This window comes from Epinephelus lanceolatus, chromosome 5, assembly GCF_041903045.1.
Source record: "Epinephelus lanceolatus isolate andai-2023 chromosome 5, ASM4190304v1, whole genome shotgun sequence".
Classification (NCBI taxonomy): Eukaryota; Metazoa; Chordata; class Actinopteri; order Perciformes; family Serranidae; genus Epinephelus; species Epinephelus lanceolatus.
Window position 1 is genome coordinate 33,399,300 of NC_135738.1, and position 896,341 is coordinate 34,295,640.

The 896,341-nt window shown below is 41.3% G+C and overlaps 7 protein-coding genes across 15 annotated transcripts; 3 read left to right on the forward strand and 4 right to left on the reverse strand.

Annotated features, from left to right (window-relative positions):
• Window positions 1–477: 477 nt before the first annotated feature.
• On the reverse strand, window positions 478–88,277 carry LOC117262317 (solute carrier family 66 member 2). 2 transcript variants are annotated; one of them, XM_033635206.2, is made up of 5 exons: window positions 88,032–88,277; window positions 83,832–84,086; window positions 83,149–83,282; window positions 35,630–35,846; window positions 478–4,784 (listed from the first exon to the last, which is right to left on the reverse strand). In XM_033635206.2, exons 2-5 carry the CDS (start codon window positions 84,038–84,040, stop codon window positions 4,610–4,612), a joined length of 735 nt encoding a protein of 244 aa, XP_033491097.1. In that variant the 5' UTR covers window positions 84,041–84,086; window positions 88,032–88,277; the 3' UTR covers window positions 478–4,609. The 2 variants fall into 2 exon arrangements, with proteins under 2 accessions (XP_033491097.1, XP_078024237.1); XM_078168111.1 differs by lacking the exon at window positions 88,032–88,277 and adding an exon at window positions 86,551–86,650.
• LOC117262315 (sterile alpha motif domain-containing protein 3-like) lies at window positions 18,855–28,001 on the reverse strand. Of its 2 annotated transcripts, XM_033635203.2 has the most exons (6): window positions 25,915–28,001; window positions 23,219–23,315; window positions 21,639–22,595; window positions 21,216–21,383; window positions 20,949–21,044; window positions 18,855–20,495 (listed from the first exon to the last, which is right to left on the reverse strand). In XM_033635203.2, the coding sequence occupies exons 3-6, from the start codon at window positions 22,590–22,592 to the stop codon at window positions 20,463–20,465; spliced, it is 1,251 nt and encodes a 416-aa protein (XP_033491094.2). In that variant the 5' UTR covers window positions 22,593–22,595; window positions 23,219–23,315; window positions 25,915–28,001; the 3' UTR covers window positions 18,855–20,462. The 2 variants fall into 2 exon arrangements, with proteins under 2 accessions (XP_033491094.2, XP_078024236.1); XM_078168110.1 differs by lacking the exon at window positions 25,915–28,001 and having other exon boundaries at window positions 23,219–25,795.
• Window positions 88,278–88,449: 172 nt separating the features above from the next.
• On the forward strand, window positions 88,450–91,533 carry hsbp1b (heat shock factor binding protein 1b). The gene is made up of 4 exons (XM_033635769.2): window positions 88,450–88,651; window positions 89,863–89,929; window positions 90,148–90,274; window positions 90,517–91,533. The coding sequence occupies exons 1-3, from the start codon at window positions 88,607–88,609 to the stop codon at window positions 90,267–90,269; spliced, it is 234 nt and encodes a 77-aa protein (XP_033491660.1). The 5' UTR covers window positions 88,450–88,606; the 3' UTR covers window positions 90,270–90,274; window positions 90,517–91,533.
• On the reverse strand, window positions 91,349–142,767 carry LOC117262684 (DNA topoisomerase I, mitochondrial). 7 transcript variants are annotated; one of them, XM_078168108.1, is made up of 21 exons: window positions 142,751–142,767; window positions 135,642–135,891; window positions 135,231–135,361; window positions 133,204–133,258; window positions 132,508–132,554; window positions 129,284–129,403; window positions 127,313–127,400; window positions 127,054–127,184; window positions 126,780–126,895; window positions 122,408–122,529; window positions 116,703–116,825; window positions 116,389–116,576; window positions 113,527–113,671; window positions 110,432–110,575; window positions 109,723–109,908; window positions 102,856–102,924; window positions 95,621–95,735; window positions 94,768–94,895; window positions 94,429–94,529; window positions 93,530–93,679; window positions 91,349–91,692 (listed from the first exon to the last, which is right to left on the reverse strand). In XM_078168108.1, exons 3-21 carry the CDS (start codon window positions 135,344–135,346, stop codon window positions 91,590–91,592), a joined length of 2,247 nt encoding a protein of 748 aa, XP_078024234.1. In that variant the 5' UTR covers window positions 135,347–135,361; window positions 135,642–135,891; window positions 142,751–142,767; the 3' UTR covers window positions 91,349–91,589. The 7 variants fall into 7 exon arrangements, with proteins under 7 accessions (XP_078024234.1, XP_033491655.1, XP_033491654.1 ...); XM_033635764.2 differs by lacking the exon at window positions 142,751–142,767 and adding an exon at window positions 141,300–141,421; XM_033635763.2 differs by lacking the exon at window positions 142,751–142,767 and adding an exon at window positions 141,269–141,396.
• mlycd (malonyl-CoA decarboxylase) lies at window positions 141,408–161,277 on the forward strand. The gene is made up of 5 exons (XM_033635768.2): window positions 141,408–141,953; window positions 149,086–149,198; window positions 151,509–151,665; window positions 152,102–152,254; window positions 160,277–161,277. Exons 1-5 carry the CDS (start codon window positions 141,408–141,410, stop codon window positions 160,820–160,822), a joined length of 1,515 nt encoding a protein of 504 aa, XP_033491659.1. The 3' UTR covers window positions 160,823–161,277.
• Window positions 161,278–297,859: 136,582 nt separating this feature from the next.
• Window positions 297,860–774,219, reverse strand: cdh13 (cadherin 13, H-cadherin (heart)). Its single transcript, XM_033635485.2, has 15 exons — window positions 774,012–774,219; window positions 651,694–651,814; window positions 614,213–614,424; window positions 589,371–589,484; window positions 561,150–561,155; window positions 560,356–560,508; window positions 520,995–521,139; window positions 467,211–467,389; window positions 406,293–406,433; window positions 380,220–380,402; window positions 379,876–380,129; window positions 346,889–347,031; window positions 323,177–323,410; window positions 318,489–318,707; window positions 297,860–299,499 (listed from the first exon to the last, which is right to left on the reverse strand). Exons 1-15 carry the CDS (start codon window positions 774,054–774,056, stop codon window positions 299,492–299,494), a joined length of 2,157 nt encoding a protein of 718 aa, XP_033491376.1. The 5' UTR covers window positions 774,057–774,219; the 3' UTR covers window positions 297,860–299,491.
• Window positions 655,433–656,533, forward strand: LOC144463563 (uncharacterized). The gene is made up of 3 exons (XM_078168304.1): window positions 655,433–655,644; window positions 655,838–656,120; window positions 656,217–656,533. Exons 1-3 carry the CDS (start codon window positions 655,433–655,435, stop codon window positions 656,472–656,474), a joined length of 753 nt encoding a protein of 250 aa, XP_078024430.1. The 3' UTR covers window positions 656,475–656,533.
• Window positions 774,220–896,341: the final 122,122 nt, after the last annotated feature.

Consider the following 896,341-nt stretch of genomic DNA (forward strand, 5'->3'; position numbering starts at 1 on the left):
ACCCCCACTCATCAACTTTCTCTCTCATGTGTCCAGCAGCAGGCACAGTCCCACTCAGCCTCGGTCTCTTGTCATGATTTATTTGTGGCACAGGTACACTCTCAGTCCTTTCAAATAGGGGGAACTCAAGGTTTTCCCAGCACTGAAGGATCACACACTCTCTGTCGCAGCTCTGTGTGATTGCTGCAGTGGGATTTGCTGTATATAAAGGATTTATATAAAGCGTATTTTTATCCTTATATTACCCCGGTCTGATATTGCCTGTTGATCTGGATCAAACTCAAAGGGTTCACATGAGGTTTCAAGTTCAGATTTTGGGTTGAAATCCAGCTGTAAATTACAGCAGCAGCCCGCTGAGCTCAGAGCAGATCAGACTTTTTGTATTCTTCTTCAAAGTCAGTGTCAAACCTTTTCTCCTTGACATGTCAAGACATTCATTTCAAAACACACTGCCAGTAACAACACAAGACCACATGCTGAAATATAAATAGTTTATATTTGAGAAAAATATCATGATAAATATTTCACATAAATATAGTTTCCATGTGTGATGTCACCTTGGGAGACCTTTGCATCCTATGGTAACCACCATAGTGTTACATGACATTTAGTTAATCAAAATTAATTTAAAAACAACAGCTTTTTGGTTGAAATCTTGGTTTCACAGATCCTGTAAATAAAACCCCTGAAGAAACATCACATAAAACAGTAACTAAAAGTGACCTAAATCCTTTTATGGACTCTGTTTTAACTGATATTGTTTCATGTTACATGAAATATGTATCTTGCATCTGGTAGACGTAACAGTCTTCTGCTCTTCATATCAGTGCTGCAGTGGTAAGGTGACAAGCACATCTGCCATGATGTGAACCTAGTGGAGGGATTATCACAACCATTCAGTGTGTGTGCTAATCTGTCCCATTACCCTTGAGAAGAAAATGCTACTGGGAGCCCAAATGTTAAACCGAATCCAGTGAGAAAGCCGTTCAGAGCCTCTGGTGAGAGAGACAATATAAAGATACCCATCTGGTGATAAGAGCATATAGAATACAGAAATAATGCAAACTCAGTACAACTGTGGTACGCAGGATACAGGAGATAAGACACATTCAGCTTTCAATATGGCTTCTTGCAATAATGTTAGATAAGTGGAATTGAAGGATGCACACATGGAGTGAAGGTCACAGAACAGTACAGCTGAAAGCTTGCAGTATTTCCCAAACACCAGAGAAGTCGATCGGCAGCATGAACACTTCCATAAATGCCTGCATCCATCAAATACACAATCCCAAGATATTCCAACATTTCCATTGGTTTCATATGTACACAACCATACACATACAAATTACATTCATTTATACACATATACAAACACAGAAGGGAGTGCTTCACCTTTTAGATTTTGTTGGTTGTTCCTTTGGCATGTGACCTTATACTGATAATGATACATGATAACAGTTAGCGATTGAAACGAAATCTTTGAATGAAGCAATAAACCCACACCGTCTACAGTACATTTCAGGAAATACACTTATTCACTTTCTTGCTAAAAGTTAGACAAGAAGATCAAAACTTCTCTCATGTCTTTGTGGTAAACATGAAGCTACAGCCAGCAGCCGGTTAGCTTAGCTTAAAGACTGGAAACAGGTGGAAACAGCTAGCATTGGCTCTGTCCAGCAGTAACAAAACCAACCAATCAGCATCTCCAGAAATGACAATTAGCCATTCTAGGAAGGGGGTTATGTGCCGTACTATATCTTGGCTGGTACCAGTAACTTCCTGGAGGTTGATTTGGTTACCTTTGGATAAAGCCAGACAGACTGTTTCCCCATTTACAGACCTTATGTTAAGCTAACTGGCTGCTAGCGGCTGTAGCTTCATATTTATTGTAGAGACATGAAAGTGGTATCAATCTTTCTAATGTCTAACTTTCTGCAAGAAGGCCAGTTCTCAAAATGTCAGACTATTGCTTCAATACAATGACTGATAATCAAAACCCAAAAAAGCTGATGTAATATCAAAGCAGAGATAACGTGACATCATACTCAGCCACTTTTATGTTTTAAAGGATCTAAAGACCTACCAGATTATAAAAACATCCAATGCCTAAAATTTCCAAAATTCTCTGTCATATTTTCTACATCCTGGACCTGAGGATAATACTGAAATACACTGAGATGCAGTTTTGCAACCTCTACAAATGCTATCCTATGGCTGAATCATGCTGCTGCAGGAGGAGGCTGTCCATAAGATGCAACCCATAACTGCTGCAGTGTGTAATTTAACAGGATGTTTACTGAAGGGAAACTAAAAAACAGACAGGAAAGATTAACAGACAGGCACAAACTGGATGCTAAGTTAAAAAGGGGGCCGCAAGACTCAATAAGAAGGTACAGTAGCTTTACTACTTCATTAAATCATCTCTAGAGGTAAGTAAAAAGAAACCTGTGCTGACTACTGATCAGCTGCTGGTGCTGATTTGTTTCAGCCTGCAGTGCTTTTGAGAGAGGAAACTACAGAGAAACAGGTGAAATAAGCACGGCTCGCCTTGAGAGGCTGTGTTTTTAAATTAGAGTTTCGATTATAAGCAGAACTTCTAAATAAAATATCCGTGAACACTTTTGCAGTTTGGAAGGCTGGAATGGCTGAATAAGGTTTTAATGTTTCTGTAATGGCATGCATTACATAACCTGTCCTCTGTTTAATGGGGCATTTCTGGGTGAATGAAGATGCCTCAAAGATTGCCCCTCTGGGATCTACTAAAAGTTGGGGTCAGAAAAGGGGGAGAGAATTTTTTTTTCTTTGGGCTGTGGACAGGGGGCTTATCCTAGAGGCAAAATTAGTGCTTGACCCTGCATTCATGTTCTAGTTTAACCTTCCCTTAATGTAGTTAATAATTACATAAATAGCTCAGTTACCACTTACGCAACTCAGGCACTATATAGGTTATACAATGGTCAGTAACAAATATAACATAATTTTGAACACAAATTATAAAATTATCTGATCTAATTGATTTTTATTTTTAAAATTTCCCTCCCTCAGTACCTTCAGAGCCTCCTCTGTCAATCCTGTCTCCTACAAATGATGTTTATATACCATGGATTTTAAATGGGAAACATATTTTTGAGGGAAACGCATTATGACATATATGACAAACACAATATCTGCATTGGTAGCTATTTGGATTACACAATTAATTAAGCTGTACTAATTTAATATTGTTCTATATTACTTTGAGATATTTTTATTTAAAGGGAGGGCCCAAAGAAAACATTAATAATGCCAGGAAGAGTTTTGCTCCTGTGAGAAATGAAACATAAGATTGTGTCCGCCTCCCTACACCAGCAATTTGTTTCCCACTACCTACAGGTAATTCCTTTCAGCATGAAGCCAATTCTCAGTTTGCTACTTCTTATTTTCAAATCAAGTATTTATTTCGTAGGTGTCAAGAAACAGCAGGGGCTGATGGGTGTTAACACTAAATGTGTTCAATAAAAGATCAGGGTAAAATATACTCTAATATTCCTGCTGATCATGTTGATTAAACTGTTACTTATCCACAATGCTTATGACTTATACTTTCACTGTTACTGTCTCAAAGAACAAGAGTAACAGGACTCATCAGACGGGATACTAAAAACAACTAATGACGATGAAATGTGAACAAATGACAATGCCCATATTCAGTAATACTGTTATATTGTGTTACCTAGTTTGATCTTAAGTCTGACTTGTTCTTTGGTGTCTACAAAAGATTTTGTGACAGAAAAACAGTGAAATCACTGCAGCATGGCCACATTTTTTAAATTGTTTTTCTATACTTCATGGAAGACCTGCATTGCTTGTCAATTAACCACACATCAGAGTCACATCACAAAGATTGATGTCCTATGTAGCTACCATTACTTGATGTATGTTCTCTGGCCTTGGCTTGGCGCTGGATGCCAACGGCAAAAATCAATCTCAGCTGCACAGACACATCAGCAAGCATACCACACCCAAACACACACAGAAAAACACTCACAAGAACAGTCCAGTGAGGTGTAGAGTGTGAAATAAGAGACTCATCAGTCAGGCAGCAGATTTCAGTGCAGGGCTACCAGTGTCGGACTGGTTGCTTCAGCTGCCAGTACAGCAGCATAGATCTGCTGTTAGTAAGCTGCCAGCGTGAGTAATGTTTCCCTCTTACAGTTTCCATGCCCACTACACTTCAGGGTCCAGGTTATGTTTAACAGAGAACAAATACATAGTATAAATGTTAAAAATGCACTAGAATACTGCCTTATCTTCATAAAAATTTAAAGGCAAAGGTGTTTGTTTATGAGTGTGTGACTGAAAATACTAAGCAGTTTGATCAAGGCTAAAACGGTTCACTTAATTGCACTTGAAGGTAAATTGTTTGGGTCTGCATGATACCCATATTAAAGAATACTTTGAATCAAGGCTGAAGACTAAAAATCTATTGTGACTTTGGTTTTCTCTGTCCTTGATGCTAAATGTCCCCCATCAACTTTGCAGCTGATATTAAAAAGCTTAAAAATATCAAACTTGTTGAAATTTACACATGAATCCTGTTTTTTTACATTTCACAAACCAACATCCATGTTCAACCTAGCTTGACCCGGGTGTCTTGGCCGTCGAAGAGGACCTGCAGTAGGATGGCCACATCTATAAGGATCTGGACTGAACCGCAAACCCAGAACTGAGCCGGGCTTTCGTTCATCACAAAATAGGTGGTCTTGAAGACATCGCCGGCTGTCCACAGCAGCACCATCTTCACACTGGAGCAATGGAGACACAGAGAGACATGGTGAGGATGCGAGGACAGAGAGAATAAAGGAGTTTTCGACATTTAGAGAACACACTTGGAATATAGAGTGGAAATGGGGAAACAGCTAGTCCAGCTCTGTGCAGAGATAACAATCTACTCTTACTGGCACTTCTAAAGCTCAGAAAGTAACACTTAATATCTTGTTTGTCTAATCTGTAAAAACAATAAAACCCAAAATGTAGAAATTAGTGCCAGACAGAAACAGTACGGCACAAAGCCCCCCATAAAATCATATGTTGTTTTTACACTTTGGTGTTAGTGCGGATTAAACAAAGAAGATTTAACTTGTTATTGAGCTTTAAATGTGCTGGCAGGCAGAGTTTATTACCACTCAACAAAGCAAGCCTAGCAGTTTCCCCCAGTCTTTATGCTATGCTAAGCCAACAGTCCATTCCTTTAAAGTCTATTCCTATATTATTGTTCCCTTTTACAATTTGGGGCAATTTTGCTGCTAATTACATCCACCAAACTGTAGTTTTGTCCCTTTGTGCATTAATCTGGAAACATTAACTGATTTTGGAAGTAGCTTAATTTAGTTGCAGCTATATATGAAACAGCAGGGAGGCAGTAAAAACGATCAATAAACAGGATGAAGTTTGGCCTAAACCACCAATTGATCACACCAAGATGAAGCAAGTGAAGGAGAGGGAAAGACACACAAAGATTGCCTTCCTGAGAGACAGAGAGGCTGAGAGAAAGACCTTGAAGAAGTCACTTGTCATCTGCCATGCCAGCGGCCTGTTGCCAATATAATACCCTAAAGGAGTCTCTGAAGCTTTATCACTGCTTCTTGCACTCCTCTACTTGTCAGTTTTTTACTCCTGTGCTACTATCCATCACTCGCGCTGTCCCCCACCTCCCCCCTGCTATACTTTTTGTTGCCGTTTCGACTCATTTACTGTCATGTTTTTTTAACTCTTACCCTTCACAGTCTCTGCCCTCACTCCCACTCCACCTACTCTCTGCTCCCTCCTCTATTCTTGCTCTCTGGATGGTTAAGTCCCACAGGAATGAATGTAATATGAGTTTATACTTTTTTATTAGGGCTGACTGGGCCCGGGACCCAGCAGGGCCATCAGTCATCAAAAAGACATACTGTAGGGTCAGAAAGGGGTGAGGGAGAAAGAAAAGGAGAGGGACGGAGACAGAGAGCCTGCAGAGGACAGCATTTATCTAGCATGCAGTAAGAGAGACAGGGCAAAGACAACAAAACCACCAGAGAGAAAGAGAGGGACCTCTGAGAATGGAGAGGGGACCTCTGTGAGATAGATATGGATGATGAGCGTGTATGGGGGAAGAGGCAGCCTAATGACTGTGGGGATAGCTGTCCTGCACTATCCTTGAGCTCTCCTTGCAGAGTCATGTCAAACTCCCAACTCTCCCGCGGGCTCCCTTCAGGCCCCCCTGAGGAACCAAAACTTTTGCGGCAAACAATCCTGCCCTGGCATGGAAACGAGGACATCATTATTCAACATATCTGGGAATGTATTAAATCTAGACACTGCATGTCGTAGTGGAATGTGATTAACAACCCAGAGTGGCGCAGGCTGCAAATATGAGCTGTGCTGTAGAGCTACAGGATGTGTAATGATGGAACTTGAACATGCAGCTTAGGGCTGCGCGGTATATGCGGTAGACGGTAGAAATGATATAAATTTGGCCCACGGTAGAGATTTTTTTCTCAGTTAGGGCTGGGCGGTATTCGCGGTGACGGTAACTTAACGCAGTAAACATGAGCCGCTGCTTTTGTGATTAACGTTACCTTCATACCGCAGTACTCCGGCTACGGCGGCAGAACGGGGCCCGGCCCCTCACACACCTCCCTCGCTATGTGATGGAGGTGGCCTGGCCGACCACCAAACCCAGGCCCGCAGGAGAAGAGGGCCCGGGAGCCACCGGCCCTCCCTCTTCCCTGTAACGTTTATACATACTATATAATGTTTTATACACAATAATAGATGACTTCACTTTTTCTTAACCAACAATGAAGTAAAAAACACTCAGATTTATTTCACTGCCATGTCCTAAAAAAGAGAGATGATAGTAGATTGGCTCCACACTATAGACCAGACTGACATAGTGTCATCGCCAACGCTGTGTCCCCCTTTTGGGAGAAAGAAACGGGCTGTCGGATAGAAAAGCTGTTGTGTAGGAGGTAAGCAAGGCGTTAACACTGAGATTTAATGCACATAATACACACAAATATTCAACGTTAGTGTGGTAAATCGCTAAATGATGCTGGCAACAGTTACTACTGATGGATAGCTAACCTTAGCTTGAGTGGGAGGCAGCTGCAGTGATGTTACAGTTGTACAGTATAGCAGCACAACTGTCGTCTCCAACTAAATCTCAGTCAAGATCAAACAGGTTGTGTATTTACAGACAACACTTTGCCTAATGATACCTGGTGATTCGCTCAAGTATAGATGTCTGGATATGCAATATCTGGCCACTGTGTCAACCATAATTTATTGAGGTATTGTGAACACACAGGTTCAGGAAAGGTCGCAAAACAATTGTTAGACATAACTGTAAAAACAAATACTTCTTAATCCCTTTATCCCGTCATCCCTTCATCCGTTTTTCCTTTCCTCCAGATCCTTAATCCATCATACGCAATAAACTATTCTAAATTTCATCTTTGTTGGTGAATCTACTTTTGAAAAATGAAAAATGTGCACAATGGCTGTCATCATCCGTCATCATCAGTATCATTATAGTTTGTATTTTGTTGAATTGATAAGCAAGAAAATGCACACTTTATCAGCACAAACACACACAGAGGTTCTCCTCTACACTTTATTTGGTCAAGCATGATTAGTAGCTTATGGAGGCTAATGCTAGCTAGTTTGGGACCTTATAACGCTGTATGAAATACATGACCAAGTTGGTTTGACCACCTTTGTGACTCTCCTCTACTTGGGCTGCTGTTGCACGTTATTATTCAACTTTATCCTGTAATTGTCCCTTGTGCCAGCAGTGGCCTTTACACAGCAATAGTTACATACTCTTGCTTTAAATTGATTTATTTCAATCCAAAGCTTGAACAGACCTACCCTGAACGTGAGGTTAAAAAAAAGCCAACAACACAAAGCCAATCTGCTTCTGTCAACACACAGCTCCTGCACCCTCTCTCTTTGGTCCTCCCACCTCCAATTTAACCACCTTAGGCTTTAGTAAGAATCAGGCTATTTCCACCTCTCCCAGAGGCTGACCAAAGAGCGCTTGTTTGGAGCACATCTGAGTCTCGCTGATGTGTTCTGCTCCCCTAACAATTTAAACCTTCAGGGTAAACACTCCAGGGTTTGATTGAACTGCTCCAAAAATAAGTGTGCTAAAGAATTTAAAATCGTCATGCTTTTACTTCTCTCTCTCTCTCTCTCTAAGTTGCCAGTATCTCTCAGGGGAAAGACTTGCTTTTTGTTCCAGTGAAGTTTTTTGTTTTTTCAAAGAGTACCCTTCACTGAACTTCAGATTTCTTGTTTCATCTCCCTCCTTATATTTTCCTTTCACTGTGCCACTTTCTTCTTTTCTCCTTTTTCCCCGCTCAACTGTCATTTTTACTTTTATTGCCTTGACTGTCATTGCTTTTACTCTGCTCCTCTCTTCTCTATAAAAGGGAATGAAGTTGATTTTCATCAGCTTCTACTGCAAACCATGATAAAGTCAAATAACAAAGTTGCATTTTTCACCACAATAAGGGAGCAGGTTAGAACAAATCCTGTGCAAAAACAACTCCTGAAGAGGTAATATAACATTGAAAACAACAGAATAAAAATAATACTGTCATTTATTTTATAGAAAATTCAAGCAACTGTTTGAACAGGGGGCTGGAGCCTATCCCAGCTGACACTGGGCGAGAGGTGGGGTGCATTCTGGACAGGTCGCTAGACTATCACATAGAAACAGACAACCATTCACGCTCACATTCACACCTACGGCCAATTTAGAGCCACCAGTTAACCTGCATGTCTTTGGACTGTGGGAGGAAGCCAGAGAACCCAAAGACAACCCATGCTGACATGGGGAGAACATGCAAACTCTGCACAGAATGGCTTCCCCACCCCTTGCTGTGAAGCGACAATGCTAACCACTGTTCCACCATGCCACCCACTGTAATGTTCAATCTGTAAATATCTATTGAAATTCAAAATTTACACTGTATAAGCTCAGCAAGGCATTGCTTGTACTCCAATGGGGAGCATTTGTAAAATGCACCGTCTGTCTTACCCATATCAGTGTTTCTGTCTTTGCTCATGCAAAACAGAGAAAATAAGCAATAAATGGTTGAGCCTGACACAAAACCAACCAGGCGATAATGTAAGAAAGCATCTTGCATCTTATTGATAATGGTAAGGATAATAAATGTTTGCTAACTCTGTAAAATGTGATACCCCAGTAAGGTAAGCTTGTAATTCCAATAAGGCAGTGCAGCAGAAGTTCAATTAGCTGAACTTTAAGTTAAAAATCAGTGCAGAGCTTTATGGCTCTGTTTTATGGCTGCACAAGAGAGCACAGCCACTTTCCCCATTGGAAATAATGGCTTTTCTCTGCGTGATGTCAAATTTGTGCTTTTAGTGTGAAAGCCCTGTTCAAGCTTGAGTTGTTGAAAGAATGCCAGTCCTGATACTGGTTGGCTGATTTTTGACTTTTTTTTAACAGAACTAATCTTGTAAGAGGCGTTCAGTAGTAGAAGTATCCGACAGTGTGCACAAGCACACAAAGCTTGTTAGAGCTGGAAATCTGTGAGTGATTGTGAAGAAGAGGGAGAATTTTTGTTTTTCGACAATAAAAACACAATTTTAAATTCAAACTTCACCTATTTTCATAACCACAGGCCTCATGTGCAACATTCTCTTAAATTTGTCTCATATTTCCTCTTAATTTTGGATTGATAGAAAAAAATATGACAAGTCAACTCCAGATGCATCAAACGCTCTTAACCAAGGGTGCTGAATGGTGCATCCCACTTGATCATAAGTAACCTATTAGCATAGGTAACACCCCCAAACAGGTGTTGGGGGTGGTATGTGTCGTGTGCAAAGACTCTTACTCATGCCCAAGAATTGGAGAGAGATGTCGTCAAAAAAGATAAAAAAGTTTTGTTTTTTTTTGTTGAAATCGACGTACGTTTAATTTAAACAAACTTAAACAAAGTAAATATGAGATTTTCCAGAGGGTCAGTACTGGTGTGGCAGGAAAATCAAAAACCCAACAATGGCTAAACATCTGTGATCCTGTAAATGCAGTGTCAGCAGAGGGACACACAGTAACTAAAATTACAAGAAAATGGTTTAACATGAAAATGGAATTAAGAAAGGCATTGTCCAATCCAAGTGCACCATTAAGGACAGGAGGAGGTGACGGTCTCGCAATTGGACCTAAGAATTCAAGAGACTGCACTGACAGTTGTCCAGTCAGACGCTTTGCTTGACAGCAGTGCCACTCCAGATGCATCAGTTTCTGAAACCCCTAACACAGACAATGATCCACTGCCAGGCACATCAGGGACTCAAGCCCCTGCCAGTAATACATTTACAGACATACCAGTCACTGAAGTTATATTTTGCATGTTCATGTTGGAGATATACTGTATAAACACCTTAGAGTTCATTTAAAGAGCAGTCTGTGAGCCATTCAGAAGCTGAACGTGTGTAATATTACCCTTAACTGGGATCAGTGAGGCAATAGTTTTTCTTTAATCCACAAATTTAATAATCCAATCATGAAACTTACATTTAAACATATATAATAATCTCAGTTTGATTTGATCATATTTATACGTTTTTTTTAATGTTCCTAAAATTCGAAATGTACGTTTACTTGCGTTGGACAAAAAATTTGAGGACTGCAAAAACAAGATGTTTCTTTCTTATTCTTTTAAGAGGGCTCTCAACCACTTGTAAAAATCTCTTAAGAGAAGAGCAAAAATAAGAAAACAATGCCGAATCCCAGAAATCAATGGGTACTTACAAAATAAGAGCTACCCCTGGATAGGAACAAAAATAAGAGGACATTTGTTCAAATACTGCTTCCTGCATGAGGCCAATTGTGTCCTCTGTTCCTCTCTGCAGCACTCCAACCTTCATTTATTCTCTATCCTCCTCTCAGCCTCTGCCTTTCTCTGCTACCCTGACTGCCTCTGACTAACCTTCCCTCCCCTGCTTCACCCTCCCTCACCCTCCCAAATTCTCCGCTCCCCCCTTTGGCTAATTTCTTTGCTCAAGAGACGGCAAACATCATTAACGAGGATGAGTCATTAACAATGTAATTAAGGAGGGCGGGTCATCTGTACAAAAGCGGTCTCTGCAGCAGTGCAGCAGAATGGAGACAAAATGCCAGTTTGAGGTCGTTCATCTCTGGCAGGAGCGCTCGCACATATGCAGTACACACACATATTTCCCACATTTTGCAGACTCTGTTTGTGATGCTAGTCTCATGTAGCCCCATCTGACGGAGATATCATTAATCGTGGGGCTTGCGGCTGAGTTGACAGGTGATGAAAGACACACAGAACAAACAGTTGAACTTAGTCTAGAGTGAGGCTTTGAGTGTCCACTGGGAGAAGGAGTTATTATGCTATGGATTGAGAATATTGACTGAGTGACTACGTCAGTCTCACACACACACGCACGCACACACACATGCATCAACCAGCATGTGTGCCAGCTTGCTTTAACTTGTTAAAAAAACAGAAACACATTTAAATGCAGAGAAACAGAAGATACAAACCACAAAATGGCTCATTTTCTTCATGTTTTTACCAAAGCAAACACACTAACACACACACAGATGCACTCATGCCAACTCATCTCAGCTCAGCCCGGACAAGTCTCTCATTGATTACTACCGACCTGACACCCTCATCTGAGCAAGTGGCAAGAGATGAGAGAGGAAAAGGGTGAGATAGTGAGCCATGTACTGCAGGGGTGGAAAGAAAGAGAGGGGAACTAGGAGATGGATGAAGGAGGATGGAGGAAAAAGGAAAATGATGAGAGATGGATGGCAATGTAGCTGCGCAGGGGGGATGATAAATCTAGAAGAGGGGTGAGAAACAGAGCCACCCTGAGACTTGGAGAGTGACAGGACAGGAGAGAGCGATGGAGGAAGCGAGAGGGGGGGTCTGATTGCACAGTATGATGGCTGCGCCGTATGTGGGCCAGGCAGTAATTGTGCTGTGTATTGAACGAGTGCTGTCAGGCCAGCTATTAGCTCCTCTAAGCGGCTGGAGTGGACAAGTGGAACACCACTGTAGGAAACAGGGCTGAGTGACATTTAGAAAGAGAGACAGAGGCAGTGGAGGGAGAGAGAGAATTAAAAGGACATGAGCGTGGTGTGTGCAATTGAGTGATTTCACGGCCCAAATATTTCCAAAGTTGCTTGATGCATCTTTAAATGTCACTTTGCATAACACCATCTTATGGCAGGTCTAAAAATCACTATAAAGCTCATTCAAGCATAAATCAGCAACTCTTAAAATCAATTATACTTGCTGTGTGTTACAGTGTATTGTAGCAGAGGACTTGTTATGCTATATACCGGAGATGTATACACCAAATACCATTGTTAGGAATTTTCATAATCCAGTGGTTTTACTTTTACATTAGAGGCGGGATGCAAACTAAAGTCTTTAGTGAGAAAAAACAAACTGCACCAATTCAATCTTTATTTTTTGCTATGCGACATTAAAAATGACACTAGATTCTATAATGGCACCAATTTTTGGACATGCAGTAAATCATGCTGTAGAATTGTCCAGTACTCTTACCCTTCTCAACTTTGTGGACAATCTGGAAGGTTTAAGGTAGGTCCAATCATTAATGGTGATAAAACAATAAGCTAATTAACAAGACCAAAAATGAATACATGGCAATCATACTGATCAATTATTTTTTCAAGCAGAACTACCACACAGCCTAATACTCAATTTCCATTACCACTTTTGGCCACATCAAGCCATGCTGCGCCGATTTGTTTTTCCATTATAAGTTGCGCCAGATATGGACCATCAGTAGGTCCAAAAGCTGGGCTGCCTGCTCTCAAGCAGGTAGCGGTGATGTCTCATTGATGGCAGCTAACCCCTGACGACCCCCCTTCTAAAACAAGCCTGTGTGTTGCAAGACTCACTCACCATTATCCGTAGGAGGCCAGAGAGAAAGGTGTTTTTAAAAATTTCTATGTGTTCAGCTCTCAGCACTTTATAGCTTCTAACTGAATCTCTGTGGTTTGGAGTTTAGTTTCTCTGCTGTGTCATGTTTTCACTTTAGATATCTGCTTCATTTTACTGTTTCATGTTCGCTATAAGAGGTTGTGTGAAGTTGCTCAATATTTCCTGATTTTGCTGCTTCCAGGTCATGGCAATCTTTAGTGCTATATCGTAGGCAACTGGACTTGCTTGAGTTTCTTGAAGAGATTTCACCTCTCATCCAAGAGGCTTCTTCAGTTCTATAGAATGAGATGGATGAGAGGTGAAACGTCTTCAGGAACCTCAAGCAAGTCCAGTTGCCTACAATAGAGCACTTAAGCTCACAATAAAAGCTTTTACATAACAAAATAACAGGGGGCTTTTATTGTGAAGAATCTATAGGAAATGAAATGTGTTTATCACTTAATTAGCAGAATTTGTTAGCAGCTTTTCTTCAATAAAAACAAGTCTACCAACGCAGCTGGGAGGAAGAGTAAAGCAGAACCAGCCACAGTGAGCTTTTTGATGAAGAGCTGCCGACAACAGGCTCTTACTGCACCTCTGCAAACAGCTCACCTCCAACAGATAAACTTGTTTTACCTGCCCTGCTGTTTGATGGAAAAACACTTGCAGCAAATAAAGGGGGACTTTTAGCCATGGATCAGCCTCTGCTTTTAAACATTATCACTCAAGACAAGCCATCATCAGTTAAAGATTCAACTTCAGGCAGGCAGCCCTGCTGTAAAGGAAATGCAAAGCTCTGCAGCCAAACCAAGCAAATTACATGTAAGGAAAATTATTATGCAATACATGAATGAATAAAAGGTTTCTTAACATTAACAAAACATTTACTTTTGCTCTGCACGTTTCTGCATAATATAACGTCAACTTGGCAACCTGTAAACCAAATTTTGCTGCGTCTTTCTGAGTTGTTCCGACTTGAGGGGGCACTCATGTCAATTTTCCCAGCGGGGAACAAATTTTTCCAATTATTCAGACACCACATGAATAGTTTTGTTTGTGTGTGAGTGTGTCTGTTTGTGTTCACACCAAAATACTTCCAAATGGATTCACAGACTTCACAGAAAGACACACACACATGCACACACAAACATAATTTTTCCACATCGTGTTTCATAACTCATGAACCAGTTGTCGCAGAACGGCATCATCAAGTGTTTGTGAGGCTGCTTGAATGTACATGGTCGCAGCTATTGCAGATTCAAGCTTGTTTCTTTGTAATTTCTAAACTATGAGTCAGATAAAAAATCATTTTACCTTTTCAGACATTGCTATGTCAGATTCAACAATTGATGAATGAATCCCTCCACAAAATGCTGAATTTATCACTAACTTGCATAATCAGAAGTTGCATCCTTACAGAATTTACAGTATGCTCTGCAGGCAGGCATTAGTTACACCCATATATCTTCATTTTGTATTCAATTTCCCAAGATGTCTAAACTAACCAAATACCTCAACCTGGATAACAGGGATGTCTATGTAAAATTGTGCATAAGACAACGGGCAGGTTCCATTTTATGCATTGGTGTAGCCATGTACTGTAACACTTCAAACAATAGGGATTAGGAGGTTAACAGGATCTTTGTTCCTGCAGCTGGCTGATTTATTGCAACAGGTATACTTCATTACAACAGGTACTCGATTAGGTCACTCTATTCTATGTCCACTCCACTTTTTTTGACCCCCCTGCAAATTGCCCACTGTCCTCACCTCCCTAACCCCGTCCCTCTGCAGATTTATTTGTATACCAATCTCTCTATGTATTCATTCCACACACCCTCCACCCCTCTGTCTATTTCTCCATTACTTCTCTCCCTTTTTCAACCTGCTTCTAAATCTTCATCCTCAGCCCTCCTTCCCTTCTCTGCCTCTACTGCTGTCAGCTGCTGTCACGTTATCTTCTTGTCCCAGCCTTCGCTGCTGCCTTTCACCTTGTCCACTGCCCAAGGGACCACTGGATGGATGGATGGATGGATGGATATTGGGATGAAGGAATGAAGAAAAGGGCAAGAGGAAAGAAAGATGGCTGAAAACTTCTTGCAGGCACAGAGCAGACTGCTATCACATTTCCGCACCCCTGCACATAGCTTTGTGTCTACATATGTAAATTTCATGACTGCAGTTCAGGAACAAATGTGAAGGTGACTGTGTCATTACATAGCTGTCATACAGCATTTACAGAAACAATGTTGACACTGAAATCAATGGAAATAACCACATTTCCATTTCAGGCGGAGACACACTTTGTTGCCTTAACAGTAACACTGCCTCTGATATAACTGGGTTTTCGATATGTAGATTTTTCTGCATTTTGTGGTGAGTTTTCATGGCTGGGAACAGTGTGACCAAAAATCTCATTGGACACATTTTCCAGTACTTTTTGTGGAGATAAGTAGGCAGATGATCACAAATTAAACCCAGTGCAGGCTTAAGGCTTTAAGTGGGGAATCACACTTTGGATGTGAGACTTTAAGAGTCTCCAGAGAGGGTTAGACAGTCCTCGTAATTGCTTGATAATACTAATACACGACTGTATGGAAAGAGACACACTGGAGCAGCATGAGATCATGTTTAAAGCCTCAAAGAGCATCAATCGCCTCTTCCAACTCTTTTTCAGTGCGGCCGAGTGCATTGGCATTATATGTGTGTCCACGCTTGCGTATATTTGTATACACATGTGTATGCCCACACGAGTGTGCATGAGGTGATTTAGCAGCGGGGCTGTAGCTCTCCCCGAGGGGGGCAGATAGAGAGACGAAATCAAAGGGCCCAACGAGAGAGAAGCCGAGCTGCTCTTAACCCACTAACTATGAATTATGCATGTTGATCGATCACACACAGGCAAACAACGAAAAGTTCCCAACCCGCCAGAGTGAGATGGATTCTACTTCACCAAATGAAGCAGAGAGGAGGTGAGGAGAAGGAGTATGACATGGAGGTTGCTTAGGGATATTTTAGGTAGTTTTTCAGAGAATGTAAACAAGCCAGAAAAGATGAGATGGCCGGGTGGTGATGGTTATTTCATTACATCTATAATCTTATGTAATCTAAAACAACACTGTATTTGTTGTGGCTTTATTTTGTTGGAAAAAAAATCACTTGCAAATGGTTATAGAAAACAAAATAAAAGAATATTCCGCACAGCTATTTTAATAAGCAAATAGGAACTTATGATACACCTTGGTTTCTGCCAGGAACATTTTAAGCCCTTCGTCAGTGATCAAAGACGGGCAAACTCAAGTTGGCGGTCCCTGTCACTTACGGAAATCATACAGGTGACTCTGATCAACACAATGACAAAACCTTTCCATGAAATGTTATAGATAAAAAGGAGGATTTAAACACTGAGAAACATTTCCTATAAATTGAGTGGTTAAACTTAATTGCGCGGATGAATAAACATAAGGAATCCTTCATGTTTTTCGGATAAAAGGAATAAGGAAGTGCCCCAGTAAACCCCAGAAGTTCATGGAAATATCTAATGGTGTCGGCACTACATGCTTAGATGGTATAAATGCATGCTGAGAAAGAGCTCTGCGCAAAATCTGTGTTACAAATATAAAGGAAGTCACAGTGTCCAGATCCTATTTTTTTGGACTGACATTTTTAAGATTTACTACCAGTACAGTTCAAGACAACACAAGACTTCAAGACTACAGTGTTTGGGTTTGTACATGTTACTTATATGTCATCATCATTTAAGACTGTTGAAAATGGTTTTAAGTTTTTATCTGCATCTTGATCTGGAGCTGCATTTAAAAAATACAATAATTAAATATGGAGAGATTCATTCATGGAAAAACAGTGAAAATGTTCAAAAATACTCATTAATTTCTTGAAAAACTTATCAACAGTGCAACAAAAAATTGGCACTGTTATTTTTTGCTTCTCATTTTTTCTGCTTCCAAGTCCAAAGTCGACCTTGCCGTAATCCCAGAATAACACAAAGCATCTAAAGTGAATCTGCAGTGTTGCCCTGAGCTCAGGGGTTTTTGTGTGTAATTATTTCACTTGAATTCTCCTGAAGAGCCAGACTATCCAGCAACAGCGACAGGAAATATCTTTTCTGAACTTTTCTTTTACCTCAGCAATTATTTTCTCCTCTACTACTGTGATAGCTACAAGACCACGGAAGATAAGGTGCTGCAGCCCAATGAGAAGAGGTCAAGGTAGAGGAGCCAAGACGAGTTGGAAAAAATGTCTTTTCACAGTTGTTGAAAGCATCGTTGTGCTGCTTTGTGTGTTGGTTTACTTACAAGATAATGGACTTGGCTGTTGCAAGTGTATTTTGGGGTTTATGATGCTGTGCTATTTTTGTCTGGAGGTGTAGCTTTAACATTCAACACAAGTTCAATGCTATTATGAAAAGAATGTACTATTGTATTGGAGACATTACTTGTATAAATGTGTTTCCAAACGCACTCAAGCTTGCATGGTGTCTTACTTCACATTTACATTGATAAATTCATTCACACGGTACAAACCACCAGACTAGACAGAGCAAAAACACCCCAAAATACTCTTCTCTACATCCCTTCCATGTACTGTAGAAACAAAAGACACAATCTCTTGTCTTGCCTCAGGACACACAGGACTCTAATTTAACACTGAGAGCTGCTGCACCATGGCTTTGATCGTATTAACTACACCCTGGCAAACACTATTATATGTGCTTTGCTTACTCACTATACGATGTTAACACGAGATGCATGTACACTCGCATACCATGCATACACAGACATATCTCACACAGACAAACATGAATTCAGTTGAAGAGCAAACCCCTGAATGTACACTGATTACCTCTGTGACTGTGAGAGGAAAACAAGTACTTTTCTTAGTGATGAAAGAGGATGGGTTCATGCAGAAAATCCAGTCAAATACTATTTAAGTGATGAAACTTTTCTGCTGTATATCCACCACACTGTTATCAGCTCCTATAAAGATTTGGCTTCTTTTATAAGCACAGTAACATGTCAAAAAATATTCAGGATATTCAATGATATGTCACATATAAACACCACCTTTGTTATGTTCAAAATAGAACCACAAGTAAGAATTTTATTACCTTAAAATGTCTGATCTTTTAAAACGTATTTAGTTTAGTCTATAACTAGAATTACCGCCTATCTCCGTCAACTAGTCAAGTTAGAGTTACAGTTTACATCCATGTCTTTCCAGACTGATGTAATATATGTAGTGGTAGACTTTGAAGGAATTTAATAAAATATATTATTATTATTAGAATATATAATAGTGTATTTTTGGTGAAACATGGATGTGTCACACTCATCTTCAGCCCAGCAGCATATACTGTAAAACCCGATAAGTTAATTCAACTCAAAGAAATTGTTGTAACTGATTACATAAAAATTTTTAAGTGACACTTACTCAATATTGTAAGTCAAATAAACATATTTAGTGAAGTACTTTTTACTAGGTAATTTTAAGTGAAACTTACCACATTTTTTAAGTTTAAAAAACTCTCCTTAATTTTGTTATTTCTACTCAGTATTTTTGTTTTCAGAGTACTAATTAAAATTAAGTAGAAATAACTAAAACATATTTGTTACATTTAACAAAACATTTAATTTCTTAGCAAGACATTGCTCACTTTAAATTAACTTAACCTATTTAAGTTAAATTTACTTAAATATTTCACTTAGTTCTAACTTAAAATTTCATGTTAAGGAACGTGAAACTTATTACATAAATTGTATTAAGTAGCTTTGACTACAAAATACAAACATACTTTGAGTAAACATTAAAAACAGATTAAAATAATTTAAATACAAGTTACTCTTTTATTAAGTAACAGCAAGTAACAGCAAAGTAACAGTGCAAGTGCCTTTTGAAAATGGCAAGAGGATTATCACCTCTAGAAGTGGACAATAAATTCCTTTCACGGTACAGGTAAGTTTTATCATGATACTGATATACATCATGAAAATTTTTAAAACAAAAATCTTCCAATATTGTCATGACCATTATGTATATAAAAATAAAAGGAATTGCAAGCTTGTGAACATGGCAATATATCTGATCATTAACTGTCACCGTATAAAGGATATCTCCAACCCTATTAACTTCCATACAGTACAAACACTCCAACAGTAACATCAAAAATACAGTACTGGTAGTACTTAAGTAAAACAGTGCAAAGGCCTAAGGAAATGGTGGAAGAAAGAACCACCACATTTATGAGTGGACAAACACATATGTGATCTTACAAATACACAATTTTTCTGGGTGGGGGAAAAAATCAATCAAGAAAACTGTTTACTGATAAAATACACAGTAATATCTGTTTGGTTACTTAAAAAATTTGAAGAGCTTATAATCGCTACAATCATTAAAATCCAATATCATCATAAACAGTTCTGTTCATTTTTTGGGGAGTTTTTCCTTATCCACTGTGAGGGTCTTAAGGACAGAGGGATGTCGTATGCTGTAAAGCCCTGTGAGGCAAATTGTGATTTGTGATATTGGGCTTTATAAATAAAATTGAATTGAATTGAATTGAATTGAATTGAATTGATCATCCCTCATACATTAACGACACCACAGAAATGGCTACAGCAGTACAAACAGTATAGCAAAATGAACGCCCTACTAAGAAGCTACTTGTTTTACATTACTTCCAAAACATAAAATATTTTACAGGAAAAAAAAAAAAAAAAAAAGAAGGTTTGTACTGCTGTAGCCATTTCTGTTATACACATATAGTACAAACACTAGATCAGAAATCACTTTTGAACAGTAACACATTCAAAATTGTTTGTACTACTATTGATGGGGACAACACCAGCTGCATAATGTCTTTCAGGTCCATCAATTGTGTTTGTTTTACATTACTGTCAAAACACATTTCAGTTATGTTTTTGAAAAGATATTTGTACTGCTGTAGCTATTTCAGTTTTACATATCCAGAGTACAAACACTACATCAAACATTACTTTTGAACAGTAACACATTCAAAATTCACTGAGAATACTGTCGAAACAGATCTCTAAAGAGGTTTTCAAAAAAGAAAAAAAAAAGTGTATCATGTGCATCCTGTGCAAGTGTATCAAGTAAAGGAGCAACCATGTTTTTGTTTGTCCATACACTTGACATTACTCCACTGCCAAAATGGCATTTTTAAGGCTCAACACCCTAGGCTTCAGCTTCCCATCCTCCAGGCCCATCAAGACTTTCTGGGTAAAGTCAAATGTATTGGCCAAGGCTTTTGGGTAACTTAGATGCAGCGCATAAATCAGTGCAAAAAGCATGACGAATGCGTCAGCGAATGTGGGGAGATCAATAACCATGTTACCCTCAAGCACGACTGCAATCCTCTCTGGGCAGAAGAATGTGGCATCTGTTGAATTGGCACTGATCAAGAGGAGCCCAACTGGTACGTTGTCGATGTTTGGTTCGTCAGACTATGTTTGGTTCGTCAGACTGTGACATCTGCAGACAAGAACAGAGATGTTACCTGTAACCCCAAACTGCCTCAGCTATTTCCCAAAGATACTTGCAGCAAATACATCATTGTTATGGACAAATAGCAGCCAAGAATGGACTTTTCCCTTTTCTGCAATATCTCTTTCCAGAAATCATGACCCACTTACTCAAGATAGTCCACAGACCTTGTTGCAAGCAGTTTCATGTAAGCGGCACTATTTTCTTTCAACCGAACTACACAAAATTGCTAGCATTCTAGCAATTCAAGCTCTGTGGATTATCTTGAGTAACCAGGTCATGCTTTCTGGAAAGAAACATATCCTCTGAGTTTTTCAAATGTACTTGTGTAATATTCAAATACTGAAATTTTTAAATAACTAAAAAAAAACCCACTGATTTTCTAGATTCGAGTAACAGAAAAAATTTAACTCTTTGACCAAAAATAATATACGGACTTACATCCCATTGCTTCAGAAATCCGGAGTCGTCCTCATGCAAATATGCAGGGAGAGCACGGAGGACAGCAGCACGTCTGACATGGATGTCAACTTGTTCCTTGGGTGTGAAAACATATAATTGCTTTATTATGGCTGGTAGACAGCCTAGCCACACAACACTGTAATATAACAAAGAGCCCTCCTATGTCTTTAGAGGTCAGAGTCCTACCAAATAACAAAACTCTACTGTAGCATCATTATCAAGCACCAAGAAGCTTACACAACTTACCTGGAGGTCATAAATCCTGAAAATCTCACTGAGGACTTCTGCTATTTTTCCTGTGCGTGCAGCTTTCTTCCTGAACAAGCTCAGAAAACGGGGAGCATGTTGATCCAACTCAGCATAGAAGCTGTTCTTCAGGTTGATGTTTGAGATTCTGTGAAACTCTGCACAGATCTGTAAAAAAATAAAATGACTGTTTAACTCAGAGTGTAGTATGTATCCTTTCTGAGAAGAAAAAGTAAGACACATGGCAATCGAAACTGCCACACTAATGCCTGTAAACTGACATACTATAACCACTTGTTAGCTTTTGGAGAAAAATTAATCTACATTAGAGTAAGACTGTTTAAGTTCTCACCGACACAGCCACACAAAAGAATTATATTTAATACATCTACTCAAATGTGTGTCATAAGAAACATATATTACCTGTGACTCAATTTTGAGGGCAGGCCAGCATTCCAGGATCTCATCGACAGGTGACTCATCACTGATGACCTCTTTGCGCCGCAGGGCAAAGGTGGTCTGCATCAACTTTCCAATCAGGAAAAGGTTCTTGTCACTCATCTTCACTTCATCCACAATTTGGAGTCTCAATTGTTCAAGGCTTGCAGAATCTTCACCTCTTGGGAAATTAGGGAGGAAATTCACCTCTGCCCTCTTTGGTCTTTTGATGTTAGCATGGGGACATTGTCTGTCTGGGTTGTTTCTGCTCCTTTTCCCAGAATTCACAGCTACCTCAAAAATCCCTGCACGACTCAACTTACTGCGGTAGTTTCCCATTTTAAACTTCAGACTATTTTTCCAACCATACCATCCTGTCTGAGATCCTGGCTCTTTAAGACAGGGATGCTTGGTGACAAGTGCTTCTGCTACCACTGACAAGTGCTTATCCTCAGGGTATGCTGTGAAGCTATGCATTTTGTTAGCAAGGGTCTCAAGAATGTCATGCTTTTGTCCCTTAGATAACCTAAGAGTTCTCCCTGTTCTCTCATATGTAGCATTTCCTTCACCAAGTGAGAATTCTACGTCATGAGAAAAAGTCGGCACTGGAAAAACATAAGGCCATCTTTCAGTCCTGCCTGGAGTCATGGCATGAGGCAATATTATTGTGTCGTCTGATGCTACTGAACTGGCATCACTCTCGGACCTGATCACTTTCAGTACAGCCTTCTGTGGAAAATCTTCAATATCTACAAGTGAACATAACTGCCTATCAAAATCTGGATCTTCGTATGCTAGGCTAAAGTCACTGTCTAGCCTAAACTTTTCTTTCATCATAATTTTTAGCTCATCCACAGATTCTGGACGTGAACTTAAAGTCATCTTTCTGACAATGTCTGGGGAGGTATGGACATGAAGAAGGAAGTTTTGAGCTGCCATTTCCTATCATTAAGAAGGAAAAGAGAGACAAAATTCATTAATGAGAACCATTTGGCTGGACAATGCACAATCAGGATTTTGCAAAAGAATTGCCAACAATTTCCTTCATATTTCAGTTTTCAATGAAAATCATTGGTTATGATTGGTGCCAGTCATTTTAAGGAGATGGCACTGTTTCAAGGGACTGTATAATAGAGCTGAGCAATGTAAGGATATCATGATATGAGATGGTCATATGGCGATATGGCACAAGTTTTGTCATTTCCTGATTTTAAAGGCTGCATTACAATAAAGTAATGTTATTTTTTTTAACTTACCATACTGATCTAGCTGTTCTATTATTTGCCTGTACCAACTTAAGTCATTATATCCTCATTACTGATAATTATTTATCAAAACTCATTGTGTAAATATTTTGTGAAAGCACAAACAATCATCCCTACAATATTGTTGAAATATTAATAGGGGTATTTGGTCAAAATATCTTGATATTGTCCATATTGCCCAGCACTACGGCACAGGTCCCTGCTTCTAAAAACATGTTAATGCTGCAAGTCTCTGATCAAAATAAATCTTTTTTGCGTCAACATCAAATGCCCATCAATAATGTATCCTGTGAGGCTTACTGTGTCATTTAAGTCTGCCAGCTGATGCACAAGGAAGTTGCCTGTAGATGTCAGCTCAAATGATCTTAAATGCTCAATGTACCAGCACTCATAGTCCCTGCAAAGAAAAGACACAGAGTTGTTAACAAGCAATACATGTTCAATTCTGCTGAATTTTGGAAGTCCTCCAGTCTGGCCTGCAGAAACAAACATTCCTTCTGCAAACTCTGTGCCATTTATGGAGACCTTTGATGTACTGTATATGTTTTGGCTATCTGTCTTTGTCTGTATGAAGTCTCTGGCCACTTGTGGCAGTGTTTCGACTTGGACCGAGGTGACACTTGAGGCTTGTGTGTGGGGTCTGAAAAAAGATGGGGCATTGAGGTGATATGCCATCATATGCTGATGCCTGGTAGCAAGAGTTTTCAAGACATTCTTGAAATTCTGTGTGTCATGTATTACCCTTTTGAAAAAGCGATGTTTTCCCTCGAACCTCATGGTCCACAGGTTAACAAGTGGCCAAAACGCCGTGTCAGTTCTGGGTAATGCTCAATGTAATGATGTTTGGGTCTGAGCTTAAAGTCTGGAAATACTGCTTGAAGACCCTGTCTGTGATCACTTATTTTAGTCTGCATGTACTGGATGGATTCCTCTGTGAAAGATGGGGACAACACCAGCTGCACAATGTCTTTTAGGTCCATCAATATGGCCCATGTTTCATCTCCTTCAGGAACTTTACTTCCTACCATGAGAGGCAATAACCTCAGCAGAGTGGAATTTTCATGCCCATTCCCGCCAATGCTTAATTTGGCAGCAAAAGTTTTTGGGATTGGTTGTGGTTTGTCAAGCCTATCAGAGTGCTGATATGGAAATGTGCGAATCTTTGTGTTTAGATAGTCAAGTGTGAAGTACTTAAGACGTATCATCTCACGGATGCACAAGGCCAACTCCACTGGCACAATACCCTCAAAAAGGTCGTGAAGTATAACAGGCAGGAAACCAGAAATCGGATGAAAATGCTGCAGTGTCTTGCTGAGAGCGCACTCACCCTTAACGCCAAAATGAGACACATTTTCTCCTTGCACAACATTCTGCACATGAAGATCATGGCAGGTCCTTGTTCTCATGGAAAACTCTCCTTCAGAAACTTCTTTGGACTGTATCTGAGCTGCAGTACAGACACAAAATCTGCAGATGTAGTCTCCTCTGAAGCACTGTACAAAGCCTGCAAGACCATGAGCAGCCAAATTATCGGCTGCAACACACATGACAGTGCCTTTTACACATTGGCTGACAGGTTCAATAAAGATGCCATCCTGCTCAAGAGTTCTCAAATCTTTCAACAAAGGTGAAAGAACACTTTCAAAACCACAACTCTGCAAATCAGGTACTTTGCACAGCAGAGCTAGCTGTATGACATGAAGGCTGGACCTATACATACTGGGTACATTGGCTAGCAACCAGTATACTGCACAAAGCTTGCGGATCTTTCTAGATGTGCCTAAAGGATTACCTAGCTCAGTGTCATCCACATACAAAATCAGTGACAACTTCAATTCTCCTGTTGACAACAATGGATTTTCTTGGAAATATGTTCCATCTTCATGAGACGTGTACATTCCAGGTGGTGATGGTTTAGCTTCTTGAATCTTGTCAAGAAGATCTGTATTTTTAAACATTGTTTGAAGCATATGTAGTACTGGAACATACACTGCTGTGTGCCCAGTGGAATCCACAGCATACTGTACTGGCATTACCAGAGGGTAGTTACTCCTTACAAATGCTTTCCTCCGCTTAGCAGTGGACAACTCTGCACCCTCAACAGTAGCGCTGACAAAAACATTACTTTTCATGACAGCTTCCACAATTTCATTAAGAAGAGCATCATTTATAGACTGACTATGCTCTCCTAACACCTTGATGATTGAGTCTCTCATAAGGGGTTTGGACAATGTGAATATTTGTGCCAAATTTTCAACTATGTCTTGTATCGCCATCTCTGATACATGCAGAACACTGTGCATTTTCAAGAACAAAGAAGCCAAGTTGTTTCTCAGTTGAGCTTGCAATTCACCACTGTCAACTCCAGACCCAGGAGAATTACACTCTGGAGCATCCAGCTCAAGAAAAGAGGGACCAGCTTCATCAGATTCATCTTGGCTCTGAACTGGTTGGCAATCAGTTTCTGTTAAGACAATCTCAGTCTTAAAAGCTGAGACTTCACAGTCTGGATGAGTCCTACTTTTGTGAGCATTAAAGGAGGAATACACATTAGTACGGTAGTGACAATTTTTGAATGGACAATCCACCATCTCGTTCTGTTTTAAATGTGTCCTTAAATGACTGAGAAGAGTTTTGTCATTAAAAGGTTGTTTGATCTTACACACAGTACAGACAAATGACACACATCCCACCAGACTGTCACTTTGCACTACTGTCTGAGTATGTAACCGGGTTAAGTGAGTTTTCAATGCATTTAATGAATGAAATGTGCAGACACAGTCATCATAGAGACAAGGCAATGGACTGACTGAGGAGAAATTGCTATGATGCAAACGATAGTGTTCAAGCAGCTGTGTCCTTTTATCAAAGACAGCAGCACAAAGTTTGCACCTCCAAGCCATTGCAAAACCAAAATTCCCCCAAAATTTACGACTCTAACATACAGAATGAAAACAGGGTGAAGTTTTACATGACATTATGTTCAGTAGACATACCAGATTGAAGGCCCTGTTGCTTCAGTTTCAGCCTGCACAGAGAAAGAGAGAGAGACAGAGAGAGAAAGAGAGAGAATTAAAAGTTAGACAGGCTGCAACCTTTATAATGTAATGAAATCTTTTTGTATCAATATCATTGAACATTTATCAGTTACTTAACATTACAGGCATTGCATGAAATACAGTGATGTTTCAGACTGTAATACACAAAATCCAAGCACAAAAAAACTGTTCATTTGGGTGAAGGGGGCTGTCTAAAACAATTAACATATTTATTTTCTATTTCTTTGTACTGTAGGGTTTACTTGCATGTTGACATGTTACAAAGTGAGGAGCAACATAGAATTAACAGTCAGCAGGTTAATGTATATCTTACTGATGCCTTGCTTGCATAAAGGCTTTGCTGAGTGTAACTGTGCAAACGTTTTAACAGGCTACTTAATACTTTTAAACACTGGCAGTGTAAAAATCTTTAATTATCCATAACAAATACATATCGTCAAAACAGTCCTTACACCACTAAACATAAAAGAAATAAAAGCTTGCAGCAAGTAAATAAGGACCTGGGATTTCTTTTTCTTTAGCACATCACTGATTTTCAGTTGTTTTCAATAACACTTAGGTTACCGCGCACAGACCGTGGACACTGGACCTTGGCCGTGATCGCGATGGGATTATTTCACACAAAAAAATACAGGCTTTAATTTGATTATTAGCTCACCTAACAAAAACACACTACACATGGAACAATGTTATAGCATTAAATTAAGGTAAAACTTCGATGCCAACCATTAAATTTCAGTGACTGAACATGCATGCTAAGTAAAAATGTTGTCAGATGCCACTGTTTAATGGTTGAAAAAGTTTAAAGTATGCACAATTAATGAAAGATAACGTTAATACAAACTGTCCACTTCAGTGGAGGAACAAATTAAAATAACGTTACTGGTTTCAACTTTTGAATTTTTTTCCACTTTCACTGAGGCAGTTCCTATGTTTAACGTTAACAGACACGTTTTTTCAAGTGCTTAAACTAAGTTTGAACTGAGACAAATGCATTTAATGAACAAAGTAATTCAACGCAAATTATGAAATGCAAACCAAGAAGTAACTCACCAAAGTAGGACGACCAAGGACAACATAAGAATAATGGCGGTCAGCACTATCAGCACGGCGGCAGAAAAGAACGGCGGGTCAGGTCCGTCAGGTCGGGCGGTTTGCTGCAAGTTCCGCAAGCGCGAGTGGCAGTAATGGCGGACAAACTTCCAGTTTGGCCGGAGAGGCACGTCGAAGCACGTACGGACGTACGTGACGTCATCACGTGGATTAAGAGTTGCTGTCAGATGATTTGAGTACAATACATCATAATCATCAAAGTAGTAAATGACTGTAAACTTAAAACTGGAAATTTGTTTAAATGACTCAGCCCGTTTGTGCTGAAATAGTTGGTTTTTAAATTATGAGTTAATACATCTCATCTTTTTTAACCAGCTTTTACTGTTCGGTCTTACAGTGTAGAGGATGTATACCATCAACACAGTTTAAAGATGTACACATAATATTAGTGCCATCAATTCAGTATCTGACCAAATGTGAAGTATGTAGAGGCAGGGTGAGGGTTTCTAGCACAACTTCATCTACTTCCAAGGTGCATGTATACGGAGTATAAGATGTATACTGTGTTGTTGAAGTTTCAAACCCAAAAATGAAATATGGTCAAAATCTCCTCTTCTATTCCTGAGTTATAATGTTGAATAATGCCCAAAGTAAGCAATTTTGCAGAAAACAGTGAAAATGACCTTTTGTATATGAAATGTCATCACTTATTAGACATTTGTGTAAAATTTTGTCATAATTAGTGAATGAATTCTTGAGTTGTGTGAGGACACAGCGACCTTCATCTTTGACGAACAAAATCTAATCAGTTCATCCTTGAGTTCAAGTGCAAAACTTAAAAAAAACATCTTTCAAGGTGTTCTTGAGATATTGCGTTCACAATAATGGGACATAGGTACACACACAAGGCATACTTGCGTACGTATAGACAACCAGAAAAATATAATGACTGACAGTCAGAGGCATAAAAAAGTGCTTGAATGTGAGTAAGTTGAGTTAACAACAGTTCAAAACCCAAAATAATGAATTTACAATGATGCAAATTAGAGAAAAGTAACTAATCCTCACACTGTCAACCAACTATAGTTTTATTAATTAACTAAATGTTTCAGTGTTGTCAGCTGTAGCTTAAAGCTACTTTTTTCAACAAACCGCAGCAAAGCACTTGGAACTGTTATTATATTATCAAATATTCTGACACATGCAAACGTGTTTCACTTACTGTTGTCCAGGGCTGTACTGTATCAAAACCTGAATTTTCCAAGTCAGCTCCGAGTTGCCAGTTTTGGCAAATATCTTAATTATTTTTCTTATTATTCATTTTGAAAGCAGGATACTCAACATTATGCTTCTTCAAATTTATGATTAAACACCTTCAAAACTAATGACATTACTATCATCCTCTGCTGTACTTAGTATCTGGTGCTTATTAGCAAATGTTCGCATGCTACCATGAGGAACTAAGATGGTGAACAAGGTAATATAACACCAATACAACACTTGATAAACACCAGCATGTTGGCGTAGGGATTTATTCTTTAATTAAATCACCTTCCACATCTAAATGACTGGGTGCATGTACCATATATGCGGCCATGTCCTCACACTGACCTTTCAGATGTGCTCCCTTTTGGGAAACACAACTCTGGTCCACAGGTCACAAAGTGCTAAGAGGTCATTACGGTGTCTGCATCATATCCTCCAGGGCCAGACAGTAAAAGTACTGGCCCTTTGTCCGAGTTGGCCTCGAGGTAATGGCCGCCTCAAGAGAAATGAGAAACCACCATCAGGCTGCCATTGAAGTGACATGGTAATAGGACCACCATTAACGTCTCAAGGGTGTTACTCAGAGGTGAGAGCAAGAACAAGCCGCTAGTTGTGAAAGTGCGAGAGAAGAGTGACAAAAGAGTGGAGCTGAATATGCAGCACACACACAATAATGCAACAGGTGTTAATGTGTATGTTTTTTTTTTTCTTTTTGCAGGACTCACTTGAATGCAGGTAGTCTGATGATTCATCACATTCATGACAATAGAGAGTGGTAATTGAATTGAGAGAGACACAGCAGAGGAACTGTGTAAGGAAGGGAAACTAACAGAGATTAGTATCCGCTGAAAAGGAAAGCAGTACTATATTTGTCTGCATACTTCTCAGTCACCGGGACACAGACGGACTGCCACCGCCTGCGTCCCCTCCACTGTCACTGAATGACATTGTGAAAGTTGGCAGGTTTGGTGCAGAGCCGGGAGAGGAGGCAAAATAGATAAAGTTTAATGAGAGGGAAGAGAAAAACAGGCGGACTCCCCAGGCAGCTGAGCAGAGAGTGCTGAGCAATCACTCACGCACAAAAACACATTGTTGTTTATATAAACAAATCTCAACTTTACCAATCAATTGCAGCTTCCACACGAGTAATGAGAGCTTTTGAATGCCAAGCAGGTGGCAGCATAACTCAAACGCTGTCAGATGAAAACCTGGCATCTCTGTAAAGTCAGTGTTTAATGATCAACTACAAACAGCTTTATGCTTTGACTGAACAGCATGTCATACTCTGAATTTCTGAAACACTATGAGTTAATGGAAATAAGCTAGAGGGCTAAATGTGCAAAATGGTAGACTCATTCAATCACACAGTTACACACAATCACACCTGGAAGCTGCCAAGGACAGGCACAGTCTAGTCTGATACACTGAGCAGCTCCAACAGAGCAGGTTTAGGGGGGCCTTAGCTGTGATGATGAGGAAGGGATGGTTGCTATGTTTCATTTTTTAAGACCTGCCAAAACACACAGAGGACACAAACTCAACACACCTCTGTTTTATCCCTCTTTCACTTGATGACTTTTGTACCAACCCACATATATGTTACCATAGCTACTATATTTAGGATAATCATAAATAGATTGTAATATGGTTTGCTCGAGGGATCGTTTCCTTGATGAATCAGCAGATGGAGGTAAATCTCATGGTGCTTTAGCCTCTGAATTCATGCTAAAATCCCACATCTTACTATATCTTACTATATAATGACGAAAACGTGCGTGGGTGTGTCTGTGTGTCTGTTCCACGTTGTTCTCCTCACTGACTTGATCAATCCATGTGAAATTTGGCACAGTGGAAGAGGGTCATGGGAGGATGCAAATGAAGCAATATTACATCAATTAGCCAAAGGGGGGCGCTATAGCAACTGATTGAAATTGCAAACTTTGAATGGGCATATCTCATGCCCTGTATGTTGTAGAGACATGAAACTTTGCACAGAGATGCCTCTCCTCAAGAACCTGTAACTTCTGCTTATATAGATTTTCAGGCATTTTGAATTTCTTGAAAAACACTTAAAATCGATCTCTTCCTAGAAGGTTGACCGATCTGCATGAAACTCAGTAAACATAATCTAGGGACCAATATCTAAAGTTCCCTCTTGGCAAAAGTTGGAAAACTTACTAAAACTGAGCTTCTATAAGGCAATGAATATTGCAGAGGGCGTGGCTCATCACAAAAAGGTGTATAACATCTCAAGGGTTTCACCGATCACCACGCAACTTTGTAGGCATATGACCACACATAATCTGAGGGGACCCCTCCATTATTGACCCAGTCAAACAAAATGGGGGTGCTAGAGAGCTAATTTCTTATCTAGGCCTAACCGCCATATCGAATTTTACTAAACTTGGTAGATATGTAGAACAGGACGCCTCAAGGTGACTGGAGAAATTTAACTCTAATTGGCAACTGGGTGGCGCTATAACAACAGAAAAATGCTTAAAAATGGCTAAAATGCGACCGATCGCTGTGGCTCCCCCTGTGGCTGAATGTTTGTTTTTTCTTTCTAATTTTTGGTATGACTAAGTCATGGTGTGGTATGCTGTACATAATCACGGAAACTGCCAGTCAGTCATTCTGTCTGTCCCACGTTTTTCTACTCACTGACATGGTCAATCTATGTGAAACTGCACATAGGCATTGAGGATTGGCATAGATAGAAGGTGACAAAGCTACCAATGGGTATGGACTAGTCTAATATGATTGTTCTTTTATCTGTTCATACCACAAACAAAGACCAGAGTTTACTCAGAGACTACTAGGCATTGGTACTTGATACCTTTAAGGTATCGACTGAAACAACCCAGTAACAAGTAGCATCGAAATGTATTCACTCAAATGATACCTGCATTCAGTACTTTTTGTGGGGTCTGATCCCAAACCCTCCTGATTCCTAGCTGATCAGCAAAATTTCTGTTGCAGCTATCTCCAGAGCTGCTATCTTCCTGGTGAATGAAACACTGAAACACTGAGCTGTTTGACCGAACTCACACGGACACAGAAAGGGCTCAGCTCTGACAATAAACACTTTAATAACCGTTGGGTAACTTTAGCCGTGTGATGCTAACAGTTAGCCCTATTTATGTGTTCACAGTCCCCCTGCATCAGCTAGACACTATACAGTTTGTGGTGTGGAAAGTGGAGCGCAATGTATTTGACAAGAGTTGGCAGTTCAGCATACAGAGATGCCACCTATACGTTTAAAATTATGGCTATACTACACACCTCTCCACTCACTGGTATCCATGTCACTTTACTGGTATCTACTCTACTGGTATCCATGTCACTTTACTGGTATCTACTCTACTGGTATCCATGTCACTTTAAGGGTACTGGTATTGGCACTGGTACTGCAATTTTTTAAATGATACCCAGCCCTAATTAAGACCCATCTTACCATGCAGCCCCAGTGTGGTTGTTTGGTCTGCACCAGAGTTTGAATGACAGAGTTTATAACATCTAAACAAACCAAATATATTATGCAAACCAACACAGTTTGTTTGAACCACATCCAGTATCTTAGGTGCGAAAGCCCCGTGAAGTACAGTAAAGAGAAGAGGCAACTCTGCAATCTACATTCCCGTAAATATTTCCACTTCTATCACATATGCTTTGTGCTGTTTTTTCTTTACCTCATCAAGCCTTGCCTCTCTCGATTTATAATAGTATCTTTCCATCACCACTCTGTCCCTTACTCCATTTCCCTGGAGTACTTGCATTCATGTGAATGCGGGCACACACAAATGCATGTGTGCAAAGTGTCAGCAGTGACCACCAGGCAGCATTAATTACGCTGAGCGCAAATGAACTCTCTGTAACTCTCTCTCTCTCTGCTTTTCCACAACATGTACCCTTGTGAAGGTGATCATTTGTGGCGAGCTGGAAAAGGTGAGCAGTCCTTGATGAAATGGATCCATACGCTCACTATCACACCTTAGTAATAGGACTCAGGGGGAAACTGACTGCACAACAAGTAACTGCTTCACATGGGATAGTATGAGAGGAAGTGCAGACTACGTGCTGCATCATCATATCTGGAAAACAGTTTATTCAAGCTTAACTGCGCAAATGGGAGAATCCTTAAGTATGTGTGACAAGGGTCAAGGGATGTAACATGTTATGCCCACCGAGACAGAAGTGCTGAATGGGCTGGTTCCAACCCTGCAGGGTCATTCGTCCAAGGCCACAGAGATCGATAGTGAGGTCATTCATGTTGGAATTACAGCATTTTCTAGAAAGAGTCATTTAATATGATGTATATTTAAAAAACTGTGTTGGTTTTTGGTGGTTTACACTAGCTCATCACAGCACTGAGTACGCAGGGACTTTGCCATAGATCCGAGTTTAGGGAAGTGACATTTCTAACTTATTCATCAATCATCTCAGAGGCTTAATGTAGTGTTATTGCGTATTTAATCTTTGCCGTGATATTCCCTCTGAGATGAATGGGTGCTCACAGGAAGTGCCAGCCCAGATGTACACCCTGAGGACACTTTATGTGAAATGGAGCATATGACTGAGAAAGAAGGTCTTGTCCATTCATACAGTAAATCACCTACACTGCAGCATTTTTAAATACACTACTACATTTCTTTAAGATTTCAAAACTTAAGTATATTCAGAGCTTATTTCCTGTGTTTATGGATGCATCTGTGATATGAGACAAAATATTTGTAGTTTTCCTCTGTGTGTGTGTTTCAGCATTCAAGCTAGTGGGACTGTACTGAGTGACGGTTTATCCTCAGAAAATACAGAGGGGGGATGTAAAGAAGAACTGTGGATATACAGCAAAGACTGTAGTATGTGGAGAAAACAGGACATGACACTTCTGTTACTTATCTGTGGTGAAAGGACTGTCTCTTAAGAGAAAAACACAAACACCATCTTCATGAATCAAGGCCATTCTCACCTCCTCTTATACTCTTTTCCCAAGTGTACACTATGCCTATGGTTTATTCTTTGCGGAAACAACAAAAAAATGAACACATTCAGCAAACTAAGACAGAACAATGGGTAAATACAAGCTGGAAAAAGAGAAGCGGATGAATGAGAAACACATCTGCAAAAGACTATTGTTGCCATTACCAAGACTAAACAGGTACTCCTGTTAAAGTCACAGCCTAAGCACCTAATCTGGGGTGTCAATCACAGCAGCAGGTGTTCCCCAAAACCTGGCTTGTCTGTGTAAACAATGTTGCATGTGACTTTTCAATCTAAAATTAAAAACATTAAAACAGAACACAGTGGTTACTGAAGGCACTGCCAACAGATCTGTACAGACATTCATTGTTGCATTTTTCAGGATGACTTGCCATAATTTGTTTGAAAATTTGTTTTATGCTCAAAAACCTGCAATACTAACACTCATTTCCATTAGCTGCAGCTGTACTTTGTGCAAATATTGGCATGCTAACACACCTATTAAAATGAACTTGCTAACCATTGAACCTACTAAACATCAGCATGTTACTCTCACTGTGAGCATGTTGGCATGCTGACACCAAAGCTCAAAGCACTGCCAGGGTTAAGTGGGTCAGAAATTTACTTGCCTGAAGTAAATTTTTACTTGCACGTATACATATTGTTTTATTGTCATGTTTCACACAGGCAAGAGCAAAGCCACAAAGAAGGAGTTTTAGTTGTCATGCAAGCAAGATGCTCTCAACTCTTATGGCAAGACCCTGTTTTATCTGCCTTGCTCATAAACTTGTGGCAAATTCCACAACACATTTTAAGTTTTAACTACATCCTCTAATACCACCCAGCTAAACTCCTATGTCTAGGTAATTAATATGCCAGCTTGCACTTCAGCTATGCATGTGTAACTCTTAACAGAAATGAGACAGACGAAAGATGGCTCACTCCTTAGCTACTTCCATCATCATCTCCAGAAAAAACAATGTGTCTTGTTCAAGCAACAATGCTAAACATTTCCAAGTTTCAGCTTCTCCATTGTGAGGATTTGCTGCTAATCTGTGGGGACTGATGGTAAACTGAGGGTTCAGACTGTTGGTCAGACAAAGGAAGCAATTAAATTACATTATCTTGAGCTGTTGGCAATCGATGTGGGCATTTTTCATGATGTTCTGACATTTAAAACAACTAATGATAACTACTAGATAACTATAAATCATTTGTTGCATTCCTTAAAAACACGTTTTGCCATTTTGCATCTGTGTATGAAAGAATTTTGAGTCAAGAAATGGAAAACAAAACCACTCCCAACCCCAGGGAGAGTTGCTAATTCCTTTTGACATCACAGCAAAATCCTAATTTTAGGACCATCATCATATTCCCCTGATATGCATGTTAACTTATGTCTGTCTGACTTCTAAACTTCCTAAATATATCTGCTGAAAATAATAGATAATTGACAAAGGCTGTATTCTGGAGAGAAAATGTAAGTATATTTTGCGTGGTCTCTACAGGCTCCCTTTAAGGGATGAGTGACCAGCAAAGCATGTAACTACACCACACACACACACACACACACACACACACTCACACGCATTTGCACTGATGACAGACAAGAGACATAATGAGGAAATAATGATCATAATTAGTATGAGGTTTTGTGCCATTAGAGGCGTAATTGATCTCGCAGTACTCTACCTGGGAGGCTAATCAGTGTACACATTGACTTTACACACACTGACATAATCTTAACAAGAAAAAAAATTTAAAATGCAAGCTCAGCCTTTTTTTTGCCCACTACTGCCTCTTTCCATTCAAGGTCACCTTGAATTTAATGTGTATTTAATTTAATTTAATGTGTATATATTCTTAACCTCGGGAATTATCAAAATGTGACATGTAATCATACAATAAAGAACATTTCTTGTAGGGGATATGTCAATTATTTTAACCGATCGAGAAGTTATGTTACAGTATCATCATCACCTTTCATCTTCAAGTTCAATCAGTGTCACTGTGTCACTATTCATTAATGGTAATGCATTCACCCTTGTCAATAAAACAGATAACTGTTGGATAGATGTTTATGATTCAGCCTTTGGGTTTATCTAAACCTTGACTCACTGCTTTTTTCCCCCCTCATTTAGTCTCTAATGATTATAAATGACCTTATTAGCATATTTTGTTCATGAGAGTATAAATGACTTGCACTCCCTGGACATTAAGGTTAATGAGAGCACTTTCCATGAGGTATAAGTGAGAACTATTAAAGTTCTGGGGCAGTGTGCCACTGTGTGCCATTGTGAATGAGGTGAGTTATGGGCTTCCGCAAAGCTCTGCTTGACCTAAAAGTGTGCCGTACCTCATGCCTTTGGTGGACTGGTTTTGGAAGTTTTGTAGCAGCTGCGGCATCCCCAGCATGGCCTCAAACATCACGGCCAGGGAGCCCAGTGTCTCCACAAACACGGCAGAGTCCAGGAGCAGCAGGGTGACGACAGCACACAGCACGGTGAAGCCGAAGCAAAAGAGCAGGTAGTCCTCAAACGCGCTCCACTTCCAGAAGTAGTGAAAGTCCAAGTCTGGAGAAGGGAAAGAAAAAAGCAAACACAGAGAGACAATTGAGCTCATGTTTAATGCTTGTCATCAGTATCAGTTTACATTCTGGGAAAATTTAATTGAATATAAGTGACAGAGAAGAGAGGAAGCAGGAAGGAAAGTGATGACTGGGAAAAAGTGTGGGAGGATTAAAAGGAAAGAAAGCAGACAGAAGAGCCTTGAGAGACGATCGAATAAAGAAGCAGAGCAAGTGAGAAAGTGCGTGTGTGTGTGTGTGTGTGTGTGTGTGTGTGTGTGTGTGTGTATGTAGTGCTGAAGGGTGAAAGGGTTCTTACAGTATGCGCGGATGGAAACAAAAGAGCAAGAGTGACAGGCAGAGACTGAAGCAGCAAGGGCGTTATAGTGGGAAAAAGTCGGGAGGAGGAAAGAGCAGGAATAACAGTGTTCCATTAAAGGATGCATAGAAATTCTGCAAAGACAGCACTCCTAAATCAATACTGTGCACATGCATAAGTGAATGGAACAAAGATAAATGAGATACTCGAAAGCTTTTACATTTCTATTACTTTGGTATAGCCTGGCCTTTGGTGAGGCCTTTGGTGAGGCCAGGCTATATATTCAGAAATTTTATTACCTTTGGCTTAAAACTGTCTTTCCACTGACACCACTCTATTTATCATGTGTGGCTTTTACAAGTCACTTACAAATACCATGTTGTTCTCTGAAACTGCTACTCAACTTGAATGGAAGAGGAGGCCAGTGCCAGAGTATAAAAGTCAGAGTATGACTTTGAATTTGGCAAACATTAAAGAGTCACAGCTGATCCAACAACCTAAAACAATGTCTCTCATATCGGCTTTACAATGACTGAGTTGACGGCTCGGAGCCTGGTTCAGGAGCTGCCAAGAAAAGCTCATGATGGGAAACATTAGGCCCTCTACATCTACATTCACCATCAGCCATCTCCTCAATGGACCATAATGTGAGATGATCGACAATCTCTCATTGCATATGTATGACCATGGAGCTGTAAAAAAACCCAGCTGACATCAGCTAAAGGGGATTGATGGCTAAATAAGAGCACATTAGTTAGGGTGGGGACTCAAGTGTGACGCTTCATCCTGCGCAACAACCGACTTCAACATGTGCTGCTGTTACCTCTCACACTGACTGAATAGGCTGCACCTATTCATATGTGTCTCCTTGAAATTCTCTTTAAAGAGAGACAAATGTTGACAGCAGAGACTGATGAGAAAAATCTTCTCAGTGTGGCAGTTTTAGAGATTGAAAACATTTTCTTTGGTGATAAAATCTGTTGATTACTTTCCTTCTGATAAACGGTTTGATCTATAAAGTGTTAGAAAATAGGGCACCCTGACTTTTTAAACATTTGTCTTTTCTCTCTTTTTCACTTGTGCACTGCTTTTTTTTTCTTTTGTTTCTGTGCTTACTGAATGTAAAAAAACGATCATTACATTGAAAAGGTGGAACCAGAAAATGTTAGGTACCTTTCATGATAAATTACCTAAAGGATTATTCAAAATGGTTTTTAATCTTTTGTCTATCAGCTCATCAATAAGGGTTTGGGTTAGTCTTATAAAGTGTGTTGTACACTTGTGCTCAAACTGGTTAATTAAAAATTAATCAAAATCAAATTTTGAAAACCAATTGGAAGAAAAAAAAAGAAAAAAAAAAAGGATTTGGATGCAACACAAGCGAACATCAGCAACTAAATCAGTTTGACTGCATTTTTTTCCCTATGAATGTCCCACTGGCCACAAGCAACGCCGTGTGATGCTGCACGCTGTTTTAAGCTGAACTTTTGTCAGACGCCCTGTTTCTATTTTATTCCTGACACTTGTGTTGAAAGTGCAGCTATGGACGAAGGACAGATGATTAACAAAGCTAAATTGAAGAGTTATCCAGTGAGATATCTCCTCATTCAACTACAAAAACCTGAATAAGGTTGCAGCTGGTTGGAGGGAGATCGCCAGAGGGCTGAACTCTTTTAAGTATAGTTATATGGGATGCTCAGCAGAGCATACTTGTGAGCTAGTTTTACAAAGTGGAGGTGTTGGTATGGTTGGTATCTATACTCCCAATGCTAATGTGTTGGCGGCACGGTAGTACCTCACAGCAAGAGGGTTCCTGGTTCGGGGGAGCCCTTCTGTGTGGAGTTTGCATGTTCACTCTGTGTCGGTGTGGGTTTTGTCGCAGTACTCCAGCTTCCTCCCACAGTCCAAAGACATGCAGGCTAACTGGTGACTAAATTGTCTGTAGGTGTGAATGTGGGCGTGAATGGTTGTCTGTCTCTATGTGTCAGCCCTGTGATAGTCTGGTGACCTGTCCAGGCTGTACCCCACCTCTTGCCCAGTGTCAGCTGGGAAAGGCTCCAGCCCCCGCGTGACCCCCAACAGTATAAGCAGTTATGGAAAATGAATGACAGTATTATGAATATGAATAGTAAGTAGAAGACAGTTATGTTCTCCAGTGTGCTACACTTGGTAATTGATACCAATGTCCCTTGATAAATTGTTTGCTGTCAGTTTGAAACAGTCGGTAACAGTTGTAGCAGTAGTCAGAGAGGAGCTAGCAAGTTCAGAGTTTGTCAGAGTTTGACAGGTGTAATAATTTCGGAAAACTATAATGTTATGCCCCTGCCTTTGTTTGCGTGACATAATAGAATTACGTCTGCTGTAATGCGAGGCGGCACAATAGCTGGATGCTCGCTTGCTGTTAGGACACAGTGATAAATGTCTGCATCTTTTCTGAAAGTGTTATTATTGTCAAATGAACAAACTGATTATTAATTTAACGATAATTTAAAAAAAAAAAAAAGAAATAGTAAGTTAGGTTATAAATCCTGTCAATTTCCAGAGGTACTTACAGATATAGTAAAAAATCTCATTAACCATCAGGTGGAATAAAAATTCTAAAGTATGTCTACTTCTGAGAAGACTGCAACTGTACTGGCCTTCCAATGAGTGCACTGGAGACCCGGTATATATTTCTGCCTACTTTTTCATTGTAGTCAGTCCCGGCATCGCTCTCTAGAGGAGCGATTTCAGTTTGAAGTGCTGCTCTGCCCGTAGCCATTTATATTATCTCACATACTGTGCATAGATGGTCACACTAAGTATTCAGTGCACACACACACCACGCGCATGTACGCAAGACACACACACACACACACACACACACACACCAAACGCCAGGCTGGTACATTTCCCATTCCACTCCAGTGAGCTGCATCTTGATGTTGCATCCTGGGACAGACAAAGTGAGACATCTTGCAGCGAGTACAGCGTGGCATGTTTGTGGCAAACAGCGAACGTGATTAATGGCTTTATTACCGCGAGCCACAAAAGACACCCACAGCTGACAACACACACGTGAGGTGGGAGAGGAGAGCGATACAACATAACACACACGTTTCTCCGCTCTCTCCAGCGAACATGTTACTTGACAAATATCGACTTTCGGGGCATGACATATGTCTGTCCTCACAAACTGTGACATTGACAGAAACCAAAGAGCTGGAGACAGAGAACCTGGCACATTTCAGCTCTTATTCACAAGTCTCTCTCCACTCTTGGCACCCCTTTTACTTCAACACAACATCAAACCTGAGTCATTGCAGGCACTGGTGGCTGGCGGAGGGAGACTTGAGAGTCAGGAGGGGCTTAGAGGCTGCCCTTTATCTACAACAAAAACGTCCTTTCATTTCCTTTTGAATGAGGCCAAGGTGGTGAAGTATAAACATGCTGACAGCAGCAACAATAAGACCAGTGGTATTTCAAAACTACTGTCAACTTTTCAGAGTACAAAGCCTCCCGCTGAGCTACTCATATTTTCATCTCTCGATTTTTAATTCAGCTTCCCACTTTCTCTCCCCGTGCTTATCGGCAGCACACACACATCCACAAAAACGCTCTTCTCTTGTCCTCTTACCAAGCAATCTACTCTATTTACATACAGAAAGCAACACACCCACTTCCTCTCCTCTTATCCCTGCTCCCTCTCCCTCTCTGTCCCATTTCATCTCCCACTTATACAGCCTTGTATGTTTACCTGCATAATCAAATTGGCTGGAAGAGTATAATGAAGAAAGAAAGCTATGCATCATTTATGGAGTCATCGCTTTTATTTGTTCTCCTATATCATGCATCATACCCGGTGTTCTTTCCCTGACCAGCTTCCTTCCTTCCTGGCACTGTTTTAATCATCTTCTCTTTCACCCACCTCGCTGACAAAAAAGTGTCTTCACTTCACAAACACACACACACACACAACACACATCTCTTCTGTGGCTGCTGTCCCGTCACACCAGGACAGGACAGGTGGCCTGCCCTTTTCTAAACAGCATCCTCCTGTCTGGTGTGTGTCGAGGCCAAAGCTGCACTTCAAAGACCCCGGAGACTCTGTAGTGCAAGGAGGAGGCGAGACGCTCCGTCTTCACACAGTCTCTTTGTTTACACAGGGCCCATTCAAGATCAAACAATTCAATTACTAAAACGTGCAAGGAAGCAGCCGCAAGGATGTCAATACCTGTGTATGAAGTTTCTCAGGGAAGATGTGAAGTGTGAAGGATAAGTCAATCAATTCATGTACGTGTGTCTGTTCAGGCATGAGTCTGCAGTTGTGACGGCCTTAGCAGGTCTATTTGGGCTGTAGCATTATTGAGATTTTGTTTCAGCATTGTTAGAACTTACGAGCACTCTCACACGAGCAGCATGGGGAGGCAGAGGATAATTAGAGATGGAGGGTGAGTGAGTCAGAAAGAGGGAGGGAGAGTAGCTTCGAGTCAGTCAAGTAGATGCATGGAGGCGAAACTCATGGTATTTCCCATCAGGCCGAGCAGAGAAAGCACAGTACGGCGCTGAGAGTAGAGAGACAGAGACGAGGATAGACACTGACAGCTAGAGGGCTTTGAGATATGCTGACTCAGCGCTGTCAGTCTGCGAGCAGAACGACTTGGCTCTGTGGAGTCAATGTATTTTAAGATGTGTGAAAGTTGCTGTTTGACATTTCTTGTAGGCTGTCTGCTGGGCGCTCGGCTCACTGGTCTAATCTGTAGATAGGTGCAGCTTCTTGTCGGACATGCAGGATGAAATGAGCTTTTCGGTTTATTCTAATGGGGAAAAACCCCATTTCCTTTTTTAGACTGTCCGCAGATCAGGGGGATTACACAAGGGACTGACTATACCATTCTAACCTGATCCAGGAAGTGATCTGATCTCACAGTATCTATGAGCTAATACAATACTGTAATTTCTAACTTTGATATAAAAACTTGAAAAGTAGCAATATTTGATACCATTTTCAAAACCATGGGGAAAAATTGACATTGAAGGCATACAATTTATTAAAAGATATTTATAAGGCTCTAAAATGACAACAAGGACTTTTCTTTTCTTGGTTAGTAGCAGAGAACAGCAGAATGACTGCAGTAAACATTAACAATTAAAACTTTTTTATATTAATGAAAACAATATTCTTCTTGTAGTAGTGCACTTGTTCAGGTGTCTGAGATTTTCACACCTTTTAAAGACGATAAAGTTCAAGTAAAAAACAAAACAAAACCACTCTGCAAAAGCCGTTATGCAACTGGAGCGAATGAGATGAGTGACAAGAAGACAACACAGTCAGTGAGTGAGAGGAGGCGGGGCACTGAGGGCACTGTAGCAGTGACTGAGTCCACTCGGTGTCGGAGAGAAGGCAGAGCAAGAAAGTAGTATTGCTAGTATCGATATTGTGCGAAATGAGTATTGAAATTGTTTCAGATATTCTGAATCAGTATGTACTGATAACAACACTACAAAGGGACTAACCTTGCCATCCTAAACTGATCCAGACACTGGCCAAGGCTGATCTAACAATATCTATGAGCTGAGTCTGTGGACTGCCTTCACTCAAAAAAAATGATTCTTGCCCCCAATAAACATAAAGCGATATGTTTAATTAAAATGTAACTGAAATATATGAAAATGTAAAGTGTATTTATTCAAACAAATAAACATAACGTTAAAATGCTTAGTTTAAACTGAATGTTAACAAATCAAGTAAACTTTATTTGACTTGATCACGGTTGTGTGGACTCGATCCCAAAAGGAGGCTATGCACATGTGTGAGAATAAAAGGAAACGTCATTTCGTCACAGAAGTCAACTGACGTGAAGGCTGCTCTGAGTCTGAACCCTGACACTGGACTTGGTATACTGAGCGGGACCAGAACACTTTCAGCGGGTCTGAGCGGGACAAATGCAGAGTGAAAGTTAGAAGGTAAGTAATGTTATTTATGAAGTATGTTAAATGTGACGAAGACGAAGCTAGCAGCACTGCTTCGACACCGGTGAACATAACGTTAACGTTAGTCATGCTAGTTGTGAAATGCGCCAATAGCTACATTAGCATTAGCTGGTGACACAGCAAAAAAACAACGTTGGTTGTGGTACTCTGCGGGCCTCGTGGCGTCCGAGACTACGCCTCATGTTGCCGTTGTTAGCATTCAGTTTAAACTAAGCATTTTAAAGTTATGTTTATTCGTTTGAAGTACTGTTAATGCTAGGCTAATGGCTGCTGCCGCTCAGGCTGCATCATATGCTAACACAGGCCTATACACCTTATATACATCTTAGTCGTCTGTTAGCACCTGCTGCTCGGGCTCCGCACTAACGTTAGCAGGGTACCCGCAGGGTCTTATAGCAGTGCATGTACTGATGTATTAAGGCCCAAACATACTCAGGCGGAATGTACACGGAACGGACTCCACAGAGGTCTGCACAGACTCAATGCGGACGTCCGTAAGCCCTGTGTGTGCAAAGCTCAGATTTTACGACCGCGCGGACTCCGCTCCGCGCACCAGTGACTGCTCGGCATGTATTTTTCACATCGCGGGGATTCTTCACGGGCATTTTTACAGGAAACTACAACGCGGAAGTGCGCTCGACTATGAAAGCCCGAATGACTGCGGACATGCCTCGTGGAGTCCGTTCCGCATACGTGTGTTTATCGCTTTAATGTTGCAGCTGGTAAATGTGGAGCTAATTTGAATTTAATTTATGTATATATATTTTATACATTACTTAAGACACTGCTGGGTAGCTTGTGAATTTACTCCTGGGGACCAGTAAAGTCTTACTGATACAATAGTATCACAATATATTTATTAATCATATTTTGTATTGTTAATCTGAATCTGCAAAGTAACTTGAACTAAAGCAATACTTCCTACTAAGATACAGTAGAGTAGAAGTATAAAGTAGCAGACAGTAAGTATGTAAATACATACAAGTACCTCAAATTTGTATTTAAGTACAATACTAGAGTAAATGTACTTCACTCGCTGGCTTGTTCTACAGCAGGCAAGCCGAACTATGTCCAGACTATGACGGCCTTAGAATATTTTTAATATAGTAAATGTAAGAACTTAATGTTAACTTAAGATCATATTAAAACAGTTACACAAACAAACACACACACACACACACACACACACACACACATCCCTATTTCTCATCCTGGTTGGAAACTAACCTTGTAATATTTTTCCATTACTTCCAGGTACAACATCATAGGGCCAAATCAACAAAGTAGCTCACGTCTTGTATGGGGCAACCTCTCAATTTAGGTGAGTACATGTCGTAGCATTGATTAGGTCTGTATTGACTAAGCCATTGTTTCCTGCAAAGATATTAGGTACATTTTGACCATGTTCTTCTTTTTTCTTTTCTAGGTAGAAAATGTGAATGGGCGTTTGGGAATGTAAGGTGTGTGGAAAATCAGTATTAACTAGGTATGAATTGCTTAAACATTGCAAGCTAAAACATGGGCATTATGGGAACAGGTTCAGGCATCCGTGCCCCTACACTAATTGTCCTTGCACATTTAGATTATGGAACAGTCTTTTGAGCCATATATACTGTACTCATAAAACACCAATCATCTTCAAAGCCATCTGAGATATCTACATTTTCATGTCAGTCGTGTACATGTCATGAGCTTTCAAATGAACGAGATTACTTCAGTCATGTTAACGAACATTTACAGCGACATGAAACTGTAACATGCATGTATAAAGGTTGTGTGTTTAAAATCAACATCTACAATACATTTCATAGCCATAAAAACAGGAAACACAATCCCCATACTTTAAATGATTTTAAAGATGAGATTGTCACTGTAGTTGCAGGATTACAAGAATCAGACAGTTCTGTTGGTGATGATATTGCTACTTGTGCTGCAGACACAGACGTAGAATCTGAAACTGATTTAGATGCACATAGTTATTCCAGTATTGAAGATCTTCCCAATGTTATTGAGCAGAACATCGCCTCAGTTATATTGAAACTGGAACATATTTTGTTTGTGCCGGCAACAGCTATTGATGAATTACTGCATGAATTACACTATTTGTTAAGTTCCCTATCTGTTCCGATCACCTTTAACAGCCTGTCTAACATTCTTAAAAACCATAGTGTTCAAGCTGATGAGTCAATTGTCAAAGAGCTTGCTAAAGTAGTGTGCAAGACCAATCCTTTGGCCAAAGCTTTCACAAAAGATGGCCCCCTGGCTACAGCTTACAAAAGGAAACAGTATTATGAAGAACATTTCAATGTGGTGAACCCAGTTGAGTACATTCTTGATCCTAAGACCAATAGGACATTTCAATATACATAGCATAGGGAAAATACCCCAAGAGTCAGCGAGAGCAGGGGTGGAAGATGACTCACAGGTGGATTACACGGTAACAGACATTGGAAAGGACACGACTATGACTTGGACTGGTGACTCAGTGAAGGATAGGGGCACGGACCTATCCACCAGTGCTAGAATTAGCAGCACTCAGGGCAAGGTGAGCGCATCTGTAGAGGGCAAAAGTAGCATAGTTGAGAACAAGATGCTTCAGGTTTGTCCTTGCGGCTGGCAGAAAGTAACATCAGTGAAAGGCCTCAGAACTCATCAGGGAAAGAAGAAGTGTGTGGCAAAGAAAGGGCAGAGTAGCCGCATTGATCAGTACTTCCTAAGAAGTCAGTCGAGTCAGTCGGATGAAGTCCAGCGGCAGGTAGAAAACCACAGTTCGCAGGATATCAGTAACGCTGCCACTGAGGAGGAGGGGGTAGTAAGAGAGGATGCAGGTGACACTGAGGCCAGTATGCTAGCCAGAGAAAGAACTATGGAGCAAAAGGTTAGAGTTAGATGGCCTAGAGCAAATGACAGTAAAGAATGGGAGATAGTTAATAGAGACTTGTCAGTAATCTTGAGTAGGCTTAGAGGAAATGCAATACAAAGGTTAGAAAAGATGGGAGATATAATGTATTCATATGGTGTAGAGAGGTTTGGTGTGCATGAGAGAAAGAGGAGTGAGAGGGTACAGTCAGGTAAGTCTAGGCGGCAGAGAGAAATAGAGAAGTTAGTCAAGGAAAGGAGACAGTTAAGAAAGCAGTGGAAAAAGGCTACAGAAGAAGAAAGGGAGGGAATTAAGGTGTTGCAAGAGGAGTTGAGAAGCAGGCTAGCAGTTCTTAGAAGGGCGGAGCATCTCAGGAAAAAGAGGAGGAAGAAGGAATATGCTAGGACAGGTTTTTTCAGGGACCCTTTTAAGTTTGTTAAAGGATTGTTCAGCCAGGAAAAGGGAGGGCAGCTTAAAGCAGAAAGGTTAGAGGTTGAAGAATATTTGAGAAACATGTATTCAGATTTGGAGAAGAATAGGATAGTAGGTTTCCCACCTGATATCCCTCCATTAGGAGGGATAGAGCATGAGATGGATGTCAGGCCACCTAGGTGGAAGGAAGTTCAGGAGGTGGTCAGGCGTGCAAAGGCTTCTTCGGCCCCAGGGCCTAATGGAGTCCCCTACCGGGTTTATAAAAGTGCGCCTGATACCCTTAAATTTTTGTGGAAACAGCTAAGAATAGTTTGGGAAAAACAAATTATACCAAGAGCATGGCGTAGGGCAGGGGGTGTCCTCATTCCTAAGGAGAAGGAGTCTGTGGACCTTAGCCAGTTCCGGATGATTTCTCTCTTGAATGTGGAGGGGAAGATTTTCTTTAGTGTAGTAGCGCAGAGACTAGCTAGCTACTTAGAAAGGAATAGCTTAATAGATACCATGGTGCAGAAGGCAGGAATACCAGGTTTTTCAGGGTGTTTAGAGCATACTAGCATGATCTGGCACCAGATTCAGGCAGCGAAGATTAACAAAAGGGACCTACATGTAATATTTTTAGATCTTGCAAATGCGTTTGGTTCAGTACCGCACAGCCTCATTTGGAGTGCGTTTGACTACTTCAGAGTGCCACAGGTAGTTGTTAACTTAGTGAAAGCATATTTTCGGGATATTAGGTTGTGTCTAAGTACAGCAGGTTTCACAACAGGTTGGCAGAGGCTAGAAATAGGCATCATGGCAGGGTGTACAATTTCTCCATTAGCATTTACTATGGCAATGGAAGTAATCATCAGGGCTTCTAAGTGGGTGGTAGGTGGGGAGAGACGGCAGAATGGGTTGCATCTTCCACCAGTTAGGGCTTACATGGATGACATGACACTGGTGACCACAACAATGCCATGTACAAAGAGGCTACTAGAGAAGGTAAATAAGAACCTCAAGTGGGCCAGCATGAAAATCAAGCCTAGTAAATCTAGAAGCATCTCGATATGTAGAGGGAAGTTAAGTGATAGGAAGTTTGTCATAGATGATGAGGAAATCCCAACAATTAGGGAAAAGTCAGTAAAGAGCTTAGGTAGGTGGTACAATGTAGAGTTGAATGATAAGGAACAGGTGGTGAAATTTAGAAAAGATGTGGCTGAAGGATTGGATAGAATAGATAAATCAGAACTTCCAGGAAAGTTGAAGTTGTGGTGTTTGCAATTTGGGCTATATCCTAGGTTAATGTGGCCATTGTCAGTTTATGAAATTCCAATATCTGTTGTGGAGAGAATGGAAAGGTCGGTTAGCTCCTACATTAGGAAGTGGTTGGGCGCTCCTAGGTGCCTAAGTAGTGTTGCATTGTATGGAAAAGGGATACTTCAGCTGCCAGTATCTAGTTTAACAGAGGAATTTAAATGTACCAAGGTCAGGACAGAGCTCTTGTTATCTGGGAGTAAGGACGTGGTAGTTAGGAGTGTGGTTCCAAATCCAACCAAGGGGAGGAAGTGGAACCCAAGATCGGCAGTTCAGGAGGCAGAGGCAGCTCTTAGACATGCAGAGATTGTAGGTAATGTTCAGTTTGGCCGGGGAGGCCTGGGGCTTGGCTCAGGTAAACCGGTATGGAATACAGCAGGCCTCAAAGATAAAAGAAAGTTGGTTGCAGAACAGATACGCAGACAGGAAGAGATAGTAAGGGGTGCAAAGGTAGTGGCCCAGGCTAAACAGGGACAGTGGTTGAATTGGGAAAGTGTAGAGAAGAGGAAGCTTAGTTGGAGGGACCTGTGGAGTATGGAGGAGAATCGTATTAGATTCCTGGTAGGGGCTACATACGATGTGTTACCAACCCCCCAGAACCTAAAACTGTGGGTAAATGAGGACCCATCATGCCCATTGTGTTCACGTACCGCAACTTTAAAGCATATTTTGTCAGGCTGTAAAGTTAGCTTGTCACAAGGCCGATATACATGGCGACATAATCAGGTGTTGAAATGTTTAGCTGCAGGCATCGAAGGGAAACGAAGACAGGTGAATTCAGAAGGTGTTAAGGATAGGGGCTTAGTAATTCAGTTTGTCCGTGAGGGAGAGAAATACAGAAGGGATAAGTTAGTGAGGAGGCAAGGGTGTGGCCGCCTAGAAGGTGCTTGTGATTGGGAAATGCAAGTAGATTTAGGGGGAAAGCCTGTTGTTCCTCAGGAAATAGTCTGTACCAGGCAGAGGCCTGACTTAGTGTTGTGGTCAGTGAGTCAACAGATAGTTTATTTCATTGAGCTGACAGTTCCTTGGGAAGACTCAGTGGAAGAAGCCTATGAAAGAAAAAAGCTTAGATATGCAGACTTAGGAGCAGAAGCTGAGCAGCGAGGATGGAAGACTAGGATTTGTCCAGTGGAAGTGGGGTGTAGGGGATTCATAGCAAGATCAACTGTCTCACTCCTGGGGGAACTCGGAGTGCGGGGACAGAATTTGAGGAAGACAGTGAGGGAAATGTCAGATGAAGCAATTAAATGCAGCCAGTTTATCTATTACAGAAGAAATAATGTCAGCTGGGGGCCAGCAGGGGGAACTACTAAGCAGGGCACATAACTCCTTGAGATCAGGTGGAGAGATCCACTTCCTGTCAGGAGAAATCCAGGAAGAGGAAGTATTTAAGTGTGGGAGTGGCCTATTGGAATCCATTTTGTTTGAGGCCATGCGGCAAGGTGAGTGTGCTTGCTGATCCTGTAAGTCCAGTTAGCTCCTTTAACTTTAGCTTATATTGTAGTTATGCTATGTAGTGTGTGAAATAGAGTATGGTGAATGTGACAGGAAAGCTAGTATCAGCATTGCTTCTGCCTGGAGCTCGCATGTATGGAGCCTGGGTTTGGTTGAAGATGGCAGTGCTGTTTGGGCTGAGAAAGCCATGTGTAAGTAAGAAGGAAATCCAGGAAGAGGAAGGTTATTTAAGTGTGGGAGTGGCCTATTTGAATCCATTTTGATTGAGACCAGGCTGCAAAGTGAGTGTGTTTGCTGATCCTGTGAGTTCATTTATCTCCTTTAACTTTAGCTTACATTGTAGTTATGCTATGTAGTGTGTGAAATAGAGTATGGTGAATGTGCTAGTAAAGGTAGTATCAGCATTGCTTCTGCCTGGAGCTCGCATAAACGGAGCCTGGGCTTGGTTGAAGTTGGCAGTGCTGTTTGGGCTGAGATCACTGTCCAGCCTCCTGGAGGTGTCATTGTTGTGAGGGCTCGTCCTGGGGAGGTAGACTGTACAGCCTAACCCGGCGGGGGAGTGTGATAGCCTAACAAGGCTTCCTTCCCTGGGTCTACCTCCTCTGTGGTAGTATAGGTAAGGTAAAGGAGGTTGTTCGGTTAGTGTGGGGAGCAGTGAGACCTGGCATTAGGGGAGTGTCTCTGGGACGCCAGAGATCACTGTCTAGCCTCCTGGAGGTGTCGTGGGACTAACTAGACGAAACACCGGTGAAAGGAGGTTCCCACCCGATGACCCCAAAGACATGTTAGTTATCACTGCTCACGGGTCTATATAGTTAAGCCTTGCCATAATAGCTTATCGTAGGGCTTAGGAGGATTATTCACTGAGTGCTGATCCCTTTTTTTTTGTTTTTTATTAGAGCACAAACTTCTTGTGTTTATTTGAATCCTATTTTGCGTTCTCTGCAGCATCTGTTAAGTAACAATGACATTTTAGAAAATGTAATCCATACCCCCAAGACACAGAAAAATACCTCATGTGTAGTGCAGTACAAATCCATTAGAGATGGGATTTACTTTAAAGAAAATAGTTTTTTCACTGGGGAGGATTTAAAATTATCGATATCGCTGTATGTTGATGACTTTGAGGTTTGCAACCCCTTAGGCACGTCCAGAAAAACTCATAAACTTTGTGGAGTGTACTGGATTTTAAATAATTTACCACCTGGATCTCATTCAGCTCTTTCTTCCACTTATTTGGCTGTATTATGCAAGACTACTGATGTAAAGGTGTATGGGTATGAACAAATTTTACAGGATTTGGTTATTTTAGAGAAGCGCGGTGTTTTTATTTCAGGTCTTGGGGAGTTTGTGAAAGGCACAGTCCAGTTGGTCATTGCAGATAATTTAGGAGCCCACGGGATAGCAGGCTTTATTGAAAGCTTTTCTGGTGTCTACTTCTGCAGGTTTTGTACAGGTAAGAGATCAGACATTCAGGCTAAGGCTGTTCAGTCAGGTCATTTTAACCCTCGAACAAAAGACATTCATGAGACACACATTGTATTTGCAAGAGAGAACTCAACCATCTGTTGTGGAGTAAAGAGTGAGTGTGTGTTCACTAAGAATTTATCTTTTTTTCATGTTACTCAGGGTTACCCTCCTGACATTGTTCATGACTTATTTGAGGGTGTTATTCCAGTTGAGATTGCCCTCTGCATTGGTGAATTCATTTCCAAAAAGTATCTGATTCTTAACACTCTTAACGAACGAATCCTGAAATTTCCATATAAACTGGGGGATAGAACTAATAAACCACATATCATACCACGCACTTATGCCTCTAACAAGTCCATTGGAGGCAACACCCATGAAAATTAGAATTTATTGAGGTTGCTTCATTTTATAGTTGGAGACTTGATACCTGAAGCAGAGCCTGCTTGGCTTGTGTTGCTTGATTTAAAAGAAATAGTTGAACTCGCTGTTGCCCCTCTTCATAATAAAGAAACCATTGCCTACCTGGACTGCAAAATCACAGAACACAGACATAGATTCTTGGAACATTTTCCAGCATGACTCTTGCCAAAACATCATTATCTTGAATATTACCCTCAAATGATTGAATGTTTTGGGCCTTTAGTAGGGTAATGGACTATGAGATTTGAGGGGAAGCATAGCTTCTTTAAGCAAGTTGCTCGTTATACAAATTGTTTCAAGAATATACCACTCACATTAGCAGCCAAACATCAGCAAATGATTGCATATCATATCAATGCATCCACCTTACCTTACCTATGCATTCACCTTACTTCCACATTGGAAGTTACAAATGTAAATAAAACATTTGTAACTTTAAAATGCCTGTGTACTGAACAAGGAAGTAGTGACAAGCCTCAGGCAGAAATACCCCAAGATAAATGAGGTACATCTAGCCAAAAATGCAACCATCAAAGGAATGTCCTACAGAATTGGCATGCTAATTCCTTATGGTTCAACTGGTGAAATGCCTGGCTTGTGGAAAAGGAAACAATCCTAAAACACCTCCCTACTCACCTGGTGCCACAAAAATCACCTGGAGCCAGGTCAGGTGAGTAGGGAGGTGTTTTAGGATTGTTTCCTTTTACCCAAGCTCAAAGGTTTCATCCAGGGGACACGTTTACTGGATGAGGAAACATCAACAGGGCCGTGATGATGGAGCTGTGGACAATCACACTTTCCAGCTCTGATAAATTCGCCACTTAAAAGACGTCACTAAAAAAAAGTATGTTGTCACAAAAACGACCCCTTAATATTTGTTATGATTTCCCAAAACTTAGTTAACATTTCTCACCTGTGTGCTGGATGTATGGGCTCCAGCAGATTGACCCGACTGACCGGACGCCATCATTGCAAGCAAAGTGGACATTACGCTGCGTTCACAGTGCTATGTGGAAATCGGACATATCAGCACTTAAAATGTGGCTGTTGAACTGCAAAATCTGGCATAATTTATTGCTCTTATACCGCAATTGGTGCTCAGTACTGTCTAAAACAGATTTCTAAATGGAAGTTTGTCACTGGAATCAATTTTTACACTGCCAGTCACATGACTATGGTGTATGTAAGTGCTGAGTCAGAATTTTTTTAGTTCCTACTTTCCCTGAAAGCACTGTCACTCATGATTCTACACCCCTCTCAGTTGATGCCACGCCCCCCACGCCACATCAGGGTCAAAAGTCTGAAACTCAAAAAACAGATTTGAAACTGAAAAAGAAAGATCTGAAAGTGAAAAAAAGATTTGAAAGTGGAAAAAATAAGATTTGAAACGGTAAAAAATAAGATCTGAATCTGAAAAGATAAAACATGCAACTGAAAAAAATAAGACCTCAAATGTCAAAATATATATGGAAGTGAAAAGTGAAAATAAATTATTCATTCAAAAGAATTACCAAAGTGAATCAAAATTATATTTAACCTTAAAAAACGTTTCATACACTTATTTTTATTTTGAATACATTGTTGTATTTTTCAAAATTCAAGATCAACACATGAATTTTCGGTTTCAAATTTTATTTTTTCAAGTACAAAACATTTGACCCTAATGTAGCTCCATATGAACACAGCTTCGCAAAGTACTGACAGCACAGGCAGGCACAAAAGAAAAAATCCTTTAATACCGTCTTGACAAGCTTTAATAGGGACACCGTAGGCACTCTGCAATCATTTGGATGGACAGAAAGTCACTGAACCGTTCTGAACTATCTCTCTCTGACAGGCTGAAAACCAGACGAGGGGAGGAGGGCTTGTATCTGTGGTACAAACAACTTAGTTCACCAGCAGAGCAGGTCTGACTGAAGACAGACAGGAAAGGGTCCACTGGCCTCTGTGTCTCCTTCTCTCTGTCAGCTCTCTGAATAATACAAAAGCTTCTACAACAATGTCCACTCAGTGAGTTACTGCGGGAATGTAGCACACACAAGAACAAATTGCCTTCCCTGTAGATTTACTCTCTTGAACTCGTTCATATTTAACTCGAGAGTAGAAAAACTTCATTAAACAACTGCCTTCTCTGGCAAACCATTTGACATTTGGTTAATCTATTCAGACAAACATGAGTAACGCTGACCAAGCTTTTCAGCTACTGATCACAAAATCATCAAAACACTATATTCTAGCAATTACTGATGAAATTCAGCAGGGCATAGCACAATCCACATCCTGACCAGTCAACACAAACCTAATTAAAGTAAGGGAAATAATAAAGAAACAATGATGATAAGGACTGAAAAGCCACTTAATTCTTTTGCATCTACCACATCATCCGTTCCATTTCACTCTCCCTCCCTCCTGCTAAACTGTTTAGATGCTTCCCAGTGGAGAGGAATTTTCAGACGGGATGTTGCACAATGTCAGATTAAAACAACACCGGCACTGTGTGGAGAACGGACGGCTCGCGACCAGCCATGCGTTACAGGGGTTATTTGTGGCAACGACGACTGCAATTTCTGCCCAAATTCATGTCTGTCTGGCTGTGAACTTTCCAGACATGTTCAGGAGAGGTTCACTGACTGACCTCGGTGGACAGCAGTGTACATCTTCAATCACACAAAAATGGAACATCTGACCTGTAAGAATGGGCTCTTAATTGGCCCCTTCAGCTGCCAAAAAAGGTCCACGTAAACATATTTTTACTTAGAGCAGTCCAGGCAAAGAAAAACAAAATAACAAAGTAAGTAATGGTTAATTTACCAGACAACGTGACAACAAAATAACTGAAAATGTGTGAGAGAGAGATAAGCAATGAAAGGTGCAATGAAAAGTTAAAAAGACAATGTGGTTTAGGTCATTTTCATTGGGGCAGGCAGGATTAAGATAATACCTTGTGTTGCTGTATAGGCTGATCTTTTTTGTGCATTTCGCTGAGAAATTTAAATTCTTGATCTCATCTTGAAGATGTACACACACTATTGCACAAAAATGCCTGAATACACACAAAAACACTAGTACACACACGAGAATCACAGCGTCCAGTGCAATCACTGTTACTGTAGGATCTGCAATAGCCTCTGCGTGTATGTTTGCCGCAGGGGATTGGGGCATATTGCAAAAGGATGTACATCATATTATGCATTCCAGTTATTTGTTTCTTTTGTATCATCTTTTCAGCTTACATATTTAATCCAGTTTTGGGTTTGTTGCTTCACTGCCCAGTTTGTCGTAAATACATGTGCTATTTTCATCTCTCACATGCAGTGAATTAACAAAATAAATGAAGTCGTAACAAAGGGCTACCTTGTTTCTTTGGTCCCAGACAGCACTGCAGTGGTCGCTCTAAGCTGTGTTTGGTCACATCCATCAAAAACAAAAACGCCTGTCTTCATCTTCTATTGCATATCTATTCAGAGAGGCGACTGGAACATTCATTTGCATAATATTTTGTGTATTACAAAAGTCGTTCATGCAGAAACACCATTCACAAGTCAACAGCTTACAGTCGCTTGTCTGAATGCCTAATGCTGAGGCATTGTGCGCATTTTAATAGAGGTTTCCTTCTGGCAACTACAGAGAGTGTGCTACAGTCTGCATGGTTGAAAGCTCAGATTAATGTGATATTAGGACATTCAGCTTAGCACAATTACTGGATATTTATGAGACCAGGAGCATATCCTTGTAAAAACAGAAAAATAAACCTCCACCAACATTCCGACCTTAACCACCTTTTTCACTAACAAAAACACAAACAAAATCATATTAAGGTAGGGCAGGGCAGTATACTCATATTATTACCTCCACCAAGGAGGTTATGTTTTCGCCGGCGTTGGTCTGTTTGTCTGTCTGTTCGTTTGTCTGTTTGTTTGTTTGTCTGCAAAATAACTCAAAAAATATGAACAGAGTTTGATGAAATTTTCAGGAAAGGTGGATAATGGGACAAGGAACAGATGATACAATTTTGGTGGTGATCGGCTGAAGCAAAGTGGATAAAATAACAAATAAAGTCTATGGTCTCACAGACTCAGCAGCAATTAAGACGGTGAAAATAGCGCCATCTGGTGGCCGGAAAGCACATCTTGTTCTACTTGCTAAATGTTATAATTCAAAGTTGAAATTAATGTTCTGTGTTGGAAAAAAGAAAGTGAAAAATACAAAAAAGCATATTATATTCTGTGTTGGTACAAAATAAAAACTAAATAAATACACCACAGTGTCTCCATGGTGAAGGCATATATAACCTAATAATGATAGTGATGCAAATAACCTAGTTGTGATGCAGACTGCAAAATCTGATGCAGAGGGGGAGGGAATATCACTTACTTAGCGGAGGTCTGCACTCTCTGAGTGCTTTTCTAGTATTGATATTGTGATATGAGAGTAGATATCATTTTAGATTGGATTTAGAGTTTGGATTTCATAATATAGTAAGTGTTGCATTTTCCTGTTTTTAAAGGCTGAATTACAGCAAAGTGATGTAATTTTCTGAACTTCCCAGACTATATCTATCAGTCATTATACCCACATTACTGATGACTGTTCATTAAAAATTACAAAATAAATATTTAGCAAAAGCACCAATAGTCAAACCTACAATATGGTTGCAATATCAATATCAAGGTATTTGGTCAAAAATATTTTGATATTTGATTTTCTCCATATTTCCCAGGCCTACATTAATGATATACATTTCACCCCTTTTAACTCTGACCTCACATAATCTTGGTGTTCGTTCACAGAATAGGTTGTTGCTTCACACTCACACTGAACTAGGAAGAATGTCATTCTCTTACAGTGCACCTTATACATGGAATAGTCTGCAAAAGACCTTAAACTTGGACACTATGCCACCTTTATGGCTGTTTAAATGCCTTATTTCTGATCTTGTTTTAATTGAGTGTAAATGCTTTTAATCATAAATCTACACCTTAGCATATTGATCATCCTGTATATCTACATTTAGCGATCATTTATTGCTATTGTTGTTTGTTGTTTTGTATGATTTCATTTCTGTAATAACTAGTGTTTCTTTGTGTACTTAGTGATTCTTTTTAATGTCTTTATTCATATTTGGCATCACTGAAAATGAGGGTCCCCTTCAACTGATTTCCTGAGTCTAAAGTAAAGGTTTGAATGAATGAACGAATGAATACATTTGTCTATTACAAAATACCCTTTTTCAAAGGATGTTTTAATTTAATGCTATTTAATTTCATGACAGATTTGTTTCCCAGCCAACCAAATCCCCCTTGCCTCTACGATGGCTCCACAACTGCCATTAACTTAGCCAACTAGCTCTACTTAACTAAAACAAGAAATACCAACTGTTGCTGTAAATACAGCGAACAAGCAAAAGTACTGGAAACCTCATTTACATCATCACGGCTATATATGCAACCTAGCTAATCAGCTAACTAGCTAGGCTGGATTTTGCTACTTGGTATCAAAGCAGTGGTTGTGGCAGTGTTGTGACTCAGGAATATAAATTCATTAATTAAAGCAGGAGAAAGTGGTGTTGGGTTGCTCTGGCTAACAGAAGCTAACTTGTGATCTTGCAGATGCTGAGCCTGCTAAAGCACAAGTCATTGTTTAAGCATTCCAGTAGGATTTGCAGGGCATGAATCTTGTCATCTCCTGTCATTATAGAGGTTTGTTCTGAACCGTTATCTGTTGTCCATGTCCATTAAGAGCATATTCGAACCCTCTCTCCAAAATAAACTCCAATAAAGATATTACTGTAAAAAAGAGAATGGCTCAACTCACAATTAATGACTTTTGACACAAAATTCTGATTTTAATACACTTTTATTTAGTGTTAATAATTTAAGAATTTATTGCCTCATTTATATAACCCTATCTTGTGTATTAACTGTATAGCTATTATAGATTCTTACTCAAATGATGGCCTATCCATGATTCTACTTGATTTTTGGCTTATTAATCTATTCAGTTTGTTTGTTTTTTAAGTTCAACTTATTATGGCTTGTTTACTGCATGTTTTGACAGTGTATTAAAAAAACTGAAGAAAGAGAGAAAGAAACAAAATAAAACAGTGATTTGAGAGAGAGAAAAATGCTTTTTAGTCATGGTCTGGTTGGCTTGCAGCAAATAATAATAATCTTTGGGCAAGAACACTTTTTCCTCTGAGTTTCTGCCGCTGTAGCACTTCTGAAAGTGGGCAGCTTTGACCTTGCTAGTGAACCATGACTGTGTTTTCCCACAACTAATTGCTTCCTCACAGAGTGTATATGTGTGTTCTTTCTAGCCTCTTGACCCAGACCAGGTTTAACTAATGAGCTCTATTGGCATTAACGACCCACAACAACTCTGTGAACACCCGACCTGTGCTATATACTAATGGATTCTACATCCATATTCGTTTCATAAAAGAACAACTCTTGGGATCCTAGAGAGGTTTATACCCAAGTCAAAACCTTCACACTGCACATACTGTGTGATACTCCTGTTAATGGACAGAAAAGGTCCATTCAATCATCTTTTAACCATGTGCTGGTGAAGATGTTCAGCTTCACAACAGGAAGATTGATGGCCCACTCCTGTGTTTGTTTGTGTGTATCCTGACAGAATACCATGTATCTATCAGTACAGTCAGTACATGATGTCTCCATATCGAACAACATTTGTTTCAGTTTCAAGTCCACTGACAGTTCTGGCATGCTGTCAATCCCACACATCCGCCGTCACCATCAAGTCTACCTTTTAACATTCATTCTCACTCTAGTGCCTCCGTCCACATTCGTCCCTACGAGTCACTGGCAGACGTCTGCAGCTCTGAGATAAATAGGGAGTCAGTGAGCTACATTTCCCTCAAAAAGACTTCCATCCAATCAGATTCAAGGCCCAGCTTTCTACCATGACTGCACTGTCTGTATATATACATGTATATGTGTTTGCTTGTGTAATGGAATGAATGGAATTGCACCAAGACTATATGATCATTTCATTTCATATTCAAGTGTTATTGTCCAATTCAAAATTGACAAAATGAAATGTTAAGGTTTTTATTTGTGTGCAGAGTTTTATCTGATATATAATATATAAAAGCAAAACGAAGTGCAGTTCATTGAACATCAATTCCTCCTTTTATAGAATTTTGCATACATTTGCCATATTATAATATACTGTATATAAACTCATAGCTATGGCTGGAATACTTTATTTATCCCTATGGAAAACTGCATTACAGCATAAAACACCACAAGGACCCATAAAGAGATAAATATTTAATAAAATCATAAATAACTAAAATCTTTACCACAAACTGTACTTAAAAACTAGGACCATGCTTTAAATATATACAACGATGGTCTCTTTTAATATTCTGAGCATGAATAGTACAAGTCTAGCAGATACTATATATTGTAATTATTGATATGGCGAGGTGCCTAATTGGAATATGGCACACTGGTGTTCTTTACATTAATAACATGACAATGATTTTTACTATACTGCCCCGCTCTAGGCTTACGTAAATGTCAGCAGGATTGATTTTCTTAGTCTCTCTTCACTTTTGTCTCACATGCTTTTCTAAAGGTCATCATATATCCTCTTGGACCCAGGTCACCCAAACCCAAAGTGCATAAGTTAATGTTTTAAAAAGAGAGAGATCCGATCTGAAAGTGACCCAAGGACAGTTAGAACCAGTCCAAAACAGACCAGAGAATAATTGGACCCATTTCATAATGCAGACAGAAATAGGCAACTTATGAAAATGCCGGAGGCAGCATGGTGCTCCACCTCTTGATGAGCAGCTGCAGTCTCAATGAGTGCAACATTTTACCCTGCGTTTCATACTTCACACTCATTATCTCGCCACTTTTTTCTCCTGTGACTATAAAAATGCAGCACATAATAGTCTGCTTGGATTCACTCAAGCATTAGACATATTCACACACAGACCTAGGATACTCAACAACCTTTCAAACCCGACTGAATTGAATATAATGGGGTTGAACTGGCCTCGACATAGGTCCTGGTCCAGGGTCAGCTCTCAGTTACCAGGGAACAGAGAGGACCCAAAGACCTTTACCTCTGTTTCTCTTTTGTTGTCCTCTTAATTGTTCTCTTTTCATTCTCCCTCTCATTCTTACAGCCCCTCCTCCCTCTCCTCTCCTTGTACTTTTCTTCTCCTGCTTCTATCCAGTACTGTAAGTTCCATTAAGCAGAGTAAACCAGAGATAAAAAAGTCATTCATTGGCATTGTCCTTCAGTCGTCCTGATAGCATCCATATAAACCTCTGTATCTTGCCCCGCATGCTAGCCAAATCCCTAAATGACACAAATCGTTTCAAGATCACACAAGATCATTTGTGTCTGCAGGTGGTTTGGCCTTAAGGAACCTCAGAGTTCTCTTTTTGAAGTTCATTGCTTGTTTAAGATTTGCTGTCTACAGCAAAATCAAAGTTTGAAGCTCTTTCAAAGAAAGTGCTGCTCTTCTTCTGTTTCATGTGTTTTTCAGAGGTTATCCTGGTATGATGAGTGAGTTTATTCTTATTATGGTTGATGAGCTGTTATCTACTTATGCCAAACACCGAGGCTATTTTCATCTCTGGCAGCAAAGACATGACAGACACTTACAGAAGTATTTCATTGCTGGAAAGATGGTCTTTTTATAAAACCGATGCAGTAGAAAGACGCAAATACGTTTTAAATTGGTTCTACATAACCAGAATATACACAAAAAAGGACTGTGGCATTTGTTTTTGCTCAAGAGGTAGAAAACCTACAACTCCTAGAATGCATTGTGCAGCACTAGACCAGTGCTGTATTCCCTTTACATCAGAAGTCAGAGGTCAGAGCTGGGAATGACAGCACATACGAGTTGACTGTGTTGCCCCTCACTGACCCCCGTCAGCATTTTTTGGGCCAATTTAGCATGATGAATTGCCATCGGCATCTGTGTCTGTCAGTTAATGAAATAAATCTTAACTGGTTGTTAAGCTCAGTGCACAAGAAGAGAAACAGAAGTGAGGAAAGTAAACAAACAGCTAAGGTAAAGAGGGAGTGAGGTCGAAACAAACTTGTTACAAAATGTAAGATTATTTTTCCTTAGCCACTGAGCTCTTCAGCAGAAATGATTTGTGATGGTTTGTGTTAGTGTTCACTAGTAAATAGTAAATATGCTCTGTTCTCTCAACATTGGATTGTGTTGTTAATGTGCTAACAGGCAAACTAGTGTCAAGACGGTCTTTCGGCTTCCCGTTTTGAATGGCGATTGGTATGGAGCTATTCTCTCTCATGCAGGTGCAGAATATTCAAGCTGCCTGGCTGTTGGCTGAAGTCTTTGTGGTGTGTTCATGTGCAATTTTTCGGCCAGGACAAAACTACATCAGGCGATGCAGCAGGTGGCCTTTGTCACCCCTGGTTCTCTGGAGTTGGTTTGATGTGTCTGGGCCTTTAGCAATACCAGTTGATAAGAACACAAATGCTGTGTTTTGCACAACATGGTAGCAACATATCCACAATGAAAGTTGGACAGGACTGTGTGTACAGCTGATTTAATGAGATATAAACAACACATAAGTGCTAATAAACAGTATATCACTGCAGGTTTTACTGTTGATGCACGGAGCAGCCATCCAGGAATTTAAGTGTTGAGGTTGTGAGGTTCCTCTGACTTATTGAGTCGGAAATTAACTCAATAAGTCACTGAACATTCCAGTTTAAATTTAAGACTGGGAACTCAAAAATTCAGACTTTCTAGTGCAAAGTGAAGGCACCACAATAAATGCTTCCACTGCTGGGTGATGTAATGTAAGTTTCTCATCTGGAAGCAATATGGGGGGCAGCTGGTAACAAACAGTGCACTAAAATATGTTTCTGAAAACAGTTTGGGCGAGAAACAGATGATGCAGAATCATCTGACAGAGAGAGAGAGACCTGACTCTCTCCCTTAATCTGCTCCTACACTCTTTGGGTCTCATTCATGAAACGTGAGCAGAAGGAATTTGTGTGTAAACTGTTCGCAGACAGAAATTTACATGCATGTCCGCATTCATCAGTATTTTAGTAGTTCCGATCATTTTGTAGCCACTAACAAAATCTACTCTTGCTCCTGACCACTTGTAGTGCTTGTGTAAATTTAGTAAAGCACATAAATATTGCTTGTCACTATTGGAAATTACAATTTTAATTCGTATTGGGCTCTGTTATGTACACAATACACAGATGCCTTTGAAACACTAAACATGACAAAATATTAAAAATATAACACATTTAGTTAAATTAGTTGGCAATTAGCAGGTTTAAGATCCAGATTAGGTTCATGATTGTGAATTATCTATGTAAATCGACTCAATAGATTACACGTTCTTTCTACATGTTGAATGATGATAATAAAAATATCCGTAAGGACAGCCGGATCACAGCCTCTTCGGCCTCAGGGCAGGGGCAGCAGGAGCAGCAGGTGGTGGAGCCACGAAGGAGCACGCGCCAGCTGAAAGAATTATTTGAGACAACACGTTCTTTTTTTTGTGGCTTTTTGATCATTTGAATGAATAAATCTGATTTGAAAAATGTTTAATCTACGTTGTATAAAACAGAGCTTTAGGCTAATAAGATTCAAATAATTTGAAGACCATGCATACAAAACTGCTGTAGGCTATATGTTATCCGTATCATTTGTTAAAATAAATGTTAAATAGCTCTACATTCCGACAGCCATCACTGATTTAGAGTTTATCCATTACGCACAAAACATCTCTGGTTTCCCGTTCCCCACAAATGAATCTTCTGTCTGTTTGGTGACTGCTGTATTTTTTGTGTGTGTGCTTATGCGTTTCTTTGCCTCCAGTTTCATATCAAACCATTTACGCTTCACCTCTGACATGGTTCTTTGTACTACAGACACAACATTAACAGCCTCTGTTACCTCCCTCCAGGCCTTCGCTTTGCCTGTCCCTGTCACACCACTACTAACTGAAGAAAATAAAATGTTTTTTCTTAAGTCCACTTCACCCAAAATTATTTTGATCTCCGCTTCGGAAAAATTATTTTTTCCTTCTCTCTCTTTGTTTGTTTGCGCCATGACTGACAGGTCGACTGGATGCACCTACACCTCCTTATATGGTGGTCATTGGATATTCATGGGCGGGGAGTTATGCTAATTGCTGATTACTGGGAGCGCGCTGTCACTTTACGATGGATTGGCATTCATGATCATACACACGTGTTTACGATCAAATCTGAGTTTCCCGCGGCGTTCCTGAATCTGGAGTAGGTTTTTAGTAGCGTAGGCTTTTATGTGCAAATCTACACACAGATTTACTCACTTTTCATGAATGAGACCCTTTATGTCTAGATCTGGAAGTACAATATGTAATTCGACAACAGCCCCAGAACCAGTGAAAATATTCTGGTTTTGCATCATCCGGCGGATTTAAACTGGGAGAAATGCAGAGAGATCTGGGCTCTGACAAGATGGGGGGAAGTTTAACATTGTTTATTTACACATATGACCCACACTGTTATGATATAAAGCTGCTTGGAATTGGCAAAGTATCCCTTTAATCACAGCACTAGACAGTTTCCCCAAATCATTCAATTTTAACAATTCTTTATTAATAATTTTGTACATAGAAACTTCAGGGATGATGACAGGCTGATCTGACTCTCATTTTCACTAGCAGTAGAGTAACTGCCCAAGGAACATCAGGAGATTCAAATGAGGCAAAACGTCCCACTTTTATTAGCGCTTTCAAACCAGTGTTGGCAGCTCGTGCTGTCAGACTGGTTGTGAATGCTCGTTTGATAGCAGAACATCAGAACATTGCACTGACGCTGAGCTGACAGTGAGATGGAAAGTCCATCTTTTCAGGCTGTGCCTATAATTGTAACAACATACAATGTAGTACATCAGTATGTGAACACTGACACATTTGTTATTGTTCTGGCTTTACTCCAGCAGGCTGGATTAGAAATGACACAGTAACTATGACATTAAAGTGCTGGCTTTCAGCTTTAACCGTGTCTGATGTTCATATCTATATTGACCTAACAATGTTGGACTAATAACAAACTGTTAACTTTTTTTATACAGTCCTGCAATTGAAGGACAATGAGATTCTTGACAGGTGCCAAGTCACTTACATGCTTGTTATTCAACACAAGCATGTCAATTATGAAGCAACCTATGATTTAAGTAATCATTTCAATAAGATTCTTGAATTACGGGGCGCCATTCAGCATTTCATTATTCTCATGCTCCTATAAGTGCTCAAAGTCACTTTTGGAAAACTCTCTTAACTGCACAAACTTGCCATAAATTACTTGTTTTAATTTGATGAATGCCAACTGTTCATGAGGAGGTGGACTTTTATGAGACTTGATCATTTGCATAATCAGCACCCAAAAAAAGCTACAGTGTGATATAAGGCCACCTGTTCTGCTTCATTTGTGTGCAAGCCAAGTTCATTCACATTTAGAGTTACTGCCTCACGGCTGTATGCCTCGGAGAACCAGTCAAGATGCACTGACTATATACATTCCATATCTGTGAAAACATCAATGCTTCACACAAATCTTCTCCCTAGTAGCACAGAGGATCTATACAATCAAAGATCAGTGTCACCAATTTAGTATCTCACCAAACGTCTTCTCTTCTGTTCCTGAGTTATGACGCTGAATAATGACCAGAAAACGTTTTTTGCATAGCACCATGATGTCAAAGTGAAGCTGACCTTTGGTATATAACATGCCATTTGTATGAAATTTTGTCATAATTAAATTATGAAATCTTGAGTAATGGCCAAAAATATGTTTTGTGTGGTCACAGTGACCTCTGTCCTTTGACCACTAAATTCTAATTAGTTCATCCTTGAGCCCAAGTGGACATTTGTGCCAAATTTGAAGACGCTCCCTCAACGTGGTCTTGATATATCCCACTCACCAAAATGTGATGGATGGGGTCACAGTGACCTTGACCTTTGACCACCAAATTCTAATCTGTTTATACTTCAGTCCAATGGGAAGTTTGTGCAAAATTTGAAGACATTTTCTCAAGGTGTTCTTGAGATATTGCGGTCACAAGAATGGGATGGATGGACAAACAACTCGAAAACATATTGCTGAGGCCTTGGCTGTTGCCAGCACTGAGGCATAAAAAGGTAAAAATATGAATTTTACACTACAAAGCTTTAAATCCTGCTGTTGAAAATCAGCAGAACAAAAGCATAACGAATTTAGCAGTGTCAGTAGTGGTGTTAGGGGAACCAAAACAGTTAGAAAATATAAATACAGCTGACATTATAATATCATGTGCTATCATATGGTTAACAGAAAATTAATTTTGCAATTTATGGTTGATGTTGGTTAAATATTTTAATTCCAAATTATTTCTGATATAACTGTTCAGTCAAACTTCTCATTTTCCCCCAGTGGACGCAGACTATCTGTACATGACTTGTACAAGGTCTGGTCCACTTACAAATTTTGTTCCTAAAAGAAAATTCAGGGCACAAAAAGACAAATGCAGCAAGTTTTCTTTCAGGCTACTTTGATTATAGCAGACATAAAAGGGTTCTGAAAGGCTGGAGTGTTGGTTTAATGGATGATGGAACTGTGTGTCTTATGGATGATAACTGGACAGAGTGGTGAAGCCAAAGTGCTGAGATGCAGTGACCTTGAGGCTGAGGATGGTGGAGTGGAGTGGACGGAATTGAGGAGGTGAAGAAGAGGTGGACGGAGACAGAGTATAAGATATAATTAACTACACTTGGGCTTTCTTGTTCTCTCTCATACACTCTCTCACAGACACAAACACATGTTGGAGAGTGGGTGTAAATACTGTACAGTAGCTCATGATGTAAGTATAGACAAAAGTACATAGAGTCTGTTTCTCTTTCACTTTCTCTGCCTTCTTCCCTCTTGTTTAAGACGCACACACACTCACAGTGTCAAAGTTAATCCCAGCTGTGTGTAAAGGTGATCAGGTCCGATAATCTGCTGTTGACCAGATGGAAGAATCTGAAGGTCCAGATAAGAAAACGACAGCGCAAGTGACCACGAGGGTCCAAACAATTTATTAGGGTCTAGTAGGGCAGACACAGTATCAATAGGAGGCTTTCTTCCTATAGAGATAAGCAGGTGTAAATAAAAGATAATGGGAATGGGGACAGTGTCAGAGGGGGCAGACGGACTATTATTAGCAGCAGAATTACATTGTGTATGTCAAAAGCTTTCCAGATCAAACAACGTGACCTTCATAGCAGAGATGATGGTTCCTGATGTGGCACGTCTGCTGCTTTTACTCAAAGATGAGTTCACATTTAACATGATTTTTCTTTGTGAGGGTTTTCTGATCTGATTATGTATATTGACAGTTCAATTTAACGTTTAACCCACACTGGCATCTGAATACAGCCTACGGCCTTTGCGGAACCATTACAAGGCAATGATTGCTCTGGGCTTGTGAAAATAACATTATGTAATTACTGGGCACATCAGGGCACATAATTCCTAATGTTATGAATACAAAGGAACACACATTTGCTTACATAACAGGCAGTGTTTATAAACACCATCAATCATATCACTCAACGCTTGAGATCCATCCCACTTGCATGCAGTGTACCATATAGGCTCTACACTGTATGAGTGTGATCGGAACTATGATCTGATGTGTTTAGAGAGAAATATATGAGACAATATGAGACCTAACAACTGCAAATGACAGATAGCACAAAAACATTATGGAAGTGTGGCACATAAATAAGGCAATGACAGGAAAATGATGACTGAGATGTGAATTACAAATGCATGCTATCATACGGTAAACAAATATTTATCCTAAATTAAATTAATCTAAATACTCACACTTAGATAAAAGCTCAAAGTGTGCCCTGAGTTGCAATGGAATAGTCAGAATCAGTAGCTGACAGTGCGATCTTCAGATATTCATCTTTTGATTTTGGAAGGCAATTTGCACTAGATAACCAATTTTGTATAATTTATGAGACAGCCACTGACTTCACATACACACAGTAGCTAGTCCATTTTAACATTCTGCTCAAGCAATGCAATAAAAAAACAGGGAACATGATGCAATGACTGAAAATGCTGAGTGATCCCAAGGAATCCCGAGAATTAATTGTTTTCTGCAAAAAAGACCTGCTTCTACTGTGGCCTGGTCTCTCTCAGGAATTGACACGCACGCACACACACACACACACACACACACACACAGACAACACGGCCACAAACACATCTTCATCCTCTTCCTCAGGGTACAATTACTTCATCACCCAGTCTGAGCCAATAGTAATTAACGCAGCAGTGCCTCATTTAAAGTCATTATTTAGATAGAATGTCCATTGACCTTCCTCAACACGCAACTGGCTACTTTTCTTTGTTCCCTTCTCACTGTGTGTGTAGAGCTACCACTCTAAGATGATGTCCATGCCAGTTTATTGGGGCTGTTTATACCTGTACCTTTTAATTCAACTATAATACTAGGTGAGTGGCAGTGTGAGGCAGGTGCTTACAACAGGGTATCTGCAGGTTTCAGTCAGTTAAATTTAACACTTTTTAAGACCTTTTTAATGCCACCTTGAATGGAATTTAAGACTGAAAAAACTATAAATATAAGCGATGGCTGGGGGATCCCGCTGTACTATAACCAGTGCTTAATTTGTAAAATTAGAAGTGGCGGAACACTTTTTTAAGCGGCACCAGAGCCGCCTCACTGCGCAACTCCGAATGGAATGGTTGTGACATCTAGTGTTGTCCGGTACCAAAATTGGGACCCACGGTACGATACCAGTGAAAGTATCACGGTTCTGAAAAAACACAGCAAAAGTGAGGCAGATGTGCCTTTTGTCATTTATAAAAAGATAAATCACTTTTCTATAATACATCAATGACATTTCAATGGAATAAATTGCTTATTGACTTATTCATAGAAAAACAGCATCAATAAGTGATTAACATAGGGGGATTGAAATAAAATAAATAAATAAATAAATAAAATAAAAATCAACCAGCCACCCTCCTCCCCTGACAAGTAAAGAACAGTCCCTCCATAAGTAAAGAACAGTCCCTAAAGTGCGGTGAGGTTTGTGGGCCGTTACCTGCCACAGAGAGAAATGTGAACGGCAGTCATGACGCCAACAAAAGAGGAAATTAGGCTACTGGACCTGGAGTCGGACTTCTCTGTCGCCGCTGGTAACCCATTATTTTGCGCCGCAGAGCTGCTGTAGGCTATCTGACCGCCGTATTCCTGTCTGTGACCCCCGTTCAACCCACAACCTGCATGATTCGCCTTTTGTTTCTGCTGCTGGTTGAAATCTGTACTCGCACTGCTTGCTGAATGATTTATTTTGCTGACACAAAACTATTTTTAGTCGCAAATGCGAGTAAAATGCTCGCACGTAGAGCTCTGTGGAAAACAAATCACTGCCGACAAGTAAAAAGTCATAAATAATAACTTTCACTGCTCAAAAATACTCACATGTCTGGAAAACAAACCCCTACAGCAGCATATTGAGTGCCAGGTGGCCAGCGCGCACCGTTAAGCCCTTTTCACACAGAGCGCGCAAAGCACAGACCTCTGCCGACGAACCCATTCATTGTGTATGTGCTACCACCAGCACGCGCCGTTATTGGACGGCACATGGATACTCACAGAAAGTGCCGTGAGAATAAAAAAAAAGAAAAGAAATAAAGTCAGATTAAATATTCCTTCCGCAACAATTTTAAGACCTTTGAGTAATGAATTTAAGACCAATTTGAGACATTTCTAATGAATTTAAGACATTTTCAGGCCTTACTTTTAGATACATGAATTTAAGACTTTTTAAGACTTTTCAAGGATCCGCGGGTACCCTGTTACAAGGTGAAATATTTTACTCCTGATGACAAACAGCAGAGAGTAAGCAAAAAGGAAAAATAATTACAATAAAAAATTTCAAAAGAATGCATTTATAGCACTGTTTGTGTCAATTAATATGAGACATTTTCTTTGTGTTTTAGCAATCCAAAGCTTTTTTTTTTTTTTTTTTTTTACCATCGCTACACAGTGGAGATGAAGGAGTAAAAAGAATCCATGACAAACACCGTATCAATCGTATCCTAACAATTGTAATCAGATGCTCAGATTGGGTTTATATATTTAGCTGTTTACAAAATCTGTACAACAAAGGCAAATTCCCAACAAGAGTATGTTAACTTATGTATGAGAATCCACTTTTACGTTTGGAACCTCCCGTCTACAACGGGCTTAAGACGTGCCCTCATTGAGGACTTGGCTCCGATTCTGGAGTCGTCTTCTACTTCTTATCCTGAAGCCTCCTTAGGAATCTGATCCCGTTTGATTCGGCGGTGGGAACCTCTTGCGATCGTATGAACAGTAGTAAATAGAGGCCACTACATGTAGATTTGTTGGTGATACAAACAAACAGTCGAGCGGCAATGCTGGTGCTTCACCTACTTGTTCGGGCAAGTGCCTATTTTAGCTTTAAAATTGAAAACAAAGTATAATTTTCATCTTTATGCTGGCTACAATGCTGCGGATGTTATTTTCTTTGCTGTCGTGTGCTGTGGCAGTAGGTAAAGGCAGTCGATGCCAACAGAATCAACAAGCTCATCGGACAGGCTGTTGTCCTGGGGGTGAAGCTTGATTCCTTAACAGAGGGGTCAGAGAGAAGGATGCTGTGTAAGCTGCGGAGTGTCATGATCAATGATTCTCACAGCCTTACCCTGTCTATGTGCTGGTCATGCACAGGCACCTTCAATAACACACTGATAACACCACATTGCACCAGAGAGGGCCACAGGAATCCTTTCTTCCTGTGGTAATCAAACTCTACAATTTATCTACCTCATGCAGAAGACAAACAGCAGAGACAGGTGGCTCCAACCTCTTTTTCAGCCCTTTTCAGCTCATTAACATATCTTCAATGTTAACTGCTTACTTTTGGCATATTTATATCTAGTATTGGAACCTTACCGTTAACCTGTTTGCCTTTCTGGCATTGGTTTCGGATAATAAAGTTTTATCTTATCTTACAAGTTTAATCCCAGAAAATTGATACTTGCAATGAAAACAAAATAATGTTCAGCACTTTTTCAACACCTAATAAGAAGAATAACATTCTATAACACAAATGCTCTGCGTCTCCCTTTTAAATGGCTAAATGTAAATGTTTGATCAAAGTTTGTATTAGTGTTTCTATGTAAACACATCAGATAAGTGGATGTATGGACTTCATTCTAGCTCTGACACACAACAGTAAGAGGACCCAGCTTTATGAATCGAATTGAAAAACTAGAAAACCACCACACAACAGTGTCAACTTTGATTAATGTTGCACACTGACACAAACACATCTAAATAACATACTGGGCCTGACTGGGCCTGTTCTTTGACAACTTCTTAAAACACTTCTTCAAGCTGTGGCTTTCAGTTCTTGTCTTAACAACTTGATGCAGATGGAAAAGGATCTGAGTATCAAGCATCAAGCATGTTCTTGCTGTGAGGTTACATCAGTGTCCACTTGCTTGCTTCAGCAGTTCAGAGAGAAGAGGAAAAGAGTAAAGAAATATTAATAGGGCTGGGGAGAGAAGGGAGGTATTAACAGAGACAGAGTTGTGGGAGGAAATGAATTAAGTTCAACAAAGAGAGGCTGGAGCAGAGAAAGAGGTGGCTGGCTGTAGAGATGTTTCAGCTGCTTCACTGAGAAAGCTCTCAGGGAGTTAGAAAGAGGAATGTTCCCTGTTAGAGTTGATGGGACTCGTTCCAGTAAGATTATTGAAACACACTTCCCGGCAGGGGAAATGAAAGTTGGTGCATGGCTGTTCCTACACCAGCAAGAAGTTCTCCTGTACACATAAAATATGGTACGCTTGATATTTGCAAAGCCTTGCTAGGGATGCAAGAAAATATTGACACGATTAAATATCAAAATACTATGTTTTCTGTAGAGATGCATCAAAATGAAAATTTGTGGCCGATGCCGAATACAACTAAACGCTTGGTCGAATACCGAGTACCGAATACCGAATGCCGTTGTTTAGTTTTTCATTAGTTTTTGCAGATGAACCCCCTCCAGATGAGTGTTGTCATGGTACCAAAATTGGGACCCACTGTACGATACCAGTGAAAGTATCACGGTTCTGAGTAGTATCACGATGCCACAGTGAAAATGAGGCAGATGTGCCTTTTGTCATTTATAAAAAGATAAATCACTTTTCTATAATACATCAATGATATTTCAATGGAATAAATTACTTACTGACTTATTCATACTTCAAAAACAGCATCAATAAGTGATTAACATAGGGGCGATCAAAATAAAATAAATAAATAAAATAAAAATCAACCAAAAATCAACCAGCCACCCTCCTCCCCTTACAAGTTAAGAACAGTCCCTTAAGTGCAGTGAGGTTTGTGGAGCGTTACCTGCCACAGAGAGAGAAATGTGAACGGATCATTTCTCCTCTGACACGTCACATACCTGTGTGCTGCCATGGCTCGGCTGTCCAGGTACTTTTGGGCAGTCATGACACCAAGAAGAGGAAATTATTGGACCTGGAACTGGACTTCTCCGTCACCAGTAAGCCGTTACCTTGCGCCGTGGAGCACTATGGCCGCCGTATTTGACAGGGATACATTCCTGTCTGTGTCTGTGTCTGTGTCAACACTTTGAAATATCGCCACACTGCCGACATTTTACTCCGTCCGTCACTGCGTGCTGTTTGATTGCGTCATCAAAATATGGTGCTATTATTTGGCCTTGCTTTTCACTTATTCCACCGACTGTGTGTTTTTTTGCAATATTCGGCCGAATATATTCGGTTACCAAATATTCGGTGCATCCCTAGTTTTCTGATACTGTATTAACTCTCAAAAACACTAATGATTTTAAATTAATAGATTTTACACGCAAAGATTTGTGGCAGTGGTTTATTTTGTGTTGGGTTTAAACCCCCAACCACTGGATCCCTAAGTGTTGTTACTCTATCTTCAGCCATTTAACTCGTCCACTCACTAGTGTAAACACATAGATCACAGGCCTATGAAACTGGCAAAGTCATAAAGACTGCACCACTAGCAATGGATGGTTTTGCGGAAAATCATGATGTCACAGTGAAGTTGACCTTTGACCTTGTAGATATACAATGTCATCACTTCATTATCTTATCCTATTAGACATTTGTGTGAAATCATGACAAAATTAGTGTATGGATTCTAGTTATGTAGAAAAATCATGCTTGAAAAAAAAAACAACAACATGTTTTCTGAGGTCACAGTGACCTTGACCTTTAACCACCAAAATGTAAGTATTTAATCCTTCTAGGTGGATGTTTGTGCCAAATTTGAGGTAATTTCCTAAAAGCCTTCTGGAGATATTGTGTTCACGAGAATGTGACAAACGGACGATAACTTGAAACACCATGGCTGCTGGCGGAGCAGAGGCATTCAAATCACAATATATCGCCCTGCCTACTCTATCACAATACATCGCAATATATTTCTAACCTCTGTATTGTGACACCTATTGATTTTTGCCAAATCACATCCCTAACAGTGGCCAATAAATCTGAAGATGTATTCTACCAGTGAATGTCTGCTACCTGAGTGTTACTAAGAGTTTAGTAGCTTGCAGTGTGCTTCCATGTGACATTAGCTTATCACAGAGTGCACCCACTGTTCCAGTGTCAAGGTGTTAATTACATTTGGGAAATGGGACATGTTTTCTTACAATAGTGCAAGACATGAATACAGTGGAGTAGAGGAAAGCCTTGGCTACTAGAGCAGGCTGTTGGTTTGAAGTTTACAATAGGCTTTATACACAAATCCGTAAACATATAAGCCTCTACACCTAATTTAATTATTGTCCTGCCCTAAAATCTACAGAGAATCCATCATCTGATAGTGACTGATCATGTAAGGATATACAGTAAAACAGAATAGCCTCCAACATGAACTTATTGTATTTAACTATCTGACTTTCAGTAACAGTTAAAGTTACAAAATGTCTCTCCAGAAACAGATTGCAAGAGAGAGAGACAGACTATTTTTTCTGATATCTTAGTTTCTCAGTAACAAAAGTATTTTTCTAGCCAGTTCTGGATGTTTGTCATGGTCTAACTTTACAGATGTGTGTGTGTGTGTGTGTGTGTGTGTGTGTGTGTTTGGGTTCGAGGGCAGACCTGCAGGCACTGACGTTCTCAGCAAGCACATTGTGACACGTTGGAGACGAGTCAGAGAAGTCTGCGCAAGTCTAATGTCTCATGGATGGCACAGTGCCCAGGGCACAGCATCACCTCTCCAATTAGGACAGCGGGGAAAGCGGGCGCCCTGCTGCATCCTCGACTACACACACAGCTGCAAGTTCCTGTTCCTCTACAAAATGGATCATCCTAGAATTTTTGTAGAGTTTAGAGTTTGAAAACTTTCTATGAGACAGTGTGTTTTTATTTCATGGCAAGTTTGAGTTGGGTAACCCAGCATCTGTCATACTCATGAGCTCAGTTATGCTGGGAGGGTTTACTGACACAAGCAGATTTAATCATGTCATTAAATTCCCTTACAGACTATATAATATATATTTGGCCAGTTTTCCACTGAGACAAAGAAACTATGCTAAACAAGAAGATTTTTAACAATAATAAATAATTTTATTGCATTTTTTTTGAGGCAGGGGTATTTGTCTCTTGGTCTGTGTGTGAGAGCCAGAGCGTGAAACAGAAAGAGTTTTCTCTTAATGAGCGAGCCAGGGGGGTTTTAAAGTCTGACTCTATCGCATACCCTCTGATCAGGTCTCATCATCAGAGCACAATACACTGAGCAACGAAGCCGTGAGAGTGAAGGACAAGAGGTTGAAGTCAATCTCATATAAATTCGACTCAATGAGGGAATAACGAGTTTAAACCTCACAGGGTTCTGTGTTTATCATGCCACCTCCTTGACTTTGTGGAGTCAAGGACTAATGCGCATTAACCCTCCAAGACTGTCATCAGTCACTGGACAATTTAGTATTACTATGTGGTATCGCCAGCCACTGCCCTGACAAGGAAACCACAATAGAATTACTGTATCATTTCCCTGATCATTATGACCCAGGGGTCATACACTTTGGGTATTTGCATTTAATATGGATCTTAGAGTGTGGCTTTGGTAATCGAGCCAGCTACGCCACAATGCAGCTGATCAGGCTGCAATTTGCCTTCACAGTGTACCAGCTGCTAGCAAGAACAAAGAGGCCATCAACTGTGAGGAGAAAAAGAGAGAGAACGAATCTCAGCAAAGAGAGCTTAGCGACAGTGATTTCATTTTACCCTCCACATGTTAGAAAACAGCTGACAAAGCAAAAGAATAAAAAGACACACTTTCAAAGTACACCTTCAGCCAGGGCAAACCAGGACAAAAACTTTATCTCCTTCATCACCTAAAAAGGTGCCACCCCAGACTGAAATTAAGAACCTTTTCCTGTTCGGAGCCACATCTTTGTTTGAGGTAAGTATTTTGATGTTTGTTTGTGTGTAAGGTGAATCGATGGTGCATCACTGTTTCACTTGGCACTTGTATACAATCGTGCAACAGAAGCAGCGCCTGGATGTGGGCAACAGATGTGTTTATAAAAATGCAGCACTGTGACAGTACAGATATTTCATACACCAGACGTACTGTAACCCAGACCTGACGATGCCCATTCAACCCACATTGGACCCATTCATACGCTGTCACTGTGTTTGTCACTGTTAGTACAGACTCCAGTCTGCAGTGTAGTTCATGCACTTCACTGATAAATAGGGTTGGGTACCGAAACTCGGTACTTTTTGTACTTGATACCGATTCACGTTCGTACTACCGAGTACCGATTCACTTAAAATGAATCTGTGCCAAATTTCGGTACCTGAGGTGGAGGCGGAGCGAGAGAGCATGACTCGCACCTCAGACTCAGCAACAATGGCGACAAAAAAATGTGCAGACAAAAGTTAAGGTGCAGCACTGTTCCTAAATGTTCTCAATAAAATGTTGAAACTGAGAAGTTTAGACTATGGGCCCGAACGACGCATAGTGCGTCCAAATTCACACCCGTTCTTCTCTGTGGATTTTCTCCGCGACCGTGCGTCATAGCGAGAAGCCACGCATATCACGTGAAACGGCAAGACTGTAGCTTTCCGACAAGGTCAAGCACTTGTTGGTAGTCCAATTTTTTCACAGCGAAAAAAATTGATAAATTTACAATAAATTGCTGTATAACAGAGCTTTCATACAGCTCTGCACAGACATTACTTTTGGATGGATTACTCGCGAACGCAGGCTCGCACAGAAATACCACGCATATCACATGAAAGCGCAGGAGCAGAGCTTTCCAATACCACACACATCATTGTGCTGTCATCCCATCACTATATATCCAGATCAATTGTCTACAAAATAAAAACCTGACAAATTTCTTTACAACCCATTATACAGATCTTGTTATCAGTCACTTCATATAGTGAGGAATATCATATCTTACCACGTCTTAGGCTTGCGCGTGTTTGTCTATCCGCATTTGTAGTCCAGCTTTCAAGATGCAAATATCTCCATATTGTCCAGTTGACACTCCATCAAACTTCGTATGACAAGTCCAGCGCACTTCACCTTTGTGCACCCAGACAACTGCAGCCTAATGCATGCTGACAGGGCTATAGTCACCATATACATTGAGGGGGACATGTGCCCCCCCACCAATGCCCAAAATGTCTCCCCAATATATAACTGAAACTGAAAAACAAATATTATCTTGGAGGACATCATTGCACTTGGTTTACTATTTTCCTATGATCTTAGATGTAAATATTGCATGTTTCTTTCAGATAAAACACATTTTTGACTTGTGAATGAGTCAATGGAATTTATTGCAATATGGAAAAAAATACTGGCAATTATGTCCGCCTGGCACAAACCACATGTTTTGGACAGCTGTGAAGTGACAGAATGTCCCACCATCATGGTTCTTATATTGCCAGATTCCAGAGAGACTCCCTTCTTCATATATGGTAGAAGATGTCTTTTTCCAACTTGCTATGGTGAGATACATGTAAAAATGTAAGAATTTAGGCACACAGATTTGTTTTTTTCATTGATATAAAAATTAATATAAAATACAGGCACATAGAAGAACATGAAATGATGGCAAATCTGGTTAGCCCAGATTGTCCTGAAAAAAAACCAAAACAAGATATAGCATGTGTATGTAGCCTTTATAATGACTGTGATATGAGCTTAAAAGTAAAGGCAGTAAAAATACCCCAAAAAGGCCTAGGGCCCATAGGGTTAAAAAGTACTGAAATAAGGTACCGTTTGGTACCGGTACCGAATTCCAGATACTGGTACCAGTACCGGTACCGTATCGGTCCAATTATGAATGGTACCCAACCCTACTGATAAACAAGAGATTTGGAGGATAACACTGGTCTGCATGATCAAACAAAGTCTCTTCCTTTCTTTCCTATAACATTAGAACCTTGTAGGCAGGCTAAGCACTGTGTTCCGACTCACAGATAATAAAACTGTTGGATTGACGCTGAAAACCTGTGCACAGAAAATCGCCCAGGAATTGATTAGGACACTGATAAGACATTAGACCAGTAGCAGAATCGATAATGGCATTGTTATCAATAAAATCTTATCAATTCCCATCCCTACATCCATGTGGGCACAGAGCATAGGAAATTATAGGCTCATGCAGATGTCGTCAAAACACCATCCAACATGCAAATATACTGCACCTAGCAATACTGGAGTTTCACCTAATCAACAATCAATTGTGTTCTCATTTGTGGGTGCTAGCCCTGATGAGAAAGAATATTAAAAGAGTGAAAAAAAACCTTCTAATCAACAATCAATTATTTGTTAATGAAGTAATCTAGGTTGCAGCCCTAGTGATTTATGCAGAGATACATGTGCATGCTCAGCAAAAGGTTTTCGATTTGGAGTAGACTACAGTTTGAGTCTGAACAAACCTGGTTTCTTCAAGCTTTAGTCAGTATCAGGAAACTTTTCATATACTATAGCAGCGTTATTTAGTGAAACATATATATATATATACTTTTGGTCATATTAAGCAAGCAGCTCTGCCACAGTAAACAAGCTGAGGATGCTCCGTCATCGACTTAACACACACTCAGGAGGTATTGACTTTATGTTCAGTTAGCAGGCATCTGGTCAGTCTGATATATGGATGTCTTTATCGACACGTCAGATACACACACACACACACACACACACACACACACAATCTGGTATCCACATACTAAAACAGATGCCCTGAGACTCCCTCCCTCACACGCACTAAAAAACAGTACACACACACATAACAGATGGGTACACATACCCTAACACCCAATCTCTCTCTCTCTCTCTCTCTCTCTCACTCACACACACCTGTCAGGTTATATGGCGGAGATGGATGGTGATAGATGGTGTCTGTTTGTCAGGTCGTCTCTCTAGTGCTGGTCTAATGAGGCGACACAATGTCCCGACTGACACAATCAGTTCAGCAGGGTCAAAGCCAAGTTCATGAATTACTAACCCACATCCATAAATAACCACAAGGTTGCGGGGCAGACCCTCAGAGAGAAGCTGAGAAATTTACTCGATATCAAATTTTGGATTACAGAGCCGAGAGCAAGTTTTTATTTTGTTTGATTTTCTGAGATGGCTGGCTGTGATGAAAAGTATCTCCATTACATTATTTTCTATAACAAGTAAAGGATATTGAGGCTGATGTCTCCCTCCATGAAACTGACTGAATGCAGATGTTTTCCTTTATTTTGGCTGCTCAGGTCGAGGCTGGGCGTGGAGTTTTCCCGCCCTCTCAGGTGTATAAAAGAGCAGTGGGTAGAGATGTCAATCAAGCTCAGTACAAAACCATACAGTCCTGAGGAGAGGTCTAATTGGATTTAACAGTGGGTATGGAAGAGCTTATCAACTTGTTGAAACTTTTGTGAAAGTTTTTCTTTTAAGTCCAAGCTTATTTATTATTAAAAGTTCTGTAGCTGGTGTGTTTATGTGATTGTGGGAACATTAGTCATTTGAGATTTGAGAGTGGGAATCAAAAAATGTGCTCAGTGCAGAAGCAATAATACACAGTCAAAAATGAGACCCTTACGTATAATTTACCACAGTAGCTCGGGGGCAAAAAATGAATGAAAATTTTAAATGTGAAATATGATCAAGAGTAGACTAACGATGAACTATGAAGCACAATGGCGGGACACAAACAGCAGACACTTTGACTTGTCATAGGAGGAAAGATGGGCTGAGTAATTAATAAACAAATTGTTATTTTGTGTGTGAAGTATTCCTGTAATAACTTTAATGACAATGCTGTTTTACTCATGTGTCCCAGTAAGCCAGCATGCATAATACCAAGACCCTGCCACTAAAAGGAATACAGCCAGCATTAATTTAGGTTTGTGTATTATATCATGTACAACAAACACACACACATACACACACTTTGGAGAATATCAGAAGTAGTCCTCACAGATACATAATTTATTTCAGAGCATGAGCACAACAAACAGCCCCTGAGGGCAGCATGACCGCCTTAGCGATCAGACAAAAGCGAGAGTTGCTCCTCAATTTTCTTGTTTTTCTATCCCCCATCACGCCACAGCTCCCACTGCCAAATGTATCACACACTTAAGAGACACACCAGGCACAACAATGACTGGGAAAACAGCTTACAACATCCAAAAGGTAATTACAAAACTTATCTTTGGGAAATGTTCTCACGCTGCGGCTCTTCTGCGAGCTTCTGTGAAAACTTACGAGAAAAAAAATTATCTCTGCAAATAGTCCCTCTGAGGCATGTTATATTATTATTCATTTTTTAAAATATTCTGCCCAAGTAATCCAATATGCTCGACTGCTAATAAAGCACCTCTCACCTACCTGACTTCATTTGACTTGCTAATTAAACTTTGCTGTTATCAGGGGTTTAATTAAACACACTTGACGTTGAAAGTACGCAGAACTCTTTTCCATGTATTGTAAGATATGTAAATGCAATTGGTCGAGTTGCACAGCATCTGTCTTTGTGTCAGTGTGTGTGTGCGTGCGTGTGTGTGCGCGTGCTTGTGTTTGTTACACCTGATTTGTCCTGCTGCACTGCTGCCTGAGTATTGCAGATAAGGGTGAGTGGCAGAGTCATCAAACTCTGCACTGCACCATTCAGTAATTACGCTACTGTGACAGTTTATTGGGTCAAAGTCAGAAACAAATGCAACACACAGGCTATCTGCAAGCGCACAAGACAGACATTTACAGCCTATTAGACACAAGAAAAAACTCTCTCTCTCTCTCACACACACATACTCACACACAAAAACACACCACACACATTCTATTTAGCTCAGATTTTCGTCTTCAAATGCAGTCAGAAGTCACACATTAATCTGAGAGAATGCAAAGGCTTTCACCTTCAAAGTGGTGCACTGACTGAGGGTCATAACTGACTAATGCGGTGTGAGGGTGTGATGCGGACTGTAGTGTACTTAGCCCAAGCAGCAGCCTCAAGACAGGGAAGTTAAAGGTTCAAGTCCGGGTGCCGCCTGGTAAAATATGAGAGTTGGAAGTGAAAAAAATAAATTATTCAGCTTTCTCTTCTCTTCAAGTTGTCTTTGAGAAAAAAAAAAGTACTGAGCCTCAAGCAGTTGTTGTGTGTAGTCGATTGATTCAAATAATTTGGTCCTCAATTACTCCAGCGTGTTACCACTACTCCGTACAGAGCAGCAGAGGGCTGTGGCTGTATAGAACAGTTATGGTGTAGATAAATGTGGCAATAAGTTGCTGAAAGTATGTGATTTCTTCTAGCCTGGGTAAATAAAAGCAGAATGAAAGTTAAGACAATGAATAAGCCACCGACTCAGCACCCATCCTTTAAACAATTCCTATCACGCACCCCAGTGTCTGCTCCGTCTAACCTCTGCCGAAGAGGTTATCTAGTGCAAATTGAAATTGCTTTCACCACTTCAGTGCTGACGGTTTTAAGGATGACCGCAGGGTCCACACAAGCTATCAAGAGTCCCATCTCTCCTTCTGTTTATGGTCTGGTGAGCTCTGGCTGGCTCCCACAAACGGGATGTTAAATAGCAATTGTGGCTCTTTGCTAAGTGACTCATAAAGCGGTGTCGTGGGCGAGAGCGTTGGCTGGTTAAATGTGAAAAATAATAAAATATTGATAAAAATATAAAACAAAAAATAAAAAAATACCTTTAGAGATGAGATCAAATGTGTTAAAATAGCCAGGTTGTACTATACCCACTCCGACCAGCAGAGGAGAATGTTGTCCAACTCTCTGTATGATTTACAGTTAACGTTCCGGTTGCTTAAATCAACCCAACTCATATATCCTATTAATATTTAAACTCAAATAATTCACAGAATACTAAATGAATGAAGGATTTCCTCATTTGCTTTTACCCTGTTTCCCCAGTCCTTGCATTCTCTACTTTCACTTTGTTCAAAGTAACTCCCCACTTTCATTGCACCAAGCCTGACACCTAGCCTGAGGTCACATTTGTCTTTGAACATTATCTCTCCCTTCGCCCCCCTATCAGCCTCTGAATCCCTGTATCATAAGGCCGGGACTGTTAATGTGGCACCCTGGGGCAGCCACTGGAAGTCACTGCAAAGTCATAACTCTGAGTCAGCTCAGCGTAGAGACCATTACAAAGACTCTGCGGATGAAGCACACTGGCTCTGGTTTTAATGAATGAGTCATCTACGTTATACTTTTATTTGGTTTCTTGGATCGTAAATACTCTTTAGAGATGATAACTCGTGCCTCGCTGCGAATTAAATTTGAACATATTTTCACCACTGAATTAATGTGCAACTGATTTTTCAGTATCAAATATGGAGTTTTACCTTGCTGGTGAGTATGTGAAGCATGACATGTAACTTGTAATGGGCTCTGTAACAGTGCTGACAGGGATCAGACACAGCCTCTGCTCTTGCTGATCTTTCATTCTATACAGCACCATCACCAAATTAAGGCAAAGAGCTACAGCAGAGTATACCATCTACACACACACACACACACACACACACACACACACACACACACATTTAATCCACCCAGTCCATACCTACACAGACTCATTTATGATAAAGAAGGTGACCTTGCTGGAAACTTAAAAAAAATTCTACACTCCAGTGTGTTCATGTCGGGTGATGCCTGCCCTATGGGTAGTGTTTCCTTAGTAGAGTAGTCGCGCAATTTACAGTGTTAAACCACTTCAGTGTGAACATCAACAACAAAAAAGCTTTGTCAGGTATGAACAAGAGAGTGTCTAACCTGAAAAGGTCTGAGATCAGCTCCAGCCAGACTGTGGTGCTGTTCGTTCGAGAGTCAAAAATACCTCACTGCTGCATGAGAATAAAATAATATAACAACAACTTCATACACATTTCTTTCCTAAGTTTTTGGAAGAGGGGTGCTCGTTGTTTGCTTCCTTGTGCACCACACTCCTCTCAATCATGCTAACAAGGCTCCACCTGTACATTGTTTTCCATTTCCCTGCATATATCAGAAAGGGCTCCAAAACTGTTTCCTGGCAACAACCATAAACACCTACACTTTGCTGAGGAAAGCATTATGTAAACGTACCATGGATTGAAACAACAGTGAACAAGTAAAAAAGCAGACCAGCAGGCCAACCAATTGAATATGATTCTTTCGAGCATATTCAGCTCATGTCAAAGCATTTAGGATCACTGCAACAATGCAAAGCCAGCTGTATGTTGCAGAAAGAAAGCTTGGTTGGACCTCACATGAATCAAGGCAGCGCGCCAGATTTAGTCAGCACTACAATGAACAGCCTTAGGTGATACACAGAACAGCATTCAGCAGACTTATGTTCCTGAAAAATAGAAAACAACTGCTGCAATACACAAATGGCCAGAGATGCCTTCACGAGTGTGGAAAAAGGAAACCAGAGAAGGTAAAAGGAAATCTGCAAAATCAGCAACAACAGAATGTAATGCCTACCAGACACTAGAAGACTTTGAAAAGGCTAAAGTCTGACAAACTCTCACATCTAAAGACAATGTGAATCTTTAGTAAGATTTTGCAGACTGGGAATCTTGCAGGGTCAGGATAAAACTAGATTTCTTTTGAGATTATGTTCCACCCTGCTCCTAGTGGAATATATTATACCAAACTCTCTTCAGAAAATATGACATATTGACAATTCCTATGTGTCCGCAAAAACACATAACTCTAGAAACAAAAGATATAAGGTGTCAGACGTTGACACTATCGTCATCAATTTGGCATCAATATAACCCATAAATATAAACTTTACATTTTGGATTTTGTTGCCTCAACTTGCTACCAGCCTCTGTTGGTTAACTGTGGAACTTTGTGGGAGGAGACCAGAGGAATGAGAGGCGAATCCTTTCAATAATGAAGATTTCTCACTAAAAAAAGTGCTGGTTGGTGGATCAGATACATGCCGAATGAAATTACGCCCCCTTATCACTCCACAGTTTCTCCTCCTTTTCCACAACCAAGAGAACCAAGACTTGTTCACGTTATTGCAACCCCCAGGAGTCCCCTCTTAATTGTCTACCCAGTTTGCTGCTCTCTGTTTGGTGCTGAGGAGAGCGCAGCTATTGAATGTTGACAATGTTCAAGTCATTGAACTTCACTATCTGCATAAGCCAAAACTAAAAACCATTAAACATTTGATTTTGTCGGATGTCAAGACGGGCAAACAACTGACTTAAGACTGCCTGGACTGAGTTTTATGACCACCTTACAGCAAATGATGGAAATCACGGAAGTGCACACCAACTGAAGTGAATCTTTTATACCGTCATTGGAAATTTGTCTGCCACAGTTGTTTGAAAAGTTGTTTGGTGTAAGGCTGGCATACCAGGTACAGGAATCAGCAGCAGAAGTTGCACAGACAAGTGACAAGTAGCCGAATTCTCAATTTGACCTTTTTCTTTCAGTTTGTGTTCTTTCTGTGTGTCTGCAGAAACTGGAAAATGAGGTCAGTAAGTAGGGAACAGGTGTTGGCAGGCCGGCAGCAGGATCATAGACGACACATGGACTTCAGTCTCAGATGTCCTTTCTGAATGGAGAAGTCAAGAGAAGGAAGAAGAGGAGGAGGAGAAGAGGCGGGAGCAGATGAAACAGCAACAGAAAGACAGAAAGAAGAGAGAAGAAGAGCAGTGGAGGAAGGTGGGAAAAAAGAGGGGAGGAGGAGGAAGAGAAAGATAAAGAGCAGAGAAGGATGCTGGGTGGGTAGCGGAGAGATGACAGGAAAGAGAGGTCAGCATGAAAGATCTTCAAAAATAGTTCGAAATCATGCCAACACGCATCTTGGGGAGAAGAAACTGCTTTGCATAGAGATGACCCTGATCTGTATGAAAGACTTAGCGACGGAGGGATGGAGGGAGGAGCGGACATTTGGGACGAAAGGCTGTTCTGATCTATTCTTGTCCCGACCCCACCATCCCCCTTCATATCCGTGCTCTTTGAAACCGGACCTCAGGCCCGCCCCTCAGAGAGGGGGGCTTGATGTAAGAGGGTGGTCATGCTGTGTTTTTGTAACTGGGGTCATAACGGACAAACTCATGTGTATATTTGATCTTGAGTTGCATCGCTTTTAATCAATCAACTCTCCGTATCCAAGCCTGTTTAACATAGAGAGTACACATGGCTCGCAGGCAGATGAATGTCCAATATATTTGCAACATGTGTACAAATACTGGGATCAGATAGATGTAAAGCCCACGAAAATCATCCACCCTCAGAGAAAACAAGCAATCCACCACCAGTCGTCATGAGTGATTATATTGAAAAAGTTTAAGCGTGGGCATTAATAAAAAAAAGATCTCATGATGAGTAATACACCAGCTCTTTGCAGAGACAAGAGAAGCACAGATGCCAGCAATAAAAATGATCATGACTCTCATGTCCAAATGTGAGCAATCTCTCAATCAAAGTCACTTTAATAGAACCGCGACTGACGGCACAAATGGACACACATTCTCTTCCTCTGTATAAAGAAGCATTTTACTCCTTACAAATCAATCAGCAGGAAAATCAAACACTGATTGTAATTTATGTCTTCAGTAACACACTCTGCTCAGCATGTTCGGAGTATTACAAGATTCCATCATTCAATTTCCCTCCGTGGGCTGTTATCTTATAAAAATTGTACTTGGATTGAATTTCTGTCAGGCCATTTGCAAAAGCAATCAACTCGAGCGTCTGTAAAAAAACACAATTACCTATAAAAGACAACACCCTATAAAGAGTGACCCTGAAAATACACTCAGACGGGCTCTATTCCTCTACACACACACACACACGCACACACACACACACGCACACACACACACACACACACACACACGATGAACAGTGGATGCTGATGCTTAATCTCAGCCCTCTCCATCCCATCTCCATTTCTCGCCTCACCCTGCACCGATACCTCATCCAGTTCCTCCTTCCACACACACACTACACACATACACACACACACACACACACACACACACAGTCGTGCCCAGAATAGACTAATCTCATGTGTGACAGTACAGCAGCTAATACATCCATAGGACATTTGTGCTTTGCCTTGCACTTTCTTTCACATCTCAATATCAATGATACATTTTCATTACCCTTCAGGCTTTAACTAAACCAGTATACAGCAGCATCTGTTTTTTTGTCTAGACACTAGGAGCCTACGGAAACAGTTCAATAAAGAATAAGACAAGTGACTATCATATTAGTGGTATATAAGTAGCTGTCAGAGGTAAGGCATCTTGAAAACGACAGCCTTGACAGTAAGCTTTTCCAATGGCCCCCTCTTTTGGCAAGAAGTAGGAGTTGAAGCACTTGGCATCTAAACTGCTGACACAGAGAAGTGGCTTGCTGGATGTGCTGTAAATGGTTTGTAATTACTGTATATACATGACAGTAATTGTGTTGCTGGGTCAGTTTTAATTGTGTTAGTTGTGTTTGTTGTCATCAAGAAGGCTTTGGAAGTGGTTACCTAAAAGTCGGTGTTGCTTGGTGCTCACTCGGTTGGTGTTTTGGACCGTGCAGCAGAGGTGGAGCATGGCGAACATGGTGAGGATCATCACCACGCTCTGGAGCAGCAGGGTGAGCTCAAACTGCTTCCCTATCCTGCAAGGATGCAACCAAAACACAAATTACCTTCCAGAGCTTAGAGAAGGGTTGACATGGGAGAGAATTTACAGAATACAGATTAATATTGCCTTTGTGATAAAAGTAAGGATAATAACAACAAATAAAGAAGGTATGTGTACATCACAGTTACCACACTATACTACACTATTCAATTGTACAGGTTTTATTATAAGAAATGTCATACAGGCTATAAGCGGCACAGAAAGACCTTATAAATAATACAATGTTCCAACCAGATTCTATAAAGAATCTATTAAATTCACTCTTCTGTCCCCTTCAGTCCGAACCATGACCTGTGCTCTCTGATGTGTAAAACAATTTGAGCGGAAGCCTCAAAGTGAATGGCGTATGGCTCAGATTATATAATGAATCTTCATTCTGATTCCATTCCTATTCTATTAATTTCTGACACCAAGACAGATCTGAGGAATGACCCTGTAAATGGCCTGTGCCTTTTAAAGGGGAAAAAAGACAGATTAAAACCCATATCAAATGAAAGCACAGGCTTTTCTCTCTCTTTCTCACCAGAAGAAAATGCGCAGGATGTTGGCTATGAGCAGCACCAGGCAGACTCTTGTGGAGAAGCCCTCGCTGTTGCTGCTCCTCTGGATATCCTGGTACTGTGGGACATAGGGCAGGGCTCCCCCGAACACCATGACGCAGGACGCCATCCAGGACAGCAGCGTCCACGAGCCCTCCAAGTCCTCCTCTTTCAGAACCACCTCTGCATCCATCACGCCGAGAGAAGCTCAGGGGTGTCCAAGGGGTCTAAAGTTGCACCTGGAAGGAAGCAATGTGACAAAACATAGTGGGAGTTCAGTAGTTATCAGCAATGGATGTTCTGAGGTAGCCAGAGGTCAATAACAAGGCCTGAAATTAGCATTCCCAAGAGCCCATCCGCAGTAAAACTTATTACGCTGATTAAATTAAAATACCTCAGTTATGTATGGGCCAGTTTGTTTTAAATTGCTGTCCCCGCTGACTACACAATGCTCTCTCACATCACAAGAAAATCTCTTTAAAACAAAATGATGGCTCTGGCTGAATGGCTGAATGGTAAGACCTATACAAACTTTAATATATCTTAAAAAAAAATAAAATGTAGCCTATAAGAAACATCAGACCAATAGGCTGTTTTCACTGAAGACACTTTGACATGTCACAGTGGGAAAAACACAGGTAAATTTTCAGACTCCACCTCGACACATAAAAGTAAATATGACTCTAACATTTTCGGCGGTCGTGCCCAATAGCACATAGATGCAGTATGTGTGTTGCACTGGTTATGTTCACATAACCTATGTCGTCAAGTGTGACCACCTCTGCCTGTACATGACTGTGCATACATTTACTGCATGCACTGCGTGTTAAAGAATTTATCTCATAATTTGCTCCATAGATTAATTCTGAAAAGCAATGAAGAAAAGTAAAGAAATTGTTAAGCTTTAATTGCCACATTTTAATAAATGAATAAAACAATAATCTAAAATGTAATGAATTACATGTGTTTTGACAGACTAAGACCAGTCAGCAAGTCAAACTCTGTTTTCTGACTGATTTTCCAAGGGCTGGTTATCTTAACAAAATGTAAAGAATTGGGAAAGTACTGGCATGGTCATCTTCAAAACAGTAAGAAATGTTGGCTTAGATAAATTAGTACAGCAGCTACAGAGAAACGTCTGCACTCACATGATAGTTCAACAGTCTTTGAAGCACAGTAGGAAGAGTATTGTCAAGGGCTGAATCCTGTATCCTGTCGCTGCTGTTTTGTATGTTAAAGACTGATAAGAATATTTAAATTCTCAAGTGGACTCTAGAACCTCAACAGTGAACTCAGAAGTATTTTTGAAAAATGGTATCCGCTACTGATATTTATCAAGGTACTGTATCAAAGCTAGACATGCCGATATTGTGACAACTATCCTCTGTACAAACACTGACTGTAAACTTAGTTTCCCCACAGAAGTATTGCAAATGACCACCAATGATATTATACATGTACACTACTTAACATCTCTACCTCTCTGCCTGCCAACAATCAGCCATCATCAATTAGTCACACAAGTAGAACACACCAATTATTAAATTGTGCAGGACTCAGAGACACAGAATAAGCATCAAAGTAGTTATTTTATAATAGAAGGCTGGAATAATCATATATAATTTCAATTAGTGACTGATTATACTGTAGGAATATTATAGCTGTGCAGACACACCTGCACCTGGGCTGTGCAAATAACTTTTTTCTATCTTTCCAAAGACATTAGCGCTAATTGAGGCTCACAAATTTACGGAAAGGTTCAGATGTGTGCTTTATGAGTTAACATTCAGACGGGGATGACAGGTGGGGAATTGAAGTCAAAGATGTGGAAACGTCCCACACAGAAAGAGCAAGCAGTAAGGATAGACCGATACATCGGCCGGCCGACATATCGGGCCGATATTTGAGTTTTTTTACTTGTATCGGCATCGGCCGATACGTGCGTGGGTTTGCGGATTTATTTTTCCCGGCATGATTTACAGACAGGCATCCACGGGCAGCTCTGTGTTGCCGGAAGACCCTGCAGTGCACATGCAGCGAATCCTACTGTGTACAGTAGTTGTTGTTTTATTTATGTTTCAGCTTAAATATTTGTTTATTTTATAAAGACATTACTGGAAGATTTAAGAGCACTGAACTCTTTTTTTATTTGAATGTATACTAATAATAATAATAATAATATTCTACCTGTTCTACCTCAACTTTCCATCTTGTTTTAGTATTTTTTACTGTTCAATAAATGTTTCTTATTTTAAACTTGAGACTTGTAATATTTGTTATCATTGTGTCATTTTTTTGATGTAAATTGAGGGAGCAAAAGCAGTATCGGCCCCAAATATCGGCTCAAGAAAATCGGCAGTCCATAATCGGTCATCGGCTAAGGGTGATGGAAAAAAATGGGTATCGGCATCGGCCCTAAAAAATCCATATCAGTCTATCCCTAGCAAGCAGAGTGCAAGGAAAGGTTAAATAGCCAATAGCCGATGAAGGTAAAGATGACAGGCAGGTATTGGGGTCACTGGTGAGACGTCCATGATAGGAGGGTTTTAGTATTAGCTGCCACACTGTGGAGATAACAAGTCAAAAAGCAAGCTTGTGTGCAAGCTCCTCCTGCTAACTGACTTCTCTTTGACTGCAAATACACTCTGAGTTTTTTCACAGTTGAACAGGTATTATTACTAAGCTGTCCTGTCTGCAGCACACCTTGCTCAGATACTTTAATCCTTACAATTGTGGTGTGTTGTGCCAAGCGTTTGCAGGTGTTCTTGAGTGGATAATAACATAATTTACTAAAGGTTAGTAATTCCCCTTTTTCTCCAGAGCACCCTGCAGAACAAAGAGAGGAGTTCATTACATTTCAGACAATGTGATTTTGTAATGCCGATAAACAGCTCCTTGTAAATGGGAATGGCATGTGGTCACGTTTGATTTAAGAGCCAGTATGTTGCTATGTACACAACACCATGACCCACAAATTCTGAGTAAACAGTGAGACGCACAGGAAATCAGTGTGACGTGCTTCTTGTATGACTGTGTGGTTCTTCTTGTGGCTGCGTAATAACAACAGTGCCACTTAACACAGTGTGATTTTCATTGTCAGATTTAATTCTGAGAGCCAGCATGAATATGAACTCCTTTGCTCCCATACATATTCGGCAGTGTGTGTCAGCTGACAGGTCACTCAGTATGGCTTAGAGAGCCAGTCAAAACACTAAGAAGTACTTCGGTGCTGACAGAAAAAAAACTCCCCCAGCAGGTTCACTGGTAGCAACTTCTTCTTTTTTTTTAAATCACACTCAGGGTGTGATTGCTGACAGTAGGCTAATGCAACACAACAGGAGATGAAGCTGTACTTGGAGCCCCAAGAGTTATCTAGAAAGCCGAGGGTCTGATTACTCATTAGACACCTGTTATTTTACATAACTCAGCTGTAAGTAAAGACATAGGATTTTATTTTGGAGGGCAGAGCCAGGCAGACTGAGCAAAAGAATGTTCAGGTTATCTACACTTCAGTGTATCTCTACTTGTCATTTCTGTAAAGCATCTACAAAGCTCAGATTATTATCAATGCACAGTGAATGCAACACTGCAGAGCAGCAATCAAACACAACCCATAAAGAGAGTCTTTACAGGTTTCCTACAGTTAAACATTACTCAAGAATTCAACAATCCAAGGTGTCCTCAGCTATTTCCTTCTGCCTAGCTGTGTGAGGAAACCATCACACCCACACAACAGTAGCCCAATGTGCTGGGCCACCTCTAGTAAGCAATATGGGCTGTTATGCAAGCAAAGCATAGCTTCATGGGGTTGGGTCACTAACATGCCTGAACGTACAGGCATCAATTTTGGAGTACTGCGGGGGAGCTACAGTAACAGCACACAAAGAAAGCAGCTATAACACCGTCTGGTTACACTGTAATAGACTGATATTAGTATACAAAGTATGTTTGACGTGTGAAGTGTCGAATTTATCTCTGAGCTAAACTTTAAAACCCGAAACAAACGTCCTCTGCGTCTTTGCTCTAATTTAGTTTTTAAAAACAGCGCGCTCACAACACGTACAATGCCCCCCCCGCTCTGAATATGTATCGCCTCTGATAGTGTATTCATGTTTGTCTGAGTAGCAGAATGTAACATTTAACGTTTTACATGTGTTATAGGTTTAATTTCCAACTTTACTTACCAGCCGCCTTCATTCACTTTCGTCCACCTTATCAGAAAGCACTCACGCGGATGTTTCAGCGTCAAAACCAAAACACACTGACTTCCCTTGCAGCTCCAACTTTCCAATCCCAGCTCGTGCTCAAGTGAGAGTGGTGCACGCGCATACTTGCAGGCACTCATACTCACGCGTGCACAGATATATTGTTCACTACATAGAAATAGAAAGAGTTACTACTGCTTTAAGTTTTACAATACTAGCATTAAACATGCAGGGCGCTTAATGGGAGGCAGCCTCTAGGGAACAGATGCTTTGCATGAATGCCTTTTATGGGCTTCTTGAGGCCATAAAGGGATAACAAAACTACTAAGTGCTTTACAGCTCCTCATTCAAAACTCAATATTCCACATTTCTTAGCACCGTGACGCAGCTCTCGCGAGACTCCCCGTGTTGTGGAACAGCTGACTCTGCGGTGGGTGGTGCAAGCGGACTGCTATCTATTTCGAACAGTTACCAACCCGATAGTGAAAATAATCGGCAGAAAGCTGTTGGAGTGTTAGTACTGTTCAGGCACTGATAATCATTTACACCACAACATGGCAGAGACAGACCCTAAGTCGGTGCAGGACCTCACCAATGTGGTAAGTCGTGACCGTGATGGCAAGCTAGCGTTAGCTTCAGCAGTGAATGCTAGCAGTTGCATGCTATCGCTAGCTACTTTGCAAGAAAAGCTTAACCTGAGTGTAGCGTATCTGTGGCATTTCGTGTTATTTATTTGTTTCTATAATAAAATAGGTTCGTGAACTCGGTGTGTTTCAGATGTTTGGTGAAGCTAAAAGGTCCTGACTTTTGTTTAGCACGTTATGTAACTGAAATGGTCAGTTGGGCTTTCACATGACATCACCAAATCACAACTGAGTAATCCCCTTAGCATTACATCTGGGTAACGTTACCTCTGTTGAAACGCCCTCTCGAAATAGTAGTTTCCATCATATTGAATAATTAGCAGTTTCACTCAGTAAACTCGCACAGTTCATTGTGAAATATAATATATAATTCTACTTATTCTAATACACGGCAAAGGGAGCTGGGTTATGTTTCTGAGTGTTGTCATGGAGATGAGCACTAGTAGACAACTTCAGTTACCCTCCCAAATCTTTACCAGTCCTCTCTGGTAGCTTTTCTTTTTTCTTCTTTTCCTTTATTCTTATTATTTATTATTTCCACAGAGTTTTGTATTCACTGAAAACACCCTCCAAACATTTTCCTCAAGGATGCCTAGTTATTGAAGTTTTCTATTTTTATGTCTCAGCTTTCATTTTATTATGTTGCCTCTTGAGATCAGGATGTCTATTAACCTCAAGTCTCTGGCATGTGAAGAATACAAACACAACTTTAGACAAAACTGTTATAGAGCCACATTATGTGATGGTCATCAGTGCACCAAAATGCACCAATACACAGTAGTATGATTTTCATGGTGCGCTCATTGTTCTGAAGTATGCTCATCAGAGTGCATAAAAGAATCACATCCTGTGGTTACTAAGCTTTTACATTGTTGTCAAGGAAACTAGATACTTTTGTTAACTGATGTACTGCCTTTTGAAATTATTAATAGACCACAAGCGTGGTGCATTAGAGTGGGAGTGCAGATGTTTTTCTGCGGTGGTGTTAATAGTGAAAAGTCCACTGATGTCACTGCTTAAATCCTTTCAATTGTGTCATCCTTAAAATAAACTGGTAATGTGTTTTTAATGTTAGGCTGCCATCTTAAGTGAACCAATTTAAATCAATTTGTTCATTTGTTTGTGTATTTATTGTTGCACTTACAGTGTTTGTGTTTGTTTCACAGGTCCAGACACTGCTGCAACAGATGCAAGACAAATTTCAGACCATGTCAGACCAGATCATCGGGAGGAATATCCTGTCTAATGATTTATAATGCCATTAATCAATTTTTCATTGATTAAATGCATTCAGGTTCAATTGTTATTTCCAGCATTCTCATCTCTTTCAAATCCTCTTCACTGTACTTTCATAATCAAAGTATGAAATGACAGACTGACCTGGACATTTCGCCCATTAAAGACCAACTTTGAGAGTTATTACTAAGTATGTGCCTTAACTGCTTCTCCACTTGATGAGATGAGCACACGCATTGATGACTTGGAGAAGAACATTGCCGACCTGATGACACAGGCTGGTGTTGAAGAGATTGAGGCGGCACCGGAAAAGGCTAAAGAGGGTCAAGGCTCATAATGAAGGTAAGCCGTAGACCCAGCTAGCTTTTGGAAGAGTTATTCATGCCTTCCTGTAAGCCTAGAGCTCTGTAGTTTTGTCTGTCTTCCTGATGGACTCATGAATCCTAGGTCTAGACATATAAGATTGGATGAATGTCTCTTGCCATTAGTTTTACATATCTCAGTTAATCCTTAAGGTATTTCGTGTTGAATTCACCCTCCTCTTTGACACTACAACACAGATCATTTGTTTTGTCTGTCCGCAGGTTCCTAAGAAACATGGTGTGAAGTCGGTCCTTTATTCAGGAGCAGCAGACTTTTCCATTCTGAAAATGACTATTGATTTGGTGTGTCGTTGTGTGAAATGCTTTTTTATATATTGAATATTGTGATAAATGGTTAGAGTTATGTAATGACTTGAAAAGTTGAACGTTATTTGTAAGCTAGAATAGTGTGATATGCCCTTCAGAACTGTAAGTGCTCGTGCGAAAATGCAACTTATGGATTTTTGTGCGCCGACCCGGAGGTTATCTCGCTGCCATCATATTGCATAATTAATTAAATCCCATGCGGTGATGGCTGATGGGGACAGTTTGGCCACAGCCTGTGCTGAGAAGTACAACCCACAGGCTTACAGGCCAGTAGAACCTCCATCCCTACCAACACGGGAAACGGGCACAGTGAGAAGCCTGTAGTGATTTACGAGTAGCATTGTTACTACCAAGGTGTGGGATGCATTCCAATTTCAACTGATTTTCTTCTATTAAAGCTATTTAATACAATGCTGTCTGTCATGTATTACACACTTAATATTTAGCCAGGTGCTGAGTGAATTTTTAAAAATGCAAATAACTACTAGGTGCTCAGTGTTTTCTGTATTTATTTTTTTAAACCAGAGTTGTATTTTATCATGCAAATTATCTGGAATGTCTAGAATGTGTTGCATGTTTTCTGGTCTATATTGTTCATAATGTATTGGAATGACAGACTTAGAAGTTAACATTCTATAATGGCTGATAAGATGTTTTTTAAATCACATTTATTGTATTCAGAATCAGGTATTTGCAAGAATGTCCACTCAAAAGTGTGTCACATCACTGCATGATAGGAACCTTTATTCAAATTAGTGCAAACACAAAATTTACAAACAAAACAAAATTAAGTGCCAAAAGCAGAAACGAACAGCAGTAAACAAAACACGTCACACAGTTTTATGAAGTACACCATCAGTAGTCCATGAACATATTATGAATGAAATATTAAAGTTCTGTATGTATTACAAAGTGAATGGTTCCTTAATTGCATCGGCTAACAAGACTGGAGTTTCATAAGTTTAAAGTTAGAACTCAAAGTCTGCCTCTGTCATGTCGATGGCCCAGGCGAACTTGTCCCTTTGGCTCTTATTGTAGATTTTTTCTACAGGTACCTCCACGTTTTTACACCTGAACCAATGGGAGAAACAACTGTTAAGCATACTCTGCAAAATTAACACAGTTTAACCCACCAGTTAATCTTTTCTCTTAAAGGTTAACTATGCAGGATTGTCTGTTACTGTGTAACATGCTCGCCAGCAAAAGTGTAAAGCCAACCCCAGATTCACTCGTTTGGCTTTACGCCTTGCTAGATTTGCATGTTTTCATGTGTCTTGGATGCCTGCTGCTTAGGGTCTGGCACCTGATGTTACCTTTTTAGCTCCTTCCTCGCCTGAATGCTGTGGGGGGTACACAAACATAAATGTCCCGACCACAGAAAATAAAATTTGAAAACACCAGCAGAGGGCAATGTCTCTGCAGAAAAATACACCACCACATGGAGAGGGATTACTTCTGAATGAGCCTACACTTTTTTTATTGTATAGTAAAATTCTGCATAGTATATCTTAAAAAATAAACACAGTGGTATCCAGATGGAAAATATGAACAAACTGATAACATACAATCAATAGAAATGGCTTAAGTTAACCAAATAAAGGTAATTGGCTACACGAGTGAAAGTTATTTTATTGGCCTTACTATTATGATTGACCTTTTGAGAGGGTTTAGTACAGATTGGGGATAGGGGAGAAATGACTGATGGTGCTTTCACAGTTTGTCTGAAGATTAAACTACTGTAATGATTGCAATAGTGTAATGATATGCAACACTGAACATCAGTTACACTATTTTTGCTTTGAGGCATCAGAGAGAGACTACAGATAGTATATCCACATAAATAGTTTAATTTTCACATTACACTTTCCATACATTATATTTCACTGGAGACTAATGCTACGCTTGTGCTGCTGCAGATATGTTTAATCCACAATCATCATTTCAGTGAGTCTATAGAAATGATTCACATGATTTACAAAGTGAATCTTGTGCATCACTGACAAGTGTCAGTGAGCGTCCGATTTGATCCGGATCTGTTTTAAAGCCAGAGTACGCAAATGCTTACACTACAAACATTTATAATATTTATGATTTTATATCACAGACATAGTGAGTCCAGTGATCTGTAAAATCATTGCTGTGACTTGGTTATAATTAAACTATAAATGCTGTACTGCTGTCTATTTTGGGTTCTTGTAGAACAGATGACTCACTTTTTCCAAAAGGACTGGTTTGTTGACACATTCTGATCACATCCACTGAGCTGAACCTGCCTGGCCATGTGAGTCAGGTTACTATGGTGATTTACACTGATTACAAGTGAACCAGCTTCATGATACTGGAAAGACCAAGTTAAGACTAAAATTAGCCGACTGACCCAATAATCTTGCTTAGTGATGCAGGCCCCGAGTGCAAGTAGTTCAGGTGGCTCTATTTGAAAACCCATGTGTGCTCTCATGCAGGCAGGTGCAGGACTTGATGCAGGGAGTATATATATTTTCAAGTGCTTTTAACAAAGCATTGAGGTTGTAAAGAGCAGTGGTTCCAATCTGGTCCAGCCACAGGGTCCAGATTTCTCCTTAGTCATTAGTTCAAGGTCCACACAGTTTATTATATTCAGTGTCATATCTCCATTTGACCATGTCATTGAGCTAGTTTGCTGTCTCTGTTAAGTAGCTGTCCATAAGTCACTCACTACAGCAGGAAATGGGACTTCAAAATAAAAGCTTTCTGCCAGAAATTCCATGTTCTTCAAAATAAAGTGTGTGGGTTTTTTTTTTTTTTACAAACTTGACACGTTTGAGAGTTACTTACAGTCCATTCTGAATGGACCTGCCATCCACTTTTGGACCATGACCCACCAGTTGGGAACCACTTGTTTAGAGTGTCTATGCGAGTATACACTCACCAAGCCACACTAATGCGTGGGTCCAGGTAGTTGAGCTTTGAGGTACCCAGTGCAATCTGTTTGTTTTCTTCTCTGTCAGTCGCCTGGACCTCCAACTTCAGCAGCTGCTCCTCACAGCGCTTCACTGCTGCCTTCTTACGCTCCACCAGCCTGACAGAAAATATATGAAGGGTGCATGCAATGGAGTCAGACACCTCAGTTAGAAATATGGCAGAAACAAGACTTCTGATTTGGGCTTTTGATGTGAAACTTTTCCACATTTTTGGCAGGCAAAAAGGAGCGTGTTTCCATCAGTGTCCAGCCTAATTCAAATGTTTTGCATAAATAACTGGAAGTAGTCCAACCTGCAGGAAACCAATTCATCTACATGTGGGGACAGACATGGGTAAACAGCAAAATATACCACTGCCTGGGTATAAGTAACCTTTTTGTTATCACAAGTGAAAAACCTCCAGTTGAACCATGTGTTTCTTTCCTATGTGCTGCTCAGTATTACAAAATGTACTCTGACTAATGAACAAGCATTCTGATCATGAATTTGAGGAAACACGTAGAGAATAGCAGCGGTCTATTAAGGATGTCTTACTGCACTGTAAAGTACTCTTCAACTTAAAGTGTTTGTAATTGCCTTTTGGCTCTAGGCACAAAGACAAAAAGGATGAACAGCAGGGAAGCTCATCTCTGAGTTCACAGCGGGGCTACCGTCACAACTAACATGATTTCAAGGTCAACATCTTACATTTCTTCAACCTACAGCTCATTATTCACAGTGACGCCAGTATCTCTGTTTGGAGGCTCTTAAAACTGCAGGATACCTTTCTGTTAGTACTTGTTGTCAATCATTTCTAATTGTTTTGTGTTCACAGCATACTGTTTTTCAGCACTATTGTGACACTTACGTCTGCAGCTTGGGGTCTGAGCTGCCTTTGGTCTTGGCCTCCTTCTTTGCCTGTTTCAGCTCCGTCTTTGCTAGGGCCAGCTTTTCCTTCTGAGCATCAATCTGGGTGGGACACATAAGGACATAGGTGTGCTTTTATATATGGATTACTGTTGGCTTCAAAATATCACTGACTGGGCTGGAAAGGTTGCAGAGATTCACTGTGTCTTAAAATCTGCCCTTGTCCTTCTTTAAACAAACTATTACACTGACACAAGAACATTAAAAAATATCATCAGTCCCTGTAAATGTTAATGTGATGAATGACTGTGCCCAATAAACCAAGTCAAGCTGTTCCTACCTTGGCCTGAAGGTTAGCCATGGACTGATCGAAGGTCTTTGGCGGCGCCCGCTGGTGGTTACACAGAATGGCAACTGCTCTGTTAGCACGGTTGTAGGAGAGCAGTTTCTCAGCTGCATTGTCGGACTCTTTGAAGGGAGAAACAACAGTAACTTGAATTTTTACAGAAAAAAATCCCACTGAGAATACATATCTCACCAGAATTACATACACAAGTTCAAAAGATAATACCATGCTGGTGTCCCTCATATTATTATTGCCCATGCATCTTGAACTTGAACATACGCACGCGCGCGCACACACACTCACACACACACACACACACACACACACACAAAATTACAGGTTGCTACCATTTCATTTCATTTATTCAGATCCATATAAGCTTCATCTATTCTTCCTGGGGTCCACGCAACACACACTACAACCACATGCCATCCTGCAGATTGGTTCTCAGTGGCAATCCAGAAATGAGAAGAGATTGTGACACTTCTATCTCTGAATGAGTAACTGTGGCAGAGGCAGCCAATGGGACCCTGATAAGAGTGAGACGCACGGCACTGGGTACAGTGATAATGTACTCATGCCATGGCTGGAAAAGCTGAGTGACGCCAGGGTATCTCGAATCAAGCAAGCTAAAAATAAAAAATGTCAAAAGTGTGGCAGTTTTATCATGAGACTCCATGACACAAGCAGTCAGGTAATAAGATGGTGATAAGGGCCAGACTGATAAAAGGCTATAGTATTAGAGACGCTGATACCTTTCTGGTTGCTTAGGAATATGAGCTGGTGCTTTAGAAAGCTATTAATGTAATGTTAGACTACTTTATAGCTCAGTGAGTGTGTGACTTACTGTTTGTGAGCTCTTTGAGCTGCTGCTGTAAAGTGATGGAAGCGTTATACGTCCTGAAGACCTTCGCAGTCAGACCAGTCATTAGAGAACTCAGGTGCTTGTTCAGCACTGCTGTCTGCAATGACAAATGCGAAGGAGAGGGACAAAGACACACAGATGACAAATTCACATCAGCGCAGTATACAACAAATACACTGTCACCCCAAAACCATTCGACCAACTTAATCCAAACTCCACCACTAGGTGGCACTGTGGCATTGTATCACTGCAGTGTTTAAAGTGTCTGTAATGTACCATAACAAATAAAAACACATACAACACCATCTCTGCCTTCATTATCATCATCCATTAAAGCAGGGAGATTAAAAAAGATCACAGTACTATTTCCCCTCTGACATTTCAGCAGGTATTATAACAAGTTTGAGCTGTCACATGCAGTGGTTAGATAGCCATTAGCTCCTGTCAAATGGCTGCAGCTTCGACAGAACGGCAAAGAGATGAAACGGAGTTAACAGTATAGGGCGCACACTGGTGGTGTGAAAGCAAAAACAAACACGTATGGTCGCTGCACAGATACTGATATGAGGTGCAAACATGTGGACTTGAGAGGCAGACAGTGCATGCATTTCGAAACACAGATGAAAGCGCACAGATGTAGGGGAAAAACACCCAGATGAGCTCGCTGGTGAGCTCACAGCTCTGGCAAAAGAAGAAATAATTCTGATGATTCTGATGAGGATTACAATAATAATGTGGTTGGTTTAATCAGAGCAGGGTCAGGACCCGACTGTCTAGGGCCACGCACTTGTGTAGATGTGTGTTTCAGTGCAGGAGCCTATTAGAAACAGGCTGAAGAAAGGTTTTTACGTATACATACGTGCACATCCATGTGTGGGAGGGTGCACAGGTACACGCATCAGCAACACACACACACACACACACACAGACACAGTTGCTGTCGTGCCTGCCTTGCTAATGAGCTATCTGACTCTGCCCCTGCAATGCTAATGAAGGTGTCTGCGAGTCTGAGGGGCAAGTATGATAGCTCTCACACCCCCAACTCCACTGGTATCATGTATTCTGTGTGCACAAGTGTGTGTGTCCATGTGTGTCATCCATGTCATCTCCTAAGGTATTATTACGACTTGCCATAGCTGCGGTTCTAATTTCGTATCTATAACGCAGGATACTATGTACTGGACTTTCTCATTAACATACTGCAAGACAATTTGTGGTGATGGCGACTAATGCCTGGGAGACATATTGACTGTTGCCATTCTAAACTAGCTATGATGACATGCTTTGCATTTTGACTGGAATGGAACCAATTTTAGCATTCTATACATCCGTTCCTGTAAAAATAAATATTGTTTTTAAAAAAGGTGGAAGGGATATAACAGAGTGGGGAGAAATTGAAATGTACCATGATAAAGCAGCTGGCAGGGACTATACTACACAGCCAGCAGTACTTAAATGTTTGTATGTTTTGATGTAGTTGAAGAAACCCCTCTGAGGTAACAGTTAACCTGAAACTGCAGACAGGGTGTTTACTCTAGCTCTAATGATGTAGACTCTGGAGAGGAGGCTTCAAGAGAGACCTGACAAACGCCTGCATTTCAGCTCAGATCAGACACTCAAACCTCAACATGATGTGTGTGTATGGGCCTGTGTGTGTGCTATATCACCACGGCTGAGCATTTTGGAATCTAATATTGAGCAGCACTCTTGCTCGATGGATGCTTACAGGAATTTCATAGCACTGGCAGCATTAACACAACATTCTGATGTGCACTGTGTTCTTAAATATACATTATTTCAGCAAAACCAACAGAAGTGCATTTCTGTTGTGTGAAGTTGGCCAGAGACAGGACAGAACCCCAGATGTACACTTAAATGATATGCAGCTCAAACCTGCAGTGTGTAGTGTTTAGTGGCATCTAGCAGTAAGGTTGCAGATTGCAATCAAGTGGCTGAAAAATGAAGCCAATAAGGAGGTGCCATAAACTACAGTTCCTCTAATGGCCACTTGAGGCCGGCTCAAAAACAGAGTTAATCCCCAGAGACACCCATGTTAAAATGCCTAATTTAAGAGCAGGAATAAACATGTTTACAGACTGGCACAAACACAGTTTTGGTCTCTATAGCCATTTTTAACATGTGTAACAACTGTACATGGTGATTTATTGAATAACTCACCCCTTTCCATTTTATTTAGGGTTAAACTTATACATACTTAAGGGTGTGGACGCTTGAGTGACAGGCTGTCTGCAAGGCGCCGCCAGTCAATGAGTCAGACCCACTCCTCGCCCTCCACAGCTCCACCCTCTAATCAAAATATGGTTACTTCTGGCTCCAAAAGACCAAGATTGCAACGGCCGAAATGCCAAACTCGAGGCTTCAAAATGGCAGTACACAAACCAGTGGGTGATGCCACAGTGGCTACGTCCATATTCTTTGCACAGTCCATGATTACAACCAACCGAATACCCCTTCCCCTCGCCCCTCCCTACTATGGCTTTCAGGTAACATAAAAAAAAATATATATTAATTTTTTTGTTAACACTTTTTCAGTCACTTCTTTTAATGCCTGAATCGATAGGATTCAAATGCAGAGGTGTACAAAAGTTGCCACTTCCATTGTGGTAATCTATGTGTAATGCGAAGTCATATCTGTTTTAAGGAAAACAAAGCCAAAGCAAGAAAGGAGAAAGTGGCGGGCAGTCCGAGGACACAGATCTTCAATAGCAGTAGCAACTCGACTTCGGCACGAGCAAACTCCCTGTCAGAGCATCAAACTTTCTGTTGCTGCTGTTACATAGGTTAGACACAGCCTACTATGATCCCCGGCGCTGGGTGCTGCTACAGCCACTAGTAAAGGTCCATCTCCAGAGTTTCTGTCCACTCTCCTTGGAATAGCCTCTTGGCAGCAGGAAGTGAGGCAGAGGGACTGTGGGGCGCTCTGACCTGCTAATGCACCTTTCACACTGAGGGCTAAATCAGACTTAAATCAGCGTCGATTTTTTTTGTTTGAAACAGTTAACTTGCGTTGGCTGACATAACTTTGCAGTCCAGTTCAAGAGGTGATTCAAACAAAGGTTGAACCAGGGTCAATTTAAATCTGAATAGCACACCACTAGGGTTGCTAACAACCATGGCGAGACGTTGGTTGCAAATGGGAACGCACAGTGGTGATGCCATTGTCACAGGTTGCCACAGCCCATAAACAAACTGGAATTGGAACAAAATTGAGATGTGGCAAGACACTGAGGTGCAGGAGCTTCTGGCCATCCATGGTGAGGGGGAAATTGAGCGTAAGATGACCGGGATGATGAGAGATGACAGTGTATGCGAATACAACAAGGCTGCTGAATGAGAGAGCCATACACCGTTCACAACAACAGGTCACAAACAAACTGAAGGCACAGAAAAAGCAGTACACCAGAGTTCATGACCACAACAAAACCAGAGTGGATTTGGGTGAATAATCCGGCAGTACTACAATGTGGGCAACAGCATTTTTGGACAGTGTTGTGGCGAGTCTTTGTTGTCCAGAGAGAAAATTCACACGTGTACAAGACAACAGATTAAAATTTTAGATGGACTGTGTGTACTGCAGCTGAATTCATTCTCACTAGGGACAAATCAAATTGTTAACAGGAACCTGTCAAACAATATGGTCTGCATTCAGTTATTTTAAAACAGTTACCACAGCTTGTGTGATGTACTGTCAATCTGTCTTGTCCTCACTGAAAACTTCTGTAGTATTTTACATTTTTGCCCACTATCATTTCCTCTCCCTGTAATCCTTTGTGTTTCTACATCAAAAAAAAAAAAAAAAAGATTCAAAGAATACATTTGATCAGCTTTTCCTAGAAACAATGGAAACAGCGGCACACTTTATTATAGTCTAATTTCCACACCACCGCTGTGTTCTAACAGCAACAACAATAAAAACGACAAGCCCTGTTTGTGAGATGCTTAATCAGAAAAATACCGGACCTCAAATTCAAAAGGATTGCTGTGACACAGGGATTAACCCGTTTTTGTTGGAATTGACAAAAAAGGGTTAAAAATGGGTCAGATAACCCCAGTCCGACCCAGGTCATTGGTGTGAAAGAGGTATTTTTGTCTCACTGGTGGTCTGATAACCAGAGAGAAAGAGAAACAGAGCAGGGAAAGGACGAGCTGGACAAATCAATGCACTGCACGCAGCTCTACAATGAAGTCAGATTTTTACTCATTTTAAATAGAATACTGGAAATTCAGTATGTGGCAGTCAATGTTGGTATTGTGGCAGCTGCCTCAAATAACCCAATGTATGGGAAATACAAATGTAGCAGTTTAAGTTTACTTTAAAATGTATACATTTTTCCCCATTGTATTGTACAAGTAAAGTACATTTTAGTAATTTAAGTATATTAAGTTTATTTATTATAGCATCTTTCAATTTAAACAAATTCCCTTTAGGTGTTCTTGAGATATCGTGATCGAGAATGAGATAGATGCAAGGTCACGCTGACCTTGACCTTTTACCACCAAAGTCCAATTAGTTCATTGTTGAGTCCAAGTGAACATTTGTGCCAAACTAAAGAAGTTTCCTCACAGTGTTCTTAAGATATCACATTCACAAAAATGAGACAGATGAGGTCACATAAACTTGACCTTGACCTTTGACCACCAAAATCTTATCAGTTCATCGTTCAGTCCAAGTGAATGTTTGTGCCAACTTTGAAGAAATTCCCTCAAGGTGTTCTTGAGATATCGCGTTCACAAGAATGAGACAGATAATGGTCACAGTGACCTTGACTTTTGACCTATGACCACCAAAATCTAATTAGTTCATCGTTCAATCCAAGTGAATGTTTGTGCCAACTTTGAAGAAATTCCCTGGAGCCGTTCTTGAAATATCATGTTCACAAAGACGGGGTGGATGGATGGACACCCTTAAACATAATGCCTCCAGGCACAGCTATTGCTGGCGCAGAGGCATAAAAATCAGGCAGACTGACTGACGTGATGTTAATTGTTTTTGGCAATACACCCTACGATATACAGTCTTTAGAAATGTATAATGCAACATTTTCCCATTGTCTAGTGTTAAAATATTGAACATAAATCTCAGTAAATCCTAATATCAAAATGCAATACTTGTAGAATTGCAATAAATATCAAATCGGCACTCAAGTATCGTGATAGTACTGAAGTGGAAGATAAGCATATCGTGTCAGCCCTGTTGGTGTGTCCATTCTGGGCTACTGTAGAAACATGGCAATGCAATATTGTGGGCTTCATGGCAGAGGAGCCGCTCTATGTAGATACTAAGGGCTCATACTAAGGTATGGTAAGATTCTTAGTTTCAGGTGATTATATACTTGTGAAAACATAATTATCAATGTTCCATTTCTACCAAGACACACCCCCCCCCCCACCCAAATCCTACATACTGCACATTTAAACATAAAATGACATTAAAAAAAATACATTTTCCAAGGTCTAATTCTGACTTAATGTGATAACTGCATGAGCTGCCCTGAGCAATGCTGTTTTAAATAGCCTTTTGTTTCAGGAGTCTGTCATGTATACATTAAAATCCTCCTGTTACTGTTCACATACGTGAGCAGTACTGGAGCAATCAACACCATGCTCACCACTTAACACCACAGAGGTTGTTATCTGAATGGGGCTTTGAGTCATTTAAATCTTTAACTATAATGTCTTCCACCATTTCTTTACATGAGGCCATCTGATAGCAGCACACTCCACAACTTGTCCTCTTCCACCTTTATTCCCATTTCCATATCTTCCTCTTCCTCCTCCTCTTAGCCTTACAGCTGCTGCCTGGTTGTCAACTCTATCCTTTGCTTTCTCCCTCCCTCCCTCTCTTCCACCTCCTACCCTTTTCCAGCCATCTTCCACCTTCTCCCTTCGAACCTCCCCTCACCTGGACCAGCTGTCACATTCCTGTTGCTCCGTCTACACCTCCACACCCCCCTCCCTCTACTCTCTCAGTGGCCTGGCCTTTGCAGGTGCCAATCAGGCCTGCCCACAGCAGCCATTACCATTCCACCTCCAACACACCCTGACATTTCTTGACACACTAGAGGGCAGAGAGCAGAGGCACCGCACTCCTTCCTTCAATTGCTCCATCTCCTCATCTCACCCTCTTGCTCCCGTCCTGTCTTTTCAGACCTGTCAATCTTTATAGACCAGCACGTGACTGGCTCTCAAACCTTCCCCAGGCTTTCTTATCTGCATCTCTTTCTCTCTCTGTTTCATTAACCCTCTGTCCTCCAGAGTGACCATTCATCTGTTGCATATGTTCCAACCTTCAACCCTGGCTCTCGAGTGAATCACAAGACATGTTGTTTCCCAGCAATCAGAGCACTTAACCCAAGGTTGCCAGGCTGTGGGCTACTGCAGCAGTAGCCCCGTTCACACTACAAGAAACCTGTATATTGTGATTCTGAATAGGTTTCCTCATCAAGGGCAATCTCTTAGCCTTGAGTATGGTCTCAAATAGAGAAATAATGCTGTTGATCTTGTTTTATAAAGACTGAGTACACCCTGAGATGGTCCACGTCTCCCTGTGGTGGACTAACCATGTGTACAACTGCTGACTTCTGTGTGGCCTTGCTGCCAGCGGCTAGAGGAAGAGGTTGAGAGGACGGCACATTTTTATGTGTGGAAATTCATCCGCCCAGCATGTTCGCTCTCAATTTCCACTCGCGCAGTTTCATTTTTATCTGCCAGAGTCCATCCCCTCTCTCTTTTGAAACTCCTTTTCTGCCTTCAGTCTCCCTGCTTCCAATATTCTTCCCCTTCTCCTCACTTTACCCCTTTCATCTCTCCACACCAATGGCTCATCCTCATTCAATCTCATCTCTTACACCTTACAATTTAGTCCCTGCTTTTCCTTTACTGCAGCCTTATGTCCCCAGAAAACATAAAAAATATATAATTCTATTTTGCTTTCACAATCTTTTTCTGCCTTCTCTTCAAATATTACACACCTCAGGGGAATTTCTTACACAACCCCGCACAAATACAGGTACTCTTTTACACAAAGTTATCAATTATTAAAGCACTTGTGAGCAGTTTCCACAATACTTTTTGTTTTTAATTAATTCCTTTCTGTTAATGCTAAAATGTAGTGTGGGAATGTTTCACAACAGATTCAAAACTAAACATCACGGGTGGTTAGAATAACTCAAAACATGTAAAAATGGGACACTTACATTAAGGCGGTCAAAGAGGTCATCTCCAGGTTGTTTGTTCTCCAGGAACAATTTAAGATTCTTAAAAACCTGAAAGGATATACAGAAAAAATGATCATGTATTTGTATTGTAAGAACTGGGAACAGCAAACCATACAATCGGTTATGAGTAGGTTAATAAGGTTAACGTTAATGACCAGAACATTAGTCGTAGGGAAAAAAAACAAAGAAAAAAAAAAACAAAAAAAATTAGGAGCTGCACCATGTCAAAATAAATCAGAATCTATATGACTCGATCATGTAGGAATTTAATTTGAAAGAACAGATACAGGAAGAGGCCACGCTCAGCAGTCAGACAGGAGTCGCGTTATAAACCAATCACAGCCGACATAGAGAAAAGTTGATCATGTTAGTGCAGGGCTACCCAGGGCTTTACATCTGTCCCACGGACGATAGGCCTACACACTTATAAACAGCGCCTGGAAGAAGATCAGCACTGCACTCAGGATTTCAGGTAAATAGACTATATGGTGCTTGTTAAGGTTGCTTAGCAACCTCAGATGCAACCTGCTGCTGCGCTCTTGAAAGCTGGCACAAAAAAGGCACAAGAGTAGCGTCCAGTGCCCAACCTCGCGTTTTCTAGGCGGTTAAAGAGGCGGCATGTGTACGGGCCTTAATTTACAGGAATGATACCTGCGGTTATTACACAGGCTAGTTAATAACAAGGACGAACCCAAGGTGATATGTAAACTCATCTTCATCCGTTGACTACAAACATGACATATCACCTGAAACATGTAAGTAGCTACATGCCTGTTAGCCACTTAGCACAATCATTACTGCTTTGCCGACAGCGTCATTAACAGGCGGTTCGCTCAGTGTGTGACGTGCACTCGTAGATAAAATATAGGCCTATATTAATGAAGGTTCATTAGTACGGTTTGTATTTCTCTGTAATGTAGCACAGTGTTAACAATGTTACTGATGCTATCTTTTCTCACACCTTGACCTCAAACCATTGTGTTGCCCCACCCAAAATAATGAATATATGATAAATAATAAAATAGTTTAATAATTAAATAAATACTGTAAACATGCAGGAAACTATTCGACTAATGGCCCTAAATGACAACTATTGGTCGACAAAGAAAATTCTTAGTCGGGGGCAGCCCTAGTTACAAGTCAACCAACATCACACGCCAAACTGTTGCAATTCGAATATTTTTTCTAACACAAACATATTCGTTATAAACTGCATTCAGTGTATTAATATATTCATTGGGAAAAGCAGAAAGTGAACATAATCTTTTAAAGGCTGCTTACAAGTCAAATTACACATTTATACAAATACATTACAATACGTGTGTGTGTGTGTGTATCTGGAGTCTGACTTCATCTGTCCATCTTACAGCAGAGCCAGAGGAGTAAAACTGGCACAATTACATCTGACATTTCCAGCGACTCTGTGGCTTCCACAGATTCACTGCTCCCCAAATAAACTTGTAAAATATGCAAGGCGCCAATTAATAGCAACAGATGCGTTGCTTTAAAAAACACACTGACATATTCACAGGCTGATTTGCGTGGCAATTTTGTTCCCCTTGGCAAACAAACTGAAAATATAAAAACCTAAAGTGCAAGTGCTTTCGGGATGAAAATGTAAATCAGTGTCTGTCTAAAAGTCTCAGAGAAGCAGAGACTCCAAAGTGAGCTCGCCTAATTGGTTTAGTGATGTGTTTGGGTGCGTGTGTGTGTTAAGAATGGAAATACTCATTTAGAAAATAAATTAATAAATGCTCAGCAGGCTGAAGGTACCCAACACAATACGTTTATGCATTCACAGATGTCCTCACACCGCGGGGCCATTTGATAAAATAATTCAGCGTTCTATCTAGTTTACAAATTGAGTAATAAGTAGGGACTTATTTTTAAACAACAGATACACTGAGGTGCAAATCAGTGAGAGCGTAGACATCAATTATTGGAAAAGACACATAAGCAATGGCTTATTTTAGGGGTTGACAGATAGGGTTATTTCAGGGTCAATACAGATTATCAGTAATTAAGGAGATGGCTGTTATTTGGAACTGGTATACCTTTAAGGAAAAATAAAAGTCTTAGTGTCAAAATTTAGAAGAAGGAAGGCATACTTTTAAATCCCACCTGGGGGATTTCATCATCTTGTTCTCCTCCTCATACAACTTAACTTATATCCACTAACCACTACTAATGGCAGGATGTACCAGTGGAAACAATGGGTGTTTTTGCAACTGAAGCATAGAGGATGTCTATCACAACTTCATTAATATCGTCTGTCATAGATTTGATACTGTTCGGCTCACTCACGGGAGTAGCTCCAGTCTGCGTTTGGCACGACTGGCCTTCAGCAGTGTTGATAGGCTAAAGGCCCGAACATACTTGGGCATACTATAAGCGTAGCGGACTCCGCGAGGAATGTCCGCAGTCCTTCAGGCTTCCATAGTCGAGCGCACTTCCGCGTTGTAGTTTACTGTAAAAATGTCAGTGAAACACACTACATTACCCACAATTCTTGCACGTCGATGTGAAAAATACATGCCGAGCAGTCACTGGTGTGCGGAGTGGAGTCCGCGCGGTCATAAAATCTGAGCTTTGCGCACACAGGGCTTGCGGACGTTCGCTTTTGGTCCGGGCGGACCTCCGTGGAGTCCGCTCCGCGTACGTTCTGCCTGAGTATGTTTGGGCCTTAATATTCCAGATGTGTATGCGATCATGAGCAGGACACTGAGTATGACTACAAGTGGTGACTACAGTCCAGCGCAACGCATTTCTCACAAACATCCAGGGCTGAAAAAACGAAGCCAACATGGAATTGCCAAAAACTGCAGTTCCTCTAATGGCCACTTGAGGCTGACTCAAAAAACAATGTTACATTGCCCAACTTTACAGCTGAAATAAACATGTTTACAGCATGGTGCAAAAAACAGTTTTTGGTCTCTATAGCTAATTTCAACACTCATAACAACTGTTTGGGGGCTGAACTTTAAACTCACACATTTCTATTTTTTAATGCTTAAAGTTACGCAAAATCAAGAGCAGGGCCGCTTGACTGACAGGCTGTCTGCGAGGTGTCACTACTGTCTATGAGTCAAATCCACCCTCTAATTTAAATTTAGTCTCTTCTAGTTCCAGAAAAACAAGATGGCAATGGCTGAAATGCTGAACACGAGGCTTCAAAACGGCAGTCAACAAACTGATAGGTGACGTCACGGTGGATACGCCGGTGGCCTGTAAAAAACATGACGTTTCCAATAAACCTAAAAGTGCTTAATAGCTGATAACCCAGGCCAATAATCGGGCAACACCTGGCTTATTACCCTTATGGCTACCCCCCTTTTCTCCTGAGAAACAATGGTAACACTTTTTCTTTCCATTTAATTACACTTGAGACATACAGTATTGGCAGCCCATATAATGTATAGCTTGGCTCTACTTTGTTGCCATTTTTGTTTTCATTTCGTGTAGTGCCCGATGCACTGCTGCCCTGCATGCAGAATTTTTTGCAGGAGCAACAAATTGCATACACACTACATATAGCCAAACACATAAGCCCAAGTATTAGATTAAATGATTTCAACCCCTCCAGAGGTTAGAAACAGAAATTCCGTCCCTCCATCCTTGTTCCATTTTATTCCAAGTGACATTTAGCAGCAATCTCACTGATTTCCCTGGGAATTGATGATGCTAAAATATGCAAGGGACTAATTAATTCTAGCTAATGTGTTGCTTTTGAATGCACTCATTTGAATAATTATACGTTCTGCCAAGAAACAAAACACTTTGGCTGTCAGGTGCTAACATTTCTTTTTCCATCTCTGGAACAGAAGATAGCACGGGCTGAGACCAGAGGAGGGGTTGGAAATTTACATATGCATACATGCACACACACACAAATGTGACAGCTGTTTGACAGATTGCAGACAACTAAACAAGACTCCAAAAAAAAAAAAAAAAAAAGAGAAAGTTTCTAGACGCATTTGTGTTTTCTTGTATTGTGGCCTGGGCCAACCTGCTCATTATAGTGTGCATCATCATTTACTGTATCAGATAAACTAACAACTGACAAGAGCTACTGCAATACTTAATTACTTTCTGTTCTTTTAAAAATATCCGTGGCAGTCCGTCCCACTGGCAGTAGTTTAAACTGTGAATACACCTGACAGCATGAAGCCTTGCCAAAGAGAAGTTCTTACACTAACGTCAACTAAGCATGCCACCTAGACTGACTCAAACTGTTCACAAGATTTTGTCAATGTCAAAGTTTTGAAACACTATGCGGCTATATATACGTGTTTAGTGATTTAAAAAAATCTGTAAATAATTAATTAACAATATAAATATCGGGAAAAGCCCTGAACCTCAAATACAACAACCTTAATACATACTGCAACTGTGAAAAAGCTGAGAGACTATGAATATACTTAGGAAGTTTCAATAGTGTTCCTATTATCACAATCTTTACACTGTGAAAACCACCCCTGAATGTCAAAAGCGCTGCAGATCGTAAAGTTGCACACCACTGTACTGTTCACATTGACACTGATTCTAGTATTGATGTTGGTACCTTAGATTAGTTCCAGTACACGGTACCTTTTTTCATACTTTACCCTTTCTGTAGGCTGATAATGAAATGCAATTTATGAACAAGCTGCAGTCAGCAAGCAATTCTACTCTTCTGCTCTTTTCTAATCCCACATAGAGTGTCTCTGTCGGTCCATCTGTTTGCCTGTGTGTGTGTGTGTGTGTTTATGTGTGTGTGTGTACTCATTTCTCTCTGTTTAGACACAACCAACAAATACGTGGAATAGGTACGAATTTTAAAAAACACAATCACAAACAGCAGTGATACAAAGCAATATCTTAAATGAAACAGGAAAGAAAACAGATCAGATAGACCGACACTATCAGTGCTGCAGCAATAGTTTTTGCTCGCTGGGTAGCCGACAGAGGTCCGTGGCCCATTTCCTGGCTTCAGGGCACTTCGCAATGCTTCTGCCTCCCTTCTGAACCAACTGATTTAACATGAATTGCTACTCAGTATTACCAACGTGATTCAGTCATTATCCTTAAAAGTTCAGTCCACAACCCTACAAATCACGAGGGGGAAAAACTCTGTTGTATGATATCTTCTGTGGTTGTGATGTCACAATGACTACAAACTAGAGGTGTGGACTGACAGAACTGGACATTTAGTAAGCAAGTTGGGGTCTACTGAAGGATGCTACCAAGTTGTATTATAGTAAAAGAAGGATCCAGTGTTTTCCAGCTTGACCTGTACTACAGACTAAAATTCAGCTGCTCTCTGCCTCCGCTGCTTAGATTTGGACTTTTTTTTGTCCTCAGGCAATTTGAAATAAGAACAGAAACAGACAGTTCACCCCAAAATTTAAAATACATGTTTTTCCTCTTACCTGTAGTGCTATTTATCAATCTAGATTGTTTTGTCTTTCTACCGAACTACACCCGCCAACCGTATCACTATCCAGAAGGAAGTGCAACTACTGTGAACTCACCATGCACCACTGAGCTAGCTAACGTTACGGCTCAGCCGAGGGGAACGGTATGTTTACATTTTGTGCTGTCATGAGCACGAGCCTCTCATTCATGAGTAGATTCATGCTTCCTTCTGCATAGTGATACGGTTGGCGATTGTAATTCAGTAGAAAGAAAATAGTTTCTCCACGAAAATGCTCACAACAAGGTCTGTGGATTATCTTGAGTTACCAGGTCATGATTTCAGAAAAGAGACATTGCTGTCGATTGTACAAATGTATTTTCTTGGCGCTTTGAGCACCACAAAGTGGTGTGCCATCTTGTTCTATTATATTTGAGAGAAGGGTGATGTGCGCAGGTCATGGTCACAGTGAGGACGCAGTGACCGGAGCAGTGAGTATGAAGTTAAATGCAGCAGTACAATATGTGAACTGTTGAGGCTGTTAATCAGTGAATAAATGCTACGACTCCTCAAGACCTTTTGCTCACCACCTGATGATTAATGTGAAGGGGGTTAGCCTTGAAGTTGGCAAGCAAAGTTTGCCTCATGTTGGAAAATGACCAGGCTCCCTAAAGGTGGACTGTTAAGAGGGCTATTTTTATTGTAGTGACAATCTCAGCGGCTCCTAAATGGATAATAGAGAAATGTCTGGCTGCCGGGTCTCTGCTGAGTTAAGGAGACATTGTTCAATTACAAGTTCAAATTTCCCTTTGTTGATAAAAAAGCAGTTCTTTCAAATCTTTGACCGTCGTTTTCTGCTTCATTTGAAGAAAAAAAAAAAAAAGTTTAGGCACCGTATTGCTTTGGCACTACTTACAACCTCAACCAGGATATGGAACCATGTCATGATGCTCAGATGCACAGGCCAACTCCAGGCTACCTCAGTCAGTGGGTTAAGAATTCACCCACATGAGCATGTAATCCAAGAGCAGAGACTCGAGCAGAAGGGCACATCAACAGTTCTAACAGACAGACAAATTAAACCACCACAGCCACAGGAATCCAATCTACAACTGTGCCCGGAGGACATTTCTCAGTTCCCTCTCTGCTTCGGGCTCTCTGCATGTTGATATGCATGCGAGTGACCTTCTCTGCAGGGACTTCTGCCAAAACCCAAAGGGCAAAATCTAGATTATTATAATGAGATATATTGGTTTTGTAAATGAATTCGTAATGAACAGCACTTGTTATTTTTATGTTATTTTTTTGCCGAGGTCTGCTTCTACTGAGAACGGACAGAGTTGCCTTGTGTTAACTGGTGTTGTTTATAGAATATTTTCCGGTTCAAGCAAACACATGAAAGCAGGAACAATGTGTGGGTAAAAGTGCTTTTGTGAGCTTTTTTGTTCCTTTACCTTTCTGATGACAGGGACCTTGTTGTAGTAGCGAATGGAGTCTTTACCCAGGAAGTCGAATTCCACCACACACTCGCTGCCTTCCAGCTGCTCGTGGAGTGTGATATGCTCCACGCGTAGTGAACAGCAACCAACTGTGTCGGCAGTCTCTCCCTCCTCCTTCTCATTACCAGCTCTCAGTGCCAGCTTTTTTTTTTGGGGTCACAAGACAAAGACAAATACACATCAAATCTACACATGCTTTCACCACCATACGCCCCATTCACAGAACAAACTTGCCAATCAGATTACTATTAAATACAGTGCACACACATACGACAAGGAGTAGAATAAAGACCTGCATTGTAAACAAAGCAGAATCAGAATCTAAATAGTCTTTGGTATGAGCCAAAAGCAATCACACACTCAATCTATCATTTCACTCAATGCAGGCCGAGATAATTAGCTTGGGGTCGCTGGAAGAAAGTGGCTACATATAATCCATTTATCTCTTTGCAAAAGATCTTTCATCCAGCTATGTGAGAAAACAGAAAAGGCAATCAAGACACATCGCATTGATTTCCATTATGTTCACATGGCTTTGGTACCAGACTTAAGCACTTAGGAGAATCTGGGAAACTGACAGCAGTTTATTTCGAGCACTGGTGGTGAGTAAATGTGTTAAAATTGGTATCCTAATCGCTACATCTTTACTTGTCTTGAACCAGACCTTGTCTATGAAGTAGAGGGCCACAGCTCTTTGTCGCGTGCCCATCTGTTTAGATTTCAGATCCTGCATGTACTGGTTGCGGATGTCGTCCACGCATGACTTCAGTTTCCGAGCAACCTCGTATTTCTCCCAGTCCTTCTCTCCCTTTGTAGGATGAAAGTAAGAAGAGGAGGAGGAAGAGGGATGTAGACAAAGGGAAAGCAACAGAGAGCAGGAAGGGAAACAGTGAGGGGGCATCATAATAGGGAAACAGACAAGAAAAGAAACAAAATGACAACACTGAGTTATTTTCATTGAAAAGTGTCAGATAAAAACATGATTCAAAATGGTAATCATGACAAACAGGCTGTTGTATCATGCAAAAAAGCTCATCTAAAAGCACAACTTCAACAACAAAATTTTCTTTGTTTGCTGCTGGTTATGTTTTGAGACTAAGACACAATTAAACTCCCCATCAGCGAACACACGCACATTGTCATGGAGACCAACAGTGGAATAACTTAACCTTTACACATGAAAGATGGAAAGGAGGAAGACGAAGAGTGAGTACACGGAGGAGAGCAAAAGAGAAATGAGAGAAGGTAAAAGAATGACAAGATGTTGCACACGTCTTTTTCAACACACAGCTCACAAGGTTGCCATTTACTCTCCAAACAAAACCATGATGGAATTTAAATATTTTAGAAACAAAAAATATTTGAACTGAAATGCAAATCTCCTACACAAACAGTTTGGGCTTTATTGACCATGACAAGGATGCGTGCTTAGTGCTTGTAGTCATACAGAACAGACCTAACATCAGAATAATAGTTCTGGTCTGAAGTCAGCGGTGTCAGGACCTATAAGGGAACAAGCTGCTTTCAAGATGACAGCCTCTGAATTATTAAACAAATAAGACAAGAGCACAGGTTTGATTTGTAATCAATGTAAGTAGGGTTTGGACTAGCCTTTCTATACCACTTTTGTAGAACAACATTCACAATGAGAGTTAGGTTTACACCTCTTGTGATTTTTCCTTTGTAATTTTTTGTAATGTTTGGTGGTGTGGCTTCATTTTTAAATGACTGGACTGCACATCTTGCCTGATAAAATCTTAGCACTACTTGTTTATATTTCAAGAGAATGTATCTCTGTACTCTGCCTGTTATAGCACCATTTAGACATTATTTGCCAAGTGACCTTTCCCTAAGCCCCGCCCCTTTATGATGGTCCAACAAGCTGTCGGAGTAAGCATGGAGCCCACACTATAACTAACTGCACTCCCTGAAGAAATATTATCCTATTTTTGGAAAAATGAAATAGTCATTCCAGAGAGAAGCAGACAGAGGGGTTTAAAAAAACAGTTTGACATGTCAGGATGTCAAACTCACTCAGCAGGAAAAACAGGTTAAAAAGACAAACATAGTTAAAAGCTAAAACCGAACTATAAGCTACCAATGACAGTGTAAAAGTGAACCACCACATCACTGCTGATCGAGACAGGAGATGATAAATATAAAGGGAAACCAGTTGTGGCATTGCAGTGTGTGCAGATGAACAGTGTTTGGCTTTGCCCACATGCTGCTGCCAGCACCTGGGCCTCCACCACAGGAATCTCCAGGGGAAGTCAAACATCATTATTCTGCACACACTGTGATGCCACACAGCTGGTTGAGCAGGGTCGGTCTTTTTTTCACTGTGATAATCATTAAAAAAGCAAAAGCAGTATGTGTATACATTCAGTAGGCTATATCTTCAGGAGCTAGCTAGCTACCCCTGCACATTTCAGGGTTTGAGTTTGGTTTTGGATCAAGGAAGAAACGTATATCTTTTTCCAACCTCTCCAGCTAACGAGTATCATTAATACACGACATGCCCCAGGCACAACATTTAGCTCCAAATCCACAACACCAGCCAAAAAATGAAGGGTATCTGAAACAACTGCATTGGAGTCAATGGAGCACAGCTGTGTTGTTGTCAGACCCTGATCTGAGCTGCCAGATGCTACATTATGACTTGACAGTCTGCGTACAGGGGCAGGACTTAGCCAAGAGTCAACTGGAACTAGGCTGACCTTTAAAGCAGTGGTTCCCAATTAGCAGGTCGCAGTCCAAAAGTGGGTTGCAGGTTTAGTTTAGTTTAGTTTATTGGTTTAGTTGACAGGGACCATGTACAGAACAGGTTCTATACTGGAGTTAGCTGAATAGCCAATTTGCATCTGTGGTCCCTAGGCAGGAAGTTCATTCTGAATGGACTGTAAGTGACTCGCGAAATTTTCAGGTTTGTAGTAACACTTTATTTTTAAGCACAGATCTTTTATTTTGAAGTGCAATTTCCTGCTGTAGACTGAGTGACTAACAGTCAGGTACTTGAGAGAGATAGCGAACTTGCTCAATGACATGACCAAATGCAAGTATGACGCTGAATATATTAAACTGTGTGCAACTTAAACTAATGACTACGGAGGAATCTGGACCCTGTGGCTGGACCAGCTGGGAGAGAAAGAAAGAAAGAAAGAAAGAAAAGAAAAGAAAAGAAAAGATAAAAATCTATTCAGCAGACCCAGAGGTATCTTTTTTTATTCCACACATTCTTCTTCCACATCAAAACCTGGCACCTACATTTCTCACAATTTTGTTAAATGGGGTTTTCAGTGTGTGGTGTTTTGCTTATGGAATAATACAAGAAAAAAAGCAAACTTGAACAATAAAGCTTAATAGCTTATTTGAAAACACCATACACTTGGGATACTGTATCCTAAATACAACATCTGTTGACTATTTTCCAAGGCAGACTGTAAGGTTTTGATTGATGAATGTATTTAGGCAGTGACTGGCCTCCATTAACGTCAGGGCCTCCATTAACGTCAGCCTGGTATGGGGGAAAAAAAACAACAAGTTAAGGACCTGTAAAACTTGCTTGACAAATAAAATCCAGTGTGCCGAGTAATGTTCCTTTTAGGGTTTGATTTGTTGAGTAGCTAGCAGTTGAGCACACGCTACATGTATGGGTGAGACTTTACTGGTGGTGCATTCAGATGCTTGTGGGAAGGTTGTATAAGCACTATACATATTTAGGAGCATTTTTTGCCTGTTTGCAGCAGACTGACAGGCTACCTTGAGTTTTGAGTTGGCATTGAGCATGATGTATTTAATGCTGCCCTGGATGTTCTCAGTCCAGCTGGCCAGCCATGTCACAGTGTTGTCATGTCGAACCTCCTTCCAGCGGTGACCAGTAGGCGGCACGGGGATACGGGCTTCTCTGTCAATGAAACAGAGGGAGCAAGAAAAAAAATGTGTGTGTGTGTATATGTGAGCGTAAGCAGTCACAACATTGGAGCACATGCTACAGCATGGATACTGCAGTCGTAATCTCCGGCTATGTGAGATGAATTCAAGTACAAAATCTTCCTCAACATGCCAGGCGACTATGAGTGAATAAGTGATGCATTACTACAAATGCTGAGTGATGTACAGCTTGAACTCACCATATTTCTGAGATTACCCAACAGTGCTGCCAACTTGGCAACATTCTCACTAGATTTAGTGATTTTTCAGATCCTCTTAGCAATTTTATTTCTGAAAAGCTGCGAGCGACAAGTTTTGCAACTTATTCAGAGCATCAGGGAAAAAGCCAGAAACATATTATGTTGTAAGTCATTTCCATGCATGCTGCTCGGAATAATCGCAGTCCACAGCTCTGCCAACAGTGCGAAACCTCTCATCCCTCTCTCCTCATGCGGTGCTCAGTAAGTAGGTGTGGGACAAGGAGGGCAAGAGAGGAGATGCTGTTCATCGCAACAGTGGGACTTAAGATGTAGTGAGTTTCAAGAACTTAAGTTAAGTGAAGTTAAGTCTTGCTTTTTAGATTGTAAGTGTGGCAAAGAGGCACACCATAGTATAAGCACCATAGCTATCATGCTATTTAAATGTTTTGTTGAGGATTTTTCTTATTCAGCAAAGTAGTTATGCTTCAATTATCCTACATACAAATTAATGAGGTTTAAGTCATGGGTATGCCAATGAGAACATGATGTCATCTGTCGGCTTCTAGCTACTTTTATAGCTAAGCCTATAAAAGCTACTTTGACTGGAAAAGTGTTACAACACTGAGTACGTTTACATGCACAAAATAGTGCAGTTTTTGCTTTAATTCTGAAAAAGACAATATATGATTTCATGGCTAATGAAAATGAATATTTCACTAATACTTCCATTTACATGCAGCCGTGCAAACTCTGATCAACATACCCTAACATGCAGTTTACTACATCAAAATATCAAACACTGGAACGGCTGGAGCCTATTTGTTATTTTAGTTCTTTGCATTAAAATAGAATTTTTAAAAAAAAAAGTTTTCCACCCATGGCAGACTTTCTGGACCGTACGAACACAGCCTCCCTCTTTCATTCCTTCAACCACCTTCTTAAAAAGGTTGGCATTGCGATATTTGTGTATATCCAAAAACCCTGTTGAAATCCAAGCCTTTCATTATTTTTAGAAGTATGTGTGTTTCTCCTTCTCACCAGAAATGTGTGCTTTTCTTTTGGGCATGCATCTCTACACTGGCCTTGTAAACTGTTGTTAAGTTGGTTTGTGTACAGTGTATCCATTAGGGTTGGGTCGGTTCTCGGTAATACCAATTCGGTCCGGTACTCCGTCTTGGACCGGGTTTTATTTTTTGAGACGACCGGACCGCATACTTGGGTAGAACATACACGGAGGTCCGCCCAGTAAAAGTGGACGTCCGCAAGCCCTGTGCGCGCAAAGCACGACCGCGCGGACTTCGCTCTGCGCACCAGTGTCACACAAAAGACTGTTCGGCATGTATTTTTCACATCGCAGGGATTTTTCACGGACATTTTTACACATAGTCCGCTCATAGTAAGCCCGAGTCTGTGAGCACCTGTGTCTGCCTCTTCACCAAGCGCACAGCAAGCAGGAGAGAGAGGGGGGTGGGGCGGGGACTGAGCTAGGAGGGGCGAGTGCGCATGCGCCTCTACTGTAGCCTGGAGTTTGTTTAATAGTGACGGGGAGTCGATAATGGCGGACAATTTAGTCTCGACGAAATCAAGGAATGCGCCACTATGGCAACACTTTGGCTTTGAGCCAGACGAAGGAGGCAACCCTTGTTTGCACTGATTGAGTAAGCTGCAAAATTTATTTGTAAAGAATAAAAGAAACAACTTGTTACTGTCACTCTGTTGTCCTAAGGTCGTTTTTTATTTTAAATGAGTCAATTGCGCCTCCAAGTGGCAAAAATCCGGTATTACCGATTTGATGCGTTTTTTTTTTTTGTTGTTGTTGTTGTTTTTTTTTAACAAAAACCAGCCCGTTTTTTTTTTTTTTCTATACCGACCCAACCCTAGTATCCATGACAATACACAGAGCCGACTGTACACAGGCAAAAGGCTGTGTGTTGCAAACTACGGTAAAAACCCCACTTGAGAAGCATTTTCCAGATGCGCTGTATACATGTCCAAATAATGCTATTAAAACATGAATAATACCTGCATATCCCACAAGTCTTTTTTGGAAATGCTTTCGGAATAAGGTCGACTTTGGAATACCTGAATGCAATATACTGTTCACATGACCTGCATCAAATTCAAGATATTAGTCATATTGGGAATAATAGTGGAATATTAGTGTGTATGTAAATGTACCCACTGTTGTTGAAAACATCCCTTTTGTGTGCAGCCGTCAATATGGATATGCATTGCTGCACACTACGAAACATCATAATGGATGTTTTTGAAAAGACTAATTTCCTTATGATTCATAGCGCTTAAAGACTTTGTGTATTGAGGTCTCCCTGATAGAAGGTCACACCAAAAGATGTGACAACCGGATTTTTTTAGCAGCTAGGGTGCCGGAGTTTTAATAAATCCTGCTTTTCATCAGACAAGCCTTTCCTTATGCATCATTACACTGTCACACAAATCTGCATACAGTTCAATCCCTTTGCTCCACTCTCACTTGCTGCAGTTGATGATGACATCTTCTGGTTGGATCCTTTTCTTCAGCATGCCCTGTTTGGGATGCTCGCCTCTCCCCCGGAACAGCCCTGGAGGTTCAATCTTGAAGTTGCCGATGCGTTCTTTGTGGTGGTCCAGCAGACAGTAGCCGTACTCGTCCACTATCTTCTGGTTGGCCTCTTTCAAAACCTACAACAGAAATAAAGCAAAGACATTTGTTAAATAATAATCCTGAATCTAAATGATCCACGCTGACCTTTTTTAGACACAAACAAAAAGAGAAGTACTGTAAGTTATGGTAATCAAGAGTCTCACCAGTTTCTCCTCCTTGGTCATGTTTTTCCTGGCCTCCACCTTTGCTTTGTGCATGGCGTGGATCTCTCCAAAGTCACACTTGTCAAGATCTTTAATCAGTGACCTCTCCTCATGGGTCATTTCCTAAACAGACATAAACAGACACATCTGACGCTTCAGTGTGATCGCTTCTTGAGTTTGGAACAGTTATATCTGCATAAAAACAGGGACATCCTTTAGTGATAAAAATATTACAATTCAAGAAAATGAATCTGCAACAAGTTTCATCATCAATAAATCTTAAATAATAAATCAGTCATTTATCATGTGATGGGCACTGTTCACTATTTTCTGACATTTTATATACAAAACAATTTATCATCCATCCATCTTCCTCAGCTTATCCAGTGCCAGGTCACAATCAATCGTATATGTCAAAAAATGATCAGATTAGTCTGTAATGAAATCAATCATTAGTTGCAGCCCAAGCATCCTGGATTGCCAGAATAATGCTCTTTGCAACTCTGAATAAATTGCATCAATGATGGCAATAATACACATCTTTGTATCTACACTTCAATGGTTTTCAGTCTCAGCAGCGCTGGGAAATACTGATGAAACCAAATGAACTGCTAACTCAAAGCTTCAATATTGATCACAGAAAGTTTGCACATTCAAACACTTCTGTGCCGAGTCAAAATCCTGAACTGAAGGAAGAAAGAGACAAAGGATCTGCACACGATGCTGCTGTATTCACTTGACTGGGAGCCGTTAATACAGAGTACAGAACCTTTGACAAATAGCACATTACACAATGATGCATCATAAAAACCAAATAAGATGAGCATGGTCAAAGCAGATCTGTGACCTTTCATTTAATTACTCATCTTTACAGAGGCTGAGCGGACAGCAGAGAAAATAAGTGGTATCATTATGAAAGGCCAGAGTAACGAACATTTCCTTCCAAGAAGCCACTACCAAACAAGCTTAACAAACAGTCTTGACACAGCAGGATGCTGAAGGCAGCAGCTGAGTTTCAACTATATTTGTCATCTTTCTATGGTTACTGCACAAGGGGTCACCCCATCAAAGAGGTCACGATCAGGGCAGCAATACAGAGCAATTCAGTGAAGGCTTTATGGTTCATCTTGAAGGTTTTTGGTGCTAAATGTCATGACAACATGAGAGGCTTTTAAAATGGGCTCAGGCAAGAAAGCTATTGCAGCAGGAGGCCAACATTTGCCTGCACAGAGCAAAAATCTCTGCTTGGATGTTTGTTCTTAAGGTCATATTGGCCTCCAGCGGCAGAACATAACAGTAAACTTTTAATGAGCTGGACATCCTGATCTTATTGTCTTCACGCATGACTACAGCAGTGCTCTTCAAAAACTAGGCCTGGATACCAAACTTTGATACTTTTATGGCACCAAGCAAATTGCTTCTATCTAGTATCGAAGAATGCATTGTCAGGCGCAGCAAATACTGATGCCTAAGGAGTACGCCTCATCAGCGTTAGTGACCCAATAAGCATGCAGCATGCTCCTACCAAGATCTAATAATGCTTGTGATTGATTGTCTAACATCACGTCATAGAGACATGCAGGAAAAACACTGCATTACGCCCAGAGATGGGGCTCCTGTGTGTGTATAGCTGTATTTATAGCTCCTTTTCATCAGGCTTGATCCCAATAGGGCACAATGCAATGCCCGAGCAGAGAGTTGCTCCATATTCAACTGCATGAAGAAGAACAAATGCAGCCATCTTCCTCTCAGCATTCAACTCCACCCACAGAGCCTCCTTTAAAATCACCACCACCAGATTCCCCCTCAACCCAGATTACTGAGGACAATATAGAGGTGAAGTCCTTCCAATTCCAGTGAACCACCATGTGACCTTTCGCTGAAAAAAAAAAAAAAAATATGTACAGTAGTTGATAGCGAGGGACAAATTCATTTTTTGATCCCATTTGTACCGCGCCATGAATTAGACAAATGATGTTTGTCAATTTAAAAGATAATTTTGCAAGTAAAGAAAGTCAGTTTGTTGTAAAACTTGTGAAAATACATATTCAGAACAACTACAACTACAAGTCATGTAAGGGACATTACAGCTTTCTCTCTCACTGAAGCAAGAGATCTTGCTGGTTCTTTGGCTTCCAGGCTAAAAAACAGACCAGGAGTCCCTGGATAAAACATATCAGGGAAGATTTAACATTTGTACATGGAGCATAGTAGGGATGCAAGTGATTAGTCGTCTAAACAATTAAAAGTCCTTCCCTCGCCAGTTGTCACCAGAAATATTAGTTGGTTAAACTAGTTAGTGTTTTATTCATATAGGGGCCACTTAGCTCTGTAGCCCCCACTAGTGGCGGGCGGCTGCATGACAGTTGTCACACAGCAGTCCCGCTCCCTGCAGTAATGCTTGACAGGGCTTGACACTAACTTTTTTCCCAAGGAGCACATGTGCTCCTAAGTTGAAAAAGTAAGTACAAAGAACTTCAGGGGCACAATGTTAATTGATCAAATGATGTGTTTTCCGTAATAAACATGATGCAAATAGACATTTACAAGCAAAATTATTTAATGAATTTGTATACAAAATGTACAGAAAGGTAAAATCATCAAGTTTTGAAAAAGTATTGCAATTTAATTTTGTCTTTAATGTTATTAGCTTATATATATTATCTTTGCAATATGATTATCCTATATAATGTTATTACTATCCTAAAACATTCTCCAGGTCCTCTGAAACTCTGCAGGACTTCCACCCTGCCCAGCAGCGGTACCGTGGTGAACGGTCCCTAACTGCGGGGTTGTTTACCGCCGAGCCGACAGGCTGCATGTAGGCTGAAAGAAATGTTAAAGCATTTTCCACCTAAGTTGTTACATATATTTGAGTTATCTACAAGTTTACTGTACTGTTTGTCATCTACTCGCTTTCAAATGTCCGCCACGGACATTTACACAATGTCACGGATAAACATGGGTAAATGCATGAAAAAAAATCATCACATATCACCTCTGATGATGGTTTATTCATTTAAAAACACATTGTGCTTGTTTAGCACACTATTTCAAGTAGTTTTTATCTTCTGGAGGGTCGCGTAGGGGAGCGTAGCGTGACAAAAATAGAAGAGCCGCGTAAAATAGAGAGTTGTCGCACGACAGACGGGGGTTGTCGCGCCACTCCCGTTGCCGGTGGAGCCGCTGTAATTGATTAACAGGGGGCGAGCTGCTACGGGACTCGTGCTGCAGACGTGTCGTGCCGCTGACGTGCCTGGTGGAGCCCGGCCATTATATTCATTGTGCCAACAGTGGCTTGGAAAACCGCCCATAACGCCAGGGCCTGCCCTGCCCTTCCTGCGAAGCGCAGCGCACCAAAATTCTCCCGCGAGCCAGAGCACTTCCGTTCACATCAGACCCGCATTTCTCCACACTGGTCGACAAGCGGTTCTGCTCCCAGCTGTTGTCTCTGTCACATTTGGGGCTGTTTTTCCATCATGGGTAACTACCCAGCTTGACACATTCGCTTGTGGCTCGCGCAGAAAATAGACCAGACGCCGAAATGATCGCTGCAGGGCCGGCGGCGGAGCTGCGCGGCGCGGCCAGTGTGGATGACACAATCGGTTAACATGGGCGCCGAAAAGAAACTGGCTTCACTTCTCGGCGCTTCGAGGCTATTCGCAGCGCTTCCGCGGGTGGTGTGGCTCTTAACCGTGTCACACGGGGAAGAGGGAAGGCGGCTGGAGTTCCTCCAACATTTGCGGTTAGATTACCATATTTTGTATTGACAAAAATATAGGCTGCTTCGGCTGATTTTTTTTATGTGCACATGTGCCCCTAAATATTCTTTACAGTTCCCACACACCTATTTTTAGTCGCAAATGCGAGTGAAACGCTCGCACTGTCGAGCCCTGCTTGAGTAGCCTGGGGTTTTGAAACAGCACGGTGCGAAATTGGAGAGATCAATCAGAGACAGAATCAGTGTGGTTTGGCAGAACCTTAATCTAGAAAATGAATACAGCAGCAATTTATCTTTTCTGAGATGTCATATTATTTGTTAACTTTAAGTGAGTTGTTGTCAGATAATGTGCAGGGTTTACATTCATACTGCACAGCACAAAATGCCATTTCAGCTGAAATTTTATCATAATTTAGATGTTGTTTTATGAACTTGGAAGTGTTCACATTAAGTGAATTTCTATCATTTTTGTCAGATAATCTGCAAGGTGCAATGTGCCCCACATTTCAGAAGCAATTCATTTATTTTAGATGTTATTTTAGTGGTTAACTTTTGACTGAGTTGCTGTTATGTCACATTTATACCGCACGGCGCAAAGTAACTGTGACTTTCTTGACTTGCAAAATTATCTCTTAAATTGACAAACATCATTGTCTAATTTATGGCACGATTGAATGTGGATCAATTTTTTTTTTGTCTCGTTTCTAGATGATGATGGGGATTTTAACAGGTAACATTTGGCAAACATAAAAACTCGGACAACTTGTACATGGTTGTTTACTACATTTTTTATGTTATGAAACCGCTTTGAGTGTAAAAATGCGTAAGACCTGAAAAATGTGTAATGTAATTTTCTTTTAGTTGAAATGGATTTTGTAAAGTTCAAACTAGCATCGAAGTCAACGTATCGGTACCAGTATCAAAAAAGTTTTACGCAATGTTGAGATCAAAATATAAGAAAGACTTGTAGGGGCTAACCATATGACAAACAAAGGTTCATCTAACCTGAAGACATGACTAAGGATAAAGAGAATGACTCATCTATCAAACTTTTCAGAGCAGCACTGACCATAGTCCAACTGTGTTGTGTAGGGTCAGAAATGAGATGCAAAAACATATCTCTAGATCATCACACACACACAAACACACATCTCTCTCCAGAAGCACTCTGACAGTATGGACACACAGGCGGTCTGCGTGTCTAAGCATGACTGACACCCAATGGTGGGCGGGCACTGAGGGCAGTGGAGCGAGGAGAGTTTTTTCCGGCTATAATAAAACAGTTTAATTGGATTTGTTCATATGCAGGGGAGCTACTTGTATGGATTAGCATATCAATGCCTTCGCACAAATCGTATTTTCAAGTGCATTGAGCACTAAGCAGCGCAAAATTAATTCTGCATGATATGCCTTGGGGCTTAGCACGGTGTTTTCTCTACACAGAGGACATCCTGACAGACACCAGCGTGCAGGTACCAGCCACAGTCATACACTCACCCCGCACTTTACACACGTATATTCCGCAATTTACAAAACAAAGCTGGAATGCAAACAACTAATACTGTACTTGGGTGTTATCAAGAGAGTGTGTCTGGAGCTGAAACTATAAGAGCTAACACTGCATTATTACCCTAGAATAACATTTTAAGTTTTGACGTAGACAAAGCAATCGTGTGCATGGAAAATTACAGTTGACAAAGCTCCCAGTCATCATCATCATCGAGGCAGCGTCAGGGGAAATGTAGCTGGACAAAAACCATGATGATTCACATTCAGAATTCGGACAAAACTGCTGTAAAGCATGGAAATATCTTTTATTTGAATTTTTAAAGGGCTTCTTTCATGTAAATGTCAAACTCACTTTATTTAATTTTTCATACTCAGGATGAACCTCTGAGCTGAGGGCGTCAGTTTAGAGGGTCAGCTAGGGGTGCTTTTGATTCTCCCTAAACTGACAAAATCACTACTTTCTGTGTTGCTTTACCTTCCTCCAGTCTTTAAAGAAGTTCTCCCGGAACACCTTCTTGGTGGTGTACTCATGGTCCAACATCTGGCCAAAGAAAAACGCCACCTCCTCGGCTGCCAGGCTCAGTTTCACCTCCTTACCTGCACACAAACAAACACAAGCATGCCATTTTAATTTCATTCAACACAAAACAACATGGGAATCCTAATTTGCTTCATGGCCTCGCTGTCTGAAATTACATGTTACATAAACAACTCGCACACACACACCTTTAGAAGCTCAGATCAAAACCCTACATGCTGTTAACACCCATTAGCTCCTCTTGAGTCCTGTCAAACTAATCCATGTATTTATAGAGGTAGGCTCAGAGACAAGGACAAAGATCTATATTCAAGTCCACTACCAGGAGTGAGCTACAAACAAGTGCATGCAAGCACAGGAATGAACAGATCAAACTGACTCCCTGTAGGACACTGTTGTGGCTTGACTGCTTAACAAAGCAAACGCAATCAAAGTCATCAATCAGTGTTTGACCCAACACACCTTCTACGTCCTAATGATGCAATTATGTGTTTGTGTGTATTGTGTTTGTGTGTGTCAGTACACTTTCATCCATAAATCTGCGCACTTCCAAGACCTCTTCTTTTTACATAATGCAGCTTTGTCCACTGTTCTCTAAATCTGAGCTTGCACTCTGTCTGGATTTCTAAGTTTAAGAAAGTTTGAGAATCTGGATGATTTCAGTATATTTTTAAAGCAACTAAGAGTTTCTTTTGATGTTACAGTATAATTCACCTGTCTCATTTTCAAATGTGTACAGAAAGCCAGGGGTTTGTGACTGTGGGGGGAACGCCACACAATTTAACACCCCAGACTTCTTCTTGAACTTCAAACAGACCACACATTGCTTCATTGCATTTTTTGGGGGTCAACTGTCCTGCTGGGGGACGACGACTCTTCTACATGACTAAGCCAACCATGGTATAGAGTGGGGAGACACGATAATCATTAAATACAGGGAGAGTCTCTCCTCGAAGGTATTCATACCCGCGTGTACAAAAGAAATGAAATGAACAGTGATAGAAATAGTTTTTTTCAAAAATGAAAAAAGAGAGGTAGGGAGAGAAGTTCAAACCCTGGCTCCTTTCTCACCTTCACACAGCCAGCCAATCAAGGCATGAATTGGGTGTGACTTGAGAAATGAATTAACTTCTTTTAAATTGCTTCTGAGGGCTGTCTGAGGGTAAGTCACTGATTCTGCACTATGCAGGTATACTTTGCAGTAACTGTCGGCTACTGTTTGTAAACAGTAAAGCCAGCAATGTGTCTGCAATTTTCATAGCTTCCTCTCATATGTATGCTGCTTACGGACTGGCACCTGGGCGCTACCTTTTCATAGTCCCGACCTCACCTGTGCACTGTGCCCAGGAACATCACAAACCCAGCAAAATAAGAAGAAAATAAGAGAATACAGGCAGAGGGCAGGGTCTCTGCAGATAAATACACTATCACATGCTTCTGGTGGCTCTAAGTGATGATTGAGAGGGATTCATTTCATATTGGTCGATACATTGCTTTTTAGGACATTCCTGCACAATATACAGTACAGGCCAAAAGTTTGGACACACCTTCTCATTCAATGCGTTTTCTTTATTTTCATGACTATTTACATTGTAGATTCTCACTGAAGGCATCAAAACTATGAATGAACACATGTGGAGTTATGTACTTAACAAAAAAAGGTGAAATAACTGAAAACATGTTTTATATTCTAGTTTCTTCAAAATAGCCACCATTTGCTCTGATTACTGCTTTGCACACTCTTGGCATTCTCTCCATGAGCTTCAAGAGGTAGTCACCTGAAATGGTTTCCACTTCACAGGTGTGCCTTATCAGGGTTAATTAGTGGAATTTCTTGCTTTATCAATGGGGTTGGGACCATCAGTTGTGTTGTGCAGAAGTCAGGTTAATACACAGCCGACAGCCCTATTGGACAACTGTTAAAATTCATATTATGGCAAGAACCAATCAGCTAACTAAAGAAAAACCAGTGGCCATCATTACTTTAAGAAATGAAGGTCAGTCAGTCCAGAAAATTGCAAAAACTTTAAATGTGTCCCCAAGTGGAGTCGCAAAAACCATCAAGCGCTACAACGAAACTGGCACACATGAGGACCGACCCAGGAAAGGAAGACCAAGAGTCACCTCTGCTTCTGAGGATAAGTTCATCCGAGTCACCAGCCTCAGAAATCGCAAGTTAACAGCAGCTCAGATCAGAGACCAGATGAATGCCACACAGAGTTCTAGCAGCAGACCCATCTCTAGAACAACTGTTAAGAGGAGACTGCGCCAATCAGGCCTTCATGGTCAAATAGCTGCTAGGAAACCACTGCTAAGGAGAGGCAACAAGCAGAAGAGATTTGTTTGGGCCAAGAAACACAAGGAATGGACATTAGACCAGTGGAAATCTGTGCTTTGGTCTGATGAGTCCAAATTTGAGATCTTTGGTTCCAACCGCCGTGTCTTTGTGAGACGCAGAAAAGGTGAACGGATGGATTCCACATGCCTGGTTCCCACTGTGAAGCATGGAGGAGGAGGTGTGATGGTGTGGGGGTGTTTTGCTGGTGACACTGTTGGGGATTTATTCAAAATTGAAGGCACACTGAACCAGCATGGCTACCACAGCATCCTGCAGCGACATGCCATCCCATCCGATTTGCGTTTAGTTGGACAATCATTTATTTTTCAACAGGGCAATGACCCCAAACACACCTCCAGGCTGTGTAAGGGCTATTTGACCAAGAAGGAGAGTGATGGAGTGCTGCGGCAGATGACCTGGCCTCCACAGTCACCGGACCTGAACCCAATCCAGATGGTTTGGGGTGAGCTGGACCGCAGAGTGAAGGCAAAGGGGCCAACAAGTGCTAAACACCTCTGGGAACTCCTTCAAGACTGTTGGAAAACCATTTCAGGTGACTACCTCTTGAAGCTCATGGAGAGAATGCCAAGAGTGTGCAAAGCAGTAATCAGAGCAAAGGGTGGCTATTTTGAAGAAACTAGAATATAAAACATGTTTTCAGTTATTTCACCTTTTTTTGTTAAGTACATAACTCCACATGTGTTCATTCATAGTTTTGATGCCTTCAGTGAGAATCTACAATGTAAATAGTCATGAAAATAAAGAAAACGCATTGAATGAGAAGGTGTGTCCAAACTTTTGGCCTGTACTGTACCTTTAAGTCTTAGGGCCCAAACCCACCTAAGCCTCATCAAAGAACTAGTGGTGATTAAGGCAGACTATTGCAGCGCCTCGTGTTGGGCTTGAACACACCGCAAAGACTACAGCCAATGGCCAACTAGCACGTTCTCAGCCGGCATAAGAGGAAATAACTTTCCATACCAGCAGGTAGCAGTAGTCTGTATACGTCATTGAAAAAGGGAAACAAGAAGACTGACAGGACGGATTCAAGACGCTGGTTAGCCAGTATGCACATTAACAACACGACCCGATGTTGAAAGAACAAAGGATATTCACTGCGCACTAGCAAAAACTAACACGGTCAATTAGGAGCCATTTCTGCTAAAGAGTTTAAAGGCTATAAAATAATTTTACCTAATGTAACAAGTTAGCTTTGATCCCACTCCCTCTTACTTAAGCTGTTTGTTTGCTTTCCTCATTCATGTTTCTCTTCTCATGCACTGAGCTGACTCGCCAATCAGAGTGATCCCATTCACCGACAGGCTCCGCCAGCAATTCAACATGCTCATTGATCCAAACAGCAGCCGACAAGGGCCAACTAGTGCCAACCATGCAGGGCACACCGCAAAAACTAGGGCGACAGACGCTCAGAGATGGCCCGACAAAGACTGACAGCCAACTGTCAGCTTGGTGTTGTCAATAATATGGTTTGTTTTCTTCGTGGTTCATTGACTTGCTTTTACTTGTGCTTTCTTTAAGTTATGTGTATTATTATGCTCTATGCTGCTGTCTGTTTTTCATCTTTTTGATTTGCTGTCATCATATTTTTAATTTTGATGTCTCTACTTCTGCCTTCTCTATTCTTCTTACCTGATCTTAAATAACACTTTTGTGTCATTTTAACAGTTATCCAACGTTTTGTCTTTTTTTTGCTGCTTCTACGCTGATTTTGTAAAGCAGACTCTATCACATATAAAAAGAAAAAGGAAAAAAAAACAATGGTAGAAAATCATCAAAAACTGATGTTGCTGCGTAGTGCTTTAAAGTATATGAATTTACTCTGAATGGTCACAACAGCACCTGAGAATTTCAAATTACACTCACAAGTAAGAACATGTGGAGTGACTGAAACCCTTTCAGCCATGTTTCAATCACCCTCTCTGACACATTCAACTTTCAAGCTCAACTAACCAGCATAGTAGAAGTGAACGTCGTCTGGCAGAGGCTGGTACTCAGGAGGGAAGTAGGGTCCATTGTGTTCAAGGAACTTCCATTTCACCCCATCTTCATACTTCTCTTCCTCCCACCTGACAAAAAGCAAGATGACGAAAAATTTAGGATGAATTTGAGAAAGTGAAAACTGCTGCTCTCCGATTTCCCCATGTTTGTGTTTGATTGCGTGTGTTTGTAGAGTAGGGATGGGTCTCAGGGCAGTGCAAAGTGAAAAAGAGCAGTGTTTCCCAACCATCTCCAGCGATTCTGCTCCTCCTCCTCCTTCTTCTTTTTGATCTTCAGCTGTCTTGCCTCGTCAATCTCCTCCTTTGTCCTCTTTGGTTTTTTAGAGACTGGATGCTCTCCTTCCTCTCTCTTTACCGCCTGTGCAGAGAAAAACACTCGAAATGTGAATTCAAACATTCCCTCTGTGAACCGCATTTCTAGCAAACTTCATACAGCAGGAGTTCGTACTGATGGAGACAGATTACCTGGGGAAGACAGACATTTACCTTTTCAGTTCTCTTCTTTGACTTCTTATTCTGAATTTCTACGTCACTTTCTTCTTCCTGCTTGTGTCGCTTATTTTTCTTCTTTGAGCTGCAGGTACCCACAACACAGACAGAATACTAAGAGCTTCCAGAGTTTGGAAAAAGAAATGAAGAGTGGAAGTTCATAAACTACCAATTTTAAATATTCATAGACAAATGTTAACACGTGTTTCAAATGCCAAAACAACTCTGTTAAGCAGACTCTAATATTAAGAAAAGGCTACGTGTAAATGTTTTCAGTTCAGGCGATCCACAGCTCAAAGACCTGGGGTCTCATTTATATATAACCTCTGTGTACGCACAAAACAAGGCCTGAAAGAGGCGTACGTCACTTCCCACGCAAAAGCTGGGATCTGTGCGCTCCTGTACTGAAACTGTGACCATGCATACAAACATTTTGGAGATGGGGAAATCGGCAACGCAGATGGTGAGGTGGTGATTTGAAGACACATTGTAGAAATTAAATGTGAGCGGCATCGTTAGGCGTATAATGATGCATCTGACACATTTAATATCAGTTCATATCAAACGTTACTTAAAGATCCACTTTATCATGAACTTTTAAACCAGCAGTGTTATTTATGCATGTGCTAGTGAGCCATAACTTTTCCACATGCACCTTTTAATTGTACAAAATATAAGCCAAGGAAACACAGCGGTGGCTGCCACACACACTCTACCTTCTCTAGTTACCTCAAGTGCATCTTCACCACCTACACATATGGACTGTGTAAATCAGCAAAGTCTGGAAATGAAGGCAGTGACTCGCACAATCATTACACTCCATATCATCATTATGAGTCCTAATAACGCAGGCCAAATTCGAATGTTCATCTATCAAACTTCAATTTCACAATGATATCACAGGGTGGGAGATAACACTGATCATCACAATCATTTTGTCTATTTCTGTAATCATATGAATACCGTGTAAAGCAACCAATAATCAGCAGGCTCATTTCTATGCATTAACATTCACGAGGTGCTTTGCATTGACCATTTATATTTGAATGTGGGCGTGTAGAGGATGGGATATGAGGCTGATCCATGGACAATTTAAAATTGATTTGGGATTTATAAAAGGAAATCGCGCACAGGCAGGCGACCATTTCACAAATCACGATCATTTTTAGCTTTTGTGCACATTAGGGTTGGGTCGGTATGAGAAAAAAAAAAACGGTCCGTTTTTTGTAAAAAAACGCATCAAGCCACTTGGGGGCGCAACTGACTCATTTAAAATAAAAAACGACCTTAGGACAACAGAGAGACAGTAACAAGTTGTTTCTTTTATTCCTTACAAATAAATTTTGCAGCTTACTCAATCAGTGCAAACAAGGGTTGCCTCCTTCGTCTGGCTCAAAGCCAAAGTGTTGCCATAGTGGCGCATTCCTTGATTTCGTCGAGACTAAATTGTCCGCCATTATCGACTCCCCGTCACTATTAAACAAACTCCAGGCTACAGTAGAGGCGCATGCGCACTCGCCCCTCCTAGCTCAGTCCCCGCCCCACCCCCCTCTCTCTCCTGCTTGCTGTGCGCTTGGTGAAGAGGCAGACACAGGTGCTCACAGACTCGGTCGTACTATAAGCAAAGCGGACAAAATGTCCGTGAAAAATCCCTGCGATGTGAAAAATGCATGCCGAACAGTCTTTTGTGTGACACTGGTGCGCAGAGCGAAGTCCGCGCGGTCGTGCTTTGCGCGCACGGGGCTTGCGGATGTCCACTTTTACCGGGCGGACCTCCGCGGCATCCGCTCCGCGTACATTCTGCCCGAGTATGTGGTCCGGTCGGTCTCAAAAAATAAAACCCGGTCCAAGATGGAGTACCGGACCGAACTGGTATTACCGAGAACCGACCCAACCCTAGTGCACATGTACACTTTCAGTATGCATCCTACGCACTGTTTTATGAATGATAACCCTGGTCGGACTCACGTAGGTGTAGCAGTGGAGTGTGAAGGGCCTTCCATGGGCTCATCCTTAACTCTTTTCCGTTTCATCCCTTTCTTCTGGGCAGTAAAGTCATCATCCTCTGGCTCCTGTTCGACTGACTCCCTAAACCACAATAGAAGAGACAACACTCAGCACCCATATACAACATAAAATTAAGTGAACTTGTCATCCTAATGTTGTTGGTTGCTTTTTTTACAGTCTGCTTTGTAGTCTTACGAAGATTCTTTTCATATTTCTAAACACAGCACATGGCAGACTGCAGCTTTGAAGTTAAGCTTGGAGTAAATAACAGTCACCCCTCTTAAACTCAATTCATTTTAAAAACCATCCCTATTTGGCCCTATTGGTATCCTCCTTTCTTCAATGTTGTTGTACTTGAACAAACACATTTCTGCGATCTTACTCCGTTTTTCTTAATTTTGTCTGTTGATTCCGAATTAGCCCCTACTCAATAGGCTAATAACAAGGCAGAGTAAAAGCTTAATGGCTCTTTTTCACTGCTGTCTGCCTCACTGCTGGCTACAGAATTAGGACAAAATTACCCCGCTATGCAGAGCAGAGAGAGAAAAAAATCTTAAGTACACAATGACGACACACTGACCACAAGAAATCACACATAATTGTGGTAATTAAGCAGCATTATCAAAACAGTAATGATAATGACATAATTACAGCAATTAGAAATAAAAAAAATAATTACACAACTGCAAGCTTGGATTTCCCTGCAGAGTGAGGAATTGGTGGGTAGGGAAATACTCAAATTAAGAAATCAACAAATTAGAGACACCACGGCTAATAAATAACAGAGTTCTCCTTCCCTTGTAATAACACTTAGTTAAGGGGGAAATGGGTGAAAATGTAAAGCGCTGTAGCACGTAATTGTCAAACTGGCTTACTGAATCTTAATTACAAGCCCCTATGGCAGCAACTGCCAGGTACACATCGTTTCAGCCTAATCCACTCCCTCCGCACTTCTACAGTATGACCCCTGATGGCTTCTGATTAAGAGTAATGAGCCTTCCCACAGGTACGCTGCTCTCTGACTCCGGCTTGTTTTTGCTGGAAATGCTGTACATGTTGGAGTTCAGACGCAAAATGAAGATGATATGGGACCTTTGTTTTACCCCTGGAGGAAATATGTTTTGGACATAAACAGATAAAATATAAGGAAAAATGTTCCTCCAATTTTATTTCTTAAAGGCCTAGTGTGTGGCATCTAGCAGTGAGGTTGCAGGACTGAAACTTCTCCGAATGCCATGCGTGTAAGAGAACAATTGTGGCTGACGCGAAAACGCAAATGGCCCTATTTAGAGAGAACATGCGGACTCTGTAGAAGAGGACCTGTTCCTGTGGGCTACAGCAGCACAAAACCCGTGAGCTTGCCTGAGAAGGACTCATGCACAACCCCGCTATTTTTAAATATCCCATGGTGAGAGACTCTCACTGCAGCCTGTTTTATTTTGTTCTAAAAATGTCAGCGTGCAGCATCATTCTGTGGACGATAAACAAGGTGCAGACTGATAAAAGAGGAAATACAGTGAGTGCTGGACGGAGCAGTGAGTGACAACAACCCCGCCCACATTTAAGAGTATTGTTTGTGGTGGAAACGCTAGGGTCTAGGTACCATGTCTGAAGGGTTACTTTTGGTTCCAAAGGTACCATACCAGAAGTGTTTGATGGAAACGGGGCTTAAGGTAACAAAAACAATTCTTATTTTCAGGCGATTATAAAATAATTAAAGCACAGTTATGAATATTTTACACCATTTTTACCTTTGCATATATTCAGCAAGTGAAGTTCCACTTTAATACAAACTTCTAACCCATTTGCCCTGTATAGCGTCCTTTCCAGCATTTGCTCACAGGAGAAACTGTACAGCTCTCAAGTGCATGACAAAATAATAAAAATAATAAATAAAATAAATATTTATTAAATAAATTAATAATACTTTTAATCCTAACCACACTTAGACAACTCAAAAGTCCATTCATACTTTGAGTGCTTATTCCAACTTGCATGGTATTTTTATGAAGACATCATGCTGAAAAAAGTTAAACTCTTCCTATAAAACTGCAGGAAATTATAGGCCAAATACAGCCACATTTACTAAATTGGTTCCAACAGGTTCCCTTTGCATAAGGCTCTGTGCGTCAGTTCCCATCAGGGACGCAGAGATTTTTATGATGACATGTGAATGCAGAGGCCCCGCTGCCTGCCTGCAGGTGTCACAATTTGTCACAATCACATTCACGCTGATACATAAATGCATGTAACCTTCGCAGTAGGAGAACTGTCTGTGACCCAAAGCTCTTTTTATTTTCAACACAAATTACACATATTTGAGATGCCTTTTCTGTAACATTCTCTTTGTTATCTTTTTAGTTTACATCACAAACTTAAGTGTGTGCTATAGCAAAGCTGTTCAGTTCAACTGCTCAATTTGTAGATAAGGAAAAAAGTGTGTGTGTAGGATGGTCATGTTTTTTTGGGATACTGCACCACTGAGCAAAATCCATAAAAAGCCATACATAGGAGGTTGGGTCACTGCGTCCTCTGACATTTACGGTCTGTGGTTCTAATAGCCTTATTTCTTCCCTAACTCTGCTGCAAGCCCTTAACTTTCCTCCCTGCATGAAACCCACTCAACTAGCACAGTTTCCACCTGAGCCTTTCAAGAGGAAAAAAACTTAAGAGAAACATTAAAAGCCAAAATTTAGAAAAATAGTTTATCCAACTGACATCTCCTTTAAGATGTCACTCGCTCGCTGTATTGGGCTGGGTTAAATCCAAGCCTGGGAAACAATTCATTAACAACTCTGTAGAAACACTGCTGTGAGACAGATTCGACACAGCAGGCCTTCGGCCAAAGCCTGCCATCCCGGCAACACCCAGCTGAGCATCCAACTACTCAAACCATGCATTCTCATTTATTACTTCCCTGACAAGCCACAGATATTTGTCTTCAGTGCAGAGTAAAATTAATTTTGTGTGAGACAGCTTAACACATTGTATAAAATGGGAATGGCTTTTGTCCAGGGCCCTTGAACATCAAAACGCAAGAATTAATTCCCAGCACCTCAGGAGGGAAGAGGGAAAAAAAGAGGAGAAAAAATAAGATTTCTGGCAGTATGGCTCCGTGGCAGCTTGTCAGTTTATTTTCTCGGCCTACAATGAAATACAGTCTACTGGTATGACTTCATTCCTACCTGGGACTGCTGGGTGACTCCAGAGTATCAGTCTTAGGTGTCTTGACCTGAGGGGATGACATGCACTAAGTTTAACACAGCATGACTGCAATTCAAGAGCATGCACTCAGATAGCCTATGAACACTAACACTTACATAAACAAATGTATGCATTAAGTCTTTAAACATTCGTACAACCAGAAGAGGTCATATCATATCTTCGGGCTTCTGGGGAGTACATTTATCATATTTTGAATCTTGAAACACGTAAACATGTCACCCACATCCTTATCTGAGGCTGTTGGTTAGAAGCTGGGATAATTAAGATAAGATTAAGATAAGAGTAAGATAATCACTTCCACTGGTCTGGGTATTGGTACACAAATATTCCCTGCCAACGATGTGGGGATCTAATAATATGGAGGTAACCTAGTTAGGACAAGCTGCTGCACACACTGCAGCTATGTGTGAGCTGGGGTCAGTGGGTAACTGGGGCTGGAATCTTCACCCTGATATCTGACCTGCTAACTCCAGATAGCCCACGAGTTCTGGGTGAACTCACATGACCACCACCACACCTCCCCCTGGTCAAGATGACACCAAATTTCCATTGAGATGTTCTAAATTGGTCTCAGACTAAAATGAACATCTGCTCAAATTTTTGCCACGTCTAGCCCTGTGCAGTGCAGGGAGGAGGGAAGAAAACGAGCCACTCACTTTCTTATGAGATTTTCCATTATCGGTTTTCTCTGTGGATTTAGTTAACTTGGCACTGTTCATCAGGATGTCAAGGCAGGACAGGGATGAAAATGAGGAGAAAAGGAGAAAAAAAGGCTTGTGAGTGATGCAGTATTTGTAACACAAGATTAGTTAAACTACAGTTGGTAACTTTTATGACAATAACTTTGTGTCATGTTTGCTGAAAATGTCACTATGTTCTGAAAGAGGTACATGAGACAGATACTTTTCCTGCTGCTTTACTGTTGCACACATTAAACAACCAATCAGTGCCAAGGCATCTCTTGCTGTCAGTCACGTCAATCACTGTTTGTGTGGTCAAACTGCCAAACTAGGCAGCAGCAATCAAATACAAATCAAGATTATGTTGTTGCATTGCCTATTTACTGTCTCAAATGTTTTCAGAAACATATTTTTGTGCACTGTTTAGCTATGAAATGAGAAGGTCTGTGACCCAGCTGCCATATTTGAGACATTATACCTACATTTTAATCACCTACCAACTTTCTGGCAGCAATGACTCCGGAGCTAAAGAGGGGATATGATCCCTGGCTTCTCCAGTCCGCATGTCAAAGCATCTTTGGGCAAGATACTGAACCCCAAATCGCTCTCGATGGGTGAGTGACTGCAGTGATTAAAAACTCAGTAGAGGCGGCCACTTGTATGGTAGCCTCGGCCACCAGTGCATGGATGTGTGTGTGAATGGGTGAAAGTGACATGGAATGTGAAAGCGCTTTTAGTGGTTGAAAGACTAGAACAGCACTATACAAAAGTGCAAGTCCATTTACCCACTGACAAGCAGTGACTGATGTGACTGACAGCTGTATAAGAGACTCCTTGGCTCTGACTAGTTGTTTTCGTTAGCCATTAGAGGCTCTACAAACTGTAAAGAAGGCAGAGAAGTATGAAAATTTTTCACAGATTATTTGCAACAACAGCTTTCAGAGAAATATCGTAGAACTACAAGGAGAAAGCTGCTTGCTGAGAAAGCTGGTATCATTCTAGTCAGACAACGCTCTAAAATGCCACCAATCACACAAGCTGTGTCTCGGAGGACCCCCTTACAACTCTGAACATGTTTCTTTTCAGCCTGACCTTTCCACCCTTCAGGGTTGAATGGAACATGAAATTGAGCAGCAATTATTCCACAGCCATGTTCATTTTTTTTTTATTCAAAATACCACATTTTGAACATCCGACTAAGGCAGTGCAATATTAAAAGCGAGAGGCCCTTTCATGCTGAGGAAAATTTGTTCCATGAGTCTTGTACCTGATGACGATAAGTTAAACCTTAATCAGTTATTCAGTCAGTGTGCCATGAAATAACGAGGCTAGCTGTCACAGAAAGCCGCCTGCTCCACTGCCAGTAGCGCTTACAGGTGTCTATTCATCTCCCCACTCTCATCAATTACACAAGCCAATGACAGATCACTCCACATTCATTTGTCTGCTCACATATGCATGGTAATAAACACATCAGATATCAAGGTAAATTAATTTATTCACATGAAGATGGAGTACCCACTGTACTCAGTGAAATGAATGCATGCACTCAATGCCACCGGCCTGCTTGACAGCTCAACCAGCGTAGCATTCGCACACTAACTCTTTTTTTGTGTCTGTTCCTTTAGTAGCAGACACATACTGCCATATGGCTATCACTCTCATCTGATTTATCAGCACTGCAAGATTTTTTTTTTAATCCAAATTAATTTGTCTCCATATTTCAACAACATGAAAGGCAAAGCTACTTGCAGGATCCATGCAAAGAAACAGCTTTGATGTGTGGCCTGTGTTGATGCCGAACAGATGTTGGATGTGCTGCAGTCAGCTCACATGCATACATTATTAAGGAGCTGCTCTAACTTGACAACTATGACGGGATAACTATACAGGTAACTTATTTGATAATGGCACTTGATTGAATAATGAAGCGCTGGCTAAATTGTGCCTGACAGCAAATCATTTTTTCTATACATTTTTACTTTGTCTCACACACTACTCACTTGTTCTTGATCGTGTCTCCCCAGGCACCAGCGCTTTCATAGTCACTTAGCCTTTTCAGCTTCGTTGCTTTGTGCTTGGCCTTCACTTCTCCTTTAACGTCCTTCTCTCTTCCCATCTTTCACATGGACCTCTGTGAACCACAGTGAACATTAAACGGCTGGAAGCAAACACGCTTACTCAAGGTAAAAAAAACAAAAAAAAAACAAGGTTCACGCATTATAAATTAAAACCGCCGAACGCTTAAGCTTTTCCAAGTTAGCTAATTAGCTAGCTAACATTAGCCAACGACGACACAAACAAGCTAACTTTAGAGTAAGTTAACTAAAAGAAAATATCTCTTATTTCGCGTTGGAGGAAGATTATATGTCTCTAGGGAACTCTAACGTTACAGTATCATATGAGTCGCTCACCACCTGCAATGTCGACAAATACTGGAATATCTTTCATGGAAAATACAAACTTTTCAGGCGGTTAAGTTCACTTGATGGTCACTGAGGAATCTCGCCTGGTTTAGCTGGCGGTGTGCTGAGCAGCAGCTAAGCACGCGTCAACTCTAGCTGACTTCTGATTGGCTGAGGAAGCTCCGTGGGTTGCCAGCACTGGTTGCCAGGTTTGGGTGGTGTTACGTCGTCATTTGTGACCCGTGTGATAGTCTGTTACCTGTAGTGACAGGACATAGATTCCACCCAGTGAAACATTTCTTTGAAAAGTTAAAGTTGACATAGACGTACATTTTTATGGACAAAATCCTGAAATTGCTCCCATTTATTTTGGTCTTGTATTTTCACGTGTGTTGTGGAAAGATAGTACTAAATATGACAACATTCTCCATTTACTATAGAAATATTAGATGTGAGTGTTGTGATTACTGTGACAAAGATTTTACTATGTTTCATCAATGTTTTTTTACTTCTTGCCAAATTTCACATTCACAAATGTAAATTTACAAACAAAAAACTTCAAGTCTTTGTATTCGTGAAGGAAATAGAACAATATTTGTCAGTGATTTATTTCTCATGACACAAAAAAGCTGTCAAAACAATAAATGTAAAATCTTTAAGTGAATCTTTTGTCATTAGTCTCTCATGTCTTTATATCTACCTAATTTATGTTAGATTTGTTCTGTTGTCTTTTGTTGTTTGGTACTGATTTTAATATTGGTTTCTCAGTACTTGGATGTGATTTTGTTCACATTTTGTTTCTACTCACACTGTATGTTAAAAGTTGTTTCACTTCAACTTGTTTCAAACTTCATTTCCCATTAGGGTTAGAGCTGGTTGTGGTCACAGTACATTGTGTTTATATATATGAAGCTTTTAAAAATCATTTTCATTATATCAAACTGTATTTAAAGTCGTAGTTCTGCAAATCACAAGTCTAAAGTCTTTGCATTCAAATCCCGAGTCAAGGCTGACCAATCCCAAGTCCAACCCCTGGTCCTAAACTGTGAGTTTCGAGTCCTAAACAAGTCATAATGCACTCTTCATCAAATTTAAAGCCATTTAAACAACCAAGTAATAATATATTAAATTTACAAATATTATGAATGCTTTTTAAAATGTATATGTGTATAAAGTTTCTTAAAACAACTGCGACATAATTTTGTATGTTTCTGTCCTGCCTTGTTCTATAATCTAAATGTAAATGTCCATGTTGTAAAATATATCATATACATGCCTACCTTAGGCCTACTTTTATCCTGTGGGTTTGGGGAAGGTATGAAGTATTTTCAAGTTAAAAAAGCTCAGTTTCAGGGTGTCGGTGGCTTTGTGGTAGAGCAGGCGCCCCGTTTACAAGGCTGTTGCTGCAGCGGCCTGGGTTTGAATCCAGCCTGTGGCCCTTTGCTGCATGTCATCCCCCCTCTCTCTCCCCCTTTCACGCTTACCTGTCCTGTCCATTAAAGGCAAAATGGCCCAAAAAATATCTTATAAAAAAAAAAAAAAAGGCTCAGTTTCAAGTGAAGTCCTGAGTCACTGCTGCTAAAGTCCAAGACTAATTGCAGGTCTTTTTTGATTTTGTCAAATCGAGTCCAAAGTCATCAATATGTCACAATAAGTCCACAACTGTGGTAGAAACTCTGTCAATCAGCAGTAAGACTATTATAAAGCTCCTCATTAAAAAAACAAGATCATGATTTTTGATCAGTGGCTTCTTCTGACCTGATCTATGGGGAAACGATAACAGATATTTCAGCAATAAACTGATTTATAAATTTCAACTTCCCTTGACCAAAAAAATTAAACACTGAAATACATAAAAAATAGTGTAAAGGTCATCGCACCTCACACAGACTTTTTATACTGCAGTCATATAAGAACTTGCAGTGGATGAAATAATTGAGTGGCCCTTAGTTACTACATCCCAAGTATTGATATATCAGCCTACAGGGAGGCAGATCAAACATTATCAAATAACACAGGACAGATGGTTGATGTTTTTACCTTGGCAGAAGGGTTCCGATAGAGGAGGAGTGTAGCTGTTTGTACAGATTGTTTCAAGAAATGCACTTACGGGTTACATTAAAGAAGCAACATTTAAAGAAATGTTATCATTGAATGGTTGCTGCTGGCTCAAAAACCTTTGCGATCTGGAAAACCATAAGTAAGATTCTATTCTCACCGCTCCTCTCAATCAAATACAGGTAAACTAAATCAGTAATAATCAGTGGTAGCATAAAAATTATAATACAAAGATGTTATGAGTAGTGCAGGCTGGTTGTGCATGCATCATTTTCTGCCTTCTTGTTTTCAGCTTATTAATTTATCTGAGTGATATTCAGCTGATGCATCATAAATAATGTTACCCAAATCTTAGTCAATAAATAGAATAATGCCAATGAGCAGAATCTTTCCAAACTAATGCATTATACAAGTGAGGGAATGAACTCCCCTTTGCCAACAATGTTGTCTACTGATACTAATAGTGCTTAATGAAACATACCAAAATACAAGTGCTGTAATTAATTTATGTGCTGTCTTATTGTTTTGACAGCTGCCATAAAAACTGATGAATTTGGGTCTCAGTGGGTCAGTAAGAACATATTGTTTAATTGTGAAATCAGCAGACAATATTCATGACGAGCTGTCTGCCAATTCTAAGAACAGGCCTTTCTTTCCAATATATTAAATTTTGATAATATTATCCTTCTGTCAACATTTTTGAGCTACAGATTGTGACAATTATTCTCAGTCATTTAGGTACGTATTTCAAATCATCCTTGACATTTGTAAAACCGTAAATGCATTTCTTGAAACAATCTGTACAAACAGCTACACGCGATGGATTACCTGTAAAAGCTCGGAACTATTCAACAGAGAATCAGTATAATACATTTGATCAACATGACATCAGCAGTTGATAATGTAGGAAACAGCAGCCAATTGTACATAATCATTTGCATGAATGTGTCAAAGCTTTTGAAATTTGTTCAAAAGCATGACAACTTGCTTTCATGGTGTGCAGAGAGATTACAGATCAGGGAATAACACCCAAAAATAAACGATAAGTAAATAATAATTCATGGGCACATGAAAATAATAACATCAGATTGAAAAATAAGCTTTAAAAATAACTTATTTGATAGCTATAAAGCCAAGTTTTGGTTCTGAATATATTTTCCTAGCAAACAAATAAGTTTTATACAGCCATCAGCTGTCAACTCTGTTATCAGGATGAGCTGATGAATAAAAAAATTAAAAAGCAAAACAAAAACAAAAAAACATGAATTTGCTAAAGACACAAAACACTAACAAACAACAGACCAAAATGTTTGGAGTAGCAGCTATTTAAACAAGTGTAACATTGCTTCTATTTCAAATTTACAAATTAATATTAAGACAAATATCTGTGTATTTATGTTGTTACATTGACCTGACCTCTTTTACTTTTATTGCTATGAAAAATGTGAAAAGGTCTCTCCAAATGTGTTTTTATTTAACAGAGGATATTCAGCTGACCATCAGTAGGTAGCCTTGTGGTGACAGCTATTATACAATGTGGTCTTATTGGTCATTTTGTATACAAAATTATTACACTTCCTGTTACAGATATGTAGTCTATTCCCTTTATTCACACTGCATCAGATTCAGCTTCAATGGTCAAGAATGTGTACAAATACAACAAATGTGCTTCTGTTTTTTTGTTGCCCTTAGTAGTTTAGTAACTATTTAAACTATAAAAATATAGAATATGCTGGTGATATGGGTGTTTGGTGTTACAGGGTTATTGTACAGGGTTTTTCCTGATAATATAGACTGGTGTTAAATGTTCATCTATAGTGACAACCTGTTGAAAGACATATATATATACAGTACAGGCCAAAAGTTTGGACACACCTTCTCATTCAATGCGTTTTCTTTATTTTCATGACTATTTACGTTGTAGATTCTCACTGAAGGCATCAAAACTATGAATGAACACATGTGGAGTTATGTACTTAACAAAAAAAGGTGAAATAACTGAAAACATGTTTTATATTCTAGTTTCTTCAAAATAGCCACCCTTTGCTCTGATTACTGCTTTGCACACTCTTGGCATTCCCTCCATGAGCTTCAAGAGGTAGTCACCTGAAATGGTTTTCCAACAGTCTTGAAGGAGTTCCCAGAGGTGTTTAGCACTTGTTGGCCCCTTTGCCTTCACTCTGCGGTCCAGCTCACCCCAAACCATCTGGATTGGGTTCAGGTCCGGTGACTGTGGAGGCCAGGTCATCTGCCGCAGCACTCCATCACTCTCCTTCTTGGTCAAATAGCCCTTACACAGCCTGGAGGTGTGTTTGGGGTCATTGTCCTGTTGAAAAATAAATGATCGTCCAACTAAACGCAAACCGGATGGGATGGCATGTCGCTGCAGGATGCTGTGGTAGCCATGCTGGTTCAGTGTGCCTTCAATTTTGAATAAATCCCCAACAGTGTCACCAGCAAAACACCCCCACACCATCACACCTCCTCCTCCATGCTTCACAGTGGGAACCAGGCATGTGGAATCCATCCGTTCACCTTTTCTGCGTCTCACAAAGACACGGCGGTTGGAACCAAAGATCTCAAATTTGGACTCATCAGACCAAAGCACAGATTTCCACTGGTCTAATGTCCATTCCTTGTGTTTCTTGGCCCAAACAAATCTCTTCTGCTTGTTGCCTCTCCTTAGCAGTGGTTTCCTAGCAGCTATTTGACCATGAAGGCCTGATTCGCGCAGTCTCCTCTTAACAGTTGTTCTAGAGATGGGTCTGCTGCTAGAACTCTGTGTGGCATTCATCTGGTCTCTGATCTGAGCTGCTGTTAACTTGCCATTTCTGAGGCTGGTGACTCGGATGAACTTATCCTCAGAAGCAGAGGTGACTCTTGGTCTTCCTTTCCTGGGTCGGTCCTCATGTGTGCCAGTTTCGTTGTAGCGCTTGATGGTTTTTGCGACTCCACTTGGGGACACATTTAAAGTTTTTGCAATTTTCCGGACTGACTGACCTTCATTTCTTAAAGTAATGATGGCCACTGGTTTTTCTTTAGTTAGCTGATTGGTTCTTGCCATAATATGAATTTTAACAGTTGTCCAATAGGGCTGTCGGCTGTGTATTAACCTGACTTCTGCACAACACAACTGATGGTCCCAACCCCATTGATAAAGCAAGAAATTCCACTAATTAACCCTGATAAGGCACACCTGTGAAGTGGAAACCATTTCAGGTGACTACCTCTTGAAGCTCATGGAGAGAATGCCAAGAGTGTGCAAAGCAGTAATCAGAGCAAAGGGTGGCTATTTTGAAGAAACTAGAATATAAAACATGTTTTCAGTTATTTCACCTTTTTTTGTTAAGTACATAACTCCACATGTGTTCATTCATAGTTTTGATGCCTTCAGTGAGAATCTACAATGTAAATAGTCATGAAAATAAAGAAAACGCATTGAATGAGAAGGTGTGTCCAAACTTTTGGCCTGTATTGTATATATATATATATATATATATATATATATATATATATATATATATATATATATATATATATATATATATATATTATATATATAGTTTTGTGTATACCACCTGTCCTGGACCTGCAGTCTAACCCTCTCACTTGTTGCCATGACAGCTGTACTGTCTCTTTAAGAGACCCGGAAACGGTTCCCTCCTGTGTGTTCACTGGTCGCGGGGCCCAAACAGACAGCTGAGCTCCCTCCTGGAGATGATATCCCATCGTGCTATCTGGGCTTTTCGAAGCAGTGCGAGGTGCTGGCGACACCGGGCTGTTCTCAAAGCGGCTCTGGAGGCCTCGGACGTCAGCGGCTGGCGTTGGTATTCGACCCCAGGTCGTCGCGGTGTCACGGCAATGGAGGAGATCCTGGCGAGGGTCGTTGCACCTTTACCCACATACGAGACGAGAGACAAGTACCCTCCTCCTCCTGAATCGAACAGCTTGGAGTTCATGCACTTCTACGGCAGTCTGGACAAGGAAGACAAACTCGGCTTCCTGACGAAGCTGTCACAAGACTTCGGAGTGGACCATAAAAGCGTTTCAGAGATGGCCATGAGGCTGTTGGACACACAGCTACGAGACGTGGCGACCATTTTGCAGGTTGAAGACAGGCTGCGGTACGGCTTGACTCCCCGTTATAAACAGTTGCTTAATCATATAAGCAGGGTCGAGGGAGGAGTGAAGTTTCTGGTGGACCTCCGAGCCGACGTGCTTGAAATAATCTCATCCAAAGCTAGTGAGAGCCCTCACATCAGGGTAAATCTTCTGTTTACATTTTCTACGGGTGCTCGCTTGAGTCAAGCAGTGCCGTGCGCGTTTAAGCGTTTGACATGTTTCCTGAACAGCTGAACCTCGGTAGCCTAATTTAGAGACGGTGTATGTGGTGGGTTATTCCTGTTATGTAGCAACATTTCTTTCCACTTAACTTTTACCAAAATAGCACCGTGTGTCCAGTGCAAAGCTTCAAACTTCTACAAGGACAAAAACCATTAAAATAAAAACTACTCAAAATATTATTACATTTTGACCATTTTCATTATGTACTGTGCGTCCCTGAAGTCATTTTCCACTTCCATAACACTGTTAGTTACTAGTTTCTCACCTTCCACAAAAAATACAATTTCATTGAGAGAATTTTCAAGAGGAGACGTACTATTTGTTAAGAGAACTCAAAAAAGTAAAGAAGGGAGAGCATTAACTTTAACTTATCCTGCTTCATCTGATTGCCACACTGTTAAATTTCCACACTGTTAGGCTGAATTACAATTTGTTTACAGGGAGGACAATCTATTTTAGACCAGTGTTGTTAATTCTCTTGGCGATGGTCCAGAGGTACCAAAATGTTAATAAAAACAATGAATTGTGAAGCTGCTTGAGAGAAGTGTACAGGATCTTATTTTCAAGGCTAAATTATGATACAGAAACATTATAATACAATCAGGAAAAAATCCAACTTTTCTTCAAAAGTTATGAGGCCAACATGTTGCTGCATAACAGGAATGACCCTGGTGTATTTTAACAGTATTAACAGTGTAGCTGCTTACACAACTCACCCCACACCGAGGCACAAACTGCACTCCTTGCTCCCATCACGTGGCTCACATTTCCTCACAGCTTGAGTGCCAATGACCTCTGCCACAGTTTACCTTCCTTACCAAACTAGAGGAACTAAATATGTTTTGTTTTCTTATTTCCTCATAGCTTAAGGTGTTTTTGCAAATAGATAACACCAAGCATGTTTGGCATGAGACAGTCAAGCTCATTTTCGGGGCTTTCTTCATATTTTCTGCTCATTTTGGCTGGACACATGAGCTTACAGTGCTGTTAAGAGCTGCTTTCCACTGTTGCTGGAATCCTCTTGTGTTAAAATAGACCCCGTACTAATATTTCATTCTATACATGAAGAGGCGAGAGCTACTCTGCTGCAGCAACAAGGTGAAAGCGCTGAATATAAATCAGGCATGTAATGAATATTTTGAATGATTTTTTTTGAAGACAAAGTGAAAATAAAATTGAAAGGAAAAGCAGTGGGGGGAAAAAACCTAAAATGTTCCATCACACAGACATGCCCCCCATGCTCTTTGCCCCCGTAATGGCACATTTTTGGCAACTTATTTTTCAGAGCAGCTACTCTTTCCAGTCTCATTGTTCAGTCATTCATGTTCAGTCAGTTATAATTACAATTTTCAATTCAGTTCAGCACTAGAGTGTAGGAGTTTCCATGCACACCTTGGAATAAGAATGGGATTTTTTTCAGATAGGAGATAGATTTATACAAAGTACGACATGTACCATAGATGTGTTGTAATTAATACGTGCTGAGTGCGAAGAAAAAGTAATCTGACAGACTTAGCCCGTATACTAACATGTATTAAGCGCGCAGCTTGTGATAAAAGTGCACTAAAAGTTGCATACTACTTTCTTCCTGCAGGATATACTTGCTTTATTTTTTTAAGCTTGACAAAGGTTACAAAAGTGTGTTTTTTAACCATCAGTCTGGCTTGTGCTATTTATGTTGGCTGTATCTCTAAGTTGGAGTCATACTGAGTTGACGCTGTGTGGAGCGGCTTTTATAAATCGACTAGCAGCTTGCGTGCTTGAGAATGGCTATTTGTGTGTCACAGGCCACCAGCAGCTCTTTTATTAAAACTACAGTAAAAGCAGAAGCCCCTGTAGTGTGTAGATGTGGACAGAAGAAGTACCAAAACTCACCATCAAGAGAGATTCTTTGGTTTTGTGCTGGATGTGATATTTAGGAGCCAAAGCAAATCACTCATTCTTAAGAACTGGGAAAAACTTTTTTTTTTTTTTTTTTAGCTTTTTGATTTTTACTCTACAATTAGGCTAGGAAAATCTTAAAACATCAGTTTTGACTATTTAACCATGTAATGCACCAGCCTCCCAGTGTTTTTTCAAATAGCATACATAATCCATCCATTTTCATCCACTTATTTGGGGCTGCAGGGTCGCGGGGGCAGCAGGCCAGGCAAAGCAGACCCCAGACATCCCTCTCCCCAGAAACACTGTCCAGCTCCCAGGAGGAGCATACATAACGGCTGCCAGAAATAAGATCTGATGCAGTTGACGTCTTACTGAGTTGACAAAAACTTATATATTTATCAGGGGCGATTCTAGGATCAGAGGTTTAGGGGTGCTGAGAGAGCACCCAGAGAGCTGCCCGGCCAGGCAAGATAAATTTCATTGTTTTGTACATTTTAAAGAAGGAAAAGCACAACACTTTTTGGGAAAATCTGTGACTAAACCATCAACAGTATGTATGTTTCTGGAGTAAACCAGCCCCCTATAGTGAGTACCAAAAATACCAAAAATGGACCTTGGACTTATTTTTTGGACTTTTATTTGAAATGCAATGCACAACACTTTTTCAATGTTTGTCTCTGCCTTTTTCCTTCTTATCTGTATTATATAATACAAATACATAAATAAAAATACACTTCAAAAAAGAAAAGTGCTTGAAATCTACAAAATAATAATAATAAATACATACAATAGGAGTTATAATGTTAATGAACATCCAGTCAGTTAGCTAGTCAGTAGCACCTTGGCTTTAATATTAACACATGCACATGACACAACAGCTAGCTTCTCTCATTCCAATTCAAACAGAGGACAGTGGTACTGACCACCTGTAACGTTTCTCAGCTAGAAAAAACGTCAGCTAACTCCTACCTAACAATATAAACAGTGACCTACGATTAAATGCAGCAAAAATGAGGACTGGTAATGATAATAATGTGTTGGTATTGAGTGGTAGAAGTTAGGAAATGTGCCACATATCCTGGTTTAAGCCAGTTACTTACACCACTACTGCATATCACCCACTCTGGAAGGCAGTGCATTGCTCTGTGCAGATAGAGCGCTCAGAGCCCAAGTCGGGGAAAAGTGGGAGGGATGGGGTGGATCAAACCATTGATCAAAAGGGGGATGCTGCTGTATTTTTATTGTTAAAATATTACGTTGCAACCAAGTACTGTATGGTTTTCACACTTTTCTAGCTTGTTAAAAAGGGACACACAGTAAAAAAAAAAAAAAAAAATTAAAAAAATCTCTCAAATTTTAGGGGTGCTGGGATTCAATTTAGGGGTTGCTGCTTCAGCACCCCCCAAAATGGGCTAGAAACACCTATGATATTTGTCAATTTCACTGTAGTCATAGTGAGTAGCCATTTTATTTTTCAAAGTTGCTAAGAGTTCTCTTAATGCTAATCAAAATACTCATTTTTTTAACCATGATTCTTATTTAGTTTTATTTTAGAAGAGCTGTGGAGTTGACTTGTTATGGGTGAGACACACCAGACAGCTATATCATTTAAAGAAGTAATCATAAGTTTTTGGAAACCAGGAAGCGAGTTAGGAGTCCTCAGGATATAGCTAACTCTTTTATGCCCAATTAAATGATGTTTACGTAGAAATCTAATGGAGTTGATAAAAATTTGGGACATGTCTGTAAAGGGCCAACATTTTAACAAAAATACATATTTTAAAACAAAGATGATTATAGTAGTACATTTTACACCAGTGTTATCAGTACGTATTGATAGTTTTAGATTTTGAAGGCTTTGAACACATCTTTTGTGTTTTCTGGCACAGGGCAAGTTTGGAAGTTAAAAAAATGCAAACAGATCAAAATATTTTATGTATGTGTTTCACCCCAGAAACAGAATGATTGTGTTGATAAGTTATAATTTTAAGGGGTATTTATGCTTTTGTGCTGGTGATAGCCATAGCTGGAGGCATCATGGTTTCAGGTTGTCTGTACGTACAAACACGATATCTCAAGAATGCCTTGAGGGACTTTCTTCAAATTTGGCACAAACGTCCAATTGGACTCAAGAATATACTAAATAGAATTTGGTGGTCAGACATCAAAGGTCAAGGTCACTGTGACCTCCCTGTTTCACGCACTAGTTATAACAAAATTTCACACAAATGTGTAACAGGAATAAATGATGATGTGATGACATTTTATAACCTATCCAAAGGGTCAAAGATCAGCTTCGCTGTGACATCATAATGTTTGGCACTTTTCTGGCCACTATTCAACACCGTATCTTAGGAACAGAAAGGGAGACATTTGGTCAGATATGAAATTGGTGACACTAATCTTGGGTGTCCACCTTGAAACTGTGCTGATTGTATAGATCTTCTTTGCTGCCAGGGGGAAGATGTTTGTGAAGCATCCGTGTTTTCACAGACATGAATAGAAATTGTAAGTGCAACTTGAGTGGTTCACGGAGGCATACGACCGTGAAGCAGTAATTGTAGTTTGGTAGGACATGATTTGTCCCAATTCTCAAGAATGGGTGAAATACTGCTTCTGTAATAGTTGTTCTTTGTGTCCACTATTCTCAAACACACTGAATGAAATGCAAACTGCTCATTTGTAAAGTGCTGCTGAGATGCAAGAATCAAGATTACAAAATGGATGTGTGTGCGCCTTTGAAAGCTTTAATGGTCAAACTAAAACTGCCCTGCGTGAGATCATTCAGGGCCGTTTAGGTCCTCTATCATCTCTATGATCAGTTTTTATGTTTTGTTTTGCTTTGGAATGGAGCTCAATATGATTTTCAAAGCCCCTGACTGCACTATCGCCGGAGGACTTCTAGCCTCTTCTCTCCTGCTCAATACCTATTTTATTCCTGCTGAGAGGTGGTGCAGATGCATTTAATCTCAATAACCAAGGCCCACTGAGACCTTTTGTAGCCTAAAAAAGGTCTACGCTACCTACAGAGAATTCGCTCTGAGTGCTGACCACCTTGGTCTTGGGGGCACACAGCAATCTTTTCTTGTTATTGCCAGAATTGATTGAGCTAAAAATGAGAAAAGGTCATGGTAAATATGAAGCTTTTAGTACATGTATTGATAGTATGTGCATACCAGGGGAGAGAAAAACTTGCAATAATACGGATGATCAAAAGAACACAGAAACATAGAGGGGAAAAATGATACAATATGGAAAATTACAAAAGTAATGAAGTTTGGATTTAACAAGGCTGCAAATACTGTGGTTCTTGCAAGAGTGTCACGTTGAATTCAACGCTAGATTAGTCTCTCTTGGTGGGGTAATTGATTTTTGATGTTCTTCCTCACTCCCCATACCTGCAGGCTTTTCAGTCTTGTTCACCTGTCCACAAACTGAGTGGATGAAAGCTATAAAGACAAGTCAGAGACATCGTTTTAGTTGGCTCCTTGGGATTTCACAGAGTATCAGTGAGGCTATTTTTCCCCCACGGACAGGCTGCCAGGCTGACAAGTGGCATGCAGCCTACTGGAGTAAAGATATTTGGCGCACTCTGAGTTTGACCTGTAAACACTTTGGCAGTGTGGGGTCGTTTGGCCTCGGATTGATAGACTGTTCCTTGCAGGCGCCGCAGTCTCCATCGCTCTGTATAATCACAATATAGCTGTGGCTCAAGGCAACAGAGGCTGTATCAGCTCACGGCATCGGAGCCTCACTGCATTGTTAAAGCTCCAGTGTCAAAAAGTATTGCTTTATTTTCTTTCTAATAGAGTGGAGGATTTTCGTCTCTTCCCTTCCGTCCTTCCCTCCATGCCTCTCCTAACCTCAGGCTTCGAATGCTAGACCCTTCCATTTCAAAAGACTTCATCTTCTGCTAGGTCAATGGAATACACATCTCAGTTTGGCCTTCCTTTTGTGTGGGTGAGAATTGGCTACCCAAGGCAGCCGCTGCACTCTCATGGGTTGTTTATGTGCTGTGTTTTCCACAGAAATGCCAGGCTGGGATTATCAGCCATCATAGATTATTTCACCTCAGGCAGCTTGTGAGGTTAGAGGAACACAAACACACACACACACACACACACACACACACACACCATCACATAAGTTTTGCTGAACTTTTTCTCCTTTTTTTCCCCTTAAGGGTTAAATTTGATTTTGCCTCTCATTCATAAGCGTGAAACTTCTCAACCATAGAGCTGAATAATGTTGCGGCTGATGCATATGTGGGGTTGAATTTCAAATTTCGTTAGTTTTGGTTGCGGAGAATCTCAGCCAGTGGCTTTAACACCATGACCCAACTTGAGCTTGTTTGCATTAGCTTTTATTATGACTGACAAGCCGGCATTAAAGTAAGCCTGAAGTGAAGTCATCCTATGGAACAGCCAATATAAGCTGTATTTATGTGTTTGCGTGTGTGCACAGTGTGTGCCTGTTTGTGTGTTTGCAAGAGATTTGCTTTAAATGAAGTTTGACCTTTGAGGGAGGACAGGCCTGCTCTGAAATGGCAAGTTGTTTATTGAAGTGCCTCCTCTACACCCATTGCAAACTCAAACAAATCACTTCTCATAATGTGAAAACATTCAAACAGCATACAGACACCCAAGGGACCATCCTCACTGCACTGTAAGATACCAGTATGGAATTGTTTATGGCCGTCAGACAAACTTGAGCAACTTAGCTGTCAGTCAATAAGATAGAGGCTGTACGTTCTCCCAATAAAAGAGGTCTATGAGGTTGTAAAGACTGTGTTTATCCATTTCTTTTAATAGGTGTATAAAAGCTGCAATTTCTTGAATGCTTTCATGGTGTTTCTTCTTTATAAGATAGAAAAGAATGACAAAAAAACCCTATACAGTAAGGACAGACAGCTTATGCAGTGGAGACTGTGACCTTCCTTTTCTTATTAATGTGCATGTAAGATTTACCTGTGCATGCTGGTGTTTTATTTGTACAACATATAGTTCCTGCGCTATTATGAAGTACGAATGTAAGGTTAAGCTTTAATTTCCCAGACAGCTTGGCTGCTGAGCTGTTCGCAACAAAGTAAAGAATGTGGTGAATTTTTCAATTATCCACTGGGTGTTGATGTTTTTATTCTTAACTCTCACCTTTTTTTCTCTCCCAGGACCTGAATGGCACGCTGAAGAGCCTGCTGTCTGAGTGGTTCTCTGTAGGTCTGCTCCGACTGGAGAGAATCACCTGGCAGTCCCCCTGTGAGATCCTGCAGAGGATCAGCCAGTAAGGGCATTCATGCTCCCTCACACTGTGCCGCTTTCTTTGTATCCGTCAGTTTCTTTTCTTACATCCACATTATATAGCACGTTGATGGAAAGTGACCATTTTCGAAACCCCTGTTTCCCTGAACAGTGATTGTCCAATCGTAATTTTTCAGACATAAATAGGCACTTTTCCAAATGCTGACTCAACGTGTGTGGCACTTAAGGGTTTTAATGTAGCTTTCTGAACCTGAATCAATAGAGCACAGTGTAAGGAATGGGTTAAACAGTGTGTTTACTGCTTTAATTAAAACATCATCATGTCCAGCTAACTCTCACAGTAGTATCGTTAACCCAGTGTTACCTCCAAGGCCAAGGAGCTTTTTATCAGGGCTGATTCTTTATTAGAGGTGTAACTTCTTTTCTTTTTTTTCCATCTTTATTTATTTTTTAATTTTTTTTTCTGTCTTGACCTTCGCCAAAGCTACAAATATTTTACCTTGTGCCTCCCTGAATGACTATAAATAATCAGATTTTTTTTATATTCACACTAAATGAAGGTATTGGAGCCAATGCAACAAACACACAGCACAGAGAGAATGACAGTCATCACCAAAACAAATCTCTTAAGCAAAATGCAAATCCTCCTTGCAAATTGCATTATCACACAAATGTGTGTCATCAGACCACCCTTTGATATTCTTAAGTTAAAAGTTGTAAAAGTAATCCTGGATTATTTTTGGCAAAATTTTAAACAAGACAGGTAGAATACAGTGATTCTGATAAAATATCACTAGTTTAAGTTTAGATTTAATTATGTTTCCTGTTGGAAACGGTTGTTACGCATGCTGTGTTCAAGGACACAAGATATTTATAGGGTCTGGCTGTGATAAATTGTGTAACTTTTGTGATTTTAAGGAAGTATGCCTTTCAAACCTGCTGGCAGGATTTAGGGTTCAGAGTGTATTTAAAATGTATAAAAAATACAACCATTTAAAGTTGTATGTCGCGTATGTAGGTAATATTGCATGCCCAGTTATTTAAGTTTTTTAAGTCTAATTTTGAAATCTTTAATCTGACTCTTTTTCCTTGACTGCTGTAACACTGGCATTTCTCAATTATGGGATCAATAAAGGTGTATCTTATCTTATCTTATCTTATCTTATCTTATCTTATCTTATCTTATCTTATTGGGGGAAGTTTACACTTAGGTAGCAACCTCCAGTCAAGCTAATGTAAAACTTCAATTAAACGCCTAGTCTCAATTGAATGCCTAGTCCCCTTCCAGTGTAGCTACACTTTTTGAAAAATAAACACCTGTCTCAATTAGATGCCTGATATATTATCTGAAGCCAAATTAAAAGTAATATTCATACTGGCAATTTTATTGTATTTCCCATCTTTCTGAGCTTTATAAGGCCTTATAAAGCCTGTCTCATGTAGACACCTGTGTCAAATATAGGCCCGTTGATATCAATGAGTGAAGCAAATAATAGCCCGGGCTAATATTTTAGTTTTACAGTAGTTATCCAAGATAATGTGGCAATGGCCCAACACAGGTTAGTCATGATCCTAAGACCTTTTTCTCCTGTAACGTTCAAAGGGAACCATACTGTTTGAATTTTGAAAGCAGAAATCCAACTGCTTTCTGGCTTGCCCATTGTGTATGCTAAATATTCAAACAGGGTTTTGTAGAATTAAAAATGAAAAAGCTCTTATCATGACCTATGATAAAACAATAATCATAGGTTATAGGTTATAACAAAAAAACTCTTATTATGCTAGAGCTAACTAGCTCTGCACTACAATACCAGATGTGCTGTTTCCCTATTTCCATTTCCTCCAGGTGTATCTTTAACTGGTGAGGGTGCAGGCTATTTGCATGGAGTTTAGACAGTCTTAGCATGCTTTCATGCACGTAGCCATCAAGTTCATATGTGAGACACATTATACAGGTTTCTTGTTTATAACAGTTCAGCTGGAATCATTAAAAAATCATCCAGAGGTGGCGTTTAAAACAATTCCAATGGCTAACGTTAGCTTAATTAGCCAGCTAGCTACAGCTAATAAAGTCTGACCGCAACAGTGGTATGAAGAGCAAAATGAGCTGTAAATGAGAACCCTGCTACTGTCTACCTCTGTTCGAAATCAAGGACCCAGTGTTTCAAAATGTATTAATGATTTTGAGTGGTAAATTTGCCCCATTATCATCGGAGCACATGTGCCAAACGAAATGAAAATCTTGACAGGTGTAGCAACAGTAACTAAGGAGGGCAGGATTTAGCAAATGGTTTGTTCAAAACTGAAAGACTAATTATCAGCCCTCTGCCAGGTACGAGGCAGTGCACCCTGTCAGGAACTGGACTGACCTGAAGCGCAGAGTGGGGCCATACCGCCGTTGTTATGCCTTCACCCACGCCGCCATGCCAGGAGAACCCCTGGTTGTTCTACACGTGGCCCTCACAGAAGACATCTCTGACAACATTCAGGTTAGAAACAATAGCTACAGGCTGCTGTAATGGTTTGTCTCACTTTACCACACCTTGGAGGATACTTAAACATCTGGGATTTACTACTTTGTTCCTCCTCTCAGCTGACAAATGGATTATTGCTGTGTGAAAAACAATACAGAGACCTTTAAACTGCAAACCCCTCTGGGAGCAGCCTCTACAGCGCTGAATTCCTCTCCTTTGTGTTTACAGTGAGAAAAAGGTGGTTTTGACAACACTGCAATTTGAGAATATTCCAGGGTGTGAAATAGTGCAACAATAGACACAGTTTTGCTCCAGCGGCTCTGAGCTATAGCTATAAGAAATTCCCGCCTTGGCTGCAGCTGTAGCCTCAAACACTGAGAATGGGTTTGTATCTGGATGAGTGATGCAATATTTTTCTGTGACTCAACAAAAATATTTGTTTTCCTCTTAGAGCATCGTCCGTGAGTTCGCCACTCTCGATTCCGAGGAGGATGTAAATAAGATAAACTCAGCCATCTTCTACTCCATCTCCTCCACCCAGGCTGGCCTTCAAGGGGTGGAGCTGGGAAACTACCTCATCAAGAGGGTGGTCCGAGAACTACAGGTGAGTGCGGGTGGGATGCAGGATGTAGTGTGGTACATTAGTCAGCAAATTAACTATGGATGTGGAGCTAGGAATGGATGTTGCAGCATTCTTTAGATATAACTTTAAAAAGTCATTCTTATTGCACATCACTGGTTTCAAACCTGGGGATCCCAACCCTGAGGAAGGGTTGCCAAAGGTACATGGTGAGTCACAAGTCTTTCTTGATTTTAAGGCAGGCATGTCCAAAGTCCAGCCTGGGGGCCAATTGTGGCCGCGTGGACAGATGTCAAACAGCCAGCGGCTTGTCAAAATATACTATATGTGGCTGGCCACACAGTACTGGTTAATCAAGCAAGTTCAATTTGAATTTTTTATGTTCACCTCACACTGTCAGGAATATCATACAGACAGGTAGACATGCACCAAGTCGGAATTCGCAGGCTAATGTGTTTTCATAAACAGATGGTAAACAAGCTAACGAATGGCTACCTAGCAGCAGACGTTTCCTGCTAGGTAGCAGACATGGCCATAGCAAAGAAGGGTAAAGCCGACAATGAGGGCCACCGCTCTTAGGAAGGTGATGGAAAGTTGAATACATTTCCACTGAAAGATGAAACGGTTGTATTTGTCTCATTTATATGTGTTTTTGTTTTTTGTTTTTTTTTAATTACACATACGATGTGAGATACCCCAGGTGTTTTCACATTATCTTATCTGGACCCCATTCAGAAAAGTTTGTGCACCCCTGTTTACAGGGTGTAACAGATGTATATCTCATGATTTCATTCATTTCTATGAAGAATACTAAATTAAACTGTTGTTTTTATAGTTTGGACTATTCTTCAAGATATTAACTTAAAAGAAATCTCACAGTATAAGGGCACCAAACACAGGCTAAATTCACACAGCCTGCATTCCTGCGTTAAAGAAGTACCCAGAGAGCAACCAATGAGCTAATACAACAATGGCCAAGTTACAGGAAGAGGAAAACACTGAATCCATCAAAAAAGCCTGTGTATTATGTGTGATTTAAAAAAAAATACTCTAAGAAAATGCATAACAAAGACAGAGAATCATATAAAAATGTTCTAAAAATATCAGGAAACCTCAAATCTGATGCAATATTCACAGGAAATAATCTGCTCAAAATTCATCAAAATCACTCATTTTACTCAAACGTCTTGCAGTTATTATGTGTGTCTGTACTGTTATGGTTATGTATTGAACAAAATATGAAATATCCATGACATATGTCACTTAGTCAGGGGTCATCAGTTTACTCAATGACAGAAAAGGGGTCCCTTAAGAAAATGGTCGGGAACCACTGCTCTTTGTTTAATGTAATAATGATGTGATGTTCTGATTACCATTGTAGCATTTTGTGTTAATAGTTTTGCTAAAACATTGTGAAATTAAAGTTAAAACCATTGCAAAATACTGCAATAGAAGAATAACTTGAATCAAGCCTGTTTGAATTCCTATAAAGACTGTTAAAGCTGAGGTAAAGCATGAGGTCCCAGAAGAGGCAAAGTCATGCAAACACTTGTCATCTAAATACAACTATGAAGTAGCTCGTCTTATCTGTGAAGCTTTTAAATCACCCTGTCCCTTTATAGCTACATAATGACACCTTATCATTGACAGTACACATGACACGTGCACAGATACAGCTGTTAACTCCCGCAGAGCTCCTCGGCTCCTCCCCTATGGTGTAGCAAAAGTGTTGTTAGTCTCCTCTCCAGGATGTTTCACTCTGTATGACTCACATGCTGAATTCAATTAAAAGGCTTTACAGTAGCCTTCAGGTGTGGCCCAGCTGGCATGGAGTCATTCCAGCGAGAAATGTAGCCATGGCAGGCAAGATTTTTGTTTGATTGCTTTTTCAAAAGTTTTTATTTTGGTCTCAGTGCTGAATCATAAATCTCTCGCTTGTTCTAGCACTTGCTTATACACACATGAATGCTTACACACATAAACAGAGCAGTTGTCACTAGACAGGCAGTAATGAAATCTCATCCATCCCTCTCAATAAGCGCAGAAGAGCCCTTCATGTCGGGCCACTCCAGCTAGCACTTGTTAAACAACTGGAACTGTGAATGGAACATCAAAAGCCACTCTACCCAACAGATGGGAAATACCTCTTTACAGTGTATCCTCATAAAAATCAGGTTTCAGAGCTTTAAGCATCTACCACTTTAGTTATTCATACAACGGGGCTGTTTTGATTGGCGCAAGCTTTTCACTTATTGGCATTTTTATTAATGGCAACATACAGTTCAGTGAGCTCGGCGCAAATTGTGTTGTGTTTTGTGCTTTAGCATTAGGGCTGTTTGTGTCTGAGACTGGGAAGTAGGTTATATTGCATTGTGTTTTAAAAGCTTTACAGATGAGGAATGTTGTCTTCATCAAGAGGTCTACTAGCTTTGCAATTCAGCGTCTCCTCCTGTCATCTTAGTTGTCTCTTATGCAAAAATTATGATATAAAAACAGAGTTGTGCTACTTTTTAGCTTCTCCATACTATCATAAAAAAGCACAGAGCAGTAGCTACTAAACAGTGATGTTGGGGAAATATGGAATTAGATTTAGGGTTCTTTTATACTCCCTTTAGGTTTGAAAATAGACATCACTACCCTCATACTTCCATACATCATTTATGATAGCATGGATACAGCCTGAATCAAAAGTTTCACACAACAACAAACGAGGAAACTGAGGAGGTCGTGGTAATGTACCTTTTAACTGAGGCAGCATTGTAGATGGCGGTGGTCTGTGAAGATATTAAATACACTGCGTTATGTGGACAGAGAATTTCCGCTTCCATTACATTACCAACTCATTGTGCAATGATCACAATGAATTCAGTGAACGCAGAGTACAGACAGAAGGTTCTGTCTGTGTCCATACAGGTACCAGTCATTAAGTATAAATGGCCCCTTAAACAGGGAATCTTCAGGGAATGACAGATTGCCAGATTAAAAAGACAGTCAACAAACAAATTGCTCCCTCAGCTTTCTAAATTAAATTAAACTTTGTTTTGATTATTATAGTGTATCTGTTCTGCTGGGTCTGTCCGTTGGACCACTTTTAATTACCAGCCACAACAGCGTTGCCACAGCTGGTGTTGTCTTCACCTTGTGAGTCTGTGTATGTCATCAGGGCAAAATGTGGCTCTGGTCTGTGGACAGATTTTTGTCACTGCAGTAGCGTTGCAACTTCAAAAAATGTACAGGTGTGTAGTTGAGATCAAAATGAAGGCTAACTTTGAAGATGCATGTGGTCTGAGCAAGGGGGCTTAAGGTGTCGTGGAAGGAAGTAGGGAGCCATTGAAATACATTCATTAATCTACAATTTAATACATAAAAATATTTTATTTCAATGTATCTTAACCTCATCAAATATTATAAATTCCACTAGAGTCAAAGCCTGAGATATCAGTTACTGCTTCTCTGCTAAGTTAGTAATGTTAGCATTAGCTAATGTTTTTTCTCCATTAGTGTAGGATGTAGCTACTGTTACTTAACTGCTAGTTATGTTGAATAACCAAATATATTATCAAGATGTTGGTTCGTCAAAATTGTTATTTTTAAATTACATTTAACAGATAGGGAAAAAATCAATTAGCTAAGGCCACCGATGGCTACAGGCCCCCCAGGAAGTGCGACAGGCTTTGAAGCCAATTATCATAGTGGCTAGACAGTGGAATTACAACTCCCGGGTCTGACATGTGATGCTGTTGGGCCCCAAAAGACTATTTCCCATTGACTTACACTGGCAAAGAGATGTCTGCAAAGTGGATAGATATTTTTGGAGTCACAACCCCTGCGAAATGACTTGTTTCACTATCAGGATTTTATCCATTGTGTCAAATAACATTTGGAAAGGCTAGAAGAGCCACAAGATCAAATCGTTTTATCCCCATTCAGTTTAGTGGAGTGCTAAAGTGGAAGTAGCCGGCTCGGTTGGCAGAAGTCTCTCATGTTCAAGCAGCTCTGATCGTCTGAGTAGTTTCATGCCGCAGAAGTACAGCTTTTTTGGCTTCATGCGCCACTAAGCAACTTCCATAGGAGTGAACAGGGTCCTGCCTTCAGTGCTGTCTCCAGGTCTCTACACCCATGGGTGGCTATTTCACAGGTGGCTGTCTCTTGTTATAACTCTCTTGGTGTAGCTGTGTCAATGGCTGGTAGAGTATAGTCAAATACGGCTTCTAGAGTAGATCACCAAACCAGAGCCAGATTGTAGATGCCTTTTTAACAGAGATTATAAATATCTATGACATAATAATTGTTTGAAGAGATGCCAAGAAGCCAAATAACGGTCAGTTTTGACTGAATATGGAGCCACTGACTTTTTGCTCTGTAAGACAGTGTAAAGTAGTGTTTGGAAACTAAACTCTTCAATGTGACTTTCATACCTTTTTTCTGGAGGCTTTTATACAATGCACCCCATGAGTGCAATTATTTTTTTATGACCCTATTGGGAATCGAACCCCTGACCCCGACAGTGTAAGTGCAGTGCTCTACCCTCGAGGCTAAAACCACAACACCGGCTTGTATTCAGCAGTCCCTGGCTTTCTGACAGGGCTTTACCTTATGTAAAGGTGAAGAGAGGAGCAGCGCAGCCACAGAGGGACCACTATGATGATGGATAGATGATAGAGTGGAAAAGAAAAGGTCACAGTCGTGATTTAAGGTGAAGGGAGGAGGTCTTGCTTGTCTTTGTAGATTGGCCCCTAGAGCACAGGTCTGGCACTGTTCTTCATTTTTCTCTCTATCCTTTCCTCTCTGTTACTTTCTCACCTCTCCTGCAGCCTCTATTCTTATTTCCACCACCGTCTTTCCTTTGTCAAGCCTGCTTGGTCTCAACGCGGGAACACCCAGTAGTTAAAAGTAGAGGTAGGAGTGAAGAATGCGAGATCATGATACAGTAGAGTGAGAAGAAACAGAAAAGGAGTGCCAGGGGGGGCATGGGAAGCGAGAAGGCTGGATTTTGAAGTGGAGGCAGGGCGAAATCAAGGATGAAGAAAGGAAAACAATGTTGCAGAGTGGCGTGTCCCTCCAGGGGTTGTCTGACACTTCCACTTTTATCCGCAGCCACTTTCACTCCTCTGCCTGCCACATCGCTCCGTCACTTATCAACCCAGATGCCGGAGCACGAAGATGGGCAGGGAAGAGGGGGAGGATTCTTTTTTGCAAGAGGAGAGAGTAGCGGGGTGGAAGAGAACGCATGAGATGGGTGGGCGGGTGATGTGTGTGTGTATATGTGTGTGTGTGTGTGTGTGGGCATTCGAGATGAGACAGAGACATGCAGGAGAGGCGGGTGAGAGAAGAGGACAGGTATTAAAGGTGAGAGTGCAGGTGACTGAGGAGGAGGAGGAGGAGGAGGAGGAGGATAGAAAGAAGAGAGCAGGGATCATCCATCTCCATCACTGGGGCAGGATCATGAGGCAATGGAGTTGATTTGTAATGCGTCCCTGTCTGAGGAACTGAAGGCCTGAGCAGCAGCCTGAGCACAAACAAGAAAATGTTGTTTTGTGTTTTGATACTGAGGTGGAGCGTTCATCTCTCTTATTTCCGCCATAGCGACGCTGGTGCCCCTGCATTCTAGTGGGGATCAAATCGCTCCTGACTCTCATCTGTTTTCTTTACATTGTTACCTTGTTTCCTCACCCCCACCCATTTCCCAGGTTTATTTTTTTATTTTTTGTTTTCCTGTCTTCAAGCTGGTTAAGACAGGTTTTGGCAATTCTGCGTTGAATTGTTTCTGTATGCATGTAAATGGTTCTGCAACTTTTTGTGTTTCAAAATAGAGGATTAAAAAGAAACTTTTTTAACCCTTAAATGCAGTAATGTTTTTCCAAACATTCCTGCATACTTAAGGTCTTTAGAGACTTGTTCCATTTTTAACACAGCTACACAGTGAAATAACAATGCTTCTAACCTTTTCAGAATCTGATGTTGATGGTACACCCTCCAAACCCTTTTGTTTTGCCTTTATTTATTTTTGGATTGCTTATAGATGTCAAAAAATAATTTCCAGAACTTAAAAAAGGATTTCAGTCAGGAACACTTTAGTCAAAAAAACCCTTTATTTCCATTTGCAGTATTATATTTGGCAGTATGGCTCTGTTCCGGGGTCTCTTTGCCTTTCCTCTGGCCAACGCAGAAAGCCTCTTCTACGCGCCAACATGGAGAGCCTAAGGCAGAGAGAGCACACCTCTCCGCCCTTCCACGCGCCTGTGTGGAAAGCCTTAGGGCGGTGAGAGCACAACTCTCTGCCCTTCCATGTGCAAACAAGTTAAGCCTGAGGCAGATAGGCAAACCTCCCTGCCCTTCAACGCGCCTACATGGAAAGCCTAAGGCTGAGAGAGCAGCAGCAAAGACCCCTTGGGAACAGAACAGAACCAGCATCAATAACAAACAGAACTTACATTGGTAAATCAGACGCGGCATGAAAAGGAGGAGCTGGGGTGGAGGTGAGTTGCAAAATGCCTTGCAGAGGATGCAGCAACAGTAGGCAGCCAGAGCAGTTTAAATAGAGCGCCCTGAACGAGATTTGCCAATTGGTTCGCATAGAAAGGAATCATGTGATCTATCAGCTGACTTCCTTCCATCAATCAGCTGCTCCATCAATTGGTGGAGCAGGGATGTGAGCTCAGCTTGACATTGTGTCCTGCCTGAACTAACACTAAGCTCTATATATTTTGAACATAGCTTTTGATGCATCCAAGCTGGCAAAAGCTGTGGCCGGAGGCATTTTGTCTTTGGTTGTCCGGTACAGTTGGTATGGTTGTCTTTCTTTCCATACATCTGTCCATCCTTTTATCCCATTCTCTTGAACGCAATATCTGAAGAGCACCTTGAGGGAACTTCTTCAAATTTGGCCCAAATGTACACTTGGACTCTGATAAACTGATTAGATTTTGGTGATCAAAGGTCAAAGGCCATAACTCAAGAATTCATACACTAATAATGAGGACAAATCTCAATAGGATATAACAATGAAGTGATGATATTTTAAATCCCAAAGGTTAACTTCACTGTGACGTCATAATGTTCTGTAAAAACACTTTTCTGGCCATTACTCAACACCATAACTCAGGAACAGAAGGGGAGGCATTTGGTTGGATACTGAATTGGTGACACTAATCATGGATGTCCACCTTGAAACTGTGCTGATTGTGTGATCTTCTGTGCTGCCCGGTGGAAGATGTGTGTGAAGCATACATGTCTTAGAATGTGTAGCTTCTTTAGAGGAACATCCATATTTTAAGCATTGTCAACTGTCTGGACAGACATGAATGTGAACTAAAAGTTGACCGGTTCGCTGAGGCATACAACGGTGAGGCTGTTATTTTAGTTATATATTATATTTATGCATATTGGACTGTGTTGCACACAGCCCACTGTAACTACTCAGTGACTGCTCCACTTCTGCTTCTGAATGATCTGACTGATCACTTTGCATAAAAATAAAATCCTCATCTTCATTTTCAGACTTGTCATAAAAAACCCTCCAATAGACCCTGTCATTGCTGTTGCTTTGTTCTCTGTTTACTTCCTGTCAGCTACTACATTAACAAACATTCCAACAGGAAATACAAAGGGACCCATTTAGAATGTTTATGTTGTCAAGTTTGAAAAGGTCTACATTCAAGAAAGTGCTGCTATAAAGTGTGGCCGACACATTGATACTGCACCATCATGCTACTGTGACATAAACAAACCTTTTCGCCTTGTGAAAGTGTCAATTTATAGTAACAGTGACACAAATTGAGGCCAAGCCGGATAACACATTACCTGCTTTTATCAGCTACCTGCATAATGTGAAAAAGATATCACCCTTACAAACCTCTAAAGACCCCGAAAAACAGTGGAAAAACTAGAGTTGCAACAGTTTTGATGCCAGAAATAGTTTAAGGAATAGAAGGGGGTTCGAGGCCTAAAGTGTTAGACAAGGTGTAAATGGTCCTGGGTCTCTAAAGACCTGAGGTAAGTATTTAAGGGTTAACTCTACCTCCCTTCCCCTCTCATGTCTTTCAGAGCGAGTTCCCTCATATGGCCCAGTTCTCCAGCCTGTCTCCAATCCCGGGCTTCTCCGCCTGGCTCCAAGGCCTGCTCAGCCAGTACAGGAAGGAAGGCCGGGGCTCTGACCTCCTCTCTGAGCAGGAGTGGATGGAGGTGGAGCAGGCAACTGACTCAGCCCCTGGGACTCCAGCCATTGAGGCCCTCCGCAAACTGATCGCCACCAGTGAGTGGATGCGTTCTGAGCGCCTGACCCGTGTCCTGGAGCCTGTCCTGATGCGCCTCTGCGCCTGGTACCTCTATGGGGAGAAAAGGCGAGGCTACGCTCTCAATCCGGTGGCCAACTTCCACTTGCAAAATGGTGCCACTATGTGGCGGCTCAACTGGCACGCTGACACCAGCCCTAGGGGCGTGTCAAACTCCTGCGGCATCATGGTGAACTATCGTTACTTCCTGAACGAGACGTCTAAAAACGGCGCTCTTTACCTGCAGAATAAGGTCATCACTGCATCGGAGCAGGTGCTGGGGCTGGTGTCCCAATTTCAGCAGAACAGCAAATTATGAGACAGAGACAAGGATACACCCATAAATACACCTCTGTTCTGTCACATGGCACCTAATATCTTCCATACATTATTTAAAAACCTCAGCTTGTTCAGTTTGTTTTGCATATTTGACGTTTTTTCAAATATTCAAACAGGAAACACCAGCCCTGAAGCATCGCTTAATGGACATCAGCTGACATTATTTTTGGGCTGAAATTAGAACATTTCTCACAAGACGTGTCTCGTCCCATCTTCTGTCTGAAGTGCATAGGTTAGGCTTCTTGCCTCATTGGCTTTCTGGTTGAAGCTGTTTGATATTGTGTAAATGCCTCCCAGGCTGAGAGACTGTAGCTAATGAAGCACGAGGCATCTATCAATGCTTTACCATGTTCCTGGATAACAGTGTGTGTAATGGTGAAGCCGGAGCAATGAAGGGGTGCAGCTACTGGAATAAATGATGTTTAGATTCTTTCATTTGGCTGAACTGTCTCTCTGCAAACATGTTGATGAATGGGAGAGTATTGGATTTTCTTTTTTTGTTCTCACAAAGGGTTTATATACACCTGCTGTTACACTGCTTATTCCCACTAAAACTCAATACACAAAGGCATAAAATCACTGACTGAAAATATTATTTCATTTTAAATAACTCTAAACAAAACAGTTTGTTTTTTTTTCTGACGTGTATCATGGCAACTCATATTTTATACTCGACTGTGCACATTCTGATCCGATGGGCTGGTTCCTCCTGGTGCCTCCGTTCTGGTGATTTTTTTCATAATTTTGCCGTCACACACACACACCACCGACCTCTCCAGAGAGTCATCGCCGATGTTCTAACTGCTCTGTACAGGTGCCAAGCAGGGCTCATATCAGCCCACACTCCATTGTTGTGAAATAATATATCACAGCAAGTTGACTGTGAAATTACATTTTATCTCTCCAAGGAGCCAAACTTTCTTTTCGTTTTTTTCACACTCGCTGTCCGCCCCTCCCCCCTCCCTTCTCCCCCCCTTTTGTCTCCCTGTGCCGCTCTGTGTCCTAGAAACTAATGGAGTGAGAAATAAAGTTAAAGTAAATGGCTAGATTGATGGTGTTCAGTTGTGAAGGAAGGGGGGAGGAGAATAAAGAAGCATAAAAAGGACAGTTGTTTAAAGGATGCCCTTGACAGACAGTGTGAGTGTCTCTGAAGATATTGGAGACAATAAGAGACCCGTACCTCTCAGTGAGCGCAGGGGACACGGAAAAGAGCGACACTGTCACGCCATCTCACAATGGAAGCCGATGCATACTTTGGTATGGGTTGCCATAGAAACAACAATGACATATTCCACACCTGCTGCTGCCAGCTAGGGCTTGTTTTGAGTCACCTTTGCCCAGGAAAGACCAATAATGGAGACCACAGAGAGGTTTGGGTTGTAAGTCCAGCAGCTTTTAATAATGAACTTTTTAAAAGTATATTATGTCGTACAGTGAAAGTAATTACCTTTTGATAGCAGTCAGTCAGGCATTTCCCATAGGACTAAGAAGACAAATTGCTCACACAGCGAGCAGTTACAGCCCTGAAATCTGATTTATGGACACATTGGGTCCCGCTAAATGAAATGACACAAACCTCCTCAGCGGAGGCTTAAGAGGACGAGTCCACTTTTCATGTGTTAAATGGAGCTAATTTGAAAATGGCTGTTCAAATGAATGGAATGGTGTAATTACTTAACATATAATTGTAACAAAGGCAGCGTTTGATACTGGGAAACATCTGTGATCAAATGGCAGCGAAACTGGATCGCTGTGTTGGAGCTTTTTGTAGACAGTGTAGCAGCAAGTATTCTGATCACTGACAATTTCCACATGGGTGCAGTGTGTACTTAGACCCGTCTTCATTTGTATCTAATCAGATTGCAGTTTTGTCACATTTCCAGCCCAGCACATGTTGATAATGGATTCACACCCAAGTTCAATATTGTACGGCTCCGTTGTCTGACACGTCTTAGAGCCAATACTTTCCAAAAAGCAGCAGAAGACCTGATTACAATTGATCAGAAACTGTCTGCTGTGGGAATTCATGCCTCATCTAAAAATAATTCCGTAATTCAGACAATCCTGTTATTTTTTTTTTTTTAACCTTTTTTTTTTTTTGAAGATGGGAAGTGGATGTGTGCATGGCGACGGTGTATTTCATTTCTTGTCCCTCATTCGGAGGAAATTGCCTTACAAATGAAGCTAATCCATTTTTTACAGATCGCAGTGGCCGGAAAAGTCAGCGAGTGATGGAAGAGTGGCGGCCGTGGCATTTTCATGTCCTAATTCATTCCGATAAGGTCTGAAATATAAAAGCCTTTTGTCTTCATCCATACAACTGAAATAAGTGCTGGATTGTATCACTGATAAATTCTGATATGTTGTATTTTATAATATATTAGAACATTGTTAATAAACCAAAAATATCAATAAGTGAGTGACAGCAAAACATGGCATTTCAAAGCCACTTAAACAATTAATTGAAATACTGTCATGTGTTCTGATTGGAAATAGTTTTAACAGATTCATAATGTCACATTTAACTATTAATCAAAAAGCCTCAAAAATCCATCCAAACACTGGCTGCGCCTTCCTCCCTAAGAAGACGCTTCAATTGCATGTCATTTCAATAAAGCATTTGATTGTATTGAATGGTATAGAGAATAAACGTTGGCACACAACACAAACAAACATTCCAACTTGGTCCAGTATTTCTTGTGATCACTGTGCCACAGAGGAAGCGTATAAATGTGCCAAGTCAGATTCAGTCAGCTAGCAGCATTCTCAAAGGCAAATATAGCAGAAAAAAAAAAAGTCATATTGGAGAACAAAATGTAATTAACTTTTGAGTTGCAAACATGATAGAAAAAACTCTTACTGAACCCTCCTTGTCAGCACTGTCTTCTTGGAACCACCTAATTGTTGTCCCAGCCAGCATACAGTCAACTCTGACCTTTGCAAACCACTGAGAATTAGCTCGATAGCTGCTTTTTATACACTACAAAATCCACTGAACCTCATCCCAGCTTATATTATGCATTTCACAGCATTACATAATTATGACTGAATGAGCAGAGATAAAGCTTAGGAAAAAAATCAGCATTGGATTTAACACTCATTAGGACTGTGTGGGTGGGGTTTAATCTGATTTGACTGATAAAAACCCAACTGGAATGAAACTTCTTTTGGCTGTTTTATTGGCTTCATCACACCATGACCTCCAGCAGGCACTGAGGCGGTTTGCAGGCTAGTGTGAAGCGGTCGGGATGAGAGTCAGCACCTCCAAATCTGAGGCCATGGTTCTCTGCCGTAAACCACTGGATTGCCCTCTCCGTGTTGGGGGAGAGTTACTGCCTCAAGCGAGGGAGTTCAAGTATCTCGGGATCTTGTTCACGAGTGAGGGTAGAATGGAGCATGAGATGGATCGGCGGTTTGGTGAGGCTTCTGCAGTGATGCGGGCGTGGTGAAGAGGGAGCTGAGCTGGAAGGCAAAGCTTGCCATTGACTGGTCCATCTCCGCCCAATCCTCACCTATGGTCAGGAGTTCTGGGTAGGGACCAAAACAATGAGGTCGCAAATACAAGATGCGGAAATGAGTTTCCTCCGTGGGGTGGCTGGGCTCAGCCTTAGAGATAGGGTGGGGAGCTCGGACATCCGGAGGGAGCTCGGCATAGAGCCGCTGCTCCGTAGTGTCGAAAGGGGTCAGTTGAGGTAGTCCGGGCATCTGATCAGGATGCCTCCTAGGCGTCTCCCCATGGAGGTGTTCCGGGCACGTCCCACTGGCCTGGGGGCAGACCCAGAACACGCTGGAGGGATTACATATCTCATCTGGCCTGGGAACGCCTTTGGGTCCCCCAGAAGGAGCTGGAAAGTGTTGCTGGGAAGAGGGATGTCTGGGGTGCTTTGGTCAGCCTGCTGCCCCGTGACACGGCCTCGGATAAGCGGATGAAAATTGATGGATGGATGGATGAAATGAAATCTTGATTTAAATGTTGCCAGTAACAAAAATATGACATCACTTTTTCCCACAAGAGCCCGGCCCACTTCAGAACAGTAATGAAAAGCTTCAGGAGAAAATTTCATGACCGACTAAAAGGATAATAGAAAAACTGAGTACTGTACCTGCTTTCCAGTAAAGTAAAGTCAGTAAAGTGTATCTGGTGTGATGTTAAAAAGTGTTATTTGCCCCAAAAAGTCAAAGTACTTTCTGCCGTGTGATTTTTAGGACATCAGCTTCAGTTGAAGGGTGTGTCCTCTGGAATTTTATAGGGTGTGGCATTTTATTGTAACACTTAATCCTGACATTTGAGGGAAATCAATGCATCCCGCTATTTCGGCTTTTTGTGGCGAGGGCTTTTGCACACATGTTCTAAATGTCATTGCGTGGTCTATTCACAGCAGTAAGCGATGATGTGAGAAATGTGGGATTTTCGGTTAAAACTGAGAGGGAGAGAGGAAAAAGAACCTTCCAAAAAACGGCTGGCTTTACCTGCAGGCTGTTGCCTGTCCTGTGTGTGTGTGTGTGTGTGTCTCTGTGTGTGTGTGTGTATGTGTGAGAGGGGAGGGTTCATCCAAGTGTGTTAATCCATTCTTCCTGGTTGCTGTCGCTGGCCCTCCTTCATGCTTCTCACCTCACATCATCACCATTCTCCTCCTTCTCCACCCCTTGGTAACCCGGCTCTGCACCCACAGCCCATCCAACCCCTTGGACTGTCTTCAAAGGGCTTCACGGTTTTACGAGCAATCGGGACACACACACGTACATATGTTCCACATGTGCATAGCCACACACTCTCACTGGGATACAAACTGCCTTCTGAATCTGCCCATATTTTGCAGGATGTAACCTTTAGAGGGCAGCAGAGTTTCACTCAGAGTGAATTGTTAGTCACTGAGCATATATTTGGAGCGATGCTTCCCTGATGTGTTAGCTGACCAAACACCTTCTTCCCCTTGCTTTTCCAAATTACCATACCTCTCCCTCTTGTTCTATACCCTCTTCTCACATACCTTCCTTTCTCTCTTTCTCCTCTGTTGCTGCCGTTATTCCTTTCAGCTCACCTCACCCACCCACTCTGTCCCTGTTGAGATGGAGAGTGCAAGCTGGAGATTGACAGATCTGCTATATCTGGTTATAGGCTGTAATTAAAACTAATTTGGCTTGCTGATGGCATTTTCCGCCCCCCCGCCCCCCCTATTCATCCATTGCAATTAGTCAGTATTAGTTGACCTGACGTCTTGTATCAGATTGGGTTATTGAATGAAAAAGAGGTAAACAGGCAGAGGTAGCAGTGGCATCACCCTAGGGTGACAGCCAAAAAACTAGCTCTCTCTCCATCACACACACACACACACACACACTTAGACTTTGTCCATCCATTCAGCCACTTCTTGAGAACACTGAGATAGTTTTTTGGATAAAGTTGAGCAGGAGTTAAACACATTCCACAAAGAGCACTGGCATGCACATGTGTTCAACCCACACAGTTGGTTCTCTTACTAAGTTCATTGATCCACTGAACAGTTCAAGGCCCAGAAGTGATGATGGCAGCCTTCATTTGGCCTGACCTTTCTTTGTCTTTTACCCTTAATTTCTGGAAGCACCTCTCTGTACCTCTTGTGGCTAATATAAAGCGCCTCCTGCACCCTTTTGCCACTAGAATTAACATGTATATGCTGATTTTTAAAAGCAGGAAAACCCTCTAATAATTAGATGATAGACTCCTTTCCCATCGCTGGTAGACCAGGCGAGTATGCCTTTTTTTTTTTAGTGTTGTGTCACATTTGACATTGCAAACCTCTCTGAAAACAGGGTTTGTAAAAAGTAGAAAGCAGCATGGAGGTCAGTGAAAATGTTATCGTGATTACATCTTTTTTATATCTTTCCATTATTCAGTCTCTTTCTAAAACCCAGTGCCAACTATTTTGGACTGATGTTTGAGCGCTGCTTATATGGAGACGGATGGAATTCGTTGTGGTGCGTCATTGCATCATGCCTCCAAAGGGATAAAAATGAATGTGTCCATGCAGGTGTCATGTTTCCATCACTGTCGATCGGAGCTGATCATAGTTGGAGTTGATATATACCCATAACTGCTTGAAAGTAATTTGTCTCAGGTGTAAATGTCGATTGTAACCTTTTACCACTAAAGACAAAAGCCAGGTGTAAGAGGGCGATAGTGGGTTTTTTGTCCAGTGGGAGAGGGGCTCTACTGTGCATGAGTCACATTTACCAAACTTTTGACAGTCTGGAAACAAAGCAGATGCTGAGAGATTTAGCAAAACAGATGTTCTGACACACTAGTTCATCTTTCAGCAAAGTTTAAATGACAAAGCAAAAAACTTTCTTCCTCTGAGTAGGAAAACTTAAAGATGTACATCAAAACTTTTGAAATGTACTACACCAAGGCAGGCTGATTCATTAGTCAGCTTTCCATTGTGCAGAAATGTTGTCATAGTTCTCCTCTATTGAAATCATTGCCATCATACTTGAATGATATCCCACAGTGTGACCAAAGCACCAGCTACTTCATGCAGATGCATACTGTACACAGGAACTGTTACAAGAAACTACCTGGCTTACATTAAAGGGTCTAAAGCCATGTTAGTGGTTCTGTGAGGCTGCGCATTCTGAGCACAGTAGTAATTTGTGCTAAAACATACTACGATGCTGACACTGCCAATGCTAACATGCCAGTTAATCTTGTTTTGGTGGTTAGCGTGCTAACGTCATGGAAATTCACCATGTTTTATGTGAATGTCCAATCAGTGTTAATGATAAATGTAGTCAACTCAACTCTCTTTCAATATAGCACGCACTGAGGAATTTATTGCTTCATTTGACTCAGTTACCATCAACACTGACTGGACAGCGACTTAAAAAGTTGCAAATTTTCCCTTTAAGTGATCACCAAAGCTATTTCAATCAGGAGGGACACGTTTTATGGTAAAAATAATATTTATTAACATGTGCACATAGGAATGTGAAATGTGGAAAGTCTTTGGCGATTAGACCCCGTAGAGATGGTGTGATTTAAAGAGGGTGAAGAATCCATAGTTGAATAGGAAACCCCCCCGGGATCTAGATGCTGGTGGCGGTAGAGGTGGTGAAGATGAGATGAGAGGAAGATGGAGAAGTGCTGATGATCTGGATGAGTAGAAGAATGAGCCTCTGTTGAGCCTGTCCTGGACTCTGGATACGATAGCTGGAGGTGAACGGGGTGGAGGAGGGCACGAAGATTCTGCCTAAAATGACGGGTGACAGCAGCACAAGAGAGAGAGCAGATTGCAGTGGCATCCTGATTGGCTGAGAGATCATGGCAAAGTTTGATTGGATAAGTAAAAGAGTGAACACCCATAGTCAGCTAATTAGAGGGATGGAGAGAGTTGTGAATGAATGAGCACAAAGAAAGTCTTCCTGATTGAACTAAGCTTCAGTACAATTAATTTTGAGGGGTATACAAATGTCTTTACCAATTTTCATGACAGTCCATCCAAGAGTAACAAGACATTTCATTGAAAACCACATATATCTGCTGGTGGCCCTAAATGAAAAGTCAGGGATCAAAAGAGTTAATAGGATTCTTCATTGGGAACCAAAATGTAATGGCAATCCATCCAATATTTCAGACCAACTGACTGCCACCAGTATGGCTGAAAAAAATAAAAAATGAATGGTCAGAATTGATGCAGCAGAGGCAGAGATATCTTTGTATTGGTCCAAAAACATTTGATCCTACACTTCCCATGCTACAACCAACACATGTTGCAACCGTCTGTAACACAGACTTTGTGTTGTTATATATATGCAGTCATCAAGCCCAAGGTCAGATAAACCCGATGACATCCGCAGGGCTATTTTCTCACACTTGACAAAGCTCCTTCACAGCTAAGAAGACATAGATTGAGTCTCTTGAAAGCCAAGAAATATCAAAATCTGTTTCCCCTCTTCACATTTGTAATAGAATATTTTAGGATCATTTATACAGTCGTACTACTAATTAATATTTCATTAAAAGCTCAGAGGTGTGTTATTCACACTCCATCTAAAGTCCAAACCTAACAGCACATGAGACAAGCATTCTTAATGAATTTCAGCTCGTCTCTTCAAAAGATTCCTTTATCTGAGAAAATTTATAACACATGCAGCGAGACAGACTTTTTGTCATACTTTTGCTTTCTTCCACTGAGTAACGAGTCAATGACTTTTCCTGTCAACACAGTTTGTCTTTTACAGTCACTGCATGCATCCCATCGACCTATTAAGGCTGCAGACCTCCTCCACACTTTCAGTCTCGCTCATGCATCTACCAAGTTATCATCAAAAATCGGTTTACTCTGTTTGTCTCCCTCAGATCAGCCCACACCGCGCTCTCTCCATCTCCTCTCTGCCTCGACTCTGTGTCAACCTCCCTTCATCCAGAGCTGCATATTGAAAGGATACGTGGTCTCACTTCATGAAGCTGTGAGTCTCATTTAAATAGATGCAGCAGCTGGGCTGACACGCAAGCCTCGCCTCATGAATCCATGCTCCTCTTGCAACAGGAGAGAAGGGAGAGCGGAAGCCGACAATGGTGTGACAAATTGCGTTTTCGTATTTTCATTCCGCTGATTTATTCCTTCCCTCTGCTGCACTGCCACCCATCAGCACCCCACTACCCGCACCCGCACCCCTCAACCACTCCCCCATCCTGTTTCCCATCTCGCTCTACCTCTTGGAGTGGAAGGCCTATAGCAGTGGTAATGAGGGAGGTTAATTGGCCATGCTGTGTCTTTAGGAGGCTGGATAGTGACGATGGCACTGCTAGGATGGGGGGGGGGATGACAATTTTCTCAATTTTCTCTGGATGCCCACCTGCTTACCCTCTGCTGTTTTCACATAATCTCAAATCTTCCCCACTGAGAGTCCTCTTTATCAAGGCAGCGTGCAGATAAAAGAGAGACTTTCCATGCGGAAACTTTCATACAGACACTGACACCTTTCACGCTATTCAATTACTCAGGGGTCAGACTCTGATACTGCATGCCATCAGTAAGCTGAGTTGATTTGCATTTTCAGGGTATGATAGTATGAGATGGACAAAAAGAAAGGCGATGAAATGTTCACTGTGATGGATTGCCTGTCTCGTGCAATTTTCAGGGCTCTGCAAGTTGGTGACGTTCATAGTGAAATGGCTGAAAATCATAGAGTGTGTTTACATGCATACTACCATCCTAGTTTTGGATCCACTGGGATTATGATGTGTACATGAAACAAAAGAAACCTGGTTTTTCATATACTTGTATGCAGCATCCATGTTGCTGTATATGATCTTAGTTCTCAATAGACCTTTTACATGCACTTACCACTCTGCTGGATCTGGCCTCTGTCTGATCACCAGTAATGGAAGCTGAGACTGACAATTCAGTTCACCATTTAATGCTACCAGTGTTCATTTTTACCAGGCTTTCACTTTCATTCCAGTTTAACAGACTATCATTACACTGTTGATCATCAGAGTTGTTGTTGTACTGACTAACTGCTACATAACTTCAGCTGAGGATGCATCCGTGCACAGTGATCAGAAGGGGAGTGTCTGACCTCTTGTAGTGCAATGGTCATATGTAAAGTCTTAATCTGCAAATGAGTAACTTTGGATGTCACATAAATGAAAAAAGTATGACATTTCCCCCTGAATTGTTGCAGAGTAGAAATAGCCTATAAAGCAGCTAAAAATGGAAATACTCGAATAAAGTACCTTAAAATTGTGCTTATATTAGTTATATTAGTTTCTAGATAGTCTTTTCACAAAACTGGTCTGTCTATGCAGCAGAAAGATGCAAATATTTTTGAGATCGGTGCCAGAGAAAACAGAGGAAAACAGCTTTGGCATTCACTTTTGCTCAAGAGGTAGAAACCTACAACTACCAAAATGCACTGCGCCACACTGGACCAATAAATGTAAGTGTAAATAATGTAAGCTTATCCATTTTGTCACAGGAAACAATATGGTGACCGGCTGGTAGCAAAAAATCTTGAATTACAGTTAAACAGTTAAAATATGTTTCAGTAATCATAAAATAGGCAACTTAGTAAAAGAATCTTCTATTACAGCCCAACAGTACACTAAAATATGTTTCTGAAGACATTTTAGGTAAGAAATAGGTAATACAGTAACAGAATCTTGGTTTATAGTTGATCAGCGCTGCCTAGCTTTATCATTTGATCTAAGTTTGGTCTTAATTTTACCATAGTTCATTTACACACACAATCCACATTGTTATGACACAAAGCTGATTAAAAAATCGTTAGTCTACATGGATAAATGTACTTGGTTATTTTCCACGACTGGCGTTTGATAATGTGCTGACCCTTCCATAAGGCGTAGCTATGTATGTTTTGGAATGACAACAAGGTTCCTTGAGGTTTTTCTGCGACAAATCTGAAATGATCATTTTTGGACCAAAAGCACTCACCAAATCCACCCATAACTTCACCCCCAACATCGATGGCTCCACAGTATCGACCTCCCTTTACATCCGAAATCTTGGCGTCACTTTCGATCAATCCCTCTCTTTTGACCAGCATGTTAAACACATCACCAAAACAGCCTTCTTTCACCTCAAGAACATCGCCTGCCTCCGTCCATCCCTCACCTCCTCAGCTGCAGAAACCCTCATCCACGCCTTCATCACCTCCCGTTTGGATTACTGCAGCAGTCTACTCTATGGCTCATCTTCAAACACCCTCAATAAGCTCCAGTACATCCAGAACTCTGCTGCTTGGCTACTCACCTACTCTCGCACCTGTGACCACATCATCCCTGTTCTCCATAAGCTCCACTGGCTCCCCATCACCCTGAGAATCCACTTCAAAATCCTCCTCATAACATACAAAGCCTTCAATAACCTGGCCTCACCCTACCTGTCTGAGCTCCTCCATCATCACACTCCCACCTGCACACTCCGCTCTGCCGATGCCAACCTCCTCCACCTTCTCAATGGTTGCTCTGACCCTCTGGAACTCACTCCCAAAACCTTTTGAGACTCCCTCTCAAAAGTCCTAAGTGGGCAGTTGACACCATAGATTCCATGAAAGCCTGTAATATTATTGGCTGTAGCCTTGCTTTGGAAAATTGTTAGCAATATGTATCTCTGATAGGGTTGGGTACTGAAACTCTGTACTTTTTGTACTTGAGTACCAATTCACGTCGGTACTACCGAGTACCGATTCACTTAAAATGAATCGGTGCCAAATTTCGGAAGAGAGCGAGAGCGCATGACTTGCACCTTAGACTTAGCAACAATGGCGACAAAAAAAATGTGCAGACAAAAGTTAACGTGCAGCACTGTTCCTAAATGTTCTCAATAAAATGTTGAAACTGATAAGTTTAGACTTCAAAAAGTACCGAAATAAGGTACCGTTTGGTACCGGTACTGAATTCCAGATACCGGTACCGGTACCATATCGGTTCAATTATGAACGGTACCCAACCCTGAGTATTTTTTAGATGGTATGCTGTCAATGCCCCTGCCCACCAATGGTGAGTATACAATGTATACCTGCATACACAGTCACCACTACAACTCCGGCTCCATCTTAGGTGTCTCAAAACTGGAATAAAAGCTTAGGGCATAATGTACAATATACAACCGGAATACTATCAGGGATAACATATATAAGACATATGTAACAGGGACGCTAATTGCCATGTAAAAGCACTTTGACTACCTTGATAACAGGGGCTCACTCAAAAAGCTAATCATAAAATGGAAATCTAGAGTACGCAATTTGTCGCTACAGCAGTGAATTAAAACCTGTAATACCACCAGCATGGTCCTTTCAGTGAAACAGTGGTACTTCAAACACTGGGTTGCATACATAATGGCTTTCACACCAGGTATGAGCACAAAAACCCTGCAAAGTTAGCACCTTCAGAACATAGAGCAAATTGACTCTGCTTTGGCAAGTGACACAATTGATGCATTTAATCCAAAGGTATGTGTTTGATCATTATAACTCAACAAAGGTGAAATGATGACTGTAGCCATATAAATGCAGTATTCATGTGTTATTCTTCTCTGTAGAAAGAGGTTGTGGGGTCAAAGCCATCCATTTTTACTCATCTGTCTCTTTCTTTTAATTTACCTGTACTTTCATCAGCACAAACACCCCTTTCCTCTTTATTTCCACTCCATCTCAACCACTCCCTTCTCTCTACATTCTAGTGCCTTCATCCATCTCGATGCTGCGGTCAGTTAGGCCACCCCAGGTGACCGATGAGCAGGGCCATCGATCACTATAAAGTCAGCCTTTTACATTTAATGAAATCCCTGTTCTCTCACACATGCAAAGTGTTTGGAGGGGCTCCACCGACACATGCATGGAAGCTGAGTGTTGGTGGGAACTTGATTAAATTGATACAAGAGAGATGGAGAAGCAGCAGGCAGATGGGTGGATTTAGCAGAGCAAATTCATGTCTTGTTCTCAACACTGCTGCTTATTCACCATCAAGCATCTGTTACTTTCTCTTCTTGACTTTTCTGCCCCCGTCTCACTCTGCCTCTCTGCATGTTTTTGTGCATGGCGTTTAGGAATGATATCAAGGAGCCTTTGATTTGTTCAGGTGCATCTCAACACACTGGCAGGGTGTCAAGATTCATTTAAGGTATACAGACCCTGATCATAGGCACATCTCAAAGAGCGCATATGAACATACAAATAGAACAAAGCAAATCCACACAGAAAAGGACAACTAAAATCACTGCAGGTCGGAACAAACTGTTGCTAAGAGGCTGCGGTGTTTGGGCTCAAGTGGCAGCTCTAAAGACCTTGATGGCACTCAAGAAATACAATGCACACACACACACAGATTTAGCTTTCAGGAATGGACAATAATAATGTGTGTAGGAAGGACATTATGAAAGTCCTCCTGCTGTTTAACAAGCCAAGTTGAACACCTGATGAGTGAAGCAGTGGTATGCCATTAAAATATTGCAAAGATTGCCTGGATATTGCAGCAAAAAACAACAACAAAAATCCTACCTTCTTAGACCTTATTGGTAGTGTTGTTAATTTATACTGAATGTCATGTTTTGAGGAGAATGTCCTCCAACTACTTGCAAGAATGATTGGCTGATTCAATCTCAAGCGCAACCTTACTCTTACATGTGAAAAAAAGGAAATTGTAACACACTTTGCTACGAAAAACCCATTTTTATAATCTGAACAAAATATGTTGGTATTTTCATGAAACCACTCTTGCTCAAGAGGGATGTTGAAGAGCCCATCTCCCTCCATAACCACTCCACCTGTAGCTAGCATCCGTCCACATGCTTGTTAATTAGCTGCATAGAAACACATCTAAATTTCAAATTTAAGGAAAATGTTGGCACTAATTATGTGGACGTCAAGTTTGTGCTGGTGGAGGATTTTGGAGGCGAGAGCATAAGGCTTCCATCCAGCAGCTGTCCCCTGCTGAGTGCTAATATGCAACTCAGGAAGCGAAGAGCAGCGGCACTTTTATGATTCTCCAGACTTGTTTGGGCAGGAAAAAGAGGAATTCAAGCCCTGTGCTTGATGAAACAACACATTATGTGCCAAAATTCATCACTAAGTAGCATTACACAATTATGTTACATGTGTAGACCATAAAAAAGGCACCAGTATCCCATACTAGAGGGTGTGTAGCCTATTTCATGCACTTAAGACCTGTGACTGGCACCTAAGATGGTAAAAACTGACAAATCTGTTTATGTGGTGCACTTAGCACTCACCTTAAGAGGTACCTCACCTGGAAGAGACTTTGCCAACAAAGACTGGTGCAGTATCCTGCTCAGTAGCTCTGCAGGAGGGTGTCTGAGCCTGCCTCAGTGGGGAGTCTTGAGTCATCTAGTGGCAGGTGGAGCTGGAGGGTTGGGGGTACCTGTGAGTGACACAGAATGGGAAGAGGCATGAGAGTGAACCAGGAGTTTAAGAAATCATTGGATGGATCAGATGAAGTGGGCAAAAGCAATAGAGAGGAGAGGCTGGAGTGGACTAAATGTATCCTTGGCTCAGGCTCATTGCTGAACTACAGTACACTTTCATAACTATTTGCTTTCATTAATTCCTTGACTTTCTTGTGTCCTTTAGTAGACATGCTGAGCAACAGAAATGAAAACATCTTAAATAAAGCTATGCAGGGAGAGCCACAGCTCGTCCTTTGGATGTGAATGCCGCTTGTGGCTGTGACCTATTGTTAAAGACAGAGAGACACTGACAGATGTCGAGGTGAGGGAATCGCACTTTTTTATTATGGTAGATTACTGATTAGTGTTTACACAGATGGCGTGTTTAGTTTTTGAACAGAGAGACGAGGGTCGCATTGCAGTTTAGCATCAATGCTAAATGGTGCCTAAACAGAGCAATGTTTGCAGTTTGATTTCAGAGATATCACAACTGAACAACAATAATGGCGACTACAGCTTAGGTGCATGTCAGGACATCCCATTGAAAGGCCAGTAGATTTACTTTCCAGAAATATTAGCAATGGCACAACTGTCGTTTTTCTCTCACACAAAAACACCTTACAGATATGTGATCATTTTGGGATAGCCACTAAATAAATGGTGTAATGCAATATGCACCGGCCCCTCCGTATATATTTTATTTATTCCTATCACCGCAACTGAAAATCACATTTCATTGTAGAGCTGTGCTCAGCATACTGATTCACTCAATGAGCTGAGATGAGAGATGAGCCATTCAGTGTCGTGAGATTGTTGGGACCCTTTAACAGCTTGGTGTCCGATGTTTGCCATGGTTGCAGTGTTAGCTTGTGCTAACCGGGTGAGAGAGCAGGAGGAGAGCAGCTCACAGAGATGGTCCTTCAGCGCTACTTCAAATGGCAGCCCCCTCCACACAGCAAGAATAGATTATAATTCTGTGAAAAATACTTAATGCTTATAAATACAAGCTTCTAATCTGAGACAGCATCACAATTTTTTTTGCTTTTCCTTGCCACCTGCAATTTCATTGAAAAAAACGCTTAAAAACATTGCAAAGCTGCCCTGAAATCAGGCATATCTGGCAACAATTCCATAAAACCCCCGCAAATCCTAAATGGACTGAATATAAAGGGATCTCTTAAAGGTCCACTCTGTTGGATTTAAGGGTGTCTACTGGCAGAAATGGCACTGTGTTTATTCCATCTTGTGAAGACCAAACCCTGTATGCTGTCAGCAGACAATGACCCCGATTAAGACCTGTGAGTAGCAACACGTTGGCCTTTTTAATTGACTTTGCGATGTAAAATAACAGCATTTAAATTTTTGCGCAAACTCTACAGTGTGCCTTGCATTGTTTTTGAGTTTGCATTTTATATTTTTTGACTGAGAGTATACTTCACTCATGCAATGAGCTTCTCACAAGATGGAATATTCATAACTATGTTTTCATTAGTTCATAATCACCTGAAAACAAGAATCATTGCATTTTTTAACCTAGAACGAGGTGTTTGTCTACATCAGGAGCAGGTCCTCTTCAACGGAGTCTGCCAGGTTGTTTCTACAGTAGCCCAAAATGGACAAATCAAACACTGGCTCAAGAGAGGGCCTTTTGTGTTGGCCACTGTAGTTCTCTTTCATGCTTGGCTTATGATTGAAGTTTCATTTCTGCAACCTCAATGCTAGATACTGCTAAATCCTACACAATGGACACACTGGCAGCATCACAGTGCAAAAATTAGCTGACAGCAGTCCAGCTCCTCCACCAGGAAGTCTGCCACATACCTCTCTCTGACTTTATCCTGAACAGACAGGACCTTCAGGTGGCCTGATAGTCCACTGCTGTCAGAGAAGTGTCACATTATTCATGATTCTGCAGCCACAAGCACATATGCAATGGAAATTATGGTGCTACATTTTTCCCTATAAAAAGACAAGAAAGATTTCCTGTACACCACATCTCAATCATTAAAGCCCCAAACAACACTTTAGCTTTCATCAACTGAGCAATGTGTTGTAAGCACTTCTTGTCATGCAGACTGTAGTGTAGAGGGTATTTAGCACTGAATATTTATTCCTCTTATATGTGCTACTGGTTTGAAAAAATATGTGTTTTCACTTTGATGTGCCATAAAACATCTGAGACCCCCTCCGAAGAAGGTTCAAAATAGCGGATTAGGACCTGTTGTCAAGACATCTTGGGTGGGACTGTTACATCAGTTCATCACAATGCTTTACACACACACACACACACACACACACACACACACACACACACATAGTCACTGTAGCTTTTTAGCTTTGCAGTTTTTTCTCTCAATTTTCTAGAAAGAAAAAACACATACACACACACAGACACACAGACACGCATTAGAGTGGTTGCGCAGCCTTGAAATGGAAGACCAAAGTAACATTAATGGATCTATCAAGCCTCTCGCTGTCCTCCTTCCAACCATACAGACATCACAAACAACCTTGTTGCTACTCTGCCACGGACAGCTTAACCAATCTAAGGCAAAGCAGAGGAATAAACAAGACTGCAGAGGAGAGGACACGAGAGGAGAGCAACGGGGAAAGGAAAAGAGGAACAACATGAAAGAGATGAGATATATGAATGGAGAGGACGTGAGGTTTTTAGCCAGCTTTTTGTACACACGCAATGTTATAATAGCCTTTCTATTCAATCTCAAAAGCCGACCTAGGACATTCCCTCTCAGATGAGCACTTCTCTGTCATAACTGTGCAACAGGTCAGACTGACCCAACACCTACTCTGTGTTTGATTGAACATTTGCTAGAACACTCTCTCTAAACAATAATTGTCCTTGTCACAGTGTGGAAACCGCAGCTAGGCCAGACAAGGATTGGATTTCTCCACGTTGAAGTGGCTTGAATGGGGCTGTCATAAGAGCGATACTAGAGAGAGCTTAGGAATGGACTAAACTGTGTGTTTGTCTGTGCTAATGTTCCATAAGCTTCTCTTGGCCTTATTCTTGCAGCGCCTGGTGTAAACATCCTTTCGGCAGGGTTGGGAAGTGCCTGTATGCTCAGCCCAATGAACCACTCCTTGCAGGGCCTTGCGGTCCGGTTCAGTGCTGTTTTTGTACCAGGGAGTGATGTTTCTTGTCAGGATGCCCTCGATGGTAAAGGAGTAGAAAGTCCCCAGTATTTGAGGGGACACCTGTAATTTCCTCCAGCGTCTCAGGTAGAACAGTCTCTGCCTTGCCTTTCTTACCACTGAGCCACTATGAACTGCCCAGGTCAGGCCAGATGTGGAAACCAAGGTACTTGAAGCTGTCCATCCTCTGCACTGAAGACTTGTTGATATTAAGGGGGGCGTAGTTCTTTCTCTGCTACTTCCCAAAGTCCACTATCATCTCCTTAGTCTTGCTGACACTCATGACTAGGTTGTTGTCCTCTACTTCATTCAGGTAGGCCTTTTCAGTGTTATCTGTGATCAGGTCCACCATAGCTGTGTTGTCGGTAAACTCAGTGATGGTGTTGGAGTCTAAAGTAGCTACACAGTCGTGTGTGTACAGGGGGTACAGCAGGGGGCTCAAAACGCAGCCCTGGGGTGCTACAGTGTTAAGGATGAGGATAGAAAGGTGTGTCTGCCCATTCTTACCACCTGCAGTCTTCCCATCGGGAAGTCAAGGATCCACAGTGAGGTGTTTAACCCCAGCTCTTTGAGCTTTGTGTTGAGCCTGGGGGGGAACTATGGAGTTAAACGCTGACCTGTAGTCAATGAACTGCAATCTCATACAACTCACTTTCTTTTCCAGGTGAGATAGGGTGGTGTAAGCTTCTGCTCTTTATAGTTTTGGAAATATTTACACTTAAGCACCCCCAGCCGGCATTACCCAAGATGGCAATACACTTTAAAGCCCTTTTCTTGTAAATATAAAAGTCAAAACATGGTCTTTGAAAAAAAAAGAACAATAATGAAAGCGATATATGAGCAGACGAACACGGGTTGTGTTGACATGAAATGACAGTCTAATCTTACATTTTCCCATATCATATTTAAAATACCAACTAGCTACACTGCAATACAATAATATGCTCTTTCATTATTGTTTCATGCATCATCAACTGAGGATGCTGACGTTTTGCCATGCAGCAATGCAGCTCCACTCTTTTAGCATGGTATCATGCTGGCCTATTTACTGTACCCAGATTATTTATTTTTCATGAGTGGTTAGTTTATATCAATGAATACGGGATACTTAAAAATACACTGCATATATATGTTTGTATTGTATTTGTCATCACAGCTCAAAATATGCTCAATTTCTAAAGTATCTCCAGAAAACACTGTGTTGAAAACCTCCTGAGATGAATGTTATGTGTAAATAATCAATAGGATGATGCATTATAAGCTGACTCTGTCATTAGAAAGTCAAATCCGAACAGTATTTCCATATTCATTTTACAGTGACACAAAAACTCCCAGTTCTGTCTCACACTAGAATGTTTTTTCTTTCTAAAAAAAAAGAGTATAAGCTATGAATCTTTCATATGGTATTTTTGTAAGGTTGTGCATTTGGGTGGAGTCGCGCACTCTGTGGGCAGCAGGGTGCTGTCACCTCACAGCAAGCAGGTTCTGGGTCCAAACCCACTTGCCTTTTTGTGTGAAATATTCTCTGTGTTAGCGTGAGTTTTCTCCATCTTCTCCCACAGTCCAAAGACATGCAGGTTGGGTTAACTGGTGATTCTAAATTGCCCGAAGGTGTGAATGTGAGCATGAATGGTTGTCCAGGAAGTACCCTGCCTTGCCCAGTGTCACCTGGGATGGACTCCAGACCCCCCCATGACCCTGACAAAGATAAGCAGTTATGGATAATGAATGAATGAATTTGGGTGGAGTCAAATGACAGTAATTATAGATCCACACATCTTAGAAAAGTCATGTCCATTGGAATAAACAAGGGATCTGAACAGGGTAGGGTTCTTGTACCCAGTAACTTTATGGTTTGATGAAAAATCCTGCTAATCAGTTAAACTGCCTTCAAAACACGAACATGTGGAGCTAGTGAAGCACAGTGGTTTTAGTTTGTAGGAGACGTTTGTTGTAGCCATGTTTTTTATTTAAGCACACGGTATTTGTGCATCAGCTAAACTTGCAGATACAATCATCTTATGGCCAGACTACATGAAGGTTACTAAGCTATTCATGACTCAAAGAACATCTTGAGTTCTGCCACCAACACATCTTTTACTGACATGAGCACCTACATTAAAATTGTCAATATTAAAGTCTGCATAAAGTCCATCTGAAAAAGCTAAACATTTCTCAGCCCAGGCCTTTGCAGGACCATCTGTCAATTCCAAATTATTATTCTATCCTATATCGTATGGTTAAAGTCATAAAAGCACACACACACTGACACACAGTACTGCACTGCATGTGTTATTACTGCATTCAATTGTATTTCTTAAAGTGCTGCCTTAGAGGCATTTCCATTTTTCCTTCCACTCTCATCTCATTATAATAGCCCATATTCATCTAAATATAACTGAATAAAATATAACTCTTCTTCGCCTTCTTTTATTTATTAACTTCTTATCTCGCTTTCTTTCTCTTTCTCGTTGTCTATTACTTATAAAATGTGCTTTTTTCTCTGCTTTTGCCTTCTTCACAGCTCACTTCTTGCATGGTCCTTTAACTTCTGAATAGCATATTATGTAAACAATGCCCAATGGCTTTCATTGGTAACTCTTTCCTACCACGGTAAAAAAAAAAATGGCCACAGCAAGGTCTGTTTATATCATTCTTCAGGTGCTACTTTAGGGAAACATGATGGAAATGAAATGGTGCATGCTTTTCATCCAGTCGGTTTTGTCAGATATACGCATGACCCGTTCTATCAGTCTTTCTGAAATCTACCCAACGTCAACAAGGAAACACATAACAGGTGATCATGCTGTAGTCTACTCGCTTAAAGCATGAGGCAGATTCAGTTAGTCAATGTTGAATCCATATATGACGAGTTAAGGGATACAGGGAAAAACCTTGTCCTCTGGATGTACCAGTAGTGTCAATAGAAATGGGAGAAGTCAGGCGCTAAATGACTCATTATGATGTCCATGCATGACATCCGGCATTAGCATATCAAATCATGCTAGTGCTGAGCTGCCCTTGAGTTGAAGGCAAGGGGGAGCACGTGTGTGTTTGCACGTCAGAATGAGAGGGGGAAAGCAGAATACACACCCGTGCAGACTACACGCCTCAAATATTCTCTCTTCTCTTTCTAACACCAGCAAAGCCATTAGCAAACTATTGAGTTGTTACAAAATGGCAAAATCATAATGGTATCAAATCAAGCTCCGGAAACAATGTTTGTGCTGGTACTGATTCTTTCCATCTATTTTCATTAAAATGAAAATGAGACAGCTCATCCATCTTTCTGCCAAAGTGATATGCCTGTATCTAGGGAACAAGGAATGTGAAAGCATTCAATATCCATTCAAATGACTATGGAACTGGTATGTTCAGTATGTATTTCAATAAATTAACCATGGCTGAGGTCATGAAACCTCACGTTTCTCGTGAAGATTGGATACGAATTTCAAAAAGTTTGTTTGGCCTGAGAGAAAGTGTAAGATTGACTGTGGAAGTCTTTCACATAATCTACTTTAAGTATAACTCAGCTTTTATGCCATCTGACACCAAAACAATGGGAAGATTAGACGACAAAAATGAATATCCAGTCAAATTGGGAGCATCCAGCATTGATCTAAAATGGTCACATGCAATACTAGCCCAGAAGTCACACTATATTTAAAGTAACCAAATCAGCTCTTTTTTATATTATTATATATTTTTAACCCTTTGTCACTAGAGCGCTGCATGGATTAGGATTTTTTGTACATTACCCCAGAGGTTAGCATCACCCTGGTTCCCTTAACAAAATGCCAATGGTATTTTCCATTGGATTTCAGATTATTGTAGAAAATGCTCGCTGGCAAACAAAAGTTAATGATACTTACATACTTCATTTAGCAGGATAATCTTCACAAATGAAGACCAATTATGTTCTTTTCAAGCGTACATTCAATTGGCAGAACTAAAAATGTTGGACTATAAATGATCTTCACCAAGGTTGCATGACTTCAGTGTCACTCTCTCTAAGTGTCCAGTTTGTAAATTTGTAAATTGATTTTGCACGCTTGGCTATTCCTTTTAGTGTGACCTGATCTATGGGAAACACTATGAGCTAATAAATCTGCAAGTCGGTCAGTTTGAGTTAGAATCATTTGGAAGAGCACAGGTGTACACATGACAAAGTTGTAAAGGTAAACTAGTGAGTAGATGACTTTCTGGGTTCGGCGATGCAATGTTTTATGTCCTTGATGTGAGTTTTTGTCTTCCTAGGAGGGCACAGGCATGACATGCCCTCCTCTGCCTTACTCTGCTTCTCACTGGCATACCATTACATTGTTACCCTAACCCCAGCCAATAATACTCCTCTTCCATAAACCTAACCAATCCAAAAGATGAAGGAAATGAGCACTAGTAAATCAGAGGGAGAGAAGGGCAGGTCGCAACCTTTGCAATTCAAAAAAATTGCTGACCCTGCTCTGCGCTCTTATTTAGCCACTTGTAAGCAATTACCTTTTTTGAATTGAAAATGCTTCAAAATTTATGAGTGGGGTATTTATTGGTGGATTTTATGTTGTAGAACAAGATGTGAAAATCTCTTAAGCTTGTGTTAACCACAGACCTTATTTCAAACATCTAACTAAAAACCCATTAATATAACTTCAAGACAGGGAACTGGAAGTGCAAAAATACACACTTATTTCCTGCAGCACTTTATAAGGTGAACCAGCTATAATTAACTTGAATTTATTGAATTGATTGTGTTATTGTTCATATAGGATTTTATTGTCATAAGACTACCAACAGAAATGAATTTTTAACTATTTTGTCACGTGTTTGTTGACACATAAGAAATTCTTTCATTAATATGATAAATTCTTCATGTCTCTTAAGTGTAATTATAACTATTATATAGATGTGAACTGTTCTTTTTTAACTCTTGGCTTCCACATCTGTACGATACCATATGAGGCTTGTGGCATGAAAATCACCAACCCACATGCATACCCAGAACTCACTTTATACATACGTTTCTGTTGTTGCATTTGAGCTGTTTACCACTCAGTTTTTAAAAGTACGATGCTAATTTCAGACAGATGGAGACAAAGGTAGGGTACTCATTTACAGTAAGTAAACTTTTATTTTGCAGACTGAAATGACAAGTGCCACTAGCAGATTTTTATTCGCTGCAGTTATAAGCATTGACTGCTGGATAAAAAATCCCATTGTAGGGCAAACCAAGAACTTTGTCTAAGACATTCCAGGTAAACTGGGGACTGGATAATCGCAGTTTGGGGGAAGGGTTTGTAAATGGTCATTTGACCCTTCCCTAAGCCCCGCCCCTGGACACAGACTGACCAATCAAAGCGTAGCATTGGGCCAGCTCAGACCAAGGTCTCACAACAATACAGCTGTGCTCCATTGACTCTAATGCAATCGTTTCAGATTTCCTTCATTTTCAGGCTGGTTTTGGGGATTTGGAGCTAAATGTTGTGCCTGGAGCACGTTGTGTATTAATGATACTCGTTACCTGGAGAGGTTGGAAAAAGATATACGTTTCTTCCCTGTTCCAAAACCAAAATCAAACCCTGAAAAGTGTACGGTTAGCTAGCTAGCTACTGAAGATATAGCCTACTGAATGTAAACACATGCTGCTTTTGCTTTTTAATGATGATAACAGTGGGGAAAAAAGGCCGACCCTGCTGTACAGGAACCAGTGAAGGGAAGCAGAGGAACTTTGCTGTTATTCAACCAGCTGTGTGGCATCACAGTGTGTGCAGAAGAATGGTGTTCGTCTTCCGCTGGAGCTCCCTGACTGCTGGTGGTGGCATGGGGGTGAAGCCAAACACTGTTCATCTGCACACGCTGCAATGCCACACAACTGGTTCAGTATCGGCAAAGTTTTCCTTTATATTCATTGTCTTCTGTGGCGATCACCAGTGATGTGGTGGTTCACTTTTATACTGTCATTGGTAGCTTATAGTTCGGCTTTAGTTCGGCCTTCTAACTATCTTCATCTTTTAAGCCTGTTTTTGCTGCTGAGTCAGTTTGACATGTTGGATATATCCTTCAAACATATGTTTAAGACCCCTGTGTCTGTTTCTCTCTGGAATAGCTTTTTAGTTTTTCCAAAAATGTGATGATATTTCACCAGGGAGTGCAGTTAGTTACAGTGTGCTCTCCTCTCCTCTCCTCTCCAGTGTGGGCACCATGCTCGCTCCTACCGGCCAATAACGGGCCACAACGAGCCAGCCTAATTCTGATGGAGGCTGACACCTCCTGGCTTATACAGAATGTGTGGGTGTTTAGGTCATGTTTACGTTATGGATAACATAGATGAAGAGTTATGGTACTCAACTGTGGACTGGGATGGAAAAGTTGTAGAGGAAGTTTGGTCAGTTTGAATGTGAGTAGTGTGTCTGGGGCTGCAGGGGATGCAGATTTTGTTTTTTTATAGTTGGTATCTCCACCCTCCACTCCCTCTCAAATGGTCCATCCCACACTGCTTCATAACCCTGGGGCTTATCACCACAACGCCTGATTTGGTGTGATTGCAGCCAGTTCTCCCACTTTAACATGCAACCCTGCACGGAAGGGTGCAGGGTTGCATGTTAAAGTGGGAGAACAGGTTGTGGAAGCAAACTGTGTTAAAATCCAATGAGATATTTCTGATCTTCTTGTTAATATTGTTCGATTTCTTCTTTTATTCTTCTTTTGTAAATCAAATGGCCTTTAAGTTTAGCGCCTTTGCTCTCCTCTCCTCTCCTCTCCATCTCGCTGTGGTTTCCTCTCAGTCATCAGTCAGGAGATAGACCTGTTGTGAGAGTCTCTCTTTACATGTGACCCTGCTGAAAAGGTTCTACTCACCTCTTCCAGCTTGCTTACCCTCTTCTGCCATCTTTCCTCCACCTCCTTTAGCTCGGTGGTTGGCATCCTCTCTCATCAGCCTCATTCTTCACTCTGCTGAAGTCTTTTTCAGAGGGAGTTCTGATCGTGTTGCTGTCCTCTTTCCAAGCATTTCTTAGCCTGTCGTTTATCTCTTACTGAGTGTGGAGAGTTTCCCAAAGGAAGGTGATCTCCTTTTCTTTAGTCTCCTATTCCTCCTACTTGTGTTTGATGTCAGATTGGTCTTGTTTGCCTTCTTTGTTCTGCGTGTTTTTGGCATCTGTTTGAGGTATGAACAGCTGTCTCCCCGATGTTTTCTGTTAGACTCTCATTTGCATTCACCACTTTTATTCTTTTATCCTGTGTCAGGCACTTGATAGTTAAGTTACCACTCTCCTCCCTCAGGGTTCCTATAGCTGAATAAAGGGCCCATCTACATTTTGTGAGACCAAACGTTGAGCCTGTAATTACGTACTTATTTTTTTATTATATCAGTAAATATTTATGAAGATTTAAATGGTCATTGTGAGGGCGGTTATTTGGGAGCAGCACCACACCTCTGTGCTCACAGTTATTGTTTCCTATATGTCCATAAATAATGCATCTGCAATGCAGCTTGAGGTATTAGAGGTGAGCTACATACACAGCTGAGTGAATTATTGGGCACATGATGATAAAAGTTGTGGTGATGATAATGACGGAGATGATAGTGAATGATTCCTATAAACATTTTTGATACAACTTGTTGAGGTTTCTATATTAGTTCACTTCAGCTAATCTCCTTATAGAGGAAATCCTTGTTGCAGGTTGCTTATTGCTTGGTGAAATCCAGCTATCCACAGCTGGGAATATCAATACGGTAAGAATGTGGTGGTGAGGGGAGCATCGGATGGGAAATGTGTGGGTGTGATGGGGGTGCTCATTGTTACTCATTGTGTTTGAAGAGGGAGAGAAAAACCTCCCATTTAACACCCATGTGCATGTGATTTAGCGTTCCACCTAGTAGCCATCATGAGTCATATGTCACTGACTTCTATTATAAAGGCTGCTGGATAGTCTGTAAGTAAGTATGCATTTCCATAGCCTCTGTCTATCCAGTGTGACTGACAACATGATTTTTTCACTATTTGATATCAGGGTGACATTTCTGTGAGATGGATATCAACCGAGGAGAGGTCTGCAAGAAGATTTATGTGTGGTGCATTGTGAGGAACGTTCACATTTTCATACATGCTGACAGCATTTAGATCCAGAGCGTAGGAGGATCTGTGCTCTTGCCTGCCTGAAATTCATATGTTGTATGCCAACATTGTGTATGTTTTTGTTTAGCATTTTCATAAACAAATAGCTGCTGTTTTCCCTGGAATTCCTGGTGTCAAGCCAGAGCTGACAGGCCAAGACAGGTGTGTGATAAAAAAACAACAACATACAGTATATATATAAAAAAAAGCAAGGACAAGTGACACATACAGATGATAATATTGATAATAAATAAAATGAGGCAATTAAAAAAAAATACAAAGAACAATAAAAGTAAAATAAAGATAAAATACCATCGCTGAAGCAGATAAGCAAAGTTGGCAACTAACTGCCCTGTAGACTGCACTGAGGTAATATACAATGACAACGCAAGATAAAAACAATAAAAATAATCAAATGAGACATATACATATATATATATATATATATATATATATGTATGTATAATAAACAGTGTGCTGAAATTATTAAAAGGCTTTTTTGAACGATAATGTTTAAGAAGCAATTTAAAAGATGTCACTGATTCAGCGAGCCTCAGATCCTCAGGCAGGGAGTTCGAGAGCTGAGGGGCCTTGACCACAAAAGCCCGGTCACCCTTAGTTTTTAGCAGGGACTGAGGTCCAGCCAACAGAGCCCTGCCTGAGGATCTGAGGCTGCGCCCTGGCTCATAGGGGAGAAGCATCTCGGCAGTGTAGCTGGGGGCTAAGCCATGAAGTGCTTTAAAAGTGATCAGTAAAATCTTAAAATCAATTCTAAAACTGACTGGTAACCAGTGAACAGGGCTGATATGGTCATGTTTCCTTGCGTTTGTTAAAAGCCAAGCAGCTGCGTTTTGCATTAGCTGAAGGTGTGAGATGGCTTTTTGGCTCAACCCTGAATACAGTGAGTTACAGTAATTTAACCGTGAAGAAATGAAAGCATGTATAACCTTCTTAAGATCATGCTAAGAGAGAAAGGACCTGATTTTAGAGACGTCTTTTTTAATGATAGAAAGAACACTGGACAATGCTTGCAATTTGTTTTTCAAAGGAGAGAATGTACCGTTGCACAGTGATATTACTGGTTTTTATACTTCATTTCAAATGACAGAAAATGAGGTATCATGACTTAGCAGTGTGTTTTCTTCAGTGATGGTGCTGTTTCCTTAAGTTACAGCTTTGACTTTTAAAATCAAGCCCCCTCAATAGCATGAGCATTAGTATGTCCACAGCTACAGTATATGCCCCTGCCCCACGCTGCCACACCACCAACACCACCAACACCTCCACCAAGTATATTGTTTAGACTGAAAATGATAAATCAGTCTTCTACCTCAGCACCACAGATAGCGCCATGGATTTATCAATACACAGCACAGTTAGGCTGCTGATATTTCACAGCCATGGTCGGGGCCGTAAGATAAAGGATCAAGAGGTCTGGTAGACTAGAATAACATGTTCAGCCACGGGGGGAATGGAGAGGGGGATTACAGGTTAATGAGCAGTATCCATTTTGGTCATTTTGCCAACAAGAGGAATGGCATCCCCCCTCATATCGCCTACTGATGTGAGTCATACTGGTTTTGAAATTGCCCGTGGGAAGAATGAACACGTAAGAGTCTGTCCATTCTTGATTAAAAACTCTGTTTTTACTGTCTGCTTTTTCTCTTTAGAACATGCTGTGTGAAATTACTTTTCTCCGACTCACTTATTTTTCAGACTGTTGTGTCTCGTCTTGTCTCTCCTGTGTGTGTATCTCACTCACTGGGGTTGGAGATGGATGGCAGGTTAACAAGGGGGATGCATTTTGGTAATTTTGCCAACAAGGGAGATGACGCCCCCCCCCATCTCCTACTGGTAACACTACATGCACTACACATGTATCTTAGCCACTGTTAGCAACAAAGTCTGCCTTACAGTATGTCTAGACTGCAGAACAATATTGCAGTATTGAAGTGTTTTCATCCTCACTTTTGCCCACATGCCTTAATACAGTAAATAAAACAAGTCACGTTTTATTCTCACTTTTATCTTCCTGTATACACGTGGGAGTGTGTGTTAGACAGAGACAAGGAGGATGTAATATACTTTACAGAAGCATACAGAGAAGATATGATTTTATTGCTAAATGCCTACAGGCCATTTCTGCTAGCTGTGATAACAGAGCACTGCATTTACAGGTAAACTGACTGACATGGTATGATGTATAATACCCTGCAGACTGATGTCAGAAGCTGCCGTCTCATGTATTCTGTCTGATGTGATGCAATCATGGAAGAATAGAGCAAGCCTGCTGTTCCAACACACCCACTATACATTATGCAGAGAAAATATGGATGTATAATGATGACAAAAGTTTTGAGAGCACAAAACAAAAAGTGCACTACACAGTGTGCAGGTCAAGCTTTGAAGACGCACATGCACAGGTTTGTAGAAGCTGATTTACAGATTAGATGGCAGGGTGTGCTAGCTAGCTGATTCTTGTCTTATTTTTGGTCTGATAAAGACTTCCATCCATCCATCCACCCATCCATCCATTTTCATCCGCTTATCTGGGGCCGGGTCATGTGGGCAGCAAGCCGAGCAAAGCACCCCAGACATCCCTCTCCCAAGCAACACTTTCCAGCTCCTTCTGGGGGACCCAAAGGTGTTCCCAGGCCAGACGAGATATGTAATCCCTCCAGCGTGTTCTGGGTCTGCCCCGGGGCCTCCTACCAGTGGGACGTGCCCGGAACACCTCCAGCGGGAGGGGCCCAGGAGGCATCCTGATCAGATGCCCGAACCACCTCAACTGACCCCTTTCGACGCGAAGGAGCAGCGGCTCTACTCTGAGCTCCCTCCGGATGTCCGAGCTCCTCACCCTATCTCTAAGGCTGAGCTCAGCCACCCCACGGAGGAAACTAATTTCCATCGCTTGTATCTGCGACCTCATTCTTTCGGTCACTACCCAGTGCTCATGACCATAGGTGAGGGTTAGGACGTAGATGGACCAGTAAATTGAAAGCTTTGCCTTCCAGCTCAGCTCCCTTTTCACCACCGGTGCAGCGCCCACATCACTGCAGAAACCATACCAACCCGCCGATCCATCTCATGCTCCATTCTACCCTCACTCATGAACAAGACCCGAAGATACTTGAACTCACTTATTCACAAAATGTCATGAACAGCTACAAAACTTATGAATTCAAAAATGAAATCAATTTTTTTCAGATGTTTTAATACATTCAAATTCATTTGATCAAAATGTTACACATTCACACTTTTGAATGTTCTCATGCAAACAAATTTAACACATTCAGATATGGTAATACACAGCTGTAAAACTTCTGACCTTATTTTGGTTCCATGGACACTGAGGGAAAACATGTGCCCAGCATTTCAGACCAAGGACATCGAGCATAGAAGGTGTGAGCTTCAGACTCAGTAGTTCAGACTGGGCACAAAGTAAAGTTTCAGAGCCGGTGTGTCAGCATTGTGATTAAGACTTCTGCTGGAAGAATGTGCTCATTTATTTCATGGTCACAGTATGGATTCCCACACGCTGACAAAACAGAGAGATTGTTTCATTTATTCGGTTTAATTAATTCACACACACATACACATACACACACACAAAAATAAAGTAACTGACAAAGAACACGTTAAAGGTACCAATACGAAAACGTAATATGTGTACATACACTCACCGGCCATCACGTACACCTGTTCAACTGTCCGTTAACACAAATAGCTAATCAGCCAATCACGTGGCAGTAACTCAATGCATTTAGGCATGTAGACATGGTCAAGACAACCTGCTGAAGTTCAAACCAAGCATCTTTGAATGTGACATGGTTGTTTGTGCCAGACGGGCTGTTCTGAGTGTTTCAGAAACTACTGATCTATTGGGATTTTCACACACATCTCTAGGGTTTACAGAGGATGGTCTGAAAAAGACAAAATATCCAGTGAGTGGCAGTTCCCTGGGCAAAAATCCCCTGTTAATGTCAGAGGTCAGAGGAGAATGGCCAGACTGGTTCAAGATGATAGAAAGGCAACAGGAACTCAAATAACCACTGGTTACAAGCAAGGTATGCAGAAGACCATCTCTGAACAAACAACACGTCAAAAATTGAAGCAGATGGGCTACAGCAGCAGAAGACCACACCAGGGGCCACTCATGTCAGCTAAGAACAGGAAACTGAGGCTACAGTTCACACGGGCTCACCAAAATTGGACAATAGAGGATTGATAAAACGTGGCCTGGTCTGATGAGTCTCGATTTCTGCTGCAACATTCAGATGGTAGGGTCAGAATTTGGTGTAAACAACATGAAAGCATGGATCCATCCTGCCTTGTATCAATGGTTTGGGCTGGTGGTGGTGGTGTAATGGTGTGGGGATATTTTCTTGGCACACTTTGGGCCCCTTAGTACCAACTGAGCAACATTTAAACACCACACCTACCTGAGTATTGTTGCTGACCGTGTCCATACCTTTATGACCACAGTGTACCCATCTTCTGATGGCTACTTCCAGCAGGATAACACACCATGTCACAAAGCTCAAATCATCTCAAACTGGTTTCTTAAACATGACAATGAGTTCACTGTACTCCAATGGCCTCCACAGTCACCAGATCTCAAGCCAATAGAGCACCTTTGGGATGTGGTAGAACGGGAGATTCATGTCATGGATGTGCAGCCAACAAATCTGCAGCCACTGTGTGATGCTATCATGTCAATATGGTCCAATATCTCTGAGTACTGTTTCCAGCACCTTGTTGAATCTATGCCACCAAGAATTAAGGCAGTTCGAAAGGCAAAAGGGGAATTTTCATAATATAAAATATATGTACATATAAAGTAAAAACACATACAGTACAGGCCAAAAGTTTGGACACACCTTCTCATTCAATGCGTTTTCTTTATTTTCATGACTATTTACATTGTAGATTCTCACTGAAGGCATCAAAACTATGAATGAACACATGTGGAGTTATGTACTTAACAAAAAAAGGTGAAATAACTGAAAACATGTTTTATATTCTAGTTTCTTCAAAATAGCCACCCTTTGCTCTGATTACTGCTTTGCACACTCTTGGCATTCTCTCCATGAGCTTCAAGAGGTAGTCACCTGAAATGGTTTTCCAACAGTCTTGAAGGAGTTCCCAGAGGTGTTTAGCACTTGTTGGCCCCTTTGCCTTCACTCTGCGGTCCAGCTCACCCCAAACCATCTCGATTGGGTTCAGGTCCGGTGACTGTGGAGGCCAGGTCATCTGCCGCAGCACTCCATCACTCTCCTTCTTGGTCAAATAGCCCTTACACAGCCTGGAGGTGTGTTTGGGGTCATTGTCCTGTTGAAAAATAAATGATCGTCCAACTAAACACAAATCGGATGGGATGGCATGTCGCTGCAGGATGCTGTGGTAGCCATGCTGGTTCAGTGTGCCTTCAATTTTGAATAAATCCCCAACAGTGTCACCAGCAAAACACCCCCACACCATCACACCTCCTCCTCCATGCTTCACAGTGGGAACCAGGCATGTGGAATCCATCCGTTCACCTTTTCTGCATCTCACAAAGACACGGCGGATGGAACCAAAGATCTCAAATTTGGACTCATCAGACCAAAGCACAGATTTCCACTGGTCTAATGTCCATTCCTTGTGTTTCTTGGCCCAAACAAATCTCTTCTGCTTGTTGCCTCTCCTTAGCAGTGGTTTCCTAGCAGCTATTTGACCATGAAGGCCTGATTCACGCAGTCTCCTCTTAACAGTTGTTCTAGAGATGGGTCTGCTGCTAGAACTCTGTGTGGCATTCATCTGGTCTCTGATCTGAGCTGCTGTTAACTTGCCATTTCTGAGGCTGGTGACTCAGATGAACTTATCCTCAGAAGCAGAGGTGACTCTTGGTCTTCCTTTCCTGGGTCGGTCCTCATGTGTGCCAGTTTCGTTGTAGCGCTTGATGGTTTTTGCGACTCCACTTGGGGACACATTTAAAGTTTTTGCAATTTTCCGGACTGACTGACCTCCATTTCTTAAAGTAATGATGGCCACTGGTTTTTCTTTAGTTAGCTGATTGGTTCTTGCCATAATATGAATTTTAACAGTTGTCCAATAGGGCTGTCGGCTGTGTATTAACCTGACTTCTGCACAACACAACTGATGGTCCCAACCCCATTGATAAAGCAAGAAATTCCACTAATTAACCCTGATAAGGCACACCTGTGAAGTGGAAACCATTTCAGGTGACTACCTCTTGAAGCTCATGGAGAGAATGCCAAGAGTGTGCAAAGCAGTAATCAGAGCAAAGGTGGCTATTTTGAAGAAACTAGAATATAAAACATGTTTTCAGTTATTTCACCTTTTTTTGTTAAGTACATAGCTCCACATGTGTTCATTCATAGTTTTGATGCCTTCAGTGAGAATCTACAATGTAAATAGTCATGAAAATAAAGAAAACGCATTGAATGAGAAGGTGTGTCCAAACTTTTGGCCTGTACTGTATGTACAAACTGTATATGAAATCTATTAGAAATAGGAAGAATTTCATATATTGGCCTATACGTCTGCTCCATACAAATATGTATGTTTATGTATGTATGAATTTCTTGCCATATATGTCATATAATTATTCTTAAATGTATATATGTGTTTGTATAAATGTGCAATACACAAATTACACATACTAGTCCATACCCATTGAGTACAGCATACCATACCATGACTTAGTCATACCAAAAATCAGAAAAAAACAACATTCGGCCACAGGGGGAGCCACAGTGATTGGTCGCATTTTAGCCATTTTTAAGCATTTTTCTGTTGTTATAGCGCCACCCAGTTGCCAATTAGAGTTAAATTTCTCCAGCCACCTTGAGGCATCCTGTTCTACATATCTACCAAGTTTAATAAAAATTGATATGGCGGTTAGGCCTAGATAGGAAATTAGCTCTGTAGTGCCCCCATTTTGTTTGATCGGGTCAATAATGGAGGGATCCCCTCAGATTATGTGTGGTCATATGCTTACAAAGTTGCGTGGTGATCGGTGAAACCCTTGAGATGTTATACACCTTTTTGTGATGAGCCACGCCCTCCGCAATATTCATCGCCTTATAGAAGTTCACTTTTAGTAAGTTTTCCAACTTTTGCCAAGAGGGGACTTTAGATACTGGTCCCTAGATTATGTTCACCGGGTTTCATGCAGATCGGTCAAACTTCCTAGGAAGAGATCGATTTTAAGTGTTTTTCAACAAATTCAAAATGGCGGATAATCTATATAACTTGAAGTTATGGGTTCTTGAGGCAAATTTGTTCCTCATGAGGAGAGGCATCTCTGTGCAAAGTTTCATGTCTCTACGACATACGGGGCATGAGATATGCCCATTCAAAATTTGCAATTTCAGTCGGTTGCTATAGCGCCCCCCTTTGGCCAACTGATGTAATATTGCTTCATTCACATCCTCCCATGACTCTCTACCACTGTGCCAAATTTCACATGGATTGACCAAGTCAGTGAGAAGAAAAACGTGGAATAGACATACACACACACACACACACACAGCCACAGACAGAGTTTTTGTCATTATATAAAATAAGATACGTATGTTTTTATTTAAAAAAAACATGGTGTGCACATATTTTTACTCCTCTTGAAGACTCATCCCAAGCAGGACATCTTTCACAAGCCAGTGTTACCTTACCTGCTGAGCTAACTTCTGTGTAGATGGATGGCAACAGTGCTTAATTTGTAAAATTAAAAGTAGGGGAACACTTTGGGCCTTTGAGAGAGCAGTGTACCCCCACTCCCAAAAGTGGGGGAACACTTTTTTAAGCGGCACCCGAGCCGCCTCACTGCGGAACTCCAAATGGAATGGCTGTGACATCTAGTGTTGTCATGGTACCAAAATTGGGACCCACAGTACGATACCAGTGAAAGTATCACAGTTCTGAGTAGTATCACGATACCACAGCAAGAATGAGGCAGATGTGCCTTTTGTCATTTATAAAAAGATAAATCATTTTTCTATAATACATCAATGATATTTCAATGGAATAAATTACACTGAACAAAAATATAAACGCAACACTTTTGTTTTTGCTCCCATTTTTCGTGAGCTGGACTCAAAGATCTAATACTTTTTCTACATACACAAAAGACCATTTCCCTCGAATATTGTTCACGAATCTGTCTAAATCTGTGTTAGTGAGCACTTCTCCTTTGCCGAGATAATCCATCCCACCTCACAGGTGTGGCATATCAAGATGCTGATTAGACAGCATGATTATTGCACAGGTGTGCCTTAGGCTGGCCACAATAAAAGGCCACTCTGAAATGTTCAGTTTTATCACACAGCACAATGCCACAGATGTCGCAAGTTTTGAGGGAGCGTGCAATTGGCATGCTGACTGCAGGAATGTCCACCAGAGCAGTTGCCCGTGAATTGAATGTTCATTTCTCTACCATAAGCCGTCTCCAAAGGCATTTCAGACAATTTGGCAGTACATCCAACTGGCCTCACAATCGCAGACCACGTGTAACCACACCAGCCCAGGACCTCCACATCCAGCATGTTCACCTCCAAGATCGTCTGAGACCTGCCACCCGGACAGCTGCTGCAACATTTGGTTTGCATAACCAAAGAATTTCTGCACAAACTGTCAGAAACCGTCTCAGGGAAGCTCATCTGCATGCTCGTCGTCCTCATCGGGGTCTCGACCTGACTGCAGTTCGTCGTAACCGACTTGAGTGGGCAAATGCTCACATTTGATGGCGTCTGGCACGTTGGTGAGGTGTTCTCTTCACGGATGAATCCCGGTTTTCACTGTTCAGGGCAGATGGCAGACAGTGTGTGTGGCATCGTGTGGGTGAGCGGTTTGCTGATGTCAACGTTGTGGATCGAGTGGCCCATGGTGGCGGTGGGGTTATGGTATGGGCAGGCGCATGTTATGGACAACGAACACAGGTGCATTTTATTGATGGCATTTTGAATGCATAGAGATACCATGACGAGATCCTGAGGCCCATTATTGTGCCATTCATCCACGACCATCACCTCATGTTGCAGCATGATAATGCATGGCCCCATGTTGCAAGGATCTGTACACAATTCCTGGAAGCTGAAAACACCCCAGTTCTTGCATGGCCAGCATACTCACCAGACATGTCACCCATTGAGCATGTTTGGGATGCTCTGGATCGGCGTATACGACAGCGTGTTCCAGTTCCTGCCAAAATCCAGCAACTTTGCACAGCCATTGAAGAGGAGTGGACCAACATTCCACAGGCCACAATCAACAACCTGATCAACTCTATGCGAAGGAGATGTGTTGCACTGTGTGAGGCAAATGGTGGTCACACCAGATACTGACTGGTTTTCTGACCCCCCCAGACCCCCCCAGTAAAGCAAAACTGCACATTTCAGAGTGGCCTTTTATTGTGGCCAGCCTAAGGCACACCTGTGCAATATTCATGCTGTCTAATCAGCATCTTGATATGCCACACCTGTGAGGTGGGATGGATTATCTCGGCAAAGGAGAAGTGCTCACTAACACAGATTTAGACAGATTTGTGAACAATATTTGTGAGAAATGGTCTTTTGTGTGTATAGAAAATGTTTTAGATCTTTGAGTTCAGCTCATGAAAAATGGGAGCAAAAACAAAAGTGTTGCGTTTATATTTTTGTTCAGTGTACTTATTGACTTAATCATACTTCAAAAACAGCATGAATAAGTGATTAACATGGGGGGATTGAAATAAAATAAATGAATAAAATAAAAATCAACCAGCCACCCTCCTCCCCTGACAAGTAAAGAACAGTCCCTCCATAAGTAAAGAACAGTCCCTAAAATGCGGTGAGGTTTGTGGACCGTTACCTGCCACAAAGACAGAAATGTGAACGGCTCGTTTCTCCTCTGACATGCACATACCTGTGTGCCGCCACGGCTCGGTTGTCCAGGTACTACTGGGCAGTCATGACGCCAACAAAAGAGGAAATTAGGCTACTGGACCTGGAGTCGGACTTCTCTGTCGCCGGTAAGCCATTATCTTGCGCCGCGGAGCTGCCGTAGGCTAGTCGCAAATGCGAGTAAAATGCTCGCACTTAGAGCTCTGTGCGGAAAACAAATCACTGCCGACAAGTAAAAAGAAATAAATAATAACTTTCACTGCTCAAAGATACTCACATGTCTGGAAAACAAACCACTACAGCAGCATATTGAGTGCCAGGTGGCCAGTGCGCGCCGTTATTGACCAGCGCCGCTATTGGATGGCGCATGGACACTCACCCTCTTGCGACTGGACTTTGAACTTATCCCACAGTAGTGGTATGTGAGGCACCGTAGTACTACGGTACTCCACCCTGCAACACTAGTGACATCAGCCAATAGTGTATGTAGTTTTCAGATGTGAAAAGTTCTAGACCCATGCAAATTAGTTCCGGAACGCACCAGGGCATTTTCTGAAAGATCCTGGTATGCGAGTACTGTATATGCTGTTTGCTGATTAACAAGTAGGGAACAGGTGAGTGGCCTGTCATGGCAGCCATTTTGACATGTCATGGTAGGAAAAGCACAGGTATACTATTTAGGTATATCAGTCCAAGGTATTGCGGCTAGCCTACTCTGAGATATAACAGAGTCAGTGTTAACTAGATGCTTATATTGGTTAATCACTTACACCTGTGCTTTTCCTGCTATGACAATTCAGAATGACCATACTTGTCATATTCCCAGGCAGGATTGTTGAGGTAACTCCACATAATCACCTTCAATGTGACTCTTCAATATGAGTAAATATTCCCGTGTTAGCACTTTCACACTTACATAGAACTGAGACTGCATTAGAGAGGTGATGTCTTTCTTGCTGTCTTTTTCTCCACATTATGTATGTATACACACAGAAACAAGCATGGTTTCACTGGTGTGCTATTTGCATATATCACCTCACCCTGAGAATATCCTTTTGCATGAGCATATGCATAGACATACTTGTGTTTCCACATGGGAACACAAATTCCACTCTTTATCCTACAAGGTTACAATGCTAATTGTTTGACATTAAAAATTTAATTCTGCATTTACATTCAGTCTGAGGCTCCTCTGAAAGATTACCGTCTTATATGATGAGTCATGACAAATTATGGAGCTTAAAGTGTTTTGTTTTATGCTCTGTCTCTGCAAATCACCGTGGTCACGGAATTAAAAACAGGTCTTACAGCAAGAACTGGCCATTACACAATTACACGCAAATTAATGAACAAATAAACAACATGATCAATCAATAAATCCATTAAGTGGACAAGTCTCTTGGGACTCTCATGGTGTCTGCTACATTACCAACGGAGTGACTCCTCCAAAAGAAGAGGACAGTTGGTAACAAAGCTAATTGGTTCTCAGCTGACATCTTAAGTTAATATATGGGTCGGAAAACAATTAAACAGATCGCTCCTTCACCGTCAAATTACCCTTTTATATCTTCTCTTCAAAGATTCAAACTACTAAGCACACAATGCACGTTAATATACTCAGGCTGAAAAGCTGATTCGCATTCAGCTCCTCAGCTTTTTAAATCAACTTCAAGATGATGGACATAAACTGCACTCACAACAAAAACTCCAGAAGGAGTTGAACTGTTAGCTCTCCTCACCACACTGGCCTTGTAGTGCAGTCGGTCACTCACAGATTGGAAATATTAATTGTTGGGCTCAGCAGCAAAGAAGGACTGATTTCAACAACAATGCCATGTGGTATCATCATTTTGCAGAGTGCATTAAACCTCTGCAAACTGCTCCCCACACTCTGCCTGTCTTTTGCAACATCTTGTCTCTTTGTCTAGCAACTTTAAATTTTCCTGTAACTCATATTTAACTTTCACCTGCCCTCTCAAGCGTCAAGACTGTTTATCACTGGACAAAGCTGTTCTATCTCACACAGCCTCTACTGGACTCTATGGGTAATACTTCTCCTCCAACCACAAGCATGCATTCACACACACACTGAATCTGAATAAATGTAGCTGGCCACGTGCTGACCCCACAGTATATAATGCGGTGGCTCGCTGCGGTCAGACATCCTGTTTTCTTCAGTGATGTGATTTGCACATTTCAAGCCTCTGTAGTGCTCCTCTCTGAAGGCGACAGCTTTCCTGCTTGCGATGATCCTAGCTAAGACAATGTGTGAACTAACCACCCTATTGGTCCCAGCTGCTTGCTGCTTTGTGGTGACTGCGGTGGGGCTTCTCTCAGAACAAACCCCTTCTTTGTTCTCCAAAACACAAGGAGTTCATTTAGGTACAGAGTAATACAGTTAGATGCTTTTTGTTCTTCACGCCATGAGGTGGACAAGGAGACAAAATTGTATCTGCTCTGCCCACTTGGTGCGTTGGCATGTTATGTTGAATGCACGGCCCTCATCAGACGCACTGAACCACTGTTTGTGTGCTTTGGTGATGGTGTGGCAGCTAAGGCCCTATCCAAGATGTGCCTTGCGAGATGGCTTTGCGAGTACATCTCCCAAGCCTACAGACAGGGGGACAGGAACTCTCCCACTGTGGTCCACTCTACACATGGTGTGGCAGCATTGGTGGCCTTGTTCAGTGGGATGAATGTCAAGGACATAAGAACAGCAAGGTCATAGTCTGCACCCTTCCCTGTTCATGCAACTCTATCTCTTGGACTCCTTTTCGGGATTTGTGCTCGCTTGAACGACACAGGCCTGTGAAAGGGGTTGGGTGTACATCAGCTGTGTTGCACTTGGCTCCCCTCTGGGCATTATACACCAACATGTTTCTGGTCTCCACCCAGTTCAGTTGCTCACCACTTGGGTTGGCTGGGTAGGCCCCCTACTTCTCTGCTGTGGCATGGACTAATCCTTAGCTGGTCAGGATCAGCGTGGCTGGGTCGTATTGTAACCTTAGTTCTATTAGCACAGGAGGAGCCCTGTACCTAGAGGCCCTGTCGCTTATACGCCACTCGCTGAAGAGTGTGTAGGAAATCTGACGGTGGTGAGCCACCGTATACATTGTGGGGTTCAAATGTATTCAGGTTGGCACATCCTGATGTGCTAATAGAACTAGGGTTACAATACCGTAACCTTTGCTCTGGGTTTGTCTTCAGATTAGTTTAACAATCACTAAGACTTTAAGGTATTCATTTGGAAACATCTTTCCAAATACATACAGAAAGAAACTCTTTTATGTTTATTGCATACTGTTAGATCCTGTTTAGCTTCCTCACATAATTGTTGAGTTAGATGTGCAGAAATCCACTGAACATGTAGTCCAGGAGTAATGGACCTATGCCTTTCAATTATTACTGCTTTGTTTGCTAAACATGGAACAATGACCCTGCAAATTACAGGCCCCAAATAAATGCTTGATACAATCATCAGCCAGAGATTGCTAACACCTATTCATATGTCAATTACGATATTGAAGACGTACTTCAGCAATTAAGCTTTACACTTGCATGAAGCTGCAGGACTCACAAGAGACAGCTTAAAAGAGAACAGTCAAAATGAGGGCAGCAGAAGCTGAGATATCCTGCATTTAAGATCCAACATATCCTATAATGCAAGTCAATCTTTCATGAGACCCTCTCTGTCTCCTAAATGCCCAACTTTTTCTAAGACTACACCTCTAGTTTGAAACACAGGCTTTCCGTGAAAAATGTTAAGTCTCAAGCCCAAGCTGACATAACTGATGACACCACAATGACTTACTTTTTCAGAAATGTGAAGTGCTCACCCTCAAAATGTAGGAGACATTATAATAATAATAATAATAATAATAACTTTATTTATATAGCACCTTTTAAAAACAAAGTGCTTTGACAAACAAAGCAAAATCAGTACAATCAACAATATAACAGCAGCAGGTAATACAGCAACAACACACAATATAGCAGAGGCAGACATATACAACATGGCAGCAATAAGGTAGCAGCAAGGAGTACAGGAGAAAACAGCAAAGGGAATAAAATAAGTAAATACAATACAACTAAAACACTAATAAAAAAACAATACAAGAGAAAGAGGAGAACGACGACATCACATAAAAGCAAATCTATAAAAATGGGTTTTAAGAAGTGATTTAAAAGAAGTCACTGAATCTGCAAACCTTAGATCCTCGGGCAAGTCGTTCCAAAGCAGAGGGGCCCTGATGGAAAAAGCTTGGTCGCCCTTAGACTTCAGCCTCAACTCTGGAACAACCAAAAGGCCCCTGCCCGAGGATCTAAGGCTGCGTACAGGCTCATATGGGGTCAACATTTCTGTTATATAGCTAGGGGCCAGACCCAGACATGCCTTAAAAGTGATCAGTAAAATCTTAAAATCAATTCTAAAACAGACAGGGAGCCAATGAAGGGAAGCAAGAATAGGGGTGATGTGATGTCGTCTGTTAAAACCAGTGAGAAGCCTAGCTGCTGCGTTCTGAACTAGTTGGAGGCGGGAGAGTGATTTATGGTTGATGCCGGAAAGGAGGGAGTTACAGTAGTCTAGTCTGGAGAAGATGAATGCATGGATAACTTTTTCTAGGTCAGGGCGTGAAAGCATTCATTTAATTTTTGAAATAATTCGTAATTGATAGAAACAGGACTGAACAACTTTCTTGATGTGGGGTTGAAAACTGAGATCTGAATCAAATGTAACTCCAAGATTTTTGGCTGTGGGCTGAACATTTGAGGATAATGGACCGAGGTTGTTTTTGATGAGGCTGATTGATTTTGAGGAACTGAACAGCAGAATTTCTGATTTTGAGTTGTTGAGTTGAAGAAAATTTTGTGCCATCCAACAGTTGATATCTTTGATACAGTCTACGACAGCAGCTAGGCTTCTGGGGTCACCGGGTCTCAGCGGGAGGTATATCTGTGTGTCGTCCGCATAACAATGGAAAGAGACATTGTGCCGCTGAATGATATGACCGAGAGGAAGCATATAAATAGAAAATAAATTTGGACCTAAAATCGAACCCTGTGGTACACCACAGGTAATGTGAGCTGTTGAAGATGAGTGATTACCTATGGTGACCTCAAAGGTTCTTTCTAAAAGATAAGAATAAAAACAACTAAGTGCAGTGTCCCTGATGCCAACCTAGGTTTTAAGGCGGTCGATTAAAATGGCATGATCTACAGTATCAAAGACTGCACATTATACAACCATTTTCACAATGTGAGTGTTGCACTTGCCTTATGATGAGTAAACTGAACCTGAGGAGTAAAATTTATGGAGTGCCTCTTAACTTGTGTGATTTCTTCACAACTGGCTTTATACATAATTGGAAAGCATTTTGCCAAGATAAACTCCCCTTTTCCTTGTACTCTTTGGCAAATAACCTAATTGTTCAGATCATTGTAGTCAAGCATGTGACACTGACAAATTCTGCTCCATTTAGTCTGTCATCCAATGGCATACAAATTGTGTTGACAGCTGTTACATGTGTGATATCTAGCAGTTATTGTAATACCTCCACAATTATGCATTAACTGATACTCCACCTAAAGTCTGGGGGTATGATACCCTGGAGAGATTTTTTCCTCCATTTACGACAGCTATGTGCAATATTTTTCAAGCCATTTGAGGTAATAGAATGCCTGAAATTTTGCACATCATTTGGGAAAAACATTATAGTTACCAAGGGAAAAAAACATCATGTAGATTCCATCTAATTGTTTTCATCATTCTGCAACCATTACACAACAAATGTTGAGGATGACTAATTTTCACTCCTGCTGTCTAAAAGAGGCCAAAATAAAACCCTGTCAGATGTTGCTAATTTTAAACAGTGTTTTTCAAATTACTGACAATCAGTGATTTTTTACACTTACTATTTTCTTCTCTCAAAAGTAATTAAAGAACTTAACATTAACTACTGCATACAAAAGTGATTTGTTACTGGAGAAAGTAACTTTTGCTTTACTTTAAAATATCTGCTTCAGTTCCTTATTAAGGCACACACAGCTGTATTACTTTAGTGTCGCTGTGGCGCAGTGTGGGACAAGACAATTGTCAAGCTTTATCTCTCTGACTATCACTATGATGAAACATCAGCGGCAGAACAGTAAAACACAATAGATATGTTTTGATAGGCCTGTTTGATGTAGTCTCCACAGGCCTTAAAATCAAGCAACATAAGTCTGTTTTTAATACTCTGTTGGCAACAACAGTTTCTCATACATCTGACAATAACTTCTTATCACTTATTACGATAGGCCGGATGAAACTGAAGTGATAAAAGTCAATTACAAAAACCCAACCACACTGGGATTTATCCTTTGTAATCTTAGCAGTAATTCAAATACTGCACATAGATTTGTCTTTGATCTCGAGGAGGGAAAAATAATATATCCAGAAAAACAAGCTCAAGTGGCCTGAGCTATAGGCCATTGGGGACAGTGACAGTCTAAAGGCCCAGACACACCAAACTGACTTCAGAGAACTAGCGGCAATGAAAGCTGATTGTTGCATCACCTCATGCTGCCTTTGTTGCAGCCAAGAAGTTATATATGAGCACACCGCAAGGACTACAGCCGATGGCCAACCGGCAAGAGCGAGACAAAGTAACTCTCCACGCCAGCACACGGTGTTAGTCTGTAATCATCCTCCAAAAAGGTAAACCAGAAGACCATCATGATGCTAATTAGCCAGTTAGCACATTAAATGTTGAAAGAAAAGAGCATATTAACTGTACGCCAGTGAACAATAAGACAATCCATCACAAAACCTTACTGCTGAGGAGCTCAATGGCCAAAGGGAAATAATCTTACTTTATGTAACAAGCTTGCTTTAGTCTCACTCTCTTGACTTTAGTTGTTTACTTTCCTCACTTCCATTTCTCTTCTTATGCTCTGAGCTGAACTGCCAATCAGAGTGATTTTATTCACCAACGGGCTGCAGTTTGCCAATTAAAGATGCTATCAGCCAAAAACAAGCCAACGGGGGCCAACGCAGGGCAACAGTGCGGGACACGCCATGCAGACTAGGGAGACATATGCTCACTGACGGCCCAACATTGACAAATTGTCAGCCATTGGCTTGGTGTGTCAGGGCCTTAATGCTGATTGATCGATTTGTTGCCAACTACGGTGCCATAAGGTTGGATCTAGTGATGCAGGCCGGGCAGGTTCGGGTAAGCCGTGACAAAGTAGTGTTCTGAGTAAGTTATTAACTTACAGAAATATTGCGTGCAATGCTCCATATTTCACCTTCTGTTCCCCTCACTCTTTCACCCTCTCAAACACATAGACAAACATTCAAGACAGAGGGACTGAGCGTCACTCATCTGACCTGCGTATCACTACAGGTGATGTTAGATCACAACCCAGAAAAAAATGTAGGGAATAGGCTACGTTAATCTGCTGTGATCAAGACAAAAGTAGCCCATTCAGATTCCAGTAATTATAATTGCATTATTTAATCTAAAAAAAGTGATTAATTACATTTCTAGTTGCCAAAAAAATAGTTGAATTATGTTAAAAAGTAATACCTCACTCAAAACATTGTTTAAGTTAGTAAACATAGGTAGGGTGGGAATTTGGCATAGATAGCATTGCTAATAGAGAAGTAATGGAACGTTTGCTCCACTGATATGCTGTCTGCAAGTACAGAGACTGAGGGGTGTCAGAGTTTCAATACTGCAGGTTTGTCTGAGATAATGTGGACACAGAGCATGACCGTGTCAAGAGGAAATGACACAATGTTGAAGGTATTCTATAAAACCTAAAAGATCTGGGGCTTTTGAGGAAACAGTTGAGGCTGGAGCCCTAAAAGCCAACCTCCTGCTCCGCCACCGGTCTGTGGCCAGCTTCATGCTGGTTCAATGGGAACGAAGTTTTCACAGCTAAGTATCATAATGTCAAATAAATCCTCTCTCACTTCTCCAGCAGTATAACCCACTGCTATTATGTCTGTCCATTCATAAGCTCATTATAGTTCACATATGGCATACATATGGCAACATATGACAACATACTACTTTCTGGAGCATTTTGGGGGGGGGGGGGGGGGGCAACAGTCGCACACAGAAGCAGTGCATTTAATGACATTTTGGCAAAATGATAGCTCAACATCTGCAGTTTGCTCATTTGGTGCCCGTGTGGCTGTGGAGCCCAAAGCGGCTGCTTTTGTCTCAGGAGAGCTCTGTGGTTTCCCACTGTGTACCCACACCTGGCTAACATAACAATTTCACATAATCAAATGTCCATTTTGGCCTGACTCATGCTTTGCACTGTATGAAAATTTAATGTAGCAAATGTGCTGTTGTAAACAACCAGTGTCAGGTCTGTCTGTTCTGGAAAAAAAAAAACCTTTCCTGCACGGAAAGGGATTTGTTTTATTTGTCCATGCATCAGCAATAGCAGTTTCCTTGTAATACATAGAAAAGGCACAGGTAGTGGGTAAGCTGGGCTGTGCAAAACAAACAAAAAAAAACAACAACTCTTTGATGGAAGATCAAGGTAAATGATGCCAGTTTTGGCCACACAGTGTAATTGCTCTGACTACTGGGTGACTCAGTGCAAAAACACCAGAGACTTAGCCATGCACTGTAATATGAAAAACAGTTATGCAGACTGCTAATGTATTAAGACTTATTTGAATTCTCCTTTGAGGAGGAATGCTGGAGGAATTTTCTCATTTATTTCAGGGCCACTTGAATGACTCACTTCATTCAGACCAAATATTTTTGAAACTATTTTCTGTCATAATATCCATTAGACAGAAAGGCAGTGGGATATCACATAAGTGATAAACAGAGACATGTGGCAAGACATAGGATCTAACAACTTTTAATTCTTAACACAATGGAGAGAGAAAAGAAAAGATTTAATTAACACCACAGTCACAAGCAGGAGAGTTAACAGTTCTGGGAGACTCGGTAGCAAATAATCACCCATTTGATGTCACACTGCAACATGAATAAACAAATATTCCCTATGTAGAACACTTTTACACTTGTATACCCAAGATTGCACATCTCAAATTAAATATCTATTGGCAGAAAACTGAAGCAACTTTATTGTCTTTGTCTTTCTTGCTCTCTTTTGCTTTATTGCTAGCCTTTTTTATTCTACTTTTTCCACACTTCCCATCTTTACACATGCAAACAATTGAGCATGACCATGACTGCACTCTCCCTCTCTTTACAACACAGGAAAACACACACACATGTTGGCATGAAAACATTTAGAGCTGCTGCAGCAGGAGGCTACTCAACCCAGATGTTCTTCTTTCTTGTCAGATCCACCAGTTCTTTTGGGGGTAGCCCAAAGCGTTCCTGAGTCAGATGGGATGTCCCTCCAGCATGTTCTGGGTCTGACTCGAGGTCTCCTCTTGGCTGGACATGCCCAGAATACCTCCACATGGAGGTGACCAGAAGGCATCTTGATTAGACGTCTGGGCCCCCTTAACTGCACTTCTATCTTGAACTTCTTCCAGATATCAAAGCTCCTCAGTCAATTCCAAAGGGCAAACCCAGATGGCAAAGTCAACTGATTTTGGCTGCTTTAATCTGTGATCACACTCTGTTGATCCTTTGTCATGACTCATGCCCATAGGTGAGGACTTAAACATGCGCAAACTAAGGTCCTTGCCTTCAGGCTCAGCTCTTAGTGACAGTCTTGGCAATGCTGAACTGTATGACTTGAGATATACAGTATAGGACAGTGCACAATTTATCATATTTGATCAGAGTTTTGTTAGTCTTGTATGTAATCAGATATGTTCTATAGGACTAGCTGTTGGTATGCCTTAAATTGCACACCTCAGGTGGGCTGCCTAGGCTTACTAGGTAAGTCAACCGGTAAATGGATGGGCTTTATATAGTGCTCAAAGCACCTCACACCACACACCACATTCACCTGTTCACACACATACCCATGCACTGATGGCAAAGGTCACCACGCAAGGCACCAATCCATCCATCGAGCTAATCTAGCCCAATCACTCACAGACATGCTCACACAGTGATGGCACAGCCCTCCAGAGGCACAGTACCCCACCAAAGGACATCTCGGTGAGGTCACAATACTGATCCTCCGCTCAGTGGGCAACCCGCTCTTCTCCCTGAGCCACAACCACCTGTAAAGTGAACGATGGCTTTTGGGTCATCAAGTGGGCACCCTCTTTCCTCTGTGTTTTGCTGAAAATGTCAGTCTGCAAAGTATCTAGCAAGCTGTCAGATAAGTGTAGCAGAGGAAAAAGGTACACATGGACACATTCAACATACAAATACTACAAAATTGTACTTCACATTAAATCTCCACTGATTAAATTTTTGGCCACTTGGGGCAGCAGAAACAGGCTGAAAGTACATCACTGAATGAAGTTAATGTGACTAACGTGTTAGCAAATGGTTGCCTATTTACACATGCAGCAGCATTTATTTGGAGATGCTTTTCTGGCCACCTCAAGGCCAAAGTTAAATCTTATCTCCTTTTAGTGGTATTTTTGCAATCCACCAACTCTCAAGGATAAAATCTGTATCCTTAGCTGCTAAATGCTCCACTATGTCAACGAGCAGGTCAGCTGCTAAAAATGACACTAATAAGAGTGCTGAGACTCTGTAGAGCTGAGTGGAGTTTTAGAGTTGGGTGAAGTGTTGTTGCTACATTCCCACCTTGTGAATAAAAAGGAAAGAACTAAAGGAAATGATTCAGCCATTTAGAAGTCATTACCTTAATGCTTTTTGGAAGGAGAAAATTTTAAGAGGATGTGAGTTACTTGTGCTAGCTGAAGTAGCGCAACCTGACAGTAAGGTGCTGGAATGGCTCTAAATGGCCTTCATCAAGGAAATTATTGTTTCCTCTGTTAAAATCTGTTTGGCAGTGACCTCTTGCTGAGCAAAATGGAAAGTTGCAGCAAATTGCCAAATCTGAACAGAGCATAAAGCTGTCATCTGCAGCCAACTGAAATGACCATAAGGCCTGGATGTACAGATGGAAGAAAAATAATCCCTTCAATTAAGCTTCATGTCCATGACGAAAACTAGCCTACCACATACGTAGTTGCCATAGCTACGCCACGGCCAAGCACCTCTTCAAACATTTACAGTATAGCCTATAGCTAGTAAAAGATGCAACAGGACTTTGCAAGAACTGCAAAAATTGCAATATTAAGCAAGTTAACAAAAGTCTCTCTTCCTTTACAGCGACACATATCTGCCACAGCTGTGCCTGCAAGACCTTTCGCTAGCCACAAAGAATGTTTATCACAGTGTAGTCTCGTATTTGAGACTGAGGGAAGGCAGCCCTTTCCACTGTCGATCTTTATCACAAGGTAAATGTAAGAAGTGGGGAAAGATCCAATATATTACATCAATTTAATGTTGCAATGGGGCTATCAACAGGTGAAGTCTTGCTGAGCTATAAATCATAGACACTGTGGGTACCTACGGGGGGTCTTTTTACCTCTTGCATCAAGTATAATGTAAATCCAACAGAATACTGCTTTGTATTTACTGTTTCTTTCTTACATTTGCAGACTCATGACTCTTGAATAATCATCCCTCTCATGCACAGAAGTGTAGCCTATAAATCAACTCTTCCTCACTGCTGGCCAGAGCCACCCTATCTTCAGTCGACTCCACACAGGTGTGTTGGCTTCCCTCGTGAGTTCTCCTGGTTCCCTGCTTCGCCTTCAGCCTACTCCTTCAAGGTACCGTTGCACACAATCGAACTTTTTGCTGTCTGTGTGCATCCGGCGGATGTGGGCTATTCCCCTGTTTTTGGCTTTGGTGTTCACCGAGAGCCCTGGACTGAATCTGTTTCTCAGGAAGCTTCGAACCCGGACATTGACTCTTCCAGTTGTTTCACCAGTCTACTCACTCTGTATTTATCAAAGTGGTGCATTAAAGTTTATTATAAACTGTCCTGCCTGTCATTGGTGCTCCTTTTAGTCCTACAATTACCTGTTACAGAATTTTGAGTCGTTTCAAATTACATCATCACTGTTTCTTTTCCTAAACCTGATCAAAATAACTTAATGTGCCTAAACCTTGTGTTGCTTTGTGTTAAGTACCTGATTTTATGTTAAGTATGTAACGCCATTTGTGGGTGCATTGCAGCAGCCAACATGCAGTGGTGTGTCCATTTTATTCTACTGAGGTGGCTCAAGCAGGGCACTTACTTATGCGTGTCTGTGTGTTGGGGGGCTTGAAGTATGTACACATGCATAAACACAAAAAAAGCATCCATACTTCTTCTTTAATACATCCAAAAGAAATTGTACCTCCCAAAGCAGGCTACATTCAAAACAAAATGATGCACCTTCAAAAAAAGTCATGGTATAAAGTACCAGCAAAATTAAAATATATAACCCCATGTGTACAAAAGATTGTATTGATGAAATTGTGCAAAACGTCACATCCATGATGCGACAAAATATGAATTAAGGTCCTGCCTCTGACTGGGCAGACAGCCAATCATAGTTTATGATAATGGGGTGGCACCTGGGCTGACTAATCAGATCTGAGGGGGCTCTGTTCCCAGGACACACCCCTGCAAACATGTTACTTTCCATTAACTTTTTGTCACTGATAATCTCCCATAGACTAAGCGATCAGAAAACAACAACACACCCATTGTATTTACACAAACAATATACAGAGAAAACTGCAAAGTATGAATTAGATACAGATGGGTGACAATAAAGGAAAACAAATGGATAACAGAGCAGAGAAACATTACAAATGCAGGTGCTTCCATATGGAACATTAGGACTCACTGAATGTTTTGATGAGCATGAAAATGATGCAAATGGTATGCTACAGCATATATATAAATTTCACAGTCAACAGAGCTCAACCCAGTTGAACATTTAGGGAAGATTTTGGACTAAAGCGGGAGAAACTTGGGATATTTATCTGCCCAGTAGACGTCCATAGAGTTGGAGAATCAATAACAAGGAACACTGAAGCTGTTCCAGAGGCTCCTGATGCAACTATGCACTACACAAAATATAAAAAATATCAGGTTACTCCAACTGAAAATGAAAGATGTGCTTTGTTCATTAGCATTTTTATACTCTCTCATACACAAAAGATCCCAAAACATACAGTTCAGAACAACACAGCAATAACAAAAAACAAAACAAGAAAAAAAAATTGTGTTTTCATCATTAATTTATTACCACTAATAGCCTACAGAACAGGAAAATGTTGCATCAATCTTATAATCCCTCAGACTGCTGGTACATGAAATGGCTTTTGTCATCTTCCCTGTGCCTTTGTTCCTTTTGGCAGCAGGGATTTCTATCTCTTTCATCCACTGGCGTTTTGACTCGCACTTAATCTGCGATTTCATACTGTTTCCATCATTTTCAACCGGGTGTCTTGGCTCCCATCAAAATAAAACAAATGAAAAGCTTGTCACAGTGTGACAATTTTCCTCGTGACATCGTTCAGTGACAATGAGTTGGCAGGAGCATAATAGCCTCAGTGGAGGGGTCACTGTGATCAGCCATTCATCTCCCTGCATGCACCTTGATAAAGGAACAGCCTGTATTTTTCAGTCCAGTGTGGGAGATTGCAAAAGGCATGGGAGACTAAACTGTTCACACGCTCACAGGGCACGTAACCCAAGTGTGTGCTTGTGTGTGTCGGCACTGATGGGGCCAGCTGGTAGGACATCGGCCTTTTGTGGTTAATTTGTTGGAAGGGGGTCCAATGCCAACTGGGCATCTCCTGTTTTACAGCTTCGTTAGACACAGTTTAACACACACACACACACACACACACACACACACACTGATGTCGCCCCTCGGTCTGAATATAGACATAGCCATTCTGGTAAACTGCAGCGGGCAGATTAGCATGTTTAATTCACTTGTTGAAGAGGCACTAGGGCGAACAACATTGCAGCCATATTAACCAAGGGCATTACACAGAATGTATGCTGCTCGGAAAATGTGCCATTTTGGCACGTCACTATTACACAGACAGTTCTGCTGTCCCCAGTGGTGCTCATTTAGTTGGCTTTTCCTGTCTTTGTTTTAGCCAGTCAATGTTGTTAGCCTTGCCCCCCCCCTCTCTTTTTCTTCCTTTATCTTTCTTTCCCTCTCTATCTGTCTTCCTCTCTCAGGCAAAGTACACACGCAAAGTCAAGTTGTTCGGAACAGCGGTGTCTCTTGATGAAAACCCAGGGGAAATGTGCTGGGAATTGCTTTCATTTTGTTAAAGACGGGGGCCATTCTTTTCTTTTGTGTTCGGCACGACCAGGCACAGCTGTTTGCACAATTCAATACCAACTCCCTTACAAATGGATTTCCCTTCTCTGTTTTTTCCTCAACCCCTCTCTCCCTAACATCTTTGTTGGGGACAGTTTTAAGTAATGAAATTGCTCTGACTTAACAGAGGAAATGGAAATGGAAAGGTTAAAACAGGTAGATATTAACACCAATAATGCTATTTATTCTCTTACATCTATTTTAAAAATATTGTGCTTTTTGTGATTAGCGTTGGACAGTGATGGCTATGTGTCACTCATCAAGGTGGGGAAATCAACTCGCCTCTCTACTGCTGGTGACTCTACTACCTGGCTGGGTGTGGTTTCCAATGTAAACATCAGTGTAAACATTAAAAAAAAGGCAGAGAGAATGGGCACCAGCTATAATCCCAACCGGAGGAAGTGGGCATACTCTTCTATATATTCCAATGGCTGTTTGAGTTATAAAAAGGTATACCCAGTCTACCTGCAAGCAAAACCACCTTTGCGTCCAACTCTGTATTGCAGAAGCATTGTGGCATGTGTGAAGATAGTCAACGTTGGCTGGGATTTGGGCGCATCGATTTTCTCTGCCGAGCATCCTGCTAGCTATTGTACAGGTGCTGGATAACAAACTGGATGACTTCCATGCCCGCTCAAGTTTAAAACAGGATATCAGGAAATGTTATGTCCTCTGTTGCACCAAAACTTGGCTTAATCTTAAAAACACTGGATGATGCCATTCAACCAGGTGATTATTTTTCTATATACTGATTCTGACGGAGCAGCTTTGGCAACAAGAATGGATAAAGCATATGCTTTATGCTGAATGATGATTGATGTCACAGTAGGAAGTTGAGACATGCTGTCCTGTTCTTGCTTGCCCTGTGCCACAGGGGCAATGGACACTCAGGATCATTGCAATATGCCATTCAGAGGTGGCTACAGAGTAGAGTAGCAGCCTGTGATTGGTAAGATGGACGATCTTGCTGAGGTCAAAGTATGTAAACAACCTTGATGCTTGCTCCCCAGTGATGCAAAAGGGTCAGGAAAAGATCAGGCCAATCAGAGGCTGCCCTACAGTCTGCACTACATGATACAGTTTGAGACGCATTCCAGGACACCACCGCTGATGTTACTGATGACATCAATGAACTCACTGAGTCAATGGTGGATTTAATTTGTAAAACAGAAGAAGCAACTTTACACAAAAGTTACAGTGGCGTGCAAAAGATGTGGGACCCCTAGTCAAAATTTCTTTTAATTTGAATAGTTAAGTCAGTGAAAAATGATCTGATCTCCAGAAGGCATGAAGAGGAAATGTGCGTGCTTTTCAACATTTTAGAAAGATTAGTGTATTCATTTTTGCTATGTACAATTTTAGAGTAAAAAGGAAAGGAGCACCATGCAAAAGTTTGGACACTCCAAGACTTTTGAGCTCTCAGACAACTTTTACCAGGGTCTCAGACCTTAATTAGCTTGTTAGGGCTATTGTTTGTTCACAATCATCGTTACAAAAGGCCAGCTTTATAAATACTCTACCTCCCGAAAACTTGTCCTGTCATTCAGCAGCCATGGGCTCCACTAAATAGCTGCCTAGCACTCTGACAACTAAAATAATGGATGCCCACAAAGCAGGAGATGGCTTATAATAACATAGCAAAGGGTTTTCAGGTAGCTGTTTCCTCAGTTTAGCTGTTAAACACAAAGGTAGATTGACCATGGTTGTGTTGCAGCCAGTGGCACAGGAAACATTTCAAAGGTAGAAGAAAGAATGGATTCAGTTTAACTCCAGCAAACCTTTTAGGCAAACATCACACCGTCTGAAAAAAGCTGAAGGTGAAGAGAGGATGGCTTCTGTAACAGGACAATGATCCTAAACACACCTCAAAATCCACAATGGACTACCTCAAGGGGCACAAGCTGAAGGTTTTGCCATGGCCCTCACAGTCCCCCAACCTAAACATCACTGAAAATCTGTGGAATCCAAGACAGCCCAAGAATATCACAGAACTAGAAACCTTTACAAGAAAGAATGTGCAAAAATCCACCAAACAAGAACTGAAAAAGAGATGAGAAGCTGTGATACAGGGGCAGTACTGACCATACAGACTTTTGCTTCAGGCCCTTTTCCTTTTTTTGTTATTTTGAAACTGTAAAAAATTGATAGAAAAAAGTAATCTTGCTTAAAATATTGAGGACTTTGACTTTTTGCCTTTTGGAAATCAGTTCTTATTTTACTTGCCTAGTTATTCAGAGTAAACAAAATTTTGACCATTAGTGCACACTTGTGCATGCTATTGTAAATCACTCCACAATCAGAAACCATGGACAACGCACTGCTGCCTACAAATTATGGCTGCAGAATAAACTGCAATGCACAAGCTGAAGGAGCTAATGAAAGTGCATCTCGTTTGAGCTGATTAGTTAGGACATGTGTAGATCTGCTGCGACTAATGCTACTAAAAATAATAATGACATGTCAAAAGCAAAGGTTAAGAAGAAACCACAGGGAACAATCACCTTTGTCACAAGCAAGCTGGATAATAGTAACAGCACTGCCTGTTCTGTGGATACCTTTAAAGCCTGAATGAAATATTCATCAAAGGTAATACCCTGGCTAAACATGGCAGCATAGAAATTGTTCTATAATTGACAGCAAACAGGATCCAGGTTAGTCCAACCTGACAGCAGAGAGCGGGTCATACCAGCAGTCACTGAGCTTCTTATGTGGAGAAGTGTTGCTGATCTCTTTAAGCAATTTGTTTTAAATACTGTCACACAACACTGAGTAATGTCTGCTTGTGCCTTAAGAGAATTGTGATCAAAATCCACAAACATGGAATACAATCCAGGGAGTAGTTTGAGTAACAGATCCATGAGTTTGAAGGCTCATCAGATACCAAAACACTTTTATAAAGGAGGCGATTATTTCAAGCTTTGTCTTGATGATTGTAAGGTAAACAGCAGAAAGAGGATGTTATTGTTACACTGTAAACTGCCAGGAAAGTGTGCTTGCACAGATTTGCCAACATATGGTCTTGCAAGTTTACACTGCATTGCAGTCCTGATTTTTCTTGTTGGAACACTCTATATCAAAGTAGTGGCCTCAGTTAAATGACTGAAAGAGTGTTTTTGACCCAGGGCTTATGAACGCAGCCGTACACGCATTAACACCTGGGAGCTGTTCAGTACAACCCGAGTGTCTTTTTGCCACTAAGCAGCATTACTGGAGCAGTTGGGGACTCCCTCATTAAGTGAAGGGCATAGCTGCTATTTCACTTTCCCAGGAATCAACTTTCTGCTCATCTTACCTACAGTCCACCTTTGCCACCTGCCCTTATGCCATTCTCTTCATTCACTTTGTGTCACTCTGAAGTCGCCGAAATCCAGCACTTTGTTGGTGACTTCTGGTGTCAGACACCAACGAAAAAGCTGTCCTTTCACGTCGGCATTATACATGGCTGGTCACCATCATTGTTTAATGGCACCCGTCGGGGGGAAACACAGCGGGACAACAATGAAACTTAAGGCGGCGGAAGTCCAAGGAGGGTGGGCCGGAGGGGTTGTAGATGGGTGAAACAACCACCGACTTTCACCTGTGAGGTCGGTGTTTGCTTCCCATCTAATTGTAAAGCCAAACCCTGTTCTCTTTCCTTAAACCCAACCAGGGGCGTCCCAACCATCCCAATGCAACCCCAAAATGTGAGGGGGCACAGTGGATTGGGTTCGTGCGCTATGCGCACGCACAAATTTTTTTGGGGGATGCCCTCAAATCACTTATTTTGGGCCCCTGCTGCACAACGCCTTGAGGTTGGACAGGGCCCAAACTCAAAGCCGACCCCCCCGTCCAGACACACACACACACACACACACACACACACACACTTAACGCATCTACACCTTGCCATGTAAACTATTTTGTGTAAGGAGGAAAGGAGTTTTTCTCAAACAAACCCTAGCAGCTAGGAAAATATTGCAAACATAGCTAAGCTTATTGTATTGCATAAAATATTTGGCTACACACTAACGTTAATACACACAAACGTGAACCCAGGCCGGTTCCCACTACTGACAGCAAAACGTAACGTGACGTAGATAACGATAGCCAATGTTATTGGCAACGGCGTGCCAAGGTAATAAAAAAGGACACAATCATACACACTCACCCATCTTGTTAGGCGGCCTAACATTGAAACACAGATACACCAAAATAAATCCCGTCCCAAGTTTTTCTGATACTTCCATGGATACTCCCTAGCTGATTAGTCAGGCAAACATTACAGTCCAGACATTATAGGCTAACGTTAACCCTTAGGTTAGATCGCCATCATCGCTGGCGATACCGGGGGGGGGGGGGTCGTACTCTTTCGCATCTATTTCCGGAACGGAAAATAAGAGCGACGTAATTCTTTTTTTAATGAAAGCAGGACACTTCAGCCTTTACATCAATCCCATCGGTGTGTTTATAGCTTACCCGGAAGCCTAGATGTCAAGCCGGTAAGATCGGCTGTCCAATGGGAGACCCGGGTGGCTAAAATCCAATGGGAAAGCTGTGAGCGGTCACATGATCGGCCAAAGATCGTTTATTATCAAGATGGTTGCTCTGTTGCCGTGTGTGTGTGATAATTTTGGTTCCTGTGGTATGTTTTTGTGTTTGTTCTCTCTCTCTCCCTCCCCCTTTCTTCTGTTCTGCAGTGCATGTGTGTGTCAGGGGGCGTGGCTGGCTTCTCCTGCAGCAGCAGATGAGGCACACCTGTCTTCAATCACCTCATCTTCCTGTCTACAAAAGCCTGGTCTTCACTCCACTACGCTGCCAGATAATTCCGTCATGTTCGGTAGAGCTCTGTGTTCTTACATTTTGTATCTTGTGCTCAACTTGCTGCATAGCCGTATTTTGCTGTCTATTCTTCTAGTGTTGCTAGAGGTTTTTGTACTTACCTGTGGTTTTTTCCCTGTTGTACTCAGGTCATCCTTTATCGTCCTTTGTGCCTCACCGTGTGCCTGAGTTTTTTCAATCCATCCTTCGGTGAATATTCTACGAGCCAGCCAGCTCCGTGCCTCCACCGCCTGCTCTTGTTTTTTCTTATTGTTAATAAACCTTTTTTGTGACTGACTTGCATCAGTATCTGCTTTGGGGTCCAAACAAAACCTGTACCTAACAAAATTATCTGGCCACCATGGACCCCGCAGATACTGAGAGGATCAAGCAGGCAATATCCTCTCAAGGAGCCCTTGTAGGGCAGCACGAACAAGCCCTACGGGAGATTGTGGACACTCTTCGCAACCTTACCACCAGTGTGACTCAGCTTGGCAGCCGTATGGACCAAGTCTCCACTCATCTCACCACACTGACAGCTCCAGTCCTCGCTCCAGCTCCCCCAGCTCCTCCAGCTCCTCAAATTCTCAGATTCTGTTGCTAGTTACTCCCTTGATTTCCGCATTCTTGCAGCTGAGAGCGGGTGGGATGAGAAAGCCTTACAAGGGGTGTTCCTTCGTGGCTTAAGTGAGGAGTTAAAGGATGAGCTAGCTGCTCGGGATGAAACCTCCTCCTTAGAAGAGTTAATTTCTTTGGCCATTCGCTTAGATAACCGCCTCCGTGAGAGACGTAGGGAGAGAACAGGCAGGCAGAGTTTCCCTTTTCCCCTCTCGAAGCCCAAGTCTCCCCGGCAGCCGGCACCATCTGCGTCTCTGGAGCCACCTTCCTGCAGTGTTTCTCCACCTACGGTCTCATCACCTCACAGCAGCGAGGAGCCCATGCAGCTGGGGAGGATGAGGCTCACCCCTGCAGAGCGTCAACGCCGTTTCCACCAGAGGCTTTGCATTTACTGTGGCCAGGCTGGCCACATCCTAGCCAACTGTCCCGCTCTGCCAAAAGAACAGGCTCATAAGCCACAGGGGGGGGGCGCTGGTGAGCAATGCATCTGTCGTTTCTCCCCCCTCCAATCGCATTCAGCTTAAGGGTACTGTGTCATGGTCACAAGTTTCTCTACCTCTCCAAGTCTTGGTTGATTCTGGTGCTGATGACAATTTTATTGACTTTGATTTTGTTCTGCAGTCTGACTTACCCACAGAGCCCCTTCCTGAACCCAAGGACGTTTTTTCCCTCGATGGACAGCTTCTCGTCCGTGTCACTCACCGTACTGCCCCAGTTTCACTGCTACTTTCTGGTAATCATCACGAGACTCTTTCACTCTACATCATTTCATCGCCCACTTACCCGCTAGTGTTAGGTCTCCCTTGGCTTAAGTTACACAATCCACACATAGATTGGTCTACCTCATCCATCACCAATTGGAGTCTGTTTTGTCACTCACATTGCTTACACTCAGCCATCCCCACCACTGCCACCATCACACCAGTTCCTCCCAAGCCTGTTAACCTCACCTCTGTCCCTGTTGAGTATCACGACCTCCAGGAGGTTTTTAACAAGGATCGTGCCTTGTCTCTACCTCCTCACAGGCCTTATGATTGTAGCATTGACTTGCTCCCTGGCGCCCCCTTACCTTCCAGCAAACTGTATAATCTCTCCAGGCCCGAAAAGGAGGCCATGGAGACTTACATAACTGACTCCCTTGCTGCTGGAATCATTCGTCCCTCTTCCTCACCGTTGGGGGCGGGGTTTTTCTTTGTTGATAAGAAGGACAAGACTCTATGCCCCTGTATTGACTTCGGTCCCCTCCACCAGGCCACTGTTTTTTCCAAGTTGGACCTCTGCAATGGTGAGACCTGGTGAGAATAAAGGAGGGGGATGAGTGGAAGACTGCCTTTAACACTCCTCTGGGTCATTTTGAGTACCTTGTAATGCCTTTTGGATTAACCAATGCACCAGCAGTTTTTCAGGCACTCATTAATGATGTCCTGCGGGACATGCTCAACAGATTTGTGTTTGTCTATTTAGACGACATCTTAATTTTCTCTCGCTCTCTCCAAGAACATGTCCAGCATGTTAGATTGGTGCTGCAAAGATTGTTAGAGAACAGACTCTATGTTAAAGCCGAGAAGTGTGAATTTCATGTTTCATCTGTTAGTTTTCTGGGTTTTGTGGTGGAGAAAGGGCAGATCAAGACCGACCCTGCCAAGGTTCAGGCAGTGGCCGCATGGCCCACTCCTACAACTAGAAAGCAACTTCAGAGGTTTCTGGGGTTTGCAAATTTTTACCGCCGGTTTATCCGTGACTATAGTCGAATTGCTGCTCCACTAACCAAACTTACTTCTGTGAAATCTCCCTTTGTGTGGTCACCTGCAGCCGAAGCTGCATTTGTGAAGTTAAAGTGCATGTTTTCTTCTGCCCCTGTGTTGTCTCACCCTGATCCTGCAGCTCAGTTTGTGGTAGAGGTTGATGCCTCGGACTCTGGTGTTGGGGCAGTCCTCTCCCAGCGCTCCACCTCGGACCAGAAGCTGCATCCCTGCGCATTCTTCTCCCGCCGACTCACCCCGGCGGAAAAGAATTATGATGTTGGGAACCGAGAGCTGCTGGCGGTAGTTTTAGCCCTCCAAGAATGGAGGCACTGGCTGGAGGGCGCTACTCACCCATTTGTTGTATGGACTGATCATAAGAACTTGTCTTACCTCCGTTCCGCCCGCAGGCTCAACTCACGCCAGGCTCGGTGGGCCCTGTTCCTGGGCCGGTTCAACTTCACGCTCACCTACCGGCCGGGATCCATGAATGTCAAGCCTGATGCCTTGTCACGTCAGTTCGCCCCTCCAGTTGAGGAGTCATCTGAGGAAACCATCCTGCCATCTTCCTGTGTGGTGGGAGCAGCCAGGTGGGAGATTGAAGGGGTGGTCCAGGAGGCCCAAGAGGATCATCCGACTCCCAAGGATTGTCCACCAAACCGGCTGTTCGTGCCTCCGTCTGCCAGATCTCCTGTGCTCCAGTGGGGACATGGCTCCAAGGTTGCTTGCCATCCAGGTTTTCATCGGACCCTGGCCCTTCTTCAGCAGCGCTTCTGGTGGCCCTCCATGTCCGCTGATACGAGGGAGTACGTCTCCGCCTGCGCCGTGTGCGCTCGCAGCAAGGCATCTCACCGTGCCCCCGTTGGCCTTCTTCGCCCCCTTCCCATTCCTCACCGACCTTGGTCTCACATCGCCGTGGATTTTGTCACCGGCCTGCCTCCATCGGAAGGTAGCACCACTATCTTAACTATTGTTGACCGTTTTTCCAAGGCTGTGCACTTCATTCCCCTGCCTAAACTACCTTCTGCTCTCGAGACTGCTACTCTGCTCATCCAGCATGTCTTCAGACTTCATGGCATTCCGCAGGACATAGTGTCAGACAGGGGTCCACAGTTCTCCTCCCGGGTATGGAGAGCCTTTTGCCAGGCATTGGGGGCGTCGGCCAGCCTGTCGTCAGGTTACCACCCACAAACTAACGGTCAGACGGAGTGGGCGAATCAGAACCTGGAGGCAGCCCTTCGATGTGTCACCTCTCATCACCCGGTTTCCTGGTCCACCCACCTTCCCTGGGTTGAATATGCCCACAACTCCCTGGTTTGCTCCGCCACAGGTATGTCTCCATTCATGGCATCTAATGGTTTCCAACCCCCACTGTTCCCAGCCCAGGAGACGGACGTGGCAGTTCCCTCAATGCTGGGGCATCTCCGGCGTGCCCGCCGAGTCTGGCGTGAAGCCCGGGCAGCTCTCATCCGCACTGCTGCTCGGAACCAGAGACTGGCAGACCGCCACCGCACTCCAGCCCCAGATTACCAGCCTGGTCAGAAGGTCTGGTTATCCTCCCGTGACCTCCCACTTCAAACCGAATCCCGGAAACTGGCACCCAGGTACATTGGCCCTTTTGTAATTGATCACATTATTAATCCCAGTGTGGTTAAGCTAAAGCTACCTCCCTCCTTGAATGTCCACCCGTCGTTTCACGTGTCTCTCCTAAAGCCAGTTTCCACTAGTCCTCTGAGCCCTCCGGCCGAACCCCCTCCACCCCCCCGGATCATTGACAACCACCCTGCATTCACCGTCCGGCGGGTGTTGGATGTACGTAGGCGGGGCCAGGGTTTCCAGTATTTGGTAGATTGGGAGGGGTATGGGCCAGAGGAGCGTTCTTGGATCTCTCGCTCCCTCATTTTGGACCCTGATCTCCTCAGACTTTTACTCCCAGCACCCAGACAAGCCTGGTAGGCCGCCAGGAGGCGTCCCTTGAGGGGGGGGTACTGTGATGATTTTGGTTCCTGTGGTATGTTTTTGTTTGTTCTCTCTCTCCCTCCCCCTTTCTTCTGTTCTGCAGTGCATGTGTGTGTCAGGGGGCGTGGCTGGCTTCTCCTGCAGCAGCAGATGAGGCACACCTGTCTTCAATCACCTCATCTTCCTGTCTACAAAAGCCTGGTCTTCACTCCACTACACTGCCAGATAATTCCGTCATGTTCAGTAGAGCTCTGTGTTCTTACATTTTGTATCTTGTGCTCAACTTGCTACATAGCCGTATTTTGCTGCCTATTCTTCTAGTGTTGCTAGAGGTTTTTGTACTTGTGGTTTTTTCCCTGTTGTACTTTGTCGTCCTTTATCGTCCTTTGTGCCTCACCGTGTGCCTGAGTTTTTTCAATCCATCCTTCGGTGAATATTCTACGAGCCAGCCAGCTCCGTGCCTCCACCGCCTGCTCTTGTTTTTTCTTATTGTTAATAAACCTTTTTTGTGACTGACCTGCATCAGTATCTGCTTTGGGGTCCAAACAAAACCTGTACCTAACAGTGTGATCACTACTAACAGGAAATCTCCCCTAAATCCTAATAAATAATGCATAAATTACCATTTATGCCTTTTATGCAAGTTACGGCCACTAAATGGGCCTGAGATGAAGGAGATTATTTAGAATACATTTCACTCAATATGACCACTGATCATAGCTAGATGGTAAAATAATAAGTAAGGTAAAGTAAAATAAAATTGGTTGAAAAAAAAAAATCATCCCTCATATCTGAGGGGGCACGTGCCCCCTCGGTTTCTATTGACGTGACGCGTCTGAACCCAACCATGTGCTTTTGTTCCATAAACCTTACCACATTTGTGAGTTTGCAAAATGTAACCACAGTGTTTGTTGTTGAAGGAAAAAAGATGTCAATATGTGGTGTTGTACCGAGGTAGTGCGTTTATTTTGAACTGTATGCAAACTCCACACTTCCTGTGAAAACGAAAGTGTATTTTGAAAACAGACCATGAACAAAACAGACAAAACCTTACACGTCATTCCAGAATGTCAATAACCAACGCACGAGGGGTACCTTGTACGTCGTGTCTGTGCGTAGAAAGTGCATGATGAAACGTTGATACGTGACGAGGTCGGAGTGAGTATGTGTTGCATTCACACATGCATCTGACGTGATCTAAAGGTAAAATGTCTTCAGTATTTAGTCGAGTCTTTGTTTCTCCCATAGGGATGATAAATGCCTCAACACTTCTTTGATTTAGACTTCTCACTTCCTCCCACCACACCTCTCTTACATTGGAATCAGCCGTGCTGCATCAATTTTCCTCTCACTTTCCGAAACTGACAATCCAGCAGCATTCACACCAACCTCACACAGGTTTCACACCAGGTGTGTGGAGATGAGAAAATAGACAGAATTTGAACCTCTCTCTCAAATTAACTTTTTTCTGACTCCACAGAACTATCTCTGTGTGAACAAAAGGGTGCAACATCACGAGGATGCTTCTAGTCTTGCCTTCAAGGCAAGATTATCCACAAGTTTGTACTGATTCAGACCCCTCTCCTTAGGATTTAGTTATTAATGCATACTTTACAGACAAAGGAAATTTATCCCTTTAAATATCTTTTCATATATATTTTTCTCTACATCCTTACAATAAGGTCAGGAAACATCAGACATCAGAACAGCATTCTATGTAAACATGAGAGTATGCTATGTATTAGTCACAAAGGACGGCCCATGCCTCTGGACTGTCTGTTGCATTGACCTGTCGGAACGATCTGCTGTATACTCCCTTCCTCTGCTCTAATTAGCTGCACTGCCAGTGTTGGTTTTCTCTCAGCCTCCACAAATAACAGTCACACCTTTCCCCTCTCTGGATTGACAAAATGCTTGATTTGGATTGATCTTCATTCTCTCTCAGTCCATCAGCTCATCAACCACTTCAGCAATCACAAGCTGCAGTTTGCTGGATGCTCATCAGGTCATCCTTGTAGTTCCTTTGTGGAGACTTTATCTGGCCTGACTGAAGCCACACACCAACCATCTGCCTCGCTGCAATCAGTGTGACTTCAAAGGCTGTTAAAATCAGCACTTGGGAGATAGAATATCCCATTGCTATTCTCGCTTACATCTGTTTCCACCCAGTTATGAAATCTTGCAGGTTGCTGAAGTACCTTGTGATCAACAATTTTATTCAGTCTGGAATGTGGAAGAACTCCAGCGTGAAGCTGATGAGCTGGTGCAGAACTGCCCTAGAAGTGCTTTGCCAGAAAACATGCATGTCTTACTTTTAAAATAGAGATGTTGAAAAAAACATGCAGCCGGCAGAAAAAGTTTAACCCCTGGAGGTCAGGAAGCAAGTGGGGTTTTTTATCCCTTACACTGCTATTTCTAACAATTCTTGTGTGTACGATCGAGCATTACACCATGAATGTCTTTTGGATGACACTATCTGAAAGTGTGTGCCTTTACTTACTGGACATACCGAATGAAAACAATGAAATTTCATGACGGAAATTTTAATTTTAATCTACAGCATAGAATACATCAGTAAATACCCCATGCGCGAATTTTTAAGCTTTATGTGTCTGAAAAATGACGGTGGCTAATGAGCCAACAGAACGTCATCACGTCGAACATGGCTTCACAGCCTTGTTGTGGTGGCAATTTTAAGTCATGCGACCATAGTGTAATTCCTTCGTAGCCTAATGCTAGATTTTTACCATTGCATTGATGCCCCAAAAATCATATAAGTGGTGTTCATCTGTGAAGATTATCTTACTGAACAAAATGTGTAACCATCATAAACTTTTGTTTGCCACAGAGCTTGTTTTCTGCAATAATCCAAAATCCAGTGGAAAAATCCCATTGGCTTTGTTGGGTGAACCAGAGTGAAGCTAACTTCTGGGTCAGCAGGCCGTGCTGACTAGCAAGTTTACAGTTAACTCAACAGCTGCAGCAGCTCTGCCCCAGAGAGTTGTCAAAGCCATCGCACCCACCTTTTTTCTTTGGCATGTGTCATTTTCTTGCCATTTTATCCCCATTTGTATGATTTATTGTGGTAGGACATGGTAGACACAAAACATTCAGCATTAATGAAGAGGCCAGGGAGACAGTAGCCCTTTTTAGATAGGAATTGTGCAAATTTGCAGGAAAGCCCAATCAGTCTTCTTTCAGCATTGGCCGTATAAAAACAAAATCGGGAAGTGCGGCAAAATGCCGCCTACCTACTTTTTTTTTTTTTATACAGAATGTGCCTTTTTTGGGGCAATGGGGGGCGTGAGCAAATAACAAAACATGTGGCTCAGTGTGTGACGTAAACAGTAACATGGGAGGGAAGCCGCGGCTAGTCTGGCGGCGATAGCCAGGCAGTGATTCTCTCATAAATCAGCCCATTCTTCACTGTTCCCGTCATCTGACGGTTAATGGCCTCTTCGTTTGCGAGTACAAGGAGGGCGCGCAATTCCTTGTCTCCCCAGTTGCTCATCTTTACAGTGTCTGTCAGGTTTGTGTTTCCCTCTTGTTACTAGCTACTCACTAATTCCTGCTATCAGCTGTTTACTGTTTATCCACCGCCAGTGGCTCGCATGTGTGGCGTCATCAACAGCTCCTCCCACAAGTCTTCAACAGCCCCTCCCGTTGCGGAAGGCCACCTTGGTCTGTTCTGCCAATATGACTACCCTGTGAGGTGGAAAATTGGGCACCTCGGAACTCACCATTCCGCTTGCCGGCAAAACGGCCCAACATTCGCGGAAAATCTGGCAGTGTAAAAGGGGCTAGAGTGATTTAGCCAGGGGGAGGCTATGATGTCATACAAGCTGGTTTGTTTGATACAGCCTATGTACCACCAGAGCTGATGTACACCAAAAATTAAATACATATCAGGGCTCTGCAGAGACCTCAAGAACTGTGATATGTGTACATTAGCTGCTTTGTTTACTGTGCATATTGACTGCAGGTTGACTTTCTCTCTATCACATGATGTATAAGAGAATATAATGTGATTACTGTGATTGTATCATGAATGCATTACACGACCTGATGAGCAATACACATATAGTACACGTATAGCAGTGATAATTAACAGTATGTGTTACATTCCACACAAAACCATAATTAATCCTTGTGGCATACATCTAGATTACACAGAGCAACACCTCCAGAGAAAGGTGTGACTCTGCCTTCACACCTACAGCTAGGTGAAGGCTAAGGCCCCGTTTATACGACAACGATTTCAACTGAAAACGGTAAACAGCAGACAGCAGCGTTTTGGGTGCCTGAAAACGCAATGATTCGAAAACGGGTTCCAGAGTGCAACTTTTTTGGAAACGGCAGCGTCTCCGTTGTCATGTAAACTTGCAATATGCAGTTCCTCTGAAAACGGAGACTTTTCGCACATGCACATTACGGTTCCAGTCACTAGGCAAGCCGACTGTCACAACAACAATGCCGAGCTCTGTTTGTGCTGCTCACCCTGCTGATTTGAAGTGAAGTGTAGATCTGTTACTGTAGCAACTCCACCTCGTCATCCATCCAGACAAAGTTATCTGTGCATGCTTTTGCCATTGTGTCTTCTTTGTTTTGTTTTGTAATCACCGCGTTGTAGAGGAAGGCGCTTCAGTGCAGGTGCATGGCATCATGCCGTGGTGTTGCTTTGCAAATTTACACTGCCACCCACTGGCCTGGCGTGCATACTACAGTGTTTCCAGTAGAATTTGCGGCTCTGTGTGAACGGAGATCATTTCAATAACGTCATCATATAAATGCAGAAGTTTTTTAAAATGCAAAGGACAGACTTTTCCGTTTTTAGAGAAACCGTTGTCGTCTAAACAGGGCCTAAGAATCGGTTAAATGAATGGTCGCAATGCTTGCAACACTGTTGTCACTGTTACTGAAGTCAGCAAGCAATTGTGAAAAGCTAGTTATTCATAGACTTGGTGAGATGACACATTCTCCTTGGCAATACATCAAATGCACACACACACACATATGCACAAATGTTAATCACACCACTCCTTGTATTTAAGCATGGGAGAAATCATAGGTGATGTCTTTCACTCCCATTATAAACACTGTCATTTTCCCCGAGAAAGAGCAAGTGATTAGTGAACAATTTCATTATTGTGTTGTTATGCTGTGCATGCAGACAGCCATTGTAATTTCAGACTGTCAAAGACATATGGCTTTATTTATCATAAAAAACAGCTATAAAAGAAACTCTCATTCTACTGCATTAATGTTACAATTTGTTCTCTAGCCATTACAAACACCATATGTTTCAATGAAATACTGAAATATGAATATGAATCTAAAAGAAGCCATTATAAACACTGTGACATTCAGTATCTATAATTGGGGAATAACAAACAAAAACAGTGGTGCCAAATACTTCTCCAGGAGTGTGTTGTTTATGTGTCGTCAGGTAGTATGTCAGATGTTTACTGTACCCTGCAGCCCTCTGTCTTTTGGATAGGTTTACTGCAGGAGACCAGCTCAGCAGTCCGACCAAGGACAACAAGAGGTTATTAAGTAAATCTACTCAGCAATTGTTGCCTTCCGCTCAGCACCCCCTCCGTCTCTGCCAGGGGCCCCCTGTGTGATATGGATTGTTTTCAAGTAACAGGCGGTGAAAATGGCCATCTCATTATTTTTAATGGCTGTTTGAGATGGGCTCCATAGCAGTGGTGCGCTGTCATTTAGAGGCCTGGGAAGAGAACGGGATGAAAAGGAAAAATGGATGAGGTGCTCGTGAAAGAGACTTCTCCATTGTGGTTGAGGTGTGCTCTAACTATTGTTGCAGATACGAGAATGTCTTAATGTGTGTTTACTTTGATCAGAGTCGTGCTGACTGAGAGACCGAGTTAAGGAATGGGGAGTGAGAGAGAGAAGAAAGAAACACGAGATAAGAAATAAGATATACTAGATGTGCTTTGTCCACTAAAGCATAACTGCTTTTGCGTCTGGGTGTAACGCAAGCGGCTACAGCAAATGCTAATTGTGATCATTTTTCAATCTACATTAGTCAGCTGGCGAGTGAGCTCATCTTTATGCCCCCACCCCACCAACACTGTGATTAGGTGCAGATATCTTCTATAACCCTGGAGCTATCAGCAGCCTGAACAAAATGTCATTTTTTCCACCGCGTTTTCCATCTAGATGAGTTTTAATTAAGTCTCCTCGCCGTGCTCCCCTGTGGCTGCTCTAATCAGACCACGGGAGCGTTGCCTCTTTCCCGCTTGTTTTGTAAGGGATCCCACGGCATCTGTTGAGCCCCCTGTCTCACTGTAACACCCCCTCTGTCAGTCTGCCTGCACACTGGGAGAGACACAAAAACACGGGCACTGGGGTGAGCATTTCAATACAGCAAAAGACAATCACTGGGCGGTTGTCGTATCATTGATTAAGATTGGTGAGGTTATTACATTGCATGGATATGCACAGATGCTTCCTGATGAAGGCCAGGCTGAAACACGCTGGACTACTAATTCATAAAAGTAGACATGTGGGACAAGAAACACTGAAAATAAGAAGCTTGCTTTAATCTCACTTTTTAATCCTTTTTAGCTATTTATTGCATCTTGTGAGATATTAGGAAAGTGTCAGAACAAGGCATAGCAGGTCTGTTGGGCTTTGGATTTCTCAACAGTTTGAAGACATGTGCATGCAAAAGTGTAGGAAATTGGCTAAACCAATGTTTGCAATTGTTTGCATGCCTAGCTTACTACCTACATGTAATAACCTAACCAGAGAGGACAGAAGTACTGCAGTCTTTTACTTAAATAAAAGCAGAAATACCACAGCGTACCAATATTGTCTTACAAGTAAAGTCTTGCATTCAGATGTTATGTAAGTAAAAAATACAGTGCCAAGAAGAGTGAACAATTTGGAACCATATGCAAAACAGACAAGAGGAAGCCATTTCTCTCCAAAGAAAATATTGCTGCACATCTGAAGTTTGCCAGAGAGCATCTGGACAGGCCACAGCACAACTGGGAGAATGTGTTGTGGACAGATGAGACTAAGGTGGAGTTGTTTGAAAAGAAAACACAGCACTACATCTGGCAAAAAAAGCATGGCATATTGTCATGAAAACATATTCCCAACTGAGAAGTGTGGTGGAGGGAGCATTATGATTTGAGGCTGCTTTGCTGCCTTAGGGCCTGGGCAACTTGTGATCACTGAGGTGAGGGTTACTGAGACATCTTACATGAAAATGTCAGGGTGTCACTCAGCCAGCTGAAGCTCACCAGAGATTTGGTTATGCAACAGGTCAATGACCCAAAACACTGAAGTAAATGTAGCTCAGGATGTCTCCACAAAAAGAGAATTCACCTTTTGGAGTGACACAGTCAAAACCCAGACCTTTAACCCAATAGAAATGTTGTGGACAGACCAAGAGCAAGCCATTCACAGCAGACACAAAGAGAACCAAGTGGAACTAAAACAGTTTGGTAAGGAGGAATGAGCCAGCATTCACTTTGAGTGGTGCGAGGGTCTGATCCAGAACTACTGGAGGTGTTCAATTGCTGCCAAAGAAGGTTCAACCTGGTCTTGAATCTGATGATTCACTTACTCTTTCTGCCAGTACTCTGAGTCTTTATTTGGTGTGTTCAATACATACAAAAAATATATTTGCTCCTGTGCTATTTGTGTTTGTCTATATAATAGACTGTAAAAATCTGGATGTAGCTACTGTAACATCACCTTTTGGTTTGAGGACTCCCCTTTTGAAGCCACGAGTTATGCATTTTGGCCCTGTTATTTGTCATAGATGATGAAATTAGCTATACAGACCAAAACTGTTTTTTGCATCAGGCTGTAAACATGTTTAAATCTGCTGTAAAGTTGGGCATTTTAACATGGAGGTCAATGGGGATAGACCGACTTCAGGAGCCAGCCTCAACTGGCCATTAGAGGAACTGCAGGTTTTGGCACTTCAGTGCACTAGAGGTTGCTGCGTGGTCTATACCTGTGAATTTGATGGAGATCAGATAACATTTTGTGACCAAATAAAGCAGAAAATTAGGTTATTCCAGAGGATGTACTCTCTTTTTCTTTGCACTATACTGGCATCAAAATGTACTTAAGTGCCAGAAGTAAAAGGACTTATGGTGTTGGGTGTTAGCTCAGATAAACAAAGAGGACACAGACTGCCATTAAAGCTGTAGTTGCTAACTTTTATAACTTTTTTTCATATTTGCTGTAACTGTCTATATTCACAAAGCACTAAATGAGACTGATAATCTGTGGAAACAAAATCATATTCCTCTGCCTCCTCTGTCGCCATGTTGTGCTTCTAATAGCCTTACTGCACTTGAACAAAAACAACCAATCAGAGCCAAGAAGTCTCTAACGCAGCTGTCAATCATATCAATCACAGCTTGCGAACTGCAGTCAGACTGTCAGACTTGGCAGTGTTGATCAAATATGAATTTGGTTCTCTGTTTATGCATTGCCTATTTCTCACCTCAAGTGCTTTCAGAAACATATTTTAGTGTACTGTTTAGCTGTGAAATGAGAAAATTGGTCTGGCTGGTGGAAGGTGGACAGTGCTCAGTACTTCAGCCAGGTCACAAACTCTATAATTTTGCAGCTAAACAGTACACAAAAATTTGTTTCTAAGAACATTTAAGGGGAAAAATAGAAAATGCAGTAACAGAATCATGATTCATATTTGATCAGTGCTGCTGAGTTTGACAGATTGATGGAAGCATCGTTGAAACATAAAGTTTAACATTTCTTGTGATGATTGGGCTGGTTTTCCAAAAGAGACATCCTCACCCTTATAGGATCACTCAGGCTGGTCATCTCGTACTGGGTAAAATCAAAACATCTTGCTTCAAGTACAGACTAAAACGCAGCTGGTCGCCGTATATAGTTTAATGGTGCTCGGCAGCATCAGGGGGAAACACGGCGGGAAAAGAGCAAAAGCTAAGGCGGCAAAACTCCAAGTAGAGATGGTGGGAGATACTGTATGGTGGATGGGTCCATCAAATACTAACTGCCACCCAGGAGTGCGGTGTTTGTGTCCCGTGAGATTCCAAAACCAAACCCTGTTCTTAGTTCCTAAACCTAACCACATGCGTTAGTTGTTCGAGGAAAATAACGTCAATTCACATCGTTGTACTGACGTAGTGTGTTTATTTTGAAGGACCCTGTATGTAACAGGCAGAACTTGACTCAGTGTCGCAGAACGTCAACAACCAACGCACCCACCCTTCATGTCGTATCTGGACGTGGAAAGTCCATGACAAAATGTTGATATGTGGCAAGGGCAGAGAGAGAATGTGTTGCTCCGACACACTTTATCCATGGGCACAATTTGAAATTATACCTCAAGGTAGATTTTTTAAGGTTTAACTACTGCTCCAAAACTTAAGGTATTTACAAATTTGGTGGTGCATTTGGTGTGCAATTTCTATTATTTTATAGATTCATTTTCTGTAGCTTGAAAAGAGAGTCATAGTTTGTCTCATTAAAAAAAAAAATGCAAAAAAAATTACCTGTTTGAATTTAGGTGAACATTGTTTTAAAACTAGCATGAATTTTGACTGGTATCTGCCACAGTTAAGCTTTTTCAGACTGGAGGGACTTTTTTAATAGTTGTAAGAACTCTCCTTTTCGTTGTGTCTGCACTTTAGAGACTAGATTGTAGTTCATTGAATGCCATTTTGAGGGACAGTTTTTAGCTCCTATTTGGGGGTAGTTCCAGTGCAAGAGGAACAATGAGTAACTTCAGCGTAACCAAAAAAAAAAAAAAAAGGGAAGAAAACATGGGCATATCGACCGACAGTGAAGTTCAGGCTTTACTGAGCATATGTGTGATGGTAGAAATACAGTGTGATTTTGACTTGTCAAAGTGACAATGCTATAGCAACAGTACATCAATTCAGCCTTCCTATTGGCACTGCAAATGCAACCACAAAAAAAAGGCCTGTTGTGCTTGGGGGAGCTCCCAAGTTGGCAGTTCCTCTCAGGGAGTCCCTAGAACCACTTTGATCCAAAAACATCTATTACTGCAGAGCATTAATAGAAGAAAACAAGAACAACCCCAGGTTTCTTTTCAGCACTGTAGCCAGGCTGACTGAGAGTCAAAGCTCTATTGAGCCTTGTATTCCTTTAGCCCTTAGCAGTAATGATTTTATGAGCTTTTTTAATGACAAAATTCTACCTATTAGAGGCAAAATTCATGACCTCCTGCCCTCAGATGGTAGGCCTACCTATCTAACCTCAAACACAGCTGTAGAACCTAATATATATTTAGATTGCTTCTCCCCAATTTCTCTTCAAGAATTGACCGCAGTGATTTCTTCATCTAAATCATCAACGTGTCTCTTAGACCCCATCCCAACTAGGCTACTTAAGGAGGTCTTTCCTTTAGTTAACACTCATATATTAGATATGATCAATATATCCTTATTAACAGGCTATGTACCACAGTCTTTTAAGGTAGCTGTAATTAAACCTCTCCTAAAAAAGCCCACCCTGGATCCAGAGGTGTTAGCCAACTATAGACCAATATCTAATCTTCCCTTTATGTCAAAGATCCTTGAGAAAGTAGTTGCAGACCAGCTGTGTGATTTTCTCCATGATAATAATTTATTTGAGGAATTTCAGTCAGGATTTAGAGTGCATCATAGCACTGAGACAGCTCTGGTTAAAATTACAAATTACCTTCTGATTGCTTCAGACAAAGGACTCGTCTCTGTTCTTGTTTTATTAGATCTTAGTGCGGCGTTTGACACAATTGACCATCAAATTCTACTGCAGAGACTGGATCACTTAATTGGCCTAAAAGGTTCAGCACTAAGCTGGTTTAAATCTTATTTATCTGATCGTTTTCAATTTGTTGACGTTCGTAATGAATCATCCTTACGTACCAAAGTTTGTTTTGGAGTTCCGCAAGGTTCTGTGCTCGGACCAATCCTATTTACTCTATATATGCTTCCTTTAGGTAACAGCATTAGAAATCACTCTATAAATTTCCATTGTTATGCGGATGATACACAGTTGTATTTATCGATGAAGCCAGAAGAAAGTGATCAATTAACTAAACTCCATAACTGCCTTAAAGACATAAAAAATTGGATGAGCACCAATTTCCTGATGTTAAATTCAGACAAAACTTAAGTTATTGTTCTTGGCCCCAAACAACTCAGAGACTCTTTATCTGATGACATAGTTTCTCTAGATGGCATTGCTCTGGCCTCTAACACTACCGTAAGAAACCTTGGAGTAATATTTGATCAAGATTTGTCTTTTAATTCTCATTTAAAGCAAACCTCACGGACTGCATTTTTTCATCTGCGTAATATTGCGAAAATTAGGCCTATCCTGACCCGAAAAGATGCAGAAAAATTGGTCCACGCTTTTGTTACCTCAAGGCTGGATTACTGTAACTCTCTATTATCAGGTAGCTCTAGTAAGTCCTTAAAAACTCTCCAGCTAATTCAGAATGCAGCAGCACGTGTACTAACAGGAACTAAGAAACGAGATCATATTTCTCCTGTTTTAGCTTCTCTGCACTGGCTCCCTGTAAAATCCAGAACTGAATTTAAAATCCTACTGTTAACTTATAAAGCTCTAAATGGTCAAGCTCCGTCATATCTTAGAGAGCTCATAGTGCCATATTATCCCACCAGAACATTGCGCTCTGAGAACGCAGGGTTACTCGTGGTCCCTAAAGTCTCCAAAAGCAGATCAGGAGCCAGAGCCTTCAGCTATCAGGCTCCTCTCCTGTGGAATCATCTTCCTGTTACGGTCCGGGAGGCAGACACCGTCTCCACATTTAAGACTAGACTTAAGACTTTCCTCTTTGATAAAGCTTATAGTTAGGGCTGGCTCAGGCTTGCCCTGTACCAGCCCCTAGTTAGGCTGACTTAGGCCTAGTCTGCCGGAGGACCCCCTATAATACACCGGGCTCCCTCTCTCTCTCTCTCTCTCTCTCTCTCTCTCTCTCTCTCTCTCTCTCTCTCATCCTATTACTGCATCTTGCTAACTCGGCCATTCTGGATGTCACTAACTCGGCTTCTTCTCCGGAGCCTTTGTGCTCCACTGTCTCTCAGATTAACTCATATCGCAGCGGTGCCTGGACAGCGTGACGTGTGTGGTTGTGCTGCTGCCGTGGTCCTGCCAGATGCCTCCTGCTGCTGCTGCCATCATTAGTCATTAGTCATACTTCTACTGTTATTATACACATATGACTATTGTCACACATGTATACTGCCAGATATTAATGCATACTTTCAACATATTGTACCACAGTAGCCAGAACTATAACTATAATATTATTACTTTCATTAATGTTGTTGTAAGCTACTGTCATTACCTGCATCTCTCTCTCTCTCTCTCTCTCTCTCTCTCTCTCCCTCTCTCTCTCTCTCTGTCTCATTGTGTCATATGGATTACTGTTAATTTATTATGCTGATCTGTTCTGTACGACATCTATTGCACGTCTGTCCGTCCTGGAAGAGGGATCCCTCCTCAGTTGCTCTTCCTGAGGTTTCTACCGTTTTTTTTCCCCGTTAAAGGGTTTTTTTTGGGGAGTTTTTCCTTATCCGCTGTGAGGGTCTTAAGGACAGAGGGATGTCGTATGCTGTAAAGCCCTGTGAGGCAAATTGTGATTTGTGATATTGGGCTTTATAAATAAAATTGATTGATTGATTGATAAACTTTTTTTCGCTGCATATATGTGCCTTGCAAGAATGAAAAGTTTGACAGTAGCAGAAGTAAGTAAGAAGGGTGGCAAAGAGAAGTAAAGACAAAAGGAAAAAGTGTAATAAAGACAGAAATTTATTCAATTTGTGGAAAGCTGTCACACTTTTCTGTGACAGAAAATTGAAAACAAATTATATATTCAGTGTTACTTTCCTCACACCTCGGTCACACCTCTGTCTTCTCCTGTGTCTGTGGAGGACTTGTTTGTCCCCAGATAATGGATACACCTCCAATATGTGATTAAAATGTGAAACAGACACCATCACAAAGAAGTGCCTCCTCATTAACTGATTAGCAGAGGTTGGAGAACATGGCTCCCCTTGTCACTTTGAGAATGTCACAGCTTAAATTTGGAAATCTGATGTGCTTTTGCATTTTTAACTGTGTTACACCTTCACACAATGACATCAACAGAAATCAAACCCGAGGCAGAGGTGTGGGCTTACTGGAAGTCTGTCACACTTGTGTACAAGAAATCAGTCTAATCATTAGTTACAAAATCAGTATTTGATTTCACACAGTAATCAACAGTATTGATTAACCCTCAACATGGTAATCATCTGTGCCATCCAGACATGTTTATTTCCTGATGTGGAACAGTGACTCAGTGTGCTTATGTGTATTTGTCTGTGTTTGCCCAAGTGCTTCGGAGCTGTGTAATGACCATCCTGTGAGCAGGACAAAACAATGCTATATTTGTTCAATTACATGGCTTTTTTGTTTTGGGAATTTTCAGTGTGATAAAATGAAAGTTGGAGTTGAGATGTGTTCAATTTCTAGAAGAAAGGGCATTGTCTTCTCGTAATTGTACCCTTTCTCCCTATTCAAAAGGATTAGACAAAAAAAAATCCAATTGGAGACGGTTGGTAGGTTTGACGCCTTATCATCGCTCATTTCTCCATGCATCAAATTTGCTGCTTGATATCCACATTGTTCTCCATTTATTTATGGGTCGGATCTAAATGAATTAATCCATGATTTTCTCACCAGCCTTCTCTCTGTATTTCCGTGCGGAGCAGTGAGTAGGGTCGTAAATTAAGTGTGATTTAAATCTGCCACATTTAGTGTCACTGTTTCCTCACTACAGAGGGTGCAATAAGGGTTAACACTTAATAGTAACAGTACAGGTTAAAATGACTTAAAGGTGTCAATGGATGTCTTTCTGAACGTGCGTCTGTATGTACGTCTGTGTGTGTGTGTTTCGCGTTAAGCAGGAAATAAAAAGACTGCTCTTTTTTTTTTAATTATTCAGTGTTGTAGTCTATAAACTGTGTTTCCCTCTCATTATTGTCTAAAGCAAGAAGTCTTCGTTTAAGTGGGCGTCTTCTCCCTGCGTGGTGTGTATCATTAGCAGCAGAACTAGACGAAGAGACGAGATGACGAGCTCTGACTTTAAATCATGTCAGTTAAGAGAAATTCCACGGAGATCTCAAGAGAGTGTTTTAGATTTTACCTGCTGTACTGAGCAATGTAAGCCAAAACACCCCCACACCTTACACACACACACACACACGCACACACACACACAAAAGTTCTATATTAACTGTGGCATATTACAGCAAGTTTTCACAATAAAAATACTTGTTACTAGGTTAAATATTTCATAGCAATTAGGAACAGAATAGCTTGGAGTAATGTGGATGCACAGGTGGCTTAGAGTCAAAAAAAAAAAAAAGATGAATCTCAAACTGCAGAGAGACGCTCCACATCATCTGGCTGGGTCATAAATGCAGCATGCTCTACTGGGAGGCAGATTAATAAGCACCACCCACCATCTTGTAGAAGGCAAAGAGGATCTTAACCTACAGAAGGAATCAAAAACCACGTTCCAATTAAGTTCTTACTGTAACATTTAATAAATTTATACATGAAAAAATAAAACTAAATGAATGCACACGCACACACACACACACACACACACACACACACACAAAATGTATTTAAGCAATATCACACAAGAGGGAGTGATGTTGTACTGTGATATCGTCACAGCTGTGATTCGGTCGTAGGCACAAGGCCGCAGGCCGCAGCTCGAGTGTGATATTGCTTTTATACAACAGTTCAACAGTTAAATAAGCAAGGCTGATTAAGAAATGTTGAAAAATGAGGACAAAATAGATAATTTAAGCATTTTATTTGTCTTCCGCCAACAAAAATAGTTCCCTCAGGACTCTGCTGTCACCGTTGCTATGTAACACAGACATGGTGCGCCAGGCACTTACTCTTTACACACATTTATCTGCACGTTTCCATTAATTGTGCAGCCGGTGAAATAAGTCTCTGGTGACTGCATGGTGGACTGTCGCTTCACAGGCACAGCCGACTCTGCCTTCTGATCTGACAGTATGTTGCTTTTCTCCAAGTCATTGAGCTCCGCTGATGAAACACTGACAAACCTGGATGTGTGCTCAGATGGATTCAGCTTTTCCTCTCCCTCATCTTCCTCTGATGACCATTCATAGTTCAATTCAAAACTTATTTTAGGAAATAAATCCATATTTTTGGCTGTTTGACAGTGGATGAATTAATTAGCCTACAACGCAACTGCTGACCTAACTGACACTAACTGTCAGTTTTGATTTGATTGTTGATTGCAATCAGCTGTGAGGCGGAGTGATACATACACAGTGAAATAACCGTGATGTTGTACTCCAATATCATCACGGTTTTACTGTCTCTCGACCAATCAGATTGCAGGGCCAGAACTAACTGTTGTATAATAAACATTATACAACAGTTAGTTTTGACCAATCTTTGGAATTTGGAATCACACATGCTACCAAAGTGTCAACAGACTTTTATTTCACTGGTTGCACAATCAATAGAAACATTGATAAATGTACAGGATATTAAGTAGCTTGCCTTTAGGTAGTGTCAAGGAAACTATAAAAGAAAGAAAGGTCAAAATGTCAGCAACAGCGTTTGAGGAGCCGGACTGGTGTCAGTTCTATTGAAGTCAATGGGGCGGACACAACAAATCACATTATATTCCATCATATCTTTGTTGTTTCACCTTTGACTGAAAAATCCTCCCACAAAATCAAATCTTAAACTAATCCCAAATTTAGGGATGCACGATAATATCGACATGTCATTGGTGTCAGCCGATATTAGAATCGGCCACCATGCTTTCTCTTATTTTGCACAATGAATGAATGTTACATACATTGCAAAGCATTCTGCTTCATGTCTCCATCTGCTGGTGGAACATCATGATGTTAATTCCACTACAGGAGAGACTTGTTGATCACTATTGGGTGGGGAAAAAAATGGACATATTGATATTGGTTATTGGCCAAATTAGTTGTTATATATTGGCATATTGGATATCGGCAAAAAACCCACAATATCGTGCATCCCTAAATAAATTCATACTGTATGAATACAGTTTACTTCTGCAGTATGTGGCTCACTGAATATGCACAGTATTAAAGCTATAGTTGGTAATCCTGTTCAGAAACACTTCTTGTTATACTGGGTGAAATGGTCCTTCCATCCTGAGAGTAGTCAATACATAATGTGTTCAGAAAAAGGAATGAAAAAAATCCGACCTCTGTGGCAGCTGCAGGCCTGTAAAAACTCTGACCAATCCCTGCCATTCGGTGCAAATGGAAAGAACCAATCAGATGCCTTCATGTCTCATCCTGCCCGAGCCCCCCTCTGTCCCTCCCTCCCTCCTCCCTGCGTGCACTCATCACGTGTAACCTTTGCCGGAAATATTCAGCACACTCCTCAGCAGAAATACTGAGTTAGCAGGAGTTTGCAGAACAATGGCAGAGAAAATGCAGCCAAAAGTACCACTTCCAGCGTTACTTGTAACGGCTTGCCCCACTAAACAGGCTGAGAAAAGAAAGTCAGAGGCAGAAAAGCCTGCGACGAAAAAGGCTTTGGATAAAGCGAGAGGACAAACCAGATGTCAACATCCGTGCAGCTTTTGAACGGTGGAGACAACTGAGGGGGCTGAAGGGCCTGAAAAGTGATGCAGAGGTTGCTGTCTTTCTGTTGGACAGGTATTTATTTGTTTGCTTCAGGGGGATTTATTATTTTACTCGGCTCTCCTCTGCCCTACTGAGGTTGACTCCTACTGCAGGATGCGCATTCAAGCTTACGTGGGGCCGTGGCTTTGGACGGAGCACTGACGGGAGGGGGAGGAGGGGGTGGAGCTGAGAGGAGGTGCCGCTTTCAAATCTTGCTAGCTCTCCAACATTACCAACTATAGCTTTAATTCTCCCACTGGCCCTGTTAACCAGTTCCCACTTGGCTCATAGACTTTACACTGTGATGACGTCAGAGATTTTTAAATCGCTCTTCTCAGCTCAAGAAAAGTTTTACAAATATAAAACCTCCATGGATCAAAAATTCATAATAGAAAGATATTGTTTGCAGTTTGAGGTGTCCTGTCAACAGTTTTATAGATGTCTCTTTTACACTGGCTGTCAATGGGGAAAATGCGTTTTGGGCTGCAGGGGATTTTTTTGGCTGCAATATTGCGAGTGGTGACTAGGATAAATTGGAAGCGAGGCTGAGCATCCTTACTGTGGGCCTGTTGGCTTTGTCATGGCTCAAAAACTGACATCCATAGAAAAGTTTGGTCTTACTTTGAACTGGAGCATCTGGTATGTTATGATCCACTAAAGTAAGACATGTTATGAGACAAGTTAGTCCCTGTTTTTATTTTCTACACCACCATCTTGACTGTAAGGGAGCCAGGAGGGACAATTCCACCTATTGCAGCTTTCAACTTGCCGTGACCCAGTTTTGTTACATCCTCTGCACGGTAACCACACTGGGGGCGTTTGAAAATGGTTTCTTTTTCAGTCTGTTTCAACTGTGTTTATTGTTGTTATTTCCTATACTTTGCTGTGCTGTAGCTTACGGGCAAAGTTGATACAGATACGGTTTGAAACGGTTGTTGCACTGAATATTTAATTTTTCCTATGTATCCAATAGCCTTGATACCAACCTATGTAAACATAAATCATGGCACTGGCTATCAATGCATGTGTATGTTATATGTTGTATGTTGGACTATACAAAAGAAGTGGATGTAGCCACCATGATGCCTCAAGTTCAGCATTTTGGCGGTCCCCAACCAGAAGTGACCATATCTAGACAAGAGGGTGGAACTGTGAAGAAGTGAGGGGTGGATTTGACAGAGAACCCGAGGACACTGCTGTGGTAGCGACTTGTCAGTCACAAGGTAATCATGTCCTTAAGCATATTTTTATTGTCTATTTTAGTCTAAATGGGACCATAATTTACTAAATGAACATCATGCTGTATTTAAGGAGACTTGAAACTAGGGATGGAGACCATAAACTCATTAGAAAGATGTTTACTGAGCTAATAAATCAAGTAAGAATAGAGTTATTTTTTATAGAATTTTAAACACTGGCTTCCCTTTTCAGACCTGGAGATAACCCCTTGGTTCTGACACACCCACATTGTTTTGTTTGTGTCATGTTTTTGTGCGGGTTTATGCTAGTTTGTAAACATCTATACACCTAATAATCTGACTGAATGAGTCCTACCCAGTGAGATAAAACTTGGAAAACCTAAGAGCAAAAATTAAGCTTTTAATTAATTTAATTTGGCAAATAGATAATTAGAAAATATTTGTTTGGAAGCGGGAGAAAAACATAAAAGATGAGGGCAAACAGAGGAGAAGTTGTCCTCCTTATTGAACTTTTGCTAAGCTTTATGACTTGCCACAAGCAGTTTGAGTCTTTTCACTCCTAACTTAAACAATTAGTGGATTACAGGGTCATGTTTGTCTACAGTGAATGGAACCATACCGCTTGCAAATGATGTTGGGGATTGCTAACTCTCTAATCACCTTAGAAGCACGAGCAGCCTCAATGCAGCAGCACTGGAAACAATCCTGCAGTGGTGCTTTTGCATATGTCTGCGTGTGTAAATCAAAAAGCACCTACATAATGTTCACATTTTTATCACTTGTGCCAGAGATAGCGAGGAACTCAGGAAAAAAAAGACCATTGTGCATTTTTCAGACAAACACACACACACAAAGAAAGAAAAGCACTTTTGTTTTTCCTGATCTCTGTTATCAACATGGTGACGATGTCCCGCTTTTCATTAAAATTCAAAACAACAGAAAAATGCCTCTCAGGGATAAACTCATTTGGGGAAAAAATTGACTATTTTTTCAGCTGTGGGATAACAGCATACGGTATATATCTTTTCAGGAGTACATACCAGTAATTTTTGAGGATTTTTGTGTTTTTTGTGGCATCAACATTTAGCAATTGCTGTTAAAGTAAAATATAAAAGAGGCAGAAAGACGGAGTGTAGGAGCTGAAACAGAACAGAAAGGAGGGAGGAGGTGGAGGGATGAATAAGGATGATGAAGGACCAGGACCAGGGCAAAGTTTATCCCCAGGGTTTGTACTGTGGCTCTGTTCCTCCAGCCTGAAGGCCCCTTTAGGAGGTTAGGGTCAGGCAGCAGCCCAAATCAATGGGCCGAGAAGGGACCGAGAGGCACCGTGCTAATACCTGCTCCATGATAATTCCGCCTGCCGAATCCCTGCTGGGTAATGTCATCCATCACCCTGCTGCTGCCACCAGCACAGATAGAGGAGGAGGAAGAGAGACACACAGTACGGATAGATAGATGGCTGAGGATTTCTCTCGCGTCCTTGCTGTATATCCCAGAGCTGATTTTAATAAACGTTGTAATGGGGCAGCAGGAGGTCCCTGCACTGTGCTCTGGCCCTTCAGACAGAGAGATAAATGCCAGGTCTTGCAGGTCTAGTGGGACAGAAAGATGTTAATCCATATATTACATATTACTTGCCCCAGCCTCAGCGTCACAGCGCAGATACATCATAGTAGCTATTGATTGGCCCCTGTCCTGACAAGGGCTTCTAAATGAGATATTTCATCCTCGCGAGGGAAGCCCACTGTATTAATTTTCTAACCAGAGGCCCAACTGCCTGGCCGGTGTTGTTTTGTCTCAAGTTTAATTTAGTTTCATGAAAGGTTTAGTTTTTCTGTTGGGCATTGTCTGAAATTATGCTCCATCTCCAGAGGTGAGTAAATTCTTTGTTAGAGGCTCACGGTGGAAACACTCCACGCTGCCCTCATACATCTTAGAGGCATTACGCCATTTCTAGCTCTGTTACAAATGTCTGAATGTTTTTACAACAACAGACGCCGAAAGACATTTAGCTCTTTTTCAAACACTTTCTTGTTGTAATATGATCTCCATATTGATTGTTTCTTGTTTTATTTGTGCTTCTTTACAGGCTGAGTAAAGAGTTTCAATAAGGAAGAAGACAAAAGACAAAACAGAATAAGACCTGAATCGCACCAATATTCATGATGGCAATATATTAGACAAAACTACTACAGATATTGACATAGTTGTCTCAACTGTATCAATGTTAGTTCAACTTTGATGAAGGGTTTTCATAAGCTGGGGACTGGCTATGACATGGGAAATCTTTTACATGGTTAAGTCATGAGACAATTGCTGCTAGGCAACAGTGTCTAAAAGCCACCAAGGCTACCAGTTTAGCAAACTAGCAAGTGGGTAATGTGATGCAAGAAATACAAAGGCATAATGATAGAGGAAAAAGAGGAGGGCGTATGGAAGATCAACATTTTCCTCAGACATATCGTAAAAATAAAGAAAAATGTATAACTAAAATGACAATCTGTAAACATACCACAGAAAACAGAACTTTCATGCCATTTCTGAAAACGTCAGCAAACTCGTCACAACTCGGGTACTCTGAGCTCTAAGAACATTTCCAAAAACTTCCAAGGTCATGAATACCACCACAGGGAGCACATTCATTAGGACTCTTCTCGTGAACACGTTAAACTTATCCTCAAAACAGCAATGGAAGCACAAATTTGCACCATTGATCAACTGCAAACTGTGTTGACTCCTCAGGGAGCTGAGAGAACTGAAGAATCTAAGGGTTCACTTGCTTTGGTCCAAATCAGGGACTCATTTTGTTACAAAGTTGCATAATTGCCTAGAGTTGGTTTGTGTTCTTAGGGCAGCATTTAAAGGTGGACCAGATCAAATGCCTTGTATGAGAAAGCTGCTTTTGACTGGTCAGAATTTCCATGTGGAAAAAGTAAATAAAATGTTGAAGAAAAGTTCACTTTCAAGATAAATGCGACACTTTCCACTGTCACAATGGAGGAACAACTTCGCAGGTTGATTTTACTGATGGTCATTGTGTACTATATTGCCTGCATGGTTCATTTTAGGCAAACCATACAGTTTGAAAACGAGGCACGCTCCAATTAGAAAACAATGATTTGATGCATTCAATGTGCAGAATGTGCATATTAAGGCAGTACAGGAGGAGGTGCACATTAATAATCCTCCGAGACTGTTGCATGCTCATGCTTGTTTAACCCAAACAATGTGTAATGCAACTGAAGTTGGTTCAGATCGAGGTGGGAACTCCAGATCGGAGAGACTGCCTATTCAAGAAGGTCTTTTTCAAGTTATTTTGGTGTGCACCCAAGTGTGACTGCTGTGTTCACACCTGCCCAAACAAACCACACTAAGGGGGCAAACAAAAATGAGTTCGACTGAACCGAACCAAACAGGGCAGGTGTGAAAGCACCCTAAAATGAAGAAAGCTGTCTGCTGTCTTACATGACCACCAAGTCACCACATCAACAACTTCCCTGCATCACTTATTTCGTGAGGATTTGCAAATTCGTCTGCTGAGCCACTTTCAGGTGTGATCATACATTATTATGTCAACAACTCCTCTATCTGCAGTGAGAAGTACATTTATAATGAAAACACTCCACCTTTGTGCATTTGAGTGGGTGTTCACAACAGAAATGGTGCCGCGCTGAAAAACAAAACCATAAGGGTCTGCATTGGTATGAGGGCTGCGTGCATAATAAATCAATTAATTTGAAGGCTTAACAGAAGCAACTGCCACAGTAGGAAAAATACAGTTGTAAATAATGCAAATAATTGGCTAAATTTAGCAGCTTTAGTTTCAGGGTCCTGGTAGTGTGCATACTGGCTCACTGTCACACTGTCATAGCTTACGAAGACAATTAAACAGAATGAAGCAATTGTTAATGTCATAACTAACACTTGTGCTTTTACTACTATGACAAGTCAAAACGTCTGCTGTGAGAAAGGCCTATTAAACCATCGCCAGCGCAATTACAGCCTTTCGAATATTTTTTTAACAACTTCAGAAGCATATGAGTGTTTAACCCTTGATGATGATTCAGTTCTGTTTTATATCTGCTTATTTACAGGTGTTGTTTAGATTTTTAATAATGAAGCATTGAAAGGACATGATTGAACATAACACTACCCACGGATTGCATTCTCATACAGTACAAGAAGGTAACATTAGGACATGACGTGACTTTCTGATGTTACACACATACATAACTTCAGATATCTTAAAGCTGACTTTGGTTTCATGTGAAAGTCCTGTGTGTGTTTGACCCATCCACCTCCTTGACCTTCCTTTTTGCATGGCCTTTGACACTCTTTATACTGCATGACTGGACTTTTGCTCCCGTCTTATGAAGTTTGATGGTCTGCAGCGCACATGATCACAGTCTCATGGCTCACAATTGCATGGGTTGTATACCATTATAGTGCATTATGTTTTATTTTTGCTGCCCTCCTATTCAGCAGAACCACGTGACCACATCACCCCAGTCCTCCACAACCTCCACTGGCTTCTGGTCAAACACAGGATAAACTTCAAGATACTACTCACCACCTACAAGGCTCTTAACAACCTGGCTCCCCCCTGTCTGTCTGACCTTCTCTACTGGTACTCCCCCTCCCGATGTCTCCACTCTGCTGATGCCAACCTCCTACAGGACCAAGCACTGAACCTCTCTGTTGAACTCACCTCCAAACCACATTAAAAATGCCCCCACACTGTCACCTCTTTAGACCGAGGACTCATTACTTACTCAGTTACATTCTTATCTTTCATTGTCCTTCGATATACACTAGATTACTGTTTTTATTTTTATATTCCACTCTGTGAAGTGTCTTTGAGGACTCAGAAAAGTGCTATATAACTCCAGTGTATTATTATTACTTTTCATAGGTATAATAATGAACAGTGAATGAGAACAGCCTGACTTGTGATGGCAACACTTTTCTCAGTCTGCTCTACTGTTTTTGATTCTCCCTCCGCCTTTATTCTGTTTTTGTTCATGACTCTCCCTCCTCTCCGTGTATTTGTGTGTACTCACCTCATGCTCATTATTTCGATACCACACCAGCCCTCTGGACACCTTTGACAAAGGCGTCTAGGGGGCTGTGTCAAAGGTCCTTTATATGTTTTCTCACTCCCGAGAATTACCGGACTCAGTCACCGGTCTGCTAAGCTACTCTGCACCAACTCATTAGCCATTGTAGTATATATTACAATTCTAAGTGCTTAGCAAGGTGGCTGCTCTCAGGAGTTCCCATGTTTAACAAGGCTGCTTGCACTGAAAGGTCTTTTCATACAATTTATTCTCCTGTCTACACTTGACAGTAGAATAAATACTTTAAAATTATATGCAGACATTGGCTGACTTATTGCAATGGGTCTATTTAGAGGTAACACATTAGTTGTTCAAAGTATCTATTTTTATAAGTTAGTCCAAAACCTTTGGGTCAGTGTCTCTGCTTTTTTCCACTCGAGATAAGAGCATGCCGTGGGTGTCAGTATATTTACAGTCACTATCTCCCTGTAGAGCAGTGCTTTAACTGTTGCCTCTCTTATCAGTAGTGTCCTTCTTCGCCAAACACACCGAGCATTTAAACCGACCCAACACACCGATCTAATCGCTCTCTCCGTCTTTTTCCCTCTTTCCCCCTCCTTCTTTTCACTCTGCAGAAATGTTCTGAGCACAGTGAAGGAGAGAAAAGGGCATTTGAGGTGATATCTGCACTCCTCCATGTTTCTGATGACAGAGTGTTTTTCCCTCCTTTTATTCTACTCACTATGCTCTATGTAACATTGTGTTAAAAGGTGTCAGTGCGAGAAGATAAACGTAGTGTGGGCTATCTGTGGAGGCCAGCAGGAAGAGTGAGGGAGAGAGGCTATAAAGGCAAACATTCATTCTCATTAGCTCTCAGTTGAATCACTTAGCCAGTTGACTTCCTGTATCTCCCAACTGCACTGCTGTTCACTGAGCTGTCCTTTAGCCATCTCTAAGGCCACTGAAGGCTTTCTGTCTTGCTTTACCTCTTATTTCTATTAACCTTCTTTCTCTGCACAGACACACTCATAAATGGGTGCTCATATATTGTTTTGTTTTTCAACATTTCTGCATTTGTTTCCCTTACATGTGGAGCAATGCCAAACCCTCTGGTGGAGTCGATCATTATGTGCTTCCTCTCGTGTGACACGTGATCATGGAAATGCTGAATTTGGGGGGGGGGGGGGCGTTGGTTATTGAACAGAAAGAAAATGATGCAGCTGCTGTACTGGATCTGGACCTAACTTAGGCTGTTCTCATGCACTGTTTGTACGCTTCCTACAAGTAAGTAATACACCCTAAGTCATATATATTCCAGATTATCACGAATCAGAATTTCATGCATTACCCACATATTTTGGAAGGCTGTGATCATGTGACTGATGGGCTGATGGGAGTAAACAAGGAGGCAGGTTGGTGTGGTGGATAGGGCACAGAAGACAGGACTTTCCTCAGGTGACTGGTGTTGGAACCCTGTGAACATTAAGTCATTCTAAGGTACGTCCACACCATGTTTATTTTCCCTAAACCTAACCACAAAAACTCTACTTGCCTAAACCTAACTGCTAGAACTTTCAGATAATTATATAACTTTAGATTAAGGACATAAGTCAATAAAGATTCTCAGTCATCCAGGTCATGATAATCATAAGTGCTATATCGTAGGTAACTGGACTTGCTTGCAGACATTTCGCCTCTCATCCAAGAGGCTTCTTCAGTTCTAAAGGATTGGTGTGGAGTCACAGGCTTTAAATCTGTGTAGGTGTACAGAGTGGTTGAGGTCACATGTGAACTCTGTGTATCAGAGTCGTTAAGGTTGCATGCGAGTCATTGACCCACCTGGCCATCATGAGTGTCATTAGGGTCAATGGGTCCAGGTGAGAATGGGTGTTAAGTCATCTGGGAAGGGATCCCAAGACTCAGAGCTCACATGTGACCTCAATTACACCCACACAGAGTCCAAAGTCTGCGACTCTGCACCAGTCAGTTAGAATTGAAGAAGCCTCTTGGATGAGAGGTGAAACATCTTCAAGACACTCAAGCAAGTCCAGTTTCCTACTATATAGCACTTATGATTAAGGACATAACTGTATTTGTTGGGTGCTACTTCATAGGATATCATACAAACCATTGTGTGTTCATTTTTGTAGGATATCATGTAGGATACTTTGCCTAACTATTATCTGTTTTACACCTGGTATTAACACGTGTCTTGGTCTGATCACAATAGGACAGCTCAATGTCTGTCTGTTCACACTTGGCATTAGAATTTGTCTCCACGTTCATCTCTTGTGACCACTTGTAATCTGTTTCGTGGCCCCTCCTTGCTCCGCTTGTCCCACTTTCCCTCTCTTGCTCTGTTTCATATGAGATAAGGGCCGCTAAGAGACTACTGCTGCAACAGCGTGTCTGCCCGGCTGTTAGCATCACACGACTAATGTTACTGAACAGTTGTAAATGATTTTGATGACAGAGTGGAGCTGTTTCACTGTTGGTGTGAGTTTTTAGTGATTGTTCAACGTTTAACTGACCCGTAGCTGGAAGGAGAGCTACTCTGGAGACAGTCCTTCAGCTCTGACTGAACCGCACCAACAAACATTTTCTTAATGGGGCGTCATTTAGTAAAGGACGTCAGCTGAGTAGGCGGTCCTTCAGTGTGGCTGAAGACACATTAGCATACACACTGCTGAAGAATGAGGTACTATGCGGCTTAGACCACCTCCGAATGTGGTGTGAGTGATCGGATCTCGAGATGCATTGTGGACGAATCTGGAGCATTCACACTTGTACGTAGAGATGTCTGTTTGTGATCTGATCATCTAGGACACATGTTAATACTCAGGTGTAAACAGTACCAATGATGCTAAATACACTATTTTAGGCACTTTAGTTCTGCTCTGGGGAAAACTTAGGTCATGACAGACTGACTGCTTTTACATTGGTAGTTCAGCTCTTTTGGTCCTTTGTCTATTAGTTCTGGTGTGGTTTGTGTTCACGCTGGCTTTTTACAAATGTCTTAACGCAGAGTTACATAGGTTAGGTTTAGGTAAGGAACTGTGGTTTGGTTTAGGAAAAGAAAGATGGTGACGACGTACCTTAAAATAACTCAAAGTTCACACCAGTCTCTTTGGGGAAAGTCTTTGGAGAAAGTCCTGTGTTTTGTGACCCATCCATTACCCCAACCTGCATCCTTACATTGACTACTTCCTTCTTTACTCCAGTCAGTGCATCGGTCCCATGATAACAGCTTTCTTAGTTATGTATGTTATTTATTACTTACTTACTTATGATTAGGCAAGTTATATTGGAATTGTGGTGCATTACTTTTCAGAGGTATACATATGAACAGTGCACGAACAGAGTTTGATAAGCAACATTCACACCAGGATAAACAAACTAAACTAAGTAGGAAAATGCACACAAGTTTGCTTAAAGACAATTTTGACAACCCTCTCTGAGTGGGCCTCTTCCTCCAGGAGCCTGGTGGGCAGAGTTTGGTCATCAGGGAGAATCACTTCACCTGGTCTGCAAGACTGTATTAGCTAATAGCAGTCAGCCAGTCTCTCTTTCTCTCTCTCTCTCTCCCCTGGCTTCCACCCTGTTTTTTATTTTCATTATACTCAGTTTGCTTTCATTAATGTCAGATTAACTTATTCTTAGTCACCACTCATGTGTGGACTCCCATCCTTTGTCCAGCCTTAAGCTGGTTTGTGAAACAAACCAAACAGCTCACAATATATTTGACCATTTTGTGCTTTACACTTGTATGTGTGTGGATTCTCTCCTGTCTCAACATTTCAATGCCCTCATGGATCAATGAGGTCTGTAAAAAATGTTCTTTTTCCCTGTTTGATGTGGAAAAAACTTGACTGTTCTGAAATGAATCCTGACCTCAAGCCTGTCCAACATCGCAGACTGTGAGCCAGGCCTTATCGCCCGACATCATGTCCTGATGCTACTAATTGTGGTGAAATGGGGGCAAAATCATCACAGCCAGATTTTAAAAACCAATTGAAAGCCTTCCCAGAAGAGTGGTGGCTATTACAGCAGCACATTAATGCTCACAGTATTGAAATGAGAAGTTTAACAATCACAAATTAGGCTTATGTTCATATTTTCACATACTTTGTTTGAGTGTCCATATACTTTTGGTCATGCATTTTCTGCTGTTTGGTAGTGAGGGCTTTCCTCACTCTATTTTGCTCCTCCATAGTATATCTGGTTACTACAAGAAAAAAAAAACATCTGTTTGTTTTCTAGAATTCCTCCTGGGGCAGAGACAATGTCAATGAAACACATACTAGACACACTGGATTAATTAGTCATGTTTAAGAGTGTCCCACTGGTTCTAACATCACTTCCATGTATTTTTCACATATCCAAACACTGAGGCCTCATGTGGGCCCTGATGCTGTAGATGATATGGCATTGCTTCTTTCCAGTGTTGGTTATAATGAATTTAAAAAGTAACAAACACAGGGGTGGGTAGGCAAGCAGTTACTAAAGTAACATGTTACCGTAATATATTATGTTTAAGCAGCAAATAAGTAGCCTAATATAACACATAACCAACAGAATTTGAGGTAATATGATGCATGCACTGTCACGTCTTGCATTACCACCCAAAATAAACTGTTAATGTTGTAATTTTTCATTCATCCACACTGATGCGCACTGCTCCACTTCTGCCAGTGCACCACCCGTAAATATAGTCCCTGAAGGTTGTTGTGTCTTCTTGTGTCATTATAGACTACATTATAGAAGGGTGCCAGTGATGGGCATATACAGGTATATATATCCATATCCATATATATATCAACATCTACAATGTATCCCTTTCTACTTTTGTGTCCTAGGGCTGCCTGAAAGCAGCGGCGATAAGGAGCTGGCCTCTAGTTGTTGTTTGTTTGTCCTGGTGGTAGGCACATCTGGGTGATGCCATCAAATATGTGTTAGTATGTTGGAAGGTTTTTCATCAACATCCCCTACAACAGTAAAGCAATGCTGGCACACCATCCTGTTCTTATGCATAATTCTCTTTTCTTTGCTGTTGTCACTGACTGGTACACCGGGAACCAACAGATGGGTCTTCCAGCTCTGGTTCATTAATTTGCACTCGTCATAGTGACTTACATGCACGCCAATCTGATTGTTGTGCCAATCTCAGCTGTCTATTGTGTTTCATATGATAGGCTCACAAATACTGACCCGTATCTCATAACTGATCAGACTTTGGTCCTCCGCCATCCCTGCATCCAAGGATATTTGTTCATTTAAAAAGGTCTAGGCTATTTAATTGCTCTAGATCACCACACTATTATTACTATAAGCAGGGGATTTTGATACAAAGTGGTGACTACTGTATGTGAATGCATGAATGGGTCAAACCTGTGCACCACTGGATTTGAAATGAACTGAAATAAAATAAGCTTCTGTAATTTGATTACCTGCTTTGAAACATTAGCCTCATTGATTTATAATGCCTAGTCGTTCTTCTGAGGTCATTTTGGTGAGGGCAATGCAAAAGCAGTGTAATAAGTAATGCATTACTCTACACAGAGAGTAATATTGTAAAGTAACTTATTACTTAAACATGGAGGTAACTAGTATTACATTTTTAGAGAAAGTAGCCCAACAGTGCTTCTTTCTCATGTCCTAAAGAAGGAGGCCAATAGTTTTAACGAGGTTTGTGTGGTTTTCGGAGGACTTTGTAATGTTGGTAATGGGCTGAAGAGGCCAAATGCCACAGATAATCCAATGATAATTAAATGCAACACTGCCAGGCAATAAAAAACTGGGAGCGTGTGAGCTAGAGGGAAAGGAGAGAATAAGAGAGCAAGAGTGATCCACTGTTGATTTTTCTGTCTATGTTGTTAGACAGCGATCTGTCTTCCACCGGCAAAATCAATATCCATCAGGGATACAGCAGTTAATCATGAGACACACAAACATTTGTATGGGAGGCACACACACGCACAACCATGTGATTTGAACAGGCCATAAAATTACACACACAATTATGCAGACTTTAAGCAATGTTTGAGCTGACACCGGAACTTATCTGTCACCAGAGCTGGGCTGGAATGAATGTGAAAATGTTTAATTCACTTGCAGTGTATCTGCATTAACCTGCCAGAAACGTGTATGTGTTAACACTTTCAATAGCTTTTAATATTCAGGAGAAAGTGCCATAATTTCAAAATCTGTCCATTACCACTACAGACACATTTCAGCACCTGTGTCACTGAGGTATATATTTGATCTCCAGTCACAGTCAATGTGTCATGATAAGCTGTCTCTGTTAATGGCAGGGTAAAAAATATCTGTCCATCATATCACCAATTAAATAATGTTAATAATATCTGTGTTTCTTTATGCTAATTCTGGCAGAGTGACGACTTCTGTGTAGATTCAATATTTCCCTGCACTGAAAGTGTGACACAGTCTACAAGGTAAAATACATTTAATATCTTTCACAGGGCTGGTTCCATAGACTGTATAAAAGAAGTGGGTGTAGCCTCAGAGTCGGGAAAGTAAAGCCGGTACTGAAGTGCCTTATAGCTGCATTCTCTTAGCAGGGGGTGACTCCACTGATTGCAAAGAGAAGTCCAATTATATATTAGTCTATGACAAAATGGCTCTACTTCTCACTTGATTTTTTACCTCAGTAAACATTTTCCTAATGAGCTTATGGTCTCAATCACTTGATTCATGTTTTCTTCAATGCAACATGAGGTTAATTTTGTAAGTTATGCTTCCATTTAGAGTAAAATAGAGGCCGTGGAATTATGTCATGCTGTTTGAAACAGGGTCGGCATGTTCCAAGGATTATGCTCTGTTATCTAAGGGGGCTGGAATATTCCGTTTCTGATTTCCAATGAAAGAATTTCTCACACTTGTATACACTCATTCCTCTTTAAGTTCATTCCAGTCTTTCTGCGCATGCTCGTTTCCTTGCCCCTCTGGCGTGATGACGTATATAGCACGCACGCGACAAGATGGCAACTTCTAAAAACAAGAGATGGTCCCAAGCGGAAACATTATTTTAAATTTCTATGTTGTTGTACCTCTGCTTCAAGTATATAAGCAAAACAAGCCCGAACAAGGCACTAAGAACAGCGTCATCAAGCATCTTGTTATCCGGAGCGAGGCCTACAGTGTTTTCTTCCAGTAAATGTAAACACGTAACATCCGCCCTGGCCCCTATCCAATCAGAAACCTCCCCTGCCCCAAACCTTGCGCGGACCTGAATAAAGGTGGCTAAAAGGCGATTAAACTGATCTCCTGTGTAAACCCTCATTCAGAATGATTCCTATGTAATCTACCTGGAAAAACTTTATTTCCAAATGATTTCACTCAGATTTATTTCATTCCAAATGAGAAGCCATCATGTAGCCGCACCCAATGTCTGGGTATGTGAGTGGAGGTAGTGTATCTGTTGTGATTGACAAGTTACTATTATGGTGACCAGGACAGAGGCGTAACCTCAGATCCACCACTCGCTCCCCCTCAGCTCCACCCTCTCATCTAGGGTCCATGTCATTGGTCCGACAGCCCATTGTTCCGACATCCCATTAGTCCGACGGTCCGCAGTGCTGAACGGCTCCCGGCAGGCGTATTTCTGCATTGATGGTGCGCCGCAACCGGCTCTGGGTGAGCTGGGAAAGGCTTGAGGCGAAGCAGGCTCACGGCTTATGTGTTTGTCACTTTCTTTTTCATTTTAACCCACACCATGATCTTTTCCTGACCCTAACCATGTGGTTTTTGTGCCTAAACCTAACCAGACCTTAACCACAGGGCATCATGATGATTTCGGAACGGACTTCGGAACAATGGGTTTAATATGGTCGGAACAATGGAATGTCAGACCAGTGGGCTGTCAGACCAATGGGCAGTCCCCCTCATCTAATGATCACTTCTGGCTCTGAGTTGGCGATGATCCAAAATGTCAAACTTGAGGCTTCAAAATAGTAATCCACAAACCAGTGGGTGACATCACGGTGGACGCACCCACTTCTTCTACACAGTCTAGTTGGTTGAGGCTTTGTTTTGCCCATTAAATCTGCCACCAAAATTCAATCTGAACATTTGATCTGTTTTACTTTGATAATTGTGATCCAATTTAAAGCCCTATGGTCCACCCACACTAGTGTTTTCACTTATGGTGCCTGATTAGATCTCCTCTCAATGTGTGTGGGTGTGTGCACACTGCGCTTGATTGACATCTCTCTAATCATTCTTAATGTGTCACTCTGGTGTCCTCACACACTTTTGGCATAGCTTCGCCAAAATCAGCCTGAGCTAAGGTACCTGATTGGGTTCTCTGATAATTCAAAGGCACCTTAATTGCTGCATTAACTTACTCACAAAATCACTCATGTTAACACATACGGTAATAGCCTTGTAAATGTGTAAGCAAGCTGTTCTCTCATCAATCATACATGGGTCTACATTAACATTCATTTTGAGTTGTTCCTTACAAATGTAAACCCAATATTCCCTCCCCTTTAAGCTCAGATTTGGTCTCCACCAGCTCCTGAGAACTATATCTGGCTCTTTAGCTGTTAAAATGCTCCATTATATTACCAGGTGGTCACCAACTTTGTCTGTCTGTCTGTTGTTTGATGTTAGACAGGTGGAATACAGTTGGTTTTGGAGCTTTTTGCTATGAGAAAGCAGCCTGCTAGAGCTGGAACTGAGGTTGATAACAGAAGTGAAAGTGAACTACAAGAGTAAATTTGTGGGCTGGAAAACCATAACAGTAAAGTGAAAGATCCTAAAATGCTTCAAACAGCTGAGAGTATGGCTGCACAGTTTGGTGATAATTCTCTGTTGGTGGGTCATCATAAGTGATCCCTTTACACATACATACTAATTTGACCTGTTGTTCATATTAAAAATTAACTAGTGCAACTTTAACTTAGATTAACATCTCAAAACTGTGTGTAGAGTACTTTGTACTGAGAGTCTTGGAAATTTACCAAAAACAATAAACTTAGATTACAAATAACGGCTCATTACACCCCCATCTAGAGGGGTTGGAGCACAACACAAAAGTTACAGTAATAGCTTTTCCCTCCATGGTCCCCACACCAGTCTGAAACACTGAATTACAATTAAAGTGAAATAAATTATTCCTACAGAAAGTGAAATTGTGACAAACTGCAGCAATATAATTAAGGGTGAACCAAGGCCAAAACATTGCTGTTAACAAAATGTGGACTACGTTGTTAGGACAGAACAGAGGTGCTGCTTCAGACTACTGGACTGCTGGAAACACAGGCGTTTAAAAAGGCAAGATGTTATGTTGGAGCCACTCCTGGGGCAGAACCCACAAATCCAACCAGTCAGAAACAGACACCTTCAGGTTGACACTCAAAGATTCTTGCAAGAACAGAGTACACACTCACACAAATACAGGCACACAAAACACAGGAGCAAGAAATAGACACAGGTCAGGAAAGGCGGCCAAGGCTGTAACACGGCCTGCTGCTCAGTCTAAATAGTTCATGCTGCTGCTTTTTGTGGCTGCTTTCATGAGTGGACTGAGACTAAAATCGTCTCTGGACTTCAACCATGACTAGTTCATAACTAACAGCAAACAGATACTCCTGCTGCTGATAGGGGACAACATGGTCTGGATAAGGACCTCTGCTTCATAGGCACTGATTACATCTGTAAAACTCTCTTGCTATTTTACGAGCCATCATTTAAGCTCACAGTTCAACATTATCAGCAGCTCCTTTAACTGACACGAAATCTTGCCACATTTTAGTGTGAGTTGTCAGGAGGACCATCCTGTGGAGATTTTGTCAGTGGTGCTGTGACCTTGGAAATCTGAAGAAAAAGCTGTGGAGCTAATGCAGTCCTTTATTTATCTATTATGTGCCTTTGTGAATTCTCTAGCTTTGACATTCACTGTAGTTTTCAAGTTGCCTGACCCTGACAAACTTTGTGCCATAAGAACATGAATGGGCAAAGAACGGTCTGGCTTTCAAAAAGACCTAAAGAGATTTTTCGAGGCTACATCTTTGACACACAGCTGTGTGTGTGTCCATTAGTCGAGAAAGCATCTGTGATGAAGTTCTTGGCTTTGGTGCTCCCGTGCATTCATCCTATGAATCATCTTTTGACAAGATGCCTGTAAGAACTCAGAGATGTCATTAACAAGAGAGAAAAGGGATCCTCTTGATTCAGGCTTAGCGCTGTGTAATATAAAACGTGCTGTTGGTTTGGGCCTTTAAATGTGGAGGTGCCTTTGCCTCTTTCCTAATACATATGGTGTAAAGGTATTGCTTAACTGAGGTCCAAAAAAAATTTTTCCATTACATCTGTCAACATCTGACAAACATAATACTAACCAGTGAATGGTCCAGTCTTTCTTTACCAATGCAAGACTCCTGAATTGTGTCAAATAGAAGAGCATTGCCCCAGGGATGCAATGTCCTTGGTTGAAGCAATTTGCACAGAAAACATCCCAGCCTAAGTAAAACCTGCCAGTAGAATGTGATGGCTGCATCTTCTTGCTATTTTCTTGGCACTCAATGAAAAGATCTTTCAGACAGAGTCCCTATTTATCAAGAAGAAAGAGGAAAGTTTTCGTGATCTGTGCTGTTATCCTCCAGAGTGTGTGCAGCCTCAGACTGCACCCTGCTGTAATTCTTCTCTTGCCAGTGAACTTTCCTACACCAACAACATGTTCCAACACTTGCAGTATCTTCTGTATTCGATCTCTGTGGGATGATAAATGAAAACCATGCAGCAGGTTGACTATCTCTACTTTAGTGCTTTGATATAAACCCCATGTTCAGGGGTGCAAACAAAATTTAGGCTATTTAAGCAAAATGATGACTCAATGTTTGAATGTAGTTGCTGTCTGCAGTCATTAAGTCGGCATATTTAAGCTACAGTGTAGCACCAGAATGCAAGTATCCACCCTGCAGCTCAGCTATTCATTGCAAATAGCATACAAGCATATCATTCTTGCCCGATTTTCATCCGAGCCAATGTAGATGAAGTAATGTTCCCTCTGAAAACCAGCGAAACAAATATTATAAATGAAGTCAAACATCAGAAAAATCTCCTTTTGAGGAATCCAGGCAAAGCAAATGTTTCCGAGCTGACATATTATTGAGAATTAGGTTATGTTGCCACCCAAAATTAGATTTCCAATGAATAAAAAATCGTCTCTACAGCTGAATCCCTTCTACTGCTGGGTCATTGACGTGAGGAGGAGTGGGAATCAGCCACCTGTCATCCTGACAGAAAACTAATACACCAGAACACTCTGTGACGACGAAAAGACAAGTGCTTATAAGAATTCACATTTTATACAGGTCCAGCTCGACATCAGCACATGCAGATACACGGAGGGATTATGAGACAAGTGGGTGCAGACATCTAACAGCGGAGAAGTGGATTAGGTTATAGTAGTAGTTACAGAAGTTTCTTCTGATGCCTTGATACTTTCTGCAGTGAAAACTTGTCTGTACTGGAACACATTGTATCTCATTGTTCAATGGGAAAGTAATTTGGATGTTTGAGGCTCTTGGCAGCTGCCTATTGTGCCTGTAAGAAGTGCCAACAATGGGCGCGCCATTAGTTGTTTTTTCAAGTTTATCATTAACATTACTAACAAAAAGACTCTTATTTATACTTGACACAGACTGAGGAGGAGAAGTGCAGTTTGGGTCAATAATGAAAATAGAGTGTTGTTGAAAACTCAGTGTGTGTGAAAAATGTTTAATTACGTACTTGTAGACTACAATTAAAAATGGGGGAGCAACACGTAAAACTCTGTCAATGTGACCTTACTGAAGACTGTGCTGGTGTTTTAACCTTTATTCCACAGTCCATTTAAAAGAAGAAAAGCTTAATCTTTTCTCTGTGCTTTTTGCAATTTCCTTTCACCGCACTGCCAAGGAATCAAGGAATTATCTCTTTTTGTTCTCTTGTTTTTGTGTTTCTTTTCGTATTTATCTCCCATATTCCTTTAGGGAAGACAGCAAAGTGCTTGCAATGAAAGCTTCTCAGACAGAACCAAGCAAAACATGACAATAACTCTGTATAATACGATAAGTAGCTTAGCTAACCACTCTGCTGACACACAACCTCTAAACTGGTCTCCCAAATCCTTAGCTTCAACTTCAGGGCTTCTTGTGTCAAATCAAATTCAGGCATTAACAAGCAGAGGTTTGATATTAAAGCCCCCAGGTGATGCAAGATTGGGTTTGAAAATTGTTGCAATTAGTGTGTGCACTGTATATTTTCCAATTGGTAGTCAGTGTTTGTCTTGTAATTCACTACACTGCATAATTTAATACACTGAGGCTGCCTTCAGTATTGGCTTAAGTGGTCTTTGACTTTACCTACACTTCAGTGCATCATACTGGAAAAAACAGCATCATGGCTAATAAACACAGGGGGCTGTGTTAGTGTGGGTGTGTTGCTACAGGGTGAAGTTAAAACATGAAATATGAACCACAGAGTCTGGTTAGGTTCAAGGTGTTCAACCTGGAACAAGTGCTCGCACATAGTGCCGTGTGTTGCTCTGTGGTAAAAGTCAAGCAAAGACATAACTTTTTTGGCAGATTACTCTATGTTTTTTGACACTGGCTGTTGCACAACTTATTTAAATGAAGGAAGATATTGTGCTTTTGGTGCAGTGCTATTGTTGGTCTGAAAAGACCCTTGACATTTCGCATTAAAGCCGTAGTTGGTAACTTTTATGAAAAGAACTTATTGTCATAATTTCTAACTCTTAATCTCTCTGTAAATAACTGTCACTACATCCACACAGTATTACATGAGACATATACTCTGCTAAGAAATCGTGTTCCTCTACTTCTCATGGTATTTGCAAAAATCCACCAGGCCTGAATGAAAACAACCAATCAGAGCCGAGGTATCATGAATGCAGCTGTCAGTAATGTCAGTACTTATGAACTGCAGGAAATGCTTGTAACAAAGAACACTTCATTACTAATGACTGACAGTTTTACCTTGTAAATATTGCACAGCCAGGTTTGGAATTGCACTTTATATGAATTTAACAAAGCACTTGGCACGTGGCACTTCAGTTAACAATATATGTACTTTATTAGCAGGATTAGCATAGAACATTTTGCATATTGCATATTTGCACATTAATGGCTTTATTCATTGAATATTTAGTGCCAGTATTTATTGAATATTTTAAACCTTGATTGATCATGTGACTTCTGGCAGGTGCTGGAATGAGTACGGGTCCACCTGAAAGAGAGTGGAGTTAAAAATAGGCTCTGATCATGCGGTGCATATGTGTTCATAAATGACTGGCAACAGTTACATTAGTGTGAGTTTTGTGCCGTAAGAATAGTGCTATATTGTGTGACTAAGTGCTGCTCGTGTATTAGTCTATGTAAGTTGTTGCATAAACACTTACCTGTCCTGTCCTGTGTTCATCTAAAAGAGTTCCCCGGGGGCAGACATGGACACCGATAAACGGTCCGGGAGGGACCAAGTGGTAGGATTGTAGAGGGGGGTGTTGGTAATTGGTGTACACGTATAGTTATAGTTATAATGTTTATTTACACCGATCAGCCAAAACATTAAAACCACTGACAGGTGAAGTGAACAACACTGATCATCTTGTTACAATGCATTGTTCTGTTGGAAAACCTTGGGTTCTGAAATTCGTGTGGATGCCACCTGACATGCTCTACCCACCTGACCACCAGTGCAGAACAGGTACCCCCCCTAATGGCAGTGACACTCCCCAGTAGCAGTGGCCCCCCAGCAGGCCGGTGTGTCATGTCACATCACAAAAATTGCTCAGAAATGGCCCGAGGACGGTGACAAAGAACTCAAGGCGCTATTCCCCAAATCCCAATCTGATCAAACATCTCTGGGACGTGCTTGTACCCCACCTCACAACCCATAGGACTCAAAAGATCTGAAGCTCAGAGCCATGTCCAGTCCAAGGAGGACCAACCGTGAATCAGGGGTACTTCTGGAGTGCCAGCACGCCCCTCAAATGTTCAATCAGATCAGGATATGGGGTATTTCGAAGCAAAGTTGGGTCATTCTTGCGCAGTTTCTGTGGTGTGGCATGTTGCATTGTCCTGCAGGGGGTCACTGCCATTGACAAGTGCTGTTGCCATAAGGGAGTTTACTTGGTCTGCAATTATGTTCGGGTGGGTGGAACGTATCAAGCAGCATCCACATGAATGCCAGGACCCAAGGTTTCCCAGCAGAACATTGCACTGTAACAAGATTTTCAATGTCATTCATTTCACCCGCCAGTGGTTTTAATGTTTTGGCTGATTGGTGTATGTATTTTGAGGGTAAGTAGCAGTAGGTAGGTAATGGTAAATGTTATGTGTTAATTGTATGAAATATTTATATTCTTTATGTTAATTCAGGGATGAAATAATATGTTGAGGAATACCTTTTCATAGAAGGAGCCAAGGTAGTGCAGCAGTGACACAGTATAAAAGGCACCAGTTTCTATCAGTCTGCGTTGCTGATCAGATCTCCATCTCTGTACATTTACCATGCCTGTTTGCTGCTGCTGTTTAAATAAACAGTTACCACCACCTAGCATCTCATTTGGAAATGTTCTGTAGTCGCATTTGATGACTTAGGTTGATTGGATTCCATAATGTATAATTGCACAGATTACAAAAGAGTTACACAAAGGAGGAGCAATTGTTGCAGAAAGAAGAAGAATCACATACAGGGATTTAAAGTTGCACAAATCAATATCAGTATATTAACAATGGATTAGATGACTATGTATAATTTGAAAGGGCTTAACCATAGTGACAAACCCAGTTTCCCCTCATCTCTACTGAGCATCTTTCAGCTAATTATTTTGCTTTTATAACCTGCAACTTCATGCTTGGCTTGGTCCCACCACTTAGTTCAGCATCAGCAAGCAGCTGTTTTCAGCATAAAGTGGTTCCAAACCCACTGTGCGCTACGTGCAACTAGCTGGTGAACGTAGTGGAGCAGCTAAAGAACCACATACTTCCCTCAGGAGTTGGTGGGAGGTAACCTGACGGTCCAGATGGTTTGTTACACTGAACCATCTGAGGAGCCATCGTTGGAAACTGTTTGGAAAAGGACAGGCACTTTCAAAAAATACTTGGCAGGTGACTGGATGAACCATCTGTTTATCACTGTCTACCAGGGGCCAGTAGTGAGAAGAGCAAAAACTTTTTTCATCAAATTTTTCATCAAGAAAAGGCTTCAGTGCCGTTCTTTGCTCTTCTTTTATTGAAGAAATAATCTCCAGTTCTCATATAACTGATGCTATTGCAACATCCACACTTACTTCCTTAGGAGCTGACATTGTTGTCTCTCCGTGTTATCACACTTAACCTAAACTATGCTCATAGCTGCCAGTAGCTTCTCACAGGTTGTTGATTGGAAACAAACTTGAAGCCCGACAAGATGTATTTTTGTGCGATCTTATGACCCCGCAATTATCGCCTCATCTTGTTGTATTACGAGACTCCAACTGTCGTGCAAAGCAAGGTGAAAAACAAAACAGCTCAAATGAGAGTGCAAATCAGTCTGTCTGCTGGATAATAATGTGGTGTAACATGTTTAGCTGAGTGCTAACATTTGCACAAGTTATCTTCAGCACTTAACCTGCAGCCTCGTGCCTACAACCAAGTCACAGCTGTGCTGATATACAGTACAACAGCACTCCCTCTCGTGTGATGTTGCTTAAATAATCATTAATGCAGCTTTAAAGTGCATATGAGAACACGGGGCAACAGAGGAAGGACCCAAACACAGACAAGCAAGGCAGACAGGGATAGTTCAATGACTTACTGTCAATATGGAGGTGTATACGCTAATAGGCAGGTACAGGTAGGCAGGCAGGGCTAGCGTAATTGACCTATGGCTAAGCCACACCCCCCTCCACTCACTTGGACAAAATATCAACATTCAGTGACCGGCGCTATGGCAGGTGTCACAGTACATGGCATTTCGCAGGAGGCAGTTGATGATTTTTGGAGACATAACGATCAGATGTCATTGAGAAGTAACCAAAAGGACCTAAACTACGCATTGGAGGGATTAATCATTGTATTGTTGAGAAGGTCGATGAAAAGCTTAAATTACAAGCCAAAATTTACAGGTTCCAGTGTAAGGGTGATAAACCGCATCTCGTTGCCCCCACCATCAAAGACAACATGATGGAGGATCAGCATTGTTCCACTGAAGTTAAGGTTTTTGGCTCAGAATATGAGAAAAGGATATACGGCCTTTTTAACCATCTTTACCAAGAGTGTCTCTCTGTTAGTTTGGTGCTACAGTATTAACACTGAATCATTCAGCATTTGCCAACCTTTGTTATCTCTGCGATTACAGATAAATTAATGAAGCTAAGCTCCAGAAGTTAACGTTAGCTTAAAGCTATAGTTGGTAATGTTGCAGAGCTAGCAAGATTTGAAAGCGACACCTCCTCTAAGCTCCGCCCCCTCCTCCCCCTCCCGTCAGTGCTCCATCCAAAGCCACGGCCCCACACAAGCTTGAATGCACATCCTGCAGTCAGCAGGGCAGAGGAGAACCGAGTAAAATAACAACACTCTACATCACTTTTCAGGCCCTTCAGCTCCCTCAGTTGTCTCCACCGTTAAAAAGCTGGACTGCTGTTGATGTCTGGTTTGTCCTCTCGCTTTATCCAAAGCCTTTTTTGTCGCAGCCTTTTCTGCCTCCGACTTTCTTTTCTCAGCCTGTTTAGCGGGGCAAGCCGTTACAAGTAACGCTGGAAGTGATACTTTTGGCTGCATTTTCTCTGCCATTGTTCTGCAAACTCCTGCTAACTCAGTATTTCTGCTGAGGAGTGTGCTGAATATTTCCGGCAATGGTGACACGTGATGAGTGCGCGCAGGGAGGAGGGAGGGAGGGACAGAGGGGGGCTCGGGCAGGACGAGACATGAAGGCATCTGATTGGTTCTTTCCATTTGCACCGAATGGCAGGGATTGGTCAGAGTTTTTACAGGCCTGCAGCTGCCACAGAGGTCGGATTTTTTTCATTCCTTTTTCTGAACACATTATGTATTGACTACTCTCAGGATGGAAGGACCATTTCACCCAGTATAACAAGAAGTGTTTCTGAAGAGGATTACCAACTATAACTTTAACTAGAGCCCTTTGGACAACAGCTAACAATGATGTACAATCACCAAAGTACAAAAACTAGAACAAAATAGGCTAATGAACTCCCAGCAAACAAGCTGACAAGATGAACAACGCAGCTAGGAGCTAACTTTAGCTAACGTTAGCTAGAGATGTTAAAGATAACTTTATATTTCTTTCCAGCAAAGTGACAACATGTTGCCTCAAACACAATGTTGACTTACCTTAAAATAGATGTAGACATCCTTGTTAATCTTATTCACGTTGAGTTGATGTTGTGGTCTAACGTTACTGCACTACTTTATCCAGTGCTTAATTTGTAAAATTAGAAGTAGGGGAACAATTTGGGCCTCTGAGAGAGCAGTGTTCCGGGAGTGGGGGAACACTTTTTTTAAGTGGCACCCGAGCTGCCTCACTGCGCAACTCCGAATGGAATGGTTGTGACATCTAGTGTTGTCACGGTACCAAAATTGGGACCCACGGTACGATACCAGTGAAAGTATCACGGTTCTGAGTAGTATCACGATACCACAGCAAAAATGAGGCAGATGTGCCTTTTGTCATTTATAAAAAGATAAATCACTTTTCTATAATACATCAATGATATTTCAATGGAATAAATTACTTACTGACTTATTCATACTTCAAAAACAGCATCAATAAGTGATTAACATAGGGGGGTCAAAATAAAATAAATCAATAAAATAAAAGTCAACCAGCCACCCTTCTCCCCTGACAAGTAAAGAACAGTCCCTTCATAAGTAAAGAACAGTCCCTAAAGTGCGGTGAGGTTTGTGGACCGCAGGATTCGCCTTTTGTTTCTGCTGCTGGTTGAAATCTGTACTCGCACAGCATGCTGAATGATTTATTTTGCTCGCACAAAACTATTTTTAGTCGCAAATGTGAGTAAAATGCTCGCACGTAGAGCTCTGTGGAAAACAAATCACTGCCGACAAGTAAAAAGAAATACATAATAACTTTCACTGCTCAAAGATACTCACGTCTGGAAAACAAACCACTACAGCAGCATATTGAGTGCCAGGTGGCCAGCGCGCGTCGTTATTGACCAGCACGCACCGTTATTGGACGGCGCTTGGACACTCACCATCTTGCGATTGGACTTTGAAATTATCCCACAGTAGTGGTACGTGAGGCACCGTAGTCCTATGGTACTCCACCCTGCAATACTAGTGACATCAGCCAATAGTGTATGTAGTTTTTAGATGTGAAAAGTTCTAGACCCATGCAAATTAGTTCCGGAACGCACCAGGGCCTTTTCTGAAAAGATCCTGGTAAGCGTTCCAGTACATTCCGGCTCAAATTAAGCACTGACTTTATCCAAAGGAGACACTTTTCTCGGTTGAGATGTGGTTTAAGAGAGGGTAAAACATACACCCCGTCGCCCAGCCTCTCAGGATACCTTGTGTCGGAGTTGCATGTACCCCATGCACACCGTTTGGCAGGCTATACGCACTGTGATTGGCTCATCGCGTTTGAGGGCGGGGCTTAGCCATAGGTCAATTGGTGGCTCAAAAGCAAAGGCATGAGTGAAAATGGGCCAGTTTTGGACTGCAGGGCTGACGGGAGAAGTTGGAAACGGGGTCATCCCTATGTTTCCAGGGTTCTATGTTTCCCACTTAACCCTGCAAAAAAGCTTCTATGTTCCCTGCTTACACAAAAAGGGTTCTATGTTTCCCGCTTGGTTGAGCGGGCAACATAGAACCCTGGAAACATAGATACGCTCCCGTTGGAAACAGGTGAGCAGGTGGATGAGGGATTGGAGGACTTTTGCTAGACAGGTAGAAAATGGCAATGAATAAGTTTGGGGAAGTGGGAATGTGGCAGGAGGGAGGTACAGAGAAACAAAGTGACAAGATAAGTATCAACAAGAAAGGTATTTTTTCAGTAGAGAAACTCCAGTGTTGAAGAGTTTTTACAATAGAAAGAAGCATAACACTGAATAGTATTATGTGTTTACTTGAGCAAAATGTGAATGTAGGCCACTGAGTGGAGTATTTGTTGTGGTATTATCTAGGATTGAGTTCCCAGGCATTGGTGAATGCTGCTGTGTTGGATTCATGTTCAGGAGCAAACACTCCTCAGCCTGTCTGCCATTACTTATTTAGTGTGTCAATATACAGTCAATATATGATCACACAGCGCAGGCGTTGTCATTGACATATCTTTATATGTCTGCTGTCGGACGACTGCACCCACATCAAATGGCAAATTGATTGAGAGTTGCAGTGAAGAAGCAGCCGTAGGTAGTACAGCCTTGGTTACTAGGTAACATTCAACAAATAGTTAATGACGAGTTAATACTTAAGTACTTACAACAATGACAAAATAAAGAAACCCTGTTTTCTATTAACTTGTTAAAGTATGTCTATTTGCAGTTCTTCACAGAGAGGGGATTTTATTTAATGGTAAATGTTGAGTGCCAGGGCAAACCTTGAGTGGTTTTAAATGTTTGACTTTAAAGCCGCTTTAGGTACCACATGTAGCAGTGAATGTTTTGCAGATTCACACATGAACCTGTAATGAGGGCATCATTATATTTCCTACAAAACATATTTTGTCAACACAAAATAGTTGCATGCGTAATTAATGTTTGCGTCTTTATCAAATGTAACCATGATCTTGCCCTGAACCAAGTTAGTTTGTTGCCTAACCTTAACCATACCTTATTTAATTGCCATAACCACAACCTTTCCCTGAGCTTAACCATAGTGTAGTATTTGCAATATGTGGATGTAACAGGGAGCAAGAATTTTTAAATGTTGGCAGTGAATGTAATCTGGGACTTTGGTGAATTGTCCAATATTGATGTTATTGTCTGGTGATACGGTTGCTTTAGGGTCAGTAGACATGCCGCATTATTTTGCAATCTCCAATCCATTGTTTTCAATGTAGATGCACAGCAGGCTCACTCGAAAGCCAGAGTGATGCAAGCGCCTCAAGTGCCTGTCTTTCAGGGAACGTTGGGTACGCCTTGAGATAAACAGAGTTCAACTTTTGGAACACAGCAGCACGCACTTCTGCTGGCAGATATCTTTCCTTTCTTCCATAAACATCAGCCAGTGGTAAATATGGAGGAGAAGCTGATCATTTCAGTGCAGAAATACCCAGAGCTTTACATCTGTCCTACAGACAATATTTTAGGTCCAATACACATTTCAGAAATAAATACCAGGAAGATCCCCTCTGCACTTGGGATTTTTTTTAAGTGGGTTTTCATACAGTGCAGGTGATAGCCGCAACCTCACCAGCCTCCGTGCTCTTGAAAGCTGACATACAGTAGGCTCAAAGGTAGCACCCAGCACCCGACCTCATGTTTTCCAGGGGGTTACAGACACAGCATGTTTCCCACTCCCTAATGTTGCAGGGGCTGTAAAACAAGACTGTCATGCCAAGAAACACAACAGCATTGTTTTCTTTTTTTTCAGTGCCCCAAACCAACATGTTTACTTTCAAGTGACAAAGCCCTCCAGTGGCTGTAGTAATAATGACAGAACGAGGACATCATTACATGACACTGTAGAGGCCACACAGGGAGAAGGTCTGCATGGATGGACAGGTTGCTGTAATCCAGGAGATGGCTCTTTGTTTCCTGTTTCTAACTATCAGTCAATGTGGTTTGTTTTAAACACAAACACTACTGACACCTAATTTTAACCAAGTTTCTACTGCTGTAACCATGACCATAAAGGTCCCCCTAGACCTTAAAGGGCGTGATCAGATCTCGTGATGTTTTCAAAGTGCTGTAACAGACATACTAGGTCGCTTGTAGTGCTGCTGTCAATTTCACTTGAAAATGCTTATTTGAAACTCTCACAGCTTTTGTTTGACATTGATAGACTATGTAAAACTGGAGATATGATAGTTTTAATTTGATAGTACAAAAATATTTATCCATGCGTAAAATTGGGATGGGATGGGCAGGTGTTGCATTTCTTTAGGTATATTCGTAATTTTTTGTCATTTTACAAAATGGAAAAAAGTGGTCGAATCAGCTGATTCTAATCTACGAGGTGAAGATACCAAAGAGGTCTGACGTGGATCGGGGGCGGGGCCAAAATCACAGCACCTGAAGTCAACCACAGGAGTTAGCGGCAGGAACTAGTGGTGAGAGTGTTTTAGTAGGAAGCAGAAAGAGTGTAATTTTGCACAGTTTGTATTGAAGAGTTGCAGATGACAAGGTAAAAAACGCCTATAAAAATATATGTTTTTTATGGGAAATATTTGTATGTAGTTTTACTATATTTCAGTTTTACATGTATATGTTCATATTTGCAATCTATGTTTACTTTTTCAAGTTCTAAAACAGTTCATCGAGCATGTTTGTGGTTTTTATTGCAATAAATAGCATATTTTTTTTAATTCAGATTAGATTATTTTGGTGTATTTTTGGGCCCAATATGTTAATAAAGTAGATTCAATTTAAAAAATAATATTCCCATATTGGTGAAGTTGTGCTGAAAAAAAAGATACCAAACATTGGTATGGCAAACATTTTTTTATGGTATATAAAGGCAAAATCAAAAGTATTCAAAAACAGCAAAAATAGGCTCAGACCCCAGTTGTCATTTAACCCCCCATTTAAATCACGATGTTTCCTACCTCACCAAGTTGCTTTTGTGCTTTGAGCGGTCACCAGACTGTGGGGGAACTATATAAATGCAAGTCCATCCATTAACCAGTTGACCACCCTGCTGAGCCCACAGGCAGCATGCCTAAGGAATTTAAGGAATACCAAAAAAACTAATCATATAGAACAGATGAGTCCATTCGACCACCCTCTCCTGAGATGGCCAGTATTTCACCATTTTGTGTGCTGCCAATCACCATCAAACACAAGGTAGTGAAGGAAGACAAGATTTTTTTCACTTGTTTGACCATGACAGAATTAAGGAGAAGAAAAGATTTTCATCACATTTTGCTGTTTATTTTTCAGCCTGTGATCAGTATTTTTAAAACATGCATCAGAGATAAAAGCAATAGACGTTCACTCAACCCCATCAACCAAGTAAGTGGACACAGTAAAGTCTGTTCTTCAGCATCTTACTAACATTAACTTGTTCAAAGCTATTACAGATAGCATGGTCAGAGCCTTCTTGGTAATATAAATGGTATATTGAGTTTTATCTGCATAAGTGGGCAAACATGGCCTCAGGTTCAACCTGGGCTTTGATAACCTGCTTATTATCCAATTCTGAGAGACCAAAGGGATGGGGGAAGTGGAAAGGCTGGAGTTCTTTTAATTGACTTTGCCTCCACAGTTAATAAGGTAAGAGAGTAAAGGACAGACAGCAACAGCTATTAGTGACACTGCTGGCCACAATTAGACTTACATACAGATTTCCTCTTAGCTCAATAAAGAAGTCAGGTATCTTGAGTTATCTGTGTTTCTCAGGAGGTTATGATGGCTGAATGAAACCTGGTGTAGCACAAATGGCTTTTCAGTGGCTGTGAAGGTGAGCTCTTCTCTCACTTTATTCTGTCGCAGCTGATAATCTATGGATGTAATGCATAGACTTTAGTTTGTCATTTCCCACCATCGTGATTTTACCGCTAATAAGAGAGGAAATTCATCCCTGGGTGCCGTTAATCTCAAAGCAAATTCCTTTAATTGTAATGCAAATGGACCTAATTTGTACAACATTAAACTGTAAATCCTCTGTAAATGGAACTAATGCTGTCAGATGATCTACATACTTACAAGCACAGAGCACTGCGGGGAATTGTTACTTACATTTAGAATGAAGAAGTCCTACAATTAAAATATACACACAATGGATGCTTAACTTAAAGTTTCTCTTGTCATTTTGCTTATAGAAACTTCAAGTTTGCTTTATTTAACACATATTATTTAACATTATTGTCAAGACTACACTACTCTCAAAATACAACTTGATGAAACGGTTTTACTTTCACTGTCACTAGCATTTATTTTCTCAAATGAATATAAGGGAGCTGCTGGGACAAAGATTGTGGATAATAACATATGATTATTCAGTACGTCCATCACATGAAAAGGTGAAGGGGAGACTACAGTGCACACATTAATGCAAGAGAGTAACAGGCAGCTGTAGAGAGAACAAAAATGCCAAACAGTCAGCAGCAGAAGGTAGTGAAATCTTCTCACTGTGTGGCTCAGAAACCCAGTTTCCTTGTTGTTTCTGTTGAATTATTCCTGTTATATCAGTACTCATTAAAGTCCATAGTCCATAAATTTGCCCCTAATGTGTTCCTGTGACCACATGAGCTCCCATTGAGTTGCATCAGTGTGAATCTATCCTGGGAGTGAATGTGCTGAGTCTGTCCACTGCTCCTCATAGTTATCAGGAGGAAAATCACAGGCATCCGACTGCAAAGAGACACAGTGAGCCCAACAGTGAAAACAAATTGGTACTCTGGGGAGCTCTGATGCCTCCTGTTTGCTACCCGGTGTGGTGGGGATGACATAGTAAAATACTGCAGCTGCTGTGATGGAGAATGGTCCTGCAGAGGACCCTCTGTGTTGGAAGTGTAAACAATAAGACACCAGACACATTTATGTATGACACTGGGTGGTTAAAAAGCAGCCCAGTCGCCAGAGTAAAATGTTGGCATTGAATATATCTGCAAACCATGAATATGTTATTTTGTACATTTTTATACACATCATATCAACATTTTTTTTTTAAAGTGATGTAGTTTAGATTCAATGTAGTCCTACTGAGATGGCTGCCAAACAGCAGACTGGGTACTTTTGGGACACTTCCGAGCATATTTAAGGGTATTTAAAGACAAAAACATGATGTTTTCCTGACCACTAACCAAGGGGTTTTTGTGCTTCAGTCTAACCACATGTTAACAATGGCGCTGTCATATCATGAAATTTAACATTGGCATTTTACATTGGGCTGGACGGTGGTGCAGTGGTTAGCATTTTTGCCTCACAGCAAGACGGTTCCTGGTTCGAATACAGGGTGGAGGAGCCCTTCTGTTCTCCCTGTGTCAGCATGGGTTATATACTCTGGCTTCCTCCCACAATCCAGAGACATGCAGGTGTGGAAGCAAAAAAAAGTCAAGGTCCTGAGCCGTGCCAGAAAGCTCGCGACCTCGCTCTTCTCTTCTCAAACGGACTTTCTTTGTCTTCCATTAGATATCAAAAACTCAAATACTCAGAGGTCAAAAAAATCACTGGAGACACGTAGAATCAGATGCAACTGAGTTTAATGTGCTCGCAGGCAACAAACACATCACAACTCAATGAGTCAAGCTCCAGAGCAAGACTGAAATTTCTTTGTTTGCACTCGCTCTTTTATTGTAGAATTTCTGCTGAGTCATCTCTTTTCCTTAAACTTTTCCACTGGGCGCTGATCATAAAGGTGTCACATTTCTGCTGAGTTTTAGTCCTTCCCACCATATCGGTGTCACATTTCTGCTGACTCAGCACTTTTTTAGTCCTTCCCCCTCTAGGGTCATTATCAGGACAAAATGCAATTTCCCTAACTTTCCACTAGTGTTTTCTGAACCCATCCTCATGCTATTTTTAGAAATGATTCACAGTGAGTCCTAGGTACTTCTCCACCACAATGCTTAAGTGCTCAATGAGTGTGTGTGTGTCATAAGAATACATGAAATATTAAACCAGTGTGTAATTTGTCAGTTGCACAGATTATATTGCTTCAACATGTATCTTTTAAAGGTCAGTTTAAAGGTACAGTACGAACACTATAGTAAATATTACACTACATTCCCCCCTTGGGGGCTACATAGTCCCACTAAATACTGAGGGAGGAAAATATATATTCTATATATTCTACATGAATCAAAAACATAACAGAGGAAAAAATATATATTTCCTCCTGTGGGACTTGAAAAGTCCCATACTACAGATCCATCATCAGTATACATCACACATAAAACAGTCTCGGTAATAATTCCCGTAATCTAATTGCTCTGAATGTTATTAATGTAGTGGTGTTTGGATACAAGAGTTATACTGGGTGCTCTTGCTGTCATTTTACATTGCATGCATGATTAATTACAATAACCTTCTCATATACAGGTCACAGAAGGTATGGTACATATCAATCTTGGCTATTAATGCTGCCCAGTTACTGTCCGTCGGACACATAGGCGGATGTGCCAGTCATCCGCAGGCGCCGGTAGGACACCACCTGGTCCCTCAGCATCTCGATCTCCTGTTGCAGCTCGTGGTGGTTGACCAGTTGTCACTGTAGGTCATCCCTAGCCTGGGCTCAAATGGGGCTGGTCCTCTGACATGGCTGGGTGCTCTTGGTAGGCCAACCCTGGATTCTGCTGCTTTGGATACAGGGATCTCCATATGCTGGCCATGCTCTGCACCAATCTGTGTGTTGGAAAGGACATTGTTTAGTTCAATTCACTTCCCTCCTTTTCCTCCTAATTGCCCCGTAGGATAGATAACATATATGTTAATGAGTCGATTGTTAGTATGGGTTTGGTAACAGCAAGGTTTTTCCTGAATCTATTGCCAATTATTTGGTTATTTCTTACCCTGAATCGGCTCTCCCTCTATACAACCTCGTATTCCCCTTCCAGGTTCCCCTTCATTGGCTCATTTAAGTTTATATTGTCAGCCATATTCTCACATACGTCCGTATTGTCAATCATGATTTCATATAAATCGTTGTTCAGTCTTTTGGGTGCATAGGATCTTATCCACGGTTTATCTAGTTTCCACAATTCACCTTTCTTGGGGAGCTTTTCCTGCTGTTGTATCAGCATAATAAATTGTCCCGTGGCCATTCTCATGGCCCTTCTTATCAGGATCTGTACTAGGGGAAGGACACAACAGATTATCAAGAGAATAGTCAATAGAACAAGTCTAAATATTACTCCTATAGTCCATAAGATTTTTCCAACAGAGAACTTTTCTAACCAGTCAAGAATTGATGGGGTTTTAGTGTTCCAATTAGAGTGTTGTACCTGGTGGTCTCTTAATCTACGTATGTTTTCTAAAGCTAAAGTCAGGTTGTCGTCTTCGCCTGTATTCATGGGGATGGCTGTACAGCATTCTTCCCCTATTACATCACAGACACCTTGGTCCAGAGCTAACGTTGTTTCGATGACAAGTCTGTTCTTCACAGCCATTAGGGATGTAGCATGCAACTGTTCACTCACACCTTCCAGTGCTGTTATAGACCAATTTACGAACCTCTGTTGATTGTACCACAAATAGTTCACCATCTGGTGACATTGTATCCTAGTTTGTTCTATGGTCTGACACACTTTTGCAATCCAAGTCTGTTTAGTTTACTTATGGGTGGCACTTTCCCACCGGCATTGGATCAATTGTTCCGCCTTGAGCGTGTTGTTGCTACTAGTGGAATTCTCTAACCAATATTTGATATCACCTCGGGCTACACAAAAGGGAAATACAATATCTTGAGCCAAATGCACTACTGGTGGTACTTGAAATTATTTTTTAATTTGCTCAGAAGCCCCCTTAAGACTTATTGGGCAGATTTCCCTATTACTGGCATAATTGTTTTTCCCTGCCGCCATCCACATAGTACACTGCGCAAAACATGTGTCTCGTTGTTCACAATCCTCTATACCCGGGAGGGGCCTAACTCTGGGTAGGCCTAATTTTCTGTGGCAGGCTATGCACGAGCTGTTAGTTACCTGCTTGGCGGAGTACTCTAACCACTGATAAAACATATTAGATCTCCATGCGGTACTTCTAATTAGTTCGGTGTCTCGTACCGGTGTATTTCTGGTTCTTCTATGGGGGTTTCGGTTTTAGTTTGAGCCATTGCTAAGCCAGTTCTACGGGTACTGTGTGCCAGGTGTCTACATTGGCACATTTTTCATGATCACACCAGACTCTTGCTGTCACCATCCCTTCTACATTACATTATGGTCCTATAGACCGGCCATGCAACCTAACATTTCCTGGACCTTCCACTAACACATCATCATAAGCATGTGACTTATAGTAAGTCAGCTGCATGATCTCTCTGTAAGGTATCTTGCCCTGTTTTGCGGCCATGGTCCCTAGTGCTCGCCTAGTTGTGCCTGGCCTTGTCTGTCTGGTTCTGCCCCTTCACTCTGTTTTACTCCTACCAGAATAAGCAATAGGGTTAGTAGCATTATTATTCCCACTTTAATTCCTCCCCCCATGTCGCCTGTGTTCTCAACCTTTCCCTGTGCTGATCTATTGGGGGGCTGTTCCCTGGGCTGTTCCTTCTCTGGGGTCTGAGTCTCCTGAGTCTGTGCTGCTTCTGTCTAAGTCTCCTGTGTCTGCGTCTGACCTTTCTGTGCTTCTAGCTTCGCCTGTTTCTGAGCTGCTGCTTTCTTCTCCCTGCTCTCTTTCTGCCTCTGCTCTCTCTCCTCTCTCTGTTCTCTCTGCGCTTGGGCCCTCATCATCAGCCCTGCGACTACCAGGTGGCGACTCATGAAGTTCATCATCAGCCACTGAGGATGGGGTGTTTTCCTCTGAGGTGCTCTCTGTCGACACCCTCTCTGGGTTGTTATCTCTGCAGCAGTGGTTAAGATGGAACCAAACGTCCTTACCTTCAACTTTCAAGGCAGTTGGTGTAGTTAATATGACCTTGTATGGACCTTCTCTGCGTGGCTGGTCCCACTTCCTTTTGAACACCTTGACGTACACCCACTCTCCAGGAAGTATGCATTGAAGGTCTTCTGGGATTTCGACCCTTCTGTCCTCTGTGGTGCCTTTCATCTGCTGGGAGATAGCCCTATGGATACGGGTTAGACTTCGTAAATAGTCAAACATTTCATTTTGCAGTTTCTCCAATGGGGGCCCTTCGTAGGGACCCCTCAAATATGGTATTGGCATGGGTGAACCCGTAAGCATTTCATGCGGTGTTAGATGCGTGATTCTGCTAGCTTGTGAGCGCATTGACATTAGTGCAAGCGGTAAAGCATCCACCCAGTTAAGCTTGTCCCCACTATCTACTACTATTTTTGCTATTTTTGTTTTCAGAATCTCATTTGCTCTTTCTACTGCCCCCTGTGATTGAGGGTGGTAGACACAGCCAAACTTTTGTTTGATGCCTAGTTGCTTCAGTGTTTCTTGTATTACATTAGATACAAAGTGTTGTAGTGTTCTATGATCTGATCGGCTGTAGCTGTTACTTCTACCCATCGGCTGTATCTGCATATGACCACCAAGACGTATCTCATTCTTCTTACTCTGGATTGTGCTCCCATGTCTATGTAGTCTAACGTGAGGTGTCTGAAAGGACCGTCTGGAGGTGGTATATGTGCCAGTGGGGCTGTAAAAACTCTCCTGATGTTGTATCTTGCACAGATCTCGCATTCGCCTAGTACTAGTACTCTATCTACCATGGCTGCCATGAATGGTGACCACCATGTTGCTCGCAATTTCCGTAGGATCTCCCCCCTTGCGCAATGGTCATTACCATGTGCCCAAATTATAGCATGTCGCAGCAACAGGGTTGGTAGTACTAAATTGCCATGATTATCTCGCCAGAGACCAACACAATCTTGGATGGTTAACATGGGTGCCATTACTGCACCCATTGCTGCCTGTTTGGCTGCTATCTTGCTAGCTATCAGCTAGGTTATTATCTTTGGCTATCAATGAATCAGTCTTTTGGTGGGCTGGACATTTGATTATAGCTAGGGCTTTGGGGAGGAGCATAGCCTCCCACAAGTCAACAATGGCCTCCCCATGTGTAGCTGGGGTGCCGTCTGCTCTACGAAACCCTCTCTGTTTCCAAATGTTTGCGTGGAGGTGGCACACTCCATATGCATATGCTGAATCTGTATATACATTCAGTGACTTTCCCTTTGCTAATCTACATGCTGCTGTTAGAGCTTTTATCTCTGCAAGCTGGGCGGAGCAGGGCTGAGCAAGTTTACATGATCGTATAGTCACAAAATTCTGATCGTTATTGAGCTGTACAATTCCATAGCCTTGACTACCTGTGGCATCCTGAAAACAGGAGCCATCAACGAACAACGTGAGGTCAGCTAAAATGGGCTGATTATGTAAATCTTCTCGAGCGTGCATAAATTTGTCTGTGTCATGAAGACAGTCATGTGGTGTACCTTCTGTGGGTAGAACCATTTTGGTGGCTGGATTAATGATGGTACAACGTTGAATGTCAAGCTCAGGAGGGGACAGGATAACCTCATATCCTGTGCACCTGGCCTGTGTCAAAACGAATCTGGGACTTGTCAGCAGGGCATGAAGCTGGTGAGAGGTATACAAAGTTACAGGATGTCCCATTGTTAACGAGGATGCTTCTTGAAATGCAAAGACAGCTGCAGCTAGCCCCTGATAACAGGGAGGCAAACCAGCCTCTATGTTATCGAGCTTAGTGCTATAATATGCTAATGGTTGTTTACCTGTGGGTGTGTCTTGCATCAGGACGGCACACGCACACCCAGATTTCTCTGCTATGTAGAGATGAAAAGGTTTGGAATAGTTAGGAGTGCCTAACGCTGGAGCGAACTGCATGTCTATTTTTAAAGCTTGGAACGCACCTTCTGCTTCCTCCGCCCAGGACAGCTGTGCTGTGTTGTTTGTTTGTCCTGCTGCTCTTACTAAAACTCTAAGTGGAGCAGTTTTTTAGTCATAAATCCATGGCCGACTGTATCCTATCATGCCGAGAAAAGACAGCATTTGGCCCACCGTCTGCAGTTGAGAAGCCTTACTTACTGCCTCTATCTGAGATGGGGCAATGCACTTTTTATCCCCACTCAACTGTCTGCCCAAGTACTCTACAGACTGCTGGCAGAACTGCAATTTGTCTTTACTAACCTTGTGTCCCCCCTCTGCTAATGCTATGAGCACTGCAATGGAATCTTTTGACATTATTCTTTTGAAGAGCTACAGATAAGCAAATCATCTGTATATTGTAATACAGTGCTTGGCACGTTCAAATTAGCTAGGTCATAATGCTGACATTCATAAGTGAACGCAAACAAATATTGAGAGTCTGGGTGTAGTGGTACACTGAAAAAAAAACAGAACATAAATAAATGACTGTATACCACTGTGTGTCGGGTGGTATGTCTGAAAGCAACGTGTGTGAATCTGGCACATGTGGCGTTTCTGTTTCCACCACTGCATTAGCTACTATTCTGAAGAAGTTGGTTTCTTGATTGGAAAAATGAGCGTTCTGCACAGACTTCTAGTTTTGACCAGAACTCCGGCCTTTACCAAGCCCTCAATTGTGGGTCGGATACCATCAATGGCATGCTGCTGGAGAGGATACTGCCTCTGATATGGTAGGCTAGCATGTGGTGTTAGTGTGATGCGAACAGGTTGCGCTGATTTTATCAAGCCTACGTCTGTTTTATGTGCTGTCCATAGCTGTGGTGGAACTTTACTCAACAACTGTGCGTGTTCTTCTGTGACTGCTATCTGTGTGGGAGTAGTACCATCTACATGTACCTTGTCTGCGACTGTTTCATCGCCTGTCTTAGTTGAGATTCTGATGTATTGTTTGTCATCTGAAATGTGGATGTATTTGTTCTTGGTGGGTAACCTCTCTCGCACCTGCAGTGCACGTCTGACCATTGGACCCAGATGATGAGACTCATAACCTTCTGCTATCATCAGTGTAACGTGTGGTGCAGAATTTGGCACCTGAAACCATCCTGCTAATTCTTCTGGGAGGCGGACGGCTGCCGCCACACCTTGAGGTCCTAAATACGTGTCTTCACTAATGATCAGGCATGGTTTTTATTTTATTTTTTATTTTTTCATTTATTTATTTTTTTTGAGCACTGTGTCCCTGCATTCTTTACAATCTACATGAGTCTGGTCCGCATCATACATGAGCGTGCAATGCAGTGGCAGATTGGGAGTATGTGCTGTGTCAAAATGTAGCCTGACCCATGGTTCCCACTGAATCCATGTCTTGTTTGAGGTGAAACTCTTCTGATGTCAGTTGGAGCCAGTAGACCAACGCCTGTGATGTCTCTGTGGCGTTCCCGGGCAGCTGTGGCATCATGCTTTGTGGGGGGTCGTCAGAGAAGTCTAAATATAGTCCATCTTGAGTACTCATGATCTTAGTTTTGAGAGGGCACAATATATCTCTGCCTAGAAGGTTCACTGGCGTATGAGCTGAGTAGAGTAGGGGTGCAAAGATGACTTTACCGGTGATGAGCATTGGAACAGGCTCTGTCATTGGTATGACTTGTGATTTCCCAGAGAAGCCTATGGTCTTGATGGATGACTTAGAGAGGGGGTGTGTAGAGTCTTCTTTTCCAACACATGAATATGTAGCCCCTGTGTCCACCATAAAGGGATATGCTTGTTCGTGGATGACAACAGGTATAGTTGGTTCGTTGTGTGGCTCTAATGAAATGACTGGTGACATTACTTCCCCCTCAGGCTTCTCTGGGCAGCCCTATCATGGGCACCCTGTCTCGTTTTTGGCCAATTTTCTGCTGGACCTTCCCATGGGTTGACCGGACACTCCCTGCGTCGGTGGCCGGGCTGGTAACAACCCCAGCACAGCTTGTTAGGTGCTGCAGGATTCACTCCTGGAAATCCTGTGTTCATTTCCTGGGAGCCTGATTGCTGATAGGGTGCGGCTCGCTTTCATCTGCTCTCGGTCTTCGTATCCCTGGCCAAGGTCACTGTGAACCTTCCCTCCACTTGGTCTTCCATTGTTGTTGCTGCTCTTGCCTCCCCTACTGAGCGTAGTGGGTATTGTCCCGTCTCTGATGGTGATGTGTCTTGTGGGTATGGTGGTGGTGATGCTGGTAGGGGTGGGGCTGTGGGTATCACACCCGTCGGTGCCTGTGGGTCCTGTGGGTCCTATGCTGCGCTCTGCTTGCACCATTTGCTTCCCACCCCCTGTCTGTCTAAACCACCCTAATACCTCCCTTTCTTTAACCCTTTTGTTCTTTTTTTTTTTTTTTTTTATAACTCGCCTTAGTGTCTTTTGCCTCAATGTGTCTTAGTTCTGTCTCCACCTCGTCGCAACATGCCAGGCTGAAGGTTCCATCTTTAGGCCAACAGTTTTTCCCTGATGTTCTTTTGTGCCATTTAGTCACACAGCGTTGGATTCAGTTTCTCCGACCTGGATGTTGTGTCATCACTATCTCTATGGGTGTCAGAACCCCTCTTTCCATCTTTCCTTGGTTGGCTCCCATGAAGCCTTGTTAACTTTACTCGCTCTTGGAATTTGTGGTTGCTTGTCTGTTTCTTTTGTATGTATCAGTGCTAGTAATTTCCCTACTGTGAAGGCAGTTTTGTATTATTTTTCTTCAGAGGTTATATTCTAATTTATGTGACCCATCTCCTCCCAAATTAGATTTCTAGGCACGACAACAATCTGCAATCTTGGATTAAATTCCACTCCGTTCTCTAAATCTTGCAATATTACCTGGTTCAGAGGAAGTGAAGCTACGGGTCTGTTTTTATAATCATCACACAAATATTGCAGCAGTGGATCTAATGAGCGGGGAGTCCACAAATCATTTAAAATCGTCTCCCACTGTATACCTGAAATTCTTCCTTCACTTGTTTCAATTGGTAAATTTACTAACTATCCACAGTTTTAATCGAATGTCTTGCTCGTCTTGCCACTGCTTCTCACCCTCGTTGTCTGTGTAGGTTCTTTCTAACCCGAAATGTGTTCTTTATGCCTCTAGTATCTACTAAGCCATCAGTCATGCAATGTTCCTCAGCCCAATTTTCATCACTACTGCTGTCACCCTCTTCCACCCAGCTCTTAACAGCTTGATCTCAACTTCTTTTTTCTTTATTTTATTACTTATTTTATTTATTATAAAACTATACTTATTTATAATTTTATTACTTATTCTATTTATTTATGAAACTATACTTATCACTTATTTTATTTATTTATAAAATTAAATTAAAATAACAGATATTTCTTTTTTATTCTCCCCTTAACAGCCAACCAGTTTGTATGGAGTTCACCCGAGCAACTGGTTCAATCAGTGAAACATGTGGACTTTTTGTTGGCACCGTTAGGTTTCCAGTCCCCAGACAATTTGTTGACACCGTTAGGTTACCCTTGTCTGGTTTTGTTTCACTGAGACACTGTTCATAACTACCTCATGTAACAAAACTTTGAAACAAATCACATAAAACAAACACACAGATACCGGATTATGATAAAACATTCAGGCCCCAAAATGTCTTTTTTCTTTGTAATGACCTTTAACCCAATAGAGGTCAGAACCAAAATATCAAATTTTAACAAAGCTTTGTTTTTTGTATAAGCCCACTTCTGTTGGTTGTGTTCCTCACTCTGTGCTGGCTGCATTCCTCACCCCCTCCCTTTGTACTCTCTGTTAAGTCAGTCTCCCAATGATTTGTCAGTCTTTTTACAGTTACATTTTATTCAACACTTTACTGTATTTACAATACTTTATACAACACTTCATGCATAACTTTTTTTAGGCAGGTTATATTGTGCTCACTATAGTTAATTCCGATGCTACTAAATATATTACAGTGTATGCACAACAACTTTATAGCTTAACTTTTTACATACATTTACACTTTTGATCGATCTGTTTTCTGTTTTTTCTTTTTTCTTATTTCTTTATCTCTTAACTTTTAGCATTCTGCCCGTTTCAGACCTGTTTGTCTGTGGCGACTCCCCTGCCCTCTTGGCTGAGAGATCACCCTTTAAACAGCGGTATCCACAGAAGCTTTATGTCTCTTTAATTCTCTATATCTCACTTAGCATCCCGTCTGTGCAGTCCCACCGTCCAACACAGCACACCTGCCCCTACAGGCTTAAAGGTGCGCTGAAAGGATAGGCAGCGGTATCCACGGATATGCTTTACTCTTTTTAACTCTTTACCGGTTATTTTTCTCTTCCCTGTATAGCTCTTACAGGTTTCTTTTTCTCTTGTGCACTTCTTATTCTTGTTTGTCTTCTTAATACTTTAAATACTTTACTCTTACTACATTCCTCACTTCATTTGTTACCGTACATTCAGCACACACACATTCACTCTTTCTTTTGCCTGCTTGGTTACTCTAGCTCACTCCCCCACATTTCACACACACACATACACACACTCACTCACTCCCACATTCACTCTCCATGTTTATCTCTCTAACTTCCACACACACACACACACACACACACACACACACAGTGTTGCATTAGATTCAGTTGTCTCCAGCAATATATCAGCTATGTTCCAATGTTGTGTTATTAGTTAGTAATTTTTACATCACATTTTAGGTTCTTTAGGAGAGGAATTTGTCAAATACCTCCGACCTGGGCGGCTCCCAACTGCACCTCAGACGCACCCGGTTTAGGCAGAAAAAAGGCTCTGCTTACCTTATCTGGTGGCCACCTGTACGTCTGATGCGCAGCCAAGCGCCCCCGATGTCAGGATCCGACTTCCTCGTCCTCCTGGCCGGCTCGCCAAATAATGTGGAAGCAAAAAAAGTCAAGGTCCTGAGCCGTGCCAGAAAGCTCACGACCTCGCTCTTCTCTTCTCAAACGGACTTTCTTTGTCTTCCATTAGATATCAAAAACTCAAATACTCAGAGGTCCAAAAAATCACTGGAGACACGTAGAATCAGATGCAACTGAGTTTAATGTGCTCGCAGGCAACAAACACATCACAACTCAATGAGTCAAGCTCCGGAGCAAGACTGAAATTTCTTTGTTTGCACTCGCTCTTTTATCGTAGAATTTCTGCTGAGTCATCTCTTTTCCTTAAACTTTTCCACTGGGCGCTGATCATAAAGGTGTCACATTTCTGCTGAGTTTTAGTCCTTCCCACCATATCGGTGTCACATTTCTGCTGACTCAGCACTTTTTTAGTCCTTCCCCCTCTAGGGTCATTATCAGGACAAACTACAGTTCCCCTAACTTTCCACTAGTGTTTTCTGAACCCATCCTCATGCTATTTTTAGAAATGATTCACAGTGAGTCCTAGGTACTTCTCCACCACAATGCTTAAGTGCTCAATGAGTGTGTGTGTGTCATAAGAATACATGAAATATTAAACCAGTGTGTAATTTGTCAGTTGCACAGATTATATTGCTTCAACACGTATCTTTTAAAGGTCAGTTTAAAGGTACAGTACGAACACTATAGTAAATATTACACTACACAGGTTAGGTCAACTGGTGACTCTAAATTGGGCATAGGTGTGAATCTCTATGTGTCAGCCCTGTGATAGTCTGGCGACCAGTCTAGGGTGTGTCCGCTTCTCGCCAAATGTCAGCTGGGATAGTTAAGTATTTTCTTATCTTCAGACAAAAAAGTGTAGGAGATTTTTCATTTACCTGCTTGACAGTTTTGACTGTGACTCCAGTCTTCTTCAGAAGCGTCATCCGACATGTTGCTGACGTGTCATGTCTCAGCTGGCCGGCCCAACAAACCTATCACTTTTTTGCCTGAAGATAAGAAAATATTGAACATTTCAGAAAAGAAGACAAAATTAACCCAATCAATCTGTCAGCTGGGATAGGCTCCACCCCCCAACAGGATTAGCGGTTACAGAAAATGAATGAATGAACATAATGAAATTTAAAGTTTCAAAGTATCCACATGAAATGGGCAAATGTAACATAACCGCTGCTTTCAAAAACGTACAACAGCAACATTCATTGTGCTGATTGGGTTGTTAAAAACATGCAAAAGTCAGGCTGATATGCGCCATACTAACAGAAATCCTCAGGTTAACACTGTGTACAAAAGTAAGCATCTTGGTTATATATTTTACCTGTTTATCTCATGGGTTGTTCTCTACTTGCATTCATTATCCCCTGCTGACAGTGAAAGCACTACACACTGTATGCTGCGTTAAAGCGCACAGACAGATGTGCTGTGTACATAAGATATTCCCAACAAGAATCTAGTTTTCATTCTTGTGTCTGAATGGCAAAGCCTCCGACTGTTCTTACTGAACCTGCAGAAAAGACTCATTAATCTCAGGGCACAGCACAGTACTAATATGACTTACACTTTCAACAACATGTGACTTTAAAAGACCACAGGGCCTGAAAAAGGTCCCAGAAGAACTGGCATTCAACCTAGTATGTCATGTTGCCATTGCTTCCTGAATCCCAACAATGGTAAAGAAGCTTAATTTTAAATCCTCTGAGGACCTTAATTAGCAGACAAAGCAAACAATCTGAAAGCCTAAAAGTCCTCAAAACAAACAAAAGCCAAACTAACTTTAGCTTTTTTATATAATCATAGTACCTGAAAAGCACAAATCCACACTCACTTTCCGTGGCTGTATTATTATTATTTTCTTATCATAGCTTGGTTAGTGCACATAGAAAATCTCTTAAATAATATATGTGCCTAACCTGACACGCCAGATGGTTTGTTACACGGAATCATCCGAGAAGCTATTATTGGAAACTGTTTAGAAAAGGCCAGGCACTTAAACAAATACTTGGCAGGTAATTGCATGAACAATCGTTCTATCACTGTCTATCACGGGCCACTTGGGAGAAGAGCGGAAAGCTTCCAGTGCTGTTCTTTGCTCTTCTTTCTATTAAGAAATATTCTCCAGTTCTGATATAACTGATGATGACATTGCAGCATCTACGCTAACCTCTCTAGGAGCCCTCATCGTTGTTTCGAACCTGGAGTTGCCTCTCCGTGTGGTCACTTACCTAAATCATGCCCACTGATTGGTCCGGACGACTGGTGGTGCTGAAACACATTTCTTACAGACTGACAAAAGATCTTGTATTGAAAGCCCAGCTGCTGTAAAAGGACCTTCCTATGATACATTTACAAAATATAACAGAGCTTGTTGATGAATGAGGTTTTTATCCACAGGGATTCTGTTTTTTTAATTTAGCCAGTAGTAATATATGACCGCCTCTCACACGAAGGCAGATGCTGTGTTGTTGCTGTCGTGCACTGGCATCCACAACCTCCATCTATCTTTTATTACCTCATTTGCATATCAAGGCCTCCTGTTTAACACCTTTCTGTGCATAAGACAACACAGAAAATGAGAGAGCAGCGAGCTAGCAACCTTGAAATGCATCAATGACAAACTGAGAAATTGTTCAATGGAGACTTAATATGGTGTTTTGTGTACTTATGTTGACTCGGCAAAATAGATATTTGACTGGGAGAGATTGTTAAGTACAATATTTACAGAACATTAGCCGTGCACCTTTGCATGTAATGGAGGAGGCTGTTCCTTCTTAGTGGCCTTTGTAGCTTCACTCTGACTCTTTTAAGATGTCCTGCTAATGAGGATGGGGATGCTTAATGAGGTAGGGATCTACCTTCTCTGTATGTGGTAGTGTGTTGCACAAGCTAACACTATCACAGATACATGGAGAATAAAACACATCTCAAACACCTAAAACACCTCAGACTTCAAAAACTAAATCAAAGACTGATGTATTCTGTAAGTGAGCAAGCTGAAAGAATAATTTAACATTCTGGGAAATGTGCTTATTTGCTATCTTGCCTAGAGTTACAAAGAAAGATTGATACCACTTTCATGTGTGTGCAGGGAGTGCCCAGTGTTCCCAGCCCTGTTAGTCCCCAAAATTAGCCACCGGACTGAAAGCATATTTCTCTAACAGCCTGTTATCCTAAAAACAAAGACCCTTGCTCTGAGGTCCTGTTTTTCCAAAAAATACACACTCAGTTAGACAACCAAATTGCCCCCCCAAAAAAGGTTGCATTGTATGTTTCTGTAAACCATGGATATGTTACATTTGTCAGCAATGCTGTGGTGAATGAGCGGTTAGGTTTAGGCACAAACACCACTTATTTATTTATGGTTTATGGTTAGGAAAAGGTCATGTTTTGGCTTTAAAAGCCCATGTTTTGTGGCAAAAAAGTTGCTGGAAAAGCAGGGACAGGTCAGTGAAAACACCTGAGTTTGGTGGCTTGAACGCTGCTGAGAAATGCCATGAGGGGTACATAAATACACCCGGGATTGATGGCTCAAACCATGCTGGGAAACTGAAACTTATTACAGGAGGGGTGTATTTTCAGAGAAACGAGACTCAGAGCAATAGGTTTTTATTTTGTGGATAACAGGCTGTCAATGAATTGGGCTTTCGGTCCGATGGGACTTATGGGACTTTTGGTGCATCAGAATAATGGCATGGCACCATGTGTGTGGTAACTGTGGAGCCAGGCCTGGAAGACAGTCAGCTTAGCTTAGTAAAAAGACAGTAAGCAGGGGGAAACAACTAGTACAAGGAACTGTCAAAGCAAGTAACTGTTTTTAAAACTACAAATTGTCATTTTTATGTACTTCTGTTTGTGTAGTTTAAACAAAGTAGATGTAACATGCTATTTTCTTTACCAGCCTCAAACCTTTGAAAAGGTTTGGCTAAAGACAAAAACACACCGGCAGCAAATGCCATGTGTCAAAAAATATGTCCCTATTATTTTCAATGTATAACCCTACACTGGTGGCAGCTAGGCACATGTTGGTGCTCCTGAGCACACCGCCTAGCGGTACTTCATGCCGCTGTCCTATTTCCAGTCTCGACACCCCCACAGAATTAAAATAATTTTTCCCTCACTTGCTCTCTGCTTATACATACCAGCTCCCGTAGCAGCTCTTTTTCTATGCTCCTGTGGCAGCTCAACTCCTCTCCTCACCATGGATGTATAGCGAGAGCTCTGAAGCCATTGCTGTGTCTTGTGAGTGAGAAAGAATGAATGAGAAGAGACTCGTTGTTGAGGTTGAGAAACATCTTGCGCTAAATGACCCACAATGGCATCATAATAAAGACAATGGCCAAAAAGATATTGCCTGGCGAGTCATAGCTCTGGAGATTGGCAGTTCAGGTGAGAAATCAAGTTTGTTTAGTGGCTGTCCACACATGATTTTAGGCTAATGCAGCGGTGGAGGAAGTACAGATCTTTCGTGGTTGTGTGTTGACGAGCTGCAGTGCGACACATCCAGTGTGTGCCAGGGGCACTGTGCTGCCGGTGTGCTTTCAGCTTAATGGGTTCTGGATGCTCAGGGACTGTTTGTTATTTATGTGGGGGCCAAGGGTGATGCAAAACGGAGAAGGCTTGTCAAAAAATTATTATAACACTGGGGAGGGATTCGTGTTTTTTATCTTGACTTAGGGGAGGGACATACAACAATAATAAATTATTATATTTTGTATTTATTTAAATACTATCTGAACCCCAAACCTGCAGGCGCATTTGAATGGTACATTTTCTTGAAAAATTCCCCAAATAACCATTTATCACAGCCAGAAACTGTAAGAACAGAAATTATCATTGCTGTTTGTTTTAGTAATAAGTCTTACTCCCATGCTGTTTATTTGTTGCATTTGTTGCATTTATTAGGGGTGTAATGATCAATCAGCCTGGATCAATATATCAATTCAATGATCCAATATTATTGATGCAAGGCGAAAACATTGATCCATATCATCATCTTTAGGTAACGCCTTTATTTTGAAAGTCTGCAGCAAGCAGTCGGCAAACAGCCAAGAAAAAGACTATGAGAGTAACATTATTAAATTGTGAATAAATCAGCAGTATGGGTCAACACATGTTGTATGTAAACAATGCAGTTAACAAGATTAAACACCACATATCTGCCTGGAGAAGCATCTCACTCCGCTAACTTCTCACTACAGCAACATTAGCTGCTCTGTTTCATTAATGTTCAGCTGAAAAAAAGATGCACGCAGGTTGAAATTCAACTGTGCTGTTCTGTGGAGAGATGCAGTGACTTAAACCAATGGTGAGTAAGAAAAATAATGTTATATGTAATTTGTTAAGCTATGAGTAGAGGGAAAAAAGTGTACTAGCTGCTAAGATAATTTATGTAATGTGAACATACTCAGCTAATAATGAGTGACTAGCAAAAAACAATTGTTTTGTCCATGAACCTTGACAGTTACTGAGCTGTATTTGATACTTTTGTTAAATGATTTTGTTGTTTTACGGCTGTTGGGAGAAGTTTGTCTTCAGGGCTTTAAGCCAGATAGCTCTGAAGTTTTATGAAAAAGTTGATGTTTTGGGTGAAAATAAAAACATTTCTTTTAGAAAGGTCTCTCTGACAGAAAGCCCTGAAGGTTAACTCGTTCCATGTGGTGTTTCATGTGTATTAGTGGAGTCAGTTTAAAGTAAAGTTTACTGCACTTATTACTTACTTACAGATTGTGTTAAATGATCATATAATATCATCTCATATCGATCACAGGCCCCTAATTGCATTGAATCGAAATCGTATTGTGGCAAACTTTGTAATATCAGCAAATATCGTCCAAAGAATCGATATATTGTACTGTGATGAAACTGGTGATTTACACCCCTCCAATTTATGGTGGGGAGAAGGTCAGGCATTTTCCCTCAGTAACTCAGGGAGGCTCAAAGAAAAATTATTTGTTGCTTCAAGGAGGGTCAATTTAAAAATATATACATAAAAAAAACCCAAAGCTCCAACCAAGCCACCCCGTCCTCTGATAAGTAAAGAAGAGCCCGTCACCGTCTTTATGCTCAGCTAAGCTAATTGTGTCCTGGCTCTAGATCTTTATTAAACAGACAAATACCAGGGTGGTATCGACCATTTCATTTAACTAATGAAAGTACGTTTGTTTCTCAAAATGTTGATCAATTCCTTTAAGACACTATACAGTAAGAGAGGTTGGCAAAAAGTGCCTGAATAAAAACACCTGATTAGCTCAGAGGCTTCGGTAGCTGCACTATGAATGCCCTCAAATTGTTAACATGTAAGAGTATTTAAATTTTGTGCATTTGTCTCCTGGAGAGTTCTCTCATGAACCACTTACTCTCACAAAAAAATAGAAAAAGGTGTTGAAAAACAAGAATATCAAAACCTGCACAAGCTCTCGTGTAGCAATTCATCTTTGTCTGATACTTTTATCCCTGAAATGTTCACTTAAAACCCATAATACTGCTAATCCTTTTTAAATGTCCTTTTTCATTTCACAAAAGAGACTGTGGAATGTTGTTTTGGACAGCTTTTTGAATAGGAAACAGTTTATCAATGGAGTCATCAGAAATAGCTCAAGAGGATCAATGGTCATTGATTGTTAACCAGTTACAAGGCAAAGTTCAGTTTCAGTTGATAAATAACTCTGGTGTCTACTCAAGACATGATGAAATGAAATAACAGAGGGGGGCGATACATCTATATTACACTCAGTGAAAGGAAAGACCTTGGCAAAAAAAAAAAAAATCAGCCTCTTATTGTAGACTTTTAATCAAAACACATTACGGATACAAGCTGGAGGAAGGTACCCTCGTCTCAGCGCAGATCAAGGTCGATGTTGGCTCATCCTCTCTATTCGCCTCTTTCATCTGGAGCATGTAGTACAGCTTGACATGAATATCCATGTCCTTGAGAAGGGCATCCCTGCTGTGTTAAGATTGGTAATACAGGTGGGATTATATTTTAAGAACATATTTGACACACACTTGCATTTAGTTACTTACATTTGATTTTATTTTTGCACAAGTAGGGTGGTAAAATGTGGCGAGTGAACATCAGCATGCTAACATGCCTACAACATGCCGGTGTTTAGCAGGTAATATGTTCAACATCTAAGTTAGGTGTATTAGCATGCTAACATTGCTTATTAGCACAAAAACCACAAAGTACAACTGCGGCTGATGGAAATGTCATTAGTTTACCAGGTGTTTGGTCGTAAACCAAGGTATTGGGAAAAAAATAAATAAACCTGATGACGGTGCTAATTAAAGCAGCTGTGCGGAACTTTGTGTTTTCGTTGATTATAGCGCCCCCTTTGGTCGAATGACACCCACCCACAGCCTGGTGTCATAAAATTCCGACTGCAGCCGGCATTCGGCTTCATTCGTAAAATCTCGACTGCAATCGGCAGTTACCGCATGCATTTGTTGTGGAGAGCGAGAGGAAAATCATAAATGTTCTGGTGTAGCTCTGAATTTCTTATAAACTGAGGACAACTGCCTGCTGTATATTTGTGTTCATGGTCACAGTCACAGATAATATTGTGGCATTTGTTGTAATGTTACTAGACAAAAGCGGTTCACATCAGCTAACGTTACATTTAGCTTGCTTATAACTTCCATGTCGTCATATATTTAAGTGAAACAACGTCTGACAAGTTGCAGTATATTCTCTAAATAAAAACAAAAATTACATACCTGTCGATTAGGAAAAGGGCCAACTCGGGATTAGTTTTAAAACCTTTCAAATCTCTCAGCTCTCTCCACTTGGTGAATGCCCGACCGAGGTTTACATGCGTTTGGGCTCAAGCCCTATCACTGTCCCATTTAGCCTTCTTCTGTTCTTTTTCTTTTAGATGGTGCTCCTTCTTTATCCGCCATGACATCAAAAGTACAACCAAGTCCTTATAGATACATCTGGTAAAACTGGTGTGTGTTCAGCAATGCCCATTGCGTACCGCTTACTCGAAGAACCCTCTCTTTAAACACGGCTCTTCTTCTTCTCTCAATTTATTGGCGGATTGCAAACAACTTCCAGGTGCATACCACCACCTACTGTACAAGAGTGTGCAATGTGTCCGAAATCATTCACTACTCCCTACTACATGTCATTTAGGCTGTTTCTTAAATCCTACTCGTAAACACAGCTCCTTCTTCTTCTGTGGTTTAATGGCTGCGGACCGCTGCAGGGTGCAGACTTACTTCTGCCTCCGGGTGCCGTATTCTGGTTTGCTGACTTCCGCTGGGTCCGACCCGACCGAGGCTACGCTAAATAGCCATATAGAGAAAGGCTTTTTTTGTCACTGTTGGGTTCAAATAAATATGCTGATCTTCAAGGGGGGGTGAAACGAACTAGGGACAGTTTTATAAATAGTAAAAAGTTCTGCACAGCTGCTTTAAAAAGTCAGGGCGTGAGCAAAGGTCTAACAATTCATCCTGATTAAAACCATGAATTTCTTACCAAATTTTATGGCAATCTATCCAATAGTGTTGAGATATTTCAGTTAGGTAGTGCTATGGAGTGAAAGTCAAGGGATCACCAAAGTCTGTAGGAGTCATCGTTGAGGAACCACGAATGTCTCTTTGAAACTTTGTGCTAATCATTCCACCAGCTGTTAACACCTTTTTACTGAGACCTAAAATGCTGACCTCATAGTGGCTGTGGATCATCAGAGTAATTAGGCTTCATCTTTTTTATCTGTACAAGATTTTATGGTGATCCATGCAATAATTATTGAGATATTTGGACATTGGTAGTAGACCGACCATTCCTAGAGCCTCAGTGCTAGCATGGCTTAAAAGCATAAAGGATTTTAGAGTTGCCTAGATGTAGCTAGCACGACCCACCATCTGCAAGTGAAATCGATAATAATTTTCTTACCTCAAAATCGTGTGATCTCAAATATGAAGTAACTGAATCACTGCCTGTCAATAACATTCTTTCATACTGCACATTTTATCTGATAGCTGTAGCTGGCTATTAGATTAGCTATTGTCATTCCAACCACAGTGATGACAGTTTGAGTACAAAGTTTTGAATAGGGGTGTGTAATACCACAAAGTTTGGTCGCAATCCAATGCCAAGTATTACGGGGCTAGAGTTGCAGATATCGATATCATTACAATACGTATTATTGAAAGTTTTTTATGTAGGGTAAAGCAGTGTGCCATTGTTTATGAGGTGAATAATCAATCCACTAAAGTAAAGCTAATGATGTTCAATTAGAGTTTGAAAATGTAGCAATTGATACTGAGGATCTGATTTGACTAAAATACTAATTTCACCAGGCTACAGTATACCTGGGTATTCCTTGTCTGAGCCTTTGTGAGAGACTCTGCCAGTGAACTCTATCTCTGTGTTGGAGAGTTGGGATAGGGAGGCATTTCCCTCCTCCTCTCTTCTTCTCAGTTGCAGCTCCAAGTTCTTTTTCTTCTGTTCTTTTCATCTTTCATTAAGCCATCACTGCTAATATGTGGTGGATTAAAGTAGTAATGCTCTGACATACTTTCTGCTTTGAATGTCCACAGACAGCTACAGTCAAGCAGACATGGACATGTACACGGTTCTATACATAGTACAACTAAAGCCTAGTTCACATTACACAATTTTCACCGCGATTTTGACATCGCAGAGGATCTCAAGAGCCACCTTGGGTCGGAGGTGAGTCGGCAGATAGCCTGCCATGACAAGTCATCATGTGTGAACAAGCCTACGAGAAGCATCTTGCATCTTCTCTCCCCAAAGAAAGTATTCAGAGGGTTTGAAATGCTAAAGATCTTCTGTACTGTCGGCTATTATGTATCAGTGGGTGAGTCACAGTCATTCACAGCCTGGCAACACCTTTTAATGGGACCTATAGATCAGCCTCTCTCCTGTGGAGCAGAGAACTGTCATTAAAAAAACTGTATGTACTTGCAGCTACTGATTTTTACGGATCCTTTTCTATGGGAGTTTTCCACTTTGACCAAGATGACTATAAAAACGATGAAAGGGAGATGAGCTTTCGTCACCCTTCTGGACAAGCTCAAATTATCCTCAATGCTTCACCAGGCGAGGACGAAATGGACATCAAGACTGATTGATTTTGATTCTCTGCCCTGGCCTGATTTCACTACTGTATGTGGGGCCCTATATAATAGCTTCGGCTGGGACACAGTACATTTTCGTAGCTCAGATTGCTGTGTTGGAACAGACTGGCATAATCTTTTACATGTGAAAAGCCAAGAGTGTGCCTTCACAGATTTTCCCAGGCAAGACTCTTAGAGCCCTACCCAGCTGACAATTATTCCATGCATGGTTGCTTAATGGTGCAACATTAAGCAACCACTGTAACCACTCTCTCAACTGCTCCTTCTTAAAAGTGAGACAGAGGAACAGCCAACCTCTTCTACAGCACCTACAGTTTTACAATAGGGAGACAACAACATCTGTGCCAGTACCATGTTGCCATTTGTCATTCTTGGCATGTGACCTAAATGTCCACTGAATTTTCAGCTCTATTGACGAAACAAAAAAGTTACATTACACGATTTTCACCGCGATTTTGACATCGCAGAGGATCTTGAGAGCCACCTTGGGTCGGAGGTGAGTCGGCAGATAGCCTGCCATGACGAGTCCTCATGTGTGAACAAGCCTACGAGAAGGTCGCCCCCTCGTCTGTGACTGGGACTGGACATCTGGTATGCTAGAAAACTGGAGAAGTCTGACACGAGCATCAGCCAATAAGAGGCGGGATACGTCCCACGTCAGCATGCAGGAGGACGGAAGAAATGTGATGAGGACAAGCCGCAGGGTTGCCACTTGCCAGGTCAGCTGCGACTTTGGGCTTGTTTCTAAAGTGGAGTTGCTTATTTGGGCATGCTCTCTAAACATTACCTTCCTCTATATATATCCTTATAATAAGTTATTTAAAGGCATGATAGTATGTCGTACTGCAGTCGCTTATTTTGGGCTTGTTTCATAGCTCTGGTTGCTTGTTTCTCTCCCAAATCTGGCAACACTGAGTCAAGCTGACCGGCAAGCAACAACAACAATGGCGGCATCCACAGGATCAGGGGGAGCGCGTTGTGTTTGGACCCAGGCTAATAAAGAATATCAATGCCTTTATGATGTGTCGTCTCCAAGTTTGGCGATGTCACCACATTATCTGGGGCTCTGTCGGCGAGGGCTTGGCGGAGAAATCTTGTGGTGTGCACACACAGGTCGTAACGCAGTTGGCGAGACTCCCGCTGACAGAAACACACGTCGCCAGGTATGAACACTCAAAAGATTACGATAGTCTCCGCAACGCAAAAGCAGTGTGAAAATTGTGTACTGTGAACTATGCTTAAGGGTCCTCATCAGCTCTCAGCAGGAAACAGGAGGACTGGGATGTGGGCTTACGGTCCTCCTACTGCTGACACTGGGTGAAAGTGAAACCAAGAAGACCCAGAGGGGTCTGGAGTAAGTAGTTTGAGTGCAGGCAACACAAAAGCAGTGAAGACGCAAAGAGAGCATGCCCTAGATGTGTTCATGACAATGGAATGTTGTTTGTACAGACAGTTTTATGATTGAAATACAAATAGGTACAACACAGGAGAGAGAAACTGATCCCTTATTGGTATCAATCCTGTTTATCCTAGGATCGATCTTCAAGATGAAAATGTAGTATTAAGAGCATTGATATTTTGATATCGATCTGCCCACCCCTACTTTTGAACCCCTGTATATGTATGTGTAGTAGCATCGGTAATGGAGGGTCAATGTCTGCTTTAAAAAATCAGGGTGACATGGCCAGCAGATTGAGAGAGGTGATGCTACTTTATCAGAGTGATGAGTGAGGGAAAATAACAGCTGATGGATGAAGGAGAGAATAAAGAGGCCCTTTAGGCCTGGTTGAATATATTGCTACTGTAATTACCACCAATATCTGCCAATGGCCCATTCAACGTTTGTCACAGGTTCAGGGCGTTACTTAACCTTGCTAAGCCTAAGTAGAATGAGAGTGAAAATGATAATTGAGTGGTCATTACAGATGAGGATCTTGTGTTAATAGGTGCTAAATGATCATCTAGGAGGGAATAAATGAGTCTGAATGGCTGAGTGGGAGATGGCGGATGGAGGATATCGGTATCATTATTATTGGATAGTATGGTTGCTATTGGCATTTCCAGGATTAAAGTTATAGGAAGCTGTGTTGAGGAAACCCTCCACGCTGGCAGAGCTATAAAGCACCACTTCTAATTAGGTAGTGGAATTAAAATGCTCAACCAAAGGGGGGCTTTGTTTTGAAAGCCACAAAGAGGCGGAGGAAAAGTCACCCTGCCTTTTTCTCCAGAAGAAACCTCATAGTCTGTTTTCAACTTTGTAGCCACTTTGTAACCATTAAAGTTCATGCTTGTCCTTCCTTTCAGTTCTCACCTTGTCCTACTTGTCTTCTCGTAGAGAATATTTCGCTAAGCTGCTTTTTACCCTTACATGTCTGCAGTGAAACTCAAGAATAAAACATGGCACATGAATCAGTTCGTATGGAAATATGTGGCGATGCATCACACGGTATTCTACATGGAAGGTGGGTGTTAAAGGCTGCATATGCACTTAAAACTGCTGCGATGTGCAATGTAAACTGCACCCATCATTTCCTCATGACAAGCCTGCAGAGGTTAATAAGCAGCTACTTATGAGTGCTTGCACAAGTGCATGTGCATACATAGCAGCATGCATCTATCTATTTCACTTGTTTACAGCAACACTACACAGAGAGTGAATAGTATTTTTTAAAGAACAACTGAGAACAGCATTTTGCTGCCAACACAAGGTTCCATTCGATCCAAAAGGTTGTCTTTTAAAGCCTCCATCAGCCCCAAATCCAATACAGTATAGCGCAAATAATAGGTTCTCTTTAGTAGAGTAAGCACTGATCAACCGAGACGGCTTGACTGTGAAGTGTTCATATTTATATATGTCAAAGTTAGAGATCACACATTTCAGAATAATTGAAGGCAATAACACTATTCCAACAGATACAATCTAATCTCAGTTGTAAAGTGATGCACAAGTAACAAAGGAAGACAACAGGGGTGTTAGGACTCACTGCTTGTTAAAATAGCTCGCAAAAGTGCGGGGAGCTTTTGATGAAAGCTGATTGCATTCACTAAAGTTGACAGCTACCTGTGTCAAGAGCTGACATCAAAATAATCCAGACTTCACATACGGTGTTGCATCCCTGTGATGCCACAGTCAAGAAAGTGTAACAAAAAATGAATAAATTGACTTTTTGGATTTGAAGTTTACATCCAGCTCACTTGGTTCTGGTTCTTTAGTGCTGCAATGATACCCCATATCATTGCAGCACTAAAGAACCAGAACCAACCAGAAATAAAATGCCAATTATCACATCGGCAGAGCTGTTGTCAGTGTACACCAGGGGACAAACACTCTTTTACCTGACTGGATGAAAATAGTTTTGTTCTCTCTATGTCCAGCACCTGTGATGAAAGAATAGAAAACAGCAATATGAAAAACATGTTTTTTCTCCCTTTTTTCCTTCCTTGCTTCCTTATTAACTTCCCCTATGCATCTTCTCTCCCCTAAGAAAGTATTCAGAGGGTTTGAAATGCTAAAGATCTTCTGTACTGTCGGCTATTATGTATCAGTGGGTGAGTCACAGTCATTCACAGCCTGGCAACACCTTTTAATGGGACCTATAGATCAGCCTCTCTCCTGTGGAGCAGAGAACTGTCATTAAAAAAACTGTATGTACTTGCAGCTACTGATTTTTACGGATCCTTTTCTATGGGAGTTTTCCACTTTGACCAAGATGACTATAAAAACGATGAAAGGGAGATGAGCTTTCGTCACCCTTCTGGACAAGCTCAAATTATCCTCAATGCTTCACCAGGCGAGGACGAAATGGACATCAAGACTGACTGATCTTGATTCTCCGCCCTGGCCTGATTTCACTACTGTATGTGGGGCCCTATATAATAGCTTCGGCTGGGACACAGTACATTTTCGTAGCTCAGATTGCTGTGTTGGAACAGACTGGCATAATCTTTTGTCTTGCTAGACAAGACTCTTAGAGTCCTACCCAGCTGACATTTATTCCCTGCATGGTTGCTTAATGGTACACTACCTACCTGTAACCACTGTCTAACCTGCTCCTTCTTAAAAGTGAGTTAAAACCTCTTATACAGCACCTACAGTAGGGAGACAACAACATCTGTGCCAGTACCATGTTGCCATTTGTCATTCTTGGCATGTGACCTAAATGTCCACTGAACTTTCAGCTCCACTGATGAGACAAAAAAGGGAAACCTAAAATCAAATCTGTGTGGAGCGATGAGGAGACGGTCATGTGTGTTAAATGAATATATAAAACAAAGATAAGTGACATAATTTCGTCACCTTTTTTATATGGTTCGAAACTATTAAAGGTGTTTTAATAACATCGGTTTGTTGCGCCCTCTTCTCCTGCAATAACTTATCTCAATGTGCCCAACTACTAATATTTACTATATACTGCTGTGTGTGCGTGTGTGTGTGGGCATGAGAGAGACTGTGTATGTTTGCACATGTGTGAGTGTGTGTGTGTGTAATGTTCTGCTCTGTGTATCTATGTTATGTTTCTGTTTGTAACCTGCCAAGGGACTACAGATGTGAATTAGCTTTAAGCTAAATCTGGTGCAATACATCAAATGGTAACATTTATTTTTAATATTGTCCATGGTCCCTTTACAAATAAACTAAAATAAGTAAATAAATAAATGAGAAGATAAATGCTGCACGTCACTGCTGTTATCCTTTGCCATCCAGTTGGACAGTGTGGAAAACTGTATTGTTGGAAGACCCAGTGACCTGTCATCAAAAATGGAGATAAGGCTAGTACTTGTTGTTTTGCAAAAAGACAGAAATGACCACAACATGAACAAAAACATCATCACAGCCTGGAGAAACCTTAGTGGAGCACTAAGTTAAGTTTTTTGTTAGTATGTTAATTCTGTGTTTTTTTTGATTGAATAAATAAAGCTGCTGGTACCACCAAAATGTATCAGTGTGATTAGGATCAGATTTGTGCCCAAAAGCATCATGGAGCACCTTGGGTGGAAGCAATCTCATCAAGTCAGCTAAACTCATCGTATAGGCCTGTCCGTTCTCATTCCCAGGGCGTCACACACAACTGTTTCTGTATGTGATATTGATGCTGAAGGCAGCCTTTGGCGTCTTTGTGAGATGCATCTGACTAAAGTTTGTGTCCCATGTCACCGTTGTTTTAACATAATGTTATGCAATTTACGCAGGGTCTATTCACACTGATGTGACTCACATGACTTATTGAACAAGCTGAAAAATGAAGCCAACACGGGAGTGCCTAAAACTGCAGTTCTTTGAACGTCCACTTGAGTCCCCATAGACCTCCATGTTAAAATGCCTCAGTTTACAGCAGAAAAAACATGCTTAGCCTGGTAGAAAAAATGTTTTTAGTCTCTGTGGCTAATTTCCGCCTTCGTGACAACTGTACAGGGGGTGAATTTTTATATAACTCACCCGATTACATTTTCTTAAGGCTTCAAGTTACACAAAATTAAGGCCGGGCTGGTTTTGGTGACAGGGTGTCTGCAGATAGAGTCCTCAGCTTTTCAGTCAGATCCACCCTTCACTCCTCCACAGCGCCAGCCCAAATATGGTCACTCAACGGCCAAAATGCCAAACCCTAGGCTTCAGAATGGGAGTCCACAAACCAGTGGGTGATGTCATGGTAGTTACAACCATTATTTTTACAGTCTATGAGATGTTACATGACAAACATGCTTATGTAAACCCAAAACATGGTCTTTTCTCTGAATCTAATTATATAGTTTTATTGCCAACCACGAATGTTTCACAACATTGGCCACATGTTACAATGTGTTTCAGCTGTGCAGCTTGTGCACTGCCAACAGACGCCACAGGGGTGGGACAGTTCATCAATATGTGATGACATGGGAAGAGAATGGGTTGAATTGGCCACCATCATGATCTCTCTTAGGGAGATGTTCCTCGGCGTTCTTCAGCTCATTAACAATCTAAATTGAATGGATCCAAGATCTGACTCTTAATGATGTCTTACTACAGCAGCAGCTTCTATTTTCAGAGCTAAAAATGTTCTACTGAGGTTGCCTTAAGATACAAATCATACTGTATACTGTAATCACAGTGTGCCTGGCTTGTTTCCAGATGGGGACCTTTGTTGCTTTCCCCATCTCCCCTTCATTTCCTGCCACCTGTCTACTCTCCACTTTCAAATAAAGGCCCACAAAATACTTAAAAAAGGTATTGCCGCTTGAAGACGAGCACCTTCTTGAATCTCACATTAGCCTTCTGTCTGTGATGTGGCTAGGACAGGTAGACTCCTTGACTTGACAGCCTGCGCTGAAGGAACCTTTTAAACTCTAAACCAAACCACTGTTTGTGTCCTGTAATTGAAACTTGTGCATCTACTGGCTTTGTTAGCTATGAGTATAAAATATATATGTGTGCCTTTCACAGCCATCATCTCATCCTTCATTCTTAACAATGTCAATTTCGTTTTGCTGTTGTGTTATAGATGGCTAAGCCCTCTTACCTCCATACCCTGCCACTCACTCAAGATTAATAGAAGCAGAGATGAATTTTGACAGCCTCCTTTAAACAAACAAAGGTTTAATAGCTTGCACTGAGTTTCACATATTAATTCCAGGTAAGCATACTATAGGAAAAAAAAACAAAGGTTGCAGGACTGTACTTTCTGCAGCTCAAATGTTTTGGGAATTCTAGCACTGATAACACAGCCCTCAGCTCATTCATGCATTTATTTTGTTTGCAACTCCCGTGTCACTGAAAACTCATGCTCACAATTACAGCTTGTTCAAAATGCTGCCACAGAGGCTCAGTCTCCAGCTACTCTCATCAGATCTGCCCAATTTGAGTGTCTCTGCACTGGTTTCACAGAGACTAAAAGTGCTTTTTAGAATCTGTGTTGAGGTTTTATTGATTACTTAAAAAACACACGTAAACATGGTTTACGTGACTGACCTTTAAATCCCTGAGCTTTAACTGCACCCTGAGGTGCTTGGGCAGAAAATCTTTTAGTCTAGACTCAAAAAAATATCTGGATCTTTAGCTGCTAAATGCTCCACTGTTTGCCTGTTTGCATCTCACATTATGTGTGGTCATTTCATCCATTTTTAATGTACAAATATTGATTAAAACAGCTTTAAGAAAAGAAAAAAGAATTTGTGTGATCAACTAAGGACTCCAAAGAAAAACACAGATGATATTGTTTAATTGCTAAATAATCAAAGGCAATGAAGTATAAGAACATTACAACCAGTTAAGTTACATGGACTTACATCAAAACAAATCAATCTGGTATCCAGCCTCCAGATGTTCATGTACTTATGAATGAAGGTCACAAAATTTAAATCCACTAGGTCTCTGAGTAAGTTACTTACTTACCCCTAGTACTCCTTTTTCATGGAGCGCAGTTTGCCAGAGTCCTGTGCCCTGGGCTTTCCTTTCCAGCTGTTTCCATGTCAACTCACTCTGCTTGATTTCACTCTTGACGTCCCTCTGCCATTTATCTAATGGCCTGCCTGGTGATGCTAGCATGAGGTTTCCAGAGTGTGTGGCCAATCTATTCCCATCTTCTTCTCTTGATCTCCTCTTCCACAGGTTGTTGGCTGGTTCACTGCCAGAGATCATTGTTGCTGATGGCAACTGGCCAGTGGACACTCAAGATCCACTTCAGGCAGCTGTTGATAAATACTTTCGTCATTGTGGTCTTTGTTGTCCTCCATGTCTCTGATCTGTAGAGTAGTATTTCTGTCCCTCTCTCTATCTCTGACTGCTTAAAGGAATTGTATGACATTTTGGGAAATACACTTATTCGCATTCTTGCCCAGGGTGAGATGGGAGGATTAATGCCACTCTTATATTTGTCAAATATTAGGCCACAGCCAGCAGCTGGTTAGCTTAGCTTTGCATGAAGACCAGAAAAAGCCTGGCTCTGCTTAAGGATAAAGGAGAATTTGCCTACAGGCACCTCCAAAGCTTTAATTAACACTTTAAATCTTATTTTTTTTTAATCTGTACAAAATGGTAGAATGGTTTAACGGTAGGTTTGGTGCCATGTCTACGGAAGCATACTTTTTAAGTCTTTGTAGTAGGAGCGCTATGTATTTATGTGACACTACAAATGCCAGCAGCTCCATGAGGTGCTAAGAGTCTACTCTGCACTGAGAGCTGTCTGTCTGGCTATTTTTTTCCTGAGCGCCAAGAGTAGAAAAATTGTCCAATTTGAGCAATATGCTCCGCTTATCACTGGCACTTTTTACCCAGCCGTTCAGTCACAGTGTAGAAAGGACAAATACCACGAAGACCAAACATTATGAGGAAAAATATGTTAATATGCTTTATATATATTAATGTAGATTTCCTCATGCGGGTCCATCCTCTCTCCCTACGCATTTTTTTAATTACATTTTTTACTTTCACCAATATTCCAAATCATAGCAATCACATGCAACCAAAGCGCCTCATCTGAAGAAAACATTGTGCCAACAGAACAATCTCAAACTCTCCCAGCTGAGCGTTTCCTGGGGAAGGCCTGGTGTTTTCAGCTGGAAACAACACTTTGGTAGACACGGCCCCTTAAGCAGGCAGTTGCTGTCACTGCCCTCATAATTCAACTTTTTCAGCTTACTGCAGTGGCTTGATGTGTGACCATAGCAACTGCAGAAACCACAGTGAGATGATATTATTGTATTCCAGTCCCCTTGATTACACACCTGTTCATCTAGTTAGCAAAACTTCCTATGATGATCACATCATACTGCAAACTGTTTCCCCGGTTCAAAGCTAGAATCCCCTTTATTTAACCCACTCAAAGAAATTATACTAGGTGGATAGCAGCAGCCTGTGGTGTACAGGCTGGTAGGATCCAAGATAGCCTTCAGCCACAGCAAGCAAGCAAGTTGTCCTGCTGCGGCTGATTCAATACAGAACATTGAAGTTGCTGGGGTGCAGCTACGGTGACTGCTTACTGTCTGAGAGCACAGTTTGATGTGGTCGTAGGCAGATTTTTTAAAACCTTTGGACAGAGCTAGCCTAGCTGTTTCCCCTTGCCTCCAGTTGTTATGCAAAGCTAAGTTAAGTTAAGCTTCTCCTGGCTGTGGCTTCATATTTTAAGGACAAAGTGCGAGGGTGGTATCTACACTGAACAAAAATATAAACGCAACACTTTTGTTTTTGCTCCCATTTTTCATGAGCTGAACTCAAAGATTTAAAACATTTTCTATATACACAAAAGACCATTTTCCTCACAAATATTGTTCACAAATCTGTCTAAATCTGTGTTAGTGAGCACTTCTCCTTTGCAGAGATAATCCGTCCCACCTCACAGGTGTGGCATATCAAGATGCTGATTAGACAGCATGATTATTGCACAGGTGTGCCTTAGGCTGACAACAATAAAAGGCCACTGTGAAATGTGCAGTTTTGCTTTATTGGGGGGGTCTGGGGGGTCAGAAAACCAGTCAGTATCTGGTGTGACCACCATTTGCCTCACGCAGTGCAACACATCTCCTTCGCATTGAGTTGATCAGGTTGTTGATTGTGGCCTGTGGAATGTTGGTCCACTCCTCTTCAATGGCTGTGCAAAGTTGCTGGATATTGGCAGGAACTGGAACACGCTGTCGTATACGCCGATCCAGAGCATCCCAAACATGCTCAATGGGTGACATGTCCGGTGAGTATGCTGGCCATGCAAGAACTGGGATGTTTTCAGCTTCCAGGAATTGTGTACAGATCCTTGCAACATGGGGCCGTGCATTATCATGCTGCAACATGAGGTGATGGTCGTGGATGAATGGCACAACAATGGGCCTCAGGATCTCGTCACGGTATCTCTGTGCAAAATGCCATCAATAAAATGCACCTGTGTTCGTTGTGCATAACATACGCCTGCCCATACCATAACCCCACCGCCACAATGAGCCACTCGATCCAACGTTGACATCAGCAAACTGCTCACCCACACGACGCCACACACGCTGTCTGCCATCTGCCCTGAACAGTAAAAACCCACTCAAGTCGGTTACGATGACGAACTGCAGTGGGGTCGAGACCCCGATGAGGACGACGAGCATGCAGATGAGCTTCCCTGAGATGGTTTCTGACAGTTTGTGCAGAAATTCTTTGGTTATGCAAACTGATTGTTGCAGCAGCTGTCCGGGTGGCTGGTCTCAGACGATCTTGGAGGTGAACATGTTGGATGTGGAGGTCCTGGGCTGGTGTGGTTACACGTGGTCTGCGGTTGTGAGGCCGGTTGGATGTACTGCCAAATTGTCTGAAACGCCTTTGGAGATGGCTTATGGTAGAGAAATGAACATTCAATTCACAGGCAACTGCTCTGGTGGACATTCCTGCAGTCAACATGCCAATTGCACGCTCCCTCAAAACTTGCGACATCTGTGGCACTGTGCTGTGTGATAAAACTGAACATTTTAGAGTGGCCTTTTATTGTGGCCAGCCTAAGGCACACCTGTGCAATATTCATGCTGTCTAATCAGCATCTTGATATGCCACACCTGTGAGGTGGGATGGATTATCTCTGCAAAGGAGAAGTGCTCACTAACACAGATTTAGACAGATTTGTGAACAATATTTGTGAGGAAAATGGCCTTTTGTGTATATAGAAAATGTTTTAGATCTTTGAGTTCAGCTCATGAAAAATGAGAGCAAAAACAAAAGTGTTACGTTTATATTTTTGTTCAGTGTACATATATTTTTTCATCGAACTCACAGCAACAAAGCAAATACGTGTATTTTCTAAAATATCAAACTACTTCTTGATATCTACACATGCTAACACTTCAATATGTAAATCTGTCCACAGCTCCTTCCATTAGAGATCAAATGGCCATTCAGTAAACACACAATTTGCAGAACAGCATTGTGGGAATTTTCAGTAACGGCTTTATTAAATTAGTGCAAAAGACAGACGTAACTCATTCAAAATGTCATCTTTTTCTTTAAGGTGGTCCTCCACACAAACCCACACACGCTACGTTTTTTTTGATGAGCGCAAGAGAAAAAAAAGGGAGACTATCCACCAAAACCACAGCCTTTGTTTTCTTCTTACACATCTTCTTGTGACTTGTAATGACAGAAGGAGAGAGAACAGGAGGGGGGCAGAATTGACGGGAGACAAACTTGAACCTAAACACATGGCAGCCATCAAAACAAGACTCCTGATTCTGCAATTAATCACAGATTTCAAAATTATAAAAAAAAGTATAACAAAAAAAGATGTTACAATAAAATAGTCAACACATCAATAGCATTAGAAATAGTGCCTAAAATTCACAGAAAAAAGGTTTCCTCTTTTTTATTTACGCACTGTGTGGTTGACAAAAGAACTTGCAATCAAAGTACATAAGTTAATCAATACTGTATATTTATACAATGGTAAAAAATAAAATATTTATATAATAGTACTTTTTTTTTTTAAGGTTTACACCGTTACTATAAAGATATACTGTTTTCCACTCCATGACAACTAATGCAATAAAAACAGAAGCAAATCGAAGAAACGACTCCAGAGAGTTTCCGACTTTGAAGGCTTATGGCTACCACCTTGTCCTAAAAGACCACAACCACTGCAGACAAAGAAACAGGCTTTGTTCTCTCCGCTTAAAGAGGGAAACAAGATCAAACACAGTCTGTGACGAGAAAAGAAAGGAACACATCAAAAAGTCAATGCTCTTCCCCCGACCAGGACAGTAGCTCAGCCTTCGCAGTGTTCCCTGGCCTGCCGAGACAGAGAGAGGTCGATAGATAGACGGGGGAGATGGGGAAGGAGAGGCAGATAGATAGTGGGATGATGCATATGCACGGTGAGGGTGTGGGAAGGAAGGATGGAGCAGGGGGGGGGGGCGACAACAGAGCAATAGAGGTAGCTATGAGAGAAAAAAAGAGGGAAGGAGGAGAAAAAGGAATACTGGAATGGAACGAGAGGTTTCAGATGAACTGTGGGAAAAGACCAGAGGTTTAAAGTGAGGTCCAATACGAAATTGATTTATAGCTTTTGTTTTGTTACAATATCAATATACATGTTGTTTCAAGTATCTCCTACGGATGTGGCGTATTGCCATGAACGCTGCTAACACCCAATGTTTGTCTGCCAGTGTAATGGTGCACTGCCAAAATGAAATACAATGAAAAATGTAAAAAGAGAAATGGAATAATCAATGGTGGAGAAAGCGCACAAGGGAGAGGAAAGATAGAGAAAAAGAACGTCAAACAGAGTCAGGAAAACATGAGAAGATGAGATGAGAGGAAACCGAAGTACGGAAGGACATATGCTTCAAGGAAAGTAAAGATGAAGCGAAGGAGATGAGGGCGGCAAGAGGATAAGTGAGAGATTTAAAGAAAAAAACCCCCAAAAAACTCAGAGTGGTGTTGTACAGCAGTTGTGCCAGTGGGGATTGTGTGTATTTTCTTGTTTGATTTGTCGCGGTGAGAAGACTTCTTCTCGCTTCTTCATCTTCTTTTTCGTCTTCTTCTTCTTCTTCTCTCCTAAGCCTGGGTTGCGTGGGGGAGATAAGTCGTTGCTTTTCAGTGTTGCAAAAAGGACTACGGGAGGTTTCAGCAGAATCTACAGGCCTGGAGGGAGAGGAGATGAAAGGAGAAGAGAAGACAGAAGAGGGAAGGGGATGAAACGAAAAAGAGGAGGGGAGGAATGTGTGGGAAAGGAAGGAGAAGAAGAGGAGATACTGTAAAGTAAAGGTCATCACTGAACCTGATCAATTGCAATCAATTACACAGGACAGGTGATGGTGTTGCATCATTAAAGATTCAGTAAGGACAGAACAAAGAAGTTATAATTGTTCACTCTTAGTCCACCTTCAGGCTGTAGCAACCAAGTAATTGGCTTTAATGTGAAAGTCCACCCTGAAACTGTGTCAGCGTGTACCTACCTCAACATCCTGGACAGTTCAATCAATATGGCTGAACACAAGCAACTCTCTCCAAACTTAAGAAAGCAGAGCAGTGAACTGAGCTTTTGATTTATCATGCCATCAAGAGAGACTTTCTGGAGTGGCTACAGTGAAGATTAATTGGCTACTGACGTGTACTGGTAGAATTCTTAACTTTTTAGTTCAGAATGAGTGCAGTTTATGGTGCTGAGGACAGCTTAAAAGCACAAAATATGGCCATGTGTTCAACAAATGAGCTCATATTGAACTCGCCACTTGTTTCCGCAGGGAGAATCTGTTTCAATTCATGCAGCATGATCTTTTACAAGAACCTATGAGCTTTAAAACATCACAGAACATGTTAATTTGGACTGATGCTGTGTTTTCCCCCGGTGATGCAGCGTTTTGAATAAAAAAAGCGCAGGGTAGGGTATGTTCTCTGGTAATGTGACAGTTTGTCTCATCAGTCTGGTAGAATTGCTTACAATGAGCTGATTCGAAATTTGGTGCAAACACAAATGCAGTTACGTAAATACACACAGCAGGCTTGTGTACTCACACACACAGACACTGCGGTATGAAATGTGAGAGTTTATTGATTGCCTCTCTGCCAGCCATCTCCTCCAAGTCTGCTCCCTATTTCTGACATGTTTGGAGACGCCTGAGCATTCGACAGAAACCCTTCTCGCTGCTCGCCATTTTTCTCATTCTTCATCCTCTTTTTTTTTTTCCTTTCCCTGTCTCCTTTTTTATCTGTTTTCTGATATGACCAGATTGGATTGGGCACCCTGGGCTTCTACAATGTCCTTAAACTCCACTTTAGGACAAAGTAGGAGTCAAGCAGTCAAACTAAATTAAAAACTATTGAAACGGTTACACACGCAGGTTTAGTTGCTGCCATACTGTTCACTGCAAGTTCAAGACAAGGTCACTTTGCTTCTACTAAATTCAAATTGCACCATGGATATGAGCACTTCACTACATTTACTACATACTTCACAAGCGCACTTTGGAGAGGAAGAGGGAAATTCAGGTCATAGTGACCTTTTGCTCTTCTGTTAACCACAGTGCACAAATTCTCTGCAAATTAATTTCTCTATTGAGCATTCCATAAAATATGTATATATTAATATAATTATTGTAGCAACACAATTCTTAGTTTTCATTGTTAATACCACCCCCAGAGCTGGTAGATATGCATCGACTGCTGTACAATATTAAAGCTACAGTTGGTAATAAGCCACTAATCGATGCATTTTGGATGGTTGTGAGGCAACAAAACACAAGCTGTATGCAGCAGATGTAGTAGATGGTTGCACCAGCACCATGTACTAAATGATAAAGGGTTGCATCTCACAAACTAACTCTTACAAAGAGAATATTGTTGCTAAATATTTCCACATATGAACTTCCAGGTGTAACTGTTATGAACGTACTGTAAAACTTCAATTCAATGCCGAGTCCCTTTTACTAGCCTTGCGTGGCTCCACATTTTGACAACTAAAGGCCTGTCTCAATTAGAGGCCTGGGGCCTCATGTACAAAGGGTGCGTACGCACAAAAACGTGGCGTACGTCCTTTTCCACGGCAAAGTCCAGATGTATCAAGGGTGAAATGGCCGTGGAAATGTGCAGTACCTCACGCCAACTTCATGGCTGGCGTACGCATGTTTCTACAGCTGTTGATCCTTGGGCGACACAGAGGTGATGCTGAGAAGCTGTTAGAATAAATAAATGTGAAAACAATTAGTCCTCAGAGTGATGTGCACATCAGAGAAACATCAAAAATTAACACTGATGAACAATTAACACAGCCGCGTGTCTGCAATTAGATGAGTGGATATAAAAGCATCCGCAAAGTGGTGCCGAAAATACCGTTAACAACAACGGCTGCTTTAGCAGTAGTAGAAGATTTGTAAATGGCGCAATATGAAGAGAGCGTGTGTTCAGAGACAGATGGCACTGGCTCATCAGCTGCTTTAGGTTCCTGAGGCCTATCCTCCTGGAACTGTGTGCAGAGCTGCAGCTGGCAGCGCGACACGGCGAGGAGCCATGCGCTGCCTGTATCCATACAGGTTCTGACCACACTGGGGTTCCTTAGCTCCAGGGGCATTCCAGAGGGAGCTGGCCGACCGATCAGAACTGTGTCAGTCGACCCTGAGCCGAGCCATGCCAGCTGTGTGGGACGGAATTATCCGTATGTCAGCCAGGTATATCAAATTCCCATAGCTGAACAGGCCAACATTAAAGCGCAATTTGCAACGACAGCCGGTTTTCCTAACGTTATCGGAGCTATCGACTGCACACACGACTACAGTATAAAAGCACAATCACAGGATGAATTTGTTTATGTCAACAGGAAGCATTTTCATTTGATCAATGTACAGATCATATGTGATGCGCAAATGCAATTAATCAACATTGTGGCGAGGTGGCCTGGTTTAACGCACGATTCATACATTCTGAGTAACAGCATGGTTGGGAACAGACTACAAGCTGGCACTGTGCGCGATTGGTGGCTTCTTGGTGAGTAATTTATTTGTTTAATTGTCCTAATATTAATCCCCCTGATGCGCACTGAGCATGTGCGCCCCCAAATATTATCCTGTCTTCACAGCATCAGTACTAGTCAGTGGTTAAAGTTAGTGACTTGCTGTTTGTTGCTGGTTAAACTACAGCTTCAGAGCTTTCTAAGAAGCCCCTGATTGTCTCTGTGTGTGAAGTACTCATGTCAATAAACCCGTGCGTAAAGTGTGACATTTCTTAATCAGCCACACCTTTTCCACGGTGCACTTCTGCATTAATTTACAACAATAGTGTGTGATCCGTGTAAGTGGTGTATAAAATTAACACATGGAAACTGTAAATCCAGTTCACATAATTATTTGTCTGCTTTCAACTGACCCCAGGCGACTCTCTATTCAAACGGGGTGAGCTCCTCCTCTCCTGTCCCCCCGCCTGTTTTAGCCACATTTAGACGGTGGGCAGCCCTCCTCCGCTTCACGTCCACCTTAATGTCGGACCGCTTCTTTTTTAATTCTGCGTGGGTACGCTTTTCTGTCCCCACAGCATTGACAGGCTCACACACACTCTCCCACTCACTCACCTTGCGTTTTGTATTGATGCCGGAGGACAGCGTGCCAAAAAGTAAATTTTTGTGCGCCTCCACTTCAGTGAGCGTTTCCAATTCGCATTCTGTGAAGTTTTTCTTTTTTCCCGCCTTACTCATTCTTTTGTTTTAGTTTTCTGATCGTGCAGAGAGGGGAATTTTAGGTGCAGGATTCATTTAAATATGATTTGCATATTTAAATAGGGGCGTGGACAGGGAGGGGCCGGGTACTCCAACATGTGCGCTCAATTCCGCGTTGATTGGGATGTACAAAGGAAATGTGCTTGGATTCATGTGTACGCACAGATTCATACATCTGGATATTTTTATGCGTATGACGTGGATTTAAGCGTATGCCATGTTTCAGTAGGAAATCCACGTAAGTCTTTGTACATGAGGCCCCTGGTCTGGTTGCCAAGCAGTTCATTTTTATAGAAGTTCTTTGGATGTATAAAAGTGGGTTGTTGACTTCCTCAAATTATGTGTACATTCCAATATCTAATCTTCCCCAATATCTAATCTTCCCTTTCTTTCAAAGATCCTTGAGAAAGTAGTCGCAGACCAGCTGTGTGATTTTCTCCATGATAATAATTTATTTGAGGAATTTCAGTCAGGATTTAGAGTGCATCATAGCACTGAGACAGCACTAGTTAAAATTACAAATGACCTTCTGATTGCTTCAGACAAAGGACTCGTCTCTGTACTTGTTTTATTAGATCTTAGTGCGGCATTTGACACAACTGACCATCAAATTCTGATACAGAGACTGGATCACTTAATTGGCCTTAAAGGTTTTGCACTAAGCTGGTTTAAATCTTATTTATCTGATCGTTTTCAGTTTGTTCACGTTCATAATGAGTCATCCTTACGTACTAAAGTTTGTTTTGGAGTTCCGCAAGGTTCTGTGCTCGGACCAATCCTATTTACTCTATATATGCTTCCTTTAGGTAACATCATTAGAAATCACTCTGTAAATTTCCATTGTTATGCGGATGATACACAGTTGTATTTATCTATGAAGCCAGAAGAAAGTAATCAATTAACTAAACTCCATAACTGCCTTAAAGACATAAAAACCTGGATGAGCACCAACTTCCTGATGTTAAATTCAGACAAAACTGAAGTTATTGTTCTTGGCCCCAAACAACTCAGACTCTTTATCTGATGACATAGTTTCTCTAGATGGCATTGCTCTGGCCTCTAGCACTACCGTAAGAAACCTCAGAGTACCATTTGATCAAGATTTGTCTTTTAATTCTCATTTAAAACAAACCTCATGGACTGCATTTCTTCATCTGCGTAATATTGCGAAAATTAGGCCTATCCTTTTTTTTTAAAAGATAATTTTTAGGGCATTTTGCCTTTATTGGACAGGACAGGTAAGCGTGAAGGGGGGAGAGAGAGAGGGGGGATGACATGCAGCAAAGGGCCCCAGGCTGGATTCGAACCCGGGCCGCTGCGGCAACAGCCTTGTACATGGGGCGCCTGCTCTACCACTAAGCCACCGACGCCCAATTAGGCCTATCCTGACCCGAAAAGATGCAGAAAAATTGGTCCATGCTTTTGTTACCTCAAGGCTGGATTACTGTAACTCTCTATTATCTGGTAGCTCTAGTAAGTCCTTAAAAACTCTCCAGCTAATTCAGAATGCAGCAGCACGTGTACTAACAGGAACCAAGAAAAGAGATCATATTTCTCCTGTTTTAGCTTCTCTGCACTGGCTCCCTGTAAAATCCAGAATTGAATTTAAAATCCTACTGTTAACTTATAAAGCTCTAAATGGTCAAGCTCCGTCATATCTTTGAGAGCTCATAGTGCCATATTATCCCACCAGAACATTGCGCTCTGAGAACGCAGGGTTACTCGTGGTCCCTAAAGTCTCCAAAAGTAGATCAGGAGCCAGAGCCTTCAGCTATCAGGCTCCTCTCCTGTGGAATCATCTTCCTGTTGCAGTCTGGGAGGCAGACACCGTATCCACATTTAAGACTAGACTTAAGACTTTCCTCTTTGATAAAGCTTATAGTTAGGGCTGGCTCAGGTTTGCCCTGTACCAGCCCCTAGTTAGGCTGACTTAGGCCTAGTCTGCCGGAGGACGTCCCTATAATACACCGGGCACCTTCTCTCCTTCTCTCTCTCTCTCGTCTCGTATCCTATTACTGCATGTCATGAACTTGGCTTCTTCTCTGGAGCCTTTGTGCTCCACTGTCTCTCAGATTAACTCGTATCGCAGCGGTGCCTGGATAGCGTGACGTGTGTGGTTGTGCTGCTGCCGTGGTCCTGCCAGATGCCTCCTGCTGCTGCTGTTATAATTAGTCATACTTCTACTGTTATTATACACATATGATTATTGTCACACATGTATACTATCAGATATTAATATATTATTATTAATTATAATATTATTACTTTCATTAATGTTGTTGTAAGCTACTGCCATTACCGTCTGTCCTGCATCTCTCTCTGTCTCTGTCTCTCTGTTTGTCTGTCTGTCTGTCTCTCTCTCTCTCTCTCTCTGTCTCATTGTGTCATACGGATTACTGTTAATTTATTATGTTGATCTGTTCTGTACGACATCTATTGCACGTCTGTCCGTCCTGGAAGAGGGATCCCTCCTCAGTTGCTCTTCCTGAGGTTTCTACCGTTTTTTTCCCTGTTAAAGGGTTTTTTTGGGGAGTTTTTCCTTATCCGCTGTGAGGGTCCAAAGGACAGAGGGATGTCGTATGCTGTAAAGCCCTGTGAGGCAAATTGTGATTTGTGATATTGGGATTTATAAATAAAATTGACTGACTGATTGATTGATTGATTGATTCCTGGATCACCCTGTAAGTTATTAATATTCCATTAGTCCGTAAGTCCTCAGATCAAAAGAATCGAAATGGTTTTCACAGAAATGAATCCTCTCTCTGATACGCCGTCTGTCAGAGCTAGATCAAATGAATGATTCATTATTGACATGTTATCTGAAGCCTAATTTTTTTCACAAGTAATATTCATACTGGTTCAAATAAACAATTTGATTGTATTTCCTTATCTTTGCTGAGCAACAGTTTTGTGTGAAAGGAATTAAAGACCTGTCCCACGAAGACTCTTGTTCCAGAAACAGGCCTGTTGATTTCAGTGATTTAAGCAATTAACAGCCCGGGCTACTAAATGAAGTTTTATGGTAGCTTGCTTAATAAATGGACAAAGCTAACGTTAGCTCGCTAATAACCCCTTTTCGGTTAAGAGTAAAACAGGTAATGTGGAATAATGTCAACACGTCTGACCCAACACTTGATAAAATGCAGTTACTGAATAATGTGAATAATTTCTACATTTCATGAGGAAATTTAGAGCGTCAAACACTTCATTTGCTGTATTCTGGAAATTTTTTATGTACTTATGTATGGCCTGCAGCAGCTGACAATTCTTGATATAAAGATATAATGGAATATAATGCAGCATGGCTCTCAGGCACTCTTTATTTCTTTTAAATATTTATTCTCCTGTAGCTCAACATTTCTAATTAAATGTCATGTGCAGGCATGATTCACTCTCTTTAAATTCATGTGGCACCTACAAACATAAATTATAACTTATTTTATTTTAAATGTGTATCTGTGTATATTATAAACCCCTGGACTGTAATAGCAAATGTGCTTTAGCAACATTTCTGCTCATGTTGGAAACTGTCCAAACATTTTAGAACATATTGCACACATCTGTGAGATTTCAAGACAAAAGTTGTAATATCTGAGAAATAAAGTTGTAATATTTCAACAGTGAAGTCGTAATCCAATGAGAAAAAGTCATATAAGTGAGTCCTTGGCGCCACATCTTCTGCTCTGCATTGAGTTATTGCTCTGCTGATATGGTAATATTGCCTTAAGATCATCTAAGACACATAACTCCATTTGAGACTGTCTCTGGACTATTTATTTATTTGTGTATTTCAAAGGATCCCCCTGGGCTGACGCCAATGGCATCAGCTAGTCTCTAGATAAGACAAAGTTTAGGTAAGTGGCTGTTTGCTGCTGTTAATTAGAGTTGGAAAACTGAAACAAACTGAAAGTTCTTCTGATCAGGCATAAATCTCATCGCTGTGTGACTAATTGTCCACACAAATGTTAACTTCACCACCTCAGATATACTGCAGCTGCTTCCCCAAGCTTTTCGGTATACTGTATGAAGCGACACAGAGCTACCTATTAGAGCCCTGCGTGGGACTGTTTTCTTCATCCCGCTCCTGCCCGCTCCCGCTGAATTTCTGACCATTACTGCCCGCAACCGAACATGTGTGTTACACTCCCGCAATGTGTATGTCCACTCCCGCCTGCTCCCGCAAAACTCTGAGAATTTATGCCCACATAATAATAAAGATGCATTGATTTTGTGTCTTCTCCCGTCCCGCAGGAGAAACCACGTCATTTTATAGGCTATTAATAAAGAGATTCATGGGGTTGTTTGTTTCGTTTCCCTGGCCTGCATGTCTTTTGACGCACTGATCAGGAATAGCGCTCCTATTTCGTTGTTTTCATTTAGTTTTTAATGAAATAAACGCTGTGTCATATTCTATTCTCCTCCTCTGTATTTTATTTTTTTTCCTACTGTTATATAATCAAGCAGTGATTGAGGTTAAGGTCTCTTTTCTAAGAGAGACCTGAATAAGAAACATTAATGAGATAAAGATAAAGCCTATGCTCAATAACACCGGCATCATCACGCCTCTTTATGTAATTAACAAATAGCAACGAGAGTAGGCTGTGAGTGGCTCAAATAACACTAATAAATAACATAAAATAAACAAAGTTAACGAATGAAATGAATGAATTTAACAAATGAATCACTTGGCTATAATATTGCTGTGGAGGAAGAGAATGTTGCTGACCGACTGTGGTCCCAATCCTGTGTGTCTCTCTTCCAAGATGCGCCCACAGACACTAAAGGCACGCTCTGAAGGCGCACTGGATGTGGGGATACTGAAGATGAAACGCGCCAGCTTTGAGAGCGCTGGGAAGTAGAGGGCTCAGTGCGCCTTCAGACCTTGTTTGAGCTTATTTTCCACATCATTTGTAAACTCCATCCTGTCGCTATAGGCTACATCCCGATCCCGCAGTGGTTTTTTTAGCCGCCCGTTCCCGCCCGCAGCAAAGTTCAAAGTGCTCGCTCCCGCAAGATTTGGGTTGGGTCCCGTGGGACCCGGCGGGACCCAATCCCAATGCAGCCCTCTACTACCTATAAGAGGATGTACATCTCATAGAGGGAACCAGACGTAGCTATACAGCCTCTCACACCTTACCAAGAAACAGCAAAGCCAATTCTATTTCGCGATATTGGGCTAGGGAGGCGGGACTCATGGTAGAAAATGCAATCTGTAAACCCTTTGTGGACCACTGATTAGACACAAATGGACAACAATAGTTATATTCAAATTTTTTTTTTTAAACAAAGTTATTGCTAGTGACAATTACGTAGTCGATAGATATTGGTAGGGACATGTCTCTACCGTACCTACTAAATTTTTCGCCTCTGGTCACTTATGATTGAACCAAATCTGTATTGTGATTATGCATATCTTAGATATTTTCAGTAGCTTTTAGAGGATGAAAGTTGCAGGACACATGTAATATATAATTTACAGTAAATTATGTAGCAAAGACAGAGCGAACTGCTTTGTTACATGAGTATACAGTAAAGACTGTGACTGTATTTAAGTACGCTGTAAGTACAACTCTTGAGCACACAGAAGCAGTGGTTACTGCGAGGAACAGATCAGGTGTGCCATAAGCATTCTGCCTTACTTAACAGGCTTACCTTTAAGCCTTGCCTTTTACTGCTAATCTAGTAAAATGCATGCAGCAAAAATGTGGTGTAAAACAACCAATTTGGAGGTGGCAATTTGTCATAGCCAGTGTTTGTTTCTAAAGGGTTTACCGTTGCATTATGCTTTCTGCGTTTCTATTGTGAGCGCATGAGTGGGCTGCACTGTTGCTCTCACTGTTGTGGTCACAGCTCTTGTGTGCTTTGTTTAATAAGTTGGCAGTCGGTATCAGTAAGACAAACTCATCGTGCATTTCGACTGCTGACATGCCAATATGTCTTTCTGTCTTTTTTCTGTCTTTATCCTCCCCCATCTCCGTCCCCCTCTCCCTCCACGTCTCACTTTCTCTCTACGAGATTAGGGAGCGGTCTTGAGGAATGTGAACTATAATTTTCCCAGACATTCTGAAATGAATTGGACTGTACACTTCAAAAAATTCTGAAGCGATCGAAGCGTGCCTGAATGGGGGTGAATATCTAATAGGTTGGAGGGTATGGAGCGGGTGGGGGAGGGGCAGATTGATTTTCTTTCTCCATTGTTTTTCTTCCAACCCCCCTCCCTCCCCAACTTTCATAACACTCAGGACTAAGCGTTCCCCCCAAAAAGGAAATAAAAGTCGAGAAACACTCGCAGGCACTCGAGCCTTAGATATTGGTTTTTGCAAATCTAATGAGACTCTGGCAGCCCTGTTTCACCTCACATGAAGAGCTGGGTATAAAAGAGGCAATTCTCCCCCTCTGGCTAAAAAGTCAAGGCCTTGACATGAAAATACATTGCCGAATCAATTCACCTCAGCTCCCGCGCAGACACAGGCTATGAACTCATAGGTCAGGAACAGATGAAAGAGAGAATTAGGTAGGAAGAAGAGAGAGCGAGAAAGAAGGATGAACAGACTATAATCACCTGAGTTATGAATGAGTCACTTTATGTTACAGGTAGCAGAATAAGCTGCAATACCATGCTGTGCTCCTATAGAGCATCACAGAGGTAAGATTTTATAATGCTCCAGAACATTTCTTCTTGAGATATGTTTGTTGCTGTGGTCAGTGATCTATGTAAAACTTTCAAACATGAACGCACATGAGGGTGACATTTATCACACCCAACATAATGTCCTTGCATCTGTCTACTGCTGGGAAAAGGTCCCATATATACAGTATAATCAACCTAAAGTTCCTACAAACAACCTTCTCTGTCACTCTCCTGTTTCAACACTGTATAAAGAACAGCTACCTGTGCCTGAAAATGAGCCTATTTCCATTTCACAACAGCAGACAGAGAGGAACGCACTTTGACTCAAACCTTTTTTTGCCATGTATACGAATGACCTAATGGAGTATCACAGCGATTCACTGATGTTGACTTATCTTACCATCTCCATTTATTGTAAGTCTCTCCGGGTAAAAGCTTCAGCTTAATGCCTAAAATGTAAATTTAACAAGCAGCGGGAGGCGAGGCAGAATCAAATAGGACACTGGAGGGAACAGTAACCGTTTTCCAGCCTTTTCTAATTGCTGAGAGGAGAGGAGGGTGACAGTTGATTAGCTCAGGTATGTCACGGCTGCTAGATGAAAACAGCGGCATTGCAGCATGAAGAAGAAACATTACAGAGAAAGACAGAGATCCTGTCAGGGTAGCACTGACTATAATGAAAGTTAATGAGCCGTACACACTCAGAATTTAATGATGAATGAGTTAACACTAAAAAAAAAATGTAAAAATTAAAAATCTTATTTTGCATCACAGTCTTATGTAAAGATTTCAATCTCTATTTAATAATTTTACATTATTTCATATTGTTGATACATCTATAGTTATGTGCATTATGACATACATCTTAACATATATCATATAAGCATACACTGTGATCAGAGACCAACTTTGAAGACCAGTGGATCATAAATGAGCATAAGGATGTCTTTGTACCCCTGCGTTTATGTAGATTACTGATGTACATAATAATGTAAGATCTATATTCCAATCCTATACTTTGGATTTTGATGGCAGAGTGACCCTGTCATTAACATTTGGGATTACAGATTGTGTCGAATCACTGCACTCGACTGCACTGCATGTTTTACACAACCATAAAGAACAAAGCATTTTTCAATTGAAACATTCATTATGTATTGTAAGTTATAATACCTAATAACCAATGGCAGGAACCATTAAATGGATGTTAATTCTGTATTTACTGGTAGTTTTCATTGTTAGTGGCAGAGTCCACCATTATAATCTGGTAGCAAGCATGACATCATCCACTGGTTTGTGGAGTGCCATTTTAAAGTCTTGAGTTGGGCATTTCGGCTGCTGACATCTTTTTTTTTTTTTTTAACCAGAGGTGACCGTTTTTGGAGGAGGGGTTCAAGCTGTGAATCTGACTGAGACGCCAAGCGCACTATCAGCAGACAGCCTGTCACTCAGGCGGCTTTACTTTCAGCTTTAATAAAATGTAACAGGTGAGTTAAATAAAAATTCACCCCCCATACAGTTGTCACAAATGTTGAAATTAACTATAGAGACCAAGACCGTTTTTTTATACCAGGCTATAAACTTGTATATTTCGGCTGTAATGTTGGGAATTTTAACATGGGAGTCTATGGGGATTGGCCCTCGTTTGGAGCCAGCCTCAAGTGGCCATTCAAAGAACTGCAGCTTTTGGCACTTCCACATTGGCTTAATTTTTCAGCCTTGGACATTGCTACTTGTTGACGCCTCTAAATCCTACACACTGGACCTTTAACAGAACTTATTCACAGTGGATATGTTGACATTAGATGACCCAAAAAGCACATTAATGATGGTGACATTCCACTTAAATGTCCCAGTCAAACACAACTCGAACATGCAAATGTTAAACCACCAGGCTTATTGTTATTAGATGTACCTGTACTTTACTGAGTCTAAATATCAGCTGTGAGAAAGGTCTGCATTCAACAGCTACAAGGGCTCATATTTCTACATGACATTGCCAGGCTGTGTACAGAAATCAAATACTTTGTATTGTTATTCACATTCATGTTACTCCATCTTGTTGTCAACAAGAAATATCATAATATTAATTTTCCTAGATTTTTATTTTTGGCAACTTTGGATTTGGGGCTGAAAAGTCCTTGTATAACTGTTTAACAGATGTACCAACAAGTCATTAATAATACATGAGTAAAACATGGGTGCAATGTGGTGCAACAACTTTATATTCATAAACAATTTATGATGCCTTTAAGCATCACTTGCTAATGATCAACAAATAATTCATATGTCTTTAGAGAAGATCTGACGACTGTTTTGGTTCTTAAAAAGGAAAAATGATACATTGACATGAGGTAATTTGGTACCAGAAATGGGTACTTTATCACTCAGATCAAAGCCATTGCTGTTAACTAGTAGAAATATAAACTTGTCATTATGTATTTCATCAATAGCTCACACTGTAGTGTGTTAAGGCTTCTAAATGTTCGGTACTGTAGAGTATTAGCTACTGTAGTTGATTATAGGTTTTTGTCTTAAGAAACGATGCACCTCGTAAAATACCCTAGAGTTTATATCACAGTTCAAAGATCAATAACCTCGACAGCTTGATCTGAACGTGGAAACAACCCATCCACCATGCCCATCACTCTGACGCTAGGTCTCTCCAAAGGAAGCTGTGAAAAAGCCATATTTTTTTTACAAGAGTAAATAAGCCCCTAAACATCCTGTCTCTATAGCTGGGAGGGGATTAGTGTAGAGCTGGAGAAGGAAGAGGAAAAGTGGCTGTCAGAGCAAAGCGAAGGATCAGAGAGGAGGAATAGTGTGGACTAAAACCCCCGGGAGGATGGAGGTAAATTAGTGGCATCTGTGCTGGGAGCTGTTTGTTGTGTTTAATGGTAAATGCTTTGTTTTTACTCCGCCCTCTCACTCTCTCTTTCCCCTTTACTCTTGGAATCGCATTATTACTCTTGCTGAAATTACAGAGAAACACAGAGAGAAGCAGTTCTCTGCAGTGCATTACAACTGCAGACAAATCTGCAGCTGAAGCCCGTAATCCTGCATGGAAGAGATTTTAGCAAGCGAGCTTGAGCTGGTAGACCTTCCTAAATTGGGCACATGTGGGGTGAAGTGATGCAGTGTAGGATGAAATGGCGGTGCATATGTGTGTGTATGTGAGTAGAAATACAGGTGAGAGCACCAGCATCCGCTCCCCCGAGATTTTCATGTTATCATGTCATTTCACATCCCTCATACAGTACGCAACATTCACACACATGACTATGGGCAACAACATATTCATCTCCAAAGTCCAGCTATGTCCACACTACCTATATGTGTAAAATACACACATTTGCATACTGTCCAACCTGGGCAGTTATTGCCTCCAGCTACACATCATCAACTTTGAGGATTTCATTTTGAGCAACAGTGAGGCTGCTGCAGGGAGATAGTGCATGCACTCTGTACAGTGCACATCAGTTCACATGTGCACTGATAGGGGGCAGTGTGGTCATCTGTGTTGGTGTGCTACCTGTGAGTGGTGCAACCAGCGGAAGCGGAGCATTTCCTCTATGTAATTACTTCTAAAATTAAGAATCATTCTTATGAGTAGCCGTCCTTTTTATGTGCATCTGTAGCCTATGGGAGCAGGTATTGACTGCATTTAGTTCGTCCAATTAGGAAGGCTTATCTCAGGTGAACAATGGATGCTTTCACATGGATGTTCAACACCTCGAATCTGAGTGTGTATGTGTGGCTGTCTTTATATATCTGCAAGCATTTCCCTCTGTAGGATAATACCATAATTGTTCCCTACTTTATGGTAATCTGTGTGTGTGTGTGTGTATATATATCTGTGTAGTGGATGTGTGTGAGAGTCTATGGCACATTGATCACAAAAGAAAGGCTTACAATGGAGGGGAGTGAAAGTAGGCCCCTGCAAAGCCCTGGGATTTAGCTGCCAATCCTGCAACAGCAAACAAAGGTCTCGTAAGCATTAGAAGACACAGTATATTTTGGCACTCTGCACACACGGGCACACGCTCGCCCTCCCTCTCAGTCCTGCAGGGTTACATACATTATTTAAGGGGCTGAAAAGCAGCCCCAGTGAAGTGCTATATGGCTGAGAGCTAGGACAGAAAGCCAGTGAGGACGTGGCTCTACTTCGTGTTGCTTAGCTGAGCGTTGCGGAAAAAGTGCGGAGGTTTGAGGCATGAGGATGGAAAGGTGAAATCCGACTGAGGCCTGTGACAGCAATAGTACAGTTCCCCACCATATTAACAAGCAGGTTTCACAACCCACACATCATTTAAATTCTTTTGGCTTCCAGGAGATACACGCAACGAGAGAAAACCTGTCAGTGGGGGAGACACGATCTTTCTCTTCAACAAAAATCAACTTGTTTCATCAATTCTCTTGATTCAAGTGTCATTTCAGGGAGACTCTCAGACTAATTTGCCTCTTTCTATCATGTTGAGTTTGTAGAAAATATATGAATGTGAATCACTTCAGTTGTTTTAAGGAAAATGCGATTTCTAGGATGGAATATGGAACTGAAGTACTTAAGATGGCATTTTCTGTTTATAGTCATTTTCTCTCTCCACTTGAACTTCACTCTGAAACAAATCAACACATGGAGAAACAGAAAAACATTGCACACACACACACACACACACAAAATACTAACTGCTGCAGAGATTGTAGATGAGATGACCTTGAGAGGGTTTTATACAGGATGCAAAGAACAGCTGTAGTCCTTGTCTTCTGTTATTTAACAAAAATGTCTCAGACACAAAGAACAACCCGGTCTTCTTTGGTTTGCCAAAGAAATGTAATTACTGCTTATATTAGATTTGCTTGCATTACTTGCTTTCTCCATACAGGAAGTGTGACATCCTTATCTGGACAGAAATCACACTGACTACAGCATTAAAGAGAGGGGCTCACATCATGCACCCCACACGCTGATGTGTCCAGGTTTAAATTTTTGAGACCATAGTATCCCATTATCATGACCCCCCCCCCCCCCCCCCCCGCCGGTTTGTGTTTACTTTACCCAGGGTGCCACGGTGCCCACTGTGTGAGCCACTGGTTAGGATTATTAGGAAGCTTGGGCCCAATCCACATGTACATGGAGGTAATGTGCAGGTCAACCCAGCCTGTTAGAAAATATCGTGGATCTCGGGTGGGCAGACCATTAAGTGACAAAGCAGCGTTCTGTGTAAGTTATTAATAACTTAAAGAATCATTGTGCAATAGTCCACCTTCCACCTTCTCTTCTCCTCTCTCTGTTTCTGTCACACAACAAGCAGCTTCACAATCAGCACTGCAGTGCTCAGGCTTTCCATGATTCATTTTTTCATCAGGAATATCTGTTAATGTCTGACATGTTTAATCTCTCTTGTCATAATGTCTAGTAAAAACATTTCCTTGAGGATATGTAGGCCTTACCCTGTGTCCTAACAGCAAGCAAGTCAGTCACTGAATCTGTCAAATATGTACTTCTGTTACGGCATGTTAACAAACCATGTAGGATATCAGCTGTGCGTTCATGTAAACAAATCACCTAGGGTATCTACTGTAAGCTTGGTCTCATACTTAAGACGTAACCCCTTAAAAGATGGCTGAGTGCTTGTTGTTTTTCTTGCGTTGTACTTTTTAAACAGAAAACACACATTTAATATTGTGATATTTACTGGAAATGACATACAATATGGCCAGCAGCAAGTTGCTTGTTATTAGTGAGGTATTTCTAAAAAGGAGCTTTAACTGTCAATTTTGGCCTTTTGTCCACACTCAAACTGCATTTTAGGTCACTGGAACCTGACTTTTTGAAAAAACTCCATCCAGGGTGAAGATGTTCAGAAACTCCATTTTCAGTGTTGATGTGTGGAAAGGGAAAACTGAGGTTTTGGCTGGTAATGTCAGAGCATCAGTCTCCTTTGTGAGACATCACAAAGAGGCAACATTTTGTGCAATGGCAAAAATGGGAAAAATAGTGCTGGTTCTAACCTTGCCAACAGGACTTTTCACATGTTTACACAAAAACGTAGAGGTACCCTTCAACTATATTGAGATACAGAGGTATCAGAATGTGCCAAGGAGATCACTGCTTTGGACAGCCTTCGGGTAATAGTTTATTTTCAGGCTTCTGATTGGCCAACATCTTCTTCTTTGCGAGGCTTTATGGTTAGGGTTATATCGTCCCCTGTTGGCTTGACAGTGCTTCAGACTGTGGAAAGACAGTACTGACTTTTTCAGTATGTACAATCATTCCCTTAACTTAACCAAGTGTTTTTATGGTTGTGCTAAATATAATCATAAAGAAAACGTGTTGCCAGAGGGAGATATTAAGGTGAACAAAATAAAATACATTGACAGTGAACATGTTGTAGATAAATGCTCCCTCATTATAATGATTAAACCATCATTACATGGGCTTTGATTTACCTGCTGCTGTTTTTTGTACATTCGTTTGCTAGACAGGGTTGGGGGCTAGGAGAGAAACAGAGCTAAAACAGAGGGAGAGAAAGGTAAGAGAGATACAGAAGCGAGAAGCCAGAGAAATTAAGAAAACTGCACTGCTGCGTGGCCATGCATACGCCTGTAGCCCGGTGGGCAAAAACAGAACAAAACAGAAGAGTTTAATCTCCGCACCTTTATTCTCGTCTCCTTTCCCCATCCTTCCCCTCTGGCTCTTTCCATTTTTCTTCCCCTCATCTCTCTCCTGTAGGGTCAGAGTTCAGCTTGGAGATAAGGGAATTGAAACAGGATCCTCTCTACCTCTCTGTCAGACTATCTGACTATACACTGCAGTGATCAGTCCCCTCTATCTGTCCCCCAGCACAGGTCTCTGTGATGAGCTCGAGCAGGAGTCATCTCCCTGGGCTGTGTGTGTGTGTGTGTGTGTGTGTGTAGGGGGATGTTCTGCGTCTGAATTGGTGGAACGTCTGTTGCCCGGCTGTAATATTATCTGAGATTCCCAATGGAGACACGCATGCACACACACCGTCCTTGTTTCCTCTCTCTCCCTGCACTCCAACCTCCAGCTCCAGGGTAACAGCGCTCACTGGTATGAATGGACGTGTATACACGGGCACAGAACCAGGCAGCCCAAGAATCTGTCATCTTGAGCAGCTATTTGGCTAATGAATGCCACTGTCTATCACAGCAGTATTTACAGTGGAGTAATGAATGCTACTGTCGTTCGGAGTCAAAGGACATCTGCGGAGAAGACTCTCCTAATGTCATCTTGGCATGTCAACCAATTATCATGCTTTCTAGTTTAGACACTGCGGCTGCTACCATGGTGACCGTAGATAACAAAATATTTCTCAAAAAGGGGAGCGTGAAAAGCTAACTGACTGCTACAGCTGGGATATTCTCAGTATCGCTGCCGTGAAACTTTCTGAGAAGTGGCTGCTCGCCCGCGAACGCTGACACAGCATCAGCTTAAGCTCATGATTAGTGTGTTGCAGTGAAGCCGCGACTAATGGTCTATCATCAGCGGAGTGTGGTTTATTTATGCTGTTGCTCCATGCGGTGTCAATTTAATTCAATACTTTGTGTCCTGCGAATCAGGAGTTGCAGGTAACTAAGTGCTCTGACTGCATCATGAGAGAACGAGACGATGAGTTCTTCAAACAAAGCCTTCCCAGACACAGCGTGGTCCTCTACCATGAATGAGTGTTTGGAGAAAAGATATGCATCGATAGACAGATTGATCCATAGCCAGAGGAAGATCGATGGGTCATGCTAGATGCTGTGATGCACAGATACCGAGAGAAAATGAGAAGATGAGACGCAGAGATTTTTTGCCTGTGAGCAAAAGGATTATGGGGAGAGTGTGGCTGATTGCTAAATAGAGAGAAAGCAAATGAGCAGGAGAAGTGGTGCAGAGGAGGACGAACGGTGGCAAAGACGGCTGAGGGATGAGAGACAGGAAACACAAGCGGGAGTGATCAACGGGATGTGAGAGAGGGAGAAAAAGGACGTAAAGATCAATAGAATAAAAAGAAATGAAAGACAGCTGGAGAGAAAAAGGACATGGCTGTGATTGTTGTGATGATCTTCAATGAAATACTTCACAGTCACACGCAAATCAGCAGAAAGAAAAGATGCTATAATTATGACTACACCATTTTTTAGGCCTAAAATCTCATTCTCCTCTTTTTTTTTTTTAAAATTTTCTAGTTCTCCTCTTCTTCTCCTCCTCCTCTTCTCTCCCCACTCTCACCATCCCTCCCACTGTACCCGGCCTCCGGCGTTCAGCAAGCCCGACTATAAACTACAGAGAACAAGCCCAGACGAGCAGGATCTGGGGGCCTTATAGTTGCAAATGATTTTTCTTCTCACCAAACTAGCTGTTGGACGTCCTCCATTACGTTTGTGTTGTGAATGGAGGAGGCTGAATTATTCATGCAATCGCTAATGGCTTAAATGAGATATTCAGAGTAAATTCAAGTTTGACTTCCTGGGGAGAGCCCTGGGCATGGCAGCAACAGACATACTTTTGCAAAATGGATACAAAAAAAAGCACACTTTCCAAATGTGTGAATACAAGGGATGCCGACAGCGTATCATGTGCACAAAAACACTTGGATGAGTGTTATTCATTGAGTATAATGAAGAGTCAGTTCTATTTGACATCTTGTCTGTGTTGATTTCTCAACAAATGATGAACTAGAGGGAAGACGGCATATTCAGTATTAATCCACGTTTCACAAGGATACCAGCAAATAAAATATCCTCTCAACTTCTCATTTATTCAGTTGGTGTGGTTTTGGTGGTACTTACAGAGTAGGACGAGCAGGAGTGTCGCGAGCAGCACGAGAAGGCTGGCACGGTGGGAGTGGGCAGAACTGCAGTGCATCTTGCCCTTCTTACAGACGCAGACTTGAACTTTGACCTCTGTGTTGTTGGACAAGGGGGGCACCCCTGAGTCAGTGATGAGCAACGGGAGCTGGTAGTTGGCTTTCTTCAGACTGTGCAAAAGCGTGATTTGGGAGTGTGTAGCTGTGGGGGGGGGGGGGGGGGATACACAGAGGGAGAGGGAGGTTTAATAAAGTGGATGTGCAATAATCCTCCATCCTGCTTGTATTGTCCATCTACTCAGCATTAACAGCTGCCCGCTTTGCAAAGCAGAACTAAATATGTGCATCATCACACAAAACTTATGCGCCTCAAGTAACTGTCTGCCAGGCCATTCCTGACAACTGAAGCGACAAAAATTGGCACCACTTAAGTTGCGTAAGATTGTTACATTTTGTTGCATCACACTTTAAAATTCCTTAAGAGACACAAGAGAAAATGCCGGAGCCAGTTCACTTCATGCTGAAATGTGCCACAATATGCAAAGCTGCACATTTCACTTGTCTGCCACGGCTGTTAACTCCGGGTAAGGTGACTTTTAGTTGTGTATTGAATTAGAAAATTTACTTTGTCCAATGTGTGCTCAAAAGAATGTCACAAGGCGACAGTAAACATTTCATAAATGCAGAGACCTTTCTTTGTACAAATCACCCCCACCTCTCTGGCTCACCAGTGTGTTTTGTTATGCCATAGTGCAGTGTGAGATGCCAAATTTCCTGAGGCTTCTACAAACCCATATCAGTGTGTGACAAATTGAACAGCTGACTGTGAGCACCATCAGATTTCCCTCTGAAGAATCCCACAGATTCCTCCACAGGTATTTTAGTTTAAACACACATACTGTACATATGTTATGATCATGTTATTGTGCTAATCTGTTAAAACATTTATCACAATACACTTTTGCCACATGCACCTTCAAAGACATAAGGTGGATAACAAATTACTCAAAAACCAGGTTAAGGGGAGCTCTAGGCAACATTCAGATCATCAATATAGCAGCAAACCACTGTTTGCTATGTAAAAATATAGTGGAGTAGCGGCATCCTGAGCATATAATGAAGTCATGTTACCACTGTGTGTGTTGGAATCTGAGCCTCTCTGTTCTTTGCATGGGAGCCAGTCTGGCTGTGCATGTTTGTTCGTGCATGTGAATCTCTGTGAGTGTGTCCCACTGGCTAGCTGAGTGTGCTCCTGCGGCAGTACATTGATAACACAGGACAGTGTTGTGGTGGAAGCGCAGCAACCGGCGCTGTTAGCCGTTAACTGTCAGCTCTGCCACCTCCATGTTAAGAGCCATGTGCAGGCAATCCCAGCCCTGAGTTTGAATCATAGATATGCTCTGAATGTTGCATACAGCTCTTCTAAAGGTCCAGTGTGTAGGACTTAGGAGCATCTACTGGCAGACATGGTATACAATATTCATAACTACATTTTTATTTGTGTATAATCACCTAAAAACAAGAATCTTTGTGTTTTCGTTACCTCACAATAAGCTGTTTATATCTACATACAGAGCAAGTCCTCTTTCTTTAAGTCTGTCATGTTGTTCTACAGTAGCCCAGAATGGACAAACCAAAAACTGGTGCAAGATGGGGCCATTCCCATTTTTGCCTCAGCTACCATAGCTCTCCTACACGCTTTGCAAATAGGATAAGTTTTAGTTCTGCAACCTCACCACTAGATGCCACTATATCCTACACACTGGACCTTTAAGTGTCTCGGTAAGGTGTTGTTCTACTACAACCCTAAAGGGACAGCGTCAGTGTTCATCGTATTATACGTACAGTATTAGATATAACATATTAATTGGAGAGCTTTAGAGATTTGGTTGTTGAAGTTGGCTGCTAGTGGTACTTTCATATTTATGTTGTAGAGTCACTGATCTTCTCATTTAACTCTTTGCAAATAGGTCCATTTTAAAAAATGACAAACTGTTCCTTTAATTTTTCACCCATGTGTGGGTTAAAACTATCGTTTAAAAGACAGATTCAAAAATATCTACATTAAGATTTTGTGAAAATGAAAATTAATAACATGTTTTTAAATGTATCTTCTAGTTTTCTCAAACTAATTCAAAAACAACTGTAGTTATAAGGATTCATTTGCAGTTGCTGAATATCAAGACATGCAAAAACTTAAGTTATTTTCCCAGAGATATATGCTGCCGAGGTATAACCGCCAGCTCTTCTGCCTGTGGTTCCACACACATCCACACACACACATGAACACACAGCTGAGATGAGCACAGCGCCAGTCCATTTCACTGGGAGCGCGCTCTTTCTCTGCTGGCCCTATCTGTCTCTTCCAGCGGTGGTGATTGAGGAGTGTCTGTACCTCCCTCTCCTGCTGTCAATCACAGCTAATACCTCTGGGCAGGTTTTAGCTCTGCTCTGTCACTCAAACACACACAGACAGTGCTGCCGGTCATGCAACTCTGAATCAATGTCTTGGTTGTCTGTCTATCCTCCTCCTCCCTTCCATCTGTGTATCATTTTACTCTTCATCCTTATCATGTGATCAGTACTAGTTAAGACTTCTCTGCTCTGTGTTCGGCATGGACTCATATTAACACACTGTATGACAGGTTGTAAAGTTAACACTGGAATATTATTGCACTGAAATGGACTTGTGTAACTTTTCTTTTCTCACCCTTTCGCACACCTTTTTTTTCTTCATTTATTTTTATCTCTACATTCCCTCCGGGAGTCTTTCAGCAACCCTGTGGGCTCAAAGCGCTTGGTGAAAACTAACTAATTATTTTGAAATACTAAGTCATTACGTCAGGAGAGTTTCTCATCAGTGGCGGCTGCTGGTCTTTCAAACAGGAGAAACTCACTTTAAGTTTACATCATAAAATATGTCATATTGTAGCGAGGCAGTAACTTATAAAAGGAACATTTAATTTGAAGCCGTTTTTCAACCACACTCATGCCATAGAACCACAGCAAAACACACCTCAAAGATTTTCAGATGGGTTTAACAGTGAAAATGAGCTATATCGCTTATGGTAATAAGGAACTCCGGACGGCACTCTGTCAGAAGACTCCACTCAGCAAATATCCGCATGGGACTGGGCGTCGAAATGTGATGATGCCAATGTGTATTTCAAAATGTAACAGAATAACAAGAAGCACAGAGGAGGGAAAACTGCAGAATTCAACACTGTAGAACCACTTTTGGACAGTCAGCTCTCTCAGTTAAAGGTTGTAAACTCTGGAACACATTACCAACTGAAATAAAATCAATAACTAATCTGAAAACCTTCACAAAAAGTTAAGTGTTGGCTTGAAGCAAACCAGAGCTGTACCTATTTTTAGAGTGTGGTAGTTTAAGTAGTTAATTTGGATTGGTTTGTAAGATTTTTTTTTTTCTCTCCTTACTATTGTTGTTTAGATTTGTGATGATTTTGAACTTAACCCTTGTAGTTTAAGTTATATTTGTACAGGATTATTTGTACAGGGTATTTTGTATATTGTATTGGTTTGTAAGTTTATTCTATTTTGTTTAGAGTTGTGATTATTTTGAATTTAATTCTGTAGGATAGGTTGCTGAGCCTCCCTGGAAGTGACGATTTTGTCGCATTTATCCAATGACTGTCTCGTTTTGCATGAAAAAAACCTGCTCAGCGCTGTCTCATAGGAATGCTTGGACCTCCCTGTCATACATTCTCGTGTCAGCACGGTGGATGCCTCCAAGCATCCACCGTGCTGACACGAGAATGTATGACAGGGAGGTCGCATTTGAAAACTGGTGATAAACATTAGCCTGGTTCCAGACCATAGACCCCGCCCACTCAACTGAGTAGGCTTGCATCTCTGGTCTGGCATACTGCAATGAATTTGTGATTTATCTCGTCCAAAAGATGGAAGGACCAATGAACGTCGGGGGTGGGGGCAGGTCTAGCAATTAGCCAATCAGCGCCACGCTGATGTCAAGCTGTACGCCGGTGGGTAACTGGTGAGGATAGCAACCATGGTGACCACTACAGATCCTACAGACCACATTAACGATGCTATCGAGGTATTTCGCCACTACTCGCGTTAATGGAGGACCAAATTAAGGAAGCTGCTAAACTGGATTTAATGGCGATGCAGCTGGGCGTGCGCAACGATGGAGACATTTTAAACGGGCAATGCTCGCTTGTGTTCGGCACCCCTGAGGCATGGATACTAATGACATCAGATTCTGGGTGAGTCGTTGATCTCTACTGATTGGTTAGGGAAAAATCAAATTCCCTCCCCCTTGTAAATCGCCTTCAATGGAAGCCATGTCAGACTGAAGGTTCTGGGAGCTTCAGTCTGACACTCAGGCTAGATAAACATCATAGTCATGGTGTGAAACACATCCTAGCACACGTTTAATGCAACGTAAATTCTTATTTTAATGTAAATTAAATAGTGCATATTTGACCATTTCTTCTATGAAATTTTAGGGGAAGTTCAGCCTCCCTTGTTGTCTCAGAGCAATCGCCCCTGTTTCTCATCATAATGCATTACAGACTGTTTTTTTTTCATCACACTGGCAGAAATGGGCTTCCATATAAATATATAACACTTGAGTTAAGTTTAGTCAAAAAGCACACCAATCTTTTTTCAAAATAAAATACTCACAGTTGACCCTGGTAACCTTCCATGTTTTATCGAGGCCAGGCTGTTTTCCCAGTTCTATCTTAAAGGGTGCAGCGTTGGGCGGAAGGTCTTTGTCCCGCCCCCCAACTATGGCCACACTGATGTCATGGGTGTCTTCACACACCCGTGCTACCGACGGTACCACATAAGGAGCATTGTCATTGTAGTCCTCCAGGTAAATGACCAATGAGCCGGTACCTGTGGCTGGAGGGCTGCCTGGAAAAACACAGAATGTACACATATTAGGACAGAGCAAAGACAAAGGTGTTGATTGATTCACTCTGCGAAATTGAGTGCTCTGCTGTAGGCCTGGATGCTTATCATTGTGTGGAGAATGTGAACAGTAACGATCTGGGCAGATGTGACAAGAGCAATAACACAATGCGGCTGCAGTAAAACACAGTGTACTCATGATTAGTCTAAAGTTAATTCTCCTTTAAATGTTTTTTCATTCTGCTATGTCAAAATGTTTTCAGTTTAAATCCGAGAGCAAAGCAACGACCTGATGCTTTAAAAACCAAAATGCCAAAAAAAATCCTAATAAGATGCATCTTGCTCTTTTCTACTCTGCTGACCTATTTTAACCCAAATAAAACACAACGTGTCATTTTAATGCCGGAAGAGCATGAATCACAGTGGCTCATGTCTTGCAAGGGAACATTTTGACTTGGCACATGGCCGGCTCCTGTGTTTGTATGAGATTACACCTTATTGAAGGATGCTGGGTTAAAAAGCATCTTGGCTCTTCTCTATTACTGCTCTCTGTTTCACTGCGATTAGAGGTTATTAAAAAATCCACACGGCATCCACAACAGCTCCAGAGGTCAGTCAGCAATTAACACCTAAAGACAAGATCTGTAATTGGAAAATGGGTCTCCTCTACCTTTTCAAGGTAAAAAAATATTTGCAGACAATTTAGGGCAGAGAGGGGGAAAAAAAACAAGTCAAGATATATGTGCAATAAATGTCAAGTGACACTGGAATGAAACCCAGTCTGGGTTTTTACGGCGCCGCCAGAGAAAGCTGCACACACTGAGCAGGGAATGTTCCCGCCATGAAATGCTGATGAGGTGAAAGTTAACTTTTTAGGACAAACATAAAAAAAAACAAAAAATCTAATGAGGCAAAAACTCTGGGATGTTTTCAAGTTAAAATATGAGACTTGACTTAGATGAGTTAAATATTTTCCAGTTTAATAACAGGCAGATTTGGTCAGAGCCTGATTATCTACAGCAGTGGTTCCCAACTGGTGGGTCAGGGTCCAAAAGTGGGTCATGGGTCCATTCTGAATGGACCACAACTGACTCTAAAAAACACACTTTATTTTGAAGTACAGTGAATTACCAGCACAAAGCTTTTATTCTGAGGTGCTGTTTTCTGCTGTAGAGTGAGTTACTAACGGACAGCCACTTAAAAGAGACAGCAAACTAAGTGGACGAAATGGGCAAATGCAAGTTTATAACACTAAATGAATTAAACTGTGTAGACCTTGAACTAATGACTACGGAGAAACCTCGAACCAGCTGGGAACCACTGATCTATGAAATATCACTTTAACCAGATATGAATATGATGAAGCTTTTCGATCCATCACTGAATGTACACAGTTTTCAAACAGTGGCAAATTTACCACTCACGTAAATTTTGAAACAATGGGTCCTTGATTTCAGAAAGAAACAGACAAAATCATTTCTAGCCCATGGCTGTACTTTTAAATGACAGAGATTTCACCAACTACTGCTAACTAACTAATTAAGCTTAAATTAAAGTTCCTCTGCGTGCATTGATTAAAGCCCTAAAACTCATCTCTGTTCATCAAAATGACATATTTTGATTTTTTTAATGAAAAAAGAAATCCCATTGTGCCCTAAAATGGCTTAGATGTAACTCTGCACAATTTGCCTAATTTATTATGCGCAGAACTATGAATATGCAAATTAGCCCCTTCCTTTAACATATAAAAACACAATACTGGCATGTTAACAAGGTTAAACACTTGATTTTCTTTGGAAGGGGTCTTTAACTATGTGTGTTGGTTCAAATGGTATCTCTGGCTGAAATCGTTATGTTCCAGTTGACCTGTTTTAAAGTGACAACAGTGTAATACAGGCGATTTAAAGAGGCAGTTGATGGCTACATATATGATGTCCTGCTAATAAACTGAGGTAAAGCTGCATGTCCCAGGCAAACATCAGCTTCCTCATTTGTTGATAATCCATGTAGACGAGATATAAAAGAAGTATTTGTTGTATTGTATTGTAAAGCTAATTAATCCTAGTATTATAAGTTCAATGTGGAAAATGGGAGATCAGACGTGCTCTAACGTTGTTAACCTGTGTAGCTTGCATACTTTTAATTACTGCAGTATGTTTTCCCTTTTAACAAAAAGCTATTACATTAAGAACTAACCAATGTGTTTGACAAACATTAACGCTAACTTGGGTAATGTTAGCTGAAGGTTGCTGGGGTATAAACTTCTCCAAATTCAATAAAGAGCAGGGTAGAGCTGCTAATGCTAAGTGAAGATGCTCAGTTGCTTCTCAAGACCGGCTGTAACCCCATACAAATGGAACTGGTTAGTTAAAGCAGTTATATTACTACTGGAATGGTGGTCTTTCATAAAATTAGGCTCTCTATGCAGTAGAAAGACACAAATACTTTTGAAATTGGTGCTACATGACGAGAGAAAACAGAGGAAAATTTGCTTTTGCTCAAGAGGTAGAAGACCTACAACTACAGGAATGCACTACGCCACACTGGACCAATAAACCCTCTCGCTGATGAGTGACATAAGGTGAGTTTGTCCGTTTCGACACAGGAAACAATATGGTGGCCAGCTGGCTACAAATAATCTCAAATTACAGTTAAACACTCCACTAAAATATGCTTCTGAATACAATTAGACAAGAAATAGGCAACAGAATCTTGAGCTTGGTTTTACAGTTTGATCCCTCATTTTTTAGCCTCCATTTTTACAATACAGGAAACAGTAAGACACCTTCCTGTTCACCTTCCTGTTCATATTACAGCCAAACAGGGCACTAAAATATGACGACAAAAGACAATACAGTAACAAAATCTTGGTTTATATTTGATCAGCACTGCAGTTCTACAGTTTGAGGTCTCTCTCTTGATCCCCTTCTACACCCTTTGCGTCAGTGGTGGCAGGCATGTGAAAGTGCACAAGTACTATCTGTAGTTCCAACAACAGCCCTGGAGCCAACCAAAATCTACTGGATGATGAAAAATGCGTCATCTGGTGAATTTGAGCTGGGAGATGAGCAGGAACACTTGGCCACTGGTAAGATGGAGGGAAGTTTAACATTGTTCATTTACACATATTAGACACATTGTTATGATACAAAGCTGGTTGAAAATCAGCAAAGTAACCCCTTCATGATGCTCTCTGGCTTTGGAGTAATGCTAACTGGACATGCTAACAGCTTGCACCTTACATTAGAGCAAATTGTAAACATACTTTCCATTTCATATACTTCTGCTCTTGCATTGTTGATTTTGGAAAGGCTAAAAAAGACACCACACTCCAAATTCTTTATATAAGGACGATCTCTCTAACTACAGCCCCGTGCATTTCACTTGAAGAATGAATCCTGCTGTATTACATATGGACACTGACAATGTGTCCATAATGTCCACAATGCTTCTTTACACTGACTTACAGTGGAAACCCTAGGAAGCGCTAGTGTAAGGTTATCATAATGTCTTTCATTTGGATTTCGATACACACATGACATGGGTGTAAACATGCACTGCAATAGACTTCTACCACATAGGCTACTGCAAGTCCTCCCTCTGTATATGTGCAGAAACTGCTTACCTTGGAAAATACCCCAAGGTACATAACAGAAATGTCAAATACACCTGAAAATAGTTCAGATGGAAAATTTCTCATCTCCATGCTGACGGTTTTTTATTCACACACAGCCTCTTAAACAGAAGCAACATAAAGTGTTGCCCAGGCTGCTGAATCCCTCTGGCAGGGTGATAGAGGCAAGTATCCAAGTGCTAAATATTTACTATTTGTGTGAATGCATGAACGTTATATATGTCAAGTGTAGCGGAAACCTTTAAGGCATGAGTAGGTGCTGATTCTCAAGGATAATGGCAGCTACAATCCAGCTCCATATACACCCATAGAGACCCCCCCCCCCACACACACACACACACACACAGAAAAGGCTACTCTCCCTCCCTCCAGCCCACACTGGGTCATTAACAAAGCTGAAATACTCACTCCGCCAGAGTGAATTAATATACTTCCATCAGATATTTTAAAAGTTGCAATGCAATACTTTCATTCAGAACAGCAGACACAAGAGAAATGAATGATGGATGGTAGAAGCTAAACCATTTTATGCCTCATAACAGCCTGCAGAGAAACCTACCACTGGTGTGTTTATCAGATAATCATCATGATCTGTTTGTTTGCTGAGCTCAAAACTTTAATTTCATATCCAGCTGTAAAGCCATCAGCAGATTGTGATTGGGAGAGACAGGGAGAAATCAAATGTAATGGTAGCGAGTTAGGCATTTCTACTGTATAATAAACGTGAAATGACTGCCATCGCTGCCGTCGCTTGTTTTCTGTATGCAGTCAAGGAATGAAACAAAACAGCAAACAGCCCTTACATTCTGTAGATAAGTATGGCTGTGACAATATCAGCTGCAGATCAAGAGCAGAGAGGAATTACTTTAGCAAGAGCGAACAGAAAATGTGTTGAAAAGCAAATCAAAGACAGTAGCTCTTCAGGCGAGACCTTAGATAATCCATTATCACTCGAGCCCAAGAGAGTGAGGATGGCGCTTGGATCCCCAGTCAGTGAAAAGATGCAAATTTCAACCCATCTGAAGTGGGAGAGACTGCCTCTGTGCTTGGCTAGCTTTAAATGAAGCTGTTTGTCTTCCTAAATGAATACTCCCCACACCTAATCACTCGTTTCTCTGCTCCTCTCTTCTCCTGCTCCTCCTTATCTCCGTTGCATCATGCCTATGTCATCATCAGCCTGCCACAGCATCAATGGAGCTTGTCTGCTGGCCTCTACTTCACACCGCTTTGTCACAAAAGTTCTGATTAAACATGCTGCAAGTTTCTAGAGGAGACAGGCAATTTATGTTTTTTTGTCGCTACGTGTCGAGCCATCTCTGCGTGTACGGCACTATAAAGTACATCAAAAACAAAGTAAGTGATACTACAGGAAGAAGGGACACGGGATGATTTGCTGTGATGCCAAAGGAACATGATAATTTCTAGGGTGATGAAAATATGTAACAAAAAAACAAGAGTCCTCTCATTGTCTTGTTGGAATTGTTCAGTGTCGAAAATGAATTCATCACGACATTGAGCTATCACACTGGCAGCAGAGAGTTCCTGTCTAATTAACGATGGTTTCAATCTCCATGTGCATTTCTTGCAAAAACAGTGCCCAGAGAATTGAGGGTGCAGATTGGCCAAATCAGTGTTACACAAGTGTTATAAAAATTAAAATCTTTGCTCTCTGCCTCTCAGAAAGTGTGTGTGTAATCCTGTAATGCCGTGTTTGTGTGTTATTCAAGTCTCAACTCTCTTCCTCTAACTCAGATAACAACCGCTCTCAGAGTGACTAACTCAATTATTTTGTTGTTTTGGCAATTGCTGCGTCCCAAACACAAATTGTCAGACTTAATGGCCACATTGGTGGGTAGAGAGTAATGAAACAACAGCCACAGCAAATAACTACTGAATATGGCAGTTAAGTACTGTTCCAGCTCTGTGCCCACATTCCCTCTTACAATGTATGACTCCACTGAAACTCAGAGCTGTATCTCTATGAATGTTACTATTATTTAGCTCTCTAATGGTGTGTTATTCCACAGCTATAGTTCCCAGAAAATGGCAACAATTTCATTAACAGTGGGTCCACATGCATGCTGGCAACACTGTGAGGCTGTATTTACACACACAGCAGTGCTTTGAGCTTTCAGTAATACTTCACCCGAAAACTGATCACACGTATATCAATCACTCATCCTGTGTTACCCTCACTTCACGGAGAAAACTTTGTTTTCTCGCATGCCACAACTGTGAATGAAGAATCCAAAAAATTGAGAAAATTCTTGATGAATTGAAGTAAAACGGGGACTGCGTTTAACAACAGCAAAACTATATCAAAAATATCTATTTCCGATCTCACACAATTAACACAGTGTGATCCAAGTCTCATTCATCCAGTCGTGTGCTTAGTACTTCCAAAACACACGCATTTTAGCTAAAACCTTACTACTTATAACACTTCTGCGCTGAAAGGAGCAGGAAATGACAGGTGAGGGTGAGTGTCAGTAGAACTCATGGCCAAAAAATGAGCTTGGGAGCAGGAAAACAGAGTTCAAACACATGCACTCAGAAAAATTCTGAAATTTGTGTTGTGTACAAGGACCTCAACTGTTTCACACATATATACAAAAAATCAAAACAACATTTAACCAAACAACAAACTCATACAACAAACACTCAAATCACAACACACATTAGGAAAACTGAATGCAGTGCAACATGTTACTCATTATCTGCTGACCCAGGGTACTTAGAAGCCATATTCTGATTTAATAGGTGGACAAACTGAGGAACAAATGAGTTCCTCAACCTGCTCAATCGAGCCTGTGGGACTTCAAATCGTCCGTGTGATGGCAAAAGCTGATATTCTTCACACACCATGTGAGAGGGGTCAGACGTGATATTACAGACAACATTCTTTTAGCACATGCAGTTTGGGAACTTGACTCATGCTCATCCATGGGTGAGACTGTTTATGTAGTGTTTTAAATAGTAAGGTTTTTTTTTTAGGAAGATGCATGTGTTTGGGAAGTACTGAGCATTCGACTGGATGAATGAGAGTTCAATTATACTGCAGGAGCTGTGTGAGAGTTTGTTAACGGATGTTTTGATATAGTTTTGCTGTTGTGAAACATGGCCTCCTTTTAGTCCAATTTATCAAGAATTTTGTCAGTTTTTGGATTCTTCATTCACCGTGGAGGCATGCAAGAAAACCTAAGTTTTCTGCACAAATTTAAAGTAATGCAGGGTGAGTTACTGATATATTAATGATTATTTTGGGGGTGAAGTATTTCTTTAATGCAAATATGAGCGTTTTTAGCATGCTTACAACAACAATGCTAAGAGATAATGAGCAGGTATAATATTTATCATTATTTACCACCATTAGTTTTTCCTGTATTTGGTCATAAACCAAAGATTTGGACAACGTAAAATTTTGATTTGATAATGGCACTGATGGAGAGTTCAGGGATTACCAAAATTGTTAAAGTTCATCCTGAGGGGGACATGAATTTCTTTACTAAATATCATCGCAATCCATCTAAAAGCTGTAGAGTCATTTAACTAAAAAACAAAAACTGTCAACCTCATGGTGGCACTTGAGGAACCCTAACCAAAGACGGTAGGATTCATCATCTGGGGACTCAGAATTTCTGTACAACATTTTATGGAAAACTATGCAGTGGTTGTTGAGAGACCAGCAGACAGACATCGTCATCCCTGGAGCCATGCTGCGGCAATTCTGCATCGCTCTATGCATTTATAGGACAGTGTTCCTATATATTAGGAAAGACATTTTTCTTCATAAGCTTTCCCTCCTTGTCTTGATTACAGTCCATCTCCCCTGAGCAGTGGTTGATCATGCGCATTGCAATGTATTGTTAAACTTAATTCCAATGTACCTGCAAGTGAATACATTTGATCGAATCTGAAGTAATCCAATTACCTTCGAGGCTCTGACATTTTGCATCTTCATGACAGGGTAAAATAAGACAAATGTAGATCAAAATCCCTGTGCTGTTTTGCTCTACAGCTTCTCCATCTTGTCCTCCTTTAGGGTTTAATTAGATTGCAGTGATGAAGTCAGAAAGTTTTGAAACTTGCATAAGCTAAGTAACTTCTTTATTCAAGTGAAGAGTGTTTTTTTGTACAAATGAGATGATTAATGATGTATTATTTTCACTGAAAAATTTAACAGTCCAAAGCTAAAATTAACTTTCCACAAGTGGGGGTTGATTCTGATAAATTGGTTTCAGAGCAGGAATTACACTAATTAACGGGCGAGATTAGCTTTAATTGTCTCCATCAAGTCCCTCTTCAATAATAAAGGGAGCAAAGCCCACGAGCCAGTTCAGGCAGACAACTTCAGTAATGGTGTAACACTTGCACAAGACAAATTCTACTACAGGCATCATGTATGTATGAACATATATCCAACACACCCTTTGCAATATGGCAGCCAATTTAAAATGTTGCACTATTCATTTGCAAACACTTTCTGTGAAACGCTCTCAGCTCTCAAAGCTCTCACCATGGAGGTGGCTTAGCTGGTGGCTAGCAGCTGCATCATCAGCAACAGTAACAGCGGTAACAGTGCTGACAGAGCTAACAGAGTGGGCACTACCCTTCCAATAATTCCATCTTGATATCAGTGGTATTGGCGGTGATTAGCTAGCCAGTGGAATACACATATAGGAACTCACATGTACTAACATGCATTCGTGGTTGGACCAATTTCCAAAACAAAGAAACAGAGAAGCTCGGAAACAACACAGGTAGCTTGACTTAACTCTCTACTTCTTTACATAGCAAATAGTTGTTTGCTGTTATATAAACACTATCCGCGTCACTGACAAGATTTTCCATCATTTATGACACAATGTTTCCAAGCCAGTGACAAGATATTTGGCCAATCCAAGTTTTCACTGTTATAAGGTAGGGGGCGCTGTTACACATCTTTTGAAACAGAACAACACTGCTTTCTCCAAAACAAAAAAGAAGAAGATCAGCTGGAAACAGGAAGATGTTTACAGAAATGAAGCAGCTTGTAAACCGCATTTTTACAATTCAAACTGACTCAAGGACACGAGAAAAAACAAAAAAATGTAAATGTGAATGTATTTTGTACTCTGAAATGATTATCTTTGACAAAAATGCATTTTTCCTCAGCTCTTTGTCCATTGCGTTGTTTTTTGTAATGAAAATGTGCAAATTCAAGTGTAAGGAATAAGATAGAATAAAATGTCTTTTATGTATAAAAACAGCAGGTCTCCTCTTTAGTTTGATATATGTAGTGTTTACATATTCATAGAACAAAGCCTAAACACCAAATGCAAACTCTGTCCACACAGTACTATGTGAATACTCACACAGACGAGAGTCTGCAGAGTCTAGTGATACCTTTCTGCGATTTAATCACTATGAGCGACTCCTCTCACATTACACATGGCCATGTTATCCATTTTTTTTTAAAATCAAAAATACTGACTGTGGCATCTTTAAAGTAACACTACATAGTAATTATATTTTAAATGGTAATGAAGAGGCATTACTTTATTTCTGGTCGCTTAAGATAAACTGAAAAGTCAAGAACATCTCACTCTGCTTCCAGACCAGTGAAAAACACAAACATTTAAAACACCAGGCAACCATTTAAACTTGATCTCATTTTGAAGTCAGTAATCTGTTGAGGAACACAAAAAAATGAGCTGGTACTGCATCACGGGACATTTACATAATGTCCACTGGCAAACACAAAAAAATGTGGATATAATAAAAACATTACAGATATGAAACTATCCCAGGCAGTCTTACTAAATCCACTAAGCATTATCATGGTGAAAGTGGATATCATTCCCAATTCATTTGTGAACACATAATGTTTTTCACATACAGATAATTTGTATTGATGCTATTGTAATATTTAGACCAATTTTACAGTATTTTTTTTAATTTTAGGTTGCAGTGTACAAGTATTGCAGAACATCAGTGTTTATTGGATGAGTGCAGCAAAGATGGACATCAAGGAATTTCTGCAAAGGCCAACTTCATCACCTCCAACCTCCTTCCTTTAGGCTTCGCCCTCCTGCTGTATCTCCATCGTCCACCACTACTCCCCACACCTCCACCTGCCCGTGGCTGGCAGTTAGACAGCCCTGTTATTCTTCCGTCTGCCCAGAGATGAGAGGAGCAAGCAGACTGATTGACTCCTGGGGCCGTCAGGGCTAATCCGCAGCTACAGGCTACAAACTCAGCTTTCTTTCTCTCTCTTCCCCTGCTTTCTCTTTATATCTCTCTATCTACCCCCCAAACTCTCGTCTGCTCCCAACACTTTGGCTTTAGGCTAATGCTCTCTTTATGTCTGACTGTCACTTTCTGTTGTTATCGCTGTATTTTTTCCCTTTTCTGTTGTCTGACTTTTTCTCCTCATTGTTGTAGAAGAGGAAGGAAAGACAGGGATGTGACCGGCAGCAGTTTGAAATGTACCAATTTCTGCCCCTGCACGGTATGGTGAGTATAAAATCCATGATCTGTTTGCACTTGGTTTTTCCTCTTGGGGTAAAATGTGTTGTAGCTGTGAAGTTTTATTAGAGGAGGTGAAGGCAAGGAGCACAACAAATTTGAAGGGGAGGGTAGAAGTACAGCCAGTTCCATTTTCATTTTTGGCAAAGTCCATACATTTGATCAGTTTTTCTCACTGTGAAATAAGTCTGGCAAGTGTTCTGGGCACCACTGAATTCACAGGATTAAAAAAGGCCTACTTGTAGAGTTTGTCACCAAGGACAAAGCTAAAACAAGACTATTCTTATCTGGCTACATTTCTTTTTCTCATTAGAACAACCATTAAATACCAAGACAGCTTAGGTACATATAACCAGTGGATGATGCCCTTGGCTAAAAATATTCAGCATTGTTATTACTATGATTATTTTTCCTCAGCAACATAAAAGTAGGCGATGAAGGAAATGAAATAACAACAAGCAGGGACTCGAAGAAGCCAGGAGCAGGGCTTGCATATGAGAAATGACTCATTGGAAAATGTCACAATACATCATGCTGCAGCTAAACAGTCAGGAAGACTAATTCACAGGTGGACCACAGCAAGGAAATAGAGGAGAAAGAGAAAAGATAAATGGAGGCAAAATCTAAAATGAGAAAGGGAGGAGAGCAGTAGGGAAAGGAGCTTTGAAGGTGAGTGATTTTGAAAAGTATATGATTATATGAAGTGTCTGCCATACCAGCAAAATTGCTGAAATCTAGTTAAATATATTCCCCATCACCTTACAGTGTCTTACAGTAACAGCACCATACTGAGCCATGCCATTTCTCTTCATTTCCTGTTAACAGCTTCCTGAGTCCATTCTTGTTAAAAGCACTTCCAGCTGCAGTATGAGCTACAATGAGTACACATTATGTTTAGGTTTCACTCTGTGACACTTTGCTGTATGTTGAACAGAATTATACGGTATTGTCCTCAGTTATGAAAAGCGTTTCCACAGGAAGTGTAGACCTGTATTATACAACCAAAAGTGGAATCAAGGCACAGACAATAAAACTACATAAGGGAAAAAAACACACAACACAAGAGCCCAGCAAACTGAACAAAATGTTTCACACTTAGGATGCATAAAGAGATATATGTGTGTTTTACATCAGGCTGGAGGTAAACAAAGACATGGTGTAAGTAAAATTATAGAACAGTTAGTTCCGGTCCTGTAATCTAATTGGTCGAGAGACAGTAAAACCGTGATAATATTGGAGTACAACATCACGGTTATTTCACTGTGTATGTATCACTCCGCCTCACAGCTGATTGCAATCAACAATCAAATCAAAACTGACAGTTAGTGTCAGTTAGGTCAGCAGTTGCGTTGTAGGCTAATTAATTCATCCACTGTCAAACAGCCAAAAATATGGATTTATTTCCTAAAATAAGTTTTGAATTGAACTATGAATGGTCATCAGAGGAAGATGAGGGAGAGGAGAAGCTGAATCCATCTGAGCACACATCCAGGTTTGTCAGTGTTTCATCAGCGGAGCTCAATGACTTGGAGAAAAGCAACATACTGTCAGATCAGAAGGCAGAGTCGGCTGTGCCTGTGAAGCCACAGTCCACCATGCAGTCACCAGAGACTTATTTCACCGGCTGCACAATTAATGGAAACGTGCAGATAAATGTGTGTAAAGAGTAAGTGCCTGGCGCACCATGTCTGTGTTACATAGCAACGGTGACAGCGCAGTCCTGAGGGAACTATTTTTGTTGGCGGAAGACAAATAAAATGCTTAAATGATCTATTTTGTCGTCATTTTTCAACATTTCTTAATCAGCATTGCTTATTTAACTGTTGAACTGTTGTATAAAAGCAATATCACACTGGAGCTTGTGATGTTATACTCGTGTAACAGACAACATGATTGTCTTCAAACAAACAAACTGTGGGTTCACAAAATCAGGGTCTATGAAGCAGCGGCAGACTTTATACCCCATGACAAGTTTGAGACTTAGTTCTCTGGTTTCTGGCTTTGAGAGGGAGCAGCTCATGCTCACAAATATTGATTAAACCTTTCTAGGCCATGGAAATAACATAGTGGAATTTTTAATTTAGGTGGTGTTCCCCCCCTCAGCTCCCCCTAAGTTCAGAAAGCCTTAATTAGACAGATTTTTTTCCCTAGCAAGCCAAATTAGAAGGACAAGAAAGCGATAATCTGAATAATTGTAATAGGGTTAGGGGGTTAGGGTTAGAGGTTAGGGGTTAGCCACGGGTTATCTCCAGGGTCTTAAAAGCACAGCCAATTCAGAAATGCTTTTGACCTTGTTGTCTCAATTGCTAGTTTAAAGTCTTCAATATGATGTGATGTTTATGTATAAATTATGGTCCAATTTAGGATAAAACTAGATGATAAATGATGATAAAGCAGAGTATGCTTCCAGATGTTGCTACCTCGTGACTGACAAGCCATTCCCACAACAAGGTCCTTGCTCTCAGTCAGATCCATTCAAATATTGTCACTTCTGTCTCCACAAAAAACAAGATGGTGACAGCCAAAATGCCAGACTTGGGGCCTCAAAACACTAGTTCACAAACCAGTGGGTTTTAGACTTTATCAACTGATTCACTGATTTTCAATAACCACTTATCCTGTTGGGGGTCGTAGGCGGCTGCAGCCTATCCCAGCTGACAGGGGGCGAGAAGCAGGGTACACCCTGGACAGGTCGCCAGACTATCACAGGGCTGACACATAGAGAGAGACAAACATTCATGCTCACATTCACACCTACGGACAATTTAGAGTCACCAATTAAAATGCATGTCTTTGAACTGTGGGAAGAAGCCGTAAAACCTGGAGAAAACCCATGCTAACAAGGGGAGGACATGCAAACTCCACATGGAGAGGCTCCCCCACCCTAGGGTTCGAACCCCCCATGCCAGGTTCGAACCAGGAACCCTCTTGCTGTGAGGTGACAATGCTAACCACTGCACCATGATGCCACCCATTTAAACTTTAAAATAAGACAACTTATTCTTAGAAAAACATTACAAAGCACTTGTGGATCTGACATGACATAAACTGGAGTCTCTGTTGTTTGGCTTTGAATTTTTTAAGTGGATCTTGCTGAAATATTGATTAAACTTCATAGGATAAGTGTATTATATCAGATGTCTTGGGTTTTCTTCTCTCTTGCAGTCCAAAGGGAGTTAGGTCCTTATCAGCTTATAGTCCAGTCCAAAAACAAACAAACAAAATACTTGTAGGTAACTCCAGATTACAGTAAAATGGGACAAAGGGCATAATAGATAGAAGATAGATAAATAAAATCATAGATAAAAAAAATCCTGAATGTAGTGAAAAGGTGATGTCAGTATTTAAAATTGAAAAAGACTTTCCTCTGTTCAGTGGATTCCATGGAAAGAGCAGCTACTTCTGCCACTCTGTGCGTTCAGTGTCATGCTGTAAGATATGCTACCCTATCTGGTTTTGTATTTTCCTCTCTATCCGTCTTGCCACTATTTAAGTCCCAGACCTTGTTAAAACTCCCTTTAGATAACCCACTTCATTCTGTCCCATCACTCATTGATCTCCTCGGGGCTTCTGCAAACACTATCACATGACACCCTGCTAATCTGATTGGCTGATCAGAACTGTAAATGAAACCAGCCAGAGCCAATTACAATAGGCACAAGCCATTAAGAGAGATGACTTCGGGGAGAGAAGCAGTGCTGGGGACAGGTGCATCGCTGCTAGTCTGGCAAATTACTTTCAGAATAGAGTTTGGGTTATCAGTTGCTGGCTATTATACTGAGTGATTGGAGAAGGAGGGTATTGAAGTGGGCTTACACTGCAAGCTTTTTTGTGGACTAATTAAACACCAAAATTTTTTATTTTGGTCTGCTCCCAGAAAAACAGGATTTTCACTGTGATAAGGTGTTGGATCAAAATTAAAAAAAACAAGTCCCTATACACTGAAGAGAAACACCTTTAATTAGTAAGTTTGTTGAACTCACACTATTCACAGCACTGAAGCAAGATCTAATGACCTGCTGGTACAAACTGATTATAAAAGGCTCCTTTTAAACAGTTTACTCATTTTACTGTTCAGACAGCAATAAAACCAAATTAGTTACATATTCAAAAATGATTAAGGGCCCTATACAGGCACCTGTTCTCCCCCCGCCTACACCTGCTCCCAATTCCCAGAGTGTCTATAGGCTCTTTTCACAACAGATCTTTTGACTTGTTACACTGGGAAAAGCACAGGTGTGAAGACCATTTAGCTGCTTTGGTTTCAGGGTCCTGGAGTTGCGCATTCTAGCTCACTGTCTCACTTTCATGGTTTACTGTGACAATAAAGTAGTTATAATGTGATTAGTAATTTTGTACTGAGACTTGTACTTTTTAAAACTATCACAAGTGACACTGGATATATCTCAATTATTGCATCCTCTTGTCTGGTGCTTGGATCCAGTCATTGTGAATATCATCAAGTGACCATTATCACTTGTTACCACTATCATTACAATGCTTCAGACTGGGCACACTGCACCTACCAATTCCTTTGCTCCTGTCAAAATTATTATGGTTACTTGAGTTCCCGACACAGGAAGCAGAGTAGGGCTATACTACCTCAAATCTATACTCCCGATGACAACTGATGACAACCATTGTATTGGCTAATAACATTTGAAGCATGTGCTTGGATCTTTGGTCACTGGACCAAAGTGCAAAATGGTGAACCAACTATCTGACAGAGCAACTCCATTGCTTTCCTTGACATGTGGTGCATTTCTTAAGTCCGCCAGCTCCACAAGTAACCCCACAATGTAGGCAGGATAAAGATTACAAGAAAGCTTATTAATACCAGGTGAAAATTCAAAGGCCCATGGATTGGCTTTCATTACTGAGGTAACGTATCAGATACAGAACACATGTTAATACCAGGTGTAAATGGAGTTTTTGGCTCAGCCTTTTGCTTGAAGAAGGCAGGTTATGCCTAATGTTGTTAAGCAGCCATAACCAGCGCTATAGACCGTTTCAAACTGGACAACATAAACATTCTAAATGGGTCCCTTTGTATTTCCTGTTTGAATGTATGTTAATGCAGAAGCTGACAGGAAGTAAACAGGGACCAAAGTTGTTGTCCTAGCAACAGAATAGCAATGAAACGGTCCATTTCTTTACATAGCAGAAATCCTGAGTTAGGAACTAATCCTCTTCAAGGTGTTTTAAGTGTATATGGGGCCTAAAACACTGTCTGTCGGATAGATTGTAAAGATCTGGATAGCGCTGGACTAAAATGACGAACTTCGCCTCCGCAGTTGCCAAAGGCTTATATTTACACAAGAAAGAAATATATATCTTTTGGCTGTGATTGGTTATTCCTTGTCACGATACATGCAGTAAGTGTTGCTGCATTCCAAAACTTTGTTTATTCAGAGTGCAGCCAACTCACCCTGACTGGAAAAGAGACGACGGTGTTGCTCTCGCTTATGAGCGCACCTTCCACGCGTCTACATTGAAAAAGATAGATTTGAGGGTTAAAAAATGTGACGTGTCTGGGCCGTTAGCTTACGAGCAATTGGTACATTCTCTTTGGAGACATCATGTTAATCCCAGCAGAGGTTCGCCCAGCTTCAGCCTACGCAAAGCCGGTGAAAACACCTGTTCTTGGCCTTGAATATTTCACTTTAAAGTTCCTAAATTATCTGCCTACAAAACAAAATGCTTAATAAACTTGGAATCATTTTCATACAATATTGGTAACCTTGACCTCAAAGTACCTAAGAACTACAAAACCAAGGAAACTTTACTCAAATAAACATAATTCTTATGCACTATTCATGTGTACATTTACGGGTGCTTTGAGGAAGTGTCACATGCACAGGAGGAAGAAAATATCCCAGGCAAGAGCAGTTCTGTGCCAATTCTATCGTGAAAGGTGTTAATTGAGGTAGCCTTTACAGCAACTATGAAAGTGTGAGGCTGTGTAATTAAAACATCCTCCAAGCCCTGCACATCACATTGCCACCATACAGCCTTGGTAGAAAAGCACACACACACACTGACATACACAGATGGTGCCTTTAACTCTTCATCAGGAACTAAACCTCTGACAGATTTTCTATGTTGGTCTAATGACATACATCTAGATAAACTGAAAGAAATCCTCCATCAGCCGTGTTTGCCTGATTCCATCATCTGACTTCATCTTTCATTATCTATCCCCCTCCATCTCCACTACCCACTCATCTCATTTCATTTGGATCCCTGTCATTAAAACTACAGCCAAAGCTGTTCATATCTCCACAGAGGAAGCCCTTGTGGAAAATCCTGACAGTGGTGTGCTGGGTGAGGAGGTGGGGGGCACTTTTTTAAAAATTTAATCATACTGACTATACTCACTTTCCACATAACCAGTAGTTTCAGTATTTTACAAAATAAGTATCCTGGTATCACTGCACTCAGACAGAGGCTCTCTTGCTGAGTGGGCAGAGGCGTGTTTGTTTTAGCGTGCCAGGTTCAGCGATAACTTCTGATCTGTGGATGAATCAGTATTCCAAGGACACAAGAGAGGCAGGGCCCGATAACAGTCAACAACAGAGAGAGACATTTCTTCCCTGACAGGCTGAACAAAGGTATTCTTTAATCACAGACGTAACGCAAGCCTGTTCACAAGGTGCCGACTTCCCCGAGAGGTTCCGTTGCTAGCGGAGACATGAAAGACAGCGGCAGTCAGAGAGGGACAGGAAGAGGGAGACAGAGGTTGGGGAGGTGGTGCTAAAGCGCTAAAGTGAAAAAGACACAGTGTGTATTTGGGGTTAATGAGGCAGTGCGGCAAGACAGGGGAGGTAACAGAAGGCAAGACAGCGTCGAGCTGTGATCCTCTGCGCTTTCCAGAGCATATCCCATTACACTGCCATTATCCTGGGTCAAGATGCCTTGATTTCCTACCCTCACGCTGGCGTCACCCCTGCCTACTGCTACACAGGGTCATCATTGATTGGCTGGGCAAGAACACATTTCAGTAAGGTAGTTAACCTGCTTGCCTCTGTGGCTGTCTCCATAAAGGGATTGACAAGAGAGTGATATATATATATATATATATATTTATATATATATACATATATACACACGGAGTGACCTTAAGACAAGACAGGGGAGAGTAAACACATCCAGAATTCATATAACCCTGTTTTGGTCAAATGCGATCTGGGAAAGCCTTCTATCCCACTAAAAGAAAATCAATTTATTCCTTCAGCCTGTGATTTTTTTTTTAATTTTCACCTTTAACTTTTCTCCCTATCATGTCTCTTGAGCTTGTCTTATTTACTTCCATGTTTTGCTTTTTGTCTCCTTGACACTGAGCCTCCCGTGACTATATTTACCAATCTATTAGCCAGAGTCCGCTCTTCAGCTTGTGCTCTCTTGGCTCTAGTATAATAGATACTTTGGAAAGTTATAGCAGGCTGTCATGGCTGATTTCTAGCATTTACTACTGTATGTCTCTATCTGCTAACAGCTCAGTCCCAAATCCCCTTTTAATCAAACACTTACTGATCAATAGCTAAATCAGGGTTTAGTGGACTTTCACTTCGCATTTAAAAGCCAGAGCTGGAGAACTGAAGACCAAGCTATCTGTAAACACAGACAAGTATCTTCACAGATGTAAAAGACCACTATTTTCTATGCTATCCTACTCTATTCTACTCTTGGCCTGAGGATTTCAGCGCACTGGGCTGACACACTGTCTCATCATGCCTTATTATTTCCCCGCTGTAGTTTGAGGCTGCCTGATCACAGCTGGCTAAAGACATAACACGAGTCTATCTATCTGCATTTAGCCTGCCAGGCTACCTCACTGTGTGCTTCTGACATGACAGACACTTAGCAGAGAAACCATTGTATCCGGGCTGGCCTGAAACGGGGAAATTACTCAGCCCATTACGGCAATGAGTGGCACACTGGTTCGCAGCACTTAGTATGGCAAGGAGGCAGCACGGCGGCAGACGTCCCACACGAAGATGGACATGTGTAGAGGCATACAAAGGTGTGCCTGCATGCACACATATAGCGGGTATCTCTGCTTCTGACAGCTGGCTACCACTGTCACTCTTTTTTCCTCTCTTTTGAGAGAAGAGATGATGAACCTATTATGCGGACCTATCACAGAGATGGACAGATACATGTGGGCTGCGTGCGCGCACACACATATAGTCCTATTTAATTTTACATCCATCTGAGCACCAAAGAGTTTTTTTTTTTTTTTCTGTGACCCATTAGAATTCAACATCCTCTCTCTCCTTTTGCCTCCTGCTTTTGATTTAAACCAGAGGGGATGTGATCTGACTGTGATGAATGCTGAGACTTATCACACTGCTCAGTCTGGGTCCGTGTATGTGTGTGTAATACTTAATACTCCTGTAATTAACAAAGCTCTCTTTGACTGTGACGAGATTGTCTCACTGTTATCCAGATAAAAACACACACACACACACACACACACACAATTCTAAATAGAGGTCTCTCCTCTGTATGGCCACGTGTTTAAAACAAACACTGCTCAGCTCTTTTGTGCATAACTTAAGAGTTTTTAATAGGAGGTATGTTTGCGGCAGACACTGAAGTTTGCTTATGTGTGTGTGTGAGTACGTGTGAGCGCGCCGCCGTGTTGCAGACGACTGGGGCTTTGATAATGTATTCATGCCTCCCAATGACAAATGGCTCCCACCAGGAGGCGGTTTAACATTTAAATGAGGAGCAGGAGAAAACATTGAACCACAACACACAGCAGCGAGTGGATGCACAGGGGCAGGCTAGAGAGGCGCTGCATGTACCAGGACAAAGACATTAAAAATCAGGATGAACACACAACTTCGAAATCAACCACACACACAGACACACAGACGCGCCAACACAGAATCTAAAAAAAAAAACCTAATGTGAAGGAAGGAGAAGGGGGTAAGATGCGGGAACAGCTGGCGTCCCGGCGGGGAATCAGAGAGCAGAAGAGAATTTGTTGGCGTGCAAAACCAGCAGCTACTGATGAGAGTTTATATAAACAGCCCGTCAAGCCCTCTGCTCAGGTTGGAACAATATCTCCTCAAACAATATCGCGCCGCTCCGCCGGCCTGCCAGGTGCCGCTGCCCAGGCAAAACTGGGTTGTGGCTTTTCAGTCATTAACTCAGAAACAGAAACACATGATGGGAGGAGGGAGACAATGTGCACAAATACAGATGCAGAGATGAGGGTGAGCACCAGTGCATGCAAATAAACAGATGAATTTACACTGGAATGTGCACGCGCATGTATGTGCACATGCCAGTGACAATCACACATTCATTCAGGTGTACAACTTCACACATCATGGAGTGACAAATGGCTCTATCTGCTTGTCCTGCGAGTGCAGTCGATTGCTATGGCAACAGAGTGTAACCTCCAGACTATAGACCCATTTCTGCAAACTCTTCAGCCGAGGTGACCCCTGAACTTGACATCAGCATTATCATTACTTCACTACCTTGTTAAATCCCCACATCCTGTGTTCTTCTCTTCTTTTTCTTACCTCTATCCACCATCCTAGCCTGTCTTTCTCAGTCCAAATTTCCCTCCTTCTCTGTAGTTTGTTCGCTCCACCGTTCACCATCTGTTGCTGCCTGGAGGCCTGCTCCCGCTGACCTGCCCTCACGCTGTTAACCAGGAGCTACAGTCAATCTGTTGCTAACCATGCATAACATTTACCAAGAGTATACTTCCCATTTCAAGCTAGCACAAAAGGTCAAATCGCCTTAAAGTGGTCATGGGGCGGCCCACGACAAAGGAGAAATACATATTTGGGGAAGAACTCTCGCCCCTTCAGGTACACACAAGACCTAAAGTTACTGAGAAACATTCAGCAGGTAAAAATCTAATTCCATGGTCCATACATTGTAGATTTCTAGTATCTTGTGTAATTAAATATAGCCTACCTAGAAAAATGGATGATGTAATGCTTTTAGAGACCTCTCTCTAACCTTCTTGAGTATCTGTTTCTTTCAATCGATTTTTCTCCTGTTCCAGAACATGTTTTCCCAATTTTCTTTTTGTGTACAGGGTCTTCACATATGGCACTTACTCTCACCCTCCTCCTCTCCAGTGCAGGTTAGAAAGGCATTCATCTTAGGTCTCCACATAAAGATAAAGATGAAGATATAAGGGTCAATCGATATCCTGTTGGTAGTCTACACAGGTGGGTTGTCATACAATCATTGTGCAGATCGCTGGGGGGAAGGAGCAAATTTCTCTTGTCAATGACAGATTGTGAGGCGAAAGAGACGAGGCAGGGGTCGCAGATATTAGTATTCTGCTCACATTTGAACCACGTGCACAAAGACTGCACGCATACACGCATCAATTCAGGAGGTTGTTAAAGGTCTGGGTGAAGGAATTTTTATGGTTCCCCTTGCCTGTATCTGTGCAGGTAGAATAGTGGCTTAAGAGCAGCATGAGCACGAGTGTATCTAATCTATCACCTTTAACATAAATAGGACGAGGTGCAGATTGAATTTTACGGTTTGGCTCAAGGGCGAGGTCGGTTGGTCGGTCCAACCGACATTGCCATTCCATAAAGTCTGAAATATCTCAACTCAACTATTGGATGGTTTGTCACAAGATTTATACAGATTTTCATTTTTCATTTTCCGAAGTTGTCGAAATGGGGCGCTTGGTCGACTTCTGGTGTGACACAGACAAAAAAAGTTACCCTTTCACGTCATCATAATGCACAGCTGGTTACCTTCAATGTTTAATGGCACCTGGTGGTGTCAGGGGGAAATGCGGTGGGACAACAACATGGCTGAATTTAGAGTAGGGTGGGCGGGAGCAGTGGTGGATGGGTCTAACAACCACCGACTTCCACCTGGGAGGCTGGTGTTTGCTTCCTCTATAATTGTAAAGCCAAACCCTGTTCTTTACTCGTGAACTCACACCCATGTTTTTGTTGCCTAATTCCAACCATGTGCATGTGTGGGCAAAATATAACCACGTGCGTTTGTTGCTGAAGGTAAAAAATTGTCAACTCACAGTGGTGTACTGGCATAGTGCATTAATTTTATGCAAACTGTACATTTCCTGTGAAAATGGAAGTGTATTTTGAAAACAGACAATGTATGTAACAGGCAGAACTTGTCACAACATCCAGAATGTCAACAACCAATGTACCCAAGGTACCTTGCACGTTATATCTTGACATGGAAAGTCCATGACCAAATATCGATATGTGACAGGGTCAGCGTGAGAATGTCTTAACAGGGCAAAATTTTCATTGTAATAGTTAAAAACCATCTACATGATTTGGCTCAAAATTCGCTTCAAACTTTCGTGGTTCCCAGACATACACTGTAAAATGCATAATGGATGTAGCCACCATGGTGTCATCCTTTTGTTTGTTGACTCATGCTTTGAAGCCTCAAGTTCAGCATTTCGGAAATTAGGTACAGGAATTCATGCCCCTAAGAATGAAATGCAATAACTTTGGTGATCCTCTAACATTTCACTACCTGCATGACATTCCCATCAACCTCAGCTGTGTTTCATATTTAGTGTTAGTTTTCTAACACACTGAACCAAAATGAATCTAATATATCTAATAATATAATAAAATATAATCTAATATAAAGTTACAGCTAGCAACAGATTAGCTTAATTTACTTAACACTGGACCACAATACGTTGTTTTTACACTTTTATTCTTGAATAAACAATAGCCCATCTCATTCTCATTTGACATTAGTATATCAATTAGTGAGCTTTATAGGTGCTGGTAGGTGGATTTTGTAAGCTTCAGACACAGTCAGGCTAGCTATTACTCTCTGTTTCCAGTCTTTGTGCTAAACTAGGCTAACCAGCTGCTGTTGGTCTGAATACTAACCATACAAACACGACAGTGATATCAATCTTCTTATCTAACTCTCGGCAAGGAAACAAATAAGTGTATTTCCCAAAATGTTAAACTATTTAGCAGATACACACCGTCTTGAAACCCTTACAAAAATATGAAATTGTTGGATACACTTTCATTTCTTACCGTGTATCCTCTGCTGACGCCAACACTAATCTCAGCCTCTGCCCTGTCCACTCATAATCTTCACCATTTCTCTTCATCTCCAACCATTCCTTACCCACTTCCCTGGCTTTATATCTTTTTCCTGTTATCACCTCTCATGTCCTTTCTTTTCTCTTCTTCCTGCGACCCTTCCACATCCTCCACCTTCTCCTCCTGCCCCATCATTACTCCTCTTTCAATGCTCATCTTTCTGAGGCTGGAGAATTCCCCAGCACAACAGTGCTATTCTGCTGCCTACTAATAGAATCTCTCAGTTCCTCTAATGGATCTGTCAGAATCTCCCTGAGCACAGGAGACCAGATAGATTGATAGGGAGAGGGAGAGAGACAGTGAAAGAGAGGGACAAAGAGACAGCGAGACATAGACAGAGAGAAGCAAAGAAAAAAAGGAGAGACACGCTGGGGTTCTCGACACTTTCATCTGTGCCTCAGAAAGTCTCAGAGTAGCAGCTTCACTGACACTGCCAACCAGAGACCATATGGTCTGTTAGAAGCAGCGCCACTTAAGGCCATCCCATTGTCACCAAGGGATAATGGCAGTTTCACTGTGGCCAGGTGAAACTAACCGACAGGGTGAGTCCATTCCAAGAGTGAACTGTGCTTATATGCAGAGGCAGGCTTTGTTTCTACTTTTTCATGTTTGCTGCAATGATTCTGCACTGACACTCATCACCCAAGAGGAATTCTTTGTATAATACAAGTGAAAATAAATCTATTGTGTGAAGCCTGGTTGGCTCGCTGCCACTGTGTAAAGAAAAACTTTATCATAATAACACCATAAAACACATTTAACACCTTAAATTGTTTATTTGAGTGGTAGTTTAAATAAACATAGTATATTTTGTTGACATATTTGGTGCTATGGTGGTTACACTTTTAATTAAACAGTTTAAGAAGGACTTTGATATTGTTTTTCTTTGATTTTGTATTGCAGTTTTTCTGTTTTGCTCTTTATCCACTGGGGCTGTCACTGTCCCCACCAACAATCCAATTCTTCATTGATTTGTTCAAAACAAACCTTTGTCACTTTTCATGCGTCAAATGCTTGTTTCCTGGGAAATATCTACCAGGAAACAATTTAGGATAGTAATTTCAAAGCCTTTTATTTCCTAGCTGCCAATTACTGTTGCATTATATCAGTAGGAAGGTAGCAAAATGGATATTTATTTATCTGTATGCTTTATAAAATACATCACATCCTTTTTATGTCTAATTATCTAATTATCTTTTGTCATTTTCATGCAATGGGAAGTCTGCAACTCACCGTTATCTGTGGCGATGAAGACTGCTGTGTATTTATTGTCATGGACATAAGGAGACTCACGGTCCAGCGGGGCTGAAGTGTTGACAATGCCTTTGACTGGGTTCACACTTAGCCAGCCTGCTGGGTCTTGAAGGACAGCATACCTGGAAAAAAAGTTAATAAAAATAAGTACAGTGAGAAGTTGCAGCCATATAAGCACCAGAACATCAACTATACACACCACCTTGGGAAAAAAAAAAAGTATTTCCAGTTTGTTTTGCTCCTATATGTATATATGTTCCATGCATCAGCAGACAGACAGTGCCACAAACACAACAACAGAAAACACAGGCATTTGAATTCTCCTTATTTGTTTCATACAGTGTATAACTCTGAATTCCTGATGCCAGCTCCAAGAACACTCCACTTTTGACAGATAATACAACAGAATTACACTTTTTTATGACATACAACAAATAAAATCTGGTTGCATAAGTGAATAAATGCCATTTCTCTTGAAAAATGTACATGCAATATGGATACATGACATGTTGTGCTAGTGAACAACAAAGGCAGCTATCAATTAAATGACCAAAAAAAAAAAAAAAAAAAAAAGAATGTAAAAACAAGGCTGATTGTTGTTATTATTATTATTTTTTATTGCAACACAATCTGAAGGACATAACCTATACAGCACATTATACACTTTCTCCATCTGCTCCCACAAAGAAGAGCAGCAGCAGTTACCTTGGACACATTCACACCATAAATGACTAAAGCTGAGTAGGTGAGACCCCTTCACATACAGCAAGTCTATAAACACGTAGTCTGAGTGGGCGGAAGTTCGCTGCAGAGATCAGCCTCTCATTGGGCGGAACGAGCAACCCGCTGAAGTCCCGCACTACCGCCTCCGGTTGTATAGCAGTTTTCAACCATTTTCAACACGTACTTTACTAACTTTTGCGGTGTTTGATCTTGCGGGGATGTAGCCATTTTTCTGCCATGGTTCGCGTCCTTTAGGTGATATTTTTGTGGGTGTGTTACACCAAAACCTGTTTCCCCCCGGCAATATTTTTGCAAGCGCACCGTTGCTGTGGCACCGCCCAGAACGATTGTGATTGGTTGAAAGAAGTACAAGCAGCCGGGGTGTTTTTTTCTCCAATCTCAAAGTGAGAGTCGGCCCAGCCAGACCTTTCTTTTCTTGAGAAAGGTCTGGTGAGCGAGACTAATAAACATGTAGTTTTCAATTTCTTTCTGTGATATAGAAGATTCTGCGATGCATCTGTACAGTTATGTGTGTGTGTGTGTGTGTGGGAGTCCCAAGCTGAGCTGAGAGATGGTGCTACAAAGTCTAAGACTAAATTAAAGCTGCAAGCAGCAATGAATGGGCCCTCGCACCTTCACGCCCATCGGGGGTGCTGGCAGGACGCTGGCTGATGCGGCTTTTCATTTCTGTGAAAGTCAGACACAGCATGCAGGAGTGAGATGGTATATCCCTCTAAAGCGTGTGCGCTGAAATGACCTACTTCGCATTTCACACCGCTTCCTTTGTTTACTAAGTGGTGTTGGAGAACACAGTAATTATACATCATGTTGCTATCAATCAATTGTAGAGCACACCATGTAAATTCCATGTAAATGAAAAGATAATTGTCCGATAAGTCTTACTTCCTGTTGCCGGTAGGTGGCGCAATCACCATGACACCTAATTTGCGTGTTGAGGCCTTCAGGCCTTGAGCCTTATGAAACAATTGAAATTTGGGGCAGATTGGACAAGGTACATGGAAGTTACAACAACTTCCTGTTTGTTGGGGAATAAGGTGTCACCATGGCAACATCATTTGATGTAACTCACAATCATCACAAATAAACATCATCAAGGTATTGCAACTATGCAAACCAAATTTGAGGTGGATCTGATCACCCTTCTGAGAGGAGTATGTCAAAGTATGAAACATGTCATTTCCTGTTGCCAGTAGGTGGCCTTATGACTGTAACTTAATGTAGATGCCATGGGGCCATGAAACATGCAAAATTTAGGCCAGATTGCACAATGTCTTCTCAAGTTACAACAACTTCCTTGTTTAAGGTGAAACATGCAAAATGGACCCCATGTCAAGGCAACGCCATTTGACAAAAACTGACAAAAGAATCTGAGGTGGATCTGGTCAACCTGCTAAAAGTATCTGAAAGCATAAAACATGTCACTTCTTGTTGCCAGTAAAGGGCGCTATGACTAAAACTAATTATTGGCATGTAGATGTGTTCAGGGTAGGACTCTCACCAAACATCTTAAGTTTGGTACACAGTGGACTGTGTATACTAGAGTAAGAACTATTTCTATTTGGTGGCGAATCATAGAAATTGGATGCCTCGCCATAGTCACACGGCTTGACAAAAACTTAAGCTTTGGGTAAGCTGTAATGTCATAGGTCTTTAGATGATACAGACAAAATTTGAAATCAATCAGATCAAATCTCCAGGAGGGGTTTGTAAAAGTATGACCCCTGGAAATGGCAAAAAATGCACAGAAATTACACATTTAATTCCAAATGGCTGACTTCCTGTTGGGTTTAGGGTATAGCTCCCAGAGACGTTTTTGTACATGTTGGGATGTTACCTGTGCCTACCATGTGCCTTGTACATATAGGTGAAACCACCTATAAGGGCTGCTTCATAGAAATTTTGTGGGGGGCGCTACTGTGCCATTTTTTCCACACCCCATTATGACACCCATATCAGATGTAAATGTTCACCAGTTTTGATGTATGTGCAAAGTTTCATGAGCTTTTGGGGACATTAAGCCCCTCAAAAATTTAATCCATTTTGGAGAAGAAGAATAATTCCTTCAGTTTCAATAGGGTCCTTGCACTGTGTGGTGCTCGGGCCGTGAATATCTGTAAAATATATATTTTTTGTCACTGTTGTGGAGAAATAAGGATTTCTTGAAATAAAGAATAATATTTGTGCAATCTAATGTGGTGCAGCTGGTAACAGTATGCCACAGAAGCCCATAATGTTATGGCCAAAAATCCCAATATTTAAATTAAGAGCTTATCTAAGATTTGTTCAGTTAAAGAAAGTGGGACATTTGTGTGGCTGATTATAATAACAATCTGTCAAAAGGTGCTGAGAGAACAAGAAAAAGGTGTGAAAGTGGGCCCAGAGTGATTTTCTGTGCGTGGGCTCTACCCCTGTGCGCATGCATGTGTAGGTGACTGCAGCAGCAGCAGCAGCAGCAGTGGCAGCAGTAGATCCTGCAGGGCTGAGATTTGAAGATGATGGAAGACCTCTCCAAAAATCTTGCAGGCGAATGGCCAAGCTGGCATCTCCTTGAAAATGAGCCGAAGAGCGGATCACGACCCTGCTAATGTGGCCACTCAGCCAGCCACTGATGGCTGGTAGATGGTGATTGGAATGGGCTTGCATCTGTGTTAATGTCACAAGTGATTGATTTCGGAGTTCTGGTGCACCAGTTTTCCTATAGCCTATGCATGCAGAAATGTACACACAAGTATATACTGCCTGTACATGTATACCTTTACACAAAGTCTTGTTCTGTGAGCATCATAGCTGCACAAAAGGCACCCAAAGGCAGCTAAAAGTTTTTCAAACACACACGCAGACACACAAGACTACGGATTTTCTTTACCACAAGGCCACTCTTTGCCAAAGTGCTCAGCAGTAGACAAATTGTCTTTGAAATGGAGCTCTTCAGCTAACAGAGCGCGACAAAGCCTTGGGAAATGGCTTCGCAATCAACCCCTGCTCACACCTTTCCCCTCTCACTCTCACTCACACACACTTTCCCTGCCGTCGATTACTACTGTTAAACAACACATATGTTCCACTGTAACAAAATAGGCACTGCTGTGAGGTTAAATGCACTATTAATAATGATGCATATATCATTTTTCATGCTCTCTTTCCACACATACACACACGAGGCAAACTCCTTCAATAAAACAGAGCCATGCTCACAGGTTATTAACCTCCATATGTCTCACTCCTCTGGCTTCACTATCAAACACACACTCTGTGTTGCATTATTGTTTCATCATGACCACATTGTGACACAGACAAAAGGGAGTAGGTTTCATTTCAACATTGGGGGAGACATAAATAATACGAGAGGTTAAGGGGTTATCCACAAGAAATAAAAACATGTTTTCATTGTTGATTGTGGTAGTGGTGGTGTGGGGGGAATGGAAATGATACAATAAGTATAATTTCCTAAGTGTATAATCACCTGAAAATAAGAATTGTTGTATTTTTGTTACCTTAGAATGAGTCAATTATATGTACATAGGGAGCAAGTCCTCGTCGAGGGATTCTGCTATGTTGCAACGCCATGTTTCTACAGTGGTCTGCAATGGACAAACCAAACACTGGTTCTAGACAGGCAGCTTTTTTTCCATGTTTTTGTGTCAGCCACCATGGTTAGTCTCTCCACAATGGGCCGAACAGCATCACAAAAAACTTGTTCTTGAGGTGAAACTGCTTTATTCAGTGTTTTTACTGATTTAAATCACTGGTTCTGTTTGTTTTGGAAAGGAGGAGACCTCTACAGATAGTTTAGCTCCTCTTAAAAACCTTGTGAACAATGAGGTAATCCTTCTTAGCACATGAGAGAAGTTTCAGCTGGTTGCACTTTGCAGTCCTCACCACTAGATGCCACTAAATCCTGCACACTGCTCCTTTAATAACCAAATTGAAGTTCATAGCGAAAGTTGGATATCTGTTAATTTATCTCAAATGCCAAAATTGATATTGGCCAGAAAAACCCAATCAGTGTTACAGTAAATCCCGACCAATTACAACAGCAACAACAACTATTTCAATGTGCTGTGTAATACATACATTTTGATATTTTATGCCCTGCCACATCCGTCAGAGTGAAGTAAAAATCCCTCCATGTTAACCAGGGTTTGAAGTCTGGAAATCAGCAGAGCAGCCAAGCCAGCATGTATTCATCCCTAAAATCTTCCCTTAAATGTTCATTTTCATTCCACATAAACTCACAGATTCACTCTAAAGCCCAAATCCTGCATGGGAACCTCTTTCAGACGCGTGGGATATTCCATAGCTGGCAGCTAAATACAATGGAGCAACGCAGACTGCTGAGTAAAATATCAGGCTATTATGTCTCTTCCTACAGTAGAAGTCCTGAAGAGGTGTAATGCTTCTGTCTGCATTAGTACAGGCTCAAAGGTAACCACTAAACGAGTCAGATCCACTGTTCCTCCTCCATGTGCAAACATGGGGACAGTCCATTAGAGCCCTTTAAAGGGCAAATTAGAAAGCCATTAAAAAGCCATTTGGAATATTCATATCTGGGTAGACGTGGTTATCTCCAAAACCAGAGAAGGCCCAAACAAATCAGTCAACAAATGAGACAGCGCACAAACACAATGATCACACATGTCCTCATTTAGCCGCAAATACACACATCCATTTCAAACATGCACACACAAAAGCAAGCAAGACGTGGAATACACAACTTAAAGCAAAAACGTGGCCTGTATGTTTTGCTTGCACTGTGAAATTATTCTCAAGACAGCGAAGTGATTTGTCCAGATTTTTGCTTGAGTGGCATAAAGTGCCATGTCATGAGGCACACACTGTGACCCCAATGTTAGAGTGAGCAGGCTATTATATTGCTCTTTGCACTGGTCTGCAGAGCTACACCCTTAGGGACTACTCTATGCTGCTTTAGCTGGTACCAGAGCACAGTCAGGGGTTGTGTGTGCATGTGCATCTGTGTGTATAAGGTTGTAGGTTTTGATAAGGGACTGCCCATAAGAGGACACAGAGGAGCCATGTCAGGGTTGGCAGGAGTCTAGCACATCTGTCTGACTGTAAGGTGTCTCATTAGAGGTGATCCAGGGCCAGAGACGTAATATAACACCAACCTACAAGGGCTTTAGGTTATTATTTTACGTAAACCTCTGAGAAGCCATCTTTCAGTGTTTATAAAAAACAAAGAGTTTAAAAAAAAATCATGAGTCACACTGATACAATCTACTTGAAGCAGGGTAAGTCAGCCCCTCCTTGCCCCACTCTCTGTATCTCTGTTATCAGACCACAAATGAGACACAAATTATATGGCTAGCTACCCAATGGTCTCTCCACCTCACTCCCCTCTGCTCTGGACTGCTTTTCCGGGAGGAGAGCAGGCAGCAACTCTGAAGATGGACCTTCCATCAGTAGCCAGCAGCAGCGCTAGGTCTAACCTGTGTAACAACAGCAACAGAAAGTTTGGGCTAGTCAGGGCTATCAGGTCTCCTCAAGCTGGGGTTTGCGATGGCTGGATTTGGGTTGCTGTTGCCTCCCAGTTTGATGGTCTGTAGAGGCAGTTGAAGACAGACCATGATTCAAGGTTCTAGCTTTGATGTGTTCGCTTCATAAACATGAACTTGAAGCCACAGCCGTGAGCCTTTGGTTAGCAGAAGGTTAAAATATTAGCAACATTTTATCTCTTTTTATTGACAAGTGTTTTATTTCCTTTACTGTCAGACAATGCTGAAATAGCAACTTTCTCAGAAGGAATCTACAACAGTGAATCAGGCTTTCCCTGAAGGGACTTGTACATGCATCTGTATTTGAAGAACAGCCAACAGAAACGCCTTCTCTCTGAAATTACTTGTGAGTCTCCTGTCACTGGCTAGGTTTTTGAAACCTCACAATGGAGCCAAGAGAAGATTCTGAAGTCTAATTTTGTATCAATCCACATGAATTAACATATGCTTAAAGTTGATTATGGGATTTTTGCCCATAATTACACCAAAATGAAATTGGCTACCCCAGCGATTACAGTACAATACAATAATTTTAAAAAATTGCATGCACTTGTGAATTTTTCTTACGTTGTTAAAAACATGTAAGTATGCAGGGAGGCTGGTATTTTGTCAGTATTCAGTAAGAAAACTGTGGCCAAAACAAAACAAAAAAAGTAATACAAAAACTACAAAAACCTTGCACAAAATGATGTTTGATAAAACTAAAAAAGCAGTCTTAACCAATACACTTTGAGGATGTAAATAATTCATTTTGACAGCTAATTCATAAGTTCTTATCTGAGAGCAGAGCTTCACTGTCGCTCTTGTGGATGTGCTGAGACAGATGAGCTCTTTCTAACTCTGATCAGAGCCTTGTTCCTCATTTTTCCCAGACAACTCAAAGGGATATGGGAGCAGGAGAGAAAAGGAGGCTTAACGCCCACTCATAATCCAGTTACGTCAGGAGCACAGTTTTGGCAAACACTCTATGCATCTGTGTGTGTTTTTGTGTCAATAGCAGGTGTGGGTGGGATACACAGAATAAGATAATGGTAAAAGCTAATTTAGAGAGAAGATAAAAGCTGAGTGGCGAGCGCTGTCAAACATAATTGCTGATTTTTGACCTTGTTTGTTTTCTTTTAAATAAGATATCTTGCTGGCACCTCTTCTCAGTAGTAGTAATACAGTGCGGCTGTTTGATTCCTCTTTCAAATGCACTCAGGTTTGCTGGATTGTCAGTATAAACTAATACTGATGATGGATGTCTAATGGGGTTAAAACATGTACTTCCTGAGTTTCCCTTCCCTTTACTAAAGTGCTTTTAAATTTGATTCATTTGCTTCCATCATGCAGTCTGTTGTTTGTTTCACCTGTTGTTTTTGTCTATGTCGATGCACTCATTTGAGTCATTGACTACAATATTGAATGATCAAAATGTTACAGCAAATGTGAGCTTAACACAAATGGTTTTTTTAAATTCAAGTACTGTAATTCTTTTACAACATATAACAAAACATGAAGATGATATTAAATCTCTTAGCTAAAATGCTTAGAACGATCTACATGTCAGTGTTAGCCAGACAAGAGATCCTCTTGCGCTCATGTATATAAAGATCATCCGTAAGGCAGACGTGTGATGGCGGTATATCACTCTCGAAAGTTTTGAGGAGCTTGCCAGACGGCTTGTTGCCACACAAAAAGTGTGAATTGGTCCCTTACTTACAGTACATGATGTAAATCTTTTTTAAAAGGAAACTCCAGTGATTTCATACTGCACTTTAAAAAAGTTTGGAAACTCACCAAAGACAGATTTAGAGAAGATTGATTGAAATCAAAGCAGCAGAGGCAGCAATATCCTAACTTTAAGTCTCTAGTATAGGTCATGCTTCAAAAACACTGGACCCTATGGGGTTTGTAAAGTGGCTCACGCTGAAAATAACATCAACATTTTGCCACATTTAGCTTCAAACAATGTTTAAAAAGTGTTGGGAATTTTTTAACGTCACCTTTTACCACATTTACAGCAATATTTGTTAACTTAGAAATATATTAAATAGTTAAATCTAAATATTAAATGTGGCACCTAAATGTTAAATGTTAAATCTAAATATTAAATCTAAATGTTAAATCTAAATGCTAAATCTAAATATTAAATGCTAAATCTAAATCTAAATGCTAAATCTAAATCAAAATGTTAAATCTAAATATTAAATCTAAATCTAAATGTTAAATCTAAATATTAAATCTAAATGTTAAATCTAAATGCTAAATCTAAATGTTAAATGTTAAATCTAAATGTTCTGGGTGAAACTAAATATTTAGCTAATATGCAAATTCACACTGTCGGTCACCGGAAGTACCAAAATAAAAGCTCGAGATGGTCAGACTGTGTTTATAGAATCAAATAACGGATTATAACCAACTTATCGGGGGAAATGAACACTTGAACATACATTAGTGTGATAATAACTACCTAAAATAACAAAAAACATGTTTGGAGAAATTTTATTTGACGTGTACTTTGAGTTGTTAGTGTCCCTTCGGAGGGAATCACCTTGTTGTTAACAAATACTTCCGGGTAGAAAACCAGCAGAGTTTAGCTACATATATATATGAATATCTCACATTTTTCACATCACTATATCACCGTTTAGACGAATCTGGTGTTTGTAAAGTCCATAAACACAATGATTGAACAAACATTACTATTTCTGTGTGCACGTTTTATAATTAATAACATTGTTATCGTAGATTAGCGGGGCTAACCGTTAGCTGTTAGCCCCGTTAGCGGCGTCTATAATGACTCAATAACTCTAAACAGTCCGTGAAAAAAATATTTCTTTCCAGCGGATGTCTTCGTTACAACATGATTGAGCTAACTGGAGTAGTTTCATGTCGTATCTGACAACGGGAGGCTTTTAACGGAAGACGTCCTGATGTTAGCTTTGCTGCTGCTGCGGCCACTGATGCTTTCTAGACATCGTGATTTCCCAAAACTGAATAAATACCAGACATCGCAACACAAAACTGCTTTGCTAGCTCAATCATGTTGTAACTAAGACATCCACTGGAAATTTTTTTTTTTTTTTTTTTCACGGACCGTTTACAGTTAATGAGTCATTACAGACACCGCTAATGGGGCTAACAGCTAACGGTTAGCCCAGCTAATCTACGATAACCATGATATTATTTACAAAACGTGCACACAGAAATAGTAATGTTTGTTCACTCATTGTGTTTATATAGCTAAAGTCTGCTGGTTTTCTACCCGGAAGTATTTGTTAACAACAAGGTGATTCCCTCCGAAGGGACACTAACAACTCAAAGTACACGTCAAATAAAATTTCTCCAAACATGTTTCTTGTTATTTTAGATAGTTATTATCACACTAATGTATGTTCAAGTGTTCATTTCCCCCGATAAGTTGGTTTTAATTTGTTATTTTATTCTATAAACACAGTCTGACCATCTCAAGCTTTTATTTTGGTACTTCCGGTGACCGGCAGTGTGAATTTGCATATTAGCTAAATATTTAGTTTCACCCAGAACATTTAGATTTAACATTTAGATTAAGCATTTAGATTTAACATTTAGATTTAGCATTTAGATTTAACATTTAGGTGCCACATTTAACATTTAGATTGAACTATTTAATATATTTCTAAGTTAACAAATATTGCTGTAAAAGGTGCATTTTTTAAACATTGTTTGAAGCTAAATGTGGCAAAATGTTGATGTTATTTTCAGCGTGAGCCACTTTACAAACGGCACCCCATAGGACCCTACATTTCCCATAATTCCCATAACTCCTAAGTGCTTTTCATCATACCCTGTCTGCTTCCTAAAAACAAAACAAACAAAAAAAAGATTATTTAATTTAATTTCATTGTTGTGTCATCAGTAAATATTTGGCCCAAACAGGCTTACAAGACACAAATAAAAAAAGTGAGACCAGAAACCAGAGTGGCGACATAAATTACTAAACAACAACTAAACAAATAAACAATCCTGATATTTTTTCCAAATTTAAGAAGATTAAACAGATGAAACAGATTAGATTAAACCACGTTTTCATTCTGTCGTTGTCAGTGCACCAAAACACTTCTGGATTTGAACAGACATTAGATTAAATAAAGTTATTCTTAACTCATCATCATAAGATTTCTCAAGCCTAAGCCAAGATAACCCTGATGACATAACTTTGAAATCAACAGGTTTTTGGGGGGGGGGGGGGCTTTAGAAAGCTCCCTGCAGAGCCCTTAAGGACATTATACAACCATTTTCACAGGCTAAGTAGTGCTATGCATGTCGAGTAAATTAGGTTTATTGGCTCTTTAATCATAAACACTGTCTTTTCCTGACCCAAATCAAGTAGTTTAAGTTGCCTACACTACTTTCCACTTTGGGGCAGAACTCAAGAACGAGCTGAACTCACACATACACATATGACCACATAAAGTTGTAACGGCCAATGTGTTCACAAACAGTTGCCTGTTTGGACATTCACCATACCTTTAGCTCTGGTTTGTTCCTCAACATTTTCTGGCTTTAAGATGCTAAATGCTTCACAATGTTCAATAGCTAGTCACTAACTTTGTCTGCCTTTTGATGGTGAGCGGGTAGCTTACAATCAGCACACAACAAAATTGACGAGAGTACTGAAATTGAACCAAGCTTATAGAGCTGTTGGCCACAAAACCAAAACAATGAACTGATAGGAACAAAATTTTCAGTAGAGTTAAGGGGAACTGCAGAATTAATCAAAACTCTCTGTGGGTTTGTCACTGTGAGCGAATTACAGGCAACTGACCCGTTGTTCACAGGAGAAATATTGATTAAAGCAACTTTAACCACTCCTTACTCATAAAAGGATATGTCAGAAGACATTTGCAGGAATATGAATCACTTTTGGATTTGTAGGTCATTTTGACACAGTTCCCTAGTCAAACATCCAGAGCAGATCAGGTTAGAGTCCACATGAAACTCCCAAAGCATACGCTGAATTCATCTATCACTTCCCTAAAACCGGGCCTGTTTTTCTGCTGAGCCAGTGTGGGTTTCCTCAGGGGGGTTGATGGATATTCATGCCCTCAGCTTCCTCTGCGAATCGCCATCATTAAGTTTCACAAAACAGCCATAACAATCTAGGACGGCTGGTCAGGTCATGTATATAGGCTGACTTTAAGAGGTAAATTGGTTTGGAATAGTGAAGCAGTGGTTCTCCACCAGAGTCTGGACCCTACTCCAGGGAGCTGTGAGGTGAATTTGATGGTCAAAGGCAGATTTACATTACATGAAGATAATGCAAAATATGTCACAGTATTGTTGAATTTTTACTTTGCTTTTGGGCTCGCCTCAATATCAAATGCAATTGGATGAAAAACATCCTTTCTTTGATAAAGTTCATTATCCACACACACCTATATCAGGGTGTCGCAGGAATCACTTCATTTTCAGGCAATTGTAAGTTGTTCAAAGGTACATGCTGGATACAGGTAGGGGTGCTGGGAAGGCTGGAAGCTAGACTACTGTTTGGCTGATTAAAATGCCCAGCAGTTACGAAGAGATAGTGATGCATAATGAGACAAAGATCAGTGTCAAACAACACCGGCGCAACATGTGATTCCCAGGTGTTTCTACTAGGCTTTAAAGCATGATTCCAACTCTCTGAGGCAAAGGGAAATGCAACCAATTTGAATATTTATATGGTTGTAAGTAAGTGTGCACAGAGAGGAGAAGGTCATATACCTCTGCTCTGTTTGGTCACTTGAAAAGCTGACTATTTTGTACTCCCATGAAACTCTATTTGCCTCACTTATACTCCCCCCTTTACAGACAAACACACACACCACCAGCACCACATAAGAGCTTAGTCTTGCTATTTTAAGTGTCAGTGTTCCCCACTTTCAGATTTCTGCAGTGCACTGCAACTTAGACAAGTGTACACTCATACACTTGGATGGCAATGACAGCATATTACAGGAAAACCTATTATGCATTTCTTGCGCTACTCCCTTCTCTTCCCCCCATTCCTCCGACTTTTTCTTTCTGTCCTCACTTTCTGTTGGCTCTTACTTTATCTTACTGTCTTTATCTGTCTCTCTATCACTTTATTCTCTCTCCCCTGCCAGCAAGATCTTCCAGTGATTGGAGTCTAACTTACTGAGAGAAAGAAGACGGCACAGAGCCAATGCTAATAGTGTGTTTCTATCTGAGAGCTGCTGAATGTGTGCGAGCAATAGATACGAGAACATCAATCAAGAGACGCGCAGTAAAAGTACAGGGGTTGTGCCGACTTGTGTTTGGCTGTAACGACTGTACACTTCATCCAAATTCGCAGCTAGTAAAGTGCGAGGCGGAGAAAAGAAAGGAGGGGTGCAGAGCAGGGAGAGCGAGATAAGAATAGGGATAGAGAATGGAGATAAGACAGGGACACATGAAGCTGGAACTGTGAATAAGTGTGCAGTGAAAATGAATTCTCCCCACTTTCTATCACCAGCCCCTCCCTGTCTTCTCTTGGCTCTGTTTCTTCTCTGGTGGTGCCATCTGAGGTGCCAGTCAGAGTCCTGTGAGGGTCCAGTTTTGCAAACCTGTACCCGACCCATAACCTCAAAGCTTAAAACCAGCACTGACCTACCCACAAATATCTCTAAATCTATTTCGGATGCAACTCGACCCATTTATTTAAGATCAGTGACTTGATCTGTCCTGTATTTAAATGGGGTCACACTTGCCTGTGGAAAAAAACATACATATTGAAAATAATTAAAACGAAATATCATTTGTATTTGTTTATCGTGGCATAGGGTCATGGAGGAGCTGGAGTCTATTCCAGCTGACATTGGGCAAGAGGCGGGGTACACCCTGGACTGGTAGCCAGACTATCAAAGGGGTGACACATAGAGATAGACAACCATTCACACCTTTGGGCAGTTTAAAGTAACCAGTTAACCCAATATGCATGTCTTTGGGCTGCGGGAGGAAACCAAAGCTCCGGTAAAAAACCCAAGCTGACATAGACAGAACATGCAGATGCCACATAGAAGGGCCCCAGCTGGCCAGTGGACTCAAAACCATTTCATGTTTATAATGGATCCCATGACTACTAGTAAGTAACACCTGGTTCAAATGTTATCAGCCCCCTACTCTAACTCTAATATTTATGTTTAATGTTAGGTGGCAACCTCTTGGACGTAGTAATTATAATGGGAGCAGAAGAGGAAGTCAGCACTCTGTATGTAGATAATATAAACAGCACATTCTAAGGTAATGAAACACAAGTTTCTTATTTTCATGTGATTATAAACTAATGAAAACATAGTCATGAACATACTATACCATTTCTGCCATGACATTCTCCTAAATCCTACCCTCTGGACCTTTAAGTTACATAACAAACTTATTTTTACCCAGATCATAATCTTTTCCAAAACCTAACCAAGTACTTTGATGCCTAAACCTCACAAAGCTGAAATGAAACTATGATCATCTTAAAATGTTGCAAAATGTACCTTCTGGCCTACTGGAAGGTGCAGTTTGCCCCACCTGAAGCAACAACTGATAACAGCCATTTAATGAGCTGATTATATTTCAAATGAGTGTAGGTGACAGGTGTTGCACGTAGTGACAATCCTACAGAAAATTATCATCTGACTCTGTAGTCACTCTCATCTCTACAAAAGGTTATAGTGTCCTTCAGCTCACTGTTTTTGTTTTTGGGCAAACAACTTTCAATTCAGTCTCGCAGTTCACATCAGTGGCTACAGCTGGAGTTGTTTTTATCCAGGGAAAAGAGCTAATAAACAGACTGCACGCTACCTGCCCAGCACCCAGCGGCAGACAGACAATGTAAGCTGCTAGATAGTGAACAAAGTGAAGCATTTAACTGCAAAATATTTCCCCCAGGAGTTGGTGGAGACCCAACACAGAGCTAAAATAAGAGTGTATATGGGACTTAAATTCACTACTCAGCTCTAAAACATGACTCCAAATGAATGCTAATGTGACTTTATACCTACTGGATGTGTAAGTAGGATGTTTCTGCTGCCCCAAGTTGCCAAACAGTTACTGTAGGATTAAGTCTGACAAGGCAACCTACTGGATCTATAGACTCACAAGTCAGTCTTTAGACACTTTGCTTAACTAAAGACTGATGACTTTCTCTCTGATTTTGTGTTTAGATGGGCGGATACAATTTTAGAGTTTAAAAAAATTCCCTACGTTGCAGAACCAATAGTAAATCTGCAGGGCGGTCCTTCGGTGGCTCGCTGAACTCTTGTGCTTGTAAATCATAGTCCCACTAGAAACACCTGTAGCGGTACAAAATGGCTCAGCCGCGCTTGCAGAAAATGCCGTCAAAGTTAGTGGATGTTTGTCACGTTTGCGGCGACACATTCTCACCAACTAAAAGAAACAAACACAATCCTTTACAAGGCCATGACTCATCCTGCCGGCCGGACTATAGAGGGAATCGCCTTGTTGTTCACAAATACTTCCGGGTAGAAAACCAGCAGAGCTTTTAGCTATATATATGTATATATCACATTTTTCACATCACTCTACCACCGTTTAGACTAATCTGATGTTTGTAAAGTCTATAAACACAATGATTGAACCAACATTACTATTTCTGTGTGCACGTTTAGCTGGGCTAACCGTTAGCTGTTAGCCCTGTTAGCCGTTAGCAGTGCCTGTAATAGGTAATAACTCATTAAACGGTCCGTGAAAAAAATCTCTTTTCCAGCGGATATCTAAGTTACAACATGATTGAGCTAGCAAAGCAGTTTTGTGTTGCTATGTGTGGTATTTATTCAGTTTTGGGAAATCACGATGTCTAGAAAGCATCAGTGGCTGCAGCTGACAGGGACAGCTAACACTAGCAGCAAAGCTAACATCAGGACGTCATCTGTTAAAAGCCTCCCGTTGTCGGATACGACATGAAACTACTCCAGTTAGCTCAATAATGTTGTAACTAAGACATCCGCTGGAAAAAAATATTTTCTTTACGGATGAGCACACGTTTGATAAAACAGAGTTAAATCTCTCGGCATCCATTTTCAAGCTCTCTGTGTGTTTGTTTCCTTGCGGACGAGAAGGCGTGTCCTTTTCAAAAATGCAAGAGGCGTTGCTTTGTTGCCTGCCGTTTTCGCCGGTGTGTTAAACACACTTTAGAAAGGAGTGTCCCCAGACTATCAGAAGGTGGAGATCTCTGATTGTCTGGTGGCGAGATTACTGGATCTAATGCTTATTTGACTTAAATGCTTTTCTACTCACTGTTGACCTGATTTTACACAGAGAGATGATTGGGGGTATTGCAGCCAACTTCTTATTTAAAGGAAATCTCCAAACCCCATTTGGAGATGTAAGCAGCCAGAAGATTGCTGATTGTTGGGATTAATAAAATGATGCTGGTAATGAATTTATTTCACCTGCATACCAACCATACCTAAGTATGCTCATTGCAGGAATCTGGTGCCAGCTGTTGGCAAACAGCCTTGACTAGTCCTCTCACTGACATGGCAGAAAGGAATGGAAACAACCACTTTTCACTTTGAACAAGTCACTAAGCTAAAGCTGGGCATTTACTGTAATGTAAGTTAGAGGTCAAAAACATTTGCATACCTTTGGATCTGCGATAATAAACGTTGAGGCATATTGAAAATTCTGACTCTCTTATATTTTTTATTCTTTTTTTTGAGACAGAGAGACAGAGGGAGAAAAGAGAGAGAGAATTTGGCTTTGAAGCCATTGTGGTTGAAAAATAAGGGACTCCTTTGGGGTCGCCTACAAAGTCCGCGGTCAGCCGCTCTGGGCTGGATTTCAACTTTAAACTGAGCTGAGCTGCCCAGTTTTGGCCAACCACTGCTTCAGGCCATGTGGACAAATTACCCATGTCACACCTGTTCATATTTCTGCTCTGTATCAGCACAGTGCAGCAGGTCTATACAGGGGAAATAAATGTGACAGCGCTGAGAAAGGGGAAAGCAAACGCTGGCGCCTGTCGAATCAATCATCTGTCACAGAGATTCAGTAGAGGTTTGTCTTTGTGTACGTGCTAACGGAGAAAGCATATGAACTTGGAAGAAAAGGTGTAAAAGAAGGTGTGAACGGGAGTGTGTGATGGCATTTCAATTAAGGTATGCACAGTGCAGGTTGTGCATATGCATGATTATGAAAAGGCTGAGGGGTTTAATTGGCACACATGGAAAAGTGGCACGGCCTGTCTCCACATGATGTGGTAAAACTCTTGCCTGTCATTCCTCAACATGCATCTACAGTGTAACATAAAGCTGTCTCCTGTCAAAACTTGACCTTAACATATGGGTAAGCAGACAACAGTTTGTAGGAGCACATGAAAACAGCTAACATGGAACGCCACTAGCTAAACAGCCAACATCATAAGCCTTTTTTACAGAAAGATTGCGCTATAGGGCCACTACGAAGACCTCTCTTGATGCTATCTTTGCATTTTTACACAGAATCAAATAAAGGCGGCAGCATGCCTCCCCAGTGTGTAACTTTAGACAGCATGCCAGCATAGCTGCATCAAAAGTGCCATAATAGGCACAACATGTCATACAACAGCCTTTAGTATGACATTTAATGTATGCTTTGGCAGCACTTTATATACAATAACAATGGCATAACATGGCAATAACAATCATTTACCGTCTCTGTTATATGGTAGCTAATCTCGTCCTCTGCTTGACGGGTAAGGAGCTCCGGGACCTCATTACTTTCCCAGGTTGCGGACATTTTCAGCCACTGCTCTTCTTCTTTGAGTTAGCTGCTAACTGCTATCAGCTACTTTTTAAATCTTCTTCCAGCGCATTTAACTACCTCCATTCCGCCATACCCTAAATACCGAACAGTGCGAAAAGTTTGATGGTGTTTTTTTAATCCACCCATTATGCAGGTAACTGAAAAACGTATGTAAGGCAACATAACAATGTAATTGTTTGATTAGTAATTATGATGTGATTACTGGATTAAGGAACAATGATGTGTTACATTGCACTACAGACAAATGTATCCCTGACACTGCTGATGACTTATGCAAAAAGAAACTTTTTTTTCAGATTAGGCATTAAAGGAGAGAAAGGTTAAAAACTAAGAAAGGGACTCAGTAGAGAGGTAGAGACAGTTTCAGAGAGAAATGATCCTGTCTGAATGATGCGAGTGACAGAAGCGCCTTTTCTTTAATTATATTTTTTTGTACTTTGATTTCCCTCTTGCATGTCTCCATGAGCTTCAGAGAGGACAGTCTCTTTGCTCATCCAGTCTTAACAGTTACTGATCCAGTGTCCCATCCGCGCTTGAATCAGACCCAGGCGAGAGCGGAGTTGAGTACGGACTCAACCTTTGCTTGATTTACCTTTTTACACAACCTCAAAAAACCACAAAGGCTCTCTTCGCTCTTTTCAGCCCGTTGACTATTGTTTGTTGTGAGCCAGGTAAAGTCTAGGGGAGGCTCTCTGCCAGCTCCACTCAACAACTGCAGACGCTCTGCTGAGTCCGCTGAACAAAGACCCAATGTGTTGACTTAACAGCAACAGTGGGGCGAGCGCAGAGAGAAGGCAGGCTGGAAATCAGAGATGGAAATGAAAGGTTTGCATTGTCAATATTTGGCAGGAGCAGAGAGGAGTGCGCAAGGACACTCCTTTGACACATGAATGCACAGAGGAGGCACACCAGCTATCTACAAGATAGCTGGTGTGCACATACACACAGGGACACCGGTGCGCTCTCTTCACCGAGTGTAACATCATTTTCATAAATTAGCAAGCTTGAGTAACACAACACAGGACAAAAAAGTTATTATCATAATAAGGTGCATAATAGCACCTCTTTGCATCAGTTGAAAACCATAACCTTGTAATTAAGAGTAAGAAAAGCAATTTACTCCTGCTTCACAGCACAGCATCCCTCTCTCCCTGCTCCTCTTGGCATCTTTTAGGATTGTTTTAATTATATCCTGGCATACTGACTGTATGACTAAAGCCTCTCCCTGCCCCCACTCTCTGTCTCTCTGCCTCTTCCACTCCCACTCCCTCTTCCCTCCTGTACCACGCATTTGGCATGCCTATACTCAGCTGCTAGAAATGAGAAACAAATCTAAACATCTGATTAGCCTGTAATCAGCCCCTTCACATCCCAGAGGGACAGATGAAAGTGAGGGAAGAAAATGGAGGAGACTGTATGACTCAGCCTGTTTCACTCTGCAGAGTGACGTTAAAATGAAAAACCCGGCAACCCATATCCTTGAAACTTTTTCAGAGACAGCCCATCTTCTGCTCTTAGATGATGCAATGCTGCCTCAAACGGTAGCTACACAGTCCTGTCCCATATTGGGAGGCAGTTTGGTGGAAGAAAGGTTTGAAAAGTACACAGAGTAATGGCAAATGCCAGCTTAATTCTATTTTGTCATCATGAGGCAAGTTACTACTGTATGTAAAGGGCATTATAAAAACCCATTCACATTCCTCCCTTCCAGCCACTTAGCTGAGGGTGCATTAAAGGGAAATTTCGGTTTATTTCAGCCCGTCTCCTATCGCCCTAAATTTGGTTCAAGTGACTAGTGACAGATACAGATAGTAAGTTAGCATGTTAGCCGTTAGCCTAGATACAGCCGGGGCGCATAGTAGTGTCAGACCTGTTAAAACGTAAGTGAACGGGCATCCCTTCAAGTGCAAAGTTAGTCCACTAAACAAGCTTTTTTTCCACAAAGACCGCCTCATATCGTTAGGATAAATGCCAGAGAACATATAGAAAACGACATGTAAACGTGTTGTCTTACCTTACCGGTGTGCTGCCATGTTTGTTTATCCCTCTAGCTCTGCTTTCCAAAGTCAAGTCAAGTCAAGTCAAGTTTATTTATACAGCACATTTCATGCGACAAGCGCAGACTCAATGTGCTTAAAAAACAGAAACAAAGGTACATTGTACATGACAAAACATAAACATTATGATAAGAGTGACTAACATTTATAAAAACACACAAGATGTAATCAAAGGTGTTGGTTAAACAAGATAAGAGGATAGAGGATATCTTTCTTATCACGGTTAAAAACAGGAGATAATAACAATAATAATACTAATTCAGTAAACCTAACTAAAGGCTTGTGAGAATAGATATAAAGTGCAGCCGAAATATATCTCGCCAGCTCTAGACAAAGCCCAGCTGGATACTAACGTTACTCCAGGTGGAGGTGTCTTGTCCTCGGTCACATCCAGACCTTGAAAATAAGGCTGCAACCGGTCCCATTCCTTGCAACAGAGGCATTCCTCTTCTATGGGCACTGGGGCACAGCATTCACAGGTACACCACCAATCTCTAGAGCTACGCAGCCTTGCAGCAGCCATTCCTCCCCTCTCATCCTCTAACGTTACACCTGTTGCGCCTCTCTCTCGCCTCCTCCTCCTCCGTTCAGGCGACCGTCCGGTTCTGCCTTCCAGCTGTTGCTGCTTGTTCAGGCACGCTATGAGATCGCTGCTTGTTCTCGCGATATTTCGGCCGCGCTTTGGAAAGCAGAGCTAAATGGTAAACAAACATGGCAGCACACCGGTAAGGTAAGACAACACGTTTACATGTCGTTTTCTATATGTTCTCTGACATTTATCCTAACGATATGAGGCGGTCTTTGTGGAAAAAAAGCTTGTTTAGTGGACTAACTTTGCACTTGAAGGGATGCCCGTTCACTTACGTTTTAACAGGTCTGACACTACTATGCGCCCCGGCTGTATCTAGGCTAACGGCTAACATGCTAACTATTATCTGTATGTCACTAGTCACTTGAACCAAATTTAGGACGATAGGAGACGGGTTGAAATAAACCGAAATTTCCCTTTAAGGATATACACATGGGTAAATGGGTAGTGATAGCTTTTTTAATTTTAAACTGTTCTCTTCCAATAATTGCTTATATGACTCTACTGATTTTCCTATTACCTCCTCTGCATTGCAAACAATGACTTAACAACTGAAGCATATTCTCCTGTATACAAACTCCAGTTGTTTGAACGTGTGGGTGCATTTTATGAAACTAAATAAAAAAGGGCAAAACAAAAGTTTACAAAACATTGATTTTAAAGTGTGGCTACAACTGCCAATATTTAAAGGTATTACATGCCAATAATTTCAGGAATGCAGTGCTCTTCCTAACTATTAACATGTGAGTTCTGCCTCACCTTTATCTATCTATCTATCTATCTATCTATCTGTTGAGCATCTGTTACCACAGCCAAAGGCGCTATGGTAGGAGGAACAGTTGACCCTTCAGGGCCTGCTGCTAGACTTAAAATTGTTGTTTTTGTTGCATTTTATTTCTTCTAAGAAATTATGACAAAAAAATGATGCTTGAATAAATACATTGATAAACTGAACTTCATACCAAAAACATACCACTGTAAGTTCCAAGCCAGTTTCAGGCATGGCCCTCTGCATATTTATTCTCCCAACTTACAAATGAGCCTGACACAAGTTAGATAATGAGAAATGCTGGAGCCTCCAAGAGTCCTTTACCACCACCATGTCAAAGACACTGACGTCAGGGTATGAAACTGAAATTACAAATCCATATGCTGCTTCAGCACCATGGACAGCGGCAGGGATTTATCAATATGCAGCACAGTTAGGCTGATATTTCAGAGTCATGGCCGGGGCCATAGATTCTAACTCTCGAACCTCAGTCAGATAAAGGATCAATGAGTCAGGCAGAGTAGACTAACGAATTCAACTTAACAACCTCTTATGTCCCTGCACTCTCTCTGCTACTTGGTGATGGAGAGGGGCGATGGCAGGTTAACAAGGGGATAGCAAGTTGGATGACTTATATCGCCTGCTGATATGAGACATACTGGTTTTGAACTGCCTGTTGGAAGAATGAGTATGTAAGAGTTTCTCCGTGCTTGATTAAAAGCTTTGTTTTTATTGTCTACTTTTCTGTTTTTAAAGCACACAATGTGGAATTACTGTTCTCTGACTCACTTTTTCCAGCTGTTGTCTCTTGTCTCGTCTGTACCCTGTGTATGTGTATGTCACTCACTGACTTAATGCTTATCCGAACACACAGATTTGGTTGGCTAGCATCATGTGAGAAGATTTACAACGTATGCAAATGATCTGTTACTATCTTGGCTGCTTAACCAGTGCCATAAAGGCAAGAAAAAATATGCTGGTAAAAATAGAGATGCTCCGTCAAAATTCAGTAATTCTCAAGAATTTATCAGCTATAGCTTTGGGTCCAAACAGGATGGCATCTGGATCTGGACCAGGACCATGGTCTGCCTATTAGTTACCTTAGGGGGGATTGAGAGAGAGGGCAGGTTAACAAGGGGGGTTGCGTTCAGCATTTTGCTGATAAGAGGGATGGCGTCCCCCTTTCCCCTCCCTCATATCACACACTGACTACAGTCCAGTGGTTTTCAAACTGTGGGGCTGGCCTTCTGGTGGGCCACTCTAGGTGGGGCATGGATGACCGGGGAAACAAAAATATGGAGTTAAATTGTTATGATTTTGTAGGGAAAATATACAAACAAGAGTTTGATAATGCTATAATGCTAACATTTATTTCCCTAAAATTCAACATGGCTCTTTTTTAATAGGTGCTTCCTCAAATTTTATGGCACTTTCAGACATAGAGTTGTCTTGCTTTGGTCCAAATCAGGGACTAATTTTGTTACAAAGTTGCATAATTGCCTAGAGTTGGTTTGTGTTCTCGCGGTAGCATTTACGAGCGGACCAGATCAAATGCCTTGTGCCAGAAAGCTGCTCTTGTTTGGTCAGAATTTCCATGCGGGAAAAATCCAGGAAGTAAACAAAACGTAAGAAAAAAAGATAAATGCGACACTTCCTAATGTCACAGTGGAGGGACTACATGGGTTGATTTTAGCGCTGGTCATCGTGGACTATATTGCTGTCATTGTTCATTTTAGGTAAACCATACAGTTTGAAAATGAGGCATGTCTCCAACTAGAAAACAATGTTTGGATACATTGGATGCACTGAATGTGCATATCAAGGCAGTACAGGAGGAAGCAGACATTAACAATCCTCCAGGACTGTAACATGCTCACGCTTGTTTAACCCAAACAATGTGTAAGGTGACCGCAGTTGGTGCGGATCTTAGTCTGAAAACATTCTCACCACAAACGAACTGCACCAGAGTTTGTTTTTAACTGAATTAAAACCACCTTTTCAAGAAGGTTTTGGTTTGGTTGTTTTGGTGTGTACCCAAGCATGATTGCTGTGTTCACACCTGCCCAAATGAACCGCACCCAGGGAGCAAACAAACTTGAGTTTGAATGAACCGAACCAAACAGGGCAGGTGTGAAAGCACCCTTATTGGACTTCTGAAGGGGGGCTTTACAGACAAAGTTTGAGAACCACAGCTAAAATATAATGTAAACTGTCATGAACAATACGTAAAAACAAGGTGCTCATGTGCAGTTTTACAGAAAGTTGCATAGATTGTTGCTGACTAATGCATACTTATACTTTGTTGACCTCTAATGACTTAGCATACACACAAAAAGTGTTAAGTTGTATGAATGACCCAGTTACTGGGTTTGTGCTTTAGGGTTCTTTTGCAGGGTTAATTTTTAATGTGATGTGTTGAGAGAAAGGGAGCGAGAGGGAGGGAGGCAGAGTGGTTGTGGGCAAAAATCCATTTAGCTGTATGTCACTCCTTTGTGGCAAACTTCCGGCCGAAACAAATGTGCTCTGCTGTTGTGTGTGCATGGCCACTTTGAACTTTGGGCTAACTTTTGGAATTAGTTAGCAAAAGTTCAGCCAGAGTATTACTGATTTCCTCTTTACTTTACTCTCCTGTTTCATCCCCATTAACTTGTACTTTGTACACTTTGCAGCATCCAGAATATTTAACTGACCCAGTGTATCTGGTTGGACACATTTGCAGGGCAGCCTCAGCCAATCAAATCGTCTTTAATGACACTTTACTTGTATTACTAAAAAAAGGTTGTGACAGTCAGTGGGTGAATTACTCTGTGGCTCCTTCCCAAAATGACATCCTCCCCTGTGTGCTCTCTTGGTGTGTCTTGCTGTCATCTTTATCTCATATCCTACATCCTCTCTATCTCTATCTTTCCTTTTGTTGGTTATCCTGCACAGACAGGGACAATTTCAGGCAGATCTGAAGGTGATCAACCTGTCTGACCCCTCACAGGTCAGCCTTTGTAGCATTGGACACCCCTCTCCTTCACACAGACTCCGCCATATCACAGGCCGTCTGTCTGCCTGTCTGTCTGTCCGTTGATCTGTCTCACCCTCTCTTCCCTCACCTTGGCTTCTCAAAGCCACCTGCCAGTTCATGCCTGACATTCCAGCTCCCAGTCCCTCTTCCTTTAAGTCCCATCCCTTTTAACTTGAATATGACCAGAGTGAGAAGTGAAAGTAGCTGCTGAATAATGTATGACCCAACTGTTTGAGATTCTCTCTATTTTCAAAAGCAAGGAGAAGAAAATAAGTTAAATGTATTTCGGAGACGATAGAGAAGTCGCAGCCAAGAGGAGACCAAGTCTGAAGACCTCTGAGCATTGGCTAAAAAGGGACGTATGGTGCATTGTGTTGATGTATACTATCAGAAACATAGTGGAAATGTTTTTACTTTTTTGCCATTGCTCGTTTTTTCCCTTCAGCTTTTCTATCCAACTTTTGTTCAAAACATTCTGTTTCATCTGTCTACAGCTTCTCCATGTGGGGGAAAGTCTTTGGAAACGTCTGGTTTATTTCAACCTGTTGTCTGGTTTCAGTGGAGAAAAACAGCAAATATTTACTCTGATCACTTGAAAGAAAACCCACTAACAACACATTCTAGACAAGAAAAATATCAAGCAAACAAAGAAAAGAAAAGCGCAATTTTCTTGTCTCTCCGATGTTAGTAACAACTCCGCACAGAGTGTCCCTCACTGCAGCACACTGTGTTCAAACCATGAGTGCAGCTACTTTCTGTTAAAAACAGTCTCCTTTTCCCATCAAGCATCAATTACTTCAGTGTAAATAGTTATTCGACAAGCGATGAGAGTCCTGTCACTGGAAATGAGACCTAATTGAATTAGCCAAACTTTCTTAATGACACTTTAGATTATTTGCTCCCCTCTTCACAGCCTATTGGATTGGCACCGGAGCAGCATGAAGAGTCAATTTCAAGATAGGATTTGAGTAAATATCAGGGTAAACTTTCCGACTAAACTTTCCTCCAGATTATAGGGTACAAAACTACCCTGAAGTGCTAGATACTTTCTCAATGTCAAGCGCCCACGCATTAAGCAAAACGCTTCTGTAGTCAGAGGTTCACTGGAGATAAAGTTTTGTCAAAAGTCCAACTCTCTCCATCACCCTTCAACACTGTCTGTCATTTTCTGCGCCCGATGTGGCTTTCTTCTTCAGCGTTCTCATAAAACCAGTCTGCTTGACTAAAGCGCTAAACCAGTAAAGAGGGCTAGAAAACTTCTTCAGCAGAAATATGAGGCAAATCCCCCCAAAGCCTAATAGTTTGGCCCCAATACTGAACAGGATTAAAAATGGCCCATGTTTACTGTAATTATGTAACATGCCCGTTTACGAGTGAGAGTGAGAATATGGACTATCTGAGGTAGGTTTGAGTGAAAGAGCTGCACATAGTGATGTTTGAGGGAAGGAAAATTGCTTTGTTGTTGCTTTTAATTATTCTTTTCGCCACTGAGCCAAAGAAGGTAAATTAAAAACAGAACTCTTTTTGCCCCAAGCACTGTTTTAATTAATGCTATTTAACATTTAAAGAAAAAAAAAAATCTATTAATAGATGCATCATGTTATTCATGTGAACTGTAGATGTGTGAAACATTTCTTTTTTTTAAGATTTAATTACATCTCCTCCAGAAAACCTTTCGCTTCCCGTCATTAACATTATGAAAGGGAAGAAGATGGGCGTTGAGATTACTGATGACTGCAAGACCATTTGAGGCCTGACATAGTCTGGGCAACTTCAAAGTGTTTGTGGTCAAAATGTAACAGATTTCATTTATTTATTTACTGAAATATTACACCCTTGCAGGCAAATAACCTATTTCTGGACAACTTTACGGGAAAAAGATGGTAAAAGAAAGCTGTCTAATAACCTGGATAATGAGATAACCCCGATTAACCCTGCTTGGTTCTTCTTAGCTGTAGGCTAGGGACCAGGCTAATGAGAAGCTCCACAGCACTGCCTGATTGTACTGCAGCTTTTAAAAAACATTCCTGCAGTCTCCATCTTCAAACGAATCAATACTTGTCGTAATTTGAGTTATTAGGCCTCAAATCAACATTGGTGTTCATGGAGGTAGTGAATTGTAATAAGACTCAAAGTGCAGTGTTAATACCTAATTAGGTAATCTGTGCGGAATTATGGACAAGGTGTCATATGGACACCTTTGCTCCTCCACCTGTCCTCTAGACGGCTGCATTGAGCTTCTTGCAGTAGCAGGTCCCCTGATTGCCGCTGTGATCAACACCTGTCTGCACACCTGTTTCATCAGCAAATTATTCTTTCAGTAAGTACAAATTAAATTAACTCTCCATCATTCTCACATCACCTGAGATGAGCTGTTAGCATTCCAGCTAGGTGTAGCAAATACTATTAATGACTCTGCTCCATTTAGGATCATTAAATCGTACAACTCTGCATACAAAAAAGTGAATGAGAACTCAGCTGCTTAACAGATTTAATAAGGGTTACAAGGAACTACAGTATATGAAGGAATGCAGACACATCAGTCAGTCACAAGGCTCTCTGCTTTCCTTATAAATTAAGTCAGATTTTCAGAAATTCATCGGTAACCTTGAAGAAATACTTCCACTGTTTGGGGGATATGCTGGTTTGCCTTCTTGCTGAGATTTAGATCAACACCACTCTCATAACTGTCTGTTCAACATGAAGCTATAGCCAGCTGGATAGCGTAGCTTCGCATAAAGACTGGCAACAGAAAACATGTGGCCAGGCTTGGTTCCAAGTAAAAATGAATTGGCCTACCAACATCTCTACAGTTCACTAATTCACAAATTCACATGTAAAGCAGGATTTATACTTGTGCGTTCGCTCTATGCACAGTCTACGCCATAGCCTATGCACGTGGCCCACCCCAGTGCAAGTATTTATACTTGGGCAGTGGTGTGTCTGTGTCACTCTGCAGTTACACCTCCAAAACACTGGCGTGCGGTGGGGTTTTTGAGAAGTGCTGTAAAGTTTAGTTGATTCAAAACACACCCAAAACATACATTAAACATGGCTTAATAGCAACAATTTCAAGCACAAGTACATAAATTGGCTTCACTTTAACTCACAGGATTCACAGACAAAGCATTTGTCTTTTGCTGGGCACGTTTTCCACACAAATACAATATGCTAATGTTTTTAGCACAAGCCTATGGCATTTTACATTGTATAAATTAGCCCAGCAGCTAGCAGACTTATCCTCGACTCATATGAAGCCAGGGACAACAGCAACATTTAACACAGGTAACGTTACAAAATTTGGCTCCATTACAACTCACAAGGTTCACTGACAAAACAATTATCCTATACTTAACATGTTTTCCAAACAAATACAACATGCTAATGTTTTTAGCACAAGCCTATGGCATTTTACATGGTATAAATTAGCCTAACAGTTGGCAGACTTTTCCTCTACTCATATGAAGCCAGGAACAACAGCGACATTTAACAAAGGTAATGTTACAAAATTTAGCTCCATTACAATTCACAAGGTTCACTGACAAAACAGTTATACTAAACATGTTTACCAAACAAATACAACATACTAATGGTATTAGCACAAGTCTATGGCATTTTACATGGTATGAATTAGCCTCGCAACGAGCGGAGATTTCCTCTGCTCATATGAAGCCAAGATAAATCACACACAAGACTCAAAATGCTATTCTGTGGAGGCTTGGTTGTGTCGATTCGACGCAGAAGTATAAATCCTGCATTATACCTCAGCTGTTTATTCCTTACAAAAACTGAAGCATAGAACAAAACTAGTTTATGCTTTTTTTATTTTTAACATCAAATATCTCTTTTTCTCTCTTGTTAAACATTAAAATATTTTTACTAACTCATCTTAAACTCATAAGCATACATATATTTTTCCTATCAAATAGCGTGCAAAGAATGATTTGGGGTGACAAGCTAACTGTGATCATCATATTAAATGGAGTTCATTTGTGAACTTCGGGTTCGGGAGCAGAGCCATGCCTCAAATACACCTCTAATTACCTGCCAAGCCTACTTATTCCTGAGCAACCAACCCTGCTCTGTTCAGATTTCTCGACCCACCCTCCCTTTCACTTCCCTTCATCCTTTACCTTCCCTACCTCATCCAACCCCATCCTTCCCTCTGCTTATCCTTACCCACATCCCCTCATCCTCTCTTCCCTTCTCCCCTCATCCCTTTTTATTCAGTCTGGTGCAAACCTCTCCCATGTCTCATTCTAGGTACCATCTGGGGCCTGTAATCAGCTCGGGCAGAAAAACACCTGAGATGCAACCCCCACACTGAGTTACATCCTCCCAGACCAACCTAAGAGAAGACATCCCTCTTCCACCTTCCACATACATCCATTCATGAGTCCTCAACAACGAACACCTCCTGAATTACAATTACACCTTTAAACAACATATTGTTGAGGCATGTTACTTGCTAGTGAATTTGCACTTGACTCTAGTGCAGAGGGGAGTCTAGGAAAAAGTTTGTATTTGGTCAGTGTGGCTTATTAGTTCGTCTTTCTTCTGCCTATCTAACAAATGTGGGTGAGGGGAGGTATGGAGGTGTGGGTGATGGTCAACTGTCCTCTACAGCTCTGTATGCACAGCCACATTGTATAAGCCATGCCATTTGAAGGATCCTATCACATCTTAAGGATTTGATTTAAATCCCTCTTGTAGCTATGCTTGTTTCATACATTGCTTTTCACTTGCAATTGTGTCACATTACAGAAGATGAAGATGCCCTGTGACTTTTACCGCCATTTTTAAACATCCCATCTTAGCAAATCTCTTGTATTGTGCATGTGTAAATGTATCTCACAATTTTTGTGCGTTTTCACTGAGTTCATTCAGCTAAGCTACTGACGAGCTTCGCAGTTTTTCTGTGGAGTAAATGATGAACCAAGTGCAATCTGGCACTGGCAATTAAATGCCACCTGTAATTATAAATTTAGCTAAAGCATGGCAAATATTTCCTTTCACATCTCCCACTGGAATTTTAATCCTGTCTGAATGGGGCCTGAGTTGGCTCTGGGTCGAACTGCAAAGGTTTAAGAAAACTGATGGCTGATGCAATTATTATAAATCACAGGAGGACCCCAGGTTACAACAGTCCTGTGCAAATAGGGCTTACCTTCTCAATGTAATGCCAATAGATGTTTTTGTATGTGCGTTATTCCTGTTGTTACAGAATCAATGCAGTCTTCACAAATATCCACATAGGATCATGCGTGTGTGTGTGTTGGGCACTGTCTGCTGCTATCTCTGACCAGAGAGTCACACCGATTGTGTTCCATGTCAAATGCATTTGACCTTAGCATCCCAAGGGGCAGACACACACACACATACACACACACAAATAAACACACCTCCACCGTGCAGAGAGAGACATGGAAGGAGAGAGGAAGGTAAACAGATACCCTCCTTTTTTTTGCCATTTCATTCTGTGCATGCTCTCTCTCTATTTCCACCTCTCCAACTGTCTGTCTTTCACAATGTCCTCAACCTGTCTGCAGGTCGGAGTTATGACACTTCAAAGTCACCGTTACTGGCAAAATGTCAGAGGATGGAATGACAACAAACACAGAGGCCATGAAGAAAAATACAGAAATGTATGCTGCAGATGAGAGGAGCACAGCAGCAAGTATGAAGTTAGAAAGACGCAGGTATATGACTCGGAAGATCAGTAAAAGATGCAAAGGAGATGTCATAAACACAGAGCTCTCGGTGGCTATAGATAGATAAAATGTCACCAGAATCTTTGGAGAATGCTTTTAAGTTATCAGTATAGCTTAAATATTCAAATGCAAATATAAAAAAAGACTGTGTCGGAAAGAGACAACCAACTATTCAACCTCCTAACCTAACCTGAGTGAGTCATGTAGAAATTCATCTTTTTAAAGTGTTGTTCAATGACAGCATACTATTAAATGTTTAGTCTTGCATCAGTGGGGTGTTTTTCAATTGCAGTGCAATGCCGGAGCAGTAGGATGTGGTAAATGTGTTACTGAAGACCAACATCTGTTAAGTCTGAATGAGGAAAAACAAATATAAAATTGTTAAAACTGTAAAACTGTGAGGCAAATTGTGATTTGTGATATTGGGCTTTATAAATAAAATTGATTGATTGATTGATTGGTTTTCTACTTTATATTTGGTTTGGTGAAAAACTTTCACTCCTGGATAGTCGGATGAAATCAGTGAAAAAGGCATCTTGGTTTGTAGTTTTTTATATATCTGTCTAGATATTGGACGGATTATCATGAATTTGGTACAAATATCTATGGTGCCCACCAATGAATCCTGATCACCCGACTTTCCCCCTAGTGCCAACGTGAGGTTGACATTTTGGTTTCAAGTGAAATGATTCAACAACTGGATAGATCCCCTCAGGATGAGCAGTTACAAATTTGATGATCCTCAAAATTTCCCCTCAAGACACATTTTTAAGTGAAATATTGATACAAGTATTTTGTGTAACATGGTTTTTCCACATAATTAAAAAATAAACTCTGAAAAAAGGCTGGAAGCAGATCAACTCTTTCTTCCTTATTGAGAAATTTGCTTGCAGTAAGTTTTGCTTTCTCTTTCCACTTTCTCCAGCGCTGCTCATGCCAGGTAAAAGAGCAGCGTGCATCAAGATGGCTAATGTAAGTATTGGAAGAAACATCAGAGAGATTCAGTCATAAATGTTGGAGCCTCAGTCAGATCCAGATTCAGATTAGTAAGTGTAGTTAGCATCTTCTATTTATGTGGTTTGTTAGCTTGTTAGCTTGTAGGCTAACTGGCAGTGACTGACACGGAGTTAGTTGTTGTGAAATAAACAATAATATCTACAACAATGGGGTTTTTGGTAGATAGTGGAAGCATGCTGCAGGATCCGGTTTATATCCAAAAACTGCAAACTGTACCATGTTTGCTGACAAAATTTCACTAGGCTAATGCTAACTCTGCTCTCTTGTTGACAGGTCTTCTCTGTGCTGGAGTTTTCAGTTTTCAATAGGCTTTCGTATTAGTGACATACATAATCTAGCATGCCCAATGTACTTTTGATTCTCAGATTATAGGAAAGTGCAAAGACATCGCCCCCTTCAGGAGAGAAATGTAATAACATCTCTCTAGTGAAAAATACGAGTCAGTATATAAGTCAAGTAAAACAGTAAAAGCCTAAGTAAAACATGTTTTTGAGTGGAAGCAGACTTTAGCTTTTCATCCAGCATCATCATCAGGTCAAAAATTTAAATATCCAATAGTATGTTTTTATGACCAAATACCTGCAAAAACTAATGGCGTTCCCATCACCCTCAGCTGTACAAATTAGCAAATGTTAGCATGCTGACAACCTAAACTAGGGTGGTGAACATGGCAAACATTATTCGCTTGGTGAGACCATCATGATGACGTGAGCTTAACATTCTGTTTCACTTTCTTTATCAGTTTGATTTGCTGCCATCCCAAACACTCTCAAGAAATTAAAATCTAACTGGGGCCAATCAGGGACTGGGGCGTAGTTGATGACGTAAAATGCAGGCTGCAGCTTGCAGAACAGTAATGGAGGCACCCGAAGCAACAAGCGCTAACTCTAACGTTAGAAAAGTAAACACAGCAATAACTGAATTTATCACAGAAATAGGGTCAATAACAATAATCAAACAATAATGAGAGTATGCACAGGCAGAATTTCTCAGAGGGAAAGATGTTTTCTCAGTTTTTTTGACTGGATTTGACAAAAACTTGATTTATCAACTGGCTCTGCTGGTGATGAAGATGTGTTGTTTTGTTATGCTGATTAGCTGGAGGAGTTTGTGTGTCACGGGGAGTACACCAGCCCACTGAATGTGTTTGGGGCAGTAGCGGGTCCAGACTGATACACAGAGCAAAACAAAATGTTGAGCTCAGGTAATCAAGGTGGTCTTACCGTGCTGTTTAACATTTGAGCACTGTTATTAGCATTTACCACAAAACACAGGTGTACCTATGAACAGACTCACAGAGCTGCTAGCACGGCTGTTAGTTTAGTTAAACTGAGCATATTTCAGGTACTGTAAAGAAGTGTGCTTCAGTTGTGACTTCTGGTTGGCTTTGATCTATACTTTAAATATTTTCTTAATCTACATTTTTCCTCCATTTCTGGTTGCTTTGATGTGCAAAGTTTGTTTGGATTTTAAATTAAATTATGGCCATTGACTAATATTATCATGACTGTCAAGGTTAAATCAATAAAGGCAACCACCAAAATACTGCTAGACTTCAGCCAATCATGTGAAACTACTAAATATAGATTTAAAGTAAGCTTATGGCCTAAGGTAGTGTTCAATAGAGCATGTTTCTTGATCTTCCCAGAAACCCATAGCAAAACAAAAACTGCCCTTTGATTTAAGTATTCCAGTAGTGTGCTGGCACTACTGAAAAAAATATGTATTCAGAGACTGGTTTGTGCTTTCAGACTTTTTGAGATTTATACGGTCATGTGACCTGACTTGTGATCTCAGACCGCCGCTTGGCAAAGCTTTATGGGCTCAGGCCCTGACTCCTATACAACATTCAGCTGAACAACTTCACGTTATGTAGCATTTGATACTGACACGGTGTCTACCTTTTACAGCACATAAAGCAGCGTCAATAATTTGAGCATTAAAGTCACGATCTGCTGAGTTTTATTTCCTTGGATCTTTATTATCCCCATGTGTTTATTTAACACTATTTTTTACATGATATATAACTCTAAGGGTGCAGAAAGAGAGCAGTCTAAATTGAGTACAAATTAGGCCTGAAAGCCAATAAATGCAATGATGAGTTTTCCATCTTGTAAAAGGAAGCACAGCACACGCTATGGGGCTCCCTCTGGCAGCAAGAGGAATGATTTTTATTGTAGCACATAGTGAAACTAATAGCCTTCCTGTTATGATGATGGTAATATTTAAGGAAGAGGGTTTTTTTCTGTAACATAGTTAAAGTTAATGAGCTGCCCCACTCTCTGACTTTCCAGTTGATAGGGTGAATGGTTTGACCTGTGCCAGTAAACTGTCGATTGCCGGAGCAATATCTCTCATCTGTTTACACAACACAGACAGATAAAGCAGCCCTAACAGGCAAACAAAACAATGGGGATGGATGGATGGAGGTGATGGGAATCAGATGAAAGAGATAAACATATCTGAAAGCTTACTGACATAAGTGAACTGCCCTTATGAGAGAAAACTTTAAGTGCTTCTCAAAGGGTCCCATTAGCAAACCATACTTGATTATGTTGCTCAGCTGAACAGAGTGAAACTAAATGAATATCAGACAGCTTATTACCGACAATACTAAGCTTGCGAGCTACAGCCGAAGTCAGTCAATCGCACAACACAATCAAACTCTCTGCCACTCTGTCTACCTTCTCATTTTCTTATGCACAAGACAAGTACAGTGTTGCAGCTCGATTTCAATCAGTCTCACTTCAACTCTGGCTGTTTTCCACTTGATTTTATCCCCGGCTCCTTACCTGACGCTCTGTGTCTGTAATATATCTGGATCTGTGGCATTGAGTGAGGCCACAAAACTGCCCAAAGGAATGTTTTCCATCCTGGTGACTGTCAGGGGGTCGGGGAAGAAGACGGGGCCCTCGTTGATGTCCAGGACTGTGACGTGTACAGTGGCTGTAGAGCTGGGGCCATAGCCTACATCAGGAACCAGAGCATCCTCATTCTCCACTTTGATGAGTAGCGTGTGGAATGCTGTGGCCTCATAGTCCAGAGGCTGAAGGGAGAAAATAATGGAATGTAAGGAAAGGGTAATAATGTTACTAGCTGTAGCATTTGAATGCATTGGGTGGATAGTTTTGTATACCTTGATGACAGACAGCATGCCCTCGTTATTGTCTGGGTTGGTTTGGATCTCAAAGCTCAGCGTGGGATCTCCGTTAATTATAGAGTAAATCGCTCTCCATGCCCCCGTGTCTGGGTCGTCCCTGTCGTCTACTGTCAGGTTGACCACCACACCTGTCGAGCCCTCGTACACATATGCCTCGAACTGTTAGAGGAGACGGACAGACAAATCATCATTAGAAAGAAGGAAGCAGTGAGGATACTAAAATCTATAGACTATCGGAGAACAAATCAAACTGGACGCAGACAAAAAGGATGGTACAGACAAAGACTTTCTCTCAGGAGCAGATTTAGGTAACTGTCTTCAGACTGAATATGAATTTTAGAGGCAGCATGCTTGCACACAAAGTGGATGAGAACATGAGTTTAGACAAAGGCGTCTGCCCCAGCTGATTGTGTCTCAAACTTGAGTGAAAAAATGTTCATTTCATTTGAAAGAACAAACTCAAGTTGCTGTGAGAAATGCACTGTTGGAAAGCTGAGGACTCTGCAGTTCCTCGGTCGTCATTCTAGCATAAAGGCAACTGGGTGAAGTTTGACCTTGAAATATCCATGCTCCTTTTATTTGCTTTTCACATTTTTCTCAGGTTGAAAGTTTTAAAAGCACTCTTTAAAAATGAAGAGGGAAAAAAACATGTCTGTGGTCTTCTGACTTCTGACCTGATTCTGCTCGAACACAGCTTAGCCTAGTCGATAGCCATTGCTCACAATGGCTGCCATGTCTCACAGGGGCCAAGTTTGCAGTGTCTTAATATCCTTTCAGAACACATCAACACACATCTGTGCCAAATGCGTTGCCTTTACTACAAAATGCACAACTGTTATGATTATTTCACCATAGCTGCCCCACTTGTGGAAAAAATTGAGTGAACAAAGGAGAAAAATTTGCTTTACCTTCAGACTGAAATTACCCTGTGGCGTTATTGACCACTAGTGCTCTACTTGCACTGTAGCAATGCTTTTATGAGTGGGTCCCCGTTTTATTTGCACTGTGCACACGCATGAGCGATGTGATGCACATTCCTGCTGGTGTTTTCTTGCTATTCTGCTGGTTGCAGCAACGCACAAAGAAAAATAGATACACACCATCAACCCTAACCCTGAAACTGCGAGCGAGCAAATATGAATGTTAACAATGCGGGGTGTAAATAATTCAAAAGAATAGGCCTTGCTGATGTTTTACGAGGATGGAAATGCCCTCGATGTATTTGTTAGACGTCAAGGATACTCACAATACATAACTTTAGCTTGTTTTATCTTCATCTTTATATGTTTCTGCTTGGATGTTTCGAGTCATTTTAATGTTGTATAAAACAAAAACATCCTCATTATTGAAATAGTTGATTTTAGGGAGAAAACTGTAGGAAAGCTTCATGTTTGACTTGGGGAAGGTTTTCGGCTCAGTGATACAGTCGTAAAATATCAGAGCTATTTTAATACTCAGATGCTACAGCTGGAAATAGGGGAAGAAATTACTGTAAAGAAAGAAAAACAGAGAGACAGACAGAGAAAGAAAGGAAGGAAGGGAGTGAGAGGGATGAATGATAAATGATGAGTTTGTAAATAAATGTAATAGTTAATAATGTCAAGTCTGATATTCTGCAGTCAAATCAATTAAAAAGTGTTTGCCTAAACATTAATTCACAGAAGGACTAATAAACACATGACTGCATGGACAAACACTGTACAAATAACAGAATAAACACTATCTGATCTTTAATCATGTATTCTCCATAGTGCATCTCATTTATCTTTTAGTGTCAATCACTCCCCACCTCTCTGCTTATTGTTGGCAGCAGGCCTCAGATTGCTATCAATGCATTCTGCCAGCAAGTCTCTCAGTAAAGACTACATCCTGAACAGGGGAACCCTAGCAGGAGCTCCAGGCAGGCAGAAGCAATTCTGTGCGTGTGTGTGTGTGTGTGTGCATGCGCGTGTGTCAGGACCATTATGGTGTCGGAGCTTACAGTGTAATCTTTCAGACACAGAACACACTGTTTAAGGATAGCACTGGTCCAGCCTAGATTACTGCGTCTCCTGTCAGCCCACGGTATTGTTGTTTCACAGATTACCCTCTTACCGCCTTACACTGCCTGGCTCCGTGCATTTATCTGAAGAGACACAAACATTGATTTCTTCTCTTTCTTTTCTTTTCTCCTTTTTTATTCATCCAAAGCTTGTTTAAAAAAACACACTGAACCATTCACAGTCATTTAGGGCACATAGGATAGAAGCACAATGTTCTTTAAAGAAGGAGGTTATGTTTGTGCCCACATGGTCATTGTTGGCCCCTTTTGTCCTGCAAGCCTGCAGCGGTCCGGTACAAAAGCATCATGTGGAAATTAGGGGGATGTTTGAAACATAAAAAGCCCAGTGCTCATTTTTAAAAACAAGTGGGATGTACTGGAATTTAAATTTAAACAGCAACTGCTGTCGCTTTAGCGAAGAACCCCGAAGCAGTGAAAGCCCTTTTACACACGTTACCTACATGCCCCCACTGTAAGCACTCAAAGACACAAGCACTGTGATCAGAGACAAATGCACGTCATTGGCATTGCCATGCTCATCATCCTCTTCTGGACTTCAAGCGACAGATAACACTTGCAAGCTCTCTCCCTCTTTCCTTCCCTCACAAACACACACACAAAAATACAGGACGGACACACAGACAACAGCCGGTCAGATTGGGTTTAATCATGTGGGGCAGTCATGCGGTTGGAGGAAACGCTGTATTCTGTGTGATGTGGCCACTGGGCTCCTGCCCTGCCGCTGATAAGGCCCCAATTCCACCTGGAGCACAAAGCAACCAGTCACCTGAAAGACTAGAAGGAAATGACTAACTACGAGGCAGAGCTCCCAGCCTGAAATGACTTAAACACATTAAGAGTGGGGGGGGAAGAGGAAGAAAAAAGGTCTGCCTTCAAGTTTGCTTTTATCCGTGTGTGTGTGTGTGTGTGTGTGTGTGTGTGTGTGTTGGCTGTTTTCTATCTAAGACTCCCAGGCCCAGACAGAGAGCCAATTACAGTAGTGACTCTCAGAAAAAGATGACCACGTGACCATGGTCATGCAGGCCAAGAGTCAAACACACACACACACACACACACACACACACACACACACACACACATAGACAGATAGATAAAAGAAAGACAGAAAGAAAGAATGAATGAATGAATAAAAACAGAGTTGAAAGAAGCCATAAATCACAGAGCTTTACACTCCAGACATTTAAGATTCTAAGGAGTAAAAACTACAGTGTGATATTGATTTTCTGTTTCCCCATCTCCTTTTATGCTTGACTTTTTCCAATAATCTGTCCCATAAATCTTCAAGGTAATGCCATGCTGCCAATAGATAAGGCACAACAATTTAAGAAGAAAAGATAAATACATGGATAATGTCAGGTTTCAGTCAAAAGTTTCAGCACTGTAATTGTTGATTACACTATTTATACCTACTTTGTGACAGCCACGGTGACTTGTTTATTACAGTCTGTCACATGTCACGTGTACTGGTGTGACCTCACTCCACCTTTCATGTGCACCTGCTGTGGGAACATGATGCTTCGGCTCGGTGTGCTCATCCACTAATTGCTCTGTCGTTAAAAATGCATTATAAAGGTATTCTCTTGCTTTACTAAAAATCTTGTACATCACAGTTAACCACTTTAACAAACCATGCTGCTGTGGTTTAGAATGTATTTTTTCAGTTCCAAGCCTCCATTAGCACTCAAAACATTGTTGTATTGTTATGAGGTAACACAGTGCAGAAATATGCACTTAAACTGTATTACCATACAGCAATGATTTACCATAAACAACAACTGATGCAGACCTGATGTTCACAGTAAGAGATGACACAATTTTAGTGTGTGACAAAAGTTCAGTTTATAAACCCTTTATTTAATCAGGTATATCCTTAAGATCTAAGCAGAGCCTATGCTGTAGCCTACGCAAGTGGCCTACGTCATTGTGAGCATTTATACTTGTGCGGTGGTGTCTGTGTCACTCTGCAATTACACCTCCAAAACAATAGTTGGCAGTGGGGGTTCTGTGAAGTGCTGTAAAGTTTAGTTGATTCAAAACACACCTAAAAAGCACTTTCAACATGGCTTAAAGGGATAGTGCACCCAAAAATTAAAATTCAGCCATTATCTACTCACCCTCATGCCGAGGGAGGCTCAGGTGAAGTTTTAGAGTCCTCACAACATTTACGGAGATCCAAGGGGAGAGGGGGTAGCAACACAACTTCACCTAATGGAGGCTGGGCGCCCCAGATTAAAACGTCCAAAAGCACATAACTGAAACCACAAAATATCTCCATACTGCTCATCCGTAGTGATCCAAGTGTCCTGAAGCCCCAACATAAAAAGTTGTTTGGAAAAACGTCATTTAAGCCTCATTGTAGCTACAGGCTACAATGAGGCTAAAAGTTCAAATGACGTTTTTCCAAACAAATTTTTATGTCGGGGCTTGGATCACTACGGACGAGCAGTATGGAGATATTTTGTGGTTTCAGTTATGTGTTTTTGGACGTTTGAATCTGGGGCGCCCAGCCTCCATTAGGTGGAGTTGTGTTGCTACCCCCTCTCCCCTTGGATCTCCGCAAGGGATGTGAGGACTCTAAAACTTCACCTGAGCCTCCCTCAGCATATGGGTGAGTAGATAATGGCTGAATTTTCATTTTTGGGTGCACTATCCCTTTAATAGTGACAATTTCAAACACAAGTACACAAATTGGCTTCTCTATAACTTAGAGCATTCACAGACAAAGCACTTGTCTTTTGCTGGACACATTTTCCCCACAAATACAGCACGCTAATGTTTTTAGCACAAGCCTATGGCATTTTACATTGTATAAATTAGCCTAGCAAACTCTTCTGCCCATACAGTATGAAGCCAGGGACAACAGCATAATTTAACAAAGGTAACGTTACAAAATTTGGCTCCATTACAACTCACAAGGTTCACCAACAGAACAACTGTCTCATACTGAACACATTTTCCACACAAATATAAAATGCTAAGATGATAAGCACAAGCCTATGGCATTTTATATTGTGTTAATTAGCCCAGCAACTAGCAGAGATTTCCTCTGCTCATATGAAGCCAGGATAAATCACACGCAAGACTCAAAATGTTATTTTGTGGAGGCTTTATTGTCTTCATAATGTATTGTTTTATATCTGTGAAATAAAAGTAAATAAAAGTTTCTTTTCTACTGAGGGAAATTGTTTCAGCGTACAAAAATAGACAGGTCTGTGTAGTTATATTTCTGGGGAGGTGCACCTCAGGCTACAGTAGAGTTCTCAATTTCACCCCGAGCCCGACCCGAATAAGCCCGACGGGTTGGGTCGGTTTGGGCCAACTAATTAAGTTAATTGGGGCGGGCTGAGTCAGGCTTGGACAGCAGAGAGAGAGGAAAAAAAACAAAAACAAAAACAACCTCTCTGTCTGTCAGAGAAGCGCACTGTGTGAGGGTGTGACAGCAGCACTAACACACAATGCTGCTGCCCATGGTTCTGCTTTTGGAGTCTGTGTGAATTCCGTTCTGACAAAAAAAAAAAAATACTAAAACAAGATGTGCTGCTGTGAAGTGTGAGCGAAGTTCAGTCAGTCAATCAGCGTTCAGGTGCAGGAAAAGTGTTGAGCGGCTGCGGCTCATTAAATGCAGCGGCGCAGCTTTACATGATGCGCAATGGTTGCTCTCCCCCACACTGACGTTGAAGCCTGTCTGTCTGGTAATATTATTTTGGGACATGAATGATTGGTTGACTTTAAGTGATTAAAGATACTGTATTTGAGCCAGGGAAGCCAGACTGCTGAGGTGCACAGGGGGAGCATAATTTTTTCCCCCTTCCATTAAAAAAAAAAAAAAAAAAAAAAAAAAAAATCTCGGGTTCAGTTGGGCTCGGACCCAGTGATGTATGTGATGATGCCGGGCCGAGCCGGTTTCGGGCTTCAAGTCCCTCGGGTCATTTCGGTTTCGGGTTGAATTTTTGGGCCCGTTGAGAACTCTAGGCTACAGCGTAGGGTACATCGTCGATTTGAAGCAGAAGTATAAATCCTGCTTTATAGGTTATTGATCTTACTATGTTACAGAACAAAATGTAAACCAACACCTTTCCAAAAGAGTAGAAATAATTCATCCTCAAATGTTACCGTTCATGTATTCAAAAAAGTATGTGATCAATAGTTAAAGACTTGAGGCTTGAACACAGTGGTACGGACCTTTAAATAAGCATGGTTAAATAAATTCTGCATTTTATTTTATGTGTATTATGGAGCAGGTATACAAGTCACCTTTGCGATCTGCCTCATACACAAAATATAATAACATAACATTTCCTTCACCTTAAATTATATCTGTAACTTTACTCATCCAATACTTTTGCCTTTACATGACACTGACGATCACCTAATGGGACTGACAGTTACATCTTCTTGAGGTGAGATGAGGAGGTGCTGATTGCTGAGGAGGTGTTGATTGTTGAGGAGGTGCTGATTGCTTACTGTGTGAATAGATCCTAAAAAGGACAGTGAACACCCACTGCTACAAGGTGAGTTTTAATGAGAAACAAATAAACAAACCCAACAACAGACTCCGGCCACTGTGTCACTTTGTTTAACAGGGCAGTAATTGCCAAGCATTTATGAGGAATTTGAGCTGTGATTATTGTTCCGATAATTCTACTTAAAATAGTATCATGAAATAACACAATGTAGGCACAATAATATAATATATAATATATATATATATATATATATATATATATATATATATATATAATATTGTCAAAGTAATTCCCTACTATTACTGGAAAATAACAGATCAGTACTTAAGGCCATTATACATGTCAGTCAAGATATTGCAGTCCACAGTGGTGGTGCAGGTTCCTCCTGTTAGCTAACTGAAACCAGAAGCTGTAGGTTTAGCTTTAATACCTTTTTAGCCATGCTAACGGCATGGCTGTAGGGTAACAATTAGGGATGGGCATGATTAATCGATTAATCGATAATTGATCGTTAAGATTGTTTTCGATAACGTGAAATGTTGTCGATCTATTGTGTAGTGTGTCTGTCTTGAAGCAATGCAATGAATTTCACTATGTGGCAGCAATGAGACATTTCACCAGCAGGGGGCGACATTTAACTATTTTTAGGAGACAGAGAAAACCTCCACTGCCTCCGGGCTGCCGTAGAAATCAAAAGGAAACATGAAGCGGTCAAAGCGGAGCTTGGTGTGGGACCATTTCAACTTAAAAAATGATGAAGTCCAGTGTAAATATTGCAATGTCGTGTGCATCCCTGCAACTTCGGTCCCGTCAGAGCGGGTGTTTTCAGCTGCTGGACTGACTATCACCAGGCTGCGCTCGTGTCTCACCCCTGAGCATGTTAACATGCTAATATTACTCAACAAGAATCAGTAGGAGTTACATTACTTTGTTCGGAGTGGACAGTCACCACCGCAGCCTTTATGTGAGTCACTTGTTATTGTTTTATGAGGCTCTAATTAAATAGGCATATTTGATTGTGAATTACGTTTGAACTCATTTGAACTTTGAAGTTACATTTTGGCAAAAATTGTCAGCCATTAGTAATATATATTTTTTTTTAATTTATTATCGTTTGATATGATTGTTTTTTGGAATTGTGTCTAAAAGAGGCTCAATTGTGTTCAAGAGCACAGTAATGTTGACTCGTTAATTTGTGTGAGGTTTGGCTCGGTGCCAGATGCTCGGCTGCCGGAGAGCGCAGCATATCTTTTTTGTTTAACAGTTAAACATTTAAACTTTAACTGCTTGTCTAAGAGGATTGTTTGCCTTGTCTACGAGGATTGTTGGACTATATGTAGTTCTTGGAATAAATATTTCATTGAGGAAAAACACGCTGTGTTTAGTATTTTATGTCATGGACATTTAATCGATAATTGATCGTTAATTTTTCCGATCCATCCCTAGTAACAATGTCGGTCTATAGGTCAGTAGGTCCATGACTTTGGTCCATACTGAAATGTCTTGGCAAATATTGGATGGAGTGCCATAACATTTGGTGCAGTTATTTGCAGTGACCAGTGGAGTGATTCTGGTGATCCCCTGACTCTACCTCAAGCATCTCCCCAACTTGATGTGTGATCGTGAGTAAAATGTCTTGACAACTACTAGATGAATCACCATAAAATTTGGGTGCACACATTCCTGTTTTACACAGAACAAATTGTAGAAACTTTGGTAATTCCATAACTTCTTATCCAGCTCCATCAGGTAAACAAATTCCAATAATCCAACAGCCTCAGCTGCATTTTGTGTTTAGCTAGGGTAAATTAACATATGTAAGCGTGCTAACAGGCTTCACATAAGATGATGAACACAGCATGTCCATCACTGATGTATTTTAAGCACTTTACTTAAAGCACAAATAGTGTAGCAGTGAATATATAATAGCAGCTGGTATTAATAAGTAAATCACCTGTGGTACAACAAAATGTGTAGTTTGTCTGACCCATATTCCGCTACTGCATTTTATCATTTTCTGGACCAATGAGGAACCTTTTAGTGCTCCAGAAACCAAGTAATAAAACAAAATCAACAATAACTTAATTACATTTTAATCAGACCTGGTGTTTTAGAAACGGGGAGAGCACCATGGCGAGACATTTGTCAAACGTGGGCACCCAATCACTTGCTCATTTACTGTGGGATGCTGAGTGGATGCTATGCGACAACACTAAACCTCAAAGCAACCGAAAGAAGGAAAACATCTGCAAACCAAAGTGAAACAGCTGGTTGATTTCTGCAAACACAACGTAACACCACGAAACCTGCATCCCAGCACTGTCAACAACATTCAATGTATCCTTCCTCCAACAGATGGGGGTGCAAAGGAAGCCTGGAATTCTGGCAAAGGGCCCGAGAAAGAGATGTGAGGCCTTGGAAGAGTATACACATCTGTCAGCTTTACCGAGTAACACTAAATGCTCTCTGCCTCATTAACACTACTATGGAAATTGCCTCCTATTTCTTATACAGGCTTTTAATTTGTCTTTCATTGCCAGCTGGCATTGTTTGCGTTTTATAAACCACTGCCCAAGACCCTTTCTTCTACACTGCTGTGTGCAGAGCTGTGGCCAATACAAGGGTGAAGAAAAACATGTGAATAAAACAGAGAGACAGAGACAAATATGGGTCAAGCTAAAGAGCAAGTAAAAAAAGTGGTAGTTTTGAGTTTGATACTGGGTGCTATAAACCATCAATCTGACTTTTCTATCCCACTCTGCCTCTCACAGACATACAAAATAAACATGTGCATGTAATTACAGTCAAGCAAACACACACGCTGAGCATTTTCTTGTACATAGTACACAGCACCACGTACACGCACGAGCAGAGACGAAGGAAGATCAACTTATTTTACTCCTGGATGTGTGTCAGATTGTGTTATGAATACAGATGGCAGTTAAGGGCTACACTGACAGGCAGCCAGACAGACAGTTGAGCAGCTGTTCGTTTGTCCTAATGGAAAGTACTTTGTGACACGTCCCCGCTGCCCCAAAGATTTTCTCTATAAGGGAACACACATAACAGTGGCCCATCACATTAAACCTCCTGAGACAACACTATTTTGCCTCCAGAAGCATTTGCTCCATTGCCACATCGCAGCAGGGTGGCGCTGCTACTGAGGCATTTGAGGTTTGTGTCCCTGGGCATGTTGGTTTCTTTTCCGCCAAATCTTTCTGGGCATTTTTAGCCCTTTTTGGAAATCTATCTCTTCTTATTCACTACTTTTTTGATCCTTTCAAGGCAGTTCTTAGAAAGCAGTGTAAGCTGTCTACTGTAAGTGGATATATCCACACACACTAGCTGGAAAAAAGACATACAGATATCTAAAAATGTTGTGGCACCTTTAACATTTCATAAAATGTTTAGAAAGTCTTAAACTCTCATGATGAAGCCATGCACTAATTTAGTTTTTCTAGCCCCCTATGTAATCAGAAAATACGCAGGTCGACGTCACAGATGTAGAAGTCAAATTTAGAAAGAAATCCCCCTGAGTTAAACAGGAATCATGTACATTTCCAAGCAGCCACTTCTCCTTCCTTTTTTTGCTTCCAAAAGCAGCTTAACTCTCGGCAACGAGGTGTAGACAGACGGCAAATCTGTAAAAAGGCACCATTTTCATTGTACCAGCATGAGGCTGAAATGAAACCAGGTGCACATGATCACTCATCTTCCCACACAATCCTATACACAGACACTGTGTACAAGATTGGCAACTTACCTCTCCGTCTAACCCCCACTCGCTTTTTACCCTTCCCCCTGGCTTTAATCCTGCATACAGTAAGTGTGCCTGGAGAGTTAATAAGCTTACCTGTGTCTTTATTAAATTTGAACAGCTTCTGCTCAGGCTGCTTCTAAAGATAGATTTTCGATGAATCTGACATTCAGCAAAGCAGCTTTTCTACTTTTGGAGAACATGACAGCCCTCGTATTTGTCAATGCAGCTGAGTTAAAAAAAAAAAAAAAATCTTCAAGGAATGCAGACACACAGCGTATTAAGTAACCACATGCTTCAAAAACATTGTCAGTCATTTGAATGTCACAGCAGATGCATTACATGCGATAGCGTTGGACAGTCCTTCTACGATGGAGTTCTACCTGGAGGAGTTTTCTAACTTCTTTGTATCCAACTATCTGACAGTCCACTCCTACTTTACTTTCTGCTGCTTTTTGCCCGTGTGCTCCCCAGTGACAGTTCAAATTTCCGTTGTTTATTTTAACTTTGTAAATATACCACCACATATAGACTGCTAAACTGCCCACCATGACTCGCTGTGAGCAGAGAGACCTTGAAAATGCTCACCTTTATAACTTCCCACCTTTTAAAATTTTAACTTGCACAGCTGGTGTTAAAAAAACCAACCAGAAGTATGTATAGGACAACTGTGGAACTCAGTGTTTCTTTTACTTTTCTTGTGTTCTGACTGTTTGCTTTAAAGCCTCCTTCACAGCCCTGGATATATGTATTTTTTATTTGTACAAGATGATTCTTGTATGATATCTTACATACATCTCTTGTCTATTTTTTGGCAGCTTGCAAACTACAAAATGGTACATCATCATCAGTGTTAGGGGTAACACGTTACAAAGGTAACAGGTTACAGTAATATATTACGTTTTAGCAGTAACGCAGTAACGTAGCGCGTTACCAACAGGATTTTGGGTGATATTATTACAATTACAATGTCATGTAATGTGCTACCACCTCAAGTAAAGTGGTATTTTCATTTGTCATTCAACCATGACGCGCCACTCGCGCCAGTGCAGGGTTTTTGTGTCTTGTCATATCATCATGAGCTGCATTATACTGTAGAAGGTGCTGGTAATGAGCACATCTAGGTGATGCCATACTGTGCATTGGCATGTCCAACCTGTTTCCATTTATCTATCTACAAAATCTACAACATATCACATTCTGCTTTTGTGTCTAAAGGCTGCCTAACAGCAGCGGGGAGAAGGAGCTGGGCTCCACTTTGTTTGTTCCTCATGATTGGCACATCTGGGTGATGCTGTCAATGAGGGCTGGCATGTTGGATGTTTTTCCATTCACATCCTCAGGCACTTGCACACCTGTCCGTTGGTTGTGCTAACCTCAGCATTTGTTTATTATTGCCTTCAAATACTAATCCCTGTCTCGTAACTGATCAGACTTTGATCCTTTTCTGCCTGCCTGAACCCTTTGTCCAAGGCTATTCATTTATTCGGAAAGGTCTAGGCAATTAAATTGTTTTATATCATCACACTGTTGTTAATACAAGAGGTGAATTTATTATAATGTGGTACCCACTGCATGAATGGACCAGATCTGCAGTCTGGAAGAGAAGCTTCATTAGGTGATACAATATCCCACACTAATGGATTTGTACATTAATGAGATGCGATAAACTTGAGCTTTCTGTGCTTTGATGACCTGCTATGAAACAACATGGCCCTCATCCATTTATAGTGTCTAGTCATAGTCTACTTCTGAGGTAATTTTGGGGAAAGTAGTATAATAAGTGACGCATTACTCTGCACATAAAGTAACATTGCAAAGTGTCTTATAACTTTCAAATGATGGTAACTAGTAATATGCAATGCACTGCATTTTAAAGTAACTTGCCCAACTCTGATCACCGCACAGACCCCAGTCAGCGGTCTCAGCAACATGAATCCAGGCAGCTCAAACCCCTGCTCCAGGGGACCGGACAGCCCGACTAGCTGCTGGAGCTAACAGGTCAGACCCAGTGCTGCTGTTGGCCCCCAGCCCACTGTGACACCTGGTGCTGGGGCGGGGGGTTTGAGCTGGTCGAATTTGAGCCGCTACAGCCATAACAAAGGTCCCTCTGCCAAGCTGGTGCCTGCTCTCCTCCACAGCGGTGGAGAGCAAGGTGTAGAGGCCATGGGGGTGACTGGCTAGCTAATTCTTGTCTCATTTGTGGTCTGATAAACAGAGAGTGGAGCAAAGAGCAACTGAGCAAATGTGCTGCGGGCAACTCTATAATGAAACACGATAAATTAAATCGATGTATGGGAAACACTGGGTTACTGAATGAAGCCTGTGGTCATCTGGTGGGAGGGACATAGGACAAAGAGAGGAGAGGGAAGAGCTGCAGGAGGAGGGAGGAAGGTTTACGTTCATATTCTGCCTATTTTTTCTGCCTTTTTCCAGATTTCTCCCTAGCCCAGCTTTAGCGTTACAATGGTTAGGAAGAGGAGGAAGTTGTCTCTCTGATTTGTTTGTTTGTCTTCTTTCCTTCCTCTCTCCTTGATTTTAAATGTCCATTTCTGCACTGCTGTTGGCCCGGGGTCAGACATGTGTGACTCACATGATGTATGGTGTCACAGCCATGCTGTAGGAGTCCCTAATGCAGCAGCAAGGACATGATCCTTGGCTGGTTTCCCACTCGCAAACTTGGCCAGTTGTGTTTGTCGCAACTACGCAGGAGGTACTACTACAAGGTTCTGAAAGACAGTTAATTTGAAGCATGCATAATAATTACAGCAAAGTTAAAGTGCCCATTGAACTGGTTTTTGACCAACATTATGCAAATCACAGTCTCTGTACATTGTAGATATTCACTGTTGCATCAGTATGTACATGAATAATTAAGTAAAATCTAATACAGCCAGTAACATATTTGATCATATCCTTGATGTCGCACCAGAAATCAGTGGCCAGTTCTTTTGAGAAAACAGAACACTGTGAAACGCTTGCAGCCTTTTCAAATAAGCCCATTGTGAGCTCGTGTGGAGACATTGGGCTGGCCTTGTGATTTCTAACACGTTAACATTCTCCTGAGCAAACTTCACAATTGTGGAACGGCATGCCTGTTGCAACTTCAAGTGGTCTTTCACACTTATTTCTAGTGCTTCTTCACTCTTTATCTTCGAGACTGGGGGTGTCAAGAGGCATCACGCTATTCCCCACATCTGAATAAAATTACCTGGTAGTACTGTACCCTTCATGGGTTACTTGTTTCACGCTTGCTTTTCTTGAAGTCGTGTATGTATGAATATCAAATACCAGATGACTAAATAACTGAGCAAAGGAAGAATGGAGTATAATTGCAAATGTGTGCAAATATTATCTTACACAAGGATCAGAAATGCCTTAACCAGAGACCATTTTTATTCTTAACATCTGATTCTTTATCCGGTGGAAAAGTGTGAGCTGACCAACATAATAAAATTTCACATTGCAAAAGTTTCAAGGACATACTCTATCTCACCAAATCTCACTCTAACATGATCCGTTTGTGCACTTATGTCCCAAATAACATCCACTCACGCACACACACACACACACACACACACACAAACACAAACACACACACATACACAAACACACATATACGTTTGTCCTTCGTAACATCCCCCTACCTAACATACAGTGCACAAAATCCTTTCCCATCCCTTCCTCTTTGTGACAGAGATTTCTGGTCAACTGCACCACCGTATCACCCAGGGTAAGCACTGTGTGTATCTCAGAGCTAGTGAAGCAATCATGCAAGGCCCGGACTAATCTGTGACACCCGTTAGCCATCCCCCGAGACAGACCGGCACTGACAGGGCCCTGCTGCCCTGTGCCTGGTGCTACACCCATCACTGCTAACGTCTTTATCGGCGGGACAGATGGATTGCAGGCGAGCATATTCTCCTGGTCATCATGGAGGAGGGAGGGGAGGAAAAGAAGAGAGAGGGGGAGGGGAGGCAGACAGAGAGACAGACAGGCACAGGGAAAGAGCGCGAAATTGAATGAGGGGGGGAAAAAAACAGAGAGACTAGCTGTCAGGGAGTTTGACTGACAGGAGTGATAAGGTCCATCATGGCCTTGTTATGAGAAGCAGGGGGAAATAGGCCCGGTCAGACATGGCGTTGAATTAGCAGAGCCAGAGAGGAGAGGAGGCGAGACAAGGAGTGTAAGTGCAGGGAAAGAAAATGAAGAGAGGATCAGGATATTGGAGGAAGAATGAAATCACATAGAAGGAGAACAGACTTGAAGGGCAAAAGGTGCTAGACGAAGACATGGGTATACCAGTGTCTGCTCTGATACTAACTGGTGCAACTTTTAACAATGTCCACAGAAGCTCCCCGGCACAGTGTGAGCAAGACACCGTAATATCAAATTCAACATGGCATGAAATCCTACAGACATTTCACCAAAGACTGAGAGTAAACAAATGGAGATAATATAACCCCAGTTGTGTTAAATTCATCAGGCCACATATTCATCTTTGTTCCAGGAGCATGCATATCTGGCCTTTCAGACGACAGAGCTACCAAGGGATTCCATATCATCTTTTTTTCTCCTCCTCATAAAAACAGGATTAGACCCTTGCTATAAAAATTAATCAGGTTCAGAGCCCAATCCCCTACAGAAGCAAAATGTAATAAATTTCATAGTAAGAAAGGATACCTTAGCTTATGATTTTAAAAATGGAAGATAGATTACAATGAATCATCCATCCTTTAAAAGAACTTATTAAGGAGAAAAGAAATTTTCGTTTGGCATGCCTTTCAGCTAATTCTTACATCTTTTGTGAAAGGCTTTAAGCATTCTCTATATGTCCATATTTCAATATTGCATCAGTGATTATCAGCGAAGGTCGGATTGCAACAAAGCAGCTTTTCACTTCCAAAGAGCTGCTTTAAAGTCTAACTGAAATACAATTACCTTTTTTTTTAAGAAATCATTATATATCCTTAGCACTTGTTCACTTGTGCAGTCTATATTACTTTATCAAAGCTGCAATTACCAAAAAGAGTAATTTCAATTTATTTCGTTTTTTTTGTTATGCCGTGGTAGCTCCCCTGAAGTTAGGGTCATTCTGAGGCCATAAAATTTGCACTGTAATTTGATTGGTCCAATATCTGTGGGCAGGCACTATAAAAAATAGTCTGTGATATCACACACCACACTGCAGCTTCTTTTGAAAGGCAGCTAAATACATACCTGTTACGACAGGTGTTTGGGTGACCTGTATGCACCAAATCAGCATTTTATCTATATGTTGCGTATTCTTGTTGTGTATCCTGTTTTTATGCTTATGTGTTGGTGACAGCCATGGCCGGGGGCATTACGTTTTTGGGTTTGTCTCTCTCCATTCTTGTGAAAGCAAATTCTCAGAAATGCTTTTAAAGAATTTTTTCAAATTTGGCAAAAATCTTTGCATGGATTCATCAATGAATTGATTGGATTTTGGTGGACAAAGATTAAAGGTCATGGTCACTGTGACCTCACAAAACTCAAGAATTCATACGCCTATTCCTGATCCTTTGTCAATTACGTCCCAAAGCTACATAACACACTACCTATAGATTTCAGGGAAACCAGCTCTATGAATACTTTTACAAGAAAGCTAAAAATGTATCTATTCACTTTAGCTTTTTACTTACCTCTGACTTTACTGACACAGGTCTGAAACATTTTCTCTTTATGCAACTCTTTTAAAATCTTATTTGAGTTTATGATGTCATGATTTTGAGTTTTTTTCATATTATGTCCATTATGTCTATTTTCATGTGAAACACTCAGTGCTTATAATGCCCTTATTGCAAAGCACTTTATGCTGCATTTCTTGTATGAAAGGTGCTATATAAATAAAGTGTATTGTTAATATTATTATTAGTAGTAGCAGTAATATTTAAAGTTAACACAAATGTCTAATAGGATTTTGTATCCAAAGGGTCAAAGGTCATCTTCACTGTGACATCATAATGTTCTGCAAAAACACTTTTTTGGCCATTGTTCCGCCAAACATCTCAGGAACAGAAGGGGAGACATTTGGTTAGATGCTGAATTGATGACACTAATCTTGGGTGCCCACCTTGGATCTGTGCTGATTGTACAGATCTTCTGTGCTGCCGGGTTAAAGATGTGTGTGAAGCATCCATGTTTTAGAGTATGTAGCTTCGTTTCAGCAACACCCACATGAGCCTGGATAGACATAGTTGTAAACTGTAACTGCAACTTGAGAAGTTCAAGGAGGCATGTAAGTATGTGGCGGTTATTTGAATTTCATCATGTATTGTGTGTTTTGTTTTGCACTTTTTTAAATACTTGGCTCAGTAAGTCACTTCATTTCCATGTCATTTCTTTCTTGTTTGGTGTATAATAACCTTGCAAAGCACTTTGTGCTATACAAAACATTTCAATTTACTTACTTTTGACTGACTTGCGTTCACACATAGTGACTTTCTCACAAGTTTGTGTGAAGTTAAAAACCCTTTTAGCACCTTTTTATTCTTAAAATAGCACCTTGCAACAAATCCAGGGATGCTTTGAACAGACCATAACTGCTCTCCTCTGAAGAGTATTGCCAATATTTCTCAGCGAATGATCAGGAAGAAGCAGCATGTTAAGACAACCAGTCAGCAGACAGACAAAATATGGGCTGTGAACGTACATACCCAACGACCAATAACTGATCCCCATTATTTGTCTGGGGAACTCACTTTGTTTTTCTTCTAAAGGATTTAAAGAGGCAACAGATAGCATCTTTTCCTAAATATATTATTATGAAAATAATGTGGGTTGCACAGGGTAGTGGCCACAGTAAAATCAGACTATCAGCGTTTACATAGGTTACTTAATGGCTTTGCAATCTTTGTAATAAGCTTCTGCCACTGGGGGCGAAATTTCGCGGAAAAAATCTGCTTTACGGCAGGGAACGTGTCATGTATTGCAAAACTGGTCGGTCAGCCAATCAGGGACTGGATGAGGAATTGGGCATGAGATAGTTGAGTCACGAGCACAATGGCAGATGGACAAAGTTTGGAAACAAGTGAAAAACGGCCTAGCAAAAGAAAACAAGCTCCTCTGTCTGAGGAGGCAAAGAAGAGCAAAAAGGAGAGTGATAAAAGAAGAGGAAAAACAAGAGTAAACCTCAGTCAGGCGTTCAAGAGATGGAGGGAGCTCCGTGACCAAAGAGGCTTCAAAACCCATGTCCAGCTAGCTTTCTTTCTAATGGATCAGTAAGTAACACGGCTAAATGTTAGCTAGACGAGAGAGGACTGTACTGTACTGGCTGCTAGTTCATTCCTATCTGGCCAGCATCGCAAATCGCCGCAACTAGGGACTGGGTAGCGAGTGTTGGTCGGCTGACATCCCCCCCCGACCAGGAGAAGTGGAGTAAAATCCTCTCCTCCGCTCCAGTTTGTCTGGTTAACGCCTCTTTTAGTAGTAAGCCATGTTCTAAGCGGGATAATGTATAGTGAGCCAGTGACTGTTGAAAAATAACTCTGCCGCGTGTCGGGGTTCCATTCCCCTGTCGGGAGTTATTTTTCAACAGTCACCGGCTCACTATACATTATCCCTTACGTCTATACTGTTGTTTGTATTGATACTGTGCATATTGGTATAATTTACTGTGAGTTGTTTGTACTGGTACTGTGCATTCTGGTATAATTATTTGCATTACTATTTGTTTGTTTTGTTTTGGGGCGGCAGTAGCTCAGTCCATAGGGACTTGGGTTGGGAACCGGAGGGTCGCCTGTTCGAGTCCCCATCCAGACCAAAATATGGAGCATGGACTGATGGCTGGAGAGGGGCCAGTTCACCTCCTGGGCACTGCCGAGGTGCCCCTGAGCAAGGCACCGAACCCCCCAACCGCTCGGGGCGCCTCACCAAGGGCAGCCCCCTCACTCTGATATCTCTCCACTTTGTGCATGTATAGGTCCTGTTTGTGCATGTGTGTGTCTTTTGGACCTGTGTGTAATTGACAAGCAAGAGTGAAAACACTGAATTTCTCTTCAGGGGGATTAATAAAGTAATTAAACTTAACTTTTTTCTTCAGATAAATCTGATAATTGTTGCTCGGTCTCTTTACTCATTTATTTAGTAGAGTGTCCACACACCTTCTCCTCCTACATATACATAGAGGTATAATGGTGGCTTTACAGCCTACATTTTATTGACTATCTCTGATCCCCACGGTCAATTTGGTCGTTGTGACAGTGCGAGCAACACTGCTGATGTTAGGTGGCGCCAAGCAAAAAAAAAAAAAAAAAAGAATCCTATGTGTTGCCTCTTTAACTTAAGATTTAACTTTTTTAGATGACAGCTCGTTAGAGTTGGCAAAATTTAGCTTTACTCAACTTTTTAAAAACTCTTGTATATATGTTAATGTTAAACTCATAGGGCTCTAGTTTCCCGGTGCAGCGTGGCGTAGGGTGGCGAACCCCGCGCAGAGCTAGTTTTGAGCTGCTCAACCCGAGGCGCGCTCAGTTTGGGGGTTTGGCAGAGCGAGGTGCACTGAGATGGGTGTGGCGGCGCAGCAGGGGGAGGTGTCAACAGATCCAGCTTGGTGCAGTGACAGTTTCGTGCCAAAAGGTGCGCTAAAAGCTTGCCAGCTGAAACCAGGTCTACTGTCAGCGCAGGCGGAGCCCAGCCGGTGTAAGCCGAAGTTTGGCTAACCGGCGGACAGTGCGCACACGTCACCAAAACCTCACAGGCAGGTCTCCAGAATATCAGGCACATTAACGATGCAATAAATACCCACAAAAACCACTATTCAATGCAACTATCTGCAATCAGCACATAAATGTATCTCTATATCGACTGTTCCGTCACATCTGCAAACTAATGAGTTCACATCCCTCTCAGCCAGCCACAAACAGCCACAGCATCAGATAGGGAGTATATATTCAGCATCTGTCATCTTGGAAAAGCCAAAAGAAAAGAAACCGAGTGAAACTGCGAGAGAGAAAGAGAGAGCAACAGAGAGAAACGCAACACTGATTTACAATTGTGGTGACCTCCTCCCAGGCTACCTTTGCATCATCAGCCCGTGGAGGTCTGCTTGCAGTTCCGTATATTCGGACACTGCGAGCTTGGACCTCCCGGACCAAAACATAAGTTTCCTCCTGGGAGAAGTTTGGCCGTCTGATGCTGCTGCTCTCTTCTGCCATGGCGAATTGAGTAAACTGTCATTACGCCTTCATGCGGCGCATTTAAGGGCGAGGAGAGGGGCTCATTTGATTGGTGTGATGTGTGTAAAACCCACTCCACGCCTTCTCTCCTCCCTCTTTCCGACTTGCGCAGGTAGGAGGGACGGAGCTGGGAAAGAGGAGTAGCTGCGCCAGGGCGCACGGTGTGCCAAACTTGCAAAATCCGCCTGGCCACACCCATTTGGCGAAGCGCAGATGCGCTGTGCCTCCGCCTCGCCCGGTCTGTGAAACTAGAGCCCTCAATGTCACAGAAACTAGAGTGTCTAGCAACTTTCCGGGCAACACCGAAAGACACACAGGCATTTAACCAGCATTTAGGCAGATATGGTTGTCAAGGCTTAATCCCATCTGTGATTTGAACTTGTGGTTTGCTCTGGACCCATCATGGAGAGACACCTACTGCTAGCTAGACCCCCTCCTTTGTATAATGTGGGACAAACACATCACTAAATATGCAACTCCTGCTGAGCCATGGGCTCCTGCTCATGACTCAGCAGGAGTTGAAAAACATGAAGGACAAAAGATTTCTGTTGAAATCAGTGCTAACTTAGCAAGCTTGGGTAATGAGCTTGTGAGCAAGTGGATGCTAGGTAGCCTCCTCCACCTCCCAAATGTTTAATGATGTGATTCCACTGATGTCTTCAAATGCAATTCATAATCAATACTGTGTGCTTGTTGATAAAGGGGAAAAAAAGTCTAGTATGGAGCTAACAGCGGTTCTCCCAGCAAGACCACCTCCGAAATGCTACAACTGCTACAATGAATAAAGTCCCACCCACAGGCCTGACACTGTTTCCACTAATATGTCAAAAAATATTTTTATCTTCTTTTGAAAAATGAGAAAATAATACATATTAAGTGATTCATTACTGTACTTTCTATTTCCTTACACAAAAAGTCATTCATGGAGGCTACCCTCTGAGCTGTTGTCTGTGCCTGCTTCTCCAAATCCTTGATAGTAATTTTCAAAACAAGACGAGGAAAACGGGAAATCAGTGCAAGAAATGGTTCCAAGCTTGATTCATCCCTCTCGGATCATGCTAGTTGATCGCGTAACAAGAGGAACAACAGCTAATGACAGCATTTCTACTATAAACCAAATTCAGGAGCTGATCATTATTCCTTTTCAAAGCACAGAACTGATGCTTACTTGCTTTATAATTCCTTTACATGAAGTAAACTTCAACAACTTCAATGCAGAGAGATGAATTAGGAAGGAAAGGGAGAACAGATTCCCTGCTGGCTGATCTGAGGATGTATGCAAGAGTGGAGTGGTGGTCTGAGGCAAAGACTTCACAAGCTATGAATAGCTGTCTCTATGCATAGAGCTGTGGTAGGTAGGTCTGAGGAAAAACAGAGGCACCCTACATGGGGATTATGTTTGCTGAATTCAAACAAAATGTCAACTCATAAAACCCTGCTAGACTGGATTTAATGAATAATAACAGGAAGGAACACATCTCCTGAACATTCATTTGCTTGCTTTTTTCTTTTGCACTCTCAATCTCTGTATCCTTCCATGTTGGACTCTTTCTACTCATCTTTTTATCCTTCTCTCTATCTTTCCCTGCTTGAGTTCTGCACACAAGCTGGAAGACGAGCTTTTAAAGCTCACATCTCGTCGGCAGGAGGTAGTGTCTTCGGAAAAAGACAACTCCAAATTCTTCTGAAGGAAGGGATTTTGGAAAGTTCTATGAAAAGACTTGAATATTTAGTTGAATAATTTATATGGTGAAAGCTTGAGAGCTGGCGCTGACACAGACTCAGTGCAGATACGCACTCGCAGACACACTCACAATATGATGGCGGTCATCCACGAGGTCAGTGGTGATTCATGGGCAGGTTAGATGTGGTCAGGGAGAGTGCAGGGTAGAGGATTTATATGGGGAGCTTAGCGCCTTCAAACACTTGTTTTTTAAAAGCTCAATTTCTCCACAGCGTTAAACGGATCTCTTCCTGGTGAGAAATGAGAACATTAACTGGGACACGGACATGGTGCACTCTGCACGGCCCTGCCGAGCCCTCTGAGCTGTAACATTTCACATCTGAGCTGCACTCCTTACAAGCTCCCCTGACACCCCGATGCATCATGGGAGGGCTGTAGGGGAGGTTTGGTCAGGGCAAAGCGCGATGTGTCTCAAAACCTGACAACAGCTGCGGGCGTTTCCATTAAGAACAACACAACTCAGTGTTACAACTGCACCTTAAGGTGCACGAGGGGTCTTACTCTACAGGACCTCATTCTTTTTTTTTTTTTTTGTTTTCTCACCTCCAGAGGTGAGAAGGAGGAATGAGGAAGGGAAAGAAAACAGCCATGGCAGCAGCTTTTGACAAATACATCATGAGGTGGCAGAAATGGCCAGTAGGTGCGATCTGTTGTGTGCTATTTTCTATTTTCTTTTTTTTTTTTTTTTTGTACATGTACGTTTTATTTTATAGCGTGACTGCCAGGCACCAGTTTAGTCTGTTAGCTTTCCACAAATGCCTTAAGGCACTGCTGACTAAACAAACCATCACCGAACCACAACACATCTACTCCCACTCCTGCTCCCAGATTCCCTTATCTTGCCTCTGCACCCACATCACCCCAGTTACACTGATGCGTTATTACATGTCACATGTGTTCTTTGCACACATATGCACAGCCTGTGATCTGTACTGGACATTTTCTGAGCTTTACCTCATGTGTATATATATTTATATATATGAGGAAACGAAAGGTCACACTGTGTTAGATAAGTCCTTGGGTGGGTGAAAACACACATACATGAAATGTGTGGGCGGCAGTGTGTGTGTGTTGGGGGGGGGGGGGGGGTTAAATGAGTGTGGTGCAGGTGACAGAAATACTACCTTTACTCACTAATTAGCACCAACTGCATCTACTTTGCTGTTCTTTTGACTGGCGATTAGCTACTGTCAGTGACTCTTAACACTCCCAACAGATTGGTATTACGTGGATTGGCATGACATGACTGTGCTGTTGAACTGGTGGCATTAGTACACACCAGTGAAGGGGACATTAGACGGGTGCCATGTCTTGCAAAGCAGAAATGTAAAATAGTTTGGCTGTGGTTCAGCTGCAGGAGGAAAGGCTGACCCAAAACATCTTTATCTGGCACATGGCACACAGTTACCCTCGGTCAAGAGAGGTTTTTACAATATTGTTTTTAGATTTGCATTTATTTCAGGAATATTAATCAAACTATATTATTCAAGATTTGTAAAGAACAATGGAAGAATGAGATTTGGAGTAAGTCAAAGTTAAAAATATACGTCCAAATCAAAGGATAGTACTACATGGACGTACAACTTAACATAAAGAGAGGGCACACTTCAATGGCTGGTATTGTTTTCACCTCACCTTCACAGAATGTGGTCCCAGTGGCCAGAGGCAACATGAGGCATGAGGCTCAGCACCACTGACACTCCTCACTTCACTCTGCCAGCAATAGTGTTTGTGCCTGAATTTGGCTGGGTCTGGGGGCAGGACTCAACCATGTAAAGTAAAAAGGTGGTGGAGGGGGGGTATATAGGCTCTCTGGATGTTTAATTTTTGTCAAAAAAAAGCAAAGATAAATACACCATAAGTTTTATCAGTACATTGTAAATAAACTCTTCTATTAATTATGACAGATAAATGAATGAATAATTAGTTAATGTTCTATTGTTCCTTTAGAATCAAGTTTTTTTCCCTCATACGGCACCGCTGCTGGCACCCATTGTAGCTGGAACTACCTCAGAGGCTGTTTTGAGTACTGTGCTTGGGGTTTATATGTCTGTCTGTCTGTGAACAGATTTTGTCACTGCATCAGCGTCACAACCTTGCAAGATGCAGTCATGAAACTTTACAGGTGCATTTAAGATAGAAATGAAGGCCGAGTTCAAAGATGGATGTGGCCTGAGCAAGGGTGGCGTGGAGTAGGGAAGGGGCAATCGCTCCCTCAAGTTAAAGGCAAGGGTAAAGTGATTTCATTGCAAGGTGGTCTCTGATTTTATTTCGCTTTCCTTGGACTTGGATGTCTACGGGTAATATGCTGGGTTGGCTCTTTGATGTAGAGATTTTTGTCTGGTTTGGGGGGGGGCACCCAGTGGCTTAGTGGGTAGAATGGGCATCCCATGTGCAAATGTGGTGCCCCTACTGCAGCAGCTGCAGGTTCAACTCCAGCCTCTGGCCCCTCGCTGCATGTCACCTCCCATGAAAATGTACATTACTTTAGATTTAGCATGTGAGCAACTGACTGTACAGTTAGCACTGCCCCACAATGCTTTTCACCCAATTTTTAGTAATGCATGTCCCCAATACAGCTAATATTTGAAAACCTACAGTACAGGCCAAAAGTTTGGACACACCTTCTCATTCAATGTGTTTTCTTTATTTTCATGACTATTTACATTGTAGATTCTCACTGAAGGCATCAAAACTATGAATGAACACATGTGGAGTTATGTACTTAACAAAAAAAGGTGAAATAACTGAAAACATGTTTTATATTCTAGTTTCTTCAAAACAGACACCCTTTGCTCTGATTACTGCTTTGCACACTCTTGGCATTCTCTCGATGAGCTTCAAGAGGTAGTCACCTGAAATGGTTTCCACTTCACAGGTGTGCCTTATCAGGGTTAATTAGTGGAATTTCTTGCTTTATCAATGGGGTTGGGACCATCAGTTGTGTTGTGCAGAAGTCAGGTTAATACACAGCCGACAGCCCTATTGGACAACTGTTAAAATTCATATTATGGCAAGAACCAATCAGCTAACTAAAGAAAAACGAGTGGCCATCATTACTTTAAGAAATGAAGGTCAGTCAGTCCAGAAAATTGCAAAAACTTTAAATGTGTCCCCAAGTGGAGTCGCAAAAACCATCAAGCGCTACAACGAAACTGGCACACATGAGGACCGACCCAGGAAAGGAAGACCAAGAGTCACCTCTGCTTCTGAGGATAAGTTCATCCGAGTCACCAGCCTCAGAAATCGCAAGTTAACAGCAACTCAGATCAGAGACCAGATGAATGCCACACAGAGTTCTAGCAGCAGACCCATCTCTAGAACAACTGTTAAGAGGAGACTGCGCGAATCAGGCCTTCATGGTCAAATAGCTGCTAGGAAACCACTGCTAAGGAGAGGCAACAAGCAGAAGAGATTTGTTTGGGCCAAGAAACACAGGAAATGGACATTAGACCAGTGGAAATCTGTGCTTTGGTCTGATGAGTCCAAATTTGAGATCTTTGGTTCCAACCGCCGTGTCTTTGTGAGACGCAGAAAAGGTGAACGGATGGATTCCACATGCCTGGTTCCCACTGTGAAGCATGGAGGAGGAGGTGTGATGGTGTGGGGGTGTTTTGCTGGTGACACTGTTGGGGATTTATTCAAAATTGAAGGCACACTGAACCAGCATGGCTACCACAGCATCCTGCAGCGACATGCCATCCCATCCGGTTTGCGTTTAGTTGGACGATCATTTATTTTTCAACAGGACAATGACCCCAAACACACCTCCAGGCTGTGTAAGGGCTATTTGACCAAGAAGGAGAGTGATGGAGTGCTGCGGCAGATGACCTGGCCTCCACAGTCACCGGACCTGAACCCAATCCAGATGGTTTGGGGTGAGCTGGACCGCAGAGTGAAGGCAAAGGGGCCAACAAGTGCTAAACACCTCTGGGAACTCCTTCAAGACTGTTGGAAAACCATTTCAGGTGACTACCTCTTGAAGCTCATGGAGAGAATGCCAAGAGTGTGCAAAGCAGTAATCAGAGCAAAGGGTGGCTATTTTGAAGAAACTAGAATATAAAACATGTTTTCAGTTATTTCACCTTTTTTTGTTAAGTACATAACTCCACATGTGTTCATTCATAGTTTTGATGCCTTCAGTGAGAATCTACAATGTAAATAGTCATGAAAATAAAGAAAACGCATTGAATGAGAAGGTGTGTCCAAACTTTTGGCCTGTACTGTATATTGTTATTTCGGATTTTTCTTTCTCTTATTTGCAAATTTACAGCAGTTATGATCATATTTTGCTTCTTTTGGGGCAATGGTGGTAATATTAGAGCACCACCAAGGACCAGGGACTGCCTATATTCCGAGTGGACCTACAAAATTTGCTTGTAACCTGCACAGTAATAACAGTCACTTTTAAGATCATATTCAGTACCAAGTCATTGAAAAAAACAAATTAAAGTAGACCTGACTGCATCTGCGATTAAAATGTTTCCACAGGGCTTACAATATGCCTCAGTAATCCAGCAAATTAGTTAGAGTGCCCTTTCTTAACCAGGAGACCTTGGTTCATGCTTGCTATTGGGAAGTGTCTGCCCTGTTGATGTGACCTGTGTCCTTGAGGAAATGTAGCATATCTATCAGCTCCAACTGACCCCAACCTCTGACCTCCCTGGAGGGGTAAACAAACACATTTTCCCACATAATGTCTGAAGAAGCTACATGCAAGCAACAGGGGGATATTAAAAAAAAAAAAAAAATCATCATTCAAAAGAAGTAGTGAGAGAGAGAGAGAGAGAGAGAGAGAGAGAGAGAAAAGGGCTACTTCTCACCAGCGGATGTGTGAACTCAGGGGCATGGTCGTTCTTGTCTGTGATGGTAATGGTAGCTGTGGCTGTTCCTGTTAGGCCCACCTCACTTCCTGCCATGTCCTTGGCCACAATCTCTAACTCGTATGTTGTGGTCGGCAGTGTCTGGGGAATAAACACACAGCAAGTCAGAGTTCAAAAGATGAAATATACAGTGTGAACACAGGGCCGAAATATATATTTATGGCCTAAAGAAAGAAAGAACAGTGCTGTAAAATCTGGACAGAAAGAAACAAGGAGATTAATGGAGAAAGTAATACTTTATAGGAAGGCCAGCAGGGAGAAAACAGCAGAAAAAAAAGTTATAAGCACAAAGGAAGCGCAAGTACAATATTTTAGAAAGATGAAAGACAAAATCAAGGTCATACAGTAATAGCTTCTGCATCAGGGGGGACTCATTCATACACACATGCACACACTTTGTGTGTGGTGATAATCTTCAGATAATCTTTTTGAGAGTCGAATCATTGAAAATCATTACTAGATGAATGATTAGCCATGTGAGTGATTAAATTAATCCACCTAAAGCAAAAGTTAACGCTTATCGCCATGTTCTACATTGCTGTAAGACCCTCTGACAAAGCTTGAAAGCTCTTCTAATAGTCCACGAGAGGCTCGGATCTACCATCAAATCGACTGGATAATGGCTGGAAAAAAATCATCATAGTATAAAAATGCACCCTCATGCTCACGTACCAGTGTGAAAAGCTCCAGTAAACACTCGTGACATCTCTAGGGAAGGGTCAGGAATCCACATTTTGATATTCATACATGTAAGAACTGATAGGGCGGTAAAAGAGAGAGGAAAAATGGTCCCTAAAGCTATGCAATATGGGATCAAAGTATAAGCATACTATGCACGGTTTACGCTCTTCCATTTTAAAGATTCCCCAGTGGCTCAGAGCTGGTTTTTACACACATTTTCCACAATGCTTTGGGGCATCGAAGATCAAGAGTTCTGGGCCCTGCCTGAAAAGACAAACTATTTTCCTCGGCGCAATCTGTAAAATCAGAGCGATCGTTCAGGGATTTAGAGATTTCGTGGCCTTTAAAAGCTTTCAGAATCTTCACACCTTTTTTTAGTTAGTTTTGTTGTTGATTTGATGTTGGAGATGAAGGAGTGAGGATTAAAAAAAAAAAAAAAACTGAACCCGTGTCATTCACACTTACAACACAAATTAAGTCTGATGATTCTACATTCCTACACAAGCCAGGGAGAGGGATCCGTCCTTGATTACAGAGTAACTCTCCTGAAGCACAAACCCCCAAATTAGATATGTAATTCAGTTACTGGCCTGGCAGCCTCTGTAATCTATATAACAACTGAAGAAATATAGCTCATACATATACAGTGAGGCTTTCATAATGTTCATAACAGGGATAATCATTTGTTGCCATAATTCATGCCTAATAGAAATGTTGACTCTGATGTATAAATAACAGGAGGTAGGGGCTGGTAAAGCCAACATTTATTTATCCGCTGCAGTGTTTTTCTCCCTACTGGGGGTGTTAACTGTCACATGCTTAATAAACTTCATCCATCTGTCTCACTGAAAATGCTGCTGGAGCTCTCTCCTGCACTGTAGATTCACCTCGGAGTGCATGTATGCTCAACCCCCGGTACAAAACACGGAGGAGCAAGATGCACAGTAACACAGTGGAATACACACTTACACTCATGAAGAAAAAAAAACACAAAACAGTGCCGTTTGATGTTTTAAATTTAAAAAGAAATCACCCAAAAACCTTATTTTATGGAACAGATAATGACAGCTATTCCATCAGTTTTGCTCTTGGTTCTCCTTGTTTTGTTTGTCAGACAGGCTTTTCATGAGGCCTCTGTGTAACACACTAACTAAACCGCCTGTAGGAGGGCATTTATGGGCCAGCTGATGGCCACTAAGGTACTGCTCCAGCTGAGCCTCTTTTACAGTGCAGTTACATTAGACAACTGTTCATCCTCCTTGTAAAAATGTTTTGTTAGCTAGTGAAAGATTCATTTCAATTTCGCGTAATTTTCACAACATTACACGGTTGTATTTAAGCAGCAGCAACAGTAGTGAAATAGTACTAGTGACGTGATTTTATGTTTATTTTTATGCTTTCATTCATGCCAGCTCATGGTTGGCATGAATAAAAGCCAGTTTGTAATTGTTTTGAATATTCATCCCCTTAAATTGCATTTACATTTATTACACACACTCTGACTACCCTAAACCCACCACTGTGTTTACATCGTTTTCTCTGCCTCATCACGTCCCCGATCTTTACACTCGCAGACAGTCAACCTGATTATTTTTGATGATATTGTTTACCGACAAAGAGCTGTGACCCAACATCCCCTCACGTTGTACACAAATCCCCCGCTCTGCTCAGTGTCAACCTGAGCAGCAGCGGCAGCGGTTGTCAGCGTGCATGTGTGCGTTCTACTTTTCCCTCATCATAGATAGTGCTCTAATCAATTTCATCTGAGGCAGGCAGGGGGAGATCAAAGATCAATGGTTAGACACCTTGAGGCTTGTTTTAATTATCACAGAACTTAGACGCAGTGATAAACTATTCACTGAAATGAATGATATTGATGATGATATTGATATTGAGGTCAGGAGCGGCATGATGTATGGAAGGTTTGGGGTAAAAATCTTGACTGTACAGACCAATTTTTTTATTTTTAAAACCAAAAAGCTCAAGAGTGTACCTCTGAATGGAAAATGGATTAGGTCCTTTCATCATTTACAGAGGACCTAGCATGGTAGGTGACTTGCATCGATACATAAAATCCCTTAAACACCAAATGGACTCAAAGGGGGAACAATTTGGATGCTCTTTTAACTGTCTGATTTTATTTACAGACCACTTTATATACAGTGGGAATGACCAGCCGAGAGGCGTGCCACCTCCTGTCGTAAACTCCATCCTTTCAAGCAGCTGCTCCAGGGGAGATTGTGGAAAGAGCGAGACAATAAACAGGTGTTTCTATCAATAGTTTGTCACACATAGTGGGTGACAGGGGCGTCCCTCACAACCAGCTCCTGCTCCATCAAACATTGTGCAGGCAGATGGTGCTCCATGGACCTGTGAGTTTATTAAACCCATGCACACAACCACGCGTGAATGCACGCACACACGCTGACTCTAAAACACACGCACACACCTGCACACAGACGTACACTTTTGCCCTCCAGCTGGAGAAGAGAAGGGCTCTGGAATACCTGCAGTCTCAGTGGTGTCTAAACACATTGAGCGTGGCCTCCTCTGGCGACTGACAACGTCTTAATGAGTATTTCCTGAGTCTCAACTCAATTATAAACTCCCTGGCAGTACCTGGCCAAGAGAAGATGTTCAAATTCACTGGAGATACAGAGTTACAGCGACGGGGAATTTTCCCTCCAGGTGTCAGAAAACTTCTTCTGGCATAGTGTTGATTGAGATACTCCTCTCAGTCAGCCCTTTCATTTTTTAGCTCCTTGTTAATTTGTCTGGAAACACTTGATTAAACTTTAGTGAGCAGCAATAGTGTTATAGTCAATGGAAAAAGTTACTTTTGGCCATTTCTCCCCTGAGCTTAAGTAGACAAATCAAATGAATGCCAATAATTGTAATGCTTTGGTGGCCCACAGTAATATTCCCTCTATATGAATCTATTTTGTATCTTTCCATTCTGTACTTGCTCTCATAAACTGTTTGCACATTTCCTAGTATTCCTATTTTGAAAGGCTGCAATCATATGACGAATGCGCTGGCCGAAGCAAAAAAGTAAGCAGTCCTCATAAGGAGGTAGGTTGGGGTGATGGATTGATCACAAAACACAGGACTTTCCCACACGAGACTGGTGTCCAAAACCGTGTGAACTTTAAATGAGCTTTGAGTCATTTTAAAGTACATCATGAACATGTTTCTTTTCCTAAACCCAACCACAGTAACTTGCATATTGCCTTAAATCAACCTCCATAACTTTACGTTAATAACATAACTTTATATCAAGTACGTAACATCATTTGTAGGGTGCTAATTCGTAGGATATCATACGAACCATTGCGTTTGCTTTTCCTAGGGTAACACACAAACTGTTGCATGAGGATACATTCCACTCTCACGTGGCTCCCATCATTCCTCCCTTGTTACTACTCCAACAGGAATCAACATTATCATTTGATAATCAACCAAATTGTGATTATGGTCATTTTGGTTTGAAGCAAGCTGTAATGGATTTGGAGCAAGCAAGGAGCAAGCAAGATGGCCGCAGGCAAGCTCTGCGCGCTGACAGCTCTTTTAGTATATGGTATGATTTTAAAACTTTTAGATACTGGTCCATTTTTAAAACACGACAGAACTGAGCAAAGCGTACACAACACACTGGGCCAATTTGCAAACTTAAAAAAACACCCTGGGAGACCCAACGTTACCAAACATTTTGGATATGGTAACAGCATACTGCTTGACACCTTTATCTATCCCTCCTGGTTCAACGCAACCAAAAAACGGGATATCACCACAACAAAAAGCCAATGAAGCGACAAACTCTCCGGAGATGTCCACCAATGCCCTGGCCCTATGACCGCCAACACTGCCGACACAGACACAAACGCGGAAGAAGCCTTCACCATCGGCAAAGAAAGCAACACAATCAGCTTACAGGTACGCATGATTAACAGTGAATTTGCACATGAGCATGTCCACCAACCTAATCCTGCTGCTGCCGTCTGTTGTCCGAGTATTGAGGAGGAAGAACCGGTGACGCTACAGCGACCCGATGACACACCTGGCCAGCCATGGACTCCGTCAATGGAGAACGCCAGCCGGCTCGGAGGTCCCCCTGCTCCTGGCGCTTCTCAGAGGCCACAAGGCGAGCATACGAGACTTGACAGCATCTTGGAAACTTCTCCCAGCTCCGAAGATGGCTCCCAGGTGGTGATGAACATGAATCCCATCTATCATAATATATCTCATGCCAATGTTGGTGAGTGCTGTCCAGTTGCACCACATTCTTCCGATTCCACTGGTCATTGTTACCGTCCGTCACAGAAAATCGGTCCGACAAGCAACCTGGACACTAACGTTGGGCCTGGCGGTTCCGACGATAACGCAGAACGTTCAATTCCCAGGACAAAAGCCAAAAATTACACAGTAAATCCAGCAATTAAAAAACTTTAAAAAATGACCTTCTTTCAGTCAGTTAATAACGCTCGTCTTCTGTGGGATCCTCAGGTTAAGCCTAAAGGCTTACTTGGAGGCCATTAAAATATACGCAGCGTCATTCCAAAAAGTGACCAGATTAAACACCTCCTCCTAGAATCCAACCTGGACTTTCTGTGTCTATCTGAAACATGGCTTCATAGTAATTCTCCAACTGCTGCTCTGACTGTACCTGGATATAATATATTCAGAAAAGATAGATCTGAAGGAAAAGGGGGAGGTCTCATGTTTTATATCAGAAATAACTTACAATGTGACCAGATACACTGGTCCTCTGACAATGAATTAGAATGTATTGGTTTAAATGTCACATTGTCTGTTCAAATGTCATTTACCCTCTTAGGTCTATACCGACCCCCAAACGCAAAAAATACTTTTTTCGATCAGCTAAACTCAATACTCAGGAAATGCAACTTTGACAAAGAAGTTATTTTGATGGGTGACTTTAACATCAACTGGGAACTGAAAAATGGTAGAAGAGCTCTAAAACATGTTATTACAAAATATGACCTTGTGCAGTTAATTAAAGGACCAACAAGGATTACATCTTCCTCCAGCACCCAAATCGACTTAGTGTTTAGCAATAAACCAGAGAGGGTAACTAAATCATTTAACATGGTCACTGGGTTGTCTGATCATAATTTGACACTTATATCAAGGAAACTGACAAAGAAACGATTTAATCTGACCACCACTCCAAAGAACAGCTATTTTAGAATACCTAAGTGTGACCAAGATGATCTTGGCGCTGCAATAAATGGAATCAACTGGTGTGATCTTATGTCAGGAACAAATGTGGAAACTGGTAGTCATCTGTTTCTTTCCACAATCCCATCCACATTAAAAAGATTTCTAAAAGAAGTGAAGCCCAAACATTGTCAAAAGAGCACTCTCCCCTGGTTAAATGGGGATATACGGAAATTAATGAGTGAATGAGATCGTGCCTTAAAAACAGCAATGAAGTCCAAACTAGGAAATGACAAACGTAGATTCACAACCCTGAGGAATAGAGTAATCAAAGAACTAAGACAGGCGAAGGCATCTTTTTTCATAAATGTATTTAATGAAGCAAAAGGGAACTGTAAATTGATTTGGGATAATTTGAAGAAATTAACAGGAAAAGATCGTAAGGGCTCTGAAAGAAGACTAGAACTAAATATAAATGGCTGTCAAACACAAGACCCATTACAAATTGCAACTGTCTTTAACACATACTTTGTTGATTCTGTTAAAGCATTAACATATAATCCACCTATAGATTCCTTAAACATAGTTCCAGTAAATAAAACACAACTTGTGTTCTCTATAAATGAGGTCACAGAGCCTAGAGTGAAAAAAATAATAAGCCAACTAAAAAACTCCAAATCCAAGGATGTGTGGACCCTATATTTCTGAAAAATCACAAAGACTCACTTTCCAGTCCTGTCACCAACCTGATCAATGCATCTTATAGAGAGGCTCAGTATCCACAGGTCTGGAAACCAGCAATAATCACGCCAATTTTTAAGGCAGGAAAAACAAACGAGGTGGGAAACTATAGGCCTATCAGCATTCTTCCAATAGTGTCAAAGATTGCCAAGAGGTGTGTAGCAGAACAGCTAACCTCACATCTCAACAACACTCCATATACATTACACCCCATGCAGTTTGGCTTCAGAGCCAACCACTCCACTGATACTGCAAATTGCTTTTTCATCGCGTCTATTAAGTCAAAAATGGATAAGGGGGGTGTGGTTGGAGCTGTGTTTCTAGACCTGAGGAAGGCATTTGACACCATTAGCCACAACGTGCTCATTGCTAAGCTGTCTCGGTTTAATTTTTCCCTCTATGCTTTAAAATGGTTTAAATCCTACCTGGAAGGCAGAACACAATCCGTCAGAATTAAGGGTAAACTATCACCTTATCTAAAAAACGAAGTGGGGGTACCCCAGGGATCAATTCTGGGCCCTCTGCTGTTTAGTCTGTATATTAATGATTTCCCTTCTGTCTGTACCGGTTCTGAAATTCAAATGTATGCAGACGATACAGTAATCTATGTTCATGGTAAAAACAAAGAAGAGGTGGCAAAAAAACTTTCAACAACTATGGTGCAGGTTTCTAAATGGCTCCACAATTCCTGTCTTCACCTTAATGTTAAAAAACTGTTTGCATGTTTTTCACAAAGAAAACATCTAATACACCTGACCCAAATGTGTATGTTGCAGGTGAGAGGCTTCAAGTGGTGACAGAATTCAAATATCTGGGAATTATTCTCGACTCAAACCTCACATTCAAAAAACAAGTAGAGAAAGTCACGCAAACAATCAAACACAACCTGGCCAACTTCAGATACATCAGAAATTGTTTAAACTTTGAAACTGCAAAATTATACATCAATGCAATGATAATGCCCCACTTAACATACTGCCTCACCAGTTGGACCCAGACCTGCAAAACAACATTAAAAAATTAAATCATTAAAAAAATTCAATCTGTGTATAAGCAAGCCCTAAAAGTCCTGGACAAGAAATCCTTTCGTTATCATCACTGCAGTATCCTGGACAAGCATGTCCTTTTAAGCTGGGATAACACTGTAAAATTTCACAACATAAATCTAGTTTTCAAAATTCTCCATGGTTTGGCTCCACCACCACTTGCCGACTTTTTTACATTGAGCAGCAGACTGACCAGATCGGCCTCAACAACTACTCTCATTGTACCACTGAGAAAAAGTTCCTTCAGCCAGTCAGCCTTCTCAGTGCGAGCTGCCCGGTTCTGGAACTCATTACCACCACAAATTCGCAAAATTGAAACACACAATGCCTTCAAACACACTCTAAAAATATGGTTAAAAGATAATCAGGCCTGCGATCACAATCAGTATTCCATACTAATCCTATAATTCTGTCTACCTACTTGCGTGCCTCTCTGCCTCCATATTGCCTGCTTGACTGCCTATCTGCTTGTCTGTTTCGCTTGCTTACATTTTGCTTAAATGTGCATTGCATTTTGTTTTGTATTGTTCTGTATTGTTTGTTCCTGGTGTCCTGCCAATATGCTGCATTGCCACTATGTTTGTCTGTTTGCCTGATGTAACCTACCTGCCGGCCGAAGCTTATTTTCCTGTCTTTTAATGTGCTTGATGTGCTTTCCATTGTGATTATGTGCCACTTCTTGTCTTTTACTGTGTGTGTTATGCTTTCTATTCTGATCCATGTGCTTTTATACGCGCTGTGCTGTATATTTTATTGTTATTACGCAATGTTGATTGTAATGTTTTTTTCTTTTAGCTGGCATTTAACACCTTGCCTGGGGACTGCAGTTGGAAACTAGCTACTCAGCTAAAACTGGCACATTTACAGAAATGTTCATTAATGTGCACTGTCCCTGTACAAATAAACAAATAAATGAAATGAAATGAAATGGAAATCTATCAAAAATTAGTTGTTGAACTGCTTGTTGTACATGCATGAAGAGTTTTGTTGGATGTACTGCCTCATAGTTAAACACATTAAACATCAGTTTGATTACTTTATATATGTTTTGCATGTTTGTCAGACTGATTTACTTAAATATCAACATTAGAACAAGGACGAGAGCCTCATTGAAGGCTGTACTGAAGCACAGTGTTGCATTGAGCTAAACACTAACATAAGCATGCTAATACGCTTAAAGTGACACTGCTGACATGCTGTGTTTAGCAGGTGTAATGTTTACATATTCATGAATTACATTTAGTACATTAGCAAGCCAATAATTTGCTAATCAGCACTAAACACAAGCTGAGAGGAATGCCAGGAGTTTTTGCAGGTAATTGGTTATTAACCAAAGAACTGGACGTATTCCAAGTTTGATCTAATGATTGTGCTCGGTGAAACGTTGAGGGATCGCTAGAATTCACATGAAACATTCATTTATAAATCAAATTTCATGGCAAACCATTCAATAGTTTCTGAGACTTTTTACAGAGTACCACAAATGTTAACCTCTTTGTGGCGCTGGAGGAAAAGCCCAGGGGCTCATATTTTTTCCCTCTAGGGACCAGGAGTTATGTATAAAACTTTTAATGGAAATCCATGTAATAGTCGTAGTGGACCAACTGCCATTGTCATCCCTACAGCAATGCCCTTAGCATTGCTGAAACCTTCTTATTCATATCTCAGCACTGATACTACTATAGAATTCAGCCCCTCTGCAGGGTTTACTGTTGCATGTAGTAAGTACAGAAGAAAAAGTTTTGACAAAGTCTGCACCGGTACTACTGTTCCTGCCGAGTGACTCACTAAAGGCAGCATAACCTTTGTCCGGCCGAAATTCACTCCAGTGAAAACAAATGTGATCTTTGGTGAACTCTTGGACTATCCGTGAAACTCAGTGTGATAGAACTCACCAAAATTACCACTTGAGGAACAACACTGCCTTCTCTCCAAAGCACTGTATAATTTTCTTTGTAAAACATAAGTGGGAGAAAAAAACAGGAAGCCACAAGTGATTTCATTGAGCGATTGTGTTTGTGAAAGCTGACGGGAAAAACGAACAAAAAGCTAATGAAGTCGAGTGTACCGAATGATATGACGGGCCTTGTTTAAGAGACATCTGATCGGAGAATGACATTTCAGACCGTCACATTCTGCCTTGAAAGGATTTCATCAAAGCCCCCTGAGTAAGGGCTGATCCTCGGCACAAAGCAAGGAGAAAGGAAAGGATGAGAGTAAGAGAGAGAGAGAGGGATGGAGAGGGATAAGTGAGGAAACGAAGAGAACAGAATAAGAGAGAAAGAGAGCGGCCTGACATCTGAGACACCACATTAACTCTCTGAATAGGTGTGATATTATATTCAAATTGGCAGTGGGTTCTTTGTTCTCCTCTGGCCCTTCACTAGTGCTCACTCTCAGCACCAAACCACTGGCTATTCTTCAGGACTCTTTTGAAATGCTTAGAGAAATGATGACAAACGTAAAAGGCTTAGGAAAAAAAAACCAACCGGAGTTATATGAAAACCCACTAGTGACAGTATTTCCACAAGTGCAACATTATTTCTCTCACCTCTATGCCTTCATCTACTTTTCTACATCTTCCTTTTTCTCTTCAGGTCTCTTGATATAATTTATACATTTTCTTTCTTCCTTGGCATTGAAAAGACAGTCTCATTATGTAACGGCTACATCGTGTGTTTGCAGGCCTCCAAAAATGGTCTGTCCCTTCTTTAATCAAGTTATATTTTCTGCTTTTCATTCTCACAGACTTTTGTCTCAGGATAACAAAACAAATACATATAAAATATGAATTTTCAGGATGCAAGGTTCACTTTGCCTTTATGAATCTCTCAAGTGTGTTTCTCCTGGTGTTTCCATCCATCATTGTCAAAGCCCATTCATACTCATTTCCTCTATTGCCCTGTGATGTGTGGGTATAATACTTATGAAGCTTTCAGACTGAAAGCTGTAACTCTAATGTTCTCTGTACGCATCACTCACAGGATATGGTTTCATGATTTTTCAGAATCCACAGCCCTTGTTCAATACAAAAATGTAATCCAAAGTTTATCTGAAGTTAATATAAGGCTTTAGCAGCCCGAGTTAATCAGATTAACTTTTTTTGTTTCTATTTTTCCACTGCAGCTCAACAAGAAATCATTCTCAGGGGAAACACAGAGGGAATTTCATACTACAAGGATGGTAACCTTGGAAGATATCTGCATGACTTGACTAGGTCAGAAAGCTGAAGCCTAATATTAACCTCAGATGAACTTGGAAAAACATTTTTGTAGGGAATGAGAACTATGGATTATTTAACAAAACCTGTTTCTGTGTTCATATTAAAGTGTAGATACCCAATGGGCCATGCAGGGCTCGTTCGGGTTTGGTCTACTTGACATGGTGCTTCAAGTTCTTTGTAGTGAACTTGAAGCAAAGATGGAACTGCTGTCTGTAATGGTTAACTTCTTGTTCAATGCTGGGGGTTTTCATTTATGTAACAACGCATGAAAACAACACATAGGTTATTACAGGTGGTAAATATTCAGTGCTTCGGCGTAAAGGTATACTATACAGGATGGTTGGTTACTGTTTGAATAAACGCTCATCAGTATAACTGAAAGTAAAAGTCAACCTCGGATTCACTCTCATTTTGTGTTTCTCTTGGCTATATTTGTGTTTTTTCAGTGTTGTATCTCTTGGATCCCTGCTACTTATGGGCTAGCACCTGGTTGTTACCTTTTTACAAAGCCCCAACCTCACCTGAGTGCTGTGGGGGTACACGCCCATGAACATCATGAACACAGAAAATTAGACAGAGGCAGAGGGCAAAGACACACACTTCTAGTGGCTCATAAGTGATGATTGAGTCCATACATTGATTTTTAGGAAAATCCTGCATAATATACCTTTAAATTAAATGTGTCAGGCTTCAGTTGGGTTCGGACATAGAAAACAGAATGCCTGTCAGGTCTAGATTGGGCTTGGTTACGACTTTCTCTGACTCGGGCTGGATTTGAACAAAAATATATGCCTGAGCTGCACTCTAGTTCACATGGGTCCTTGCCTGTTTTATAAGACTGACTTAAAACATTGTGAACCTGTCCTGTAAAAAAGAGCAGAGACAGCTAGAAACAAGACAAACACTCTGCAGCCATGCTAGCAGCTCTGTCAGGCTGTACTTGGGCACTGCTCTGCTTTGAGTTAAATACACTATTAACATGCACACTGTGCACTTACATGTTCACAGTGACAATGCCAGTGGCACCTTGACAAATAACTGGAAATGAATTTATTGTCTTTAAGAGGCTGTGACACACTGATTTGAGCTAGTGCAAAGGTACGTGTAACTTGTGAAACTAGACAACCTAAAGCATCCATTGGCACCAACCATGTTGGCATCACTTGTTGGGAAGAGGGATAAATACCACTCCAAATTAAGGCTAAATTTTGGTGAGGGAGCAATGGGCATGGCGAATACAAAGGGGTTGAACTCTAACCTCAAGATATCTGAATGAAAATGGGGTTAATGGGTACCCATGAGGATTCCCTAAACTTGAGAAGGCTTGTTCCCAATAAATTATTTGCTCCTGACAATCAATGGACTCCTTCAAAATAAAGGACATGGACAACCATCCTATGTGAAGAACAATGAATTGCCTAACATGTAAAGATACAAAACATATTAAAACAGGGTTGTTTTAGAACTCATGGAGATCAGCCTAAGTTCATTCAGGAAGACTTTCTTTAGGCTGTATCCATTCACAATTCTCTCTCTATCCCACTCCCACTACTTCCACTAATCAGCTGACTATGGGTGTTCCCTCTCCCTGTTAGCCAGTCAAACTTCAACAATCTCATTCAGCTATTCATGTTGCTGCTGTCAAACTTTTAATCTGTTCTCCTCTCTGCTGCTGTCAGCTGTCATTTTAGGTATAATCATCGCGCCCCCCTTCGCCCCATTCACCTCCAGTCACCTTATTCAGAGCCCAGGACAAGCTCATCAAAAGCCCATTCCTCTTTACATCCAGACCTTGGCTCCATCTTCATCTCTTCTCATCACCACCATTACCAACACCAGCATCTAGACTCCACAGGGGGGATCCATAATCTACTGCGACTTTACCACCCTCCTTGAATGGAGGACATCACTTCACATCTCTCATACTTATGTGCACATGTGAATAAATATTCTTTAGTATTACTGTTATTAGTCTATACACATCAGGCAATTAGTAACAATAACCCTAAAAATAAAATAAACAACAAAGTATATCAGTACGTCTCTCTCATGTTGACATAGTTTTCAACCAGTACTTCAACAGCATCAGCCAATCTCTGTGATTCCTCAGTTATGGCTTTTGGTTTTGGTGTGCAACCCTGAGAGTTTCAATGGCCCCATCTGGACACCCCTGTGAAACATTTCTGGGGGCACCACTTGACAATGCTAACATGCTAATGTTTAGCAGGTACAACCTTCAGATGAATCATTGACATTAGATGAAAAGTCAAGCAGATTAGCAGTATAAAACATCTTTTCCAAATTTAATGGCAATTCATCCAATAGTTGTTAAGATTTTTCATTCAAAACCACACATGCCAGTCTCATGGAGGTGCAAGAGGAAAGTCTGGAAAAATAGCAGGATATATCATCTGGAAAAAAAATGAATGTCTGCACTGCATTTTGTGCCAGCATATGTTGAGATTCACAGAAAAAGTGAAATCTTTGACCTGCTGGTGTTGCCAGAGGAAAGGTCCGGAGTTGCCCAAAGATTAATCCTTAACACCGCAAATGTCTTTAAGAAATGTCAATCTATCCAATAACTGTTGCATCAGCTGATTGGCAGGTTGACTAACCAACAGACCGACATTGCCATCCCCAGGGTTATTCCACCAGCATGGCCAAAAGAGCACCATGTTAACTGATATCCCTCATGAAATGAATATTACATCAAACAGCTGTCCTATTTTTTTCATCTCACCTCTCTGGTCTTAAGTATACCTTTCACCAGATGCTTAGCACTTTTAGTTATGTGTTGCTGGACAGTCGAGTAGACAGCTCATTAAAGCATTCTATCTGCAGCTGTGTTGTTGTGCTTAATGGGTTGTAAGAGAAAGTCAGCAACTGGAGTGGAACCAGTTTGCAGTAACAAACTTCAAGCTGGGATTATAAGTGTGCTTCTCCTTTCAAGTACTCTACCATTACAGGGGCTCCATTCTGGTGCACAGCAGGTGTGTGAATGTGCGTATGAATGTGTGTGTTGGTGGTGGTGGTGGCAGCTGACATGAGTGTTAGTAACTCAGGTACTCAAGTCAAAGTATGTGCGTTCTACAGACATGTTTTGAATGCCAGTGACACTGACATGTCGGTGTAAAATACAGAATTTCATGTTTCATTTAGTAATGCATATGTATTAAGGCAGAATTTTTTTTTCAACAAATAATTAGATTCCAAACTCCCTCTCCCTCTCAAACATTTTAGCCTCACTTCACCTCACAGGTCTATGGTAGCCTCCTGCACTCCACCTCTATAGACATATGATTAATCATTTTGACAATAGTTAATTACAGTAGGATGGCAGCCACGTGAGGCCCTTATCTGGGCCACTGCAACCTACGCAAGTGATCTATTTCTTTCATCAGCCTCTTAAGCATGGTTAGCATTCACTCAGAGGACAGAGCAAGAGGCCTATGGGGGTGGTAGTGGGAGGGTGACACATTGATAACAGTGTTTAATTTCATGGGATTTTTCCCCCTCTCCTTTATTCTGTACAATTCAAAACAGGAATATTGATAGTTGCTGCAGTGCGCTACATCAAAACACCTCTGGTTCATCTAATATGCAAAGAGAAAAAACTTTATAACGATTTAACTTCAAAACTCATAGAGTTAGATGATATTAAAGAGTGAGGCTAAACTTTAATGCAATTAATCAATTAATGCATTTTAAAACAGAGTCACCACAACTGACTGCAGGTGCAGTTTTTCATTTTGGCACCTAGCCTTCAAACTGAACTCAAAGGCGTATTACATGGAAAATTAATGATAGGACATTAATTATTTTTAAGTCTTACATGTTCAGAACAGAAGGAGCATGATGTAAAAGGTTGTCAACTGTGAAATGCCCAAAGGTCCCTGTCCACACCTAACATTAAAAAATCATTTTCTGTGTGTAATGACTAATGTATTTTTTACCCACATCTCTTAAGGGGCTCCAATGAATATATTTTCACGTATTATCTGTTTTGAAATAGATTTCAAGGTTTTATTTACAGTTTTTTTTTTAAAAATGTTTTGCATTTCAATTACTTGCACACCCAACTTGCAAATAGCCTCAGGCATGTCCCTCCACACTGACCATGTCTCTGCTTATTATGATGAAAAGTTCAGTATTACAAGTAAATTATTATGTTATGTATTGTGATGTTCTGTAATTATTCTTGGGAGAAACTACACCTGTGGTACATCAGTTTCATAAACATGTGGAGTAACGTGGTTTGCATACAGACTGAAACTAACCTTGCTGCATACAAATGAGAGGACAATTAATAGACCATGATCAGCCTTGATTCTGAACACACTGATACAGCATAACATTGAAGGAGTGAAGCACTGCCGATTAACTCTGTTATCTTGGCTCTTCAAAGAGCATTTTTCACACTTGGTCCGACAGAACTAGAGATATGCCATCTTCCCTCCAGGGACATCACTGTGCCAAAAAAGAGACTGATACATGAGAGAGGACTGGTCAAGCTTTTCCCCCGTAGGTCCTTCCTTGCAATTTGTGGACTATCACTCCCACAATGGGGTGGTAATATCTGACAAATCCTGCAATAACTTCCTAGCTTTTACAATATAATGCTGTCTACACAGCAGGGGCTGTATCAGCAGCATGTAAGCAGAGCAGCAGCAGCAGCTGCTGCAGTCTTCCATCTGTGTCTAAAGCATAGGGTGCATTCAGGAACAGTAGCGATTGTAGATGACCCGCATTCTGGCAGCACTCAGAACCCAACACACAATCACTGTAGTTACGTGCGTAAATGAAAGAAATACTATATTTTCTCTTATCTAACAAGTCTTCCAACCTGCACAAACAGAAAGATTGTTCCAACCCTCTAACACAACTCACAGGAGTGTTTCCTAAATTTGTGCCCCTACCAAGAAGATCACCGCAAAAACTTTATGTATGACCATCAAAGTTTTAAACACATGGTTAATGTTGTGAAATGGTTGTGGTCAGGTTTAGGCAAAAGAAAATGGTAAGGTTTAGAAAAAGAGCATGCTTTTGGTTAAGTACATTACATCCAGCAGTTCTCATGCACTGTTTGTATGTATACCTACAAAAAGCAATGTATCACAATTCATATATAACACACAAAATAATATACTTTGGCCCCCTTCAAGTCGAAGTGTTTACATGATAGAGCTCACAGTGCCTGGGCGAGGCCTACGAGCGCAAGAGGCTTCGGTATGCTGAGCTGGCAGCTGACACTGAAAAACGGGGCTGGAAAGCCACAGTTCGCCCTGTTGAGGTTGGCTGCAGAGGCTTCGTAGGCAGGTCAGCTGCCAGCCTCTTCAAGGACATGGGAATCAGAGGCCAGGCCAAACGTCAAGCCATCAAAGCCCTGTCCAGTGCTGCTGAAAGGGCAAGTCAGTGGCTCTGGATCAGGAGGAAAGACAATATCTGGGCCCTGAAATGACACCTAAGGGCAAGTCAACATCAAGGGGTGTGATGAAGGAGCTAAAGCAGAGGGGAGGCCAACTGGGACGCCAATTGTTGCTGTTGAACCCTCTGGAGGTTTCGTGCGCCTATTCAATGAAACACCTATGAAGGAGGGCGCCCACCTGATGACCCCAATGAAACCTTAGCTCCTTCAACCACCCATACCTGTGATGACATCATCATCCCAATCCACATCTCTCAAGGTATAAACAAGGATTGTAACATCTTGTCCCATTTAGGTACGCGGCCAGGCGCCAGCGTGGATCAGGGAGGAGGACGCCCCTGCCATGCAGAGTCCATGGCACTTTGGATGACAACATCATATTCTGTGTTTGTAAAACTGAGCCAGTAATTCATGTGTAACCCACATAACTGGGTAGGCTCCATTCTTGTGACCAATGCACTGACGGAAGTAAGGAAGTAGTAGACCAAAAGTACACATAAGAAGGCTAGTTGGGGTGGTGGAAGGGTCAAACAAAACGGGACAAACAAAACGGGACACCAACAACAAAACTGCTGTTGGTGTCCCAAGTGAAGCCAAGTGAACTTGTTTCAAGGTGCATCCTTGCCATGTTTCTTTCCTGAGTAACTTTACTTTCTTAAACCTAAAATACGTAACTGTACATTAAGTAGGCCTAAATACTGTGACAATGCCATTTGTGAGGTGCTAATTTGTTTGATATCATATGCCCAATTGTATGTGCATTTTCATAAGATATCTTACAAACAATTGTATAAGGACACTTCGCACTACGCATGTTTGTGACATGCATTATGTATGTGACATAAATAACATCACATCACTTTCTTTTGGTTTCACAAGGGGCATGACAACAGTCTCCTGGGACAAAGTCCTGTGTTTGTTTGACCAGCCCATCAACCCCAACCTCCTCAGCAGACTTTGTCGCTCTGTATACTACATCACCTGACTTCCTCCATTACTTCCGTCATAATCACTACCGCCTCTAGAGGTTGCTGCCAAACAATAAGCATAAACATGGGCTGTATTTAGCTGCTTGTACTCAAGACTTATGGGGTTGTCTTTTGAGAGAGGACAGTCACCTCTTATCAGTATTCAGGTGAAATGTTCCAGCCAGCAGATTAGAAACAGCAGCAGAGTGCACACAGCTATTCAGAAGGAAGAAAATTGTATAAACATTGTCTAAAGCACAGAGCAGATGCAATAGCATTAAAATTACCTGCAGGACATGGAGGCGTATTTCAAGTACCAAATTAATGATTTAATACACAGGTCTGATTTAAATCTAAGACTCTCCCAGGGATACTAATACAATAACTATATTACAGTAACAGCTTTTTTAGTTTTACACACAATTGCTGCATGATCATGAGCATAACTACATCTAAATTAACTAACTCCTGTCACACCAACTTCTGATCGCACTCAGTAATGAAACTTGGCACGGCTCATACCAAAAGCCTACTGTTTGGGTCCATGCTTACTTACTTTAAATGTCTGGATCAGAGTTTACTCTCAGCTGTAAAATAAGATTTGAACTGCTTATGTGCTTTGGGGGAATGTCACCAGCAACACAGATATCTGCAAACCCTATCAATTTAAAAATACAGTTTAATAGTCAAGGACTGTGTAAGCCAAGCAACATACTTCTAAAGATCCTCTTTCAATCTGGGGGCACTGTGATTGCTGTTGAGTCATAGCTGTCATGCGTGACTTAAGCCCAATTTCAACTGAGTAGTCCAGTTCATTTCTGTTCAGTTCCGTACTTATTTTTTTCGTTTCCATTGTGAAAATTTGTTGATGGGACCAAGAGAACTGTTCCTTACCGTCCCAATTTTTGGTCACCCCTCTGTTGGGGTACCTAGCACACTGGTGGTCTGGTACTAAAAGGTGGAGCTAGAAACACTGCAGTTCATTGACTGGTCAATAGAGAACCGTCACTTTTGCTCAGTGCTGGGTTGTGGCTGGTTGTGAAGCTTCACCACTGCTCATACTGTGGCAAGTTTCACATTCATTATTAAACTATAACTATGAAATGAAGGATGTTAATTTACTGGGCTGAATGCCAGCAACGTTTAAGGAGGAACCTTTATTTGTAATTTTACAAATTGCATGAGTTTACAACATGAATCCATCAGCGCATCTTAAATTTCAATATGACAACTTTGACCATTCCATTTGTTTTTAAAATCTCACTTGTATGACATGCACTTTTAGTGATAAGTACCAGAAACAGACCTCTGCATTACCAATGAAGAGGAAATACAGCAAGCGCTAGCAGTGAATGACAACAACCCCGCCAACATTTAAGAGTACTGTCTGCAGTGAAATCGCTAAAACGATCCAGGGTCTAGGTACACGTCCTTACGGGTTATTTTTGGTTAAAAATGGGGCTTTAAACACTGTGCAGTGTGGAGCGCTGTAGCAGCAGACTCACAGCAAGAGCAAGAGGCAGAGAAGAATGTGGCTGTATGTCCCAATGCTGGACTACAATCAACAGTGTGGAAATAATTTACCAGAGCATTCAAAACTCAAAATCTGGCTGCAGTGCCTTGAAAAAGCTTTAGGGGTATCGTTGTATGTCAGCCTACTCCTCTGAATAGTGCCGTTGCGACAACTCATTCCGCTGTGTCAAAGTGTTAGTCACTACTAATATTGTTTATTTCAATAAACCAATGCACTCATAAACTTGATGCAACCTGTGGAAATTTGTGGTCATTGCTACAGTAGTTTAGTAAGTTATATTAAATATGATTTGTTTTTCAAACTGTTTGAGCATTTAATTGTAGTGTATCATATTCAGAGCTTTTGGAATGGCCTTTGGCTAAAGGTGGACATAACTTTGGTTGTTGTTAAACATAGATTTGTACAATCACTTTTCTGCGTTATGCTGTGTTAAATAAACAGATGTTAAGATACTTAGAGTAGGAAAAATTCCAGCTATCACCTCAAGAAATCCCCAAGATATCTTTCCCTTCTTCCATAAATATCAGTCTGTGTTAAATATGGAAAAGCTGATCATTTTAGTGCAGGGCTGCCAGGACTTTACATCTCTCCCACTGACGATATTCCCACATGCTTATAAATAGCACCTGAAGGAAGATCAGCTCTGCACTCAGGATTTTAGGTAAAAAGGCTAAGATACGGTGCTTGTTAAGGTTGCTTAGCAACCTCAGATGCAACCTGCCACTGCGCTCTTGAAAGCTGGCTCAACAATAGTGCCCAGTGCCTGACCTCACGTTTTCCAGGCAGTTAAGGATGTGGCATGTGCACAGCCCCTAAACAAAGCATACTGGGGAGTCTGCTAATATGACAATTTTGTTTCTTTAGAAATGTAATTAAATGAGTTAAGTGAGCTCACAGAGGTTTATTTATTCAATTCAACATGTCAAGTAAAAATACAGTAAAAAGACAGAAATATGAAATGGTCTGAATGTAAAAATTAGGAAGTTTAAGCTGAATTAAGTTTAAATTAATAAAACTTTTATATTATATATATAAAGGTGCATGACATGGGAATAAAAGAAACTAAACTAAATATTATATTTATGATGATGACAAAAAGATTAGTTGATTCAACTAAATCCCCAAATATTTTTTTACAGTGTAAAAACTGAAGAAAAACTGGTGGAAACCTGCAGCTGGTTTTGGACACCGATGGTCATGGACATGTTTCATTAAAAAACCTGTAAATTATACAGCTCACAAATGATTTGCCCTTAAATAATTTTCTTTGCAGCATAGATATGGGGATTCAATATCTGCTGCATATAATCAGTCTTGTGCAGTGCCTAAGGTGTGCTAGTTCAGTGTGTAACTTTAGCTCTAGTTTAAAATGTAAATAAAGAAAGGCATGGTTAGAGGGACACAGGAGTCCCAGCATCACCTCATTAATCTAGATTGACTGAAAAAGTAGTGCAATAATGGATTTTGTGCATTAAATGTTACTGTGTTGAAGATTAAATATGTTAATGGGCCGAGATCCAAAATGACTAAAACATAATTTCATGGATTTGACAGTGTGCAATTTCTAATATTCATTCAGGAAGCGACCCCAAGGCTTAAAGACACAAGTTAATCATCTTAAATACCTTTCAAATTTTGTTGAGCTGTGCTGTAAAACTACCAAAAGCTACAAATCCTCCTGTGCATTATCTCCTGTAGCTGTTGAGTGAGATTTATCTGATCGAGGCGCTGTCCAGTAATCTCTGCAGCAACACAAACAGGCAGCTTTGGAGACTGCTACAAGTTACATCACGTTGATTACAAAGACAGCAGTAGTACTCTCACTACAGCAACACCACACAGTAAAACACTGTTTTGTTTGGCACATATACCTGGCTGGTGTTTATCCTCTTGCTCTGATGAAAACAATTTAGGTGTCTTGTACTGTATGTATTTCGCATAACTAGGCCTGTGTGGTTCACAGCATTGGCGCTCTGCAACAAGCAGCTTTGCTCCCTCAGCCATCTCTTTTAATAAAAAAATCATTGCTGTCAGGGGACTCTCTCTGTAGACATACAAGACCTCTGCTGCCGTCACTGACCATCAGTGTTAGCCTGTTCTTATTTTCCCCTCCTTCACAGATTGTACAGATGCCTTTCTGATACTGCAATTTGGCAGGGCTCTTCAGCTACAGTCTGAAATATAATACAGCTGTATTTGAAGTGTCTGCCACACACTCCAAAACAATGTTATCCATTTTCTTGCTCTATGGATATATCAGATGAAGCAGTCACTGTTTGTCTTCATAAAAATCAGTCTTCCTCAACTTTTACTCTTTACTCAAAGCACTGAAGCCCACTTTTCAAAATGACCTCCTTGAGCACATGTGGGTGGGAGGCTTGAAAACACAAAACTAGCTCCACTTTCAGCTCGTAGTTTGAAAATAACACCTCGGGTAATTTTGCACCAATTGGCTCAGATTCTTCACTCGGCTCTCACAGGATATATAGAGATGGTTCTTTTTCGTGCCCTACACTTCGCTGTGTAATGAGAGGATTAAAGTGTTAAATTGGTGGAGTGGCCCTTTCATATGTGGTGTCAATGAAAATAAATGATCGGAGGTGGATTCGGTGCAGAAGAACTATCGGAAAGTTTTCGTGGTTTTAATTCAAATGCTAACTTTTATTCATTGATACAGTAGTTTCTCATCTGCCAGTTAGCAGTGGAGCTATGAAACACTGTTCTGATTAAAAATCAAATAGAATCCAAAGTGTGTCTTTTTCTTTGAAATGCTACACTGAGTGTTTATGCAGATACTGAAAAAGGCCTGACTACTTTTGTGAGTTTCTTTTCCTTCAGAGCTAAATGGAAGGAAAGATTGAATCGCATAATGAGTTACTTAAAATATCACATAAACCTAGTGAAATACTGACATTTAAAGCTAAAGTTTTGCATTGAAAATAAAAGTTCTATGACAGAAAAGTCCTGTGAACTGGTGCCTTTAGTATATGATGTTGTTTGCTCCTGTAATTTGTGTTGATGGAATCAGTTTAGTTGCTTTTAAAATATAGATTAGTGGAGCTGTTGCAGTTTTTCGAAGAGTCACTTCTCTGAGCAAATGTTTGCTGAGAGAATTGAAATCTAATTGTATCATCGTTTGCTTAAATCAAAGCCTAGTTTGCAGTGTTTTCCTCCAGTGGTTTGTGCTGTTGCTCATCTACAACACACAGCATCACACACAAAATGAAAAAGAAACTTAATGAGCCATTGTGGCAGAATTACAGTGTTCCTGCCTTCTTACTAGTACGACCGAAGATCTACACAGTAAATACTACTTTGGAGGTACGGACTTGACAAGTACAAGTGTCAGGCTACCATGATTCCAGCTCTTCTCTACAGAGAACAAAATGAATAGTTCAAATGATTCAGCTGGAGAGAATCTCTACAAAACAGAGAGCAATTCCACATGCATTCAAGTGAAACAAGTCCCAATTTTCCCCCATGGCTGATGCTCAAAGGACTGTCAAGTGGGCTCTGTAGTTCTATATTTCTCTCTTTCTTCTACCCTCTGATTTCATCTCTTCCTTTTCCTTTGTGCATACTCTTCTAACCTAAGCTTTTGTGACTACAGTTGGAAGGATTTTTAGTGATGTTGGTCAGATTATGTCTTTCTTTTTCTTTCTCATCTTTGTTTTTCTTTTATTCTGAAGACATATGCAATCAGATTTCCTTTGGCCTTGACAACAGCACGAATTCTCGAAGGCATGTATTGAACAGGATGCTGGTAATGCTCACAAAGATTATGGCCCGTGCTGATTCAATTATACCATGACCATCAGTTCTTGTAGATTTTGTAACTAAACATGCCGAGGTCTGGGGCACTGAAAATGGTCTGTGTTATGCAGAGCTATGGAACTATTGAGGGTGACGTGTTTACTGAGATGGTGCAGTTTCCTGCCGAAAGTATCCATCTCCTCCCAAGCAATTCCCTTAAAATTGCCAACTCTGGAAACGCTGACCTATTAAACCCACATGCGGGGCACATCTCAGGGCAGGGTTAAATTTCATCTCATTAGTTTCCTGCAATATACAGTAAACAGACTGCGATAGACTGGCAACCTGTCTGGAGTATTTTCCTGCCTGAGGCCAAATGTATCCTGGGAGGGTCTGCAGTCCCTCAAGATCCAGACAAGGACAAAGTGGGTATAGAGAAGAGATGGATAGTTTCACGAATTTAAACAACGTAGGAGGAATCATATGGCCAGAAACATAATGGCATCCAGTCATGTTTTATCTTATGCAGAGAACAAAACCTATGTGGGCTCAGATAAATTGGACGATTTCACCAACATGTTGCTGATCAGCTTTGCACTAGGGATGTAATGCATAGTTATCTGTATCTGTCTATGTCCAAAAATACCACTATTTGTATCTGTAGTTGAACTTATTCTGGAGGTGGACAGGGCCATTAGCCAGAGTTGTCACAAACTGTCTCTACTGCTTCATTTTTTTGTGTTAAATTGTTTTGCCATTTTACTCCTAAGTATTTAAGTTTAGCTGCCAACAAAATATGAAAAATAACAGTATTTTAACAAGTAGCCAAATTAATCGAATAACAAAGGATGATTTGTGTTTGAAACCACCTTCAAAAAATAATTAAAGTCTACACTGAAGCCCTTTTTAGATAGGAATTGTGCAAATTTGCAGGAAAGCCCAATCAGTCTTTTTTTCAGCATTGGCAGTATAAAAACAAATTTGGGGAGTGCGGCAAAATGCCGCCTGCCTACTTTTGTTTATATAGAATGTGCCTTTTTTGGGGCAATGGGGGGCGTGAGCAAGTAACAAAACGTGTAGCTCAGCGTGTGACGTAAACAGCCTTGCTCCGAGGGAAGCTGCGGCTGGTCAGTCCTTCGGCGATTCTCTCGTAAGTCGGCCCGTCCTTCACTGTCCCCGTCATCTGACTGTTAATGGCCAATGTTCTGCCAATATGTCTACCCTACGAGGCAGAAAATTGGGCATTCGCTAATCCGGATCTGTGTCTAAACGCTCGCAGCTTGCCTGCAAAACAGCCCAACATTCGCCGAAAATCTGGCAGTGTAAAAGAAAATAAGAATTGATGTGTTTCATTAGCTTAGAATGAGCATTCATATCTGTATACGCCATGCTGTCCTACCGTAGTTCAGAACAAACAAACCAAACTCTGGTCCCAGCTTGGGCCATTTGTGTTTTAGCCACCGTAGTTCTCCAACACACTTGGCTCACATAAGAGGTTTCAGTTCTGCAACCTCTCCACTAGATCCCACCAAACCCTACGCACTGGACCTCTGATGGGTGGAAACAGAACAGCAGGTATTTGGTACAAACAAATCCAAAATTTCATTGGCTCTGTTCTGCATGTGGTTTTGAGACAGTCCCTAGATTCAGCATGTCATATTCCACCGTACTGCCAAGTCGTGCAAAACACCAGGCTTCAACATGGGTCGATGAGGTAAAAATTACACCAGTGCAACATCTGTCAAGCTTTATCCTGCACTGCACAGCAAACATGGTGAAGACTGATAAGGAGTTAGTCACTGAATTAAAACTATCTGTGCTTCTGTGTTCACTGTTAAGTGTGGATCCTGTGATTGTAGCGAGGTGTGGACTATGCCTGTGTGTTTTGATATGCATTTAAAATATATTCCAATATGTTTATACATAATTTTTGTACTTAATCTTACTTTATGCAGTGGTAACTTTCACAATCGTAATTTTAAAGTGATGTTGTTATTGGCTGTAAGAGAAATTACAAGTGTGTCTAAAGGCAAGATGAGAGCCTGATAAAGGAAACCCTTAAAAAAAAAAAAAAACTTGTATATTGGTAGAAAAACATTCCATACATCATTACGCTTCACATTATACCTTACCCGCTTTTGCTATTGACAACAGGAATGATGGCTCCATAAATAAAAGTATCAGAAAAGAAACAATGATCCAACCTTGTGCCTTTTCCCACCCATAAATCATCCACTCGTTGTTTATGTGCTCACTTCAGTTTTATCATCTTGCTCTTTTCTTTGACAGTAGTTGAACTGCTGTAGGCCATCTGCTTCAACATTTGACAAGTTGTGTTGTCTAACACATTGTGGAGAATTACATCTGAGCTGTTGTCTGTCGTCCAAACGTTTTTGAATGAGCCTCGCTCTCATCAGTGAGGCCTTTTTTCATTTTTGGGGCTGCAGCCGACTCGATGCGCTTTGTTTATTTCGTAAATCTTGGTAAACAAAAGAAGCTGTTTGTGAGATGCAGTAAAGCGACTTGACTCGAACAAACAATCAAGTAACTTCAACGGTACTTAAATCACATGTTTTACATTTAGTGGAACACCTGAACCTGAACTTTTAAACCCTGTCTGAATGCTTATACAAATCCTCTATTTAGATTTCACTGTGTCTTTTGCAGCCAGGAGCTTGTATAAAGGAAGTTACATGAAACATAAAAATCTACATATAACCTTTCCATACAAGAGTCACATATGATTTGAGTGTACTAAGGGTGTATTCAACATGTGCTGGACCCATGAAATTACCACAAGTTAATCTCAGGTTCTCTCCAATCACAGAGACACAAGTATACAGCAATGCTTCCATATATAGGACCACTTAGGCAGAGAACTACACAGAATTACATGATATAATTATGAAGTAAGTCAGTTTCAATTCTCTCTGCAGCGAGCCTCTCTGCATGCTCTGTTTTAAATGAGCTGGGGAGTTGGTTAAATGTTGTTTAGGACATCAGTAACATTTAATTGAATTCCCGTTTTTAAAGGAAGAGTTCAACATTACTATACTGGCACATGCCATCTGACTTTAAAGAGAATCTTAACAAAAGGAACAGTTTGACATTTTGTCAAATAGCTTATTTAGAGATTTATAATTAGAAGATTGATGCCACTTTTATTTCTTCGCAATAAATATGAAGCTACAGCAGCAGCTGGTTTTCTACCTACGAGCAGCTCTAAAGCTCACTAATTATTACCTTATATCTTGTTTATTTAAGTCATTAAGCTCTTTGTTTTTCATATGGATATACAGCATGTGTCGTAAGCTGAATTTACTGCCTTTCCACTTTCCCTTTTCCAGCCTTTATGCTAAGCTAAACTGACTAACTGCTGGCTTCAGCTTCATATTTACCAAACAGGCACGAAAATGGCTTCAATCTTCTCCTCTGACTCAAGAAAGCAAAAAAGTAATTTCCCAAAATGTCCTTTAATACAAAAGCCTCACTAAAGGCAGACAGTGTACGCTCCCTGCTCAACCCAGGACAGACTGACAGTCTTCAGCCTGCGACCCTGTGTTATTCTGATTGGTTGCAATATTCAATACACTTTTATTGACCATAATAAACCATGTAATGCTAAATAAACAGGCCTGATTATTGTTTGATGTGACTGTGATGCATAAAAACACACTAAAAATGCACATCTGTCCCCTCTCAGTCGCCACCTCTCTGCTCTGTTCTCTCTTTTCCTTTTTTCTATACTTTTAGAGTGTGCATATTGATTGTGGGGAGGGGAGGCTTGCATTGCAGCGTTGACCATATTTATCCCGCCTCATCAGGCCAATTAGTAGCAGGATGATAAGCTGCTGCAGCACCGGTGTCCCTCAGCTCTCTCTGATGAGTATGGGGCTAATTGGGGTCAAGGTTGGGTTTAAGGCTGCGGTGAGTTGGAGCAGAAAGCACAAGCCGGGGCTAATCTAATCAGGTGCACCATCAGACCACAGTCTAATCGCGTCATTTAGTGAGCAGTTATATGTATACTGGGGACTGAAATAGTCCCTATTACCACGTGCCCCCCACACTAAAAGCGCAACATACATTCTGTGCATGTGTGTGAGCAGCGGCGTATGTGTGACTGTGAGTGCGAGAGAGCCTTTGAGTTAAGTGCAATCATCATCCTGCGCCTGCCACCATCACAGCTATCAAAGGCCCATCTGGGAAGCGTGCATGCGCATGTGTGCGCGCGCATGTGTGTGCGACAGCAGCCACAGATCCTTCAGTGAAGAGCCCAGGTGTTCCTGTTAAAGTGTTAATTAGATTAGTGCAGATCAAACGGGGGTGGCATTCGCTGGGGAGTAGAGGTGGCGGGGCCATCCCGCCGGGGCGCCGGTTCCAAATACTCCTCGTCATCCACCAAGTAGGATGAATTAATCATTAACTGGACTGATTTGATTGGATCCCAGGAACTGCATGCCGACCCAATAAGGTAAGTATGCAGATCTCTGTAGAGGAGTGGAGACGGTGTGAAGAGGAAAAGAGACTAAAGACTTGATGAAGGTTTGAACTTACATAAAGTGAGGATGTTTCTATATTAATGCACATCTGTCCAGTGTCCTGAGCTTCACATCATATTACTGAGCTACATTATTATAGTCATTAACATCATTTACTATATCTGGCAATAAAACATGAAAAGACAAAAGCAAGATTCAGAGATTGAGCGACGAACTTAATCAGTTTAACTTAACATGAGAATGATGTTAAAGACATACTGTATATTTTTATAGCACATTCATATGTAGATGAATGTGGCTCTTTAAAATTCTTCACTGAACACTCAAATACCTTAGCTTTGGTATTTAAGCAGTCTACAGAGGAGAAGTACTCTCTGGATTCCAAATGTCACATTATACTTTCTGTAACCTCAGTCTTACTTTTTCTAATTTTGACTACAATTCTGGTTCTATTAACACTTTCTCTCTCATATGTAACTGCCGAGATACTGTATCGCCTAGCCAGACCTATTGTCACCGCACTGTCAACACTAGGTAAAGATTTGGAAGCACATTATTCATCTCCTGGGCACTGCCGAGATGCCTTTGAGCAAGGCACTTAACCCCCCAACCGCTCATGGTACCTGTCAATGGGCAGCACCCTCACTCTGACATCTCTCCATTTGATGTAAGTATAGGTCCTGTTTGTGCATGTGTGTGTATTTTGGGCCTGTGTGTATATGTGTATGACAATCGAGTGAAAACATTGAATTTCCCCTTGGGTATTAATAAAGCATATAAAAGTATACAATTAAAATTAAATAAAAAAATAATCATCTGGGGCAGTGCGTAGCCTAGAACGCAATGATGGTGCCTTGCCAATAAGTGTCTGGGGGAAATTGTTTTGGTGGAACATTAGAACATGAGGAGGTGAGCACTGTTACAGAAATGGCTGATTCTTCTCAAAGAAGGTGCCACAAAAACCAGTGTTTTGCCTCTGTAATTCAGTGTTTACTGATAAAAAAAAGACACTTAAGCCATTTTCTTTTATGAATTTCAAACAATGTTCAGACAATCAGGTTAGGGCATTGTCAGGAGTTTCAGTTTCACACATGTAGCACACAAAAGGAGACTGTGAAAAGCGTTCTCACTGGAAATATTCTGTTTGGTTAAGACGAAGGGCGGCGCCTTGGTAAAGTGTGCAGGAGGCAGGATATGGTGTGGATTACACCAGAGTCCCGTAGTCAGTGCTTAATTTGCTCATAAACAACAGAGTCTCTTGCCATTCCTTGAATTTGTCTGCCCATTTCAGTGTCTGCACGTATTGACAGAAGTTCTCAACTTTCATCCTCTCTCCAGTTGGACATGGGAGCAGGCAGGATAATGTCCGATCCAACTGATTCAGACATTTGCGTTCTCACATACAGCTCCTCCAAGTGTCTAGATAATTTCAGGTTTGCGGTGCATGTGTAAAAGGACCTATAATTTGGTAATCTGTGCCTAAGAGGTGAAGCCTGAGAAGCTCACAGTATCTGTTAAAACCTCAGACGATTTGTTAGCTTTATGTTCCTCTTGCATAACACTATTACAACAATATCAAGAAGATTATGTGAAGAGGAACACGTTGGTATAAAGAAAATGTCACTGGTGCATGCTGCTGCCAGTATAAAAAGATGTCTCAAATCAATTCCGACTTGTCGTGTCAGAACATGGATCAACATTGAGCATAAGATTCCAGAGAGTGGGCTTTTCTGAGGTGCATTTGTTGGAGATCTTTATAACAGTTCATTGAAAGAACAAAGCAGGCATGTCTTATCGCACGATCAAACTCTTTGACAAAAAACTTGCTATTCTCAGTGTTTAGGTTCTTAGCTCAGAGGTTGTTGTGTCCCATAGCAAATGGGATTTCTAAAACAGTAACATGCAGACAGCAGAAACGGGAGAGAATGCTGGCCAGTAGAAGGTTTATAGCCACTGTTTATAGCCAGTAAGTCAGACATTGGGAACACTGATACTACAGAACAAAGTTGTGTGGCACATAGACAATCAGAGAGACATTTGCTAAGTTGCCAAATCCCCAGTTAAATTGTAATTTCTCTGTGGAACTGTAAATGAATGCACATGAAATGTCCTTTACAATCATTAATTACACAAAGGAGTTCTATCGTCTGCTCTTTTGTGTATATCCTTCATTTTTTTTCCATGAATCACAAGTCTGAAATAAAGCAAATTGACATTTGACCTTAAAATACTGCAACAACAACAAAGTTGAAACCAGTAGTACCTTGGTAAAATCACATGGCTGTTGGAAGTGGACAGTTTTAGTCATCTTTTTTTTGTTGTTGTTGCCAAATATGTGGTAGAAAAAGATTCTTGTTTGAAACCCTTCCACCCACACAGGAAGTCGCCCCGTGCACATTTTGCCAAAATGTGTTCACAGGAGACCTTGCAACCATGTTTCAACAATGAAGCTGGTGAGGAAAAACTTTATTCCAAATCATAGTAAAGATTAGAAAAACACACACGTGCACCCGGCTCACACAACAGCCAAGAAAAAATATTGATTAATGAAGCCCACACAAAGCATAAAAGTTCAGAAGAAAACAAACACAGTCATTAATCTCAGCTTCACTGCTGTGCCTTAATAGTCATAAAAATTATATCATAGCTTCTTTTCCTCTTTTTCCACATTCACATATTTTTGTATCAAGACATTGAATTCTCATCGGCTAGTACTCTAACAAATCTGGCCAAGTTTTTTATTGCCTGGCATACAGATCATAGCACGCAGAACCTAATGCACAGACATATTATAAGTGAGTCAGTGCCTCAGATCTCGACATATACAAAGACAGAAACACACCTGCACGCACGTACACACACACACGCACACAGACACACCCCCGCAGTTAATCTCGGTGGGTTGCCTCTTCCTTTATCCAAGTCCAGAAACATTTCACAAACAAACCCAGCTAAGTGTGGCTGTGTTCCCACAGAGCCATAGGGACTGAGGACCAGGAACAGGAAGAAACATCAGTGGTAGCAGACATCAATTCCACATCAAGTAGCAGCTACTGATGTGGATTTGTCTGTAGTGCACAACAGGGAATGACAACAGATGTTTGCTCAAACTCTTGAAATGTTTGTATGCTCTTCCTTCTTCACTAGTTACACGGTGGCATTACACTATGGAGAGAAACTCGCTGCTCGTTGTGCGCAGGCTTTTGTCGCTGGAACATTCCTGTTATGTGACTACCAGTGAGAAACCTTTGCCCCAACACAGCAATAAACACACTCCTGGCAAACAGAGAGAGGGGGAATCTCGAGCTAAGAAAACTGTAACCTTGGAAAATATTGACTTGAATTGGCGAAGGGGCTATCAAAGCTGCCAGTGATTTATTAAATCATTTCTGGAGCACAGAGCCGATACACATCTATTTCTACAAATGTGTTAATCCACAATGACTCCAAGTGAGAACTGAGCAGTTATCAGTTTTTTCCTGCTCTGAATCTATATTTTTCTCTTGCAGGCAATCATAAATGGCAGCCATTTAAATCCACTGCTTTCTATTTGTGTGAACATATTAAGAATATCTGTAATGATGTATCAAGAGCTGCAGTATCACTATGAGCTTTCTGGTTTCACTATCGTTATTTAGGGCGGATGGTTATGTCGGAGGATGGATATAAAATAAAAGAATCAATTAATAAAGCAAATGAATCCACTCGAGCAATTTACAATTATAATTAATTTCACGGATTTATAGAGATCTTTATAGCAAACCCCGACCATCAGCTATCCATTTTATAATGATACTTTTCTGCAAGTGCTACTGCAATCTCTAATGTCTTTCATAATGTGTTTGTGTCATTCTGAACTGTGTTAAGAAACTCATTAGCATTTTTGTCATTTTGTTTCAAGCCATAAAACCCAAATCTGGGCAGAGGGCCGGAGTCTTCCCACAGCTGAGGTGCAACAAGCACACAAACACCTGGCTGGCTCAAAGAGGCTTTAAGAGACATTTCACACCAAAATCAAAGGTACATATTTTTCCTCTTACCCATAGTGCTGCTTATCAGTCTGGATTGTTTTGGTGTGAATTGTCAAGTGTATGGGAAATAAACCTGGAGATACCTCCCTTCTCTCAAATATAATGGAACTAGATGACACTTAGCTTGTGGTGCTCAAGTAAACAAAAACAAACAAACAAACAAACAAGAAAACAGCAGTGTCTCTTTCCAGAAATCATGACCTGGTTACTTAAGCTAATTCACAGAGCTTGCTGTAAGTAATGCCAGGTAGGAACTATTGTCTTTCTATCTAACTACACCCGCCAATGGCTTCTCTGCACAGTTAAGTGCGCATCTACTGATAGCTCACCTAGCACCATTGAGCTAGCTAACAATTCAGCTTAGCCGAGGAGGGGCCATTCAAGTAACCTGGTAGGGAACCAGGTCATGATCTCTGGAAAGAGACATTGCTGTTGAGTTTTTCAAATTTATTTTTTGGCACTTTGAGCTCCACAAGCCGAGTGCCATCTAGTTCCAATATATCCAAGAGAAGGCAGACATCTCTACAGCCGATATCTCCAACACTCAACAACTCACACCAAAACAACTTAGACTGATAAAAAGCACTACAGGTAAAAGGAAAACATATAGTTTTGATTTCGGGGTGAACATTCCCTATCCAAAAAAAAAACACCACACACACCTCAAAACAGTATTTCAGCCCTGTGAATGAACAATAATTTTCAACTAAGACCAAGACACACATTGGAGGCCCTAACTCAGACATCTCAAATTGACAAGAGGATTTCAGTAAGACTTGACTGATGAGTCTAATGCCATGCTGACACTATAAGCTTACTGACAATTTGCACTGAAAGGAAATACTCCTGTCACAGTTGTCAGAGCCCCACATTTTAATTTAGCCTATGAGCTAATTCACTTACCATGCACTGTGTTTGACAGGTTCATATTGACAGAGTGACAGCCAATCAAACAGAAATTTATGTAACTGCACTTCAAGCTCACTTGAATGAGGTACAGTGTCTACAAGTCTCTGCCATCCTTCTGTCACCAATCTGAGTACTTGCTGTATGCTGTATTCTAGAGGATTTAAAATGCTTATGTAAACAAAACAGAGCAGTCATTCTTGCTGCCTGTGACTGCAGCAGTCTGTGCTCATTTGTGAGCCACTTTTAGAAGTTACCAAAGTCTTGAAGTGTTTGCTAACTTCCCGTGAATGAAAATTCGCTTTTGCATTCCAGAAGTGAAATCGGGAGATGACTGTTGACAGAGTTGCCATGGAGCAGGCGTCTAACCTCCACTGGAGGAACAACAGTTCAGGCACTTTTCACATTACCTTTCCCACTACGTTATAGAGGTGCACATGCTTTTGCATACAAACACATCCCAGTATAATGGACGTCTTTTGACCTTAAAACCACAAAAACCATGACAACTCTGTTGTGCAAATGCGAGTTAAGTTACACATCATCATCCACAAGTCTTGCTATCAAACTGAAAATGATGAACAACAAATTTGAGATTTGCTCATGTTAGTGTTGTGGTCATTATCCAACATTTGACAAGTACACTGAATCTGCATCCAGCAAAACCAAGAAGAAAACCAAAGGATACAAGACTGTGTGTACCATATGACTTCCTTACTGCCTAACACCATAACAGTATTTCAACCTGCACGCCTTCAGTGATGAAGTATTGCCAAATATGTCGCCAAATGTATCTGTACAGCCCAATACCACATTGAATATCCCGTGGACATGCCATAGCGGTATTGTACAAGATATCTCTGTGGTGTTTACAAGCCCACACCAGCTACAACTCCCAGCTTAGCCATACCTCTCTGAGAGGATGAGGAAAAACTCCCAAAAGTCGATAAATAATTTACATATGTTTCAGTTTCCACCATAAAAAAAATGCATAAACATTGTCTCAACACGTTGATTCCTTGGAGCTTAAGTCATGAATTTTTGAGAGAGTGTTAGCTAAGGTTGAAGCACTGAAAAAAGTTAAGTTGTAGCTGAATTTAAAGCAGTGGAAGAGGTGGGACTGACAGTGGAAACTGACAGACATTAAAGTGGCCAATGGCATTTAAGCAATGAAAAGAGTGGAAGTTTCAGTTGAAGTGAAAATTTTAAAAATAGTTGTGTCAGTTAAGGTGAAAGCAACATCGGCGTAAGCAACATCAGTGTAAGCACTAAATGAGGTGGAACTGAACACTGGAGCAAGAAATATGTTCTTGAAGACTGGAAGTTGGACAATTGGTCAAAGCTCCATGACATGAACATTGGAATTTTCCGTTGCACTTGTACTGTTTAGTTGCATAAGTCTAATGGAGTACTCAGATAAAAGGAGACTGATGTGCACAGTATGTGTTCCATGGACTTTGTATGCACTTGACTACCTCTAAAATTCACTTCATGCTCTGTCTGGCCGTCACTTGAAGTGTAACAGGAAGCATAAGTGGGCGATTACAAAAGAACCTGCGGTTTGACAGGAATGAATAGGTGATATGATGGCAGTTCCTTTTGCTGTGTGATTACTGATCATTAAGTACCGTACTTTTTACTGTAAGATGTCAGCACATAAAGAAATTTTGAGAGTTTGAGTTGAGAGTTTTTATGTTCAAACAAATAACGGGCATGGAAATCTGAGCACATGACCAGCTGTACTTCTCAACAAAAATCCTGAGCCTGTGTATTTAAAGGAGCAATAAGCAAAATTCATCATTTCTAGATTGAAGGAATTAAAAAATCACTATGTGAAGAACTAGAGGTGTAATTTCATCTGGAGAATAGCATGACGTCACACACCCTCTCTCTGTGTTGATCTCCAGCCCATTGTTTACAAGCCGGTCCGGCTGTAAAATGTAGTCTTGCGGGGAGGCTACATTTTACAATGCTAATTGAAAATGTTAGCTGGGCTGCAGGGCTAACTTACTCACTTAACACAACCATAACACCTGACCCATTGCTGGGACCGAGCCGCTAATAACTCAAGCTCCAGACATTAACCCATCCCGGTGTTTCCCCCGCAGCCTCCACTTCACCCAGCTTCACTCAGCTGCCCGATAAACCCGCTGCTTCTTCCCACTTTAACCTGAAGCGATGTTTTAGCCTGGTGGGCAGCCTGCGAGCCAGCTGACCGCTAGGCTAAAACATCGCTCTCACTCACGGAGAAGAGGAGGAACGGTGTTAGCACTAGCCGAGTCGGCTGCCACTGGCTACTGGAGTAACTTACAGCTATGGAGCGCTTCTATCAGCTCCTCTAGTCACTGAGCCTCGCCTCCATCTCAGCTAATATATTACATTTATTACAGGTACCATCATCATTGAAGTAGGTAGGGGAATAGCTAAACACAGCAGAGACTGAGACATCGCTAACTGCTAGACGAGGCGAGTGGGGGGAGGGGGTGGAGAGCAGAGGTAGAGGGAGGAGTGGCTCATGGCAGTGCACAACAGCAAACCTAGCGGTGAAACGATTTTGCTTTTTGCCCCTTTAATATCATTCTTTGCTATGGGACAATTTTATTCATATTGTGTATAGAACCGCACTGTAAAAGACATAGTTATGCTACGCTTTTCTCTAAATGCCTCCCAAACCACAATGGAAATAATGCATATAACACTGGAGCCAATTATATTGTACTTGCATCACAAAAGAGAGCAGCTTTTAATGTGCAGCTCAGCATCTAGGGAGCTTGCTATTTGTTTTTTGTTTTTTTTTGTCTTTCTCTCACTACTGAAGCACTCTTTAGTTAGGAAAGAAGGAATACAGTGGCAGGACCACATAGAGAGCTTAAGTCTGTCTGTTGACTGAAGTCTGTTTCACCACATCTCTCCAAGGAGGTTGTTTTCAATGGTAAAAAAGAAAAGAGTACTGGCAATATAAAAGAGTGTATAAATACACACCAACACAGATATGTATATACAAGGTAATATACACAGAACAATAGAGTGCTGGAAATATAAAACACAAACTGAATACAGTTAAATGACCACACACACACTAATGGTAGAATCTGTTTCATGAAGTGAGTGCACTACTTTGAGAACTTTTTGATTTTAGCTTTTGATTAATGACAGCACGAATGGTGTCATAACTTTTCTTCCTCTGTTCTCTGTGTTCTACTTCTACTCCTCTGTGTATTGAATCATGCCTCTGTAAGGGAGCACTACCTTTGAAGAGCAAAAATGTCCCTGCACAATTTCGTAGAAACGATCAATGTATTAGTTTGGTGTCATCAGGTACAAATTTATGCAAAATTGATACTAAGCATCAATAAAGATAAGTGTTTGTTCGACAGGAAATTTTTACAAAGTAAATAAAAAAAATCAAAATACTAAAAATAACTTTCATTTCTCCTGAAGTGGATAATTACTTTGGTTACTGGATTGACCTGTGCCCCTACCTTTCAAATAAATTAATTTCTGTAGTTTTTTCCCCCAAGAACCCCTTGAAATTTTAAAATCAATTTCATCTACTGGTCTCTTCATCTATTTTAGTAAAAATAACACTGTCATGGTCCCTTTGAGAGAATTTCATATGAAATTAGCAGTGACATGCATGCTTTTTTCAAATAAGTTCTTTGGAAGTAATGATCCACTCCATAGTGCCAACATTATTTGTCCCGTCTTTTCTCATACGAGTCTTTGTTGCAGATTGTAGGTCCAGGAGAGTGATGCTCTCACCTTTGTATATAGATTATATGCAAAACAGCAGCTTCTTGTCCCCTGCCCTCAAACCCCTCTCCTCCACACCAAGACAGTGAAAGAAAGTTGAAAGCGAAAACAAAGCTGATACTGACAAAAGAGTCACATGAAGAAACTGGAATTACTGCATCGCAGTTGTATGCATTCGCAAACCTGTCAAATTGCAGTTACAGTTTACATTCATGTCTGTGAAAACATGGGTGCTTTACACACATCTTCGCCCCGGCAGCACAGAAGATCTTTACAATGAGCACAGTTTCAGGCAGTTCTAGCTCCATAAATGCCTTTATCTCTTTGGGAAGTGATACGTCGTCACAGTAGCACTTGGGGGGGGGGGGGGGGGGGGGGGGGGGGGGGAATGGAGTGATCCGTGCCGAGCTCCTGCTGGAACGGGGACAGCTTGCTTATAATTGCTGGAAAATGTCACCACAGTTGATTACCAGTGATTTGCACTACTGCAAAGGGAATCCAAATAAAAAGTAGAGTTGATGAGTGCATACCTAATGAAGCTCATGCATACTAATGCAGGCATCTCATTCCGCTCTATTTCCTCACATAAACACATGCAAATTCCTGGTACAAGTCAGTGAAAACATAGAAAGTCAGTCTAATGAATGAAATACAGATATAAGCTGTCATTATCGCAGCTAAGTGGTCAATGTGGATTTGTGTTGGTTTGGTACTTCCAGCTGTCAGAAAATGAGTACAGCAGATTGTGAATGCCTTAAAAACTGTACTTGGGAAAAACAGACACGTTTGTGCAAGTGTCTTGACCAACCCAGTCAAGTACATTCACCTGTTGTGCGTTACATTTACGCTATTATGTAGCGGACATGTTTCACCAATGCTAGGATTAATCTGTGATGAAGCTTCCTAACAATAACCAAGTTGGTTTTTGTAAGAAAAGGGTCATGCTTAAAATACTCTGTTTTGGGGGCAAAATCCCAGCAGGAAAAGCAGCAATGTCTTGGTAAAAAAAGACTGCTATTTGTGGCACTATCCCATCTGTAAAAACAGCAATGGGTTGCTACAAAATACCTGCATTAAAAGCCTAAAAAGCTGATGGAAATACACCAACAGGTTGATACAAAATACACCAAGGGGTCACTACAAAATACCCACATCTGGAGCCTAAAAAGCTGATGGAATGACACAGATGAGTTGCTTCAAAACACTCACATGTAGAGTCTAAAAAGCTGATGGGAACAAACCAACGGCTCGCTACACAAAACCTACATTTGGAGCCTAAAAGTCGAGGGAACAACCCACACACCAACAGGTCACAACAAAATACCCACATCTGGAGCCTAATAAGCTGATGGAATCACACAGATGGGTTGCTACAAAATACCCACATTTGGAGCCTACAAAGCCACTGGAAACACAGCAATGACTTGCTCAGTTTTGTTGTTTGTTGATCTTGAACAGTAGTGTGCAGAGAGGTCTGCAACTTAGCAATCTTCTCAGTCATGTGTCGTGCCAACCGTTATCCCCTTCACCTCCCGATAAAAAAAGGCTGCTTATATATTGTGTTACGTCAAAAACATTGCTTTGATATGTATCAAACAAGCAAATGTGAGGTATTTGTAGTTTGGGGGAAAACATACAATGGTTAACATAGAGACCTGACAGAAGACTCAGATGTCCACAGAAATAGGTCATGGAGGATAGTTATGCTCTGTGCACTGCATAGGGCTCACTTATAATTACTTTATATTCATTCAACTGACACGTGTATGGACATCTCCTTTATAAATGTATATTTCATAGGAGCGGATATATGATTTGGTTACACTGTTGTGATTGAATCAATATACAAAACAGAAAAAAGGAAAACAGAAAACTAGAAAGATCTGATTCATTATCATTTGCTTAAAACGGGGAAATGAATTAGACTTCAGTGATTCTTTATGCTAAGATTTTTAATTCTGTGGAGAAATTGCCAAATAGAAGGCCACTTGACTCTTGCTGAGCAGTCATTAAGCTTCCTGGTAATAAAGTAAAGTAAATGATGAGTAGATTAGTGGTTTCAAATCTTGGGAGTGAGGATAAAAATGGAGCTCAATTTGTATGCTAGTGTTTGCACTGAGGCTTTGCTGGCCCAGCTGTATGGGACCAGGACACCCTCTGAGAGCCTAATGAAACAGCTACTTTCTCTGAGACGCACACAAACACACAAACATGTCACGTTAGGACAAATCCTGCTTGGCCTGCATACCGAGAGACACACGCAACCTGGTAGAGGCGCATAAAACGATTCTGGTCACGGCGAGCATATGGGCTTATGATTCTGCTTATAACCTGTACAATACTTGAGAGACACACATGCATATATGCGCACACATGTTGACAGTAATCAATGTTATGGTGCTGACATTGGTTTAAGGCTTCTAACAATGTTGGACACACACTCTTGATGCTGTAATTTTATGTACAGGGCCCCAGTCGGTAGTCCATTTCCTTGATAGTTGTCCCTCTAAGCACAACGTTGTCTACAACAAGCTGTTGACCTGCCATGCTTTATTTCACATGCACCTGTTTGGATTCACCAATATGTAAATCTGCCTGACTCTGAGGGTCCATCAGCATCTGCTGGGTGCCAGGCAGGGAATACAGATGCAGGCAGATAGGTGTTTAGGAAGGCTCCTCACGTCTGAGTACTGAGAAGCAGCACAACGACTTGGCCACAGCCACAGCAGCTCCGACATTCCCATTCTTCAACTGGATTGATTCTCACCAACCACTGGCAATCTGACTCATCAATATTCAGAATCACACTGCCCTAAAATAGCTTCAGCCTCAGGATTTTAACCCTGTAAGTGAAGCGTTGCGATTAGGATCAAAGATAAGGAAGAAGGAGTTAGATTGGGTGTACTATGGAAAGAGGATAATCAAAGTGATTCATTTTCTGGTTTCTAGATTTTACTGACATCTCAACCACCTGCAAACTACATTAGAATCTGCATGTCCGTTAGGCCAGGTAGAGCAATGTTCATTATGCAGGTATAATCCGATCTTTTTTAACTTTGAACTGTGGAATGCTGAGCAGCTTGTAGCTGTAGGGTTCCAACACACCAAACAAGGAGTGTAGTTTTGAGACAATGGGATGACGCAAGAAAAACTCATGATCTAAACTGGAGAAATGTAAATCAAAGCTTGAATTCCCTAAAATCTCTTTCTTTTTTTGAGTGAAAATACTGGGTAACACTTTACTTGAAGGTATCTACCCAAGGGTGACATGACACTGTCATGACTATGACACTGTCATTAACTTGTCATAAACATGTACATGTCATAAACGTTATGACTGCTGTCATTAAGTGTCATTCGGATTTTGTAATGACAAGTTGACATTGTTTGGGTTGTCTTGATTATGACAAGTTGACATTAATTAAAGTGACATTACCAGAAGTTGTCTTGGTCATGACAAGTTGACATTAAATTAGTTTGGGATGTCCTTATAATGACAACTGGACATTAACATAAATACATCTTCTGGTAATGTCATCCTGGTTAATGTCAAGTTGTCATTATAAGGACATCCACACATCCACATCCATGTCTGTCTGGACTCATATGTAGCCGTGACAGCTGACAATGCTTCAAATATGGATGTTGCTGCAAATAATCTACAAATTTTAAAACACTGATTCTTTACACACATCTTCAACCTGACACCACAGAAGATCTATACAATCAGCTCAGTTTCAAGGTGGGCACCCAAGATAAGTATCACCCATTCAGAATCCCACCAAATGGCTCCCTTTCTGTTCCTGTGTTCAGGTTTGAATAATGGTCAGATAACTGTTTTTTGCTGAACATTATGATGTCACAGCAAAGTTGACTTTGACTTTCTGGATATGAAATATCATCACTGCATCGTTATTTCCTATTAGACATTTGTGCGAAAAGTTGTCATAATTAGCATATGAATTCTTGATTTATGACCAAAAACATGTTTTGTGAGGTTACAGTGACCTTTGACCGCCAAATTCTAATCAGTTCATCCTTGAGTCAAAGTGGACGTTTGTGATAAAATTTGAGGAAATTTCCTTAAGACCTTCTTGAGATATCGTATCCACAAGAATGATACAGAGGATGTCAAAGTGACAATGACCACTGACCACCAAAATCTAATTACTTAATCACTGAGTCCAAGTGGATGTTTGTATCAAATTTAAAGAAATTCCCTCAAGGCATTATTGCCATATGTTGCATTCACGAGAATGGGACAGACTGACAACCTAAAATATTAATGCCTCTGGCCATGGCTGTCGCTGGCTATTTTTCATAAAAATAATATGAAACGTACAATATACAGCTTTAGAGTTCTGTGCAAGAATGTGCAGAAGTTCACAGTAAAAAAGTACAAAAAATATGTTTGCAGAGACTTTTTATCTGTTATGTAAGAGCGAATTGTTTCTTTGTACAATAATCTTGTAAAATTGCTCGGTAACTCCTACTTTCCCACATGAGATACTGGAATTGTTGGTATTGCTACCTCACAGCAGAAAGGGTACTCACAGTATGCATCTACATAAAATTATCTGTTTTTTTATGCAAAAGAAGCGCGAGGAGCTCATGTCTTTTGTTGCTTTATGGTCTAAATTGTAATTGAATTGAATTGAATTGAATCATCATGCAATTATAGACATGATGGCACAGCACATCAAACAGAAATTGTCTTTGTCTTGCATGCTGCCAACAATAAAACTCCTGAGCGTCTGGACTGCATTCCTTGAAGTGTTTTATTCACATCCAGTTAAGGTAAAAACCTTGTCAAAAACTTATGTCTGGCAAACTTCAAGTATGGAAATACATCTTTTTATCCATCAGTGTTAAAAAGTTGAAGCTGAAATGGCAGCACGTTGTATATTGGTTATGAGCTGGTCATAACCAATTGCACACTTGTAGCTATTTTGCACAATTCCTTCAACCTCTACCTCACTTTTCTTACTCTTGCAATTTTGATATCTTTATTTTATTCCTGTATATTTTACATTTTAAAACTACTTATTTTTGTATATATTTTATATTTCTATATTCTCATGTCCACATACTGTTTGATTACTTGCTGGTTTAACACAAGAATTTCCCAGTTTGGGGTCAATAAAGTTCCATCTATCTATCTATCTATCTATCTATCTATCTATCTGTCTGTCTGTCTGTCTGTCTGTCTGTCTGTCTGTCTGTCTGTCGTTCAGTGATAGACCCTGCCTTGATCCCCCTCTCTTCCTCTCATTCTCTGTCTGTGGCTGCAGTGTGAGCATCACATTCAAATGGAAAGTATTTGAATTAATAGTGCACTGTGTTAGGTGTAGTCAGTGGCAAACTGCACAGGCATAAAGGGATGTCCACTAACATTTAGAAATTTCTTTGTGCAGCAGTTTTTCAGTTGGAAATGGGATGGGATTTATTCATGATCACAGATATATAACAATAGTTTCAGCCACAAGGAAACAGATGCTAGAGTAGAAGCACCCAGTGAATAAACTGCACTTGTAAACACATTTGCTTACCATGCTAATCTAGACAAATTGAGGTCCTGCAGTAAAATCACCATCTAGCGCTGAACCAAAATCCATACAAACAATGCATTGTTTTCTCTTGAGTCACTTACTTCATGGGGCCAATTTTCACCTGTCTGACTGCAGCCCTGAAGAGCTGGAGACACAACGACAACCTGCATTCCCAAACCTCTACTCAACTTTGGTGACATCTAAATGATGAATAATAATCCCCCCTACAGTGCAGAGGAAGTGAAAAATAAAAACTTTCTAATGAGTTCAGGTTCATTGCACACAATGAGGCTTGTCTGTTTCTTAATTAGAGCGACTGCAGCCAACATCACATCCAGCCGCAGGCTTAATTTGACCATTAAGTGTCTAAGACAGTTGCCAAATTGTTTGGCATAGTCGCACTTGTAAAAGGATCAATGACAATCTTGTGTGCAATGACTCCAATTGATTGTATTTGCTGTAATTAGTAACGGGTATAACAGTTACAGATTTTACCAAACTAATTAGTTCTTTGTCTTTTGCCCATCTAACTGCTGAGGTCCAGAATTCTATGTATGTGCCACTTATTTTATTTGTGCAGTTTATTCAGCAAGATGTCACTGGCAATGGACATTTTCTTGTAAAGATTATTTCCCGAGAAACTAGGCATTGTATCTGTCTGCATTAATACATTTTCTGCCAGACCTTGGTAGAAGAGCTGTTGCCTTATGTAAGTGACAATTCTCAGTGTTAGTTCAGCTTTGTGAGTGGGGCATGTACCTGCTTCCTACCTCAAGCAGGAGTCAACTGCCTCCACAGTTACCACAGCTTGGTATATACTGTACTGACAGCTCAATATTGGTTGACAATTACTCACACAGCAGCCACAGTACATGTGTATAATATAGTTCAAATGAAAAATGCTGTAAGTTTTTTCTTTCTCTTTGAGGGATTTATATCAAAGTCAAATTGGGCGACGCATCATCCACAAAGAGTATGTAAGCTTTTGAATAGGATCTGTTCAAATCTCCATAATCCTTGACACCAAAATTAAACTGCACTGTTTGATCGTTGAAGACACGCTCCCCTCAAGCCTCTCCTCCCACTTCAGTAAAACAGACAGGCGCGCAAGGAAAAATCAGACAGACAAAAATGCCACTGTGCCAGAGTAAAAATCCTGCCAGTTTCATTGTCACAAACCTTACTTTTTAAAGAGGCACAGCACTTCCAGCTAAATGTGTCTCCTCCTTTTATATGTATGTTTTAACACCAGTGGCTGACAGCGATCTGTTTTTGTCACACAGAATAATTCCTCTGTACTGTACATCAAGAAGTACACAGACCGATACAAGCCACAGCACGGTTGTCGGAAATCGTTGTCATAATCAATTATTGAAGGGGAAATGAAGACTTCATTCTTGAATGGGATTTCACAGAGACGGGTGCACTCACTGCCTCAAACTGTACTTTATATCTGGATCTATCACATAATATCTCCTATTTCTAATAAAAACAGTCTTTTTCTGTTTAATGAAACTCTCTCCATATTGCACAGTACTCACTTGGATGAATGTGAGGCTGATAGATAAGGTATTCTCACAGCTACACTGTACTGTATGTATGTAATACCTAAGCCAGATAGGTATATTACACCCACAGAGAAATATTCTGTTTCCCCCGTATGGCCTAGTTTCCATAGAGATACATGATTCAGAGACAGATCACCAGCGTAGTCATTCTACAGGTGGTCACTTGATACAGGAATGAAGTGATTAACACATCATTTACTTTCCTGAAATTAGGAAGAGATGGGGTGCGCAGCATGATCCCTAATCCTTTTTGACAAGCCAATCAGATAGTGTGGTTAGGATGTACCATCACAGGGTTGTAGACTGTTTATGGCATGTGCTGTAGTGCTCATAAATAAATGCAAGGGCTTGTGCTTTAAGCTTCTATTTTGACCCTGTAATATGACATTTTAATTACACTGCACACTTCCTTATTTTCTAAATGTTAGAAATGTCCAATGATATAAATAATATCACAATATCCCAATATATTTAGGGCCAGATATTGATTATGTTATTATTATTTAAAGTGAAGGCTAAGTTTAAAAATGAGTGTGGTCTGAATGAGTGGGCTGGAAGTAGGGGGGAGGAGGCAGGGAAGAAGCCCTTGTCCCCCTCCCCCAACTCCCCTCTAGTTTACACCCCTGGCCACAATTTCTTGAATTGAATTGAATTGCTGTATTGTGGCTGAAATGATCCTGTGGTCTCTATTTTTATTCTTATGCTCACTTCTTTTTCTTTTCCAATTTAGATGCGATGCTTCTCTCAATTACAAAACAATTTCAGTGGCAAAAAAGGGCTACAGGTGTTTATAGAGGTGACTAAATTATATATGTGTGTGTGTTTTGGTGGACCATACATTTGTACACAGTGAGTTTGTGAGTGACTTGCGTTCTTTTTTCTCTGTCAGGGTGCTGCGCTTATCTTTGTGGCCCAGAGGCCACAGGACTTATCAGGCAAACATTCATCCATGCAGGTCACTGCCAGAACCCAGAGCCGCTCCATGACAGCTGGGCTATGGCTTCCATACAAACCTCTGTCTCCAGGTTTGTAATCAGAAAAAAAAGTCAAATATTGACTCTATTCCACTGAACAAACTTCAGAGGAAGTTTCTGTGGTGGCTGTCTCACCGTGTGGCTGCTGTGTAGCACCGCAAGCTTGCCGAGCCACGGGATACTGTATCTCCAGCTTTCAGAGAGACGTGAAAGTCTCTCATGCTCTGTGCCTCTGGCCTCACTTGCACTTTGAACAGATGCCATTACATGCACAGTATTCAGAATGCCCCTTTGTGGACTCATTGTGAATATAGCTTATAATGCATCTACCAGTGCACTGCAACACACAATGGATAGGGTTTACACCATGTGACATTAAAGCGCTTGACCCATCAATATGAAGGAAGTATTACTAGTCATTAAAGAAATAGTTTGACATTTTTACTCTATTTACTTCTTTGCAGAGAGTTAGATTAGAGGACTGAAAACACTCTAATATTACTACACTCAATACGTCGCTATAGCAAGCAGTTGGTTAGCTTAGCTTAGCATAAAGATTGAAAAAAAATGGGAAACAGTGGCTCTGTGTTAAGGCCCAGATTAACCAAACCAATGTTGGAGAACTAACGTCAATGAGAGCTCCCTGCTCCATTATCTCACATTGCCGTGTCTCAGCCAAATATTTGCACATTAACACACCAAACTGACGGCCAATAAGCATGTATGTTCTGCATCTGCGTGAGAGGACATACCTCTCTACACCAGCAGACAGCAGTGGTCTGTAATCGTCATTCAGAAGTGAAAACTGGAAGACTGTCCTGATGCTAGTTAGCCAGTCAGCATATTAACAACACAATCCAGTGTTGAAAGAACAGAACATATTTACCGTGTGCCAATGAACAATAACACAAACCATCAGGAAAAGTTTCTGCGGAAGAACTCAAAGGCCAAAAAATCCAGACTTACCTCATATAACAAGTTTGTTTCAACCTCATCACCTATAAACCTTAGCTCTTTGTTTACCTTCCTTGCTTCTCTTCTCATGTGCTAAGCTGAACTACCACTCACAGTGATATCAGTCACTGACTGGCTCCACTGTGCTGACGCTGATTCAACATGTTGAATCTACGGAAAAAAAGGCAATCTAGTGCCGAAATGATGCGGCACACACTGACAAGTGCGGTAGACGCTCATCAATGGCCCAACTTTTATGGCTGGCCATCTGTTTGACATGTCAGGGCCTTTAAGGTAAAATCTACCCATCAACACCTTTAAAGGTCATTAATTAACACATTGAAACTTGTTTGATTAATCTGTGAAAAAGGAAACAACATGTAAAAACACTATTTCCTGATTCACCTGAGGTTGTGTCTCAAATTATTTCTTGGCCTGCTGCCAAGAAACTAGCACAGACTCCAGGAAGTTACAGCTCCCAGTCAAGAAACTGTTGTTTTTGCACAGACTAAACAAATGAGATACAACATGTTAATTAGTGACCTTCAGATGTGTTGGTAGGTGGTTTTGTTATTTTAGGAAAGAGCAAGGCTAGCTAACCCTGTTTCCAGTCTGTTTAAAATTAAGCTAGCTGGCTACTGGCTGTAGCCTCATATTTATTGTACAGGTATAAAAGTATTGATTCTCTCATCTAACTCTTGGCAAGAAAGCTAATATGTGAATTTCCCAAATGGTGAACTTTTGCTTTTATCCTAATTCATTAGCTTGCCATAATACAGAGGAACTAAGAACACACTGTTTGATTATTTTTATATCCCAAGCAAACGTTTCCTTAACTTTACGTGAAGCAAGAAAATATTACAATTGGGTCAGTTCAGGCTTTCTCTCTCAGAATATAGAGATGCCCAAAATAAAAACTACACCGGTGTAGCTGACAGTCAATATTGATCTTTTGCTATCTATTCATGTTGCACACTGTTATTGTGGTCTTATTTCTGAGTCATCTGCAGCTTCCTGTGGGATTCTGCTAAAAGCACTGCAAGCAGACATCTAAGATAGAAAAATAAACCAATGATTTCTTTGTATTTATGTCCAGGGAGAATAGCGCAATAGAGAGAAAGAACAGTAGGAAGATGATACTAGTTTGAGTGCATTCAATCCAACTCTGACTCAGACTGGCTACAAATAGATTAAACTAGATTAAATGGAAAGTGGCAGGACAGAACGTTTAACTCCCTATTTGACAGGCAGTGGGCAGTGGACTTAACAAAATAAAAGCCAATTTACAGAATCCCGCTGCTGGGCTCCACAAGGAGAATTACTGTATGACCTCAGCACATATGCTGCAATTTGTGTCAATGCCAGCTTCCTCTTCTCATTTTCTCTTTTACAGCAGAGCAAAAAATATCAACACAAATCCAAGCTGCAGTAAACTGATCTATGTCTCTACTGAAAGAAAGGGTGCAGATGGCTATGTGCGGGGATCTATACGCCGCGGCTGTTAAAGATGGCCACCTAAAGAGAGATAGGCCCCGATAGCATTGTGTCTGCTTTAGCAGAAGCAATGAACCGAGCTGAATTTCATCAGCAAAGAGAAAGTGGCATGGGAAAGGGAACAATAAAAAAAAGTACTGAGCACACAACAACAAACTTTTCCAATCAATGCACTTTCTCATGGAGACAGGGTGAAATTAATTCTCGCCTGAAGGACTATTGTAGGGGGAGGTTCACTGGAGAGTAAGAGCTGTTGACAAATACTCTTTATCCTCAGGTCAATGAGGATGGGAAAAAATAGGGGATGAAAGAGAAGGAGTGAGGGCAGACAGCAGAGGGAAAGCTTGTGAAGAATGAGGCGGCAGGAAGAAGTGAGAGGACAGAGATAGAGTCAGAAGTGAGAGAAAGAGCGATCAAGAGGGAGGTAAGAGTGTTGACGCTCTCTCTAAGCCTAATGACAGTGTAGCGTCACCAGGACCTCCCTGACATTACTGGAGCCCTCACTTCCACTTAGCATAGACGTTTCCCTCCGAGCAGCGAGCAGTTGTCTCACCCTAATTATTCCGCCCTCCACCTGCACGCCTCACTCTGCTTGTCACTCTCCTTCATCTCTTTATTCTCGGGTCTCACCCTCCTGTCCTTTCCTCCCTCCTTCTCGCCGCTGCCCTTTCAATACTTCCTTAGGACACAGGAAAAGTCAGAACTCTCCATTCTTGTAGATTACTTTTGAATTTTAAAAAGGTCTTGTGTTTCTTCAGTATGCATAGTAATTTGACTGAGCTTATATTTAATATGTTGCCACTTTAGGTTTGTTTGTTTTAGAGACCTTGTGTATTTTAAATCTGTCAAAGTGGCAGTCGAAGGCAAACATCATTTTTTAGATGATGACTGGGGCAGAATACATATAAAGAGTTATTATAATCGACCATTTAACCTTGTTACGTCTTTACAGTTTCTTTTCACTATATTACTTTTTCATTCATTCATTTTCCATCACCACCCATCCTGTTGGGGGTCGCAGGGGGGGGCTGGAGCCGATGGGCGAGAGACGGGACACACCCTGGACAGGTCACCAGACTATCACAGGGCTAACACATAGAGACAGACAACCATTCACGCTCAAATTCACATCTATGGCCAATTTAGAGTCACCAATTAACCTAGCCTGCATGTCTTTGGACTGTGGGAGGAAGCCGGAGTACCCAAAGAAGACCCACACTGACATAGGGAGAACATGCAAACATCCCGGTTTCAAACCAGGAACCCTCTTGCTGTGAGGCGACAATGCTAACCACTGCACCACCATGCTGCTACTCAGTTAACTTTCTTCTGTATTAGCATTACTCATACCACACTCTCTGTGTCTGTGTGAAGGGGTTGCAGCAGGAGAAGGTCTTTACTTTTACTGAGAATAATCAACATTCATCCAGCCCCCTGTGAAACCAAAAGAATAAGGTTGTGAGCTCAAGCAAGAAACCTGGAAAATAGCATTGGGAAATATAGCGTAAGAAAATAAGGTAATGGAATGGAGTGGGAGTTTTAAGGGGTACCCTGGTAATTAAGTATTACACATCCATATGACCGATTTAGTTTTGAGAATAATTGTCAAAATTAAAGCAACAGAAGCCAATATACCCTGACTTTTAGCCCCTCGGATGGGTCAAGCTCCCAAAACACTACATTTCCTACAATGCAACCAATCTTTTTGTCAGACCTTATCTGCGGAGTGTGCATTATAAATTCTGGTTTCCTCAACACTGCTAGGAATCAGACTGGGGATAATTCTTTTTCTTATCTTTTTCTCTTTCTTACCGCCCCCGTCATCTGACGGTTAATGGCCTCTTTGTTTGCGAGGACAAGGAGGGCGCGCAATTCTTTGTCTCCCCAGTTGCTCATCTTTACAGTAGTGTCTGTCAGGTTTGTGTTTCCCTCTTGCTACTAGTACTGGCTGCTCATTCCTGCTATCAGCTGTTTCCTGTTTATCCACCGCCAGTGGTTTGCACGTGCGGCGTCATCAACAGCTCCTCCCACAAGTCTTCAAGAGCCCCTCCAGTTGCGGAAGGCCGCCTCGGTCTGTTTAAACTAAAATGGCTCTGCCAATATGTCTACCCTACGAGGCGGAAAATTGGGCACCTCGGATCAACTCGCCAATCTGGCTCTGTTTGTCTAAATGCTCGCAGCTAGCCGGCAAAACGGCCCAACATTTGCGAAAAATCTGGCAGTGTAAAAGGGGCAGTGTAAAAGGGAGCCCCTCTGTGCGGAGCCCACATGCTCTCCTTGTGTCAGCGTGGGTTTTCTCCAGGTTCTCCGGCTTTCTCCCACAATCCAAAGACACGCACGTCAGGTTAGTTGGTGTCTTCAAATTGGCCATAGGTGTAGGCAGAGGTTGTCTGTCTCGGTGTGTCAGCCCTGTGATAGTCTGCCAGCCTGTCCAGGGTGTACCCTTCCTCTTGTCTGATGTCGGCTGGGAGTGGTTATCTCCAACACGATAAGCAGTTACGGAAAATTCATGAATAAAATAAAATAAAATCTTCCCCATTCTCGTACTGTACCTTTGGATAAAAGTGTCTAAATCTGTAATTTAAATGCTTAGTCAACCCCTGTATCTTTAGATCTCTTTACTCCCAGTTTGTAATGCAGGGTTTCTGCCTTCAAGCCAAGCTGAGATAACCCTGATAACATCAGGAGGGTTATCTTTTGACTTTAGAAAGTTTCTAGCAGAGTCACAGAATATATTTATTATTAACTGAGATATTTATCATTGTTACATTGTTTTGTTTTCAACAGACTTTATGCTACTCCTCATTATGAATAAACTGATATTACATGATATTGTCTGTCCCTTTAAGGAGATGGCATTACTATTTTGGTGTTTTCTGTAGCACAGCACCTAAAAATTTTACTTCATTGTTGCAGACCTAATTGTTTAGTCACAGCTTGATGAAAGCCAAATCGCTTGACAGACAAAACTTCTACATCATCTGCCAGCTCTTAAGTTTTAGACTTTGAACAGATTGTGTTGCTGTGGCGTCTCTACCCATGTGCCACACAGACATAAATAATGGATGTTTGAATGCACTCTGGGATGCCAAGCAGGTTACTGAATGTACACAGCAGAAATTCTTTTTTTTTTTTGGCAAACCACGAGGGAGGAGATGATTTAGCTGTTGTTTTATTTGCTCATAAGAAAAATACATTATTTTGCTTTTTACGTAAAACACAAAAATGTATCTGTACAGAAAAAGTACAAAGACAGATTCAGGTAAGTTGTGAGTGTTCAGAGCAAATATTCAAATTAAATAAGCATCATTGAGATGGACAGAGAATGAAAAAAAAAATTGACTTACAGTATATTAGTATATCAAATCCAACAAGCATTTTTTCCTATTAATTACAGGCCTATCTTACTGGCAGCTATTCAATTTTGCATCAAGACTTTTTGTTAAGTCATAATGAGAATGTGAGAAGAATATTTTAAAATCGTAATCTTGTTATTTTAATACAGAATAATTTGTGTCTGACTGACTCTCACTTCTTTCTTTATTTTCCCTCCATTGTCAAATGTGTCCTGCCTTATATCTCTCCGCTGTTCCATTCTCTTAGTGTCTTAACGATCACATTTTTTTTCCCACCTTGATTCTTTTTATTTCCATTTTTCCTCAATCGTCTCCTCCAGTAGAGCATCTCGTCTGCTCTTCTGGTGAATATAATTCCCTACCTTGTTGTTCTCTCTGGTCCCAGGCTTCTACTGACTACTGTCGGTGAGACTCAATTAAAGCAAGGGGGGGAAAAATAAGATTAACAAGACACACTTTTACCCACAATGCCCAGGGGGCTCAATTTATCTTGAGGAATGCGCGGCTTAAAAAAAAAACTGTGATTGACACCTCTAACCTTCATTGGGATGTAATCTTCATCTTTAGCACTCAGAGATCTAATTAATTAGGGGGGATCTCATTTCCTCGCTAATGCAACTGGACAGAGGCATGATAGAAGAGGGAGAGAAGGGAGGAGGAGGAGGAGGAGGAGGAAGGATTGAGATGGAGGGGGAAAGGAGGGGAACCGTATTTCATCAATGCCTGTGAACGGTGTCCACCTTGTTCATTTCAGGGAAGAACAAGAGAGCGTGAGGTGGTTGGGTTCACACCAACTACACTGTATTGATTACAGCTGCCAGAACTCTGGCTACTGGCCATCACATAAGGAGACACTGCAGTAACACTCTTTATAATGGGATCTCTTGGTAATGTACTCAAGTGTTTCACTTTCTTTCCTGGACTTCCTTTCCTGCGTTAAAGCCATCATCGACAGCATGTGCGAGGAAGAAGCATTATGTGAATGTCATTGGTTTTGTCTTCCTGCTGCACTACAAAGTGTGTAATTTTAACTCCTTTACAAGTCATTCACACTAATCTCAAGTGACTGAAACAGACAAATAAATTATAAAAGTACATCTGTAGATGCATGTAGCTGTTTTACTGTAGCAAATGTCACTGTCACAGCAGCCTCGAGTGTATGAACAACAATAAAAGACACATCAGTAAAAGTACTGTTCATGACAAAATATTCAGTATCTGGGTGCAGCACAGGCCCTGGATAAGAGCTTGTATTTGCATTGGTGGAAAGTAGTGACTTACATTTACACTGTTTCATGTACTTGAGTAAATTTTTAGATAAAATGTACTTGTAAGAGTAGCTGATTTGGAGAATACTTTTGCTCTTACTTGAGTACATTCGGATAAAATAAATGTGCAAACTGCATTCAAGCCTCTCCTTTAAGGAGTAAGTAGGTGACACGAAGTTTTTGTTTTAAATAGAAATAGTGCTTAACACCCGCTGAACATCTATTTAAACATTAGAAATTGATGTAATAAATTGTATCTAATGAAGATACTCATGCCCCAAGTTATTATTTATATTATATTATTTATGAAATACATTTTAACTCTTTCTCGAGTAGTTATTTTCATGGGTTCCTTCACCTCTACTTAAGTCAATATACTTAAAAAGTAACAATACTTTTACTTGGTTACCATTTTTGTTGACTCCACCAATACTGTGCATTTGATAAAAGTACTGGCCATAATGCGCTATTAATTTCATCACATGAAAGTTACGCAGACATGATGTGGAAACTCGAAACCCCCAGTGAACATATTTCCATATTTCCTTTTTTTTTTTAGCCTTTAATGTATAGGACAGACAAGCGTGAAGGGGGGAGAGAGAAAGAGAGTGACATGCAGCAAAGGGCCACAGGCTGGAGTCGAACCTGGGCCGCTGCAGCAACAGCCTTGTACATGGGGCGCCTGCTCTATCCACTAAGCCACCGACGCCCCAGGAATTGTTCTTTTTTGTGGGAAAAATCAGACAAGCTATTATTAAAAAGCGAGTACCTCTATCGATCTTAAAACATGTCTGGAAGGGAACTTTATTAAACTTGTATAATGACAAGCCTTTAACAAATCCTACATATGTAAACATGCAATACAGTCTACATTCTACAGTCTACATTCATTTTATCTTTGGATCATCTACAAGTGCTACTATTTCACATTAAATGTCTTCTTAAAGGAAAGTTTTTTAATTTATCTTTCACTCTTCCAGTGCCCATTTGAATTCATTTTAGCAAACAGTGCCTTGATATTTCAGATATTTAGGCCTCTGGAGACCAACATCCCACACACACATGCCCACACAGGCAAACACATACGTCACACACTTGCTAAATTAAAACAGAAACAGAAAATCAATCTAAAAAGATCACTGCGTTATCATCAGCAAAACTATAAATATCAGAAGTGACAACCAGCTTCCGCCTCCCCTTCTCTACATGGACATACGGCCCAAAGCATCATAAAACCTCCCAGCATCGGCCACTTCATACAGGACGCAACAGGATATAGAAAGAATATTCTGTATTGGCTATTTCTGAAGAGTAAAAAGACCTATGAATATATTTCACAGTACTTGTAGCCCACACTGCTTGTAGTTCATTTATACACACTGCCTGTAGTTCATTTATATACTGTAGGTCCTGATGCTCTCAGTTCTTGCAGATATACGCTTCTGTATCTCTAAATTACTTCTGCACAACTCTGAAGCTCGTGGCTACAGATATGGTTGAAAAAACATCTCTCTGGGCGGTGAATACAAAGTGCCCTGGTTTCTTTGTTGTTGCTATGAATAAAATCCCTATGCTGTTGCTAAAAATTGTTCTCCATCCCACCACTGTCTCTGCACCCATGAACCTTCCTCAGTCTCACTTCTCCATTAAACTGCCGACTGGAGGCTGCATCTCTTAGCAGATATCGAACCGGCACTTCACTCTCTCTCTGATCGTCCGTCCGTCTTGTCGGTCACCTCACAGGCTGTACTTCACTTCTTCATGCTGGGTTTCCGCACCTCTTTTCTCCCTATCCACTCTCTGAGTCTTCTGGGCCTTCTAACACTGTCCATACTTGTCTGTATCTCTCTCCACCCAGCTCATCTACTCTCACCTTTCCAATCTCCAGATCATAATAGGGGAATGAAAGGGAGTTTATAAACTGAAGTGCACATCAGATCTGCTGTAATGAAATCTTATCAATGTGTTCCCTGTGCTATATTATTTGCATATAAATGACATAATATAATAACTCTCTCCGGCCTCTACCTGGGAGGAGTAAATATTTCTCTGTCTGCTTTGTCTCGTTGCTGTGACACGAGGAAACGAGACGCTAATTGAAGAGAGGAAAGCATCTTTATGTGACGACTGACATTCAATTATGTTTGGGGGATCAGATTAGGTGGTGCCCCCAGAAATGTTTGAAAACAACATTTTGCAGAGCGCCAACTCTGAAGGCAGCCGAGGATGTAATTTGAATGGCTGTTTGAGGCCCGTGCTGAATGGGGCTGCTCTGAATGGAATCACTATGCTATGACCTGCGAGTAATTGGATGTCCAGAGTGAAGTGTTGACAGAGAAGGGGAGGCAAGGCTGACAGAAACAAACAAAAAAAAAGAAGCGGTAGACAGTGAGGCAGGAAGACAAAGGGAGAAAATAACACAAAATGAAAATAAGTGAGAAAACAATGCGATGAACGCGCACAACGACGGGAAAACAACAGCAATAAAGGGGGGGAAGAATCACAACAATGAAAGCGGAGAAAATGGATGCGGCTTTCCGCAGAGTGGGACCTGCCAAAGCTTCGGTTGTCATTCATCACAGTGCGCAGGCATGTAGCCACTATGGCCACCGAGCCAAATAAGCCATTAGACAGGATAAGCTTTCTTATCAGCCAAACACTGTCAGGAAGCACACTGCCAAGGTCGCACCAAACAAACACCGGGTCACTTTACTTACAGCCACCATTACATACGATACTGCTGATCAGAGATAATTGTGTACGTTCATCCATCTACCTGTCACTCTGGATTTGTACTAGTGGCATAACAGAGCAGGTGATGTAAAGCAAACACATTTACAGTGCAGGCGACAGGAAAGTAAGTCCTTAATATACACAGCACACGACCAAGGATCATTTGCTGACAGATGATGCCTCAACAAGGGATACCAGCCATCCTGTCAACACAGATTATCTTCATCTATACAGTAAAACAGTCTGTGCGTTTCCAACCGACTCAGAGAAAAGAAAAGCGCCTTTGTTGTTTTCAGGTGCAAATCGTTTTCAAATAATGATTGTTAAGCACTACTATTCTATCTGAAAGTCACCTTCAGGTAAAAAAACAAAAAAAGGAAACATGTTGTCGTGTCGTATTGGCTGTTAAGATGTGCTTTCTGCCTGACAGGAAAAAAATGGATTTAACAAGCACTCACATCTTCACAGATGGAGGGAGGTGAAAAAAAAAAAAAAAACACACACACAGAAAAACACTCAAATTAAAAGAAACATATGGTTTTACTTACTTGAATATAAACACACACACACACACACACACACACAGAGACATCCATTTTATCTCCATGTAATTCACCTTTGTAGAACATGGAAGGGGATGGAGGGGTCGGCCGACTCCATCGATTGGCTATCCTTAGCAGTGACAGCTCCCAGATTGGCCAGAGAGCATTAGAGAGTCAGAAAGTCACACTGCCATTAGCAGTCTGTCCTCTCTGGTTACAGCCTGCCTGCAAACGGACACTCTATAGACTGAAATAGATCACAGTGATTGGTGGATGTGTGTGTGTGTGTGTGTGTGTGTGTGAGGCACCAACAGATGTGCATGTCTAGGAAATGTGATCACTCTATCATTGTACAGTAGCTTCAAATATATTCTGCATGAACTTCCAGCCAATAACCTTCGCACTCCACCTTCGTTTTTCTCATACAGTTACTTATATGACATGGAGGGGTTTTTAAGCACCAAACACGTAATTTCCTGCACTCTAATGAATTTTTATGCATCAATTTGTGCATTTCCTGCATCAATTTGTGGTGTAAATGTCTTTAATTTTGTCAAAGTTAAAGTCCTCTGCTACTCTCGTGAGGAAAAATGCCCACGTGCAAAATACTGTGGAGGACATGTCCCCTGCGTAACCCCTTAAAACTACACCTATGTCTCTACATCTTTCTGTATGTGTTCATGCGTGTGTACTGGTAAATTGGTATCCATCTTGTCATCAGGAAAGTATAAATCAGAATATACAAACAAAAAAACCACAGAACATATTTTGTACTCGTGCTGATTTGCAGATTCATGTTTGTTACGAGTTTGTGTATGTAGCTTATCCTGAATGAATCCGGATAGTAGACGTGAGCAAATTCACAGGAGCATTGTTTTTTTGTTTTTTTTTAGACTAGAGGGAAATTTACTATGCTCCCTGCCTGCCAGCCTCCATTTTCCCTGCTCCCCTCACTTCTTTTCTGATTCACATCTCCGCTCCTCCACTTCACAAGCATCTGCAAAGGATGTACTGCAGTTGGGCCGTGACAATGCGAGGTGGTGCGTGAAAGCACAGTTGACTGAGGAAACTAGGGTTTGACTGATAAATCAGCCAGCAGAGATATTGGGATTATATTTTCTGTCTTACGCAGGATCATCAGGATGAAATCTTCAGCCTCTATGATGGAAGCTCCTCCATGAATAACATCTGTTGTGATATTGTGTTTTCTCTGAGAGGATTATTTATGAATTTAAAGGGCTAGCGTGTAAGATTTACAGGAATATATTGGCAGAAATTACAAACAATACAATACGTTTTCTGTAATGTGACTGTCACAGCCACACATAATGTTTTCCCAGTCCGCCCTCTTAAACTCATTAGTTTCTTGTCTACACAGGTTACTTTTATTTTTGGTTAATTTGCTTTAAACCTTATATTGTGTAATTTCAATATACATATTCTAGCATTATAGGGTTACACACTCAAAATGTTTGCTATTAATCATCTGTTTCTTTGTCTTTGAGTTACCGTGGTGTTTGGGGAGGACCCTTCCTGGCTGAGGGCAGTATACTCATTGGACCAAACCGTGCGCTGCCATGTCATGGGGGTGATTTCAGTTTAGTTAGTTGTGCTTTGTTTTTAGTTGTTGTTGCCGTCAATTTCGGTTACCCCTTGTATATTATTTGGTTTGTCCAAGCCACTATATATATGTTCCCTTGTGTGTCATTTTGAGAGGTCAGTTTGCTCAGTGAACACCTTGTTTAGTTATTGTATTGAGTATAGTTATGTTACATTGACCTCTTTTGTAGGCCTAGTTGTTCATTTCTTGGTTTGTCATTTTTCATGCATTTCTGGGTAAATAAAAACCCATGATTTTGTCAAAAACTTGTGTCCTTGTTGTCTCATTGCTTGGTCCCTAACAAGCGTACAATCACCTGAAAATAGGAACCGTTGTGTTTTTGGTACCTTAGAATGAGATGTTTATATCTACATTGGGGGCAGATTCTCTTCTACGTTTCTACAGTAGCCCAGAACGGACAAATCAAACACTGGTTCTCGATAGGGCTTTTTGCTTTTTCGTTTTGTCCAGTGTAGGTAGACGCCCCTCCAAAACGTCAGCGTTGGAAAAACACAGATTGTTTTTTTTTTGTTTGTTTGGATTTTTTTTTTTTTTTTTTAACTGGTTTAATTTGTGTTTTTACCGGTTTAAATCACCAGGACTGTTTGGTAAACAACTTCTGACATGCCAGACAGCACAGGAGAAACACTAAATTGTAAGATGAAACGGTTTTATTCAGTGTTTTACCGATTTTAATGACCTGGTCCATTTGTTTTGGAGAGGAAAAGACCTCTGCAGATAAATTGGCTCCTGGTAAAAACCTCCCTGACGAATTTTTACCATGAGAAGTTTCAGCTGGTTGCAATCTGCAATCCTCACCATTAGATGCCACTGAATCCCCCTAAGTCTTTCACATTGTTCCTTAAAGCTTTGACAAGTTATTCGCACCATCAGATTCACACACTTAATCACACGCTAGAACAAAAACCTCAATTCCTTTCCATCTTCCAGAGAGATAACATAACACCTCACACGCTGCCTCTGTCAAGCTGCCATATGCCTGCCTTCACATAGGCCACAGAGGGTGGAACAGGCTTATTAATACTGGTGAGAGATTTGAACCCTTTTCTTTCTCATTACCAGTCAAATTTATTCCCTGTTAGACCTAATCAGAAATATGTTATTAAGTTAAGGACTAAGAGCCCTCTGCTTCTTACAGTATATTGACTTTTCTGATCCAATTTAACATTTTTCTACATGTGCAAGAAAAAAAGTTGAATAATTTAAAGATCCAGTGAGTGCAGTAGGGGGAAGTGTCTGTGAGTGGAGGCTGCACTGCACAGCCTCAGCTCCTAAGTAGGCATTTTCAGATGTTCTGAGAAAACAGGTGAAGACGGACATTTTTGTAAGGCAGACTGATTTTGCTCTAATGGCGTTCGGATGATTAATAGAGATTTCCATGTGAACCAGTGGAAGATATAAACTTCGTCTTTTCATACTTATGAATGTGGCCTCATCCCCCCGGCAATATTAGCTGTCAAAAATTACAGCCATTGATCCAGCAGCCTCGTGTGTCAGAATAATATAAGGCAGTGAGGGGGAGACATGTCTAAAGTGAAGTGAAGAGAAAAACACAGAGCGCTGGAATAAATGTACATATCAAGACAGGATTTTTAGCCAAAGAGAAAGCACTACAGGGAACATCCAACTGATTTCAACGTGACAAAATTGATTTTCCAATTTTCTACGGATCGCTTTCTGCTTTGCCGAGGTAGGTGAGGTGTCTATCCAAATACTCTTAGAGCTCCACCTGAATTATGTCTGTGGAATTTGGACAACAGAGGGATGAAGTTTGGCCATCTCTGGCTTCGTCTTTCCTCCTCTCCCTCTGCTTCCTCTTTGTTTTGGTGTGTAAACCTTTCTCTCTCTGCCACACATATACTGCACACATATGCTGGACATGCTGTCTCCAAAAGCTATATTCTGCATGGCAGATGGAATCGATGGGTGTCATGTCGGAGCCATATTTATGAGAATGTGCTGAAGTGGCTGGGTTTAAATCTCTCCAGACCTAGAGGAGGACAGTTTAAAACTTGTGCCTTCTGCACTTCCATCTGGCTCTGCCGACTGACTGTGTTTCTGAAGAAGTCTCACTTTTTTCCCTGTTTTTTTTTATTTTTTTTTTTTTTTTTTAAACAGAGATGCTGCACTGCGGCTGGACTATTGCTTAAATCCCTGGGGATGTTTTTTTTTTTTTTTTAAATCCAGCACACTAATAAATTATGGCTGTGTCTGGGATGTGGGAAAGATACTTGTAGATACAACACAAAGACAATCATACATGGTGCTTCGGGCTTATACAGCTTTTAGGTGGCCACATCTGCAGTCATATCGCTATCATGGATTAGTCATATCTGTTTGGCTGCTTAGTAGAAAAAAATTACCATATTGGATTTCATTCTTTTGCTTTAAAATATAAGAGAGACTGCATGGACTGTGACAAGGGCTGTCGCAATAACGGCAATATTGCAATACTGCACTATCAACCGCAGGGTATGGCAAGCAAACGCCATAACCGCTATGTTCATGTTTTTTTCTTTTGTTTCTGTCATGAGAGTGCCGTTTTCTGTTCAACGAGAGTTGATAAATATTCAACTTTGGGTAAAACGCTGCGGCTGCCTGTCACTGTCACTTTTTATCCAGCCATCCAGTGACAGTGGAGGGGGTGTTGGACGAATACCACAAAGACCAAAAATCACGCAGCTGAACAACAGCAATAATGGAAGAGGAATTAATGCTGAACCCAAACAAACTGTCAGGTCCTTCCTCTCTCCCTATGTGCTCCAGCCTTCCCTTTATCCAGAGCAAGTACTCTACTTACCAACATATTGTGTATCATAGCAACCACAACCTTTTAGATGAACAAACACTGCACCCTTATAGCACCTGGCTGCCCTTCTGTGTCCCGCATTTAACAGAGGATCATTTGTTTGAAAACTGTGTGATCTTTGTCTTTTAAAAGGCAACGATATACCTAATAATAGCCTGACAAAAAGCTTGTTTTCATAGCTTTAAAATGAGGATAAATTAAATAGTTTGTAAAAACATCAGCAAAAAAGGTGCTAATACTGCACATTGTGCTGTTGAGCCCTTAATCACTGCAGGGGAAAATCCTTCACCACTTCACCATGACAGCTGTAAAACCACTCCATTGTATGTAATCTGTCAGAGAGGCAATTCAATGACCCATTACTACAGTATTTCTATAGAAATATTATGAAACACTATGGTGTTCTGTTCATTTCTTCATTTGAAGTAAGGGGTATTGAGGGCTCATACTGATCCTTCAAAAGGGACATTCTGACGGACAGATTCATGTGTATTAAGTTGCTGTAGATCACAAATGAGTTGGCACAGCAGGGGGAAAAAGAAGGAGAGAACAGTGATGTCAGGAAGGCCTCCGTCACAGCAGAGATAGTTAATGAAAAAAGAGAAAATACACTAGAAAATCCACAGCTATCACATTTTTTCTAATGCTTATAATGCCTTTTGAGTGGGAAGATACTGCATTAAAAAAGTACTTCAATGATTTAGCGTTGCACTGACTGTAACACTGTCAGACTCATGATGGACAGCTTAAAACAAAAAGGGGTCAAAATCTATGATTTTATACTAACTCCACACACCAAATTTGTTCATTTTCAGACTCGTAGTCTTCAGCCCCAACCCACGCTGACTCAAGTGATAACACTTTGGGCACGTCATCAGACTTCATGCAGCTCCCTTTACACAACTTTTAGTACTATACAAAAGCTGCAGACAGATGTGTAAGACCAGGGGAGAATGCCTTGCTCTAATGCAAGTCTCAACAAACTTTAAAAAAGGCTCCAACAGGTTAAACAGATAATAACAAAAAACTTTCCATCTCTGTGCAGCAAAACAGACTGAAATCTGACAGAAACAGATGTGTAATCAGCTCTGTCCAGACAGCTTTCGATGAAAATTAACTGAAAATAATGTGTCCGGACAAACCCAGTGTGGCCACCTGAGGTGCTCATTAAATCAACGGTGTAAGTGAAATGATCAAACTTGACTCAGATGTGATTCCCCTGACATACAGAGACAATTGACTTGTGTCTCATGTATTGGTGACTTTGAAGGACTTCCTCATAACTCCAAAAGTTTATCACCTGAAGAATAAAGTGATAGGAAGAATCTGCCTTGTTTTCGGAGATTTATTGAGGCCACAAACAGGCTGATAATTTGGGGTTTTCAAAGGCATTCAACTGCATATTCGAACACAGGCCTGTTAGTGGTTGTAATAAATCTCGGCTGCAGACGGGTGGAGGAGAACGGCTATTGTTTTTTCCTCTTCGTGGATCTTTTGAAATATCCTAAAAAAATACGCTTCAAAAGTCTCACAGAGAGGAAACCACAACTTGCATCTCTTGAATCATTCAATCACTCAATCACCTCACAAAACCAGCATCAACAGTGCTCACTTCATTGATTACATCTCATTTCACCGTACTTTTAATCAATTACGCCTCTATTAAACAGTTTACTGTAGCTCAGAGAGCGGCTCATCAGGGCGGTTAGCCGCCATGGTTCCAGCAGTTCCGGATGGGAGGTTTTCAGCCGGGCTTGTTGGACACCACCAGAGCCGGCGGATGAGTGTGTATCACCTCAATTAAACTATGCGCTAAGTGTCTGACAACAGCTAATATTCCTCTTCCACCAGCGAACCCAATCGATGTTCTGGCATTCGTCACCCTGCTGAAAAAGCAATCATCCCGTTGTCTCGCTCCGCTTAGAGGGGGAAATGGAGAGACACTCATCTGGCTTCCGCGCCTGCCCACTGGAATGCACCAGCTCTTACTCTCACAAAGGCACACACACACATATAGGTAGCATACAAGGCACACACATACTGTATATACACACTTTCTGACATGTTGAGAAAGAGTAGACGAACCAAAAGCTGCAGCTCAGACATGGCAGCGACAAGTGTGAGACTTGTGACAAGAACCTGTCCAGCACAAGTCACACTCTGTTTCAATTGGAAAAGGACCACCACACAGTGTGGCGCGATACACTACACTCACACACAAACATATGCACACATTTGCCAAGTGAACTCACCTCTCTGTCAAGCAACTTGTCGGAGATGACAGTGACGATGTCTCCTCTTTCTGCATCGATGTAGAACATGTTGGGGAAAGGCTTGTCTGGCGACTGCCTGACGATGTTGTAACGCAACGCTGCGTTATCTGTGGCGGGGTCATCTGCGTCGAATGCCGTCATTGTCATCACTGTGGTTCCTGGAAGAGACAGTGACACAGGGTTGAGTCTAAACTTAACCACAGCTGAGAGGTAAAATAACTAAATGCTAATTGCTGGTTTCATAAATAAAATGTTTTTACAGGAATAAAACATAATTTTAGAAGATACAGATGGAGCTGCTTTTTACTCGTGACATTGGAAGGCATTTTTCACTGTGTTTCCAAAACACGCAGGAAAAAAGCTTCTCAGATGAGAAACAAACATATGGGCCAGGTAAACATACCAGACTCCTTGAAGAAAACATGCAAATTATGACATTTTATTTACCAAAAGCTTTACAACTTAAAGGCTTCGGATGCATGTTTTAAACTAGCAAAAACACACCAATAATTACTGGAACACATGTTCATGCCAACACAGTCTAGCCAAGCTGATCAAAGTGGGACTAGATTGTTGTCTATATGATATTTCTTATGTGTCACAATACCTATTGTGTATGGAGATCTAAAATGAAAGCAATCATGGCAGCAGATGAGAGATGAGAGAAGCGCAATCTCAAACTGCTGATAGGCGCTTAAAAAGTTAGCCTTTCGTATTAATGTGTTTTTTCTCCCTTGTGTCAGCTCTAATAGCGTGATGCATTTTATTTGGTAATGGGAACAAAAATGGAAATCCTGCCCGCTGCAGCTGAGCTGAATAAGAAGGCAATCCTTGACACACCCTCAACCCTCAATCTCTCTCTGCTGTCAGTGATGAGATACACGGCAGGACACACACTCAATCTGTGCACACCTAAATATACAGACGCAAATGCATGGATATGTGCTACCATACAGGCAGGCACACGCACACACAGACACACAGACGCACACACACACACACATATAGACCATGTTAGGTCGTGTCACTTCTGAGTAGTGTTTTCCATTTCTCCAGTGCGGGCAGAAGTGTCTATAAACTGCATCTCTATCCAGTGCTTCATGTTCTTGTCATCAGTGTGCAGTCAGACACCTCTGGTGAAAATATCACCAGCTGAACACCTCTTCAATTTGTTTAAGCTCTAAGTTTGACTCGTTCTTAGAGCGATATGTGACTGCGTTCTGATGAGAGGGACACAGATGGATACTTCTGATAAGCCGGGAAGTGTGGCACACTCTAAAATGTAGGACTGATGATTTTCTGTGTGTGCGTGTGTGTAAGAGAGAGATTTGATGTAATTTATTCAAATGATGGGGTGTAGTTTATTTCACTATAAACTGTAAAAAAATATAATCTGAAGATTTGCAATAATGCACTGTAATTCTAAAATGACTCAGCCAATCAATGCGGATGATTCTGCTTCTGCTTTCAGTTTTTTTAATCAATATGTGAGCTGGCATTTATGTCATGAAAGTCCTGCCTGGGTTACCTTACACGCAGCTGATTCTTTTCTATTGTGAAATGATTAAGACCGCTGAAGTTTTATGCATCTTCTGGTGAGAACCCCCTTGTGATTTCGTCTTTGACCCACATACTTAACAAAACATTCTCCTCAGCACCAAATAGCGGCACCGTGTAGCATGGCTCATAAACATCGATCTCTTTTCATGCTTCTCCTTAATACCCGACAGTACTTTGCCACAGTGCATTAGCCAAACTGTTCAAATAAGACACAAAAGGGCTTCTGGAAAATATGCAAAGTCTACATTAAATAATGGCGGCTTAGTACCAAACCTTTTTAGTCCAGTCGAAGGTAATGAGGGGCAGAGAGGTGTGGGTTTTATCCCCTTGGCATTTGCACTTCAAGGTGAACCATTAATGGTTAAGTAAACCAGTAATCCTTCCTCTGCAGAATAATTACACAGTCCCATCTCCTTCATTACCTATACTCTGTTCCACTTCACACCTCCAAAGCCACCCTGTTAGAGATGACTCGGTGCACAAACACACATCGTCGCACACACACTTTTGCACACAGACACAACGACTGGCAGCAAATTAGTGTTAAAAACGATGACTAAATTGGTTATCTTGAACAGATCTCAGTGAATTATGTTCTCATTCCGCCAGCTAACCGAGGTCTCTTGAACGCATCGCAATCATATTACATGTTTTATGGGATATCAGAGTCAAGCTGAACCTCTCAATCCTCACTGTCTTCATCAGATACCGTAATTCCACTCACAAATGAGCATCATGTAACCAATAAGCAGAGGGTCAGTCCTGAATACAACACAGCATCAGCATCAATCAGCTTACATGATAAACATCTAGCATTCTGTAATGGGACAATGGGGCTGCATATAACTCCAACACTGATGTCTGTTGTGTTTAATCATAACATGATATTGTGCTGGCGGCCTCGGCGAGGACTCATTGCCTTCTCGTATCGGCTCCATCCTCTGGCAGGACCCAAGGCTCAATCAATCTTAACTGCATTGGATGGTTATATGGTGGGGTGGATGTGAATGCGCATGACTGCCATTACCTCGCTATCACTTGGACCCATCTGCTGTGCTGCTGGGTGACACCAGCTCTGACTGGATAAGGAGAAAAGTGATACAATAAAGATGGAGACAGCAGAGAGTCTGCAAACACACTGTCTATCCAGTTACTGTATAATCAGTTGTACATGTGTGGTGCTCAGTCAAAAAGAAAGCGAGGAGGGGCTGTGAGTTAAAACATCTCTGAATTACACATGAAAAGATATGACACAGAAAAAGAGAGCACACACACACACATGCTGTAGATTGATTTCGTCACACAGGCTGGTGGTGCACGGTGCTGTTGCCTACAGCTAACTCCTATATCTTTCTCAAACACCAAGGGAAATCAGTGGGGGCCGGCAGATCTGTGGGTGCCACCAGGGAACTGACACAGTGTGAAAAGCCAAGATGAAGCAAGAGAACATAGACAAGATAAAAAAAAGGGTAAATGTGATGCTAGGATGTGTTTGAGTTGACTGTGTGCACACACACACACTGTCTATGTGTCACAGTACATCTGCGTGAGTGTGAGTGATTGGAATTTCTTTTTAAATTATTCAGCATGTATGATAGATATTCCAAAACCTGAAATGGGATTTATATTAATCAGACTCAAGTGACTGACAAAGAATGAGAGCTGACCTGTTCTATTCTCAGGTGTGAATGAGATCAAAGGGAGTTCAGAGATGAATCTTCTCATCCAATACCAACACTGCTGAGATCGTACATGATGATGAATAACAAGCACAGATTCTTAAGAAGCAGAATGCAGTGAGGAGGTAGTGCCAGAGATAAATGTAAATGGACATGTGAGAAGGGAAAGGGAGGCATAAGGAGAGAAACAGAAAGTTGAAAAACAAAAGAAAAGTGAAAATGATCTCTGACACTTTTGGGCCTTTAACAGTTACATTACAGCTGTCCATATTTACCATGCAGTCACATCCATCCATTTTTGTAACTGCTTATCCTCTTGAGGGTCGCGTTGGGGCTGGAGCCTATGCCAACTGACATTGGGCATGAGGTAGGGTACACCCTGGACAGGTTGCCAGACTATCACAGGGCTGGAACAACCATTCATGCTCATATTCACACCTACGGACAATTTAGAGTCACCAAATAACCTATCCCCAACCTGCATGTCTTTGGACTGTGGGAGGAAGCGGGAGTACCCAGAGAAAACCCACGCTGACACGTGGAGAACATGCAAACTCGTGTGCTGCCCTATATAGTGACACTGAGGGCAAATTTCTACCAAAAATATGACTAAACACGCGTCTTTGGGATAAAACAATTTGTTATTTGCGGTATTTACCTTCGCAGGACAAAATACATCTCAATTGACCACTGAGGCACAGGTTAACTGTCTGAAATCTAAGTGGACTGGTCCGTCTTCAGTAAAGCACTTCAGCGACAGCAGTGAGGACCACTGCAGTACAGTAACGGCCCTGAAAACCTGTCTTCCCAAATTTATTCTTATTAGTGACAAGTGATGAGTTCCCACATGAGCACAATATTTTCAGCCCAAGTCTAAACAATTTTGCTTACTTCTATTGACAGATGTCTAAAATTGCATTTTTGTCCTTGCTTTTCTCACTGGATGATGATTGGTGATGTCATATTTCTGTGCACCAATCAGAGTTCAGTAACATTTGAATGGGGGCAAAAGTGTAGCCAGTGGATATCTGGGCCAAGACCTCCTCTTCTGTGCGCTGGTCATTTCGGCTAATCTCTATAAACAGCTATCGGCACATAAATGCAGATCAATTTCAAACAAAGCTAAACTGTCAGACGATAGCTGAGGGGCTCCAATGTTGCATTTCGGCCAATGTGTTTCGCCTTCCCACCATGCTCTCTACAAGGACTGTTTACCTGCCCCAATCAAAAATCTTCCAGTTGCCTACAGATTCTGCATGCATAATGCGTAGAGATTAGTCCTGTTGAAACAGATTAGCCACATTTTTAACTGTGAAACTCATTAACTATGTTTTTTCCTCTACTTTAACTTTTATAGTTGCTTATTTTGTATTGAATACTTGAAGGTCAAGTGTGAAGAATTTAGTTGTATCCAGTGGTGAGGTTGCAGAATCGAAATCTCTCCCGTATGCAGAGCTTGTAGGAGCACTACAGTGGCCTACGCAAAAACAAGAATGGCCCTATCTAGAGCCAATGTTTGATTTGTCCATTCTGGGCTACTGTAGAAATAACATAGTGGACTCTATGAAAGAGGACACACGCTGTATGTAGACATAAACAACTATAGGAAGGCGAAAACACAAATATTCCTACTGTTGGGTTATTATAAAGGTATGAAAACATTCATTCATTCATTCATTCATTAATGTTTTAAGTGCATCCAGCAATGCAAATACTTTATTTTCCATATTTATTTCCTTACTTCTCACAACGTATACAGCCTGATGCAGTGGTTACTTACATGCGAGAGACGACACCCAGAGGGTCACATGATAAATCTAAGGGGTTGCGAGATGATTGACAAGATAGGAAATAGGAAATCAAAGCATATCTCTGCTACAGCAATGTTATGTTTTCTTACTGTTCCCTTTGAATTTGATTTTTTGTGAAGTATTAGATGTTTTACCTCTTTGAGTCTCTTAAACTATTAAAATGAAGCAGTCAACCTTTTTAGTATTCAAGAAGACAGTTACAGAGGCAGAATGTGCTTGTGTAATTTTCATTCTTTGTTTGGCTATTTATTCTCACTCACATCTAAAAATGAGCCTCCTACTCTGCGGTAAATACATGCAGTGATGTCTACTAAGTGGTTAGGTGCATATTGGTGAAGCAGCTTTCAGCAGCTGGGCTATCTATTGGAGTGAATACTGCATTGTACTGTACCTGTCTACGCTTCTTGCCTGCCTATTGTTATCATTACACCACTCTGCAGTGTTTGGAAGCCCACATGTCTGTTTGCGTCTGTGTCTTTTGTTAAACTTGTCATTTCAAAGAGATGATTCTAAAGCTGCGATTTTCCTTAGATCAAATCATTTCATGCTCGCACTTCACATCTTACACTTACCTTGTAGCCTGTTCCTTATCTGTCTGAACACATATTTGTAAAAATTTCTCCAGCTCATTAAGCTGATGTGATGTCATCATCTCTTAAGGCACTGTCAGCATATATATAGCTATTTGCCAGCTTATTCATTCCATTGGACTGGACCTCTTTTCTTGTTTACCTGCCTGGTTGCCTATCTGTCTGAAACGCTGCCATCTGTACTATCCTTCAAGACTGTACCAAAAGCATCTCCAGAGGGTTTCCCATCTAGGCTGCACACTTAGTAAACACTGTGGCTCACTCTCAAGTGCCAAAAGGAAGATTTGGCAATATGAAAAAGGAACAGAAAAAGAAAAAAAAGACAAATGAACACTTTGTTTCGCTGCAGTACGAACAAAAATAAACCACCTGTCTGACTAAATTTCCTCAACTTTTGAGGAGAGATTTCCTTTGGGAATAATGTTTTATTGATCTTGTATACTAACTGCACAAACAACAATTAGGCATGTTTCCCCGAAAGAAAACAAGGCCAGTTTTACAGGGACATTAAATGACTTTATAATATAACTGAAGTAAGTGCAAAAGTGCTTGTTCATCATATAACCAGGAAAATATACAAATTAACAGTTGCTATGATTACTTTGACTGTTTGACTTAATTTCAATGGAAAGTTATTAAATATATTGGCTCAGAAATCAGTACATGTGGTTTTCTCTGAAGACAACTTAAGTAATGACAAAGATTATGCTGAAGGAAATAATTAATCCACAAGATGACCAATATATGTCAAGAAATCCAATCAAATGTGGGATTTATACTTCTGTGATGAACTGATGCTGTACCTATGGCATAGGCTCTGCGTCGACGTAGAGCCTATGCCGTAACCTGTGCGGTAGCCTTACGTGGACCTTCCCAGAAATGTAACTATGCGTCATGGTGATGCAGACCTCCTGTCTGTTTTGTAATTTGAAAACCATTTCCCTCAGTGGAAATTAAGGTTTTATTTACTTTTTATTTACAATAAATTGTGAAGACCATGAAGCCTCTATAAAAATAGCATTTTAAGTCTTGTGTGTGATTTATCCTTCAGGGATTTAAACGTGGGTATTTATCCTGGCTTCATATGAGCAGAGGAAATCTGGTCACTAGTCTAATTGCAAAATGCCATAGGCTTGTGCTAATAATGTTAGAATGTTGTATTTGTTTGGAAAACGTGTTTAGTATAAGAAAGTGGTTTTGTCTGTGATCCTTCTCAGCTGTAATGGAGCTGAATTTTGTAACGTTACCTTTGTTAAATGTTGCTATTTTCCCTGGCTTCATATGAGTAGAGGAAAAGTCCACTAGCCTCTAGGCCAATTTACACAATGTAACATGGCATGGGCTTGTGCTAAAGACATCAGCATGTTGTATTTGTGGGGAAAATGTGTCCAGCAGAGGACAAGTGTTTTGTCTGTGAATCCTGTGAGTTATAGTGAAGCAGATTTGTGTACCTGTGTTTGACTTTGTTACTATTAAGCCATGTTTAATGTGTTTTGGGTGTGTTTTGAATCAACTGAACTTTACAGCACTTCACAGAAACCTCCACCACTGACTAGTGTTTTGGAGGTGTAACTGCAGAGTGACACAGACACATTATCGCACAAGTATAAATGCTCACGGTCAAATGGTGTAGGCCACGTGTGTAGGCTACAGCATAGGGTCTGCCACACAAGTATAAATCTATCTAAATCTAAATCTATACACTACCATGACATGGAAATCAATGACAAATGTTAACTGACTAATGGTCACTATTGGTTTTAAACTTCACACCAACTGTATATTAGTCCACACTGCTCTGTTTTGACATTGACAGCAGGGGGAAAGCCTGCTTTGAAAAAGTAATCATGAAAAATTGCTTGTTTTTTGCACAAAAATGTTTTCCCCATAAATTATCACCTACCTTCATAAACTCCCATCTAAGTGACTTTTCTACAGTGCACTAAAAGAATGTAGATACTTTTTTCTTGAAATGAAGATAAAGTGATATTTTGACTTTATTATTCCCCTTAAAAGCGTGACCTTACATCAGAGGCTTCAACCGCCTCACGGTGACTCATGGTAAAAAAAAAAAGAAAACTGGCAAAGTGAGATGTAGGAGATTCATCACCACACTTTCTCTTTGGCTCTGTGGACTGCAGGCAGGACTTTGGTAAGTTCAACACAGGAAATTACTGTGAACTTTGCTCATTCTAGCACTTTACAATCTCTGTAAAAGAGACAGATGGGCAATTTTGCCAAATAAAATGAATCCTTTAAGTCTAAAGTGTTTACCAAAAAGTCATCCTGTGCCCACTCTTTCCTCTGGTATGGCATTCCAGTGTATTCTAGTTCATTTTCAGCAAAGTGTGTACATATTTTCACATTGTTCCCAGATCGATTAACTTGATTCTAATTTTGATATTTTTCATTTGCAACACATGTTGATAAGAATCTTTATTTACAGCTCGAGGGGGGTGAAGAAACCTTTGTTTTCTAAAAAGTTTTATTATTCAGCTAGTTGTGAAACTTTTCTAAATAAATTAATTTAGATGCATTAACAGTCGCGGCTGAAGCCCAAAAAGTAGAGAACTGTTGTTGAGGTCTGCTGCGCGGAAACTAAATTTGAGATAATGAGCCCCGAGCTGACAGTCAAGTGAATAGAGAGAAATGCAGTCCAGCTGCCCTTTCCTGCCTCCTCCACAATGCAGCTTCTCCATTCTATCTTCTCAGCCACTGTCTGCTCAGGCCACAGCTGGACCATTGGCAGAAGCTAGATAATAAACAATTTATGCTGGATACAGCCCAATGTAATCCACAAAGACAGAAGAACAAAATACAGGCTGTCAGCATTTTATGAGGGGAAAACAAGTGTATGAATTGAGGCGTATTATAAAATATTTATACGATGAATAGATACATACATACATTTGTGCTGGTAGCTGTGTTTATGCATCTCTCTGTCAGTTTGACTGACAGGGAGAAAAGAGAGACAGTTAACGCATTCATCACGGCATACCAAGAACACATTTACTCATGACAATATAAATAACTGGCTAATTAGAATATAAATAACAAACAAGCTAATGAACCTGCTCCTCCATCTACACACTGACAATCAAAGCTGGGTAATGAAATCACATCTTAACTTGATAATTGAAAACAATAATTGAATTGTATCATGTCATCTGAAAGGGAAAACAACTCGGGAGTGAAACATTCATTAGAGATGAATCAGAAACAATAAACACTTTAGATTTATATCATAGGTATGTGTGCATAAAATGTTTGTATGAAGTCACTGGGTCAAAGCATACCTGATGTGAGCCAATGCATTTACGCAAAGTAGAGTCCAAAAATAGAACTTTCTCTGACAATAGCTCAACCTGGTTAAACTAGTGCCGCACCTCACCATGTGTTATTTTTTCATCACAAAGGAAACATGATGTGCCACAATGGACCGCTTCAAATGGTTCAAATCAAGAGTGCTTGACACAGCCAAGTCAAAATTACTTCCTAACACTGGCTGCAACTCGTTCTCTTCTGTCAGCAGTTTTACAACCAGAAGAGGTCTACACTCTACAGTAGAGGAAAAGATTTGAATACAACAGTATATCATGATGTAATCAGTATTATACATTTTTACCATGCTCCTCTAGGCTTCTTTATTAAATGAGTAAGTCAGTTTATTCTGATTTGGTTGAAAATAATAAACTTTCTTTCATGTAACAAAACACTTCATTCATGACTGCGTATGCTTCAGAAGGATGTGGTTGGAGACAATGGCTGGCGCACAAAGTGCAGGACCTTGTTAACAGAACTCTGGGTTTGCATCCAGATTCCTGTCTTAGCTTAAGGCAACAAGGGCACTTTGGTTAAGGTTCAGCAAAGATCGTGATTTTGGTTAAATGATGATAAAAAAAAAAACCTAATAAAAATAATGCTTTAGTCGCTTCAAGTGGATACTGTTGCAGTTTAATACCCACTTGCACATTAACTATTGCCTAGCATGGTGGAAAACAACTGAAATATGTTTTCAGTGAGCATTTACGGATATGCTCAGTATCAATATTTTAATATCCTGCCCGGTATGTTAATTACCATAATTTCCTCATTATGTTAATAGAAAGCATAATTCATTCAGAGTTATGTTTCCCTCAAAACGTACTTGACAGGGCTGAATCTGGGCAGTTCTTAATCTTAAACAGATACTAATATTTGAGAAAACAAACATGTATGCTGTACATATCGCTTGGAATATCTGTAAGATGAATTTTTAACCTGTCGCCTCACTCAGTGTTTCAGAAACTGCACAGACAACACCAGAGGGCAACTCTAGGGAATGCAAGGAATGCTGTTAATGCAAACACATAATTTAGCTATTTATACACACAAAATAGTTGCTCTCATTCGCATCATCTTTGTCTCATTCAATGTCCATAAAGTTGGTTTTGCTAAAGATTTTCCAAACTTTTAGTTTTGGTTTACCTGTTGTTTTTTGTTTTGCTTATTGGTCTTCAGAAATGTTAAATGAACTGCCAAAGGGCAAGCATTTGCATTTTTTGTCATGTGCTGCATTTTCACCTTGCCTCCAGTTATGCCTCCAGTAATTCACTTTCTACTGATTTAAGCTAAACATCATTCATTAGTCAATTTATTCCAGTTTAGCCAGTTTCTTCAAATTCATAGCCACAAGAGACTGGAGGCAAGCACTCTGCCAATGCTTTTGGGCTATTAAGTGTCAATCATCATCACCTGAGCGGGCGGTCTTTTCACTTTAAGAGGAAAACTGTAAAGACTTAGAAACACGGAGGAACATGCAAACCCCAGTAAATGAGCCATCATGCTGTTTAAAATCAGAAAAACAGCAAAGACAGTACAGCATTCAGGACTATTAGAGCCGATGTAAAGCTTGCCAGAGTTCCTGTTATCTTTAATATGTAGTCGTTGTCCTCTTTGTCTCAGGCACTTATAGTATGTGTCCACTTTCACATACTACACAACTGTTTCACTTGGGATTTCAATCAGGGATTTCCCCTTTGTAGCTGACTTTTCTGTATTTGCATATCTCTGCGTGTCCCCTCCTCTCCCACTGGCATAATGAATGCTACAAGTCCCATTGTGGAGCCAAATGTCAGGCCCTGAGGCTGGCAGACAGTCCACGGAGCGTAATGACCAGCTGAACCACCTCCTCTTGTGACCCCGAGAAGAGCCGAGAGGAGGGGAGATGAGAGAAAAGTCAACTAGACGTGTGAATAAAAAGGATGGAATGAAGATGAGAGCGGAATATAGAAATGGTGAGACAGAAGAGCAGAAAAGTTGGAGCACTTAATTAGGTATTAAAAAAAGAAACAAACAACTGTTGAAATGTGTATGGAAAGAAACAAAGGACATGAACAGGAAGCTGAATGAATGAAAGCTAAAGAAAATTGGAGGAGCGCTGGTCCAAGACGGTTTGTAGGAAACAAAACAGTCGTGCAAGCGAAACACTAACCAAGAAACAAAAAGATGGAGAGAGGAAGTGGGTGGTTGAGGGTTAACGCAATGTGATATTTTCTGAATGCACCGAAGCTGTTGACTCAGCTGCGCACAGTACACAGTTGCAACAGTAATCAGCAAACTCAATAACAACCCAGGGTGTATTGATTAAGGGAAAACTTCAGCAGCCACACCACATGATCCCATCATCATTAAAGAAAATCTAATTACCCTGTGGCTGTGATGCCACCAGACATGTCCAAATGTTTCACGCTTTTAATGTTCTGCCAAAGCGTCAAAAAACAAGTCATTAATCTGAGGAGGCAGGGAAGTGACAGAACATTGCTTTCGTTTTCTTAAGCTTAATTAATCATCTCGGTGTGTGCACAATTAGACAGCAGATCATGTCTGATGGCGCTCAGCATGCTTATCCAGCTGAAGTGACCATAGAGAGATGCTCGATGGATCCACAACGGCGATCTCCTCAGAGACTGATGGAGACTCCGGAGGAGCAGAGGATATCTCCACTGGGACAGGTAGGGGAAATGATAGATACCACACTCATTGTCAGGAGGAGGTGGAAAGTTTAAAATAGAGTGGGTGGTCATATGAAAAAGGCAAATTATTTATTAATCATTTGCAGTCATTTCCTACTCATTTTCCCTTTTCTATACTTGATTATCCAGCATGCACTGGCAGAGAAGCAGTTCATAGTGCCTGACTAAAAAAAAGGTATCTGGCATGTCCTATCTATGCATTGCACCTCCGCCTGTCTCCCTCGCTGTTTCGCACTTGGCTTAAAGGGTTAGTTCCTTAGCCAAGGTTGAATCATAAGGTGAGACTTCCATCTTAACTAGACTTTGCGATATGGACTGAAGGCTCAAGGCAACTCATTAAAATGCAAGACCCAGGGGAGCTATTTGAATGAAAGATCGCAACCTCTCACACAGGATTTTATGCAGGAAGTACGCCTAACCATTAAGAGACAGATTACACAAAAGAGCCAGACAATGGATGTGCAGAAAGTGAGGCATGATTTCATGGAGCTTAGCAAAAATTCAATAAGGTAGATTAAGCCACACCTCTTGGATCTTATCTATTATATTTCAACATTTCCTCTCATAATTTATCACATTAACATCTAAATAGCCACTTGGTCCTGGTTCATGCTATGCAATTAGGTGGACCGATCACCAATCGGTATCCTTTTTAATGAATCATATACATATAGATGGGTGGCAAATAAAAGGAAAAACCTGAATAAATGAATGAAGAAACATAAAGATGTATAAATGAGTATGGTAATGAAAATCAAACGCTACAACATTCACAGCCACCAAACTGACAAACAGGAAGAATGGTCTTCATGGTGTTCGTTGGTCTTAGAGACTTGGAGAAATGATGTTAAGGAGCTGTTCTGGAGGCTAAGACACTAAATGCTGGTTTTCTTTTAACTTGTCACCCATCTATACGGTACCTCTTGTGCAATACTGCCAGCTCCTGTCATTAATGCCAACATATTGTGATGAAAATGTATTTCACAGGTTATAATTTCCTGGAGAGTATGTAAAGAGGTGCTAATTATAGGTAAGATCTTGTACGTTTTCTGATTAATTTGTTGTAAAATTAGTTCACAACTCTGTCTCCTCATTCAGCTTGTTAGGCAGATTGGTGAACCAGCTGTTCATAAGTTACTGGGATGATACTGATTTCACTTAACCTGTTTCCTATAAAAGTTATGTGGCCATGAAACATTTTGCTCAGTTGAATCCAATTAAACGGTTAAAGAACATAAAACAACAGACAAAGAAGAAGCAATTGTTCGCTGTTGACTTGAAAGAGTTCTTCATACTAATGCAACCTGAGGAAACGCATGCAGTTTAAGTTTTCCTTTGAAGATTTTAATTTGGGCGCTTGACTCAATAAACAAACTGCATGCTGCATATATTTTTTTTATTTATATCCAGCATGGCAATGTCTAAAAGAAACTGTTTTGAAGAATATTATGCATTTAAATTAGGGAGAGAGAATGGAAACTTCACAAATAAACTTTCAATATCTGTGGTTTAAGACTAGACATAATGCACCAATTAGACAAAATATCATGTGCATGTGTATGTATAGGTTAGAATTTGGACTTGTTGACATTAGAATTTCAAATGAGGTTAAATGATACAGTAGGATTAATTTATGGGGGGGTGCTTTTCAAGTTTTAATGAGAGGTGCCAGCTGTCTGGACAGTCGTTGAACTAAAGTCACACTTAATATATTTCTGGACAGGTTGATTTGTCACAATCCATTTAGTTAATTCAAAGCATTCGATTTTTTTTTAAGAAAAAGACTGACAGACAGACGGACAGTACAGTAGCTTGTATTTTTTCCTAAGTGGCTACTCATGGCTGTCAATGAGTAAATCTAACTACTGATGTCCCTCACAAGCACAGTGATGCAAATGTCCTTTGTAAGTGTGTGTGTGTGGGGGCACTGCATAAGAGCAGGTGTCAGTCTGATTGAGGGCTGAGCTGTGAGTGTAGCAGCCACTGGTCTGTGGTGATGAGAGACACCGCTGGCTCACAGCCTGCAGAGGATTGTAACCGTAGGGGGGAGGAACTCCGCAGTACTGCTCACCATTCCCACAGTGACACCTCAGCATCAAATCCGCATGCTAAAATATACATATACCTGCACACGTGCAGAGTTACAAAAATATGTGATATGCACCAGCACACTTGCATGCATATGGGTGGCACAACATGTGGTCTGTGTCACTGGAGCTGCCAACTTTCACTTTTCCTTTGTGTACTCCTCAGCTTCCCTAAACATCAAACAGACATACTGCAGTCAAGTTATAATGCTGAATAGGAAGATATGGCTGTAGATAAATTATATGCTCATATCAGTGCACATCTCCTCTGGATATGTAGGATTAACGACGTGCAGTTGTGTGACTCCAGGGATGATAACCCTCTATATAATTCTCAAAACGGGCCTCGTAACTCAGCAGGGAATGTGTGATTCACCAATCCAAAATCTCTCTGCTCCTCTACCATTGAGGTTCCAGCTAATGACTCCACTCACTAAATCAAGACAAAGGATACTTCCCTTTTAAAGGGACACTTCAATTAATTACCCCCGGAAAATCCCTCTAATTCTGTAATTCTGTACCAGGGGTTCAGTGAATAAAACTGAAAACCTATTAGTGGGCATTCATCTGATCTCACCCAGGAAAAAGAGGCAATCAGCGCAGAGCAGCTAACTACTGTACAGCAGAGCAGAGGGATGAGGAGGAGAGGATGCAGGGCTTTGGAATGAGTCATAGCACCGAAGCTACCGTAAAAGGTACGAGAGCCTTCTTGTTTGTTAAATTGTAGGTTGCTCATTGCTGAAGACTTCAATCTGCAGCGGAAATCCCTTTGATGTGCACTGACCATTAGCCATGGATTTAGCAAAGATGCTGATGCTGCACTGATACAGTAGAACTTTCTTGTTTTAAGTGTCTAAGTGTTCCAATAATGGTGGGTTTAACTGGGTTTATGCCTGAAAATTACGATTACTTGACCAACCCATCCCTGTGCTATGCACTGAGTACCTACTTTGGCATCAGTGTATGTTTTATATTATTAACTTCTTGAATATGTTTTCTGTTTTCTCTTGCTGTTGCACCCTCATCTTTTATGTATGTAGAATGAGTTTTATGGATGCAGCATCGGTGGAGACCTAATCCAAGTTTCTTACAATGTAGGACAATAAAGTGAATCTTGAATTCCCTACCAGGTAAGAAATAAAAGCTAAAAGTTTAAAATGAATTTCTTCTTCTAGTTCTTCAGCAAACTCCTTTTGATGCATTTTATTCCAATTTTTATTGTAATATAAGACTATGGGCCCTGTATTACACCCAGTGCAAAGCGGCACAAAACACAGCGCAACTGAACAGAAAGCGATTTTGCAATTCATAAACAAAAATCTGGTCTAAATCAAAATGGTGGAATATTTTCCTGATATTTAAAGGGCCCATTATTCTGATAGTAAGATGCACCTGCATAAGCCCACACACTCTGCTTATTACATACACAGGGATGTGTGTATCAGTGGACGTTTAATGAGGAAATATTAATAACATTCTCTAAAATGTGAACGTAGCAAAGAGCAGAGCAGAGCTGCTGTCCAACTTCCCATTAAAAGAGGCACTGTGCGTATTTACGCACAAGGAACGGTGTAAGTTAGTTATTTCAGAAGCTAATAGTTCCCTTTATGTTGTCAAGTCTATGCATACAGTATTTAGTTTTGCTCTTAAATGTCCCATGATATTTGCTGCAGTAACATTACTGCTCTTACTGCATGTCTCCCAGCAGAAAACTGCTCTCTTCTCCAATCTGTTGAATCCACCACGTAAACAGCAGTTTAGCAGGTGCACGGGCACTTGGCTTTTAAAGGGTAGATGACACTGTGATAGGCTGCATTTATGTTACGCCCAAAACACACCCGTGATTAATTATGGTACTAAATGCAAACCCTTTGTCCCTTGTGCCTTAGTCTACTTTGCACAGTTAAACTAGCAAAAATGACATGGACAGGCCCTAAATGCACTTGGGCCATGTACTTTGGACCATGCACTATAGATAATTTATGTGGGGCCCTAAGAGTCCATAACCATGCTACCGCGTGGCACTATCAGCTGTTTCAGGCTAAGTGACACAGTAGTGCTTTGAGCTAAATGCTAATGTCATCATGCTAATATGCTAGTGTTTCACTGTTGTGTTCACCATGTTAGTTTAACAACAGTGGTCTTACGGTTGCTTACACGACTAAAAAGAGTGTTAAACGAGGGCAGATTATGCATGGCAGGGCTAATGTCGTCAGTTGAACCACCACAAATACATAAGACGGTTACAGCTCTATGGGATGATAAGGAAAAGGAGGCAAAGAAACCAAACAGCAGAGCAGTGAGATAATGCATCACCAGGTTCAACAGATGAAATATTCCATTCAGAGTGGGGAAAACAACTGAAAGAAGCATGGATCTTACAGCATTGGTTTTCACCCAAAATGCACTCCTTGCTCGGGGTAAAAATGCCTGATGTGGCCATAAAATTGTGCTATACATATAACTCAGCAACTGATGAAAGCTTTACTTGATCTTACTGCCCTCAGAGATCGTAGTATATCATTCAAACTAAGTAGAGTTTTCCACAGCCAGCCAGTATTCAGGAAAAGAGCATAAAACGTTCAAGGCCAGAAAAACAAAACAAAGCTGTAACGAAACTTGTATGGTACAAAACACAAGTACACCCCTCAAAGATCAGCATATTTTAATTACCAGTAAACTTTACAAGAGAGACACACAATGGATGACTTAGTCAGAGCAGGACAAAGTCATGAATTAAGTGGCTGTTTTGCCATTGTTTTGATTTATGCCCCGTAGCAACACAATAAATGACATCAAAACAATCAAAACTTGATGAAGCACTTCATATGGAGTACATTACTCAAATTCACACTCTCTTTCATGCATTGTGTGTCCTTGGAGCTATTTGTCAGCTTCATTTTTTCGAGTACTTACACGAGCAGTTGCAGGCGAAAAGTAACAGATTGCCAGTGCTCCACTAGCTATTTGTTTGTCCTCGACTTAGAGGGTTATGATCATGACCATTCCCAGCATTCCCTGCGCCTGTTACAGTACAGGATGTTGGAGGACAGCGAGTCTGACTATGACTGGAGGATGATATAGCAGGCTGTTAGAAATAAAGTGCTTGTTACACAATTGTGTGAGCATGCTTTGTAGAACCTGAAACAAAAGCTATTGTGAGGACTAAATGTGAGATCAGAAAACACTTAAAAGTGTTGTGCAAGTGCATTTAATCTGAGAGACTAATTGGAGCTCTAAGTGTCTGAATTGATAAGAATAAGAATAAGAATAAGAATAACTTTATTCATCCCCAAGGGGAAATTCAATTATCTGTCATCTCATCTATTTTATGTCAAAGAATTATAAAGCCTGATGGCTGTTGGTATATAGAGAGGAGCCGTCCACCAAAGTTTTTTTGGTCCATCAAGGTGTTGTGGAGTGGATGATCTGGGTTGTTCGCAGCGGCAGCACAACCGAATATTGCAAAACAACAAACATTCGGTATTCGGTGGAATAAGTGAAAAGCAAGGCTGAATAATAGCGGCGTGTTTTGATAACGCAATCAAACAGCGTGCGGTGACGGACGGAGTAAAATGTCGGCAGTGTGCCGATATTTTACTCCGTCCGTCACCACACTCGCATTTGCGACTAAAAATAGTTTTGTGCGGGCAAAATAAATCATTCAGCTCGCTGTGTGAGTACAGATTTCAACCAGCAGCAGAAACGAAACGGCGAATCCCGCCGGTTGTGGGTTGAATGGGGGTCACAGACACGGACAGGAATACGTATTCCTGTCAAATACGGCGGCGCATGATAACGGCTTACCGGAGACGGAGAAGTCTGGCTCCAGGTGAATAACTTGTTGTCATGACTGCCCAAAAGTACCTGAACAGCCGAGCCATGGCGGAGGAGAAAGGAGCCGTTCACATTTCTCTCTCTGTGGCAGGTAACGGTCCACAAACCTCACCGCACTTTAGGGACTGTTCTTTACTTGTGAAGGGACTGTCCTTGTCAGGGGAGGAGGGTGGCTGGTTGATTTTTATTTAATTTTTTTATTTTATTTTGATCCCCCCTATGTTAATCACTTATTGATGCTGTTTTTGAAGTATGAATAAGTCAATAAGTAATTTATTCCATTGAAATATTATTGATGTATTATAGAAAGGTGATTTATCTTTTTATAAATGACAAAAGGCAAATCTGCCTCATTTTTGCTGTGGTATCGTGATACGACTCAGAACCGTGATACTTTCACTGGTATCGTACTGTGGGTCCCAATTTTGGTACCGTGACAACACTAATCTGGAGGGTGTTCATCTGCAAAAACTAATGAAAAACTAAAAAACGGCATTCGGCATTCGGTTTTCGGTCAAGCGTTTAATATTATTCGGCTTCGGCTTCAGCCACAAATTTTCAGAATCCTGATTCAGTTTGATCAGCAGTGTCTAGTTTAAGTTCTTTCAGCCTGTATGTATTTAGAATACAAAAATGAGAAAATACATATGACAATGCCAAAGCACAATCTGTAGTTCAAGCAACAATAGGCACTGAGAAAGCACCGGATGACATGTTTTGAGCTGGGAGATGAGCAGGGAGATCTGGGAGCTGGTAAGATGGAGAGGAGTTCAACATAGTTCCTGTACAAATCCCACATTGTTATTATAAAAGGTTGGTTGAACACTGGCAATACCTTTAATACTGCAAAGGCAATACACTGCTATAAACATGGCTACTGAGATGGAAAAGAGAGAAGGGTTATATAACCTAAAGATGTTAAAGGGGCTAAGCAAATACCTTAAACCGAAGTATGCAGAAGGTTGAATTCAGTGTTTATAAGCGTTTGCCTTTTGGCATACTGTTGTGAAAACATAAGAACAATGAAACACTGACAGATGTTTAAAAAGATGACTGGAGGGCATGAGTCAGGGCAGAAATCTTTCAGTCTGACCTTTAACTTGTCAAAGACGTAGCATATCGCTGTGATGGATGCTCTGATTTCTTCAAATCGAGGTATTGCTCATGGCAACAGAGTGGTGTATGATACACAATGCTTTATGTATCCCTGTGCGTCACAAAAGAACAATGCAATGGAAAAAGAGCCTTTGAAGTGTGCAGAACATGGTTGAATTAATTTCCATTTAAAACACTTTATTTAGAGCAGGGCTCTCATGCAACTTGGTTTCCGTCAATGATCAAAGAAGACAAATGGAGGTCTATTATCATCAAAATACTGTCTAACAATACATCGTGATCATGCAGAGTAGAATAGTACACATCTGTTTGAAAGTGGAACACACGTTATTATTATCAAATATTGCTTCAACAAGATCTATGAATATACTGTATGAAATATTTTTGATATGACAGTAAAACTAATTCCTTCCGGCTTTGTGCTATGGTTGTTCATTACTGCTGATCCCACTGATGCACAAGCTGATTGTACACCACACTTCTCAGTGCAAAGTATCTGCACAGTGTAAAGTACTGCAGAACTGAAACAAAGGTATGGATGGGCAAGCAAATATCTAGCAAGCCAAAGACATAAGGGTTTTTCTCAGGCACATCAAAGGTCCAAATAGCAAGCGAGTATAAGTCTTACCAGACAACACATGACAAATTATAGCACTCCACAGAGATGCTATGTGGCCCTGTTTTTTTCTGCATGTGTAGGCAGTTGTTTATTAACACATTAGCCTTATTAACTTATCATTTGGTTTTATTAAATGGAATACAATAAAATCACGGATTAAATGTTTGTTGAATTATATAAATCTCAGTTCTGTCAGGAACACTTAGTCAAAGAAACCTTTATTTACATTTGCAGTATTTGATTTGGCGGCATGGCTCTGTTCTGGGGCCTCTCTGCTTTCTATGCACAACACCTCTTCCACACGCTTACGTGGAAAGCCTTAAGGCAGAGAGAGCAAACCTCGTGCCCTTCCATGCGCCTACATGGAAAGCCTAAGGCAGGGAGAGCAGCAGCAAAGACCCCCCGGGGACAGAACAGAGCCAGCATGACACACAGAAATTATATTGATAAGTCAGACACAGCATGAAAAGGAGGAGCTGCGGTGGAGGCGTGTCACAGAGGAAGCAGCAATAGTAGGCAGGCCAGAGCAGTTTAGATAGGGCGCCCTGAATGAGATTCGCCAATTGGTTGCATAGAAATGAATCATGTGATATGTCAGCCGACTCCCTTCCATCAATTAGCTGCTCCATCAGTTGATTGGGCTGTCTGAAATCCGCTGATGTGGACAGGATGTCAAGCTCACATCCTAGCTACATCCTAGCTACTCAGCTGGGATGTGAGCTGAGCTTGACATCGTATCCTGCCTGAACTAACACTATGGTCATTTTTTTATTTTCAGTGAACACTCTTTCAGTTTGATTCAGCCACTGCTGTAATGGAGGTGCTGCTAGAGTGTAAACAGACTATATATAAAGATGGATGACACGTCTCCACTTACTTCCGCTGTACAAAAATGAAGCCAAAATATCCCAGTTACAGCCACTGCCCTTGCTGTCTTACCGTGCGTTCACACTGGGCGCGAGTGAAGCGAATTGCATGCGCATGACGCGAGTAACGTGCCGCCCGTAACGCCCGAGTTTGGACGCCTAACCATTTTGTTCATTCACGTCATTCGCGCGAGTAGCGGGGAAGCCGGCTGTGCTAACCGGAGCTAAGCTAGTGCTAACGTTCATAGTACAACCATTCTGCAAACTAATTAAACACACATATTTACAGAACTTACCAAGTAGACCAGTCTCCTCGGCAACTTTCACCAAAGCCTGCTCCTTTTTGTTGCGGTCTCTGCAGAGTAGACACGTAGTATCATATAGCTCCGGGTAGCCGCACACCGCAATGATAAGTTTCTCCTTCATCTCGGCATCAACAACTGGACGTCGGGGCGTCAAGACGTCACTGACGACCATGGCAAGATAACCACCATCGCTGCTTTGTTGTTTACCTCCTCTGGAAGCCCCAGATGCGTCGGAGGGCCAAACGCCGTCATTTTTGGGTTCACCCTATCCTGCAGAAGCGCATCCAGCTCGGCGAGTTTCACCACCTCCTCCAGGAACTCCGTCTGGATGATAGCCGCTTTCAGCAGTACTTCAGGCTGACTGGGGCCCAGTTTGAGGACCTGTTGGCGAGGGTTGGTGCCAGGATCTCCCGGCAGGACACCAACTACAGCCGCTCTATTTCAGCTGCGGAACGCCTATCCATCTGTCTCCGGTGAGTAGCAGTTTATTGTTGTTGACACATGCCAGTGACGTCGGGAGAATCTCAACGCTGATTGGCTTTCGCGGCACAGCGTCATGCGAATTCGCCTCAAAAGTTCAATATTTTCAACTCGAGCGATGAGGCGTTGGACGCGAATTTCGCGTCTATCGCACCGCGCTGAACGCCTCTATCGCGTCCATCGTGTCGCGCTAGACGCGTCCATCGCGCCGCCCGGCGCGAATTCGCGTCTAATCGCGTCCTTGCATTGACTTTGTATGTAATCTTGACGCGCGAATTTGCGAATTCGCGTTTGGTGTGAACGCAGCTTTACACTGGTGACGTCATTTGGAGCCAGAGTTTAACAGGAGTGATCGCCGCTGTATCGAGTTGCTGCCCGTACACCCTTCGACCAATTGCATGCAGCACCACTGATTGCGAGCACAGATTTGCACACGTAGCTGTCAATCATGTCATCACACACCTTTTTTTTATAGCATCAAATAACTAATTATCAGAAAAAAATGAACACCTAAAAAAACATCGTTGTGATGTGAACTACCCAAAATGACAGTAACCATCCTTGAGAAACATTAATTTGATGCGTAATTTGATCTTTTAGTTTGGCCTATGTCCCATCTGCTAACGTGAAGAGGGCAAGGTTTATGACCTACACTGCAGCCAGCTATTAGGGGGTAATCAAGATCTTTTGGCTTCATTGTCTGTTGTTGTCCATCTTTAAAATAAGCTGTTTAACTGCTCCATATTTGGACTATATTTAGCACCAAATGAAGTATAAGAGTTGTGCAGTCGCATAATGAGTCCAACTTTAATGGAGGAGACCTGAAAGTGTTTTTGTTTGATTACGATTGATGCAATATTGTTGCAACATGAAGCATTACCAAGGAAAGTGACATTTATCCATCGCCCTCTAACAAACCACAAACAAGCAAAGATGTGCAAGCACACAAAAACACATACGCACACAAAAAGTGACTTTGCAATGCTGCTTTGGCAATCAGAAAAAGACGTCAACATTATGTAAAGGAGGACACGACAATGTGCAAAAATGAAGTTGTGGTGTGGAACATCCTTGTCATTACCTTGCCTGAGGATTAGTGATGAGTTTAATGAAAGTAAAACCACAAAACAACCCAGACATATATTTGTGGGTAGGAACTTGGATATGTGACTGTCTGTAATGTTGCTGACATTTATGTATTCATCCACTGATTTTCCTAAAAGTGAATACCAAGTTTTGATCTCAAGTCCTGGCAGAGGGATGTAGCAAACTTTCTGTAAGACGATGGCTGCTTCATTTTCCTGGAAGTTTTGTCATAGAAATATACAGGCCAGTCGCCAAGCGTGTTACTTGGTTGCTGTAGATGTTGATATCAAACGCTGCTGGCAATGTAATGTACAGCTTTACATTTTCACAGTCCACATTTGAGCCATGTGAACTGCAACACACTGCTGAGGAGATTTTCCAGTGGAGGCAAGAAACAACTGCTGCCTGGAGTTAAATAGCAGCACTGTCACAGGGATGGTCAGACGGGCTTGGACAGTGATGGGTGATGGAGGCTGCGCGGCAACAGAGCCTGCAGAGATTGAGGGGATATTTGCTGCAACAAATGGGATTGTGCACATTTTCTACTGTAATCCAAGACTGGAACCGAGGAACAGGGGTCATTGTGTGTTACTGGACATCAAAGTTTTCGATGACTGTGGGGTCTTAGACTGTTTTCCACACAACAAAAGGATAAACTGGTAAAAGACAAAGGCAGCAGCTTAAATGAGAGGTCAACTATGGAACAAGAACTCCCTACACATTAAGGATGCTGAACCAAAAACACACAACATATACAGTGGCATTAAAAGCTGTATTATGGCCATGGAATTGCTTGCATTTGCAAATTTCTCCAAGCCACTTTTTTTAATATCTTTATTTACTGTGTCTTCATCCCTTTAAAACTATTGCTAGAGTAGCTAAGCAAAAAATGTTTTCTCTGCTCCCCTGCCTTGGTTTGACATGCCACTTTTGAAATAGCTGCACTGATGCAACACCATTGGTAGGTGGGAGTCTGGTGTGCAGTGTAGTGCAAAATACTGTATACAGAGAAACTATAATCTGGCCGCTCTGTTTCTCTCAGTTTCCTCCCATGTGATTTCTACAAACAGTGGTCCACAACATTGACTTTTTATAGGATTTAAAATATCATTAGCTTGCTCATCGTGATGATTATCCCCTGATGTTTCCTTTCATCACTGAAAGTGTGTTAACTAAAACTGTTACCACTGATTGCTCCTTTTCAGTGTCTGTGTTTACATACAGAATGCTACATTCACAAACAACTGCACCACTTTTCCGCACGAATAAATGTATATTTTTGCTTTTGATGAACACTCTGGACCCCTGTTGTCTTCACCTAGAGGAAAATCTAAACAGCCTTTGTAGGAAGCGGAGGCTGTATGATCTTCTGTGGCTGAGATAAGAGCCCATTTTGATAATACAGATCTATATCGAAAAATTTCATCTCAGGACACCTGCTGTAAAAAAGCGAATGTTCCATCAAAGCCAGCTAACTCAAAAAACACAATAACCTGTTATGTGAAATGGGAAGATCCTGCACTCCCCCCTTTCTTTTTTTCTGCTTTCACTTCTGATGCAACCAGAAGCAAGACCAAAGTGCATGCTTAATATAGTGGCCACTACGCACTCACATTCATTTGGTCTGTGGCTGTGTTTGAGATGTAAAGTTGGCATAAATGTGTGGATAAACACCTGCTGGGCAGTAATCACATTATAACCACAGACATTTAAAACACCTAAAGAGACTGGAACTCATGTGTTTTTCATTTGATCCAGCGTACAACTTGGAATGAAAGAATAAGTCAAGACATACAATTCTTAATTTTGACTCGCGATGGATTTAAGTTGTTTTCTCCAAGTATCTTGATAAAATGTGTCCGTAAATCTTTACCTACAGTGGCTGTTGATAATCTCGATTAATGATCAAACTACTATGGCTTTCCAAAAACTTGCTGTTTCAACTTTCTGACTTGAGTTATCGACCAGAAGGAGGTATTAGTGAGACAATCTTGCAAGTGTCATAAGCCTCCTTAGTCCAGTCAGCAGTCCAAGGTCAGCAGAGGGTCCGCCTCCTCTGGGCTGTAAGCCTTCACTGTCAGAAACAAATTGTTTGATAGGGGCTCCTTTTCCACTTAATCGCAGCCACCGCAGACAAGCACATACACCGATGCGCACACACACGCCAATGAAGGACAGAAATCTCATTAAGATCAACGAGATTGCCGAGATAAAATGTCACTCAAAAACATATCAGCCATGGCGGACTGAATCTCCGGGTCCATCAAAAATACAGCACAACACCTTCAACCCGTGAGCCTTCAGACATTTTCGATTGTTTACATCCATGTCAAGGAAATAAAAAAATATATGAATATATTGAATTCACAGTGGGTGGAAATATCCGGACAGTGGATTGCGGAGTATTCATAACTCTGGTGAAAATGTAATACTACAGGATAGAACAGACTTAATCTGAAACGCCATCATCATTACTGTAATTTCGTTACAGGTTTGAGGTCATTGCTCCTCTGGCTGTAGATGAAAGTGAATGAGGCAACTTGGTGTAATCTACTTCTCTGAAGAGGCCAGACAACACTGTGATCAGTGGGACAGGGAGATGAAGAGGCATCTTGACTTCACACGACAGACAGACACGTAATGCATACAGATCGACAATCTCTTTCATGCTGTGTGTCAACTGTAGTCTACTGTATCATGGCACACCACTTGGCCACAGAGACTGCACTGACTGCTGGATTGGCGTACTGTAGATAAATTCATCAAACGTGGTGGGAATGTCCAAAAATTACCACTCAGCTTCAAATAGCCATCTGTCACATTCATAGCTGATTAAGACCTACTTTTTCTTTCATAAAGAAATTTTGTCTCCGGAAATCTCCAAGGCACATGGACATGCATTTGCAAATATGCAAAACAAAATGAGCTGAGTTAAAGTAATGGAAGACCTTTGGAGCCAAAACTCACTCAAGTTGTTACTTTAATGTGTGTTAAAGAGAGTGAGGGAGTGAACTAACAAAGTTCAATAAAGGCTAAATTGTCCAAACTTAAAATTAAAAAGAAAAAAAAAAAAAGTTACCATAAACAGTTGCTCAACATTTTAAGAAGTTGTAAAACCACCAAACTGGCTGACAAATACTGCTAATTGCCATTCAACCCTAATGTGACCCTCCTCTGTATGCAGTTTTTATAATTGAGTTAATTCACAACTCTAGGCCTTTTTCAAGCGTGTTGCTACTTTGTCTGCCTCCTCTGATCGTGTGTTTGTGTGTATGCACTGTAGCTACCTGCGTGTGTGCCTCCTACTTTTCAACTTTCCCCGGGCAAATTTTGCTAGAGGTCTCTTGAAGTCATTTCTGTGTCAGCATTATAAATACGCATGCACCATGTTGGATGTCAAGTCTGAAGTTGCTGACATTTTTTTTTTTTTGCTCTGCAATAATCAGTTTCTGTCATGAGGCTTTGAGTAGTAAAAGTAAAAAGCAAAGAGTTCAGCAGGAAGACACATCCTTAAGGACACAATTATGATGTACTCACTGGGAAAAAGGCAAGAGAGGTCAGAGGCGTTACTGAGCAGACCTCTTTGTGAGAATCACTGTAACAACATGCATTGTTGCATTCATTGGCCTATTTTATATCAATAAAAAGTATGTTCACGGTAGTTTTTCCAAGAGTAATCTCCTTTATTATAACTTATATATCTAAATCTATGATGTATTGGCAGCGCCATATGGCGCAACATGCGCATACATTGTGAAAAATACAAACACTTGGCAGACATGATAAATCTCAAGATCCTAAGAAGTAGGTTGGACCAATTGGAAAAAAAAATCCCCAAGCCTCAACTGCAACTTTATGATCACACAAACAATACAAAAGAAAATGACTCTGTGCAGCTGCCACTTTCCATTAATTATTTAAAGAAGAAGAAGGAAAGATACAGGATGTACAGTATTACAGAGCCTTTAACAGGAGGACAAGCTGTGTGAGTAAGATATATGATCGCACTGATACCCTTGGATTTACAGACAGTAAATGTGAGTAATTACTCATATTAAAATAAACCATGGACAGATTATGACATAACCAGCCTCCCGGGCATACAGAAGTCTGACACTAAAAGCAGTCACAGGAAGAATATACATTCAATAAGAATTGCTGTGAACAAAAGATAATAATAGCAGTGAACAATTCTACTCCTTTCTTTTTTTCACAGCAATACACTGGTAGGAATATTTTGTCACTCTGTAACACACTGATGCATTTAAACAGCCTCTCTTATATGAACAAGAACATGTTTAGGCACAGCAGTGCTTTCGGCTAAATTTTAATGTCATCATGCTAACTTGCTGATGCAAAGCAGGTATATTGTGTACAATGTTCACCTTGTTAATTCAACGTGTAAGCATGTTAACAATTGCTAATTTGCATCAAACTCAGGGTACAATTGAGGATTGACAATCCAAGGCAGCATGGTGTTGCAGTGGTTAGCATTGTTGCCTCACAGCAAGAGGGTTCCTGGTTCGAACCCAGGGTGGGGGATTCAAACTCCAGTGTGCGGAGTGTCTACTCCTGTGCAGAGTTTGCAAAGACATGCAGGTTAGCTTAATTGGTGTCTCTAAATTGACCGTAGGTAAGAATGTGAGCGTGAATGATTGTCTGTCTCTATCTGCAATAGTCTGGCAATCTGTCCAGGGTGTACCTTGCCTCTCACCCAATGTCAGTTGTGATAGGCTACAGCCCCCCCGACCCCCAACAGGATGAGCAGCTATGGAAAATAAATGAATGAATGACAGTCCATTGAATTTCCATTAAAACATTTAACTCGAACTCATAAATGTGAACTTCACAGAAAAGTCATTAGGATAACTGTCCAAGAACCATGAGTGTCTGTACAAGATTTTGTGCCAATCTATCCAGTAGATGATGAAATATTTCAATAAGTGAAAACTCTGTCAAGATGCTAGCACAACAGGAAAAGTCAAGGGATCACAAAAGTCGTAACAAAAGTAGGAATCATCCTCTAGAGACCTTGAATGTGACAAAATTTTATTGTAATCCATCCGATAGTTGTTGCGATATTTCAATCTAAACTAAAGTGGTGGACTGACCACCGACCACAGACAAACTGACAGATCAACACTGCTATACAGTCATAATGCTAGAATTGCTAAACACTATCCACAGTGTAGCCAATATGTTCTTTCATATTTGTTAAAGGTTTACTTTGCAGGAATTGTCGGAAACTTGGCCCCCTCCCTCTTACACTGCTTGCATGTTCACAGCAAGCTACTGTTCTATTATAGGAACATTACAAGCCAATATTTTAGCAAGCCAACTAAGCCGACCACTGGCACCTTCCTGTCCAACTTCACAACACTCTCCATCCCCATCCTCTCCTTCACTGTTCACCAGCGAAAGAGAAAGCCAACCCCAGATACACTCAGCTTTGTCCACTTGGTGTTTCGCCTCGCTACATTTGTGTTCTTCCCGCTCCGTGTCCTCTTTGATGCATGTTTCTACTATACTGCCTGATCACAACCTTTTTAAAAAGTCCCAACAGTGCGCAGTTGTTGGCCGGTCAGGAACATTGCAGCCAGGAACATCCTGCACACAGCATCCAAGAAGGAAATAATAAAATACAGGCAGAGAGGAGAGTCTCTGTAGAGAGATACACTGTCACACACTTCTAGTGGGTCAGGACAAAGAGGGATTACTTGAGTCTATACAATGCTTTCAGGAAGATCCTAGGATCCTGCAAATAGGCTATACCCTTTAATATACATTTTTGGTGACTGACTCCCAGGCAGCTGTTCCAATGGCAACCAAAACAAGCAATTCTAACATTTGGGGAAATGGGATTTAAATGTTATGTTTTGATCGTCAGACGACATTGTTTATGCTAGTATTTTTGCAACAAACGCAAGTATATTATGCGATTATATCAGATGTATAACTGTTCCCAGCACCAATAATGTATTATCATTACTTGACTATTTTTGTTATCAAAATGTGGATATACTTTTGTCTTAATGACAATTTTGCCTTGAGAGCACAGCAGGATTAAACATTTTGAATAAACAATGTCTGATTCCATGATGAGATCAAATTAGTTATTTGTTTTATAACATCCAGTGTTAGATAAGAAATACTACAAACAAGCAAGAAAAACACCATCTATGATCTTGGCCTGTCAATAACCATAAATAAAATATGCTCGGTTCACTAGAGTTGCCGTTTCAACCAATTACTGTCCAAGTCTTCCGGGAATCGATTCAGATGCCGAAATTACCTCTAGTACTCAAAACCATAAAAGCATTCATGGAGGCAATTAGAAGGTTCTCTGTTGTGTGTCTAGAACATAAATACTGCACAGTCTTTCCTCATGGGACTAAACAAACCAGTGCATTTCTTGATAAATGAATGCAGAAAAAGCAATTTTTATAAAGCTTCAGGGAAATATGACTCTGACAGCATTCTATTTTTATCAAGCGCTATATGTTTTATTTTCATCGCTAAACCATTTTTCAAGCTGTCAGACAGAAAATAAAAATAAATGAAGAGAGAACAAGAAACACGCCCAAATCCATCTCGCCATCACTTCACATGGCTACACCCATCTCAAACCTCTTATCAATACAGTCATCCCTTTACAACAGGTAGTTACTGCTGTGTGAACAGTTGTCTTTCACATTGTCCCATTCTTATTGATTTCTGTCCACGTTTCCATTACTCAGTGCTAAAATGTCATATGAAACACAAATTCCTTTGCGTAAAGCTGATGTACAGCATGTGCTATGATACGGAGGAGTTGACAATTCTATTACTGTTGCTGCCGTACCTGCATTTGTTTTTGACAAGATTGGTGACCACATGATCACAGCTCACCACAGTGATGACAAGGCCATGTAATTCCTGACTGATGGATACATTTCTTTGCCCTGCAGAGTTGATTACAGCAGAAAATGCACAGCGGGCCACTGCCTTGTTCTCATGTGTGAACTTTGTCATCTCTGCTTGTCTGACAATCCCCGATCAATACTCAATCAAAGAGTTTTTTGCCTTCAGCTGATCTGTTGCTTCTCTGTGCGAAAGCCCAGAAACCCAGAGCGGTGGAGTACATGCCGTCGTTTAAAAGCAAGACAGGACTGTGGCAGGAGATGAGAGAGGAAGAGAAAGCAGAAGTTGTCAGAGGAGAATTACCGTGACCGTGTAGTACAGCTTTGCTCAAACACAGTGGGAAGCACTAGTAATTTGGAATAAGTATGTAGGAGATGGTACTGACAAGATGGAGGATACTGTCTCCTCCAATCACATTCCCATCAGCATGCCTTTCCCAGATCAGTGTTATAATGAAAGAATTGAAATGCCATACTGCTCAGGAGAAAATGAAAATTAAGCTCTTTGCGATGCTTGTGAGACAGCTTCTGCTTTCGTTCAAACACCACAATATCATTGCTAAAGTCTGTCAGGGTTATGAAGATATGTAATTATGAGCTTAATTGGACTACTTTTAGTCTACATTTAATTAAGGGAGAAAGCTCAAGTCCCCTTTTTCTTCGATCCTTAGAGATGTCTGAGAGTAAACAAGCTATAAATGCATTGTTCTTTCATTTCACAGTTGCTAAGGCTTCACTCTCGCAGTAATTATCGACAATATGGTGAAAGATGAGAAAGATGAGAGGATATCAAATGGATACGTACGTATGGAGACTCCATTTCTATGACTGCTGTCTGGATATTCTATTAGCAAAACTGATTGGAGCACTTTCGATCAGTTTCAGTTTTATGGAGATGGTGAATTAAATCATGGTAAAAACATCTACTAATTGATAAACTTTGCTCTGTGAGGGGTGTTAACAAAATATCTGGATGTGACGTTCTTCATACAGTATGTATATATTTTCTAGGTGAAATAACAAGACTACGGAGTCTACAGCCATGCTCGCAGCTCGGTAAGGCTATACTTTGCAGTGCATAGCAAAGATAAATAGTAACAACAATGCTAACATTCTAATGTTTAGTGGGTATATTTTGTACTATCTTCACCATCCAAGTACAGCTGATGCTGATGGAAATGTCATAAGTTTAGCAGGTATATAGTTGTGAACCGAAGTATTGGATGGGTTGATGATGGACCTGATGATGATGTTGATTCTAGATGAAAAAGAACCAAACAATGTCTGTACAAAATTCAGTGCCAATCCATACTAAAGATGTTGGGATAACTAAAAACTTTGACTGCTGCTGGCAAATGATGAAAAACCAGGCCATCACCAAGCTATTATTTGTCTCCTGGGTACCATGGGTATACAGATGTACCACATGTCATGTCAGTCTGTCCAATAGTTGTTGGAATATTTATGTCTGGACCAAAGTGGTAGACTGACTGACCGACCAACTGGAAAAAACAGAAGGGAACTTTTTACTGCAAACACTGTAACTTTAGTAAAAACCCACTTGATTTAACAAGGGGTGCTTCAGCTGAACTTTACAATGAATTTTAGACAGAATAAGGACTATGGATTCTGTCTGCCATATCTTATACTAGAATTGAGACCAAAGGGGATCTCCTCAGGGTCAGCCTCAGTACAGACAGGAGAAACAATTACAGTTGTCTAAAATTGTTATGAACATACGGGCATGCAAGTTTCATTTTGAGACAGCCTTGAACGAATGTGAACTTACTTACACAAACTGCTACACCACAACCAGCCAAAGATCTCATAATTCACTATCTGTTCGCAAAGCGTCCCCTTGGAAACCTTTTTCTATTCAGAAAAGGCTTTTTAAAGAGCTGACTTTTGAGAAGTTGGTCCCCGATAGAGTGGGGCTACGATGGCAGAGGTCGGTCTTGTGAAACAAAGAGGGGAGATAATCTAAATTGGAGAACTTGGAGTGCAATGGGGGTTTGAAAGGGGCAACGGCTGTCTTTGCTTGTCAGAGAGGGGGAGAGGAAATTGGGCGATGGGGAGAGATTGGTTTGTCTGGTTGGACTCCGAGGGTTTTGAGAGTGTGTGTTGAGTGAGAGAAGTGGGTCCCTGCCGAACCGGAGAGAGGGACAGATAATCAAGCCTGAGTTGATGTGGGACTTTGTGTCGGGGCAAAGGAGAATAGAAACTCTTTAATAGATTAGCAGCGCTCAAGTACTGGAACGGCCACCAGGGAAGCAAAGAGTTGAGCCATTATCACACCTTCAATTCCCAATCCTCTATACACCTTCATACAACTATAGCTCCGGGGCTTCACATTCTGCTTTTGGACAAGTCACTCTCTGAAATTAGGAATGAATTCTCATCTACATAACACTCATGCAGGACAAGGAGAAGAGAGGGAGGGCGAAAAGAGTGACAGAAGACTGAGGGAGAGAGAGAGAGAGATGGATGTTGATGCTATTTAGCTTTGGAATGATGCGGGGAACCACATAACGCCCGCAAGGGAGCAAAATAATTTACTCCAGACCACAAAAATGTATTCAAATAAAGTCCTATTCACATATATTCAGATCAAATCACTGTTGAAAATAAAGCCCATTTAGAATGCAATTTTTTCCTCCCAGTGGTGTAATGCATATCGCTCCCTATGGTAATTCAAAAGAAGATGGCTCAGTTAAGAAGGCTCTGGAAAATCAATGATGCCTTACTGGTGAAAAGAGAACAGATGCATATAAATGAGTGAGTTTCTCACTGGGTTGAGGCTTTCATTTCTATCCACTGGCCATGAGGACTTAGATCATGTTGCATCCATACATTTAGAATGCAAATTTCTCACTTTGAATCATTTATCATTCAGCATACAATCTTTTATTTGAAAATGTCACGGGTACATCATCTGATAATTTTCAGTTTAGACACTGCAACTCACCGAGACTTAACATGAGTCACTAAGCAATTAGAGGAAAATAAAAGTTGACCAGGTGGGCTTATTGCTTCACTGAACCAAATGGCATCATGTACATACACATCCATAAGAGCAAGGGAAGGGAAAAAAACTCATTTATCCTAACACAACAATGCCCCAGAGTTAATTGGGCAGCAGCCTCAGTAGATACCTTGGACATTAATTTGCTAGGCTTTCTCAGTCTGACAAGCTGATAATGAGGCATTGTGGGACAGCGGGTCACCTGGTGGGGTGTTAGACAGACTGTTCTCCTGCTAACAAAGGGAGAGAGAGAGAGAGAGAGGGAGAAAGATAGAGACAGAGACCATAATGGGACAAACGGGCACCATCATGCTACAAATTACCTGCCAGTTTTGGTGTAATCTCTCAGTTGAATCATTATCTATCTCCTGAATCAATCTCTGTCTGCTTCCTGTGCACCCACTAACTACTATTGGCACCCTACCAACCTCTCTGCCTCAACTTCTTCAAGTAGCCTTCCCCAAACTTACCAAGGGTATCTACGCTAGCAATTAGCTTTTGATGAGGTTCACCTTTTATTTTCACTGGCATGCTGGCATTGGCCGGCATTGTATGCTGCAATTGTGATGGTGCTATGGGATCAAGGGACAGGGGGCAACGGGGGCGAACTACAGGACAGGGGTAGAGGACAGAGGACATATTAATGATGCTGTAACTGTATGCAGGGTGCAGGTGCACACAAGTAAGGGTCGATTTTAGGCAACTGGTTGGAAAAAGCAGGTCTGGACACAAAATATACTCGTTAGGTAACATTTTCATGATAGCATACTGGTTTGTGGGGATGGCAGGAGAGTTGGGTCAATTTACTGGTCTGATCTGCTCTTCTAAAATGAAAGAACAGCCTACAATCGGCAAACTGCGCTGACAGCATCACAGTGCCAAATCCAACTTGTATTGAATAAGTAATAAGCAATATGACGCTGTGATTGACATTATATTATGTTTAGAAATTGACTCACAGAGCTACTGGAGATCAAATTTCAGTAGAGGTAGGAAGGGGGACAAACAAGGCATGTTTTGTTTGTTAACTAAATAGTTAATGTGCTTTTTGGAGTGATGAAAGGAGACGTGGTTGAGTTAGTCGCTCAAGAAAACTAAAATTGCATTGATACAGTGACATTTAGATTTGAATCCGACAAAAGAGTTGTCCTGTCTGGCCTCAAGCAAGGCAGTGCACCATTTTGAGCTTAGCTTTTGTTGGAGGCCCTGCTTCTATGCATTTCTGTCGCTCGCTTTTAAATTGTCGTAATGGACAAGGAACGGCTGGTCCATGAATTTGGAATGAGAAATTATGTGTACAATACCTCTTCATGTCACTACAAAAATCTAAATAAGGTGGCAGCTGGCTGGAGAGAGATCGCCAGGGAGCTGAAAGTTTCTGTTTAGGTAAATGACTATCGCTAATAACAACCTACTTAACCTAATTCCACAATTTAAAACATGTATTTTTTGTTGAAAAAGCACAAACATAGGAAAATAGCAAGTAGGCTACTCACTCATCTTTTAAGTGGTTACATCTCCAGTTTGATGTTGAGCTCACAGCTGATATTTATGTAGTTTGACTTTAGAGGCGTTGAACTTGACTTAACAGAAGTGCATATTCAATGGATTCATTGTGGACAAATAGCTCTGACGTTAATGATGCAACATGATAGTCAGACGCTCGTCTATTGTTGAGACAAGGCGTCATTATATTCCACTTAGGAGCAGCATCTCAGTCAAGTGCAACACCTGGTAAAATTCGGGCCCAACTATAGAGGGCAGAGGATTTATTTTTCATACCAACACCCTTTTTGTTTTGGTGGACGTTAACAGTGCCAACGTGGGAGGAGCACTAGAGAATACAGTACAGGTTTGGGCACACCTTCTCATTCAATGCGTTTTCTTTATTTCCATGACTATTTACATTGTAGATTCTCACTGAAGGCATCAAAACTATGAATGAACACATGTGGAGTTATGTACTTAACAAAAAAAGGTGAAATAACTGAAAGCATGTTTTATATTCTAGTTTCTTCAAAATAGCCACCCTTTGCTCTGATTACTGCTTTGCACACTCTTGGCATTCTCTCCATGAGCTTCAAGAGGTAGTCACCTGAAATGGTTTTCCAACAGTCTTGAAGGAGTTCCCAGAGGTGTTTAGCACTTGTTGGCCCCTTTGCCTTCACTCTGCGGTCCAGCTCACCTCAAACCATCTCGATTGGGTTCAGGTCCGGTGACTGTGGAGGCCAGGTCATCTGCCGCTGCACTCCATCACTCTCCTTCTTGGTCAAATAGTCCTTACACAGCCTGGAGGTGTGTTTGGGGTCATTGTCCTGTTGAAAAATAAATGATGGTCCAACTAAACGCAAACCGGATGGGATGGCATGTTGCTGCAGGATGCTGTGGTAGCCATGCTGGTTCAGTGTGCCTTCAATTTTGAATAAATCCCCAACAGTGTCACCAGCAAAACACCCCCACACCATCACACCTCCTCCTCCATGCTTCACAGTGGGAACCAGGCATGTGGAATCCATCCGTTCACCTTTTCTGCGTCTCACAAAGACACGGCGGTTGGAACCAAAGATCTCAAATTTGGACTCATCAGACCAAAGCACAGATTTCCACTGGTCTAATGTCCATTCCTTGTGTTTCTTGGCCCAAACAAATCTCTTCTGCTTGTTGCCTCTCCTTAGCAGTGGTTTCCTAGCAGCTATTTGACCATGAAGGCCTGATTGGCGCAGTCTCCTCTTAACAGTTGTTCTAGAGATGGGTCTGCTGCTAGAACTCTGTGTGGCATTCATCTGGTCTCTGATCTGAGCTGCTGTTAACTTGCGATTTCTGAGGCTGGTGACTCGGATGAACTTATCCTCAGAAGCAGAGGTGACTCTTGGTCTTCCTTTCCTGGGTCGGTCCTCATGTGTGCCAGTTTCGTTGTAGCGCTTGATGGTTTTTGCGACTCCACTTGGGGACACATTTAAAGTTTTTGCAATTTTCCGGACTGACTGACCTTCATTTCTTAAAGTAATGATGGCCACTGGTTTTTCTTTAGTTAGCTGATTGGTTCTTGCCATAATATGAATTTTAACAGTTGTCCAATAGGGCTGTCGGCTGTGTATTAACCTGACTTCTGCACAACACAACTGATGGTCCCAACCCCATTGATAAAGCAAGAAATTCCACTAATTAACCCTGATAAGGCACACCTGTGAAGTGGAAACCATTTCAGGTGACTACCTCTTGAAGCTCATCGAGAGAATGCCAAGAGTGTGCAAAGCAGTAATCAGAGCAAAGGGTGGCTATTTTGAAGAAACTAGAATATAAAACATGTTTTCAGTTATTTCACCTTTTTTTGTTAAGTACATAACTCCACATGTGTTCATTCATAGTTTTGATGCCTTCAGTGAGAATCTACAATGTAAATAGTCATGAAAATAAAGAAAACGCATTGAATGAGAGGGTGTGTCCAAACTTTTGGCCTGTACTGTATGTCAATAGCAACCTAGTTGAAGTTTATTTTTGTACCTCTGAAGTGTTTGGAGCAGATGGTGAAAATTTTGTTTTTGTTGTTGTTGTTTTTTAAAAATGTGTTACTAATAATAATGATGGCTCTGTTCCATTTAAGTGTTTCAGTAAGCTATGTCAGTGAGCCAGCATACACAATACCAAGACCCTGGAACTAGCCCACCTAAATACAGCAGAGCCATTGTTTATGGTGCTTCTTTATGCATGGCAAGTCAGAATGTCTGCTGTGAAAAAAAGCTCACTGAAGAACATTTACTACCTCATGATATAAAATTACATGTGACGTGATAGAAGTTTTATCAGTTTTGCCCACCCCTAAGCTGTATTTATCCTGCCTGCGTGTGTATGTGTGTGTATGTGTGTGTCTGTGTATTTTTGTGAGAGCAGAGAGCAGAGCAGAACAGCGGACCAGATCCATCCCTCTCTCCCTTCACAGCAGGAACTCAGGCCTTAATTACCTCTGATATAAACACAAATTAGTCTGGAACGCAAACACAGACTCGGCTATGAGGAATATCTTCATTTACACCCCATCATGTCCAATTACACAAGATATATCACCTAGATGCTAGCTTTTAACTAGTCTGCATGGCGTTGGCAGAAGAAAGATAAACATAAATTACCCAAAACATGACAGTCTTAACATAGTAATTTTCCAGCAGCACACCATTCCATCCCCAAAATTCAGATCAAACGATTGTCTCTGTGCAAATCATGACAATATGCATGACTTTCACTGATGTTACTGTTATGCTGATGTTGCCACAACGACTCCCAGGTGACTCTCAAAGCAAATGGAGGAATGAAGCTCAGTGCCCTCTTAAAGGGGTATATGATGTGGTGGAAACAGCCAATAAATGTAACATTACCATGACTATGCAGAGCTGAGAAATAACTTTTCTATAATTAGATGGTAGTTTAGATAGCTATGTATGCCCTGAAGTGAAATACTCAAATGCTTGTTATATGACAATGCCTGTGATTTTGTATGGTTGTTTTTCACATTTACTGCAAAAGATGTAAACATTTTATCAAAACAGCTCAAAAAATGTATTAATCCCCCACTGAAAATAGTCCCCAACAACCACCCCCAATTACTCTTGTTTGCCTACTCATCTGTCCCTGCTGATAACAAGATAGAAATCCCATGTAAAGCCTTTTTTTCTGACTAAGCAAAAATGTATTAATGCATCTCTATATAACAGGCTACACGCATTCAAAAACAGAAATGTTTGTAAATAAGGACAGTATATAACTCAATGAATAAAGCATTACTTTCATTTGTTTTTCTGCCATTTTTTTTTGCCTTTTTCACTGCACAGCCTGATAGGCCACAGTAATAAAATGCATTTTCAGTCCATCTACAGTCTATACTTATACATATTTCTGTATCATGATGTGGCAGAATATTATTTCAGGCCTACACAATTCAAGTAACATTTTAATAGGCCTCAGTATCAATAACTATTTTACACATTCATACCTTTTTTTTTGTTTGTTTGTTTTTTTCAGCTGTTGAAAAACCCACAACATCGCGTCCATATTGCAATGAATTGTGGGTTATTAAATCAGTGAAATCTGCTGAAGTCTGCACCCCAAGCAGACGCTCTGGAAGTCTGCAGAAAGTCAGCTTGAGGCCCCTTGTGGACTGGCTGAACTGTGGGAAAGTGCGGTGAAGTCTGGACATTTGGATTCAGCCTGTGTCTCTTGAATGCCTCTTGCTTGCGGTACAGCACCTGAACGCTACCTTTTTATAAAGCTCCAACCTCACCTGAGTGCTGCTGGGGTACACACCCATAAACATACACCGCCACACACTTCTAGTGGATCATCAGTGATAATTGAGAGAGATTACTTCTGTGTGACTCTATACATTGTTTTTTAGGGAAAACCCTGCATAGTATCTGTAATATTCTTTCTGGTAATGACTGGGCCTGAGTACTGCCTGCTTATGGGATTTGCTGACAACAAGAAAAATATAGAATAACACATGCCTTATCCTTGAAATAAAATTATAATGAAATGAAAAAAAAATCCTTCAGCCATGTCAGTTGGGATGTTTGTTCATGATTGATGAGAAAACATTGTCAACAAAAGACTGATATCATTGCAAGTCACCAAATACAATACACCAATGCCATCCAAACTTGGTATGAAAAAGTTATGATGCGGTCAAAATCAGACAACCCCCTAGTGAAGAGGGGCAGTCAATATCCGCAGTCATAAAGAAGTTGGTAGACAGGGCACAGATGGAGAGAATAGGGAAACAGCAAATGTGGGGGAGTGGGAAAAAGACGGAGTAGGATGGTGTGTACACAAAGCCCAGGGGAATGCAGGGCATGAAGGGAAAAGAGAATGAGAGAGATAAAGAGGAATAAAGAAAAATGAAGAGTGGAGGAGTAAACAGAGAGGAAGGAGAGGGCTTGCCAGGAGACTCAGGCTTTGGCTGCCTTTGTTATCAGTTTGCACAGAAATGTCAGAGTACTGTGACATTCTCCCCTACAGCTTTCCCCTGCTGCCCAACCAATACTGTGTAACACACACACCATGCTGCCACAGATCACACACACACACACACACACACACACACACACACACATTGTGGAAGAGCACATATTGACTCAAAGTAGCAAACAAGCAGCACACAACAAATGCACATACATTTTCATACAGCATACGGTAACTCAATTTATACACATGCGCATGCTGTACATGGCTGCTCACAGCTTCATCAGGAGATAGCATTGGTGCTACATTGGCACAAACAGAAAGTTACTTACAAAAATGTAGCACTGAGACAAAATAAAGAATAAAAAATATATTGCATAAGAACAAAAATACTCTATAATAACATGTATTCCCATGACCTGTAGCCAACCAGGCCAACTAGGAGACTTCATCAAACGCCCGGGCAGGGATCGGTACTGAGACCCGGTATTAAACAACCCAAGGCAAGTTTAATCAACGCCGTAATAACAGTAAGCTCCGCCATTATCAGCGTAACTTTTTAAAGTTTCGGTCTCATGTATCATCATTGTGCAGCAGTGGGGCCGCGGTGCAGATGAAGGGAATAACTTCAAGATTACTCTGGTTAACGACAGCTACGCTTGTTACTGTGAGTAAGTGCGATAAAACCTCTGCCAGCCAAGCCAATACTTTATCAATACATGTGATCAGCATGTAGAATATTTCAATCCGCTCTGTCCACAGTCTCTCCTTCACCGCTATTATGATTTATGATCGCGGTCGACACAAGCACATCGCACTCGCAGTGCTAACAGCAAAGTGTTAAAGACAAACTAAATGAAAGCTGTCTGTAGGTAGGCTAACACTTTATCTGAACATGCACCTGAGGCAGCCGACCTGCAGACCGTGAGTGTCCTCAGTAGAGGAGGGACAGAGAGCAGGATGAATGACTGATACTGATGTTTGTCTTCATGCTGAGATAACGTGACTTTCTTCACTCAATATTGTGATGTCAGGAGGAATATTTATATTCCAGTGAGATATTATTGGGTTTTAAATAGTGACTTTGTTGTTGTAAACATGACTGTTGCTGCCATGGACTGTATAAAACTATATCCTGTGTAGCTGACCTATAAGGAAAGCATCAGGAGGTGAGGTGTGTGCATGTGTGTGTGTGGAGGAGAGGAGAGGAGAGAGGGAGATGCTGGTAGAGAGATAGCGTGTGTTATTAGATACTGTTAATGTCACTTATTATGCTTCTGTGCATTGATAGCTCTTTTTATTCTGTTTCTGCATCATGTTGAGGAGGACCATGCCTGTGTATATAAATATATATATGTATGCAAAAAAAAAAGTGGATCGGTTGCTCGCTGCTAAAAATGTGGCCCATCGACATGATCGGTTTTGAAATGCGGCCCAGTTGAAATAGTAATTGAATAGCCCTGCTGTAGTTTGTTTGTTTGTTAGCTATCTAACAGCACATCAAAAATAATTGTAAGCCAGTCTTGTTCAGTGAATCAGTTTATCATGTACACTCAAAAAATATTTAGGCCTAATATTTAAGATTGTTTGCTTATAAATACATGAATCTGGTTGTTCTATATTTAAAACACAATGGGTTTATTAGTGCTATTAAATAAATCACATTATTACTTATTATACTAATTATTATTACTTGAGCTTGTTTTATTTATTCATTTCACAGACAGTTATACATCCTTAGTCCTTAAATTCATTATGAACGTGGACTTAAAATCATTGTTTTATTTTATGGCCTTGCTGCCCTGGCTTTTGGCCTTTGTGCTCTCAAAAAATTGACAACAGGAAAGGCCAAGTGGCCTTGCCCCTAAAATGATGAAATTCCAGGCCTGGTGTCCACCAATAGAGATTTGGCGATACGGTTTATGCTGCGGGAGCTATTTGGGGCAGGATATGTAGCAAATCTGCAAACTTGAAATTGTTGTTCTCAGGAACCTTGATGGTTCCATTTTGAAAGAATTTTAGTTTTATTGTTTCAAGTCTTTTGCTTTAAACTCAAATGTTGTCTCATATGATGAGATTTGTTTTGCTGTTTCTATGGGAGTTCCAATTAAAGATGATTAAGTATGGTTATTTGGAACCATTTCTAAACTGAATTTACTAACTGCTGGATGTGTAAATAGGCAATAGTTTGCTAACACCGCAGGATCAACTTGAAGATAGAACTTGTCATGATGCATCAGGCTGAGTTCATCTTCCGTTGTTTTTTCTTTACAAGACGTCCCATTGACATGTAATCATGACAAATTCCCTTTGATTTTTTTTTTTTTTTTTTTTTAAATAAGACATGATATGAGAAATGTTGTTATCCTACATGTTGTTACAAGAACTAAGACAGGTTTATTGATGTCATGACTGACTATAGCAACCATTGTTGACAGCAATGATGGGGAGATTTATTGACTCTCTGCTCCTCAAACAAACAATCCCTTTAAAATCTATTACTATTGACCAGGGTGTCTATGGGGATTGGACAAGTTGTTAAATATAATTTAAATGATTGGCAGAGAGAAAGACAGATCATTAAGACTGAACCGACATGCTGGCTATCTAGCCCACTTAGTGCACAGATTTGCAGGCATATTCAAGAAACACGGCCTTCAGAGCTGCAACCTTCATCTTATCTCTAAGCTCAATCAGATCTGGCATCCATGGCAACTAAAGTACCAAGAAGCTGTCAGATCACACCACACTGAAAATAGAATCAAACTTCGGTTAATTTAATTTTGCTCACTTTTGGTTTATTCAACCAGGCTATAATCCACTCAGGAAATAGCAGTTTACAGGAAGCTCAGGGTTATAAAAGCATTTGCTGTGTATCTCGAAGATATATATAAAAAATGAAGAACACAGCATCAAATAATTGCAAATAAAACCAAATTGAATTTTATCACATCAAGCAAGAAGGTCTCTGGCGGGTGGTATTGGATCTAACCCAGTAATGTAAAATGAGTTTTTTAAAAATGTATTGGTGCTGAGCTTGCAGAAGTCTGAGTTAAGTTGTCTACTAAACAGAGTCAGGGCTTAAAACTACTATGATGATTCAGGTGTTTTGTGATGTCTGGCCCTCACTGGGGCCAAACCAATACGAGATTTTCCTGCTGGGGATTTGGCTTTTTTATTTTATTTTTTTTTTTTTTAATTCGCTCCAAGTGGGCTCATTTTATATAAGCATGTAAGGTTGCATGTACAGTCTGAGTGTGCAGGGAAGCCAAAACGTAGACAGTCACAGTTAAAGTGCGAACACACTCTCTACATCAGGAATCTACATGATCAAAACCATACATGTAAACACAGAATACATCACTTGTTTTTGTTGTTTTTTTTTCCATCCTGAAAATTGGTTTCCATCATTTAATCCCTGTTCATGCAGGATCAGGTCATCAAAATGCACTTTTAGTTTGACGGCATTATTCTAACAAGATTCAACTGTGCAAGTTTGTCAGCCTATTATTTTGGTCTGCATCGCCAGTACTGACATGCTGTTGGTTGCTTAATGTATAACATCGCATAAGCAATGTTTGTATTAGCAATTCATAACACAAGTTCAGCATGAAGTTGACAGCCGCTCAAAATGTCTCTATGGGAATCTGTGTGTGTGTGTGCATGTGTGATTTTTCAGTCTGCCTGTTGACTGATCCCTCTTATCTGTGAAGCTCTGTTGGTGATTAAGGTTTTTGTCTGTTGGCTTTTTGTGCTAATGATGTGAGAACAAACATAGTGAGAACCATCATAGAATCAGCAGTGCGTAGCTTTTTATTTTACCCTCTTGTTTTACTGTCTGTGTTTCTACTTCTAACCGTCTGACTGGGACCTACGTTTAACACACGGGTTTCTCCAAACAATCTGTGCGCTGCAGCATGTTTGCCCTTAAGACACTTGACAGGTAGACCTGAGAGGCTCTTTTTTTTTAGTTAATCAGTGGAACACAGTTCAAGGTGAACAGCAGGAGCACACAGGGTGAAGCAACTGATTTTTGCTAATTTCGTCATCAGCGCCATGTGGTGCATCTGTGACAGTTGGAAACACCGTGGGACACACTTCAGTGGGTGTGGTAAGAACTGGCAATAACAATGGCACATCAAATCAGCTTTTCCTTTCTTCTAAAAACAAAAGCAGTGCTGTCTGTCTTAAATGTCCAAAGCAGGTCTACAGCAGTATAAGTACAGTATTAGGAATACTTCACCAAAATGTGTCATTTGTTTTTCACTTATTTACTGTTTGTTATGTAAGTTGAGACTTTGCTAAGTCCCGTCCCTGGACTCAGACTTGCCAATCATAACGTAGCATCGGGCTGGCTCAGACCAGGGTCAGACGAAAATACAGCTGTGCTCCATTGACTCTAATGCAGTCGTTTCAGATTTCCTTTATTTTCAGGCTGGTTTTGGGAATTTGGAGCTAAATGTTGTGCCTGGAGCATGTTGTGTATTTATGATACTCGTTACTTGGAGAGGTTGGAAAAAGACATACATTTCTTCCCTGTTCCAAAACCAAAATCAAACCCTGAAAAGTGTACGGTTAGCTAGCTAGCTACTGAAGATATAGCCTACTGAATGTATACACATACTGCTCTTACCTTTTAAAGATTATAACACTGAAAAAAGACCGACCCTGCTGTACAGGCACCAGTGAAGGGAAGCAGGGAAACTTTGCTGTTACTCAACCAGCTCTGTGTCATCGCATTGTGTGCAGATGAACGTTGTTTGACTTCCCACAGAGATCCCTGCCCATCCGGCGGCGGAGGTCCAGGTGCTAGCAGCGGGACGGGGGTGAAGCCAAACACCTTTCATCTGCACATACTGTGATGCCACACAGCTGTTTCAATATCAGCGAAGTTTCCCTTTATATTTCCTGTCTTCTGTTCGGCTATAGTTCAACTTTAGCTTCAAACTATCTTTGTCTTTTGAACCTGTTTTTGCTGCTGAGTCAGTTTGACATCCTTGATATATCCTTCAAACACATTTTGTAGACCTCTCTGTCTGCTTCTCTGGAATCCACACTTCATTTTTCCAAAAATATGATATAATCTCTTCAGGGAGTGCTGTTAGTTACAGTGTCGGCTCCATGCTCACTCCAACAGCTTGCTTAGTGAAAGGTCAATTTTGTGAAGAAAACTTTGTTTTTCTCACATGGCTCTACAGTGAACAAATAATCCAAAAAAACAGAGAAAAATTTTTTTGAATCAAAGTTAAAGCAGTCTGCATTAAACAGCAGCAAAACTATATCACAACATCCGCTTCCAAATTCCACAACCTGCCCAGTATAATCCAAGTCTCTCTTTATCCAGTTGTATGCTTAGTATTCCCCAAACACATGTATTTTTGCTAAAACCTTAGCATTTATAACACTTCTATAAACGGTCTCATGCACTGATGAGTAGCGCGGTGTGTTTGAACACTGTTCAATGGAATACAGAGTTCAAAAACATGCCCTTCCGAGGTGTGCTACTTGTATGTGTAAGTGTTTTAAATGGTAAGGTTTTAACAAAATGCATGTGTTTGGGAAGTACTGAGCATATGGCTGGATAAATGAGAGTTTGATTATACTGCATGAGTTGTGTAAGCATTTGTAAACAGGTGTTGTGATGTAGTTTTGCTGCTATTTAACGTGGACCACTTTTACTCTGATTTAATTATGAATTTAATCCATTTTTGGATTCTTTGTTCACAATGGAGACGTGTGAGAAAGACAAAGACAAAATGTATTCCAATTTAAGGGAAAGTAAGAAATTGTGAGAGAAAGCAAACAAGTAGTGAAAATTTCTCTCCAGATAATTTCAAACACATTCATTTTTGTTGCATGGATAGTTGAGATTGAGTGATTGTATGCCCAGTATTAAAAGTACTAAAATTGCTCAGGCACTTGACAGCCGTTAAGGAACAAATAATTTCATTATTGTGATCCAAGGAGATTGCCCACTATTGGCAACATCCATCCATCCATCCATTTTCTAACTGCTTATCCTCTTGAGGGTCGCGGGGAGGGCTGGAGCCTATCTCAGCTGACATTGGGCGAGAGGCAGGGTACACACTGAACAGGTCACCAGACTATCGCAGGGCTGACACATAGAGACAGAAAACCATTCACACTCACATTCACACCTATGGACAGTCACCAATTAACCTAGTCCCCAACCTGCATGTCTTTGGACTGTGGGAGGAAGCCGGAGTACCCGGAGAAAACCCACCCTGACACGGGGAGAACCCATTGGCAATAGAAACAGAACAATGCATGAGTTGTGTGAGAGTTTGCAAGCAGATGTTTTAGTACATTTTTACTTTTGTTCAACGTGGCCCCCTTTTACTCAGCGTCATCAAGAATTTTTTCAGTGTTTGGATTCTTCATTCTCCATGGAGGCATGCAACAAAAATAAAGTTTTATTAACAAATTCACAGTTAAACATAGCGGGTAGTTGTTATAATAATGATCAGTTTAAAGGTGAGGTATTCCATTAAATAACCCAATTTTCATGTGTTTTTGGTGCAGAAAAGTGAATCCAGATATACGGGCCAGTGTAGGAAACCATTCAGCAATAAAAGCCAAACAGACCCTGACAGTGAACAGCGACAGTGTAACTGCCTCCTCAATTCTCACCCATGCATCAGGTCATATATAACCATTGTGAGGTGGATGACAGTCATTCACACCACAGCTCTATGTAAATTGAATAAAAAAAACAATGAATCTAAATCTTAATTTCCCCTGCTTCAAAGACTGACACACACATGCACAGAATCAGCTTGTTATCAAGGTGACAGCAGGTTAGCAAAGTAGAACTTTCCTGAAATAGAAATGCTGTACATTCAAAGAGCATTTATTTATATTTCAGCCCAGTGAGGGCACATCTGTCACCATGATAGCAATGGTGATAGCGATGACAACAGCTCGGAGAGCCAAAAAAGGAGCTGCTGTGACAAAGTGACAAAAGCATCTAAGAGAACGTTAAGAATTACAGCAGGAGCCAGAGGTGAAGAGTCTTCTCAAAGGCTCTGCCAGCCTTGCCTCAAAATGGTTCATTTTGAAACACTTGACCATGAGAGGGGGAGAAAAGGTAGTGCAGAGTCCCCCACTATAGTTCATAAAGTAACATCTGTCTCTATATATCGACCATCAGAATAAGGTAACTGCCAAAAAACTCAACAATTGATAATATAAACGGTATTTTGCTTTCCAGTTTCTTGGAATGTCATATAAATTCAGACACAGAGATGAAGAGGAAAAGCAGGGAGAGGAGAGAAGAGGGGGAGGAAGTACCAAATTTAAGGTGTGAAAAATCACAAGAAACAAGAATGTGGTGGAGAGACATTTCCAAACCAAAATTATATATTTTTTAAGGTGGATTTACTCAATGAGTTCTGTCTGTTTTGCCACAAATAAGAGCAGTTATAGATCCTGTACTGAAAACTGGTATCTAGCTGTGCGCTTCAATACCCAGACTATTTAGTATGCCAAAAAAAAAGAGATTTAGTATGTCCCTATACATAGTATGCCAAACGCCATACGCCAAAAAATACCAGGATGTCCTTCTGCATCCAGTCACACATTGTAGTATGCAAGCCAGCAAGCTTCTCTGGCTATTCGGACCCACAATCCTCTGCACAGTAGAAGACATGTCACGTTGACTGAGCTGCAAACAGACGACAGCTCACTGACAATACCTGTCATTGAAGATAATTGTATGGCTTGACCATGATACAAAAAAAAGCCTCAATGACAGATTACAGCACATTCAAGTGAATGGTGACCAGTCAAACATATAGTAATAATAGGAAAAGGAACTGAACAGAATAATCATAAAGGTACCCAGTAACAACAAAAAGACCCATCTACAACAATGACAGATATGCTTGTCATTTTTTTTCTGTCATGAATATAATATGTGACAATCAACAACGTATGCAGTTATAACTTAAAAGGTAAAGGAGCTGTATGTGATATTCACAGTATTAATATGGCAGCAACAACTAACGTAATGTTATGACTATAACTACTGTTCCCTGAAGGAGAGGAACGAGGTACAACACACAGTTGTATATGGGATATCTTGCTTTCATCCTTTCATCCCCCTTGGCTGAATACACCTTTAATCACGCCTGTAGGCAGATGGTGCGTGACGACGCATGCTCTTTGCGTGGCCCCGCCCGCGCGTAAGAGGCCGGTCGTCAGCTCCATCCCCAGTTCAGGACAGCTGCATTTCACCGAGCCCGGCTGCGCCGCGGGGCAAACGAGGTGTTGTACCTCGTTCCTCTCCTTCAGGGAACAGTAGTTATAGTCATAACATTACGTTCCCTTTCAGTCGATTCACTCGGTACAACACACAGTTGTATATGGGACCTATAATCGCACCCCGCAAGCAACTATCAGAACCGTAAAACCTCCCCCAGCACACTAGGGCGCACAGTCGGCTGAGAGGACAGAATGAGCCACCGAAGGGGCTGTCACATCCAGACGACAGAACCGAGCAAAAGTGTGTGGCGATGCCCAACTGGCAGCAGCACAAATATCACTTACAGGCACCCCCCTGAATAGGGCCCAATACGTAGCCATACCCCTAGTGGAGTGAGCTCTTACACCCTGGGGCAGCTCATGGCCTCTGCTGCTGTATGCAAGAGAAATCGCTTCCACAATCCAATGGGAGAGACGTTGTCTAGACAGAGCTTTACCCCTAACCGGATTGGCGAAACATACAAATAACTGGTCACACAAGCACACATCCCTGGTACGTTCCATGTACGAGCGCAACGCACGCACAGGGCACAAACAATGCAACTTCCTCTGCTCCTCAGTGACAAACGGAGGAGGACAGAAAGCCATCAAGTCAAAAGCCACGGAGCAATAGTCTGCAGGGTTAACCTTAGGTAAATACGCAGCGTTAGGTCGTAATGTTACCTTGGAACCATCTGGGGTGAACTGGGTGCACGAAGGGTGCACAGACAGAGCATGGAGGTCACCCACCCGCTTAGCTGAGGCTAACGCGAGGAGAAGAGCAGTCTTATATGAAAGGATCTTCATATCTATCGACTCAATAGGCTCAAACAGAGGCTCACAGAGAGCTTCCAAAACCAAAATCAGATCCCATGAAGGAACACCAGGCTTAACCACAGGCTTAAGCCCTTTATCTGACAGTTCCTGTAGAAACGTCAATACATCCACCATAGAGCACTGGAAGGCGACCATGTTAGGTTTCTGGCACCGTACCTCAAATGCACGCCACTTGTAGGTGTACAAACCTCTGGTTGATGGTGCCCGGGCACTCTGGATCGTCTCCACCACACCGGGGGGGCAGACCCAACAGGTAAGCATGCAGCCGCCACAGCTCTGGGCGCGGGTGTAACACCTCTCCTCCCCCCTGGGAAAGGAGGTCCCTGCACAAGGGGAGCTGCCAGGGTCTCTCCGCCAGCAGACTGATAATCTCCGCGTACCACGACATTGTCGGCCACTGTGGAGCCACCAAAATCAGAGTTAGGCTCTGGCGCCGTACTCTCTCCAACACTGGCAGTATCATTTCCGCGGGGGTAAATGCATACAGGAGGGTGCTGGGCCATGGGTGAGCCAGCGCATCCACTCCCAGAGGCGCGTCTCGATCTCTCAGAGAGAAAAACAGAGGGCAGTGAGCATTCTCTTTGGAGGCAAACAGGTCCACCTCCGCTCTCCCAAAATACTCCCAAATCTGACCCACCACTTGTGGATGCAATCTCCACTCGTTCGCCAGCGGACCCCCTCTGGAGAGGAGGTCCGGTCCCAAGTTCAGGTGGCCTGGTATGTGCGTGGCCCTGAGGGACAACAAGTGAATACTGCACCATGTTAACAGAGAGGGAGCCAACTTCAGCAGGAGAAGGGACCGAGTCCCCCCCCTGCCTGTTTATGTAGGAGACCACCGTTGTGTTGTCCGTCCTGATCAGAACGTGTTGGCCTGTCAGGGCTGAACGAAAGTGCTTCACCGCCAAAAAGATGGTGACGCTGAGGGTGCAGACGAAGAGCACGAGACCAGTGCTGAAAACCCCTCATTTTCAGCAATCCCAGCGGTACCACTGCTATCATGGAGGCCATCATGCCCGCTAGTTGTAGGACTGTGTGGTAGCGCAGTTTGCGTTCCAACTGAAATTGAGCCAGACAGTGCTGAAACGCGGCCACTCTGTGTTCCGAGAGGCGCGCTCTGCTGGAGGCGGTGCATATTTCCAGCCCGAGGAAAGAGAACTGCTGGCTGGGAGTCAGCGAGCTCTTCTGAAGGTTTACTGAGAAACCCAGTGCACGGATGTGGGGAAGAGTCATTGTTAACTGCCTCCCTAAACACTCTCTGGAGCTTGCGATCAAAGCCCAGTCGTCCAGATATGTCAATATGCGGACGCCCTTCACTCGCAGCGGGGCTAGAGCCGCCTCGACACATTTCGTGAATGTCCGAGGGGCCAGGGAAAGATCGAACGGCAGTACGAGGTATTCGTAGGCCGTCCCCTCGAAAGCAAACCTCAGAAATTGTCTGTGGTCTGGATGTATAGCTACGTGATAATAAGCGTCGGTCAAGTCTATTGACGCACAAAAGTCCCCCAGATTGATAGCAGCTAGCAACTGCTTTAGTGTTAACATCTTGAACCTGTATTTCCGCACGACGTGTTTAACACCCTCAAATCCAAAATCGGACGAAGGGCTCCCCCTTTCTTCGGAACAACGAAATAGCAGCTGTACCAACCTTTGTTCGCCCCTGAAGGGGGAAACTCTCGTATCGCTTTCTTGTCCAAAAGGGATTTCACTTCCTCTCTCAGGACCGCAGCCGCGTCGCCATTCACCACCGTGTTTACGATCGTGCGGAACCGCAGTGGTCTGACCCGGAACTGTAGCCACTAACCATTGGCAACGGTTTGTTGTACCCACAGGGAGGCTGCGCATGTGCGCCACTGAGGGAGATGTGCTGCCAGTTGGCCCTGGAAGCCCGTTGCGCCCTCTAGCGGGCCGGGGTGGGTTGACACTAACAGACTTGTCTGGTTTATTATATTTTGATTTATTGTTTGTGGTGGGTGTTTTATTGTTGATTCTGTACAATGAACATTTACAACACTTGTACCATGAACAATGTGCACCTTTATTGGGGCATTGAGAACATGAACATTTGGGGAACACACAGTGTTTAACTGAACATTTTGAGCACACATAGTGGTCATACATGGGGGGGTTAAGTGCTTGGGAGACTGAGTGGCAACAGTACAGCGTCTTTTGAGGCTGGGAGACTGAGCACGAAACAACCGCGGCCTTTTTAGCGGCGAAACGAGGAGGGAAACCGCCTCTCCCTGCGGCATGTAGCCCTCCATCCCCCTCCCTGGGGCTAGGATGGGGGATTAATCTTCCTCCGGGGCGGTGAGCCCTTCAGGCCCGGTGGTGGACCCTTACTCCAGGCTGAGGGACGAGGGTTCTGGTCCGATGTCTGTTTAGCTGGGCGGGGGCCGAAAGAGGCCGAGGAGTCTCTCCTCTTGGGGGGAGGAGGGGGGCCCATGGGCTTGCGAGCCGCAGCTGGTTGCCTGGGCCTGGCATCACGTCTGGGGATAAGATTCCGTAGAGTCTCCGTCTGCTTCTGCCTGAGCTCGAACTTGGCCTGGATGGCGTCGAGTGAGGAGCCAAATAATCCCGCCGGTGATACTGGCTCGTCCAGATATGCGACCCTATCCCTGTCCGGAATATCGGAGAGAGTGAGCCACAAATGATGGTGCGCCACCACCGTGGAGGCCATGCCCCTGCCGAGGTAGAGAGCCGCAAAGCGAGCCAAGCGAAGGATGTAGTCCGTCATAATTCTTAGCTCCCTTATGGCGGGTGTCAGCGGGCTGTCGGGAGGCAGCCGGCTGTCAAGCTCCATAAGCTGGATAGCCTGGTAAGTCAGGAGCATGGACAGGGGATTGAGGACACGCGCGGCGCCCACTTGCGCCCGGTAAATCTTGTCCAGCTGACCGGTGGAGAATCTGCACTGTTTAGATGGCAGGGTTGGGCCGGTTGAGCCGAGGTTGCGTGACGGGGCTAAATAAGCTGCTAGCGAGGGCTCCATAGGCGGGGAGTTTACCAAGCCGGCCGCCTCTGCTCCGTCCAACTCCGTGAATTGACCAGAGCCGGGTATGGTGATGCGGGTGGACAATAGACGGGACCAGGAGGAGGTTAGCTCAGCCATAAGATCCGCGTGCTGGGGCAGACAATTTTTAACCGTCGTGGATTCCCGCGGGAGATGAAACCCGGCAAAAGAGGACGGTTTCTGGCTTGGAGGGGGGGGGAAGGCCACTCCACCTCCAGCTTAGCTGCAGCACAGCAGCACAGTGCGAAAAAAGACATATCCTCAGGGCCAGTTGACGCGGCCAAAGCGACGCTTTGGGCTGAGGAGAAGGCCTCTTGTTCGTCGTCGGAAAATGCCTGGGCATCGAGACCGAGGTCCAGTACATTGTCCTCCGAATAAGAAGCGGACATGTCGAGCTGAAGCTTGCCAGCAGCGCAGGATGAATACGCCGGTTCGCCCTCCATGGGCTTGCCAGAGAAAGCCAGGCTGTCCCACTCACTTGAGGGGGGTTCACCCGGGAGCTCCTCGGGCTCAGAGGCGGACGAAACCGCATCAGCCGTCTCAGAGAGCAGAGGGTCCTGCTTGCTAGCAGCCGCGGAGCCGAGGACCTTAAGCACGAAAACCTCCCGCTTCTCGAGTGTTATTCGCGGGAGAAGGCGACAGCTATCGCATTTCTCCGGCTCGGCCAACGCGGTGTGCGCGTGGATAACACCGAGACAGGCAGGGCAGGCATCGTGTAAGTCCTTACGGCGTAAGACGAAGCCGCATCCTTGGGGGCAAGGCCGATGAGCCGACTTCTTCTTAGCATTCTTAGGAACGGTACTCATCATGCGATATTTCCCGTTAGCGTAATTTGGTGGAAAAACTAGCGCTCTGTGGGAAGCTAGGCTAACACCAACAGAACAGTTTAGTTAGTTTTCCGATAGCCGATAAGCTAAATTAGCTGAAAGCTAGTAGGCGTTGCAAGGTGTTCTCTGCGAGGTGAAATGCAAAAGAACTGGGGATGGAGCTGACGACCGGCCTCTTATGCGCGGGCGGGGCCACGCAAAGAGCATGCGTCGTCACGCACTATCTGCCTACAGCCGTGATTACAGGTGTATTCAGCCAAGGGGGATGAAAGCAAGATATCCCATATACAACTGTGTGTTGTGCCGAGTGAATCGACTGAAAGGGAACTGCTATGTATAGATATAGTGGAGTAATGGCATCATGACCAGAGAATGAAGTCATGCTCCCTCTGTGTGGGTTGTAATCTGAATTTCTCCATGTATTTTTTTGTGGTAAGCAGGTCTGGCTGCTTGTGCATGTTAGTGCATATGTGTATCCAACTGGCTAGCTCATTGCCTATGCTTTGCGCTGTGTTCATTGGGCGGTTATCCCTGATACTGGGACACTATGGGCTCTGTCTGCACTGTTGCTGTTGTTTTGCATCATATGGGGTTAACACTGTTGGCTGCTGGCCAACTTCCATACTGAGAACTGTGTCCACACAACTCATACACTCTGAATTTTACATAGAGTCCCTTTAAAAATACAAACATTGCACAGTAACAACAGCAGAGTGTTCCAGGTTGACCTCTGCCTATGGTGAGCTCAATGAAAGGCGTTTTGTTACATCTCCAAGGTAATGGTGATAATATTGATGTCTGCTGCCTTCAAAATCAAATACTTTTCTTTTTATTTCAAATTTACACTATGGACCGCAACAAATGTATGTGTTAGAGGGTTAAGGTTCAAGGCAAAATGTTGTGACAAAGTAGTATGCCCCAATTGTATGCACCTCCATGCAACAGTAGGTATTTTGTAAGGGCAAGTGTAGCACATACTGAAAGTAAATAGAAAAAGTATGTGATCGTGAATGCAGCATTGTATACTACTTCAGTGGAGCTCTTTTAGCTCTATTGAAATTTTGTCATATACTTTGTAGCCACAGCAACAATATGTATAGATTTAGAAATAACATTAGTGGTTAAAATTAATCATCCAGTAAAGCAGCAACACCTCCAGGATTACATAGCGGTAATAGTGGTGACATCACACACTTGCTGAGGGATGCCTTGCTGAATGCTAAAATGGCAACCTGAAATCACACCACTGATTCAAGAACCTTGTCTGCCTGACTGTATAATACCTTCAGATTCAAGTTCATCTTCACAGACACAAGAAGATACATGTCTGCAGAATATGCTCAAACGCAGCTCAACAAATGGTAAACTTCAAATTTTTGGAATTCATTCCACAAAGTGTCAGTGTCACACTATTTCAAGGCGCTGTCACAGAAGAGAGAGGAAGGGTAAAAAGAGGGTGTAATAAGTGTGATATGAGGATATTTACGACAACTGTGAGCACGGCATCCTTAAGTTATTCTGATGACATAAGATTGTGTGTGAAAAATGAGACAACACAAGCACATTAAACAAACAAAAAAGGTTGCTTTCAGCCCCCTCATGGCAGCACTCGTACAAAAGGATATATGGGGGAGTGGAGGGCAGGTGGTGCCACAGTCTATCACACTGCCACAGGTAGGTTTGGATAGCTTTTTTCCCTCAATAAATGAAATCATCATATAAAAACTGCATTTTGTATTTATTCAGGTTATCTTTGTCTAATATTAAAATTTGTTTGATGATCTGAAACATTTAAGTGTGACAAATATGCAAGAATAAAAGAAATCAGTAAGGGGACAAACTTTTTCACAGCACTGTATAATGATTCGTTAGGGTGCTTTTTACACCTGCCCTGTTTGGATCAGTTCAAACTAACTAACTAAGTTCGTTTGCACCCTAAGTGTGGGTTGTTTGGGCAGGTGTGAACACAGCAATCACACTTGGGTGTGCACCAAAACAACCGGACCAAGACCTTCTTGAAGAGATGGTCTTGGTCCGGTTACAAAAGAATGCTGGTGCAGTTCGTTTGTGGTGAGAACGTGTTCCGACCTCGATCCGAACCAACTGCACTCGCATTACGCATTGTTTGGGTTGAACAAGAATGAGCATGTTACAGTCTTGGTAGAATATTAATGTGCGCCTCCTCCTGTACTGCCTTAATATGCACATTTGGTGCATCCAATGCTTTGAAACATTGTTTTCTAGTATGAGCTGCACCTCGTTTTCAAACTGTATGGTTTGCCTAAAATGAACAATGGCAGCAATATAGTACATGATGACCAGCGCTAAAATCAGCCCGCATACAGTTGTCCCTCCACTGTGACATTAGGAAGTGTCGCATGTATCTCGCAAGTGTACTCTTCTTCAACGTTTTGTTTACTTCCTGGATTATTCCCCCATGCAAATTCTGACCAATCAAGAGCAGCTTTCTTGCACAAGGCATTTGATCTGGTCCACTTGTAAATGCTGCCGTGTGAACACAAACCAACTCTAGGCAATTATGCAACTTTGTAAAAAAATTAATCCCTGATTCGGACCAAAGCAAGTGAATTCAAGGTCTGAAAGCATCCTAAGGTGCTGAGGTGAACTGCATGGAGTTCGGCGCTCTAATGAAAGATATTTGTCTTGCACTGATTTAAAAATGAAAGCATGTACAGTGTGTTTTTTGACTCAATCACTGCAACAACACATAAAAGCTACCTGGCTCAGGACACAAATGTAGATATCATCGACACAACCACACCTCAGCCTAAGATCACAGACATCTCAAGTGCAGCAATCATAGTGTGTGTGTGATATTGCTGTCCAACTAAATCCAATAAAAGCCCAGTTCCCTCCAGAGTCCTTCAATATAACAATGACACCTACCTGTAGGGGATCCCTCGAGCACCTCTCCTGTGTAGCGTGTCTCTTTGAAGATGGGCCGGTTGTCATTTTGGTCGATGACGGTGATCACTAGCATGGCCGGTCCCTCAACAAGGTTTCCAGCAAAGTCTGTGGTTGAAACTTCCAGCTGTGAGGGGGTGAAAAGATAAAGGAGTTTATTTCCTGTGGTTAAGATAGTGTTCTTGCTGTAACTCATATTTATAGTAATCTTTGTAAAATTATAGTTGACTGGTTCAAAATGTGTGCTGTTCTGCATCCAGCTACAAAAAAATCTCACCAGTCTACTAATGAAAAGACGGCCACAAGTAAAAACAAATTGAATCTGCCATTCAATTCACGGTATCTCCTTCCACAAATGACAATCATGTTTAATAGCTGAATTCTCAACATTTGTCTTCAGACAGATAAACAGTTGCAATCTCTTTTGCCAGTAGTGGGCAATTTTCCCTGGATCTCAATAATGAAATTATGTGTTCCTTAACAGCTATCAAGTGCCTGAGCATTTAGTTAATATAGTATCTTAAAGCCACAGTGTGTAGGAATTTCTCCCATCTAATGTTGAAATCATATATTGCATTAAACAGATGGCGCACTCTAGCGCCTCACTGTTTCAAACACGTATTGCAACAACTGTAGCCGCTGTGTACCAAAAAGCTATGATAACACTGATGAAACCATGTCATCCGATACTACATGGAGTATTCATTCAGGCTCCTACACAGACACACGCGACGCGAGTTGACAAACCCCCTCCTCACCATGCTGGCTGTGTTTACAACGTAGGACTGTTGGGGCGGATGTAAATTGAAACAAACCAATCACGTCTTGTCCTTTGACAACTGACAAGTGGCTCAACCTCACACACCTCATCCCTCTCCTCGCATTACTGCGCCGCTAACAGCTGTTAGTGGCCAGCGGCACTACTGCCGCATAACAAAGTCCCACTCTTTGAGCATAATGCAGGATCATGTATTATGCAGCATCACGGGAGACGGAATCCTCGTCGCCAAGAAAGTGCAAAAGGGAATCAAAAAGGCAGTGTGACCAGCGAATTAAAAAAAAACAAGGGTCAGCATTGCCTTTCCCAGGTGGAGAGAGCTGCTGAAGGAGAAAGGTAATACAATCACAGGCCAGCGCTAACAGCAGCTAACAGCGGCTAACAGCGGCGCAGTGATGCGAGGAGAGGGAGGAGGCTGTTAGCGACTGGCCGCTAACAGCGGCTAACAGCCAACAGCGGCGCTGGCCTGTGATTGCATTAGAATTCTCCCTCAGCAGCTCTCCCTACCTGGGAAAGGCTACCCTGATGTGGGCCTTCGTTTTTTTAATTCGCCGGTCACGCTGCCTTTTCTATTCCCTTTTGCGCTTTCTTGGCGACAAGGATTCCGTCTCCCATGATGCTGCATATGCATGATCCTGCATTATGCTCAAAGAGTGGGACTTTGTTTCAAATTTGCCAGGGTAGTAGCGAAGCGCCTCTTGCTCCTCTCCTTCGGCTCCTCAGTCACGCAGTACTGGCCTGGCTCTCAACGAAAACGCAGAAGGCGGTGCTGTATGTCCCTTGCTGGCGGGTGTATTCTCAAGATGGCGAAACGTAATGGAACCCCACAGACGACTTACCCACACAATGTACAAACAAATCCGAAATTCTCCTTTTACGAGAATAAGTCAGATTATTGGTGGAGGTAATAGTACACCAGTGATGACATATTTATGAATGCAGACATCAATTTTTCCCAATAAACAACTGAAAATGTTACACAATGTCCCTTTAACACTTGGCGTTCAATCAATCAATCAATTTTATTTATAAAGCCCAATATCACAAATCACAATTTGCCTCACAGGGCTTTACAGCATACGACATCCCTCTGTCCTTAAGACCCTCACAGCAGATAAGGAAAAACTCCCCAAAAAAAAACCCCTTTAACGGGGAAAAAAACGATAGAAAAATAATAATAATAAATACCAATTTTAGTAGGTTTATACTGACCATGCAATCACTCAACCTCAAACATCCAAGCAGCAAAAAGGAATGTGCTTGTAATTATTTGGGGAGAATTTTTCACTACATTTGTTTTTTTACTTCACCTAAACTTGATTAAATTGCGCCCTTACATACATATGACTCTCCAAATTCCTTTACAGGCACTACAAGATATAAAACCATTGCCCATTAAAGGAATACTTCATCCGCAAAATGATAATTTGTGTATCAACTACTTACCCAGTGTTGCATTTAATTCATGGAGAAATCTTTGTTTCGTTCACTTGAAACACATGATCTCATGGTGAATGAAGAATCCAAAAACTGAGAAGTCTTGATGAAGTCATAGGAGGCCGCATTTAACAACAACAAAACTATATCAAAACATGTGTTTACAAGCTCTCACACAACTTGTGCAGTATAATCCAACTCTCATATATCCAGTCAAATGCTAAGTGCTTCCCAAACACACAAATTTTCACTAAAACTTTTCAAAGCACTTCCATGTATGCGTTTGAACTCCGCTCAATGAGCAGAGTTCAAACACACACGTTTGCCCAGGCACCACTCGTATCTGGAAGTGTTTTAAATACTCAGGTTTTAGTGCAAATGCATGTGTTGGGGAAAAACTGAGAATGTGACTGGATAAATGAGACTTGGATTATACTGCATGATTCTGTGAGAGTTTGCAAACACATGTTTTGATATAGTTTTGCTGTTGTGAAACACTGCTGCCTGTTAATCTCATTCATCAAGAATTTTCTCTTGTTTTTGTTTGGATCTTCGTTCACCGTAGAAGCATGAAAGAAAAACAAAGTCTTCTTCACAAATTAACATAACGTGGTGGGTAACTGACAAACAAATGATCATTTTGTTGGTAAAGTATTCCTTTAAGATGACTCATCTCTTCCTCTCCTCCTCTTTACCTCTTTCACCTCGTCTGCTCCTCCACCAAGGGATCATCCATCGGCCCACATCACATATTTATGCATTCAGCTTCTCCCTACTCTGCAGTTTTACTAGTGATCCCCAACGGTTCACCTAGGGGACGATGCCAGCTCAACAGTACAGTTAAAATATGCTCAATATCAATTTGGCAAATGAGCAGCTTTTAATGAAGAGTGGGACAACCCTGTCCTTTTTAATCAGCCCATTTAAATACTAAACAGATACTACTAAAGCCCAGCCTACTAAATAGATACTTAAGATCACCATGTAGTTGAAGTATATAGGGTTAAAAGATGCTCTCTGTATCACCTGACTCTAACCAGCTGTATTGTTGTTCAGCTGTTATGTATAATAATGGTAACTCCTGTTTTGTGCTGGAGACAAAGAAAGGGTCTCAGGTTCAACACACACATCTCTTCTACACTCCTTTTTCTTGCTGACAAACTCCTCTTGCTTGCGGCTAGTAGCTGGTCAGATGTCAAAACACAGTGTTCACGATGCATAACAATGAAAACTTGACTTCATGCGGAGAACAGCACTTTCCTGACTAAAACTGGAAGCCTTCGAGACATATTTGCTACCTGTATTCATAAATATGGGTATAAATTCTAAATTGACTTAACACACTATTTCACTTGCAAGACTGGAATTATCGCCTTGCAATTGTATGCCTCAGCCAACTATCAAGTTGCAGTTACAGTTTACACCCATGTCTGTCCTGACTCAACAATGTGTAACAATGTAACAATGACAGTTGACAATACCTCAAACATGGATGTTGCTGCAAAGAAGCTACAATTTCTAAAACGTGGATGCTTTACACGTTTTCAACCCGGCAGCACAGAAGATCTACACAATCAGAACAGTTTCAAGGTGGACACATAAGATTACTGTCACAAAATTAGTATCTGACCTAGGCTTGTCACGGTACCAGAATTCCAGTAGTCGATACCAGTGAATTTCCAGGATTCTCAATACTCATTCCATACCACGGTGACGGCGCCACTGGCTGCGCACATGTAAGTGATCGACCGTGACAACATGTGTGTCGGCTTCCTTGAGTGTATCAAGTGCAGCGCGATGCTGGTATATGACAGCAAAAAGACGGGGACCTCAACACGTAAGAGGCACCTGACGAAGGCTTGCCATGGAAAGAAAGAGGAGAGTCAGCCTTCAATGTCCATGTTCGTATCCTTAAAAAACGTTGGGTTTAAGCCAGGCTCGGGCTCATAGTTAGTTAAAGGGACGGGACGGGACGGGACGGGACGGGACGGGACGGGCTCGGACAGAACATGCACGGGCTTGGGTGGGGTTGGGCTGGATTTTTTGGGCCTGATCTAAGCTCTAGCACTTGTAGAAAGACGATGGAGAACAGGCGTTCCTCTTCAGCGCTCATCCTCGGCACAGACTGACGCGCATATACGTCAGTTCTGACAGGAATCGACACGGCCCGCTGAGGGCAAAGTTGCATCCGGTACTTACGGTACTGAAAAAAAAGACAGGTACCGACATATTTTTTGCGTGTTGGCATCGACTTGGTACCAAAGTATCTGTTCTCATGAAAACCCTAATCTGACCAAGTGTCTACCCCTCTGTTACTGATACATGGCATTAAATAATGGCCATAGAGGTGTTTTTGCAGAACATTATGATGTTCTAGTGAAGTTGACCTTTGACGTTTGGATATAAAATGTCATTACTTCATCATTTTGTCCTGTTGTCAGAATTAGGATGTGAATGCTTGAGTAAAGGCCAAACACATGTTCTGTAAGGTCACAGTGACCTTTTACCTTTGACCACCAAAATCTAACCAGTTCATCATTGAGTCCAAGTGAACGTTTGTGCCAAATTTGAGGGATTGAGACATTGTTTTCACGAGAATGGCAAGGATGCAAGGTCACAGTGACCTTAACCTTTGACCACCAAAATCTAACCAGTTCATCCTTGAGTCCAAGTGAACGTTTGTGCCAAATTTGAGTGATTGAGATATAGTTTCCATGAAAATGGCAAGGACTTAAGGTCATAGTGACCTTAATCTTTGACCACCAGAATCTAATCAAGTCATTGCTGAGTCCAGGTGAATATTCCATCGAGGCGTTCTTGAGATATGGGACAGACAGATGGATGGATCGACAGACGGACAGACTGACAAACAACCTGAAAACATAATGCCTACAGCCACTGCTACTGCTAGCACAGAGGTATAAAAACAGGAAAGCTTTTCCATTAAGGTGCTACATGTAGCCTTATTAAAAGTACCACTGCCAAATTAATTGGAATGGCTTAGAGTGATTACAGTAAAAAATGAAACCATAGTGGTGGGCTTTATCTTGTTTATTAAGCAAGCTTTTCTCAGCAGTGATCTCTTTTGTTTACTGCAATTATACAAATGAATGTCTACGTATTGATTTTGAGGCGCTATATCTAGCACATTTGGATGCAATGAATTAATGGAGGCTATAGGCTGAGAAAATGAATATACTAACAATATGCATATGAAACTGCACTTCAGAATGCTGACTGACTGGATGCATAATAGCTTGTATGTCGCCAGTGCTTATTGTCACAAGATTGTCACCACTTTTGATATAATCTAAGCATGTATGCTACTAGAAATCCTGTCTGCAGATGAGACTATGCACCCTATGAAGTCAGCGATCTGTATCCTATAAGACACCACATGTAATGACATTACCCCCATTCCTATCCTAATCTGTGGCTAAAGAGATCACTTCACTTCCTTTATTAGCGCTGGAGCAGGGCTGGAGAGATTCATCAGGGGAAGAGAGAGGGAACAAGAGAGGTCCCTCCTTTATCTGTAGCATCACATTACCAGCCTTTCCTCTTCCTATCAGTAATGCATGACATCACGCAACCTCTCTATCACACAGGTCATCCCACTCCTCTCCCTCTATCTTGCTCCTCTGTCCTTCTCCTCCTTTGTCCTCCTCTCTGTCCGTTACCATGGAGCCTGGAGCATATAGCGTAATGGCAGTAATGGCACACATGCAGCTGAACTAAGTGTTTTAGGTGTTAGGAGCCTAATGGTTTCATATATCATCTCATCCTCCTCTTTCTTTCTCTCTGCCTTGAGAATATACCATGGGAGGCTATTCATGAGAGGGACCATTTCCCCCTCGGTCTCCATCCTGCAGAACTGCTGACTCCCAACGAATGGTGTTCTCAACCCAACGTGTATTTCCATCCTATCCACTGATCAGCTCTCACACAGGCTCACACACGCTAAGAGGTATACTATGAGGATGAAACAAGCATACAGGGATCTGCATGGCAAAAGAATTACTGTCCTGTGCCAAAAAGCATATGTACGCATGACTTCACTCACCCACACAAACGCAAACACACACGCATTAATAAATACACGCACTCTAGCTTTTTCTTCTCAGCACGTCTGAGCTGTAATGAGAACATTAGCTGTGAGGTGCCTTGCATCGCATCATTTGAATGGGGATCACACCAACAACACAGCAATAACCTGTTTGGCAGACGGAGGGAATACATAATCAAACACATATCATCTCATGGCAAAGACAATGGTGTGATCTTTCAAACACAGGCAGCCATGAACAGCTCTGGATTTGCATGACTTTCTTTGAGCTATACATGACATGCAAATACAGAAGCTGCTTCCTGAATCCACACTGCATATATAGTACATGTTCATGTGACAGTGTAATAACTTACATAGATATTGGTATGCAGAGTAAACTGTGTAGTGGAGTGCTGATGGAAGCTATGTGAAGGTAAAAGCAATTTGCAACCAGAAAAAAATAAATAAATAAATTGCACACAGTGATTAGACAGCTTGAGAAAGTTTTCAGGAACAAAAAAAATAATATAAAAATAACATTAAAGTGAGAAAAGGCTCTTTGTTAAGTTTAATGGAGTTGCAAAATAGAAGAGATGTTGGCTCTGGTATTTTTCTCTCTGCTGTAAATTCGTATTTCATATGTTTCAATACAGAAAAACAGGACTCTTTTGAATATTGTAGATCAAACATTATCACCAAGTTATTTGTTCTGAGAAATCATATTTGTTTTTTGTTTTTCTACCATCGGTTTGGTATGTTGGATGGCTCTAAATAGCAAATGACCATAGATTATATAAAAGAAGTGGATGTAGCCTCCAGATCTGAAAAGCGAAGCCAATGCCAAAGTGCCTTAAACCTGCAGTCTTTCTAATGGCCAGCAGGAGGCGACTCCACTGGTTGCAAAAAGAATGATCCCCATTCCAATGCTTGTCTTGAACTTCAGCAGGTCGTCTTGACCATGTCTACATGCCTAAATGTACTGAGTTGCTGCCAAGTGATTGGCTGATTAGCTATTCCTGTTAATGGGCAGTTGAATAGATGTACCTACTAAAGCTGGTGAGTGACAGAAGGTGCAGATTGTAACACTGGTTTTCTAATTATCTTATTTTAACTGCTACCCATCATTTTGCTCCATGTAACAGTATTGTGTGCTTTCTGGTTGGGTGTTTCTTTCATACATGCACCCTGGGGAGTCCTAATTACTTTCTCTACCCAAGCTTCTGTACCTTTGACTCTTAACCAAAGAACCAGACACTGTCAAACACAGTTGCCTATCTTTTGCACTAATGATTCAGCCAGGAGAGTTTTGTGCCCAGCCAAGTGATGAAGGCGTTTCGACTGTAATTCACCAACTTTGTCTTTGTAGGAAATGAGTGTGACATTTACCAACAGAACCAAAGGTGCCCAAAATAGCTCCACCCACTTCACAACACTGGTGGCACTAGTGTTAAAGTTTGATTGACGTCTGTCTGTGCGTATAAATATGTCCTGTTACAAACAAATAAGAAAGTGTAAACATTATTTAATTAGGAACTGCAAAAATTGTATACTATAAATATAGAGAGCATACTGTATGTGATGTGGGACTGGGACAAAACTCCCTCTTCTTCTTTTTCTGCTTCCTTCATGCATTACTTGTCACTGACTAACCATATGTTTAAAAAAAATGATTCTACTTACAGTAGTTCAGTGTTTTGATGTAACTGAGCCAAAAACACAGAGAAGCAAAACTGAAATTTTGCCTGAAGTATATGCAAATGGTGATAAATGGCTATAATCATTTTTATACCTTGTCTCAAAACCATAATCTTTTACAAAGAACATTTTCCTCACCCTGCAGGCTTCATGTGAAATAGTGAGTCTGATTAAACAGCTGTCCTTGCAACAATGGGAATATTCATCAAACAGAATTTGGTAAAAGCTGCGCGCCATTTCTCACTCTACACTCATCCTTGCACTGCTTCTACTATACGTGCCGCTTCTCCTCCAATAGCTCTTTTTGCACTTGTATAAGAAGAATGCTGACTAGTCCTTGTTGGCTGGGTTCTTGTGCAAATCCCCACCTATGCACCCACCCTCTCCTCTTGGAGATGTTTCCATAATGGAAAACTGCACAGAATATGTGCATATGATTCTGTTTGTGCGTGACAAATATAAAAGTGGAGAAAGAAAACACTTTTTTTTCAGTATATATCTATATATATATGGACACTGTCTATTAGCAGGTGGGAGTATGTGGAATATGGTCTTCTGAGACCCAATTAGCTTCCAGCATATAAGTTATACTGCACATATACAGTACAGGCCAAAAGTTTGGACACACCTTCTCATTCAATGCGTTTTCTTTATTTTCATGACTATTTACATTGTAGATTCTCATTGAAGGCATCAAAACTATGAATGAACACATGTGGAGTTATGTACTTAACAAAAAAAGGTGAAATAACTGAAAACATGTTTTATATTCTAGTTTCTTCAAAATAGCCACCCTTTGCTCTGATTACTGCTTTGCACACTCCTGGCATTCTCTCCATGAGCTTCAAGAGGTAGTCACCTGAAATGGTTTCCACTTCACAGGTGTGCCTTATCAGGGTTAATTAGTGGAATTTCTTGCTTTATCAATGGGGTTGGGACCATCAGTTGTGTTGTGCAGAAGTCAGGTTAATACACAGCCGACAGCCCTATTGGACAACTGTTAAAATTCATATTATGGCAAGAACCAATCAGCTAACTAAAGAAAAACGAGTGGCCATCATTACTTTAAGAAATGAAGGTCAGTCAGTCCGGAAAATTGCAAAAACTTTAAATGTGTCCCCAAGTGGAGTCGCAAAAACCATCAAGCGCTACAACGAAACTGGCACACATGAGGACCGACCCAGGAAAGGAAGACCAAGAGTCACCTCTGCTTCTGAGGATAAGTTCATCCGAGTCACCAGCCTCAGAAATCGCAAGTTAACAGCAGCTCAGATCAGAGACCAGATGAATGCCACACAGAGTTCTAGCAGCAGACCCATCTCTAGAACAACTGTTAAGAGGAGACTGCGCCAATCAGGCCTTCATGGTCAAATAGCTGCTAGGAAACCACTGCTAAGGAGAGGCAACAAGCAGAAGAGATTTGTTTGGGCCAAGAAACACAAGGAATGGACATTAGACCAGTGGAAATCTGTGCTTTGGTCTGATGAGTCCAAATTTGAGATCTTTGGTTCCAACCGCCGTGTCTTTGTGAGACGCAGAAAAGGTGAACGGATGGATTCCACATGCCTGGTTCCCACTGTGAAGCATGGAGGAGGAGGTGTGATGGTGTGGGGGTGTTTTGCTGGTGACACTGTTGGGGATTTATTCAAAATTGAAGGCACACTGAACCAGCATGGCTACCACAGCATCCTGCAGCAACATGCCATCCCATCCGGTTTGCGTTTAGTTGGACCATCATTTATTTTTCAACAGGACAATGACCCCAAACACACCTCCAGGCTGTGTAAGGGCTATTTGACCAAGAAGGAGAGTGATGGAGTGCTGCGGCAGATGACCTGGCCTCCACAGTCACCGGACCTGAACCCAATCGAGATGGTTTGGGGTGAGCTGGACCGCAGAGTGAAGGCAAAGGGGCCAACAAGTGCTAAACACCTCTGGGAACTCCTTCAAGACTGTTGGAAAACCATTTCAGGTGACTACCTCTTGAAGCTCATCGAGAGAATGCCAAGAGTGTGCAAAGCAGTAATCAGAGCAAAGGGTGGCTATTTTGAAGAAGCTAGAATATAAAACATGTTTTCAGTTATTTCACCTTTTTTTGTTAAGTACATAACTCCACGTGTTCATTCATAGTTTTGATGCCTTCAGTGAGAATCTACAATGTAAATAGTCATGAAAATAAAGAAAACGCATTGAATGAGAAGGTGTGTCCAAACTTTTGGCCTGTACTGTACATCACCATAATCAGTCACATTTACCTCTGCGGTACTGACAGCTTCTAAGAATCTATAGAATATACACTTCTTACATGATTGGATGTACACTATGCTATAAATTCAATTAATTCTAACTTACTGATGCTTGTTGCATCAATATGCAAAGAAAATGACCCATTACATTACTAAAAGCACCCAAACGTGATGACATGGTGTGTGTGCGCGCTTTTGTAGATTGGCTTGGGAAGTTTTAAGTCAGACCCGAAGCACTGCATTCCTCACACGGCTCATCGCTTGTCTGTTAGCAAAATGAGGAGACTATTTTGTCTCTATCACGGATCAGATCGAAATATTTTCTCAAGTTGAAAATTAGCAGAAGTGTGTGCACGAAGGGGCGGTAATTTCATTTGGAGGGAAATTACTTATCAAAGGCAGGGAGAATTGGAGAAGATGGGGCCTTGCTCGTGTCAGATCGGCGGCAGTCAGTCGCAGCGGAGATGATGAAACCTGCACCCATTACCTCTGTGTTTATTGGCTGACCTGGCCCCACCTTCAGAGTGTAAATCTGTGACTGCAAGCCATCTTGTCTGTTAACATTACAGGTCTCGGTGAACACTTTCCTCTCACTTTCCTTTTTGCCCTGAGAATGTGTCAGAGAAGGTCAAGCGGGGCTATTTTCTCTAAGAGCTGAGATCATTATCACACTAAGACCTTGACACAGGTCGCAGTTTCTTTCTAAATAAAGGCTGCTCTTGTCCGTTATTCAAGCGTTGCTCACATATTTATTTATCACAGATTCACCATGGTTAATTTATTCCAAAAGGATGCTACACTGTGAATATCTTCTATCAGTGTTGCTACAAAAGGGTTTACTCACCCATGTAAGGCTTCTAATTGACAAGAACAATTTACTTGTATAGTACCAGACCTCACACACATTGTGTCTTCTTTCAAAAAAACTGACACAACCTCAGTATAAGAGGACTGTGATCCTTTTCAGCATGAAAAGGATTCAGAGCTATCTTCATTCAACACATGGACAAGAGGAATCAGTGATACATAAAAGCACTCTTCTAAATTTGCCAGAGACACACATGCATGCGGATACACGCAAACATAGTCAAGGATGTGAACTGTAACTGAGATGTTCAAGGGGGAATAAGAGTAACTACATTCTGAAATTGTTTGGCTTATTTCAACATAAATTTATAAGAGAACCAAACATTATGTCCGTGTCTTCCCCTCTCCTCTGTCTCCAAGGATACCCTTGATCTTTGAGTCTGAAAGGCCTTTGTGCCAAGATGAGAAGCTAGGTTGATTACAGGGGAGGGATATCGGCAGAGGTGTGAGCCGAAGCCCCAGTCAATTGGGCGCTTGGCTTATTGTGGCAGAAGTAGAGGGAAAGGTATGAGCCGGGGAGGCTTTATCACAGCCTTAAACACAGACAAGAATAGGAAGAGTGAAAAGGGAAGTGGTGAAAAGGGGCAGAGTCATGCATATGGAAGCGTCTCCGTTGCCTTCCACTGCCATCGCCTCATTTCACATTCACTCAGCATTCAGCTCCTCCTGAGCCATTCAAGTAGTCCTCCCTTTGCTGGGGTGGTGAATTCAAAGGGGCTCTGCCTGCCTGCCGTTTTCTTAAGATCCCAGTGAAACTGCTCTGCAGTAGCTCCAAGGTGAATAGTTCCCAGAACCTCCCAAACACTCCTGTGGCTCAGCCTTTATCAGCAGGCTGCGCTCCACCCCGCAGAACCCTGGTCCTGCCCTAACACAGTTCAGACAGTCCCCAGGAGGGAGAGCTTTCTCTCCCTCAAACTCTCCTCAATGCTCTCCCTTGGACACAGCAAAGGGGGGGGGGGGCATAATCTGATCACTGTGAAACTTGCTGAACTGCTTTACTGTGCAGCTCCAGCAGAGTGAGTTTGATTGGTCAGCTCAGTTTGGAATATCTCGAAACAGAAGAACCCGAGGGTGGGTCAGAGGCATCAAAGACGTGTGTCTTCACAGTAAATCTTGACAGCCTAATGATGGTGGGGGAGCTGGCAGTGCTGCTGACTGTGAGAACTCAAACAGTCATCATGAAAAACAGTATATGCTTTTCGCAAATGGCATTGTGTTGCAAGGAAGTTTCTTTGTACAATATATTTTGTTAAAGTCACAGAGAGACTATTACTATTAATTTTATCATGTTGCACCCACAGTCTGTAAACTTGTTAAGAAAAGCCCTTTAGTCTTTTTTTTTTTTAATTTTTATACACCTTCTTCTATAGTTATAGCTGAGTGTGATAACAACAGAGAGATGTTTTTTCCTCACTTTCCCTAAAGAATTTCACTTTTTCCTCTATTCCTCTCAAAGCGTAGACCTCAAGGCATCAGCTTCCCTTAGAAACACCCACTGGGATATGAGAATGTTAATCCACTGGTCCTGTACACATCTGCTGCATCTACCTTCAAAAACTTCAATCAGTCTATACCTGTGAAATTAAGCCATGGAAGCAGGCTGTCAAGAAGGAAGCACAGCTGTCAAGAGTGTTTCATGCTCTCACCACAGCTCTCCAAGAGACATGGGAAGACCAACTGGGACTGGGTGAGAGTTTTCTGCTGAAGAGCATATTTTTCTACAAAGTGAAACCACAACTTTGTGCCATCAAAGCTAAAGCAGTTAAAACAAAAAAATCCCCACACTGCCAGATTACAAGATTAGGCCGAAACATTTTTAGCCATGCAAGCTGCATCTCTCTAGGGATGGCAATGCAGTTCTATTAGTTCGTTTTTCCACCACATCAGTCTAGACTGACAAATCTCACTAATCTCAGTCAACTATGTTACACCTTCCTTCATCTTACCAGTGCCCAGATTTCCAAATCTCCCCGCTCATCTACCTGGTAAGCAACAGCTCTGGGGCTGTTGCTTGAACTCGAGATCGAACATCCACATTTTTGTATGCCTGCCACTACGGATGCAAAGAGTATAGAGACACCGCCTCTTGCTCGCTTTTTCAAACTAAGACCAAAGTCCGTTCAACCTGTAAAACTAGCTTATGGTTTAATTCTCTACTCTGATGAAGGTCTGATAAACTGAGAGCTCACAATAAAGTGAAACACTGCATAGATGTGTTTGGACTCACTGATGTTTCCAGTACCTTGCCGAGATTAAGACGGGTGGGGCAATGGTTGTCCTGCAATGGCTTACTGTTTAACTGTGATACAAGATTTTTTGATACCAGCCTGTGGACATATTGTTTCCTGTGTCAAAACTACATTACGTCACCCACCAGTGGGCATGTTTATTGGTCTGCTGCAGCACAGTGCATTCTGGTATTCAGAGATTTTCTACCCCTTAAGCAAAAGCAAATGCTACAGCCCATATGCTTTTCTCTGGTTCTACAGCACCAATTTTAAAAGTATTTTCATCCATCTACTGCATAGACAACCCAATTTTATGAAAAGGCCATCTTTCCAGGAGAGAAATACTGCTACCGCAAGGACACAAAATTTCCATCTAATGCCATCATCAGGTCAACATTTGTCCCACATTTTGGCTTATGACCAAAGCTGCAAAAGTCCATCTGCCTCAGCTGTACTACGTGCAGTGTTAATTAACAAATGTTAGCATGCTGATGCATTACACTTAGTTTGCTAAGGCAGTGGACATCGCACCTACTCAACTTCAGCGTGTTAGCATTGTCAGTGTGAGCATATTAGTATGCTGGTGCCACCATTTACCTTAAGGCACATTTTGGAGGCTGCAGTTTGTGGTGCTGTTGAATTGTATTGTGTTATACTGACAAGTGACTCTATTATTTTTGTCCGTACCATTTATGTCAGTGATGGTAAATAACAGAAACACTTCCGTATAATGCTATGCAATGCAATGTTATTCAACAGCACCATAATTACATCCTCTAAAATGGTCATGCAGTTGAATCAGCACCTCTATAAAACACTTTCAACAACAGTTGAACGTTATAATCTTCATAAAGGGAGGAGTTATTGCAGAGCTGTTGTATTTGACTGCATTAGTTTTAGGAGGACATCAAAAAGAGAAGGACTGCAGATTTACAGTCACAAGCTAAAATGTGGCTTGGTCAAAAAATAAATGACACAATGATCCGACTGACCTTTCCCTAAGCCCCACTCCTTTGTGATGGTCCGCCAAGCTGTTGCAGTGAGCATGGAGCCCACACTGTATCTAACTGCACTCCCTGAAGAATATTACCATATTTTTGGAAAAATTAAATAGTGATTCCAGAGAGAAGCAGAGGGGTCTACAGTCTGTGTTTGAAGGATATATCCAGGATGTTAAACTGACTCAGCAGCATGGCAGGTTAAAAAGACAAAGATAATTAGAAGCTAAAGCCGAACTATAGGCTACAGATCACAGTGTGAAAGTGAACCATCACATCACTGCTGATCGCGACAGAAGACAATGAATATTAAGGGAAACTTTGCTGGTATTGAACCAGCTGCGTGGCATCACAGTGTGTGCAGATAAATGGTTTTTGGCTTTGCCCCTGTGCCACTACCTGCACCCGCACTTCACCGCCAGATGGGGAGAGATCTCTGGGGGAAGTCAAACAACGTTCATCTGCACACAATGCGATGACACAGAGCTGGTTGAATATCAGCAAAGTTCCCCTGCTTCCCTTCACTGGTTCCTGTACACCAGGGTCGGTCTTTTTTCACTGTTATGATCATTAAAAAGCAAAAGCAGCATGTGTATACATTCAGTGGGCTATATCTTCAGTAGCTTGTTGGTTTGATTTTGGTTTTGGAACAGGGAAGAAACGTATATCTCCGTCCAACTTCTCCAGGTAGTGAGTATCATTAATACACAACATGCCCAAGGTACAACATTTAGCTCCAAATCTGCAAATCCAGCCTGAAAATGAAGAAAATCTTAAATTATTGCATTAGAGTCAATGGAGCACAGCTGAGTTGTTGTTGGACCCTGGTCTGAGCCAGCCCTATACAATGTTACGATTGGCCAGTCTGCGTCCAGGGGCGGGACTTAGTGAAGGGTCAATCGCGGAAAAACACCAAAAGACATATGACCCATGTCAGTCAAATTGGATTTGGCTGTTCAATATGAACATTTAGCCACAGGTTCCTTATACATTTTGTTATACTTATACATCTTCTTATTCACATAATATAAAAAACAAGCCCAATGTATCATATTAAGATAGTGTTAGCTGTGAATATACCACTTCTATGCAGAAGGCTGAAGATAACGTCATCTTGGAGCCTCTTTTCCTCCAGGCAGCTGCCTCTGAATCACTCAGACTCACCCTGCGTCTGAGTTTGCAGCTGCCTGTACCAGAGAACAGCGTGAAAGCAAAGAGTGCTCACTCTAAAGCTACATTTGGAGACTGAAATGTCCCCAAAAGTACACAGCATACTGACTGTCAACATGATGACAAAAACAAAACAACAAAAAAAAAAAAAACACTGCTTGACTTGGAGGATCTGAGTGGACTGTGGGGTCTCCGACAGATGATTCAAATCTTCAACTTTCAGGGGGCGGCCCTTGACTTGACCCTGTTATCACTCAAAAATGTGTTTGATATGTCTTATAATATATGGACTAAACCTTGACAACAGCTAAGTCTACGACAGAGGTGTAATGGTACATTCATTTGTCCCAAATTGTTTAGTACAGGATGTTCAGCTCAGTAGGTAAATTGTTTCAATTTGGTACGCCCCATGACACCAAAAATGATCATTGCAGTCTAATATGATTGCAATAAGATTTCAAGTACTCTGGATTATTGCTAAGACATGAATCGAGCCCATCCTACACTCAGAACCTTGCATTTATGGAAATTTTTATTGAAAATGAAACCTTAGCATAGCTTTTTCATGTAATCCATGTTTGAGCAACCTGCCCTAAATCTTTGTAGTTATAAAGCCTATGTTAATGATTTTAAAATCCTTATTATAAGTTGTTACCAACATAAAGATTTCACAAAACGATACATTTTTTGACCAAAAAAAAACAACAAAAAAAACAAAAAAAAAAAAAATGGTAATGTACTCTTCAGCAAACAAAACTGCTTTTGGAATATTGGATTGCGTTATGTGTGGATTTCTTTTTCTGTCTCTTATCCCAGAGTCACTGATCTGAAATGTTCCTCATTACATCAAAAGAAAAGAAGCCCTTGGAATGTCAAAGAAGATATAAATAGATGGTCTTTGGAGGGAGAGAGATTGAACAAAAGATGGAAGGTGAGAAAGAGAGGGGGAGTTAAAAGTATAGAGAAGATAGAAAATGATAGAAAAGATCTTTCATTCAGCTGGCCGTCTGGCAAGATAAAAAATAATCCTGCTTCTGAAAGGCGTTGAAAGAGTCACAAAGGCTCTCCCTGGTGTATCATGGTACAAAATAGCCCCCCTCCTCTCCTAAGGTATAATTCAATCTCCTTTTGTCTGGCACTGAAAGTACTGTTTGGAGGGTCGGTGGAAAACTAGGCTTACCTGTCTGCTACTGTCACCACCACTTCTTTTGTAATGTTTTATATTTGTCCTTTGAGGAGGCCTATATATGGTGCACTCAGGACTGAACTGTGCCATCAACAAGACAGCTATGTGCAATTACTGTATGGGTATTTCATTTGTCTCTTTAAACAAAAACACTGTCATATCTGCTTGAAAGCACATGCTGAAAAATACGACATGACATCTTCTGAGCTTTTACAGGAAAGAGGTTCTGTGACACCAAATGAAGAAAAATAAATTACAACTTTAGGTTTCATGCAGTGTGTTCATTTAATTTACATCACACTTTATAATACCACTCTACCAGCCCGCTCTCATTCTGAAGTCATTGAATACTGCTGCTTTTCAGTGTTCTGGCATCAGACACCTGACACTAAAAGTCATCTTTTGCGGCGGTTATGGTATGCGGCCAGGTGGCATAAGTATGTAATGTGGCCGGATGTAACTATTCGCATTGTTATGATACTTCTCCCTTTGGCTGGATAGCAACAATTGCAGCAGTGCAACATGCCACTGGATGATGTCAGGTTGAAATGCTGTTGGTAAAGACATAATATAAGGAGGTGGAAATTCCCTATAGGGCGGGGAGAAGGGTTGGTGGATGGGTCCAACAAACTGAGGACTTTCACCCAGAAGCCTGGTGTTTGCTTCCCAAATGCCAAACCAAGATATTTTTTTCAAACCTAACCACATGCTTTTATTGCCTAAACCCAACCATGTGCCTTTGTTGACATCAACAACAAACATTAACAGCAGACGCAAAAGGATGCCTAGAGTGTAACATGTAGATGTGAAAGGCCACTGACAAAGCAGCAATATATGATGTCTTGTGATGAGAACGTGTTGACTCTATTGTACAGTAGGTCATAATGTACGTTACATGATTGCCAAGAACACTGATTTATTTTGTGTGCACGTCAAAGGGGTGGTATGCAAAATTCAGAGTGTGTGAGTTGTCTGGATATGATTGTCAACATGGAGGAGGCTGAGCCGGCAGCTAGCAGCTAACAGTGCTAACTCCATTAACGGCCAAAACAACAGCAATGGTGCTGACAAGCTCATGGTGTAAACCGGGGACGAATCGGAGGGTGGAGATTACGTTTCTGCAATGATGCCATCCCACTATCAGCGGTAACTGTCATATAGGCACAGCATAAAGAGTTAGCCAGTGGCAGCAGCATTCAGAACCTTTAAGATGATTTTACAACTAAATGTCTGGTTTAAATCAGTGTAATAATGACTGAAAGTAGAATTGGTTTCAACAAATTTAGTGATGCCCCAAGCCCAGATTAGGACATTCTAGACCGTATCATCTGAAATGAATCTGATTAAAATGCTGATCCTTTCCTTGTCATAACCGTCTGTGTTTTGTCCATCTCAGCCTGCTAGTGTTGCAGAGCTGCTCTCCTTTATGACAGCATTTTGCTCACATATATGAGGGAAAATTAAAATGTGCAAATGTAATAAATGGTTTAGGTTTACTGGTGCAAGTGACTGAGTTGTGACATCTGGGTGGGTAAAAAATACACAGATTCACAAAATTCTGTTATTGAATCCAGTCTGAAAGATCTGGTATTGAATCTTAGATCTCACCTCCCTCTTTCTTTTTGGCAAAGAGCAGTATACAAAACATTCAGGTAGCAGCTTCTAATCTTTAGAGGGTGGTGACTGTTGCTTTTGCCAGTTAAAATGACAAACTCCATGAGTATCTTCATAACAGGCCAAAATTAAACTTTTCTGTTGTAGGGTGGGAGTGCTCTCTCCAAGTACTTGTCTCCAAGTACTTGCACTCGGCCAAAGATATTTAGGGAAGGAACTCCACTCTGTACAATTGCAAGTGTTTTTGAAGTTCTAACAACTTTAAAGAGAGATAAGTCTTCCATAAAATGATTCAGCTGATCATGTTATGCAAATTTCAAGAGTTGCATCAAGCATTGGATTGAATTTGGTATCTGGAGATACTCAGTATGAAAGGATTTGGATCTGGTTGTGGGCCAAAAGAACTTGATCCAAACATTCATAACTTATATTAGCCTATATTTTTCTCAGTGAAATGGGTTTGCTCTACGATGTGTCAAAAGTTACAGCATATTGTAACCATAAATGTCTCACTGCAGAATGCTGAGGTACACAGGAATATAAAAGGTAGTTTATTTTGACAGTTTGAGGAAAGCTTGGAATGAAACTTTGGATGCAACTTCCTGTGTGTTTAGTGATCCTACAAACCTGAGCAAATGACTTTGAGCTGTCACTAAAGTGGGTAAATAATGGATGTGTATTCATTTTTAGATGGCCTATGATTCTCAGCCATGACTTTGTCTCTTCTTACAGTATTTACTTTTGTACCTCTCATAGGGTAGACTCTAATAATCTAGTGACCCATTTCAGTCCATTTCCCGTCTTTTGTGGTCAATGTCAGCCATTTTAGTGGATAAAACTGAGAGTGTGTCTGTCTCCAGTCTCTGCAGCTGAAAGTGGAGCTGCCCTGGTATCGAAGCAGAGTGCATTAGGGGTTGTGCCATGTGCCTCAGCAGGCAGCGGACAGGCTGAATTAGCAGCGGTAATGCCTGAGGCTGAGCAACAGGGCACTCACTGTTTAATCAGGTTATCTGGGAGTAGGGGCACAGCAGTATGCAGGGGTTTAAGGGGCTTTCTGGAAGGACAGCAGGATGGTGACACAACTCTCAGAGTTGAGTGATTCTGACCTGAAGGAAGGCTTAAAAACAAGAAAAAAAAGTTACAACTTTGAGGAAAATCTCTCTGTGCTGCACTGTAAAAGGAGTTTAAGAGATAGTTTCTTTGTCATTCAATCTTTTTTTTTAAGTTTGCTTACATTTGAAAATGTATTATAAAAAAAACTAAAGCAGTTATTTGAGAAACCAAATTAAAGATGCAAAGTTGACATACTGCAAACTGTCTCTGACATAGGAAGTACTTGTTGCAAACAGAGTTAACCAGACAATAATGCATGTGAAATAAATTATAGACCAGTGGCATTATCAGTGGAGTGCAATGGTGTGTGACCCTTTGGCATGAAAGTATTGTGCTTTTACTTCTTAAAGGTAAGAGCTATTATGGCAGCAAGAGATTTGTTTGCTCAGGCAGTAGGTGGTGGTGGTGGTGGTGTGATGGTGTGAGTATGTGTGTGTCCTTTATCTCTTGCCCACATACAGGGACTAAGTGCACATCAGGCCTGTTCTCCAGTGTGCAGGGCAGCGTATCCTGCTCTCTAAAGCCCAGGAAATTACAGTCCAGCCAAGCAGAAAACAGGAGTGGGATTTGGACAACAGGCTTCACCTGTCTCAGGCCTCAGGCTCATAACGTTACACCTACTGTAAATGAGGGAAGCATGAGATTGCTGTGTGAAACAGTGGTGTATGTCTGTTGAAGTGTGCAGGTGTGTATGTGTGTACACTTTAGTACAGAACACACAATATATATTGTTCATTTTAAGAATCAAAAAAAGCTTTTTTTCTTTTATTAGTCTTCTTTTATTCATCGTATTATCCCCCCATTGCTCTCCTATCTCATCCGCCTCTTCTCACTTCCCTGTGGTCCACTGTTCTTTCTTCTCTGGTCCTCTTAATGCAGTCTTTTCTCTTTCGTCGAACTGTCTGGAGGCACACTGTCCCCAAATTATTCATTACATGTGGCTGTTTTGTCAGCAAACAGAAAAACTGTGTTAATTTAGTTAAACGGTGTGGACCACACTCCCAGCAGTAAGCCCTTTAGGGAGTCAGTGTTGTCAGTGGAGGAGTCATGTGAACGTTGCTTTCAAATATACACTCACCAGCTCTTTATTAGGTACACCTGCTGACCTGCTCTTTAACGCAAATAGTTAATCAGCCAATCACGTGGCAGCAACTCAATGCATTTTGGTGGTCAAGACGATCTGCTGAAGTTCAAATCGAGCATCTGAATGTGGAAGAAAGGTGATTTAAGTGACTTTGAACTTGGCATAGTTGTTGGTGCCAGACGGGCTGGTCTGAGTGTTTCAGAACTGCTGATTTTCAAGCACAACCATCTCTAGGGTTTACAGAAGATGGTTCAAAAAAGAGAAAATATCCAGTGAGCCGCAGTTGTCTGGGCAAAAATGCCTTGTTGATGCCAGAGGTCACAGTGGTTTAAGATGATAGAAAATCAACAGGAACTCAAATAACCACTCGTTACAACCAAGGTATGCAGAAGACCATCTCTGAACGAACAACACGTCGAACAGGTGGCACTCCTGACAGCTAAGAACAGGAAACTGAGGCTACAGTTCACACAGGCTCACCAAAATTGGACACTAGAGGATTGGAAAAACGTGGCCTGGTCTGATGAGTCTCGATTTCTGCTGCAACATTCAGATGGTAGGGTCAGAGTTTGGCATAAACAACATGAAAGCATGGATCCATCCTGCCTTGTATCAACTGTTCGGGCTGGTGGTCGTGGTGTAATGGTGTGGGGGATATTTTCTTGGCACACTTTGGGCCCCTTAGTACCAACTGAGCATGGTTTAAACACCACAGCCTACCTGAGTATTGTTGCTGACCGTGTCCATCCCTTTATGACCACAGTGTACCCATCTTCTGATGGCTACTTCCAGCAGGATAATGCACCATGTCACAAAGCTCAAATCATCGCAAACTGGTTTCTTGAACATGGCAATGAGTTCACTGTACTCCAATGGCCTCCACAGTCACCAGATCTCAATCAATAGAGTACCTTTGGGATGTGGTGGAATGGGAGATTCGTATCATGGATGTGCAGCTGACAAATCTGCAGCCACTGTGTGATGCTATCATGTCAATATGGTCCAAAATCTCTGAGGAATGTTTCCAGCTCCTTGTTGAAGCTATGCCATGAAGACTAAAGGCAGTTCTAAAGGTAAAAGGGGTCCAACCCAGTACTAGCAAGGTGTACCTAATAAAGTGGCCAGTGAGTGTATACCTTTCCTTTATACTGGTGACAAAAACATAATTTCTGATTGCCTGTCAGGTATCAATTGAGACCATGTAATACCTCAAGCAAGTATCACAGATCATCTTCGCACATGTTCACACTTTGTTGCTTATCGTGTCACACACTGCCTTTCTCTTGTGCTGTATTCATCTTTTGTTTTCTCCTCTTTCTTTCCTTATTTTTAGTGGTTTATTACATTTGCGTTGTTTGAGTGTCAGTCAAAAAAACGTTGTTGGTCTGAAAGAGGTAATGCTTTGCCCTTGTTTGGCATGAAAATGGCTGAATCCCCACAAAAGAAAACGCCACAAAAAACATTAACAAAACATATGTTGACCATGTGACGTAAATAGACAACCATAATTTGATCTCCACTGCCCTGCCTATAATGTAGCTCTGGACAAGCTTTTATGTAAACCACAGATGATTTCATAGCTGTATGTGGCTCTTGCAGAAAGTTGCTGAAACCAATATCAGAGAAGCTTGTGTGAGGCGGAATGGATCGGTACACTGGTCAAGAGGTCAAGACTACCTCTTGAAGCTCCTCGAGAGAATGCCAAGAGTGTGCAAAGCAGTAATCAGAGCAAAGGGTGGCTATTTTGAAGAAACTAGAATATAAAACATGTTTTCAGTTATTTCACCTTTTTTTGTTAAGTACATAACTCCACATGTGTTCATTCATAGTTTTGATGCCTTCAGTGAGAATCTACAATGTAAATGTATGTATGTACAATGTAAGTTTGGACACACCTTCTCATTCAATGCGTTTTCTTTATTTTCATGACTATTTACATTGTAGATTCTCACTGAAGGCATCAAAACTATGAATGAACACATGTGGAGTTATGTACTTAACAAAAAAAGGTGAAATAACTGAAAACATGTTTTATATTCTAGTTTCTTCAAAATAGCCACCCTTTGCTCTGATTACTGCTTTGCACACTCTTGGCATTCTCTCGAGGAGCTTCAAGAGGTAGTCACCTGAAATGGTTTTCCAACAGTCTTGAAGGAGTTCCCAGAGGTGTTTAGCGCTTGTTGGCCCCTTTGCCTTCACTCTGCGGTCCAGCTCACCCCAAACCATCTCGATTGGGTTCAGGTCCGGTGACTGTGGAGGCCAGGTCATCTGCCGCAGCACTCCATCACTCTCCTTCTTGGTCAAATAGCCCTTACACAGCCTGGAAGTGTGTTTGGGGTCATTGTCCTGTTGAAAAATAAATGATCGTCCAACTAAACGCAAACCGGATGGGATGGCATGTCGCTGCAGGATGCTGTGGTAGTCATGCTGGGTCAGTGTGCCTTCAATTTTGAATAAATCCCCAACAGTGTCACCAGCAAAACACCCCCACACCATCACACCTCCTCTTCCATGCTTCACAGTGGGAACCAGGCATGTGGAATCCATCCGTTCACCTTTTCTGCGTCTCACAAAGACACGGCGGTTGGAACCAAAGATCTCAAATTTGGACTCATCAGACCAAAGCACAGATTTCCACTGGTCTAATGTCCATTCCTTGTGTTTCTTGGCCCAAACAAATCTCTTCTGCTTGTTGCCTCTCCTTAGCAGTGGTTTCCTAGCAGCTATTTGACCATGAAGGCCTGATTGGCGCAGTCTCCTCTTAACAGTTGTTCTAGAGATGGGTCTGCTGCTAGAACTCTGTGTGGCATTCATCTGGTCTCTGATCTGAGCTGCTGTTAACTTGCGATTTCTGAGGCTGGTGACTCGGATGAACTTATCCTCAGAAGCAGAGGTGACTCTTGGTCTTCCTTTCCTGGGTCGGTCCTCATGTGTGCCAGTTTCGTTGTAGCGCTTGATGGTTTTTGCGACTCCACTTGGGGACACATTTAAAGTTTTTGCAATTTTCCGGACTGACTGACCTTCATTTCTTAAAGTAATGATGGCCACTCGTTTTTCTTTAGTTAGCTGATTGGTTCTTGCCATAATATGAATTTTAAAAGTTGTCCAATAGGGCTGTCGGCTGTGTATTAACCTGACTTCTGCACAACACAACTGATGGTCCCAACCCCATTGATAAAGCAAGAAATTCCACTAATTAACCCTGATAAGGCACACCTGTGAAGTGGAAACCATTTCAGGTGACTACCTCTTGAAGCTCATCGAGAGAATGCCAAGAGTGTGCAAAGCAGTAATCAGAGCAAAGGGTGGCTATTTTGAAGAAACTAGAATATAAAACATGTTTTCAGTTATTTCACCTTTTTTTGTTAAGTACATAACTCCACATGTGTTCATTCATAGTTTTGATGCCTTCAGTGAGAATCTACAATGTAAATAGACATGAAAATAAAGAAAACGCATTGAATGAGAAGGTGTGTCCAAACTTTTGGCCTGTACTGTATACACACACATTCACACTCAGGTATACACACAGACACACACACCCAACCAAACACACAGTGTAGTATACACCTGCCAGAAGGATCAAATGTTTGGACTTTAACCTACAGTCACTATTCTTCCACCTCAGCAACATGACGGATTAATCAAAAAATCCTCTTTCTCTGACACCTAAGCAGAGGAAAACCGCCACAGTGGAGCAGGTATAAGCCAGAAGGACAGATAGAAAGTGGAGCAGTGACTGTAAAATTTGATTAAACAACAAATCCGTGTAGGCATCCGTGAGATCTGTGCCTCGTGCTGCAAGGTATAAGGATGAAATCCTGCAAAGTCACCAAATTAGCAAATTGTCGGAATCATTTGTTCTGTATGTCTGCAGAAATAAAAAGCCTAAAGCAATTTAATGCTTACACTGTTAGGAATTTAATACATATCTGCGAGGACCTGCCCTGAAATGCTTTAACTAGCATCTTTGCACTGTATGTGCGCTGTGTGTAAAGAGGGGATTAAAACATTATCTGTTATTTTTAGACAAAATGTACTGGGGTGACATGGAGCACACCAGCAGTGGGGAAGTATATTTCAGGAGTATTAGTGACTGAGGAGATGACCAGCAAGCTGTCAACAGATCCCTTATCCCCATTCACACTATTAACTCTTGTACTTCACACCACTGTGCAGCATGTAAGCAGCAGCAAGCAGCTTATTAGTGGGAAACAGTCAGCTTTTCAATGTTGACAGTTTGATTGGCATGCCCCATGATGTGCATGGGTCATGTCAAGCTGTGTTTGAAATGTAGTCTCTGTGGTCAAATATTATTCATGCAAATATCATTCATATATGTTTGAACAGATTAAAGTATGTATGTGCAAATCAACTATGTTTTTGCATGCCACAGCTGGAAGCAGCTGTTGATCTTAACTTGCTTTTGAGATGTATGTTATTTGTTTTCACAGTTCTGTTTCTGAATAATGATGCAGACTTCTGTTTATGTCCACAATGTCAAACCTGTTCTCAGCTTGCAAATCTAATATAATAAAAGTGGCCTCCAAATTGTGTAACAGTCACTTCAGCTTTGATTGGCATGCAAAATTGCATTTAAGACCTTGCATGCATAATTTAACTAGGAATATTCTAATAATGTTAGCCTTAACTTGCTTTCTACAAAATAAAAACAAAACAAACAAAAAAATATAAAGAAAGTCAGTGTCAGAAGCCAGAGTCATTTCTATGGAAGTGATCTGTCAAGGATGCCACTGTCTGATGTCTATTCTGTCAAAAATAGGTAAATATAGGTAAAAATGTTTGCTTTATCTCTGCAGTTTGACAACTTAACAAAACTGTTTTGAGGGGACAGCTTTGCACACTTTTTTGAAAGCTGAGATATATAAAAATCTAAAATTCAAAACAGCTGTCAATTCACAGCTTGGCCTTTGCAGAGAAGAGATAGATCCATATGGCTTTTCATGAGCCCTTCCTTTGTCACTGTGTACTGTGGCTTGACAGGTAGAGCATAGGGGGCAAAGTATGGTGCCTTTTAGATCTGCTGTCAAAGGACATCACAAGAGGGGATGCCACTTTCTACTGCAAGGTGCAGGCCAACGGGCCAAAGAAGGTAAATCAAAGACCTAACCAACATCGAACATTGGGATTAAGATGAATTTTTTAGACATTTAAAATCTTGCTTTTCCTTATTTTCTGCAATATATGTGATGTTACAATGTCAGATGTTCATATTTAAATGTGTCAAAAGTTTCAAACGTAGTAAACGTATGTAAAACTAATCCCTGTGAGCAAAAACCTCAGCACCCCGACCATTTCGAATACTCTGTTTCCTATAATGTATTCTACTTTTGAGACAACTGACGGTCAGCTTGTGATGAATGTTGCTCTGTGGTCATCTGCTCCAAGCTCAATGCTGCAAGTGTTTACATTACAAAACCTACACTGCTACATGCAGCTCTATATTGACATCAGGGAAACATGACTTCTTCGTTGCTGATATTGTTAATTCTCCCCAAATTAAGATTAAGATTTTGGTTTAGAAGTCTTTATTGATGATTTTCCACTGTAGAAAGTGCCACTAACTCTGTTACAGTCATGTACTGGCTGCAAAAACACTGCTACATGTAGCTATATGCTAATGTCAGGGAAAAAAGGTTATATTGGATGTCAATGTTGTTAAGTTCACCCCAATTTCTGATCAAACTCCTGCTGGAACATGTCCAGCTGTGTAGATTTTGGTAAAGAAGTGATTATTGCTGATTATTCACAGTAGAAAGTGCCACTATACTGCATTACAGTCATACACCGGCTGCAAGTGCGCTGCTACTTGTAGCAACATGGTAACGTTAGGGAAACACGTAATCCTGGTTGCAGATGTTGTTCATTTCTCCCTGATTTTGGATCTTATTCCTGCTGGAACATTTCACGTTGTTAAGACTTTGTTTAGAGGCTTTCATTGTTTATTTTTCATGTTAGAAAGTACAGTTATGCTCATTTGCAGTCATTCCCTGGCTGTAGTGAAGGTGCATAAACCGTGAGAGTGCAGATATAGATGACCTGGAAACACTGACCAACCAGATCAGACTGGGCTTAAAAAGAAACACTATCACAGCACTTTCTCACACAGAGGGTGAATACAGTTGTTCTGCTACAGACAATATGAGGAAAATAATGTGTTTTTTGAACATTAAGGTAGAGTAAAAACCCAAAATACAAGTATGAACCTGAAAATTAGCATAACAGATCCCTATTTACATCATATTATTTCAAATATCTGTGGCTGCAACCACAGTTTCTTTGGATTTTATTAGTATAACTGGCTATTGTCGAAGTTAAGAGTTTACTCTGTGTGGGAATCACAAGAAAGAGTACCAACTTTTCACCTAAAAATAATGCCCACGGCACTATTTGTGTCTGTATGCTTTTTGTCCACCTTAAATTTCAGCATCTTCAAGGTAAGCACGTACAAAAGACTCACCACACTTATTGTTGTGATGACCTGCATTACTGAGGGTCATCCTTCTACCTGTGTAAACAAGACTGTTATTTATCACTTCACGTTCTATCCTTCCTCTGTTCTAAGCCAATTAGGGTTCTTCCCCGGCACTCTCGACCCGACCCGAGTTTGTCATAACTGCAGTGATAAGCCCTGTACGCCTCTCCTCTCTCTTCCTCTCCATTTTCCATCTCATTAACATTCATTTTCACCCTAATTGAGCTTAATAAGAAAATAATGTTTGACATTAAATCCTTGTGAACATGTGGCCAAGCTGATCTGGTCTGTTTGTTCTTCCACAGCAAATGTTTACTTTGTCAGGGGTTTGTTTGTTTGTTTGTTTGCCTCGCTTGTTGTTCCCATAATAGCCTATTTAGAATTCCCAGCTGTCCCATCTGTCTTGAGCTGACCCCTTGCTGTTGTTATGCCGAAGTTAGACTGTGCTTTTCTTAAATGCATTTCCTAAGTTCTGCTTAGTTTGTACTTTAACTTGCCATGGTGTCTGCATCCATATATTTCAAGCTGAGCCTCCAGAACTCTGACCACTGCATTTAGATACAAAGCCAGTCAACCTTATTGATTTAATTTTTTCAAAAGCTGTTGGCAATATCATTTTGGTATACAATGACCTTGTGGGAAAGGTGGAGCATTTCTTTGCCAATATCAATCAATCATCATCATACTGTAAAATAGGGCAGAGAGGGAAATAAGGGAGGTGGAGGGTCTGTTCAATACAACCTTGGCTCCCTGTACAACAGAACATTGAAACATTGCTGCAGGGCTGTAGTCAAGACCAACTCAAGTCCAAGTCAGGTCCAAGACCAGGCCAAATGGAAACTGATTCAAGACTAGTTTCAGAGCAAATCAAGTCCCGTGCAAGACCACAACAGACAAAAGCGTCTTTTAATTTCTTATATAATGATTATGGAGACTGGATGGACAGAAATGATCTGTCCTCCACCCTGTGCTGCTGATGTAATTCACTGCTTTCAGGTACCACTGGTAGTGGCGAGGAGGGGCTGGTTTGTCTCAGCCTGCAGCTGAGTTTACAAGAATTTGCCAAGAGATATGTGGCAAATTAAGCTAAACAGTTAGACAGTAGACATTTACGTTGATGCGCTGACTACTTTGGCCTGTTGCTGCCACATGTGTTTGTAACAATACACTATTACACTGAACAAAAGTATAAATGCAGAAGTCTTGCACTTGTCTTGGTCGAGTGCCTTGTTGGATTCGGAGCTGTTTTGGTTGGCTTCGCACACAGTCTCTCATCCACCGCCACTGTGTTTTACACAAGCATAGAGCACTAGCTAAGCTACACTGAACAAAAATATAAACGCAACACTTTTGTTTTTGCTCCCATTTTTCGTGAGCTGAACTCAAAGATCTAAAACTTTTTCTATATACACAAAAGACCATTTCCCTCAAATATTGTTCACGAATCTGTCTAAATCTGTGTTAGTGAGCACTTCTCCTTTGCAGAGATAATCCATCCCACCTCACAGGTGTGGCATATCAAGATGCTGATTAGACAGCATGAATATTGCACAGGTGTGCCTTAGGCTGGCCACAATAAAAGGCCACTCTGAAATGTGCAGTTTTGCTTTATTGGGGGGGTCTGGGGGGTCAGAAAACCAGTCAGTATCTGGTGTGACCACCATTTGCCTCACGCAGTGCAACACATCTCCTTCGCATAGAGTTGATCAGGTTGTTGATTGTGGCCTGTGGAATGTTGGTCCACTCCTCTTCAATGGCTGTGCGAAGTTGCTGGATATTTTGGCAGGAACTGGAACACGCTGTCGTATACGTCGATCCAGAGCATCCCAAACATGCTCAATGGGTGACATGTCCAGTGAGTATGCTGGCCATGCAAGAACTGGGATGTTTTCAGCTTCCAGGAATTAGATCAGATCCTTGCAACATGGGGCCGTGCATTATCATGCTGCAACATGAGGTGATGGTCGTGGATGAATGGCACAACAATGGGCCTCAGGATCTCATCACGGTATCTCTGTGCATTCAAAATGCCATCAATAAAATGCACCTGTGTTCCCTGTCCATAACATATGCCTGCCCATACCATAACCCCACCGCCACCATGGGCCACTCGATCCACAACGTTGACATCAGCAAACCGCTCACCCACACGACGCCATACACGCTGTCTGCCATCTGCCCTGAACAGTGAAAACAGGGATTCATCCGTGAAGAGAACACCTCTCCAACGTGCCAGACGCCATCGAATGTGAGCATTTGCCCACTCAAGTCAGTTACGACGACGAACTGCAGTCAGGTCGAGACCCCGATGAGGACGACGAGCATGCAGATGAGCTTCCCTGAGACGGTTTCTAACAGTTTGTGCAGAAATTCTTTGGTTATGCAAACCAACTGTCGCAGCAGCTGTCCGGCTGGCTGGTCTCAGACGATCTTGGAGGTGAACATGCTGGATGTGGAGGTCCTGGGCTGGTGTGGTTACACGTGGTCTGCAGTTGTGAGGCCGGTTGGATGTACTGCCAAATTGTCTGAAACGCCTTTGGAGAGGGCTTATGGTAGAGAAATGAACATTCAATTCACGGGGAACAGCTCTGGTGGACATTCCTGCAGTCAGCATGCCAATTGCACGCTCCCTCAAAGCTTGCGACATCTGTGGCACTGTGCTGTGTGATAAAACTGAACATTTTAGAGTGGCCTTTTGTTGTGGCCAGCCTAAGGCACACCTGTGCAATATTAATGCTGTCTAATCAGCATCTTGATATGCCACACCTGTGAGGTGGGATGGATGATCTCGGCAAAGGAGAAGTGCTCACTAACACAGATTTAGACAGATTCGTGAACAATATTCGAGGGAAATGGTCTTTTGTGTATGTAGAAAAAGTATTAGATCTTTGAGTCCAGCTCACGAAAAATGGGAGCAAAAACAAAAGTGTTGCGTTTATATTTTTGTTCAGTGTAGCTTAGCTAGTGCTCTATGCTTGTGTAAAACACAGTGGCGGTGGATGAGAGACTGTGTGCGAAGCCAACCAAAACAGCTCAGAATCCAACAAGGCACTCGACCAAGACAAGTGCAAGACTTCTATAAAGTGGCTTCAAGACCTGACTCGAGTACAACAGCCCTGCATTGCTGTTTACTGACAAGGGCACTTTAGTAAGAGTCCACACCAAGGAATGTAGGGAAGGCATGGAGTCTTAAGCAGAACACTGCCAGAGGTTCTGTATGACTAGCAGCTGGCTGCACAGACACAAGGTTGACATATAACCCTGGACGTGAGGAGCCACACTCTAAGGAGACACACTGAGGAGAGAAAGATGTAATATCCAAAACAATATCCACTGTATATCTTAAAGGTGTGCTTTGACAAGAAACATGACGGTGTGCTTTTACATCCCTTTATCGATAATGACTTGACATTTACTGACATTTCTCTTCAAATGTTACTTCAAAAACATAAGGGATTGGAGATTTATATGCTTAAAACATCTTAGATGTTAGTGTGTTAGTATGACCAGTTGTAAGGTGACATGTTAGGGTCTCAAGGCTTCAATGCACATTTACCTGTAGAGCACTGATGTATATCGAAACCTGCAATAACTAGTGTTTTGTGGCCTTTTGGGGGTAGAAGAAACACAACACTGACGTACCATTGTATCACTTTAGAGAGTTGTTATGGCTTCACTAGCTTTTTTCCCAGTGTTGCATTGAATTCGGGGGAAGAAAAGTGTTCTCCTTGCATGCCTTCACAGTGAACAAAGAATCCAAAAATAGAGCATATTCTTGATGACTTTAAGTCATAGGGGTCCGCATTAACAAAAGCAAATTTATATCAAACTTCAGTTTACAAATACTCACACAACTCATGCAGTGTAATCCAAGTCTCATTCATCCAGTTGTATGCTCATTACTTCCTAAACAGACAGCCCTTTCCAGTAGGGAACCAAACTGAAAGTGAAACTTATCTGTGCTCTCTTTTTAAAGCCAGACTCCACTGACAAAAACAGACATTTTACCTTGCTGAATATGGGAATTGCTGGTCTACTGCTGCCTGGATTGCCAGATTGTTTGTGTTATTGTGTGACTTTTTGTGACCCTGTAAAACACCACAGTTACACACAATAACACAAATAAACGTATTCAGGCAGCGGTAGACCAGCAACTCCTGTGTTCAGCAAGCTAAATTAATGTTTTTGTCAATGGAGTCTTGCTTTGAAGAGAGCATAGATAAGTTTCATCTTCAGTTCAGTTTTAAATACTAAGGTTTTCGCGGAAATCTGTTGGAGAAGTACGGAGCATGTGACCGGATAAATAAGACTTGGTTTATACTGTATGAGTTCTGTGAGAGTTTGTGAACAAATGTTTTGAAATAATTTTGCTGTCGTTAAATGCACACCCTTCTGACTTCAATTTACCAAACACGTTTCTGGGTTCCTCCTTTATTGTGGAGGCATGCAAATTCAATGTAACACAGTGTGCATAAATGATTTACAAATAGACATTAGGAGGATGTAGTATTCATGTACTATCAAAATATTGATGACAGCTGTTTAACTGTACGTTCAAACCAGAAGCTTCCAAAGAGGCAAAGTCTCTCGCGGACGCCAAAGAAGCACGACTGTCAAAAATATTTGTGGCAGCTTTGGTCGCTCTAGTCGTTCATCACGTAAATCATTCGAATTTAAGATCGTGCTTGTCAATTTAGAGGAGCCGCAGAGCAGACTACTGGCTTGAAAGCAGCATAGTTGCTGCTTGCTGTTGTCCAGTCAAAAAGCTCATAGTTGGCCAAAAGAAAGTTATGTTTGGTCAATGAAAACAGAAACCAAGCAAGGAAGACTTGCATGCTACGTTGCAACATTAGCCTGCAATTCTCTCCTCTATTACTAACATTACACACTTTAAAACTCACCAGACCAAACCAACTACCTCCACAACGCGGTCCCAAGCCTCATTCTTTTTATTTTAGTCTCTGTTACCGAACAGCGACACATTATAAAGGATCGAGTGGGCGAGAACGCAAGTAATAAACTTCTCGACATTCTTTGTCGGAACAAGTGTGCTGTAGGAACCAAAGTTACATGGCTTGTTCTCTGGGACCCGCTTCATCGAAGCACGTTAGCATTCCGATTGGTTGTCGCTGAACTGCGTCAGAGCTCATTACCATAAAGTTAAGAAAGTTTTAACTCCCCTCCGGACCGCTCCGGTCGCTTTGGTCGGCCAAGACGAGTGGCTGATGACCAGGTCGTCCAAGTCGCCCAAGTCGCCGGGCTCTCATTGAAAATGAATGACTTCTGCCGTTTTGGAAGCTCTGGTTGCTGTTGGTTTGAATGTACAGTAACAGATACATCTAACACGTAAAAAAAGGCTTTGCCATATAATAGTGAAAGACCCCGAGCTCCCTGTATCACTTTGTCTATAAAATGCCTTTAGAGTAATGGTAATTTTAATCTACCTCTGAATATTTAATGTTTCATCCCCCCACAAGCCATTAGCTACAGTAGAACAGGAGACACCCATTAATGAATGTGACTGGGACAGCCTGCGAGGACCACTGGGCACTATAAAAGTGATGCAGTCTTCATTCTGCACACAGCGTTAAGCCATCGATAAAAAGGCAAAGCTGCATTTGATAGGAGACCCTTGTTCTGAGTTATGACGGGGACACAGACTTATTATCTCCTTATGATAAGAGGAGAAAGAGCGAGATATCACGCGGGCCTGGTTGGGAGAAAGGACGAGGAAGGGAGGAAGCAAAGCAGCAAGAGAATGCGAAGCCTGAGTGTACAACGTGTGTGTGTGCAGGTGCATATGGACATGTACAGTATGTGTATAGAGAGGCATAGCAGCTTGCCTTCAGGGATTACAACTATCAGGTTGAAAATAATGATTATCATTAGTGATGGCATAATTAATGTTAGAAGCTAATTCACTGGAGGTCATTGAAACAATGGCACATTAAACCGGTTCAGTTTTTTCACTATGATGGAATTATTAAGCCATTGACTGAAGCCTTCAATTAAATCTCCGAGCTTTTATGATCAGACAATGAGGGCAAAATCACTCAAGAGGGCTTTTGGAAAGCCGACACATTTCAGTCTAGGGTCAGGAGGTAGATACATAATCAAACTATCCACTATAAATCCATGACTTATTCTTATTAAATGAATATTATTTTAAGTGATCTAAATGGTGAACTGTTGTTAGATGTTGCGACAAGTTGAATATATTAAATTTCTTTGCTCTAACTCCTTGCCTGCTACCTTTGTGACTGACAGTTTTAATAAAGCATCTGTCTGTGTCTGTCACATGAGATGTGTTTTCCATCATTCTGGTACCATAGAGTGTCGCATATTAAAATCAACAGCAAAATCCAAGTACCGAGAAATCTTTTTTTTTTTTTAAGGGAGATAGTTTTAATGAATAACAGGCTTGAACACAATCTTCTCTGTAAAAACAGAGGAAGCATCTGAGGCTGCAAAGAAGCCGAACAGGAGAGAGACAAATGACTCAAAGATAAGGGTTAATATTGGTTCAGAAGCCTTCACACTGTGGAAACAACTAAGTAAGGGAAGATAGGGGATTCAAAGTTGAATCAGCTACTTTTGGACAGGTTATGTACTTGGCAATAATAAAATCTGCAGATAGCTGCTCTAATAAATCACCCTTATCTTGCAATAGACTTGCTAGCCGTGTGTGTGTGTGTGTGTACATATACACACACATATATATGTATGTATATATATATATATATATATATATATATATTTATATATATACATATATAGTGCTTGGATAACATTTGTCTTCCAGGTCATGATTCAGCAACAATCTACCAGCTTAAAATACTATCAGTTAATAAATAATATGCTGATACTGAGTGCATCTATAAGTCTGTTGGGTCTGTGCAGGATTTTGTTGCAAGCTCTCCAGATGTCTCCTATTTTTCACTTCTGCCACTCCTTTGTCTTCTTTTCTCTCTCAGTCCCACTCCTCGCATTCGATTCAGCTCAGTCATTGTGTCATTAAATGTCTCTGTGCCGAGCTAAACTTTTCCATACTGAACACAGTAAAATCTTTATGGAGAAGGTCCCCAGACCCTCATTCTCTGCTCCTCTCTCATCTTCGTTGTTCTCTTTCCCAATTCTCTCTTTGTTTTCCTCCCTGGAGTTTTATGTACCAACTTTTGTTATAGCCAATGCGGACCCAAAAACTTCATTTCACTGAGCTGCCACGACACTTTGAGGATATTAGAAAAAAAAACTATTAGATAAGCATGGTTGCTTTGAAGGTCTGTGCTTGTGTAATCTCTATGTGTGTGCTTGTAATCTTTGTTTTTTAAATTATAGCAGCAGCAACACTGACAGAGTGGAAAAAAAAAACATCTGCCTAAAGTCTAAAATTAATATACTGCAAGTATTTGAAAGAAGCACAAATGTACAGCTTAAAGGAAACAACTGAATTCAGGAGAACAGTCCTAGAAATATCAACAATTTCTTTCTAGATGTTCCTCTTGGTGGATCAATAAGGAACCATGCTATTTAAAATCAAGAATCAACTTTCTTTAAAGCCACTACACACCCATAGTCCATACACACCCAGATGTTTTCACCTCTTGTTTTAGCTCTTTGTTTGACCTGTAAGGATGGGGCAATTTGCACCTTTTTCATTCTTATTAACACCTTGACTTCCGTGGCATCATGCTATTCCCAGCACATCTCCACTCCCCTCCAACCTGACCTAGAGTCTAATCAGCCTGAGGAATTGACAACATCTGTGCAGGTGTGAAGTGTGTATTTCCTAATGGTTTCACAGAGTAGCACACAAAAGCATATTGTTTATTTCTAGCTGGTTTCTGTTAATTCTGCTGGCTAAAAGAAAATCAACAGGCAGATGTTAGTTCATTAAGCTTGCATTTAAAGAGTTGTTTGAAAATGCTGTCTCTGACGTAACGTTTTAATATCTTCACGCTGACTTCTTGTTCTAGCAGACACTTGCAAAACAATTCTTAAAGGTCTTGTGCATGGGATTTAGTGGCATCTAGTGGTAAGATTGCAACCAAGTAAAGGAAGACCTTCTGTGCAGAGTTTGCATGTTCTCCCTGTGTCAGCTTGGGTTTTCTCCGGGTACTCCGGTTTCCTCCCACAATCCAAAGACATGCAGGTTAATTGGTGACTCTGAAATTGCCTGTTGGTGTTAATGTGAGCGTGAATGGTTGTCTGTCTCTATGAGTAAGCCCTGCAATAGTCTGGCGATCTGTCCAGGGTGTACTCCGCCTCTCGCCCAATGGCAGCTTGGATAGGTTCTCATTTTTCATTGTGAGATATGTATATGGACACCGATGCAGCCTTCTGTCCATACACTGCATTCATTTTGTCTATATTTGTACACTCTATAAATTTCCATTGTTATGCGGATGATACTCAGTTGTATTTATCGATGAAGCCAGAAGAAAGTAATCAATTAACTAAACTCCATAACTGCCTTAAAGACATAAAAACTTGGATGAGCACCAATTTCCTGATGTTAAATTCAGACAAAACTGAAGTTATTGTTCTTGGCCCCAAACAACTCAGAGACTCTTTATCTGATGACATAGTTCCTCTAGATGGCATTGCTCTGGCCTCTAGCACTACCGTAAGAAACCTCGGAGTAACATTCGATCAAGATTTGTCTTTTAATTCTCATTTAAAACAAACCTCACGGACTGCATTTTTTCATCTGCATAATATTGCGAAAATTAGGCCTATCCTGACCTGAAAAGATGCAGAAAAATTGGTCCACGCTTTTGTTACCTCAAGGCTGGATTACTGTAACTCTCTATTATCAGGTAGCTCTAGTAAGTCCTTAAAAACTCTCCAGCTAATTCAGAATGCAGCAGCACGTGTACTAACAGGAACTAAGAAACGAGATCATATTTCTCCTGTTTTAGCTTCTCTGCACTGGCTCCCTGTAAAATCCAGAATTGAATTTAAAATCCTACTGTTAACTTATAAAGCTCTAAATGGTCAAGCTCCATCATATCTTAGTGAGCTCATAGTGCCATATTATCCCACCAGAACACTGCGCTCTGAGAACGCAGGGTTACTTGTGGTCCCTAAAGTCTCCAAAAGCAGATCAGGAGCCAGAGCCTTCAGCTATCAGGCTCCTCTCCTGTGGAATCATCTTCCTGTTACGGTCCGTGAGGCAGACACCGTCTCGACATTTAAGACTAGACTTAAGACTTTCCTCTTTGATAAAGCTTATAGTTAGGGCTGGCTCAGGCTTGCCCTGTACCAGCCCCTAGTTAGGCTGACTTAGGCCTAGTCTGCCGGAGGACCCCCCCCCCCCCCATAATACACCGGGCACCTTCTCTCCTTCTCTCTCTCACTCTCGTATTCTATTACTGCATCTTGCTAACTCGGCCATTCTGGATGTCACTAACTCGGCTTCTTCTCCGGAGCCTTTGTGCTCCACTGTCTCTCAGATTAACTCATATCGCAGCGGTGCCTGGACAGCGTGACGTGTGTGGTTGTGCTGCTGCCGTGGTCCTGCCAGATGCCTCCTGCTGCTGCTGCCATCATTAGTCATTAGTCATACTTCTACTGTTATTATACACATATGACTATTGTCACGCATGTATACTGCCAGATATTAATACATACTTTCAACATATTGTACCACAGTAGCCAGAACTATAACTATAATATTATTACTTTCAATAATGTTGTTGTAACCTACTGTCATTACCTGCATCTCTCTCTCTCTGTCTCATTGTGTCATATGGATTACTGTTAATTTATTATGCTGATCTGTTCTGTACGACATCTATTGCACGTCTGTCCATCCTGGAAGAGGGATCCCTCCTCAGTTGCTCTTCCTGAGGTTTCTACCGTTTTTTTTCCCCATTAAAGGGTTTTTTTTGGGGAGTTTTTCCTTATCCGCTGCGAGGGTCATAAGGACAGAGGGATGTCGTATGCTGTAAAGCCCTGTGAGGCAAATTGTGATTTGTGATATTGGGCTTTATAAATAAAATTGATTGATTGATTGATTGATGTTTTCTAAACGCTTACGGATACTGACAAAATGGAGCAGTACCACTGGAAACTGTGAGGGCATATTTTCAGCTCAACACGACCGTATGACACGATATACTTAAAAGAGTTCTCCATCCACATGTCACAGTGTATTTGATGGCCTCACAGAACACTGCTTTCTCCAACGCTGCCTCCGTTAAAAGGTACGTTATTACAACTTCCTCCACCTTTGCCACGTTTGTTGTTGTTAGAAACTTTTAACTTGCTCTCTGGCGCCATCTAGTGGATGATCTATTTCAACATAATGGGTGCATCAAAGTTTGTGGGCAGTGATGATTCCAATGTTTGAAATAAAGTGAACAATTTTCATATATAAAGGGTGTATAAATGAGCCCTTACTGGGGTTGCTGTAGCAAAAATTTCCCAAATTCAATACTGAGTTGGACAAAGTCACTAACATTAGCCTTGCATGCAGGACTGGCAATGTGACAGTCGAGACCTAGGGTCTTTATGTACTTGTAAACACATGAAAGAATGTAGGTAGTTAATGATGAGTGCCGTGAAAATGACGCTTGGCCAATCCATGTTAATGGTTAGCTAGTTAGCCAGACAACTGCAGCTTATGGTAAAGCCGATAAACACACTGTTTAACCCACTGCTTGCACTTTTGCTCCTGTGTTTTTGCTTTTGGCAAGGCTATAAAAAAGGCACCACAACCCAAACCCTTAAAATGCCAAGTATCACCTTTAATGAAGACTCATCCACACCACTTTTCATTGCTTGAGCATACATGTCAAAACTCTTAATTAACAAAACTCTGAATTAATAAGGGCAGCCCATGGTTTACACCTGACTCGTTGCCATTAGGGTTAATGTGGCATGTAAACGTGCTTTGAGACACCTGTGTAAACCCAGATCTTTACAGTGTTATGGGCACAGTGTGGTGCCAACAAGAAACACAAGCCCTTTTTAAATAGGAATTGTGCAAATTTGCAGGAAAGTCCAATCAGTCTTCTTTCAGCATTGGCAGTATAAAAACAAAATCGGGGAGTGCAGCGAAATGCCGCCTGCCTACTTTTGTTCATAGAGAATGTGCCTTTTTCGGGGCAATGGGGGGGCATGAGCAAGTAACAAAACGTGTAGCTCAGCATGTGATGTAAACAGCCTTGCTCCGAGGGAAGCAGCGGCTAGTCAGTCCTTCGGTGATTCTCTCGTTAGTCAGCCCGTCCTTCACCGTTCCTGTCATTTGACGGTTACCTGTCATTTCTTTGTCTCCCCAGTTGCTCATCTTTACAGTGTCTGTCAGGTTTGCGTTTCCCTCTTGCTACTAGCTGCTCGCTAATTCCTGCTATCAGCTGTTTCCTGTTCCTGCTTCCATTTTCAAGGCAACACATTATTCATTTATGAAGGAAGGCATCAGCTGATGTCATATGTTTTTTTAGCAGACTATTCTCTGCTAAGCAGATTATTCATGGGATATAGCGATGCACAGTTAATGCCTGAATCAGACCGTAACCACTGAAAGCCAATGTCCTGGCTGCACCATGCATGTTATAGTTAGCACTGATACCAAAGAAGATAAAGACTAAGGAAATGTGGTGAGTAAGTGTTTGTCCCTCTCAGCCTTCCTCTCTGTTTGTCTCATGCCTGCTCTCCTCTCACATCTGTTGGTATTTACAAAGTGAATTATTTCTGAGTTTTTACAAAAGCCAGTTAGCTTATCAACAGCTTGCATCCAGCTGAACACCCACACTCACGTCTGGTTTCAGAAAACAGGATAAGATCAATTGATTGACTTAAAAAGTAGATTTTCTCTGCCCCTTTTTTCCTTTCAGTTACAGGGGAAATGGTTTCGTCAGGCAGACAACCCTGAGGGCACCGAACTCTGCAGTCACCTCAAACAGGCACTAATGTTCTTTTATCGCAGAGGAAGCCACCAACTTTTAACTGATAGCATCATTCAGCCTTGACAAAATGCAAAGCCCAGCCCTTCCCAGATGACACTGCCAATATCTGTATAACTGTTACAAAATCAAAGTGCTGCTTCATGACCTCTGATTTCCTGTTATTTTGTCCACATGTCAGTATGCTGAACATATGCTAAATTTGAAAGAGATAGATCAAAGTAAAATTTCACTGAACTACAGATTCTTATGAATAATGTGACCAAGTTGAAAATGTAATAATCAGTGAACAAAAGAGAAACTATGTAACACAGGAAAAAACTGACAAGGAAATAATAACTGTGTCAGAGAAAGAGAGCCCAGGTGGTTGGAAAGGAAAGAAAAGAACATACACACAAACATCATACACACCAGATCTAAAGGCTCACACCCACACACACACACACACACACACACACACACACACACACTGACCTGGTATGAGTCAATGGCCTCCCGGTCCAGTGAGCGGCTGACTGACACGACTCCTGTGTCTATGTCAATGGTGAAGAGACCTTTGGGATCCTGGTCAGCGCCGGGGCCTGTCAGACGGAAGATATGGTTCCCTAACGTCTCTGTTGAAATCACCTGCAGACACACACACGCACACAGACATCAACAACTCAAACAACTGTAAGCTTTTCCCCATTTAATTCTGGGTAAGCCTGTTTCCTGAGGCAAAGAATTGGTGAAACGCAGCTTCTACTTTTTTTTCCTTTTTGAAGGCACACTGTACAGAAAAACCCGTATCATTATTAGAATTTATTGTTATACATTTGAGCAAAAGGAGCTTGCTGCGCTTTGAATGGTGATGCAAAATCCCTGATAGCTAGCAATTAAAAATGTATATCAGACAAGACTTTGATTTGATTTCATCAGTTGGAAAGAAAGTTAGCATCATCTCCCCAAGCACTGGAGGCCTGCTGTGACCACTTGTTAATGCATGGTAGGATTCCTTTCAGATAAGGAAAGTGGAACAGCTAAATAAATATAAAAACTCCATTCCTTAATAATTAAGTGTGAATGTTATGCAGATGAGTGTTGTCGTCGCGAGGCCATGTGAGGTGGATTTAGAACCAACCGCTGTGAAATGGCCTCATACACCACCGTACAGTACAGTACAGTACAGTGGTGTTTTTCAGGAGTGCTGCCAAGTTAGTTGGATAACAATCCGATTCTCTCAGACAGGAGTGATCTGACCCATGGACTTTTTGGATAGATATACTCACATGAGACTGCCGTAGCCAGCAGCAATCCACAGGCACCCCAGCAACAGGAACGGGCAGGTTAAAAAAAGAAACACAAAAAAACGCATGTTAAATTCACATAGCACAGAAGAAATGGCATCAAGAGTCCAAGACCTTGAAGATCTTTGCAGATCCTGAGTTGAGCAGATGTAAGACAGAGGATCGTGATAAAATAATAAACCAAAATTGTCAAAACTTCATTGGACTTTACAAAGTTTTGTACTTTATAACAAAATGCCTTAATAAAGATTCACAGCATTTAGACTTTTTCAGAGCAGACATTTTGACCTGGCAGGAATAGCAAAGGTAGAATTAGTAACATTGAGGATGGCTCTGTTCCATTAAGTATCCCAGTGAGGCAGCATGCACAGGACCTCTCCTTAGTGGAGTGCAGCCATCATTCATGCCCTGCTGCTATGTCAAAATGTCTGTTCTGAAAAGGGTCTATTGATAAGTCTATCTTAACACTCCTGACAGATGATTAGGGAAGAACAGTGTTCTTCAAAGAGGAACTAGGCTCATTTTAAATTCATAAATATTATTCCTACAGTTAAAAAATACAAGCAAATGTGAACAACTCACTCCCAAATCCAAAAACTAGAGTGCTAAAACTCAAATTTGTGATGTCAAATATAAAAGTATAAAGTCTGGAGCTGCTCCATAGACACTGCTTTGGAAAAGATGTTAGTTAAAAATGACACTGAAACACTCAGGGGAGTGTACGTTTTCGGTTTCAGATCTGAGAACACTCATTTGGGTATTAAAAAAACAAAAAAACATTGTGGGTCCACAAAACCAGGCGCCCTGGTTTGTCTATGGAGCAGCTCCAGACTTAATACTTGATGACATCACAGATTTGAGACTTCCTTCTCTGGTTTCTGGCTGTGAGAGAAATAGAAATTACTTTAAAGAAACAGAAATATACTTATCCACAGATAAGAAGATTGATACCACTTTACTGCTCGGAGCCAGAACCCAATCATAAGCTTAGTTTTATGTAAAGACTGGAACAAAGGGGAAAAAATAGCTCAGCTTGGTCCAAAGGGAAAAACATCTGTCTAACATCAGCATGTAATATTTTGTTTGTTTAATCCTTACAACACCAAAGTGTTGTACAGAGGTATGTGCTGGACTATTTCTCCACCTCTCTCTCTTTATACTCTTCCCCCTAAGTTAAGCTAACTGGTTACTGCCCTCAGCTACATATTTATTGTATAGACAGTGGTATCAATTTTCATATCTATCAGCTAATAAGTTCTGGAAAATATGTGCATTTCCCAAAATGTCAAACAATTTCTTTAAAAAATGGAAACAAAACTCTAAGTTTGTCATCAGGATTATGACTGAATATCAGCCCTTAAGCGTACAGACAGAGGGGTAAAGTGCTGACTGACTGCTTTAAGATTTTGATGTTCCTACACTTTCCCCCTTCTGGATGTGAACGCCCTCAAATTAAAGCTAAAAGTCAGCACTTTACCCTTATAATCATGTTTCCATCATTTCAATCCAACGAGCTGGTGAACAGAGCTGACACCACAGCAACGTATCACTGTCTAAATACTTAAAGGCTGTCTAAATACTTTCTTTTGCCAGTGCGTGTTGCACCCACCCAAACACACATAGGCTTGTCACCACTATGTCACCTTTGTGGGCCTCAGCTCTGTCGCTGTGTGCCAAGGATGTAAACGGTTCCCCTGCACTGCGCCTCATGATCAGACGGCTGCCATGGGGTCACCTTTAATGAGAGCGCGCTTCCATGGGATGGCAGCTAAAATGACGGCCTTTCTACTCCCCACTTGAAAGAGCATGGAAGATGAGACTGCAGTGTTACAACCCTATGCCAGACGGAGCTCAAGCCCTTATAGCCTCTCCAAAGCTCCATGCCATTTATCTCTGTGTCCCACTTCATCTTTCTCTTCTGTTCCCTCTCGCTCTCGGGGTCCTTGCTCCGCCGCTTGTTACTTTCTCTAATATGTCCATCCCTTGCTCTGTTGCTAAGTGTCCGTTCTCCATTCATCTCTCTGTGCTGAATCTTTTCGTGCTCACTCTTTCTGCTCCTCTTTGTTTGTCATTCCAAATGACGAGAGCGAGAAATGTCAAAAGTGTAGCAAAAGCAGTCATTTATGGATGATGGCTTATCTTCTTCCTCCTTTTCACTTTTCACCCTCCTTTCAATCTTGTTCCTATCTTGTCCTTGTAATCTTAGGGATTTTTGTTTTAAAAACAGTAATATCAAGGGCACCTTCTCTTACTATGAGTTGTGTTAGAAACCCCTAATCACACACACATATGGTCTATCATTGTATATTTTCCTCATCTTCCTGTCCGTGTGAGGACATAAACACGGACATACAAAAGCCATCCATGCACATACACACAAATAAACAATCACACACACTCTCACAGGTGCAATAGCTGCCATTCAGGACAGAGACGTTTCTGAGCAGCAATCATAGTGGCAGCCTGCACCTGCTGAGAGTGACAAACTGGGTCAGATAAAGAGAACAAACAAAAACAAAACAAAAAAAAAAAGAATGAGGTGCAACATTAGTTGGAGTCACAGATGGCTCTGCGTCAAACTTGGATGGTTGCGGGGGGGGGGAGTGGAGGAAAAAACAGGAACGGATGTACAGGGAGGATGTGGGAGCGTGTGAGGATGCAGAATGAGAGGGGAGGAAGTAGAGAGTTCGAGAGAAGGAGTGATTGCTGATAAAGACACGTTAACTTCAGCTGAAGAGTACTTGAAGTGTCAGGAGAAGTTTAGTGTTAAGTAGACGGCTCTGTGGGGGGGGAAGTGTGATAATTTGCGACGCACATACACACACGCACTTGGGCTCTCATGCATGCTGGCACAGAAACGTGCACCCAGTGGCTTTGTCTCCACTGAGTCTGTCTCCCTCTGTGTGTGTGGGAGGACTGATGGGAGAATCTCACCTCTTTCTATCAGCTCTCATTACCAGCCAAGCAGACATGAAAGACTGCAGGGCTCGTGATGCTCTGCAAAGATGACAGGAGGTGTGGCGCAGCTCCGCAACACCAAACACCTCTGAGCGCAAGAAGAGAATGAGCACTGAAACAATGGCTCGGCACCTGAGAGTGTGTGTGTGTGTGTGTGTGTGTGTGTGTGTGTGTGTGTGTTGGCTCGTGTGTATAACAAGATTTAAGCTTGATAACATCTCCTGCTGTTTGTGTTCCTGTCAGGTGTCAGGAGGGCAACAAACAAAAACCTGTGGAATAGCAACACAGGTGTGTAGAAATACGTAATACACACACAGACATCTTCTCAGGAAAGTTATGTAACTTGTAAAAATGCACTTGGGTGGTTGTGTGTGTGTGTGTGGGGTGTGTGTGTGTGTGTGTGTGTGTGTGTGTGTGTGTGTGTGTGCGCGTGTCTCAAAAATCAAGAAAAAAATCTGCTGCGCAAAGCTAATTGTGCCAAAGAAAGTGTATGTTGGTCCAAAGAAAACATTAAGCTGAATCATTATCATGCTAATTCTGTATACACAAGCACACACACTCCCCATGTCCTTGTGCTTTTTGAGGGAGAATGAGGGAGGATTTCAACTCCAGTGTGTATGTTAGAGAGAGTATGCAGTAGCATCCCTCAGTGGTGCTTCTGTTATCCCAGTCAAGGTCATACAGCCAGCTGCGAATGACAATCACTAGCCATGAAAGGACTCCTGGGACCAGGCCAGAATGTGTGTGTGTGTGTGTATGTGTGTGTGTCTGTGTGAGAAAAAGTGAGAGAGAAGAGGAGGCACTGATGATGATGGTCTGATTGTGCCCATGAATGTGAGTGCATTATTGCGCGCGAAACCCAGAGTGTACCAAAATGTGTATACAGTTTGTGTGTGTGTGTGTGTGTGTGTGTGTGTGTGTGTGTGTGTGTACAAGCATGCTGGGCTTGGACCAGTGCTCTGCCTGAACGTCCTCCCACTCCTGTCTGCTAATAAGAGGGATAAGGCGTGGCGGAGAGGCTCAGTGAAGACACGGAGGGGTAGAACTGACCCGAGTCTTCAGCGCAGGACAATGGGAAAACAATGGTGTTAATTAACAAGCTTTGATTGGTTAGCCAGGCCTCTGCTAATCATTACCCATTAGCTACTGTGTCCTGAGCCAATCACAACAAGCCTGAGAGGGGCAACAATCAAGAGGGAGCCTTGTTGAAAAAGAAAAAAACAGGAACACAGGAGTGTCATTAAGCGGCAAGACCGTGTTAAGAGGGTCAGCAGGGACTGGTGCAGTGGGAAAGAAGCTTCAGTTCAGACAGTCCAGCTTGTTCATGCTTCCTCATGTGTTAGTTTTTTGGCTTTTTTTAAGGCAACAACACACATTCACACAACCATAAAAAGGCCAACTTGAGGGAAATTAAAATATATTTTGAAACTTTTAGCTTGAAAGGCGGCCATTAAAATCCCAGAAGACACCAGATCAAAATAAAACAAAAACAGATATGGCGAAAGAATCCAAATAAAAATAATTATGTTTGAATTAAATGCCTGTGGCGCTGGGGAGAGGCTGTGGTTGTGCTCAGGCAGCAGGATGAGCAATCACTCAGTCTTGCTGAAGCTCACGCAAGGACAGCATCTCTTGGGCAGTTCACACCCGACAAATCTGTTTTTTATTGCCTCTCCTCCTTTTTTTTTTTCTTTTTCTTTTTTTTTAAAGCTCCTCTCATCAAAATGGATTTCACATCTGCTCAATGTTTCTGGGGGTCCGGGCATGAATTGGAATTTATGTCAAGACAGTTTTAACACACCGCCAGCGAACATCCGCCACAAACGGGCATGATTAACATGCTGAAAGACAGACGGGGAGGAAAAGGCCGGAACTTTCTGGGCTTCCTAAGACAATTAAGAGAATCAATTAGACTAAATGACGAGGCCCGCAGGCTGCCTGATTTCTAATGTCGGAACATCTCACAACACAACTTGCTCACTTCCTGCTTGGAAGCTCAGATCCCTTGTATTGAATGGCTGTGTTAGTGAGAGAAGAAGCGACGGAACGAGACAAAGACAGATTAAGTGGAGGGGAGAGAATAAAAGGAATGGAAAGAGAGTTATAAAGGAAGAAAAAGAAACATGTAACAGTTGTCAGACAACAGGTAGCAAGACAGGCAAGAGAAACAGATTGACAGGGAGAGCAAATGAGGAGGCACTCTGCACTGAAACAATGGAACAAAGGTGCCAGACATGTCTGTTCTCCTTACTATATTAGCTGGGGCTATAGCCAAACCAGGCCCTCATTCCTCTCACCAAAAATACTTTATTGGAGCTGTCATGTCAAGTCAGACACATTGTGTTGATTTGTGAGCCGGTAAGGATGGATAAACACAGGTTGAATGACTGACAGCTCCAGTGCAGCGCCGAAAGTTAAGATGGCTTTATAGATTGCAGTGTTTGAGATTTCATGCTGATACATCTGAGATTTCCATTTGTAATTTAATGGAGATGTGTGTGTGTGTGTGTGTGTGTGTGTGTGTGTTGTTTTTCAGTGTGCATTTGCACGTTTGCCTGTGAATCAGTGATTCTGAGTTATAGGCTTTTATAGGCTTTTTGGAATAAGTAAGCATCCCAATAAGGGCATGAAATTAGTTTTGTGTAAGGTCTATTTTGCAGTTATGATCCTTCATCCATCTATTTTTTCATACACGGGCCTGAGCCTATCTAAAGCCCTATTTCCACAGGACTAGTATTACCTGGGGACCTCAAGTAATTTGTAATAATTGTGGAGGCTGTCTGTGATGTGGATTCCGTGCAAATCTGCCATGTCCGTACTTTGTCAAGTAAAAATTCCACCACAAATGACCTACCATACTATTTCAAACACAGAGGTCATTTGGTATAGGTCCTGTGCAAATTGGCATCTCAGTGATTTGGGATTATATTTAGATTTTTTTGTTTTCTTTGCGCCTCTTTTCTGTCTCTTCCCTGGTCATGTTATGGAGGCTTCGATGGCAATTAGAAATGAAAGATCTGACAGCATTTTGGGAGCAGGAGACTCATCTCACTACACAGCATGGAAGGAGGAATGATGAGATGGATGACATGGGACAATGTGTGGCAGAATTAGTTCTGTTTGTTTAACCCAGATTTAAAAATAAATTTTAAAAATAGGTTAACACTGAATTACCGCTAGTGGTGCTGTTTCGTGTTTCTGTGTTGTGTAGAATGGATTTACGAATAGCTGCATGCATCATATCCATAGGATGGCAACAGTAAACTTGTAAAATACAGACTTCACTTATCCTGTGCGAATGTGCTGCATGAACCACTGATGTTGGGAGTAATTTCTAAATCCCATGAGGATCCATGGCAATACTAGCTCTGTGTGAACAGGGCTTAAGGATGTACTAGATGATTGGTAGGTCAGCAGCCTATCACAAGGCTAACACACGTTGACTGATACATTCCAAGGGCATTTGTGAGTTTTCAAATGGTCTAACCTGCATTTCTTTTGCACTTTTAGGGAAACAGACCTACACAGCCATGAGGAGGACATGCTGACTTCAGACAGAAAGGCTGAAGAAAGTTATGAGGGCTAAGGCCCTGTTTAGAAGACAACGGTTTCTCTAAAAACAGAAAAGTCTGTCCTTTATGTTTTAATAAACTTCTGTGTTAATATGACGACGTTATTGAAACGATCCCTGTTCACACGGAGCCGCACAATCTACTGGAAACGCTGTAGTATGCACGCCAGGCCAGTGGGTGGTAGTGTAAATTTGCAAAGCAACACCACGGCATGACGCCGTGCACCTGCGCTGAAGCGCCTTCCTCTACAACGCGGTGATTACAAACCAAAACAAAGAAGACACAATGGCAAAAGCATGCACAGATAACTTTGTCTGGATGGATGACAAGGTGGAGTTGCTACAGTAACAGATCTACACTTCACTTCAAATCAACAGAGTGAGCAGCACGAACAGAGCTCGGCATTGTTGTTGTGACAGTCGGCTTGCCTAGTGACTGGAACCATAATGCGCATGTGCGAAAATTCAACGTTTTCAGAGGAACTGCATATTGCAAGTTTACATGACAATGGAAACGCTGCCGTTTCCAAAAAGTTGCACTCTGGAACCCGTTTTCAAAACGTTGCGTTTTCAGGCACCCAAAACGCCAATTGTGTAAACAATTGGCCAAACACAACTAAAGTTTACCGTTTTCAGTTGAAAATGTCGAATAAACAGGGCCTAAAAGTATCTCACTGTGAGAAGATAACGCTACCTCTGAGCCACCACACAGAAACTGCAAAAACCCAAAGTGAAACCTGATCTGGTGGGTTGTTGTTCACTTCGCATTTTGAGAAAATTTTAATTACAACTAAACTAAATTCTCTCAGTTGACGTCTCAGTTGGGTCTCATAAGTAAAAAGAAAAATCTAAGAAAATCTCAAAGTCATGACATGCTAATGAATGCCATATGTATTCCAAATGAACTTTACATTAAGTCCTGTTATGGATGATTACTTTGCTTTCAAATCTAAAGGAAGATTTGACATTGTGAGCAACTTGTTTGAATTTAAGAAGAACCAACTTTGCGTCAATCACTATGGAGTGCACTGCAATTCTCTATTCAAAATTTTGACCAACCCCTTTATATTTACAGCTGACAAGATGCTGGACTTGGCTTAGGTCAGCTATCTTTGTCATTTATAAAATATCTGCTAGTACTTACTTTACAGTAGTCTATACACAATTTCTTCTTTCCAGCTGGATCCTGACTTATACTGTGCATCTCTGCCCAGTCTACACAAAACATGTCAACAAACATAAACATATTTATCACATAAAGAGGGGCTGACAGTTATCTGTCAAACCATCACTTTGTGGTTATCACCTGTGATTGGCCTGCCACAAGATTTAATAGAATCCTAGATTTTTTGACATTAGAGGAATTGCAATTCGAAACCTTCACGAGATGAAGAGAAAACTGCTCAAAGCTGGAGCAGGCTGATGGCTTGTCATTATTAGGGCTGTAACGGTACATGTATTTGTGTCGAACCGTTTGGTACGCGACTATCGGCTCGGCACGACCCTGTACCGAATTATTGGGCGCAGGGTATTATTTTATTTTATTTTGCTTTAATTTAATTCCATTTTTGCGAGCCGAACCATTTAAAATATCTAGTTCCTCGATGGACATAATTGAGTGACGGACCAAGTCTGACCGTAAATCTCCGCTTTCACTTTGTGCAGCGCATTCTCACATTTTGACAACATGGCAAGTGAGCCTGACGAACCTGAAGACCCACCCGCAAACCTTAAGTCCTCCGTTTGGGAACACTTTGGTTTCAGGGTAAAATACGAAGATGGAAATAAACATGTGGACAAGACAAAAGCAGCGTGATGACCATAGACTGTATAAAAATAAGGTGCAGACACTGCAGTACAGCAGCGGTCGGGTATGTACTTGGAAACACGTCTAACATGCTAACACATCTAAAGTGACACCACCGAGTTTGAACGTTAACCGGCTCAACTAGAAAAAGCAATCTGGTGCAAACTACGATATCGTCGTCGTTTAAAAAGAAAGAGCGTTTCCCTGACCATCGCGCTAAAGAAATAACCAACGCCACTGGAGTTGAGTAAAATTGTTTAAGCTGCACTTTAGATATAAGTATGTTTTGTTTACTGCACTTTAACAAAGTGGGAAAGCTAAGTAAGTTCCTAGTAAAACTGAATCTGAGCAGGCTTTAAAGCTGACCAGCTGCACTATACCTTTGATTTTAATTGAGTAAAATTGTTTAAGCAGAAATTTATATTTATATTTTTCATTCAATAAATATGTTAAAAAAACAGCAGGATTTTATTTTTCACTTTTATATTAATATTTTCATTCAAACAATGTGAAAAAGCAGGATTTTATATATATTTGTTTCATTCAAAAATTGTGTAAAAAGAGTTAACTGCTGTGGTGGTATGTTTTAATAAGGTTACCAATAAGTAAAAGATATTTAATAGTTGTCTATTTTTTTCATTACTGTACCGAAAAAAAACGAACCATGACTTGTGTACCGAGGTACGTACTGAACCGTGATTTTTGTGTACCGTTACACCCCTAGTCATTATACAATTAAATAGATGCCTGAGAACACTGACACTATTAAAAAAAATAGATCCTGAACTTTCTACAAAGATGACTAATCCAGTTTCAGTTTTAAAATGTGTTTTGCAAAATTTGCAACACTTAAGCATTTTTCAGACGTGCCTCCTATAGTAACACAGCACACAGCTCGGGGTATATAATATTTAACTCACTGCCACTATAAATACAGGTAAATATGTATATCAGCACTGGCAGACAAGATGAGTGTAATGGATTTGAGGTACGAAGGGCCAAGCTTCTAGGAACAGCTCTGGGCAGTGAGGTGATTTTGGCACAGTCAGTATTGTAGGACACGTGGTCCAAAACCACTATATGCAGCCATTACAAAAGTAAAGTAAAGGTAAAATTAGCCTTAGATGACCCTTTTTATTATCAGAATTGTATCCATTAAGTCCAGTAAAAATTGAAAAAATCTTTATGAGCCAAATTAGTCAATTATTTTAATGCCTTTTCATGCAAGAAGCCAACAGGAAGTCAGCCAACACAGCCAGAGAAAGTCTCTAATGTACATGCTCTCATCATGCGTCGCTAGAGAAGGTCAGTAGTGCACATGGGCCCCAAAACTCTAAACCCAGAGGAAGCCTGAAAAACTTTTTATGACATATGCACCTTCAGGGTCTGAAATTAGCACCCATCACCCGAAAAATGCAGGTAAATTTTTGGGCAGGTAAATTCTAACCAATGCACATCAATAAAAAGACACGCACACATACCTGGCTCTTCTCTTGCACAGTGCGTGCATATACCAGCTCATATATAACCCATGCAATCATGAGCCAGTAAGTTGTGTATAACCAATGTGATCCAGAAGCCCCCGATCACGTGACCGATGCACTGATGGGAGTGAAGAAGGAGTAAGTATAAAAAATGAAAGTCTGCATATGGAGACAGGTTTGGGTGGTGGATGGGTCAAACAACACAGGACTTTCCCCAAAGAGACCGGTGTTTGGAACAATGTGAAACCAAGCAAACTAAGTAATTTTGAGGTATGTCATCAGCAGGTTTCTTTTTCCTAAACCTCATCTATATAACTTCACTTGCCAAAACCTAAAGACACCCAACCATGTTCCTTTTCCCTAAGCTGACCAAAGTAACTTAACTTGCCTATATAACTTTACTTGCTTTGACCTAATCTATGTAACTGTAACATCATCCTTGTGGCGCTAATGCATTAGTTATCATATGAACCACTGTATGAGGATAGTTGTACATTATAAACTGTATAAATAATGGATGTAGCTACTGTGACATCACCCATGGTTTGTGGACTAATATTTTCAAGCACTGAATTCAGCATTTCTACCGTTCTCCCAAAAGCCAGAAATGACCATATTTGGAAGAGAGGCTGGAGCTGTGGAGGAGCAAAGGGTGGCTCTGACTTAGACTGCTAGTGACACCTCACAGACAGCCTGTCAATCAAGTCCTTAAATAGACGTAACTTTGGGCCTCAGTAAAATGTAAATGGACAAGTTATAAAAAAAATTCAGCCCCTGTACAGATGTCACGAATGTTAAAATTAGCTTTAGAGACCAAAACTGTTTTTTGTACCAGGCTGTAAATATGTTTATCAATGCTGTAAAGCTGGGTGTAACATGGGTGTCTCTGGGGATTTGGTCTGTTTTGGAGCCAGCCTCAAGTGACCACTCAATTAACTGCAGTTTTTGGCACTTCAGCATTGGCTTCATTTTTCAGCCCCGGAGGTTGCTGCCTGTTGCATATATATACGCAACGACATGTTACTGTATCAACTTCACTAGTGTCAGTATCAATTTCATCTGAAGGGATTGCTTATGCTGCGAGCGTGTGGTCAAGCAAGAGAGAAAGAGTGTGACAGTGGATGCACTTAGACCAGACAGTTGATGTCAAATGAAGCAGAGATGAAATTAACAGGTGAGTTGTCAGTTGGTAGTAAATGTAGTGTAGGTTTCCATGAATAAGCACTGCAGCTCCTCAATGTGAACAGTACCCTCCCACCCCGACCCCAAAAAGTAGAACTCCCCAAAAGCCATGGTGTAATCTGAACATTGGTCATGATGTCTACATGATTAAATGTTAGTCCTTATTTTTCACATAGAATGGCAGATAACATTTCTGAGTAGCAGACAAAAATACATGCCTGCCACAGTGGCAAGCAGTAAAAAAAAAAAAAAGTTCATTTCAGACTCCAGTGAGCAATGGAATTTTTGGGGGCCATCTTGGGACATGGAAGTTCTCTAAGTATACCCATGATACAGACAGACAGTCAGGGAAATTTACAATCAAAATATATGATATAGAATCAATGAATGGTACAGTACATGGAGGTTACCCTGCCTCCTATCCCCACCTTGAGAATAATGCCTGACTCACACATGAGCAGACATGAGCAAAAAAGGGTTGAGGAATAAACATTTAAAGTACTTGAGCTGTGATTGATTTATCCTCCTGAATACTTGAGCAGCCTAAAAAAAATGCTCCTATCAGCAGTGACTGAAGTGGCGCCTACTAAGAGACAAATTTAAGCATATCAATTTCATTGCATGCTCCAGCTGCTGTGTGAGTTGTTGTGAGCTGTTTATGGGCCCCCAAGGGAGGGCAGGGGAGAGACCTCTGTATCAAAACAATTCCACAGCTAGCAGGAGGTGTGACATAAACAACAAGGTTCTTACCCCTCCCTTGTGAGTCCCGCTGACAGCCAACCCACCCGCACCCCGCCAGCACACACACACACTCACGCTTGCATGCGCGTGCACAGTCATACATGTCAAACTGTAGCCCTTGCAATCTCACCTCTTCGCCTGCTTCCTACTGCTTATCTCACGGAGAGAGGGAGGGAGCATGAAAAATGAATGGCTGCCATATGGAAATGGTAGGTTGCGTAAGAAGAGGAAAGCTATTGGTGTGGAAAATCAATTTCACCAAGTCGCCGACATATAGCCTCTATTGGGTAAAATAGCCCACATTAGCCTGTCTTCTCATGCAAAGCTGACTGTGGAGGTAGGGAAGAAGGATGGAGGGATACAGGGATGAGAGGAGGATGGATGGAATTTGTGACTGGGAAGTAGAGGGAAGAAGAATCGGGAAAAGAGGGGGACTGTTAAGAGGTCACAATGAAGGAGAGAGAGGAAATAATTCATGCCATGTATGCACTGTGCATCCAATTTCTCTCACGAATATATAGAAGTACTACAGGAAGAGCTATATCAGCTCCACTCGTGGCAGGTCCCTGGCATACTGTAGGGATAATTTGTGTCCCCTATGGACCACTGATCTGCTGACTCTGTTACACGACCCCCTGCAGACTATGGTTGTCCCCCAAAAATATCACCCAATGGTTTGATGCTCGCCTATTCCACTGTTCTTCACTACCAACCTAGTATCTCCAGGCCCTCGAAATGCTTCATAGGGACCTTATTGAGTGCAGTGCTGGTATGAGCTGGAGGCCAAAGCTTTGTGCTGTGGTCATGCTCTCCAGGGTACAATTACCTATTATGTGCAGGGCTCAGTATGGAATATCTATTTATGTTAGTCTCTCCGGGCACTGAGAGACATGGTTGGTCTTGTTGCGCCCAGTCTTATCTCGAACAAAGCTCCCTGACACGTAGAGATACATCAAAGCTATGTTACACAGGGTGAGATAAATGTGAGTCTTGCACAGGCTCAAAAATGTATGGTAGTTGGTTGACCATTTGTTCTAAGACGCAGGTGATACGATTTACCTGCACAGACTTCTCACCACAGAAACTTTAACAATGTGATTCCTTTTGAGAGGAAATCATAATCTGCTACATAAACAATAAGCTGTGTCACATCTTGTTTGCCCTTTTCCACAGAGTTCAAGCTGGACAAGTAACATCCTTCATCAGTGACAAAAAAATTAATAAATCCTCGTGGTGAAGAAGCATGCATTGGAGTCATGCAGAAAAAAAGCCCTAGTCTAAAACTCTTTTACAGCTTTCACTGTCCATAGGGACCCTTAATGACTGCAGGCCCGAAAAACTTGAGAATAGCAAAGAATTAAACTAGGTGTCAGACAGCGATGTTATAGAGTAGCAATTATATTTTCCTTTGTCAGGCTTTAATGAGATAAACAGGGAGTAAGAGGTCTGTCTCCATTGGGAACTTGTTTTTATCCACTAGCACAGCTTTTTCTAGCTGTCTTTAACAACACATCCTCAAAGCTAAACAACAGGATTGGTCTTTTGCCAGTGACTTCCAAAACGACGTACATGAAGCACTAACAGTCACAATTTTAAATACGTGGTTAAAGTTGTGAAACACAACTACAAAAAAACTGTGTGGTTAGGTTAAGGGAAGAAAAATACTTGGTTAAGTTCAGGGAAAAGATCATGGTTTTAAAATAAGGATGTCTGTTATGTTGACTTTTGGTTTCAACAGGAACAGAACGGCTGCCTCCTGGGTGAAAGTCCTGTGTTTGTTTGACCTGGCCACAACCATCTCAATATGTGGACTTTGTTGGTCTTTATACTATGTCACCTGACTTCTTCCTTTGCCCCCGTCATACAACAGAAACTACAGGTCGACATCTAAACACATATATATAAACAATAAACATAAAATATGGGTCGTATAAGCTGCTCACATGCCTGGTGGCATCAGGGAGAAATGTGGCGAGGCAAGGACGAACATTAAGGCGACAAAAGTCCAAGTTGGGGAGCAGGAGGGGTGGTGGATGGGTCCAACAAACACTGACTTTCACCCAAGAGAGCGGTGTCGCATCCTGTAAGATTCTAAAGCCAAACCCTGTTCTGTTTTCCTAAACCTAACCACTTCATTTTGCTGCCGAAACCCAACTATGTGCGTTTGTTGTTGAAGAAAAAAAAAAAACATCAATTTACGGTGTCGTACCAACATCTATGTAAACGTTAAATTTCCTGTGAAAACGGAAGTGTGTCTTGAAAGAAGACAATGCATGTAACAGGCAGAACTTGACACCATGTCCCAGAACATCAACAACCAACACACCCAGGGTACCTTGCATGTCATATGTGGATGTGGAAAGTCCATGACCAAAATGTCAATATGTGACTGGCTGGAGTGAGAATGTGTTGGTTTTTGCATTAGGGCAGGCCGGTTTTAAATACATGTACCCTAACAAATTGAAAATGTGAACATAAACATTTTGAATTGAATCTGCCAGGTTAATTAAATTCTGCTGTTTATTGCATTCAGTATACCAGGGTCCAGTTGCATAAAATAAACCTTGTATTTGTCTTAAATAGAATTTTAAGTCAGTCTTGTTATAGACACTTAAATTTGCCTGTTGCATAAAGCCACCCTATAACTGATTAATGTAAAACTGACTTAGACAACCTGTCGCTCAATGTATTATGAGTGAAGTAAGACATTTCACAGGCAAGAAAAAAGTGGTGGATGCAAGTGTGACACGTAGGGGCAGAGTTTTTAACACACTGGTAGCACCACTGGTAACACCATTGATTAGCTCAGTATGACAGTTGATGAAATACCACTGTCAGTGTTACTGTATCTGCAGTTCATGTGTTTGCAGCGCTTGGGGCCTTAATTCTATGGTGTGTGTGTGTGCCACCTTACTTATACTTTGTATCGCATTTGTGATCATCTCGTACGCCATTCCCTATTCAACTCGCTAGTTCAGGGTCAGACGTTGCGCTAGACTTTTTCGTCGCCGGTCATTTTGACCAACAAGGTCATAAAAATCCGGTCATAATCTATTTATACTTGTCATTTTAATTTTCGTTTTTAAATGATTATAAAGATATTCAAAGACATTTAGTTTTCATTCGTTCGTTTTTAATAAATCCAACAAGCAAGTTATAAAGTGTGCATTAACAAGGACATGAAGGAAAAGATGAACAGACATCCACACACCCGTGCCATTAGGCTTCGCCCTGGACACACCGGACGGCACTAACGCGTCAGGTGTGTCCAGGGCGTTATGTAGTCATGCCTGTAGGCTTGGCGACACAAAATTAAAATTGTAATGAAGTTATGCACTGTTGTGTTATTTTAAATTATAAACACGGTATTTTCTCCTCACGTTCCTCAGTACATGTTGTTGTTATTTTATTTTGAAAATTGGCCAGATTCTCTCGTCTTTTCTGTGTCCGACTTCCTGTTTGATACGATCCGCTTGATCCAGCTTGACAGAAGCGCTCGCAGCTCCCATGAAAAATAGACCAGATGCCGAACTGCTGCCTCTACTCCACAGGCGCTCCGCTCTGCTCAGCCAACAATAACGTTACACATGACGAATTGTTTGCTGGTGAAAATCTTGATATTGGTTTGGGGACAATGGCATGGTGGGATAGCTAACGTGTGTTGATAGTAAATGTTGTCAAATTATATTTACTGTTTGTCAACCATAGGTAATGTTAGTGACTTTGAATCTTGCTAACCTTACATTAGCTTTCTGGTTCATATCTGAGCCGAAGGGTTCTATGTGCTGACTGGACTAGAAATGTCCCTAGCTGCATATTAAGTTTGTAGCCTGTGGCTATTATGCGCCATATTTGGTTCATTTTCCTGTGTCAGTGCTGCCTCCTCCTGTCAGACAACAGCATTGATGCCATTGCTCAAGCTTAGCCAGGGGTGTAGGGCCAACTTTCCTCCCTCAAATTAAGTCAGTCTTAATATTTATGCAATAGACAGACATCTAAGTTTATGTAACTGGCCCTAGGTGATCATTTTCGACAAAAAGTCTTGTATATGTGAGGCTTTTCATTTCAAAAGCAGTCCAAGACAGATAAAGAATCATAAAAGGAGATAAAACTTGACAAATAAATCAACAAAAAAGGTTTAACAAAAATAACAGGAAAAATAGTAAGAACTTGCAAGCATAAAATAAAGCTAAGAAAAAGCCCTCACATTTTTGAGATGGTGCCGATTTTGCTAGCGAGAGGCCAGTGTCATCTGGCACTGTGCCTGCACATACTGTGATGAGTGAATATGTATCTGGAGTCGCTGATATTTCACAGCCTCAAATATTAATAAAACATTGCAGTGCATGTGTGACATACACGTTTCATCATCCATCACCTGCAAGAATACATGAAACATTAATAACGTATGACTTCATTAGCATGCAATACAGCCTCGAAAAACTTGAAAACTGTTTTTGCATGTGCTTTGTTTTTGTCTGAATTTTTGTTATGGACTATATTGATGGAAAAATATTTAATGAGAAGAGGAGAAAGTAACAACACACAACCAAACAACCATATTATGCGCAGAAACTCACATATGCACATTTCATTCAAGTGTTGGCATTTCCATTTAATGGTAATATATAACACTCAACCTCATCTGAATGGCTGAAAACTAACATTTCTAAAATATGATTTACCTACTGTATGTTTCCTTGAGTAGACATCATTAAAGTCAATCCCATGATGCAACGCCTCAGGAAATATATGCCTCTGCTTTTACTTGCAATGCCTTTCCTGACAGAGTACATTACTTGGATGTTTGAGCTGGCTTTAAAATGTGGAAATCTATTCATGTGTTCATCGTGATATTCCGGGCACAGGATCTGATTTAATGTTACTGACCAGGACCACATTCCTCAATAATGATTGCTCTTAGATGTAAAAAGTCTTCCTATAAAAGATAAGTATGATCCTATGAGAGTCTGTTTATTACCTATGTGCATTTTTGAAAGCAGCACATCAAGAACTTTTTGGTGGAGCTGTCTATCCTTCAACATAACCCCCAGTTGACATACCAGCTCACTTTCTGTGTAGTAAAGCAGCTAAAATGATTGGAAAAGCATGATATTGTTGATTTAAATCACAACATCAAGCAATAAGATGGCACGAAGGAGAAATAAATGGAATACTATATTATTTAGTGCAATAAACAATAATATTGTTAGCATATAGTGAACAGTTGGCGCCGTATAGTAAAACTGTTGTCTCCTGTAGAGAAAAATGGGCACTGCAAATACAAAATATAATAAATAATATAATATAATATAATATAATATAAGATAAGATAATATAAAATAATAATATAAAAAAAACTGCTTATATTATTTATCTAAATTTTATATATACATACTGACATATTATATTAAATTTGTGTAGAGGTTTTTTTTTTTTTTTTTTGTGAAATGTTCTCGCATATGAAAAAAAAAAAAATCACAGAATCTAATAAGTGCCCAAATAAAAATGACCAGGAAATCATCTGCGGCCACTCTTGTGTTGAATGAATGATGAATTTCTGAATTTCTGCTCTGGGTCTGATATTTTTAATATCAGTTATATTTGGGGAAAAAAATTAACATGGCTAACCTTGTATGAAGTAGTTCCCTCACAATAACTGGCTGATTTCCAAGGTCCGACAGGCTCTAATTGATCTTTAACTGATAGTTAAAAACAAAACAAATCCATGCACTGTGCCATCTACTTCCAGTGCATATGTGTGTGACTCCCAGACTGACCTACGACTTAAACAGACTGAAAGACTGAATGTTTCTTTCATTCAGTCGGGTAACAATATTCCAACTGTACTATAACATGGTAATATTTAAAGGCAAGCCACACCATCTATACTTCAGTCATTAGATGTTTTATGTCACACGGCCCGTAGATTTGTAGCAGCTTAAGAGCTCATCACCACGATTTAACCAGGAGAAAATAACTGCTTCAGTGAGTTGATTGGCTTGTTTTGCAAGTTCCCAATGTCAGAAGTGAGCTTGGTTAAAGCTCCATTCAGAAGGGAAAAAAACACTGCAGCACACATCCAGGATGTGAAATTGGATCGCTTAATTTAAATTGTGAAGTATTAATCCAAACCTATTTATATACCTGCAATTTTGTCTACTTTCTTCTCCCTGGTTAATTGCCAAAAGCTAATGAATACATACATAACCAAGAGGACTAATGCACTACATTATATTGGGTGGTATAAGCTAAGTCAGTCATGCAGGTAAGACTGAGGTACATGTAACTGCATTCTGAATACAAACAACATACACTGAGACAGTCAAAAATAAAGCATGAAAAACAGCAAGGCCAGATTACTGTCCGTAATAGACAAAAAGCCTAATTCTTGCCGATGTATTAAGTGGACATGAATGAAAGCTTTTACTGTGTTTTAGTCATAGCAGACACTTCAACTGGTCTTCACTCTATAATCAAGTGATTTTTTTTAGCATAAATTGAACACTGTCCTTCTTTAATTTAAGAAATAAATAAAGCAAGGGCTTGCCTATTTAGAAAACCATTAGAGCATTGCTGCTAATTACATCCACGCTAATGACGGTATCCACACAGAATATCTTGACTTGTTAGTCAAAATAACAAGTATTGAGAACGTGCAGGACATCAGGTTGTTAAAAGAAAGGGTAATTATGTACTGAAAAATATATACAGTACAGGCCAAAAGTTTGGACACACCTTCTCATTCAATGCGTTTTCTTTATTTTCATGACTATTTACATTGTAGATTCTCACTGAAGGCATCAAAACTATGAATGAACACGTGGAGTTATGTACTTAACAAAAAAAGGTGAAATAACTGAAAACATGTTTTATATTCTAGTTTCTTCAAAATAGCCACCCTTTGCTCTGATTACTGCTTTGCACACTCTTGGCATTCTCTCCATGAGCTTCAAGAGGTAGTCACCTGAAATGGTTTCCACTTCACAGGTGTGCCTTATCAGGGTTAATTAGTGGAATTTCTTGCTTTATCAATGGGGTTGGGACCATCAGTTGTGTTGTGCAGAAGTCAGGTTAATACACAGCCGACAGCCCTATTGGACAACTGTTAAAATTCATATTATGGCAAGAACCAATCAGCTAACTAAAGAAAAACGAGTGGCCATCATTACTTTAAGAAATGAAGGTCAGTCAGTCCGGTAAATTGCAAAAACTTTAAATGTGTCCCCAAGTGGAGTCGCAAAAACCATCAAGCGCTACAACGAAACTGGCACACATGAGGACCGACCCAGGAAAGGAAGACCAAGAGTCACCTCTGCTTCTGAGGATAAGTTCATCCGAGTCACCAGCCTCAGAAATCGCAAGTTAACAGCAGCTCAGATCAGAGACCAGATGAATGCCACACAGAGTTCTAGCAGCAGACCCATCTCTAGAACAACTGTTAAGAGGAGACTGCGCGAATCAGGTCTTCATGGTCAAAGAGCTGCTAGGAAACCACTGCTAAGGAGAGGCAACAAGCAGAAGAGATTTGTTTGGGCCAAGAAACACAAGGAATGGACATTAGACCAGTGGAAATCTGTGCTTTGGTCTGATGAGTCCAAATTTGAGATCTTTGTTTCCAACCGCCGTGTCTTTGTGAGACGCAGAAAAGGTGAACAGATGGATTCCACATGCCTGGTTCCCACTGTGAAGCATGGAGGAGGAGGTGTGATGGTGTGGGGGTGTTTTGCTGGTGACACTGTTGGGGATTTATTCAAAATTGAAGGCACACTGAACCAGCACGGCTACCACAGCATCCTGCAGCGACATGCCATCCCATCCGGTTTGCGTTTAGTTGGACCATCATTTATTTTTCAACAGGACAATGACCCCAAACACACCTCCAGGCTGTGTAAGGGCTATTTGACCAAGAAGGAGAGTGATGGAGTGCTGCGGCAGATGACCTGGCCTCCACAGTCACCGGACCTGAACCCAATCGAGATGGTTTGGGGTGAGCTGGACCGCAGAGTGAAGGCAAAGGGGCCAACAAGTGCTAAACACCTCTGGGAACTCCTTCAAGACTGTTGGAAAACCATTTCAGGTGACTACCTCTTGAAGCTCATGGAGAGAATGCCAAGAGTGTGCAAAGCAGTAATCAGAGCAAAGGGTGGCTATTTTGAAGAAACTAGAATATAAAACATGTTTTCAGTTATTTCACCTTTTTTTGTTAAGTACATAACTCCACATGTGTTCATTCATAGTTTTGATGCCTTCAGTGAGAATCTACAATGTAAATAGTCATGAAAATAAAGAAAACGCATTGAATGAGAAGGTGTGTCCAAACTTTTGGCCTGTACTGTATACACTCAACATCATCATCATCCCTCAGCAACAACAACAAGTTATTGCTGTGCTTCCATGCGCCTGGTCATGAGTCCTGTGAGTGATATGCACTCCGATCTGGGATAGCAAGTCAATCACTGTCAGGCTGAGATGAAGAGTAAAGTATCTCCTGCATAGCTTAGTGCTTGGCCATTGTGTATTAGCCCACAACCACAGTCAGAAGAAACAGTATGCTAAACAGCTGCAGGCGCTGATCTTTTTGTTCGAGCAGAAGCAACGCAGCAGGAGTCTGCTTAAGACCTTTTGACTGAGTGACATAAATAATAAACTGCGATGAGATAATGGAGTTTGGCAGTGAAAATGGCATAAACAACTGTCGAGGAAATGTATCTCTGTTTTTTACATTTGGCTAGCATTAAATAAAGTCTCTGGTAAGTTTGAATGTAAGCTAGAATGAATAGTGTTGGCCCTGTTTCCAACAAACACAGTCGGTATGGTACCTTTGGAACCAAAGATAACCCTTCAGACACAGAGTTGCCACCCGTCCTGTTTTTCCCAGAATTGTTCTCTTTTTTCATCAGCTGTCCCGGGGAAAAAAAAAAATCTCTCCGGGGACACAATTTGTCCCGTTTTTTGGGGAAAATGCAGCAGCAGGCCAAGGAGTCCATCCAGAACGACGCATAGTGCGTCCAAATTCACACCTGCTCTTCTCTATGGTTTTTCTCCGCGACCGTGCGTCATAGCGAGAAGCCACGCATATCACGTGAAACAGCGGAATCGTAGCTTTCCGAATGTTTTCACAGCGAAAAAAAATGATAAAGTTACACTAAAATGATGTATAACAGAGCTTTCATACAGCTTTGCACACACATTACTCTTGGATGGATTACTCGCGAATGCAGGCTCGCACAGAAATGCCACGCATATCACATGAAAGCGCAGGACCAGAGCTTTCCTATGATACCACACACATCATTGTGCTGTCATCCGGTTTTCAAGATGCAAATATCTCCATATTGTCCAGATGACACTCCATCAAACTTTGTATGACAAGACCAGCCACTTCACCCTTGTGCACCCAGACAACTGCAGCCTAATTATGCATGCTGACAGGGCCGTAGTCACCATATACATTGAGGGGGACACGTGCCCCCCACCAATGCCCAATTTTTTTTTTTTTTTACTGCAATCAAAGTGGCAAATATTATCTTGGAGGACATCATTGCACTTGGGTGACTATTTTTCTATGATCTTAGATGTAAATATTGCATGTTTCTTTCAGATAAAACACATTTTTGACTTGTGAATGAGTCAATGGAATTTCTTGCAATAATGAAAAATACTGTCAATCATGTCTGCCTGGCACAAACCACATGTTTTGGACAGCTGTGAAGTGACAGAATGTCCCATCATCATGGTTCTTATATTGCCAGATTCCAGAGAGTCTCCTTTCTTCATATATGGCAGAATATGTCAACTTCCAACTTGCTATGGTGAGATACATGTAAAAATGTAAGAATTTAGTAACACAGATTTGTTTTTTTCATTGATATAAAAATTAATATAAAATACAGGCACATAGAAGAACATGGAATGATGGCAAATCTGGTCTCCTATGTCCGAATTTCATGTTCATTGGTCAGTCTGAACTAGTAATAATGGCCGAACCCTCCGCCTCAAACATTTGGTCGAGTGTCCCTTTTTTTCAGAAATCCAAGGTGGCAACCCTATTCAGACATGGTACCTAGACCCTAGCGTTTCCACTGCAAACAGTACTCTTAAATGTGGGTGGGGTTGTTGTCACTCACTGCTCCGTCGAGCACTCACTGTATTTCCTCATTACTGGTGACATAGGTGGAAGTCTGCCTCTTGTTTTTGGGGTTGCATGCTGACATTTACAGAACAAAATAAAATAGGCTGCAGTGAGAGTCTCTATCGATGAGATATTTAAAATTTTGTGCATTTAGTCCCTTTTTTTCTCTGAGTGAGGACTGGGATATATGCTGTTAATATATATAAATACACAATATATAAAGATCCACTGATTACTTAAAGTGTCTGCCGTGTGAAACTAATTGAATGGTCAAAGTTGTCATAGTGAAATTTAAGGACTATTAACGGATTCACGTCGTCAGCTCATGCATTGAGTAACATTGCAAGTAAACGTTCATCCTTAAAAGTCGCCGGTTATTTTTTCTCCAACTCCAGCTGCTGCAAGAAGCAGCAAAACATAATTTCATTTTATAGGTACAGTAAACTCTCCAGGGTATGAACAGTGGTTACATGAGCTTCAAAACCAGCCACAATTCAGCCCTGAGCAGAGTGACCGTCCCTTGATGACCAATCGACGGACTGCAGTGTTGACAGCTCAACATTTTAGTACCAGATCTGTTAAACAGGTACCCCAACAGAGGGGTGACCAAAAATGGGGACGGTACAGAACAGTTCCATTGGTACCATCCACAACTTTTCACAGTGGAAACGGGAAAATACAGCGTGCCAAACTGAACTGTTCAGTACCATACTGCTCGCTGGAAAAGGGGCTTTATAGTCGGGATGGGCAAACGATCAAAATTCATTATTCGATCATCAAAAAAATTAACTATCAATTATCGATTAATTGATAAGCGAGTATTTCAAAAGAGAGAAAACAAAAGAGTGCAGTGCAGACTGTCCCCGCAAGAGAGCGCAGCTGCCCCAGTTTTGAGCTTCAAACCCCCAGGCCAAAGAGGAAGAATGGCGCGCATGCGCAATTCACCCCTGGGTGTTTACAACCGTTGCCAGCCAGAGTTACAGGCTTCAGTTTTCAGCAAAACCTCCGTCTTTCAATGGCGTAGTGTTTTCAGAGGCCTCAAGGGAAGCCGCCAAGGCTTTGGAGAGTGATGAGAGCCTCCGTCTGTTTCTGATTTTTTGCCTGGCATAGGTCCGGCGGGGGTCTCGTAGGCCCCTCGCTGGACCTATGCCAGGCATTGTAGGGGAAACACTGCGACTATTGATCAAAATTATTTGTGATCGATCAAAAGCCTTAACAATCAATCATCGATAATCGAAAATTGATGCCCATCCCTACTTTATAGGCCGTAAGGTGAATCAGAAAAAGTCTTACAGGAACTGATTTCTGCTCCGACATCTGGGGACTACACGATCTTTACTTCATAAAAAAAAAATCGATACACGTTCAGCTAATCAGCGGGAGTTCGTAGCTCATAACCCCGCAAGAGTCCTGTGATCGGGGTCGTAATTCGGCACTTGTTTGGTCTGAGCGTATTGATCAGTTCCGCCTGAGCGTAATGAGATTTGGTACGCAAGTGGTGGCACGGCCGTCACGTGATTGCGCTACACCAATAAGGTACCCGCATTTCGTGTCACCATGGTTTCATTCAGCAGAGGAAAACAGACCCGGAAGTCCTCAAAAGTGAGTAGAAATGAGCTGAAACAGCGCTATTCACATCGTCGTGTCCATGAAACACGGTGAACTAAGCAAAAATGTCTTAAAACACATTTGATTCAATACCTGGGCATAACCGACGTATTATTACATTGACAGCATAGCTACAGAAGACGAGAACGGCCATGTATTTTTTTATTTTTTTGTGTGCAGTTATCTCATGATAACGACTTATTATTTCATTATCTCGATATAACAAAGATTGTTTTCCCGTGATAATTGTCAAGTCTGATGATTGTGCACTGGTTAATGTGATCGTCTTGATTTCAGCCTACAAGAGCTGCCGTGGTCCTGCTAGATGCCTCCTGCTGCTTGCTGTTATCATTAGTCACACTTCTACTGTTATTATACACGTATGATTATTGTCACATACCGTAGGCTATATTTCCAAATAGTCGCCGGGTGGCATACAGCCGCCGGGCACCTAATAGCCGCTGGGGGTTTGCCCCCATTTTGCGTATTAAACGCTGGGGCGTTATTATTTCCTCATTCATTGCCTCAAGGAGGGACAGCCATGCAGGCAGGGAGAGAGCAGCTCGCGAGGGCTGCTCTCTCCCTGCCTGCAGGGCTGAGGGACTGTTTGCGCTTTAACGCACGGGTCGGTGGTGAAGTGGTGCGCATGACTCATGCTACGGACGGACAGACGGACGGACAGCCACGTATCTAAAACAGGTAATACATCTGGCTACATCTTTCCTACATCAAATATCCATGATCACTTACACTCACGTGCGTAAAAGCGCACACAATTCCTTGTCCTCTCACCGCGGATGCTGTGATCTGATGGTCTGGTACTCATAGCCCACTCTTATAAGACCCAATAATAATAATAATAATAATAATAACAATAAGCTACTGTGGACCTATATGCCATGCCTTTTAATGAAATTACCAGAGGAGTTTTAGATATGTGGTTGTCTGTCCGTCCGTCTGTCCGTCCATAGCACGAGTCATGTGCGCCACTTCACCACCGACCCGTGCGTTAAAGCGCAAACAGTCCCTCAGCCCTGCAGGCAGGGAGAGAGCAGCCCTCGCGAGCTGCTCTCTCCCTGCCTGCATGGCTGTCCCTCCTTGAGGCAATGAATGAGGAAATAATAACGCCCCAGCGTTTAATACGCAAAATGGGGGCAAACCCCCAGCGGCTATTAGGTGCCTGGCGGCTGTATGCCACCCGGCGACTATTTGGAAATATAGCCTGCGGTATGTGACAATAATCATATGTGTATAATAACAGTAGAAGTGTGACTAATGATAACAGCAAGCAGCAGGAGGCATCTAGCAGGACCACGGCAGCTCTTGTAGGCTGAAATCACGATGATCACATTAACCAGTGCACAATCATCAGACTTGACAATTATCACGGGAAAACAATCTTTGTTATATCGAGGTAACAAAATAATAAGTCATTATCACGAGATAACAGTGCACACAAAAAATAAAAAAATACATGGCCGTTCTCGTCTTCTGTAGCTATGCTGTCAATGTAATAATACGTCGGTTATGCCCAGGTATTGAATCAAATGTGTTTTAAGACATTTTTGCTTAGTTCACCTTATTGTCTATTTGTCTCATCGTGTTTCATGGACACGGCGATGTGAATAGCGCTGCTTCAGCTCATTTCTACTCACTTTTGAGGACTTCCGGGTCTGTTTCACTCTGCTGAATGAAACCATGGCGACACAAAATGCAGATACCTTATTGGTGTAGCGCGATCAAGTGACGGCCATGCCACCACTCGCATACCAAATCTCATTACGCTCAGGCGGAACTGATCAATACGCTCAGACGGAACAAGTGCCGAATTACGACCCCGATCACAGGACTCTCGCGGGGTTATGAGCTATGAACTCCCGCTGATTAGCTGAACATGTATCAATCTTTTTTATGAAGTAAAAATCGTGTAGTCCCCAGATGTCGGAACGAGATGAAACAGTAACTGTGTTCACCTAACGGCCTATTAGTGAGTTTGTATCTTATCAGAATAAGGCCCAATCCCAATACCCCGTCCACCACTCACTATGTCACCGCGTTGGTTACATTCAGGCATAAATTACTATTTTAAACAGGAAGCTGCAAGCCATCTACATTTCCAACCGGCATCTACAATGGAGTCTCCGGTTGAGTTCATCCTACCTACTGCGTTTGCTGTATTCATCATGCTTCGTTTGATGAACGACAGACGACAGGGGACTTCTGCTAGCTAGCTAGCTAGCTAACCAGCTAACATTACAAGGCAGCATAGTTATACGAGCTGGCGTGTTATTGTAATGTGAAAAATCTGACAATTTTGCAGAAGAGGACAGATAACAGACACCAGATAGTGCGAGCTAGCTAGCTAGCTAACAAGCAACCTAGCGACAGTAACGTTAGCTATGTATGAACTTTTTTCCCCGTCTCTTGCTCGGTGGTAGCCATGGCGACATCTACCCCTCGCTGGCAAGTCAGCATCTGAAATCCCTCGCTCCGAAGGGCTAGTTTCATACCCACTACCCCTCATTATGCCCCCTACCCCTACACGCAAAAAGAAAGTGGGACACCCCTACCCCTCGCAGGAACGCGCCAAGGGGTAGGACTAAGGGGGGGTATTGGGACAGACCCTAACTGCATGGTGTTTAAGAGATCTAAGCTCAGGTAAAAGTCATTTAAAGCCTAATTTGCAGGTTGGAGACCATGGTGAATAAATGTGTAGGTAAATGATGTAGAAACTTGATTAAAACAAAAAACAAAAACATATACACACTACAGTGACTTTTGGGGTCGTTTTGTGAGAGAATTTTGCTTCCGCATCTAAAAACCCACTAACTGGAAGTGACGTAGCATAAGGGAGTCCGGCAGAGTTCGACTGAGTGTATCATTAATAAACATGGATCCCAGTACTAGTTTTGAGACTGAAGAGGTTGAAAATGTACATTCATATGCATATGACGGCCCACAGGCTTATACTTATGAGCTTGCTAGGCGCCCAAGAGACCAGGAACAGATCAGGGTTAGGAGAAATAACGGCCACAGGAGAGAAATAGAGCTGTGGTGCCAGTGGAGAACTGGCAGGTGTCTTGGTGTTCACATCACAACATTAAGTTTGCCATCACGTATCAGGTTATAACAAAGCTACCAATAGTTCTGCCAGTATTAGATAACTAATGCTATTTACCCATACAGAAACTAATGCGCAAATATCAGCTTGTATCAGATGTATCTTGCTATGCGTGTTATAACTCCGCATTACAGTGTATTCACGTCCGCAGGGGAGAGGGAAAGAGAGAGAGAGATACGAAGATTTCCTGATAATTTTTTGTATGATAGGTGCTTGTGTGGGAACTGCCAGGCCATGTCCTCAGCTGTGGAGAGTATGTGCTGCAGGGAGGTGGATACCTTCTAGGCTCTGGTGGAGAAACTGACCCCCAGACCAGACATAACATGTCTCACACTGCCCATCAACCCTCACGCCACCCGCTGCTGTCTCAAACACGGAGGACTCCCTCTCCGCGGAGCCCGTCCACCCCACACATACCCCCGAGGCTCGGGTCTCCAAGGCGCGGGGCCGCGAGCCTCGAGGGTATGTGCGAGGGCGGGCGGGCTCCGGCAGGAACATAATCCTCCTGTCCAAAATGAGCACTGCACACCACCGCGTTTTTGGTCATAGATGAAGCCGTGAAATCGCGCTTCTTCACCTGCACAAAACGCACCCAGGCACGAAAACTAACTCCACTCCTTTTTCTGTCCGGAAAACGGTGGACTCGATGTCCTGACAGACTCGAGTTTGCGCAACCTGCAGAAACACAATAATTCGGCATAATCACAAATGGGGAAATGCACTGTTAACAACCGAAAAAAATACTAACTCACAAGTTTACTACCGCTCAGACTCACTACCACCTACTACTGCGCATTGGACAGAGGCAGGGTCAAAGACGCAGAGTCCCTCTCGTGAAGAGCCACTTTTTCCTCTGAATTTGTGCCCTTATGTCATGTAAACCATAATACATTCTGAATTAACTTCTCATACGGTAATTTTCAGACAAGGTTATGTATATTTTTAAAAAAAATTTAACCTGCAAGCTGCACTTTAAGTAAAATGCTAATAAGCTTGCCAGAATGCATTTGATGGGATATCTGAATACGAATACAGTACATCTGGAATGTATTTTTTTTTCTGCAGAAAAAATCAATGCAAATAGACTTTGTTGACACTAGATCAATGAAATATATGAAATATGAAATATACAAAGAACTTTGTAAAGCATCTTGTGACATAACAGTGGTTGGCAATGACTTTACAGACCCACTTGATGCTTGTCTGCTATTTGACGTGAAATCATAATCACAGAACTTCTCTTTTCACTTTTTCTTAATATTTCTCTGTATAGCTGCAGTCACCATCTTTATATTTGCCATAAATTGACTGTGGAGCCGTGTAACAGATGCAGAGAAGTAGAATGCCGTATCTTTCTGTTGAAGGACCATGGCAAAAATTCACAAAAATGACCAAACTGTCACAGACCATAAAAATAATATTTTCCAAACCTCTAAATAATGCACATATAGAATCTGTGGTCCTGTACCTGGGCAATTTTCTTTCTCCAGGCAGAACATTGTTTTTCCTTGTCATGAAATAGTACCAGTGCAAGACTTGGATGCTGTTGGGAAATCAAGCCCACCTGAGTTTATGATAGGACCGTGTGTTTCTTACCCTGCCAATGATCCTGGGGAAGGGAGCTCTCTGGTTCTCAGTTACAATCATAGGAGGGACCAGCAGGGATCTCTTAGATCTGAATGGCAGTGTCTGGCCAACACCCAGGATATCCTAAAACACAAAGATGAAAAACCATACTGTTAAACTTTGAAACAGCAATCCTTTACATTTTATGTCTTGCCAAGCCGCACTGTGAAGTGTTCTCCTGTGTTGTACTTGTTAACATGTTGTTAGCCATTTACCCTGAACCCCATAGAGGATGCATTAAAAACACACACAGCAAGTGGTAATGTCTGCATTTTGAAATGTTGAGAAAATGTTAAAATAAGCTACACGTTTGGAGTGATTCCCAAGTCCAATGGCAGAGCGGTAGGTACTATAAGGAATACGAAGATTCACTTTAATTCATTCAGCCAATATGTTAAATAAGGACGGGAGAGAGAAGCAACAAAGATAAAATAGTAAAGCAAGAGCAACTGAGACAAAGGGATGGTAAAACTGAAGAAATAAGAGATGACATGGTTTTGGCAGAGTAGTTGTGTTGTTCATGCAGAAAAAGCCAATCTGAAATGTTATTTTTGCTCTTGAGAGCACAATAGCATAATCTAATTTCATCTTCCATCCTCCTGCTGCTGTCAACAAAGACGTGGTTGTTACTGTATAATACAGCGAGAGATCCCCCCCCTCTCTTCTTCACTTTCAGATCTTTGATACAGTTAGGCCCCCTCTGCTTGGATGGTGATGATAATAATGTCTGTCACTGACACCATGAACAGGAAGCTGGAATCCTGGCTGCTAACATGGAGGTGATGACCTCGCGGGGAGGACAGGCTGCTGACTGTCTGCATACCTGGACACGAGCCGAGGAGGGACAACAAACACACACACATACACATAGCACTACAAAAAATGTCCACAAAACATGCTTATGCTTTGTTAGACACACTGAAATTAAAATAAAAACTACTTGATGTAATTTACTTCAATTTATATCATTTAACATACATTTCAATGAACCACATTTTGCCTTACATCCTGTAAATTTAATTTTGCCCTCAGTCTGGCTCTGTTTATGTCTTTCACAACCTACTACCCGGAGATACAATTACAGCTTCACAAGCAGTGCGGCACTGTTCAGTGATGCATCCCGATCTCCCAAAATAATCACAAGTCGGGTCAGAGGGAAAGCCATTTACCTGCACATAGGGCTAATCTGCCGACTGAGAAGGTGACAAAGGAAAACAACCATAAAAGGTCTTTGAGATTCACTTTTTCAGCACAAAAGCCACGGCAAGTTATATCTACTAGTTTCTTTTTTTAAAAGGTAAAAAAAGGATTTTTGGGCATTTTGATGCTTTATTGTGATGGTGAGAATGACACAAAAGGAGAGAGAGAGGGGTAGACCTGCAGCAAAGGGTCCTGGGCCAGACTCAAACCATCGACGCTGCCCGGGACTCAGCCTTAATCGTGTGTGCTCTAACCCGTCAGCTGCCAGGGCACCCATTATCAGCTAGTCTTAATAGTTTAGGCATCATTCTATTGGGTAAAGTCTATCTTATATTGATGGTAATCATACTGCAAGGTTCAAACATGAGTACAGAAAGGTACTGTTATCCAAGCAAATGATCATGCGTAACTTCTATACAGACTACAGCAAGTAACTCAATTCACTTGCCCTATAACAGTTTGCCTCTGATCTGGCAAAACTATTTCAACTGAAACACACACACACACACACACACACACACACACACACACACACAAAGTGGGAGAAACTAGAGTGTATAATGTGCGTCATTGGTGATTAGCCCCTGCTGCTTTTCTTCTCATACATTTCTCTTTTTTTCACTCTCAGCAGGGAACTCCTCACTGATATCACGTTTATTGTAAAGCCTCCATTCTTCACCCAGTAAACGCTGTATTTAGTATGATTGATCCGGGGATATTAATCACTTGCTTAAAGACTTTTTTCCTGCTACAGCATACATATATGCTCTGTAAGTTTATGTCCATGCTCATCTTTGAGACAATTACAGTACCCAAAAGAAAGAAAGGTTTACATCTTTTTGTGTCAGGATAGCACCCTGTGTCTTTGCACCTACCAGTCAGAGAGCCATACATGGTAAAGTAGGTGAGGTTATTTCGGGCACCCCTGCTTCCAGAAGTTCTACAAGTAAGTCCAATTCATTTTCCCCATAGATAAAGTCACATGACTCGAAGTTGGAGCTCTTTTACAGTGTGAATCAGTGTGAAACTCTTCCCAATAAATCATCAGTACATAAAATTTAGAACTGCTTTTAAAAATATCTGGTTCTTTGATGAAAAACCAAAGGAACGAGTTGTTGTATATAAAAACTTTCAAGGAAGATAATAACTACAACTCCCTAGAGATGCAGCGTGTAGCACTAATAGCAAGTGAAAGCTAAGGATGAGATTGACAACACTGAAATTACATTACTGCACCTTAAATCAAGTCATGTTTAAATCCTGGTATGAATTGCCCAACTATGGCACTGTGTTATTTCTCAACTGTAAAGACAGTGTTTTAATGTGCTCTGATTCACACCTTTAAACGACCTCTTCTCCAGGGCAACGGCAGCTGAGGCTCATTGGTGTTGCTGTGTTTTGACTTCTCCAGCATGTCAAAATGATGGGAAAAAACACGATTTCTCAGAAACGGAGGTGAAATAATTAAAACTGGTGTACATAGCATAATCCTATAGGGCTGTTCCATTATCTGTGAGAGTCCTATGTTTCTGTGAAAAGTAACAATAAGGAGACTGTTTGAAGACCAAGCTGGAAAGGAAGTGCCCTGTATTCTGAATATTCTGTAGGCTATGCTCTGTATTCAATACAGAAAGAAGGAAAACATTTCCAGGAACCAGCAGCCCTCCCACTTTGCAATTAGCCAAAAATGTTTCGTACAGCAAAGGAAATCTTTGCATTGAGCAGTGAGGTCAGCGCTGACTCATAGGGAGACAGTCACTCTGACCAACAACCAGACAGCAGTCTGCTACAGACTTTGAACATGTTAGTTTTTCTGCTAAAGCTACTCATCTAACTCACAAACACGAATACTCATCTGGTGGTTTGTCTTGGTATGCTGAACTAGCAACCAAACTAACACCCATCAGGGAAAGTGCATTTCTAACTTCAGTGTGCAACCTAGTAAGTTAATTAGCTTGATTAGCTACTTCATGTCATTTTAGTCTGATCATTCATTCAATCTTTATTTACATTTCGAGGGATAATTTTTTTCTGTTGATGCAAAGGTCAGTGCAAAAAAATCAAGGAAGTGACAATACATACATGAGGGTAGATGGAAACGGGAGTATAGACAAAACGAAACAAACAATCTTGAGGAATCATTGAGGGTATGCCCTCATTTGCAATGTTGACAGTATAATTTAAACAAAATAAAACACAGAAAAACACTAGAAAACAAATAAACAAAACAGAACACAGACACTTAGGGACTTGGGTTGGGAACTGGAGGGTCGTCTGTTCGAGTCCCTGTCCGGACCAAAATATGGAGCGTGGACTGGTGGCTGGAGAGGTGCCAGTTCACCTCCTGGGCACTGCCGAGGTGCCCTTGAGCAAGGCACCAAACCCCCCAACCGCTCGGGGCGCCTCACCAAGGGCAGCCCCCTCACTCTGACATCTCTCCACATTGTGCATGTATAGGTCCTGTTTGTGCATGTGTGTGTCTTTCAGACCTGTGTGTAATTGACAAGCAAGAGTGAAAACATTGAATTTCTCCTCAGGGGGATTAATAAAAGTAAATAAACTTAAACTTAAACCTAAAACTTAAAGCAGAGTAGTTTATAATTATGGTTTTAAATTGACCTACAGGTTCAAGCGTGGTAACTCTGAATGTGTGTTTTTAATTGTTCCAAGTGTCTACAGCACAACAACTCAAGTCAGTTTCCCCAAACTCAGTGCTTGCATGTGGGACTTCAAGCATTAGCCACTTGAACGAGTTGTATAATGACTACGGGACCAGTTTAATAAAGAAGTGATAAATGAAGGCATGTTGCCATTTAGGGCTCTGTGAACAAAAGAAACCAATGCCTATCACATCTTATTGTTAGGGATGGCTGCTCAACCTTTTCACGCAAGATGCAACGATGAGTAGAGTAATGGTTACCGGTAATACATCCTAGGGCAAAGTGATAAACAGAGTCTGGGGTTTAAGAGGCAGAGGTGTGTCTATAGAGAACATCACGGTAATCCAAAACAGATAAGAAAATGGCTTCAATTATGCACTACTACTGAGCACAGGAATATTTACTCTATTTCTGTGCAAATATAAAAAAAAAAATTGTCGTAGCTCGTTGACAAGTGTGTCAGTGTCAAATTTAAATATAACTTTTGAATCACAGAAAAATACCAAAATATTTATCCTCCTGAGACCCTCTCATTACTATGACCATTCAGAATAGTAATAACCAAACTGCTGCCTTACCATTCATTACCACACATCGTATACCAATGATTTAGCCAGTTTTTCTGTGTGAGCTTGTTTATTTTGTCTTTCTTCCCACTGCCAGGGCTTCGACATTGAAATGATCCTCCAGGGGGCTTTGCTGAAAAAGAGCATTTTCTGTTATTTTCCGAAAGACCTTTTTCTTCCTTGATGATAAAAAACACTATACCAAAAAAGAAAAATATCACTTTGACTGTATTTTTGACAGTAAAGAGATAACTAAATGTGATTTCAGTTGGACCATAGTGAACCTTCCTCACACTAATCTAATTGGCCCCATGTGACCACAGTCCATTGTCCACGCAAAGGCAATCACTGCCTAAATGTTGAGCAAAATGACAGAACAATGTGAGTGAAAGAAACAACACAGAAACGAACCCAGTCGTTGAGCCCTGGATAGGATGACAACACAGTTTCAATATGAAAGGGAAAATACCGACCTGAGGTTTCTGTGGTTTCATTTGCAATGCAAATAGTCTCTTTTGTCCTTCATCTTTTATAGCCTACTGTACAACCCTTTATTGACGATGTGCACTGCACAGGGCTGTGGTTGTGTGTGTGTGTGTGTGTGTGTGTGTGTGTGTGTGTGTATGCAGGGGATTGTTTGCGTGTTTACTGTTCACACTCCTGTTCTTGGCTGACAGGGACTCTGGCACCACTCTCACCCTGTCAGAATGACGGAAAGAGAACAGGTAAGAGGGAAAAAAACGGAGCCATTTGTTTACAGCACAGTGCCGACACTCAGACAGAGAGGGCAACAGCAAACACTCACACCACTAACCGTCTCACCCACCACCCCCCTCCTAGCTACAAAGGTCAGAGAGAACACAATGACACAGTAATCATAAACACAACCCGACCAGAACAAACCAAAGACACACCGAGCAGTCTCTGAAATGGCCACTCTTATCAGACCCACTGGCGGATGACCTTCCAAATGTCAAAGACAGAAATCTGAAACTGGACCTGAAGCGGTTAAACAGAACGCTGCACAAAGCTGTGAGAGATTATAGGATCTATTTTGTGTCTAAAGAGCACAGGCAGTGGTGTGTGTACATGTATGCGACCAGTTCGCATGAGGGTTGATGGACTTTTAAGCACTGCCTGTAAAAAATCCGGCCTGAGTCTGAAGCCAGGGGATGAGTGCATCAATCCCATCATGCACAGGTCTCAGCTGTGTGATATTTGTGAAGGAGGGGAAGAAGAGCTGTGAGGCAAACAGGCACCATGAGGTAATTTTAGTGGCTGAATGTGGGGACTGGTGACAGGGGTTAGGGCTGTGACAGATCATGCCGTCAAATCCACGTCTTCACTGAGCTGCGATATAGCGGATATGGAAAGGGAGTGATGGCACTTGAAAACCTATCAATGTTCTGCAGGTGGATCAAAAGAGCGAGACGCACTGACAGGTGTGTTCAGTTGGACACAGAGACGTTTGTCTTGTTCGTAGAGGACAGCTCGTCCCGGGGTATTTTAGAAAAAGGCAACTTGCAGCTCTACTTTCCATACTTGCACCTTTTTACCTGCCACATTGCAGCTTTACCTCTTTCTTTTCTCACACTTAGCAATAGCTGCTCTTCACACTTTTTCTCTCCGCAGTCTGCATGTGTGATGAATAGTGTTCGTACAGCTCGGTGACACCATAAGAGAAGGAAGCCATGAATCTTTAATGTGTCCTGTTCATAAATTACTGCCGCACCATCAACCCTGATCCAGCCTTAATACATTTGCTTCTCTCTCTGTCTCTCAAATGATCATTAGGGCATTTCAGTGTACTGAGTTGAAAGTGTCATGGCAAGATAGAAAGTCTTGTTGAGAAGATCTGAATATATTTGACCAACCAGACTGGAGGACACGTGTAGCATTTATAGCTTTTACATGCATATTTACTCTACTACAGTACAGTAAATATGTGTATAGTTGTGTGTGTGTCCCTGCATGTGCGAGGGAGAGAAAGATGGAGCTTTTGTCATTGTCATCTGAGCGCAGAGTTACTGTGGCAGTAAAGTCACGTCCTTGTCCATTCTGCCATTTTCACTCTCAATGCTATATTGAGAAGTGTCATTACTCATTCCTGACAATGTGTGGGAGACATGGTGAGAAATGGATAATATCAAGGCCAGCATCGGCCACTGGTGACAGGGATGGACAGCTATTCAGTGTGGAATAAACTCTTGGATATGCAGCCAGGTCATGCAATCAATCAGTCCTAATACACAGCTAAGCTCATCTATGTTAGTCAGCAGTATCTATGTGTAAAATCTTTCCAAGGTAACCATTAGCTAGTAGTTGGCTATGCTTTTTAACTGAGCTAAATTGGCATCATTTAATGTCAGACAACTGTTATCAAAAAAGGCCTGACTCAACGTACATGTTTTGATTTACAGAATGAGTGCAGGGTTTTCTGATTCTTGCTAGCTTTAGCTTTACTGTACATTTTTGTACAAACATACAGTAGACCACATCCTCCCCAGAAAAGAAGTAGAAAAGTGTGGACCTTGCCAGCCCACTCATGGTGCGTTCAGTACAACTTGGAAAAACATCCTCTCATGTTAAAATGGTTCAAACAGCTGTCCAACTCGATTTACAGTATGGAAATAGGGACAGATATCGCAACTGAAGGGGACATGTAACCCATTTATCCCTTGTCGACCCCTGTCCTTGTGTGCCTTCATATAAGAGCAAGTGTTCTCAGACCATTTTTCATTTCCTCTGGAAGTGATCTTGTAGTTTTGCGTTATTTCTAAAACAAAATAAGATAATAGGTTATTAGAGAGTCAAAACTTTTACTAGCCTGGTTCCAGACCATAGACCCCGCCCACTCAACTGAGTAGGCTTGCATTACTGGTCTGGCATACTTCAATGAATTTGCGATTTATCTCATCCAAACGCTGGACGGACCAATGAACGCCGGGGGTCTAGCGATTAGCCAATCAGCGCCACGCTGATGTCAAGCTGTACGCCGGTGGGTAACTTTTGAGGATAGCAACAATGGCAACCGCTACAGATCCTACAGACACCATTAACAATGCTATTGAGGTATTTCGCCACTACTCGCGTTAATGGAGGACCAAATTAAGGAAGCTGCTAAACTGGATTTAACAGCGATGCACAAGGGTTAAATCCCCTGCGGTGGGTCACACATAACATGTTGACATAACATGATCCCGTCCTGCCAGCTGTCCCTTTTATACAGACCTTGTTTAGGTGCTGTTACTACCTCCAATGGCGGTTTAAAGGCAAGACAACTCTGTAATCCCATTCCAGACTTATATGTTTTGTACAGAATGACAAGGCAGCATAACAGCGTTATGGAAGTGTTAAACGGGCTATAGACTGTGGCAACGCCTCACAGACAGCTTGTCACTTAAAGCGACCACACCCTTAGTAAAATTTAAACAGGTGAGTTATAAAAAAAAAAAATTAATTCCCCTACAAATTTTCTACGGAGACCAAAACCTTTTTTTGTACCAGGCTGTAAACATCTATATTTCTGTTGTGACATTGGACATTTTAACATGGGGGTCTGTGGGGAAAGACTCTTTCCTGGAGCCAGCTTGGTGTTGACAGCACAATGTGTCTGTATGTGTGTGTGTCACACACTGTTAAAGTATAATCAACAAAGCATAAACACTTTTCATCTTAGTCAAGCAGAATGCAGTGAGACACTGATGACTAATGGTTATTTCAAATATTCAATTAGCTCATTTAATTAATACTGTGCCAAAGTGATTATATGTGTGTGTACAATCGCACCTGCAGATAGTGGGGAGAGTGCACGGAAAATAATCCAGACACAACTGTTTCAAACCAGGCTCATTATAAAATGATGTCATGCAAAACTGCGCCTATTAGACGTACGTTTACCTAATTGCACAAACACTGGGCACAATAATTGTTTATTGTATAAATTGCTTTCATATTACATGGTTCAGACAGTGCTATATGCAATGTCATGTTAAAAAACAATACAGCAACAACTTAACTTATCAAGTGTTCTTAGTATATGAAAAAAAATGTACATCTGTGATAGGGATGTCAGAGGTTGACCGCTGAGAAGACTATTGAATGGTAACACATGTCGGTCTGTAGGTTAATTTTGCTGCTCTTCAGTTTACTGCACTGCACTCCAACTTGGTCTAGCAGGAGACAGACAGGTGACTTGCTGCGTTAACATATGAAAGCATAGTGCTAAAGTAGTTAACATTGTGTAACTGTTTTTTTGCAGCCCAGCTAGCTAGTGCCAACCTGGCCTGGCCGGTGCGCTGTGCAGAGTGGTCAAGACTAATGTTAGCTTACCAGTGGAAACCGGAGGATGAGCACTAGGTTTCCACATGTTATGGTGGCTAGCTGGTTGTCTGTCGGCAAAGCTAAGAAAAAGAAATTAAAAGGAAACACATTTACATTGAAAGCCATTAAAATTTCACCAGCTTTAAAAGGATGGTGCGGTGCTGGAAGGAGCGCCACACCAAAAGGCCTCTTGTATATCACCTCATTTTGCCACTGGTTTATCTATCAGTCAATATGGGTGTCAGCTATCTAAAGCACAATTAACCTAAATGGACATCCTAAATCTGTAATATGTCAGTGTGGGTGTCGAAGTTTTGACAACTGTGTTTTGAGTTTATCAGCCATTAGCACTGTAGAGAGGCATTTAATCTGTACAGTATTTATACTCATTTCTGTTACCGTTGGTGTAATATTACAGCACTTTTGAGTATCAAGAAACTTCTCCATTTCTTCCTCTTAAAACCAATTTCTAAAATAATTTCTTTGTTATCCTCTGCTGACCTGAAAAAGTCATCCATGTGATGATCCATGTTTCCCTTGACTTCCATCACAGTCAGACGTTTCTCTCATCTGCGGCTGATACAGCACCCAGAAGGGAGGCTTTTAACTAAATCTAAGAGACCTGAGCATCATTTTCATAATCTAATTTTAGCTCTTCTACTTCACTTGTCACCTAATTTTAGGATCTATTCCAAAATTTGAACAATACTACTTATATTCTTGACCCTACAGGCTCCTAAAAGCCAAATTGGAGCCTGACCGCAATACACAGTGTGGCACTAATTGATAAGCTGGACCTGGGAATGGTGTAAAAATTATGCTTTACTTCTCTGAAAAATGATCACTGGCTGAAAAATGATGGGCTGCTCGGTTATCATTTTCAATCATGATAATCAAAGCACCATTAGGCAGAAGGTCTTATCAAAATGTAGTTTACTGTCATCTTCACTGCTAAATACCATTTCACATGCTTCCCTTTGTACTCTCTGATTTTAGTATTTATCTGATGTGAGACAAAGCATTGTTACAATTAGCACAGCTGTTTTTGAATAATGCACATCAATAATTGAGAGGTAAAGGTTTGTTTTGCTGCTCTTGTAAGTTAATATGACGTTAAACCTTTTGGTTTCCTCTCCAGAACTTGCTCCCACGCATGAAAGCTAGAAAAAATGTGTAAGTTAGCAGATATATTTAAACCATTTCACCAAAAGATGGAGGAGCCGATGCAAAAACCGACAAACAATAGACAAAGGCAGTAAACAGAATTAACAAATGACAGCTACAGAACAAGCTAAAGAGCCATGGCGTGAGTGGGATGGAGACAGAGAGAGGAAGATTATTTGTGTTGTGAGGTACAATGTGAGATGTTGTGCTGTGGTTGCAAGATGTCACGTCTTAGTCATCCCCAGAAAGCCTTACTAAACATTGAATGCTTGGTTAAAGAAAATCTATTTGCTGTTGCAGGATGAGGATTTTGCTCAGGATGCAATATTACGTTTCATTCAGTGCCCGCAAATGCATGAAACATAACAAAAGCAAAATAAATAGGCTTTTGGACTCAGATTATTTTGCCTCTTATCAGTTGTTACATTTGAATGGTGCCTGTCAATGCCCCCTGAAGGTAAGAAAATGTTCTGCATAGCTGTTGTTCTGCACAACGCAACCAAAATAACACAGAACAATACACACAAACAATTCCATATCTTGGAGCATGCATTTGTTAAATTGAAATGCATTCCTCCATTAATTCATATATTGATCGATTGAAAAAAAAAAAAAAAAGAAGGGGGGGGGGGGGATAAATTACTCTTTGAATCCAGAGTTTTGCGCATAATAAGAATCATTCATCAGCTGTCTCTCTCCCTCTGGGCCTGTGTTACAGCAAAACTAACAGCTCGCGCAAAGGAATTAAAAAGTGATTCTCTCCACCTTCGCTCAAAGCACTTATCAATTATCACGAGCCAATATTTCCTGCCACGATAACATTAGTTATGCCAATAAATTCACCATGGAATGTTTCCACTCTGCGTTAGGGCAGAAACAAAGGGAGGTTTGGGCAAATGCAGAATTTAACTTTGACAGGAGCATAACACAGAGATTTCATTACCAAAACACAATTTCAAAGAGAAACCTGCTCCGTAGTACAATAATTGAAAAACAGGGAAGAGGCATCAAGGCAGCTCGACTACCTTGAGTACTCTCTCAGATTGGAGATTTAAAGCTCAGCAGTCCCAGTGCAGTCAGTGCTGTCAGCAGAGTCATTCCACAAGTCAAACCCCTGGCTTATTGAAACAAGCTTTTAAATATGCCATGAGTTAGTTACAGATTCTTTAGAAGCTGCTGCAGCTCTGAACTCGTGTTTGATGGGCCACTTGAGACGGTGCAGAGGCGTGAGGTGGGGGAGTGTGGGGGGGGGGCTACAGGAAATGGACAGAAAAAGGGACAATAGATTTTCTGATGATGTGAGTCCCAGAGCTCGAGGAGCTTCAGCAGATTAATTGATAGTGAAATAATGAGAACTTTTAACCACCTTGCCTCACTAGACGACTCTTCCTCTCTCATATCATTCTATAAGATTTAGGATGTCTTCCTCTCTGCCCGGCTCCTCCAACAATTTTTTTTTTTTAATCTTTGTTTCTCTCCCTTCCCTTTGCCTAATTTATGCACTTCGTGACTGTGTGTGCTCTGCAATTAACAGTTAAGTAAATCTACTTCAGGATAGATAGAGACATTAAAGCATTTGTCCACCAGAAAGATAAAATACTTAATCATCTTCCCCTGATGGGTAGCTTGATGGAATCTTAAGGCAGAAAGTTAAGGAAAGACAAAAAGTAAAACACAAAATGGTTTAAACTGTGGTAATAATGTGCTGTACTGTATGTTCCAACTGTCAATGCTTTTTGTTTGTCACACAGCAACATGTTGTCCCTCATCCTGAAGGACAACCTAGGTCTTATTTGATTGTTCTGGCAATCTTTTCTTGGTAATAATAACACTGAATCTTGTTTATAATCAGTCTGATTGTCTGCTTTCTTTGCTGTTATTGTAACTTATAGAAAAGATGGCAAATGGTTCTACAATAAGACATGAGACCTGAGATAAGAAACCACAGTTCTTCTTCAGTAAGTAACTACACATCTAAATGCTTGATTATTGATTAAATATATAAGAATTAGTTTTTAAGTTATGCTGAACTACACACTGTGACAAGACCAATAGGCTGTAGCCAGGAGCTCTGTTAGGCTGAATGTAGGCACAGAAGTGCATTGAGCTTAATGCTAACATCAGCACGCTAACACATTACAAGTGTTAACATAATGATGTTAAGCTGTTGAAATGTTTACCATTTAGCATATCAAAATTCTAGCATTTACTAATTAGCCCTGAAGCAAAGTGCTGCTCAGAATGCTGGGAATGTTTCTTTTTGCAGGTATTTGGTCGTAAAACAAAGCATTGGACAAAATGTTGACCTCATAGACACTAAATGTAAATTTAAAGGATCACCACAGTTATTAGAATTCGTCCTGAGGGGAACGTGGATGTGTGCAGTGGCGTCACCAAGCATTTTTTCCGGGGCTTCAGCCCGAGATGTTTTGACTCTAGCCCCGAACATATTTTCAGTGATTCACACCTATTAGGTGTGGGGGGGGGGGGGGTGCCCACGCAGGACAGGCAAACCAGGCAATTGCTTGGTATCTGACGGCCACTCACATTAGGCACATTTGCAATGACAACCATCTTAAACTTCCCAGTGCAACAGCACCTCCGCAGCTCTGAATCCTCCTTAGTAGGGGCCCCACACCTTCTAGGTTCTAACGTTAGCTTGAATGTGACGCGCGCGAGGTAGCAGGCTACTCTGTATTACAAATGTATTTTTTGTGCATACTGGTGACCAGCACCAAGTCCCCGCGTTCTACTTAGTCTTGTACACATACAACTGTCCGTTTCGTTTTTGTCATGTATCTCCCACTCCAAACTGACCACAAACACACCATCTAAATGTGAAGCGGATTTTCTCTTCTGTGCTTTGGAGGCTCTATCTCCGCAACGGATTGGTCGATTTCAGTGATTGACACCTTGTTTGAGTCGTTAGAGCCAATAGAATGAGGCTATACCCACCAAAACAAGACTGACAGCACTGTAAGCCAATCAGAGTCAGCAGAATGCCGTTGTGGGGCCGGAACCTAAAGCCCATCATGTTCGCCCGGATTCATTTGAACACAACACGTCTACCAGGAATGTTTACCGGCAGAATTACAGTTTCACAGCAAAACAACAACGGTAAGAGAAATATTACAACTATGGCTCGGCGAAATGATTTCTGTTGTTGTTGTTGTTCTTTGGCCTCTATCTTTCTGAAGCTTTGCTGTAGCGTGCTTTGGCGAAACAGCAGAGTCTCTGCTTTCATTTGAGATGAATGGCATGTTTTGCATAACGTGGCGTCGAGGTAGAGCTCGAAATACAGTACAGGCCAAAAGTTTGGACACACCTTCTCATTCAATGCGTTTTCTTTATTTTCATGACTATTTACATTGTAGATTCTCACTGAAGGCATCAAAACTTTGAATGAACACATGTGGAGTTATGTACTTAACAAAAAAAGGTGAAATAACTGAAAACATGTTTTATATTCTAGTTTCTTCAAAATAGCCACCCTTTGCTCTGATTACTGCTTTGCACACTCTTGGCATTCTCTCCATGAGCTTCAAGAGGTAGTCACCTGAAATGGTTTTCCAACAGTCTTGAAGGAGTTCCCAGAGGTGTTTAGCACTTGTTGGCCCCTTTGCCTTCACTCTGCGGTCCAGCTCACCCCAAACCATCTCGATTCAGGTCCGGTGACTGTGGAGGCCAGGTCATCTGCCGCAACACTCCATCACTCTCCTTCTTGGTCAAATAGCCCTTACACAGCCTGGAAGTGTGTTTGGGGTCATTGTCCTGTTGAAAAATAAATGATGGTCCAACTAAACGCAAACCGGATGGGATGGCATGTCGCTGCAGGATGCTGTGGTAGCCATGCTGGTTCAGTGTGCCTTCAATTTTGAATAAATCCCCAACAGTGTCACCAGCAAAACACCCCCACACCATCACACCTCCTCCTCCATGCTTCACAGTGGGAACCAGGCATGTGGAATCCATCCGTTCACCTTTTCTGCGTCTCACAAAGACACGGCGGTTGGAACCAAAGATCTCAAATTTGGACTCATCAGACCAAAGCACAGATTTCCACTGGTCTAATGTCCATTCCTTGTGTTTCTTGGCCCAAACAAATCTCTTCTGCTTGTTGCCTCTCCTTAGCAGTGGTTTCCTAGCAGCTATTTGACCGTGAAGGTCTGATTCGTGCAGTCTCCTCTTAACAGTTGTTCTAGAGATGGGTCTGCTGCTAGAACTTGCGATTTCTGAGGCTGGTGACTCGGATGAACTTATCCTCAGAAGCAGAGGTGACTCTTGGTCTTCCTTTCCTGGGTCAGTCCTCATGTGTGCCAGTTTCGTTGTAGCGCTTGATGGTTTTTGCGACTCCACTTGGGGACACATTTAAAGTTTTTGCAATTTGCCGGACTGACTGACCTTCATTTCTTAAAGTAATGATGGCCACTCGTTTTTCTTTAGTTGGCTGATTGGTTCTTGCCATAATATGAATTTTAACAGTTGTCCAATAGGGCTGTCGGCTGTGTATTAACCTGACTTCTGCACAACACAACTGATGGTCCCAACCCCATTGATAAAGCAAGAAATTCCACTAATTAACCCTGATAAGGCACACCTGTGAAGTGGAAACCATTTCAGGTGACTACCTCTTGAAGCTCATCGAGAGAATGCCAAGAGTGTGCAAAGCAGTAATCAGAGCAAAGGGTGGCTATTTTGAAGAAACTAGAATATAAAACATGTTTTCAGTTATTTCACCTTTTTTTGTTAAGTACATAACTCCACATGTGTTCATTCATAGTTTTGATGCCTTCAGTGAGAATCTACAATGTAAATAGTCATGAAAATAAAGAAAACGCATTGAATGAGAAGGTGTGTCCAAACTTTTGGCCTGTACTGTATGTCGAGTGGGTCGGCACAGCGTGTTTTGCATAACGTTGCGTCGAGGTAGAGCCCGAAATATGCCGAGTGGGTCGGCACATCAGTGCTGTATGGTGTTTGATTTGTTGTTGTTTATTTAGTTGTTGTTTGAGCTATGTTTGGGGCATGTAAAATGGGTTTATACCACCTTGTAGCCCAGGTTCTGCTGTTTAATTTGATATGCAACATCACCATTTTTCTCGTGATTAGTGCATTGTTTTACTCTGTGTTTGCAAAGTCGTTCTCAATGTCCTCCAATTGGGGGACTTTAGGGTTTTTAACCAACAATTTGGGCAGTCCAATAGAAGACGAGTGCTCATTCTTTGACAAAATTCTTTGTCAAAATACATTAAAATCAAGTTTTTAAAAAGGGAATTATTCAAAATTTTCCTGGACTAAATTTGATGGCATTCTGATAGATAAGAGACGGTAGCCCAGAGACACAGGAAATTTCAACCTCGTGATAGCACATAAGGAGAAGTTAAGGGCACTGTCAAAGTCATGAAGACCATGAATGTACGTACTGAATTTCATGGAAATTTATCTAACAATTGAAAAGATATCTGCACCCAAGAGGTGGACAGACCTAGAGCTATACCTATCGCATAGCAAAAAGAAAGAAAGAAAAAGTTGTAACTCCTATTCTTGTACTAACAAGAAAAGACTCTCCTCTAAAATACAACCACATGTCATTTTTACAAGCAGAAAATTTGACTTATATTTATGCCATTTTTATAGGCGACCACCTATAGTGGCCATCATTGCAGGAGCAAAGGGGGAAGTCAAGCAACCTCTGCAACAAGGTCTACTCAGGATGGGAGGGAGGGGACCATTGGACTTTCATCCAGGAGAGCAGAGTTCATGTCCCGTGTGAAACCAAAAGTCAATAAAGAATTATTTTAACAATGTAATGTAGTATGTCATTGTATGTTACATGATGTATGTGCACGTGAGGAAGCTCTATAGAAAGACTTGCCAGTAAAGGTGGGTTTTTAGTTGATGCTTAAACAGTCCAGAGATTCAGCAAATCTAATACACTGGGGAAGATTGTTCCAGAGTGTTGGGGCTAAAAGAGCAAATGCATGATCACCTTTTGTTTTGTAGTTGGAGTGGGGGATGGATAAAAGGCTGATGTTTAAGGACTGAAGTGTTCAAGAAGTACAATAAGGAACAAGGACATCAGAGATTTAACTGGGGGCAAGGTTGCGCAGTGCCTTATATGTAATCAACAAGATCTTGTAATTTATTCTGAATTTTACAGAGAGCCAGTGGAGGGCTGCAAGAACAGGTGTAATGTGGGACTGACAGCTCGTTCTAGTTAATAGCCTGGCAGCTGCATTTTGAACCAACTATAGAAGATTTAGAGCAGCTTTACTGAGGCACGAGTAAAGGGAGTTGCAATAATCTAGACATGAGAAAATGAAAGTGTGAATTCAAGAGCTCTCGAAGACAACATACATCTGATTTTTGCGATATTTCTAAGCTGAAGGAAAAAGGACTGCACAAACTTAACAACATGATAGTCAAAAGTCATACGGGTCAAAGATGGTACCAAGATTCTTAGCAATAGATTTGATATTTGGGTGAAGTGACCAACAAATTGACCACCTGCAGTGGTAAAGTGACTGGGATCAATTAAAAGAATTTCTGTTTTGTTAGGGTTCAAGTTGAGGAAGACAAAAGAGATCCATTCTTAAGTGACAGCTAAGACATCATAGAGAGACAGTTGATTCAGGTTATTGGGTTTAGCAGAGAAATAGATCTGTGTATAATTGGCACAACAGTGATATGACACGCTTTGAAAGTAGCCGAACAAATGACCCAGAGGAAGCACGTACAATGAGAAGAGGATTGGTCCAAGGACTAACTCCACAAGAGGAGCTGAGGAGGATACATGATTGTTGATACAAACATTGAAATATCTATTTACGAGATAAGAATGAAACCAGTTTAATGCAGAACCTGAAATGCCAACGCAATTATGCAACCTATCTAGTTAAATGGCAGCGGTGTCAGAGAAGATAGTTGAATAAACAGAATAAGGACAGAATATTCACCTTTGTCTGCATGCATCAGAATTGTGTTGGTCACTCTCTGTAATGCAGTCTGAGGACAGTGCTTATGTCGAAAGCTGGACTGAAATTTATCAAAGATTTGATGACCCTCAGCCAACTTCAGGTGTTGGTCCTTAACAATTTTTCAAGGGTTTTTGATAAAAAGGGTAGTTTAGAGATGAGTCTATATTTCTCTAGCTGTGCTGGGTTGAGAGAGGGCTTTTTGAGAAGTGGCTGAACCCTGGCAGTTTTGAAATTGTCAGATACAGACCCAGATGTGAGAGAGAAGTTAATGATAGAGCGCATGCTGGGACCTAAGACAGGAAGGATGGATTTTTAAATTTTTTTGAGGGCTGTATCACAGGGACTAGAGGAGGGATGCATATTAGCTACAGTGTGAACGGGTCTGTAAGGAGTTCAGAGCAAATTCAGGCAATAAATTAGGACTGCTGAATGGAGCGGGGGATAAAACAGGCAGCTGAAAGTTTGACTTCAGTCCATCAATCTTGCCAACAAAAGAAAGATAATTTTTTTCACAGTCATCGAACGATGCAGAAATGGCAGGAGGAAAGGGATTTACGAGTGTGTTAACAGTGCTAAACAGAAACCTTGGGTCATGCTTTTTACTATTAATCAAGCCAGAGAAGTAGGCAGCTCGTGCATCTTTAATAATCATGTTCAGTTAAAGCAATAGCTCCTTCACATGGAGATAGTGGACTTTTTTCCACCTATGTTCGGTCTGCCTAAATTCCCTTCTTTGTTGTCTGGTGTAGTCAGTGATCCAAGGGGCTTTGTTAATAACTGGGACAGCCCTGAAAGTGAAGCCAATTAACCAAGCCAATTGAGCCAATTAACTTGGTTGTTAATTTCAGTTAGGGGAGGAAGGGAATTGGCCAAACTAGGAAAGTAGCTGGAAAATGTATGCAGACTGTTCATAAAAGAATGAGAGTTGATAACACGTTTCTGGGTTATTGTGAAAGGCACTAAGGGACATCAACAATGATATTTGGGGTCAGACACGAAATCAGCTGCATTGGGATTGTTGATATGAATGTGAAAGTCACCAGCTATAATGGCTCTTTCAAACTGAAGCACCAGAGTTATCAGTAACTCTGAGAATTCATAACATAGCATACTGGGGTATGACACATAATTTTAAAGGTTACAATTTCAAAACAGTTAAAAGAGCCAAAACTGCAACACCCCGACCTGTTAGCCTAGTTACATTCAGAAAATTATAACTGGGTGGGCAGAGCTCCACCAGAGGGCAGCATTCCCCAGGTTGGAGCCAAGTCTCAAGGTTTTGGTTTGTAATTAGATTACTAAGAATAAAAGATTTATTCAACACGGACTGGGCATGTGTCTTATAAGGGGCTTAGCTGTACTAGAATTACTACAACAGACTGTAATCAAATTTTATTGACCTAGCAGTCTAAGACACATAATGCTTACGGTAGCGAAAATTCAGTCTGGGCATAATCTTAACAGGAATATTGTATGAGCCCAGGGATGCACCGTGTGGCAGACACACTACAGGAGGTAGAGTTCTAACAGGAGTGCAAAGCCAGGTCAGTGTTGGTAGATAAGAGGCGTGAGCCTCCTAGAGAAGGATGGGGGCCATCTGGTTTAAAGAGCTGTGGCCTATTTAAAAAGGCAGCAAAACTGTCCACAAAAGGGATAACTCTGTTCCTGCAGTAACCCTTTAACCAGATATGGAGCTGGCAAAGGCGACTGAAATTTACATCACCAAAATGAGGGGGAGGGGGGATGGGGCCGGAAATAATTACCTGCCTCCCGGTGTCTAACAGACCGTCCACGAGGCACACAAAATCCTTTTTGAGGATGTCCAACTGTTGGTTGTTAATGTCATTCATGCCAGCATGGATAACGACTGCAGAGGCAGAGTTGTATTTTTGAATCAAATGTAATGGCGGATGTAATGTCCTTAATGCAGGCACCACAGTAGGAGAAAAATCAGCCAATTCTTACCGCTACATTTCGGACCATGGATAACAAGCACCTAGGGTGGGCACCGCGCCCAGATGTGTATGTCTGACCACCTGGGTAGCTGGACAGGCAGCAGGTGAGGTGCGTGCCATGGAGAAGACAAAGGACAGGCTGCCCAGGAGAGCAGCAGCCCCAGCGTCCAGGGAGGCAACAGTAGCAGCAGCGGATTCGGTAGAGCACAGACCTCCTGCAGGGGGAGAAGAGAGACAGTCCAAACCAGTGATGGCAGGGCGGTCCCGATGGGTAGCGGTCCAGCGTTGGATGCCAAGAGTCAAGTTGACTAATGGCGGCGGTGGGTTCAGACCTTGGTTTGTGGTGGCAGCAAAGGAGCGACTGGCTTGGGAGTGGAGGCCTGGGCAGAGGATGGATGGTCGCCCAACTGTGGCTTCACTGAAATGTATTGCTTAGCTGAAGGACATCAAATGAGTGTGGTCAGAGAGAGCATGTAGCACGTCATTTGCTACTCTTGACTAGGACCCACAACTCTGAGTTACAGGGAGTGGAGCAGGCTTGGGACTTGTGTTTAGTCCAAAGAATGGCCCACATATGTTCACTCAAAGCCAGGATGTCAGTTGAAAGGATCGGCTCCCCTCTGATCAATGCAGAACCAGTTCAAGGGTGGTATCATTGTACATGACAGAGACTGAGCACCCAGTGGACGGGCTGGTGTCTCTGTTACCGTGGCGGGAGGATACCCGCGCAGTAAGATGTTTAGCTTGGGCAATAGCAACGGTGGAAAACCTCAGGGTTAGCTCATCCTTGTCCTTTAGATCCTGCTTCGGACATCTGATGTCAGCTTGCAGCAGTGAGCATGCTGGCTGACAATGTCCACACACAGCCATGATGAAAAGTTAGCTGTTTCAGGCCAAATCCCTAGCAAAGGTGGCTGGCTAGCCTAGCAACCAGGCTAAAAACTAACCAGGTTAACCTAGTGACAGTGGAGGCAGTCCAGAGAAAAAAAAAGGCTTGCAGTTCAAAAAGTGCCATCCAGTGGTATTGATCTATCAGGTGCTGTCTACAAATGTCCTGTCTTGTTCAATCAAAAATCAGAAACTCAAAGGAAATAATGTCATGTAAGATACTTCACGTTACATTACTTTAGTAACAAACATACTTATTTTAGGTCAAACCGTGATCTTTTTTCTAAATCTAACAAAGTACTTTTGGTGCAACTGCAACCATTTCACAACATTAACCACATGTTTCAAACTGCAACCATTAACGGTCACATACAAGGTACAGTATTCTGTTGTCCACCAGTAGGGCTGCTAATTTATGGAAAGGCTCCTGTGGGTCATATTAGAGAGTTTGAACATACATGCCATGTGAAAGTGATCCATGGACACACACACATTTGCACAAAGGAAAGACTATGCATGCACATTTGTCACTAGGAACTTCGCCTCCCAAACATAACTTGCCAAAAGACTAATTCACTTATATCCTCAATGACTTGCCAAGGTAACACCCATGGACTAGCTAACCAAATAAACTATGGTGAGAGGCAAACAAATGAGAGCCACTTCATGCCGAAAGGGATGGAGACATTCATTAAGCTCTGGGCTGGAGGAATTGTAGCAGCAGGACTCTGAGCACTGCAGCAGGAAGACAGATGATCTCTGAGAGAATGAAGGGAACACCAACTGTACCTGCAGCCCCTGGAAATGTTTCCTAATCAACTTAGTGTATTTGGACTAAACTGAGGGGGAATTGACGTATATAGAGGATATGAATGAGGGACAATGATGCTTACTCATAGTTTTATATGGCAGTCAATTTGCTGGCTACGGAAACAAATGTCTGTAGATTGCACAAACAAAAGGACACATTTGCAGAGAAACAAAGCTCAGGGTTGGGGTGCAGGCTTACTGGCCAAATTTCCATATAATTGGAACAGGCCAGCATAATCCTTCATGTGTCAAACCCGGGTGCAAAAGCATTACAGCTGTTTATGTTGCCCTGTAGGAAAGTGTTTTTTTTTTCGTCCTCCTTCCATGTGACCTTGTGCATGAATAATGATTAAAAACACAAGAAATGTTTCCACATTTGGGTATTCATCAAAGTTTATGTGGTTCCAGTTATTCTTAAATTCAAGAAAGTATTGCACCACACTGAATCAGAGCATGTGTAAAGCATATGAGCAACCCACAGTGAAACGCTTTACAAGTCTTTCACTTTTGGTGGGACATTCCAAAGTCTTTAGAGCCTTTTCAAGGGCTAAACATTTTGAAGTGAGGGCAATCTGGATCAATAACCTAGACTGTCTATCAATGGACATTAACTCCATCAGCCTGCCGACAGATTTAGTGCTGGGCTCAGTTGTTGCTGCCATCTGCAACAGCACTAGAAGCTGACATATCTCTAGTGATGGCAATGATATGCTTATAGGTTTGGCAGAGCACAGCAGCAGCTGTTCTCCTGGCCTCCTCAAGCAGCTTTCACATGTTCCTCTTTAGTAAATCAAAACCTTTTCTTTTAAATTCTTATAGAGCTCTTTTTGGTGATGTTGCATCAATCACCGTCTCTGAGCTCTCCCACTACGTCATCTTTTACTAAGGCTATAGTGCCTTGTTTTAAAATAGAAGGCAATTTTCTTTAAATTACACAGAGTACTACCTTAATACCGACGTAATTTAAGCTATTTTTTTTCTGTGTCCATGTGGTTTCAAAGATTATGGATGTGAGTGTTTCCAAAACTGCCTAATATGGCATCTCTGAGGTAGTGCAATTATGTTAATTGACGATAATTAAGGTTGCAGGAGCATGCCACACATTTATGAGTGATTAGAATTTATCAAAACATGCATGAAGACTGACAACAGATGCCTCTGAACATTTGATGAATTTGGCATCTAATGTTTTTAATTTTCAGTAACAACCACTAATGTATGAATGTTTTGTGAATTAAGCCTGGTGTCTAGGTTTACATCATCAAGCTAAACTAACCATCTTGTCTCAACATTTAAAGGAATAGTCTGACATGTTGAGAACTTAACTTCTTGCACAGATTGACACCACTCTCATGTCTGTATAGGAATTTTGGAGCAACTGTATGGGGGAATTTATATAGCTTGTGAAGTTTTTAGCCAATATGGGTGGGGTCAGGACACAGAGACTGAACATGGGCTTATAAGACTTTGCTGAATGCTTAAGGAGTCAGGCACATGAGCACAAATTGCTTACAGTCTTTAAATCTTATTTATCCTTCTGCCACAACACGGGCGTGAAAGTGGTGGTGTGTGTGTGTGTGTGTGTGTGTGTGTGTATGTGTTCTAAAGACTGGAGAGTAATCCTCATTACCGATGTGATAAACAAGAAATACAGCCCAAATAATAACTGAATTAGCAAAAAGGCTAAAGGAGCTAACTCACAGCCTAATTACTAAAACTTAAAGGGTCGGCCCATCTGCGTTATTTTCTGGATTTTTTTAAATTGAAACGCCCACTCAGCTGTTAGCAAAAAGCAGTGATGTAGTTTAAAGCAGCAATTGCTGATGATAATAATAATAATGACTGAAAGTGTTAGTTCTGATTTTTTGAAGTCGGTTTGTATGAGGTACTCACTCATAGGCAGCATGATATTTTCACTGCTTTACCTTGCTATTAAACAGCCCTTTCCAACAGGAAACTGAAGCTGTTATATTGCTCTTTTCAGAGGCACCAGACTCCATGAATTAAAAGGAGAAATTTTAACTGGCAGAAGAAGTGAGTTGTTGGTCTACCGCTGCCTCGATCAGTTAGTTTGTTTGTGTTACAGTTTGACTTTCAGATCCACACAGTGTACACAGCGCTGCATTGCCGTTTAAAGGGTCAAAGGAATATGGAATCTCGATAACTCAAAATTCTTAAAGAAGATTTGGCTCTGTCACAGGGAATCACAGGCCTGAGGGTTTATATGAAGCAACGTCATTATGCAGAAACCAACATTAGGTCACGTGGAAAAATGTTTTCAGGAGGGCTTGGGAAAAAAGCATTTCAATGCTAAAACATATGAATTTTGACCCAAATTTGATTGATCAGATTTAAATACATAAGGAACACTACTGGGAGCGACACAATGGTGTAACTAGCCCTAAAAAGAAATCAGAATTACCGCCTCACAGGTGTATGCCTTTGCGAACCTGTCAAGTTGTATTTACACTTTACACCCATGTCTGTGAAAACATGGAATCTTCACACACATCTTCAACCTGGCAGCACAGAAGATCTCTGCGATGAGCCCAGTTTCTAGGTGGGCACTCAAGATTAGTGTCACCAATTCAGCATTTGACAAAATATCTCTCCTCCTGCGCCTGAGTTATGACACTGAGTAATATCCAGAAAAGTACCTGAAGAACATAATGATGTCATAGTGAAGCTGACTTTTGACCTTGTGGATACAAAGTGTCACAAAGTGTTTATCCTATTATTATCCTACTATTTGTGTGAAATTTTGTCAGAATTAGCATAGGAATTCCTGAGTTATGGCCAAAACATATTTTATGAGATCACAGTGACCTTGACCTTTGACCAAGGTCACTGTGATCTCACAAAAACATATCTTGTGAGAGCACAGTGACCTTGACCTTTGACCATCAAAATCCATTCAGTTCTTTTTTGAGTCCTAGTGAACATTTGTGCCAAATTGGAAAAATATCCCTTGAGGCATTCTTGAGATATTGAATTCACAAGAATGGGACGGACAGACGGACATTCTGAAAACATAATGCCTCTGGCCACCACTGTCGATGGCACAGAGGTATAAAAATAATGCACCTGCCCTTTCACAAGGCTTTCTAGCCATAGCTTATATAAGCATAGTTAACCACCAGGTAACTGACAGGAACAGCCAATAAGGACTAAAACAAACATCACAATGGCATTACAGTCTCTACAACAGTTAACTCCTCTTTTTGTCATCAGTGCACACAGTGCTGTAGGTGATATTTACATGGGTGAGGTTCTTTCATAGCCACCGACTGAGGGGAGTGTCAGCTGCGACACAGGGGATTTCTGTTGACTGCCTGGGCTAAAGTTATTATAATGGTAATAATTAGCTCCTTAACGACTGCACTGTCGGAGTCTTCTCTACAGCAACCACCTGCAGCCTATTAGTTTAGCGCAAAGCATCAATACACGGAAAAAAATGGAGAGTCAAGCTTTGTCCAAGAAAAAAGAAACACCTACCAACTCTTCTAAAGGTCCCTGATTAAATATTTGTTTAATCTGCACAGAAACCAATGTGTTAAAATGACACATTATCACAAGCCAGACTGCCAAACTCTTGCTTGGCTCGGCACAGTAACTTCCCTGAGTTGGTTGTCACCATTAGTTTGCCAGACAAAGACTCCAAGAAGTTACTTTCCCTGGCTGAGGTATAGTGCAGCACACAACCCCCCGCAACACTGCAATGTGTCATGTTTACACTTTTTTGTGTACGGATTAAACAAACAAGATATAATGTGTTAATTAGTCAGTTTTAGATGTGCTGGTGGGCAGATTTTGTTACCTTTTGAGGGAGCCATGCTAGCTGTTTCCTTCGGTCCCCGGTGTTTGTGCTAAGCTAACTTGCTGCTGACTGTAGATTTGCAGTACAGGCATGAGAGTGCCACCAACCTTGTCATCTAAATCATCTCTTGTCATCTTGGCAAGAAAGCAAATAAGAATATTTCGCAAAATATCAAACTAAAAAGCAGGTCACGGAGCCTCTCATTTACCCAGGGGCATTGTTATTTAATCACCGCTACATTATGTCTGGTACACTACATTACTACATTACATACATACTACATTACGGTAACCTTTTCAGTCTTTAATGAAGCATAACCTTTTCAATTTTGATGAAGCATAAACAAAGACACTGATAACACACACACGCACACGCACATGCGCACATGCACACACACACACACACACACACACACACACACACAAGCAGCAGCAGCAGTCTACTGTACTAACCCTGAGAGCGTGCGGTGACTGGACCGGCAGTCCAGTGACTTCCACTTGTGCCGTGTCATCTGCACGTGCACTGAGCCCGTGGATAAACAGGACTGGCCGGCTGTACAGGACATCTCGCTGAGGAACCAGATTCAGATCTCCGTCCACGTGGAATCTGGGGTCCGACACCTCAAACTTCACATCTTCGTTCCCTGCACAGTCGTCAAACTCAACTGCAAGAAGCACACAGAAAAGGCAGGTGTTATACACTTCACTTGGAACAAATTACAGACAACAGATATGTCAAGAAAAATCAGCCAAATGAAAGACAGTCACCGAGGTATACACTGCACTGTAAAGAAGAGAACTTGAGCTGCCGCCAAGCGATACACAAAAAGAAGTAATTCTCAGATATAAACAGATGCCCTGAAGATAAACAGATACCCTGAGGAAAGAGGAGGATGTTCTAAAAGGCTATGTCAGCCAGGCTCCTATAAAAGTTACTGATCTCTATTCTCACAAGCCTGCTGTAATATTTATGACCCATTGCATGCTACGCATTGTAGACTTATTAATGTGTCTGACTTGGCTTTTGCAGGGGCTGTTGCATTTACTACAAAGAATGCAGTGGCAGCGAGTTGCAAGAAAAGATGAGGAGAAAGGATTTAAGGTAAAGGAGGAGAAAAGTGTCACCTTTGAGTTACGTGCATGTGATGCGTGCACATGTGAGTGTGCCTTGTCTGACTGAGGGAGATATCGCCGAGGACTCTACCAGGCTTTATCCCTTCTGATCATGTTCATCCCCTTTTTATCTCTCTTGCACACTCCCCTTGGTGTCGCAACATGATCCCCATGTCCTCCCCCACCCTCAGCCCTGACAATCCTCCCTTCCTTCATCCTTCACCTTCTCTTTACCTCGGCCTCCCATGACGCTTCCTGCTGTTGTGGATCGCGCTGGGAGGGGTACCAGAGGAAGTCTGCGTGCATAGATGTGTACACATGTTGTTGATCAGGAAAGCAGGTGCAACATGAATCACAGAGTACGGTATGACTCTCAGCGTGGGTCTGAAAGTGCAATGAAATGTCAAGCCTAAGACAAGTGTCTGCGTCAGACATATGGTGGCTTACACAAGTCTTTGTTTGAGATCAGGAATTCCCTGCATTTGTAAACACGACGTACAGGATTTTCCATATGACACAACATCAATATTAATGCAGCCACATGTCTCTGGACAGACGTGTTGTTTGTAACCAAAAACTGTTGAACTTTGGTCATCATAAAAAAAGGAAAAATCAAGATGGGAAAGTTTATGTTTCTACACACCACTGGAACAAGGACAGAGCTGTCAAGACAATGCCCTACATGACTCATCAATAATGGATGCCATGCTCTCAGCTTAGCATAACACAGAAACTTCTGTGGTAGCTCATGACCAGTGGAAGGAAACCTTTTACAAAAGATGTGGAAGTCTCTTATCCCTGTGCTCTGTTCACACTGGGAGGCAATCTTTCTGAGGATGGAATGGGTTCAGATTTGAGCCCATATTTATCAAGTTTATCAGAGAAGCCTGTGGATCAGTGGTGCCTCTCTGGAAATAAAGCACAGCTCACATCTCCAGTGCAAAGGCTGTGCTCTTTCTCTGCTCAACCAGCTCGTTAAAGTTGAAACCAACATTGCTGCATTGTAGTGGAGCTGTAGAATCCTTCCTAACTCACAATCTATTATAATCTGCACAAACAGTAAAAAAAAAAAAAAAAAATATCAATAATAGAAGGTGTCACACAAATTTGCATTGTCAATTGTGCACAATTTTTGTATCTAATTAAGTTGTAATTTTTAACATTGTTTTTAGGGCACAACTCATTTGAAAGTTCCATGTTCTTAAAAGATCCTGTATCATGAACATGCATTTCGATAGTGTTTTAAGTTTGTTATAAACTTGAGGGTGTAAAATAAAAGCTGTGAAAATGTGAAACTGCTTCCTTCTGTTATTACTCTAGCCTCCCTAAAATTAGATGGATAGTGGATAAAAAATTGTTGTCCAGATACAAAGGTGCATAACCACACCCCCAGTCAGGTGCATTATTGCGAGAAAAGAGCGAAACAGGAGAATGTAGCGATGTTGCTAAAAACTGGCCACAAAAAAATGTATTATTCCTGGCTGCAGTGCATCAAACGGATCACTGCACAGCCTTCCAACACAGAAAGATGTAGCAGACAAGGGGATGCAGGGCTCAACAATAAGGATTGCCCGATTGCCCGGGGCAAGTAAAACTCACGGTCGGGCATGTAAACTAACAACCCACTTGCCCGATCGGGCAAGTTGCTAAAAACAGTAAAAGTTAATAACTAATTGATAAAATAAATGTATTTTAAAACGTGCTCTTCTGCTCTGATGCAGCGGTCTCTCTGAAGTCACAGGCACAGCTGTGTAACAATGTCCTGCCCACAGCCCCCATTGATATTATTTTGCACGACGGACGCTTCATATAATAACATAACAATATACTATTTATGGTGTTATGTCATCATGTCATTTCTGTCTCTACATGGTCACGCGTTAACAATTCTCCTCTGCTCTCTGTATCGCACACGGCGGAGTTCCGCCACACACACAAGTGAGCACGCTAGAGCGGCTCAGGCCGCATTTTCCTGACCAAACCTGACCCCGAGCCCGGTGCAGTTTGTCAGCTGACAAAGTTATTGAAATGGACAGTGTGTAAATAACCACCAACAGACTGCTGTTACGCACAGACAGACACGCTGCTCGCACAGTAGCTCAGCATGGCACTCATGCTGAACTTGTGTTGCGTTCAGGTGTTGTCACGTAAATAACAACTTTCAACACTTAAATAGGTCATAGCACAAAACAGCAGCATGTCAAGTGACTTTTTACTTTATTATATTCAATAAAATTGTATGTTCCTAAATCTTGAGACACCTCATATGTAAGCTAGACAGACATTTCACCTGCTCATTACTGTGCACACATGTACTGTATGTACTTAGTCCTAAAGAGCCCTTCTGGTGCCAGTAGATACACAGAAACATCCCAGCAGGCTGCTTTGCAAGCATACAAAAAAGTTTCACGCATATGAAAATTATTTTTCATGCGTGTGCTTCACCTCCGCTGCTACAACTCCATCCTAGGGGAAACACTGCTGTGTGCGTTTTGTGCAACAGGTGGATGTGGTAGTCTACTGGTAGAGTAGAGAGAGAGCTAAGTAGTGTTGAAGTAGTAGACGTTACATGAGTTGTCCCATAAACGGGCATCATAACAGCACATTCCACCGGCCAATGGAAAGACACAAAGTACATAACTGATTTACATATTGATACAACAGCCCTTCCTGATAAAAAGTGAGGTTAGAAGACATCTGTAGGTGATTGTTTTTTTGCCATTCTGGCCATTCAGAAAGTCATACAATTTTGTTCACTGAAAAATACATTTTTACATTATTGTGTCTCCTCATTGTAGTGAGGAAAAACATATATTTGCAAGAATATTGTGATCAAATGTATTTTGTACTTCAAAATATAGACCTTGATGATACATTTTAAATGGGTTTTGTTATAAATATGGCTACTTTATTTTTTAATGGTGAGGTTGACATTTGCATGGAATTGCCCCCTTAGAGATAGGGTGAGGAGCTCGGACATCCGGAGGGAGCTCAGAGTAGAGCCGCTGCTCCTTAGCATCGAAAGGGGTCAGTTGAGGTGGCTCGGGCATCTGATCAGGATGCCTCCTGGGCGCCTCCCGCTGGAGGTGTTCCGGGCACGTGCCACTGGTAGGAGGCCCCGGGGCAGACCCAGAACACGATTACATATTTCATCTGGCCTGGGAACGCCTTGGGGTCCCCCAGGAGGAGCTGGAAAGTGTTGCCGGGGAGAGGGATGTCTGGAGTGCTTTGCTTGGCCTACTGCCCCCACGACCCGGCCCCGGATAAGCGGATGAAAATGGATGGATGGGCGGATGGCCTGTGAATTCACCACTACCAAGCAGCAGAGAGAAGACAATGTTATCTTGGAGCCTTAAGGTAGAAAGTTTCTCCTCCTCTGTGCCGCTGCATCACGTCCGCAGCTGTCTGAGTTGATTGAAAGTCAAAAGCGCTCACTCCACAAAAGCAAAATGTAGTTACCAATAGGGCTGCCACGATTAGTCGACTAATCGATGACTATTCGACTATTAAAATAATCGGTGACTATTTTAGTAGTCAACTAATCGGTTTGAGTCATTTTTCATAGAAAAGTACTATAAAAGTATCCCAAAATACTCTTATTGCAGCTTCTTACGCTCAAATATTGGCAGCTTTACACACTCTCCCATGACGGTGAACTAAAACCCTTTGGCGTGAGTATGAAACAAGACATTAGATGACATCATTTTGGGGTTTGGGAGAGACAGACCGACATTTTTCAACATTTTAACACATTTTTCGATAAAAAGATTAGTCTACTAATCGAAGAAATAATCGACACATTAGTCGACAATCAAAATAATCGTTAGTAGCAGCCCTAGTTACCAAAAAATCCACAGTACACTGCAGAGCACACTGAGCAGCAAAAAAGACTACTTTACCTGAAGCAATTTTAGTCAACTGAGGGGTCTTCAACCAATACTCCAATCTCCAACTTTCAAGGGGCAGCCCTGGCATTTACACACAAGGGGTTAACAAGACCCAAACATGTTAACCAGTGTTATTGCATTTAACTAGATTTCTTTGATACTAGTCTCACTGTAGTTTGCTCCCCTATCAGAGATGCATTAAGCTATTGCTAATGCAAACCATGCATTTCCTACCTGCTGCTTCACATTAAAAGCACTGAACTGGTATAACACCAGAAGGATTTTATTGTGAGTTGTGAATTTCTCATCAAAACATGCATCAACAAAACAAAACATGGTCATATTCTACATTTTGGGGGTAATGGAGCAGCCACAGTGGGCTGTTAGATTAAGAGTTGCACATGAAAGGCTGCATACCTCCAACTTTTTAGCAAGGTAATCAACTTTACTGTGCCCTGCTGTTGTGTGGAAAACTACTTTCCCAAAGTGCAGCATGAAACCAGATTGCATGGAGAAAAAAAACTACTGACGTTTTTTTGTTTGTTATCAAAACAGCATGAGTTTGTTTGGCTGTGCTGTACACGGATACAGTAGTTACTCTTTAGTTGTATTTCTGACAAAGTCGCTAAATATCTATTAAATATAGTGTGAGATTTTAGGAGAATCAATCAGCTTTCTGCTTCTTTTGCAAGTTTATTGCATGAACTGGTTTTGTGTGTTGTACATGTGTGCAGAATGTACTAAACATAGCCTATATGTGTATTTCTTAATGTGCAAACAAATTAATAATATAGAAATAATAAACCAAGGTTTCATGGCATTGCACCCATATGACAAACACTAACTGCACATGGGTACAGTTTGTTTGAAACAGTATCTCATCTCTTCATTTCAGGAATGATGTGTCGACTAAGGAGCACAACCATGACTTAATAATTAATAATTGGTGCATACAGATTAGCACACAGTAGGAGACAGGTAATGGCAAACCACTGCTGTAACTAACAACTGACAGTGCAGTGACTTATATTATTTGTGTTCAAGATGCACAAATAAACAACTTACTGTACAATTCTACAACCTACTTGTATTCATTCTTGTGTCGGCCTATGTTTCCTCCCTCCCCGCTGTTTTACCTTGTAAGCACTGGCTGTGTGTCCGACTTAGACTCATCAGTCTGTGCACATCAATCTTCCATCACGCCAGTGCCAAGTGAAATGAGTTAAGTCCATGGTTAGCACTGCCTGACTATAAAATCAATAGACTGAAGTCTGTCAAAGCACTCATTTAGTACACTTAACCTTTGTGACTGTTTAGTCGGGCTTCTTTTATCTCTCTCACTGCAGACATTTTAAAACCTTCCCTCTGGACAGAATCGTTTTCTGCCATCTGGATGACGGTAAGAGGAGAATACCAGCGTGAAGAATAGAGGAGGGGAGAAAAGAAGACGGGAAAGGGAAATGAAAAAGAGAAAATGACAGGAAAGGCAAGGGTACAATGGACACTGAGGGAGAGCTACAAAGTCAACAACCTACTCTCCAGGGAAACAAGGCTCCATCTCAATATTCAACTCTCACTTCTAAGCCAAAGCATGAAAGATGTGTTCATTTCCATTCCCATTACAAGCCTCAGATTTATTTCAATAACACGGGCGTGCTCTTTAGAGCCTGCAAATTGCAGCGCCAAACAGTGTCAGTGGCATTTCAAAGGCAGCCAGAGAGTGTTTGATGGTATTCTAATGTTGTCAGGTTTTGGGGGATTTCAGAGGAGAGCATGGTGAGCTGGCGGCTTTGAAGTCAGGCAACAATGACAGAACGCAACTTACCCCGCTCACCACCAGCACCACCGCGCACCCACTTTCTTTCTTCAGAGTGCTGGCTCAGGGTTGAAATAACTGCGCACAACATGGATTAGGGTCGCCAAAATCCCTCACTGATGACTCAAGAGGAGAGGGAGGGTGGGTATGTGGGGGGGGGGTTCAACTTTTTCCTCAAGTTTGACATTCAAGTTCCTTTCAGGCCAAAAACCTCCTGTGGAGCCTGTGAATGGCAAATGTTGCGGAAAGTCGGTTGCCAAGGGCCTTGGTTACTTTAGGCTTGATCATTCTATCAGCTTTCTTGGTACCAAAGACACCTCTTTAAAGTTCTCATTTAAGCTTGTAGCAAGAAATATACTTTATTTACCACATTTTGGAGGCAGTGTATAGCTGAGAACTCAGTTCAGATACCTGACTGAATAATTTACAGAATAATCCACACCCTGTTTAACACATTTTGTGGTTTACAATTACACACAACTGTCAACCAGTGATGTCTTAGAGAGAAATCTAACACCACAAAATCTCTTCATGAAGCTATACAATTGTCTCTGTACACTCAAAAAAGAATAAGCATGGGTATTCTCTGGGTAATCCGGCTTCCTCCCACAGTCCAAAGACATGCAGGTTAACTGGTGACTCTAAATTGTCCATAGGTGTGAATGTGAGTGTGAATGATTGTCTGTCTCTATGTGTCAGCCCTGCGATAGTCTGGCGACCTGGTGTACCCTGCCTTTCACCCAATGTCAGCTGGGATAGGCTCCAGCCCCCCCGCGACCCTCAAGAGGATAAGCAATTATGAAAATGGATGGATGGATGGATGTCAGATACTTTCTGAGATCAAACATGATACAATGTACCAGCAAGACCATTAAACAAAACATCTACACATAAAAAGTGCAATCTAGTTTTCGTCCGTCTCAATGATGAAGCAACATATTTTGACATCTAACAGTATCCATGCATATTTACATTGGCTCCACTCTCTTTGCCACATAAATTGGATTCCCCCCCCCCCCCCCCCCCCTGTCAGGCACTAAAGTTTTCCTTTGAGGTGTTTTGAAGACAATTTTCTGTCTTGTAACTAAATGTCAAGTCTCCATGATGGGAGAGATGGGAATCAGAGGAGTAATCTCAAAGGTGGCAGCGAGGGTGTGTTTGAGCTGATAGCTGCCGTGTCTAACCAGACAGAGTGTGCTCAGCCTCATAAAAAAGGCTCAGGAGAACACCGTTCTCAAATAATCACCTGGCATTAGAGAAGGAGCTGCCTTTGAAAATGTATTTACACCCTGAATTGCATTTTACCCCCGAGTTTCCTAACCCAGAGCATTGTGTAAGACCCATTATTGGGATTCAGTGGTAACAAGGCTCTGGCTTTTTAGCTGCAAAGATAACGGTTTTGAGGACTTTGCCACCTCAGTGGTCCTGACGGCTGAATCCTTTATCTTGGGTTTAACGGATGATTAAGACCACCCACCTCCACCTTTACTTCCACTCCAACCAATCCCATGTGTGTGTTATTGTGTGTGTTTTAGGGCTCTTGATCATGCTTTGATGTATGGCACTGTCCACTGCACTTGTGAGGTAAGCCAATTAAAGCACAGCTACTTTCTGATCTGAGGCAGCATCACAGAGTGCTCACATGCTCTGTTAAAGGTCAGCCCAGTATGCTCGCTACCTGGATAAATATATCCATCCTCCAAACGCATCTAATACTCTCTCCTTCCACAACACCATGCCGCCTGAGTAACATACATGTTTCCAGTTATGTGCTGTTTCAGTTTCGTGCAGAATATGTGGGTGTTTCCACATATGTTTTGACAAAGTGCCTTTAAAGCTTTCTCTGTGATCCAACTGTAAACAAAAGAAACTCAACCACTGTAATTCAGAACACGACTGGAACATGCAATCTCTCCTCAAGTGTTTCAATTCTTGCCACATTTTAATGTATTGTTTTCTGTTTGTATTGATTCTCTGTATCTATTTATCTGTTAATACCATGAGGACTAACATGGACCAAAACCAAATCTAAATTAACCATTTTAAAAGCTGTAAACACAGCACGTACACAAGCCAATATTTTCAATTATGGTCAGCTGAGAATTAAAATCCAAAGGTATTGGTGTCCCCAGTGTTACCCTCTGGTAAATATGTAAATAACTGCTCTTTGCCTCCACTCTGCTCTTTGCCTCCACTCTGTCTACCACCAAAGCTGGAAGTATGCTGCACAAATGCACATGGGAATTAAATGGACATGTTGTGTAACTGTGCAGATTGACATTTGTGTCCACTAGCAATCAGTGTCACATCCATCAAACCACACTGTTGAGAAAACATGGAAGAAATCAGGGACACGGAAATCAATGTCACTCTGATGACAGTGTAAACAATTCACAATATCCGTGAAACAATTTGGATTCATCAAAGCGAAGCGACGCGACGATAACAACATCAACTTACTTGACAGACAGGTCCTGTCTAAACGTTGTTAAGATGTGGGCGGGTACACGTCAGTTCCATTGCGAGCCACTGCAACCTGTAGTTCCTTATAGGTTTGCAAATGGGAAATAAGCTTTGTTTGAAACGTAATGCCAGCTGGATTCTGTTTTTTAATTTCTTTTTTAATTAATAAAAAAAATTCTAAATTAACTCAAATGCAACGTTGCAAAATGCAGACTCTGAATGCAGCTGCTAAATGTTTACTGACAATATATTTTACACTTGCAGTACAAGCTGTATCTCCGTCAGAAACCAGATGGACACTTGTATTATTCTTACCCATATAACCATCTGTTAGACAATGGCTTAATTACTGTGTCACACAAAAATAGCTGTGAAAAAAATAACAGCTTTTTTTTAATGGTACTGTCGTTTCAAAACTAACTCAATATTTCAAATTCTTAAAAGAAAAGTATTTAAGTATAATGTGCATATTTAACTTCTGATGAGAGCAGAAAAAGTTGTTTATCTACTCATTTTTGTGACACAGTCTCTCATTATTATTTGACATTCATTGTTTTGTTTTGTTTTTTCTTGTTTTCCTCTGTCACAGTGTACAACTTATTTCAGCTAACAGCAAACAGCTAGCTAATTATAACACATTATGTGCCCCTTGAGTGTTCTTACAAATAACAGGGCTATAAAATGTCACTGTCAACTTTTGCCCTCGGAAAAAGATTTTTATTGTTAGGGTTTTATTTTTTATTTTAAGCTACAATAAAAACTGTCAAAACAGTGGAGAAGTTACACTGTGCAGCACTGACATTCTTGAAATTATTTACTTGAGGTTCAGAGATTGTGTTGAATCACCGGCTTAGAAATGTGCAAAAGCTGATTATGATAAGCTGGCACTTACAAAATAGATCAGTCACTAACAGCTTAGCAGCTGAGTTGAAGTCAGTCTACAAACTGTGCACAGTTGAAGCTATCTGGTACCACAGCAGTCTCATTTGAATGAAAATCACCATATTTTACCATGTACATGAAAAGGGTTTGTTTGCTGTCATGCTAAATACAGCGGCTGGTTCGGTCGCGATCTGATGGTTTGGTTTGTTACACTGATCTGTGATGTTTCTTGCTGTCACAGTCAACAACCAGAGATGGTTCATTCTGTACTGTTTCTGTCTGCTGTCTGTCTCTCTCTGGGTAAACTGAGCTTCCTGTTTGTCTCTCTCTGCTACTGTAAATCATAAAAAGGAGACAGAACAAAAAGGAGAGAGTGAGCGAGAGGAAGGGAGAGTAATAATGGTGAAATAATAGGGGCCAGCTCACTGCTCTCTCACTCCAGGCTCAGGATGATCCTCTCCTTGTTATCTCCCTGAGTTACAGCACGTCCACCTACCAAGCCAGGAATGCCAGGACACTGCTGCCAGGCCACACACACACACACACACACACACACACACACACACAATTTCCACAAAATAATGAACCCAATACTGGTGTCATACCGTTTTATCGTAGTGTCATTTAAACCTGACACCAGAGGTCTTATCGGGTATAATTGATGCTAAATCAGCACCACATAAACTGACTAATGGTTACATACAGTCCAACAGTTAGTGTAGTCCCAGGTGTTAGACTTACTTGACTTCAAATCTGATCCTAGCCGCGGCCGCTACACATCCTTATTTTCTCATCATTACTCAAGTGTCTGCAGCCATGCAAGCAGCTCCATGAGGCTACCTACAGGTGCAGAAGTGTTTAGGGTTAAATGATCAGCATGCAAACATGCTCACTGTCACAATGCTAACATGCTGATTTAGCAGGTATTACGTTTACCATGCTAACCATCTTAGCGTTAGCATGACAACATTTGCTAATTAGAATAAAAGGAAAACCTCACCACCAAAATTACCTTTTGTAAATCAGTTAGTCTGGCCGTGTGACTTTGAATTCATGAAGAAACTTTGTTCTTTTCATGTCTCCATGGACAAGGGCAAACATATTGATTAATTAATTCAGGACCACGTTTTACAACAGCAAAACGATGGGTGCATTGTGAATAGGGTTGGGATCCGGATCCGGTTCTTTTTTCGAACTGGGTCCAACGTTCCGGTACCGGTTCGATCACATTTGGAGTAACGGTTCCTGCAAACGGTTCCTAGATTGTAAAAAAAAAAACGTCACGTTTCCATTAGAGTGCAGCACGGGCCGCATATTTCTGTCCGAACCCGACCGAGCCCGACATTATCTAATTACTAAAGCACTGAATTTGTGTCACACAGTTGTTATGGTTACAGGCTATTTAACAGGCCGGGCGTGCGCTGTGGGTGCTCCGCGGAGAGGGAGACCTCCGTGTTTGAGACGGGAGCAGGCGGTGGGAAGTCCGAGGCTTCCAGCGAGGGGAGAAGGAGAAATATAACAAAATAAGATAAAATAGGAAAAACCTGTCTCCCTCTTTTATTTTATTTTCAGCGTTTAATCAAGGCGGAGGCGGGCGGCTGGAGGTCCAAGACTTCCAGAGAGGGGAGAGGTAGAAACAATGTGTGTGTGTGTGTGTGTTCTGTTCAGGTGTTGTCACGTAAATAACAGTGCCCAAGCATGAATGCATATAAGTATTTTTTATTACATTGCTGTGGTTAATTTGAGGTAACAGTGTTACTGTAGAAATCAGAAAATCACTTTTTGTTGTTATATATTCTCAGGGAGATGATACAAGCTCTAAATCTGAAATACACACCACACACAAATGTGTATTTTCTACTAATTGTACTGTGCAACAGTTAAGGTGTGTTCACACCGGACCTGTTTTTTTTTCGCTAGAGACGAGTTTACATACAAGTCAATGCAAACGGGCGATTGAGTGTATATTCGCCCGGGAGAAAAGTCGCTCGGGCTCCGAGCGACAGCGACAGAGCGATTTTTCGCTCATTGCTTGAGATGAGAAATCTCATCTGGAGCAGTATTTCGCTGGGTGCTGTCGCTTGCAGCTCAACACTGATTGGCTGCTGTAATCCCGGAATCCCAGGGGTTGGAAGGGGTTGTGCTTGACTGTCCTGACATGTCAACTTCATTAAAAGTATAACTGCAAATTAAAAGCTAGACCTAATAGATGTAAGAACACACAGACACAATGCATCTGTGATCAGTTCCCTAATTTCATTTTAACATTTTTTTCAATCTTCTCCAATTTCTCGTTTTATTTTATGGAAGTGATCAATGTAAGTGCGCTTGTCCTAGAGCCGCCACGACGGTTTTTATAATGCAAATAACTCTGTTTAGATAAAACCTACAAGCTTCTCTTCCTATGACTTTTACTAAAAATGTGTCTATGTTTTCTGAAGCCTATAAGTTACAAAAATTAAACACACTAGCCCTCTGAGCATTTATACCTTCGACTGCTGCTGAAAATTATACATTTTGATACATACAGGTAGGCTATATACATATTGCAAAACTCTGTAAAAGTACACCAAAGAATACATTTTCGTTTCCAAATATTTATTTGAAAACGAAACCATTCATACTGTCAATAAAAAAACGAATGTAATCTCAACAGTGACCGCGCCAGCCAGTGGGACTGCGGCGCTTGGAGGGGCGCTGTAATCCTGGCAGTCCTAGTGTAAAACACCACAGACAGCGCCAATGCATCTATCGCTGTAGCTCAGAGGCTCTGATGCCTGAGTCAGAGCATGTGAGCGGGGTTGGAGCTGGAGCTGCCTCAACCATAGGTTATTGGTAGAAAGAAAAATGGCTGCTGACAAAACTGTCACTGTCAATTGCCTCAAAGCGCCGCAACGATCTGCCAGACCATCATATGTAACTTCATTGTTTATGCTGCCCGTGTGCTCAGAACCACACAATGAATGCATTTTTGAGTAATTTCCGAGAAGTTATGATAAAATAAAAAAAATATTATAGACTATAGAACAGGACTGACAACCTCTCCAATGTCTCATGTCAATTAATTAACACTATTTGTCGACTTTTTATAATGCCTTTTTTGCTGCTGCTGCTGCGCTGCCGCTGCATTGTGTCTCCAGTTGAAAGTGGTGATTTGCTAAATACATTCTACAATAATAAATTAGATTAACTTTTGGTCTATAATATTGTTGACTATATTACGCATTTTAATGAAAAAACCCTTAAGAATAAAAGAAATAAACACCGAAATAATTAGTGGAAACTTTTTTTTTTATTGATACTTCACCTCTCTGATATACTAACACACACACACACACACACACACACACACACACACACACGGCTGGCGCGGTTACTGTTGAGATTACATTCGTTTTTTTATTATTAACAAAATGTTTTTTATTGACGTATGAATGGTTTCGTTTTCAAATAAATAGTTGGAAACGAAAATGTATGCTTTGGTGTACTTTTACAGAGTTTTGCAATATGTATACCTGTATGTATCAAAAAATTTTCAGCCGCTGCCTATGAGTTATTTTTAGAAGGAATATTCAAACGTCATTTTTGAGCAAATTTGTCTTGACCAAATCACAGCCGTGACGATATACGAGTATAACATCACTCCCTCTCGTGTGATATTGCTTAAATAACCATCAATTTTCTCACTCAGTTAACACATAACACCGGTCAGAATCAATAATAGTTCACACAAAAAAAACAACAACAGCAAAATTCACTCACCAGAAGTTCAATGTGTTTCCAAGCGGGTGAAACTCCACGGCTCACATCCAATGCAGCTACCAATCCGCTTTAGCAGAGCCAGGTGACATGAGGAAAAATAAGCATGAATTTAGCATCTAGCTTCTCTCAACTCCCGTAATTTTAAGCGTAATTGTGCAGCTAATTAGCTGTTGCTAGCATCGCAGCAGCTAAAGGAAACAACAGAGGCAACCTATGTAACTTACGTCTTCACCGAAGTAACACGACCTACAATAGCTTATCCTCGTCGGTTCTTCGTCTGTTAACATCCAGGAATAGTGCACGACCAAAACTGATATCTTGCCATTGAGAAAAAAATGAAAACTTAAAGTTCCTCCAGAAAATCCACTGCAAGGTTTGAGACATAATCCCTACACTCTTCGCGTGTCGTCTGCACTTCGCAAACTCAAGTGTTCAGAGGGGAAAAGAAAGAAAACAGGAGGTAAGTTCCCCATGGTCTAGCTCGTTAACTACGCACTAACGCAGGTTCCTGATTGGCTAGCTGCATCTACTCCCCTGTTGTCATGCGGAAGTCGCACGAGCCACTAGATAAAGGAAAATTTCACTAAAAAATGTCACCCAGCATCTGCAGAAGGCCGGAAATAACCGCATCTCACATCAATTTACAAAATAATATCCTTGTTATAAAGATTTTAAATCTTTTATTCTGTAATTTATTGAACCACAGTTTACTATTTTATATATATATATAATTTTTACCTCCTATTTATTCTCTTTTAAAGAAAATTAAATATGAACTGAACTGCTGTTTTATGTCGTCTATTTATTACAGCTGTTAACTGCTGTTGCACAGTTGTTTATTTTTGTTAAAAATAAATAGTTCATCTTGTTTCATTTTATCTAAGGAAAGAACTGTGAAGTCATCAATGCCTGATGCCTCTAGTCTTTTCTGTTATACATGTAAAGGTATATAGCTTTTTAGGTCAACCACGGTATCGGATCGGTATCAGCTATCGGCTGATACTCAAAGCCACAACATCGGGATCAGTATCGAAATTGAAGAAGCTGGATTGGTGCGTCTCTAATTGGGACATACTAAATATTATTCTGGCATTACATATATTATGGTAGTATGGGTATTGGAAGGCATGGTGTATCAAAACATCCGTTAACAAACTCTTACGTATCTCCCGCAGTATAATCAAAGTCTTGTTTATGTAGTCAGTACTTCCCAAACACATGCATCTTCATTAAAAAAAGAAACTTATAGTTTAGTAGAGTTAGATTTTAGTAAGATTTTAGTAAGATTTTAGCGAAAATGCATGTTTGGCAAGATAAAAGAGACTTGGATTATACTGCATGGGATTTGTGAGTTTGTAAATGAATGTTTTGTATAGCTTTGCTGTTGTTAAATGTGGTCCCCAACTAATCAAAAAATCAATATTTCAGAGGACTTGCAAAAAAACCTGTATGTTCTTCACAAATTCAAGGTAACACGACATGACTAACTGATATACACTTGGTCATTTTGTGGGTGGAGTTTTCCTTTAAACGCAAAGCACAGCTGAGGATAATTCAAATATCATCAGTTCTGCAGGTATTTGGTCATAACTAGACAACCTTTACCTTTACTAGACAAATTCAATGACTGACCTGATGGTGGCACTAGATGAAAAGTCAGTGGATCACTAAAATCATTACAATTCAACTTGAGTGTCTGTACAAAACTGCATGGCGATCCAATCAATAGCTGTTGAGATTTTTCACTCAAGCATACATGCCAACCTCGGGGGATCACCAAAGACATTAGGATTCATCCTCTGTAGGCATGAATGTCTGTGCAAATATTTGTATCAATCCATCTACTCTAGTAGATACTGATTTAATTTATAGATTAAATTAAAACTTTAAATTGCTGGTGGTGCAACAGAAAAAGTCAGAGGATCACCAGGTCTTAAGAATCCAATCCCCTGGAGGCCATGTCTGTACAAAATGTCATGGTAATTTTATCCGATAGCTGGTGAGATATTTCAGTCTGGACCAAAATTGCGGTCCGACAGACCTGCAGTGACATCCTCCACACTAAGGGAACATAAAGCAGGCTGTTAAAATAGTCCCCTCAGTGGGCAGCAGCCACTAGTGCTTGCAACACTCTTGCTTGCCCCGCTTCTTGGTGTTGGCCAGATGTTATAATGCGCACAGGTGGATTTGCAGCTGCATCACAATAGCAGGGCTGCAGAAATCAGCATTGCTCCAGATGCTGTGGCTTCACTGCCAGAGCCAGGCCATGTTAAATTGCTGAGGGTAATTTCTAAACAGTGTATACTGGCAATAGCAGGAGCTGGTGCTCTTCAACTGCATGCAGCATTAAATTACTGCAGTGTGATTCATCCACCTGATAAAGAGAGGACAATAGAAAATTAACTATAGATAGATTAACTATCTATCCATTCGTATATCTGTATTTGGTTTTCTCCCACTTTTATTAAATTTGGATATTTGTGATCGTAATATTCAGCCTTGACAAAACAAGCCAAACAAGAAAGAACCTTGGGCTTAGTAGATTTTAACAAGGTTTTCTGAGCATCTTTTCTCTGCCATAATTACGATGTGGATTTCCCCCGATGGGCTGCAGCACTTTTGTTTATAATCACTTGCCTTCATCAGGATGCAAACTAAGTCACAGACAGACTCCTCTCCTCTCCGTCGCTCGCTCACAGTTACAAACTCAAACAGCAGACGAAACACAAAAAATCAGACCCTCGTTATTACCAGCAGCACCTCATAAAAAGGTCTGAGGCAGATAATGACAGGAAATTGCACTTTTCACATTGCTGACAGGGAGAGCATGTATCTTACATATGCCTTGATCTAAGTGTCTGTTCTGGTGCATGATTTAAGTGAGTGAGCCTGCTAGCCCATCTCAGTGATTTGTGTAATGCAAGCAGAAAGGCAAACATAAGCAAACAATATTCACTTACATCTAATGAATTAATTAAGTATTCATGTATCAGTGAGCTAGTCAGCCCATCAGCGAAAAAGATATACTGTTCAAGGTTTTTCACAGTAAATAACATGCATACATAACACACTGACAGCAACAGTAAACATCCTGCTGTCTCCACGCTAGCTGGAAATGTTTAGACCCACAGGCTCAGTCTTTGAAGTTGCCTCTTTCAAGGTTACACCTGCTTAAATATGAATTCATTTAAATTCCTATTTCAAAACCCATCATAGCTCTCCTCACCCGGTTTTTATGTGAAAATATAAATGAAAATGTATCAGCGTATCTATGCAATTGAGATCCCCCGAAGCCTTGCTTGACAAGGTTAACCACAGTAACAGATCTGAAGGGAGTGAGTGAGGTTTACTCAAGCACAGAAACAAACTTCATTCAGCTTGTGTTTGTTTGTCAGTTGCAGGGCAAAGCGTTCCATCATAGAGGGCCGGGGCAGGGATGGATGCCCAGCCGCAGATGACAGTGAGATAGAAAGGCAGAAGAGAGACACACAGGATCATTGCTATAGTCATACACATCAAATGCTCAGTCAGTTGCAGGGCTATGTAGTAACTGTACGCCCCTGCATCTTTAGTAAAACAGATAATATTCAGTGCAACAAACCAGCAAATAAGACAATTTACGATTTGCCTTCATTTATTTATTTGATAATTTTCATTTAACCTTTATTTAACCAGTAGTATAAGACTCATTTGGCCTCATTCACCAATATCTTCCTCGGTTTTTTTCTCCAAAGCTTCTAGTAGACCAGCGGCAAGTAATATTTTAGCGGATCAGCTGATACCACAAAGCCAAGAGTGCTGGAGACAATCACCTTGTGGCACCGTTTAGATGCACATAAAAACACAACTGAGGAGTAGCAGAGCAGCACGCATCTAAATAACACCAAAACGCGGTAAAGACTCTCAGCATAGTTTTTTATTACAGTACTATTTTGGTGTAAATATTCAACTGCCAGTATGGTGGGTAGCCCTCAGATATCTACTCGCCAAACTGAAAATCTACCTGCATTTGGCGCTTGGAAAGTGTTAATTTCAGACACTGCATCAGTTGTCATCACACAACAACTGACCAGGAAGAAAAAAAGCATGAGGAAGAAGAAAACCCAGCTCACTGATTGGACAGGACCGAAAATAGAAATCCATCCCCTTCAGCTGGCTTGGTCACTACAAAAACACTAGAGCAACACCACATTTATGCAGTCTTGGGGTTTCTGTTTTTACTTTGGTGTTCAAACCTAATTGTTTTTTTCACAAGAAGCTGCCCAGTAGGAGCAACAGGCAAGTCAGTGAGCTTCTTTATGACCTCTGCTTCTCCCGGTTCGCATTGTTGGCTTTGTTTTTTTTTTCTACCCAAAATGCACTGTGCTCCACGTCACTTCCTCTCTTTGGTTCACTGGATAGTCCGTTTGCATTTCCCACTGTAAGCTAACTGCACCAGGGTTCACTTGCAAGTGAACCGAGACCCCCAGTTTTCAAGTGGACCAGGGTTTGCTCGTTTGGTCCGCACCAGAGTTAAAATGAACGTTCACAGCACTCGAAATTAACCAAACTATCTGTGGAAGTGGACCAGGGTTCGTTTAAAGCGGACCGAATAGCACCAGTGTGAATGCGTCCTTAGATAATTTTGCAACGGATTCCATGCCAAAGGAATAGCATACTTAAACATCCTTTTACCCAGTCCAGTACCAACTTAGGGACAGTTAGTAGAAAACAGTTCTGATAAGTTCTTAAGATAATAACTTTCCACACAATTGTGTTGGATGTAGATCGGTAAGTAAGACGGAATCAGTCCAAGAACATCCATAAAAATAAGAATGTGCCATTAGTACCAGTGGACAAGGCAGATCATCCAACCCAAGCGGAGAGCAACAGTGAATAAGAGCTTCAAGACTTTTAAAAAATCTCAGTGCATTGTGAAAATGAATGACTATAATACAGCCTTAACTTAGCACAGACATAAAGGTGACAGCAACAAGTCTCCTTTTGGCCTTTGATAAAAATTAAGACTTGATTCTGAAATAAAAATCCAATATTGACTTTTTTTTTAATCATCACTTGCTGAATATGAGGTTTAAATAAGAGAGTCATCAATTATAATTCAACGATACTTGTGATGAGATACAGACTCAATTTCAGAGCCCTGAAAAATGATAAAAGATTGAAGGTTCAGTAATTTTTATATTTTACATTCAAAAAGATCAAGTTTTGTTTTGCAAAATGTAATTTCTCCTCTCTTCATAGCCATTGTTAATTGGTCATTAATCTGCACCACCTGACACCCAGTATAATATAAATATATTTACATATCCTTTAGACAACCAGGTAAAAGACTCACTGAGATTTACAATCTCTTTTTCAAGAGCGCCCTGGTCTGTTGTGATTCAGTCACTGAAGCACATGACATGGTGATGGATACCCGAAACATGTCATCGGATCAATAAACCGCAGATACCCATCAGTGGCTATGAAGAGATGACAAATGTCCCCAAGGGAACCCAGGATAACTTGTGAAAATGGTCTGTTATGTGTCACACTGTTTGAAAATTAGCCCCTAAGCAATAATTGTGAACTCAGTGCCAAAATAAATTCTAGAGGTCAAGAGTCATTTTATATCCTTTGAAACATACGATTGCAATTGACTGACCATCTGGCGCTGCAGGAGCAACAGAGGAGGCTCTGAGTCATAGACAGAGTGTCAGTGACCACTCACTGCAGCAGTGCTGTGCTCTTAGTTGACTTCTAATTGTACCGGAGCTATAAATATTACGTTTTGTTTCTGCTTTTTTCACTTGTTGACCACTGAAAGTCGGCCTTCTGAATTCAAATTTGGTTGCATTTACAGACTATATGTAATAGTTCAGAGCTTAAGGTTTCCATGTTAATCGATGCATGTCTATGGCCCTGTCCCAAAGTCCATACATACTGTCCTTGAGGCGCTTCCCAGAAAGTCCAGAAGGGCTCCTGGCTGTCCTGCTGTGAAGCTTGAGGGCTGCTGTGTGGACTTTTTGAGTTTTTTGTGCACACTTTCTTCAAGTCTGTGGTGCTGCAGACTTGGCTTGAGGAATTTACTGACATTTCATTGTGTTGTGATGTCAAACCTAGAATGACAAAATAAATTGAACTCTGGCAACAGCAAGTTTACGTGTACATAGCAAGTACTGTGCCTTCGTCTTTGCTCTATCAAGACATTATTATGATGATTCATTGTCAGTTGATCTGATTAAAATACAATACTAACAATATAAGTATAGCTTATTATTGTAATCAGAATGTGAGAAACGTGATACAATTGTAAGTCTCGCACTTTACTGTATACAAATATGCCTCTGCCCAAGATAACTACTAAATGCTGTCACTTTCCTTAAACTGTATTTGGAGTGGAGCCAACCCACAATTAGTTTTGAACTCATGTGATTAGTTGCATTCTTAACAGCTTCAGTTTCCAGTGAACCTGTTTATCCTGCAGTTTTTATTCACAGTATTCATTCAAAGCAACCATGAGAGCATTATAGCACGACGTGAATTTGCATTTCATAGGAAAGCGAAAGCATGACCTGCAATACTCTGCCTTACTCTCCCTCTAATTGGCTTACTCTGACATTTTTACCCTAACCCCAACCAATTCCACTTCTCTTGTCTAAGCCTAACCAACCCAACCAACTAAGGCAACAAGTACCAGGCAATCAGAGGGCGAGTCAGGAGGGTCACACCTTTACTATCCTAACAAACGCAAATTCTCTAACAGCAGTGCATATGGTAGAGTAATTGCAATTTGCAAGGATTTTTGAAAAAACTGCACTCATACACCATTAGGTTAATCATTTTATAGCCCTTTTAAAAAAGAAGCTAAAGAGACTTGACGGGCATGATATGTAACACAACAGCATCAGCCTCTAGTGTGACATATAACATATGCATCAGCAGCGCTTTATATACAGTAACAATGGCGTAACATGACAATAACAATCATTCATCATCCCTGTTATATGGTAGCTGATCTCATTCTTTGTTCGGAGGCTCAGGAGCTACTGGAAGTCATTGATTTTCCAATTTTTTACATTTTCACTTGCTGTTTTCTGTCTTTGAGTTAGCTGCTAACTGCTATCAGCTATTTTCAAATCTCCTACGATGGGACACACACATAAGATGTCACACTCATGCCGCCTATGATTCTGTCCTGCCGGTTGTCCCTTTTAGAGCCCTAATTTTGACACTGTCACTAACTATGTCCCAGGATTGTATCTTTTACACAGAACAGCAAGGCAATATAACAGCGTGAAATTCCTGCCTTGAACAAGCAGTGTAAAAGGGGCTTTTGTAAGCTAATTTATGAATATGATATGAATAATATCCCATCTATTGTGTTGTTTGTTCATGTAAACAACTCCTGGATTGGTTGCAAAGAATCTTTTTTTTTCTGTAGTATCAGCCGTAACATAAAGCACAGCTACAGCTGGTGCTATCTTCACTTTGGGTTTCAATGTCATGATTATTTCAGCCATCATCAACTCCACCCCTTGGCATGAGAGGCCAGACCCTATTGGCAGACAGCACACTGGCAATTCCACCCACAGCCTTTGAGAGCGTGCCAACTTTGATTTTGAAATAAGTATAATGGAGCCCTCAGGGTGAACACTGGGACCAGGAGTATGAGTACAGTCTTAGCTGTTTAGATGCAAAACCACAACAAAAGCTGTCACTTTACTGTAATGCAGCTTTTAAAACCAGAAATGCACAACACTTACAACATTACCATATCCAAAACTAAAACGATTCATATCACGATATAATATTTATATATTGACCAGGCCTTTGCGCAAATAAAGTCAAGGCTGTTTTTAAAGGTTGATGCTGGCAAAATCAGAGGAGGGGATATTTGCCAAACCATTTCACAGCCAAGCAGAAATAAAGCTGAAAACATCCTGCCAACTGCAGTAACACCCAAACCTGTCAATCAAACAGCGCAGTGCTACAGACACACACATACACACACACACACACACACATATAGTCCAACACACAAAAATCCATAAGCAAATGTAATTTCACACACAAGCCAACATCCAGCAACGCACAGGCACCCAGCAAGGCATTCAAGCATTCAGGCAGATCAATAGGCTTTCAGGAAGCCAGTAACACCCAGGTTGAGCCCCTGAGGCTCTGGCCAAGTTACTCAGCACTTTCCCTGGCCACTCAAGAGAAGCCATGCTGGGCTCAGGGCCAAGAGCCAAAATACAAGAAAGTAGCATACGGCTAAGAACTAAACTTTTGATACAAAGTAATTCTGTCAGTTCTATGAAGGTAGCCATCATTATCTTCTCAGAGAGTGAGTTCACAGTTCACTTGAAATGTCTGGCCGAAGGTCTTGTTGAGGTATAGCCTTTGTTGGTCCAGTCAAAAGTGCACTGCCAAGGATCTAGGGGTTTGAAAGACAACTCGTCCACATTATAGCATCTACACATGGCAAGTGTAGTTTAAGGGTGCTTTCACACCTATAGCTCAGTAGAATTGGTGCAATTTGGTGGTGAAATTTCAAAATCGTTGCATTTTTCATTTGGCTCAGTTAGCGTTTACACTGCACTTTATGAAGCGCACCAGAAACTGTGAGAAAATGTCACGCCATCGAAACAGTGTGTTGTCTATGGGACATAATATCAGAATGAAACACCTCCTGGTCTCAGAAATAATGGAGCAACCCCAACATTGTGTAGTCTTAGGTTGTCTGATTTTGTTTAAGGCAAAAAAAATTGAGCAGCTGACAAGACAGCGAGTTCTGGAGCATTTCATTCGTCGAATGAGACCACTGAGAAGGTACCAAAGGAGAGAGAGATTATGATGTCTTGCCCTTGTTACACAGACAGAGAGCGAGGTATGGTCATAATAAGTTATAGATTTTCAAAGTTATCAAGTTATCCCACCTAAAGTCAACCAAGACCCATGTTTTCAGGCAAAACAAAGTTTGTGTGTTTGGTCCACACCATGTTTCGAATGAGCTTTGACACCACCCCAAAGCAACCAGACTTTGTTCCATGTTTTGATTAAAATGGACCAAACAGCTCACATGTGAATGCACCCTAGGATACTGTTGTTTTTGGTTTGTTAAATGTCATACCAGTGCCTGCATATAGGACCAAATAGTGTCTCAGAATCTATTACTTTGATGAGCAAAACTGAATGGAATGTCTCACAAATGAAAACATCTGGGACATCCTGAATCTCCATTTTGGAAAGCACAAATAAAGTGTTTCAGACATATGTTGGTTTTCATTAGATGCTGAGCGTTATTTAGCTATTTCCAAAAGCACGACCAAAGCAGAAAACATGTTTGACTGGAAATAACTTTATTTGCGCTACACCCAGAGGAGAGAGGACAGATGGAGGTGGAAGGAGGGATGGAGGCTAGGGAAATTTAAGCTTGTTGTGGGAATACTCTTTTTGATAGAACATTCCTTTGGTTGGCCATCTGATTTGTTTTCATAACAAAATATGAAGTATGATGATAGCTGAGCAAACTGAGAGTATGTAAATAGACTGCTATGTAAACTATGAAAACAAGAAAATGAGTATTGCACCAATTTCATTTCATAGTTTATAGTTAGTTGACTTTTTTTTTAAATGTATCTTTAGTAAGTCACTGACAACCATGGCAATAATGGTTTTACATCTCAGTGTATCATATATATCACAGAAACACACAAAATGTGTTATTTCTAATGTTTCAGTCTAAGCCACACCATGTTCAGTTTTAAACCCTGCTATCATCTGAATTTATCTTTTTACGAAACTGTTGCTCCTTGAATGACTACAGATATAAATACAGATAAGTAACTGAGGATAAACACAGGATATTGACAAAATGTGTCACCACCTCCTGCACTGTTTGTTTACACATACGCATACAAGTAGAGAGAGAAAATAATCTTGAAAGGATGTCAAATTTAGTATGCGAACCGCCACCTTTTCAGTGAGATTATTAGCAGGTTTTAAGTAGGTTAAGTTTGACCCAAAGATGGAGCATGAAAATGTGACATGAACTAGACAGCATTACCAATTCTGAATGACACCTGTATTTTCTTTAGAAACAGAAAAGTCAGGGTTTGGCTGGGTGCACATGTTTGTCATCTTATCATGAAGGAACAGGTATTCTAAAATAACACAAAAACCTCGGCACATGTCTTGTCACTATAACAGACTTTTCCAGCTCATAATTGGAGTAACACTTTTTGTAGTGTATGGAAATAAAATATAGAAGAAATGCATGGAGAGGGGGCTATAAAATAATGAGGTGCAGATACTTGTGTGAATGGTTTGTTTGTGACAATGAAAGAAGCAGAACCGTGTGGCTCGTTAGACAGCCAACCTCTGCAGCAGCTACTGACAAAAGCCATGTTTACAGACTAAACGCGTGACTCCAATTGGAAGAAGCAACCATATACACACAACTAGTTTTACAAATGCAAATTCACATATTCACTACAACAGACCATATAAATGCAGGGCACATTTAAAGGGATAGTGCGCCCAAAAATGAAAATTCAGCCATTATCTACTCACCCTCATGCCGAGGGAGGCTCTGGTGAAGTTTCAGAGTCCTCACATCACTTCTGGAGATTCGAGGGGGGAGTGGGTAGCAGCACAACTCCACCTAATGGCTGACTGCGCCCCAGATTAAAACATCCAAGAGCACATAATTGAAACCACAAAATATCTCCATACTGCTTGTCCGTAGTGATCCAAGTGTCCTGAAGCCCCAACATAAAAAGTTGTTTGGAAAAATGTCATTTGAACTCTGTTTTTAGCCTCATTGTAGCCTGTAGCTCTAACTGCCTCTCTGTACACTGCGCTGACGTGTGTGCGTTTGTGTGAGATCATGAGACATGGGCACCGCCTTTATGTGTGTTCATGTGCTTTTGCTGGTCTCACGTGCAAGCTCGCATGAGCATGGTCTACAGAGAGGCAGTTAGAGCTACAGGCTACAATGAGGCTAAAAACAGAATTCAAATTTTTACAAACAACTTTTTATGTCGGGGCTTCAGGACACTTGGATCACTATGGACGAGCAGTATGGGGATATTTTGTGGTTTCAGTTATGTGTTCTTGGATGTTTTAATCTGGGGCGAGGTCAGCCATTAGGTGGAGTTGTGCTGCTACCCACTCCCCCCTCGGATCTCCGCAAGTGTTGTGAGGACTCTAAAACTTCACCAGAGCCTCCCTCGGCATGAGGGTGAGTAGATAATGGCTGAATTTTCATTTTTGGGTGCACTATCCCTTTAATGCTGGTAATGAAATGACAACCCTAATTATCTGATGAAATACAATAAACTCAATAATCTATAAGTACACAGAATGATTACATCAATTTCACATTGAAACATCCCAGTAAACTCTTCCAATTGGGAAACAAAGGTCTCTCTTTACCAGTGAAATCAAAACACTGTTCTGAAGGGAAAAATTAACAGAGCTATTAGTTTTTATTGTGAATCGTTGCGTTGCATTATATTTTATCTTGGGGGCATTCAATAGCTGAGCTGTTAAGACACGCACCGAATAATTGAACCCTCACGTATAGCATACAGTTGATCCCCGTTGCATATTAACTACCTCTACTATCAGTATCAACTTAAGGCAACATATCAACAATAAACTTTAGTATACTGGGTTACAGTCCAAACAATGTGTGTGTGTGTGTGTGTGTGTGTGAGTGTGTGTGAGACACTCTGGGCATAAAACCTAATATTTGACTGACAACCCTTCACAGTACACAGCACAGTAGTTCTTCCAGTTAACCATGTTAATTACAGCAAACAATCACAATTAACACAACTAAATTAAATTAAACTATTACATTAATTAGTTTTATTTTTGTTAAGTATCATCATCATGTGATCGGTATTTATTCTAACATGTTCTAACATGCTCTCTTGGATTTAAATACCTGATGGCAATCAACAGGACAATCCAGGGACTCCAAAATATCAAAGCATGTATTGTAGTGGTTAAATCATTAAAGACAAGATCCAAAGGTGCACAGTGAGAAATCCATAGCATTGTGAAATTCACTTAAGTGTCTGGTCATGGGGTAATCACTATCCATAAATCTAATGGCGTATTCATGTGAGGTGAGGTGACCCCTCAGGCAGAGACAGACAGTCTACGTCAAAAGCAGTGTTACAGTTAATAGAATTACTTAATTTAATTCAATCACTTTACCTAACATAGTGTCACCCTCAATAATGGCCCAGTAACCTAATGGTGATCAATGAACCGAGGTTGTGTACAGTGCAGTGTATAGAGAACACGGTGCAAAGGAAAAACAACGAAAGCTTTTTAGAACTCTTTTCATCATCAAAAGAAAAAGAAAATTAATTTTGCTCATGCTTATAGAAATGGAACCATATCTGTTCGGTTTCTCAAACTGTCGAGGCAGGAAAGTACTATTGATGTAGTATCCAGTTGTTCTAAACAGTGCTATAAGAACTCAGTGAAGCTGTCTGGACAAATTGATCTCCTGAGTGCAGTAAAAAAAGCTCTCCCAGCAGAAATGAGAGCTAAATTCAAAGTTTCCAAGAAGGTAGCACAAAGTTTATCTCCCTCCAGGAGCAGACTTTGCAGACCTAAAATGACCACATTCTCTTTAAACCAGTATATCAAGCAAACAGCTTTATCCACATCCAGCCACAAAATGTTGCATGGTCCAAACAGTATCAAAACTTCAGTCTGGAAGACTAGAAGAAAGTCTTGTTTAAAAAATAACCAAACACTAAAAATGTAGTTGTAGAGAATATTATAGAGATTAAATGCAACAGTGCATAAAACCTCTATTTACACACTGTGGTGGAAAAATATTTTACTGTGGGAATAATATTAATGACCAAAGAGAATAACTACTTTATTCTGCAGTGGCATGTCATTCCTTCTGGTTTAAAGCTGTGTAGAAAGGGACTCATCCTCACACAGGACAACTAACTCTAAACATGTATCGAAGGAATGCCAGGCGTGTTCGAATTTCCAAGAAACACTCAGGACTTGTGGCTTTCTCTCTCTCTAGCCCCCAGACCCCACTGAATTCTTTTTGAAATGTTGAAAAGGGTTAGAAATCTATCACATCACAAGTCACTATCAGGTATTTTCCAAACTGGGTTCTCAAATCCTGCAAACACTTGTGGAATCCATGCCAGTCAGAGTGCAGCCGTGCACAGCTGCATGGCAGCAGGCAAAGAGTGGATCAAACAAACACTGAGCAGTAAATTGAAAGGGACCACTTTAAATGGATGGTTCAATCAGAGACACTTACAGTACATTGAATTCACCATCTTATGCAAATACAGTTAGATCTGATGGAAAATGCTCTTCTCTGTGAGGGAGCTCTCAAAGAATGTGAGCAGCAGCGAAGACGCATTAAATATAAGTTAAATCAGAAGCATGAAAAGCTTGGGGAGGGTGGGTTCCCCAACATATCAACAGAGAGGAGTTACATTGTAAAACCCATCATGCGCATCTGTATAAATTCGATTGGATGTTTCTAGTCAGCTGGTAGCCAAGCAGCTGATGAATGCACCACTGATGATGAAGCATGAACGAAGTAGCTGATACAGATCTACAAGATGTTTCCGAGCAGGCTCCCAGCTGATGCAAACTGCTCTGATTGACTGCGGTCTCTGATCATTTCAGGCCATCGCTTTCTTCCATACTCGAGATTCGCCAATGTCTGGTCAGAATCATGTAATATTAATTTTGACAGTTCATATGCACTTGCCAAAACCTGCTCCCCAAAGTCTTTCAAAGCTGCAATTAAAAACATCATGTTACTAATTGATGAACACCCTCTTAGTGAACAGACTGCAATGAATTAAACATGTGGAGTTTATTTTCCATTCCAGGAGTGCTGTGAGTGATGTTTGATAGACCTACTAGCAGATGTACTGCAATTTGCATCAGAAATGTAAATTTCTTCCCTGTTAAGTAGGTTAGGCAGAGTCGGCACATGAGTATAGGAAGGAAGCAAGAGTGATCTTGTTCAGGGGCATAAGACGGAAGGAGAAAGAGGGAGAGACACAGGACGGAAACTGAAGAGACAGTGAGAGAGAGAGTGAAAGATAGTACATCAAACGATTGCCAATTGCACCATGATTGCAGATGGGGTCTTGGCACTACTGTCCCTGCACCCCTGATGCCCTGTGATTGCAGCCTCTACAGGCAGTCTCTCAGGGCTGCCGATGCCAGTTTGTGTGCCAGTGGACCAAGATGCCAATTCTCAGAGAGCAGCAGGTGTGCTTACAGAGAGGTGAGATATCCATCTGAATGCCATACAAGATGAAAATTAATACTAATAAACTTTTAGCATTAATAAAGTCACCCAGTGTAGTTTAACTAGTCAAATTGACAGCATATAAATCAAACATGAGCTGATGTACCTTGTTGTTCCTTTTTTCCTTATAAGAAACTGGCTTTTAAAAAAGCTGCTAATACCAATATTTTTGTATCAAAAATTGATCAAATGACTGTGTATGTGAAAAGTGCTGCTTATAGTGGTGAGCCCACTGAGAATTTGCACTTCTTATTGCGCAACTTTGCAACCCTCAGCTTTACTGACCATCTTAGTGTCTCTGAGCTTTTTTCTTTTTTTTCACCCTGTGACTGTACCGTTCTGATTCACTCTCACCGTGCTGTTTTCGCCCGCAGCAGGCGGATGAAACCCACTGCAAGCTTCCTGCCCTGCACCAAATAGCAGACAGGCTAGCTAGTCAACACTGTGAGGCAAGTGTAGAGCAAAGCAGAGCTAGAGGGAGAGTGAATTTTGCCATTTCACTCATCAAGTGCTCATCGAACTGTTAATGATTGCAAGTTTTGCTTCATATCTGTTAGATGTGTAGTACGGCAATGGTTTGCCACATCAACTGTAAAGGTGAAGAATGAAATGCCAGTGTTTTGTTCACAGTTTTCCATATTAGTTATTGCAGGTTTATAGACCGGATCACAATGTTTGTTAATAATAACTTCCAGGTAGAAAAACCCCTGTGTCACACACATAAAGTCAAAAATGGTGCTGTGCAAATGCTGCCTCAACTAGTTGCTTTTAAGCCGCCTAAAAACACCAATATCAGTTCAAGTGTACACTATATTTAGAATGTTTTCATGGCGTTACCCTGCCATCAGACAGTCCTGTTTTCTCAAAGACACCACACTCCACTGATGAAGCAGTCATTTTACTTTGCAGAACAAGGGAGTTGCTGGTCTACCACTGTCTCAGGGCCTGTTTATATGGTTCCGTATATTTCTGAAAACAGGTATTTATCTTTGCGTTTGCACCTATCATTTACATGTAACCGGCGTTTTTCTCGATGAAAATGGAGATTTTCAAAAACGGTTTCCAAAGTGAAAGTTTTTAAAAATATCCGTTCCTATGGAGATGTGTAAACAGGATAGACAGAGATTTTGGAAAACTATGACCATGCCCATTAGGTGCCTGGGAACCACAACAACAATGGCGGATATATACCGGGTTGTTTACATTTTGTTAGCATTTTTGGGACTACTTACGAGCTTACAAATGAACTTAGCACTGCTGCATCAACATCACGGCTACATCGGCGCACAAAGATGTCTGCTGTGCCCAATATTAGTAAGTGCATAGCAGCTAACTATGCTACATATGGTTAAAATGTAGTTTAACATTGTTTTAAATCACTGTGCATGCTCAGAACATTCTTCTATGGTGTTTGACATGTGGCGTATCGCCACCTACTGGCCTGGCATGCTAATTGCAGCAAAAAGCTGCCGTTGTTGCATTTTCATGTAAACAGGGATATCGTTTTCACAACTGATGGTGTAAACCCGGGATGAATAAAAATCCGTTTTTATTTGTATGGGTATCCATGTAAACAAGGCCTCAATCAGTTGATGTGGATGACAAAGTGGTGTAAATACTTCAGCTATAGTGTACACTTAAACTGATATTGACTTTTGAGGTGGCTAGAATTCTTTCTGGTACTTCCACAGCAGTACATTGCTTCGCTTCAATGCTGGTACATTTGGTCTACCAGAAATGCTAGCAAAGCAACGCAGTGCATGAAATAAGCACAGCAGATAGGTCGAACCACCGTGTTTAACTACATATATTTTTAAATGTTACAGTTACGACTAAAAACGACAACAGAAATAAACAAAATTGCTGATTTCACATATCTTCGCAATTAAAATCAATCTCCAGCTGTCTACCTGGGAGGGGTTGTTGTTGTTAGCATGATGTCACAGTGATGTGCTCTATTAGAGTTTTCAAAGTTTTAGCCATCATTCTAAACACGTTCGATGGAGCAGAAAACATACATATCCCAATGATCAGACAAGATTTAATCCACCCAACAGCAAATTATTCAAAAACCAAAAATGACTGCACCCTGCATGTTGGTAATAATATCTATGTATGTGTGCAACTATGGGGAGAACAGTTGGTCAAAGTGGAACCAGTGAATAGTTTGGGCGACAATTTCACAGTTCACAATCATTATCCTTCCAAATAAGTTTAAAACTTGTCTGACCATTTGTGTTTGCCTCCCCCTCAGACTTCTTTTTAGGAATGCCATCATGTTCCCAAATGTCAGCAATTAACTCTGTGAAACTAGAAATGGTGGCCAGAACAACAAAGTTGATACCCAACTTGTAATCAGCCATAGCTTTCCTTTAAGGACAAGCATACTGGCCAGCAGATGCATCTCACAAACTCCAAAGCCATAAATCCCACTTAATTCATAGAGCTTGAAACTACACCACAGAAACTTCAGTGTTACTGTACATTGTTCATACAAAAGTTTAGCTCATACTGGTTCTTATGAAATATATAATAATAATAATAATAATGATAATAATAGATCAGTTTTATATAGCGCTTTTCTAAATACTCAAAGATGCTTTACAAAGAATAAGCACAGAAACAGGCACTCAAAACAAAACACTCAAACAAAGGACACTCAAACAAAACACTTTAAAGAGAAAGAGCGGGTGGAGGATGACGAGGGAGGATTTTTAGGTGCAGTAGGTGATCCTGAAGAGATGGGATTTAAGCTGACTCTTGAATGAGGGGAGTGTATCAGAGTTCCGGATGGCCAGGGGCAGGGAGTTCCAGAGGGTAGGGGCGGCGATGGCAAATGCTCTGTCCCCCAGGGTGCGGTACTTGGTCTTGGTGATGGGGGTGAGAAGGTTGGCATCAGTGGAGCGGAGGCGGCGAGTGGGGGAATGGCGATGGAGGAGATCGGTGAGGTATGAGGGTGCAAGGTTGTTTAGGGTGCAAGGTTGTTTAGGGCTTTGTAGGTGGTGAGGAGGATCTTGAAGTTGATGCGTTGTTTTATGGGAAGCCAGTGAAGCTGACGGAGGATGGGAGTGATGTGTTCTCTGGAGGGGGAGCGAGTGAGCAGTTGGGCAGCCGAGTTTTGAACATATTGCAGTTTTTGGAGAACAGTGGTGGGGAGGCCATACAGGATGCTATTACAATAGTTGAGTCTGGAGGTGATGAAGGCGTGGATGAGTGTTTCGGAGGCTGAGGAGGAGAGAGTGGGGCGAAGGCGTGCAATGTTGCGAAGGTGGAAGAAAGATGTTTTGGTGACGTGGTTGATGTGTGATTTGAAGGAGAGTGTGGGGTCCATGATGATGCCAAGGTTTCTGACCAGGGGGGAGGGATTGACAGAGTGACCATCGATGCAGAGTGAGAAGTCCTATTTCAGTGAAATGTGTAAAGTTCATCACATTTTGGCTGAGATTGTGAATTAAAGAGCCACACAGCAGCCCACATATGAGGTAACTGTTCGTTACTGTAGTCAGGAATTCTCATGGCATTTTCTTTTGTCAGCGATAATTTGTAATCTGCCATAAAATGATTCGCTGCCACTTCAGCTTTACCTTCAACTCTCTTTTCTCTCCTCTCCTGTCCTCTCCCCGTTCTGCAACATCACTCCCTCCCACTTGCACCCCGGCCCTCCTAACTACCATCTACCAGCAGCTGACCCATATAAGGTTGACTGTAGCTGTGAGCCAGATCCACCAGGGTCCCACATGGATTCTGTCTATATCTTGGTTCAGCCCTTACCTACACCATCACCTGTTAAAAACAAATTCCATGCCTGGGGCACACATATTGTACATACAAATCTCAGATTCACAAACATACTGTGTGTAGAAACACCCACCCACACACTCACGTATGAGTGCACACACACACACACACATACACACAGACACACTTGCATACCCATAATGGCCTTTCCTGTAATTACAGTCATTTGTCAAAAGCACACCTTGATTTATGGTCAAATTAAAAATACACCGGAAAAGAAGCTGCGGGTCCCGATGACTCCAGCTACAGAAGGTGATAAATGCTGCTCCATTACAGGCGTGAGAGTGGCATGATCAGGATACGCACCCTGCCATGCAGTGAGAAGCAAGGGAGAACAGAAATCCATGCTTCATGCAGTCTCTGGAAGACATAGTAGCTTGAGTAGGTGGATGCTTGGGGTGACACTGGATGGGGTGGTAGTGGGTTGAGGGTGGTGCAGGGCAGGTTATACTGCTAAAATTAGTAAGTAGGACAACAATGTGTGGGACATAGCTTTTCTTAACTCACAGTAAAGGTAGTCTGCTCATAGCCTTGCTCCATGTCCATGCAGGGATTCGTCTCTATAACTGAATTTTTTTTGCTTTAGTTTATGCAAATACCACAAGATGAAAGCACATTTGGCTATATGCCCCAAAACACAATTGCATTTTACGGAGCTACACAAATAAACAGATGGGTAAAATATTCTCCTACTATGCTAACTAGTAAATATAATGCCTGTATTCCTGCGATTCCTCTTTTACTGGGGAACATTTGATAGCTGCATGTCTAAAGCAACAGTGGGGAAATAATGAGGTACTCAATGACATTGCAAAAAGGGCTGAGGGGATGTGCTGGATGAATAACAAAATGCAGTCAGTCATGCATTAAGTGGCTGACTAGAGAAGAAAAGCATGTATCTCTGCATGAGCAACAGATACATTTGAATGAAGTGTAGCTGCAGGAAGGGAGCAACCTTTAAAGCAACAAATAAATCACAAAACTCACCTTTCATATCCTGCATGATGGAGAATTTGATGAATGATAAACACGTCCTTAGTGTGTGTAGTATGTGTGTGTGAGTTTGTGGTGCATCATATTCCCTGAACATTATTGTGTGCTCGGAGCAGGAAGGACAGCAAACTTTATCACCTAAACTTAGAAAGCAGAGCCAGGGAGGAGAGGAGCAAAAATAAAACAGATGAGAGAGCTGTTCCATTTGTCCAATTTATCTAAAACCACTAGGCTATATCAGAATTCAAGTACTTTTAAATTGCCTTGATGATAAAGTCTAAGGCAATGCGAGCGGGAGACAAGGAGCGTGCCAGCCAGGAGGTCTTTGGAGCTCAATGCGGTTAATATGCCTTGGGCCTTGTGCCAGCCAGGAGAGCTCCACGTTCACAGACTCCTGCCCAACATAAAGTGGAAGTCCTACAGCTTGAAGTGCCAAGCCTGGAGAGTTCCATCTCCTCCACATATATATATATATTTTTTAAGTGACATCTTAAGGAAAGCTTAATTAAGGGATGTGAGCGATGCTACAGAGACAGCTAAAGGCTGCCATGTTTTTAGGAGTAATCATGTTTGGTGGTGGGATTGTAGAAAAGCCTCACAGAGCCATGGTCTTGCTCTGCAGGATATAGATAAGGTGGCTCTTCTCATTTCTTCTCCACATTTTATTGGCTGTCATCGTGGCATGCCCTATAGCTTCCCAGCGCACCATAAAATCAAAAACATAGTTCCACCTAGGGTTTGCATAAATTAACAGAACATAATGTCTTCCTATGATGGCCTTTTGGAAAAAGACATACCGCTGGTTATAAATGTTCATGAAGAAGTCCAGTTTCTGCACACTAACAGCATCACTGATATTATAAAAATGCCATTATTTCTGACAGCCTGCCAGGTTGGTGACAGAAAACTGCATCAACTTTACTGCCACCTCTGAGAGGGCAGCAGCAAGGGAAGAAACAAACAGCTTGCAAAACAGAGGTGAGCTATAACACCATCTCAAAATCAATACATCTCATTGCTGTATTTCTCGGCATCATGGCAGAACCCACTGAGAGAAAGAGGAATAAAGTAACTTTTCAGGACTGAAAACCTAATTTATCCTTCAGCAAATGTCATTCACCACCTGGCCTCTTTAATGCGTCTCGACCCTGTGGAGACATCGCATGGTATTTGGGAAAAAAAAACATGGGGATTCTTTTTGTTGAATATATGGGGGTGAAGCCCACACTCGAACTCCTCCTTCGATCTAAAGGCATGGGTCTTTCAGAAGAACAGTTTGTTTTCTATGCATCTACAGACTGTGTTCTCACAGCGATGGCTACCGCTACAATGAGACATAGGATGATTTGCATTAACATCAAATAAAAGATCAACTTTGTTGAGCACTGTTATTTCATAAATTGGAGTCCATTTTTCATTTTATTCATTATTCAGCAGAAATGGCAGTCCTCACCATCGGGTCAAACATCTCTTACATCTGAATAAACTCAACTCCTTGGTGAAAAAGCAATTTCCAATCTTTTCTATTAAGCCTTTTATATTTTGAAATTAATTTCCGCTTTGTTCACAATGGTTTTTCAAATTGAGCTGTAGGCCGTAGGCATGCGGGGTTAATTGTGCAGCACTTCAATCTAGCAGTGCAGATGTACAGATTTTTGTGAGTTTTTTTGTGTGTGTAATCCTTTAAATCACATACAGATATTTGGATGAAAGTGATTTTACACGAGAAAAACATTGATGGTTTCAGGAGCAAAAGTAGAAGTGGATAAATGGTTAACCTCAAATGAGGTCAGTTTTACTGATTAAAAGATGACACCATCGACACAGCGCAGTCAAATCATGTCATTTAGCAGGGTTGGAGAACCATTTCTATTAAAGACTGTGTAAGGTACATGAGCCATCTATGGATGAAAACATTTACACTGTCTGAAATTATGAGTCATCTGAGGTCAGGCTGAAAAAGAGAGATCTTGACCTACCCTCTTCTATTTGCTCTTACATTTCTATTTTCACATGCATCTATTTTTCATGTAAGCAGTGATCAGTTGAGTAAAAGGAGAAGTGGAGTGAATGGGGGACAAACAAAACAGGGAGACAAGTGGTGAAACCACGAGCCAGAGAAAGGAAATTTTCAATAGTAGTGATGTAGTGACAAACACAACAGGAGGAGCACCAAGAGTGGGGAAAGCCAGAGAAAGACTGAACGTTTGCACACTGTATGTGTATGAGTTTCCCCAATATGGCCATTAGACGAGATGGATGTCCTTGAACCCGGGTCTGCGCCAACAGGTATCTCTCGCTGACAGACCGCCCCTCCACTGGTAATTACACAGGGAGGTCTACAGCAGGTGGCACAGGGCTGAGCAGAATTTACATAAATCTGCATGTGTCACTGGGCCTGGCTGCAGCCTCTGGCACTCAGTATGAATCACGCTCACACTCAGTAGACAATTTGTTCAAATTTAACAAAAATGGATGGAAGGTAGAAGAGTATCAACACTAACATACATATTGGTGAATGCACTCAATTATTTGCTCTGATAAATGGCTTTTCACTCTTCTTAAAAAATCACACACAGGCTGTAAACAGTGCGCAAAAACAGACATGTACACATACCGTTATATCACTTTGATCACTGTTACGAAGCTAACACACTTGCAATTGATCCATCCAGCCAAGTACTATAGAGCAGTCACTGACATCATCATGAATTGCACTCCTTTTACTTGAATGCTAACATCATGTGCCTTATTTGTTTCCTTTGTGCATATCTCTCCTGTGTTGATTTTCTCATGCTCTTATTGTTTTTTGGCATGCTGTTCAGCTTCAGTACCTGCTGAGGCATTGTTTGTGCAAGTGCTCTGAATTTTTAAGAGACACTTAAAATGATCAAAACCCATATAGCAGCTCTGTTGTGCAATTTTGTACAGCTATAAATCAAAAACAACACAACGCACTTCACAACATGCAAGCAAGTTTTCATCCACGTGTGTATCTTGAAAATCCGCTCTGAGCACGACATACATTCATGTTGATACTGTATGTGCATATGTGTGTAAGTGTACGTGTGTGAGCACTGGCATGCCTATGCCTCTGTCCATAACTTGTGAGCAGTGGGACCCCCCATGGTGAGAGGTGTTTCTGCTGACAGGAGCATATTCAAGGTAATAGAACCACTCTGTCGTCCCAGAGCAGAGCACTAAAGCAGAACTGAGTTCTGTCTCCTACTACACGCGCCACTGAACCTCCAGATGACAAAATGCCTCACTGGCTGACCGAATCAAACACACAAAAAAAAGCCGAAAAAGAAGATTGAAGAAGAAAATGCTCAGATTTGTCATATTTTGCTGTCTAGATAGGAAATTATGTATTTTCAGTTTGGAAAAGCTGTCTGTCAGAGGAGTACCACTTAAAAAGGGTTGTGCCATACAAGAATACCTCTACAAGCGCTGTATGACGGTCCAGCCATAAAAGTAAATGTGTTGCTCCTGTGTATAGAGATACAGCACATTATGTGCATGTCACTGAAGCAGGTAATGATATTCCACCAATGTAGCCTCGTAATGCGGAGAGCAACACAGTGGGATGATGAAATAAATAAAGAAGTGGCAGAATAATGAGAGTGGAATGAAAACAAGTTCCACAATAAATGACAGACTGCATTAACAAACTATAAATTATTCCCGTTTGAATTTACATATTTCCATTGTATTTCATCATATTGTTCACATACAACAACAACTCAGTGAAAAAATGAATGAATTATTGAGCAAATGAACTGGTGAAAAACTTCCTTGTTCTTGTAGTGAAACCACCGATAGCTGGCTGCACCCTGTCGATCTCTGTGGAGAGACATGCCGGCAGCCATAACTCACAGCCCCAGAGGAGCAGACTGCTAGCCAGCAGACATTATTGCTGATCTCTGTGGAGACAGAGTGGAGCTGTGCAGATAGGCATTGCCGGAGGGTCCCAGAGGAGCAGGCTGGACCAATAAGTTGTGGCAGCAGTATGGAGTTGAGATTGGACTTTTGTGGACTGAGTTTTGCAATGTAGGAGTCTGTGGGGAGTGTGACTGGGCGCTGCGTTGACAAAAGGGTGACGAGGCTGCCTCCCGACTGGCTCAGAGACAGAACTGAGCCTCCGCAACAGCGACCGCTTCATGCTGAACCCCTGTGACCTTCCCCTCAACTCCCTCTCAAATCTTTAATGTTTTGATTCTAGACCTGCTGAGATCAAACACACATTTCTGCATAAAAAAGAAAACACAACTCCGAGGCTTTTGGGGACTGAGGGGCCTAGAAGGCTTCGCTGACTCGAGCATGGTAACTGGTGTACTGGGACTGAAAAGCTCCAGCAAAATAGTCGCAAGGCAAACACACACACAACACACGCACGCTTAACTGAGCAGCCCAAAGCTGTCTTCAGGGAAGGAACAAAAGAAGCGGGAAAAAAATGAGGACTTTTGTAAATATCATCCAATCAAGGAGAATAATTCATTTGCAGACACAAATTATGTTGCTGTTGTTGTTGTTGTTGTCTTTGTGGTGGGAAGACACAAACAGTTCTATCTCCGCTTTGTAAGAAGAATTCACATGAATTCTAATGAATGTGACGAACAACACAACACACACACACACACACACACACACACACACACACAATCACCTTGACCTGGAGGGAGCTTGGCTTTTCTCCGCTCAGCTCCACTGGATATGCTGCTATTCAAATCCTCAGGAGCCAGGCAGACAGACTGAGGGGTTTAAATGTGTTTGTGTGTCTGCACACCCACATGCAGATTTGTGTGGTGGAATGGCAGAATTTAAGCGAGAGGGAACAACACAGCTTCCAAACATCAAAGCAAAGCAGAAAAAGTTAAATTCCAAAGAGTTTGCTCTGTCCGTTTTCACTGACCTTGTAGGAGTGCCTGACCCTTCTGGAAAACTCCGCTGTACGCCACCTGGTAGTGTTTGACCTGGAAGCCAGGTACACAGCCCTCGTGGCCTCCATCCCCTTGGCCACCCACAAGGGCAACCTGCAACACATAGAACAAAGGACAGGTCAAATCAATACACATGAACACATGGTCTCTGTGCAGATAAACCTGACATGCATAGGTAAGGGGGATAGAATAAGTAAAAAAACATGTTTTCCTTTGAAAGACCTAATCCGGATTAATCCAAAATAAACAACACAAGGCTGGAACAGATACATCAATATGTAGCAACAAAGAGAAAAATCAGTAATTCTACTAGCAAAAAGTATTATCAACCATTAGAAGAGGACTCGGCTGATTTAGCATGGCACTTTTTTTAAAGGATAAAAAAATCAATGCAGCAGAACCACAGATATCGTGTTTTTTATTCCATGAATTCTTCTCCGACATCCGTCTTTACTTACACACAAACATGTGACTTAAAACAAATAAATAAAAGCTTGTTTCAGAGTCTAAGACTGACACTTCAGTATTTAGCCCCTTAATTTTGTTTGGTGATGGATGGATCAGGCTACCACTGATGTTAAATAAAAGACAACTACGATTTAATTCAGGTTAGATTCAGCAAACATGAGTTCAATAGCTTCTCCTTTTTCTTGCGCACTGTGTGAAGGGAAGGTCAGGATGTCATTTGACTCTTATTTACAATTTTACAATTCAAATTAAAACAGACTGCGCAACTGCGCAGCACTGTCTTCCTTGACTTTTCATTGACCCATTTTCTCTACAAATTACATTTATTCAACTAAAAAAAACATGCAGTGAAAAAAGGCACTTTAACCCCTTTCTGAAAAACAAAGGGTGGGCGTTCCCATGGAAACAGACTGTAAAGTGTTGTGCCTCAACTGATTCTCAGAAAGAGCCCAAACATTCTCTCGGTAGGAGCAGATACACAGCGGAGCAAAAATAACAGGTCAGGTTGTATGTTGATATGTAATGCATTAATTCAAAGATATGTTCCTCATGCTGTTTCTCTCAGATTGATTTTTATTTACTATTTCCCATCGAATGATTTTAAACAGTGACTCATTTATAAATGCAGCTGAGTTTAGTCTGTGATTGTAAATAATGTAACAAGTCACATTATAAAGAGTGCTTTTACAGGTAAAGAGGAATAAAAATCATTACAGATTTAATTCACGTTATTCGTATTCACCTACACATTTACAGTACAGGGCTTTCTCCAAACTCTGGGGTTAGAGGTTAAACTGGCAAAGATAGAAAAGATGACTGCATGCACTGTGGTACATTCGCAAGATGATTTGCAATATGTTACATTTTCATGAGATGTAAAGCTTGCAAAGCTTGTCAGACTAAGTTCAGGTCAAATATATTTTCAAAGTTGTCAGCTAAAATTCCAGGCTGAAACTTTGGCCCTCTGCACTAAAAAGTTTAATAGTACATATTGTATAATATAAGTTACAATTACCTGACATGTGGGCATGAGAGAGCATGTGGGCACGACGTACATGTTAGTTTTTAGCTAAGCAAGGTAATAGCATTACTGCTATCAATCGCAAAACCAACTTCAAGTTTTGATTCTCATTATGTGTGCGACCTTGCCTTATTTTGCCTTAAAGGAGCAGTATGCAGCTTTCAGAGCATGTCTATGATTCATTCTGAGCCAGGACTGCCTGCACACGGCTCGCAACATGGAGGTGGCTGAGCCTGCAGCTAGCACTTAACAGTGCTAACAGAGCAAACAGTGCTAATGACGGCAAGAGTCCTGACAGAGCTAACAGACTTAACATGGGGGTGAAATAAAAGGTGGGCATTACACAACATTATGTCACCACGGGTCGAGATGTCATTCACAGCGGGAAATGGCGTATACTCATTTAAACATGCATGTGCATCTACAACTACAAAGAAGGAGAGTCTTCGACACACACAGAGTGTTTAATTGTCTACTCTGGACACTAGTTGTTTGCATCTATATTAATATCCTGAATGTCATATACAGAATCTTTAAAGAACACCTATTGTAGTCTTGTCTGCTAAGCTAGAAAACTGTGCGTACCAAAAACAGCCCTGTGTTACAGACACTAAAATACTGCACAGTGGTTTCTTATATTATGAGTATTATGATATAGTGTTATGAGTCAATGTTAAAGCTTTGGAGGTTTTCACAGTAAGAATCATGTGATCTTTACTGAGATGATCACCAGGTAAACATTGTTCACATCACAAAGTACTCTATCAGGTATGTGCATTTGCAAGAATCTGATTGGCCAGTACAGCACCTTGTCAAATGATATCACAAGGTTGACACCTCATTGAGAGGCTGGACCTTTTAGGTTGGCAATAAGGTAGATAGCATCAGTCCATCGTGAAGCACTGAAGCACATCTTTGAAGGACAATTTGAGGTTCTGTGTGTAGTAACCCTTTTTCCCTTCACCTTTTTCACATTAGGAAAAGAGGGAGTGCTTTATCTTGAATGACAAGCGTCACTACGTTGATCCTGTTTATAGTGAGGCCAATGTGAACGGCTTTGCCTTTACACAAGCCTCGTGACTGCTAGCACTGGCTGGAGTAATGATACAGAGGCTTCTGAGCAGAGTGTTCCTCATAGTCAGAAGCTGCGCTCATGTTATCAGAGAAGTGGGGTCAGGAGTTAGGTGACCTTACACTGAACTTTGGCACCATACTATTCAGAGAACCACTTTAGAAGCAGAATGCTTGTGTTGTAAAAACTGTTAGACATGCTACAGATACTGCAGGTCTAAAGAACAGAGAATGTTTATGATTTTAGCGCATCCAACAAATCCAACAGTTTTTTACAGTTGTTTACACACTAAACTTAAAATTTTCACATAATTAACAGCTCTTTACACACAAGAAGCAAAACACCTGTCCATAGTTGCACAACAATAAGCACAGACTCAGCTTCACACTTTTTGCAAAACATTACACACAGTGATTTGCAAGACTCTACACGCATTATCACACCTTAGACACAGATAAGGATTGTGAGGTTACTTCCTTCTCATTACAAAGCCCCTGCTTGCCAACGACCACACTAATGAACAAATTGGATAATCACATCCACCTGGTGTGGAAGCACGCAGGTGCTTACTGTAAACCAAGTGGACCACATGCAGTACATTGTCGTTTGGGACAATGTATCTTTCCATCGATCTGCTCTGGTCCACAATTGGTTCCATGAGCACCCTGAATTTGCAGTCTTATACCTTCCACCATACTCCCCATTCCTAAACCCAATAGAGGAATTTTTACAGTTTTTTCCAATTGCTAACACACTAAAATGACATGCATAGCACAATTATTTAAACTGATACACAGAGAGCAAAACCTCTTCTCAAGTCTCCAAAACTCTAAACACATTTTCTGCTTTACACACATTTTGCAATTCAAAATGGCACTTTTTAAATGCACTGAACACGGTTCTCTGCATAAGACACAACAATCTGACATAAGGTCACATGTTTGCCATTTCAAAACACTGCCATTCAAAATGACACAACATGAGCTAATTGGCCAATATTTGTGCCACCTGGCCAAACACCTCAATGGTTAATTGTTACCACTTCAATCAGGAAGTAAACACTATAAAAAGACCACAGGTGAGCACCTTTTTTTTTACAACAACAATAGAAGACGTGGCAGAGAGAGGAAGAGGAAGAGCGAGGGTGAGAATGAGAGGGGGAGGAGTGAGAGGTAGGGGTAGAGCTGGTAAAGGAGTTCATGGCCAAAGAAGACAACAACTTTCAAATGAAATCAGAGCAACCTTAGTTGATCATGTCATCAACCATGGGCTGACAATGCGAGAGGCTGGACAGAGAGTGCAGCCCAACTTGTGCCGTTTTACTGTCGCCTCTGTCATCCGGACATTTAGACTGGAGCACAGGTATGTAACCAAAATTTCTTTCACACTATGTAGTACACCCTATGTCACAGTGTATCAGTTGGGTGACACCTGTTTACTTCATGAATGGCTGATGTCATACACTAACTATACAAGTTTCCTGTACAATTTACTCTACTGTGGGGGAAATATCTTTAGGCTGCATTGTCCAAGCCCTATATTGTTTTTTTTAAAGGACTGAGAGACGCAACCATGGTGGAGGAAGGGGCCAAATGTTCACCGGGGTACAGGAAGCTGCCATTGTAAACTTGGTTTTGGAAAATAATGAAATCAGATTACGAGAAATTCAAAGCCACATCATCCAAGACAACACCATATTCAACAACATTCAACGAGCCAGTCTGTCCACACTGGCTCGCATTCTCAAGCGAAACCAAATCAGAATGAAACAACTTTATAAGGTGCCTTTTGAGAGAAACTCTCAAAGAAACAAAGAGCTCAGACGAAAATATGTGGATGTATATACAATATCGACTGCAGTACACGACACGCAACACTGTTTCCCAGTGTACTGGATAACTCCATATTGACTGATTTTTGTTCTTTGTTTTCAGGGAGTACTGGAAATGGAAGCTAATGCAATCCCACATGAGTTCATCTTCATAGATGAGGCTGGGTTCAACCTAGCAAGGACCAGAAGAAGGGGAAGAAACGTCATTGGCCACAGAGCCATTATAGATGTTCCTGGCCAACGTGGTGGGAACATCACAATGTGCGCTGCCATCTCCAATACGCATGGTGTCCTCCACCGTCATGCCATCCTTGGACCATACAACACAGCCCATATTCTCATATTTCTGGACAGACTCTGACAACGTGAGCTTTCATCGTGCAGCCCCAGTCCAAAATTGGTTTGCTGACCACCCACCGTTTCTCGTGCAATACCTCCCACCATACTCAAAATTTTTGAACCCCATAGAAGAGTTCTTTTCGGCATGGCGGTGGAAGGTATACAACCAGCAGCCCTTTGTGCGCATGCCTCTTGTGCAGGCTATGGAAGAGACATGTGATGAAATTGATGTGGGTGCGATTCAGGGATGGATAAGGCACTCAAGGCGCTTCTTCCCTCGATGTCTGGCAAGGGAAGATATTGCCTGTGATGTGGACGAGGCGTTGTGGCCAGACCCAGCTGTGTGGCAAGATGCTGCCTAATTATTTTTCTTGCCTCTTTTTTTTTTTTCTATATATTTTTTCTGCACATTTTTTCTGCAATTTTCTTTTTCAGTTTACTGTTTTTTGTGAGCATATTTTTGTTCACTCCAATGTAAATATATCTGCTGTGCATATGTTGCACTGACTTGTTTGGTGAAAAATAAAAAAAGTAAATGTTTCAACAGCATGTGTGTGTATCTGCAAATATTTCTGTGCACATGAACAATCTGAAGAATATTCTACAATTTGAACTATTTTAGTATTATGGCAAAGCATACTAAAAATGAGAGTGCTTTTCATTATGCCCAACAATGTGTAGTTGGTTAGACAAAAATCTGGTAATATGAATGACGTGTGTGCCATTTGGTGCAAAAGTTTGATTTTGATAATGCTATATGTAGTTTTGGTTGCAGTGCTTCATTTTGCAGGGTATATGATGTATTTTGCAGTTTGGGTGTGTGGTTTTGTGAATTGTGTTAAATATTTTGATAAAACCAGCCTAGTTTGCAATATTGTGTTTTAGCAATTGGAAAAAACTGTATTTGTCTACACTTTACAGTAGTAAGAAAAACTACTATTTTGTTCTGATTTTCATTGTTGATCTGTTACTGTAACTGAGTATGGTAAGAAATTATTTTCAGTCTGCAGCAGTCTGCAATCAGTGTTGTGTTTGTTTGTTGTATTTGTGTACTTCCTCTGTATACCTCAAAGTAATGAAGAATGTTGTGGGTTTGACAATATCTTTTTGTCATCTAAATTATCCCTTACATAAAAATGTCTGGCAAAAAAGTCTAGCACTAGACCAGCTATTTCCTAAAATAGGGGTTTTTACAAATGTATTTTGTTTTGATCACTGTAGTGTGTAACTGACTGCAATAGTGTCTGATCATTTGAAGACTGTGTTAGTGAGATGAAAACAAAACAGCATTTTTATAAATATGTGTATATGTTTTGACTGAAGTGTGTCATTTTGCAAACAATCTAGGAGTTATGCAAATTGAGTGTGGTGTTTGGATAATTGTGTGAATATTTTGAAAAACGGAGCCCTGTTTTCAAAATTGCGTGTAAACAATTGAGAAAAACTGTAATTTCTGGAAACACTCCAATCCCTACAACATGCAGGTAAGCTTAGCAATGTGTGCTGAGGAACGACTTATGAAACACTGTAAGGAAGGAAAGAGTTAGGAGGCGACGGGACCCACTGATCATTAACATGCCACCAACATTATGAAAAGGTTCCCATATTTGATTGAAATGACACTGGACAAGGCCACCATAGAAAGAAGAAAGGAAGAGGAGATGACAAGATAGGCAGGATTTAATACCTCCGTGGGTTCAGTGGTCACTGACGCTATCACATCGCTCTGTTGCTGCTCTCTAGTGATTGTGTAAAATATCATGTCATTATGTTCAAATGTTGCATTTTGATCTGACAAGTCTGCACCTACAATTAAACACCGCTTTTGCATAAATTCACATTGACCAGTTCAGGAAATTGCTGGATTAGCCTCACACAGTAGGTGCTGTAATTAGACACACCATACAGTATGGCATACGTGATGCGAATGTGCCAAACCAAGCCATCTGTCACCGGCTTCAACCGGTGACATCCCAACTGCTCATCCGCACATCTCTTGACCCCTCCTCCAGCAACTCCCCCAGAGATATCAAGAAAGCTTTGATGAGGAAAATAATAATTGGATGCTGTCTGTCACACAGTTATAATATATAACACACTTACGTATTCTCCTCATAAAGAAGGAAATGAAGTTTCATTTTCATTCAGAAAAGAGCAATATAATAATATTAATAATAATATTTCAAAAGAATTGTACTAAGATCAATATGGGACTCATCAGTTACACACAGTGCCAAGCATTTCTCATCCTGGTTCACAAGAGCTGTGCAAAAATCCCTCAAAACTCTTTTGTGTTTCAGTGCAGGACAGAATACTGAAGGGAGATTTTGCATGGGCCCATTCATGACATTTATCATTAAATGGTAACTGTCATTATATATATATACACACAAGTTAACAACTAAATAACTTTGACTTATGGCTTTTCTGCGTTATTTTATTAGGAACTGATGAAACCTTTAACATTTCCAGAGTTAATGGAAAAAAAATCAAAATGACAGATAAAGTGAAATATATCTTTGGGTTTGGATTGACAGTTATATGACACATTGTGTAAGTTACAAGACGTTTAAACAGCAGCATCTAAGGCTGTCTGTGGAGATCTGTCTGTGTGATGAACAAGCTTTGGCAGACGTTCAGCCATAGAGGTCATTACATGTAATGTCCCTGCAAAGTAATCACTGCACCCAGGGGACTTGGTGCTTTTCCTGCAGGTGTCAAAATGGTAATTCAGTTCTATCACACTGTTTCCTGACATGGCGGGATACAAAGCTTGTTGGTCCATAAACTCCGTCGAGTTGACTGAAGGGCCAGAGGCCTGTCGGCGTGGCAAGGGTACATGGGACGCACATGCAAATACGGAGAGAGACATTATCTGCACACACACATACACACACGGGTGGATACCTGCAAACACACCACGCACTACACACATCTCTCAGCAGGACGCAACAACATGAACACCCATTTTAATGTCCATTAAGGGGGAAATATTACAATCCAGCCCCAGTGACTCACAGTAGGGCAGCGAAAGCATTAAGGCAACGCAATGCTAATGACAATGTTGTTAGCAAAGGGGACTATTATTGTGGGCAATATTCTCCATCACAAAACCATTTAAGAGTGTACCAGACATGTGAAGGTCATACCATTCAAGCCCAGCAGAATGAACTGAAGCACTTTATCAACAATGTCCATCTTTTTTTACCGATCTGAAAAAATCCCTTTTACACGAGAAAAATTAATTAAAATGTAATCTCAAAGCACGGAGAGATACGTTGTGTGTGCATTGTTTTACAGAAGGAGATCTGTATCAGGACTTTCTTCGAGCTTTTGTAGTTGTAGTCTTTGTGCATGTGTGTCCGTGCACTTGTCTTGTTTTCATGTCTGGACTACAAACCACATAAAAGCATCTGATTCATATATGTGTTTAAGCTTGTCGGCTGTTTTATGTATAGTGGGATTTAAGTTATCAGCACATGAGGATTAGTGTGCAATGAATGCAAACAGCCACATCTGTTTCTAGACGAACAGACAGTGCCCACAGGGCCTGATTCACAGTTTGACTTTTAAGACTATCTGTGATGAACATGTGAATTAAAGTTTGTCTTTTACATTGTGACAGCTGGATACTGACCTTGATATGCAGCAGGTGGACAAAATGGAACCTTTAAAAAGTATCACATAAAAAACAACACTGCCAAGTTTGAAATGCTGATTCACTTTAAATTTTTTATTTTTTATTTTTTTATATATATATTTTTTTTATATAAAACATGTTTGTTAAACATAAAGTTCATGTCAACAGAGATCATATTTGTGCATATAATATCCTTGTCAGGTGGATTTTTTCATCTTCCAGTGCCCTTGGCCAATGAGTCAAAAGTTAATTTCGGACACTGGGTGGTGTAGTATAGAAAAGCAAGAAAGTCCATGTTGGTTGGAAAGGATTTAGTGGCAGAGGGGAATCAAACAAACAGAACTTTCACCCAGGAGACCAGGGTTTGTGTCCCGTGTTAAACCAAAAGTCAGCATTGACTTACTTCAACCATACCATGATATCTTACTCGAAACCTTACCATATCATTTTTGTTCCTAAACCCTACAAAGGTGAAAGTAAAACCTAACGAAACTGCATTTAATAGGCTGATAACAGACTTTGAATCTAATAGCTGATGTGGCAGGCACCCTTTCACCCATATCTGTGAGGCTAAAACCACAGATAGCAGCCATTTAATGGCCTGATACCACTAGATGCAAGTGGATTTTTATTTAGTCCTGCAATAACAATTTATTTTTTTTGGCCACATGGGGGCAACAAAAACAAGTTGACATATCATCATCTTTTAAGATGATATGGCATATTAGCAAACAGTTACATATTCACAGCTCTAACAGTTACAGCAACATTAGCATTCATTATGAGTCATGTTTCTGGCCACCTGGTGAATGTAAATCCAATATTTCACTCTCCTGTTAATTGTTTCTGGTCTCTAGTTACAAAGAACCTAGGAAGCACATTACAAACTTACAAATGGATTTATGAACACCTGGTGCAACCCAGTCCTGTTGTAGACACTTAAAAAGATATCAGTCACTCCAAACAAGGAGCTGCCTTAGAGCAGCTCCTAATTCATCCCGGTGGTTTCTTCTCCTTTGTGGATTCGTGGATTAATTCTACATGCAGTAGCTGTATGTTCTATCAGCTTATCTCTTCAAAGTATACATTATGTTACATCCTGGTGACATGTGTTGGCTGCTGGGTTCTGTTCTGTTATCCCAGTTGGGGGCTGGGTTGTACTTCCTGCTAAATCAAGTGTGTTGCCTTGATAAATATGGAGAGAACCACTAAATGCACCACACAGCCAACTTTAATGGCTTTCATTTTGTGATAAGAGGTTTCCTGACTATATTGAACAAAAGGTGCATAATGAATTTAAGGTAATGTGGTCCAGACAAAAAAGACCATGGCCTAATTCCTCATTAGAAAAATGGGAACAAAGGCTTTGAATCTCAACATAGAAATGCTTTCTGAGAATCCTCGGTGCAGACAGTGATCAGGAACAGGACTGCCAGCTGTACGCCAACACACACACGACAGAAAAACAATGTGTGTCGGACACAATTCACCTCTTCCTGAACTTGAAAATATGTTTTCTCCTGAGGGGTCTAATGAGAGACATTAATTGATTTCTGTGTGTTTCGGCTTCAGTATCTTGCCTGTTTGATGTCTCTGTGAAGGCATCATTGTTCTGCAGTGATTGGCTTGGTGTGACTTTGCCAGAGCAGAGCGCAACATAGAGGGATTACTATGGTCCAGTCTAGGGGAAACAAAGAGCCCTGGTTGCATGAAGACAATCTATCCGGCAGGAACAATTATCATGCTTGAGCAATGCTGGACCCGCAGAAAATTGTGTATTGTGTACTGGCTTAATGAGATGATCGACACAGAGCCAAAAAGATAAATAAATCTGTAAGCGTTTAGCAGGATGTGTGGACAAAGTGAGAGAAAGCATTGAGGCAAACTGCAAAGAGGGTTAGTGTCGGAGAGCAGGATAATTTCAGTCTGGACCGTTTGAATCCAATACAGTCGGACAAAGATAAACTTACAGTGCACATGTTCACCTGGCATCTTATTTCCATTTTAGTGTATTTACATGATTATGATTTACCCAAAATGATACATATATAATTCTGTAAAAAAAATAAAAAAAAAATAGCATAATGCAACAGTTACAATAAGTTATTAACGGCATCATTTCCCCACCTTTTTTGTAAGACAACCTTTGGTACACTTTACGTTTGTTCTGCCAGCATTTTAGTATGCATATTTTAGTATTTACTCTGCCATTTATCAGTTACTTTTAGTTAGCTATCTTAACCATTTATTATCCAATACTTTTAGATAACCTATTAACAATTTATTCATTTCTTTAACTATCTTACCCTTACTTTTAGGTAATTATTTTAATCATTTATCCGTTATTTTTAGTTGACCTTTTAGACATTTATTCATTACTTACCTTTTTTTTTTTTTACCATTAATCAATTAACTATCATTTATCAATTGCATTTAGTGAACTATCCAACTTGGTCTCATTGCAAAGTTGTCAAATACTAGCGCTTGGGCAGTGACTTCCGCCATCAGACACCAATGAAAAAAGCCATCCTTTCATGTCGGCATGAACGTCAGGGGGAAACCACAGCGACATAAGTTAGTTGGGCAAAAAGTCAGAGTAAGGCGGTTAGGGGCAGTGGTGGATGGGTCCAACAACCACTGACTTTAACCCAGGAGGCCAGTGTTTGCTTCCAGTATAAATGTATTATTAACTTGCGCATTTGTTGCCTAAATGTAACCGCATGCGTGAGTAGGCTAAACATAACCATGTGCTTTCGTTGTTGAAGAAAAGAAAAAAAAAACCCATCAATTCATGGTGTTGTACTGACGTAGTATGTTTATTTTGAAAGAGACGCATGCAAATTCCTGTTTCAGTGGAAGTGTATTTCGAAAACACACAATGCATGTAACAGGCTAAAGTTGACAGGGCGTCCCAGAGCGTCAACAACAAGGTACACCCTGTTATAACACCCAGGGTACCTTGCATAATATATTGACTTTGGAAATCCATGGCCAAGTGTCGATATGTGACATGGTTAAAGCACAAATGTGTTGATCTATTCATTACTTTTAGTTATCTTAATCATTTATCTATTATTTTTATGTAACTTCTTCAACCGTTTATCCATTGCTTTCATTAACTATCGATATCATATATTAATGACCTGTACTGTAGCTATTCCTGGCATTTGTACATTACTTTTTGTTATGCATCATTGATCCATTAGCCTACTTTAAGCGACAGTATATATTTCAAACTCATATCCATTCCTTCAAGCTATTTGCCTGGATCCAGACTCCACAGAGTTTGAGTTGACTGATGAAGCTGACAACCAGTGAGCACCACAGATGGGAATGTCGCCGTTGTCAAGTGCTATCAAGTGGTGCACCACAGCCAATGAGTAGTACTAACAACAATGACGATAGACAAGAAAGACACTGTTATTGAGGCTGTTGTAGATCGACACGTCTTCTCAATATTGGCCAACGTTGTAGTTTGTTTTACTTTGCTCTGCTCCACTCTTAAAACCCCAGGAAGACAGGCATCAATCAGATGATGTTAGATTCAGATGGATACATGGGTTTCTGGTGACTGGTTAGGGAAAATCAAATCCCCCTTCCCAATGGCAATCGTTTAGAGTGGACTCAGTGCCAGACTGAAGATGGAAATGGAATATAATGAGTTGACAATCCTGTCTGAAATGAGGCAAGCTAACTATTTCAATATCCTGTCCATTTCTTTCAGCTAACTTTTCCACATCCCTGTTCAATTGCTTACTAGTTTTCACACACACCTAATCCTAACATTGTTCAGGTGTTACAGCTGACTCAGTATGTGTATGTACATGTATTTTATAAAACTGTAATTTATCTGTTTTATTGAATGAGTTGAGGAAATACGCAATCTTTCCATATGCCCCCTAGCAACTGCTGAAGTATCCCCTACAGTGCATGTACCCTTGATTAGGAGTTGTAGACCTAGAAAACAATACAGCAATATTCTGTTGAAATACAGAGGGAAAATAAAGAAAGACAGAAATGAAAGGGGCCCTGAAGGAGGGAGAAAAAGACATGAGGGTTGGTTTCACGAGGATCAGCTTGCATGGGGAAGAAAAAATACAGCTATCTACTGACAGCCACTTGGAGGGCAGGTCTCTAGGTTTATGTTAGCTCTCTAAGTGCAGCCAAGGAATGCTCAATCAGGGAAAAAGATCCATACACTTCACCTCCACTTCAGCCTTTCGATAATGTCTTCCCACTATAAGGTCCAGCCCCAGCAATAAAGTGAAAAGTGCAAGAAAAAAAAAAGATATTAAAAGAGCATTGTTGAACTCAATTATTTGGATAAAATATAGACTACTGTCATCACAATGTCAGTGCTTTGGCAGCACTACTTAAACGAGAGAGGCAGATGGGTAGAGAGCATTTCTAAGTGGCCTCAGGTAGTTGTTGTTGCTGTTGTAGCAATGTCGGTCAAATCATTTTCATGTGGGAGGAGCAGTAACGGGTCAGCTCATCGCGTGAGAGTTTGACATCTGATTCAGTTCAAGTGTGAAGGACCAGTCAGGTGATTAAGGCAATGACTTGGCAGAGCACACAGTAAATGTCACCTCTGGTGGAAATCGATACCGCCTCAAGAATCCACAGTGCATCTGACATATAGAGATGGAGAGGGCCACTATGCCTGATATTTGCCGAAGAGGGGAGAGGCTGAGAGAGAGGCTGCAGTACCTCTTAGAAGTGATGTGTGAGTATGTGTACGTCTGGTATGCGTATGTGTGAATCAACTCCATCCGACACTGGGAGAAAGATGAAAGGTAGATTGAAAAAGGCAAAGGAAAAAGAGAGAGAACACATTTCTGTCAGAGTCTGTGTCTTCCATGCATTCTAATGTCTTTATTATTTAGATTTATTTCACTCTGTTCTTTTTTATAGAGCAGTACATGGCAAATAGCTGCCCACAGAATCCAAACATTGGACAGTCCATCTATTTGGATTTACTTTGTAAGTGTAGTCTCTTTGTGTCTGCTTAGCCTGCAGCTGTCTCTCTTTTTCAATTACCAGTACAGTGTTATTTAAACAAAGAAAATTGTAATGTACAGAGGATATGTCGGTAATTTGTTACAAACTGTTTTCTACAGAGCTGAATATGAATCACTATGACCTTTATGCCTACTCTAGTGGCTCCAGGTAATGTAGATTAGCCCTGCTGTACAGCTATTTGCTGCATTCTGGTGTGTTCCTCTGTAAATGTTTTAAGTTTTATAAGTGCATATTGGTCTCTCTGAGTGTGTACATATATGTGTGTGTCAGTGTGTTTGCCTCCACATCTGTATGTATGTATTCTTCAATGATGCAACAAGTCAGCCAACGTGTGCAACGCAGCTTTTGTCAGTGTGCTTGGGTGTGCGGATTTGCATGTCTCTGCGTCTCTGCATGCATGCTGGATAGTTTGCCGGGGATCCAGCCAGTCAGCCTGCCAGTAGCCTGACATTTCATCCAGCCACTGTCTCTCCTTCCCCCACACTACATTTCCTTCCCGCACCCCCCCCTCCTCAGTCTTGCATTGCCTCTGTCTCCATCAAGGTAAATGTCAGTGCACACACCTCAGTATAGATCTGGCCGACCCAGCCAGGCCTGGCTACATCCATAGGCCAAGATGAAGCCAGAACGCCAGAGGAGAGAGAGAGAATCAATCAGGCTGGGCCTCAGACACCTGCAGCTGGCAGGTTAGCCAGGCATGGAGCACCTGAGTCATGAAACCATCTGGTTCCCGGCCCGGGCTGCCGAACCCTGGCCGCACCTGCTGGGCCTGTAAAACAACACTGGAGCAGTAAACACACAGCAACGCCATGGAGGAGGAACAACCGAGCGACAAGAGAGCAAAAGCATCTTTGCTGCTGGTGGGTGGTTGTTGTCACTGTGTGAATGCCACATTCAGAAAGTAATAAAGGAGAAAGCTAAGGAACAAGGAGAAAGGCAGAGGCAAACAGTTTTATAAACATAGAAAAATAAGGGATGCGGAGGCAGACATACAGGAAGAAGACAGTATATTTGAGTGGGCTAATGCATACAAAAGTACGGTAAGTACTGTGAAAAATTGCATTCAGTGCCAAGCCATTGTTAAATTGGAGTCATTGAAAGTACAGTGACTCAAAGCTTATGTAAAGGACAACCACTGCGATGAGTTGGATGACTGGTGAAATGATGCTTAAGTATTTACCAAATGTGACATTAGAGTCTACCAAACAAATCTCACAAATCTCACTCAAGGTTTAGCATAGGTTTGGACAGAGGGTTCTATTTCTTATTCCACTGTGTATGAATTTACCAGGTATACATGAAATCTCTGCAGGACTGGTTGTTTGTTTTACTATTAATCTGGCTGGGGAAACACTGCTATAAATTTGTTGCATGGGATACAAAACCTAATTCAGGAAGCTCCCTCCCTGAGGTGGTCATAAGTGAGCTGAATTCAAAGTCATGCTGCTGCTGTACAAACAGCAGTTGGCATGGGAATTCAGATGAGGTCACGACCAACTTATTCTTCTGTAAAGTCAGTTTTACTCAGTATCCTGAAATGTAGGTTGAGATTTGGTACAGGGACAGCATTAGTTAGGAGTTTAACTGAGCTGGTGAACCCTGCCCAAGTACCCATTAGTACCCTAAAGGAGCCCCATCTACATCTTCATGAATAAAACATATCTTTTGTAGATTCATGGCACACAGAGGTTGTATTAGGTTGTATTCAAGTTTTTAGCTCTGAGAAATAAACAAGTCTGTAATTAATTCAGTCAATAGATCCTTAAACAAAACCAAACAGAAAGCAAAGCTGGCGAATAAAATATATGTTTCCCAATAAGTGCAAGAACAGTGGGGCCGCAGAAAAATGCATGAGCCTGAAACCAAGTGTGTATTTACCAAACTATTTCTATTCATAGATCCCCGACTTTGAGCCGAGCTGAGCAAACAGGGTGCACACATCTCCCTGGCACATTAAAAATCCCTGCCTGTTGGAGAGCAGGGGACAACAGCAAACTGGCCTTGTGACTCATTCAAAGCATCTGAAGAGCTTCCTGGCACTGGCTACCACATAATGAGGACTTCTCTCACACCACAATAACACTGATTTGACTTTGAAACTTTTAGCGTTACGTTTTTATTCGAGCAGTAAGGTCCCTCTGCGATGCAAATCCAACATCCCTGGGGGTTGTGTAGAGTTGCGTGGTAAGTGAGCTGGCGTAACCCTGACAGTATCATTTCCTCACCGTCAGTCTGCTCAAATCCCTTTTCTAGTTGGCAAGCTTGTCAATACTTCCACCTCACACAACTCTCACTTCACTGCACAGGAACGGGGAGAGAGGTGTGAAGTGAGGGACTGAAAAACAACAAGAGCGTCAGCTGCAGGCACCAGCTGCTATCCAGCAGAATTCATTTGAATGCACTTTATTTCATCCCTATTGGGATTTGACGTGTCAATCTGAGCACGTTCGGTTTTATCTAGATGGCATGTTCATTCACCTTGAAAGCGGTGTTTTGTCTAATAGCCACAACAAGTAAACTTGAAAAAGAGCGTTTTCATAAATATACCAGTGACTTTCTGCAGTCTTTGTTCAAGTTTGTTGTGTCTAAACAATAGACACCGCAAAGTTTCCCCAATGAGCCCCATGGCCATGGCAGAGACAGATGGAAACCTGATGCAACGCCACAGGCTGCTGAAGCTTAAATGGTGCCACATTGACAGGGAGGTTACACCTTTTCAGGTGTTGTCAGTAGAAGCCAACTTCAGAATGGTGATGCTATCACAGTTTGCTCCCAAAGACAGAAAATTGCAATACAATTCAAGTTTGAATGTCTCTAATCAGAGGCTCGCTACTAAACACAAGCCTATCAGAGGCTGGCATCAGTCGGTGATGCACTGGGGTGAACGAGAAGCGATGAAGAATAGGACAAGTGTTTGGACGTAGATTCGTGAAGCCTGTGTTATCACTCAGCCTGTGTCTGCAGCTATTGTTGGGCGGCTGGTGGGCTGCACACACATATTGGTGGGGGTGGTCGTTAGAAGTAAAGGATTGAGGTATGTGTTTGTTTCTCCTCAAGGTTTATCTGTTGTTATCAGCCCACCTTTCTCCTCTCTAGCTGACCTCCATTCATCAAAAGTAACAGGCTGCTGCTGATACTCTCTCTTCAAACACTCCTCCCTCCACCTTGAACTGACCTGCACCAAAACCTTCCCCTCTTCTGTTTTCTCCTTGTTTCTGGGCCAAAGCAAGATTCCAGCTCTTATCTCTTTCCCAATGTCCTTCCTTACACTTCCTACTGAAACACAGTTTACCCTCCCTTTCCCGTCTTATACTAACTCTTTTTACTCCTCCGCTTCCTCCTGCTGCTTGTTTTGCTGATATCATTCATCCTCTTTCCATCACTACATTAATAAAATTCATGTCTTCTCTGCGACTTCCCACTCTTACATAACCTGTATATGTGTATGATTCAGTTATACAGCTTATTAATCATGCCTATTTCCAACAGCCCAGTAAGGTTAATCAACACCTCAATTAAAACTTGTTTTGATTACAATCCACTGGAAGAAGCCGAGCCAATCAGCACACCATCCACCTGTGGACTATGTTTGAAAGACAATAGGCAAAAATATTTTTCATATTCTTATCCTGAACTTCTCTCACTTTTTTTCTGAGGCACGAATATTCCAGACTGCATTTACTGGTAACACTTTACTTTAACCCTAGTGCAACAGACGATGTTCCCTCCAACAGAGAACTGCAAAAGCAAGCTCTCATTTCCAAACAACTACTGAACTTGACAACTTGTCAAAAAATTCATAAACTCTAGAATAAGGGAAGTTGTTGATATACTGTATAGTGAACAGAATATCAATTTGTATTATGTTTAGTTTTATTTATTTGAATTTCAGTATACTATTCAAGGAAGTCCGACGGTGGCTTGACAGTGCCACTGGCCGCGCACATGTGAGTTGTCGATGGCAACAACGTGTGTGTCGGCTTCGTCGAGTGTACCAAGTGCAGCACAATGCTGGTATCTGACAGCAAAAAGACAGGGACCTCAACACTCCAGAGGCACATGACGAAGGCTTGCCATGGAAAGGAAGACGAGAATCAGCCCTCAATGTCCATGTTTGTATCCTTAAAAAAATGTCGGGTTTAAACCAGGCTCGGGCTGATAATTACAGGTAAAGGGACATGCCAGGCCGGTCATGACAGAACATGCACAGGCTCAGGTGGGGTCGGGCTAGATATTTTGGGCCTTAAAGCTGCATTCTTTCTAATGGCCAGCAGGTGGCAACTGGTTGCAAAAAGATATGTGAATGTGCAAGTCAGTTATACAAGTCTAGGAGAAAATGACCCTAGTTATTACTTAAGTGAACATTTTCCTAATGAGTATATCATCTCAGTCACTAATTTCAAGTCCACCTCAACACAGCTTAATATCCATTTTGTAAATTATGATCGCAGAGTAAGATAGGCAATAAAGCAAGATAAGCTGTAGAGCAGGGCTACCCTGTGATTGACATGTTGCTACCACGGTGGTGTCCTCAGGTTTTCAGTCAGATCCACCCCTGGCTCCTCCAAAACTTCACCCTCTCATCCAAACAATGCTGCTCACAAGATCACAAATCACAAGATGGCTAATGACTGGTTCACACTATGCGATATCAGCCCGATTATAGCCCGACACAGCGATGTACAGTGAGGGCATGGGTCGTGAACAACAATGAGTGCCGTAAGCGATAATCCATCGTTTCAAGCCTCACGATGTTCCAACAGAAAGTCTAGCATGTTTGATTTTCTTTTTGTCATTCATGACTGCTCCTGTCACAGCCGTCACTTTGACCTATAGGAACACACAGATAATTGATGTGGACCACCGTGTAGTCTGTCATGTCTGTCGGCTGAGTCACGGCAAGATTTTATGGCGCCACAATTCCATAATCTGACATAGTGACTGTCAGAACGGATAGAAATGTCGTGTAGTGTGAACCAGGCATAAAGTGCTGAACTTGAGGCTTTAAAATGGTGGTCAACAAACCAGTGGGTGAAGTTATGATGACTACGTCCACTTCTTTTATGCAGTCTATGGTATATTTGTCAATAGAAGAAGATCACATCCATAACGTCATAGTCATCAGGTCATTAGAGGTTGTCGCACAACTATAAACACAAGCATTTAATGGGCTGATAATGGCCCTAGCAGGCCCCTTCCAACCCATATCTACAATGCTGTTAACAACTGATAATGCCCATTTAATACAGTTGTAACATCCAAAGCTAGTGCTCATACAACAGGTCTGGACCACTCATTATAATAAGGTATGCACTGGATCAAAGCTAAGTCTGCTCAAGTTATTTTGGACTCTCTTCCACCATTTCGAACACAATGATAACTGAGGGGTGCTTTGAAATATCACCAGCATCAATGAGAACGCCCTGAGTCAGCCTTTAATAAAGTAACCAAACTGACACTACAAAAGGACATTATGCAGTATGCAAAGTAATGCCTCTCATTATACCCCTCTCCCTAGTTCTTCTCTGTGTTCTACATTTTAGCTCTTCATTTGTGTGCCTCACTCTCTTCACCCTTGTCATTCACTCTCTTTGTCCAAAAATCACTCACTCCATTACTTTCTTGCACTGACGGGGGGACAGCCATAAGTTCACATTCCTCGCACGCGCTGGAAAGTTGATGGGATTTCATTACAAAAGCATTTAAGTTATACTTGCCCCCATAATGCATCTTTTGTATACCTGACCAAATTATATCATATTGTTCGAGCTCGAGGCTCAGCTGTAAGTGGTGTATTTAGAATAGAGTTTGAGTGGGCTAATGCATACAGTATTGAGATATGTTATGCTCCAGGAGTTTTTCTGGATGATTTTATTCTTTATTTTCCTACCATGGAAACTTTTCGCAAGCCTAGTTGGTGCACAAATAGATTTTGGAATCACTTCAAATAAATGGACTTACTTTGCATTATCTTGTTTGCATCTGTTACAGGATGCAAAATCATTACATTGCAATCAATATTTGACCAAAATGTTTCACTATTTCATGCAAATCATTTCATGCAGAAATGCTGTCTTAGGATGCCAAAAAATACAAACAAATAAATAAAAATCTCCCTGCACTTGAGGGATTTCATCTCATCTACATTTTCCTGGTAGACTTAATAAACACTGAACACTTAGACATTCTAAAGGATTGTATCAGGGAGACTTCTGTTTCCTCTCCCTTATCTTTCCAACAAAAAAAGTAAAGAAACAATCGAGTCTAATTATCAGCAGCAAACAGGAAAGCGCTCAAGAAGCAGTGGTACACGTCATGCTTCATAGAACAGATATGAAAAAGACAAACAATTCAAGTGTTAGTGTAGACATATCCAGAAGGGATTTATGTATACTTTTCTATTTTCAGCCTTTGGAGCACAACAAAGCTCAAACACAAGCTGTATCTATAAAGCTGAGTTTGTCCAATAATCTTCTGAAAAATAAATTCAAAGACTTTGGGCCTCATAAGTCTGCAAGAATGGACATTGTGCTTTCACAAAGTCAATTTTAAAACATTTCCCAGACACAGTGGTGGAATTAGATTCATTTGATGGAACGTCAGAGGGGAGCTCCTAACCTGATTTAAGGAGGTATAGGAAAGTACATTTTCAAATTCAGCCGTACATCCAATCCCATTTGATCCTGACAAAAGTACACTATAAATTGGGAATCATATTCCAGGCTGCTTCCCAGCTGTTGGCTCACACTCAGCTCTGATGCAGAAGTGGATAGATTATTCTCAAGCAGGCAGCGCTGTCTGGCCCCATTGCCCTTGGAAGACATAAAACAATATGGATAAATATGCTATGCAAGGTCTCATGCTGCTCTGTTTGCCACTGCAGCTGAGTGACTCCAGTATCACTCAACTGGGGAGATAAAGATATCTGACTCAGGGGACACCAAAGCATTGCTGCATTTTCTTTTATATCAGCTGCCAATTTGAGCCTGTAAATTGAGTTTTTACATTTACAGTGAATGTAAAAGGTAAACAGGGTGACCGGAATATCAAAGACAGAGGAAGGTTTGTTTATGGACCGACTGGAGAGCTCATTAAACCTTATCTGATCTTACAACAAGCAAGTTTCTCAAGAGTTTCTTTTTTACAGTATGTTGGTGTGTCGCTGGCTGTGGCATCTAAACGCTTGTGCAGTGTGAGCTTTGATGAAGTGACCTGATGCCGAAGGTCATCTATACCTGCCTTAGATAGGACAGCTGCATCGTTATAGACCCTCAGCGCAGTTCTCCATCACAACCCTGTCCCTTAGTGCTACTCCCTCTCTCCCTCTATCTGTCTTTTTGCTCTTCTTGTAACTAGCAGACAACAGGACAGGAGGGAGAGGCAGCACCATCAGTCCTCTCCGGCCGCTGCTCTTGATCACACAGATGGCAGGTATTGTCACAGCCCTGCAGCCACTGATCCCACCCCTACTCACAACCAAAGGTGGTTTTTCTCCTCTCTCACTCTGTCTTCCTGCCTTTCATCTAACAAGCACTTAAGTGATTTGATCCCTTTGACTACATTGCCCTCAAACAAGTGATCTGGTTTTGACTGGGCGAAGGGAAGTACAACAGCATATTAGGGACATTTTTGATAAAAAATAAATGGAGCTAGGATAGGGGGAGAATATTCTAATAAAAGACTCAGAATTTCTGAGATTTAAGTCATATATTTCTGAGAGAAAATGTGGATATTCTCTGAGATTATACAGTTATGTATTCATTTATTTTTTTTAATTCAAGGAACCACATGCTTCACTTTCTTTTTTGGATTGACCTCATCACACCACAGAAACTGCCATGGTCGCACTTTATATTTTATGGTAGGCTACACTAAAAAGAACTCATAAGCTGTAATTTGTATCAGTTAGATATTTAAGTTAAGATATTTATGGGTTGTTGTTTTTTTTTCAATCTATATACAGCTGTGTAAACCCCCCTCTCCCCACTTCCTCCTTGTTGTTGCCCTCTTGGAATTATTAGGTGTGAGAACCCCCGGGGAATTCTTTTTTCCCGAACACCCTGAAAGGTAGGAAACACCTAAAGGTAGGCTTGTACATGACACAGATAGATTTCAATTCACTATTTACATCAGCATAAGCGTGCATCTTACATTACACCCCTCAATTAATAAATATTTTCCTTCTATTGAGTCATAAATCAATGCACATTATTTGCTTGTTCACAGGTGAATGAACAACGAGGTGAAACAGCTCAGTGTCCCCCGCCCAGACTCAAGAGAACCGTAATACATGATTAATCAATACATATGTTAAAATACCATGTGTTTATGTAACCAGTGTATTAATTTGCGCAAATCTGTGCATCAATGAGCCATTTTCATACTTTCCACTATTAACTAGAGATCTAGTAACAGTCACTTGTCTTATACCAGTACAACTTTAATGTGTATATGTGACTTCATCACCATTTTCTGACTCTTTTTTTTTTTTTATGATTTTGTGATTTCAGATTTTTTTCTTGCAAGTTTATGACTTTATAATCTCAGAGAATAGTGAGTTTGTTTCCATCATTTTTTTTTTCAGGATTTCAGCACTTTAATTTATCAAACTCTAATTTATTTCATTTATTTATTCTGTTTTTTTATGGGACTTCTGCTATAGATTTTTAGACAACCAAGCTCAAGTGCAGATAACCATGATGACATCACCAGGGTTGTTTGAAAAATTTGACAGTTCTCTCGAGAGTTACAGAGGACATTATGCAGCTGTTACTACAGGAGGAGTAGTCCTCCTCATGCCTAGTAAACTGACCTTCATGTGTAAAATCAGTGGAGAGCCCCTTTAAAGATAAGTAGGCAGAAACACTTCATCACATCTGCTGGAATGAATTAAACACCAGAATCTGATCTTCAGTCTTCCAGAATCTCACCTAGTTGGTTAGGAGTTAAATATAACACTAACAAGGCATGAAGCGGCCGACTGGCAACATTAAGTAAGCAGCCACTGCTTTTGATTCACTGGATGATCCCTCCACTTCAGCAGCTGCAGCTTTTAATGAAGGCCTTCTTGGGCGATTTAGCCCCCAACTCTGTCATGTCTCTCATTTCTCATATCACGTCTCCTCTTTTACAAAATTATTAGTGTTTGATTATCAGTTTCCACTTTGGATAAGGGGCTGCAAAAACCGGCACAACTGTTTAACAGATGTTTAGCGATGTACAAACAAATCATTTAAAATTCATGAGTAAAACGTGAGTTTGGTTGATTAAACATTTATTAACCCAATTAACACTTGGTAATGATATGCTGGCAAAATTATTCTTCACTTGTGGATCTGATATAAAATTTTAAGTATTACAAATGAATCCCTGCTGATTATTTTATGTTGATTAACTTATTCATGCTAATTATAATTATTGCATGAGTTTGCAATGGCTATGACTTTTAATCATTCCAGTGTATTAATTGTGATACAATATATGATACAGATGCTAAGACTCGAACCGTATTCTTCATACAGACAGAGTATTATCACATAGGATTCTGATGCTTTACTGGCTAATGGATCCATTTTAGTCACTGTATTTGGTGTCACTAGGCTGCTGTAATTGCTTGTTAGTCCTTTCTCTCTTGTGTTATGACAATCTTTAATCAGATGGTGTAATGAATAAAAATATCCTTGCCACACAGCAAGGAGACTACCACAATATCTTTTTATGTTATGTTCCCTTTTGAATTCAGAAGCACTCAAGACCAATTAGGTATAGCACCAGACACGGCTGTACAGATGATTAGATTATGCAATTAGCCCTGAGGCAAAATGATGAAAATTATTCCACATGAAATGAAAAGAAACAGTAATTTCTGTCCGTGTATGTGGACAAAAGAGTATGTGTAAAAACACTTTGTTTGAACAAGTAATGTGATTTTATATTCAGCATTAATACCACTTTACTAAGTGAAGTCAAATGACGCAATTTGGTTTTTTCCAGTGCAGTTTATTATGAGGCAGGATGTATTTTTTATAATTGAGACACAGGAGTCAAGGTAACTGTCGTGTATTCAAGAACTCTTGACACAAATTACTTTTATAATGCTGCAGTAACCACAGTGGCCCATATTTATCACCAGATGGACTTAAAAAAAGAATCTACAAATTTTCCAGTATTGCTTTGTAGACAAGTTAAAACCTGACAAATCAAATTCTCCAAAGCATTTACAGAATGAACGTGTCCTCGGTTCTTTCCCTTAAGTGGAGCCTGCGTACTCTGTCGAGTGTTTACAAAGTGGTCTCTAGATTCACTGCCAAAAGGTTCAGAGGTGGCACTTTCTAAATGTCCTCCATTTGCTATTTTTTAATGAATAATCCATAAGTGTTTGATTTAATGATAACTCATGAGCTTTTTAGAATTTGTCTTGTGCTGATGGCAGGCCTATGCCAATAAATATGACTGAGCATTAATAAATGCTGTAGTTCTCCCAACTGAGCTCCAACAAGAGAGGAGGGAAGCTTTCATGAGTGTCGCCCACTCATCTTCTAATTTGCCACTGAATAAGTTGTTGTATTAACAAAGAATGATGAATGCACAACTCTTTAAATATTCATGTCCTACATAATATGCTCTATTACATTATCCCTTGTCGCCAATGCACACAGCTGTACTGTACTGAGACTAAAAGTGTGTTGATGAGGAGCTCTCATGCTCATTTTCATGTTCATTCTTGTATTTGGGGTGTCTACTAGGACATGTTTACATGGTTTAAAAAAAAACACTTGCTTTTCCTCATACAGTCTGTGCTGGTACAAATATAGACTCACAAATCAGTCTTTAGACGCTTTGCTTAACTAAAGACTGATGTCTTTCTCGCTGATTTTCTGTTAGATGGGCGGATACAATTTCAGAGTTTAAAAAAACTCCCTACGTTGCAGAACCAATAGTAAATCTGCAGGGCGGTCCTTCGGTGGCTCGCTGAACTCTTGTGCTCGTAAACATAGTCCGACTGTGTTAAAAGTTTTAACAAAGTCGCTGTAAGTCCTTCATTTTCACAGACTTGCGGACTGAACACACGTTTGATAAATCGGAGTTAAATCTCTCGGCATCCATTTTCAAGCGCACATTTCCGGGAGGGCGTGTCCTTTTAAAAAATGCAAGAGGCGTTGCTTTGTTGCTGGCCGTTTTCTCCAGTGTGTTAAACACACTTTAGAAAGGAGTGTCCCCAGACTATCAGAAGGTGGAGATCTCTGATTGTCTGGTGGTGAGACTAGTACAAATATAATTACCAAGCACCTCCAGGACTGAAAAACGAAATCAACGCCAAAGTGCCAAAAACTGCAGTTCCTGTAATGGCCACTCAAGGCTGGCTCCAGAAGCCAGTCAATCCTCATACAACCCTACGTTAAAATACTCAACTTTACAGCAGAAATAAAGTTTACATCCTGGTACAAAAGCAATTTTGTCTCTTTAGCTAATCTTAACAATCATGACAACCGTACGGGAGGTGAATATTTTTGTAACTCACTTCTATACATTTTATTAAGGCTTAAAGTTTCGCATATTTAAGGGCAGGACCGCTTTGAGTGACAGGCTGTCTACTAGGCATCACTAAAGTCTACAAGTCAGATCAACCCCTTGCTTCTCCATAGCTCCAGCCTCTCGTCCAAATATGGTCACTTCTGGCTCCAATCAGCCAAGATGGTAAAAGCTAAAATGTCGAACTTGAGGCTTCAAAATGACAGTCCACAAACCAATGGGTGATGTCAAGTTAGTTATGTTCATCAGTTTATGGTATTCCACCTGTGTGTGAGCAGCAACGCTTTAGCGCCCGTTTCTTTAAGCCCCCCTCCTGACAGCCCAGTCCATGCTGTCAGCGTTTCTAGGTCTTCCACATCTCAATGTCTCTACACAGCCAATGCAGACGTGGAATTACTGTATTGGGGTAAAACGACACTTTCTACTGTGAAAAATCACCAGTAAAAGCCTCTTAACCCAAATCTTCACAACCGGACATGTTGCAGCAGGAATATGATCTGAAATCGAGGCGAAATTAACAACATCAGCAACCAAGATTACATTCTTTCCTGATGTTAGCATGTAGTTGATTCTAAGATGCAGACCTCTCCAGACGCCTCTCTGTCAGCTCCACATAATTCATGCTAACCTATGCTATTTAAGTTATTTACAAATATTAGCTGTACTTTCTGTGTTTATTATTGGACCACGATGATGACATAAATCATAAGACAGACATAAATCTGTGGTGGATTTAATCTGTAAAACAAGAGAAACAACTATACTGTAAGCAACAGTTAAATCATTCTACAATCATAAACCATGGATTACTAGAACCATCTAGGATGCCATAAACAAACACACTGCAGCTTACAAATTATTAATGCAATCTGGAAACATGGACAATTATAAAGCAGCAATCTACAATGTTAGAAGAGCAGTAAAAGAAGCAAAAGGGGACTACAGGAAGAAAGTAGAACTACAGTTCCAGGAAGATAATCCCAGACCTGCGTGTGTGTGTGTGGCAAAGTCTAAGGAATATGACAGATTACAAGTCCAAATTCCCCACCCTTGTGAAGCGCTGATGTGTCCTTAGCAGGTGAGCTTAACCATTTCTATGTTCGTTTTGAGGCCATCAGTAGTCAGCAAGCAAAAACAGCTGAAGCAGAGGTTGATGGATTGGCGGGTGCACCTCTGACACCTGTCTCCCTTCCTGAGCATGATGTCAGGAGGGCTTTAAAGTGTGTGTGAACACCAAGAAAGCAGCAAGACCAGATGGCATAAGTGGGAGTGTCCTCCAACTATGCGTTGACCAACTAGCGCTGGTGTTGTAATATTCAACCGGTCACTGGCTCAGTATGTCATACCCATGTGCTTCAAGAAAACAAGACCAACCTGCGTGAATGACTATGGCCCAGTGTCTCTCACCTCTGTAGTGATGAAGTCCTTTGAACGACTGGTTAAGGATTACATCTGCTCGTCACTGACCAGCAAACTGGACCTATTACAGTTTGCCTACAGTCCCAATCAATCCACAGTAGCTGCTATAGCACACATCTTCCACATCACCCTATCTCCCTAAGAAAGGGAGCTATGTGAGATTGCTGTTCAATGACTACAGTTTAGTGTTTAACATCATAGTTTCCTCCAGGCTGGTCACAAAGTTCAAGGAGTTAGGATTAAACACCTCACTGTGCATGTGGATCCTCAACTTCCTGACAGGCAGACCCCAGTTAGTGAGAGTGGATAGACACACCTCTTCCAACCTCATCCTTAACACTGGAGCACCCCAGGGATGTGTGTTGAGTCCACTGCTGTACTCCCTATACAAACATGACTGTGTAGCCACTTTAGATTCCAACACCATCATTAAAAAAAGTTACGGACCTAGCCAGCTGGTGCCAGGACATCTACTCCTGAACGCCAGCAAAACTAAGGAGATAATAGTGGACTTTGGGAAGAAGCAGCCTAGGAACTAAGCTCCCCTTAATATCAACAGGTCCTCAGTGGTGAGGGTGGATAGCTTCAAATACAATGGTGTCTACATCACTGAGGACCTGACCTGTGCATTGTACACTGACACGGCAGTGAGAAAAACAAGGCAGAGACTGTTTTATCTTAGACGCCTCAGGAAATTCCAGGTATCCCCTTAAATACTAAGGACTTTCTACTCCTGCACAATCAAGAGAGTCCTGACAAGGAACATCATTACCTGGTATAAAAACAGCAGCGAACAAGATCACAAGGCCCCGTGAAGAGTGGTTCATTGAGCAGAACACACATTAGGCACTGCTCTACCCTGCATTAATGTTATTTATACCAGACGCTGAAAAAATAAGGCCTGGAGAATTATTCAAGATCCCAGCCACTCAGATAATGGCCTTGTCATCCTGTTGAGGTTGAGGGTGGGAAGAACGTACTGGTTACACCAGGCCAGCACTGAGATGCTAAGGAGGAGCTTCTATCCTCAAGCCACAAGGATACTGAATGACGACCCTGCCTTATTCAAATATTGACATTTATTTATTTATTACTACCACTACTATATATTGATGGCACTGACAGCTATTACATTTTACTGAAAGCATATTTTATGTTTTCATGTAATAAAGTAGAAGCCAAAGTAGGAAAAAACAAACAAACATTGAAAATAGAGTATTCAGGCTGGTCTGAAGGCTGAGGTTTTGCTCATAGGGATTGCTTTTGCATATGTTTACCTCATTACTTGAAACTCTGCCCAAGTTTAATATGAACATCTGGCATTGTAGCACTATGTATATATATGACAGAAAATAAGAAAAAGCGCAATAAATCCCTTTTACAGAGTTAAGAGAATTTAAAAAAAGAGATTATTTCTCTATCAGATGGGGATGTTATGCCTCCATAATCTTATACTATTTATGTTCTCGTATATGTGTACTTCGCAGTTCAATGCAGAAAGAAATTAGATAGAGCAGGAAAAAGATTTGAGCATTTATCATTTCTAATCACTCATAACATAAATCCATAAAAGTCCCAAGAATGCAATGAAGGGTCTACACTTGAAGGCAATTTTCTGCCTCTGTGTAATGTGCTAGATAATCATTACAACCCCAATTCCAATGTTTTTTTTTTCATCTCCTTGCACCTGTATTAACACAGCATATTATAACATTCAAACATAAATAGTGTTTCTACATCCCTTTTCTAGTGGATCAAAGTAATAAATGTAACTGCAGTTCCCTCCCCTCTTACACAGTAGTAAATATTGAATATGCTGAATATACTGCAGTGCTGCTGTATGGAAATAATTGTAACAGAGTAGTAAATGTTTCCTCGGCCCCCTCCCACCCCGCTGACCTTCCCGGTGTCTCTGGCCCTGAGATGGGATGTTAATGCCTGTGTCTGGACGGCTGCCATGCTGCAGCCTGTGCTCTAATGGATTGATAAAAAAGCTCTGAGCACAGAATCAATCATGATATAAACCTGGAGTGAAGCTTGTTAAACTCTAAGGAAAGTTCCTCTACCCTAATGCCCCTAATCTTCAGCCATTTGCTGTCCGACAGAAAGATTGCGGTTGTTACCCTCCTCCTGCCATACATTAGGAGGCCAGGACTATTTCAGGTGATGGACCTGCGGTGGATCTGAGGAGAGTAGAGTAAGGAATTGCAGTATGAAATTCAGTAATTACATTACGGTTACTAAGCAGTAAAGCTCTGTTACTTTGACGTTTGGGGGTCGGCTTGTTCTCTGTCTTACTGGGAGTTTCATGGGGGGTTAATGTCTTGGCCTTACAGTTCAGGTCGAGACTGCCTGTTCGTTAAACCACAACACTTTTTTGTTCTTTTCAATTACTCACTCCATTTTAACTTTTAATTTGTGAAGAACACTTAATTTAAATAATATAGTTTACAAGACAATGCATTTATTTGGGAAGGACTGAGTTGTTTTAAGGCCTCTTCGACAGATCTGGTTTGAGTAAGGAAAGTTATATACCAAGTATCACTTATGCTGAGTAATACGCAAAGTAATGTAATTACTTTTTCAATAAATAATATGTAATGAGTTACTGATTATAGCTTTCACATAACTTGCACAACACTGTTCAGTCTTATTAACGTTACATCTCTGCATTCCTCTCTGCCTGTCTGACTGTCTGTCCGTCTGTTGGTCTCTCTGTGTCCTTATCTGTCTGCCATCATACCTACATATAGAGTCAATGCAGCTGACAGATAGAAGGCTCCCTGCCTCAGCGGTGACATGAATACCAACCAGAAAAGCAAGGAAACAGTGTGGATGTTCTGCAGCTTGAAAATGTGCCGCAGAGGGACGAGAACTCTCAGTCCCCTACTCAGGAACCAGGACCATAACAAGTAGGTGTAAATATGAAATGTTCCAATAACATCACAATGTGTGTAACATACTGTATGTATGTGCAACACAACCTGAAAGGCAGCAGTGTCCCTATAAGCTGCTGATAAGGCAGCTCGCAGTTTAAGGCATAAATAGGTTTCATTGTGAATATCAGTATTATTTATGATCTAAGAGCTGAAGAAAAATCAAGCTCACAAGACATTCAAAGTGCTACCAAGTCATGAATATGTACAAAGCCTTTATGATGTTTTCTTACATTTATGGTGGCAACAGCTCCCCAGTGGGCTTCTAAATAAGAACCCTTCAGTTTCTTCACCGGTGTTCTTTAGTTTATCAGGATGTGACCCTGACGTGTGCTGGTTTTTCTGGGTTCCATTGGATCTCTTCACAAGGTTGTCTTCTCTGCAGTCCCAACATCAGTAACCTAACATCTACAAAGAGTCTTATTTAGTGAGAGCCCTTCATAAATTGAGACTGTGAAAGCTATGTTTCTATCCAGTCTTTTCTGTTCATTGAAATCTATTTACCAGAGATGGGGATTCAAGTCACATGAATTGACTTCACTTGGACTTGAGCCTTTTGCCTTCCCCCAAGCCCAAAGATATGTTATTTAAAAAATTTGCTATGAATTAATTAATTTCACTTCATTTCCAACTAACCTTAACACGATTAATTCCCAGCAAGCTGACACTTGATTCCCCAGATGGACTTTCGTCGAACCAATCTGGCAGTATCTTATCAAGTTGCAGGAGAGAAATATAAACAACTAATGTTGTGTTACTGAGCGCCACTTAGAAAAAAAGATATAAAAGATAAAAAAAAAAAAAATGTGTACAAAAACTACGTAGCGTTCATTAAAAAATAATTACAGTAAGCAAAACATGGGGTCAAAAATCACAAATGGAGACCCAACAGCTTCCAACTCTGTTTAGCATACTAAGCTGCACAAGGAACGCTAACTTGAAGCTAATATTAACATAGTGAGCTAATTGTGGTACTGGTTAATGATGTTATAATCTCTGAAAGAGCAATGTCAGCACTACTTTTTATGATTTGATCCAGTCGCACTTGTTTTAACAAACTTGTTTCTACATATACAAACACAAAAAGTATTCATGGTTTTTGTAAATTGAATATATCATTACTCTGTTGTTAAAATGGCATTAGTTTTAGTGAAAAGCACATTATAACTTGTTTAGGACTTGAAATTCAAAGTTCAGGACTTGGGACTTGACCTCGAAATTGTCAGTCTTGAATCGGGAATATACTAGGGACTTGCCTGTCTTGACTTTGGACTTCAGGGCAAAGACTTGAGACTTACAACAATGACTTGGTCCCACCTCTGCTACTTTCAGATCAACAATCTTCATTTCAACAGCACATTATTATCTATTATTACAAAGTGATATTATTTTTTCACAACGTCTGCCAATGGCTCGCACCCTGACCACCATCTGCATTCCCCATTTCAGTCAAGCAATTCCATTTAACATCCTTTCAAAATTCAAATCTCGACTACAGGGTGAAGAGTGAAAAACTGTCAAATAGTGTTGCAGAGCTGCTGCCTCAGCTCTTCCTCTAGTTATTCCAGTGCTCTGCCTTTAAGCAGTGCGCTCACTGACCCTAATTCCATACTGCTCTGGTGTCATTCTGAAAACTGAATGTAACCAATTCTAGAGAGCAAATTGAGGGGCTATCAATTGTAGTCGAGGGGTGTTTTGTCACAACGGGCATGTCAGAGCGGAGATGGAGAGAGGGCAAGCGGAGGAGACGGGTGGGGGGGGTATGATTTGAGGGGGTTAGTTTGGCAACATTTCCGTGGGTCAGACACTATTCTATTGCTTGACAATAAATCTGATTTAATATCTATTGTGTTGCAGGTCCTGCTCGGGTGCAAGCCGGTTAGGAGAGTGAAAGAGAGAAGAAATAGAGGGAGGGTGGCAGGCAAGGCGGAGTGGTATAAATAAAAAGTGAAAGGAGAGGAAGCAGAATGGGATATTGGGGCCATTGTTGTATTAAATCAGAATAATAAAGCTGTGCATGCACAAACAGTATCTAATAGAGACGTCTGGGAGCCGGAGAGCCACAGTTCCCCACCAAATGGTATCGGCAGTCCACAGCGATGCTGACACAAGGACACAGCTGCGGCAGCCAGTTTTAATCAACACATAGCAATGCAACTCCCACTCAGAGAGTAATGTGGCTTATACCGTAAAAAGCCGCTCTGCTTCTGGGGCTGCCGAGGCTTAGAGTGCTGCTGTGAAATAACAAGCTCCACCACTGGTTTAAAATGTGTTGTAACCTGTTGTAATGGTGTCAAACTCCCTATAGCAAGCTTGTCAAGGAGTAGCGCGCGGCTTGGTCGCTGCCTATGCTAATCGCTGCCATCACAGAGCTTTATATAACTGCTTTAAACTATATATCCTGAGCTCCATAACACATTGTGTGCTTAGGTGATTTACTAGTTGGTGGTGCAGTATAATAGACTCCATTTTGGAGAGAGGAGGGGAGACATATTAACAACCACTATTAGCTTACATCGCTGAACACACATACACTTAAACACAGTGTATGACCAAAGCAGGGGTGTATGATCATCACAGGATATCTCAACAGTCCTTAGAATATTATGTATTTGGCATCCTGTTTGGCATCACAGAAAATACCTCACAACAGGACCTCTACTTGCTTTACATTGACAGTTTGCCATTAGGTTTTATGAATGATGGCATGCATACAAAATCCAGTCAAAATAGTTGGCTACAAAATAGCAAATGATGAGTATTTGAAGTTATTTTGATGCCTTCAACATGCCTGTACAGTATATCCTCCATGTGAATATATTAGCAGTAGTTCCCTAATGCTACAAGAAAGGACAAAGGGGACCCATCTGGTAGGTCTCTAAATGAGCCTAGAGTACCGATATGTTTGTTTGGAGCTGGGTTCCAGGGCAGCAGAATACAAATCTTATTTAGAACCCAGGCTGTAAAGGTTTAAGAGCTGCTGGGTAAGGGAATTGTGTAGGACAGCTCTGAAACAATTGTTGGAGTAAACCTGAAAAGAGCTTTCCTCTCAAAGGAAAAGCAGCTCAAGAAACAACAGTTAAAGACCTTGTGAAGGGCAACAACAACAGCCTAGCAAAGACCATTAGATGGTGTGGTAGACCATCATGACGTCGTTGTGAAGTCATGATGAGTATAATTTAAGCCTGTCTTTCTTATACTCTCCCAGATGTGAAAATATGCCTGTAATTGAATAGAATAACAAACCCAGTTGTTGAGGATTGACAGGTTGAACAGCCTTTGATTATGTTGTGATTATCAAGCTAAAGCTTCATGCAGAAGTCACACACTAGGATAGATTCAAGGGCTGGGGATTGTTTAAACAATTACAATACCAGTAACCTTAAGTTGATATCAATACCCACAGAGTATTTTATTTGATACCTCTTTGTTCCACTTCATTTGGTACCCACTGTGTAAATGGATGCACTCAGTTGCGTAAAATGCCACCAGATGCCAAAGGCGTATGGTACAATGATACTTTCAAACATTTTGGTGGCATCTCAGTATGCTGAACTGCCAACTGCGTCAACCGGCTTTAGTTGTAGCTGCTGTGGTATTCTCATGTACTGTTCATACATATACCTATGAAAGGTAATGCACCAGAATTTTATATAGCCCACATAACTATGCACAAGTGATTCATGTATAATTGGGAAGGCCACTTTATGTGTGTAATGTGCTAAAGGGAGTAAAGTAGGAAGTAGTAGGAAGAGTGAAAACCTGCATAAGGGGGCCGGTTGGGGTGGTGGATGGGTGAGGCAAACACAGGACTCTCCTCTCTGCAGGCAGTGAATCTCCTCAGCAGCAGAGGGAGGAGCAGAGAGGACAGGATGACTGATACTGACTGTTGTCTGTGTTCTTTATTCTTTCTAAACGTCAGGCGTTTGATGTCAGGAATATGATTCATTGTATGGACATTTAAGATTTCTCTCCAGTAAGATATTGAATTTATAATGTGACTTTGCTGTTTTAATATTACTGTTGCTGTTCTGGAAACAACAGTTAGTTATAAAATATAGGGATGCACCGAATATTCGGTAATCGAATATATTCAGCAGAATATTGCAAAAAAACACACATTCGGTATTTGGTGGAATAAGTTAAAAGCAAAGCCGAATAATAGCGGCGTTTTGATAACGCAATCAAACGGCGTGCCGTGACGGGCGGAGTAAAATGTCGGCAGTGTGGCGATCCGCCCGTCACGGCACTCGCATTTGCGACTAAAAATAGTTTTGAGTGAGCAAAATAGGCTTAAATCATTCAGCACGCCGTGCAAGCAGCCTACAGATTTCAACCAGCAGCAGAAACGAAAGGCGAATCCCGCCGGTTGTGGGTTGAACGGGGGTCACAGACACAGACAGGAATGTATTCCTGTCAAATACGGTGGCCATCGGCTTACCGGCGATGGATAAGTCGGCTCCAATAATATCCTCTTCTTGGCGTGTGGACTGCCCAGAAGTACCTGAACAGCCAAGCCAGCCGAACACAGGTACGTGACATGTCAGAGGAGAAACGAGCTGTTCACGGCCCACAAACCTCGCCGCACTTTAGGGACTGTTCTTTACTTATGAAGGGCAGGAGGGTGGCTGGTTGATTCTTCTTTTATTTATTTATTTTATTTTGATCCCCCCCCCCCCCCCCATGTTCATCACTCATTGATGCTGTTTTTGAAGTATGAATAAGTCAATAAGTAATTTATTCCATTGAAATGTCATTGATGTAGCCTATAATAGAAAAGTGATTTAAAGCACATCTGCCTCATTTTCGCTGTGGTATCGTGATACTACTCAGAACCATGATATTTTCATTGGTATCGTACAGTGGGATCCAATTTTGGTAATGTATAATGTTTAATCTCTACATGCTTCCTCTGGGGGACGTCATCAGGAGGCACGGCATCAGCTTTCATAGTTATGCTGATGATACGCAACTGTACATCGCCGTGTCTCCTGATGACACAGGGCCAATTGATGCCCTTTTTAACTGCATTTTAGATGTAAAGTCATGGATGGCAGCAAATTTCCTGCAGCTCAACCAGGACAAAACAGAGGTTTTAGTCATTGGTCCTGAAGGCCAGAGAGAGAAACTTTTACCAAAACTACAGGATTTTAAACCAACACAATCTGTAAAAAATCTGGGTGTGATTTTTGACTCTGAGCTCTGTTTTATTCCACATATTAAAAACATAACAAAGGCAGGTTTCTACCACCTTAACAATATAGCCAGAGTCCGCCCGTTTCTCTCTCAGGCCAGCACGGAGGTGCTGATGCATGCTTTTATCTCCTGTAGTTTAGATTATTGTAATGCCCTGCTCTCTGGTCTTCCCAAAAAGAGTATCTCAAATCTACAATTATTACAGAATTCAGCTGCACGCGTGCTGACGAGGACCAGAGGGTGGGAGCACATTACACAAGTTTTAAAACTGCTGCATTGGCTCCCCGTGCGCTTCAGGGTCGATTTTAAGGTTCTTTTATTAGTTTTTAAATGTCTTAACAGTCTTGGGCCTTCTTATTTATATGACCTGCTTTTACCATATCAACACTCACGGATCCTGAGGTCCTCCGGCACCGGCCTTTTAACCATACCACAAGTTAGGACTAAAACACACGGGGAGGCGGCATTTAATTATTATGGCCCCTGATTGTGGAATGAACCTCAGAGCTGCAGAGACTGTTGATGTTTTTAAAAAGAGGCTCAAGACTCATCTTTTTAATCAGCTTTTAACTGATCTCTTTATTTATCTATTTTAAATTCCTCTTATAACATCTATTATCCATTTATTATCTATTTTTTATTTATTTTTTATATTCTTATCCTTCCTCTTTTTACATTCTTATCTCATTTAACCTTTATCTTTTGTTATTTTAGTTAGCCTATAGGTTTTAGTTTTGATGCATTTTATGTCTCTGTTTTAGATCATTCTTACTTAGCTACTAACTCAATTTTATGAGCTTAATAGCTTTTTGTTGGGTTGGGTTTTCTCTTTTCTTTTTGTTTTCTGCTTGGATCTTTGTTGTTTTTAACCTCTGTGAGGCACTTTGTGTTACTGTTGTATGAAAAGTGCCATATAAATAAAGTTGATTTGATTTGATTTGAATGTGACAACACTAATCTGGAGGGGGTTCATCTGCAAAAACTAATGAAAAACTAAACAAAAATATTCGGTACTCAGTATTCGGCCAAGCGTTAAATATTATTCAGCTTTGGCTTCAGCCACAAATTTTCATTTCGGTGCATCCCTAATAAAATATACATTTTTAATCCTGTTTTGAATGTATTCTTTTGTTTAAATGATTCCTTGTAAATTTAGAGTATTAGCTCTCTGAGAATCTCTTTTACATTCCTGCAAAAATGGTATTGTAAACTGAAATATCCCCAATCAAATTGATATAAAATCTAATCAAACTGTATTGAGTCGGAAACTGAATAAAATTGGAACCTTGTGAAATAAAATTAAATTGATTCAGGAGATCAGTGGTGATACCAGGCCTAGATATTGGGTTATTTTGGTCCCTAATGGATTCCCATCATCATCATTTTCCATCATGTTGTCCATGTGTTTCCATGATCAACATGGAAACACAGCACAAACTTCAACAGTCTAACATGAACCTGTGTACCTTGTGTCTGAAATACAAACTGCACATTTTGTCCATTTTTCTTAAAAGTCTTCCATTTGGTATATTACTGTGCCAGAGTACAGCCAAATATGATCTAACAATATCTGAAATCGATCCAGTTCTTTTGCAAACCATAGTCACAATAGAGAATCAATGCTTGACCATGCACATTACAGCCATTCAGACAATTACTGTACATCAAAGAGTCCTAATCAATAGTTGAAAAAAAGTTTTCTTGGCCTCATCTTTTGTCTTTCATTGCAGTTCGCCATCAGTGCCTGATCACTTGTCTTCCTTTGCTCATTATGGCCACTCAGAGGGCTACTGTACATCTGCCAGCCCTTGTCATTATAGATAAAAATGTCGCTTGCTCACAACCCCCCCTCCCCTCCCATGACAGCAGAGTATCAGTGCTTGACCGCATGTCCCATCCTCATTATGGACACTCAGACAGCGTTACATCAGCTGGCCGGTATCCAGCTCATCAGCTCTATTTTTGATGAAATGACACATTGCAGATGTGAGGTCAGTGCACACTGAGATAGTTGCCGCTTGTAAATGTATTTTAGTGGACACAGGTCAATGGGTTTATATTCGGGTGTGGCACACTTGATGTTTATGTCATTGGTAAGCTTAATTGTAAGTACCGTAAAACTTGGTGTATAAGTCGCACTTTTTTTTCATCTAAAAAGTTGGGTACAGGTTATAGGCCGGTGCGACCTATAGACCAAGGTAAATGATGACATAGGTAATTTGACCCACAAGATGGCGCTACGTTAGGCTGACCAAACGTCCTCTTTTGCCCGGACATGTCCACTTTTCACGTCCTGTCCAGGGCGTCGGGGGGTCTTTTATAAACTGATGATAATGTCCGGTTTTCCGTGTGTTTGTGTGTGTGTGTGTTAGAGTGCGGCATGGACAGCATATTTCTGTCCGAACCCGAACCAAGCCCGACATTATTTAATGACCAAAGCACTGAGTTTGTGTCACACAGTGGTTACAGGCTATTTAACAGGCTGGGCGTGCGCCGTGGGTGCTCAGCTGCGGAGAGGGAGACCTCCGTGTTTGAGACGGGAGCAGGAGGCGGAATTTTCTATCCATACATATAAATTTTAAATATATTAAAATTATAAGGCATCTTTGAGTAAACTGCGAGTATCATTTAAGTAGGCTTTGTCGTGGCTGGCCGAGTGTCCTCTTTTTTGGAAATCAAAATATGGTCACCCTAGGCTATGTAGTAATTTAAACGCATTCATTTTGGGATTTGAGTAAGCATGTATAGTTACAGCTCACACTGTAATAAGGTACTGTAATGCTGTCTTCTTAAAAAAGAAAAAAAGAAGTTTAACGTTAATTTAAACTCATTTTTATGGCTCAGATGTTGTTATACCATAATTTTATTTCCTGAAGAGGTTGTTTGGAAAATTGCAATCTGAAAAGTAACCAAAGCTGCTTAAGAGGTTATTGTGTTTTGAATGTGTTTCAAATTTTATTAACAAATAGTAATATAAAACCTTGTTTTCCCTGTTTGAGACCTTAAAAAATAGACTGCGACTTATATGCCAGTACGACTTATATTCCAAGTTTTATGGTAAATGTGGACTAACTAATGGTATCCAAATCTTTAAATGATGGTAAACTCAAATATATATATATATATATATATATATATATATATATGTATATATATATATGTATATACTGATGAGCCAAAACATTGGCTGATCCTCTTTTTCTAATGCATTGTTCTGCTGGGAAACCTTAGGTCCTGGCATTCATGTGGATGCTACTTGACATGCTCCATCCAACCCCAGGAATGGGAGAAAGAGCTAAAGGCCTCAACCTGACCAAATACCCCAAAATCGCAACCTGATCGAACATTTATGGGTATGCTGGTACCCCAAAGGTACCCCTAATCCACAGTGGGGTGCTTCTTGGACCGGTCTTGGCGCTGGCCTGTTAAAGCATGGACACAGGACCACTGGAGGGTGTCCCTTGGTGTCTGGCACCAGGAAGTTAGCTTCAGATCTTTTGAGTCCTGTGAGTTGTGATGTGGGGTACCAGCATGTCCCACAGATGTTTGATCAGATTGGGATCTGGGGAATTTGGAGGCCAGGTTGATGCCTTGAGGTCTTTGTCACGTTCCTCAGACCATTCCTGAGCAGTTTTTGTGGTGTGGCATGGCGCACTGTCCTGGTGAGGGGACACTGCTATTGGGGACTGTCGTTGCCATAATAGGGGGGTGCCCGGTTTGCACTGGTGTTTGAGTGGGTGGAACTTGTCAGGTGGCATCCACGCAAATGTCAGATCCCAAGGTTTCCCAACAGAACATTGCATTGTAACAAGATGATCAGTGTTGTTCACTTCAGCTGTCAGTGGTTTTAATGTTTTGGCTGATTGGTGTATACATATATATATATATATATATATATATATATATATGTATACACACACATAAAACACTATTTATCTGAAGTGTTACGGTAATACTGAATACTGACAGACATTCAAAGATCTTCAAAAGAGAAAGATTCAGATTCAGTCTTAATTCGACTTTCTCAACTATAAAAAGTATAATTTACTGAGGCACGATATTTGCTGCATGCATAATGTCACACATATCCCGCAGGCAGTCTTCCACGAATGCCCTTGGTTTTAGAAACACAACAAAGAAATAGTTTCTTAAAAAGCTAATAAGCATATATTTGTTGAATTTGCTTTTCAGGATTTCAGAGGAAGCCATTACATCTAAATGAAGTAAAATCTCCCCCCTGACTATCTTTTAATCTGAAAGCTGAAATAAAAAGTTCAGTAGTGTTATTTAAAAACTTATTATTTACATACTGCAGCAGTTTTGGAGAGAATAATCACACAACTAGTTTCACAATCAGTTATACTTTGCTTGTTTTCACACTATCCCTCCAGCCTCCACATACATTTCATTCTGCACCTTCAAAGCATCCAAAAATAGCCTTCGTTGTTTATTCTACCACACTCCCCAAAGTACGATGCATGCTGCCTCTGTGAAGCTGAGGTTACAACACTCAGGGCTGAATCACAAACTTCATTCAGTGCAATAATTAAAGTCAATATGTCAAATAGATCCTGGTCAGTGATGTAACTCGCTTTACAACATTGTCGAACAGATTAGCAGCATTAGTGCTAGAATGTAGTACTGATCCTGGAAATGCAAAGCCATTCCTCCGTGTGTGTGTGTGTGTGTGTGTGGGTGTGTGTGTGAGAGAGAGAGAGAGAGAGAGAGAGAGAGAGAGAGAGAAGGAGCTCGAGAACTGTTTCTGTGCTCACACTCACTCGCTTAAGGTGCCATGATGTTGTTTGATTTCAAAATCAGCGCTCCCTAATCGAACAAGAAACGGCTTCGCGCTGCCCGGCTGGAGATAAATGAATAGCATGCGGGACGGCAGCAGAGGTTGAACTGGGGTCAAGCACCATTCTGCTAGACAGCCCAGGAGACTGCACTAGCTGTCACAATATAGATACCCCTAGAGAAAGAAGCAGAGAGAATGTAAGAAAGGGAGGGAGCAGCAGCAAGTAAACCAAGCTGGGAAGGAGAACAGAGGTAAGACAGCGAGACTTAGTGAATGAAGCAGAGGAAGAGATACAGCTGTATTGATGAGGTGTAGGGAACAGATTTATCTCTAAGTCTCTCTGGTAAAAGCTGCTCAGCAGTGTGGTGTCCAGCCTCAACTCCATTCAGCCAAAAGGGGTTAGAGCCACCACTCATCCATCTTGCTGGAGGTATGGAGGAGGGACAGGAAGAAAGAGGCGAAGATGGTAAATTTTGGGTCAGTGGGGGACAGAAGGGCGGTCAGTCCAATGAGTGTTATCCGACAAACGTCCTTCGTCCACTGCCAAAGCTGCAGTCGTGAGAGGGGCTGCCCATTAAGCCCCTCTGTGGGGGTGTGCAGTGAGGTGGGGGGGATCTCTGACAGTTGCTCCGCTGACAACCGTGTTATTGAAGGGTGGGGACGTAATTAGAGGGTGCGCCAGTGAGTACAGAATGTGGAACATCATTAACAAGCTCACATTGTTGAAGTGGGGACTGTAATTAAAGGGTTCCCACAGCAGTGGGAAAGAGCTTTGATTGGAGGAGTAGAGGGACAAAGTGATTTCGCTCATCTGCCACTAGTGGCTGTTGTGACCTTCACACCAATTGGCAGTAGATGGTGTGTGTAGAGGTTGTGTTTCAAACTCTGTGTGTGTGTGTGTGTGTGTGTGTGTGTGTGTGTGTGTGCATGCTGCATGTGCTTGACTACGTACATGTGTATGTATTTTGACTTGATGAGAAAGATACAAGGTCAATTAGACACTAGAGTGTACAATCTATGGCATTGTTCATCTGAATAGAAAGGAGACAGGGGGGATCAGTGATGGAACAACCGATTCACTGTTCTCTGTGAGGGAAAAGGTCAGAGGAGGAAATGTCCAATAAAAGGGCAGCAAAGAAAGTTATAATCAAGCCCCTGAGGGTCAGAAACAGAGCACAAAGCTGAACTGTGACTCATTTGCCTGTTCCCTGTTGAGGCTTTTGTATCTATTGAATGCATGCAAAAGTGATTTACTGTACTTCCTTTCCTCTCGCCATGCAACTATTTTAACGTATAGCATGGACATTTATGGATTTCTTGCCTTAGCCAACAATTCAGTTCTCAAGACATGCTCAGATCTTTTGGGGGTAAAGAGTCAGTCTGAAATTCGTGCATGGTTTCTCCGCCTGAGACACAAAGATATCTGTCTGTATCAGACGTTTGACCCAATGCTCCGAAGATCAAGAACATGGTGAGTCACTCGGCAGATATCTAGGGTCAGAGCTCCAACTCTCGATGTCTAGCTGGGCTTGTTTCCCCCTGAGGAGTTTTGGACGAGCAATGCTCCTGGCCTGCGCTGCTCGAAACAGAACATCTTCACATATCATTTGTTAAAAAAGCTTGTCTGAATACATCACTGTGAGATAGGTTTAATACAAAAACAGTGGTCTTACAACGGACTGTGCACTGATGCCACATTTCTAAAACCAAGCTGAGGATTCATAGCTGAGAATCTGCAACTGCACAAACAAGTTTTTCCAAGAATGGAATCTGGAAGCTTAATAATACTAGTATATTTGACTAGTGTGAGCACTGTGTACTGTACAGTACACTGCCTGAGTCCACTTGAAAAGGTAGTCTTGAGCATGGTTCATGTGCACTCTGGTATGGTACACATCAGATGTGAACACCAAGTGTGCCAAGGCACGAATGTGGAACTCAACTACAAGGAGTTTTTAACTGGTTATGAAACAGTCTCACTTTAATGTTGATGTCTTTATATCAGACAACAGCTCAGCTGACGGTGCTCCGGCAGGAGGCAGAGAGCTCCACACCTGACAGCAGTAGCTCCTCCTCTGGCCTGAAGCACAGTGTCTCCTCAATGCTCCATGAATCTGCGCTGATGTCAACTGTTGGGGCAGCAATGTCTGTCTGTGGTGCCCCTTTTTACAATCTAGCGCACAAAAATGTCACATAAAAGATGGCGGAAATGTACTTGGATATAGAACAGCATTACCAGTGTGAAAGCTGCGCCCTGGGGAAGTCGTACTCGGGCAGGGTATGAATCATTTGTACCCAATATGAAAATGCCCTAACAAATCTGGAGATTTGTAGAGAGTTCAATGTGTCCATACAATGATTTTTAACTTCAGAACAGTCTCTCCCCAAAGTTTTTGTTGGCAAACATTGTTGAGTCCTCTTGGAGATCCAGACAGTTCAAATTGAAAGATACAAAAGTTAGTGCAAACCCAACTAGTCTCTGCAATATTTATGAAGGCTTGTGATTTTCTTGCTTCCTGCAACACTTAAAAAATGAGAGAATTGGAACAATGATTGTAAATGCTACCACTCACTGTGCTTCTCCTCATTAAATAAGCCCATTCAGAATCATTGTTACAACCTTCAGTCAGTTAAAAATCAAACCTCTGCCTCCGCGAACCAGCATTCTTGCAAATAAATTGATCCCTTAAAGACAGTCTTTTCCCTGAGGCCAATTTCCCAGGCAGCACCCTACTCCCATGTTTTTCTCCCAGAAACTCAACAGATTTTATCTAATGTAGGGGTCCAAAAATTACCTACAAAGAAAAAAAGTTTTGCCCTCACTGGAAGCAATAACACATCATAATTATTGATGGGTTACTACCACAGCTGACTGCAAAATAGTACAAAAAAAGATCACAAACCAAATAACAACATAATCTGTGTCATCCTGTGGTATCAACAGTACTTTCCCTTTCAGATGGCAGTGCGAGCTTCAGGGAGGTGAAATCCATTGCATACATTACTGATGTGCTGCATGTGCAGGCCCCTCGATCCCCTTATAACCCTTCAAACTCTACACGTGTATGAGCAGAAGTGCAAATTCAGCAGGGAGGCAAAAATGGTCACTGTGAAAGCTTCATTCTCTGGCTTCATAGTTAGAAAAATTGTCATGCTCCTCAACAAGATTTCTCTCTCTGACCAAGCTGGACTGAGGGTCTGAGAGTCAGTATGTGTGTTTGTGTGTGTATCTGTGTCCTTCTGTTGAAGTGTGTGGTGAGAGCCCAAAGTTCTGGCCTTTCAAAAGACCTTTTTTTTCTGTTATCTGACAAATAGATGGCAGAAAAATGTCCTCCACATATATAATGTGGTGTCCACGCCGCCCTCCTCTTTTGTTGTGTGGCTGTTTTCACCATCCACCTCTGACCGGAACCAGACAGATACACACAAAGACTTATTGGCTGCATAATGGCCGTTCAGTCAGACAGATAGTGCCATGACACCCATAGACATCTCAGCCCTTCAGCCAACACTAGCTCCAATAATAATTGATTTATTTACCTGTGAAGCCAGAGACACTATACCAATCACAACAATCCTCACAGCCTAAACACGCTGCAATCAGTGAACACTGAGAAGCCATTTGACACATATTGATGGTGGTTTTGTAGAGACATTGATTTCTCACGATAAACAAACGTCTCAGAAACTGATGAAAATGTTCTTACATTTGTTATGAAAATTTCATTGAGCTGTTATTACAACAAATTCTCACTCCTAACTCGTCAAATAATGACGGTAGGGACGGTGTTTATGCTCGTTCATAAGGAATTCACAGGAATTGTGACTCCATCCACCTTCCCTCCCACTCACTCTATGCAGACATTCTAACTCTTTATACTATGGTAGTTGCCCAGAGCATCAAAAAATGTGTGTCTGACACTGAGGGCCATTGAGGGCCAAGCATCGACATTTGACAAGTTGGGAGTGAAATCAGTTGGTTCTTGTGGCCTGGCTTCAAAAGACAGATTGACCTGTTGTACCAAGCAGATGGTAACAAAGCAAACAGCCAACATTTTAAAAGAAAATGCTTTAACAATAGAAACAGGAAAGGTGCTTCCCATCACTGCAAGTGCATCTTGTTTCATCGAAGCAGGGAATCTGTGTTGCAGACAGAGGCAACCTGCAGCTGAAGAGGCAGGATACTAAAAAAACAACAAAACAAACAAATAAATAAAAAAAAGTCAGGAGACTAAGGTTAAACATCCATCTAATATCCCTGAACACAAATAACAGAGGATATTGCTTGCTTTGACAACATCTACTTTACCCACAGCAACAGCAACCTTTTCATGAGGGTATGTAAATGAAAAGGTCATTCTTTATGTAAAAGCATACATTCACTCACAAGTGTGTGTATTTGCACAAAGGTTGCAGCAGCCCTGTGTACATTTAACACCAATTTATCGGTTGTGTTTGAAGTTTGAAGTGTACATTAGAGTGGCAGAGAGGAGCGGAAGCACAAAAATGAAGATATTGGGCACTGTCTATTTTTGCACTTTGAAACAAAAAAGGGTTTAATACAGGAAGTGTTTCTTTGACAGCAGGTATATGAAAGCTGACTAAATGCAATCAGATAGTGTCACTGGCTGACACATACTATAACACTGTGTGCTGCTTTGCCTGCTCTGGTGTAAGAGCATGCTGCATTTCAGATGAGCCGAGAGAGATGGGAGTTTAAAAAACTCATATCTGGACAGGCGCATCCCTGCAGTTGACAGACTGGTCTCTTTTCTTTATTTTCTGCCTTCATATCTCCTTTTACTTCCCTGAAGCATGCTTTAAGGTCAGACGAGTTTATCTGTTCTACAGTGAAGGCTAAGTAAGTGTAGACTACTGCACTTGTTTATTCATGCGTCGATGCGTCCTCTCCACTTCCCTCATTTTCACTATTCCTCAATCACTCCATCTCACGACCTATCATTCTCCTCACTGCCTCTTTCTCTTACACCAATCTATTATCTGTCACAGCCAATGCAAGCCATTTTGCAGACATGACAGTCAATACACACTCGGATAAGCACAACCTCGTGTCTTGTATTTAACAGCAAACAGCAAGTTTCAGTTTATAGTGCTGTAACTCCATTGAATGGGTGGTCCCAATACAACATAGTTAATGTCGTTCATGAACTATTGACTTAAAATCGGGCACAGAGCTTTTACGTGCAGTTAATGTTTGCAGACTAAAAAATATAGAACTATATGTAGAATTTTGTAAACCTGGTTCTACATAAATATCTGGGTGAAGATGATGTAGGTAGATGCACCAGAAGGAAAGGTGCAGTGTCCTGCCTGTCTTGGCCAGGTCTTTGTTTTCCATTAGTCAGAGTTATAGCCCTTAAGGCACTCTGTGAGAGCACTTAAGGGTGGTGATAAATACACACAGCCACTAAAACAAAGCTGACTGACAATTCAGGGACGACACACACACACACACACACACACACACACACACACACACACACACCTACATCCTCCTTGAATCATCAGTCCTGAGCTCCATTGCAGCACCTTGTACTCAAAAGCTCTCACTGACTTCATAGAAATGGTCCGTATATCACTTTTTATTTTTTCAGTGGCAAATCAAGAGACAGATTTCCAGCATGAAGGTCCCTGCTTTAAAACCTGAGCTATCATGACAAAAAAGATGACTGATGGTTTTATAATGACAAATCAACTACCTGGCAGCCCATGATGTCATCTGAAAAGCCTTCCCTGTAAAAGGTGATCATCAATGGTACCAAATGGACACAAATATACGCTTAAATAAACAGATGAGAGCTGGGGCAAATTACCATTTGAAAAGTCCTCAATTATTTTTCTGTGATTCATTGATCGTGCCTGGCACGTATGTGTAGACCTCATTAATCTGGTTCTGCGGGGAGGCTCAATCAAACACTCAACTGGGCAACATATTGAAAAGACGAGTCTGCCAACAGTCAGGTTGGACTCTTTTCAGTGTTACTGTTAGCAGATTGGTTAATTAACAAGTATTTTCAAGGCAGTAACGCTGAGAAGTAATGAGCTCTCTTGTGATATACATATGCATATATATATATATATATATATATATATATATATATATATATATACATACATATATGTATATTAACACAAAATAGGCATGGGCTCCGACAGCTGAATTTAAATCACCACGTTTGATTAAATGACAATCCCTGACACTCTGTCTGACTTGGGATAAATGCAGTACGTCTGACTCTCAGTTTGTACTCCCACTCTGTGGTTAGTCATCAAAAGAATTTTGCAATGAACATTTAGTTCAGTGTTGAAATATGTAATGTTATATTACACTGCTGTCTTTTCACTCAGAAATGAAGTATCAGCCTCTCACAGAGACACAGAAAGAGAAAAACAGATTCCGGAGAGATCGGAAATGCCTTTGACGATGTAGTAAATTACATTGAAATAAATCTTTCACTGCTCAATGGGGGAATTGGATGTGAGAGATGGAAACTGTGATGTGTGTTTATCATTCACCAGGTGAAACCTGCTGCTGTAAATGAGTGACTGACGTAGCAATAGAAAACAAAGAATGAAAGAGAGAGAGAGAGGAACAGTGAGAGGGCTGATATTTATTTATTCTGGCGAGGGATCATTTAGGTACAAGCACTTCAGTGAACAAGCAATCAAATGGTGAAAAACACAGCCTCATTGTTGACATAAATCATAATTATACTGCAGCCTTACACTGCAATTCCTGATATAAGAGCAATTGCAACAGGGAAAATTAAACAAGCGCTGTTGTGATGGAGCACTGTATAATCATAGGTTGTAACTGATGTTGAACTGAGTGGCTCATTTTAAGTATATGTGAGGTTAATTTGGGTGTGTGACTGTGCATGTGTACCTCTGTGTAGGTCTACTAACAGAAAAAGGCAAGGGAAATATCCACAGATCGATCCACCCACTCTGTTACAAAAATCACTGTATTGTTCAATGCATTCCAGCTTGCTGATGCTTTATGTTAACGCAAACAGAAAGCAACTGAGCTCCAACTAATGAGACCTAATGTCACTGAGCTTAGCCAGACACCACTGAGACTGGCTGGTTAATCAGACCCTTGAGTAATATCTGTGCTACATTGCATTGCATTGCTTTGTGTTTCATTGCGTTGTGTTGCGTTGCGTTGCGTTGCGTTGCGTTGCGTTGCGTTGTGTTGTGCGAGGAATGACCTGTGCCTCTGGTTCTGTGCTGCCAATTAATTTTCCAAATATATGAACAGAATAGGCACAGTTGGCTAAGACAGAGCTCTCTGTAAAGCCCAGTTCAGACCAATGATACGCGATGAGACAAAACCATTTGAGAACATTGCAGAGAAAAGTTGCAGTGGTGTGAACTGTTAAGAACAACTTCATCTCACAAGCCAATCAACTTGTAGTGAAGTCTGCTGGTCAAGTCAAAATGACCACAGACGGCATGTTCGCCTACTGCGGCAGGTGCTCCGTCCCCGCCTAGCCCTCTGTTTCATCCTCACAGTGTGCTGGTGTAGGACAGTGGGTCGCTGCTGCTGCTTGCTGTATGTGTTGTATGTGTATGCCCCCCCCACGCACACACATTCTCAATGACCAATTACAAGGTACTGTTTATTTATATTATTGCGGCATATTTATTATGAATACAGTCCATCTGATGCTACTGTAGCCAGTATTTTACGATCACTATCCTCATTCATACAAGCTACAAATTACATTCAGCCACAAAATGAGCTTGACAAGCTGGAAATCAGAACAGAAGTACAGAGAGCTGTTGCATAGAGATGATACAGATCTCATCTAGTTGCAATGGTGTGAACCGACAGGATTTTAGAACTTTGCAGAATGGTGCATTGCAAGTAGTTGCCTGTTTCAACTTGTTTTGTCACGAATCTTTGGTCTGAACTGGGCATAAGACTAAAACAAGTTACTTGTCACTCACATGACCTGTTTTGCACTGCAAAATTCATTACATCCACTTGTGAGGCTTCTTGATAGCCTGTCAATCAACCCGCGGGGCTGAAAAATGACGCTAACGCAGAGTGGCTACTTAAGCCTGGCTGCAGAGCAGATTAAACCCCATAGACCCCCATATTAAAATGCCTAACGTTACAGCAAAAATAAACATGTTTACAGCCTGCTACAAAAAACATTTTTGGTCGTCTGAGTGCCAGACTGTGTGCTAGGCATCGCAATATTCTATGAGTCAGATCCACCCTCTCGTCCAAATGTGGTCACTTCTGGTTCCAGAAAAAACCCCAATATGGCGATGAGGGGAATGCCACACTCGAAGCTTCAAAAGTCCACAAACCAACATCACAACTTCACGGTACGTACTTCCATTATATCACAGAGTCTGTGACCTCAATAAGTTACAATATTAGCATGTTCACAGGGGGGAGCTATACATCCTAGTCTGTCTCACAGCAATCTGGAAATCCATCAGTAAAAAAAAGAAAAAAAAAAAATTTTTTCTTCTTTTACCTCTGGAGGCACAGCCCGGAGTTTTTCAACTACTGGAAGTGCAGGGGCCTTGGCGATCATTCACACCCTTCACTTCCAGCGGTGCCCCCAGGGAATCGCCGTGTTGTTTACAAATACCTCGGGTAGAAAACCAGCAGAGTTTAGCTATATATCACATTTTTCACCATATCACCGTGTAGATTAATCTGATGTTTGTTAAGTCTATAAACACAATGACTGAACAAACGTTACTATTTCTGTGTGTTTTGTAATTAACATGGTTATCGTAGATTAGCTGGGCTAACCGTTAGCTGTTAACGTTAACGTTAACGTTAGCCATTAGTGGTGTCTGTAATAACCATGGACTGTATAAAAATAAGGTAATAACTCAATAAACTGTCCGTGAATAAAATATTTTTTTCCAGCGGATATCTTAGTTACAACATGATTGAGCTAGCAAAGCATGTTGTAACTAAGATATCCGCTGGAAAAAAATATTTTATTCACGGACAGTTTAGTGGTGTCTGTAATAACCATGGACTGTATAAAAATAAGGTAATAACTCAATAAACTGTCCGTGAATAAAATATTTTTTTCCAGCGGATATCTTAGTTACAACATGATTGAGCTAGCAAAGCAATTTTGTGTTGCTATGTGTGGTATTTATTCAGTTATGGGAAATCACGATGTCTAGAAAGTAGCAGTGGCTGCAGCTGACAGGGACAGTTAGCAAAGCTAACATCAGGACGTCATCTGTTAAAAGCCTCCCGTTGTTGGATACGACATGAAACTACTCCAGTTTGCTCAATCATGTTGTAACTAAGACATCCGCTAGAAAAAATATTTTTTTTCACATTGACGAGACAGCGTTTTGGGTGGAGCGGTCACTATGGACGCAGAGCTTGCTGTCTCTGTAGGTGCACATTTCCTGGGGACACCTGACCGTCTTGGCCACGCCCCCTCCATTGTGATTGGCTTAAGCACAGCATCGTTCAAACTCAAAGCCCCGCCCTCCCCCCCTCTGTAGTCGTCTTTCACACAGGGCTGCCGACAGATTCTACAGTGTAAATTGCAGAATCTGTCTTGAGAGATTAGTTTCACAGTAACTTGACAGCAGTTTGCAAAGGTTGCCCCAGAGCCAACAATACACTACTGTTGGAAATATTGCAATAGGAATTGCACTCTATACAGACCCTAATGGAGTAACAATTACTCTATGCTCATTATCATATAATCTGGTAATTAGTTACAGTTAATCGATCACTCAGTTGGCCTATAAAATGTCAGAGGGTAGTGAAAAAACCCCGGAAATTACCAAAGATGGTAACACATTCAGATTGCTCCTTTTTATCCCAGCAACACTCCAAAGCCCAAAGATATTCGATTTACAGCACAATAATGTAAAACAGAGAAAAGCAGTTAATCCTCACATTTGAGGCATTATCCATTTATAAATAGTTTACACAATTGATTGATTATGAAAATTGCTGTCGATTCATTTGCTTTTGATGGATTAATTAATCGGCTCATCACTTCAGCACCAGAAAACAATGTGTAATTGAATCACATTTTATCTATCTGATCACATTAGTGTTGGCAGAGTCAGAGCAAGAGTGGAAGAGATTTTCTTCCCATGTGTGACATACTTTCCCATAACATAATCTCGTTTCCACATTATATTATGTTCTACTTAGGGTGCTGTCACTGGAGAAATTGTTAGCACTTCCTTTTCTATGCACAGAGAAGCTCTTTTTGATCCCGAGTCTTGTGCCGAGTCTAATCAGAGGAACAGAGGAAGAGCAAATATGTCAGGGTAGCTAAAGGCTAGCTCGCAGCGTACAGGTTTTAAACCTTAACAGAATCTTCACATCAGTGACCACAAATCATTTAAAACCCAGCTCGCTCCATCCTGCTGCTTCATGCGTGCAGACTTCACAGGACATCTATTGAGGTGTGATTTAAATTTAGGACAGTGGTGTTCCTTTTATAATAGGATGAAATGGTCACCCTCGCCGACCTGACAAAATTTCCTCTGAAGGGCTGTATCTCTGGCAAAATAGAGCACCTTTCAAATTCCTCGTGAGAGAAAGAGAGACTGAGCGGTTACAACTACTGTCACCTCATCACCTGGGGACCATTCATCAGCTCACAGTGAGAGACTCAATGAGAGAGCACAGGAGACATTGAGAGAGGAAGAGGAGGAGAGACAGGGAGCTGACAGGTTGGTGTGGTGGCAGGGGAGTAAGAGGCCCAGAAGGTCTGAAAAGCAGTAAGCATCACTGAGCCGGATACACACACAAATGGGCTGTACCCTGAGCACACACCACATGCACAACAGTGCTGTCAAGCTCATCCACAGTGCATGTAAGTGCATGTACACACACTTTGGAACACAATTTGTGGGGCTGTTGTAAGTTGTTGTTGTTGTTGTTGTAAGGGCATGATTGAGAGCTTTTACACGTGGCTGGGAGCTGCAATTGAAGTTATGCTACATTTTCTTTTCTTTCTTTTTATAAAAAATAAAAACGTGGGAGGGGGGCATGGATCTCTATCCATCCATCATGTGTGTTTGCTCATTCATCACACTCAATAGCAGAGATATTACTGAAGGGAGGCTGTGTAGGACGTCATGTTTTCAGCTAGCTCGTCTGGTTTGGATTTGAATGTGAGAAAGAGAGAGAGAGAAAGAGGCAGTAATTGGGGGTAGTGAGGTCATGTTTCCTGGTTTTTATTCAAGCTTAATGCATCATTTTCAGCGGAGACGTGGTGCCATCATTCAGTGGCAAAATTACAGGTGACAATTTTTAACATTTCCTTTTCCACTCATTTTGATCCATTTCACCCTTTGGACTAATTTCCGTGCCCGTTTATTATGATGAATGATGATGAACAACTTATTATAATGCTTAGTCATAACTGAAAGAGCAATGGTAAATTTCATTTGCCTTAAAAGCAAAAATTTGTGGTGCGGTTTAGCCAAAAAAATGACAAGATGATGATGAACTAGTGTACTTTGTGGAGAATTTCTCTGGAAAGCAGGGCATAAAGCATGGAGCTGTGCCTGTTACTGTACTGACAAGACATTTCACGCAAGAAATTGGCATAAACACAAACTGTCCTCTGTGGCAGCGAATTGGATCTGTCATCCTCTCAATGGAGTAGGATTGGAAATATAATACAGAAATCACTCAAAATCCTTGTAATTACACACACAGGCATTTAAGCATGTGAAGAGACAGGGAGACACACGCACACAGGGAGTCTCTTCTGCTGGTGTACAGTGTTTTCTTTCACAACCACAGGCTTCCTTCTCCAGAATGCCAGAACATGAGGCCAAATTAATGCAGAGGAAAAAGGTTCAGGTCAATTCTCTGCTGATTCGAGAGGTCAAATATTCATTCTGTCCTCCTAGAACGTGCTGTGCGTGTCAAGGCAAGCGGAGAGAAATTAGATTCCGTTTTTCATGCTAATGGGAGAGCACATCTTCTGTGACATGCAAAAATGGGGTGTCTGCATATGAAGTTATATACAATATTTTGTCTGATTTTTGTCGACTCTGACATGCAGAAGCACACACATACACACCCACAGGCAGCCTCTGATATTAATTTCCATCTAAACGGTAATAGGGTTTTTAATTGGATGATACTGTGACTGTCAGTTCACATGAAATATGGTTTTCTTTGACTTTTAGGAGCTAGTTAAAAACACACAGTGTGTGAAACATGATGAAGAGTAAACCTGTCTTCTCAATGACAGTTTGTTTGCAGAAAATACCTCTGGGGCTTCTGGATGTCAAGGTCCCTGTTGGACCTACTTTCCTCGCCTCTCTCCTGTTATATGACTCTCTTTTCCTCTGAGCTCATTCCATCTGCTGCGCATGTGTGTGTTTGCGTTCATGTTCTTGCTTGTAAGTCTTAACCATAACAAACATCAATTTAAGGAACAAAAGAACACACTGAAAATGTCCTGCTCTGGATATTAGCCTAATTATGAGTGATATTTGAGAAAAAACAAAAACAAAAAAAACAACAACATTCATTTAGGGCCTAAAATGTGTGTTTAAAGGGTACATACTGTGTGTATTTTCCAGACTCTGTTTTATGTATACAATACCAAAAAATTAGTAAAGGAGAAGACACTGAGAAGCAAGAGAATCACAGACAGACAAGGCAAAGCATCCAGCAACCACCTCAGTGCCAGTGTGTGTTACAGTATCTTAATCCAAGTTGGCATGTGCTATGCAACACTAGTGCTCGTGTTTAATCCAGGGAAATGTATGGGATCACTCTAAAACCTTTTCCTCACCTCAGGGTAAAACTGAGTTGTTGTATTTTCCTTCCTTGTCTTTTTTGGCTTCCTCTATTGCTGTTTTGCTGCTTCTTTCCTGCCAAAGGATTTTTGGAACAATAAGAGAGTGAGAAATCAAAAATTTTAAATTTGACTATTGATATGCCTAGTTGTACTGCCTGATCCCACAATGGTTCATGGGATTTTGTACTAAAAGCAGTTAATTGTGTTGTCAGAATGTGCTGGAACATAAAAATATCTCACACAGATGGTGACTGGCGGCTGAGTTTTTATTTCTCTGACCTTTAACCAGACTTGAAAAATGATTTTTGTCTTTGCCTAAATATTGTTTTATTTGCTCATTTGTTTTGTTTTCACCTCACTTTAAAGATGCCATATGTCAGTGTGGAGATAAACAGAAAAAGAAAAACATACTCAACAACTTGGTGATGCTTTGGTCATGGATGGCTCAGCTCTGTTTTGGGAAAAGGGGCATGTTTGTGAATTAAAAATAACAGCTCACATGATCGTAGGTGGTAAAAAATGGTTGTTTCAGAATAGCTCAAATGTTCTTTGTTCTTGCTCGTGCCCATGCCGGTGCAGGACAGTGTTTGTTGTCGGCGTGTAGAGCATGTAGAGTCAGATCCAGACAGACATTACAGATATTGGCGCTGTAGAGTTCCGCTCCCTGTATCTTGGTCCAGAGCAGATGGCCACAGATCCATTCAGCCAAGGCCTTAATAGAGCCACAGCTGCTGGCAGACAAAGTGAATCTCCCTCCATATGCACTTCCTTGGAAAACACAGCGCTGCTCTGTTTGCTCCGCTGTGGGAGTGTGCACAGTCCACAAGCAGTGACTCAGACCACTGATACTTCTCCGTTCACGCCAGTCCACACAGGGCAATTTGTTCAAATTTACCAAAGGCTGAGAGTGGACAGGTACGCCCTTGTCTCCTGCTAACATTCGGCCTTAAAGCTGCCATTAACAAGGTGGCAGTGAATTTAATATTTTCACCTAACAAGAGCCTATCCGTCTACTACAACTTCCACCTGTGAGAATTACAGCTGTGGACCGTGGAGTTGCAGATGCCCTTATTCAACTCATTAATATAGAAGTCAATACAGTTCTCCTCAATGAAAGTGCAAGTACTCTCTTTGACTTCATTGTGCTGCAGGTATTTCAGGCACACTCACACACACACTCAACAAATAGGCAGCTTGGTCAGTGGCCCTACACTTCAAACCACAGTACAACGCTCTAGGTAGCCCTCGAGCATCAGATTTGGACGCTAAGGGATGGCATGTTAATTTTTGCTCCTTACACGCTTAGAATCTTTTCAAAATAAACTTCTGTAAGCACAGAAATGTAGACATCCTGGAGAGACTGTAACATATTTGTTACGTAATTTAAGTAAGTTAACGACCATGCCAACTAACATGTTACACATGTCACGTGACATACTTGATGTATGTCACATGATGTTAACTATGCAGTGCAGTACAAACAATCTCAGTGTTTTATATGGGACACAAACAGCAGTCTCTTGGGTGTAAATCCTATGTTTGTTTGACCCATCCACTACTCAGACTGTCTCACTCTTTATAATACAACATTGCCGTGGGTAAGTTTACATAGGAGTATTGTCTCATAGAGACACTTATGATGCCTTGCGCTTTTGAATCAGATGGCAGTGGCCACTGACCAAGCTGCCATATTCAACACCCTGGGAGTGAGAACAGGCTGGTATTTCATCAGTACAACAGTGTAAACTGATGTTGTTATTCTGGTACATAATTTCTGCCTTATTTATTCACAAAAGTGCTCGTCGCCATGATGATACTAAATTACAATAAAGCACTTGTCAAATTTCAATTAGAGTAAAGCATTAGTCTCAACAGGAGACGCTTTGATTTAATCCTGCTGCAGTTTGGATGATCGTCATAGCATATATATTAGCAAGCGTAGAGACACTTCTTAAAGAAATCTCTCCTATGTCGATTTCTCTGTTTCGAATCAGTCTATATGTCTCTCACCCAAGTTTAATCTCTGTTTCCTATTGTGTGGAGTTAGCATGTTCTCCCTGTGTTTGCACAGGTTTAAAGACATACTTCCATTTTGTCCATATAGTTTGAATATGAGTGAGTGTTTGCTTGCCCAAGGATGGACCTTGCAGTGTGCCTCTCTGCCTGGTGTGTGCTGGGCCCAGTAAGCTTCAGGCTCCCTTATGACCCTGACAAGGATTAAGGGAGTGCAGAAAATGAGCGAATGAGCAGGCCAATTCTCGCAATTCTATGTTAGGAATATGAAGTGTGACTGCCATTATCACCATCCTGACACAGGGCAGTGTTGAATCTACAGCATGTGTGTTAAGAGGGGGAAAGTACTGGCAAGAGCAAAACTGCCAGAGAAGAGATGTGTAGATTAAAAAGCACACTATCTCGGGAAATGAAAGGGCAGGCCAGCCAAGGAAAGATGGAAGAAAGTGGAGAGATTTTCAATTCATGCAGGTGAGGGACAATGAACGCTAACCAAGTGGGACAGCAAGGGGCTTGACATTTCTAATTACTATTAATTGAATCACTTGAGTTCTTTGTTTACTGAGTAGGTGCAACCATGGATCAGCAATTCTACTTGCTGCAAACATAAAAACCCACTCCCATGTACACACATACACACACACACACACACACCTACGAACTGCACACACTTGGGCTGATGTGTTGATTTACTCCAGGAGATCTACAGGAGTGAACTCATTAAAGTTCCTAACACGTGTTTGTGAGAAGGAAAGTGTGGAGAGAAACTTCAGTATCTACATCAAAGTCCAAACAATCCATGAAGTGCTAATCTTTGTTGGCACACAGCAACAACAACCACAAGACTGCCTACATTCAGTTGCACATACACACAATCGCGCAAACACTTCAAAGTTCGGTGTGTTAGAGCTTTAAGTTGTTATGTAGCTTTCTGCAGCAGACTCATCCCTGGTGCCTCATGGTGAGTGAGTGTCCACTAATGGCTCCACTGTTTTAATGCTGCTCCTGCGAGTCTCTGGGAACGTTTGTATTCAGAAACGTCTGTGTGTTTGTAGAGAGGAGGGTTATCTGAGGACATCTTGTCAAAAGAAAGGATGGAGGAAGTTAAAGGGGAGTGGTGAGAAGTATAAGAAGAACAGAAACATAAGCGACTGTAGCTAAGGTTAAAAAATATATAAAAAAAATTGATGTAGGTGGTGCATACACAAATAGAACCTAAGGGGGAAAAGCATAGACAAAATGGAGTTGTGTAAGTAGAGGGTGTATGCACATGGTTGAGACAAAAAAAATTGTCACATGCAACCTCTAGTACCTCTGCAGTACTTCAGTTGTTGCTATAAAACCTAAAAAATCAGGGAGGAATCATTAAAACTACATAGTGAAAAACTATAGTGAAGTGGGGTGAAAAGGGGGCAAAGAAAAGTAAGTTGGACTTGCAAGGTAAAGTGTAGTGAAGTGTTGAGGTAGAGATGAGAGGAAGTGGCTGTTCGATGATGACAGAGAAGCAATCATTTGGATGATTTGATATTTATGGAGGGTCGCAGGAAGTGGTTTGTAGATGTTCCAGTCAGGTGAGGAGGATATCAACTAGACTGGATAGTTTGTTGAAAAAGATGAGCTGGAGGTTACGGTTTGAGGAAAGCCGGAGGATGCTTGAAATCAATAAAGTGGATTTGTAGAGTGGGGACATCGAGGGGTGCAGAATAGGGAGGCGATGACACTAAGGACAGATGGTGTTTAAACACCCTCAATGCTGAGAGAGCTGGGGAGTGTGTCAAAAAAAATCAACAGAGGGAGTACTGGTGTCCAACTTCTGCCACGGTACATACCCATGCCAACTGGAGTACGGCAGCACCCCATGGCACCGGTCTGGACAGACTACACCATCTGAACAGCATGAGCAATCTGACTATTCATCTAGGTATGCTAGAGCAAACACACAGGCACACAGACACAGACACAGACACACACACACACACACACACACACACACATATTTCTATTGAGGTAGTGCTTAAAGGAGAACTATACCCATTTAAAATTCATATTATTCTTATGGTCTAAGTCAGTTCTTATGGTCAACTATCAGTAAACATGAACAACTCCAGGGTTCAACATTAACCATGGCCCGATGGCATTACTCAGTGGCCACCAAATATCGCCTGTGGCCACTATCTGGTCTCTCTTAAAAATGAGACTGTGTGTCTCAATGAGATTAACAGTCTGAATAGAGGTTAAATTGATTTAAAAAATATACATTATATCCCAGTACTGCAAGCCAACATGTCACAGCTTCCACAAACATTCTTCATTTGCGCCTTTTACTTAAACATTCTACAAAGACAGTGAACAGTACTACTTGCCGGCTGGCCAGGGCTCGAGACTAACAGTGTTTCATCGTCCCATCAGTGATGGAAAATTTTTGCTTGTAAGTATAACTATCGCTTGGCAAATGACAGACTGAATCAAGTGACTACAATGAAGTGCGTCTTAATGTTGTTATCAAATAAAGCTAGTATATACCAGACACGGATACACAGTAGCAATCTCTGCAGTGTCACATTCCCACCCATACACCTGTCCAACCAATTGTGAACAACACCACTGATCATGAGCACACCAGTTGGTACACAGTTGTCAATCATGACATCAAACCTCCTTTGCTATAATATGAAAGAACTAATGAAAAAAACATTTTTTTCAGCAAAATTAACACTTGAACATACATCAGCATAGTAAGAACTACCCAAAATGACAGAAACCATTTTCAGGGGAAAATTTGTGTGACTTGTATTGTAAGTTTTTAGTTTGACTCATATTCCATCTAACATGGAGGAGGCGGGTTTTATGACCTTTACTTCACTAGGGGGCAACCGAGATGTTTTGGCTTCACTTTTGGGGAGCTGTCATGTCGTCCATCTTTAAAAAGTCTATAGTCCACAAAATCAGGCTCCCATCCATTGTCAATGGAACAGCTTCGGACCTTTTACTTGATGATTTTGAGACTTCTCTCGTTTCTGGCTTTGAGAGAGTCGCTCATGTTCACAAATACTGATTGAACTTTTCCAGGCCATAGAAATAATACATAGAAATTCTTAATTTAGGTGGTGTTCCCCTTCAAATAGCCAAACAAAGCACAAAAAGATGCCTTTTAAAGTAAAAGTACAATCATAAAAAGGAAAACAGAAAAAAATCATGACCTGTCATTCGATCGAACTATTTGCTGAATACCCAAACAACACATACAGAAACCAAAAAGAAGGCTAAAAGCAAAAACTGGGACAATCACAGTCCCCTGTTGATCTGTCACACCTTCAAGTCATTCCCACAACATCAGCCGCACAGCAGGACTCTCTGCAGCTCAACGCTGCAGTAACAATGATGATTACCATCCACTTTCACAGAGAGGCATGCATCAACAGAGCACCAGTTCATGAAGTGCACTGGAACAGAACTGTCCTCTAAACAATACAAATCACAACAGCAGTCAAACAGTCTGCACGCAGAGCAGCTGTCTGTTCAAGGGAAATTTCATTTTCTTGCAATCTGAGTCTTATTTTTGTAGTTTTTTTCCATAATTCCTATCTGTATCAGTAATACTGTACTCGTACTAGTCTGACTGGCAAGATGATCATACAGGTTATAAAAAACATTAACGTTAGCCAGACTCATACAGGTGACGAAACAAAGGCCAACTGTAAAAGTAGGATGTGTCTGCCTTCACAGTTTACACATCAATGTTGTCATTAAACTTTGACCTGCTGTACTTGCTGTGATTGTGCACTCACTGCTTTCCTGTGCAACCAGGTGTTTTCCAGTCTTTGTGCCAAGTTAAATTAGCCGACTGCTGGCGGTAGCTTCATATTTAATGCATAGACATGAGTGTGTGTCATCAATCTTCTTAACTAAATCTCGGCAACAATGCAAATAAGTGTATTTCCTGAAATGTCCAAACAGTGAGTCCCAATATGTAGAAAAAGACCGGTGGTTTTACTTTCAGTTTTGCAGTTTCCATCAGCGGTGCAGGTCCACAAGAAATGGATATAATTGACATGAACTGTTTATGCGAACTGTTTGGTATAAACCCAATATCGAGATGGTAGGTGAGAGGCATTTCATCAAATTATCTATCTGACTGCAGGCAACCATGCAAAGCCATCCCTCTAAACGACCTGCTGGGAGGGTTTACCCTCTGATCAAGGTCTCTCACCTGGGAAGCCTCAGAGCACATCAGGCTGACTGAATTGAATATAGATATGGGTAAATGAATTATAAATTATGAATGGGCATCAATCCAAAATGTGAAAATGCAATAGCTTTTCAAATTAAAATGGATTTTCTAACCATCAGAGAAAGTGATAGCCCTTGGAAACTTTATGGTGGAGTCCTACAGATACAGGAGGACATATAGAGAGGCTGATGGAAAAACCCACATTATTGCCGCTCACCACAGCTATATCATATATAACAGTGCAAACTCTGGCGCTGCACTTTGAGATTACTTCTTATAAACTCTGATATGTTTAATATGATCATGGTTGCACCTGCTGCTGGTCCTGCTGTACACCCAGTGCAACTGTTATTATTATTATTAGTCATAATTCTATTATCATTACATACAGATACTGTCGTATACTTGCATTATTATTTATTATCATAATTACTATTGTTATTATTGTTGTTGTTGTACATTTCTCTCTCTCTCTCTCTCTCCATCCAACCCATCAAGGCAGATGGCCGCCCACCTAGAGCCTGGTTCTGTTTGAGATTTCTGCCTGTTAAAAGGAAGTTTTTCCTCGCTGCCATTGCCAAATGCTTGCTCATGGGGGAATTGTTGGGTCTCTATAAACCAAAAAGTGTAGTCTAGACCTGCTCTTTATGAAAAGTGTGAGTAAACTGAGATAACATTTGTTGTGATTTGGCGCTATAGCCTTTAAATACAACTGAAAGGAATTTCAAGAGACCGTTAATGCTTTGAGAAATGCCTTAAAACTACACTGCTTTAAAGCAAAATGGCAGCGTATCACTGCATCACACAAGAACAGATGAACAGTGAATGAAGCCCTTTGGTGCCAAATAGCTGTTGAAACATTTGACAGATTTCAAAGAAGCAAAATACTCACTGGGAAAAAATGAGCATTTGTGTGCTGGATGCATTGTAAGCCCGTGGGTGCTCTGGTGTGTGTGAAGCTGAGGAACAAGGTGCCATGTTGCTGTCAGCTACATGTGCATGATAGAAAGGGGTATTGAAAAACCAACACTAAATTGGTCCAGGTTCCTGACTGGTCAGTGCTGAAATACTGATAAGCTCGTGAACAAATGGTGCTGCTATTAATTTCCAAATTCCTAACCGTCCCCTAATGATGTCGAAGTTGCTGCCGTTAGGTGTTTGATGTGGCATAACTGTTACATTCTAAGCTCTCCAGTCATGGCTGACAGCTGCAGCTGGTAGAGGGACCATGGTGTGCACGAGCTAGCCAATTGTTGTCTTGATAGAGAGATTTATATGATTTTGTAAACACATAGATTACATTGGCCATTACTAGCCAACCTTCTGTCATAGAACAATCTGTCACAAACACACAGTAGCACACACTTTTTTTTGTTTATACTTGATACCTACCTTATTGACTCTATACAAACTTACGTATACAGCAGCTCTATGACACACTCACAACAACAACAACAACACATAAAAGGTGGAGTTCATCTCCTCACAGCTTACAGTCTGCTTTTTATTTACTCCTCTACTCCATGGATGTTGTTTGTTTCACATACATATGAGACATATGAGATATCTATGTATCTATGTCTATATACTGTATGTACTGTATGTATATTATTCTGTTTTGTTTGCTAATGTATTTACCTATTTTACTGTACCGACTAACACTGTGTTTTATGTGATCACTTGCTGATATGACACATTCACTGTCCTTTCATTGTAATTGTGCTTTAGCAACACATGGCAAATGTCACACCAATAGAGCCTATTGAGCTGAACCGAACTGAAAAAGAGAAAGACACAGAGAGAGAGAAGGGCGCACAGCTCCAAAAGTAAAAACAAAATGAATATGTGGCAGGCGACCTCATGAAACAAATACAGAATTCGATAAATCTAAAGCAGTGAGGTGCATTTGACTGCTTCAGCGAACCTGCTGCTGCACTTAGTATGTCCTCAGCAGAGTTGGGCCAGTTGACGCTGCCATCGTCCATCGCTGATGGCTGCCAGTCATCAACCACTGAGGCTGACAGAGAGATTTAAAAGCTGCCACTGTTAAGATTTGCCACCGTCACTGATCAATATCTGCTCACTTTCATTGGGCTGAGTACTGTTTTTTTCTTTTTTAAATACTCATGGTTGAATACAGAGTAGTATCAATAAGAGTAGTGGTAAGTATCAGTATCAGTAATCAGCATCAGTATCGATATCGGTATCAACGATACCATCCCTAGCGCGCACACATACATAGACACACAGCCCAATACTTCTGCTGTGTGTCAGAGTTATTCTCATGTAGGGACAGCTGAAGTTGATCTCATTAACTTGCCCTTCATTCAAACAGCTAATTACACACAATCGCAGCCTTCACAGCACAATCAAGTCCTGACGGAGGGAAAGAAAGAAAGACAGAGGGGGGTAAGAATGGGAGAGAAAGTCTGCAACAAACACAAAGAAAAAAAAGAGAGTGGAGGACATACTGAGAAAGAAAGCAGAGAACAGAAAACAAAGGGAAAGAGAAAAGGGAAAGGGAGTGGAGCCTTCATTATTTCTAAATCTTCAACAAGTATTTTACTTGAGTGTAAGCTGATTTTCCCTCTCACGTACAGCAGTGGATTGGCTCAGAGTCAGAATCTTTCTGAAAAGCTATTTGTTTCCAGTATCCCTAATAAAGGAATTAATGTTATGTTAATGACTTTTCAGCCTATTACTGCACTGCTGATGGATCCATCTGTACTTGAAAATGTCTTTTCCTCCAGAACCCTGCCGCATGGTTATTTGTGTCAGAGTCTTTGTCAGGTAATTTATGGGAGGACATTAAGCCGTTAATACATTGTGTTACAAAAAAGACGACAGTTTAATGGCACTACGTAGATGAGCAAACTAGCCATCAATAACGTCGTATAATGAAGCCTGTTGAAGGCCTATTGGGAATGGAAAACAGTGGTTGCTGAAACTTAAAAAGAATACTAAGAGTTTGTGCTTGTTTGTGTGTTCCCGCATTTGTGCAGATGTTACTCTATTTGTATATGTGTGTACTTAACTCAGAGTTTTTGAGTATGTGTGTACTTAACTCAGAGTTTAAGAAAAAACAAAAGGCAGGAAAGCAGTTGGTGCTAGAAACGGGTACAACAGAGCAGAGACAGTGTAAATGGCACACTTGCAGAGATCTGGGTCCAATCCCCAGCAGTTAGCAAAAGGGTTTGATAGAGGTTAACAAATCTCTTACTGAATTTTTATATCTCCTCCTACTCTTTTTTATCATCAAAAACCACTGTATCAAGGATTCAGGTAGCAGGCTTTTCAGCTGGCACTAGCATTGATTTTGCTACATGAAATTATGAACTCAGTCTGTGGCAGATTATCTCTGTTTAGTTATCTAATGTATCTGCAATTAATCAAAATATGTAAAAAAAAAAAAAAAAAACTAGCCCAAAGGCCAAATAAAACTTGGCTGTTGTCTTCTTAATAATCTCTACTAATCTCTAATAATCTCTGCCAACAAAAAAATACGTACAGATCTCAACTAAATCGTCAAGTGCAGTTACTAGTGATGTCAGTTGTGGTTATTTTTGCTTTCAATACCACAACACCCACTAACCAGTTACTAAATTGTTATTTTTTTAAGAAAAAATTGCAAAATGAAATACAAGAGGCCTTTCTCTTAAGTCCTGCACTCCATTTAGGACGCATTCACACTGGCACTATTTGGTCCACTATGACTGAACCCTGGTCCACTTCCGCGGATAGTTTGGTTCGTTTGGAGTGGTGTGAATGCTCATTCCAACACTGGTGCGGACCAAAAAAGTGAACCCTGGTCTGCTTGAAAACGGGTCTCGGTTCACTTGCAAGTGAATCCTGGTGCAGTTCGCTTACAGTGGGAAATGCAAACAGACTATCCAGTGAACCAAAGAGAGGAAGTGACGTACAGTAGAGCGCAGTGCACTTTGGGTAGGAAAAAACAAAGCCAACAGTGTGAACCGGAAGAAGCAGAGGTAAAAAAAAAGAAAAAGTTGGAAAATATGTCATGGGCAGACGTGGAGTAGTGAGGAGGTGCAGGCGCTTATTGATATATGGTCAGAGGACTACATATCGTAGTTGCTGGCTGCCAGCTGCCGGCTGAAGGGGATAGATTTCCGTTTTCGGTTCTGGCCTATCGATGAGCCAGGTTTTCTTCTTCCTCATGCTTTTTTTCTTCCTGGTCATTGGTCGTTTTGGGCAATACCACCCCCAAACGAACAGTTGTTGTAACTGCGTGATGTTGTCCAGGCGGTTTGGTCCACTTTAAAAAGTGCAGTATTAAAGTGAACCAAACCAAATGAAGGCGTGAAATTTTTTGGCATTCCTTGCCCAATTTAACCGAGTCCCCTGGAGTATCCTGGTGTGAATGCGCCCTTATTTGAATGTATTTAACCCATACTTAACCAGGTAAGTCCCGCTGAGATCAACAGTCTCTTATACATGGGAGACCTGGCCAAGACAGCAGACCATTGACTGAGTGTGAGCTTTAGCACTGCATTTCACATTTAGAGGTGATGAAATTTCAATGTTTTGTGATGTTAATGTCTTGCTTTTTGTTTTATTTTCAGTTGGCCTTACTGACAGACAGCCGGTTAACCCCTTTAACATGCATAGATATAGTGCCCACTGCTCTGCACTGGTTAACTAACCTTAGCCTTGGCTGCTCTGCACTGCACACCACCTGGGTCAAACAGGAGCTAGCTAGTGTCTCAGGACATTTGACGCTTGGTTGCTGTGGAAACATGGTGGCCACCCGTCAGTCTTATCTGTTGGCATCCCTTGTAGTTACTTTTACTTTTACATGTAAAAAGCTCACCCTAAATGGAACAAATAGGGCATAATTGGCAGTGGTGCTGCTGTCATGGCTGTACTGGACACAAGTGTTTCCACATGGGAAGCCACTGTGCAATTGTGTCCTTGTCATTGCACTAGTGACTCCTTGTTGGTCGATGCACCTGTGCAGAGAGGGGTCTGATTCAGGGAAGACATTGTGAACTCTCTCCTGATCTTTGCTGGCAGGAGAAAAGAAACAGGTGGCAAGTCCATGTGCATTGGAGGAAGCATGTGGTAATGTGGCATTAAGCAGAGACACAGTGCATGGTGGGTTGGCTATTCCAAACTGAGACAAACAAAGATGAAGAATGGGAAAGGGAAAAAGATAAGGGAAGGAGAAAATAAGTGGTGAGAAGGAGAGAAGGAGACATTACGTAAAAGGATTATGAAAGAGGTGATTCCGGTCAAGAAACTGTTTACCGCTGTCATCATTCGTCCAATCTCTCCTGCTTATTCTCTTCACTGCTCGCCTTCTTTCTCTTTTTGTCTCTCTCTCTGTCCTGTCTGAGTCTGAGTACTGTTGTTATGAAACATTCCTCTTTGCTGTAGACTTCATATCTAAGAGTATATTCATACAGTCAGTTCTCTGTTTCTGTCTCCTTCTTTATGGTTCTTCATCTCCTCCACCGACTGCTTCTATCTCTTTCTCTATCTCGGTGCGCCATCTCTGTTGCAGTCAGACAAGTTAAAGTTTTACTGTAGCTCCTTTGACTCCTAAAGTAAGGTCAGTGCTGGCTGTGTTGCATCACTCCATCAGAGTCCACACTGTTCGGTCACATTTAAGTCACCATCAGACTCTCAAAGAGTCTCAAAGAAAACATGCTGCACAATTTTATTTGTTTTTTGCTCTGTTTCACAAGATTACCAGTTAACTCACAAGTTACCAAGTAAAAATGTTAATGTGCCTATGATTTGAAAATGGCATTTTGAGGGTACAATGACTCATTGTCTGGGTTCATTATTTGAATATAAATTATTAAAAAGCCTTGCCAATATCCTTTTAATAGCACATTTACACTTAAGAAAAAGAAGCCTTGAAGCATGAAAAGGGTCACAGTGACGTGCTCGACGAAGGTGGAGTGGGAGCCTAAAACTAATATTCACTACTGAGTTGTACTTGGTGTAGACAAGGGCTGACTTTTCTGCAGGGGGACAAACTGTTCAAAAGACACACACATACATTAGATCAAGACTTTTGCGCTCACACACACATCCTGTTGCAGATGCAAAAGCTCATTTGTATGGCTTGAATGGCTTTATCGAGAGCAACTTTTTTTATTGAAATCACTGATCATGTTATTTGACATTTCAATAGGCCACGCAGGGATTTAATCCCCATACAGGAGTGTCATACTACAGAGCAGAACTACACGCCGCTCCTCGATAGCAGCCTCAGCTCTGTCTGTACCGACCCTGCCCTGCAGTCATTCAGACAACTGGGAATAAAATGAGCTAAGTAGCAGAGATTAAGACGGATTATAGCTGGTGTAGTAAACCATGTGGATGCTGTCACATCAGAAGAGGAAGGCTTATGATGTTATGCATGCTATGCTAAGTGTGTATGGACAGCTGAGCATTTATCATGGAAACAACAGTATGTGCACAGATGTATGATCAGACATTTATCAGTATATGTAGCACATGAGGAATGCACACACACTGAAACATTTACAAGGCATACTGTTGATAAAATGCTGACTGTTAGCTGATAGCAACTGATTTTCCCAAGTTAGAAATATCAACAAGTGAAATAACAAGAAGCAGATTTTTTCCATTATAATTTAGATGCGTGTGTAGGATGTTTGGACACTGTGTGAAGGTGCAGCAGACACAAAACTGGACATTGTTTTTGGCACAAACACCTGAACAGCTGCTACTGGTGGTAGACAATTGTGAACTTCACCTAGAAAAGTATGGAGGTGTATAAACAGCATCTATTACACACCATTGCTAAAAAGTGGATTTAACATTTATTACTGAATAGAATGGATTTTGACCAAGCTTTCTTTGTTTATTGTGTTGTATGCCAAACTTCTGTTCACTCTAAAAACTACTTGAAAATCAATTACTGTATATCATCTTGCCAGCCGCTTCTTCAAAATCTCTTTTTCTTTCTTTTGAAACTTTTCCCCCTCTCTGTATTTCTTATTTCTCATGTTCTCTCCGTCTTCATCTCTCAGCTTCTCATTCATCACGTTCCACGGGTGACAAGGATCCTATACGGAGGTACTGGAATAAATGGCCCCCTGCCCTGCTATCGACAGGCTCTACTCAATTGAATTTAATGCTTGGCTGCCCTTGTGTTTTCTTTCTCGGTCTCGCAAACAAACTCATTTATTCTAATTTTGTGATGTCTCCATTTGCATCTGTGCGCTCTAACATCAACTCCACCCTCTTGTGGGGCTGTGCTTGACTGGGGTGGCATCCATTAATTAAGCACTTAATCAGAACCAATTAATGTAATAATGCACGGCTTGATTAACAAAATTGCTATAGGCATTTCAAAACAAGGTATCCGATACCTAACACAAATAGGGTGGGAATTATTCCCTGCCATGATAAGTGAATATCGATGGATAACAATGTGGTAATGTAGCTAAATTGAGCTTGAGTGGGACCAAGACGATTATTTTGTCAGCGCAAAGGCAAGAGATGACAAGTACTGTCTGTATCGTGAGAAAATTGACAATGAGACAACTCTAAGACAACTGGCTGACCATCTGAACAGACTGACTCACATTAAGACAAAAACTGTAAGGCTGCACTAGACTGAAAGTCTCTCGTCTTTAGATTTAAAAGCTGATAAAACAATAAGAGCAGATATCCACAGCTCTGAGCATACTGAACATAGAAAAAAGGAGGAGAGGAAGAACCAAACTCCCCCCTCCCAATCTAGGCCACCAGGTCATCTCTCTTTTTCATTCATCCTCTATATCTGGTCCAGTATCAAGGGGTGCCATTTTTCAGACAACATGCACATGGGAGGGAAAAGGCTTTCTCAGCTAATCCTCCTGTCATGGTTATGAGAAGGCATCCTTTCAGTCTCGCACCTGTGGGCGACCATTCTCTCTGTCTCCATCTCCTCCTTTCCTGCAGTCTGCCTCAGAGGACGAGGGCAGCAGATCTGCCAAAGATCGATTTGTTGTCATCCCTTCTGTCTGGGACGCTAGGTAGCTGGTTCATACAAATATAGAGAAACACACACACACACAAATGCACAGCACGCTCGCACACCCTCTACAGTGGAACTCAAGACTTTCCATCCCAATCTCCCCCAGAACATTGCACTCAATAACGGCAAAACCAGAGCTGCAGAACAGAGTACAAACGAGCGAAAAGAAAATCCCAGAATCTGAGAGCTCACTGTGCTGTTGCGAATTTTCTGCCTTCCTGGATCACCGAGTCTGAGCGTGCAGCCGGGCTGCTTCAAAACACATACACACACAGCAGCACCCGTGCACACAGACAGGGGTGAACACACAAAGAGCACACACCCACAAAGCAGCTGTCAGTCATTCAGCTGAGATTGCTCAGATACTCAGAACGAGTAGTCAAACTTAAAAAACTTGTTAGTGTCACCTCCCCTCTAGAGGAGCTTCAGGCTGAGCTTCAAACTACCTCGGAACATATGAGCTATTGATCAGATCAAGCAAAGTCGTGTTCTAGACACACAAACACCTCTTATATGTCCCAGAGAGGAAGGAGATGACTGACTTTTCCTGGCTTTGCAGTCTTCGCAGCAGCAAACCATTATTAGGGTAGTGAACAACAAAATCAAAAATATTCTCGGGCAACTGGACGAGCTTTTTCTAGAGATGAAGAATGGGGGATGTATCAGTAGCAATGTCATCAATAATCAAGTGATAATATTGATTTAAACACATTAAACAACGCCACTATTTGATCCCTTTTTACCGCTTTCATTGGACAGTATTCTGTTGGAGCTATTAATTGATACATAGACGGCATGTGACAGCTTAACATGAGTTAGTCTGAAGCTGTTTACATAGCGTGCACACATTATTTTCCAATGACAAGTCTCAAACTTCAAAGATCTGCAAAATCATAATCTGTTTGTTTGACCTCTGCTTATCTTGTTTTATTTTATTAATTCAAAACCATTCTACTGTGTAATTGTGTAGTCTGAGAGACTTGCTAATGTAATCATAAAAAAATGCCCTTTTTTTGATTAGCTCATGAAGACACTGAAGTCACAAGCCATTGTAACTTAAAGCGGAACACCAAAAAAACTTGATGCCCCTCCTGTGCAGCTCAGATGGAAAGTAGATTATCAGAGCTGTCAAAGTCCTCCTCCAGCAGATCAACCATAAAATTAATATAATGGTCATGTTACAATATTAATAATGAGCCTTCTAGAGATGCAGCGCCTCTCAGCTGCTTTGTTTATTTCGAGGTCACATATATACTTTTGATTTCTGTGTTTATTTCTGCTGTTACAATGGAACCAAGAGGACCATTGTGTATTGTGTGAAGATAATCCCTCAAGGACAAAAATTCAGACTCGTCCTGATCTAAGGGTACATGTGGTGTTACATATAAATAGAACAAAGCAGATTGCGAGGCATAAGAATAATAAGTACAATACAATAGATAAAACTGCCAGTATATCTTTACTAACCACAACAGCTCCACAGTGACCTTCAGCATGAATACTTGAACCACTGTCACTGAACACCAACTGCTAACCTAAACATAGCACACACCATTATTACATTTAAAAGTGACACCTGCCAGTGTTAACATTGCTCCTGCTGTTGTTATAGCTCCATGCCCAGTGGCTGGTTGGCTCACCGGTCTTTCTTATGCTCATCTGCAGAATCGGAGCTTCATGCAAAAGGCTGCTTCATCAATAACTCATAGAGCAGCTCATTTCACCATACTAGCAAGCAACCTCCATGCCTTGCAGGTACTTCCTGCTAAGCATGAAACAATGCGGCGCTGGGGAGGACTTGTTAAAAATATATCATCTCAGGAGACGCAGCATTCGCTCAAGAATATATAACCAGGTGCGTTTGTCATTGGTGCCTGTGTTCATGAATGCATGCATGCATGTTCTCGGATGTATGAGTGCATTTATAAATGTGCGTATGTGGATATTCTGTCTGTGTGTTTTGGAGGCAGTGCTGCTCGAGCTTTACTCCCCTGCTGGATCTAGCCACAAAAATAGTCCATGCCACATACAGTACATCATAACAGCGAAAGGGGCCAGATAACGATGCAGGTCCTGTCATGTTTCATGCATTCTGATAAGGCAGCCAACACGGGGAGAGGAGCTGGAAACAAGGTGAGAGGCCTACAGAGATGACAGGCTGCAACTACCGCTGAACCATGTTGGTACACAGCCTTCCTCTTAACACGTTCACTGTACCACAGTGCAACTCACAGCTCATAATGTGGCTACACAGATGAGACAGGTGAACATTTCTGAGTATGGATGACACACATTCTACAGTATGTTCCTGCTGCTGTATTTCGAAAGAGGGACTTTTGGAGATCTTGTCTGCATGGAGCCCTTCCAAGAGGAGGGCAAGTAGGACGATTTTAAGTCAAGGGACTTCTCATGGGTAGCTGTGTGCGTCATCGCTGAATGAAATGCACCAATAATTCCACTTTATTAGCCTTAATTTTAAGGATAAATATAGATTTGGCAAGAAGGCGCTACAAAAATACAGTGGATAATAAGGCTGTAAATCATGGGAGAGCACCTCTGTTCTGACAGATAGCATTACTCAGTGATGCAGACCACTGAACCATCAATTTGTCCATCTGTTTCTTGCTCTGTGCTTTCTTTTTCTCTCACATGCCTACACTCTTTCTTTCGGCTAATCCCCCCTCTCTATCAAATTTTTCATTTCTCTTTTGATTTGGCTCTCATCTCTCTCAATCATCCTGTCTCTCAGATTCCTGTAAGCCATTTCTATATCTCAATCACTGAGGGCAAAGTGAGGAATCATGTTGGGAATCATATGTAATATCACACTGCGGTGCACTTCACTAATGAATAGGGAGGCATGTGTGGCAACAATGGGAGTGGCGTCTTTCCCTGTTTCTGTCCTCTTCCCTCGTTCCAGGCTAACTTTTTGCCAAGAATTTTGTTTTCTCTTCTCTCTCTGTTTTCTCTGCCTGTGCTTGTCATGAGCACCTGGCACCACAGACGACATGGTTATTATTCACCAGGGGCAGTACAGCGACATGTTTGTGTATCCTTAAGACCTTGCATGTCTTGTCTGCTCGCTACTTAAGTGGCTGTTTCTTTGTGTGTCGCCAGATGAGTGTGAGATTTCAAGTATGCAACAAGCTCTCTGGAGTTCACAGAAATTGTTGCAGGCCCACCATGCCCTGTCCAACCCCGTTGTGCCGACTGAGATGGCTCTGACTGAGCCGCCCTCAATAATTCATTCTGAATCAAAGCGAGACAAAATGCAGCAAAAGACATTACTCTCCACTTGGAGGAAAACATAGTTGAAATTCAAAGTTGCAAGTCGTACATGAGGTTGGAGTTCAGCTAACAGTTAATAGGGTATAGTGCTGTGAATACAAGCTGAAATATGAGCAATAAATGCTCACTGTGCACTGTGACTCCTTATGTGTGTATACATTCTCATGTCTAGTAGATTGTAAAAATGCAAGGAGCTGTTAATATAAAGAGGTTATATTGAGTAGCAACTACATTTTTATGGCTTTTTTTTAATTCAAAGCATTTTGTAGGACTGTATTATATGTATGCATTAATTTGAATTTGACACTGTTTGTATATATGGTTGTGTGAGTGTAGATTACTCCCGTCTGTTCCCTTTACAGTAGCTACTGTGCTCCCCTTTCATCTTCTTACCCCCTACCTCTAAGCCCCGCAGCGGCCCAGCTTGGCGGCGCCAGCACTCTCGTTAATCACATGGTGTCAGGCCTTTAATAAGTCCTTGACGGGGGTTTCGCCGTGAACGACACTCTTTATCAAAGGTTTACACTGCCAGTGTGTCTCGAAGAATGATTGATCCCACCATGCTCAGGTCTGCCCTTCATGCTGACTGACGGAGCGACACCCACACAGCCAGCGGTAGACAGCGATGGTAGAGGTGCACGGACATGTGTGACTCAAAGCGTGTGTCTCTGTGTGCGGGCGAGAGTGTGTTTGGGTGGCAGTGGCTCTGTGCTTGGCACCAGGCAGCTCCGTCTGCTTGATGGATACTTCTCCCCATTCCATTTCTCTCCCCACCAACCAACCCTACATGATCCTGCATCTCCAAATGCAAACTACTCCCATTACAGATGCTGTGATAAAGTGATGTTTTAACCTTGCCTGCCTCTGGCTGGAAAGGAAGCAGCCAATCCACTTAACAACTGAAGTAATATCAGCAATCGGTTGGCCTTGTCGTTTTACTTATGGACATTATACTGTACGTGAAGCATTATCAGAGCTCTGCTGGCCTTGTCAGGAGGGAGGCTGGAAATCTGAATGGATTAGATGAGTATCAAATCAATCACATCTAAACAGCCTCGCCAGTCCCTAAATCTGTTGAAATAAGACATACAATAGATAGAAAAGAAAATGTGTTTGCTACTGTGCTCCTTCTCTTTTCTGGGCATTACAATAAACTCAACCCTAGGTTTTGGATTTTTTTTTGTGTGCATGTCAGTGCGGGATAAAATCTGATTTAGATGAGATTGAGGAAAACAAAGGACAGTGACACAACAAATTAGTGCCAAGCAATCATGAAAAGGAAAAAAAAATTAAAGGGATCAACCAACTTTGCATCTTAACAATGTTGGTATTACATGTAAATAAACCGTGGTAAATTGCCCTCCATGTAAGCAGTGTTTACATCGCCCTGCTCCCCCTCCTGGAAAAACTCCACCAAATAAGGCGGATAACAGACAACGCATCTTCCAGCACAGTTTCGCTGGCTCTCCAGGGCTGTTGCTTGAGCTAAAGGCTGTACTTCAGCATTTTAATATTGCCTGCCACACCATGGACACAAAGAGTATTGAAGCAGATCAAAAGACAGACCCGCCCCTCTCCCGCTCTCTTTCCAAAACTTGGGCTGAAATCAGATCAAACTGTAAAACTAGGCAGTACTGATTGAATATGAAATAATTACATTATCAAATATGTTACTGCACTGTCTATTTCTCACCTACAGTGTTTTCAGAAACATATTCTAGTGCCCTGTTTAGCTGTAATAGCGAGTGTGTGAACAGGATGTGGGTGCCACACTGTTTACTGCACAGTGAAAACAAAGGCCAAAAAAAAAAAAACGATAGCGAAAAACACTGAGCACTGTTTAAATATGAACCAAGATGCTGTTATCTCTCACCTCAGATGTTTTCAGAAACACATTTGAGCTTACTGTGTAACTGTAATACAAGGACGTTTGTTACTAGCTGGCCGCCATTGTGCCCAACAGAGGAGTACCTATTGCATCACCTACCACTGGGAGCATTTATTGGTCCCGTGGGGTGCAGTGCATTCTGGTAATTGTAGGTTTTCTATGTCTTGAGCAGAAGCAAATGCCACAGTCCTTTTTCTCCATTTCCTCTGGTCATGTTGTTAAATTTCAATCTTTCCCACAGTGACATACTTCTTCAAATGTTTAATGCACAGCCCACTAATTCACCAGCATGCTGATTTGAAATTACAGTACATTTATGTACCAACAAACAAAAGTCACACCTTCAACCCATTTTACACACTAACTTGGAGATCTGTAACAGGAGATTGTTTCTTTCCAATTTGTACAATTTTCTATACAGTAAGTATGCTTTGATGAAAAGGCCAAGATAGGGCTGCACACTGTCAACACCAACCCCATTATATTAGCATGATGAAAAATGGCCCCCCATTACATGCAATGAAAAGCACACTATTAAGAAAGGCTCAAGACTGCTCCTTTTAATATTTGTGTTTGGACCCTGTCAGACGGTTCTCATAAAAAGGTCATAACTAACAGAGGCAGAGATACTGAGAGCCTGTTTGTTCCTGATATTAACATGCATATCAGTGATCCAAACACAAGTGGACAGTCGAGGCACATCACTGCTCACACTGGAGTCTATCGTGCATCTCTAGCTGAGCGCTTGTGTTCAGAATTCATTACTGCGTATGGTCATGCAACACTTCGTCCAATTTATTGTAAATGGACAAGTTATGGACTGTTAGCGCACTGTCAACAACAGAGCCACCATGTCCTGCATTGATGAAATATTCCTTGTCAGAGACACATCAAGACGCAACACCATTTACACAACAAAAGATATGTGGTCCAATGCCTCCCAGACTACCTCAGCAAGTGGTGTGACAGATCAGATCAAAATGCATCTTGGTGGCTGTTTACACTTGTACTTAGTGCTGTCCACTTGTGACACATGCTAATATCAGGTATAAAGAGGCTCTGAGTGTCATGCAGTTACTGTGACTTAATAGTTTAATAATGGAATATGCTTGACTTGACTGATAAGAGAAAGTTTTAAAAATGGGGATGAAAGAAACTGTTAAGAGAGACAATGAGGAAGGGAATTTGAAAAGAAAATTTATAGATTGGCTATGCCGGAAGGAGAAAGAGAGGACAACATAGATAAGGAAGCACAGGTAAAGGAGGAAAAATGTTTGACTGCATACTTCCTGATTATCCATTAATTTCTGAAGAGATGAAACTGTACAGAGATAAAGTGAAAATGTGACTAGCTTGGTAGAAGTCACATTTGGAACAGTGTTTCCTTTTTTCAACAAGTAAGCATGGAGTTAAATAGTATTCTCAAGGTGGTCATCACTAATCTAAGAACTATAATTGGAGCTTCCACCATTGGGTCCAATAAAAACTAATTGGTTCCACTTCAATGTCTCCATTGATTTGCGTAAAGTAACATGTACACAGACGCATAATTAATTCTCTTTGGTTTCTTTGAGATTTTTAAAACAAAGTAGATCCAAGGATCCACTCTGACTATTGTCATTACCATTTGGCGAGAATAAAGGTCAACTCAAGGCAATCTGTTTTTGTATAACAGGTTTGTCACCTGCTCGCTCAACAACACACTCTATAACCTTCAATACAATAAGACAAAATCAGCACAAGAAAATACTCAAGACTTTGCATACTGAGTCTCTGGCATTATTTCATGGCTCTGAAAAGAGAAATCACATAATGGTTGATGATATCAGTGCCAATTGTATTGGCAGACCTGTTTGTAAATGGCAGTGCAGGGGCATGAATGGCTCTGGGAAGTTCTCTGAATGAAATCTAAAGAGGACAATTTGGTATTCTCTGGGAGGACCCCCCAGGCGACACAGCGATTAGGAGACCGACTGTGAGGGCCTACAGTCTCACTTTTTTCCTGACCTCCGGTCTCTCTAACACATAAACACACACGCACAGACAGAAAGAGAAACCCTCTGCCACGAGGTGGTTGACACACCATCTGGTGGATTGGGGAGGGAGACAAACACAAAGATTGAGAAGGAGAGACGTTAAACAAGTGTGTAATGGTTCAATATTTGCCTGCTCTGTCCATGTGTGGCTGTATTTTGTCAAGAGAATCTGTCTTGGCTGTGAAGTCTGTCCACATTCCCAGCAGTGTCACCTCCCTCAGTCCCTACAGGTTGCTGCCACTCAGTCTCTACAGACACTCTACCCAGATAGCCATGCTTTTTGTTCCAAGGAACAAAAAACAGCACCTGTTCACAGAGGCCTCTTGTATTGTTCTTCCAGACCTTTTAGCCACAGCATGCCTCTGTAATCATCTCTGTAACAATAGAGAACTGTAGTATTTTTCTGTCCCCTACCAATGTGGCAGCTATTGGTTCTTGGACAGATATGGGTGCAGAAAAACAACAAACATTTAAAATGTAACAAGACTGGCTTGCCTTTGCTGAACACAATGGTGAGATAGAGTGAAAAGTGGAGGTGCAGTGTAAGGAAATATATGTAACACAATATAATCTTCTTGTAGAAATGGAACAGTGCCTGATCAAACAATTGCTATTATGCCTTTTCATCTTAACGACCACATAAACTGAGTTCCTCCATTGTGTGTGGGAGGTAGAGTATAGACTGAGTGATGCACACATGAAGTAAAATATGGAAGTGGGAAAGGAAATTGCAGTAGTGATTAACACAAGCATTCAAAGGTAAAATAACTTCAATTTCCTCTTTCCCAATGCTGCCATGTTTTAAAAGTGAGAGAGTTTATCCGACCAAAGCTCTGGTGGATGGCAAACAAAGGAGCTCTCATACAGTTATGGCCAAATTGAGAATGCATTAAATGTGTTGGTACACACTGTACAAGAGACTTAAGATGAGAAAAGTAGGGGAGAAGGGAAAAGATACCATTTAAGAGATAATAGCTACACTACAAAATGTTATAACTACCTTCACTGAGGTTTTTCTCTACATGTAGAGGTGAATGCCAAATGATTTGGAATAACAAAGAGTGCGAAAATGTGTTATTTGCTGTTTTGATGCTACAGGGTTACATCCCATACTTCTGTTTTGTATCCTGAAGCTACTGGTTCTTTTGTTTGTAAATTCAGATTTTGACACTGCACAGTCAGCTTTTCTTGCATTTTGAATTTTTTTCCTGTATAAAACAGAAAGAAGGGAAGAGAGAGAAACATTTTGCAACTATATCTGCAGCATAAATTCAGTTTTACTCCATAAAAAAACGGCAAAGCCTTGTACAATACCCGCTTTAAATCAAAGCCGAAGCTTAGAAACATTCTTTGAGGATCTCTAAGAATGTCTTTAATTCTGCCCTGAGGGATAGAGGCTACACAATGACAAACATTCATGTGTGAGGTCACGCATAACCAGCCATTCAAGGAACTCTAAAACATCCTTAACTTCCAACATTTGGTCAAAGTGGGTCAGCGAAGAATTTCTGTCAGACAGAGGCTCCGTTTTCTGGTATTTATTATGAGTAACTGCATTGGCGCCTTAAGGTAAATTCCAGCTTGACTTCAAATTTATTTCTTTTTGTCTGTCACTCTCTCCCTCTCTCTCTTTCTCTCTCTCTCTCTCTCTCTCACACACACACACACACACACACACACACACACACACACACACACACACATCCATCCATGCTGTTGTCTCTCCAGTATGTTGTTGTTTCCTCTCCTGGCAGACAGTCGTCATTCATTCTCACATTCACGACACCTTACTTCCAGTGGAGCTGTTCTGCTGGCCTTGTCATCTGTTTTTCTTCCTCTGAATGTCATTTGCATTTCACAAGCATATTAAATGGACTTGCTACAGCACATGTAGTTGAACTGTCTCTTGTGACTCTTGCACAGTGGCCTTTATGCCGGTGTTTACCGATCATTTGCTTTTGAACTAAATCAAGTTTCCAGATACAGTACATGTTCCAATATAATGAGTTTGATAAGTTCAGGGTTGGATTTTGAATGTTGAGACATCTGGTATTCACTTAGCATATTCCACTACAGGCAATAAAATGCGGATGTAGAGGTGCAGTTTCTCCTATACACACAGCAGCAATTACTCAAGGTAAACTCTTGTATTGTTAGAAAAACTTACAGGACCACACAATGAGATCTAAATAACTTTATATTGGCATTTTATGCCTTTGCATTGGAATAAAGCGTGCCAACTTTTGCCCAAACCTCTCAATCATTCTTTACTCAATTTCACAGCCAGATGTCACCCACTGATTGTGTCACCCCCCTCTACTGAACAAACATCTTCCACATACTATATTCATAGCTAATATGCAGCTAGAGACTTGTGTGGTTGATGTCTTTTTACTACCATTAACACCAGGGCTTGTCAACCCATCACCCCAACTACGCCTCACCCACATCAACTTAAACCCCCTTTTTTGACAGCACCCATGACAGCAGATAGTAATAGCTAATTCAACGCCTTAGGCACCTGTCAAGCAATAGAGATCGATAGCCACTCGTCACACCATTTCAGTGAAATAATAGACGGGTATAACTATTGCTCGTTAATGATCAAACAAGCCCTTTGCCGCAGTGGTGTTCCTTTTTTTAAACTGTTAATCCAAGGCTTGACCCAGTCATCAGTTAGCTCATGTATGTTGCGGCTGTTAATGGATGTTCCTGAGATCCTAGCATGTCAAACGCCAATCGTCCCTGGAGCCGCGGGCTGTCACACTTCCACATGTCAAAACCCTTGATGTATGAGCCACTTTCTCTCTGCTTTAATGCATTTAAATGGAGCTGTGAGTCCGGCAGGACCGGCCCAATTTCAGAACCAGCGGTAACGGCTCAATCTCATCTACTGCCCTGGTGGACGGAGCGTGTACATAGGAAATGAAATTGAAAATCCATCAGGCGCACCCACATGTATACGCACACACACACACAAACACACACACACACACACACACACACACACACACACACACACACAAACACACGCACACACGCACACACACACCAGGCTTTTCCTTTAACAAACTCTCTCTGTGACATACACACAGTCACACACTCACAGAGGGTCATATCTCACATTTCAAAGTGTTATAATAATAACGGATGTGTGATGAGCTGCTGCCTGATGTAGAAAGCTAATCCAAGCAAAAAAAATAGATTTACTAGAGTAATTGAAGTACAGTCAAAGAATTATGAGGGTGAAAGAGCTCCAGACTGCACTCAGTATAAAGGTATTCTAACCTTGAATTTAATTAAAATCCTTTTTTTCCCATAGACTTCTCATAGCATGTGTGCTTTAAATCATGAAGTCAGCCTACTCACTTACCTCACAAAGCATTCATCAGATATTTTTGTAATAAACGTGCTGTTGATTCGAGCACCTCATATGAAAATCTCCGCTGGACATACAGATGTGCATTAAAATGTAAATAAGTGGGGTATTCCAACACGGGCTATTATATATCTAAGTAAAGGTACTGAGATCACCGCAGAACTATGTACAGACCATGTTACTGAAACATTACAAGAAAAAAGTAATGACATTTGTGCTATATATCGAGTTATGTGTTGCGTGAAGTGTCTTAATGCTTAAAGTATTGTAGTTACTTGGGTAGTCTGGTGAAAACCAAAAGACAGCTCCAGCAAAACATGCTTTCCAGTTCACAGAATCTTTTTACATCTACTTACAGGCCAGGCAAAATTCTCAAGCAGTAAAAACTTTTAAAGCTGGTTCACCTGCCACCTCCTTTATTTCCTTCTTCTTCAAGTGTTAAAGAACACTAGGGGCAAATGCCAGGAGATGAATGTTACCACAGAGAACTACTGGGGCAAAGCACCACCAATCTGTTTTAACAGCATATTCTCTAGTCTAGTCAAGTAGCAACTTCTGGGGCTGAAAAACAAATCCAACACCGAAGTGCCAAAAACTGCAGTTCCTCAAATGGCCACTTGAGGCTGGTTCCAGAAACCAGTTAATCCCCAGACCTCCATGTTAAAATGCCCAATTTTACAGCTGACGTAAACATTTTTAACAGCTGGTACAAAACAGTTCTGGTCTCTGTGGCTAATTTCTGACTTTATGACAACTGCATATTTGGTAAATTTGTATATAACTCACCCGTTTACATTTTATTAAGGTGTAAAGATACACATAATTAAGGGTGGGCCACTCTGAGTAACAGGTTGGCCACTGATAGTGCCCTCAGCTTCCCAGTCAGATCCACTTCTGGCTCCGACAAAACAAAATGGCTACAATTGCTGAAGTCAAGGCTTCAAAACAGGAGTAAACAAACCAATGGGTGACATCACAGTAGCTATGTCAATTATTTTTACAGGGTCTCTCAGCTAAAAACCCCAAAACATCCAATCCACTGACAGTTTAGCGTGTCGTTGACTACCAAGCCTGCTTGTAACCAGCAGCATATCGACAATGTTATCTTTACATCACCTGTTCAACTGACTTTAGCAGTTTTAACAGAAACTCAACTGTCCCACTGTTACTACAGATATGTGATCTAACAACTGACACTTTCTTCATACATAGATTCACGACAGTGCTTACTGCAGAATAAATATCGGAGAAACACTAATGGTTATGTGGTGTTATTTCTGGTATGGAGGTGGTTTCCACTGGTTTGGCAGTTTGCCAGACCTGTATAATTTTAGGCTAAACACTATTCACACATAAAGGATGAAGCAAGACCCAGCAACAACACCTTGGACTTTAAATGTATGAAGACGCTCCAAACAAAATATTTTGCCCTCCCTGTTTTCGGCTGATAAGAAACAACAGACAACAGAGCTGTGCACAAACTCCCCAGACATTGGTTTACCATAGTGACTGTATGTATGTGTGTGAGTGTCCATGTGAATGCACAGTAAGAACATCTGCTTTCATTAAAAGAGCACAAACATTTGAGAACCTGTCTCATCCTGCCAACACCTGCCTTCCTAAGTGAGGCAGTAGACACATCCACAATGGACGTGAAGGAGGAGAGGGAGACATCACTAGCCAGTGACATGTTGGTTTGGCTCACTGTCACTGAGGAAATGTCAGCAGAGCACACCACTGGTTCCCCACCAGTTAGGCAAATGTCTTTCTGGCAGGGTGACTCTGAGAATGTTTGAATGGTTGGTTGACCCTGCATCTGTAAGCTGTTGCCTAGGAATGTCATTTTTGTTGTAGTGCACAGCTTAGAGGCCAAGGTCAGGGAAGATTTGACTCAGTCAATCCACAGACTGAAATTAAAATGCCTATTTCAACACAGTCAACATGTTTGTGCTGAACAGGGAAGCATTAGCTTTATTTCTTGGGTACGCCTTGGGCACTGCTACAAAGCATAGTGTTCTACAGGATCAGCCTTGAAGTCATACTTGTGAGACTTGCATTGCATGGCATTTCACATGGCCTAATTCAATAAAATGAACTGAACTGTAACAGGATGACCAATTTCCATTGCTTCAAATATGCTATGCAGTTCTGCTTCTTATCATACTACCCTTCTCCTATTTTGTGTAAACCACAATTTCTGAACCATTAAAAATACAAAGGGATAAACATATTTTCTAGCCAAGCCTAATCTGATGTATTCTGCCACATTATGCGCTATTGATTTATGATGATTTTCAACATAAACTATGGACACTAACCTTGATATCAGTTCCATGCAAAATTCCTACGACCACCCTAGAGAGTCATGAACTGCGTTACAGTCGAAATCACTTGTTAAGGACAAAACCTCCAGCAATGAGCAACAGCTAAAGCAGGATTTGCACTTGTGCATCAGCTCTATGCAGAGCGCGCGCCCTGGCCTACATACGTGGCCTACGCCATTGTGAGCATTTATAATTGTGCAGTGGTGTGTCTGTGTCACTCTGCAGTTACACCTCCAAAACACTGGTCAGTGGCAGGGTTTCTTTAGTTGATTCAAAACACATCCAAAACATGCATTAAACATGGCCCAATAGCAACAATTTTAAACACAAGTACACTGTAACCTAGAGCATTCACAAACAAAGCATTTGTCTTTTGATGGACACATTTTCCCTACAAATACAACATGCTAAAGTTTTTAGCACAAGCCTATGGTATTTTACAGTGTATAAATTAGCCCAGCGGCTAGCGGACTTTTCCTCTACTCATATAGGCTAAAGCCAGGGACAACAGCAACATTTAACAAAGGTAACATTACAAAATTCAGTTCCATTACAACTCACAAGGTTCATTGACAAAACAACTGTCTTATACTAAACACATTTTCCAAACAAATATTACATGCTATCGTTATTAGCACAAGTCTATGGCATTTTACATTGTTTAGATTAGCCTAGCAATTAGCAGAAATTTCCTCTCATATGTAGCTAGGATAAATTACACACAAGACTTAACATGCTATTTTGTGGAGGCTTTATTGTGGTCACAATTTATTGTATCTCATCTGTGAAATTAAAGTAAACATAAGCTTAATTTCCACTGAGGGAAATGGTTTCAGCTTACAAAAATAGACAGGAGGTGTAATTAGATTTCTGGGGAGGTGCACATCAGGCTACAGCATAGGGTAAGGCGTCGAATTATAAATCTCGCTTAACTCCTACTAATGAGACTATTAGTTTGACCTAGACATTCTGAGATTTGTCCCCTAAATGTAGATCAACATAAGAATCTGAACTGTAACCCTTCATCACAATGGTGGTTATAAATTCCCTGTCTGTCAACACACAATTTTTCAAAGCAGCAATGAGTGTTCTTGCATAAAAGGGGCAAGATCTGCTTGAGACAAAAGGTTTTTTCATGGAAAACATGTGACATGTTGTTGCAGGGGAAGCCAGGATGTAATTAATAACATAACAGATGGATAAATCCCACTTCAGCTCTCAGTTTTAGGGTTCTGGTATTGTGAATGCTGGCATGGCTTCCTGTGCACACAGAGCCATCATTAATGTTATTGGTTACACCTGTGCTTTTCCTGCTATACCTAGTCAAAACATCTGGCGTGATGACAGTCTATTTAAAGTCTCTTAATTCCAACCTTGACAAATCCATTGTTTAAGGCTGGTTCACACACCTGTTTCTGTTTTACATCTTGTTCCGAGTTATATAAAGTACTCAGATTCAGCATGCTTGGAGTCAAACAAGTATATTATCAGTTGTCTCCTTCCTTATTTTATCACCACAGAGCAATGAACAAAATGTTCACGTAGCATGATTCAAATTTTTAGCTGGAAACTAGCCTTTTCCATTGAAGACATTTTGGCATGTCACAGTAGGAAAAGCACAGGTGTAAAAAATAATAGCTGAATTCAATTTAACTCCTTTGTTTACACATGTACTACATGCTGGCTCACTGTCACACTGTCATGGCTTACTCACACACTTGAATAGAACAGAGCCATCTATTGGTGACACCTGTGCTGTTCCTACATAAAAATGTCTGCTGTAAAAAAGGCCTACTTAGTTCTGCTGGTTAAAATGACTGCTGTTGCCAACAGCTAAGCTGCAGCTAATTGATGTTAGCTAAAAAACCCTCTCAGTAATAATTGTTTCTTCGTGTTTTTGAGGCATGTACTCACCCACTCTCATATAGGCTCTGGAAAGTAGTTGGTTTTCAGAGCGTGGAAACATTTTCAGGATGTTACATATATCAGACTTCTTTTTTGTTGTTGTCGTTTTTTTTAACACTGCTAAAGTTACAGTAAAGAAGACTCGTTCCACACACTAAAGTAGTTTCTTGTAGTTTCTTCTGTAGCAGCAAAACACGTGTAAGCAGAAACCTCAGCTTAACCTGAGTTACTCCACACAGAGAGATAATTTGCTAGCTTAGTGTCATTAAGGTTACAAACAACCCATAATGCAACACTGTCTTAAAGCAACAGGCTCTTACTGTTAGTAAACAGTATGACGTTTTGGTAGGCAGGGCTTAACTGGAGGCAAAACAATTCTCCACAGACATTAGCTAGTGTTAGCTAGCGCTAACTAGCAAGTTCTGTTGGCTTGTCTTCAACAATGGAGGAAGATGATGCGAGTGGTACATTCAGGGTACAGTTGACGTTAGAGTGCATATGCCAGTTTGAATAGGGGGGTTTTGAGATGGGATTTGAATGATGCTATGCTGTCAGACTGTCAAATGTGTTGGGGTAGGGAGTTCCAGAGCCTGGGAGCAGTGCAACTGAAAGCCCTGGCACCCACGGTGCTGAGGCATGAGGTGGGAATGGTCAGGAGACCAGCAGAAGAAGGGTGCAGGGAGCAGGAGGGGATGTATTCCTGGAGACTGCCAGAGAGGTAAGTAGGTGCTAGGCTGTGGATGCTAGTTGAGGTCTGTAAGAACACCAAAGCATTGGGGTCCATGTCATTGGTTCGACAGCCCATTGGTTCGACATCCCATTAGTCCGACTGTCCACAGTGCTGAACGGCTCACGGCAGGCGTATGGTGCGCCGCGACGGGCTTGAGGCGGAGCAGGCTCACGGCTTATATGTTTGCCACTTTCTTTTTCATTTTAACCCACACCATGATCTTTTCCTGACCCTAACCAAGTGGTTTTTGTGCCTAAACCTAACCAGACCTTAACCACAGGGCGTCATGATGATTTCGGAACGGACTTTGGAACAATGAGTTTAATATGGTCGGAACAATGGGCTGTCGAACCAATGGGCTGTCGAACCAATGGGCAGTTCCCAAGCATTGACGCTACCAGTGGTTTTCTTATAACACGTGGTAAATTTGTAACTGCCTACATTTGCGAGCACAGCTTGATTAGGCTTATATGGTACTGTATACACATGACTTGTATGTGTGCATTTCATCGATAAAACTTGCAAAGATAAGATAAGAAGATGGACTGTGTGGCTATAACATAGACTGTAAAGCTTAGTTGGCTGGGGTGTAGCTACACTGACCCTCCAGAGATCAGTGCACAATTAGCCTTGCCAAACTGCATACACTCTGTGTTCAGTCAAAAGTCATTCAGTTATATTCTAAATCAGATTAGGGTTGTGTAGTATTTTTACAACTTCCATCAATCAAATTCACGAGGAAAGATGCAAATGCACCAGCTACTACATCTGGTAAGTTTCAATAATATGATTATGTTTTATTCATTATCTGATCACATGATTGATGTGGAAACAACTAAAAAACAGTTGCTTGACTGAAATATTGTTGAAAAATTATTTGTTTAATGCTGTTTTTTAGCCGTGTTACAACCATACTCACATACGCTTCATTTTTAACATCGGACAGCATGCACTGTTGGTTTAATTCCTCACAACTGGTTTTCTCTATCCATATAAACTTTACATGGTTTATGACAGCAGACACATGTAAGTTGTTTGCCTGAAAGTATTACACGTGTAGGTAAAGAAATCTCTGAGTATAAGAGTAAAAAATGTTACAATTATCGTGACTCTCCCATACTTGGTTAACTCAGTTACAATTACTTTTTCCTAGCATTAGCTCTCCTATTGAGTAAAATTATTTTGTTGTCCTTAGTTGAGCGTCCCAGGCAGGTCTAGCCCTGAGGAACTCTATCACCTTAAACAAGCCCAATTAATCAATTCTTAAAGTTATAGAAATCCAACTTTGGCATCAAGACAAATATCAAGGCATCGGGTTTTATAGATTTTTCCCTTTGGGCAATATGGTAAGTAAGAGTGGGAGAGACAGAGCTGTTTTTTTCTACCAATTGTTAGCTAGGATAGCAGACTAGAGGCACACATTGCACTGATTCAACAGTGTGCCATCATACTGAATCTGTCAAGAGACTTCCTCTTTGCAATGTTGCCTCATTCAAGGTTTCACTGATGGAATATTAATGCAACAGACGTCAATGGCCCTTCCAGGAGGCACTCAACAGAGTGCACATATCCACCAAGGCCTTCTAATATCTCCAAGTAGCCATTGCTTTCACAACCCACTATGTATTGGCTGAATGACTGAAAGGTTATATGAGGCTGGCCAAGAGACATCCTGTTCTCAGTCAGCAGTGCACTGGTTAGCTGACAGAATAGATGCTGATGTTTAGCCTATGGTGGCCTGAGGAAAATGTGATGTTAATACTTAAGTTTTAGCTCTTCAATATCAAGTTATGTGCAAACTTTATCACTTAACAGGAAACAGCCCCCAAAAAAAGAACACCAACATAATATTTCTATGGCCTAGGAAAGTTCAGTCAATATTTGTGAACATTTTCAGCCAAAGTCAGAAACAAGAAAAGTGAGTCTCAAACCTGTGATATCATCAAGTATTAAGTTTTGAGCTGCTCCATAGACAATGAACGGAAGACCAATTTGCGAACCTAAGGAATGTTTTTGTCTTTTTCAAACCCAAATGAACTTCATTCTATTGTAGTGTTCTCAGCTCTGAGACAGAAAATATACCCACATACTCAGAATATTCTCCTGGGTGCTTTCAGTGTCATCTATAACATCTTTCTCAATTTACTATCAGTGGAGCAGCTCCAGACTTTATACCCTATGAAATCACAAATTTGAGTCTTCGCACTCTACTTTTTGGATTTGGAAGAGATGATTACTAGTATTTTGGACTGCCTTACACCCCTACCTAACACACAGTGTGCAAGCGAACCCCGGCAGATGGAAGATGAAATATTGTCCAGATATACTGTGAGCAACAACAACGTTCAGGGAGCCTATAGAGCCCTGATCAAGCCTAAGAAACAGCTTGCTGCTGCTCTTAAAATAGGTTGGAAGTGCGCAAAGCCTTCCAGAAATAGAGCCAGAGTGAGTGTTTTTTTCAAGCAAGCAACACATTGCTTGGCCTGTTCTCTGATGCACAGAACAGGTTGGGGCAATCTGATTACTTGGTCAAATTGCGTTCAATTAGGAAAAGGCTTTAGGGGTCTGAAACCTAAGATAACCAAATTAGCCTGTCAACATTACTGATATGTCTAAAGTGGGCTGTTTATGATTATTTCAGTAACTTTGAGGTATTGGTGGTGAAAGCAAACAAATCTATCCACATATTATTAAATTATCTATTTTCTTCCAAGACTTTTCTCGGATTTGAAATGCATAGCTAGCCTAGCTAGACTTACGACTAGCCACCTCTAATGAGGCTCTTCAAAATTTAGATAAAAAGGTGCCAGGCCATAAACATATGATGCACATTTTAGTTGAGGAAGTGTTAATATTCTTTTTGTTACATACACAGTTTTGCAATTCAAGAATGTAAGAATCACATTAGGCCTACAACAATGATAAATGAAAATTACAACCATTATTTATTTCCATAAATTGGTAATTTTTTGTCAAAGCTACAGGAAGCCACTGGAGAGGGGCCACATATGACTCCAGAGCCACAGGTTGCCTACCCCTGTGTTAGGCCATAGCGATAACATGTATGAATTTTGAAAATAGGTGTAGTTCCCTTTTATGATAGCTGAAATTATTTGGGAAGTGTATCAGTATTGGTGTATCAGCACAGGTACAGAGTTGGGTAAGGGTTACTTTAAAAGTAATCAAAGTACTTTACTGCGTTACTTTTTAAAAAGGGACCAGTTACTTTACTGCGGTGCTCCCTGAGAAAAGTAACTCAAGCACTTTTAAAGTACTTTTGAGTATTCTACATTTCCTATTGGGCAATGGACCACAGGGCGCTAAGCCTACATTTTTTTGTCTCCAAAATTAAAGTTATGGACCACTTGCCCTTCACTGAGATCCAATTCTCCCATCACAGCCGTCACTTTGACCAGTAGAAACACATCTGCTGCCGTAGACAACTGTATGACAACAACACCCCAGCATTTTTAATATTTCCTCTAGGGATGTTACCACACAGAGTAAAAGGTGGAAATGATGGTGTGAAACAGCAGAGGCACTTTGTCAACCCACTGAGTTAATGTAACTGTCATTAGCATCAAGCTAGCAAACAATGGTACATCCTCATGGTCGGACATAAAGTAATAACATTAACAAATATTGGCGGGGCTTTAACTCACCACAACTGCAGAGGCTCCCAGCTTCATTTGAAACAAACTACATTATAGACAGTCCGTTATTTATTAATCCCTCTGTGTGTTTATATATTTACTTTTTATCCGCTCTGTTGTCTTTATAAAGATAACATATCACGCCGTCATTTCAAACTCAACACTTCCAGAATTTATTTCAGATTAAAAGCCCCTTATAACCTCGGCTGAGAGAATCCATCCATTTTCTAAATAGGCTTTTATTCTGAAAATTTGTAGGAACTTGGTTGTGGAACATACAGTAGCTTGAATGTTTATGTACGGTGCTTCAAATGAAGCTCCTGCCATCTGCTGACGCTTTTAGGTGACTACGACAGCATTTCGGCTGGCACGTGAACAGACGCAGTGACTCAAATAATAGTAAAAGTAATAAAAATAGGACAAGAATAACCCGATGACATCACACATGCCATGAAAGACGACTGGAGATAATTGGTGAGTACCACTGTGTAGTGTGTCATGTCTGTCGGCCAAGTCACAGCACAATTTTATGATTCCACAATCGTGTAATGTGACATAGTGACTTTCAGAAGGGGCAGAAAAGTTGTGTAGTGTGTACCAGGCATAATGCAAGTCCTGAGTCTGACCTGTCTGTCAACGAGTCCTCCTCCACCCTTTTTTAGACTCCACCGTAGACAACGGCAGCATTTCTTCTACCACATAGCTAGCCACAAGCTTCATGGCTTCTTTCGGACTGATAGGTTTAACGTTATCTCCGTTATTAGAACCAAAAGACAGCCGTTGCTGTTTCGGAGCTGACGGACCAGCGTTCTAAAAGTAACGGAAGTAACTGATGTCTTGTTTGAAAATATACTCAAGTATTTGATTACTCAAACAGCAAACTAACAAGTTAGGTTACTCATTACTGCAAAAAGTAATCAAAGTACTCTAACGCGTTATACCCAACTCTGTATAGGTATTAATAAAAGTATGGACGCTTTCGTTAGAACAGCTCCAAGTGGAAAAGTTAGAGGGGGAAAGCTTATTCATTCTTATAAGAACACAATTCACAATAACTAACTATAATAATATGATGTTTTTCTAACATCAACATGACCTAAAACCAGAGTTCAGTTTCTGTTACAGTACCCTGGATTGCTGTAAATATCCAACTTAAAATTGAAGGGTTGGTAAAACCAGATTTTATCACTTCATAACGAGGGAGTTTTCTTTTTTGTGTGTGTTGCTCGAAGAATTTTATTGAAAAAAGTTGCTTTTCCAGAAACAATGCCCTGGTTACTCTAAATTATTCAACGACCAGAAACAACTTCATACCAAAGAAGCAGTCCCAGTGAAATATGCTGTTGAGTTTTTTAAATGTCACTTTTCAGACATTGTTGTTTGCACAGCTAACTACTTCTCTGGAAGTAAGTGCTTGTTAATTCCATGTCACTACACTATGGTGCAATAAAACGAGATCAGCTGCAATGTAGTTCGATTTGTTCTGATTCAGGCCTAATCCCATCATGTATCGATCAAAGTGTGACTGCTGTGAATGCGCTCATGGATTCACATTGACCATTCAAGTGCACTGCCTCAAGCCTAAAGGGATAGGTTATCTGTTCAGCGAGCTATGCCGCTGTGGGCCACTGACCAAAGCTGACGAGACCATCCTTCCTGGTGCACTCTAAACTTTCCCCAGAGAGCGAGCCTCCGCTTCCTTAAACAGGGTAAATTGAATTAGGACATTCTACCAGCTGGCAAGTGTGAAATTGAGTTGAAGTGTACCTCGAGGTTAGGCATGTGAGATGCAGGATTTAAACACCCCAACAGAACAGAGCGGGATCAAGCTTTGTCTGCCAGCTGAATTCTAAACAAGCAACAAGAAGAGAGATAAGGGACAGCTGGAGCTCACTCAGTTAGGGCAGCGAGGAGGTTTATGTTTGGACGTGGGTGGGCGCGCGTGCATGTGTGCGAGCGTGCGCTCAAGTGTGTGCATGTTTGCCGACGTGCACTGGGATTATATCACCACAGGGACAATAAAGTCGAGTCGAGTGATATGCAAGCTATCTGGAGAGAATTTCCCAGCAGAAGCTTTAATCTCATTCCTGTTGCAGCTTATAGTGCCTAAAAACACAAAATTGGAGTCTCAGCTGTTGAGAAAAAAAACAAACATGGAGAGAAACGATAACATACTCTGTTGGCCTACGTTTTTCATTGCGAGCAGGCTGGGTATTCATCTGTCAGTCACAGCTAATGCACCTTGTTTGTTCAATTCAGCTTGTCTGTTTCACTCAAACCAAACTAAATGCATGCACAAATGTAGGACCCTCAAGGTGTAAAGATGAAGAAATTCAATGGAGCTGCAGCAAATCTATGAGAATACTACCAATAAAACCAAACTCAATGGATTATATCGAGGATTGTCTCACTCCCGCTGATTAGGTTCTAACTGCTGAGTTGGTGTTTGGCTGCGGAGAACCAAAACATTTTTTGGACATACTGTGGAAGGTTTTTGATGTGTCTCTTTAATATACATCCTACAGCATATTTCTTCCTGCTCTCATTCATGGATATGAGGCATGGATTTTCCATCATTTTCAGTGAACAGAATCTTGCATCTATCCATCCAGAGTTTGGTCTAAATCATCTGCGTGAAGGTGCCCTGGCCTCACACAATGCTGCTATCCATCACAGCACCGCTGTGGCCTTCCTCTGCAAATCATAACACTGCATACAAACGTCCTCCAAAGCCTGCAGCAACTTCCATCTCCTGCCTATTGCCTTCCTTTTCCTTTTGATTATGACAAGTTGTTCCTTGCTTGTCACTCTCCCTTTTCCTTCTCCTCTCTATTCTCTCTTATTCCCTTTCCTATTTGTTTCCCTTTTCCCTGTTTTTCTAACATCAAACCATCTTGTTCCACTCTTTCCCTTTGACCCCCTGCGGCCAACGCTCGCCCCCTCAATCCCTCACATCACCGTTATTTCCAGCCTTGATGCCAACTGTTTGCCTTATCAATCACATTTTCTCATCCATTCTTTCCTTCCAGCAACGGACTGTTCCATCAGTCACCGCTCGACGCCCGCGTTCAACCCCTCTCACCCCGTCGTTGTGATGGTTAATGCCATCAGTCACACGCCTCTCACACACCCTCACCAAGCCTAGCCACTTCCATCAGAGCGTTAATCCATTTAAAAGAGAGAGCGGCTTCCGGCTCTGCTGGTGTGACTGCAAGGTGAAGCCACGGAGAGAGGGGAAGAGAGAAAAGGCTATGCTTCGTCAGAACAGATAAATGCCATGCCACAAAGCAAGGACAATAATTAGTATTTTATTGTCAGGCTGAGAGGAGTACCAGTTGGAATAGAGCCTGAAAGTCAGTCGTGAACTGAGGGTGAGGCTGGGACCGACGGCAGGGAGGGTAGGGATGGAGCTGAGGACACAGCTGAACAGCTGAAGGCCTTGGGCAAAGTTAGGAAGGTTTGGGCCAACACCCTCATTAAAGCTAGAACTGTGCTGCTGGAAAACTGCAAAAGTAAAGTTATGCTGTCATAGAACCGCACAGCTGAAGCTCGTATTCAACTCCTCAGAATAAGTGACAGGAAAATGTAGCTGCTGATTTAACACAAAACGTAACATGTCTATAACCATGCCAGCAGATCTGTTTGGCGTGGTAGCATGCTAACATTTTCTCATTAGCACTGAACTCAAAGCGCAGCTGAGGCTGACCAAAGTGTTGGACATTCCACTCAAAACAGCAAATGTTCACCTCAAGGTGGCGCTAGAGGAAAAGTTCTTTGAAGTCATTTGAATTCAGCCTCTTGGAAACATGAATGTGTGCACTCACAATACAAAATTCACAGTAAACCACAGGGCTGTCGCAGTGAAGGAACTTCCCCTGCAGTAATTAAGGGTGGCTTAACAGCATGATATGCAGCAGAGTGCTCCAAAGAGGATGATTTTTGGAAGCCAGCACAGAAGTTAGTGTCACCCTGGTTCCTTTGACATAAAGTCTATGTGAATTTACTATTGGATTGTTACAGATAATAAGCTCTGTGGCAAACAAAAGTTTAAGATACTTACATGTTTTGCTGAACAAGATAATCTTTACAAATGAGCACCCCTTTTATAATGTTTGAAGCATAAATGCAATCCTCTGAAGTAAAAAGCTAACATTAGGCTATGAATAAACTACACTACTGTCAACACATCACCACAACAAGGCTGTAAAGCCGTGTTCAGCACGATGGTGCTCTGTAGTCTCATTTAGCCACTTGTTAGCTACCGCCTTTTTTAAGACATCTAAAAGGTCAAATTCATGAGTGGGGTTATTTACTGACATACTTTATGTGGTAGAAAAAAAAAGTGATTTAAGCTTGTGTGAACCACAGACTTTATTTTAGGCATCTAACCAAAAGCCAATTAAAGAAATCACTGGGAGGGATCCGCAAATGCTATAATGTACTCGTTTATCCTGATTTTAATACTTTAAAAAGAAGGAGGATTAGGGCCATGTTCGAGAAAAAAAAATCTTAGATTTCAAGAATACAGTCATAAATCTGTAAGAATAAAGTCATAATATTATAAGAATGAAGTCGTACATCTACAAGAATAAAATCGTGAATCTACAAGAATAAAGTCATACATCTATGAGAATAAAGTCATAATTTTAGGAGATTAAACTTGAAAATTAGTGAGAAAATAAGTCACAGATTAAGACTGTAAAGTTGGGTAATATGGTACTGAAGCAGCAAAGTGTGTAAAAACAGTGTTGGAGTGACAGTGATATAGGTTTTAGCAGTACTGAAGTAATATAATGTGTTACCAACAAGATTTCAGGTGATTTCATTACATTTACAATGTCACGTTATGTGGTACCACATGAAAACTGTTTGTCATTGTCATTGTTTTCATTTTTCATGCCACAAACTAACGCACATACAATGGCACCAGATGTGTTGATCACTGGGATGAGGAAAAAACCCTATCCCTGCTGCTTTCAGGCAGCCTTAGGACGCAAAGCAGAACGGGATGCATTGTAGGTACACTACAAAAACTTTTTTTTCACTCATGGTTAGTGGTTGGGTGAAGTCATTTATTGTCAAACAACTGTGTTTACTCTTTTAAAACCATAATGACAACAGAAACTATCCAAATGACCCTGATCAAATGTTTACATACCCTGGAGATTTTGGCCTGATAACATGCATACAAGTTGACACAAACAGGTTTGAATGGCTACTAAAGGTAACGATCCTCACCTGTGATCTGTTTGCTTGTAATCAGTGTGTGTGTATAAAAGGTCAGCGAGTTTCTGGGCTCCTGACAGACCCTTGCATCTTTCATCTAGTGCTGCACTGACGTTTCTGGATTCTGAGTCATGGGGAAAGCAAAAGAATTGTCAAAGGATCTGCGGGAAAAGGTAACTGAACTGTATAAAACAGGAAAGGGATATAAAAAGATATCCAAGGAATTGAGAATGCCAATCAGCAGTGTTGAAACTCTAATTAAGAAGTGGAAAATGAGGGATTCTGTTGAAACCAAACCACAGTCAGGTAGACCAACAAAAATTTCAGCCACAACTGCCAGGAAAATGTTCGGGATGCAAAGAAAAACCCACAAATAACTTCAGCTGAAATACAGGACTAAAAAAATGGTGTGGCTGTTTCAAGATACACAATAAGGAGGCACTTGAAGAAAAATGGGCTGCATGGTCAAGTCGCCAGAAGAAAGCCATTACTACGCAAATGCCACAAAGCATCCTGCTTACAATACGCTAAACAGCACAGAGACAAGCCTCAAAACTTCTGGAGCAAAGTCATTTGGAGTGATGAGACCAAAATTGAACTTTTTGGCCACAACCGTAAACGATACATTTGGAGAGGAGTCAACAAGGCCTATGATGAAAGGTACACCATTCCTACTGTGAAACACGGAGGTGGATCGCTGATGTTTTGGGGATGTGTGAGCTACAAAGGCACAGGAAACTTGGTCAAAATTGCTGGCAAGATGAATGCAGCATGTTATCAGAAAATACTGGAGGAAAATTTGCACTCATCAGCCCAGAAGCTGCGCATGGGACGTACTTGGACATTCCAACATGACAACGATCCAAAATACAAGGCCAAGTCGACCTGTCATTGGCTACAGCAGAATAAAGTGAAGGTTCTGGAGTGGCCATCTCAGTCTCCTGACCTCAGTATCATTGAGCCACTCTGGGGAGATCTCAAATGTTCAGTTCATGCAAGACAGCCCAAGAATTTACAGGAACTGGAGGCTTTTTGCCAAGAAGAATGGGCAGCTTTACCATCTGAGAAAATAAAGAGCCTCATCCACAACTACCACAAAAGACTTCAAGCTGTCATTGATGTTAAAGGGGGCGATACACGGTATTAAGAACTGGGGTATGTAAACTTTTGATCAGGGTCATTTGGGTAGTTTCTGTTGTCATTATGATTTAAAACGAGTAAACACAGTTGTTTGACAATAAATGGCTTCACCCAACCACTAACCATGAGTGAAAGAAAAGTTTTTGTGTTATCATTCATATTCTCAGAAAAATGGCCAAGAAATCATAAATTCTGCCAGGGTATGTAAACTTATGCGCACAACTGTATATGAGTACAGCATCACCCAGATGTGCAGTCACCAGCGGCACCTTCTGTTATGTAGTCTGTATATGACACAACAACTTCTAGGGGTTCTTTTTCTGGTCGCGCACTGGCGGAAGTTGGGCAGTGAGGATGAGTGTGGATGAGTAAAAAATGAAAACACTAAACACTTTTCGGGTGGTAACGCAATGTGGCATCACCCGAAATTCGTTGGTAACACATTATATTACTTCAGTACTGCTAAAAGGTCACTTTTTATACCATGTTACCCAACCTCGTGGTCTTAATCTAAGATTTTTGGTCCTAATCTTCTTTCGTACTTTATGAATAAGTATGTAAGTAAATATTTATCGCTAGGTTGCTTTGTAAATGACAGATGAAGTTCAGCGCCTCGTCACGCTGCTGGCATTTGTAGCAGAGTGTAAGTGAACACGGCAGTCGTGGCAGTTGCTTGACATGCTCTGCAGTTGTCAATAGTGCAGTATTGCAATATATTTTCTTAATAGCCCTAGTAATACATCCAGTATTTGTTGAGCTATTACAGTCTGGACTTAAGTGATGGGCAGATCAACAGACTGGCATTGGCATTTCTAGAGACATGCATGGCTAAAAAAGGCTAAAATAAGGCTCTGTTGTTGTCACCTCTCTACTGATTTCACCAAGCTTTACAGGTCTTTTAATACCTTGGAGTAATGAGAAGGGCTGACTTCTCATTGATTCAACACAAAACACTGCCTAAAACAATATTAGGAAAATGCATGATGCATTGGCTCAGTCCTTTCTGGGTCATTGTACATTGTGAATGCTGGGCCACACACTAACTATGATAAATCTGATAAGACTTCAAATAAAACGATTTTGACAGAAACCCAAAAAGGCAACAGTTTATTTTTACACGATCCATGCAAAATATCCTGCAGTCATACCCTCACTACTACAAGTTGTTGGTGTCGAGCCAATGCTTCACACATTAAAGTCTGTGAAGAAAAAAAAAACACTGGCTCTGCCAATAAATCATAGCATAAGGCATTTTAATGTGCGAATGCCGTCTTTTGCATCTCGGCGCATTTGTTCTGCAATCAGCATCCCTTCAACATTCAACACGATGCTTGCTCTGTCTCTCATTCCAGTCACATGCAAAATGTCCTAAAATTACAGCTCACAGCCCAATACAAAGCACTCTTACACCTTGTGTTATTAAATAGGTATGGTAACTGAATGCCAATGTGTGCAAATACTGATATCAGTAGGCTGTAGAAAACCTGGAGAGGGAAAGTACAGCCGAAAGCCTGTTGGGGTCTCTAATACTGGCCAGGAAAAAAAGGCTGCTGATGAATGTGAGCTGTACTGGAGCTGAGGTGTGATGATCTATCCAGGGAGGAGAGGTCCATTTCAACCTCTTGTGTGCTCAGGAAAACAGCCTTGTATAGTCTCTGAAGGCCCCTGTGGAAGGAAGGAAATGCTCACCAGGCTCTGTGGCCGGGGACCTGAATGGGGAAAATCGTAATTATACCAGAGGCGCGGTGATGAAGTGGAGTAGAGACAAATGAAACGGAAGACCAGAGATAATGAACAGGGGGCTGGAGCGAGAGCCTTTTTTTTTCTATTAGCTAAAACACGAGTAATAGTTATTTGTCATCATTTCATTCTCAGCTGTCATCATCTCTGATGCAGTGTAGTCATTTTGTTTTAATTCTGCTTTAATCTGATCAGCAGCTGTTGTGCTGTTGTTCTCTCTTCACTTCATTATGGGCTTTCCATCATCACAGCGCTCTCATTATCTCCCTTGCGCGAGTGTCGATTCTTTTATTGTTATTCTGATTTTCAAAATATCCCTGGAAGGCGATCGAACGAGTTGTGTACCTAAAAAAACTACCCAAAATATTCTCCTTGATATATTTACTGTTCGCCTCCCCCTGCCTTTCTGCCTCTCATTCCTCCGTTCCTCTCTTGTGATTTTCTGACAGCATCCATCTCGTTTTATTTTTCTGTCTGTCTCTCACAGTCAGACTCCGCCAGTCGAAGCTCTGCGGCTGCCTTAAGTTTCACACATTATTTAACGTCCTATCAGCGTGTCTTTCTTTTCATGCCAACCCCATTTTATGAGGTTTTTAATCATCTCACCGTCGCTCCCTCCCACCGCTCTCTGCTCCTCCTCTGTCCCCTCCACCTCAACTTTCTCTCTCTGTCACCTACACTCGGCTGCTTCCCTCACCTCAGCTGACCTTTTCAGAGACAGAGACAAAGACAGAAAAAGAAATTCCAGAGAGATACAGAAACATCACGCACAGTCACTGGAAGGTCCCTCTCTGCCAGCCATTATTCCTCAACATTCTGCTCATGTACCTAAAATCGCATCACCCCTCAAAGAGTGCAAGTGCATGTGTGTGTGTGTGTGTGTGTGTGTGTGTAATTTCCATAAGTTGAGAGTCAGTCTCAAGTGGCTGGCCTGGGGGCTGATGATCAGTAGCACTTCCATCCTCCCTCTGTTGCCAGCCTCAAGGGGGACCACACAAACACACTCACACGCACGCTGGCACAGTCGCGCTCAAACACACGTAAATGCGCGCACACCGGCACTCCTGGGACCGCCAGTGCCTCAGGCTTGTCTCTGTCTCCCTTCCTGTTAGTCGGTCTGAGTCTTCATAAGCTAGATTTCTCTCTCCGCCAGCGTGCACTTCATTCTGACAGCATCCAGTCTGAGAAAAGCCACAAGACAAAGTCTAGCCGCTCGATGAAAACGAATATACAGTGGCGCAACACGAATCAAAAACCTGTTTTTCTTACAAAAGGCTGACAAAGTGTGGATACTAAGACAAAACACTGATTCCTCAGTCATTTAGAGCGCTCGGCTGCAACAGACAGACATTCAAACAAGAGAATGAAGACACATGCGCACCAAACCAAAGCTTTGTTCTGGTTTTCTGCCTCATTCCCAACTGTGAACCATTATTTCCCACCCTCTGAATGCTCCATCAACCTCCCTCCCCTCCCTCCTTCTCCTCTCTCCTTCTATCTGCCTCGGTGTTGTGGATGCCGGTGTAAAACAAGTGTGATTTGTTATTCCCAGTGGCGTGGCCTGCTATCAGGCAGCCCTTGTTGTTGTGATAAAACTCAAAGCAGGGAGAACAATATAAAGGGATGGGCTTGAAAGAGGGGTATCAACAGACCCTGCAACTTTAATCTCTCGCCTTTCAAAAAGACCAGTAATAAATAAAACAACTTGCCCTTCCTCCTTCTCTACCTTTTCCCCTCTTTCTCCATCATATTGAAATCCTTTGACTCATACACAACAAGGATTTCATTGGGTATGACAGGTGAAAGGCCATGGTATCACGGTGTGGAGAGGCCAGGATGAGAGCGGTAATCCCTCTGAGAAGAACAGATAGAAGAAGCAGCTCTGCAGTCAATGGTACCGCCTCCCATTTCAGCTTTGCTGCTTGTTATTGTCTCGTCACTGCAGTTCAAGACAGAGTTTGTTTTCTGCCTGTGACTGCGACATAACCAGGACCGGGGGCTGCACCAGACAATTATTTTTTATTTCTGATTAAAATTGATTTCAAATTTTTCTTAACTGATTAGTTATTTTGCCTGGAATATGAAAGAAAATAGTACAAGCTGGGGAAGGTAGAAGTCTGGGAAAGGCAAAAAAACCTGGCTCATCCTGTGGTTCTTTTCTCCTCCTCTCTTCCCAGCCTGTCCTCAACCCCTCCCAATACATGACCACAGCCATTTGCAGTAACCCAGCGTTTCCCATACATTGATTTATTCAATCTTACTTTTACTCTATTCTAGAGTTGCAGGCATCTCATTTCCTTAGCCCCTCCTTGCCTCGCTCTGTTCATAAGACCACAAATGAGACAAGACGTAGCTAGCTATTCACTTCAGCTCCAGGTGTGACCTGTGTAACAGCAGCAAGCTACACCGTTCAGATACGCACGGATAATATGCTCTGAGCACACACAAATATAAACATCCCAATGTGTGCAGTTTCACAACTCTTCTGGGAGTGATACCTCAGTCATGTATTGACATCATCGTTGACATTGGTCTCGGGATCTGATGGATAGACGTCCATAAATCCGTCTATCAATAAAATTAAAAAGGTGCTCCATAACCATCTCAGATGTTGGCTCATCATCATCTGATTCTGACATTTTCGTCTGTATTAAAAGTCACCCAGGTGGTTGTTGTCTGTAGTTATCAAACACGAACTTAGAGAGTCAAAACAGCTGGACTTTAAATAGCACAGATGTGCCAAAATGTAATAAAAATATAGTATATGCAAAAAACACAGAGGTGTGCATAGGTTTAAGTTCAATACTCAGACATTCAGTGAAGTTGATTCGTAGTAACTTGCTTTCACCAGATAAATTGTGAGGTGCGAAATAAAGTTTGACTTCATGAACGGATTGAAGCCTGGTGAACTGACAGAAGTGAAGTGAGGAGCTGAAGTAAGGGACCCTCTCAAAACTGCATGCTTAATGGGGCGAGGGAGCTTTTCAGATTCCCACTGCATGCATGGTCTTTTTTAAATAATACAACATGACCAAATGCAATACTGACCCGTAGTCTTCCACTGACCTCTGTTTTCACCAGCCTATTGATTTCCACCCAGATCATTAACAGTTACACCACTTTATTTCAGCTCAGTTTAGACTTTACAATTTATTTATTTTTTATTTAATTATTTGTTTATTTTGAAGGTGGAATACAAGTAGGACACAAGTAGGAGGAATAAAAATTGTTTTTTTTTAATTTTAATAATTCAGGCACATGGTTGAAATATCAAGTATAAAAGGCAGTAGAAAACAAGGCAGTTTCTATCAAATTCCTGTGTGAGCCATACTCACTCACATACAGATTTTTTGTGGCATTAATAGGTACAAACACAGAGAGTAGCTTTGCATTACTAACCTACAAAATACAAAGTTGTTGATGTTATTTATTGGTATGCCTTTGTAAACTATTCACATTCTAGCTTATCATCATTGTTCCCCCCGTGAAGTGAGAAAGGTTGGCGACATAGTTGGTTGAGTGTGTAAATGTTACTTTTAAATGTTTGTTTTTGAATTTTTCTTTAATTTATTTATTTATATTGGTTTGGGATGATACATTTCTGTCAGTTATGCCACTTTCATAATTCCATCAAAATGTATTTTTTGACAGAATTCAACAAATATACAATCCATCATCAATATTGAAAGCACTTATTCACCTCAGAAATGTATAGTGCACTTATATCTGAAGTTAATGAGAGACTTTGACAGGCAGATAATGGAAGACACAGAATCTGGTCTCGGACCAAAAGGCTTAAATTACCTGACTTGACTGACACTGTTTTATCATTACTTCAAAAACCGTATTCAAGTAGCCCCTGATGAAAGCTTTTGCATTTGCTGTATTACGAGCTGGGTGTCTGTGGTGACGTTTCCAGGAAAAGGTACAAGCCATGCACAGTAAGTGATGCATTTTACCAGCAGTGGCTGATCCGCCAGAGGTAGGAGGCAGAACTCACGCAGCAGACTTGCTCTTCAACTCATATCAAGGGAGATTCAAAAACATACCTCCACAGGTGCCACCAAAAAGAACAAAACAGAGATCTTTGAGACTGTAACTTTAACCGTCCAGCATGGAGGATTAAGGGGGATATATTGGCAGACATGGAATATGATATGATAAATATGCTTTCTTTAGTGTACAATCACCTGAAATAAGAATTGTTGAGTTTTCTTTCCTGTAGAATGAGCTGTTTATATGTACATAGTAAGTGGGTCCTCGTCTATGGAGATCACCATGTGGCACTGCTGCCATGTTTCTACAGTAGCCCACAACAGATAAACAACACACTGGCTCTAGATTGGGCCATTCACGTTTTTGCAATTTTGTGCTGGCCACTGTAGTTAACAGCCACTCCGCAACAAGAGCATTGGGAAAACACTGATTTTCTTTTACATGAAACTGCTTTATTCAATGTTTTTACAGGTTTAAATCACTGGGTCTGTTTGTTCTGGAGAGGAGGAGACCTCTGCAGATTATCTGGCTCCCATTAAAAACCTCCTGAATGTCTGAATCTTAAGTATTGGGGAAAAAAGGTAAGCACAGATCAGCAGGTGCTGGGCGAACAGCCCATCTCCGACAACCCAAACAGTGTCACAGAAACACTGATTTGTATCATGAAACTGCTTTAATTAATGTTTTTACCAGTTGAATTCACCGGGTCTTGTTTGTTTTGGAGAGAAGTAGATTTCTATGGATAATGTGGCTCAGGGTAAAAACCTCTTGAGTGTCTGGATCAGAAATAAGGTGAACCTACATTATGGTATCAGATAAAATAGGTGAGCACACATTTGCAGGTGCTGGGCAGCCCAGCAGGGTAGGAAACACTGACTTGTAATGTGACTTGTTTGTTTTGGAGAGGAAGAGACCTTCAATCTGCAGTCCTGACCACCAGTTGCCATCAAATTACCCTTAATCTTAAAAACTGTTCCTTTTAGCAAAGAATTGTAGAGTGACATAATATTCTAAAGAGCCACTGAATATGATCAGCAACAATAGCAACAAAGGAGACAACTCTTGAATTATTATATAACTGACATATATAAAACATATTTAATGTCACTGAACCAGGTGAACTGCAGGAGTCCTTTCAGCATAGTTAGTTATCAGCGTGCAGATAGGGCCAAGGTGAGAGGAAAAGAGCGGCCTGGAGGAGCAGCTGAATGATGTGCAATGGTGTGAGTTAATCTCTCTCTTTCTTTCTCTTACTGCACACACACACACACACACACACACATATAAACACACCACTGACAGGCTCAACCTGTTTCCCAGTTGTCTGCTATTGCCTGCTACCAAAGGCAGACCTTAATTCCCTCCAATCACAACTACAAAGCCCAATCTCTCCACTCAGAGAGAGATCCAGCAGGATAAAAAAGATTGCCTCAAACCATTCTCTCGCTCACCACTCACCACAATAGCGCACACACACACGACCACGTGTGAAGCCTCTGCTTGCTAGCTGACCAAAAAATGAGAAAACGGAACCCGCCCACACTTGCAAGCAAATACACACGGCTGTATGGTGTTTGTCAGTTTTCATATCCTTCCTTATTTACTCCCCCTGTAATACAACATAGTGAAAATTAAATAATGGAAAACAAGGCTGCGCTTTATTTGTTATTTCTCTCCCTTCTGCTTTAAAGTTATTGAAAACTTGGTCTTGTCACCATTGTTTACCACTTGGCTTAAGGGAAAATTGCATCCATGCTTCTCTCTTCCAAATCCATTTTCCATTTCTTCTTTCTCTGGGAGTAATAGAGCAAGAAGTTGGGTCGCCCCTGTGCAGGAAATGTGACAGAAGCCAGAAAAGCTGCATGAGCAATCTGCATTACTTATTTTTTAAGTGTGCTGATGACAGCCCTTTGATAACAACCCTTCAGATGTCTTATTTAATGAGTGAAACATTAGATTTGACATATTCAAGTGCTTCCTTGGCTTAGAAAAATGATAATGACACGTGGGTCCCACAGATGAATGTTATATGAATGTGCCATAAAAGGCACAGCCAGTGAAAGCATCAAAATAATGAGCTGGACGGATTTTTTTTTCCCCTCAATTTCTTGTTGGGAGCTCTGCCTTCAACACTTCAGCTCCAGTACAGTGTTCAGCCAGCCTGCAGCGCCCTGGCTAATGCCTGTATACAGACAGATGATCCAACCTGAATCCAAATCTCTCTCCAAATCTCTGCAGCCATGGCTGGTAATATGATAATAAAAGGGGTGTTTAGAGAACGCAGTATCTGCTACTAGAGCACAACTGAGACTGGGATAATGATGGAGGAAAATGTTAGAGCTTTGGGAACTCAGCCACATTTGTACACCAAACTCATGTAGAAATTTTGACTCCAGCAATTTAGAGGTTTCTGTTTGGCCATATAGGGACATGGAGGATAAGTCAGATTTGGTAAATGAGGCTGTTTCATTTTGGGATGTGGCATTCCTTCCATATTAAGTAATGGAGGGTTAACATGCTGGGAAATCCAGGATATCACACAGCTGGTTGTCAATGTGGGTAAATATAATGAGAAGAGATAAAATTAGAGCATTTATGTGAAGTCAAAAGTCTACCAGTACAGACTGGGAACAGTTTTAATCACAGAGGCCACTTACCACCAGGCTACATATGACCTGTATGTGACCTGTATTCTGACGTGGTTTAAAGCTGTACCAATCAACATTTTTTATTTTAATAGTGAGTCAAATTACTGTGTGTAATGTGTGAGGTGTCGCAAATCATAAGACACCCGCAGAGAATTATTACCCTGCATTTTTCCCTCAGGTCTACTGAGTGTTTAGCATTTGGTTTTACTGTCTGTAACTTTACTGTTTTGATTCAGTCTCACCGGTATCATTAGCATCGTTTACAGCTGCAAATGGCAGCTGTTCAGAAAAAGAAGGTCTCATTAACACTATGTGCAACCTGTCCAGCACCACACAGCGGATAGAAAGTTGGAGATTAATTTATGAACATAGTGGAGCATTTAACATCTAAAGAGCCAGATTTTTCCCTCAGGAGTTGGTGGAGACCAAAACAGAGCTAAAAGCAGAGTGAGTGAATTATATTACGCAAGTAGCCAGAAATACAACTCCCAATCAATGTTATTCCATCTGCTGGATGTATGAGTAGGCAAGTAACGTATTCACCATAGCAATTTTAAAAGGAGATGTTATGTCAAATATATTTTATTGTTATTGTTATGTCAATATATACATGTGTCATTTCCCAAACAGAACTTTGTTGGCCTCTACAGTAGCAAGAGCTGAATACAAACTACAATAAAAGTGGCAACACATTCAGACCTGTGTGATGATGCCTGCCCATTATTGCCTGCATTTATAACACATCCTGTACGACTGATCTGCTTTTGAACAGTAAAGTGGAAAGTACATTATAAATAGACTTGCATTTGTAGAGAACCTTTCTAGGCTTCCAACCACTCAACATCCTTTTACCCTTCATGTTACATTTACCCATACAGATTCATACAATGGTGGCAAAGGCTACCATGTAAGGTGCCACCTGCTCCTCAGTTATTTATTCATACACATCACACTGATGGTAAAATTTTGCGTTCAGTATCTTGCCCAAGGATACTTCAATGTGTGGGCTGGAGGAGCTGGAGATCAAACCACTGATCTTTGGATTAGTGGACAACCAGCTTCCCCTCCTGAGCCACAGCCGCACAAAGTCACAGCAAAGAGACCCAGTAAATCCAAAGTTAACCCCCACTCAGTTTCCATGGGGCACAAGTGAATCCACTTGCTAAGCAGTGTTTGACAGGAGGATGAGCCAGTGACATGAAAAAAGGGAGGGGTTGAAAGTTAAAAAAAAAAAAAATTAAAGCAGAGGCGGACATTATACAACAAGAAGCTTTGTTGCAATTTACAAAAGATTTGGCAACGATTTGGCAAAGAAAAAGTGATGAAGTGCTTATTTTGCAGGTGTTGTTGGTGCTCTTTAGGCCTGGCTTTGGATGGTGGTGAGTCCCTAATCAGGATGAGATAATCAACTCACCAGTCTCACCTTCCACCAAATTTTAGCTAGCCAGCTGCTAACTAGCCAGGTTGAGCCTTTTTAAATGTAAACATCAGTAAACATCCGGGAAAGAAGAAATGGGCACCAGTGGAACTAGCAGCCTTTGTACAGGCGTTGGATAATAAACTGGATGACCTTGTGTTACTTTCCAACAGAATATCAGGAACTGTAATATCCTTTGTTTTACCAAAACTCCTGGACAACATCATTCAGCCAGGTGACTCTTTTTCCATAAGCCAAGCAGTGGACTCTGGCAAAAGAAGGTGATGAAGGATGTGCTTTACAGCAAATAAGGACTGGTGTGATGGTGGGAATGTGAGGTGCTGTCCTGATCCTGCAGTGGATCACAGCTATAAGCCGTGCAGAGGCAGCTGCAGAGTGGAGCTGCTGCTTGTGTTTGGGAGGAGCGACCACACAGCCATCAAAGTTGAGATGTGTGGACAGTTACATCTTTCCACAACCAGAAACCATGGGTTACCAGAACCATCACAACGATCTACAGTGCACAAGTTAAGGAGGTGATGGAATCACATTTCACTGGTGCTGTAACTTGTTTAACCTCATGTGACAAATAAATGATTGATTGACTGACTGACTGACTGACTGACTGATTGATATGCACATAGCATTTACACTTTGATTCCTATTTCTAACAAACCAAAAGCAAATCCATTATCTGACCCCAGCATCCTGTGTTTCTTGTCCTTGTAAAGGGATGGCAGCTCCTCTCAAAACTGACACGTGTGGCAATTAAGAGCCTGGTGTCACTCTGAGTCAAAATCCGGCACTTGGGCAGTGACTTGCAGCTTCAGAAACCAATGAAAAAAAGGCATCCTTTAACATCAGCACGACACGCGGCCGGTTGCCAGTATAGTTTAATGGCACCTGGCGGCGTCAGGGGAAACGCAGCAGGACAAGGACAAAAGTTAAGGTGGCGAATATCCGAGTGGGGAGGGAGGGACACCGACTTTCACCTGAGAGAGCTGTGCTCATGTCCCGTAAGATTCTAAAACCAACACTTTTCACAACCAGAAACCATTCCTAAACCCAACCATGTGTGTTTGTTGTTGAAGGAAAAAAAGTCAATTTGCCTTAGTGTACTAACGTAGTGCGTTTACTGTAAAAGAGACAGTATGTAAATGTTAAATTTCCTGTGAAAACAGAAGTGTATCTTAAGGGAGGCAATGCATGCAACAGGCAGAACTTGTCACGGTGTCCCACAACATCAACAACAAACACACCCAGGGTACCTTGCACATCATATGCCAACTTGGAAAGTCCATGACCCAATATCAATATGTGACGAGGCCGGAGTGAGAATGTGAATGTGTGCAATTAACATACAGCAAATGACAACTGCCACTGAGGTAGCCATGACTGCCGTGTAAACATGAAATTGTGTGTGAACAGGTGTCCGGTTTGGGGTTGCTCCTGGATCCTCGTGACACGATATTATGCACTGAGAAGAGTTTTCATTCTCATCTATACATTTACACCTGCCTTTTTAAATTGTAATCCCTATCCAAATGCTCGGACATGTTAAACAACCGGGTGAGAACAGACCATAGATCAGATGAGAGACAGTCGCAGGTGGAAAGGGGTGAAGCAATAGATGGGAATAGAATATAGGTAGTTGCTTTAGAGACCACGATTTGTCATTCTACGCAGCAGCCTGTGAGCGCTCTCACCAAATAAATATTCATGACAAGTGGAAAGGGTCGTTCGCTCTCGTCCTCCCACCACTAAAAAAAAAAAAAAAAAAAGGCTGGGTAAATCTCCACGTGAGAAATGACTCTGTCAGGACCCATTTCAGAGCTACAACTCAGCGACCCTGTCCACCCACCGTCCACACATCAGCGCTGCCACAGAGGCTCCATCTTCCGTAATTCCTCTATCTCTTTCCTTTCTCCCAAACTGCTTTCACTTTCCTTCCACTCTCCACCGGCCTCTGCTTTTCCACTATACCTCCATCATTACCTCCACCCTCCAGTCTCTCTTAGTCTCCTTCTCTTTTCTTCACTCTTCATCTGTCTCTTCCACTCTGCAGCTTTAACCACAATGAGACTGAAGCAGAGGTGTTGCTCAGACTGATAATTTTGCATGCTGAATGCAGAGCAGCGCCATGCTGTGCAATATATCTTCAAATTAGGTCCTTGATCTTTTGCACAGGAGAGCATGAGTGAGTTTTTGCACTGAGACAAGAATGCAGAGGCATGGGTCATGATTTCAAGAGAGAAAATGAAACAGACAAAGATAATGTGAGCAAAACACACAGCTGCATGAGATAGAAAGAAAGACAGAGACAGAGATGCCTGGAGGACTTCTGAACTTTCTGAGGCGGAGCTGGGGCATCAGGGATTACGTCCAACTTGAGAACTGAGAGCCAAACTAAACTTATCTGAGCTGCCATCTATATTGTGTTATTCCACCATTCAATCAGAACCTGGAATCTACCAAACCTCGATGACAAGATTTGACAAGATTTGACAAGATTAAAGATTTAAAACATTTGATGAATGTAGCAAATGATAATAATTTGATCACGTGTGCAAGAGCTGGTTGGCTGGTCTATGTGTGTAGCTGTGTCCTTAAAACTGTGCAGCCGAAACAGAGTTCGCTTCAGCTGTTGGTTTCCTGAGTGGAGCTGCGGAGACATCCAGCACTCATCCAGAGACAGTCATTAGCACTTCCTACAGAAGCTGGTACGTGTATGTGTGTGTGTGTGTGCATTTAAGAAAGCATGAATGTGTTAATGCATGTGTGAAAATGTATGTGTGTCATTGGTAGTGGGATGGGAACAAATGGATATACGTAGGTATGCGTATCTCTGAGTGTTTTTTATCTCTCCTGATGGGCAACTAAGAAAGAAAAAAAAGACATGTACGTCATGTGTAACCCAAATGTATGTGATACAAAGTCCTGAGGATCCTATTAGGGCTCTGTGGGGGCAATTAAAATAGTGGTGGATCCAGATGAACACACTCAGACAAACACAAATGGTACATAAAGCCCAGATGCAGTATTTCAATGTGTTGAAGAGATGGTCAGGGGTCACAAAATGCAAGTCAAGTCTCAAATCTCTCAAATCTAAAGTCAAGGTCTGTGGGGAGTAAATCAGGGTCACGTCTCACATCCTTGATAAAGTGTCATGGTGCAGATTGCAATATGGCCATTTCTAGAACATTCCCTGCAGATATAATACTGTGTATCCTATTTGGTAATTATTAGCGGCATACAGAAACCAAACAATCTGTTTAAAGGACATGGAGCATGTCGACAAAAGGCAAAATATTAGTTTATTTTTAGGGTTCATGACTTTGCTTAGCCTTTTCAATGTATGTCATACTAAACCTCACAACAACAGATATGGTCATTGGCAGTGTCATTAGACGTACTTCAATGTAGAAAGTTGATCAATAATCAGAGGTAGATTCATATTTTTGACCAATAATTCCAGGTTATACCACCTGTCAGAAGAAGTGGTAATGTCCATAAACAGATATCTGCATGTGTGTGCAGTATCTGTAAGCAACAGTACAAAAATTCTAGTGTTCTGGTTTCCATTTGTAGTCCAATTGTATTTTCAAGCAGTGTTGACCAATCATGTCTGAGCTGCAGGTAAACAGTCCATGTGGAGAGGAAGATTGCATTGGCCAAAATACAATCTCGGAACCCATGGGCTATTGTCTGATGACAACTTGACTTCCTGCGTACAAATGATCTCTATTCGTAAACAAATATCTATTGACAGAGATTAACCAAAATGATTGGCACATGGAGGAGGAAGTCTGCTTGCTACACCGAATCTCCAGAAATACTGGCTGTAGCCCCCAGAGGTTTTTCGTCATCTGACCGATAGCCGATGGGTTGCAAGATTGAAGCGGTGGTAGCTCCAGGATTTATTGCAAGAGAGGCTTACCTATCTGGATGAGCTGTAATTCATAAAATGTTACTATTATAAACACTTTTACGCTCAAACCAAAAGCTCATTAAAACTGGACAGAAGGATGATTTATCTACATGACTGTCTAAATTAATTTTATGAACCAATATCAGTGTATAAACCATCATTGTGTTTGATATCATTTGTTCACAATAGCACGAGTTGTCATGTGACAAAGACCTCGCTCATCTTGTTACAAGTTCTTTCGAACACAAAATCTCCTCAAAATCGTATTGTTGCAGTCTGTTTCTTTATTTGGCATTTCTTTTTACAATACGAGTGTTGATTGTGTACCTGAGTACAATACTAATACATCCTTACATCAAAATCTAGAAATCAAACAGTGTGTGGATGTGAAGCTCAAAGAAAGTGTGCTTTTGTTATCTGTGTCTTGTTTGTTTCGTCTTGGGGTTTTTTGTACTGTTAAACGGTTTACTTTAATGTCATGACTGCAAGAGCAGCATTTGAAAGAAGTTAGCAGCTAAGATATTTGGCATTACAACGAAATCATCAGTGGTTTTACCTAAAAACCTTAAAAGGGGACTCCATCTATTTTCCACATCAAAGTCTGTTTACAGGTCTTGGGGAGTATGACTACATATGTGAAAGAGGTTTTATAAAGCCTTTGTGGCTACATGAAGTCTGATAAATCACCTCAAGTGACATCCTTTGAGTGTCAACTGAGTATGAAGACTACAAGTTTGAAAATCTGGAGGGGTAGAGTTAGAAAGAAGTGAGCTTAAACCGCTCCACATCTCTGCTTTAAGCTTGACACACATGAATCTCTGACTGATCTGTTGGGAGTTTCGTTGCATTGTGGATAATGTAGGCGCCAGGATTTGACAAGGAAGAGGAATGAGCGGAATAAAAAAGACAATATCTCTCGCTCTGCTGCATCGATTTTGCTACTTTTTTTGTACATCGCGAGTCCGACAGCGTTATACTGTAGGAGTACAATGCTAAATCAGTGCACTCTTTTAAGAGCTGCAATTGTTGTGTAAAGTAAATTTATTTGCGACTAAAGTGTGCCTTGAATATGAGTCAGCAGATCAAGTATCATCTCTGAGTTTAAAAAAGAACCTGCAGTACTGAAATCAAATCCCCAGTGTGCTGGGTTTGATTTGCACCAACTCCGGCAAGTGGTACTCTAAACATGTATTTTTGTACACGCACACAAGAAAACGACACTTTATTTGTTCTTTACTTCACTGATTCCAGTCGAACAATAACATCTGGGTGATGCTATAAATCCAAAATTCTTATTCTCATATCATTCAGAAGCTGGATAATAACTCATAACCTACATTGTATACTTTCTCATCTTGGCATCATCATTTTAATGTCTGCTCTCCCACACAGTCATTATCAGTTCTTGGCTAAGTCAAGTTACTTTCCAACTTGAGCATAGAACAGCAGAGGCAGCTTCCACCCACCCACTGCAAAAACAAAGTTAAGTGCTAGAGCCTCTTCACATTCAGACGAGGAGAGGGAATAAATTGTCTGGGATTTTGATGTTGAGAGTTATCAAAGACGCATCCATGGTGGAGTCAAATACTTGACATGTACATTAGCTTTTTAAAGTGCTTCGCTTTGTGAATGTTTAGACTAAAAGTCTGTAGTGGTGCTGAATGTACTCCTATTATTAACGCTAAATTATTTGAGCATTCCCATGTCTGACACCTCTGTCTCTGAGAGCTGCAGTGTTAAACCTCAAGAGCAATCCTTTGTTTGTACTGTTTCATAGTTTCTAACCAAAGTGTTCAGGTGAGAAAGAGAATGAAAGGCATCAGAAGTGTTTGAGTGAAACAACCTGACGTACACACACATGCACACCCAACATAACAAGCTCCTCTCAGATGACTTTGTGCTCCTGCAGCTGCTAAATTCCTGCAAACTACTGGCTGGCCACTGCAGCTGAATTACAAGTTGTTGAGTGTTATCTGACTTAAGCTAGGCTGCTTGACACTCCTGTCTTTGTCTTAGCATTATGCTTAGCATTACAAACTGAGTACACTGCATGTTAGCCATTTGAACTACGGAAATGTTCCTTCATCATTCTGTTCCTTACCTCACCTGCCTTGGTAAACTTTCTCTGTCCTTGTCCTTCTACAGCTTTATCACAGTCTTTGATTTCATAATGGTAGCCTGAGATATTCTATTAGTAACTTATAAACGCCTTAATAGAAATACTGTAGTGTAAATACTGTACTCGAGATTGCATGGTAAATACTAGAGCACTTGGAGAGCGCAGACCTCCGCCAAGCAGCTGGGATTTCCCGTCATTTTATTATTTTATCCACTTCGCTTCAACCGATCACCACCAAAATTTTATCATCTGTTCCTTGTCCCGTTAACAACCTCTCCTGAAAAGTTCATCAAAATCCCTTCAGAACTTTTTGAGTTATTTTGCAGACAAACAGACCAACGCCGGCGAAAACATAACCTCCCTGGCAGAGGTAATGAAGCTACAGTCAGGAGATGGTTAGCCTAGCTTAGCATAAAAACTGGGGCAGCTAGCCGGGGTCTTTCTAGAGGAAACTAAATCAATCTACTGCACCAGAACCCCAAAAGCTCAGTTATTAACACATTTTATGTACTTCGTTCAGCCTGTAGAATAACTGTAACAACAACTTATGACATTAAAGGGATATGCCCTGAACTACTACATTTTAGCCAGAAGCTTGACTTCCTCGTTGGCTGTTTTCTGTACGTGTTCATTATTGAGCTTTGAGCTTCTTGCTGGTAAGAGGATTGCTTTGCATCACTAAGAAAGCCAATCAGTGTATTTCACAAAATGTTTCCTTTAGGATACTTGAACTGCAATTCCTCACATCAGTGTTAAGCAGTCTTTTATCTATCTATCTATGCATTCTGCCTATTGGTGATGCTCAGGGTTTTTTAGAAGAGCAAATCCGCCTTGCAGGATCTGCGAACACATGCATAAATCAATTACTGGAGCCTGGCCCCCATAGTCTTGAACCAATCACAAATAACAACCTACTTGCTGTTGGCAATATTGTATGTCATTTCCAGTGAATACCACAATATAAAACGTGTGTTTTCTGTTTAAAAAGTACAAATGTAGGAAGCCGGCAAGTACTCACCATCTTTTAATTAAGTGTCTACATCTTAAGTATGATCTTGAGTGCACAGCTGATCTGGTATATGGTTTCTTTATATAAATGCACAGCTGATAGGTATAGTGGTTTCTTTTTTATGACATTACAGAAGTACATATTTAACTGATTCAGTGTGGACAGAAATGCTTGCTTGCTTGGTGTTAGTGTTAGGCTGAGATAATCTCAGAGGATAATACTTTTACACTATGACCTGGGATATTTAAATATGTCTGACTTCCCTGGTCCAAAACTATTTAATGGAAAAAGAAAGACATAGAGAGGGGAAACAAGGTGGAAGGTGGACTATTGCACAATGCTTCTTTAAGTTATTACTTACTCAAAATGTTGCTTTTTTACTTAATGACCCGCCCGTCTAAATTTATTAGCAAGCTGAATCACCCGACTACCCGCAGGGGGGTCAACCCCATATCATTAGCTCCCATTAGGTGAGTTTTGTTTAAGCAGGAACGTTGCTCTAAGTGGTGTCATCACAACAAATTCAGCAGAAATGCACACCATAATTAGTGTATCATCATGAGAATGTTTCTAAGTGTGTGTGCATGTGTTTTACAAAGTAGGCTAAGTGAACACAGTGACATACTGTAGGTGTCTGAGTCTGCACCCGACAGCGAGAGACTGTCTGCACTATAAGTGAGCCAGACTATGCCGAGGCAGCATATCATAAATCACAGGATAGAGCAATGTTAATTTAAGCCTGTGTCCTCTGTTGGTAGGAACACACCAGGGCTGTAATGAATGTGCATGTTCTTGTCCTGAATACCCAAACATGAGATGCTGTGAAGCTCTGGAGATAAAGACATCAAAGACGAGGCACAGCTTTAACTGGAAATCTGAAGTATTAGGAAAGACTGGAACTATTTGAAATAACTCATGCTGTTATTATTATTATTATTATTATTATTATTATTATTGTAAAGATCATACCCAGGCATATATTGTCTCTGCATGTCTTGTCTTAGAAAACAGATAAAATTGGATGAACACTCCCATCATCACTACAAAATTCAGGGTAAAAATCCATTTTTAACAACCCAATTTACACATTGACATATTATGTAAATGTTTTCACGGTTCTGACCTTAAGGTTGTGGCTCTGATTAAGCAGTGGTCATTTAATAACAGCAGTCAGTCCACTCATTTGGGTTTAATTCAATCCCAAATCTATCTCAAATACTCCAGGTGCTGTGTGTACACACAGTCTGGCTATGGCTGAAAAGGACACTCTTCTTTCTCCTCTGGCTCCATTAGAAATAATTATCTCCCATCGATCTCTCAAACCCTCTGTGGAGCACTAACATGAGCTTGTACTGTCTCAGCCTTCAACTGTCTGTCAACAGTCTGTGTGTGCATGAGGATGTGTGTGATGTGCACAACCCAGGTCTGCGCAGTACACTGTTTGACTTGTGACAGCCTTCTAGAGTTCCTTTAATTCTGTAGGTGGCTTGTCCCAGGACAGCAGCAGAGCGTGTCTCCTAGTGGAACTCTAGGAGAGGCAGAAAAGCCCTCTTTGAGCAGGTCAACCACACAGGGACCTGTAATGGTGAATGCACAGATAACCGGCCACCCAGTGTAACTCTGCGGCATGAGAAAACCAAGCCGTCAGTATGGAGGCTACCACAGCGGAAAATTGTGTCCAGTAAAGCGTGCAAGGTGGGGAGAGGATGTGACAGTGAAGACATGCAATCCTAATGAAAATCAAATCCAGTCAGCTCGCTCCTCAGAGAATCTGTGCAGCTGGAAGCCTATAGCACAGCTGTACCACCCCTATAGCTGATAAGAGAAGTGAAGTTCAGATAATGAGCAGGGTGGAGGCTAACGCTATAATATGGGTGCAAATCCCTGTGGTCGTGTGAAGACTTCATATTGCAGTTGACAAACAGCCTTGCTTTTAATGACAACCATTCATTATTTCAGTCACTTGAATTAGTCACAGCATGCGTGTGAGGGGGCGGATTCAGCATCTCTACGGAAATCACTACACTCACCTTGCCGGTCCTCAGCCAAAGCCACAGAATCGTCTTTGCCTTCATTAGTGCTGCCTCAGCCTTCCCATGAGTTTCACAGCACAACCAACTTCACCAAAAGCCCTTAAGTGTACTTGCAAATGGCTATCCAAGCACTTATCCAAATGGATTGCAAGCTACGTGCCCTAAACTCTATGTTTTAATTACTTCAGGTCTGCAGGACGAATTCCGGCATGGATCACCCAATGCAGGAACTCAGTGAGGTGGTCTCCAGGGACAAAGCCAGACGCTGCAAACATTTGGGGCTCAGCCCAAACTTGGGGGGTCCTTGGGGGAAACCTAGCCTATTTTTTTTTAATACTATGCTGAAGTAGAGTTCACAGACCAAATGTTTAGCTGACAAATCCGCTACATTTCAATGCGTGCCACAATAATCTGTGGTGCTCTATCTGCAAATTAAGGTTCCCCAAATTGCCAAGTCATGTGGTTTTCAGTACTCTGACCTGAATATTTGGCTGACAGAAGAACATTTACTCGACTGTATTATATTAGATTTCTTAACAATTTTGGGGAAACATTCAGGGCTGGAGGCCAAGAAAGCCCAACCACCTCAAACCCCACCACTTGTTTTGGAAGAGTCTCTTGAGATCAAAGTGTAAGCAAATAGTAGGCACAAATGAGTAGGGATACAAATGAACAGCACATACAATTCAAAGCTTATGGGCAGCTTATACACCCCCTTGCTAGTTATGGTGATAGGCCGAGTACAAACACAAGAAAACACAAGACAGGGTGATCAAAGAGATCTCTGTCTGATCTCAAAACCCGTCACATCTATCTTTCAAGCCATAACAATGTTTCATTTCCCCCAGAAACAGCCTATGGCCTCTTAATGACTAACACTCCACTCAAGCAGGCCTTTTGTCTGTGGCATCTGAGCAACGGGAAGAAGTAGCTTTGTAGCTGAGAATCCTTTCATTTCGAATAAAGAAAGCTCTTCGCTGTGTGTACATATGAAACTGGAATGCAGTGAAAGTGTCAAATATAGCAGCTCTATAACATTCCCTGGCCTAAATATTGCATAAAAGTAACATCAAAGTGAGGATCATCAGGACACGACTCCAAGTGAGCTCAAACAGCTTCACAGTAAAGTAAAACCAGTGCACAGAACTGTCACGGACGAGGTCATTACCAATCCAATGGCATCCTCCTTAGTGTGGCTTTTTTCCCGCACTTAATTCTTTTTGCCCCATCATTTAATTCATTTGTAAGCTTAAAGCCTTGGACCTGCCCGCATTAATATGAGATAAAACCCTGAATGGTGGGTGACATTAATTGTGTCTAAAGGAATTCAACTGAAGTGGCAGCCCTCTCTGTCAGTGGCAGGCAAAAGTTGGCTCTCTCTCATTCCCCCACATGCTGACATCAAAAGCAATAAGTGGGAAGAGCTATTCTAATTGCCTTGAAGCGACCTGCCTGCGTAGGCACCAATATAGTGCTTTGTGTGCTCTCTTCAAATGAGTCCTCCAATTCCTGTCTGTTTCTTGACAGTCAAGACCAGGGGTTTAAATGGCCACTCTACCTCTGCAAAGCACCTTTGCATAAAAACACTTTTACCATTGACCATGCTGGCATAAATGCACCAGCAAACACTCTCACAAACACGCGTACACACTCACACATGCACACACAGAACTTAAAAACCAAGTGGATATGAGTGGCAATTATCCTTGACAACCCTTCAAACAATATCTGGCATTTTGTCGCCATCTAGGCAGCAGGGGCGGTACTGCACACATCAGGGCAGACAAAAAGATTGATTTTTTTTTTCTTTTCTCACAGGTCAAATATGTCTCCCGCCTGATGTCTCCTGCAACACTGAAGCAGGGATAATGGAGGATGGGAGCTAAAAGACGGGGAGAGAAAGGTCAAAAATTTGATGTAAAACTGTTGTAACCCCGTCTCGTGTGGATTACCAACCAACTGGAAAGAGAAGGAAAAGGCTGGAGACACATTCAGGAGAGAACCTGAGGAACTGCAGAAAAGGAGGTGAGCTGATGAAAAGAAAAATGGGTAAAGGAGTGGAGTAGCAAAGAGAAAAAAAAGGATAAAGTGAGTAAGCTGGAGTGATTTCTTGTAAAAGTCAAGAAGACCTTCTCAGCTATCAGTTCCGTTTAACAGCAGAGAGGGATTTGATTACTTCAAAGACACTTGCTGAACACAGAGTGAAGTGGAAAACCCCAGAGTCATGTTGGGAGAGAATGAAAAAGTAGGGCTGACGCCTTCAAACACACACATCACATGCTCTGAGAGTGAAGTGGCACATCATAGAATCGTTTTTCTCCGGAGCTTTAAAACCAATGTTAAAGTCAAGGTGATGATACATCTTGTATGATTATCCAACTTTAAGACCATATGAAGCGTTTTGAGCTACCTTGATATCTGCAACAAAGGTGCAGCCTTGTTTATCCTCTAAGATAACGCAGTATTTGATGTGTTTCTCCTAACGCTAACCTTGAGACCAGTTACAAATCAACTGGAAAATGGCGCATTCAAAACAAGTGTCAACAAAGAATTATTATGAGGAGGAATTTAACAATCACAGCGGATTAGGAAGTGAGAAATGAGAAGCTTTATAAAGTACATCGGTCAGCAGAAAGAGGCTACTTGTGTGTCTCTGTGTACACTGTGCGCATGTGTGTGTGTGTGTGTGTGTGTGTGTGTGTGAGTGCGCATTAAGAATGCAGCCCAAACAGCATTCATGATTAATCAGCATGATGCAAGTCTCTGCCACCAATTAATCGTCTATTCCGTTAGCTATCTTTGTGAACCAAATTTGTCTGTTGCAGCATGTGACACACAAACACAAATTCACATGACACATACAGTGCACTGCAATGTAAATTCATCACCTGAATTAACACCTTTGTATCACAGTCTCAACACTGAAAATGGTGAGCATTATAACACTGAATATGATAAGCATCATAAAGCCGAAATTCATTACAGGGCTTACATGCTGCATTGCATGAGACTGTACAGCTGTTCCTGTTCTTCTGTTTCTTCAGTTTATATTTTCACTACTCTACCGCAGAGGTGAGACCGAGTCACTGATTTGGAAATCACAGTCTCAAAACTTTGTACACAAGTCCCTAGTCAAGTCTCAAGTCAGGACTCACAAGTCTCAAGTCAAGTGCCAAGTCTGATAATAGTTTTGATAATACATACTAAATTAACAGAACTCGTGAATCCTTTCTAACATTTTTTTTTATTTGTTAAAACAAGTTTGTTGGAAGTTCTTGCATCTCCATCTGTAATTTTCAACCTGCAAATTCTGTATACTGCAGTTTGTTTTTGTGGTGACCAGCGCATAGTTTTTGTATGCAAATAAAATAATCTGTGGTATCATTTTTTTCCAACTGCCGCTCAGTAACATAACATTAGTTCTCTACGGTTCCCTCCTGCAACTTAACTGAGTCCGTTTGGACTGGTTCAAACAAAGTGGATGTGGGCAATTTAGTGTCAACTTGCTGGGAATGATTCGATTTGGGGAATTAAGGGAAATTAATTGATTCGTGGCACACTTTTTAAATAACACACTTTCTAATCTTTGGGCTTAGGGGACGATATAAAGTATTTTCAAGTCAAAAGGCTCAAATCTAAGTGAAATCACGACTCATTGCTGTTAAAGTCCAAGTCGAGTTGCAAGTGAATTTGTCCTAATATATGTGACTTGAGTCCACACCTCTGCTATACCTTAAAACTTCTTAAGTGTACAGTTGATTGTTTGACGACCTAAGCAGATCTTGTGCATGTTTAAACTTATTTTCCCATATCGAAGGTTTAGTAAGTTGAGTCACCACTTTCCCCTTATTCTAAGCAAGGAAAAAATCCAAATTAGTATGCCAGAGGTAGACTAATCCATAGGGGACAGTGCAAGGTAAGCATACAGCAGGCCATGCATTGCGTACTCTCAGTTGAGTGTTCGGATGTACACTCAGAAATTTCTAGACCTCATTAAACTCTAAAGTTGCCAGCCTGAAAAAAAATCTGCATTGAGGACCTCAGAAAGAGCAAGAACTCCAAAAAAAAAAAAAAGTGTTCATCTAAATTTGTGTGTAAAGCCTAATTGGGGCTAGGTCATGTTTAAAGCTTGTGGTGTTGTTTCCCCCTGAGGTGCTTATTACAGCACAGTGGATAACTGTTAGCATTTTGAATTTTCCTCCCCAATGCTCCATTTAGTTTGATAAGTGCAAGTAAATATGAGGGAAGGGAAAACAGAAGCCTGTTTCTTTCTGAATAAGAACATGCAGACAAGAGCACCAAGGGCTTTGAATTATATCTATTAATACTCTAATACTCTTTGCCTATCAATTTAGCTACCTTGTGGCCAGGGACCCAGTGCTATCGCTGAACACATCTATCTGCAGCAACACTGACTGGCGAGCGACTCACCCACCAATACACTCATGAAAAATAGATCAAGTGCAGCTGGCAGAAATCTCCATGACTCTCTTTTGACCCTGTGGCTACAATTAACAATGCAGTCAGTGACGAAAATGTGCTAAACGACTCTTTTTCATGACTCAGGTAGGCTCTGCAACACATCTATTACCTTAACCAAATGAAAGTGCATCACACCAACAATGGGGCACTGCTCACTGAAAGGCTAGAGCAACTTACAATATCATCACCCACTACTATCATCAGCGACTACTGTTGTGGAAGAAATGGGACCCCGCAGTACCAGCCCTTTTACATGAATACTCCCACTGTGCTGCTGGCGGCTTCACACACTCCGCAGCAATAGAGGAGTCATCGCAATCATGGCTGAAAAAAGAAACTTGTGCCTCCTGCCAAACATAGGCCCAAGCTTGTGTGTATGTGTGTGTGTGTGTGTGACAGAAAAAGAGAGGGGAGGACATATCTGGATGTTTGTGAGTGTGGCAGAGAGACAGACAAACAGAGTGGGTGAATAGCTCATGAATATCTGTAATGTGTTACAGAGAGTGTTTGTCAGAGCGGATGGCAGAGGAGGAGGAGGAGGCACGGGCAGGGAGATGGAGAAAGTGAGAGACAAGGGTACTGTGAACCATGTTTCTCTTCCTCACACACTTTAGGTTTTGAATGCGGTAGTCGAGGGATTGCTTTTTTCGGGTGGGGATACGCAGCTGCTTTTCTTTCAGACGCTATCTCTACCTGGGTATCTATTATGTCTCTTTGTCTGTCTGTCACTTATTTTATCTTTGTGCTTGTTCGTCTGCTTGTCTGACCACGAAACTGACAAGAGGAGAACAAACTGAGATGAAAGCGTGATCAACTGGAGGGACAGCGTCGCATTGTGCTGCCGTGTCCTTCACACATGCTTACTGAGGCCTTTTGTGTGTGTGTGTGTGTGTGTGTGTGTGTCTTCTCTGCTTTTTCCACCCACTAAAACTCATCAGTACTCACAAATAAGCCATTAATCCACTCTCCTAGGATGCAGGGTTTTCTCTCTCTCTCTTTTTTTTTCTTCACTTGGCACATTTCACGATTACACCATGCAGTGTCCATTGGCGTTTTGCATAATTAGGCCACTTATATCAAATGCAGGCAGATTCTAATGGAGCGCTAAGGGGACATATTTACTTTAATTACTACTCTCACTATCTCCATCCCTCCCTCTCTTCGTCCTCTTCTCATCCACTCCCTTCCTCAGGAGAGTGGGGTGGCGACGTCAAGGGAGAGAAGATTGAAGAAGACTGTGTTTCGCTCAAAGGTCACACCCTCCCACAACGGCGTTAAGATAGCGTTTGACCTTATAGCCCATTACAGCGCAGTGCTGCTCAACCACACTCACTAGGGAACACGCTGATAAATAGCAAAAAAAACTCTGTTTCAGACTCTTACATTTAAAGAAAGGTCTGCGCAAGTGCACTAGTTTGCACTTGTGTGGTCAGGTGTGCATGCATGTGTGTGTGTAATCACTTACAGGAAGCTTTTAGAGTTAGATGGTTTCTATCAGTAACAGCTGACTCCCAACAAAAGAAAAAAAAACCTCTGAAGAGCACTGTAGCACCACAACTGTGGTTGGCTGTGTGCTTTCATACAGGAAAAGGCGCAGATAAGTAGAATGTGAAGGAGACTGAAACCCCAAAGCCCCACACAAGAGAGCCTATTTGCCAGTCGATTGTTAGAACCACAGTAACACCAGGGTACATTTAGACAGCAAAGTCTAGATTGGTATTGGGCTGCTTTCAATTGAGCCATTTCATGCTCTTTTTATTCTGAGTGTTTGTGTGCCACTGTCAGCTGTTAAAATTGCAAACCTCTCTGCAATTTTTCTGAACTCTAACTCTTTATTCCAGCTGCTCGTCCACAGGAGCTAAAACTCCAGAGAGCGGCGTGAGGGGAGATGACGAGGGGAATGAGAGCAGAGCAAGAAAGGGTGACGATGACACTGTGAACAGCAGAGAGAAAGGCAGAAAGAAAGAAATCATCCTGTCTTAATGACTGGCATTCCTCATTAGTGTCATCATTAGCTTCTGTGGCTTGTCATAGTTTTGCGCCTTAACCAGACTTCATTGTAAGAAAAAAAACAGCCGCTAAAACAGCACAGGGTAACAGAGGGGTGGCAGGTTTGAAAGGACATTTCACACAAACCTCCTTGGGAGATACAAGGTTAGCTGAAGGTCAGCTTCGGTGGGATGATTCATTGTTACTACTGATAGACATGACATGTCTCCAGCTGTACACTTACACTGAGCATCCTTCATTATCCTCTGCAGAGGTTAATGCATCAGCCTTGTATGACTGAACAATAAACCCATTGGAATATATGAGAGCTCAACCTAGAAATAGAAAAAAAAAAAGATTAAAGGATGCTAAACACAGCATGGGCCTCTATTGAATGCGTGTGTGTGTTCATATTTCCAACCTGTTGCTGCTCTCCTGAATAATAAATGATGCTTACATACCAAGAATGGCCGTGTCCTCTCTTTTTGATAATTCTAGATCAATGGACTGCCTCCAGGAGCAAGTGGGGGACACAGACCGGAGGGGGGAGTCAGGGAGGACAAAAATGAAACAAAGTGTGGGTGTCTGTGTCAGGCATCGCTGGGTGTGTATGTGTTTGTGTCACCACGAAGGTCAGCCCTCTTTATGACTAACAGGACACCATGGCAACTCTCTGCCTCCAGTGCCACACTTGAATTTTTTTTTTTCTTGAGACCACAACCTGCCCTCCTCTCTCTCTATCTGTCTCACTCTCTGTGCTTGTAGCGGCTTAAACAGGAACTTTAACAGTCCGTTGGTCACCGCGCCCATAAACGTCCATGACAGCAAATCTTCCCACAGACACGCCCAGGTGCCAGCCCAGAATTTAAACTCTGAGTATAACTGTCATCCACCGTCTACTGGTGAGACAGAGAGAGAGAGATAGAGAGGTGGAAACAGAGAGAGAGAGTAAAGTGAGAAAATGGCGCTGAGCATTTTGAGGCAATAAATGGGGGGATTAAGGGTTGGTAAATCACATTAATTAAGGTAAAAGACTGGTTTCACGGGGTGGGAGGATGTGAAACAGAAGAAAGGTAAGAGGGAGGGAGAAAAACAAATATACGTGACAGACAAAGGGGGGGGGGGGGCGGGGGGAAGCAGGAATCAAAGTGGGAAAAGAAGAAAAAAGAAGGGAAGAAAAAAAACCTTGCACCTGCAGCTCCCAGCTGTGCTGTGCTTATTCTGAATCATTGCTCCACCCGGAGAGACTGCTTAGTGTTTCATTTGGAAAACAGGGATTTATTGCCAAGGAGGGGGCTGCTACTGTGCCCATATGTGGGTGGGTGTGTGAGGGGGGAGGTGTTGGGCGGTGGGAGGAAGGTAGGACTGTATGGCAGCTTTTTTGTGGAGAGGAACTTGGCTCCCTACCTGAGCATCTATAAATAAGATCCCACACACTATAATACACTCTTAGATATAAAGGTGCTACCTAGAACCATATGAGGTGCTTCAGCTTGGCCCCATAGGAGAACCCCTTGTGGTTCCTGGTAGAGCCTTTTATAAAGGTTTTATAAAGGTGCTACCCTGAGCCCTTCCAGATGTTTTTCTGAGAACCCAACAAAGGTTTATACCTAGAACCATTTGTGAAAGGTTCCACCCAGACCAAGAACTTTCCACCTTCTAAGACCCTGATCACACATCAAGCACTTGCCGGAGGCGCCATTTTGTAATTGTTTTTAATGAGAATGAAGCTTTTTGCTTGCGGTTTTTGCATTGCAACGCACCTGGCATTATTTTTGTCAGCACGCTCTGAACTCCTCGAGCTGAAAAAGCTTCAGCTCAAAGCAGAACAACACCCTACGTCATCTCTTTTTCGTGATCTTTTTTCCCGTTGTGCAATCAGATGTTTTGTGAGGCGGGCCTTCTGTGGTGGCCACAACAACAGGTTTACAGTTGGCAAACAATGGAGGAGAAACTGGTGGTGGGAGTTGCTGGAAACCCAGAGCTATACCTCCCGACAATAGACATCAGGTTGTCAAACTGCCCCAGGGTCATCCTAAAATAGGCCTGGAAATGGCAATCCTCGAGGCAGAGCTCCTGGACCAGATGGTGGTACTCCCCCTAATCCTGGTAGGTACTAAGTACTGTCAACTGAAAAAAAAAAAAAAAAATGGTAGATTGATTACATGGAAAGGTTAGAACACCAGGACGACTCGACTGCATTACCTATAGATCTTTCTCCCACTAATCATGATTTTAGTTTAAAAGGTTAGCTTGGGGACCAAGGGAACCACATCCAGCAGTCTAGGGCGTCATGAGGCTCCTAAAGGGCCAAGGCTGATGTGGTTCAGTGGAACCCACAACACTCAATGTTCCCAATTGTATTTTAGTGGGTAGAGATTTCAATAAATCACTACGACTTGGGGTTCTTTGCTATTTCAGTGCTGCAGTAGGGTTGGGAGCGGAAGCTTGGTTACAAATTAGAACCAAATACAAAACGCCAACTGGCAGCATTTTCTGCAGACCATGTGGTATTGTATGGCATGAAATGATAGAAAAGATATTAAATACGGCAGAACACAAGTAAAGTGACTTGATTAAGGGGATTCCAGATACATCTACATTTGAAAACAACATTTGAAGCACAGGTAAACGTGAATTTTTGAGGGTGAGGATCTTTAAACACACATGTTTTAAACAATCCTTGAAGAATTCTTTCTTCCAAAAACTTAATGAAACACTCTGAACCCTTAAATATCCCTTTCTCCTTCTTCAAAAAAGGGGTTCTTCTGAGGCACCTGGTTCTGGGTACAAACTTGGCCCTTCTGGAGGAACCCTAACTTCTAAGAGTGTATGGTGAGAGGGAGAGAGGGACATCCCAGTGATTGTGAGAGGGGAGAAAGCACTTATAATTTTCATGTTCACATGTTGGATACAGATGTGTTTGCGTGTATGTGTGTGTTTCTTAACAAGCTGCATCACTGGAGGGCAAAACATATGATTAATGTATTGCATTAAAGCACCTTATCCACTTCAGGGATTCATATACATGTGGGGTTATTGAAAATATTTACAGCTACTGCTTCTGGTGAGACAGCCAGAGGATAGAGATTCCCCCGTGGAGCTGGTTCAGCCTGTAAATCAGCCTGCCAGAAGTACAGGCCAAAGGACAGCCAGCACCATACATCTCACCTGCTACAGATCTGGCACTGTGTTTGAGTGAGTGTGTGTCTTTGAATGAACTTCCACAGCAGCAGGCGCACTGTGTGGAAATGCGAGAAAAATCTCTTGGTTTTGTAGGCATGTTACCAGTCTCTTGATAGGGTTGGTGAATAAATCTAGTCAATGGAAAACCTCCCCAGTGTGTGTAGTAAGGTGGGCGGTGTTTGTGTGTGTTTCTGTGTTCAAGAGGGGGCAGGTCCTAATCAATAAAACACAGAGCTAAATAATTTCTTTGTAGGCACTATTAGCCTGAATCATGACCGCCTCAGATCAGAAGATCGAACTACAACGTGGAAATGAGCCGGTGGCTTATCCAATTAAAAATGAATAATACACAGCAGAAAATGTGCACTAAGCCTACACAGGTCAAACAAGAAATACCAAATGAGCTGTGCTGTCTGCTGCCTTTCAAAACATCCTGCAGGAGAAGGAACCAGAGAAGGGAGAGGGAGCAAGGATGAGAGAGGAGAGCGAAGCAGCACAACAACACAGAGTTTCCCAAATGAGCTGTTTGCCTGCCACGCTTCGGGGCTCTCCCATTGTTGCTGTGTTTAGGAATACTCTCAGCTTGGTTATTTTAAAATTAGCTGCCACTTAAAACTTTTGCAGCGTGGCAGGAGAGGTGCCACCATCATTAGAGTAAGTACACAGTGATGACTCTAATGGTAATTTGCACTGATCTTGGAGGGAGTGTGTGCTTTGCTTTCTGTCTGCCTGAAGGGATCAGAGGTCAAGGCAGCTGGTGAATCTCTGCAGCTGGATCCATCTTTGCCCAAGGGCACTTCAGCATTGTTGTTGGGGATATTCATGCCAGAAAGTGGACAAAAGTGTTGTCACAGAAGCATCAGATTGAGCAGCCTTGATGCTGCCCTTCTCCATTTAAATAGTCGTCTAAAGACTTGACTGGCAGACACAGCTGTTCCGAGTTACCTCTCTCCCTCTCTTCCCATATTAAAGTCAGATCAAACGGGCGAGTGCCTCTATCACAGTGGGAATTAAGCCTTTATTAAATATCCCGAGAGAACCCACGTCTACGGAGAGCAATAGACTGAGTGAAATACCCAGAGAGACGCCACAAATAACACAGCAGAGCGGCCAAGTTAGTTCTCTGCCTCTCTGACACCCCCCACCACCTCTTTCTCTCCTTCTCTCTCCTCCTCCTTCTCTCCTCTCCTTCATCCGCCTGTTTGCTTCCCACACACACGCACACACACACACACACACACATACACACACACACACACACACACACTCACAAGCCCAAAGAAACGCTCAACTTGGTGGCTGAGCGGAATATAGATGCGACTAGAGACAAGAGCCGGAGCCGTGATTTGCACATAGACATAAGATACACCCCTGCGCTCTCTTTCCCTCTGAGCCCCCTCTTCTCCTCCTCCATCCTCTGTTTCTCTCCCCTCTTCCTCTCTTCCCTTCTCTCTCTCTTCTCGACAAAATGTGAAAGGCATTCCCAAAGTGTGCGACCACTGCAGGTCCACATCCGACACCCTCTGTCCCCCTCCAAAAAACACTCAGTGCCCCGAATGACAGCCATGCGCACAGAGGCGACTAAACGGGGATAAACTTGCTCTTGGCACGGCACGGACCCGGTTTGGCAGTGCAGGTGACTGTGTGGCTGTGTGTGTGTGGTACATGCAGACTCGGGACAAACTTAACAAGCCAGCTTTGCGCCAGGAACAGAGTGAGACCAGACGGATGCTCAAATAAAAAAAGGAGAGAGTCGGATCGCTCTCAGTGAGATTGTCCCCCCCAAATCCAACACTCTCTTTGACGCACACACACGCATCTTTCCTCTCTTACCTGGGGGACGAGGAAAGCCAAGAGGATGCGGACTCCAATCTCCATGGTCGGGGTTCAATTTCTCGCGGTGTGAAACAGAAACAGATTCAAGACAGGGTGATAAAGGCTGGGTCAGCTCTGCTCATAATTCCACTGTCCAAGCGCCGGGAGAGAGGAGGAAAGCCTTTCGCCGTGAGCCGCCAGCTGCCAACTTCCCCCAAATACAACTGCAGTCTGATCAGCAAAGCATTGGATAGTGGAGCCGAGACCACAACCAATAGATTTATGAGGAGGACAGAGGGAGAGAGAGAGGAGGGGGAGGCGGAGGAGGTGAGACGGAGGGAGAGGGGAGTGGTGGTGGTGGGGTGAGGAGGAGGAGGAGGAGGAGGGAATGAGGGTCGTCTCTATCTAAGTGGAGGGTCAGCATCACTAATTTTGTTGTTGCGCACGAATTTAGACGCCTCCAATTATTTGGCGGAGTTTGGAGTGATCGGCAGGTGCAGCAGCAGGTTTCGGGGTTACATCACACGTATCACGGGCAGTTTTTTCTCCCCTCATCAGACAGCTTTATAGCCCTTATTCCAGCATCTATTATCCGTCCCCTTTTAAAGGTGATTTACTGCTCCTATCATCTTACAGTATATTCAATGGGAGACACGAGGGCGCTCGGGAAGCCTCTATTAAATGCATCCTGTGTGTGAGCGCACACAATAGCGGCGATGCCTGCGGGGCGCCCTGAGAGAAAGAAACTTCAGTAATGATACATTTTAGGGTTGTGTAACATTACAATAAAACTACTGCATAATGGCTCCGAAAGAACATCGCTTTTTTCAGTGTTGACAAGACCATAGGTTACAATCTTGTGAATAATTCCCGACTTTAATATTCTAAAACCGTCCCAGTGATTTTTAATTTTTCATCATGAGCGCTGTTTTTCCTTCCTCCTAGCCCTATAATGAATTGTTAATTTGTGTGGGGAATTTTATTTTGTTGTTTGTCAGAAGAAGCGTTTTCTTTTTTCAGCCGGGGTGCGCACCTCAGCCTAGGGGCATCTCTCTCTGTCTCCGTCTCTATGTGCCTCTCTGCTTTGTATTTGGAGTCAGTTTAGTCAGATCTTCTTTGTTACTGTGTGTGTACATCCTTCATGAAGTTATAGTCTTACGGGAAAAAAATGGAACTTACAGTGTAGGGCTGCAACTAACAATCATTTTCATTATCAATCAGTCTCCCAAAGCTTGATTAATGGATTGATTGTCCAGTCTATAACACGTCAGATATTTTATAAAAGTCTATAAAATGGTTCATAAAATAGTAAAAAAAAAAATGCCCATTATAATTTACCAGGGCACAAGCAGACATTAAAAATACCTTGTTCAGTTAAACCAACAGCCCAAAACCCATAAAAAGTAACTTTACTTTCAGATGAGACTGAAAACCAGTGAATGTCACACTGTTGAAGCTCGAGCCAGTGAATTTGGAGCATTTCTGCTGAAAAGGTTATTTAAAAGTTAATCAATGCCCAGTATTGTTGCATATTAGTTATCTGTTGAATGACTGATTCGATAATTCGACTTATCATTTCGGCTCTACTACAGTGCATCATAGATTTACATGTGATCTCCATTCATAGGCTGTTTCACATGCAAGTATAATGGAGGCTTTTCTCTTTGCCCTGTTCTTCTGAATCAACAAGAATATTATCTCAGAATTGGGAAAAAGAGCTTTTATGGCAAACTTTCTGCTCTGATGACCTTCTGAGGCTCACAGTTTTGTTTGTAATGCATTTTAATGTCTCCTAGCTATTTAGGATCAGTAGGACCCAATAAGTATAAAAAAACTAAACATTGTCAATGATAATAATGTCCTAATGTCTTCAAACGAGATGACAATAAGGTCCCAATGTCTTCAAACGAGTACATCCTAATTAATAGCATCTTAGCTTGTTACTGTTGCTAAAATTAGTCAAATTTGCTTCCTTGTCAAACTGCAAACATTATTAATCATAATTAAACAAGATTCAACCATAAAATGTGATCAGGTTTTGGACCTTGTCCACTTTTGTGTGGAGATCGGTTGCCATCTTGTTTTTTTAAGTGTATTGTGCTCTTACTACAACTAGATGGCACAAACACGTACACGTACAAGGACAATGGGTCTAAGTTAAGAAGGATGAAGTGTAAGGTCAGGTACACCCAAAATGTGATGTCCACATATGAGGACACAGGGTCCGATTGTCTTTAAATGAGTACTTTTTAATTAACAGCATCTTAGCTTGTTACTGTTGCTAAAATTGGTCAAATTTGTATGCAATATTAAACTACAGATGCTATTAAGCACAAATAAACAAGTTTCAGCCATAACATTTGATCAGGTTTTGTACATCATCTGTAGACTAGATTAAGCAGGATGAAGTATGAGGACGCAGGGTCTCAGGAGGATATTCTCTTTGATTCAGAAACACAGAGCAAAAGAATTTTATCAAGTGAATGCATTATACTTCTAAATTTTACAGGCGTGGCTGTTCAGATTGGCAATAACAAGGACCACTGACGGGCTTTTATAAAGAGCAAGTCTGGTAACATTTGTTTTTCACGTTGCCAACAGATCCAATAAAAAGACCAAACCACGACAATGAATTTAACTTCCTAAGTCCTGCCTGTGTAGCCAAAGCCTGATTTAGCTTATATTTTCCTGCCATAAACCCCCATTGTTACTCAAAAACTGAGCCACACTGTTGCACCAGGTGACATGTTCCTTCATTATGATGAACGTGGGCGTAGTTTATTCTGAGTCAACCCAACATACACCAACCCTGCTGCTGTAGATACTCACTTAAACACCAAATCTGCGGCTGACAATGGGCCCCACAAATTGACCATTTGCTTTTGTTTATGTCATGTTTACTAAAAGTTACAGCACCCAACTGCTTTGGGAAGTTATTTCGCCTTTTTTTATAACATGAGCATGTAATCGTGACCTGATCCTCAGTAGGAAGAAATAAGCTTGGTGCAGAGCGCAGCAGACAGCATAGAGAAGCTGGAAAGTTTTGAGAGACAGACATTGTCAGCTTGGTATTTTAGGTGACAGCAATCTCTTTGTTCAGGTGTCCTTCAGCAAAACACTCAGTGGCTCCAGTCGTGCTGTTTTATAACTGACTGTGACCTCCGAGTTTCTTGTTGGAAATAATCAATTAACTACCACATAATTATTAAAGTGGAGGATGGCTCATTTGAATTCAACCCCGTGGCTGATTAAAGTCCTGATGGCAACATATATTACCGCAAGCATACAGTAGATTGATATTAGTTAGTCATTTTATGGTTTCATTAAGTCAAAAAGGGCCTACTGTCACCTGAGTATTTATACTGTTTAATTGTTGCGTAATTAAAGGTCCAGTGTATAGGATTTAGGGGACTCTATAAACAGAAATGGTATATAATAGTCATTAGTTTATGATCCTTCGAAAGTAAGAATCGTTATACTTCCATTACCTTAGTATTAGCTGTTTATATTTACAACTGTACATACAGAGCGGGCCCTCCTCCACTGAGTCTACAGTAACCCAGAATGGACAAACCAAACACTGGTTCTAGATAGGACTATTCATGTTTTTATCTCGGCCACCATAGTTCTCCGACAGACTTTGCACATGGGCGAAGTTTCAGTTCTGTAACCTCAGATGAGGTAAATGCCAATAAATCTTACACCTTTAATTAAAAGGTTGATGTGGAGCTAAAAAGTTGACCTGGGTTTTTTGGGCATGGGAAGTTACAAGAGTTTGAGTATGTTTTCATTTAAAATTCTCCCAGGGGTTGTAGGGGTTTTATTCGGTTTTGCTCCATGACTTTTAGTACCCTAAAAAAAAAAGCATCCGTGGTGAGTGATGGTCGAGGTTTAGACATCAGCCGATCCAGACACCACAGAGTGTTATTCAATGAGCACACAAACTTTTTCTCATTGTGGGCCCAAAGGTCAGATGTCTATTAAAGTAGCCCATCAGTCTTTCTTAGGGGGCAGAGCTGTCAAAGAGCACACTTAATCTTCATGCAAAGTACCCTTAACCTCCAACACACAGACAAATCATACGGAGTGAAACAGACGAATGGGTCTGCTGTGCAGAAGAGCAAAGGAACTCTGAGATAATGGAAACATTCAGATCTTCCCTCTGCCTTTCTCCCTCCCTATGCTATCGTTCTGTCCATTTCTTATGTACTTTCATGAGGGTGTATATAATGCGGTGACAGATTTCTGCATATATCCATCTTGAGTAGGGGAGAGAAAAAGTCAGGTGAGGGTGTCTCTGTGCCTTACCTTTCTCATTGGATGTGAATAATGAGGCCAGGAATTGTTGTAACGCCTGAAGAATTGCTTTTCTTACACAATTTTTCTGCCATATTCATTTATCAGTTAAGTTAAGACATCAGGAACATATTACCAGTGACTGCCTGGTTCATAGCACACAAGGTCAGCTGCCGAGGATCCGGTGCACTCTCCTGGAGAGGAGGATGACTGAAATAATCAATTAAAATGACATGGGTGGGTGAAGAATAAAATGTCAAACCATCTCTAACATTTCCTGTCCGATATTTCTAAATCACCCCCACATATTTTAGACTTCTGGGAACCACAGAAAGAAAGTCATTTTCAGTTTGTAAGCCATGACTGAGTGGAATCAACAAATCATGACAGAAACGTCTGTTTGGTGGCACAAGAAAAGAGGAGGCTGGCTCAATCACTTTGACAGCTTTTAGACTCAACTTAATTAGCCCAAAATTCTCATGACTTAGTTTTGTGAACACAAAAACAGAGGGAATCTTAATTGCGATGTTTAACAGACTTTTTTCTGAGAATCTGGCTAATTGTAATGCTCTTCTGTGAACTGAACTGAGTTTTTGAATTCTGATATTTTTGTGTGTCAGTTTGATACCAAACATTGCCGTTTGCACTACTTTCCTTATCAGGTATTTTCATCTTCTGCTTGCATTCTGGGAAATGGGCTGACGACTTGTGGAGATAAGATTGAGATGATTACCAAGTAATTTAAGGAAAATATCGACAATACTTTACGACATGAAAAGCCATTGATCTTTCCTTGGATGTGAGGGACTGAGCAGATAACGCACATGAAACACAGACAGAATGCAACATGAAGTGTTTTACTAAAGTTTTAGATGTTCAAGGGAAATAAAAGCCTTTATCGTCACTTCCATAGAGCAAGCCAAAATTAGACACCCTGATAAAAATTCAAAGTTTGCCTGCTTCCTGGCTTGACTTTTTTCAGGGCTGTGGCAGCAATGTTTGAAAGGTTATGGTCAAAAATAAATGCGGCAAAGCGATGTTAAAAGAAATGGGCAGAGAATCGTTTGACACGGGGGTGTAATATAGTGACAAGTGAAACAAGATGTTACAACAAGATCACTGTTATCTGCCTTAGTTGCCATGCTCTGCACTTGATGCTGTAGAAAACATTCTTTACCCAATAGCTCATTTAAACTCACCATGACTCTGACAGGGATAAGTCACATTAAACATTGATGATGTTTTGTACTGACGTGCAAATGATTCAAAGTACATCATCTACTTTTGTAACAAATAATATGAATATAGCTCCAGTAAATGATCATTCCAGGGCGTAAAACAAAGGTAATGAAAGTGTATCTTTATGTCTGTTAGTGTTGTCGTTGGCAAGCCAATAATATAATATATAATGTAATTTCTGATATTCAAAGGGGTACACCAACAATTTAGTACTGCACTTCCATAAAATTAGGAAGCTCACAAGAGACACATTTAAAGAAGAATGGTCAAAACTGATGCAGCAAAGGCTGAAAAATCCTCAATTTTAGTCCCTAGTGTGAAGATTAATGCTGTATCCTGCATTTCTCATAATGCAACCATAATAGCATGTTTCATTTGACATTCCCTTCCTGGTAAATGTCCACACTTCAACACACCAAACTCAAAGCCCCAGTCTGTAACACAGGCTTTCTGTAAAAAAAAAAATCCCAAAGCCCTAGTCTGGACAACTCTGATGGCATCACTGTGACACTGTCAGGGTTACTTTTTCTGACATTTGAAAGCTCCCTCCAGAACAACAGAAGATATTGGTACAGGTTGAGTCGTGGTCCTCTCGATAAGTAAACCAAAGTGAAATGCCCCATTAAATACACTAAATATAGCAGGTGTATCACTTTTCATGGAGTTTGGTGAATCACATTAATGACAATGTATTGGAACAGGGAAGCACAAATTGTATATAAATGCAAAACTTTAATTTGTCAAAGCTTAAACTAATTCACCATTACATGACAAAAAATGTAAATATATACAGTACACCCAAGGCAAAGATAGTTGGTCACAGGCCATGATGGAGGAACGCAAAAAATAACAACCCAATGTTACATTTGGCTCAAGTGACTATAAAGGTTTATAATAAAAGCCGTTCGTGCAATATAAAAGTGCACAACATACATACCAGAATGTACTGTACTTTCCTATTATAGCCGCAACACAATGCAAACTCTCTATGGCCCTGAAACCTTGAACTGTACCACAATATAACCATGTATACATGTTTCCAATTATTCAGATTCATTAAGCCAATCATCCGTAACAACAACATGAACACACAGGGGACACGGGGAAGCAATTAGCTCCATTTATCTGATTTAGGCCACAAAACCTGCTCTCTGTCGCTCTCTCTCTCTCATACACACACACACACATGCACAGATGCACACAAAGTGGTTTTCTCAGCCTTTTAGTTTGATGAGGGTGTGTTATTATTTCCAAGAAGAATGCACGTTACAGAGGAGTCTAGCATGTGAATTGAACCAGATATCTCATTAGTGTGCAAGCTTACGTGTCAAACAGTATACTGTATATTTTTTCTTAGCTTTCATCCCTGAGAAATATTGCCACTAGATGGGGTAAAAGTGTTCATACCAGAGTGAGGAATCTTTCATCTGGAACATCTGAGCGACTACCTTTAACTGAAAGGCAAAGAGGCAGAAAGAGAAGAATCAAAACACTGCCAGTGCTCCCCCCTTCTTTCTGCAATAGGGGAGTGGATCCTCCTCTTTCTCAAACAACCTCTACCAGTGGAAGCCACAGTAAAAAGCCCCAGGCCTGAGCTCTCTTCTGTCTCCAGAGGCCTGTATCAGGAACCCACCTCGGCACCACCTTTCCCTGTAGATCAAACCGCGGATGTGAGGATATTCCTTGCGTAACTCCCCTCACAGATGTTTTCCCTTTTTATCCCGCTCCGTCTCCCTTCACACGCAACAGACGTGACCGACAGAGGGAAGTGAGGCAGACGCCATGTTTCCCGGGAGAAAGACGACTGGATCACTGAACCTGACATCCGGATGCCACACAACAGTTCTTTTTGCCTGGGGAAAACAAGAGTTGGAACTGCGAGCTTTGAACAACAGGCAACACAATAAACAAAGGATTTCATGTACTCTGTAACATCTTGGAACATAAAAAAAAGACTGAAAATAACAGACTTATATTCAGTGAAGTCAATGTAAAATATTCACTAATATGAACTTGTTGTAACACAGGGTTGGGAACCTGTTAGCCTATAAAGCTATGTCTAGTGTTAACTACACAAAGTTTCTATGTATGTTTTATATGGTTTAGTGATCTTTAGCATAACTTAATTATCAGAGTTCAACACCCAGTGCAAGGGACAGACCCACAATTAGACTATATTGCAAGAAACGGAACAGTTAACATACTCTTTTGTTCTCTTTTTTCAGAGTTTGGTCTCAGCTCCTTTGTTCCAACTTTGCAGCAACAGATTTTAGAAAGCTCTTTACAAGTTTGGGTGAAATATCTGCCAGTGGCAATATCAGTCAATTTGTAGCAATGTTATTACGTCTGTGTTTAGACACTCAAAGCATGGTAGGAATGCCATTAGGTTTGCAGGTATTTGGTCATAAACCACAGAGTTATACAAAGTAAAAATCTGAACTGATGACAGCAACAGATCAAAAGTCAGGTGATTACCATACTATACAATTCTTTTTGATTGGGGCATGAATGTCCAAATTTCCATCCGTCCGATAGTTGTTGAGACATTTCACTAGAAACCACAATATCAACCTGCTGGTGGCGCTCAAAGAAGTTGGGGGATCATCAGTCTATCAAAAAGTTGTCAAGATATTCAGTCTGGGCCAAAGTGGTGGACCAAGACTGACTGAAGAGAAGATGACTGACGTTCCGACCACAGTTGGCCTTCCTGAGGTTCTGAAGGCCAATACGACTGACAGATACTGCCTTACAGTACATCCCACACCTTGTGGGTGCATACTACATTTCTACCCATGAATATTTTTGACACCAAGAGACATAAAGTTTACACCTTCTTTGTAAGTGTTTGGATCAACCATTCCTGTGAGAATCCCTCCGAAAGAACATCTTGAAACTAAAATGGACAAATAAGTACATAAATTAACAAGAAGCATTTGAGATCAAATTTGTTGTTAAGGTGTTGAAGTTTTCAGTATCTGAGTACCTTAGCAGATTATCTAAATTAAACCCTCTCCTCGGTTTTAAAGATGAAATAGGATAATTATTTTTTAAGAGATGGGCAGCTTAGGGGAGCTCATGTTTCTATATCTGATGTTACAACAAAGCTCTGCTGTACGCGTTTTCAGTTCCCCGCTAGTTTTAACCACATTGGATTTACCACATGGGCAAGTCACAAGATAAATTAGCACTTTTGTGTGACAACTGATAGTGCTCCAAATAATAGTCAGTCTTCAAACTATGTCCCTTACAAACCACACCAGAAGGTTTTTGCTCTCTAAAGCTAACCACTCATAGGACTCAGCATGCAGGCCATGGTCTGCTGTGTCCAGGTTCTCACTTTGTATGGCCACAATCAACCCTGACCACCTCCTTCTCTCCTTCTCTTCCTTTTTCACTAGACAACACACAGCAAGTGAACATATTTGCAGGCAGCAATTTTATTTCGTTCAAAATGTATTTGGCGAATGTCTCGGAGACAGGGTTGGACTGGCGTGCATAGAACCCTGACCTCAACCCTGTCCGACGCATTTAGGATGAATTGGAACTTGGCCTCACTTGTATGTGTTCTTGTGGGGCTCTTTCCCTGAGGAATGGAGGTCGTTTCAGAAGCGGATAAACGCTCATGGTTTTGGAATGAGATGCACACCAGTCATGTAAGATATGTGTACTAGTGAAATTTTTGCACACATCTGGCACTATTTTTACCTGTCTATGTACAACATGTGTAGAACAACTTCATTATCAATTGATACAGAAGCCGACAACACTGACTGAGGAAATACATATCTTTAATTGCACCTTTTGAAAACATAATAATTCCGTATAATTGGCACTACTTTGTGCGAGAACCCCAGGTTGGTCACATTAAAATCAACACAAGGTTGCATTTTTTTAACTATCTGAGGAGAAATAATCCAAGTGCAAAGTGGCTCTGGGTCTGTTCTTGTTGCAAATACCACTTTACCTCTGTGTGAAAAAATTTCTCAGTGGGATATATAGAGTGCGAAAAAATATTCACAGTGGGATAAAGGTTATCTCTAGATGGTCCAGACCTCTTACAGTGTTGAGAATTGCACTTTTGTACAACATTATCAACAATGAAAGGCCAAGTCATTCTTAATTATTGTCTGCAGAGTGCTACACCCAGACCAGTGTGGTCCAGAAGATACAAAGGGAGCCCCTATAGCTTGTAAACTTTTGTTTTTATGCTAAAGAACATCACGTTCTCTTAAATAAATTGAGCTTTTATGTTTTTCACGCCACATCCCCAAATAAAGCTCTACTTTCTGCAGATATTTACAACCATCGATCCAGAGCCGGCCTGGGGAGCTGGAGCAGATGGTAAGTAGCCAACGAGTGACTGAGCACGGCCTCGTTGCGATAAACTATTGTTATAGTCCAGAATAAATTAGGTTTATGACCATAAAAGATTCTGAATGGGTGGGGGGGAGATAAATCAAGGCATTTTAGGATGATTAGACATCCATTCATAAAGTCTCACTCATATGCAGTTTTGCATGCATAGCCACAACTGTTTGTTTACACTCATGTTTCTCATTATCACACATCCCACAGTCACACACATCCCAGACCCCACAATCACAACATCCCAATCAGATGATTTTATTCCCCCCATTTTCAAGTGTCCAAATAAACACTGTGTGCTGCAGTCGGAGCAGGAGATGATGAAGAATTGAGAAAAGATGTGATGAATCGAGACGTGTTTTCCGAACATGTTCCTGCACGCTGCTGCTTGAATGTGTGTCAGAGTGATGTGTTTTTCTATTTTTACTTTAAACTTTAGTTATAAACTCTCAGTCACTTGAGAGCTGATGTGTATATAGGTACAAGAGGGAGTTGCTGTGGAAGATTACATTTGAAGAATGGTCAAGAGCTGCTAGAGAAATTTATCCATCTCCATCCTGCTGTTTCTCCTCATGAAGAGTGACCCAGTCAACACCTATTGAACTCACACAAATTAACATCCCAACTTACGTGTACTTACATCAGTAGAGGTCGCTTAAAAACAGAGGTGTGGTTTTGATGCCTGCTAATATAAGATATTTGTGCAAAGCAACAGTGAGCCAGAAATCAACATCTGTAATACAAATGGTTACATGAGAGCAGCTGCACTGAGAAAATCGACACATTGCTGCCCCTGCAGTGTTCAGCTAACACACTGCTCCTGGTTCGATTTCACTCTCAAGCTCACAAAGGAGTTCATACAGTACTTTCAATCTATGTAAAGACAGAATGACAATAGTCACTGTTCGTACAAAGTTGATTTTTTAGTAGTAAAATTCTGATATTGTAAAAACAGATATCTCTGTATGATTGGAGAATGATTAAACTCAGCATCACCCTTACAGCCTTCAGCCTTCATGCTTTGTGTATTTTTTCCTGCCTGTTGTTCTGCATGCCACCAACTCTTCGGTCCATTCAACTAGCATTAACCCCCTTCTTGTGCTCAGCCACCTGATTTCCATAAATGTGCATCTGCTTCCTATTCCCAAATCAGCCTCCTCCTATATATTCTGCACATTCCGCCTACTCCTTGGCAGATTCTCCAGCCTTTCTAGCATTCAAGCCTTTTTGCCCTTTCCTGCCTGCCCTATTTTTTGTAACCCTTCCTGCCTTTTTGGACATTTGCCTTCTACATTTTGCCCCTCTGTAATTGCAGGCGTTTTACCCCACCTCTGCAGGGGAGAAGCCAGACGTTGTAAACATCTGGTGCTTGGCCCAAACCTAGTCTATATGCACTATTTTTAAGCCATATGAGCCATTTTGTAGCTAATCTCTCTCCAACTGTCTTCATCATTCTGAAACCATAACATAACAAATGTTGAGGATGACTTATTTTCAGTGTTTCCTGAAAAAGGCAAACATTGTCTGATCTCAGCTACTATTGTTAAGTCACATGATATAAGTAGGGTAGGAATTTGGCTTAAAGAACATTACCACTTCTTGAAACTAGGGGTGACCCCAAATAGTTAGGTATTTGACAGTTCAGTCTAAAGGAGTCTGATTCAAGTGCAGGAAAATGTGGTTATAAAACAATGGGGCATTCCACTCAGGCTACATGCAGGTGTCGAATATTATATTTATATATTTATACACAGAGTGAACAGGAACTTGAGCTGACAAAGATATTCTAGTGAAAACTCATTCTTCGGGCTGGGAGCCCACACACAGTCTCTTGGTTCAGGGTCCAGGGAATGGGCTGGGCCGAACTCGGAAGTGGGACAGAGAACGAGGATGTGAGTCCTTGTATCTGAACAGTTCAGTCTGACAGCAGGCAGAGGTACCAAAAACAGGCTTACTGATGGCATGGATGAGAAGGGGAGGGAGAGCTGACGAGGGATGAGCAGCAGGGATGTAGAGACCAGGCGATGGATTGAGGAACCGACAGGTTGGTGAAAGGAGGACACACACACAAGGCAGCGTGTGGCATCTCACAGCACGCTGAGGCAGAAGTCGTGGTCAGGGAAAGAAGGCTGGTGAGGTTACTGGGAAACAGACGACATAGACAGGTCAGAGGCAGGCAGGGTCGGTAACAGGAGATCAGGCAGGTAAGAAGTGCTGGGTGAAGAACAATCTGGCAGCGAGTGTGCGTGCTGGAGAGGCTTAAATAGCAGGCTGATTGGCTGATGAGCTGCAGCTGTGGAGGCAGGTGAGTGGAATGGGGTAATCAGGTGGGAGTGGCTGGCAGGTAAAGCAGGGGAGCAGAACACAGGCTGTGAAAGAATTGCTTAGTTTATCCCCAAAAAAATCATGGCCTATTTTGGTATAAATGTATTAATCAGAGCACTCACATAAGAACATAGCTCTCACACTTAACATTTTTTGAACTGATAAACAATTCTCTATCAAAATCAGCAGGGTGAGGCAGGTGAAAACAGCTGTTTTCAGGTAGGGGCTTGATTCTCTTCTCTTTCAGAGACAGTCAAAAGTTTACAACCATGAAAAGCAGCAGCAGGAAGCACGTTAAGTGACGTGTTCTGTTTGTCTGTTTTAATCTCCTCTGCTCCCTTTCAGTACTGTGGACAGCACCACTGCAGCACCTACACACACACACACACACACACACACACACACACAAACACATACATGACATAAAACTTACATCACTGGATGGGCCATGTCCTATTATACAATAAATTCTTATACAGGGTCAAGAGGACAAATTATTTTTATTGGGTGTTTCAGCTCTTTTGTCTTTTTTTAATGGAAATCAATGTCACAAATAAGAACAAGAATCAAGGAAAAGAAAGAAAGAAAGATTTGACTTTCAGTTGACGTTAGGCAACACTTAACGAATCAGATTTAACGATGTAAATTCTTAGTCAGGGACACCCCAGCTTCATTTTTTTGTTCTATGCTGGAGTGGAGTTCACAGAATGAATGTATGGCTGACAAATCTGCTACATCTAAATTTGTGCCATAATAATCTGGGCTGCCCTTATCAAATCAAGGACCCCAAGTAATGCCGGGTAAATGTGGTCTTCAATACTCTAAACTGAACATTTTAGGAGGAACTTCATATTTCTGTAGGGAATAGCATATATTTAGAGCTTTTAAGAAAACATTTAGGGGTGTCCCACAAGCCCAGAGAACTCTCTCTGATGACTTTGATGACTGCCTAACCACTATCTCAAATTCACCATTGACCAGCACTTCAGTCCTTGACAAAATGTATCCTACGTAGAAATTGATCATTTTCAGAAAAGTAATCCTATTGTGTTTTCTCTTTTGTTTGAATTTGTTTACCATTATAGCCTTGCCATTGTTAAGGCTGTAAGAGTAGCCAAATCATTAGTTGTTTTGCCCGACATTTTTGTAAAGTGTAATTAACATTGCAGATTTAGCAGATGCTCACAGGGCTTTATACTTTTAGTTGTGTTCTTATCAATCAAGCCGTTGGCACCACCAAATTATGTACAAGTAATGAATGTGCTGGAGAAGGACACAAGTAGAAAGGGTATTGATCTTTCTCCATCCCACTCATTAAGAAGTCTCTTCTGGAGTAATTTCTACTTTCTAACCCTTGCTGCACTCGTCCTTTCATTTGGAGTGTTTGATCATGGGTTGTTGTGTACTAAGATGGACTCTCAGAGGAGTTTTAAATGTTCAAACTCTTGCAGAAAGAGGGTGATATAAATCAAAATGTGTATGGCTAAACACTCAAACTGCTACATGTGCACTACATGTACAAACCCTCTCATTTATGTGAAAGCAAGACAACTCTCAACTTGATTGTGTATTATTCATGTGCAAGACAGTATGAAGTATGTGTTATCAAAGAGGCAGAGATGCTCCTTTCATTAGCTTGTCTTTGCTCATATGAAGCTGAATTGCATAGAGTTCTCTCGGCCACTCAAAGTACAGTATGTGTTAAGTAGTCTGAAATTCCTGCATAATGCTGAACCTGAAGTGGGATACTTACTGTTACTGTGTATGTGAAAAGATATTAAAGCACTTTGAAAACCATTTAACACACAAAGAAGCTTACACTATGCTGGCTTTAGTTTTCACGTGATAACAGAATATCTTATCTTACTGAAATTATAAATATCCTATTGCATGAAAACCACTTAGAATATAAAATGAACTAGAGTAACTTGTTTATATAACTAAAAGAAACTGGGTGTCAGAAAGTTGATCAATTTGGCACAGAATATGTCATTGAGAATAAGTAGTTATGATTCTTTTGACTCTCTTCTCTATATCACACTCAGTTTGTTGCTGAGATTTAAGGCTAGCATTGACATGAACCCTGAGATTTTTGCTGTGTTCTTCAGATGAGAGCAGCAACACTTTGTTATTGGCCGCACTGTTTTAAGTTCAGATCTAAGTTAATGGTGATACACAAGATTCATAGCTTGCTAATGATGTGCAAATCCATATGACAGTATTTTCTACTGTGTGTGTGTGTGTGTGTGTGACCTCCGGATACGAACAACAGGAGCATTTCCTAAACAGCGCACCTACTGGTGGACAACAGAATAGCTCGTATGACCAGGCAACACCACCTAAATTAAGAATTCCAATATGTTATTTCCGTGGCATAGCAAAGTTTAATCATGACTTTCTCTCAAAGCCAAAAACCAAAAAAATAAGTTTCAAACTTTTGAGGTCATAGGGTATAAAGTCCAAAGCTGCTACATAGACGTGATTTTTGGCCCCCAGAGTTTGTTTATTTTCTTTTTTTTATACCCAAATTAGCCTTATTATACTATAGTGTTCAAAGTTCTCAAACAGAAAATGTACATATGTACTCTCAGTGTTATCTATAACATCTTTTACCATTCATTGTCTTTGGAGCAGTTCCAGACTTTATACTTGAAGACATCAAAAATTTGCGTTTAAGCACTCAAGGTTTTGGATTTGAGAAAGGGTTCGGGTTATTTGGTCATTTTTACTATTATTTTCGGGCTATCTTAGACCGTGGGAGTAACTAGGAATTTCGAAAAATGGGCGTAGTTCCCCTTTAGGGTTGCAGTTTTAAGTACGTGGGTATTGTTGTGAGACCAACAAACAAAACTGGTTGTGTTTTAGCAAGTCATTGCGGTGTTTCAATTGGTTTTTAAGGCTCCACCCATGGGTGTTTTGTGGCAACCAGTGGGAATCAATAGGAATATCAGTGGGAATAGTGCCACGAAAAGCCAAAACATTATCTTTTCCTATCCATAACCAACTGGTCTGGTCTTCTAACCATGTTAACCAAAGCATTTGTGAAATGTAAGGTTTTACTGTATCTGCTACACAGTAACATGCAAATGTAATGTATCCATGGTTTGCAAAAATGTAGAACAGCAACATTTTTGTCTAACGATTAGGTTGCTCCTTTCCACCGAAGGCGAACTTTCTTGCTTTTTATACTACGTTCCCTGACTACCTTGTTTGCTCCCATAATAATACTAAAGCCACCACTTGAGGTGAGCAAATAATAGACAGTGTAACTATGGTTTCTAGTTTCTGCTTGTAAAAACACTGCATGTGGTTGTATATTGGAGGAGGACAATTATTTAGCCTAACTGAAGCATGTCCAGTCCATTCTTATTCCAAAGTCATCGAATACCACCACTTTGTCAGTGATTTTGGCGTCAGACACCTGACGCCAAAAGCCACCTTTCGCAGCGGTATGACACACGACCAGTAGGCATAAGTATGCAACCTGACTGTACATAACCTTTTGCAGTATTATGATACTCTACCGGTTGGCCGGACAGCCCTTGTCACAGCAGTATGGTACGGTATGGTAGGTAGCGTTAGATCATTATGTGGCTGGACAGCACCTGTAGCAGTGGTAAATTATACCAGTGGATGGTGTCAGGTCGAAACGCTACCAGTAATGACATTATATAAGGAGCTGAAAGGTCCTTATAGGGTCAGTTTGGATGATTCTGTTTTAAACTACAATTTCCAAGGTCATGAATGAACTTTGAAGTTTAAAATTTATGTCTTGAAAATATAAGTGAATCACTGTGTTTTAAAGATATTAAGGTTTTTAATCAGCTCCTAGATGAATATCAGACAGAACCTTAGAAACAGCAGTCTCAGTACAGTATAGTGATGATGGCAAAGTTTAGACTGGAAATTAGTTCTGAGATAAGTGATCAGGTTTGAGATGAGGGGATGGAGGGGATCAAAGACTGTCTCAATAATGCTAGACTTCAGCTAGTACAGTTTAAGCTCATGCATCACATTCATTTTTAAACAACCAGACTTAATAGAATCCTTCCATAAGTTTCAACAATTTGTGACAAATGTAAATCAGGTGAGGGAACCCTGACCAGGGCTTACCCTAAAGTTAAAACATTTAGAAAGAAATGTGTTGTTTACTTGATATAATTGGGAAACACATCAATCAAGACTGTGCAGTTGCTGTTTCGAGTTGCTCTGAAAGCTCACAAAAAACGCCAGCAGGTTTTAATGTTGTATATGGTTAAAGCTTTAAGATTTATTTTGTTGTTTTAAGAGGTGGCTCAATGTGGAGAAATATACTTTCCTGTCATTATTTTGAATAGATTAGGTACCCTGCATCTGACTTCTACTGCAAGAGTTTTATTGATTATATCAGACAGGAAAGTTACTGGGCTGGAACTAAACAGTGAACGTTGATTTATGGACCCTTTGTGAGTGTGGCTTCATGTACAGTTTATTTGAGTTACCTTAAAGAAATTGCTTGTTGTGTATATTTGTTCAAAGAGTTCAAAATAAAACCATTAAAGGCTGAACAGGTGATTGGAATTATTTTGGCTGATCAGACTTGTGTGGTGCAAACTTTGCCCGGTTAGTATCTCTTTCACTCTCCTCTATTATATCCCTTTTTCACCAAAATTAGCTCATGTACACTAAAAATAGGCTGTAGACTCCCTTCCTGTTGCCAGTGGACCTGAGCTGTGTACATGGCTCTGCAGCAAACGAGTATGCCTTTGTATGTGTTGGGGTTGGTGTGCCACATTTGACATCAAAGACAGGCCAGAAAACAGGTTAGTAAGCAGTAGAAAGGAGTGGGGGGCCCTGTAATAACTTTACTGTGGTTACTTCCTTTTTTTTTATCTCTATTACTTATTCAGTCTCTCTTTCAAACTCAGTGAAGACTAATTTGGAACAACATTTGAGTGCTGCTTGGGCGGAGACAGATGGTTGTTTGTGGTGCCACTTCATTGCATTTCACCATAAATTAGCATGTTCACCTGGGTGTTGTGTTTCCATCAATGCCAATCAGAGCTGGAGCCAATAAATACCTATGACTTCTGCAGAGTCATTTGACCTGGTTGATCCGTGAATAGTGATTGTAATTTTTCCCATTACATCAAAAAGCCAGAGGTTAGTGGGATATTTGTGCAGTGGAAAATGGGCTTTGCAGTACCTTTGTTGCACATGCTAGGCCAGGACTAATTACACCTTCTCACTCTTGAGCCCATAGTCCACACGCACACAGATATATCTAAAATGTAGCTTTCTCTATGCATTTTGGCCTTTTGTATATTATATAAGGAGGCAGATTTCCACCTTCAGACATCCTTTATCTCTTCAGCGACAGCAAATTTCACACTGAGCAGCTTCCTCCATGGATTGAGTCACCATTTGAAGAACCTCATCAGTGCCTCAGCACAGGACCAAGCAGCGTTCAGCAGCCTCCAGCCCACGAGGCTGGTGGGATCACTTCAGATGCTTAAAAGTGATGCTTCACTGCCATGAGAGTGAGCAAGGGCTCTAGATCAATGAGGTCGAGAACCCAACTCGGTAAGGCCTAGCGGCCCACCTTCTTCCTCAGTCAGCTGGTTGGTGAGAGTCCAGGGTGCCTCTAACCATGGCTGCTGCATGACAGAGAGAAGCTGGAGTATTTCAACTAGATATTTTGGGAGTGCAGCTAGCTGCAGCTGTTGTTTGAGATGGGTATTTGCTAGTTTTCCTCTCAGCCAAATGCCCCCTCCCTCACCATCTCAGAAAGTGATTTTGGACCACAGCCTGGCCATATTTATAATCTGATTCAAGGTGATGCTGCAGCGGGCCGTGTGATGTCTGCCACAGACTCCCGCCACCTGTGACTGAGACTCACTCCCCCTAAAAACACTGTGGAGATCTCTGAGAGACACTGCTGTCATGGAGGAGTTTTTTGGATCTAACTCTTCACTCATCGGCAAAGATTCTCAGTCATCCAGGTCATGGTAATCATAAGTGCTATATCGTAGGCAGCAGGACTGGCTTGCGTTTCTTGAAGACGTTTCACCTCTCATCCAAGAAGCTTCTTCAGTTGAAATGACTGGTACAGAGTTGCAGGCTTTAAACCCTGTGTGGGTGTGAACCCTTGCAGAGTCATAGGCTCACATGTGAGCTCTTATTTTCTGAGTCATTAAGGTCACAATGTGAGTCGCTGACCCACCTGGCCATCATGTGTGTCGTTAGGGTCAGATAGATAGATAGATAGATAGATAGATAGATAGATAGATAGATAGATAGATAGATAGATAGATAGATAGATAGATAGATGGATAGATAGATAGATAGACTTTATTGTCATTCAAATCCACACCACACAAGAAGGAAGTCATCTTACAGAGTTCAAAAGTCTGATGGCTTGTGGGATGTCACATGCAACTATTAAAGTTTGTGCAGCAGCCATCTCTTCCTGCCATGAGGGTTGTGGCAACAGACCAGTCTTTGCCTATCCTCTTGTGAAGCAGTTCTTGCAGGGGGGTCATGAGATATTGCTCAGTGATGCATGCCTCCTCCCCGCGATGGGACCTGCCATTGGTGCTCGAGGCCTAAGTGAGGGGTCCTTTTGGGCCTCTGGAGTGCTCCTCTCTGAAGGCACTGTCATTCAATACAGCTTTGCTGCTTGCAATGACATCAGGTAAGAGAGTGTGTGAACTAACTGCCCTATCAGTGCACCACAATTGCCTGCTGCCTCTGTGGTGGGGCTTCTCTCAGACCAAATATCTCCTTTGTTGCCAGAACAAAAAGAGTGTGCTTAAGAGTAACACAGTTAAATGCTTTTTGTCCTCCACTCCCTGAGGGGGACAGGGAGGCAAAATTGCATCTGCTCTGACCAGTTTGTGTGTTGGCATGTTATGTTGACTACACGGTCCCCAACAGACATACTGAACAGCTGTTTGTGTGCTTTGGTGTTAGTGTGGCCAGTAGGGCCCTGTCCAAGAAATGACTTGCAAGATGGCTTTGTGAGTGCATCTTCCAAGGCAGGCAGGCAGGTATGGACCCTTTGAATGTGGGTCAGAGGAGAAGTCGTACTTGACTTATAGTCTGTGGCTACTCACTTTGCTCACTTGTTGCTGACTATGATTATAATGATTTTCATGTGATGATGCTGTTGTTTTGATGGTATTGTGGTGGTGATAATGATGATGATCATACTGGTACTATGCACTTTTCCTACACTGTGTATTTTAGATGCTACTTCCTATGCACTTGGCATAGGAACACTTGTGGTGTACGGGGTGTCCATTGCTTGTCTTTTGACCCCTACAAGGTAAGGGCAAATCTCCACCCAGTTCAGCTGCTTACCACCTGGGTTGACTGGAGCCCTCTCCTTCTCACTATGGCAGCCCAGGTTATAAAGAAATAGGCAGGCTACAGTGACTAACCTTTAGCCAGTCAGGATCAGTGTGGCTGGGTCAATGTTATGTTGTGTCAGGGCATTCATTCATCAGCTTTATCCACTGCACCAAAAGAGTCCAGTAGAGGGCGGGGCCTGTGTGAGATAGAATGATAGTTACGATATTGTAACCCTAGTTTTATTTGCACAGACAGAGCTCTCTACCTATAGGGTCCTGCCCCACCTACACCACTCAATGAAGAGGATGTATGATGTCTGACAGCGGTAATCAGCCTCCTTATATACGGTTGGGTCTGCACGTATTCAAATAGGTATGTCCTGATTGACTGGCTACGTAAATGCTTTTCTCAGCATGTGAATGCGTGCTTGTGATTAGAGGTGAACTGTCCAGAGAGTCCAGTAGGGAGCTCTGCCTATGCTAATAAAACAAGGGTTACAATATCGAAACCTTTGTCCCTCTTCCAGGAACAGAAGTGTCAGCATGTGCTACGCTGTGCCATTGCAGCTAGGTAACGTTCTCATAAAAGAGTGGTGCAGGAATGAGTCAGTTACTAACAAATGGGTAAGTGAAACTACAGAACATCACTATGCCGAACATGGCTTTACAGCCTTATTATGGCAGCAACTTTCTATTGTCTTTCTGACAGGGGAACCAGTGTTGATGTTAACCTCCATGTTGGCCTACAAAAAAAGTCACCCCTGTAGCAATTTATACCTTGTTTTCAGGCTTCTGATTGGCCAACATCTTCCTTTTCTTTGCGAAATTAGCCATCATGACTTTAGGGTTGGGCGGCACGGTGGTGTGGTGGTTAGCACTGTCGCCTCACAGCAAGAGGGTTCCTGGTTCGATCTCAGGTGTGGGAGCCCTTCTGTACACAGTTTGCATGTTCTCCCCCTGTCAGCGTGGGTTCTCTCCGGGCACTCCGGCTTCCTCCCACAGTCCAAAGACATGCATATTGGGGATTAGGTTAATTGATAACTCTAAATTGCCCGTAGGTGTGAATGTGAGCGTGAATGGTTGTCTGTCTCTATGTGTCAGCCCTGCGATAGTCTGGCGACCTGTCCAGGGTGTACCCTGCCTCTCGCCCAGTGTCAGCTGGGATAGGCTCCAGCCCCCCCGTGACCCTCAAGAGGATGAAGCGGTTAGAAGATGGATGGATAGATGGATGGATGGATGGACTTTAGGGTTCGGTTTACATCACCACCTGCTGGTTTGGCACACTCTTGACAGCATTTCAGCTGTGTTTTCTACAATAGAGGAGGAAAAACCCTGTTTAAAAAAATACCCATGTATGTGTGGACTAGGCCAAATTAGTACATAGTGATCTGAGGTACTTCCCAGTATAGCAGAGGTCTAATTGGCCAGAAAAACTATAAACAGCTGTGTCGATGTGAGGGACCTTTAATTTAGTCATTTTAGGCCATCTTGGTGGCCTTGTGGTTAAGACTCGGAATGCCAAATTTCCTGGTCTGATTCTGGGCAAGGACCTTAGTTGTATTTCACACCTGTGGCCTAAAAATAATATTTTAAAAATTTGCCATTTGAGGTGCTCACTGGTGGCACTTTTTCAGTTATAGTACTCCCTCTAATCCTTTCTAGTTCTCTATATGTGACATTATCAGCTTCTAAAATTTGTCACATGCATTTTGTATGCCATTGTGAATTAAAACATCAATGGGAGACACCAACTAAAGCGTTTGTCAGTTCACTGTGTGGTCTGCATCTCTAAATTCTACAGTGAAATTAAGCAGAATACTAGACTGTCATTGTGTGATGGTGTCTTTTATGGTTCAAGATGGGTTTTTTAATAGACAAGCCAGGAATCATTCACTAGCCACATCATTTGCAGACAAGTCAACGCACAGTAAGAAATGGTGACAGGCAGTGCCTCCCAAAATGAAGCAAATCAATTGGACTCATCATGCTGTGCATCTGCCAGGATGCTGCCATGGAGAAAACCTCTCTCATGAAACATACAGAGTGATCATCATCATGCTGAGGGAGAAGAAAACTCTCCTTGAATATTTTTCATACACTAACAAAGTTTGCAGTGACCTTAGATAGAACACAATGGTATCCTGTGTACAAAGCGCACACACACACACACACACACACACACACACACACACACACACACATTCTCCTCCATCAAGCCAGCAGTCTGCAGGGAGAAAGTTGCTCATTTACTGGCTGGATTGTCATTCAGAGCGCTGGTGTAGAAGGATCAATTGTCCTAATCAGTGAATTAATAAGGCTCTCACAGTCCAGTTATCAGGCAGGGTTGTCAGAACAGAAAACAGAGAGTGTGAGGCTTTTGGTGCACACATGCATACATGCCTGAAGGTAAAATCAGGTCAAAAACTATCTTTTTATGTCAAAGACATTATACATTAAATCCTTCTCTCTATTAATGAGCCAGAGCTAACATCAGAAAAATTATTTCCATACATATTCAGGCGAAAATTCTACATTACATCTAACTATGTAAACACCATTAATGTTTTTTCTGCTCTGCTCTTAATTTCTGCATTTTTGCATTCTGTCTTTGTATTACTGTGTGCTTATGCGGATATATATATATATATATATATATATATTTACATGCACCTCTATAAAGTGCTCATACTCAAGCATGGTCTGGCGTTCTAATGTCATAAAAGTTTGTTTACAACATTCAAATGAGAATCACTAGCTACAGAAAACACGCAAAAGGTGTGACTTCCCTCAATGTGCCAGCACAAACTGGACACAAATAACCTTATTCAAATTCTCTTTCATCCTGATATGATTTATTTACAAATATAGACACAATGGCTTCGCTACATCTGTTGCCAGCCACTTAATCGGGCAATGATGAGGTCAGTGCTTGATCAGATTCTCTATGCACTCAGATTAAATTTGTAGACGTGTGGAATTTCCCGCAACGCTTGAATGCCCAAATCCATTTGGAGCATCTGAAGAGGAAACATTTCACCTATTAAACATTTAAATCAGGTGGGTATTCTGGAGCAGTTGATATCTGAGAGTTACAAATGTTTCACCACATCTCCGTGTGTACATTTGCATGCTTGTCTTTTGAATTAAACCCAACACAGCTCTAATTAAAATGAATAAATTCTGTCTCAGCAGCATCGCAGCTCAAGATAATGTGTGTTGTGTGTGCTGTTGAAGTAAACGCGACCTTGCGTTTTTATTTATTTATTTTTGCTATCAAGGATTACAACTTTGCCTCCAGCTCAACTTGGGACATATTATAAGCATAGAAGAATGGAAACACAGCTTGTAAGGAACCAAGCGAATCATTTGGTCATGTTTGTGGTTAAGCTGGTGTCTCACTCAGGACACGTCACACCTTGTTCTTTCAGCTGCATTGTTGGTCACTGTTTAACAGAAAATAGTTCATCTATAATGTTGCTGCTGCTTACCAATAATTCTGTATATAACCTCTATAAACAGATGTCTATTTATGTATGCCGAATTTTTAGGCAGCCAGTCAAGATTTTGGCATTGGAAGCAAAGTGGTATTGACCAATCAAGTATGAGCGGCAGCAGAGGCGGAATGCATTGGCCAAAATGCAGTCTTGGAACCCATCGGCTCTCTAACAACAATTTAGCTTTTTATTTATTTAAATGTATCTGCATTCACATGCAAATAGCTGCTTAAAAAGATTAGCTGGAATAACTGGAAGTGAACCCACAAAATATTGGCCCTTGCCCCAAGAGGCTTATTATAGTCAAACTGGTGGCCGATGGGTTCTGAGATTGTGATTTACACAGTTGATTTTTTTTACTCTGTTGCCAGTGCATTTGCATGTGTTCTAAGTATACCAATAATGAGTAATGGTCCATCTTATAATAGTAATGAGATTAAGAAAGAAAATGAAGTTTGACCGGCAATGAGCTGTTTTGGGGACTTGGCATCAGGGGCTCGCTAAAGCTGTGCCAGTTATACTTTTGTGGTTTGTAACGACCAATACTTGATGTCTAGGGGGACACAGGAAGTATCATTACCAATTTACCCAAAACCGTTGTTAATATTGGACCAAAATGACAATAAAAGGTGGTTGGAGCACTGCAAGTGTAACAACTTCCTTAAGTTACCAACTATTGACTAGTCAGTACAGATAAAGTGTGGTTCAACCAGATTAAATCGAGCTGTATCACTATTCAATCAAAAACACAGAGTTTCAGCAGGAACAAACAGCAGCAGCACCAGCCCAACAAACACAGGCAAAACTTACAACATAATATTAACTGAGCTTGCACCTCCTCTTAGTCAGACCAATGCTTAGATGAATGCTAACATTGGTTGTGTCACTTGTTGTGGAAAGGTGCACAGGAACATCTACCTAAATTTGTTTTTACACAGCTCTAGGCAGCCCACTGATTCCACTTATTTTGCTATGATATTAAACTCAACTTAAGCACATTTTAATCTTGCTGGTAATCAGTCACAGTGGACACATCATGTCTGCTTTTCTGTTGTCAGTGATAAGAGAATGTTCATTGTGATGGATTATGTACTTCAGGCAACTTTTAAGTGGCAGAAGTTGGATTCTAATACTATACAGGGATGAATGACAACCAATGACTGCCTGGAAAATACAGTCATTGAAAAGATTGTGGAAATTAAGAGTAGTAAATAGTATGGTTCTCTAGTTCGTGCAAAAAGCTTTGTCACATCAGTGTCTGCTGGTTTGGTCCACAATTACCAAGCTCTATTGTAGGGTCAAGGCTTTCAGATCTGTCTCATCTATTTATGTTGAAGGCTATAAAGAGGGCAGAGGTCCTTAACACACCTCTTCAGCCATGATTATTCCCTTCTGGTTGAACAGAAGGAGGAAGTCTAATCTTTGTATGTAGAACCCCACATGTGGTATCAGTGGGTTATGTCTGCTCTGTTCCAGCAGTTGCTGAGCAACTGTTGATGGCGAGCCCACATGTTTGCACTCTGTTCTATAGCAGATTAGTTTTCTGTTTGTTTGTTTGTTTGTTTGTTTGTTGTAAACTGTGTGCTCATGTGTCTTCTTCAAGTGTTTCAGTGACTGCAGGTTGTAAAATTGTGCTGGAATAGAAATAGTTTGGTCTGTCCCCTTTTTCCTTTCAACATACCATCTCTGTCTTTGCAATCAGAGCGGCTAACTACATGCACTTGCTGTGAATTCCACCTAATCTGCACCTGAACACAGTGTAAAGGGGAAGATAATTACAGAGAAGCCCACTCTTTGTGTGTCTGTCAAGCCTGAAAATATTAGATGCAGAGTCTTGTCTAGGATTTTTCCCCTCCTCAGTGAAAGTACAGAGCTGTTGATTTTGATAGGTATGTATGCAGGATTATAAATATGCTGCTGATCATTGTGAAAAGTCAACTCAAAATCATGGAGCCATTGCTATTTGCAGGGAGTGATACAATGGGATACTATTTGAAATGAGGGGCAGGATCACAAACAGTGTTTTGTTGTTATTGTTTTGCATTTTTTCACTTCTTTTCTGATTTGGACCAACAAGTCTCTCATGTCCCATACTCCTTGTTGCTGGCTAACAATATGGCACATGACTATAGTTTCTTGTTGATTGGCAAGTGCAGACCATCTTGTTTGGAGGGGGAAAGGCACATATTCAGTTTAGCCATCATGTCCTCTGAAGGTCCTGTCTCTAAGGGTAGTGTTCTTGAGAAGATCCAGCCCTTGGATTGGGACAAACCCTCCAGTAAGCCCCAGCCTGGTTGCTAAAAGAAAATGGTGACATTGGACTTTCCTGAACGTTTTATACGTCATATCAACGTTTCTAAAATGGCTTAGTACATGAATTAACTTTGGCAAAATGAGGTGGAGAGAATGGTGGATGGCATGACATCTAGGCGAGACACCTGCCAAACTGTTGTGTTTTAGTGAGTCATCACTATTTTCCAGCAGCTTTTTAGCCAACAAACATAAGTGTTTTGTAGCCACTCCTTGTTTTCCCGGGAGTACAGCGCCACAAACAACCACAGTGGTTGTTTCTTACCAAGACATTGCTGTGTATTGTGCTACCAAAACAAGGTATTCTAAGCAAAGCCATTATCTTTTTCTAACCATTAAGTGTTTTTTGTGCCTAAACCTAACCACATGTCAGCCACAATGTTGTTAAAATGTAAAGAAACATAACAGTGCCAACATTTCAGAGCACAAAACACTCAGAATGGCACCTGTTACATGCATTGTCTTCTTTCAAGATGCACTTCTGTTTTTACAGGAAATTTAACATTTACATAGAGTCTCTTTCAAAATAAAGGCACTACGTCAGTACAACACATGACATTTTATTCCTTCATCAACAAACACACATGCTTAGGTTTAGGAAAAAAGAACAAGGTTTGGCTTTAGAATCTTACAGGACGCAAACACCGCTCTCTCATGTGAAAGTCGGTGTTTGTTGGTAGTTCATTCCCCTAGATGTTATAAATTATTTCTCCACTACTACCTGATGCGTGACCTGCTGTTGTTGACATAGTGTTTGTTTGTCAGTTTCTTCAGCTTCTATGTCTTATTGTATTTTTATTTTCATTTTTTTGCTATGTCTGCCTCAGGGATTTTGATTCTGTAGAAAATATTTTTTTCACGGGCCACTTTGTGAGTTTAGTGAGTTATTACAGACACGGCTAACGGCTAACAGCTAACGGTTAGCCCAGCTAATCTACGATAACCATGTTATTAATTACACACAGAGAAAATACTAATGTTTGTTCAGTCATTGTGTTTATAGACTTTACAAACATCAGATTAGTCTAAACGGTGATATGGTGACGTGAAAAATGTGATATATACATATATATAGCTAAACTCAGCAAGGCAAACAACAAGGCGATTCCCACTTACACAGTGGTAAGAGTGCTGGACCGGAAGTGTCACACAAAAAAAACGGATGCTGGCTGCGTTCTGTTTTGCCTCCGTGTTTCCGTGAAAAATAAGGTGGATAAGATAGAATAAAATAGCCCACCGCATTCTGGGTTTTCCTCATAACTTTTGTGAAGTCCGAATGCAGTCCAGTCAAACTTTTACACCTGCTCAATCCTCCGCAAACTCAACTCTCTCTTCTTCTACTCCTTTTCTTCTTCTTTCTTTAACCACAAGAACTACCAGCTGCCTGAACAGCATCGACCAGTGGAAATACCTGATGCAAGAGCTGTGAACTGCCAAATATGTTTAAACAAGATGGTACGTATAAATTCAATAGTATACTAAACCTCACTTTGCACTATTATGTTTACATTACACAATTTCACTCTTTCTTTACTTTGCAGCTGTAACTAAATACTAAAGTCTGACCATGAAATGCTTCTGTTACTGTACAGTAATATATCTGAACCAACTTATCAGCTTTCCAATCACAACATTATTGGAAAAATCCACTGTTTATAAATGCATGAACGAATCTGAGTGCAAAATCTATGAAGCAAAGCAATGAAGACGTTCAACAAATGGCTCAATCAGACATGCAGGCTTCCATCATCTCTCAGAGTGCAGAGTAGCACCCAACAGAGATAGCCTTAAAATTACAACTATATGTCCAATAACAATGCTCCTGTGCCTCAAACCACTGAAACAACACATCTCAGACTATAAGGCCAGTGAGCATGGCCGAAACATGTTGGTGATTTTAATGTTCATCATGAACTAGCCATTTAATAAAGGCCTTTTAACTTTTGCACCAGAGAGGAGTTGCCTTGGATTTTGTTTTTTTCAAGATGTTCTACACTTCCTGACCAAAGAGCACCTTCCTGGATACCATGATACTGCAACCCACATGAGCACTTCATCTGCTGTTGTCCTCAAGTCTGATCACACTGGGAAAGTGTTGTTCTGAAGTTGCTCCGTAGTGATCTTATCTACGTAAGTGGAACCTGTGACTTTGTTGTTTACCATGTCTTCGAATCAGTTTTCATATACCAATGAAGATGGACATCGAGTTATCAGTTCAGCCTCATTATTAGAGGAGAATACTACTGCTGCTATGGACACCACAGACCTTAACAAGTTGTTTCTTGATTTGAAACGCTTAACAGAAAGGGACACCAAAGTAGAACTGAACTCTATTACTTTATCAGACTACTGGAGAAAAGGCCTAATACCCAGGGGCCTAAGAATTAAAAAAATTCCAGCATATGGTAGTCAAATCAACCCTGAGTTCAGAACCAAGTGGGAGGCTATTCTCAATAAATGCTCCTGTGATCTAATGTTACTTCTTATTGAGGAATCCAATAAAGATAGAGAACTGATCAAATTGGATATTGAAGAAGTAAAACAGAAGATAACTCAACATGAAAATCAACAGGAGAAGGAGCCACTAGAAACTAAGCTGAAAGAGGACATTGCTAAATTTAAAGCAACACTGAAGCAGGATAAACTGCGCAAATGGAGGAGGGATGAAAATGATTACAAGGAAGGCACTGTATATGTTTGGTCTAAACAGAAATCTACATACCAAGGCCAGCAACAGGAGAGACGTAGACCTCGCACAGTGTCACGGAGGGGGAGGAGGAAACCAAGTACAAGCTCGAAATTACTACACACGCAGCATGAACCGGTGATCAACATATCTGGTAAACCATTCTCAAATGAAGCTATAAAAGTATTATCTAAAGGACTGTCTTTTGTACCAACGTATACCTCTAATGAATTTGACACCAGAATTGACTGTTTTCATTTTTACAGAAGACTGCATCTGAGATTATGGTATAATCTAAATATCCATCTACCTGAATATAAACCTACTTATGATATACTAGGTCAGACTCCAACTCTTCAAATGTATCCCCCTGTATCTCCATTCAAACCACAATCTACATTTTGTCCCACAGTACCAAATTCTACTGTACAAACTTTTATAAAGAAGATGAACTATGACATTGAGAAACTTTATACCAATCCATGTAGGAATGTTAAACAGAATTTGACTAAATTGGAAAGGGATGCCCTGAGAGATCTAGCTAAAGATAAAGACATTATAATTAGAAGAGCAGACAAAGGTTCTGGTGTAGTGGTATTGAACAGGGACAAATATATTCAAGAAGCGCTCAAACAATTAAACAACACTGCCTTCTATCAATCTCTTTCTCTTAACCCTACAGAATCTCTTAAGAGAGAACTGATGGACGTCCTAACAGAGGCTAAAACCAACAACTGGATTACAGATCAAGTGTTTTGTTTCCTTTTTAATGAAAACCCTCGCCTGACAGCTCTTTACCTACTACCTAAGGTTCATAAAGATCTGGAAAATCCACCTGGACGACCAGTGATATCTGGTAATGGTTCTTTAACTGAACCAGTCTCTAAGTATATTGACTATTTTCTGAAACATCTACTGCATATGGTGCCGGCATACATACAGGACACTACTAGTGTGCTTAAGAAAATTAATGAGCTAAAAAATATAGGTAAAGATTCCGTTATGGCCACTATGGACGTTGAAGCACTGTATACAAATATAGAACACAAGCAAGGTCTGACAGCTCTTCAACATTACTTGAGTAAACGCCCAGAGGCAGATGATCCCCCTACAGAGTTCATTTTAAGATTAACAGAGTGGACACTGAATAATTCTATATTTATTTTCCAAGACAAACTTTTTAAACAATCTAAAGGCTGTGCTATGGGCGCGTGTTTTAGTCCTAGTTATGCTGGTCTTTTTATGGGTAAATCGGAAGAAGACTTTGTATTCAGTGCAGAGAATAATGTTTTTGCTCATCATATTATATGGTGGGGGAGATATATTGATGATGTCATTTTGCTGTGGTCGGGAGATGAAAATGAATTATTACAATTCCATCAATATCTTAATAGCACAAATTCTAATATAAAATTGTCGCTTGACTACAGCAAAACTGACATTAATTTTCTGGATCTGAATATCTCTAAGACTGCAGATGGAGAGCTACATACTTCAATATTTAGGAAACAATCAGATAGAAATACAATTCTCCATGCAAAATCTTTTCATACAGAATCCCTTATAGAAAATATTCCCTTTGGCCAGTTCCAGCGCTTGAGACGCATCTGTGATCAGGTATCAGATTTTACAGAGAAAAGTGAGGAGATGGAAGCTCGTTTTCTTGATAGGGGCTATAAAAGACAGATGGTCAAACAGGCAAGTAACAAAGCCGGAGCCCTTAATAGGGACTCTTTGCTACAAAGAAAACCTGTGAGGGAGGCACCTAAAGGTGTGTTTTTTACAACTAAATATAGCACAGAAGCCTTCAAAATTAAAAATATCATTAAGAAAAATTGGAACATAATTGAATGTGATAACCCTCTCAAGGACATTTTCCCTGAACCCCCTGTTGTGACCTTTAAGAGGGCATCTACTTTGAAAGACAGAGTGTCTCATAGTCATTTACCAGCTGCACGTCCCAATAACTGGCTAAAATCTGAACTTAAGGGCTGTTACAGATGTGGCCATTGTCCTCATTGTAATAATATTGTTAAATCTAAAACCTTTGAAGTTAGAAATAAAACATATTGTATTCATCATTTCATCAATTGTAAAACCACCTTTGTGATTTACAAACTTGAATGTCAGGTATGCCGAATCTTTTACATTGGCCGTACTAAACGCAGGTTACAAGATAGACTTGCAGAACATAAGTATGCAATCAGGATAGGTAACCTGGACTACCCTATGGCTAAACATTTCAAAGAACATCATGGCAATGACCCCTCCTCTGTGTTGGCTATGGGCATTGACCATATCCCTGAGGCAGATAGAAGAGGGGATAGACAGAAACGTCTCAATCAAAAAGAGGCGGAATGGATTTTCAAACTGAAAGCTACTGTATATCCAGGAATTAATGAGGACCTTGACCTCACTCCATTTTTGTAAATTAATACTTCCTATGTAAAGGTGCCCTGCTTCGTATATCTGTTTGCATATATTTAGTGTCTTTTTTCTTTTTTTTTTCCTTATTCTTGGTTGTCTCTTTTTTGTGCTTTATGTATATATTCTATTAATTTTCATATGTTATTTCTGCTTCTGAATGCAGTTTATGTATATATATTTTTTTGTTCTCCTTATAGAATTTGACCTATTTATCGTTTATTGTGATTTTTTCTAATTATATCTGTTATATTCTCAATGTTTGCCTACTGGCCCTATTATGCAGGTTTCTAGTTATGAGTGCATTGTGTAAAGGGAGTTTTGCTTATATGCCTGCAGTCTGGCAAATGGAGTGCTGATTGGCTCCACCCATGTCTGAGTAGGGCCTCATTTAGGCCACCTGTGAACCCTGCAGCTATATGCCCTGATGAAGGCCAGTGAGCATGGCCGAAACATGTTGGTGATTTTAATGTTCATCATAAACTAGCCATTTAATAAAGGCCTTTTAACTTTTGCACCAGAGAAGAGTTGCCTTGGATTTTGTTTTTTTCAAGATGTTCTACACTTCCTGACCAAAGAGCACCTTCCTGGATACCATGATACTGCAACCCACATGAGCACTTCATCTGCTGTTGTCTTCACATCTCAGACTATACTTGGACATACTGAAAGCAATATGCTAGAACAGAGGATCAAATTGTATGGTTAGAAATGCTATTGGTGCATGTTCCGTGTATTTTCTACCTCAAAGAAAAGATTTCAGACCATATTATCACAATCTCAAACATCAAACAAACATGAAATAATACAAAAAAAATGTCCAACCTGATTTATGGTGAGAAACCACAGTTTTCAGCACAGACCTGTCACATATGCAGTGGTGTGAGACATACATCATTTGAGACTTACAGTGATAGACTGGCTGATTTTAATGGCAATGTAATAACAATTGCGGCAAGAAAAAGAGAGATGTGAGAGAAGAAAGAGAAGAGCAGATAAGCATGGGCGAGAAAGGCTGCTTTCACAACAGCAGCTTGTGTATGACATAAAGGGCTGTCAATCTAAGCTGGCATTTAGCAGAACGTATAGGGATAAATATGAGTTTTTTCTTACATCAGGGGCTTGTACTGTAAAGGGTGCTGCAATCTGTTTCAAATTGCGATTGATTTGGTAATAAACAACTTGTGAGTCGTGAAGTGATATTGGAGATTTTTTAAAATGGATTGAAAAACCTTTTGGACAGATAATTGTGTGACTGCACTCACAACTGGCTATTTGTGTAGATTTATAATGGCCTTTTCAATTTTTATGCAGGATTTACCTGAGTGAAAACAGTTCATATGTGTGCATGTGTACGTCCACATTTTTTTTCTCTGTGTACATGTGTATTTATGTTTACAAGCATTTGTGTGTGTGTACATCTGCTAGTTTGCACATGCAAAATATGTATGTGCGCCATCGTCCTTGTTGTCCTAACTGTACGCTGTGTTCTTTGACATTTCTGATCACGCTGCATAAAGGCGACCTGACAAATACACGCAGAGAGACAGAGAGGGAGAGCACAGGTGGGGAACTGCTGCACCCAGCTGTCAGTCTGCTTCAACCATTATGACGAGACTAATAGAAAAAAAACAGCACAGAGAGTACCAAAATGTCTCATAACTGTCAAGAAGCAATTCACTGTTTATTTTTCTTTTCTTTTGTCGGTCCAGTTTTTTCTCCCTATACTCCCATGCTCCATCTTTTCTGTGTGTAAATAGCTCTTTCTTCCGTTTCAATCAGAACACAGTGACTAGAAGATCTTTAAAGATGACTATAATATAGCAAAGAGGGAACAGAGAGGACCATACAGTAGCAAAGGGCATAGAAATCCTTGTCAAGTATCCCAGTCCGTGTTGCACAGGCTGCACAGTGCTGAAATAATGGTTTAAAAAAAACAATATCTCTTCTTTTTCATCTCTGTTCTGTGTGTGTCTTACTCTTTCTCTCAGCTCTGTGTGTGGGAAGTGAGCGCTGCAGTGGGTGCCAGCCTCTCTCTTTCACTCTCTTTTCCCATTGTGGAAGAAAAATAGTGAAGAAAAACCCCAACAAAAAAAGAAAAAGAAAAAACAATAATTCACAGTTTGACATAATGGCCCATTAAGGTCTCCCTTTGCATTCGGTTTAGTGGCAGTATTGGCTGTGACGCCTCCTCCCAAAGTCAATTCATTAAGCTCTGAAATGGCAATGCTTGCCATTAACAACTATATAATGGCAAAATTAATAAAACAATGGTGTTTTATCACCAATGCGGATAAAAAAGGGAGTCATTAGCTCATTGGCACTGGGGAGATTTAAACTTTATTATGCACACTGATATGACAACGCTGACAATACAGGATTACAGAGCTAATATGTGATCCATGTAAACACAGGCCAGTGAGAAGGAAATGGTATCCCCATGAGTGTAAAGCGGTTGTCACAGCACCATGCGGTTCCTGTTATTCATTTATGTGACATTCTTTCAATCAATCGCTGCATGTGATAAGTTCCCTCCGACCTCATTGCTGTCTATTTATAGTGTAATTCAGACTATGTTGGTATCTGCAGAGTGGCGGATGGTTAACCAGGCGAGCCTTGAAGTGGGTCAGTCTCTCTGTTCTTGTTCACAACCCTGAAAACAATGTAGGGCCATACTCCGAGTCCTTGAGATAATTGCGATACAATGGAGTTATACATAAGATGACAGAAATGATGATGAATGGCCGGCTGCGCTAATAGAAAAGACTTCTCTGAAGGATATAGAAATGATTGACAGTGAGAAATAAAAGCTGTGACAATCAATGGCTATTGATTGATTTTACACCAGCAGAGTTCAGAGAGAGAGAAAGGCAGTCAGAGCAGACAAAAGAGGCAAAAAAGGGGAAAAGAAGATTATCAAAAATGTGCAGTAATGCCGTACTTAGAAGTTATAAATGGGGTTATGAATCATACCCTGTGATTCATTATTATTCTAGTACATAACAGTGGATAGAGAAGGAAATTTGATACAAAAAGTGGTGCCTTGGTTGAGAATGTTATCTGGCACCCACTGGGAGTACGGGCATGTATACAGGCACTGCCATACGCACTGATGAAGAGGGATGGATGTATGGATGGATGGCAATAGATTAACAGCTTATTTACACACATGCTGTTGAGTTGATGGAGCCAGTCTTTTTCTTTTATTAAAATTAGTTTTTCATTTTGTTTGTTCTTTTGTTTTTCATTCTTTGTTCTGGATTCAAGATATTAGTCAGATGAGCAGTATAGCACGCTGCCCACTGAGATTCTTTTCCTCAGTGTTCATCAGATCCCTTACAGCATGGTCTGGATGAAAACAGACTGCAGAGGAGGGATGGAGATGATTATGATGGCATATGCCGCATTACACACAGCCAATCCAGTTGGAGCCATACTGGCCCATCTGAGGGATAAATGTACACATAACACCAAGGGGTGTGCCGTTGGTAGTATCCATGTCACGGCATGAACGCTGTGTTTGTTTAGTTAGATACAGGATACTGACTTGTGCAAAGAAGAAGAAATCCACCCTGTCACATTACAGAGCTCTCCTACAGTGTAACCTGCTCCATCTTTCATTCACACTTTTACCAACCCACATTCCCCATGTTTATTTTATTGTCGCATCTCCAGTCAATACCTCTGTGTTTAAACTGCAATCATGGTATCATGTGTATAGTGTAGCTGCTGTAAGGTTGTAATTAACTTACTTTAAACTTGGCAATACAGTGCGTTCACCACGGCAGCCTCGTCCCAAATTGCACAATTAACTTGATAATGGCATGCTGCGACTGAATAGTTCAGGGCCAAAAAGCCCAAGCAAAAGGAATGATAAGAAGCATATCCTTATCTTAAAGACTTTGCCTGACTGGATAAACACAAAGCACCCACAAGCAGAGTTCAATAATTAGATCAATTAAGCCAGTGGGTAATCAGATGCAGAAAGAGCAAGCTCACAAAAGCTTCCTTTCAGGGTATGAAATGAAGGGGCCAAGTGAACCTGCAGCTCACGTCGCGCTGATTGAAGGGCAACCTAATGTGGACACACGCGCACATGCACCCTTACTGAGCCCAGGAAGAGCTTCATAAGAGAAGTACAATCTTGTTTGTCTGGTGAGAAAATCACAACTAAAAGCCTTGACAAGACATTAGACTCCTGTGCGCTGATGATAGCACTCTGAGAAAGTCAATCAACCCTTTCATTTGCACCCATTTCCTGCTTTTATTAGACAGCGTGTCGCTATAATAACACAGCCCTCATTCTCCCTCCTTGTCTCTATCCCTAACCATTTTAGCTCCTACAACTAGAGGTCCTTACAGGTCCAAAATGACAGAAGCAAACCCTAATGGACCTGGGAAATTTGTTCTGAGATTGTGGCGGCTGTAGAGCAGGTTGTCCACCAATTGAAAGATGAGCGGTTCGATCCATGGCTCCTCCAGTCTGCATGTCGAAGTATCCTTGAGCAAGATACTGAACCCCTAATTGCTCCCAGTGATGCTTCCATTGGTGTGTGAGTATATGAAAAACTGGGTAGTAGGTGGCACCTTGTATGGTAGCCTCGACCACCAGTGTGTGAATGGGTGAATGTGACCCGTAGTGTAAAAAGAGCTTTGAGTGGTCAGATGAGTAGACTGCTATACAAATGCAGATCCATTTATCATCCAATTTGACCCCAGTTTTTAAGAATACGTATATCCAACAAGTCGCCCAAGACATTACAAACCCGACTTAAAGGAGAGAGACCCAGGATGGGTCTTGGGTCTTGGGTCTCAGGTCTATTTTTTGGACCCGGCAAACCCGGTAATTAAAATTGCTACAGAAGCCTGCTAAAAGCGTTGTCTGATACAACATATTGTTCTCAGTAAAGACTGAATCCATCTTTGCTCCACTCTGCCACTCTTGTCTCCAACTCATTGGCGTTGCTGCTCAACATTGTTTATGCCTTACTTTTGCTCCTGTGATTTAATTTTAAGTCAGCCTTGTCATCATGCGAGTTACACACACACATATGTGTTTTTCTCCTGATGAGCGCTGATCATGGATCTTATTGGATTCACTCGGTTAATACACATAATGATAAATAGACCCAAGACCTGCAGTAGTAGAATGGGACCTGACCCTGACCCGATAAAACGTGAACCCAAACCCGTATGGCTCCTGGGTCAGGTCTTGGATCTTGAGCCTTAGGGTCTGGGTACACCTGTAAACAAGGGCGTAGGTTTTGTTTCAACATGGCGGGGACGGGACACATATGAACACTGGGTTTGGAAGCTGTCTGCCAGAAAGTTTTGAGAATCAAGCACTTCATTTTCTGCATTCAGGTGATTTTTATGCACCAACTTTCACACTTTTCTGCATCAATTTATGGTGTAAATTTATTTCATTTTGTCGGGAAAAAAAAAAAAAGAATGTCCTCTGCAACTTTCACGTTTTTATGTAGGAGGACAAATGCTGAGGGGGACATGTCTCCTGCGTCCCCCCTGAATTCTATTTGGCTCTATTTTTATTTATTTATTTATTTATTTATCTCTGATTCTTAGAACTCATTGACGAAATATATTGAGGCGCTTCTTTTTAAGCAGTAGTTGTTAGGGTTCCTTCATGTCATGTTCCCTCTGACACCTACTGTAAATCATGTTGTGTGAATGTTTTATGTGTTGTCGGTGGACTGTAGGAACTGAATTGCCCTTCAGGGATAAATAAAGTTTTTCTGTATCTGTATCTGTATCTGTATGAAGACCTCTATCAAGAACTCCATCTATCTGTTTTCTCTCTCATCTGTAGCCACACTGTATGGACATGTGGCTTGATTTTTACGAGGAGACACACCCATACACAGGCCTCATTAAAGCATTTAAGAAAAAAACGCTGCCTTCTTTAAGCACCTTAAGGCTGACATCAATCTGTCTCCTAAGAAGACGCCTAAAGGAAAGATCATTACAGCTCAAGATGCTAACCTTACAGAGCCTATTTTTCATCCCCCCTTTCTCCTCGCACTAAAACACTTCTCTTTTGGAGACAAGACACTCAATACCACAAAGTGTGACTTATATAATATGCTGTGTTTGCTACAGCTGGATGTTATTCCTTGGCATCTTCCACTTACAGGCATTCTGTTGCCTTTTGATCTCTCTCAAGATGGAAAGAATAAGCCGAGCAGGATCTCTCCATGGTGCTGAACTATTTCCAGCCGAATAACTGCCCTCAGGCCACGGCAACCAGAAATATGCACCAACAGTATGAGACAGTGCTATCCACGCTGCAACAACATTGCATAGACACAGAGAGCTGGCACTGGCCAAACTCCCTTTAGAGTACCACTGTAGATGTTAATGAAAAGGCTCAGGTTATTCATTACTCAACTATAGACTATTGCTTTTTTTTCATTAATAATAATGTATGTATGTATGTAATCCGAGATGATGACGACATTCCACTTTAGGTCAACATTGTGTGCTTTCAATGAAACTAAAAACAACCAAAGAGCTCATATAGAGCTGCAGTTCACCCAGTAGTTTCATTGATAGTATATTCTGAGCCCATCCACTGGAAACACTTAGAAAAGCAAATGACAGTCACATGTGTGTGCATGTCCATGTTCTAGCTGTGGCATCAACCAAGGTTATTCCGTCCTGTGGGTCACGTGTGAGAAAATTCTGAGGATGCTAGAAGGCCGCATCCCATTCATCACCTTTGAATTGAAATTTCATATTCAAATAAGAGTGACACACAGAGGGAACATTGCGTGTGAACTTTCTTTTACAATCACTGTCTTCTGTGCTCAGATTTTGAATTGCATGAGGACTAAATCACAGCCAGGGCAGAATTCACACACACATAAATTCATAATGCCCCTTTTTTTTTTGTGTGAAAGTGAAGATGTGTCCGAGCCAGTGTACATTTTTTGTTTGCATGTAGCTGTGTATGCAGGCAGATACTAAAACAGAGTACACTAATTGCTTCACTGGTTTCAGTATGTTGTTAATGAGGGTTTTAAAAGAAAATTTACCAGGTGGAGTACATTTAGAGGTCAGTGGTTGTCAACAAATGCATATGCAAACATGCCCTCTGATAGCATTAAAGGAATAAAATCAACTCATTTGTACATGCATGTACAGTACGTCCACACACAGTACTTCCCTGCCATGCATGTTTACAGGGAAGTTGCACACACAAACACTTGTTTTGCACTCGAGCTGGTCCACATTCGCAGCAGGTGGCAAGTTATATTTCACACCCAATTAAGAGAACTGGTGCACAGGAGTCCAAGCCGGTGTCCATTTGCGTGTGTGCATGCCTGCCCATGTTTGTGCTTGTCTGTGAATGTGCAGCTAAGTGTGTGAGACAGCAAAAGACAACTCCACAGCGGACTGCTGCCAGGAATTTTCAAGTGCAGTGTTTAATTACAAAACCATTAGAAAGTCTGCGTGATCCATCCTGTCAGCCATCCTTCCGCCCTCTTTCATTTTCAGCGATGACGTATAATTGCAATGTATGCTTCATTTCATAATTAGACCTTTCGCATAATAACCCCATCTCTATCATTTTATATGAAAATGTCCTCAAAATAGAAGTCATCAGTGTGTCTTGCTATCATCCCTTTAACAACAATTAGACCACTCAAAACCACATTAACAGCTGAAATTAGCAGTGAAATAAATCCCTCTTGAAAGCATACTAAATGAATACAGACATAATTATAGGCCTGGAAAAATTCATAACATGTTAGTTGTTAAAAAATGCATATTTACATATTATTATCACATATTACATGACAGCTCCCGACAAGTCTCAGATAAAAATCACATTTTCAAAGCACATTTAAACTCCCCTTGCTATTTTTAAGTTGAGATTCAAACCGAGTGAAGCAGAGAAGCTGCGAAGGCTTAAATATGGGATGGCTTAATCTACTGTGACCAGCTCTAAACCACGCTCATTAGTTTCCTAAGAATCGCCCGTGCTTGTGGTAGTGTAAGAAAAAGTTGCACTTGTTTAAAAGTGTGATCAGAGGGAAGAGGGGTGAGACAAAATTTCACATATAGCCCGAGTGTAAAGAATGAGAAGGGACATGTTGCATTAAAAGAGAAAGAAACATAATATCACAACACTTCAGAAATGTATTGGAAACTCCTAAGTGGCAATATATTGTAGTAGCCTAGTTATTATCAACAATTTTATAGTAATATTGGATCAAATTACTGTATCTAATGTTATAATTGTTGCTTGCAGTAACAAACCCACAGATACATATTATATCACTCTGCTTTCAGTATCTTTAGCCCATTGTTTCATGACCCATGACTGTCGCTGCTGGTTGGCAGAAAGCCAAAGCACAACACCAGCCCAGAGCTCACAGACTGGTAGGTGAGCATAGTGGAGCATTTAGCAGCTAAAGAAACAGATGCACCAAAACAGAACTAAAGGAAGAGTTTGTGTTTCCTGGCTAAAAACTCAACAAATGAGTGTTGAACTGAGTCTTTTGGATGTGTAAACAAGAAACTTTTTGCAAACATCTTATATGAATTCAAAAACAGCTTGTTTCCTCTGCCCCTAAGTGGCGTAATATTTTGTCGTTGCAGGTTTCAAAGTTAAATGACCTTCATCAGGCTGAAATTCTGCACTAAATCCTTACCCCTTGCAGAGCTCACCATCGTGACCTGCTAGGAACTGTGGATTAAAGGGCCACCAGCTGTCTTTTAGGACATATTTTTTGTTACAGAATGTTGAAGAGGACAAAGAGAACAGGTCAGATCAATGGGATCTCTGCAAATGACATGGGCACAGAAATGAAAAACACGAACCCTTCATAAAAAGCTTGCTTAGGCACTCAAGTCAGAATGACTGACTTATAAAAATGTTGAGTGGTCCGCCAGATGAGAGAGAAAATATACATGCAGAGAAGATGGTCTACAATAGAAGATATGGTAGTCATTAGACATAGACGTTAAGAACTGCAATCATAAGAAAAAAATTTCCTCTGCAATAATGAAATACTCACATAATTTATGGCGTTTAGAGTAATCTCCTTTCTGTGCTTTTCTATGCAGTTAAGTACATTCTCGGGATAATACTGAAATGAAATTGTCTGTGTATTTTCTTCAGTGTGCCTCATCCCCACCCCTGCCAGGGAACAGCTCTAAATTTTCTTGCTATTAGTGTTGCTCTTTCCATCAACACAAAGAGTGCAAGTGATCGAAGGAACATTTCTCCAGTCACAATAACGTACAAGCTGTGGCATCATTGCATCTTGATGTAGTGATGTTATTGTTGTAGACGATGTTAAAGTCAATCAGTAATTGATTTCTCTCTGTTTGACTGCTGATACAAAGAAAAAGCTCAGCACCTTGATTCAACTAAAATCACTGTTAACGCTTTGCATTCTCTGTGCAGTCGTTTGTGGGATTGTGCTGTGGAGCTCCATTGTAGCTAGATTCAAAAACATCTGGACATCATGTCATCAACATAAGCCCTAATGTACAGACAAAAGTAATTCCTCTCAAATATCACTTAGGACTCACAGGAAGTGTGTAGCAGTTTATTTATCTGCAGAGACCCTGCCACCTGTGTGTCCTCAGTACATTCTTATATTGGTGTGCTGGGGACATTTGTGGGTGTGTAACGCCCAGTCAATAACACTGCACATGTAAGGTCACTTTATAAGAAGGCAGCCATCAAACAGTAGCAGCACACATCCAAGAGGAAGCTACAAGAGGAAGCTTGTGGACACAACGCTAAAAAATGCAACAATAGCGGAAACGCTTTCACTTTCGCCTGCAAGCACTGGGGATGGGAATTGCTTTTGTTTTTTTCAATACCAGTAATACAACAATACTTTTAAAATAGTACCAGTACCTGAATGTTTAAATAAAACAAAACAGCGATCAATGTGAAATTGAGCAACATATTAACTCTTCAATTCAATTCAGTTCAATTCAGTTCAATTCAATTCAATTCAATTCAATTCAATTCAAAACACTTTATTTGTCCCTGAGGGGCAATTAAAAGGCACAAAGAGTAGCACAACAACACATACAGACAATTGACAAGACAACCTTAACAGCTTAAAGTACAGATGGCACGGTGGTACAGTGGTTAGCATTGTCGCCTCACAGCAAGAGGGTTCCTGGTTCAAACCTGGGGTGGGGGGTTTGAACCCTGGGGTTGGGGAGCCCATCTGTGCACAGTTTGCATGTTCTCCCTGTGTCAGCGTGGGTTTTCTGTGGGTACTCTGGCTTCCTCCCACAGTCCAAAGACATGCAGGCTAGGTCAATTTAATTGGTGACTCTCAATCTCCGATAGATGTGAATGTGAGCATGAATGGTTGTCTGTCTCTGTGTGTCAGCCCTGTGATAGTCTAGCAACCTGTCCACCTCTCACCCAAAGTACACTTAAATATGTGTAAATATATGAATAAATACAAAACGCTATTGAAAAAAACACATGACAAATTCCCATAATAAATAAAATCTAACCAAATTACAATAATTTAGCACTAAATACAGTTACAGTATGGATATTAACAAAACAAATGTTGAGTTGGCATCAATATCACTCTCCCTAACACAGGCGAGACTCAACAGCCAGACTACAATGAGGAGAGCTGGTCGACCTTAACAGTGGACTAACCCTCTTCATATTAATCAGCAAGTTGTAAGCAAAATATTGGAACTTAACTTGCATATTTTCACTGATTAATAGCCTCAACAGCCAGCTCACACATTGCACTGCTCTCTCTCACTTGGTCACACACACACAGCAGGCACCGAAATAAGGCACTGAAATCGCCGTTGTGATTCGGTGCAGTAGGTGCAGGTTATGTAGGAACCACGGTCATATTGACCCCAAGTTTCAGTACCCAACCCTAGAAAGCACTGAAGAAGACGATGGGGATGAAGAGCACTGTGGAGTTGGCTTGTTTTCTGTTGGACAGGCCATTGCCAGCGGTTCACTTAGTTAGCTTGCTAAAGTATTATGGGGTGGCAGTAACTCAGTCCATGGGGACTTGGGTTGGGAAGCGGAAGGTCACCAGCTGAAGTCCCTGTCTGGACCAATCATAGACTGGTAGCTGGTGCCAGTTTGCCTCCTGGGCACTGCCGAGGTGCCCCTGAGCAAGGCACCAAATTCCCAACTCCCCCGGGCGCCTGTCCAAGGCAGCCCCCTCACTATTACATCTGTCCATTTAATGCATGAATACATCCTGTTTGTGCATGTGTATATGTTCTTCTTCTTCTTCTTCTTCTTCTTCTTCTTCTTCGTCTTCGTCTTCGTCTTCATCTTATTGGCTTGTCCATTACAAGAAATGTGATATTTCCACAGTAGGGGGAAGCTAAGTTTGAATGTTGTGTGTTCAAACAGTAACTGACAATTCCTGCATGGTATGCCTTTAACACCAGGCTGAAAAGCAGTGTTTTACTGTCTGTTGCACCTCTGACCACACCCAACAGTGATGTCACAGCATCCTGACCACAGTCTGGAGTCCACTTCTAAATCACTGCAGAAAGATGAGACTTTGAGCCAGTGGAGATCAGAAATACAAGACTTTCAGCTGTGTCAAGCTGGCCCTCGTCATGGGTAAAAGATCCACATTTACAGAGTGTCTTAAACACAGCATTTTGTCTCTGTCAGCATTATACAACTGCTGCATTTTAGCATGTTTTTATCCCGGGCATAAAGCTGAAACACAGCAGAACAATGGCTGCCCCAAGGCCAAGATGCTATGACTGTCGCCTCAAATTAAATTCCTCCCTCTGCCTATCACACCCTCCTTTAGCCTGTCTGTTGTCAGGGCTGATTTTTATGGCATTAATTTCATGCCTTCTACAGTTTTTCACAATGCAGACACACATGATGTAATTCATTCCCACTTCATGTGAGCACATGGATTCATTGATACACAGTCAGTCGCAAGCAAATACACAAACACCCATGCACACACACACACACACACACACACACACACACAAGTACGTACTCCTGTTGATAAGCCTTCATCACAGCATATGATCAGACTCAGCTGATTGGTTTTATGCATGCTGCTCACACTGCACCCACCAAAAATATTGATCCTTCAGCTCTGTTTGTGACTCTTTGACTATGTTTGTTTTCATCTCTATCAGGGCCTATTAGGGAAAAAAGCTGGAGCTTCTCTGTCGTTTCTTCCCTTAGAAGGCATGAGGAATATTGAAAGCAGCTCAGCACTCTGCCTGCTTTGAAATCCAGGAGGCAGGATGATTGGATAAGTATTCGCTGCACATCGCTGTCCCTGAATGGCCTCGTCTACCTTCTCTCTCAGCACTCTGCACTCACTCAGTGATATCCATGCACATTCACCGCGTCTCTGATAGATGCAGTGGAGTCAGTGAGGAGAGGAAGGGAAGACAGAGAGGTTGGAGGCTCGTGTGGCTGAGGGTACATGTGTTGAACTTGGGCCTAAATGAAACGTTAAATACTGACATATGTTGCGGCCCACTTTCACACAGCGACATGATGGCCCAAGAATTCCTGGGACAAATTCCAGCCCCCATTTCCCCTCAATCGCCTCTGTTCTCTCGGCTTCCCTCGTACCCATTGCACCACCTTTCACATTGTCCAAATGGGCACCAATTTAACCACTGCACAATGCATCAGGGAATTAAATTCTAGAACCCACTGTGTTCAGTATAATCACCATAATAAATTCACAGAATCCAATTAAATCTACAGTATGCCTCCCATCAGAGTGTGAATGACTGTGGAGGAACAGACGGGCTTTAGCTCCAGGTACGCCGAATCGGTGGAAGGCTTCTCGCCGCTGACAAACAAAATACAGGAGAGTTATGGGAGGCAGGGAAGAGAAAAGCACACAAAGTATAAAGGATATGTGAGTGTATGTGGGTGTGTGCTTGTGGGGGCGTGTGACTGTTTGAGGGAGAGAAGATGTAGGGGGCCATATGGACTGTGACTTCCATGCAGCCCGGCAGGAGGTGTCCATGGAGCTGTCTAGCAGTGCGTTAATCTGGCAGGCTTTAATGGCGAAGGCAGGCAACAGCCAACAGCTCCGCTCTCCCACAGCAATTCCACAAGTGCAGGCCTCTCCAGCAGCCAAATGGACCGTGGCTTTAAGCTAGAAGAGTCCCTGTATTTGTCTGTGTGTGTGTGTGTGTGTGTGTGTGTGTGCGTGCGCGTGCATATCTTTCTATACTTATAAGCCCCTCATGTCCCCCAAAAAATAAAATAGCGAAGAGAATTATCCGCAGTGAGGTCACTTTGCAAATCCCTGCAAAAAGTCACTCTCTTTCATGAGGCTACTTTTCCAGCCAGCGTTTGTTATTCTCGTGATTGGAATTTATGGCTATAGTTAGAATAATCATTAGGTCAGTTGTGGCTCCTCCTCAGTACCAAGTGACAGTAAAGCAAACACTGGAAGCAGATAGCACAGTGTGCTCAGTGCCCTTGCATCTTTATGGAGTAGCTACAAGATTAAAGGACAGGATAAATGTAATAAAGTCAGTGACAAACTGTGATGCCACTGATTAAAAAAATAATACACTCCAAAAAAGGGCATCTTAATAATTACTCTGAGAGAAGTTTTATCTGCCTGCTGTGTTTTTTGCTAGAGCAGATTAATATCCTTGCTCAAAACAAGTGTTACTGAGTAAGCCTAGGCAATTTGAATGCCCATTATGCAAGGTCATTCATTATTCTATAATAGAGAACCAGGCCTATCGCCTTCCTTCTCCTCTTGTTTATTTTCATTTACATAACAATTTTGGAGTCATCCTTTTGTGTTAAACCATGCATTTTCTGAGCCCTATTAATTTGTGCCCCTCTATAGTTTAGGATTAGGATTTATGGTAAAATATATATGGAAGGATAAGGGTAGGATTAAGGTTTATGGAATGAATGAAGGTCCTAAAGTACAGTAATACAAAGATGTGTATGTATGTCTGGTTTCTTCCCCATCTACACTGCCAGCTATGTGTGCGCCTGCTCATACTTTGTGTTTGCGAGAGAGAGAAAATGAGAAAAGCCACTTAAACGAATGGGCAACACACAGAGGTACTTACATTATCAACACAATGAAATTTGCACACACACAATAACCAGTACAAACATCCACGCCAGGAGACAAATGCACACCCCGACTTTAAGTGCTCCCAGTATTTCCGAACAGTTCCCTTTCAAACTAACCTGCTGAAGTAATCAGAACGATACAACAAATACCATCAGGACTGCACAAAGAATGGAACAAAGCAAAAACATTTTTCAATTAGCAATCGTATCACCCCTCTGGGGTGTAGGACCACTGCAGAGCAGAGACAATGGACACACAATGCATTTCTATTCACAGCAGTGTGTCTCTGCAGAGCATACCTTCTCCAAACAACAGGCTGGCTCTGTGGATGTAAAACATTCTCTAATTAGTGTTTTTCCCTCATTTCCCTGTGTTCATTGATTGGCCATTGTCCTAAACACAATGGTGGAAATTATACAGTTTTTGTGTCCGCAGTTAATGTCCAATTGCTTTCATTAATTTGTGCCAGCCTTAATTAAGAGCTTGTGTTTCCTGAAAAGGTGGTCAGTGTGTGAGTATGTAGCTGGAGTATACACACAAATGTGAATTTGCTTTTTTTTTTTAAATCATGTTTCCACATTCTTGTCTTTTCCCTCACCCAGTGTATTAGCATATTTGTAATTCTTAATGTATTCCATACTACATGTACTGTATTTGACACTTTATTATTATATGCTCCATGACTATTATGTTATTACAACATTCTTTTACTAACAGTGTGGCTCTAGGCATGGCAATATTGATGTTATGGTCAGCTGGTCAGTCACTCCGTCAATCCAGCACTTTGATTCATCTCAAGAACTGTTTTTAGTGACATGTCTTGAACAACTGTTAAATTTGGAATAGATGTCCAGAGTACATGTGGGGTGAATCTTAATGACTTTGGGGATGCCCTGACCTTCCCTGCAGCAACACCAGCAGGTAAACATTACCACATATCCTATGAAATATCTTAACATCTACTGGATGAATTGGCAGAATTTTTTTGTACAGACTTTGATTTATTGGAGCATGTTTAAAGAGGCTGCACACACACAGGTTACACAGACCTGGAGGGATATAATTACTGGCTTCATTTGCAAGTGTGTGGAGTAGGTTGTAATCACAAAAATGACTCCAACCAACCAAGGGCTCTGGCTGAATGCCAGAAGTCTGTTCCCAGCTCAACACCTGGGATGATGCATTGAAATATGTTTAAAAAGAAGAATTGGGAACAACCTTTGCAGCTGCGTCAAGAGAACTGTAGTGCTGATAAGGTCTAAGCTGTGAGACCATTTTGTGCCGAGGTGAGGGTGTGTGCGCCAGATTTTTTGGGGGGTGGTCCCCACTGTTCTGCCTAAAACACTGCTGCCTAAATTTCATTTAATTTTGCTGCATCATATGACTACTGTAAACATAATATTTCATTTGAAATTAAATTTCTAACAGTAATGTTAAGGTAATTGGTCTGGACAAAATGGACATCTGCAGGGCAGCTGAGAATTCTAAAACCTATGGCACCAGTGTTTCATTGTTACTTCACTTTTTAATTCTGTTTATCCATTTTTATTTGTGTCCTGATAAAATAAGCCAGCAGCCTGATGATAGTAGTTTGAATTACTTACTTACTCCTCTCCATCCCATATGGGACATAAGGCTTCAGTGAGCTCTTGCCACTGCATTCGATCCTTGGCAGCATGATGCTCCTCTCCCCAGGACAGGTTAAGCTTTTCCAACTCCAGTGTCACAGATCTGTGCCAGGTGGTTTCGGGCCTTCCGGGACTTCTTTTGCCTGGTGGTGTCCATCTTAAGGCGACTCTTGTGATCCGGCCCTGTTTCATTCTCAGCACATGGCCTAGCCATCTCAGTGGCTGTATTACCCTAAACATTGTTCCCATATCACGTTTTTTTTATTGACAAAATAATCAATCTTACAAATTCATCTGTCACTGCACGAAAAGCAGATATCACAGATATGTAGTTAGCTACATTAGTCAATAAACCAGTGGTTCTCAAATCTAGGAGCAGTACAGTTGCTCGCTGGACTCATGTTTATACCTTACTCAGTGCCATGGCCATCATTTCAGAAGTGAGGGAACAGATTGTTTAGGAATAAGACTTTTTTTATGATTTATTGAAATATTCTTGCCCATTCAATTGCACTTCTCCTTAGCAACTAAGGCACCAAACCAAATACTTCTACATGAGTACAGATTTTCTGTATTCTTTCCACCACTGCTTAATATCTCTCATCACCTGTCAAAGTCTTGTGACCTTCAGTGCTGCTGCTGCCTGCTCCCTGTCGTGATTCCTGAAAGCTGGCATGTCCCTCTATCTGTTGCAATAACACAGATACATTTACAGTCATGAAAATCTACACTGGCCAAGGTTGATGTATTCTCTATGAACACCTTTCTGGATATGTATACCGAACCCGTAGACAGCCGTACAAGATTTTGGTATGTGAAGCATTCTGGTTTCATTTGTAGTCCATTTGTATACCAAGTAGTATTGACCAATCACATATGAGCAGCAGGTAAAAAGTTTACGCAGAGAGCAAAAGACATGAATCGCATTGGCTGAAATGCAGTCTCGGAACCTATCAGCTGTTGTCTGAAGACGATTTTTTTTATTTACATGCATTCATATGCAGATATCTGTTAACTGAGATTTGCAAAAGAAGAGGAAGTCTTGGCCTGGATATCTGCTGGCTACATCTGAGCTCCTGAAATATTGGCCGATACATCCAAAGACTTAATGTTATCAGGCCTATAGCCATTGTATTCAGAGATGGAGGCTGATGTCCTTGCATGCCCCAAATCAAAATCAGCTTTTAGTTGCTGTGTGCTTCAATGACACCAGTCTTTCTTAATGTCTGCCAAAGAAAATACATTGAAGTTCCCTTCAGAACTAAATTAGTGAAATAACCAAGGAGGTCAGGCCCCTTCTTAAGATCTGTGGAAGTGCATATCTCAGACAACCTGCAGGTGAAGAGAATTGCCTAACAGAAAGGATCATTAATCCATTTACTTTCTGAGGAGACAGAAAGTCGCTTTGTACCAAGTAGCCATGACCAGATTTCACAGTTATGTTTGGAAACAGAGCTGCTTCAAACAGAAAGGTCCTAGAGCGGGTAATGAAACCTACTCAGCTCATTACAGGAGCTAGTCAACCTATAATCAAAGACATCCATACAGAACAGTGTATAAGGAAGTGTTCTGCCCAGTCCTCTCATGTCCATGCTTTGCAGAAAGCCAGTTGTTTTGGCTGGTCCTGTCTCTCTCTTCTTCAACACCCCCCTAGTCTGTAATAATTATATCTCTTTGCAGACAGTTGGTGGCTCTTTAATCCCCACTTGCTGGCAGGTCATGTAGATTGTGAGATCTGCAAGGAGTGAGGATTTGGTACAGAACTTCAGCTAAACAGCCTGATGAAGGACATTTGACCTTAAACCTGCAATAACAGAAGACACAGAATTTTCTTTCTTTTTCTATTCTTTCTTCCTTTTATCCCTACTTGTGTTGTTTTGTAAATGTATTTCAGTTTCACTTCATTGTTAAGACCTCCATAAGGCTGGATACTGTTTAAAAACTTACCATGCCAGTACCAATATCAGGGCCCTTGAAGTCATACCGATACAACATTTACTTTCAAATGTTTTAGTGGCTGGACATGCTGCACTGCCGACTCCTTCAAATATACAAATACACCACGCTCAACATCACCTCACAACAAACTGTATGGGTTGTAGCTGTTGCACACACACACACACACACACACACACAGTGACAAGGCTAACTGTTAGCATCACACAACTAACATTACCTAACAATTATTAATGGGTTTAACATCTAAGTCAAGCCGTTTTTGTGTTGATGTTAGTTTGTTGGGACAGTTTAACGGCTAAGTGTTAGATGTAAGCCACTGATCATGTGTTAGCTTGTGCTAACTGGGCAGATGTTGAACTGACAGCTTGCAGGAGTTAAGCGGCTCTTGATTCGACAGCAACAGAAAACTTGATGATACAGCTGGAAGTCAGGACGATGCAGGATCAATACCCCTACACAAAAAGGACCGAATACTGCTAGTTTGACTGGAAACGTATCAATACTACTTGATACTAAGTTATTTCAATTGATATTTTAATGTTATTTGTGATGACATTCGCTAAATACGGTCAGGCCACCGTAGTCGAGGGGTAATGACATCACGGGAGGGGACTGTGTTATTACTTGGCTGGATGAATATAACGTGTATGCCTCGTGTTGCAAGAGCTGTTCAAGCTGTAATAAAACTCGGAGTTAACACAACCTACAAGCGTGTGTGATTAACGTGACATTATTGACAATCTATTCCCAGCCCTAGTCTCCTCGGGCAGGGAGGGATTCTGACCCAACAAATCAGTAATGAGGGCATACCTGCCAGATACTGTGACATGGGTTTCTGGAATAAGCTGCTTTCCAGGTAAATTGGGACACAGTATATGCCAATTTAAGCACTGTTATTTCTCTTAGTTGACTGACATTAACTAAAGGCCTGTCACAGTCTGCTTCAAAATTTCCATTCACCTGCACCCTGCCAGCCAGCCACGCCCCCCTCATAATGACAACTCCACTCACCTGTGCATACATAAGCAGCTGCTGCCTTTTCCTCAGTGCCAGATTGTTCTTCAGCTTCATGCAAGACTTTCCAGCGGTCACACTTGGCTAGATTCCCCGGTACCTACCCTGCCTGTTCTTGATCTGCCACCGTCATCTCTGCCCTGGTAATCACCTCAGCTTTCTGTCTCCGACTCCGAGTCCTGCCTGCTCCCTTACTGGTTCTCGTATGCTCGGCTCTGTGGCTGCATTGTGCTGCCCCAATCCTGCTTCCCTCAGCTCTCCTGGCTTGGCTCACTGCTTCAGTCTTCACTCCACTACCAGCCTCACGAGATACCCACCTGCACTCACGGTGCACTCACCAGCTCTTAGACAGCTCTCAAGTGCTGGCTGCCTATTCTCATCTCACTCACTCACTGCAGAGACTACAAGCTAGCTAAACCCAAAGACTCCAGAACTGTTGTATAATAGTGTGAGCATTAAGGCTAATTACCAACTGTCTGCCTGCCTCAGTGTGCTGCATTTGGGTCGGCACTCGACCCCTGACGAGGCCTCCTTTCCAATCGTAATAAAGGAAATCTTCACCAAAGAAGATACAAGTGACGGGGCTTTCAAAGCCTTGCTGACTGCTCAAGTAAAGAATTTTCTCCCACACATCTTAAACAACTTCTACCCTTCAGCTGAATCATAGAACAACATGCAAACTGTGACAGCTTCACCTCCAGGTGAATAAGAGCTGTGTGTAACTGTAGACAAGGTGAGAAAAAATCTGCAGAGAGTGAACCTTTGTAATGTGACCGGTCCAGACACGCAGACAACATATGCACTCCCACACCACATAACTGTGGGAGATTTTTGAGATGTCAGTGAAGGAGTGTTACTGTAGTGTTTATAAAGTCTAAGCTAAGGCCAGACCATCTGGGCCTAAGTGAGAGTGTGTGAGCACACAGAGCGTGCGCTACTTTTTTGGGGGGGTGGTCCATGCTGTTTACTTGGGTTTATTGCTAACGTGCTCTTGGGCCTGCCTGTCCCACAGACATCATTTTCAGCCTACCCAGATGCTGCAGCAGGGGTTGATAGGAGTAGCTGTTTTTCCAGCTAAACTGCAGACACAGTATATGCAATTTAACCACTGTTATTTCTGTTCGCTGACTTACAACAATCTGTACAAGTCACTTGTTACAAATTTAATGCCAATTTTCTGTTGCCATGTTTTGGGTTTTTTTTGTTCTGGCACAGGGACATGACATCCCCATTCTTAGTTCCGCCTACACAGCACTGATTGGTTTTGTTGTTTTTCCAACTGCCAGTCAATGAACACAATATCAGACAGCTGAAATAACTGGAGATGTGGGTGGCACTTCAGAGGTCTGGAACCATGCAAAGTCAAGTTTGGATAGATTTCCAACTTCACATTGTTTTGAAAATGTATATCCTTTCCAGTAACAAGATATATCCAGAGACAATCACTGCCAAATTGGAAAAAACTCTTAACATTTGCTCACGCGCCATCCCCTATAACTATTAATTTCACTGAAGGTCTTGGAACAGACAGCACATCCCAACTCATAATGGGCAATAATGCAGCTTTAATAGCAGATTGATTGAAAACTCTGCAGCACACTACAATGACGTAACCTTGACAAAAACACAGGAAGACAAGATGTTGCCTGAAATTGATTATCTGTCACAAGCAAGTCTGCAAGTTGATGTTCATACTGCAAAGAATAGACTGAAACCAGCAGCAGCCTGAAAGGAATAGCTCGTTCAATGATAAAAAGCACATTTGTATGCTTTGAACTGAGTGTTTGGTAGCACTGCAAGGTATATGTGATTTGTCTTACATTGTCTGAAATATACAGAACTCTCAGATTTTGTCATCATATTGACTAAAAACTGTCATCACTGACATATTACATCACAAAAAATACTTTTTAATACTGTTTTGGCCCTCTGTGGAACATCAACATTTTTTTGACACAAGCAGCCAGCAGTGACATTTTGAAGAAAATGTTGAAAGTACTTATCTGTGTGATCAGCAATAATTCAGAGACTGACATAGAGTTGAGGGCACAGAAAGCACTTGAATACATTTATGACTTCCTGCCAGAATTAGATGTCACCACAAATGACAGTTTTTAATATTTAATGTAATGACATAACCATTAGAGAAATATTGTAGCTTCCTTACCCTTTTATCTGCTCAAACATTTTGGCTGGATTATCTAAATGATAACTGTAGTTAAGTAGCTCCATCCTTGATTATGAAACCTTTAAATTAACTTTGATCTTTATGGATAATGTTTGAACTACTAACATCCGTACCAGAGTTGTTCTTTCCAGGTATGTTTGGCAGCTGTGAACAATGCTTATTCAAGAGAACCTTGTGCATGCATGCAGATTTGAAAAAGAAGGGCTTGAGAAGTAAGGGGTAATGGGTTTCATGGCCATGGGTTTGGTGATTAAAGGGAGGAGGGGAAGTAAAAACCAAGGGAAACATAACAATAGAACAAATAGCAAATGGAAAGTAGTAGATACATGCAGGAAAAAACATGTGGAGATGTTGAAGGTTGAAGAGCCTACACTGGAGATATAATGGTGTTGCTAGAAGGAAAATGTTACAAAAAGGACATCTATTGTCATTTTCATATTCATACATTTTCAGTAGAAAACAAACAAACAAAAAAATCATATTTATTGTGGCAAAGATTCAAAGTGGCTTGACGTACAATTCAGTCTCAACAGGTCTCTGGATCTCTGCTGGGGGATGAACACCATTTCATCAAATAGATCTTATTTCATTTAATCTCCCATAGATATTTAATTCCACATCATTTTCACACCCATCAAATAAAACATATCCCTAAGGCCCAGTAAATGACGGCATATTTTTTCGTGGAAGAGACTTTTCCCATTAGTTTCATTTGTCAAAATGTCTGTGTATTTTGTTTTTGTTTTTCATATAATAACCACTTTTATGTGCTACTGCCCTTGAATATGCTACCTTAGGTTGACTGCTTTTACCCAGGGGGAGTTACTTCCTACACAATTTATCATTTATCCTAGCACCTATCACATCTCAAGGCAATTGAATCAAACGCAACTGGACTTGGTTTAGTCTTAGAAGACGTTTCACCTCTTATCCAAGAGGCTTCATCAGTTCATGTTTGACTAGGCTGGAACTAGTCTGACAAACTGGTGTGGAAACAATCCAGGTATTTAACCTCTGGGGAGGGCTTCACAAGGCCAATGATTTCACTGGTTCGTTAGTGCTCCAATGGCACCATTGGAGCACTAACGAATCAGACAACCAGACAAGCATGAACTGATGAAGCCTCTTGGATAAGAGGTGAAACGTCTTCTAAGACAAAACCAAGTCCAGTTGCGTTCGATTCAATTGCCTTGAGATAACTATGACCTAGGGGCGGCACGGTGGTGTGGTGGTTAGCACTCACAGCAAGAGGGTTGCCGGTTCGATCCCAGGCGTGGGAGCCCTTCTGTACAGAGTTTGCATGTTCTCCCCGTGTCAGCGTGGGTTCTCTCCGGGCACTCCAGCTTCCTCCCACAGTCCAAAGACATGCAGATTGGGGACTAGGTTAATTGGTAACTCTAAATTGTCCATAGGTGTGAATGTGAGCGTGAATGGTTGTTTGTCTCTATGTATCAGCCCTGTGATAGTCTGGCGACCTGTCCAGGGTGTACCCTGCCTCTCGCCCGATGTCAGCTGGGATAGGCTCTAGCCCCCCCGCGACCCTCAAGAGGATGAAGCGGTTAGAAGATGAATGAATGAATGAATGAATAACTATGACCTGGATGAATGAGAATATCCAGGCCTGTAGCACCTATCACCAAATTCTGCTCTCAAATTTACAATTGTTTCGAATGAATGGGTAAACACTGGCATGGATATCTGGCATTATTTTTGACATTTAAAAAAGATTGTTTGGGCTTTCACAATTTTCACAATACTTGATGTAAGCACAAGTTTGCGTGTCAGAAAACTTCAAAAACAGCTAGTGACTGTAAATTATTCATGCATTCAATCAGTTTCCGTAACCACTTATCCTTTTAGGGATCACGTGGGGGGTACACCTTGGCCAGGTTGCCAGACTATAACAGGGCTGACACATAGAGCCAGACAACCATTCACACTCACATTCACACTTATGGGCAATTTAGTCACCAATTGACCTAAGGCTAAGCCACACCCCCCTCCACTCACTCAGACAAACTATCAACATTCAGTGACCGGCGCTATGGCAGGTGTCATCGTACACGGCATTTCGCAGGAGGCAGTTGATGATTTCTGGGGACGTAACGAACAGATGTCATTGAGAAGTAACCAAAAGGGCCTAAACTACGCATTGGAGGAATATATTCATCATTTTATTGTTGAGAAGGTTGATGAAAAGCTTAAATTACAAGCCAAAATTTACAGGTCACAGTGTACACTTGTGAACCGCATCTCAATGCCGTCACCATCAAAGACAACAAGTTAAAGTGCCACTGAAGTTGAGGTTTTTGGCTCTGAATATGAGAAAAGGATAACAGCCTTTTTACCATCTTTACCAAGAGTGTCTCTCCGTTAGTTTGGTGCTATAGTATTAACACTGAATCATTTAGCATAATGTTTGCCAACCTTTGTTATCTCTGCTATTACAGATAAATTAATGAAGCTAAGCTCCAGAAGTCAACGTTAGCTTAACTAGAGCCCTTTGGACAACAGCTAAAAATTATGTAAGATCACCAAAGCACAAAACTAGAACAAAATAGGCTAATGAACTCCCAGCAAACAAGGTGACACGATGAACAATGCAGCTAGGAGCTAAGGTTAGGCTAACTTTAGCTAACGTTAGCTAGAGATGTTAAAGATAACTTTCTATTTCTTTCCAGCAAAGTGACAATATGTTGCCTCAAACACGATGTTGACTTACCTTAAAACAGATGTAGACATCCTTGTTAAGCTTATTCACGTTGAGTTGATGCTGTGGTCTAACATTAGCATACAACTTTATCCAAAGGAGACACTTTTCGGGTCCATGTCATTGGTCTGACATCCCATTAGTCCGACGTCCCCTTGTTCCGATATGTGATTATACTAGGCTATACTGTATTTGTGTACCATAGGGGATCAGCAAATGCAACAAAAGTAGGCTACTAGTCGAGATACAAGTGCCATAGAGAGAAGAGAGTGAAACACCATAACCTCCTGTTATTAACTCTGGGGTCGGAGGTTGTGTGGGGAGCTCTCCTCGGTGCTGAACGGCTCCCGGCGGGTGTATTTCTGCCTTGATGGTGTGCCACGACCGGCTCTGGGTCAGCTGGGAAAGGCTTCAGGTGAAGCAGGCTCACGGCTTATGTGTTTGCCACTTTCTTTTTCATTTTAACCCACACCATGTTCTTTTCCTGACCCTAACCAAGTGGTTTTTGTGCCTAAACTTAACCAGACCTTAACCACAGGGCATCATGATGACTTCGGAACAACAGGACTTCGGAACAATGGGTTTAATATGGTCGGAGCAATGGGCTGTCGGACCAGTGGGCAGTTCCCCACTTTTCTCGGTTGAGATGTTGTTTAGGAAAGGATAAAAAATACATCCCGTCGCCCAGCCTCTCAGGATATCTTGTGTTGGAGTTGCATGTACCCCATGCACACTGTTTGACCATTTTTAAACTTCAAATCTCCAAAAAAGCTCAGAAAACCGAACGAAACTGACTTTCTGTAATGCATTTCAATAAATGTCCAGGCAGAGAATGTCCAACATGGGATGGCTATACGCACTGTGATTGGCTCATCGCGTTTGAGGGCGGGACTTAGCCATAGGTCAGTTATCTAACCTGCATGTCTTTGGACTGTGGGAGGAAGCCAGAGTACCCACAGAATAAATAAGACACATGTTAAAAAGATATAAAAAGACATAAAAGACATAACAGTGTAGTATAAAGTAACACACAGAAAACTAAGAACACTTGCTATAGGTGAGTCAAACCCTTACTATTTATTGATAATGGTGATTGCAGTTGGAATGAATGATTTCTTTAGTATGGTGAGCTATTCATCATGCACAAATGGCATGGCCATTTTATATTTATGTTTATACCAGCATAATAATACTCACTAACAGCATGCTATCATCATCATACCCAGAATGCAATGACTTAATAATATTATGTACATTATTTTTTAAAGCAACAGGCAATTGGCTCTCCCTGAGATCTGCGTTGTATCAAGTGATGGTATTTTCAGCACTGGTTCAGTAGGTAGAGCACACATTTCATTGGTGCCCTGTATTTACAAAATAATTATACTGTAGGCTGATTTCCAGTGTTCAGGCCCATTTCCCTCATAATAATATCTGTATGTGAATATACTCCTCATTACTGTAAGTGTGCTTCCAAAGCCGACGTTTCCTTTAATCCTGAAGTCCCATTAGTCGACAACTTCAGTGACTTTCTTTACGATAAAAAGCATTTAAATTTGATGTTTCTTTTAGTGAAGTCATTCAATTACTTCCACCCGTCACATTTAGAGAGGCCTTACATCATAGTGTAGTATAGTGCAAAATAGAGTACAGAATATTTGTGTCGTTCAAGAGCAGCTGTGATGAATCACTCTCTGTCAAGTTAAGTCAGTTTTATTTATATAGCCCAATGTCACACAAATCTGCCTTGAGGAGCTTTACAGTCTGTACAACATACGGACCCTCTGCCCTAAGACCCTCAGTTCTGACAAGGAAAAACTCCCCCCAAAAAACCCTAAATGAGGAAACCTCAGGAAGAGCAACAGAGGGCGGAGTGTACAGAATACGGTAAAATTACAGTATGGACAAGCAGGACGACAGATTTATAGCTAGACTGGAAACATTTGAACCACTACACAAACACACAAAAGTCCACCACTCACACAGATGAAAGAAAGAAACAAACACAAAGGGAGAGAGAAAGACAGAAGGACAACAAGCAACTCCTTGGCTTTTGAGAAACATTCATTCACAGTACGAGGATCAAACCTGCATCTTTTGGTGTATAGAATATTCTGGGATCAGGTCTAATATTATGAGTGTGCTTTCAGCAAAGTGGACTGAATAGAGAAAACATAAAACATGTTTATCTCCATGTTTTCATACATCACTCTGTAATAATCTCTGAAGGTCTTGTACTACTGTCTGAATTAAAAATACGTTTTTAATGTCATGTACTCACTGGTCATATAATCAAAAATCCAAGATGATACTTTTTCAAGGATGCTTGTTCAAGTTCAAAACTTTCATTAGACTCAGTAAATGAATGTTTATCCATGTGGGTGGTGTTTGCTCTAGTAATTTGACGGAAGAACAATTACTCCAATTACAATTACAATTATCATTTGTCATATGTAGCCTACACTCTGTAGCCTATGGGCTAGTCAGCCTGTCGACATGTGATTCATATGGCTGCCTGTGGTACATAATGTTAATTGGGCATTAATAAAAATAGACCTATTAGGCAAGTTCTTTGCTTTAAGCACAGATCGTAGGCTACTTTTCACAAAGCTACTCACATCAGGCTCTGAAACAAGGACACGTGTTCAGGGCTTCATTCCTCATTAAGACATGGCAAGTTCAATTTGTTGAGGCAATGACTATATGCTGTGTGGCCAGTCTAATTTTAAGATAAGCTGTAATGTATATTATGTTTGAATTAAAAAGCATAAATGAAAGCTTTCCAATTAAAATTTGCATCCACATCACATACAGTGTGTGAAAGAGCAGCTGATGTGAATCTGTATGTCTGCTCTGTGTGATAAAAAGAGAATATTGTTGAATATTGCATTTGCTGTGTTTCACTGGCTTCGCAGTAACGTACACATGTGTGGAGATTTGCTCAGCTTCTCGCTGCATTCAACATCTAGCTGGGAGATTTAAATTAAGGGCAACAAATCCACTGAGCCAAACATTATCATACATATTTTTTTATTGCCTTCCGAAGTAACACATACTGGAAGAGGGATCCCTCCTGTATTGCAAACTAATATATGGATAGAAACTAATGCCAGGGCTTCCTGGTAGCCTAGGCGTCAAAGTTCCACTGTATAGGACACACCGGCGCTGCCGCAGCGCAGTGTATCATGCGATGCGTCGAGTGGCACCCCCACACTCCGGACGCTGCAGCTTGTTAACAGACAACCACATATTACTGCTTTTGCTAAAAGATCTATACCTCTTTCACCTTTGCATTATCTTAAAATAATGTGTGGACACCCACTAATTAAACTTGATTTGCCACTTGAAGAGCGGATCTACAGAGATATGACTCACAAGGCATTATCTTGTTGGCCATTGTCTTTATAATGCCAGGATTGTGGACTGTTTAGCTCAGGATATTTCTTGACCTTAACAAGTCTCTCCTCATCCATTCTTCATCACACACAAGAAAGCAGCAGCAACAGAGTTCTCTTTATACATCCACGGTGAGGAGAGGAGTCGAGCCGCCATAGAGTTGCTGCGGGAGCTGGTATGTACAAGCAGAGAGCAAATGGGGGGAAAATGCATTTAATTCTGGGGGCAGTGAGACTGGAAATCAGACAGCAGCATGAGGTGCTGTGGGGAGTGCGTCCAGGAGCGCCGATGTGTGTCTAGCCACCGCATCTAGCCAGCCAGCTGTTCTTTACTATGGCCAACTAGTGGGCTGCGGAGGTACCAGGGGTGTCAGTGGTTGGTCTATGGTTGACCCTTAAATGGGATCAAGTACTACAATTTACAGCCCCCCCCCCCCCCCCCCCCCATTGCTACATGCCTCGTGTTTCTGCACTCTAGGTGCCTGGAGCTGAAAAAACTTCAATTCAGAGGGGAAAAGCACCCCACATCATCTCCACTTTTCTCCCATTGTCCAATCAGATGATCAGAGAGGCAGGCCTTCTGTGGTGGACACGACAACAAGCTTACAGTTGGTTAACAATAGAGGAGAAACTGGTTGTGGTGACTGCTGGATACCCAGAGCTGTACAACTTTACAAATAAACTAAACTAAAATTAAAATTAAATAAACTAAGTAATTTTTTTTTTCAGTCAGAAGTCAGAAGTGGGAATTCAGTTACAAAAGGTCAACAACCCCTGTTTTAAGGCACAAGCCTTGTTGACCCATTCATCTACCCTGTACTTTCCTACAGTGTTTTGTGGTTTCATAACGACATCACAGTACTTCTGCTGACATAATTCACATGGCCCCTACTCCTCCATGTCAGGTCAGTGTAAACACTGCCTACAGGAGTAACGTGAACAAACAATTTGTGCTGTCACTTTTCCATCGAGGTCTTAATAACGACATTCATTCTGTACAAGTAGCTTGGTAGTACTCTGGTAGTAATCTGTGTGCTCAATAGAAGCAGACAGAGACCTTGGCTTAGCTTCACAAACATGCTGAACAAAAAGCTGGATCTAAAACTACTGCCATGTTATTTCATTTCTAAAATCTGAAGCACAAACCACTGACAGTCCCAAGAGTGGTATGTTTGCCCAATCAGGTATCTGATCGTGATCATTGACTGTAGACGATTGATTTATTGCAGCGCATTTGAAATAACATCAGTCATAAGCAAATGCATGTTAAGCCACGTAATACCACAAGTACCAAAACAATCTTTTCTTTTTAATGACCTCAGTTTGTCACTGTGTGTTTGTCTGCACGGCACTTTGCTAAGTTAAATCCTGGATGATTCAATACATTCATTTGCTTTCAGACTCATTTAAGAATAGATGAAAAGCTTGGTTGAAGCTCAAGGCAGTTTCTTCTCTTATTCCAAGAGTTACGCCTTTCAAGTATTTGTATCACTACTCTCAGTGTGTGAGTGTACACTGACCAAAATACAGACAATATAGACTTTGTTCCGCTTTTAGCAACCTGCTCTAGTTATGGCAATTAGTTTGTACAGATGTGTTGTTCTCAGGTAGCAGAATGTGTCATTACATCTAAATTAAACCAACGTCATAGCAGGGTGTTAATGAGAAGAACCAGTGATGAAAATTGAAGTGTACTGTATGCAGGTGTGATGGTAGCTGGTTTATTCAATTAAAAATGGCTGGGTCTTTCCAGTTTACTGAGAATTTGGGGGGAAATGAGTGGTATTCATTATTCAGAAATTATAATCAATAATTGACTTGCCATGACTAATTCATGGACAGTACTCAGAATGGTAATACCACAGGGATCTTCTGCTTCAGTCAAACTGTGGAGCAAATGTACACACACTCATGCATGCTCACACACATATACACACACCAGCCCAAACTCAAAGCTGACTTTAGGAAATATGTGCTGGATCGTGACAGTATAGTATGGCTAAAACTGTTGTTGGACAAATTTGTGGAAACAGCATCTAAGCTTCAAGTCTATTGGTTGTATCAGTTGAGAGCCGACCTAAAGTCAGTGTTGGAAATATTGTCAACGTTTCCATTTTCTTTCAAGGATATTGTGAGATGGAATTCTGAGATAGACTGATAGCCTAGTTTATTTAAATGTTGCGAGGCTGCTGTGTCATGGCCTCTATGTAAGATTCACAATATTTTTGCAGCGTGATTTTCTTTTAAAGCCAATTGCTGCGTGCCACAGCAGTTCAACAGGCCTACAGACAAATTCATATAAGACACTATGGGGAATCGTCTGGAAAGTTCATGCTGCTTGCAATAATTAAAACAACAATATTGCACTGGGACAGACTGGAAGAGGTGGTGTGTGAAGAGACACTAAAAAATTCAATGTAACTATACCTCAGGCACCTGAGATTGGAAGTTGCTGCAGCACCCTTGAGTTTAGGAGACATGTCAGTGTGGACAACACATTCGACCTCTTCACATATTGATATTTGTCATGGATTTTCAATGTCAAGATGCTACGTGCAAGGTACCCTGGGTGCACTGGTTGTTAATATGCTGGGACACTGTGACAAGTTCTGCTTGCTACATGTTACACGCACTCTTCTGTTTTTACAGAAAATGTACAGTTTGCATACAGTCTCCCCTCAACAACATACACATGTGGTTATGGTTTGCCAACACACGCACGCGGCTGGGTTTGGGCAACAAAAGCACATGATTGGATTTAGGAAAAAAGAACAGGGTTTAGCTTGACAATCTTATGAGAAGCGAACACTGATCTCTCAGGTGAAAGTCGGTAGCTGTTGAACCCATCCACCGCCCCTCCTGCCTGCCTTACTCGGACTTCCGCCACCTTATCTTTCATTGTTGTCCCACCGTGTTTCCCCTTGATTGTACATTTACAGCTGACAGACAGACTTAGAACCATTAAACAAAAAGTACCTACTGGAAAAACTGAACATCCGACTTCTTGAGGTTGTTTTAATACAACCAAATGCTAAAGAAGACTTTTTTAGGTGACCAAAATGTTACAATTAACTTACACCTATACTCTTTGAATCTTGTGTTACAACATGGTTATCTAACCAGAGTTGTAGCGACTTGTCAATGGACAGCATCCACGTATCTGACACACCTTTAATTGAGTGCAACTTTAAGTCTTTGTAACATTTAAACGGGTGACTTATGTTGAAATTCCCCATCTGTACAGTTGTTATAAATATTGAAATACGCTATAGAGACCAAAACCCTTTTTTGTAAGGTTCAAGTACCCCTCACTGCAAAGCACAGTTCAGGGTGACACTCAGTGTTAGGGAGGCAATTGTTTAACTTTGCCCATGTTTGACTTATTTAGCGGCACCACCTGAAAGGGGACGTCAATACTTAAGTAAGAAATAATAAACACTGCAGCCTCGAAAACATATTACACCAGTGTGTTTGTAATATAATCATTATCTGGCTGCATATAAAGAAGTAAGGATGCAATTGCAAAGTGACTCCTTGGTCCTCTGGTGGAAGAGCAGAGCATAGTGTGGGTTAGCTGGAGGCTGCTTTGAGGCTGTGGGGTAGAGCCAGGCGATTGAGAGTCAAGCCAAGGTCCACGGAACGTGTTGGAGTTTTTACCAGGGTTGGAGAGGTAGTCACAGTAGGTGAGAGGAGAGCCTGCCGAGCATGTTGGAGGCTCTATATCCAGGACTGCTGCACTCCCTCTGGTTCTCCAGCATGCACTGCGGGCCCTGGCTCTCCTCTCTCCTTCAGCAAGCCCCTCTGACCCAGGCTTTGTTCTGCTCCACTGCCAGAGAACCAGAGGAAGGACCTCTGTCCTCCCACAGCCCTCTGTCAGCTTTCATCCAGTGTTCAAATCCCTGTGAGCTTTTGTCTATTTCATCAGGGGTTTTGTTGGCGAGAAAAGTAGTGGGGGGATGGGGCATAATAATTTTCCAAGCCACTGTAGTTATAATCCATAGAGAAAGACCATATCTCACCCCACGGTCCCTCCATCTCACCCCACACATGCGACTACTCAGCTGGGAGGAGAGCGGACAGCAACTTAGTGACTGTAGAAACTCCAATTCAGCCAGCCCAAACCCCAACTCCCCACCAGATCAGCAAGCTTCTGTTGCTGTCATTACACAGATCAGACCCAGTCCACCAGTCCGATGTGACCCCTCAGCTCTGGGTTAACTCGTTAGCTCTGGCTTAATTCGAGTTGCTGCAGCAAGTCCGTCTCTGCCTCTCTGTACATGCCGGCTATTCTCCTCAAGGTAAAAGTAGTCTCATAGGACGGGAGTGAAGCCAAGAGGAACCGTGGGGGTAGCAGCTAGCTATCTAACAGCTAACATAGTTGGAATTGCTAACATAGGGCAACATTTGACTCCACCCATGTTGAGCACAGTCCCAATTGCATACTGCAGTGAGGGGTCTCTCAAAAAATTAGGCATTTTAACATAGGTGTCAGCAGGGATCAACTTGGTCTTGGAGCCAGCCCCAAGTGGCAGTTAGAGGAACTGCAGTTTTTGGCACTTGCACATTGGCTTCATTTTCCAGCTTGGGAGGGACACGTGAAACGCCATGGACAGCACTGTACCAACATTGACCACAAGCCCAGTGACAGACCGTGACTCACTGACAAAGAAAATAGAGAACCGTATAAAAATAAAATCACAGTTATTACAAAGAACGTGTTTCACAGTGCCATAAATTAGAGTCATAAATCAGCAAAAGCTGAGTGGAGAAATACATTCATTGACCGAGTTTCATATTTGACTTGCAGCTAATTATGCATAAAAACACTGAAAATCCCTACAATAATGTGCAACAACTGATGCAGCATAAACATGTTTTGCTTGTCCTCTGCCCCAGTGTCCTTGACTGTCTCACACTTAAGCTAATGTATGCATCTGTTAATTACACATCTGAGTATAGCTAATAATACTTTTTGGTTGTGATAGAAAGAGAAGAAACACATTTGTGAACTGTTGAACATTAAACAACAAAGTCAGAAATTTGTGTACAAATGCATACAAACGCATGCATGTTGACAATTTTCTCTTCAAACTGTTTACTCTGAGAAATTACAGACTGCAGGTGAGCTCAGATCTTTCCTCAGACCAGCACTGCAGCTGAAAAATTCCAATAAGGCTATTACCTGCTTCACCCATCCTCTTCACACATATATGATTTCTTTTCTTACTTACTCTCCTCCTCTATTTCCTCCTTCTCTTTGTCCTCTCCGAAATCCTGTCCCTTTCATTCCCTCATGTCTTGTCCTCATGTCTCCACATCTCTCTTTTCTCTCATTTTTTTCCCACTGCATATCTTTGTCTTCAGTCTCACATCCTGTCCTTACCCCTCTTCTCCCCTTTCACCCTGTCTCCTCGCAACCGTCTCATGTCTATCAAAGTCGAGATAATGAGAGGTAATATTTCTGCTGCATGCACTCACGCAGGGCCAATCCTGTTATGCCCTGTATTCCCATGGATTTCTTTGGAGTGAGACGGCATCTGGCTTTCTAGGGTCAAAAACTATCACGCTGGCTTTGAAGGTAATGAGAGTGGAAATTTAAAAATGTCATGCTGGTAATAACCTAAGACACATTTAAATAGGTTGGTGAAAAGATATTTACTGCATTGGTGTTGTGGGAAAAAAAAACAAAACCTCATCCTCTATGTGAAATAGTTCTCCCCGTGCAGTATGAGCTCTTTCATTTAATATTGTTCTTTTAATAGTTTCATTATTGCCAAGAAAAAAAGCAAAATTGCTCCAATAGGATCTGTGGAGCCATTCTGGAGTCTCACTTTCCTTTTACTATTCTGTCTCCAACATTCAGTGTTATCCACTCTGCTCTCCCTCTCTGTGTCCTTCGTTTCCTCCTCTCTACCGCGTTCACTTGTTCCTCACCTTGTCTCTCTGGCTGCCATGCTTTCCTCTCCTGCACTTCCTGCTGTACACCTCATTGAAATATGAGTTCATAGATGAATTTCAGGAGGAGCTGTGGCACCTTGGTGCAGAGACGAGGCTAATGAGAGGCAATTACCAAGATGCAGAACACACTAATGGACTTTTACTGTCATTTGTCTCCAGCTGATTTTGCTCCTTTGGCGAGACAGGGAAGTGAGAAATGGAGTGAGGGTGAGCCACAAGGAAACTTTTCAGTGTCTTCCTCAAGTTGGAAAGTCGTGGTTTTTCTTTAAAACTCACACATTTTAATACATGGAAAAAGTAATGTGTTGATCCACAGGTGAACACAATTTTGAGGAAATTCCGCCAATGATATTCACCGCCCAATCAGAAAGACATCTCAAACTGGGAAGGGCAAAAATAAAACTGCAGCCAAGGCATTACACAACAGCCGTTATCAGCAATAACTTAAATTGTATGGCTCGAAGCCGGGGTGTATTTAACCTTGCAATGGTCAGTGAACAGCAGTTAGCAACAGCAATAACAGTTTGGATAACCTTTGAAATGGCAGGCTAACATAGAATGACTGCAAATAAGTTAATGAAATAGATGACTTTAATGTTTATAGAATTGGGACGGCAATTATCTATTAATCAAGACAAATATATTTGTATAGTCAAATATCACTTGCAATGCCTCATTAGGTTTTCTACATCAGCAGTGGTTTCCAACAAAGGCTAAATTCAGTGATTAAAAAAAATCAAAACAAGCTCAACAGTAAAAGAAAATTGCACGGTAGAGTGGATTCAAAAGAAAGAATCCCCTGGGGGTGCAGTACGACCATGGGTGGGAAAAAGTCTATTACAAACATGAAAAGGAAGTTGGAACAATGAGTGGTTACAAAAACAGTGGGAGAATTTCAATTAAAGTCCAACAGTGGGATCATTATAAGTCTGAAATTGATTTAGCAAGACCAGTGTAAGTCCAATACCATTATAAAAAAATATTAACCTTCTCCTGATTTATTTACTTATATAATTGTCTATTTGATTTTGTGCTTTCCACTATGAGGTTTTGCACACAGCCTCTTTCCAACAAACATGTAATACCTTGATGTATTCGATGGTGCACAATATACTGATGGTGTCAGGCTAATGTGAAACATCAATACATTCACATACATAAGACATAACACAAAAGACACATTTATATTCATATTACACTCATTCATTTTAGACTCTTATCCTGACCACCCACCCCCTGAAAACAACACACACACACACACACACACACGTGGCATGAAACATCTGCTCTCTCTGCCAGTTTGTTCTTGTGAAACGAGCAGCCTCACTCACAAATTCCACAAGATTGAGACAAGTCGGAGTTGATCAACTAAAATCTCTTAAAACTGGATTTAGAACTGCATTTGAGCACCACAGCTCTGCTTCTTACACCAGAGAGGTACGTCTGTTTTACAGTTTATCCTGTCACTCCCACACTGTGCTTCTCAACATGAGCGTAACACGCTATGTAAAAGACCACTATTTTTATGATTTAAAAAATATATTCCCCACTGGACTCTCTCAATCCAGCTCCCTCTAATCCTGTGACTTTCACTAAACTCCTCACCCTCTACTTGAATTTGATTTATGATATAAGCCCCCTGTTCTGTCATGGGCTGGGGTCCTACATTATGCTGTCATATACTGTCACAGAGAGAGGCCAGACTGGAGGCACAGCACAGGATCAGCGATCAACATCATTCTTCTCGTGATGTATTTTCCTCCGGGGAGCAAGGTTGCAGTTGGTAACAGTTTGTGCATGAGTGATTTTCCACTGCCTGTTGACTCACTTAATGCACCTGGTATAATAATGCCAGGACAGGCTGAAAAGAAAAACCCCAGCCATCCATTTTTCATGAAAACCCGTTCAAGAAGTCTGCTCGTCAATATGCTTGACAATGGATGGAAGTCATCATGGCTCTCTCAAGGCTAGCCCTTTGCTTTGTGTGTGCGAGAGCAGGTGAAAATAAGCGCCTCCTGCTTCATTGATGTGGAAGCAGCAGGCTTTATAAGTAAAAGACAGTGATTTCCCCTCCACTGTTTGGTATAACAAAACACTTGCTTCAACTGCTTTGACTATACTGTGAATATACAAATTAATGTCTTGGGAAAAAAAGACAGTCAGCCTGCTGTAAAAAAATTTCCAGCAACAACTCTCAATAAACATTTGCATGTAGGAGAAATAGGTAGGAAGTATTGTAAAGTGGCCACAATATTTTCTTTTTTTTTTGTTTTAATTAAAAAGGGTTGCTTGTAGTGTTGAGCCCACAAAGAATGATCACCAGATTTTGTAGCTCCACAGAGCTTCATAGCGTATTTTAGCTAATTGATGTGGATTTCCTGCCCGCAACTTTACTGTGTTCACTCTCCGAAACAAAAAAGAAAAAAAAGAAACCCATACACTACTTGTTCATCACCAAACAGTGCACAGTAAGTAGACAAAGTGGAACATTTAGGAGCGAAAGAGCCAGATATTTCCCTCAGGAGACAGAAAAGCAAAACAAGCGTGAATATTGAGCTTGCATTCAGTAAGTGGCCACATACTCCAAACCCCAAATGACTTCTAATGGCGCTCTATCTGCTGGATGCCTACACAGGCAGCTGTACTCCATGTCAATCCTTAGTTATATCAGCCATGCTCTGTACAATGGTGGCATCATGAAACGTTGATATGCAGTTCTTTGTTTCTTTCCTTTTTATTGGTTAGAACCACAGTTTGTCACTAAGAAGTACAGGCCAATTGTGTTTTGACACAAAATTTGCACTGCATTTGTGCCACGCTCTCAGCTCCATGTAATTAAGAGTCACCAGTTCTTCTAACCTACATATCTTTGGACTGTGGGAGGAAAACGGAGCACCTGGAGGAAACTCACACAGCATGGATACTCAGTTAATTAAGGCTCCAGCCAGCTGGTAAGACCACTTACCGTCACTGTTTGGACATCCTCTCTAGGATGATTTGTAGAGCCATAAGGTTAGTCAAGTGGAGCAACATGCAGGGCCGGACTACATGACTTGAATTTTGCTGAAAATGATGCCATGCTCACCTTTGGTTCCAGAGGGAAGTTGTACCATATAACTATGTATTGGAAATGCTCTCCTATTATATAAAATATTAAAATATCTTGGTCTGACATACTTATTGAACCTTCCTTTGCATGCTTCCATCCATCAGTAGGGAGGCCTCGTCATTATCAAAATCCTTGGGAAGTAAAGCCTTCCTACTGTGTCTGCTCTTAGTACTCAAGCACCCAGCTGTCATTAAAGAAGCTGTCTCCTTTGAAATTCAAATTGTTGTTCAAGTTGCTCCCCTCTGGAGCTCCAGCAGTAGCCATCTTTGGTGTTTACTGTCAGTATGGTTGCACGTTTTCATCTATTACTGTATGAGCCCCGTTGCCAGAAGAAAATGTTGGCATTGTACTTTTCTGCAAACCAGAAAAATGTATCTGGTGGTGGATGGGATGGTGCACTGTGACACCCAGGTGAGGTGCTGAATGGCATGACATCTAGGAAAGATGTCTGTCAAGCTGCGGACTATAGCAGACCACTGTTTGAGACCAACAAACAATAAAACCGGTTGCTTTTCAGGAATCTGCTGCTGTGTTTCATGCAGAGATAATACCATGAAAAGCAGTTGGGTTTTTTTACCTAGACATTGCTACGTTTCCTGCCTGGATAGGGGTCCATGTCATTGGTCCGACAGCCCATTGGTCCGATGTCCCATTGTTCCAATATGTGATTACACTAGGCTATACTGTATTTGTGTACCATAGAGGATCAGCAAACGCAACAAAAGTAGGCTACTGGTCAAGATACAAGTGCCAGTGAGAGGAGAGAGTGAAACACCATAACCTCCTGTTATTAACTCTGGGGTCGGGGTTGTGTGGGGAGCTCTCCTCCGTGCTGAACGGCTCCCGGCGGGCGTATTTCTGCCTTGATGGTGCGCTGCAACCGGCTCTGGGTCAGCTGGGAAAGGCCTGAGGCGAAGCAGGCTCACAGCTTATGTGTTTGCCTCTTCCTTTTTCATTTTAACCCACACCATGATCTTTTCCTGACCCTAACCAAGTGGTTTTTGTGCCTAAACCTAACCAGACCTTAACCACAGGGCATCATGACGATTTCGGAACGAACTTCGGAACAATGGGTTTAATATGGTTGGAACAATGGGCTGTCGAACCAATGGGCTGTCGGACCAATGGGTAGTTCCCCCTGGATAGTGCCACAAAAGTAGTTGTGTTTTACCAAGACATTGCTGAGTTTCCAGCTGAGATAGTGTCACGGTAAATGGTTGTTTTTTTTCACTGAGACATTGATGGCTTCTCCAGCCGTTGTTTGTCCTACTAAAACTGGGTATTTTAAGCCCAAACATGATCTTTTCCTAACCATAACCAAGTGGTGTTTGTGCCAAAGTTTAAATGTATCCAATCCATAAAAGCATACAAATGTAAAGTATGCTTGGTTTGCAGGAAAGTACAACTTCTTTTCTGGTGATTAGCTAAGGTACTGGCTCCATTACACCATTCACACCTTCAACACATTATCCTTTACTTTTCTTAATTCATGAAAATTGTAACAAAATATCTATCAGACATAATTATCCCTAGTAGGGCTCAATCATTTGCAGAACTTCAGAATACATTCACATTGAAAAATCAATATTTTTTACAGCTAAAAAACATGGAATACTGAAGTTGTTTATTTGCACTTAATTTGGTACCAGAACATTACCACAAATTCAACTCTATGGTTAATACAATGCAAACTGATGACAAGATTGAAATTTATAAGCTTTACCCAGACTTCTTTGATAGGTGTTTGACGTACGGCTGTCAGAATCAGAATCAGAATCAGAAAGAACTTTATTGTCCATTGCAGAGCAGTGGAAATTCGTCTTTGACGTGGCTCACAATAAAACACAAGTTAAAAATACATAAAAGACATAAAAAGACATAAAATACATACCAATACAGTATAGAGCAACACACATAAAGCTAAGAACCCTGAGTCAAACCCTTAAGATTTATTGATAATGTTGATGGCGGTAGGAATGAATGATTTCTTTACTATGTTTGTTCTTGCTAATGGTACCTTGTAACGGCGGCCAGATGGGAGGAGTTGAAATGAACTGTGGAGTGGATGTGAGGGGTCGTTCATGATGGTGTTGGCCTTCCGTTTAACTGCCTGTGTGTGAAGATCTGTCAATGAGGTCTGAGTGGTGCCTGTTATTTTGGTAGCATGTTTGATGACTTTACACAGTTTGGATTTGTCTTAAACAGAAAGGAAGGTGTACCAGGATGAGATATTGTAGAGTTGGTTGCCCAGCTGTTGTTGACAGCCAGGCAGAGACCGCCCCCAACTGACTTCAGTGTTCCTACTGTGTCCCTGTCAAGTCGTATAATGTTAAATCCATCGATGTGTATATCAGTGCCCTCTGACAGCCATGATTCTGTAAAGCAAAAAAGGCTAGTTTGCCTATAGTCCGAGTCGTACTGGATGAGTGCGGAGAGTTCAATCATTTTATTGTTCAGTGACCGGACATTCGACAGCATGATGGCAAGTAGTGGAAGCCTGCTACTTCTCCTTCGTAGCTGATTTCTGATCCCTCCTCTGGACCCTCTTTTCCTCCAGATCCGTTTGTTGTAATATCCCCGTAGCAAGTGGTGGGGGATCTCAGCAAGGAAGGAAGTAGATCTTAGGTCCACATTAACGCTGGCCGGCTTGAGCTCTATCAGTTCCCAGCGTGCGTACACACGCTGTCCTGGGTGAGTTGTGTCCAGGTTCCCCCGTCTTTCCCAACATCCAAATGTAGGGCTCATGAATAGAATCAGGATTCCCCAGATTGCAAGATTAAGAGTCGCCATTCTTATCTTGCTCTGTGTTGTTAAATACTCACAAGAAGTGCACAGATAACGACAAGACTTTCTTGTGCATTTTTATGGGTCTGTAAAAATGTGAACAAAGTGTGGAATGAATTGCAAAAATGGGTATCTATTACTTGTATGTAAAACAAAAATTGAATTCCGAGCTGAGCTGTGGATTTTTCAGATTGCCAAAAAAATAAGATATCCTAGGGGTTGGCAGATAATGTTTTCTTCCCATCTTTATGAGAAGCTCATTTTAAACCGTAAAGAAACAGAGGCCCCTACTTAATTTGAAAAGAACTGAGATTATTTTACCACAGAAAAGACATTATATGAAGATAATTATAAAACAAAGCAATTTAATGAGGTATGGAAGTACATTTCGGTCCCATAAGACTCCAGGGGAGAATACAGAACACAGAACTAATGTAATGTGTGTGTGTGTGTGTGTGTGTGTGTGTGTGTGTGTGTGTGTGTGTGTGTGTGTGTATAGATATCACCCAAATCTTTTGCTCAGGCTGGATGTGGCAATCCTGATGTTGCTTTGCTGTGTTTCACCACCTATGACTGACAACTGGAGGAGAGATCTCTCACTCATAATTTGGGGATACTCTGGATAGGACACACAGATGTGCAGTCCCTTACATATTATACAGATACCAAAATAAAAACTGTCAAAAACTCACAGCTGATTAGCACCTGCAGAATGAATGTTTCATGACAGGATCAATTAAAGATAAAGTCACGAGGCGCGAATGTAGTGCTGATGACAGAAATATCACAAGTTGCAGTGCTGTAGGAATAATGTGAAATATTAAAGCAATGTTACAAATGACAAAAAATAATGTTAAGCTCAGATGTTATAATACCCTGTTGGATTATTGTAGGAATATTATACAGCTAGTGAACAGCTAGCTTCATTTTTTTTCCCCCAATGATTGATTAATAGCTTTTCCCACTGGTACAGGACTTGCATTTTTTATGCAGTCCTGCTAAATAATAAAACACATGTCCTGCAGCTCTCATGAGGCAGGGGTGTAATAAGCATAATCAATAACAAATTTCAGGTTTGATAAACCACTTAAAGCTGCTCTGATCAATATTTTTATATTAACAATGGATTAAGTGATGATGCATAATGTGAAAGGGGTCACTTATAGTGATGAACCCACAGAGAATTATCACCTGACTCTGCAGTTCTCCTCACAACTATACAGCAATTTAGCATCTTTCAGCTCATTGTTTTGGTTTTTATGCAGTACGCAGTTTGTTAATTTTTTATGGGACCACCATTATGATTCAATGCAATTTTACTGGAGTTTTACCATGTATGATTTAATGTGACAAATCATTTTTTTTTTTTTAAATATGTTTATTTGATAGGGCATGTCTGCTCAAAAGATGCTGTGTGCCTTGTCTCATGGTGGTGCTTCACATTGTTGCTTTTAATAATCACCATGTTCTCGGAACATATGATGAGACAGAGTGCTTTTGAAATGCTCGTGGGAGGAATAACCACGTAACAGTCTGTCCGTTCTTGATTAAAAGCTCTTTATTCTCTGTCTGCTTCTTCCTCGTTAAAACACGGCATGATACTTTTCTCTTACTCACTTATTTCTCCAACTGTTGCCTTTCGTCTTGTCTCTCCTGTGTGTGTATCACTGAGTTGAGCCGCGATGCTTATCAGAATGCTTATTTGATTGGCTGAGTAGCATCATGCAAGATGATTTGATGCATCAAATCCCAGTTTCCTGGTTGCTAAACCAGTACTGCAAATGCTGTACCAATGCTGAACAGGTGTTAAAACAGACACGAGACTCTCTCTCAGAATGTAATAATTTATGTGTTATAGGTTTTATAGTTTTACACCTTAGCCACATCAAATTTATAAGATAGTAATGTGTTGACAGATTGTCCTGCTGACTCCCAAAAAAGTGTCAAAAAAAATAAATGCACTGCTTTAAGACACACAACACTATTTTTACTTTGAAAAACAGTTTGGATGCCAAGATAAAGACAGTCCCCCAGAGGGGCCAAGCTCTGCTGGATGTGTGAACCTGGACGGTAATGCTGTCACCTCAGCTTCGCAGACTATTGAAAAACAAAGAGGCTGCTGGAAATGCAATGCATGAACTATACAGACAGAAAAAGAGTTGGAGTACATCTGTGTATGGATGCACATGTGTGTACCAAGTACTGAGAGAGACAGCAAGTTGGTTGTGTAGTTGGCTCTGTCAACATAATCCTTAAATTGTGAAGAGGACTAAATGTTTGGCAGTCTTTGCTCTGTCTCAAGTCCAGTTGGACTTGGCCTCGACTTGCTGTCTTGGACTGTGCTCTCTCTCGGACTTGTCTTGGACTGCAGCCCTTGTAAGCTCGTATCAAGTTGATGATCCTTCATCTCAGAATGGAGCTGATCATAAAGAGAGCATGTCATTATGAAAAAAAAAGATATTCAAAGCCACTTGTCCTTGCCCATTTCCTCTGAAGACCATCAAAGAACTGCTGATGTCCAGCAGAGCTGGGCAGCAGGACACGGGCCACTGATTAATCAGCTTCTAACACTTGTCAGTGATTAAATGTTATGGACATCCTTATTTTACAGTTGGAGTGGTGATGCATGCAGATGGTAGATGATTAGAAGAGTCACTCCCGTCTTAGTTTTACAGTTTTGATCCCATCAAGCATATTTGCATCTTTAGCTTGGAAAACCACTAATAATGACCAAAATACTTTACAGTTGTAACTATCCAACCCTCTGTTGTTTTTTTACATCTGCAACAACATAATTACAGCAAATGATTTCTATTGTGGTGGCTCAGGAGGTGTGAAGGTGGGAATAAAGCAGCACAGCCTCCACAGCAAACACCAAAGGACAGGGTGGCCTATTTAAGCCCCCCGTGATATTTACTATATCACTGCCTCCTTTGCCGATACGCAATTACCACAACAGTGGGAAACAATCAATTAGCATCACAGTTTTCCTTTCGGCTTCTTGTCACCCTGAGAGGAGCATTTTCTATCATGACAGCCATGTTCAGCCAGCAGAATTTACAAAGAAGCCGAAGCTAATCAGTAAGAGCTGACCTTTAGTGTAGAGCAGCGGTGATGACAGCCATAAGGATATTTTTTAGCCACCGTCTTGCTTTTTATATGGGGAAATGCGTGTGTTTCAACAATGCCACTATAAAAGAGGACAAAGCAAATCATGCAGACGAGATGCCCATGGCACTTCCTGCTAACTGACGGTAATAGTGTGCCTTCTAAGGCGCACACTGACTGTGGCCCTGACTGTTAATCTCAGTGTGGAGCAACAAACTGGGCCCAGGGCTTTCGAGTAGACATTTCTCTGTGTCTCTCTCTGTGTCTCTCTCTGTGTCTCTTTCTGTCATTCACACTGTAAACGATAACACCGCTGATGTTTCCTCATGCCACTCATTGCTTAACCATTTTCATAATTACAGGCTCTCCCAATGTGTGGCTGGCATCTGATGGGGAGATGAGTTAATGTGCGTGATGTTAAGTGATTTTTTTTTTCCTACCATACAAATTCAAGTGAGTTCTGCCACCCACCAGTGTGCAGTCAAGAGTGTGAGCACACTGGCATGTGAGCATGTGCCTCCCTACCCCCCACCCCCAACACACTTACACACACACACACACACACACACACACACACACACAATTTTACTAACACGTGCATGCATCATTTGAGCCCAAATTTATAATATCTCAGTATCTTCTCCCCATCCAGAGTGACTCACTGGGTAGTGTTTTTAATAATATTTTCTACAGATGAGAAGTCTCTAAATATACTGTATCTTCTGAATAAAAATATTAACTTGCTCAACATAAGAATATGGTATGGGATAAACTACAAGAACTAGGACTCAAAATGCCATTTAGTCGTTTAGTTTAATGAATACTGTAAACATCAGTTACTTTCTCAGATTTGTGGTTAGAAAAAAACACTAATAGACTAATTATGGGGAAAATATTGCACCTGAGCACAGCTGAAATGCTGATCTATCCTTCCATTCACACAAAAAAGTTGCTGAATCAGAAAGTTGCTCGGCAAACTTTGGAAATAATTTGCTCTTGTTCAAAATAAGTTTGACTAACCTGAAACCAGAGTTGGGTCAATTTCTGGCCAGTGGCATCATGGTGCAAAATCCAATTTGTATTGCCTTGGTAATAAACAATATAACAACATGAGGAACAAGAGGAATGCCTTACGGCCGGGCTCCACCGGGCACGTCAGCAGCGTGACACGTCTGCAGCGCGAGTCCCGTAGCAGCTCGCCCTCCTGTTAATCAATTTCAGCGGCTCCACCGGCAACGGGAGCGGCACGACAACCCCCGTCTGTCGTTTATGGCTCTTCTATTTTTGTCGCACTACACTCCCCTACACAACCCTCCAGCAGATAAAAACTACATGAAATAGTGTGCTAAATGAGTACAATGTGTTTTTAAATGAATAAACCATTATCAGAGGTGATATGTGATGATTTTTTTTCATGCATTTACCTATGTTTATCCGTGACATTGTGTAAATGTCCGTGGCGGACATTTGAAAGCAAGTAGATGACAAACTCGGCAAACGGTAAACAACCCCGCTGGCTTCTCTACGTGTCGCTTCCGTACACAGTCAGTGGAGCCCAAATGAATACGCCGTGTAGCTACGCTGACATGATGCTTACGTTTGCAGCTGGTGGAGCCCGGCTGTTAAAGTAATTCCTTAGCTTGATTCCTGGACTAAAAAGATGAAAGTCCATGTTTGAATTTGTCATGTTTTAACAGAGAATTTTAACCATGTTGAGGCTATTACTACGCAAAATAGCATTTTGTCATCTCAAACAAATAGCAAGAATTAAATGTCTCATGTTGAGACAAGACGTAAGCAAAGCAGGGTGGACTATTGCAATGGTCTTTTTTTTACAGTTCCTACTCTTCCTATAAAGACCATTTGACAACTTAGGCTCATTCAGAATGCTGCTGCCTAATTTCTAACAAGAACCAAGAGAATTGAGTACATTACTCCTGTTCTTAAATCTTCATACTGGCTCTAAGATACTTATGGAAATGCTTGAGCTAGTTTTTAAATTGCTTTAACAACTCTGGCCAATATTAATTTCTTATTTGCTTGAAGAATATAAACTCAGTAGATCTCTCAGATCTTTAGAAAGCAGTCATCTGGCAGTGTCTCGTGCCAGAACTAAGCGCAACGAAGCTGCTTTAAGCCACTGCCGTATGCTGCACACAGATGGCACCAACTTCCTGATTATCTTAAATGCACCTCTAGTTTGGCCAATTTTGAAAACCTCTGCTGCTTCACTTTGCCTTTAATTGACTTTATTTTCTTTATTGAATTGTGGGTATTTGATTACTGCATTGTACCTACACTATCACTGTATTCCTGGCCTCTTATTTTATGTTTGTTAGTTTATCTCTGATTTTTTGAATGTTGTTCTGGTGCATTTATTTGCCCTATAAAACACCTGGAATGGACCAACTGACTTAGTTCATACCCTATCTGACTTCTTTTTACCTATGTTTCTGTGTTCCAAAATATCAGCAGTTAACTTAGTGAAGACAATGTCTTTCTTACTTATAGAAAGACTGACTAAAAAAAATAAGACGTGATAAACTGGAAATGACCTTTTCATGCTGCTGCATCTAAAAAAAAAAACTCGTATGTAGCTATTAGCTATAATATGACATATTGTATCATCTGTTGTGAAACAATGTTCTAGTCCCTGTAACAATACCAGCCCTTCCATCTAGACTGTAATCAAGCCAATGTCTCGGATAATCATATGATGCCCACATACATATCAGTTAGTCGGAAGCTCTCTTTGCGTCTGTGTTTGTCAAACAAACGCAACCACAACAAAATACATTACAATTAAAGACAGACATTTTAGTACTCCACAACATCACCAACAATCAAGAATCAAGTACCACGAACTGCAAGTGACACATGCCTTATATCACCCATATTTGCTCAACAGAGCTATACTCAACACATATACAGTACAAACACAAATGGATCAATCTCTGGTTTTATTACAACCATTTAAAAAATATTATAAGACAAATTGGTTGCAGCTGAATTCCTCCAGACAAAAATAGAGCTGCCAGAGGGGAAAATGTAATTTTCATGCTCTAGCAATGTTTGGGGCACAGCCCGTTGGGCCTGATTACTTCTGAAACAATTGAGATGCCAAGGACAAGCCACTTTCTCATCTCTGATGATTTATTATGGAATCTCTCCCCTCAGCTGGAGGTTTGGTGTCCTTGATAAAACATGTATGTCCCTTTCTGACCCATTCAGCAACTGTTCCCTCCTGTTATACAGTCTCCAAAAACTCCTATCAGACAAATAAGTATCCAAAAATATAATCTTCTTTGTCAGTCCTACAACTGCATCAGTGTGTAAGAAAAATGCACAATCATCCACTAACTAAACTACTGTGTGCTGATATGTAACACTTCCATTATGTGTGGTATGTCTTTGGGTTATTCACTTGTGCTTACACTGAAGATCAGCATCCAAAAGCTATTGATCAGTGAGCCACACATGAACACATTATGCTTATGTTTTCTGAATTTAACACGCTTAACTCTTCTGAGATCTGTTGGCCTAAAAGACAGAAGTGGTAGTAATTCATGTTCAAAAACTGCAGCTACAATCTGAATATGAGAGCTGAGCGGCATGATGTGAAAATTTGATCAAATAAATCTCTCTGACACAGTTACACAGATGGTGCATACTTTAGCACACCCTGTTTTTCCACTTAGTAAAATTTGATTAACATTAAAAAAAAAAAAACCTAATATGAAAACTTCCATCACTGCTATCACACAGAAAGCATTCTGACACTGTAGGCAAATATTTTTAGTTTTCAATAAAAGATTTTGTAATGAAAATAATATTACAGCTCTGTGACTGCTGTTTTTTAATCATGTTTTAAATGCTGTCCATAGCACGCCATGATTTCAGTAGTTGTCAGCTGGCCCAATTCAGGATTAAGTCAAAGCAATCACCGCCATGACCATCTTAAAAAATGATTCAGCTTAAATTAATATGCTCCAGATTTGTGTAGAAGAAAATGGTTACTGTTGTGTTTAATGATTAACCCCCACAGCTATTTATTCAAAATGAAAATAAAAATCTGTTATGTAGGTGAGCGAAGTGCTGGGATGAATCACCATTTTTGGCATTAGTCATATTGCTTCTTTTTGTTCAAAAGCCCAACAAACTGTACCAGTAAAATGGCACCCACTGGCAAATTAATAATGGTTTGATTAGCATTTAGTTGGATTTTGGAATGAATTTTTTTGCTCTGAAATGTATTGTGTGGGCTTTTGGTGCAGACTTTGACAAATTGAGGTTAATATTAAATTTGTAATTTCAACAAAAACAGACAGTCAGTGTCCAAATCAAGTACATACTGCTCACCAATATGACAACCAAACTGAAACTGAAACACCAACACTGTTATACTATGGGTAGGAAATTGGGTAACACTTTCTGTGAAGACCACATCTATAATGTGTTGTGAGGGCATTCATAGTGAATTGTATGCATTTATAATGCTATATGACTACACTCCTAAACACACATAATGCTTACTGATGCGTTATCAACAGACATAAAACGTTGTAGATGTGACTTATGATGAAATAAAAGTATCTTATAGATGCTCTTGACTAGTTATAAACTAGAGGTTGACTGATGGATATTGTAATGCATTATGACTACCTATACTCACCTATACACACCTCAACAATCAACTGTAGTAAGGACCCAAAGTCCATGCAGTTATCATTGTATGTGTTAAGTTAAGAGAAGTACATATCGATGCATCTATAATAATGTATGCTTCATCAAGGGATGAATGCCTACCGTACATTAGAATACTTTGAAAATACTTTTGAAACTTGTCTGACACAATCTCACACTTAAAGGTCAAGGTCAAGGTCAAAGTCAAATTTATTTATATAGCACATTTAAAAACAACCAGAGTTGACCAAAGTGCTTCACAGGCATAAAAGAAACTAACAAAATATAGAAACACAGGGCAAACAAACAAAAACAATATGTGGAGTCAAGATGTCAAAGATCAGCTCACATTAAAAGCCAAAGAAAAAAGGCACGTCTTTAGTAAAGTCTTGAAAGATTCAGCAGTCTGAGCAGTTCTTATCTGCATGAGTAAACTATTCCAAAGGTTAGGAGCAGCCCCAGAAAAAGCTCAGTCACCTCTATTTTAAGTAAGGAGGTGCCGTGCCGTTTAAAACCTTAAAAACAAGCAATAAAATCTTAAAATCAATCCTGAAGTGGACAGGAAGCCAGCGAAATGAGAACAAGACTGGAGTGATGTGCTCATTTTTTCTTGTTTTAGTTAAGATCTGAGCAGCAGCATTTTGCACTAACTGCAATCGATGGAGTGATGACTGGTCCAGACCCACATAAAGAGAGTTACAGTAGTCAAGCCGAGTTGTTATGAAAGCATGTATGACTCTCTCAAAATCCTTATAATACAGATACGGCTTGACTTTGGCCAGAAGTCTCAGCTGGAAAAAGCTGGTTTTGACAACAGAGCTAATTTGCTTGTCGAATTTAAACGTACTGTCAAAAACCATGCCCAATTTTTTTTTTACAAATGGTTGAATGTATGACCCTAAAGGGCCAAGATTGGCAGCACTTCCATCCAGCGGATCAGAACAACCACACACAATAACTTAAGTCTTATTTTCATTCAAGCACAGAAAGTTCAAATCCAGCCATGTTTTTTTAAGATCTCTCAAATAGTTTAACAGGGTTTGCAGTGAGTCTGTATTATTAGTTTTAAATGGTAAATAAATCTGCACATCGTCCACAAAACAATGGAAGGAGATAGGTATCATATTTTTTTTGAAAATGGAACCCAGGGGAACCCCACAGGAGAGAGGGGCCACAGAAGAAGAAAATTCACCAAGTTGGACAGAGAAACTCCTTTTTAACAGATAAGACTTGAACCATTCAAGGGCCATACCCTTAATACCCATACACTCTTTGAGACAAGATAAATGAATCGAGTGATTGACTGTATCAAAGGCAGCGGTCAAGTCTAAAAGCACTAAAGCACAGATCATTAAAAACTCTTAAAAGGGCAGTTTCAGTACTGTGGTGGGACTTAAAACCAGACTGAAACTTTTCATTAATACAGAGGTTAAAGCAAGAAAAAAATTTGTGCCTGAAATGTGGAGCATGGAAGATTTTCCAGAGCGGGGGGCTTGGTGTTGCAGTCACAAAATGAAGAAATAGAAATGTATGCGTTGCAAAGGTTCATGTTTATTATCAAAACGAACAAAAAGAACAGGGGAGAACAGGCTCTGATTGGAGGGAGAGCTAATCACGCCCACTTAGGAGACAGGAAGAGTAACCGTTTTCTTAACATTGGATAAGCCTACGGTGGGGTATCACTTTATCCAATATCTCTGCCCCAATGGGTTGAAATTATGTGCTGCCACCACGAAAACAATGCCAATGTAAAGTCAAATAGGGTCCTCTCCCGTGGTGGACACACGGATTCCCTGATTCAATCACGTCACGTCAACCTCGTTTTCCTCAATGATATCTTTAACATTCCTGTATACACACAAAAATGCAGAAGTGTCCTTGATAACTCAACAATATGACAGGTTAATGTCAAGGCCATAAAATAAAATAAATGTATTTTGCCAGCTTTTGATAGCGTAGGGCTTTAAGAGCATTGTGCTGTGGGCGGATGGGGTGCGTTCCACTACTGTTTTGTAGCTGCTGTCTGCCGTCTGTGGGCTTCATTCCATTTCAGATTGCCATCCGTCTGCCGTAACTGAATCCAAACGCCAGTAATAAATAAATAAATAAGAAGATAAAAATAAGGCTGAGCACGGAAGAACCAGAGAGGAAACACCATCACATGGAGCCGTCTGCCCCTGGCAACCCGGCCACCCTCCACTCCACCAGGGGAGAGTGGACCCCAAGCCAGCGCCACAGAACGGCTGCCCCGCTGGTTATACGTCCGACCGTGGCAGCTGTCACACAAACCGCTGCTGAAAATTATACATTATATATTTTGATACAGGTAGGCTATATACATATTGCAAAACTCTGTAAAAGTACACCAAAGGATATTTTCATTTCCAAATATTTATTTGAAAACGTGTCAGAGAGGAGTATCAATAAAAAAGTAATTATTTCGGTGTTTATTTCTTTTATTCTTCCGTTTTTTTTTAATTAAAATGCGTAATATAGCCAACAATATTATAGACCAAATGTTAATCTAATTATTATTGTAGAATGTATTTAGCAAATCACCACTCTCAACTGGAGACAGCAGCAAAAAAAAACCTGGCATGCCTTGTGTCCAAAAAATAAAAAAATCTAAACTTTGTCGTAGAGCTAAACCAAATACATCATTGGAAAGTTCTCAACCTGGAGAGTGACATATGTCAGTATGAAGATTCTACATGGCTCCTGCTTTTAGCCATTGACCTTTGAATCTTGACCTCAGTGCATGTTTGAGGGCTTATAACTCAGCAACGAAAGGGGGTACAGACATGGGACCAACTGTTATAGAGAGCTCTTGACCTCAGCTATCATGTGAGTGTAGTCAACAACTGTGGGTGCTGTCAGATATGGATAAAATATGAATAAAATTAATTTTCACCCATTTAGAAATTAGATATTTAAAATCTGATTTCACCAATGTGTTTACCATCCCCTTAAAGTCCACAGTGTACTCTCAATTCAATATTTACAACTTCCAAATCTGGGAAAAACACTTAGATTTTTAAAAAACTACAATTCCCTGTGACCGCGCCATGCAGTTTGATCCATATCAGCAACATAGTTGTAGTTCTTCTGATTTGCAAAGTAGGGCTCTAAATAGGGTTGTAAAAAGATATATCTACTGAATATATCTAATATCAAGTAAAGCCGAACTAGTTATTACACTCCACCTAGATGAACTATGGTAAGAAAAAGTAAAGATGTCTGCTAATTTTCAATATTTTAGCTAATACACTAGAAACGGCGTTTTTGGGACAGTAGGTTCGTTTGCGGCATGTAAAATAGGGTTGTAAAAAGCTAGATCTACTGAATAAATCTAATATCTAGTAAAGCCGAAGTAGTTATTACACTGCACCTAGATGGACTATGTTAAGAAAAAAAGCAAGGATATTGGCTAATCATAGTTATTTTAGATAGTAATCCAAAAATGGCACTTTCGAGGCGGTAGGTTTTTTGCAGCTTGTTGTAAAACAGGGTCGTAAAAAGATACATCTACCGAGTATATCAAATGTCTAGTAAAGCTGAACTAGTAATGACACTGCACCTAGATGAAATATGTTAAGAAAAAGTAGGCATGATGGTTCATTTCAGATATTTTAGCAAGTTCTCTAGAAACGGCGTTTTTGTGATTGAATATTTGAATAGGCTATAACAAATATCTAGAACAGCCGAACTATCACGTTATTATCATTATTATTATTATTGGTGGGAAATTATAACAGGGGAATGTATTTGCCGTTTTAATATCAAGGACACTTCCGCGTTTTTGTGTGTATACAGGAATGTTAAAGATATCATTGAGGAAAACGAGGTTGACGTGACGTGATTGAATCAGGGAATCCGTGTGTCCACCACGGGAGAGGATCCTAATTGACTTTACATTGGCATTGTTTTCGTGGTGGCAGCACGTAATTTCAACCCATTACGTGCTGCCACCACGGAATGCGGTGTTAAGAGGTCGTGGTCATTTCACGTATTTCTGTGAGATCAGGTTGGGACTGCAGGCAGTAATTGATTGATCGGTTATCGATGAAAAAACATCCGATGCCGATTATGGTAAACAGTAGGCTGTGTTTACTTTCCCGGTTCGCACATATATTTTTAGGGGCAAATGCGAGTGAAATGCTCGCACTGCAGAGCACTTCTGCCCGTGCCGGACAGAAACTTCGCCACGCCAGAAATCCAGCGCTGTGCTGGAGAACTTTAACCCCTGTTAATACTAAAATTCTCCAAAAAAAAAAAACAATTCTCTCCAAGACCTTATAAAAAGGGGAGTTTGGAAATTCGTCTAAAATTAGAAAGAACTGAAGTTTCTTTTTTTTTTTTTAAAAAAAAAAAAAAAAAGAGGTTTCACAACTGCATGCTTAAAAGCAGCAGGACCCTGAGCTAAGGGATGAGGACCTAAAGACAATATGTCATGATTCAGAGTTTTTAGACACAGACTGAGATTTTGCAAAGACTGGGATCCCATAAATTCTCTATAAGACTGTTGAAAAAAAAAGTGGACAGAATTGGTTGCAGTCCTCCAAATCCCCAATGAAATTGCTATATGCTATAACTAGCTAGCCAGCCAGCTATAGTGATTAGCTAGCTAGCAAACCACTGTCCCCATCCCAAACAGAGTTGCTTGTAAGCTAACATTAGCTACTGAAATGTTTGACATGAGCCTACAAGCAAACCGTACATTCCGATTAAGATTTCCAGCTTCAGTCATATAGGTGGTTACATGGTGTTACATAATTTGAAGCTAGTAATCCTTAGTTAAAACGCACAGTTAGCTTGCTGGCTAATAGTTAACATTCCAGAGGGTAATGTTAGCTTGTAAATAGTTACACTGGTTAGCTAGCTAGCTATAGCATACAGCATAGTTGCAGGGGATTTTGAGGGCTGTAGCAAATTTTGTTCACTTTTTGCCTTTTCTTTTCTATTGTGGCACAAAGGTGAGGACATGTTAAAGAGGCTCTCCTTTTCTTTCCACATCTCCACTTTCTCTGCCTTTTTCCACAGTTGAAGACAAATATAGCTAAATATGCTAATCAATATGCTAACAGTCCAATCAACCCAGGAGTATTATTATGCATTATTTCATCCCCATCCCCACCCTGGCTAGTACTCCGTTCTGTCCAGTTCCTCCTCAGTTGATTAAACTATTTAAAATTTCTTAGAGAAAGCAGAGTTGTGGACTGTGGAGTGGACAGGAGTGCCTCTTTGACATGTCCTCACAATTGTGCATTGATAGAGTGGAGAAGTAAAGAAGTGGACAGAAATTGCTGCAGCCCCTGAAATCCCCATTTAGTATGCTATATGGCTAGCTAGTTAACCACTGTTGGGGGCTACTTGCAAGCTCACGTTAGCTACTGGAATGTTTGCTATTAGTCTACGAGCTAACTGTAGGGGAGACTGGGGTAAGTTGAGCCAAAGGGTAAGTTGAGCCACCCCTTGTTGCTAGGAAACCATAAATAAAATTGAGCATGTGACCAAATATTTAGGAGTAAGGCATCATGTTATGGAGTCTGTGAAGGTAAGAACCACATGAGTTAAGTGGTTAGAGATTTATGTCCTAAAAAGCATTTTTCACTCATGAAAGTGAATTTAGTCTATCATAAGTTTCATGGGGATTGTGTTTAGACCAAAATAGATCATTTTTAATTTGTTTTATACATCAATTGTGGTATCTATTAACTACAAAATGAGGTAGTACAGCTAGCATGAAAGTGGACCATTTTAGCTCTGGGGGCTAATAAAGTCAATATGGTAGCTATGGGGTAAGTTGAGCAATTTGAACAGGGGTAAGTTGAGCCATAAGTTTCTGAGAAGAGGCAACGCTGGATATATAGCTAACATCCCTAACGTTACAAAATGAAACGCACATACCAGAGTGGTGCTGAAAAGCGAAAACTAACAGACATCAAAAGGAAAGCTGTGAGTAGTCTTCCAAAAGTGACCTCTTTCTTTAGTCCCGACTACAGCAGCGGCTGCAACCCACTCACATAACGCCAGCCAAACAACAAATACGGGAGAAGGTGAAAATAAAGACCTTTCTACTGAAACAGCTGGTGATAATGATGACCATACATTATCGTTTGAAGCTCCACATGATGATAGTCCCACAACTCAGACAGGTGAGGGAGATGCCACCACCAGCACTGCAGCCAGGGAGAAAGTCCCACTGCCATTCACAGAAACAGACCCAGCATGTTGGCCAGAGCATATTACCAGTGACCAACGGATCGATATTGTTCGGAGAGGTCCCGTTCAGATAGAGGACTTTAACTTCCCACAGAGCCAAACACGCCGCCGTTTTACTAATGACAGATATTTCATAAGGATGAAAAATTGAGAAAAAATACGCAAATCATGGTTAGTGTATTCAAAATCATCAAATTCAGTTTTCTGTTTCTGCTGTACCCTATTTGGCAAGCGAAATCACAGTCTCACTGACGGGGGTTTCAGAATGTGGGAACGACTCACTCTCACACTCCAGGATTATGAGAAATCAAATGCACACCGTTCCAACATGGACAGCTGGCGCGAGCTGGAGATGCGCGTAAGAACGCACAGTGCCATTGACAAAACATACCAAGAAATACAAATGCTGGAGAAGAAACACTGGAACGACGTCATGAAAAGGATAATTGCAATAGTCTGTCACCTTGCAGAACGAAACCTTTCTTTTTTTCCTCCGTCTGTCTCTGTCTTTTCATGCAGGTAGTGAGCTGTCCCTGGTGCTGAAATGACGGACCACTCATTATTTTTGTTGTTAATTTAAGTTGAGAATTTTTGATTTTTTGGCTGAATTTTGAAAACAAATCTGTAGAAAGTTGTTTTTCTTTTATTTCCGTTTCTCTGACCGAGAGAGTGCTCTGACCACAACTGGACAAAAATAACGCGGAGCACTCATTATTTTTGTTGTTAATTTAATTTGAGGGGATTGTAAGAGACAATAAAGTATCCATATCCTTATTTGTTGCAAACCAACCTGAATCCTCACCTTTTCTGCTGAGTCCCGGTTTCTTGCCCTGGTTATGATTTTAACACTTGGTCACAATGTATCGTTTTACATGGGAAAATATGTGCATCCTTGGGACGCATGGATGACTTTACTGCGTTCTTTCAGCTTATAATACGTCACGGACGCAGGACGCGTAGCTGGCAAACATAATTATGTTTATGTTTTCCGTGGTAGGGCCCCATATTAAGTATTGAAACGGGCCCCCTGATGCCAAAGGCCGCCTCTGCAGGTGGGATATGGATGGAAGGAAGGAGGGGGGTGGATGGAACGAGAGTAAGATGGAGGGAGGAGTTTAGAGAGGATGAAGGAGGACATATAGAGGAAGAATGATGAGAGAATGAGAGTTTTGGTTCAGAATGCTCAAATGTGTTAATAAACAAGTTCAAATGATTATAATACCTTCATTTCCACAAATGGCCCTCCTGTTAGCAAGGACACCAAACTAGGATTCACGTCTACGGATTTAGTTCAGTGTTTTCTTTCCAAAAACACAGCTGTTAAGGTTCTCTTGCTAAGTGCACTTTAAGGCATTCTCAGGCCTATGTTAAAATGTTTTGAAGTTGTTATATGCAATAATAATTTAAAAAAAAGATTTGTACCTGTTGAATTGTGTATTATAAATAAAGATACACATGGATTTAAAGAAGCGTCTTATTTAATTCAGTACAGACATGTGTAACTGGAATATCTTAACCCAGGGAGGGAGGGAGAAAGGGGGAGGAGAGAAGGTGAGGTGGGGGGAAGGGGGGTAGGAGGGAGGGCAGGGGGAGGGAAGGAGGGAGATGGCTCAACTTACCCCACTCCTATGCTTAACTTACCCCAGACACAGGCTAAGTTGTGCCACGAGGCCACTTTTTTTGGACATGCTGTATTATCAAAACAGTTATGTTTACACTCATTCTGTTTGTTTGTAGTGATGCACAAAATCCTGAAATATATGCACATATATTAGTTAGCAACAAAACTATAATAGCCTTGATGTAGTGATCCTGAATATGAAAAGTGGCTCATCTCTCCCCTACGTTTCAGCTGAATCCTGTTCACTTCAAAAGTCACATTATATCAATCAATTCAATCAATTTTATTTATAAAGCCCAATATCACAAATCACAATTTGCCTCACAGGGCTTTACAGCATACGACATCCCTCTGTCCTTTGGACTCTCGCAGCGGATAAGGAAAAACTCCCCAAAAAAACCCTTTTACGGTGGAAATAAACGGTAGAAACCTCAGGAAGAGCAACTGAGGAGGGATCCCTCTTCCAGGACGGACAGACGTGCAATAGATGTCGTACAGAACAGATCAGCATAATAAATTAACAGTAATCCGTATGACACAATGAGACAGATAGAGAGAGAGAGAGAGAGAGAGAGAGAGAGAGAGAGATGCAGGAAATGACAGTAGCTTACAACAACATTATTGAAAGTAATAATATTATAGTTATAGTTCTGGCTACTGTGGTACAATATGTTGAAAGTATGTATTAATATCTGGCAGTATACATGTGTGACAATAGTCATATGTGTATAATAACAGTAGAAGTATGACTAATGATGGCAGCAGCAGCAGGAGGCATCTGGCAGGACCACGGCAGCAGCACAACCACACACATCACGCTGTCCAGGCACCGTTGCAATACGAGTTAATCTGAGGGACAGTGGAGCACAAAGGCTCTGGAGAAGAAGCCGCGTTAGTGACATCCAGAATGGCTGAGTTAGCAAGATGCAGTAATAGAATATAGAATACGAGAGAGAGAGAGAGAGAGAGAAGGAGAGAAGGTGCCCGGTGTATTATAGGGGCGTCCTCCGGCAGACTAGGCCTAAGTCAGCCTAACTAGGGGCTGGTACAGGGCAAGCCTGAGCCAGCCCTAACTATAAGCTTTATCAAAGAGGAAAGTCTTAAGTCTAGTCTTAAATGTGGAGACGGTGTCTGCCTCCCGGACCGTAACAGGAAGATGATTCCACAGGAGAGGAGCCTGATAGCTGAAGGCTCTGGCTCCTGATCTACTTTTGGAGACTTTAGGGACCACGAGTAACCCTGCGTTCTCAGAGCGCAGTGTTCTGGTGGGATAATATGGCACTATGAGCTCTCAAAGATATGACGGAGCTTGACCATTTAGAGCTTTATAAGTTAACAGTAGGATTTTAAATTCAATTCTGGATTTTACAGGGAGCCAGTGCAGAGAAGCTAAAACAGGAGAAATATGATCTCTTTTCTTGGTTCCTGTTAGTACACGTGCTGCTGCATTCTGAATTAGCTGGAGAGTTTTTAAGGACTTACTAGAGCTACCTGATAATAGAGAGTTACAGTAATCCAGCCTAGAGGTAACAAAAGTGTGGACCAATTTTTCTGCATCTTTTCGGGTCAGGATAGGCATAATTTTCACAATATTACGCAGATGAAAAAATGCAGTCCATGAGGTTTGTTTTAAATGAGAATTAAAAGACAAATCTTGATCAAATATTACTCCGAGGTTTCTTACGGTAGTGCTAGAGGCCAGAGCAATGCCATCTAGAGAAACTATGTCATCAGATAAAGAGTCTCTGAGTTGTTTGGGGCCAAGAACAATAACTTCAGTTTTGTCTGAATTTAACATCAGGAAATTGGTGCTCATCCAAGTTTTTTTTTGTCTTTAAGGCAGTTATGGAGTTTAGTTAATTGATTACTTTCTTTCTTATATAACCATTTATATGAGTGAAGCTAGTAATACTCAGCTGAAATGTATGGTTACCTCATGGGCTTACATTCTAGTAGCTAATGTTAGCTTACTAGCAGCCTCGTTTGGGATGGGGACAGTGGTTAGCTAGCTAGCTATTCCATAAAGCATACTCCCCTGGTAAATTTTAAGGCTCCAGTATCTTCTGTCCACAATCTTGCAAATAGAGACTCTACAAGATCCCCAGTTTTTGCAAAATCACATTTTGTGACTAACAACGCTCTGACTCATGACACATTGTCTAAGGGTGTGAGAGGGTGTCAAACTTTAGTCTTTTCAAAGTCTCTTTCAAAGTATTCTAGTGTATGGTAGGCATTAATTATTTATGATTCAGCAAAGATTCTTTTAAATGTACGAAAAAGCATCACACTTTTCATCAGCACCAACAATGAAACCTTATGATGAATCATACACAATTATAATTGCATTACCATGAACCACACTTTACTTAACACATACAATTGATAACTTATGATACTGCATGAACTTTGAGTCCTTACTACAGTTGATTGGTGAGTGTGTGTAGGCGAGCATAGGTAGTCATAATGCGTTAAAATCCCCATCAGTCAACCTCTAGTTTAATAACTTGTCAAGAGCATCTATACTAAGACACTTGACAATTCATATAGGCTAAGTCACCTCTATGTTTGATGACTGTTGATATTGTGCATCAGTAAGCATTATGTGTGTTTATGAATGTAGAAATAGAGCATGATAAATGCATTGTAGTTCACTGAATACCCTCATAACACCTTATAGATGCGGTCTTCACAGAAAGCGTTACCGAAAATTGAAACCAGGATGTATCAGGATTTGTCATATTGTATCTTTTATTTTCCATTTTTTCACATTACTCACACTGCCCCTGTTGTGCTTGGAGAGTGAGGTGGCAGTGGTGTAGTTCAAGGTTAGCTTAGAAGCCACCTGGTTGTTCTGTTGACACTGTGAAGAACTGAAACCACTTTCCACCAGTTTTGGTAAGATTACTAGGCGAGCTGTTTCACCCTGTTTCCAGTCTGTATCCTAAGGCAAGGTAACCAGCTGTTTGCAGTAGCTGCAGAAATGAGAATGGTACCAGTGACAAAAGTAATCATCTGATTGTGGCAAAAAAAAAGAAGCAAATAAGCACATTTCCTAAAATGTCAAAAAATCAGTCATTACTTGGTGACCATACATGCTTCACTTGGTTCTGATCACAGGCTGTATTAAAAAAGTGCACATTGCCACCATGACATCACCCATTGGTTTGAGGAACACCATTTTGAGACTTCAAGTTAGAAGTGCCCATATTCAGCCGAGAGGGTAGAGTCAAGAGTCAAGCTTGGTCATACCGTCGCACCGAGGCCTCCTTTAGCAGCAGTATGAACGGCATTTTTTGACGCTATGAGCAACTGTTGTTACGCAGCAAGAATGTCTGCATAGGGCAGATGGAAGGGGTAGTAGATGGGTCAAACAAGCTCTGGACTTCTACTTAGGACACCCCTGTTAGGTTATGTTAATAACAACGTAGTGCGCTACTATCTAGCTATAGCATACATGTGTCACATGTGACTTATTTTGAGCTAAACCATAATGTTTTTTTCTAAACATAACCATGTATTTCCCTGATCCTAAGGAAGTAAACCTAAAGATGAAGTGTCTTAGCTCAGCTTAGTTTATTTTGAAAAGAGACTGTATGCATTTAACAAGACGGAAACTGTACATTTACTGTGAAAACGAAAGTTCATTGTGAAAGACACAATGCATGTAATTAGCGTTAATTGACACGACGACCCTAAACATCCAAAACCAACCCTTGAGGGGTACCTGGAGCATCATAGTTTGACATATAGAGCCACTGACCAAGCATAGGTATTTCATGTGTTGGGAGTAAGAATGTGTTGGAGAAGCTGTGGTGGAGTAAGGGGTGGATCTGACTGAGAATCTGATGACACTATGCACCCCCACCTATAACGGCGACCGAACCACACACTGTGAGAGGGATACATATTGTTACGCCATAGTAGCAACTTGTCAATCACAAAGTAATCACTCCCTAAAACATGCCCTGCTTTACTTTAAAAGATGCCAGAATTTCTCATAAACTTCTATACAATCAAGACTTTTGCAACCAGTGGAGTCGCCCCCTCTTGGCCTTTAGAAAGAATGCAGGTTTAAGGCACTTCCCCATTGGCTTTACTTTTCGGATCCAGAGGCTACACCCACTTCTTTTATACAGTCTGTGGTTTTGATACAGCATTCACATGTTGATGTTGAAAAGCAGGAGCAGAACATCCTTAGATAAACTTTTCAATTCTAAAGTCAAACTGGAGACAAACAGACACCAGCTTCTAGTCATCCAGCTGCAAAAATAAAATAAATCATAAAATATTAAAAAGAACAGAATGGGAGACAAGCAAAAAAAAAAAAAAAAACAGAAAAGAAGACATAAAAAATGCTGCTGATGCTCTTGGTGGGTTCGGATAGTCACAGCTCTGTTCATGTGAACAAAATCAAATGGCATAGGAAAAGAGAAAGAGAATCTGTAAGGCTCATTTGTCATCTTTCTCAGGACTGCTGATGACTTCAGCCATGATGTATCACTCTTACAGAGGCAAAGTTAAATTGAACTTATGGTTGCAGTGTCTAAACTCTAATGATGTCAATCTCTTGATCTCTCCCTTTGTGAATAAAGTTTACATCATGTTCGAACAGGCATTCAGTCAGGGACATGGCAGGCCGAAGAGACGAGGGGAAGAACAGAGGAGAGGAGAAGAGGGGAAGGTGATTAAATGGCTGCAGTTTTAAAGTGCTTGCTTTTTTCTTTTTTTCTTTTTCTTTTTATGCAGAGATGCCATTCTGGTTATTTGGCAAAGCATAGCATGTACAACAGGATTATGGCCAATAACTAATGAGCTATTTAGTGTTGGCAAGGCTGGCTGAAGAGATGGTCCTGCCTGCTGCTCACTTTGTACACTCATGTAGTATAAACACATATGACAGCACACACATTCACTGTGAGCTAAAATCCAAGTTAAGTTCTGAAATCTGAAACAGACTTAAGGACCTGACATGTAGCATGGATGTAAAGTTAGTGTTTGTCTTCTTTGTAACCACTTGGCTGTATTTTTTTTTAAATTTATCTCCACGTTTCTGACTTTCCCTGGTCTGCTACAGAATATCTTTTTGTTCTATTAGGGTATATGTTTACATCTTGATACTGTAACTCTATTATGTTAGTCTAATCTGCACACATGACAGGTATTACATGTCTGTCCATCCTGTGTCTCTTCCCAAAGTTTCTTTCTATTTTTCATCGTTAATTAAAGGGTTTTTCTAGGGGAGCCTTTCTGGAGGGTCTAAGGACAGACAGTGCCATTTGCTGTACATATTGTAAAACCCTGTGAGGCAAATTTATGATTTGTGATATTGGACTATATAAATAACATTGACTTGACTCTAAGCTAGCATTGGACTCACTAACTGTGTGTGTGGGAGTGTGCTAGTGCGTTTGTAATTAGCTCAGCCTCCAACTGATCTCAGAACTCACTATTTATTCCTCTCATCTTGGCACATTCATGAAGCATACATTTTTCATTGGACCTAGTGTTAATTCATGCCACCCCTGGTGAACTCACTTCTGACTGCATTTTTCCATTGACTGTAAATGTGGGCCCTTGTGCATTTTAGGCCCTGTCAACACATTCATTCATTTTCCGTGACCGCTTATCCTGTTGGGGGTCACGAGGGGGTTGGAGCCTATTCCAGCTGACACTGGGCGAGAGGCAGGGTCACCAGACTATCACAGGGCTGACACATAGCGGCAGACAACCATTCATAATCACATTCACACCTACGGCCAATTTAGAGTCACCAGCTTGACCTAACCTGCATGTCTTTGGATTCTGGGAGATTAAAAGGAAAAACTATCCTATGAAAATATGTTTTAAGCAATGATTTAAAAGCAGATAATAAGCTAGCAAGCTTTATCTCCTCAGGCAACGAATTCCACATCCTCGGGACCTTGATGGCAAATGTTCGATCACCTTCAGTTACCAGCGTTGATCTAAGGACGGCTAGTGAGGTTAAATTTAAGGATCTTAGGTCATGACTTGGAGCGTATGGTGTCAGAAGCTCAGCTACATAAATGGAGGCTAAACCATGTTGAGCCTGAAACGCTATTAAAGGAAACTTTGACGTTAACTTGCAACCAATGGAGGGAGGTGAGAATTGAAGGGATATGTGACCTACAAGTCATCCCGATAAAATACAAGCAGTGGTGTTCTGTAATAGTTGAAGTCTAGCTACAGAAGATTTACTGAGGTATGTCAGAGGTACGCGAGAATATAGAAGCATGAATAAGCCTTTCTAGGACAGGAGAAGACACAGCTAAATTTTGGTAACATTTCATAGGTGGAAGTAGCAGGATTGTATGAGGTTGCTTGCATGTGGTTCAAAGCTCAGTTGAGAATCAAATGTGATGCCTAAATCTTGCTATAGATTTTTTATTAGTTACCAGAGGTTTAATAAAGGGTTGTAATTCACTTGCTGGGTGATCAAGGCCAAAGATTATTGCTTCAGTCTTGTCTGAGTTAAGCTGCAGAAAACTACAAGTCTCTTCCATTCCTTGATAGCATTTAAGCACTCATTTAAAGTGCTCATACTGCTAACATTATCTGGCTTAAAGGACAAGTAAATTTGTGTGCCATCAGCATAACCGTGCTAGGATTAAGATGACTGATAATGCGTCCTTTTGGAGGTATATATGAAAGGAAAACAAAATGGGACCATGAATAGATCCCTGTGGCACCCAACACACCAGTGGAGCTGAAGACAAAACAAAATCACCCAAGGAGACACAACATTTTCTATCTGAGAGATATGATTCAAACCATTTAAGAGCAGTCCCAGATACATCTACACACAGATTCAGTCCACTTTTTTGAGAACTTTGGCTATGAAAGAAAGCTTAGAAATGGGCCTATAGTTCTGTGGAAGAGATTTATCAAGGTTAGGCTTTTTTTTTTTAATGAAGGCTGATTGCTGGCTTGCTTGAAATAATAAGTGACGCAACCAGATGTAAGGAAACAATTAACAATGTGAAGCAAACTAGGGACGATGGCACCCACAACCTCTTTCAGGGGTGGGGTGGGAAAAATATCGAGAGGGCTTGAAAAGAAACACATAGTATCACTGAGCTCAGGAAGAGATATTTGCTGAAAATGCTGAGTAGTTCAGGACAGGCCATGTAATCGGACATATCAGCAACAGCCGTGGTAGAAGACGGGGCGTTTGGAGCTTTTGAAGAGGCTAGCAAAACAGGGGGAGCAGGGTTGATGAGTCTATTAAAAAGGAATTTAGGATTATGTTTGTTACTGGTGATTTATTGTGGTTTTGTATTGTAAAGTAATATTAAATGACTCAGCTGGCTAGGGTTTTCTACTGCTAGCTGCACCGTTGTCCTCAGGGTGATTTAACCTTAAGAGTGGAAAAATACTGTTATAGCTGTTGCTGAAATATGCTATTTTATTTATTTCTATATTATTTCTAGTTTTCTACATTGAAAGCACGTACTGTGAGTGAATATCTTAAATGTTTTTTTTATTATTATTACAGTAAATGAATGAGTTTCAAAGAGTATTTTTACAATATGTATGTTATGTAGTCCCCCACTGCTGGTACCTGATGGGAAAATTATACGCAGTGGTAATGTAAATATCACTGTTGAATAATAAAATCCAGACTGTTGCTTTTATTTGCTTTTAGCATAGAGCAGTGTTATTGATGTGTTTGTGTTTCACAGAACAGGGTTTATAAGTACAGTACAGAGAGCGAGAGATGTTTAATGTGAGAATTGCATAGTATTGTGTATCTTGATATATCAGTTATTATGGACATTGTTGTTGAGGCTTGATACTCCCTCTTTCAGGGCTTTTACATGTTTGTGTCAGACAAATCCATGTGGTCATGATAGTGTGGCAGCTGAGTTTAGTGATTTAGACAGTTAAGGTGAGTGTGTTTCACCCAACAATCCTGCCTCATGCAGCTTTCAAAGAATGACCAATACTTCTGCTCACTCAGCAAAGCTACAGCACCACTCCAGCCTCTGTCCCTGAGCAACTTCTCTATTCCTTCTCCTAGAATTACTATCCTAAACTTCCACTTCAGAGCCTGGCTGGGCGAGCCGACCTGGCGCTGGCTGGCCCTTGACGACATTGATGGCTTGAGTAAGTGAGACATTTGCACGGTCAGTCTGTGGCCTTGCTGACCGAGGATCATAGCCATCTCTCTGCCAGAACGTCTGACTTCATTATCAAGCAGCGGGAGGAGACACACAGAGGCCTTAACTCTGTCTCAGGAGACACACAAGCCAGCAAATCACCTCCATCTCAGTGTCTGATAATCTTTATCCTCTGCTTTCTTGCTGTTACTACCTGTCTCAGGCCTGATGCTTTCTGATATCCTCTCTGAGCGGTGCTGGAGAAGGGCAGACAAAGAGAAATGGCAGGAGGAAAGAGAGAGGTAGGAGGGAAGAGCAAGCTTGTCGTAACAACCCTTTTTTGCGTGTTACTAGGAGAGCAGACCCGCAGATTAAAAGGGTACATTTTGCACTTTTTCTGTGTCTCTCATTTGGCTCCCTCTCTAGCATTCTCTTTACCTCACGCTCATTACCGCAGTGCCTTTTATCAACAGCGCATCTGAATTTAGCTCTGTGTCTATGTCCTCCTTTCCAATTCTTCCTTATTCAGAACCTCTCTCCTGCTCTTTCTCTGTGGGCGAGGATGACAGAAGCCGAGAATCACAGACACCCAACAGCTTTCTGTAGGCCCTCGAGTCATCCCTGCTGCTCTCTGATCACAAGGGATGAACAACAACCACCTGAAAGAGACAGTGCATAAATGTTCACACTTACCCTGTACTGAATTTGATGGTTGCCACAGATGTCATTGTCACACATTCTTTAATAGCTCTATTCTATTCTATAAATTGCATTTTAATAGATCATGCATTATTGCCAGATTCCTGGCAAAGCTGGGTCAAATTTAAGAGGAATCTGGCAATAAAGTGTAATCAAATCTGTTCTTTTTCTCCTCATATTGTGTTCTGTTCTGCCCCAGTGATTAGATTATCACATCTAGATTATCTATTCGGTCCTATAAAGTTGTAAATGTAAAAGATAAAGCAGGAAATGGTGTGTGGCAAATGTTACAACATATAAACATGACCAGGAGCCGAGAGTCAAGGCAGCAGCTCAATGCTGCTGCACTTAAACAGGGCACAGAGGTGCTTTGATTTAAATGCTAACATGAGCATACTCATAATGCTAATATGTTAATATCAAGCAACTAATGTTTAGAAGGTTCACTATCTAAGTTTAGTGTGTTATAATGTTAACACTTGACAATTAGTACTCAACACAAGGTATAACTGAAGGTTATGGGAATTGAAGATATTTTTGGCAAGTGAATTTTTGGGTCACAGACCAAAATTGGAATTGCACAGGTTAAAATTTTGAGCTGATAAAACACAAATGTCAACCTTGTGGTGGTGCTAGAGGAAAATACAGGGGATCATCAAAGTACATATTATTAATCACTGAATTTCATGCTATTTCATCCAGTAGATGATGAGATATTTAACTAAGTGGATAAGTGGAAAAACTTGACCTGCTGGTGCCATAAGATAAATAGTCAGTGAAACCATAGTAATTTGCATTCCTCCTCTAGGATATCTGTAGCAAATTTAATGGAAATCAATCCAATAGTTGTCAAGATATATCATAAAAAATTCAACCTTGGTGGCACTAGAGGAAGTTGGAGGATGACCAAAGTAATTAGTATTCACAGGGACATGAATATCTGAAGAAAATGTTATAGCAATCCATCCAAAATTGTTGAGATATTTCAGTCTGTCCCAAAGTGGTGGACTCGCAGACCAACAGCAAGAGCACATGGCCAGTAAAAAAATGGTTTATAAAATGTTATGGTTTTAATAGCATGTGGTGTTTAATGTGGCACTTAGTTGATGTCTACATTATGTTGTTGCAAATATTCTTGTTAAAGTTGCAGACTATCTAAAAAGTAAGTCTATCCATTAAAACCAATGTACCATTAAGAAGAATTATTTTTATGTAGCACTAATGTTGACAACAGCAGCACAGAAATGACAAATGAAACTCAAGGCCACCCAGTGTTGTAATTGTAATGGGGAAAGTGCTGTACAACTCCGATAACTGTGCTGTTAAGTTAAAAGTCTTTCTTGCTTCTGCTTCCAAGAGATGCTGTTAAATCATAGAGTACAGCAGGAACAGTGAGCCTGGAGCTGTTTTGGAAAATTGTTCTGCAATGGAACAGCATTAACTGTTGAATTGTCAATTTTCACCACCACAGGGAAATAAAATGAGCTCTGAGATAGATTTCCAGCTGATTGGCATTAACCATGTGATGCTGTTCCGTTATATTGTTCAGGATGCAGCCAGTGGGAGTGGGAGATTGGAAAAAATATAGTGAATTATTTTCATGTTACTCGTTAGGTGCATCATAAAACCCCTGTACATCACACCCAAAGCCACATTTCCACCAAATAACAGTATGCGGCTGTATTAGGCTCATGAGTGTCTCTGCCCCCTAGTGGTCAAAAATACTTAATGCAGCTTTAAGATTGCTTTACGCTTTGCATGTACACAAAACATCTGGAAATATGGCTTGTACTCAACACTACAGTAAAACTTAAAAGCCCATCACGTTTTCATCCTCACATCTCCATCTCCACATGCCATGGAATCATTTTCTCAAGGACACACCAGGTGGCAGTGAAGTGGATGCTGGGAGGCATCCTGAGCCATCTTGAAATGGGAAGAAAGTCCTCCTCAGATTGGATGGACAGAGTGTGATGACCTGACCACTTCAGTCTGCCCCCCAGTATGCGATAACACCACTGCTTCAATGCGACAGGACATTAAAATCCATGAGGAGCATTGTGGCTCTTCTCTCAGTTGCACTGTTTTCCTACAGTAGACCAGGAAGCAGGAAGTTGCTGCATCTATTAGTTTCAACACGAGCCTGGTGACAACTTTGTTTTAGTCAGGAAGCTGTGAAAGCAACAGAGGAGCGGGGGAGCAGGCGCCACCCATGTGATGACACTTTCTGACACTGACATTTGACAAACGTCTGCTTATTATCGCTGTGTGACCCTGGTAAAACTTGACCTTGACACTTCAAACACTATCTCCTCTACCCAGTAGCATTCAGTGAACCTCCTTATTATGGAAATACCATTTACCACCTATAGTTCTTTCCTTGATGCTCTTCTATTTTTCATTTTATTCTTATTGTCTATTTGATGCCTCCCCCGCACGCACACATTCACACACACTCTTCAGTCTCCCAGCCGTATCACTGAAGTGCGACCATATGACTGATCTGCGCGCCAACTGTAATCCTCTCTCCTCTCTTTCTCAACTGAAGGATCGCTTCCTTCACTTCTTTTTCAAGTTGTTTTTCTTCCACCAGATGGAAAATCACCTATTTTTTTCTGGAGAAGATAATAGGATAGCTGCTGGCAGCAGTACACCTTGCTGGGTAAAAAAAAAAGGATCCAAATGACGCTGCATTGGGTTAAGTTGTAACATGTTTAACTAGGCTTGAAATGGACACTGTTATAGTGTGAGATATGGTTTACACTGATGTTTACAGATTACAGATTTACAGATTATTGTTCCATCTGCCAGCATCACTCATCCCACTAAAGGCAATGATGTGTTTATGATGTAGTATGCTTTTTTAGATCTAAGTGAAAAAAATGGAGAAAAGCACAGCATGAGTTGTGTGTTTAAATGTCTTATACAACATCTGTGCAAATAATGCCTCTTGTCTCCTGTAGAAATAGCATGACATTGCTATTATACAACAAACATTCTTAGAGAGCAGGTCAAGGTGGATGTAGGAGTCTAAAAACAGCGTGACCCTTCTGTCATGACTGCTGTTTGCATTCAGTTTTATACAAAGTGTCAGTATTGGTTTCTTTTAACCCTAACCATGACCATTTTTTCATGTCTAAACTTAACCAAAAGTGGTGGAAAACACAAATATGGATCATTTCACTTTGAAAGGCACTGACAACGTTATTCCTGCTCAAAGGGTCATCAAGACTCATATGGGTTGCAAACAATCTGTTCTGAGCTACATGCTATGCTCACAATGAAAATGCTAACATGCTAATGTTTTGCAGGTATAACGTTAATCCCCATAGTCAAGTGTGTTAGTATGCTAATATTTACTTCATAGCACAGAACACCAAGTACAGCTGACGCTAATGAGAACGCTATTGGTTTTGCAGGTGTTTGGTCATTTAACAGAGAATTGGACAAAGTGAAATCTGGACCTCATGATAGCATTAGGTGGAAAGTTAAGGGATAACCAGAGTTAATACAGGTCAACCTAAAGGGAATTCGTCCAACAGCTGTCTCAACAATTGCTGGATGAATTGGCAAGAGACTGATCCACCCTAATGGATGGGCACCTTGCATATCAGTACCAAATGTCAAAGCAATCCATCCAATAAGTCAAGACAGTTCACAAAAAAACAGCACTGTTGACCTCATGGTGACGTGAGAGAAAAAGTCAGGGGAACCCCAAATTAATGTACTGTCATTAGTGCTGTAGGTGTTTTTCTGGTCCTTTGAAGAAGGAGCTGAGCTGGAAGGCGTTCCAACCCTCACCAATGGCCATGAGCTTTGAGTAGTGACTGAAAGAATGACTTTATGGATACAAGCAGCCGCAATGAGGTTCCACACAGTGACTGGGCTGAGCAGAGTAGAGTCGCAGTAGAGCCGCTGCTCCTCTTCGTGTCGAAAGAGGCCAGTTTATGTGGTTTAGGCATCTGATCAGGATGCCTCCTGGCCTCCCTCCTGGTTTTCCAGGCACATCTAAGAGGTAGGAGGTAGTCTACCGGAGGCAGACCCAGACTTAGATGTTTTGGCTTCACTTTGGGAGAGCTATGATGTCTCCATATATAGTCTATGACAAAAACCAACAAAACATTTAGCAGCACACTTGTCATGTGTTTTGGCCTTCAAGCCAAAGAACAAATTACATATAAGTGACTGAGATGCTGCCATTTATGTATAATTACTCATCTGTCCTCATTATTCGGTGACTGCTCTGACATCTAACGTTTAGATTTGGCATTTTCACTGCCAGCATCATTAGCTTGTATGTTTCAAAATCATATGTGCACCCAATAGACTTAAGAACCTATTCCAAATATGCCTGTCTCTATAATTTCAAGCATTTATAAGTGACACCTCAGTCCATCTTAATGGACATCTTTCACGGCCAGTCAAACACTGACACACAACAGGGCACACAAAATCCTGAGTTGTTATTAAGGAAAGAGTGAAATGAAATTCAAAGAAAGGTCATGATGTACACATAGTCCAGTGTGCCCCAAATTAAATGGATATTAAATCAGCTGGGTAAGAAAAAAGGAGAAAATGTTTGTTCATGATGCAACCTTACAGAAAAGTATGAAGAAAGCAGTGACAACCAGTATGTGCACATATAGATTTAAGTAAAGACATTAGAGGAAGCTCTCAGCGGTACATTTCAGAAGTTACAGGCCAACATGTTACAATGCTTGTTACTATGATTCTGCACTGTAATTGTTTAGATCCAATTATAAGTGTAGGCAGCAAAACCAGTGTCCTGGAATGATCTCTGTATCTTTGCTTGTCAGGCACGCTGTGGGTATTTTACTGGGAGGGTAGCAGGACAAGTGACCGACTAACAAAACCCTGGCTTTGCGGTCTATTATTTTTACAGCTCTCATAACCCTTACACCACAGAGCCATCATTCCAGGTTAGATCCCCCATTAACAGCTGTGACTTTACATCAAAAATGTCATCCCCTGCGATATCATAACCCCTCCACCATAAAGGTTTACAATCCACCAGATTTAGGTCATGTTTAATGATAACATGTAGAGAAAAGGAGGGGACGTAGATTTAAATAAATCGATGGAGAGTCTGTCTTGGGGCACAACTGTGTTTTGTGAGCAATCTGTTGGAACGGGCGCTGCAGTTTGACAGCAGCGGGTGGAATCTGTGGTTTTTGATCTCCACTATGAGGGTGATGCGGCGCCTTTGCCAAATTGGTTCTCTCGCACGGTTGCATCGTGCCAACTGTAGTCAATGGCTGACAGCAGTCCTCTAAAGACCGGCTCAGAGACCATTCCCTACTGATGTAGTGGCTCCTGTTGTTCCAATATAGATTACCCTACACAGACCCTCATCTCTCTGCAGAAACAGTGATACTATGGAGCCATTTGGTGAATACTGCTGAGTTTGCACAGCTGATTGATAGAGGTATTCCAGACAACGGACGTCCAGTATGAATGCTTGTGTGTAACAATAACTACAACCCCGCTTTTGTTTATGAATTTGAAAAATGCACAGGTAATCAGACTCTTACACTTATAAACTCAGGATTTGTTGAACTTAATGTAAATTGCTAGAATCTTTAATTAAGAGGGGGTAAAAATCTAATTGGTGGTCAGGTATAAATGAACGTCCTCCCACACACACACACACACACACACACACACACACACACACACACACACACACACACACACACATGCATTAACCTGACAGCAAAGAAGCATTCAGGCCTGACCTCCAGCGGCCAGCCCTCTAACCCACAGGCTAATTATAAACCTCATTATGTTCTCTCAGTCCTCTTCCCTCATCACATTAATTCTGCTATGTGCGCGGACAGACTGAGTGAGGACCAATGTCGAAAGGCACAGGAGAACAGAAACGAGCCCTGTCTATATGCACAATTTAAATTGTCCCTCTTTTCTTCTAATATTTGTTTTAATCTTTGGATTGTTGCACTAAATATGTATCATAATGTATGTTTCCAACTCAGACACAAACAACAAGAAAAAAACATCAGGTTTGTCATTGGTTTGGCATATTTGATGCAAGTAGAAGAAAAACATTTGATTGTGGGATACAGTTACATTGAGGTCAAGAGGCAGGATTTTAAGTGGATGTTTAGGAAGTATAGATATAGACTTACAGGAAGAGACAGGGAATAAAACTGCATGAAGCCATTAGACGTCAATATAATAATATAGCACCAGGTAGCACTTATTCAAATACAGAGCAGCCTGCAGGCTCTACATATGGCACATTACAACTCCACCTCCATCTTATTTGTCTTTCTCTGTGTGTGCCTCTCACAAACATACACACATGTACACACACATAATGAATAACAGACTAGAAAACAGCTGTGTTTGGTTTTGAATGCAGCTCCAGTTGAACGACATATGTTATTGAATCTACATTGTACAGCTCCATGGTCAGGGGAGGTAAGTGCTACATTACATCAGCAGCAATCACAGATACTCAACTGCTGTCTGAATTCAGCATCATCTATCGATTCTCAAGTGTACAATGCACTTATCTATACCATTAAAAGTAAAGTGCCGGTTTATCTAAATGATAAAAACATATATTCTCCCACTTCCTCTCCAGTGGTATCTAGCCAGACAACCGGTTTCCATTTTATCTGCAGGGGTTTTGAGATATCCATCTGTGAGATCTCTGCCTCCACCTCAATACAAAGCAGGTGAATGGGGTTTCGTTGGTGGTGCTCAATGTGTTTAGAAGTTACATTTGGAAAACTCAACAGCACCTGTCACCAGAAGCAGTGTCCCTACTTTGGATCAAAATGATCAAAGATGGATAAAAGATAAAAAAAAAAAATCACCTTAATCTCATTTTAATATTAAACTACTTTAAGTCAGCTATTTACAAATCCAAGAAAACCTTCTTTTGTGTTTATGAACAAGCGATTTCCCTTCCCTACTGGAATACACTGCAGCCTCCCACAACCTGCGACAGCATACAGAATAGAATGATGGATATTAATGCCCATGACACTGATGGGAGGGATAAAAGTAAAGATAATGATCATATATAGGACTGTGGACCTGAACAATCTAAATTTAGAACCGGAGAGGTTTAATGTTCCATCGAGGTATATTACAATAATTTAATAGTGTACTGTAGAACTTTTAATGCATTCTGTAATGTAGAGTGACTGGAATTGAGTGTCCTCTGTGGCTTGTGATTCGAGTTTTAATGTATTTGTGTGGCTTTAACAATCTGAACCTCTGATGAAGGTCAAAACATGTCAGTGTTAAGTTGGTGGTAAATGCAAAAATTCAAACCATTCGCACTGTTATTTCAGAATATAAAATTATCATTCATTTCATATTTGTATTAAATAGAGGTAATCTTACTGGTCAATGTTTGACGACAATAACATACACAATGCGGAGCACAGAGAAGCAGTCAGAGCTACAGGCTACAGTGAGGCTAAAAACAGAGTTCATATGACGTTTTTCGAAACAACTTTTTATGCCAGGGCTGCAGCACACTTGGATCACTATGGATGAGCAGTATGGAGGTACTCTGTGGATTCAATTTTGTGTTCTTGGACGTTAGTCTGGGGCGCCGTCTGCCATTAGGTGTGCTGGCTGCTCCCCCCACCAATCTCCGCAAGGGATGTGAGGACTCTAAAACTTCACCAGGGCCTCCATCAGCATATGGGTGAGTAGATAATGGCTGAATTTTCATTTTTGGGTGCACTATCCCTTTAATAGTGGTCGTAGTAAGCAAGTCTCAGTTTCAACTGTGAAGAGAAGACTTCGAGTTGCAGGTTTGACAGGTCGAGTTGCAGTAAGAAAGTCATTGCTAAGACGTCAGAATAAGAAAAAGAGGCTTTCCTGGGCCAAGAAACACAGTCAATAGACTACTGAAGACTGGAAGAAGGTGTTATGGACTGATGAATCAAAATTTGAAATCTTCAGTTCATCACGCAGGATTTTTGTACGCCATCGAGTAGGCGAAAGGATGGTTCCTCAGTGTGTGACATCAACTGTCAAACATGGAGGAGGAAGCGTGATGGTCTGGGGCTGTTTTGCTGGATCCAGGGTCAGTGACTTGTACAGAGTGAAAGGCACCCTGAACCAAAACGGCTTCCACAGCATTCATGCAGTACCCTCTAATATGCGCCTAGTTGGTCAGGGGTTCATCCCACAGCAAGATAATGACCCAAAACATAAGTCCAAGGTCTGCCAGAACTACCTGAGGAGAAAAGAACAAGATGGTAAGCTTGAAAACATGGAGTGGCCAGCACAGTCTGGTTGCTGGCTTGGGATGAACTGGACAGAAGAGTGAAAGCAAAGCAACCTACAGAAGAATGCCACAAGTGTGTTCAGCTGTTATATCTGCCAAAGGTGGCTACTTTGATGAGTCAAAGGTTTAGAATACATTTTGGTTTATAAATTGATTCCATGATTTCTTTTTTAACTTCAGCTGTTTATTTGTTCTGTGCTTTCATTTCAGAGTACATTGAGACATTAAACTGCATCCTTTTCAATAAAAAAACTGGAAAAATTGGGGTGTGCTTAAACTTTTGACCAGTAGTGTATGTGGAGACATCGGACATTAACAAAGGCCAAAAACAACCCATGCATGACAGTTGTGGGCAATTTGGGTTAAAGAAAATTCATGACCATGTCCTTTACTATTTCTTTTGGCCTCTGTTCAAAAAATATGTAAAGTCATACCATGCATGTCAGCTCGCTGGTGAACCAATCAAGGTTGTTGAGCCTGCTCTGTTGTTTTTTCCAGTCCATGTGTTAGCCAGCCATTTGATGGTAAAGTGGCACAGAAGATTTTGGGAGGTGCACAGCGTAACAGCTGAAATTGTGAATGTACCTTTATAACATAACTGTCTTGCCTGGATACCAGAGATGCAAAGTCATCAGACAGTGCCTCATGATGTTGAGTTAGTTAAGTGGCGTGCTCTCTACAAACAGATGCCTGTTGCTGAGCTCATGTTTTGTTCTGCCTCTTTACGCAGTGTGACGTTTGGTTATGTGTGTTCATGTATGATAAGATAGTAGCCGCACAATCGAGGTTGGTAAGGTTGGTGTTTATGTTAGTAATTAATGATGAGCATTGTTGAAATTCCAGTATGAATGTTGCTGTGAGTTTTTGACTTCAGTGTTCTACCACACTCCCTAAGCTACCTCAACCAAGAAACATGGACCCATACTGTTACAACAAGCTTGTTGTAACACTTTTGGAGAAGCTGAGTGATTGTCGAACCAGGTGCTGGCCAGTTTAGCCCTGGTTATGGGAGTGATTGTGTAGCTCAGGATGTAGATGTTACTCCCACACTTTTGATTGCTTCTGTGCTTGTAGATCCCGCAATTGATTTGGATGGTGAGAGGGATGTTAGACGTCCTGATGATCCTGTCATTCAGGGTAGACTGAAAAATCTCACCCTGCTTCACCTGGCTCAGCGTGTTGGGATCTATCGCTGGCTGCTGGAGCCGCAGATGCTTCAGCTACTGTACATATCAAGGTTTTTATCCTAACTAAGGGATACAGATGTTTCGTCAGCCCCAGCAGGTTAATGATGGGCTTGTTGTGTGTTTGTTTTATTTTATTAAATGTGTAGTTTTTGCTTTAGATTTCGTTTAGTTTAGAGTGTAGTGATCCCGTTGGGACCATGTCTTCGAGACCCCTGGGGTCCTCCTGGGGGGTATGCTCTGTTAGGCCTACTAACTGGTATCTGTTTGCTCTGCAGGTGATGATTAGTGTGGTCTGGAACACCCGTGGTGCCCAGTGTGTACTGAGCTTTTATAAGTCTTGGTTGCACTTCAACCACTCTCTCCACTCTACTCCCGATGTTTTGGACCAGCATGTTGCTTTAGTTTATCTTCATGCAACACTTGCACTGACATCCTTCCCTCGTGCACAATACACCACTGACTTGCCTGATTTCCACATCCTATGGTGTAAACATTTATTCATCACTTTAATTCGGTCTAGACTGGTTAAATCGGATTTAATAAATGTTGTTTGGTTAAACTTTGCCATGGTGTGTCTCCCTTTTGTTACGGCCACGTGAGCCAGGATGTGACATCATATATTTCTCCCTGATCTTAATTAGCGTTACACAACAGCACCCAGCTCCAGGGTGACACCACAGAAAATAAATCTCAGTCTGACCCTGTCTCAGCCGATCTCACACTACAACAAAAACAGTAAATTGCAAGCAGACATTCACAGTCTTGGAGCACCTGGTCCATTTGGTGTGAGGGTCACTTGTCACGGTTTAAAAAGGAAGGTTTAGTTGCTGCTGAAATATGTGCTCTCCACATTCACATCCTTTTTCAGCAGTGGTTCTACTTAGTGTATTTTCTGTTTAAGCGTCTGTCACATCTAATGTAACCACATTTATATCTAAGCTCTTCAATAGCTCACCTTGCTGCACTGTGAAATTACATTTTTCTAACAAACACCCTGTCCGATAATTAATTTTAACAACATTCACCAGGAGTACTGTACACACCCTGTTATCTGGAGGATATCAAAGAACAAGCCAAGGCTACAATTAAAAAGATTTCTGCTGTTTTGGCATATTTACTGAGCATATTTATTAAGTGTCTTGCTGCTCACAAAGGCAGTCGTAAATTGTGTAACCTTCTCCAGCAAGATAACCTGGTGAAGGATTTCTAATTATGGCTGCTAATATCTGCACTATAAAATGATTTCTACACTATAATCAAAAGTCATTTGTACCTGTAATTACTGCCCCTTACAGTCACAGGTAAATTATATTGTAATTCAACACAAAAAGACTGTGGAGTGTGTTAGTGAAATGTCAAAACAAAATTAAGACTGTCCTCTAGACTGCTATTATTAAGTCAAAGATGTTTTTTGATTTATTTCACCCGTCTTCTTCATTTCTGGCACCAGGTAGGGAAACTCTATTGATTTCTGTGGTGATCTGAAGCCTCGTAATGGAAGCTGTGGTTGAGGACACCTACTCAGAGGGCACTTTTGTTTCTCTGTTATCTGAGTGTAACATCGCATCTCCTTGGTGATGCTGCTTCCTTGCACTTGGCCTCAATCTGAATGTGTTGGAAAAAGTACAGCAGTACATATAGTACTTGATACAGTATACAGTCACTTTAAAGGAGCAGTGTGTGAGATTTAAGGGGATCTAATGGCATGTAGCGGTGGTGATTGCAGATTGTAACCAGCTGAAACTGGTTAGTTTTCCATTTCCATTTCTCCTACACTTCTCAGCTCGTCAGAAATGGGCAGCTAGCCCAGCACCTGCTAATGTGTGCTAACCTTATTTCCCTGATAACTTGGGATCCAGATGTTAAGGAGGATTTTTATCAGGGGCCTAATTATATGCAGAGCTCGCTTCCTCACCACACCCAACCCAGTGATTAATTAAAGCAGTAAAAACACTGTCAGTGTTTATCTGACACTGCTCGTTGCAAAGGGGCTGCTTACTACAGTGGTCAGTGCAAAATTGCATTAACACCAATGGCCTTGTTTTGAGTTAGTGTTTGGTTTGTTCGTTCAGAGCTACTGTAGAAACACGATGGTGCAACATGGCAATCTCCATGGATGAGGATCTGAGGATTTTCATTTTTAGGTGATTATACTCTAATGACAACATACTTACTGTATTATATTCCATTTCTGCCAATATATCCCCCGAAATCCTGCACACTGGACCTTTAATGCCTCTTCCAAACCACCACTTTCCTCTGTCTAAAATGTGCACACTCTGCCCTGTGCTGTAAATGACCGAAACCACTAAGTCTTGGCCTGGGGGATGCTTTGATCTCACAAATGTACAAATCTGTAAAGTCTCTTCACTTGACAGTTTGGTATCTTGTTTTGTGTGTGTGTTTGATCTTATGAGTGAACCAGGCATTGTAACTGCTTCCCAGATTTGCACCAACACTTTGGTATTTTTCAGAAACTCAGGCCACATATGGGATGACAGTGGGATTCTGTTTTGTGCTTTGATCAGATTTTTTTTGGCGGTCTGTGTTTTTATTTATTTATTTCTTCAGTTGGCCTTTGTTTTTATTCTAAGTGGGACCTAATCAGGTTAACCACAAGCTTTGAAATCCTGTTTGCTGGGCTTCTGTTCCTTGACTTTGGCCTTTGTGTTTGATAATGTTCTCCTGGTAGTGTATTCAAAGCCTGGTGTGAATCAAATGCAAGGTTAAATCCCTGTGTGACATCAGAACTGCAGAAGCCATCAGCACGACTGGTGAAACATCAAACGGCGGTTTATTGGATTGTTTTTACCACAACGTGGCTGCTCGAGGGAATGATTCTTAAAGGAATAGTTCAGCATTTTGGGAAATACATTTTTTGATGATTTTTTTGGACAAGAGTTACATGAAAAGACTGATATCACTTTCATTTCTGAGTCTTCTCATCTAATTCACAGTCCGTCGTATTGGCTTAATTTCCTAAATGTAATTAGGAACATCAATCAGACAGTGGTTTGGATAAGAAGATGTAAGTTCTCCTAATCAGCTGTTTCAATCTCTCAGTGGTGGCAGGCAAAGACAAAATGTTGCCATCCACAATGTAAGTTACAACATTGTTTATACAAATCATGACCCTGTCAGAATGTTTATGCTTTTAACACGCAACCACCTTTATAAGTCTGCACTGACGTGAAACTGTTATTCTCATTAATAGTGTGACATTGTGAGAAGCTGAACTCTCACAAGATCAAAGACTCAAACGTGAGAGTGCAGGAATACACAGTAAGCACAGCAGTATTAAAAAACAAGAAGCAAATAACAAAGTTATGTGCCATACTCCTGTTAAAGGGACTGTTCATTTGCATAAATGGGCATGCCCTTGACTAACACGCATCAGATCTCTCTCATCTTGTGGTGGCTGTGGGTAAGATTGGAAAGGAGTTTGTTATTAACAGGAAATGTACATGAAACAGAAAGCCTGTGTGCCTGGCTTCATATTGTATAAGGCTACTACAGTACAGAGAACAGATGATCCCCCTGTGTAGTTATCAGTGTTTAATTCTTGTTCCCATTCTGACATAAGAACATTTCGCTTCATATCTTTTCGCTGTTGCCCTTTGAGATTTGCCTCTAATGAAAATTGTGTTAGAAATAAAATGTGAAATCCTTTATCCTTCCCTCCATCTGTACTCCAGCCTTTCACAAAAGTTAGAGGTTTTTAAGTTTGAGAAAGGATAATAGACTGTGTATTAATTCCCCAAAAGCTTTGAATTTCTTAGAGAAGAAAGTGCACGTAGTGAAAGATTATCTAGCAACTCTTGAAAACAAACATGATGGTCTGAGTTTCCTCATTACCTCTCTGTCTTCTACTAAAGCACCGTGACTGAAAATAACGGCAAATTCTCTGGCTTTCCATATGAGCCTTAGTAAGTACGTGCTAGCCTTTTTTGTCCTCACTGCATGGAGAAAAAAATAACTTACAATTTCCAAAAGAAGCTCTGAAGACCAAAGATTATCCAGCTAATTACATATTATCTGAGACAACAGACAGCCATGGGAGGACCAAAAGAGGCACACACTCAAACACTAAGTAGGCAATTACAATTACTATCAGTTCCACCGTTTCACTGATGAGGAAGGTGATAATGGTGACAATCACGATGACTAACAAAGCATGGAGTAATCAGAACCGGCGACTGGGCCCTGCAGCCACGAGAACAGCGCTAACAAGGTAACCTGCTGGGAGACAGACACAATCCAGGTAAAAAAGGACAGTAAGTATAATCAGCCACATCAGTGTGGACCTACTGATAGATGCACAGAAGAGTTTTGAGCAACAGACACTGCAGTAAACTGTCTTTTTAAGTCTACCGATATCATGTTAAAGGTCCAGTGTGTAGGATTTAATGGCATCTGGCAGCGAGGTTGCAGAACTGAAACGTCTCCCATGTGCCAAGCAGGTAGGAGAACTATGGTGGCCAGCACAGAAATGCAAATGAAGCTCTAGCGAAAGATCAGTCAGCAAGAAAATACATTTCATACTTTGGCTGTAATTTTTCTTTCTCACCCTGCCATTCACTCCTTGCATGCACGCACTCACTACATGCAGCTGTCATCGTCTGTTCCACAGCTGATGACTGTCTTCATCTTTTCAACAAAAATCCAGTCAAAAAGTTGAGTCGGTTAATCCTGCTTGACTGAAAAATGATAAACATTATTATCTGTCAGGCAAAATGAATCAGCCATGTCTCACTACCCTTAAACTAACATTTAAATTGAAAGCAATTGAGCTTATTTTTTTATGATAAAAAAAAGTGGAAAAAAGGAGTTCAGTCTAGTTTACAGCCCTGAAATATCTTTATACGTAGGAAGACAAGTGAAAAGCATAGTATACCAAACAGCCACACTTTTGTGACTCTCAGTTTATGCAGGAAATAGCCTTAAAGTCCAAGCAAATTAATTCAGCAGTTTTTCTCCTTATGTGTGTTCACATACTCTGCATCCCTCCTTGAAGGATCACTAAATGCCCAAATGGCCAATTTGTACTAAAGCATGAGGTCAGTCTCCTGTGGTTTTCAGCTGGTTTGCTCTGAAAACAACACTTCTTACAGGGAGGTGGAATAACGAATGGGTTTTCTCTCTTAATTTAAGTCACAAAAATACATTTGAATACTGTAACAAGCACTTTTATATTTTGTTAATTCCCTGAAATAATCAATTGTTGCACTTTTTGTAAATTTTGAAAAAACATGGTTCCAGAAGTGTTTTAAGAAATGTGTTTTCTTTCATTCTCACTCGAAATTGTTTGAATGCATTCAAGTTATTCAGATGTGTTTGATTAATATAAGAGTTCAGCTGAAGTTACAAGGAGGCAACACTGGCATGCTACAATCACGTGAACTCCTTCAGCTTTGCTGGAGATTTTTTGCAAGCAGGCTGTTCAGAGATGTTCAACAGGTAAGTATGATGTCTCTTATGATTTAGTCAATTTTGTTTTGTTTTTTCTGTTTGTTAGAATGTATCTGTGAAAATCTGTTTTTCATAACATTAAAGCAACACAATGGAGGATTGCAATTTTTACCTCACTGGGTCCCCCTACAGACCAAAAAACATTATTGTCTGTTACAACTGTCGCAAGAAATTTTCTGCGCGTGCATTTGTTGACAAGCCAACGATACGGGTGAATTTCCTGAAGCTGGCCGTGTAATGCGTGATCGTCATGTCTTCACAACAGGTAAAGTAGCCTTATAGCTTTTTGTAGATACATGATTAGGCCTATTGCTTTATTTATTCACTCAGAAATGAGTTGCTCTCTGCATGTCAGGGCTGACCTCCACACAGCGCATGCACGCACACACACGCACGCACACACACAAACTCAACAGAGTGAAGTCAAACAACAGCAGTGGGGCCGCGGTGCAGATGAAGGGAATATAACTTCAAGATTACACTAGTAAACGACAACTACGCTTGCTGCTGTGAGTAAGTGCAATTTCAATCTGCTCTGATCACAGTCTCTCATTCACTTCTATTATGATTTACGATCGCGGTCAACACAAGCACATCGCGCTCACGGTGCTAACAGCAAAGTGTTAAAGAAACACTAAAATGAAAGCTGTCTGTATGTAGGCTAACACTTTATCTTAAAATGTACCTGAGGCAGCGACCTGCAGACAGTGAGTGTCCTAAGTAGAGGGTAACAGCAGTAACAGTGCCAGCCAGGTCACCATCGGTCGGGCATCCCTCCTCCTCTTTCAGCTCTCTCCAGTGTGTGAAAGCCTGGCCATTATTAATCCTTGTTCAAGCTCTTGTTTTATCGCCCTCCCGTTTTCTTTTCTTTGTCTCCTCGGACAACACTTTCACCTTCTTCCTTTTCTTTGTGGCTTCAGCCATGACAACCACGTCTATCTTTGTTCACCCTAGTTCGGTTATGCTATTCTAAAGAGAGGAGGGGGACATGACGAAGGGGGGATATGACGTATGCCGTAAAGCAGCCAAATTTTGTAGTCCTTTTTGTGTCAGGGTTCCTACCCGAACCCCGAAACTGCATAGTGCCAGTGCAAGTGAAACAGACGCTCTCAAGCAATGACGGAGGTGTCATCCAACCTATTGTGAGTTGACTTACCATCACAAGGATCTTGTATATATAATTTGAGGGCTCAAAAACTCCATTGTGTCACTTTAAAGTGTATTTTTTTCATTGACAAAGACACAATAATGTTAAAGTTTGCCACAGTGTTGGTGAGTACGCAGGGGCTGGAAGGTTACTGACTAACAGGACAAATTAGTGCTTGTTTCTACCTCGTTGCCACCACCAAGGTACCCATGAGCAAGGCCCTAAAGTAGGTACCAGACAGGCCACAACTGTTCCAAATTAAAAACAAAAGAAGAACAACCTGAGTTCAGTAAACCAGCGTCCCATCATGCAGTGGAAATGCAGCATTAGTCAATACTACAGACCCAGAAATAACCAGGTGCCTACACCCACAATGCAACTTGACCATCATCACCTTGGTAGGAGATCTGGGTGTGTAATGCTGGAAGTAGCAGCTGAGTGAAAATATGGAGGTCTGGTGAGCTCACTAATTTCTAACAACACCCTCACCCCCACCCTCCACATATTTTCTTCATTGCAAACTTGATGTCCTCACACCCAACTGACATCAAGTGAAATCACTTGAGGCAATTTATCAGATTTCGCGCAGCTGCACCTGGAGCCACAAAAGGCTTAAAGGCTTGGAAACAGATTTTGATGTGTAAATTCTCCTTTAAACAACCAGCTCAGTTTGAAGTCAGCTTTAGTGACGTCATATCTGTGAATTGGTTTTCAAATCATCATGGAGCCAGTGTATGCTGTGCCACAGAATAAATTACTGGAGTTTTATTGATTCATTACAGCAGAGCAAACAACAAAAAACTGTTCAATTTGCAGATAACTGAAGCAAAAATGTAAATTTCATTGATTGTTAAGAGATTATAACCAATTACCCTACCTTATCTCTCCAATATGTGTTGTATTTGCAAGCTATTTAATTTCACCTAAACAAATATACTTGCTGTGATATAAAATGGCTAAGAGTTAAACAAATCATTTAGGGGGCATTTATGGTGTAATTATGCTGTATTTGGATGCAGTGTTCCCCCAGGCTTACTTGGCAACAGCCAAAAGTGTGAAAACACAGTCTGCTCTCTGAATGTCATTCCACTGATGGGGAATGTGATTTCCTGTCTAATTTCAGACGCCATCTTTGTGGATTGCTGTGTACCTGATCCTGACAGAGTTTCAGGAGCAGAGCTCTATTTAATCAAGTGACTCACTTCACTCTGATCACAGCATCTTGCCTCACTAATCTGTACCTCCTAATTTAATCATTCACATCCACTCCAGTGATGCAGTGGTAAATACAACGCTGACCTTCAGTTGGTGATCAGGAAAACAACCACCACTGTAAACACAGAGTCTAATGGTTCATCTCTAAATTTTCTTCTTGGATATGTATGTATGAGGTGTCTGCCTAACTCAGTCATTAATCTTGCTGGTTGAATTATATTGTGTATTAGATACAGCAATCACTTTGTATCACAGAGGATTTTTTTTGCATGTACACATTTGTTTCTGCAGTTCCACATGACATATAATTGACATGTCTATCATACCTCATAGGATTGCATGCAATCTGCGTAAAAGTATAAGGTAGATATACCCTTACTGTGCATCTTATGCATCTATTCTCTTCATCTCTTCAACTAAATGGCAACAGTAGCTGTTCTCAACAATGCAGGGTGATGTCTTTTATCCATTTGCAACCAAGGGCTGGAATTCCTGCTTTGTCAAGACCCAACGCATTGTGCAAATTGCTATATGTATTTAATTTAGCTACATCTATCTTGTCCTACTGAGTCACCCAATGAAAGATCAGTGCAAAACAGAAATTACACAAACACAACCTCCATGGCTGTGCTCCTTCTGCTCCCTCCTTCTCTGTTTGTGAAGAGTCAAGGATGTAACACGTGAATCCTTGCAGCCCAGATGGATCAGTGGGTGGTCTGAATAGACCTGAGCTTTGCTGTTGCTTTGGAACCCCTGGTGTGATGAAGGACTCTGTTTACTGAAAAAAAACACCTTTGAAAGGTGGCTGACATCATGTCTACCTGCTGTAAAAGCAGACTTGCATCAGGGAGACATCTCAGCTCTCTTTTTTGAGAAGCCTCTTGCGACTTTTGAAAATGTTTGTGGCCGTGTGTCCTTACAGGGTTTTTTTTTTCTTTGTCTGTGAATCAGATTTTCTCATTAATAAAAACAGTGTTTATGTCTCTGTTACAAATCAATACATGCCCACAGTCTGCCCATCTGTAAAACACACAGCAATGATAAAGACTGTAATTAAACACAGGAAAGCCTTCCATTTGCTGCTGTATGTATCTTGCAAACAGATGACTTCATCTGCCCTGTGCTCTCTGTGACTGTAGCATCGTGCCACAAGGAGTTGTCTGTTATCTGTCACTTTGTGTGCTCTATCTCCCCCTACTGGTGGGGACAAACACCTGCAAGCCTCTATTGGTGCGTCCATCACAGATCATAAATGTTACTATAGAAGCACTCTGGAGAGAGAAAGGCTTAATAAACAGAGTGGCGAGCTGCTGCCAACCTTATAAATACAAATATGTGTGTGACTAATAAATAGACAGCCGCCCACATGTAAGAGCATGGTTATATCTCTAAGGAGCAGAGGATAAGAGGATAGAAAATACACTCAAATGTTTTTCTTGTTCAGTCAATAATGCATTTTTATATATTACATACATTACAGTGTGCCAGGGCCCAAGTGCTGATGAAATGTCTTTGGTCAGAAAAATCTATGCTGCTTTAATTCCCACAAGCACATACTTCACGCACAAGTATGAATACAAACACACACAAACACTGAAAGCTTATGATTTGTTATTGTAGTAGACTCATTTATTTGTTGTCTTAACAACTTATTCGTCTTTAAAGTCATGATCTGGTGGGGCTTTTCAGGAAACACTTACATTCACACCTACTGTAATGGCAATTTAATGCTAAAGTGCGGGACTTTAAAATGTGAAGGAACATCTGTTAGATTTTAGCTTTTGCCAGACAAGTTCACACAATGATGATTAAGCCTAGCACCGCTTGAGAGAGCTCACTGTGTTTCGCAGAAAAGTGAAGTTGTAGTGTCTGGTGCCTATGGCCACATAAGTGATGCATTTTATGCCAGACAACCACAGCGAAAGGGTGCAGTAAAGGGGTGTGTGACCATAGCGAAGGAGCAGCAGCTAGAAGTATGGTAGAGGCTAGGGTAGAAAATCCTAAAAAGCATTCAAGAAAACTTTCTGGAGTGGATGCACTGGACGTGAAAGAAAGTCAGAGGTCAAAGGAAGTTGAAAACAGACTAAAAGAGTGCTCCTAAGGGCAGGGGAGATGCCGCAAGCTCACCTGTAGGTATACGTCATAAGCACTTGTCAACAGCATGCAATTACTCGCACTGCCACAAGTGTGAGCCAAAAATTCAGACTGCTGCTTTAAACTCTGATGCTTCCAACCTGCTTATCTTGGGGCTGTCACAGTAAAAAGCACAAGAGATAAACATGCACACAAACCCAAAAAGGAAAATGATCATGGCCAGGAATCAAACCCAAAACCTTTTTTTCACTTTAATGCAACAACGATAGCCATTAAAAAATATTCTTCCATACATTTTTGTAACCACTTACCAGCTGACAATGGGGGAGAAGCAGGGTACACCCTGGACAGGTTGCCAGACTATCACAGGGCTGACACATAGAGACTCATTCACACTCACATTCACACCTACAGCCAATTTAGAGTCACCGATTAACCTGTCCCCAACCTGCATGTCTTTGGACTGTGGGAGGAAGCCGGAGTGCCCGGAGAAAACCCACGCTGACACAGGGACAACATGCAAACTCCACACAGAAGGGCTCCCTCCTGGGATTGAACCAGCAATCCTCTTGCTGTGGACAACAGTGCTAACCACCACACCACCATTCTTATTAAAAAATATATATCATAGATATATATAGAACTGAAACAAATTCCAATCCTTTGGAAATTTCAGGTGTCTAGTGAGTAACGTTTGACTTTGTCAAACAGGTTGGGGAAATAAAGAAGGTTACTCACCATTTAACTGACATTGTCATACTCATTAACAAACAGTTTGACCTGTCAGACAGAGCCAGGCTAGCTGTTTCCCTCTATTATTATTCTTTGTACAAAGCTCAGTTAACCATCTCCTGACTATAGCTTCCTATTTACTTCACAGGCATCAAAGTGGTATCAGTCCTCTCATCTAACTCTCAGCAGGAAAGCAAATAAGCATATTTCCCATAATGTCAAACTAGTCCTTGAATATCTTTTTGCAGTCCTTACAAATGCAAAAATTCAAACTTTAACCACTCTGATCTTATTAGATCATTAGTTCTGTGGGTGCAGTGTAGTCGTTTACAGGAGCTGGTCATCATACCTGTTTTCCCAGCTGAGGACTACAGATTAATCTGTGACATAATATGATAAACAACGCATTGATCATCCACAAATACACTCTAACCAAAGGATCACTGGTGCAAGCCCCACGGCAAATTATCAGGTATGTTTTCTTAGGCCTTGTGCTCTCAGCGTGCAAAATTAATGCATCATCCAATGTGATATTGTAGAATGGCAATGGCTGCAGTTGTTGGACTTCAGACATCAGAGCCAAAGAGATTAGAAGTGATGGATTTTCTGTTCTCACCCATTTAGCACGCTTGTGTCCTTGGTGGGCGTGCCATTAACAGTTGACTTAGACGAATAAATGCCTACGCACAGAGGCAAGGAAATACACTACTCCATGAAGAAAAAAACACACAAATATCTGCTGTGAATAGGTGTGTAGGAACCTTTAGTGAAATCACTTTTTCTTTAGCTCTGCATCAGCTGCCTCAAAGTGAATTTATCCCTGTGTTTGTCTGCTTTTATTTGGTTGTCCATGTTACTTCTTTTGCTACTATACCAACGTCTGTCCACAGGGCAGATCTGACCTTTAGACACAGCAATCAAGGGACTGAGGTGAAACTGATAGAAATGACTCAGTAATGATAACATGAATTAAATAAGTGGAATCAACCAGAGCTGCTTCGTATCTGTTTCACTGGCTTTAATTGTGACCCATAAATTTCACACGGACACCCTAAGACATGTGTTCCAAGAGAACATAGACACACCTGCTCATGACTGGCAGTAACATCCAGGCAGTTAAATTTAATAGTGTCGAGTGTCAGGCATGACTGCAATCAGGGACGACCAAAGTGGGAATAAATGAAAGAGAAGGATGCATTATGATTGCAGAGGAGTGAAGCAGAGGAGCAGTCGTTAAACTATATGTTCTGTCTGGGATCACGGTTCTGCCGAGGACCCGACAGTACTCGGTCAGTCCTGTAGGAGTGTCAGAGTGTGCACTGTATGAACACACATTTTGTTCATACACAAGAACACACATGTGTGTTCATACATACAGTATGTGGGCCTGCATATGTGCACATTTCCTCTGACACACACATGTGTGTTCATACATACAGTATGTGGGCGTTCATATGTGCACATTTCCTCCGAGCTGCTGAACACAAGCTGGAGAGTTGTTTTGACAGTGAAGCTGAGCTTAGAGGAATAACACTCAGCCTGTGTGTCAGGGATCGCTCTTAATTACCTTCAATCTGAGCACCACTGTTTGTTTCACAGACTAATGACTTAGATGGGGATTAAGCACTTGGCACTGTGCTAATTAGCCTGCTTGCGCTCCCTGGGCATCCCAGCGCGAGCCTCAGACAAAAAGCCATCAGCCATGGGAAGGCGCTGTTAGTTTTTTCTGACCTCCCAGCTGACACACCCACAGCGCTCCCTCCCATCATGTAGACATGTTGGGGTGGAAGTTACGTGGACAGTATCCTGCTAATGAACATGTAGCGGTCAAGGAACAGCATGTATATGTCTAGGACCCTAGGTTCAATGGTGGAAGTGGTGTTCAGATCCAGCTCAAGTAAAAGTATTAACTCACTAATGTAATAACAGGCCACTAAAGGGAAAAGTCCAGCATGCCAAAATATTTGTCCTGTAGAAACATGGCTCCTCTAACTGATATGGTTGAGGTGGAGCTTTTTGTCTCTTTGTATACTGTACATTTATGTCTTTCATCCAGTGTTTCCCAGCCTATGGATCAGGTCCTCTCTGAGGAGTCACAAAATATGATATGAGAAGTTTAAAGGGGCAGTCACTCATACATTATGGTACCCCAACTAGACAATATCTCTTTGTACAGCAGGGTCACAAACCGAAGCGGTCTGCAGGTTTGGAACAACTACTATTTCAATTGTCGACAATGTCATGTATTTTATAAGATTATCATGTATTTTTAATAACCTGAAAAGAAACTTCTAGGGATGTAAAATAATGTAGTGATGTATAAAGTACAATATTTCCTTCTGAAGTAAAGTATTAAGTAACATGAAACAGAAATTCTATAAGTACCTCAAAATTGGTAGGGTAGGTAGGGATAGCAGTTAGGTGCTTTTTTATGCACTTTGAGCTGCATTCTTTTATTATGAAAGGTGCTGTATAAATGACCTCTATTGCTATTGTTTTAATAGCTGGTTTAACTAATATCTGACACCATTGTAATGCGTCAAGGTGACAGAGAACAGAGCAACACATTCAAGCCGTTGTGTAATAATTTAATCTAACAGGAATTTAAATCAATTTTGTTTTGTTCAACTATGATTACATACCAAAAAAAATCTCAAACTCTGACTGTTGTTTTATTTGATATTTGATTTAAATGATTTTTTTAATCATTATTGTCAGAGCTCTGTAATGAAGTATTAATGAGAATGTGGTCAGAATCATTCCAATAAATGGAAAATGGTTCAGGCTGAGGTTGAAGCTGAGTTTGAAGTCCTTCATATGGGCTCATGTTAACAAGGTTATATTTTATTCAAATGTTCCTCACATGCAAGCAACTCATATTTGTTTAAAATGTCTTCTTCTGTTCTCTTTCATCTCAAGCCAGATGCTATCTAAAATCTGCGAATAATTAACATTCTCTGAATCATATCTTCTATACACAAAATCATTAACATATACCAAGATTGTCCTACATTGTTCAACTTCACAAAGAAAGATTAAAACAGAAAAGAAAAACATTTCCTCATTCCCCTTCAGTTCCTTGATTTAATTACTGCTGTGCTGTAGTCTGACCCTCAGGAGAGCCTATGGATTAAGCATCATAATTAAGCAAATCCACAAAAAAAAAAATGCTGCACCCACTTAAAATAGTTAGAGCCATAGATCAAAACTGTGGGGCTTAATTAAGCAATCAAGCCTTTTTTACATCTTCTTCTCGTTATTGATTTGCATACTGTTTCCCTGTCTGAAAAAATAGCAGCCCATGTCTATTCTCATATCTTCCAATTAAATTTGAATAGTTAACTGTAAACACACTTCTCAGAGATAGGTAGTCTGCTCTTGTTGCAAGCCATTAGTGTTTTGCGGAGAGAAACCGCACAGATGAACATGAATAAATCTATTATTCACTCTGCCAGTATGAAGTGCTTTGGGGCCACTAGAGCCAGTTTAACTGTACAGAGATTTTCGAGCTAATTGTAATAAAATGTATGTTTTTAATAAGATAACATGACATATATTGTACGTTCACAAATCGAATTAATGCAGAGAGTAAATAAAACATGATGTCGTCACTTTTGGAGCAAAGTGGAGCCAAACTGCTCAACCAAGGTGAATGAGCCATATTTCCTGGTAAGGAGAAAAGAATCCTCCTTCAAACAGAAGTGTTCTGTTTGTTTTTCAGCAGTTTATTCCCTTGAAATAAATTTGTAGCATATTCAAATTTACATTTGACAAAGAACGTGCACCAGAAATATTGCTAAGTGGTTCATTAACAGTGCACTTTAGATCAGTGGTTCCCAACTGGTCCAGCCACTGGCTCCAGATTTCTCCTTCATCATCGAATCAAGGTCCACATGATTTCATATATCAGCATCATACTTGTGTTTAGCCACGCTGTCAAGCTAGTCTGCTGTCTCTGTCAAGTAGCTGTCTGTTAGTCACTCACTCTACAGCAGGAGACGGCACTTCAAATTGAAGCTCTGTGCCGGAAATTCACTGCACTTCAAAATAAAGTTGACAGACTTGACACGTTCGTGAGTCACTTGTGGTCCATTCAGAATGAAGCCACAACCCACTATTGGTCCACGACCCACCACTTGGGAACCACTGCTTTAGATACCCCTTATGGCTTATGGCTATCGCATTTGTTGAATTAGTATTATTCTAATGTAAATTCTCCGTTGGCAATTGCTTAACAGCACACTTAAAGTATCTCAACCACCAGTTTAAGCGCAATTCTGCTGTTGCAAAGTCATCAGACATCTTTTCACTTACTATAATTGCTTGGAGCTGTATGCAACATTCAGAGCATACCATTCAGAGTCTGGAGCGGAATTGTCTGTGCCCAGCTCTCAACATGGAGGTGGCCAAGTCAACGGGTTGCAGGTAATGTTGCTAACTCCATAAACAGTGTTGACAGAGCGAAGATTGTTAACCAGGGGAAACAGGATAATGTGCTACCGCTTTTAGTGGTAAACACTCAGTACCTTTACATACAGCTTGAGAAAATCGAATTATTGGCTTACTCTGACTGAAACTGGACTTTTAAATGCATGTAAACAGCTTAGTCCGACTGAAATTGGACTATTCGTAGCTCGACTAACACACCTAGATAATTCAATTGAAAATCAAACTATTGCTGCATGTATCCACTTAGTCTGACTGAAGTCGAACTCGACGTTCTGTGCATGCGCCACTTTTTCTTTTCCAGGCTTTCATCACCCGAAAGAAGAAGGAGATGACGTAGCAGCACTTCAGGATATAGCAGTGCAGTAACTCCCAGAAGAACAAAGAAACACCATGGCAACTGAGAAGCAGAAGACGCACTTTTAGACGGACGGGGAAACTGCATCCATCTCTGCCATGTTCTTTCATCGTTAGCTTCCTCTTCGGGTCAACCGGAACTAGTTCAATAGGTGCTATATTAAAAAGGACACAGCACCGCCTATCGAGGCGGAGTCAGACGTACTTGGTCAGAAATTCTATTTTCTCTTCTGCTTGTATACTCAGACAAGACGAGAAGTCCCACTTGACTGATGAGCCGAGCTATGAGCTTAGCTCGACTACTGCGTGCATGTAAACCTAGTGAGTGTATGAACACAGTGCGAAGTGGAGGTGATTAGCTAGCCAGTGGGACACACTCACAAGGACTCACATGCAGTAACATGCTGCTGCTATGTCTACCACAAAAAAACAAAACAAAAAAACAGAGAAGCTCAGATTACAACACAGAGAGGTAGTGTGACACCATTACTCCACTAAATGTTTAGGATACAGAGTAATTGTGGTATTAATGTTCTAAATGTTATATGCAGCTCCCATAACTTGATTTAGTGTTTAGTGGCAGAACAAGATTTACACTTGGACTTACCTCACTAGTAAGAATACAATTATGAATTCTTTCATGCCTCGTGCTGATACAAGTCCACCACTCGTTCTAATCTTCAGGTGCTGATGGACTCCTCCCCTCTGCCTCCACTGATGCATTCTACAGCAAAAGAGCCATCAAGAAAAAAAAACACTCTGGACATAACATGATGAGCTGAATCTGAAGCCTGCTGTGCAGAGAGTGAATATGAAAGGTGTGAGTGGTGGCTCCCAGTGAGTCTCTTTTCTGTTTTGCAGCATTTCAGCCACAATGCTCTGGAGAAGGCCAAACTGCACTACCTGTCAATTAAATAGTCAGTAATCCAGGAAACCATGCTGCTGTCCACCTGCTTCACTTTGAGCTTCACCCAGAGGGTCCAGATGGACATGAAAGCAGTGCAATCAAAGAACAAGACTGCCATCATGCAACCTCCTCTCTGGGTGGGAATAAGTCCTGCGGTTCTGGTACGTCCACAATCATTATGGTATTCAGACAGAAAAGAATTAGATGCAATACAATGTATATTATTACTATATTGTGATAATTATGATGTGATATTATTTTTCCAGATTTAACTGAGAATTAACTGGAGACATACAAAAAACAAACCCATATAGTTGTCAATCTTGCATATATCTATTTATGTGAGGCTGAAAATTGATTCATTTATTCTTCACTCTGTTTTTTTTTTCCATTTATTCCCTGCTGCCCCATTTCTACACAACCTGCACACGTTTATCAGGAAATAGTGGACTGCTAGGTCTAACCTTTCTTTCTCAGTGTACAGCAGCAGCACAGCAGGATAACGGCAATCAAACACATAATTTCAAATGTGTTTTCTCAGAAGATCTGTTTGATCGCTCGCTGAGATTTCTGCGGCTAAAATGGTTACGTATGGCTGAACTGACTGTTTGCACCAAGAACTGGTGGGGTGGGGGGTGGGGGGTGGGGGGGGGGGGGGGGTGGGGGGGGGGGGGGTGAGCATGTTTTTGTGTGATTAAGGTTGGACTATGTATGTCAATGTCACCCTTGGACACATTTGTCTCATTCCCTCTCCCTGCTGCCTTTTACACGGGCACCGTGACGCCTGTCTGTGAAGAAATACATTCAGTCTTTTTTTCTCTCTCTCTCTCTCTCTGTTATCTTCAAAAATTATTATTTTGTCTCATCAAAGCCAGCCCCTCAGTTAAATCCACTGCTGTAATAGACTTATTATGTGAGCCCACCAAGGTGGTGAATTCTATTTCTAGTTCTTCCTGTGAAATTCATATTCATTAATCAGAACCTTTTTTGAGGCAGAGATACAGGTGACTTTCACTGAAGCAGCAGGCACCCTACGTTGAATAAGCTGGTATGAATACACACGTAGACATATACTTAATATACCCATATACATTCTCATTACATTTATATCACACAGGGGATTTCACATCGACATGAGGATCAATAATAGAAATATATACTATCTGCTTAATTTATGCACAAGTGAAAGGAGGAAAGAAACTTCAGTGCTACTAGTACATTTGTATTCTGCATGTACACTACAGACTGTATTAGCAGATAAGAGGTCATTAAAATGCTTGGAGATCAATTAAGACTTTAATTACTTATTAACAAATGGGACTTTGCAAGTTAATGTATGTATTGGCAGGAAGGTTAGGGTTACTGATTGTTGTTACTGACTTTGCGTCTTCATTTGTCACTTCTCTTCTTTCACAGTTGCCGACCAAGGTCACTTCTTTGATGCATCACTTTTCTGGCAGAATGTCTGTCAGAATTAGCGTCATTCATCCACGTACAACAGGTAAAAGTGAAACTCAGCTGTAGAGTTGAGAACATCTCTCTGCTCATCCACGAGGCTCCATCAGCTCAACCAGCAGGTGAGAGGTCGCTGGCATTTAAACCTCTGGGGAAGTTGTTCACACGGGGATGTCACATGATGAGAGCTGCCTGTCATGTGCTGTTAGACATTCATCTGGGTCAGTGGTTGAGGTTTGAATTGCTGTGCAATAATCTGGAAAGTGGTGACACCAAAAAATGGGGGGCAGATGATGCCTTGTCCTGCCAGGCTGGGCCAGTGGGTGTGTTAGAAAAAAACATTGATTGCCAGTTGGTGACTTTCAAAGTGAATGCTGAAACAGAACCATGAAAATACATATATTTAAAATGCTTTAATTACCGTGAGTGAATATTGTATTATAAACACAGTATTGTAGCAAAACAAGTTAAATTAATTACCAGTGAACATTTAACAAATATGTTCAGGCTTGCCTTGATGTGTTGACTGGTACCATTTCTTCTTAACAGAAACCATAATCCAGGCATTATGGAATGTCTTTTAGCTGCAAATTAGTGGTACATATTAGGATTCCTGGAAAGCAGAGTTGGTCTCTTACAAGTTTCATGTGACCGAAAAGACCTCAGCTCCAGTGTGACATCTTGGCGTTGATGTACCGCCAAGTAGAACTGTTTGTTTCATCATATCATAACAAGTCTTTTGCAATACACAATGCCAATTAAGTGATGTGTGTGTTGTCATTTGCGAATTGTGTCCCTACCTTGTGTCTCAGATATGGTGCATATATAATTACATTTTTCTATGTGTGTTGACACTTCAGTATACAGCACGCCAAGTGATAATAGGCAAATATAACTCTGAGAAATGAGAAAATTAGATTTTTGAAATGTGAACAACACCAAGGCAGTTTGTATAGGAGATCCATATGCAAACAGTGTGGGGAAAACAGTCCCTTAAAACAGAGCAGTAAATCAGGCTGTAAGCTGCCAGATGTAAAGACAGCACTTCGTTATTTGCTCAAAGGCAATAAAGCATATTAGATGCCAAAAACAAACACAGAAAGTGATACAGGTTGTCCCTGGGAATGCATGCTTCGCTTTGTCTAGTTGTGGTCAGCCCATAGAGCACAGTCATATGATATATTATTCTCTGGGTAAAAATCCAATTAAATATATAAGAATTTTAGCAGCTTTTAATTTATGTGGACTTTTTTTCTCAGTGTCATGTGTAGCAGCTTCAAAGGGG

Coding starts and splice junctions, on each gene's coding strand:
- LOC117262315 (XM_078168110.1), bottom strand. CDS start 23,695: ATGAGGTTCGAGGGAAAACATCGCTTTTTCAAAAGGGTAATACATGAC. Junction 21,384..21,638: donor CCCTCAAAATTGAGTCACAG/GTAATATATGTT, acceptor ATTTTTTTACAG/ATCTGTGCAGAGTTTCACAG. Junction 21,045..21,215: donor TCAGGATTTATGACCTCCAG/GTAAGTTGTGTA, acceptor TTCACACCCAAG/GAACAAGTTGACATCCATGT.
- LOC117262317 (XM_033635206.2), bottom strand. CDS start 84,040: ATGGATGCAGAGGTGGTTCTGAAAGAGGAGGACTTGGAGGGCTCGTGG. Junction 83,283..83,831: donor ATCCTGCGCATTTTCTTCTG/GTGAGAAAGAGA, acceptor GCATCCTTGCAG/GATAGGGAAGCAGTTTGAGC. Junction 4,785..35,629: donor CAGTCCACCAAAGGCATGAG/GTACGGCACACT, acceptor CCATTGCTCCAG/TGTGAAGATGGTGCTGCTGT.
- hsbp1b (XM_033635769.2), top strand. CDS start 88,607: ATGGCAGAGACAGACCCTAAGTCGGTGCAGGACCTCACCAATGTG. Junction 88,652..89,862: donor TGCAGGACCTCACCAATGTG/GTAAGTCGTGAC, acceptor TTTGTTTCACAG/GTCCAGACACTGCTGCAACA. Junction 89,930..90,147: donor AGACCAGATCATCGGGAGGA/ATATCCTGTCTA, acceptor CTGCTTCTCCAC/TTGATGAGATGAGCACACGC.
- LOC117262684 (XM_078168108.1), bottom strand. CDS start 135,346: ATGGGAAGAGAGAAGGACGTTAAAGGAGAAGTGAAGGCCAAGCACAAA. Junction 93,680..94,428: donor TCAGACCCCAAGCTGCAGAC/GTAAGTGTCACA, acceptor ATTTTCTGTCAG/GCTGGTGGAGCGTAAGAAGG. Junction 91,693..93,529: donor CCACGCATTAGTGTGGCTTG/GTGAGTGTATAC, acceptor CCATTGGTTCAG/GTGTAAAAACGTGGAGGTAC.
- mlycd (XM_033635768.2), top strand. CDS start 141,408: ATGATATCCCATCGTGCTATCTGGGCTTTTCGAAGCAGTGCGAGGTGC. Junction 151,666..152,101: donor ACATCTCTGACAACATTCAG/GTTAGAAACAAT, acceptor TTTTCCTCTTAG/AGCATCGTCCGTGAGTTCGC. Junction 152,255..160,276: donor GGGTGGTCCGAGAACTACAG/GTGAGTGCGGGT, acceptor CATGTCTTTCAG/AGCGAGTTCCCTCATATGGC.
- LOC144463563 (XM_078168304.1), top strand. CDS start 655,433: ATGAGAGGGGGAGGAGTGAGAGGTAGGGGTAGAGCTGGTAAAGGAGTT. Junction 655,645..655,837: donor ACATTTAGACTGGAGCACAG/GTATGTAACCAA, acceptor TTTTTTTTAAAG/GACTGAGAGACGCAACCATG. Junction 656,121..656,216: donor TCAGACGAAAATATGTGGAT/GTATATACAATA, acceptor CTTTGTTTTCAG/GGAGTACTGGAAATGGAAGC.
- cdh13 (XM_033635485.2), bottom strand. CDS start 774,056: ATGGAGATTGGAGTCCGCATCCTCTTGGCTTTCCTCGTCCCCCAG. Junction 589,485..614,212: donor AGTCACCGCACGCTCTCAGG/GTTAGTACAGTA, acceptor TTTGTGTTTTAG/GATATCCTGGGTGTTGGCCA. Junction 323,411..346,888: donor CTTCATCGCCACAGATAACG/GTGAGTTGCAGA, acceptor GTGTTTTTCCAG/GCAGCCCTCCAGCCACAGGT.